The 907461-nt window shown below is 45.1% G+C and overlaps 5 protein-coding genes and 1 long non-coding RNA gene across 23 annotated transcripts in view; 1 reads left to right on the forward strand and 5 right to left on the reverse strand.

Annotated features, from left to right (window-relative positions):
- Positions 1–49459: 49459 nt before the first annotated feature.
- Positions 49460–301222, reverse strand: LOC141122069 (uncharacterized). 5 transcript variants are annotated; one of them, XM_073611891.1, is made up of 17 exons: positions 301116–301222; positions 291254–291392; positions 214370–214546; positions 211967–212140; positions 195260–195439; positions 146018–146194; positions 136532–136714; positions 134525–134707; positions 115369–115641; positions 111999–112096; positions 91658–91847; positions 89572–89653; positions 85747–86002; positions 79417–79465; positions 73147–73171; positions 54179–54296; positions 49460–50351 (listed from the first exon to the last, which is right to left on the reverse strand). In XM_073611891.1, the coding sequence occupies exons 2-17, from the start codon at positions 291339–291341 to the stop codon at positions 50253–50255; spliced, it is 2352 nt and encodes a 783-aa protein (XP_073467992.1). In that variant the 5' UTR covers positions 291342–291392; positions 301116–301222; the 3' UTR covers positions 49460–50252. The 5 variants fall into 5 exon arrangements, with proteins under 5 accessions (XP_073467992.1, XP_073467986.1, XP_073467967.1 ...); XM_073611885.1 differs by lacking the exon at positions 301116–301222 and adding an exon at positions 300888–300988; XM_073611866.1 differs by lacking the exon at positions 301116–301222 and adding an exon at positions 293411–293560.
- Positions 300593–407934, forward strand: LOC141122093 (uncharacterized). The gene is made up of 3 exons (XR_012240618.1): positions 300593–300802; positions 323531–323653; positions 407782–407934. It is a non-coding gene; the product is annotated as an uncharacterized lncRNA (long non-coding RNA).
- On the reverse strand, positions 331381–672726 carry LOC141122014 (C4b-binding protein alpha chain-like). 9 transcript variants are annotated; one of them, XM_073611817.1, is made up of 20 exons: positions 672559–672726; positions 671169–671323; positions 630551–630733; positions 627288–627470; positions 589147–589323; positions 564658–564834; positions 523528–523704; positions 515091–515267; positions 473474–473650; positions 468981–469163; positions 466274–466456; positions 389971–390243; positions 387386–387483; positions 367919–368108; positions 365789–365870; positions 362011–362266; positions 351016–351064; positions 346975–346999; positions 333536–333653; positions 331381–331806 (listed from the first exon to the last, which is right to left on the reverse strand). In XM_073611817.1, exons 2-20 carry the CDS (start codon positions 671254–671256, stop codon positions 331708–331710), a joined length of 2895 nt encoding a protein of 964 aa, XP_073467918.1. In that variant the 5' UTR covers positions 671257–671323; positions 672559–672726; the 3' UTR covers positions 331381–331707. The 9 variants fall into 9 exon arrangements, with proteins under 9 accessions (XP_073467918.1, XP_073467933.1, XP_073467946.1 ...); XM_073611832.1 differs by lacking the exon at positions 672559–672726 and adding an exon at positions 672266–672296; XM_073611845.1 differs by lacking the exon at positions 672559–672726 and adding an exon at positions 672088–672166 and having other exon boundaries at positions 351025–351064.
- A 56818-nt stretch (positions 672727–729544) lies between these two features.
- Positions 729545–839717, reverse strand: LOC141122094 (NACHT, LRR and PYD domains-containing protein 12-like). Of its 5 annotated transcripts, none has more exons than XM_073611931.1 (14): positions 839618–839717; positions 815427–815528; positions 812615–812693; positions 807911–808071; positions 802277–802454; positions 801050–801115; positions 792986–794684; positions 778745–778909; positions 764525–764686; positions 762721–762882; positions 756062–756223; positions 753981–754142; positions 741787–741951; positions 729545–730113 (listed from the first exon to the last, which is right to left on the reverse strand). In XM_073611931.1, the coding sequence occupies exons 3-14, from the start codon at positions 812646–812648 to the stop codon at positions 730029–730031; spliced, it is 3201 nt and encodes a 1066-aa protein (XP_073468032.1). In that variant the 5' UTR covers positions 812649–812693; positions 815427–815528; positions 839618–839717; the 3' UTR covers positions 729545–730028. The 5 variants fall into 5 exon arrangements, with proteins under 5 accessions (XP_073468032.1, XP_073468038.1, XP_073468024.1 ...); XM_073611937.1 differs by lacking the exon at positions 839618–839717 and adding an exon at positions 839328–839394; XM_073611923.1 differs by lacking the exon at positions 839618–839717 and adding an exon at positions 823647–823825.
- Positions 839718–854222: 14505 nt separating this feature from the next.
- Positions 854223–868913, reverse strand: LOC141122129 (E3 ubiquitin/ISG15 ligase TRIM25-like). Its single transcript, XM_073611953.1, has 2 exons — positions 868820–868913; positions 854223–857660 (listed from the first exon to the last, which is right to left on the reverse strand). The coding sequence occupies exon 2, from the start codon at positions 857656–857658 to the stop codon at positions 855916–855918; it is 1743 nt and encodes a 580-aa protein (XP_073468054.1). The 5' UTR covers positions 857659–857660; positions 868820–868913; the 3' UTR covers positions 854223–855915.
- Positions 868914–882007: 13094 nt separating this feature from the next.
- Positions 882008–907461, reverse strand: part of LOC141122172 (E3 ubiquitin-protein ligase TRIM39-like) — a 154099-nt gene continuing 128645 nt past the window's right edge. Inside the window, exons 1-2 of one of the 2 annotated variants that reach the window (XM_073611955.1) lie at positions 884765–884855; positions 882008–884237 (exon numbers count right to left, since the gene is read on the reverse strand). In XM_073611955.1, coding sequence (XP_073468056.1) covers positions 882454–884237; positions 884765–884840 — 1860 coding nt within the window. In that variant the 5' untranslated portion in view covers positions 884841–884855 and the 3' untranslated portion in view covers positions 882008–882453. Of the gene's footprint in view, positions 884238–884764; positions 884856–907461 lie in introns of those variants that run through there. The other variant, XM_073611956.1, reaches the window with a different exon arrangement.

A 907461-nucleotide genomic window follows, 5' to 3' on the forward strand; every position in this document is an offset into this window, starting at 1 on the left:
GTATTGGTCAGTTGAAAGAATGTTCTTACATTTGTGGTCAATGGTAAGAACTCCCCTTACAGATAGCTGAAAAGATCCTTGGTGTCAGTTGCAACTTATCAAAGACATAATTTGCTTCTTGGTCAAGCAACCCGTAGCAACAATGGAACCCTGGTTAAAATAAGCTCATCTTCATCTAGATCGAGGAGCCTGGTAATGGCACTGTGCACGCTGTGAGGATCCTGAGATCCCTCTCCCTGCAGCTGAGATGAGTAACAGACTGATGAGAGGGCGTAGGTAGCTCCCTTCATCCACCCCCCCCCCCTGTCCACCACTCTCTGTGATGATTTTCGCTCGTAGTCTACCTCTACTTCCCATACCGCACCTCGAGGGGATCGTAAGCAGGACAAGCTGGACAAGCCCATTGGAAGGAGAGGTAGCCTGAGTGCTTGAGAGCTTGGGGGACCGGAGAATCTCGCATTCCACTAGCGGAGGTGGCAGCGACAGTGTTTGCTTGGCGGATGCCGGAGGATATCCTGAGCCACGGCTTGCATCCGTCAGCACAGGAACAGACCAGATCGAGTAGCAGCGGTGAAGCGGTGGATCCGAACTGAGAGAGACGGCGAGCAAATCCGAGAAAATCCGAGACCTGGGTCGGACGGGCTCGGATAGGCTCGGGAGTACGCGGAACTTGCAGAAAACACTCGCATAACCTAGGAGACACAAACGGACGAGTAAGACAAGGACCGGTGAGCGGATTACCGTCAAGCATCAGACACAGCGTCAGAGTCAGCGTCAGCGAGCTTCAGCAAGCGTCTCCCAGCATCTTCCCAGCATCTTCTAGCCCTCGGGAAACCCCCCTTGATCTGCAAGGAGATAAGTACAGCTTCTCGTTTTTTTTTTTTTTTTACCTCTTACTGTGAATTGCCTATAAGGGCTTTAATAAAGGAAGAAAAATTTTCTTTTTAAGAAGTAAGACAAGGAGGGAAAAGGGGACAGAAGATAAGGAATGTGTATAGAATAAAGAGAATATGTAAATGAATGAGCTAAGAAAGCGGGATTAAAGGAGAAATTAAGAAATGGAGGTGAGAGGATAAGAAGGGAAGGAGAGGATGAAAGAGATAGCAACTGTAATAAAGACACTAAACTGTTGACTTGCCTCCCTGTTCCCTTTCCTGCCTTTTTTTTTTTTTTTTTCTCCTGCATATATGTAACAATACACATTCTATAAGGCATCCTATAAGACACGTTAAGGAATACCTATGAAGTACACTGCTGAACGTTGGACTTGTCACGGAAGGTAGTGGTTTATTTTGTTGAAAAGCTGGAATAATTCCTATACCCATATCTAGATCGTAAAAAGGAGACAAGGTGGGAAGGAGAAAAGTGAATTTTTTTTTTCTTTTTCTCTCTTTTTTTTTTTTTTGCAATAAATCTGAATTTCTACTTCCAGTAAAGAGTGAAAAAGAAGGAAAATATTACAGGATACTAGGAAATTATTATTTATTTGTCCTCCACCCATGCAATATTTGTTGTTGTTCTCACGATACATGTGAGGATACGCTATTGAATCTCACTGAGTGGTAATGCGAATTGGATGAGGGGATTGCCATTGAAGGTTGTGGACTTTTCTCTATTTTTTTTTTGTTTTCCTAAAGGAGAAGGGAAGGGAAAGGGAAAGAGAGGGGAAAAACTTTCTTCCCTCAGCAAATCATATAGCATTTTGCAATAAGAGAGCGACTCTCCATTGAGTACTGTGGCTCACCTCAAGGGGCGGAGACCTCTGGGGGGTTTTGTCTTTTTTTTTTTTTTTTTTTGTGTGTTCTTTTCTTGTGTTCCCTTCAATAGGGTGGTTTTAGGGTGAAGACCTGAGAACAGAGACAGTGGGCTAAAATAAGCTGGCCAGTCTCCCCCCTGAGATAACACCTCAACAGAATATATTTGAAAGTGGTTTCTTGGGGTTTTCCATGTTAACTGCTGTTATGAGAGGAAAAATAACAAGAAGTGCAGGAGCAATCGCCAAATTGCCCAGGGTTAGCTTAGGCCCAAGCCCAAGCCCTGGCCCTATGAACAGATATATCCTGCAAGGAAATGGGGAAGGAGAAAGGCAATCGGGCACAAAGAGCAGACAGACAGATACAAAAGAGAAGGACAATAAGGAAAAAAAGGGCCAGAATAAAAGTGTAGTAGAAACTAGTCATCTCTCAGAGTCTAGAATGGAACTAGAAATGGAGGGTGAAGAAAGAGGAAGGCCAGCATGAGTTGCAACTACCAACAAAATATGATATGGAAAAAATGTTTGCGGCCCTAGAAAACTCCCTAAAAGCGGAGATGTTAACGCTACACAAAGACATGGGGCATATCCTATCAAGAGTGGAAGAAGTGGAGACCAAACCAGATTCGCACTTAAAAATGATAAAAGAGCTGAAAGGGGAAATAAGGATATTAAAAAGGGAACAACAGGAACAATCCTACAAAATAGAAGACCAGGAAAACAGAGAAAGAAGGAGAAACCTGAGAATCTGCGGTCTTCCAGAAACAGAACAAGCAGAAAATCTAATAGGAAAAATGAGTAATCTCTTCAATCATATTTTGGGAAGGGAGGAATCCAACGAAATAAAAATAGAGAGAGCATACCGATTAAGAAGACCCCAAGGGCTGCCAATGGAAACACCAAGAGACATAATAGTCCGTTTTGAAAGATGGGAAGAAAAGAATCAGATTTGGATAAACCTGAAGAGAAAATCATCAATTGAATATGCAGAAGCTAGACTACAAATATTTCAAGATCTGTCCCAAGAAACGTTAAAAAGAAGACGGACGTTAAGACCGGGAAATTCAATATAAATATAATGGGGCTTTCCAGCATGCTTAATAGCGAAGAAAAATGGAAGAAGTGCTAGATTGAGATTTATAGAAGAGATTCCGGACTTTTGCAATAAATTAGAAATACCACTTCCAGAAATGGACAGGAATGTAAATAGACAAGAACAAACAGTATTACGCGATGACCTTCAATGGCAATTAAGCTCCAGAAATAGAACACAGGAAGTGGAGCCCTGAATGAAATAAGCATTCAAACAGTAGAGGAAAAAATTACAAAAGACAAGAGGTATCGCTATTAAGTTGCGGGGTGGGGATTATGGAGGGGGGGGGCGGGCTATGAAGAAGGGGGAACGAAAAGAAAAATAGAAAAAGAGGATAATAAATAATAAAATAAGGGGGGCGTGGTTTGCCTTGAGAGAAGATGGCTGCTTGATCCCTAGGCTCCCGCTCACCACTGCCTTTTCACTAGCTTATACAGGGGAAAACCGAAATTTCTCGACCACCCACTATGGGAACTTCTTCCCGCGGAAGCTTGCAGTCACGATCCCGATCCCCGAGATAATTTACCGGCCGCACGAACCATACTATACCGGAGATATTCCGCTCCCAGAGACCTAATATGGCGGCTTCCCTTCCCGCCTCACCTCCCCCTCAGGAACTGACAGGGATTGTCCTCACCCCATCCGAACCCCGCACATCGCAAATGGAGACCGACGGCACATCTCTCCGTCAACCGAGCTTACGGGATCTCCAAGCTGTGGCAGCTGACATTAAAGACACCCTGTTCTCGACCATCACAGACTTGCGCCACGAGCTACAGGCCATCTCAGGGAGAATGCAGCGTGTCGAGGATGATGTGGCACTACAAGGCTCAGCAGTGCAAACAGATCACTATAAAGTGGACTCCCACACCATGCAACTTAGAGATCTTCAACGCCATGTTGAAGATCTCGACAACAGGGGCCGCAGACACAATCTCAGGGTGAGAGGCCTACCCTAATCCGTGGACCAAGACCAACTCCTCCAAGTTGTCACAGGCCTCTTCAACCAACTCCTCGACAGGCCTCAGCACACTCCACTGGCTATGGAACGTATCCACAGAGCGCTCCATCCCAGAGGCAGAGACACAGACCCCCCAAGTGATATTATCTGCTTTGTAAATGATTATGCAACCAAAGAAGAACTCCTCAAGAAAACACGCGAAAAATCGCACTTGGAATACGATGGCTGCCACATCCATATTTACCAAGACCTGTCAGCAATTACACTGAGGCACCGCAAAGATCTCCGACCGCTCCTGGAAGTTCTGCGGAACAATGGAATCCGCTATCGCTGGAAGTTCCCGTTCGGCTTATCCGCTTCTCACCAAGGCCGCTCTGCACTGCTGAGAGTCCCAGAAGACCTCGAAGTATTCTGCCGTACCCTGGATATACCATATGTGGCGGTCCCAAACTGGTATGCGGAGTTCAACATCTCACCCTGTACCCGACATCCACCAGAAGAGGAACCGATGGATGCACACAACACCAGCTTTTGTAGACGCAGATCGCCGTCACCCACCAGACCCAATTCTTCAATGGCGCCCCGACATCCGCCTCCCAGCCCCATGGCAGCGCCCCTGCCTCGCAGAGCTCGCCGAGACCGCTGATCTCCTTCCATGCCCCTGAATACGCTGTCCTCACAAGTCGCTCTTGCTGACAGCTCCTACTCCACCTCTCCCACCTTCTCCTCTCCACCTGTATCGGGAAATCTCTCACCCACCTCTCCCACACTCATCAACATCCTACGGAAGAAACAACGCTCCACCCGGACGCCTTGCAACATCACCCAAGACCCGGTCCTCATGTCTGCAATATTCTTTCCTGCTTGCACATTGACTCTGCTACCTTCCCCTGAAACAAAACACGGATACCTTAAATTTTCATTCCTGACGATCCTTCAATTAACGGACTACCGAACTGAAACAACCACGGAATCTATGCTCTAGTCACCGCTCCCCACTGCAGAACATTCTGTCCCCAGGGGCCGCTCCATCTGCTTCCTATACGGAAGGTCTATACTGACACCGGGACCCGCACTATATACCTCGTCGGACTTAATACCTGCAGACCCTTTGTATCCTGAGAAAAGTCCGCAGGGTAAATTGTTAAAAGTTATAATTTACTGTTATAAGTTAATGATTTAAGCGGTTACTGCCTCCTGTATCGGGAAGACACTAGTACAATGCACCACACACACACACTGACAACACCTGAGAAAATGATCTCTTTAACAACCCTGTTACCAGTTTAATCTCCCTCAAACTGACTAGCTACACGAACAGTTTTCTGAAATTTAGCTCTTTGCTGCCATTTGCTGGCTTTGGACCCATCTTACTTACATTCCTACACACTATATGCCCTCATTTAATTTAATACAATACAACGAACACGGTTAACACTACATATACCACGCACCACCGACACTTGTCATTACACTGACTACATTAGGATACTACACTTATTACTACACTCATTACAATCCGTTAATCACTTACGAATCTACACATACATAAAATTAGAGGATTAAATCCTCCTTGTTGTGCTGTCTATGCCTGGGTTGACTACACATACCTACACTCCCACCCCACTCAGGTTAAGATCAATTTATTTTCTAACAAATGACCATTCTGTACAAGCATAGATGTATTACTATAGATGATTGTTACCACATGTGATATGCTACCCTGATTACTCAGCCTTAGGCTCGTCTATTGTATGGACCGGTTGTTTAGCTATAACTATTAATATCCTTGCGTAGAAACGATTGTTACTGTTATCCTTCTTTATGCCTTTCCCCCCTCGTTGATATGACCTTACCTGTAACCATCCCCCAAACAACTGCTCCCTCCCACACGGTCTAAGGCATAAATAACTACTGATATCATTACTCAACTAAATATCTCATCATCACAAATTACTGGCCACCCTACCAATTATGTGACCTCATTCCACCATGTATCCTAACATGAGTATTACATACCTGTCCCCCTTTTTCCACCAAATATATAAAATAAGGCTGCTGGTGAGCCAGACCTCACTGACAGATTCTCCCACCTACTGTATACATCTCTCGATTGATAGACCAACCCCCACACAGTGGTTAAGCAAATAGTATCAAACATCCCCATTATACTAACCTACACACACCACTGACCTCATCCGGCTAGTAAATTACTGTGATCCTAGTCACCGAATTAGGTGATTGAGATCACATTCATCGCCGGTATTGATAACCCTCCCTTTCCCCTGTCCCCCGATCTACCTCGCCTATACGCATACACCCTTCAGCCTACCCCACCACCTCCACTACCGCAGCACCTACTCTCCTCTTAAATACATTCAAACACCTATACAATGACGAATTCATCCAGCACCACACACAGCTCCATGCTCAAAATAATCTCACTCAATGTAAAAGGCCTTAACACGCCAGAGAAACGCTCTAAACTACTCCTCACCATGTACCGCAATAAGGCTGATATTATCTTCCTTCAAGAAACCCACTTTCGATCCAATGCCACACCAAAATTACAAAACCATCGGTATCCCACGGTGTATCACGCTACCAACCCATTGCACAAATCAAAAGGAGTCTCAATACTCATTGCTAAATCCTGCCCCATTCAAATCACCGACTCGCTAATAGACGTGGAAGGCAGATACCTATTTTTAAAAGGATCTCTTCTCAATAGGAAATTCACATTGGCTAATATATATGCCCCCAATAGCCGTCAGGTACCTTTCTTTAGAACTATCACGAATACACTCACGACCTTCCAGGAAGGAACCCACATCTTGGGAGGAGACTTCAATGTTCCACTTAACCCCATCCAAGACACATCCACCGGCTCATCCTTACTCCAGTATTTGGCCCTTAAGACAATTAAATCATTACTCAAACAGCTACTGCTCCATGACTCCTGGCGCACCCTAAACCCAAACGTTAAAGACTTCACCTTTTATTCCGCTCCCCACGACAGATATTCAAGGATTAATTACATTTTTCTGACACAACAAGATCTATCTCTCATCCACCAAACCTCCATTGACCCCATGCTTATCTCAGATCATCACCCCACCTCTTTAACACTTAAAATCCCAAACACGACACCACATTCACAAACATGGAAATTGGATCCATCATTACTGAATGACCCTTCCATCGCGGCAGAAGTCGAATCCAATCTCAAACATTTCTTCCAAGAGAATGTTTCAGCAGATACGTCCCCACTTACCATCTGGGAAGCACATAAATGTGTAATCAGAGGAGTCCTACTCGCGGCGGCTGCTAAACGCAATCGCGTACGCAGAAAACAATACTCAGACCTCATCAACAAAATCCATAGGCTAGAAGGCGCTCATAAACAAACCCAAGCCCTCTCCACTATAACAGAACTGATTCTAACTAGAAAAGACCTACTAGATATATTAGACACCCAAATTCAACGCAAATATATTCTTTCCAAAAGAACGTTTTATGAATACGGCAACAAAGCCAGTAAAATGCTTGCTCGGGCTTTACAAGTGACAAGAGCTCACACAACGATTCATTCCATCACTGACCCATCGGGATGCAAATTTACCAAAACTCCAGACATCGCAAGACAGTTTGTCCAATATTATAGTAAACTATATAACCTTCACCCATCTAATTCCTCCACAGATAAAAACAAAAGAACAGAAATGATAGTCGATTTTTTGCAACAATATGGCCCTACCCCTATCTCTGATTCAGTGGCCCAAGATCTGGCCTCCCCCCTAACCAGAGAAGAAATAGACCCAGCTCTGAAACAACTAAAATCAGGTAAAAGCGCCGGCCCCGATGGCTTGACAGTCGGCTACTATAAAACTTACGCAGAAATACTCACCCCCTTCTTCTTAAACGCCTTTAACTCCTTCGCAACCCCCACGACACCGCCTCGAGACCTTCTAACTGCCCAAATAGCTGTAATTCCAAAACCAGACAAAGACCCATCCCTAGTTACCAATTACAGGCCCATCTCGCTTCTTAATGTTGACTTAAAATGGTATGCGAAGACTTTAGCGAACCGCCTCCTACCACTATTGCCCCAACTTATAGATCTGGACCAAGTTGGCTTTGTTCCGGGAAGAGAGGCGAGAGATAACACTCTGAAAGCTCTTAATATACACCATTGGCTTACATCCAGCCACTCTAGCGGATTTATGCTTTCTCTCGACGCAGAGAAGGCGTTTGACAGAGTGGCATGGGACTATATGTTAGAAACTCTACGGATGATAGGTCTTCCCCCAACAATGCTGAATTTCATATCAGCCCTTTACTCTAACCCTACTGCCAAAGTCCACATAAACAGCCGCCTGTCGGACGCCTTCTCCATGTCGAATTGAACCCGTCAGGGATGCCCGCTCTCCCCTTTAATTTTTCTTTTATCCCTAGAACCCTTCCTGCGACGCATAAGAGCCAATCAAGACATTAAGGGAATTACTATCAAACAACGCACATATAAAATAGCTGCCTTAGCGGACGACATACTCCTCTTTCTCACGGCCCCGCTCACGACAATACCCAACCTCCTTAAAAACTTTCAAATTTTTCATACCCTTTCTAACCTCCAAATAAATTACTCGAAATTGACAGCCCTTAATATCTCCCTCGCCCCTGAAATTTGTCAACAATGCCAACTCAACTATCCGTTTTCGTGGAATAATAGAGCAATCCCATATCTAGGTATTTTCTTACCAACCTCCTTAAAAGACTTATACACCCTAAATCACGCTGCAATTTTACAGAAAATACAATTAGACCTAAAAAAATGGTCCACAAGACTTTTTTCTTGGTTCGGCAGAGCCACGATCATCAAAATGAATATCCTGCCCAGAATCTTATATATTTTGCAAACTATTCCCATTAAACTCCCAAAAACATTCTTCTTAACTTATCAAAAAGCCTGTACCACATTCATATGGGCTAAACTACGCCCGAGACTGAGCTTCCTGAGATTGACCACCCCTAAACTCTTAGGTGGCATAGGTCTTCCTGATCTACGCAAATACCAACAAGCGTGCCATCTTACAAGAATTGTGGATTGGAACATACCCTCCAAACATAAAGACTGGATCCACATAGAACAATCATTCTCAGAACTCCCATTATCTCATCTCTCCTGGATCACTAAACCTAATATCCCCCCTGAATCCAAACATCACCCACTAATCAACCCAACATTGGCCTCCTTCCACACAACCTGTAATCTCCACAAAATCTCCTCACTTAAAGGCCCAATGACCCCATTACGGCTGAACCCAGATTTTTTGCAAGGAATGCATCCCACCTTTTTAGCTGACCATTGGCCCCACCCTACTGTACGAGCAGAGCACTTTTTCGAAGGAAATCATTTCTTATCCCAACCCACGCTGGCGTCAAAAATGAACATAGAATCCTTCCCATTCTGGACATATGTCCAACTGAGACACTTTTTCAGCAAACCTAAACCCAAACCAGACTGGTCCAGACAGACCACCACATTTGAAAACCTATGCTCCAGTGGGGAACCCCAAAAACACCTGATATCCCAAACATATGCACTCCTATTCACCGCCCGCACACCAACGAAACATTGGACCACCAGACAATGGGAACATGATCTCTCGGTAAACCTCACTGACGTAGAATGGGAGAAAATATATACCCTGACCCACAAAGGATCAATCAATGTGCAAGTACAGGAAAATGCCTTTAAAGTACTGTCAAGATGGTACAGAATACCACTGACGTTGCATCATATTGACCCGTCAATTACCCAAACCTGTTGGAGATGTAAAACTGAGATTGGATCGTTCCTACATGTCTAGTGGTCATGTACAAAAATTCAACCCTTCTGGAAAGAAGTACACAAATTTATCAGCCAAATAACTACATACACATTAGATTTCAACCCTGCATTATTCCTACTCCATCATTCCACATCACCATTGTCGACCTACTTCCGATCTCTGGCCATGCACATGGTGAACGCTGCCAAGATGTGTATCCCCTCAAATGGCGCTCAACTGACCAGCCTTCCATAGCAGAATGGTTTACACGCATACAAAAAACAATGGTCATTGAGGACCTCATAGATCAGGCCAAAGAAACACAGTCTAAGTTCACCAAAACCACCACCGATGAATACAAAAAATACTTCAAATGAAAGCAGTATGGATGCTGTGACGATAACTATGATATTGTTTACTTACTTTACCCTTGATACACGCTGTCCCTTTCCTTTCCCTCTCCACTAATGATGAATCCTAAAGCCCCCCAAACCCAAGATGATACTCACAAAATTTATACCTTTTACTGACAGAACTCACAACAGCTCACACACTAATACTCTCCTGATTTATCCCCTACAACCCCTTCTACCAACACCTATCCACATTTATAACCACCTGAACCAAGCTTAAAACAAGTTCTACCAGATGAAACTCATGATTAGATAACTCTCACCCCTACCCACCCCATATCTACCATTATCCATGATAAAATGTAAAGCTGGATTATTATGACTCAGTAACAAAATCACTAATGTATTAATTCATTACTGCATAACAGAATATTTACCCTTACTATATTATCTACTATTACAGTTTATATATAACAACTTTAATTTTTCTCTCACATTACTAGTGGCTGCGTCCGCAAATGCATACTTTAATGTATTTAAATTGCCCTTATGCTTTGTTCTCTCTTTTTCTTCCTTGTTACCTTTGTTTAAAAACCAATAAAAAATATTTAACAAAAAAAAAAAAATAATAAAATAAATTAGAGGCAGGAGGGGGAGATAGGGTCTCACGGCGGGGTCAGGGGGTCTCCCTATCTGAGTACAGGAGAAGGGGATTCAGGGCGTCTAACAGATTTCCACCTCAGACCTAGTAGAGCAGAGGGGGCAGAGCTGTGCCCCATAAAACAAATTGCTCTCAGCTCTAGAGACCATAGGGTCAAATCACCCTTACCAGGGTGGAGGGGAGGGGGAGGGGAGGGAGTGGGGCTGGGGGGGAGGGGAGAGGGTGGGGGGGAGGGGTCTGGTCTGCATGTGCTATTTTGCTGGCTCAATTACCTTGAAACAGGGCTGGGGAGACCCCGCGCGTCGGCCGGATGTCCCCCCTCCTGGTCCTTTAAACGGACCGGGGGGGGCGCCTGGGGGACGGGTGGGGAAGGAGGAGAAGCGGTAGAAGAGAAAGGCATAGAGAAAGGTAAAACAATGGAAAATACAAATAGCATAAAAAATTTTTCCTACAATGTCCGAGGGTTAAATTCCCCCAGGAAGAGAAATATTATCCTCCGAGAATTAGATAAAAGTAAAGCAGAAATAATTTTCCTACAGGAGACACACATAGCCCAAAGCTCAAATATCAAAATCTACTCTAGAAATATACCAACATGGTATCAAGGAGATTCACCAATAAGAAGGGGCCAAAGGAGTAGCCATTGGAATAGGGAAAAATGTACGCTTCGTAATAGATCAAAGAAAAACGGACCCGGAGGGACGCTTCCTTTTTATTACAGGCACCATACAGGGAGTAAAATATACATTTGCCAATGTCTACAGCCCCAATAAGAACCCCAAAAAATATCTGATAGACATATTAAAAATACTAACGGAATTCAAACAAGGCAAATTAATACTGGCTGGAGACTTCAACTTTGGTATGGACTATAAAATGGATAGCACCTCCATAGCAAGGGACAAAGAAGCGAGACAATTAAAGAAACTAAAAAAGAAAACTATATGAACGGCAATTAATTGACCCTTGGAGAATTCAGCACCCCAGCACAAAAGACTACACCTATTAGTCAGCAGTACATGGAAGTTACTCCAGGTTGGACTACATTATGGTGGAACATAGAAATTTGGAAGAAATAGAAGAAACAAAAATAGGTATAATAACAGCTTCGGATCACAGTCCAGTAATGCTGAGAATGAAAATTCAAGGAGAAGCCTTTAAAAGTGGTCCATGGAGAATCAACGAAAATTTAATTGAAGATAGAGAGACGGAAAAAATCATATCAGAAGAAATTCAAAGGTACTTTAAGGAAAATGATACACCAGAAATATCGAAAGCAACAATCTGGGAAGCTCATAAATCTGTCATCAGGGGCAAATTAATAGCTATTGGGGCAAGAAAAAAACAAGAAAGAAGAAAAAACATGCAACAAATTATAAAGGAAATATATGAATTAGAACGAAAACTAAAAATCAAGTAAACAACGAAACATACCGCTTACTATCTCAAAAGAGAGAACAACTAAAGGATTGGATGGAACAAGAAGTCTATAAACTATATTGAGAAGATAAAAAATGAAAAAGGAGAAGTGGTAAACAAAACCACAGAAATTGCGGAGGCATTCCAAAAATATTATAGCTCTTTATATGCAATAAAAGAACAGGAAATTCGGAAAGAAGCGGATATTAGAACAAAGAAGATACAGGACTATTTAAAAAATGCAAATTTACCAAGAATAAAAATAGACCAATTAAAAGAACTGGAAAAAAACATAACGCAAGAAGAGATAAAGCTGACAATAAAAGAAACTCCTGTAGGAAAAAGCCCAGGACCAGACGGGTTCACGGTTAAATACTATAAAAAATTCCAGGAACAGCTAATCCCTAAATTACTAGAATATATGAATTCCATTGGAGAAGGAAAAGAAATAAGAAGTGAATCATTGCTAGCCCACATTACAATTTTACCCAAGGAAGGGAAAGACAAAACTAATTGTTCAAGTTACAGGCCAATCGCATTATTGAATGTAGACACAAAACTTTATTCTAAAATTTTGGCCACCAGAATAAAAAAGCTAATCCCACTCTGGATCAACCCTGACCAGACTGGATTTGTTCCGGGGAGAGAGGGGCGGGACAACTGTCTAAAATCAATATTGATGCTACACAAGAAGGTGCAAAATGAGACCCCAGTTCTATTCCTGTCATTGGATGCAGAAAAAGCATTCGACAGGGTAGACTGGGGCTTCATGATGGATACGTTGCGGCACCTGGGATTAGGGACAAAAATGATGAAGTGGATAACAAATCTATATAATAGCCCGACAGCAATGATTAAGGTAAACGGCAGACTTTCTCCACTAATCAAGATGCAAAACGGAACACGGCAGGGTTGCCCACTTTCTCCAATATTATACGTATTGGCACTGGAACCACTATTAGCAACACTCCGCAACAATCAAGAGGTGAAAGGAGTGAGATTAGGTGGAAAAGAACACAAGATCGCGGCATACGCGGATGATATTTTGATGTATGTATCCAATCCAAGAGTGTCACTTCCAAATATACTGAAAGAAATAAAAAAATATGGAGAACTGTCAAATTTCAAAATCAATCCAATAAAAACAGAGATATTAAATATAGGGCTAGCGGAAAAGGAAGTTCAGTTCTTACAAAAAGAATTCCCATTTACTTGGGTAAAAGAATTAAAATACCTTGGAATCAAAATAACCCCAAGAGTTGAAAAGATCTATCAGGCAAATTTTATTCCACTGATCAACGAGGTTAAAGAAGAAACGAAAAAACTAAGAATACAACCACTCTCATGGATAGGAAGAGTAAATATGTTCAAAATGATGATTCTTCCAAAAATAATGTATAGAATCCAGATGCTGCCAGTAACGATTCCACAGAGTTTTTTCAAGATAATAAAAACAATTTTGTTAAAATATATATGGCTTAACAAAAAACCAAGAATTAAATACACGCTGATCACAAGGAAAAGGGAGCACGGAGGATTAGCCACCCCAGATATAAGTAGGTACTACAAAGCAATAGTTTTAACACGAATGTTGGAGTGGACAAATGAGAAGAGTGAAAAAAAATGGGTGGAAATGGAAAACACAATAAGCGGAACTATATTGCACAAGAATATTTGGATCCCACGAAAGTTTAGAATATTAGACACAGACACTCACGAAATAACAAAAAATGTATTCAAAATTTGGGACACTATACACTAAAAGAACGAATGGAGATACAACTCACCGTTAATAGCACTTACTGGATCAAATTTTTTTATCCCCGGGAAGGAAATATTTGGACCCCAAGGAATAAAAAATCGACAATTGAAAGACATCACTAAAAATGGCAGGATTAGAACACGAATGGAAATAGAAGAAACTAATGTTTGGAGGGTGAATGAATGGAATTATTGTCAACTAAGACATTTAGTAAGCACAGTACCACACCCACTTAGAGATGAAAAGAAATTAAGTACATTGGAAAACTATGTGATAATAAAACATCATTGAAAAACGGAACATCAAAAATATATGGCATATTAGCAGATCTGGACACACAGGAAAGACCAGAGTATATAAAACAATGGGAAAAAGAAATGAATTTAAACCTAGATAACCAAAAAGTGGAAAAAATAATAGAAATGGGATATAATAATGCCTGGGACATGAAGACTATTGAAATGAACTACAAACTAGTAACAAGATGGTACTTGACACCTGTAAGAACACAAAAATATCAACAAGAAAAAACACCGTTGTGCTGGAGAAAATGTGGCCAAAAAGCAACAATGACACACCTATGGTGGGAATGTCCAACAATAGTTGTTTACTGGAAGGAAATATTAAAAAACATAAGGGAAATAACCGGTGAAAAAGTAGAAGAAAATATATGGACCTGTCTCTTTCACGTCTACAATAAAACAAAGAAACAATATATGAGATCAATAGTTCCAAGTCTCCTGAATGCCGCCAAGGGCCTGATACCAAAAAATTGGTCAAAAAGCGGAAAACCGGACATCAGAGAATGGTTAGAAAAAATAGACCACTACTACAAAATGGATCTGTTGAGGAGCAGGGAAAGAGGAGAAATTAAGGAAGATAGGGGATAAGAGGGATTGAGAAGGAACAAAAATATAGTGGCATTATATATATTTAATAGTTTTTCTGATTTTTAAGTAATTAAATAAGATATACAAAAGGAAAATAAATAAAGATAAGACGGAAATAATCCACAATGATGTGAAAAATGGGAAGAGATAAATTTTGACATACAAAGTTGATATAATGTCTCTCAGGAAAGTTTTCGCTGAAGTGGAAAAAAAAAAAATCTTCATCTAGATCAATTCTATTGTTATTGGAACTAAGTTTTCAGCAGTTAAGGAATGACTAGTTTTCCCCAATGGGGACATTCTGGTTTTCCATTTAGAATACTAAGGTTAAGGCTTACTTTATGCCATGGCTACCTTAAGTGTTGTGTTATGGATTATAAAATGAATTGCAACCCAGTTTTATTGTACAGTATTCAGAAGCATCTGTTTTGAAAGGCATTTGCTTTTGAAGGCACAATCAACAGATTTGGCATCCTTGTCTCCTATACTTGGTTTGTTGTTTTCCCAGAACATCATGTCAGTATGATATTTTCCATTATATGATATACACATGGATTGTTCTAGGTCAGTAACTCACCAGGTTATGAAGAAATGATCATGATGTTTGGAGATGAATCTCTAGAAATAAGCCCAGACATGGCAGCTCTAATATTCCTATCCTGACAGGTCCTCCTCCAAACTATTTTTATGCTGATGATATTTTTATACTTCATTTTTTTATTTTCAATAAGTCCTTTTTAATCTATACCCATTGGTGTATAATGTTACTAGAAGGCAAAAAAACATAGGCAAAAGGCAAAAACCCACAAGAACCTACAGCCGATGTTACATTTTTTTTGTTTTTTCTCAATACGTTATCTGGTTAGTTTTCCCTTTTGTTTAAAAAATGAGCAGCACTGCTTATTTTTTAAACAGTTTTTTTTATTTGATGTTCTCTCCAAGCTATGGTGGCAGTGGTCTGTTTTTTGGTATGTAAGTCCCTAAACAAATGTTTCTGTGGTGCTGTTGTTTTTTATTAATCTTAACATTTTGATAACCTTTTTGGTTTATGATCACTAGCTGCCATGGATGTATTTGGGTATATGGAGAAAAGGGTGGTAGATTTAAAGGAAGTTTTCAGTTCCACCAAGGAAAACCTGGGGTAGAATTAGAAAACAATTGAAAGATCCAATGGAAAAACAAATTAAGATTTGGTGGGATGTGAATATTTTGGAATTCTGTATTAAGGAGAGGATAACCCGAAGGAGGTTGAGATGGGACACCAGAAAAATAGACCAGTGCTTCTCATTTTTTTAACAGTATTTTATTTGATGTTCTATCAAAGCTTGGGTGGCAGCTGTTTTTTTGGTATTTAAGTCTCTAAACTAATTTTTTTGTAGTCTGTTGGTTTTATTAATTTTTGTTCCCCCTCTTGTATTAGTTATTCAGTCTATAATCAGGTAAAAAATAAATATTAGAAAACAAAAATATTTTTTCCATCATATTAACTATGAAATGGAAGTTTCATTTTAAAACTCAGTAAAGTTTTTAAAAGTATTTGTGTTTCAGCATGTTTAATCCAATCACGATTCTCTAGAAAACCTGTTTATATGCAAATCAGCCAGAACAATCTGGGATTGTTCACACAACATTTCCATGAGAAGTCAGCCAGTGGAAAGCTTCCATTCTCTGCCTTTCCCGCCCATCTCCCATGTATAAAGCGGGTCTCTCCATCCCCCTGTTCGGTTCGCACCAGAACATTCGAACATTCGAAAAAATTTGTTCGGACACGCGATCACCGTTAAAGTCTATGGGACACGAACATGAATAATCAAAAGTGCTAATTTTAAAGGCTTATATGCAAGTTATTGTCATAAAAAGTATTTGGGGACCTGGGTCCTGCCCCAGGGGACATGGATCAATGCAAAAAAAAGTTTTAAAAACTGCCGTTTTTTCGGGAGCAGTGATTTTAATAATGCTTAAAGTGAAACAATAAAAGTGTAATATCCTTTTTAAATTTCGTACCTGGGGGGTGTCTATAGTATGCCTGTAAAGGGGCGCATGTTTCCCGTGTTTAGAACAGTCTGACAGCAAAATGACATTTCAAAGGAAAAAAGTAATTTAAAACTGCTCGCGGCTATTAATGCATTGCCGGCCTGACAATACACATAGACGTTCATTGATAAAAACGGCATGGGAATTCCCCACAGGGGAACCCGAACCAAAATTTAAAAAAAAAAATGACGTGGGGGGGTCTCCCTAAATTCCAAAACAAGGCCCTTCAGGTCTGGTATAGATATTAAGGGGAACCCTGGCCAAAATTTAAAAAAAAAATGGCATGGGGTCCCCCTCAAAATCTATACCAGATCCTTCAGGTCTGGTATGGATTTTAAGGGGAACCCCGCGCCAAAATTTAAAAAAAAAAGGCATGTGGTCCCCCTAAAAATCCATACCAGACCCTTATCCGAGCACGCAACCTGGCAGGCCGCAGGAAAAGAGGGGGGGCGAGAGAGTGCCCCCCTCCTGAACCGTACCAGGCCACATGCCCTCAACATTGGGAGGGTGCTTTGGGGTAGTCCCCCAAAACACCTTGTCCCCGTGTTGATGAGGACAAGGGCCTCATCCCCACAACCCTGGCCAGTGGTTGTGGGGGTCTGCGGGTGGGGAGCTTATCGGAATCTGGAAGCCCCTTTAACAAGGGGACCCCCAGATCCCTGGCCGGTGATTGTGGGGGTCTGCGGGTGGGGGGCTTATTGGAATCTGGAAGCCCCCTTTAACAAGGGGACCCCCAGATCCCAGCCCTCCCCCCTGTGTGAAATGGTAAGGGGGTACTTACCCCTACCATTTCACTAAAAAACTGTCAAAAATGTTAAAAATGACAAGAGACAGTTTTTGACAATTCCTTTATTTAAATGCTTCTTCTTTCTTCTTTCTTCTGTCTTCCTTCGGTTTCTTCCTCCATCTTCTTCTTCTTCTGGTTCTTCTGGTTCTTCCTCCGGTGTTCTCGTCCGGCATCTCCTCCGCGGCGTCGGCGTCTTCTTCCCTTCTTCTCCTCGGGCCGCTCCGCATCCTTGATGGCATGGAGGGAGGCTCCCGCTGTGTGACACTTCTCTCTTCATCTTTTTCTTCATATTTTCCTCCTTATTTTCTTCTCTTTATCTTCTTGTCTTCATCTTTTTGTCTTCATCTTCTTTTCGGGTCGCTCCGCACTTTTGTACCCCCTTACCATTTCACACAGGGGGGAGGGCCGGGATCTGGGGGTCCCCTTGTTAAAGTGGGCTTCCAGATTCCGATAAGCCCCCCGCCCACAGACCCCCATAACCACCGGCCAGGGTTGTGGGGATGAGGCCCTTGTCCTACCCCAAAGCACCCTCCCAATGTTGAGGGCATGTGGCCTGGTACGGTTCAGGAGGGGGGGCGCTCTCTCGTCCCCCCCTCTTTTCCTGTGGCCTGCCAGGTTGCGTGCTCGGATAAGGGTCTGGTATAGATTTTTGGGGGGACCCCACGTCGTTTATTTTTTTTAATTTTGGCATGGGGTTCCCCTTAAAATCCATACCAGACCTGAAGGGCCTGGTATGGAATTTAGGGGGACCCCCACATCATTTTTTTTTTTAATTTTGGTTCGGGGTTCCCCTGTGGGGAATTCCCGTGCCATTTTTATCAATGAACTTTTATGTGTATTGTCAGACTGGCAATTCATTAATAGCCGCGAGTAGTTTAAATGACTTTTTTTCCTTTGAAATGTCATTTTGCTGCCAGACTGTTCTAAACAGGGGAAACATTCAGCCCTTTACAGGCATACTATAGACACCCCCCAGGTACGAAATTTAAAGGGATATTACACTTTTATTGTTTCACTTTAAGCATTATTAAAATCACTGCTCCCGAAAAAACGGCCGTTTTTAAAACTTTTTTTTGCATTGATCCATGTCCCCTGGGGCAGGACCCAGGTCCCCAAACACTTTTTATGACAATACCATGAATATAAGCCTTTAAAATTAGCACTTTTGATTTCTCCCATAGACTTTTAAAGGGTGTTCCGCGGCATTCGATTTTGCCGCGAACACCCCAAATTGTTCGCTGTTTGGCGAACTTGCGTACAGCCGATGTTCGAGTCGAACATGAGTTCGACTCGAACTCGAAGCTCATCCCTAGTAATGAATGGAGGCTCAGGACAGGATAATATGAAATACAATTTATACAGAAGACAAGATAGCCATTGGCTTGCCATGATCAGCCTGATGAAAACATTGTTAGTAATAAATGAAGTGCAATAAAAGTCGGGGCAGTAATTGGTGTGATGTAATACAAAAGGAAACACATGTTTGGGTAGCTAAGTAATATAATAGGAGATTTATAACAATTATACAAGTATATTCCAATCTCTTTAAAAACAAACGACTGAACAATGTTGAATTCTTTGCTATGAAATATTCCCTCTCACCAAAATCTGAGTACAACTTTTTACATAATGACCTCACTGAGCATTCCCTTCAATTCATTTCATGAAGTCTGTCAGTCTGATGCTATAAGGTCTTACTGAGAACATAAAAATGACATTGAGCAGGGAAATGCATTGAAAATTTTTTTAAGGTGCCTGAAAAGTGTTGTGATAATGAAGTGTTTGGATGCTATGACATCACTCATGGTTATTGTGGGTCATTCTGGGACTTCACAGTTTTGAGGAGAATGTTATAGGTACAGTGGCTTGCGAAAGTATTCGGCCCCCTTGAACTTTTCAACCTTTTGCCACATTTCAGGCTTCAAACATAAAGATATAAAATTTTTATTTTTTGTGAAGAATCACCAACAAGTGGGACACAATTGTGAAGTGGAACGAAATCTTTTGGATTTTTGAAACTTTTTTAACTAATAAAAAAATGAAAAGTGGGGCGTGCAAAATTATTCGGCCCCCTTGCGTTAATACTTTGTAGAGCCACCTTTTGCTGCGATTACAGCTGCAAGTCGCTTGGGGTATGTCTCTATCAGTTTTGCACATCGAGAGACTGAAATTCTTGCCCATTCTTCCTTGCAAAACAGCTCGAGCTCAGTGAGGTTGGATGGAGAGCGTTTGTGAACAGCAGTTTTCAGCTCTTTCCACAGATTCTCGATTGGATTCAGGTCTGGACTTTGACTTGACATTCTAACACCTGGATACGTTTATTTGTGAATCATTCCTTTGTAGATTGTGCTGTATGTTTGGGATCATTGTCTTGTTGGAAGATAAATCTCCGTCCCAGTTTCAGGTCTTTTGCAGACTCCAACAGGTTTTCATCCAGAATGGTCCTGTATTTGGCTGCATCCATCTTCCCCTCAATTTTAACCATCTTCCCTGTCCCTGCTGAAGAAAAGCAGGCCCAAACCATGATGCTGCCACCACCATGTTTGGCAGTGGGGATGGTGTGTTGAGTGTGACGAGCTGTGTTGCTTTTACGCCAAACATATCGTTTTGCATTGTGGCCAAAAAGTTCGATTTTGGTTTCATCGGACCAGAGCACCTTCTTCCACATGTTTGGTGTGTCTCCCAGGTGGCTTGTGGCAAACTTTAGACGAGACTTTTTATGGATATCTTTGAGAAATGGCTTTCTTCTTGCCACTCTTCCATAAAGGCCAGATTTGTGCAGTGTACAACTGATTGTTGTCCTATGGACAGACTCTCCCACCTCAGCTGTAGTTCTCTGCAGTTCATCCAGAGTGATCATGGGCCTCTTGGCTGCATCTCTGATCAGTCTTCTCCTTGTCTGAGCTGAAAGTTTAGAGGGACAGCCAGGTCTTGGTAGATTTGCAGTGGTCTGATACTCCTTCCATTTCAAAATGATCGCTTGCACAGTGCTCCTTGGGATGTTTAAAGCTTGGGAAATCTTTTTGTATCCAAATCCGGCTTTAAACTTCTCCACAACAGTATTACGGACCTGCCTGGTGTGTTCCTTGGTCTTCATGATGCTCTCTGCGCTTTCAACAGAACCCTGAGACTATCACAGAGCAAGTGCATTTATACAGAGACTCGATTACACACCATCAGTCATTTAGGACAACATTGGATCATTCAGAGATCCTCGCTGAACTTCTGGAGTGAGTTTTCTGCACTGAAAGTAAAGGGGCCAAATCATTTTGCACGCACCACTTTTCAGTTTTTTAATTGCTAAAAAAGTTTAAAATATACAATAGATTTCGTTCCACTTCACAATTGTTGGTGATTCTTCACAAAAAATTAAAATTTTATATCTTTATGTTTGAAGCCTGAAATGTGGCAAAAGGTTGAAAAGTTCAAGGGGGCCGAATACTTTCGCAAGCCACTGTAAGTGCCACTAATATCTTCTGATGTCTTTAGCATGGCCTCTGATGTCTTGTACTGGGTACAAAAGGTGAGGCAACCATTTTCCTTATTTTACATGATAGTTCTGATTAAATTTACACTTCTTACTTGGCTGAGCTCTGTGTTCATCCTCCTGACTTTAAGTAAGGAAACTGGAAAGTTTAGATAGCTGGTCGGCAAAAAAAAAAAAGACAGAGAATCTCTTGTAGGTCATCTTATGGTATGATTCACCAAAATTCTTCTGGCAGCAGATACACCTTTCCACCTGCTGGCCAAAGTTTATTACATTTCCTTCCCGAAGGACACTTGGAGGTAAAATTATTCTTTTGACCCCCCCAAGTTACCCAGACAGCCCCCCACACACAACTGAACTGGTAACTGTTGGATATATCCTGGCACCTATTTATTGTTATAAGTCTTGGCTTTTCCATTTGATTTTGTAATTGACCAAGTTATACATTTTCTCGATAATTGTCTTGTATATGGATCGCTGTAGTTCCATATTCAGGTCCTTATAACTGTACTCCATACATTTCTGTTGCTCTGTTAAAGCTCTCACTTATATGACTAAACCTTATTCCTGAGTCACATTCATTAAGATGTGGAGCTTTATTGAGCATTTCATATTTAAAGGGAAAATTAAATGCTGGTAAGAGTATTCATTTTTGACAAATTTCTAAAGTTTCTCTTAAAAGATTTGTTTTTCTTCTTAATGTAACAAGCTTTATGTTTTTGCTCTCCAGGGCATTATGGCCTCCGTTGCTGATGATGTGGAAAGACTTCTGGACAGAATGGTCTCCTTCTATTCCTAAGGGCTACAGAAGGTAGACATACAGGAGTACTTCTTCATTATGAAGGAACTTGGAGAAGGTGGCTATGGAAGAGTATTATTTGTAAATGACAAGATAACAGGTCAGTGAATTATTGTAACCAACATTTAAATATCAATATCGTCTATGATCATTTATGTATATGTATGTAAATTTGATCTTTAAGCTATAAACTTTATATTTATTACATCTCAATAAGTATAAACTGTTTAAAGTATGAATTCATGTTCATTGAATTATTTAGGTAACTAAGCAATGGGGTGAGTCTTGGGAAAAGTTATGCAAATATCAAAATACTTTGATGGGTACATATCTGCCTGGAGGAGTAGACTGTATTTGCATGCACACTGCCCTAGATGATAATCACATGTGATGCTGATCCTCCATGATTAAAAGAACAGAAATCCAAATAATGAAAGGGGTGGGCCAGGAACAGTCAGACTGGGGAGGATATGATACTATAATGATGGACGTTCCCCAGCCAGGAAACAAGATGGGTTCTGTCTGACTAGTTGCAACTTTTAATGCACTTTGAGAAAAATCAGAGTAGGAAATTTCAGTCCAGGAGAGGTTCCTCTACAGCTGACTGCTGGTAAGGCTGAAATGTAGCTTTAAATGAAGCATAATACATTCTCAAACATTTTAATAAGATCTCTTGCTCCAAGACTGAGATTTTCAAGTGGGCATACCAAATAAACTGCTAAAAAATTTCCAATTCTTAATCCAAGTTAAATTATTATTATTTTTTTCACAGGACAAACAATGGCATTGAAGATCATGAATAAAAAGAGAACCAGCCAGTGGTCTTTCCTCCAGGAGTTCAGTGTTTCATACTTACTTTCACCTCATCCCAATATCATCGGATGTAATGGCATCACCTTCACCACCAGCGACTACTTTGTTTTTGCCCAAGAACTGGCCCCTGTTTCTCCATGATTTTACCACACGTAAGTACATTATGATTTCAGTATTCCCATTTTTTTTTAGTTTTGGTAAAGAAGTGTTAAAACGAATATCTTGAATTTTCAATCACTTTGTCCTAATGATGGTGAACATTTATGGCAATACATATACTTTAATTGATTCTGAATTTCTCTTTATTTTCTACCAAACTGTATTTTTAACATCTCTTTTGTATTTTGATTTTTTTTTCCTAGGTGGGAATCCCAGAAGATGCAGTCAAGAGGTGTTCTGTACAAATCTCCAATGCTCTTGAATTCATATCAGAAAAAGGACTTGTTCATATGGATTGGAAGCCAGAAAACATTTTAGTGTTTGACAAGGACTGCCACATCATCAAGATCACAGACTTTGGCCTTGCTAAAGTCAAAGGGACAGTAATAACCTCCAGGTGTGGCAGCAAATCTTACATGGCCCCAGAATTGCATGACGTGACCATCTCAGATGGACTGGTTGTAGATGGCAGCCTCGATGTGTGGTCATTTGGTGGCAGGAAGCCACCCTTGATAATGAAGGATATCAATGTTTTGTTGACTGGCAGAACAATTTTCATATGGACAATCCTCCTAAAGTATGGAGAAAGACTCCCACTGAGATACGAAGGATGTTTATCGATGTTTTGGCCATTGACTATATGAAAAGAAGTAAAGCTACAGAAATCCTGAAATATGTGAGTGAAAGATGGAAGGAAGAATCCCCAGATGCAGCCACAGGAAAAGAAGATGAGGATCCAATGAAAAGCAGTTCTGTACAATCTGAGGAATCCGTGACTTCCCACTTGAACACCTCACAGGGTAGTGTTTCCATCACATCCTTGTCTTACCTTTTGACCACAGACACTTCTTGAACTCAGTCTGAAATGACTCCAGAACCACAGAAGGACAACATGGAGGAGGCACTTATCATATTTGATGATGAGTTTTCCTTACATGTTGGTGCAGGGGTAGTCATTGAATGAACATAAATTGGTCAGTGATGGTGCATCGGAAAGAATATTGCATATGGTCAACTTTCCCAGGTATGTAGTTTTCTCAGTTCTCTATTCCAAATTTTATGGCCATGTCACACTAGCAGTTCTGCACTAAGATATTAATTTTTGTACCACAATATCTATGAGTGATTTTGTTTTGAAACTTAAGGCAATGCATGTTTGTGCATTTTGTAACTGCCCTATTTTTCTCCTTTAGAATGATTAAATTTTTTTGGAGCTCTCTGTTCCTCTTCTGATGTACAGATCTCTTTAAAATGTACTATTTAACTCCCAAAAATGTTGTAACACACTAAACCTTTCATCCAACCTCTAAAGTATTGCAAAACTAGCATGGGGTGTGTTCTATGCCTATATACTTGTGCTATATGTCCTTCCCTTTCATCTCAGGAAGTAGGAAGGTATGCCAATGATGGAACGTCTGTTAGCAACTCTCAGAGTGGTGGGGATGAGACGTGTAGTTAGGAAAATTAAAGAGAAACCTGAATCAAAGAGGCTGATACAAAGGGTCTTCTAGCTAACAATGGTAATAGCAGGACTCTTGTTGGATATTATCATTTACCAAAGTGCTGGAGGCCAATGGAGTGAGGGCTTCCCTTGCAGCTCAGTTCCAGACTCCCCTGGAGGTGAAACAGGAGGAGTCAGGCCCAAAGTCGCACAGGTCACGTGCAGGGTTGCTTGCAGAAAAGGCTTAGGAACACTACTGATGTGCTGCGGAGCTGCTGCAGGCAGGTGGCACCTGTGAGATGCAGCAGGTAACAAGGGTCACAGAGAGAGGGTAGTCAATACAAGCCAAGGTGCAGTGCTAGGTGGATAGCAGAGGAGACGAGGTATAGGTGGGAGCCGAGGATCAAGACAGGTAGCAGGTCAAGGAGATCCGTTAAACAAGCCAAGGTCAAGGTCAGGAGGCAGGCAGGAGACAGGTCTGGAACAAGCCGGGTCGGTAATCAAGAATCACAGGAAACACAGGAACGTCGGTAACTGCTGAGATCAAATAACACTTCAGCTAAGGGTTGACTTCCTTATAAAGGCCCATGTGATGTGCTGGCGGAGGTGCTGGGTCCTAGAACCCTTCTCATGCTCTGACCAATGCTGGGTCCTAGAGACCTCCTGCTATTGGTACCCTGACGGTACTTCTGTCTCAGTCTGATTCATGGTTTCTGACACCCTGACAGATATGATATTACCAGTTTGCTGTTAAACATTTTAAATTGTTGCTATTTTATTATGGCATTGCCAAGACCAATTATAACACGTTTAGAGCAGCAACAAGAATACAAGTGAAGGATGGTTGCTTATTGGTTTGTGTAAGTCTCTATCCATTTGTATTTTGTCTTGTTTACTAGATATGTCTATTCTGGGGTTATTTTGTAATTTACACAACCACAACCTGTGATATCACCTCTTGGTAAAACCTTTTAAACCTTTTTGTAACCTTTTTTTTCATGATTTAATTTCAGGAACCATTTCTCTATTTTGTTCTAACAATATTTCTTTACAATTTTTAAATGAAAAGTCTGGACTATCCCCAGTGGATGAAAAAGACCCCTGCCTGGTACATGGGGGATGTAACTTGTACATATATGAGTAGTTGCTCCTCCTGTGCACTGGGTGGGGCTCTTGAATTTTCTCCACATGGAGCAATACCTGCCAGATATCCAGTGTGCTCCTAAATTACTTTTTAAATACTTTAAATTACTAGTACTAGTAATTTGAGTACTAAATTACTAATTTTGAGCTGACAATACTGCCCCTGCTGCACCAAAATCCCAAGCAGTGTTGTCAGCCAGGTTTAGAAGGGCCTGTTTAGTATTGAAAGAGGTATATACATGTATGTCAACCCCTTTGCCAAATAGCTTATGCTTGGGTTCATCATTGAGGGAAATTGCAACTTCCAGGAAACCCCTGCTTTGAGCAAACCCACCAGAGTTGTATAGCATAGCCAGATACAGAGCATCTTCAGATTTTCTTTAAATTGACCATTTCCCACTCACACTATGTGAATTGCTCTCAGAGTTTATTACCTACAGAGCAGGAAATAATACTCCCATATTTCTATGCTGATTTTTTTTTTTTTTGTAATTATTTTATTTGAAATGTCCTAAAATTTATATAAAACCAACTTTACGTAACAAATTCCAAAAAGTAACACATTTTCATGCAGTAACATCAACACAAAATACATATATAATACTAATAATAAAAGCAATGATACTACTACCAATAATAAAAATCACACAGCACCACTATCCCTACCCAACAAAATTTTCCCTCAACCTTTGTCCTCCACCTAGACATCGTACAACTGCACTCTCCCTCCACTGCTGCACTACACTCACCCTATAATGAAAAGAAAAAAACAAAATAATGACACACAGCAAAATGAAATATTTTATTTATATGCAAAATAAAGCATCACACATAATGCACTCCTCCCATACCACCTTCAAAAAAGAAGGATGTCCATCCTTCTACTGGAAAACTTGATACCTTCTGGAAAACACCCCTACCAAACCCCCAACCATAAAAATTGTAACTATTATTATTTCCTACTTTCCTCATTTCCCAAAAACATATCATAAAGACACAAACAAGCCGCTCCTACACCAAAGTCTTAACGTAAACCTCCCACATCCCTCCACTCATTACAACTTACTCCACCCATTTATACCCAACAACATTATCATACTCTTATCTATTCTGCTCCCTTCACCCACCCAATTAGTTTCAAGATCTTTTGCACTTCCTCCTATTCATAAATCTTACAATCACAATATTCATATACGTAGAACCCTTCTGTGTCCATGGATACATATTCCTTGACACTCAGTTTCTCCTCCTACAGTATTATCAATGTCCCACAAGTTATCTTTTACATAATTTACCAATATCCATAGAGCCTATTCTTCATTTTTCCCAATCTTATATAATCCAAACAAATTTCATCCTTTCCACCCCAGTCAAACATTTCACCATCTTCATTAGACTCTTCCTCACCTCTTTTCCATTTTCATACTTCCAGAATACCTGTAAATCCTCCACACTCTCCACCCTCCTACACCCCTCCTTAGGACAAACCACACCTCCAGAACAAATGCGCATCGCTCTCCCCGCTCCTACACCCCTCCCTCAGACATACCACACCCCCAGAACAAATGCTCCACACTCTTCGCCCTCCTACACCCCTCCCTCAGACACACCACACCCCCAGAACAAATGCTCCACACTCTTCACCCTCCTACACCCCTCTTTCAGATATACCACACCACTAGAGCAAATGCTCCACACTCTCCCCTCTCCTACACCCCTCCCTCAGACATACCACACCCCCAGAACAAATGCTCCACACTCTCCACCCTCCTACACCCCTCCCTTGGACATACCACACCCCCAAAACAAATGCTCCACACTCTTCAACCTCCTACACCCCCCCTCAGACATACCACACCCCCAGAACAAATGCTCCACACTCTTCACCCTCCTACACCCCTCCCCTGGACATACCACACCACCAAAACAAATGCTCCACACTCCTCAACCTCCTACACCCCTCTTTCAGACATACCACACCCCCAGAACAAATGCTCCACACTCTCCACTCTCCTACACCCTTTCCTCGGACATACCACACTTCCAGAACAAATGCTCCACACTCTTCACCCTCCTACACCCCTCCCTCAGACATACCACACTCCCAGAGCAAATGCTCCACACTCTCCCCTCGCCTACACCCCTGCCTCGGACATACCACACCTCCAGAACAAATTCTCCACACTTTTCACCCTCCTACACCCCTCCCTCAGAAATACCACACCCCCAGAACAAATGCTCCACACTCTTCACGCTCCTACACCCCTACATTGGACATACCACACCCCCAAAACAAATGCTCCACACTCTCCACCCTCCTACACCCACCTCCCACCTCAGACATACCACACCTCCAGAACAAATGCTCAACACTGTCCACCCTCCTACAACCCTCCCTTGGGCACACCTCACTATCAACCAGCTTTTTCCTCCTTTGAAACTCTCTTGTTGGCAAAAATCTATGTAGAGACACCCTGAAGAAAATTGTATAACGATTGAAACGCGTCAGATGGACACCCCCACATACACAGCAACCATCTGGAAATGATTTCATGATCATCTCCCACCTTTCAGCCATTCCCTCACCACTATTCCATGGATGTTTCTTGATGATCACATCACTCGGACTCTGTGCTTCTCTATGCAAGTCCATACATAGTCTGTATCTGAGCTAGACATATCTGCTGTGGAGATTCCACTATCCAGGATATCCTTCTAGGTCAAGACTGATCTAACTTCCACTTAGAGCCTGCCCACTGTTGTTCTGCTCCAAGTGCTGTACGGCTGCAAGGCTCAGCCGGTCCCGTTGGTAGCGTTCATTGAACAGCGTGGAGCCATTGCTCAGCGAAGTATCACAAAATGCATTAACAACGACCAAACCTTTGGACACAGAGAAACGCCAGCTATATTTTCTATTTTGAAGGACATCCATTGACCCTGGATCATCCAGTGATCCCACCTTTGATGCATTGCTCATTCATGGAGCGGATGACCACGATCAGGTGAGATAAGCGGATCCTTCACTTTCATTGAGAATTTCGTTTATAGAATCAATGTGATCATCCATCTAGCTATATACATACTATGATACAATTGTAGACTTTCAAGAACATTCTTTCCTCACAGTGTTATACGCTACATTGTCATCTTATCAGGCTGTACATATAAGAATTATATGTTATTCTTTATTATCAAAACTGCCGCTATGTGGGAAACTTGCTACACTTTTATTACATCTACTTTTGATACAAAAGACTGCTCAGGACATTTTCTATTTTTCAGCCCGGGAATAGTATTCAGGCTTTTTTGCCATCTAATGGGACAAACTGGAGTGTATGAGGAGTGTTTTTGATGGTGTGTCTGTTGAGGAATATTTTATTTTTAATATTGGTGGAGGAAAATGTATTCTTTCATGTATCACTTGTCTGGTATTTATAGCATTCAATAAAATATATAATTTTGTATCTTTTTTAAACCTGAGTGTTCCTCTTTGAAGAATCTCTTTTGACCTTTATGCCCCGTACACACGGTCGGATTTTCCGATGGAAAATGTCCGATCGGAGCATGTTGTTGGAAATTCCGACCGTGTGTGGGCTCCATCAGACATTTTCCATCGGATTTTCCGACACACAAAGTTGGAGAGCAGGATATAAAATTTTCCGGCAACAAAATCCGTTGTCGGAAATTCCGATCATGTGTACACAAATCCGACGGACAAAGTGCCACGCATGCTCAGAATAAATAAAGAGATGAAAGCTATTGGCCACTGCCCCGTTTATAGTCCCGACGTACGTGTTTTACGTCACCGCATTCAGAACGATCGGATTTTCCGACAACTTTGTGTGACGGAAAAATCCATGGATTTTGTTGTCGGAATGTCCGAACAAAGTCCGACCGTGTGTACGCCCTATAAGTCTTTTGTTACTGTAGAGCAGGGATCCTCAAACTACGGCCCTCCAGCTGTTGCAGAACTACACATCCCATGAGGCATTGTAAAACTCTGACATTCACAGACAAGACTAGGCATGATGGGAATTGTAGTTCCTGAACACCTGGAGGGCCGCAGTTTGAAGTCCCCTGCCGTAGAGCCACCCTCATCACATCTTACTGCCAAATCACAATTTCTTCATTGCATACATTCCTCCATACTTTCTTACTCTGCACCTTCATTCAATCCGCCTATCAAATTCCACCTCTCCCTTCCCTCTAACTCCCCCATCACTTTCCAAATTTCACAGCACACCTTTAGTTACTTCATGCAGCTTGTATCTCCTCAAACACCTCTCGATCTTTATATTAACACATGGCACGCTAAAACATACCGCAGGAAATTCTGCAGGATGACAGCCTTAATGATCAACATTTTCCACTCTAATGTTGAGGTCTTTAATGACCAGAAATGTACCCATATACCTCCTCCTAGCTCTCTCTTTTTACACCTGGTATCTTTACACCAGCCCCTTACATACCTTCCAACCACACTCTTCCACATCTCTCGAATTAACTAAAAAAACTTACATCCACTCGTTGCCATATTTAATGCAAACCCACCCAGAGAACAAAAAATATTGATTGATCATCAAACCATGTATACTCTAAACACCATCGTCAAATTATCTATATAACTGATAATGATTAGATTCCTCCCACCACTCCCAGGCACTTCTACTTCTCTCACCAAATTATCCTTCACATACATCCACAACATTATTTCAGTTACAAGGCCTTTGAGAAAGTCCAGAAGGACGCAACACGTCAGGTGGGAGGAGGTGGTGACATAATCACATCGGACAAGCTGGGGGACAGATCAAGTCTATGATCTGGTAACTCCTGTGGACTGGAGTGCCCTGTTTACATGTATAAATACTTTTTATTTATGTGGGTGCATTTGGAGAAGTTTGATTTTAATGTAATAAATAGTCAGTAAGCACTATGGAGCGGCCATCTTAGGTCTCTTGGGAACACGTGGCCTGCCTGTGAGGATCTGTGTGGAAGTCTTCTGCGGAGCACGGCCTACACCCATTGCGGAGCGATCCGATTAGCCACCCTGCAGCATATCAGTGAGCTGGACTGATGGCGAGGTAGAACTGAGAAGGATCCAGCGAAGCCTGTCGGAGCCATCTGAGGGTCCAAGAATCAACTCGCAGAGCAGAGCGGCATAGCAGTGTCCTCCGGCTGGAAACAGGACCCTGTGTACCGGAGCAGAACTGTTATACTCTGAAGACCTGGTTGGGTGAGAGGGCTGCTGCCCAAAGTTTCATTGACGCACTTTCACACACTTGCATCTATAATACAGGGCTGCTGGGACCTGTAGTCCCACAGAGGAGATTTAAAGGGATAAAGACTGCATTTAATATAGGCCTCAAGCCTGCACTTTACCACAGTTTGACATTGTGTTATACAGAATTACTTGCGCCGGAGATAGTTGCAATGCTGCCGCACCACAACAGTAGTTTAACATTCAGTTTGCCTTGACCCAGGTTTTGATAACCACTGGATTACAATTTAACCTAGGCATAGCTAGCAGAAGACAGAAGAAAAGAAGGACTGCCTCTTTTAACGCAAGGCCTTGCATTTTTCTGTTCTATAAGGTTATTGTAATATAAAGCAGTGGGAGCTCCCTAGTAGGGATGAGCTTCGTGTTCGAGTCGAACCCATGTTCGACTCGAACATCGGCTGTTCGCCCGTTCGCCGAATTGCGAACGATATGGGCCGTTCGCGCCAAATTCGTGTGGTGCGTCACGGCCCATAATTCACTGCGGCATCGCAGTGCATTGCTTGCTGATGATTGGCCAAGCATGCACTATGACCCGCATGCTTGGCCAATCACAGCCCGCCTGAACAGAGAGCCGTAATTGGCCAAAGCCAAGGAGGCTTTGGCCAATTATGGCTCAGGGGATTTAGTACACGCCCCACACTATATAAGGCCGCCTGCACGGCGGCCCTGTGTAGTGTGTGTTCCGGCGTTGAAAGAGATAGACAGAGAGACAGTGTCATTTGATTTGAGTTAGATAGATTAGGCAGAACAGTCAGTCAGTTAGCTGCACTTACAGTGTATTGTGTATATATATGCATCCCAGGTGTTGCATATATATATATATATATATATACACTGTATTCAGTTTAGCTAGATCCGTTCCTGTTATCTTCTAGACTATTTACATTTAGTGCAGTGCGTCCTGCTCACAGTGTTCAGCTAGATCCGTTCCTGTTATCTTCTAGACTATTTACATTTAGTGCAGTGCGTCCTGCTCACAGTGTTCAGCTAGATCCGTTCCTGTTAAGTTCTAGACTATTTACATTTAGTGCAGTGCGTCCTGCTCACAGTGTTCAGCTAGATCCGTTCCTGTTATCTTCTAGACTATTTACATTTAGTGCAGTGCGTCCTGCTCACAGTGTTCAGCTAGATCCGTTCCTGTTATCTTCTAGACTATTTACATTTAGTGCAGTGCGTCCTGCTCACAGTGTTCAGCTAGATCCGTTCCTGTTATCTTCCTACTGACAGGCAGGCTTGTCTTGTTACAGTATTAACAGCTACCTAAAGAAAATTACTGGTGTTCTTTTGATCCTATTAGTACCACGGTCAGGCAGCTAGACTATTTACATTTAGTACAGTGCGTCCTGCTCACAGTGTTCAGCTAGATCCGTTCCTGTTATCTTCTAGACTATTTACATTTAGTGCAGTGCGTCCTGCTCACAGTGTTCAGCTAGATCCGTTCCTGTTATCTTCCTAATGACAGGCAGGCTTGTCTTGTTACAGTATTAACAGCTACCTAAAGAAAATTACTGGTGTTCTTTTGATCCTATTAGTACCACGGTCAGGCAGCTAGACTATTTACATTTAGTACAGTGCGTCCTGCTCACAGTGTTCAGCTAGATCCGTTCCTGTTATCTTCTAGACTATTTACATTTAGTGCAGTGCGTCCTGCTCACAGTGTTCAGCTAGATCCGTTCCTGTTATCTTCCTACTGACAGGCAGGCTTGTCTTGTTACAGTATTAACAGCTACCTAAAGAAAATTACTGGTGTTCTTTTGATCCTATTAGTACCACGGTCAGGCAGCTAGACTATTTACATTTAGTACAGTGCGTCCTGCTCACAGTGTTCAGCTAGATCCTTTCCTGTTATCTTCCTACTGACAGGCAGGCTTGTCTTGTTACAGTATTAACAGCTACCTAAAGAAAATTACTGGTGTTCTTTTGATCCTATTAGTACCATGGTCAGGCAGCTAGACTATTTACATTTAGTACAGTGCGTCCTGCTCACAGTGTTCAGCTAGATCCGTTCCTGTTATCTTCCTACTGACAGGCAGGCTTGTCTTGTTACAGTATATAAAGCTACCTGAAGAAAATTACTGGTGTTCTTTTGATCCTATTAGTACCACGGTCAGGCAGCTAGACTATTTACATTTAGTACAGTGCGTCCTGCTCACAGTGTTCAGCTAGATCCGTTCCTGTTATCTTCCTACTGACAGGCAGGCTTGTCTTGTTACAGTATATAAAGCTACCTGAAGAAAATTACTGGTGTTCTTTTGATCCTATTAATACCACGGTCAGGCAGCTAGACTATTTACAGTTAGTGCAGTGCGTCCTGCTCACAGTGTTCAGCTAAACCTACAAGTTTGTGGGGTGCGTCCACCTCACAGTGTTCAGCTAAAGCTACCTGTAGAAGGTTGGTGGTGTTCTCATACTACAGGCAAGCAGTTGCTTTTGCTAGCTGCAGTATCAGTACATATATATATATATATATAGATATATATATCCCAGCTTAGTGCAGCTACAGGCCATTAGTATGTCTGGAAGGCCAAGAAGGAGAGGCAGACAGTCACAAGCCAATAAGAGAGGGCAAGCAGGCTCTGTGTCTAGTGCTGGTCGTGGAGACGGTGCATCTTCATCAGCACGTGGCCATGGGATACGCTTGGCCTTTTTTTCGGCAGCTGGCCGTGTTGAGCCGCAACATGCGGAAGACTTGGTCGAGTGGATGACCAAGCCGTCCTCATCCTCCTCATCCTCTCTCACCCATGCCCAGGGTGCTTTGTCTGGCAAAGCAGCGGCCTCTTCCCTCAGCTCAATGTCATCAGTGACTCCTTCCCTAGCTCCACCATGTCCTCATGAGGAGTCCCTCGAACTGTTTGACCACAGTGTTGGGTACATGCTCCAGGAGGATGCTCAGCGTTTGGAAGGCTCTGATGATGATACTGAGCTCGATGAAGGCAGTAACATGAGCACGGACAGAGGGGGTGCCCAAGAAGGACAGCAATCTGGCAGTCATGCTCCCCCTGCTGCAGCATACTGCCAGGTTTGCTCCAGTGATGAGGAGGGAGGGGATGATGAGGTCACTGACTCAACATGGGTGCCTGATAGGAGAGAGGAGGAGGAGGAGGAGGAGGAGGAGGTGGCACATCACCAACGAGGCAGGATGCCCTCCAGGGGCCAGCCTAAGGGCAGCACATTGACTGAATCACACCCCAAAGCTCCACATGTGCAGGGCGTTGCAGTCTCTGCGCGTTATTCAAAAAGTTCTTTGGTGTGGGCCTTTTTTGAGACGAGTGCATCAGATCGCACCGCTGCTATTTGCAACATATGTCTCAAGCGTATCTCACGTGGCCAAAACATCTCCCGCTTGGGTACCACATGCTTGACCAGACATATGTTGACCTGCCATGCAGTTCGTTGGCAAGCGTATCTAAAAGACTAACACCAAGGAACAAAGAGGATCTCTCCTTGCTCCTCATCAGCTGAGATTTCCAACCCCACTAGACCTCCAGTCCTCTCTGAGACCTGCAGTGAGAGGAATGAAGGTGTAGAATTAGGTGTGTCACAGCCAAGTACTTGTGGGCAATCTGCTTTTGGTACACCGACGTCAGATTGTACCAGGCAAATTTCCCTGCCCCAGCTGCTGCACCGCCGAAAGAAGTTTGCTCCCAGCCATCCACATGCCCAGCGGTTGAATGCTAGCTTGGCAAAATTGCTAGCACTTCAACTGCTGCCTTTTCAGTTGGTAGACTCTGCCCCCTTCCGTGAGTTTGTGGAATGTGCGTTTCCTCAGTGGCAGGTACCCAAACACCACTTTTTCTCACGGAAGGCGATTCCGGCTCTCTACCGGCATGTGGAAGGCAATGTCGATGCCTCGCTGGACAGGGCGGTCAGCGGTAAGGTGCATATTACTGCTGACTCATGGTCCAGCAGGCATGGATAGGGACGTTACCTAAGTTTCACGGCGCATTGGGTGACTCTGCTGGCAGCTGGGAAGGATGCAGGACAAGGTGCAGTAGTGTTGGAGGTTGTTCCGCCACCACGCCTCCAAAATGCTAATGATTGTGACACACCTCTCTCCTCCACCCCCTCCTCTTCTTCTTCCTCCATGGCCTCTTCCTCGGAACCAGCGGTGCTCCGTAGTCGTTCAAGGGGCTACGCAAGTACGCAGGCCAAAAGATGCCATGCGGTGCTTGAGCTGGTGTGCTTGGGGGACAGGAGCCACACTGGGGCAGAGGTTCTGTCAGCTCTGCAGGGGCAGGTTCAGAGGTGGTTGATGCCACGCCAACTTAAGGCAGGAATGGTGGTTTGCGACAATGGCACCAACCTCCTCTCTGCCCTCCGACAGGGACAAATGACCCATGTGCCCTGTTTGGCTCACGTCCTTAACTTGGTGGTGCAGCGGTTCTTGGGCAGGTACCCGGGCTTACAGGATGTCCTGAGGCAGGCCAGGAAAGTCTGTGTGCATTTCCGCCGGTCATATAATGCCAGTGCTCGGCTGACGGACCTCCAAAAGGAGTTTAACCTACCCAAGAACCGCCTAATCTGTGACATGCCCACCAGGTGGAACTCAACGTTGGCCATGCTGCAGCGGCTGCACACGCAGCAGAGGGCCATCAATGAGTACCTCTGCGACTATGGCACCAGGACAGGGTCAGGGGAGCTTGGTTTTTTTTCCCCACGCCAGTGGGCCATGATCAGGGATGCATGCACTGTCCTGTCACCATTCGAGGAGGCCACGAGGATGGTGAGCAGTGACAGTGCATGCATCAGTGACACTGTCCCCCTTGTCCACCTGTTGGAGCACACGCTGCGTGGAATAATGGACAGGGCACTTGAGGCAGAACAGAGGCAGGAAGAGGAGGACTTCCTTAGCTCTCAAGGCCCCCTTTATCCAGACAGTGTTCCTGCGTGCCCGCCGATCACACAGGAAGAGGACGAGGAGGAGGAGGAGGAGGAAGATTGTGTCAGTGTGGAGGTGGAGCCTGCAACTCAGCATCAGCAGCAGTCTTTAAGGGATCAGTCCCAAGAAACACATGGACTTGTACGTGGCTGGGAGGAGGTGGCTGCGGACGTTGTCGTCCTTAGTGACCCAGAGGACTCCGGACCGAATGCCTCAGCAAACCTACGCTGCATGGCCTCCCTGATCCTGCAAAGCCTGCGTAAGGATCCTCGTATTCGTGGTATCAAGGAGAAGGACCAATACTGGCTGGCAACCCTCCTTGATCCACGTTACAAAGGTAAGGTTTCGGACCTTATCTTGCCATCGCAGAGGGAGCAGAGGATGAAACATCTTCGGGAGGCCTTGCAGAAAGGTCTGTGCAACGCGTTCCCAGAGACTGGGAGGTTACAAACTCCTGTTTCTGGACAACGTGTTGCTGAGGCTTCGGTCAGTCAAAGAAGGAGCGGTGGAGAAGGTGGCCGTCTGACCGATGCGTTCAGACAATTTTTTGGTCCGCAGCCCCAAGGTATGATCGGTTCCAGCAACCATCGCCAGCGTCTGTTTTACATGGTGCAGGAATACCTAGGGGCAAGATCAGACTTGGACACCTTTCCCACCGAAAATCCTCTGGGTTACTGGGTCTTGAGGATGGATCACTGGCCAGAGCTTGCACAGTATGCAATTGAGCTACTGGCCTGTCCTGCATCCATTCTTTCGGAACGCACATTCAATGCTGCTGGAGGCGTGGTAACCGATCACAGGGTGCGTCTGTCCACCGACTTGGTCGATCGACTGACCTTCATAAAAATGAATCAGTCTTGGATCACCACCAGCTACCAAGCACCTGATGCTGATGTAACCGAATAATTTTTTTTTGAAATCTCAGATCCCTTCAAAGACTGCCTATGCTGATGCTGAGTGACTATCCCTGAGTAATTATCCTCTTCCTCCTCAATCATCACGCTGATAGCTTGTAAGAACATTTTTGGTTCTGGGCGCCACCACCAGTGCCTAAGGCACAATTTTTCAGCCCCTGTTTAACAGGGGCGTGTAATTACAATTTTTGATGCAATACTTTGCAGCAGGGCTCATTCCTGCGTTCCAACTAGAGTGTCTGTGAGGGGTTGCAGTGTTGTGGCACCAGCACCAGTGCCTAAGGCCCAATTTTTCTGCCCCTGTCTAACAGGGGCATGTAATTACAATTTTTGATGCAATACTTTGCAGCAGGGCTCGTTCCTGCGTTCCAACTAGAGTCTCTGTGAGGGGTTGCAGTGTTGTGGCACCAGTGCCTAAGGCCTAATTTTTCAGCTCCTGTTCAACAGGGGCATGTAATTACAATTCTTGATCTAATATTTCACAGCAGGGCCCTGTGAGGGCTTACAGTGTTGTGGCCACAGCAACACCTAAGGCCCAAATTTCTGCTGAGTATATAGGGCAGGACCCTACTTTCAAACATCTAACTTACAAACGACTCCTACTTGCAAATGGAAGGAGACAACAGGAAGTGAGATGAAATCTACCCCTAGGAAGGGAAATTCTCTCCTGTAAGAGTTAATATGGGAAAAACATTTCTCCTTTCCACTGATGCTTTCCAATCCTTGTTCCACAAAAAAACCCAAATTTTCAAAAAACATTTTTCATTGGGATAAAAAGTGAGGTGAAATCTTCTGAAGAGGAGGAAAGACAGCAAAACAAATGTCACAGGGGTGATAACCCTTCCCTATGTTTTCCAAAAAGCTTAAAAAAGATTTTTTGGCTGGAGCTAAACACGTTAAAAATGTACCCGTTCAAAATTACAAAGAGATTCTACTTAACAACAAACCTACAGTCCCTGTCTTGTTTGCACCGCCTGTATACTGCTGTTCAGAGTATATAGGGCCTTTCCTTATTTTAATTTGGGTGCAGGGTTCCCCTTAATATCCATACAAGACCCAAAGGGCCTGGTAATGGACTGGGGGGTACCCATGCCGTTTGTCTCACTGATTTTCATCCATATTGCCATGACCCGACATGACATTAAACCCGCAAGCAGTTTTAAATGAGATTTTTTCCTTTAAAAATGACATTTGGTGCAGGGACTGTTCTAAACACGGGGAAACACGCGTCACTTTACAGGCATACTATAGACACCCCCCAGGTACGATATTTAAAGGAATATTTCACTTTTTTTTTTACTTTAAGCATCATTAAAATCACTGCTCCCGAAAAAACGGCAGTTTTTAAAAGTTTTTTTTGCATTGATACATGTCCCCTGGGGTAGGACCTGGGTCCCCAAACCCTTTTTAGGACAATACCATGCAAATTAGCCTTTAAAATGAGCACTTTTGATTTCGAACGTTCGAGTCCCATAGACGTCAATGGGGTTCTAACGTTCGTGCGAACTTTCGGTCCGTTCGCAGGTTCTGGTGCGAACCGAACCGGGGGGGGTGTTCGGCTCATCCCTACTCCCTAGTAATTGTGCTATGCTTTATTAGATTGTAATTGTCTCTTTTACATAGACAGAGTGTGCTGAGAGTGGGACAGTGCCCATAGGGAATTCAGTTTCACTCTGCCATTGGTCCCATTTAAAAGACGCAATTCTAATGCCCCGTACACACGGTCGGATTTTCCGACGGAAAATGTGTGATAGGACCTTGTTGTCGGAAATTCCGACCGTGTGTAGGCTCCATCACACAATTTCCATCGGATTTTCCGACACACAAAGTTTGAGAGCAGGATATAAAATTTTCCGATAACAAAATCTGTTGTCGGAAATTCCGATCGTGTGTACACAAATCTGACGGACAAAGTGCCACGCATGCTCAGAATAAATAAAGAGATGAAAGCTATTGGCCACTGCCCGTTTATAGTCCCGGCGTACGTGTTTTACGTCACCGCGTTCAGAATTATCGGATTTTCCGACAACTTTGTGTGACCGTGTGTATGCAAGACAAGTTTGAGCCAACATCCGTCGGAAAAAATCCTAGGATTTTGTTGTCGGAATGTTCGAACAAAGTCCGACCGTGTGTACGGGGCATAAGAAGTTAATTTGAACAATTTTATTTGTGTAGTACTGTTGTGAACTAAATCTGTTGGCCGTCACACTGCATTGGTCTGACAGTACAACTACTGTAATTACTACTTTGAAGCAGATATAGTAAAATCTTATTCTTGTTTAAGTACTACTGTGTGGAGTGTTGTTTACTTTGAATTGCTGACCAGGTGGAGAGCTGGAGGTTAAAGGTAAAGACAAAAGGTATTTTATATTATATGTTGTGAAATTGTCCTTAAGTTTTTACCGCACTCTAACATTGCATCACAGCTGTGTCAAGGGGACTGAGTCAAATTAAAGGGGGTGTAGAAGCAGAGTACAGGCACAATCAAATATCAGCAGCTCTTTCAGGGGTCAGTGCTACACGTGGCAGCTCGTCCAGGATACTGTTACTCTGCAAGCATACCCACCCTCTTGATGCCAGTATGGACCCCATCACTGCGGTCCAGTGGTGCGAAGCGGAAGGCACACACTCAGAAGCGAGCGTGGCACTTGAACTCCCAGGGGAAAAATGGGAGGAAAGACAGGTCAAAGAAGTGGTGCAGGCATTATCCCCAGAGAGGAAGGCCTGGGTGATAGCTGTGAGGCCAGACTATGGGATCTCCCGCACTTATGCCCTACTAGAATGGAGGAAGGGAGTCCCGGATAATTTCCAAGGCACCAGTGTGAAACTGTCTGACAAGACTGAATTTTGCTTGACACATCCTGCCAGGTCAGGCGGGATTTGTCCCAGCTCAAGACAGACAGAGCCCACTCAGCAAGAATTCAGTTTTTAGTCAACACCAAGGGAAAGTGGCAGAGGGTCCCATCCCAAGAAGAAAAGGGCAGTTATTAAGACAGTCAGAGTTCATGGGAGGAATTCACAGTCAGAGCAACAGTTGGATGACCTGAAACAGCAATACAAGGAAACACAGGAGAGGTTTCAGGAGACTATCAACATGATTACAGAACACATCAAGGGACTAACTGTCACAGGCAGAGACCTGGGTGACAGTCAAGTGACACCTAGACCCGTGTCAGTAATGAAAAGATGCCCTCATAACCGCCTGCCAGAGGTGACTATCAGGAAAGACTTCAAGATTGATGGTCAGATAGGAGAGAGGGGACAGAAGGATAAGCTCTCTTACACAAACCTCTTGCATCAAATTGAACTGGGATTACAGAGAGGATACCTGGAGTCTGAGATTGTAGAGGCTGTGATCAATGCCATTAGTCCAGGCCTAAGCATTAGAGGCATGCTGGAGATGAAAAATGGATTGACTTTAACACAACTCAGGAGAATACTGAAGAGTTATTATAAAAAGGAAGATGCTGCTGAACTGTTTCATCAACTGATAAATATGGCACAGAGTAGTCAGGAGACTCCCCAGAACTTTTTATTCAGAGCCATTGAGCTGAAGGACCGCCTGTTGTCTGTCTCGAAGGGAGAGGGCTCTGAGGAACACTTTGGAGCCAAACTGATCCAGAAAAATTTCTGAGGTCTGTGACTACAGGGCTGAGGAGTGACTATGTCATGTTTTAGTTGAGACAGTACCTGGAAGATCCATCTACACCAGATGAGGTACTCATTGAAGAGACAAATGAGGCAGCCAAAGTGGAGGTAGAAAGGGATAAGAAACAAAGAAAGACCCAACCCCCCCAGCATAACCAGGACCAAAGGACAGCAGCTAGATGTGTTACAAGGCATTAAAGAACCCAGTGTCTTGATGGTGAGCACAGACCAGACATATTGGCCTTCACCAACTCAACATCTGTCAACATGTGAGTTTAGTCTGGAGAAACTGCTCCAGATGCAGTAGGAGATGTTAGAAATTATGACCCTAGTGACTTGACTGCTAAACTGGGTAAGCCACGTGAAGTCTCGACTCTCAAGACCCTGACAGACTCTACTACTAATCAGACCGTGAAACCGGCGAAGAAAAAGATTTGCTTTAAATGTGGGGGAGTGGGAAACTACCGTCGAGTATGTCCAAGTCCAACAGAACCTGAAGCAGAACCACAAAAGCCGGCGGAAAACTTCAGAGGGCCCCAGTGAAGGAGTCAACTGGGCGCCCTGTCACAGCAGTCAACTCCAAACCCACCTGTACTCACCAGGCTCCAACGGCCACAGCTAAGCTGAAACAGAGAAAGGAATCTTCACGTAAGCAAAGCATGAAGGTACAAGCCACCAAACTGAGCAAACATGCTAAAGCAAATGGATTTCCTCCCAAGCTAGTGGGACCTTCCCCGATTGTCCCAATTCAGATAGAAGGGATATACACTAAATCCCTGTTGGACACTGGAGCTCAAGTGACTCTGTTATACAGAGACTTTTATAAGAAATATCTCAAACATCTCCCCTTGCAGAAGCTGGAAGAGCTGGAGATATGGGGTCTAGGCACACAGAACTTTCCTTACAACGGCTACCTACCCATCAAACTTACCTTTGACCCGAGTGTGGCAGGAAAAGCCGAAACTTTTGATACCTTGGCAGTGGTGTGTCTTCGCCCTCCAGGGGCTGATAGAAGTTCCCTTATTATTGGGACCAACACTGATCTGGTAAGAAGACTCCTAACACCACTTGTGCAGGAGAAGAACACCCCAGCCAAGGGTGTGCACCCCATGCTAACACAGGTGTACCAGGATCTTGTGCAGAAACAGAAGGCCCCACCAGAAGGAGTGGGAAAAATCTGGCGTCTGGACAAGAGTCAAAAGCTGGTGCAACTGGGTAAGGTAGAGTGCCTAAAGGCCTCTATCAAGCTGAGTTGGAGACAGCCCGGTCCCTTCATCGTCCTTGAGATGGACAGGCAGAAAGATAAGGGCTTGGAAGTAATGCCTGAAGTGTTGTCAACCAAGGCGCCGAAGAGAAGTAAAGGAAGAATCTCAGTCAGTGCTCGCAACACAACAGCCTTGCCTTTGAAGGTGCCTGCCAGAGTGCTGCTAGGACAGGTCAGCCAAGCAACCCCAGTCTTACCATGTGGCATTGTGGGAGAACAGGACGGAGAGATTCCCCTGGAAGAGTTCTCCCCAAAGAACATGCCTCTTACACCTGCCTGGATGGAGAGAGCGAAGAACCAGCTCCTGAGATGGAAGACTGCCTTCTCAAAAAGTGAGTTTGATGTGGGGCTTGCAAAGAGTGCCGAACACAAAATCCGATTGGAAGAAGATAAACCCTTCCGAGAGAGAGTAAGGCGGATCTCGTTGGGAGATCTGGAAGACCTATGGGAGCAGCTGGCTGAGCTGAAAAGGATGGGGATTATCCGAGAGTCCCGGAGTCCATATGCCTCCCCCATAGTGGTCGTAAGGAAAAAGAATGGTTCCTTGCGACTATGTATTGACTACCGAACACTAAATCGGAGGACCATTCCGGATCAACACACCACACCTCGGATAGAGGATGCCCTACAGAGCCTAACAGGAGCAAGGTGGTTTGGTGTGCTAGATCTTAAAAGTGGGTACTACCGGATCCCCATGTGCCCTTTAGATAGAGAGAAGACCGCTTTTTTACCCCTGTAGGATTCTTCGAGTTTAATCAAATGCCTCAAGGTCTGTCTGGGGCCCCAGCAACCTTCCAGCGATTAATGGAGAAGACAGTGGGCGACATGAACCTGATCGAAGTGTTGGTCTATTTAGACGATGACATAGTGTTTGGCAGAACACTGGAGGAGCACGAAGAGCGCCTGGAGAAAGTCCTGAAGAGACTCCATGACGAAGACCTGAGCTCTCCCTGGAGAAGTGCCATTTTTACCAACTTTCAGTGAACTACTTGGGCCACATTGTGTCCACTGAAGGGGTGGTAACAGACCCGCAGAAATTGGAGGCCGTCACCTCTTGGCCTAGGCCGACTAACATGACTGAACTTAGGTCCTTTCTAGGGTTCTGTTCCTACTACAGACGGTTTGTGGAAGGGTTTGCTAAGCCCCCCACTCACCGAGCTGTTGAAGAATCAAAAAGGAACTGGCTCAGATTCAGAAGGCTCGAGGAAGCCAAAGGAAGGTCCCAGGAAGAAGAAAGAGTCCATCCAAGAAGAATGGACTTCACAGTGCGAAGAGGCCTTCGGACAGCTGAAATTGAGCCTTACTACTGCTCCGATTCTAGCCTATGCAGACCCTACTAAATCCTATGAATTGCATATAGATGCCAGCCGAGACGGGCTGGGCGGAGTGCTTTATCCGGAACATGACGGACAACTGAGGCCCATCGCCTATGTGAGCAGAAGTCTGGTCCCCGCTGAGAGGAACTATCCCACTCACAAACTGGAATTCCTGACTTTAAAATGGGCTGTGGTAGATAAACTTAAAGATTACCTGTATGGTGCAGAGTTTGCGGTCAAGACGGACAATAACCCTCTCACTTACTTGGTCACCACCGCAAAGTTGGATGCCACCGGCCATAGGTGGTTGGCTGCACTTTCAGCTTTCACATTCAGCTTGAAGTACAGACCAGGAATTGGGAATAGAGATGAGGATGCATTGTCAAGACGACCTCACTGCTCCCAGGGTCAATCAGAAGAATGGACCCAGCTCACCCCAGAGGGAGTGAGAGCCCTTTGTGATGGAGCACAACAGCAAAGTAAAGATGAGGCCAGAGCTGAAGAAGTTGGAGTGTCTGGTGCCTAAGTGTTACTGTGATGTCACTCAGATTGCAGAAGAGGGTTTACCAAAGCTGTCCAGAAGGTATCTTCGGTTAGACCAACAAGAAGACCCACTTTGTAGCCTGGCACTGAAGGCTTTTGAGAGCAAACACCCTGACCTGCTTCTCAAAAGCACTAAAAAGGAAGCTCGCCTTTTACACAAGGAGTGGGAGCGGTTGCAGCTGAAGCAAGGGGTGGTCTACTGAAGGGGCCCTTCTGAAGACGGTGAAGAGAAGTGGCAACTGTTTCTACTGGAGAAACACAGAGAGAGGGTACTGATTGCTCTGCATGATCACCATGGCCACCTGGGATCAGAAAGGACCTTTCAGCTGGTGAGGGACAGATTCTACTGGTCCTACATGAGGACCGAAGTAGAGGGCTACTGTCATTCATGCCTCCGGTGCATACAGAGGAAGACCTTGCCTCAGAGAGCTGCCCCAATGGGCCATTTGGAGAGCCAAGGGCCAATGGAGCTGGTCTGTATAGATTTCCTGTGTGTAGAATCAGACCTAAGTGGAAAAGGGAACATCTTAATAGTCACCGATCACTTCACCCGTTATGCCCAGGCATTCCCTACCAAAGACCAACAGGCATCTACGGTGGTGAAGGTTCTGGTGGAAAAGGTTTTCGTCCACCTCAACGGATCCATTCCGATCAGGGGAGGGACTTCGAGAGTACTCTGATTCAAAGACTGTTGGATCTCCTAGGTATCCGGAAATCCAGGACCACTCCCTACCACCAAGGAGACCCTCAGCCGGAGAGGTTTAGCTGGACTCTTCTAAACATGTTGGGGACCCTGACCTCTGAACAAAAACCGCATTGGAGCAGGCACATCACTGCATTAGTACATGCCTATAATAGTACAAAGTGTGATGCAACAGGATACTCCCCCTACTGGTTGATGTTTGGGAGAGAAGCCAGACTACCAGTAGACTTGGCCTTCGGAACCAGCCTAGATCATACTTCAGTGACCTCTCACTGAGGGTATGTGGATAGGTTGAGGAAGAGTCTGAAGACTGCCTATGACAAAGCTCAAGTCACGCCAGACCAAAGAGGGTACAGAAACGAAAGGAACTTCGACCTCAAGGTATGGGTTCAGGATCTACAACCCGGTGACCGAGTCCTGCTAAGGAATTTGGGCATCCCAGGAAGACATAAATTAGCTGATTGCTGAAGATCACAGCCATATATTGTAAGCAGGAAGCTTCCAGAACTTCCAGTATATGAAATTCGGCCAAAAGGAAGCACCGGGCCATTAAAAACCTGACACCATAATCACCTTCTGCCTCTCACGGAAGCAGTCAGGATTACCGCACAAGAGGAGCTGCTATCCACATCTACTGTTGTGTACAGACCAGTAACTAGACTTCAGCCTGGGCCTTTAGCTACTGAAGAAGAAGGAGAGGAGATGGAGATAAGCTGGCTATGGCCATCTGAAGTGTCAGAATCTGAGGCGGACCTTTCACTCTTGAGAAAATAATGGAATCTTTAGACCGGAGGCTCCTGAATTTATACCTCAAAGTAGATCAAGAGAAGACCCAGAGGAGTCTCAAACTTTTCTGCCAGAAACAGATTTAGGAGATTTATGTGCTGATTCTGATTCTGGATCACAAGAGAAAGAAGGAATTGAAGAACATGCCAATCTGCCTGAGACGCCAAAAGTACAGAGGACCAAAAGAGTAATTCGTCCCCCAAAGAGACTAATTTACGAAACATTGGGAGAGTGATCTGAAGGGACTCAATTCACTGCCAGGAGAAATCCTGAAAAAGCCTGATACTCCCACTATTGACTCCGAAAAACGAACCCCCATCTCACCCATTGACACACCTGTACAAGACATCAAGGTGTTGGCGGCGAGTGTACAGGACAGCTCCCTATCATGTGAGAATTGGTGGGAAGCTCCTCTGTCCGTATTATGCAACCGCTTAGAAGCAAAAATGTGTAATAGAAACAAGATCTTACATATCTTTGGGGACCAAAGAGTTCAAGCGGGGGGGCGTGTGTAGCTGCCACATTTTTGCTCAATAATCTAATGCTATGTTATCCTATGTACAGTGTTCTAACTTAGTATATAGCACCATCTAGCGGCCAGAATGTGAATTGGACTTGAGTTTTACTATCTGAGAGAGATTGAGAGAATATTACAGGAAGCGATTTGTTTGTTTACTTCTGACAAGCATTGACCTACCCAAGATGCCGTGTTCTTACCCAGCAACACTCATGCACTGAACTGCATGCTGGGAAGGCTATAAAAGGTCCTAGCGCGGCCATCTTAGGTCTCTTGGGAACGCGTGGCCTGCCTGGGAGTATCTGTGTGGAGATCTCCAGCTGAGCATGGCCTACACCCATTGCGGAGCGATCCTATCAGCGACCCTGCAGCATATCAGTGAGCTGGACTGACGACGAGGCAGAACTGAGAAGGATACAGCGAAGCCTGTTGGAGCCATCTGAGGGTTCAAGAATCAACTCGCTGAGCAGAGCGGTGTAGCAGTGTCGGCCGGCTGGAAACAGGACCCTGTGTACCAGGGCAGAACTGTTATACTCTGAAGACCTGGTTGGGTGAGAGGGCTGCTGCCCAAAGTTTCATTGACGCACTTTCACACACTTGCATCTATAATACAGTGCTGCTGGGACCTCTAGTCCCACAGAGGAGATTTAAAGGGAGTTTAATATAGGCCTCAAGCCTGCACTTTACCACAGTTTGACATTGTGTTATACAGAATTACTTGCACCGGAGATAGTTGCAATGCTGCCGCACCACAACAATAGTTCAACATTCAGTTTGCCTTGATCCGGGTTTTGTTAACCACTGGATTAAAATTTAACCTACACATAGCTAGCAGAAGACAGAAGAAAAGAAGGACTGCCTCTTTTAACGCAAGGCCTTGCATTTTTCTGTTCTATAGGGTTATTGTAATATAAAGCAGTGGGATCTCCCTAGTAATTGTGCTATGCCTTATTAGATTGCAATTGTCTCTTTTACATAGACAGAGCGTGCTGAGAGTGGGACAGTGCCCATAGTGAATTCAATTTCACTCTGCCATTGGTCCCATTTAAGAGATGCAATTCTAAAAAGGTAATTTGAACAACTTTATTTGTGTAGTACTGTTGTGAACTAAATCTGTTGGCTGTCACACTACGTTGGTCTGACAGTACAACTACTGTAATTACTACTTTGAAGTAGATATAGTAAAATCTTCTTCTTGTTTAAGTACTACTGTGTGGAGTGTTGTTTACTTTGAATTGCTGACCAGGTGGAGAGCTGGAGGTTAAAGGTAACAACAAAAGGTATATTATATTATATGTTGTGAAATTGTCCTTAAGTTTTTACCGCACACTAACATTGCATCACAGCTGTGTCAAGGGGACTGAGTCAAATTAAAGGGGGTGTAGGAGCAGAGTACAGGCACAATCAAATATCAGCAGCTCCTTCAGGGGTAAGTGCTACAATTATTTAACCACTTCCCAACTGCCCTATAGCATATTTACTGCTACAGGGTGGCACAAGTGAGTACGCCCCTCACATTTTTGTAAATATTTTATTCTATCTTTTCATGTGACAACACTGAAGAAATTACACTTTGCTACAATGTAAAGTAGTGAGTATACAGCTTGAGTGTACAAAGACACAACAGCGGGTAACGAGCAAGAATTTGCTGCCGCCGCAGAGGCAGGCATTTTGTTGGTTAGTATCGGAGCAGAGTAACAATATTCTCTCATAATACCATGTACCGAGTGTATACGGTTGCCCGTGTTGTGTCAAAACAGAAAGTCATTTATCTTCAATTACTGATGGTTTACTGTAACCGAAAGTGACAGCATTGGAGATCTTGATTAATTGGCTATTTTGACGGAACACCGGCTCCAGCAGCATGATCTCCTCCATGCAGAGTGCTTGCCCAGTCACAGCTTTGGCAATTAGAAAAAGAAGAGTCTGGATGGCTGCACAACAAGCTGAGATCCCAAAAATGCTTTTATTCACATAAAACCATGAAAGACATTAAAGTGGTTGTACACACTGTACAACCACTTTTACCTACAGGTAGGCCTATATTAAGGCTTACCTGTAGGTGCTGGAAATATCCCCCAAACCTCCACGGTTTAGGAGATATTTACAATAAAGCTGTGCGCCAATGTCTACGGTGCATGCACACTTTAGAAAGGGCAGACCGTGCCATTTCTAAAGGGGTCATGCCGTGACTGGCAGCTCCCGCGCACATGCACGGCAGTGACGTCACATTACTCCAGCCAGTCACAGAGCCGGAGTTTGCGGCGCCGGAAGGAAGAGGGGTGAAGATGGACGCTCGTTGCTAGTGGGGACAGCGGTGACATTGCAGGCTTCTGTTTCAGGTAGGTGACACAAAATGGGCTAGTATGCAATACATACTAGCTCATTATGCTTTACCTTTGCAGGGAAATAAAAAGGAAGTAAAACCCATCAGGGTTTACTTCCTTTTTAAGTGCACTACATGTACAAGCAGGGAAGGAATGGCTAATGCATTCTACAGGGCGATAAAGCACGTTAGCCGTTCCTCTACTACTTGTACATGTAGTGCTCCTCATGTCTTTCATGGTTTTATATTAATTAAGGCGTTTTTGGATCTTAGATGGGTATGCAGCCACCTGGACTCTTCTTTTTTTGAACACTGGCCATTGCTGGAACTGGTCATTGGCCATTGCTGGAGCTGGTCATTGACCATTGCTACACAATGGTGGTGACAGGAACCTTGTGGAAGAAGACACCTTGCCCACATCCCTATAAGACCACACAATGGGAAATTTTTCTCTTGCGGGACTTTAAAAGGCAGGAGTCTTCAAACAATAATGTATCAAAAAAATATATAATTTTATTATCATAAGTTAAAACATGACAAAGATAAAAGAGGTGGGTGCCAGCAGATTCAGATGGTGGCAGAAAAAGGAGTATACATATCTGTTTACAATAATGCAATTAACCCCACACAGACTGTTTCGGCAAAAGGCTGAAACAGAGGCCCAACGCGTTTCAAGGTTGTAAATGTTGAAACCTCTTCTTCAGGGGCTGCTGGTGAGGTATGTCATTATCTGGAAACATTTTGCAAAGAAAAACAGAATAAGCAACACAGTAAGATCCTGGCATGATATAATGTTCAAATACATTCGTATAACATAAAGATCAAAATTTAATTAAAGCGTTAAGAAATGCTCTGACCGTGTTACTCCTAAGCCAACATCATGTAGCATCCAACTTCAAGAAAAATGGGAATGAATGGTTTGCCGGCAGGGATTAGAACCACTCTTATACTGTACTGTAATGGATGTTGCCCATTAGGACACTCCATGCTGTAGCTTTAGTTATTTATGGCTGGTATTTGTGATTTAAATTAATCACACAGCACTATTTACTTCTTTCCTTTCTCCTAGCTGTTGTCTGCAGATGCTTCCACTGCTCTCCCCTTCTGTGATTTTTTTCACTGGGGGACCTAATACCACCCCTGACCAGACAGCGCCCTATGTGACATCCCTTCACCCCTGATAGGGGTGTATTAGCAGGTATGTAAAGGACATATACACTTCTATTATACCAAATCTATAGCAGGTGTAAGCCTATTCAGGCTCAACCTTTTCCTTATTTCTATGGGGTGGGTTTTATCACATTGTCCTTTCTCTTTCTCAGTTGACAGGATAATCTATGATATTTGATATCAGTGGTGCCATATTACAAGTGGTAGGACGCCCTTTGTGTTCTTTCCGGGGCCTTGGATTTGCGCATTTCTCAGTGTTAAGCGTTGGCTCATGGATCTGATCCCTGCCGGCAAACCATTCATTCCCATTTTTTCTTGAAGTTGGATGCTACCTGATGTTGGCTTAGGAGTAACATGGTCAGAACATTTCTTAACGCATTAATTACATTTTGATTTTTATGTTATACGAACGGATTTGAACATTATATCACGTCAGGATCTTACTGTGTTGCTTATTCTGTTTTTCTTTGCAAAATGTTTCCAGATAATTACATACCTCAACATCAGCCCCTGAAGAAGAGGTTTCAACATTTACAACCTCGAAACGTGTTGGATCTCTGTTTCAGACCTTTGTCGAAACAGTCTGTGTGGGGTTAATTGCATTGTTGTAAACAGATATGTATACTCCTTTTTCTGCCACCATCTGAATCTGCTGGCATCCACCTCTTTTATCTTTATCATGTTTTAACTTTTGATAATAAAATTATATATTTTTGATACATTATTGTTTGAAGACTCTTGCCTTTTAAAGTCCCACAAGAGGAAAATTTCCCATTGTATTGACCATTGCTAGAGCTGGTCATTGGTTGGTTATTGGAAAGCTGTATCATTTTCTTACTACCCACTGCTGAAACTTTGTTAAGAATGCTGATCCGGGAGATTTAGGATTGCATATTTAGTGTCTGTTCTAAGCCACCTACCTCTACTATGTCCTCTTTACAGTCCTACAAAGACTCCAGGGCCACGTCATTCAGGATTAACATATCCGGTCATATGATTTTACAGTTATGTAAATGCAATCATTTTGTGTTTTCCGGCACTTTATATATATTTTTATTTGTATATCATTTCTATATTATAAATTGTTTATTGTAAATGATTGAAATCATTTCATTTATTAGTAAATATGGGAGATAACATTCTAAATAGGTATTTTCCATGGTGCCTAAACCGGCATGACACAGAAAAAGCCTTTTAACTATTCACATAAACAAAAATTCAGCATATCCTATATTTTAATAATATTTGGGCACAGTCCTTGGAGGAGACCTCAGCACCGCAAGGCAAGAGCACTACCCACTAAGTTACTGATCTGCCCAGCAGTGTCACATACACACAAGGAATTACATTTCTATATAGAGGTGGGATCCCAAAATCTTCAAATCTTATTGGAAAAGATCCCCAGTAGACGACATTAGTCTTCTTAGACACAACCTTCAGTGTTGTCACATCCAATGATGTCCAGCAGGGAGCAATCATGTGTTGTACTTTCAGCCACTGAATACATGGATATAGTTCAATTCTATATTTTATCCTCAGCTCCTGTCTCGTTCTCACATGTTTCCTGATAATTGCTGTTTTGTATAGAGATATTGTTTTCTGCTTTCCCTCTTTTCTTTCCCTACAATATACAAAAAGAGAAAATGTTGGTGATAAAAAAATATAATGACAATGTAAGAATTGGGAATATTTGTGTGGGGATATAGTATTTTCCACAAATATTTTTTTTTTCTTTTTTGAATTCTGTAGTCAGCAGTGGGCTGTAGTTCAGCCTAAGACCCCTTTCACACTGGGGCACTTTTCAGGCGTTTTAGCGCTAAAAATAGAGCCTGTAACGTGCCTGAAAGATGCTTCTCAAGCCACCCCAGTGTGAATGTGCGAGTGCTTTCACACTGGGGCGGTGTGCTTGCAGGACAGGAAAAAAAGTCTTTGGGGAGGTGGGGGAGCAGTGTATACATTAAAATGAATAGGCAGCGCTGCTGAAGCGCCTGCAAATCACTTCGGCAGCGCCGCAAAATGGGTGCTGTTAACCCTTTCCTCGGCTGCTAGCGGGGGTTAAAAACCCTGCTAGTGGCTGAAAAGCGCCGCTATAACATCGGTAAAGCACCACTAAAACTACCGCTAACGGACCCACCGCCCCAGTGTGAAAGGGGTCTAACTGTAACAGGAGTGTTTCTCTAATAGTAGAGTGTATTTTCTCTGCCATGTGTTGTTTGAGCTTACTCCAGCAGGGAGTACTAGAGATGTATTATTCTGGATTATGGTTGTTTGGTAGCCTGGCCATTCAACAATTCTGGAGAACCTGCTTATGCATGCTGGGAGAACTAATAAATATCTGAGACACTTGCTGTTCTGGATTTCCCCTGCAGGGCTTTTGCTTTGTGAGGTTGCCAACCTAGGAAGTTAGTCTCTCCTAGGCTTTATGTAAAGTCGTGGAAGGAAGCAGGGATATCCCCACCTGAGAAGACCTCCTGAAGATGTGTGTTGCTGGAGATAAACAGCATAAGCTGCAACTCTATCAACATACAGTATGGACATGTGACTGGATGAGTGGAACAGAATATACAGGGACCTCCCTATATATGCCTGTCTTGAAAGATAAAGACTGAGATACCAATAGAACCTCAAATTTCAAAGAACCAAAACTCTGAAAGATTCCAGTCAACAGAGACTGCAATTCTGAAGGTAGCCAGGATGTAGGCAGGTTGCTCTACTGCAGGTGGCATTCAACCGCAGCGGCATTGCAGAGAGAGAGAAAAAGTCAAGAGGAATATGGTTTCTCTATGGTTTCCTGGGTCACTGCGGGAGCTATCCGATTGGATGCTGGCACCCCATGTGACTCTGATGGCCATCTTGGGTCATGCAGAGTCATTTTAAGACCCTGGCCCCCAGGCATGGCATGTGTGGTCAGTGTAGGCACAGGTAACCCATGTATCACAGACAGTAATTAGCAGCAGGGATACGCCATCCTTCCTCAAAGCCTCCCGGTTTGATCACGGACTGATCAGGCCATATTCCGCCCCTCGAGACAGACGCTTTCTTTGCACAGGGATTTGCCATCCTTCCTAGAATCTTTCTTATTGAAGCACAGACAGGCTAGGCTGCATTCCACCCCTCAAGACAAACGCTGTCCATGCACCCAAGACCTACTATTATACTCTTCACTGCAACATTCTGTGAGTGTGCCCGGTTGGGTTGTCTTCCCACTGGGTAGTTTTGCCTTATTGAACTTTAACTTCAATACAGTTCTGTTACTGCAACCGCAGCACGCTGCACCTCCCCACAAAGAGACTTTGTAGAAAGACCTAGAAGTGTCTATGGCCAAGTCTAGAGTATGAGACCCAGTGTACTTCGGGATTTCCTGATCCATACCTCACCCCTCTTCTCATAATGCCCTGTGCAAATCCATTAAATGACTGGTACCCATTATTTCTGAACATCCAGACAGAAGAAGCACACCCGAGATGAATGTTTCTGGGACTTTATTGTAAGTAAATGGACTTAGAGCATTGATGAATGTAGCTGAAGATCTATACTCATGTGTAATTATTAAAGATCAGTACAAATAGTGCTATACATGTTCAAGAATTTGAGTTTTTTTTGGCACCGTTATATGCCAAAGTCTCTTTTCTGATCATGAAGACATTTTACCACATGATAATAGCTTTAACATATATATATATACAGTACATGCAAATCCTTATGTGGGTGCAGTGGCAGCAAATGCAAGAGTGTTTCGGTGCAGTAGCAGCAAGGGTTAGAATGCATGTTGGGTGCAGTGGTGGCGAGTACAAGGGTTCCAATCCCAGATGACGCCATATAAGGGGAAACGCTTTGGGCGGAGCTAGCGGTGTGACATCAACACACACAGACCGACCTCTCTTCAACGTGTCGGTGTTTATATGACATTGTTTGCCTATTTTATAAGATTTCTCTGTAAGTGCAATACTTTTTATTAAATACTTGATTCAAGCAGTATAGCACTATGAGTCCTCTTTCAATACATGCACTGTAACAGCGAGAGTCGGAAGGTGAAATCTATCCTGACACTTAGGGGCTGTCCAGGAACAAGCTGTGGCTTCCCAGCTGGGAATATTCCTACAGGCTTATGATCTTATTTGTTGGATCTAATGGTCTGGTAAGCAGCCCGTTTGTCTCTAAGAGCAGGGTGGTGACATAGAAGCACTTTATGTATGGTTATTTTTAGGGCTGGGAAAATTAAAGATTTATTCCTCGATTAATCGTTAATTTTTTTGATCAATCAAAATTCTTTTGATCGGTACTCACCTCTCCGCCGTTTCCGGGTCTTCAGGGAGTTCCGTCGGAGATCCAGTGACGTCACGGACATCGACGTCACCGGACTCCTCCCCCCTTCCCCAAGTGCCTCCATCTGCTAACGAAGGGAAGGGGGGAGGAGTCCGGTGACGTCGATGTCTGTGAAATCATAAATTGAGGAAGACAGATCCTAACGATTTGATTGATCTCACTGGTCAAAGTATTCAGATAAACATCTATGTAAATCCTGGACTTGGCTATGAAAATCAACATATCTGAGGGCTTTCCTGGCTGTAAGTCAGTTTGACGATGAACTGACATTGATTGGTTATCCAGCAATCAAGAAACATTTATGATGAGGGCAATTTTTTTCCAAAGAGCTGACACTTTGCTGTCTCAGCAGGTGATGGATGTCTCTGGCTCTCCATCGGTCCCCCTGATGCACAACAGTGCTATTTAAATAGACTGTAGGGTGACGCCGTAGCCCCGCCCCGCTGAGGAAGTTCTGAGGAAGTTCTGATTGAACGTAACGTGTACGGGGGAGGAGCTACGCATGACATCAGCTAAAAGTAGTTGGATCTGTATGTGCATTATAATTAATCGAAATTAGTCGATTAATTGATTTAAAAAAAATCGATTAATCGAACACGAAAATTTTAATCAGTAACAGCCCTAGACTTATTTTGGGTATGGATGGACTCCATTGGAGTGTTAGTTTTTCAATTTTTTGCATGAACTGTGGATTATCTTTTACTTCTACACTCATATTGACTCAATTTGGAACGTATTGTCTGTATATGAATTATTAATTATTTATTATTGAAGTTCGCACTTTGCACTTTTAGAAAAAGTGTGTTATGTGACTTTTTGTATATTGTTTGCACTTTATTATTTGGATTTTCACACATAATCTGCATTTTAAATAGCATTGGTATATCTGGATGTGGCATTAACCATGTGATTTTGTAGGTTTATGGTTATAAGGTGATTTTTATACTTGCATTTTGTTTTTTGAGACAGTGTTTCATTAACATTTGACAAAATTTGCATGGTCCTAGTATTCAGGGAATATTTGGTGTTGCAGTCTTTAATTTAATTGTGGTTAAGAGCGAAACCCTAGGATTTTTTTTAACTTGTGTATATCACATATACTGAATAATATCAGATACGTACTCTGAGGAGTTTCTGCCTCATCCATGGAGTGAACTGGACCACGGTAAAGCACACCAGAACCAGAAGTATTAGCACCAGCAAACCGATGATAATTCCTAGGCATGAACCTGACAACACGCTGGAAAAAAAGGACACAACACAGAACACAGCATAAAAAAACATATGAATAAGGAGAAATACATAAATAAATGACTTAAACAAAACAGCTTGTAAGGGGCCTGGTGGGACAAGCTGGATACTTGATTAATGGATTCATCAAGTACTGGGCCCTTTTTTTTTCACTAGAATTTTCCCAATAAAACAGACTGGTTTCATTAAATGACTGCTTTGGCAAAATAAACCCGTGTCACACATAGTCCATAATCTAAAAACTGACACTGAAGTTACCAGGAAGGGGGTCTTTGGTCCCAATATATTATAAAGGGAACTGCTCTTTAGTCTGTCCTAAGTTGCAACCATCAACTTCTTACTGAAAACACCAAATCCCAAGGGGGCCACTATATCGACCACCATGCTCCATACCATCAGATGTGCCTACTTTACCTAAGCTTCCTACTAATTTACTATTGCCAGTGACCTTGTACCCATTTGGCTGCCATGACAAATCACCTTCCCAAATACTCTAATAAAAATTATTTGGGTGGGTTGGCAAGACAACTTTATAGCTATGCATTTCCTTCTGGAATGGCCATTACAATACCCTTATAATTTGTGATTCCTTACTACCCAAGCTACCACCTTCGTCCCTTTGCCTTGCAGCCCCTCTGTTAAGCCCTTTATAATCCAGGACTACCTATTTTTGGTACACAGAAACCAAATCCTAGAATATCCCTGTGACTTCCTTGCAATTGATGACTACAGTGGAAGTTCTGGAATGTCAACACTAGAGATGGGCAAAGGGTTTGGCCCGAGCAAGAGTTCAGGCTGAACATTGCCTGTTGGCCCATTTGACAAACACCCAAATTATCGGGGCGTTTGACCATTTGTTTGGCCTGCCGAATTACCACAATGCACTACGCCACCGCACAATGCATTGGAAGCGCTGATTGGCTGAAGCAATGAAAGCTTTACCCAATGAGGGCACAGAGCACTGCCAGAGCCATGATTGGAGAAAGTAATGATGACTTTATCCAATCATGGCTCATTGCTCTTAGTCCCGCCCGCACTATAAATGTATTCTTTCAATAGTGGCCATTTGTAGTGTGATGAATTTGCCTGGAGAGAGATAGAACAGGGCTCTGTTCAGTGCTACTAGAGAGTTAGTGTGCTATTCTGATTCTATTGTCAGTGTAGAATATTAGTTTAGTGTAAATCTAGTAATAGATCAGTCAGTGTGAGTGTAGTGACCATTCATTTTTACATTAGTGTCAGTTCATTTTGTCAGGGCAGGTTTACTGCAGTATATTTCTGTGCTTTAGTGCACGTACAGTCAGTTCCATAAATATTGGGACATCGACACAATTCTAATCTTTTTGGCTCTATACACCACCACAATGGATTTGAAATGAAACGAACAAGATGTGCTTTAACTGCAGACTTTCAGCTTTAATTTGGTGTATTTACATCCAAATCAGGTAAACGGTGTAGGAATTACAACAGTTTGTATATGTGCCTCCCACTTTTTAAGGGACCAAAAGTAATGGGACAATTGTCTGCTCAGCTGTTCCATGGCCAGGTGTGTGTTATTCCCTCATTATCCCATTTACAAGGAGCAGATACAAGGTCCAGAGTTAATTTAAAGTGTGCTATTTGCATTTGGAATCTGATGCTGTCAACTCTCAATATGAGATCCAAAGAGCTGTCACTATCAGTGAAGCAAGCCATCATTAGGCTGAAAAAACAAAACAAATCCATCAGAGATAGCAAAAACATTATGTGTGGCCAAATCAACTGTTTGGAACATCCTTAAAAAGAAAGAACGCACCGGTGAGCTCAGCAACACCAAAAGACCTTAAAGACCACGGAAAAGAACTGTGGTGGATGACCGAAGAATTCTTTCCCTGGTGAAGAAAACACCCTTCACAACAGTTGGCCAGATCAAGAACACTCTCCAGGAGGTAGGTGTATGTGTGTCAAAGACAACAATCAAGAGAGGACTTGTGAATACAGAGTGAATACAGAGGATTCACCAAAAGATGTAAACCATTGGTGAGCCTCAAAAACAGGAAGGTCAGATTAGAGTTTGTCAAACAACATCTAAAAAAGCCTTCACAGTTCTGGAACAACATTCTATGGAAAGATGAGACCAAGATCAACTTGTACCAGAGTGATGGAAAGAGAAGTGTATGGAGAAGGAAATGAACTGCTCATGATCCAAAGCATACCATCTCATCAGTGAAGCATGGTGGTGGTAGTGTCATGCCGTGGGCATGTATGGCTGCCAATGGAACTGGTTCTCTTGTATTTATTGATGATGTGACTGCTGACAAAAGCAGCAGGATGAATTCTGAAGTGTTTAGGGCAATATTATCTGCTCATATTCAGCAAAATGCTTCAGAACTCATTGGACGGCGCTTCACAGTACAGATGGACAATGACCCGAAGCATACTGCGAAAGCAACCAAAGAGTTTTTTAAGGGAAAGAAATGGAATGTTATGCAATGGCCAAGTCAATCACCTGACCTGAATCCGATTGAGCATGCATTTCACTTGCTGAAGACAAAACTGAAGGGAAAATGCCCCAAATACAAGCAGGAACTGAGAACAGTTGCAGTAGAGGCCTAGCAGAGCATCACCAGGGATGAAACCCAGCATCCGGTGATGTCTGTGCATTCCAGACTTCAAGCTGTAATTGACTGCAAAGGATTTGCAACCAAGTATTAAAAAGTGAAAGTTTGATGGATGATTGTTAATCTGTCCCATTACTTTTGGTCCCTTAAAAAGTGGGAGGCACATATACAAACTCTTGTAATTCCTACACTGTTCACCTGATTTGGATGTAAATACCCTCAAATTAAAGCTGAAAGTCTGCAGTTAAAGCACATCTTGTTCGTTTCATTTCAAAACCATTATGGTGGTGTGTAGAGCCAAAAAAATTAGAATTATGTTGATGTCCCAATATTTATGGACCTGACTGTATAACACAGTATATTTCATGGTATTATGTTCCGTTTAATGCAGTATATTTCAGTGCTTTATGTACCATTTAACTCAGTATATATCAGTGCGTTAGTGCACGTTTTCCGCAGTATATTTCAGTGCGTTACTGCAAGTTTAATGCAGTAAATTTCAGAGCGCTATGTGCCATTTAACGCAGTATATTTCAGTGTGTTTAATACACATTTAACGCTGTAAATTTCAGTGCCTCTTGTGCCGTTTAATGTAGTATATTTCAGTGCATTATGTGCCATTTAACGCAGTATGTATCAGTGCGGTAGTGCACATTTAACGCAGCATATTTCTGTGCGTTAGTGCAAGTTTAATGCAGTATACTTCTGTGTGTTACCTGCCGGGTAACGCAGTATATTTCAGTGTGTTACTGCACGTTTAACACAGTATATTTGTCAGGGTTGGGCTCAGCCCTTCCTTCTCTGAGCTGGCCGCTCAGCTGTCGGCTAACTGGCTGCTCCTATCTCTCCACAGTAACTCACCTGTTGATGATATCCTGCCTTGTCAGTCCTGCCAACTTAAGCTGTCCAGTCCAGATGATCTCTGCCTTCGCCTTGGTCACATCTCTAGAGACGCTCTCCTGTGTTCCTGTTAAAGACTTGCTTGGCTGACATTTCTTTCTGGCTCCAGATCCTGCTTACTGTTCTACTACACTGTTCTCTGGCTCCCTGACGTTTTGGCTTGTCTGACTATCCGTTCCGGTTCCGGAACTCTGGCTATGTTTTGACTATGTTTACTCTGTTTACCTTTTTTTATTATTATTAAACAAGTGTGATTTAACTGTACTTCTGTCTCAGTCTGATTAATGGTTTCTGACAATATTTCTGTGCATTACTGCAAGTTTAACACAGTATATTGCAGTAAACCAGTGAAGTTTTACTGCAGTGTATTGTAGTGTATCAGTGGAGTGTGTCTGTGTAGTGAGTACTCAGGATAAAGTGCACCAAACACCACTTTCCACTCCATCATGTCTGGGAGGAAAAGGAGAGGCAGATGTTCCCATGGCACTGTGAGGGGGCCAGCAGCGTATGTGTCCACAGGCAAAGGTGGACGTGGTCAGTCCTCAGGCAGGGCATCATTTACTCTGTTTAGTGATATTGCCCGTGCTATCCAGCCACAGCATTCAGAGGAGGTGGTGGACTAGCTTACTAAACCATTCTCATTCTCCTCATCCTCTATCACCCAAGCAGAAACTAAACCTGCCTCCTTGTCCACAGCTATTCCTGCCATAGCCCCAACCTCAGGCATGGAGGAGTCAGCTAAATTATCTGAACACAGCGTCAGCCACTTGGTCCTTGATGATGCACAGCCATTACTTGATTCAGATGTGGGTTCTGAGGTTGAGGAAGGCAGGAACATGAGCCTACAGAGAGGGGTGAACACTGGTACACAAATTGGCAGTCATGTTCCCCCAGCTGCAGTGTATTGTCAAGTTGTCTCCAGTGGTAATGAGGATGAAGAAGATGATAATGATGAGGTCACTGATGTGATTTGGGTGCTGGATAGAGCAGAGGAGGAAAGTAAGGGTGAAGCACAACCCCACCGAGGCAGCCACCATGGAAGAGTAGAGAGCAGCCACCCTATTCTGTCACATTGTGAAGCTGTTAGCTCCCGGACCACTTCCCACAGATCAGCTGTCTGGGCATTTTTTAGCACATGTGCAGCCGATCGCACTGTTGCAATTTTCAAACTTTGTCTCAAGCACATCAAGTGTGGCAAAAACACCAGCCATTTGGGTACCACATGTGTAATGGATGTGATCATGGTGAACTGTCTATTCCAACACATGCTTTATATACCTAACATATATATGTTTCAGCTTCTATGCTCTTAAGCCTTAAAAACAATATTCAGATTTTTCTGCAAAGCTCACCCTTTTGCCTTGCTACTGTGGAACTGAAGAGTTAAGAAAAAGTTTGCGCCTGCTTCCCAGAACACATTCAGAATATAAGAACATTACACAGAGAAGCAAGAGAATGCTGCAAAGTGCTGCAAAAACAATTATTCACTTCTGCAAATGTGTACCAGCTAAAAGCCAAAACATTGCCATGTTCCTTGCACCATATGTATTTTTCTACTTGTGGTTTGTATGTGCTAGTCTATCTGACGTATCTCAGAACTTTGATGGAATTGTATAAAAATCTTAAGAAACTGAAGTATTAAACACAAGTAACTTTTCCACTGAAAAAAAAAAACAAAAAAACAATTATTCTGTATGGAGATGGTTCACATCTCCACTCTAAAACGCCTGAAGCCAATATGTGTACAAGAGGTCACACAAGAAAAGGTGAATCTGTTGAGAAATAGCACAAGAAGTTTACTGATTTGGGTTTTAGCCTGCTGAGCAGAGCGCATAGACACATGTTAGCTGCCGCATTTATTTCAGGTCTTAAAGAGTCAATCCGAAAGGGTCTGAGTATAGAGTAATGGAGCTTGAGATGTTGTTATTAGTAGTTATTGGGTCCAGAATCTTCACAGAGAAGTAGAAAGTAGCTCCTCTCATGATGACCTCTGACACACCCTATCTGCGTCCACCAGTACCAACTCCACGTGTCTGCTACAACTGCGGAAGACCCGGCCACTCCAGAAGGGAATACCGAAGCCCCCGAAAATTCACCCACAGTCAACCAAGCCCCAACCGTGGTCCACATGAAAACGCCCAGTACCAGGGACTTGACACCCCACCTCACCTACCACTTCACTTACTTCTCCGGATCACATGGACCCCTTCTTCAAGCAAGCCTGTGTCACCTGCCCGCTACACCTGGACTGTTATGCCATAAGGTGCCCAGAACTCCCCCTCCCAATTCGCCAAGGCAATGGCCCTCATTCTGGACACCTGGATGAAGTTACATCCAAACATTGTACTCCTTCAGTATGTAGATGACTTCCTGCTTGTGCAGATACCCTTGGTGCTGCCTCAATCTTCTCTGAAAGCCTCCTCCACTACCTGGCTGAGCAAGGATGCAAGGCCTTAAAGCAAAAAGTCCAGAGTGAATGTGATTTTCCTAGGCCACTGCATCTCCCAAGGCACCCGACATCTCACTGAAGAAAGAGTTGCTGCAATCAAGGGAATCCCTTTGCCCCAAGGTCAAAAGCCCCTTCACGCCTTTCTAGGATTAATCTCCTGCTGCCGTTCTTGGATCCCAGTTCCAGAAGCCTCCCTTTCGATGCAATCCCTTCATAATGCCCTGAAATCTGACCCTTTCCTGCTTTCACCAGAAGCTGAGGACAATTTTGAAACTCTGAAGGAGATCCTCTCAACAGCCCTTTGGACCTCCCAGACTATGAAAAGACTTTCAAACGGTTTGTCTCAGAGAGTACCAAGTACAGTCCAAACACCTGTCCCCAGCAAGACACCTCCTCAGACTCCAGTGTGCCTTGCTTCTCCCTGATAACATCACCGTCCTCCCATGTAAAACCCTTAACCCATCCACTCTGCTTCCTCTTCTCGAGGGGAACCTCTTTGAAAAATAATCCTCATCTCACCGCTCATGACTGCTTCGAAGTGATGACAGCACTTGAGAATCCTGACTTGACAATTTTTGTGGAAGGTTCCAGGTATGCAGACAGTACTGGATGGCACCACACAGGATACGCAGTCACCACCGAAAATACAGTTCTTTAAGCTTCAGTATTACCCTTCTCCATGTCTGCCCAGGAAGCAGAACTCTAGGCCCTAACTATGGCATGCAAATTGGCAGAAGGAAATTTTGGGATCATCTGGAAAACCAGAGGGTTCCTGACAGCAGCAGGAACACCTGAAAACACAGTGCAGCTATTAAGGACTTAATGGATGCCCTACTCCTCCCAGCACAAGTGGCTATACTTAAGGTAAAGACGCACGGCAAGCTGTTTTTCCAAGAAGCACAAGACAATCACCTGGCAGCTACCGCTGCGAAACAAGCTGCAGATTGAACGCAAGAAGTGGTCAGCAGAGTGAATGCACCCATCCTGGATGACCCAATAGACACCCCTGAAGAGACTGTACAAACCACTATGATTCTACAGGAGCAACAGGAGGCAGCTGACAAAGAAGAAAAAGAATTATGGATCAAAAAAGAAGCCACAGAAGTTGAAGGAATCATGGAATTAAACAAGAGACCATGTCTGCCACATCCCGTTACCAACATGACAGCAAAAACCACAGCTAAAAGCCTTTTAACAGAAATAGTGTGCAGATATGGTGTCCCAGAGGTCATAGAGAGCGATCAGGGGCCGGCTTTTATGGCCTCAGAGATCAAGGAAATATGGGCAGCTTTGGGGGTCACACTAGCTTTCCACACCCCATACCATCCTCAGAGCAGTGGGAAGGTGGAAAGATTAAATGGCACAATAAAATCTAGAATGCTAAGAATGTCTCAGGAAACGGGAATGAGTTGGCCTCAGACAGCCTACCCATTGCCTTATTCAGTGTTAGGTACACTCCAAGGGGAAACCATGGTCTGTCATCCTATGGGATATTGTTTGGTTCAGCCCTCAGACTAGGTTGTTATTTCCCACAACAGTTGCAGCTCCAATCTGATGTATTGACTGATTATGTGACTGCTTTATCTTGAGAATTAACCTGTATCCATTCGGAAGTGTTTTCTTCCATTCCAGATCCTAAGCTAGATACAGCCACAGACAAGCTGGTTTCCAGTGATTGGGTCCTGATAAAGAAGTTTGTGAGAAAACATACTCTTGAAACCAGATATGATGGTCCTTTCCAGGTTCTCCTAACAACTGCCACATCATTCAAAGTGGCTGGGAAGAACACGTGAACAAACGTCTCCCACTGCAAGAAAGTCCCTGTACTTGAGGAAGAGGCCGGGGGGACCAAATGATTCTGTATATCCTTTTCATAATAATCATTGCCCAGGCGCAAAAGGTAGCCATCAAACAAAAAGATGGTATAAACCAGTTCTGGTATAACTCATCCAATACACATGTTTCCACTTTTATATCCTCTTATGAACAGATAATTCCAGGTACTTTGTACAAGATCCATCCTGGGATAATGCAGTAAGACCCATGACTGTGTATGTATGCGTCACTGACACCTATTGGGGTAACAACTGTGATTCCTAGGGAGCAGTGGGTTGGAACACTGGGGGTACAAACTGGGGGTGCAAACCTGAAAACGCCCAAAATAGAAAAGACAAAAATGGGAAGTCACTCTTAGATAGAATGACAATCAACAAACACACAGATCAGCTTTACACCAAAGAGTTCAGGCTGACCATTGAGAATCCTAGCCCAGAAGACAGTGGGACCTATGTTCTGGGCCTATGGTGGGGAAGTGGGTATCCCAGTTTTAGAAAGCCTTTCCACCTGAAAGATATGTTCAATAACCCTGAGTGGGGAGTTACCCACTCCACATCTAGCTCAAACCCCCTGAGGCCCCATATATAGACATTGAAGGACATGGTGGCCATAGCAGACCCTACCTTTGAGGATACCATGGCTGTAGAAACCGGGTTCTCAGATGTCAACTTGTGGCTCGAGTGGATGAGGTACATTGCAGGGAAACACAATAAGACCAATTGCCATGTGTGTGTGGGGGCTAGACCACACTTAGGAACGGTACCCCTAAACAAACCCCCAGAACATGAGACATGCTTCCTCAGCCTATTTACCAACACAACCACTGACCACTCCCTGTGTGAACATTGGAAGAAGGAATATCCCATAGTTACCAAAACCCCCAAGCCAGGAGAAGGTATCACCAAATATCCTGGCAATTAAACATGTTATGGATGGTATCAGGGAGTGGGGAAACCTATTGGGAATTTCACTAAGGGTTACTGTGGATCTTATAGTGAGGTGTCTGCAGATCTTGTGCAAAATCAAGTCCAGTCTTTGGGAGACGTGTACTGGATCTGCAGAGGCATGAAAATTAGAAGCAGATTGACAGGACAGTGGACAGGAGAATGTGCATTGGTCAAGGCCATAATGCCTCTACATATTCTCTCGGAGAACCCAAGGCCAAATACAAACAACACACCCTGACCTAACAAGAGGCGTAGGAGTGCCCCAGCAGGAAGCTTTGATCCTCATGTATACATAGATGCCATTGGGGTCCCTAGAGGGGTCCCAGATGAGTTCAAAGCAAGAGACCAAGTAGCAGCAGGATTTGAGTCCCTGATCCCCATCATCACTGTAAACAAGAATGTAGACTGGATAAATTACATCTACTACAACCAACAAATGTTTGTTAATTACACCAGAGATGCACTCCAAGGTTCAGCCGAACAACTAGAAGCCGCTTCACATATGACCTTCCAAAGCCGTATGACCTTAGACATGGTCCTAGCTGAAAAGGGGGGTGTGTGTAAGATATTGCCTGAAATGAGTACATGCTGTACTTATATCCCAGATAACACAGGCTCAAATGGTAAAGTGACTTCCATCCAGAAACTCTAGGACTTGTCCAAAGAATTAAAGAAGAATTCAGGGCTCTCCAACCCCTGGGACCAGTACTTCACCTGGATCAAGGGGGATGGCAGGGAGTTTTAACACAGATCGGAACAGCCATTCTGATAATTCTAGTGACCCTAGCTGTCATGGTCTGCCATGTTCTTCCCTGCTTCAAGAAGTGTATAGAAAAAGCTGCTGCCCAATCTACTCCCATGTTTGTGAACCAGGAATTACCAGATGATGATGAGGATTATGTAAGACTTGATGATGATTATGTGTTACACTCCGTTACAGTCACCTCCTCCCGAGATGCATAGGATTACAGGGACAGACAGCACCTGATTGCCCCTCCAAGCTGTATCGAGGGGGTTAGTGAATTAGTCACTGCTCTTCTCTATATACAGCTGAAAAGAGTTGCAGAGGAGAGGGCCAGGGTAGTGAGTAGGACTTTTAGTATGAGGAACAGTTTGAAATAGACAGCTTCAAGGGGGGACTGTAATGGATGTGATCATGGTTAACTGTCTATTCCATGCTTTATATACCTAACATATATATGTTTCAGCTTCTAAGCCTTAAAAACAATATTTAGATTTTTCTGCAAAGCTCACCCTTTTCCCTCGCTACTGTGGAACTGAAGAGTTAGGAAAAAGTTTGCGCCTGCTTCCCAGAACACATTCAGAATATATGAGCATTACACAGAGAAGCAAGAGAATGCTGCAAAGTGCTGCAAAAACAATTATTCACTTCTGCAAATGTGCACCAGCTAAAAGCCAAAACGTTGTCATGTTTCTTGCACCATATGTATTTTTGTACTTGTGGTTTGTATGTGCTAGTCTATCTGACATATCTCAGAACTTTAATAGAATTGTATAAAAATCTTAAGAAACAGAAATATTAAACAGAAGTAACTTTTCCACTAAACTCGTGTCTGTCTCAGTGTGAGCTTACTTGAAGCATGCTTTTATATTCAACAATCTGATCAGGGGTAGATATAATAAAATCAGAACTTTTGTTCTGAATCCAAAACACATGCTTGACAAGGCATTTAACCTCCCACCACTCAACCCATTGGCAAGAACACCCAAAAGTCACACAAAAGGGTCGCAATTCTTTTCCCTCTCCTTACCTCAGTCTGCCCCTGCTATACCTAATAACCTCTCAGCAGCTTTCACTGACAGGGATGATGGTATAGTGCAAGCTTGTCAAAGCTGCTGGCTCTACAACTTCTGCCTTTCCATCTGGTGGATTCTGCCCGCTTCCATGAATTTGCAGAATGTGCTGTACAGGTTCCCAGCTCTGTACCATCACGTGGAAGGCAATGTTGTGGCAGCCGCACAGTCCAGCATGGTCAGGGGCGATATATTTAGATCAAAGCACACTGGGTAACTCTGCTTGCAACTCAGAAGGATGCATGACAGGGCTTAGTACTGCAGCTTGTTGTTCCGCCAACTCTCCGTATAGCTAGTGGTAATGATGGGAGATTTGTCACCTCTACCCCCTCCTCCTCCTCTTTACCTCCTCCTCTATACCCTCCTCTGCTGAATTATCCTATGAACCACATGAGTCAAGGTAAAAGGTAGGGATGAGCCCAATGTTCGAGTCGAACATAAGTTCAACTCGAACATCGGGTGTTCGCCTATTCGCCGAATAGCGAGCAATTTGGGGTGTTCGTGGCAAATTCGAAAGCCGCTGAACCTTTAAAAGTCTTTAAAAGACTTTAAAGACTTTAAAAGTCTATGGGAGAAATCAAAAGTGCTAATTTTAAAGGTTTATATGCATGGTATTGTAATAAAAAGTGTTTGGGGACCTGGGTCCTGCCCCAGGGGACATGAATCAATGCAAAAAAAGTTTTAGAAACGGCCGTTTTTTCGGGAGCAGTGATTTTAATAATGCTTAAAGTGAAACAATAAAAGTGAAATATTCCTTTAAATATCGTACCTGGGGGATGTCTATAATATGCCTGTAAGGTGGCGCATGTTTCCCGTGTTTACAACAGCCCCTGCACAAAATTACATTTCTAAAGGAAAAAAAGTCATTTAAAACTACTCTCGGCTATAATGAATTGTCGGTCCCGGCAATACACATAAAAGTCATTGGAAAAAATGGCATGAGATTCCCCCACAGTCCATTACCAGGCCCCTTGGGTCTGGTATGGATATTAAGGGGAACCCCAAACCAAAATTTAAAAAAAAAATAGCGTGGGGGTCCCCCTGAAAATCCATACCAGACATTTTCAGGGGAACCCCGCGCCAAATTGTAAAAAAAAAATGGCGTGAGGGTCCACCCAAAAATCCATACCAGACCCTTATCCGAGCACGCAACCTGGCAGGCCACAGGAAAAGAGGGGGGGCAAGAGAGCACCCCCCATCCTGAACTGTACCAGGCCACAAGCCCTCAACATGGGGAGGGTGCTTTGGGGTAGCCCTCCAAAGCACTGTGTCCCCATGTTGATGGGGACAAGGGCCTCAACCCCACAACCCTTGCCCAGTGGTTGTGGGGGTCTGCGGGCTGGGGTCTTATCGGAATCTGGAAGCCCCCTTTAACAAGAGGACCCCCAGATCCCAGCCTCCCCCCGTGTGAAATGGTAACAGGGTACAAATGTACCCCTACCATTTCACAAAAAAAGTGTCAAAATGGTAAAAATGACATGAGACGTCTTGGGACAAGTCTTTTTTTAAAAAATAAAAAAATTTAAATGTCCCACAAAGTCTTCTCCTTCTTCTTTTGCTCCGCTGATGTACCAAAAAAGAAAAAAAAAACGCACGCTGCCACCAATCTGCCTCCATGGGAGGCACCCGCCGTAATGACCGTCCACTCAGGTGACAATATAACTGTCATTTATAACTGAGGGCGGGGCCACACGTGACGTCGCCGGGAGACCACGCCCCCTCTGAGGCATGGGGACATCCCTATGGCTTCCCCATAGTGTCAGAGGGGGACGGGGCCACCCGGTGATGTAACCCCCACGCCATTTTTTTTATTCTGGCGCGGGGTTCCCCTTAAAATCCATACCAGACCTGAAGGGTCCTGTATGGATTTTGAGGGGGACCCCCACGCCATTTTATTTTGGCGTGGGGTTCCCCTTAATATCCATACCAGACCTGAAGGGCCTGGTATGAAATTTGGGGGGACCCCCACACAATTTTTTTTTTTAATTTTGGTTCGGCGTTCCCCTTAATAATGGACTGTGGGGGAATCCCATGCCGTTTTTTTCAATGACTTTTATGTGTATTGCTGGAACCAACAATTCATTATAGCCGCGAGTAGTTTTAAATGACTTTTTTCCTTTAGAAATGTCATTTTGTGCAGGGACTGTTGTAAACACGGGAAACATGCCCCACCTTACAGGCATACTATAGATACTCCCCAGGTACGAAATTTAAAGGAATATTTCACTTTTATTGTTTCACTTTAAGCATTATTAAAATCACTGCTCCAGAAAAAACGTCAGTTTTTTTTGCATTGATCCATATCACCTGGGGCAGGACCCGGGTCCCCAAACACTTTTTATGACAATAACTTGCATATAAGCCTTTAAAATTAGCACTTTTGATTATTCATGTTCGTGTTCCATAGACTTTAACGGTGTTCGAACAAATTTTTTGCCTGTTCGCATGTTCTGCTGCGAACCGAACCAGGGGAGTGTTCGGCTCATCCCTAGTAAAAGGTGCCAAGCAGTGCTTCAGCTGGTGTGTCTAGGGGAAAGGAACCACACTGGAGTAGAGATTCTTGCAGCACTGCAGGGGCAGGCCCAGAGGTGGTTCACGCCACGCCAGCTGGAGCCAAGAATGGTGGTGTGCAATTTTGGCACAAACCTCCTGTCTGCCTGGCCCATGTCGTCAATTTGGTGGTGCAGCACTACCTAAATACGTATCCAGGGTTGGAAGATCTGCTAAAGCAGGCCAGAAGAGTGTGTAGCCATTTCAGGCGGTCATACACATCCAGTGCTCGGTTGGATGAAATTCAGCAGAAATTCCACCTGCCCATAAACCGCCTGATTTGTGACATGCCCACCAGGTGGAACTTGACTTTGGCAATGCTGCAGCGGCTGCTCATGCAGCAGAGGGCCATCAATGAGTACCTGTGTGAGTATGGCACAAGGACAGGCTCAGGCCGGCTCTGTTTTTTTACCCATGCCAATGGTTGCTCATAAACAATGCATGCACTGTACTGTCAACATTTGAGAAGGCCACAAGGAAGGTGAGACATGACGACGCATGCATCAGTGACACAATCCCTGTTGTGTTCTTGCTGGAGCAGACTCTGCATGGCATTATGGACAGGGCACTTGAGGCAGAGCAGTGGGAGGAAGAGGAGGACTTCCTTTCCTCTCAAGGCCCACTTTATGCAGACATCATTCTTCCTATGCCACAGAACATACAAGAAAAGAGGGAGTAGGAGGAGGATTTGGGCAGTTTTGGAGGCATTGTGGCCACTTCAGACTATGCTACCATAGAATTACACCTCCGGATATCCCTGAGACTCCTCGGGACTACCAGAACGCCGGACCACCTGTCATATTATTATTATGATGTGCTCCTACCCATCAGTGTTAATTTTGGCAGCAAATTTTGATTTAGTTTTAGTCTTATGTCCTACGTTTTAGTCGACTAAAATCTCCAGTACATTTTAGTTGACTAAAATCAAATGGGTGTAGTTAAATTGTAATGCATTAGTTAACATTTCTCTACGAATTCCAAACTCATTATACACTGCTGGAGTGAAAAATCAAATGTTATTATTTATGGTATTGAGGTGTAAACATGCACTAAAGACAAGTGTTAATTTTAAAGTATAATTTCAATTTAGTTTTAGTCTTAGTCTTTTGACTAAAATGCCATTTTAGTTTTGGTCCTATTTTAGTCATCTCAATTGTTTGAATATGCAAAGTAGCTGGGGGGACAGATGGGGAGGGGGGGGGGGGGGGGGGAAGGGAAGGGGGGGGAGGGAAAAAGGGGAGAGTGGGGGAAAGTAGGGAAATGGAGGGGACATGACGGGAGGGTGGGGAAATCCGAGGGAAAAAAGTGAGGGAGGGGATGTGCAGGGTGATGCGAAGGATATGGGGAGGGAAAATGGTGAGGAAACTGGGAAGGGACGTAGGAAAGGAAGGGTGGGAAAAAAAAAAAACGGAAAAAAGGGGAATGGCAACCAGATGAAAGAATGGTATAGTGAAAGAATGGGGACCCCATGTGAGGGGATGGAAGTAACAAGGTGGTTAGGAGAGGTGATGAAGAGGTGAAACGTGAGCAAGGAACGAATGAAAATGACAAAGTGAAAAATAATACAATATAACTGAGTGAAAAATAGCGGTGAAGGGTTAAAAAGGCAGTGGAGCCAGGTAGTGAAACAAATCATAATAGTGTACCTTATATGTCCAGCATGGGAGCAGCCATGTACAAGTGGTCAGTGAAACTTGTATAGGGAATGTGTGCAGTGAGCTGTAATGAAAGAATAAGTAAGTATATGACGCAAATGCAGTAGCGTGTAAGGTGATGGTGATGCCGTGAAGAGTGCGGAGTTACCTGAAATAAGGGAGCACAAATGTGGCTGAATTTCCTGTAGAGGTAATGAGGATCAGAGAGAGGATTCCAAGTGAGTCCACTCACCTTTAAATGTACAACATATGATGCTGATTGGTTGCCGATGGAGGACCACAGGTGGACGCCGCCCCCCCGCCCCCACCCACCAGCGCAGGGACATTGCTGACATAGTCAGCACTCTGGTGTAGTTCCCCCGGCGTTCCGAGGGACAAGTCCTGGCACCGCCGTCCTTTCCGACGTAAACATGTGGCGTCATGACGTCACGTGTGTGCACGCGCCCCAGGGTGCGCGCGCAGACACGGACGTAGCACCCATAAGGATTCGGGACGCCGCTGGCAGGGAGAGAACACGTCACAGGGGGAGCCACTCCCCTGATGGACGTGTGTATAGGCGCTAATCATGCGCCTGTCTCACCCTGCCAGGAAGAAACACCATGATGCTGACAAACCCCCGGAGGGGGAAGATGGCCGGACCGGGAGCCCAGGTTAGAATCTACATAAGAGAAAGCCTGGCAATGGTATTAAATTAACTATATATATGGCATCAAACAGTGAACGGAGCATATCTGGAATTATCTCATTTTAGATCGTAGGAAAAGAGTGAACATGTTTTTAATAAAGACTGGTTATACAATAAAAATATACAAAAAACTGGAATTGAATGGGATTCGCTCATAGAGTTCATATGGTACCACCACACCAATCCTTCCCAATACAAAGCAAGGTCTAATTTCTACATGCATCATCAGTATCTGCAATAAAAAGTTGCATATAGGATCATATCCATAAATGGGGGAACATATTTTTATATACAGTGGTGCATATGCAGATACTGATGATGCATGTAGAAATTAGACCTTGCTTTGTATTGGGAAGGATTGGTGTGGTGGTACCATATGAACTCTATGAGCGAATCCCATTCAATTCTAGTTTTTTGTATATTTTTATTGTATAACCAGTCTTTATTAAAAACATGTTCACTCTTTTCCTACGATCTAAAATGAGATAATTCCAGATATGCTCCGTTCACTGTTTGATGCCATATATATAGTTAATTTAATACCATTGCCAGGCTTTCTCTTATGTAGATTCTAACCTGGGCTCCCGGTCCGGCCATCTTCCCCCTCCGGGGGTTTGTCAGCATCATGGTGTTTCTTCCTGGCAGGGTGAGACAGGCGCATGATTAGCGCCTATACACACGTCCATCAGGGGAGTGGCTCCCCCTGTGACGTGTTCTCTCCCTGCCAGCGGCGTCCCGAATCCTTCCGGGTGTTACGTCCGTGTCTGCGCGCGCACCCTGGGGCGCGCGCACACACGTGACGTCATGACGCCACGTGTTTACGTCGGAAAGGACGGCGGTGCCAGGACTTGTCCCTCGGAACGCCGGGGGAACTACACCAGAGTGCTGACTATGTCAGCAATGTCCCTGCGCTGGTGGGTGGGGGCGGGGGGGCGGCGTGCACCTGTGGTCCTCCATCGGCAACCAATCAGCATCATATGTTGTACATTTAAAGGTGAGTGGACTCACTTGGAATCCTCTCTCTGATCCTCATTACCTCTACAGGAAATACAGCCACATTTGTGCTCCCTTATTTCAGGTAACTCCGCACTCTTCACGGCATCACCATCACCTTACACGCTACTGCATTTGCGTCATATACTTACTTATTCTTTCATTACAGCTCACTGCACACATTCCCTATACAAGTTTCACTGACCACTTGTACATGGCTGCTCCCATGCTGGACATATAAGGTACACTATTATGATTTGTTTCACTACCTGGCTCCACTGCCTTTTTAACCCTTCACCGCTATTTTTCACTCAGTTATATTGTATTATTTTTCACTTTGTCATTTTCATTCGCTCCTTGCTCACGTTTCACCTCTTCATCACCTCTCCTAACCACCTTGTTACTTCCATCCCCTCACATGGGGTCCCCATTCTTTCACTATACCATTCTTTCATCTGGTTGCCATTCCCCTTTTTTCCGTTTTTTTATTTATTTATTTTTTTCCCACCCTTCCTTTCCTACGTCCCTTCCCAGTTTCCTCACCATTTTCCCTCCCCATATCCTTCCCATCACCCTGCACATCCCCTCCCTCACTTTTTTCCCTCGGATTTCCCCACCCTCCCGTCATGTCCCCTCCCTTTCCCTACTTCCCCTACTCTCCCCTTTTTCCCTCCCCCCCCTTCCCCTTCCCCCCCCCCCAATCTGTCCCCCCAGCTACTTTGCATATTCATATGTTTCAATAATTTAATAAATTTTTTTGACACGTATTCAAACTATTCCTATACTTGGGCGTAGTACCCCATACAAAAAAACGTGATAAAATTAGGAGTATCACTAACAGATGACCCACATAAGTCTATATAAAATAGGAAAATTTGTTACATCCTTTTCAAACCCTGATTGATGTTATTGCACGATGTTTGGATCATAGGTGCTGCTGACCCACACGTGCCGCGTGCCGGATGTGGGGTACTTCCATTGTGTAGTTCACCGTAAGTTACGCCATTGCTGCTTGATTCCCCCCTATCGGGGTGTTGGCCGTCCGGGGGATTCCAGGTGGGGACCGAATTGATGGAGGCCCCTTTTTGAAAAGCCTTAGATTCAGGAGACTCGGCTACACGAATACATTGGGTAACTATGTCTAGAACTTTGATAATCTCTATACACATTTGTACATTCCTGTATCGTTATTATTTTCTATATATGTAATTTCTCAGCAGTGCATGCATTTCCTCTGAAGAAGACCCGATGGGGTCGAAACGCGTCAGTACTATCCAAGCACCTGTTATGTATAATTTTTATATGTAGCCTTGTACATGTATCTGCGCTTTTATAATGCGCCATACACAGTTCATGGTTTTTACTCTATTGTCACATACTTAATAAAATTTAATATTTTTAATATCTTGGTACAAGTCTTGTGCTGCCTAAAAACCCTTGTTGTTCCTGGGGGACAAATTCCCTTTTTGAAATTGTAATTTGGGGTGTGCAGCCTATTCCTCTCCCTAGTGTCTCTCCCTTCTTTATACATTCTATGCATTAAGATAAAAAGCCTTCTGTGTGTAGCAGCCCCCCTTGGCCCCGTTAATACTTACCTGAGCCCTTTCTCTGTCCAGCGATGTCCACGAATGTCTTGGCTGCCTGAAACTCTACCTACTAATTGATTGACAGCAGTGGGAGCCAATGGTACCACTGCTGTATCTCAGCCAAAGTCAGTTAGCCAGTCAGGAGAGAGAGGGGTGGGGGCAGGCCACAGCTCCTGCTCTGAATGGACACAGAGAGCTGTGACTCGGCTCGGGTGCCCCCATAGCAAGCTGCTTGCTGTGGGGGCACCCAACTATAGGCAAGGGCCAGGAGCACAGACGAGGCACCTGGGAAGAGGATTGGGGCTGCTCTGTACAAATCCAATGCACAGAGGAGGTAAGTATAACATATTTGTTATTTTTATAGAAAAAAAAACAAGACTTTACAATCAATTTAATGCATGCATGCCGCATAGTGCAATGAGCCACAGTGCTGGATGGGAAGACAAGCAGAGAAGAGAGAAGGGCTCCCTAGACACTGGGAGTTTGGAGTCTTGGGTGTATGGCTGCTAACCAGTGGCTTGACTAGTATCAGCTACTCAGGGCACGTGACCCCATTTTCTTAATGAGTTCCCAGGGTCACGGCTCATAACACACATCCACGATTTCCCCCTGATTTTAAAGGGGAAAAAAATGCGTGTTATACGCCGATAAATACGGTATATACATTATATATATATATATATATATATATATATATATATATATATATATAAACACTGTATAGTAAAGGATACAAAATAAGGCAAGTTTTGCTTAGTTGGGTGAAATATAAGTAATATCTATAATGTTACCCTTGTTCAGAAGTGCAGATCGTTGTACTTACGGAATCAAGGAGCTGCTGGTCACACCTGTGGAATAGACAGGACAATGAATGACCCAACAGATACACGTGGACTGACAGTATTGGACCCTGAGGATAATAATTAGGAGGAACACAGATTAAGAGGAAAGAAGTGTGTCCCAGGTCTCTACAAGGGGGGGGGGGGAACAGAGATGGGAAGTCAATCACTATATACCATAAATAAAATCAATTTTTTTCACACAAAAACGTTAAAAATGCAAGAAATATAATTTTCATAAAAGATATGTTATGTTGTACACATCGCCATACAATACAATTGTCTACATCTAGATAGATCCCACAAAATTTGGACTGACGTGTTTCACGCTTCTCCATGAACCAATTTTCAATATTTCTAAACCTTATAGCAGATAGACAGTACAAACAATATATCAGCTCCAAACATATATATACACACATTATAGCAATGACATGTTCATTCTAATACATCGAAAAGGGAAGAAATAAAGTGAGGGAGGATATCATTTGATCAAAAGATATGCATACACACAACAGCTACAAATTGGTGGGCAAGAGAATGAAAAAAAAAGGGAATATTAGATAAAATAAAATGGGGGGGGGGCAGGGGAGGGAGAGGACAAGACAAGTGTGAAGGACCATACAGAGGCAGCATATTGGGGGGACAAGAGGCTACAAAAACAGGGAGGAACCATATAACTGGTAGTTTGTCTTACCTCCAAAACAATATCCAAGAAAAATGTATAATAAGGTGTATTGTATGTGTATACCCTAAAGGATCTGAGAAATGCTCTGATCCAAAATAAAACATTCAGTCTATGGTGTCTAGATCAAAGACTAGGAATGGGATCGCCGTCAGGAAACAGGCATCTAGTAAGCATAAATAATAGTAGAGAAATAGATAGTAAGGTGTTAGTACGTGTAAGCACCCAAATGTGCAACCAAAAATATCAAGAGAACAAGTGCCCTGACTTACCAAGAAAGTGAAAAACAACAATGAAGGGATAGAGAGGAACTATCAACCATCAACTATAGAGATCCGAGTGCCATGAACGTTATACTGTATGTCTAAGTCCACATAAAGGATCCAATACAGCGGTATTTGGATATACAAGAAAATTGATAAATCATAAAACCAGATAAGGGAGTATAGAGCTAGGTGTCATATGCGAGCAATAAAAGTGCTATCAAAAGTACAAGTGCCTAGCTTACCAATTAGACCAAGTGCAAATGAAAAGGGGTGGGTGGGATCTGCCACCCTCCCTAGAAAAGGACCAGTACCAGGTAGGATACATATATGGATCCTCACCATAGATCCGCAATAGTAGTAATCTTAATAGATAAGGGGGTTGAACCAGTAAGTAGAGTGAAAGGGTGCTAATAAAAAGGAAAATCAGATCGATTTGTGGGTCCCAACCTACTTACTAATTGTGATTAGGAGCGCCCGTAGGGGCGTCCATGTGGTAGTTCCAAAGACGGCGATGCCGCAAACCAGGCGCATGTGAACCTCTATATGTACCAGTGAGAATGGAGGAATGACTTGCCACGTGCACGCGTGACATGGGGGACAGAAGACGGGGGAGGAGCTATGTCTCACTGGTACATAGAGAGGCTCATAAGCATTTCTCAGATTCTTTAGGGTATACACATACAATACACCTTATTATACATTTTTCCTGGATATTGTTTTAGAGGTAAGACAAACTGCCAGTTATATGGTTCCTCCCTGTTTTTGTAGCCTCTTGTCCCCCCAATATGCTGACTCTGTATGGTCCTTCACACTTGTTTTGTCTCTCCCCCCCCCCCATTTTATTCGATATCGTTTTTTCCTTTCTCTTCTCCACCAGTTTGTAGTTGTTGTGTATATACATATCTTTTGATCAAATGATATCCTGCCTCTCCTTCTTTCATCCCTTTCAATTCATTAGAATGAACATGTTAGTATATGCTATAATTAGGGGTGAGCTTTGAGTTCGAGTCGAACTCATGTTCGACTCGAACATCGGCTGTTCTCCAGTTCGCTGAACAGCGAACAATTTGGGGTGTTCGCGGCAAATTTGAATGCCGCGGAACACCGTTTAAAAGTCTATTGGAGAAATCAAAAGTGCTAATTTTAAAGGCTTATATTCATGGTATTGTCATAAAAAATGTTTGGGGACCCGGGTCCTGCCCCAGGGGACATAGATCAATGCAAAAAAAAAGTTTTAAAAACGGCAGTTTTTTCGGGAGCAGTGATTTTAATAATGCTTAAAGTCAAACAATAAAAGTGTGATATTCCTTTAAATTTCGTACCTGGGAGGTGTCTATAGTTTGCCTGTAAAGGGGCACATGTTTCCCGTGTTTAGAACAGTCTGACAGCAAAATTACATTTCAAAGGAAAAAAAGTAATTTAAAACTACTTGTGGCTATTAATGAATTGCCGGTCCGACAATACACATAAAAGTTCATTGATAAAAACAGCATGGGAATTCCCCACAGGGGAACCCCGAACCAAAATTTTAAAAAAAATGACATGGGGGCACCCCCTAAATTTCATATCAGGCCCTTCAGGTCTGGTATGAATATTAAGGGGAACCCCGGCCAAAATTTTTTTCAAAAATGGCGTGGGGTCCCCCTCAAAATCTATACCAGACCCTTTAGGTCTGGTATGGATTTTAAGGGGAACCCCGCGCCAAAATCTAAAAAAAAAACGGCGTGGGGTCCCCCCAAAAACCCATACCAGACCCTTATCCGAGCACGCAACCTAGCAGGCCGCAGGAAAAGAGGGGGGATGAGAGAGCGCCCCCCCTCCTGAACCGTACCAGGCCACATGCCCTCAACATTGGGAGGGTGCTTTGGGGTATCCCCCCAAAACACCCTGTCCCCATGTTGATGGGGACAAGGGCCTCATCCCCACAACCCTTGGCCGGTGGTTGTGGGGGTCTGCGGGTGGGGGACTTATCGAAATCTGGAAGCTCCCTTTAACAAGGGGACCCCCAGATCCCGGCCCTCCCCCCTGTGTGAAATGGTAAGGGGGTAAAAAAGTACCCCTACCATTTCACAAAAAAACTGTCAAAAATGTTAAAAATGACAAGAGACAGTTTTTGACAATTCCTTTATGTAAATGCTTCTTCTTTCTTCTATCTTCTTTCTTCTTTCTTCTATCTTCCTTCGGTTTCTTCCTCCATCTTCTTCTTCTTCTGGTTCTTCTGGTTCTTCCTCTGGTGTTCTCGTCCAGCATCTTCCTCCGCGGCATCGGCGTCTTCTTTCCTTCTTCTCCTCGGGCCGCTCCGCATCCATGATGGCATGGAGGGAGGCTCCCGCTGTGTGACGCTTCTCTCTTCATCTTTTTCTCTTCATCTTCTTCTCTTCATCTTCTATTGGGGCCGCTCCGCATCCATGATGGCATGGAGGGAGGCTCCCGCTGTGTGACGCTTCTCCTCTTCTGACGGTTCTTAAATAACGGGGGGGCACTGCCCCGTCTGCCGCACGGGGACTTGACGGGGAATTCCCTGTGGCATTCCCCATGACGTCAGAAGGGGGCGGGGTTACGTAACGGATGAACCCACCCCCTCTGATGTCACGGGAATGCCACAGGGAAGTCCCGTCAAGTCCCTGTGCTTCAGAGGGGAGCGGGGTCACCGGGTGACCCCACCCCCCCATTATTTAGGAACCGACAGAAGAGGAGAAGCGTCACACAGCGGGAGCCTCCCTCCATGCCATCATGGATGCGGAGCGGCCCGAGGAGAAGAAGGGAAGAAGACACCGACGCCGCGGAGGAAGATGCCGGACTAGAACACCGGAGGAAGAACCAGAAGAAGAAGCAGATGGAGGAAGAAACCGAAGGAAGATAGAAGAAAGAAGAAATAAGATAGAAGAAAGAAGAAGCATTTTGTCATTTTTAACATTTTTGACAGTTTTTTTGTGAAATGGTAGGGGTACTTTTGTACCCCCTTACCATTTCACACAGGGGGAAGGGCCGGGTTCTGGGGGTCCCCTTGTTAAAGGGGGCTTCCAGATTCCGATAAGCCCCCCGCCCGCAGACCTCCAAAACCACCGGCCAAGGGTTGTGGGGATGAGGCCCTTGTCCCTATCAACATGGGGACAAGGTGTTTTGGTGGGCTACCCTAAAGCACCCTCCCAATGTTGAGGGCATGTGGCTTGGTACGGTTCAGGAGGGGGGGCGCTCTCCGCTCTCTCGTCCCCCCCTCTTTTCCTGCGGCCTGCCAGGTTGCATGCTCGGATAAGGGTCTGGTATGGATTTTTGGGGGGACCCCACGTCTTTTTTAAAAAAAAATTGGCGCGGGGTTCCCCTTAAAATCCATACCAGACCTGGAGGGTCTGGTATAGATTTTGAGGGGGACCCCATGCCATTTTTTTTCATTTTGGCCGGGGTTCCCCTTAATATTCATACCAGACCTGAAGGGCCTGGTATGGAATTTAGGGGGTGCCCCCACGTCATTTTTTTTTAAATTTTGGTTCGGGGTTCCCCTGTGGGGAATTCCCATGCCGTTTTTATCAATGAACTTTTATGTGTATTGTCGAACCGGCAATTCATTAATAGCCACAAGTAGTTTTAAATTACTTTTTTTCCTTTGAAATGTAATTTTGCTGTCAGACTGTTCTAAAAATGGGAAACATGCGCCCCTTTACAGGCATACTATAGACACCCCCCAGGTACGAAATTTAAAGGGATATTACACTTTTATTGTTTCACTTTAAGCATTATTAAAATCACTGCTCCCGAAAAAACGGCCGTTTTTAAAACTTTTTTTTGCATTGATCCATGTCCCCTGGGGCAGGACCCAGGTCCCCAAACACTTTTTATGACAATAACTTGCATATAAGCCTTTAAAATTAGCACTTTTGATTATTCATGTTCGTGTCCCATAGAGTTTAACGGTGTTCGCGCGTTCAAAGAAATTTTTTGCCTGTTCGCATGTTCTGGTGCGAATCGAACAGGGGGGTGTTTGGCTCATCCCTAGCTATAATGTGTGTGTATATTTATATATACAGTATGTTTGCAGCTGATATATTGTTTGTGCTATCTATCTGCTATAAGGTTTAGAAATATTGAAAATTGGATCCTGAAAAAGCCCACACCTTGGGCGAAATGCACCGATCCAAACCTTGTGGGATCTATTTAGATGCAGATAATTGTATTGTATGGTGATGTGTACAACATAAAATATTTTTTATGAAAATTATATTTCTTGCATTTTTAACGTTTTTGTGTGAAAAAATAAAAATATATTGATTTTATTTATGGTATATAGTGATTGACTTTTGGGCACATTTAAAAATCCCATCTTCCAGTGTCTTTCCCCCTTGGGGAAACCTGGGACACACTTCTTTCCTCCTAATCATTTAGAGGATTGTGCCAGAATTTATTATACAGGCTTCCCCCACCTAGTATTCTCAACTGAACACAGATGGTGACCTACGCCTTACCTAATTCACTTCTCCCTGCTGGTTACATCCTCCCACTAAGTAAAGATTACACTCTTTGGGGGTGGGGCTGGACAGCAATGAGAGGCATTGCACTTACATGTTTTTTTAGTCCAATACTTTTTGTATCATAAGATAAACATACTTTGTAACAGAGCTTTTCATATATCCAGATAATCATATTAGAGGAAATTTCTACTGGAAATATGGTGGCTGCCATTACTGACCTCTCATGAAAATGCTAGCTCTTATGCCGCGTACACACGGTCGGACTTTTTGACCGGACTGGTCCGACGAACGCCGACAGACCAAATCCGGCGGACAATCCGATCGTGTGTGGGCTCTTTAGCTGACTTTTCCAGTAGCAAATATGACGGACTTTAGATTTGGAACTTGCTTCAAATCTTTATGTCGTAACTCCGCCGGACCCAGAAATCCGCTCGTCTGTATGCTAGTCCGACGGACAAAAACCGACGCTAGGGCAGCTATTGGCTATCAACTTCCTTATTTTAGTCCGGTGTACGTCAGCCAGTACGAATCCGTCGGACTTTTGTGTGATCGTATGTAGTTAAGTCAGTTCGTTAGAAAGTAGTAGCAAGTCCGCCAAAAGTCTGTCGAACGTCAGTCGGACGGGCTGTCGGATTTTTTTAGTCAAAAAGTCCGACCGTGTGTACGCGGCATTAGTTTCACATAACATTTTAGTAAATCAATCCAAAAATGAATCAGGGCTCTGACCCTTCAGCAGGTTTAATAATCAGTTTTTAGATATAAGGGGTCTCACCCCTGACAGATAACAGAGCCCCCCCCCCCATATACAGAGGAATGTTACAGTAGAGAGTCTCTAACCTGACTCACCTTCAATGACTCCAGCAAAAGCACACGATGACGTCTCCACCTGCAGAAAAGATGGGATAGGCCAATCACCATTGTCTATAAATCAGCTAGCTCTACTGTTATAGTAAAGAAAAGAAAACACTATAAATCCCCTTTAGCAAATGACAATAACTAGATCAGGGGTGTCAAACTCTATTTCATTTTGGGCGACATTATCATAACCATAATCAGCATTGTGGTTGCCCTCAAAGAGTCAGTTGTATCTGTAAGACTAGATGTCCAGGGCACCCCTCCCCACCTTACATCAGAGGTCTCCTCATCTCTAGAAGTCAAGAGTTCCCCACCCTCCTAGTGCACATCCCTTAGTTTGTGCTCCTGCCAGGAAGAAGCCGGGGGAGGGAGCTGGAAAGTGAAGGGTCTGAAGGAGGACCAGAGAAGGGCTGGAGTCAGCTGCCATAGTCTGCTGAATGCTGAATGCTGAGACCAGGGGAGGCGGATATGAGGGGGTGTTGTGGCTGCGCAGAGAGGCACAGAATCTGTAGGATTAATTCTGTCCTCCTCTCTGCTGCCGACTGCTGAGACCAGGGGAGGGGTCAGAGATGAACCTCTCTGGAGCTACACAGAGAAGCGTAGGATCTGGCAGAGGAGTTCTGTCCTCCTCTATGCTGCCGACTGCTGAGTAGGGATGGGCCGAATGACCCCCTGTTCAGTTCACACCAGAACTTTGAAACATTGCGAAACGTTCGGAACCGAATAACGAATTCCATTGAAGTCTATGGGACCCAAACGTGAAAAATCTAAAGTGTCTATTTTGAAGGCTTATATGCAAGTAATTTGGCATACAATGGTAATGGGGGTCGGGTACTGCCCTGGGGGACATGTATCAATGAAAAAAAAGTTTGCAAAAAAGCATCATATTTAAATGAGCAGTGATTCATTGATGCTTAAAGTGAAAGCCTAAACATGAAAAATTCCTTTCAATGTAGTGCCTGGAAGAGTGGTACATCTGTACTGTGTATAGAACCTGCTGCAGAAATAATTGCATTTATTAAGCCAAAATGACATTTTCCCTGCAAGCTTTATTTATTTTGTAAACAACGGCTTGCAGAGCCAATCTGTATGATGAAGCGACAAGGTAGTGCACTGGGACCTAGATTACAGATGTTTTTGGATAAATTCTAGTGTCTCTTCCACAGACTTTGGATAGAAGTAACAGATAACAGTAACAAATTGGTCTTTGGGTGTCAGTGGCGCCCTCACACCATAACCCTATAGAGGTACTCTTGATGAAAGCAAGAATTGCCTTGCTGTCAAAAATTAAAATGATATGCACCTGTCAAACAGGTGCGGAAAAATTGGTCTTACTTTGGGTGTTAATTGTGCCCATGAAACCTACACAAAAAAATTCTTCCAGATGAAATCAACACCCACAACGTTAGACAGAAAAGAAGTCCTGCAGAGTTTCCACATCCCAAGAACAATTAATCAGTAACATCGGCATCAGGGGCTTCATAGCTGCTGGTAATCCAGAACTTATTCATTTTGCTAAATGTCAGATGGCCCACCGAGTCTGTGGACAGACGCGTTCTATTATCAGTAACAAAACTTCCAGCAGCACTAACTGCCCGTTCAAAAGCATGCTGGATGCAGGGCAGCCCAGCGGTTCAATTGCATATTTCAAGCTCTGGCCAGTGGTCTATTCTCATGACCCAGTAAGCCAGTAGATCGTCGACTGGAAAGCTCTCTATCTCTGTTTTTGCCCCTAGATAAACGTCCACTATGTGATGCAGATGCTGCCGATGGGATGTGAAAGCTGACAGCCTTGGGCAGCGAGGACTAACAAAATTGTGTAATGCATCACTTAGGTGGCCGCCTTCTAAACCGCTCCTCTCTTGACCAACAGAAGCCTCAAAATGACATTTTCCGTGACACTGTAACCTACCAGAGTCGGGAAAAGCATTAGATAAATTCCTCTTTAAGGTGTCCTCAAAAGATTTCATCTACTGCACTCTCTGTGGGGACGGGATGAGTTCTGAGACTTTCCTCTGGTAACTGTGGTCAAGGAGTCAACCAATAGTGATCCTTCTCCTTTACGGCACGTATTCTTGGGTCCTTTCGCAGGCTTTGAAGCATGAGGGAGCCCATGCACTGCAAATTTGCAGAGGCATGAGAAGCAGGCTCTTCAGGATCACTGAAGATTATAGTATCTGGAACTGCCTCCTCCCAGCCACGTACTACTCCCAAGGGTTCTGCAGATGGAAAACCATCTCTTACTGTTTGACGTATGTCTTCCTCTGCTTCAGTGCCATCACAAAACTGCCCAAATCCTCCTCCTCCTCCCTCTCTTCTTGTGTGTTCTGTGGCATAGAAATAATGGTGTCTGCATAAAGTGGGCCTTGAGAGGAAAGGAAGTCTTCCTTTTCCTCCCGATGCTCTGCCTCAAGTGTCCTGTCCATAATGCCACGCAGAGTCTGCTCCAGCAGGAACACAACATGGATTGTGTCACTGATGCATGCATTGTCACGGCTCACTATCCTTCTGGCCTCTTCAAATGGTGACAGTACAGTGCATGTATCCTTTATCAGCAGCCATTGGCATGGGAAAAAAATCTCAGCCAGCCTTAGCCTGTCATTGTGCCATACTCACAGGTACTCATTGACAGCCTTCTGCTGCATGTGCAGCTGCTGCAGCATTGCCAAACTTGAGTTCCACCTGGTGGGCATGTCACAAATCAGGCAGTTTAGGGGCAGGTAGAATTCCTGCTGAATTTCAGCCAACCGAGCACTGGCTGTGTATGACCACCTGAAATGACTACAGACTCTTCTGGCCCGCTTGAGCAGATCTACCTATTTAGGAAATGCTGCAACACCAAATTAAGGACCATGTCTTAATGAATGGCACACGTGTCAACTTTCCCTGTCTAAGGACAGACAGGAGGTTTGTGCCATTATCGCACACCACTATTCCTGGCTCCAGCTGGTCATGGCGTGAACCACCTCTGGGCCTGGCCCTGCAGAGCTGCAGAAATCTCTGCTCCGGTGTGGTTCCTGTCCCCTAGACACACCAGCTGAAGCACTACATGGCACCTTTCAGCCTGACTCATTAAATAGCCCCTTGAGCGCTTAGGGGGAACTTGTGGTTCATAGGAAAATTCAGCAGAGGAGGGCATGGAGGCTGAGGAGGAGGAGGAGGGGGTAGAACTGACAAATCTGGCATCATCACCACTAGTTGTATGGAGACGTGGTGGCACAACAAGCTGCAGCACTGTGCCCTGTCATGCATCCTTCAGAGTTGCAAACAGAGTTACCCAGTGTGCTGTGAATGAAATATATCATCTCTGAACATGCTTGCTGGACCACGTGTCAGTAGTAACATGGACTTTGCGGCTGACTGCCTTATGAAACAATGCCACAACATTGCCTTCCACATGATGGTACAGAGCTGGAATGGCCTTACGTGAAAAGAAATAGCGACTGGGAACCTGCCATTGTGGTACAGCACATTCTGGAAAATCAGGGAAGGGGGCAGAATCCACCAGACGGAAAAACAGAAGTTGTAGAGCCATGTGGGTGGCAGTGACTGTGTTATTTTTCTTTTCGCTGCAGCAGATGGGGCAGAGAAATTTGTTGGCTCTAGTCTACAGCTGGTGGTATGCTGCAGGGACCTGGGACACCCTGCGCATTACCATCATCCCTGTCAGTGGAGGCTGCTGAGAGGTCATGAGGTATAGCAGGGACAGACTGAGGTGAGTAAGGAGGAGGAACAGATTTGTGCCCCTTTTGTGTGGCTTTCAGGTGCTTTTGCTGACCGCTGAGTGGTGGGAGGTCAAATGCCTTGTCAAGCATGTGGTACCCAAATGGCTGGTGTTTTTTCCATGCTTGACATGCTTGAGACAAAGTTTAAAAATTGCAACAGTGCGATCGGCTGCACATGTGCTAAAAAAGGCCCAGACAGCTGAGCTGTGGGAAGTGGTCCGGGAGATAACAGCTCCATAATGTGATAGAATAGGGTGGCTGCTTTCTACTCTTCCATGATGGCTGCCTCGTTGGGGTTGTGCCTCACCCTCACTTTCCTCCTCTGCTCTATCTGGCACCCAAGTCACGTCAGTGACTTCATCATCATCATCTCCTCCATCCTCAGTACCACTGGAGACAACTTGGTAATACGCTGCGACTGGAGAACATGACTGCCAATTTGTGTACCAGTGTCAGTGTTCCTGCCTTCCTCAACCTCAACACCAATATCTGAATCAAGTAATGACTGTGCATTGTCAAGGGGCAAGTGGCTAACGATGTGTTTAAATAACTCCGCTGACTCCTCCATGCCTGATGCTAGGGCTATGGCAGAAATAGGTGTGGACAAGGAGGCAGGTTTAGCCACTCTGGCAGCTGCAGTGGACTGTGCACCAGTCTCAGCTTGGGTGATAGATGATGAGGAGGATGGTTTAGTAAGCTAGTCCACCACCTCCTCTGCATGCTGTGGCTGGATAGCACGGGCAAACTCATTAAACAGAGGAAATGATGCCCTGCCTGAGGACTGACCACGTCCCCATTTGCCTGTGGACACATACGCTGCTGGCCCCGTTACAGTGCCTGCTGCTTTTTCTCCTCCCAGACATGATGGACTGGGGGGTGCTTTTTAACACAATGTAATATAGATGTGGAAATGTGTACGTGGATGCACTTTAATTAATGGAAAGTGGTGTTTGGTGGAACTGTACTGCATTAAACGGAAGATAGCGTACTGAAATATACGGCGGTAAACTTGCAGTAACGCACTGAACTGTACTACGTTAACCTGAAGTAACCGCACTGAACTATATGGCGTTAAACTTGCAGGAATGCACTAAAAATACGGCGTTAAACTTGCAGTAACGCACTGAATTGTACTGCATTAAACGGAAGATAACGCACTGAAATATATGGCATTAAACTTGCAGTAACGCATCCCTTTTAAGACATTATTTCCTATTTGATGTATCTGACCAATAATGTTTTTTTGTTGTTGCAGGGAATGCCTACAATCTGACTCCTATCTTAGTGCAGACTTTTGGGAAAATCAGTGAGCCAATCACACAAGCAGGAAATTATGTTTCTGGGGGGCATTCTGTATACCATCTGTGTACAGAACACCTCCAGGTAGCCATATTGCATTGCACTTTACAGAATATTACAGCAGCTGCAGATTGAAAATAAAAAGTCATTTTTAATAACATTCAATTACAATATGACTTGTGTCGCAATTGTATATGCTAGATTATACTTTTTTAATTTGCTATTTTTTTCCATTAAAGTGGAGTTAACCATAACAATAAAAATGACAAGCAGGTAAACATGAAATATTGCACATAAATATTTCATGTTGACCTTACCCAAACAGCAGGCGGCAGCTCCAGGAGTGATCAGTAGGTCTCTATAGGCTACTAAGGAAGGTGCTGCTTTATGGGGACTAGAAAGGCAGGGAGATCAGACTACACACACTGCAGCAATGACTTACACAGGATAGACACAACCTTTTCCCCTCTTTCCTACCACACCTAAAAATAGATGGTTCATCTGGTTAGTTACAAAGCATCATGTGTTTAACTTTTTACATCAATAACTAAAAATAAATAAAATGTCAGTTTACTCCAATGATCCTTATTTTTCAGTCCATTCCTGCAGTTGCTTGATTTCCTTCTAAACACATGAAATCAAGTCATGGCATTAATGTCCCCGGGTATCTGAGAGCAGGTTTCAGCCCGAACTGACAGCGCCTGTTAGGAGGGGAAGAATGCAGCCTGGTAGTCTCTTGCCCAAGCTGGAAGATGTCCAGAGAACTTGCGAGCCCTACGCTTTCAGTCCTCATCTGGAACCTTTCCCTACCGCTAGTTCTGTCTCTACCAGGCAGGGTACCTGTCCCTACTCTACCCACTCAAAATGTGTGCCCGGCCTGGGAGCCAGGGTCTTAAATAGGCTCTGCTTGACCCAAAATGGCCACCAGAGTCACACAGGGCAGCAGCATTCAATTGGATCACTTCCCCGGTGACCCAGGAAACCACAGAGGAACACCATTCCTCCTGACTTCCTCTCCAACTGCAGTGCCGCTAAGGAAGAGCGCCACCTCCAGTGGAGAAAGTAGACTGCATCTGCCTACAAACTGCAAACAGTGAGACATGAAGCCAAACATACAGAAAAATAACTTCCTTTGTCCAGAGATCAGCTAAAATTTTCAAGTAACTGATATTTTCTTTCGTTCAGAAGTTCCCTTAATTATCATTTCCACCACAATCTTCAGAAAACAGAGACTATCAGACCTCATTCATGGCACCCACACACCAGGAAGACATCAGTATAGACCTACGTGTTTCCATCGGCTGGTGACCCGAATGTAGATGGTGTAGTTGTGGTTGGGGATAAGAGGAGCATTGTGGAACCCATTATAATGGTGGTTATCCCCCAGGATGAAGGTTCTGGGTTTGGTGAGGTTCTCTACAGGAACGACAGCCGCGGTATAACGGCTCAGAGACCAGCTGAAATTGTACAGGGTGGTTTTGAAAGTCTGACACTCCTTTCTTGAATTTCCATCCTGACCGCCGAAGACAATTATTTCATAAGATCTGGAGGTAGAAAATACCGGATTAATCTCAGCTATGCAAATATAATGTGTGCTTATCTCTGCTGTCCATCATTTCCAATTGTAATTATTATATTAACACAGATAAAGACATTCTGCTCTAATTGCATCATATTTCAGGAACATTTTTTCAAACATTGCAGAAATTAAGGAGCAAACATGTAAATAGACAGAGGCTCCATGTTTGTTCAGAGCAAGGGTGGGTTGTTAGGATCTTTAAAGTCCCAGGGCTCCTATATGTAACATAACAAAGAGCAGATGGGGTGATTTTCAGTCCCTTGTTATCTCGCACCCTTCTCCTTTATCTTTGTTGTCCTCCTTTGGAATCTTTCCCTTCCCCGATGTGCTCACTTAAAGTGGTTGTAAACTCTATATAACCACTTTTACCTACAGGTAAGCCTATATTAATTACCTGTAGGTGCTGGAAATATTTCCTAAACCTACACGGTTTAGGAGATATTTACAATATATGCGACACAGTCAGTGTTCTCCTGGCGGGGGAAGTCGTCCCAGCCGGGAAAACACACAGTGATTATTGCTAGTGGCTATAGCTGCTGGAAAAAGTCACCTGAAAAGTCCAACAGCCTGCTCATACCCAGCCTCCCTATTGAACCGGCCAAGATTTGAACCGTCCATGGCCGGCTTTAGAGTGAAACCATTAAAACTCTGGTTAATGACAAAAGCCTAAATCAAAAACTGAAGGGAAATTCAAAGGACACAAAAGTACCCAGAATGCTCACTGCTTCCTCCATACCATATGTCCAGATCTAATACTTACAAGAGTTTAAAAGAAAAAAAGCACAAATAGTTGCCCTTAAACAGTTGTAACTCTAAGGCCCCCTTCATACATGTTTGATTCATTTAGTGGTACCAAAGACACACTAATGATTGTTCCTTTGCATATAACGTTGTTTGAACTATAAGGACTTGTGTCTTTTTTCCAACCTGGCTAACTATGTAACATTAAGAAAGCCCATTTATTCAGGTCTGGTAAGGATTGGGGGGGACTTCACGGCAAAAAAAAAAAAAAAAGAAAGAAGTGAATTCCCCCCAAAACCCATATGAGACCCTTATCCGAGCATTCAGACAGGCAGGCCATGAAAGGGGAAAATGAGCATGCAGCCCCCCTTCCTGAACCATACCAGACCACATGCCCTGAACATGGGTGGTACTTTGGCTTTTTCCCATGTTGAGGAAGACAAGGGCCTCTTGCCCACAACCCTGGCCTGGTGGTTGTGAGTGTGCAGGGACTACTTATAAGAATCTGGAACCCCCCCAGATACCAGCCTCCCTATGTGAAGGTACAGTACATACTCCTACACATTCACCAAAAAAATGCAGAAGTGAATAAAAACACAACACAGTTTGACAAGTCCTTTAACCTCTTCACAACCACAATATAGCCAAAAGATGGCTACAGAGCGGTCACACATTGCCAGGAGGGCGTCTATAGATGTCCTCCCATGACCGCACTTCTCCCGTGGCCCATGTGGCACGCATCAGCAGGGTTCTGTGATCTGATCACAGATTGGAGTAAAGAGCCAATCACAGTGGCTCTTTACCACATGACCAGCTGTGTCCAATCACAGCTGATCACAGTGTAAACAGGATTTGCTGATTATCGTCATTCTCTGACAGCATTCAAGCTGACAGCACGTAAGGAGAGCCGATAACCGGCAAATCCACACAGGGGACATCTACATTGATAATCAGGGCACTGATCATCAGTGTTCTGATGATCAGTCAGCCCCAACAGTGCCCATCAGTGCTGCCAATTGGTGGACACCAGTGCTACCAATCGGTGTCCACCAGTGCTGCCAATCAGTGCCCATCAGTGCTGCCAATCATTGCCCAACAGTGCTGCCTGTCAGCGGCTATCAGTGATGCCTATCAGTGCTGCTTATCATTGCAGCTTGTCAGTGCCCATCAGTCCTGCCTATCAGTGCCGCCTCATCAGTACCCATCAGTGCAGCATTTCAGTGTCCATTAGTGCCACATAGCAGTGCAGCCTCATCAGTGCCTCCTCATTATTGCCGTCTCATCAGTGCCCATTAGTGCCTCCTCATCAGTGCCACCTATCTGTGCCCATCATTGCTGCCTACCAGTGCCTATCAGTGCCACATATTAGTACAGCCCTTATCAGTGCCTCCTCATCAGTACCCATCGGTGCCACCTATCACTGTCCATCAGTGCACCCTATTAGTGCCCATCAGTGCAGCCTCATCAGTGCACACCAATGAAGGGGGAAAATTACTTATTTTTTCTTATTTTCTGCTATAAAATTTTGTAAATATTTTTTTTTCAAAATGTTCGGTCTTTTTACGTTTATTTAGCAAAAAAAAAAACATTTTTTATTTTATTTTATTTTTTAAAATAAAAAACCCAGCTGTTATTAAATACCACCAAAATAAAGCTCTGTCTCAAATAAATTAAAATTGGCCTGTCAGGAAGTGGGTGAAAGTTCCCAGTAGACAAGGGGTTAATAAAAAAAAAAAAAAAAGAAATCCCCCGATGTACATCCATCTTCCATTACATCATCCAGAGATGTAGGTCTATGTCAATCATAATGAATGATGACCGCCGACCCTCTAACCCGACCGCTCCTGGTTTTTTTCCGGTGCAGAAGGACAGCTCTGCTTTCCCCACTGCTAAGTAAACAAAAAGAGGCGGGGTCACCTTGTGATGTCACTGGGTGACCCCGCCCCTTTGTTTACTTCAGCAGAGAGGCTAAATGACAGCTCTGCTTCCCCCGCTACTGAAGTAAACAAAGAAGTGGTGTCACCCCTCCCCAATGACGCCCCTTATGAAGTTATTGACCATAAATAGACATGTCCATATATGGTCAATGACATTATAAGGGGGCGGGTCCCCCGTGACATCACCAAGTGACTCCACCCCTGTTTACTTCAGCAACAGGGGGAAGCGAAACTGTCAAGCGAACGTTATTGGTGTTTCTTCGGGTCAGGGGCCATTGTTTATCATGATTGATGTGGACTAAAATTTCTGCATGATGTGATTGATGATTGATATACATTGAAAGACTTTTTTTTTCATTAACCCCTTCAATACCGGGCACTTTCACCCTCTTCCTCCCCTGGACAATTTTCAGCTTTCAGCGCTGTCACACTTTGAATGACAATTGCGTGGTCATGCAACACGGTACCCAAATTAAATTGTTATAATTTTTTTCACACAAATAGAGCTTTCTTTCGGTGGTATTTAACCACTTCTGGATTTTTTATTTTATTTTTTTTAAATGAAAAAAGACCGAAATTAAAAAAAAAAAAATGTTTTCTTAGGTTTGTCAGTAAATTTTGTAAATAAGTAATTTTTCTCCTTCATTGATGTGCGCTGATGAGGCGGCACTAATGGGCATTGATGAGGCGGCACTTATGGGCACTAATGAGGCAGCACTGAAGTCTACTGATTAGGTGGCACTGATGAGGAGGCACTAATATGCCTCAAAGATGGGCACTGATATGTGGCACCGATGAGCACTGATAGTGTGGCATGCTGTAATTCTTCTTTACACGCTGAGCAAATATTTCTTACCTGATTGGCCCATTCAGATTAAGAACTGGGTAGAGCTGCAAAATGTCATCATGTATGGTCTTCTCCATGTGGAGAGGAGGATCTGGAAAGGAAGATTCAGTAATCTGATCAAAAAACAGAACTGATCTGCTGTATGCCAGGAATGACTATCTGACCACATATGATATGGAAACTGCAAACTGTAGAATTAGTTTAGACTTGGACCAAACATTGGGTAATGCTTGCTTTCGAGTATCATTTGATATAATTTACAGTTTAATTCACTGAAAATGAGAGTAACCTGAGAGACTGTCTTTTGCATCCCTGTATTTAGTGCCGGCATGAGGTTGTAAAAAGGTTGGAATTTGTGTTAGTTACAGTAGGTGCTGCCCTGGAATGGAAGGGTTAGAGTTAATGCCTTTCCTGGTTCTTTGGTTTTAGCGGGTCATCTTTGTGTCCAACCCACTGATCTTGTGATATAAAGGAGGGACAGTGGTCCAGAGCAGAGAGCCCCCCTTGCCCCTGAGCATAGAGGCCCAGAGCCTGTAATAGAACCCTGTAAGGGAGAAGATTCGAGAGCGCCCAAACCCCCCCCCCCCCCTTGGGAGGAGCAGAGGAATGTCACTTGCCACTGCCGTGATGTAGAAAGTCATCACTACCTGAAGATCATCCACGAAGATTCCAGCACTGGGGCAGCACACAGCCTGAGTTAGGAGTAGAGATATAGGAAAAATCTTGTTCTTGCATGTTGGACTTTGAGATGTTCATTTTATACTTTTGTAAGTAAAGGTTTGAAACTTTGTTCCCATCTGGTCTGAAGTTACTTAAGGGGTGTAATGCAAATAACTAGCACGCATAGTCTGTAGTTCGGGTCACTAGACACACTGAGGTATGAAGACGTCAGTACCGAAGTTGGTGCATTGTGCAGATACCAAGTCTACCAAGCAGCCTGTCGTTAAGTGTGTGCCGAGATAGGTGGGATAGCCTCTTGCAGGAGGGAGTTGTTGTTGGTGCTCTCTCCGTGAGTGGTCTGTCTCCCATAGCAATTGGACCACGCTGGGTGCAGGGCTTGACCATATACCGTTACTGGGAGTGAGGTAGTGGTGATTAGCTGCACAGGTGGATGTGGACAAAGCTCATCGTGTCCCTCCTAAATGCAAGTTACAGAGAAGGTGTACTTTGTCATGGGGACCCGAGAGTTAAGTAGAGAACAGATATGGTGCAATTGTACATGGTGTACATTCATTTCTAAAAGCAGAGACCCACCTTATGTTTGAGCATTCCCCCCACAGCGGCCTTAGCCTTGTCTCAGGGCATTGATAAAAATGGCACAGAACAAAGGTACCCATGTGTGATACAGACTTGGTGCCAAACGAGTTAATGGGAAAACATGGAGGAATGGCTTATCTTCAGTGCCCCTCCCTACAGAGTGCCCAGAGCGAAGATGCCAAACTGTGGCCCCCTCACCCTACCTTTATTATACATGAGTCTGTATGTGTCTGTGTGGGTGCACAGTGTGTACAATGTGGGTGCGTGCACAGTGTGTTCAGTGTGGGTATATGCAGTGCTGGGACAAGATCATCCAGTGCCCAGGGCAAAGATGCCAAGATGTGCCCCCCCCTTCATTATGTGTGAGCTTATGGGGAGGAGGGGGAGTGAGAGCACAGTCCGCACCTCCTCCTGGCTTGCTCCTCCTCTCCTTGCAGCTTTTAGCGCTGGGCTGACAGAAGTAGTGATGCCACTGTCACTACTTCTGTCAGCCTTATAGTAAAAGGAACTTGTGGCACCCCCAATCCCTACAATACAAGTTGTGCCCAGGGCAGCCCCCCCCCTTTAGCCCACCCCTTGTCCCAGGCCTGTATCCAGGCACCATCATATATGCTATAGCTCATGGAACCCCTAGCACCCTCTGGGGGAACCCTAGGGTTCCACCGAACCCTGGTTGAGAATGGCCACTATAGCTGATCATCAAGTCTCTGCAGCAGATTGGTGTCAGAGGTGAACCTTCCATTGTGAAACAAGATCAAACACCCCGCTGCTTCAAACCTATGAATATTAATTGTTCTACCAAACATATTACAATTCCCATGTTTGCCAGTGTACTCACCTCCAATATCAGTCTCAATGTTCTCGGTTGTAACTTCCTTAACCCCAGATGTTGTGAGTCCTCGGAGGGTGATGGTGTAGTTGGTCCCATACTGGAGGGGGATTTTATATTCTGTCACATTGGGTGGAAACTGGAGAGATTCATCCACAGCAAAGGACACATTGTAATCCCTCCAGGCTGAGATATTCATCTACAAGGAATTATACTTTATATGACTCATTTGATGATCATGTAGTAAAGATTAAAAATAAGCAAATTGGTTCTTTAGTAAGCTGAAAGGAAATATATGATGATTTAATGCCAATTTTTACATTTATATATTTTTTAAATTGTTTTATGTTAATAACATTATTATAGGGTAGCATTGACACAGGATTTCTAGAGCTTCATGGGTTATCTGAAAGGAAAACACTTCTCTACACTAGCTGCCTTATTTTAGACACTTTGAAGGAAATCTCAGAAGGGCCCATGAAGCTACTGAGCTCCCTAAACAGCAGGATATTTCATCATGAGGTAAGGAGAAACTGGAAATGTGAAATGGTATCTGGTCCGTCGGACCAGCATACAGACGAGCGGGCTTTCCGTCAGGAAGTGAGTCCGGCGGAGTTACTAAGGAAAGATTTGAAACATGTTTCATTTCTAGGTCCTTCGGACTTTTGGGGAAAAAAAAGTCTGCGGGAGCCTACACACGATCGGATTGTCCGGCTGACTCCGGTCCACCGAACCAAGTATGCCGTAAAGTCCGGTCGTGTGTACGTGGCATAGCACTGCCTGGCGGGTAGAAGGATACAACCACTTAGATCTGCTCAGATGTCATTGGTACAATGATCGCCAACCTCAGAATATTATTATTTCTTATTGGGTTTCCAAGGCCTGGCTACTCCTGGACTCTATTCCTTGCATTGAAACCAATGATGGGGCACTATTCCCTCCTCTGACACCAATGATGGGGCACTATTCCTCCCACTGACAACAACAATGGGGCACTAGTCATTCACCTAATACCAACGATAGGGCATTGTTTACTCCCACTGACACCAAGACATTTTTTATTTCCACTGGCCACAGTCCGGCCCCATCAGGTTTGAAGGACCCTAAACCAGCCCTTTGTTTAGAAAGTTTGGGGACCCCTGGTCTATACGATCCATGGACTACATTTTCACTCTTATCAGAAGGCCTATTGGTTGACTAGAGAGTGCTGGAAGTCCACATTGATGGCCTATTTGTAGATCAGCGGGATATATAAATGTTTAATGTCTCATTGTGCTGTTCACACACTCCAGGCTTACAGATGAGATTTCTTCATTCCTGAAATGTTGCTATGCTGTGGAATTGAGGAGAATTTTCTGTTTGAATTTATGAAGAAACTTTAACTGGTAGTGAACTAAAAAAAAAAAAAAAAAAAAAAGTTTTAAAATGGCCCCCCTGCAGGAAATGCCATAGTGTGCTGGTATGCATTGATTACTAGCACGATATGACAGACAAATATTTCAAATGGAGCCCTCCAGTGCTGGGCTGTCACCACTCCAAGTGCTTCTTTCTTCATTTGGCCTTCTTTCTTGGTTTGTACTCTCTGGCCATATGAACTGGAAGGCCATGATGACATCACTCCTGCACATGCGTGCTGGAGTCACCATTGTAGCATAGCACTCTCTGCCTTCACAGCACACTTATTGTTATGTCAATGGAGAGTACTGTGCATGCCTCCAGAACTTCCCCAGAGCCTCTGCCATCCTCTGGAACTCCCAACCCTAATCTGTCCTACTATCTTCTAATCTGTCCACCTTTAGGAGATCCTTGAAAACTCATCTCTTCAGGGAAGCCTGAAGGCAGGTGGATTTCCCCTTAAAGAATATGTAAACCCTTGTCGGTTAATACAATAGTGGTCAAATTTCTTGATATGGAGGACCCAATTGTAGCCCCCGACATTACCAAAGGGCCCCACCTAAAATTCAGTCAGTCAAGGAGAAGCAGCACTCATGGCCCTAGGAGCAAATCTTTATATTGTGGTAATCCTTCTAGGGTTGGGTGGATGTAATGCAGGTCATAAAGAGTTCGCCCAGTAGATGCAAAGAAAAAACACATTTGTTTCTTTCAAATAATTAACTAATAATTATTGTAATAAACAAGTCATTAAAATGTTAATAAAAGCAAGTGATCCCAATGCCAGAAACTCCGGGCTAAGATGGAATCTCGCACCCAAGTTCCAGTGGGGAGGCCATTGGGAGAATGGGGAAGTGACAGCCTGTGGATCGCTGTCTGTTTGTGTGTCCAGGCTAGACGCGCCGGCGCGATGCGGATGATGTCAGGACCAGCCGCTGAGCAGAAGAAGGAAGGAGCCACAAGGAGCCAGCATGGAACGCAAGCATGGGGGCTTCAGTGACGACGCATTTCACACGCATGTGCTTTGTCAAGTCACGGAGAAGCTGGCAGCCAACGTATCTATACGATTGATATGCTAAATAGATGGTGTGGAGTGGGCGGGTCAATTTAAAAACCTGAGTCTCAATTTCCCATCATTGCTCTTACATAATTAAACACATTATTCAACCAACAACTACTATTATTCCATTGTTATTGATTTTACCTGTAATGGTCATAATCAAAATATAAAGTACCATTGGGCAACAGATCTGATACACATTGATTGACAAATCTAGAATTCCATAAGGTTCTAAGGCACCTCAAATAAAAACAGCACATACACTATATTGTCAAAAGTATTGGGACATATTTAGAAGGACAGAGAGGGCAATCTGTAACCAAGACCTGAAGCGCCGAACAGTATGTTGTCTACCGGGTGCTCGGGTTCGGCACATCACGGATCTTGTGGACAGATTACTGGGATGGGCTGGGGAAGACCCGACTGTCATGGTGCACGTTGGCACCAATGACAAAGTCAGAGGCAGATAGAGTGTCCTAAAGAACGATTTTAGGGACTTAGGTGCTAAATTGAGGAAAAGGACCTCCAAGGTAGTGTTCTCAGGAATACTACCGGTACATCGAGCCACACCAGAAAGGCAGAGGGAGATTAGGGAAGTAAACAAGTGGCTGAAGAGCTGGTGTAGTAAGGAGGGGTTTGGGTTCCTGGAGGACTGGGCCGACTTCTCAGTCGGTAACCGGTACTATAGAAGGGACGGACTGCACCTAAATGAGGAGGGTGCAGATCTGCTGGGAATGAAGATGGCCAAAAAGTTAGAGGGGTTTTTAAACTAGGCGATGGGGGGGAGGGTCCAGAGACAGTGATAGCCAGCGCGGAAGATATTCCAGAGGGTAGTATTGGGGGCATTAGTGGTAGGTTAACCAAAGCACAAAAACACAAGGTGAGTATAGTAGCAAGTCCTAGTTGCAATCTTGAAACACCCAATACGAGGACAATATGCGACCGGTCTAAACTATGTGGCATGTTCACCAATGCCAGGAGCATGGTGGACAAGATGGGTGATCTAGAGATACTGTTGTACGAGGAGGATTTGGATTTTGTGGGAATTTCAGAGACCTGGTTCAACAGCTCTCATGATTGGCTGGCAAACATTCAAGGGTATACCCTATACCGCAAGGATAGAGAGGGTAAAAAAGGGGGAGGGGTATGCCTATATATCAAGAATAATGTACAAGTGAATGTGAGAGATGACATCACTGAGGGAGCTAGGGAGGAGGTGGAATCCTTATGGGTAGAGCTCCAAAGGGATGAAGCTAAGGGGAAAATAATACTGGGAGTATGCTATAGGCCCCCTAACCTGAGGGAGGAAGTGGAGACAGATCTCCTATCACAAATTGGATTAGCAGCAAGAATGGGAAGTGTTATCATAATGGGGGATTTTAATTATCCAGACATAGACTGGGCGGAGGGAACCGCGCATTCATTTAAGGCTCGCTAGTTCCTTAATGTCTTGCAGGACAATTTTATGGGTCAGATGGTAGACGCACCAACTAGAAATAAAACATTACTGGATCTACTGATTACCAACAATACAGACCTGATCACAGATGTGGAAATACGGGGCAATTTAGGTAACAGCGATCACATGTCAATTAGTTTCAGTATAAATCACACAAATAGGAAACATGAAGGGAACACAAAGACACTGAATTTCAAAAGAGCCAACTTCCCTAAACTACAAACCTTGCTAAAAGGCATAAACTGGGATAAAATATTAGGAACAAAGAATACGGAGGAGAGATGGGTTTGCTTTAAGAGCATATTAAATAAGGGCATTAGCCAATGTATCCCATTGGGTAATAAATTTAAAAGAGCGAACAAAAATCCTGGATGGCTTAACTCCAATGTAAAAATGAATATAAAAGCAAAGGAGAAGGCCTTCAAAAAATACAAGGTTGAGGGATCATCCTCAGCATTTAGACTTTATAAAGAATGCAATAAGAAATGTAAGGGTGCAATTAGGACGGCTAAGATAGAACATGAAAGACACATAGCGGAGGAGAGCAAAAAAAAATCCCAAGAAATTCTTTAAGTATGTAAACAGTAAAAAAGGGAGGACAGACCATATTGGCCCCATAAAGAATGAGGAAGGACATCTGGTTACAAAGGATGGGGAGATGGCAGAGGTATTGAATTTATTCTTCTCCTCAGTATTCACGAGTGAATCGGGGGGCTTCTGTAACCAAAACTGCAGTGTTTATCCTCATGACACAACACAGGAAGCACCTACATGGTTAACAGAGGACGGAATTAAAATTAGACTTGAGAAACTTAACATTAATAAATCACCGGGACCAGATGGCTTGCATCCGAGGGTACTTAGGGAACTCAGTCAGGTGATTGCCAGACCGTTGTTCCTAATTTTTACAGACAGTCTATTGACTGGAATGGTACCAGCTGATTGGAGAAAAGCCAATGTAGCACCAATATTTAAAAAGGGCCCAAAAAACATCCCTGGGAATTACAGACCAGTTAGCCTAACATCAATAGTATGTAAACTCTTGGAGGGGATGATAAGGGACTATATACCAGATTTTAGTAATAAGAATGATATCATTAGCAGTAATCAGCATGGATTCATGAAGAATCGTTCTTGCCAAACCAATCTATTAACCTTCTATGAGGAGGTGAGTTGCCATCTAGATAAAGGAAGGCCTGTAGACGTGGTGTATCTGGATTTTGCAAAAGCATTTGACACAGTTCCCCATAAACGTTTACTGTACAAAATAAGGTGCGTTGGCATGGACCATAGGGTGAGTACATGGATTGAAAACTGGCTACAAGAGCGTGTTCAGAGGGTGGTGATAAATGGGGAGTACTCAGAATGGTCAGGGGTGGGTAGTGGGGTTCCCCAAGGTTCTGTGCTGGGACCAATCCTATTTAATTTGTTCATAAACGATCTGGAGGATGGGATAAACAGTTCAATCTCTGTATTTGCAGACGATACTAAGCTAAGCAGGGCAATAACTTCTCCGCAGGATGTGGAAATCTTGCAAAAAGACCTGAACAAATTAATGGGGTGGGCGACTACATGGCAAATGAGGTTCAATGTAGAAAAATGTAAAATAATGCATTTGGGTGGCAAAAATATGAATGCAATCTATACACTGGGGGGAGAATCTCTGGGGGAATCTAGGATGAAAAAGGACCTGGGGGTCCTAGTAGATGCAATGCCAAGCTGCTGCTAATAAAGCAAACAGAATATTGGCATGCATTAAAAGGGGGATCAACTCCAGAGATAAAACGATAAGTCTCCCGCTCTACAAGACTCTGGTCCGGCCGCACCTGGAGTATGCTGTCCAGTTCTGGGCACCAGTCCTCAGGAAGGATGTACTGGAAATGGAGCGAGTACAAAGAAGGGCAACAAAGCTAATAAAGGGTCTGGTGGATCTTAGTTATGAGGAAAGGTTGCGAGCTCTGAACTTATTCTCTCTGGAGAAGAGACGCTTGAGAGGGGATATGATTTCAATTTACAAATACTGTACTGGTGACCCCACAATAGGGATAAAACTTTTTCGCAGAAGAGAGTTTAATAAGACTCGTGGCCACTCATTACAATTAGAAGAAAAGAGGTTTAACCTTAAACTACGTAGAGGGTTCTTTACTGTAAGAGCGGCAAGGATGTGGAATTCCCTTCCACAGGCGGTGGTCTCAGCGGGGAGAAATGATAGCTTCAAGAAACTATTAAATAATCACCTGAATGACCGCAACATACAGGGATATGTAATGAAATACTGACACATAATCACACACATAGGTTGGACTTGATGTACTTGTGTCTTTTTTCAACCTCACCTACTATGTAACTATGTAACTATATTTAGTATTAATAATAGTATGTCAGAGCAGTGACTCCTCACCCTCCCTCTAAACAGCTCCACCTGAGGTTTCATTCAGGGATAGATGGGTTGGTTTACTTAAGCATAATAGGTTGTTCACCTTGCAAGGGAATGTAGTGAAAATTCATTTTGCAAAGAATACCCAATCAAGTGCAAGGAAAGTAAAAAAAATGGATTTCTCCTTTGTTCATCGATGGACACAGCGCCTCCTTAATCTTGAAGATTGGGTTATATCGCCTCTGCAAGAGTAGGACTAGGCAGAACATAAAACTTGGCTATGCCTCATGGGCCGTCTTCAGTCAATATATAACCTACTCCCTGCTCTAGGTATTCCGTTTTTTTCTGTCTAGTCAGGAGTAAGGACCTAGCTCCTTGCTGAGATCTTTTTGATCCTAGTAATTTTTTATTTTTTTCTTCCTACCATGCTTCTCCTGGGAGGTCTACAATCAACTGCCAAGTTGAGGGATGGGCTGGATAATCTAGATCCAGTGGTCTCCCCAGTTCAGCCAGCGAGCACGCGAAGACCGCAGCTACGCGCTAGGTCGGCCACGACGTAGCCTCAACAGACGGAGGCTGGCCTGTGAGTTAAACGTCTTGCAGAGTCACATACGACCGTCGCACTGTCCCTCTGGCCAACAGTCCCCTATTTCAGTGGCGAGGGTCCTGTCTGGAGCGATACCCGCAGCCGTAGAAAGGGCAAGTACAGTCCTCCCTCCTTCTCTGCGGGGGGTGTGGTGGACGCAGGTACTCTCCAGGGATGGTCAGACTTGCCTGCAGGATCCCTCCTCCCATCCTTCAGTTAAGCTGGGTTTCCCCCTATCTCCCCTCTATCCACCCCACTGTGAGTGTTCCCTGAGGTGGAGGGAGGGGGGACACATGTGCTGCTGTGTATACTGCCTTGATTGTTGGGGCTGCAGTTCCTGGAGCCATTGGGGTCCCAGTGCATCTCCCTCTGTGGGTGTTCTCTTGGGGGGGCTGGTGTGCCAGTGTGGGAACAGCACCTGATGGGGGGGTCCCAATGCAGAGGGGGCATTGGAGGCTTCTGTGTGCTCTGGGAACGATCTGCCAGCATTTTGGCAAAATGTGGTGGCCATTTTCCCTTAGTCTGGCTTGGTCTTGGTGTTGGTGTAGCCCGTGATCTCACGGCCAGTGGCCATTTTCCCTTGGTTTGGCACGATGCTGGAGACAAACAGAGCTGTGCAGAGACAAGCAGAGCGAGTCACAAGATCCACAGCGCTTCCAGGCTCCTCCTCTTCCTTCTGGGACACATACTTAGGCGAGACACATGGCGTGCTGAGTGTTCCGATCTGGTGTTCTCCAGTCTGGTGGTGGTGAGTCATCTGTTTACCAGCAAGCACCTTTAAGGGGGTCCATAGCAGTGCCAAAACTGCTTTTGTGCAGCAGGGTCTCCCTTATTCCATGGAGCCTCAGGGTTGCATCTCCCCCACTGATCCCCTTTGGGGGCGCCTGGTCCCTCAGAACCTCAGCTCCCTGTTAATGCACTGAGGACGGTCCTAGAGTCCCTAGTATCCTGGATGGATGTGCGTTCGGGCAAAGATCAGGCAGGAAGCATCCTCCACATTCTCCTGCTCAGTCTGTCTCATCTGACTCTGAGTCTGATGCTGCTATGAATGTGGCCCGTCCATTGGGACTTGATAACACGCTCCCTGATCCATCTGATAGTGACAAAGACTCCTCCACGGTTGCAGGTGCGAAGGAAAAAATGCTGGTAGACGCACTTGTTACTGTGGTGCGTGAGACATTAAAAATGGAGGATGTGGCTAATGTGGCCACTCACTTTTGGTACACACCAGGCACCTTGTGCAGCTAAGATGTTTCCTTATCTACCATATTTTGACAAACTTGTCTATAAGCAGTGGGGGTAACCAAAGCAACCTTTTGTAGTCCCTAAACGCTTTACAGTACGTTAGCCCTTTGAGGAATCCCTTTTTAAAAAATGGACCACTCCATCAGTGGTGGACCCTCCAGTTTCCAGGTTGAATAAAGCAACCATGATTCCAGTAGAGGATTCCCTGTCCTTTGAAGAAAGCAGGGTCCGTGGTGCGCAGCATGTTCACTATGGCAGGTTCGGCAATGCAACCGGTCCTAGCCTCAGCCCTGGTGTCTCAGTCACTGACTGAGTGGGCCAAGCTTTGGGGAGTGAGCAGGTTCCTGCTGCTTATGTTGACTTGGCAGACCAGTTGGTCCAAGGGCTGCAGTTTATATGTGATGCATCTTTGGATATGACTCCCTTGCTGTCCAAACTTTCAGTTTCAGTGGTAGTGATTAGACGCGTGCTGTGGCCTAAGAACTGGTCTGCAGACCAAGCCTCTAAGAAAGCTCTCATTGATCTGTCCTTTCAAGGCGATCGCCTGTTTGGGGCTACCCTGGATGACATCCTTAAGGGTGTCACAGGGGGGAAGAGTACCTTCCTGCCAGAGTCTAAGAAAGGGAAGGGCCCTCGCAAACGTGGGACTTCCTTCTTAGCCCATAAGAAATAATTTTGGGCTGCAGACAAGGGAAGCAGATCTCTCAAGTCTTTCCTGGGAGGTTCCAAGTAATCTTGGTCTGGTAAGCCTAAAGCTGGCTTCTCCAATCCCGCAGACAAGACCCCTTTAACATGAAGGTCTGCCCTCACCCATAATTGGGTTTCTAGCTTCATGGACCTCCTTTGTGAGAGTCAAGGGATCCACGAATTGATCTTTTTGGGGGTAGCATAGAAGAGGGGCAGAGTTTGTCCGCTTCAAGGGGCCCTGAGTCTCCTTGTGCGGATATAGTTTCTGCAAAGGTTCAGATGACATCTAAACTACCCACAGTCTCCTCTATCCCCATCCAGGAAAATTGTATTACCTGGGTCTGGGTTGGACTCTGGATTTAATACTGACCAGGGTAATCTTTTTTTCTACTCAAACTTCTGCTCCTTTAACAGGAAGTTACCTAGACTCGTGGCAATCTCGCGGGTTCCTCTGGTAGACGCCGCAGTCATCCTAGTGCCACTGCGGGGCCAACACCTTCCTCTTCTGTGGTGCCTGTGAAGGACCGAGGGTGAAAATCTTCTGGTCATTCTGGTGGCCGTAAATGTCCTCTGGAAGATACCTCTCAGAGAGGACTAGCTGTTCCAAGGGCTGATTTACCATCCTGCTTTACAGTTGCTGGTTTTATTGGCCTAGCCATTGAAAGCCAGGTACTGTGAGATAGAGGTTTGTTGGAATCAGTGATCCCTACTATGTGGAATGCTAGGAAGTCGACTTCTAGTAAGATATACCATTCTACGTGGAAAGCGTACATTTCTTGGTGTGAGTCAATTGGAGCTCATTCTCACTCCTTTTCTATAGGACGGATCTTGACCTTCCTGCAATGGGGGGGTTGAGCAGAGGTTGGCCTGAGTACCATCAAGGGCCAGGTGTTTGCCTTAGCAATCTTCTTTCAATGACCCCCTAGCCACTCGCTCTTTAGTTTGTACCTTCATTCAAGGAGCCTGGCATGTGGCTCGGTCTCTTTTGCCGCCATGGGATTTAAACCTTAGTACTACCGGTTCTCCAGAAACCCATTCGAGAACATTGAGAAAATTCCCTTACCTATGTTGTCCCAGAAGGTGGCATTCTTGGTGGCTTTTACCTCGACCCACAGGGTTTCAGAGTTGGCGGCATTATCCTGTCATAGTCTCTATTTAGTACTCCATAGGTATAAAGTGGTTCTTCGTCCCTGTCCGTCATTTCTGCCCAAGGTTGTCTCTGACTTCCATTTGAATGAATTGAATGTCTTGCCATCCTTGTGTACCAAGCCGGCCCATCCCAAGGAATTTGCTTTGCATACCTTGGATGTGGTTTGTGCGCTTCGGGTGTATTTGGCAGTCACGGAGTCCTTTCGGGGGTCAGACTCGCTTTTTGTGGTTACACGAGGACCAAGGAAAGAGCTGGCCGCTTCTTCGGCTAACATCTCCAGATGAATCAAACAGACGGTGACTCAGGCCTGTTCTATTAAAGGTCTGGTTCCTCCTATCCCTGTCACGGCGCATTCTACTTAGGCACTTAGTACTTCTTGGGCCTTCCATCATCAAGCGTCAATATCACAGGTTGGGATTGCATGCCACTTGGTTGTTGGTGCATACCTTCACTAAATTCTATAAAGTAGATATTTTGGCATCTGTGGATGCTTCTTTTGGCTGAAAGGTTTTGCAGGCTGCTGCTTAAAGAGGGGGGTTCCCTCTTGAGGGGTGTTTTTCTTTAAATTTATATTTTATCAGATGGGCCTCCTGTGACCAGGTTGAGGCTCATGTGTCCTGGTTAGGGCTCTGTTGTTTAACCTTGGGTTATTTTCCCCATCCCTCATTTTTCTTTGGCACTGCTTTTGAACGCCCCAATGGCCAAGATTAAGGAGGCGCTGTGTCCGTCGATAAACGAAGGAGAAAATGGGATTTTTGTACTTGCTGTAAAATCCATTTCTCTGAGTTCATCAACGGACACAGCACCCACCCCTCTATGGAGTTTGTGATACTTCTATTACTGCTTGATACTAAACTGAATACCTAGATCAGGGAAGGGGTTATATAGTGACTGAGGACAGCCCATGGGGCGTAGCCAAGTTTTACGTTCTGCCTAGTCCTACTCCTGCAGAGGCGATACAACCCAATGATCAGGGTAAAGGAGGCACTGTGTCCATCGAACTCAGAGAAATGGATTTTACAGTGAGTACAAAAATCACATTTTTCCCTTGCACAAGCTGGCTGATCTCTTCATCTCAGTCACTAAGCTAATGGCGCGTACACACGAGCGGACTTTTCGACCGGACTGGTCCGACGGTCTATCCGATGGACTTTCGGGGACTTCCGACGGACTTTCCCAAATAACGGACAGCCTATACACAATCACACCAAAGTCTGATGGATTCGTACGTGATGACGTACGACCGGACTAAAATAAGGAAGTTGATAGCCAGTAGCCAATAGCTGCCCTAGCGTCGGTTTTCGTCAGTCGGACTAGTATACAGATGAGTGGACTTTTCGACCGGACTCGAGCCCGTCGGAAAGATTTGAAACATGTTATAAATCTAAAGTTTGTCATATTTTCCGTTGCAGGTCCGATGAAGCCCACACACGGTCGAATATGTCCGCCGGACTCGGTCCGTCGGACACAAAATTAACCCACACCGCAGCTCAGCGGTAGCATTCCGGACATATTTCGGACCCGCCAGTCAGTACTACTAGAGGCAACGCAGGCCACGTCGCAGGCCGCACATGCCACACAGGCCTCATCCCCGGACTCGATTAGGAGCATCACGGACCCGCTAATGGACGGCGGCAACCCCAGCGTTCTGCATCCAAGCCTGCTTGACTTCCAAAGAGACTTCCAAAAGGTCGCCATAGACATAAAACACACCATGATGTCTGCGATCTCCGACCTAAAGGAGGACATCCATGCAATGACCCATCGGATCAATGATGTGGAGGAGAATGCCAGAATGCAAGCCTCGGCCATCAGGCAAGTACAAAAAAACATACGATCTCCACTTGCCACACATGTTTGAGCTACACAGACAGGTGGAAGACTTAGATAACAGAGGCCGCAGACATAACATACGGGTGAGGGGGGTCCCGGAGGGGATTGATCAGGCCGCAATTCCTCACACAGTATGCGCCATCTTTAATGACTTGCTTGACCGCCCGGCAGACTCCCCCATAGAGATGGAGCGGCTACACCGAGCCCTGAGACCCCCTCCCCGTGACTCTGAACCACCCAGAGACATCATATGTTGCATCGTCAACTTCCCCCTCAAAGAGGAAATCCTCAGAAAGGCGAGAAAAAGGACGTATAATATTTAATGGAACCGAGGTAAAATTATTCCAGGACTTGTCACAAATCACACTGCAGAATAGACGCACCCTACGCCCCCTGCTGGAGGTGCTCCGCTCTCGCAACATTCAGTACAGATGAAAATTTCCTTTCTGTCTTTCTGCATCCACCAGTGGTCGCACAGCATTGCTTAGGACCCCGGAAGACCTGCCCAACTTTTGCGAACAACTGGACATACCCCTGGTGGATATCCTGGAGTGGTATTCATTCTATTGCCCCACAGAACCGTGGAAGCCAGTCTCCAATAACTCTTCCCCCAAAGCCCAAAGGCAACACTTGAGATGCCGCAGGTTAGATCCCACATCTCCTGGTGATCGCCTATCATGCCGAGACATGCCTGCACACAGCCCTGGGCAACCTGACACCCCACGTCGGAACCTCCCGATGGCGTGATATGTTCCTGGGTAGCTTACCATGCTTACACATGGTCAATACTAACTCTGATTTTCCTTCCAGCAATGGTTCAGCCTTCTTTGCTTGTCTCAACTCCTTCTGAATACCGAACCCATCCGAACCCGACATATTTCAGGACTTCTTGCAGGCACCGCACTTCGCAGACTTTGTCTTTGGAAATCGAGGACCCCTGAGACTTTCCACTCCATGCCTGCTACAGGAAGAGCGTGATGTTTGCCATGGACTCATGTATGATAGCCTATGCATCCTTTACTCAGGTATTGCTTGCACTCAACCGCACATGTGCTGATGGGGATGGCTTTCCCAACTCGGTTTGGTCACCCTCTTAGAATATCGGTTTCCATACCTATGAAGTACTCGGGTAGCCTCGGAGGGTCACCAAACCAGCTCCATAAGCTCAGAGTACCACCATCTTATGCAAAGAGTAGTCAGAACTATTAGCACTTAGACAGTTGCAGACAACCTGCTTATTTTTATCGCAAGCCCGATAGACCCGGTCCCCGGGACACACTGCTCACTACATTGCATGCCAAACAAGCATTTTTAGGGATTGAATAGCCCATAGCGAGTTGGATTAAAGGACCACCCTAGACAGGTTGTTTTTCTCACCTTCTCAAAGGGCAGACATAACTGAGTCCTGGTTCAAAAACCTTTTTGCATTACCGCTATCTGCTATTCCCGCATTTACAAGGTGTCGCTCCTTGTTGGAAGGATTTACTGTACCGTGTTGTACTGATTGTTTTGTTTTGTTTTTGTTTTTGTTTCTGTTCTAATTTGTTCAGTTACTCTCTGTTAACATAGTTCCAGGGTTCCTATCCAGTCTTATCCAGTCTTTTAGTTCCTAGAGACTGACCACTACACGTATGGTAGTCTGATTATACTCCATACCCCTCACATAATTCTCTTATGACTTACGAAACTTAAACTTAGGCAACTGTAGCTCTCTTACACCCCACAACGCAGAGACATATCCCTATTCGCCCTCACCAGTGCGACCGATCTCACATCCACTCAAGTTTACGTACCCCACATAGCTGTCCACACGGACTAGAGCTACCAACCCGGAATTATTACTAGGTAGATAGGCACGCCTACTACCACCTCCGGTATCTGACTTACCCAGTCTATTAACTGGTATACTCTCTCCCCTCGTACAAAACTAACCCCACCCAAGCGTCTAACACCCTCCTTCTCCCTCCTTCCCCTCTTTCCCTCTCATACCCGCTTCTCTTTTGTTTCACTCTCACTGGGGGGGGGGGGGGCGCTCCTCCATCCCGCTCCCTGTACTCACTTTGAGGATCTCCCTCAACTAGACAAGTATTACTAGAGTGCACCAACAACACTCACATACACTAACTTCAACATTCACTACACAAATACCATGCAGAAGGAAGCCACCAGCAAACGACAACTCTCGCTTAAATGCCTGTCACTCAATGTTAGAGGACTAAACCTCCCTGAAAAGAGATCTCAAGTTCTCTCTGAGCTAACGAAACATAAAGCCCACTTCATAATATTGCAGGAAACACATTTCCGAACCAAAGCCATACCTAAATTGACAAACCATATATATAAGCAGGCCTTACATTCTACGAATCCATCCTCTAAGACAAAAGGAGTCTCCATACTCATTTCCAAAAATGCAGACTTTTAACTGTCTGACTCGCTGATTGATCAGCAAAGGTAGATACATCTTCATTAAAGGCACGTTCGCGTTCAAACCCATCACAATAGCAAATATCTACTGCCCTAATGACCACCAGGTAAAAATTTTTCGGAAAATTTGTGACCTACTTTACTCCTTCCAAGCGGGCATACTGATATTAGGTGGAGACTTTAATGTCCCACTGAACTCTTGTCTTGATTCCTCTACAGGCACTTCCACACTCCCATACCGGGCCTTAAAACAGATCAAACTCCAACTACAAAACCTTACCTTACACGACTCATGGCGCACCATACACCCGACAGACAGAGATTACACTTACTTTTCCCCACCCCACCAGAAATATTCAAGAATTGATTACATATTCTTATCCCAAACAGATCTCTCATTTCTTTCGCAAGCCAAAATAGAGCCCATGTTCCTTTCCGACCACCACCCCATTACAATAACCCTTACATTTCCAGACTCACAAAAAATTACCAAAACATGGAGGTTGAATCCAGCCCTCCTAAAAGATACTGAAACAATCCGGCAACTCAACGCCCGAATCCAACTATATTTCCTGAAAACTCAACCCCGGGTATCACTCCTGTAACTCTCTGGGAAGCACATAAGTGCGTTTTAAGAGGAAAACTCATAGCCTTAGCTACAGCGGGAAAAAAAGAGACACCAAGAACAGATCACAGCCCTTATCACGACAATCCACACACTTGAAACATCCCATAAACAATCTGTCTCCCAATCTACATTACAGGCCCTCACACACGCAAGATCCTCTTTATTGCATGAACTAGGGAAACGCACAAGGTGAAGATATATCCTCGGTCAAAATGTGTTCTATGAACATGGTAACAAAAGCTTGCTTGCGCGTACAATTCAGGCAGCTAAAGCATCCTCTACTATCCACCACCTCCGCACTGCCCAAGGCACACTTCTTTCCAAAAATGAGGACATAGCCAAACATTTTGAGGAGTTTTACTCTAAGTTATATAACTTACCACAAAACACACCAGACTCTCCCTCCGCACAAGATCGGTCCTCGCAAATTCGGGATTTCCTGTCCCAATATTGTCCCAAACCAATTTCATCAAAAAAAGCGGAAGCCTTAGAGCACCCAATGACCATAGAAGAACTCAACCTTGCTATTAAACAAATGAAAGCTGGTAAAAGCCCAGGCCCAGACGGACTACTTTTAATATACTATAAAACCTTCTCAGAGACGCTAGCACCCAAAATGCTGTCAGCATTCAACTCCCTTTCAGACCCACTCGCCCCATCCGGTCATATGTTAGAAGCCCAGATAGTGGTAATACCCAAAACAGATAAAGACCCAACGCTTGTTTCCAACTACAGACCCATATCACTGCTCAATGTGGACATCAAGTTATATGCTAAAATCATTGCAAATAGATTACTACCCCTTATCCCAGACCTAGTTTTGCCCGACCAAGTAGGTTTTGTCCCGGGCAGGGAGGCAAGAGACAACACCATCCGCACCCTGAACCTCCATCATTGGCTTACTGCATCTAATGCTGAGGGCTTTCTGTTATCCCTAGACGCTGAGAAGGCTTTCGACAGGGTGGCCTGGGACTACATGCAAGAAGTACTTAAAGGCATTGGCCTTCTACCACGCATGTTTGCACATATTAATGCTCTATACACTAACCCAACAGCGAGGGTTAAAGCCAATGGTCTCCTGTCGAACGCCTTCCACATCAGCAATGGCACTCGCCAAGGGTGCCCTTTATCCCCCTTGATATTTGTCCTGTCTCTTGAACCCCTTCTCAATAGATTAAGAGCCAATCCCGATATTCAGGGTATCTCTATCAATCGCAGAGAATTTAAATTAGCAGTTTTCGCGGATGATATCCTACTAACACTACAAGCCCCCCGCACATCTCTCCCTAACCTGTTGAAGGACATTAAACATTTTGGAATACTGTCCAACTTCAAAATTAATTACTCTAAATCCCAGGCCCTAAATGTCTCTCTCCCATTACCAGAGGTTACTCACTGCCAGTCCTCATTCCCATTTCAGTGGCAAAACGACGCTATTACATATTTGGGCATAAGAATTCCTAGGCCTCTAACAGACCTCTATGAGCAGAACTTTCTCAACACCTTGACGAAAATCCAGACAGATCTTAAAAACTGGGCCTCTCTTAATGTTTCCTGGTTTGGACGCTCGGCATTGATAAAGATGATAGTTCTACCCCGCCTTTTATATCTTATGCAGACGATTCCAATTCAATTGCCCCCATCTTTATTTAAGTCCTACAAAAAAGCCTGCTCAAAATTTATCCGGAACAATAACTCCCCACGTATCAAATACACGAAGCTGACATGCACCAAAACGAAAGGGGGGATTGCGTTACCAGACCTGTATAAGTACTATTTAGCATGTCACCTTACTAGAGTGGTAAACTGGAAAACTCATAAGACAAGTAAGTTATGGACCACATTGGAAAATTCTTTTAGTAATATCCCTTTACACACCCTGACTTGGATTCCATCGAAACACTACCCCCAAGACGTTAAGATACATCCACTCATCTACCCTTCATTGCGAGCTTTTTCCATAGCCAAGAATTTATACCAAATATCCAGACTTTCCCCCTGGAGAATCGAATACTTTCTTACTACAAGAATGGCCATATGACGTTATTCACACTCGGCACTTTTTTGTTGACGGGCGGATACGCACACATAATGACTTAAAATCCATTTCCTGCACGAAAGACTTCCCCTTCTAGTCCTATAGACAGCTAAGACATTTTTTTACATCGACTAATGCAAACGACATATGGACAAGACCACTCACTCCGTTCGAAACAATGTATTCCCAGACCAATCCACAAAGACATTTGATCTCCATGATTTACTCTTTCCTCCAGGATAACTCAGACAGACAGAAACCTCAAGAATTTCTTCGGGGAAAGACTTACAAACTCACCAATTTCACTGATGATGAATGGGAATCTATCCTCACATATGCCCACAAGGGGTCACTGAATGTAGCAATATAAGAGAATGGATACAAAATAGTCACGAAATGGTATAGAACTCCGGCACGTTTACACCAATTCTCGCCCTCCATCCCTAATATATATTGGAGATATAACAAGGATACAGGAAGCATGTTACATATATGGTGGGAATGCCCAATACTCCAATTATTCTGGAAAGAGGTACACTCCATTATTACACGTGTAACAACCAGGGCCGGATTTACCACAAGGCCACCGAGGCCAGGCCTCGGGGCGGCAGTGGTGTAGGGGCGGCGCCGCTCCTGCAGTGACTTCGCGGCCGCCCCCCCTTTCGTGCTGGCCATTAATGTCTATTATGGGCACCAGTGCCCATAGAAAAGATGGCCGCGAGCCGACCACGCAACTGCGCATGCGCCATTCCGAAGCCGGCCGGGCTCGGGAAAACTCGTAAGCGCTCGGCCGGGCGGCGCAGTAGCGTGATTGCGCCGCTCAGCGCCATTTTTAAAAAATTTGAGAGTAGCTTGTAGTGTCAGCGGTGCGGCGGCGTGGGAGAAAGATGACATCTCTCATTGCCCGCACCGCTGTTCCGCCCTCCTCCTTCTGATGGCAGGCAGCATGACAAGGGACATCCCAATCTGGTGGCAAGGGACATCCCCATCTGGTGGCAAGGGACATCCCCATGTGGTGGCAAGTGACATCCCCATCTGGTGGCAAGTGACATCCCCATCTGGTGGCAAGTGACATCCCCATCTGGTGGCAAGGGACATCCCCATGTGGTGGCAGGCATGGTGGCAAGTGACATCCCCATCTGGTGGCAGGCAGTGTGGCAAGTGACATCCCGATCTGGTGGCAAGTGACATCCCCATGTGGTGGCAGGCAGCGTGGCAAGTGACATCCCCATGTGGTGGCAGGCAGCGTGGCAAGTGACATCCCCATCTGGTGGCAGGCAGCGTGGCAAGTGACATCCCCATCTGGTGGCAGGCAGCGTGGCAAGTGACATCCCCATCTGGTGGCAGGCAGCGTGGCAAGTGACATCCCCATCTGGTGGCAGGCAGCGTGGCAAGTGACATCCCCATCTGGTGGCAGGCAGCGTGGCAAGTGACATCCTCATCTGGTGGCAGGCAGCGTGGCAAGTGACATCTCCATCTGGTTGCAGGCAGCGTAGCAAGTGACATCCCCATGTGGTGGCAGGCAGCGTGGCAAGTGACATCCCCATCTGGTGGCAGGCATGGTGGCAAGTGACATCCCCATCTGGTGGCAGGCAGCGTGGCAAGTGACAAGAGATGGTGGCAAGTGACACGCTCAGGGCTCCCAATGATTCTGCATTATGGTGAGTTGAACTATTTCAGTTTATATTACAATGTAATGATAGAAGTAATGTGTTTCAATCATCCTGACACCATAACAACCATGGTGCTGGGGATGATTGAAGCACTAACACCAGCCATTGCCTTGAAAATTTGCCTGCGAAAAATCCTTACCCCTCGCGTGCTTACCCTGAAGTATTTTTAGTCTGTACAATTAAAGCCAGTTATTTTCAGTGTTCTTGTGTGTGGAGATATGTTTTTAATTGATCTATTGTAGAAGTCATCGATAAAGGACGTGGTATGTGTGTGTGTGTGGGGGGGGGGGGCGGCATTGAAGGACCCGGCCTTGGGGCGGCAAAGGGAGTAAATCCGGGCCTGGTAACAACCTACTCCTTAGACTTCAACCCAGCCCAATATATCCTCCATCATTCAACCTTGTCCAAAAAAGTTTATCATAAATTATTAGCAATGCATATGGTGAACGCTGCTAGATTGTGTATTCCCGCACATTGGCGCTCAACTATTCCCCCAACCATTAAGGAATGGCTAAATAGGATTGCAAGGATCGAGGAGATGGAAGAACTGATATATATCTCCCAAGATCGCATACAGAAGTTTACCACCATATGGGCTTGCTGGATACATTTTAAAACCACGGATTACTATAGATCTTTCTTTCCGTTTTGACATCCCTGCCTTTCCTAGCTTAAAGCTCATAATCACAAATGTCCCCTGGCCGTGGCTGTGGGCCCGGGGCGAGGAGCGCCCCCCCCCTTTATCTATTAATTTCCTTTCTCTTCCCCCTTCTTCCTAAGACTCCTCTCTACTTGACTCTATATATCCCCCTCAACTCCCTACCCTTCCCTTTTCCTACCCCCTCCAACCCACTCACTCATACCTCCTGAAGCTGGGGCTTTACCCCAACATATGATAGACCTAACATGCTTGAATCTCCCACCAGAGACACTCGAGCCTATTTCTCTGTATACATTATACCCGAGGAACAAGGCGGTTAACCAATCTTTATAACTCCGAAGGTATCGAAGTACTCTCACTACAGTCTAAGCACAATTAGTGCACTTCCTGATACCATGGTTACCTCCCTCTTGCTTATCTGTATTTCAAACATTATATTTGCACTTTATAAACCCAAGCTTGTTACAATAATTTTTCTTCTGTATTAATATCTATTGAGTGTCATGTTTGACTCCTTTCGATACCTTTTCAATGCATTGTACCTGCTACCTTATTCCTTTATAATAAAAATCTTTTTTGTGAAAAAAAAAAAAATACCCTAAATCTATCCCCTGTTTTGTAGACTCTATAACTTTTGCACAAACCAATCAATATACGCTTATTGCGGTTTTTTTTTAACCAAAAATATGTAGAAGAATACATATTGGCTTAAACTGAGAAAGAAATTTATTTATTTTTTGTATATTTTTGGGGGATATTTATTATAGCAAAAAGTAAAAAATATTGCTCTTCTTATAAAATTGTTGCTCTTTTTTTGTTTATAGCGCAAAAAATAAAAAACGCAGAGGTGATCAAATACCACCAAAAGAAAGCTCTATTTGTGGGAAAAAAAGGATGTCAATTTTGTTTGGGTCGCACGACCGCACAATTGTCAGTTAAAACGATGCAGTGCCGAATCGCAAAAAGTGCTCTGGTCAGGAAGGGGGTAAAATCTTCCGGGGCTGAAGTGGTTAAAATTCAAATAAAATTAACTTTTAACCATTACCTTTAGATAAGGCAATTAGTCTTCAACATGTAAGCGGTAATTGGTCAATATGGAATCAGGAATAAAATACAGAAAATGTAGGATAGTTTTACCTGGAACCCGGTGATTTCTCCCCATTCCTCAGACAGTCTCCATCTAATTGTGTTATCTTCCATTGATGGAACTTTCAGTATTTCAGGCTGACTTGTAACTGCATGGAAAAAAAATGTTACAGAGTGTAATGAGGGTAATCTGTTCGTACACACAGAGGTCAGTGTCTCCTTCCCCCTGCAATGAGCCGCACAACTAAAATATGGAGATATAAAACAGAGAAAGACACACATCTGCTTGTGGTTTTTTCTTTGTATCTAAAAATTCTTTGTTTCCAAAAGAAAAGCTTTATTGTAACTTGCAGAAACCTAAAAATCTAAACTGAAACACAATTCTCACCACCAGACCCCATTTCTTCTGTTACACTAAACCCCACTCCTATTCCTTCTATTCCACCAGAGCCTACTCCTATTCCCTCTCTTCCACCAGAACCCCACTCACATTCCTTCTATTCCACCAGACCCCCACTTACATTCCTTCTCTTCCACCAGAACCCCACTCCCATTCCTTCTATTCCACCAGACCCCCACTTACATTCCTTCTCTTCCACCAGAACCCCACTCCCATTCCTTCTATTCCACCAGACCCCACTCCTATTCCTTCTATTCCACCAGACCCCCAATCCCATTCCTTCTATTCCACCAGACCCCCTGCTCTTATTCCTTCTATTCCAGCAGTCCCTGCTCTTATTCCTTCTATTTCATCAGTCCCTGCTCTTATTCCTTCTATTTCACCAGACCCCGCTTCTATGTCTTCTTTTCTACCAGACCCCGCTCCTATTCCTTCTATGCCACCAGATCCCACTCCTATTCCATCAGACCCTACTCCTATTGCTTCTATTCCACCAGACCCCACTCCTATTCCACCAGACCCTGCACCTATGTCTTCTTTTCTACCAGACTTCACTCCTATTCCACCAGACCTCACTCCTATTCCTTCTATTCCACCAGACCCCACACCTATGCCTTCTTTTATACCACACCCCGCTCCTATTCCTTCTATTCCATCAGACTCCACTCCTATCTTTTCTTTTCCACCATAGCCCGATCCTATTCTTTCTATTCCACCAGAGCCCACTCCTATTCCCTCTATTCCACCAAACCCCACTCCTATTCCCTCTATTCCAACAGACCCCATTCCTATTCCTTCTATTCCACCAGAGCCCACTCCTATTCCTTCTATTCCACCGGACCCTGCTCTTATTCCTTCTATTTCACCAGTCCCTGCTCTTATTCCTTCTATTTCACCAGAGCCCAGTCCTATTCCTTCTATTCCACCAGACTCCACTCCTATTCCTTCTATTCCACCAGTCCCTGCTCTTATTCCTTCTATTTCACCAGAGCCCACTCATATCCCTTCTTTTCTACCAGACCCCGCTTCTATGTCTTCTTTTCTAACAGACCCTGCTCCTATTCCTTCTATGCCACCAGAGCCAACTCCTATTCCCTCTATGCCACCAGAGCTTGCTCCTATTCCTTCAATTCCACCAGAGCCTGCTCCTATTCCTTTGATTCCACCAGACACCGCTCCTATTCCTTTTATTCCAGGAGAACCCACTCCTATTCCTTTTATTCCACCAGACCCCGCTCCTATTCCTTCTATGCCACCATACCCTGTTCCTATTCCTTCTATTCCATCAGACTCCACTCCTATCTCTTCTATTACATCAGACCCTGCTACTATTCCATCTATTCCAACAGACGCCACTCCTATTCCTTCTATTTCACCAGACCCCCCTCCTATTTCTTCTATTCCACCAGACCCCGTTTCTATTCCATCTATCCCACCAGACCTCACTCCTATTCCTTCTATTCCACTAGAGCCCACTCTTATTTCTTCTATTCCACAATACCCAGATCCTATGTCTTCATTTCTACCAGATCCTGCTTCTATTCCTCCTATTCCACCAGACCCCACTCCTATTCCTTCTATTCCACAAGACCCCTGTCCTATTCCTCCTATTTCATCAGACCTCACTCCTATTCCTTCTATTCCACCAGACCCCCACCCCTGTTCCTTCTATTCCATGAGACCCCACTCCTATTCCTCCTATTACATCAGACCTCACTCTTATTCCTTCTATTCCACCAGAGCCCACTCCTATCTCCTATTCCTTCTATTCCATGAATGCCCACTTCTATTCCACCAGTGCCCATTTCTTTTCCTTCTGTTCCACTAGACCCCACTCCTATTCATTCTATTCAAATCAGACTCTGTTCCTATTCCTTCTATTCTACCAGTCAATGCTCCTATTCCTTCTATTCCACCAGACTCCACTCTTATTCCATTTATTCCACCAGACCCCACTCCTTTTCCTTCTGTTCCACCAGTGCCTGCTTCTATTCCTTCTGTTCCACCAAACTATGCTCCTATTCATTCAATTCTAACAGACTCTGTTCCTATTCCTTCTATTCTACCAGTCAATGCTCCTATTCCTTCTATTCCACCAGACCCCACTCTTATTTCATTTATTCCACCAGACCCCACTCCTTTTCCTTCTGTTCCACCAGTGCCTGCTTCTATTCCTTCTGTTCCACCAAACTCTGCTCCTATTCATTCAATGCTAACAGACTCTGTTCCTATTCCTTTTATTCCACTAGACTCCATTGCTATTCCTTCTATTCCCCAATACTCCAATCTTATGTCTTCTTTTCTACTAGACCCTGCTCCTATTCCTTCTATTCCACCAGACCCTGCTCCTATCCCTCCTACTTCACCAGACCTCACTCTTATTACTTCTATTCCATGATACCTCACTCCTATTCTTCCTATTTCACCCGACCCCACTCTTATTCCTCCTATTTCATCAGACCTCACTCTTTTTCCTTCTATTCCACTAGACTCCGCTCCTATACCTACTATTCCACCAAACCTTGCTCCTATTCCTTCTATTCCACCAGACCTCGCTCCTAATCCTTCTATGCCTTTCACCCAAACTCGGTCAAAGAGGGAGAGTAATGGAGTCACTTTAATTCTAATCAGGCATCATCTGAATGATATATTTGTGTCTAATAAAGAGGCCACTGAGTGTTCAAGATCATAACTTTGAACACTCAGTGGCCAATGAACCCCACAGGAGCCACTGGAAATGAACTGGGTCCTCCTGTTTAGAGGCTGCCCTGTTTCTAGTCCCAGTAGCTCACTGAGAAACTCCAACTAGCTCCAGTCTAGTGATCTCTTCATGGTTTATTGAAGAACATATTTAAATTGCAGGGAGGAGGGTTCGGCTGCAGGTTGCTTCCTAAATATTTTATCCCAGCAGTATTATATTTTGAGGCTGCCGCTAAATGACCTGACAGACTGAGTATTTTGTGCGGTGTTTGTTGATATCAGAACAGACAATACTTGTATAAGAACAGACTATTCTCTCACCTGAGTCATCGGTCCAGATATCTTCCTTCATCAAGTGGAATCGTTCCACCTCTGTATGAAGATTGGTTTGTAAATTATATCTAGAGGATGGCTTTAGATCGGTGAATGTCCCACCTTTACCATATAAATCTTTACATGAGTCACGATCCCAATAATGATCTGTCTCAGGACACAACTGCACAGTAAATCTCCAGGTATCGGGACATTGAGGAGTGCAGGAGAACTGGAAGCTGACACTGATTGAGGTGACTTTCCAATCTGCAAATGGGACTCCTGACAAAGAAAAGATGGAGACATTAAACTCTCAGAGATGATTTATAATAGAGGGAAGATATCTGCTCTCCATTGCATTCAACAGTATTTCTCAATACCGGGATCTGTATTTTGCAGTCTAATTATAAAACTGATCCAGAGGAAGTTCAAAAATTTCTCTCTGGTTAACACAGCAGAGAGCTCCACGATTGAAGGAGAGCCCACCATAGTCATATCAGGGGATTCTCATAGTATTATTTTTTTACAATCCCATTTATTTTTAGATCTCCCAGAGCCTTCAGGCTATGCACATTTATTAACCACATTAAAAAAGCACTATGGCTGTAATACAACAACACCTGCTCCTACATGTAGCTCAGTGTCAGCGCCTTGTCATAGGAAGATCTGTCTGTGTTTGTGTAGCACCCTTCAGTGTGCTACTAGTGGTAGTGCAGGTAAATTGTAGTTTAGCTCAGGGCTAAGCCTGAGCCATGGAATCTGAGTCAGGGTTCATTACAGTTCAGGGCTGGATGACTCATCCAGGCAGCTCTCTGGTGCCTCCCCCTGGTTCTAGAGTATTGGAGAACACTATAGAAATTAGTGGGTGGAAGCTAGGAGGGTTGTCTTGCATATTTAAGGGTACTTAGCCAATCCCCAGGAAGTGGGCCTGGCAGGGGACTAAGTGAGCCCTTAAATAGACATGAGTCATGCCAGCAAGGGAGTCAAGTGGAAAATAGAGATGCAGTGCTGAGGGAGTCTGTTGGTGGCCCTCGAGGGACCCCTGCCGGGGGGAGGCTCTGCCTCGGGCCAGGGCCTGGAAAGATCCTACCACAGGAGAAGTTCGAAGGAGGCTTTCTGGAGAGGCATATATTCTAAACGCAGCTAGACGATTGATTCCTGTGTACTGGAAGAAAGCTTGAATTCCAGGCCTTGCAGAGTGGATTCATCTAGTGAATAATATTATGGCTGCGGATGAATGGATGGCGACATATAAGGGTCACCACCATAAGTTTTATAGCATCTGGGCCACATGGATTCATTACACAGGCAATGCCCTACCGGAATCTAAAACAGCCCCATCTGAGCGGCCCCTAACCCCCGACACAGTCGGGACTGTCTAAGGCCCTCGACCTCGTGGGTTTCTTGTTGGTCGTTTAAGATCAACTAGACCTGATCCCAAGAGATCTCTAACGCATAGGGATCTAGAGCTGGTTTACTTGGGGCAGTATATTATTGTAAGTTCTCAGGCTTTTCTGCCCTAACACCCTCTACGCAGGGTGGCTAACTGGACTGCCTCATTTCCTGTTGGTTATGTTTATGCGTATAATGACCACTGCTTATCTGGACTCATTCTCTTCCTTTATGTTATTTACTTGTCTGTTTTAAGACTTTTGTATGTGAAATGATAAAAATATAAATAAAGATTACATTAAAAAAAGAAATAAAAGAAATGGGTTTTGCCTGCTCACTTACATTTTCTTATAGTACATACTGTATATTACCAATTCTCCAAGGGTATGCAAACTTTTGAGCACAACTGTATACCACCCTGATCTAGTAGCGGCCCGTCCATTAGGGCACATGGGTGCCACCTCCCCATCCATGTGTCTGGCCCCCTAATCTACATGCAGGGTGCCGGACGCATGGATTCCAATGGGGGGGCGTTTTTTTGAAGCACGTGATTAGAGGCAGAGGCTCTAATAGGCTTCAAAATAGGGTGGGCTCAGGGCGCAGAGCTTTGTGCTCGAAGCCCACCCAGTTGTGTGACAATAGTGAATGAATATTCGCTATTCTCACACTGATCCTTCTCCGCCCATTTAGGAAGTGGGTCGTGGGACCCATTTCCTGATTGGCCGAAAGGAGAAGTGATAATATTGGCCAAGGATTGAGGAGAAGGGAGGAGACACATGGCCGAGGACCAAGAACTGACCCACCAGCCACCAAGTCTGATCCTCTGGCCCTTCCATGCAGAGTACTGTCAGCTCCTCTTGTGGCTGCAGAAGAGAGGAGCACACACCAATCAGCCCTGTGACACCGCAGACACCTCATCAATCCATACCGACATTTATCCCCCCCCTGATGCCGACCTCATCTGGCATCCCTGGGCAAGAAGCCTGCTAGAGCCCCCTATTATCTCCAACACAGGGTAAGAGTAGCCGGCGACTGGGGGGGGTGGGTGGTGGTGGGCTGGAGTGACGGGGGTGGGTCAGTTTCATTTGCTGCTCCCCCTGACCGATGGAGCACCAACCGTTCACACACTGATTGCCCCTGTGACACCACAGACACCTCATCAATCCATACTTACATTGATCCCCCCTGATGCCGACCTCATCTGGCATCCCTGGGCAAGAAGCCTGCACAGAGCCCCCTACTGTCTCCAACACAGGGTAAGAGTAGCCGGCGACCGGGGGGATGTTGACCGGTGGATGGAGGCAGGCTGGAGCGACGGGGGGGTGGGTCAGTTCCGTCTGCCGCCCAACCCCCCGACCGATGGAGCACCAGCCACCACTGACCCCTGCCCATATTTTCTGGACCATGTCCCTGTGGTCATGTGGACCTTACTACTGACCATGTGATCCAGTGACATGGAAACTTCATGTGCCAGTGAAGGGAAAAGTAATGGCAGCTGGGAACCTGCCACTGCAGTAAAGCACAGGCCACAAGATCCTGAAAGGGGGCCGAATCCCTCAGATAGAAAGCCAGAAGTTGTAAAGCAGCAGCACAATTTAGCCAAGCTGGCATTTACAGGTGCTGGGCATAAGGGGCATATTATTTTTATTTTTTTGCACTCTAGCATTTGGGGCTGAATGCTACAGCTGAGGGGGGGGGGGGGTAGATTGCAGCCCTGGCTCTATGGCTATTCTGATGCTCTTCCCCACCAGAGGGAGCCAGGCTATATGGTAGACCTCTAAAACCCCTTAATGTACTGTCACCCATCTCGCTGGAGGATGCTGAAAGAAAATCTTGTATAATGGGGACAAAGGGGGAAAGGGAAGAGCTGGGAGGGGGTAGAAGATTGTGGGTGTCAGGAGAATAAATCTGTGTCTATACACAAAGAACTCAAAGAAACGCAAAGCACATAAAAGAAAAAACTCAAACATCCTCTCAAAAACACTACAAGCAAAATAATACCCTTTTGTAAAGAAATAAAAGAAAACTGCTAATAGATAAAAGAAAACCCCCAAATAAGAAAAGGGCGGACAGTAGCAATACAGCCACAGAAACTGCCGCTAACACACAAAAAAAAAGGACTGTTGGGTCCTAAGAAATCACTCTCCCTAGACACACAAACTGAAATTCACTGTAAAGCATCAGTATCATATATAGAGTACAGAACATAGTGATACTGTATATGGCACAGATACTGTATATACCACAGTATATAGTACTTTATATAGCACAGGTCATAGTACTGTATATTGCACCCATACTGTAGCACAGGATATAGCACTGTAAGTAGCACCAATACTGTATATAGTACTGTATATAGTGCCGATACTGTGTATAGCACAGGATATAGTACTGTATATAACACTGATACTGTATATAGTACTGTATAGGGATGAGTGAACAGTTCGGGCCCGAGCATAAGTATGGGCTGAACATTGGCTGTTCACCCATTCGACGAACACCCGAATTATCGGGGCGTTCGACCGTTTGGCGCACCGAATGACCACAATGCACTGCGCCGCCGCAAAGTGCATTGGAATCCCTGATTGGCTGAAGTAATAAAATCTTTTCCCACTCAGGGCACAGAGCACTGTCAGAGCCATGATTAGACGCTGATATGATGACCAATCATGGCTCTTTGCTTTTAGTCCCGCCCTACACTATTAAAGTATTCTTTGAGGCCAACTTTACACCTATGTGAATTAGATGCGGGTTTCCCTGCATCTAATTTGCATAGCAGGAGAATGTGACTGGCTCCCTATGGAGCCGGTTCACATATCTCCGTTGTGGCTGCGGAGCGCACTGCACAGAAACGCTGTGCGTTTTTGGCTCCGTTTCAGGGCCGAATTTAGGCATAGAATCGGCCCTGATACGTCCCTGAAACAGGGAACAGGGACACACAGTGCTCCTGTGCGATCTGCAGTGGGTTACAGTGTGAACCCGGCCTCAATAGCGGACATTTGTAGTGGTGATATTGGTATGTAGAGAGATAGAACAGGGCTCTGTTCAGTGCTACTAAACAGTTTGTGTGCTATTCTGATTCTATTGTCAGTGTAGAATATCAGTTTAGTGAGAATCTAGGCATAGTTCAGTCAGTGTGAGTGTAGAGAGTGTAGTGATCGTTTAACACAGTAGATTTGCTTTACTGTAAGTGTAAAGCTGTATATTTTTCAGTGTGTTACATGCCGCTTAATGCAGTTTATTTCAGTGCATTACGTGCCATTTAACGCAGTATATTTCAGTACATTAGTGCACGTTTAAAACAGTATATTTCAGTGTGTTAGTGCAAGTTTAATGCCGTATATTTCAGTGCCTTATGTGCTGTTTAATGCAGTATACTTCTGTGCGTTAATGCACATTTAACGCAGTATATTTTTGTGCATTACTGCAAGTTTAACACTGTATATTTCAGTGTGTTACAGCAAAATTAACGCCGTAAATTTCAGTGCGTAATTGCAAGTTTAACACCATATATTTTAGTGCGTTACTGCGCGTTTAAGGCTATATATTTCAGTGTGTTAGTGCGTGTTTAGCGCAGTATATTTCTGTGCGTTATAGTGTATATGGTTATTATAGTGTATCTGTGGAGTGTGCCTGGGTAGTGAGTATTCAAGTTAAAGTGCACCAAACACCACTTTTCATTGATTAAATTGCATCCACGTACACATTTACACATCTTTATTACATTTTGTTAATAAGCACCCCTCTCTTCCATCATGTCTGGGAGGACAACAAGCAGAGGCAGACGTTCCCATGCCAACCACTTGCTCCTTGATGATGCACAGCCATTACTTGATTCGGATGTTGGTTCTGAGGTTGAGGAAGGCAGGAACGTGAGCCTACAGAGAGGGGAGAACACCGGTACACAAATTGGCAGTCATGTTCCCACAGCTGCAGCGTATTGCCAAGTTGTCCCCAGTGGTAATGAGGATGAAGGAGATGATGAGGTCACTGACATGGCTTGGGTGATGGATAGAACAGAGGAGGAAAGTGAGGGTAAGGGTGAGGCACAACCCTAATGAGGCAGCCATCATGGAAGAGTAGAGAGAAGCCACCCTATTCCATCACATTGTGGAGCTGTTATCTCACGGCCCACATCCCACAGCTCAGCTGTCTGGGCCTTTTTTAGCTGCTGGCTTTACAACTTCTGCCTTTCCGTCTGGTGGATTCTTCCCCCTTCCGTGAATTTGCAGAATGTGCTGTACCATAATGGCAGGTTCCCAGTCACTATTTCTTTTAATGTAAGGCCAATCCAGCTCTGTACCATCACGTGGAAGGCAATGTTGTGGCATCGTTAGTCAAGGCAGTCATCCACAAAGTCCACGTTACTGCTGACACGTGGTGCAGAAAGCATGGTCAGGGACGATATATTTTGTTCACAGCACACTGGGTAACTCTGCTTGCAACTCAGAAGGATGCAGGACAGGGCTCAGTGCTGTAGCTTGTTGTGCCCCCACATCTCCATACAGCTAGTGGTGATGATGCGAGATTTGTCAGCTCTAGCCCCTCCTCTTCCTCCATTCCCTCCTCTGCTGTATTGTCCTATGAATCACAAGAACCCCCTAAGTTTTCAAGGGGCTATTCAATGAGTCAGGCTAAAAGGTGCCATGCAGTGCTTCAGCTGGTGTGTCTAGGGGACAGGAACCACACCAGAGCAGGGATTCTTGCAGCTATGCAGGGGCAGGCCCAGAGATGGTTCACGCCATGCCAGCTGGAGCAAGGAATGGTGTGCGATAATGGCATAAACCTCCTGTCCGCCCTTAGACAGGGAAAGTTGACACATGTGCCATGCCTGGCACATGTCCTCAATTTGGTGGTGCAGTATAAATAGGTACCCAGAGTTGGAAGATCTGTTAAAGCAGGCCAGAAGAGTCTGTAGCCATTTCAGAGAGTCATACACAGCCAGTGCTCAGTTGGCTGAAATTCAGCGGGAATTCCACCTACCTGTAAACCGCCTGATTTGTGACATGCCCACCAGGTGGAACTTGACTTTGGCAATGCTGCAGCGGCTACACATGCAGCAGAGAGCCATCAATGAGTACCTGTGTATGAGTATTGCACAATGACAGGCTCAGGCCAGGTCACCTGTTTTTCCCATGCCAATGGCTGTTCATAAAGGATGCATGCACTGTACTGTCACCATTTGAGTAGGCCACAAGGATAGTGAGGCGTGACAATGCATGCATCAATGACACAATCCCTGTTGCGTTCCTGGTGAAGCAGACTCTGCGTGGCATTATAACAAGGGCACTCAAGGTAGAGCAGTGGGAGGAAGAGGAGGACTTCCTTTCCTCTCAAGGCCCACTTTATGCAGATGCCACAGAACACACAAGAGAAGAGGGAGAAGGAGGAATCGGGCAGTTTTGGTGGCATTGAAGCAGAGGAAGACATACGTCAAACAGTAAGAGATGGTTTTCCACCCCCAGAACTCTTGGGAGTAGTACATGGCTGGGATAAGGCAGTTCCAGATACTATAATCCTAAGTGACCCTGAGGAGTCTGCTTCTCATGCCTCCGCAAATTTGCAGTGCATGGGCTCCCTCATGCTTCAAAGCCTACGAAATGACCAAAGAATACCTGGCGTAAAGGAGAAGGAACACCATTGGTTGGCAACCCTCCTTGACCACTGTTACGAGGGGAAAGTCTAGGAACTCATCCTATCTCCACAGAGAGTGCAGAAGATTAAATCTCTTGAGGACACCTTAAAGGGGAGTTTAACTAACTCTTTTCTCAACTGGTAGGTTACAGTGTCATGAAAAATGTAGTTTTAAGGCTGCTGTTGGCCAAGAGAGGAGCCGTGGAGAAGGCAGTCGCCTCAGTAATGCATTTCACTTTTTTTAAGTCCAGGGCTGTCAGCTACCACATCCCATCAGCAGTGTCTGCATCACATGGTGGACCATTATCTAGGGGCAAAAACAGATTTGAGAGCTTTCCAGTCGACAATCCACTGGCTTACTGGGTCATGAGAATAGACCACTGGCCAGAAGTTGCCCGATATGCAATTGAGCTGCTGGGCTGCCTTGCATCCAGCGTGCCGGATATTCAGTGGTGCTGGAGGTTTTGTTACTGATGATAGTATACGTCTGTCCACAGACTCCGTGGACCGTCTGACATTTATCAAACTGAATCTGTCCTGGATTACCAGCAGCTATGAAGCCCCTGATGCCAATGTCGCTGATTAAGTGTTATTGGGATGTGGAATCTCTGCAGGACTTCTAGGCTGCCTAGCATTGTGGGTGTTGATTTAAACTGGAAGAATTTGTTTGGTGTAGGTTTTATGGAAACTAGGAAGGGTTTCTTCAATAATAGCCGTGAGGTGTTCCACCCTACGAATATACCCTGTGATATTTAGAAATTGTGCAAAGGTAGGGGGAGCTTTGGTCAACCAGCACTGGGGAATGGCCCGTTTAGCTGCTAGTAAGACGAAAGCCATCAACTTCCTACGATGTTTGGACATTTTTGGAATCGGAAGGCCTAGCAAAAGGTGTATTGGATGAAAGGGGATAGAGATGTTCAAGATCTTCTATAATGATGCGTGAATCTGTGTCCAAAAAGGCAATAGAACGGGGCAATCCCAAAATATATGAAAATGTGTGCCTATGGACATACCATATCTCCAACACAAGCCTGAAGTTGTCAGTTTGTGTTTCATCAAGAAATCTGGAGTCCTATACCAAAACATACAGACTTTGTAGGCTGTTTCTTTGTGGGTCACACATCTGGATACTTTTGAAGTAGCTTCCCAGATCTCCCTCCATTCTTGTAGAGCAATTGGCCGATCTAAGATGTGGGACCATTTACGCATGTATGCGTGGGTGTGTTCTGTAAGAGGGGGAGTTTCTTGCAGTATTTTGTATATAGTGGAGATCAGGCCGGGTTCATGAGGACCTCTGGAGCATGTCAATTCAAATTGTGTTGGTATAGAAAATGTCAGGTGTGGTAGTTTTTTGGAGAAAAAATGTTTAGTTTGAAGAAATGAGTAAAAGAGATTCCTCGGGATTCCATGTTTAGATTGTAGTTCTGAAAAGGTAAGTAGTTTGCGTGTTACCGGATGGACTATATGGCGTAGCTGGAATACACCTGCTTTTGTCCAGGGCAACATGGCTTCATAGTATAGGCTATCCGGAATGTCTGGATTAAAGGTGATGTTTATTAAAGGAGAACAATCGGATGTGAGTGAGAATTTACCCGAACATTTTTTCCAAATTGAGAGAGTGAAGAGCATGGGATTTAGGCATATCTTACGTAATTGGGCGAAGGATTTATCTGTAGATGGCCATAATAGATTACATGGATGAGCTGGGATTGTAATGCTCATCTCAATTTCGGACCAGCGGTTAGGAGCGAATCTAGATGTCCAAGAGGCTATAGCCCTCAAGTGTGTAGCATAATAGTATTTGATTATATCCGGTGCTCCTAGGCCCCCTCTATTTTGGGGTGATAGAAGTACTGAGCTGGCTACTCTATGTGATTTATTATCCCATATAAAATATAGAAAACTTCTCTGTAGGGTTTTGAGCTGAGACAACGGAATCATCACTGGCAAGGTTTCAAAGAGGTATAAAAGTTTCGGGAGGATCGACATTTTAAGAACATTTATCCTACCTAAGAGGGAGAGAGGGAATTTCATCCAGGTTTTTAATAGGTTGTTGATTTCAGTGAACATAGATGGGAAATTAGCTTGGAAAAGGGTAGAAGGGGTCAAATAGACCCCAAGGTATTTTAGTGACTGAGGACACCATCGGTAGTTAAAATTACCTTATAGGGTCGAAAGTGCATCTTCCGAGATATTAATAGGGAGTGCTTCTGTTTTGGTTGAATTGATTTTATAACCGGAAATATCCCCAAATAAGGCTAAAGTTGTGTGAAGTGAGGGAAGTGATATGTGAGGGTGGGTTAAAGTTAAGAGGATATCGTCTGCGAAGAGTGATAATTTGTATTCCCGTTGTCTCAACCAGACTCGACTTATGTCTGGATGGGATCTGATGGCCTCTGCCAGGGGTTCTAAGCTAAGGATAAAAAGAAGGGGAGATAAGGGACAGCCCTGGCGAGTACCATTAGTTAAAGTGAAAGATGGGGATACATGTGAAGCCATCTGCACTTGGGACGAAGGTGAGGAATAAAGTGCTTTTAACGCTTGTACAAAGGGACTGGAGAAGCCATATTTATGTAATATAGCAAACATGAATGACCAATTCAAGCGGTCAAATGCTTTCTGAGCGTCTAGGCTAAGAATCAAGGCAGGTTTCTTAGTTTTCGTCAGGAGGTCAATAAGATCAATCGTTCTTCTAGTGTTGTCTCCTGCCTGTCTAGAGGGGACAAACCCGACCTGGTCCCCATGTACAAGCGACGGGAGGAGTAAAGAGAGTCTGTTGGCCAAAATTTTAGTGAAGATTTTATAGTCAGAATTAAGAAGAGCAATGGGTCTATAGTTATCAGGTAAAGAGGGGTCTTTCCCGGGTTTTGGAATGACTGTAATGAAGGCGTGGAGGAATTGGGAGTGGGGTATTGTACCTGACATTAGGGAGGAGAATAGATTAGCCATGTGGGGTAATAGAACTGGCAGGAAACCTTTAAAGTAGGGGTAAGAGAGTCCATCAGGGCCAGAAGCTTTATGATTAGGGAGTTGTTTCACTACCTCTGTGATTTCTTCCACAGAAATGGGGGCGTTTAGGCCTATGCGATCTTCAGTGGAGATCGTGGGGAGTCTCAAGGATTCTACGAATGAGTCAAATTTATCCTGGGTGAATTGAAAATTCGGGTCTGTTGATAGGCAATTGTACAAACCTTGGTAAAAGTCACCAAAGACCCTTGACATATTACGAGGGCAGTATGTGGGAACACCGTTAGACTGTATTAAATGGTCAGGAATGGAAGTGTATGCTCTAGGTCTTAGTTTGTTAACCAGCATTCTATGAGGCTTGTTGGCAAACTCATAAAACTTTCGCTTGGACCATAGATTGGATTTAGTAAACTTAGTCAGATCTAAGGATTTGATGCGGTTGCGCAGAGAGACCACTGCTCTGAGGCGGGTCACCGTAGGGAGGCTGAGTAGGCGTTTCTCTGCTTCAGACAGATTGTCTAAGAGGGACGATCTCTGAAGTTCACGATCCCGCTTGGGATCGAGAGCCTGCAGAGATGCATTCACCTCTGAAGAAGGCCTTATGGGCCTCCCATAGGGTAGACGCCCCAGAGACTGAACCCTCATTAAACTCAAAGAATTCCTTCAACTTTCCCTGTAAATGGAGATGTATTTCAGGTACCTTGAGGAGAGACTCATTAAGGTGCCAATGGCATGTTCTAGGTGTAGGTTTTGACAGAAGGATATCTAGAGCAATGGGTGCATGATCAGACCATGTTATAGGATGTATTTCGAAATTCACCACATAGGGTAAAAGGGGGGCTGAGACAAAGAAATGGTCTAGTCTGGTATATAATTTATGAGGTGGGGAGTAAAAAGTAAATTGTTTGGCTAGTGGATGTTTTATCCTCTACGAGTCAAACAAATTGTGGGATCTTATCAATTTCCAGAATGCCGTGGAAAGCCGCTGAACCTGAGGGGATGGAGCATGTGAAAAAAGGGCAAATCTATCCTTAGTAGGTGACATACACATATTAAAGTCTCCTCCAATAATTAAATATGGTTGACAATAAGGCTGGAGTTGTTCAAAGAAAATATCCATGAACCCAATTTGACCTGTATTGGGTGCATAAATGTTGGCCAGGGTGAAAGAGACGTTATTGTGATCACAATTCAGGAAGATAAATCTGCCCTGGGGGTCAGCGTAAGAGATTTTTACCTGAATAGATGAAGAGCGTTTTAACAAAATAGCTACCCCAGCCTTCCCAGAAGGGTCAGAGGCTATGAAGGCAGTAGGAAATTGTTTAGAAGCAAATTTGAATGTGCCGTTTGTCTTAAAATGAGTCTCCTGAATCATGATCACATCAGCCTTTGAAGATTTGAACTCCTTCAACACCAGCCAACGCTTGCGTATAGAGCCTAAGCCCTTAACGTTACAGGAAAAAACACTTACAGCCAATTTTTATATATGAGCACAAAGCAGTGGGAGCAATCACAATAGGGTGAAGATGTGTATATCATGATATGTGGGAAATTGAAACATAGACAATATATGCATTCAGATGGACATGTAGAAAAAAAAGGCATAGAAGCCTCTGTATACCAATATTGGATCAAAAAAAGATCCCTTACAAAATTTTATTTTTGGAAAAAGAAAACCAGAGAAAAAAAAAGGAAAAAAAAAGGAATAAATTTAAAAAGAAAAATTAAAACTAAAACCTGAATAGGATCAAAAAGGACCCATAGTAAAAAGAAAAAAAGATCTGAGAAAATTTTTTTTTTCCCCCAGGGGGTCACCTTCTTGGGTCGTGACCATGGTGGAAAGAATGGAAAGAATGGAAAAAATGGAAAAAAGGGAAAAAAGGGGGGCATGTCGACCTACGAAACTGGATACATAGGCTCGGCCCCATCCGAACATCAATTAACAGAACAATCCATCTGTAACATATAGATGGCTATAGAGTCGAGGATTATATGTATTATAAGGCAACCAAAATAGAACTGTGGACTTTGAACAAAAAGTCAGAGGTTGTGTAAGGCAAAAAAGAAACGTGGCCCAGCACGGCAAAGGGAAAACCAGATTCGAGTCAAATGGGAACCTCAGGTGAGACCCTTTGAAGATGTTGCTCCTTGAGGAGTGACAGACGTTTTCCGCGATCTTTGACGAACTGGGGTCCAGATCTTCGCAGAGTCCGGTAAGGTGGAATTTGGGGCTGTAAATCTTCATCCGGAATCGGGGGTAATCCTAAGTTCCTGACAAAGGACTCACATTCCTGCAAGTCTCTCATTGAGTATTGAGTCCCATCTTTGTTAACTGACAAGCGGAATGGAAAACCCCATCTGTAGGGGATTTGATGTTGTTGTAGGTGGGATGTAACTGGCCTTAGAGCTCGACGTTTTCCCAGGGTAATAGGAGACAAGGCGTTGAAAATTTGGATCTTTGCGCCTTTAAACTCCACTCGGGGTCTATTACGGGTGGCTACGGTCAGAGCCTCCTTGCCCTCATAGAAATGAAAGCGAGCAATGATATCCCTGGGATTGGCACCTGGGGGAGGTTTAGGAGCCAGTGATCTGTGAGCCCTGTCGAGGCGCCAGTCTATATCAGGAATGTGGGGAGCAAGTGTTACAAAGAGGTCCAAGAGATAGGGGCGAATTTCCTTATCAGGGACATTTTCAGGGACTCCCCGGATCCGTAGATTCTGACGTCTCTCCCTGTTTTCGAGGTCCTCTTGCTGCATCTGTAGTTGTGTAACTGAATTTTTAAAGTAACGTTTCCTTCCTCTAGTGCATGTATATAGTGGACCATGTCGTCAAACTTGGACTCCAGCGTATCTGTGCGCTCCCCCAGTTGGTCTAGCTCACCCCTAAGTTCATGAGCAAGTTTGCTTACTTCTTTGGTGATGGTCTGGGTGATGCTGTGAAGCAAAGCTTGCAGCTTGATGTCCAACACATCTACTGTCACAGGTTGAGACATAATGGTGGGGGGGATGGTTAGGTGTGAAGATCCTGAATGGTGGGGCTGGTCTGTGGTGGGCGAAGGGGAGCTAGCCAATGAGATCGTATTAGTCGCAATCGTATCAGTTAGGACCGCAGCGTATGATGGAAAATTGGAGCTGGGGATTGCGGCTCACGGAGAAAACGATCCATAGGCTGATTGGGCTTGGTTGCGTCCTGTGAATTGTGACCTCGATATATGTGCCTCTGATCACTGATCTTCCCCATAAACCGGTCGGGATGTAGCTAAATGAATCCCCGAACAGTGGATATAACTCCCGGGTCTGTGGTTGCTATAGAAGCATTGCGGGATATTTTGATGTACGGATGAGGGCCAGAGCTTAGATTTTAAGTGTCAACCATCTTAATAGACTATGGTTGCAACTGTCAACTTTTCAAATAGAGGTGGCTTTTGTGAAGATTGCTTTTTACAGATCAGCTGAGGGGAGAGGTGACCGGGAGAGGCTGTGCTATGCCCACGTTCACACACCGTTCAGGAGGAGTGAAGAAAGAGGGAATGATGAGGTGTAGATGGAGTCCCAATATGGCCGCCGGCTTCTGGGTATAGGCCGAAGGCGTGGTCTTTCCTAAAAGGCTGCCGCCTGAGTGGGTGCCGCTCCTATCGGGACTTTGTGTGTTCTACTGGGCTCAGGAAATGAATCAGCAAGAGAACGCTGTCAGGGGCTGTCAGGGATTTCGCTGTACAGGGAGGTGGTAGATGGGTTGTTACTCACTGTGACCAGGGAGCCGAAACGATAGGGCCGCAGGCTTCAGCGCGGTGTTAGGATGAACGGAGCTCAGATGCCCTCAGATGGCTGTCAAATAGCCGATTGCGGCTACAGAGACAACCGATGCCCGCCGGGGGTGAGGTGGATATGTCTTTTAGGATGGTTGTTGTATCCCCAGCAGGACGTAGAGTGCCAAGGAGAAGGGCCCGCAGGCCTCAAGATGGCGGCGGGCCTCGAGGCTGGTGAGCAAAGGACCGTCTCAGGACAAGCTCGTCCGGGCTAGATATGCACCTAATAGGCAGTTGTAAATGTTGCTTTCAATGTCCTGAAGGATATGCCAGGGTAAATGGTGTAAACCGGGATGTAGCAGGGGTAGGATGGTGGTGGATTGTCCTTGTTTGTGTGGAGCTCCACACACACACGTCTTCCCAGCCTCGCGTCCGGACACACCCCCCTGAGAGAGCACCTTTTATAGTGTGGGATCTCACTGGGGAAAGATCTATCTGTGTGCTGGGGGTGGGATCTCACTGGGGTAAGTCATTTATGTGTGTTTTGGAGGTGGGATCTCAATGTTACATCTTGCCGCATGTATGCGTTCCTTGATCATCCGATCGAGGGCGAATACTGCTGTGCAAAATGTAAGCACATTGTTTCCCTGGAAGCCCAGGTTCTGAATCTGGGGAAGCAACTGTCAGCACTGAGAAGTCCCTCCATACTAAAGGTGAGCCAGGAACGTACACGGCAGGTGCCGGCAGGGGCCGGCACAGAGGCGGGTGGAGACAAAGAGGTGCAGGCACTAGCAAAGAGTAGATGGGTGACAGTCAGGAGGGGTAGAGGGGGAAGTGCCAGGGAGGCCGATCCAGGACTGGAGCATCCCAATAAGTACGCTCCATTGAGTGACATTGGTGTAACCAGTCAGGGACCAGCACTGCTGGAGTTGAGGGACTCTCCTAGCTGCCAGGGGAAGAACTCCTCCAGTGAGAGTGGGGGGGCAGCAAAGGGAAAGGAAAGACAGATTCTGGTGGTAGGGGACTCAATTCTTAGAAGGACAGAGAGGGCAATCTGTAACCAAGACCTGAAGCGCCGAACAGTATGTTGTCTACCGGGCGCTCGGGTTCGGCACATCACGGATCTTGTGGACAGATTATTGGGAGGGGCTGGGGAAGACCCGGCTGTCATGGTGCACGTTGGCACCAATGACAAAGTCAGAGGCAGATGGAGTGTCCTAAAGAACGATTTTAGGGACTTAGGAGCTAAATTGAGGAAAAGGACCTCCAAGGTAGTGTTCTCAGGAATACTACCGGTACATCGAGTCACACCAGAGAGGCAGAGGGAGATTAGGGAAGTAAACAAGTGGCTGAAGAGCTGGTGTAGTAAGGAGAGGTTTGGGTTCCTGGAGGACTGGGCCGACTTCTCAGTCGGTAACCGGTACTATAGAAGGGACGGACTGCACCTAAATGAGGAGGGTGCAGATCTGCTGGGAATGAAGATGGCCAAAAAGTTAGAGGGGTTTTTAAACTAGGCGATGGGGGGGAGGGTCCAGAGACAGTGATAGCCAGCGCGGAAGATATTCCAGAGGGTAGTATTGGGGGCATTAGTGGTAGGTTAACCAAAGCACAAAAACGCAAGGTGAGTATAGTAGCAAGTCCAAGTTGCAATCTTGAAACACCCAATACGAGGACAATATGCGACCGGTCTAAACTATGTGGCATGTTCACCAATGCCAGGAGCCTGGCGGACAAGATGGGTGAACTAGAGATACTGTTGTACAAGGAGGATTTGGATTTTGTGGGAATTTCAGAGACCTGGTTCAACAGCTCTCATGATTGGCTGGCAAACATTCAAGGGTATACCCTTTACCGCAAGGATAGAGAGGGTAAAAAAGGGGGAGGGGTATGCCTATATATCAAGAATAATGTACAAGTGAATGTGAGAGATGACATCACTGAGGGGGCTAGGGAGGAGGTGGAATCTTTATGGGTAGAGCTCCAAAGGGATGAAGCTAAGGGGAAAATAATACTGGGAGTATGCTATAGGCCCCCTAACCTGAGGGAGGAAGTGGAGACGGATCTCCTATCACAAATTGGATTAGCAGCAAGGATGGGAAGTGTTATCATAATGGGGGATTTTAATTATCCAGACATAGACTGGGCGGAGGGAACCGCGCATTCATTTAAGGCTCGCCAGTTCCTTAATGTCTTGCAGGACAATTTTATGGGTCAGATGGTAGACGCACCAACTAGAAATAAAACATTACTAGATCTACTGATTACCAATAATACAGACCTGATAACAGATGTGGAAATACGGGGCAATTTAGGTAACAGCGATCACAGGTCAATTAGTTTCAGTATAAATCACACAAATATGAGACATGAAGGGAACACAAAGACACTGAATTTCAAAAGAGCCAACTTCCCTAAACTACAAACCTTGCTAAAAGGCATAAATTAGGATAAAATATTAGGAACAAAGAATACAGAGGAGAGATGGGTTTGCTTTAAGAGCATATTAAATAAGGGCATTAGCCAATGTATCCCATTGGGTAATAAATTTAAAAGATCGAACAAACATCCTGGATGGCTTAACTCCAATGTAAAAATGCATATAAAAGCAAAGGAGAAGGCCTTCAAAAAATACAAGGTTGAGGGATCATCCACAGCATTCAGAATTTATAAAGAATGCAATAAGAAATGTAAGGGTGCAATTAGGATGGCTAAGATAGAACATGAAAGACACATAGCGGAGGAGAGCAAAAAAAATCCCAAGAAATTCTTTAAGTATGTAAACAGTAAAAAAGGGAGGACAGACCATATTGGCCCCATAAAGAATGAGGAAGGACATCTGGTTACAAAGGATGGGGAGATGGCAGAGGTATTGAATTTATTCTTCTCCTCAGTCTTCACGAGTGAATCGGGGGGCTTCAGTAACCAAAACTGCAGTGTTTATCCTCATGACACAACACAGGAAGCACCTACATGGTTAACAGAGGACGGAATTAAAATTAGACTTGAGAAACTTAACATTAATAAATCACCAGGACCAGATGGCTTGCATCCGAGGGTACTTAGGGAACTCAGTCAGGTGATTGCCAGACCGTTGTTCCTAATTTTTACAGACAGTCTATTGACTGGAATGGTACCAGCTGATTGGAGAAAAGCCAATGTAGCACCAATATTTAAAAAGGGCCCAAAAAACATCCCTGGGAATTACAGACCAGTTAGCCTAACATCAATAGTATGTAAACTCTTGGAGGGGATGATAAGGGACTATATACAAGATTTTAGTAATAAGAATGATATCATTAGCAGTAATCAGCATGGATTCATGAAGAATCGTTCTTGCCAAACCAATCTATTAACCTTCTATGAGGAGGTGAGTTGCCATCTAGATAAAGGAAGGCCCGTAGACGTGGTGTATCTGGATTTTGCAAAAGCATTTGACACAGTTCCCCATAAACGTTTACTGTACAAAATAAGGTGCGTTGGCATGGACCATAGGGTGAGTACATGGATTGAAAACTGGCTACAAGGGCGAGTTCAGAGGGTGGTGATAAATGGGGAGTACTCAGAATGGTCAGTGGTGGGTAGTGGGGTTCCCCAAGGTTCTGTGCTGGGACCAATCCTATTTAATTTGTTCATAAACGATCTGGGGGATGGGATAAACAGTTCAATCTCTGTATTTGCAGACGATACTAAGCTAAGCAGGGCAATAACTTCTCCGTAGGATGTGGAAATCTTGCAAAAAGACCTGAACAAATTAATGGGGTGGGCGACTACATGGCAAATGAGGTTCAATGTAGAAAAATGTAAAATAATGCATTTGGGTGGCAAAAATATGAATGCAATCTATACACTGGGGGGAGAATCTCTGGTGGAATCTAGGATGAAAAAGGACCTGGGGGTCCTAGTAGATGCAATGCCAAGCTGCTGCTAATAAAGCAAACAGAATATTGGCATGCATTAAAAGGGGGATCAACTCCAGAGATAAAACGATAAGTCTCCCGCTCTACAAGACTCTGGTCCGGCCGCACCTGGAGTATGCTGTCCAGTTCTGGGCACCAGTCCTCAGGAAGGATGTACTGGAAATGGAGCGAGTACAAAGAAGGGCAACAAAGCTAATAAAGGGTCTGGAGGATCTTAGTTATGAGGAAAGGTTGCGAGCTCTGAACTTATTCTCTCTGGAGAAGAGACGCTTGAGAGGGGATATGATTTCAATTTACAAATACTGTACTGGTGACCCCACAATAGGGATAAAACTTTTTCGCAGAAGAGAGTTTAATAAGACTCGTGGCCACTCATTACAATTAGAAGAAAAGAGGTTTAACCTTAAACTACGTAGAGGGTTCTTTACTGTAAGAGTGGCAAGGATGTGGAATTCCCTTCCACAGGCGGTGGTCTCAGCGGGGAGCATTGATAGCTTCAAGAAACTATTAGATAATCACCTGAATGACCGCAATATACAGGGATATGTAATGTAATACTGACACATAATCACACACATAGGTTGGACTTGATGGACTTGTGTCTTTTTTCAACCTCACCTACTATGTAACTATGTAACTATGTAATGGGGAAAGACCTATCCATGTGTGTAGGAGGTGGGATCTCAGTAAGAAAGCCCTATCTGTATGCTTGCGGTGGGATCTCACTGGGAAAAAGCCAATGTGTGTGCTGGAGTTGTGATCTGATCTCACTGTTGAAAGACCAATGTGTGTGCTGGAGGTAGAATCTCACTGGGGAAAGACCAATATGTGTTTGATTGAAGTGTGATTTCACTGATTCAGCATGCTCTGTTAAACTGTTATGGGGGCAGAATCCACAAAGGACACATGGCAATGTGAAAGTAGAAACATCTTCTATAATTTAAGTAGTACTAAAGGCTAAACATTTTTATCTCAATGCATTCATAGAATAAGTGTAAAATGCCCCAGTACTGGTGCTACCATCCATCCCCAAATACTTACCTGGTGTCTCTCTCACACTTGCTGGACATTCCGAGAGCCGCATTGCTCCCCAAAACTCCGGGGTTGCAGAAGGAAGAGGTGAGGGTAGCCAAATGATTGGCTCTTGCAGCTGACTGTCAAGACCTGAGTAGAGGGAGCAGGGGATTAGCTTGCTAGGTGCTGTGTGTGCAATGGAAACACACAGCCCCGGCCAGGAGAGCATGTGCACAGGTGTCTCTTTAGGAGTGGCTGCCTAAGGGAGACAAACAGGAGTGGGGTGCAGCAGCTGTGGGATCATCCACCCAAGGAAAAATGCAAACATTCAAGGAAGCAGACTATACACAATGAACTTTTTTTAATGAAATAAGAAAGTTAGGATTTGGCATGACATTAAGGAAGGATATGTACATTTGTTCTGAATATACTGTACAGAGTTCAGTTCTCATACTGTGTGTATGATGGACGTGTCATGTGTTCTTGTACTCACCTATACAGTTAACAGTGGAAGGAATCCACTCCAGGGAGGCGTGGGGGTTGTTACATCTCATTGATCTGGATGTCGGATAATGTCTATACTTGCACCATATTATTATCTCGTCCCCCTTATTATAATACTCCTTGTCCTTAACCAGAACGTAGACATTGTCTATGGTTGGCTTTTTACACTGAGCTGGTAAATAAGAAGATAAAAGCAGATCATTATACATTATATACATTGTGAGGAGTAAAGTGATTGTGTGTGATGCGATGTATCAGTTGATAGGTCAGACCAGTGGTATTTGGACCATGGTCTGACCTCCTCATTATGGTAAATACTGTATATCGCACAAGATATAATACTGTATATAGCACAGGATATAGTACTGATATTGTAAGCAGAACGCACTAATAGCACAGTACATTATCCAACACTACTGTCACCCTAAAAGCGTGTAAGCCATCCCTCACTATCACTAAACTTCGACGCCATGACCAAGGGCTGCTGAGAGAGCATCTGAGAGATCTCCAACTTAGCTTCATACCATGACTGGACAGGGTCAGGTGCAAGGTTTGGGCCAATGACAACTTTTGCAATGCATTATGGGACATTCACCTGCAGAGTTCCCACCGAACATCCATAAAGTTCATGAATCATCTGAACAGTGAATGTACGGTCTGAACTTAGATTTGGACAGAACATGCAGCTCATCCAGAATGGTGAGGTGGGCAAACAGGAACTGAAAAATCCTCCATCGGAAAGCAACGTTCCTTCCGTAGAGAAGGGGGATGCTGCTGAACCTCTAGACTTTGTGCACAGGCTCAGTGTGCAAGGTCTACAGAAAGACATGAACAATGTTCAATATGTAATTTGTGCAGTGAATTGTGGATACTGCACAGTGAGGTGTTACTGAGGAGAGACCTCTCTGTGCATTGGTGAAAGACCAATGTGTACTCTGGAGGTGGGAGCTTACTGGACAAAGACCCATGTGTGTGCTGGGGGTGGGATCTCACTGGGAAAATACCAATGTGTGTGCTGAGGGTGGGATCTCACTGGGAAAATACCAATGTGTGTGCTGGGGGTGGGATCTCACTGGGAAAAGACCAATGTGTGTGCTGGGGGTGGGATCTCACTGGGAAAAGACCAATGTGTGTGCTGGAGGTGGGATCTCACTGGGGAAAGACCAATGTGTGTACTGGGGTGGGATCTAATGGAGAAGTACCAATGTGTGTACTGGAGTGGGATCTCACTGTAGAAGGACCAATTTGTGTGCTGGAGATAGGACCTCACCGGGGAAAGACCGATACGTGTGCTGGAGGTGGGATCTCCCTGGGGAAAGACCAATGTGTGTGCTGGAGATGGAATATCTCCAGGAAAAGACCTATCTGTGTGTGCTGGAGGTGAGATGTCTCCAGGGAAAGACCTATCTGTCAGTTCTGGAGGTGGGATCTCACCAGGGAAAGACCTATTTGTGTGTTCTGGAGGTGGGATCTCACTGGGAAAAGACCAATGTGTGTGCTGGAGATGGTATCCCACGGGAGAAAGACCAATGAGTGTGCTGGAGGTGGGATCTCACTAGGAGAAAAAACTATTTGTGTGTTCTGGAGGTGGGATCTCACTGGGGAAAGACCATTGTCTGTTCTGGAGGTGGGATCTCACTAGGGAAACACCTATTTGTGTGTGGGTGAGGTGGGATCTCACTGCGGAAAGACCTATTTGTGTGTTTTAGAGGTAGGGTCCCACTAGGGAAACACCTATTTGGGTGTGCTGGAGGTGGGATCTCACTGGGGAAAAAACAATGTGTGTGCTGGAAGAGGAATCATACTGGAGAATGACCAATAGGTGTGTCACGGTCAGGAATCAGGCTTGGAGACAAGTGCACATTTTCATTTAATCAAACAAAAAAGTTAGACTTTATATGACTTTAAGGTAGTTTATTTTCTTTTGAATATAGCATAAATAGTTCAGTTCCCATACTGTGTTCATGACGGAAGTGTCCTCTGTTGTTATACTCACCTATACAGGTAATAGTGGGAGGAGTCCACTCCTGGGAAGAGCCGGGGTTGTCACATCTCATTGTTTCAGATGATGGGTAATATCCAGGTAAACATTGTACTGCTATCCATTCTCCCTTATAATAATGCCTCTTGTTTACATAAAAACTGGACACATTTCCAAGGGTCGGCTTTTTACAGTAACCTATGAAACCGCAAGGTAAAATTAGATCATTATACATTATATGCAGTGTGTTTAGTAAAGTGATTGTGTGTGATGGAATGGATCAGTTGATGGAACATTTCAGTGGTATAGCAGAGGTAAAGGAGAGGCAGCTGTGTGGTCCTACCACCGCTTTTCCCTGCAGGACCTGCTGGCCCCCTATGGTGCTTTTGGTGCACCCTGGTTACTGCAGAGCAATGTGGCGATTGTGCACACCTGACACTCACAGATGTGCTCGCAAGGTGAGATTATTTTCCATCGGCCGCATGGAAGGGGGTCCTCCTCATTCCCTCATACCTCTGCGAGCCCATTGGTGGATTACCACCATGATGACACTGAATGGGCTGACACTGAATGGGTGGGGCACCCGGAGATCAGGTCTATTGAGTACCATTATCACATATTCTGTAAGAAATTGCAGACTTGTCTAATGGTCCAATTTGCTTATGGTTTCAACATTTCAATGTTCAGTCACCGGTTATCCAAAGACATACGTTTCTATACTCCTATTTTTCGAACCTACACAGTCATCACTTTCACTTCATTTACTTTATTTTATTTTTATTTTCATATATTCATTATTTTTATATTATTGTATATTATTATTTTAGGTGCGTGGCGTTTTTTTTTTCCTTTCCTTGTTGGATTCACACTGACCACTAGGGAATTTGGTCTGTGAGCATATCACATTTTTACCATCCCCCCGCCCCTTCACAGCTCCCAGGGGGAAGAGTACTGGACCTCTTGCCACATTCTGCGGAGACAGTCTGTATGTTATCATATATATACTGTTACATTGGAGTCTACCTTTCATTTTGCAGTCTCATCACCAATTGGGTGCGAGCTGGCCAGTATTTGGAATTAATTGTAAGTTGTGGACATTCAGACATATATGTGTGTATATATATGGTTCTCCCTTTCCCCTCCCCTTTATATATATATATTATTTATTTATTTATTTATTTTCCCTTAATACTATTATTCATTGATGCATTTTCATCTCCAGATACTTTCCCGTGCTTCTCCTGAAGAAGCGAGATCCATCTCGCGAAACGCGTTGAGACCAGTCGCACAGTTGCTTCAGATCGATGGTGGTATCTATATGGTGCCTCTAGGTCCCACATACTAATTTCTTTCTATTTGATTTCAATGTAGCACCAGTCATGTTTATTAATTCAGTGACTGTGCAATGTTTAAATATATGTCAATAAATTTTTCATATTTTTTATAGATATTGTTTGAGGTGTGACTCTTTAAAAGTCCCGTGAGAAAAATATTTTTCTGTGCTGTGCATACTAATTTGGGACTGAGACACTACCTCAGCCCTTTCCTGCACCAGCTCTACTTCTCTGTCTAACACACACATATGTAATATCACTGCAATCTGCAGAAGAATTTATTTTGGGATGTTCTTTGGTGGTAGGTTATGGTAGTAGCAAGAAATATACAGTTAAATAAAAAAAAATGTTTTGTTTTACTATTTTGGACCAGTTTTCCTTAGATAATAAAAAAAAAAAAAAAATCAGGAGATATCCATTACTATTTACCCCAAATGAAAGCCCAAATTATCCGGAAAAAAACAAGGTATAATCCACCTGGATACATTAAGTAGTGATGATATGTACGGTTTTACGAATACATGTCAAAGATGCAAAATTGGGCTTAGGCATTAGGATCTATTTTAGTGAGACCTTGTGGAAGGCCAACTCAAGTTTCCCAAGGATGTAGCGTCTATGCCCCAGCCTTCTTTACCAGAACCCCTGATGATATAAAAAATGGCATGGGGGTCCCCTCAAAATCCATACCAGGCCTTTCAGGTCTGGTATGGATTTTAAGGGGAACCCTGCGCCATAATTTTTTTAAAATGGCGTCCCCCCCAAATCCATACCAGACAATTATCCGAGCACGCAACCTAGCAGGCCGCAGGAAAAGGCGAGGAGCGAGAGAGTGCCCCCCTCCTGAACTGTACCAGGCCAAATGCCCTCAACATGGGGAGGGTGCTGTGGGTTCCCCCCAAAACTCCTTGTCCCCATGTTGATTGTAGACAAGGGCCTCTACCCCACAACCCTTGCCCGGTGGTTATGGGGGTCTATGAGCAGGGGGCTTGTCGGAATCTAAAAGCCCCCTTTAACAAAGGGGACCCCCCGATCCCACCCCCCCATGTGAATGGGTATCGGGTAAAAAAGTGTCAAAAAAGTAAAAATGACAGGAGACAGTTTTTGACAATTCCTTTATCAAAAAAAAAAAAAAAATTGTCCCGCAATGTAAATCCATCTTTAATCTCAGCTACTGTATATAACAGGTGTGATGGAAAAAACAAATATAAAAGCTGCGCTCAAAAGTTGATGAAATAATGATATAAGTTGTGAAACCAAAGCAGCCAGCACCAAGATCTAGTCTCCAAACCTCACAGTAAAAAATAATATAAAGAGGATGCGGCGCTAAAAAATGATTAAATTGATACACTAAATAAATATTTCTACAATATTAAATAAATGAACATAGGAATGAACACTAATATCCAGAAAGATAATAAATACCAAATGTGAAAAATAATAAATATATAAAAGGTGAAGTCACCCCAAAAAATAAAGTCCACAAACTAAGTAAAAAGTCCGTGATTGAAGAGAAAAGTGCCAAAAAGGAAGATAAAGATGCAGATGGGGAAATCTTCAATATCTCTTCACACCCAGGGTGGAATATCAAATGCGCTTACCAGATCCTGGTGAGTGCTATTACGGCAGTCAAAAACAGCACAGGGAATTGGGTCTCTCCACAACCTTGACGTAAGGTAACCGTAAGCAGCAGATGGTTCTCAAGGATAAAAAACAAAAAGACAATCCATAGCGTAATATGTCTGAACAGTCAATTTATTAAAAAAGAATTGCACTTACAGAAACTCGGTGAAAAAACAGCATATTCCCGTGATATAAACGAACATCGGCATCTCTGTCTGTTGCCTCCGCTTCCTAGGTTCGTGTAAAGCCCAACACGAGAACGGACGTGGTGACGTCGTAGGTACCTCCCTACGCGTTTCGTCACGATAGGACGTCGTCTGGGGATTGGCCAAGCTCGAACGTTATTCGAATAACAAATATTATTTTTTACTGTGAGGTTTGGAGACTAGATCTTGGTGCTGGCTGCTTTGGTTTCACAACTTATATCATTATTTCATCAACTTTTGAGCGCAGCTTTTATATTTGTTTTTTCCATCACATTTGTTAGTTTTTCTTTAAAGTTGCAGCTGAAGGGTCGTCATGGATATTTTTGATTTCAGATCCCAACATATTATTAATACAGAAGGGGTTTTTAATGGCAAAGTTGAGCAGGCCGACGAGGTTGGTGGCCTGTTCCTTAGACTAAAGAACCTTCTTACATCAGAGTTACATACTAGATGGGATGTAGCATATCTTGAGCAGTATATCTCTCAGAAAATGGTACCTCGCAGCTTGAGATGGGAGGTCAACCCACAGAAAGGTGAAACAGACTTAGAGGGTTGGTTTATTTATTTTAATGATACCGGTATTCAATTTCTTATTTTTTTATTGGGGAAAAAATGAGATAAGCTCAAAACTTTGAATGGTGAGATTTCTCTGGTCAAAGATAAACTGTTGCCGTTTAAGGATCAGGAAATTTATAAGCAAAAATCCGACCAGCTGCGACAGTTTCTCGAGAAGGAAGATGTTGACCAGAGAAATAAAAAGAAGAAAAAATATAATCGCGATTTAGTAGATTACTCTAATAAGGTGGTCTTTAAATGGCAGATATCTATGGAGGAATCCACTGAGAGTGAGAGGATGGATACTCAACACCAACCCTCGTCTCCTTTTCCTCTAGTCCCTCCCCCAATAGAGTTACACTTCCTCCGTCCCAAATCAATGTGAGGACTGATAATATTCCGACTCAAACCAATAACAAAGGCCAACCTAGTGTTAGACCTAAAACTTTTAAGAGTAATGAGAAACGAACCCACCAAGGTAGTTCCTCTTATAGGGCCTCTCAAGACCCCTTCCCGAAAGAAAATCACAGAGGAAATTATGCCTCTAAACCTTTCAATAGGAATTTTCAGCAGTCAAGGCAGAGGGAATACAGGAATGACCTTAGAGACAACCCTCAGAGATCCTGGGATTATGGGAGGGACCCTAGGGATTATGCACCTACCTCACGTGTTTATACCCCTGGGAGGAGGGATATCCCCTTGTCCAATAGGTTTACCCCCCTTTACCATTACCAGGAGGGTTTTGATGAGGATGGTCATGTCATTGTTAGACATCCTAATCAGTATGATGATTATCCCAATCATGGTAGGAATGATTATCAAAATTCACCTCAGGATTTTTTAGGAGAGAGCCAAACCCATCAACATTTTTTTCCCAGGAACAACAACAGAAGAAAAAGAGGATACGAAGAACGAGAGGCCTTAGAGGGGGGAGGAGGATCCGGGCCAAAGAAAAGAAAACAATAAATATTAGCGGTGTATTCAACTTAAGTACAGTTCAACTCTCTATAGGCGAACAAAAAGTTCTGAGTCAGGGCCTGAAATTTGCCCCCCCACATAGATTGAACAAGCTTGAAACATTTATTGATGTACACAAATTTGTACGGAAATTGAATATTAAGAGACATTTCGTTTTAAATCCAATCAATAACCAAGGTTCATCTTTTGTTAACAGGCCTTCCATTGTAACTAGTGGTACAGCTAATTCTATTTCTGGTTCATCTAACCATGTGAGTGAGGTTTCTATTAGACACACCAATCTGTCTAATGCCTCATTATTTAATCCCCCAGGCCCCATCGCTCCCCCTATACAAGTTTTTAAAGAAATGGTAATTAAAGATCTAATAGCACTTAAATGCCCTCGCAAGCAACAAGGTGATTTTCCTCATCACCTAACTAAAATCTGTGAACGAAATGACATCGTCATACGTCCAGCGGATAAAGGGGGAGGGGTTGTCATTCTTGACAAAACTCACTATTTGCAAGAAATGAACAGGCTCCTCTCTGACCGGGATACTTACCTACCCTTGGCCGCCAATCCCACAACCAAATTTAAAAGAGAACTCCAGGTTTTGGTTGATAAGGGTTTTGAGCGAGGTATTCTAAACAAGAAAGAAAGGGCATACCTGGTTCCCTCTGCTCCAAGGGTCCGGTTATGTATTTTTTACCCAAAATACATAAAAGCCTCTCCAATCCCCCTGGCCGCCCGATCATTAGTGGCATAGATTCGGTCACGGCCAGGACTGGGAGGTATGTAGATAATTTCTTGCAACCCTTAGTGACAGCCACTCCAGCGTATTTGAGAGATACCACCCAGGTTATTAACCTCTTGGAAAGCTGTGAGTGGAAGGAGAGCTACATCCTTGCTACGGCGGACGTAGCCTCTCTATATACCAACATTTCCCATCAACATGGGTTTGAGGCAGTGAGCCACTACCTGGATCATGATCTTTCCTTACCCCGGCCCCAAAAAGAATTTATTTTATCTCTTTTGAGATTTGCAACAGGCCGTAACTATTTTTGGTTTGGGGGTGACTTTTATTTACAAATTTGTGGTGTAGCCATGGGCGCCAAATTTGCGCCCAGTCTGGCCAATTTATTTATGGCCAGATGGGAGATGGAGGTCATTGATAACAATCCCCCTAGAGAGTTACGTCTATGGTAAAGGTACATAGACGATGTCCTGCTTGTGTGGGATGGGGACCAAGCCTCGCTTAAAAAATTTTTTACGTCACTGAACCAAAATGATAGGCGTATATCCCTCCAGTTTGAAATTGGTGGTACTGAAATCCACTTCCTTGACCTTAACATCTTGGTCAGGAATGGTCGCCTTATTACTAATACACATTTTAAAGCGACCGATAGAAACGCTTACATCCCACTCTCTAGTTGTCACCACCCGGCTTGGCTAAGGGCTGTCCCTCAGGGCCAATTTCAACGGATCAGGCGTAACTGTACAGAGGTTTTAGAGTATTACCAAGAAGCACAGGTACTTAAACAACGTTTCCTGGATAAAGGTTACTCTGAAAGTGAGATAGAAGCTACTATCTCTCGGGTTGCTGATATGGATAGGGCACTTATGTTACACAGGGAAGTGGATCCTAGTCCTGCACCTGACAATAAGTTTAGTTGGTCTATGATCACAGGTTACTCCAATCAGCATTTTTCTGTCAAGAAAATCTTTCAAAAGTATTGGAATATACTCAGGAATGATAAGGTTCTTGGAGCAATCATCCCTGATAGACCCTTGGTGATATATAGGGGTGCACCCTCTTTACGACATAGTGTTGCTAGGAATGTGATAGATCCCCCCAAGACTATCTCTTTCTTTCATACTATGAAAGGCTTTTACCCCTGCCGTAAATGTAGCATTTGCCAAATAAATTGTTTTACGGGTACAAAATGTGAGACCTTCCAGTCTTCGGTCAAGAATAAGATATACGACATTCAATCCTTCATCACATGTTCCACCAAATTTGTCGTCTATCTTATTCAGTGCCCATGTTCCAAACAGTATATTGGTCGAACCAAACGTGAATTACATGTGCGGCTATCAGAACATGTAGCTAATATAAAGCGGGGTTTCACCAAGCATAATCTATCTAGGCATTATGCCAAGTACCACAATAAGAAACTGAAGGGTACCCTTTTTTTAGCCTTTGACAAGATAAACCCTCATTGGAGAGGGACAAATAAAGTCAGGTCCATCTCTAGGCTTGAGACTAGGTGGATCTTCCATATGAAATCTTTTGTCCCTTTTGGATTAAACGTTGATTGGGACATTAATTGTTTTATAAACAATTCTTGATAATTGAGTTCCCCTCCATTTTTGATAAAACTCCTCTTTTTCTTAAAGGGTTTCTCTGATTGGTTTTTATTAAAGATTTTAATTTTTTACATCTTTTTTAATATAAAGAGATTTTTTACTCTGTTATTGCCCATTTAATAGATGTTTTGGTAGTTTAACTTTTGCCTTTACATTTTATTGCACTATTAATGTATATTTCCAATGCTGTATAATGTCTGCCGTCTGTTGAATCCCTTCGTGGTTTGTTGTTACCATCCGAGAATTAATTCGATTGTTATCCTTTTTTACCACAAGATGGCGCTTCTCCTTCCTCCACTCTAGATTTTCTTCCGCTCAGTTATGTGCATTGATGGCCGTTATTTAAGATAGCTGGGCCGGTTTTCAATGTCATATCCTATTTGCCATTAGTTAAGATGGCGTCCGTAGTGTATTTAATGCCCACACGTGGTGACGTTCGAGCTTGGCCAATCCCCAGACGACGTCCTATCGTGACGAAACGCGTAGGGAGGTGCCTACGACGTCACCACGTCCGTTCTCGTGTTGGGCTTTACACGAACCTAGGAAGCGGAGGCAACAGACGGAGGCGCCGATGTTCGTTTATATCACGGGAATATGCTGTTTTTTCACCGAGTTCCTGTAAGTGCAATTCTTTTTTAATAAATTGACTGTTCGGACATATTACGCTATGGATTGTCTTTTTTGTTTTTTATCCTTGAGAACCATCTGCTGCTTACGGTTACCTTACGTCAAGGTTGTGGGGAGACCCAATTCCCTGTGCTGTTTTTGACTGCCGTAATAGCAGTCACCAGGATCTGGTAAGCGCATTTGATATTCCACCCTGGGTGTGAAGAGATATTGAAGATTTCCCCATCTGCATCTTTATCTTCCTTTTTGGCACTTTTCTCTTCAATCACAGACTTTTTACTTAGTTTGTGGACTTTATTTTTTGGGGTAACTTCACCTTTTATATATTTATTATTTTTCACATTTAGTATTTATTATCTTTCTGGATATTAGTGTTCATTCCTATGTTCATTTATTTAATATTGTAGAAATATTTATTTAGTGTATCAATTTAATCATTTTTTAGCGCCGCATCCTCTTTATATTATTTTTTACTGTATATAACAGCTGTCATTGTGAAAAGGCTGCAGTCAGCGGGACGCCTCCCATGGAGGCGGAGATTTTTATTTTGTTTTTTTCTCTGGTCCTCGGCGCTGTGATTGAAGATGGATTGCATCGCAGGACTCTTATTTTTTTTTTTAGTAAATGAATTGTCAAAAACTATCTCCTGTCATTTTTACTTTTTTGACACTTTTTTGGTGGATGTGTAGGGGTACAATGTACCCGATACCCATTCACATGGGTGGGGTGGGATCTGAGGGCCCTCTTGTTAAAGGGGGCTTCCGGATTTCCGATAAGCCCCCCGCCTGCAGACTCCCACAACTACCGGACAAGGGTTGTGGGGAAGAGGCCCTTATCCCCATCAACATGGGAACAAGGTGTTTTGGGGGGACCCCAAAGCACCCTTCCCATGTTCAGGGCATATGGCCTGGTACGGTTCAGGAAGGCAGGGCGCTCTCCCTTTTCCTGCAACCTGCCAGGGCCTGGTAATGGACTGGGGGGGCGGGACTCGTGTAGTTTTTTTTAGGTGTAGCCTTACATAGTGTGGGGCATTGACTTAGCCCCCTGAGCCATGATTGGCACCCTCACAGCAGAGCACGCTCTGATTGGTCAAGGCATGCAGGTCAGGTGCATACTTTGGCCAATCAGCCGCAGTCAATGTACTCGATCTGTGATCATTGGCGATCTCGCTGTGCAAATTTTGGGGTGTTCCACAGGCGCTTGAATTTCCCACAAATGCCTCATAATGTTCTAAATTCGGCGAACGGGTGAACACCCGATGTTCAAGTCGAGCTTACGTTCGACTTGAACATCGGGCTCATCCATAAATACAAGTAATACATGGGAAAGCAGGAACACAGAGAAACTAGGAAGTTGCTCAGGAAACACGAGCTGCACTGAGCATGTCTTATATAGGGAAGCAGACAGGGAGGCGGCCAGGAAGTGACAGAAGGGAAAGGGATATAACTCCACAGTAGAGCAGGGAACACCCATAGGTGAACACAGAAGCCAGCACCACATGTGAATGGAGTCACGGGTCTAGCAGAACCACTTCAGAAAGGTAGAGAGAATTTCACAAAGAGAAAACTGCAGGCTAAACTGTGACATTCTGATTACCTGGAGTCATGTATTTAGATGGACAGCACACAGTATTCCCATGTTCATTATACAAAGTGTATCTAATATACAGGGTTATGTATGTAATAAGACCGTACAGACAGTAATGATGTGTAGAGTGTAATGCACCAATCAGGTTTTATCTTACATCAGTTTAGATGAGTCAGACCAAAGAGAGGTGACTGCTGATTGGTTGCTCTGGGTTCCTTCAGTCTGTATATTGAGGATTACTACTCACCGATACATTGTGGAGGATTATTCCACTCAATGGAGGATCCCCTCATCACACATTGTACAGAGGGATAAGAATTCCGGGATTCAACCGGACATTTTACTGTCACTGTATCTCCAATTTCATAAAATGTCTTCTCTGGATCCATCTTCATCATTTTGTCTTCCGGCTTCCTACACAGAGCTGTAAAGTGATTCGAAGAATGAATTACATCTGAGAGATTTGGGTGCCAATGTGAAAAATACTATTTATTTTGTTCTTTAGCACATAACATATGTATCTGTAGGGTGATCAGTAGGGATGAATGATCTGACAATGTATGTATCTGTAGGGTGATCAGTAGGGATGAATGATCTGACAATGTATGTATCTGTAGGGTGATCAGTAGGGATGAATGATCTGACAATGTATGTATCTGTAGGGTGATCAGTAGGGATGAATGACCTGACAATGTATGTATCTGTAGGGTGATCAGTAGGGATGAATGACCTGACAATGTATGTATCTGTAGGGTGATCAGTAGGGATGAATGATCTGACAATGTATGTATCTGTAGGGTGATCAGTAGGAATGAATGACCTGACAATGTATGTATCTGTAGGGTGATCAGTAGGGATGAATGACCTGACAATGTATGTATCTGTAGGGTGATCATTAGGGATGAATGACCTGACAATGTATGTATCTGTAGGGTGATCAGTAGGGATGAATGACCTGACAATGTATGTATCTGTAGGGTGATCAGTAGGGATGAATGACCTGACAATGTATGGATCTGTAGGGTGATCAGTAGGGATGAATGACCTGACAATGTATGTATCTGTAGGAGGATCAGTAGGGATGAATGACCTGACAATGTATGTATCTGTAGATGATCAGTAGGGATGAATGACCTGACAATGTATGTATCTGTTGATGATCAGTAGGGATGAATGACCTGACAATGTATGTTATGTAGGAGGATCAGTAGGGATGAATGACCTGACAATGTATGTATCTGTAGGATGATCAGTAGGGATGAATGACCTGACAATGTATGTATCTGTAGGGTGATCAGTAGGGATGAATGACCTGACAATGTATGTTTCTGTAGGGTGATCAGTAGGGATGAATGACCTGACAATGTATGTATCTGTAGGGTGATCAGTAGGGATGAATGACCTGACAATGTATGTATCTGTAGGAAGATCAGTAGGGATGAATGACCTGGCAATGTACAGTCAGATCCATAAATATTGGGACATCGACACAATTCTAATCTTTTTGGCTCTATAAACCACCACAATGGATTTGAAATGAAACAAACAAGATGTGCTTTAACTGCAGACATTCAGCTTTAATTTGAGGGTATTTACATCTAAATCAGGTGAACGGTGTAGGAATTACAACAGTTTGTATATGTGCCTCCCACTTTTTAAGGGACCAAAAGTAATGGGACAGATTAACAATTATCCATCAAACTTTCACTTTTTAATACTTGGTTGCAAATCCTTTGCAGTCAATTACAGCCTGAAGTCTGGAACGCATAGACATCACCAGACGCTGGGTTTCATCCCTGGTGATGCTCTGCCAGGCCTCTACTGCAACTGTCTTCAGTTCCTGCTTGTTCTTGGGGCATTTTCCCTTCAATTGTGTCTTCAGCAAGTGAAATGCATGCTCAATCGGATTCAGGTCAGGTGATTGACTTGGCCATTGCATAACATTCCACTTCTTTCCCTTAAAAAACTCTTTGGTTGCTTTCGCAGTATGCTTCGGGTCATTGTTCATCTGCACTGTGAAGCGCCGTCCAATGAGTTCTGAAGCATTTTGCTGAATATGAGCAGATAATATTGCCCGAAACACTTCAGAATTCCTTCTGCTGCTTTTGTCAGCAGTCACATCATCAATAAATACAAGAGAACCAGTTCCACTGGCAGCCATACATGCCCACGCCATGACACTACCATCACCATGCTTCACTGAGGAGGTGGTATGCTTTGGATCATGAGCAGTTCCTTTCCTTCTCCATACTCTTCTCTTTCCATCACTCTGGTACAAGTTGATCTTGGTCTCATCTGTCCATAGGATGTTGTTCCAGAATTGTGAAGGCATTTTTAGATGTTTGGCAAACTCTAATCTGGCCTTCCTGTTTTTGAGGCTCACCAATGGTTTACATCTTGTGGTGAATCCTCTGTGTTCACGCTGGTGAAATCTTCTCTTGATTGTTGACTTTGACACACATACACCTACCTCCTGGAGAGTGTTCTTGATCTGGCCAACTGTTGTGAAGGGTGTTTTCTTCACCAGGGAAAGAATTCTTTGGTCATCAACCACAGTTGTTTTCCGTGGTCTTCTGGGTCTTTTGGTGTTGCTGAGCTCACCGGTGCGTTCTTTCTTTTTAAGGATGTTCCAAACAGTTGATTTGGCCACACCTAATGTTTTTGCTATCTCTCTAATGGGTTTGTTTTGTTTTTTCAGCCTAATGATGGCTTGCTTCACTGATAGTGACAGCTCTTTGGATCTCATATTGAGAGTTGACAGAAACAGATTCCAAATGCAAATAGCACACTTGAAATTAACTCTGAACCTTTTATCTGCTCCTTGTAAATTGGATAATGAGGGAATAACACACACCTGGCCATGGAACAGCTGAGCAGCCAATTGTCCCATTACTTTTGGTCCCATAAAAACTTGGAAGTCCATATACAAACTGTTGTAATTCCTACACTGTTCACCTGATTTGGATGTAAATACCCTCAAATTAAAGCTGAAAGTCTGCAGTTAAAGCACATCTTGTTTGTTTCATTTCAAATCCATTGTGGTGGTGTATAGAGCCAAAAAGATTAGAATTGTGTCGATGTCCCAATATTTATGGATCTGACTGTATGTATCTGTAGGATGATCAGTAGGGATAAATGACCTGACAATGTATGTATCTTCACCCAAGTTGAGCGAAGATGTGGGGGTATCAAGCTCATAAGTGGCAGCCCTAGATGTCACTGCTCGCCCCAACAGCTGGGAGAGCAACCCATCTAGTAGGGGTGGTGATGGGAGTGCAGGTAGGCCTAGACAGTTGGTGGGATTCTATAATCAGAAGGACTGTTAGAATAATTTGTCGCCCGGATCACCTCAATCAAATGGTTTCCTGTCTCCCTGGTGCCAGGGTTCGGCATGTGGTGGACCGGGTTGATAAATTGCTGGGAGGGGCTGGGTATGACCCAGCTTTCTTGGTCCACGTTGGAACCAATGACAGAATATATGGAAGGTGGAGGCTCCTTAACCACTTGCTACCCAGGCCAATTCTGACATTTCTCTCCTACATGTAAACATCATATTTTTTTTGCTAGAAAATTACCCCCAAACATTATATATATTTTTTTAGGAAAGACCCTAGAGAATACAATGGCGGTTGTTATAACTTTTTTTCTCGCACGGTATTTGCGTAGCAATTTTTCGAACGTGTTTTTTTTGGGAAAAAAACAGTTTTGTGCTTTTAAAAAAAAACAAAACAGTAAAGTTAGCCTAATGTTTTTGCATACTATGAAAAATTAACTTACGCTGAGTAAATAGATACCTAACATGTCACGCTTGAAAATGGCACACGCTTGTGGAATGGCGCCAAAGTTCGGTACTTAAAAATCCCCAAAGGCGACACTTGAAATTTTTTTACTGGTTACATGTTTTGAGTTACAGAGGAGGTCCAGAACCAAAATGATTGCTCTCGCTCTAATGTTCGCGTCAATGTGTGGTTTGAACCCCGTTTTTATATGTGGGCAGGACTTACGTATGTGTTAGCTTCTGCGTACGAGCACACGGGGACAGGGGCGCTTTAAATTTTTTTTTATTATTGTTAATTAATTATGACACTTTTTTGAAAAAAAAAAAATTGATCACTTTTATTCCTATTACAAGGAATGTAAACATCCCTTGTAATAGGAATATAACATGACAGGTCTTCTTTACAGTGAGATATAGGCTGGGAAGCCTGAAAAAAATGATCATGGCTTCCCAGCCGAGGCGGCGCCGTTTTTTTTAATGCAGAGGCCGGGCGTGACGTCATAAAATTGCGCCCGGCCTCCGATCATAGAGACTCCGGCAACCATCTGGTTCGCCGGAAATCTCTATGATCAACATCCGGGGCAGGCAGATCCGCTCTCCGACTCACTGATCATAGCGGTGAGTCGGTAGAAGCACCGGAGGGCAGCAGGAGGGGTGGACGTCCCCTCTCGCCACCCATAAGAACGATCAAGCAGTGAAATAGGCTGCTATGATTGTTCTTATGGTGTAGGGAATCGCTGGCTGAAAACGGAAATATCTGAATGATGTTTATAGCTACAGGCATCATTCAGATATACCCGCTCAAAGTCCATCACGTTATATGATGGTGGTCGGGAGGCAACAGGTTAAGAACCAATTTAAAGAACTAGGCTGCAAGTTGAAGGGAAGGACCTCCAAGGTGATGTTCTCAGAAATATTGCCTGTGTCATGCGCAACACAGGAAAGGGGGCATGGCTAAAGATCTGGTGTTAGGAGGAGGGATTTGGGTTTTTAGAGCACTGGGCTGACTTTTCATTGGGGTGCAACCTTAATGCTAAAGATGGTTTGCACCTAAATGGAAGGGGGTCTACTGTACTACATAGTTATATAGTAGGCGAGGTTGAAAAAAGACACAAGTCCATCAAGTCCAACCTACTGTATGTGTGTGATTTTATGTCAGTATTACATTGTATATCCCTGTATGTTGTGGTCATTCAATTGCTAATCTAATCGTTTTTTTAAATTATCGATGCCCCCCGCTGAGACTACCACCTGTGGAAGAGAATTCCACATCCTTACCGCTCTAATGCCCCGTACACACGGTCGGACATTGATCGGACATTCCGACAACAAAATACATGGATTTTTTCCGACGGATGTTGGCTCAAACTTGTCTTGCATACACACGGTCACACAAAGTTGTCGGAAAATCCGATCATTCTGAACGCGGTGACGTAAAACACGTACGTCGGGACTATAAATGGGGCAGTAGCCAATAGCTTTCGTCTCTAATTTATTCTGAGCATGCGTGGCACTTTGTGTGTCGGATTTGTGTACACACGATCGGAATTTCCGACAACGGATTTTGTTGTCGGAAAATTTTATTGCAACCTCTCAAACTTTGTGTGTCAGAAATTCCGATGGAAAATGTGTGATGGAGCCCACACACGGTCGGAATTTCCGACAACAAGGTCCTATCACACATTTTCCGTCGGAAAATCCGACCGTGTGTACAGGGCATTACAGTAAAGAACCCTCTACGCAGTTTACGATTAAACTGATTTTCTTCTAATTTTAGTGAATGGCCGCGTGTCTTATTAAATTCCCTTCGCGGAAAAGTTTTATCCCTATTGTGGGGTCACCAGTACGGTATTTGTAAATTGAAATCATATCCCCTCTCAAGTATCTCTTCTCCAGAGAGATTAAGTTTAGTGCTCGCAACCTTTCCTCATAACTAATATCCTCCAGACCCTTTATTAGCTTTGTTGCCCTTCTCTGAACTCTCTCCATTTCCAGTACATCCTTCCTGAGGACTGGTGCCCAGAACTGGACGGCATACTCCAGGTGCGGCCCGACCAGAGTCTTGAAGAGTGGGAGAATTATCGTTTTATCTCTGGAGTTGATCCCCTTTTTAATGCATGCCAATATTCTGTTTGCTTTGTTAGCAGCAGCTTGGCGTTGCATGCCATTGCTGAGCCTATCATCTACTAGGACCCCCAGGTCCTTTTCCATCCTAGATTCCCCCAGAGATTCCCCTCCCAGTGTATAGATTGCATTCATATTTTTGCCACCCAAATGCATTATTTTACATTTTTCTACATTGAACCTCATTTGCCATGTAGTTGCCCACCCCAATAATTTGTTCCGATCTTCTTACAAAGTTTCCACATCCTGCAGAGAAGGTATAGCCCTACTTAGCTTATCGTCCGCAAATACAGAGATTGAGCTGTTTATCCCATCCTCCAGGTCATTTATGAATAAATTAAATAGGATTGGTCCCAGGACAGAACCCTGGGGGACCCCACTACCCACCCCTGACCATTCCAAGTACTCCCCATTTATCACCACCCTCTGAACTTGCCCCTGTAGCCAGATTTCAGTCCATGTACTCACCCTATGGTCCATGCCAAGGGACCTTATTTTGTACAGTAAACATTTATGGGGAAATGCTTTTGCAAAATCCAGACACATCACGTCTACGGGCCTTCCTTTATCTAGATGGCAACTCACCTCCTCATAGAAGAACGATTCTTGACAAGAATGATTTTTTATGAATCTATGCTGATTACTGCTAATGATAGCGCTTTCATTACTAAAATCTTATATATATATATATATATATATATATATATATATATATATATATATGTGTGTGTATATAGTCCCTTTTCATCCCCTCCAAGAGCTTGCATACAATTGATGTTAGGCTAACTGGTCTGTAATTCCTAGGGATGTATCCTGGCCCTTTTTTAAATATTGGTGCTACATTGGTTTTTCTTCAATCAGCTGGTACCATTCCAGTCAGTAGACTGTTCGTAAAAATTAGGAACAATGATCCCTCAAACTCAATGGTTCAAAAACAGAACTTCTTCTCCTACACGCTAACCAAAATTCCAAAACAAAGATCCCGTGGACACCTCCCACCATCTTTGGACAGACCATCTCGCCAAGCACCAAAGCCAAGAGTCTCGGAGTCATCTTTGCCTCAGAAATGTCAATGGATGCACAAATAGGATCAGTAGTTAGCGGATCTCACCATCTCCTCTGCCTGCTATGTAGACTCATCCCCTTCATCCCAGAAGAGGACAAAGCAGCAGTAGTTTGAACTATCATCAATTCCCGACTCAACTACGCAAATTCCCTCTACATAGGATTATCCCAATATCATCTTGCGCACTTACAACTCATCCAAAACACGGTGACAAGACTGCTAACAGGAAAAAACCCTGGGAATCCATCTCCCCATCCCTGAGGAGCCTGCATTGGCTATCCGTGAAGAATCGGATCACATTCAAGACCCTCTGCCTCACCCACAAATGCGTACAAAGAAACGCTCCTCAATAGCTTCAAGAGAAAACAAAACACTACACACCCAATCGCTGTCTTCGATCATCTAACCAAAACCTCCTCCTTATTCCCAAATACTGCTACAAATCAAAGGGAGAACAAAGATTCACAGTCCAAGGACCACGGCTATGGAACGCTATTCCGACATACATCCGCATTGAAGAAAACCATCAGGCCTTCAGGAAAAAACTCAAGACCTATCTCTTCTAAGAAGCTGACAACACAGAACGGATCTAGCGCCTTGAGGCGATTCAGTTCGCATTTGCAGCGCTTTACAAATCATTCATTCATTCATTCATTCATTCGTTCATCTAGCAATTACTTGACTGAGTTCCTTAAAGGGGTTGTATTAAAACTTCTGTCACTGAGCAGCCCTCCAGTCCCCCTGTTTTACTCACCTGAGCCCTTTTGTTCCCCCCAATCAAGAGTTCTTAGCTCTTGATTGGATAGATTGATAGCAGCACAGCCATTGGCTCCCAGGTACCAGGGCCCTTTAAGGACCATCGGGTGCAAGCCATCTGGTCCCGGTGACTTATTAATGTTAAGTTTTTCAAGTCTTTTTTCTAATTCTGTCCTCTGTTATCCATGAGGGTGCTTCCTGTGACGTGTCATATGGATAAACATTGCAGTTTTGGTTACTGAAGCCCCTAGATTCCCTCGTAAATACTGAGGAGAAGAATACATTTAATACCTTCTCCATCTCTCCTTCCTTAGTAACCAGATTCCCTTCATTCTTCTTTATGGGACCAATATGATCTGACCTCCCTTTCTTACTATTTATTTACTTAAATAATTTCTTGGGATTTTTTTTACTCTCCTCCACTATGTGCCTTTTGTGTTCTATCTTAGCCGCCCTGATTGCACCCTTATATTTCTTGTTGCATTCTTTGTAAAGTTGGAATGCTGATTATGAACCCTCCGCTTTGTATTTTTTGAAGGCCTTCTCCTTTGCTTTTATATGCATTCTTACATTGGAGTTAAGCCACCCAGGACTTCTATTAGCTCGTTAAAATGTATTTCCCATTGGGATGCACTGGCCAATACCCTTATTTAATATGCTCTTAAAGCATACCCAATTTTCCTCCATTTTCTTTGTTCCTAAAATTTTATCCCATTTAGTATCTTCTAGCAAGGATCATAGTTTAGGGAAGTTAGCTCTTTTGAAATACAGTGTCTTTGTATTCCCCTTATGTTTCCTATTTGTGTGATTTATACTGAAACAAATTGACCTGTGATTGCTGTTTCCTAAACTGCCCCGTATTTTCACATCCGTGATCAGGTCTGTATTGTTGGTAATCAGTAGGTCTAGTAATGCTTTGTTTCTAGTTGGTGCATTTACCAACTGACCCATGAAATTGTCCTGCAAGACATTTAGGAACTGGCGAGCCTTAGATGGATGTGCGGTTCCTTTCATGCAGTCTATGTCTGGATAAATAAAACCCCCATTATATTGACACTTTCCATCCTTGCCGCTAATCCAAATTGTTATAGGGGGTCTGCCTCCCCCTCCACCCTCTGGTTAGGGGGCCTATAGCATACTCCCTGTATTACTTTCCCCTTAGTTTCCTCCCTTTGTAGCTCTACCCACATTCACTTGCAAATCATTTTTGATATACACGCATATCCCTCCTCCTGTTTTACCCTATCTATCCCTGCGATATAGGGAATACCCTTGAATGGTTGCCAGCTAAACATGAGAGCTGTTGAACCAAGTCTCTGAAATTCCTACAAAATCTAAATGCTCCTTTTAGAACAGTATCTGTAGTTCTCCCATCTTTTCCGCCAGACTCCTGGCAATTAGGTGTTCTGAGGATGCAAGAGAGTTTTATGGGAAGGCTGGAGGAGTATTTAAACTAGTATTGTGGGGGAGGGTGAATTCGATTTTAATGGGGCAGACAGGTCAGACAGGGGTCAGCCCTTATTGGTGGGTGGAATGGGGAAAGATGGGGGGGGGGCTATGGCAGATGATATGAGGGTTCCTATGTTACAATCAACCATTGGAAATGGTACTATTTGTACTAAAATAAAAAATATGTCACATTTGTTTGCAAAATGTGACAATGAATTAAAGTGTTTGTTCACCAATGCCATAAGTCTTCCAAGCAAAATAGGTGAGTTGGAAGCTCTGGTGCACGAGGAGAACTATGATCTAACTGGTATTGCTGCATCTTGGCTTCATTCTTCTCATGACAGGGCTAATAATATTTCTGGCTATGTTCTCTTTCAGAAAGACAAGATATAATGGAGGGGTGGTGGTGTCTTTCTGTGTGAGAAGTGATCTCAACGCGAGTGGGAAAGAGAACCTAGTTGATGAAACTGTACATGGGTGTGTGTGCTACAAAGGTCGTCATTGGAGTTTGTTATAGACCTCTCAGTGTTAGTGAGAAGGTGGAGACTCCTTGCACAGATGGAAAGGGCTACAAGGGCTGGGACAGTGATAATAATGTGGGATTTTAACTACCCAGAAATTGACTGGAGCAATGGCACTGCTGGGACATTTAAAGGGCAAAAATGTATAAACCTATTACAAGACAATTTTATAGTCCAGTTTTTTGAGGCCCCGACTAGGAATAATACTCTGCTGGACCTGGCAATCTCAAACCATGCAGAACGTATTACCAATATTCATATTAAAGAACATCTGGGTAGCAGTGACCATAACATGATTTCATTTAATGTTAGCTGTAAGCAACAAACACATAAGTAAGATAAAAACACTTAGCTTTAAGAGAGCAAATTTTTCAAGGATGAGGGCTGCTCTCTAGGACCCAGACTGGGAGGGAATATTGGCATCGATGGGCACAGAACAGAAATGGGATTTCTTCAAAAAGACTGTTTGTGAACTCACTGCAAAGTATATTCCCATGGGCGATGAGTTTAAAAGGCTAAAAATAAAACCTATGTGGCTCCCGGACAAAGTTAAAAATGGCTATAAATAATGAAAAAAAGAGGGGGGAAGGTTGGGACTTTAAATGAGGTGTGCATGATGCAGCCCAATCACACTCACAGAGGTCCAAACATATGTATGTTTATTAAGGACCAATGTTCAACATGGCATAAAAACGTATTGCAAACATTAGACATAAAATAATCGCATATAAACAATAAATCTATGTATATACAACCATGGGACATGGGTAGGTACAATTATGCATCTTAATCCCCCAAGCAAGATAAAAGTCATGTGAAGTAAAAAAATCTGAAAATTGGTCAATGTGTGTTTGATGCATCAAAGGTAGGCACGACGCTGCGTTTCATGGACTTCAATCCACTCTTCAGGAGCCGGATGCATCTAAATTCTATAAAAAATGTATGAAAAGCAATATAGTTTCATGGGTCTAACAAAATCAGCAGAAAAGGGGGAAATTGGGTATAATGGGCCATGCCAAAAAGGTTACTCACATGATAGCCAAAACTGGGACCGTGCTATCATGTGAGTAACCTTTTTGGCATGGCCCATTATGCCCAATTTCCCCCTTTTCTGCTTGGGGGATTAAGATGCATAATTGTACCTACCCATGCCCCATGGTTGTATATACATAGATTTATTGTTTATATGCGATTATTTTATGTCTAATGTTTGCAATGCGTTTTTATGCCATGTTGATCATTGGTCCTTAATAAACATACATATGTTTGCACCTCTGTGAGTGTGATTGGGCTGCATCATGCGCACCTCATTTAAAATCCCAACCTTCCCCCCTCTTTTTCATGATATTAAGGATGGGGGCGCAAACTTTCCCTTGCGTCCCAATTAAAGTCCTAAGTTCGCTTTTCCCCCAATAATGAAAAAAGAGCTTTTAAAAATATAAAAATGAAGGAATGCTATCATCGTTTAAATGTTACAAAGAATTTAACAGAATATGTAAGAAGGAAATCAAGGATGCAAAAATTATAAACGAACGACAGATTGCAAAAGATAGTAGGACTAACCCCAAAAAAATCTTCCGATATATTAATAGTAAAAAGGTCAGGTCTGAGCATGTAGGCCCTTTACAAAATAATATAGAGTGGGTGACTGGGGACAAAGAAAAGGCAAACTTATGAAATACTTTATTCAGCTCCGTGTATAAGGAGCATGGGGGGGGCTCATGTCGATAATGGGGGTGGTATTGACACAGCCCCAAATGATCCACAATTGATATGGTCCAGAAATATTTAGAGAGAATAAAGGTGGATAAAGCACCTGCCCCAGATGGCATCCACCCACGGATCCTAAAAGAATTGAGCTCTGTCATTTCAAGGCCATTGTTTCTCATTTTTAGGGACTTGTTAATAACTGGTAAGGTACCACTGGATTGGCGCAGACCAATGTGGTGCCCAAATTTAAAAGGGGATCAAAGTCTTTACCAAGTAACTAAGACCTCTTAGTTTAACTTCTATAGTCAGGAAGGTACTGGAGAGTTTAATAAAAGTTCTTGCTAGTAAAAAGTATTTAAGCAACAGACAGCATGGATTCATGAAAGACAGAAATTGTCAAACAAACCTGATTTCTTTTTATGAGGAGTTAAGTAAAACCTTGGACAGAGGGGTGGCTGTGGAGGTGGTATACTTGGACAGAGGTGAGGCTGTGGACGTGGTATACTTGGACAGAGGGGTGGCTGTGGAGGTGGTATACTTGGACAGAGGTGAGGCTGTGGACGTGGTATATTTGAACAGAGGGGTGGCTGTGGAGGTGGTATACTTGGACAGAGGGGTGGCTGTGGACATGGTATACCTGGATTTTGCAAAAATGTTTCACACAGTTCTTCTACAGGCTTGGAAATATCAATTTGTAAATGGATAGAAAACTGGCTAAAAGACAGAATTCAGATAGTAGTGGTTAATGACTCTTATGCCCTGTACACACGGTCAGATTTTCCGACGGAGAAAGTGCGATCGGATTGTGTTGTTGGAAATTCCGATCGTGTGTGGGCTCCATCTGACTTTTTCCGTCGGAATTTCCAACACACAAAGTTTGAGAGCAGGATATAAAATTTTCCGACAACAAAATCTGATCCTTTAAATTCCGATCGTGTGTAGACAAATCTGTCGCACATAGTGCCACGCATGCTCAGAATAAATTAAGAGACGAAAGCTGTTGGCTATTGCCCCGTTTATAGTCCCGACGTATGTGTTTTACGTCACCATGTTCAGAATTATCGGATTTTCTGACAACTTTGTGCGACAGTGTGTATGCAAAAAATGTTTGAGCCAACATCCATCGGAAAAAATCTGATGGATTTTATTGTCGGAATGTCCGATCAATGTCCAATCGTGTGTACAGGGCATTACTCTGAATGGTCTAAGGCAGTGGTCATCAACCCTGTCCTCAGGGCCCACTAACAGGCCAGGTTTGCAAGACAACTGAAATACATCACAGGTGATATCATTTGCTGCTCACTGATTGCAGTATTCTAGTCTGCATCTCCCCAAAGTAATACATAAAACCTGGCCTGTTAGTGGGCCCTGAGGACAGGGTTGATGATGACAACTGTTCTAATGTTATCAGTGGTGTACCCCAAGGTTCAGTGCTGGGACCCTTACTTTTTAATATCTTTATATGTGATATTGAGTCTGGGATTAAAAGTAAAATTTCTGTCTTTGCAGATGACACCAAACTATGCAGTGGCATAACGTCCTTACAGGATGTCTCCAACTTACAAGGCGACCTCAATGCACTGTCTAATTGGGCAACTAAGTGGCAAATGAGGTTTAATGTTGATAAATAGGGATGAGCCGAACACCCCCCGGTTCGGTTCGCACCAGAACCTGCGAACGGACCGAAAATTTGCACGAACGTTAGAACCCCATTGACGTCTATGGGACTCGAACTTTCGAAATCAAAAGTGCTCATTTTAAAGGCTAATTTGCATGGTATTGTCCTAAAAAGGGTTTGGGGACCCGGGTCCTGCCCCAGGGGACATGTATCAATGCAAAAAAAACTTTTAAAAACGGCCGTTTTTTCGGGAGCAATGATTTTATTGATGCTTAAATAAAAAAAAAAAAAAAGTGAAATATTCCTTTAAATATCGTACCTGGGGGGTGTCTATAGTATGCCTGTAAAGTGGCGCGTGTTTCTCGTGTTTAGAACAGTCCCTGCACAAAATGTCATTTTTAAAGGAAAAATCTCATTCAAAACTGCTTGCGGGTTTAATGTAATGTCGGGTCATGGCAATATGGATGAAAATCAGTGAGACAAACAGCATGGGTCCAGTCCATTACCAGGCCCTTTGGGTCTTGTATGGATATTAAGGGGAACCCCGCACCCAAATTAAAATAAGGAAAGGTGTGGGGCCACCAGGCCCTATATACTCTGAACAGCAGTATACAGGCGGTGCAAACAAGACAGGGACTGTTGGTTTGTTGTTAAGTAGAATCTGTTTGTAATTTTGAACGGGTACATTTTGAATGTGCTAATAGCTCCAGCCAAAAAATCTTTTTTAAGCTTTTTGGAAAACATAGGGAAGGGTTATCACCCCTGTGACATTTGTTTTGCTGTCTGTCCTCCTCTTCAGAAGATTTCACCTCACTTTTTGTCCCAATGACAAATGTTTTTTGAAAATTTGGGGTTTTTTGTGGAACAAGGATTGGAAAGCATCAGTGGAAAGGAGAAATGTTTTTACCATATTAACTCTTACAGGAGAGAATTTCCCTTCCTAGGGGTAGATTTCATCTCACTTCCTGTTGTCTCCTTCCGTTTGCAAGTAGGAGTCGTTTGTAAGTTAGATGTTTGAAAGTAGGGGCCTGCCCTATATACTCAGCAGAAATTTGGGCCTTAGGTGTTGTTGTGGCCACAACACTGTAAGCCCTCACAGGGCCCTGCTGTGAAATATTAGATCAAGAATTGTAATTACACGCCCCTGTTGAACAGGGGCAGAAAAATTGGGCCTTTGGTGGTGGTGGTGCTGGTGCCACAACACTGTAAGTCCTCACTCGCTCTTGGTGGGCGCAAAAATGGACCCTGCTGTGAAATATTAGATCAAGAATTCTAATTACATGCCCCTGTTGAACAAGGGCAGAAAAATTGGGCCTTTGGTGGTGGTGGAGGTGCTGGTGCCACAACACTGTAAGTCCTCACAGACACTCTAGTTGGAACGCAGGAACGAGCCCTCCTGCAAAGTATTGCATCAAAAATTGTAATTACACGCCCCTGTTAAACAGGGGCTGAAAAATTGGGCCTTAGGCACTGGTGCTGGTGCCACAACACTGCAACCCCTCACAGATACTCTAGTTGGAACGCAGAAACGAGCCCTGCTGCAAAGTATTGCATCAAAAATTGTAATTACACGCCCCTGTTAAACAGGGGCTGAAAAATTGGGCCTTAGGCACTGGTGCTGGTGCCACAACACTGCAACCCCTCACAGATACTCTAGTTGGAACGCAGAAACGAGCCCTGCTGCAAAGTATTGCATCAAAAATTGTAATTACACGACCCTGTTAAACAGGGGCTGAAAAATTAGGCCTTAGGCACTGGTGCTGGAGCCACAACACTGCAACCCTTTGCAGATACTCTAGTTGTAACGCAGAAACGAGCCCTGCTGCAAAGTATTGTATCAAAAATTGTAATTACACGCTCCTGTTAAACAGGGGCTGAAAAATTGGGCCTTAGGCACTGGTGCTGATGCCACAACACTGCAACCCCTCAAAGATACTCTAGTTGGAACACAGAAACGAGCCCCGCTGCAAAGTATTGCATCAAAAATTGTAATTACACGCCCCTGTTAAACAGGGGCTGAAAAATTGGGCCTTCGGCACTGGTGGTGGCGCCCAGAACCAAAAATGTTCTTACAAGCTATCAGCGTGATCATTGAGGAGGAAGAGGATAATTACTCAGGGATAGTCACTCAGCATCAGCATAGGCAGACTTTGAAGGGATCTGAGATTTCAAAAAAAATTATTCGGTTACATCAGCATCAGGTGCTTGGTAGCTGGTGGTGATCCAAGACTTATTCATTTTTATGAAGGTCAGTCGATCGATCGAGTCGGTGGACAGACGCACCCTGTGATCGGTTACAAAGCCTCCAGCAGCACTGAATGTGCATTCCGAAAGAACGCTGGATGCAGGACAGGCCAGTAGCTCAATTGCATACTGTGCAAGCTCTGGCCAGTGATCCATCCTCAAGACCCAGTAACCCAGAGGATTTTCGATGGGAAAGCTGTCCAAGTCAGATCTTGCCCCTAGGTATTCCTGCACAATGTAAAACTGACGCTGGCGATGGTTGCTGGAACCGATCATGCCTTGGGGCTGCGGACCAAAAAATTGTCTGAACGCATCGGTCAGACGGCCACCTTCTCCACCGCTCCTTCTTTGACTGACCAAAGCCTCAGCAACACGTTGTCCAGAAACAGGAGTTTGTAACCTCCCAGTCTCTGGGAACGCTTTGCACAGACCTTTCTGCAAGGCCTCCCGAAGATGTTTCATCCTCTGCTCCCTCTGCTATGGCAAGATAAGGTCCGCAACCTTACCCTTGTAACGTGGATCAAGGAGGGTTGCCAGCCAGTATTGGTCCTTCTCCTTGATACTACGAATACGAGGATCCTTACGCAGGCTTTGCAGGATCAGGGAGGCCATGCAGCGTAGGTTTGCTGAAGCATTCGGTCCGGAGTCCTCTGGGTCACTAAGGACGACATGGTCCTCAGCCACCTCCTCCCAGCCACGTACAAGTCCATGTGTTTCTTGGGACTGATCCCTTAAAGACTGCTGCTGATGCTGAGTGCCAGGCTCCACCTCCATACTGACACAATCTTCCTCCTCCTCCTCGTCCTCTTCCTGTGTAATCGGCAGGCACGCAGGAACACTGTCTGTATAAAGGGGGCCTTGAGAGCTAAGGAAGTCCTCCTCTTCCTGCCTCTGTTCTGCCTCAAGTGCCCTGTCCATTATTCCATGCAGCGTGTGCTCCAACAGGTGGACAAGGGGGACAGTGTCACTGATGCATGCACTGTCACTGCTCACCATCCTCGTGGCCTCCTCAAATGGTGACAGGACAGTGCATGCATCCCTGATAATGGCCCACTGGCGTGGGGAAAAAAACCAAGATCCCCTGACCCTGTCCTGGTGCCATAGTCGCACAGGTACTCATTGATGGCCCTCTGCTGCGTGTGCAGCCACTGCAGCATGGCCAACGTTGAGTTCCACCTGGTGGGCATGTCACAGATTAGGCGATTCTTGGGCAGGTTAAACTCCTTTTGGAGGTCCGCCAGCTGAGTACTGGCATTATATGACCGGCGGAAATGCACACAGACTTTCCTGGCCTGCCTCAGGCCATCCTGTAAGCCCGGGTACCTGCCCAAGAACCGCTGCACCACCAAGTTAAGGACGTGAGCCAAACAGGGCACATGGGTCATTTGTCCCTGTCGGAGGGCAGAGAGGAGGTTGGTGCCATTGTCGCAAACCACCATTCCTGCCTTAAGTTGCCATGGCGTCAACCACCTCTGAACCTGCCCCTGCAGAGCTGACAGAACCTCTGCCCCAGTGTGGCTCCTGTCCCCCAAGCACACCAGCTCAAGCACCGCATGGCATCTTTTGGCCTGCGTACTTGCGCAGCCCCTTGAACGGCTATGGAGCACCGCTGGTTCCGAGGAAAAAGCACAGGAAGAGGCCATGGAGGAAGAGGAAGAGGAGGGGGTGGAGGAGAGAGGTGTGTCACAATCATTAGTAGTGGCATTTTGGAGGCGTGGTGGCGGAACAACCTCCAACACTACTGCACCTTGTCCTGCATCCTTCCCAGCTGCCAGCAGAGTCACCCAATGCACCGTGAAACTTAAGTAACGTCCCTGTCCATGCCTGCTGGACCATGAGTCAGCGGTAATATGCACCTTACCGCTGACCGCCCTGTCCAGCGAGGCATGGACATTGCCTTCCACATGCCAGTAGAGAGCCGGAATCGCCTTCCGTGAGAAAAAGTGGCGTTTGGGTACCTGCCACTGAGGAACCGCACATTCCACAAACTCACGGAAGGGGGCAGAGTCTTCCAATTGAAAAGGCAGCAGTTGAAGTGCTAGCAATTTTGCCAAGCTAGCATTCAACCGCTGGGCATGTGAATGGCTGGGAGCAAACTTCTTTCGGCGGTGCAGCAGCTAGGGCAGGGAAATTTGCCTGGTACAATCTGACGTCGGTGTACCAAAAGCAGATTGCCCACAAGTACTTGGCTGTGACACACCTAATTCTACACCTTCATTCCTCTCAGTACAGGTCTCAGAGAGGACTGAAGGTATAGTGGGGTTGGAGATCTCAGCTGATGAAGAGCAAGGAGAGGTCCTCTTTGTTCTTTGGTGTGGGTCTTTTAGATACGCTTGCCAACGAACTGCATGGCAGGTCAACATATGTCTGGTCAAGCACGTGGTACCCAAGCGGGAGATGTTTTGGCCACGCGAGATACGCTTGAGACATATGTTGCAAATAGCAGCGGTGCGATCTGATGCACTCGTCTCAAAAAAGGCCCACACCAAAGAACTTTTTGAATAACGCGCAGAGACTGCAGCGCCCTGCACATGTGGAGCTTTGGGGTGTGATGCAGTCAGTGTACTGCCCTTAGGCTGGCCCCTGGAGGGCATCCTGCCTTGTTGGTGATGTGCCGCCTCCTCCTCCTCTCTCCTATCAGTCACCAACGTGGAGTCAGTGACCTCATCATCCCCTCCCTCCTCATCACTGGAGCAAACCTGGCAGTATGCTGCAGCAGGGGGAACATGACTGCCAGATTGCTGTCCTTCTTGGGCACTCCCTCTCTCTGGGCTCACGTTACTGCCTTCCTCTAGCTGAGTACCATCATCAGAGCCTTCTAAACGCTGGGCATCCTCCTGGAGCATGTACCCAACACTGTGGTCAAACAGTTTGACGGACTCCTCAGGAGGACATGGTGGGGCTAGGGAAGGAGTGACTGATGGCATTGAGCCGAGGGAAGAGGCCACGTTGGCAGCTGCTTTGCCAGACAAAGTACCCTGAGCCTGGGTGAGAGAGGATGAGGAGGATGAGGACGACTTGGTCATCCACTCGACCAAGTCTTCTGCATGTTTCAGCTCGACACGGCCAGCTGCCGAAAAAAAGGCCAAGCGTGTCTCACGGCCACGTGCTGATGAGGATGCACCATGTCCACGACCAGCACTGTTGCCCCTAGACACAGAGCCTGCTTGCCCTCATTTATTGGCTTGTGACTGTCTGCCTCTCTTTGTTGGCCTTCCAGACATACTAATGGCCTGCAGTGAGATGTAGCTGCACAAAACTGGAATGTGTATATATATATATATTAAAATAAAAGGCAGTACAGCGCATATATAAATACTAATAAAAACAATCAATAAACGTCCATATGTCAATAGTAAATGGAGAAAAAGTCCAGCGATTCCTCCGGTGACACAAGTGACATGGAAAGCAAGTAGGGTGACTGTAGTGAAAGGAACCTCCACCTTCGGTAACACAAGCCGCTCACCTCTACAGATGGACCCCCGCGCTCTGCTCGTCTATCCTTCGTGGATCATCCATCCATACCTACGCTCGTATCCTTCGCACTGGGGCACAGTGCAATGTCTGAAGTGTTCCCACTGTTTTATAATAAGCCTTTAACCACTTGCCGACCGCCTCACGCATATATACGTGAGCAGGTCGGCACGGGCAGGCAAAATCACGTACCTGATACGTGATGCCTTCCCGCGGGCGGGGGGTCCGATCGGACCCCCCCCCCCGGTGCCCTGAGTGGTCGGCTCTTGTTCGCGGGCGATTAGGGGTCAGGGGGAGGCCATCCATTGATGGCCACCCCCTCCCGATCGCTCCCACGAATCAAATGCTTCCTCTCCCTCTGTAATGTAAACAGAGGGAGAGGAAGTGATGTAATCTCTCCTGGAGCCGGTCTTTTTGATCCGACGCCGAGGAGAGAAGACATCCAAGTAAGTGCACCAACACCACATACTCAGTAGAACACGCAGGCACACTTGTCACCCCCCTGTCACCCCCCGATCACCCCCCGATCACCCCCCTGTACCCCCTGTCACTCTGACACCAATAGCAGTGTTTTTTTTTTTTTTGCATTGGTGTCAGTTTGTCAGTTATAAGTGTTAGGGCAGTTAGGTTAGCCCCCTTTAGGTCTAGGGTACCCCCCCTTAGGTCCAGGGTACCCCCTAACCCCCCCCTAATAAAAGTTAACCCCTTGATTACCCCCCGTCACCAGTGTCGCTAAGCGATCGTTTTTCTGATCGCTGTATTAGTGACACAGGTGACGCTAGTTTAGGGAGGTAAGTATATAGGTTCGCTGTCAGTGTTTTATAGCGACAGGGACCCCCATATACTACCTGCTAAAGGTTTTAACCCCCTGATTGCCCCCTAGTTAACCCTTTCACCAGCAATCACCGTATAAGTGTTACGGGTGACGCTGGTTAGATAGTTTGTTTTTTGTAGTTTATTACAGTTTATTACAGTTTATTATAGTTTTAGGGCACCCGCCGTTTATTACCTTATAAAGGTTTAACCCCCTAATTGCCCGGCGGTGATAGAAGTTAAGTTTTTAGGATCAGATAAGGTCTGCGTCGCCCCAGGCAGCGTCAGGTTAGCGCCAGTACCGCTAAAACCCACGCACGCAGCATACACCTCCCTTAGTGCTATAGTATCTGAACGGATCGATATCTGATCCGATCAGATCTATACTCCCCAGCAGTTTAGGGTTCCCTGAAACGCAGTGTTAGCGGGATCAGCCCAGATACCTGCTAGCACCTGCGTTTTGCTCCTCGGCCCAGCCCAGCCCAGCCCACCCAAGTGCAGTATCGATCGATTACTGACACTTACAAAACACTAAGCACACATAACTGCAGCGGTCGCAGAGTCAGGCCTGATCCCTGCGATCGCTAACAGTTTTTTGGTAGCGTTTTGAATCAGTCGCTGACAGTCGGGAGCTTTTTTGCCTGTGAGTCTCACTAGTGTACCCCTAAATTTAGAGGCCAAAATGGCAAATCGAAGGTACACTAGTGAAGAGGCCTACAGGATTCTGAGCATGACAGATAGTGAAGAGGAAGTCACTCATCTGTCAAGTTCAGGCTCAGAATACGATCCTGTAGAGGACAGCGGCTCCATGACAGATAGCTCTGACGACGGAGTTGTGGTCCCTGCTAAGGTCAGGCGTACCAGACCCCGAACTTATGCTGTCCTTGAAGTGCAAGAACCGCAGGGCTCTCGTATGGAGCAGAGAGGTACTAGCGCCGCTACTCCTTCTGGTGAACTGGCAAGCACCAGCGGCCTAGTACACCCTGGTCGTACATCCAGCACTGCAGTATCACGTGGTGACGTGGCGAGTCCCATAAGTGCAGTTCAAGCTGGCGAGGTGGCAAGCACTAGTAGTGTCCCGCTGCCACCAAGAAGACGAACACAGGCCCGTCGTGCCCATAGTGCCCTTCCTGCTGCATTGGCCAATCCGAATTGGGTACCCACCACTTCTGCAGCACCCGTACTTCCCCCTTTCACTGGCCAACCCGGAATTCAGGTGGAAACAGTTGACTTTACGCCACTGGATTTTTATTCACTGTTTTTCACCGAAGATCTCTATAGATCTATTGTGGACCAAAGCAATTTATACGCTGGTCAATACATCGCCACTATGCCCCAGTCCACCCTTGCCAGAGATTGGAGACCAATTACGGTCTCCGAATTTAAGATCTTTCTGGGCCTTTCCCTCCTCATGGGGTTGAATAAAAAGAGTGAGTTGCGGTCATATTGGTCCACTGACCCAATTTACCATTCACCCTTGTTCTCTGCTTCCATGGCCAGGGCACGATACGAGCAGATTTTGCGGTTCATGCACTTCAACGACAATGAACTCTGTCGTCCTCGTGGAGACCCTGAATACGATCGGCTCTACAAAATTCGGCCCCTCGTAAACCACTTCAACCAACGTTTTGCAGACTTGTTTACCCCCCATCAAGTTGTCTGCGTTGATGAGTCCCTGGTTAAATTTTCTGGCCGCTTGTCATTCAAACAGTACCTTCCCAGCAAGCGTGCCAGATACGGGGTCAAGATGTATAAGCTCTGTGACAGGGCCACAGGCTATACATGTAGATTTATGGTTTACGAGGGAAAAGATAGTCACGTAGAGCCGACAAACTGCCCTGACTACATAGGAAGCGCTGGCAAGATAGTGTGGGACTTGGTGTCACCCTTATTCGGAAAGGGGTACCACTTGTACGTGGACAATTATTATACGAGCGTGCCACTTTTTAGCCACCTTTTTGATCATCAGATTGGAGCATGTGGCACCGTGCGACCTAATCGCCGGGGCTTTCCCCAGCGGCTTGTAGATTCCCGTCTTAGGCTGGGGGAGAGAGCCTGCTTGAAGTATAATAATTTGCTCGCTATGAAGTGGAGGCATAAGAAGAATGTTTTCGTTCTCACCTCCCTTCATGCAGACACGATGGTCCAAATTCCTACGGCGACTGGTGTTGTGGAGAAACCCCTCTGTGTCCACGAATATAACCTTAATATGGGAGGGGTGGACCTCAACGACCAGTTGTTGGCGCCGTACCTAATTGCCCGTAAGGCCAGACGCTGGTACAAAAAAGTGTCTGTTTATTTATTTCAATTGGCTTTGCTGAATGCTTATGTGCTATACAGAGCTTCAGGACAGACTGGATCCTTCCTTAAATTCCAGGAAGAGATCGTCAGAGCCCTTCTGTATCCAGACGGTGCTCCACCTCACCTTCCCCAACCAAATGCAGTAAGCCGGCTGCATGAGAGGCATTTTCTTTATGCCCTCCCGAGTACCCCTACCCAACGAACCCCCCAAAAAAGATGTCGTGTCTGCAGCAAGCGCGGATTTAGGCGTGACACCCGGTATTGTTGTCCCCTCTGTCCTGGCAATCCTGGTCTTTGCATTGGTGAATGTTTTGAACGCTACCATACACTAGTGGAGTATTAGCGTAGGGTACAGCACTGCACAGACTAGGCACACTTCCACAGGGTCTCCCAAGATGCTGTCGCATTTTGAGAGACCCAAACCTGGTACCAGTTAAAAAAGTTAAAGTTACAAAAAAAAGTGTAAAAAAAACAAAAAAAAGTAAAAAAAAGAAAAAAACACAAAAAAAATATAAAATAAAAAAACCAAAAATAGTTGTTGTTTTATTGTTCTCTCTCTATTCTCTCTCTATTCTCTCTCTATTGTTCTGCATTCTATACTGCAATGTTTTATTGTTATGTTTTTATCATGTTTGCTTTATAGGTATGCAATTTTTTTATACTTTGTTTTTTTTTATTGTTAACCACCTTTGTGTTTTCAGGTACGCCATTCAGCTGCAGAGCGGATTTATTTATCTTGACAGCAACAGCGTTTGCTCCCACGATACATAAAGCCGCGACTCCAGCGCTGTCGGAGGTGATTTCACCACCACAGTTACATACTTCAGCATATATGCCGAAGCGTGGGGGCAGCAGTGGGTGGAGGAGCGATTTGCTCCTGCCTTTTGCGGGAGGATGCCCCCATGCTTCGGCATATATATTTTTTAGGTAGGCACAGGTTGCGTTAAATGTTTTATTTTTTACTATGTTTTTTTTGTATTTTGCTTTGCAGGTATGGTAAGTATTACTGTTATACTGTAATGTTACTTTGTTTTTTTGTTAACCATCATTTGCTTAGCAGGTACGCCATTCAGCTGCAGAGCGGATTTATTTATCTTGACAGCAACAGCGTTTGCTCCCACGATACATAAAGCCGCGACTCCAGCGCTGTCGGAGGTGATTTCACCACCACAGTTACATACTTCAGCATATATGCCGAAGCGTGGGGGCAGCAGTGGGTGGAGGAGCGATTTGCTCCTGCCTTTTGCGGGAGGATGCCCCCATGCTTCGGCATATATATACGGTGCATGTATGCCCATCATTAGAAGTGGGTGGATGAAGGGAGGTATTCTAATGGTGGGCATACCCACCGATCAATATCTTTTTTTCGTTCAGCCCACAGGCTGCATGAAAAAAAAGTTTACAATGTATGCCCAACAAGGACCAGCAACGTACTGGTATGTTGCTGGACTTTGAGTGGTTATACCAGAATGATGCCTGCAGGTTTAGGTATCATCTTGGTATCATTCTTTTCAGCCAGTGGTCGGCTTTCTTGTAAAAGCAATCCTAGCGGCTAATTAGCCTCTAGACTGCTTTTACAAGCAGTGGGAGGGAATGCCCCCCCCCCCCACACCGTCGTCCATGTTTTTCTCTGGCTCTCCTGTCCCAACAGGGAACTTGAGAATGCAGCCGGTGATTCAGCCAGCTGACCATAGAGCTGATCAGAGACCAGAATGGCTCCAAACATCTCTATGGCCTAAGAAACTGGAAGCTACAAGCATTTCATGACTTAGATTTCGCCGGATGTAAACAGCGCCATTGGGAAATTGGGAAAGCATTTTATGACACCGATCTTGGTGTGGTCAGATGCTTTGAGGGCAGAGGAGAGATCTAGGGTCTAATAGACCCCAATTTTTTCTAAAAAGAGTACCTGTCACTACCTATTGCTATCATGGGGGATATTTACATTCCCTGAGATAACAATAAAAATGATAAAAAAAAAATAAAAATGAAAGGAACAGTTTAAAAATAAGATAAAAAAGCAAAAAAAATAATAAAAAAAAAAAAAAAAAAAGCACCCCTGCCTCCCCCCTGCTCTCGCACAAAGGCGAACGCAAGCGTCGGTCTGGCGTCATATGTAAACAGCAATTGCACCATGCATGTGAGGTATCACCGCGAAGGTCAGATCGAGGGCAGTAATTTTAGCAGTAGACCTCCTCTGTAAATCTAAAGTGGTAACCTGTAAAGGCTTTTAAGGGCTTTTAAAAATGTATTTAGTTTGTCGCCACTGCACGTTTGTGCGCAATTTTAAAGCATGTCATGTTTGGTATCCATGTACTCGGCCTAAGATCATCTTTTTTATTTCATCAAACATTTTGACAAAATAGTGTGTTTTAGTGTATTAAAATTTAAAAAAGTGTGTTTTTTCCCCAAAAAATGCGTTTGAAAAATCGCTGCGCAAATACTGTGTGAAAAAAAAAAATGAAACACCCACCATTTTAATCTGTAGGGCATTTGCTTTAAAAAAATATATAATGTCTGAGGGTTCAAAGTAATTTTTTTGCAAAAAAAAATAATTCTTTCATGTAAACAATAAGTGTCAGAAAGGGCTTTGTCTTCAAGTGGTTAGAAGAGTGGTCGATGTGTGACATAAGCTTCTAAATGTTGTGCATAAAATGCCAGGACAGTTCAAAACCCCCCCAAATGACCCCATTTTGGAAAGTAGACACCCCAAGCTATTTGCTGAGAGGCATGTCGAGTCCATTGAATATTTTATATTGTGACACAAGTTGCGGGAAAAAGACAAATTTTTTTTTTTTTTTTTTTTTTTTTGCACAAAGTTGTCACTAAATGATATATTGCTCAAACATGCCATGGGAATATGTGAAATTGCACCCCAAAATACATTCTGTTGCTTCTCCTGAGTACGGGGATACCACATGTGTGAGACTTTTTGGGAGCCTAGCCACGTACGGGACCCCGAAAACCAAGCCCCGCCTTCAGGCTTTCTAAGGGCGTAAATTTTTGATTTCACTCTTCACTGCCTATCACAGTTTCGGAGGCCATGGAATGCCCAGATGGCACAACCCCCCCCCAAATGACCCCATTTTGGAAAACAGACACCCAAAGCTATTTGCTGAGAGGTATAGTGAGTATTTTGCAGACCTCACTTTTTGTCACAAAGTTTTGAAAATTGAAAAAAGAAAAAAAAAATACGTTTTTCTTGCCTTTCTTCATTTTCAAAAACAAATGAGAGCTGCAAAATACTCACCATGCCTCTCAGCAAATAGCTTGGGGTGTCTACTTTCCAAAATGGGGTCATTTGGGGGGGTTTTGTGCCATCTTGGCATTTTATGGCCTTCAAAAGTGTGATAGGTAGTGAGGAGTAAAATCAAAAATGTATGCCCTTAGAAATCCTGAAGGCGGTGCTTGGTTTTCGGGGCCCCGTACGCGGCTAGGCTCCCAAAAAGTCCCACACATGTGGTATCCCCGTACTCAGGAGAAGCAGCAGAATATATTTTGGGGTGTAATTCCACATATGCCCATGGCATGTTTGAACAATATATCATTTAGTGACAACTTTGTGCAAAAAAAAATTAAAAAAAAAAAAAATTGTCACTTTCCCGCAACTTGTGTCAAAATATAAAATATTCCATGGACTCAACATGCCTCTCAGCAAATAGCTTGGGGTGTCTACTTTCCAAAATGGGGTCAATTGGGGGGGGTTTGTGCCATCTGGGCATTTTATGGCCTTCAAAAATGTGATAGGTAGTGGGGAGTGAAATTACAACTTTACACCCTTAGAAATCCTGAAGGCGGTGCTGGGTTTTCGGGGCCCCGTACGCAGCTAGGCTCCCAAAAAGTCCCACACATGTGGTATCCCCGTACTCAGGAGAATCAGCAGAATGTATTTTGGGGTGCAATTCCACATATGCCCATGGCCTGTGTGAGCAATATATCATTTAGTGACAACTTTGTGCAAAAAAAAAAAAAAATTCTCACATTCCCGCAACTTGTGTCAAAAAATAAAATATTCCATGGACTCAACATGCCTCTCAGCAAATAGCTTGGGGTGTCTACTTTCCAAAATGGGGTCATTTGGGGGGCTTTTGTGCCATCTTGGCATTTTATGGCCTTCAAAACTGTGATAGGTAGTGAGAAGTGAAATCAAAAATTTATGCCCTTAGAAATCCTGAAGGCGGTGCTTGGTTTTCGGGGCCCCGTACGCGGCTAGGCTCCCAAAAAGTCCCACACATGTGGTATCCCCGTACTCAGGAGAAGCAGCAGAATATATTTTGGGGTGCAATTCCACATATGCCCATGGCATGTTTGAGCAATATATCATTTAGTGACAACTTTGTGCAAAAAAAAAAAAAAAAAAAAAAAAATTGTCACTTTCCAGCAACTTGTGTCAAAATACAAAATATTCCATGGACTCAACATGCCTCTCAGCAAATAGCTTGGGGTGTCTACTTTCCAAAATGGGGTCATTTGGGGGGGTTTTGTGCCATCTTGGCATTTTATGGCCTTCAAAACTCTGATAGGTAGTGAGGAGTGAAATGAAAAATTTATGCCCTTAGAAATCCTAAAGGCGGTGATTGGTTTTCGGGGCCCCGTACGCGGCTAGGCTCCCAAAAAGTCCCACACATGTGGTATCCCCATACTCAGGAGAAGCAGCTAAATGTATTTTGGGGTACAATTCCACATATGCCCATGGCCTGTGTGAGCAATATATCATTTAGTGACAACTTTGTGCAAAAAAAAAAAAATTGTCACATTCCCACAACTTGTGTCAAAAAATAAAATATTCCATGGACTCAACATACCTCTCAGCAAATAGCTTGGGGTGTCTACTTTCCAAAATGGGGTCATTTGGGGGTGTTTTGTGCCATCTTGGCATTTTATGGCCTTCAAAACTGTGATAGGTAGTGAGGAGTGTAATCAAAAATCTATGCCCTTAGAAATCCTGAAGGCGGTGCTTGGTTTTCGGGGCCCCATACGCGGCTAGGCTCCCAAAAAGTCCCACACATGTGGTATCCCCGTACTCAGAAGAAGCAGCTGAATGTATTTTGGGGTGCAATTCCACATATGCCCATGGCCTGTGTGAGCAATATATCATTTAGTGACAACTTTTTGTAAATTTTTTTTTTTTTTTTTTTTTTTGTCATTATTCAATCACCTGGGACAAAAAAAATAAATATTCAATGGGTTCAACATGCCTCTCAGCAATTTCCTTGGGGTGTCTACTTTCCAAAATGGGGTCATTTGGGGGGGTTTTGTACTGCCCTGCCATTTTAGCACCTCAAGAAATGACATAGGCAGTCATAAACTAAAAGCTGTGTAAATTCAAGAAAATGTACCCTAGTTTGTAGGCGCTATAACTTTTGCGCAAACCAATAAATATACGCTTATTGACTTTTTTTTTACCAAAGACATGTGGCCGAATACATTTTGGCCTAAATGTATGACTAAAATTGAGTTTATTGGATTTTTTTTATAACAAAAAGTAGAAAAATATCATTTTTTTTCAAAATTTTCGGTCTTTTTCCGTTTATAGCGCAAAAAATAAAAATGGCAGAGGTGATCAAATACCATCAAAAGAAAGCTCTATTTGTGGGAAGAAAAGGACGCAAATTTCGTTTGGGTACACCATTGCATGACCGCGCAATTAGCAGTTAAAGCGACGCAGTGCCAAATTGTAAAAAGTGCTCTGGTCAGGAAGGGGGTAAATCCTTCCGGGGCTGAAGTGGTTAAGCAGCATTCAGAGAGCACTAGATTTCTTTTTACATCTCTTCCATGTGATTACTGCAAGCGCACCAGTTGCCGATGTTTGATCAGTCCTATATGCATCTCCTCCTGCTGATATCCCTGTGAGGGAACCGCTGTTTTGACCTGACTGATTCACTCAGGGGTCCATCTGTAGAGGTGAGCGGCTTGTGTTACCGAAGGTGGAGGTTCCTTTCACTACAGTCACCCTACTTGCTTTCCATGTCACTTGTGTCACCGGAGGAATTGCTGGACTTTTTCTGCATTTACTATTGACATATGGACGTTTATTGATTGTTTTTATTAGTATTTATATATGCGCTGTACTGCCTTTTATTTTCATTTGTGTTTTGGGATTTGGTAAATTTACTCTCAGTACTACAGCTGCTTCTAGTTAGGATTTATGGTCCGCGCTGGTTGATTTTACCTGTAGTGTATATATATATATATATATATATATATATATACTGATAATGCAGCTAGCAGAATCAACTGCCTGCCTGTAGTATTATTAGTATTGGAACACCTGAAGTTGTCTTCAGGTAGCTATACTGTAGGTGCAACTGTGCAGGGTACAAAGTAAAGTAACTGAAAATACTTCAAAGAGCCTACACAAGCACCTGGCTTCAGGTAACTATACTGTAGGTGCAACTGTGCAGGGTACACAGTACAGTAACTGGAAATACTTCAAAGAGCCTACACAAGCACCTGCCTTCAGGTAGCTATACTGTAGGTGCAACTGTGCAGGGTACACAGTACAGTAACTGGAAATACGTCAAGAGCCTACACAAGCACCTGGCTTCAGGTAGCTATACTGTAGCCGCCACCGTGCAGGGTACACAGTACAGTAACTGGAAATACGTCAAGAGCCTACACAAGCACCTGGCTTCAGGTAGCTATACTGTAGGCGCAACTGTGCAGGGTACACAGTACAGTAACTGGAAATACGTCAAGAGCCTACACAAGCACCTGGCTTCAGGTAACTATACTGTAGGTGCAACTGTGCAGGGTACACAGTACAATAACTAGAAATACTTCAAAGAGCCTACACAAGCACCTGGCTTCAGGTAGCTATACTGTAGGTGCAACTGTGCAGGGTACACAGCACAGTAACTGTAAATACGTCAAGAGCCTACACAAGCACCTGGCTTCAGGTAGCTATACTGTAGGTGCAACTGTGCAGGCTACACAGTACAGTAACTGGAAATACTTCAAAGAGCCTACACAAGCACCTGGCTTCAGGTAGCTATACTGTAGGCGCAACTGCGCAGGGTACACAGTACAGTAACTGGAAATACGTCAAGAGCCTACACAAGCACCTGGCTTCAGGTAGCTATACTGTAGGTGCAACTGTGCAGGGTACACAGTACAGTAACTGGAAATACTTCAAAGAGCCTACACAAGCACCTGGCTTCTGGTAGCTATAATGTAGGTGCAACTGTGCAGGGGACACAGTACAGTAACTGAAAATACATCAAGAGCCTACACAAGCACCTGGCTTCAGGTAGCTATACTGTAGGTGCAACTGTGCAGGGTACACAGTACAGTAACTGGAAATACTTCAAAGAGCCTACACAAGCACCTGGCTTCTGGTAGCTATAATGTAGGCGCAACTGTGCAGGGGACACAGTACAGTAACTGAAAATACATCAAGAGCCTACACAAGCACCTGGCTTCAGGTAGCTATACTGTAGGTGCAACTGTGCAGGGTACACAGTACAGTAACTGGAAATACTGTAAAAACACCTGCCTGCCTGTCAGTATATTAGGAAGAGAAGAACAGGATCTAGCTAAACTGAATACAGTGTATATATATATATATATATATATATATATATATATATATATATATATATATATATATATAAAACACCTGGGGTGCATATATATACACAATACACTGTAAGTGCAGCTAACTGACTCGACCTGCCTACTCTATCTAACTTAAATCAAATGACACTGTCTCTATCTCTGTCTATCTCTCTCTCAAGCCTGAACACACTACACAGGGCCGACATGCAGGCGACCTTATATAGTGTGGGGCGTGTACTAAACCCCCTGAGCCATAATTGGCCAAAGCCTCCTTGGCTTTGGCCAATTACGGCTCTCTGTACACACAGCCCTGTGATTGGCAAAGCATGCGGGTCATAGTGCATGCTTGGCCAATCATCAGTCAGCAATGCACTGCAATGCCACAATGAATTATGGGCCGTGACGTGCCACTCGAATTTGGCGCGAACGGCCCATATCGTTCGTAATTCGGCAAACGACCAAACACACGTTGTTTGAGTTGAACGTGCGTTCGACTCGACCACGAAGCTCATCCCTATTCCTGATTTAAGCCATGTTTCTGCGCTTCCTGTTTGCTAGATTAATATGCTCTCTCCAGCAGGTTTCTTGCTCATTGCATACCTGCTGCAACCCTTATCTTCACTACCATTCGTCATCTACCTTTGTTCATGAACTACGTTACTGTTTAATCCCTTGTTCATTAACTACACTTCTGCTTGATCGTGATCTACTTCATCTATTATCTGAACCCTGCTTGCTCTTTTCCCACTGGGCAATCCATGGGTCCGTGACCTGACATTAGCACACAGCAAAACCCATCTCCACCATTAGGAGCTCTGGTGAAGACCGGATAGTGGTTAGGCCTCATGGCCCAGGTGAGCCTGCGTCATGTACTAGGGGGATCTGCTTGTATATTTCTACCTTATTTCTTATGAACTTCTCCACTGCTACAGCCCTTGGCCTCTGAGTTTGACCCAAGGCAATGACAGTGTGTGCTGGAAGTGGGACCTCACTGGGGAACAGAGATGGGCCGAACGACCCCCTGTTCGGTGTGCGGCAGAACTTTTGAACATCGCAAACGTTCGCAACCGAATAACAAACCCCATTAAAGTCTATGGGACCCCGAACTGGAAAAATCTAAAGTGCCCATTTTGAAGGCTTATATGCAAGTAATTTGGCATACAATGGGGGTCTGGGTACTGTCCTGGAGGACATGTATCAATGAAAAAAAAAGTTTGTAAAAAATTTTTTTTTAAATGAGCAGTAATTTACTGATACTTTAAGTGAAACCATAAAAATGAGAAATAACAATTAAAATGAAAAAATCCTTTAACTATAGTGCCTGGAGGGTCCCCTTAGTCTGCCTGTAATGTGGCACATCTGTACCGTGTATAAAGCCTGCTGCAGCAAAAATGTGTCAGGGCTGGGTTCTTAGCAGCTCTCTTCTCTGTGCTCAGGCTGCTCAGCTGTCGGATAATTGTCAGCACTCATTGATTCCTCAGTGGCTCACCTGGTTATCATTATCTGTTCATCAGTCCCACCTACAGCCAGCCCCTTCTGGCTATTTAAACTGCCTTGTTCGTTCCTTTCCTGCCTCTCAACTGGTCAAACATATCTGGAGCTTCTCTGCTGTGCACCTGTAAAAAACTTTTCCCTGCTGACGTCCCTTCTGGTTCCTGATCCTGTTCTTCTGCCTCTGACTATGCTGATCTCTGGTTTCCTGATTACTGGCCTGTCTGACTATTCGCTTTGACTTCCAATCCCTGGCTATGTTTTGACTACATTTACTGATTTGTACCATTTTTACTATTACATTAAAAGGTGTGATTTTTACTGCATTTCTGTCTCAGTCTGATTCATGGTTCCTGACAGTAGGCAAGAGCCATGAATTTAGAAGATGCAGGCAATCCACCGAGTGGTAATATTTTTTCCAGATTGAATTAGCAGGACCACCGCATGGATCAGTTTGCCATAGCATTACAGATGCTCCTGATTTGAACTGCTCACCAGGATCCTCCCACTTTAGCTGCTTCGGTACAACTAGTGTATCAGGCCATCCCTGCTTCTGCTCCAGTCTCTGTGCAGGTATCTGCCTTGAATATTATCTCTGTAAGGAGGTATGTCTGGTTCCGGTCCGCTTCCCTATCGTTTTGGGGGGCAATCCAGTTCAATAAAGAGGGTTTCTCAACCAGGTTGGGGTATACTTTAAGATGCTGCCCCAGGCATTCCCCAAGGACAGAAGCAAAGTAGGCTTCATTATTTGTTTGCTTTCTGATAGAGCCGGGGCCAACCCTCTATGGGAGGTGCAAAAACCCACTGTCCTGAGTTACCCTAAGTTTGTGGCTTTCCTTAAAAGGTATTTGAAGTTCCTGCTCGCTCCACTTCTGCTTCCAAGAGCCTCATGTCCATCAAACAGTGTATGAAATCTGTTACCAATTAGGCCATTGAATTCCGTACTCTGGCAGCAGAGGTTGCTTTCAACAATGAGGTCCTCGTGGCTGATTTTTCTCATGGTCTCTCGGATAACATTAAAAATGAGATAGCAGCCCGAGACATACCTATGGATCTGGAGAGGGTAACCATGTTTGCCATTCTCATTGACTCCAGACTCCGGGAGAGACCTTCCTTTTAGGAGCGCTTGTGGAAGCCTCCTGTACCTTTGCTTTCCCACCCTTGCCTCCCTCACCTTCCATGCCTCCTGGTACCAAATCCATAAGTTAAGTAGAACCAATGCAGTTGGGCTTCACATGTGTCTCTGCCGAAGAGAGGGCCTTTTGAAGGAGGGAGAGATTGTGCTTTTATTGTGGCCAGGCAGGTGGCTTTTTGAAGTCTTGTCCTAACTGTCCAGGAAATGCCTGCACCAGAGGTCCTGCAGGGGACAGACCTTAGGTGGCATTTTTGCATACCCAGTTATCCTGAAGGATAAGCCTCTAGTTCCGGTTACCTTTTCTTGGTCTAAGTCGTCCATCGATACACAGGCTCTAATCAGCTCTGGGGCTGCAGGCCTGTTCATAGATAGTGCCTTTGTGTCTAAGCACTCGATTCCACTGCAGCTTCTTGCCACTCCACTTGCCATTGAGGCTTTTGATGGGAGACCTTCACAGCCTGCACATGTGACTCATGAGACTGCTCCATTGACCACGGCAGTAAGGGCTCTTCACCATGAGATGATCCAATTTCAAGTCATTTCTTCACCTCATTACTCTGTGGTCATTGGTTATCCTTGGTTACAGAGGCACAACCCCTCTTTTGATTGGGATCATGCTAAGGTCCTTTCCTGGTTGCCACTATGCAGTAAAACATGTTTTCAGAAAGTGGTTAGGGTCTTGTGCACCTCTTCACTCTCCTCCTTGCCAGGGGAGTACCGCAAATTTAGCAATGTGTTTGACAAAGGTCAAGCCAGAAGTTTGCCATCACAGCGGTCGTATGATTTTGCATTTGACCTTCAACCTGGTGCCATGCCCCCTCGTGGCCGGGTCTACCCTTTTTCGGTCTCAGAAGATAAAGTTGCCGATTCACTTTCTTGAGGGTTCATCCACACATTCTCATCCCCTGCCAGTGCTGGCTTCTTCTTTGTGAAAAAGAAGAGTGGTAAACTGAGACAGTGTATCAAATATAAGGGTCTCAATCGCATCACGATTAAGAACACTTATCCAATTCCATTGATTACAGAATTATTTGGCCGCCTTAAGGGAGCAACAATTTTCACAAAGCTCGATTTGAGAGGGGCATACAATCTTGTGAGGATCAAGGAGGGCAACGAATGGAAAATTGCGTTTAATACCAGGACCAGACATTACGAATACCTCATAATGCTGTTTGGTCTCTGCCATGCTCCTGTAGTTTTTCAGGAACTCATCAACGATGTCCTCCAAGATATGTTGCAGCAATGTGTGGTGGTCTATCTCGATGATATTTTTATATATTCAAAATCTATAGAGAACACCACCACACAGATGTTTCCCGTGTGCTACAGATGTTTAGAGATAATAACCTGTATTGTAAGTTGGAAAAGTGCGAGTTCCATTGTGAACAGGTTACATTTCTGGGTTATGTCATTTCTACTGCCGTTTTTCGATGGGCCCAGAGAAACTATCCACGGTTCTACAGTGGCCTCGACCCGTAGATCTACGTCCGCTACAGCGTTTTCTTGGCTTTGCCAATTATTATCAAAAATGTATTTGTAACCTCTCTTCTCTGGTCTAATCCCAGACTGATATGACCAGGAGGGATGGCAAACCCACAGAATTGGTCTACTGATTCCATTACAGTCTTTGAGTCTCTCAAGGCTGCCTTTGCTTCAGCTCCTGTGCTGGCACATCCTGATCCTACGTTACCCTTCACTCTTGAGGTTGATAAATCTGAGACTGGAGTAGGTGCCCTTTTGTCTCAGCGTGCTACCTCTGACAGCGATATGCAACCTTGTGGATACTTTTCTAAGAAACTGTCTCCTGCAGAATGCAATTACGAGATTGGGGACAGAGAATTACTAGCTATTATTTTAGCTCTTAAAGAATGGAAGCATCTCCTCGAGGGTACCACTGTGCCAGTACTCATTTTGACTGACCATAAGAATCTCACCTTCTTGCCTGAGGCTAAATGCTTATCTCCAAGAAGGGCATGATGGGCTTTTTTTTCTGTCAAGCTTCAATTACATAGTGTCATTCTTACCCAGTACTAAGAATGTAAGGTCTGATGGATTGTCACAACAGTTTTCCTCCTCCTCCAAGATGGAGTCGGTTACTACTTCTGTGATACATCCAGATTGCATTTTAGCCCCTATTCGCACTAGTCTCACTTCACCTATAGGTGACAGAATTCCTGCTGCTCAGATCCATTCTCCTCCTGAAAAACCTTGTTACAGCTGCTTTGTCCCTGAGAATCTCCACACTGCTTTGCTCCAGACATACCATTCTCCCAAGCTAGCTGGTCACCCAGGGAAGAATCAGCTCATCTGGTCTATTTCTCTTTTTTTTTTTTTTTTTTTTAATTTTGAAAAAAGCTTTATTAAAGAGCAGTGCAGTACATTGTAAATAAATCCAAAGGTATACTGACAAATCCCGTACAAATAAGGGAGTAACATTTGAAATGTACAAAAATATTAACCAAAACAACTTATAAATGCTATTGGAGCAGTAGGAAAAGCGGAATCTTATGTTCCTTGAGTGGGTTGGCACTCCCAACACCCCTGATGGGTTCACACTGTGTCAGGTGCCCCCCCATCTCCAGGGAAAGAGTTTTGGCTACCCCGGGACCCCTACTGGCCCCGCGCCCAAAGACCTGCAAAAGTCCCTGGGGTAAATATAGGGACTGCTAGATAGGTAAACGGTCCTCTCCAACAGCTCCGATCTAACTGGTAGTAATCAGTTTTGAATCTATGTCTCCAACTCACTATTCAAAATCTTATGTTGACTTAAAAAATTCTACTCCATTGTGGACTAGTAAAAAAAATATTACTGATACACTGCGGTTGTGATTTCAGATCACTATATTAGCAGAAACAAAGGACAGAGAAGAAGGAAAGAAGAGAGAGATAGAAAGCTAGGATGGTTGAATACACTTGTGCCCGGTCCAGTTTTTTACTAGCTTGTCCATACCGTTTGTGTACCAGGGGTAAGGGGAATGCCTATATGCCTAGCCCAGGGCTCCCATGTTGCCTCGAATGATTTAGTGGTGTCCATCATAGAGCTGACCAGTTTTTCTTGGGACATGATCCACAAAATCTTTCTTTTGGCTGCCTGGAAAGACACTGTGGGTTGCTTCCATGCCTTAGCTATGGTGGTTTTAGCTCCTATCAACATAAAGGATATCAACTTTTGTGAATGTTTAGCTGTCTTAGGAATTGGGGCATTGAGTAATGCCACTTGGGGAGATTTTGCAATAGGAAGACCCGAGACTTTTCGAATCATGGCGAACATTTTGTTCCAGAAACCTCTTAATCTCGGGTATTCCCACCAGATATGAATCATGGAGCCCTGAGCTTGACAACCTCTGAAGCATAACGGAGAAGCAGAAGAAAACATAGTCGCTAGTCTGGAGGGTACTAGATACCATCTCATTAACACTTTTAGGTTAGCTTCTATTAAAGAAATATTTAAGATACCTTGAAAGGCTCTAGTTCCCCTCCGATGCCACTCCTCCAGGTTCCAGGTCTCCTGCAGGTCCCTCTTTCACGCCTCCATGTAAGAAAATTTGGTGGTAGGTTCCATAAGAGACGCATATATGAGAGATATGCCCCCTTTATGTCTAAAGCTTGGCCGCACCAGCGCTCATACTGTGTGAATTCCATAGGGTGCGCCTGTCCCTTCATTAGTGAGGAGAGGAAGTGAGAGATCTGGATGAATCTGAATCTCTCTGAGCCTGGGAGTTCAAGTTTATCTATACAGTGCTTCAACGTAATCGGACCAGAGGGAGTAAAAAAGTGGCCAATACGATACAACCCCTTGTCCAGCCACCATTGGAAGGACTTGATGTTCATGCCCGGTCCAAATCGGGGATTATGGAAAATGTGGTCTAGAGGGTGGATGATTGAGGTCAGTGCTGGTAAATGTTTCACGGTGTCCCATAATTTAAAGGATTGGGACAATGAGCTAGTATGGATGGCCTTGATTTCATGGAGCACCAGAGGAGGTAGTCTATGGTGTGTGTCGGGACAGCTTGTCTCTCAATATTTATCCAATTGGGTTTCTCAACTCTGAAATATACCATTGAGAGTTGGGCAGTCTGGCTGCTTGGTAGTAGCTATATAGGTCTGGCAGACCTAGTCCCCCCTGGTTTTGGGACTAAAAAGAATATTGCGGGCTAGCCTGTATCCTTTTTACCCCATACGAATTTTATGATCTTCCCTTGGAGTGATTTGAGATGATGTTTTCTAATGTCTATCGGGAGCGACCTAAATAAATAGAGGAGCTTGGGCAATAAGGTCATTTGAATAGAATGCATTCTACCCAGCCAGGATATATTGTAATGGGACCAGGATAGGATGTCAGATTCTAATTTGCGGAACATGGGAGGGAAATTGGCTTGAAAAAGCGGCTCAAACTTGGGGGTAAGGTTTATCCCCAGATATCGGATCGATGAGTCGCTCCATTTAAATTTGAATGAAGGCTTGAGCCTGTCTACTTCTGCCTCTTGAAGTGAAATGTTTAATGCCTGGGATTTGTCCATGTTGACCCGTAGACCCGACAAGGATCCAAATGTTTTTAAGAGTTTGCATATATTGGGTAGAGAGGTAGTTGGGGATGTGACAAATAGAAGGATGTCATCCGCAAAAAGGGTGCACTTGTGGGTGTGCGAACCACATTTCACACCTTTAATGTTTTAGTTAGACCTGATTGCAATGGCCAGAACCTCTATAGCCAATGCAAATATCAGAGGGGATAGGGGGCACCCCTGTCTGGTGCCCCTGGTTATTTTAATGGGATCCGAATAGAACCCGTGTAGTTTGACCTTGGCACTAGAAGTGGAGTATAGAGCTTTCAGGGTACTTATGAACTTTTCCCCCAATCCCCAACATCCCAGGACTGTGAATAGGTATGACCATGAAAGGGAGTCGAAGGCCTTTTGAAGGTCCAACGACAGTAATAAGCTTTCCTGTCATGGGCCTCCATCCCAACCCGATTGTAGTAATGAGACAATATCGACCGTCCTTCTAACTTGATCCGGGCCCTGTCGTCCTGGTATAAAGCCTACTATGTTTTTGTTTATATATTGGTTGATTAAGGAGTTAATTCTGTTAGCTAGGATTTTAGTAAGTATTTTCAAATCGTTATTAATAAGCAATATTGGTCTGTAGTTCTCAACTAAAGATGGATCCTTGTCGGGTTTGGGAATGACAGAGATGAAAGCCATATTTAGTTGTGGTTCTAGAGGTGCCCCTGCCCTTTTGGAGTTGAAGAATTTAGTAATATGGGGTGCTAAGGTGTTCGCAAAAGTTTTGTAATATTGATTGGAGAATCCATCGGGGCCGGGAGCTGAACCCCCTTTTAAATTTTTAATTACATCTAATGTTTCTTCTGTGGAGAAGGGTGCTTCCATGAGGTCTACATGGTCTTTACGTAGAGTGGGTATATTAAGATCATCTAGGAATGATTTCATGGAAGATTCTGTCATAGAGTCATTTTTCTGATATAGGTTAGAATAAAAAGACTGAAATGCTTGCAGAATTTTTGGAGGGTTAAGTGTTGTGGAGCCATCCTGTAATCTGAGGTTTGGGAGTGTGAAGCTAGTGAATTTGGGAAAGAGCTTTCTTGCTAATAGCGTACTCATCTTGTCTCTCTGAAAGTAGAATTTTGCATTATTCCATTTCAAGGATCTCTCGGCCCTTACTGTGTGAGCTAAGTTTAAAGCTATTCTGGCTGCGTCTAATTGTGCTATTTGGACCTTAGAAGGGTCCTTTTTGTGTTGTTTACATAGGGCCTTGAAGTCCCTCTCGAGTTTCTCTATCTCCACTATTTGTTCTTTCTTCCATTGAGAAGACATTTGAATGAGTTTTCCCCGTATGGTAGCTTTATGATCGGCCCATAGAGTCTCCGCTGAGATTCCCTCCACATCATTCCGCAAAAAGTAATCTTTCAACTCCCTCTCAATCTCTATCACTGAAATAGGGTCATTAGGATAGTGTCATTGAGTCTCCACTGGATAGTGGGTGGTTTGTGGGAACTGCCCCGTAAGGTGATGACCACCATGGCATGGTCTGATAAGGCTGTGTCCTTAATATAGGCCTTGACCACATAAGGGATATGGATCGCTGAAAGGAGGATGTGGTCAATCCTAGAGTATGTTCTGCATGGGTTTGAATAATGTGTAAAATCTCTCTTTGTGGGGTTATGTTCTCTCCAGATATTGGCTAAGCCTTGTTGATAAATAAGTTTCGCAATCTTAGAACTTGTTTTTGTGGGGCGGACTGATTGTGCGGTTAGAGGTTTAGATTTATCTAGACCTGGGTCGAAAGCGACATTAGAGTCACCTCCGAATATTACCATTCCTTCTAATAGGGGGCTTTGAGTTTGAAACATTGCTTGAAAGAATTTTGTCTGACCCTTGTTGGGGGAGTAATCTGATATGAACGAGTATAAGCACTCATCTATTCTACCCTTTACCATAATGAATCTACCCTCTGGGTCTCTGTGCACCAGACTGGGCTTGAATTTACAATTTTTCGCAAATAGTATTGCCACACCTCTGGTCTTATCTTCCGCGTTAGCTAGGAAGAATAGGGGATATTGAGCATGTAAAAATGTCAGGTTATATCTTGATGAGAAATAGGTTTCTTGAATCATGACTACCGCCATTTTTTGTGCATGATAAGACTGGAATAATTTACACCTCTTTACCGCTGAGTTTAGACCTTGGGCATTGTGTGATGTTAATTTAAAGGATGTAAGGGGCACGGTGTTACTTGACATATTGGCTGAGTAGGGGAAGCATGTGAGAATCAGTATTTCTTACCTCCTCTGGGTTGTTGTGGAGAGTTGCTTTTCGAGGTGTGAAGCAGGACCTGGAACCTGAAGGAGAGGAGCGTAGCCGCATGACCTGTGGACTGGCACAAAAGAAGACAGGGTTAGAAGAGAAGAACAGAAGAAAGGAAAAACAGAGAAAAAGTAAGTGCGGATGATGTCGTGCAAAGTGGCCCAAAAAGGACCTGCGGCATCGGGAGGGCAAAAAGTGCCTCCCAATGACGCAAAACAATAAACAATAGTAGCCCTCCAAGGGGGCTAACTGTCCATCTCCCGATAATGTGGATTCCATTATCGTGGGATGGATGGAGGCGCATGACTGCTACCCCAGTCAATGCCAACCCAATTGGTCAACCTGTATAAAATACTTTTCATAACCTTGTGATGAAAACCAATTAAAAACTATAACATTTTAAACTGCGTGAGTCAAAGCCAGCCGGCAGAATTATTCTTACAGTAGGCCTAAGAAGCCATGGGAAGGTATGGGGGAAAGAGGGGTGAAGGTAGAGGTGGGGAGGTAAAAGGAGGGGAATGGGGGATGAGCGGGAGGGAAGAGGGGGTGGATTAAGAGAAGTGATGCATCTCAATCTACTGGGGGATAGATATTCCTATCCCTAGGTTGTTAGGGGAACGAGGTAGAAGTCCTCCAAAAAGTCCTCTGCATGTCCCCCTAGAGTCTTTGGAGAAATCTTCGCAGGGTTCTATCATGTCCGACTCCTGGTCTCCAAATCTACTGGCCGGTGTTGAAGAAATCCAAGAGGGAGGAGGGTCGAAGAACTTGTTTTTTGTTGCTTGTTGTCAAAATGAGAGATAGAGAACAGGGTAAACCTTTTGAAGAAGGGGGGGAGCAATGGTATTCCGACCCGCTTGAGTAGGATCCAAAGATCCAGCAGAAGTGCTTGCATTGCGTATAGTGACATTCTTGTGGATCGGTGGGACCTATCAGGTCCGAGGTTTCAGAGTCAGAAGATGTACTGGAGGTGGGGGGATTCTATTAACCCTGATGGGTCCGTAAATCGGACTTACGAAACCTGTGGGGGAGTCTGAGGGGGCCCCCATATCAGAAAGTAGAGTTATTAGGGTTATTAGCGTCCTGGATTTGTCACTGATGAGTACGTTGTATGAAAACATGGAAACACTTGTTGGAATCAGGTGGGCAGCGGTTCCCTCAAGCGTCTGCTTTTGGTAGTTTTCCATAATGAGGAAACTGGGCTGGTCGGAGTAGGTCTCTTGTAGGATCCGGATTGTGTATTTGATGTGTCCATCTCTGAATCCTGAGATATAAGCTTCAGGGAAAGGAGGACCCGTTCTCCTTCAGACAGATTGGTGAATGAGTGGGTTTTGCCTTTGTAGGTGAATTTTAGAGCAAAGGGGAAAGCCCACCAGTATCTAATTTCCTTCTGCGTCGGGATTAGTAATAGTGGTTTGAGGGCTCTGCGTTTTTGTATCGTCATAGGCGAAATGTCCACAAATATTTGAACATCGTGGCCTTGAAAGGAGATGTGCGGTTGCTGGCGGGAAAGCTTCATAATGTCCTTTTTCACTCCGTAGTAGTGCGGCTTCACCACTACATCCCTGGGGGACCCATCCTTCCTGGGGGGTCCCAGCGATCTGTGGGCTCTGTCTAATTCCAGCTTGTGTGTAGAAATATCAGGAATAAGGGTTTTGATCAATTCTTGCACTGCTGTAGGGACATCTGTGCAAGATTCTGGAATGCCTCTGACCCTAAAGTTCTCCCTTCTCGATCGGTTTTCCAAATCATCGATCCTATTTAAGGCTACATCCAACTGCTCCTGAATGACCTGAATGTGATCAGTGTTTTGATTGGTTCTTGCGACTGTATAATCGAGTTTCTGTTCAATCGCTTCTATTCTGGTGCCCAGGTTCTGGAAATCAGAGCGAATGTCATTTGTGATTTTGTGGGCTGTGTTAGCTAATCCCCTCTCCAAAAGGTCAGATAACTTGAGAAAGAGATCCCCTGCATTCTGGGGCATGTCGGTGTCTGGTCCTCCCATAATGTTGTTAGTGTGCTGGAGGTTAGAGTTATGTCCCATAGGAGATAGCATGGGGATGGCCAGGGAGTGATCATCCAGAATGTCTGAGCTATAATTTGAGGGGGCTGCGGTGAGGAGGGGTGAAGGGATCGCTGGAGGAGGAAATGACAGTGTAGCAGGGGCGATCACTTGCCTGTTGCCCTGTATTCCCCCTGATGCTGTGTCTCGTATCTGAGGCGCGGCCGCCATCTTGGAATCGGCCTGCACTCCTCCGGCCTCAAATCGGGGTCCCAGATCCCTTTTAGCTGTTGTGCCTGGCATGGGTGGGATGCCGCTGAGTTCCCCGAACAGATCCCGCTGTGTACGGGGTCGCGGCTGGCCTTGAGATGGCGCTAGGGCGGCTGGCTGGCTGGGGTAGTGAGGAGCTCCCGGCTTACGCGGCCATCTTGGAGTCCCTCGCGCATGCACCCTCCATCTGGTCTATTTCTCAACAACTTTAGTGGCCTTGTCTCCACGCTGATGTAACCCCCTTCATAGCCGCTTCTTCCTTGTGTGCTCAGAGTAAGACACCACAACACCTTCCGATGGGCCTCCTACAACCCATACCCAATGGAGAGATGCCTTGGACACACTTATCTATGGATTTTATTGAGGAGTTACCCACCTCCCAGGGCAACACAGTTATTCTTATGGTGATTGACCAATTCTCAAAAATGTCTCATTATATTCCACTTAAGAAGTTGCCTACATCCAAAGAACTAGCATCCATTTTCACTCAGGAGATCTTTCGGTTACATGGGCTACCCAAAGCTATCATCTCGAAAAGTGGTAGCTAGTTTGTCTCCAGGTTTTGACAAGCCTTTTGTGCACAGTTGGAAATTCAGCTTTCCTTCTCCTCGGCGTATCACCCACACTCCAATGGGGCCACAGAACAAAACAACCAAGCATTGGAGCAGTTCTGACGTTGCTATATTTCTGACCACCATATCAACTGGTCTGACCTCTCACCTTGGGCGGAGTTTGCTCACAATAGTGCCATCAATGCCGTTTCCCAATTGTCTCAGTTTCTGGTGAATTATGGTTTCCAACCATCCATGTTGCTTGACACATTTGTTCCTCAAAGAATTCCTGCCTTAGAGGAGCATCTTCATACTCTCCGTTCCACTTGGGTGCAGGTCCAAGAGTCATTGCAATGTGCCAGTGATATCGAAGTGAGGTCCCTCGCACTACTAAATGAGTAGACATGTGCATTCGTTTTCGTCCGAATGCATTTTCGTCCGAATTTTAGGTATTTTCGTTATCGTTTTACCAAACGATAACGAAAGTGCAGAGTCCGAAAAACAAAAGATCCGACATAAACAAATGCTTTATTTTCGTTTTCGTTGCTACAACAGTTCGATATAGATAGGAGATTCGACATGATAATGACAATAACAATCTGTGTCCATCAAACCTGTGGTTGAATGTGCCTAACCTTAGCTCTATTAGTCCAAGATTATTCTACATAGAGAGAAAAGATTCGACGTAGAGAGAAAAGATTCGATGTAGGGGAGGAAAGATTCGACGTAGGGGAGGAAAGATTCGACGTAGGGGAGAAAAGATTCGACGCAGGGGAGAAAAGATAAATAAAAATAATGATGATGATGAATGTTATTGGCTGATTGTAACCAAAGAGGTGGAGCAGTAAAATAGCTAGAACTAAGTACACACGTACTTTGGCTTATGGTGTCTGTTGAAAGTTCTAAGAAGATTTGACGGAGCAGGTAAACTATACGGCATTGTGTACAGTTTAGCTGCTCCGTCGAATCTTGTTTGAACATTCGACAGACACCATAAGCCTTCAATGACAGATTCAACCTTAATTTGGATTTTCGGACGAATGCAATTTTTAACGAAAAACAAAATAAATAAAAACGAATTTCGGGAGTAACTAAATAAATTTATTTTTCAGACGAAAACGAAATTCCGAAACAAAATATTTCAGTGTGCACATGTCTATAAATGAGTAGTGAACAATCCAAACTAAATATAAAATATTGAAATTGCTGCTAAATCTAAAGTGTACACCAAAACACAAAAACAGTAAAAAATAATAATAATGTTCTGTGCAGATTTCAGAGTGAACTCTAACACGTGGGTGATACAGTGAAATAAATATGTGTATACAAATCAACACAATAAACTTGATCCAAAATAAAATATGTATATGGTGAGTTCAAATCAGGACTATCAATTAATGACAAAAATCATAAATGTCCATAAAAGTGACAAATCTTCTAGATAAACACCAATGTTCTAAGATGTAGATCTTCGTGACTAAACAGTCACATAATGCTCACAGAGCTCTTACCTCCATGAGGAGAAAAATAAGCCTCAAAATGATATCATGTGGTGGAACCAGGTGTGTGGTGTCTGTGTTTCCAACCGATGTCCGTATGGGGAATTCTGGATGTGGGTCACGGTCTATTTGAGTGCTGCCTTTTCTCTGTTATTGGCTAAGTTAACCTCCAAGTCCCGTAGTTCTATGGTTAATATTCAGCATTCACCATTAGAGAAAGTAAAAGAAAACAGGCCTCCCATAGTGTAATATGTACAAACAATAGAAATTTATTAAAATACTAAATGTCCTCTTACATTTGAATAGTTAAAAACAAGCTTATCTGTGTACAGCACGTGTAAAACACGCTCCTTGCGTCACTTACAGTTTTTCCGAACATCCGGCCATGCCCTACACATTACGTCACAACACATGACTTCAACAGGGGACCCTAGGGCATAGGGCAAGGCTGGATATTTTGGAAGTGACGCAAGGAGCGTGTTTTACACGTGCTGTACACAGAAAAGCTTGTACACCGCAGAGGCTTGAATCCTGCTTGTTTTGCAAGACAACACTCGCAGAGTCAGGATTTAAAAAAAATAATAGCTCGTATTGGAAATGCTTGTTAACCACGTTGCTCGCAATTTGAGGTTCCACTGTACTCTTGATGAAAGCAAGAATTGGGGTGTCAAAATTTTAAATGATATCCACCTGTCAAACAGGTGTGGAAAAATTGGTCTTTGGGTGTCGGTGGTGCCTTTACACTGTAACCCTATAGAGGTACTCTTGATGAAAGCAAGAATTGTTTTTGCTGTCAAAAATGTAAATGATATGCACCCATCGAACAGGTGTGGAAAAATTGGTCCTTGGGTGTTAATTGTGCCCATGAAACCTACACCAAAAAAAATGTGTTCCAGATTAAATCAAGACCAACAAAGCTAGGCAGCTTGGACAGTCTTTCAGAGATTCCAGATCCAGAAAGCACTTAATCGGAGGCATGAGAAGTAGACTCCTCTGGGTCACTGAGGATTACAGTATCTGGAACTGCCTCCTCCGAGCCACATACTACTCCCAAGGGTTCTGGGGATGGAAAACCATCTGTTAAGGGTTGATGTGTGTCTTGCTTTGGTTCAATGCCTCCAAAACTGCCAGAATCCTCCTACTCCTTCTCCTCCTCCATCTCCTCTTGTGTGTTTTGTGGCGTGGTAAGAATCGTGTCTGCATAAAGCAGGCCTTGAGAGAAAAGGAAGTCCTCCTTTTCCTCCCGCTGTTCTGTTTCGAGTGCCCTGTCCATAATGCCACATAGTCTACTCCAGCAGGAACAGAACAGGGATTGTGTCACTGATGCATGCATTGTCATGGCTCACCATCCTTGTGGCCTCCTCAAATGGTGACAGTAGAGAGCATGCATCCTTTATGAGCAGCCATTGGCGTGGGGAAAAAATAGGCAACCCAGTCTGAGCCTGTCATTGTGCCATACTCACACAGGTACTTGTTGATGGCCCTCTGCTGTATGTGCAGCCGCTTTAGCATTGCCAAAGTCAAATTCCACCTGGTGGGCATGTCAAAAATCAAGCGGTTTACGGGCAGGTGGAATTCCTGCTGAATTTCAGCCAACAGAGCACTGGCTGCATATGACCACCTGAAATGGCTTCAGACTCTTTTGGCCTGCTTTAGCAGATAATCCAATCCTGGGTATCTATTAAAGCAATGCTGCACTACCAAAATGAGGACATGTGCCAGGCATGGCACATGTGTCAACTTTCCCTGTCTAAGGGCGGACAGAAGGTTTGTGACATTATCGCACACCACCAATCCTGGCTCCAGCTGGTGTGGCGTGAATGACCTCTTGCCTGCCCATTCAGAGCTGCAAGAATCTCTGCTCCGGTGTGGCTCCTGTCCCCTAGACAGACCAGCTGAAGCACTGCATGGCACCTTTTAACCTGACTAAATGAATAGCCCCTTGAAAGCTTAGGGGGTACTTGTGGTTTATAGGACAATTCAGCAGAGGAGGGCATGGAGGAGGAGGAGGGGGAGGAGGGGGTAGAGCTGACAAATCTTGCAACATAAACACTAGTTGTATGGAGTTGTATGGAGACGTGGTGGCACAACAACCTGCAGCACTGAGACCTGTCCTGCATCCTTTCGAGTTGCAAGCAAGGTTACCCAGTGTGCTGTGATCTAAATATATCCTCCCTGACCATGTTTGCTGGACCACGTGTCAGCAGTAACGTGGACCTTGCGGCTGACTGCCTTGCCCAAAGATGCCACGTTGCGTTCCACGTGATGGTAGAGAGCTGGAATGACCTTATGTGAAAAGAAATAGCAAGGGGACAGAATCCACCAGATGGAAAGGCAGGAGTTGTAAAGCCTGCAGCTTTGACAAACTTGAATTTAAACGCCGGGCATATGGGTGGCAGTGACTGTATATTTTTTTCCGCTGCAGCAGATGGGGCAAAGAATTTTGCTGGCTATAGTCTACAGCTGGTGGTGTGCTACTGACAGACGTGCTGCAAGGATCTGGGACACCCTGCACTATACCATCATCCCTGTCAGTGGAGGCTGCTGAGAGGCCATGAGGTATAGCGGGGGTAGACCAGAAATTGGGCAAAGCTTTCATTGCTCCAGCCAATCAGGGTTTTCAATGCATTGTGTGGCAGGACAGTGCATTGTGGTCGATCGGTGGGCCAAACAAATGGTCGATATCCCTGATAATTCGGGTGTTCTTTGAACGGGCGAACAGCCAATTTTCGGCCTGAACCCATGGTGAGATCGAACCGTTCACCCAATTCTACTAGGGAAATACCAATATGTGTGCTGGAGGTGGGATCTCACTGGGGAGATACCAATGTGTGTGCTGGAGGTGGGATCTCACTGGGGAAATACCAATGTGTGTGCTGGAGGTGGGATCTCACTGGGGAAATACCAATGTGTGCTGGAGGTATCATAGAAGATCCTTGAATTATAATTTTACTTTCATTGAAGATGATATAGATGGAGAATTTCTCCTTATTTTCCCAGTTTTCTTTGTCACAATGTAACTTAACTAGGGATGAGCTTCGAGTTCGAGTCAAACTCATGTTCGACTCGAACATCGGCTGTTCGCCACTTCTCCAAACAGCGAACAATTTGGGGTGTTCGCGGCAAATTCGAAAGCCACGGAACACCCTTTAAAAGTCTATGGGAGAAATCAAAAGTGCTAATTTTAAAGGCTTATATGCATGGTATTGTCATAAAAAGTGTTTGGGGACCTGGGTCCTGCCCCAGGGGACATGGATCAATGCAAAAAAAAGTTTTAAAAACTGCCATTTTTTCGGGAGCAGTGATTTTAATAAAGCTTAAAGTGAAACAATAAAAGTGTAATATTCCTTTAAATTTCTATACCTGGGGGGTGTCTATAGTATGCCTGTAAAGGGGCGCATGTTTCCTGTGTTTAGAACAGTCTGACAGCAAAATGACATTTCAAAGGAAAAAAGTCATTTAAAACTACTTGCAGCTATTAACGAATTGCCGGTCTGACAATATACATAAAAGTTCATTGATAAAAACGGCATGGGAATTCCCCACAGGGGAACCCCGAACCAAAATATAGAAAAAAAAATGATGTGGGGATCCCCCTAAATTCCATACCAGGCCTTTCAGGTCTGGTATGGATATTAAGGGGAACCCTGGCCAAAATTAAAACAAAAAATGGAGTGGGGTCCCCCCAACAATCCATACCAGACCCTTATCCGAGCACGCAACCTGGCAGGATGCAGGAAAAGAGGGGGGACGAGAGAGCGCCCCCCCCTCCTGAACTGTACCAGGCCACATGCCCTCAACATTGGGAGGGTGCTTTGGGGTAGGCCCCCAAAACACCTTGTCCCCATGTTGATGGGGACAAGGGCCTCATCCCCACAACCCTTTCCGGGTGGTTGTGGGGGTCTGTGGGCGGGGGCTTATCGGAATCTGGAAGCCCCCTTTAACAAGGGGACCCCCCAGATTCCGGCCCTCCCCCTGTGTGAAATGGTAACCTACCATTTCACAAAAAAATTGTCAAAAATGTTAAAAATTACAATTTTTAATGCTTCTTCTTTCTTCTTTCTTCTATCTTCTATCTTCTATCTACTTTCTTCTATCTTCCTTTGGTTTCTTCCTCCATCTTCTTCTTCTTCTGGTTCTTCTGGTTCTTCCTCCGGTGTTCTTGTCCGGCATCTTCCTCCGCAGCGTCTTCTTCCCTTCTTCTTCTCGGGCCGCACCGCATCCACCATGACGGGAGGCTCCCGCTGTGTGACGCTTCTCCTCTTCTGACGGTTCTTAAATAACGGAGGGCGTGGCCACCCGGTGTTCCCGCCCCCCTTTGACGCACGGGGACTTGATGGGGACTTGATAAAGTTGGTAAAGGAGATGGAGGAAGAAACCGAAGGAAGATAGAAGAAAGAAGATAGAAGATAAAAGAAAGAAGAAGCATTTAAATAAAGGAATTGTCAAAAACTGTCTCTTATCATTTTTAACATTTTTGACACTTTTTTTGTGAAATGGTAGGGGTCCCCTTGTTAAAGGGGGCTTCCAGATTCTGATAAGCAGATCCTGCAGACCCCCACAACCACCGGTCAAGGGTTGTGGGGATGAAGTGTTACCTACCCCAAAGCACCCTTCCAATGTTGAGGGCATGTGGCCTGGTACGGTTCAGGAGGGGGGGCGCTCTCTCTCATCCCCCCTCTTTTCCTGCGGCCTGCCAGGTTGCGTGCTCGGGGAAGGGTCTGGTATGAATTTTTGGGGGGACCCCACGCCATTTTTTTAAAATTTTGGCACGGGGTTCCCCTTAAAATTCATACCAGACCTGAAGGGTCTGGTATAGATTTTGAGGGGGACTCCACGTCATTTTTTTTTAATTTTGGCGCGGGGTTCCCCTTAATACCCATACCAGACCTGAAGAGCCTGGTATGGAATTTAGGGGGACCCCCACGTCATTTTTTAAAAAAATTTTGGTTCGGGGTTCACCTGTGGGGAATTCCCATGCCGTTTTTATCAATGAACTTTTATGTGTATTGTCGGACCGGCAATTCATTAATAGCCGCGAGTAGTTTTAAATGATTTTTTTTCCTCTGAAATCTCATTTTGCTGTCAGACTGTTCTAAAAACGGGAAACATGCGCCCCTTTACAGGCATACTATAGACGCCCCCCAGGTACAAAATTTAAAGGAATATTACACTTTTATTGTTTCACATTAAGCATTATTAAAATCACTGCTCCTGAAAAAACGTCAGTTTTTAAAACTTTTTTTTGCATTGATACATGTCCCCTGGGGCATTACCCGGGTCCCCAAACACTTTTTTTTGACAATAACTTGCAAATAAGCCTTTAAAATTAGCACTTTTGATTATTCATGTTCGTGTCCCATAGACTTTAACGGTGTTCGTGTGTTCGAACAAATTTTTTGCCTGTTCGCATGTTCTCGTGCGAACCGAACAGGAGGGTGTTCGGCTCATCCCTAAACTCTCTGTAATTTCAGTGAACTTACTCTGGGCTATCATATGAAAAGTAATTATGATCATAGAGGCCCGGGTTTGATTCGGGAACTATTTTTCAAATCATGCTGAAAACCTGGCAAACCCAAACTTTGCTGATAACCCCAATGGAGTATATTTAGGGCAAATCCTGCTATTTACCATAATCCTGGCAATTTGTTGGGCTGATTGAGAGTTATTGTCAAACGACCGACATGGGAGGTCAGGCACAGTCATGGGGGGGTACAAATAAAAGCCATATTTTATTTTCAGAAACCATAGGGTCAGGGCCCTTTTCATGTGGCTTTGATGGCAACATGCACTGAGGAATAGATTGTTTTTCTTGTGTAATTATCTTGGCTTACATACAGCAGAAGCACCCCAATCATTTCATTTTATTAAATGTATTAAATTATATTTAAAAAAACATTTTTTCGGTGGTTTTAGCTGCAACAAATGTTTTTTTGTCATCAAGCAGTTATTGACACTTTAAAGAGAAGTCGGGAAGTCTCCATTGGAAGATTGTAGATTGTATTAATAATAACTGTGATGTATAATCAGATCGCCCCCATGGTGTTTGGTTACATTGGATCTGATTGCAATGATACATGTAGATTTAGATGGACAGAATACAGTATTCCCATGTTCATTATACAAAGTGTATGTAATATACAGGGTTATGTATGTAATAAGATCATACAGACAGTAATGATGTGTAGAGTGCAATGCACCAATCAGGTTTTATGTTACATTGGTTTAGATGAGTCAGACCAAAGAGAGGTGACTGCTGATTGGTTGCTATGGGTTCCTGCAACCTGTATATTGAGGTTTACTACTCACTTATACATTGTAGATGATGATTCCAATTATTGGAGAACGCATATATATTCACACATTGTGCAGAGGTAAAGGAAGGAAAATATCCAACCCGACATTTTACTGTCACTGTATCTCCAATATTATAAAATGTCTTCTCTGGATCCATCTCCATCATTGTGTCTTCTGGCTTCCTACACAGATCTGTAAAGTGATTAGAAGAATTAATTACATCTGAGAGATTTGTGGAAAATTTGAAAAATACAATTTTCTTTCCCTTAGCACATAATTTATGTATCTGTAGGGTGATCAGTAGGGATGAATGACCTGACAATGTATGTATCTGTAGGGTGATCAGTAGGGATGAATGACCTGACAATGTATGTATCTGTAGGAGGATCAGTAGGGATGAATGACCTGACAATGTATGTATCTGTAGGGTGATCAGTAGGGATGAATGACCTGACAACTTATGTAACTATAGGACGACAATCTAATCCCTTGGACAATCTAGCCTTGTATCTTGTTTCTGGTCAACCTTAAACTATTTTTTCCTACCATGAACTTCCTGATTTAAGCCATGTCCCTTCCTGTTTGCAAGATTATTGCGATCTCTCTAGCTGGTATCTTGCTAATTGCATACCTGCTGCAGCCTTCATACAAGCTTATTGTCACTACCATTTGTTATCCACCTTTGGCTTGTTTATTAACTACACTTTCATCTGATCCCAACCAACTACCACTTCTTAGTGAGCTTTGGCTTGTTCATCAATTATGCTTCTGCTTTATCCTTATCTACTTCATCCGTTACCTGACCCCGCTTGCTCTTTTCCCGCTGGGCAATACATGCGACCTGGCATTAGCACACAGCAAAACCCATCTCCACCATCAGGAGGTCTGGTAAAGACCGGCTAGTGGTTAGACTCCGTGTCTCAGGTGAGTCGGCATCATCTGCAGGGGGGACCTGCTTGTATTTTTCCAGCTTATTACTTCTAGAGTGAATTTCTCTACTGCTACAGCCGCTGGCCTCCGAGCCTGACCGCAGATGTGACAGTGTATGCTGAAAGTGGGATCTCACTGGAGAAATACTAATGTGCACGCTGGAGGTGGGATCTTACTGGGGAAATACGAATTTGTGTTCTGGAGGTGGGATCTCACTGGAAAAAGACCAATGTGCGTGCTGGAAGTGGGATCTCACTGGGGAAATACCAATGTCTGTGCTGGAGGTTGGATCTCACTGGAAAAAGACCAATGTGTGTGCTGGAAGTGGGATTTCAATGGGAAAATACCAAATTGTATTCTGGAGCTGGGATCTCATTGGGGAAATACCAATGTGCCTGCTGTAATTGGGATCTCACTGGGAAAATTCCAATGTGTGTGCTGGAGGTGGGATCTCACTGGAGAAAGACCAATGTGTGTGCTGGAAGTGGGATCTCACTGGGAAAATACCAATTTGCATTCTGGACGTGGGATGTCACTGAGGAAATACCAATGTGTGTGCAGGAAGTGGGATCTCACTGGGAAAATACCAATGTGTGTGCTGGAAGTGGGATCTCACTGGGGTAATACAAATGTGTGTGCTGGAGGTGGGATCTCACTGGAGAAAGACCAATATGTGTGCTGGAAGTGGGATCTCACTGGGAAAATACCAATTTGCATTCTGGAGGTGGGATCTCACTGGGGAAATACCAATGTACGTGCTGGAAGTGGGATCTCACTGGAGAAAGACCAATATGTGTGCTGGAGGTGGGATTTCACTGGGGAAAGACCAATGTGTGTGTTGGAGGTGGGAACTAAGCTCTCTGTAATTTCAGTGAAGTTACTCTCGGCTATCATATGAAAAGTAATGATGATCATGGAGGCCCGGGTTCAATTTGGGAAATATTTTGCTAATCATGCTGAAAAACTCTTAAACCCAAACTTTGCTCAGAAACCCAATGGAGTCTATGGAGGGCAAATTCTTCTACTAAATTCTGGCAATTTTTAGGACTAATTAGTAAGCTATTATCAAACAACAGGCATGGGAGGTCAGGCACAGCCATTGGGGGCATGTACAAAAGCCAGGTTTTATTTTTTAGAAACCATACAGTAGGGACAGGTTTCTTTTCATGTGGCTTTGATGTATACATTGAATACACACAAATCCTTTAAATTACAGGTTTGGGGGATGCCTTAACCCTTTCGCTTCCAGGCCCTGTGCTCCATTTTGTACACTCAGGTAGCCAGACCAGTTTTGCAATTTTTTCTTTGCTTTTTTATTTTTCACTTATAGATTTCAGAGTTTGTCAAAGACCCCCCAAACCATATATTTTCTGAAAGCACATGATCAGTAGAAAAAAAGAAGGTGCTACTAATTTGTTAGCCCCACGGCATTTGCGCAAATGTTTATCAAACCAATATATTTGTAAAAGATACACTAAAACTGTTATTAGCAGATTACAAAATTCCTACTAAATATAAAAGATTAACCTGTATTGAGTTAATAAATAATATTTGCAATTTTTAAATTGCGCCTTTTTGAGAAATGGTGAAAATTAAACAGAAGCAAAAATAGGATTTTTTAAAACAGCTTACCTGTAAAATCCTTTTCTTTCGAAGGACATCACGGGACACAGAGCCTCAGTAATTACTGATGGGTTATATAGGTATCACTGGTGATTGGACACTGGCACACCCTATCAGGAAGTTCAACCCCCTATATAATCCCTCCCCCTTGCAGGGATACCTCAGTTTTGTAGCCAAGCAATATAGTGTATTAGAAGAGGGGCGGGACCTCTGTGTCCCGTGATGTCCTTCGAAAGAAAAGGATTTTACAGGTAAGCTGTTTTTAAAAATCCTATTTTCTTTCTCGAACATCACGGGACACAGAGCCTCAGTAATTACTGATGGGATGTCCCAGAGCAATGCTACCTGAGGGGGGGGAACCACGACCAAGTAGGGTGCAATCAGACCTGAGGACCCTGTACCGCTGCCTGCAGCACACTACGCCCAAAGGCGATATCCTCATGCCTTCTCACATCCACCTGATAGAATCTGGTGAATGTATGAACTGAAGACCAGGTTGCGGCCTTGCAGATTTGAGCCATAGAGGCCCGGTGATGCACTGCCCAAGAAGCACCAATAGCCCTTGTGGAATGTGCCTTGATCTGAAACGAGGGAACCTTCTGTTTCAAACCGTAAGCTTGAATGATCAACTGTCGAATCCATTTAGAAATGGTAGCTTTTGACGCTGCCTGTCCTCTATTGGGACCCTCTGGCAGCACAAACAAAACATCCGTCTTGCGGATCTGAACAGTTGCCCCTAGATAGGCCTTAACTGCTCTTACTACATCCAACGAATGTAGATATCTCTCTTCCGGAGAACAGGGATCTGGAAAAAAGGAAGGTAGAACAATGTCTTGGTTTAAATGAAAATCAGAAACCACCTTCGGTAAAAAACTAGGATGAGGGCGTAGTACCACGCTATCCTTGTGTATAATCAAATAAGGCTCCTTACAGGAAAGAGCTGCTAATTCTGATACTCTTCTAGCAGAAGAGATGGCCACCAGAAAAATTAACTTCCTTGTCAACAAGACCAAAGGAATCTGACTTATTGGTTCAAAAGGCTGTTTCTGTAACACAGCCAGGACCAAGTTCAAGTCCCAGGGGTTTAGGGGCGCTTTAACCGGAGGATTAAGACGCATCACCCCCTGCATAAAATTTCGGACCAAAGAATGCGAAGCAAGTGGCCGCTGAAATAATACTGATAAAGCAGAGACCTGGCCCTTGATGGTACTCAAGGCCAGCTTCATCTCTAATCCTAATTGTAGAAAGTCAAGGATTCTACCTATGACATATTTCCTGGGATGCCAACCTCTGGATTCACACCAGGTTATATAAGCTTTCCAGACTCTATGATAAATCATCCTGGAAGCTGGATTCCTTGCATTAATCAAGGTAGATATGACAGGACCTGAGAGCCCACGACTCTTCAGAACGTGGGTCTCAATAGCCAAACCGTCAAATTTAGCGTTTGTAAGGCAGGATGGAACACTGGACCTTGAGATAACAGGTCTGGGCGTATTGGTAGGGTCCACGGGGGACCTACCGTCATCCTTACTATTTCTGCATACCAAGTCCTTCTGGGCCAAGCGGGGGCCACCAGAAGTACCGACTTCCTTTCCTGCCTGATCCTGCGAAGGAGTCGTGGTAATAGCAGAATAGGCGGGAATGCGTAAATCAGTGAGAACCGATGCCACGGAATCACCAACGCATCCGTCCCGCATGCAAGAGGATCTTTTGTCCTTGCCACAAATCTGTCTATCTTTTTGTTGAATCAGGATGCAAAGAGATCTACATCTGGAACCCCCCATCTTTGGCATATGGCCCAAAAGACGTCGGGATGCAGAGACCATTCCCCTTCGGCTGACCAATTTTTCAACCATAGGATTCTATGTATATGCACCAACCCCAGTGAAAGACGGGAGGTTTGCACGATAGAATCTCTAATGGCGTCAACCACAAAGCATAAGGCCGCTGGAAGGTTAGCAAACCCCTGGGCCTGCTGTTCAGGTAATACTTTGATGACCTGCTTAACAAGGTCTCTTATGTATTGACAGACTCCAATCGCTGCTACTGCAGGTTGGGCCACTGATCCTGCTAAGGAGAAAACATCCTTCAATAGGGATTCCATCCTTTTATCTACAGGATCCCTGAGCATCTGAGCATTGTCTACAGGACAAGTCAGGCTATTATTTACGGAGGAAATGGCGGAATCAATAACCGGTATTCCCCACATTTTAATAAACTTTTCTTCCATCGGATAAAGTGTTGAAAACTTTCTCGGCGGAAAAAAACGTTTGTCTGGGTGATTCCACTCAGAATAAATGAGCTTTTCAAGTAAAGTATGAACAGGAAAAGCATGTGCTGCTTGGAAAGGTTTCAGTGACCCCAAAGCAGAAGAGGATTCTTTAGCAGTTTCAGGTATGGGCAACTTAAATGTGGATCAGACCAATCCAGTGAGGATCTGCACTAAGACTTTCTCCTCTTGGGAAGTCGCAGAGGGTCCCTCTCCACCTGAATCCTCCGAAGAGGAATCATCCGTCCCATCCCGATCCTCTGAAAGGGATTCATCTCCTTTATCCCAGAGCTCCTCTGTCTGAGGGTCTTGGGGAACAGAGGAAAGCCTAGTGCGTTTTCTTCCACTGAGTGAAGACGTAATCACGGCCATTAATCTTTCCTCTAGACCATTAATGGTTGAAAAAAAAAAACCTCTTGTGTAATATATACAGGGGCTGAAGTGCCAGAAGCAGGTGTAGCCCCTGACCCCGATGGCTCTCCCTGGCTAGCCGTCCCTGGCCCATCTTTAGGGGGGAGGATGCTGCCGACAGGGGGCCCTCAGAACCTGAACGAGATCCCCTAGTGTCTCTGGTTCCTGGGGTGCTTGAACCTCTTCTACCCATAGTGCAAAGCAACAAGGTGTGAGGTATACAAATGAACACTGCCCGCTGAGCGATGTAGTCTGGCTATAAGCCTTGCTACCCAATGCTCAGTCTGGTGTTACTTCAGTAAATGCTGCCTAGGAGAATGCCTGTGTCCTTACATGTGACCGTCAGCTCTGTGTCTCTCAGAAGGCTGTGTGCACCTGTACAGAGTGCCTCTAATAGCCTGCAGCTGGCCTGAGTGGAAGTCTAAGCACCTGTGCTGACGTCTCGCCCCCTCCTGTACCGCCCCCCCCCTCGAGTTTTGAAAAAAACTAGCGCTTCCCGCGCTGGCCAACTCTCCTGTCATGCTTCTGGAGAAAGGCTGGGGATGGGGGGGGAAGGAGAGAGGCTGGTAACAAGATCTGCCTGGGCGGCTATCTTCAGAGATGGTGGCCATTAGGCCGCAGAGCCCGGGTGGTATAACCACTTTCTAGACCCCTGTGGCCCTCTCTAGCCTGGGGGGGAACATTCAAACATGAGAAATCCCCCCATCCATCTTACCTCATTGCAGCCTGCTTGAGACGCTGGGATACATGTGCAGCGATGGAAAACACTGAGACAGACAGTCAGCATGTGCAGGTTTGTGCTCTTGGCAGCCCCCGGTGGTCACAATAGGCATAGCATGCATTTACCTTAAAGGAGAAAAGCCACTAGAACTCAAAAATTCTGTGGAATCTCCTCTTACCTTATCCAGCCGCAGGGTGCTGTTTACACAGACCCAATCTTCACCTCTCACGGTGGGCTCCGTTTGAAAAAACCGTCAGAGACTGGGGCCCCCATCAGTAGGGGGATCCAACAGTTCTGGGACCGTAAAGCACCTCGCCAGAAATTAGGAAGTTTAAAGCCATTTTCTGATCTGCGGGGTCCAGCTCTCTAAAAAGAGAAGCGTTACGGGTAAAACCTTGTTTCTTTGGACACGAGGCCCGGGTACCATTCAATTCGGCCATGAAAAGACACTTTGAATGGATCCAGTTCGCCTGGCTTGCCCCAGTATAGGATATAGGATATTCCCTTTGGAGCTCAGCACAGGACATCTTTACACGTCCATCACCTAAGACCCTGGCATAAAAACTGAGGTATCCCTGCAAGCGGGAGGGATTATATAGGGGGTTGAACTTCCTGATAGGGTGTGCCAGTGTCCAATCACCAGTGATACCTATATAACCCATCAGTAATTACTGAGGCTCTGTGTCCCGTGATGTTCGAGAAAGAAAGTGTAAATATCCAAATTTCTGAAAAAATCTGAAGGTTTTCATTTTTCTCTTACAGCTTTCAGAATTTGTGAAAGACCCACAAAACCATATATTTTATGAAAGCATATGACCTCTAGAATAAAAAGAAGGTGCTTCTGATTTTTCAGACCCCACAGTATTTGCGCAAATGTTTATCAAACCAATATGTTCGCAAAAAATACACTAAAACCATAGCTGATAAAAACACAGCTAATTTTACAAAATTACTGCTAAATCCCTACTAAATATAAAAGCTTAACCTGTATGAAGTTAATAAATAACAAAAAAAAAAATTACATTGCGCCTTTTTGCAAAATGGTGAAAATCGAACGTACACAAATATCTATTCTATTCGTAGAAAATACACTAAAACCATTATTAGCAGATCAAAACACAGCTACTTTTACAAAATTACTGCTAAATCCATGCTAAATAAAAAAACTTAACCTGTATTGAGTTAATAAATAACAAATATTTGTAAATTTTAAATTGCGCCTTTTTGAGAAATAGTGAAAATCGGAGGAATGCAAACATTTTAGAAAATCTAGAGGTTTTCCTTTTTCAGTTACAACTTTCAGAATTTGTAAAAGACCCCCAAACCATACATTTTCTGAAAGCATATGGCCAGTAGAATAAAAAGAAGGTGCTACCTGATTTTTAAGGCAGCACAATATTTGTGCAAATTTTTATCAAAACAATATTTTCGCTAAAAATACACAAAAATCATTAATAGTGCACATAAACTCAACATAACTTACAACTTGTGGCATACTAAGGTGTACACCACTGGGAGGGGGGCATGTTTACCTGCACAGGAATGCACAGGTGTTCCATGCATCCCTGTACAGGCAGTCCCATTTATGTCAATTGGGATGCAACAGCTGCACTGGCACTGCTGTTCCCAATCTGACATCCATATGGGTGTGAGTACACGACCCCGAACGCAGACAGTGTAAGCTCGGGGACATGCATGCGGACCTACAAGAATGTAAATTTGGGAGCAATGTCTCTGTTGGTGCAGTTGCCTGTTGGTGCAGTTGCTACATCCCAAATGACATCAATGGGACGACCTGCACAGAGATGCACAGAACACCTGTGCGTCCCCGTAAAGGTATGCTGTGTATGCCCTGTGTGAACAAGGCCTTAGGCCCCTTTCACACAAGCACATTGATCGGGTCTGCCTGTCCATTGTTCAGGCGAGCCCAATCAGACCACCCATTGTTCTGTATGTAGATGCTGATGTAAATGAATATGCGTCCGTTTACCCCTGCCTGCATCCGATCAAGTCCAGTCCGCTAAAAACAGATGGATGTGGATCCCATTCCCCATCCATCTAGCAGATCGGATGGTATCCGATGGAACTGGACAGGTGGCCCGTTTCCATCCGACCGCCCTATAGAGAATAGCGGGCTGTGTCCGTGTCTGCTCTGCATCAGCGGAGCAGACATGGACCTGTCATCTGCCTGCTCAGCGGGGGTCAGCAGACAGATCTGCTTGACAGAGTCCACTCCATGTGAAAGGGATCTTACCAGGAGCGTCCGGACCATTAGGGGCACTGGAGTGCTGCCCCCAGCAGGGTGCCGGACTGATACGTTTGCATGAATTTTTTTTTTTTCAAGCCACATGATTATAGCCTGAGGCTCTTATTTGCTTGAAAAAGGTTGGGCTCAGGGTGCAGAGCATTGCACCCCGAACCCACCCACTTGTGACAATAGCGAATTAATATTCACTATTGTCTTCCAGCTTCTCCTCCTGGCCAATCAGGATGGATAGAGTTGGCTGGGAGGAGAAGCTAAGAAAACCATGGAGGGGTGAGTGCGGGGGGGTGTCATCATGGAGGGGTGAGTGGGGGGGGGGCGTCACCATGGAGGGGTGAGTGTCACCATGGATGGGTGAGTGTGGGCGGATTTGGGGAGTCTTACTGTGTTTGTGGAGTTTTTTTATTTAATTTTTAAGTTTTTTAGTTATTTTTTACTTTTTTTATTATTATTATTTTTTTTGGGGGGGGGGGGGTCTTTGGTGAGATATCAGAGGTCTAAACAGACCCCCATATCTCTATTTATGAGACAGAGAAAGGGCCTGAAGATAGTGCCCTTCTCTGTAGCACTTTACATGAATGATTGAAATCTGTATAGAGATTTCATTCATAAAATGACAGTCTGATACATTGTAACACTCGCGGTTACAATGATCAGCTGTCAGTGGATATAGCAGCAAATGCTGCCTATGTCCATTGTACAGGGGGGGTTGATAAACACATGTTTATCAAGCCCCCCAAAGCTCCAACTTCACCCACACCTGCACTGCTCCCTGTTGTGGAAATTTTATGAAGATGTATTTAATATGCATTGTCATAGTGTCTCCCAGTGTTCGTTCTCCCACAACTCGCTCTAAAGAGCTGACTGGACCAGTCTGACGCTGGTTGAGATCTGTTAGGTAGTGGAAAACTTCCTGAGGTTGGAGAGAGGTGTTTGAGGAGTGAGGATATGTCTGCCGGCGAAAGGGCCCCCGTGCAATGCACAGACGTTCATCTTGGGGGATGTGTTCGCTCTGCAAAGACATTATCGGTTTAGCGGATGTGCTCTCGTGTCACCCCTGTATGCCTGATCAACATATTTGAGGTGCCATGACATACACCTGCAGATAAGCTTCCATCAACAGGAATTGTAGTCATTGTTCATTGGTTGTTGTATAAATTCATTTATCCTGTGTTGTCATATCCTTGTTTGGTCATATCCTGTGTTGTCACATCCTGTGTTGTCACATCCTGTGGAGGAAGCGATTGGCTGTTGGAGCCAGGACTTCCTGTTTGTGATTTCTTTTGTTGTCTTGGAATAAAAGAACCAGTGCACTGCTCGGCAGGGCAGTCGTGCTGAGATGAGGACGTAAGCTGTGGTAATGTCTGTTTACTGGGGAAAGGGGAGACACAGGTTATTTATATATGCATTATACCATTGTGCTGAAAGGGCGCTTAATAGCGCAAGAGTATAGTGGGTTTATCCACGACACTCCCCCCCCCCACCGTGATCTCCAGCTTGACAGATCATGGAGGTCTGTGCAGAGAGAAGTTACAAGTGGCGGGAGAGGAAGGAGAGATGCCGCCCAGAGCGGCCATGGACCAGGGGTATGGGGGCAGTTGGGGGGGGTGATCTGACCGGCAGGGGGGGCACATTTGGGTCCCCCCAAACCCCATGCAGTATCTGAAGCCAGCGGGAGCGGCAGAGGAGGGATGCCGACTAATGATGGTGGCTTGGGGGGATCTAGTTTGCGGGGGGTCAGATTGGGTGGAGGGCGGATCAGTGCTGGGGGGGAAGAAGGGGGGTGAAGGGGATAGTAAAGGAGAGGGGGGCAGTTTAAGATGAAAGGGAGCGACGGGGGTGGAGTGGCAGGGGACAAGGAAGCGAAGGCATGGGTCGGGAGGGGGGCAGTCATATTAGGGGTTAATAACTCTGATCAGCAGGTTGTAATCTGCTGATCAGAGTTATAGAATTGTTCAGCAGAGTCTGCTGAACAATTCTGCTATAAGTTTATGGTCATTGAAGTGACCATGAACTCATAGCAGGGGGAGAAATGAGGTCCGCACTTAGTACGGACTTGGCCACCTGCAGGCACTGCTATAGGTCTGTACGGCGTACAGACTTGGCAGTGAAAGGGTTAAAGCTGTATACGGTGTTACAGAACAGTACAATTTTAGTGCCAGTCTCGGTGACAGCATGCATTGAGGAATGGATTTTTTTGTGCAATTATCTTTGCTTACATACAGCAGAAGCACCCCAATCAGATTCATTTCATTTTATTCAATGTATTCAATTCAATTTAAAAAAAAATACAAAATTCCTATCAGATACTTACCATAATTTTCTTTTCCTGATGGACTCCATGGCAGAATACGATTGGGTAGCCCCACCGTCGCTTCTACTCCATAGGACCCCAATCCCATACATTTTCACGCTGAGCCAGAGGCCGCATTCTATAACTAGCCTACTCTTGACACTGGTTGGGAACTCCTAGTATTTTATAGGAAAGTTTTCGTTTTCCTTACAGGCTCTATGGCAGCATACGTTTAGGAACTAACTAGCCCAAAAAAAGCAAGGGTGGGATGCCAAAAAAAGTAGGGTTTCAAATAGGGATGGCCGAACGGTTCGGCCCGAGCATACGTTCGGGCCGAACTTTGGTTGTTCGGATGTTCGGCGTACACCGAACAATAATCTGTGTTCGGGGCAAATTCGAAAGCCGCTGGAACACCGTTAAAGTCTATGGGACACTAACATGAAAACATGAAAAATCAAAAGTGCTCATTTTAAAGGCTTATATGCAAGTTATTGTCATAAAAAGTGTTTGGGGACCCGGGTCCTGCCCCAGGGGACATGTATCAATGAAAATTATTTTTTTTAAAACTGACATTTTTTCGGGAGCAGTGATTTTTTTAATGCTTAACCACTTCAGCCCCGGAAGGATTTACCCCCTTTCTGACCAGAGCACTTTTTACAATTTGGCACTGCATCGATTTAACTGCTAATTGCGCGGTCATGCAATGCTGCACCCAAACGAAATTTGCGTGCTTTTCTTCCCACAAATAGAGCTTTCTTTTGATGGTATTTGATCACCTCTGCCGTTTTTATTTTTTGCGCTATACACGGAAAAAGACCGAAAATTTTGAAAAAAAATGATATTTTCTACTTTTTGTTCTAAAAAAAATCCAATAAACTCAATTTTAGTCATACATTTAGGCCAAAATGTATTCGGCCACATGTCTTTGGTAAAAAAAATGTCAATAAGTGTATATTTATTGGTTTGCGCAAAAGTTATAGCGCCTACAAACTAGGGTACATTTTCTGGAATTTACACAGCCTTTAATTTATGACGGCCTATGTCGTTTCTTGAGGTGCTAAAATGGCAGGGCAGTACAAAACCCCCACAAATGACCCCATTTTGGAAAGTAGACACCCCAAGGAAATTGCTGAGAGGCATGTTGAGGCCATTGAATATTGATTTTTTTTGTCCCAAGTGATTGAATAATGACAAGAAAAAAAAATACAAAAAGTTGTCACTAAATGATATATTGCTCACACAGGCCATGGGAATATGTGGAATTGCACCCCAAAATACATTTAGCTGCTTCTCCTGAGTATGGGGATACCACATGTGTGGGACTTTTTGGGAGCCTAGCCGCGTACGGGGCCTCGAAACCAATCACTGCCTTCAGGATTTCTAAGGGCGTAAATTTTTGATTTTACTCCTCACTACCTATCACAGTTTTGAGGGCCATAAAATGCCCAGATGGCATAAAACCCCCCCAAATGACCCCATTTTGGAAAGTAGACACCCCAAGCTATTTGCTTTGAGGCATGTTGAGTCCATGGAATATTTTATATTTTGACACAAGTTGCGGGAAAGTGACAATTTTTTTTTTTTTGCACAAAGTTGTCACTAAATGATATATTGCTCACACAGGCCATGGGCATATGTGGAATTGCACCCCAAAATACATTTAGCTGCTTCTCCTGAGTATGGGGATACCACATGTGTGGGACTTTTTAGGAGCCTAGCCGCGTACAGGGCCCCGAAAATCAATCACCGCCTTCAGGATTTCTAAGGGTGTAAATTTTTGATTTCACTCTTCACTGCCTATCACAGTTTCGGAGACCATGGAATGCCCAGGTGGCACAACCCCCCCCCCCCCAATGACCCCATTTTGGAAAGTAGACACCCCAAGCTATTTGCTGAGAGGCATGGTGAGTATTTTGCAGCTCTCATTTGTTTTTGAAAATTAAGAAAGACAAGAAAAATGTTTTTTTTTTTTTTCAATTTTCAAAACTTTGTGACAAAAAGTGAGGTCTGCAAAATACTCACTATACCACTCAGCAAATAGCTTTGGGTGTCTACTTTCCAAAATGGGGTCATTTGGGGGGTTTGTGCCACCTGGGCATTCCATGGCCTCCGAAACTGTGATAGGCAGTGAAGAGTGAAATCAAAAATTTACGCCCTAAGAAAGCCTGAAGGCGGTGCTTGGTTTTCGGGGTCCCGTGCGCGGCTAGGCTCCCAAAAAGTCCCACACATGTGGTATCCCCATACTCAGGAGAAGAAACAGAATGTATTTTGGGGTGTAATTTCACATATTCCCATGGCATGTTTGAGCAATATATCATTTAGTGACAACTTTGTGCAAAAAAAAAAAAAAAAATGTCTCTTTCCCGCAACTTGTGTCACAATATAAAATATTGCATGGACTCGACATGCCTCTCAGCAAATAGCTTGGGGTGTCTACTTTCCAAAATTGGGTCATTTGGGGGGGTTTTGAACTGTCCTGGCATTTTATGCACAACATTTAGAAGCTTATGTCACACATCACCCACTCTTCTAACCACTTGAAGACAAAGCCCTTTCTGACACTTTTTGATTACATGAAAAAATTATTATTTTTTGCAAGAAAATTACTTTTAACCCCCACACATTATATATTTTTTTAAAGCAAATGCCCTACAGAATAAAATGGTGGGTGTTTCATTTTTTTTTTCACACAGTATTTGCGCAGCGATTTTTCAAATGCATTTTTTGGGGAAAAAACACACTTTTTAAAATTTTAATGCACTAAAACACACTATATTGCCCAAATGTTTGATGAAATAAAAAAGATTATCTTAGGCCAAGTACATGGATACCAAACATGACATGCTTTAAAGTTGCGCAAACATGCAGTGGCGACAAACTGAATACATTTTTAAAAGCCTTTAAAAGCCTTTACAGGTTACCACTTTAGATTTACAGAGGAGGTCTACTGCTAAAATTACGGCGATACCAAATGTGTGAGACTTTTACACAGCCTGGCCACATACAGAGGCCCAACATGCAGGGAGCACCTTCAGGCGTTCTGGAGCATAAATTCCCCCAATAATTTCCTGACTACCTCTAATGCCCCGTACACACGGTCGGACTTTGTTCGGACATTCCGACAACAAAATCCTAGGATTTTTTCCGACGGATGTTGGCTCAAACTTGTCTTATACACACGGTCACACAAAGTTGTCAGAAAATCCGATCATTCTGAACGCGGTGACGTAAAACACGTACGTCGGGACTATAAACGGGGCAGTGGCCAATAGCTTTCATCTCTTTATTTATTCTGAGCATGCGTGGCACTTTGTCCATCGGATTTGTGTACACACGATCGGAATTTCCGACAACGGATTTTGTTGTCGGAAAATTTTATATCCTGCTCTCAAACTTTGTGTGTTGGAAAATCCGATGGAAAATGTGTGATGGAGCCTACACACGGTCGGGATTTCCGACAACAAGGTCCTATCACACATTTTCCATCGGAAAATCCGACCGTGTGTACGGGGCATTACACTTTTGAAGACCCTGGAGCACCAGGACAATGGAGAAGCTCCAAAAATGACCCCATTTTGGAAAGAAAACACCCCAACTTATAATCTATGAGGCATAATACATAATCACACATAGGTTGGACTTGATGGACTTGTGTCTTTTTTCAACCTCACCTACTATGTAACTGTGTAACTATAATGAGTCTTTTGAACATGTCATTTTTTTCTAAAAATTTTGGAAAATCTGGAAAGAAAATGAAAACACATTTTGTTTAACACAAAGTTGTCAATTTATACAATATTGCTACCACATAGCATGTACATACCAAAAATTACACCCCAAAATAGATTCTCTTACTCCTCCTGAGTATGGCGATACCACATGTGTGAGACTTCCACAGTCTGGCCACAAACAGAGGCTGAGTACAGCCGAGTATGGCTGGGTATGGTTGAGCACGGCTGGGTACAGCTCGGTATGGCTGGGGGTGGATGGGATGGCTGAGCATGGATGGATGGATGAGTATTGCTGAGTATGGATGGATGAGTATTGCTGAGCATTGCTGAGTATTGCTGAGTATGGATGGATGGATGAGTATGGATGGATGAGTACTTCTAAGCATGGATGAGTATGGATGGATGGATGCGTATTGCTGAGCATGGATGAGTATTGCTGCGTATGGATGGATGGATGAGTATTGCTGAGTATGGATGGATGAGTACTTCTGAGCATGGATGAGTATGGATGGGATGGATGGATGAATATTTCTGAGCATGGATGAGTATGGATGGGATGGATGGATGAGTATTTTTGAGCATGGATGAGTATGGATGGGATAGATGGATGGGTATTTCTGAGCATGGATGGGAGGGATGCATGGATGGATGAGTATTTTTGAGAATGGATGATTATGGATGGGATGGATGAGTACTTCTGAGTATGGATGAGTATGGTTGGATGAGTACTTCTGAGTATGGATGGTATGGATGGATGAGTACTTCTGAGGATGGATGGATGAGTACTTCTGAGGATGGATGGGATGGATGGATGAGTACTTCTGAGTATGGATGGGATGGATGGATGAGTACTTCTGAGTATGTATAAGATGGATGAGTACTTCTGAGGATGGATGGGATGAATGAATGAGTACTTCTGAGGATGGATGGGATGGATGGATGAGTACTTCTCAGGATGGATGGATGAGTACTTCTGAGGATGGATGGGATGGATGGATGAGTACTTCTCAGGATGGATGGATGAGTACTTCTGAGGATGGATGGATGAGTACTTCTGAGGATGGATGGGATGGATGAATGAATACTTCTGAGGATGGATGGGATGGATGGATGAGTACTTTTCAGGATGGATGGATAAGTACTTCTGAGGATGGATGGATGAGTACTTCTGAGGATGGATGGGATGGATGAATGAGTACTTCTGAGGATGGATGGATGAGTACTTCTCAGGATGGATGGATGAGTACTTCTGAGGATGGATGGGATGGATGGATGAGTACTTCAGAGGATGGATGGGATGGATGGATGAGTACTTCTGAGGATGGATGGGATGGATGAATGAGAACTTCTGAGGATGGATGGGATGGATGGATGAGCACTTCTGAGGATGGATGGGATGGATGGATGAGTACTTCAGAGGATGGATGGGATGGATGGATGAGTACTTCTGAGGATGGATGGGATGGATGGATGAGTACTTCTGAGGATGGATGGATGAGTACTTCTGAGGATGGATGGATGAGTACTTCTGAGGATGGATGGATGAGTACTTCTGAGCGTGGATGGTAGGGATGCATTGCTGGCTGAATGGCTGGAATAGGCACAGAGCAGCGCTGTGGGCACTACACATCCAGCCTACAGCGCTACAGCACTTGATCTCTCCCCTCTCTGTACCGATCAGTATGAGGAGGGGAGAGAGGAACCGGACGTGAAGCCGGTTCGTTGACAAGTGATTGCGTCGTCATTTGATGGCACGATCACGTGGTAAACGGCCATTATCAGCGGCCAGTGCTTTTTTTCTCAAACAATAGGTGCTGGAACTTAACCACGGCCCCACAAAACCCCACAAAACCCCTCCCCCCCACACACACCCTCCAAATCACATCAAATAGTGGGTGTGTTCAGTCAAATTTCACGAAAACAGTAGGAGGGTCTTAAAGGGGCATTAAATACCAGGATTGCATTACATACAGTGCAGAGCTGTCACTTGTAAACACAGAAACCAGACTTCTGTGTTTACAAGTGATTGTGGTGAGCAGGCACCAAAGGGTCTGAGCCAGAGGTGGTGGAACTCAGTTCCACCAAGTTCCCCCTGAAAAAAAGCCCTGTCAGTGGCTATTTACCGTGATCCATGATGTGCCGTGTCCTCTGGACCCGGCGGTCACGGATGTTCCCGGGTGAGCGCACGAGCAAAATTCTGGGAAGATGTCCATGGACGCCCTCCCAGAATAAGCCGACCACCACGCTGTAGCCGTCTTTTGGCTATGGCCTGGTAGACACGTGGTTATACAAAGTGTATGTAATATACAGGGTTATGTATGTAATAAGATCATACAGACAGTAATGATGTGTAGAGTGCAATGCACCAATCAGGTTTTATCTTACATCAGTTCAGATGAGTCAGACCAAAGAGAGGTGACTGCTAATTGGTTGCTCCGGGTTCCTGCAGTCTGTATATTGAGGTTTATTACTCACCTATACAATGTAGTGTATTATTCCACCTAATGGAGAGTCCATAATTCACACATTGTGCAGAGGGATAAGAAGGGTAATATCCAACCGGACATGTTACTGTCACTGTATCTCCAATATCATAAAATGTCTTCTCTGGATCCATCATCATTATGTCTTCTGGCTTCTTACACAGATCTGTAAAGTGATTAGAAGAATGAATTACATCTGAGAGATTTGGGTGCCAATGTGAAAAATACAATTTATTTTGTTCTTTAGCACATAACATATGTATCTGTAGGAGGATCAGTAGGGATGAATGATCTGACAATGTATGTATCTGTAGGGTGATCAGTAGGGATGAATGATCTGACAATGTATGTATCTGTAGGGTGATCAGTAGGGATGAATGACCTGACAAAGTATGTATCTGTAGGATGATCAGTAGGGATGAATGACCTGACAATGTATGTATCTGTAGGGTGATCAGTAGGGATGAATGACCTGACAATGTATGTATCTGTAGGGTGATCAGTAGGGATGAATGACCTGACAATGTATGTATCTGTAGGGTGATCAGTAGGGATGAATGACCTGACAATGTATGTATCTGTAGGGTGATCAGTAGGGATGAATGACCTGACAATGTATGTATCTGTATTGTGATCAGTAGGGATGAATGACCTGACAATGTATTTATCTGTAGGAGGATCAGTAGGGATGAATGACCTGACAATGTATGTATCTGTAGGGTGATCAGTAGGGATGAATGACCTGACAATGTATGTATTTGTGGGATGATCAGTAGGGATGAATGACCTGACAATGTATGTATTTGTGGGATGATCAGTAGGGATGAATGACCTGACAATGTATGTATCTGTAGGAGGATCAGTAGGGATGAATGACCTGACAATGTATGTGTCTGTAGGAGGATCAGTAGGGATGAATGACCTGACAATGTATGTATTTGTGGGATGATCATAGTTAAATAGAAAAATGGAAAAACTGACTTTCTAGGCACCAATTATAGAAAAAATTATATACATTTTTATTATACACATAATACAAGAAAAGACATTCAAAATATTGCAAATAAAATGCAAACAATAGCTAAACCTCTCCAATGTGGATCATAAGAATCAAAACCATATCCACACAGATATGTATCACTATATTGAATTACAACATAATATATATAATATATTATATTCTAAAGGAGAGAAAAAAGGCAATCAGTAACATTTCTAATCTTTTGTAGTAGTAGTATAGCAGTCTCAAGAGTTTGCAGGGGACACTAAAAGGGTCAATCAAAGGAAGGATCAAACCAGGGCATGCAGAGAGTACAGCAGATCACATGTGGGGACGTGTCTAGTAAGATAGTCAGAGTGTGTAAGATACAGGAACACCAGAAATGAGGTCAGTATCCAGAGCTTAATATGAAAGAGGCCAAAAACCCAACACAACTTGGATGAAATAGAATAACTAACACCGTAGGGGGAATAAAAGGATGCAGTCAGGTGTTGAATCCTGACCAGCCTACCATAATAAGGAAACATAGTTGGCATTAGTCCGGATAAATGTTGTATAATCAGAAGCTTTATGCTTAGAAGTGGAAAATGGACCAAAGAAATTTCTGCGCTGCTCCCAATATTTTAGCAGCTAACACACCACATTGAAAAAATGGTAAACAAAACAGAAATAACAAAGTGTAGCGCTAGAAATAGAAGTGCACTGATGCAATTCAAACCAATATCAAAAGTGACAATGAAATGACAACAAATATAAAAAATAAAAAATATAAATCATAACACAAGCACAATTGAACTCAACGTGTATATAGTGAAAATGGAAAGAGACACATTCAAAATAAGTCCGTGAATAAAGGTAAGTAAAAATCTGTTTCCAGCCAAGTGCAGTGAAGTCTTTGTAAAAAGTGAATATGTACACTCGTGGAAAAAGACCACCACTGGGTGAAGGGAAGGCTTACCGGATCGTTTGAACACACTAGGGCATACACTCTGTGTGTCAAACAAGCTTGTTATATAATGGATGAACCATGTGTAAGAGCCGTCAAACAGGCCTCACAAAACCCCTCCTCTGGACCCGGCGGTCACGGATGTTCCCGGGTGAGCGCACGAGCAAAATTCTGGGAAGATGTCCATGGACGCCCTCCCAGAATAAGCCGACCACCACGCTGTAGCCGTCTTTCGGCTATGGCCCGGTCAACACGTGGTCATACAAAGTGTATGTAATATACAGGGTTATGTATGTAATAAGATCATACAGACAGTAATGATGTGTAGAGTGCAATGCACCAATCAGGTTTTATGTTACATCAGTTTAGATGAGTCAGACCAAAGAGAGGTGACTGCTGATTGGTTGCTCTGGGTTCCTTCAGTCTGTATATTGAGGATTACTACTCACCTAAACAATGTAGTGTATTATTCCACCTCATGGAGAGCCTTTTATTCACACATTGTGCAGAGGGATGGGTAGGGTGATATCCAACCTGACATGTTACTGTCACTGTATCTCCAATATTATAAAATGTCTTCTCTGGATCCATCATCACCCTTCCGTCCACCGGCTTCTCACACAGAGCTGTAAAGTGATTAGAAGAATGAATTACATCTGAGAGATTTGGGTGCCAATGTGATAAATACAATTTATTTTGTTCTTTAGCACATAACATATGTATCTGTAGGATGATCAGTAGGGATGAATGACCTGACAATGTATGTATCTGTAGGGTGATCAGTAGGGATGAATGATCTGACAATGTATGTATCTGTAGGGTGATCAGTAGGGATGAATGACCTGACAATGTATGTATCTGTAGGATGATCAGTAGGGATGAATGATCTGACAATGTATGTATCTGTAGGATGATCAGTAGGGATGAATGACCTGACAATGTATGTATCTGTAGGATGATCAGTAGGGATGAATGACCTGACAATGTATGTATCTGTAGATGATCAGTAGGGATGAATGACCTGACAATGTATGTATCTGTAGATGATCAGTAGGGATGAATGACCTGACAATGTATGTATCTGTAGGATGATCAGTAGGGATGAATGACCTGACAATGTATGTATCTGTAGGATGATCAGTAGGGATGAATGACCTGACAATGTATGTATCTGTAGGATGATCAGTAGGGATGAATGACCTGGCAATGTATGTATCTGTAGGATGATCAGTAGGGATGAATGACCTGACAATGTATGTATCTGTAGGGTGATCAGTAGGGATGAATGACCTGACAATGTATGTATCTGTAGGGTGATCAGTAGGGATGAATGACCTGACAATGTATGTATCTGTAGGATGATCAGTAGGGATGAATGACCTGACAATGTATGTATCTGTAGGGTGATCAGTAGGGATGAATGACCTGACAATGTATGTATCTGTAGGATGATCAGTAGGGATGAATGACCTGACAATGCATGTATCTGTAGGGTGATCAGTAGGGATGAATGACCTGACAATGTATGTATCTGTAGGATGATCAGTAGGGATGAATGACCTGACAATGTATGTATCTGTAGGATGATCAGTAGGGATGAATGACCTGACAATGTATGTATCTGTAAGAGGATCAGTAGGGATGAATGACCTGACAATGTATGTATCTGTAGGATGATCAGTAGGGATGAATGACCTGACAATGTATGTATCTGTAGATGATCAGTAGGGATGAATGACCTGACAATGTATGTATCTGTAGGATGATCAGTAGGGATGAATGACCTGACAATGTATGTATCTGTAGGATGATCAGTAGGGATGAATGACCTGACAATGTATGTATCTGTAGATGATCAGTAGGGATGAATGACCTGGCAATGTATGTATCTGTAGGATGATCAGTAGGGATGAATGACCTGACAATGTATGTATCTGTAGGGTGATCAGTAGGGATGAATGACCTGACAATGTATGTATCTGTAGATGATCAGTAGGGATGAATGACCTGACAATGTATGTATCTGTAGGGTGATCAGTAGGGATGAATGACCTGACAATGTATGTATCTGTAGATGATCAGTAGGGATGAATGACCTGACAATGTATGTATCTGTAGGATGATCAGTAGGGATGAATGACCTGACAATGTATGTATCTGTAGGGTGATCAGTAGGGATGAATGACCTGACAATGTATGTATCTGTAGGATGATCAGTAGGGATGAATGACCTGACAATGTATGTATCTGTAGGATGATCAGTAGGGATGAATGACCTGACAATGTATGTATCTGTAGGGTGATCAGTAGAGATGAATGACCTGGCAATGTATGTATCTGTAGGATGATCAGTAGGGATGAATGACCTGACAATGTATGTATCTGTAGATGATCAGTAGGGATGAATGACCTGACAATGTATGTATCTGTAGGATGATCAGTAGGGATGAATGACCTGACAATGTATGTATCTGTAGATGATCAGTAGGGATGAATGACCTGACAATGTATGTATCTGTAGGATGATCAGTAGGGATGAATGACCTGACATTGTATGTATCTGTAGGAGGATCAGTAGGGATGAATGACCTGACAATGTATGTATCTGTAGGGTGATCAGTAGGGATGAATGACCTGACAATGTATGTATCTGTAGGATGATCAGTAGGGATGAATGACCTGACAATGTATGTATCTGTAGGATGATCAGTAGGGATGAATGACCTGACAATGTATGTATCTGTAGGAGGATCAGTAGGGATTAATGACCTGACAATGTGGATATCTGCAGATGATCAGTAGGGATGAATGGCCTGACAATGTATGTATCTGTAGGAGGATCAGTAGGGATTAATGACCTGACAATGTGGGTATCTGCAGATGATCAGTAGGGATGAATGACCTGACAATGTATGTATCTGTAGGAGGATCAGTAGGGATTAATGACCTGACAATGTGGGTATCTGCAGATGATCAGTAGGGATAAATGACCTGACAATGTATGTATCTGTAGGAGGATCAGTAGGGATTAATGACCTGACAATGTGGGTATCTGCAGATGATCAGTAGGGATGAATGACCTGACAATGTATGTATCTGTATTGTGATCAGTAGGGATGAATGACCTGACAATGTGGGTATCTGCAGATGATCAGTAGGGATGAATGGCCTGACAATGTATGTATCTGTAGGGTGATCAGTAGGGATAAATGATCTGACAATGTATGTATCTGTAGGGTGATCAGTAGGGATGAATGACCTGACAATGTATGTATCTGTAGGGTGATCAGTAGGGATGAATGATCTGACAATGTATGTATCTGTAGGATGATCAGTAGGGATGAATGACCTGACATTGTATGTATCTGTAGGATGATCAGTAGGGATGAATGACCTGACAATGTATGTATCTGTAGATGATCAGTAGGGATGAATGACCTGACATTGTATGTATCTGTGGGGTGATCAGTAGGGATGAATGACCTGACAATGTATGTATCTGTAGGATGATCAGTAGGGATGAATGACCTGACATTGTATGTATCTGTAGGATGATCAGTAGGGATGAATGACCTGACAATGTATGTATCTGTAGGATGATCAGTAGGGATGAATGACCTGACAATGTATGTATCTGTAGATGATCAGTAGGGATGAATGACCTGACAATGTATGTATCTATAGGGTGATCAGTAGGGATGAATGACCTGACAATGTATGTATCTGTAGATGATCAGTAGGGATGAATGACCTGACAATGTATGTATCTGTAGGGTGATCAGTAGGGATGAATGACCTGACAATGTATGTATCTGTAGATGATCAGTAGGGATGAATGACCTGACAATGTATGTATCTGTAGGATGATCAGTAGGGATGAATGACCTGACAATGTATGTATCTGTAGATGATCAGTAGGGATGAATGACCTGACAATGTATGTATCTGTAGGATGATCAGTAGGGATGAATGACCTGACATTGTATGTATCTGTAGGAGGATCAGTAGGGATGAATGACCTGACAATGTATGTATCTGTAGATGATCAGTAGGGATGAATGACCTGACAATGTATGTATCTGTAGGATGATCAGTAGGGATGAATGACCTGACAATGTATGTATCTGTAGGGTGATCAGTAGGGATGAATGACCTGACAATGTATGTATCTGTAGGATGATCAGTAGGGATGAATGACCTGACAATGTATGTATCTGTAGGATGATCAGTAGGGATGAATGACCTGACAATGTATGTATCTGTAGGAGGATCAGTAGGGATTAATGACCTGACAATGTGGATATCTGCAGATGATCAGTAGGGATGAATGGCCTGACAATGTATGTATCTGTAGGAGGATCAGTAGGGATTAATGACCTGACAATGTGGGTATCTGCAGATGATCAGTAGGGATGAATGACCTGACAATGTATGTATCTGTAGGAGGATCAGTAGGGATTAATGACCTGACAATGTGGGTATCTGCAGATGATCAGTAGGGATAAATGACCTGACAATGTATGTATCTGTAGGAGGATCAGTAGGGATTAATGACCTGACAATGTGGGTATCTGCAGATGATCAGTAGGGATGAATGACCTGACAATGTATGTATCTGTATTGTGATCAGTAGGGATGAATGACCTGACAATGTGGGTATCTGCAGATGATCAGTAGGGATGAATGGCCTGACAATGTATGTATCTGTAGGGTGATCAGTAGGGATGAATGACCTGACAATGTATGTATCTGTAGGATGATCAGTAGGGATGAATGACCTGACAATGTATGTATCTGTAGGGTGATCAGTAGGGATAAATGATCTGACAATGTATGTATCTGTAGGGTGATCAGTAGGGATGAATGACCTGACAATGTATGTATCTGTAGGGTGATCAGTAGGGATGAATGATCTGACAATGTATGTATCTGTAGGATGATCAGTAGGGATGAATGACCTGACATTGTATGTATCTGTAGGATGATCAGTAGGGATGAATGACCTGACAATGTATGTATCTGTAGGATGATCAGTAGGGATGAATGACCTGACAATGTATGTATCTGTAGGATGATCAGTAGGGATGAATGACCTGACAATGTATGTATCTGTAGGATGATCAGTAGGGATGAATGACCTGACAATGTATGTATCTGTAGGGTGATCAGTAGGGATAAATGATCTGACAATGTATGTATCTGTAGGGTGATCAGTAGGGATGAATGATCTGACAATGTATGTATCTGTAGATGATCAGTAGGGATGAATGACCTGACAATGTATGTATCTGTAGGGTGATCAGTAGGGATAAATGATCTGACAATGTATGTATCTGTAGGGTGATCAGTAGGGATGAATGATCTGACAATGTATGTATCTGTAGATGATCAGTAGGGATGAATGACCTGACAATGTATGTATCTGTAGGATGATCAGTAGGGATGAATGACCTGACAATGTATGTATCTGTAGATGATCAGTAGGGATGAATGACCTGACATTGTATGTATCTGTGGGGTGATCAGTAGGGATGAATGATCTGACAATGTATGTATCTGTAGGATGATCAGTAGGGATGAATGACCTGACAATGTATGTATCTGTAGGGTGATCAGTAGGGATGAATGACCTGACAATGTATGTATCTGTAGGGTGATCAGTAGAGATGAATGACCTGACAATGTATGTATCTGTAGGGTGATCAGTAGGGATGAATGATCTGACAATGTATGTATCTGTAGATGATCAGTAGGGATGAATGACCTGACAATGTATGTATCTGTAGGGTGATCAGTAGGGATGAATGACCTGACAATGTATGTATCTGTAGGATGATCAGTAGGGATGAATGACCTGACAATGTATGTATCTGTAGGATGATCAGTAGGGATGAATGACCTGACAATGTATGTATCTGTAGGGTGATCAGTAGGGATAAATGATCTGACAATGTATGTATCTGTAGGGTGATCAGTAGGGATGAATGACCTGACAATGTATGTATCTGTAGGGTGATCAGTAGGGATGAATGATCTGACAATGTATGTATCTGTAGGGTGATCAGTAGGGATGAATGACCTGACAATGTATGTATCTGTAGGGTGATCAGTAGGGATGAATGATCTGACAATGTATGTATCTGTAGGATGATCAGTAGGGATGAATGACCTGACAATGTATGTATCTGTAGGATGATCAGTAGGGATGAATGACCTGACAATGTATGTATCTGTAGATGATCAGTAGGGATGAATGACCTGACAATGTATGTATCTGTAGGATGATCAGTAGGGATGAATGACCTGACAATGTATGTATCTGTAGATGATCAGTAGGGATGAATGACCTGACATTGTATGTATCTGTGGGGTGATCAGTAGGGATGAATGACCTGACAATGTATGTATCTGTAGATGATCAGTAGGGATGAATGACCTGACATTGTATGTATCTGTGGGGTGATCAGTAGGGATGAATGACCTGACAATGTATGTATCTGTGGGGTGATCAGTAGGGATGAATGACCTGACAATGTATGTATCTGTAGGATGATCAGTAGGGATGAATGACCTGACAATGTATGTATCTGTAGATGATCAGTAGGGATGAATGACCTGACAATGTATGTATCTGTAGGGTGATCAGTAGGGATGAATGACCTGACAATGTATGTATCTGTAGGGTGATCAGTAGGGATGAATGACCTGACAATGTATGTATCTGTAAGGTGATCAGTAGGGATGAATGACCTGACAATGTATGTATCTGTAGGATGATCAGTAGGGATGAATGACCTGACAATGTATGTATCTGTAGGAGGATCAGTAGGGATTAATGACCTGACAATGTGGGTATCTGCAGATGATCAGTAGGGATGAATGGCCTGACAATGTATATATCTGTATTGTGATCAGTAGGGATGAATGACCTGACAATGTATGTATCTGTAGGGTGATCAGTAGGGATGAATGATCTGACAATGTATGTATCTGTAGGATGATCAGTAGAGATGAATGGCCTGACAATGTATATATCTGTATTGTGATCAGTAGGGATGAATGATCTGACAATGTATGTATCTGTAGTGTGATCAGTAGGGATGAATGACCTGACAATGTATGTATCTGTAGGGTGATCAGTAGGGATGAATGACCTGACAATGTATGTATCTGTAGGGTGATCAGTAGGGATGAATGACCTGACAATGTATGTATCTGTAGGGTGATCAGTAGGGATGAATGACCTGGCAATGTATGTATCTGTAAGGTGATCAGTAGGGATGAATGACTTGATATTGGATGACCCCTTCCTGTTCCAACATGACTGTGCACCAGTGCTCAAAGCAAGGTCCATAAAGAGATGGATGAATTACTTACCTTACATCGAAGCCCCCGCATCGGTCCTCGGACCCCCCTCTGGTCGGCGACATCTCTCTTTACTTCTGCGTATCGCGGCTCCGGTGCTGTGATTGGCCAGAGCTGCGATGACATCACTCCCCCGCATGCATACGTGCCATTGCTTCAGTTTGCTCAAGTGCGCATGTGCAGATGACATTGGCACACGCAGGGGACAGGAGATATCTCCTAAACTGTGCAGGTTTAGGAGATATCCTGGGTAGCTACAGGTAAGCCTTATTATAGGCTTACCTGTAGCATAAAGTGGACTGTAAGGGTTTCCAACCACTTTAAATGTCTTAAAAACTCTCGTCTACCCTGGACCTGTTCGTGTGCCAGAAACGCCCCTCATTAGTCTCATTTTATAATTTTAATACAGAAATAAAACAGAAAGTAAAAAGAAAAATTAAGATATAAAAGTGACAAAATGTAATCTTTGTCTAAGCAGCACAATGAGCGAAATTGAGGAATAATACATTTGGAAGTTTTGTGGTGAAATCACTGCTAAGTCTATAGATTTGTCTGCAGGGAATGTGTATTTTATCCACTTCCCGACCATGCTATAGCTAAAAGATGGCTACCTACTTCCAGAGCAGGGATGAGCGAACACCCCCCGGTTCGGTTCGCACCAGAACCTGCGAACAGACTGAAAATTTGCACGAACGTTAGAACCCCATTGAAGTCTATGGGACTCGAACGTTCGAAATCAAAAGTGCTCATTTTAAAGGCTAATTTGCATGGTATTGTCCTAAAAAGGGTTTGGGGACCCGGGTCCTACCCCAGGGGACATGTATCAATGCAAAAAAAAGTTTTAAAAACGGCCATTTTTTCGGGAGCAGTGATTTTAATGATGCTTAAAGTGAAAAAAAAAGTGAAATATTCCTTTAAATGTCGTACCTGAGGGGTGTCTATAGTATGCCTGTAAAGTGGTGCGTGTTTCCCGTGCTTAGAACAGTCCCAGCACAAAATGACATTTTAAATAAAATAAAAGTCATTTAAAACTGCTTGCGGCTTTAATGTAATGTCGGGTCCTGGCAATATGGATGAAAATCAGTGAGACAAATGGCATGGGTACCCCCCAGTCCATTACCAGGCCCTTTGGGTCTTGTATGGATATTAAGGGGAACCCCGCACCCAAATTAAAAAAAGGAAAGGTGTGGGGCCTCCAGGCCCTATATACTCTGAACAGCAGTATACAGGCGGTGCAAACAAGACAGGGACTGTAGGTTTGTTGTTAAGTAGAATCTGTTTGTAATTTTGAACTGGTACATTTTTAACGTGTTTAGCTCCAGCCAAAAAATCTGTTTTTAAGCTTTTTGGAAAACCTAGGGAAGTGTTATCACCCCTGTGACATTTGTTTTGCTGTCTGTGCTCCTTTTCAGAAGCTTTCAGCTCACTTTCTGTCCCAATGACAAATGTTTTTTGAAAATTTGGGGGTTTTAGTGTGTCACGGAACGTCCCACACTCCGCTTGAGTGCTTCTGTCAGTATACCACTTCCTCCCAGTCTGGACTCAGATATCAGATATTCCAACCGCTCATAAGCACAAAACAAGGCGACACTTTTGTTACTGCTAACATGGACTATTTTTATTTAGAATCAAAGTTACAAGACTTTATATGCCGTTGGAACCTCCTCTAACAATACAACTGTAACCTAATTAACATGAGCTAGTTTACTAAATCATTTATCCAGACTAGGTGACTATTCAATACACAAATACCATAAACATCAACACAGGGTTAATTAGAACAAACAACAATGTGTGGAATACCCTTAGAACCTGTGGTAAGCCAGACTAAACTCATTTACATTAAAAACATTATAGCAGAGAACAAGACAGGTAGTTGGAGTTGATGACACCAGCATCTCCTCACAGTATGTGTCCCAACAGTATGAATCAGTCTTATCAGCAGGGTGCCCCTCCCTCTACAGGGACACACATCCCAAATGACCACAGCAAAGAGTCCACAACAGAATCAAACAACATACAATATATACATATATACACGACTGAGTCCGATTAGTACAGTTCAGACTGGATTTCTAATTCACCTCACAAAGAGTATTGTTCCCTTGAAAATCCAGGGCCCATAAATAATAATAAATAAAAGGGCAAGAGGCTTGCATTCAGTCCCCTCCAATAGCCTCTGTCCCGGCTAGGTCGGTCACTTAATGAAACAAGGATTGGTGATAAAGCATCAGTGGAAAGGAGAAACGTTTTTCCCATATTAACTCTTACAGGAGAGAATTTCTCTTCCTTGGCATAGATTTAATCTCACTTCCTGTTGTCTCCTTCTGTTTGCAAGTAGAAATCGTTTGTAAGTTGGATGTTTGAAAGTAGGGGCCTGCCCTATATACTCAGCAGAAATTGGGGCCTTAGGTGTTGGTGTTGCCACAACACTGTAAGCCCTCACAGGGCCCTGCTGTGAAATATTAGATCAAGAATTGTAATTACATGGCCTTGTTGAACAGGGGCAGAAAAATTGGGCCTTGGGTGGTGGTGGTGCTGGTGCCACAACACTATAAGTCCTCACAGTTACTCTTGATGGACACTGGAATGGGCCCTGCTGTGAAATATTAGATCGAGAATTGTAGTTACACGCCCCTGTTGAACAGGAGCAGAAAAATTGGGCCTTAGGCACTGGTGCTGGTGCCACAACACTGCAACCCCTCACAGATACTCTAGTTGGAGTGCAGGAACAAGCCCTGCTGCAAAGTATTGCATCAAAAATTGTAATTACACGCCCCTGTTAAACAGGGGCTGAAAAATTGGGCCTTAGCCACTGGTGGCGGCGCCCAGAACCAAAAATGTTCTTACAAGCTATCAGCATGATCATTGAGGAGGAAGAGGATAATCACTCAGCATAACAGGATAGTCACTCAGCATCAGCATAGGCAGTCTTGAAGGGATCTGACATTTCAAAAAAAAATATTCGGTTACAACAGCATCAGGTGCTTGGTAGCTGGTGGTGATCCAAGACTGATTCATTTTTATGAAGGTCAGTCGATTGACCTAGTCGGTGGACAGACGCACCCTGTGATCGGTTACAAAGCCTCCAGCAGCACTGAATGTGCGTTCCGAAAGAACACTGGATGCAGGACAGGCCAGTAGCTCAATTGCATACTGTGCAAGCTCTGGTCAGTGATCCATCCTCAAGACCCAGTAACCCAGAGGATTTTCGGTGGGAAAGGTGTCCAAGTCAGATCTTGCCCCTAGGTATTCCTGCACCATGTAAAACAGACGCTGGCGATGGTTGCTGGAACCGATCATACCTTGGGGCAGCAGACTAAAAAATTGTCTGAACGCATCGGTCAGACGGCCACCTTCTCCACCGCTCCTTCTTTGACTGACCGAAGCCTCAGCAACATGTTATCCAGGAACAGGAGTTTGTAACCTCCCAGTCTCTGGGAACACGTTGCACAGACCTTTGCAAGTCCTCCCGAAGATGTTTCATCCTCTGCTCCCTCTGCGACGGCAAGATAAGGTCCGCAACCTTACCCTTGTAACATGGATCAAGGAGGGTTGCCAGCCAGTATTGATCCCTCTCCTTGATACCACGAATACGAGGATCCTTCCGCAGGCTTTGCAGGATCAGGGAGGCCATGCAGCATAGGTTTGCTGAGGCATTCGGTCCGGAGTCCTCTGGGTCACTAAGGACGACATGATCTGCAGCCACCTCCTCGCAGCCACGTACAATTCCATGGGTGCCTTGGGACTGTAAATGATCCCTTAAAGACTGCTGCTGATGCTGAGTGTCAAGCTCCACCTCCATGCTGACACAATCCTCCTCCTCCTCCTCCTCCTCTTCCTGTGTGATCGGCAGGCACGCAGGAACACTGTCTGGATAAAGGGGGCCTTGAGAGCTAAGTAAGTCCTCCTCTTCCTGCCTCTGTTCTGCCTCAAGTGCCCTGTCCATTATTCCACACTGCGTGTGCTCCAACATGGTGGACAAGGGGGACAGTGTCAGTGATGCATGCACTGTTACTGCTCACCATCCTTGTGACCTCCTCAAATGGTGACAGGACAGTGCATGCATCCCTGATCATGGCCCACTGGCGTGGGGAAAAAAAAACAAGCTCGCCTGACCCTGTCCTGGTGCCATAGTCGCACAGGTACTCATTGATGGCCCTCTGCTGCGTGTGCAGCCGCTGCAGCATGGCCAACGTTGAGTTCCTTCTAGTGGGCATGTCACAGATTAGGCGGTTCTTGGGCAGGTTAAATTCCTTTTGGAGGTCTGCCAGCCGAGCACTGGCATTACATGACCGGCAGAAATGCACACAGACTTTCCTGGCCTGCCTCAGGACATCCTGTAAGCCCGGGTACCTGCCCAAGAACTGCTGCACCACCAAGTTAAGGACGTGAGCCAAACAGGGCACATGGGTCAGTTGTCCCTGTTGGAGGGCGGAGAGGAGGTTGGTGCCATTGTCGCAAACCACCATTCCTGGCTTAAGTTGGCGTGGCGTCAACCACCTCTGAACCTGCCCCTGCAGAGCTGACAGAATCTCTGCCCCAGTGTGGCTCCTGTCCCCCAAGCACACCAGCTCAAGCACTGCATGGCATCTTTTGGCCTGCGTACTTGCGTAGCCTGTTGAACACCTATGGAGCACCGCTGCTTCCGAGGACAAAGCACAGGAAGAGGCCATGGAGGCAGAAGAAGAGGAGGGGGTGGAGGAGAGAGGTGTGTCAGAATCACCAGTAGTGGCATTTTGGAGGCGTGGTGACGGAACAACCTCCCACACTACTGCACCTTGTTCTGCATCCTTCCCAGCTGCCAGCAGAGTCACCCAATGCGCGGTGAAACTTAGGTAACATCCCTGTCCATGCCTGCTGGACCATGAGTCAGCGGTGATATGCACCTTACCGCTGACCGCCCTGTCCAGCGAGGCCAAGACATTGCCGGAATCGCCTTCCGTGAGAAAAAGTGTCGTTTGGGAACCTGCCACAGGAACCACACATTCCACAAATTCACGGAAGGGGGCAGAGTCTACCAACTGAAAAGGTAGCAGTTGAAGTGCTAGCAATTTTGCCAAGCTAGTATTCAACCGCTGGGCATGTGGATGGCTGGGAGCGAACTTCTTTCTGCGGTGCAGCAGCTGGGGCAGGGAAATTAGCCTGGTACAATCTGACGTCGGTGTACCGATAGCAGATTGCCCGCAAGTACTTGGCTGTGAGACACCTAATTCTACACCTTCATTCCTCTCAGTGTAGGTCTCAGAGAGGACTGAAGATATAGTGGGGTTGGAGATCCCAGCTGATGAGGAGCAAGGAGAGGTCCTCTTTGTTCTTTGGTCTGGGTCTTTTAGGTACGCTTGACATTGAACTGCATGGCAGGTCAACATATGTCTGGTCAAGCATGTGGTGCCCAAGCGGGAGGTGTTTTGGCCACGCTAAATACGCTTGAGACATATGTTGCAAATAGTAGTGGTGCGATCTGATGCACTCGTCTAAAAAAGGCCCACACCAAAGAACTTTTGGAATAAAGTGCAGAGACAGCAGCGCCCTGCACATGCGGAGCTCTGCGGTGTAATGCAGTCAGTGTGCTGCCCTTAGGCTGGCCCCTGGAGGGCATCCTGCCTCGTTGGATATGTTCCTCCTCCTCCTCATTTCTCCTATCAGGCACCCATGTGGCATCAGTAACCTCATCATCCCCTCCCTCCTCATCACTGGAGCAAACCTGACAGTATGCTGCAGCAGGGGGAACATGACTGCCAGATTGCTGTCCTTCTTGGGCAAATCCTCTGTCTGGGCTCACGTTACTGCCTTCCTCTAGCTGAGTACCATCATTGGCGCCTTCAAAACGCTGGGCATCCTCCTGGAGCATGTACCCAACACTGTGGTCAAACAGTCCGAGGGACTCCTCAGGAGGACATGGTGGGGCTAGGGAAGGAGTCACTGATGCCATTGAGCCGAGGGAAGAGGCCGCATTGGCAGCTGCTTTGCCGGACAAAGTACCCTGAGCCTGGGTGAGAGAGGATGAGGAGGATGAGGACGGCTTGTTCATCCACTTGATCCAAGTCTTCCGCATGTTGCGGCTCAACGCGGCCAGCTGCTGAAAAAAAGGCCAAGCGTGTCCCACGGCCACGTGCTGATGAGGATGCACTGTGTCCACGACCAGCACTGTTGCCTCTAGACACAGAGCCTGCTTGCCCTCTCTTCTTGGCTTGTGACTTTCTGCCTCTCCTTGTTGGCCTTCCAGACATACTATTGGCCAGCAGTGAGATGTAGCTGCACAAAACTGGGATGTATGTATATATACACCGATTATACTGTAGCTATCAGAATCAATTGCCTGCCTGTAGTATTATTAGTATGAGAACACCTGCACTTGTCTTCAGGTAGCTATACTGTAGGTGCAACTGTGCAGGGTACACAGTATACTAACTGGAAATACGTCAAGAGCCTACACAAGCACCTGGCTGTAGGTAGCTATACTGTAGGTGCAACTGTGCAGGGTACACAGTACAGTAACTGGAAATACTTAAAAGAGCCTACACAAGCACCTGGCTGCAGGTAGCTATACTGTAGGTGAGACTGTGCAGGGTACACAGTGCAGTAACTGGAAATACTTCAAGAGCCTACACAAGCACCTGGCTTCAGGTAGCTATACTGTAGGTGAGACTGTGCAGGGTACACCGTACAGTAACTGGAAATACTTCAAAAGCCTACACAAGCACCTGGCTGCAGGTAGCTATACTGTAGGTGTAACTGTGCGGGGTACACCGTACAGTAACTGGAAATACTTCAAAAGCCTACACAAGCACCTGGCTGCAGGTAGCTATACTGTAGGTATAACTGTGCGGGGTACAGAGTACACTAACTGGAAATACGTCAAAAGCCTACACAAGCACCTGGCTTCAGGTAGCTATACTGTAGGTGCAACTCTGTGGGGTACACAGTACAGTAACTGGAAATATGTCAAGAGCCTACACAAGCACCTGGCTGCAGGTAGCTATACTGTAGGTGCAACTGTGCAGGGTACACAGTACACTAACTGGAAATACTGTAAAAACACCTGTCAGTATATTAGGAAGAGAAGAAAAGGATCTAGCTAAACTGAATACAGTGTATATATATATCTATATATAGATATCTATATATAGATATCTATATATATATATATACAACACCTGGGATGAATATATATATATGCAATACACTGTAACTGCAGCTAACTGACTCGACCTGCCTACTTTATCTAACCTAAATCAAATGACACTGTCTCTCTCTCTCTCTATCTCTGTCTCAATGCCGGAACACACCACACAGGGCCGATGTGCAGGCGGCCTTATATAGTGTGGGGCGTGTACTAAACTCCCTGAGCCATGTGATTGGCCAAGCATGCGGGTCATAGTGCATGCTTGGCCAACCATCAGCCAGCAATGCACTGCGATGCCGCAGTGAATTATGGGTCTTGACGCGCCACTCGAATTTGGCATGAACGGCCCATATCGTTCGTAATTCGGGGAACGACCGAACAGACGATGTTCAAGTCGAACATGGGTTGGACTTGAACACGAAGCTCATCCCTATTGCGGAGGATGGAGTGATTTGTCACGGCTACGGCTGCCCCTCCCCTCAGCTCATTTGCTTATACAAGCCACGCCACAGCATTGGCTTCTACGGGCAGTTTATAGTGCCGCGATCCTGAGGGTCAGATGGATCTACTCCTGGAGCGCACTGCTCCTCGCCCCTCGCCTCATTGCCCCAGGCCCCCAGCAGAGGATATTACTGCTCCGCCTCACTCCTCTCGGGTATTGCATTCCCCAGAGGACACAGAGTTGGCACATGCCAAAATAGGCTTGGTGGTAGCTCTACTCCTCACACCCATGATCATAGAGGCAGTGGATAAGGCTGTCCAGCATGTCATGGAGTAGCTACAGGAGGATCTTCACAGCCAGACCCATAAGCTGCAGAAGGCAGAGCAATGGATGTCCTCAGTGGAGAAAAGACTACAACAGGTAACGGCCTCTATACCTACCCACACAGGAGTACCCCAATGCCTTATAGACATGTTTGAGGACCTCGAGAACCGGTCCCGCTGGAATAACCTATGCATTATAGGTCTCCATGAGTCTTACAAGACAACATCTCTAATGGAGCTTTGCAGCCACCGCATACCTGAAGCTCTGGGTCTCCGCTACCCCTGTGTGGTGGAACAAGCACACCGCATAGGCCCTCCACAACCCAAGTCATGGCCAGTAATTGTACGCTACTTAAAATATGCAGAAAAGCACACCATACTACAACATTACCGCAAGGCACAGGGCCTCTCTGTGGACAGCCACAAACTATTACTCTTCACTGATTATTCGATGGGGGTCTCCAAACAGCAGAAATCTTTTGCTCCCATTTGCTCACAGCTGCACCAGCACAATCTAAAAATCTCCCTGGCATACCCTGCCGTTCTGCGCGGTCTCCTCAAGGCGACCAAATGCCCAGCAATATGTTGAATCTCTGCTGGTAGGAGATATGGCCTCCTCTAATATAATGGATGACACTCCCTCTCTCAGTGGCGGTGCATCTATAAGAGCGCACTGACGCCACCCCCTTTCTCCTGCCACCCCCTCTATCATCAATAGTTAGATTCATGCATTGCATGAATCTATTCATGGCCGCTGCTGACTCCCCCTATTCAGGCACCCGGCCCCTTTTCGGGTGCCGGGCACCTGAGTTACAGTGGCGGGGGGTGTTTTTAAGCACCTGATTAGAGCCAAGGGCTCTAATAGGTGTCAAAAAAGTAAACAGCGAGCGCCATGCTTGGCACTAGCAGTTCACCCAGCTGTGTTAGAAAAGCAAATTAATATTCACTTTCCTAACACTGAACCACCTCTCCACCAATTAGGTGCTCAGGTCTGTTACCTGTCACCTGATTGGCTGAAATGACAGGCGCCGCTATTGGACACCTATCAGGAGAAGAGGACGGGAGTTGAGGACGGAAGGAGAAGCATGAAGGACCCTCGCTGGTCACCGTCATCCGCTGCCCTGCCAAGACAGGTTAAGTGCCGGCCAGCCAGCCAGACGGCGAGTGGGCGGGGGTCACACTGGCGGTATTCAAGGGCACACTTGCAGCATTTGATGGGCCCACTGGCAACATTTAATGGGCACAGTGGCAGCATTTGATGGGCACACTGGCAGCATATGATGGGCACACTGGCAGAATTTAATTGGCACACTGACAGCATTTGATGGGCACACTGGCAGCATTTAATGACACAGTGGCAGCATATGATGGGCACACTAGCAGCGTTTAAAGGGCACACTGGCAGCATTTGATGGGCACACTGGCAGCGTTTGGGCACAGTAGCAGTATTTGATGGCACAGTGGCAGCATTTGATGGGTGCAGTGGCAGCATTTGATGGCACAGAAGCAGTGTTTGATGGGCACAGTGGCAGCATTTGCTGACACAGTGGCAGCGTTTGATGGGCACAGTGGCAGCATTTGGCACAGTGGCTGATGGGCACAGTGGCAGCGTTTGATGGCACAGTGGCAGCAGTTGATGGCACAGTGGCAGCGTTTGGCACAGTGGCAGCGTTTGATGGCACAGTGGTTGCAATTGTTGGCACAGTGGCTGCAATTGATGGGCACAGTGGCAGCATTTGATGGCACAGTGACAGTGTTTGATAAATACAGTGGCTGCATTTGATGGCACGGTGGCTGCGTTTGATGGCACAGTGGCTGCAATTGATGTTTTTTTTTTCAAAATGTTCAATTTGTTTGCGCCCCCCCAAAAATTTTGAGCACCAGCCATCACTGCTCCCTCTGTTCCTTCCTCTTCAGCTCCGAGCTTGTCTTAGCACCAAAGCAGTCCTATGAAATATCCATTTAAGCATGGTCGATATGGCTCTCTTCCTCAACAGTCAGGTATATGCTGACTACTGAACTGCCTCATTTTCTGTTTCCTGGGGCATGCCTGTGCCTGATACTAACATGGTAGTAGTTTAACTGCTTATTAGATATTTTCTCCTCTCTGTAGGCCTATGAGCTGGAGAGTTGTGTTTAAAATTCCGTGCCATGTTTGATCTTTATTGCCAGGAATTGTCAGCTTGCCTGCCGAGATACAGATGGGGAAAGATCCTCGGTGTGAGGGTTATCCTTTATTGTTATTTCTTTCTTTTTTCTTCTCCCAACCCAAGCACAAGGTCTATATCGGCGTACCACCAAAACCCATCTGACGAGGGCATGGAAGCTAGACTCTCCTGTGAATGATTTCTTGTTTCTTTCTCTCACACGGAAAAAAGTGAAGTCAATAGTTACATACGGTCGTTCTTTTACTGTTTTCCCCTTGGTTACGTTTACTTTGACCCTTGTTTTCTTTTCCTTAACACGGTATAATATACAGTTTCAGGGGTCCCCATACTTGTGAAGGTATGGTGACCCATCCACATCCTATTTCTCGTATCTCCCTACCAGACAAGGGAGAACTGTGACCTGAGGGTTGGTTTGCATGCTTCCCCTTCTCCTCCCTCTTGTTCATGGCAGTACCCTCTGAAGAGCTTTTACTAGACCAGTTTTAACCTTGAGGATAGTATTGTGGAATGTCAAGGGTTTCAGTCGCCGAACAAGCAGATGAAAATCCTCCATCACTTAAAACGCATACTGCAAGCGAATGTGGTTCTCCTTCAGATGACCAATTTACCTGAGCAAAATTTTCAAAGCCTCAAGAAACTATGGGTGGGTAAGGTCTTCGTTTCTTCAGCATCAGGGTGCAGAGCAGGTGTAGAGCAGGTGTGATCATCCTCCTATATAAAAGACTGCCATACACTCTTCACTTGGTTGACAGAGACCAAGAAGGTCGCAAATTAACTATTTACTTGACCATTGCGTCCAAGGACCTAGCCATTACTAACGTCTACACGGTCAACTCCCCATGCACTGCGTTTTTCCACTACCTTTCCTCGTGGGTACTCCGCTCCTCAGAACCACTCCACTTACAGGGCAGGGATTTCAACAGTGTTATGAATGGTTATGAGGACAAATCGTCTCCACCTACACCGCTTGGCGTACTCTTGCCATCCACCCTACAGACCACTACATTGCTCGCCACCACCATGTCCTCACTACACATGTCGGATATTTGGCACCTATCTCATCTGACTGATAGGGAATTCACTTTTTACTCACCACCCCATGACACCTTATCATGCATTGATTATTTCTTCTGTTCGTCCTCTTTAATCCCAGGGGTACAGCAATCCAAGATCTCAGAAATAGCAATATCAGATCACAGCCCCATTATGGTTGTTTTGGATGATTTTAAGCCCTGTGACAAGCCTTTCCCGTAGCAGTTCCCATCTTATTTATCAGTCAACGAGGACTTCCGCCACACAATCTACAATGCATGGAACCAGGACTATCTTTAAGGCAGGGCAAAAGGGACAGCTGCCCTGGGCCCTGTCATTGTTGGGGGGCCCAAAGCATCTGCCTCATACTTGCCAACTATCCCAGTGCTGCCCAGCTCTGCCCTATTGTGTACAGATGACTCACCCGCAGACCCTGTGTTTACATGTAAATAGTGGCATTGATATGTAAACCAGAAGCATTGATATGTAAATAGAGGCGTTATTCATATGTGTATACCCCCTGAGGTCATATCCACCATTACCTATACTGAATGCTGCCCACTGGGGAGGTAAAGGGACAGTGAAAGTCCTGTCTGCAACTGTGGTCATTAAGCCTACCATCAACCTGTTCTGCAAAGGTAAGCAAATTAGTGTGGGGGGGGGGCAATTTGGGGTGTGCAGAGGTAGACAGAGAAGGAATTACAGTTTGGGGTGCACAGGTGAGCAAGGAGGGGAGGTATGGAGGTGAGGAAGGTGGGTGCAAAGATGAGCAGAGGAGTCAGGTAGAGTTGAAGGGGAGGGGGATTGGAGTGGAGAGGATGGGGGAGTTTTGGGGTGCAGAGGTTAGCATGGGTTTTAGGATGCAAAGGTGTACTAACAGAGTGGATAAAGATGTAGGTCACATGTTGGGCAGCCTATTAATTTCAATGGGCTGCTCTATGCGCTACAAATGCAGAAGAAAGTCACAAACCCTTTTTTAAAATCACACAAAAACAATTAATGGCACTGCTGTGTATCTGCTAAAGGCCAGTCGTTTCTGTGGTGTCAGGAAAGCGATTTTGCATGCGTTTTAAACACACACAAATGTGAGCGCAGGCTAAATGTCTGTTACATTGGTGGTCAGTGTAAATCTCATTACATTTGTGCTTGGTGTAGAATTCTTTCATTCACACTAGTGACCAGTGTGAATGCCCCCCTTACATTGGTGGTCAGTGTAAATCCCTCCTTACTTTAGTGGTTACTGTTAATACGTCTATTATATTAGTGGTCAGTATAAACCCCTATTTTATTTGTGGCCAGTGTTGAAACTCCTCTACATATTGGTAGTCAGTAAAAAAACAATCAGCATTGCCATTGATCACACCCTCCCCTCCACCCAACACTGCCACTGATCCCAGGAGTCCTAGGATCCCTAAGAGTTTTCTGTTTATTAATGGGTCCCCTCACCTTCCAGTCCATGGTGTGCAGGCAGCGAGGAGATGATGTGCTGTAACCTCTAGCAACCAATCAGTAAGCAGTAATGATGTGCAGTAACCTCTAGCAACCAATCAGTGAGCAGTATTTGTGTACAGTAATCTCTAGCAACCAATCAACAAGCAGAAATCATGTGCGGTAACCTCTAGCAACCAGTCAAGGAGCGGTAATGATACACGGTAACCCCTGGCAAACAATCGCAATCACTGCCTAATCTCATTCAGTAAACAGATTTTAAGTCTAGTTTCTATTTATTGTATGTCTCAGCAGGTGGAGAGCGAAACTGCATGGGGGGGGTGGGCCCCAAGAAATTTCTTGCCCAGGGTCCAATCAATATTAAAGACGGCCCTGCATGGAACGACTATGTTCTCACCAATACTGAGCATGCATCTGACCCCAATCTATTTTGGGAGGCAGGCAAGGCCGTTTTACGGGGCAAAATCATCTCGTACACTACCCATTTCAAAAAGCATTGCTTAGAACAATATTGGCAAGCAAGTAATGCTCTCCGTAAAGCCCAAGCTGATCTAGCCCAACATCGCTCTTCAGAGACCAGACAGACTTGGCTAGCTGCTAAACGCTGCTTTGACCTATGGGCTGATCAAAGGGAACAGATTAAGACCTCCTTTCATGCCTTCCAATTTCATAAATATGGCAATAAGGGCCTTATACACCCACTCATATTCTAGCATTGAGGGACGTCAAAGGGACCCTTACAAATTCACAACCAGAAATAACCTCTTTACTGACTGAATTCTATCAACAATATTTTGAGGACCCTGTTGACTTGAACACTGCAAATTCTCTTCTTGCCTCCGTTAAACTGCCTACACTGTCAGACGCCCAATTGAACTCCCTAAATGCCGCTATCTCATTGACTGAAATTCGCTTTACCATTCAACAGTTACCAAACAAAGCACCTGGCCTTGATGAGTACTCAGTGGATTTCTAAAAGCTGACCCGGGAATATATTCCACACACCCTATGGCATATCTTTACTGGTATATGGGAAGGTGGGCCCTATCTCCCTATGGGATCAATGGTGCTTATAAAGCTATCGGCGAAAAAGGTAAAAGACCTGACTCTTGCGGGATCATATCGCCCTATCTCCTTAATCAATGTTAACTCTAAAATTCTAAAATGATTGCATCCCAACTAGACTCTATTCTTCCTACACTCCTCCACCCAGTGCAGGTGGGGTTCGTTACGGTTAGGTCAGCTGTTCTTAACATTCGTAAAGTCATACTTGCTCTGGAGCATGCCAAACTTCACCCGTAAAAAGACATGGACATTCTTTCTCTCGAAGCGGAAAAAGCCTTCAATAATATCAGCTTCCAGTGGTTATTTATGGTGATGAGGAAGTTTGGGATCCAGGGCCCAGTAGCAAATCTCATAAAAGCAATGTACTCTGCTCCCACAGAAAAGCTGGATACTATGCTACAGAACTTTGGGCCCACCAAGTGCTTCTATTCCCGCTGGAAAGTCTTTATAGAATACTCTCTCAGTGATGGAAATCTAACAACTCATGGCTAGGAATGAGCTTCGAGTTCGAGTCAAACCCATGTTCGACTCGAACATCACCTGTTCAATTGTTCATCGAATTGCGAACGTTATGGACCGTTCGAGCCAAATTTGAGTGGCGCGTCACGGCCCATAATTAACTCCGGCATCGCAGTGCATTGCTGGCTAATGATTGGCTAAGCATGCACTATGACTCACATGCTTGGCCAATCACAGCGCCGTCTGTACAGAGAGCCGTAATTTGCCAAAGCCAGGGTGGCTTTGGCCAATTATGGCTCAGGGGGTTTAGTACATGCCTTGTGTAGTGTGTTGTGTTGATTTAAGTTAGATAGAGTAGGCAGGCGAGTCAGTTAGCTGCATTTACAGTGTATTGTATATATATATATATATATATATATATATATATATATATATATATGCATCCTAGGTGTTGTGTGTGTGTGTGTGTGTATATATATATATATATATATATATATATATATATATATATATATATATATATATATATATATACTGTATTCAGTTTAGCTAGATCCGTTCCTGTTCTTCTCTTCCTAATATACTGACCGGCAGGCAGGTGTTTTTACAGTATTTACAGTTAGCGTACTGTGTCCTCTGCACAAAAGCTACCTGAAGACAATTGCTGGTGTTCTTCTGATCCTATTAATACCACAGGCAGGCAGCTGCAGTATTTACAGTTAGTGTACTGTGTCCTCTGCACAGTGTGCACCTAAAGCTACCTGAAGACAATTGCTGGTGTTCTGATCCTATTAATACCACAGGCAGACAGCTGCAGTATTTACAGTTAGTGTACTGTGTCCTCTGCACAGTGTGCACCTAAAACTACTTGAAGACAATTGCTGATGTTCTTCTGATCCTATTAGTACCACAGGCAGGCAGCTGCAGTATTTACAGTTAGTGTACTGTGTCCTCTGCACAGTGTGCACCTAAAGCTACCCGAAGACAATTGCTGGTGTTCTGATCCTATTAATACCACAGGCAGGCAGCTGCAGTATTTACAGTTAGTGTGCTAAGTCCTCTGCACAGTGTGCACCTAAAGCTACCTGAAGACAATTGCTGGTGTTCTAATCCTATTAATACCTCAGTCAGGCAGCTGCAGTATTTACAGTTAGTGTACTAAGTCCTCTGCACAGTGTGCACCTAAAGCTACCTGAAGAAAATTGCTGGTGTTCTGATCCTATTAGTACCACAGGCAGGCATCTGTAGTAATTAAAGTTAGTGTACTGTGTACTCTGCACAGTGTGCACCTAAAGCTACCTGAAGACAATTACTGGTGTTCTAATCCTATTAATACCACAGGCAGGCAGCTGCCGTTTTTACAGCTAGTGTACTAAGTCCTCTGCACAGTGAGCACCTAAAGCTACCTGAAGACAATTGCTGGTGTTCTGATCCTATTAATACCACAGGCAGGCAGCTGCAGTGTTTACAGTTAGTGTACTGTGTCCTCTATACAGTGTGCACCTAAAGCTACCTGAAGACAATTGCTGGTGTTATGATCCTATTAATACCACAGGCAGGCAGCTGTAGTATTTACAGTTAGTGTACTGTGTCCTCTGCACAGTGTGCACCTAAAGCTACCTGAAGACAATTGCTGGTGTTCTGATCCTATTAATACCACAGGCAGGCAGCTGCAGTATTTACAGTTAGTGCACTGTGTCCTCTGCACAGTGTGCACCTAAAGCTACCTGAAGAAAACTGCTGGTATTCTTCTGATCCTATTAGTACTACAGGCAGGCAGCTGCAGTATTTACAGTTAGTGTACTGTGTCCTCTGCACAGTGTGCACCTAAAGCTACCTGAAGAAAATTGCTGGTGTTCTGATCCTATCAATACCATAGGCAGGCAACTGCAGTATTTACAGTTAGTGTACTGTGTCCTCTGCACAGTGTGCACCTAAAGCTACCTGAAGACAATTGCTGGTGTTCTGATCCTATTAATACCACAGGCAGGCAGCTGCATTATTTACAGTTAGTGTACTGTGTCCTCTGCACAGTGTGCGCCTAAAGGTACCTGAAGAAAATTGCTGGTATTCTTCTGATCCTATTAGTACTACAGGCAAGCAGCTGCAGTATTTACAGTTAGTGTACTGTGTCCTCTGCACAGTGTGCACCTAAAGCTACCTAAAGACAATTGCTGGTGTTCTGATCCTATTAATATCACAGGCAGGCAGCTGCAGTATTTACAGTTAGTGTACTGTGTCCTCTGCACAGTGTGCACCTAAAGGTACCTGAAGAAAATTGCTGGTATTCTTCTGATCCTATTAGTACTACAGGCAAGCAGCTGCAGTATTTACAGTTAGTGTACTGTGTCCTCTGCACAGTGTGCACCTAAAGCTACCTGAAGACAATTGCTGGTGTTCTGATCCTATTAATACCACAGGCAGGCAGCTGCAGTTTTTACAGTTAGTGTACTAAGTCCTCTGCACAGTGCGCACCTAAAGCTACCTGAAGACAATTGCTGGTGTTCTGATCCTATTAATACCATAGGCAGGCAGCTGCAGTATTTACAGTTAGTGTACTGTGTCCTCTACACAGTTTGCACCTAAAGCTACATGAAGACAATTGCTGGTGTTCTGATCCTATTAATACCACAGGCAGGCAGCTGCAGTATTTACAGTTAGTGTACTAAGTCCTATGCACAGTGTGCACCTAAAGCTACCTGAAGAAAATTGCTAGTGTTCTGATCCTATTAATACCACAGGCAGGCAGCTGCAGTAATTACAGTTAGTGTACTGTGTCCTCTGCACAGTGTGCACCTAAAGCTACCTGAAGACAATTGCTGGTGTTCTGATCCCATTAATACCACAGGCAGGCAGCTGCAGTATTTACAGGTAGTGTACTGTGTCCTCTGCACAGTGTGCACCTAAAGCTACCTGAAAACAGTTGCTGGTTTTCTGATCCTATTAATACTATAGGCAGGCAGCTGCAGTATTTACAGTTAGTGTACTGTGTCCTCTGCACAGTGTGCACCTAAAGCTACATGAAGACAATTGCTGGTGTTCTGATCCTATTAATACCACAGGCAGGCAGCTGCAGTATTTACAGTTAGTGGACTGTGTCCTCTGCACAGTGTGCACCTAAAGCTACCTGAAGAAAACTGCTAGTATTCTTCTGATCCTATTAGTACTACAGGCAGGCAGCTGCAGTATTTACAGTTAGTGTACTGTGTCCTCTGCACAGTGTGCACCATAAGGTACCTGAAGACAATTGCTGGTGTTCTGATCCCATTAATACCACAGGCAGGCAGCTGCAGTATTTACAGTTAGTGTACTAAGTCCTATGCACAGTGTGCACCTAAAGCTACCTGAAGAAAATTGCTAGTGTTCTGATCCTATTAATACCACAGGCAGGCAGCTGCAGTAATTACAGTTAGTGTACTGTGTCCTCTGCACAGTGTGCACCTAAAGCTACCCGAAGACAATTGCTGGTGTTCTGATCCCATTAATACCACAGGCTGGCAGCTGCAGTATTTACAGGTAGTGCACTGTGTCCTCTGCACAGTGTGCACCTAAAGCTACCTGAAGAAAACTGCTAGTATTCTTCTGATCCTATTAGTACTACAGGCAGGCAGCTGCAGTATTTACAGTTAGTGTACTGTGTCCTCTGCACAGTGTGCACCATAAGGTACCTGAAGACAATTGCTGGTGTTCTGATCCCATTAATACCACAGGCAGGCAGCTGCAGTATTTACAGTTAGTGTACTAAGTCCTATGCACAGTGTGCACCTAAAGCTACCTGAAGAAAATTGCTAGTGTTCTGATCCTATTAATACCACAGGCAGGCAGCTGCAGTAATTACAGTTAGTGTACTGTGTCCTCTGCACAGTGTGCACCTAAAGCTACCCGAAGACAATTGCTGGTGTTCTGATCCCATTAATACCACAGGCTGGCAGCTGCAGTATTTACAGGTAGTGCACTGTGTCCTCTGCACAGTGTGCACCTAAAGCTACCTGAAGAAAACTGCTGGTATTCTTCTGATCCTATTAGTACTACAGGCAGGCAGCTGCAGTATTTACAGTTAATGTACTGTGTCCTCTGCACAGTGTGCACCTAAAGCTAACTGAAGAAAATTGCTGGTGTTCTGATCCTATTAATACCACAGGCAGGCAGCTGCAGTATTTACAGTTAGTGTACTGTGTCCTCTGCACAGTGTGCACCTAAAGCTACCTGAAAACAGTTGCTGGTTTTCTGATCCTATTAATACTATAGGCAGGCAGCTGCAGTATTTACAGTTAGTGTACTGTGTCCTCTGCACAGTGTGCACCTAAAGCTACATGAAGACAATTGCTGGTGTTCTGATCCTATTAATACCACAGGCAGGCAGCTGCAGTATTTACAGTTAGTGGACTGTGTCCTCTGCACAGTGTGCACCTAAAGCTACATGAAGAAAACTGCTAGTATTCTTCTGATCCTATTAGTACTACAGGCAGGCAGCTGCAGTATTTACAGTTAGTGTACTGTGTCCTCTGCACAGTGTGCACCATAAGGTACCTGAAGACAATTGCTGGTGTTCTGATCCCATTAATACCACAGGCAGGCAGCTGCAGTATTTACAGTTAGTGGACTGTGTCCTCTGCACAGTGTGCACCTAAAGCTACCTGAAGAAAACTGCTGGTATTCTTCTGATCCTATTAGTACTACAGGCAGGCAGCTGCAGTATTTACAGTTAATGCACTGTGTCCTCTGCACAGTGTGCACCTAAAGCTAACTGAAGAAAATTGCTGGTGTTCTGATCCTATTAATACCACAGGCAGGCAGCTGCAGTATTTACAGTTAGTGTACTGTGTCCTCTGCACAGTGTGCACCTAAAGCTACCTGAAAACAGTTGCTGGTGTTCTGATCCTATTAATACTATAGGCAGGCAGCTGCAGTATTTAGAGTTAGTGTACTGTGTCCTCTGCACAGTGTGCACCTAAAGCTACATGAAGACAATTGCAGGTGTTCTGATCCTATTAATACCACAGGCAGGCAGCTGCAGTATTTACAGTTAGTGGACTGTGTCCTCTGCACAGTGTGCACCTAAAGCTACCTGAAGAAAACTGCTAGTATTCTTCTGATCCTATTAGTACTACAGGCAGGCAGCTGCAGTATTTACAGTTAGTGTACTGTGTCCTCTGCACAGTGTGCACCTAAAGCTACCTGAAGAAAATTGCTGGAGTTCTGATCCTATTAATACCACAGGCAGGCAGCTGCAGTATTTACAGTTAGTGTACTGTGTTCTCTGCACAGTGCGCACCTAAAGCTACCTGAAGACAATTGCTGGTGTTCTGATCTTATTAATACCATAGGCAGGCAGCTGCAGTATTTACAGTTAGTGTACTGTGTCCTCTGCACAGTGTGCACCTAAAGCTACCTGAAGACAATTGCTGGTGTTCTGATCCTATTAATACCACAGGCAGGCAGCTGCAGTATTTACAGTTAGTGTACTGTGTCCTCTGCACAGTGTGCACCTAAAGGTACCTGAAGAAAATTGCTGTTATTCCTCTGATCCTATTAGTACTGCAGGCAAGCAGCTGCAGTATTTACAGTTAGTGTACTGTGTCCTCTGCACAGTGTGCACCTAAAGCTACCTGAAGACAATTACTGGTGTTCTGATCCTATTAATACCACAGGCAGGCAGCTGCAGTATTTACAGTTAGTGTACTGTGTCCTCTGCACAGTGTGCACCTAAAGGTACCTGAAGAAGATTGCTGGTATTCTTCTGATCCTATTAGTACTACAGGCAAGCAGCTGCAGTATTTACAGTTAGGGTACTGTGTCCTCTGCACCTAAAGCTACCTGAAGACAATTGCTGGTGTTCTGATCCTATTAATACCACAGGCAGGCAGCTGCAGTATTTACAGTTAGTGTACTGTGTCCTCTACACAGTGTGCACCTAAAGCTACCTGAAAACAGTTGCTGGTGTTCTGATCCTATTAATACCACAGGCAGGCAGCTGCAGTATTTACAGTTAGTGTACTAAGTCCTCTGCACAGTGTGCACCTAAAGCTACCTGAAGAAAATTGCTAGTGTTGTGATCCTATTAATACCACAGGCAGGCAGCTGCAGTAATTACAGTTAGTGTACTGTGTCCTCTGCACAGTGTGCACCTAAAGCTACCTGAAGACAATTGCTGGTGTTCTGATCCTATTAATACCACAGGCAGGCAGCTGCAGTATTTACAGTTAGTGCACTGTGTCCTCTGCACAGTGTGCACCTAAAGCTACCTGAAGACAATTGCTGGTGTTCTGATCCTATTAATACCATAGGCAGGCAGCTGCAGTATTTACAGTTAGTGTACTGTGTCCTCTGCACAGTGTGCACCTAAAGCTACATGAAGACAATTGCTGGTGTTCTGATCCTTTTAATACCACAGGCAGGCAGCTGCAGTATTTACAGTTAGTGTACTAAGTCCTCTGCACAGTGTGCACCTAAAGCTACCTGAAGACAATTGCTGGTGTTCTGATCCTATTAATACCACAGGCAGGCAGCTGCAGTATTTACAGTTAGTGTACTGTGTCCTCTACACAGTGTGCACCTAAACCTACCTGAAGACAATTGCTGGTGTTCTGATCCTATTAATACCACAGGCAGGCAGCTGCAGTAATTACAGTTAGTGTACTGTGTCCTCTGCACAGTGTGCACCTAAAGCTACCTGAAGAAAACTGCTAGTATTCTTCTGTTCCTATTAGTACTACAGGCAGGCAGCTGCAGTATTTACAGTTAGTGTACTGTGTCCTCTGCACAGTGTGCACCATAAGGTACCTGAAGACAATTGCTGGTGTTCTGATCCCATTAATACCACAGGCAGGCAGCTGCAGTATTTACAGTTAGTGTACTAAGTCCTATGCACAGTGTGCACCTAAAGCTACCTGAAGAAAATTGCTAGTGTTCTGATCCTATTAATACCACAGGCAGGCAGCTGCAGTAATTACAGTTAGTGTACTGTGTCCTCTGCACAGTGTGCACCTAAAGCTACCCGAAGACAATTGCTGGTGTTCTGATCCCATTAATACCACAGGCTGGCAGCTGCAGTATTTACAGGTAGTGCACTGTGTCCTCTGCACAGTGTGCACCTAAAGCTACCTGAAGAAAACTGCTGGTATTCTTCTGATCCTATAGTACTACAGGCAGGCAGCTGCAGTATTTACAGTTAATGTACTGTGTCCTCTGCACAGTGTGCACCTAAAGCTAACTGAAGAAAATTACTGGTGTTCTGATCCTATTAATACCACAGGCAGGCAGCTGCAGTATTTACAGTTAGTGTACTGTGTCCTCTGCACAGTGTGCACCTAAAGCTACCTGAAAACAGTTGCTGGTTTTCTGATCCTATTAATACTATAGGCAGGCAGCTGCAGTATTTACAGTTAGTGTACTGTGTCCTCTGCACAGTGTGCACCTAAAGCTACATGAAGACAATTGCTGGTGTTCTGATCCTATTAATACCACAGGCAGGCAGCTGCAGTATTTACAGTTAGTGGACTGTGTCCTCTGCACAGTGTGCACCTAAAGCTACATGAAGAAAACTGCTAGTATTCTTCTGATCCTATTAGTACTACAGGCAGGCAGCTGCAGTATTTACAGTTAGTGTACTGTGTCCTCTGCACAGTGTGCACCATAAGGTACCTGAAGACAATTGCTGGTGTTCTGATCCCATTAATACCACAGGCAGGCAGCTGCAGTATTTACAGTTAGTGGACTGTGTCTTCTGCACAGTGTGCACCTAAAGCTACCTGAAGAAAACTGCTGGTATTCTTCTGATCCTATTGGTACTACAGGCAGGCAACTGCAGTATTTACATTTAATGTACTGTGTCCTCTGCACAGTGTGCACCTAAAGCTAACTGAAGAAAATTGCTGGTGTTCTGATCCTATTAATACCACAGGCAGGCAGCTGCAGTATTTACAGTTAGTGTACTGTGTCCTCTGCACAGTGTGCACCTAAAGCTACCTGAAAACAGTTGCTGGTGTTCTGATCCTATTAATACTATAGGCAGGCAGCTGCAGTATTTAGAGTTAGTGTACTGTGTCCTCTGCACAGTGTGCACCTAAAGCTACATAAAGACAATTGCTGGTGTTCTGATCCTATTAATACCACAGGCAGGCAGCTGCAGTATTTACACTTAGTGGACTGTGTCCTCTGCACAGTGTGCACCTAAAGCTACCTGAAGAAAACTGCTAGTATTCTTCTGATCCTATTAGTACTACAGGCAGGCAGCTGCAGTATTTACAGTTAGTGTACTGTGTCCTCTGCACAGTGTGCACCTAAAGCTACCTGAAGAAAATTGCTGGAGTTCTGATCCTATTAATACCACAGGCAGGCAGCTGCAGTATTTACAGTTAGTGTACTGTGTCCTCTGCACAGTGCGCACCTAAAGCTACCTGAAGACAATTGCTGGTGTTCTGATCTTATTAATACCATAGGCAGGCAGCTGCAGTATTTACAGTTAGTGTACTGTGTCCTCTGCACAGTGTGCACCTAAAGCTACCTGAAGACAATTGCTGGTGTTCTGATCCTATTAATACCACAGGCAGGCAGCTGCAGTATTTACAGTTAGTGTACTGTGTCCTCTGCACAGTGTGCACCTAAAGGTACCTGAAGAAAATTGCTGTTATTCCTCTGATCCTATTAGTACTGCAGGCAAGCAGCTGCAGTATTTACAGTTAGTGTACTGTGTCCTCTGCAAAGTGTGCACCTAAAGCTACCTGAAGACAATTACTGGTGTTCTGATCCTATTAATACCACAGGCAGGCAGCTGCAGTATTTACAGTTAGTGTACTGTGTCCTCTGCACAGTGTGCACCTAAAGGTACCTGAAGAAGATTGCTGGTATTCTTCTGATCCTATTAGTACTACAGGCAAGCAGCTGCAGTATTTACAGTTAGGGTACTGTGTCCTCTGCACCTAAAGCTACCTGAAGACAATTGCTGGTGTTCTGATCCTATTAATACCACAGGCAGGCAGCTGCAGTATTTACAGTTAGTGTACTAAGTCCTCTGCACAGTGTGCACCTAAAGCTACCTGAAGAAAATTGCTAGTGTTGTGATCCTATTAATACCACAGGCAGGCAGCTGCAGTAATTACAGTTAGTGTACTGTGTCCTCTGCACAGTGTGCACCTAAAGCTACCTGAAGACAATTGCTGGTGTTCTGATCCTATTAATACCACAGGCAGGCAGCTGCAGTATTTACAGTTAGTGCACTGTGTCCTCTGCACAGTGTGCACCTAAAGCTACCTGAAGACAATTGCTGGTGTTCTGATCCTATTAATACCATAGGCAGGCAGCTGCAGTATTTACAGTTAGTGTACTGTGTCCTCTGCACAGTGTGCACCTAAAGCTACATGAAGACAATTGCTGGTGTTCTGATCCTTTTAATACCACAGGCAGGCAGCTGCAGTATTTACAGTTAGTGTACTAAGTCCTCTGCACAGTGTGCACCTAAAGCTACCTGAAGACAATTGCTGGTGTTCTGATCCTATTAATACCACAGGCAGGCAGCTGCAGTATTTACAGTTAGTGTACTGTGTCCTCTACACAGTGTGCACCTAAACCTACCTGAAGACAATTGCTGGTGTTCTGATCCTATTAATACCACAGGCAGGCAGCTGCAGTAATTACAGTTAGTGTACTGTGTCCTCTGCACAGTGTGCACCTAAAGCTACCTGAAGAAAATTGCTGGTATTCTTCTGATCCTATTAGTACCACAGGCAGGAAGCTGCAGTATTGACAGTTAGTGTACTGTGTCCTCTACACAGTGTGCACCTAAAGCTAACTGAAAAAAAATGCTGGTGTTCTGATTCTATTAATACCACAAGCAGGCAGCTGCAGTATGTACAGTTAGTGTACTGGGTCCTCTGCACAGTGTGTACCTAAAGATACCTGAAGACAATTGCTGGTGTTCTGATCCTATTAATACCACAGGCAGGCAGCTGCAGTATTTACAGTTAGTGTACTGTGTCCTCTGCACAGTGTGCATCTAAAGGTACCTGAAGAAAATTGCTGGTATTCTTCTGATCCTATTAGTACTACAGGCAAGCAGCTGCAGTATTTACAGTTAGTGTACTGTGTCCTCTGCACAGTGTGCACCTAAAGCTACCTGAAGACAATTGCTGATGTTCTGATCCTATTACTACCACAGGCAGGCAGCTGCAGTATTTACAGTTAGTGTACTGTGTCCTCTGCACAGTGTGCACCTAAAGGTACCTAAAGAAGATTGCTGGTATTCTTCTGATCCTATTAGTATAACAGGAAAGCAGCTGCAGTATTTACAGTTAGTGTACTGTGTCCTCTGCACAGTGTGCACCTAAAGCTACCTGAAGACAATTGCTGGTGTTCTGATCCTATTAATACCACAGGCAGGCAGCTGCAGTATTTACAGTTAGTGTACTGTGTCCTCTGCACAGTGTGCACCTAAAGGTACCTTAGGAAGATTGCTGGTATTCTTCTGATTATATTAGTACTACAGGCAAGCAGCTGCAGTATTTACAGTTATTGTACTGTGTCCTCTGCACAGTGTGCACCTAAAGCTACCTGAAGACAATTACTGGTGTTCTGATCCTATTAATACCACAGGCAGGCAGCTGCAGTATTTACAGTTAGTGTACTGTATCCTCTGCACAGTGTGCACCTAAAGGTACCTGAAGAAGATTGCTGGTATTCTTCTGGTCCTATTAGTACTACAGGCAAGCAGCTGCAGTATTTACAGTTAGTGTACTGTGTCCTCTGCACCTAAAGCTACCTGAAGACAATTGCTGGTGTTCTGATCCTATTAATACCACAGGCAGGCAGCTGCAGTATTTACAGTTAGTGTACTGTGTCCTCTACACAGTGTGCACCTAAAGCTACCTGAAAACAATTGCTGGTGTTCTGATCCTATTAATACCACAGGCAGGCAGCTGCAGTATTTACAGCTGGTGTACTAAGTCCTCTGCACAGTGTGCACCTAACGCTACCTGAAGAAAATTGCTAGTGTTGTGATCCTATTAATACCACAGGCAGGCAGCTGCAGTAATTACAGTTAGTGTACTGTGTCCTCTGCACAGTGTGCGCCTAAAGCTACCTGAAGACAATTGCTGGTGTTCTGATCCTATTAATACCACAGGCAGGCAGCTGCAGTATTTAAAGTTAGTGCACTGTGTCCTCTGCACAGTGTGCACCTAAAGCTACCTGAAGACAATAGCTGGTGTTCTGATCCTATTAATACGATAGGCAGGCAGCTGCAGTATTTACAGTTAGTGTACTGTGTTCTCTGCACAGTGTGCACCTAAAGCTACCTGAAGAAAACTGCTGGTATTCTTCTGATCCTATTAGTACTACAGGCAGGCAGCTGCAGTATTTACAGTTAGTGTACTGTGTCCTCTGCACAGTGTGCACCTAAAGCTACCTGAAGACAATTGCTGGTGTTCTGATCCTATTAATACCACAGGCAGGCAGCTGCAGTATTTACAGTTAGTGTACTGTGTCCTCTGCACAGTGTGCACCTAAAGGTACCTGAAGAAAATTGCTGTTATTCCTCTGATCCTATTAGTACTGCAGGCAAGCAGCTGCAGTATTTACAGTTAGTGTACTGTGTCCTCTGCAAAGTGTGCACCTAAAGCTACCTGAAGACAATTACTGGTGTTCTGATCCTATTAATACCACAGGCAGGCAGCTGCAGTATTTACAGTTAGTGTACTGTATCCTCTGCACAGTGTGCACCTAAAGGTACCTGAAGAAGATTGCTGGTATTCTTCTGGTCCTATTAGTACTACAGGCAAGCAGCTGCAGTATTTACAGTTAGTGTACTGTGTCCTCTGCACCTAAAGCTACCTGAAGACAATTGCTGGTGTTCTGATCCTATTAATACCACAGGCAGGCAGCTGCAGTATTTACAGTTAGTGTACTGTGTCCTCTACACAGTGTGCACCTAAAGCTACCTGAAAACAATTGCTGGTGTTCTGATCCTATTAATACCACAGGCAGGCAGCTGCAGTATTTACAGCTGGTGTACTAAGTCCTCTGCACAGTGTGCACCTAACGCTACCTGAAGAAAATTGCTAGTGTTGTGATCCTATTAATACCACAGGCAGGCAGCTGCAGTAATTACAGTTAGTGTACTGTGTCCTCTGCACAGTGTGCGCCTAAAGCTACCTGAAGACAATTGCTGGTGTTCTGATCCTATTAATACCACAGGCAGGCAGCTGCAGTATTTAAAGTTAGTGCACTGTGTCCTCTGCACAGTGTGCACCTAAAGCTACCTGAAGACAATAGCTGGTGTTCTGATCCTATTAATACGATAGGCAGGCAGCTGCAGTATTTACAGTTAGTGTACTGTGTTCTCTGCACAGTGTGCACCTAAAGCTACCTGAAGAAAACTGCTGGTATTCTTCTGATCCTATTAGTACTACAGGCAGGCAGCTGCAGTATTTACAGTTAGTGTACTGTGTCCTCTGCACAGTGTGCACCTAAAGCTACCTGAAGACAATTGCTGGTGTTCTGATCCTATTAATACCACAGGCAGGCAGCTGCAGTATTTACATTTAGTGTACTGTGTCCTCTGCACAGTGTGCACCTAAAGCTAACTGAAGAAAATTGCTGGTGTTCTGATCCTATTAATACCACAGGCAGGCAGCTGCAGTATTTACATTTAGTGTACTGTGTCCTCTGCACAGTGTGCACCTAAAGGTACCTGAAGAAAATTGCTGTTATTCCTCTGATCCTATTAGTACTACAGGCAAGCAGCTGCAGTATTTACAGTTAGTGTACTGTGTCCTCTGCACAGTGTGCACCTAAAGCTACCTGAAGACAATTTCTGGTGTTCTGATCCTATTAATACCACAGGTAGGCAGCTGCAGTATTTACAGTTAGTGTACTGTGTCCTCTGCACAGTGTGCACCTAAAGGTACCTGAAGAAGATTGTTGGTATTCTTCTGATCCTATTAGTACTACAGGCAAGCAGCTGCAGTATTTACAGTTAGTGTACTGTGTCCTCTGCACAGTGTGCACCTAAAGCTACCTGAAGACAATTACTGGTGTTCTGATGCTATTAATACCACAGGCAGGCAGCTGCAGTATTTACAGTTAGTGTACTGTGTCCTCTGCACAGTGTGCACCTAAAGCTACCTGAAGACAATTGCTGGTGTTCTGATCCTATTAATACCACAGGCAGGCAGCTGCAGTATTTACAGTTAGTGTACTGTGTCCTCTGCACAGTGTGCACCTAAAGGTACCTGAAGAAGATTGCTGGTATTCTTCTGATCCTATTAGTACTACAGGCAAGCAGCTGCAGTATTTACAGTTAGTGTACTGTGTCCTCTGCACCTAAAGCTACCTGAAGACAATTGCTGGTGTTCTGATCCTAATAATACCACAGGCAGGCAGCTGCAGTATTTACAGTTAGTGTACTGTGTCCTCTACACAGTGTGCACCTAAAGCTACCTGAAAACAATTGCTGGTGTTCTGATCCTATTAATACCACAGGCAGGCAGCTGAAGTATTTACAGTTAGTGTACTGTGTCCTCTGCACAGTGTGCACCTAAAGCTACATGAAGACAATTGCTGGTGTTCTGATCCTTTTAATACCACAGGCAGGCAGCTGCAGTATTTACAGTTAGTGTACTAAGTCCTCTGTACAGTGTGCACCTAAAGCTACCTGAAGACAATTGCTGGTGTTCTGATCCTATTAATACCACAGGCAAGCAGCTGCAGTATTTACAGTTTGTGTACTGTGTCCTCTACACAGTGTGCACCTAAAGCTACCTGAAGAAAATTGCTGGTATTCTTCTGATCCTATTAGTACCACAGGCAGGCAGCTGCAGTATTTACAGTTAGTGTACTGTGTCCTCTACACAGTGTGCACCTAAAGCTAACTGAAAAAAATGCTGCTGTTCTGATTCTATTAATACCACACGCAGGCAGCTGCAGTATTAACAGTTAGTGTACTGGGTCCTCTGCACAGTGTGTACCTAAAGCTACCTGAAGACAATTGCTGTGTTCTGATCCTATTAATACCACAGGCAGGCAGCTGCAGTATTTACAGTTAGTGTACGGTGTCCTCTGCACAGTGTGCACCTAAAGCTACCTGAAGACAATTGCTGGTGTTCTGATCCTATTAATACCACAGGCAGGTAGCTGCAGTATTTACATTTAGTGTACTGTGTCCTCAGCACAGTGTGCACCTAAAGCTACCTGAAGAAAATTGCTGGTGTTCTGATCCTATTAATACCTCAGGCAGGCAGCTGCAGTATTTACAGTTAGTGTACTGTGTCCTCTGCACAGTGTACACCTAAAGCTACCTAACGAAAATTGCTAGTATTCTTCTGATCCTATTAGTACTACAGGCAAGCAGCTGCAGTATTTACAGTTAGTTTACTGTGTCCTCTGCACAGTGTGCACCTAAAGCTACCTGAAGACAATTGCTGGTGTTCTGATCCTATTAATACCACAGGCAGGCAGCTGCAGTATTTACAGTAAGTGTACTAAGCCCTCTGCACAGTGAGCACCTAAAGCTACCTGAAGACAATTGCTGGTGTTCTGATCCTATTAATACCGCAGGCAGGCAGCTGCAGTATTTACAGTTAGTGTACTGTGTCCTCTACACAGTGTGCACCTAAAGCTACCTGAAGACAATTGCTGGTGTTCTGATCCTATTAATACCACAGGCAGGCAGCTGCAGTATTTACAGTTAGTGTACTAAGTCCTCTGCACAGTGTGCACCTAAAGCTACATGAAGAAAATTGCTGGTGTTCTGATCCTATTAATACCACAGGCAGGCAGCTGCAGTAATTACAGTTAGTATACTGTGTCCTCTGCACAGTGTGCACCTAAAGCTACCTGAAGACAATTGCTGGTGTTCTGATCCTATTAATACCACAGGCAGGCAGCTGCAGTATTTACAGTTAGTGTACTGTGTCCTCTGCACAGTGTGCACCTAAAGCTACCTGAAGAAAAATGCTGGTATTCTTCTGATCCTATTAATACCACAGGCAGGCAGCTGCAGTATATACAGTTAGTGTACTGTGTCCTCTGCACAGTGTGCACCTAAAGCTACCTGAAGAAAACTGCTGGTATTCTTTTGATCCTGTTAGTACTACAGGCAAGCAGCTGCAGTATTTACAGTTAGTGTACTGTGTCCTCTGCACAGTGTGCACCTAAAGCTACCTGAAGACAATTGCTGGTGTTCTGATCCTATTAATACCACAGGCAGGCAGCTGCAGTATTTACAGTTTGTGTACTGTGTCTTCTACACAGTGTGCACCTAAAGCTACCTGAAGAAAATTGCTGGTATTCTTCTGATCCTATTAGTACCACAGGCAGGCAGCTGCAGTATTTACAGTTAGTGTACTGTGTCCTCTACACAGTGTGCACCTAAAGCTAACTGAAAAAAAATGCTGCTGTTCTGATTCTATTAATACCACACGCAGGCAGCTGCAGTATTTACAGTTAGTGTACTGTGTCCTCTACACAGTGTGCACCTAAAGCTACCTGAAGACAATTGCTGGTGTTCTGATCCTATTAATACCACAGGCAGGCAGCTGCATTATTTACAGTTAATGTACTAAGTCCTCTGCACAGTGAGCACCTAAAGCTACCTGAACACAATTGCTGGTGTTCTGATCCTATTAATACCACAGGCAGGCAGCTGCAGTATTTACAGTTAGTGTACTGTGTCCTCTACACAGTGTGCACCTAAAGCTACCTGAAGACAATTGCTGGTGTTCTGATCCTATTAATACCTCAGGCAGGCAGCTGCAGTATTTATAGTTAGTGTACTAAGTCCTCTGCACAGTGTGTACCTAAAGCTACCTAAAGAAAATTGCTGGTGTTCTGATCCCATTAATACCACAGGCAGGAAGCTGCAGTGATTACAGTTAGTGTACTGTGTCCTCTGCACAGTGTGCACCTAAAGCTACCTGAAGACAATTGCTGTTGTTCTGATCCTATTAATACCACAGGCAGGCAGCTGCAGTATTTACAGTTAGTGTACTGTGTCCTCTGCACAGTGTGCACCTAAAGCTATCTGAAGAAAACTGCTGGTATTCTTCTGATCCTGTTAGTACTACAGGCAGGCTGCTGCAGTATTTACAGTTAGTGTACTGTGTCCTCTGCACAGAGTGCACCAAAAGCTACATGAAGACAATTGCTGGTGTTCTGATCCTTTTAATACCACAGGCAGGCAGCTGCAGTATTTACACTTAGTGTACTAAGTCCTCTGCACAGTGTGCACCTAAAGCTAATTGAAGACAATTGCTGGTGTTCTGATCCTAATAATACCACAGGCAGGCAGCTGCAGTATTTACAATTAGTGCACTGTTTCCTCTACACAGTGTGCACCTAAACCTACCTGAAGACAATTGCTGGTGTTCCAATCATATTAATACCACAGGCAGGCAGCTGCAGTATTTACAGTTAGTGTACTAAATCCTCAGCACAGTGTGCCCCTAAAGCTACCTGAAGAAAATTGCTGGTGTTCTGATCCTATTATTACCACAGGCAGGCAGCTGCAGTAATTATAGTTAGTGTACTGTGTCCTCTGCACAGTGTACACCTAAAGCTACCTTAAGACAATTGCTGGTGTTCTGATCCTATTAATACCACAGGCAGGCAGCTGCAGTATTTACAGTTAGTGTACTGTGTCCTCTGCACAGTGTGCACCTAAAGCTACCTGAAGAAAATTGCTGGTATTCTTCTGATACTATTAGTACCACAGGCAGGAAGCTGCAGTATTTACAGTTAGTGTACTGTGTCCTCTACACAGTGTGCACCTAAAGCTAACTGAAGAAAATTGCTGGTGTTCTGATTCTATTAATACCACAGGAAGGCAGCTGCAGTATTTACATTTAGTGTACTGTGTCCTCTGCACAGTGTGCACCTAAAGCTACCTGAAGACAATTGCTGGTGTTCTGATCCTATTAATACCTCAGGCAGGCAGCTGCAGTATTTACAGTTAGTGTACTGTGTCTTCTGCACAGTGTGCACCTAAAGCTAACTGAAGAAAATTGCTGGTATTCTTCTGATCCTATTAGTACCACAGGCAGGCAGCTGCAGTATTTACAGTTAGTGTACTGTGTCCTCTGCACAGTGTGCACCTAAAGCTAACTGAAGAAAATTGCTGGTGTTCTGATTCTATTAATACCACAGGCAGGCAGCTGCAGTATTTACAGTTAGTGTACTGTGTCATCTGCACAGTGTGCACCTAAAGCTACCTGAAGAAAATTGCTGGTATTCTTCTGATCCTATTAGTACCACAGACAGGCAGCTGCAGTATTCACAGTTAGTGTACTGTGTCCTTCTGCACAGTGTGCACCTTAAGCTACCTAAAGACAATTGCTGGTGTTCTGATCCTATTAATACCACAGGCAGGCAGCTGCAGTATTTACATTTAGTGTACTGTGTCCTCTGCACAGTGTGCACCTAAAGCTACCTGAAGAAAATTGCTGGTGTTCTGATCCTATTAATACCACAGGCAGGCAGCTGCAGTATTTACAGTTAGTGTACTGTGTCCTCTGCACAGTGTGCACCTAAAGCTACCTAAAGACAATTGCTGGTGTTCTGATCCTATTAATACCAGAGGCAGGCAGCTGCAGTATTTACATTTAGTGTACTGTGTCCTCTGCACAGTGTGCACCTAAAGCTAGCTGAAGAAAATTGCTGGTATTCTTCTGATCCTATTAGTACCAAAGGCAGGCAGCTGCAGTATTTACAGTTAGTGTACTGTGTCCTCTGCACAGTGTGCACCTAAAGCTACCTGAAGACAATTGCTGGTGTTCTGATCCTATTAATATCACAGGCAGGCAGCTGCAGTATTTACAGTTAGTGTACTGTGTCCTCTGCACAGTGTGCACCTAAAGCTACCTGAAGAAAATTGCTGGTATTCTTCTGATCCTATTAGTACCACAGGCAGGCAGCTGCAGTACTTACAGTTAGTATACTGTGTCCTCTGCACAGTGTGCACCTAAAGCTACCTGAAGACAATTGCTGGTGTTCTGATCCTATTAATACCACAGACAGGCAGCTGCAGTATTTACAGGTAGAGTACTGTGTCCTCTGCACAGTGTGCACCTAAAGCTACCTGAAGAAAATTGCTGGTATTCTTCTGATCCTATTAGTACCACAGGCAGGCAGCTGCAGTATTTACAGTTAGTGTACTGTGTCCTCTGCACAGTATGCACCTAAAGCTACCTAAAGAGAATTGCTGGTGTTCTGATCCTATTAATACCACAGGCAGGCAGCTGCGGTATTTACATTTAATGTACTGTGTCCTCTGCACAGTGTGCACCTAAAGCTACCTGAAGACAATTGCTGGTGTCCTAGTCCTATTAATACCTCAGGCAGGCAGCTGTAGTATTTACAGTTAGTGTACTGTGTCCTCTGCACAGTGTGCACCTAAAGCTACCTGAAGACAATTGCTGGTGTTCTGATCCTATTAATATCACAGGCAGGCAGCTGCAGTATTTACAGTTAGTGTACTGTGTCCTCTGCACAGTGTGCACCTAAAGCTACCTGAAGAAAATTGCTGGTATTCTTCTGATCCTATTAGTACCACAGGCAGGCAGCTGCAGTACTTACAGTTAGTATACTGTGTCCTCTGCACAGTGTGCACCTAAAGCTACCTGAAGACAATTGCTGGTGTTCTGATCCTATTAATACCACAGACAGGCAGCTGCAATATTTACAGTTAGTGTACTGTGTCCTCTGCACAGTGTGCACCTAAAGCTACCTGAAGACAATTGCTGGTGTTCTTATACTATTAATAACACAGGCAGGCAGCTGCAGTATTTTCATTTAGTGTACTGTGTCCTCTTCACAGTGTGCACCTAAAGCTATCTGAAGACAATTTCTGGTGTTCTGATCCTATTAATACCTCAGGCAGGCAGCTGCAGTATTTACAGTTAGTGTACTGTGTCCTCTGCACAGTGTGCACCTAAAGCTACCTGAAGACAATTGCTGTTGTTCTGATCCTATTAATATCGCAGGCAGCTGCAGTATTTACAGTTAGTGTACTAAGTCCTCTGCACAGTGTGCACCTAAAGCTACCTGAAGAAAACTGCTAGTGTTCTGATCCTATTAATACCACAGGCAGACAGCTGCAGTATTTACCGTTAGTGTACTGTTTCCTCTGCACAGTGTGCACCTAAAGCTACCTGAAGACAATTGCTGGTGTTCTTCTGATCCTATTAGTACCACAGGCAGGCAGCTGCAGTATTTACAGTAAGTGCACTGTGTCCTCTGCACAGTGTGCACCTAAAGCTACCTGAAGATAATTGCTGTTGTTCTGATCCTATTAATACCTCAGGCAAGCAGCTGCAGTATTTACAGTTAGTGTACTGTGTCCTCTGCACAGTGTGCATCTAAAGCTACCTGAAGACAATTGCTAGTGTTCTGATCCTATTAATACCACAGGCAGGCAGCTGCAGTATTTACATTTAGTGTACTGTGTCCTCTTCACAGTGTGCACCTAAAGCTATCTGAAGACAATTGCTGGTGTTCTGATCCTATTAATACCTCAGGCAGGCAGCTGCAGTATTTACAGTTAGTGTAATGTGTCCTCTGCAGTGTGCACCTAAAGCTACCTGAAGACAATTGTTGGTGTTCTGATCCTATTAATACCAGAGGCAGGCAGCTGCAGTATTTACAGTTAGTGTACTGTGTCCTCTGCACAGTGTGCACCTAACGCTACCTGAAGACAATTGCTGGTGTTGATCCTATTAATACCACAGGCAGGCAGCTGCAGTATTTACAGTTATGCCCCGTACACACGGTCGGATTTTCTGACGGAAAATGTGTGATAGGACCTTGTTGTCGGAAATTCCAACCGTGTGTAGGCTCCATCACACATTTTCCATCGGATTTTCCGACAAAGTTTGAGAGCAGGATATAAAATTTTCCGACAACAAAATCTGTTGTCGGAAATTCCGTTTGTGTGTACACAAATCCGACGGACAAAGTGCCACGCATGCTCAGAATAAATAAAGATATGAAAGCTATTGGCCACTGCACCGTTTATAGTCCCGACGTACGTGTTTTACGTCACCGTGTTCAGAATGATCGGATTTTCCGACAACTTTGTGTGACCGTGTGTATGCAATACAAGTTTGAGCCAACATCTGTCGGAAAAATCCTAGGATTTTGTTGTCGGAATGCCTGAACAAAGTCCGACCGTGTGTACGGGGCATTAGTGTACTAAGTCCTCTGCACAGTGTGCACCTAAAGCTACCTGAAGAAAATTGCTAGTGTTCTGATCCTATTAATACCACAGGCAGGCAGCTGCAGTATTTACAGTTAGTGTACTGTATCCTCTGCACAGTGTGCACCTAAAGCTACCTGAAGACAATTGCTGGTATTCTTCTGATCCTATTAGTACTACAGGCAGGCAGCTGCAGTATTTACAGTTAGTGTACTGTGTCCTCTGCACAGTGTGCACCTAAAGCTAACTGAAGAAAATTGCTGGTGTTCTGATTCTATTAATACCACAGGCAGGCAGCTGCAGTATTTACATTTAGTGTACTGTGTCCTCTGCACAGTGTGCACCTAAAGCTACCTGAAGACAATTGCTGGTGTTCTGATCCTATTAATACCTCAGGCAGGCAGCTGCAGTATTTACAGTTAGTGTACTGTGTCCTCTGCACAGTGTGCACCTAAAGCTACCTGAAGACAATTGCTGGTGTTCTGATCCTATTAATACCACAGGCAGGCAGCTGCAGTATTTACAGTTAGTGTACTTTGTCCTCTGCACAGTGTGCACCTAATGCTACCTGAAGAAAATTGCTGGTATTCTTCTGATCCTATTAGTACCAAAGGCAGGCAGCTGCAGTATTTACAGTTAGTGTACTGTGTCCTCTGCACAGTGTGCACCTAAAGCTACCTGAAGAGAATTGCTGGTGTTCTGATCCTATTAATACCACAGGCAGGCAGCTGCAGTATTTACAGTTAGTGTACTGTGTCCTCTGCACAGTGTGCACTTAAAGCTACCTGAGGACAATTGCTGGTGTTCTGATCCTATTAATAACATAGGCAGGCAGCTGCAGTATTTACAGTTAGTGTACTTATTCCTCTGCACAGTGTGCACCTAAAGCTACATGAAGACAATTGCTGGTGTTCTGATTCTATTAATACCACAGGCAGGCAGCTGCAGTATTTACAGTTAGTGCACTGTGTCCTCTGCACAGTGTGCACCTAAACCTACCTGAAGACAATTGCTGGTGTTCTGATCCTATTAATACCACAGGCAGGCAGCTGCAGTATTTACAGTTAGTGTACTAAGTCCTCTGCACAGTGTTCACCTAAAACTACCTGAAGAAAATTGCTGGTGTTCTGATCCTATTAATACCACAGGCAGGCAGCTGCAGTAATTACAGTTAGTGTACTGTGTCCTCTGCACAGTGTGCACCTAAAGCTACCTGAAGACAATTGCTGGTGTTCTGATCCTATTAATACCACAGGCAGGCAGCTGCAGTATTTACAGTTAGTGCACTGTGTCCTCTGCACAGTGTACACCTAAAGCTACCTGAAGAAAATTGCTGGTATTCTTCTGATCCTATTAATACCACAGGCAGGAAGCTGCAGTATTTACAGATAGTGTACTGTGTCCTCTACACAGTGTGCACCTAAAGCTAACTGAAGAAAATTGCTGGTGTTCTGATTCTATTAATACCACAGGCAGGCAGCTGCAGTATTTACATTTAGTGTACTGTGTCCTCTGCACAGTGTGCACCTAAAGCTACCTGAAGACAATTGCTGGTGTTCTGATCCTATTAATACCACAGGCAGGCAGCTGCAGTATTTACAATTAGTGTACTAAGTCCTCTGCACAGTGTGCACCTAAAGCTACCTTAAGAAAATTGCTAGTGTTCTGATCCTATTAATACCACAGGCAGGCAGCTGCAGTATTTACAGTTATTGTACTGTGTCCTCTGCACATTGTGCACCTAAAGCTACCTGAAGACAATTGCTGGTGTTCTTCTGATCCTATTAGTACCACAGACAGGCAGCTGCAGTATTTACAGTTAGTGTACTGTGTCCTCTGCACAGTGTGCACCTAAAGCTACCTGAAGACAATTGCTGGTGTTCTGATCCTATTAATACCACAGGCAGGCAGCTGCAGTATTTACAGTTAGTGTACTAATTCCTCTGCACAGTGTGCACCTAAAGCTACCTTAAGAAAATTGCTAGTGTTCTGATCCTATTAATACCACAGGCAGGCAGCTGCAGTAGATACAGTTAGTGTACTGTGTCCTCTGCACATTGTGCACCTAAAGCTACCTGAAGACAATTGCTGGTGTTCTTCTGATCCTATTAGTACCACAGGCAGGCAGCTGCAGTATTTACAGTTAGTGTACTGTGTCCTCTGCACAGTGTGCACCTAAAGCTACCTGAAGACAATTGCTGGTGTCCTAGTCCTATTAATACCTCAGGCAGGCAGCTGTAGTATTTACAGTTAGTGTACTGTGTCCTCAGCACAGTGTGCACCTAAAGCTACCTGAAGACAATTGCTGGTGTTCTGATCCTATTAATATCACAGGCAGGCAGCTGCAGTATTTACAGTTAGTGTACTGTGTCCTCTGCACAGTGTGCACCTAAAGCTACCTGAGGAAAATTGCTGGTGTTCTGATCCTATTAATACCACAGGCAGGCAGCTGCAGTATTTACAGTTAGTGTACTGTGTCCTCTGCACAGTGTGCACCTAAAGCTACCTGAAGAAAATTGCTGGTATTCTTCTGATCCTATTAGTACCACAAGCAGGCAGCTGCAGTATTTACAGTTAGTGTACTGTGTCCTCTGCACAGTGTGCACCTAAAGCTACCTGAAGACAATTGCTGGTGTTCTGATCCTATTAATACCACAGGCAGGCAGCTGCAGTATTTACAGTTAGTGTACTAATTCATCTGCACAGTGTGCACCTAAAGCTACCTTAAGAAAATTGCTAGTGTTCTGATCCTATTAATACCACAGGCAGGCAGCTGCAGTATTTACAGTTAGTGTACTGTGTCCTCTGAACATTGTGCACCTAAAGCTACCTGAAGACAATTGCTGGTGTTCTTCTGATCCTATTAGTACCACAGGCAGGCAGCTGCAGTATTTACAGTTAGTGTACTGTGTCCTCTGCACAGTGTGCACCTAAAGCTACCTGAAGACAATTGCTGGTGTCCTAGTCCTATTAATACCTCAGGCAGGCAGCTGTAGTATTTACAGTTAGTGTACTGTGTCCTCAGCACAGTGTGCACCTAACGCTACCTGAAGACAATTGCTGGTGTTCTGATCCTATTAATACCACAGGCAGGCAGCTGCAGTATTTACAGTTAGTGTACTGTGTCCTCTGCACAGTGTGCACCTAAAGCTACCTGAAGACAATTTCTGGTGTTCTGATCCTATTAATATCACAGGCAGGCAGCTGCAGTATTTACAGTTAGTGTACTGTGTCCTCTGCACAGTGTGCACCTAAAGCTACCTGAAGACAATTGCTGGTGTTCTGATCCTATTAATACCTCAGGCAGGCAGCTGCAGTATTTACAGTTAGTGTACTTTGTCCTCTGCACAGTGTGCACCTAAAGCTACCTGAAGACAATTGCTGGTGATCTGATCCTATTAATTCTGCAGGCAGCTGCAGTATTTACAGTTAGTGTACTAAGTCCTCTGCAAAGTGTGCACCTAAAGCTACCTGAAGAAAACTGCTAGTGTTCTGATCCTATTAATACCACAGGCAGGCAGCTGCAGTATTTACAGTTAGTGTACTGTGTCCTCTGCACAGTGTGCACCTAAAGCTACCCGAAGACAATTGCTGGTGTTCTTCTGATCCTATTAGTACCACAGGCAGGCAACTGCAGTATTTACAGTTAGTGCACTGTGTCCTCTGCACAGTGTGCACCTAAAGCTACCTGAAGACAATTGCTGTTGTTCTGATCCTATTAATACCTCAGGCAGGCAGCTGCAGTATTTACAGTTAGTGTACTGTGTCCTCTGCACAGTGTGCACCTAAAGCTACCTGAAGACAATTGCTGGTGTTCTGATCCTATTAATACCACAGGCAGGCAGCTGCAGTATTTACAGTTAGTGTACTTAGTCCTCTGCACAGTGTGCACCTAAAGCTACCTGAAGAAAATTGCTAGTGTTCTGATTCTATTAATACCACAGGCAGGCAGCTGCAGTATTTACAGTTAGTGTACTGTATCCTCTGCACAGTGTGCACCTAAAGCCACCTGAAGACAATTGCTGGTGTTCTTCTGATCCTATTAGTACCACAGGCAGGCAGCTGCAGTATTTACAGTTAGTGTACTGTGTCCTCTGCACATTATGCACCTAAAGCTACCTGAAGACAATTGCTGGTGTTCTGATCCTATTAATACCACAGGCAGGCAGTTGATTCTGCTAGCTGCAATATAATTAGTAAATATAAATATATATATATATATATATATATTCCAGCTTTGTGCAGCTGCATTCCACTGCAGGCCATTAGTATGTCTGGAAGGCCAACGAGGAGAGGCAGCCACAGTCACAAGCCAATAAATGAGGGCAAGCAGGCTCTGTGTCTTGAGGCAACAGTGCTGGTTGTGGAGGCGGTGCATCCTCATCAGCACTTGGCCGTTAGGACAAGCTTGTCTTTTTTTTCGGCCTTGTTGAGCTGCAACATGCCAAAGACTTGGTAGAGTGCATGACCAAGCCGTCCTCATCCTCCTCATCCTCTCTCATCCAAGCTCAGGGTACTTTGTCTGACAAAGTAGCTACCCACGCGGCCTCTTCCCTCGGCTCAATAACATCAGTCACTCCTTCCCTAGCCCCACCATGTCCTCCTGAGGAGTCCCCCAAACTGTTTGACCACAGTGTTTGGGTACATGCTCCAGGAGGATGCACAGCCTTTTGAAGGCTCCGATGATGGTACCCAGCTAGAGGAAGGCAGTAACGTGAGCTCAGAGAGAGGGGGTGCCCAAGAAGGACAGCAATCTGGCAGTCATGTTCCCCCAGCTACAGCATACTTCCAGCTTTGCTCCAGTGATGAGGAGGGAGGGGATGATGAGGAAGTCACTGACTCCACGTGGGTGCCTGATAGGGGAGAGGAGTAGGAGGCACATCTCCAACGAGGCAGGATGCCCTCCAGGGGCCTGCTTAAGAGCAGTACACCGGCTGCATCACACTGCAGAGCTCCGCATGTGCAGGGCGCTGCTGTCTCTGCGCGTTATTGCAAAAGTTCTTTGGTGTGGGCCTTTTTTGAGACGAGTGCATCAGAACGCATCGCTGCTATTTGCAACATGTCTCAAGTGTGTCTCGTGTGGCCAAAACATCACCCGCTTGGGCACCACATGCTTGACCAGACATATGTCGACCTGCCATGCGGTTCGTTGGCAAGCGTACCTTAAAGACCCACACCAAAGAACAAAGCGGACCTCTCCTTGCTCCTCATCAGCTGGGATCTCCAACCCCACTATACCCTCAGTCCTCTCTGAAACCTGCACTGAGAGGAATGACGGTGTAGAATTAGGTGTGTCACAGCCAAGTACTTGCGAGCAATTTGCTATCGGTACACCGACATCAGATTTTACCAGGCAAATTTCCCTGCCCCAGCTGCTGCATCGCCGAAAGAAGTTAGATCCCAGCCATCCACATGCCCAACGGTTGAATGCTAGCTTGGCTAAATTGCTAGCACTTCAACCACTACCTTTTCAGTTGGTAGACTCTGCCCCCTTCCGTGAGTGTGTGGAATTTGCGGTTCCTCAGTGGCAGGTTCCCAAACGCCACTTTTTCTCACGGAAGGCGATGCAGTAGTGCTGGAGGTTGTTCCGCCACCACGCCTCCAAAATTCTTCTAGTGGTGATTCTGCCACACCTCTCCCCTCCACCCCCTCCTCTTCCTCCATGGCCCCTTCCTGTGCTGATTTGTCCTCGGAACCAGCAGTGCTCCGTAGGCATTCAAGGGGCTACGCAAGCACGCAGGCAAAAAGATGCTATGCGGTGCTTGAGCTGGTGTGCTTTGGGGACAGGAGCCACACTGGGGCAGAGATTCTTTTTTTTTTTTTTTCTTGCCACATCAGTGTTCATTTTCGGGGGTGAAAGTTTCACCTTAACGGTTCAATACTTTCCCGACTCATTACTCACATCATGGTGGCTTTGATGCCTTTTGTCTCTTGTTTTTCTTTCAATATTACGAATCTCTTTTGTATCTATCTACTTATTTGTAGCATCAAACTGATCTATCTAATTTTTAATCGTAAGGTCTGAACTTAAACCCCGTTTAAACCGTGCTAATCAAACCCCCTGCCCTTCCCCACCCTCCCCCCACCCCAACCTACTCCTTCTCAAGATCCTATATTTCTTCCTCCGTACACCTTCATGTTAACTGAATCCCCCTCCCACAATGGACACCACTCCTGTTGCCTGTTCTCCATCTATCCTTCTCGCTGGGTTCCCTCCAGCAAGCTCTATTGAGTTCTCAAGACCTCTACCACCCTTGGTGAGCTTTTAAATTTTTGCCACTTCCATTTTTCCTCGAACTCTTCCAATTCCGCTTCCTCCGCACATCTCAAGTATTCTAAGTTCTGGGTTTTATTTATTATTTTGTCGTACCATTCTTGTATTGTTGGACCATGTTTCTCCTGCCAATGGCTTACAAGCAGACTCTTAGCTGCGTTCAGCATTTGTGGGACTAGTGTTCTCAGATATAATTCAGTTGGCATTCTAAAACCGTGAAACAGACATGCCCATGGATCATCCAGCACTGCTATTTGGGTTATCACGCCAATGATTTTCCCAATATCATCCCAAAATTCCCTTATTTTTGTGCAGTGCCACCAAATGTGTGCCGTTGTACCCAATTCCATACATCCCCTCCAGCATAGTTGTGAAGTTTCATTCTGGTATTTAGAAGCTCTATCTGGGGTAATATACCATCTTGACAAGCATTTGTAATTTAGCTCAGACATTTTATAGTTTACCGAAGTACTATGAACTCGCTTCAGTAGGGTTGTAACCTCATCTTCTTTAAGTTTTAATTTTAGTTCTGATTCCCATCTTTTAATGTATGCTGGGATGTCTGTTCCCTTCAGATCCACTAGTATCCTATAGGTTTTTGAAATTCCCTTCTTCCCATCCTGACCAACACAAAGTTTCTCAAACGGTTTGAGGTTGTCCATCATTCTAATTGGTTGGGGGAGCGTTTCAACAAATTTTTTTAACTGACTGTATCGCCACCTGTTAAGGGTCATAAGGTCACTTTTATTTTTCAGGTCCTGAAATGAGCATAGTTTACCTTTCTGCATAACATCCTTTAGCTGAGCTTCTCCTTGCAGTATCCATCTCCCACTTAGATTCTCCATTCCTGGTGCAAAAAACTCAGTGTCCCTCAGAGGGATCAAAGGGGAGTTATACTCCCATTTTCCCTCCTATGCAAACTATCCCATATTTTTAAAGTATGTCTAGTGATACTATGTGCCTCAGAACAAAGTTTCCTAAAATGTGAAGGTATCCAAATAACTTTACTTAACTCTACTTTACTAAATGTGTTTTCCATTTTTACCCACCTCTTCTCTTTGTTTCCTTTTACCCAATCTATAATTCTAGATAAAGTGATTGCTTCGTGATATAATCTAATGTCTGGTGCTCCCCACCCCCCTTTCTCTTTATCCCTTGCCAAAGTGTCATAACTTATACGTGACTTTTTTCCCCTCCAAATAAATTTAATAATAAGAGAATGCAATTTTTTAAGGTATACTTGTGGAAGCGGGATTGGTAACATCTGCATTTTAAATAGAATCTTTGGCAGGATTGCCATTTTTTTTTTTTTTAATCAAAACTTTTTATTTATTTCCGATGCAGAAAATGATCATACAAAGATAATACAGATTACCGTAAGGATTACAGAAATCAAGGTCCAACCAAAAAAAAAAAAAAAAAAAGGGGAAAAAGCTAAATTATACAGTGCAAATTTTCATACATCTGAATAAAAGTTTTTATATTGCATCTTTGTCTACTATTGAATAATACCAACAGGTGTTTAACATACCTAACATAAAACTGTAGGGCGTGATCCCCTCTCCCCCCTCCCCCCCCCCCCCCCCCGTCTGCTGCACATTCCTCAAACTAAATTCGTAACAATCTATCCATCACAAGCTGTGGGGGGGCAAGAGCTGGGTCCGACAACCAAGGCTCCCATATCTTTTCAAATTTATTACCAGCATTTCTATGACGGTAAGCTAATTGTTCCCTGATTAGGAGTGAGTTTACATGTGCAATCCATTGCTTTCCCGTTGGTACAGTGTGCGCCATCCAGTGTCGAGCTATAAGCTTTCTAGCCAGATACAATAGCCTGGTAAGCATAATGTACATTCCCCTCTGGTACATTTCCTCATCAATCGCACCTAGTAAACACACCAGAGGAGTGGAGGGCACTGGCACCTGCGCCAACCGGGATACAATCTGTATGACCTCATTCCAGTATCTATTAAGCTTCGGGCACCGCCAGAGCATATGGATGAGGTCACCCTGATGTATTTTACATTTTGGGCACAGGGGTGAATCTCTCAGACCCCAACCAAACAGTTTAGTTGGCGTCCGATAGGTTCTATGCAAAATAAACAGCTGCGACAACCTATGAGACGCTGAGATGGATGTATTAGGGATTGATTCCAGTACCACAATCCCATTGTTCATCATCAATGTCACCAATATCTATGACCCATTTAGCTCTGCATTTTAAGGAGGTATGGTCTTGATTGGAAGTGAGCAACACTGAATATATTGTAGATATCAGTCCTTTTCTAACCTTCGCATGCAGCAGTTCCCTCAGAAGTGGGGATGACGTTACAGACACGGGGATCACCCGACTCTGGGTCTGTAGGGCATGTCGAAGTTGTAGATACTGAAAAAAGCATCTATTGGGGAGTGCAAATTCCGAACGTAATTGCGCAAAAGATTTTAATATATTCCCCACATATAACTGTGAGAAAAACCAAATTCCCCTATGCTTCCACAGGGTAAATCCCTTTAATTTATTAAGTTCTGGGTATCTTGGGTTATCCCATAAGGGGGTGCACTCCAAGGGGCCGACAACCTTCAGTGCCCCCCGAACTGCGCCCCATACTTTTTTAAGAAGACCCGCTGTAGGTGAATTTGGGGGTAAGCTGGGAGGTCCATTTCTAAATGGGAGCTGGCCTTCAAGTCCGGGTTTGTACGGACTACTAAACTTATTATGGGATCTTCTGAGATATCATCATCCCCCCACCCCAATCAACCGCTGCAGTTGAGAGGCCAAAAAATATAATTTGGGGTGTGGTACCGCTAGGCCTCCTCTGTCTTTATGGTATTGTAGAATGTTTAAGCTAATTCTAGCACCCTTTCTTTTCCAAATGAGATCCCGCATCTGTGTATCTATTTTCCTGAACCATTTGTTAGAGATCCACATAGGGGAATTTGAGTGACGTACAATAGTTGCGGGCCCAGATCATTTTTATTAGGTTTATCCTCCCCACGACTGATAAGGGGAGTTTACACCAGCTAAGGGATTTCTCTTTTTGTTTCTTCAACAGGGGTTCCAAATTTAATTTGAGATACCTAGAGGTCTCCGGGTCACCACCACTCCTAAGTATCGAAATGATTCAGCGATGGTGATTTGCCTTGCCTCCTGGGGCACGGGTTTAATAATGGGGTCTATAGGCATCATAATAGATTTGGACCAGTTTATTGTAAAACCTGAGAATCCTCCAAATTTAATTATAAGTGACATTAGTACCTGCAAAGATCTATCCGTATCTCCCAGATATAGCAGTGCGTCGTCGGCGTACAGTGAGATCTTTTCCTCTGAGAGGCCTCTACAGAATCCCACTATCTCAGAGGAACCACGGATCATGATAGCCAACGGTTCGACTGCCAAAGCAAACAGCAGGGGTGACAATGGGCACCCCTGACGAGTGCCTCTGTGTAACGCAAAGGACTGGGAAAGGGAGTTATTAATGCGGAGCCTTGCTCTAGGAGCTGAGTATAGAATCTTAACCCATTTAACGAACCTGTCACCCAGGCCAAAACGAGCTAGGATCTCCCAGAGGTAGGGCCACTCCACACTATCAAAAGCCTTAGCGGCATCCAAGGATAATATGGCCCTACCTCCAGGGTTATCCACTGGGGTCTGCAGGTTCACAAAGAGGCGTCTAATATTGTTAGTTGTAGATCTAGTGGGTATAAACCCAGACTGGTCTCTATGCACCAACTTCCCTATCACCCCGGACAATCTGTTTGCCAGTACTCGTGCTAAAAGTTTGACGTCTAGGTTTAAGAGGGATATGGGCCTGTATGAATCCGGTAAAAGTTTATCCTTACCCGGTTTAGGGATCACAACTATGAGGGCTTCTTGCATACTATCAGGCAGGGATCCTTCCTCCTCTGCCGCAGAAAAAGCTTGCAGCAGTGGTGGAAGTAAAATATCACTATATCTCTTGTAAACCTCAGCAGGCAATCCATCCGAGCCCGGAGACTTATGCTTCTTAGCTCCCTGGAGGGCTTCAGCCAATTCCTCCATAGTTATTGTAGCATCTAGCATACTCCTCTCATTCTCCGAGACTTGAGGGAAGGGACAATTCTGTAGGAATGCATCCAGCTCAGCGGAGCTAGACGCAGTCTTAGAGGAATATAAGTCCATATAGAATTGATAAAATATCTGCATAATGTCTGCTGTCCCGGAGCAAGTCTCCCCTGTCCCCGATTTAATAGCTAGAATGGAAGCCGTGTCTCTTTGTTCCCTGGCCAGCAGGGCAAGGAGATGACCCGTGCTCTCGCCCTCTTCATAATATTCCTGTTGTAGGAAGAACCTCCGTTTTTCGGCCGCTGATAAGACTACTGAGTTGTATAATGAGTGAGCCTCAATCCATGCCTCCCTATTCTCTTGGGATGGGTCTGAAATCATTTTCTGCTCTCTAGTTTGTAAATCCTCTCTAACCCTGGATTCCCACTCTCCTGATCTCCTTTTCACTCCATTAATTCCTCTGATCAGACATCCTCGCAGGAACGCCTTCAGAGAGTCCCACACAACAGCCGCGCTCGCGGATCCTCTGTTGAAGCGTAGGAACTCCCTCAAGGCATCAGCTATCCCATCCGGTTCTGGGAATAGCTCCAACCAGAATGGGTTAATCCGCCAGAGGGGTTTAACCTCCTGGGTTCCTACGTCTATCCGCACCCAAAAGGGAGAGTGATCAGACAGGATTGCCATTTTAATAATATTAATTCTTCCCCCCCATGACAGCTGTCCTCTTGTGATTCTATTCAACTCCCTCTTGATCTCATTCAGGAGGGGGATGAAGTTAGCTTGAAACAATGACTCCCTATTCCCTGTTATTTTTACCCCAAGGTAGTTTATCTCCTTTTTTCCCCATAAAAATGTGAATTCTTTGTGGACCATATAATCTTTTTTGTCAGTCTTAATTTCTAATATTTCAGATTTAATTGGATTGATCTTGAAATTTGATATTTCTCCATATTCTTTCAAAGTTTTAAGCAGGTTAGGAAGAGTTATTCTAGGTCTAGTGATATACAACAAAATATCATCTGCAAAAGCAGCCAGTTTGTGTTCTTCCTCACCGTCCGAAACCCCTGAAATATCCGGGTTGTGCCTTATCCGTTCGAGCAAGGGCTCAAGCGTCAGCACGAACAAAAGGGGGGACAATGGGCAGCCCTGTCTTGTTCCGTTAGTCATTTTAAACGGTTCTGATAGCGTTCCATTAACCTTGACCTTTGCTGAAGGGCATGTATACAGTGCCTTTATCCTTCTGATCATAATTGGTCCAAATCCTATTTCCTTCAGCGCACTGAACATAAAGCCCCAGTCTACCCTGTCAAAAGCTTTCTCAGCGTCTATTGACAGGAGTAGCCCTGGGGCTCCGCTGTCCCTCATTTTTTGAATTACCATAAGGGTTCTGATCCCATTATCCCGTCCCTCCCTACCCGGAATGAATCCCGCCTGGTCTGGGTGTGTCATATTATTTAGGATGTGCTTCACTCTCCCTGCCAGTATTTTCGCGAACAGTTTCGTGTCTGCGTTTAGGAGCGCTATTGGTCTGTAGCTAGAACAGAGTGTACTGTCCTTGCCCTCCTTCAAGATGATGGCGATAGTTGCTTCTGACGCTTCTTTTCCCATCTCCCACTTCGTGCCTATCCCGTTCATATATGTACAGAGTTTAGGGATTAGAAGATCTTGGAACCTTTTGTAGTATAATACAGAGAAACCATCAGGGCCGGGACTTTTCCCTACTGACGTCTCCCTCAAAGTTTTTTTAATTTCCTCTTCTGTAATGGGACCCTCAAGTAAGTTATATGTATCTTCTTCTATTTTCTTTAAACCGAGTTCCTGAAGAAAAGCTTTAATTCTTTCCCTTTTTTTTTTCTGTCTCTCTTTTTGAGGTAGTGCTGTTGATCGAATACAGTCCCTCATAGTATTTTTGGAAAACTTTGGCAATTTCGCCTGTTCTATATTTTACCTCCCCTTCTAAAGTCTTGATTTTCTCAATATAATTATTGGACTTCCTTTTTTTTAGGATCTTTGCTAGGAACTTCCCCGGTTTATTACCTCCCACATATCTCTCTTTCTTTAATAAATTGTACGTTTCTCGCGTGTCTTGTTCAATTAGGGTTCTCATGGCCTCTCTTTTGTTGTGAAGTCTAAGGAGCACCTCCTTCCCCCCCTCTTTTTTATGGATCTGTTCAAGTTCCTCTATTTCGCTCATGATTACAAGTTTATCTTCCCTTCTCTTTCTCTTCTTTTCCGCACCTGCCTTAATCAGGATCCCCCTAATATAGGCTTTGTGTGCCTCCCATATTGACTCTGAGACTTCAGCAGTTTCATTAGTTTTAAAGTAGAACTCTAGTTCCCTCGACACCAGGTCCCGTATCTCTTTATCATTTATTAATTCTTCATTTAACTTCCAGCTAAAGCTCTTATTATGGGTCTGTCTCATGTTCACCGTCAAACTTACAGGCGCATGGTCAGAGAAAGTCACCACCCCAATATCTGAGCTAGCGATCTCCTCCAACCAGCAGTGCTCGATCAAAAAGAAGTCCAGTCTAGAATAAGTCCCATGTACGGGGGAGTAGAACGTATAATCACGGCTGTCAATATGTTGCGACCTCCACACGTCCACCATTTGGCACTGGTGCAATTTCTTTCTCACTCTATTGCCCCAAACCGAACTTGCCCCCCGCACATGGGAGGATTTATCCTTCTCTGGCTCTAAACACAGATTAAAATCACCAGCCATTATAGCTAGGCCTTCCTTAAATTTGGTAAATTCTGCCAACCTCCTGATCATAAAATTATGTGGGTTTTTGTTTGGGCCGTAAATGTTTGCCAGTGAACATTCAACACCATTGAGTTTCCCTTTTAGGAACAAAAACCGACCCTCCGAGTCAGTCCTTCTCTCATATAGTTCGAACCTTGCTCCATTGGCAAACCCAATGGCTACTCCTTTTGCGCGTGGTGTGGATGAGTCACCATAGAACCAAACTGGGAAGTCCTTGGAGAAGATTTTTTGGTTCCTCTCCAGGAGAAAATGAGTCTCCTGAAGAAATACCACATCAGCTCCCCGGAATTTCAGTTCCTGCAAAATATTAACACACTTCACCCGTGCGTTCAAACCTCGTACATTATATGAGATTATTTTAATATTGCTCATCTATCCTACAGAGGTTCTTTCCTAGTCCCTGCATCAGAGTGGTGTCCGTGGGATTCAAAATTCAAAATTATTCGCTGTGCTTTCCTACCGGCCCTCAGCTCCTTCCTGTTCCCCCAACCCGTACCCTCCCCCTCCCTGCTACCTCTCCCATTACCCACCCCACTCCCCCTTCCCTCCCCTTCCCCCAAGGGGATATTAGGCCATCTCATGGCCTAGAAAAAAAACCGTGGCTCCTCCAACTCCACCCGCCCCTTCGGTTCTCCCCCTGAGGTTGAGATCGGACTGGGCCGCCCCTTTCCCAATGCTCCCCCTGATATTGAGGGGTGCCCAAGCCTGGTTAATCCCCCCCCACCTCCCCCCCCACCACCCCGCCACCTCACACCCCCCCGCCCCTCACACACCCCCAGATCCTAATTCAATCTTGTTTGGCTAGGTCTTATAACTGTTCCATTACGATTTTCTCATTTTAAATATTGGCCTCCAAGCCTGCTGCACCCCAAGAACTTCTGCGTCCCCAGTCTTAACCCACCAACCCGGTATTTCCACCAGAGGCACCTCTAATCGATCACAAAATTTAGCTGTTTCTTCTGGGAATCTTAAAGTGGCCAATCTGCCATCTTTACGTCCAGTAAGGCAGGCTGGGAACCCCCATGAATAGAGGACATCATGAACTTTTAACTGTTCAAGGAGTGGTTTCAGTATTCTCTTCCTAGCTAGTGTCTTTGCTGCCAGGTCCGGAAATATCTGCAGATTGACTGACTTCACTGGGTAGTTCTTTTTCAGATTTTCCTTGACTTTCTCTTTGTCACTGTACTTGTGAAATCTTGCAATGACATCTCTTGGGACCTCACCCCTTATTTCTGCCGGTTTTCTAATCCTGTGTATTCTCTCAAACTTTATTTTTTTTGCATTCAGCGGAGTGTACACCATTCTCCCAAATATTTCGTCCATTACTCCTTGTAGGTCTTCGGTTCCCCCTTGTGGTTCAGGCAGGCCCCTGATCCGTAGGTTCTTCCTTCTACTACTATTTTCCTGATCTTCCGCTCTGTAACGTAGATTCCTCTGTTCTCTTTGTAGCTCTTCCATCTGGGATTTAAGTTCCTTTATCTCTTCATCCTGTTTATCCATCTTTGTTTCTGCTTCTTCTACTCTTTGCAACATATGATTCATCTCTTCTCGGAGAGAGCCTATTTCCCCCTTTATAGTTACTTCCAGTTTGGCAAACATTTCCGCCATTTCGCTTTTAGTGGGAAGTAGTTTTTTTTGTTGGGGTTCCATTGTTGCCTCTTCAGTTACTTCGCTGCTTCCTACGTGGATATCGGCCTCTACTGTCTGTCTTCTTGTCCCTATCCTAGGGGTGCACTCAGGTGTTTTGATTTCGGTCTCTTTTTGTTTGCCTGGACTATTCTTGCCGGGGTCCTGCACTATGTACTTTCTGATGGTTCCCGGGCTTGCACTTGTCCTGGGTGGGTTAGCAGTGTTAGCAGTCGCTCCTTTCGTGGCTTTACCTTTCATTTCTTTCCTGGAACTGCTCTTGAATCAGGCTTTTTGTCCAGGCCGCCTACCGTTTTCCAAGGGCTCACTTCTGGGTCCCTGGGAGCTCCTGCTTCCTTTAACAGGTCTAGCCCAGACTTAGAATATCTGTCAAAAGAGGGCTCCTGAGTCTCTAGACAAACATCTCCACCAATCCCTGTTCTGAAAACAGTTAAAGAGTACAGCCCCAGAGGACCCTTTTGCTGGAGGTCCTTATTCGGTCTCTACGTGTCGATTCAGCCAACCCCCGACTACATTGGCCACCAAAATAGATTATTCAACTTGATTACTGCTGCTTAGCGACTAAACAGCCCTTCCCTCTGTTTAATTAGGGCCGCCTTATCCAAAGGGTTCAACGCCCTGAAAGATAATTTTTATAACTGCCCCCTTTTTCACTGTAGCACTGATCCAACTGAATCAGGGTGATGTATCCTGTCCCCCCAACAGGATATCCCCTTCCAACCAAACAGTCCCCTGCTCACACAGGAGCGATGGCCTCTTCCCCTGGACTATATATTAGCAGTGAGGGATGAAAGTATGTTGATAACACAAAACAGCCTTTTTACTTAGAATGAATGTTGTACAACCGAATCCACAATTATACTCTATACGTAGATATGTATCGCAGGTGTTCCTTGGTGTGTGGTCAGACAGATTTTCCTCTATATACAACTTGAGTTGCAACAATCCCCTTTTTTTCTTTTATCTAGATAGAGCTAGTCCCCTTTCCTCCTGGTCCAGAGATGTTATATTATATGTGGTCATGAGGTGTAGGTTTAGATATAATTTACATAAACGTCCCAGTTTTTTTTTTTTTTTAATCCTTTTCCTCTGGGGCCAGACCCTCTTAAACGCAGCCTTTAGACCATATTTACACAGTGTTTAACTGCCTTGTAAAATACATCATCTTCTCCAGGCCATATGCAATCCACAATATAAGACAGAGTAGCCAAACCAAAAATAAAGCATAAACTTATATTACTTGCCCGTCTTCCTCTTTCTCCGTTCTGTTCTGGAGACTTTTATTTTCCTTTATTGCCTTCAATTTTCCCCCATACTGGGATAGAAATGGGGTTAGCAGCACTTACCCCTTCCTGCGATTTCCAGGCTCTCTCCTCTAGTTTTTTTTTTTGTTTTTGTTTTTTTCCTTTTCCCCAAGCTGTCTCTCCACACCGCCTTGTTCCGTTTTTTTAAAAATCCAATCCTATTTACCGTAGCCCGAAGCCCCGCACACTGGGAGCAGCGGTTATCTTAGGCGGACTTGAGAGAGACAGCCAGAGGGCGAGTGCGCTCAGCTCACTGCCGCTTCGGTTCCTTCATTCAGCCGTGCGGCGTCTCCACAGCAACGGCGTTCCCGTAGTAGACAGGGAGTGAGCGAAGAGGCAGCAGAGGCAGCGGAGGCAACGGAGGCTGGAGCAGGCTACGGGGAGACTGTGAACCGCCAATCTTCCGCGATGCAGGTGGTACAGGCGGACGGCCAAGAGGTCAGCTCCCCCATAAGGGGATGCGGTGGGGCAGGGGGGGGGAGACGAGCAGCAGAACGGACGGGAGAAGGGACGCACCGGCCCTAGCTATGCATGAGTCGGCGTCTCAGGGAGGGGATCCCAAGCCTCCCGGGCTTAGCATCGCGTCAGGTGAGCTGCCCACATCCGGATCCTCCCTCCCTCGGGGCAGAGATTCTGCCAGCTCTGCAGAGGCAGGTTCAGAGGTGGCTGACGCCACACCAGCCTAAGCCAGGAATGGTGGTTTGCAACAATTGCACCAACCTCCTCTCTGCCCTCCGACAGGGACAACTGACCCATGTGCCCTGTTTGGCTCACATCCTTAACTTGGTGGTGCAGTGGTTCTTGGGCAGGTACCTGGGCTTACAGGATGTCCTGAGGCAGGCTAGGAAAGTCTGTGTGCATTTCTGCAGGTCATACAATGCCTGGCTGACCTCCCAAAAGGAATTTAACCTGCCCAAGAACCGCCTAATCTGTGACATTCCCACCAGGTGGAACTCAACATTGGCCATGCTGCAGTGGCTGCACATGCAGCAGAGGGCCATCAATGAGTACCTATGCGACTATGGCACCAGGACAAGGTCAGGGAAGCTTGTTTTTTTTCCCCACGCCAGTGGGCTCTGTTCAGGGATGCATGCACTGTCCTCTCACCATTTGAGGAGGCCACGAGAATGGTTAGCAGTGACAGTGCATGCATCAGTGACACTGTCCCTCTTGTCCACCTGTTGGAGCACAACTCTGCGTGGAATAATGGACAGGGCACTTGAGGCAGAACAGAGGGAGGAAGAGGAGGACTTCCTTACCTCTCAAGGCTCCCTTTATCCAGACAGTGTTCCTGCGTGCCCACCGATCACACAGGAAGAGGAGGAGGAGGAGGAGGAGAATTGTGTCAGCATGGAGGTGGAGCCTGGCACTCAGCATCAGCAGCAGTCTTCAAGGGATCATTTACAGTCCGAAGAAACCCGTGGACTTGTACATTGCTGGGAAGAGGTGGCTGCGGATCATGTCGTCCTTAGTGACCCAGAGGACTTTGGTCCGAATGCCTCAGCAAACCTACGCTGCATGGCCTCCCTGATCCTGAAAAGCCTGCTGAAGGATCCTCGTATTTGTGGTATCAAGGGGAGGGATTATTACTGGCTGGCAACCCTCCTTGATCCACGTTACAAGGATAAGGTTGCGGACCTTATCTTGCCGTCGCAGAGGGAGCAGAGGATGAAACATCTTCGTGAGGCCTTGCAGAAAGGTTTGTGCAACGCATTTCCAGAGCCTGGGAGGTTACCATTTCCTGGTACTCCTGGACAACGTGTTGCTGAGGCTTCGGTCAGTCACATAAGGAGCAGTGGAGAAGGTGGCCGTCTGATCGATGCGTTCAGACAATTTTTTAGTCCGCAGGCCCAAGGCATGATCAGTTCCACCAACCATTGCCAGCGTCTGATTCACATGGTGCAGGATTACCTAGGGGCAAGATCAGACTTGGACACCTTTCCCACCAAAAATCCTCTGGGTTACTAGGTTTTGAGGATGGATCACTGGCCAGAGCTTGCACAGTATGTAATTGAGCTACTGGCCTGTCCTGCATCCAGCGTTCTATTGGAACGCACATTTAGTGCTGCTGGAGGCTTTGTAACCGATCACAGGGTGTGCCTGTCCACCGAATCGGTCGATCGGCTGACCTTCATAAAAATTAATCAGTCTTGGATCACCAGCTACCAAGCACCTGATGCTGATGTAAAGGAATAATTTTTTTTTTTAATGTGAGATTCCTTCAAAACTGCCTATGCTGATGCTGAGTGACTATCCTGTTATGTGACAATCCTCTTCCTCCTCAATTTTCATGCTGATAGCGTGTAAGAACATTTTTGGTTCTGGGCACCGCCACTAGTGGCTAAGGCCCAATTTTTCTGCCCCCGTTTAACAGGGGCGGTTAATTACAATTTTTGATGCAATACTTTGCAGCAGGGCTCATTCCTGCACTCCAACTAGAGTATCTGTGAGGGGTTGCAGTGTTTTGGCACCAGCACCAGTGCCCAAGGCCCAATTTTTCAGCCCCTATTTAACAGGAGCGTATAATTAAAATTTTTGATGCAATACTTTGCAGCAGGGCTCATTCCTGCGCTCCAACTATAGTATCTGTGGGGGGTTGAAGTGTTGTGGCAGCAGTGGCTAAGGCCCAATTTTTCTGCCCCTGTTTAACAGGGGTGTGTAATTACAATTTTTGATGCAATACTTTGCAGCAGGGCTCATTTCTGCGCTCCAACTAGAGTATCTGTGAGGGGTTGCAGTGTTTTGGCACCAGCACCAGTGCCCAAGGCCCAATTTTTCAGCCCCTGTTTAACAGGAGCGTATAATTACAATTTTTGATGCAATACTTTTCAGCAGGGTTCATTCCTGCGCTCCAATTATAGTATCTGTGAGGGGTTGTAGTGTCGTGGCAGCAGTGGCTAAGGCCCAATTTGTCTGCCCCTGTTTAACAGGGACATGTAATTTACTATTATTGATCTAATATTTCACAGCAGGGCCCATTCCTGCGCCCACCAAGAGTAACTGTGAGGGCTTACAGTGTTGTGGCAACACCACCACCACCGCCAAAGGCCCAATTTTTCTACCACTGTTCAACAATGGCACATAATTACTATTCTTGAACCAATTTCTGCAGAGTATATAGGGCAGGCCCCTACTTTCAAACATCCAACTTACAAACGACTCCTACTTGGAAACTGAAGGAGACAACAGGAAGTGAGATGAAATCTACACCTAGGAAGGGACATTCTCTCCTGTAATAGTTTAAGAGTCTAAGTTGTTGTGTAGAAACTCCACTCTGTTCCAGACAGCTGGGACCAAAGCGGAAGCGGGTAGGACAGGGGAAAAAGAAGGGTGGTACCCCAGGTTGGCGTAGAACGGTGATTGCTTAGTGGTAGAATGTATTGCATTGTTGTATGAAAATTTTGCGCAAGGAAATAAGGACACCCAATTGTCTTGGACAAAGGTGGAGAAACAACAAAGGTACTGTTCAAGAGTTTGGTTTGTGCGTTCTGTTTGTCCATTGGTCTGAGGGTGGTAGGCTGAAGTGTAATGGTTCTCGATGTCTAGAGCAAGACAGAGCTCCTTCCAGAATTTAGAGGTAAATTGGACCCCACGATCCAAATATTGCTGGGGACCCCATGGAGGCGTATGGTCTCTTTGATAAAAGCCTGAGCTGTTTCTGGGGCAGAAGTAGTGCCAATCATAGGAATAAAAATGAGCCATTTTTGTAAGGTGGTCCACAACAACAAATATGGATGTAAACCCATCAGAGGGTGGTAGATGTTATTCATGCTGATCTGTTCCCAGGGTCTGGAGGGAACAGGCAGGGGGTGTAGAAGACCCCATGATTTATTATTTTCCGTTTTGCTGTGATTGCATACCAGGCAGGAATTGAGGTAAGTGTGGCAGTCTGCCTTGAGGGTAGACCACCAAAAGGTTTGCAAAAGCAGATCAGTGGTTTTGGTCACCCCGAAATGCCCTGCTAACTTGTTTTCATGGCAGAGTTTGAGCACAGGAACTCTTAGTTGAAGGGGCACAAACACAGCATGGTCATGGAAGAAAAGTCCATCCTTTTCTTGCACATGTTCTCCTGAGGGCAGTTGGTCTAGAGAGGAGGCCAGTTTAATCCTGGACATGAGGTCATCTGTAAGTAGGAGGAAATTATAGGCAGGGAGTATCGCATCCGTCATGGGCGAGTTATCTGATGTTGGATACATGCGGGATAGAGCATCAGGTTTACAATTCTTGGATCCAGGACAGTACGGATATGCATTTGAAATTGGGTGAAGAAGAGAGCCCATCTGGCTTGTCTAGGTCTGAGACATTTAGCTGTATGGAGGTATTCCAAATTTCTATGATTAGTGTAAATAAGTATAGGGTGCGAGGCTCCTTCCAATAGATATCACCATTCTTCCAGGGCCAGTTTAATAGCAAGGAGTTCCAGTCCCTTACATCATAGTTCCTTTCGGCTGGGGACAACTTCCTGGAAAAAAAGGCAACAGGATGCAACATGGCTGTGGAATTGTGGCGCTGAGAAAGGACTGCCCCAACTGCAATCTCCGAAGCAACAACCTCCAGCATGTAAGGCAGGGCTGGGTCGTAATAACGACGGACCGAGGCAGAGGTGAATTGCTTCTTGAGTTTGTTGAAAGCCATCTGTGCTGAGGGAGACCACAGAAAATGTTTGTTTTGCTTGGTGAGTTGTGTGATAGGTGAAATTATTGACAAGAAGCCTTTGATGAATCTTCTATAAAAATTGGCGAATCCCAAAAACCTCTGGACGCTCTTACGGTGGGGGTCCATGGATATGCCAGAAGTCAAATTATGAGGCCAAGGAATTGTATGGTATCTTTCTCAAACTCACATTTTTCCATCTTGGCGTAGAGTTTATGGTGCTCGGAGGCGAAAAAAGGACTTTTCGGATGTGATGTGCCTCGAGGGAAGGTGAAAAGGCAAGGATGTCATCTAAGTACACTATCATGAAGAGGTCAAGAAAATCCCGAAAGATATCGTTCACCAAGTGTTGGAAAATTGCTGGGGTGTTACACAGTCCATAACCAAATATTCAAAATGGCCAAACCTAGTACGAAAGGCCATTTTCCATTCATTGCCCTCTCTTATCCATATTAAATTGTAGGCCCCCCGTAGGTCCAATTTTGAGAACACCTTGGCGGTGCAAAACCTCTGAACAAACACAGGGACTAGAGGCAATGGGTATCGATTCTTGATTGTGATACTGTTCAATTCTCTGTAGTCGATACATGGTCTTAAAGAATGGTCCTTGTTTTCCACAAAGAAGAGTCCAGGGCCAGCAGGAGAGGTAGAGGGCTGGATGAACCCTTTCCTAAGATTGTCATCAATGTATTTTCAGAGGACTTCTAATTCAGGATCAGAGAGTGGGATGATCCTCCCAAATGGTATTGCAGAACCAGGAAGATGCTCAATGGGGCAATCATAAGGCCGGTGAGGCGGTAGGGATTCAGCCCCCTTCTTGTGGAAGACGTCCAAGAAGTCTCTGTAAACCTGGGGGAGAAGAGTGTTGTCATCTGTGGAAAGGGTTTGAACCGTCAAACAGGCTTGTTGTGGGAAACAGTGGTGTAAGCAATAGGGTGAGCCGAAAGACACAGCTTCAGTGGACCAATTAATCTGTGGCTGGTGCTGTTGAAGCCACGGTAACCCCAAAATAACCGGAAAAATGGGGGAAGAAATCAAGGCCAGTCGAAGATATTCCCAATGGTCTGCTTCAGTGGTGGTCAATATGATGGTGGTCTCTTGGGTTATTCGACCCAAGGTTGGTGTGGAGCCATCTGCCAGATGAACGGTAAATGGCTGGGGCTTCTTGCATAGTGGGATTCCATACTTTTTAGAGAAGTGGATGTCAATAAAGCAGCTGCAAGCCCCAGAGTCAATAATGGCTGCTGCGGATTATCCTTCCCAGTCTCTGCAAAAAGAGGCAGAGAGTGAGATGCGAGGATTTAACAACGTACGACAAAACAGATGGGGGTTCGATCCACTTACACCGCCTAATGGGACATCCCTGAAGAACGTGACCCGCTCCACCACAGTACAGGCATAGATTGTTCAGGCGAGTCGGGTGTGAGGGATGCACGAACTAAGCCGAGTTGCATCGGTTCTGCGTCCTGAATTGGGGTTGATGCGTGGGTCTCAGGGGTTTTCAGATGTGGAGCCATGGGTACTCGTGGGAGCATCCATGTAGGACGGGCCATACTGGATCGGGTGGTGGAGTGAAACGTGTTGGGTGTGTAGCCTGGTTGGAGCCCGGACTAAGGTTGTTGTATTCAGCATATCAACATTTTGTTCCCAAAGTCTAAATACATCTCTAAAAGGTGGAAAGGTTGACCAACAACTACGTGTAGTGCTAAAGTGTTTAAAAAATTGGCTGAACCAAACTTAACCGTACATGTATGTATATCACAAATGATCACAAATGACCGTAAATTAATTGATATGTGACCCTATAAGGTGATAATTAATACAATGTGCAAAACATAAATGAATAAATCACAAAATTCCACACATAGAAATAACTGAAGATGAAATATTGAAAAAAGTGATGGTGAAAAAGGAAAATTGCAAATAAATGTGTCCGTGAAAAATGAACGATCCACAGTGTTGATTGAGTAAAAAGAAAGCTCTAAATCACCGCTTAAACATCCAATCCGATATTGAAACAGAAGAGGGGCTGAGAACACCAGTGCGGAAAAAACCTCCATCAAGACAGATGTAAGCTTACCAAATAGTTTGAACTCAAAAGAACATACGTTCTTTGAGTCAAACATACTTTGTGTTATCAACCGACAACCAGGGCGCAGTATTAGGAATCCTCTCTGACTGTGAACCAAATACATCCCAAAACGCATGGACAATCTGTCTCCATATGTAGGTGACTGCACATCGAGTAATATCAAATTTCAATTGATAGGATGGGAGAAATGCAGAAAAAAGCCACATAGCATAATTCCGTATGAACTGTTAAAATTTATTAATATACAAAACACACTCACATTTAGGATGTGTTTAACAAGCGCTTGTGTAAAATAATGGCAGCAGTGGAGTCCTTCCGACGCGTTTTGTCTCATTAGACTTCGTCTGGGGTGTCCCTCCACTGCAGCCCAACTTACTTATAAAAGAAATGTGACCCCATTAATGAGAATCCAGCTCATGCTGTGTCACGGACAAATTTGGTAGTTACTTCGGGTTCGTCCAAAATGGCGGACCGGCGTGCGTTCCACGACTTGATATGTTGCCGAGATGTTCCAAACATTGTTATGAACGTGGCGCTCATATTAAAGAATGTACGAGCATCATATACTATGAATAGAGTGACGAACACAAGAGGGCATGACGCCATTTCGTCACGCATCCAGCTAGATTAACCCAGAGCGAATGTCGAAGTAGATGTTGTTGTCACATAAACGACGCTGCATATCTAAACTAAATGCACAACATCACATTGTAAGCAGACCAGAGCTATTAATAGATCAAATCTAATTACATGAGAATTGAATATTATGTAACTGTGTGTAAATAAATGCCAAAAATCCCCGTAAAAATCTGTTACAACCTGAAAATAAAAAATAATAAAAATTATGAAAAAAAAAAAAAAACATGCAACTTAATAAAAATAAATGAAGACAACTCATGTTGATGATTAATGATGAGAATGTCTATACGGAATGTCTATAAGGCATAGCACCTCCCCTCCAAGATGGATTCTCTTAAAGGGACCATTGAAAATTAAGACACACATCTGAGATGGATTCTCTTACAGGGGCCATTACAACAATGATAATAATCATAAAATCTGAAAAAAAATATGAGATTTTATTGTATAGTTGTCTATATTAGGCACCAAGGTCCGTAAATATTTTAAATATGTATGCATCTAGGGTTGAATGAACATTGACTGGAAGGGCATCTAAGATTCATTTATGAAAGCATTAATGTCCCACTCAATGTTCATTCCAAAGGGGGTGTGAGACTGCAATTCATATATTCAGAAAGTCTCTAGATGAGAGACCCCTCTGGTCATAGCACCTCCCCTCCAAAGAGAAATATACCTATCTATAGCAATAAATTGTGATCCCCTGTGGTCACTGTTGTGAAATTCTTTGTAGTGTCTGGGGACGGTATGTTTGGAGTCCCTGCCCTTGATTAACGCAATATGTTCGCCGACTCTCGTGGAAAACATCCTGATTGTACAGCCCACATATTGCTTACCACAAGTAATCAGGTACACCACATATTTTGTACTACATGTAGAAAAATGTTTGATGGTGTACTTCTTATTAGTGACAGTATATCGAAATGCTACTGTTTTGCGTCTTCCCAATAAATTATGACATACAACACATTTTTTACAAGGAAAAAAACCCACAAGGTCATGAAAAAAGGAGGAACGTACTGGTGGGTTAATCATTTTGGGTGCTATACGATTTTGTAGGGCTGGTGCTCCCCTAAAGATGATCTTGGCCTGTTCTGGTAATGTAGTATTAAGAATTTTATCATTCTTGAGGACATCCCAATGTTTTTTTATGATTGTTTTGATTTGTTTATGTTGTATTGAGAAGGAGGTCAACATAGCCCATTTAAACTTCTTGTCTAGTTCTTTTTTAGGTTTAACCACAAGTAGTGATCCCCTGTCGATATTGGTTACCCTCTGTAATTCAACTTCGATGTTCTTAGTGTTGTATCCTTTATCAAGGAATTTTTGTTTGAGAGTACCTGCCTGTGTCAAAAATGTATCGGTCTCAGTACAATTCCTGCGGAGTCTTAAAAACTGGCTGCGTGGAATTGAATTTAACCAGGACCTGTGATGGCAGCTATCAGTAGGGATAAAACCATTACGGTCCGTAGGTTTAAAATGGGTTTGGAATTTAAACTGTTTGTCAACAATCTTTATTTCCAATTCTAAGAAGTGAATCTTGTCCCTACTTGCCTCATATGTCAAGGAAATACCTCTATCATTTGAATTGAGATGATCAAAAAATTATTTCAAAGAATCCATCATGCCACTCCATAGGAGGAGGATGTCGTCGATGTACCTGGCCCACAGAATGAATGATGGAACCCTGTGAGCATAGACGACATCCTCCTCCGACTTGGCCATGAACAAATTCGCAAGGCTTGGAGCAAATTTGGCTCCCATTGCTACACCTCACTGTTGAAGGTAGTAGCGTTGGTTAAACCAAAAGTAGCTATGTTTGGTGGCAAATTCCAAAAGTTCTATGAGATACGTGCATTGGGCCAAAGATCGTTCACGATCTAGAAAATGTCGAACAGCTTCAATACCCTTTTCTTGTGGGATGCATGTATACAAAGATTCCACATCAGCGGTGGCCATGATGTAATTATCCTGTATCTCAATATTTTCTAAGAGTCTGATAGTGGAACTAGTATCCTTAAGATAAGATGGTGTCTTTCTAACCAAAGGCTGTAAATAAAAATCTATATACTGGCCTATCCGTGATGTGACTGAGTTAGTGCCACTCACGATAGGCCGTCCAGGAGGGTGTGATAGATTTTTGTGGATTTTAGGTAAATAATAAATGGTGGGAATTCTTGGCGCAGTGGGAATTAAAAACGCTCTCTCTTTCTTGTTTAAAATATTGAGATCGTAGCCCTTTGTGACAAGCTCTTGAAGTTGTCTCTTATACATATTGGTGGGAAGAAGAAGATGGAGGAAGAAACTGAAGGAAGATAGAATATAGAGGATAGAAGATAGAAGAAAGAAGATAGAAGATAGAAGAAAGAAGAAGCATTTAAATAAAGGAATTGTCAAAAACCGTCTCTTGTCATTTTTAACATTTTTGACACTTTTTTGTGAAATGGTAGGGGTACTTTTGTACCCCCTTACCATTTCACACAGGGGGAGGGCAGGGATCTGGGGGTCCCCTTGTTAAAGGGGGCTTCCAGATTCCGATAAGCCCCCCACCCGCAGACCCCCACAACCACCGGGCAAGGGTTGTGGGGATGAGGCCCTTGTCCCCATCAACATGGGGACAAGGTGTTTTGGGGGGCTACCCCAAAGCACCCTCCCAATGTTGAGGGCATGTAGCCTGGTACGGTTCAGGAGGGGGGTGCTCTCTCGTCTCCCCCTCTTTTCCTGTGGCTTGCCAGGTTGCGTGCTCAGATAAGGGTCTGGTATGGATTTTTAGGGAGACTCCATGCCATTTTTTTTTTTTAATTTTGGCGCGGGGTTCCTCTTAATATCCATACCAGACCTGAAGGGCCTGGTATGGAATTTAGGGGGACCCCCCATGTCATTTTTTTAAAATTTTGGTTCAGGCTTCCCCTGTGGGGATTTCCCATGCCGTTTTTATCAATGAACTTTTATGTGTATTGTCGGACCGGCAATTCATTATAGCCGCGAGTAGTTTTAAATGACTTTTTTTCCTTTGAAATGTCATTTTGCTGTCAGACTGTTCTAAACACAGGAAACATGCGCCCCCTTACAGGCAAACTATAGACACCCCCCAGGTACGAAATTTAAAGGGATATTACACTTTTATTGTTTCACTTTAAGCATTATTAAAATCACTGCTCCTGAAAAAACTGACGTTTTTTTTGCATTGATCCATATCCCCTGGGGCAGGACCCAGGTCCCCAAACGTTATTTATGACAATACCTTGCATATAAGCCTTTAAAATTAGCACTTTTGATTTCTCCAATCGACTTTTTAAGGGTGTTCCGCGGCTTTCGAATTTGCCGCAAACACTCCAAATTGTTCTCTGTTCAGCGAACTGGCGAACAGCCAATGTTCGATTCGAACTCGAAGCTCATCCCTAGTCACCATTTTATATTTTGAAATTTTGCCTTGTCGTTTTGTTAGGTGTTTTTTTTGTTAAGGTTATCTGAAAGATGGGTTTCAAATGTTTTGACAGGGGCACAGTTTCAGTGCTTGCCATGGGCGCCATTTTCACTATATATGCCTCTGGTCTGGAGAAGGTCACTGGAGTGGAGAGCACCAGGAGGAAGTTGGGGAAAAGGTGTCCAGCTGTCCTATAGTGTGAGCCTATATCTCCCTCACTGGGGAGTACTTGGTCAATATAGGAAAGAGGCAACCAATGATCCTGTGGTTGTGTGAGTAGATGACCCCGGATCTGGAAGTTAGTGACTGTGTGCAGCTTTGGTCTCTCAGCAAAGTCCTAGTCACCTACCAGAATTAGAGATTCTGTGGGACATTTTTGTGCAGTTCAGCAAGTTTGGGGTATCCCATGCTCCCTTCACCCCATCCAAGTTCATTGTTACAATAAAACCCTAAAAAGACACCCCTTGGTGGTCCCTTTTGAGCCAGTGGAAGAATGAAGAAAATGCTTTGCCCCTAGCTGTGTGTGCACTAAAAGAGTCAGTTCACCAGCGGCTCCTGAGGGGTGCGCTACAGTTATATCAATCACTGTTATCAGCTTTCCAGGCTATACTCTGTGAACTAAAAAGAACACCTCAATATACTATGATGAGTACAGTGAGTGAACACCGCCACCCTGGGACAGGAAGTATGTTTCTGGCAGGATTATCAAGTGACAATAAACTAGGAAAAGAAAACTTCAGCAGCCACCACATCTAAGGACCAATCAGCTGCAATATATGACATTTTTGTTCTTGGGTTTAGGTATGTTGGCTTCCAATAACCTGGTTATTATTTGGATGGCTCGTATTTCCTAAATCTCCCGGCATGCCCAGAACAAGGAGGACTTCTTATACACAGTGTCAGAACAATGGGTTGTTGGGGCAATTGGGACCGTGACCATCACATGCCTGGTGATCAAGTTCCCTTCAGCTCCTCCAACCTTGTAGAGAGAGGTAATAGCCTGCCGACCGCTCACAATAAATATACTGTGAGCGGACGGCAGGTACAGGCACAGTCATGTACATGTACAGTACGTGACCGGCCTTCTTCCAGGTCTTGGCCGCGCCTGCCGACCCGTGCTGTGATTGGACACAACACAGTGTTTGGCAGCAGATTTCAGCTAAAACCTGCTGATTGGCTGTGTTAAATCGCAGCACAGAATTTCGCCTTTTCAAACACACAGGACTCTGTGTACAGAGAACAGCGATCTGGCTGTTTCTTCTCTCGGAAAAGCAGGGAGAAAAAACAGCCAGATCAGAAAGTAAAAGCAGCACACATTACACTGGATAGGCACACAGTTAACCCCTTGATTGCCCCTAGATGTTAACCCCTCCCCAGCCAGCGTTATTAGTACAGTAACAGTGTATATTATTAGCACTGATCACTGTATTAGTGTCGCTTAGTGACCCTCCCAGCCAGTGTCAGTTAGCGCCAAATTTTCCGTCGCCCTATCACAGTCACACTATAAGTCGCTGCTCAACTCCATTACAGTACAGCATCTATAGCTGCGTAAATTCAATTATATATACATAGCTCCCAACTGTCCCTGATTTGGAGCAAAGTCCCTGTCCCTCTTTCCCCCTCATTTGTCCCTCATTTTAGTCTGATAAAATAAAGCTATATATAAAATGCACTTTTTATCTTTCAAAAAGTGTTTCCCAGTGCTAAACCTTTCATCCATATTCTAAATTGCTGCATTTGTAAATTGTAAAAGCCAATATAAAGGAATAGCAGTTGTAAAAAGCCCTCGTGGATTTAATTAACTTTTTTTTTTTTGGTTAATTCTCCTTTAAGGGGGTGTGGCAGGGGGCGTGTCCTATGTCTACATACATTTGCTAGTAGGTGTCCCTCATTCCCATCTCAAAATGTTGGGAGGTATGTATATCCCAGAGTTTGTAGATGCTATAACTTCCACAGAAACCAATTAATATACACTTATTGGGATTTTTTTAACCAAAGACATGTAGCTGAATAATACATTTTGGCCTAAATTTACGAAAACAAAATTTGATTTTTTAATTCTTGTATTGGAGAAAAACATTTTTAAACATTTTCGGGTCTTTTTTTATTTATATAATAAAAAATAAAAAGTGGTGAGCAAATACCACCAAAATAAAACTCTATTTATGTGACAAAAATGGTATAAATTTCATTTGTGTAAAGTGTCGCACAACCGCGCAAATACTAGTTTAATTAGCACAGTGCTGGATAGCAAAAAATGCCCCGATCATGAAGGGGGTAAAACCTTCCGGTGGTTAATAAAAAGGAACGTGTGAAAAGTATGTGATGGAACAAATAAGAGACTCTGGGAGATTGACCTTCCACTAAGTGAGCAAAACTTTCCAAGCTTTTCATCAGATCACAATCACATCATTTTTCTATCACAGATTAGTTGGAGTCGGGGACCATTCTAGGTACAAACCATGGACTTGGTTCTATCAGACTTGCCTTCTGGCTGGCACTTAGCCAGTTTCCATATCTCCAGTCATTTCCCTTGTTGTCACCGACTTTGCTAACACTGCAGAATGAAGAATGAATTTGCATAACTATCCACATTGTTGTTTCCTGACCTTCTGATGAGACACGAAGATTCTCAAATATGCCTAGTAAGGACCATGAATGTTCAAAAGGTCATAAACCAAGACGTTCACTCCAATTCCTGAGTGACACTGAGCAAGAGCGTTTTATGAAAGCAGTGCTAAGTACTTAGAAATTTATATCCAGTTTTACTAACACATGCCAAAGTTGCAATACTGTGTTACATAGTTACATAGTTGGTGAGATTGAAAAAAAACACAAGTCCATCCAGTTCAACCTATGGTATGTGTGTGTGCGATTATGTCAATAGTATATTGTATATCCCTGTATGTTGTGGTTATTAAGGTACCCATTTAATAGTTTTATGAAATTATTGATGCTCCCTGCTGATAACACTGCTTGTGGAAGAGAATTCCACATCCTTACCGCTCTGACAGTAAAGAACCTTCTACGCAGTTTAAGGTTTAGCTACTTCTCTTTTCTTTTTAGTGAAAGGTCACATGTCTTTTTAAATTCCCTTTCATTGAAAAGTTTTTTCCCTATGCTAGGGTAACCAGTACTGTATTTGTACATCAATATCATATCCCCTCTCAAGCGTCTCTTCTCCAGAGAGATTACGTTCAATGCCTGTAGCCTTTCCCCATAGCTGAGGTCCTCCAGTCCCTTTATTAGCTTTGTTGCTCTTCTCTGGAGTCTCTCCAGTTCCAGCACATCCCTCCTGAGGACTGGTGCCCAGAACTGGACTGCATACTCAAGATGTGGCCGGACCAGAGTATTGTATTGTGGGAGAATTATCATTCAGGTTCAGACATTAAGATTTGTTCACAAAGGGGTTAAGGGCCCATTCACACATATTACCAAAAGTATTGGGACGCCTGCCTTTACACGCACATGAACTTTCATGACATCCCAGTCTTAGTCCGTTGGGTTCAATATTGAGTTGGCCCACCCTTTGCAGCTATAACAACTTTCAACTCTTCTAGGAAGGCTGTCCACAAGGTTTAGGAGTGTGTCTATGGGAATGTTTGACCATTCTTCAAGAAGCGCAGCAGGCCTGGCTCGCAGTCTCCCCTCTAATTCATCCCAAAGGTGTTCTATCAGTTTGAGGTCAGGACTCTGTGCAGGCCAGTCAAGTTCCTCCACCCTAAACTCGCTCATTCATGTCTTTATGGACCTTGCTTTGTGCACTGGTCCAAATCATTTGGTGGAGGGGGGATTATGGTGTGTGGTTGTTTCTCAGGGGTTGGGCTTGGCCCCTTAGTTCCAGTGAAGGGAACTCTTCAGGCATCAGCATACCAAGACATTTTGGACAATTTCATGCTCCTAACTTTGTGGGAACAGTTTGGGGATGGCCCCTTCCTGTTCCAACACGACTGCGCACCAGTGCACAAAGAAAGGTCCATAAAGACATGGATGAGCGAGTTTGGGGTGGAGGAACTTGACTGGCCTGCATAGAGTCCTGACTGTACCCTGATAGAACACCTTTGGGACAAGCGGAGACTGCAAGCCAGGCCTCCTCGTCCAACATCAGGCAACAATCAGGGCTGCACCCTCACTGCAAGGGTTGACTGCTGATTTAGGTCTAGGGGGCTTGTTAAAGAAGATATACTTACCTGATCCTCCACATTCTCAGCTGGCTCCATTGAGGACCTCTGCACTCACTTCCCTGGGGGATTTCAGTCCTGGCTATCTATCCTTTGTCAGAGGTGCTGGTGTAGGAGACCTGATGACTCTATTGAGTAAAGCCAGCCATAGATGGTTCGAATCTCAGTTCAGCAGGGACCGGATGCAATTCAAACCATGTATGGACAGGCTGCATGTACCCAAGTTGATCAATCGATAAAGTTGGATACAACCAGCCCGCTAGATTTTTAATGCGATTATTGTCATCACCTATAGCCACTATCAATAATCACTGTATTCTCCCAGCCGGGACAGCTCCCTCCGCCCTCTGGGAGAACACAATAGCCCTGTGGGAGGGATTCCCCGATCAACACTGACTGTGTTGATGGGGGAACATAGCGATTTTCTTTCCTGCAACCTGAGGTAGCAGAAAAGAAAAGCGCTCCATCAATTGTTGGCTTAAGCCTAATGTGATTATTATGTAAGAATTGATGATTGTAATAGAATTTATATTATGTATGGCATGGTATAAAGGAAATTTGTTCATGTTATTCACGAATTCATGAATATGAATACGTTTTTTCCTGTGAAACGCGTTGCGGCATTGACAAGGCAGACAGTGGACACCCCTCCCCATGATGTATCACACATTGGGTGCAACACTGCCATTGAGGGGAATTCCTCTATATGGAATCTGTTTTTATTGTATTTTTATGTCAATCTACTGTATATTTGTTTTTTGATTTCAAAGTGATTGTAAAGTCTCGGGTTTTTTTTTCTATAAAAATAACAAACATGTTATACTTACCTCCTTGGTGCAGCTGGTTTTGCACAGAGAAGCACGGATCCTCCTCTTCTTGGGTCCCTCTTTGGCTCTCCTGGCCCCTCCCACTTGTTGAGTGCCCCCACAGAAAGCATCTTGCTGTGAGGGCACCTGAGCCGAGCTGCAGCTCCGTATGTCCATTCAGACAAAGAGCCCGGGTTTGGCCCTGCCCTCTCTCTCTCTCCCGATTGGCTAACTGACTTCTATTGACAGCAGCGGGAGCCAATGGCGCCACTGCTGTGTCTCAGCCAATCAGGAGGGAGAATCACAGACAGCCAAGGCAGTTGTGGACATCACTGGATAGAGATTGGGCTCAGGTAAGTAATTAGGGGGGCTGAGGGGGGCTGCTACACACTGAAGGTTTTTTATCTTAATGCATAGAATGCACCTTCTGCCTTTACAATCCTTTTAAATCAATGGAATCAAAGTGGAGTTCCGCCAACATTTTTTTTTTAAGTCAGCAGCTACAAATACTGAAGCTGCCGAATTTTAAAATATGGACACTTACCTGTCCAGGGCTCCCGCGAAGTCGGCACCCAAAGCCGATCTGTCGCTCGGCTCTCGAGTGCTGCCGCCGCCATATTCGGTAAGGAAATCGGGAAGCGAAAACCTGCGGCTCCCTACTGCGCATGCGCGAGTCACGCTGTGCAATCCGGATGGTGCCTGTTGTCTCTGGGACCCGTGTGTTTCCCAGCAGACAGCGGGGGGAGTGGCATAGATACCCACAGATTCTGCTGCTATCTATGCCCGGAAGTGTGTGCAAATACCTGTAATATACAGGTATATGCACCCTCCTCCCCCCTGAAAGGTGTCAGATGTGACACCGGGGGGAGGGGGGGTTCTGAAAAGCGGAGGTTCCATTTTTGTGTGAACCTCCGCTTTAAATAAAAGTATTATTGGTTGTCCATGTGCACCAAATCCATGTCATTTGTCTATAGGGCCAGGTGGGAGCGCTGCCATCCTTGGTGGACGTTATATGTCTTTCTCCCAGGTTTGGGTTGTGCTGCAGTGAGATCTGTCACCCGATTACACTGTGACCAATCACAGCAGAACACATGGCAATTGTACACAATGAATAGTCTCTATTCATACCATTCATTGTGTATTATTGTGTTGATCTCTGTGATTGGTCACAGTAATCACATGGTACAGACAGAGCTAATCTCCACCGATCTGTACCATGTGATTAGCTGTGGCCAATCATAGCTAATCACAATAGTACACACTGAATGGATTTCAATCAGAAAAAAATGGTTGCTTAGTACAGCGATTATCACTGTTCTAAGCAATCATAGTGTGTAAAAAAAAAATTAAAAAATCCTGATCGTCTCCCCAGAGTAGTACCATGTTACTATGGTAACATTATACTGCTCTGGTCACAGTATGTAAAAGAAAGAAAAATTCTAATAAATATGTTACAAAAATTAAAAAATTGTTTTAATTTCTTTTTTCATATTGTCACCAGTCAGTGTCCCTGATCACCACCACACCAGTTATATGATGGTGCTGTACTGCTCTGGTGACATTATGTTAAAGGAGAAGTATGGGGGGAAATCTGGTTTGGCTGTACTTCTATGGTTTACCACAGGGGTGCAGTTCATTCGGCACTCCTGTGACCCGGTTTCAGCTGACAGTGGGCTGAAGTCCGTTCTCTGATGACGTTTAGGCTCAGGGTCATCACGACCACGCAGTCAGGATCCGCCTATTTCCCTGGACCAACACCCAGCTCAGGCTCTCAGCGAGCCACTGAGAGGCTGAGCCGGCCGTTCCCCGCCCCCTCTACAGCCCAGCGCTCCAATGAGCGAGGAGGGGGCAGAGCAGGGAGCTGTGACTGACAGTAATCAGCTTTCTGCTCAGAGAGCTGTGAGAACCGAGTGATTGGTGGTGTTCAATTGCTCGGTTCTCGGTGTTAGAGGCTCCAGGGGGCGATGCTTCATCCACCTAGGTCAGTATGAATAAAAAAAAAAAATAAAAAAAACATACTTCTCTTTTAAAAAAAAAAAATGTGAAAAAAAAACACTTTGTTTTTAAATATCCTCATTTTCCCCCAAAATTGTGACAAAATATTACAACTTCAAATTACAAATTTGCCACGCCTCCTAATAAATACGGTGGACTGTCTACTTTCCAAAAAAGGGGGTCATTTGGGGGTATTTGTACTGTCCTGGAATTTTAGGGCCTCAAGAAATGAGATGTCAGTACATCAGGATTGATCGATTTTCAGATATATCCCATAGTTTGTAGACGTTATAACTTTCACACAGAATAATTAATATACACCGATTTGGGTTATTTTTTTAAGAAAGAAGTGCACCAGAATACAGTTTGATCTAAATTTATGAAGAATGGTTATTAGTGGTGATTAAATACCACCAAAAGAAAGCTCTATTTGTGTGAAAAAAAAGTTAAAACATTTCATTTGGGTACAGTGTAGCACGACCGCACCATTGGCATTCAAAGTGCGACAGCGCTGAAAGGTGAAAATTGGCCTGGGCAGGAAGGGGGTAAAAGTGCCCGGTATTGAAGTGGTTAAAAATCCACAGTGTTCCAGTGTTCTCCTTTTTGGTTTTGGTGTTACCATTTTGATTGGGGTGTGGTGTCCCTTGAACGCTGACCCGTTTTATATATCATCACTTCTCCTCATTGCTAATCCTAACAGTGTCTCCCCCCCCCCCCCCCATGGTCCAATGGTGTACGGTCCCAAGACAAATGCAAGGTCCATTGCTCTGCATTGGACTGGGGGGATGCCGAGGGACAGTCCACCACCGGAGCATTGGGAAGCAGAGAATCAGGTGAGTAAAAGTGCTTTTACTCCTCGCTAGACTAAACAAGCAATCAAACCTTGAAATGCAGACACAACCACACAGTAATGCCCTGTACACACGATCGGACATTCTGACAACAAAATCCATGGATTTTTTCCGACGGATGTTGGCTCAAACTTATCTTGCATACACACGGTCGCACAAAGTTGGTCGGAAATTTCGAACGTCAAGAACGTGGTGGAGTACAACACGTACGACGAGCTGAGAAAAATGAAGTTCAATAGCCAGTGCGGCTCTTCTGCTTGATTCCGAGCATGCGTGGAACTTTGTGCATCGGAATTGTGTACACACGATCGGAATTTATGACAGCGGATTTTGTTGTCGGAAAATTTGAGTTCCAGATCTCAAATTTTGTGTGATGGAAATTCCGATGGAAAATGTCCGATGGAGCCTACACATGGTCGGAATTTCTGACAACAAGCTCCCATCGAACATTTTCCTTTGGAAAATCCGACCGTGTGTACGGGGCATATGATTTCAATTTACAAATACTGTACTGGTGACCCCACAATAGGGATAAAACTTTTTCGCAGAAGAGAGTTTAATAAGACTCGTGGCCACTCATTACAATTAGAAGAAAAGAGGTTTAACCTTAAACTACGTAGAGGGTTCTTTACTGTAAGAGCGGCAAGGATGTGGAATTCCCTTCCACAGGCGGTGGTCTCAGCGGGGAGCATTGATAGCTTCAAGAAACTATTAGATAATCACCTGAATGACCGCAACATACAAGGATATGTAATGTAATAATGACACATAATCACACACATAGGTTGGACTTGATGGACGTGTGTCTTTTTTTCAACCTCACCTACTATGTAACTATGTAACAGCTCCAACCTCTAACAATAAATTTATTTTGGCACATCAATGTGTGATGGAGGTATGAAGGCTCCTTCCCTGGTGAGCCCAGGATATTTCCTTGTTGTTTTTCACCAAAATATTCTTCAATCATCGATGACTGAAAATAATATATAAAGAATCACCTTCAACCTGTGATAATATTAAATGTCATCTTCTTTGTCTTACCTTCCCCTTCTGGAGCGTGGGCGTCAGCTTGCATCAGTTGGCAGAGGAGACAGACGGTGATCACCAGATAAGACCATAGTGTAGACATGGCAGGCGGACCCCCAGCTGCAGTCAATGTGCTCAGTGCTCAGTCTTATCACTGGAAAGGAAAAGTAAAAATCTACTCTAGCTTCTTACACCCAGAAACTCATAAAGTAGATGACAGAAAACAAGATAGATAGATAGCATCATCGAAACAATGTACATGAAGGCAAGCAATCTCCAGGAGGCAGTAGAGGACAGAAAAGCCTGGCGCGCTATGGTCTATGAGATCACGAAGAGTTGGACACATGTAAACTAGATATACTTTGTATATTACACAATCCTTTCTTCTATCAAAACTGCCTGTTTTTTTTTTTTAATATATATATATATATATATATATATATATATATATATATATATATATATATATATATATATATATATGTCCACCATTGCCTGCTCTCATCCTCAGTACTTCCCCCAAACAAGGATTGTCAACCATCCAAATTTTCACGGAGATTTTATAAAAAAAATGATTTCTCCCGTCGATCAAGGTCTGCGGAGAGGAGAACCTGTCTGTGAATATACGATGGCTGGTAGCAACTGTCACTTCAGGATAAACCTCTGAAGCGCTCTCTCCCATTGCTCACCAGCAACATTCGCCCCTGAGTGACTAGATGGATAGGATGGATAGGATGAGCAGAGGCTGGATTGGATCCACCACTTGCCTTATACCTCCTGTTACCAAAACGCCTTAAGCTCCACCCCCCCACCACTCACCTTGTCCCTGCTGTTACTGCCAAGCCTCGAGCTCCACCCCCCACCTCCCAGCCTATCCCCGTTGTTACTGCCAAGCCTTAAGCCCCACCCCCACCCTATCCCTGCTGTTACTGCCAAGCCTTGAGCGCCACCCCCCACCCTATCCCTGTTGTTACCACCAAGCCTTAAGCTGCATCCCCACCCTATTCATGCTGTTACTGCCCATCCCCAAGCTCCACCCCTATCCCTGCTGTTACAACCAAGCCTCAAGCTCCACCCCCACCATTCACCCTAATACTACTGTTATTGTCAAGCCTGAAGCTCCACCCTCACCCTATCCCTGTTACCGCCAAGCCTTCAGCTGCACCCCCACCCAATTCCTGCTGTTGCTGCCCATCTCAAAGCTCCACCCCCCACCCTACCCTGGTTTTACCACCAAGCCTCAAGCTTCACCTCCACCACTCACCCTATCCCTGCTGTTACCGCCAAGCCTCAAGCTCTACCCTCACCCTATCCCTGCTGTTACCGCCCATCCCCAAGCTCCACCCTCACCCTATCCCTGCTGTTACTGCCAAGCCTCAAGCTCTACTCCCACCCTATCCCTGCTGTTACCGCCAAGCCTCAAGCTCTACCCCCACCCTATCCCTGCTGTTACCGCCAAGCCTCAAGCTCTACCCCCACCCTATCCCTGCTGTTACCGCCAAGCCTCAAACTCTACCCCCACCCTATCCCTGCTATTACCACCAAGCCTCAAGCTCTACCTCCATCCCTATCCCTGCTGTTACTGCCAAGCCTTAAGCTCTACCCCCACCCTATCCCTGCTATTACCACCAAGCCTCAAGCTCTACCCCCATCCCTATCCCTGCTGTTACTGCCAAGCCTTAAGCTCTACCCCCACCCTATCCCTGTTGTTACCACCAAGCCTCAAGCTCTACCCCCACCATTCGCCCTATCCCTACAGTTATTGTCAAGCCTCAAACTCCCCCCACCTTATCCCTGTTGTTACCACCAAGCCTTCAACTGCACCCACAGCCAATTCCTGCTGTTACTGCCCATCTCCAAGCTCCACCCCCCATCCAACCCTGGTTTTACCACCAAGCCTCAAGCTTCACCTCCACCACTCACCCTATCCCTACTGTTACTACCAAGCTTCAAGCTCCACACCCTGATGTTCAGTGCCTGGCTACACTGCCTACAAAAGGGTTCCTGGTGTGGGTGGCAGATTTGAACAAAGATAGGTAGGCCAAAACTTCTGTCTGTATACTGGAGATGCCGGAGCCTCGGGGAGACCAGACATAATAGGTGAGTGAGCGTTCTGTACAGTGAATGACTCCCTCTCTACCGCCCCCCCCCCTCCTCTCCACCCTTACCAACCTGAACTTCTGGAAGGAAAATTGAAGCAAACAGGACGTGTTATAGATGATCAGAGATGGGACACGAGCTATCCTCCCCTGCACAGTTGGCTTCAATCAGTGAAAGTCTGCCTTTACTATACCCAGTTTTATATTTGCAGATCAGCTGTGTACCCCCCCCCCCCACCTCTGTCCCTCTCCATGCTTCTATGGAAAAAAAGAATAGGAAGCCCTGTGTGCTGGACCCCTTCCAAATCTCGGAGGAATCAACTTATACTGCAATCCTTAGCAGAGTTGAAGAAGCTTCCACCCGGGGAACTGACCTCTGTCCATCTCTCTACACTGAGACTGGAATCAAGAACACAACCAAAAAAAGGGGGGGGGGCACTCTACAAATATAATCCTAATTAAAGGTACCACATCCTAAACATTAGACTTATGAAACGCCATAACCATACAGAACAAGATACAGGAGTTTAGAGGTACAAATCACAAACTAATTATATAAAAAGTTCAATTTTGTTCTTCCATTTAAAGATCCACAATAAAATATGTATTACAGGCTGTTCATTGTACATCCATATTCAAAGTACAATATTTCACCCAAAGATATCCAAATACATCATTATAAATGTACAAATGATTTTTTAATCCATATTTCCAAAGCAAGTGCATATGAGGATATCACTCTTCAACACATTTCTGCATTGACACAAGAAATGTGTCGAACAACAAAAATGTGAACTTTTTTATATAATTAGTTTATGATATTATATCTCTATAGTCTGTAGCCTTTTTTTGTATAGTTAAGGAATTTCATAAGTCTTTGCTCAAATTCCCCCTCTCCCCTCTCTCTCCCACTCTCTCTCTCTCTCTCTCTCTCTCTCCTTCCTCTCTCCATCTCATCCCCCTCTCTCTCCCCCTCCCTCTCCCCATATCACCCCTCTCTCTTCTCTCCCCCCTTTCTCCCTGCTCCCTCTCTCTTTCTCCCTCCTCTCTCTCTCCCTCTCTCCCCCTCTCTCCCTTTCTCTCCCCCTCCCTCTCCCCCTACCCCCTCTCTCTCTGCTCTCTCCCCCTCTTTGTCCCTCCTCCCCCTCTCTTTATCTCTCCCCCTCCTCTCCCCCTCTCTCTCTGCCCTCTCTCTCTCCCCCTTTCTCTCTCTCCCTCCTCTCTCTTATCTTTCTCTCTCTCTCCCTCCCCTCTCTCTCCCTCCTCGGCCTCTCTCTCTCTCCTCTTCCTTCTCTCTCTCCTCTTCCTTCTCTCTCTCTCTCTCTCTCTCTCTCTCTCTCTCTCTCTCTCTCCCCCTTTCTCTCTCCCTCTCTCTTCTCTTTCTCTCTCTCTTTGTCTCCACCCTCCTCTCTCTCTCTCCCTCCTCTCCCCCCCTCCACCCTTTTTCTCTCCCTCCTCTCTCTCTCCCCTCTCTCCCCCCTTCCTCTCTCCCCCTCTTCCACCCTCTCACTCTTTCTCTCTCCCTCCCCTCTCTCTCCCTCTCACCCCCTATCTCTCCCCTCCCTCTCCGCCAATCCCCCCTCTCTCTGCTCTCCCCCTCTTCCTCCCTCCCCTCCCTCTCTCTCCCTCCTCTCCCTTCCCCCTTTCTCTCTCCCTCCTCTCTTCTCTCTCTCTCCCCTCTGTCCCCCTTTCTCTCTCTCCTCTCTCTCTCCCTCTTTCTCTCTCTCTCTCTCTCCTCTCCTTTCTCTCTCCCTCCTCTCTCCTCCATCTCTCCCCTCTTTCCCTCCTCCCTCCTCTCTCTCCCCCTCCCTTTCTCTATCTCTCCTCTCCCCCTCCTCTCTCTCTCTCCCTTCTTTCTCTCTCCCTACTCTCCCTTCTCTCTCTCTCCTCTCTCTCTCACTCTCTCTCGCTCTTTCTCTCTCTCTTCACCCTTTCTCTCTCCCTCCTCTCTCCTCTCTCTCCCCTCTTTCTCTCTCCCTCCTCCCCTCTCTTTCCTCTACTCTCTCTCCCTCTCTCTCCCTCCTCCCCCCTCTCTCTCTCTCTCTCCTTCCTCTCTCCATCTTATCCCCCTCTCTCTCCCCCTCCCTCTCCCCATATCACCCCTCTCTCTCCCCCCTTCTCCCTTCTCCCTCTCTCTTTCTCCCTCCTCTCTCTCTCCCCCTCTCACCCTCTCTCCCTCTATCTCCCCCTCCCTCTCCCCCTACCCCCTTTCTCTCTGCTCTCTCCCCCTCTTTGTCCCTCCTCTCCCTCTCTTTATCTCTCTCCCTCCTTTCCCCCTCTCTCTTTGCCCTCTCTCTCTCCCCCTCTCTCTCCCCCGCCTCTCTCTTCTCTTTCTCTCTCTCTCTCTCCCTCCTTCTCTCTCCCTCCCCCTCTCTCTCCCTCCTCTCCCTCTCTCTCCCTCTCTCCCTCCTCTCTCTTCTCTGTCCCTCCTCTCCCTCCCCCCTCCACCCTTTCTCTCTCCCTCCTCTCTCTCCCCTTTCTCCCCCCTTCCTCTCTCCCCCTCTCCCACCCTCTCTCTCTTTCTCTCTCCCTCCCCTCTCTCTCCCTCTCACCCCCTATCTCTCCCCTCCCTCTCCCCCAATCCCCTCTCTCTCTGCTCTCCCCTCTTCCTCCCTCCCCTCCCTCTCTCTCCCTCCTCTCCCTCTCCCCCTTTCTCTCTCCCTCCTCTCTTCTCTCTCTCTCCTCTCCCCCCTCTCTCCCCCTTTCTCTCTCTCCTCCTCTCTCCTCTCCTTTCTCTCTCCCTCCTCTCTCCTCACTTTCTCCCCTCTTTCCCTCCTCCCTCCTCTCTCTCCCCTCCCTTTCTCTCTCTCTCTCCTCCCCCCTCCTCTCTCTCCCTACTCTCCCCCCTCTCTCTCTCTCTTCTCTCCTCCTTCACTCTCTCTCGCTCTCTCTCCTCCCCCTTTCTCTCTACCTCCTCTCTCCTCTCTCTCCCCCTTTCTCTCTCCCTCCTCCCCTCTCTCTCCTCTACTCTCTCTCTCTCCCTCTCTCTCCCTACTCTCCCCCTTTCTCTCTCCTCCCTCTCTCTCTCCTCCCTCTCTCCCCCTTTCTCTCTCTCTTCTCTCTCTCCCTCCTCTCTCTCTCTCCCCCTTCTTTCTCTCTCCCTCCTCTCCTCACCTCTCCTCTCCCCCCTCTCTCTCTCTCTCTCTCCCTCTCTCCCTCTCCCTCCCTCTCACCCTCTCTCTCTCACACACCCTTGCTCTCTCTCCCTCCCCCCTTTCTCTCTCCCCCTTTCCCTCTCCCTCCTCTCTCCTCTCTCTCCCCCCTTTCTCTCTCCCTCCTGTCTCCTCTCCCTCTCCCCCTTTCTCTCTCACTTTCTCTCTCCCTTTCTTTCTTTACCTTTTATTTGCTAAATTTTATAGCAGAAACAAAGAAAAATGTGTTTTCTTAAAAAAATATATTCACTATGTAGCGATGGCCCCGCGGGGGTTGCTACGTATTACAGCATCCACACATTTCACCCTGCTGCCAACCTCCCTTAGACTCACTTCTCAGTCAATGAACAGTCTCTTGTTTGTTTTTGTTGTTTTTAATAGGGGATTGAACTTGGTTGGGGAAAAGGGACATGGGATGCCCATAGGATGAATTGTACTTTGTAGAATAAAAGTAACTCATAGCTCCCAACTGTCCCTGATTTCAAGGGACTGTCCCTGATTTGGAGCAATGTCCCTCTGTCCCTCATTCCTCCTTATTTGTCCCTCATTTTGGTCTGATCTGTATAGATGTATATAAAATGCACTTTTTATCTATCAAAAAGTGTTTTCCAGCGCTAAACCTTTCATCTGATTTCTAAATTGCTGCATTTATAAATTCCAAAAGCCAATATAAAGGAATAGAAGTGGTAAAAAAAAGCACTGAGTTTAACCAATCTTGTTTTTTGTACAATTCTCCTTTAAGGAGGCGTGGCAAGGGGTGTGTCCTATACCTACATACTTTTGCTGATAGGTGTCCCTCATTCCCATCGCAAAAAGTTGGGAGGTATGGTACCTGCGTCACACTTCTCAGCAGAACAAGATGACGGACTCTAAACATACCATCAGCACATGACTAGGCCTCACTCTGAATAAGTCCCAAGGTCTTTACTTGATAGCCATTTGTAGGCCGGGGTCTGCAGTACCCCTCTGTGGTAGCAACCAATTTAATTGAGAAGAATAAATGTAGATGGACTACTGATCCCAGCCAGTCTGACTTGCAAATCCTGCCCGCCCTCCTGGCTGCAGCGACTTGACACAAAACTCCCACAGTCTCTACATCCAGCTCCCCTGGCATGTCTCGCCCAGAGCTTTCCATTCACCGACACCTGTCCTGGATCCCTCCTGAATGACTTTACTTTGCTGACCAACTGTCCTTTCAGCTCCTGTTCCAGGACACCTCTCCATGACCGTGCAAGGAGAGGCTCCCTCCCAGATCCCGAGCCCCCCCGCCTGAGGTACACCCCCCCCCAGAAAGTGGGTTCCCTCAGACATGGCAGTCTAACACTCCATCATCCAGTTCACCCAGCTGACAACTCCTCCCCCCAGCAGGCTGACCATGGGTATATGTAGAAGGCCTGCCCCCTGCCAATCCTAGTTGGGGATTGGTAAGAGCTCCTCACATGAACCCCATGTCACACCAGCTCTCTGCCCTGCCCCTTTTCCAGAACATTCTCCCTGGAAACAGAGGAGGCACCCAAGAGCTGAAGTACATGTCATTCACCTACTGCTATACTAAACCACTCCCCTGCTCCCAGATCAAAACAAACAGGCCTAGCTCACAGCATAGGCCTGCTTAAAGTGGTTGTATACCCTGTGCAACCACTTTTACCTACAGGTAAGTCTATATTAAGGCTTACCTGTAGGTGCTTTGAATATCTCCTAAACCTCCATGGTTTAGGAGATATTTACAAAAAAAGCTGAGCGCCGATGACTACGGTGCATTCGCCAATGTCTACCGTGCATGCGCACTTTAGAAAGGACACATCATGCTGTTTCTAATAGGTGTCATGCCGTGACTGGTGGCTCCCGAGTGCATGCAGGGGAGTGATGTCACATGACTCCGACCAGTCACAGAGCCGGAGTTCACGGCCCAGGAAGGAAGAGGGGTGAAGATGGACACTCGCTGCTAGTGGGGACAGCAGTGACATTGCAGGCTTCGGTTTCAAGCAAGTGACACATAATGGGCTAGTATGCGATGCATACTAGCCCATTATGCTTTACCTTTGCAGGGAAATAAAGAGGAAGTAAAACCCACCAGGCTATTCTTCTCTTTTTGTCCAAAGGTGTAATGTCCCAAGACAAATGCAAGGTTGCTCTGCGTTGGACTGGGGGGATGCCGAGGGACAGTCCACCACTGGGGAGCAGAGGATCAGGTAAGTAAAAGTTCTTTTACTCTCCGCTAGACTAAACAAACAGTCAACCCTTGAAATGCGGACACCACCACACAGTAAGAGAGAATTTTCAGATTTTCCGGTATTGGGCACTAAAAAAAAATGCTGGCCCTCACACTGATGACTGTCCGCATGGTAAGATATGGCATTTTATCGCACAGACTGGTGTGAACCAGTCCTAAAGGTTTTTTGATAGCGTTATGACATTAACAATGTGAACAGCACCAACCCCCGTACACACGAGAGGAATTTCCGTCAGAAAAAACTTGGATGATTTTTCTGACGAAATTCCGCTCAAGCTTGCCTTGCATACACACGGTCACACAAAAGTTCTCTAAACTTTCGACTGTCAAGAACGCGGTGGGGTGCAACACTACGACGAGCCAAGAAAATTAAGTTCAATGCTTCCGAGCATGCGTCGAATTGCTTCCGAGCATGCGTGATTTTTTGCGCGTTCGAATTGCATACAGACGATCGCATTTTCGGATAGGAACTTTTTCAGAAAAATAGAGAACCTGCCCTCAATCTTTTGCTGGCTGGAATTCCGCCAGAAAAAGTCAGATGGAGCATACACACGGTTGCATTTTCTGACCAAAAGCTCACATCGGTCTTTTGCTGGCGGAATTTCCGATCGTGTGTACGCGGAATAACTATAAATTTATTTTGGCACATCAATGTGTGATGGAGGTATGAAGGCTCCTTCCCCGGTGAGCCCAGGATAATTCCCTGCCGTTTCTCAATATAATATTCCATAATCATCGATGACTGAAAATAATATATAAAGAATCAGCTTCAGCCTGTGATAATATTAAATGTCACCTTCTTTGTCTTACCGTCCCCTTCCGGAGAGTTGGCATCAACTGGCATCAGTTGGCAGAGGAGACAGACGGTGATCACCAGATAAGACCATAGTGTAGACATGGCAGGCGGACCCCCAGCTGCAGTCAGTCAGCTCAGTGCTCAGTGTGTTCTGTACATCACACACTGACAGAGGAAAGGAAAAGTAAAGATCTGCTCTAACTTCTTACACCCAGAAACTCATAAAGTAGGGGACAGAAAACAAGATAGATAGATAGCATCATCAAAACAATGTATATGAAGGTAAACAAGCTCCAGGAGGCAGTGGAGGACAGAAAAGCCTGGCGTGCTATGGTCCATGAAGAGTCGGACATGACTCGGATATGAGTCGGACATTAAACAACTAAACAACAACAAATGTAAAGCAGACAAACTTTGTAAATTACACAATCTTTTCTTCTATCAAATCTGCCTCTAGATTGTTCTCTTTTTTAAATATGGCCACCATTGTCTTCTCTCGTCCTCAGCACTTCCCCTAAACAAGGATTGCCAACCATCATTTTTTTTCATGAAGAGTTTATAAAAAAAAACAGATTTCTCCCGTCCATCGAGGTCTGCGGAGAGGAGAACCTGTCTGTGAATATACGATGGCTGGCAGCAACTGTCACTTCAGGATAAACATCTGAAGCGCTCTCTCACAGTGCCCACCAGCAACATTCGCCCCTGAGTGACTAGATGGATAGGATAAGCAGAGGCTGGATTGGATCCACCACTTGCCTTATTCCTGCTGTTATTGCCAAGCCTCAAGCTCCACCCCCCACCCTATCCCTGTTGTTACCGCCAAGCCTTAAGCTGCACCTCCACCATATTCCTGCTGTCACTGCCTATCCCCAAGCTCCACCCCCACCCCACACCGGTTTTACCACCAAGCCTCAAGCTTCACTTCACCACTCACCCTATCCCTGCTGTTACCACCAAGCCTCAAGCTTTAACCCCACCCTATCCCTGCTGTTACTGCCCATCCCCAAGCTCCACCCTTTAACTCCCACTCTATCCCTGCTGTTACCGCCAAGCCTCAAGCTCCACCCCACACCCTAACCATGCTGTTCCTGCCCAGCCTCAAGCTCCACCCCACCTCTCACCCTATCCCCGCTGTTCCTGCCCACTCCCTGGTGTGCCGTGCCTGGTTACACTGCCTACAAAAGGGTTCCTGGTGTGGGTGGCAGATTTGAACAGAGAGGGCGAGACAGAGATCCTGTGTGTATACTGGAGATGCCGGAGCCTCGAGGAGACCAGACATAATAGGTGAGTGAGCGTTCTGTACAGTGAACGACTCCCTCTCTACCCCCCATCCACACTCCTATCCACCCTTCACCAAGTTCTTACCAACCTGAACTTCTGGAAGGAAAATTGAAGCAAACAGGATGTGTTATAGATGATCAGAGAGGGGACACAAGCTATCCTCCCCTGCACAGTTGCCTTCAATCAGTGACAGTCTGCCTTTACCATACCCAGTTTTATATTTGCAGATCAGCTGTGTACTCCCCCCCCACCCCTGTCCCTCTCTGTGCTTCTATGGAAAAAAAAAAAAGAATAGGAAGCCCTGTGTGCTGGATACCTTCCAAATCTCGGAGGAATCAATTTCTACTGCAATCCTTAGCAGATTTCCATTGAAGAAGCTTCCACCCCGGAAAGTGACCTCTGTCCATCCCTCTACACTGAGACTAGAATCAAGAACACAACCAAAAAAAAAGGGGGGGGGAGCACTCTACAAATATAATCCTAATTAAAGGTACTACATCCTAAACATTAGACTTATCAATCTCCATAACCATAGAGAACAAGATACAAGACTTTAGAGGTACAAATCTCAAACTAATTATATAAAAAGTTCAGTTTTGTTCTTCCATTTAAAGATCCACAATAAAATATGTATTACAGGCTGTTCATTGTACATCCATATCCAAAGTACAATATTTCACCCCAAAGACATCCAAATACATCATTATAAATGTACAAATGATTTGTTAATCCATATTTCCAAAGCAAGTGCATATGAGGATATCACTCTTCAACACATTTCTGCATTGACCCAAGCAACGCATTGAACAATAAAATGTGAACTTTTTTATATATATATATAGTTTGTGATTTTGTTTCTCTACAGTATAGTCTGTAGCTTTTTTTGTATAGTTAAAGTGTAAGTTCACCTTTACAGAAAAATTTGTAGGGTGAACTTGCACAGGACCCTCTACTCACCCCCCCCCCCAGTTCTGCTGACCCGAAGCGCGGCGATCTCCTGTTCTGAGCCCCGCTATAGCCGCATCACGGGTCCAGGGCTTAGAAATCCCCTCGGCTTTCACTCTTCTTCTTCCCTTCTGATGGGACGGGCTACGCGGTTTCTGATTGGTCGCGCCGACTAATTAGAATGCTCCTAAACGTACCCCCATGGCGGGGCTCAGAACAGGAGATTGCCACACTCCAGGTCAGCGGGACTGGGGGGGTGAGGTGGGGTCCTGTGTAAGTTCACCTTACAGATTTTTCTGTAAGGTGAACTTACCCTTTAAGGAATTTCATAAGTCTGTGCTGAAACTCAGCTGCTTATTACTGGCTGGGTGAAAGGAGTTCATACTCTGGTCCCCCCTTCTCTCTCTTCCCTCTCTCTCTCTCTCATCCTCCTCTCTCTCTCTCTCTCCCCCCTCTCTCCACCCCCCATCTCTCTCTCCCCCTCTCTCTTCCCTTTGTCTCCCGCTCTCTCTCTCTCTTCCCTCTCTCTCTCTCCCTCCTCTCTCTCCCTCTCCTCTCTCTCCCTCTCTCTCCCCCTTATCTCCCTTCCTCTCTCTCTTTCTCTCCCGCTCTCTTTCCCGCTCTCTCTCCTTTCTTTCTCTCTCTCTCACACTCTCTCTCCCCTTTCTCTCCCGCCCTCTCTCTCTCACTCTCTCCTCCCTCTCTCTCTCCCTCCCTCTCTCCTTTCTCTCTCTCTCTCTCTCTCTCTCTCTCTCTCGTGCACACTATCTCCCCTTTCTCTCCCTCCTCTCTCTCCCTCTCTCTCTCTTCGCCCTCTCTCCTATTCTCTCTCTCTCCCCCCTCTCCCCCTCTCTCTCTCTCCCTCTCTCTCTCTCTCTCTCCCTCTCTCTTCCCTCCCCCCTCTCTCCCACACTCTCTCTCTCCCTCTTTTCTCCCTCTCCTCTCTCTCTCCTCTCTCTCTCCTCCTTTCTCTCACCCCTCTATCTCCCCTCCTCTCTCTCTCTTTCTCTCCCGCTCTCTCTGCCTCTCTCTCTGCCTCTCTTCCTACCCCCCTCTCTCTCTCCTTTCTCTTCATCTCTTCCTCTCTCTCTCTTTCTCTCTCTCACTCTCTCTCCCCTTTCTCTCCCTCCACCCCCATCTCTCTCTCCCCCTCTCTCTTACCTTTCTCTCCCGCTCTCTCTCTCTCTTCCTCCTCTGTCTCCCTCTGTCCCTCTCTCTTCCTCCTCTCTCGCTCTCTCTTCCCTTTCTCTCTCTCCCCCCTCTCTCTCCCTCTCTCTCCCTCTCTCTTCCCTCCCCCTCTCTCCCACACTCTCTCTCCCTCCCTTCCTCTTTTCTCCCTCTCCTCTCTCTCTTTCCCTCTCTCTCTCCTCTCTCTCTCTCCCTCTCTCTCCCCCTTATCTACCTTCATCTCTCTCTCTCTTTCCCTCTCTCTCCCCTTTCTCTCTCTCCTCCTCTCTCTCCTTCTCTCTCTCTCTCTCTCTCTCTCTCTTCCCTTCCCCCCTCTCTCCCACACTCTCTCTCCCTCCCTATTTTCTCCTTCTCTCTCCCCCCTCTCTCTCTTACCTCACACACTCTCTCTCTCTGTCCTCTCCATCTCTCTCTCCCTCCTTTCTCCCACCTCTCTCCCCTTTATCTCCCCCTCTGTCTCCCACTCTTTCTCTCTCTCCTTTCGCACAAATACATGTGTAGGGCCTACAATTATTAGAAAAAATTGTTACAATATATGTACGAAATAAAGGGAAGAAGGGGAAAAGAAAAAACGGAGAGGGGAAAGAAATGTGGTTACTAGAGGGACTAATGGTAATAATAATAATAATAATGGTGACGATAGTAGCAGTTGATAGTTCCTTACGGATAATAATAATGATGTAAAAATATATAGAGAGAATGAACACTGAATGAGGTAGAATGTTGTATGGCATGGAGGATTGGCTAAAATATCAAATTGTATTTGTATGTGTATATGCATATGTATGCACAAGCACATACAATATGCACTCGCATGACAAAGGAAAAGGAAATAGTGTCATAGGAACAATCTAAGGAAAAATGGGAGGGGAAGGCACGGGGAGGGGGCGGGGGGAAGCTATAGCAAACCCATGCATACATACATACAAGCAAAAATACATATATGTGCAAAAAGGCAAATGAACGTTATATTATAGTATTGACTTCTAATTCTTCACTCAACCCATTAGGTGCAAGAGTATCCAAAGTATATATCCAAAAAGTTTCGCGTTCACAGCCTGGAAATATGTTCAGCTTCAGACAGGTTACGAGGTATGGATTCTATAACCCACACCTGTAAACCTGCAGTAGATTGATTATGGTGCTCTAAAATGTGGCGGGGAACGCTATGTTGGTCGCAAAACCTACCTCCACAAAATGATGATGTTTGCCGAAACGTTGTGGTAGACCAACATATAACAGTTTACAAGGACATGTCAGACAATAAACAACATAGTCTGTAGAGCAATTAAAAAGTTTGTCTAAATGATAGGTCTTGTCCTTGTGCTGAAAACTCTGTTGTCCATGTCTCACAAAGGTGCAGGTTTTGCATAAAGGTTTGTTACATCTGTAAATCCCTATGAGAGGGATTAAACATAAAGGATTGTCTATTTTAATACTTTTTAATTTACTTGGCACTATCTTGTTTTTTAATGTGGGGGCCCTTCTGTAAGTGACCTTGGGTCTATCACTAAGACTGATATTCAAAAGAGGGTCTTCCTTGTATTTTCCATGATATCTAGTAATACAACGTGCAGTTACATTTTCAGGCGGTTTATTGGTCTTAGGTCTTTTACCCGGAAGAAAGGTGGTATAGGCCTGATTCACTACTTTATTAGGATATCCCTTTTCCAAAAATTTATTTTTGAGATGTACACTTTGAGAAATGTAGTCGCAGTCTCTGGTGCAATTTTGTCTCAATCTGCAGAACTGACCTTTAGGTATATTATTAACCACTGCGGATGATGGCAACTATCAAAAGGTAGATATGAGTTACCCGCAGTGGGTTTGGTATAATTGCGAGCAAGAATATGGTTGTTATCATGAAAGAGTTCAAGATCTAAAAAAGATACGCTTTTCTTATTACATACAGATGTAAAAGAAAGACCTAAATCATTTGTATTGCAGCAAGAGACAAAATAGTCAATTGAGGACGGGGGACCATCCCAAATAACGATAATACCATCTATATACCTGCTGTAAAACACCAAATGTTTGGCAAAAGGGTTATTGTTCCATATGAACCAGTTTTCCCACAAACCCATGGTCAAATTGGCATAAGACGGTGCAAAGTTGGTTTCCATGGCAGTACCATGGGTTTTTAGGTAAAACTCTTCCTAAAAATGAAAATAGTTATGCATTAAACAGAAGGATGTAGCTTCAGTGATGAACACAGCTTGTTTGGCATTGAGCAAAGGGTCTGATGACAAAAACTGTTGTACTGCCAATAGGCCTATATGGTGGGGAATAGACGTATAAAGAGAATTGACGTCAAGAGACAACCAAAAATAGCTTCCCCTTCACTTTACACTTGACAAAGGAGTGCACATGCCCACTGTGAGCTTCGCGCATGAACTGAAATGCATTGTGGTTTTCTCACACTCCGGTGACATCACACGCCAGCGAGCCGCTTCTCAGAGCGGAAGATCTCCATCTAGATCTCCACTCAGAGGCGCTTTTTGGCAGTGTCTGGGCTGGGCTTATATAGGGAAGTTTGAGGTCACTTCCTGTGCGCCTCCTGGGGATTTTCCCGCCTTTTTCCATCAAGTTGATGTCACTTCCTGTGCGCCTCCTGGGTATTTTCCTGCCTTTTTTCATTAGGTTTAGGTCACTTCCTGTCCGCATCCTGGGCATTTTCCTGCCCTTTTCCATCAAGTGTTCTGCGCAGGTGCGGGTTGGTGCCATGAGGAATCTTTGGCGCATGCTCAGTTGGCACAGATTTCCTCTTGCGGAAGCCCCACTGGACTCTTACAGCATTGCAACAAGCGGAAGATCATTTAAAGTCCTCAGAACAGATCTTTCAAACTGATCCATCTGTGGCCAATGCTTCTGTAGTCAGATTGCAGGCTAGATTAGTTAACCAGCTCCATTTCTAAATAGCCAAACAAAAGATCTTCTTTAGCAAACAGCAGATTTTTGAACATGGTGAACGAGCTGGCAAGTTACTTGCCTACATCGCTCATCTGGATCTTAAGCCCCCTGTAGTGATCACATTGCAGACTGCCCCCGACGACCGTACTGCTGGTAGCCACGGAATTCAAGACCTTTGTTTCGGACCTTTACTCCTCCACCTCCCATCACTCCCATGCAGAACTGTCTGAATTCCTGAAAATATTTCTTTCCCTTCACTCACCCCTTCACAAATCAGTCAATTAGAGGCCCCTATTACTATTGGCAATTGAGGAAGCCATTGCCAACCTCTCCCCATCCAAGGCACCTGGTTCGGATGGACTACCCTTTGAATTTTATTCACAGTCTAGGGAGGTTCATGCTCCAAGACTACGAGAATTGTTTAACCATATATTTGACTCTGCCACTCTTCCCGCTACCATGGGAGAAGTCCTAATTATTTTGATTTCTAAGCCTGGAAAGGTCCCTCTCTTACCAGAATCATTCCGCCCCATTTCACTCCTACAATTAAATGTAAAAAACACTAGCGAAAATTCTAGCACTACGTCTTAATAAAGTTATACTCATCCTAGTACATCTGGACCAGGTCGGTTTTATGCCAAACAAAAACACAGCCTTCAACTTAAGGCGGCTTTTCATGAACATACAATCCAATCAAGATAATGTCAGTTGTGGTTTGTCTTGATGCTGCTAAGGCATTTGATTCAGTGGAATGCGAGTACTTGTGGGAAGGCATTCATAGGTTTGGGTTTGGCCCAAATTTTATTAAATGGCTTCAACTTCTTCACCAAGCCTCCATGGCTCGGATCCAAGTAAATGGCAGAGTGCCTAACTCTTTCCCTCTTTCCAGAGGTACAAGGCAAGGCCCCCCTACTCTATGCACTAGCTGTAGAGCCCTAAGCTATAGCTATCAGACAAAATCCGAATATCAGAGGCCTTCGAGCTGGTTCTATAGTCAAAACTATCAGCTTATATGCTGATGACATGCTTTTGTATCTGGAGGATGCAGAGTCATCACTGCCAGCTATCTTGCTCCTAATCCAAAGGTTTGGAGAAATTTCAGGCTTACAGATCAATTGGAGCAAGTCCCAGATTCTCCCTTTGGATCTGGGTGCTCCTGCTTCTCAGCAGGCCTCCTTTTCCAGTTGTCAGGGCCAGTCAACTCAAATACCTGGGTATCCAAATTTCACAGTCTCCAGCAGATTGCATTGAGTTAAATCAGGAACCCCTGTATACAGTTCTCAAATCTAAGATGCAAATATGGTCTTCCCACCCACTTGGTGTCATGGGACGTATTCATTTAGTGAAGATGATTTTACTTCCTAAACTACTCTATGTCGTCTGACACTCCCCACTATACATTCCTCCTCCAATCTTCAAAGCCATGGAATCCATTCTTAACACATTTATATGGGGTATCTCTAGACATAAACTACCATGGTGTATACTGAAATGTCCCAGTAATTTGGATGGTACTGCTCTGCCCGATTTGCATCTCTACTATGTAGCATCTCAACTTTGCCACTTTTTTACCTTGATAAACTAAACCGAGATAGCTACATCACCTTAGTATGCCATAACTCCCCCTTCCCAGTTAGCCGTCCTTTTCAGTCCATTTTACATGGAGCAAGGGAGCCTACTCAATCCTCCGAGTATGCTTTACCACCACAGCAAAATCTGGAGTATAGACATTAAACTCACCAATGCTCCCCTTTTCCACACCTTCACCCATTGTGGAACAATTCATGTTTACCTGAGTTGCTATCACTGACTGATTACAGGATATGGGCTGACTGGGGGGTTATATACCTTTCACATGTTCTTGTCATTGGTAGAGTGAAATCATTCCAGGAACTCAAGATGGAATTTGGTATACCTAACCATATTTTTTTGGTATCTCCAGCTTCATCATGCTCTTCAAACTCAATTTGGGGTTTTCATTCCCAGTCTTGGGTCTCTGTATCTGGTAGGTGTGGCTGTTGGCACTGACCCTACCTGACGCGCACTGACTTACCTGACATACACTGACCATTACATTCACCTACCTGACATACACTGACCTATCTGACATACACTAACAGCGTACATGAATAATTCACACAGCAAAATTGCTTCATACACTGTCCCGTTTATTCTGGCTCAGGTAAGGTGTTAAATATGGATGAAACATCACTTTCCACCAATAAGGGGTACATATTCAAATGACACATTTCTTTTTTAACATAAATCAATCAATCATAGTCATTAACTCTTTATCTAAGCAAACCCATCATGTTACATTATATCACGTCACCCAGACAGATATAACTTGAGACTATCTTATGACACATACGTCGCTTCCCCATGTCTAGTTTAGTTTTCAACACAAGACTAGGGATGAGCCGAACACCCCCCTGTTCGGTTCGCACCAGAACATGCGAACAGGCAAAACATTTTTCGTACACGCGAACACCGTTAAAGTCTATGGGCTAATTTTAAAGGCTTATATGCAAGTTATTGTCATAAAAAGTGTTTGGGGACCTAGGTCCTGCCCCAGGGGACATGTATCAATGCAAAAAAAGTATTAAAAACGTCAGTTTTTTCGGGAGCAGTGATTTTAATAATGCTTAAAGTGAAACAATAAAAGTGTAATATTCCTTTAAATTTCGTACCTGGGGGGTGTCTATAGTATGCCTGTAAAGGGGCGCATGTTTCCCTTGTTTAGAACAATCTGACAGCAAAATGACATTTCAAAGGAAAGAAAGTCATTTAAAACTTCTTGCGGCTATTAATGAATTGTCGGTCCGACAATACACATAAAAGTTCATTGATAAAAACGGCATGGGATTTCCTCACAGGGGAACCCCGAACCAAAATTTTTTTAAAAAATGGCGTGGGGGTCCCCCTAAATTCCATACCAGGCCCTTCAGGTCTGGTATGGATATTAAAGGGAACCCCGCGCCAATTTTTTTTTTAAAAATGGCGTGGGGGTCCCCCTTGAATCCGTACCAGACCCTTCAGGTCTGGTATGGATTTTAAGGGGAACCCCACGCCAAAATTTAAAAAAAAAATGGCATGGGGTTCCCCCAAAAATCCATACCAGACCCTTATCCGAGCACGCAACCTGGCAGGCTGCAGGAAAAGAGGGGGGACGAGAGGGCGCTCCCCCTGAACTGTACCAGGCCACATGCCCTCAACATTGGGAGGGTGCTTTGGGTTAGTGGCCCCCCAAAGCACCTTGTCCCCATGTTGATGAGGAGAAGGGCCTCATCCCCACAACCCTTGGCTGGTGGTTGTGGGGGTCTGCGGGCAGGGGCTTATAGGAATCTGGAATTCCCCTTTGACAAGGGGACCCCCAGATCCCGGCCCCCCTGTGTGAAATGGTAATGGGGTACAAAAGTACCCCTACCATTTCACAAAAAAGTGTCAAACAGTGTCAAAAAGTGTCAAAAATTTTAAAAAAGACAAGAGACAATTTTTGACAATTCCTTTAATTGTGCGTCAGAGGGGGGCGGGGTCACCGGGTGGCCCACCCTCCATTATTTAAGGAGTGTCAGAAGAAGGGAAGCGTCACACAGCGGGAGCCTCCCATGGATGTGGCCCAAGAACGAATCAGAGAAGAAGACGCCGTGGAGGAAGATGCCGGACAAGAACACCGGAGCATGAAGCAGAGGATCACAGGGAGAACCAGAGGAAGAAGAAGATAGAAGAAGAAACCGAAGGAAGAAGGAAGGAAGGAAGAAGACCCGAAGAAGATGGAAAGAAGAAGACTTTAAATAAAGGAATTGTCAAAAACTCTCTTGTCATTTTTAACATTTTTGACACTTTTTTTGTGAAATGGTAGGGGTACTTTTGTACCCAATTACCATTTCACACAGGGGGGTGGGATCTGGAGGTCCCCGGCCAGGGTTGTGGAGATGAGGCACTTGTCCTCATCAACATGGGGACAAGGTGCTTTGGGGGCCGCTACCCCAAAGCACTCTCCCAATATTGAGGACATATGGCCTGGTATGGTTCAGGAGGGAGGGGGGCCGCTCTCTCGTCCTCCCCCCTCTTTTCCTGTGGCCTGCCAGCTTGCGTGCTCGAATAAGGGTCTGGTATGGATTTTTGTGGGGACCCCATGCCATTTTTTTTTTACTTTGGCACGGGGTTCCCCTTAATATCCATACCAGACCCTGATATGAAATTTAGGGGGACCCCCGCGCCATTTTTTTTTTAAATTTTGGTTTGGGGTTCCCCTGTGGGGAAATCCCATGCCATTTTTATCAATGAACTTTTATGTGTATTGCCGGACCGACAATTCATTCATTATAGCCGCAAGTAGTTTTAAATGACTTTTTTTCCTTTGAAATGTCATTTTGCTGTCAGACTGTTCTAAACACAGGAAACATGCGCCCCTTTACAGGCATACTATAGACACCCCCCAGGTACAAAATTTAAAGGAATATTACACTTTTATTATTTCACTTTAAGCATTATTAAAATCACTGCTCCCGAAAAAACGGACGCTTTTAAAACTTTTTTTTGCATTGATACATGTCCCCTGGGGCAGGACCCAGGTCCCCAAACGCTTTTTATGACAATACCATGCATATAAGCCTTTAAAATTAGCACTTTTGATTTCTCCCATAGACTTTTAAAAGGTGTTCTGGGCTTTCAAATTTGCCGCGAACACCCCAAATTGTTCGCTGTTCGGCGAACTGGCGAACAGCCGATGTTCAAGTCGAACATGAGTTTGACTCGAACTTGAAGCTCATCCCTACACAAGACCCATCTTACACAACAATATATATTTTTATTTAATCAGCAAGATAACTTTTAAAGGTACAGTTCGTATATTAGATTGCAAATCACAAGGGGGGCTTTTTACATGACCCTTTCAACAAAACATTTGTTTGGTATGGATGCCATTCAGAATTTGGTTTGCATTTTCTCAATGAGTCCCCTCATTCTCTGATTGAACAAGATAGAGATGTGGTGCAGTGACACCACAGGCAGGGTGGGGCATATACGGACACATCTTGGGCAGGGCAGAGAGTATAAATGATGGACCTGTAGTGATGGTAGACCTAATGGATACACCATAGGGGAATGCACAGCCTTTGAAACAGTTACACTTGATGGAGGATATTGTTGTGATGACTTGATGATGGATTTAGAGATGAGTTATAACCAGGGGACTCCTCTGTGTGTTACTCTTTACAGCTCGGGGTGTGAGGATGACTTTGGGACAATGCTGGAACAGCTTGATTGGGATTTATACAGCTCCATTTTCCTTGTAATAATTGTCCTTGAGGTTTAATTGTAATTATGTATTGGTAATTCACTATATTGGTTGGATAATTATATATTATCATTAGCGCTATAAATACTATAATAGTTTTTATATATTAGATGTTGCTATGCAGGACGGTGCCCGGTACATGATTATGTATTTGTGGTTGTGGTATTATCTCTAGATTTCTGGGTTGACAGGTAACAGATAGCACATTATTCTGGGTATCTGTAACATGGGAGCTTATGTGATTGGTTTTAAATTAGAGGCTATATCATTACAGATAATTCATCGTTTGCGGTCCAAATACTTTGTACCTTTTTTGGCTCCATTCTATTGGTGTTCTTGGATTCTGTTTCCTGCTTTGCTGCAGTTAAGGAAGCCTTTTTACTATAGGCTCGTTCTTTATGTATCATGTAAGTAAATATTGGTGTTATTTGTAATTTGATGGAAACATATTATGGTATGAATATTTCATTATACATTGTAGATTATCGTCATCCAGAGTCTCATGAAGAAGTGAATTCATTTTATGAAACGCGTAGTGCATGGGTCACTAAATGACGGACCGTGGTCCGGAACCGGACTGAGTGACAGTGCTGTCCGGACTGCGGCCATGCCACTGTCACAGCTTGGTGTCCTCTCCCAGCTCTTCCGCCCGGCCACTGATGTCAGCAGGCGGGGATGTGGGATTTGTATTCAGCCCCCTTTACTCTGATACCCCTAACTTAAATCTAGTGGAACCAATTGCCTTTAGAAGTCACCTAATTGGTAAATAGAGTCCCCCTGTGTGTCATTTAATCTCAGTATAAATACAGCTGTTCTGTGAAGCCCTCAAAGGTTTGTTAGAGAACCTTAGTGAACAAACAGCATCATGAAGGCCAAGAGACACACCAGACAGGTCAGGGATAAAGTTGTGGAGAAGTTTAAAGCAGGTTTCGGTTATAAAAAAATATCTCAAGCTTTGAACATCTCATGGAGCACTGTTCAATCCATCATCCGAAAATGGAAAGATTGTGGCACAACTGCAAACCTACCAAGACATGGCCGTCCACCTAAACTGACCGGCCGGGCAAGGAGAACATTCATCAGAGAAGCAGCCAAGAGGCCCATGGTAACTCTGGAGGAACTGCAGAGATCCACAGCTCAGGATCTGTCCACAGGACAACTATTTTGAATCAAATCCTTTTTATTATTTTATATGAAAACAACATTGACACAATACAGATAAAACCACAAAAATAGAAATCACACCAAACCAAAACCCCCCAGAGAAAAAAAGAATATATAAATAAATATATGTACCCCAAACCACCCCCCTTCAACAAACCCCGCCATCCAACCCCCCCACCCCCACCCCCCCCCCCCCCCGCTCACTCACAGTATATATGACACACACAAAAAAAATGACAATATCCAGTATTACAAAGTACACAGTACCCATTGGTTGACATGATACCTAAGTCATAGATTGAAGCCATCTAGACCAGATAACATCAAACTTATTCAGGGAGTTCCTTAGGGAATATGAATGCTTTTCAAAGAGAATGATCCTATTGAGATCTACAATCCAATCGGACACAGTCGGTGGATGTGGAGAGGTCCATTTAAGAGCAATCTGTCTACGGGCAACAAAAAGTGCACGCCTTATAGTATTACCAATAGGGGAGGTATAGATAGAGGTTTCACATTAACCCAATATACATATAAGCGGTTCAACCAGAATATTAATATCCAATATAAAAAAGTCAAAATGCATCGCTAAATTAAAAATAATAAAAAGATTATAATAGTCCGTTGAAACTATTTTAGAAGAGTAGAAGTGACGTGAAGCCTCCACCAAAACTTCAGTGTGCACAAAGGAAGCACACCACACCCCCCCGCAGCCAATCTGCTTACCAGAAAACAATGAAAAGCATGCAATGTAATCATATGATGCCAAGGCTCAACTGTAGCTCCGAATGACACACTCCATCACAGACAGCCAGAAAATGGAAAAGCCAGATGGTCACATGACATCAGGACATCAAGGTTCACATGGGAAGATGAATGGATTATGTAGTCACCAGCGAGATAACCCAGTAGAAAAAGAGCAATAATAGTGAAGCCCGTATGGGTAAAAAAAAGGCATTTATTGTAGTCTACTTATAAATATGCAGTATACATCATCACAAACAGAAAATGGTCCGCAGTTCACAGCGTGCTTGCATCAGCCAGCCTGACATGTTTCATCCTATATGGATATCATCAGAGGCGTGGCTAATGATGCAAGCACGTCCACATAAATAGCAAAGCATCTTAGATCGCACTGCCCTCTGATAGGGCAGTGCGGCACATAAAACAGCTGTTTTTAATTTTTTAATTTCGCCTCCGGCCGCACATGCGCATTAAGAGCGCCCTATATGTGAAGCAGGAAGTAAAACAACATTTGGCTCAGCCGTGCATGCGCAGTACGGCCGTGCGGTTCACATAAACAGGAAACAATACCCAGCGAGGTCAACAGAAGAGCGGAACGTCGTACGTCACTCCGCAATGGGGTAAACTAAACGTGTCCTAATTGAAGGAATTGATAAAACCAGCTGGATTCTACAGAGAACTCTCCCCTCAGATCTTCAAAGGATTTAAGTATAACATTCTGATATAGCTGAGCTAAAGTAGTTATTCCTAATTTTGCCCATCTCTGAAAGCCTCTAAGAGCCGAAATTTGTGAAAGTCTATCATTTTCCCATATGGGAGTGTATCTAGTGGGATATGCGACAGCCAGCATTTTTTTAACTGTATCCCATACTTCACAGATTAACATACAAGTAGGCATATCAGCAGGCGAGACACCCTATCTTGCACCATCGAGGACAAAAAGTGGAGACCGACCCTTAAATGCAAAAGAGAATAATCTTCGAGCAGGAAAGGATATCTGTTCAGACTCCCATCCAGCAAAACTATTAGTCGTGCACTCCACAAATCTGGCCTTTATGGAAGAGTGGCAAGAAGAAAGCCATTGTTGAAAGAAAGCCATAACAAGTCCCGTTTGCAGTTTGGGAGAAGCCATGTGAGGGACACAGCAAACATGTGGAAGTTTGAGTACCAAATAGATATAAAACAAAAATATTGATGTTCTGGTGAGGCAACCCTTTTAATTGAATTTGAAAGTATATGTCGCCAGTGAGGGATAGGAGGGTTAGTCCTCCAGCAACTGTAATTGGGACTTGGAGTGGCAAGCACATAATTGATTGATGTGCACCCATCTCTCACTGATTTCACCATTCCATGGAATATGCATATGCATATGGAGATCCTGTCCACAATGTTGAATGGACCTCTGCAGGACGACAGGAATTTCTGTTCCTTTACCGGGTTTCTCGCGAAATTGTAGAGATACACCTTGTCCTCAGTTTCATACTCCATCTTTGTGGTTTTTAAGATCATAGTATGTTTTAGCGCTAGTTGCAGCTCTTTCAATATTTCTCTGTGCGAATGAGAACGCATATTGTAAATGCTTCCGTAAATCTTCTATACTGTATATTGGTGAGTTGTGGTGGCGTTGATCAGATTATGGTCAGTGGTGCGGTACAAGAGGTGTTGGGGCAGGACCATCCACCTTCCGGTCATGAGTTTGAAAGGTGACATTTTTGTGACTGTATTCGGGGTTGTCCTTAAGGCCATCAGGACTAAACAAAGCTTTGCATCCCAGTCCTTGCCTGTATCCTTTACAAATTTCTTCAGTATGTTTACAATTGTCTGATTGTACCATTCCACTCCACCACTAGAGGCGGGTCGATAGGCGATGTGTAATTTCCTTTTTACGCCCAATATCTTCCACAGTTTAGTCATTACTTCGCTAGTGAAATGTGAACCCCTATCAGACTCTATTCTCTGGGGAAGGCCGAAGCGTGAAAATATGTGATTTATCAAAAGGGCAGCACATGTGTCGGAGCTGTTATTTGGTGCTGGAATACACTCAACATATTTGGTAAATAAACATGTCACGGTTAACATATATTGATTCCCTCGTGAAGATTTCATTACAGGCCCAATGAAATCCATTTGTAGGTCTGACCAAGGCATGCATATTCTCCTTTTCTGAAGGGCTTGAGGACATATTAAGCATACTTGACAGTATGCCTTCACATCACGCAGCATATGAGGCCAGTAGGCGTAATCCTGGAGGATCTCATAGGTGATTTTTTCTCCGCAGTGCCCAGGCGTGGGGGCATCATGGGCATGCTGTAGCATTAAACCTCTGAATTTAAGTGGGACTACCCATTGTTGGATACCCCCTTTTGAGGTGCGGATCAACAATCCCTGATGCAGCGGGAACTGGGATTTGGATTTCATTAATATATGTAAGTCTTCCTTGCCCGTATAATTTTCTTGATTAAGGGGATTCTGGTCCGGGAGTTTTAAATGGTTATAAAACAAGCCAATTATTAGTTCTTCCTTTTGGGCTGTGATTACATCTACACTGGGGTTTTCATGACACCACTGCAATACATTTTGAATCATCAGTCATCTTAGCTTGTTGTCTAGTGACAGCTTCTAACTGTACTGAACCTAAGAGATGATCTATATCTAGCAACTCCCCTGTTAGTGCCCCATCTTTGGCTAGAGTATTGGCCTGATCATTCCCTTCCTTTTCTTCACCTAGAACTTTGGAGAGGCCCTTGGTTTTCTTAAAATACAGAGTGATCTTGTGTTCCCTTACCAATTGGTCAATTTGACAAAACAACTTACCGTGTTTGACAGGTTTATGGTTACTTTTTACCATGTTGTTCCTTTTCCATCAGGGAAGATACTCAACAAAACTATTCCTGACATAATTTGAATCAGTGATGATGGCAAATTCTTTAAGGCGGTAATCTATGGCCATCTCAATGGCTTTCAGGATTGCAGTGAGTTCAGCAACTTGGCTGCTTCTTGGCCCAAGCTTGTATCCCACAGAGATTGGGGCTACAACTTTGGGTCCATATGATCCTGATGCCAGCCGTTGGAGCTGGTCTTTGTCCTTATGATGATAGGCCCAGCCATCTACATATGCACACGGCAACTGTTTACAGTATTCATCATCATAAATCTTATAGCGTGACAACAGTTGTTCTTCTAAGAAGTCAGTAGGGATGAGCTTTGAGTTGACTCGAACATTGGCTGTTCGCAAGTTCTCCGAACAGCGAACAATTTGGGGTGTTTGCGGCAAATTCGAATGCCGCGGAACACCCTTTAAAAGTCTATGGGAGAAATCAAAAGTGCTAATTTTAAAGGCTTATATGCAAGTTATTGTCATAAAAAGTGTTTGGGGACCCGGGTCCTGCCCCAGGGGACATGGATCAATGCAAAAAAAGGTTTTAAAAACGGCCGTTTTTTCAGGAGCAGTGATTTTAATAATGCTTAAAGTCAAACAATAAAAGTGTAATATCCCTTTAAATTTCGTAGCTGGAGGGGGTCTATAGTATGCCTGTAAAGGGGCGCATGTTTCCCGTGTTTAGAACAGTCTGACAGCAAAATGACATTTTGAAGGAAAAAACCAATTTAAACCTACTCGCGGCTATTGCATTGCCGACAATAAACATAGAAGTTCATTGATAAAAACGGCATGGGAATTCCCCACAGGGGAACCCCGAACCAAAATTAAAAAAAAAAAATGACGTGGGAGTCCCCCTAAATTCCATACAAGGCCCTTCAGGTCTGGTATGGATATTAAGGGGAACCCCGGCCAAAATTTAAAAAAAAAATGACGTGGGGTTCCCCCTAAATTCCATACCAGACCCTTCAGGTCTGGTATGGATTTTAAGGGGAACCCCGCGCCCAAAAAAAAAAAAAACGACGTGGGGTGCCCCCAAAAATCCATACCAGACCCTTATCCGAGCATGCAACCTGGCAGGCCGCAGGAAAAGAGGGGGGGGACGAGAGTGCGGCCCCCGCCCTCCTGAACCGTACCGTACATGCCCTTAACATTGGGAGGGTGCTTTGGGGTAGCCCCCCAAAACACCTTATCCCCATGTTGATGAGGACAAGGGCCTCATCCCCACAACCCTGGCCGGTGGTTGTGGGGGTCTGCGGGCGGGGTGATTATCGGAATCTGGAAGCCCCCTTAAACAAGGGGACCCCGAGATCCCGGCCCCCCCTGTGTGAAATGGTAAGGGGGTACTTACCCCTACCATTTCACTAAAAAACTGTCAAAAATGTTAAAAATGACAAGAGACAGTTTTTGACAATTCCTTTATTTAAATGCTTCTTCTTTCTTCTATCTTCCTTCATCTTCTTCTTCTGGTTCTTCTGGTTCTTCCTCCAGCGTTCTCGTCCAGCATCTCCTCTGCGGCGTCTTCTATCTTCTTCTCCTCGGGCCGCTCCGCACCCATGGCATGGGGGGAGGCTCCCGCTCTTCTCTTCATCTTCTTCTTCATCTTCTTCTCTTCTTCCTTCTGCTCTTCTTCTCTTCTTCTCTTCTTCATTTTCTTCTCCGGGCCGCTCCGCATCCATGCTGGCATGGAGGGAGGCTCCCGCTGTGTGACGGCGTCTCCTCGTCTGACGGTTCTTAAATAACGGGGGCGGGGCCACCCGGTGATCCCGTCCCCCTCTGACGCACGGGACATGATGGGACTTCCCTGTGGCTTTCACCGTGACATCACAGGGAAGTCCCGTCAAGTCACCGTGCGTCAGACGGTTCTTATTTAAGAACCGTCAGACGAGGAGACGCCGTCACACAGCGGGAGCCTCCCTCCATGCCAGCATGGATGTGGAGCGGCCCGGAGAAGAAAATGAAGAAGAGAAGAAGAGAAGAAAAGAAGAAGAGAAGAAGATGAAGAAGATGAAGAGAAGAGCGGGAGCCTCCCCCTATGCCATGGGTGCGGAGCGGCCCGAGGAGAAGAAGATAGAAGACGCCGCGGAGGAGATGCTGGACGAGAACATCGGAGGAAGAACCAGAAGAGCCAGAAGAACCAGAAGAAGAAGAAGATGAAGGAAGATAGAAGAAAGAAGAAGCATTTAAATAAAGGAATTGTCAAAAACTGTCTCTTGTCATTTTTAACATTTTTGACAGTTTTTTAGTGAAATGGTAGGGGTAAGTACCCCCTTACCATTTTACATAGGGGGGGGCGGGATCTGGGGGTCCCCTTGTTAAAGGGGGCTTCCAGATTCCAATAAGCCCCCCGCCCGCAGACCCCCACAACCACCGGCCAGGGTTGTGGGGATGAGGCCCTTGTCCTCATCAACATGGGGACAAGGTGTTTTGGGGGGCTACCCCAAAGCACCCTCCCAATGTTGAGGGCATGTGGCCTGGTACGGTTAAGGGGGGGCGCACTCTCGTCCCCCCTTTTTTCCTGCGGCCTGCCAGGTTGCGTGCTCGGATAAGGGTCTGGTATGGTTTTTTTGGGGGGACCCCACGCAGTTTTTTTTTTTTTTTGGCACGGGGTTCCCCTTAAAATCCATACCAGACCTGAAGGGTCTGGTATGGAATTTAGGGGGAACCCCACGTCATTTTTTTTTAAATTTTGGCCGGGGTTCCCCTTAATATCCATACCAGACCTGAAGGGCCTGGTATGGAATTTAGGGGGACCCCCACATCATTTTTGAACTTCTATGTGTATTGTTGGCAATGCAATAGCCGCGAGTAGTTTTAAATGGGTTTTTTCCTTCGAAATGTCATTTTGCTGTCAGACTGCTCTAAACACAGGAAACATGCGCCCCTTTACAGGCATACTATAGACACCCCCCAGCTACGAAATTTAAAGGGATATTACACTTTTATTGTTTGACTTTAAGCATTATTAAAATCACTGCTCCTGAAAAAACGGCCGTTTTTAAAACTTTTTTTTGCATTGATCCATGTCCCCTGGGGCAGGACCCAGGTCCCCAAACACTTTTTATGACAATAACTTGCATATAAGCCTTTTTAAAATTAGCACTTTTGATTATTCATGTTTGTGTCCCATAGACTTTAATGGTGTTCGTGTGTTCGAACAAACTTTTTTCCTGTTCGCATGTTCTGGTGCGAACCGAACAGGGGGGTGTTCGGCTCATCCCTAGAAGTCAGTGTCTGTGGTCCCCGTGCAGGGATCAGGGGCGGAACAATCATGCAGCTCAGCAAGGCCTTGGGCCACTGGACTTTTCTTGTTCTGTTTGTATCGAATTTCCAGGGGCCACCCTTTCAAGGACAAAGTTCAAGCAGTGATGCGGCTATTAGACACATTTCCATCCCTGATACGTTCACTCTGTAAATACTGCAAAGGATGGTGTGTGGTCTCAACAATAATTCTTTCACCTTGAATGTTACTGGAAATTCTGTAATGGACAATAAAGCTTTTTCGCAGTCAGAAAACGTAATCTCAACTGAGAACAATGTTTTACTGGCGTAGGCGATAATCTGACATTCTCTTGTTTTTGGTAAAGAACAGAACTCATACTCACCTGCGTGTACTCTGTCTCAAGGAAAAAAGGTTTACCTCCTTCTGGATATGCAAGATAGGGGGCTTGGGTGAGTCATACCTTCAAAAAAGAAGGGACATTGAGGCCTTAAGTTGGCCCCAGGGACTTTAAATGCTGCTGAGATCAATAAGGTAGAGAACATAAAATAAAATACATTCTTTATTTAACAATCTTTAAAAACAGACATTGGCCAAAAACCACATACAAAACAGTATTTCATTGATACAGAGATTAATACCACTCTCTCAACATGTTTCGCTCCTTATGGCAACGCTGGTTTAAACAAATCTTGACCATCACTAGTAAGTGTATTTTCTTTAGCAATCATTTTTTGTATTTGACCCAAAACTTAGTTTACTTTTTATGCCTATATCTTTAGGTCCCTTGTGGTAGTTTGCAGACGTATCTTCAGGTCTGGCTCACCCACCAGCTGTTTGTGGGCGTTCTGGCCCTGTATACTGCCCACTTTCCGACTGCTATCCTACTGCAGCATAGGAACCGTCCTTCCGCATATACAGCAATTTGGCTCCTTATCATCTTTTGGATGTAACCCCTCGCTACTTATGAATTGATTCTATTAGAGGTACACCTTTTTATATTCCCATTCTGGATCATTTTTACCCCCAGACACAATGCTATTGCTAGTCAACTTTATTAAAATTGATATGATTATAATACCCATCTATTTGATTTTTCTCCCCTTTAGAGAATTTCATTTACTTCTAGAATTTTTATTCCTCTCTGCATGCCTTTTCAATGAGGTGGGGACTGAAGAGCAAAACATCTGCCATCGCACAAATCTCTATTTTTTTAAATATATATTTTTCTCTACAGGTAAGACTGAAAAAGTAAATTGTGACGTGGTGGTTGATGTTGGTTTTTTTTTATTTTCTCTTGTGATATTATTTTTTGATACACATATGTTGTATATTCCTTTGATGTATGATATATATATATACATTTTATCAATTTTTGTATTTTTCATATATTATTTTTTTTCCCCATGATCAAATCAATATGTATCAATATATATTATGATTGCAGTTTACAAGCAGACATTTGTTTACATATATATTTTCTCTATCTTCATAGTTGACCATAATATCACAATATATCTCCTGAAGAAGCTTAGGAAAGCGAAACATGTTGAGAGAGTGGTATTAATCTCTGTATCAATGAAATACTGTTTTGTATTTGGTTTTTGGCCAATGTCTGTTTTTAAAGATTGTTAAATAAAGAATGTATTTTATTTTATGTTCTCTACCTTTTTGATCTCAGCACCGTTTAAAGTCCCTGGGGCCAACTTAAGGCCTCAATGTCCCTTCTTTTTTCAAATGTATTTTCCGGCATGTGGTGCTTCTGATTTTTCCTCCCTTCCAAATATTTTTATCTGAGTCATACCTTCAGTTCCTACACAGCGTCTGCTTGTTCCTTGCCCCATGACCACTCAGTGTCTTTCTTCAGCAGATGAAGTAATGGTTTGCTAATCTCAGCGTAATTGTCGATGAACTTACGTGAATAGTTACCATTCCTAGAAACTATCTTAATTCTTTAATAGGGATGGTTTGCGAACAGGCAAAAAATTTGTTCGAACGCGCAAACACTGTTAAAGTCTATGGGAGACGAATATGAATAATCAAAAGTGCAATTTTAAAGGCTTATATGCAAGTTATTGTCATAAAAAAAGTATTTGGGGACCTGGGTCCTGCTCCAGGGGACATGTATCAATGCAAAAAAATAATACACAGCCTAGACATTCAATATGGGCAGATGATAATGATGCATTTCTCTACACACTGTATATGATAATATCAGCACATCAATAGTATAAGATAACCTCTACAATTTTGATAGAAAAAGAAAATTAAGATTTAATGGTCTGTATCTTACTAACAGCTTAAAAGGGGAAGATGTCCGCCAATATGTAAGTACATCGAGTGGTTCCAGTCACAAGGTCCAGCAAGATGGAGCATGGTCAAATATCAGCAGACTTCTTGATCGTCTAGGGGTGTATCCGGCGTGTGGGTCTGTGATCCCTTCTCTATGGTCCTCACATCCTTTATACCATCTGGGACAATAAGCTTATAAAATGATCATAAGCTCAGCCTAGAAGGTTTGGCTTATTCTCCCTTGGTTTGGAGAACTTTATTTGATTTACTTGGTAAGCTCAGGTAATATCATCTTCAGCCACTAGGTTTGTCTGAGGACAGAAAATGTATTCTAAACTATTTGTTAACAGAAAAATTAGTTTTCTTTTACAATGGGTATTTATCTATATATTGGGGCTTTTTCATATATGTCTATATTGTTCAGGGACCCCGGCAATTGGTACAAAATATAATACATTTAGTATAAATTTGATTAATTAATATCACACACAATGGATGTTTATATGGATAAATGCAAATGCATATCCTATGAAAACCTATTTGTCTTGGGCCAACACATGTTATATGGGTATTTTCATGTAGATGCAGTCACGGTTTCTATGTCTTTACAACAATGATGGTATCTAGACACAATTCTTCATTTGTTCTACCTCAAAATTTATATTTCTCTCTATGGCAGATTACTCATGGGGTCAGTGGATATAAAAATGATGGTCGTTATCTGTGACCTGGAGTCTTATATATAGCATTTGCAAAAAAAAAAAAAACATACAGGAATTGAATGTCTTCCTTGAGTATTGGAAATAGACCTTGGACAGGCTTTACTGAGGGTTTAGAGAAAGATTTAGCTGTACAAACAATTTCTCCTTATAGACACTTTTAGTCAATATCATTATAGTCTGTTCATACATTTGGGACTGTTGACGTTTTGGTGTAATATAAACCTTGCATCTCAGTCATTGTCTGAGGGACAGCTTGAGTCAACATTGGGGTTGACTAAGGAGACAATTTCACCCTTTGAAACAATGGGGTTATTTACCCACTGTTTTCCTTTAATCAAAGGCTTTGTAACTTGGATCTGGAAACACAAATTTTGACCATTGTCAGCTGGTTTTGTGTAAGTGAACATTATTGTTCATGTTTACTGGGCTTCAACATAGGTTTTGTCTCTTTACTTCAGCAATCAGCCTATTCTGTTGGGGGGGGGGGGGGGGGGGTGCTTTCCTGGAGCGATGACTCAGTTAAAGTCTGAATGAAAAATTATGATATTTTGATGTGTCTCGGCCATGACAGTTTGCAAAAATGTGTCAACTTTCCTGGCCACCACCATAATTTGATAGTATGTATATCCCAAGTGCAGGAGTAGTGGCAATGTTCAAGATATTGCCACTGACCAGTTCTGGTCCTTTTGCAAGGCTAATAGGCAAGATAAATTTTAAAAAAAGGGCATGAGGGGCTGGGCCCTGCCATACTCTACCCCACTGCATTGTCTTAAAGGGTAACTCCACTTTCATGGGGAAAAAAATAGCAAATAAAGAAAAAATAATATAGCACATGTAATTGTGACACTAATCATGTTGTAATTCAATGTTACCCTGTTTCCCCTAAAATAAGACCTAGCGTGATTGTCGGTGATGGCTGCAATATAAGCCCTACCCTCCAAATAAGCCCTACCCTGTTTCCCCGAAAATAAGCCCTACCCTGAAAATGAGACCTACAAAGACTTTAACTAGGGCTTATTTGGGGGGGAAGGGCTTATATTGAAGCCATCGCCGACAGTCACGCTAGGTCTTATTTTAGGGGAAACAGGGTATTAAAAATTACCTTTCCTTTTCAATCTGCAGCCACTGTAATTTTCTTTTCTTTTTTTTTTTCAATATGTTTATTTATTTTTACATTTTAACAGGGCACACAAAAGAAAAAAAACATAAAAGACTTTTTGATACACGTATTTTGATACCATATAGTATTTATATCACGTGATTGGTGAATGAATTCGGAACGTGTGAGAAACGTGCGGCACCCTGTGATAGGCTGTGTTGGGTCACCTCAGAGACATTCTCCCTCATTTATCTCCTGTTGGCACAGATCCGGATATGAGATATCTGTACGGGCACCATCTATACGGGGACGGAGTACACCCTGGTGGCCACTAACAAAATAGCAGAGAAGCATCCAACCACTTACATGCTGATCGTCTAAGGATTGGAGGTGAGAGTTCTGTGAGCTCACTTGTGGATGACTTATATTTCTCCTCTTTTTCATTAAAGTTCTGTGGGCTACTTTATATATATAAGAACAACACTTTGAGATTATTATCATCGAGTTAATTGCCCAATGAGAAGAGGACTAATACATCATTATATGGACTTCTCCATTAGTCTCTACCATTTTTAATGTCCCAGAGCATTTATTGATATATCATCATCCTACACTTATTTATTATCATTTATTTATTACCCACTGTTTACATTATTTATGATTGATGTAGCACTTATTTACTGTTGCGCAAGATCATTTCTTTTATTTATATCTTTTGTGTGTTTGTGACACTATTAGATGTTGCTGCAGACAGTATTCAGCACTTTTACATATGATACCACTCTAATCCTAAAAAACAAAAAACTGCATAAATCATATGTGCATCCCCAAAATTGTAATTAAGGCAAATTAAAACCTAAAATTGCATATGAATATGGGTGCATTCAGTGCTGATAATTAATTACATAGAGCATACGGCTAATTAACATGCATCAGTAATAAATAATTCAGGTGAAATAAAAATATATAAAAAAAAACAAATTCAATACATAAAATGCAAAATAATCCGTGGGTACGTTTCTAAATTAAGTTTGGTGCATTAAAGCATATGAAAAGTCAGTAAAACATGCTTGGATGAGTAAAGTGCCAAATAAGCTTAAAACTCCACTGATGATGGTAGTAGCGAATTCAATGTCACTTTTCACCTCTCCGTTCCCGGTAGGGTTTACACTGATTCTCCGCTTACTCTCATGCCATATAGAATATATAAGAGAGACAGATCCATTGCGCAATGATCTCAGCAAAATAAAATTGCAAGGATACTAAGTTGTACTCACATATTCCTAGCTTGAAAAGATCGCGTATGGATTGTAATGATCAGCTGCATGTGGCTCTGTATCACGGGCTATTCGTTCGCCCCCAATGCTCACACACAAATGTGTCTAGGATTATTTTGCATTTTATGTATTCAATTTGGTTTTTTTTATATATTTTTATTTCACCTGAATTATTTATTACTGATGCACGTTAATTAGCCGTATGCTCTATGTAATTAATTATCCGCACTGAATGCACCCATATTCATATGCAATTTTAGGTTTTAATTTGCCTTAATTACAATTTTGGGGATGCACATATGATTTATGCAGTTTTTTGTTTTTTAGGATTAGAGTGGTATCATATGTAGAAATTCATGTTTATAGTGTATGTTTTACACAGTTTATATATTTATTTGTGTGTTTTTTATACACATAGGTATTGCACTTAGGTATGCACGTGAGAGGTTAATATCAGCGCAATTATCCACTCACATATAATTTAGCACCATTATTTATTTATTAGTTGCAGCTATATTAATTGGTTATCTCTCAGCATCACAATATTTTGGTTATTTATTCACGTCAGCGCTTAAGCACCCCCTTTTTTATTCAGCACTTTTCATTGCACTCTATTGCACTTTACTTTTTATTTCACCAATACGTTGGACACGTATATCATTGATTATTTATTTATTTATCTATTTACCTTTAACACGTTATAGTATCTATGATGTTATCATATATCAATGAAGGATTATTGATTATTGAATCTCTTCATCCAGATTAACCATTTTTTATCGAACAGTTTACAACGCATAGAGTTTGCTATGAGGCGCTCAAAGGTGTAACTTCTATTTACAGCTAGGATCACATCCGAGAGGTTAGTAGAGGTAGCGTCCTTCCAATGGCGCAGTAGTAGGTTCCTAGTTTCTAAGAGAATGTGGGTGACCACTGATCTGAAGTATGATGGGAATTTCTCTATGCCCAAGTGTAGAATTCCTAGTTCTGGGTTGGGAGGTGTGAGGATACCAGTTAGTGAGGAAATTAGTTGGAATATTTGATTCCATAGACTTTTTATGCTCGGACAGTGCCAGAACATATGTAGTAAGTGTCCCGTGTTACTGCAGTTTCTCCAGCAGAGAGGGGAGTGATCTGGGAAGAATTTAGCAAGTCTGTAAGGTGTATAGTGGCATCTATTAGTAATTTTGACCGTTAGGTCCCAATGTTTGGTGCAGTGGGAAGCCTTATGGAATTCCGTAAAAGCAAATTGCCATTGTGCGACCGTATGTGCGGTGCCTAAGTCTGTTTCCCATTTGTGGATTGCAGTGGTTTTTCTAAGAACCAATTTGTCTTGTAATAGATTATAGAAGAGAGATATCCCCCTGATGTTATTGTGGGTTGTGGAATAGATTTCCCAAGCTTTGGTAGGTATCTTTGTCTTTGTGATAGGATTTGTTTTCATTTGTGAGATACGTACACAGGTAAATAGAGTGTTTTTTGGCAGGTTATAGTCATGGAGAATTTGTTCCGCTGAGTTAGGCTGTTGGTCCGTAAACAGATCCGAGATCTGTGTGATACCTTGTTTTGAAAGTGGTTTGATTGATAACATGGGGATTTGGGCTTCTAAGATGTCAAGTGGATGCTGCACGTCTATGACCACTTCCGCAGGGTGTTTTAAGGACAAAAGGTATCGCCATGCTTGGATAGACACCCTAATTGGTGGCGAGAGATGTTTTATATTCCAATGTTTCCAGTTGTCCCCCATGAGAAAGGTTTTCAGTGTCTTAGTTGGGGTTTGCCTTTCCTCTATATCTACCCATATTGGTCTATCAGGACCCTGGAACCAGTGTTTAAGTTGGACTAATGTGACTGCCCAAAAATAGTCATGTAAGTATGTTAAGCCCGCCCCTCCTACTCGTTTATGCGGAGTCAGGTTATATTTGGGACATCTGGCTTTCTTACCATTCCACAGGAATTTCCACATAAGATTGGACATTTTTTCTAACACAGTAAAACCTTGGTTTGAGAGTAACTTGGTTTGAGAGCGTTTTGCAAGACAAGCAAAATGTTTTAATAAATTTTGCCTTGATATACAAGCAATGTCTTGATATAAGAGTAGCGTCATGTCACAACTGAGTATAAAAACGAAGAGTGGAGCCTCTAAGTATAGTAATATGGTTACATTTAATGAAGGTACAACATTTAGCAACTTATTGCTACACTTAGCGGTGCCTCCCTTCTCTTTTATACCCTGTAAAAAAATGCTTTGATATACAAGTGCTTTGGATTACTAGCATGTTTCTGGAACGAATTATGCTTGCAAACCAAGGTGTTACTGTATAGTGTTGAGGTATGTGAATTGGTCATTTTCTAAATATGTACAAGATTTGTGACAGGATTAGCATCTTGAAGGCTGCTAATTTTCCCATCCATGAAAGTTTCTTGTTGGAGATTTCTTTCAATTAAGCTTCCATTTTGGTCAACAGCGGTTTGATGTTGGCATCCGCCAATGTGGTTGTGGTATTTGTTAACGTGACCCATAGGTACGTTATGCCTTTGGTGCTCCAAGAGTATGGAATGTGTTCAGGAACACCGAGGCTTAGAATTAATGATTTGGAAAAGTTGACTTTATAATATGATATGTCCCCAAAATCTGTGAGGATTTGATGCACTTGTTCAAGGGATGTACGTCGGTCAGTTAGCAACAATATTACATCGTCCACAAACAGGTTTATAATGTCCTTGTCGGGACCAAACTGGAAGCATTTGATGGAGGTGAGGGATCTTATGGTCTCTGCCAAGGGTTCTATCATTAGATTGAAGATAGTAGGTGATAAGGAACATCCCTGACGTGTCCCATTGCGAATGTTGAAAGGTAAGGATAAGAAAACCCTAATGAGTACACCCGAGCTGAAGGACATGAGTATAATGCTAGGATAGCCTTCAATATAGGACCTTGAAATCCAAACCTAGACATTACCATTTTCATGTATTTCCAGTGTACCCTGTCGAACGCCTTCTCCACATCTATAGACAACAGCAGAGAAGGCGTTCGACTACACACAGCATGATATATAACATTAACAATTCTCCTAGTTGCATCAGAGGTCTGTCTCCCCTTTACAAAGCCCATCTGGTCACGTTGTATGATGGTAGGGATTATGTTTTCTAATTTTCTGGCTAGGAGTTTAGCATAGACTTTAATGTCTGAGTTTAAGAGGGATATTGGTCTAAAATTGTCTGGTGTGTTGGAGTCTTTACCCAGTTTGGGCAAAGTTACAATATGAGCTCTCAGCATCTCTTGTGGGAAAGTTGATGATTCTGCCATTTGTGTAAATACTAATCCTAAGTAAGGTGATACTGAGGAACCGGAAAAGCGGAAGTTCCATTTTTGGGTGGAATTCTGCTTTAACCACTTCAGCCCCGGAGGATTTGGCTGGCCAAAGACCAGAGCACTTTTTGCGATTCGCCACTGCATCGCTTTAACTGACAATTGCGCAGTCGTGCGACATGGCTCCCAAAAAAAAATTGACGTCCTTTTTTCCCACAAATAGAGCTTTCTTTTGGTGTTATTTGATCATCTCTGTGGTTTTTATTTTTTGTGCTATAAACAAAAAAAGAGTGACAATTTTGAAAAAAAAAGCAATATTTTTTTACTTTTTGCTATAATCAATATCCCCAAAAAATATATAAAAAAACATTTTTTTCCTCAGTTTAGGTCGATATGTATTCTTCTACATATTTTTGGTAAAAAAAGATCGCAATACGCATTTATTGATTGGTTTGCGCAAAAGTTATAGTGTCTACAAAATAGGGGATAGTTTTATGGCATTTTTATTAATAATTTTTTATTAGAAATGGCGGTGATATGCGATTTTTATCATGACTGCGACATTATGGCGGACACATCATACAATTTTGACATATTTTTGTGACCATTGGCATTAATACAGCGATCAATATTATAAAATTGCATTGATTACTGTAAAAATGTCACTGGCAGTGAAGGGGTTAACCAGGAGGTGGCGCTGCAGGGGTTAAGTGTGTCCTAGGGAATGATTCTAACTGTGGGGGGATGCACTAGCTGTGACACATCACTGATCACCGCTCCTGATTACAAAATGCTTGTTTACATTAGCATCTGCCCGTTCTTCCTCTCCATGAGATGATCGCGGGTATCCCCGCGGACATCGAGTCCGCGTGACCTGCGGTCAGACTCACAGAGCTCGCGGCCGGCATGCGCACACTCCGCCGCCAGCACGCGATCACGCCTGCTATGCAAACCTCGCGAGATCATGTAATATAACGTGATTTTGCGCAGTGGAGCCAACCTGCCGCAGTAAAACTGAGGCGGCTGGTCCGCAAGCGGTTAAGCTGTTCTCTAGTTGCTGGTAATATGGTTGTCTACTGTGTCATATGGTTAGAATCTTACAGTTTTTTAGGTAATTCCTCTAACGACAATCAAATCACAGTGCAACCAGCAACCTTGCCGATCAACCTCTGTAAAAAAAATGAATTTAGAAAATAAGCCAAGTAGGGTCCCATGTATGAAGATTGTAATATGTAAAAGCCACTGTGAGGGAACCACAGAAAGTTTTACAATTTTTCTTTTGTTTTGATAGACCTGGTCATTTGACATTGCTGGAGCTGATCACTGGACATTGTTAGAGCTGGCCATTGGACATTGCTAAGGCTGGTCATTGGACATTGCTAGAGCTGGTCATTGGACATTGCTAGAGCTGGTCATTTGACATTGCTGGAGCTGATCACTGGACATTGTTAGAGCTGGCCATTGGACATTGCTAAGGCTGGTCATTGGACATTGCTAGAGCTGGTCATTGGACATTGCTAAAACTGGTCATTGGACATTGCTAGAACTGGTCATTGGACATTGCTAGAGCTGGTCATTGGACATTGCTAGAGATGGTCATTGGACATTGCTAGAGATGGTCATTGGACATTGCTAGAGTTGGTCAATGGACATTGCTAGAGATGGTCATTGGACATTGCTAGAGATGGTCATTGGACTTTGCTAGAACTGGTCATTGCACATTGCTAGAGCTGGTCATTGAACATTGCTAGAGCTGGTCATTGGACATTGCTAGAGATGGTCATTGGACATTGCTAGAGTTGGTCAATGGACATTGCTAGAGCTGGTCATTGGACATTGCTAGAGCTGGTCATTGGACATTGCTAGAGTTGGTCATTGGCCGTTGCTAGAACTGTTCACTGGCCATTACACAAAGTGTCACGGTGCTCACAGGTGAGCGAGTGTGCCGTCAGATTAGGCAACCCATCAAATCTTGTAACGGAATGTCACTTCCGTTACATAATCTGACTGGTTGCCTAATCTGACATAACACCGGTGTTCTGTCAAAATAGCCAAATCATCAAGATCTCCAATTACGTCACTTCTGGTTACTGTAAACCATCATTAATTGGAGATTTGAAAGACTTGCCGATTTGACACAACATCCGCAAGTGTGTACATTCTGATACACAAAGATTTTTTTGTTTTGACACAATAGCGGGTAACGAGGAAGAAATTGACACTGCCGCAGAGGCAGGCATTTTGTTGGTTAGTATCGGAGCAGAGCATAGGCGTGCGCAGGGGGTGTGCCGGGTGTGCCTGGGCACACCCTAATCACCCTGCACGGTGCAGATTCCTAAAAAAAATTGTAAAAAAATAAAATAATTGAAATAAAAATGACTGACACTGTCCACTGCCTACTAACACCAACCATGCTTTAATACATTTGGGGTGCACACCCTAATGCAATAGGCTGCGCACACCTATGGAGCAGAGTAACAATATCAGCTCATAATACCGTGTACCCTTGTGTCAAAACAGAAAGTCGCTGAAATCTCCAATTACTGATGGTTTACTGTAACCGAAAGTGACGGGATTGGAGATCTTGATGAATTGGCTATTTTGACGGAACACCAGCTCCAGCAGGATGATCTCCTCCATGCAGAGTGCTTGCCCAGTTGCAGCTGTGGCAATAAGAAAAAGAAGAGTCCGGATGGCTGCATACCAAGCTGAGATCCAAAAACACTTTTATTCATATAAAACCATGAAAGACATTAAGAGCACTACATGTACAAGCAGGGAAGGAATGGGTAACGCATTTCACAATGCAATGAAGAATGTTAGCCATTCCTCCCTTGCTTGTACATGTAGTGCTCTTCGTGTCTTTCATGGTTTTATATGAATTAAGGCGTTTTTGAATCTCAGCTTGGTGTGCAGCCATCTGGACTCTTCTTTTTTTGAACACTGGCCATTGCTGGAGCTGGTCATTGGCCATTGCTGGAGCTGGTCATTGGCCCTTGCTAGAGCCGGTCATTGGCTGCTCCTGGAGCTGGTCATTGGCCATTGCTGGAGCTGTTCATTGGCTGTTGCTAGAGCCGGTCATTGGCTGCTCCTGGAGCTGGTCATTGACAATTGCTAGAGCTGGTCATTGGCTGCTCCTGGAGCTGGTCATTGGCCATTGCTGGAGCTGGTCATTTGCCATTGCTGGAGCTGGTCATTGGCCATTGCTGGAGTTGGTCATTGGCCATTGCTAGAGCTGGTCATTGGTTGGTTATTGGACAGCTGTATCAATTTCTAACTACCCACTGCTGAAACTTTGTTAAGAATGCTGATTCGGGAGATTTAGGATTGCATGTTTAGTGTTTGTTCTAAGCCACCCATACTAAAGCCACCTACCTCTACTATGTCCTCTCCACAGTCCTACAAAGACTCCAGGGCCACGTCATTCAGGATTAAAATATCCGGTTATATGATTGTACAGTTATGTAAATGCAATAATTTTGTGTTTTTCGGCACTTTATAATATAGAAATAATATACCAATAAAAATATATATAAATTGTATATTGTAAATCATTGCAATCATTTCATTTCTTAGGAAAAGTGGCAGGTAACATTCTGAATAGGCATTTCCCATGCTGCCTAAACCGGCATGACTCAGTTACTGATCTGCCCAGCAGTGTCACATACACACAAGGAATTACATTTCCATATAGAGGTGGGATCCCAAAATCTTCAGATCTTATTGGAAAAGATCCCCAGTAGACAACCTTAGTCTTCTCAGATACGACCTTCAGCGTTGTCACTTCCAATGTCCAGCAGGAAGCAATCATGTGTTGCACTTTCAGGCACTGAATACATGGATATATTTCAATTCTATATTTTATCCTCAGCTCCTGTCTGGTTCTCACATGTTTCCTGATAATTGCTGTTTTGTATAGAGATATTATTTTCTGCTTTCCCTCTTTTCTTTTCCTACAATATACAAAAAGAGAAAATGTTGATGATAAAAAAATATAATGGCAGACGCTTTTGTTGCACAGGGATATGCCATCCTTCCTAGAAGCCTTCCTATTGAAGCACAGACAGGCCAGGCTGCATTCCACCCCTCAAGACAGACGCTGTCCATGCACCCAAGACCTACTATTATACTCTTTACTGCAACATTCTGTGAGTGTGCCCAGTTGGGTTGTCTTCCCACTCTGTAGTTTTGCCTTATTGAACTTTAACTTCAATACAGTTCTGTTACTGAAACCGCAGCATGCTGCACCTCCCCACAAAGAGACTTTGAAGAAAGACCTAGAAGAGTTTATGGCCAAGTCTAGAGTATGAGACCCAGTGTACTTTGGGATTTCCTGATCCATACCTCACCCCTCTTTCCATATTGCCTTGTGCAATAAACTTTTAAATCCATTGAATGCCTGGTGCCCATTATTTCTGAACATCCAGACAAAAGGAGCACACCCGAGATGAATGTTTCTGGGACTTTATTGTAAGTAAATGGACTTGGAGCATTGATGAATGTAGCTGAAGATCTATACTCATGTGTAATTATTAAAGATCAGTACAAATAGTGCTATACATGTTCAAGAATTTTGTTTTTTTTGGCACCATTATATGTCAAAGTCTCTTTTCTGATCATGAAGACATTTTACCACATCGTAATAGCTTTACAATATAAATCTATACAGTACATGCAAATCCTTATGTGGGTGCAGTGGCAGCAAATGCAAGAGTGTCTGGGTGCAGTAGCAGCAAGGGTTAGAATGCATGTTGGGTGCAGTGGTGGCGAGTACAAGGGTTCTAATCCCAGATAACGCCTTCTAAGAGGAAACGCTTTGGGCAGAGCTAGCGGTGTGACATCAACACACACAGACCGACCTCTCTTCATCGTGGCCGTGTTTATGTGACATTCTTTGCTTATTTTATAGGATTTCTCTGTAAGTGCAATACTTTTTTTATTAAATACTTGATTCAAGCAGTATAGCACTATGAGTCGTCTTTCAATACATGCACTGTAACTGCGAGAGTTGGAAGGTGAAATCTATCCTGACACTTAGGGGCTGTCCAGGAACAAGCTGTGGCTTCCCAGCTGGGAATATTCCTACTGTTTTATGATCTTCTTTGTGGGATCTTATGGTCTGGTAAGCAGGCCATTTTTCTCTAAGAGCATGGTGGTGACATAGAAGCACTTTATGTATGGTTATTTTAGTTATAGATGGACTCCATTGGAGCGTTAATTTTTCCATTTTTTTGTATGAACTGTGGATTATCATCTTTTTCTTCTGCACTCAGATTGACTTTATTTGGAACGTATTGTCTGTATATGAATTATTAATTATTTATTTATTGAAGTTTGCACTTTGCACTTTTAGAAAAAGTGTGTTATGTGATTTTTTTTGTATATTGTTTGCACTTCAATATTTGGATTTTAGCACAAAATCTGCATTTTAAATAGCATTGGTATATCTGGATGTGGCATTAAACATGTGATGTTGCAGATTACTTATGGTTATAAGTGATTTTTATACTTGCATTTTGTTTTTTGAGACAGCGTTTCATCAACATTTCTACAAAATTTGCATGGTCCTAGTATTCAGGGAATTTTTGGTGCAGCAGTCTTAATTTAATTGTGGCTAAGCGAAACCCTAGGAATTTTTTAACTTGTGTTTATCACATATACTGGATAATATCAGATACGTACTCTGAGGAGTTTCTGCCTCGTCCATGGAGTGAACTGGACCACGATAAGGCACACCAGAGCCAGAAGTATTAGCACCAGCAAACCAATGATAATTCCTAGGGATGACTGTGACAACACACTGGAGAAAAAGGACACAACACAGAACACGGCATAAAAAACATATGAATAAGGAGAAATGCATAAATAAATGCCTTAAACAAAACAGCTTGTAAGGGGCCTGGTGGGACACGCTGGATACATGATTAATGGATTCATCAATTACTTAATAAATTCATCAATTACTGGGCCCTTTTTTTCACCAGAATTTTCCCAATAATACAGACTATGTGACATGGGTTTATTTTGCCAAAGCAGTCATTTAATGAAACCATAATCCATAATCCAAAAACAGCCACATTTTACCACTGAAGTTACCAGGAAGGGGGTCTTTGGTCCCAGTACAGTATATTATAAAGGGAACTGCTCTTTAGTCTGTCCTAAGTTGCAACCATGAACTTCTTCCTGAAAACACCAAATCCATTAGGGACCACTACATCCACCACCTTTCTCCATACCATCAGATGTGCCTACTTTACCTAAACTTCCTACTAATTTACCATTGCCAGTGACCTTGTACCCATTTGGCTGCTATGAAAAATCACCTCCCCAAAGACTCTAAAAAAAATTATTTGGGTGGGTGGGCAAGACAACTTTCTAACTCTGCATTTCCTTCTGGATTGGCCATCACAATACCCTTATTGTTTGTGATTTCTTTACTACCCAAGCTACCACCTTCGTCCCTTTGCCTTGCAGCCCCTCTGTTAAGGCCTTTCTAATCCAGGACTACCTATTTTTGGTACACAGAAACCAAATACTAGAATATCCCTGTGGTTTCCTTGCAATTGATGACTAGAGTGGAAGTTCTGGAATGTCAACACTAGGGATGGGCGAATGGTTCGGCCCAAGCTGAACATTGGCTGTTCACCCATTTGACGAGCACCCGAATTATTGCAGCGTTTGACCGTTTGTTCGGCCTACCGAATGACCATAATGCACTGCAACGCAGCACAGCACATTGGAAGCCCTGATTGGCTGAAGCAATGAAAGCTTTGCCCAATAAGGGCACAGAGCACTGTCAGAGCTATGATTGGAGAAAGTGATGATGGCTTTATCCAATCATGGCTCATTGCTCTTAGTCCCGCCCCCCCACTATAAAAGTATTCTTTCAAAAGTGGCCATTTGTAGTGTGATAAATTGGCGAGAGAGATAGAACAGGGCTCTGTACAGTGCTACTAGAGAGTTATGCCGCGTACACACGGTCGGACTTTTCAGCTACAAAAGGCCGACAGCCCGTGCGACAGACTTTCGACGAACTTTGGGCGGACTTTCAACGGACTTTCTAACGACCGGACTTGCCTACACACGATCACACCAAAGTCCGATGGATTTGTACGTGATGACGTACACCAGACTAAAATAAGGAAGTTGATAGCCAGTAGCCAATAGCTGCCCTAACGTCGGTTTTTGTCCGTCGGACTAGCATACAGACGAGCGGATTTCTGGGTCCGGCGGAGTTACGACGTAAAGATTTGAAGCATGTTCCAAATCTAAAGTCCGTCAGATTTGCGACTCGAAAAGTCAGCTGAAGGTCCGGTGAAGCCCACACACAAATCGGATTGTCTGCCGGATTTGGTCAGTCGGCGTTCGTCGGACGAGTCTGGTCGAAATGTCCGACCGTGTGTACTCGGCATTAGTGTGCTATTCTGATTTTATTGTCAGTGCAGAATTTTAGTTTAGTGTGCATGTAGTGATAGTTCAGTCAGTGTGAGTGTAGTGACCAATAATTTTGATGCGTTGTTTAACATAGTATATTTCATTGCGTTATGTGTCGTTTAACACAGTATATTGTATTGCGTTACGTGTTGTTTAATGCAGTATATTTTAGTACGTTAGTGCACGTTAAATGCAGTATATTTCTGTGAATTAGTACACATTTAACATGGTATATTTCTGTGCTTTAGTGCCCAATGCAGTATATTTCTATGCGTTACTGCATGTTTAATGCAATATATTTTAGTGCGCTACATGGCGTTTAACGCAGTATATTTCAGTGCCTTATGTGCACGTTTTAACGCAGTATATTTCTATGCTTTAGTGCACGTTTAACGAAGTATATTTCAGTGCATTACATGCTGTTTAACGCAGTTTATTTCAGTGCGTTAGTGCAGGTTGAATGCAGTATATTTCTGTGCGTTAGTGCATGTTGAACGCAGTATATTTAAGTGTGTTATATGCCCTTTAATGCAGTATATTTCAGTGCGTTAGTGCACATTGAATGCAGTATATTTCTGTGCATTACTTGCCGTTTAACGCAGTATATTTCAGTGCCTTACGTGCACGTTTAACGCAGTATATTTCAGTGCATTATGTGCCATTTAATGCAGTATATGTCAGTGCATTACGTGCCATTTAACGGAGTGTATATCAGTGCGTTAGTGCACGTTTATCGCAGTATATTTCTGTGCGTTACTGCAAGTTTAATGCAGTAAATTTCAGTGCGTTATGTGCCATTTAATGCAGCATATTTCAGTGTGTTAGTACACATTTAACGCTGTATATTTCAGTGCCTCGTGTGCCGTTTAACGTAGTATATTTTAGTGCATTACGTGCCATTTAATGCCGTATGTATCAGTGCACTGGTGCACATTTAACGCAGCATATTTATGTGTGTTAGTGCACGTTTCATGCAGTACATTTCTGTGCATTACGTGCCAGTTAACGCAGTATATTTCAGTGTGTTATTGCACGCTTAACACAGTATATTTCTGTGCATTACTGCACTTTTAATGCAGTATATTGCAGTGCATCAATGCAGTTTTACTGCAGTGTATTGTAGTGTATCCGTGGAGTGTGTCTTTATAGTGAGTACAGGCATACTCCACTTTTAAGTACACAATGGGGTTTATTTACTAAAGCTGGAAAGTGCAAAATTAGGCTCCCTTCTGCATAGAAACCAATGAGCTTCTAATCCCAGATTGTTCAATTAAGCTTTGGTAATAAAACCTGGAAGCTCATTGGTTTTTTGCAGAAGTGAGCCTGATTTTGCACATTCCAGCTTTAGTAAATAAACCTTATTGTGTACTTAAAAGTGGGGTATGCCTGTACTCAGATTAAAGTGAACCAAACACCACTTTCCATTGATAAAAAGTGCATCCACATATACAATTACACATCTTTATTACATTTTGTTAATAAGCACCCCTCCATCCTGTCTGGGAGGACAACAAGGAGAGGCAGATATTGCCATGGCACTGTGAGGGGGCCAGCAGCGTATGTGTCCACAGGCAAAGGTGGACGTGGTCAGTCCTCAAGCAGGGCATAATTTCCTCTGTTTAGTGATGTTGCCTGTGCTATCCAGCCACAGCATGCAGAGGAGGTGGTTGACTGGCTTACTAAACCATCCTCATCCTCCTCATCCTCTGTCACCCAAGCAGAAACTAGTGTGCAGTCCACTGCAGCTGCCAGATTGGCTAAACCTGCCTCCTTGTCCACAGCTATTCCTGCCATAGCCCCAGCATCAGGCATGGAGGAGTCAGCTGAGTTATCTGAACACAGCATCAGCCACTTGCTCCTTGATGATGCACAGCCATTACTTGATTCAGATGTTGGTTCTGAGGTTGAGGAAGGCAGGAACATGAGCCTACAGAGAGAGGTGAACACTGGTACACAAATTGGCAGTCATGTTCCCCCAGCTGCAGTGTATTGTCAAGTTGTCTCCAGTGGTAATGAGGATGGAGAAGATGATGATGATGAGGTCACCGATGTGATTTGGGTGCTGGATAGAGCAGAGGAGGAAAGTAAGGGTGAGGCACAACACCAACGAGGCAGCCATCATGGAAGAGTAGAGAGCAGTCACCCTATTCCTTCACATTGTGAAGCTGTTAGCTCCCGGACCACTTCCCACAGCTCAGCTGTCTGGGCCTTTTTTAGCACATGTGCAGCCGATCGCACTGTTGCAATTTGCAAACTTTGTCTCAAGCACATCAAGTGTGGCAAAAACACCAGTCATTTGGGTACCACATGCTTGACAAGGCATTTAACCTCCCACCACTCAGTCCATTGGCAAAAGCATCTGAAAGCCAAACAAAAGGGGCACAATTCTGTTCCTCCTGCTTACTCGCCTCAGTCTGCCCTGCTATACCTCATGACCTCTCAGCAGTCTCCACTGACAGGGATGATGGTATAGTGCAGGGTGTCCAAGGTCCTTGCAGCACATCTGCCAGTAGCACACCACCAGCTATAGACTATAGCCGGCATCTGCTGCAGTTAAAAAAAAAATACAGTCACTGACACCCACATGCCCAGCGTCTAAATGCAAAGCTGCTGGCGCTACAACTTCTGCCTTTATATTCTTCCCCCTTGCATGAATTTGCAGAATGTCCTGTACTACAGTGGCAGGTTCCCAGTCACTATTTTTTTTCACGTAACACCATTCCGGCTCTGTACCATCACGTGGAAGGCAATGTTGTCGCCACATCTCCATACAGCTAGTGGTGATGATGTGAGATTTGTCAGCTCTACCCCCTCCTAATCTTCACCTCCTCCTCCATACCCTCCTCTGCTGACTTGTCCTATGAACCACAAGTACCCCCTAAGCATTCAAGGGGCTATTTAATGAGTAGGGCTAAAAGGTGCCATGCAGTGCTTCAGCTGGTGTGTCTAGGGGAAAGGAACCACACTGGAGCAAAGATTCTTGCAGCACTGCAGGAGCAGGCCCAGAGGTAGTTCACGCCGCACTAGCTGGAGCCAGGAATGGTGGTGTGCAATATTGGCACAAACCTCCTGTCTGCCTGGCACTGGTCCTCAACTTGGTGGTGCAGTGTTTCCTAAATAGGTATCCAGGGTTAGAAGATCTGTTAAAGCAGGCCAGAAGAGTCTAGCCATTTCAGGCGATCATACACAGCCAGTGCTCGGTTGGCTGAAATTCAGCGGAAATTTCACCTGCCCATACACCGCCTGATTTTTGACATGCCCACCAGGTGGAACTTGACTTTGGCAATGCTGCAGTTGGTGCACATGCAGCTGAGGGCCGTCAATGAGTACCTGTGTGAGTATGGCACAATGACAGGCTCAGGCCGGCTCAGCATTTTTCCCCAAGCCAATGGCTGCTCATAAAAGATGCATGCACTGTACTATCAACATTTGAGAAGGCCACAAGGATGGGGAGACGTGACAATGCATGCATCAGTGACACAATCCCTGTTGTGTTCCTGCTGGAGCAGACTCTGCGTGACATTATGGACAGGGCGCTCAAGGCAGAGCAGTGGGAGGAAGAGGAGGACTTCCTTTCCTTTCAAGGCCCACTTTATGCAGACAGCATTCTTCCTATGCAACAGAAAATACAAGAAAGGAGGGAGGAGGAGGAGGAGAAGGATTTGGGCAGTTTTGGAGGCATTGTGGCATTGTGGCCACTTCAGAATATGCTACCATAGAATTACACCTCCGGATATCCCTGAGACACCTTGGGACTACCGAAATGCCGGACCATCTGCATATTATTATTATGATGTGCTCCTACCCATCCACCCTTTTGTAAGTTTTTTTAACCCTTTTGGGAATATAAAGTTTTACTTCTGCACTTAGAGGCACCCTTTTTATCTTTTCATTTTACTTCCAGTCTGCTTCTCTCTTCAAGTGCTGCCGGAAGTGCATCTATCTAGACTGATATCTGCTTGGTCCTGTTAATTAGAGCGCCCTGATACACACTTTTGTTTTGGAGGCATTGAAGCAGAGGAAGACATACATCAAACAGTAAAAGATGGTTTTCCATCCGCAGAACCCTTGGGAGTAGTATGCGGCTGGGAGGAGGCAGTTCCAGATACTATAATCCTCAGTGAACCCAAGGAGTCTGCTTTTCATGCCTCCACAAATTTACAGTGCATGGGATCCCTCATGCTTCAAAGGCTGTGAAAGGACCCAAGAATACATGCCGTAAAAGAGAAGGATCGCTATTGGTTGGCAACCCTCCTTGACCACCGTTACAAGGGGAAAGTCTCAGAACAAATCTTGTCCCCACAGAGAGTGCAGAGGATGAAATCTCTTGAGTAGGGATGAGCTTTGAGCTCGAGTCGAATCCATGTTTGACTCGAACATCGCCTTTTCGACCGTTCGTCGAATTGCGAAAGTTATGGGCCGTTCGCCCCAAATTTAAGTGGCGCGTCACGGCCCATAATTCACTGCGACATCACAGTGCATTGCTGGCTGATGATTAGCCAAGCATGCACTATGACCCGCATGCTTGTCCAATCACAGCGCCGTCTGTACAGAGAGCTGTAATTGGCCAAAGCCAGGGTGGCTTTGGCCAATTATGGCTCAGAGGGTTTAGTACACGCCCCACACTATATAAGGCCGCCTGCATGGCGGCCTTGTGTAGTGTGTTGCGGCGGAGAGAGATAGACAGAGACAGTGTCATTTGATTTAAGTTAGATAGAGTAGGCAGGTGAGTCAGTTAGCTGCACTTACAGTGTATTGTGTATATATATATGCATCCTAGGTGTTTTATATATATATATATATATATATATATATATATATATATATACACTATATTCAGTTTAGCTAGATCCGTTCCTGTTATTCTCTTCCTACTGACAGGCAGGCAGGTGTTTTTACAGTATTTACAGTTAGTGTAGTGTGTCCTTTGCACAGTGTGCACCTAAAGCTACCTGAAGAAAATTAGTGGTGTTCTTCTGATCCTATTAGTACCACAGGCAGGCAGATGCAGTATTTACAGTTAGTGTACGGTGTCCTCTGCACAGTGTGCACCTAAAGCTACCTGAAGACAATTGCTGGTGTTCTTCTAATCCTATTAGTACCACAGGCAGGCAGCTGCAGTATTTACAGTTAGTGTACTGTGTCCTCTGCACAGTGTGCTCCTAAAGCTACCTGAAGAAAATTGGCGGTGTTCTTCTGATCCTATTAGTACCACAGGCAGGCAGCTGCAGTATTTACAGTTAGTGTACTGTGTCCTCTGCACAGTGTGCACCTAAAGCTACCTGAAGAAAATTGGTGGTGTTCTTCTGGTCCTATTAGTACAACAGGCAGGCAGCGGCAAGTATTTACGGTTAGTGTACTGTGTCCTCTGCACAGTGTGCACCTAAAGCTACTTGAAGACAATTGGTGGTGTTCTTCTGATCCTATTAGTACTATAGGCAGGTAACTACAGTATTTACAGTTAGTGTACTGTCTCCTCTGCACAGTGTGCACCTAAAGCTGCCTGAAGAAAATTTCTGGTGTTCTAATGATCCTATTAGTACCACAGGCAGGCAGCTGCAGTATTTACAGTAATGCCCCATACACACGGTCGGATTTTCCGACAGAAAATGTGTGATAGGACCTAGTTGTGGGAAATTCCGACCGTGTGTAGGCTCCATCACACATTTTCCATCTGATTTTCCGACACACAAAGTTTGAGAGCAGGCTATAAAATTTTCCGACAACAAAATACGTTGTCGGTATTTCAGATCGTGTGTACACAAATTCGACGCACAAAGTGCCACGCATGCTCAGAATAAATAAAGAGATGAAAGCTATTGGCTACTGCCCCGTTTATAGTCCCGACGTACGTGTCTTACGTCACCGCGTTCAGAATGATCGGATTTTCCGACAACTTTGTGTGACCGTGTGTATGCAAGGCAAGTTTGAGCCAACATCCGTTGGAAAAAATCCTAGGATTTTGTTGTCGGAATGTTCGATCAATGTCCGACCATGTGTACGGGGCATTAGTGTACTGTGTCCTCTGAACAGTGTGCACCTAAAGCTACCCGAAGAAAATTGGTGGTGTTATTCTGATCCTATTAATACCACAGGCAGGCAGCTGCAGTATTTACAGTTAGTGTACTGTGTCCTCTGCACAGTGTGCACCTAAAGCTACCTGAAGACAATTGCTGGTGTTCTCATACTAATAATACAACAGGCAGGCAGTTGATTCTGCTAGCTGCAGTATCAGTATGTATATATATCCCAGCTTTGTGCAGCTACATCTCACTGCAGGCCATTAGTATGTCTTGAGGATGGATCACTGGCCAGAGATCACTGCAATTGAGCTACTGGCCTGTCCTGCATCCAGCGTTCTTTTGGAACGCACATTCAGTGCTGCTGGAGGCTTTGTAACCGATCACAGGGTGCGCCTGTCCACCGAATCGGTCGACCGGCTGACCTTCATAAAAAGAAATCAGTCTTGGATCACCAGCTGCCAAGCACCTGATGCTGATGTAACCGATTGATTTTTTTTTTTATGTGAGATACCTTCAAGACTGCCTATGCTGGTGCTGAGTGACTATCCTGTTATGCTAAATGACAATCCTCTTCCTCCTCAATTTTCATGCTGATAGCTTGTAAGAACATTTTTGGTTCTGGGCACCGCCACCAGTGCCTAAGGCCCAATTGTTCTGCCCCTGTTTAACAGGGGCATGTAATTACAATTTTTGATGCAATACTTTGCAGCAGGGCTCATTCCTGCGCTCCAACTATGGTATCTGTGAGGGGTTGCAGTGTTGTGGCACCAGCACCAGTGCCTAAGGCCCAATTTTTAAACCCCTTTTTAACAGGGAGGTATAATTACAATTTTTGCTGCAATACTTTGCAGCAGGGCTCATTCCTGCTCTCCAACTATAGCATCTGCGAGGGGTTGCAGTGTTGTGGCACCAGTGGCTAAGGTCCAATTTTTCTGCCCCTGTTTAACAGGGGCGTGTAATTACAATTTTTGATGCAATATTGTGCAGGAGGGTTCGTTGCTGCGCTCAACTAGAGTATCTGTGAGGGGTTGCAGTGTTGTGGCACCAGCACCAGTGCCCAAGGCCCAAATTTTTAGCCCCTGTTTAACAGGGGCATATAATTACAATTTTTGCTGCAAGACTTTGCAGCAGGGCTCATTCCTGTGCTCCAACTATAGCATCTGTGAGGGGTTGCAGTGCTGTGGCACCAGTGCCTAAGGCCCAATTTTTCTGCCTCTACACCCACCAAGAGTAGCTGTGAGGGCTTAAAGTGTTGTGGCAACACCACCACCACAACCACCAAAGGCCAAATTTTTCTGCCCCTGTTCAACAGGTGCATGTAATTACAATTCTTGATATAATATTTCACAGCAGGGCCCGTTCCAGCACCCACCAAGAGTAACTGTGAGGACTTACATTGTTGTGGCACCACTACCACCACCACCACCTTCAAAGGTCCAATTTTTCTATCACTGTTCAACAATGGTATGTAATTACAATTCTTGATCTAATATTTCACAGCAGGGCCCGTTCCCGTGCCCACCAAGAGTAACTGTGGGGGCTTACAGTGTTGTGGCAACACCAACACCTAAGGCTACAATTTCTGCAGAGTATATAGGGCAGGCCCCTACTTTCAAACATCCAACTTACAAACGACTCCTACTTGCAAACGGAAGGAGACAACAGGAAGTGAGATAAAATCTACCCCTAGGAAGGGAAATTCTCTCCTGTAAGTGTTAATATGGGAAAAACATTTATCCTCTTCACTGATGCTTTATCACCAATCCTTGTTTCACTAAAAACCCCAAATTTTCAAAAAACATTTGTCATTGGGACAGAAAGTGAGGTGAAATCTTCTGAAGAGGTGCACAGACAGGAAAACAAATGTTACAGGGGTGATAACCCTTCCCTATGTCTTCCAAAAAGCTTAAAAATAGATTTTTTAGAGCTACACTTTAAAAATGTACCAGTTCAAAATTACAAACAGATTCTACTTAACAACAAACCTACATTCCCTGTCTTGTTTGCACTGCCTGTATACTGCTGTTCAGAGTATATAGGGCCTGGGGGCCCCACGCCTTTACTTTTTTTAATTTGGGTGCGGGATTCCCCTTAATATCCATACAAGACCAAAGAGCCTGGTAATGGACTGGGGGGTACCCATGCCGTTTGTCTCACTGATTTTCATCCATATTGTCGGGACCCGACATTACATTAAAGCCGCAAGCAGTTTTAAATTACTTTTATTCCTTTAAAAATGCTATTTTGTGCAGGGACTGTTCTAAGCACGGGAAACATGCACCACTTTACAGGCATACTATAGACACCCCCAGGTACGATATTTAAAGGAATATTTCACTTTTTTTTTCACTTTAAGCATCATTAAAATCACTCCTCCCCCTGAAAAAATGTCAGTTTTTAAAACTTTTTTTGCATTGATACATGTCCCCTGGGGCAGGACCCGGGTCCCCAAACCCTTTTTAGGACAATAACTTGCATATTAGCCTTTAAAATTAGCACTTTTGATTTTGAACGTTCGAGTCCCATAGACTTTAATGGGGTTCTAAAGTTTGCGCAAACTTTCGGTCCATTGGCAGGTTCTGGTGCGAACCGAACCAGGGGGTGTTCGACTCATCCCTACTCTTGAGTTTACCTAATGCTTTTCCTGACTCTGGTGGGTTACAGTGTGGTGGAAAACATAGTTTTGAGGCTTCTGTTAGTCAAGAGAGGAGCGGTGGAGAAGGCGGTCTCCTAAGTGATGCATTTCACATTTTTTTTAGACCTCGCTGCTCAGGGCTGTCAGCTTCCACATCCCCATCTGCACTGTCTGCATCACAAGGTGGACGATTATTTAGGGGCGAAAACAGCGATAAGAGCTTTTCAGTCGACGATCCACTGGCTTACTGGGTCATGAGAATAGACAATTGGCAAGAATTTGCCTAGTATGCAATTGAACTGCTGGGCTGTCCTGCATCCAGCGTGCTTTCCGAAGTGCATTTAGTGCTGCTGGAGGCTATGTTACTGATAACAGAACACGTCTGACTCGGTGGACCGTCTGACATTTATCAAAATGAATCAGTCCTGGATTACCTGTAGCTATGAAGCCCTTGAATCAGATGTCGCTGATTAAGTGTTTTTGGGATGTGGAATATCTGCAGGACTTCTAGGCTACCTAGCATTGTGGGTGTTGATTTCATCTGGAGGAATTTTTTTTTGGTTTAAGTTTCAAGGGCTCAATTAACACCCAAAGACCAATTTTTCCGCACCTGTTTGACAGGTGCATATCATTTCAATTTTTGACAGCAAGGTCAATTCTTGCTTTCATTAAGAGTACCTCTATAGGGTTACAGTGTGAAGGCACCACCGCCACCCAAAGACCAACTGTTCTGCACCTGTTACTTCTATCCAAAGTCTTTGGAAGAGACATCAGAATTTATCCAAAAAATCTCTTATCTTGTTCCCAGTGCACTACATTGTGGCTTCATCATACAGACTGGCTCTACAAGCCGTGGTTTACTAAATAAAGAAAGCTTGCATGGAAAGTGTCTTTTTTTTGGTATTTTAAATGCAATTATTGGTGCAGCAGCTTCTATATGCAGTACAGATGTGCCACTTTACATGTAGACTAAGGGGACCCCCCAGGCACTATATTAAAAGGAATTTTTAATTTTTATTATTTCACTTTAAGCATTAATAAATCACTGCTCATTTAAAAATTACATTTTTTACAAACTTTTTTTTACTGCCCCAGGGCAGTACCCGGAACCCCATAACCGTTGTATTGCCAATAGATGGCATATAAGCCTTAAAAATTGGCACTTTTGATTTTTTTCCAGTTCGGGTCTCATAGACTTCAATGGGGTTTGTTATTCAGTTCCGAACTTTCGCGATGTTCGAAAGTTCTGGTGCAAACCGAAAAGGGGGGTCGTTTGGCCCATCCCTAGTCAACACTATTCCAGGGAACGTGGGTGACACATAGACCAAATATGGTAATTTTCAGTGGGAATAGAGGCGGAAGAGGGTCATCGTGTTGTGAGGTCATCGCTCATCGTGATTACATCAGTAGTTCCCAATCCTGACCGTTGCTGATCCACCAACTTCCCTCTGCAGACCGTACCTTCATCTCTATTCCTTTTCGTTAGTGCGGGCAGCACTGTAAATCACAGAAGCTTAAAGTGGTATTGCATTGTGTCTCAACTATAGAATAGAACCAGCATACACTTTTATCTACACTGCTGCTTATTCATTACATGACCCTATTAGAATGGGATACTCAGTGTGTGGCAAGCTTAAAGGGGTTGTACATTCTATGCATTAAGATAAAAAGCCTTCTGTGTGTAGCAGCCTCCCTCGGCCCCTCTAATACTTACCTGAGCCCCATCTCTGTCCAGCGATGTCCACAAATGTCTCGGCCGCTTGAGACTCTACCCACTAATTGGCTGAGACACAGCAGTGGCGCCATTGGCTCCCACTGCTACTAATCAAAGTCAGTTAGCCAATCAGGAGAGAGAGGGGTGGGGTGGGCCACAGGTCCCTCTTTGAATGGACACAGGCAGCTGTGACTCGGCTCGGGTGCCCCCATAGCAAGCTGCTTGCTGTGGGGGCACTCAACCGGAGGCAGGGGCCAAGAGCACAGACGAGGCACCCGAGAAGAGGAGGATTGGGGCTGCTCTGTACAAATCCACTGCACAGAGGAGGTAAGTATAACATGTTTGTTATTTTTATAGAAAACAAAACAAGATTTTACAATCACTTTAATGCATCCATACCACATAGGGCAATGAGCCACAGTGCTGGATGGGAAGACAAGCAGAGAAGAGAGAAGGGCTCCACAGACACTGGAAGTTTGGAGTCTTGGGTGTATGGCTGCTAGTGGGTGTACTAGTGGGTTCACTAGTATCAGCTACTCAGGGCACATGACCCCCTTTTCTTAATGAGTTCCCAAGGTCATGACGCTACCAGCCTCTTCCCGCAATTTCTTTGCTCTGAGCTGGTTTGAAGTTCCTGAGAGCAAGTTGTTAGCTTATGATAAGGCATTACGCTTGACCAGTGGCGGCCCGTGCATTGTGGGTGCACAAGCTTTGGTTGGTCTTTAGTTCTTATGTCCTTGGTGTTTATTTTTCTGGCTCTCCTATTGTCTGCCTTATCTAAAATTTCAGTTAGTGTGAAGACGGTGATGGAAATTTTTATGTAGAGCACAAAGCCCAGCTACAATTAGATTATATATCTATATAGATATAGATATAGAGATAGATAGATAGATATATATCTATAGATATATATCTATAGATATATATCTATCTATCTATATATATATATATATATATATATATATATATATAGATAGATAGATAGATAGATATATATATCTATATATATATATAGATATATATATCTATCTATATATATATATATCTATATATATATATAGATATATATATATATAGATATATATATATAAAGAACACTGTATAGCAAAGGATACAAAATAAGGCAAGTTTTGCTTAGTTGGGTAAAATATGGTAACAATTTAATATGACTTAAACTATTTTTGGGATATAGGAGAAATACTGTATAAGTAATATCTATAATGTTACCCTTGTACAGATGATCATAGAACATTGCAGAGCTGGCTTCTATCAGTAAAGTATTTTTGTTGTCAGAAGTGCAGATCTTTGTACTTACGGAATCAAGGAGCTGCTGGTCACACCTGTGGAATAGACAGGACAATGAATGACCCAACAGATACACGGGGACTGACAGTATTGGACCCTGAGGACAATGATTAGGAGGAATACAGATTAAGAGTAAAGAAGTGTGTCCCAGGTCTCTACAGGGGGGGGGGAGACACTGGGAGATGGGATTTTAAATGTGCCCAAAAGTCAATCACTATATACCATAAACAAAATTTATTTTTTTCACACAAAAACGTTAAAAATGCAAGAAATATAATTTTCATAAAAGATATGTTATGTTGTACACATCGCCATACAATACAATTGTCTACATCTAGATAGATCCCACAAAATTTGGACTGACGTGTTTCGTGCTTCTTCAGGATCCAATTTTCAATATTTCTAAACCTTATGACAGATTGACAGTACAAACAATATATCAGATCCAAACATATATATATAAACAAACATTATAGCAGTTACATGTTCATTCTAATAAATCAAAAAGGGAAGAAAGAAAGTGAAGCAGGATATCATTTTTTCAAAAGATACGTATATACACAACAACTAAAAATTGGTGGGCAAGAGAATGAAAAAAAGGGAATATTAAATAAAATAAAATGGGGGGGGGGGCAGGGGGAGAGGACAAGACAAGTGTTAAGGACCATACAGAGTCAACATATTGGGGGGGACAAGAGGCTACAAAAACAAGGAGGAACCATATAACTGGCAGTTTGTCTTACCTCCAAAACAATATCCAGGAAAAATGTATAATAAGATGTATTGTATGTGTATACCCTAAAGGATCTGAGAAATGCTCTGATCCAAAATAAAACATTCAGTCTATGGTGTCTAGATCAAAGACTAGGAATGGGATTGCCGTCAGGAAACAGGCATCTAGTAAGCATAAATAATAGTGGAGAAATAGATAGTGAGGTATTAGTACTTGTAAGCACCCAAAATTATCAAGAGTACAAGTGCCCTGACTTACCAAGAAAGTGAAATACAACAATGAAGGGATAGAGAGGAATTATCAACCATCAACAAAAGAGATCCGAGTGCCACAAAAGTTATATGTCTAAGTCCACATAAAGGATCCTATACAGCAGTATTTGGATATACAAGAAAATTCATAAATCATAAAACCAGATAAGGGAGTATAGAGCTAGGTGTCATATGCAAGCGATAAGTGCTATCAAAAGTACAAGTGCCTAACTTACCAATTAGACCAAATGCAAATGAAAAGGGGTGGTTTGGTGGGATCTGCCAGCCCTCCCTAGGAAAGGCCCAGGTGCCAGGTGTCACGCCGTGTCCTAAATTTGATCCTGGGACCTGGTGTTCACAGACGGTTTCCTAATTCCTGAACCACCAGGGAACTTGCTTTATGGCAGAATCCTTGTTAGGTTCTACTCCAATAGTTTGGATGTTGGCTCCACCCTGGGATCAGCTGTTGGTAGTCATCTGATCAGTGACCCTATAAATCTTCACTTCCCCTTCCTATCCTTGCCCTAGTATAGGTACCTGTTTATGCTAGTTTGGTGGATGTGGGTTGTTTCTGGTTGTTTGTTCCTGACTCTGATTCTTGGATTTATGCTGATCTTCTGGTTGCTGACTTTGCTTATTCCTGACTGCGATTCTTGGATTACCCCTTGGATTTACGCTGTTCTCATTGCCAACCCTGCCTGTTTCCGACACTGCCTTCTGGTAGACCCCTGTGTACTTCTGCCTTGGTCCACTGTCTTGGATTGTCCTTTCACCTACCAGTTTTCTGTCTACGGACTCTACTAACTGTGAGTTATTTGCTGGTGGTTCCTTGTTAGGCTGTTTGCACCATCTATTGTGGTTCCTTTATACCGGCTGCAGGATCTCAACCGTCCCTCCACCTGATACTGGGATAACAAGACTACCGGTCAGGTAACCGGAGTGATGGTTGGAATCTCCTGGCAGACCTGACACCAGGTAGAATACATATATGGATCCTCACCATAGATCTGCAATAATAGTAATCTACATAGATAAGGGGGTTGAACCAGTAAGTAGAGTAAAGTGTCCTAATAAAAAGGAAAATTAGATCGATTTGTGGGTCCCAACCCACTTACCAATTGTGATTAGGAGTGCCAGTAGGGTCGTCCATGTGGTAGGTCCAAAGATGGCGATGCCGCAAACCAGAGGCGCATGTGAGCCTCTATATGTACCAGTGAGAATGGGGGAATGTCTCGCCACGTACACGCTCGTGGTTGTTTGACTGTGGCTTGTAAGGCATGATGTGGGGGACAGGAGATGGGGAGGAGCTAGGTCTCACTGGTACATATAGAGGCTTATGAGCATTTCTCAGATCCTTTAGGGTATACGCATACAATACACCCCATTATACATTTTTCCTGGATATTGTTTTAGAGGTAAGACAAACTACAAGTTATATGGTTCTTCCCTGTTTTTGTAACCTCTTGTCCCCCCAATATGCTGACTCTGTACGGTCCTTCACACTTGTTTTGTCTCTTCCATTCCCCCCCCCCCCCCCATTTTTATTTTATATAATATCATTTTTTACTTTCTCTTGTGGTGTGTATACATATCTTTTGATCAAATGACATCCTGTGGGTGTCGTTGTCATCATGGGTCAGTGTTGGAAAGCAACATGCTGAAGTGTATGGGTGCTCTTCTGTCCCGCAGATAATTCGGCGGAGGTGGTCCTCCGAGTTGCATTCTGGGAAAGGGTATTTATGGGACAGACGCCATGTTACAGGGGTCTTTTCTTTGTGCCTCGTGGCCCTCCTGGCCTATAGGTATGTGTCGTAGCCCTCTGGCCTGGAGGGTTGCGTTGCTGTAGCCACGCGGGTGGACCCAGAAGCCTGGGATGGTCCTGTGCTGTCTGTTCTGCGGGAAGAAGCCGGACAATCGGGAAGATCCAGAGGAGGACGCATCTTGGAAAGGACCATGCAAGGCTGGTTTTAATAAGGGCCTGGTGACTCGATTGGAGGACATATCCTAAACTACACTACCGCACAAGTACTGCCGGGTTGGCCTTATGGTTCTGGTACTGTGGTTTGCTGTTCATCGAAAAAAAACACTACATCCTGTGGCAGAGGATCGTACAGGTTTTATTTCACTCAAGTCTGTGGCAGAGACTGTTTTGTTTGTGCTGCGTACCCGCTGCTAGGTTGGTGAGAGAGACCTATCCGGACGGGCAAAGATTTAATCCTGAGCCGAGGAAACATTCATCCTAAAGATTTCAATTCCTTAGTGCTACGCCAAGAAAAGGTATTTGAACCTCCCTGCAACTCTTCTTCTACCTCTTTCCTGCTACTTCTTCCAGTTATCTCCCATTAAAGCATTGAAAAAAATACTCAAGTGACTGGTGCCTACACTTTCTGGTAATAAGCTCAACCGAACCCTAGACCCGATACTGGTGAAAATACAGGTAACAAGGTCACGGTAACAGACCGCTTTAAATCAGCAGCTCCACCGTGAGTTAGTGATATATATATATTTTATACTGTCTATCTGTTATAAGGTTTAGAAATATTGAAAATTGGATCCTGAAGAAGCCCACACCTTGGGCGAAATGCACCGATCCAAACCTTGTGGGATCTATGCAGATAATTGTATTATATGGTGATGCATACAACATAACATATCTTTTATGAAAATTATATTTCTTTCTGGTTACATCCTTCCACTGAGTAAAGATTACACTCCTTGGGGGTGGGGCTGGACAGCAATGAGAGGCATTGCACTTACATGTTTTTTTAGTCCAATACTTTTTGTATCATAAGATAAACACACATTGTAAAAGAGCTTTTCATATATCCAGATAATCATATTAGAGGAAACTTCTACTGAAAATATGGCGGCTTCCATTACTGACCTCTCATGAAAATGCTAGCTCTTAGTTTCACAAAACATTTTAGTAAATCAATCCAAATATGAAGCAGGGCTCTGACCCTTCATCAGGTTTAATAATCAGTTTTTAGATATAAGGGGTCTCACCCCTGACAGATAACAGAGCCCCCCCATATACAGAGGAATGTTACAGTAGAGAGTCTCTGACCTGACTCACCTTCAATGACTCCAGCAAAAGCACACGATGACGTCTCCACCTGCAGGAAAGATGGGATAAGCCAATCACCATTCTTTATATATAAGCTAGCTCTACTGTTGTCATATGTTAAAGGGGATTTATAGTGTATTCTTTGCTTTACTATAACTAGATCAGGGGTGTCAAACTCCATTTCATTTTGGGCGACATCAGCATTATGGTTGCCCTCAAAGGGTCAGTTGTATCTGTTAGATTAGATGTCCAGAGCACAGCTCCCCACCTTTCATCAGAGGTCTCCTCACCTCTAGAAGTCAAGAGTCCCCCACCCTCCCTTACATCTCAGTGCACCTCCCTTACATTGTGCTGCTGCCAGGAAGACATGGGGGACATGTATCAATGGAAAAAAGTTTGTAAAAAACGTCATATATTTAAATGAGCAGTGATTTATTGATGCTTAAAGTGAAAGCATAAACATGAAAAATTATTTTTAATATAGTGCCCTAGGGGTACACTTAGTCTACCTGTAAAGTGGCTCATCTGTACTGTGTATAGAAGCTGCTGCCGAAAGAATTGCATTTATGAAGCCAAAATGCTATTTTTTTTTTCCCTGCAAGCTTTCTTTATTTTGTAAACGACTTGCAGAGCCAGTGTGTATGATGAGGCCACAAGGTAGTGCACTGGGAACAAGATTAGAGATTTTTTTTGGATAAATTCTGGTGTCTCTTCCACAGACTTTGGAGAGAAGTAACAGGTAACAGTAACAAATTGCTCTTTGGGGGTCAGTGGCACCCTTACACCATAACCCTATAGAGGTACTCTTGATGAAAGCAAGAATTGGCCTTTGCTGTCAAACATTTTAATGATATGGACAGGTGAGGAAAAATTGGTCTTTCTTTGGGTGTTAATTGTGCCCATGAAACCTACACCAAAAAAATGTTTCCAGATGAAATCAACACCCACAAAGCTAGGCAGCCTAGAAGTCCTGCAGAGATTCCACATCCCAAAAACAATTAATCATCAGCATCAGGGGCTTCATAGCTGCTGGTAATCCAGGACTGATTCATTTTAATAAATGTCAGACGGTCCACCGAGTCAGACGTGTTCTGTTATCAGTAACATAGCCTCCAGCAGCACTAAATGCTCTTCGGAAAGCACGCTGGATGCAGGGCAGCCCAGCAGTTCAATTGCATGGAATTATTCATTTTGATACATTTCAGACGGTCCACGGAGTCTGTGGACAGACGCGTTCTATTATCAGTAACAAAACTTCCTGCAGCACTAAATGCCGTTCGGAAAGCATGCTGGATGCAGGGCAGCCCAGCGGTTCAATAGCATACTTCAAGTTCTGGCCAGTGGTCTATTCTTATGACCCAGTAAGCCAGTGGATCGTCGACTGGAAAGCTCGCCCTATTTTCGCCCCTAGATAATCGTCCACTGTCTGATGCAGATGCTGCCGATGGGATGTGAAAGCTGACAGCCTTGGGTGGCGAGGACTAAATAAATTGTGAAATGCATCACTTCGGCTGCCGCTTTCTCCACCGCTCCTCTCTTGATCAACAAAAGCCTCAAAATGACATTTTCCATGACACTGTAACCTACCAGAGTCGGGGGGGAAGCATTCAATAAACTCCTCTTTAAGGTGTCATCAAGAGATTTCATCTACTGCACTCTCTGTGGGGACGGGATGAGTTCTGAGACTTTTCCCTTGTAGCGGTGGTCAATGCACTGCAAATTTGCGGAGGCACGAGAGGCAGACTCCTTGGGATCATTGAAGATTATAGTATCTGGAACTGCCTCCTCCCAGCCACGTACTACTCCCAAGGGTTCTGCAGATGCAAAACCATCTCTTACTGTTTGACGTATGTCTTCCTCTGCTTCAGTGCCTCCAAAATTGCCTGAATCTTCCTCCTCCCTCTCTTCTTGTGTGTTCAGTGGCATAGGAATAATGGTGTCTGCATAAATTGGGCCTTGAGAGGAAAGGAAGTCCTCCTCTTCCTCTCGATGCTCTGCCTTGAGTGCCCTGTCCATAATGCCACACAGTCTGCTCCAGCAGGAACATAACAGGGATTGTGTCACTGATGCATGCATTGTCATGGCTCACCATCCTTTTGGCCTCTCTTTAAATGGTGACAGTACAGTGCATGCATCCTTTATCATGGGATGGGAAAACAAAAATCTGAGCCTGTCGTTGTGCTATACTCAGGTACTCGTTGATGGCCCTCTATTGCATTTGCAGCATTGCCAAATTAGTGTTCCACCTGGTGGGCATGTCACAAAACAGGTGGTTTACGGCAGGTAGAATTCCCGCTGAATTTCAGCCAACAGAGCATTGGCTGTGTATGACGGCCTGAAATGGCTACAGACACTTCTGGCCTGCTTTAGCAGATCTTCCAACCCTGAGTACCTATTTGGGAAATGCTGTAACACCAAATTGCAGACATGTGCCAGGCATGGCACATGTGTCAACTTTCCCTGTCTAAGGGCAGACAGGAGGTTTGTGCCATTATCACACACCACCATTCCTGGCTCCAGCTGGCGTGGCATGAACCACCTCTGGGCCTGGCCCTGCAGAGCTGCAAGAATCTCTGCTCCGGTGTGGTCCCTGTCCCCTAGACACACCAGCTGAAGCACTGCATGGCACCTTTTAGCCTGACTCATTGAATAGCCCCTTGAGCGCTTAGGGGGTACTTGTGATTCATAGGAAAATTCAGCAGAGGAAGTCATGGAGGAGGGGGTAGAGCTGACAAATCTTGCATCATCACCACTAGCTATATGGAGACATGGCGGCACAACAAGCTGCAGCACTGAGCTCTGTCCTGCATCCTTCCAAGTTGCAAACAGAGTTACCCAGTGTGCTGTGAATGAAATATATCATCCCTGACCATGCTTGCTGGACCACGTGTCAGCAGTAACATGGACTTTGTGACTGACTGCCTTACCCAATGATGCCACAACATTGCCTTCCATGTGATGGTACAGAGCTGGAATGGCGACTGGGAACCATGCCATTGTGGTACAGCACATTCTGCAAAATCAGGGAAGGGGAAAGAATCCACTAGATGGAAAAACAGAAGTTGTAGAGCCAGCAGCTTTGACAAGTTTGCATTTAGACGCTGGGCATGTGGGTGGCAGTGCCTGTGTTTTTTTTGTTTTTTTTTTTTTTTTTTTTTTTTTTTTTTGTTGTTGTTTTTTTTCACTGCAGCAGATGGGGCAGAGATATTTGGAAATTTGCCAGCTATAGTCTACAGCTGGTGGTGTGCTGCAAGGACCTGGGACACCCTGTGCATTACCATCTGTCAGTGGAGGCTGCTGAGAGGTCATGGGGTATAGCAGGGACAGACTGAGGTGAGTAAGGAGAAGGAACAGATTTGTGCCCCTTTTTTGTGGCTTTCAGGTGCTCTTGCCAACAGGCTGGGTGGTGGGAGGTTAAATGCCTTGTCAAGCATGTGGTACCCAAATGGCTGGTGTTTTTGCCACGCTTGATGTGTTTGAGACAAAGTTTCAAAATTGCAACGGTGCAATCAGCTGCACATGTGCTAAAAGGCCCAGACAGCTGAGCTGTGGGAAGTGGTCCAGGGGATAACAGCTCCACAATGTGATGGAATAGGGTGGCTGCTCTCTACTCTTCCATGATGGCTGCCTCGTTGGGGTTGTGCCTCACCATCACTTTCCTCCTCTGCTCTATCTGGCACCCAAGTCACGTCAGTGACCTCATCTCCATCCGCATTACCACTGGAGACAACTTGGTAATACGCTGCGGCTGGGGGAACATTACTGTCAATTTGTGTACCAGTGTTCTCCTCTCTCTGTAGGCTCATGTTCCTGCCTTCCTCAACCTCAAAACCAACATCTGAATGAAGTAATGACTGTGCATCGTCAAGAAGAAAGTGGCTAACGCTGTGTTCAAATAACTCTGTTTAATCCTCCATGCCTCATGCTGGAGCTATGGCAGGAATAGCTGTGGACAAGGAGGAAGGTTTAGCCACTCTGGCAGCTGCAGTGGACTGTGCACCAGTCTCTGCTTGGGTGATAGAGGATGGTTTAGTAAGCTAGTCCACCACCACCTTTGCATGCTGTAGCTGGATAGCAGAGGGCAACATCACTAAATGGAGGAAATGATGCACTGCCTGAGGACTGACCACTAAGGATGAGCTTCGAGTTCGAGTCGAACCCATGTTCGACCCGAACATCGCATCATCAAATTTCGAACATTATGGGCCGTTCGTGCCAAATTCGAGTGGCACGTCACGGCCCATAATTCACTGCGGCATCGCAGAGAATATATACTCTCTATCTATCCTTTTTTTCAGCGGGGGAACGCAGTTCCGGCACCTCCACCACTGAATGTACGTAATGGCAAGGAGTGCTGGGTTGTGATACAGTGTCTATTGATGCTGGCTGTTGATGGATCTTTTGGTGGTGGAGGGGATCTATTTCTGCAGAAGGGTTGATTGCTGCTGGGGAGGTCTATTGTTGCTGGGGGGTCAGTTGTCGCTGGGAGGGATCTACTGTTGAGGGAGCAATCTATTATAGCTGGCTGCTAGAGGGTCTATATTGTTGCTGGGTGATATTTTGTTGTAGGTGGTCCATTGTTGCAGGGGGATCTATTGTTGCTGTGGGTCTATTGTTGTTGGCTGTGGGGGGTCTATTTTACTGCTTTTCTTATCAATAATAAATTCCATACAAATTACTTAGTACCACAAATGTTACTTGGTTCTGTATTCTCTAAAAGGGGCAGTGCTGGGAGGTGGGTAGGGGGTGGTACCAAGGACTGGTGTTCAGAGGTAGATAGGGGCATATATATATATATATATACACACGCTGTATTCAGTTTAGCTAGATCCGTTCCTGTTATTCTCTTCGTACTGGCAGGCAGGTGTTTTTACAGTATTTACAGCTACCTGAAGAAAATTGGTGGTGTTCTTCTGATCCTATTAGTACCGCAGGCAGCTACAGTACTTACAAGTTAGTGTAGTGCATCCTCTGCACAGTGTACACCTAAAGCTACCTGAAGAAAAAAATTTTTTTCGGCAGCTGGCCTTGTTGAGCCCCAACATGTGAAAGACTTGGTAGAGTGGACAACCAAGCCGTCCTCATCCTCTCTCACCCAGGCTCAGGGTACTTTGTCTGGCAAAGCAGCTGCCAACGCGGCCTCTTTCCTCGGTTCGATGGCATCAGTCACTCCTTCCCTAGCCCCACCATGTCCTCCTGAGGAGTCCCCCGAACTGTTTGACCACAGTGTTGGGTACATGCTCCAGGAGGATGCCCAGCATTTTGAAGGCTCTGATGATGGTACCCAGCTAGAGGAAGGCAGTAATCTGAGCCCAGAGAGAGGGGGTGCCCAAGAAGGACATCAATCTGGCAGTCATGTTCCCCCCCGCTTCAGCATACTGCCAGCTTTGCTCCAGTGGTGAGGAGGGAGGGGATGATGTCACTGACTCCACGTGGGTGCCTGATAGGAGAGAGGAGGAGGAGGCACATCTCCAATGAGGCAGGATGCCCCCCCAGGGGCCAGCTTAAGGGCAGCACACCGACTGCATGACACCGCAGAGCTCCGCATGTGCAGGGCGCTGCTGTCTCTACGCGTTATTACAAAAGTTCTTTGGTGTGGGCCTTTCTTAAGACGAGTACATCAGATCCCACCTCTGCTATTTGCAACATATGTCTCAAGCATATCTCACGTGGCCAAAACATCACCCGCTTGAGCACCACTTGCTTGACCAGACATATGTCAACCTGCCATGCAGTTCGTTGGCAAGCGTACCTAAAAGACCCACACCAAAGAACAAAGCGCACCTCTCCTTGCTCCTCATCAGCTGGGATCTCCAAACCTACTATACTTTCAGTTCTCTCTGAAACCTGCACTGAGAGGAATGAAGGTGTAGAATTAGGTGTCACAGCCAAGTACTTGCAGGCAATCTGCTATCAGTACACTGACGTCAGATTGGCTAAATTGCTAGCACTTCAACTGCTGCCTTTTCAGTTGGTAGACTCTGCCCCCTTCCGTGAGTTTGTGGAATGTGCGGTTCCTCAGTGGCAGGTTCCCAAACGGCACTTTTTCTCATGGAAGGAGATTCCGTCTCTCTACCGGCATGTGGAAGGCAATGTCTTGGCCTCGCTGGACAGGGCGGTCAGCGGTAAGGTGCATATTACTGCTGACTCATGGTCCAGTAGGCATTGACAGGGACGTTGCCTATCTTTCACCGCGCACTTGGTGACTCTTCTGGCAGCTAGGAAGGATGCAGGACAGGGTGCAGTAGTTTTGGAGGTTGTTCCGCCACCATGCCTCCAAAATTCTACTAGTGGTGATTCTGCCACACCTCTCTCCTCCACCCCCTCTTCTTCTTCCTCCATGGCCTCTTCCTGTGCTGATTTGTCCTTGGAACCAGCGGTGCTCTGTAGGTGTTCAAGGGGCTACGCAAACACACAGGCAAAAAGATGCCATGCGGTGCTTGAGCTGGTGTGCTTGGGGGATAGGAGCCACACTGGTGCAGAGATTGTGTTAGCTCTGCAGGGGCAGGTTCAGAGGTGGTTGACGCCATGTCAGCTTAAGCCAGGTATGGTGGTTTGCGACAATGGAACCAACCTCCTCTCCACCCTCCGACAGGGACAACTGACCCATGTGCCCTGTTTGGCTCACGTCCTTAACTTGGTGGTGCAGCAGTTCTTGGGCAGGTACCCGGGCTTACAGGATGTCCTAAGGCAGGCCAGGAAAGTCTGTTTGCATTTCCGCAGGTCATATAATGTCAATGCTCGGCTGGCTGACCTCCAAAAGGAACTTAACCTGCCCAAGAACTGCCTAATCTGTGACATGCCCACCAGGTGGAACTCAACGTTGGCCATGTTGCAGTGGCTGCACACGCAGCAGAGGGCCATCAATGAGTACCTATGCGACTATGGCACCCGGTCAGGGGAGCTTGTTTTTTTTTTTTTTTTTTTTCCCCACGCCAGTGGGCTATGATCAGGGATGCATGCACTGTCCTGTCACCATTTGAGGCCAAGAAGATGGTGAGCAGTAACAGTGCATGCATCAGTGACACTGTCCCTCTTGTCCACCAGTTGGAGCACACTAATGGACAGGGCACTTGAGGGAGAACAGAGGGAGGAAGAGGAGGACTTCCTTACCTCTCAAGGCCCCCTTTATCTAGACAGTGTTCCTGCATGCCTGCCGATCACACAGGAAGAGGACGAGGAGGAGGAGTATTGTGTCAGAATGGAGATGGAGCCTGGCACTCAGCATCAGCAGCAGTCTTCAAGGGATCATTTACAGTCCGAAGAAACCCATGGACTTGTACGTGACTGGGAGGAAGTGGCTGCGGATCATGTCGTCCTTAGTGACCCAGAGGGCCCTGGACCGAATGCCTCAGCAAACCTACGCTGCAAGGCCTCCTTGATCCTGCAAAGCCTGAGGAAGGATCCTTGTATTTGTTGTATCAAGGGGAGGGATGATTACTGGCTGGCAACCCTCTTTGATCCACGTTACAAGGGTAAGTTTGCGGACCTTATCTTGCCATCACAGAGGGAGCAGAGGATGAAACCTCTTTGGGAGGCCTTGCAGAATAGGTTGTGCAATGCGTTTCGAGAGCCTGGGAGGTTACAATTTCCTGGTCCTCCTGGACAACGTGTTGCTGAGGCTTCGGTCAGTCACAGAAGGAGCGGTGAAGGTGGCCGTCTGACTGATGCGTTCAGACAATTTTTTAGTCCGCAGCCCCAAGGTCTGATCAGTTCCAGCAACCATCGCCAGCATCTGATTCACATCGTGCAGGAATACCTAGGGGCAAGATCAGGCTTGGACACCTTTCCCACTGAAAATCCTCTGGGTTACTGGGTCTTGAGGATGGATCACTGGCCAGAGCTTGCACAGTATGCAATTGAGCTACTGGCCTGTCCTGCATCCAGCGTTCTTTCGGAACGCACATTCAGTGCTGCTGGGGGCTTTGTAACCGATCACAGGGTGCGCCTGTCCACCAAATTGGTCGATCGGTTGACCTTCATAAAAAGGAATCAGTCTTGGATCATCAGCTACCAAGCACCTGATGCAACTATTTATTTATTTTTTTAATGTGAGATCCCTTCAAGACTGCCTATGCTGATGCTGAGTGACTCTCCTGGTATGCTGAGTCATAATCCTCTTCCTCCTCAATTTTCATGCTGATAGCTTGTAAGAACATTTTTGGTTCTGGGCACCGTCACCAGTGGCCAAGGCCCAATTTTTTTTCTGCCCCTGTTTAACAGGGACATATAATTACATTTTTTGATGCAATACTTTGCAGCAGGGCTCATTCCTGTGCTCCAACTATAGCATCTGTGAGGGGTTGCAGTGTTGTGGCACCAGTGCCTAAGGCCCAATTTTTCTGCCCCTGTTCAACAGGGACATGTAATTACAATTCTTGATCTAATATTTCACAGCAGGGCCCATTCCTGCCCCCACCAAGAGTAACTGTGAGGGCTTACAGTGTTGTGGCAACACCAACACCTAAGGCCCCAATTTCTGCAGAGTATATAGGGCAGGCCCCTACTTTCAAACATCCAACTTACAAACGACTCCTACCTGCAAACGGAAGGAGACAACAGGAAGTGAGATGAAATCTACCCCTAGGAAGGGAAATTCTCTCCTGTAAGAGTTAATATGGGAAAAACTTGTCTTCTCTCCCCTGATGCTTTATCACCAATCCTCGTTTCACTAAAAACCCCAAATTTTCAAAAAACATTTGTCATTGGGACAGAAAGTAAGGTGAAATCTTCTGAAGAGGTGCACAGACAGCAAAACAAATGTTACAGGGGTGATAACCCTTCCCTATGTTTTCCAAAAAGCTTAAAAATAGATTTTTTGGCTGGAGCTACACTTTAAAAATGTACCAGTTCAAAATTAAAAACAGATTCTACTTAACCCTACAGTCCCTGTCTTGTTTGCACCGCCTTTATACTGCTGTTCACAGTATATAGGGCTGCAAGCCGTTTTAAATGACTTATTTCTTTACAAATGTCATTTTGTGCAGGGATTGTTCTAAACATGGGAAACATGTGTCACTTTACAGGCATGCTATAGACACCCCCCAGGTACGATATTTAAAGGAATATTTCACTTTTTTTTTTTTTTTCTCTTTAAGCATTAAAATCACTGCTCCCGAAAAAACGGCCGTTTTTTAAAACTTTTTTTTTGCATTGATACATGTCCCCTGGGGCAGGACCCGGGTTCCCAAACCCTTTGTAGGACAATAACTTGAATATTAGCCTTTAAAATTAGCACTTTTGATTTCGAATGTTCTAAACTTTCAGTCCGTTCGCAGGTTCTGGTGCGAACCGAACCAGGGGGGTGTTTGGCTCATCCCTACTGACCGCATCCGCCTTAACCTGTGGACACATATGCTTCTGGCCCCCTTACAGTGCCATGGGAACATCTGCCTCCTGCTTTTGATAGGGTGGGGGGTGCTTATTAACACAATGCAATATAGATGTGGAAATGTGTATGTAGATGCACTTTAATTAATGGCAAGTGGTGTTTGGTGGAACTGTACAGCATTAAATGGAAGATAACGTATTGAAATATACGACATTAAACTTGCAGTAACGCACTGAACTGTACTATGTTAACCTGAAGAGAACGCACTGAAATATATGGCGTTAAACTTACAGTAACGCATCCCTTTGGACATTATTTCCTATTGGGAGTATTTGACCAAAAATGACATTTTGTTGCAGGGGATGCCTAAAATCTGACTCGTATCTTAGTGCAGCAGTGAGCCAATCACACAAGCAGGAAATTATGTTTCTGGGGGGTGTTCTGTGTACAGAACACCTCCAGGTGGCCATATTGCATTGCATTTTACAGAATATTACAGCGGCTGCAGATTGAAAAGAAAGTCATTTTTAATAACATTCAACTACAATATGACTTGTGTCGCAATTGTAAATGCTAGATTATACTTTTTTTAGTTGTATTTTTTTTTTTCCGTAAAAGTGAAGTTAACCATAACAATAAAAATGACAATCAGGTAAACATGGAATAATGCACATAAATATTTCATATTGACCTCCCCCAGTCAGCAGATGGCAGCTCCAGGAATGATCAGCAGCTTTCTATAGGCTCCTAAGGAACGTGCTGCTTTATGGGGACTAGAAGGGCAGGGGGATCAGGCTACACACACTGCAGCAATGACTTACACAGAATGGACTTAACCTTTTCCCCTCTTTCCCACCACACCTAAAAATAGATGGTCCATCTGGTTAGTTACAAAGTATCATGGGTTTAACTTTTTACATCAAAAACTAAAAAAATAAAATGTCAGTTTACTCCAATGATCCTTATTTTTCAGTCCATCCCTTCAGTTGCTCGATTTCCTCCTAAACACATGAAATCAAGTTATGGCATTAATGTCCCTGGGTATCTGAGAGCAGGTTTCAGCCAAACTGACAGCGCCTGTTAGGAGGGGAAGAATGCAGCCTGGTAGTCTATTGCCCAAGCTGGAAGATGTCCAGAGAACTTGCGAGCCCTACGCTTTCAGTCCTCATCTGGAACCTTTCCCTACCGCTAGTTCTGTCTCTACCAGGCAGGGTACCCGTCCCTACTCTACCCACTCAAAATGTGTGCCCAGCCTGGGAGCCAGGGTCTTAAATAGGCTCTGCTTGACCCAAAATGGCCACCAGAGTCACACAGGGCAGCAGCATTCAATAGGATCACTTCCCCAATGACCCAGAAAACCACAGAGGAACACCATTCCTCCTTCCTCACTTCCTCTCCAACTGCAGTGTGGCTGTGGAAGAGCGCCACCTCCAGTGGAGAAAGTAGACTGCACCTGCCTACAAATTGCATACAGGGAGGCATGAAGCCAAACAGTAAGAAAAATAACTTCCTTTGCCCAGAGATCAGCTAAAATTTTCAAGTAACTTATTTTTTTCTTTCGTCCAGAAGTTCCCTTAATTAATTCCACCACAATCTCCAGAAAACAGACTATCGGACCTCATTCATGGCACCCACACACCAGGAAGACATCAGTATAGACATACATGTTTCCATCGGCTGGTGACCCGAATGTAGATGGTGTAGTTGTATTTGGGGATAAGAGGAACATTGTGGAACCCATTATAATGGTGGTTATCCCCCAGGATGAAGGTTCTGGGTTCGGTGAGGTTCTCTGCAGGAAGGACAGCCGCGGTATAACGGCTCGGAGACCAGCTGAAATTGCACGGGGGGGATTTGAAAGTCCGACACTCCTTTGTTGAATTGTCTTCCTGACCACCAAAGACAATTATTTCATAAGATCTGGAGGCAGAAAATACCGGATTAATCTCAGCTATGCAATATAATGTGCTTATCTCTGCTGTTCATCATTTCCAATTGTAATTATTATATTAACACAGATAAAGACATTCTGCTCTAATTGCATCATATTTCAGGAACATTTTTTCAAACATTGCAGAAATTAAGGAGCAAACATGTAAATAGACAGAGGCTCCATGTTTGTTCAGAGCAAGGGTGGGTTGTTAGGATTTATAAAGTCCCGGGTCTCCTATATGTAACATAACAAAGAGCAGATGGGGTGGTTTTCATCCCCTTGTTATCTCTCACCCTTCTCCTTTATCTTTGTTGTCCTCCTTTGGTATCTTTCCCTTCCCCAATGTGCTCACTTAACCACTTCTGCCCCGGAAGATTTTATCCCCTTCCTGACCAGAGCATTTTTTTGCGGTTCGGCACTGTGTGAATTTAGCTGACAATTGCGCGGTCGTGCGACGTTGTACCTAAACAAAATTGACGTCCTTTTTTTTTTCTCCCACAAATAGAACTTTCTTTCGGTGGTATTTGATCACCTCTGCGTTTTTTTTATTTTATTTTTTTATTTTATTTTTTTTTTGCGATATAAACAAACAAATGTCATCAATTTTGAAAAAAAAGCAATATTTTTTTACATTTTGCTATAATAAATGTAGCGCTTACCCCCGAAGGAGCGGCTGAATATTGTTATATCTGTAATTCACGTTTACTGCTCAACCCTCGCAGTCCATAGATTTAAAAGTCACAGTCCTTAATGCTTTTTCTCAATGCTTTATTCATAAACATAAACTGGGATGGGAGAAGGACTTTTTTTGAGATGCTCTTCTGTTACATTGTCACTTTTCCATGAGTCATACAAGAGAAACTGTGCATAATTGCGGACAATCAAGAAATCATTTCTCAATAATTTCTTCTATCAGGGACGATGGAAGTAGATTTAATAGAGAATGAGTTGATAAAGAGTCACTCTGAATAACTTCTTCATCAGGATAACTTTTAGAGAACGATCCATATCTCTACATGTGTACTTGCAGCTTCACCGCTACCCTTTTCCCACTACTTCCCACCGACATGGTACTTCCAGGTTTAGCTAAAGGAGAGTAAATCTGAATAACTCCTCCCGCTTGACTGATTGGAATCCCGGGGCAATGCTGAACTCAAAGTCATAGGCCATTACTGCCCATCTCACTGACTTGTGCACCAACAACCCTCAGCCTCTGGCAGTACCTTTCCCTTGGGCTTTCACTCACGTGATCAATAGTCCATGTGCCACTCATAAACATGAGTGGTACTTTGGCTTTTTCCCATGTTGAGGAAGACAAGGGCCTCTTCCCCACAACCCTGGCTTGATGTGCAGGGACTACTTATAAGAATCTGGAACCCCCCCAGATACCAGCTTCCCTATGTGACTAAATATGAGGTACATAATACCCCTACACATTCACCAAAAAAATGCAGAAGTAAATAAAAACACAACACAGTTTGACAAGTCCTTTAACCTCTTCAAAACCACAATATAGCTAAAAGACAGCTACAGAGTGGTCAAACATTGCCAGGAGGGCATTTATAGATGTCCTCCCATGACCGCACTTCTTGCACGGTCCATGTGGCACACATCAGCAGGGTTCTGTGATCTGATCACAGATTGGAGTAAAGAGCCAATCACAGCAGCTCTTTACCACATGACCAGCTGTGTCCAATCACAGCTGATCACTGTAAACAGGATTTGCTGATTATCGTCATTCTCTGACAGCATTCAAGCTGACAGCACGTGAGGAGAGCCGATAACCGGCAAATCCACACAGGGGACATCTACATTGATAATCAGGGCACTGATCATCAGTGTTCTGATGATCAGTCAGCCCCAACAGTGCCAATCAGTGCTGCCAATCGGTGGACACCAGTGCTGCCAATCATTGCCCATCAGTGCTGCCTGTCAGCGGCTATCAGTGATGCCTATCAATGCCACTTATCATTGCAGGTTATCAGTGTCCATTAGTCCTGCCTATCAGTGCCGCCTCATCGGTACCCATCAGTCCTGCCTTTCAGTGTCCATTAGTGCCACATAGTAGTGCAGCCTCATCAGTGCCTCCTCATCATTGCCGCCTCATCAGTGCTCATTAGTGCCTCCTCATCAGTACTCATCAGTGCCACCTATCTGTGCCTATCATTGCTGCCTACCAGTGCCCATCAGTGCCACATATCAGTACAGCCCTTATCAGTGCCTCATTAGTGCCCATCGGTGCAGCCTGTCAGTGTCACCTATTACTGTCCATCAGTGCCCACTGGTGCAGCCTGTCAGTACCCATCAGTGCCACCTATCACTGTCCATTAGTGCCCATCAGTGCAGCCTCATCAGTGCACACCAGTGAAGGGGAAAAATGACTTATTTACAAAATTTTATAGCAGAAAATAAGAAACTATATTTTTTTTTTCAAAATGTTCGGTCTTTTTACATTTATTTAGCAAAAAAAATCAGTTGTGATTAAATACCACCAAAAGAAAGCTCTATCCGTCTCAAATAAAAATCGGCTTGTCTGGAAGGGGGTGAAAGTGCCCAGTAGGCAAGGGGTTAATAAAAAAAAAAAGAAATCCCCCGATGTACATCCCTGTTCCATTACATCATCCAGAGATGTAGGTCTATGTCAATCATAATGAATGATGACCGCCGACCCTCTAACCCGACCGCTCCTGTTTGCCGGTGCAGAAGGACAGCTCTGCTTTCCCCACTCCTAAGTAAACAAAAAGAGGCGGGGTCACCTCGTGATGTCACTGGGTGACCCCGCCCCTTTGTTTACTTCAGCAGAGGGGCTAATTGACAGCTCTGCTTCCCCCGCTACTGAAGTAAACAAAGAAGTGGTGTCACCCCTCCCCAATGACGCCCCTTATGAAGTTACTGACCATAAATAGACATGTCCATATATGGTCAGTGACATTATAAGGGGGCGGGTCACCGTTGACATCACCAAGTGACTCCACCCCTGTTTAATTCAGCAACAGGGGGAAGCGGAACTGTCATTTGGGGGGCCGGCATTGTTTATCATGATTGATGTGGACCTATATTTCTGGATGATGTGATTGATGTACATTGAGAGACTTTTTTTTTTCATTAACCCCTTCAATACCGGGCACTTTCACCCTCTTCCTGCCCTGGCCAATTTTCAGCTTTCAGCGCTGTCACACTTTGAATGACAATTGCGCGGTCATGCAACACTGTACCCAAATTAAATTGTTATCATTTTTTTCACACAAATAGAGCTTTCTTTTGGTGGTATATAACCACTGCTGGATTTTTAATTTTTTGCAAAAAAAAAAATGAAAGACCAAAAATTTTGAAAAAAACATTTTTTTCTTAGGTTTGTCACTAAATTTTGTAAATAAGTAATTTTTCCCCTTCACTGATTAGGAGGCACTAATATGCTTCATAGATGGGCACTGATATGTGGCACTGATGAGCATTGATAGTGTGGCATGTTGTAAATCTTCTTTACACGCTGAGCAAATATTTCTCACCTGATTGGCCCATTCAGATTAGGAACTGGGTAGAGCTGCAAAATGTCATCATGTATGGTCTTCTCCATGTGGAGAGGAGGATCTGGAAAGGAAGATTCAGTAATCTGATCAGAAAACAGAACTGATCTGCTGTATGCCAGGAATGACTATCTGACCACATATGATATGGAAACTGCAAACTGTAGAATTCGTTTAGACTTGGACCAAACGTTGGGTAATGGTTGCTTTCAGATATCATTTGATATCATTTAGGGTTGGAGTTAATGCCTTTCCTGGTTCTTTGGTTTTAGCGGGTCATCTTTGTGTTCAACCCACTGATCTTGTGATATAAAGGAGGGACAGTGGTCCAGAGCAGAGAGCCCCCCTTGCTCCTGAGCAGAGAGGCCCAGAGCCTGTAAGAGAACCCCATAAGGGAGAAGATTTGAGAGCGCCCCCCCTTGGGAGGAGCAGAGGAATGTCACTTGCCATTGCCGTGATGTAGAAGGCATCAGTACCTGGAGTTCATCCCCAAAGATTCCAGCACTGGGAAATGTTGCTAATGTTTCTTCCTACATGAACTCTACCTTTGCAGGTATGCGGGGGCAGCACACAGCCTGAGTTAGGAGTAGGGATATAGGAAAAATCTTGTTCTTGCATGTTGGACTTTAAGATGTTCATTTTACACTTTTGTAAGTAAAGGTTTGAAACTTTGTTCCCATCTGGTCTGAATTTACTTAAGGGGTGTAATTAATGCAAGTAACTGGCACACATAGTCTGTAGTTCGGGTCACTAGACACACTGAGGTATGAAGACATCAGTACCGAAGTTGGTGCAGTGTGTAGATACAAGTGGTCACCCATGGTAACAGAAGTCTACCATTATGCCTGTCATTATGTGTGTGCCTGAGATAGGTGGGATAGCCTCTTGCAGGAGGGAGTTGTTGTTGGTGCTCTCTCCATGAGTGGTCTGTCTCCCATAGCAATAGGAGCAGACTCGTGCCGCAGAGGCCCCTGGCCTGTAGACAGGTATGGAAAAGTCAAGTGAACTTTAGTGCATGCATGGAGACCACGCTGGGTGCAGGGCTTGACCACATACTATTACTGGGAGTAAGGTAGTGGTGATTCACTGTACAGGTGGATGTGGACAAGGCTCATCGTGTCCCTCCTAAATGCAAGTTACAGAGAAGGTGTACTTTGTCATGGGGACCCAAGAGTTAAGTAGAGAACAGATATGGTGCAATTGTACATGGTGTACTTTCATTTCTAAAAGCAAAGGCCCACCTTAAGTTTGAGCCCGCACAGCGGCCTTAGCCTTGTCTCAGGGCATTGATAAAAACTGCACAGAACAGAGGTACCCCATGTGTGATACAGTGATCCCATCCCAAGTATGTCCTCTCCTGTGACCAAGACTTGGCGCCAAATGAGTTAATGGGAAAACATGGAGGAATGGCTTATCATCAGTGCTCCTCCCTACAGAGTGCCCAGAGCGAAGATGCCAAACTGTGTCCCCCTCACCCTACCTTTATTATACATGAGTCTGTATGTGTCTGTGTGGGTGCACAGTGTGTACAATGTGGGTGCATGCACAGTGTGTTTAGTGTGGGTGTATGCAGTGCTGGGACAAGATCATCCAGTGCCCAGGGCAAAGATGCCAAAATGTGCCCCCCTTCAATATTTGTGAGCTTATGGGGAGGACGGGGAGAGAGAGCACAGTCCGCACCTCCTCCTGGCTCTCTCCTCCTCTCCTTGCTGCTTTTAGCGCTGGGCTGACAGAAGTAGTGATGCCACTGTCACTTCTCCTGTCAGCCTTATAGTAGAAGGAACTTGTGGCACCCCCAATCCCCACAATACATGTTGTGCCCAGGGCAGCCCCCCTGTCCCAGGCCTGTATCCATGCACCATCATATATGAGGTCCCTAAGCTACAGTATAGCTCATGGAACCCCTAGCATCCTCTGGGGGAACCTTAGGGTTCAACAGAACCCTGGTTGAGATTGGCTGATATAGCTGATCATCAAGTCCCTGCAGCAGATTGGTGTCAGTGGTGAACCTTCCATTGTGAAACAAGACCAAACACTCCACTGCTTCAAACCTATGAATATTTATTGTTCTACCAAACAGCTTACAATTCCCATGTCTGCCAGTGTACTCACCTCCAATATCAGTCTCAATGTTCTCGGTTGTAACCTCCTTAGCTCCAGATGTTGTGAGTCCTCGGAGGGTGATGGTGTAGTTGGTCCCATACTGGAGGGGGATTTTATATTCTGTCACATTGGGTGGAAACTGGAGAGATTCATCCACAGCAAAGGACACATTGTAATCCCTCCAGGCTGAGATATTCATCTACAAGAAATTATACTTTATATCACTCATTTGATAACCATGTAGTAAAGATTAAAAATAAGCAAATTGGTTCTTTAGTAAGCTGAAAAGTTATATATGATGATTTAATGCCAATTTTTACATTTATATATTTTAAAAATTGTTTTATGTTAACAGCATTATAGGGTAGAATTGGCACAGGATTTCTAGAGCTTTATGGTTTATCTGAAAGGAAAGTACTTCACTGCACTAGCTGCCTTATCTTAGACACTTTGAGAGAAATCTTAGAGCACATAAAGCTACTGAGCTCCCTAAACAGCAGAATATTTCATCAGGAGGTAAGGAGAAACTGGAATCGTGAAATGGAACCAAAGACTCCACCTGTTGACTGGATATGAGAACATAAATAATATTTTTTTGACTCAAGGGAAAATATATAATTTATTTTTTTTTTAGTCCTAATCATAATAAATACAATAGCAAACTTTGTAGAAACCATTGTAGATTGCCTCTCTATGGACTTTATTTTCATGACAGATACCATTGATGAGTATGAATAGCACTGCTTGGCAGGTAAAAGGCTACAACTGCTTAGTTCTGCTCAGAGGTCATTGTTACAATGATCGCCAACCTCAGAATATTATTATTTCTTATTGGGTTTCCAAAGCCTGGTTACTCCTGGACTCTATTCCTTGCATTGAACCTAGGGATGAGCTTCGAGTCGAACCCATGTTCGACTTGAACATCGCCTGTTCGGTTGTTCGTCGAATTGGGAACGTTATGGGCCGTTCACGCCAAATTCGAGTGGCGCGTCACGGCCCATAATTCACTGCGGCATTGCAGTGCATTGCTGGCTGATTGGCCAAGCATGCACTATGACCCGTATTCTTGGCCAATCACAGCGCCGTCTGTACAGAGAGCCGTAATTGGCCAATTATGGCTCAGGGGATTTAGTACACGCCCCACACTATATAGGGCCGCCTGTGTGGCCCAGCTTTGTGCAGCTACATCTCACTGCAGGCCATTAGTATGTCTGGAAGGCCAACAAGAAGAGGCAGACAGTCACAAGCCAATAAAGGCGGGCAAGCAGGCTCTGTGTCTAGAGGCAACAGTGCTGGTCGTGGAGATGGTGCATCCTCATCAGCATGTGACCGTGGGACACGCTTGTCCTTTTTTTTTCGGCAGCTGGTCGTGTTGAGCCACAACATGCGGAAGACTTGGTAGAGTGGATGACCAAGTCATCCTCACCCAGGCTCAGGGTACTTTGTCTGGCAAAGCAGCTGCCAACGCGGCCTCTTCCCTCGGCTCAATGGCATCAGTCACTCCTTCCCTAGACCCACCATGTGCTCCTGAGGAGTCCCCCGAACTGTTTGACCACAGTGTTGGGTACATGCTCCAGGAGGTCGCTCAGTGTTTTGAAGGCTCAGGTAATGGTACCCAGCTAGAGGAAGGCAGTATTATGTGAGCCCAGAGAGAGGGGGTGCCCAAGGACAGCAATCTGGCAGTCATGTTCCCCCAGCTACAGCATACTGCCAGGTTTGCTCCAGTGATGAGGAGGGAGGGGATGATGAGGAAGTCACTGACTCCACATGGGTGCCTGATAGAAGAGAGGAGGAGGAGGCACATCTCCAACGAGGCAGGATGCCCTCCAGGGGCCAGCTTAAGGGCAGCACACTGACTGCATCACACCGCAGAGCTCCGCATGTGCAGGGCGCTGCTGTCTCAGCGCGTTATTCCAAAAGTTCTTTGGTGCGGGCCTTTTTTGAGATGAGTGCATAGGATCGCACCGCTGCTATTGCTACATATGTCTCAAGCGTATCTCGTGTCGCCAAAACATCACCCACTTGGGCACCACATGCATGACCAGACATATGTCGACCTGCCATGCAGTTCGTTGGCAAGCGTACCTAAAAGACCCACACCAAAGAACAAAGCGGACCTCTCCTTGCTCCTCATCAGCTGGGATCTCCAACCCCACTATACCTTCAGTCCTCTCTGAAACCTGCACTGAGAGGAATGAAGGTGTAGAATTAGGTGTGTCACAGCCAAGTACTTGCGGGCAATCTGCTATCAGTACACCAAGGTCAGATTGCAGCAGGCAAATTTCCCTGCCCCAGCTGCTGCACCGCCGAAAGAATTTCGCTGCCAGTCATCCACATGCCCAGTGGTTGAATGCTAGCTTGGCTAAATTGCTAGCACTTCAACTGCTGCCTTTTCAGTTGGTAGACTCTGCCCCCTGAGTTTGTGGAATGTGCAGTTCCTCAGTGGCAGGTTCCCAAACGCCACTTTTTCTCACGGAAGGTGATTCCGGCTCTCTACCGGCATGTGGAAGGCAATGTCTTGGCCTTGCTGGACAGGGCAGTCATAGGTAAGGTGCATATTACCCCTGACTCATGATCCAGCAGGCACGGACAGGGACATTGCCTATCTTTCACGGAGCATTGGGTGACTCTGCTGGCAGCTGGGAAGGATGCAGGACAAGGTGCAGTAGTGTTGGAAGTTGTTCCGCCACCATGCCTCCAAAATGCTACTACTGGTGATTCTGACACACCTCTCTCCTCCACCCCCTCCTCTTCTTTTTCCTCCATGGCCTCTTCCTGTGCTTTTTCCTTGGAACCAGCAGTGCTCCGTAGGCATCCAGGGGGCAGAGATTCTGTAAGCTCTGCAGGGGCAGGCTCAGAGGTGGTTGACGCCATGCCAGCTTAAGGCAGGAATGTTGGTTTGCGACAATGGCACCAACCTCCTCTGCCCTCCGACGGGGACAACTGACCCATGTGCCCTATTTGGCTCATGTCCTCCGCCGGTCATATAATGCCAATGCTCAGCTGGCTGACCTCCTCCAAAAGGAATTTAACCTGCCCAAGAATCGCCTAATCTGTGACATGCCCACCAGGTGGAACTCAATGTTGGCCATGCTGCAGGAGCTGCACACGCAGCAGAGTGCCATCAATGAGTACCTGTGCAACTATAGCACCAGGACAGGGTCAGGGGAGCTTGGTTTTTTCCCCACGCCAGTGGGCCATGATCAGGGATGCATGCACTGTCCTGTCACCATTTGAGGAGGCCAGGAGGATAGTGAGCAGTGACAGTGCATGTATCAGTGATACTGTCCCTCTTGTCCACCAGTTGGAGCACACGCTGCGTGGAATAATGGACAGGGCACTTGAGGCAGAACAGAGGCAGGAAGAGGAGGACTTCCTTCCCTCTCAAGGCCCCCTTTATCCAGACAGTGTTCCTGGCGGCCCGTCGATCACACAGAGGACGAGGAGGAGGATTGTTTTAGCATGGAGGTGGAGTCTTGAACTCAGCATCAGCAGCAGTCTTCAAGGGATCATTTACAGTCTGAAGAAACCCATGGACTTATACGTGGCTGCGGATCATGTCGTCCTTAGTGACCCAGAGGACTCTGGACCGAATGCCTCAGCAAACCTACGCTGCATGGCCTCCCTGATCCTGCAAAGCCTGCGGAAGGATCCTCGTATTCGTGCTATCAAGGAGAGGGATCATTACTGGCTGGCAACCCTCCTTGATCCACATTACAAGGGTAAGGTTGCAGACTTTATCTTGCCATCGCAGAGGGAGAAGAGGATGAAACCTCTTCGGGAGGCCTTGTAGAACGGTCTGTGCAACGCATTCCCAGAGACTGGGAGGTTACAAATTCCTGTTCCTGGAAAATGTGTTGCTGAGGCTTCGTTCAGTCAAAGAAGGAGCGGTGGAGAAGGTGGCCATCAGACCGATGCGTTCAGACAATTTTTTATTCCACAGCCCCAAGGTATGATCGGTTCCAGCAACCATCGCCAGCATCTGTTTTACATGGTGCAGGAATACCTACGAGCAAGATCTGACTTGGACACCTTTCCCACCGAAAATCCTCTGGGTTACTGGGTCTTGAGGATGGATCACTGGCCAGAGCTTGCACAGTATGCAATTGAGCTACTGGCCTGTCCTGCATCCAGCGTTCTTTCGGAACGCACATTCAGTGCTGCTGGAGGCTTTGTAACCGATCACAGGGTGCGCCTGTCCACCGACTCGGTCGATCGACAGACCTTCATAAAAAAATCAGTCTTGGATCACCACCAGCTACCAAGCACCTGATGCTGATTTAACCGAATAATTTTTTTTTGAAATGTCAGATCCCTTCACGAGTGACTATCCTGTTATGTTGAGTGACTATCCTCTTCCTCCTCAATGATCATGCTGATAGCTTGTAAGAACGTTTTTGGTTCTGGGTGCCGCCACCAGTGGCTAAGGCCCAATTTTTCAGCCCCTGTTTAACAGGGGCGTGTAATTACAATTTTTAATGCAATACTTTGCAGCAGGGCTCATTCCTGCGCTCCAACTAGAGTATTTGTGAGGGGTATATAGGGCAGGCCCCTACTGCCAAACATCCAACTTACAAACGACTCCTACTTGCAAACGGAAGGAGACAACAGGAAGTGAGATGAAATCTACCCCTAGGAAGGGAAATTCTCTCCTGTAAGAGTTAATATGGGAAAACTTGTCTCCTCTCCACTGATGCTTTATCACCAATCCTTGTTTCACTAAAACCCAAATTTTCAAAAAACATTTGTCATTGGGACAGAAAGTGAGGTGAAATCTTCTGAAGAGGTGCACAGACAGTAAAACAAAGGTTACAGTGGTGATAACCCTTCCCTATGTTTTCCAAAAAGCTTAAAAATAGATTTTTTTGGCTGGAGTTACACTTTAAAAATGTACCAGTTCAAAATTACAAACAGATTCTGATTAACAACAAACCTACAGTCCCTGTCTTGTTTGCACTGCCTGTATACTGCTGTTCAGAGTATATAGGGCCTGGGGGCCCACACTTTTCCTTTTTTTAATTTGGGTGCAGGGTTCCCCTTAATATCCATACAAGACCCAAAGGGGCTGGTAATGGGCTGGGGGGGGTACCCATGTCATTTTTCTCAATGATTTTCATCCATATTGCCGGGACCAGACATTACATTAAAGCCGCAAGCAGTTTTAAATGACTTTTTTTCCTTTAGAAATGTCATTTTGTGCAGGGACAGTAGTTCTAAACACGGTAAACATGCGCCACTTCACAGGCATACTATAGACACCCCCCAGGTACGATATTTAAGGGAATATTTCACTTTTTTTTTTTTTTCACTTTAAGCATCATTAAAATAACTGCTCCCGAAAAAAACGTCCGTTTTTAAAACTTTTTTTTTGATACATGTCACCTGGGGCAGTACCCGGGTCCCCAAACCCTTTTTAGGACAATAACCTGCATATTAGACTTTAAAATTAGCACTTTTGATGTCGAACGTTCGAGTCCCATAGACTTTAACGGGGTTCTACAGTTCGAGCAAACTTTCGGTCCGTTCGCAGGTTCTGGTGCGAACCGAACCGCAGGGTGTCGACTAATCCCTAATTTAAACCAATGATGGGGCACTATTCCCTCCACTGACACCAATGATGGGGCACTTTTCCCTCCACTGACACCAATGATGGGGCACTATTCCCTCCACTGACACCAATGATGGGGCACTATTCCCTCCACTGACACCAATGATGGGGCACTATTCCCTCCACTGACACCAATGATGGGGCACTAGTCATCAACCTAATACCAACGATAGGGCATTGTTTACTCTCACTGACACCAGGACATTTTTTACTTCCACTGGCCACAGTCCGGCCCCATCAGGTTTGAAGGACCGTAAACCGGTCCTTTGTTTAGAAAGTTTGGGGACCTCTGGTCTATATGATCCATGGTCTACATTTTCACTCTTATCAGGAGAAGGCCTATTGGTTGACTAGAGTGTTGGAAGTCCACATTGATGGCCTATTTGTAGATCAGCGGGATATATAAATGTTTAATGTGTCATTGTGCTGTTCACACACTCCAGGCTTACAGATGAGATTTCTTCATTCCTGAAATGTTGCTATGCTGTAGAATTGAGGAGAATTTTCTGTTTGAATTTATGAAGAAACTCTAACTGGTAGTGAACTAAAAAAAAAATTAAAATGGGCCCCCTGCAGGTAATGCCATAGTGTGCTGGTATGCATCAATTACTAGCACAATATGACAGACAAATATTTCAAATGGAGCCCTCCAGTGCTGGGCTGTCACCACTCCAAGTGCTTCTATCTTCACGTGGCCTTTCTTGGTTCGCACTCTCTGGCTGTATGAACTGGAAGGCCATGATGACATCACTCCCGCACATGCATGCTGGAGTCACCATTGTAGTATAGCACTCTGTCTTCACAGCACACTTATGCCCCGTACACACGGTCGGATTTTCCGATGCAAAATGTCCGATCGGAGCGTGTTGTCGGAAATTCCGACCGTGTGTGGGCTCCATCGGACATTTTCCATTAGATTTTCCGACACACAAAGTTTGAGAGCAGGATATAAAATTTTCCGACAACAAAATCCGTTGTCGGAAATTCCGATCGTGTGTACACAAATCCGACGGACAAAGTGCCACGCATGCTCAGAATAAATAAAGAGATGAAAGCTATTGGCCACTGCCCCGTTTATAGTCCCGACGTACGTGTTTTACGTCACCGCATTCAGAACGATCGGATTTTCCGACAACTTTGTGTGACCGTGTGTATGCAAGACAAGTTTGAGCCAACATCCGTCGGAAAAAATCCTAGGATTTTGTTGTCGGAATGTCCGAACAAAGTCCGACCGTGTGTACGGGGCATTATTGTTATGTCAATGGAGAGTACTGTGAATGCCTCCAGAACTTCCCCAGAGCCTCTGCCATCCTCTGGAACTCCCAACCCCAATCTGTCCCATCTTCTACTCTGTCCACCTTTAGGAGAGCCTTGAAAACTCATCTCTTCAGGGAAGCCTGAAGGCAGGTGGCGTTCCCCTTTAAGTATATGTAAACCCTTCTCTGTTAATACAATGGTGGTCAACTTTCTTGATATGGAGGACCCAAGTGTAGCACCCGACATCACCAAAGGGCCCCCGCCTGAAGTTCAGTCAGTCAAGGAGAAGCAGCACTCGGGGCCCTAGGAGCAAATCTTTATATTGTGGTAATCCTTCTAGGGTTGGGTGGATGTAATGCAGGTCATAAAGAGTCCGCCCAGTAGATGCAAAGAAAAAAAACACATTTGTTGTTTTCAAATAATTAAGTAATAATTAATTTAATAAACAAGTCCTTAAAATGTTAATATAAGCAAGTGATCCCAATGTCAGAAACTCCAGGCTGTGATGGAATCTCACACCCAAGTTCCAGTGGGGAGGCCATTAGGAGAATGGCGAAGTGACAGCCTGTGGATGGTTGTCTGTTTGTGTGTCCAGGCTAGGCGCGCCGGCGCGATGCGGATGACGTCAGGACCAGCCGCAGAGCAGAAGGAAGGAGCCAGCATGGAACGCAAGCATGGGGGTTTCAGAGACAACTCATTTCACATGCATGTGCTTTTCAAGTCACAGAGAAGCTGGCAGCCAACATATCTATGTGATTTGATATGCTAAATAGAGTGTGTGGAGTGGGTGGGTCAATTCAAAAACCTAAGTCCCAATTCCCCATCATTGCCCTTACATAATTAAACACATTATTCAACCAACAACTACTATTATTCCATTGTTATTGATTTTACCTGTAATGGTCTTAATCAAAATATAAAGTACCATTGGGCAACAGATCTGATACACATTGATTGACAAATCTAGAATTCCATAAGGTTATAAGGCACCTCAATAAAAACCAGCACATACACTATATTGTCAAAAGTATTGTGGCACCTGCCTTTACACGCACATGAACTTTAATGGCATCCCAGTCTTAGTCCGTAGGGTTCAATATTGAGTTGGCCCACCTGTTGCAGCTATACTAGCTTAAACTCTCCTGGAAAGACTGTCCACAAGGTTTAGGAGTGTCTGGGAATGTCTTACCATTCTCCCAGAAGCGCATTTGTGATGTCAGGCACTGATGTTGGGCAAGAAGACCTGGCTTTCCAGTCTCTGCTCTAATTCATCCCAAAGGTGTTATCGGGTTGAAGTCAGGAATCTGTGCAGGCCAGTCAAGCTCCTCCACCGCAAACTTGCTCATCTATGTCTTTATGGACCTTTTTCTGAACTGAAAGCTACTGAAAGTGACTCATATGTAGATAGCATATTATCCCATAGTTTGTGTCAGTGGAAGGAAGAGTAACCTTTTGTTGGCCAATATTTGGACTTTGCTAATGCCAATTTTTGGTTGCAGAGAAGAGTTATTTTGGTAAAAGAATTTGTCTCGACAAGAAGCCTCTGTGTGATAATATATCAGAAGTGTTCAATAAAGCCAATGCTTGGGACATTAAGTGATAGATGTGGTGAAAACCTGGCCATCATGGTCCTCAAATCTTACATGTAGACCAGGTGCGTGATTACTCCTGAGGAAGTGGGGTTAATTATGTAAGTACCAGGAGGATGGAAAGACTAGGCCTCAGGCTACCATCCATACACGGACAGCATTGGTTTGGGCTTATCAACCTGTGACACCCTGCAACCTGTATGTAAAGGCTTGTGCCCGGTGGTTTATGAAGACTACGTGGAACTGGGCCAGGCACCAGCCATCTTACTAGCCTACCCTGCCTCCACCTAAAAACTGTGCTTTCTCCATAAACTAATCCCTCACAGGTATTACCTTTTTGTACAACTCCCCCTTTCCTTTTAAATTGTAAGCACCTATGAGCAGGGCCCTCTAATCCTCTTGTATCAGAATGTAACTGTAATGTCTCCCTTTATCTTGAAAAAGCATTGGCAAAATTTTGGTGCTAATAAATCCTATACAACAATATTAATAATAGTATGTCAGAGCAGTGACTCCTCACCCTCCCTCTAAACAGCTCCACCTGAGGTTTCATTCAGGGACAGATGGGTTTGTTTACTTAAGCATTTTAGGTTGTTCACCTTGCAAGGGAATGTAGTGAAAATTCACTTTGCAAAGAATACCCAATCAAGTGCAAGGAAAGTAAAAAAAATGGATTTCTCCTTTGTTCATCGACGGACACAGCGCCTCCTTAATCTTGAAGATTGGGTTATATCGCCTCTGCAGGAGTAGGACTAGGTAGAACATAAAACTTGGCTACGCCTCATGGGCAGTCCTCAGTTAGTATATAACCCACTCCCTGCTCTAGGTATTCCGTTTTTTTTCTGTCTAGTCAGGAGTAAGGACCTAGCTCCTTGCTGAGATCTTTTTGGTCCTAGCAATTTTTTATTTTCTTCTTCCTTCCATGCTTCTCCTGGGAGGTCTACATTCAACTTCCGAGCTGAGTGACGGGCTGGATAATCTAGATTCAATGGTCTCCCCAGTCCAACCAGCGAGAGCGCGCAGACCGCAGCTACGTGCTAGGTCGGCCACGACGTAGCCTCAATAGACGGAGGCTGACCCTCAAGTTAAATGTCTTGCAGAGTCACATATGACCGGGCTTTGGTCCAAGTCACACCGTTCCTCTGGCCAACAGCCCCCTATTTCAGTGGCGAGGGTCCTGTCTGGAGCGATACCCACAGCCATAGAAGGGCAAGTACAGTCCTCCCTCCTTCTGTGCGGAGGGGTGGGGTGGATGCAGGTACTCTCCAGGGATGGTCAGACTTGCTTGCAGGATCCCTCCTCCATCCTTTATTTAAGCTGGGTTTCCCCCTATCTCCCCTCTATCCCCCCTCTGTGAGTGTTCCCTGAGGTGGGGGGAGGGGGGACACATGTGCTGCTGTGTATACTGCCTTGATTGGTGGGGCTGCAGTGCCTGAAGCCATTGGGGTCCCAGTGCAAGGTTTTCTCCCATCCCCCTCTGTGGGTGTTCCCTGGGGGGCTGGTGTTCCAGTGTGGGAACAGGACCTGATGGGTCCCAATACAGAGGGCGAAGTGGAGGCTTCTGTGTGCTCTGGGAACGATCTGCCAGCATTTTGGCAAAATTCGGTGGCCATTTACCCTTAGTTTAGCTTGGTGTTGGTGTAGCCTGTGATGTCACGGCCAGCGGCCATTTTCCCTTGGTTTGGCACAATGCTGGAGACAAACAGAGCTGTGCAGAGACAGGCAGAGCAAGTCACGTGATCTACGGAGCTTCTGGGCCCCTCTTCTTCTTCTTCCTCTTCCTTCTGGGATACATACTTAGGAGAGACACATGGCATGCTGAGTGTTCCGATCTGGTGTTCTCCAGTCTGGTTGTAGTGAGTCCCTGGGGGTCCCTTCTGTTTACCAGCAAGCACCTTTAAGGGGGTCCATAGCAGTGCCAAAACTGCTTTTGTGCCGCAGGGTCTCCCTTATTCCATGGAGCCTCAGGGTCGCATCTCAACCCACTGATCCCCTTTTGGGGGCGCCTGGTGCCTCAGAACCCAAGCTCCCTGTTAATGCACTGACGGCAGTCCCTAGAGTCCCTAGTATCCTGGGTGGAAGTTACGTGCGCGCAAAGGTCAGGCAGGAAGCATCCTCCGCCTTCTCCTGCTCAGTCTGTCTCATCTGACTCTGAATCTGATGCTGCTGTAAATGTGGCCCTTCCAGTGGGACTTGATACCACGCTCCCCGATCCATCCGAAAGTGACAATGACTCCTCAACGGTCGCAGGTGCGAAGAAATAAATGCTGGTGGACGCACTTGTTACTGTGGTGCCTGAGACATTAAAAATGGAGGATGTGGCTAATGTGGCCACTGACCTGGCTGTCCCTTTTGGTACACACCAGGCACCTTGTGCAGCTAAGGTGTTTCTTTATTGCCCATATTTTGACAAGGTTGTCTATAAGGAGTGGGGGCAACCAAAGCAACCTTTTGTAGTCCCTACACACTTTACAGTATGTTACCCCTTTGAGGAATCCCTTTTAAAAAAGTGGACCAGTCCACCAGTGGTCGACCCTCCGGTTTCCAGGTTGAATAAAGCAACCATGATTCCAGTACAGGATTCCCCATCCTTTAAAGACCTGGCCAATATGAAAGCAGAGTCCGTGGCGTGCATCATGTTCACTATGGCAGGTTCGGCAATGCGACCGGTCCAAGCCTCAGCCCTGGTGTCTCAGACACTGACTGAATGGGCCAAGCTTTTGTGCCAAGGTCTGGGGAATGAGCAGATTCCTGCTGCTTATGTTGACTTGGTGGACCAGTTGGTCCAAAGGCTGCAATTTATGTTATGCATCTTTGGATACGACTCCCTTTCAGTTTCAGCGGTAGTGATTAGACGCGTGTTGTGGCTTAAGAACTGGTCTGCAGACCAAGCCTCTAAGAAAGCTCTGTTGCCTGTTTGGAGCTACCCTGAATGACATCCTTAAGGGTGTCACAGGGGGGAAGAGTACCTTCCTGCCACAGTCTAAGAAAGGGAAGGGCCCTCGCAAACGTGGGACTTCCTTCTCAGCCCATAAGAAATTATTTTGGGCTGCAGACAAGGGAAACAGATCTCTCAAGTCTTTCCCGGGAGGTTCCAAGTAATCTTGGTATGGTAAGCCTAAAGCTGGCTTCTCCATCAGACAAGACCCCTTCAGCATGAAGGTCTGCCCTCACCCATAATTGGGGTGAGGGGACATCTTTATGAGCGTCAAGGGGATACACAAATTGATCCTTTTGGGGTAGCACAGAAGAGGGGCAGAGTTTGTCCGCTTCAAGGGGCCCTGAGTCTCCTTGTGCAGATATAAGGTTCATGATGTCCGAACTACTCTGTCTCCTCTATCCCCATCCAGGAAATTGAATTATCTGGGTCGGACTCTGGATTTAATACTAACCAGGGTAGTCTTTTTTTTTTTCTACTCAAACTTCTGCTCCTTCAGCAGGTTTAGTTCAACAGGCAGTTACCGAGACTCGTGGCAATCCCACAGGTTCCTCTGGTAGACGCCGCAGTCGTCCTAATGCCACTGCAGGGCCAACACCTTCCTCTTCTGCGGGGCCTGTGGAGGATTGAGGGCGAAAGTCTTCTGGTCATTTTGGTGGCCGATCATGTCCTCTGGGAGCTACCTCTCAGAGGACCAGTTGTTCCAAAGGCTGATTTACCATCATGTTTTACAGTTGCTGGTTTTATTGGCCTAGCCATTGAAAGCCAAGTACTGAGAGATAGAGGTTTGTTGGGATCAGTGATCCCTACTATGTTGAATGCGAGAAAGTCGACTTCTAGTAAGATTTACCATCGTACATGGAAAGCATACATTTCTTGGTGTAAGTCGATTGGAGCTTATTCTCGCCCCTTTTCTATAGGTCGGATCTTGACCTTCCTGCAACGGGGCGTTGAGCAGAGGTTGGCCTGGGTACCATCAAGGGCCAGGTGTGCCTTAGTAGTCTTCTTTAAGCGACCCCTAGCCACTCACTCTTTAATTTGTACCTTCATTCAAGGAGTCTGGCATGTGGCTCAGCCTGCATCGTCTCTTTTGCCGCCTTGGGATTTAAACTTAGTACTACTGGTTCTCCAGAAACCTCCATTCGAGAATATTCAGGAGATTCCCTTACCTAGGTTGTCCCAGAAGGTGGCATTCTTGGTGGCTATTACCTCGGCTCGCAGGGTTTCGGAGTTGGCGGTATTATCCTGTCGTAGTCCCTATTTAGTACTCCATAGGGATAAAGTGGTTCTTCGTCCCTGTCTGTCATTTTGTGCCCAAGGTTGTCTGACTTCCATTTGAATAATTGAATGTGTTGCCATCCTTGTGTACCAAGCTGGCCCATCCCAAGTAATTTGCTTTGCATACCTTGGATTTGGTTTGTGCGATTTGAGTGTATTTGGCAGCCACGGAGTCCTTTCGAAGGTCAGACTCGCTTTTTGTGGTTACACAAGGACCAAGGAAAGGGCTGGCCGCTTCTTCGGCTACCATCTCCAGATGGATCTGACGGTGACTCAGGACTATTCTATTAAGGGTTGGGTTCCTCCTTTCCCTGTCACGTTGCATTCTACTTGGGCGCTTAGTACTTCTTGGGCCTTCCATCATCAAGCGTCAATATCACAGGTTTGCAAGGTGGCCACTTGGTTGTTGGTGTATACCTTCACTAAATTCTATAAAGTAGATATTTTGGCATTTGCGGATGCTTCTTTTGGCTGAAAGGTTTTGCTGGCTGTTGTTTAACCACTTGAGCCCCGGACCATTATGCCGCCTAAGGACCAGAGGTCTTTTTCCAATTTGGCACTGCGTCGCTTTAACTGCTAATTGCGCGGTCATGCAATGCTGTACCCAAACGAAATTTGCGTCCTTTTCTTCCCACAAATAGAGCTTTCTTTTGATGGTATTTGATCACCTCTGCGGTTTTTATTTTTTGCGCTATAAACGGAAAAAGACCGAAAATTTTGAAAAAAAAATGATATTTTCTACTTTTTGTTATAAAAAAAATCCAATAAACTCAATTTTAGTCATACATATTCGGCCACATGTCTTTGGTAAAAAAAATGTCAATAAGCGTATATTTATTGGTTTGCGCAAAAGTTATAGCGTCTACAAACTAGGGTTCATTTTCTGTAATTTACACAGCTTTTAGTTTATGACTGCCTATGTCATTTCTTGAGGTGCTAAAATGGCAGGGCAGTACAAAACCCCCCCAAATGACCCCCTTTTTTAAAGTAGACACCCCAAGGAAATTGCTGAGAGGCATGTTGAACCCATTGAATATTTATTTTTTTTGTCCCAAGTGATTGAATAATGACAACAAAAAAAAAAATATTTACAAAAAGTTGTCACTAAATGATATATTGCTCACACAGGCCATGGGCCTATGTGGAATTGCACCCCAAAATACATTTTTTGGAGCCTAGCCGCGTACGGGGCCCCGAAAACCAATCACCGCCTTCAGGATTTCTAAGGGTGAAAATTTTTGATTTCACTTTCAGTGCCTATCACAGTTTCGGAGGCCATGGAATGCCCAGGTGGCACAAAACCCCCCCCCCACATGACCCCATTTTGGAAAGTAGACACCCCAAGCTATTTGCTGAGAGGCATGGTGAGTATTTTGCAGCTCTCATTTGTTTTTGAAAATGAAGAAAGACAAGAAAAAACTTTTTTTTTTTCAATTTTCAAAATTTCGTGACAAAAAGTGAGGTCTGCAAAATACTCACTATACCTCTCAGCAAATAGCTTGGGGTGTCTACTTTCCAAAATGGGGTCATTTGGGGGGGTTTTGTGCCACCTGGGCATTCCATGGCCTCCGAAACTGTGCTAGGCAGTGAAGAGTGAAATCAAAAATTCACGCCCTTAGAAAGCCTGAAGGCGGTGCTTGGTTTTCGGGGTCCCGTGCGCGGCTAGGCTCCCAAAAAGTCTCACACATGTGGTATCCCCGTATTCAGGAGAAGCAGCAGAATGTATTTTGGGGTGTAATTTCACATATTCCCATGGCATGTTTGAGCAATATATCATTTAGTGACAATTTTGTGCAAAAAAAAAAAAAAAAATTTGTCTCTTTCCCGCAACTTGTGTCGCAATATAAAATATTCCATGGATTCGACATGACTCTCAGCAAATAGCTTGGGGTGTCTACTTTCCAAAATGGGGTCATTTGGGGGGGGTTTTGAACTGTCCTGGCATTTTATGCACAACATTTAGAAGCTTATGTCACACATCACCCACTCTTCTAACCACTTGAAGACAAAGCCCTTTCTGACACTCATTGTTTATATGAAAAAGTTTTTTTTTTTTTTGCAAGAAAATTACTTTGAACCCCCAAACATTATATATTTTTTTTAAAGCAAATGCCCTACAGAATAAAATGGTGGGTGTTTCATTTTTTTTTTCACACAGTATTTGCGCAGCGATTTTTCAAACGCATTTTTGGGGGAAAAAACACACTTTTTAAAATTTTTATGCACTAAAACACACTATATTGCACAAATGTTTGATGAAATAAAAAAGATGATCTTAGGCCGAGTACATGGATACCAAACATGACATGCTTTACAATTGCGCACAAACGTGCAGTGGCAACAAAATAAATACATTTTTAAAAGCCTTTAAAAGCCTTTACAGGTCACCACTTTAGATTTACAGAGGAGGTCTACTGCAAAAATTACTGCCCTCGATCTGATCTTCGCGGCTATACCTCACATGCATGGTGGGGACAGGGGTGCTTTTTTTTTTTTTTTTTTTTTTTTATTTATTTTTTTTTGCTTTTTTATCTTATTTTTAAACTGTTCCTTTCATTTTTTTTTTTTTTTTTAATCATTTCTATTGTTATCTCGGGGAATGTAAATATCCCCTATGATAGCAATAGGTAGTGACAGGTACTCTTTTTTTTGTGAAAAAACTGGAGTCTATTAGACCCTAGATCTCTCCTCTGCCCTCAAAGCATCTGACCACACCAAGATCGGTGTGATAAAATGCTTCCCCAATTTCCCAATGGCGCTATTTACATCCGGCGAAATCTAAGTCATAAATGCTCGTAGCTTCCGGTTTCTTAGGCCATAGAGATGTTTGGAGCCACTCTGGTCTCTGATCAGCTCTATGGTCAGCTGGCTGAATCACCGGCTGCATTTTCAGGTTCCCTGTTGAGAAAAACACGGAAGACGGTGGGGGGGGGGGGGGGGGCATTCCCTCCCACGGCTTGTAAAAGCAGTCTAGCCCCTAGGATTGCTTTTACATGAAAGCCGACCCCTGGCTGAAAAGAATGATACCAAGATGATACCTAAACCTGCAGGCATCATTCTGGTATAACCACTCAAAGTCGTGAATGCTGTACCTGAAGACAAAAAAATGGTTAACAATAAAGCACAGTAAACAGTAAAGTATAAAAAATTGCAGACCTGAAAAGCAAACATGATAAAACATAATAACAATAAAACATTGCAGAATAGAATACAGTAAAAAAGAGCAGAACAATAGAGAGAGAATAGAGAGAGAGAGAACAATAAAACGACAACTATTTTTTTTTATTCTATATATATTTTTTTTTGACACTTTTTTTGTAACTAACTTTTATAACTGTAACCGGTTCCAGGTTCGGGTCTCTCAAAATGCGATGGCATCTTGGGAGACCCTGTGAAAGTGTGCCTAGTCTGTGCAATGCTGTACCCTACGCTAATACTCAACTAGTGAATGGTAGCGTTCAAAACATTCACCAATGCAAACACCAGGATTGTCAGGACAGGAGGGACAATAATAGCGGGTGTCACGCCTATATTCGCGCTTGCTGCAGACACGACATCTTTTTTGGGGGGGTTCGTTGGGTAGGGGTACTCGGGAGGACATAAAGAAAATGCCTCTCATGCAGCCGACTGCATTTGGTTGGGGATGTGAATGGGGGAAGTACGGGCGCTGCAGAAGTGGTGGGTTCCCAATTAGGATTGGCGAATGCAGCAGGAAGGGCACTATGGGCACGACGGGCCTGTGTTTGTCTTCTTGGTGGCAGCGGGACACTACTTGTGCTTGCCACCTCACCAGCTTGAACTGCACTTATGGGACTCGCCACGTCACCAAGTGTTACTGCAGTGCTGGTTTGACTACGACCGGGGTGTACTAGGCCGCTGGCGCTTGCCAGTTCACCAAAACGCTACCAAAAAAACTGTTAGCGATCGCAGGGATCAGGCCTGACTCTGCGAACGCTGCAGTTATGCGTTTAGTGCCTTGTAAGTGACAGTGATCGATCGATACTGCACTTGGGTGGGCTGGGCCGGGCGGAGGGGCAAAACGCAGGTGCTAGCAGGTATCTGGGCTGATCCCGCTAACACTGCGTTTTTGGGAACCCTAAACTGCTGGGGACGCTAGTATAGATCTGATCGGATCAGATATTGATCCGTACAGATACTATACCACTAAGGGAGGCGTATGCTGCGTGCGTGGGTGTTAGCGGTACTGGCGCTAATCTGACGCTGCCTGGGGCGACGCATATCACCGCCGGGCGATCAGGGGGCTAAACCTTTATTCGTTAATAAACGGTGGGTGCCCTGACACTATAAAAAATAAACGAACTAACCAGCGTCACCCGTAACGGTTATACGGTGATCAGTGGTGAAAGGGTTAACTAGGGGGCCATCAAGGGGTTAAAACATTTATTAGGTAGTATATGGGGGTCCCTGTCGCTTTAAAACGCTGACGGCGAACCTAAATATTTAGGTTCCTAACTAGCGTCACCAGTGACACTAATACAGCGATCAGAAAAATGATCGCTTAGTGGCACTGGTGACAGGGGGTGATCAAGGGGTTAAAACTTTATTAGGGGGGGTTAGGGGGGTATCCTAGACCTAAAGGGGGCTAATATTCACTGTCCCAACACTGTAACTGTCACAAACTGACACCAATGCAGTAATCAGAGAAAAAAAAAAAACTGCTGGTGTCAGTTTGTGACGGGGGGGGATGATCGGGGGGGGGGGTCGGGGTGTTTAGTGTGCCTGGCATGTTCTACTGTGTGTGTAGTGTGTTGTGCACTCACATTACAGTCTTCTCTCCTCGGGCCGGAACGGAAATTACCGAGCTGAGGAGAGATGACATAATTTCCTTTGCTGCTGTTTAGCATACAGCAGCAAAGGAATGATGTGATTGGCCGGCGGCAATCGCGAGGGGGGGGCCACGAACGGATGGCCTCCCCCTCACCTCCGATCGCCGTGGGACAAAAGACGACCGCCTCGGGCACCGGGGGGGGGGGTCCGATCGGACCCCCCACCCACGGAAGGCAAATCACGTATATGTACGTGATTTTGCCTGTCCGTGCCACCTTGCCGACGTACATCAGCGTGAGGCGGTCGTCAAGTGGTTAAAGAGGAGGGTTCCCTCTTGAGGGGTGTTTTTCTTAAAAATAAAAATTTAATCAGATGGGGCTCCTGTGACCAGGTTGAGACTCCTGTGTCCTGGTTAAGGCTCTTGTGTTTAAATACTGGGTTATTTTCACCACCCCTCATTTTTCTTTGGCACTGCTTTTGAACGCCCCAATGGTCAAGATTAAGGAGGCGCTGTGTCCGTTGAACGAAGGAGAAAATGGGATTTTTGTACTTGCCGTAAAATCCATTTCTCTGAGTTCTTTGACGGACACAGCACCCACTCATCTATGGAGTTTTTGATACTTCTATTACTGCTTGCTACTAAACTGAATACCTAGAGCAGGGAAGGGGTTATATAGTGACTGAGGATAGCCCATGTGGCGTAGCCAAGTTTTACGTTCTGCCTAGTCCTACTCCTGCAGAGGCTATATAACCCAATGATCAAGATAAGGGAGACACTGTGTCCATCGATGAACTCAGAGAAATGGATTTTACAGTGAGTACAAAAATCACATTTTTCCTTTGCACAAGCTAGCTGATCTCTTCACCTTATTCACTAAGCTAAGAGAAAATTCCTTTACAAAGTGAGCAATCTATTTGCCTTTAGTAAAGTAACCCCATTGTGTCTGAAAGAAAATAACCAATGCTGTGTTCTCTTGTTAGTTAACTCGCAGTGCTCTGGGAATCTTGTGTCATAAATACACCCTGTAAGAAATTTGTTTTGTAAATTAGCATGAAAAATAAATATATTTTCTAAAATGCATTCCCTTTTAACCGCATGCCGACCAGCGCACAACAGTGTATGTGGCTATAATGGCACCGCTGGGCACAGGGACTTACAGGTACCTGATGTCCGCCAGGGCCCGCGATCATGTCACGGAGTGGCAGAACGGGGAGATGCCTTTGCAAACAAGGCACTTCCCTGTTCTGCCTTGTGATATGACAGATCTACTGCTCCCAGCCTATCCCCCCAGTTAGAATAACTCCCTAGGGCACACTTAACCCCTTGATCGCCCCCTAGTGTTTAACCCCTTCCCTGACAGTGTCATTTACACAGTAATCAGTGCATTTTTATTGCACTGGTCCCAAAATAGTGTAAAAAGTGTCCGATGTGTCTGCCATAATGTCGCAGTCACAATAAAAGTCACAGATCACCACCATTACTAATAAAAAAAAATAATAAAAATGCCATAAATACGCTATAACTTTTGCACAAACCAATCAATATACGCTTGCTGCAATTTTTTTTTTTTTTTTTACCAAAAATATGTAGAAGAATACATATCGGCCTAAACTGAGAAAAATTTTTATATATTTTTGGGGTGATGGTTATTATAGCAAAAAGAAATAAAAAATATTGCTTTTCTTTCAAAATTGCCACTCTTTTTTTGTTTATAGAACAAAAAATAAAAACCGCAGAGGTGATCAAATACCACCAAAAGAAAGCTCTGTTTGTGGGAAAAAAAGGACGTCAATTTTATTTGGGTACAACATTGCACGACCGCGCAATTGTCAGGTAAAGCGGCGCAGTGCCAAATCTGGTTAGGAAAGGGGAAAAATCTTCCGGGGCTGGTTAAAATTCAAATAAAAATAACTCTTAACCATTACCTTTAGATAAGGCAATTAGTCTTCAACATGTAAGTGGTAATTGGTCAATATGGAATCAGGAATAAAATACAGAAAATGTAGGATGGTTTTACCTGGAACCCGGTGATTTCTCCCCATTCCTCAGACAGTCTCCATCTAATTGTGTTATCTTCCATTGATGGGACTTTCAGTATTTCAGGCTGACTTGTAACTGCATGGAAAAAAAATGTTACAGAATGTAATCAGGGTAATCTGTCCGTACACACAGAGGTCAGTGTCTCCTTCCTCCTGCAATGAGCCACAGAACTAAAATATGGAGATATTAAATTGAGAAAGACACACATCTGCTAGTGGTTTTTTCTTTGTATCCAAAAATTTTTTGTTTCCAAAAAAAAGCTTTATTGTAACTTGCAGAAACCTAAAAATCCAAACGGAAGCACAATTCTCACCACCAGACACCATTTCTTCTGTTACACTAAACCCCACTCCTATTCCTTCTATTCCACCAAACCCTACTCCTATTCTCTCTATTCCAGCAGACCCCGTTCCTATTCCTTCTCCTCCACCAGACCTCCACTCACATTCCTTCTATTCCACCAGAGCCCACTCCTATTCTTTCTATTCCACCAGACCCTGCTCTTATTCCTTCTATTTCACCAGAGCCCACTCATATTCCTTCTTTTCTACCAGACTCCGCTTCTATGTCTTCTTTTCTACCAGACCCTGCTCCTATTCCCTCTATGCCACCAGAGCCTGCTCCTATTCCTTCAAGTCCACTAGACACCCCTTCTATTCTTTTTATTCCACGAGACCCCACTCCTATTCCTTCTATTCCACCAGACCCCACACCTATGTCTTCTTTTCTACCAGACCCCGCTCCTATTCCTTCTATGCCACCAGACCCTGTTCTTATTCCTTCTATTCCATCAGACTCCCCTCCTAACTCTTCTATTCCATCAGACCCTGCTACTATTCCAACAGACGCCACTCCTATTCCTTCTATTTCACCAGACCCCACTCCTATTCCTTCTATTCCACCAGACCCCGTTTCTATTCCATCTATCCCATCAGACCCCACTCCTTTTCCTTCTATTCCACTAGAGCCCACTCTTATACTTCTATTCCACAATACCGACTCCTATGTCTTCATTTCACCAGACCCTGCTTCTATTCCTCCTATTACACCAGACCCCGCTCATTTTCCTTCTATTCCACCAAACCCCACTCCTTTTCCTTCAATTCCCACTTCTATTCCTTCTATTCAACAAGACCCCTGTCCTATTCCTTGTATTCTAAATTCCTTCTATTCCACCAGACCCCCACTCCTATTCCTTCTATTCCATGAGACCCTACTCCTATTCCTCCTATTTCATCAGACCTCACTCTTATTCCTTCTATTCCACCAGAGCTCACTCCTATTCCTTCTATTCCACGAATACCTACTTCTATTCCACCAGTGCCCATTTCTTTCCCTTCTGTTCCACTAGACCCCACTCCTATTCATTCTATTCCAACAGACTCTGTTCCTATTCCCTCTATTCTACCAGACAATGCTCCTATTCCTTCTATTTCACTTGTGCCCACTCCTATTCCTTCTATTCCACCAGACCCCACTCTTATTCCATTTATTCCACCAGACCCCACTCCTGTTCCTTCTGTTCTACCACTGCCTGCTTCTATTCCTTCTGTTCTACCAAACTCTGCTCCTATTCATTCAATTCTAACAGACTCTGTTCCTATTCCTTTTATTCCACTAGACTCCACTGCTATTTCTTCTATTCCCCAATACTCCACTCCTATGTCTTCTTTTCTACTAGACCTCACTCTTATTACTTCTATTCCACCAGAGCCCACTCCTATTCTTTCTTTTCCATGAATGCCCGCTTCTATTCCGCCAGTGCCCATTTCTTTTCCTTCTGTTCCACTAGACCCCACTCCTATTCATTCTATTCCAACAGACTCTATTCCTATTCCTTTTATTCCCCAATACTCCACTCCTATGTCTTCTTTTCTACTAGAGCCTGCTCCTCTGCCTCCTTCTTCACCAAACCTCACTCTTATTACTTCTATTCCATGAGACCTCACTCCTATTCTTCCTATTTCACCCCACCCCACTCCTATTTCATCAGACCTCACTCTTATTCCTTCTATTCCACCAGACTCCGCTCCTATACCTACTATGCCACCAAACCTTGCTCCCATTCCTTCTATTCCACCAGACCTCGCTCCTAATCCTTCTATGCCTTTCACCCAAACCCCAAACTTAGTCAAAGAGGGAGAGTAATGGAGTCACTTTAATTCTATTCAGGCATCATCTGAATGATATATGTGTGTCTAATAAAGAGGCCACAGTGTGTTCAAGATCATAACTTTGAACACTTAGTGGCCAATGAACCCCACAGGAGCCACTGGAAATCAACTGGGTCCTCCTATTTAGAGGCTGCCCTGTTTCTAGTCCCAGTAGCTCACTGAGAAACTCCAACTAGCTCCAGTCTAGTGATCTCTTCATGGTTTATTGAAGAACATATTTAAAATGCAGGGAGGAGGGTTCGGGTGCAGGTTGCTTCCTAAATATTTTATCCCAGCAGTATTATATTTTGAGACTGCTGCTAAATGACCTGACAGGCTGAGTATTATGTGCGGTGTTTGCTGATATCAGAACAGACAATACTTGTATAAGAACAGACCATTCTCTCACCTGAGTCATCCGTCCAGATAACTTTGTTCACCAGGTTGAATTGTCCCAGCTCTGTATGAAGTTCAGTTTGTATAATATATCTAGAGGATGGCTTTAGATCAGTGAATGTCCCACCTTTACCATATAAATCTTTACATAAGTTATGATCCAAATAATAATCTGCCTTAGGACACAACTGCACAGTAAATCTCCAGGTATCGGGACATTGAGGAGTGCAGGAGAACTGGAAGCTGACACTGATTGAGGTGACTTTCCAATCTGTAAATGTGACTTCTGACAAAGAAAAGACGGAGACATTAAACTCAGAGATGATTTATAATAGAGGGAAGATATCTGCTCTCTATTACATTCAACGGTATTTCTCAATACCAGGATCTGTATTTTGCAGTCTATTCATAAAACTGATCCAGAGGAAGTTCAAAAATGTCTCCCTGGTTAACACAGCAGAGATCTCCATGATTGGAAGAGAGCCCACCATAGTCACATCAGGGGATTCTCATGTTTTTTTTTTTTTTTTTTTTTTACAATCCCATTCATTTTTAGATCTCCCAAAGCCTTCAGGCTATGCACATTTATTAACCACATTAAAAGAAAAAAGCACTATGGCTGTAATACAACAACACCTGCTCCTAAATGGAGCTCAGTGTCAGTGCCTTGTCATAGGAAGATCTGTCTGTGTATGTGTAGCACCCTTCAGTGTGCTACTAGTGGTAGTGCAGGTAAATTGTAGTTTGGCTCAGGGCTAAGCCTGAGCCATGGAATCTGAGTCAGGGTTCATTAGAGTTCAGGGCTGGATGACTCATCCAGGCAGTTTTCTGGTGCCTCCCCCTGGTTCTAGAGTATTGGAGAATATTATAGAAAATAGTGGGCGGAAGCTAGGTCTATGTAGCAGGTCTCTCTTAATGACATCAGTGTGCTTAAGACTTCTACCTTGCCCTGGGAAAACTCCAGTGTGTCAGTTGGGTTGGACTGGTGCAGCGTCAGTGGGGTAGACTGGGAAGAAGTAGCAGTCAGGTGGGCTGGTGAAGAGGCAGCCAGGTAGGCTAGCATTTCCTGTAAGAAGTAGAGCTGGGACCAGTGTCTACAGGGGAGCTGAAGGAGTTTCAGGATGCACTTTATTTCACATGTGCTACTTATCTAATGGACAGAGTTCGTAGCCTGTAAGGGTCTTTTGCTGAGCTAACAAGAGACTGTTCGTTTTTACTAAAAGAAGTGAATCAAGCGAAGCTGTACAGAGGATCAAGTGGAGCTGTAAATAGGAAGGAAGTTGTCCCAGGTTCGTTTTTTTACTGTCAAATTGGGCATCCCATAACCCCTAACCCCAATCCACGTTATTATCCCCTCAAAACAACGAAAACAAGCTCAAGGACTGTTTTCTGAGTCTGGATGCAAGTTGAAAATGCTATGTGACTGGCTGTGCAGCAGTGGGGAACCCTGACATTTGAAACTCTTATGCCCTGTACACACGGTTGGATTTTGCGACGGAAAATGTGTGATCGGAGCGTGTTGTCGGAAATTCCGACCGTGTGTGAGCTCCATCGGACATTTTCCATTGGATTTTCCGACACGCAAAGTTTGAGAGCAGGCAAAAAAATTTTTTTAATTCCGACCACGTGTGGACAATTCCGACGCACAAAGTGTCACGCATGCTCAGAAGAAATTCCGAGACGGAACAGCTCGGTCTGGTAAAATTAGCGTTCGGAATGGATCTAGCACTTTCGTCAGGCTGCAATGTTTAAAATTGTTTAATGCAGTCTCTCTTCTTCTTTATAATGTAAGAAGAATGAAGTTGTTTTGCTGCTCATATTCGCACAGCGTTCTTACAAACTTCTTTCTTTATTATTTATCATGATTTCATCAATATATTTTGATTTGTCACATCTGTCAAAAAAGATATGTTTTTTTTTGGGTTTGTATTTTTTTCAAGCCTGATCGTGTTTTTGTTTTTTTTATTTACTTTTTTTTTTTTTTACTCGAATATTTTTGGGTGTGTTTTGTGTGTCAAGTTACCACAACACGATTATTATCTCTTTATTATTTATCGGGATTCCCTTAATATATTTTGATCTGACAAAATTTTTTTTTTTATTTTAGGTTTGTATTTTTTCCAAGGCTGATCTTTGTTTTATTTTAGTTTTAGTTTTACTCCAGAATATTTTTGTGTGTTTTGTGTGTCAAGTTACCACAACACCATTATTATCTTGTATTATTTAATCTTAAGGAGATTGTTTGGTGTTGGTGTCTCTTGTTAATTTCACATTGTATTTTTGAAATGTACCTGCCTCCTCACAAACAAACTGTCCTTTTAGAAGGAAAATACACATAGGCAAGTATAATTGAAACAAAAAATCCTTTATTAAGGGATCAGAACCAAACAAAGAGGGAGGCAACGCTGGATAAACATCATGAATTGGCGAAGCCTTTGGCCCCCAGGGCAGACATCAATTCTTTTACAGCAAAATTGGTGGCCTGAGGAGCCCATATTTAAGGGAGTGCAGTCTGGTCCAGAAGTCCCAGAGATCATGAAAGCAGCAGATGACATGTTCCCAGGCTATGGTCATACAAGAGGCTGCATCTTTTGCCAGACCAGACTGAACCCAGGCCATCACTCTCTGGTCTTCCTTACACGCTTCCTTCCCGGCTGTGGCTCTGGTGTTGGAGGTGTGGCAGGAGGAGGAGTAGGACCTGGAGGAGGAGGAGCTGGAGGAGGACCATGGGTGATCTGACAAATGTGGGTTTCACATGTGAGTTGGCCCCTCAACCCCTTATTTAGAGCTTCCACAATTAAAAACTCGCATAAGAGGCGTTGGCCCTCCTCCATCTGCATCATTTTGCATGCTGTTAGGTCAGCAAAATCCTCTTCCACACTGTGGGGTGTTCTGAGGGCCTCAGTAGCCTTCCAAAATAGACCTATTGCAGCCTCCTCCAGGTTACTCCTCTTCCTGCCACTTTGTCTTTGAAGGCGGAGGGGAGGGACCTGGATATTGGGCAGCCTGCTTGGCCCGGCCACCTCCTGGCTGAGACTTCCCTGTGTATGAAAAAGGGACATCGTTTTAGCTTTTGGTTCATCAATCACAATCATAAATTAGTACTCCAAACTAACATATATTTAACATGATTGATTGGACAACCAGAAATATTTAGAAGAATGCAATACCTGGCTCAAGCTGGGCTCCTCCACATGTTGCTGCCTGGAAGGCCAAGGTTGGGCATCAGAAGCCTCAGCTGGGGGGGAAGGAAGCCTGGAAGGAAGAGTGGAGAGTGCTGGCCTGGGTTTAGTCTGACCTGCCAGAAAATGCAGTCTGTCATAGTACCACAACCTGGGGACATAAATGTCATCTGCAGCTCCTGATCTCTGGGAATCCTGGACCTTCTTGCGCTCCCTTAGATAAGTGCTCCTCATGCCACCAATTAGGGCCTTCAAATAGGTGATGTCTGCCGTGGGGATCACCGGCTTCACAAATTGCAGCAAATTATCCAGCGCTGCCTTTCTCTTTGTTTGGTTCTTATAATCAGGGTGGTTTACCTGCCACAGACAGGGCAGCTCCCTGAACATATCAATATAAATGGGGATAATGTCCTGATCCTTCAAGATATCCATTTTCTCTGCAAGACACAACACAAGACAAACCCTAATGTCAGGCTAAAGTCTCCTTATCTTGTCACAATACATGCCTCAATCTAGAAGCAGTATAGGCCCAATTTTAAATCTTACCTTCGTTATCACGATCGGCGCCTCCGATACTCCTTCCTCCGCTCACAGATCGTACGTACTACGCACGCGTGTTACGCTTTATATACACTGCACATGCGTCAAACTCCGCCCACCACTGACGTTCTTTCTAGTCTATTCCCTGCCCCTTCTCATTCGGCGCAGTGGGGGAAGAGCACATGGCGGAGACAGAGCAGGTGTCTGATAATTACACCAACGAGGAGGAGGAAAGCCCGAAGCCAGAAACGTCCCGATCCTGGAAGAGACGATTTAAGGCCTCAAATATGTCCTTTGGGGAGATGTTGGAGATGGTCGACATAATGAAGAGGGCCGACTATAACGGGAAGTATGGACCTTACCCCAACCCCAATGTCAGAAAGGCCAAGATCATGGCGAAAGTAGTCAAGAGTCTGCAGAAGAATTTTGGGGTATGACGATCCAAGGATCAGCTCAGGAAGCGGTGGTCGGACCTCAAATTAAGGGAGCACGATCAGTACAGAAGGATCAGGAGAGTGCTGCAAAAAAGTAAGTAGTTGTCCTGTGTTCCTATTCTTTATTTTTCAAACGTTCGTGCTGCTCCATGTGCTTTTCTTTACTGTTGTACAGTTTAAAATTGCAACTTTCATGTTCATGGGCACATTGTTCTTTCGTATGAAACATTGTTCATTCGGCATAGAAAACCCCATTGTTTTGGCCATATGCATTTGAATACCTTTTTTCTCGCCTACTTCTCCTCAAATAATTTTGTTGTGTAGATGGGTTTGTAACTAGAATGTCATGCGAACTAGATTCTGTGTAAGGAGAGGACACTCAGCAGCTGTTTACACATTTGGACTTTGGAGCACTAGTGTGGGACACCAGAACACCCTTTTTATTAGGGGGTCCCACACAGGTGCTCCAATGTATACTATAGGGGTGTCTCCATCTGTGAAGCTTGTACAAAATAGGTAAGTATTCAAGCTTGACAAAGGAAAACAATATTTCTTTGTAAAGGAAATTTGGTTGCACGCAGAGCACACAGCCAAATCTCCTGTTTCTAATAATAATAACAATTTATATCTAATGATATAAATGCATATCACCTTTTGATCATATGTCTTTCCTTCTGCCATAGCTCATCCTCTGGTGTGTGCCCCATGCTCACAAATAGACCCAACACATCCTCACGTTATCAGCTCCAACCTCGCTCTGCCAGCCAGCCTGCTTCAGCTGTCTGAGTGAGCTACTTTATTAGCACATCAATAGGAAGTCCCAAAGCTCGAGGGTTGGGCTTCCAACAGCCAAACACCTCTGACCATATAAGGATTTAACACAACAACAAAATACATACAACCAAATGACGATGACTAGAGTTCCTCATGGATGGGAGATTATCTGCAGGTGTACGTCATGGCACCCCAAACATGTTGATCAGGCATACCAGGGGTGACCAGAGGAAACAACCGCTAAACCGATAATGTCTTTGCAGAGCGAACACATCCCCACCAGACGATCGTTCTGTGCATTGCACAGGGGCCCTTTGCTGGCGGACATGTCTTCTCTCCACAAACACCTCTCTCCAAACACCAGGAAGTTTTCCACTACCGAACAGGTCTCAACCAGCGTCAGTCTGCCCAGTAAGCTCTTTAGAGCGGGCTGCAAGATGACAGACACTGGGAGACTCTTATGACAATACATTAATATAAAATTTTCCACAACCGTTCCCTCCTCTTGTCATATGATCCTATGTGTCCCTGGATGAATCCTGATCTTCTTCTTAGTCCATAAAAAGTAAAACACGGCTTGACATGTAGACTTTGTTGGAGATGACGTGGTGAGCTGTAGTAGTCGCTGGTCGGTCTGGGATCCTCTGTGTCTTGTGTCTCTGGGCTTCGGGCATCTCATCGGGAAGATGTGGTCATCTGCTTAGGCTCTGGTCACGCGTCCAATCAGGCAACAGGAGCACCTCATCATGGCATATAGAAGGAATAGAAACAAAAACAACATGAGTATATATACCCCTACTTCCTTCACTATGATCCGCTGCAAGATAAAAGTTAAATCCCCAACAATTCCCAAACCCTTAATGTATTCCAACCTTCACTATCTATAGCTCTGGCTTTGCCTTGCAGGGATCTAAACCTTATCCATATGGGCCTTAACTTTGTCACTACTATCCCCGATCCAAATATAACAATCTTTACTTATGAATTCCCAGAAACCCCCTTGGACTGTGGGAACTTCCTTGTAGCTTCAACAGTTACATGAAAACATCTCATCCTCTATGGATGAGAAATTGTTCAAGCGTTTCATAAGCTCAAGCCCCCACCGTGTACAAGCAATTCCCTTTCAGCTGTCCCTGCCATTCTTACCTTCTCTTGCGCCATCAGATCCTCACAATCGGCCGTGACATAAGCACACATGAACCTCTTGCCTTAGGGGAATTACCTTATAAGCTGCAGATCCGCATTAATACCAAACTACAGTTGAGGCACACTTATGGGTGTAATGGAAATTTGTACGTTCTGTATATAATTGTATTGTATTTTGTATGTATTGCACACTGCCCTCACTGTGCACACAGCACTAATAATGTTTTCAGTAAATGTTTACATTCTTTCGAGTCCTGATTAGAATTATCCTGCCTATGTAACGCCCCTTGTTACCATAAATGTACAATTGTAATATTAATGTGATACCTACGTAATCATGTGCCTAAAAACCTTCAATTGCGTCATAATAAAGCAGAACAGTTATTTGGAAAGATGCAGAGCGTATCTTTTGTGTCTGTTCCCTACTGCAGTAGTTATTATTAATTTGGAACCACTAATCAATATGAGGATAGGAGTTGCCTATCATCAATTTAACCGAGTCAGCATGGCGAGCTTTGCCTTAGGAGGGGATTCCAGGTGACCCTGAGTATCTGCAACAAGGAGCTTGAGACGATCTGGGAATTTCTGATAATCGCCTGGCTGAGGTAAGCCTTTTGCTTACATTTGAGTTATCAGACTTCCTTGATCGGTAAGGCATTTTCGGGACAAAGGGTACCTATTTTACTCCCCTTAATCGAACTGTATTGATTGGTGGTTATTTGTTATGTTGTCCCTGTCTATTGTCCATTGGAGTGTTATAGATAAGAAAGGGAAGAATAGTGCTGTTCACAGGTATACGTAGTAAATCTGCTAGATAAAGTAGTTTAGAGGCAAGAGGGTATAGGCACACGTAGAGAAGAGAGAAGACTGGCCAGTCATTATGGGCATTGAATTAAGTAAGGGAATGAAGGGTAAGAGACCCTCAAAAATGCCCAGCGCAAGAGGAGCGCTATATATGAACCGAAGGTGCGGTTCCGCCTATACTGAGCCCCTAGATTAATGGTTAAAGTGGACAGGGATCCACAATGGGTAACTGGGTTACCAAGGTCCACAGGGACTAAGAATCATGCAGAGTAAACAGCTAGAGAAACATCTATGTGAGCAGGATGGATCAAGGGTGACATTAACACTAGACAGGAAGGGACATTTTCATGTTAAGTTGTGGGATGAATTTGGGGTCAGGCACTACAACTAGTAAAAATCAGAAACAGAGAAACGAGAGTTAAAACAGAATACTTTATACGTTGTCAGAGAGGAAAGATGGGATGAGCACTATGGCTGCCTGTCTGATCATAGAAGCTAGATATAAAAGATATCTGAACAAAATAAGGAAAGCAGAATTTAGGCAGGGAAATATTAAAGAGTTAAAAGAAAGTGAGAGAATGATATGCATGTGTTGCGCACAAATGGGAAAAATGTAAGCGATTTTAGAGATATTGGTGTATGCGTGTGCGAATGCTGGGACCTTTAGTTCTATTGCTTGTGTGTGTCATGTACGCAGATGTGACCCCCTCCTTTGTGCTCTCATGAAAGAAATGTGGCTGAGATGAGAGGTCAGTGATAAGCTGGAAGGACACCATGCCAATTCCAGTTTTTTTAGACAAAACATTTATAACAAAATGTGCCGGGTTAACAAATCTAATGGTAAACAATGTGATCACAATTATTTTGAATCTGTTTTCCAAACATGGTAAAATGAAGGTTACATTTAACCGTGTATTACACAAATTGAATATCAATTGATAGTGGAAACAGTGCATTTAAAAAAAGGGAAATTACGTAAAATTAAGTAATAATGAGTATTCATTTCTAATATGAGTTTAGCAATTTTATTAATAATATAGATATATTGAAACTGGTTTAGACAACCTTTGGTTGGAAATGAAATCCAGGTTATTGGGGAAATTTGTAAGAATGGGATTAGTTTAGATTAAGATAACAATTTTGTAATTTTACATTTATTCAATAAGCCCTTATTGAGAGAAAAAAAGATTAAGATGAGGTTGTTATTTGGAATACAGCTGCCATAATATTTAACAAAGCCAAGATGGATGGAATACATAAGTTTTTCTACAAAAAAATTTTTAAGGTTTTTGATGATAACTTGATGTGCGGTCCATTATATGAGAGTAATAATAAATAAAATATAAATATAACAGACCCATCACATCAAGTCCACACACCCTGTTAGGATAGATGCCGCCTGCAGCCAGTTGTTTTATAGTTTTTGATGCTTTCTGGTCCATCATACAGATTGTTGATCCTTTTGTTTTTATTTATTTTTATTTTTGAAATCCAAAGCAGAATGTGTGGATTGTGAAATGATGTGCCCCTTTTCCTTGTAAGTACAGTGGTATAAGCAGAAGAATATTTTGCATTTATGGGCATCTCTCCATGACCGCCGGGTATTGTTATCATTTATTATAATATTGCCAGGAAAAAGTTGTCTTTTGAAACATGAAACTGGAGTTCTTACACAAACAGCGTGATAGAAAACAAGCCATTGTAATATATTTATGCAAGCTGGACCCAGTAATGAAGGGTTCACCCCGATATATCAAAGCTGTAGCTTTTATGCAAAGGTGCTATTAGACAAAGTTAAATATTGTTTTGGTCAAACATTTAATTTTTAATGGTCCGACATTCTGTGCAGCAAATATGCAGCTAACTAAATGTTTGTCTAATGAAAGGTTTAAAATATGAGTTTATGTACAAATCTAACAATGAAACATGCGTACATTTATTCAAAAGAAAGGAAGACACATGTGTTAAATTGATGGTGTAGGAATCAGCTGCTGTGAGCACAGTGCAGGACACACTCCCTGAAGACCCAGATATTACATTTTTTGTAGATTTGAGTATGCAGTTTATCACCCAGAAGGATACTCTGTATTCAAAGTCATTGGATCTTTTTTCTCCAGCTCATGAAGCAGAGCTCCATGTTTTAGCAAAGCCTGTGAGCTATAAAAAGAGTGAGTGTATATTTATATAGATAGTCGAGATATAGAGAGCTTTTGGTTCCATTTGAAGGGCCAGAAGTTTGTTTTTACTTCGGCAGGTAAACCAATAAAGCATGCCAAGTTAATTTGATCGGCTGTTTTCCAGGTTCTTACTGAGGTAGCACACATGGAAGCAGACCAGGATGCACTAAGGATGCTGAAATTACAGCCCTGGACACTTGATGGGTCTGTGCAACTCACAGATTCCACCCTAGTTCTGGCCCAGTATAGCTGGGAATAATAATTAAACTTTAAGGACCCCAGAACGAGAAGAACAAGTGGTCCACAGGGGGCAACTTCTTATGAAACAGGACTTTGGGAAAGGTGATCATTTATGTCTGCCAGCCACTCTTTTCCCTCCAGCTTGACACATGGGCCATGTCACCAGTCACAAGCATTTATGGCTGCCTTAGTAAATGAGCGTGGGATAGAGCCAGGGTTCACCACAGTTGCTTTTATAACATACCACTTCTTGCTTTACCTGTTACCAAAGGTGTTACTAAAAGCTGAACATCCTTTCCAGAGATTACAAAAAGATATATCCAGATGCCCAAGTTAGGATCTTACGAGTATGCATTTTGTCTGTATGGACATGTTTTTTTGGATGTCCAGTGGCAAATGCTACTGCAAAGGCCACAGTAAAAAGTGTTATCAGAAGGAGTTTGTAAGTACAGAGTGCCAGAAAGTACAGAGAGTAACAGAGGAAATCATTTTTATAGGAGAGTCCTTACTAGAAGTTTTGAGGTTTTATTTTTACACCCCCTACTGTCTACAATGTAGCGGACAAAGTAGAGTAAGAAACTAGAAAACTTTTGCCTGAATGTTTTCTTATATTTTTTTCAAGCCTCTAAGGGGGATGTTGGACTCTCTCCCTATGGGATTTGGTTTGGGAGTGTGTTTCAGCAGCTGAAGTCCTCCATTCGGATATCACAGAGAATGTTGCTGATCTTTTAAGGTTTTTTTTTTTAAAAACTCATTTATGTGTTTTCTCCCCAATTCCAGATCCTAGAAGTTTGGAAGGATCTAAAACTAAAGCCAGGTGACTTGTGGATTGTTAAGAGACATTTATATATAAGGAAATATTTGGAGACTCAATACAGCATCTATTTCATGTACAGTTTTTGCAAAACTTGAAGGAAAAGTCACCTGGATCCACACCAGACACTGCAAAAATTACTAAATTAAAGAAATCTCTCTGTTTGATTTGTTTCCCTCTTGTGATCACAGTCTAGGGTACTTTTTGATTCAATTACTTTAATTGTAAGTGATATAGTATATATTTGAAAAGTAGTTTAGCCATGTTGAAGTCATATTTGTCTTTTGTTTGTCTTCCATTTTATGTAGAATTGTCTGTGTTTACATGTGCTGATAAGTCAGCATGCCAACAATTCAGCTAGAAGGCCATTCTGGCCACAGGAGTGTACAGCCAGTACTCTGTAAATATGTCTTATAAATCATTTGTTTTTCACAATGAAAAGTCATTTGGTAATGAAAAACGTTGCTCAGCTATTCTTTTCTCCACAATGGAGTTTTTTTGCCTCTTTGGCCAGGACTACCTCCACCTAAGCGTGTGGAGGTTCCAGGTTAAAGGTTATAGCAGGTGTGGTTAGTGATCAAAATATTGATCAAAAGAGGGGAGACTGTAATGGAAATTTGTACGTTCTGTATATATTTGTATTGTATTTTGTATGTATTGCACATTGCCCTCACTGTGCACACAGCACTAATAATGTTTTCAGTAAATGTTTACATTCTTTCGAGTCCTGATTAGAATTAGCCTGCCTATGTAACGCCCCTTGTTACTATAAATGTACAATTGTAATATTAATGTGATACCTACGTAATCATGTGCATAAAAACCTTCAATTGCGTCATAATAAAGCAGAACAGTTATTTGGAAAGATGCAGAGCGTATCTTTTGTGTCTGTTCCCTACTGCAGTAGTTATTATTAATTTGGAACCACTAATCAATATGAGGATAGGAGTTGCCTATCATCAATTTAACCGAGTCATGGGCTACCTAGTTATCCCGATACCAAAGCTGGCAAGAACCAGAGCTATTGTTAACATTATCATTCATTTTACCCTCTAGAAATGTTTTGTTAAGTTCTTTTGACAGGTGTCTGTGTCAGGGACCTGTCAGTACCAGACGAGCGCATGTGTGGAGGGGGACTCAGCCTTAACCCAATCGTTACCCTCCTTTTTTGAAGCCATGGCTCAGCTCTATGAGGACCCTCAGCGGACTGCCACAGCTGAGTCAGCTCTGTTCGTGCTCCAGCAAGCCCGCAGACCGGCTGAGGACTATGTCACTGACTTCAGACACTGGAGCGCGGACATGCAGTGGAACGACGCGGCACTGCGTCATCAGTTCCGCATGGGCCTATCTGAAGGGCTAAAAGATGAACTTGCTCGAGTTGGCATACCAGACACTCTTGAAGCGTTGATTTCTTTGGCAATCCAGATTGATTGTCGTCTTCGAGAACGTCGATCCGAACGCTCTGCCCAGCAAACCCGCCCAGCCTGGATGACAGCACGGGCTCCGGTTCCTGCAGCACGTTACTTACCTTCACCCAGTATGAATCCAGTCAACACCACGCCCGACACTTCGGAACCCATGCAGCTAGGACTGATGCAACCTGCCTTGTCCCCTGAAGAACGGGGACGTTGTCGTCAACTTAACCTGTGCCTCTATTGCGGTGGAACTGGTCACTATGTCCATAATTGCCCAGTCAAGATAAGTAAGTGCTAATCCTCTATGTCTACCAATCTCTCTGCTTTGTCTGCCAACTCTACCCACCTTGCCATTCCTCTCTCATTACAGCTCCAGGAAGAGATCATTCCAGTCAACGCCATCATTGACTCCGGAGCTTGCAGCTGCTTTATCGACTTGACCTTTGCCAGCCAACATAACATCCCGTTACGGACTAAAACCCATGGACTTTCTGTTTTCTTAGCTGATGGCTCACGCATTAGATCTGGACAAGTAATTCAGGAAACTCTTCCCTTGCCTGCTACTACTTCTTCTCAACATAAGGAACTGCTGACCCTTGATGCCATTACGTCTCCTCTATTTCCAATTATCTTGGGCATTCCCTGGCTTCAAGTCCACAATCCGCACATCAACTGGGTCTCTGGAGAAGTAAAATTTATATCATGCTACTGTCAGGAACACTGTCTGGTGGTAGACCCCGACTCTTCAGCTACTCTGCTATGCCTTGACACTGACCAGAAACTATGCCAGTCCATACCTAAACATTACCATAAGTTCATCGATGTTTTTATTAAGGGGGCAGACTCCCTTCCGCCTCATCGCCCCTACGACTGCCCAATTGAGTTGTTGCCAGGATCCGAGATTCCATTCGGACGTATCTTCCCTTTATCGGAGAAGGAGCAAGAGGCACTAAAAACATATGTTGATGAGAACTTGGCTAAGGGGTTCATCCGCCACTCAACTTCCCCAGCAGGTGCCGGAATATTTTTTGTCACCAAGAAGGACAAGACTCTTCGCCCGTGTATAGATTACCGGGAACTGAACAAAATTACGGTTAAAAATCGATATCCCCTACCCTTGATACCTGAACTGTTCCAAAAGTTAAGGACTGCAGTTATCTTTACTAAACTCGATCTAAGAGGGGCTTACAACCTGATCCGCATTCGGGCCGGGCATGAGTGGAAAACAGCTTTTCGGACCCGATTCGGGCACTACGAATACTTGGTTATGCCTTTTGGACTCTGCAACGCTCCTGCAACCTTCCAACATCTGATTAACGATGTTCTCAGGGACTTTCTAGACGTGTTTGTGATCGCATACCTGGATGATATCCTGATATTTTCGGAATCTCTTGATCTGCATCGAGAACATGTCCGCAGGGTGTTGGGTCGCCCCCGTTTACACAGACTTTATGCAAAGGCAGAGAAATGCGAGTTCGAGCAACAAAGCATCCAATTTCTGGGACTGATAATCTCTCCAACAGGCATTAAAATGGATCCCCAGAAGGTATCCGCTGTGCTGGACTGGCCGGTACCCCTAGACAAGAAGGGAATTCAGCGTTTTATTGGGTTTGCAAACTTTTATAGAAAATTCATCAGGGGATTCTTGGCCATAATTGCACCCATCACACAGTTGACCAAACAGAATGCCCATTTTTCCTGGAACCAGTCAGCCCACGATGCCTTTGAGAATCTCAAAAGACTGTTTACCTCGGCCCCAATCCTCAGCCATCCCGAACCATCACTACTGTTCATTTTGGAAGTTGACGCTTCTGAAATAGCAGTGGGTGCAATACAATCACAACGAAGGGGCAGCAAAGACCTAATGTAGCCTGTGGGGTTTTTCTCCCGTAAACTTTCTCCCGCGGAGAAGAACTACGATGTTGGCGACCGGGAGCTCCTCGCTATTAAAACTGCTCTGGAGGAGTGGAGATACCTGTTGGAGGGAGCTGTGCATCCGGTATTAATATACACTGACCACAAGAACCTAGAGTACTTGAGATCTGCTAAACGACTGAAGCCTCGGCAAGCCCGCTGGGCCCTGTTTTTCTCCCATTTTTGTTTTCATATAACTTACTGGCCAGGCTCAAAAAATATCAAACCGGATGCATTATCACGCATGCATGACAACCTGAAGGACTCATCCATTCCTGACACCATCTTGCCCGCAAACAATTTCCTACTCCTGCAAACGGATCTACTCTCCCAGATTAAAGAAGCATCCTCTGAGTCATCTAGGCCTACAGGGATTACTCTGACATCCAGAGATGGATTGCTATGGAAGGGGAGTCAAATTTTTGTCCCTGAGAAGGTTCGGATCAAGGTCTTGATGCTTCTTCATGATCATCCACTGGCAGGCCATTTTGGGGTCCGCAAGATCCTGGAACTTGTGCAACGCACATTCTGGTGGCCCAATCTGAAGGACTTTTGTGAGAAATATGTCAGCTCCTGCCCTACCTGCACCCAGAATAAGACATCTAGAAATCGAGCTTGGGGTCTGTTAAAACCTTTGCCTGTACCTGATAGACCCTGGAAAATGATTTCTATGGACTTTATAGTAGAGCTTCCATGTTCTGAGGGGTGTTCAGCCATCTTTGTGGTGGTAGACCGTCTAACCAAGATGGCCCACTTCCTTCCTTTAAGGGGAACTCCATCTGCTATTGAAACCGCCTGCATATTCATTAAGGAAATCATCAGACTACATGTAGTACCTGCAAGTATAGTTTCGGACAGAGGGGTACAATTCACCTCACATTTTTGGAGAGCCCTGTGTGAAATCCTAAAAATTGAACTGGCCTTGTCCTCGGCCTATCATCCTCAAACTTATGGGCAGACAGAGGACCAATCAGACTCTTGAACAATATATCACAATATACATCATGCTTTACTTCCTTCACACAGGATGATTGGGTGTCCCTGCTACCCTTAGCAGAATTCGCATACAACAATGCCAAACATTCAGCCACCAGTCAATCTCCTTTTTTCGCCAATTATGGATTCCATTTAACCTTTCTACCCGATTTCCTTTCAGAATCCTCAGTTCCGGCAGTGCAGAATACAGTGGATTTCCTCAGCCACAACAACCAGATGTTGCAAGAGGCGGTGTCCAAGGCCCAGGCGGACAGCAAGACAGTCTTCGATCGAAGAAGAGGGGAGTTGAAGTTAAAACTTGGTGATCAGGTATGGCTTTCTACCACCAATATCAAGTTAGCATGTCCAGCTAAGAAGCTGGCACCTAGATTTATGGGACCTTTTCCGGTTAAGAGAAATTAATGAAGTGTCTTATGAACTGACTTTGACTGATTCTCTCAAGATTCACCCGGTATTTCATGTGTCTCTGCTATACCTGATCCCTTCCCTGATAGAGGAACTAGACCTCCTGAACCCGTCTTAGTAGATGGAAGTGAGGAATTTGAGGTTGAGGCTATTCTTGACTGTAGAAGAAAAGGACAAAATCAATTTCTCATTAAATGGAAAGGTTACGGCGCAGAAAGTAACTCATGGGAACCAGACAGCAATGTCCACGCCAGGCGATTAGTCCGCGCCTTCTTCTCTGCCCACCCTGAGAAAAGAAGGCATGTGGGCATCTGGAGGCTGCCCTTTGGAGGGGGGGCAATGTCAGGGACCTGTCAGCACCAGACCGACGCATGTGCATGCGCCAATGCGCCGGCGCGCTCCTGCTCAGGCAATTCAACAATCTCCAGCTTTTGCCGTGCGTCAGCGCGGCGCTCGGGCATGCGCGTGTGGGCGCGCGTGTTCGCATTAGCGCCGTTTTGGTGCCAAGAGGTGCATAAAAGTTCTCCTGTTGCAGGAATGCGCTGCTGTTTCGTCTCAGCTCTGTGGATCTGCTTAATCTGTACCTGATTGATTACCTATTGACCCGGCTTGTCTGACCATTCCTCCTTCTCCAATCCGACCCGGCCTGCCTGATTCTGCTACTGCATTTACCAATACCGTTGCCGACCTCTGCCTGCCTACCGACTCTGCCTCTGCCTACTGTATTACCGCCTTGCTGCCTGCTGACCCGGACTGTTTGACCTTGCCTGTACCTGCCGTTTGCTGCTGTGCTGTTGCACCTCCAGCTCCAGTGACTTCTGCATCTGCATCTTCAGTGCTGCAGCCTGCTGCTTCCTGTTATCACCTTACCTGCAGTCCAGCCATCCCTGGAGGGATCTCTACTCTGCTCCAGCATCAGAGTCTTCATCTCAGCAGGCACTCCTACCCCACTGTGCTCACAAGACCACTGTCCCCACTCCAGTGGCTCTTCAACCAGCGTTGTATGAGAGGTCTTCTCCTACAAGTCAGGCTCACTACCAGGTACCTAACAGTCTGTTTGGATTTTACTAGGTTGTCAAAACTCCTCACACCAATATGAACATCACATATAGCATGTACCGCCGTCATCGCTGGGGCACTAGTAGACCCAACCATGTGTCCTGTTCTCTTTCTTAGCTAGTTGAAAATACACTTTAAAAATATAAATAAACAAAGATACTCCTCATCCTTTTGGTGTAGATGGTCCGCTTCTTGCAGTGGTTGGCATGGTCTCATCCAACAAGCTTCTTTACAATGACCCAGTCACCTGGTTGGAAAGAATGTAAACTGGTTATTGTGTCAGGGTCCAGGATGGACTCGTGAACCCTGTGGTGGACCTTTTGAACTTCACGTTACAGTGATTGCACCCACCCCATCAACTGAGAATGTAGGTGACAACTAATGAGGAAAGTACAACTCTGGTTTTGTTTGACCTTCCAACAAACCTCATATGACAATAACCCAGACATCAGGACTGTGGTCACTGCATAACCTGTGTGTGGCTTACCATCTGGGGTGTAATACCTGGAACCAGTGACAAAAAGGTTCTTAGCATCTGGGATGAGAGCCTACTTCACCAGATTGCTGATTCAAATTCCATCAAAGAAAGACAGTCTTGGCACAAACTTGGTTGGAATTAGAGCGGTTAGTATTGGTTTGAAAATGTGTCATTCTCACCACTCTCATCCCCCCTTTTCTTCCCTCCTCATTACAAACTGGAGGAAGACATGCAGGGTTTAGAATGGTGCAGAATAAAACAGTGAAATAGCCTCTGATACTTTTACCTTCTTATTCACCTGTACACACACTTCCAGAAACTCTTTGGACCTGAAAAGATACTTATAAACAAAAGTTATTAAATCTATCCTTCAAAGAATGGTAAACATAACATTCACGTACATTGGTAAATTGTCACTGATTTTCCACAAAACCGATAATAACTAAACCCTCTGTAAATCTTACTTTCACGTTTTTTTTTTTTTTCTAAAATACAACAGCCGTGACACGCAAGAGGGCTGTCGCAGTAGGTTCAAACATCTTGTTACCACATACAAACAATGAAACAAAGACAAACATTTAGATACAAATGTGGGGGAGATATTTCATAGTTCCCAAAAACGAAAATGAAAAAAAAAATAAAAACGACCAGATGGAATGCTGCCTTCACTCTTTTAGCGATAGAAAAAGAATACAATTTGAAAGGCACGAGAGCATTTTGAAATCTTTGCATGGACCAGTCACACAAAGTTCAAGCCTGTGTATTTTTAATCACACAAACGTGTACTACTCATCCATCAACTCACTCAACATTACAGATTTCTGAAGCCACAGTCGCGCAACATCAACTCCAGAGGGATACCCAAAATAGTATCCTTGGACCACCTATGTCAATCTTTCTGGGGTTTAATGGCCTTTTCCTCAGAACTAGACTCCATGCTCTTGTGCATCCGTTTGACTGTGGGAGGCCTTGCATTCCTTCCCTTGGACGGACTGCCATTGCCCATGGCGATTCGAATCGGCTTATCGTCTTATCCCTGCGTCCAGGAAAAACCCTTGCACCCATTTCAGAGACCACCACCTGGTATCTTCTTACACGGTGGATTGACAGACTACAACCACTATTAGTCACTCAACTAGAAACACTAAAACGAGGCATCAACTCTATGGCTTGTTGTCCCAACACTTTTGGCACGGAACTACAGAGTACAACTCTTAACAACAAACTATTAACTATGCCAAATGATTCGCCAACAACCACAGATCAACCCCCGAATTATGTCTCAACCCCTCAGTGTATGCATACACAAGCGCATTGCGCTGTACGTTCTTCATCTTGGAACTCTGCCAAAAGAGACAATTGTACCCCACTTCCAAGCAATGTTTCACATTCCTATTTCTGTCATCAAATATCTTTGTGCTAAATATACCTATTTTTTTTACATAGGGGAGAAAAGACTCGGAGGACACCACTCATCCGAGGAGACCACAGACCCCCCACCTCTGGAAGAAGGGGAAATCCCCCAAAGCCAAGCAGAGCAGGAGGAGGAAGACGTGGTGGAACTAGTTACCACAATAGGTCAGTGTCTGCGACCACAGGCTCAGGTAAGAGATGGATGCCGACATATTTATAATACATGTTTTTTTTTTTTTTCATTTATTTTTGTAGGTGATCGTGATGTTATGGATCCAGGTCATTTCACCCGTGGGAGTGCCCAGATCCTGATCGGGGAGATCATGGGGTGTAATAGGGACTTGGAAAACATCCAGAAAAACATCAATGATGTTAAAAACAAAATGAAGAATATCATTGATGTTTTAGGGAGAGTTTAAAAGATCTCCAAATCTCTGACTTTTTTGTGGTATTTGTAATGGAAGAATTTGTTACATTTTTTGCCATTTTATAGAAAAGCCAAATTTTGAAGATGCACAGTGTGTCAACATGTGCTATCTGCCATCACGGGAGATCAATGTAGGCATTTTGGGGGTGCAACCCCTTCCTCAATAATAAAGTAGCTATGAGGAAGGGGTTGCACCCCCAAAACACGTCCATTGATCCCCCGTGATGGCAGTTAGCACATGTTAACATTCGGCAATTTGTGTGCATCTTCAAAATTTGGCTTTTCCAGGAGTGACTTCACCCCATCTGAACGCAATATCAAACACAGTTTATAAATACTCATGTCTAATATTGCCTTCAATTTCTACAAAAGTCGAACTTTGTAAGTTCCAGATTTGTGTATTTCTTGTTTGTTTGAAACATGCCTGTTTTACCTTAAATGGACATTTCTACTTTTATCAATGTGACCCAAAAAATGTTATACAACAAACATGGTGGTTTGTTTTAAAAACCTTTTAAAAAATACACATGTGATTGTGCTGGTATTAAAAAGATTGATACTCAAGAATGTGCGGATTATTGTTTCAATGCTCCTTAAATTTTGTGGTTGTAAAATAGTGGTTTTCAGTGACAATGGTTATTTCCTAAGGGCAAATCCACTTTGCACTACAAGTGCAGTTTCAGTGCAGGCTCAAGTGCACTTGTAGTGCAAAGTGGATTTTCCTTTACTAAATAAAACCCAACAGTGCTTTTTTATGTTACACAATCAAGCCATTTTCAGGACTCCCCACATTTCTGTCAGGGTCAGCTAAAAGAAACACAAGCAGTAAATGTCACCAAAGATTTTAGTAGTTAAAATGCTTTTTTAATTTGAAAAAAGTACCAGACATTGTCTGGCATATTGATGGCACCCTACACACAAAGTATTCAAGGTATCTAAGATGGACCTCATGGGCACTCAGGGGGGGCAAGCCAGGACGGCCAGCCTCAAGCGCTGTCAGGGTTGTTTCAGTTTCAGGAATTCTGGCCTCAGGCCCAACTGAGGCAGCATAGTTGGCAGAATTTTGCCTTACAAAGTTGTGGAGAACACAGCACGCCAGGATGATATGATTCAGTTTATACTCCGCCATGTGTATGGGTGTAAGAAATAGGCGGAACCGGCTGGCCAGGATTCCAAATGTGTTCTCCACCACTCTTCTGGCTCTGGCCAGCCGGTAATTAAAAACCCTCTGGTCCGGGGTGATGGTCCGCATAAGATGGTCCCCCAGCGCAAACGCTTCATCCGCAACGAAGACGAATGGGAGTCCTTCCACATTGTCTGTCCTCTGGAGGTGGCAAGTCCAAGCTGCCATTCTGGAGACGCCTGTAGAACTCCGTCTGGGCGATGACTCCACCATCTGACATCCAGCCATTCTTCCCCACGTCCACATACAGGAAGTAATAAGTAGCCGACACCACCGCCAACATCACAATACTATTGAACCCCTTGTAGTTGTAATAGTATGACCGCGAGTTGGGTGGTGGGACGATGTGGACGTGTTTCCCATCAATTGCCCCTCCGCAGTTAGGAAAGTCTCACCGCTGGGCAAAGTGGGAGGCCACAGTCTACCATTCCTGTGGCGTGGAAAGAAACTGTGGAGTCAAACAAGAAAATAAAATTAATCATTTTGCACATAAACATGGAAAGCAGATTAGACACCAATATTCTTGGCCAACATCAGTATAAAATGTATTTTAGGGAGTATTTAAAGACAAAGGTATAAGGTCCACCTATCAGATCCCCCCCCCCCCTCTCATGGGCCATTTGCAAAATTTTATAGGGGGGGGGATATTTTTGGGACAGGTAACCCTCTCCACTTCATTGAGAGACGAATGCCTAAATAATGTGTATTACTTTGGCCAGCCCCTCCTTACTTTACACTATTGGCAGCCCACTGGACAGATAAGTGTCATAATACAAAGATAAAAATACACACTGTACAAATGGAAGCACATTTTTACATTCTGCTATTACCTATCAAGATAATAATAGGATACAAAAACTTTAAACAGTACCATTTGTAAGTATTCAGGCAGGCCCTTGCACTACATGCTTTGGGGAATTCATCCATAAATATGACCCCTAAAGAGGTGGGTATAGTGTGTATGGGTTTGCCAAAGTCAGCAGATAGATGATTAGTATCAGTTGAGTTAGCAGTTGGGGGGGAGGGAGGGTTCCAAATGATTTTGGGATACAAAAAAAAGCCTCTGCCACTCTGCCTGAATTTCAAACACACATCACAATTTTCTACATTTTAGGGGGTATTTAGGGTAAAGTACTACTATGGAGCTGACAAAATACATTGTTAATTGAGTAGACGACGAGGTGAATATAGGCCCAGGAGAGCATGCTGGGGAAGTAAGTGAAGGCAAATATGTATGATGGACAAAAAAAACTAAAATTCAAGCATGCATGAGGACAAAGGGGACATTCACAGCATATTACAATCATGGTAATTAGGTAATGAGGAAAGAAATACAATATATTAACAAACATTATATACAATAAAATGTGATATTAAAGGATAAATCTTACCTTAATATAGTCCTTCAGCAGGACCTGGATGATGGCAGAACAGGTCTCTGGTATAATGATCCCCAGAGCCTAGGGGGAGATGCCTGTCGAACTTGAGGTCCTGTAGACTTCTCCCCATCGCCAAGTACCGTAGGGTGGGGACTAGCCTCTGCTCCGGAGTGATGGCTTGCCTCATGCAGGTATCCTGTCTGCTGATATAGGGGGTCAGCAAAGTCAACAAACGGTGAAATACGGGGTCCGTCATCCTGAGAAAGTTCCTGAAATCATCAGGATTATTCTTACGAATCTCACGGAGCAAAGGCATATGACAGAACTGGTCACACTGGAGCAACCAATTTTTGGTCCATGAACTCCTCCCCACCCTGTTCATGGACTGGACTTGTGTCAAGGTAAGGACCCCAACACCAAGCCCCCGCACAGCATGAACTCTACGAAGAGTACTTATACGCAACATGGCTAGAAAACGGTCGGCTGCTCAGTACGAAGTAACAGAACACACTGAAGAACAGCAAGGCCTGTGAAGAGCGACCTTAAAAACAGGAACGAACAAGAACACAATGACAGAGTCACGCGTAACTCACTGCACGCACTGAAGACCAGATACAAACCCTCAAGCACAAACTGAACAGCAGAAAACGATCTGAAAACCATGAGTCTGAAAAAGCGCGAATCGTCTCTCACCAAACTTTTACTAACACGAGATTAGCAAAAGGAGCCCAAAGGGTGCCGCGCTTGGTTCTGAACTGCCCTTTTATAGTCTCGTCGTACGTGGTGTATATGTACGTCTTGGCTCCCCCAAGAATATCGAGGGCTATCTGAATTTACCTCTCCCACTACCACTCATGCTCTGAAATTATAGGATGCTTTAAATAATTTGGGACAGCTAGCCCCTCTGGTTTCCCCTCTTGCTCCCTTAGGGGGCTCCCCTTGGTTCACTCCAGGGGAACACCTCTCCTTTTTTTGCTCCTGGGCGGCTGATGGGGAAGTGAGATGTAACAGGTTTGTACAAGACCAGGGACTGCTACCCTTGGCTAGACTTGGAGAACAATATCGTTGCTTTCCTCTAGACGACTGGTGTTACAGACAACTTCAACATTTTACTTGTAGTCTGCCTCATGTAGCAGCATGGTTCAGGTATATAGACGATATATTTATGATATGGAATGGGACATCAGAGGCTCTACATTCCTTTATACAAATCATGAACCAAAACAACTCCAATCTATATTTCACGATGACTTTCAGTGACACCTCGATTACCTTTCTTGATTTAAGCATAACCAAATCTATAGATGGCTCTCTACCCAGCGGCCTCTATCGGAAAGAATCCGCTGGAAACACCATTTTACATGCGTCAAGCTCACATCCCAAATCATTAGTCTCATCTATCCCATACGGGCAATATTTAAGACTCAGACGTAACTGCTCAAATGATACTGACTTTGTTCGGGAGGCAAATAAATTAAGAGAAAGACTCCGAGAGCGAGGACACTCACCCACATGTCTGAAAAAAGCCTTTAAAAGAGCCCAGGGACAATTAAGGCACAACATTCTGTTCTCCAAAAAAAACATCTTCTAACTCTCAACCAGCTATTAGAGTAATTACCACTTATAATAAACAGCATGTGATTATTAAAAGCATCCTACAGAAACATTGGCATCTACTACAAATAGACCCCAATTTAAAACCACATATATCTGCAACACCCACCATTACCTACAGAAAAGCTCGTTCATTAGGGGATCATCTCGTAAAAAGCGAATATACGGGCACCTTTCGATCAGATACATGTAAGAGACTAGGAACTTTCACATGTGGTGGGTGTTCATGTTGCCGCTATATGAACACACAAACCAAATTTAAACTATCCAATGGAAGAATGTATAGGCCGAGATATTTTGCCAATTGCAAGACCTCTGGAGTCATTTATCTGCTAACGTGCCAATGTAAATGTTTTTATGTTGGAAAAACCAAATTAGAGTTTCACAAAAGGGCGGCACGACATATCACTAGCATGAGGCAAGCGGACCCGGACCTCCCTCTGGGGCGACATGTGCGAGACCACCACACGGGAAAATTTCCCCTTGTCCATTTCACCATCCTCGACCCAATTCATCCGGATATGAGAGGTGGTGATTGGAACAAGATCTTGCTCCAGAGGGAGGTCCGTTGGATCGCGAGCCTCAATGCAACACAATTTCCAGGTTTAAATACCCAAATGAGTTTCCGTCCTTTTTTGGAGGGTTTTGTTTCGGGAGGATGCGAAAAAGAATAAGAATCCAACACTGCATACCTGAAAACATCCAGGATATGCATTCTTGGAGGACACTCTTGAACAATCCAAAAGTAATGAGACAATTGATTATAATCTGGTGACAAACCCTTCGTATACACTTTTTGAATGTTGTTACCTTTGTTCATGTAATATTGTCAAAATACATCTGTGAATGTACAATGCTTTACATATTGTATTCAACATATCTATATATCTGTACATGTTATTGACATTTTTTTTTTCCTTCACTTGAGATAATGCATAAATATTTTATACGCTGTTCTGCATCTGATCATCATTCATGTCACCCATTCGCTGCGCGTCCAGCCATGTCCACTATACTTAATTTATCAGATTATTATTTTTGAGAATTATTACTTCCATATACTTAGATATACGGTCATTAAAGACATCAATTAATTTTGTCTTTGACATATAACTTTTTCTCAACCTCCCTTTATTCTTTTAGTTTCTTGGTTTTGGATTTATCTCCGCCCGGTGCATGGGGGCCATGCCGGCCCATCCATGATGACGGCATTGCATCTTTTTACACTGCAGACTTATCCGGTTTGCGGGCATGTCATGACGTTGTTTCATGCGTCGGTGGGGCCTGCCTGCATGATGCTCCCCCAAAGCTTAGGTTCTGGGTGGGCGCCATGCAGACTCGTCCCTGGGGCCTCACTATTGGATGTCCCAAGTCCCCTGTTTCTTCCATTATTTCCTCATTTCATTAGTTCAATTTCCACTATAAATTAAACATATCCATGCATTTTGCTCTCTCTTGTGCGGCTGTATTCCCTGTAATAACTTGTAACATGCCTTGATTGTCTTTTTCTTTTTCCCCTTTTTCTTTTTTGTTTTGCCTTTTGGCACTGCCCCTTCAGTTGCCATAGTGATGGCTGATTTCCCCTTCCCTCGATGGCGTTATATGGCCCTGCGTTGCAGCAGGCATCGCAGTGTTACCACGTCACCGCGCTTTGTGCTGTGCGCGGTGACGCAATCATCCAGGGACGCCGCGGCCTTGGAGATCTCTCAGGCCATCATTCATTTAGCTTCCCTGGATCTGTTGCCTCGTTTGACGCATGCGCGTCACGCGTAATGGCATCTTTTCACCATTGCTGACACCTCTTATGCAATCTACACTGCGCAGGCGCCGGCGAATATTTAAAGCCGCTTTCGGCGTCCTGTCCAGTATGTTATCCCACCTACCAAGGCTCATTACGCTCCAGCTGCCCTTTCGTTATACCCAAATTCGAACAAGTAAGTAATTAAAAAACCTTTTCAATGTCATATATACTTTTATGCATGACATGCCCCTTGGGAGATAGAAGCAGGGATACCTTGCCATTTCTTCATTATCCCCTGAAATGATGCCTGGATGGCTAAGCTCCAGCCGCATAACTACTCCTTGTCTACATACAAGGATAAAGGGTTTCTCTTTTAACTTAGGGATTGGAGCATTAGTGATATCCTGATGTCTTAAGTTCTCTCTAATTATTCAATTGAAATTAGAAGTTTTAGAATGAGTGGCCCTGTAGCTATAGGATAAAAGCCATAGTTGCTGTTTAAAACTAAAGAGAAAGCTACCTATAGCAAATCAAAATGCATGTAATAAGCCCACAGGATCTGATATTTCATATAAAAACCTCTTCTTCCTTTTCTTTTTAAGGTCATTCTGGGGACTCAGCAGGGTCGTCCTCTCATTTGGGGGCCTTTGCGGAGCTATTTCTGAAGCCGGGGGACAACCATCATATCTGCTAGTTGGCCAATCGGCGGCCACTGTTATTTTATCAAAAGTATTTTTTCTTTTTATTCAACACAAAAGTTTGCGCATGTGCACATCTTATGCACTTGTTTTCAGTCTTAAAGGACTATCTTACTGGTATGTATGGTGGACATTGTTGGATGCGTTGCTGTGAAACTTTCTTCTTCTCTGTATAATGCTATAATATGCAAATTGTTCTCATTTGTTTTTTCAGAATGTATCTTCCACATACATAATATTTCTCTCTGCAATACACCTCTGAAGAAGGGACACCGTCCTGAAACATGTCAGGCTTCTAGAGAAACATGTGTCTATAGATGGAAGTATATAATAATCATATGAAAGAAAATCCATTGCATAAGCACTTTTGTAGAGATTTATGTCTAGTATATCTTGTTTTTATGTTTTTGCTAAATAAATAAGACTTTTTACTTAAATGTAATCGTTCTGTTCGCCTATAAAGTCCCACTGTACTGGGGGGTACATAAGTTCCCTATTTTTAGGGTCTTTTCCTATGCACCGACTTGGGATGTTGGCAACATGTTGAAGGCAATATAGTTGACCTTCGGTGGTTCACTTTACTATATATAGACAATTCATTATAGCCGCGAGTAGTTTTAACCGGTTCCCGACCAGCGCACGCTGATGTACGTTGGCAGAATGGCACGGCTGCGCAAATGGGCATACCTGTATGTCCCTTTAAATTTGCTGCCGTGCCATCGCGTGCCGCGAGCTCCGCAAGTAGGATCGTGGGTCCCGTGGACTCGATGTCTGCAGGGATACCCGCGATTGTCTCACGGAGAGGAAGAACGGGAAGATGCTAATGTAAACAAGCATGTCCCTGTTCTGCCTAGTGACACTGTCACTGATCATAGCTCCCTGTGATCGGGAGCTATGATCAGTGATGTCACACATAGCCCATCCCCCCCACAGTTAGAATTACTCCCTAGGACACACTTAACCCCTACAGCGCCAACTAGTGTTAACCCCCTTCACTGCCAGTCACATTTACACAGTAATCAATGCAATTTTAATCGGACTGATCGCCGTATAAATGTGGTCCCAAAATCACGCCAAATTTGTCCGACGTGTCTGCCATAATGTCGCAGTCACGATAAAAATCGCTGATCACCGCCATTACTAGGGAACAGTAATTAAAAAAAATGCCATAAAAATATCCCCTATTTTGTAGACGCTACAACTTTTGCGCAAACCAATCAATAAGCGCTTATTGCGATTTTTTTTTTTTTTCTACCAAAAATATGTAGAATAATACGTATCAGCCTAAACTGAGGGAAAACATTTTTATATATTTTTTGGGGATATTTATTATAGCAAAAAGCAAAAAATATTGCTTTTTTTTTCAAAATTGTCGCTCTTTTTTTTGTTTATAGCACAAAAAATAAAAACTGCAGAGGTGATCAAATACCACCAAAAGAAAGCTCTATTTGTGGGAAAAAAAGGACATCAATTTTGTTTGGGAGCCATGTTGCATGACCGCGCAATTGTCAGTTAAAGCGACGGAGTGCCAAATTGCAAAAAGTGCTCTGGTCTTTGGCCAGCCAAATGGTCCGGGGCTTAAGTGGTTAAATGACTTTTTTTCCTTTAGAAATGTCATTTTGCTCTCAGACTGTTCTAAACACGGGAAACATGCGCCACTTTACAGGCATATTATAGACACCCCCCAGGTACAAAATTGAAAGGAATATTTCACTTTTATTGTTTCACTTTAAGCATTATTAAAATCACTGCTCCCCGAAAAACAGCCGTTTTTTAAAACTTTTGTTTGCATTGATCCATGTCCCCTGGGGCAGGACCCAGTTAACCAAACACTTTTTATGACAATAACTTGCATATTAACCTTTAAAATTAGCACTTTTGGTTTCTCTCATAGACTTTTAAAGGGTGTTCCGTGGCTTTCGAATTTGCCGCGAACACCCCAAATTGTTCGCTATTCGGCTCATGTTCAACCCGAACATAAAGCTCATCCCTAATGAGTACGGTGCCGAACATTGGCTGTTTGCCTGGTCGAACACCTGAATTATCGGGGCATTCAACCATTTGTTTGGCCCACCGAATGACCAACGCACTGCGCCGCCGCACAGTGCATTGGAATCCCTGATTGTCTGAAGCAATAAAATCTTTTCCCAATCGGGGCACAGAGCACTGTCAGAGCCATGATTAGACCCTGTCATGATGACCAATCATGGCTCTTTGCTCTTAGTCCCGCCCCACGCTATAAAAGTATTCTTTCAATAGCGGACAATTTTAGTGTGATATTGTTGGCATGTAGAGAGATAGAACAGGGCTCTGTTCAGTGCTACTAAACAGTTAGTGTGCTATTCTGATTATAATGTCAGTGTAGAATATCAGTTTAGTGAAAATCTAATGATAGATCAGTCAGTGTGAGTGTAGTGACTGTTTAACGCAGTATATTTCAGTACATTAGTGCACGTTAAAAAAAAGTATATTTCAGTGTGTTAGTGCAAGTTTAATGCTGTATATTTCAGTGCCTTACGTGCCGTTTAATGTAGTATATTTCTGTGCGTTACTGCAAGTTTAAAGCTGTGTATTTCAGTGTGTTACAGCAAGTTTAACACCGTATATTTTAGTGCATTACTGCACGTTTTATATAAATAATAAAAGTGCTGCGCAAATAAATTGTCCGTTCAATATAAATGAAAATAAAATGAAAGATGAGATGAGATCCCCAGTGGATAGTCAGAACGCCTAGGGTAGGATCGGAGGTGACCAAAAAATCCCTTCACCATAAATGGATGGCCCCTCACCTGAAATCTTCGACCTGAAACAGGTCACACAGCATGTAAACCAATCAGGTAAGCTGAGAACCGGGCGATAATAACTCCACATAAGCTGTTCTCTCTCTCATCAGATGGCATATAAAATGAAGCAAAAACAATATAGTGCTCTCCGTTTCTAAGCTTTATTTAAATAAAATGAAAAAAACTGGTGCACTCACATAACACAGCACTCAGGTCCGAGTGCCGGCTGGATAGCGTGTAATCGTATGTTGGCTGACAGCCGCGGGTGACGTCATGCGCTCCTGGCCCCCGTACGCGTTACGTCCTGTGGGCGGGACTTCATCAGCGTGGGGCGGGACACGCAATCGACGGCCCGCACAGTTGATATATAATGGCATGGTAACCAATGCTCCAATCACAGCACAGATCCACTCAACCAGAGGACGCGAGCCCGCACGTCACTCCGGCCACGCCTATTGCATTAAAAATACACACCCTCTCACAAGGTGAAAGGGCAGTGGGAAACGAAACCATTACATCCCAGATATATAATACTTGTAAGGCTGTGAAGGGATTACAGCTCAAAGATATGTCTGGGATGAAAGAAACCACCCTTAACTAAAAGAGAAGAATCAGGCTAGTTAAACATCCCTTACTTGCAGGGAAAATATAAGCGATTAAATTGCACTAAAATCGCTAAAAATCGCATGTACAAATGCAAAATATAATTGATAAAAAATATTAAAAGAAATATGACAATCACGCCACGGGTGTCACCAAGATACGATCACACTTACATATTCCATACAATAAATTGTACACAAATGAATAATACAAAAATTAATAAAAAATTAATAAAAAATCATCTGTTAGAAATAAAACAATTTAAGTCAAAATCCACGTTCATACCTGCCGAAGATAGGACCTTGGTCTCATAGATCCAAAAGGATTCCCTACGGCTAAGTTGTCGGATATAATGACCCCCTCTCCAGTGGCGAGGAACCTTTTCGATCCCCCAAAATTTGAGACATTTGGGGTCTCTATTATGGCATAGGCGAAAATGCCTAGACACACTGTGGGTTTTTACCCCCCGTTTGATATTACTAATATGTTCGCCGACCCTAACGTGTAAAGCCCTTGAGGTGCGGCCCACATACTGGAGTCCACAATCGCACTCCAGCATGTAGACCACCCCTACCGACGAACAAGTAATAAGACCTTCAATTAAATATTTTTTCTGCGTGCTGTTTGAAACAAAATCTTTACGCCTTTTAATATTCTTGCTGGCCTTCCTACAAGGCGTAAAGATTTTGTTTCAAACAGCACGCAGAAAAAATATTTAATTGAAGGTCTTATTACTTGTTCGTCGGTAGGGGTGGTCTACATGCTGGAGTGCGATTGTGGACTCCAGTATGTGGGCCGCACCTCAAGGGCTTTACACGTTAGGGTCGGCGAACATATTAGTAATATCAAACGGGGGGTAAAAACCCACAGTGTGTCTAGGCATTTTCGCCTATGCCATAATAGAGACCCCAAATGTCTCAAATTTTGGGGGATCGAAAAGGTTCCTCGCCACTGGAGACGGGGTCATTATATCCGACAACTTAGCCGTAGGGAATCCTTTTGGATCTATGAGACCAAGGTCCTATCTTCGGCAGGTATGAACGTGGATTTTGACTTAAATTGTTTTATTTCTAACAGATGATTTTTTATTAATTTTTTATTAATTTTTGTATTATTTATTTGTGTACAATTTATTGTATGGAATATGTAAGTGTGATCGTATCTTGGTGACACCCGTGGCGTGATTGTCATATTTCTTTTAATATTTTTTATCAATTATATTTTGCATTTGTACATGCGATTTTTAGCGATTTTAGTGCAATTTAATCGCTTATATTTTCCCTGCAAGTAAGGGATGTTTAACTAGCCTGATTCTTCTCTTTTAGTTAAGGGTGGTTTCTTTCATCCCAGACATATCTTTGAGCTGTAATCCCTTCACAGCCTTACAAGTATTATATATCTGGGATGTAATGGTTTCGTTTCCCACTGCCCTTTCACCTTGTGAGAGGGTGTGTATTTTTAATGCAATAGGCGTGGCCGGAGTGACGTGCGGGCTCGCGTCCTCTGGTTGAGTGGATCTGTGCTGTGATTGGAGCATTGGTTACCATGCCATTATATATCAACTGTGCGGGCCGTCGATTGCGTGTCCCGCCCCACGCTGATGAAGTCCCGCCCACAGGACGCAACGCGTACGGGGGCCAGGAGCGCATGACGTCACCCGCGGCTGTCAGCCAACATACGATTACACGCTATCCAGCCGGCACTCGGACCTGAGTGCTGTGTTATGTGAGTGCACCAGTTTTTTTCATTTTATTTAAATAAAGCTTAGAAACGGAGAGCACTATATTGTTTTTGCTTCATTTTATATGCCATCTGATGAGAGAGAGAACAGCTTATGTGGAGTTATTATCGCCCAGTTCTCAGCTTACCTGATTGGTTTACATGCTGTGTGACCTGTTTCAGGTCGAAGATTTCAGGTGAGGGGCCATCCATTTATGGTGAAGGGATTTTTTGGTCACCTCCGATCCTACCCTAGGCGTTCTGACTATCCACTGGGGATCTCATCTCATCTTTCATTTTATTTTCATTTATATTGAACGGACAATTTATTTGCGCAGCACTTTTATTATTTATATGATCTTTGAGGTGTTTGTTGAATTTGCCTTCGTGCTTGCCTGCATTTATTTTTTATTGTCCTTGTGTCAGCGCTGAGTTATTTTTATATCTTTTTATATATGATCATTACTGCACGTTTAACACAGTATATTTCTGTGCGTTATAGTGTATATGGTTTATTATAGTGTATCTGTGGTGTCTGTGTAGTGAGTACTCAAGTTAAAGTGCACCAAACACCAGTTTCCATTGATTAAAGTGCATCCATGTACACATTTACACATCTTTATTACAATTTGTTAATAAGCACCCCTCCCTTCCATCATGTCTGGGAGGACAACAAGGAGAGGCAGACATTCCCATGGCACTGTGAGGGGGCCAGCAGCGTATTTGTCCACAGGCAAAGATAAACGTGGTCAGTCCCCAGGCAGGGCATAATTTCCTCTATTTAGTGATGTTGCCCGTGCTATCCAGCCACAGCATGCATCAGAGGTGGTGGACTGGCTTACCAAACCATCCTCATCCTCATCCTCATCCTCCGTCACCCAAGTAGAGACTAGTGCACAGTCCACTGCAGCTGCCAGAGTGGCTAAATCTGCCTCCTTGTCCACAGCTATTCCTGCCATACATGCAGAATCAGGCATGGGGGAGTCAGCTGAGTTATTTAAACACAGGGTCAATCACTTGCTCCTTGATGATGCACAGCAATTACTTGATTCAGATGTTGGTTATGAGGTTAAGGGAGGCAGGAACATGAGCCTACAGAGGGGAGAACACCGGTATACAAACTGGCAGTCATGTTCCTACAGCTGCAGCATATTGCCAAGTTGTCTCCAGTGGTAATGAGGATTGAGGAGATGATGATTTGGTCACTGACATGACTTGGGTGATGGAGCAGAGGAGGAAAGTGAGGGTAAGGGTGAGGCACAACCCTAATGAGGCAGCCATCATGGAACAGTAGAGAGAAGCCACCCTATTACATCACATTGTGGAGCTGTTATCTCCCGGCCCACTTCCTACAGCTCAGCTGTCTGGGCCTTTTTTTTTTTGCTGCTGGCTTTACAACTTTTCCCTTTCCATCTGGTGAATTCTGCCCCCTTCTGTGAATTTGCAGAATGTGCTGTACCACAATGGCAGGTTCCCAATCACTATTTCTTTTAACGTAAGGCCATTCCAACTCTGTACCATCACGTGGAAGGCAATTTTGTGGCATCGTTAGGCACGTTACTGTTGACACGTGGTTCACAAAGCATGGTCAGGGACAATATATTTTGTTCACAGCACACTGGGTAACTCTGCTTGCAACTCAGAAGGATGCAGGACAGGGTCAGTGCTGTAACTTGTTGTGCTCTCACATCTCCACACAGCTAGTGGTGATCATGTGAGATTTGTCAGCTCTAGCCCATCCTCTTCTTCCATGCCCTCCTCTGCTGAATTGTCCTATGAACCATAAGTACCCCCTAAGTGTTCAAGGGGCTATTCAATGAGTCAGGCTAAAAGGTGCCATGCAGTGCTTCAGCTGGTGTGTCTAGGGAACAGGAACCACATTCAGATTCTTACAGCTATGCAGGGGCAGGTCCAGAGGTGGTTCACGCCATGCCAGCTGGAGCCAGGAATGGTGTGCGATAATGGCACAAACCTCCTGTCCACCCTTAGACAGGGAAAGTTGACACATGTGCCATGCCTGGCACATGTCCTCAGTTTGGTGGTGTAGTATAAATAGGTACCCAGGGTTGGAAGATCTGCTAAAGCAGGCCAGAAGAGTCTGTAGCCATTTCAGAAGGTCATACACAGCCAGTGCTCAGTTGGCTCAAATTCAGCGGGAATTCCACCTGCCTGTAAACCGCCTGATTTGTGACATGCCCACCAGGTGGAACTCAACTTTGGCAATGCTGCAGAGTGCCCCCCCCTCCTGAACTGTACCAGGCCACATGCCCTCAACATTGGGACCCCAAAGCACCCTGTCCCCATGTTGATGGGGACAAGGGCCTCATTCCCACAACCCTTGCCTGGTGGTTGTGGGGGTCTGCGGTCAGGGGGCTTATCGAAATCTGGAAGCCCCCTTTAACAAGGGGACCCCCAGATCCTGGCAACCCCCTGTGTGAAATAGTAAGTGTACCCCTACCATTTTACAAAAAAAGTGTCAAAAATGTTAAAAATGACAAGAGACAGTTTTTGACAATTCCTTTATTTAAAGTCTTCTCTTTCCATCTTCTTTCTTCAATCTTCCTTCGGTTTCTTCCTCCATCTTCTTCTTCCTCTGGTTCTTTCTCTGATCCTCTGCTTCTTGCTCCGGTGTTCCTGTCTGGCATCTTCCTCTGCGGCGTCTTCTTCATTGTCGGGCCGCTCCGCATCCATGATATATACTGCGGCAGAAGGGCACGTACAGGCAAACTAACGTACCTGTATGTTGCCCTTTAAGAGGCGACCTGCAGGCGCGTGCCCGCGGCAAGCTCCGCGAGTCGGGTCACGGGTCCCACGGACTCGATAGTCTCACGGAGAGGAAGAACAGGTAGATGCTAATGTAAACAAGCATCTCCCCGTTCTGCCTAGTGACAGTGTCATTGATCTCTGCTCCCTGTGATCGGGAGCAGAGATCAGTGACATGCCACAAGTAGCCATGCCCCCCCCACAGTTAGAAACACTCCCCAGGACACACTTAACCCCTTAACTGCCCCCTAGTGGTTAACCCCTTCACTGCCAGTGTCATTTACAGAGGAATCAGTGCATTTGTATAGCACTGATTGCTGTATAAATGACAATGGTCCCAAAAATGTGTCAAAAATGTCCGATGTATCTGCCATAATGTCGCAGTCACAATAAAAATCGCTGATCACCGCCATTACTAGTAAAAAAAAATATTAATAAAAATGCCATAAAACTATCCCCTAGTTTGGTTTGCGCAAAATTTATAGTGTTTACAATCAATCGCTTATTGCGATTTTCTTTTTTTTTTTATTTATACCAAAAATATGTAGAAGAATACGTATCGGCCTAAACTGAGGAAAAAAAATGGTTTTTTTTATATATTTTTGGGGGATATTTTTTATAGCAAAATGTAAAAAATAATGAGGTTTTTTTTCTAAATTGTCGCTCTTTTTTTTGCTAGTGCAAAAAATAAACTGCAGGGGTGATCAAATGCCACCAAAAGAAAGTTCTATTTGTGGGGAAAAAAGGATGTCAATTTTGTTTGGGAGCCACGTCGCACGACCGCGCAATTGTCAGTTAAAGCGACGCAGTGCCGAATCGCAAAAAGTGCTCTGGTCAGGAAGGGGGTAAATTCTTCCGGGGCTGAAGTGGTTAACACCCGAAGACCAATTATTTCGCACCTCTTTGAAAGGTGCATATCCTTTAAATTTTTGATAGCAAGACCAATTCTTGCTTTCATCAAGAGTACCTCTATAGAGTTACGGTGTGAAGACCAATTTTTCTGCACCTGTATCTTTTATTCAAAGTCTGTGGAAGAGACACCAGAATGTATCCAAAAAAATCTCTAATCTTCCCAGTGCACTATAATGTGGCCTCATCATACAGACTGGCTCTGTAAGCTGTTGCTTACAAAATAAAGAAAGCTTGCACGGAAAATGTCATTTTTTTGGCTTTATAAATCCAATTATTGCAGCTTCTACAGTATATACAGTACATATGTGCCACTAAACAGGTAGACTAAGGGGATCCCCCAGGCACTATATTGAAAAGATTTTTTTCATTTTTATGCTTTCACTTTAAGCATCCATAAATCACTGCTCATTTAAAAATTACGTTTTTACAAACTTTTTTTTCATTGATACATGTCCTCCAGTGCAGTAACCAGACGTGTATAACCATTGTATGCTTAATTACTTGCATATAAGCCTTCAAAATGGGCACTTTTGGACCTAGGATGCTACATAGGATTATGGCGTCGTATTCCAATCCTAGAGAAAAAATATGAACGAATGGGATACTTTCCGATTACTTACAAATATCAAATGGCACCCAACAAGGATGCCCCTTATCTCCCCTATTGTATGTAATAGTTATGGAGCATTTGACTACAGCTATCTGAAACAATGGGGATATTCAAGGGATAAGGCCCCTTTCACACGGACGGATAGAATTGTGCTTTTAGCTGCGGATTTTCTAATTTTCTACCGCAGCTAAAAGCACACAATGCTTTCCTATGGCCCCATTCACACACTGCGTTTAGCTGCGAATTTGATACATGCGGTTCTGTGCGGATAGAAAAAAATAGAATTGCCTGCATCCAGGAGCGATTTAGCGCAGCTATCCACACATAACCGCAGGTATTCGCAGTGCACTGTGTCAGCTGCGGATAACAGCGCCGAGCTGCTCATCGGGAAAGGAAAAAATTATTTTTCCTTTCCCAATGAGCGACAAGCACGGGGATCCGACTCGGATCCCCGCCAATGCCCGGCACTGTTTGGTATGAATCTTGAGAGGGTACTCCACGCCAAATTTTAAATAAAAAAACGGCGTGGGGTTCCCCCCAAAATCCATACCAGACCCTTATCCGAGCACGCAGCCCGGCCGGTCAGGAAAGGGGGTGGGGACGGGCGAGCGCCCCCCCCTCCTGAGCCGCACCAGGCCGCATGCCCTCAACATGGGGGGGTTGGTGCTTTGGGGGAGGGGCGCCCTGCGGCCCCCCCACCCCAAAGCACCTTGTCCCCATGTTGATGAGGACAAGGGCCTCTTCCCGACAACCCTGGGGACAAGGGCCTCTTCCCGACAACCCTGGCCATTGGTTGTCAGGGTCTGCGGGCGGGGGCTTATCGGAATCCGGTACCCCACCCTATGTGAATGAGTATGGGGTACATGGTACCCCTACCCATTCACCTAGTGAAAAAATGTAAAAAAAAAACACTACACAGGTTTTTAAAGTAATTTATTAGACAGCTCCGGGGGTCTTCTTCCGGCTCCGGGGGTCTCTCCGGTTCTTCTCCGTGCTCTCCGGGTCTTCTGCAGGGCTCCTCCGCTATCTTCTGCTCTTTTGCCACTCTTTTTGCTAGCGGAGGAGCCTGGTCTGCTGCCTTCTGCCTTCTTCCCTCTTCTCTTCTTCCGATGTTGACACAACGCTCTCTCCGGCTGGAATGCTCTCTGTGCACTCCGCTCTGACTTATATAGGCAGGGACCCCGTCCCCTTATGCCGTCACAGTCCCTGGGCATGCTGGGTCTGTGACGTTTTAGGGGAGTGGTCAACATCACCCGGAGACCACGCCCCCTAAAACGTCACAGTCCCAGCATGCCCAGGGACTGTGACGGCATAAGGGGGCGGGGTCTCCGCCTATATAAGTCAGAGCGGAGTGCACAGAGAGCATTCTAGCCTGAGAGAGCATTGTGTCAACGTCGGAAGAAGAGAAGAGGGAAGAAGCCAAGAAGCCAGAAGCCCAGACACCCGCTAGCAAAAGAGCGGCATGAAGATAGCGGAGGAGCCGGCAGAAGAACTGGAACACCGGGAGAAAAGGCCAGAGACAGCGGCAAAGAACCAACCGGACGCCGGGAGAAGAGGATCCGGGGGGACCCCTGAAGTCGGAAGAAGACCCCCGAAACCGGAAGAAGACCCCCCCAGCTGTCAAATAATTTACTTTAAAAACCTGTGTAGTGTGTTTTATTATTGACACTTTTTCCCTAGGTAAATGGGTAGGGGTACCATGTACCCCTTACTCATTCACATAGAGTGGGGGGGCCGGGATCCGGGGGCCTTCTTATTAAAGAGGGCTCCCGGATTCTGATAAGCCCCCCGCCCGCAGACCCCGACAACCAACGGCCAGGGTGTGTCGAGAAGAGGCCCTTGTCCTCATCAACATGGAGACAAGGTACTTTGTGGTGGGGGGGCCCCGCAGGGCGCCCCCTCCCTCAAAGCACCCACCCCCCATGTTAAGGGCATGCGGCCTGGTACGGTTCAGGAGGGGGGGGCGCTCACTCGTCCCCACCCCCTTTTCTGACCGGCCGAGCTGCGTGCTCAGATCAGGGTTTGTTATGGATTTTGGGGGGACCCCCACGCCGTTTTTTTCGGCATAGGGGGTTCCCCTTAACATCCATACCAGACCGAAGGGCCTGGTATGCCCCTGGGGGGGAACCTACGCCAGTTTTTTATTTAAAATTTGGTGTGGAGTTCCCCCTCAAGATTCATACCAAGCAGTGCGAGTTGGTACCCTGTCGGGTTGCCATGGAAATGGCAAACCGCAGCTAAACGCAACCGCAGCTAATCGCACTGACAACCGCAGCTAATCGCACTGTGCAAATGCAGCTGATCGCAGTGCCTGGAGTCTTGAATTTGACAGGAAAAAAACATGCTTTTAACTGCAGCAGAATAGGCGTCCGTGTGAAAGGCGCCTAAGAGTTAAGGGAAAGGAGTATAAAATGTCAGTATATGCGGACGACTTATTAATATATGTTACCAATCCAATAATGACATTACCAAATCTTGTGAAGGAATTTAAGAGATTTGGTAATTTTAAGAAATTTTAAAGTCAACTACGATTAGTCGGAGATGTTACATATATCATTCTCAAATAAAGATCAGGAGCTTCTCCAGAAAAATTTCCCCTTTAAATGGCAAAAAGTAGCAATCTCTATATATTCCAACAGATTTGACCAAATTACAGGAATTAAACTATTTCCCAATGATACGTAAGATTCTAAAAATACTCCCAAAATATGATAAAATGGTCCACTCATGGATGGGGAGAAATAATGCAGTAAAAATTGATATTTTACCAAAATTACTCTATTTATTTCAAGCTATACCTCTACCCCCCCCCCCCACTTAATTTAATGGCGCAGCTACGTAAGGATGTAGGAAGCTTTATTTGGGCTCATAAAACACCACGAATAAGAAGGGACATTTTAATTAGGACAAAAAAGAACAGAGGCCTTGCTATACCTGATTTCACAAAATATCTACAAGCTGCGTCTTTAAATAGGATTATAGATTGGTATCATAATATGGAACATAAACAGTGGGTAACTCTGGAAGAAGATCGCATTGGATTGGATAAATCTCTTCCGTGGGTTAAACCCCAGCTTAGACCGGAGAAAAGAGATCTAACATTATTTACATTATCAACTCTAAAGATATGGGATAAGATCTTGAAAAGGGGAGGCCTATCAACATTGATAGGACCATTGACTCTATTATTTTTGAAACCAGAATTTCCTCCAGCATTAGAGGTTAAAGATTTTCTCAACAGGAAAAGGATTGAAAATGTAAGGATAGTCCAGGCCCTAGTGGATGGCAATCTCCTTTGATTGCATGAACTGGAACCTGAACCTGAACATAAATGGATGCAATATCAACAGTTAAATACATATATTAGGACTAAGATACAATCTTCCTTAGTTGACAGACAACTAACCATTTTTGCACAATTATTAATAAAGGGACAAAGACCGACTCATAATTTGTCAACTATATATAAGCTCTTACTTCCTATGGAATCTCTTAATGAGTTAATGTGAATGAAAAAATGGGAGAATGAAATAGGGAGCTTGATCCTACTGGTGGAGTGGGATAGGGCATTTTCTTTGGTACATGAAACCTCAATAGCGATAAGAAATCAAGAAAGGAATTATAAAATCATTATGAGATGGTATAGGACCCCGGTGGATTTACATAAAATAAATGGAGACAATGCAGAAATATGTTGGAGATGCTTTAAGGAAAGAGGGACTATGACACATATATGGCATAACTGTGCAATGGTGAAGGATTTCTGGGATAAAATTTATTGAAAGATAGCTGGCTCTGAGATACAGTCAAGTGTAAATTTCTCAATATTAACTATTATTCCAGGAGCTAGAAAAACAATCAAGACAGATATCCTTCACCATATAATAACAGCAGCCAAGACAATAATAGCTTGAAATTGGCGGCAAGTAAAAAGTCCCACAGTGGCAGAATGGGTTTGTGAAATGAGGGAAATACAGCAAATACAGCAAATAGAGATTATGATAAGTATTGAAAAGAAAATGAATACCCAAAACTCAGAAATATGGGAAAAATGGGAAGAGTTTATATTTATAATAAAATTATAATAATTTATGAATACGGGGCACCTAGGAGTGAGCATGTGTGAGTGAGTGCTCCACCCCCCCTCCCTGTTCCCGGGCTGATCCCACAAGCAACCAGCTGAACTGCAGATCAGCGTGTGTGAGTGAGTGCTCCACCATCCTCTTTGTTCCCGGGCTTCCACAAGCAACCAGCTGAGCGGCTGCCCAGCTGAATATGACAACTCGCAGACAAGCCGCACTACAGCCAGCGGGAAGGGGGCGGAGCTCGATGGACGGCACCCGAGCCTACTTGTCACCCCATGCCCCAGAGCACGGAGAGGGACGACAAGCAGGGAAACAGGACGCAAGGAAGCGCAGTGGAGCTAACGTCACCGGCGGCATGGAGAAAATGGAGCAGGGGATCCCGACAAAGAAACCTGATACCCAGGCGACAGGAGAAGGTCCCGCAGTGTACGGTAGGAGATCACCTACAGTAGGCAGGGGGAGGAAAACCCTCTGAACAAAGCTCCCCGGGCGGTGGACGGAGCCCCAGGAAGAATGGGGAGGAAGTGGGGGCCAAGGAACAGGGTCAATTAAACCCCGGAGTAGGAAACCCATTAGCGGACATTGACAAACAGGAGTCACTAACACAGGACCAAGGTGTACTGGACCATTTGGAGGCTAATGGGAGGACATTAGAGGCCATTCAAGGTACAGAGACTGTGTTGGCGACAGGAGGGGAAGCCCCAGCTTCTAATATAGATGAAATTGCTATACAGGGCTCCCAAACAGCAGCAGAAGCGGACCCCGGTCAGTGCTTGCCTGAATATAATCAGGCGTTAATGTTTAACCAGATGAGCCCCAAAAATGTGGACAAGAGGTCTCAGGGATCAAATGGACAGAAGGCGGACTCGGAGAGGGACATCTGGGAACTATTGAGGGCCCTCCCCAGTAAAAATGACATTCAACAACTGATTAGCGCGGTGGAACAGTCATGCCTGCAAGCAATGGAAAGTTTAAAGGAGGACATTAGGGATCTGGGGGCATAGAGTAGAGAAAGTGGAAAACGAACAAGAGACCATAGTACATGCAGTGGCAGACGTTCAAGACACCTTTAAAAAGTATGAGGAGGTATTAAATTCTTACAGGGACCAGTTGGATGATTACGAAAAAAGGGACAGAAGACAGAACATTTGTATAAAAGGACTGCCTGAATCAATTCCAACGTTAGAATTAGTCCCAATAGCACAAAAAATTTTCGAACAGATTATGGGTAGGGATGAGTCGAACACCCCCCTGTTCGGTTCGCACCAGAACATGCGAACAGGAAAAAAGTTTGTTCGAACACGCGAACACCGTTAAAGTCTATGGGACACGAACATGAATAATCAAAAGTGCTAATTTTAAAGGCTAATATGCAAGTTATTGTCATAAAAAGTGTTTGGGGACCCGGGTCCTGCCCCAGGGGACATGGATCAATGCAAAAAAAGTTTTAAAAAGGGCCGTTTTTTCAGGAGCAGTGATTTTAATAATGCTTAAAGTCAAACAATAAAAGTGTAATATCCCTTTAAATTTTGTACCTGGGGAGTGTCTATAGTATGCCTGTAAAGGGGCGCATGTTTCCCGTGTTTAGAACAGTCTGACAGCAAAATTACATTTTGAAGGAAAAAACCCATTTAAAACTACCCGCGGCTATTGCATTGCCGACAATACACATAGAAGTTCATTGATAAAAACGGCATGGGAATTCCCCAAAGGGGAACCTCGAACCTAAATTTAAAAAAAAAAATGACGTGGGAGTCCCCCTAAATTCCATACCAGGCCCTTCAGGTCTGGTATGGATTTTAAGGGGAACCCCGCGCCAAAAAAACAAAAAAAAACGGCGTGGGGTCCCCCCAAAAATCCATACCAGACCCTTATCCGAGCACGCAACCTGGCAGGCCGCAGGAAAAGAGGGGGGGACGAGAGTGCGCCCCCCCTCCTGAACCGTACCAGGCCACATGCCCTCAACATTGGGAGGGTGCTTTGGGGTAGCCCCAAAACACCTTGTCCCCATGTTGATGAGGCCAAGGGCCTCATCCCCACAACCCCGGTGACCCCGCCCCCCTCTGACGCACGGGACATGACGGGACTTCCCTGTGGCATTCCCCGTGACGTCACAGGGAAGTCCCGTCAAGTCACCGTGCTTCAGAGGGGGCGGGGTCACAGGGTGGCCCCGCCCCCGTCATTTAAGAACTGTCAGACAAGGAGCGCCGTCACACAGCGGGAGCCTCCCTCCATGCCAGCATGGGTGCGGAGCGGCCCGGAGAAGAAAATGAAGAAGAGAAGAAGAGAAGAAAAGAAGAAGAAGAGAAGAGCGGGAGCCTCCCCCCCATGCCATGGGTGCGGAGTGGCCCGAGGAGAAAAAGATAGAAGACGCCGCGGAGGAGATGCTGGACGAGAACGCCGGAGGAAGAACCAGAAGAGTCAGAAGAACCAGAAGATGAAGGAAGATAGAAGAAAGAAGAAGCATTTAAATAAAGGAATTGTCAAAAACTGTCTCTTGTCATTTTTAACATTTTTGAGAGTTTTTTAGTGAAATGGTAGGGGTAAGTACCCCCTTACCATTTCACACAGGGGGGGCTGGATCTGGGGGTCCCCTTGTTAAAGGGGGCTTCCATATTCCGATAAGCCCCCCGCCCGCAGACCCCCACAACCACCGGCCAGGGTTGTGGGGATGAGGCCCTTGTCCTCATCAACATGGGGACAAGGTGTTTTGGGGGGCTACCCCAAAGCACCCTCCCAATGTTGAGGGCATGTGGCCTGGTACGGTTCAGGAGGGGGGCTGCACTCTTGTCCCCCCCTCTTTTCCTGCAGCCTGCCAGATTGCGTGCTCGGATAAGGGTCTGGTATGGATTTTTGGGGGGACCCCACGCCGTTTTTTTTTTTTTTTTTTTTTGGCGCGGGGTTCCCCTTAAAATCCATACCAGACCTGAAGGGTCTGGTATGGAATTTAGGGGGAACCCCACATAACTTTTTTTTTTAATTTTGGTCGGGGTTCCCCTTAATATCCATACCAGACCTGAAGGGCCTGGTATGGAATTTAGGGGGACTCCCACATCATTTTTTTTTTTTAATTTTGGTTCGGGGTTCCCCTTTGGGGAATTCCCATGCCGTTTTTATCAATGAACTTCTATGTGTATTGTCGGCAATGCAATAACCGCGGGTAGTTTTAAATGGGTTTTTTCCTTCAAAATGTCATTTTGCTGTCAGACTGTTCTAAACACAGGAAACATGCGCCCCTTTACAGGCATACTATAGACACCCCCCGGTACGAAATTTAAAGGGATATTACACTTTTATTGTTTGACTTTAAGCATTGTTAAAATCACTGCTCCTGAAAAAACGGCCGTTTTTAGAACTTTTTTTTGCATTGATCCATGTCCCCTGGGGCAGGACCCAGGTCCCCAAACACTTTTTATGACAATAACTTGCATATTAGCCTTTAAAATTAGCACTTTTGATTTCTCCCATAGACTTTTAAAGGCTGTTCCGCGGCATTCGAATTTGCCGCGAACACCCTAAATTGTTCGCTGTTCTGCGAACTTGCGAACAGCCAATGTTCGAGTCGAACATGAATTCGACTCGAACTCAAAGCTCATCCCTAATTATGGGGGACCAAGCACCGGAAGCCATGGATATAGACCGGATACCCCGGGTTTCACCCCACAATACAAAGGCTGGGACAGCAAGAGATGTTATTTGTAAAGTGCATAAGTATGCAGTGAAAGAGAACATAATGAGGATGGTCCGTAGTAAGCCTACGATCGTGTTTGAAGGTTTAAATATAGCACTGTACCCAGATATATCACGTCGGACTCTTTATAAGCGACGGTCAGTCCGACCCCTGTTAGAAGCCCTACGAGTGGCAGAGATTAAATATCGGTGGGGGTACCCATTTAGTTTGATAGCCTCCAGGAACGGGAGAACAGCAATATTACGAACTAAAGATGACCTAGAATCATTTGTGGGGAAATTGGACCTCCCTATGGTAGATTTTACAGATTGGAGAATACATTTTTTAGGGCCCCCCCTACAGCGGTATGAGCAGTGGCAAGAAATACCAGCAAAAGCCAATACGGGCATGGCCCAAAGAAGACCCAGATAGTTGATAAAAGGACTAAGTAGAGGAGGGGATCTGTATAGAATTGAAGTTTTGTGGTTTTCTTTTTTTTTTCTCTTCTTTTTTTCTTCTTTTTTTTTCACCTAGGAAAGGAATTGTAAGCAAATACCCAGGAGAAGGGGGAATGAGGGTGTATGGTGGGAAATGGTGACCATTTTTTGGTCAATAGGTCAGTCCCGATTGAGGGGATTAGTTAACCTGCTAAAAGCAGGGAAGGGAGGTGACCGGTGCATAAGAGGTGTTTATTTGCACAGGCCCCCTACCCGATATGTAGATACACTCCAGGAGGGAGGTTTTTGGTACAAAAGAGGATTATGCAAGGTGTTTTTTTATGGTATATATGAAGAGTTTTTCTTTTTTTATTGTGGTTTTGTGTTTAATGTTGGGTGTTTTAGTGGTAATTGGGTAGGTAGGATCAGCGGGAAGGAAGACAGAGAACAGGGTCAAGGGGACAATATCAAGGGATTGGTATGGGGAGTCCTAAGGATAGTTTAAAAAAAGGCTGCCATAGTGAAAATTTTATCTTACAATGTAAGGGGGTTGCGCACACCGAATAAGAGAGGGCGCCTTTGGGTGGAATTGCAACATCATGGAGCAGACGTAGTCTTCTTACAAGAGACCCACTTTAGGGGTAGTTCCATCCCCAGTTTATCCCAGAATATAATGAATCAATGGTACCCTGCAGTGTCACCAATTGCAAGGGCAAGAGGAGTCACAATTGCTTTTAAGAAGTCTTGCCCATGGAAAACAGAGACCCTGCAAAGTGATCCAGAGGGACGTTTTCTATTTGTGAAGGGCACACTGCATGGTGTACGATATACGTTCGCATTGATATATATACCAAATGAAGGGTCTGTTAATTTTCTGGCTAGAACATTTAGAAAATTGGAAGAATTTAGAGAAGGATGTTTAATGGTGGGTGGGGATTTCAACCTGGTGCTGGATCCAAGTATGGATACATCAACAGGTAGAACTGCCCTGTCCTTCAGAGCCATAAAGCAGGTCAAGCAAATTCTACGTTCCCAACACCTTGTAGACAGCTGGTGTGTACTGCATACAGGAATTAAAGACTTTAGTTACTACTCTAAAACACATGATATTTACTCGCGGTTGGACCTTTTCTTGGTGGACCAATTTTATTTGGAGAACGTCCTCGTGAGTACAATTGAATCCATAACTATGTCAGATCATGCCCCAATAACCCTGTCCTTCTGTCCAATTCAAATGGGTCGTTTAGAGCGAACGTGGCACTTGAATGAGTCATTATTATAAGGAGGAAATAGTGGAGAAGCTAGATATTAAAATAAAAGAATATTTTGAAATAAATAAGACTGAGGAAGTGTCAGACCAAGTGGTGTGGGAGGCCCATAAAACAGTAATAAGAGGGGATTTGATAGTTTATGGATCATATATAAAGAAAGAAGGTAAAAGAGAGATAAAGGAACTAGAGAAGATTAATGCTCTGGAGGTGAAACATAAGAAAAATCTCGACCCCGTAGATAGTAGGCACTTGGAGAGCTTATGAGCAGAGCTCTCACAGTGCCTAGAGCGAAGAGTAAAGAATAAAAGGAGGTTTTTTGTGAATAGGGCATACGAACAGGGAAATAAGTGTGGACGGTTATTGGCTAAACAACTTAGAATTTGGTAAATTTTATGAGGCATTATATAATGCCTCCAAGACAGATCCACGAGGAGCAGGGGATGGAGAGAGATATGGTAGGAAAGAGATATGGGAGTATATTGAAGAAGCATCAATGCCCACGCTACCTAAAACAATTATAGACGAAATTGAGAGTCCAATTATAGTAGAGGAGTTGAGTAGAGCGATAGCAACCCTGCCACTTGGAAAGAGCCCAGGGCCGGATGGGCTGACAAATTTATACTATAAAAAATTTCTTCCAGTATTAGTAAAACCACTCTGTAACTATTTCAATTCAATTAACGCTTCTAACCCACTACTGCCAGAAGCCCTTTTGGCGTACCTAACGGTATTGCCAAAAGGGGGGAAAGACCCCCAAATCTGTGCAAACTACAGGCCTATCTCCCTACTCAGCTCAGATACAAAACTGTTAGCAAAGATCCTAGCCTTGAGGCTTCAAGAGTATATTGGAGACTTAGTTTGTCTGGACCGGACGGAGTTCACGAAGGGACGTGAGGCGAGGGATAATACTATTCGTGCGCTTCACGTTCTCCATTGGACGCAGTATGGCCCGGAGAGGGCACCAAGCTGTCAATGGATGCCGAAACGGCGTTTGACAGGGTGAATTGGGGCTTTATGAGAGAAGTATTGAGGAGGGTAGAAAGAAGAAAAACAATAAATAATTGTGCTTCAAAAACCTACGAAATAAATGACATAAAGCTGCGATGTCCTAGAATGTGACACAAACACAACAAAAGTGAGAGAGAAAAAAATATTGACTCGCGCTTAGCAAACTGGTGAATATGTGGCTAAGAGGTGCCACACCAAAAAAACTGAATACAATATATACATGAATGAAATGTTGTACCAAACTATAACACACACGATATAGGAAAGTATAGGGGAATACATAAGCCCCTCTGGTGAACAGTGCGGTAATGTAACACAAACAGTGCAATCAAACTTCAAAATGAGTCCATGTGTGATGGATATAAACCAGGGAGTAGATCATTAAGGTCTATATGGAAGGAAAACCAAAAAAATGATAGACAGTCCCAGGTGATTCAAATATGCAAGGTCATAAATGTGTGGGTCCACCACCAAAAGAGGGAGCCTGGCCGCTTACCAGAACCCCATGACCCCCCGTTACAGAGGGTCTAGATGGGCATTGAGATCCTGCTAGTCCGGAACTCCCAAGAGTGAGGGTAGAAACTGGAAGGACGTCAAGAACTGTGATGGAAATGGATGGATCCACAAGGAGGCTCAGCTCTCAGCATAGTGTAGTCATCATGGGAAGAAAGAAAGGGAGGGCTCCCATAGTGTAAAATCAAAAGGTAATTTATTGAAGTAAAAAACCTGTCCTGTTGGGTATACAGCGACAATGGGAGGTGGCGCGATGATGCCGCTCAGCCCTACGCTGCGTTTCGCAAAAAAATTGCGTCTTCCAGGGGCACGAGCTGCTCATCGCATCACCTCCCTTAAATAATAAAACATAAGCCTCACTCTGGGGTCACCCCCCGATCTGAATTTCCCCCCCGGGATGCCCCATTGTAAGTGGGATTGATTCCATTACGTCCCGGGTGGGCAAGTACATTGATTTTTTTCTACAACCGTTGGTGGGGAAGATTCCATCATTCATTAAGGACACCAAGCAGGTTATTAACACACTCTCCAATATTACTCCTAGTGAGGGTCTCTGGATGGTGACCGCGGATGTCTCATCCCTTTATACCATCATTCCCCACCACTTGGGTCTACATGCGGTGGAATTATTTCTTAATCGAGATTCCAACCTACCCCCGCTACAAATCCAATTCATAATGGATCTCTTGCAATATGCTGCGAGCCATAGTTACTTTTGGTTCGAACATCAGTTTTACCGGCAGGACCGTGGTGTGGCCATGGGAGCCAAATATGCTCCGAGCCTGGCTAATATTTTCATGGCCAAGTGGAAGTAGGACGTCATCGATGCTCCTAGGAGACCCGAGGTGGTCCTATGGGCTAGATACATTGACGACGTCCTCCTCCTATGGGATGGAGGGGAAGCTGAACTCCATGAATTTATGAACAATCTTAATGCCAATAGCAGAGGTATCAGGTTTAACTTTGAAGCCAGTCAAGAAACTATCCACTTCCTTGACCTGGAGATTCGTATCATGGAAGGACAGTTCGTGACATCTACATACTTTAAGGCAACCGACAGAAATTCCTATATTTCTGTTGATAGCTGCCATCACGAACCCTGGCTGAAAGCCATTCCATATGGACAATTTTTGCGCCTTAGGCGGAATTGTTCAAACATAGGCACTTTCGATCATCAGGCATCTATTCTGATGGAAAGATTCCTGGAGAAAGGCTAGGTCATAAATGTGTGGGTCCACCACCAAAAGAGGGAGCCTGGCCGCTTACCAGAACCCCATGACCCCCCGTTACAGAGGGTCTAGATGGGCTTTGAGATCCTGCTAGTCCAGAACTCCCAGGAGTGAGGGTAGAAACTGGAAGGACGTCAAGGATTGTGATGGAAATGGATGGATCCACAAGGAGGCTCAGCTCTCAGCATAGTGTAGTCATCATGGGAAGAAAGAAAGGGAGGGCTCCCATAGTGTAAAATCAAAAGGTAATTTATTGAAGTAAAAAACATAAACACTCACATGTAGGTATGGAAATCATCACCAATAGAAGAACAACCTGTGGCACCGGCCGGATGACCACAGATAGCCCGTCCTGCTGGGTATACAGCGACAATGGGAGGTGGCGCGATGATGCCGCTCAGCCCTACGCTGCTTTTCGCAAAAAAATTGCGTCTTCCAGGGGCACGAGCTGCTCATCGCATCACCTCCCTTAAATAATAAAACATAAGCCTCACTCTGGGGTCACCCAGGCCCGTATCCGCATTAGCCTAAAGCGCACCTGATATCAATTCGCAGACGCGCCGGGACTCTACTTCCGCACTAGCCTGGAACGCATAAGACCACCGCACTAGCGCGCTTGCGCGCCCCAGGGCTCGGTCAGCGTCTCCCAATATTGAATCAAATGATTGGTTCAGCGGCCTATGTCTGTCCCTCTCATGTATTACATATTCAGGATGCCAAAGGTGAGCGCGGTGACAGTGAAAAGCAAATTGCCAATAGTAAATGTGAAATGAGGTTGACTAATACTATAGATATAAGGACCTGTGGCCCCAACCATCAGAACTAATAAAGAAGGTCATCACCCATATTGAACGATCACCCACAGAGGCGATCGTTACCCACGATATATTGCATTGGCTATAGTTGCCCAATAAATCAGGGGGAGTGTATGCCCTCTAGATGTGAGCTACATCAAACCAGGTGCGTCAAATAAACGGATGCATCAAATTTGAACCAGCAACATATAAAACCCGAATATACACTGTTGATAGGCCTGAGTGGTGACACACAAAGGCCAAAATCGAGGGAAAGCATCATAGGGGGACATGAAAAATAAATGATGCAATGCGACCCCTAGTGGCCTTCCTAAAAATGCACGCACACTATAACCGATCACCGTCTTGTTGTAAACAGTCAGGCTGCGGTATAGGTGTGCGCACATAATGATTGAATAAAAATAAAGGTAAAAAACAAAATGAACAATAAAAACAAATAAATGAAGTTAAAATGCTAACTAGTATAGTGTGTTTAAGCACCTATAACTATGACCATCAAATGTAGTCCAAACTAACGCATACACCAAATGGTCATGTTAACATAAGGTGCATGGTTGGACTAAAGGAGTCATGCACTAAAGGGGGCCGACCTACCTAATTTTAGACTATTTTCTAGTCTGGAACCATATTGGATATGTCTGGTGACACATGAAGGCCAGATCCAAAAATTGTGTCATAAGGGGGACACAAAAAATGTGTAATGGTAAAAAACGACCCCTAGTGGCCAACCTAGAAAACACATGTGCTCATTGAATTAGGCACATATATGAATAAATAAAAAATGTAAAATTTGGAAAATGTATGGGAACTATTGAAAAATAAGTGTTGATAAAAACCCTCAATGATGAACATTAATCGCAGGGCTTATCCGGTGCTCCGGGCGTGGGGATCCAGAGAAAAGCAACAATAAATTATACACAAAAAAATGTTTAAACTGTGGGTAAAAACCATCCTCAACATCATCCCATGAACTAGGCGTTATTGATAAAGGCATTAATATCTGTATCGACATTCATGCCATACGGCATGTAACTTTTGACATCTCCAACTTGGAAATTTCCCTGACAAGTGAGCTGCCTCGCCAATGGGGTTTATATTTATCTATGCCCACGAATAATGTCTTAGAGGGATCTCTATCATGAAATTGGTCGTAGTGTCTGGAAACGGGATGTTTATCATACCCTCTTCTGATGTTTCCTATGTGTTTGTTTAAATGGACACGTAGGGCCCTTTTGGTCCTCCCTATATATTGGAGCCCGCGAGGGCATTGCAAGAGATAGACCACCCCTTCAGAGCCACAAGTAATGAATGGTTCAATGTCGTGTGAACACCCAGTGCTAGTGGATAAGAATGTCGTGATGCGTCTGGATTTATTCACATTTAAAGAACACACCTGACATCTCCCGCATTTGTAGAACCCCGTCAGATTTTGAAGAAAGGATCTATTTTCCCATGGGGGGTCTTGGACTGTGGGTGCTATCTTATTACCCAAGGAGGCTGCTCCCTTAATTATCACCCTAGAGTCGAGTCACTACTGAGAACATGCCAATGTTTTTGTATTAGCTGTTTAATGGCCCGATGTTGCACTGAATAGGTGGTGACAAACGGTACAGTGTCCAGAACCTCATTCCTAGGTCTGGGGGCCTCAGACAGCAAAGCTGCACTATCCCTGTCCCTTGCTGATTTCACGGCCTGGGAAAGGGAAAGGCGATCATAGCCTTTCTCCAGGAATCTTTCCATCAGAATAGATGCCTGATGATCGAAAGTGCCTATGTTTGAACAATTCCGCCTAAGGCGCAAAAATTGTCCAGATTGTTCATAAATTCATGGAGTTCAGCTTCCCCTCCATCCCATAGGAGGAGGACGTCGTCAATGTATCTAGCCCATAGGACCACCTCGGGTCTCCTAGGAGCATCGATGACGTCCTACTTCCACTTGGCCATGAAAATATTAGCCAGGCTCGGAGCATATTTGGCTCCCATGGCCACACCACGGTCCTGCCGGTAAAACTGATGTTCGAACCAAAAGTAACTATGGCTCGCAGCATATTGCAGGAGATCCATTATGAATTGGATTTGTAGCGGGGGTAGGTTGGAATCTCGATTAAGAAATAATTCCACCGCATGTAGACCCAAGTGGTGGGGAATGATGGTATAAAGGGATGAGACATCCGCGGTCACCATCCAGAGGCCCTCACTAGGAGTAATATTGGAGAGTGTGTTAATAACCTGCTTGGTGTCCTTAATGAATGATGGAATCTTCCCCACCAACGGTTGTAGAAAAAAATCAATGTACTTGCCCACCCGGGACGTAATGGAATCAATCCCACTTACAATGGGGCATCCCGGGGGGGAAATTCAGATCGGGGGGTGACCCCAGAGTGAGGCTTATGTTTTATTATTTAAGGGAGGTGATGCGATGAGCAGCTCGTGCCCCTGGAAGACGCAATTTTTTTGCAAAACGCAGCGTAGGGCTGAGCGGCATCATCGCGCCACCTCCCATTGTCGCTGTATACCCAACAGGACAGGTTTTTTACTTCAATAAATTACCTTTTGATTTTACACTATGGGAGCCCTCCCTTTCTTTCTTCCCATGATGACTACACAATGCTGAGAGCTGAGCCTCCTTGTGGATCCATCCATTTCCATCACAGTTCTTGACGTCCTTCCAGTTTCTACCCTCACTCCTGGGAGTTCCGGACTAGCAGGATCTCAATGCCCATCTAGACCCTCTGTAACGGGGGGTCATGGGGTTCCGGTAAGCGGCCAGGCTCCCTCTTTTGGTGGTGGACCCACACATTTATTAGGGCGTACACACGGTCGGACTTTGTTCGGACATTCCGACAACAAAATCCTAGGATTTTTTCCGACGGATGTTGGCTCAAACTTGTTTTGCCTACACACGGTCGCACAAAGTTGTCGGAATTTCCAATTGCCAACCACGCGGTCACGTACACCACGTATGACGAGACTAGAAAAGGCCAGTTCAGAACCAAGCGCCGCACCCTTTGGGCTCCTTTTGCTAATCTCGTGTTAGTAAAAGTTTGGTGAGAGACGATTCACGCTTTTTCAGACTTGTGGCTTTCAGATCGTTTTCTGCCGTTCAGTTTGTGCTTGTGGGTTTGTATCTGCTCTTCAGTGCGTGCAAGCAAGTTCTGCGTGACTTTAAGTAGTCATTGTATTCTTGTTCGTTCGTTACTGTTTTTCAGGTCGCTCTTCACAGGCCTTGCTGTTTTTCAATGCGTTCTGTTACTTCGTTCTGAGCAGCCGACCGTTTTCTAGCCATGTTTCGTATGCGTACTCCTCGTAGAGTTCGTGCTGTGCGGGGGCTTGGTGTTGGGGTCCTGACTTTGACACAAGTCCAGTCCATGAACAGGGTGGGGAGGAGTTCATGGACCAAGAATTGGTTGCTTCAGCGTGACCAGTTCTGTCATATGCCTTTGCTCCGTGAGATCCGTGAGAATAATCCTGATGATTTCAGGAACTTTCCCAGGATGACGGACCCCGTGTTTCACCGTTTGTTGGCTTCGCTGACCCCCTATATTAGCAGGCAGGATACCTGCATGAGGCAAGCCATCACTCCGGAGCAGAGGTTGGTCGCTACCTTGCGGTATTTGGCCACAGGGAGAAGTCTGCAGGACTTGAAGTTCTTGACAGGCATCTCCCCCCAGGCTCTGGGTATCATTATCCCAGAGACCTGTTCTGCCATCATCCAGGTCCTGCAGAAGGAGTATATGAAGGTAAGATTTTTATCCTTTAATATCACATTTTATTGTATTGAATGTTTGCTAATATATTGTATTTCTTTCCTCATACCCTAATTACCATGATTGGAATATGCTGTGAATGTCCCCTTTGTTCTCATGCATGCTGGATTTTTATGTAATTATTATTTTATGTCCTTCATACATATTTGCCCTTCACTAACCTCCCCAGCATGGTGTCTCCAGCCCTATATTCACCTCATGTAGTCACTTAATGTATTTTATCAGCTCCATAGTAGTGCTTTACCCCAAACACCCCCTAAAATGTTTGGAACTGTTATTTTTTATTTAAATTCAGGCAGAGTGGCAGAGGCTTTTTTTTGTGGTGTCCCCGAATAATTTTTAGTAACCCTCCCTCCCCCCAACTGCTAAGTCAGCTGATTCCAATTCTCTATCCTCAATCATCTATCTGCTGACTTTGCCAAACCCATACACACTATACCCATCTCTTTAGTGCTCTGATTTATGGATGAATTCCCCAAAGCATGTAGTGCAAGGGCCTGCCTGTATACTTTCAAATGGTACTGTTTAAAGTTTTTGTATCCTATTATTATCTTGATAGGTAATAGCAGAATATCCAAATGTCCTCAAATGTGTACGGTGTGTATTTATATCTTTGTATTATGACACTTCTTACCTGTCCAGTGGGCTGCCAATAGTGTAACTAAGGAGGGTCTGTTCAAAGTAATACCCATTATTTAGGCATTCATCTCTCAATGAAGTGAAGAGGGTTACCTGTCCAAGATTTCCACACACCCCATAATGTTAGAAATGGCCCATGAGAGGGGGGGAGGGGGAATATGATAGGTGTACCTTATACTTTGGCCTTGTTAAATTCCCCTTACTAAATGCTATCTGGAGGTTGCCCCATAATGTTTGTGTATAATCTGCTTGCCATGTTTCTGTGAAAAAATAGTAATGTTTATTGTTTTTTCCTCAACAGTTTCCTTCCACGCCACAGGAATGGCAGACTGTGGCCTCCCACTTTGCCGAGCGGTGGGACTTTCCTAACTGCGGAGGGGCAATTGATGGGAAACACGTCCACATCGTCCCACCACCCAACTCGGGGTCGTACTATTATAATTACAAGGGGTTCAATAGTATAGTTATGTTGGCGGTGGTGTCAGCTAATTACGACTTCTTGTATGTGGACGTGGGGAAGAATGGCCGGATGTCCGATGGTGGAGTCATCGCCCAGACGGAGTTCTACAGGCGTCTCCAGAATGGCAGCTTGGACTTGCCACCTCCAGAGGACAATGTGGAAGGACTCCCATTCGTGTTCGTTGCTGATGAAGCGTTTGCGCTGGGGGACCACCTGATGCGGCCATTCCCGATGAGGACCCTCACCCTGGAACAGAGGGTTTTTAATTACCGGCTGGCCAGAGCCCAAAGAGTGGTGGAGAACACATTTGGAATCCTGGCCAGCCGGTTCCGACTATTTCTGACACCCATCCATATGGCGGAGTATAAACTGAACCATATTATACTTGCCTGCTGTGTTCTCCATCATTTTTTAAGGAAACATTCGGCCAACTATGCTGGCTCAGTTGGGCCTGAGGCAGGAATCCTACATCAAACCACACTGACGGCGCTTGAAAGTGGCCGTCCTGGCTTGCCCTCCCTGAGTGCCCGTGATGTCCGGTTACGCTACCTGGAGTTCTTTGCGGGTAGGGGGGCTATCAATATGCCAGACAATATGTGAAGCCTTTTTATAATAAAAAAAAAAAAGAAATTCTTTGTGGACATTTACTGCTTGTGTTTGTTTTAGCTGACCCTGACATAAATGTTTTGAGTGCATAAAATGTCGTGATTGGGTAACCTTATACAAAGCACTGTTGGCTGTTATTTCCTAAATGCAAAAACACATTTCACTACAAGTACACTTGCAACTGCACTGAAACTGCACTTGTAGTGCAAAGAGGATTTGCCCTTAGGAAATAACATCCATTTTTGCATAAAACAGCTATTACATCACCCCAAAAGTGTTGTAGTGTTGAGACAATAATCCACACATTCTTGAGTAAGCCACTTTTTTATACCTGCACAATCACATGTGCATTTACCAAAGGTTTTTAAAACAAACCAACATGTTTGTTGTATAACAATTTTTGGAGTAGCATTATCAAAAATCGAAATGTCCATTTAAGATAAAACAGGCCTGTGTAAAACCAACAAGAAAGCCAAAAAACTTGAACTTACAAAGTTCACATAAGGTAAAACCTGAAGGCTATATCAGACATCAGTATTTAGGAACTGAGTTTGATATAGCATTTAGATGGGGGGAAATCACCCCTGGAAAAGCCAAATTTGGAAGATGCACACCAATTTACGAATGTCAACATGTGCTATCTGCCATCAGGGGGGATCAAGGGACGTGTTTTGGGGGAGCAAGCCCTTCCTCAACGCTACTTTATAATTGAGGAAGGGGTTGCACCCCCAAAACGCGTCCATTGATCTCCCGAGATGGCAGATAGCACATGTTGACACACTGTGTGCATCCTCCAAATTTGGCTTTTCAAAACATTGCAAAAAGATTTTAAAAATTGGAACACAATCCCAAAAATATATTTTGTGGGGTTTTAAATTCGCCCCAAAACATCAATGATTTATAGAAAATTTCCTTCGCGCTGGTAGATGTATAAAAAAGGAATAAAAGGAATAGAAATTCTCTAAATAAATAAATGTGAATATTGCAGCAAAATTAAAAGTGCTCACACAACCACTCAATGGATAAATAATTCAAATAAATTTCGCGCAATATTAGCAAAAGATGATGTGTATGGTGGGGGCAAAAATGTTGATAAAGTGTCTGTGTTGATAGATAGGGTTAAAGATCTCTATGTTAAAACACGTGCCTATTACCCCTATTTGACATTGGAGTAAAGATTCTAATATTCAAAGTGAACAACGTGCCAGTGCTAAAATACCAAAAAAAAAAAAAAGAAGAAAGTATAATAAAATAAAAAATTATATATAGTGCCAGCAAGTTTAAAATACCATAAATAAATTAACGTGAATAGATGCTGGTGAGTAAAATCTTTGTGTGAAATCCTTATAAAGTTGAATGAATTAATTTAAGTGCAACCCATCAAAAAAGTGTATACCTTATATATATATAAATATCAACAGTGGATTAAAGTATAGTGCAATTACAATTCATCTAACTGTGCCTTAAAAAATCAATAATAAAAGTAGCAGCATTGCAGGATTAAAGATGCACAGTTCATAAATTCTAAGATAGATGGCGCTGTTGAAGAGGTGAAAAAGTCCTTCTATTCAGATCTGTATGTGTTCTATATACTGGATATATTATCCCTACAGTGGTGTCCTCCAGTACAGTCTCTCAGGACTCTCACCTTAAATAAGTACAAAACGAGCTGTGGTGATGAAATCCTTGAAGTGTGGAAGCACTGTCTGGATACTTCTCCCTCTTTAGTGCTTAACTCTCTCAATCTTCTCCTATGTTTCCTGCGCTCTGATGCAGCTCAGACAGGATAAAAAAGGGGGAGGAGGGAGAGAGAGAAGACAGGCTCCACTAGTGTATTATTGTTTATAAAACAAGGGGGATATTTATTTGGTTCATGCTCTTACATTGAAAATTTAAAAAACAGGCAGAGTAAAACGGATGAGAAGTCTGGCGTTCTCAGCGCCCTCTCACTTGTGTTAACAGCTGTGTGCCGCTCCAGCCAATCCCTACGCGTTACGACACGTCACGTGTCTTCATCTGGGGAACCGGATTGGCTGTTCCATGTAACCTTATATATAGCAAAACCGGAAATGCTGTAACCGCCATTTTTCTTATGGGTATACTATTAAACACAGCGGTCTATGTGTTAGAACCGGAAGTTATAAAACGGCCATTTTACTTATGGTTTTTTATTTGTTATACTCGGCGCTCATTTTCCTGTGGATTTGTGATGGGGATATGCCACCATTTTATTGAAGATAACTAAAATAATGCTCTATATGTGAAATTTCTATGTAAGCGGCCATTGTTTTGGTGGATATGCAATTCAATGTTAATTCTTGTTTGCAACCAATGCGTGTAATGGGAGATATTACCCCATAAACAATTGAAGCCGCCAAATAGAGCAAATGTCCTTATTTGATTCGCTAGTGATGTCATACAATAGAGATATGTCTACAAATATATAAAAGTATATATCTACTTATCGAATTTTTAGCGTGAAAGATGGCTATCCTACAGCGGTATACGGGTGCAGTCAGGTGAGAGTGCTCTGATCTGACAATAAAATAATACATTATTACAACATTGAAACAATCAGAAAATTATTATCTTCTAAAACAAAATACTCCTAAACTATAAGACTCGTTATCCATAAAATAATAAATGCTAGTCAATTAATAATATGTCATGTATAGATCATTGTGATAATAATACATGCTAATAATAAAAATTAATTAAATAATGCATGATCCCCAAGGATAAAAATAAAATAGAATAAAATTCAAAGATAAAATAATAGTAAACACTATCCTTAGTATGTATATTTATAGGCGACACAGTTTAATTTTAATGGACTGTGTCGCAGGAATCGAAACTTCGTGTATTATTACACTATATAAAAAGGTAAAGTTTATTAAATATAAAAAATTAAAATGTAAAAAATATATTAAAAGTCATTTAAAAAACAATTTAAATCAAATTCCACATTGAGACCCCCAGGTACTAAAGTACGTAAAGTATGAATCCACCTGGATTCTTTACGGCTAATATCCCGAACTAAATGACTACCTCTCCACATTGGTTTGTGTTTTTCGATTCCCCAAAATTGGAGATGTGTGGGGTCTCTGTTATGGACTAGTGCAAAATGTTTAGACACGTTGTGCTTCGGGAAGCCAGATTTTATATTTTGTACATGTTCTTTGATTCGTGTTTTAAGCGCTCTTTTGGTGCGGCCTACATATTGAAGGTTGCAGCTACACTGCAGTACGTACACTACCCCTTCTGTGTGGCATCCTATAAAATCTCTAATAGTAAAATTTTGTCCTGTATTGGTGGCTATAAAATCTTTGCGTTTTCCCTGAAATTTTTTTGCATGACGACAAGCATAACAATTACGGCAGGGGTAGAATCCTTTACCTGAAAAGAATGTATATGTGGATGTTGGGGGAGGGTCGATAATGGACTTAACGATCAAATCTCTAATAGTAGGTGCTCTCTTATATACTATATTAGGTCTTTCTGGTAGTATTTCCTTGAGATCTTTATCGTTTTTTAAGATGTGCCAATGTTTTTGAATGACTTTCGCTACATCTTTATATTGTGTATTAAAATCTAATACTATGCTTGGTACTTCTTGTTGAACTCTTGTCTTTGGTTGTTCTTCAAGCATTTTCTTTCGATCCATCAAATTAACACATTCGATCTGGTTTTTAATCCAATCTTCATTTTAACCTTTTACTTTAAATCTTTCTCCAATCACCTGTGCCTGATTCCGATAGTCTTCTTCTTTCGTGCAATTCCTTCTGAGTCTAGTAAATTGACCCTTTGGGATATTACATAGCCACGGTTTAAAGTGACAGCTATCTGTTGACAGATAGCTATTTGCATCTACTTTTTTAAAGTGCGTTTTAGTGACTATTCTCTGTCCTTCTAGGCTTATATTTAAGTCAAGGAAATCTATTTCTTTCTCTTATATCCTCCATACCAAGTTGATGTTTTTTGTATTGTCATTTAATTTATTTAAAAACATTTCCAGACTGTTTCTATCTCCATTCCACACTATCACTACATCGTCTATAAACCTTTTATACAACATGAGTTCGGCGGGGGTATTTGTATATACTGCGGTTTCTTCCCACTGTGCCATAAATGCATTCGCCACTCCTGGTGCAAATTTGGCAAATTGGGTATTTTAGCACTGGCACGTTGTTCACTTTGAATATTAGAATCTTTACTCCAATGTCAAATAGGGGTAATAGGCACGTGTTTTAACATAGAGATCTTTAACCCTATCTATCAACACAGACACTTTATCAACATTTTTGCCCCCACCATACACATCATCTTTTGCTAATATTGCGCGAAATTTATTTGAATTATTTAAAACATCAATGATGTTATTATTTTTTTTAATAACATCATTGATTTTTTGCTGTATGTTGTGCAATTCCAGATTACACCCCATGATCTCCCCAATCAGGATCTGGGCACTTTCTGAAGTAAAGCGTTCGGGATCCACAACCTCACGATCACCTAAAAAGAGAGAAACAAAACAAAAACAGGTATCAAAAATCTGCCACCATCCATCTCTTTTACCTGAGCCTGTGGTCGCAGACACTCACCTGTTGTGGTGCCAATCTCCACCACATCTTCTTCTTCCTCCTGCTCAACTTCGTTTGGGGGTATTTCACCTTATTCCATAGGTGGGGGGTCTGTGGTCTCCTCGGATGAGGGGTGTCCTCCGAGTCTTTTCTCCCCTATGTAAAACAAACATGGTATAATTAGCACACAGATATTTGATGGCAGAACTAGAAATAGGAAACATTGCTTGGAAGTGGGGTACAATTGTCTATTTTAGCCAAGATGTATATTTTTTATTGCCCTTTGTCAAGTTGCAATACTTTACCTGTTTAGTACAAGCTTCACAGATGTAGCCCCCCCTATAGTATACACTGGAGCACCTGTGTGGCCCCCCTAATAAAAATGGTGTTCTGGGGTCCCACACTAGTGCTCCAGTGTCCAGATGTGAAAACAGCTGCTCAGTGTCCTCTCCTTACACACAATCTAGTTGGCATTTCATTCTAGTAACAAACCCATCTACACAAACAAATATTTGGCATCCAAGTAGGCCCAAAAAAAAATGTGGGAAAATGCATATGGCCTAAACAATGATGTTTTAGAGGCCGAAAGAAAAATGTTTGATACGAACGAATAATGGGCCCATGAACATTAAAGTTGCCCTTTTAAACATTACAATTAATAAAAGCATATGGAGCAGAACGAACGTAATAAAGACAGAAAGAATAGGAACACAGCACAACTACTTACTTTTTTGCAGCACTTTCCGGATCTTTCGGTACTGCTCTGGCTCTCTTAATTTCAGGTCCGACCACCGCTTCCTGAGCTGATCTTTCGATCTTCGGACCCCGAAATTCCTCAGAAGACTCCCGATCACTTTCGCCATGATCTTGGCCTTTCGGATATTGGGGTAGGGGTAAGGCCCATACTTCCCGTCATAGTCGGACTTCCTCATGATGTCGACCATCTCCAACATCTCCCCAAAGGACATATTTGTGGCCTTAAAACGTCTCCTTCTGGATCGGGACGTGTCCGGATCCGGGCTTTCCTCCTCCTCCTCCTCGTTCCTGCAATTAGCACACACCTGCTGTGACTCCGCCATGTGCTCTTCCCCCACTGCGCCGAAAGAAAAGGGGCGGGGAATAGAATAGAAAGAACGTCAGGGGCGGGCGGAGTTACACGCATGCGCAGTGTGTATAAAGCATAACACGCGTGCGTATTACGTACGATCTGTGAGCGGAGGAAGGAGCATTGGACGCGCCGATCGTAAGAACGAAGGTAAGAGACAAACTTGTGCCTATACTGCTTCTAGATTGAGGCCTATATTGTAACAAGATTAGGAGAGTTTTGTCTGACATTAGGCTTTGTCTTGTGTTGTGTCTTGCAGTGAACATGGATATGCTACTCAAAGATAATGACTTCGTGTCAGTATTCGTAGAGATTCTAAGGGAGCTGCCCTGTCTGTGGGAGATTACCGACCCCCATTTCAAGAACCAAGCAAAGAGGAAGGCAGCACTGGAGCAATTGTGTGAAATTGTGAAGCAGGTGATCCCCACGGCAGACATCACCTATTTAAAGATATTAATTGGTTGCCTGAGGAGCACATATCTAAGGGAGCGCAAGAAGGTCCTGGATTCACAGAGATCCGGAGCAGCAGATGACATCTACATCCCCAGGATGTTGTACTACGACAGACTGCACTTTCTGGCAGGCCAGACTGAACCCAGGCCATCCCTCTCCAGTCTTCCTTCCACGCTTCCTTCCCCCCCAGCTGAGGCTTCTGACGCCCAACCTGGGCCTTCCAGGCCACATGTGGAGGAGCCCAGATTGAGCCAGGTATAGCATTCCTCTAAATATTTCTGCTTCTCCGATCAATGATGTTAACTAGATGTTAGTTGGGAGTACTAATTTAGGATTGCGATTGATGATGCAAAACATTACAACCATGTCCCTTTTTCATACACAGGGAAGTCTCAGCCAGGATGTGGCCGGGCCGAACCGACTGGCTGATCTGCAGGTCACTCCACCCCCCCTGAAAAGAGAAAGTGGCAGTAGGAGGAGTGCCCTAGAGGAGGCTGCTATAGGATTCTTTTGGAGGGCTACAGAGGTCCTGGGAGCACCCCACACCATGGAGGAGAACATTGCTGCCTTCATTGCATATAAAATGCAGAGGATGGAGGAGGGCCAACAAGCCATGTGTGAGGCCCTCATATTGGAGGCTCTTGAGAAAGGTATGAGGGGCCAAATGACACCTCAGACACACCTTTGTGATGCTCCTCCTCCTGCAGGTCCTCTTCCTCCTCCTCCTGCAGGTCCTCCTCCTCCTCCCTCTCCTCCAGGTCCCCCCAGTCCTCCTCCTCCTCCAGGTCCTACTCCTCCTCCTCCCACATCTCCAACTGCACAGCCACAGCCCGGAAGGAAGCGTGGAAGGAAGACCAGACAGTGATTGCCCTGGGTTCAGTCTGGTCGGCCAAAAAATGCAGCCTCTTGTGGTACCACAGCCTGGGGACACATATTTCATCTGCTGCTATCTGGATCTCTGCGAATTCTGGACCAGACTGCCCTCCCTTACATATGGACTCCTCAGGCCACCAATTTTGATGTTGAAGAATTGATGTCTGCCGTGGGGGTCCCAGGCTTCGCTAATTTCTCATGTTGATCCAGTGTTGCCTTCCTCTTTGTTTGGTTCTGATCCGTTAATAAAGGATTTTTGTTTTGAATTATACTCTCCTATGTGTTTTACTTCAAAAAGGACAGTTGGTTTGTGAGGATTCAGGTACATTTCAAATATACAATGTGAAATGAACAAGGGACACCAACACCAAACAATCTCCTGGAGATTAAATAATACAAGATATCAATGGTGTTGGGGTAACTTGACACACAAAACACACACAAAAATATTCTGGAGTAAAAATAACATTGAACAAAGATCAGCCTTGGAAAAAATCCAAACATTAAAGAAAAAAAAAGGCTGAAAATCCAAAAAAAAAAAATAATATAAAACTGTCAGATGTGACAACTAATAACAATATATTCAGGGAATCCCACTAAAAAAACACAAATAAAACTTTGTGAGAAGTGTGTGTGAATATGAGCAGCAAAACTACTTAATTATTGTCACATTATAAAGAAGAAGAGAGTGCGCTGTATTAAACCATTTTTAACATTGCAGCGTGACGAAAGTGCTGTATCCATTGCGAACGCTAAGTTTACCAGAATGAGCTGTCCCGTCTCGGAATTTCTTCTGAGCATGCGTGGCACTTTGTGCGTCGGAACAGGCCACACACGGTCGGAATTGGCGCGATCGGATTTTGTTGTCGGAAAATTTTATCTCCTGCTGTCCAACTTTGTGTGTCGGAAAATCCGATGAAAAATGTCCGATGGAGCCCACACACGGTCGCAATTTCCGACAACATGCTCCGATCGGACATTTTCCATCGGAAAATCCGACCGTGTGTACGGGGCATAAGACCTTACATATTTGAATCACCTGGGACTGTCTATCATTTTTTTGGGTTTCCTTCCATATGGACCTTAATGATCTACTCCCTGGTTTATATCCATCACACATGGACTCATTTTGAAGTTTGATTGCACTGTTTGTGTTACATTACCGCACTGTTCACCAGAGGGGCTTATGTATTCCCCTATACTTTCCTATATCGTGTGTGTTATAGTTTGGTACAACATTTCATTCATGTATATATTGTATTCAGTTTTTTTGGTGTGGCACCTCTTAGCCACATATTCACCAGTTTGCTAAGCGCGAGTCAATATTTTTTTCTCTCTCATTGAGGAGGGTAGGCCTGGGGGAACGAATGATGGGATGGATTATGTCTTTGTATGCAGAACCTAGAGCAAGGATCAAGGTAAACGGCACATTGTCAGACTGCTTCAACATATGAAATGGCACGAGGCAAGGGTGCCCGTTATCCCCTTTATTATTTGCGATAACAATGGAGCCATTCCTACGTAAAATAAGGAATAATAGGGAGATAATTGGGAAGTGCATGGGCCTTGTGGAACATAAGGTAGCAGCATATGCGGACAATCTCCTTTTTTTTCTCTTCGCTCCACAGACTTCTATAGCTGCACTTATGGTGGAAGTACAAAAATTTGGTACTGTATCTAATTTTAAAATTAATTTTGAGAAGTCGATTATCCTTCCTAGTTATGTTCCGGCAGCAATCGAAAGGTCACTGAGACGTACATACCCATTTGTCTGGAACAGAGAGTCTTTGGTGTACTTGGGGGTACATATTAGCGCAGACCAGAAACTATTATATGAACTTAGCTATGGCTCACTACTGAAAGAGATAACAGAAGATTAAAAAGAAAAAGGGCCAATATTTAACTTGATTTGGGAGAATTAGTGCCATAAAAATTAGTATATTACCCAGAATAATTTATATACTGCATACTGTACCAATTAAGATACCGGAGACCCTCTTCAAACAAATGCGTAGGTTGTTTGTGGCCTTTGTATGGAATGATAAAAGACCTAGATTGGCCTATGATATCTTGCAAAGGAATAAGGCAGAGGGGGGCTTGGGACTACCAGACATAACATTATACTATAAGGCCATGACCCTAGTTCGGATTCTGAATTGGTGCCATGACGCACAGAAAAAACTATGGGTTCAAGTAGAAATGTCAATGGCAGGGAGAAATCTGGCAGGAGCACCTTAGATTCAAAGCTCTCTAAGAAGGCTTTCCCAGTGGGCGTCACCGTTAACACTGAACTCGCTGGAAGTTTGGGATAGGTTGAATAGGAGAGGTAAATATGCTCCCCGGGTATCCCCTTTGGCTCCTCTGGAGGGATTCCTTTGGTTCCCTCCGGGGGAGGAGACGGGGTATCTGGGGGCATGGGGTAGGGATGGGGACACCACGTGTGGCAAGTTTGCCCCGAGTGGAGTCCTATTACCTTTGACAGAAATGGTGTCAAGATTTGGGACAATACATCTGGCGGAGTGGAAATATCATCAAATGACAAGTTTTTTCAATAAAATAAAGCCCTTAATAAGATCTACGAATTCACTCACTAAGTTTGAAAGGCAATGTGCACAAATGTCGGAATCTAAACACATGCTATCACAAATGTACAGAGTGATTCTCAGTGGGCAGGAAGGGACAATTCCATATTTTGTAAGGGAATGGGAGATGAAAATGGACCAGGTATTGACAAACACACAAATTAAAAAGATGATCTTATTAACGTTTACCACATCCATAAGTTCAAAAGTGCAGGAAATGGCATATAAGTTTCTGGCAAGATGGTACAGGACTTCAGTTAAACTAGCACAAATGTTTCCAACAATAAGTGATAGGTGCTGAAGAGGTTGTGGACAGAGGGGTACATTTCTCCATTTGTGGTGGACATGCCCAGTAATTAAGTCATTTTGGGAGTCAGTGGCCCCATGGATCGAGAAACTGACCGCCGGGCCCCTGGAGTTTAAACCGTTACAGTACTTATTTCATGGGATGCCCAGGTCCACTAAAACTTATCGGAAAAGTATAACCCCGCACTTATTAAATGCAGCGAAAAAAATTATACCGAAGTATTGGAGGCAAGTCCAAGGCCCTACAGTAATAGAGTGGAGAAATGAAGTCAATTTAATAATGGAAGCGGAGAGATGGGTTCATGTAGTGAAGGACCAACAAGAAAAATTTGAAAAGACATGGGCGGGATGGGAATACTGTGCTAAGGAGATGTAAGAAAAGAGGAATATTGCTGAATAGGAGAGGGAGGATATGGTTAAGTCATTATGAACATGTATAATAATAGAGACTGACCTTGAAAATGAAACACTAAATTTATTTATATATTGATATTATATTTATACGCTGATCCTTCACAAGGAGGGGTTTTTTTTGGTGTGTGGGGTTATTGAGTGTTTTTTTTTTTTTTTTTCTCATCCTTTTCCCTCCCTCACGGGTTTAAGTTGGGGTAATTAGGCCATTAAAAGCCTCATATAATACACGAGTGTTAAGTGATAAATACACTATTTTGGACAGTCGGGCCAATAAGGCCTCTTGCACTATTTCGTAATTAAATAATTAATTAATAAATACACGAACACTATAAACTGAAGGAAGAGGGAAGGGAAATCTTCCCCCCTTTTTCGCTCCCTTTTTTTTTTTTCTTCTTTTTCCTTCTCACAGGGATTTAAGTTGGGGTAATTAGGCTATAATAAGTTTCATCAGAGGCGGCTCTAGGCTTTGTGAGGCCTTAGGCAAATCTTAGACACGAGGCCCCACTCATGCCCAAAATGGGAAAAATAATTAAAGCGACAGAAATTAATTGTATGAATTACATATAGTAAGAGCCTTAAATCCTATGAACTATGAATTCACAGTGCCTTTTCTCTAACCAATTACGCTTTAATCAAATATCATTAAACATATATATATATTACCCACTCACTGATTGGTTGCTAGAGGTTACTGCACAATATTACCACTCGTTGATTGGTTGCTAGAGGTTACTGCACCTCATTACCGCTCACTCATTGGTTGCTAGAGGTTACTGCAGATTATTACCACTTACTGATTGGTTACTAAAGGTTACTGCAGATTATTACTGCTTACGGATTGGCTGCTAGAGGTTACAGCACATCATTACCTCTCACTGGGTTGCAGTGCAGTATTGTGGTGTGTGATGCAAGGGTACAGTTGGTTGGATGCAGTTTGGGGTGATGGTGGCAGCATTGGTGTGAAAGGCAGAGATCATATCTCCCCTATAATAATTGGGGGTAAGGTGATAAGATGCCAGAGGTGGGGTACAGGAGGGGTGAGGATGATAATGACTGGAGGCAGAGAGGTAGGATGCAAGAGGTTGGGTAGAGAGGGATGATGGGGATGTTAATGACAATGAGTGGGGTGGTAGGGTGTCAGCAGAGGGGGATGATGAGGATGGAGATAATGGTGACAGGCGGTGGGGATGTGGGATGCCAGGCACAGGGGGATGATGAGGATGGAGATGATGGTGACAGGTGGTGAGGATGTGGGATGCCAGGCACAGGGGGATGATGAGGATGAAGATGATGGTGACAGGCGGTGGGAATGTGGGATGCCAGGCACAGGGGGATGATGAGGATGAAGATGATGGTGACAGGCGGTGGGAATGTGTGATGCCAGGCACAGGGGGATGATGAGGATGGAGATGATGGTGACAGGCGGTGGGGATGTGGGATGCCAGGCACAGGGGGATGATGAGGATGGAGATGATGGTGACAGGCGGTGGGGATGTGGGATGCCAGGCACAGGGGGATGATGAGGATGGAGATGATGGTGACAGGCGGTGGGGATGTGGGATGCCAGGCACAGGGGGATGATGAGGATGGAGATGATGGTGACAAGCGGTGGGGATGTGGGATGCCAGGCACAGGGGGATGATGAGGATGGAGATGATGGTGACAGGCGGTGGGGATGTGGGATGCCAGGCACAGGGGGATGATGAGGATGGAGATGATGGTGACAGGCGGTGGGGATGTGGGATGCCAGGCACAGGGGGATGATGAGGATGGAGATGATGGTGACAGGCGGTGGGGATGTGGGATGCCAGGCACAGGGGGATGATGAGGATGGAGATGATGTTGACAGGTGGTGGAATTCCAGGCACAGGGGGATGATGAGGATGGAGATGATGGTGACAGGCGGTGGGGATGTGGGATGCCAGGCACAGGGGGATGATGCGGATGGAGATGATGGTGACAGGCGGTGGGGATGTGGGATGCCAGGCACAGGGGGATGATGAGGATGAAGATGATGGTGACAGGCGGTGGGGATGTGGGATGCCAGGCACAGGGGGATGATGAGGATGGAGATGATGGTGACAGACGGTGGGGATGTGGGATGCCAGGCACAGGGGGATGATGAGGATGGAGATGATGTTGACAGGTGGTGGGATTCCAGGCACAGGTGGATGATGAGGATGGAGATGATGGTGACAGGCGGTGGGGATGTGGGATGCCAGGCACAGGGGGATGATGAGGATGAAGATGATGGTGACAGACGGTGGGGATGTGGGATGCCAGGCACAGGGGGATGATGAGGATGGAGATGATGGTGACAGGCGGTGGGGATGTGGGATGCCAGGCACAGGGGGATGATGAGGATGAAGATGATGGTGACAGGCGGTGGGTATGTGGGATGCCAGGCACAGGGGGATGATGAGGATGAAGATGATGGTGACAGGCGGTGGGTATGTGGGATGCCAGGCACAGGGAGATGATGAGGATGGAGAAGATGGTGACAGGTGGTGGGATGCCAGGCACAGGGGGATGATGAGGATGGAGATGATGGTGACAGGCGGTGGGGATGTGGGATGCCAGGCACAGGGGGATGATGAGGATGGAGATGGTGGTGACAGGCGGTGGGGATGTGGGATGCCAGGCACAGGGGGATGATGAGGATGAAGATGATGGTGACAGGCGGTGGGGATGTGGGATGCCAGGCACAGGGAGATGATGAGGATGGAGAAGATGGTGACAGGTGGTGGGATGCCAGGCACAGGGGGATGATGAGGATGGAGATGATGATGACAGGCGGTGGGGATGTGGGATGCCAGGCACAGGGGGATCATGAGGATGAAGATGATGGTGACAGGCGGTGGGGATGTGGGATGCCAGGCACAGGGGGATGATGAGGATGAAGATGATGGTGACAGGCGGTGGGGATGTGGGATGCCAGGCACAGGGGGATGATGAGGATGAAGATGATGGTGACAGGCGGTGGGGATGTGGGATGCCAGACACAGGGAGATGATGAGGATGGAGAAGATGGTGACAGGTGGTGGGATGCCAGGCACAGGGGGATGATGATGAAAAGTAACCGTATGTGACATTGAGCAGCCAAACCGCATGAACGCCCATGACATCTCCACAAGTGAATCCGGGACTTACCGGAGATGCATGCTGAATTTCACCTACCTAACTACTCCCCAACGTGAAACACGAATCCCTTGGAGAAAAGCAGCAGAAACTGCACCTATCCAAAAAGAATGGCCAACCTAGGTATGGGAGCAGGGTATGGCAATGTTTTATGCACTGCGCTAGTGAAGAAGGGAGCACCAACGACAAGCAAAGTGGCCCGTCCCTGGGTACTTCCGCTGATGCCACCATGAGTCGATCTAGGACTGTGACCGGGAGCCAGCTTGTGGTAAGCTTGAGCTGAGAGTGGCAAAAGGCAATGAACGCAAGTAGATATAGAATGTATGTAACAAATAGAACCTAGGACACTGAGACGGAAAAACCTGGAAGGTATACCAGGCCGTGTAACCAGTCTTCCTAGGTTTAAACTGACAATGACCTGTAGACCAAGCTTCAATTGTAGCACGAAAGCCAGGACGTTTTAACACAGGGGTACATGGCTCGGACCTGCTGGAAAATCGGGTAACTAAAATGAGACAGAACATCTGCTGCTGTAAACACTACCTTACTGATGAACCTATAGTAATTGAAAAATGGAACTGAAAGGGCAGCCAAATCAGCCTACATACAACAAAGAGTAAAGACCTGGAACTGTTTGACACCACCTGAGGTAGACTGATTGTCCATGCGATCAAAGGCCCAACCATCTCCCCTTGCCATCCGAGGGACGTGGGCACAGAGGAAAATGACGTTAGTTCCCGTAGAACAGCGGGACCCTTTTTGAAAACTATGATGAGGAGGAAATCGCCCACACAGTGGATGACTACCTGACAGCATACTACATGGGAGAGCCATGTACAGAACCCCTAACTGAAGCCAGATGGATGGAGGCAAAGTCTTCAATATCTGCTGCCGGTGAGATGACCTATGCAAACGAGAACAAACACTGTCATAAACAAGAGTTAACCAAATGAATCCCAACCTACCTTATGAAAAAGGAAAATCTCATGCTGCCCTTACTGCTACTGATATGAAGGTGACCGAGAATAAATGACAAAGTAACCGTTATGCAGGACTAAAAATGTGACACTCTCCAGAAACTAGCAAGGCCGAGATACCTGAGGCATGTGAGGCAGATTAAAAACATAAATCAGGCCTATGCAACCTGAAGACGTGTCAGGCAAGAGACAAGAGAAGTGTGATGTCATGACGTATGAACTCGTGACAAGACATGTGAGAAACAGATGAGGAGATTTGCCACTATACGAGCCAGTTAAAAATAATTGTCTCAAAGCTTTGGAACCCAAGAACGTAATAAGTAACCTTGCTGAGGAGCATTGCCGTGAGATCTAATGTGTAGATATGAACCTGACTTGTGTATGAAATGATAATGAAAGGAATGTACGTACCAGTCTCAAGAAACTAGCCAAACCAAGTTACCTGAGGCACACCAGGCAAATTAAAAAAGTAAACTCAGGCCTATCCAACCTGAAGACATGTCAGGCAAGTGATGCGAGTAGTGAGATGTCATGACGTATGAACTTGTGAAGTGGTCATGAGCGAACGGATGAGGAGACTTGCCACTATACAAGCCAATTAGAAACGATTAACTCAATCCTTTGGCACCCATAACGTGATAGGTAACCTATGCAGTGGAGTGTTGCCGAGAGACCTAAGGTGTAGATGAACCTGACTCATGAATAAAATGAAAATAAGAAATGTACGTTGTGACGGACTGAAAATGTACCAGTCTCAAGAAACTAGCCAAGCCGAGTTACCTGAGGCACATCAGGCAAATTAAAACGTAAACTCAGGCCTATGCAACTTGAAGACGTGTCAGGCAAGTGAAGCGAGTAGTGAGATGTCATGACGTATGAACTTGTGACGTGGTTACAATGAACCTGAAAACATGTCAGGCAAGTGATAACTTATTGAACAGAAACCGAGATGTAACACGGATGAGGAGACTTGTGTCATGGAAGACGTCCTGTTAGTTCAGCCGTCGGCGGAAGATCGGTTAACAGAACTATTGTCAGTAGGACCAGAGGACGCGTTCGGAGACGCGTTGACACGAACGGACGCATGCGGGTGCGCGCTAATACGAGCGGGTGTACGCGGGTACACGATGAGACGAACGGGCACGTACGATCGGTACTCGGGCGTGCACGTGTGCACGCGGCGGCGCGCAGACGTGCGGTGTGACAGCCTTTGGCGCCATTAGGCCTATTTAAAGGTACCTGTCAGCATGCTTCCTTGCTGTCCGGTCTACAGCGTTCCCTGTGACCCTAAGCTTCCAGTATACCTGTTTACCTGATTCCTGTTTACCCGGCTCGTTCCTGACTTCTCCTGTTTGCTGCCAGTCTCTGACCTCGGCCTGTCTGACGATTCTCCTGCCTCATCCTCCAGTTATTACCTGCCTGTCTGTTGCCGACCCGGTCCGTGCCCTGACTACTCTCCTGGTTCCGTTTGTACCTGCTCTGCTTACCTGTGTTTTGACCCGGCCTGTCTGACTTCGTTGAGTGCTTTCAGTTGTACTAGAGAACACCTCCCAGTTGCCTGTTGTTCCTGAGTTCCTGTCGGTGGATCCAGTGTTCCTGATAGTTCTTCTGCTGCTGCACCAGAGGTCCGGATCAACCCTACACCTGCCACTTACCAAGCACTTGTGGCCCCCTGCGCTCTTGAGTCCCTGTCTTCTCTATCAGGGGCTCTCGAACCAGAGGCACACGAGAGGCTACTCCTTGCATTCTGGGCTCCACCACCAGGTACGTGACAGTACCGGACAGCCATGTCTGAGCCCACGCAGGGAGCCTCTCCTATGGATGAACTCTGCCGCCATCTTGCTGGACTTACCCAGGCAGTAAAGAGTCTACAAGAAGGCTACACCCAACTGGAAGGCCAAGTCCAGGCCCTAGCAGCTTCTACACCTCCAGCATCCGGGACTTCTGCTTCACCATCAGTGGTCATGTTGCCTCCTGAACCCAGGGTCCCCACGCCTGAAAGATTTTCGGGTAACCGGAGCAAATTCAGGTCCTTCCGCAACTCATGTGAGCTCTTTTTTGCCCTTCAACCAAGGACTTTCTCCCTGGAAGCCACCAAGGTGGGGTTCGTGATCTCGCTGCTGACCGGCGAGCCCCAGTCCTGGGCCCATCGCTTGTTAGAAAAGAAAGACACCTCACTTGATACTCTGGATACCTTCTTTCGGGCTATGTCATCCCTATATGAAGACCCACAGCTGACTGCCACGGCAGAGACAGCCTTGCACACCCTACAGCAAGGCCGCAGACCTGTTGAGGACTATGCATCAGAATTCAGACGCTGGAGTTCAGATACAAATTGGAACAATGCCGCCCTACGGTATCAGTTCCGTATGGGCCTTTCAGAATCCTTGAAGGATGAACTAGCCCGAGTGGGCCTTCCTGAGACTCTAGAGGACCTCATAGACCTTTCCATCCAAATAGACAGACGTCTAAGAGAACGACATACAGAGCGATCTTCTGGCCCTGCTCGTCCTGTCTGGATGCTGCCCCGGGTGCCTAGTTCTCCCCACTCCGCTCCTCCAGCTTCTACTACCATGACTTCAGATACACCAGAACCAATGCAGCTGGGACTCTTACGACCATCCCTCACTCCTGAAGAGCGCCAACGCCGTCGGGCTGGTAACCTGTGCCTATATTGCGGGGAACCTGGACACTTTGTACGGACATGCCCGGCCAAGCTTCGTAAGTGCCTCTCTGTTTCTCCTGCTCTTACCCCAGCTTCACTGAATAATATGTCTCACCTGGCTGTCCCGCTTCTTTTACAGCTCCCAGGAGGGAATATACCAACCAGCGCTATCATTGATTCCGGGGCCTGCAGCGGCTTTATAGACTTGTCCTTCGCTTCCAGACATCATATTCCCATCCGGCCCAGGGCGAAAGGACTTTCAGTATATCTGGCCGATGGTTCTACCCTCAGATCAGGACCAGTAACCCAGGAAACAGTACCCATGCTCACCACCATTGCTGGCACTCATCAAGAGCTACTTTGCCTGGACGTCATTGAATCTCCTCTATTCCCCATCATATTGGGCATGCCTTGGCTCAAGGCCCATAATCCACAAGTTGATTGGGCCTCAGGGAAAATTGAATTTCCTTCCTCTTATTGCCACCAACACTGTCTACCAGAAGTTACTCAAGCTCCCTCTGCCCTGTTGTGCATGGAAACTGATGCCGAGACCCGTCAAGTTGTACCGGAAGTCTACCATAGCTTTCTGGACGTTTTCAGTCAAAAAGGGGCCGAGACCCTTCCCCCCCACCGGCCATATGACTGTCCGATTGAGCTTCTCCCAGGGGCAGAGATTCCTTTTGGGAGAATATTTCCTTTATCAGAGTTAGAACTAGGAGTATTAAAGACTTACATTGACGATAATCTTAAGAAAGGCTTCATCCAACCTTCCACATCTCCGGCAGGAGCAGGAATCTTTTTTGTGGAAAAGAAAGACCATTCCTTGCGCCCTTGTGTAGATTATCGGGCACTCAATAAAATTACAATCAAGAACCGCTATCCCTTACCATTAGTGCCAGAACTTTTTCAGAGGCTGGGGTCTGCAGTAGTATTTTCAAAATTGGATCTTCGTGGTGCCTACAACCTTGTCCGCATTCGCAAGGGAGACGAATGGAAGACTGCTTTCCGTACCCGGTTTGGGCACTTCGAATATTTAGTTATGCCTTTCGGACTCTGTAATGCTCCTGCCACATTTCAGCATTTTGTAAATGACATTTTCAGAGACTACCTTGATCTGTTTGTTGTTATTTATCTAGATGACATTCTAATCTTCTCTTCTTCCCTAGTTGAACACCGTGAACATGTCAGAAACGTTTTGACCCGACTTCGCCTGCACGGCCTTTACGCCAAGCCTGAGAAATGTGTCTTCGAGCAGGAGAGTATTCAGTTCCTTGGTCTTATTATCTCTGTGGAAGGCATCAAAATGGACCCTCAGAAGGTCTCCGCCATTCTGGACTGGCCCGCTCCCACTGACAAGAAAGGGATTCAACGTTTCGTGGGATTTGCGAATTTTTATAGAAAATTCATCAAGGGATTCTCCACCATCATTGCTCCCATTACAAGATTGACCCAACAGGGCCTCAAGTTCCACTGGTCTACGGAAGCTCAGACGGCCTTTACTACGCTGAAGGATCTGTTTGTCTCAGCTTCAGTTTTAAAACATCCTGATTCCACGTTACCCTACATCCTGGAGGTGGACGCTTCGGAGATAGCGGTCGGTGCAGTACTCTCCCAAAGACAGGGGCCTAGGGCTCTTCTGCACCCAGTCGCTTTTTTTTCCCGTAAATTATCAGAAGCAAAAAGGAACTATGACGTGGGTGATCGAGAATTGTTAGCGATCAAAGCTGCGTTGGAGGAATGGCGATACCTGTTAGAGGGAGCAGCCCACCCGATTCTTGTTTATACAGATCACAAGAATCTAGAATATTTAAAGACTGCCAAGAGGTTGAAACCACGACAGGCCAGATGGGCACTGTTTTTTACTAGATTTTCTTTTCATATTACCTACCGCCCCGGGTCAAAAAATATCAAGCCTGACGCTCTGTCACGGATGTACAGCGATTCGGAAGCACCTTCCCCACCAGATACCATCTTGTCCGCAGGGAACTTTCTGTTACTCCAAGGGGATCTACTGTCACAGATTAAGCAAGCCTCCAGGAGTGTTTCCGCTCCACCTGATACAACTCTACAGGCCAGAGATGATCTTCTGTGGTTTAAGGATAGGATCTTCGTACCTCAGGAGGTGCGAACGGCAGCTCTTAGTTCTTGCCATGACCATATGTTAGCTGGCCACTTTGGAGTACATAAAACATCTGAACTTCTTCAGCGCACGTTCTGGTGGCCATCATTAAGAAAGGACTGCAAGGACTACGTGGAAGCATGTGTCACCTGTATCCAAAATAAAGGTAGCAAGTCTAAGGCCTGGGGCCTGTTAAAACCACTATCTGTCCCGGAGAAACCATGGAGGATGATCTCCATGGATTTTATTGTCGAGTTGCCACCTTCTGAAAGTTACACTACGATCTTCGTAATTGTGGATAGATTATCCAAGATGGCACATTTCTTACCAATGAAAGGTACTCCTACTGCTGTGGAAACTGCCAGGACATTTATTAAGGAGGTGGTGAGGCTTCATGGCATCCCTGCCAATATTACTTCCGATCGGGGGGTACAATTCACCTCGAGGTTTTGGAGAGCTCTCTGTGAATCCCTGAAAATTGATCTTGCCTTCTCTTCTGCCTATCACCCCCAAACAAATGGCCAGACGGAGAGAACGAATCAGACGCTGGAGCAGTATCTGCGCTGCTTTTCCTCGTTCTCCCAGGATGATTGGGCCCCGCTTCTTCCCCTTGCCGAATTTGCATACAATAACTCTGTTCACTCCGCTACAAAACAAACACCATTTTTTGCAAATTATGGTTTCCATCCTCTGTTCTTGTCCACTAACATTCCGGAGTGTCCAGTACCAGCTGTTCAAGAAAACCTAAACTTCTTTGAATCGAATAATAAGCTTCTGCAAGAGACTATGGCAAGGACCCAGAACTACAACAAAGAGGTGTTTGATAAGAAGAGAAGGGGGGAGCTTGATCTTAAACCTGGAGATTTGGTTTGGCTATCTACTTTGAATCTAAGATTGGCCTGTCCTTCCAAAAAATTGGGTCCCAAGTTCGTGGGTCCTTTTCCAGTGACAAGAAAAATTAATAATGTGGCCTACGAACTAAAGCTACCAGAATCATTCCGGATTCATCCGGTCTTTCATGTTGCCCTACTCAAACCCGCAGTTCCTGATCCCTTTGTCAACCGGAGGGTCAATCCCCCTGAACCCGTGATCATTGACGGAGAAACTGAATATGAGGTCGAGTCCATTCTGGATTGTAGGAAGAGACGTAACCAAGTCCAGTTCCTGGTAAAGTGGAAGGGGTATGGGCCTGAGGAAAACTCCTGGGAGCCGGAGTCCAACATCCATGCTAGGAGATTGATACTTGCCTTTAAAAGATCTCATCCAAGTAAGATGGCACATTTGGGCATCCGGAGGCTGCCCCTTGGGAGGGGGCAATGTCATGGAAGACGTCCTGTTAGTTCAGCCGTCGGCGGAAGATCGGTTAACAGAACTATTGTCAGTAGGACCAGAGGACGCGTTCGGAGACGCGTTGACACGAACGGACGCATGCGGGTGCGCGCTAATACGAGCGGGTGTACGCGGGTACACGATGAGACGAACGGGCACGTACGATCGGTACTCGGGCGTGCACGTGTGCACGCGGCGGCGCGCAGACGTGCGGTGTGACAGCCTTTGGCGCCATTAGGCCTATTTAAAGGTACCTGTCAGCATGCTTCCTTGCTGTCCGGTCTACAGCGTTCCCTGTGACCCTAAGCTTCTATACCTGTTTACCTGATTCCTGTTTACCCGGCTCGTTCCTGACTTCTCCTGTTTGCTGCCAGTCTCTGACCTCGGCCTGTCTGACGATTCTCCTGCCTCATCCTCCAGTTATTACCTGCCTGTCTGTTGCCGACCCGGTCCGTGCCCTGACTACTCTCCTGGTTCCGTTTGTACCTGCTCTGCTTACCTGTGTTTTGACCCGGCCTGTCTGACTTCGTTGAGTGCTTTCAGTTGTACTACAGAACACCTCCCAGTTGCCTGTTGTTCCTGAGTTCCTGTCGGTGGATCCAGTGTTCCTGATAGTTCTTCTGCTGCTGCACCAGAGGTCCGGATCAACCCTACACCTGCCACTTACCAAGCACTTGTGGCCCCCTGCGCTCTTGAGTCCCTGTCTTCTCTATCAGGGGCTCTCGAACCAGAGGCACACGAGAGGCTACTCCTTGCATTCTGGGCTCCACCACCAGGTACGTGACAACTTGCCACTACAGAAGCCAATTAAAAATGACCAACTCAATCCGTGCGAACCTGAAACGGGGATGACCGGTGGGGGGATGGAGGGGAATCGGATGATGGAGCAGCGCTCTGCAGTGGGGTGAGAAAATAAAGATTTACCGAGGGTGGAGGAGCCGGCTCTGGAGACCGAGGCTGGGCGCTGCCCAACTGATCGAACCATTCACCTGACCTGACCTGTGTGTGAAAAGGCAGGCAGCACCCACTTGAGACTCCCACCCGCATAAACCGCAGGCGTGAGTGCCTAGAGAAACAATCTAAACCTGCTGCAGCCCAACCCGAGCTGCCATCACGCTGAACAAATATCGGAAGTCCCGAAACCGGAAGTGATGACGGAGCCACCATTGCAACACGAGAGACACCGTCGACAGGCAAGGAGGAAGGAGGGACGGTTTAAATACATCCCGACTCCTCCTACAAAATCAGGCTGCCCTTCCATTTGTTATTCGGTTCGGAACTTTCGCGATGTTCGAAAGATCTGGTGCGAACTGAACAGGGGGTTGTTTGGCCCATCCCTAGTACTATATATAGCACCAATTCTGTATATAGCACAGGTCATAGTACTGTATATAGCACCCATACTGTAACACAGGATATAGCACTGTATATAGCACCAATACTGTATATAGTACTGCATATGATGCTGATACTGTATATAGCACAAGATAAAGTACTTTATACAGCACAGGATATAGTATTGAATATGGCCCCAATACTGTAAATAGCACAGGATATAACACTGACATTGTAAACACAAAGTACTAGTAGCACAGTACTCTATACAACCCTCTTCCCCTAAAGACAATGTCAGCCATCTCTCTCTCACTAAACTCCCTCACCATGGCAAAGGGCAGCTGAGAGAACACATTTTATAGTGTGTGGGTTTCAACTTAGCCCCAAACCACCACTGGCCAGAGATTAGGTTCACGACTTTGACCAATGATGACTTTTGCAATGCATTGTGTGTATGTATCACTGAACAACCTGAAAGTCTGTGATTCGTTTGAACAACCTAGCAGCAAATGTTCGGTCCAAACTTGTGGACTGTGCAATCAGCTCATTCCAATGGTGAGGTGGGCAACAAGGAACCCTCCACTGGAAAGTAATGAGAGATATTTCTTCTGCAGAGAAGGGGGATGCTGTTGAACCACTAGACATTGTATAAAGGCTCAGTGAGCAATTTCTATGGAAAGACATGGACACTGTTCAGTATGTCATTTGTGTGGTGGATTGGGGGTATTATGCAATGAGGAGTCTCTGGGGAAAGGGCTATCTTTGTGCTGGTGGTGGGATCTCACTGGAGAAAAAACAATGTGTGTGCTGGAGGTGGGATCTCACTGGGGAAAGACCTATCTGGGTGCTGGGGGTGGGATCTCACTGGGGTAAGTCCTTTATGTGTATTTTGGAGGTGGGATCTCAATAAGAAAGAGCCATCTGTATGCTTGCGGTGGGATCTCACTGGAAAAAAAGCCAATGTGTGTGCTGGAGTTGTGATCTGATTTCACTGTTGAAAGACCAATGTGTGGGCTGGAGGTGGAATCTCACTGGGGAAAAACCAATATGTGTTTGATTGAAGTGTGATTTCACTGATTCAGCATGCTCTGTTCAACTGTTATGGAGGCAGAATCCACAAAGGACAAATGGCAATGTGAAAGTAGAAACATCTTCTATAATTTAAGTAGTACTAAAGGCTAAACATGTTTATCTTAATGCATTTATAGAATAAGTGTAAAGTGCCCCAGTACTGGTGCTACTATCCATCCCCAAATACTTACCTGGTGTCTCTCTCACACTTGTTGGGCATTCCGAGAGCTGCATTGCTCCCCAAAACTCCGGGGTTGCAGAAGGAAGAGGTGAGGGTAGCCAAATGATTGGCTCTTGCAGCTGACTGTCAATACCTGAGTGGAGGGAGCAGGGGATTAGCTTGCTAGGTGCTGTGTGTGCAATGGAAACACACAGCCCCAGCCAGGAGAGCGTGTGCACAGGTGTCTCTTTAGGAGTGACTGCCTAAGGGAGACCAACAGGAGTGGGGTGCAGCGGCTGTGGAATCATCCACCCAAGGAAAAATGCAAACATTCAAGGAAGCAGACTATACACAATGAACTTTCTTGAATAAAGTAAAGTTAGGATTGAGTACGACATTAAGGAAGGATATGTACATTTGTTCTGAATAAACTGTACAGAGTTCAGTACTCATACTGTGTGTATGATGGACGTGTTCTTGTACTCACTTATACAGGTAACAGTGGAAGGAATCCACTCCAGGGAGGCTTGAGGGTTGTCACATCTCATTGAGCTGGATGTCGCATAATATCCAACGTTGCACCGTATTGTTATCGTGTCTCCCTTATTATAATACCCCTTGTTCATAAAGTGAGGGTCCACATTGTCTATAGTTGGCTGTTTACACAGAGCTGGTAAATAAGAAGATAAAAGCATGTCATTATACATTATATACAGTGTGAGGAGTAAAGTAATTGTGTGTGATGGGATGTATCAGTTGATAGGACCCTTCAGTGGTAAATGGACCATGGTCTGACCTCCTCATTATGGGAAATTCCTGGGATCTGTCCAGTATTCTATGAAGACAATTATTAGAACATTTATCAAGAAGCCATCAGTATGGAGCAGATTATGGAGGAGTTCTGATATTGCGGGAACCCATGACCTGCCCCCTCCTGTGACATGTAGGTTATTGAAGTGTACATTTTACTTATATATCCATCAGGTGCCATAGAAGATCCTAAAATATAATTTTATTTTCACTAGACTGGGTGTTTCTCCTTATTTTCCCAATTTCCTTGTCACAATTTAACTTACCCAAGCTCTGTGTATTTTCAGTGAAGTCACTCTAAGGCAGGGTTTCTCAATCAGGGGTCCTCCAGAGGTTGCTAAGGGTTCCTTGAGCAATGAGCAATCTCTGCCTCTCAGATAAGTTCCCACTGACACTATTCATCTTTTTAGCGATCTGTAAGAGGGTAATTCTTCCCAATGTCCACAAGTGTAAGGAGCATTCTTCCCACTCACAATAACAGTAATGTATCGTGAGTATCAACATTTTTAGCAGGGTTACCTGAGACCGGAAAGTTATTTCAAGGGTTCCTTTGTGTTGGAAAGGTTAAGAAAGGCCTGTCTAGGGTATGATATGAAGAGTAGTGATGATTGAAGAAACCTGAGTTTGATTCGGGAACTGTTTTGTGAGCCATGCTGAAAACCTGGTAAACCCAAAAACTGTGAACCCCTAAAAAGGCTATGGGGGCAAATTCTGCTAATAAATTCTGCCAATTTGTAGGACTAATCCATAAGCTATTGTCAAGCAACAGGCATGGAAAATAAGGCACTGCCATGGGGGTGTGTACAAAAGCCAGGTTTTATCTTTCAGTACCGTACAGTAGGTATAGGGGCCTTTTCACATGGCTTGGAGGGCAACATTAAAAATACACAATCCTTTAAAATACAGGCTTGGGGGGATGCCTTAAAGCTGTATGCAGTGTTAAAGAGAAGTACAATTTTTAAGGACATCACAGTGAATGCAGGTGAACTTACACTCTACACTCCCAAGCTCCACAAACTAGAATTCACGGTCATGTATCCATATAAAATATACAGCATAGAATATAGCACTATGTATATAGGACTGATATGGTACATACAGTAATACAAAAACTGTATATAGCACAGTATATAGTACTGTACATATCACTAATGCTGTAAATAGCACAGGCTATAGTACTGTAAATAGCACAGAATATACGGTAGTACTGCATATAGCACAGAATATAATACTGTATATAGCACAGGATATAGTACTGATATTGTAAGCAGAAAGCACTAATAGCACAGTACATTATCTAACACTACTGTCACCCTAAAAGCATGTAAGCCATCCCTCACTATCATTTAACTCCCACACCATGACCAAGGGCTGCTGAGAGAGCATCTGAGAGATCTCCAACTTAGCTTCATACCATGACTGGACAGAGGTCAGGTGTAAGGTTTTGGCCAATGACAACTTTTGCAATGCATTATGGGACATTCACCTGCAGAGTTCCCACCGAACATCCATAAAGTTCATGAATCATCTGAACAGCGAATAACCGGTCTGAACTTAGATTTGGACAGAACATGCAGCTCATCCAGAATGGTGAGGTGGGCATACAGGAACTGAAAAATCCTCCATTGGAAAGCAACGTTCCTTCTGTGGAGAAGGGGGATGCTGCTGAACCTCTAGACTTTGTGCACAGGCTCAGTGTGCAAGGTCTACAGAAAGACATGGACAATGTTTAATGTCATTTGTGCAGTGAAGTGTGAATTGTGTGTGAATTGTGTGTGAATTGTGTAACACAGTGAGTTGTTACTGAGGAAAGACCTCTCTGTGCATTGGGGAAAGACCAATGTGTACTCTGGAGGTGGGAGCTTACTGGACAAAGACTCATGTGTGTGCTGGAGGTGGGATCTCGCTGGGAAAATACCAATGTGTGTGCTGGGGGTGGGATCTCACTGGGAAAAGACCAATGTGTGTGCTGGAGGTGGGATCTCACTGGGGAAAGACCAATGTGTGTACTGGGGTGGGAACTAATGAAGTACCAATGTATGTACTGGAGTGGGATCTCACTGTAGAAGGACCAACTTGTGTGCTGGAGATAGGATCTCATCGGGGAAAGACTGATACGTGTGCTGGAGGTGGGATCTCCCTGGAGAAAGACCAATGTGTATACTGGAGATGGGATTGCCCTGGGAAAAGACGAATGTGTGTGCTGGAGATGGAATATCTCCAGGAAAAGATCTATCTGTGTGTGCTGGAGAAGGGATCTCAAAAAACAAAAAAGTTAGACTTTATATGACTTTAAGGTAGTTTATTTTCTTCTGAATATAGCATGCATAGTTCAGTTCCCATACCATATTCATGACGGAAGTGTCCTCTGTTGTTATACTCACCTATACAGGTAATAGTGGGAGGAGTCCACTCCCGAGAAGAGCCGGGGTTGTCACATCTCATTGTTTTAGATGATGGTAAATATCCAGGTAAACATTGTACTGCTATCCATTCTCCCTTATTATAATTCCTCTTGTTTACATAAAAACTGGACACATTTCCAAGGGTCGGCTTTTTACAGTAACCTATGAAACCGGAAGGTAAAAGCAGATCATTATACATTATATGCAGTGTGTGGAGTAAAGTGATTGTGTGTGATGGGATGGATCAGTTGATGGAACATTTCAGTGGTATAGCAGAGGTAAAGGAGAGGCAGCTGTGTGGTCCTACCACTGCTTTTCCCTGCAGGACCTGCTGGCCCCCTATGGTGCTTTTGGTGCACCCTAGTTACTGCAGAGCAATGTGGCGATTGTGCACACCTGACACTCACAGATGTGCTCGCACGGTGAGATTATTTTCCATCGGCATGGAAGGGGGTGATGGTGGGACCTCCCCATTCCCTCATACCTCTGCGAGTCCATTGGTGGACTACCACCATGATGGCACTGAATGGGCTGACGCTGAATGGGCGGGGCCCCCGGAGATCAGGACTATTTAGTCCAGACTCCTGTGTGGGTTGATTGCTGTGCGTTCATCTGTGCGGACCTCCGGTTGTCCGTGTTGGTCCCTCTTTCCCCTAAGGGTAGGTTACATTGGGACGTCTATCTAGGGGTTATGTTTTCATTTTATGGTCACTGGTTTGGTTTGCTATTGATTTATAGCATTCATGCCAGCTCAATATGGTTTGGTTTGTTGCGGATAATTCTTTATATTGAACACTGTTTAGCTATGTCACATTAGTTATTATATGCACTACCAACATTCATGTACATCTATAAACTTTTTTCATGAGCTTCATACATGTGTGCAGCATTTTTGTTACACTTAGACAATATTGGCATGGCAGCTCACCTATTAATGGTATATCGGCATCACATTTGCACCTCATTACACACACACACATGCACTCATCTTCACTTCACTCTTTCACTCCTTTCTATGTACTGATTGTGCACTTGAGATAAGCTAGTACCACTATCACATATTCTGTAAGAAATTGCAGACTTGTCTAATGGTCCAATTTGATTATCGCTTTTTCAACATTTCAATGTTCAGTCACTGGTTATCCAAAGACATAAGTTTCTATACTCCTATTGATCATACATACAAAGTCATCACTTTCACTTCATTTACTTTATTTTATTTTTATTTTCATGTATTGATTCTTTTTATATTATTGTATATTATTATTTTAGGTGCGTGGAGTTTTTTTTCCCTTCCTTGTTGGATTCCACACTGACCGCTAGGGAATTTAGTCTGTGAGCATATCACATTTTTACCATCCCCCCGCCCCTTCACAGCTCCCAGGGGGAAGAGTACTGGACCTATTGCCACGTTCTGCGGAGACATTCTGTATGTTACCATATATACTGTTACATTGGAGTCTACCTTTCATTTTGCAGTCTGATCACCAATTGGGTGCGAGCTGGCCAGTATTTGGAATTAATTGTAAGTTGTGGACATTCAGACATATATGTGTATATATATATATATATATATATATATATATATATATATATATATATTTTTTTTTTTTTTTTTTCCTCTTAATACAGTTGTTCATTGATGCATTTTCATCTCCAGATACTTTCCCATGCTTCTCCTGAAGAAGCGAGATCCATCTTCCGAAACGCGTTGAGACCAGTTGCACAGCTGCTTGAGATGGATGGTGGTATCTATATGGTGCCTCTAGGTCCCACATACTAATTTCTTTCTATTTGATTTCAATGTAGCACTACTCATGTTAATCCAGTTACTGTGCAATGTGTGTTTTTAAATGTATGTCAATAAATTTTTCATATTTTTTATAGATATTGTTTGAGGTGTGGCTCTTTAAAAGTCCTGTGGGCAAAATATTTTTCTCTGTGCTGTGCATACTAATTTGGGACTGAGACACTACCTCAGCCCTTTCCTGCACCAGCTCTACTTCTCTGTCTAACTAACACACACATATGTGATATCACTGCAATCTTCAGGAGCAGGAGAATTTATTTTGAGATGTTCTTTGGTGGTAGGTTATGGTAGTAGCAAGAAATATACAGTTAATTCAAAAAAAATGTTTTGTTTTACTACTTTGGGCCAGTTTTCCTTAGATAATAAAAAAAAAATCAGGAGATATCCATTACCATTTACCCCAAATGAAAGCCCAAATTGTCTGGAAAAAAACAAGGTATAATCCACCTGGATACATTAAGAAATTGTGATGATATGTACGGTTTTACTAATACATGTCAAAGATGCAAAATTGGGCTTAGGCATTAGGATCTATTTTACCCTTAGGCATGAAGGGGTTAACTATGATGTATAATCAGATTGCTCACATGGTGTCTGGATATATTGGTTCTGTTTCAGGTTCCTATGGTAGTGAGCCCTTGTGGAAGGCCAACTCAAGGTTCCCAAGGATGTAGCGTCTATGCCCCAGCCTTTTTTACCAGAACCCTTGATGATATAAAAAATGGCGTGGGGGCCCCCTCAAAATCCATATCAGGCCTTTCAGGTCTGGTATGGATTTTAAGGGGAACCCCGCGCCAAAAAAAAAAAATGGCATGGGCCCCCCCCCCAAATCCATACCAGACAATTATCCGAGCACGCAACCTGGCAGACCGCAGGAAAAGGCGGGGGGCGAGAGAGTGCCCCCCTCCTGAACCGTAACAGGCCAAATGCCCTCAACATGGAGAGAGTGCTTGGGGTCCCCCAAAACTCCTTGTCCCCATGTTGATTGTAGACAAGGGCCTCTACCCCACAACCCTTGCCCGGTGGTTATGGGGGTCTATGGGCAGGGGGCTTATCGGAATCTGAAAGCCCCCTTTAACAAGGGGGCCGCCAGATCCCACCCCCCCATGTGAATGAGTATCGGGTAAAAAAGTGTCAAAAGTAAAAATGACAGGAGACAGTTTTTGACAATTCCTTTATTAAAAAAAATAAAAATTGTCCCGCAATGTAAATCCATCTTTAATCACAGCTACTGTATATAACAGCTGTCATTGTGAAAAGGCTGCAGTCAGCGGGACGCCTCCCATGGAGGCGGAGATTTTTATTTTATTTTTCTCTTGGGTCGTCGGCGCTGTGATTGAAGATGAATTTGCATCACAGGACACTTTTTTATTTTAGTTTTTTTAGTAAAGGAATTGTCGAAAAACTGTCTCCTGTCATTTTTACTTTTTTGACACTTTTTTGGTGAATGTGAAGGGGTACAATGTACCCTATCCCCCTTCACATGGGGGGGGGCGGGATTTGGGGGCCCTCTTGTTAAAGGGGGCTTCCAGATTCTGATAAGCCCCCCGCCTGCAGACCCCCACAACTACTGGGCAAGGGTTGTGGGGAAGAGGCCCTTGTCCCCATCAACATGGGAACAAGGTGTTTTGGACCCCAAAGCACCTTCCCCATGTTGAGGGCATATGAACTGGTACGGTTCAGGATGAGGGGGGTGCTCTCTTGCCCCCCCTTTTCCTGCAACCTGCCAGGGCCTGGTAACGGACTGGGGGGGGGACTCATGTCATTTTTTTTCAATGATTTGTATGTATATTGCCAGTATTTAGATATGCCATTACACTATATATGGCTGCTATGTAAGCAGCCTTACATAGTGTGGGGCATTGACTTAGCCCCCTGAGCCATGATTGGCACCCTCACAGCAGAGCACGCTCTGATTGGTCAAGGCATGCAGGTTAGGTGCATACTTTGGCCAATCAGCCACAGTCAATGTACTGCGATCTCGATCTGTGATCATTGGCGATCTCGCAGTGCAAATTTTGGGGCGTTCCATGGGTGCTCGAATTTCCCACAAACAACCCATAATGTTCTAAATTTGGCGAACACCCGATGTTCACGTCGAGCTTACATTAGACTCGAATATCGGGCTCATCCATAAATACAAGTAATACGTGGGAAAGCAGGAACACGGAGAAACTAGGAAGTTGCTCAGAAAACACGAGCTGCACTGAGCATGTCTTATATAGGGAAGCAGACAGGGAGACGGCCAGGAAGAGACAGAAGGGAAAGCGATATAACTCCACAGTAGAGCAGGCAACACCCATAGGTGAACACTGAAGCCAACACCACATGTGAATGGAGTCACGAGTCTGGCAGAACCACTTCACCAAGGAAGAGAGAATTTCACAAAGAGAAAACTGCAGGCTAAACTGTGACATTCTGATTACCCGGAGTCATGTATTTAGATGGACAGCACACAGTATTCCCATGTTCATTATACAAAGTGTATCTAATATACAGGGTTATGTATGTAATAAGACCGTACAGACAGTAATAATGTGTAGAGTGCAATGAACCAATCAGGTTTTATCTTACAACAGTTAGAATGAGTCAGACCAAAGAGAGGTGACTGCTGATTGGTTGCTCTGGGTTCCTGCAGTCTATATTGAGGATTACTACTCACGTTTACATTCTGGAGGATTATTCCACTCAGTGGAGTACAGCCCATTCACACATTGTACAGAGGGATAAGAATTCCGGGATTCAACCGGACATTTTACTGTCACTGTATCTCCAATTTCATAAAATGTCTTCTCTGGATCCATCTTCATCATTGTGTCTTCCGGCTTCCTACACAGAGCTGTAAAGTGATTAGAAGAATGAATTACATCTGAGAGATTTGGGTGCCAATGTGAAAATTCAAGTTAGACTTACCGGTAACTTGTTTTCCTTGAGTCTTTCAGGACAGCACTTGAGAGAGTGACTCCTCCCCTTGCCAACAGGAAACACCTCTTCCACCAAACTTTAAAAGGAGGCTCCTTTCCACACATTGTCGGTAGTAGTAGAGAACCTCCGGCCCCAAACTGGAACACATAATCGAGATATGATTAGTCACAGTATATATATGTAAAAACAATAGGGCGGGATGCTGCTGTCCTGAAAGACTCAAGGAAAACAAGTTACCGGTAAGTCTAACTTGAATTTTCCCTTATCGTCTTTCAGGACAGCACTTGAGAGGATAATAGAGACTTACCCCCCTAGGGAGGGACCACAGCCTGCAGAACCTTTCTGCCAAAAGCCTGATCACCTGCTGATAGGAGATCCAGTCTGTAATGACGGACAAACGTTAAGTAGCTTGACCACGTAGCCGCCTTACAAATCTGATCTGGGGTGGCACCAGCTCTTTCTGCCCATGTAGTGGCCTGCGCTCTTGTTGAATGAGCCCTAATTCCCAGCGGGGAAGATAAACCCATTTGAGAATAGGCTACAGAAATAGCTGTCTTAAGCAATCTAGCCAATGATGCTTTTGATGCTTGTTGGCCTTTCTTGTTTCCAGAAAAAAGAACAAATAATGAATCTGAAACTCTAAACCCTCCTGTTACTTCCAAATACTGTAATAGGATACGTCTTACGTCTAAATTGTGAAACTGCTCTTCCTTTGCACCCGAAGGGTTAGCAGAAAAGGTTGGTAGAGTAATCTCTTGAGACCTGTTACTAAAGCTTGCCACTTTTGGCAAAAACCCCGGATCTACTTTAAGGACAACTCTATCAGGAAAAACTGACAAAAAAGGCTCTTTTACTGATAGGGCGTGCAGTTCACTAATCCTTCTTGCTGAAGTAATTGCGACCAGAAAAATAGTCTTCAAAGTTAAATTCTTTAGGGATATGGCCTGTAAAGGCTCAAATGGTTCTTTTGCCAGAGCCTGCAGAACCACCGAGAGATCCCAATTTGGGAAATGCTTCACCGGTACCGGTCTCGACCTGGAAAGTGCTTTGAAAAATCTCATGATCAGAGTTTCTGAAGATAAGGATCTCTCCAGATAAACTCCCAAGGCAGCCACCTGCACCTTAAGAGTGCTGACCGCCAGATTCTTGTCTGCACCTTTTTGCAAAAATTCCAGCACTGAAACTAGGTCTTTAACCCCCCTATGTTCTGAATGACAGAAAGAAACATAGACTTTCCATACTTTGGCATAAATATCCCTGGTTACCTTTTTCCTACTGGAAAGCAACGTAGCAGTTAAACGTTCTCAAAAGCCTTTGCTTCTCATTAATTGCTCCTCAGATACCAGGCAGTGAGCTATAACCTGCCTACCTCTGGATGAAGCGCTGGCCCGTGAATCACAGATCCTGACTGAGCGGGAGATGCCAACATGGTTTGATTGCCAACTGCAGAATCGTGGAAAACCAAGCTCTCTTTGGCCAATATGGAGTAATCAAAATGATTGATACTCTCTCTTTCAGTATTTTCCTCAACACTAGAGGGATTAATCGGAATGGAGGAAAAGCATATCCTAGGTGAAAATCCCACGGATGTGCCAGAGCATCTATCCCCTGAGAGCAAATGTCTCTCTGAAGGGAGAAAAAATTCGGGAGCTGTGTGTTTTGTTTTGAAGCAAACAGATCTACCTGCGGAAGGCCCCAAACACTGGTGATTAATGCAAACACCTTCCTGTTCAGACTCCACTCTGATTCCTGAACTTTTTGTCGGCTCAGATAATCCGCTACTTCGTTCAATGTGCCTTTTAGATGGACTGCGGATAGAGATAGTAAGTGGTTCTCCGCCCACTCCAGAATCTCTACTGACAGTAAGTGAAGGGCCCTGCTTCTTGTGCCTCCCTGTTTGTTCAGGTAGGCTATGGCCGTGCCATTGTCCGACAAAATCTGGACATGGCAACCTATGAGGTTTTGAGAGAAGAAAGCTAATGCTAGGGCAACTGCCTTCAGCTCTCTCCAATTTGAGGATCTTTGGGCCTCGAACTGGGACCATGTTCCCTGCGCTAAGGCTTGACCCATGTGGGCCCCCCATCCCTGCAAACTGGCGTCTGTTGTGACCACTTTCCCGGTCGGAAAAGACCAAAGAAGACCTCTTTGCAGTACCACCTGACTTTTCCACCACCAAAGTGAACGTTTGACTCTGGTGGGAATCTTTACTTTTGTATCCAAACTCTCCGTCCTGTGGTTCCATGTCCTTAGAAGGAACCTCTGGAGAGTCCTGAAATGCAGCCTTGCCCATTGGATGGCTGGCATTGAAGAGGTTAATGTCCCCAGAGCCGACATAACCTTTCGGACTGAAATCAGTTGATTTGTTTGTAGTGCCGTTATTACCCTTTGGACCTTGATCTTTTTCTCTTCTGGGAGAAAAATCTTTTGCTCCACTGAATCTATCAAATAACCCAGAAACAGTACTTGCTGAGCTGGGATGAAATTTGATTTTTGAACATTCACTATTCACCCTAGTGACTCCAAATGACTGCGGGATTTGTTCAAATCCTCCTGCAACTTTTCCCTGGATGGGGCAAAAAAGAGGAGGTCGTCCAGATATGGAATTACCGCAATTCCCTGGAGTCGAAGAGGGGCGAGAGCTTCCGCCATTATCTTCATAAAAATACGAGGAGCTGACGACAGGCCGAAGGGAAGGGCCCTGAACCGAAGATGAATAATCTCCTTGACCATATTCACCACAAACCTCAGGAACTTCTGGGACTGAGGTGCTACAGGAATATGAAGATAAGCATCCCTCAGATCGATTGATGCCATAAAACAATCTTTTGTCAGAATGTTTCTGACCGTGAAAATTGAGTCCATACAAAACTTTTTGTATAGGACTGACTTGTCCAGGGGTTTTAGGTTGAGGATAAGACGGAAGTTTCCTGGATGGTTTTCTTATCAGATAGATGTGTAAATAGAAACCCTGACCCTGTTCTTCTGGGGATACTGGTATCACTACCCTCTGGTGCCTCAGATCCTTTAAAAGGTTCTTCATGGCCAGAGCCTTTGTTAGATCCCTTGGTAGGTTTGTTACAAAGAATCTTTCTGGTGGGCGATCCGAAAACTCTATCCTGTAACCTTGGGACAGCATGTCCAAAATATATAGACTTTCTGTCATGCTGGCCCAAAGGGGAACAAAAACTTTGAAGCCTTCCCCCCAATGGTACGCACAAGTCATTGTGCTTTACCGGAGGCTGCAGGAGGATGGAAAAGGACATTTCCTTTGCCTTTACCCTTCTGCGATGCCCAATTTTTTCTTTTCTCCTGGGGTTTGGTTTGTTCTTGAGCCCTTTGGGAACGAAAAAACCGTTTAACTGGCTGCTTTTTCTTTTTGATGGGAAAAGACTTCCTTTTATCAGCAGTTCTATCTAGAACCGCATCTAAATCAGGTCCAAAAAGCAAGTCACCCAGGAACGGTACCCCACACAGCTTGTTTTTGGATGCCGCATCCCCCGGCCAAGTTTTCAACCACAGAGCCCTTCTGGCTGAGTTGGCTAGGGCAGCAGATCTAGCTGTCATTTTAATTGATTCCGCTGAAGCATCAGATATAAATGCGACAGCGGCAGACAGAGTTGAAAATGAATCCAAAATTTCTTGTTTTGGTGAGTCTGCTGAGATATGGGCCTTAAGTTGCTCTAACCAGAACTCCATATTTCTGAATACCACTGTAGTTGCCATAGTAGGTTTAAGATTTCCCATGATGGATTGCCAAGCCCTCTTTAGTAGCTGGTCCATCCTTTTATCCATGGGATCTCTCAACACCCCCATGTCCTCGAATGCCAAATCTGTAGACCTCGAGACCTGGGAAAACGCGGCATCTAGTTTGGGGTTTTTGTTCCAAACCGCCGCTGGATTTTCATCAAAAGGGAAACGCCTTTTTAAGGCTTTGGGAAAGAAAGGCTTTCTCTCTGGCTCTGCCCACTCTTTCTTAATAGCTTCAGAAATAACAGAGTGTACTGGGAAATTGCGATTTTTGTGCTCGCTAAGCCCTGCATACATTTTATCATGCAGAGATAACTCCTTTCTTTCCTCCTCCAGACCCAGTGTGGTATAGATTGCTTTTAACAGGCCATCTACCTGTTCTAAAGACAATTTAAATCTTGAAGGTAAATTTTCTCCTTCCTCACCCTCATCAGAATCCTCAGATTGAGAGGGGGAATGTCCCTCTGGAGTAGGAGATGCCTCAGTCTCCATCGCCGGGACTATAAGTGAGCCTTGGGAGGACTGTGAGGTAGTAGGCTGACTCAGGGATGGGTTTGCTAGGGAAGAGCGAAATGATTGGATAGTCGCATCAAGTTCCTTTTTAACCGATGCAATCAAGTCGCTGCAAGCGGAAGAAGCTTCTTCTTTAACCAGCAAATCAATACAAGCTTGACATAACGTCTTCTTCCATCCTTCAGGTAGCTTGGATTTACATGAAGGACATTTTCTTTTTGCCACTGGATCAGAGCTCTTGGCCTGCCATGAGACAAAAGAAGAAACCATCCCAGTGAGACAACCTGTCCTATACCCAAGGATGCTCACCACAGGTGCACAGTAAGAGCTAACTGCTTTATGTGCCCAGAAGGCCCCTGCCACCGGGGGGGGAGATAGAGAGAGACACCCCGCAGTACAAGGACAGTATACAACTGCCCCTTACCTGGGCCTTGCTGGTGCCTGTGCCTGTCCCACTCGCTGCCGCCATCAATTCCATCGAGGAGCGCTTGCTGTGTTTGTGTGGCTAAACGCCGGTTCCGGACTCCAATAGCGCCAGTGCTCTGGACCAGAACCGCTAAATAAGCACCAGCCCAGTTCCTCCCCTTTCCCTCTGCGATTTCCGGCGGAAATGACGCCGCACGCCTGTTCCGTGGGCGCCGCCCCCTCCGGATGCCTCACTTCCGGCGGATGGAGCCCCGCTGCCATCCCCAAGATGGCGGCGGTGCAATAAGCAACAGGCGGTGGACCTGAGAAAAAAATATAGTAAACGGCCACCGCCTGTCTTGCCGCCGCCTAGGAGCGATGCCCACGACAGTCGGACTCACCCTGAGCCCATATGAAGAGGGAGAGGGAGCCCAGCCAGCAGCACTTCACCTCAGCTGTGGAATGGGAGGAACAGCTCTCATGAGGTAAAAAAGTGTTTGATGGAAATCCAGGAAACCTGAGCTCCCAGGACAGCACCTGAGAGCCCTGACTTCCCACGAAGTGTTCCCTCCGGAGGAAACACAAAAACTGACAATGTGTGGAAAGGAGCCTCCTTTTAAAGTTTGGTGGAAGAAGTGTTTCCTGTTGGCAAGGGGAGGAGTCACTCTCTCAAGTGCTGTCCTGAAAGACGATAAGGGAAAAATACAATTTATTTTGTTCTTTAGCACATAACATATGTATCTGTAGGGTGATCAGTAGGGATGAATGATCTGACAATGTATGTATCTGTAGGAGGAACAGTAGGGATGAATGACCTGACAATGTATATATCTGTAGGAAGAACAGTAGGGATGAATGACCTGACAATGTATGTATCTGTAGGAGGATCAGTAGGGATGAATGACTTAACAATGTATGTATCTGTAGGATGATCAGTAGGGATGAATGACCTGACAATGTATGTATCTGTAGGAGGATCAGTAGGGATGAATGACCTGACAATGTATGTATCTGTAGGATGATCAGTAGGGATGAATGACCTGACAATGTATGTTTCTGCAGGAGGATCAGTAGGGATGAATGACCTGACAATGTATGTATCTGTAGGGTGATCAGTAGGGATGAATGACCTGACAATGTATGTATCTGTAGGGTGATCAGTAGGGATGAATGACCTGACAATGTATGTATCTGTAGGAGGATCAGTAGGGATGAATGACCTGACAATGTATGTATCTGTAGGAGGATCAGTAGGGATGAATGACCTGACAATGTATGTATCTTCACCCAAGTTGGGCGAAGTTGTGAGGGTATGAAGCTCAGAGGTGGCAGCCCTAGATGTCACTGCTTGTCCTAACAGCTGGGAGAGCAACCCATCTAGTAGGGGTGGTGAGGGGAGTGCAGGTAGGCCTAGACAGTTGGTGGGATTCTATAATCAGAAGAACTGTTAGAATAATTTGTCACCAGGATCACCTCAATCAAATGGTTTCCTGTCTCCCTGGTGCCAGGGTTCGGCATGTGGTGGACCGGGTTGATAAATTGCTGGGAGGGGCTGGGCATAACCCAGCTTTCTTGGTCCACATTGGAATAAATGACAGAATATATGGAAGGTGGAGGCTCCTTAGGAACCATTTTAAAGAACTAGGCTGCAAGTTGAAGGGCAGGACCTCCAAGGTGATATTCTCAGAAATATTGCCTGTGCCATGCACAACACAGGAAGGTCAGGGGGTGATTAAAGAGCTGAATGCATGGCTAAAGACCTGGTGTAAGGAGGAGGGATTTGGGTTTTTAGAGCACTAGGCTGACTTTTCATTGGGGTGCAACCTTAATGCTAAAGATGGTTTGCACCTAAATGGAAGGGGGTCTACTGTGCTACATAGTTACATAGTTACATAGTAGGCGAGGTTGAAAAAAGACATAAGTCCATCAAGTCCAACCTACTGTATGTGTGTGATTTTATGTCAGTATTACATTGTATATCCCTGTATGTTGTGGTCGTTCAGTTGCTAATCTAATAGTTTTTTGAAATTATCGATGCTCCCCGCTGAGACCACCACCTGTAGAAGTGAATTCCACCTCCTTACCGCTCTTACAGTAAAGAACCCTCTACGAAGTTTAAGATTAAACCACTTTTCTTGTAATTTTAGTGAATGGCCGCGTGTCTTATTAAATTCCCTTTCGCAGAAAAGTTTTATCCATAATGTGGGGTCACCAGTACGGTATTTGTACATTTAAATCATATCCCCTCGCAAGTGTCTCTTCTCCAAAGAGAATAAGTACAGTGCTCGCAACCTTTCCTCATAACTAAGATCCTCCAGACCCTTTATTAGCTTTGTTGCCCTTCTCTGGACTCTCTCCATTTCCAGTACATCCTTCCTGAGGACTGGTGCCCAGAACTGGACGGGATACTCCAGGTGCGGCCGGACCAGAGTCTTGTAGAGCGGGAGAATTATCGTTTTATCTCTGGAGTTGATCCCCTTTTTAATGCCAATATTCTGTTTGCTTTGCTTGCAGCAGCTTGGCATTGCCTGCCATTGCTGAGCCTATCATCTACTAGGACCCCCAGGTCCTTTTCCATCCTAGATTCCCCCAGAGGTTCTCCCCCCAGTGTATAGATTGCATTCATATTTTTGACACCCAAATGCATTATTTTACATTTTTCTACATTAAACCTCATTTGCCATGTAGTCGCCCACCATATTAATTTGTTCAGATCTTCATGCAAGGTTTCCTCATCCTGCAGAGAAGTTATTGCCCTGCTTAGCTTATTATCGTCCACATATACAGAGATTGAACTGTTTATCTCATCCTTCAGGTCGTTTATGAATAAATTAAATAGGATTGGTCCCATCACAGAACCCTGGGGGACCCCACTTTGCACCCCGGACCATTCCGAGTACTCCCCATTTATCACTACCCACTGAACTCACCCCTGTAGCCCCTGTATGTACTCACCCTATGGTCCATGCCAACGGACCTTATTTTGTACAATAAACATTTATGGGGAACTGTATCAAATGCTTTTGCAAAATCCAATTACATCACGTTTACGGGCCTTCCTTTATCTAGATGGCAACTCACCTCCTTATAGAAGGTTAATAGATTGGTTTGTCAAGAAGGATTCTTCATGAATCTATGCTGATTACTGCTAATGATACCGTTCTCATTACTAAAATCTTGTATATCCGGTTCCTGACCGGCGAACGCCGATGTACCTTGGCAGAATGGTACGGCTTGGCAAATGGGCGTACCCGTACGTCCCTTTAAACTTGCCGCCGTGCCATTGCGTGCATGCCAGCCAGGAGCTCTGTGAGTCAGGTCGCGGGTCCCGTGGACTCGATCGCTTCGGGGATACCCGCGATCGCCTCACGGAGAGGACGAACGTCCCCGTTCTGCCTAGTGACAGTATCACTGATCTTTGCTCCCTGTAATTTTTTTTTCTTTTTACCAAAAATATGTAGAAGAATACGTATCGGCCTAAACTGAGGAAAAAAAATGTTTTTTTAAATATTTTTTGGGGATATTTATTATATCAAAATGTAAAAAATAATGCATTTTTTTCAAAATTGTCGCTATTTATTTGTTTATAGCGCAAAAAATAAAAACCACAGAGGTGATCAAATACCACCAAAAGAAAGCTCTATTTGTGGGAAAAAAAGGACGTCAATTTTGTTTTGGAGCCACGTTGCACGACCGTGCAATTGTCAGTTAAAGCGATGCAGTGCCGAATCACAAAAAACGCACTGGTCAGGAAGGGGGTAAATTCTTCCGGGGCTGAAGTGGTTAAAGTTCCTTATAATCCCCTCAAAGAGCTTGCATACATTTGATGTTAGGCTAACTGGTCTGTAATTCCCAGGGATGTATCTTGGCCCTTTTTTAAATATTGGTGGTACATTGGCTTTTCACCAATCAGCTGGTACCATTGCAGTCAGTAGGGATGAACTTCGAGTTCGTGTCGAACTCATGTTTGACTCAAACACTGGCTGTTCGCCAGTTCGCAGAACAGCAAACAATTTGGGGTGTTCGCGGCAAATTTGAAAGCCGCAGAACACCCTTTAAAAGTCTATGGGAGAAATCAAAAGTGCTAATTTTAAAGGCTTATATGCATGGTATTGTCATAAAAAGTGTTTGGGGACCCAGGTCCTGCCCCAGGGGACATGGATCAATGCAAAAAAAGTTTTAAAAACTGCCTTTTTTCGGTAGCAGTGATTTTATTAATGCTTAAAGTGAACCAATAAAAGTGTAATATTCCTTTAAATTTCATACCTGGGGGTGTCTATAGTATGCCTGTAAAGGGGCGCATGTTTCCCGTGTTTAGAACAGTCTGACAGCAAAATGACATTTCAAAGGAAAAAAAGTCATTTAAAACTACTCGCGGCTATTAATGAATTGCCGGTCCGACAATACACATAAAAGTTCATTGATAAAAACGGCATGGGATTTCCCCACAGGGGAACCCCGAACCGAAATTTAAAAAATAATGGCGTGGGGGTCCCCCTAAATTCCATACCAGGCCCTTCAGGACTACTTTACTGTCAGTGTAGAACTCAGTGTCTTTGATTTCTAGGTTCATCTCTCTAGTGATCGTGTCAGCTAACCCCACAGCTAACACTGCGGCACAAAGTTCTAGCCTAGGCATTGTGTGTTCTGGGAGAGGGGCAAGTTTTGCTTTTCCCATGACAAAACCTATATGGCACTGTCCTTTCATGTCCTTGATCTTGAGGTAAGCTAAAGCAACGATTGCTTTGAAGGAAGCATCGCAGAAAACACAAAGTCTTTGGTCTTGGACTTCTGTAGACGGCACAGGAGCATATGGGTAAGGGACATCTAAGTTAAACAAGGCTATCAAGGAATTTTTCCACTCTGTCCACTGATCTCTTTTCTTGGGGGGAAGTGGATCATCCTAGTTCACTATCTCTTGAGTCAGGTCTGAGAAGTGCTTTACCCTCAATGGTGACTGGAGCTGTAAACCCTAGAGGGTTGTACAGACAGTTTATAGTTGACAGAACGCCTCTGCGTGTTAAGGGTTTTTCTTCCCGACTAACCAGGAAGGCGAAGGTGTCTGACCTTAAGTCCCAGAGTAGTCCAAGGCTACGTTGCTTTGGCATAGAGTCAAAACCTAACTGTCACGTACCTGGTTGAAGGCCGAAATGCCGAGAGGGCTCCCCTTGCGGCTGAGTGCAGTACACCCCTGAAGTTGGGTACAGAGGGTGTAGTGCCCAGAGAAGCACAGATTGCCAGATGGATTCCAGAGAGAAGAGCTGATGGGCACCTGAAGGACACCGGGTAATACAGGAAACACAGCTGGGCTAAAGTCTATAAGAATCCTCGGTAATACTTGGCAAGGTGTGCACAGGGAACAGTAGTGAAAGCCAGGCCAGGTGTCAAACACAGTAGATCCTGCAAGAGGAGGAGGCAGGTTGCAGAAACAGGGACAAGCCAAAGGTCTTGTATCAGGAAGCAGGCAGGAACAGGTAACTGTAGCAAAGTCTGTGATACAAGTCGGGATCAGGTACAGGAGAAGTCGGTAAAGCAAGCCAGGGGGTCAAACCAGGAGAGCAGATCAGACAGGTCAGGAACAAGCCGGGTCACAACAGGAATCCAAACAGTAATTTGCACAGAGGCTCAGAAACACAGGAAGACTGACAAACCAGCAACTGCAGACACTAGCAGACTTCCTCATATAGGCCCATGTGACCTGCTGGTAGAGATACTGGGTCCTCGAGCCCTTCTCCTGCCAGAGATGCTGGGTCCTAAAGTCCTTCTCCTGCCATAAGTGCTGGTAGAGATGCTGGGTCCTAGAGCCCTTCTCCTGCTGTTGGTGCCAGTTCTCCTACGGCCATTTCCCTGACACTAAGTCTAAGTTTTTGAACTCAGCAGAGTGGTCTTCAGAGGGGAAGGCCTTCATTAGTCCTACGCTGTTAGAGGCGATCTTGTGGAGCTTCAAATTAGAACAGGCTAGCATCTCATGCATTCTCTTGAGGAGACTGATAGCTGTTTTGGGGGTGGGTAGAGATTTCAAGCAATCATCTACATAAAAGTCTTTTTCTACTAAGTGGCATAACTGGCAACTGCGGAGGAAGGGCTGTTCCCAAATATGTGGACCTTCATGCAGTACTCTATGATTTCTTTGGAAGGGTTGTTATCTTTAAACCAGAAAAATCTCAAAGTTCCTGTGTTCCTTTTTAACGAGAAAACAGTGGAACATCTGCTGAATGTCCGCCATGAATGCCTCTGAGTCTTCGCGGAAACGGAGGAGTACCCCAAGGAGTCTGTTGTTCAGGGCAGCACAGTGGTGTAGTGGATAGCACTTTCACCCTAGCAGCAATAGGGTCACTGGTTCAAATCCCGACCATGACACCATCTGCCTGGAGTTTGCATGTTCTCCCTGTGCCTGCATGCGTGTACTCCGGTTTCCTCCCACGCTCTAAAGACATGCTGGTAGGTTAACAAAGGCTACCATCAGTAACACACTATGCCGCCAAGGACTCAGATCCTGCAGTGCCAGACGTGTCCCCCTGCTTAAGCCAGTACATGTCCGGGCCTGTCTGAGGTTTGCTAGAGAGCATTTGGATGATCCAGAAGAGGATTGGGAGAATGTCATATGGTCAAATGAAACCAAAGTAGAACTGTTTGGTAGAAACACAACTCGTCGTGTTTGGAGGAGAGAGAATGCTGAGTTGCAACCAAAGAACACCATACCTACTGTGAAGCATGGGAGTGGCAACATCATGCTTTGGGGCTGTTTTTCTGCAAAGGGAACAGGACGACTGATTCGTGTACATGAAAGAATGAATAGGGCCATGTATCGTGAGATTTTGAGTGCAAACCTCCTCCCATCAGCAAGGGCATTGAAGATGAAACGTGGCTGGGTCTTTCAGCATGACAATGATCCCAAACACACCGCCCGGGCAATGAAGGAGTGGCTTCATAAGAAGCATTTCAAGGTCCTGGAGTGGCCTAGCCAGTCTCCAGATCTCAACCCCATAGAAAACCTTTGGAGGGAGTTGAAAGTCCGTGTTGCCCAGTGACAGCCCCAAAACTTTACTGCTCTAGAGGAGATCTGCATGGAGGAATGGGCCAACATACCACCAACAGCGTGTGACAACCTTGTGAAGACTTACAGAAAACGTTTGACCTCTGTCATTGCCAACAAAGGATATATAACAAAGTATTGAGATTAACTTTTGATATTGACAAAATACTTATTTTCCACCATAATTTGCAAATAAATTCTTTCCAAATCAGACAATGTGATTGTCTGGATTTGTTTCCACATTTTGTCTTTCATAGTTGAGGTATACCTATGATGACAAGTACAGGCTTCTCTCATCTTTTTAAGTGGGAAAACTTGCACAATTGGTGGCTGACTAAATACTTTTTTGCCCCACTGTATATATACAGTCAGTCTAGTGTATGTGTGTATGTGTGTGTGTATGCGACAATGGCACCAACCTTCTCTCTGCCCTCCGACAGGGACACTTAACCCATGTTCCATGTTTGGCACATATCCTGAATTTAGTGGTGCAGCAGTTCTTGAGCAAGTACCCAGGCTTACAGGATCTGCTGAGACAGGCCAGAAAAGTCTGGTCATTTCTGCCGGTCATACAATGCCAGTGCTCGGCTGGCTGACATTCAAAGGGAATGCAACCTGCCCACCAACCGCCTCATTTGTGACATGCCCACCAGGTGGAATTCTATGTTGGCAATGCTGCAGTGGCTGCACACGCAGCAGAGGGCCATTAATGAGTAACTGTGCGAGTATGGCACCAGGACAGGGTCAGGGGTGCTTGGCTTCTTTTTGCCATCCCAGTGGCTACTGATCAAGGATGCATGCACTGTCCTGTCACCATTTGAGGAGGCCACAAAGATGGTGAGCAGTGACAATGCATGCATCAGTGACACTGTCCCTCTTGTCCTCCTGTTGGAGCACACACTTCGTGGAATAATGGACAGGGCACTTGAGGCAGAACAGCAGGTGGAAGAGGAGGACTTCCTGACCTCTCAAGGCCCCCTTTATCCAGATAGTATTCCTGCGGGCCCGCTCCTGTAGAAGTCCGTGTGACGAAACGTACGTAGGGTGTGGCCTTTGACTGAACGCCTTGCTGACATCTCCCTGCAAAGCTGACGCTTAGAAACATCTTTGTAAGCATTGTACACCGCTCATTTTTTCCATTACAATGTGAGTACCCTTTTTATCTGACCTAATAAATAGTGGTTTTAACCACTTTAAGACCAGCCTCGTTTTGGATTTTAGGTGTTTACATGTTTAAAACAGGTTTTTCTGCTAGAAAATTACTTAGAACCCCCAAACATTATATATGGTTTTTCTTCTAACACCCTAGCGAATACAATGGCGGTCATTGCAATACTTTTTTTTGCACCGTATTTGCGCAGCAGTCTTATAAGCGCACTTTTTTGGGAAAAAAATCACTTTTTTGAATAAAAAAATAAAACAACAGTAAAGTTATCCCAATTTTTTTTTATATTGTGAAATATAATGTTACGCCGAGTAAATTGATACCCAACATGTCATGCTTGAAAATTGTGCCCGCTCGTGGAATGGCGTCAAACTTTTACCCTCAAAAATCTCCATAGGCGACGTTTAAAAAATTCTACAGGTTGCATATTTTGCGCTACAGAGGAGGTCTAGGGCTAGAATTATTGCTCTTGCTCTACCGGTTGCGGCGATACCTCACATGTGTGGTTTGACCACCGTTTTCATATGCGGGCGCTACTCGCGTATGCGTTGGCTTCTTCGCGTGAGCTCGTCGGGACAGGGGGGTTTTAAAAATTTTTTTTTTTATTTTTATTATTTATTTTACAATATTTTATTTATTTTTACACTTTAAAAAAAAAAAAAAAAAAATTGTGTCACTTTTATTTCTATTACAAGGAATGTAAACATCCCTTGTAATAGAAAAAAGCATGACAGGACCTCTTAAATATGAGATCTGGGGTCAAAAAGACCTCAGATCTCATATTTACACTAAAATGAAATAAAAAAAAAAAAAAAAAAAGTCATTTGTAAAAATGACATTTGAAAAAATATGCCTTTAAGAGGCGTGGACGGAAGTGACGTTTTGACGTCGCTTCCGCCCAGCAGTGTCATGGAGACGAGTGGGCGCCATCTTGGGCTCACTTGTCTTCAGACACACCACGGGAGTGGACGCAATCGCCTCCGCCGCTACCGACGGCTCCGGTAAGCGGCGGAGGGCACTGGATCGCGGCGGGAGGGGGGGGCCCCTCTCCCGCCACCGATAAAAGTGATCTCGCGGCGAATCCGCCGCAGGGACCACTTTTATCTGAAAGCCGGCCGCCGCACGAAAACGGGGATACCGGGGTTATGGCAGCTATTTGCTGCCATAACAACGATATCCCCGTTCAAACTTAGGACGTACATCGTCGTGCGGCGGTCGGGAAGTGGTTAAACGGTTTCACACTATGGAATCCTTTCTTCTTATGTCCTTATGATATCATCCTGGTCCTGGTCTTGCCAAGTACTGCTGCACAGTGGCACATACTGTGACTACTCGTTACCCCTGCAGGGGATATACAGCTGGTGAGTCTCTGCACAATCACAACGCGAGACACCAGCACTGGATTAACACCTGTTGTGTGCTTTGAGGAATCCTACAACGGACGCCTTTTTTCACTTATAGTGCACCGGGCACATACCCTATGAACTGTTTATTATCATAGAACCATTTGCATGGCACGTGTGTTTAGTACTTTTCAGAGTGACCTCTTTATAGGGCACTTGTCACTTTGCTATTTGCAACGTTTGTAGAGCAATATTTTAATATTTATTTATTTAGCACTAGACACTTTAGAATTTTTTGCATGTCACGTGTGATGTATTTATTGCAACTTTGTGTTTTCTAGTGTTTAGACATAGACCACTTCATGCTCTTAGCAGTGGTTAATACTCTTTTTTCCTTTTTGAGGGAATATAGCACTAGACACCTTGGATGCGATTTATTGCACTTATTATGTTTCTTATGTTTAAATCACCAGTCACTTTAACCCACAGGAGTGGTAATAACTGCCACACATATTTCACTTAAGGGAATACACACGTGACACTTTGGATAAAATTGTATATGTGCAGACATTTCTTTTACAACTTTGGGACAGCGCCACACTCACACACTTTTCTTTTTTCACATTCCTGCGGGCCCGCCAAACACACAGGAAGAAGAGAAGGAGGATTGTGTCAGCATGGACATGGAGGATAACGCTCAGCAGCATTCTTCAAGGGATGGTTTTCCGTCCCCAGAAACCCAAGGAGTTGTACGTGGTTGGGAGGAGGTTGTTACGGATCATGTGATCCTTAGTGGCCCAGAGGACTCAGAATCGTATGCCTCTGAAAACTTGCACTGCATGGCCTCCCTGATTCTGCAAAGCCTGCAAAAGGACCCTAGGATTCGTGGTATCAAGGAGAGGGATCATTACTAGCTGGCAACCCTTCTTGATCCACGTTACAAAGGTAAGGTTGCAGAACTCATCCTGCCTTCGCAGAGGATAAAATATCTTCAGGAAGCCTTGAAGAAAGGTTTGTGCAATGCATTTCCAGACCCTGGGAGGTTACAATTTCCTGGTGCCGGATAACGTGTTGCTGAGGTTTCGTTCAGTCAGAGGAAGAGCGGTGGAGAAGGTGGCCGGCTGACCGATGCCTTTAAACAATTTTTCAGTCCTCAGCACCAAGGTCTGATAGGTTCAAGCAACCATCGTCAGCATCTGCATTACATGGTGCAGGAATATCTAGGGGCAAGAGCAGACTTGGAGACCTTTCCAACAGAGCATCCACTGGGTTACTGGGTCTTGAGGATGGACCACTGGCCAGAACTTGCTCAATATGCAATTGAGCTACTGGCCTGTCCTGCATCCAGAGTTCTTTCTGAACGCACATTCAATGCTGCTGGAGAGTTTGTAACGGATCATAAAGTGCACCTGTCCACAGACTCTGTTGATAGGTTCACATTCATAAAAATGAATCAGTCTTGGATCAGCAGCTATTAAGCACCTGATGCTGATCAATATGATTGAATTTTCTATGAATGTGGGATCCCTTGAACACTGCCTATGCTGAGTGACTATACTATTCCTCCTCAATCTTGATGATGCTAGCTTCCAACAATATTTTTGGTTTAGGGCACCACCACCACTAAGGCCCAATTTTTCTACCCCTGTTTAACAGGGGCATGTAATTACAATTTGTGATCTAATATTTCATAGAATGGCCCATTCCTGCGCCCACCAAACGTAACTTTGAGGGCTTACAGTGTTGAGGCACCACCACCACCAAAGGCCCAATTTTTCTGCCCCGGTTTACCAGGGGCATGTACAACCCCTGGCAAAAATTATGGAATCACCAGTCCCTGAGGATGTTCCTTCAGTTGTTTATTGTTGTAGAAAAAAGCAGATCACAGACATGGCCAAAAACTAAAGGCATTTCAAATGGCAACTTTCTGGCTTTAAGAAACACTAAAAGAAATCAAGAAAAATAATTGTGGTGGCCAGTAACAGTTATGCCGCGTACACACGAGCGGACTTTACGGCAGACTTTGCCCGGCGGACTGGATTTCGTCGGACAATTCGATCGTGTGTGGGCCCCAGCGGACTTTGCTCAAAAGTTGGACGGACTTAGATTTGAAACATGTTTTAAATCTATCCGACGGACTCTTCTTTCTAGCGGACAAACCGGTCGTCTGTGTGCTAGTCCGACGAACTCAAACTGACGCATGCTCTGAAGCAATTACAAGACGGTAGCGCTCGGTCTGGTAAAACTAGCCTTCGTCTTGAAGCTAGCACATTCCTCTTCTGTGATCTTTTAATACAGTGCTTTTTGTAGGATTGATAATGCGAGAGGAATGAAGTTGTTTTTCTGCTTTATATTCACACAGAGTTCTCACAAACTACTTTCTTCATGATTTATCCTCATGCCATGACTAATATAATATTTGGAAAAAGCCAGATCTCCATAAATTAAAAAAATTAAATTAGATTTTGGACTCATCTTTATTTTTTTTTTATTTCAACACTTATCTATTTTACAATGTGTGTTAAATGATAACCACATTTTTTTGGTGTTTTTTGTGTGTGTTTTCAAGTTACCACAATAACCTTAATATTTTGTGTTGCTTTAATGAACCTTAATGAGGTTGGTGTCCCTTGTTCATTAGACATAGGGGGGTGTATTTAACAAAGGCAAAATCATTTTTCACTACAAGTTCTAATTCTACTTTGAATTCCACAGAAAGAGCATTTTGAAGTGCCTTCACTGTGGATCCGAGGGGCACATGCAAGGAAGCCCAAATGAAATTAATTTTTATTGCACATGATTTTCTGAAAAAATCAGCAGAGCTTCCCCTAATTTCAGCTCTTCCCCTCAGATTTACAGCGACTGCACTTCCAACAAGTGCACTTGCTGTGCAATTCCTCAAGTGAACTTTTCACTAGTACTTTTCACTTGATATTCGAAATGATTTAGCCTTTTGTCAAAAACACACATAGGGGTTGATTTACTAAAGGGAAAAAGACTGTGCACTTTGTAAAGTGCAGTTGCCCTCTGCAAGAGCAGTTGCTCCAAAGCTTAGTAAATGAGCAGAAGCTCTGCTGACTTCCATCATCCAATCATGTGCAAGCAAAAATGCTGTTTTTAGAATTTTCCTTGCACAGGATTGGGTACTCTTTGCAAAGTCAAGCTTTTAAATAATTTCTGATGCTCTGGAGCAATTGCACTTGCAGAGGGCAACTGCCCTCTGCAAAGTGCACAGTCTATTTGCTTTTCTCAAATCAACCCCATAGTCTTTTTGACCTGTACCTGCCTACTCCCAAACAAAATGGTGTTTTTTAATCAAAACACATAGGCAATAATGTAAGGTAACCAAAAAATACATTTATTTTTTTTATAAATAAAATTAGGAAGGCAACACTGGAGACACTTTTAGAACCTGGGAAGCCTTTCGTCCCCTAGGACACACATCAAGTTTGAGGACAAGAAAATTGGTATCTTGCGACTATAGGGAGCACAGGGAGCACAGGGAGCACAGTCAGACCAGACAGAAGCCAGGCAATCACTTTCGAGTCTTCCGTGGAGCCTTCCCTACACGCTTCTCTGCAGCCTTCCCTCCACGCTTCTCTGCAGCCTTCCCTCCATGCTTCTCTGCAGCCTTCCTTGGAGGTTGTGCCTCTGGTGGTGTACTTGGGGCAAGAGGAGGAGGAGGAGGAGGAGGAGTGGCTTCATCTGCCAGATATGTGGTAGCAGTAAGCTCCCCTCTCAAGCCCTTCTGGTAAGCCTCAAAAATCAGACCCTCACAGAGGAGGCGTTGGCCCTTTTCCAACTCCAGCAATCTGCTGGCTATATAGGTGCCATACGCCTCCTCTGCATTGGGTGGTTTGCTCAGGATGAGGCTTGCTTCCCGTATGAGGGCTAGGGATTCCTGCTCAGTTGGTGTCATTCTCCTGGGCCTTTTGTGGAGAATGCGGAGGGGAGGCACCTGACACTCTGTGCGGCTTCAACTTGGCCCAGCGACAGCCTCCTCCTCTCTCCCACTGGGCAAGGCCTCCTCCTCTCTCCCACTGGGCAAGGCCTCCTCCTGGCTGAGGTCATCCTGTGTCAAAAAAAGGGACATAGTTGTAATTTTGTGTTATGCAATCACACACAATTTTCAGCTCATGACTTTCAAATATAATTACACAAAATAGTAAAGGCTATCTATTTGACACCACCATTATTTCAGCTGATCAACAATATCTGAAGTTAAGTATATTTTTGGCCACTACTGTCTAGTGATATGTCTACATACTGTATTAATCTTTGTGCAGAAGTCATTTTTTATGAAGCACTTTAAAAATTAACACGTTAACATCATTAATAACATTTACCCAATCACAAATTACAAAAAAAAGGATACCTGGCTGAAGCTGGGCGCATCAACTTCATCAATGCTGAAAAGGCCCAGTTCATCCTGGGACTCCTCAGCTGGGGTGGAGGTGGATGGAAGGCTGGAGGGAAGAGTGGAGGGAAGTCTGGAGAAAAGGGTGGGGGGAAGGGTGGAAAGTGATTGCCTGGCTTCGGTCTGGTCATCCAGGAATCGCATTTTGTTGTAGTACCACAACTTGGGTACATATACTTGGTCAGCTGCTGCACTGGATCTGAGCGACTCCTGGATTTTATTGTGTTCCCGCTTGTACATGTTTCGCAAGATACCAATTTTCTTGTCCACAAACTTGAGGTCTGCCTGGGGGACTTGAGTCTTCACAAACTCTAAAAGTGTGCCCAGTGTTGCCTTCCTAACATCCCTATTATAATATAGGGGGTGTTTGACCTGATAGAGCTCAATAAATTGGCACAAAAATTCTTCCTCTTTAAAGGGATTCATTTTTTCTGAAAGACAAGACACAAGATCCAAGCTAATGTCAGTCACAAATCACAGGATTATTTTTGGCTGTAATCTAGGGGACACATACATACACACACACACCAAACACACACACCCCCACTTTAATCTTACCTTCGTTTCTGACGCTCGCTACTTCCGCACGGACATACGTAGGCCATCGTAATAGCTTTATATACACTGCGCATGTGTCATGCTCCGCCTGCGTCGCCCACCCCTGACGTTCTTTAGTACGATTTGGCCCCGCCCCTTCACTCTTCGTTGTGCAGTGGGAGTAGATAGATAAAGATGGCGGAGAGAATCAGTGGAAGTAGCGCGGAGGAAAGCCCGGAGCTCCAAACATCCACATCCCGGAGGAGATATAAGGCCACCAACATGGCTTTTGAAGAGATGGTGGAGATGGTGTCCATATTGAGAAGGGAGGACTATGATGGGAAAAAAGGACCACACACGACCGAATATGAGGAAGGACAAAATAATGTCCTCAGTTGTCACCACTCTAGAAGCAAAATTTGGCACAAAACGGTCGAAAGAACAATTGAGGAAGCGGTGGTCTGACATCAAAAGTCGGGAGCCAGAACAATATTGGCGAATAAAGAAGCTGCTTAAAAAAAGTAAGTACTTGTTGTGTTTTACTATTGAGATACTTAACTTGCATGCTGATCCTTATTTTTGGACTTTATACAGCATCGTTCGTAAAGACCTTTCTTTGTAAAATACATATGATACTTTAGAAAATGACGTTATTTTTTCGCCAAATACGATGGGACAGGGTTGGACATACATTTATGTCTTGATAATTTGTCAAATTACCACAATTTGTTGATGTGGTGTAGATGTGTTGGAAAATATAATGCTTCTTCCAAAATGATTCAGTGTAATGTAGGAACAGGACACAGCAGCTGTTTCCACATCTGGACTCACGACCACTATAGTGTACTATGTGACCATAAATACATTTTAGAGGGGTAATACACATAGGAGATCATTGAGGTGTCTGCATCTGTGAAACTTGCCAGAAAATGTGCATTGTTTATAATTGTTGTTCAGAGGGAATGTTCATCCTGTCTTCTAAATTTTTGATGATGAAAAAAGGCAATTGGCCACAACTCCATAACTCTCATAACCAACGTTTAAGTTTATTTAATAAAATCTAAAATATCACTGTGTTTTAACTATACCTTTTGTTCAATTCTCATAGGGGAGAAGAGACTCAGACAACAGTCCAAGGATCCCAGGACCCCCCCCAAGTCACCAGCCTGAGGCAGAAGATACCCCAAGCCCCAGCCCAAGACCACGCCCACCCGACGACCTGGAGGAAGGAGAGGTGGAGGAAGTGTGTGAGGTTTCAAGCCCACCAAGTGAGTGACTGACACCCCAGCTTGAGTTATTGTATTTTGGCGTGCATATTGTAAACCTTGTTTTTATTCACTCATTTTAGGTGAGTTTCTGGTTGTGGAAGGCCAAGCGGCAGAGCCATTCACCACAGACAGTGCGCAAAGACTGATTGGCCAGATAATGCTGTGGAATGGCCAACTAGATAAAATGCGTAAACAAATTCACAGCATGCAACTTCGCCTGGACTCCATGCAACAGGAAATAAAGAACATGATTGATGTTTTGGGCAGAATATAATAACGTTTGGCCTAAAAACATCAATCATGTTCTTCGTTTCCTTGTGAAGTTTGTTTTTTTGAAAAAATGTTTTTATAATTTTTTTGGGATCCCAAAATTTACATTATGATGCACACGGTGTGTCATCATGTGCTATCTTCCATCATAGGTTATCAATGTACTTGTTTTGTGTTTGCAACCCCTTCATCCTGAAAATTCTTTTGTGGTGATAGGAACCAAAAAAGGGATTGCACACACAAAACACGTACATTGCTCACCCATGATGGGAGATAGCACATGTTGACGTGACCCTTTTGTAAATCTCAATTTTGAGCATACTCTAAAGGAACGATTCCCAAGGGTGACATCACATGCACCGTTCTATAAATGTTGAACTTTGTAAGTTCTTTAATATTTTGTTCTGTTTATAAAAACACTGTTGTGTATGTAAATCTTTTTAGAAAGGTCTATTTTTGCTAAAATATGCCTTTAATAATTTTTTAAAAACATATATTTTTACACAACGTAAAATCTTAAAAAAAAAAAAAAAAAATTCAAAAATGCACCTTTCAATGTGCACAAAGTAAAATTTTGTTCATAATACAATGTGTGTGGCTGATTATTGCAGACAAATTTTTGTTTTATTTTTTGGGGGCCTGATTAAATAAAGCTAAATGCACTTGCCACTAATACAAGTGCACTAGGAGACAGACATAACTAAATGCAAACAAGAATAAAAACAAGATATTTTTGGAAAAAAAAATTTATTTTATTTTTTTCCGAAAATTACAGCTGTTGCTGAATAGCAATGGCCCCCCGACCATTAAAATAATTTACATAACGGTCATGCACTTGACGTGCGGTTCGGGGGGCCAAGCCAATACGGCCAATTTCTAGGCCTGTCAAAGTGGTATCCTGTTCCAGTCCGGCCTCAGATCCAACAGAGGATATATATGTTGCTGAATGTCTCCTTAAAAAGTTGTGCAAGATGCAGCAAGCAAGGATGACGTAGTTTAGTTTATAGTCCGCCAAATGAATTGAAGAAAGGAATAAACGGAACCGGCTGGCCAGAATCCCAAAGGCATTCTTCACAACTCTTCTTGCTCTGGCCAGCCGGTAATTAAATACCCTCCTCTCAGGGGTTAGTGTCCTTTGGGGGAACGGCCTCATCAAGTGCTCACCAAGAGCAAACGCTTCATCAGCAATAAAAACTGAGGGGAGTCCATCCACATTCTCGTCATCAGGTGGCAATCCCAGGCCACCGGTCTGGAGACGATGGCACAGCTCGGTCTGTGCAAAGACTCCTCCATCAGACATCCGGCCGTTCTTCCCCACATCCACGAACAGAATGTCCAAATGTGCCAGGACCACCGCCATCAAAACTACACTATGGAACCCCTTGTAGTTATAGAAATAAGACCCCGAATGCGGTGGTGGCACCATCCGGACATGCTTCCCGTCAATCGCCCCGACACAGTTGGGAAAGTCCCAACGGTCAGCGAACTGGGAGGCCACAGTCTGCCATTCCTGTGTACTTGAAGGAAACTGTGGAGTGCAAAAAAAAAAAAAATGAAGATAAGGACTTTAAAACCTAAATTGTATATCAGATTACACCAAAACATTAGTGAACAACAGCAGTCAAACATTATTAATATGTGTGTTTGTAATTGAAATGTTCAAAAACATAAGGCACACTTATAAGATTAATCACCCCCTCTGATGGCCCATAGATACATTTGAATGTGGGGGGAGGGGTTATAATTCGGGCCCAAAACACACCTGACTGGTTGAAACATTTGTGGGGTGGGGGAGGGGTTCTAATTAGGTTAACAAACACACCTGACTGGTTGAAACATTTGTGGGGTGGGGGAGGGGTTCTAATTAGGTTAACAAACACACCTGACTGGTTGAAACATTTGTGGGGTGGGGGAGGGGTTCTAATTAGGTTAACAAACACACCTGACTGGTTCAAACATTTGTGGGGTGGGGGAGGGTCAAACAAGACAATGGAGCAGACAATATACATTGTTCAAGGGACTATAGGCTAGAGATATAAATGGACACAGGATTGCATGGTGGGGAGGTTATTGAAGGTAAATATGCATGTAGGGCAATAAATGATTAATGTTCAAAAACAGTCATGCATGAAGATAAAGGGGACATTCACAGCATATTGAAAGCATGGCAATTAGGTAAGGAGGACAGTTATACAATACATCAAAAAACATTTTATACATATCATGTAATGTTAAAGGATAAAACTTACCTTCATTTAGTCCTTCTGCAGGACCTGAATAATAGCAGAACAGGTCTCTGGGATAATGATCCCCAGAGCCTGGGGGGAGATGCCTGTCGAGAACTTCAAGTCCTGAAGACTTCTCCCTGTCGCCAAGTAACGTAATGTGGCAACTAGCCTCTGCTCCGCACTGATGGCTTGCCTCATGCAGGTATCCTGCCTGCTGATATAGGGGGTCAGCATAGCCAGCAGACACTCAAAGACGGGGTCCGTCATCCAGAGAAAATTCCTGAAATCCTCAGGATTATTCTCACGGAGCTCATGGAGCAAAGGCATATGAGAGAATTGGTCACGCTGGCGCAACCAATTCTTCATCCATGAACTCCTCCTCGCCCTGTTCATGGACTGGACTCGGGTCAAAGTATTAACCCCAACACCAATGTTGTAATATGTTGTAATGTTCACTGATTTATGTGGGACATTGTTGTGTGTATGTACACATGCAGTCAATGTTGACCAGGCCAGAATTGAGTTGACGATGGTCTATTTTGTCCAAACCAACTCAATTTTAATATAACAGCTGAAAACCCTTTGATGTGTTAGTCTCATGCAAGTCTACCTAGGGGTGTGAGTTATGGGCTGTTAACCTAATTGAACATTTCAAAGGGTACATTATTTAAAGGACCATAGAAGAAATATTTATTGATGGTAATTAGACTTGAGGGGGTAACAATGGGATCAAGGAGTGTTTTGGGTTGGCCTAGCGGAGGCTCCCTCCTGTGGAGCTAATTTATCAGGGGGGGCTTGTTGATATGCAGGAATGTAGGTATTCCAAGGGCTCAAAAGGGTGTTCTGTTTATCTAATTAATATATCGAAAGGGGACTTGTTGATGTTGATATGCGGGAGTGCAAATTGGGGTGGTTCACGGCTGTTCACGGCTGGGGGTTGTTGTCTGTTTGAAAGACTAAAGCTAATCAAAGTCCTAAATTGAAACGGCCAATCAAATTGCTCAGCCATTCAATATTTAGTGAATATAACACGGCATTCAGTCTATAGGCTTGTCTGTATAGGGGAGTGAGGCTCGTCTGTGTATGAGAGAGGCTTGTCTGTGTATGCACACTCGGACCTAAGACATGGGGTTCTGAATTATATCTACTCTGTCGGATCTTTTTGTCATCTGTGGACTTTGGACTTTGTTCTGTGTTGGAAGTCAATAAAGTGCATCTCTCTGGAAGAATTGGGTTGCTGCAGAAGAGTACTTACATCATCATCATTATAATAATACCTAAATATTAATTATCATACCCAATACATTAATATATACAACCAAGTCCCCACACAGCACGAACTCGAGAACGAGAACGTCCACGCGACATGGCTTCAAACCGGTCGGCTGGTCAAACAAACAAACTTATAACAAACGCACTGAAGAACAGCAAGGCCTATGAAGAACGACCTGAAAATCAGGAACGAGCAGACCAGAACGGCCTGCAAGGCAGGGTACGAACTGACCAACACACACTGAAAAGCAGATACAAACCTCACAAGCACAAACTGAACTGCAGAAAACGATCAAAATAAGCTGAAGTGTGAAAAGCGCGAATCGTCTCTAACCAAACTTCTACTAACACGAGATAAACACGAGATTAGCAGAAGGAGCCCAAAGGGTGCCGTAGTGGGGCTTGAACTTCCTTTTTATAGTCCCGTCGTACGTGCTATACGTCACCGCGTTCCAAACCAGCGGACTTTTGCAGTGAGCGCGTGTGGCCAAGTCCGTCCGTTTTTAAGTCCGGCGCAAGGAGCCAACAAAGTCCGGCGAAAAGTCCGCCGAGCAAAGTCTGCCGTAAAGTCCGCTCGTGTGTACGCGACATTAGAGTTATAGAACAAGCACAGGGAATAAATTATGGAATCACTCAATTCTGAGGAAAAAATTATGGAATCACCCTGTAAATTTTCATTACAAACACTAACACCTGCATCAGATTAAATCTGCTTGTTAGTATGTAGGTAAAAAGGAGTGATCACACCTTGGAGAGCTGTTGCAACAAGTGGACTGACATGAAGCATGGCTCCAACACCAGAGATGTCAATTGAAAAAAAGGAGAGGATTATAAAACTCCTTAAAGAGGGTAAATCATCACGCAGTGTTGCACAAGATGTTGGTTGTTCACAGTCGGCTGTGTCTAAAACATGGACCAAATACAAACAACATGGGAAGGTGGTTAAAGGCAAGCATACTGGTACACCAAGGAAGACATCAAAGTGTCAAGACAGAAATCAAATCATCCACAGTCCACGATTACCTTTCCTTAGCCCATTGTAACCTTGTTTTTTTGTGTTTAGGTGTTAGAGATGGCTTTCTTTTAGCTTTTCTGTATGTAAATCCCATTTCCTTTAGGCGGTTTCTTACAGTTCGGTCACAGATGTTGACTCCAGTTTCCTCCCATTTGTTCCTCATTTGTTTTGTTGTACATTTTCTGTTTTCAAGGCATATTGCTTTAAGTTTTCTGTCTTGACGCTTTGATGTCTTCCTTGGTCTACCAGTATTTAACCACCTTCCCATGTTGTTTGTATTTGGTCCATGTTTTAGACACAGCCGACTGTGAACAACCAACATCTTGTGCAACACTGCGTGATGATTTACAAAAATGCAAGTATTGGAGGAGAAAAGGGGGCGGGGTCGTGCCGCTGTGTTCGCTGACGCCGTCACTAATTTGCTGGGACTGCGGGTTTCCCCAGCAGCCAGTGACGCTGTGTGCGTGCACCCGCCCCCTGCTCCTCACCGCAGGTCTCGTGCCGCTGTGTTCGCTGACGCCGTCACTAGTTTGCTGGGACTGCGGGTTTCCCCAGCAACCAGTGACGCTGCGTGCGTGCGCCCGCCCCCTTCTCCTCACCACAGGTCTTGAAGACGAGCTCGCACTCACGGGCAAGCAGGGGCATGACGTCATGTGCACTCCCCGCCCCCCTGCTACTCGCGGTTCCCGGCTTAGGCTTTCTACATCTTTCTACATCAATCCGCCCCTCCTGCATTCAAGATACCGGTATGTGGGAACTAGTGATCACTAATGGCATGGCATATTTTGTTTAAGGTCACGCTGATGGGCACATTTTTTATGTTAAGGAGCACTCTGATGGACAGATTTTATTTTAAGGGGAACGCTGATGGGTATATTTTTAATGTGCACACTGATGGGCATATTTTCTTAAGGGGCACACTGATGTACACATTTTGTTGTGCCCATCAGAGTGCCCTTTAACATAAAATGTGTCCATCAGCATGCACATTAAAAATATACCCATCAGCGTGCCCCTTAAAATAAAATATGCCCATCAGAGTGCCCCTTAACACAAAAGGTGCCCATCAGCGTGACCCTTATTTTATGTTAAGGGGCACGCTGATGGGCACATTTTATGTTAAGGGGCACTCTGATGGGCATATTTTATTTTAAGAGCAACACTGATGGGCACATTTTGTATTAAGGGGCACTTTGATTACCGGTAGCTGCTGCATTTCTCACGCTCGTCTTATACTCGGGTCAATAAGTTTTTCCCAGTTTTTTGTGGTAAATTAGGGGCCTCGACTTATACTCGGTAATATTTCAACGCAGGGTCTGTTCCTGCGCCCAACAAGAGTATCTGTGAGGGGTTACAGTGTTGTGGCACCACCACCACTCAAGGCCCAATTTTTTTGTCCCATGTTTAACAGGGGCATGTAATTACAATTTTTGATACAGTATTTTACAGCAGGACCCGTTCCTGCGCCCAACAAGATTAACTGCGAAAGCTTACAGTGTTCTGGTACCACTAACACCTAAGGCCCAATTTTCTGCCGAGTATATAGGGCAGGTCTTATAGTGTATATATATTTCTTTTCAGAGTTTATAGTGCCTGGGGGCCTGGGGGACCCCCACACCATTTTTTTTTAAATTTGGGTGTGGGGTTCCCCTTAATATCCATACTAGACCCAAAGGGTCTGGTAATGGACTGGGGGGGACCCATTCCATTTTTTTCAATGATTTTCATCTATATTACCGGGACCGACAATACATTACAGCCGTGATCAGTTTTAAATTACTTTTTTTCCTTTGCAAATGTCATTTTGCTGTGGTTTTGTTCTAAACACGGAAAAACTGTGCCATTTTACAGGCATACTATAGACAACCCCCAGGCATGATATTTAAAGGAATATTTCATTTTTATTGTTTCACTTTAAGCATTATTAGAATAACTGCTCCTGAAAAAACTGCCGTTTTTAAAAAATTTTTTGCATTGATACATGTCCCCTGGGGCAGGACCCAGGTCCCCAACCACTTTTTATGGCAATAACTTGCATATACAGTGGGGACGGAAAGTATTCAGACCCCCTTAAATTTTTCACTCTTTGTTATATTGCAGCCATTTGCTAAAATCATTTAAGTTAATTTTTTCCCTCATTAATGTACACACGGCACCCCATATTGACAGAAATACACAGAATTGTTGACATGTTTGCAGATTTATTAAAAAAGAAAAACTCAGTGCCCTTGAGCTGCTTCTTGCATCAACACTGAAATACCATTTAAGTGAACCTGCTCATGGACTTTTGATGGACATTATGGACTATTTTATATATCTTGACAATATTTATCTATATTGACCACATTGAGAACCCCAGGCACACACCAGCACCTACATCTTTGCACCAATAACCAATTTTAATTGTCCACTAAGACATTATGCTGCTCTCTCCTTCTGTTCAATTTGCACCACTCTTCTAGAATGAGCTTCTAGATTAAACATCATAGGGAAAAAGGCAACACACTCCTTTTGGAAGTGCTAAAAATACTTGCTTTGCAGGTACCACTGCAGGATCTTACATTTTAGGCAACAGCCTTACAAAAAGGAGGTGCAAAAAAACTGCATATAGATCATCCTCATCAGCATCTTCCTTTTAGGAATTGTTTGAAGAGGGTTAAAATGGCCAGTTGGCTGGTCCTGCGAGAAAAATGCTGGACACAGTTGAAAATCTATACACATGGAAGCCTCGTACAGACGATCAGATTTTCCAACGGGAATTGTGTGACAAGCTGTTGGTGGAAAATGCGACTGTTTGTACGCTCCATCAGACAATTGTTGGCCAACTTTCCATGGACAAATGTTGGATGGCAGGTTTACACATTTTCCGTGGATAACAGTCTGTTGTCGGATTTTCCGAGCGTGTGTACACAAGTCAGTCGGACAAACGTCCAAAGTACAAACACGTATGCTTGGAATCAATGCTCATCAAGCACAAAATTAGCAGAAGGTGCCAAAAGGGTGGCGTTCAAGAGCTGAAAATCTACGTAGTATGTCACTACGTTTGTGTTTGTTGGCAGACAATTGTGTGCCGTTTGTATGCAAGACGAGTTTTTGACCAACGCCCTTCGGACAAAAGTCTGAGGCTTTGTCTGAGGAAAATCCGATCGTGTGTACGAGGCTGGAGAGTTCTAACAGACTCCTTTAGAGTGTCCTGACTACCTATGGCAAACTGTTGGTCATTGTCATCTTCCTCCTTTGATGTCTGAACAAAGCAAGAAATCCATACAGAGTTTTGCCTGCCAAGGCACAAGCATCAAGGGCCCAGTTTACCGTGTGCATAATACATGGACATCTGGAGAGGATTAATAGCAAGTGTCTACTATTAGTCAGCTTCCCAAAAACCAGCTTTAGGAGGCCCACAGAAGGGCATAAAATCCAGGACACAGTACCAGTAAGGACCAGTAAGGAAGACATTGCTCCCCTCCAGCTATAACCTGCATAGAGCAGCCACAGCATAGAGGGATTAGACTGCCGGCTGCACAAGGACCTGTCACAGTAAGAAAAAAATCCCCGCTAAACAGAGACGTAAGGGAGAACTTGTTAAGAAAAAAAAAATTATAACATGTATAATTGCTACTCAAGTCATGTAGTAATTTATAAAATAACTTTCCCAATTCAAACTGCAGCTTCTGAAGTTTCCTAAGCTGTCAATAAGGACAAATGTAATAGTTGTTTCTGTTTGCTAGGTGAGAAAAACCCCTTATGCCCCGTACACACGGTCGGATTTTCCGATGGAAAATGTCCGATCGGATCGTGTTGTCGGAAATTCCGACCGTGTGTGGGCTCCATCGGTCATTTTCCATCGGATTTTCCGACACACAAAGTTGGAGAGCAGGCTATAAAATTTTCCAACAACAAAACCTGATCGCGTCAATTCCGAACGTGTGTGGCCTGTTCCGACGCATAAAGTGCCACGCATGCTCAGAAGAAATTCCGAGACGGAACAGCTCGGTCTGGTAAACTTAGCGTTCGCAATGGATACAACACTTTCGTCACGGTGCAATGTTAAAAATGGTTTAATACAGCGCACTCTCTTCTTCTTTATAATGTGAGAAGAATTAAGTAGTTTTGCTGCTCATATTCACACAGACGTCTCACAAACTTATTTCTTTATTATTTATCGGGATTCCCTTAATATATTTTGATCTGACAAAAATTTTTTTTTTTTTTTTTAAAAGGCAGAATTTTTTTTTATTTTAGGTTTGTATTTTTTCCAAGGCTGATCTTTGTTTTATTTTATTTTTAGTTTTACGCCAGGATATTTTTGTGTGTGTTTTGTGTGTCAAGTTACCACAATAATATTATTATCTTGTATTATTTAATCTCAAGGAGATTATTTGGTGTTGGTGTCCCTTGTTAATTTCACATTGTATTTTTGAAATGTACCTGAATCCTCACAAACAAAATGTCCTTTTTTGAAGGAAAACACACATAGGAGAGTAAAATTGAAACAAAAATCCTTTATTAAGGGCTCAGAACCAATCAAAGAGGGAGGCAACGCTGGATAAAGAGCAGAAATTAGCGAAGCCTTGGACCCCCAGGGCAGACATCAATTCTTGAACATTAAAATTGGTGGCCTGAGGAGTCCATATGTAAGGGAGTGCAGTCTGGTCCAGAAGTCCCAGAGATCCGGAAAGCAGCAGATGACATCTGTGTCCCCAGGCTGTGGTACCACAAGAGGCTACATCTTTTGCCAGACCAGACTGGATCCAGGGTCCTCACTTTCTGGTCTTCCTTCCACACTTCCTTCCTGGCTGTGGCTCTGCTGTTGGAGATGTGGCAGGAGGAGGAGGAGGAGGACTAGTAGGACCTGGAGGAGGAGGAGGAGGAGTAGTAGGACCAGGAGGAGGACCATGTGTGAGGTCACAAATGTGGGTCTCAGATGTTATTTGGGCCCTCAACCCCTTATTGAGAGCTTCCAACATTAATGACTCACACATGAGTTGTTGGCCCTCCTCCATCCGCTGCATTTTACAGGCAATTATGGCAGCAAAGTCCTCCTCCACGGTGTGTAGTGCTCCCAGGGCCTCCTCTAGGGTACTCCTCTTCCTGCCACTTTCTCTTTTCAGGTGTAGGGGAGGGACCTGCATATCAGGCAGCCTGCTCGGCCCAGCCACCTCCTGGCTGAGACTTCCCTGTGTATGAAAAAAGGACATGGTTGTAATGTTTTGCATCATCAATCACAATCATAAATTAGTGCTCCAAACTAACATCTAGTTAACATCATTGATTGGACAACCAGCAATATTTGGAAGAATGCTATACCTGGCTCAATCTGGGCTCCTCCACATGTTGCTGCCTGGAAGGCCCAGGTTGGGAGTCAGAAGCCTCAGGGGGGGAAGGAAGACTTGAGAGTGATGACCCGGGTTCAGTCTGACCTGCCAGAAAATGCAGCCTGTCATAGTACCACATCCTGGGGACATAGATGTCATCTGCTGCTCCGGATCTCTGCGAATCCTGGACTTTCTGACGCCCCCTTACATATGTGCTCCTCAGGCCACCATTTAGGATCTTCAATTATGTGATGTCTGCCGTGGGGATCACCTGCTTCACAATTTCCAACAATTGATCCAGCGCTGCCTTCCTCTTTGTTTGGTTCTTATAATGTGGGTGGTTGATCTCCCACAGACAAGGCAGCTCCCTGAACATGTCAATGAATATTGCCATGAAGTCGGTATCGTTCAAGATATCCATTTTCACTGCAAGACACAACACAAGACAAACACTAGTGTCAGCCAAAACTCTCCTAATCTTGTTACAATATAGGCCTCAATCTAGAAGCAGTATAGGCCCAAGTTTGTCTCATACCTTCGTTCTTACGATCGGCGCCTCCGATGCTCCTTCCTCCGCTCACAGATGGTACGTTATACGCACGCTTGTTACGCTTTATACACACTGCGCATGCGTGTAACTCCGCCCGCCCCTGACGTTCTTTCTAGTCTATTCCCCGACCCTTTTCGTTCTGCGCAGTGGGGGAAGAGCACATGGCGAATACACAGCAGGTGCGTGCTAATTACAGGAACGAGGAGGAGGAGGAGGAAAGCCCGGATCCGGACACGTCCCGATCCAGAAGGAGATTTAAGGCCTCAAATATGTCCTTTGGGGAGATGTTGGAGATGGTCGACATCCTGAAGAAGGCCGACTATGACGGAAAGTATGGACCTTACCCCAACCCCAATGTCAGAAAGGCCAAGATCATGGCGAAAGTGGTCAGGAGTCTGCACCGGAATTTCAGGGTACGACGATCGAAGGATCAGCTCGGGAAACGGTGGTCGGACCTCAAATTATGAGAACATGAGCAGTACAGAAAGATCCAGAGAGTGCTGCAAAAAAGTAAGTAGTTGTGCTGTGTTCCTATTCTTTATATTTATTACGTTCATGCTGCTTCATGTGCTTTTCTTAAAAGTGTACATTTTAAAATGGCAACTTTCATGTTCATGGGCACATTATTCGTTCGTATCAAACATTTTTCTTTCGGCCTATAAAACACCATTGTTTTGGCCATATGCATTTGGCCACATTTTTTACGCCCTACTTGTATGAAACTAATTTGGTTGTGTAGATGGCTTTGTTACTAGAATGAAATGCAAACTAGATTCTCTAAGGAGAGGACACTGAGCAGCTGTTTTCACATCTGGACACTGGAGCACTAGTGTGGGACCCCAGAACACCATTTTTATTAGGGGGCCCACACAGGTGCTCCAGTGTATACTATAGGGGGGGTCTCCATCTGTGAAGCTTGTACCAAACAGGTAAAGTATTGCAGCTTGACAAAGGACACTGAAAATTCTACATTTTGGAACTCTGCCAAAATAGACAATTGTACCCCACTTCCAAGCAATGTTTCCTATTTATAGTTCTGCCATCAAATATCTGTGTGCTAAGTATACCATTTTTGTTTTACATAGGGGAGAAAAGACTCGGAGGACACCCCTCATCCGAGGAGACCAGAGACCCCCCACCTCTGGAAGAAGGGGAAATCCCCCCAACCCAAGAAGAGCAGGAAGAGGAGGACGTGGTGGAACTAGTCACCACAACAGGTGAGTGTCTGCGACCACAGGCTCAGGTAAGAGATGGATGCCTGCATATTTTTGATACCTCTTTTTGTTTGGTTTCTCTCTTTTTAGGTGATCTCGATGTTGTGGATCCAGATCCTTTCACATCAGAAAGTGTCCATATCCTGATCGGGGAGATCATGGGGTGTAATTTACATTTGGAAAACCTCAAGAAAAACATCAATGATGTTATTAAAAAAAATAAAAACATCATTGATGTTTTGGGGCGAGTTTAAAACCCCTCCAAATCCCTTTGTTTTTTTGTGTGCTACAATGTTAAAAATGTTTTAGCGATTTTTATAAAAGCCAAATTTGGAGGATGCACACAGTGTGCCAACATGTGCTATCTGCCATCACGGGAGATCAATGGACGCGTTTTGGGGGGTGCAACCCCTTCCTCAATAATAAAGTAGCTAAGAGGAAGGGGTTTCTCCCCCAAAACACATCCCTTGATCCCCCGTGATGGCAGCTAGCACATGTTGACATTGGGAAATTTGTGTGCATCTTCCAAATTTGGCTTTTCCTGGGGTGACTTCACCCCATCTGAACGCAATATCAAACACAGTTCCTAAATAATCATGTCTGATATTGCCTTCAAGTTCTACCAAATGTGAACTTTGTAAGTTAAAAATTTGTGTCTTTCTTGTTGGTTTTACACATGCCTGTTTTATCTTCAATGGACATTTATATTTTTTATAATGCCCCCCCAAAAATTGTTATACAACAAACATGTTGGTTTGTTTAAAAAACCTTTTCTAAATGCACATGTGATTGTGCAGGTATTAAAAAGATTGTTAATCAAGAATGTGTGGATTATTGTCTCAACGCTACAACACTTTTGTGGTGATGTAATTGCTGCTTTCTGTAAAAATGGGGGTTATTTCCTAAGGGCAAATCCTCTTTGCACTACAAGTGCAGTTTATAGTGCACTTGTAGTGCAAAGTGTCTTTGCCTTTAGTAAATAACACCCAACAGTGCTTTGTATAAGGATACACAATCACGCCATTTTCAGGACTCCCCACATTTCTGTCAGGGTCAGCTAAAACAAACACAAGCAGTAAATGTCAACAAAGATTTGCTTTTTTTTGTTTTTATTTGATAAAGGCTTCACAAATTTGCTGGCATATTGATGGACCCCCTACCCGCAAAGAACTCAAGGTATCTTAACCGGACATCACGGGCACTCAGGGAGGGCAAGCCATGACGGCTACTTTCAAGCGCTGTCAGGGTTGTTTCATTTAGAATTCTGGCCTCAGGCCCAACTGAGCCAGCATACTTGGCAGAATGTTGGCGTAAAAAGTTATGTAGAACACAGCAGGCCAGAATTATATGATTAAGTTTATACTCCGCCATATGGATGGGTGTCAGAAATAGGCGGAACCGGCTGGCCAGGATTCCAAATGTGTTCTCCACCACTCTTCTGGCTCTGGCCAGCCGGTAATTAAAAACCCTCTGTTCCGGGGTGAGGGTCCTCATCGGGAATGGCCGCATAAGATGGTCCCCCAGCGCAAATGCTTCATCCGCAACGAAGACGAATGGGAGTCCTTCCACATTCTCTTCTGGAGGTGGCAAGTCCAAGCTGTCATTCTGGAGACGCCTGTAAAACTCCGTCTGGGCGATGACTACACCATCAGACATCCGGCCATTCTTCCCCACATCCACATACAGGAAGTCATAATTAGCCAACACCACCGCCAACATCACAATACTATTGAACCCCTTGTAATTATAATAGTACGACCCCGAGTTGGGTGGTGGGACGATGTGGACGTGTTTCCCATCAATTGCCCCTCCGCAGTTAGGAAAGTCCCACCGCTGGGCAAAGTGGGAGGCCACAGTCTGCCATTCCTGTGGCGTGGAAGGAAACTGTTGAGGAAAACAAAAAAAACGTAGTATTTTTGCACATAAACATGGAAAGCAGATTAGACACAAACATTCTTGGCCAACATCCAGATAACATTTCTTAAGGGGAATTTTACAACACCAAAGTATAAGGTACACCTATCATATTCCCCCTCCCCCCTCTCATGGGCCATTTCTAACATTATAGGGGGGGGAATCTTGGACAGGTAACCCTCTTCACTTCATTGAGAGATGAATGCCTAAATACAGGGTATTACTTGGAACAGCCTCTCCTTAGTTACACTATTGGCAGCCCACTGGACAGGTAAGAAGTGTCATAATACAAAGATATAAATACACACTGTACACATTTGAGCACATTTGGACATTCTGCTATTACCTATCAAGATAATAATAGGATACAAAAACTTTAAACAGTACCATTTGAAGGTATACAGGCAGGCCCTTGCACTACATGCTTTGGGGAATTCATCCATAAATCTGACCACAAAAGAGATGGGTATAGTGTGTATGGGTTTGGCAAAGTCAGCAGATAGATGATTGAGGATAGATAGAGAATTGGTATCAGCTGACTTAGCAGTTGGGGGGAGGGAGGGTTAATAAAAATGATTTGGGGACACTACAAAAAAAAAGCCTCTGGCATTCTGCCTGAATTTAAAGCACAAATCAGATTTCTAAACATTTTAGGGGGTGTTTGGGGTAAAGCACTACTATGGAGCTGATAAAATACATTGTTAAGTGACTACATGAAGTGAATATAGGGCCAGGAGAACATGCTGGGGAGTTATGTGAAGGCAAATATGTATGAAGGACAAAAAAAATAATTACATAAAAATCCAGCATGCATGAGAACAAAGGGGACATTCACAGCATATTACAATCATGGTAATTAGGGAATGAGGAGAGAAATACAATATGTTAGCAAACATTCAATACAATAAAATGTGATATAAAAGGATAAAAATCTTACCTTCATATACTCCTTCTGCAGGACCTGGATGATGGCAGAACAGGTCTCTGGGATAATGATCCCCAGAGCCTGGGGGGAGATGCCTGTCAAACTTCAAGTCCTGCAGGCTTCTGCATGTCGCCAAGCACCGCAGGGTAGCGACGAGCCTCTGCTCCGGAGTGATGGCTTGCCTCATGCAGGTATCCTGCCTGCTGATATAGGGGGTCAGCAAAGCCAACAAACGGTGAAATACGGGGTCCATCATCCGGAGAAAGTTCCTGAAATCATCAGGATTATTCTCACGGATCTCACGGAGCAAAGGCATATGAGAGAACTGGTCACGCTGAAGTAACCAATTCTTGGTCCATGAACTCCTCCCCACCCTGTTCATGGACTGGACTTGTGTCAATGTCAGGACCCCAACACCAAGCCCCCGCACAGCACGAACTCTACGAGGAGTACGTATACGCAACATGGCTAGAAAACGGTCGGCTGCTCAGAACGAAGTAACAGAACGCACTGAAGAACAGCAAGGCCTGTGAAGAGCGACCTGAAAAACAGTAACGAACGAACAAGAACACAATGACAAGTCAAGGGTACTCGCTGCACGGACTGAAGAGCAGATACAAACCCACAAGCACAAACTGAACCGCAGAAAATGATCTGAAAGCCACGAGTCTGAAAAAGCGCGAATCGTCTCTCACCAAACTTTTACTAACACGAGATTAGCAAAAGGAGCCCGAAGGGTGCCGCGCTTGGTTCTGAACTGGCCTTCTCTAGTCTCGTCGTACGTGGTGTACGTGACCGCGTGGTTGGCGATTGGAAATTCCGACAACTTTGTGCGACCGTGTGTACGCAAAACAAGTTTGAGCCAACATCCATCGGAAAAAATCCTAGGATTTTGTTGTCGGAATGTCCAATCAATGTCCGACCGTGTGTACGGGGCATAAGGGGTGAACTACTGCTAAAGTAATACTGACACTGTAGCTTCTCACATCAGAGCACCACTCCAGCAAGTGATTAATGAAGCAGACCCTGCCATACAGAAAGCAAGCCTCGCTTAACCGCTTAAGGACCGTTCCATGAACATTGACTGCGTCACTGTGTCACTGGTCCCCAAAAAGTGTAATTTAGTGTCAAAATTGCCCCACTAAAAATCGCTGATCGCCGCCATTACTAGTTAAAAAAAAAAAGTTCATAAATCTATCCCACAGTTTGTAGACGCTATAACTTTTGTGCAAACTAATCAATATACAAAAACATGTAGCAGAACACATATTGGCCAAAACTGATGAAGAATTTCGATTGACATTTTTGTATTATGTTTTATAGCAGAATGTAAAAAATATTGTTTTTTTTCACAATTGTCTTTTTTTGTTTATATCGCAAAAAATTAAAACCGGGGTTCGTTTTACAGCCACCTGCTGGCCCTCCTGGCCGACAGGTATGCATTAGAGAGCAATCTCGTGGTCCTCCGTTCCGGGGGCCCGCATCGCTGCGACGCAGGGGTGGGCCCAGAAGCTTGTCTGGGGCCTACCACAGCAGCCGAGGAATGGTCCTGAGCTGTCTATCCCGAGTGAAGAAGCTGGACAACCGAGGAGATCCCAGGGAAGGATCACGCAGCGTGCTGGTCTGGAGAGGGGCCTGGTGACTCGGTTGGAGGACATATCCTAAAGTCACTGTGACTGACGTTCACTACAGAAAGACTGGTACATCCTGTGGCAGAGGATCGTACGGGTTTATCCCAACCAAGTCTGTGGCAGAGACTTTTGTTCGTGCTACGTACTGGCTGCTAGGCAAGTGAGAGAGGCCTATCCAGGCGAGCAAGGAGTGTGTCCCACGAGGGGAGCGCATTCCATTATAATATCCAAATTCTACCAGGACATTTGTCAAGAATCCTACAAGAAGATATTTGAGTTTCTTCTGCAGTTTCCCTTCTGCCTCTTTCCTGCTACTTCCTTGTTGAATTGTTCAATAAAGCATTGAAAACGTACTCAAGTGTTGGTGCGTGTGTCGTCCGGAGGTAAACTCAACGGAACCCTAGACCCGGTGCCGGTAAAACAGAGGGAAGGAGAGTGAAGGTAACAGGCCCACTTTAAACCAGCAGCTCCACTGAGAGTTATTGCTACAAAAGGACATCAATATCTTTTGGGTGCAGCATCGCATGATCGCGTAATTGTCAGTTAAAGCTACGCAGTGTCGTATCGCAAAAAATGGCTTGTTCAGGAAGGGGGTAAAACCTTCCAGGGCTGAAGTGGTTAAACAAACAGTTATCTGTTCAGGACAGAAAAAAGACAAAGGTAGGTGACTGCACCAAACGTTGATAAAATGCTGCAATGCACATTGATCACCCAGAGCACAGTCATCTCCATATGTTTTGGTTATTAATTTATTTTAACATAAGTGGAGTTACTCCCTAACACCTCGCATGCCATCTGGTACCTTCTGCTGACCTCGAGCCAAACATACTATGGCAGAGCATTGTCCTGCCAGGGTCTAAATGTACACGGTAACCCAGAATTCTCTACCAGGCAGGTTGAGGGACTCCAAGGGGTTTCCTTAATGCGGAGGAAGCTGGCTTTTTCAGTTTCCTCAATGTTTTCAAAAGTCTTTTGGGACCTGGAGCCTGAAGATTTCTAAGTGATCCGGGTGGGGTGAAATCTTTAGTCCTGGGTCCATTCAGAACAGCCAGCACACTAATTGGTCAGGTGTGTGCTGGGCTTTTAGTAAAGACCTGTCCATGTGTCAGGTCACCTGAGGCCAGGTGACAGATGTACACCATGGGGTTAGGAGCGAACCGCTAAGGTTGTGGACCCTTTGGCTGATTCCTGCAGATGGAGCTCTGGGTGCTTCAGGAAAGCAGCTCCACCTGAACACTGACACAGGGCCAAGCAGGAAGCTAGAGCGAAAGATTCCCCAGGGCAGAGTCTAAGGCCCCATTCACACCTGAGCGTAGCGTTTTCAGGCAGAAAGATTGCGCGATTTTGCCACGTTTTTGTACAGGTCACCAAAGTAAAAAGCAGAAAACCTCCCAAATCTGCCTAATAAAAGTTCCAGAACTTGTTTGAGCTTCAGGTGTTTTGGAGCTTCTGGCTTCAGGCGTTTTGGAGTGGAGATGTGAACCATCTCCATAGAGAATAATTGATTTTTTCCCCTCCAGCATTTTGTAGCTTCAGGCTTAAGGCTACAAAATGCTCAGATGTGAATGGGGCCATAGAGCCAGCAGGTATTCACCAGAGCCTCTAGTGGTGAGGATGGATTTGGCTGCAGGTGACTCCAGGTCGCAGCCCCAGGGGTCTCTCAGCTCATGCTCACGGACAGGCTCAGATGGACAGAGCGGAAGCAGCAGTTCAGGGTTAAGCACAGGATAGTCAGGAGAACAAGGTCGGGGCAACTAGCAGACAGGGATGGTCAGGAAGAACACGCCAAGGTCGTTACACGGACATCAGAGATAAACATACAGCAGGACACCACATAGAAGCCTAGACACAACTGTTGCTCGGGCAAAGCTGGCTTGTAGTGCATGGGGTTAAATAGTGTTTCCTGTTGAGAGGCTAGGTTGGAACCATGCTGAGAGCTCCTACTTAAATGCCCAGGTGTGGGGGCACGGTCTCTTAAGGCTGAGAAACAGACCTGAAAGGTAAGCAGATAGTCAGTCAGAGAATAAACTATTACTGCAGATTCATGACACCATGGTTCTGGGCTCCACCCCGGCAGACAGAAGGTCTGGCTCAGGAGTCAGGAGGGCCCCACCTGGGAGAGAGGTGGGAGCCAGAGCAGTAAAGGGGCTGTTAGCTGTGTGCACAGAGTTGGTGAGCGACCAGTCTGTGGGAGACAGACAAAGGCCTACGGGCTAAGGCCAGAGTGGGAGTACTGCATTTACAAGCCTGGAGGCTGAGTAAGTGGATCAAACCCCCATCTGTTTTGCCGTACGTTGTTAAATCCTCGCATATCACTCTCTGCCCCTCTTTGCAGATACCAGGAAGGATAATCGGAGTAGCAGCCATTTTTGACTCTGGGGCTTGCTTTATTGAAATCCACTTCTCCAAAAAGTATGGAATCCCACTATGCAAGAAGCTCCCAGCCATTTACCGTTCATCTGGCAGATGGCTCTACACCAACCTCGGGTCCAATAACCCATGAGACCACCCTCATATTGGCCATATTGGCCCGAAGCAGACCATCGGGAATATCTTCGGCTGGACGTGATTTCTTCCCCCATTTTTCCGGTTATTTTGGGGTTACTGTGGCTTCAACAGCACCAGCCACAGATTGATTGGTCCACTGAAGTTGTGTCTTTCGGCTCACCCTATTGTTTGAAACCACTGTTTCCCACAACAAGCCTGTTTAACGGTTCAACCCCTTTCCACAGATGACAACACTCTTCTCCCCCAGGTTTACAGACACTTCCTGGACGTCTTTGACAAGAAGGGGGCTAAATCCCTATCGCCTCACCGGCCGTATGATTTCCCCATTGAGCTTCTTCCTGGTTCTGCAATACCATTTGGGAGGATCTTCCCACTCTCTGAGCCTGAATAAGAAGTCCTCCAAGAATACATTGACAATCTTAAAGGGTTCATCCAGCCCTCTACCTCTCCTAATGGCGCTGGACTTTTATTTGTGGAAAACAAGGACCATTCTTTAAGACCATGTATCGACTACATAGAATTGAACAGTATCACAATCAAGAATCGATACCCGTTGCCTCTGGTCCCCGAGCTCATTCAGAGGTTCTGCACCACCAAGGTCTTAAAATTGGACCTACGGGGGGCCTACAATTTAATACGGATAAGAGAGGGCGATGAATGGAAAACGGCCTTTTGTACTAAGTTTGGTCATTTTGAGTATCAGGTTTGAAAAATGTGAGTTTGAGAAAGATATCATACAATTCCTTGGCCTCATTATTTCAACTTCTGGCATATCCATGGACACTCAGAAGGTAACTGCAGTTCTTGAATGGCCAGTACCCTCAGACCGTAAGAGCGTCCAGAGGTTTGTGGGATTCGACAATTTTTATAGAAGATTCATTAAAGGCTTCTCGTCAATAATTTCACCTATCACACAACTTACCAAGCAAAACAGCTGTTTTCTGTGGTCCCCTCAGCACAAACGGATTTTGACAAACTCAAGAAGCAATTCATCTCTGCCCCGGTCCTTTGTCATCATGACCCAGCCCTGCCTTACGTGTTGGAGGTCGATGCTTCAGAGAGTGCGGTTGGGGAAGTTCTTTCTCAGAACCACGAAATGACAGCCATGTTGCATCCTGTTGCCTTCTTTTCCAGGAAGTTGTCCCCAGCCGAAAGGAACTATGATGTAGGGGACCGGGAACTGCTTGCTATTAAACTGGCCCTGGAAGAATGGTGATATCTATTGGAAGGAGCCTTGCACCCTATACTTAGAATTGGAATACCTCTGTACAGCTAAACGTCTCAGACCTAGACAAGCCAGATGGACTCTCTTCTTCACCCGATTTCAAATGCATATCACATACCGTCCGGGATCCAAGAATTGTAAACCTGATGCTCTATCCCGCATGTATCCCACATCAGATAACTCGCCAACGACAGATGCGATACTCCCTTTCTATAAATTCTTCCTACTTATGGATGACATCTTGTCCAGGATTAAACTGGCCTCCTCTCTAGACCAACTGCCCTCAGGAGAACATCTGCAAGAAAAGGACAGACTTTTCTTCCATGACAATGCTGTGTTTGTGCCCCTTCAACTAAGAGTTCCTGTGCTCAAGCTCTGCCATGACAACGAGTAGGGCAGGGGAATGCAGGGCATTTCGGGGTGACCAAAACCACCGATCTGCTTTTGCAAACATTTTGGTGGCCTACCCTCAAGGCAGACAGCCACGCTTACATCAATTCCTGCCCGGTATGCAATCAAAGCAAAACGGAAAAGAATAAATCGTCTCCTACGCCCCCTGCCTGTTCCCTCCAGACCCTGGGAACAGATCAGCATGGATTACATAATGGAGCTACCACCCTCTGATGGGTTTACATCCATTTTTGAATACAGTATTCCCATGTTCATTATACAAAGTGTATGTAATATACAGGGACATGTATGTAATAAGATCATACAGACAGTAATGATGTGTAGAGTGCAATGCACCAATCAGGTTTAATCTTACATCAGTTCAGATGAGTCAGATCAAAGAGAGGTGACTGCCGATTGGTTGCTCTGGGTTCCTGCAGTCTGTATATTGAGGTTTGCTACTCACCATTACAGTGTAGGATATCATCCCATTGAATGTAGATCCCTGTCTTCACACATTGTGCAGAGGGATGGGAAGGGTAATATCCAACCGGACATTTTACTGTCACTGTATCTCCAATATTATAAAATGTCTTCTCTGGATCCAACTCCATCATTTTGTAATCCGGCTTCCTACACAGATCTGTAAAGTGATTAGAAGAATGAATTACATCTGAGAGATTTGGGTGCCAATGTGAAAAATACAATTTATTTTGTTCTTTAGCACATAACATATGTATCTGTAGGGTGATCAGTAGGGATGAATGACCTGACAATGTATGTATCTGAAGGAGGATCAGTAGGGATGAATGACCTGACAATGTATGTATCTGTAGGGTGATCAGTAGGGATGAATGACCTGACAATGTATGTATCTGTAGGGTGATCAGTAGAGATGAATGACCTGACAATGTATGTATCTGTAGGGTGATCAGTAGGGATGAATGACCTGACAATGTATGTATCTGTAGGAGGATCAGTAGGGATGAATGACCTGACAATGTATGTATCTGTGGGGTGATCAGTAGGGATGAATGACCTGACAATGCATGTATCTGTAGGAGGATCAGTAGGGATGAATGACCTGACAATGTATGTATCTGTGGGGTGATCAGTAGGGATGAATGACCTGACAATGTATGTATCTGTAGGGTGATCAGTAGAGATGAATGACTTGACAATGTATGTATCTGTAGGAGGATCAGTAGGGATGAATGACCTGACAATGTATGTATCTGTAGGGTGATCAGTAGGGATGAATGACCTGACAATGTATGTATCTGTAGGAGGATCAGTAGGGATGAATGACCTGACAATGTATGTATCTGTGGGGTGATCAGTAGAGATGAATGACCTGACAATGTATGTATCTGTAGGGTGATCAGTAGGGATGAATGACCTGACAATGTATGTATCTGTAGGAGGATCAGTAGGGATGAATGACCTGACAATGTATGTATCTGTGGGGTGATCAGTAGAGATGAATGACCTGACAATGTATGTATCTGTAGGGTGATCAGTAGGGATGAATGACCTGACAATGTATGTATCTGTAGGGTGATCAGTAGGGATGAATGACCTGACAATGTATGTTTCTGTAGGAGGATCAGTAGGGATGAATGACCTAACAATGTATGTATTTGTGGGGTGATCAGTAGGGATGAATGACCTGACAATGTATGTATCTGTAGGGTGATCAGTAGGGATGAATGATCTGACAATGTATGTGTCTGTAGGAGGATCAGTAGGGATGAATGACCTGACAATGTATGTATCTGTAGGAGGATCAGTAGGGATGAATGACCTGACAATGTATGTATCTGTGGGGTGATCAGTAGGGATGAATGACCTGACAATGTATGTATCTGTGGGGTGATAAGTAGGGATGAATGACCTGACAATGTATGTATCTGTAGGGTGATCAGTAGGGATGAATGACCTGACAATGTATGTATCTGTAGGGTGATCAGTAGGGATGAATGACCTGACAATGTATGTGTCTGTAGGAGGATCAGTAGGGATGAATGACCTGACAATGTATGTATCTGTAAGGTGATCAGTAGGGATGAATGACCTAACAATATATGTATCTGTAGGGTGATCAGTAGGGATGAATGACCTGACAATGTATGTATCTGTACATATATACCTGGGCAGTTTTACCCTTGTGCGGGGATAACATTCGCATTGCATTCTTTAAGACCATGTATCGACTACAGAGAATTGAACAGTATCGCAATCAAGAATCGATACCCGTTGCCTCTGGTCCCTGAGCTCGTTCAGAGGTTCCACACCGCCAAGGTCTTCTCAAAATTGGACCTAAGGGTGGCCTACAATTTAATACGGATAAGAGAGGGCGATGAATGGAAAACTGCCTTTCGTACTAAGTTTGGCCTTTTTCAGTATCTGGTCATGCCATTTGGGCTGTGTAATGCTCCAGCAACTTTCCAACACTTGGTGAAAGACTCTTTCGGGACTTTCGACATCGTTCGGGATTTTCTTGACCTCTTCATGATAGTGTCCTTTTTCGCCCCTGAGCCCCTAAACTCTATGCCAAGCTTAAAAAATGTGAGTTTGAGAAAGATACCATACATTTTCTTTGCCTCATTATTTCGACTTGGGGGCATATCCATGGACCCCCAAAAGGTAACTGCAGTTCTTAAATGGCCAGTACCCTCGGACCGTAAGAACGTCCAGAGGTTCGTGGGATTCTCAAATTTTTATAGAAGATTCATCAAAGGCTTCTCGTCAATAATTTCACACAACTTACCAAGCAAAACAGCCATTTTCTGTGGTCCCCCTCAGCACAAACAGCTTTCGACAAATTCAAGAAGCAATTCACCTCTGCCCTGGTCCTTCATCATCACGATCCAGCCCTGCCTTACGTGTTTGGAGGTCGATGCTTCAGAGATTGCAGTTGGGGCAGTTCTTTCTCAGCACTAAACAAAACCACAGCCATGTTGCATCCTGTTGCCTTCTTTTCTAGGAAGTTGTCCCCAGCCGAAAGGAACTATGATGTAGGGGACCAGGAACTCCTTGCTATTAAACTGGCCCTGGAAGAATGGCAATATCTATTGGAAGGAGCCTCGCACTCTATATTTATCTACACTGATCATAGGAATTTGGAATACCTCCATATAATTAGACGTCTCAGACCTAGACAAGCCAGGTGAGCTCTCTTCTTCACCCGATTTCAAATGCATATCACGTACTGCCCGGGATCCAAGAATTGTAAACCTGATGCTCTATCCCACATCAGATAACTCGCCAATGACGGACGCGATACTCCATGCCTATAATTTCTTCCTACTTATGGATGACCTCTTGTCCTGGATTAAACTGGCCTCCTCTCTAGACCAACTGACCTCAGGAGAACATCTGCAAGAAAAGGACAGACTTTTCTTCCATGACCATGCTGTTTGTGACCCTTCAACTGAGAGTTCCTGTGCTCAAGCTCTGCCATGACAACAAGTTAGCCGGGCATTTCGGGGTGACCAAAACCACTGATCTGCTTTTGCAAACCTTTTGGTGGCCTACCCTCAAGGTAGACTACCACACTCACGTCAATTCCTGCCCTTTATGCAATCACAGCAAAACAGAAAAGAATAAATCATGGGGTCTCCTACACCCCCTGCCTGTTCCTTCTAGACCCTGGGAATAGATCAGCATGGATTACATAATGGAGCTACCACCCTCTCATGGGTTTACATCCATATTTGTTGCTGTGGACCGCCTTACAAAAATGGCTCATTTTATTCCTAGGATTGGCACTCCTTCCGCCCCAGAAACAGCTCAGGCTTTTATCAAGGAGATTATATGCCTCCATGGGGTCCCCGGCAAAATTCTATCGGATAGTGGGGTCCAATTCACCTCTAAAATTCTGGAAGGATCTCTGTCTTGCTCTAGATATCGAAAGCCACTACACTTCGCCTACCACCCTCAGACCAATGGACAAACGGAATGCACAAACCAAACTCTTGAAGAGTACATTCGTTGTTTCTCCACCTTTGTCCAAGACAATTGGGCGTCCCTACTTCTTGCGCAGAATTCGCTTACAATAACGCAATACATTCTACCACTAGGCAATCATCGTTCTAAGCCAACCTGGGGTACCACCCTTCTTTTTCCCCTGTCCTACACGCTTTCGCTTCGGTCCCAGCTGTCTGGAACAGAGTGGAGTTTCTACACAACTTAGAGCTCCCAAAGGATACCATTGCCAAGGCACAGCTGGATTACAAGACCATAATTGAACAAAGTAGACGGGGGACCTGGTTCTTCAACTGGGAGACAAGGTTTGGCTGTCTACCAGGCATTTGAAGTTGGCCTATCCCTCCAAGACATTGGGGCCTAAGTTCATTGGGCCCTTCCCTGTCCTGTCCTGATTCAACCCTGTTGTCTACAAACTCAAACTGCCCTCAACTTACCGGATCTACCCTGTCTTCCATATCTCCCTCCTGAAGCCCGTGACCCCGGGGAAACCCGAGTCGCATATCCATGCTCCAGATCTTCCCTGGTGGTTCTTTCAGTGAGGTTCATCCCGGACGGGCGTCCGGAGGCCTCCCCTTCGGGGGGGCTCTGTAATAGTCCAGGGCTTACTATGCATGTACCAATTGTGAGTTGCCGCAGGAGGAAATCCATGCCAACTGAGCATGCGCCAAAGACGCCTCAGTGCGCCAACCCGCACCTACGCAGAAGACCTGATGGAAAAAGGCAGGAAAATGCCCAGGAGGCACACAGGAAGTGACCTCAACCTGATGGAAAAAGGTGGGAAAATGCCCAGGAGGCACACAGGAAGTGACCTCAAACTTCCTTATATAAGCCCAGCCCAGACACTGCCAAATTGCTGGATTATCTTCAGTCCCCCCTTGTTCCTGTGCTAGTGTGTGATCTGTCAGAACTTGTTGTGACCTGGAAATCTATTTGACTACTCTTGATTGCTGCTTGCCATTGACCTCGGATTTGTACCTTGACCATTCTACTTCTTTGCCCCTTTTGTACTCAGTTGCCAAATTGGAACCTACCCCTGTTTGGATCTTGACCATTCTTTTTCTGATTAACCCTTTTATACTTCGTTGCCAAACTGGACTTGACCTCGGCTCGGATCTCGGACTAAGGCTTGCACAGTGCTCCGCACCCCTGTCTCTGTCTCCATCTCCAGAGGCTTCAAGGACCCGAGGTGCAAGGGAGGCCTCCCCACTACTTCGGTCTCATCTCAGGTACGTGTCCCGCTTGGCATAACCTCTCTGATTTTCCTCTGGCCCCAAAACATATTAAACTTCTGCAAAAAGGTATGTCCTTTTCCCCTGTCACTAATATGCACAATTTCACAGTTTACAAGGATGTCACTCTTCCTGCGGAAGGTTTTCTTTAGGTCCATTTATGAGAAGAGAGATATGTCCAATACTGGGGAACTCCATTTAGAAATGGATGATCAAAAAGCACATGAGATTCTAAATTCCCCACTTGAGGAAAATGAAGATCCCCTTGAAATGAGTAGTAACCCTAGTTGGAGATTGGCCGGTTTAATGCTCCAAAAAGATGCCACCCTTATCTAAGAAAAGATGGTTGAACCTTTTCTTGGAAATGGTCCAATCAGATCTGGACAGTTTAGACTTGACAAAAATGGGTACTGATAATCTAACACATGAGGAAAGACAGGCCCTTAGAAAGCTCAGGGAAGCAAAAAATATCATCATAAAAAGAAGTGACAAGAGGGGCAATGTAGTTTTAATGAATAAACTTCTTTATGAAAAAGAAGTCAAACGCCCACTAAATCACACCTTAACATACAAAAGATTAGATCACAACCTATTCCCTGAAGTAGTACGACAGGTAAATCAAAAACGAAGGGATGTGAAAGAGGCTGTCCTCCTTAGCAATCATGAATAATAGCACCTCCTTGTGAGGGAGGTCAATGTGCCCACCATTTACATTATACCAAATGTGCATAAATGCCTACAGAATTCACCAGGCAGACCGATCGTATCAGCTGTACAGGGCCCTCTTAAGAAAATGGGTGGTTACTTGGATTCTCTTCTAAAGGACATGGTATAAAGAGTTAAAATCATATGTCCAAGATACCCGATACGTGCTATCAAAAATTTCTGACCTACAGGTGGGGGATGAGGTGTGGCTGATAGGTACTGACATGGAATCTCTCTATACCTCGATCCTCCATACCTGTGGAATACAGGCAGACCTTCCTTGATTTTCATTATCCACAACTTGGTCCACAAAATAATTTTTTGGTGGAATTGCTGGACTTTGCATTGTCCAACAATTTCTTCCAATTCTCTACACAGAATTACCACCAAATAAGAGGAACCTCAACGGGGGCAGCATGGACACCAGGGTCTCTGGGAAGAGAAGCATGTCTTTACCTTGTCGATGTACCAGGGACATGTAAATACATGGTTAAGGTACATTGACGACATATTGGTAGTATAAAGAGGTGACACAGAAGCTTTACATAAATTTATTGACCAACTCAACAAAAATAAACGCGACATACATCTGACCTACATCTTTGACCGTACACAGATCTCCATCCTTGACCTGTGGATAGCCATTGAACAAGGAGTTGTGTGCACTCGCACATTCTGCAAAGAGACTGTGGCTAATACTATTAAGAGCAGACAGTCATCATCCTCCCTGGTTGAAGAATGGGATCCCAGTGGGCCAGTTCTTAAGGATAAAAAGAAACTGTATCAAAACTTGTGAATTCAGGAAGAAGGAAGTTGACATGTATGGGAGATTCCGTGAGCACGGTTACTCCCATGGTCAAATTCACAAGTCCAAAAAGAAGGTAGCTGATTGGAGTAGAGAGAGCCTTCTCTCTATAGAGACTAGTAATGAAAGTAAAGGACAAGTAAATCCAAGCCCAGTAAGAGTAATAACAGCATTTGGAGCACAGTGGAATACAGTACGCAGTATCCTGGAAAAACATTGGAGCATACTGACAAACAGTCCTGGCCTGGCGGCTGTAGTGGGACCAGCTCCCAAGCTGGTAGCCCGTCAATCTAAAAATCTTGGGCATATGCTGATACAATCAGAGTTCATTTCTAAGTGAACTGGGTGGGATGAAATGACATTTCATTGTCAGGTCATTCATCCCTACTGATCACCCTACAAATACATACATTGTCAGGTCATTCATCCCTACTGATCATCCTACAGATACATACATTGTCAGGTCATTCATCCCTACTGATCACCCCACAGATACATACATTGTCAGGTCATTCATCCCTACTGATCATCCTACAGATACATACATTGTCAGGTCATTCATCCCTACTGATCATCCTACAGATACATACATTGTCAGGTCATTCATCCCTACTGATCACCCTACAGATACATACATTGTCAGGTCATTCATCCCTACTGATCCCCCTACAGATACATACATTGTCAGGTCATTCATCCCTACTGATCCTCCTACAGATACATACATTGTCAGGTCATTCATCCCTACTGATCACCCTACAGATACATACAATGTCAGATCATTCAGATGTCAGATGAAATGTCAGACCTGAAGGGCCTAGTATGGAATTTAGGGGGACTCCCACATCATTTTTTTTTTTAATTTTGGTTCGGGGTTTCCCTGTGGGGAATTCCCATGCCGTTTTTATCAATGAACTTCTATGTGTATTGTCGGCAATGCAATAGCCGCGGGTAGTTTTAAATGGCTTTTTTTCCTTCGAAATGTCATTTTGCTGTCAGACTGTTCTAAACACGGGAAACATGCGCCCCTTTACAGGCAAACTATAGACACCCCCCAGGTACGAAATTTAAAGGGACATTACACTTTTATTGTTTGACTTTAAGCATTATTAAAATCACTGCTCCTGAAAAAACGGCCGTTTTTAAAACTTTTTTTTGCATTGATCCATGTCCCCTGGGGCAGGACCCGGGTCCCCAAACACTTTTTATGACAATAACTTGCATATAAGCCTTTAAAATTAGCACTTTTGATTTCTCCCATAGACTTTTAAAGGGTGTTCTGCGGCATTCGAATTTGCCGCGAACACCCCAAATTGTTCGCTGTTCGGCGAACTTGCGAACAGCCAATGTTCGACTCGAACTCGAAGCTCACTGATCAATGTAATAATGTCACTGGTCCCCAAAAAGTGTCATTTGGGGTCAGATTTGTACGCTGCAATGTCCCTTACCTGCTAAAAATCGCAGATCACTGTCATTACTAAATAAAAAAAACATAAATAAGTAGAAGAATATATATTGGAATAAACTTCTGAATACATTTGTTTTTTTTATATTTTTTGGAAATATTTAATATAGCAAAAAGTTAAAAAAAAAAGTTTTTTATTTTTTTCAAAATTGTCGCTCTTTGTTAGTAAAATAATTAAAACTGCAGAGGTGATCAAATACCACCACAAAAAGCTCTATTTTTGGGAAAAAAAGAACGTCAATTTTGTTTGGGCGCAACGTCACACGACCGCGCAATTTTCAGTTAAAGTGACGCAGTGCCGTATCGCAATAAATGGCCTGGTCAGGAAGGGGGCAAATCCTTCTGGTCTTTAAGTGGTTAAAGAGAAGTCAGGGAAGTCTCTATGGGAAGATTGTAGATTGTATTAATAATAACTGTGATGTATAATCAGATCGCCCCCATGGTGTTTGGTTATATTGGATCTGATTACAATGATACATGTAGATTTCGATGGACAGAATACAGAATTCCCATGTTTATTATACAAAGTGTATGTAATATACAGGGTTATGTATGTAATAAGATCATACAGACAGTAATGATGTGTAGAGTGCAATGCACCAATCAGGTTTTATCTTACATCAGTTTAGATGAGTCATACCAAAGAGAGGTGACTGCTGATTGGTTGCTCTGGGTTCCTGCAGTCTGTATATTGAGGTTTACTACTCACCTCTACATTGTATTGTATTATTCCAACTATTGTAGAACCCATAATTCACACATTGTGCAGAGGGATGGGAAGGGTAATATCCAACCGGACATTTTAGTGTCACTGTATCTCCAATATTATAATATGTCTTCTCTGGATCCATCATCACCCTTCCGGTCTGCGGCTTCTCACACAGAGCTGTAAAGTGATTAGAAGAATGAATTACATCTGAGAGATTTGGGTGACAATTTATTTTCCCTTAGCACATAACATATGTATCTGTAGGGTGATCAGTAGGGATGAATGACCTGACAATGTATCTGTAGGATGATCAGTAGGGATGAATGACCTGACAATGTATGTATCTGTAGGGTGATCAGTAGGGATGAATGACCTGACAATGTATGTATCTGTAGGGTGATCAGTAGGGATGAATGACCTGACAATGTATGTATCTGTAGGAGGATCAGTAGGGATGAATGACATGACAAAGTATGTATCTGTAGGGTGATCAGTAGGGATGAATGACCTGACAATGTATCTGTAGGATGATCAGTAGGGATGAATGACCTGACAATGTATGTATCTGTAGGGTGATCAGTAGGGATGAATGACCTGACAATGTATGTATCTGTAGGATGATCAGTAGGGATGAATGACCTGACAATGTATGTATCTGTAGGATGATCAGTAGGGATGAATGACCTGACAATGTATGTATCTGTAGGATGATCAGTAGGGATGAATGACCTGACAATGTATGTATCTGTAGGAGGATCAGTAGGGATGAATGACCTGACAATGTATGTATCTGTAGGGTGATCAGTAGGGGTGAATGACATGACAAAGTATGTATCAGTAGATGATCAGTAGGGATGAATGACCTGACAATGTATGTATCTGTAGGGTGATCAGTAGGGATGAATGACCTGACAATGTATGTATCTGTAGGATGATCAGTAGGGATGAATGACCTGACAATGTATGTATCTGTAGGGTGATCAGTAGGGATGAATGACCTGACAATGTATGTATCTGTAGGGTGATCAGTAGGGATGAATGACCTGACAATGTATGTATCTGTAGGGTGATCAGTAGGGATGAATGACCTGACAATGTATGTATCTGTAGGAGGATCAGTAGGGATGAATGACCTGACAATGTATGTATCTGTAGGGTGATCAGTAGGGATGAATGACATGACAAAGTATGTATCTGTAGATGATCAGTAGGGATGAATGACCTGACAATGTATGTATCTGTAGGGTGATCAGTAGGGATGAATGACCTGACAATGTATGTATCTGTAGGATGATCAGTAGGGATGAATGACCTGACAATGTATGTATCTGTAGATGATCAGTAGGGATGAATGACCTGACAATGTATGTATCTGTAGGATGATCAGTAGGGATGAATGACCTGACAATGTATGTATCTGTAGATGATCAGTAGGGATGAATGACCTGACAATGTATGTATCTGTAGATGATCAGTAGGGATGAATGACCTGACAATGTATGTATCTGTAGATGATCAGTAGGGATGAATGACCTGACAATGTATGTATCTGTAGGGTGATCAGTAGGGATGAATGACCTGACAATGTATGTATCTGTAGGGTGATCAGTAGGGATGAATGACCTGACAATGTATGTATCTGTAGGGTGATCAGTAGGGATGAATGACCTGACAATGTATGTATCTGTAGGATGATCAGTAGGGATGAATGACCTGACAATGTATGTATCTGTAGGGTGATCAGTAGGGATGAATGACATGACAAAGTATGTATCAGTAGATGATCAGTAGGGATGAATGACCTGACAATGTATGTATCTGTAGGGTGATCAGTAGGGATGAATGACCTGACAATGTATGTATCTGTAGGAGGATCAGTAGGGATGAATGACCTGACAATGTATGTATCTGTAGGGTGATCAGTAGGGATGAATGACCTGACAATGTATGTATCTGTAGGAGGATCAGTAGGGATGAATGACCTGACAATGTATGTATCTGTAGATGATCAGTAGGGATGAATGACCTGACAATGTATGTATCTGTAGATGATCAGTAGGGATGAATGACCTGACAATGTATGTATCTGTAGGATGATCAGTAGGGATGAATGACCTGACAATGTATGTATCTGTAGGGTGATCAGTAGGGATTAATTACCTGACAATGTATGTATCTGTAGGATGATCAGTAGGGATGAATGACCTGACAATGTATGTATCTGTAGGGTGATCAGTAGGGATGAATGACCTGACAATGTATGTATCTGTAGGGTGATCAGTAGGGATTAATTACCTGACAATGTATGTATCTGTAGGGTGATCAGTAGGGATTAATTACCTGACAATGTATGTATTTGTGGGAAGATCAAAGTTAAATAGAAAAATGGAAAAATTGATTATTATTATTATTATTATTATTATTATTATACACATAATACAAGAAAAGACATTTAAAATATTGCAAATAAAATGCAAACAATAGCTAAACCTCTCCAATGTGGATCTTAAGAATCAAAACCATATCCACACAGATATGTATCAATATATTGAATTACGACATAATATATATAATATATTATATTCTAAAGGAGAGAAAAAAGGCAATCAGTAACATTTCTAATCTTTTGTAGTAGTAGTATAGCAGTCTCAAGAGTTTGCAGGGGACACCAAAAGGGTCAATCAAAGGAAGGATCAAACCAGGGCATGCAGAGAGTACAGCAGATCACATGTGGGGACGTGTCTAGTAAGATAGTCAGAGTGTGTAAGATACAGGAACACCAGAAATAAGGTAAGTATCCAGAGCTTAATATGAAAGAGGCCAAAAACCCAACACAACTTGGATGAGATAGAATAACTAACACCGTAGGGGGAATAAAAGGATGCAGTCAGGTGTTGAATCCTGACCAGCCTACCTTAATAAGGAAACATAGTTGGCATTAGCCCGGATAAATGTTGTATAATCAGAAGCTTTATGCTTAGAAGTGGAACTGTGTTTGGTGGTGAAAAAACGCCACCTGTATAGTACCGTATATACTCGAGTATAAGCCACGTTTTTCAGCGCATTTTTTTGTGCTGAAAATGCCCCCCTCGGCTTATACTCGAGTCCCGCGCCTCACTGTGTCCATCTGCAGTATTATGATCTCCGGCGCTGTGACATACATTTATGTCGGCCGCCATGTAGTGTAACAAAGCCCTGCCTTTTCCTCGAGGAGGCGGGGCTTTGCTGCACTACACGGCAGCCGACTAAACTGTATGTCACAGCGCCAGAGATCATAAGACTGCAGATAGATAAGGTACATAAGGCACGGATCAGGTAGGGAGATTGAGGCATGCAGATGGACAGTGAGGCACAGCGATGCTGCAGATGGGCATTGTCGACCCTCTTTTCCACTTACAGTAGCTGCGCATTTCTCACCCTAGGCTTATACTCGAGTCAATACATTTTTTCAGTTTTTTGTGGTAAAATTAGATGCCTCGGCTTATATTAGGGTCGGCTTATACTCGAGTATATACGGTATATATAAATGATAATGATAAGAATAATTTCGTTATGAATCTACCAACTAGGAGATTGACAGGTGGTGATAACTAAATAGTCTCACCTTTTAATAGTAAATCGTATACATACAATGCATCGAGGCAGAGGGGGTTGTATCTATATCTAAGTCTTTAATACATTCACACACACTCATCCTTTGGTGTGCAGCCATGGATGTCACACTTATCCCCATACACTTACACTCATTCACTTCCTTCTCTTCCATCCTCACTTAGTCATCCACATTTTCTTTTACAGTATCTGAAGTGTTTTGTGGCCTGGTTGGCCATGCCCACATGGCGGTTTTCTTGAGGCGCTCCGACACAACTGGCGGCTGTTTTCCTTGGGCTAATTTGGGGGATGTTCTCTTCCTCAACCCCAGGTGAGACTTTCTTAACCCAGACCACCAAAAAATCCCATTACAGTGGTTGTTATCAACCTATGGAGATTTGTGAGCATCATTGAAACCTGTGTTTCCTCTTTACTTACCTTCCATCTATGTAGAGGATTTTGTATATTAATAGATGTTTCATTATCCTATTTTATAGTCACTATGCATCTGACTCCTGATGATTGGTTGAAAGCCAAGAAACGCGTTGAGTTAACAACTTATGGATGCCCAAACTTTCATATTCTACAACAATCTTTATTTGTATTGATTTTGTACCAACTTATCAATTATGTTTACTGTTTGATTGTTTGTATCTGCTCTGTCATGTCCAATGATGAATTATATTAAATAATTTTATATGAATATCATTAGGTAAATCCTTTGTGATTAAGTTATTCAGTCTTTATTATTATCTATTGATATAATTTTAATACCATGGATTATAGATTTAATATTGGTTAAAGTTAATTTAATTTGATTTTGATCAATAAGCTTATATTAACCCTTTGACATGCCTCATGCAAAGTCCCGCTTCAGTTCTTCCCTTTTGTCCTCACATTATTAGGGATGGAGACATGTCATTGGGTAAACATTGGTGTGGACAGGTCACAACCCCCCTTTTCAGATCGCTAACATAGTTTAGACTTGTAGTGAAATGGCACAATGAGCCTATAGATTTCAGTTCCCCAACATCTAAAGGAAAGAGGTAGCACTGGTGAGTTGTTTAAAAGTTCCAACAACAGAGGCGCACAGTCGGTAGAAAGTATAAAGTACCTTACCAGGATAGATTTAGTAGTGATGGGTAGATAGATCCACGGACGGACAAGCGTCTGGAGAGGTTGCCGTGATACAAGGCTGGGTGGTCAGCCTTATGTGCACGTCCCAATCAGGTGTGCGGCGGGGCTTCCGCATCACCTGACTCGGCCGGGAAAAAAAGTGCACAGTCCGCAAAGCGCTTAAGATAGACGAAGCCTTGCAGGAGGAGCGTCACTCTATGGGTCTCAGGGATGAGAGCTCCCCCATGTGTGCACTCCGAAATCGCAGTGTTTAAAAAAACATTGCATGGGGCAGATGAATGAAGCCTAAACAGTGGATCGTAAGACGGCCAAAAGAAAAGGGAGAGAAAAACCACAGGAGGGAGAATGTCAGGCCTAGACCATATCCGGCCGCACACGTAACCCGCAGCAACAACACGCCACATAAGCCAACTAAGTGATGCCATTAAAGTATCCACTGCAGGCCAGAGACAAAAAGCCTTAGTCAAAGAAGTTGAAACAGGTAGAACCTACGAAAAATAAAACAAAATTGTAAGAATATAATACATCATTAGCAATAACAATAGTTATAATATATGAAATAGCATTTTGGGCAGTGAGTAAAATTACATGAATAAACAAGGAATAGCAAAAGACAAAGGTATTATTGAATTACTGGACTGACAGGGGGAGAAAGGGAACACAGGGACACGGCAGCAAAAAAAAAAGGAAAGAAGATATCATATATAAATCTAAAAAAAGGAGGGGAAAAAAAGAAAAATTATATAAAAATATAATCTAACCCAAAAACAACTACACAAACTAAATTTAGGAGGGATATTAATGATTTTGAGAAATATGAGGTTTTTGATTTAACCATTCGACGAGACCGAAGTAGATCCTCAAGAAAGGGACCACGTTCACAATCGAGATCAAGACGTGAAAGATCTGGTAGTGATACTGATGAGGAAAATACTAATAAAACAGTGACTTTTTTTAGAGGAGGGGGCAGAGGATACTGTAGATCATATCCTGATGATCATAACATTCAAAATAAAAGCTCAAACATGTACCAAAAACAAGGACAAACCGCCAAAAAGTGTCTTTTCTGATTCCTAGTATATGACCTCTCGCTTCCTAACTAAAGATACTGCCCCTCCAGAAAAAGAAGGAAAGATGGATATGAAGGTTATTAACCTGTAAGAGTCCAGGGCTTACTACGCATGCACCAATGGTGCGTTGCCGCAAGAGGAAATCTGTGCCAACTGAGCATGTGCCAAAGATGCCTCAGTGGGCCAACCCGCACCTACGCAGAGGACCTGTTGGAAAAAGGCAGGAAAATGCCCAGGAGGCACACAGGAAGTGACCTCTACTGATGGAAAAAGGCAGGAAAATGCCCAGGAGGCGCACAGGAAGTGACCTCAACCTGATGGAAAATGGCAGAAAAATGGAAACCTATTTGACTACTCTTGATTGCTGCTTGCCATTGACCTCGGATTTGTACCTTGACCATTCTACTTCTTTGCCCCTTTTGTACTCAGCTGCCAGATTGGAACCGACCCTGGCTTGGATCTCGACCATTCTTCTTGAAGAATGACCTCGGCTCAGATCTCGGGCTAAGGCTTGCACAGTGCTCCGAACCCCTGGCACCCTTGCCACTCGGTGTCCACCAAGTCTCTGTCTCCATCTCCAGAGGCTTCAAGGACCCGAGGTGCAAGGGAGGCCTCCCTACTACTTCGGTCTCATCTCAGGTACGTGGCCCGCTTGACAGAAAAATCCAGAAATGTCTGAGACTGAGGGAAGTGCTTCAGCCTTCGAGCCCCTGTGTCAAGAAGTGGCCTCTGTGTCTCAGGCCCTGACGTCCATACAAGAGGGGTACTTTCAACTGGAAGGTCAGCTGACTGCAATGGCCAATACCTCAGTTCTGAACCCTGCGGAACCACCTGTTTTGGCTATGGAGCAGCCCATCTCTACTCCAGCTCCTGAACCACGGTTTCCTATGCGGGAACGCTTTTTCAGGAATGCCTGTTGGCTATACTTTACCTTACAGCCTAGGACCTTCTCTTCAGAGGATACAAAGGTCGGGTTTATAGTAGCCTGGATTACAGAAGAACCTCAGGCATGGGCTCATTAGCTTTTGGAAAGGGAGAGTCCTATACTGCACTCACTGTCTTCTTCCTTCAATGCCATGGCAATGCTCTATGATGACCCACAACGAATCACCACGGCTGAAACAGTGTTGACCTCTCTACCACAAGGGAAACGCCCTGTTGAGGACTATGAAACGGAATTTCCCAAGTGGGCTGTAGACACTGCATGAAACGACGCTGCCTTGCACCATCAGTTTCGCTTGGGTCTGTCCGAGCCCCTCAAAGACGAATTAGCAAGAATGGGGCTCCCTGTTACTTTGGAGCCTACAATATAGTTGGCTATCCAGCTTGATCGCAGACTCAGAGAACGTCGCAGGGAACGATCCGGTATGGCCCGTCCCACATGGATGCTCCCACGAGTACCCATGGCTCCACACCTGAGAACCCCTGAGACCCACGCATCAACCCCAATTCATGACGCAGAACCGATGCAACTCGGCTTAGTTCGTGCACCCCTCACACTTGAAGAGTGACAATGCCGTCACCTGAACAATCTATGCCTGTATTGTGGTGGAGCGGGTCACTTTCTTCGGGAAAGTCCCATTAGGCCGAGTAAGTGGATCGAACCCCCATCTGTTTCGGCATACATTGTTACATCCTCGCATCTCTCACTGTGCCTCTCTTTGCAGATACCGGGAAGGATAATCTGAGTAGCAGCCATTATTGACTCTGGGGCTTGCAGCTGCTTTATTGACATCCACTTCTCCAAAAAGTATGGAATCCCACTATGTAGGAAGCCCCAGCCATTTACCATTCATCTGGCAGATGGCTCCACACCAACCTCGGGTCCAATAACCCATGAGACCACCCTCATATTGGCCACCACCGAAGCAGGCTATCGGGAATATCTTCAGATGAACGTGATTTATTCCCCCATTTTTCTGGTTATTTTGGAGTTACCGTGGCTTCGACAGCACTAGTCACAGATTGATTGGTCCACTAAAGTTGTGTCTTTCGGCTCACCCTATTGCTTACACCACTGTTTCCCACAATGAGCCTGTTTGATGGTTCAACCCCTTTCCACAGATGACAACACTCTTCTCTCCCAGGTTTACAGAGACTTCCTTGACGTCTTCGACAAGAAGGGGGCTGAATCCCTACCGCCTCAACGGCCGTATGATTGCCCCATTGAGCTTCTTCCTGGTTCTGTAATACCATTTTGGAGGATCTTCCCACTCTCTGAGCCTGAATTAGAAGTCCTCCAAAAATACATTGATGACAATCTTAGGAAAGGGTTCCTCTCCTGCTGGCGCTGGACTCTACTTAGTGGAAAACAAGGACCATTCTTTGAGACCATGTATCGACTACAGAGATTTGAACAGTATCGCAATTAGGAATCGATACCCGTTGCCTCTGGTCCCTGAGCTTGTTCAGATGTTGCACCTCCAAGGTCTTCCCAAAATTGGACCTACGGGGGGCCTACAATTTAATACGGATAAGAGAGGGCGATGAATGGATAACTGCCTTTCGTACTAAGTTTGGCCATTTTGAGTATCTGGTCACGCCATTTGGGCTGTGTAACGCCCCAGCAACTTTCCAACACTTGGTGAACGACATCTTTCGGGATTTTCGACATCTTTCGGGATTTTCTTGACCTCTTCATGATAGTGTCCTTTTTCGCCTCCGAGCCCATAAACTCTACGCCAAGCTTGAAAAATGTGAGTTTGAGAAAGATACTATACAATTCCTTGGCCTCATTATTTCGACTTCTGGCATATCCATGGACCCCCAGAAGTTAACTTCAGTTCTTAAATGGCCAGTACCCTCGGACCGTAAGAGCGTTCAGAGGTTCGTGGGATTCTCAAATTTTTATAGAAGATTCATCAAAGGCTTCTTGTCAATAATTTCACCTATCACACAACTTACCAAGCAAAACAGCTATTTTCTGTGGTCCCCCTCAGCACAAAAGGCTTTCGACAAACTCAAGAAGCAATTCTCCTCTACCCCGGTTCTTCATCATCACGACCCAGCCCTGCCTTACGTGTTGAAGGTCGATGCTTCAGAGATTGCGTTTGGGGAAGTTCTTTCTCAGCGCTAAATGAAACCACAGCCATGTTGAATCCTGTTGCCTTCTTTTCCAGGAAGTTGTCCCCAGCCGAAAGGAACTATGATGTAGGGGACCAGGAACTCCTTGCTATTAAACTGGCCCTGGAAGAATGGGGATAGCTATTGGAAGGAGCCTCGCACCCTATATTTATCTACACTGATCATAGGAATTTGAAATACCTCCATACAGCTAAACGTCTCAGACCTAGACAAGCCAGATGGGCTACAAGAGAATATGAAAACACTTCGCTCTAATAGCAAACATAAAATATATGTGAGCCAGCAGCTGCATACATTGTGACAAACAATAACTGGTAACTAGGAAAAAAATGCAGCGCTAATAAATATTGGGAAGTTAGGGTGTAGTGAAACAATTAAATAAGAGATGCTGTGCTGAACAGTAAAGCATATGTGCAAAAACCATAAGTGAAGTGAAATGAACAAACACAGTATAAAGTGTCCACATATGGTAAATGGATGATTCCAAACTCAAATTAATAAGAGGAACTGGTATGAACCAATAGAAATAATGTGAGACTGGAAATTAAAGTCAATAGTGCACGATGTGGATCTGTGACTATGAGTCAACAATGGGGTACAGAACTTCCGTAGCTGTAAACCAACATCTCGATATGGGGCATCAGAATGAAAACATCAGGAAGTAAGATAAGATGGGTACTCTTACCAGATGATGTGGACTCCACTGTCGTATGACATGGAGTCAATGGTGCATGGAGCCAAACCTAGGCTGGAAAACGATATCCGGAACGGTGGAACCTCTGTCTCACTTCTCGACTTCTCTGGTGGAGTGAAGAAACATCAAGAAGGGCCGCCAACTGGATATCAGCCAATAGACCTCAAGGATGTGTTCCAAGGAAAAGCTGGCGACAGATTTGATCCAGACCCCGTGATGGAAGTAGGGCTACTGGAAGGCAGTTTCTTGCATCGGGATAATATGCAAATAAAAAATAAAAAGCTTCTGCATAGTGCAGGTAAACCAGGGATTTTTATTTCTAAAAATACCATACAGAAAATGGATAAAAGTGATCACAATTGAAATAAAATCTAAGCAGCGTAAGGAAGGGGAGATCGCCCAACGCGTTTCAACCAAGAGGGTCTTAAACAGGGGCATGAGCTTCCCCCTTCACACTTTATACTGTGTTTGTTCATTTCACTTCACTTATGGTTTTTGCACATATGCTTTACTGTTCAGTACAGCATCTCTTATTTAATTGTTTCACTACACCCTAACTTCCCAATATTTCTTAGCGCTGCTTTTTTCCTAGAAGCCAGATGGGCTCTCTTCTTCACCCGATTTCAAATGCATATCACGTACCGTCCGGTATCCAAGAATTGTAAACCTGATGCTCTATCCCACAGGTATCCCACATCAGATAACTCTCCAACGACAGACGCGATACTCGCTGCCTATAATTTCTTCCTACTTATGGATGACCTCTTGTCCAGGATTAAACTGGCCTCCTCTCTAGACCAACTGACCTCAGGAGAACATCTGCAAGAAAAGGACAGACTTTTCTTCCATGACCATGCTGTGTTTGTGCCCCTTCAACTGAGAGTTTCTGTGCTCAAGCTCTGCCATGACAAGTTAGCAGGGCATTTCGGGGTGACCAAAACCACCGATCTGCTTTTGCAAACCTTTTTGTGGCCTACCCTCAAGGCAGACTGCCATGCTTACGTCAATTCCTGCCCTTTATGTAATCACAGAAAAACAGAAAATAATAAATCATGGGGTCTCCTACGCCCCCTGCCTGTTCCCTCCAGACCCAGGGAATAGATCAGCATAGATTATATAATGGAGCTACCACCCTCTGGCTCATTTTATTCCTATGATTGGCACTCCTTCTGCCCCAGAAATGGCTCAGGTTTTTATCAAGGAGATCATATGCCTCCATGGGGTCCCCAGCAATATTATATCGGATCCTAGGGTCCAATTCACCTCTAAATTCTGGAAGGATCTCTGTCTTGCTCTAGACATCAAGAACCACTACACTTTGGCCTACCACCCTCAGACCAATGGACAAATGGAACGCACAAACCAAACTCTTGCACAGAACATTCGTTGTTTCTCCACCTTTGTCCAAGACAATTGGGCGTCCGTACTTCCTTGCACAGAATTTGCTTACAACAACGCAATACATTCTACCACTAGGCAATCACCGTTCTAAGCCAACCTGGGGTACCACCCTTCTTTTTCCCCTGTCCTACATGCTTCCGCTTCGGTCCCAGCTGTCTGGAACAGACTGGAATTTCTACACAACAACTCCTAAAGGATACCATGACCAAGGCACAGCTGGATTACAAGACCATCTATGATCGAAGGCGGCGGGGGATCCTGGATCTTCAACTGGGAGACAAGGTTTGGCTGTCTACCAGGCATTTGAAGTTGGCCTGTCCCTCCAAGAAATTTGGCCCTAAGTTCATTGGGCCCTTCCCTGTCCTGTCCCGATTCAACCTTGTTGTCTACAAACTCAAACTGCCCTCAACTTACCGGATCCACCTTGTCTTCCATGCCTCCCTCCTGAAGCACGTGGCCACAAACCCCTTTGGGGAACATGGGGCCTGTCCTCCGCCTCCCTCTATGATTAAAGGGATTGAGGAGTACGAGGTGGAGGCCGTACTGGACTGCAGTAGAAGGGGCCGCGGATGCCAATTTCTGGTACAGTGGAGGGGTTACGGCACTGAAGAGTATTCCTGGGAATATCCATGCTCCAGATCTTCTCCGGTGGTTCTTTCAGCGAGCTTCATCTCGGACGGGCGTCTGGAGGCTGCCCCTTCAGGGGAGGGGCTCTGTAATAGTCCAGGGCTTACTACGCATGCACCAATGGCGAGTTGCCGCATGAGGAAATCCTTGCCAACTGAGCATGCACCAAAGACGCCCAACCCGCACCTACGCAGATGACCTAATGGAAAAAGGCAGGAAAAATTCCCAGGAGGCGCATAGAAAGTGACCTCAACCTGATGGAAACAGGCGGGAAAATGCCCAGGAGGCACACAGGAAGTGACCTCAAACTTCCCTATATAAGCCCAGCCCAGACACTGCCAAATTGCTGGATTATCTTCAGTCCCCCCTTGTTCCTCTACTAATGTGTGTTCTTCTGAACTTGTTGTGACCTGGAAACCTATTTGACTACTCTTGATTGCTGCTTGCCATTGACCTCAGATTTGTACTTTGACCATTCTACTTTGCCCCTTTTGTACTCAGCTGCCAGATTGGTACCGACACCGGCTTGGATCTCGACCATTCTTCTTCTGATTAAGCCTTTTATACTTCGTTACCAAACTGACTTGACCTCGGCTCGGATCTCGGACTAAGGCTTGCACAGTGCTCCGCACCCCTGTCTCTGTCTCTATCTCCAGAGGCTTCAAGGACCCAAGGTGCAAGGGAGGCCTCCCCACTACTTCAGTCTCATCTCAGTTACGTGGCCCGCTTGACATAACCTCTGATTTTCTTCTGGCCCCAAAACATATTAAACTTCTGCAAAAAGGAATGTCCTTTCCCCCTGTTACTAATATGCATGATTTCACAGTTTACAAGGATGTCACTCTTCCTGCAGAAGGTCTTCTTAAGGTCTCTTTATGAGAAGAGAGATATGTCCAATACTGGGGAACTCCATTTAGAAATGGATGATCAAAAAGCACTTGAGATTCTAAATTCTCTACTTGAGGAAAATGAAGACCCCCTTGAAATGAGTAACCCCAGTAGGAGAGTGGCCGGTTTAAGAATATGCTCCAAAAAGATGCCAACCTTATCTAAGAAAAGGTGGTTGAACCTTTTTTTTGGAAATGGTCCAATCAGATCTGGACAGTATAGACTGGACAAAAACGGATACGGATAATCTAACAGATGAAGAAAGACAGGCCCTTAGAAAGCTCAGGGAAGCAAAAAATATCATCATAAAAAGAAGTGACAAGGGGGGCAATGTAGTTTTAATGAATAAACATCTTTATGAAAAAGAAGCCAAACGCCCACTAAATCACACCTTAACCGATTCAGCTCCGGAAGAATTTACCCCCTTCCTGACCAGAGCACTTTTCGCGATTCGGCACTGCTTCGCTTTAACTGACAATTGCGCGGTCGTGCGACGTGGCTCCCAAACAAAATTGATGTCCTTTTTTTCCCACAAATAGAGCTTTCTTTTGGTGGTATTTGATCACCTCTGCGGTTTTTATTTTTTGTGCTATAAACAAAAAAAACAGCGACAATTTTGAAAAAAACGCATTATTTTTTACTTTTTGCTATAATAAATATCCCCAAAAAAATAATAAAAAAAAACTTTTTTTTCCTCAGTTTAGGCCGATATGTAATCTTCTACATATTTTTGGTAAAAAAAAAAAAATCGCAATAAGCGATTATTGATTGGTTTGCGCAAAAGTTAAATCGTTTACAAAATAGGGGAAAATTTTATGGCATTTTTATTAATAATTTTTTTTTACTAGTAATGGCAGCGATTAGCGATTTTTTTTTGTGACTGCGACATTATGGCAGACACATCAGACATTTTTGACACATTTTTGGGACCATTGTCATTTATACAGCAATTAGTGCTATAAAAATGCACTGATTCCTGTGTAAATGACACTGGCAGTGAAGGGGTTAACCACTAGGGGGCGGGGAGAGTCAGTACTAGGGAGTGTTTTCTAACTGTAGGGGAGATGGGCTAGCTGTGACATGTCACTATCTCTGCTCCCGATGACAGGGAGCAGTGATCAGTGACACTTGTCACTAGGCAGAACGGGGAGATGCTTGTTTACATCAACATCTCCCCGTTCGTCCTCTCCGTGAGGCACAGGACCCGCGACCCGACTTACGGAGCTCCTGGCCGGTGTGCACGCAATGGCACAGCGGGGAATTCAAATGGGACTTACAGGTACACCCATTTGCCTAGCCGTGCCATCCTGCCGACGTACATCGGCGTGCGCCGGTCGGGAAGTGGTTAACATACAAAAGATTAGATCACAACCCATTCCCTGAAGTAGTACGACAGTTAAATCAAAAAAGAAGGGATGCAAAAGAGGCTGGCCTCCTTAGCAATCATGAATATGAGCACCTCCTTGTGAGGGAGGTCAACGTGCCCACCTTTTACATTATACCAAATGTGCATAAATGCCTACAGAATTCACCAGGCAGACCGATCGTATCAGCCGTACAGGGCCCTCTTAAGAAAATGGGTGGTTACTTGGATTCTCTTCTAAAGGACATGGTATAAAGAGTTAAAATCATATGGCCAAGACACCCGACACGTGCTATCAAAAATTTCTGACCTATAGGTGGGGGATGAGGTGTGGCTGATAGGTACTGACGTGGAATCTCTCTACACCTCGATCCCCCATACCTGTGGAATACAGGCAGACCTTCCTTGATTTTCATTATCCACAACTTGATCCACAAAATAATTTTTTGGTGGAATTGCTGGACTTTGCATTATTCAACAATTTCTTCCAATTCTCTATATAGAATTACCACCAAATAAGAGGAACCTCAACGGGGGCAGCATGGGCACCAGGGTCTCTGGGAAGAGAAGCATGTCTTTACCTCGTCGATGTACCAGGAACATGTAAATACATGGTTAAGGTACATTGACAACATATTGGTAGTATGGAGAGGTGACATAGAAGCTTTACATAAATTTGTTGACCAACTCAACAAAAATAAACGCAACATACATCTGACCTACATCTTTGACCATACACAGGTCTCCTTCCTTGACCTGTGGATAGCCATTGAACAAGGAGTTGTGTGCGCTCGCACATTCTGCAAAGAGACTGCGGCTAATACTCTTTTAAGAGCAGACAGTCATCATCCTCCCTGGTTGAAGAATGGGATCCTAGTGGGCCAGTTCTTAAGGATAAAAAGAAACTGTACCAAAACTTGTGAATTCAGGAAGGAGGAAGTTGACATGTATGGGAGATTCCGTGAGCGTGGTTACTCCTATGGTCAAATTCACAAGGCCAAAAAGAAGGTAGCTGATCGGAGTAGAGAGAGCCTTCTCTCTATAGAGACTAGTAATGAAAGTAAAGGACAAGTAAATCCAAGCCCAGTAAGAGTAATAACAGCATTTGGAGCACAGTGGAATACAGTACGCAGTATCCTGGAAAAAAACATTGGAGCATACTGACAAACAGTCCTGGCCTGGCGGCTGTAGTGGGACCAGCTCCCAAGCCGTTAAGCTAAAAATCTTGGGCATATGCTGATACAATCAGAGTTCATTTCTAAGTGAACCGGGTGGGATGAAATCTTTAGTCCTGGGTCCAGGTATTCAGAACAGCTAGCATACTAATTGGTCAGGTGCTGGGCTTTTAGTAGTGACCTGACCATGTGTCAGGTCACCTGAGGCCAGGTGACAGATGCACACCACTGGGGTTAGGAGCACACCGCTAAGGTTGTGGACCCTTCGGCTGGTTGCTACAGATAGAGCTCCGGGTGGTTCAGGAAAGCAGCTCCACCTGAACACTGACACGGGCCAAGCAGAAAGCTAGAGCATAAGATTCCCCAGGGCGCGGTGTCTAAGAGCCAGCTGGTATTCACCAGAGCCTCTAGTGGTGAGGATGGATTTGGCTGCAGCTGACTCCAGGTCGCAGCCCCTGGGGGTCTCTCAGCTCATGCTCATGGACCGGCTCAAATGCACAGAGCGGAAGCAGCAGTTCAGGAGCAAGCCCGCGGGTGGGGCGGACTTGATGTCTGCCAACGACCCGCGATCGCCTGATACAGAGGCAGAACGGGGAACTGCCTTTGTAAACAAGGCGATTCCCCATTCTGCCAGGGGACATGTCAGAGATCTACTGTTGCCAGTGATCAGGAACAATGACCTCTGTCATGTCCCTGGTAGCCCATCCCCCCTACAGTTAGAAGACACTTAGGGAACACATTTAACCCCTTGATCGTCCCCTAGTTTTAACCCCTTCCCTGCCAGTGTCATTTTTACATTGAACAGTGCATTTTTATAGCACTGATCAATGTAATAATGTCACTGTTCCACAATAAGTGTCATTTGGGGTCAGATTTGTACGCTGCAATGTCCCTGCCCGCTAAAAATCGCAGATCGCTGCCATTACTAGAAAAAAACAATATAAAAAAAAAATCCCTAAATCTATCCCGTAGTTTGTAGTTTGCTATAACTTTTGCGCAAACCAATCAATATATGCCTTTTTTTTGCCATAAATAAGTAGAAGAATATATATCGGCCTAAACTGATGAATACATTTGTTTTTTTATATTTTTGGGGATATTTATTATAGTAAAAAGTTAAAAAGAAAGTTTTTTATTTTTTCAAAATTGTTGCTCTTTGTTTATAGCACAAAAAAATTAAAACTGCAGAGGTGATCAAATACCACCAATAAAAGCTCTATTTTGGGGAAAAAAGGACGTTTGGGTGCAACGTCACACGACTGCGCAATTTTCAGTTGAAGTGACGCAGTGCCGTATCACAATAAATGGCCTGGTCAGGAAGGGGGCAAATCCTTACGGTCTTTAAGTGGTTAAAGAGAGGTCAGGGAAGTCTCCATGGGAAGATTGTAGATTGTATTAATAATAACTGTGATGTATAATCAGATCGCCTCCATGGTGTTTGGTTATATTGGATCTGATTACAATGATACATGTAGATTTAGTTGGACAGAATACAGAATTACCATGTTTATTATACAAAGTGTATCTAATATACAGGGTGTAACGAGCCCCTGCTTGCTCAGTTCCACTCTCCCGACACTCCTCTGCATCAGATTGCAGATCGCCACGTCTAATGGTTCCGTCATCCGATGCTCCAGGAATTGAACTGCAGCTATGTGCCACTCGAATCCAGTTGTGATAGCTCAGAACAAACACCAGGCAGGCTGTATGTAAGTTCAAACAGGAATCTCACTTTTATTGGATGCACACAACACACTTTTATACATAGCAGTTTGAACACCCCGCCCCAACAACCATTTTCCTATTGGTCGTAAAGTACACTCTAGTTCGAATGAGGGTAGTAGCAAATGAGGACTTGAAACAGGGTCAGCAGAGATTGGTTCGATAGCTTAAATAGGAGGACTGATATGTGTAATGACACAGAGAAGTCCCAGGGGGTAATTAAAATACATAAACAAATGGTCACAGAAGAATGCCTTCCTTCCAGACCATGGAGCCGTCTGGAGGGGTTTAGCCTTAAAGTGGAGTTCCACCCACTTTTACAACTCTTCAGCATCCCTCACTAAACTGTGCACTGTAAACGAATTGGATACTTTTTAATTTTTTTTCTCAGCACTTACTGTATATCTTCTGTATTCATTTTTAACTTCCTCCTCCCTGGCCGCGGCCCATCGCATCATTTCCTGTTTGCAATGCCTTCTGGGAAGTGCTTCTGACACTGCTGTTGCTATGGAAACCTGACCTGAAACCTATTACACTGCTTGTGCTGCACTGAGCATCTGCGAGATCTGCAAGGATGAGATCCAGGAAGAAATACAGTCTGGCTTCAGATGCCCACACTTAAGATGGCCACGGCCTGCTGTAAGTTTATAAAATAACAAACTACTGCTATAAACTAACAAAACAGACCTTAGTTTACAGACTAACTTTACTAGAATATATTAAGCTTGTGTATTATAGGGGTATTTTTATTTAAAAAGTATCATTTCGGCCGGAACACCACTTTAAGACAGGGCAGAAGACACACCACTGTGTAATAGAATCAAAGCAGAAATACTTCAGTATTCCAAGCTTCATGACAATCCAGTATTCCAAGGTTCATGACAATACTCCCCCCTCGGAAACAGTCCAACAGCCACCGTGGGACACCGAAGGGGTCAACTTGAGGATGTTGGAAAAGTAGTCTTAAGGTTCCAGGTCCGTCTGCCGGGATAACCCATGCGCATTCCCGTTTTGAGGCCCTGGCCGATATTGTATGGTAAAATTGTACTGTTGCAAAGCCAGGCTCCACGTTAGTAATCGGCCGTTCTCTCCCGCCACCCGGTTAAGCCATATCAAGGGATTGTGGTCCGTCATGACATATGTAAGATGGAAAAGAGCGTCCATACACGTAGGCAGGGCTTTTTTTCAGGGGGAATTTGGTGGAACTCAGTTCCAACACCTCTGGCTCAGACCCTTTGGTGCCTGCTCACCACAATAACTTGTAAACACAGAAGTCTGGTTTCTGTGTTTACAAGTAACAGCTCTGAACTCTGTGTGTAACCCTCATGAACTCTGCACTCTGTATGTAATGCAATCCTGATATATAATGCCCCTTTAAGACCCTTCTACTGTTTGTGAAATATGACCACACCCACTATTTGATGGGGTTTTGGGGGGGTCATGGTTGAGTTCCAGCACCTATTGTTTGAGAAAAAAAGCCCTGCACGTAGGGCTGCAATTTCTTTAAAGCCCAGACTAAGGCCAAACACTTTTACTTTTTCCACGGCAGCATATCCAACTTCAGGGGTCAACAACTTGCGGCTGAGATACGCCATCGGGTGCTCTTTCCCATCATCGCCAACTTGACCTAGTACAGCTACCAGTCCGAACATGGAGGCATCTGTATGAATGACAAAGCGTTTGTTAAGATCGGGTGCCGCCAGTATGGGAGCTTGCGTTAGGGTGGTTTTTAACTGATGAAATGCTGTCTGGCACCCCGGGGACCACAGGACCTGTCTAGGGAGAGTCTTTTTGGTCAGGTCCATCAAGGGTTTGGCTATGTCACTATAGTGGGGTACAAACTTCCTATAGTACCCTGCTGTCCCTAAAATTGCAAGTACCTGGGTCTTGGTTCTGGGAACCGGCCAGTTTAGGATGGCCTCAATTTTTGCAGGTTCTGGCCTCTGCTTCCCACATCCCACTCTATGTCCCAGATATTGCACCTCAGACATCCCGATATTACATTTGTCTGGCTTCAGGGTCAGGTCAGCGGCTCGGATCCTATCTAGCACTATTCCCAGGTGTCTAAGATGTTCCTCCCATGTCTGGCTATAGATTGCGATGTCGCCAAGATATGCGCATGCAAAATCTTGCAGACCATCGAGGAGTTCATCTATTATCCACTGGAAGGAACTCGGAGCATTCTTCATCCCGAATGGCATTACCCGAAACTGGTAAAGGCCGAACGGGGTGCTGAAGGCCGACTTTGGAATTGCTTCCGCTTCCAAGGGAATCTGCCTGTAGCCCTTACACAATCAATAGTCGTTAGATAATGTCCCTGAGTTATTTTATCCAGCAATTCGTCCACTCAGGGCATAGGGTAGGCATCTGTCACAGTACAGTCATTCAGTCGCCTATAGTCCACACAAAATCGTGTCGTGCCATCCCGTTTTGGGAAGCCCAGGGGCTTGCTGATGGTTTGATCACCCCTAACTCGAGCATCTCCCTAATGTCTGCTCTCATCCCTTCTTGCACTGTTCCAGGAATCCTATAGGCTGGTTGTTTCAGGGGCTTCTGCCCGGGGGTCTCTACCTTGTGCACAGCTATGTGAGTGTACCCAGGGAGTGCCGAGAACATCTCCTGCCGGTCCTGGAGTAATTCTCTGGCCTTTTCTTGTTCTTGGGATCCTAATCTATCTCCTAGATGTATATCTTCCACACCCCTGGAACAGTTACTGATTTTGGGATGCTCCAGCATTGGTAGATATTTAGAGTCCCTGGTGGCAGGAGCGCATATGGTGGCTGCTGCCTCAGGCCTCTTATGATAGGCCTTCATCATATTAATGTGGAACGTCCTCTTAATTTTTGTGTCTGCACAGCTGGCAACCATGTAGGTGGTATCGCACAGCTGTTTTACCACCTGATAGAGGCCCTGCCAGGAGGCCTGTAATTTATTTTGCTTTAGGGGTTTTAGTACCAGGACTTTCTGTCCGATATAAAAGGTGCGATTCCGCGCAGACCGATCATACCAAACCTTCTGCTGACTCTGGGCCGATTGCATATTTTCATGGACTGCATTGGTATGTTCCCGCAGTCGCTCCCTGAGTTCCAAGACATAACTAAGGATGGGGAGGCCTTCCGGATCCTCTACCCCCTCCCACTGGGCCCTCACTAAGTCTAAGAGTCCCCTAACCCTTCGCCCATATAACAGCTCAAATGGGGAAAACCCAGTGGACTCTTGGGGTACCTCTCTATAGGCGAACAATAGATGGGAAAGATATTTCTCCCAATCCTTCCTACTCTCCACAAAGGCCCGAAGCAGCTGCTTCAGGGTCCTGTTAAATCTCTCACACATCCCGTTAGTCTGAGGATGGTTGGGGGCGCTCTGGAGGGGTTAAATCCCACAGAGACGCCAGAGCTGCTGCATCAGCTCGGTTGTGAACTGGGTACCCTTATCGGACAATATCTCCTGGGGAAACCCTACCCTAGTGAATACCCGCAGTAAGGCATCTGCTACTGTATCAGCCTGGATATTGGATAAGGGAATGGCCTCCGGGTAGCGGGTGGCGTAATCCACCACCGTAAGAATATACTTCTTCCCAGTGGCACTGGGGTGGGCCAGTGGGCCTGTAATATCTACCGCTATGCGGCTAAAGGGTTCTCTAATGATCGGCAGGGGTTGCAGTGAGGCTTTTGGGTGATCCCCTTTCTTCCCTACTTTCTGACAAGTCTCACAGGTCCGGCAGTATTCATCGGCCAAAGTAGCCGCTTGCTGTACAGTCCGTGGTCGCTTATTTCGCACCCAATCCCGTACTACCAGAGGTGTGTGGTTAAAGAACTGTTCTAAGATTACTAGCTGGGTGATGTCCTCTATGGTATGAGCATGGCTTCCCTGGATCCAGCCCTAAAGGTTCTGCTGCAGACGATGTGCCCACTCCACGTATGTTATGTTGGTTTGTTTTTGGGATTCTCTAAACCTAATCCGACTGGCTTCAGCTGTAATGGCAAATCGGGCCAGCAGAGCTTCTTTTACCCGGTCATAATCTTTAGCGTCCTCGTCCTCCAGGGCCCGATACGCATCGGCCGCTCTGCCACCTAAATTACTCGCCAGTAAGGCGACCCAATCTTGGGGCAGTACTTCATGTATCTGGCATAGTCTCTCAAAGTCCTGCAGGAACACTTCAATTTCCTCCTCTCCTTCCTTAAATAGTTTGAACGCCCGAAAGGGCAACTTACGGAAAGGTGCTGTATCTTTAGGTGTTGTCTCCAATTGCCGTATTTCCGCCATTCTCCACTCATGTTGCCGCTCTAGTTCTGTCTCTTGTCGCTCATCCTGCAGTCTCTGATGGGTTAGCCCCATATAATGCCAACCGCTCTCAAACTCGTTGCTGAAACAAGTCTTTAACTGACCGGGGTCCCGCATCACCATCCCTCTGATCGATCTTGTCTAGCTCACTGATCAGGGTGGCCTTGTTATTTGTCCCACCAGTCCCTCCATGGCTCTCAAGTAAGTCTTTCAGCGTGGCTCTCTTGCAGGCTGCATAGCTGGCCATTCACTGTGGTGGTTTGGAGTGTCCCAGTAACTGGAGAGCAAACCCCACCGCTGCCAACCAATGTAACGAGCCCCTGCTCGCTCAGTTCCACTCTCCTGACACTTCTCTGCGGCCATTGAATCAGATTGCAGATCGCAACGTCTGATGGTTCGGTCATCCATTGCTCCGGGAATCGAACTACAGCTATGTGCCGTTCGAATCCAGTTGTGATAGCTCAGAACAAACACCAGCCAGGCTGTATGTAAGTTCAAACAGAAATCTCACTTTTATTGGATGCACACAACACACTTTTATACATAACAGTTTGAACACCCCCCCCCAACACCCACTTTCCTATTGGTCAATTGTAAAGTACACTCTAGTTCTTACTCAGGTCCTCTTGGCCATGCAAATAAGGACTTGAAACAGGGTCAGCAGAAATAGGTTCAATAGCTGGAATAGGAGGACTGATATGTGTAATGACACAGAGAAGTCCCAGGGGGTAATTAAAGTACATAAACAAATGGTCACAGAAGAATGCCTTCCTTCCAGACCATGGAGCCGTCTGGAGGGGGTTAGCCTTAAGACAGGACAGAAGACCCACCACTGTGTAATAGAATCAAAGGAGAAATACTTCAGTATTCCAAGGTTCATGACAATACTCCCCCCTCGGAAACAGTCCAACAGCCACAGTGGGACACCGAACGGGTCAACTAGAGGATGTTGGAAAAGTAGTCTTAAGGTTCCAGGTCCGTCTGCCAGGATAACCCATCCGCATTCCTGTTTTGAGGCCCTGGCCAATATTGTATGGTGAAATTGTACGGTTGCAAAGCCATGCTCCACCTTAGTAATCGGCCGTTCTCTCCCGCCACCCGGTTAAGCCATATCAAGGGATTGTGGTCCGTCATGATGTATGTAAGATGTAAAAGAGCATCCATACGCGTAGGGCTGCAATTTCTTTAAAGCCCAGACTAAGGCCAAACACTTTTTCCACGGCAGCATATCCAACGTCACGGGGTAACAACTTGCGGCTGAGATATGCCACCAGGTGCTCTTTCCCATCATCGTCAACTTGACTTAGTACAGCTCCTAGTCCGAACATGAAGGCGTCTGTATGAATGACAAAGCGTTTGTTAGGATCGGGTGCCGCCGGTATGGGAGCTTGCGTTAGGGCGGTTTTTAACTGATGAAATGCTGTCTCGCACTCCTGGGACTTGCTATAACTTTTGCGCAAACCAATCAATATATGCCTTTTTTTTTTGCCATAAATAAGTAGAATAACATATATCGGCCTAAACTGATGAATACATTTGTTTTTTAATATTTTTTGTGGATATTTATTATAGCAAAAAGTTAAAAATAAAGTTTTTTATTTTTTCAAAATTGTCGCTCTTTGTTTGATAATAGCGCAAAAAAATAAATCCGCAGTGCCGTATCGCAATAAATGGCCTGGTCAGGAAGGGAGCAAATCCTTACGGTCTTTAAGTGGTTAAAGAGAAGTCAAGGAAGTCTCCATGGGAAGTTTGTAGATTGTATTAATAATAACTGTGATGTATAATCAGATCGCCCCCATGGTGTTTGGTTATATTGGATCTGATTACAATGATACATGTAGATTTAGTTGGACAGAATACAGAAATACCATGTTTATTATACAAAGTGTATCTAATATACAGGGTGTAACTAGCCCCTGCTTGCTCAGTTCCACTCTCCCGACACTCCTGTGCGGCTATTGAATCAGATTGCAGATCGCAACGTCTGATGGTTCCGTCATCCGATGCTCCGGGAATCGAACTACAGCTATGTGCCATTCGAATCCAGTTGTGATAGCTCAGAACAAACACCAGGCAGGCTGTATGCAAGTTCAAACAGGAATCTCACTTTTATTGGATGCACACAACACACTTTTATACATAGCAGTTTGAACACCCCGCCCCAACAACCACTTTCCTATTGGTCAATTGAACTCTAGTTCTCACTCAGGTCCTCTTGGCCATGCAAATGAGGACTTGACACAGAGAAGCCCCAGGGGGTAATTAAAGTACATAAACTTAAAGTGAGGCCCGGAGCAAAAATGACTGCAAGGAGGGGTAATGTAGGGCCGGGCATGACAGTGTGGCTAAGGGAGACACTGAAGGGGTTAATAGATGAAGTAAAAGATGGCAAGAAAAGGGGAGGTAAGAAAGCAGTCTTTTGCAAAGAAGGAGGAGTGGTTATATTTATAGGAGGGGAGGAGCAAGGGGTCAGTGTGAGGAGGATTTTGACGGAGGAGGCAGTTTTTTGTCACTGCTCCTCCACAATGGCCGACATCGATCTGATCCTTGCGAGACTGAGGAGGGCATCTGCCGAAAAGGGTCCAGAATGGCTGCAGAGTCAAGTCGGGGATCCCATCGCAGATGAAGGGGGCGGATCCACTTCAGGTGAGGTGTCCCATCAGGTGTCTTTTCACCAGGGCCTGCACCTCGGCCCGTTCGGCTCCCCTGAAGCCCGGTGGAGGATCATTTGGTCCCCCTGGCTAAGAGACAGCAGCAGCACCTAGCAATAGCCCCCGGGTGGTCTACACGCCGCCGGCCTAATTCTGGGGGTGGGGCCACGGGCCCTAATGGCGCTGGTTCCCCGCTGGAGGATTGTGGGTCGGGTCGCAGAGTATCCCCCCTCAGAGCAGCGATCAGACGGGGGGGCGAGGAGGGAAGGTGAGACGAGGAGAATAAGTACAGGAGAAGCAAGGATGGCCAGAAGAATTGGGAGGGGTGGAGCCTACTGGCACAGCATGCAGAAGGACAAGATGGTGGAGATGGACACATGCATGCCAGCCAGGAGGCCGTCAGGTCAGGTAAGAGACGCCTGTCTGACGGTAGGGGATTTCAGATCACCAGCCAGGAAGATGCCAGGTCAGGTCAGCGTCGCCGGTGTGCAGGAGGTGGAGTTTCGGGGGTGAAGAGGGCCCCACCAATATCCCACACTACGGCCTCAGGGGCATCATCTCCTGGGAGGCTTGCAACGTCGCCCCTAGGGGAGCAGGATGAACGGTCAGAAGGGGAATTGTCTGATGCAGAGGAACAGCAAGTGCCAGCGAGGGAGAACAGCGTGGCGGCTGTGGGGCGAGTTCCCGGTCAGCCCGGTAAGTCAAACACTAACTTGTCTTTATCTGATGCTTTGCAGGATTAGGGGTGGTTACAGCGGGTTCGGTAGGGCCAGGGGATACTGTGGTGCAATCAGGAGAGGTCCTGCCGGACCAGCAACTGGCGGGGAATATGCCTGCTAGTGTGGGGTACGGTACGCATGCTGTCAGATTTATTGAAGGGACTGTGGGCATTACTTGGTAGATTTGAAGGGGGACAGGGGCAGCCACCTCAGGTGGCCCCATGGACAGCACCGGTGAGTGGTTCGGTAGAGGGGGGTACTGGGGGTGCCGGGGTGGGGGTGCCTCTGGCGAGTCTGGCCCCCGGCCAGTCTGGAGCTGGAGCCGAGACGGCAGGGGAGAAAGGGGCCACTGAGAGGACTGACATGGTCAGGATTGCGGACACGGCGAAATGTGAGGTTTACGTCTGCTTCGAGGGCCCCTTGGGAGCCCATCTGAAACAGGAAGTCCGTGACAAGATTCACAAGGGTGAGTATGTGGAGATATTTTCGCTACTGCCTTTGGAAATGTTTAACTTGGATAGGGTAAAACCTGCGGATTCAAAGAAGGAGGATGAGGAAAAGAGGAGGTACCGGCTGATCCCGCGTACGTTTGTTAATTGGCTGCAAGCATTCGCTATTATGGCGAGCGTGGTTGGCAAAAAGAATCCAGAGCATTGCTCGGCTTTGTTCTGTTATATGGATGCGATTGGTGAGGCGCATAAGGTGTACGGTGGGTCTGCTTGGCTGCGTTATGACGAGCAGTTCAGACAGCGAAGAGCTGTCCGCCCATCGTTACGTTGGGATCATAAAGGTATTAGCCTCTAGATGAGGCTTATGTCTTCAGCGAGGGCCCTGCCTCCGTTTTTTCATGGGGGGGGCGGGGGTACAAATTCCTCAGGACTGCCGGCCGGAAAAAAGTGGGGAGTGTGCTGGCAATATAATGAGTTCAAGCATGAGTGCTCAGGGTGTGGGGGAGCCCATACGTTGTCTAGATGTTTCAAGAGAGGGAAGCGTGGCAGTGACTCTGCTCAAAAGAGGGACGACGCCGGTGAAGGTGGAAAAGATGCTGCCTTTTCTAAGTAAGTATCCGGATCGGGGAGCAGCGAGGTTGTTGGCGGCGGGGTTTATGGATGGTTTTAGGATCCCATGTTCATTGGCAACAGTTCTGCCAATGGCAAGGAATCTGAAATCTGCCATGCAGCATCAGGATGTGGTCAGGGAAAAATTGCACAAAGAAGTGGCATTGGGGCGCATGGGGGGGCCATTTGCCAACAAACCTTGTCCAGACTTAGTGGTGTCACCTTTGGGGGGTGGTGCCCAAGAAGGAACCAAACAAGTTCCGATTGATACACCACTTATTCTTTCCAAAGGGGGTTCAGTCAATGATTTCATTGACCCTGAAGAGTGCAGTGTCCTACACTTCATTTGATGCAGCGGTCAAGTGGAGGTATGGTCAAGGGGTACTCATGGCAAAATCGCATATAGAATCGGCGTTCCGCTTGTTGCCAGTGCATCCGGAGAGCTTCCGGCTGCTGTGATGTCACTGGCAGGAGCAGTTTTATGTTGACAAATGTTTGCCCATGGGCTGTTCTGTTTCATGCGCCACGTTTGAGGAGTTTTGCTCGTTTTTAGAATGGGTGGTTAGGGAGGTTTCGGGCCTGGACTCAGTCATACATCATACATCTAGATGACTTTCTATATATAGGCCCCCCTGCTTCCGCTGTGTGTGCGATTCTGCTTTCTACGTTGCAGCACATCGCAGGCAGGTTTGGAGTGCCATTGGCGACTGAGAAAATGGAAGGCCCAATGTCGGAAATTCGTTTTTTGGGGATAGTTATAGACTCAATGGCAATGGAGTGCCGCTTGCCCAGAGGTAAGTTGGAGGACTTGCAGAGGGAAATTCGGGAGATCCACGGATTGCGGAAGGTTCAGTTACGAGCTCTGAAATCGTTGTTGGGTAAGTTGAATTTCGCCTCCCCGTTGTTGTTCGTCTTGGCTATGGAGCCACTGGCGGGAGTGGTGAGATCATCACCTGAACTACAGGGTTTCCGTAGAAAAGGCGAGGAAGAGAGAATAGCGCTTTTTGCGGACGATGTTCTATTCTTCCTTGGGGATATGTCCTCCTCACTGGAGAAAGTAATGCACCTAGTGGAGGACTTTGGAAAACTCTCAGGGCTGACTATCAATTGGGAGAAATCATCGCTCCTGCCGGTCGATCCATTGGCCAATTCTATCTCAATGAGTTTACCCCAACTGAGAGTTACGGGGAAAATGAAGTACCTGGGTGTTGTGCTGTCCAAGGACCCTGGTACGTTCATCGAAGACAACCTGGTCCCCCTCTTATCAAAACTCAAAAAAAAATGCGATATCTGGTGTAGACTCCCCCTATCTATGGCGGGCCGGGTTAACTTGATCAAGATAGTATGGCTGCCCCAGTTACTATACTTGCTCCACAACTCCCCAGTATGGATTGAGGAGAAGTGGTTCCAAAGAATCCAATCCCTTTTTAGGGAATTAATCTGGAAAAAAGGACAGGCCAGGATAAGCCTACAAAAGTTACAATGCCCCGCCACGGAGGGGGGACTGGGGGTTCCCCACCCGTTTACCTACTTTCTGGCAGCACAGTTACAGCAACTTGGGGGATGCGCCATTGACGGGGGGGGAAGTAAGAGCGCCCAGATCGCTCTGCAGAGAAGCCCACATAGCTCACTGGTTGAGGCATTGGAGGCAGACTCATTTCAGGGAGAGACTTCGATACTTAAAATGATTACTAGGGTCTGGCAGACAGCTAAGCGAATAATGGGGTACAAGGGATTTTCAGAATATTCACCAATCTGGACCAATAAGAATCTGCAGGAACTATTACCTGTCGACAGGAACAAACTGTGGGAAAGGAACGGGATTCGTCGACTGACTCAGATATATGAAGGGAATTCCCTGAAACCCTTTGAGGAACTGAGGCACGAATACGGGCTACCAAGCCGTGTATTCTATAGCTATTTACAGATTAGACACGCCTTAAGCAAGCAGTTCGGGTGCCAACCCCCCCACATGGTGTAAGATCCCACTATTACAAACAATAATCAAATCAGAGACCTCCAAGGGGTTAATCGCAGAGATATATACTCAATTAACAAAGAAAATGAATACGCACGTAGGCTCTTTCGGGGGTAGGGACAGATGGGCGGCCGATGTGGGGGAGATAACGGACATACAGTGGAAAAGGATTCTGGAACTAGGACCGGAGGTGTCGGTCTCTCCCTCACAAAAGGCCTCCCATCTGATGCTATTGCACAGGTCCTACTACACGCCAAAAAAGCTCTTTATGTTTGGTCGTCGAATCAATGATGAGTGCCCCAGATGCAGGGGAACAGGAGATCTGATTCATATGTTCTGGAGATGTCCAAAACTAGTGAGATACTGGCCTGAGATTGTAAAGAAAATAAACACTACGTTTAAAACCAACCTAGAGATAGATCCTAGGACCTGTGTGCTGGGGCACGTTACTAATGAACCAAGAGATAGGAACACGGCGGTTGCGGTAGCAAGATGCCTTTTCCAAGCCAGAAAATTAATCGCACAGTCTTGGCAATCAAGAACTCCTCCTACCCCGGAAGACTGGCTGGGGACTGTCAACTCCACAGTGTGGAATGAGAGAACATTCTACACTAGGTCAGGCAGCTACAATAAATTCATAAGAATGTGGAACCTTTGGATTCAAACAATGCCGTGCCCGTCATTCATACTATCCTAGGGCCGAGACTATCCGCTTCCTATCAATGGGGTGGGTTGAGCTAAGAGCAGCCCAGAGGTTAGAGCCGAGTAAAGAACAATGTATGGAACCTAGGTTGGCCGTCAGATGTGCCTTGAACATATAGGGGGTAAATAGGGGGGGGGATATAGGAGGGTGGATGGGGGGATTCACTAGATAGAAAAGTACCAACACATATAGTTATGTACAATAGCTATATGTGAATAGACGGTTAATCGGCCTTGCATGTTATGTACCTTGCAAGGCGGTATCATTGTAATTTTGCATATCGAAATTTATATTGTAACACAACATCTACACAGCCTAATGATTTAAAAAAAAAAAAAAAAGGGGGAAAGCATTAAATGGCCGCAATGATGTGACTGGATATGGGACACACGTGAACAACATTCTGACGATAGTCCCTGGACAAAGTTAACTGAAGTGGCAAAAAAAAAAAAAAAAAAAAAGTTGAATTTCGCCTGCAGAATTATCCCCATGGGGCGGGTTTTTTGCTGACGGCTGTCGGCAGTTACAGCGGGGGTAAAAGTCGCGACTCATTTTATTCGCCTGACAAGTGATAACTGAGAGGACTTAAAAGTTTGGTATCAGTTTTTAGCCACCTACAATGGGAGGGCGGTGTGGATGTCTGGCCCGGTGAGCAATTTCGATGTGGAATTGGTCACAGATGCGGCAGGCTCCACGGGCTATGGCGCATTTTTTCAAATGGGGTTCCTCGGAAATTTGGTGCTGCTGGAACTGGAACTGTTTCCGGTGGTGCTGGCCTTGGAACTATGGGGAGAGGCATGCCGGAATTTAAAGCTGAGGATAAATTGTGACAACATGGGTGTAGTGCAGGTTAACCGCATGTCAGCATCTTCGCAGCCGGTTATACGGCTGCTGAGACAGCTGGTATTTAGGTGCTTGTGTTTGAATATTTTTATTACTACGGTTCACATCCCAGGTGTTGACAATTTGCTGGCTGACTCCTTGTCTCGGTTTCAGTGGGACAAGTTCAGGGAGCTGGCTCCGGGCGCAGACAAGGAAGGAGTTCCTTGCCCGGATTGGATTTGGGAGCTGCCCTTGGACTCCCTGCGGGATCAGTAAGTGATTCCACTTGGACAGCCTACAGGAAGGTATGGAAAGAATGGTCGGTTCTGGTGCAGGAGGCTGGGGCTGTGACAATCGGGTCAGAAGGGCGATTACTGGTGTTGTACTTAGTAGCTAGGAACATGGAAAGTGGGCGTGCGGTATCTTCTATTGATCGGAAATTGTCAGGCCTGTCATTTCTGTTCAAATTAATGGGGGGGGGAGATTGGACTAAGGATTTTTGGGTACGGCAGGCCTTAAAAGGTTATCAAACAGCATAAGTAAAGGGATGCGAGACGGCCTGTCACTTTCGCGAACCTGATGTCCATATGTGAGATGTTGAGGTACATATGTATATCGCATTATGAAACTTTGCTGTTTACGGCAGCGTTTTTGCTGGCCTTTTATGAGGCGTTTTGGATAGGAGAGTTGGTTAGCCCATCTAAGTATTTGGTGGGGGTTTATTAGAGCAGGATGTGAGGTTGGAGGCGGATAGGGTGTGTTTGCGGCCTGCGGAGGTCAAAAACTGACCAGCAAGGGAAAGGGGTGGATGTGTCCCTATTTGCATTACCGGGGTCAAGGGTGTGCCCGGTGGAGGCGGTGCGTGAATTTAGGACGGTCAGGAGGGATGGGGTAGGGCCATTCCTGAGGCATGAGGATGGGTCTTATTTGTCAAAATTTCAATTTATATCGATTTTTAGGAAATGTTTAAAAGGGCTGGTTTGGACGAGGCGGAGTACGCTTCACACTCCTTCCGCATAGGGGCAGCTACAGAAGCTGCCAGATGCGGGTTGGATGAGGCTGCTGTACGCAGAATTGGGAAATGGGAGTCTAGGAGATTCCGGTCTTATATCAGACCTAACTTGGTTGTGGAATAAAAACAAAAAACAAAAAACAAACAATGGGGGGGGGGGTGAGTGCGGGTTAACAGTTTGTACTATTGTAGTGTTAAGAACGTGTGTGTGTTGCTATCTTTGTGTTTTTGTTTTTCATTTCAGATGGAGGTTCAGTACGCCTCGTCCGGATCATAGGTCACTCCTATGTTTGTTGGGGGGCCAGGAGAGGTGACGTACGTCCAGATGGCAGACAATTAGGGATTTCCAGGAGGGAGGCTTACATACGCTGGTTGGGTAGACCAGGGATGTTGTGGGGTAGAGTGATGGCGGAAGTGGAGAGGTATGTAAGGTTGGACAGACCTCCTGACGTGTTAGTGATTCATGTGGGTGGGAATGATTTGGGGATCCGGACAGTCAGGGACCTGCTTGCAGACATCAAAACGGATTTTATGCAGTTGCGCTTAAAATTCCCGGGCACCCTTTTAGTATGGTCTGACATAGTGGCTCGAACAACATGGCGTTGGGCTAGGTCAGTAGTGAGCATTAATAAGACCCGTATACTAATTAATAAAGTAGTGGGGAGGTTTGTTGTGCAGAATGGAGGTATTGTTATCCGGCACAGAGAGCTGGAAACGAATGTGGGACTCTACTTGCGGAAAGATGGCGTTCATCTCTCTGATGTGGGGATTGACTTATGGTCCATGGGTTTGCAGGAGGGGATACAACAGGCCCTGAGGGTGTGGAGGTGCCCTCAAGTGTAAGGTTATCACGCTTTCGGGCTGTGGCTGTGTTCTTCTGGTGGTCTTTGACGGGGGCGGTAAAAGGATGGACCAAAAGGGGTGGAGGGGCTCATCGTTAGCATGTGCCCCTCCAGTCAGTGGCATAGCGTGGGTTGTCAGCACCCGGGGCAAGGCAAGTAATTTGCGCCCCCTAACCTGCGGACTTTTAGCTATCCCTGAGTCCCTTTAAATACAATAGTACTGACCTACCTGATTCCTATACTGACCACTACACTGAGAACTACACTGTCCACTACACTACACTGACCACTATACTATACTGTCCACTATACTACAATGACCACTATACTGACCACTATACTATACTGTCCACTATACTACACTACACTGACCACTATACTACACTACACTGACCACTATACTACACTTTCCACTATACTATACTGTCCACTATACTATACTGTCCACTACACTATACTACACTGTCCACTATACTGACCACCATACTACACTGTCCACTATACTACACTACACTGTCCACTATACTACACTGTCCACTATACTACACTACATTGTCCACTATACTACACTGTCCACTATACTACACTACACTGACCACTATACTACACTACACTGACCACTATACTATACTGTCCACTACACTACACTGACCTCCATACTAAACTACACTATACTGACCACTATACTAACCACTATACTATACTACACTAACCACTATACTGACCACTATACTACACTATACTGACCACCATACTACACTGACCACTATACTACACTGTCCACTATACTACACAACACTATACTGATCACCATACTACACTACACTGTCCACTATACTATACTGTCCACTATACTACAATGACCACTATACTGACCACTATACTATACTGTCCACTATACTACACTACACTGACCACTATACTACACTACACTGACCACTATACTACACTTTCCACTATACTATACTGTCCACTATACTATACTGTCCACTACACTATACTACACTGTCCACTATACTGACCACCATACTACACTGTCCACTATACTACACTACACTGTCCACTATACTACACTGTCCACTATACTACACTACACTGTCCACTATACTACACTGTCCACTATACTACACTACACTGACCACTATACTACACTACACTGACCACTATACTATACTGTCCACTACACTACACTGACCTCCATACTAAACTACACTATACTGACCACTATACTAACCACTATAATATACTACACTAACCACTATACTACACTATACTGACCACCATACTACACTGACCACTATACTACACTGTCCACTATACTACACGACACTATACTGATCACCATACTACACTACACTGTCCACTATACTACACTGTCCACTACACTGACCACCATACTACACTACACTGACCACTACACTGTCCATTATACTATACTACACTACACTGACCACCATACTGCACTACACTGACCACTAGGGATGAGCCGAACACCCCCCGGTTCGGTTCGCACCAGAACCCGCGAACGGACCGAAAGTTCGCACGAACGTTAGAACCCCATTGACGTCTATGGGACTCGAACGTTCGAAATCAAAAGTGCTCATTTTAAAGGCTAATTTGCATGGTATTGTCCTAAAAAGGGTTTGGGGACCCGGGTCCTACCCCAGGGGACATGTATCAATGCAAAAAAAACTTTTAAAAACGGCCGTTTTTTCGGGAGCAGTGATTTTAATGATGCTTAAAGTAAAAAAAAAAAAGTGAAATATTCCTTTAAATATCGTACCTGGGGGGTGTCTATAGTATGCCTGTAAAGTGACGCGTGTTTCCCATGTTTAGAACAGTCCCTGCACCAAATGTCATTTTTAAAGGAAAAAATCTCATTTAAAACTGCTTGCGGGTTTAATGTCATGTCGGGTCATGGCAATATGGATGAAAATCAGTGAGACAAACGGCATGGGTACCCCCCAGTCCATTACCAGTCCCTTTGGGTCTTGTATGGATATTAAGGGGAACCCCGCACCCAAATTAAAATAAGGAAAGGTGTGGGGCCACCAGGCCCTATATACTCTGAACAGCAGTATACAGGCGGTGCAAACAAGACAGGGACTGTAGGTTTGTTGTTAAGTAGAATCTGTTTGTAATTTTGAACATTTTTAACGTGTTTAGCTCCAGCCAAAAAATCTTTTCTAAGCTTTTTGGAAAACATAGGGAAGGGTTATCACCCCTGTGACATTTGTTTTGCTGTCTTTCCTCCTCTTCAGAAGATTTCACCTCACTTTTTTGTCCCAATGAAAAATGTTTTTTGAAAATTTGGGTTTTTTTGTGGAACAAGGATTGGAAAGCATCAGTGGAAAGGAGAACTTGTTTTCCCATATTAACTCTTACAGGAGAGAATTTCCCTTCCTAGGGGTAGATTTCATCTCACTTCCTGTTGTCTCCTTCCGTTTGCAAGTAGGAGTCGTTTGTAAGTTAGATGTTTGAAAGTAGGGTCCTGCCCTATATACTCAGCAGAAATTTGGGCCTTAGGTGTTGCTGTGGCCACAACACTGTAAGCCCTCACAGGGCCCTGCTGTGAAATATTAGATCAAGAATTGTAATTACATGCCCCTGTTGAACAGGAGCTGAAAAATTAGGCCTTAGGCACTGGTGCTGGTGCCACAACACTGCAACCCCTCACAGACACTCTAGTTGGAACGCAGGAACGAGCCCTGCTGCAAATTATTGCTTCAAAAATTGTAATTACACGCCCCTGTTAGACAGGGGCAGAAAAATTGGGCCTTAGGCACTGGTGCTGGTGCCACAACACTGCAACCCCTCACAGACACTCTAGTTGGAACGCAGGAACGAGCCCTGCTGCAAAGTATTGCATCAAAAATTGTAATTACACGCCCCTGTTAGACAGGGGCAGAAAAATTGGGCCTTAGGCACTGGTGCTGGTGCCACAACACTGCAACCCCTCACAGACACTCTAGTTGGAACGCAGGAACGAGCCCTGCTGCAAAGTATTGCATCAAAAATTGTAATTACACGCCCCTGTTAGACAGGGGCAGAAAAATTGGGCCCTAGGCACTGGTGCTGGTGCCACAACACTGCAACCCCTCACAGACACTCTAGTTGGAATGCAGGAACGAGCCCTGCTGCAAAGTATTACATCAAAAATTGTAATTACACGCCCCTGTTAAACAGGGGCTGAAAAATTGTGCCTTAGGCACTGGTGGTGGCGCCCAGAACCAAAAATGTTCTTACAAGCTATCAGCGTGATGATTGAGGAGGAAGAGGATAATTACTCAGGGATAGTCACTCAGCATCAGCATAGGCAGTCTTTGAAGGGATCTGAGATTTCAAAAAAAATTATTCGGTTACATCAGCATCAGGTGCTTGGTAGCTGGTGGTGATCCAAGACTCATTCATTTTTATGAAGGTCAGCCGATCGACCGAGTCGGTGGACAGACGCACCCTGTGATCGGTTACCACGCCTCCAGCAGCACTGAATGTGCGTTCCGAAAGAACGCTGGATGCAGGACAGGCCAGTAGCTCAATTGCATACTGTGCAAGCTCTGGCCAGTGATCCATCCTCAAGACCCAGTAACCCAGAGGATTTTCGGTGGGAAAGGTGTCCAAGTCTGATCTTGCCCCTAGGTATTCCTGCACCATGTAAAACAGACGCTGGCGATGGTTGCTGGAACCGATCATACCTTGGGGCTGCGGACCAAAAAATTGTCTGAACGCATCGGTCAGACGGCCACCTTCTCCACCGCTCCTTCTTTGACTGACCGAAGCCTCAGCAACACATTGTCCAGAAACAGGAGTTTGTAACCTCCCAGTCTCTGGGAACGCGTTGCACAGACCTTTCTGCAAGGCCTCCCGAAGATGTTTCATCCTCTGCTCCCTCTGCGATGGCAAGATAAGGTCCGCAACCTTACCCTTGTAACGTGGATCAAGGAGGGTTGCCAGCCAGTATTGGTCCTTCTCCTTGATACCACGAATACGAGGATCCTTACGCAGGCTTTGCAGGATCAGGGAGGCCATGCAGCGTAGGTTTGCTGAGGCATTCGGTCCGGAGTCCTCTGGGTCACTAAGAACGACATGGTCCGCAGCCACCTCCTCCCAGCCACGTACAAGTCCATGTGTTTCTTGGGACTGATCCCTTAAAGACTGCTGCTGATGCTGAGTGCCAGGCTCCACCTCCATACTGACACAATCTTCCTCCTCCTCCTCTTCCTCCTCGTCCTCTTCCTGTGTGATCGGCGGGCACGCAGGAACACTGTCTGGATAAAGGGGGCCTTGAGAGCTAAGGAAGTCCTCCTCTTCCTGCCTCTGTTCTGCCTCAAGTGCCCTGTCCATTATTCCACGCAGCGTGTGCTCCAACAGGTGGACAAGGGGGACAGTGTCACTGATGCATGCACTGTCACTGCTCACCATCCTCGTGGCCTCCTCGAATGGTGACAGGACAGTGCATGCATCCCTGATCATGGCCCACTGGCGTGGGGAAAAAAAACCAAGCTCCCCTGACCCTGTCCTGGTGCCATAGTCGCACAGGTACTCATTGATGGCCCTCTGCTGCGTGTGCAGCCGCTGCAGCATGGCCAACGTTGAGTTCCACCTGGTGGGCATGTCACAGATTAGGCGGTTCTTGGGCAGGTTAAACTCCTTTTGGAGGTCCGTCAGCTGAGCACTGGCATTATATGACCGGCGGAAATGCACACAGACTTTCCTGGAATGCCTCAGGACATCCTGTAAGCCCGGGTACCTGCCCAAGAACCGCTGCACCACCAAGTTAAGGACGTGAGCCAAACAGGGCACATGGGTCATTTGTCCCTGTCGGAGGGCAGAGAGGAGGTTGGTGCCATTGTCGCAAACCACCATTCCTGCCTTAAGTTGGCGTGGCGTCAACCACCTCTGAACCTGCCCCTGCAGAGCTGACAGAACCTCTGCCCCAGTGTGGCTCCTGTCCCCCAAGCACACCAGCTCAAGCACCGCATGGCATCTTTTGGCCTGCGTACTTGCGTAGCCCCTTGAACGCCTACGGAGCACTGCTGGTTCCGAGGAAGAGGCCATGGAGGAAGAAGAAGAGGAGGGGGTGGAGGAGAGAGGTGTGTCACAATCAGCATTTTGGAGGCGTGGTGGCGGAACAACCTCCAACACTACTGCACCTTGTCCTGCATCCTTCCCAGCTGCCAGCAGAGTCACCCAATGCGCCGTGAAACTTAGGTAACGTCCCTGTCCATGCCTGCTGGACCATGAGTCAGCGGTAATATGCACCTTACCGCTGACCGCCCTGTCCAGCGAGGCATGGACATTGCCTTCCACATGCCGGTAGAGAGCCGGAATCGCCTTCCGTGAGAAAAAGTGGCGTTTGGGTACCTGCCACTGAGGAACCGCACATTCCACAAACTCACGGAAGGGGGCAGAGTCTACCAACTGAAAAGGCAGCAGTTGAAGTGCTAGCAATTTTGCCAAGCTAGCATTCAACCGCTGGGCATGTGGATGGCTGGGAGCAAACTTCTTTCGGCGGTGCAGCAGCTGGGGCAGGGAAATTTGCCTGGTACAATCTGACGTCGGTGTACCAAAAGCAGATTGCCCACAAGTACTTGGCTGTGACACACCTAATTCTACACCTTCATTCCTCTCACTGCAGGTCTCAGAGAGGACTGAAGGTCTAGTGGGGTTGGAAATCTCAGCTGATGAGGAGCAAGGAGAGATCCTCTTTGTTCTTTGGTGTGGGTCTTTTAGATACGCTTGCCAACGAACTGCATGGCAGGTCAACATATGTCTGGTCAAGCATGTGGTACCCAAGCGGGAGATATTTTGGCCACGCGAGATACGCTTGAGACATATGTTGCAAATATTAGCGGTGCGATCTGATGCACTCGTCTCAAAAAAGGCCCACACCAAAGAACTTTTTGAATAACGCGCAGAGACTGCAGCGCCCTGCACATGTGGAGCTTTGGGGTGTGATGCAGTCAATGTGCTGCCCTTAGGCTGGCCCCTGGAGGGCATCCTGCCTCGTTGGTGATGTGCTGCCGCCTCCTCCTCCTCCTCCTCCTCCTCCTCCTCCTCTCTCCTATCAGGCACCCACGTTGAGTCAGTGACCTCATCATCCCCTCCCTCCTCATCACTGGAGCAAACCTGGCAGTATGCTGCAGCAGGGGGAGCATGACTGCCAGATTGCTGTCCTTCTTGGGCACCCCCTCTGTCCGCGCTCATGTTACTGCCTTCATCGAGCTCAGTATCGTCATCAGAGCCTTCCAAACGCTGGGCATCCTCCTGGAGCATGTACCCAACACTGTGGTCAAACAGTTCGAGGGAATCCTCATGAGGACATGGTGGAGCTAGGGAAGGAGTCACTGATGACATTGAGCTGAGGGAAGAGGCCGCTGCTTTGCCAGACAAAGCACCCTGGGCATGGGTGAGAGAGGATGAGGAGGATGAGGACGGCTTGGTCATCCACTCGACCAAGTCTTCCGCATGTTGCGGCTCAACATGGCCAGCTGCCGAAAAAAAGGCCAAGCGTGTCCCATGGCCACGTGCTGATGAGGATGCACCGTCTCCACGACCAGCACTAGACACAGAGCCTGCTTGCCCTCTCTTATTGGCTTGTGACTGTCTGCCTCTCCTTCTTGGCCTTCCAGACATACTAATGGCCTGTAGCTGCACTAAGCTGGGATAGAACACCTGTAATTTTCTTCAAGTAGCTTTATATACTGTAACCAGACAAGCCTGCCTGTCAGTAGGAAGATAACAGGAACGGATCTAGCTGAACACTGTGAGCAGGACGCACTGTACTAAATGTAAATAGTCTAGCTGCCTGACCGTGGTACTAATAGGATCAAATAGAACACCTGTAATTTTCTTCAGGTAGCTTTATATACTGTAACCAGACAAGCCTGCCTGTCAGTAGGAAGATAACAGGAACGGATCTAGCTGAACACTGTGAGCAGGACGCACTGTACTAAATGTAAATAGTCTAGCTGCCTGACCGTGGTACTAATAGGATCAAATAGAACACCTGTAATTTTCTTCAGGTAGCTTTATATACTGTAACCAGACAAGCCTGCCTGTCAGTAGGAAGATAACAGGAACGGATCTAGCTGTACACTGTGAGCAGGACGCACTGTACTAAATGTAAATAGTCTAGCTGCCTGACCGTGGTACTAATAGGATCAAATAGAACACCTGTAATTTTCTTCAGGTAGCTTTATATACTGTAACCAGACAAGCCTGCCTGTCAGTAGGAAGATAACAGGAACGGATCTAGCTGAACACTGTGAGCAGGACGCACTGTACTAAATGTAAATAGTCTAGCTGCCTGACCGTGGTACTAATAGGATCAAATAGAACACCTGTAATTTTCTTCAGGTAGCTTTATATACTGTAACCAGACAAGCCTGCCGGTCAGTAGGAATTTAACAGGAACGGATCTAGCTGAACACTGTGAGCAGGACGCACTGCACTAAATGTAAATTGCAGGAACGGATCTAGCTGAACACTGTGAGCAGGACGCACTGCACTAAATGTAAATAGTCTAGAAGATAACAGGAACGGATCTAGCTGAACACTGTGAGCAGGACGCACTGCACTAAATGTAAATAGCAGGAACGGATCTAGCTGAACACTGTGAGCAGGACGCACTGCACTAAATGTAAATAGCAGGAACGGATCTAGCTGAACACTGTGAGCAGGACGCACTGCACTAAATGTAAATAGCAGGAACGGATCTAGCTGAACACTGTGAGCAGGACGCACTGCACTAAATGTAAATTGCAGGAACGGATCTAGCTGAACACTGTGAGCAGGACGCACTGCACTAAATGTAAATAGTCTAGAAGATAACAGGAACGGATCTAGCTGAACACTGTGAGCAGGACGCACTGCACTAAATGTAAATAGCAGGAACGGATCTAGCTGAACACTGTGAGCAGGACGCACTGCATTAAATGTAAATAGTCTAGATAGAAGATAACAGGAACGGATCTAGCTAAACTGAATACAGTGTATATATATATATATGCAACACCTGGGATGCATATATATACACAATACACTGTAAGTGCAGCTAACTGACTGACTGTTCTGCCTAATCTATCTAACTCAAATCAAATGACACTGTCTCTCTCTCTCTCTATCTCTCAGCACACCGGAACACACACTACACAGGGCCGCCGTGCAGGCGGCCTTATATAGTGTGGGGTGTGTACTAAATCCCCTGAGCCATAATTGGCCAAAGCCACCCTGGCTTTGGCCAATTACAGCTCTCTCTACTGACAGCGCTGTGATTGGCCAAGCATGCGGGTCATAGTGCATGCTTGGCCAATCATCAGCCAGCAATGCACTGCGATGCCGCAGTGAATTATGGGCCGTGACGCGCCACACGAATTTAGCGCGAACGGCCCATAACGTTCGCAATTCGGCGAACGATCGAACAGCCGATGTTCGAGTCGAACATGGGTTCGACTCGAACACGAAGCTCATCCCTACTGACCACTATGCTACACTACACTGACCACTATACTACACTACACTACACTGACCACTATACTACACTGACCTCCATACTAAACTACACTATACTGACCACTATACTATACTACACTAACCACTATACTGACCACTATACTACACTATACTGACCACCATACTACACTACACTGACCACTATACTACACTGTCCACTATACTACATGACACTATACTGACCACCATACTACACTACACTGTCCACTATACTACACTGTCCACTACACTGACCACCATACTACACTACACTGACCACTACACTGTCCACTATACTATACTACACTACACTGACCACCATACTACACTACATTGACCACTATGCTACACTACACTGACCACCACACTATACTACACTGTCCACTACACTATACTGTCTACTACACTAACCACCATACTAACCACTATACTACACTACACTATACTGACCACTATGCTAACCACACTAACCACTATACTGTCCACTATACTACACTATACTGACCACTATACTACACGACACTATACTGACCACCATACTACACTATACTGTCCACTACACTGCCCCCCATACTGACCACTACACTACACTGACCTCCATACTAAACTACACTATAATGACCACTATACTAACCACTATACTACACTATACTGACCACTATACTACACTACACTGTCCTGCCTACAGTCTCTCTCTCTCGCCCCCCCCCCCCCCCAGGCCAGTAACATGACTCTCAAGAGGGAGTCTCACTCACCTTCTTATCCTGGCCTGCAACGATCCGGAGGAGGAGGAGAAGACAGTGGCGGCTCACATTCTTCTCTCCCCTGCGCTCTGCCTGCTGCCATGTTCAGTGTCCAGTGCCCTGTGATTGGGCGTATGGGGGGTCATGTGTGGAGGCGGGACTTCAGGAGAGATCGAGGACAGGCCAGCCCTACGCCTCACATGACCCTCATACGCCCAATCACAGGGCGCCAGACACTTAACATGGCGGCCGGAGCGCGGGGGACACAGGAATTAGAAATTAGGAGGAGGCAGCCAGTGACACATACTGGCGCCCCCCTAAATGTCGCACTCGGGGCCACGGCACCCCCTGCACCCCCCACGCTACGCCACTGCCTCCGGTGTATTCCTGAACGGTGGATGGAATACTGGATTTGGTGGCGCTGCGGGAAGGGGTTGTCTCCGAGCGGTTACAGCTGGAGGCCTATTAGTTTGGTAAAGGTCCCGCAGTGCGTTGGTGTTATACGTGGTTATATTTGGAAAAAGGTGGGTCACCGTCAGAGACCATCAGACTGGGGTTAACAGGTTATGTTATTGTTTATGTTTATTGGTTATTTATTGGAGTTATTTATTTGGAATTGTTTTAATAAAAGAGGCTGTTATGGCCATTTTACTCCATAAAATAAAAGGTGTGGTCTCATTATTTTAGGTGGGTTAAGGTATTGGGTTGGAGTATGAAGGGGGGATTACAGAAACTGAATGTAGGGGACATTTGGACTACACTGGTCATGGTCAAACACAGAAGAATGCCTTCCTTCCAGACCATGGAGCCATCTGGAGGGGGTTAGCCTTAAGACAGGGCAGAAGACCCACCACTGTGTAATAGAATCAAAGGAGAAATACTTCAGTATTCCAAGGTTCATGACACAGGGTTATGTATGTAAAAAGATCATACAGACAGTAATGATGTGTAGAGTGCAATGCACCAATCAGGTTTTATCTTACATCAGTTTAGATGAGTCAGACCAAATAGAGGTAACTGCTGATTGGTTGCTCTGGGTTCCTGCAGTCTGTATATTGAGGTTTATTACTCACCATTACAGTGTAGTCTATTATTCCACCTAATGTAGAGCCCATAATTCACACATTGTGCAGAGGGATAAGAAGGGGAAAATCCAACCGGACATGTTACTGTCACTGTATCTCCAATATTATAATATGTCTTCTCTGGATCCATCATCAGCCTTCTGTCCTCCGGCTTCTCACACAGAGCTGTAAAGTGATTAGAAGAATGAATTACATCAAGAGATTTGGGTGACAATTTATTTTCCCTTAGCACATAACATATGTATCTGTAGGGTGATCAGTAGGGATGAATGACCTGACAATGTATGTATCTGTAAGGTGATCAGTAGGGATGAATGACCTGACAATGTATGTATCTGTAGGATGATCAGTAGGGATGAATGACCTGACAATGTATGTATCTGTAGGGTGATCAGTAGGGATGAATGACATGACAATGTATGTATCTGTAGGGTGATCAGTAGGGATGAATGACCTGACAATGTATGTATCTGTAGGGTGATCAGTAGGGATGAATGACCTGACAATGTATGTATCTGTAGGGGGATCAGTAGGGATGAATGACCTGACAATGTATGTATCTGTAGGGTGATCAGTAGGGATGAATGACCTGACAATGTATGTATCTGTAGGAGGATCAGTAGGAATGAATGACCTGACAATGTGTGTGTACCACTAACTCTTGGTGGAGCTGCTGGTTTAAGCGGGCTTGTTACCTTCACTCTCCTTCCCTCTGTTTCACCGGAAAGATCCAACATGGATTCTATTTCCGAATCTCCCAACTCTTCTGCTGGTAGATATTTGTTTACAGTCCCAGATACATTCCCCATCAGTGGCTTACCCGTTCCTGACATGGACTCTGGTAGCTCCGGCTCAGGTAACCTCTGGGGTAGGCCTCGACCACGGCCGCGGGAAGCTTCACATATCCCATCTTCCTTGGAACAGGTACAACAGGAGTAGGTGTAGTGGACGCAGAAATCAAAGTAATGTCCCCTGATGAGACGACAGCAGCAGTCTCTCTTTCCGGAACATTGTCAGCAACAACAGGCAAAGTGGTGGCCTGTCGTTCTCTCTCTGTAGCGATAGCAGTTTCTACTGTGGCGATACCTGTTGCCCAGTCCATCCGATAAGCACGGGGCGACGTGGTAGGTTGCTCCACCACAAACAAGTACTCTCCACATTGCGGACATCGGCCAAACGGACGGAGATGTACGGCCAATCCTTCACATCAGTGGCAGATCATACCTAGTCCCTTAATATCTCCTGAGGTATACAGGACAAAACCTCCCCTGCGGCTTCAAACGAACTCCAGTATCTGTAAGCAGAGTTCCAGATAGCACAGTATTCATCACGGTGCTTGTAGGGAACATTCTCGGTTACATGATTGGCTGCATCGCCGGAAAAGACATGGCCACACTCTGATCTTCTCAGCACGATCACGAGGCCTCTCTTCTCCTCTGGCGCCAAACACATACACGCGTCCCACGTGGTAGCAAGTAGGGTAGGCTCCTCCCACTTGTTCTTCTGGTCACGTAGCTCCCGGGCCTTCACTGGCGCCCGCCATCTACGCATTTATAATTAAAGTCCTGCAGTTTAACCCTTTCTCTTCCTGAATAAATTTTTGTAAAGTCCAGCTCTCTCCATAAACTCTCGGTAAAACACTTCTCTGGGTTGCGAGAATTGACGGTCAACAAATCCCGGACGGCGCCCCCACATGTAGCACTAATTCTCGGTGGAGCTGCTGGTTTAAGCGGGCTTGTTACCTTCACTCTCCTACCCTCTGTTTCACCAGCACCGGGTCTAGGGTTCTGTTGAGTTTACCTCTGGACGACACACGCACCAACACTTGAGTACGTTTTCAATGCTTTATTAAACAATTTCCTAAGGAAGTAGCAGGAAAGAGGCAGAAGAGAAACTGCAGAAGAAACTCAAATATCTTCCTGTAAGGTTCTTGATAAATGTCCTGGTAGAATTTGGATATTATAATGGAATGCGCTCCCCTCGTGGGACACACTCTTTGCTCGCCTGGATAGGCCTCTCTCACTAGCCTAGCGGCCAGTACGTAGCACGAACAAAAGTCTCTGCCACAGACTTGTTTGGGATAAGCCTGTACGATCCTCTGCCACAGGATGTACCGGTCTTTCTGTAGTGAACGTCAGTCACAGTGCTTGAACCTTTGAGCCAACCCGGCAACACTATGCTGTATAGTTACTTTAGGATACGTCCTCCAACCGAGTCACCAGGCCCCTCTCCAGACCAGCACTCTGCATGATCCTTCCATGACGGGTCCTCCCCTGGGATCTCCTCGGTTGTCCAGCTTCTTCACTCGGGATAGACAGCTCAGGACCATTCCTTGGCTGCTGTGGTAGGCCCCAGACAAGCTTCTGTGCCCACCCCTGCTCCGTAGCGACGTGGGCCTCCGAAACGGAGGACCACGAGATTGCTCTCTAACGCATACCTGTCGGCCAGGAGGGCCAGCAGATGGCTGTAAAACGAACCCCACAATATGGCGTCTGTCCCATAAATACCCTCGCCCAGAATGCAACTCGGAGGACCACCTCCACCGAGTTGTCTCCGGGACAGAAGAGCATCCATACGCTTCGACACGTTGCCTTTCCAACACTAACCAGTGATAACAGCGACACCCACCGGTCAGCATGGAAACACACACAACGTCAGCCAAGCTGGAACAGAGGCAAATCTAACCTTCCTAACATACAAGTTACTAAATTTACCTAACATATGGTAGATCTTAAATCTACCAGCACTACATGTGTATCTGTAGGAGGATCAGTAGGGATGAATGACCTGACAATGTATGTATCTGTAGCATGATCAGTAGGGATGAATGACCTGACAATGTATGTATCTGTGGGAGGATCAGTAGGGATGAATTACCTGACAATGTATGTATTTGTAGGGTGATCAGTAGGGATGAATGACCTGACAATGTATGTATCTGTAGGGGGATCGGTAGGGATGAATGACCTGACAATGTATGTATCTGTAGGGTGATCAGTAGGGATGAATGACCTAACAATGTATGTATCTGTAGGAGGATCAGTAGGGATGAATGACCTGACAATGTATTTATCTGTAGGAGGATCAGTAGGGATGAATGACCTGACTATGTATTGTAGGGATGAATGACCTGACAATGTGTGTATCTGTAGGATGATCAGTAGGGGTGAATGACCTGACAATGTATGTATCTGTAGGAGGATCAGTAGGGATGAATGACCTGACAATGTATGTATCTGTAGGGTGATCAGTAGGGATGAATGACCTGACAATGTATGTATCTGTAGGGTGATCAGTAGGGATGAATGACATGACAATGTATGTATCTGTAGGGTGATCAGTAGGGATGAATGGCCTGACAATGTATGTATCTGTAGGAGGATCAGTAGGGATGAATGACCTGACAATGTATGTATCTGTAGGGTGATCAGTAGGGATGAATGACATGACAATGTATGTATCTGTAAGGTGATCAGTAGGGATGAATGACCTGATATTGGATGGCCCCTTCCTGTTCCAACATGACTGTTCCACCAGTGCTCAAAGCAAGGTCCATAAAGAGATGGATGAATTACTTACCTTACATCGAAGCCCCCGCAGCGGTCCTCGTACCCCCCTCTGGTCGGCGAAATCTCTCCTGGGGTTTACTTCTGGGTATCGTGACTCCGGCGCTGTGATCGGCCAGAACGTGATGACGTCACTCCCCCGCATGCATACGTTTCATTGCTTCAGTTTGCTACAGTGCGCATGTGCCGATGACATTGGCACATGCAGGGGACAGGAGATATTTCCCATAAACCATGCAGGTTTAGGAGATATCCTGGGTAGCTACAGGTAAGCTTTATTATAGGCTTACCTGTAGCATAAAGTGTACTGTAATGCCCTGTACACACGGTCGGATTTTCCATTGGAAAAAGTGCGATCTGATTGCGTTGTCGGAAATTCCGATCGTGTGTGGGCTCCATCGGACTTTTTCAGTCGGAATTTCCGACACACAAAGTTTGAGAGCAGGCTATAAAATTTTCCGACAACAAAATCCGATCGGTTAAATTCCGATCGTGTGTACACAAATCCGATGCACAAAGTGCCACGCATGCTCAGAATAAATTAAGAGAGGAACGCTATTGGCTACTGCCCCGTTTATAGTCCCGACATACGTGTTTTACGTCACCGCGTTCAGAACGACTTTGTGCGACCATGTTTATGCAAGACAAGTTTGAGCTAACATCCGTTGGAAAAAATCTATGGATTTTGTTGTTGGAATGTCCGATCAATGTCTGATCGTGTGTACAGGGCATAAGGGTCTACAACCAATTTAAATGTCCTAAAGACTCTTGTCTACCCTGGACCTGTTCGTGTGCCAGAAAGGCCCCTCATTACTCTCGTTTTATAATTTAAATACAGAAATAAAACAGAAAGTAAAAAGAAAAATTAAGATATAAAAGTGACAAAATGTAATCTTTGTCTAAGCAGTATAATGAGTGAAATTGAGGAATAATACATTTGCAAGTTTTGTGGTGAAATCACTGCTAAGTCTATAGATTTGTCTGCAGGGAATGTGTATTTTATCCATTTCCCGACCACGCTATAGCTAAAAGATGGCTACCTACTTCCGGAGGATGGAGTGATCTGTTACGGCTACGGCTCCCCCCCCCCAGCTCATTTGCTTATACAAGCCACGCCACAGCATTGGCTTCTACGGGCAGTTTATAGTGCCGCGATCCTGAGGGTCGGATGGATCTACTCCTGGAGCGCACTGCTCCTCGCCCCTCGCCTCCTCGCCCCTGGCCCCCGGCCGAGGATATCACTGCTCCGCCTCATTCCTCTTAGGTACTGCATTCCCCAGAGGACACAGAGGTGGCACATGCCAAAATAGCCTTGGTGGTAGCTCTACTCCTCACACCCATGATCACAGAGGCAGTGGATAAGGCTGTCCAGCATGGCATGGAGCAGCTACAGGAGGATCTTCACAGCCAGACCCATAGGCTGCAGAAGGCAGAGCAACGGATGTCCTCAGTGGAGAAAAGACTACACCAGGTAACGGTCTCTATACCTACCCACATAGGAGTACCCCAATGCCTTATAGATAAGTTTGACGATTTCAAGAACCGGTCCCGTTGGAATAACCTGTGCATTATAGGTCTCCCTGAGTGTTACAAGACAACATCTCTAATGGAGCTTTGCAGCCAGCGCATACCTGAAGCTCTGGGTCTCCGCTACCCCTGTGTGGTGGAACAAGCGCACCGCATAGGCCCTCCACAACCCAAGCCATGGCCAGTAATTGTACGTTACTTAAAATATGCAGAAAAGCACACCATACTACAACATTACCGCAAGGCACGGGGCCTCTCTGTGGACCGCCACAAACTATTACTCTTCAATGATTATTCGATGGGGGTCTCCAAGCAGCTGAAATCTTTTACTCCCATTTGCTCACAGCTGCACCAGCACAATCTAAAATTCTCCCTGGCATATCCTGCCGTTCTGCACCTGCAGTCTCCTCAAGGCGACCAAATGCCCAGCAATATGTTGAATCTCTGCTGATAGGAGACATGGCCTTCTATAAGAGCGCACTGACGCCACCCCTTTCTCCTGCCACCCCCTCTATCATCAATAGATAGATTCATGCATTGCATGAATCTATTCATGGCCGCTACTGACTGCCCCTATTCAGGCGCCCGGCCCCTTTTCGGGGGCCAGGCACCTGAATTACAGCAGTGGGGGGTGTTTTTTAAGCACCTGATTAGAGCCAGAGGCTCTAATAGGTGTCAAAAAAGGTAAACAGCGAGCGCCATGCTTGGCACTAGCAGTTCACACAGCTGTGTTAGAAAAGCAAATTATTATTCACTTCCCTAACACTGAACCACCTCTGTGCCAATCAGGTGCTCAGGTCTGTTACCTATCACCTGATTGGCTGAAACGACATTCACTGCTATTGGACATCTATTAGGAGAAGAGGACAGGAGTTGAGGACGGAAGGAGACGCTGGCTCGTCACCATAATCCGCTGCCCCGCCAAGACAGGGTAAGCGCGGGCCAGACGGCGAGTGGGCAGGGGTCACACTGGTGGCATTCAAGGGCACACTTGCGGGGGTCACACTGGCAGCATTTAATAGGCACAGTGGCAGCATTTGATGGGCACACTGGCAGCATATGATGGGCACACTGGCAGCATTTAATTGGCACACTGACAGCATTTGATGGGCACACTGGCAGCATTTGATGGCACAGTGGCAGCATTTGATGGGTGCAGTGGCAGCATTTGATGGCACAGAGGCAGTGTTTGATGGGCACAGTGGCACCATTTGATGACACAGTGGCAGCGTTTGATGGGCACAGTGGCAGCATATGGCACAGTGGCTGATGGGCACAGTGGCAGCATTTGGCACCGTGGCAACGTTTGATGGCACAGTGGCTGCAATTGATGGGCACAGTGGCAGCGTTTTGATGGCACAGTGACAGCGTTTGATAAACATAGTGGCTGCATTTGATGGCACAGTGGTAGCATTTGATGGGCACATTGGCTGCATTTGATGGCACAGTGGCTGCGTTTGATGGCACAGTGGCTGCAATTGATGTTTTTTTTTTCAAAATGTTCAATTTGTTTGCGCTCCCCCAAAAATTTTGAGCACTACCTGTCACTGCTCCCTCTGTTCCTTCCTCTCCATCTCCGAGCTCGTCTAAGCACCAAAGCAGCCCTATGAAATATCCATCCAAGCGTGGTCGATATGCCTCATTTTGTGTTTCCTGGGGCATGCCTGTGCCTTATACTAGCATGGTAGTAGTTTAACTGCTTATTAGATATTTTCTCCTCTCCGTAGGCCTATGAGCCGGAGAGTTGTGTTTAAAATTTCGTGCCATGTTTGATCTTTATTGCAAGGAATCGTCAGCTTCCCTGCCAAGATATAGATGGGGAGAGATTCTCGGTGTAAGGGTTAAAATTGTTATCCTTTATTGTTATTTCTTTCTTTTTTCTTCTCCCAACCAAAGCACAAGGTCTATATCGGAGTACCACCAAAACTGATGAGGGCATGGAAGCTAGACTCTCCTGTGTATGATTTCTTGTTTCTTTCTCTCACACGGAAAAAAGTGAAGTCAATAGTTACATACGGTTGTTGTTTTACTGTTTTCCCCTTGGTTAAGTTTAATTTGACCCTTGTTTTCTTTTCCTTAACACGGTATAATCCACAGTTTCAGGGGTTCTCATACTTGTGGAGGTAGGGTGACCCATCCACATCATATTTCTCGTCTCTCCCTACCAGACAAGGGGGAACTGTGACCTGAGGGTTGGTTTGCATGCTTCCCCTTCTCCTCCCTCTTCTTCGGTGGCAGTACCCTTTGAAGAGCTTTTACTAGATCAGTTTTAACCATGAGGATAGTATCGTGGAATGTCAAGGGCTTCGGTCACCAAACAAGCAGATGAAAATCCTCCGTCACTTAAAACGCATGCTGCGAGCGGATGTGGCTCTCCTTCAGATGACCCATTTACCTAAGCAAAATTTTCAACGCCTCAAGAAACTACGGCTGGTGAGGTCTTCGGTTCTCCAGCATCAGGGCGTAGAGCAGGTGTAGAGCAGGTGTGATCATCCTCCTATATAAAAGACTGCCATACACTCGTCACTCGGTTGACAGAGACCAAGAAGGTCGCAAATTAACTATTTACTTGACCATTGCGTCCAAAGACCTAGCCATTACTAACATCTACACGGTCAACTCCCCAGGCACTGCGTTTTTCCAGTACCTCTCCTTGTGGGTACTCCGCTCCTCAGAACCACTCCACTTACAGGGCAGGGATTTCAACAGTGTTATGAATGGTTATGAGGACAAATCGTCTCCACGTACAGCACTTCGCATACCCTTGCCATCCACCCTACAGACCACTACATTGCTCGCCACCACCATGTCCTCACTACACATGTCGGATATTTGGCGCCTATCTCATCTGACTGATAAGGAATTCACTTTTTACTTACCACCCCATGACACCTTATCACGCATTGATTATTTCTTCTGTTCATCCTCTTTAATCCTAGGGGTACAGAAATCCCAGATCTCAGAAATAGCAATATTAGATCACAGCCCCATTATGGTTGTTTTGGATGATTTTAAGCCCTGTGACAAGCCTTCTCCATAGCAGTTCCCATCTTATTTATCAGGCAATGAGGACTTCCGCCACACAATCTACAAGGCATGGAACCAGGGCCGTCTTTAAGGCAGGGCAAAAGGGGCAGCTGCCCTGGGCCCTGTCATTGTTGGGGGGCCAAAGCATCTGCCTCATACTTGCCAACTATCCCAGTTTAAATTTCCTTGTCCCTTGAGGTTTTAGTCCCATGCTGTGTCCTGATATCTCAGAGTAAAGTTCTGTTACTAATGCTGCCCAGCTCTGCCCGATTGTATACAGGTGACTCACCTGCAGACCCTGTATTTACATGTAAATAGCGGCATTGATATGTAAATAGCGGCGGACTAGCAGCATTGATATGTAAATAGAGGCAGTATTCATATGTGTATCGTACCCCCCTGAGGTCATATCCACCATCACCTATACTGAATGCTGCCCACTGGGGAGGTAAAGGGACATGCTTGAAAGTCCTGTCTGCAACTGTGGTCATTAAGTCTACCATCAGCCTGTTCTGCAAAGGTATGCAAATTAGTGTGTGGGGGGGGGGTAATTTGGGGTGTGCAGAGGTAGCCAGAGAAGGAATTACAGTTTGGGGTGCACAGGTGAGCAAGGAGGGGAGGTATGGAGGTGAGGAAGGTGGGTGCAAAGATGAGCAGAGGAGGCAGGTAGAGTTAAAGGGGAGGGGGATTGGAGTGGGGAGGATGAGGGAGTTTTGGGGTGAAGAGGTTAGCATGGGTTTTAGGATGCAAAGGTGTACTGACAGGGTGGATAAAGATGTAGGTCACGGGTAGGGCAGCCTATTGATTTCAATGGGCTGCTCTATGAGCTACAAATGCGGAAAAAAGTCACAAACCCTTTTTCAAAATCATACAAATACAATTAATGGCACTGCTGTGTATCTGCTAAAGGCCAGTCGTTTCTTTGGTGTCAGGAAAGCGATTTTGCATGCGTTTTAAACACACACAAATGTGAGCGCAGGCTAAATGTCTGTTACATTGGTGGTCAGTGTAAATCTCATTACATTTGTGCTTTGTGTAGAATTTTTTCATTCACACTAGTGACCAATGTGAATGCACCAATTACATTGGTGGTCAATGTAATTCCCTCCTTACTTTGGTGGTTACTGTTGTGGCCAGTGTTGAAACTCCTCTTTATATTGGTAGTCAATGAAAAAAAATCAGCATTGCCATTGATCACACCCTCCCCTCCACCCAACACTGCCACTGATCCCAGGAGTCCTAGGATCCCTAAGAGTTTTCTGTTTATTAATGGGCCCCCTCACCTCCCCAGTCCATGGTCTGCAGGCAGTGAGGAGATGATGTGCTGCAACCTCTAGCAACCAATCAGTAAGCAGTAATGATGTGCAGTAACCTCTAGCAACCAATCAGTGAGCAGTATTGGTGTACAGTAATCTCTAGCAACCAATCAACAAGCCGAAATCATGTGCTGTAACCTCTAGCAACCAGTCAGGGAGCGGTAATGATACATGGTTTGCCTCTGGCAAACAATCGCAATCGCAAACAGCTGCCTGATCTCATTCAGTAAATGGATTTTAAGACTAGTTGCTATTTATTGTATGTGTCAGCAGGTGGAGAGTGAAACTGCATGGAGGGGGGTGGGCCCCAAGAAATTTTTTGCCCAAGGTCCAATCAATATTAAAGATGGCCCTGCATGGAACGACTATGTTCTCACAAAGACTGAGCATGCATCTGACCCCAATCTATTTTGGAAGGCAGGCAAGGCTGTTTTACGGGGCAAAATCATCTTGTACACTACCCAATTCAAAAAGCATTGCTTAGAACAATATTTCCAAGCAATCAATGCTCTCCGTAAAGCCCAAGCTGATCTAGCCCAACATCGCTCTTCAGAGACCCCACAGACTTGGCTAGCTGCTAAACACTGCTTTGACCTATGGGCTGATCAAAGAGAACAGATTAAGACCTCCTTTCATGCCTTCCAATTTCATAAATATGGCAATAGGGGCCCTATACACCTACTCATATTCTAGCATTGAGGGACGTCAAAGGGACCTTTACAACTTCACAACCAGAAATAACCTCCTTACTGACTGAATTCTATCAACAACTATATTCTGAGGACCCTGTTGACTTGAACAAAGCAAATTCTCTTCTTGCCTCTGTTAAACTGCCTACACTGTCAGACGCCCAAACTCCCTAAATGCCGCTATCTCATTTACTGAAATTCGCTTTACCATTCAACAATTACCAAAAAAAGCACCTGGCCTTGATGAGTAATTAGCGGACTTCTAAAAGGTGACCGGGGATTATATACCACACACCCTACGGCATATCTTTACTGGTATATGGGAAGGTGGGCCCTATCTCTCTATGGGATCAATGGTACTTATAAAGCTATAGGCAAAAAAGGGAAAAGACCTGACAATTCTGGGATCATATCGCCCTATCTCCTTAATCAATGTTGACTCTAAAATTATTGCATCCCAACTAGCCTCTATTCTTCCTACACTCATCCAACCCGGTGAAGGTGGGGTTAGTTACAGGTAGGTCAACAGTTTTTAACATTTGTAAAGTCATACTTGCCCTGGAGCATGCCAAACTTCACCCGGAAAAAGACATGGAATTCTTTCTCTCGAAGCGGAAAAAGCCTTTGATAATACCAGCTTCCAGTGGTTATTTCTGGTGATGAGGAAGTTTGGGATCCAGGGCCCAGTAGCAAATCTCATACAAGCAATGTACTCTGCTCCCACAGAAAAGCTGGATGCTATGCTACAGAACTTTGGGCCCACCAAGTGCTTCTATTCCTGCTGGAAAGTCTTTATAGAATCCTCTCTCACTGATGGAAATCCAACAACTCATGGCTAGGGATAAGCTTCGAGTATGAGTCAAACCCATGTTCGACTCGAACATTGCCTGTTCGATTGTTCCTCGAATTGTGAACGGTATGGAAAATTCGAGTGGCGCGTCATGGCCCATAATTCACTGCGGCGTTGCAGTGCATTGCTGGCTGATGATTGGCCAAGCATGCACTATGACCCGCATGTTTGGCCAATCACAGCGCCGTCTGTACAGAGATGTAATTGGCCAAAGCCAAGGTGGCTTTGGCCAATTATGGCTCAGGGGGTTTGGTACATGCCCCACACTATATAAGGCCGCCTGCGTGGCAGCCTTGTGTAGTGTGATGCGGCGGCAGAGAGATAGACAGAGAGAAAGTGTCATTTAATTTAAGTTAGAGTAGGCAGGCCAGTCAGTTAGCTGCACTTACAGTGTATTGTATATATATATATATATATATGCATCCTAGGTGTTGTGTGTGTGTGTATGTGTGTGCATGTATATATATATATATATATATATATATATATATATATATATATATATATATATATATATATATATATATATAATATACACTGTATTCAGTTTAGCTAGATCCGTTCCTGTTATTCTCTTCCTAATATACTGGCAGGAAGGCAGGTGTTTCTACAGTATTTACAGTTAGTGTACTGTGTCCTACTGCACAGTGTGCACCCAAAGCTACCTGAAGAAAATTGCTGGTGTTCTTCTGATCCTATTAGTACCACAGGCAGGCAGCTGCAGTATTAAAAGTTAGTGTACTGTGTCCTCTGCACAGTGTGCACCTAAAGCTACCTGACAATTTCTGGTGTTCTGAGCCTAATAATACCACAGGCAGACAGCTGCAGTATTTACAGTTAGTGTACTGTGTCCTCTGCACAGTGTGCACCTAAAGCTACCTGAAGACAATTGCTGGTGTTCTTCAGAACCTAATAATACCACAGGCAAGCAGCTGCAGTATTTACAGTTAGTGTACTGTGTCCTCTGCACAGTGTGCACCTAAAGCTACCTGAAGAAAATTGCTGATGTTCTTCTGATCCTATTAGTACCACAGGCAGGCAGCTGCAGTATTTATAGTTAGTGTACAGCGTCCACTGCATAATGTTCACCTAAAGCTACCTGAAGACAATTGCTGGTGTTCTGATCCTATTAATACCACAGGCAGGCAGCTGCAGTATTTAGAGTTAGAGTACTGTGTCCTCTGCACAGTGTGCACCTAAAGCTACCTGAAGACAATTGCTGGTGTTCTTCTGATCCTATTAGTACCACGGGGAGGCAGCTGCAGTATTTACAGTTAGTGTACTGTGTCCTTTGCACAGTGTGCACCTAAAGCTACCTGAAGACAATTGCTGGTGTTCTTCTGATCCTATTAGTACCACAGGCAGGCAGCTGCAGTATTTAATGTTAGTGTACTGTGTCCTCTGCACAATGTGCACCTAAAGCTACCTGAAGACAATTGCTGGTGTTCTTCTGATCCTATTAGTACCACAGGCAGGCAGCTGAAGAATTTACAGTTAGTGTACTGTGTCCTCTGCACAGTGTGCACCTCTAGCTACCCGAAGACAATTGCTGGTGTTCTTCTGATCCTAATAATACCACAGGCAAGCAGCTGCAGTATTTACAGTTAGTGTACTGTGTCCTCTGCACAGTGTGCACCTAAAGCTACCTGAAGAAAATTGCTGATGTTCTTCTAAACCTATTAGTACCACAAGCAGGCAGCTGCAGTATTTAGAGTTAGTGTACTGTGTCCTCTGCACAAAAGCTACCCAAAGACAATTGCTGGTGTTCTTCTGATCCTAATAATACCACAGGCAAGCAGCTGCAGTATTTACAGTTAGTGTACTGTGTCCTCTACCCAGTGTGCACCTAAAGCTACCTGAAGAAAATTGCTGATGTTCTTCTGATCCTATTAGTACCACAGGCAGGCAGCTGCAGTACTTATAGTTAGTGTACTGTGTCCTCTGCACAGTGCACTCAAAGCTATCTGAAGACAATTGCTGGTGTTCTTCTGATCCTATTAGTACCACAGGGAAGCAGCTGCAGTATTTACAGTTAGTGTACTGTTTCCTCTGCACAGGGTGCACCTAAAGCTACCTGAAGACAATTGTTGGTGTTCTTCTGATCCTATTGGTACCACAGGCAGGTAGCTGCAGTATTTACAGTTAGTGTACTGTGTCCTCTGCACAGAAGCTACCCGAAGACAATTGCTGGTGTTCTTCTGATCCTATTAGTACAGGCAGGCAGCTGCGGTATTTACAGTTAGTGCACTGTGTCCTCTGCACAGTGTGCACCTAAAGCTTCCTGAAGACAATTGCTGGTGTTCTTCTGATCGTATTAGTACCACAGGCAGGCAGCTGCAGTATTTACAGTTAGTGTACTGTGTCCTCTGCACAGTGAGTACCTAAATCTACCTGAAGACAATTGCTGGTGTTCTTCTGATCCTAGTAGTACCACAGGCAGGCAGCTGCAGTATTTACAGTTAGTGTACTGTATCCTCTGCACAGTGTGCACCTAAAGCTACCTGAAGACAATTGCTGATGTTCTTCTGATCCTATTAGTACCACAGGCAGGCAGCTGCAGTCTTTATAGTTAGTGTACAGCGTCCACTGCATAGTGTGCACCTAAAGCTACCTGAAGACAATTGCTGGTGTTCTGATCCTATTAATACCACAGGCAGGCAGCTACAGTATTTACAATTAGTGTACTGTGTCCTCTGCACAGTGCACTCAAACCTATCTGAAGACAATTGCTGGTGTTCTTCTGATCCTATTAGTACCACAGGGAAGCAGCTACAGTATTTACAGTTAGTGTACTGTGTCCTCTGCACAGTGTGCACCTAAAGCTACCTGAAGACAATTGTTGGTGTTCTTCTGATCCTATTAGTACCACAGGCAGGCAGCTGCAGTATTTACAGTTAGTGTACTGTGTCCTCTGCACAGTGAGTACCTAAATCTACCTGAAGACAATTGCTGGTGTTCTTCTGATCCTAGTAGTACCACAGGCAGGCAGCTGCAGTATTTACAGTTAGTGTACTGTATCCTCTGCACAGTGTGCACCTAAAGCTACCTGTAGACAATTGCTGGTGTTCTGATCCTATTAATACCACAGGCAGGCAGCTGCAGTAATTATAGATAGTGTATTGTGTCCTTTTCAAAGTGTGCACCTAAAGCTACCTGAAGAAAATTGCTGGTGTTCCTCTGATCCTATTAATACCACAGGCAGGCAGCTGCAATAATTATAGTTAGTGTATTGTGTCCTTTTCAAAGTGTGCACCTAAAGATACCTGAAGAAAATTGCCGGTGTTCCTCTGATCCTATTAGTACCACAGGCAGGCAGCTGCAGTATTTATAGTTAGTGTACAGTGTCCACTGCATAGTGTGCACCTAAAGCTACCTGAAGACAATTGCTGGCGTTCTGATCCTATTAATACCACAGGCAGGCAGCTGCAGTATTTACAGTTAGTGTACTGTGTCCTCTGCACAGTGTGCACCTAAAGCTACCTGAAGAAAATTGCTGGTGTTCTTCTGATCCTATTAGTACCACAGGCAGGCAGCTGAAGAATTTACAGTTAGTGTACTGTGTCCTCTGCACAGTGTGCACCTAAAGCTACCTGAAGACAATTGCTGGTGTTCTTCTGATCCTATTAGTACCACAGGCAGGCAGCTGCAGTATTTACAGTTAGTGCACTGTGTCCTCTGCACAAAAGCTACCTGAAGACAATTGCTGGTCTTCTTCAGAACCTAATAATACCACAGGCAAGCAGCTGCAGTATTTACAGTTAGTGTACTGTGTCCTCTGCACAGTGTGCACCTAAAGCTACCTGAAGAAAATTGCTGATGTTCTTCTGATCCTATTAGTACCACAGGCAGGCAGCTGCAGTATTTATAGTTAGTGTACAGCGTCCACTGCATAATGTGCAACTAAAGCTACCTGAAGACAATTGCTGGTGTTCTGATCCTATTAATACCAAAGGCAGGCAGCTGCAGTATTTACAGTTAGTGTACTGTGTCCTCTGCACAGTGTGCACCTAAAGCTACCTGAAGACAATTGCTGGTGTTCTTCTGATCCTATTAGTACCACGGGGAGGCAGCTGCAGTATTTACAGTTAGTGTACTGTGTCCTTTGCACAGTGTGCACCTAAAGCTACCTGAAGACAATTGCTGGTGTTCTTCTGATCCTATTAGTAGCACAGGCAGGCAGCTGCAGTATTTAATGTTAGTGTACTGTGTCCTCTGCACAATGTGCACCTAAAGCTACCCAAAAACAATTGCTGGTGTTCTTCTCATCCTATTAGTACCACAGGCAGGCAGCTGCAGTATTTACAGTTAGTTTACTGTGTCCTGTGCACAGTGTGCACCTAAAGCTACCTGAAGAAAATTGCTGGTGTTCTTCTGATCCTATTAGTACCACAGGCAGGCAGCTGAAGAATTTACAGTTAGTGTACTGTGTACTGTGTCCTCTGCACAGTGTGCACCTCTAGCTACCCGAAGACAATTGCTGGTGTTCTTCTGATCCTAATAATACCACAGGCAAGCAGCTGCAGTATTTACAGTTAGTGTACTGTGTCCTCTGCACAATGTGCACCTAAAGCTACCTGAAGAAAATTGATGATGTTCTTCTTAACCTATTAGTACCACAAGCAGGCAGCTGCAGTATTTAGAGTTAGTGTACTGTGTCCTCTGCACAAAAGCTACCCAAAGACAATTGCTGGTGTTCTTCTGATCCTAATAATACCACAGGCAAGCAGCTGCAGTATTTACAGTTAGTGTAATGTGTCCTCTGCACAGTGTGCACCTAAAGCTACCTTAAGACAATTGCTGGTGTTCTTCAGAACCTAATAATACCACAGGCAAGCAGCTGCAGTATTTACAGTTAGTGTACTGTGTCCTCTGCACAGTGTGCACCTAAAGCTACCTGAAGAAAATTGCTGATGTTCTTCTGATCCTATTAGTACCACAGGAAGGCAGCTGCAGTATTTATAGTTAGTGTACTGTGTCCTCTTCACAGTGTGCACCTAAAGCTACCTGAAGACAATTGCTGGTGTTCTGATCCTATTAATACCACAGGCAGGCAGCTGCAGTAATTATAGTTAGTGTATTGTGTCCTTTTCACAGTGTGCACCTAAAGGTACCTGAAGAAAATTGCTGGTGTTCCTCTGATCCTATTAGTACCACAGGCAGGCAGCTGCAGTATTTATAGTTAGTGTACAGTGTCCACTGCATAGTGTGCACCTAAAGCTACCTGAAGAGAATTGCTGGTGTTCTTCTGATCCTATTAGTACCACAGGTAGGCAGCTGCAGTATTTACAGTTAGTGTACTGTGTCCTCTGCACAGTGTGCACCTAAACAAAATTGCTGGTGTTCTTCTGATCCTATTAGTACTACAGTCAGGCAGCTGAAGAATTTACAGTTAGTGTACTGTGTCCTCAGCACAGTGTGCACCTAAAGCTACCTGAAGACAATTGCTGGTGTTCTTCTGATCCTATTAGTACCACAGGCAGGCAGCTGCAGTATTTAGAGTTAGTGCACTGTGTCCTCTGCACAAAAGCTACCTGAAGACAATTGCTGGTGTTCTTCAGAACCTAATAATACCACAGGCAAGCAGCTGCAGTATTTACAGTTAGTGTACTGTGTCCTCTGCACAGTGTGCACCTAAAGCTACCTGTAGAAAATTGCAGATGTTCTTCTGATCCTATTAGTACCACAGGCAGGCAGCTGCAGTATTTATAGTTAGTGTACAGCGTCCACTGCATAATGTGCACCTAAAGCTACCTGAAGACAATTGCTGGTGTTCTGATCCTATTAATAGCACAGGCAGGCAGCCGCAGTATTTACAGTTAGTGTACTGTTTCCTCCGCACAGTGTGCACCTAAAGCTACCTGAGAAAAATTGCTGGTGTTCTTCTGATCCTATTAGTACCACGGAGAGGCAGCTGCAGTGTTTACAGTTAGTGTACTGTGTCCTTTGCACAGTGTGCACCTAAAGCTACCTGAAGACAATTGCTGGTGTTCTTCTGATCCTATTAGTACCACAGGCAGGCAGCTGCAGTATTTAATGTTAGTGTACTGTGTCCTCTGCACAATGTGCACCTAAAGCTACCTAAAAACACTTGCTGGTGTTCTTCTCATCCTATTAGTACCACGGGCAGGCAGCTGCAGTATTTACAGTTAGTTTACTGTGTCTTGTGCACAGTGTGCACCTAAAGCTACCTGAAGAAAATTGCTGATGTTCTTCTAAACCTATTAGTACCACAAGCAGGCAGCTGCAGTATTTAGAGTCAGTGTACTGTGGGCATTACTTGGTAGATTTGAAGGGGGACAGGGGCAGCCACCTCAGGTGGCCCCATGGACAGCACCGGTGAGTGGTTTGGTAGAGGGGGGTACTGGGGGTGCCGGGGTGGGGGTGCCTCTGGCGAGTCTGGCCCCCGGCCAGTCTGGAGCTGGAGCCGAGATGGCAGGGGAGAAAGGGGCCACTGAGAGGAATGACATGGTCAGGATTGCGGACACGGCGAAATGTGAGGTTTACATCTGCTTCGAGGGCCCCTTGGCAGCCCATCTGAAACAGGAAGTCCGTGACAAGATTCACAAGGGTGAGTATGTGGAGATATTTTCGCTACTGCCTTTGGAAATGTTTAACTTGGATAGGGTAAAACCTGCGGATTCAAAGAAGGAGGATGAGGAAAAGAGGAGGTACCGGCTGATCCCGCGTACGTTTGTTAATTGGCTGCAAGCGTTCGCTATCATGGCGAGCATGGTTGGCAAAAAGAATCCAGAGCATTGCTCGGCTTTGTTCTGTTATATGGACGCGATTGGTGAGGCGCATAAGGTGTACGGTGGGTCTGCTTGGCTGCGTTATGACGAGCAGTTTAGACAGCGAAGAGCTGTCCGCCCGTCGTTACGTTGGGATCATAAAGGTATTAGCCTCTAGATGAGGCTTATGTCTTCAGCGAGGGCCCTGCCTCCGTTTTTTCATGGGGGGGGCGGGGGTACAAATTCCTCAGGACTGCTGGCCGGAAAAAAGTGGGGAGTGTGCTGGCAATATAATGAGTTCAAGCATGAGTGCTCAGGGTGTGGGGGAGCCCATACGTTGTCTAGATGTTTCAAGAGAGGGAAGCGTGGCAGTGACTCTGCTCAAAAGAGGGACGACGCCGGTGAAGGTGGAAAAGATGCTGCCTTTTCTAAGTAAGTATCCGGATCGGGGAGCAGCGAGGTTGTTGGCGGCGGGGTTTATGGATGGTTTTAGGATCCCATGTTCATTGGCAACAGTTCTGCCAATGGCAAGGAATCTGAAATCTGCCATGCAGCATCAGGATGTGGTCAGGGAAAAATTGCACAAAGAAGTGGCATTGGGGCGCATGGGGGGGCCATTTGCCAACAAACCTTGTCCAGACTTAGTGGTGTCACCTTTGGGGGTGGTGCCCAAGAAGGAACCAAACAAGTTCCGATTGATACACCACTTATTCTTTCCAAAGGGGGGTTCAGTCAATGATTTCATTGACCCTGAAGAGTGCAGTGTCCTACACTTCATTTGATGCAGCGGTCAAGTGGAGGTATGGTCAAGGGGCACTCATGGCAAAATCGCATATAGAATCGGCGTTCCGCTTGTTGCCAGTGCATCCGGAGAGCTTCCGGCTGCTGTGATGTCACTGGCAGGAGCAGTTTTATGTTGACAAATGTTTGCCCATGGGCTGTTCTGTTTCATGCGCCACGTTTGAGGAGTTTTGCTCGTTTTTAGAATGGGTGGTTAGGGAGGTTTCGGGCCTGGACTCAGTCATACATCATACATCTAAATGACTTTCTATATATAGGCCCCCCTGCTTCCGCTGTGTGTGCGATTCTGCTTTCTACGTTGCAGCACATCGCAGGCAGGTTTGGAGTGCCATTGGCGACTGAGAAAATGGAAGGCCCAATGTCGGAAATGAGTTTTTTGGGGATAGTTATAGACTCAATGGCAATGGAGTGCCGCTTGCCCAGAGGTAAGTTGGAGGACTTGCAGAGGGAAATTCGGGAGATCCTCGGATTGCGGAAGGTTCAGTTACGAGCTCTGAAATCGTTGTTGGGTAAGTTGAATTTCGCCTGCAGAATTATCCCCATGGGGCGGGTTTTTTGCCGATGGCTGTCGGCAGTTACAGCAGGGGTAAAAGTCGCGACTCATTTTATTCGCCTGACAAGTGATAACTGAGAGGACGTAAAAGTTTGGTATCAGTTTTTAGCCACCTACAATGGGAGGGCGGTGTGGATGTCTGGCCCGGTGAGCAATTTCGATGTGGAATTGGTCACAGATGCGGCAGGCTCCACGGGCTATGGCGCATTTTTTCAAATGGGGTTCCTCGGAAATTTGGTGCTGCTGGAACTGGAACTGTTTCCGGTGGTGCTGGCCTTGGAACTATGGGGAGAGGCATGCCGGAATTTAAAGCTGAGGATAAATTGTGACAACATGGGTGTAGTGCAGGTTAACCGCATGTCAGCATCTTCGCAGCCGGTTATACGGCTGCTGAGACAGCTGGTATTTAGGTGCTTGCGTTTGAATATTTTTATTACTACGGTTCACATCCCAGGTGTTGACAATTTGCTGGCTGACTCCTTGTCTCGGTTTCAGTGGGACAAGTTCAGGGAGCTGGCTCCGGGCGCAGACAAGGAAGGAGTTCCTTGCCCGGATTGGATTTGGGAGCTGCCCTTGGACTCCCTGCGGTATCAGTAAGTGATTCCACTTGGACAGCCTACAGGAAGGTATGGAAAGAATGGTCGGTTCTGGTGCAGGAGGCTGGGGCTGTGACAATCGGGTCAGAAGGGCGATTACTGGTGTTGTACTTAGTAGCTAGGAACATGGAAAGTGGGCGTGCGGTATCTTCTATTGATCGGAAATTGGCAGGCCTGTCATTTCTGTTCAAATTAATGGGGGGGGGAGATTAGACTAAGGATTTTTGGGTACGGCAGGCCTTAAAAGGTTATCAAACAGCATAAGTAAAGGGATGCGAGACGGCCTGTCACTTTCACGAACCTGATGTCCATATGTGAGATGTTGAGGTACATATGTATATTGCATTATGAAACTTTGCTGTTTACGGCAGCGTTTTTGCTGGCCTTTTATGAGGCGTTTTGGATAGGAGAGTTGGTTAGCCCATCTAAGTATTTGGTGGGGGGTTTATTAGAGCAGGATGTGAGGTTGGAGGCGGATAGGGTGTGTTTGCGGCCCGCGGAGGTCAAAAACTGACCAGCAAGGGAAAGGGGTGGATGTGTTCCTATTTGCATTACCGGGGTCAAGGGTGTGCCCGGTGGAGGCGGTGCGTGAATTTAGGACGGTCAGGAGGGATGGGGTAGGGCCATTCCTGAGGCATGAGGATGGGTCTTATTTGTCAAAATTTCAATTTATATCGATTTTTAGGAAATGTTTAAAAGGGCTGGTTTGGACGAGGCGGAGTACGCTTCACACTCCTTCCGCATAGGGGCAGCTACAGAGGCTGCCAGATGCGAGTTGGATGAGGCTGCTGTACGCAGAATTGGGAAATGGGAGTCTAGGAGATTCCGGTCTTATATCAGACCTAACTTGGTTGTGGAATAAAAACAAAAAACAAAAAACAAACAATGGGGGGGGGTGAGTGCGGGTTAACAGTTTGTACTATTGTAGTGTTAAGAACGTGTGTGTGTTGCTATCTTTGTGTTTTTGTTTTTCATTTCAGATGGAGGTTCAGTACGCCTCGTCCGGATCATAGGTCACTCCTATGTTTGTTGGGGGGCCAGGAGAGGTGACGTACGTCCAGATGGCAGACAATTAGGGATTTCCAGGAGGGAGGCTTACATACGCTGGTTGGGTAGACCAGGGATGTTGTGGGGTAGAGTGATGGCGGAAGTGGAGAGGTATGTAAGGTTGGACAGACCTCCTGACGTGTTAGTGATTCATGTGGGTGGGAATGATTTGGGGATCCGGACAGTCAGGGACCTGCTTGCAGACATCAAAACGGATTTTATGCAGCTGCGCTTAAAATTCCCGGGCACCCTTTTAGTATGGTCTGACATAGTGGCTCGAACAACATGGTGTTGGGCTAGGTCAGTAGTGAGCATTAATAAGACCCGTATACTAATTAATAAAGTAGTGGGGAGGTTTGTTGTGCAGAATGGAGGTATTGTTATCCGGCACAGAGAGCTGGAAACGAATGTGGGACTCTACTTGCGGAAAGATGGCGTTCATCTCTCTGATGTGGGGATTGACTTATGGTCCATGGGTTTGCAGGAGGGGATACAACAGGCCCTGAGGGTGTGGAGGTGCCCTCAAGTGTAAGGTTATCACGCTTTCGGGCTGTGGCTGTGTTCTTCTGGTGGTCTTTGACGGGGGCGGTAAAAGGATGGACCAAAAGGGGTGGAGGGGCTCATCGTTAGCATGTGCCCCTCCAGTCAGTGGCGTAGCGTGGGTTGTCAGCACCCGGGGCAAGGCAAGTAATTTGCGCCCCCTAACCTGCGGACTTTTAGCTATCCCTGAGTCCCTTCAAATACAATAGTACTGACCTACCTGATTCCTATACTGACCACTACACTGAGAACTACACTGTCCACTACACTACACTGACCACTATACTATACTGTCCACTATACTACAATGACCACTATACTGACCACTATACTATACTGTCCACTATACTACACTACACTGACCACTATACTACACTTTCCACTATACTATACTGTCCACTATACTATACTGTCCACTATACTGACCACCATACTACACTGTCCACTATACTACACTACACTGTCCACTATACTACACTGTCCACTATACTACACTACACTGTCCACTATACTACACTGTCCACTATACTACACTACACTGACCACTATACTACACTACACTGACCACTATACTATACTGTCCACTACACTACACTGACCTCCATACTAAACTACACTATACTGACCACTATACTAACCACTATACTATACTACACTAACCACTATACTGACCACTATACTACACTATACTGACCACCATACTACACTGACCACTATACTACACTGACCACTATACTACACTACACTGACCACTATACTACACTTTCCACTATACTATACTGTCCACTATACTACACTACACTGACCACTATACTACACTACACTGACCACTATACTACACTTTCCACTATACTATACTGTCCACTATACTATACTGTCCACTACACTATACTACACTGTCCACTATACTGACCACCATACTACACTGTCCACTATACTACACTACACTGTCCACTATACTACACTGTCCACTATACTACACTACACTGTCCACTATACTACACTGTCCACTATACTACACTACACTGACCACTATACTATACTGTCCACTACACTACACTGACCTCCATACTAAACTACACTATACTGACCACTATACTAACCACTATACTATACTACACTAACCACTATACTACACTATACTGACCACCATACTACACTGACCACTATACTACACTGTCCACTATACTACACGACACTATACTGATCACCATACTACACTACACTGTCCACTATACTACACTGTCCACTACACTGACCACCATACTACACTACACTGACCACTACACTGTCCACTATACTATACTACACTACACTGACCACCATACTGCACTACACTGACCACTATGCTACACTGTCCACTACACTACACTGACCTCCATACTAAACTACACTATACTGACCATTATACTATACTACACTAACCACTATACTGACCACTATACTACACTATACTGACCACCATACTACACTACACTGACCACTATACTACACTGTCCACTATACTACACGACACTATACTGACCACCATACTACACTACACTGTCCACTATACTACACTGTCCACTACACTGACCACCATACTACACTACGCTGACCACTACACTGTCCACTATACTATACTACACTGTCCACTACACTGACCACCATACTACACTACGCTGACCACTACACTGTCCACTATACTATACTACACTACACTGACCACCATACTACACTACACTGACCACTATGCTACACTACACTGACCACCACACTATACTACACTGTCCACTACACTATACTGTCTACTACACTAACCACCATACTAACCACTATACTACACTACACTATACTACACTACACTATACTGACCACTATGCTAACCACACTAACCACTATACTGTCCACTATACTACACTATACTGACCACTATACTACACTGACCACTATACTACACGACACTATACTGACCACCATACTACACTATACTGTCCACTACACTGCCCCCCATACTGACCACTACACTACACTGACCTCCATACTAAACTACACTATAATGACCACTTTACTAACCACTATACTACACTATACTGACCACTATACTACACTACACTGTCCTGCCTACAGTCTCTCTCTCTTGCCCCCCCCCCCCCCCAGGCCAGTAACATGACTCTCAAGAGGGAGTCTCACTCACCTTCTTATCCTGGCCTGCAACGATCCGGAGGAGGAGGAGAAGACAGCGGCGGCTCACATTCTTCTCTCCCCTGCGCTCTGCCTGCTGCCATGTTCAGTGTCCAGTGCCCTGTGATTGGGCGTATGGGGGGTCATGTGTGGAGGCGGGACTTCAGGAGCGATCGAGGACAGGCCAGCCCTACGCCTCACATGACCCTCATACGCCCAATCACAGGGCGCCAGACACTTAACATGGCGGCCGGAGCGCGGGGGACACAGGAATTAGAAATTAGGAGGAGGCAGCCAGTGACACATACTGGCGCCCCCCTAAATGTCGCACTCGGGGCCACGGCACCCCCTGCACCCCCCACGCTACGCCACTGCCTCCGGTGTATTCCTGAACGGTGGATGGAATACTGGATTTGGTGGCGCTGCGGGAAGGGGTTGTCTCCGAGCGGTTACAGCTGGAGGCCTATTAGTTTGGTAAAGGTCCCGCAGTGCGTTGGTGTTATACGTGGTTATATTTGGAAAAAGGTGGGTCACCGTCAGAGACCATCAGACTGGGGTTAACAGGTTATGTTATTGTTTATGTTTATTGGTTATGTATTGGAGTTATTTATTTGGAATTGTTTTAATAAAAGAGGCTGTTATGGCCATTTTACTCCATAAAATAAAAGGTGTGGTCTCATTATTTTAGGTGGGTTAAGGTATTGGGTTGGAGTATGAAGGGGGGATTACAGAAACTGAATGTAGGGGACATTTGGACTACACTGGTCATGGTCAAACACAGAAGAATGCCTTCCTTCCAGACCATGGAGCCATCTGGAGGGGGTTAGCCTTAAGACAGGGCAGAAGACCCACCACTGTGTAATAGAATCAAAGGAGAAATACTTCAGTATTCCAAGGTTCATGACACAGGGTTATGTATGTAAAAAGATCATACAGACAGTAATGATGTGTAGAGTGCAATGCACCAATCAGGTTTTATCTTACATCAGTTTAGATGAGTCAGATCAAATAGAGGTAACTGCTGATTGGTTGCTCTGGGTTCCTGCAGTCTGTATATTGAGGTTTATTACTCACCATTACAGTGTAGTCTATTATTCCACCTAATGTAGAGCCCATAATTCACACATTGTGCAGAGGGATAAGAAGGGGAAAATCCAACCGGACATGTTACTGTCACTGTATCTCCAATATTATAATATGTCTTCTCTGGATCCATCATCAGCCTTCCGTCCTCCGGCTTCTCACACAGAGCTGTAAAGTGATTAGAAGAATGAATTACATCAAGAGATTTGGGTGACAATTTATTTTCCCTTAGCACATAACATATGTATCTGTAGGGTGATCAGTAGGGATGAATGACCTGACAATGTATGTATCTGTAAGGTGATCAGTAGGGATGAATGACCTGACAATGTATGTATCTGTAGGGTGATCAGTAGGGATGAATGACCTGACAATGTATGTATCTGTAGGATGATCAGTGGGGATGAATGACCTGACAATGTATGTATCTGTAGGATGATCAGTAGGGATGAATGACCTGACAATGTATGTATCTGTAGGGTGATCAGTAGGGATGAATGACCTGACAATGTATGTATCTGTAGGATGATCAGTGGGGATGAATGACCTGACAATGTATGTATCTGTAGGATGATCAGTAGGGATGAATGACCTGACAATGTATGTATCTGTAGGGTGATCAGTAGGGATGAATGACCTGACAAAGTATGTATCTGTAGGATGATCAGTAGGGATGAATGACCTGACAATGTATGTATCTGTAAGGTGATCAGTAGGGATGAATGACCTGACAATGTATGTATCTGTAGGGTGATCAGTAGGGATGAATGACCTGACAATGTATGTATCTGTAGGGGGATCAGTAGGGATGAATGACCTGACAATGTATGTATCTGTAGGGTGATCAGTAGGGATGAATGACCTGACAATGTATGTATCTGTAGGAGGATCAGTAGGGATGAATGACCTGACAATGTGTGTGTACCACTAACTCTTGGTGGAGCTGCTGGTTTAAGCGGGCTTGTTACCTTCACTCTCCTTCCCTCTGTTTCACCGGAAAGATCCAACATGGATTCTATTTCCGAATCTCCCAACTCTTCTGCTGGTAGATATTTGTTTACAGTCCCAGATACATTCCCCATCAGTGGCTTACCCGTTCCTGACATGGACTCTGGTAGCTCCGGTTCAGGTAACCTCTGGGGTAGGCCTCGACCACGGCCGCGGGAAGCTTCACATATCCCACCTTCCTTGGAACAGGTACAACAGGAGTAGGTGTAGTGGACGCAGAAATCAAAGTAATGTCCCCTGATGAGACGACAGCAGCAGTCTCTCTTTCCGGAACATTGTCAGCAACAACAGGCAAAGTGGTGGCCTGTCGTTCTCTCTCTGTAGCGATAGCAGCTTCTACTGTGGCGATACCTGTTGCCCAGTCCATCCGATAAGCACGGGGCGACGTGGTAGGTTGCTCCACCACAAACAAGTACTCTCCACATTGCAGACATCGGCCAAACGGACGGAGATGTACGGCCAATCCTTCACATCAGTGGCAGATCATACCTAGTCCCTTAATATCTCCTGAGGTATACAGGACAAAACCTCCCCTGCGGCTTCAAACGAACTCCAGTATCTGTAAGCAGAGTTCCAGATAGCACAGTATTCATCACGGTGCTTGTAGGGAACATTCTCGGTTACATGATTGGCTGCATCGCTGGAAAAGACATGGCCACACTCTGATCTTCTCAGCACGATCACGAGGCCTCTCTTCTCCTCTGGCGCCAAACACATACACGCGTCCCACGTGGTAGCAAGTAGGGTAGGCTCCTCCCACTTGTTCTTCTGGTCACGTAGCTCCCGGGCCTTCACTGGCGCCCGCCATCTACGCATTTATAATTAAAGTCCTGCAGTTTAACCCTTTCTCTTCCTGAATAAATTTTTGTGAAGTCCAGCTCTCTTCATAAACTCTCGGTAAAACACTTCTCTGGGTTGCGAGAATTGACGGTCAACAAATCCCGGACGGCGCCCCCACATGTAGCACTAATTCTCGGTGGAGCTGCTGGTTTAAGCGGGCTTGTTACCTTCACTCTCCTACCCTCTGTTTCACCAGCACAGGGTCTAGGGTTCTGTTGAGTTTACCTCTGGACGACACACACGCACCAACACTTGAGTACGTTTTCAATGCTTTATTAAACAATTTCCTAAGGAAGTAGCAGGAAAGAGGCAGAAGAGAAACTGCAGAAGAAACTCAAATATCTTCCTGTAAGGTTCTTGACAAATGTCCTGGTAGAATTTGGATATTATAATGGAATGCGCTCCCCTCGTGGGACACACTCTTTGCTCGCCTGGATAGGCCTCTCTCACTTGCCTAGCGGCCAGTACATAGCACGAACAAAAGTCTCTGCCACAGACTTGTTTGGGATAAGCCTGTACGATCCTCTGCCACAGGATGTACCGGTCTTTCTGTAGTGAACGTCAGTCACAGTGCTTGAACCTTTGAGCCAACCCGGCAACACTATGCTGTATAGTTACTTTAGGATACGTCCTCCAACCGAGTCACCAGGCCCCTCTCCAGACCAGCACTCTGCATGATCCTTCCATGACGGGTCCTCCCCTGGGATCTCCTCGGTTGTCCAGCTTCTTCACTCGGGATAGACAGCTCAGGACCATTCCTTGGCTGCTGTGGTAGGCCCCAGACAAGCTTCTGTGCCCACCCCTGCTCCGTAGCGACGTGGGCCTCCGAAACGGAGGACCACGAGATTGCTCTCTAACGCATACCTGTCGGCCAGGAGGGCCAGCAGATGGCTGTAAAACGAACCCCACAATATGGCGTCTGTCCCATAAATACCCTCGCCCAGAATGCAACTCGGAGGACCACCTCCACCGAGTTGTCTCCGGGACAGAAGAGCATCCATACGCTTCGACACGTTGCCTTTCCAACACAAACCAGTGATAACAGCGACACCCACCGGTCAGCATGGAAACACACACAACGTCAGCCAAGCTGGAACAGAGGCAAATCTAACCTTCCTAACATACAAGTTACTAAATTTACCTAACATATGGTAGATCTTAAATCTACCAGCACTACATGTGTATCTGTAGGAGGATCAGTAGGGATGAATGACCTGACAATGTATGTATCTGTAGGGTGATCAGTAGGGATGAATGACCTGACAATGTATGTATCTGTAGCATGATCAGTAGGGATGAATGACCTGACAATGTATGTATCTGTGGGAGGATCAGTAGGGATGAATTACCTGACAATGTATGTATTTGTAGGGTGATCAGTAGGGATGAATGACCTGACAATGTATGTATCTGTAGGGGGATCGGTAGGGATGAATGACCTGACAATGTATGTATCTGTAGGGGGATCAGTAGGGATGAATGACCTGACAATGTATGTATCTGTAGGGTGATCAGTAGGGATGAATGACCTAACAATGTATGTATCTGTAGGAGGATCAGTAGGGATGAATGACCTGACAATGTATTTATCTGTAGGAGGATCAGTAGGGATGAATGACCTGACTATGTATTGTAGGGATGAATGACCTGACAATGTGTGTATCTGTAGGATGATCAGTAGGGGTGAATGACCTGACAATGTATGTATCTGTAGGAGGATCAGTAGGGATGAATGACCTGACAATGTATGTATCTGTAGGGTGATCAGTAGGGATGAATGACATGACAATGTATGTATCTGTAGGGTGATCAGTAGGGATGAATGGCCTGACAATGTATGTATCTGTAGGAGGATCAGTAGGGATGAATGACCTGACAATGTATGTATCTGTGGGAGGATCAGTAGGGATGAATTACCTGACAATGTATGTATTTGTAGGGTGATCAGTAGGGATGAATGACCTGACAATGTATGTATCTGTAGGGGGATCGGTAGGGATGAATGACCTGACAATGTATGTATCTGTAGGGGGATCAGTAGGGATGAATGACCTGACAATGTATGTATCTGTAGGGTGATCAGTAGGGATGAATGACCTAACAATGTATGTATCTGTAGGAGGATCAGTAGGGATGAATGACCTGACAATGTATTTATCTGTAGGAGGATCAGTAGGGATGAATGACCTGACTATGTATTGTAGGGATGAATGACCTGACAATGTGTGTATCTGTAGGATGATCAGTAGGGGTGAATGACCTGACAATGTATGTATCTGTAGGAGGATCAGTAGGGATGAATGACCTGACAATGTATGTATCTGTAGGGTGATCAGTAGGGATGAATGACATGACAATGTATGTATCTGTAGGGTGATCAGTAGGGATGAATGGCCTGACAATGTATGTATCTGTAGGAGGATCAGTAGGGATGAATGACCTGACAATGTATGTATCTGTAGGGTGATCAGTAGGGATGAATGACCTGACAATGTATGTATCTGTAGGGTGATCAGTAGGGATGAATGACATGACAATGTATGTATCTGTAGGGTGATCAGTAGGGATGAATGGCCTGACAATGTATGTATCTGTAGGAGGATCAGTAGGGATGAATGACCTGACAATGTATGTATCTGTAGGGTGATCAGTAGGGATGAATGACCTGACAATGTATGTATCTGTAGGGTGATCAGTAGGGATGAATGACATGACAATGTATGTATCTGTAAGGTGATCAGTAGGGATGAATGACCTGATATTGGATGGCCCCTTCCTGTTCCAACATGACTGTTCCACCAGTGCTTAAAGCAAGGTCCATAAAGAGATGGATGAATTACTTACCTTACATCGAAGCCCCCGCAGCGGTCCTCGTACCCCCCTCTGGTCGGCGAAATCTCTCCTGGGGTTTACTTCTGGGTATCGTGACTCCGGCGCTGTGATCGGCCAGAACGTGATGACATCACTCCCCCGCATGCATACGTTCCATTGCTTCAGTTTGCTACAGTGCGCATGTGCCGATGACATTGGCACATGCAGGGGACAGGAGATATTTCCCATAAACCATGCAGGTTTAGGAGATATCCTGGGTAGCTACAGGTAAGCTTTATTATAGGCTTACCTGTAGCATAAAGTGTACTGTAATGCCCTGTACACACGGTCGGATTTTCCATTGGAAAAAGTGCGATCTGATTGTGTTGTCGGAAATTCCGATCGTGTGTGGGCTCCATCGGACTTTTTCAGTCGGAATTTCCGACACACAAAGTTTGAGAGCAGGCTATAAAATTTTCCGACAACAAAATCCGATCGGTTAAATTCCAATCGTGTGTACACAAATCCGATGCACAAAGTGCCACGCATGCTCAGAATAAATTAAGAGACGAACGCTATTGGCTACTGCCCCGTTTATAGTCCCGACATACGTGTTTTACGTCACCGCGTTCAGAACGACTTTGTGCGACCATGTTTATGCAAGACAAGTTTGAGCTAACATCCGTTGGAAAAAATCTATGGATTTTGTTGTTGGAATGTCCGATCAATGTCTGATCGTGTGTACAGGGCATAAGGGTCTACAACCAATTTAAATGTCCTAAAGACTCTTGTCTACCCTGGACCTGTTCGTGTGCCAGAAAGGCCCCTCATTACTCTCGTTTTATAATTTAAATACAGAAATAAAACAGAAAGTAAAAAGAAAAATTAAGATATAAAAGTGACAAAATGTAATCTTTGTCTAAGCAGCACAATGAGCGAAATTGAGGAATAATACATTTGCAAGTTTTGTGGTGAAATCACTGCTAAGTCTATAGATTTGTCTGCAGGGAATGTGTATTTTATCCATTTCCCGACCACGCTATAGCTAAAAGATGGCTACCTACTTCCGGAGGATGGAGTGATCTGTCACGGCTACGGCTCCCCCCCCCAGCTCATTTGCTTATACAAGCCACGCCACAGCATTGGCTTCTACGGGCAGTTTATAGTGCCGCGATCCTGAGGGTCGGACGGATCTACTCCTGGAGCGCACTGCTCCTCGCCCCTCGCCTCCTCGCCCCTGGCCCCCGGCCGAGGATATCACTGCTCCGCCTCATTCCTCTTAGGTACTGCATTCCCCAGAGGACACAGAGGTGGCACATGCCAAAATAGCCTTGGTGGTAGCTCTACTCCTCACACCCATGATCACAGAGGCAGTGGATAAGGCTGTCCAGCATGGCATGGAGCAGCTACAGGAGGATCTTCACAGCCAGACCCATAGGCTGCAGAAGGCAGAGCAACGGATGTCCTCAGTGGAGAAAAGACTACACCAGGTAACGGTCTCTATACCTACCCACATAGGAGTACCCCAATGCCTTATAGATAAGTTTGACGATTTCAAGAACCGGTCCCGTTGGAATAACCTGTGCATTATAGGTCTCCCTGAGTGTTACAAGACAACATCTCTAATGGAGCTTTGCAGCCAGCGCATACCTGAAGCTCTGGGTCTCCGCTACCCCTGTGTGGTGGAACAAGCGCACCGCATAGGCCCTCCACAACCCAAGCCATGGCCAGTAATTGTACGTTACTTAAAATATGCAGAAAAGCACACCATACTACAACATTACCGCAAGGCACGGGGCCTCTCTGTGGACCGCCACAAACTATTACTCTTCAATGATTATTCGATGGGGGTCTCCAAGCAGCTGAAATCTTTTACTCCCATTTGCTCACAGCTGCACCAGCACAATCTAAAATTCTCCCTGGCATATCCTGCCGTTCTGCACCTGCAGTCTCCTCAAGGCGACCAAATGCCCAGCAATATGTTGAATCTCTGCTGATAGGAGACATGGCCTTCTCTAATATAATGGATGACACTCCCTCTCTCAGTGGCGGAGCGTCTATAAGAGCGCACTGACGCCACCCCTTTCTCCTGCCACCCCCTCTATCATCAATAGATAGATTCATGCATTGCATGAATCTATTCATGGCCGCTACTGACTGCCCCTATTCAGGCGCCCGGCCCCTTTTCGGGGGCCAGGCACCTGAATTACAGCAGTGGGGGGTGTTTTTTAAGCACCTGATTAGAGCCAGAGGCTCTAATAGGTGTCAAAAAAGGTAAACAGCGAGCGCCATGCTTGGCACTAGCAGTTCACACAGCTGTGTTAGAAAAGCAAATTATTATTCACTTCCCTAACACTGAACCACCTCTGTGCCAATCAGGTGCTCAGGTCTGTTACCTATCACCTGATTGACTGAAACGACATTCACTGCTATTGGACATCTATTAGGAGAAGAGGACAGGAGTTGAGGACGGAAGGAGACGCTGGCTCGTCACCATCATCCGCTGCCCCGCCAAGACAGGGTAAGTGCGGGCCAGACAGCGAGTGGGCAGGGGTCACACTGGTGGCATTCAAGGGCACACTTGCGGGGGTCACACTGGCAGCATTTAATAGGCACAGTGGCAGCATTTGATGGGCACACTGGCAGCATATGATGGGCACACTGGCAGCATTTAATTGGCACACTGACAGCATTTGATGGGCACACTGGCAGCATTTGATGGCACAGTGGCAGCATTTGATGGGTGCAGTGGCAGCATTTGATGGCACAGAGGCAGTGTTTGATGGGCACAGTGGCACCATTTGATGACACAGTGGCAGCGTTTGATGGGCACAGTGGCAGCATATGGCACAGTGGCTGATGGGCACAGTGGCAGCATTTGGCACCGTGGCAACGTTTGATGGCACAGTGGCTGCAATTGATGGGCACAGTGGCAGCGTTTTGATGGCACAGTGACAGCGTTTGATAAACATAGTGGCTGCATTTGATGACACAGTGGTAGCATTTGATGGGCACATTGGCTGCATTTGATGGCACAGTGGCTGCGTTTGATGGCACAGTGGCTGCAATTGATGTTTTTTTTTCAAAATGTTCAATTTGTTTGCGCTCCCCCAAAAATTTTGAGCACTACCTGTCACTGCTCCCTCTGTTCCTTCCTCTCCATCTCCGAGCTCGTCTAAGCACCAAAGCAGCCCTATGAAATATCCATCCAAGCGTGGTCGATATGCCTCATTTTGTGTTTCCTGGGGCATGCCTGTGCCTTATACTAGCATGGTAGTAGTTTAACTGCTTATTAGATATTTTCTCCTCTCCGTAGGCCTATGAGCCGGAGAGTTGTGTTTAAAATTTCGTGCCATGTTTGATCTTTATTGCAAGGAATCGTCAGCTTCCCTGCCAAGATATAGATGGGGAGAGATTCTCGGTGTAAGGGTTAAAATTGTTATCCTTTATTGTTATTTCTTTCTTTTTTCTTCTCCCAACCAAAGCACAAGGTCTATATCGGAGTACCACCAAAACTGATGAGGGCATGGAAGCTAGACTCTCCTGTGTATGATTTCTTGTTTCTTTCTCTCACACGGAAAAAAGTGAAGTCAATAGTTACATACGGTTGTTGTTTTACTGTTTTCCCCTTGGTTAAGTTTAATTTGACCCTTGTTTTCTTTTCCTTAACACGGTATAATCCACAGTTTCAGGGGTTCTCATACTTGTGGAGGTAGGGTGACCCATCCACATCATATTTCTCGTCTCTCCCTACCAGACAAGGGGGAACTGTGACCTGAGGGTTGGTTTGCATGCTTCCCCTTCTCCTCCCTCTTCTTCGGTGGCAGTACCCTTTGAAGAGCTTTTACTAGATCAGTTTTAACCATGAGGATAGTATCGTGGAATGTCAAGGGCTTCGGTCACCAAACAAGCAGATGAAAATCCTCCGTCACTTAAAACGCATGCTGCAAGCGGATGTGGCTCTCCTTCAGATGACCCATTTACCTAAGCAAAATTTTCAACGCCTCAAGAAACTACGGCTGGTGAGGTCTTCGGTTCTCCAGCATCAGGGCGTAGAGCAGGTGTAGAGCAGGTGTGATCATCCTCCTATATAAAAGACTGCCATACACTCGTCACTCGGTTGACAGAGACCAAGAAGGTCGCAAATTAACTATTTACTTGACCATTGCGTCCAAAGACCTAGCCATTACTAACATCTACACGGTCAACTCCCCAGGCACTGTGTTTTTCCAGTACCTCTCCTCGTGGGTACTCCGCTCCTCAGAACCACTCCACTTACAGGGCAGGGATTTCAACAGTGTTATGAATGGTTATGAGGACAAATCGTCTCCACGTACAGCACTTCGCATACCCTTGCCATCCACCCTACAGACCACTACATTGCTCGCCACCACCATGTCCTCACTACACACGTCGGATATTTGGCGCCTATCTCATCTGACTGATAGGGAATGCACTTTTTACTTACCACCCCATGACACCTTATCACGCATTGATTATTTCTTCTGTTCATCCTCTTTAATCCTAGGGGTACAGAAATCCCAGATCTCAGAAATAGCAATATTAGATCACAGCCCCATTATGGTTGTTTTGGATGATTTTAAGCCCTGTGACAAGCCTTCTCCATAGCAGTTCCCATCTTATTTATCAGGCAATGAGGACTTCCGCCACACAATCTACAAGGCATGGAACCAGGGCCGTCTTTAAGGCAGGGCAAAAGGGGCAGCTGCCCTGGGCCCTGTCATTGTTGGGGGGCCAAAGCATCTGCCTCATACTTGCCAACTATCCCAGTTTAAATTTCCTTGTCCCTTGAGGTTTTAGTCCCATGCTGTGTCCTGATATCTCAGAGTAAAGTTCTGTTACTAATGCTGCCCAGCTCTGCCCGATTGTATACAGGTGACTCACCTGCAGACCCTGTATTTACATGTAAATAGCGGCATTGATATGTAAATAGCGGCGGACTAGCAGCATTGATATGTAAATAGAGGCAGTATTGATATGTGTATCGTACCCCCCTGAGGTCATATCCACCATCACCTATACTGAACGCTGCCCACTGGGGAGGTAAAGGGACATGCTTGAAAGTCCTGTCTGCAACTGTGGTCATTAAGTCTACCATCAGCCTGTTCTGCAAAGGTATGCAAATTAGTGTGGGGGGGGGGGGTAATTTGGGGTGTGCAGAGGTAGCCAGAGAAGGAATTACAGTTTGGGGTGCACAGGTGAGCAAGGAGGGGAGGTATGGAGGTGAGGAAGGTGGGTGCAAAGATGAGCAGAGGAGGCAGGTAGAGTTAAAGGGGAGGGGGATTGGAGTGGGGAGGATGAGGGAGTTTTGGGGTGAAGAGGTTAGCATGGGTTTTAGGATGCAAAGGTGTACTGACAGGGTGGATAAAGATGTAGGTCACGGGTAGGGCAGCCTATTGATTTCAATGGGCTGCTCTATGAGCTACAAATGCGGAAAAAAGTCACAAACCCTTTTTCAAAATCACACAAATACAATTAATGGCACTGCTGTGTATCTGCTAAAGGCCAGTCGTTTCTGTGGTGTCAGGAAAGCGATTTTGCATGCGTTTTAAACACACACAAATGTGAGCGCAGGCTAAATGTCTGTTACATTGGTGGTCAGTGTAAATCTCATTACATTTGTGCTTTGTGTAGAATTTTTTCATTCACACTAGTGACCAATGTGAATGCACCAATTACATAGGTGGTCAGTGTAATTCCCTCCTTACTTTGGTGGTTACTGTTGTGGCCAGTGTTGAAACTCCTCTTTATATTGGTAGTCAATGAAAAAAAATCAGCATTGCCATTGATCACACCCTCCCCTCCACCCAACACTGCCACTGATCCCAGGAGTCCTAGGATCCCTAAGAGTTTTCTGTCTATTAATGGGCCCCCTCACCTCCCCAGTCCATGGTCTGCAGGCAGTGAGGAGATGATGTGCTGCAACCTCTAGCAACCAATCAGTAAGCAGTAATGATGTGCAGTAACCTCTAGCAACCAATCAGTGAGCAGTATTGGTGTACAGTAATCTCTAGCAACCAATCAACAAGCAGAAATCATGTGCTGTAACCTCTAGCAACCAGTCAGGGAGCGGTAATGATACATGGTTTGCCTCTGGCAAACAATCGCAATCGCAAACAGCTGCCTGATCTCATTCAGTATATGGATTTTAAGACTAGTTGCTATTTATTGTATGTGTCAGCAGGTGGAGAGTGAAACTGCATGGAGGGGGGTGGGCCCCAAGAAATTTTTTGCCCAAGGTCCAATCAATATTAAAGATGGCCCTGCATGGAACGACTATGTTCTCACAAAGACTGAGCATGCATCTGACCCCAATCTATTTTGGAAGGCAGGCAAGGCTGTTTTACGGGGCAAAATCATCTTGTACACTACCCAATTCAAAAAGCATTGCTTAGAACAATATTTCCAAGCAATCAATGCTCTCCGTAAAGCCCAAGCTGATCTAGCCCAACATCGCTCTTCAGAGACCCCACAGACTTGGCTAGCTGCTAAACACTGCTTTGACCTATGGGCTGATCAAAGAGAACAGATTAAGACCTCCTTTCATGCCTTCCAATTTCATAAATATGGCAATAGGGGCCCTATACACCTACTCATATTCTAGCATTGAGGGACGTCAAAGGGACCTTTACAACTTCACAACCAGAAATAACCTCCTTACTGACTGAATTCTATCAACAACTATATTCTGAGGACCCTGTTGACTTGAACAAAGCAAATTCTCTTCTTGCCTCCGTTAAACTGCCTACACTGTCAGACGCCCAAAATCCCTAAATGCCGCTATCTCATTTACTGAAATTCGCTTTACCATTCAACAATTACCAAAAAAAGCACCTGGCCTTGATGAGTAATTAGCGGACTTCTAAAAGTTGACCGGGGATTATATACCACACACCCTACGGCATATCTTTACTGGTATATGGGAAGGTGGGCCCTATCTCTCTATGGGATCAATGGTGCTATAGGCAAAACAGGGAAAAGACCTGACAATTCCGGGATCATATCGCCCTATCTCCTTAATCAATGTTGACTCTAAAATTATTGCATCCCGACTAGCCTCTATTCTTCCTACACTCATCCAACCCGGTGAAGGTGGGGTTAGTTACAGGTAGGTCAACAGTTTTTAACATTTGTAAAGTCATACTTGCCCTGGAGCATGCCAAACTTCACCCGAAAAAAGACATGGACATTCTTTCTCTCGAAGCGGAAAAAGCCTTTGATAATACCAGCTTCCAGTGGTTATTTCTGGTGATGAGGAAGTTTGGGATCCAGGGCCCAGTAGCAAATCTCATACAAGCAATGTACTCTGCTCCCACAGAAAAGCTGGATGCTATGCTACAGAACTTTGGGCCCACCAAGTGCTTCTATTCCTGCTGGAAAGTCTTTATAGAATCCTCTCTCACTGATGGAAATCCAACAACTCATGGCTAGGGATAAGCTTCGAGTATGAGTCAAACCCATGTTCGACTCGAACATTGCCTGTTCGATTGTTCCTCGAATTGTGAACGGTATGGAAAATTCGAGTGGCGCGTCATGGCCCATAATTCACTGCGGCATTGCAGTGCATTGCTGGCTGATGATTGGCCAAGCATGCACTATGACCCGCATGTTTGGCCAATCACAGCGCCGTCTGTACAGAGATGTAATTGGCCAAAGCCAAGGTGGCTTTGGCCAATTATGGCTCAGGGGGTTTGGTACATGCCCCACACTATATAAGGCCGCCTGCGTGGCAGCCTGGTGTAGTGTGATGCGGCGGCAGAGAGATAGACAGAGAGAAAGTGTCATTTAATTTAAGTTAGAGTAGGCAGGCGAGTCAGTTAGCTGCACTTACAGTGTATTGTGTATATATATATATATATGCATCCTAGGTGTTGTGTGTGTGTGTATGTGTGTGCATGTATATATATATATATATATATATATATATATATATATATATATATATATATATATATATATATATATATATATATATATATAATATACACTGTATTCAGTTTAGCTAGATCCGTTCCTGTTATTCTCTTCCTAATATACTGGCAGGAAGGCAGGTGTTTCTACAGTATTTACAGTTAGTGTACTGTGTCCTACTGCACAGTGTGCACCCAAAGTTACCTGAAGAAAATTGCTGGTGTTCTTCTGATCCTATTAGTACCACAGGCAGGCAGCTGCAGTATTAAAAGTTAGTGTACTGTGTCCTCTGCACAGTGTGCACCTAAAGCTACCTGACAATTTCTGGTGTTCTGATCCTAATAATACCACAGGCAGACAGCTGCAGTATTTACAGTTAGTGTACTGTGTTCTCTGCACAGAGTGCACCTAAAGCTACCTGAAGAAAATTGCTGATGTTCTTCTGATCCTATTAGTACCACAGGCAGGCAGCTGCAGTATTTATAGTTAGTGTACAGCGTCCACTGCATAATGTTCACCTAAAGCTACCTGAAGACAATTGCTGGTGTTCTGATCCTATTAATACCACAGGCAGGCAGCTGCAGTATTTAGAGTTAGAGTACTGTGTCCTCTGCACAGTGTGCACCTAAAGCTACCTGAAGACAATTGCTGGTGTTCTTCTGATCCTATTAGTACCACGGGGAGGCAGCTGCAGTATTTACAGTTAGTGTACTGTGTCCTTTGCACAGTGTGCACCTAAAGCTACCTGAAGACAATTGCTGGTGTTCTTCTGATCCTATTAGTACCACAGGCAGGCAGCTGCAGTATTTAATATTAGTGTACTGTGTCCTCTGCACAATGTGCACCTAAAGCTACCTGAAGACAATTGCTGGTGTTCTTCTGATCCTATTAGTACCACAGGCAGGCAGCTGAAGAATTTACAGTTAGTGTACTGTGTCCTCTGCACAGTGTGCACCTCTAGCTACCCGAAGACAATTGCTGGTGTTCTTCTGATCCTAATAATACCACAGGCAAGCAGCTGCAGTATTTACAGTTAGTGTACTGTGTCCTCTGCACAGTGTGCACCTAAAGCTACCTGAAGACAATTGCTGGTGTTCTTCTGATCCTATTAATACCACAGGCAGGCAGCTGCAGTATTTACAGTTAGTGTACTGTGTCCTCTGCACAGTGTGCACCTAAAGCTACCTGAAGACAATTGCTGGTGTTCTTCTGATCCTATTAGTACCACAGGCAGGCAGCTGCAGTATTTAATGTTAGTGTACTGTGTCCTCTGAACAATGTGCACCTAAAGCGACCTAAAAACAATTGCTGGTGTTCTTCTCATCCTATTAGTACCACAGGCAGGCAGCTGCAGTATTTACAGTTAGTGTACGGTGTCCTCTGCACAGTGTGCACCTAAAGCTACCTGAAGAAAATTGCTAGTGTTCTTCTGATTGTATTAGTACCACAGGCAGGCAGCTGCAATATTTACAGTTAGTGTACTATTTCCTGTGCACAGTGTGCACCTAAAGCTACCTGAAGACAATTGCTGGTGTTCTTCTGATCCTATTAGTACCACAGGCAGGCAGCTGCAGTATTTACAATTAGTGCACTGTGTCCTCTGCACAATGTGCACCTAAAGCTACCTAAAAACAATTGCTGGTGTTCTTCTGATCCTATTAGTACCACAGGCAGGCAGCTGCAGTATTTAATGTTAGTGTACTGTGTCCTCTGCACAGTGTGCACCTAAAGCCACCTGAAGACAATTGCTGATGTTCTTCAGATCCTATTAGTACCACAGGCAGGCAGCTGCAGTATTTACAGTTAGTGTACTGTATCCTCTGCACAGCGTGCACCTAAAGCTACCTGAAGACAATTGCTGGTGTTCTTCTGATCCTATTAGTACCACGGGGAGGCAGCTGCAGTATTTATAGTTAGTGTACTGTGTCCTTTGCACAGTGTGCACCTAAAGCTACCTGAAGACAATTGCTGGTGTTCTTCTGATCCTATTAGTACCACAGGCAGGCAGCGCAATATTTAATGTTAGTGTACTGTGTCCTCTGCACAATGTGCACCTAAAGCTACCTAAAAACAATTGCTGGTGTTCTTCTCATCCTATTAGTACCACAGGCAGGCAGCTGCAGTATTTACAGTTAGTGTACTGTCTCCTGTGCACAGTGTACACCTAAAGCTACCTGAAGAAAATTGCTGTTGTTCTTCTGATCCTAATACCCCAGGCAAGCAGCTGCAGTATTTACAGTTAGTGCACTGCGTCCTCTGCACAAAAGCTACCTGAAGACAATTGCTGGTGTTCTTCTGATCGTAATAATACCACAGGCAAGTGGCTGCAGTATTTACAGTTAGTGTACTGTGTCCTCTGCACAGTGTGCACCTAAAGCTACCTGAAGAAAATTGCTGATGTTCTTCTGATCCTATTATTACCACAGGCAGGCAGCTGCAGTATTTATAGTTAGTGCACAGTGTCCACTGCATAGTGTGCACCTAAAGCTACCTGAAGACAATTGCTGGTGTTCTGACCCTATTAATACCACAGGGAGGCAGCTACATTATTTACAGTTAGTGTACTGTGTCCTCTGCACAGTGCACCTAAAGCTACCTGAAGACAATTGCTGGTGTTCTTCTGATCCTATTAGTACCACAGGCAGGCAGCTGCAGTATTTAATGTTAGTGTACTGTGTCCTCTGCACAGTGTGCACCTAAAGCCACCTGAAGACAATTGCTGATGTTCTTCAGATCCTATTAGTACCACAGGCAGGCAGCTGCAGTATTTACAGTTAGTGTTAGTGTACTGTATCCTCTGCACAGTGTGCACCTAAAGCTACCTGAAGACAATTGCTGGTGTTCTTCTGATCCTATTAGTACCACGGGGAGGCAGCTGCAGTATTTATAGTTAGTGTACAGTGTCCTTTGCACAGTGTGCACCTAAAGCTACCTGAAGACAATTGCTGGTGTTCTTCTGATCCTATTAGTACCAAAGGCAGGCAGCTGCAGTATTTACAGTTAGTGTACTGTATCCTCTGCACAGTGTGTACCTAAAGCTACCTGAAGACAATTGCTGGTGTTCTTCTGATCCTAATACCACAGGCAAGCAGCTGCAGTATTTACAGTTAGTGCACTGCGTCCTCTGCACAAAAGCTACCCGAAGACAATTGCCTGTGTTCTTCTGATCCTAATAATACCACAGGCAAGTGGCTGCAGTATTTACAGTTAGTGTACTGTGTCCTCTGCACAGTGTGCACCTAAAGCTACCTGAAGAAAATTGCTGATGTTTTTCTGATCCTATTATTACCACAGGCAGGCAGCTGCAGTTTTATAGTTAGTGCACAGTGTCCACTGCATAGTGTGCACCTAAAGCTACCTGAAGACAATTGCTGGTGTTCTGACCCTATTAATACCACAGGCAGGCAGCTACAATATTTACAGTTAGTGTGCTGTGTCCTCTGCACAGTGCACCCAAAGCTACCTGAAGACAATTGCTGGTGTTCTTCAGAACCTAATAATACCACAGGCAAGCAGCTGCAGTATTTAAAGTTAGTGTACTGTGTCCTCTGCACAGTGTGCACCTAAAGCTACCTGAAGAAAATTGCTGTTGTTCTTCTGATCCTATTAGTACCACGTGCAGGCAGCTGCAGTATTTATAGTTAGTGTACTGTGTCCTCTGCACAGTGTGCACCTAAAGCTACCTGAAGAAAATTGCTGATGTTCTTCTGATCCTATTAGTACCACGTGCAGGCAGCTGCAGTATTTATAGTTAGTGTACAGCGTCCACTGCATAATGTGCACCTAAAGCTACCAGAAGACAATTGCTGGTGTTCTGATCCTATTAATACCACAGGCAGGCAGCTGCAGTATTTACAGTTAGTGTATTGTGTCCTCTTCACAGTTTGCACCTAAAGCTACCTGAAGACAATTGCTGGTGTTCTGATCCTATTAATACCATAGGCAGGCAGCTGCAGTAATTATAGTTAGTGTATTGTGTCCTTTTCACAGTGTGCACCTAAAGCTACCTGAAGAAAATTGCTGGTGTTCCTCTGATCCTATTAGTACCACAGGCAGGCAGCTGCAGTATTTATAGTTAGTGTACAGTGTCCACTGCATAGTGTGCACCTAAAGCTACCTGAAGACAATTGCTGGTGTTCTTCTGATCCTATTAGTACCACAGGCAGGCAGCGCAGTATTTAATGTTAGTGTACTGTGTCCTCTGCACAATGTGCACCTAAAGCTACCTAAAAACAATTGCTGGTGTTCTTCTCATCCTATTAGTACCACAGGCAGGCAGCTGCAGTATTTACAGTTAGTGTACTGTCTCCTGTGCACAGTGTACACCTAAAGCTACCTGAAGAAAATTGCTGGTGTTCTTCTGATCCTATTAGTACCAAAGGCAGGCAGCTGCAGTATTTACAGTTAGTGTACTGTATCCTCTGCACAGTGTGCACCTAAAGCTACCTGAAGACAATTGCTGGTGTTCTTCTGATCCTAATACCACAGGCAAGCAGCTGCAGTATTTACAGTTAGTGCACTGCGTCCTCTGCACAAAAGCTACCTGAAGACAATTGCTGGTGTTCTTCTGATCCTAATAATACCACAGGCAAGTGGCTGCAGTATTTACAGTTAGTGTACTGTGTCCTCTGCACAGTGTGCACCTAAAGCTACCTGAAGAAAATTGCTGATGTTCTTCTGATCCTATTATTACCACAGGCAGGCAGCTGCAGTTTTATAGTTAGTGCACAGTGTCCACTGCATAGTGTGCACCTAAAGCTACCTGAAGACAATTGCTGGTGTTCTGACCCTATTAATACCACAGGCAGGCAGCTACATTATTTACAGTTAGTGTACTGTGTCCTCTGCACAGTGCACCTAAAGCTACCTGAAGACAATTGCTGGTGTTCTTCTGATCCTATTAGTACCACAGGCAGGCAGCTGCAGTATTTACAGTTAGTGCACTGTGTCCTCTGCACAAAAGCTACCTGAAGACAATTGCTGGTGTTCTTCAGAACCTAATAATACCACAGGCAAGCAGCTGCAGTATTTACAGTTAGTGTACTGTGTCCTCTGCACAGTGTGCACCTAAAGCTACCTGAAGAAAATTGCTGATGTTCTTCTGATCCTATTAGTACCACATGCAGGCAGCTGCAGTATTTATAGTTAGTGTACAGCGTCCACCGCATAATGTGCACCTAAAGCTACCAGAAGACAATTGCTGGTGTTCTGATCCTATTAATACCACAGGCAGGCAGCTGCAGTATTTACAGTTAGTGTATTGTGTCCTCTTCACAGTTTGCACCTAAAGCTACCTGAAGACAATTGCTGGTGTTCTGATCCTATTAATACCATAGGCAGGCAGCTGCAGTAATTATAGTTAGTGTATTGTGTCCTTTTCACAGTGTGCACCTAAAGCTACCTGAAGAAAATTGCTGGTGTTCCTCTGATCCTATTAGTACCACAGGCAGGCAGCTGCAGTATTTATAGTTAGTGTGCAGTGTCCACTGCATAGTGTGCACCTAAAGCTACCTGAAGACAATTGCTGGTGTTCTTTTGATCCTATTAGTACCACGGGGAGGCAGCTGCAGTATTTACAGTTAGTGTACTGTGTCCTTTGCACAGTGTGCACCTAAAGCTACCTGAAGACAATTGCTAGTGTTCTCCTGATCGTATTAGTACCACAGACAGGCAGCTGCAGTATTTACAGTTAGTTTACTATTTCCTGTGCACAGTGTGCACCTAAAGCTACCTGAAGAAAATTGCTGGTGTTCTTCTGATCCTATTAGTACCACAGGCAGGCAGCTGCAGTATTTACAGTTAGTGTACTGTATCCTCTGCACAGTGTGCACCTAAAGCTACCTGAAGACAATTGTTGGTGTTCTTCTGATCCTATTAGCACCACAGGCAGGCAGCTGCAATATTTATAGTTAGTGTATAGCGTCCACCGCATAGTGTGCACCTAAAGCTACCTTAAGACAATTGCTGGTGTTCTTCTGATCTTATTAGTACCACAGGCAGGCAGCTGCAGTATTTACAGTTAGTGTACTGTGTCCTTTGCACAGTGTGCACCTAAAGCTACCTGAAGACAATTGCTGGTGTTCTTCTGATCCTATTAGTACCACAGGCAGGCAGCGCAGTATTTAATGTTAGTGTACTGTGTCCTCTGCACAATGTGCACCTAAAGCTACCTAAAAACAATTGCTGGTGTTCTTCTCATCCTATTAGTACCACAGGCAGGCAGCTGCAGTATTTACAGTTAGTGTACTGTCTCCTGTGCACAGTGTACACCTAAAGCTACCTGAAGAAAATTGCTGGTGTTCTTCTGATCCTATTAGTACCAAAGGCAGGCAGCTGCAGTATTTACAGTTAGTGTACTGTATCCTCTGCACAGTGTGCACCTAAAGCTACCTGAAGACAATTGCTGGTGTTCTTCTGATCCTAATACCACAGGCAAGCAGCTGCAGTATTTACAGTTAGTGCACTGCGTCCTCTGCACAAAAGCTACCTGAAGACAATTGCTGGTGTTCTTCTGATCCTAATACCACAGGCAAGCAGCTGCAGTATTTACAGTTAGTGCACTGCGTCCTCTGCACAAAAGCTACCTGAAGACAATTGCTGGTGTTCTTCTGATCCTAATAATACCACAGGCAAGTGGCTGCAGTATTTACAGTTAGTGTACTGTGTCCTCTGCACAGTGTGCACCTAAAGCTACCTGAAGAAAATTGCTGATGTTCTTCTGATCCTATTATTACCACAGGCAGGCAGCTGCAGTTTTATAGTTAGTGCACAGTGTCCACTGCATAGTGTGCACCTAAAGCTACCTGAAGACAATTGCTGGTGTTCTGACCCTATTAATACCACAGGCAGGCAGCTACATTATTTACAGTTAGTGTACTGTGTCCTCTGCACAGTGCACCTAAAGCTACCTGAAGACAATTGCTGGTGTTCTTCTGATCCTATTAGTACCACAGGCAGGCAGCTGCAGTATTTACAGTTAGTGCACTGTGTCCTCTGCACAAAAGCTACCTGAAGACAATTGCTGGTGTTCTTCAGAACCTAATAATACCACAGGCAAGCAGCTGCAGTATTTACAGTTAGTGTACTGTGTCCTCTGCACAGTGTGCACCTAAAGCTACCTGAAGAAAATTGCTGATGTTCTTCTGATCCTATTAGTACCACATGCAGGCAGCTGCAGTATTTATAGTTAGTGTACAGCGTCCACCGCATAATGTGCACCTAAAGCTACCAGAAGACAATTGCTGGTGTTCTGATCCTATTAATACCACAGGCAGGCAGCTGCAGTATTTACAGTTAGTGTATTGTGTCCTCTTCACAGTTTGCACCTAAAGCTACCTGAAGACAATTGCTGGTGTTCTGATCCTATTAATACCATAGGCAGGCAGCTGCAGTAATTATAGTTAGTGTATTGTGTCCTTTTCACAGTGTGCACCTAAAGCTACCTGAAGAAAATTGCTGGTGTTCCTCTGATCCTATTAGTACCACAGGCAGGCAGCTGCAGTATTTATAGTTAGTGTGCAGTGTCCACTGCATAGTGTGCACCTAAAGCTACCTGAAGACAATTGCTGGTGTTCTTTTGATCCTATTAGTACCACGGGGAGGCAGCTGCAGTATTTACAGTTAGTGTACTGTGTCCTTTGCACAGTGTGCACCTAAAGCTACCTGAAGACAATTGCTAGTGTTCTCCTGATCGTATTAGTACCACAGACAGGCAGCTGCAGTATTTACAGTTAGTTTACTATTTCCTGTGCACAGTGTGCACCTAAAGCTACCTGAAGAAAATTGCTGGTGTTCTTCTGATCCTATTAGTACCACAGGCAGGCAGCTGCAGTATTTACAGTTAGTGTACTGTATCCTCTGCACAGTGTGCACCTAAAGCTACCTGAAGACAATTGTTGGTGTTCTTCTGATCCTATTAGCACCACAGGCAGGCAGCTGCAATATTTATAGTTAGTGTATAGCGTCCACCGCATAGTGTGCACCTAAAGCTACCTTAAGACAATTGCTGGTGTTCTTCTGATCTTATTAGTACCACAGGCAGGCAGCTGCAGTATTTACAGTTAGTGTACTGTGTCCTTTGCACAGTGTGCACCTAAAGCTACCTGAAGACAATTGCTGGTGTTCTTCTGATCCTATTAGTACCACAGGCAGGCAGCGCAGTATTTAATGTTAGTGTACTGTGTCCTCTGCACAATGTGCACCTAAAGCTACCTAAAAACAATTGCTGGTGTTCTTCTCATCCTATTAGTACCACAGGCAGGCAGCTGCAGTATTTACAGTTAGTGTACTGTCTCCTGTGCACAGTGTACACCTAAAGCTACCTGAAGAAAATTGCTGGTGTTCTTCTGATCCTATTAGTACCAAAGGCAGGCAGCTGCAGTATTTACAGTTAGTGTACTGTATCCTCTGCACAGTGTGCACCTAAAGCTACCTGAAGACAATTGCTGGTGTTCTTCTGATCCTAATACCACAGGCAAGCAGCTGCAGTATTTACAGTTAGTGCACTGCGTCCTCTGCACAAAAGCTACCTGAAGACAATTGCTGGTGTTCTTCTGATCCTAATAATACCACAGGCAAGTGGCTGCAGTATTTACAGTTAGTGTACTGTGTCCTCTGCACAGTGTGCACCTAAAGCTACCTGAAGAAAATTGCTGATGTTCTTCTGATCCTATTATTACCACAGGCAGGCAGCTGCAGTTTTATAGTTAGTGCACAGTGTCCACTGCATAGTGTGCACCTAAAGCTACCTGAAGACAATTGCTGGTGTTCTGACCCTATTAATACCACAGGCAGGCAGCTACATTATTTACAGTTAGTGTACTGTGTCCTCTGCACAGTGCACCTAAAGCTACCTGAAGACAATTGCTGGTGTTCTTCTGATCCTATTAGTACCACAGGCAGGCAGCTGCAGTATTTACAGTTAGTGTACTGTATCCTCTGCACAGTGTGCACCTAAAGCTACCTGAAGACAATTGTTGGTGTTCTTCTGATCCTATTAGCACCACAGGCAGGCAGCTGCAATATTTATAGTTAGTGTATAGCGTCCACCGCATAGTGTGCACCTAAAGCTACCTTAAGACAATTGCTGGTGTTCTTCTGATCTTATTAGTACCACAGGCAGGCAGCTGTAGTATTTACAGTTAGTGTACTGTGTCCTCTGCGCAGTGTGAACCTAAAGCTACCTGAAGACAATTGATGGTGTTCTTCTGATCCTATTAGTACCACAGACAGGCAGCTGCATAATCAGTATATATATATATACATCCCAGCTTTGTGCAGCTACGTCTCACTGCAGGCCATTAGTATGTCTGGAAGACCAACAAGGAGAGGCAGACAGTCACAAGCCAATAAAAGAGGGCAAGCAGGCTCTGTGTCTAGAGGCAACAGTGCTGGTCGTGGACACGGTGCATCCTCATTAACATGTTGCCGTGGGACACGATTGTCCCTTTGTTCGGCAGCCAGCCGTGTTGAGCCGCAACATGCCGAAGACTTGGTAGAGTGGATGACCAGGCCATCCTCATCCTCCTCATCCTTTCTCACCCAGGCTCAAGGTACTTTGTCTGGCAAAGCAGCTGCCAACGCGGCCTCTTCTCTCAGCTTAATGGCATCAGTCACTCCTTCCCTAGCTCCTCCATGTCCTCCTGAGGAGTTCCCCAAACTGTTTGACCACAGTGTTGGGTACATGCTCCAGGAGGATGCCCAGCATTTTGAAGGCTCCGATGATGGCACCAAGCTAGAGGAAGGCATTAACGTGAGCTCAGAGAGGGGGTGCCCAAGAAGGACAGCAATCTGGCAGTCATGTTCCCCCAGCTGCAGCATACTGCCAGCTTTGCTCCAGTGACGAGGAGGGAGGGGATGATGAGGAAGTCACTGACTCCAAGTTGGTGACTGATAGGAGAGAGGAGGAGGAGGCACATCTCCAATGAGGCAGGATGCTCTCCAGGGGCCAGCTTAAGGGCAGCACACTGACTGCATCACACCGCAGAGCTCCGCATGTGCAGGGCGCTGCCTTCTCTGCGCGTTATTCCAAAAGCCTTTTTTGAGACAAGTGCATCAGATCGCACCGCTGCTATTTGCAACATATGTCTCAAGTGTATCTTGCGTGGCCAAAACATCACCCGCTTGGGCACCACATGCTTGAACAGACATATGTCGACCTGCCATGCAGTTCGTTGGCAAGCGTACCGAAAAGACCCACATCAAAAAACAAAGCGGACCTCTCTTTGCTCCTCATCAGCTGGGATCCCCAACCCCACTATACCTTCAGTCCTCTCTGAAGCCTGCACTGAGAGGAATGAAGGTGTAGAATTAGGTGTGTCACAGCCAAGTACTTGCGGGCAATCTGCTATCAGTACACCGACGTTAGATTGTACCAGGCAAATTCACGTGCCCCAGCTGCTGCACCGCCGCAGTTGAATGCTAGCTTGGCTAAATTGCTAGCACTTCAACTGCTGCCTTTTCAGTTGGTAGACTCTGCCCCATTCTGTGAGTTTGTGGAATGTGCGGTTCCTCAGGGGCAGGTTCCCAAACGCCACTTTTTCTCATGGAAAGCAATTCCCGGCTCTCTACCGGCATGTGGAAGGCAATGTCTTGGCCTCGCTGGACAGGGCGGTCAGTGGTAAGCTGCATATTACCGCTGACTCATGGTCCAGCAGGCATAGACAGGTACGTTACCTATCTTTCACGGCGCACTGGGTGACTCTTCTGGCAGTTGGGAAGGATGCAGGACAGGTTGCAGTAGTGTTGGAGGTTGTTCCGCCACCACGCCTCCAAAATTCTACTAGTGGTGATTCTGCCACACCTCTCTCCTCCACCCCCTCCACTTCTTCTTCCTCCATGGCCTCTTCCTGTGCTGATTTGTCCTCGAGACCAGCGATGCTCTGTAGGTGTTCAAGGGGCTATGCAAGCACGCAGGTAAAAAGATGCCATGCGGTGCTTGAGCTGGTGTGCTTGGGGGACAGGAGCCACACTGGGGCAGAGATTCTGTCAGCTCTGCAGGGGCAGGTTCAGACGTGGTTGACGCCACGCCAGCTTAAGCCTGGAATGGTGGTTTGTGACAATGGCACCAACCTCCTCTCTGCCCTCCGACAGGGACAACTGACCCATGTGCCCTGTTTGGCTCACGTCCTTAACTTGGTGATGCAGAGGTTCTTTTGCAGGTACCCGGGCTTACAGGATGTCCTGAGGCAGGCCAGGAAAGTCTGTGTGCATTTCCGCTGGTCATATAATGCCAGTGCTCGGCTGGCTGACCTCCAAAAGGAATTTAACCTGCCCAAGAACCGCCTAATCTGTGACATGCCCACTAGGTGGAACTGAACGTTGGCCATGCTGCAGTGGCTGCACACGCAGCATTGGGCCATCAATGAGTACCTATGCGACTATGGCACCAGGACGTGTGCAGTGTATTGCTGTCTCCCAGGGGCACGCTGGAATATTTGTATCCTGAATATGCAGCGATGGGATTGTATTGAGCCTTCAGCATTGCTGATACTAAATCCAGGATCTAAGTGGTGAATCCAGTGTTGGCCCTCCTCCCTCTAATGGCTGCTCCCTTAATTAGGAATATTGTTTACATGCCCCTGATGAAATATTTAGCTATATCTAATATACTTTCTTACTGCTGATTGAACTTTCTCATGCTACCGTGACTTGCATAATTTTGCATTCCAATTTAAGATAGAGAGACATATTTCCTTCTCTGTCTCATCTTTGAACCTTGGCCGTGTCCTGAGGAAGCCTAACGGTGAAACGTGTAGACATACAAGGGCTCATTGCACAATAATCATAGATGCTATATGTTACAATTGTCATTGTTTTTTAGATATTGTATTTTTCAATAAATTTATATTTTTTATACTGCTATATCTTCTCCACTGGTTCTTAGTTTAAAAAGTCTGCCTCCCCGTTAATACTCAGTACTACCTTATTTTGTATACTCTATGGCACCAGGACAGTGTCAGGGGAGCTTGTTTTTTTTCCCCACGCCAGTGGGCTATGATCAGGGATGCATGCACTGTCCTGCCACCATTTGAGGAGGCCATGAGGATGGTGAGCAGTGACAGTGCATGCATCAGTGACATTGTCCCTCTTGTCCACCTGTTGGAGCACACACTGCGTGGAATAATGGACAGGGCACTTGAGACAGAACAGAGGGAGGAAGAGGAGGACTTCCTTACCTCTCAAGGCCCCCTTTATTGAGACAGTGTTCCTACGTGCCCGCCGATCACACAGGAAGAGGACGAGGAGGAGGAGGATTGTGTCAGCATGGAGGTGGAGCCTGGCACTCAGCATCAGCAGCAGTCTTCAAGGGATCATTTACAGTCCGAAGAAACCCATGGACTTGTACGTGGCTGGAAGGAGGTGGCTGTGGATCATGTCGTCCTTAGTGACCCAGAGGACTGCGGACCGAATGCCTGAGCAAACCTACGCTGCATGGCCTCCCTGATCCTGCAAAGCCTGCGGAAGGATCCTCGTATTCGTGGTATCAAGGGGAGGGATCATTACTGGTTGGCAACCCTCCTTGATCCACGTTACAAGGGTAAGGTTGCGGACCTTATCTTGCCGTCGCAGAGGGAGCAGAGGTTCCAGGAACCATCGCCAGTGTCTGATTCACATGGTGCAGGATTACCTAGGAGCAAAATCAGACTTGGACACCTTTCCCACCGAAAATACTCCGGGTTACTGGGTTTTGAGGATGGATCACTGGCCAGAGCTTGCACAGTATGCAATTGAGCTACTGGCCTGTCCTGCATCCAGCGTTCTTTTGGAACGCACATTTAGTGCTGCTGGAGGCTTTGTAACTGATCACAGGGTGCGCCTGTCCACCGAATCAGTCGATCGGCTGACGTTCATAAAAATGAATTAGTCTTGGATCACCAGCTACCAAGCACCTGATGCTGATGTAACAGAATATGCTGCCTATGCCTATGCTGATGCTGAGTGACTATCCTGTTATGCTGAGTGACAATCCTCTTCCTCCTCAATTTTCATGCTGATAGCTTGTAAGAACATTTTTGGTTCTGGGCACCGCCACCAGTGGCTAAGGCCCAATTTTTCTGCCCCTGTTTAACAGGGGCATTTAATTATTTTTGATGCAATACTTTGCAGCAGTGCTCATTCCTGCGCTCCAACTATAGTATCTGTGAGGGGTTGCAGTGTTGTGGCAGCAGTGGCTAAGGCCCAATTTTTCTGCCCCTGTTTAACAGGGGTGTATAATTACAATTTTTGATGCAATACTTTGCAGTAGGGCTCATTCCTGCGCTCCAACTAGAGTATCTGTGAGGGGTTGCAGTGTTGTGGCACCAGCACCAGTGCCCAAGGCCCTATTTTTCAGCCCCTGTTTAACAGGGGCAGATAATTACAATTTTTGATGCAATACTTTGCAGCAGGGCTCATTCCTGCGCTCCAAATATAGCATCTGTGAGAGGTTGCAGTGTTGTGGCACCAGTGCCCAATTTTTCTGCCCCTGTTCAACAGGGACATGTAATTACAATTCTTGATCTAATATTTCACAGCAGGGCCCATTCCTGCGCCCACCAAGAGTAACTGTGAGGGCTTACAGTGTTGTGGCAACACCACCACCACCTAAGGCCTAATTTTTCAGCCCCTGATCAACAGGTGCATGTAATTACAATTCGTGATATAATATTTCACAGCAGGGCCCATTCCAGTGCCCACCAAGAGTAACTGTGAGGACTTACAGTGTTGTGGCACCAGCACCACCAAAGGCCCAATTTTTAATTTTTCTACCACTGTTCAACAATGGCATGTAATTACAATTCTTGATATAATATTTCACAGCAGGGCCTATTCCTGCGCCCACCAAAAGTAACTGTGAGGGCTTACAGTGTTGTGGCAACACCAACACCTAAGGCCCCAATTTCTGCAGAGTATATAGGGCAGGCCCCTACTTTCAAACATCCAACTTACAAATGACTCCTACTTGCAAACGGAAGGATACAACAGGAAGTGGGATTAAATCTACCCCTAGGAAGGGAAATTCTCTCCTGTAAGATTTAATATGGGAAAAACGTGTCTCCTCTCCACTGATGATTCATCACCAATCCTTGTTTCACTAAAAACCCCAAATTTTCAAAAAACATTTGTCATTGGGACAGAAAGTGAGGTGAAATCTTCTGAAGAGGTGCACAGACAGCAAAACAAATGTTACAGGGGTGATAACCCTTCCCTATGTTTTCCAAAAAGCTTAAAAATAGATTTTTTTGGCTGGAGCTACCCTTTAAAAATGTACCAGTTCAAAATTACAAACAGATTCTACTTAACAACAAGCCTACAGTCCCTGTCTTGTTTGCACCACCTTTATACTGCTGTTCAGAGTATATAGGGCCTGGGGGCCCCATGCCGTTTGTCTCACTGATTTTCATCCATATTGTCGGAACCCGACATTACATTAAAGCCGCAAGCAGTTTTAAATGACTTTTATTCCTTTACAAATGCCATTTTGTGCAGGGACTGTCCTAAGGTTGGGAAACACGCACCACTTTACAGGCATACTATAGACACCCCCAGGTATGATATTTAAAGGAATATTTCACTTTTTTTTCACTTTAAGCATCATTAAAATCACTGCTCCCGAAAAAACGGCCGTTTTAAAACTTTTTTTGCCTTGATACATGTCCCCTGGGGCAGGACCCGGGTCCCCAAACCCTTTTTAGGACAGTAACTTGCATGTTAGCCTTTAAAATTAGCACTTTTTTGAACGTTCAAGTCCCATAGACTTTAACGGGGTTCTAAGGTTTGCGCGAACTTTCGGTCCGTTCGCAGGTTCTGGTGCGAACCGAACCGGGGGGATGTTCAGCTTATCCCTACTCATGGCCACCTTTCAATACACTGCATGGTATGCCAAGGCAAACCTTACCCATTTCTTGGGCAAACTCAAATTACTTGACTTAAAACCCAACAGAAATTGGCATCCACTGCCCCTTCTACGGCAGTCCAGGATGGCCTCCACCTCGTACTCCTTAATCCCTTTAATCATAGAGTGAGCTGGAGGACGGGCTCCACATTCCCCAAAGGGGTTTGGTGCCACAGGCTTCAGGAGGGAGGCATGAAAGACAGGGTGGATCCGGTAAGTTGAAGCAGTTTGATTTTGTAGACAACAGGGTTGAATCGGGACAGGACAGGGAAGGGCCCAATGAACTTAGGGCCCAATTTCTTGGAGGGACAGGCCAACTTCAAATGCCTGGTAGACAGCCAAACCTTGCCTCCCGGTTGGAGATCCAGGTCCACATGTTGCCTTTGATCATAGATGTTCTTTTAAATCCGCTGTGCCTTGGCATTGGTATCCTTTAGGAGCTCTAACTTGTTGTTAGAAACTCCACTCTGTTCCAGACAGCTGGGACCAAAGCGAAAGCAGGTAGGACAGGGAAAAAAGAAGGGTGGTACCGCAGGTTGGCGTAGAATGGTGATTGTTTAGTGGTAGAATGTATTGCATTGTTGTATGAAAATTCTGTGCAAGGAAGTTAGGACACCCAATTGTCTTGGACAAAGGTGGAGAAACAACAAAGGTACTGTTCAAGAGTTTGGTTTGTGCGTTCCCCTTGTCCATTGGTCTGAGGGTGGTAGGCTGAAGTGTAGTGGTTCTAGAGCAAAACAGAGCTCCTTCCAGAATTTAAAGGTAAATTGGACCCCACGATCTGAATATTGCTGGGGACCCCATGGAGGCGTATGGTCTCTTTGATAAAAGCCTGAGCTGTTTCTGGGGTGGAAGAAGTGCCAAACATAGGAATAAAATGAGCCATTTTTGTAAGGCGGTCCACAACAACAAATATGGATGTAAACTCATCAGAGGGTGGTAGCTCCACTATGTAATTCATGCTGATCTGTCCCCAGGGTCTAGAGGGAACAGGCAGGGGGCGTAGGAGACCCCATGATTAATTATTTTCTGTGATTGCATACCGGCAGGAATTTAGGTAATAACAAACACAAAATTTCCGCGCTCAAAGACAGAACCAATATGCAGAATCCCCTAAATCACACCTCCCAAAGGGGGTGAGATAAGGTAACTGAGAAAAGGAAGGGTAGGGGTGTGTGGCGCTCCCTATGGCGGGGTATCTTGTAAAGTGGCTGTGCTCTGACCCCTAAAAATAAACCTTATGAAAACCTCTTAAGAAATAATAATTTGTAGCATATAAATTCATATAAGTGTGTGAAAATCTGTATGTAGCACATATACCACTAACATATAAAGTGACTAGAACGTCTATTTCCAGTGGGAGAAATCAAAGTGTCCCCTAATGCCCCACAATAGATGACATAAAAAATATATATACCCTAAAAGGTATCTTATGAAGTGATAATAAGTGTCCACTCCAACAGGTGAAAACAGATATACTGATCAAAATAAATTAGAATACATTGTGAACATCAGTCCCATAAGAAAAATATATAAAAATATAAATGAAAAAATGTGAAGCTCCAAAATGGCGAAATGTTCATATAAATGGTGACTCTTGTTGTAAAAAATGATATCCGGTGACTTCCGTGCTCCCCCTTAAGGGTCCCCACTCACCAGCTTCTCATACCCCTGCAGGGGTGATAGGCATGTAGCAGCAGAAAATGAAGGGCTTCCCAGATCCAATGCAGGCATCAACACGTGTCTCCTCTGTGACCCAGCTCCAAACAGTGGATGGTGCACCAACTTCTTTCATCACGTCCTCATAGGAAAAAACAGGGCTCCCATAGTGTAGTAGTTTTATAAAAGGATTTTATTTAAAAAAGCAACCAATACAATCAATCATGACTCCCCATGCAAGGGCAGCCAAAAAACTCACACTAATCGTGGGAAAAAAAAATAGAAAGAGGGAGCTATGGATGAGGCACATCAGCCGAACGGCAAGCGTTCCAAGCTCGCTCTGACTTCCGGGTGTGATGTAAGTGCGTAGCTCTGACTTACGCATTTCATCATCGACGTTGTCAAAGGCGTCTTTGACGTCGATGACGAAACGCGTAAGTTTCACATTTTTTCATTTATATTTTTATATATTTTTCTTATGAGACTGATGTTCACAATGTATTCTAATTTATTTTGATCAGTATATCTGTTTTCACCTGTTGGAGTGGACACTTATTATCACTTCATAAGATACCTTTTAGGGTATATATATTTTTTATGTCATCTATTGTGGGGCATTAGGGGACACTTTGATTTCTCCCACTGGAAATAGACGTTCTAGTCACTTTATATGTTAGTGGTATATGTGTTACATACAGATTTTCACACACTTATATGTATTTATATGCTACAAATTATTATTTTTTAAGAGGTTTTCATAAGGTTTATTTTTAGGGGTCAGAGCACAGCCACTTTACAAGATACCCCGCCATAGGGAGCGCCACACACCCCTACCCTTTCTTTTCTCAGGAATTGAGTTAAGCGTGGCAGTCTACCTTGAGGGTAGGTCACCAAAAGGTTTGCAAGAGCAGATCAGTGGTTTTGGTCACCCCAAAATGCCCTGCTAACTTGTTTTCATGGCAGAGTTTGAGCACAGGAACTCTTAGTTGAAGGGGCACAAACACAGCATGGTCATGGAAGAAAAGTCCACCCTTTTCTTGCAAATGTTCTCCTGAGGGCAGTTGGTCTAGAGAGGAGGCCAGTTTAATCCTGGACATGGGGTCATCTGTAAGTAGGAGGAAATTATAGGCAGGGAGTATCGCATCTGTCGTGAGCGAGTTATCTAATGTGGGATACATGCGGGATAGAGCATCAGGTTTACAATTCTGGATGCGGGACAGTACGTGATATGCATTTGAAATCAGGTGAGAAGAAGAGAGCCCATCTGGCTTGTCTAGGTCTGAGACATTTAGCTGTATGGAGTTATTCCAAAGTTCTATGATGAGTTTAGATAAGTATAGGCTGCAAGGCTCCTTCCAATAAATATCGCCATTCTTCCAGGGCCAGTTTAATAGCAAGGAGTTCCGGTCCCTTACATCATAGTTCCTTTCGGCTGGGGACAACTTCCTGAAAAAAAAGGCAACAGGATGCAACATGGCTGTGGAATTGTGGCGCTGAGAAAGGACTGCCCCAACCGCAATCTCTGAAGCAACAACCTCCAGCACGTAAGGCAGGGCTGGGTCGTGATGACGAAGGACCGGGGCAGAGGTGAATTGCTTCTTGAGTTTGTCGAAAAGCCATTTGTGCTGAGGGGGACCACAGAAAATGTCTGTTTTGGTGAGTTGTGTGATAAGTGAAATTATTGACGAGAAGCCTTTGAAGAATCTTCTACAAAAATTGGCGAATCACACAAACCTCTGGACACTCTTACGGTCAGAGTACCAGCCATTCAAGAACTGCAGTTACCTTCTGGGGGTCCATGGATATGCTAGAAGTCAAAATAATAAGGCCAAGGAATTGTATGGTATCTTTCTCAAACTCACATTTTTCAAGCTTGGCGTAAAGTTTATGGGCTCGGAGGCGAAAAAGGACTTTTCGGATGTGATGTGCCTCGAGGGAAGGTAAAAAACAAGGATGTCATCTAAGTACACTATCATGAAGAGGTCAAGAAAATCCTGAAGGATATTGTTCACCAAGTGTTGGAAAGTTGCTGGGGCGTTACACAGCCCAAATGGCATGACCAGATATTCAAAATGGCCAAACCTAGTACGAAAGGCCGTTTTCCATTCATTGCCCTCTCTTATCCATATTAAATTGTAGGCCCCCCGTAGGTTCAATTTTGAGAACACCTTGGCGATGCGGAACCTCTGAACAAGCACAGGGACTAGAGGCAACGGGTATCGATTCTTGATTGTGATACTGTTCAATTCTCTGTAGTCGATACATGGTCCTAAAGAATGGTCCTTAAGAATGGTCCTTGTTTTCCACAAAGAAGAGTCCAGCGCCAGCAGGTGAGGTAGAGGGCCGGATGAACCCTTTCCTAAGATTGTCATCAATGTATTTTCAGAGGACTTCTAATTCAGGCTCAGAGAGTGGGAGGACCTCCCAAAAGGTATTGCAGAACGAGGAACAAGCTCAATGGGGCAATCATACAGCCGGTGAGGCGGTAGAGATTCAGCCCCCTTCTTGGTAACCCCAAAATAACCGGAAAAATGGGGGAAAAAAATCACGTCCAGCCGAAAATATTCCCAATGGTCTGCTTCAGTGGTGGCCAATATGAGGGTGGTCTCTTGGGTTATTGGACTCAAGGTTGGTGCGGAACCATCTGCCAGATGAACGGTAAATGGCTGGGGCTTTTTGCATAGTGGGACTCCATACTTTTTGGAGAAGTGGATGTCAATAAAGCAGCTGCAAGCCCCAGAGTCAATAATGGCTGATACTCGGATTATCCTTCCCTGTCCCTGCAAAGAGAGGCAGAGAGTGATATGCGAGGATTTAACAACGTATGACAAAACAGATGGGGGTTCGATCCACTTACACCGCCTAATGACCCGCTCCACCACAGTACAGGCATAGATTGTTCAGGCGAGTCGGGTATGAGGGATGCACGAACTAAGCTGAGATGCATCGGTTCTGCATCCTGAATTGGGGTTGATGCCTGGGTCTCAGGGTTTCTCAGGTGTGGAGCCATGGGTACTCGTGGGAGCATTCATGTAGGCCATACCGGATCGTTCCCTGCAACGTTCTCTGTGTCTGCAATCAAGCTGGATAGCCAACTGAATTGTAGGTTCCAATGTATCAGGGAGCCCCACTCTTGCTAATTTGTCTTTGATGGGCTCCAACAGGCCCAAGCGAAACCGATGGCGCAAGGTTGCGTCATTCCATGCAGTATCTGCAGCCCACTTGCAGAATTTCCGTTACGTAGTCCTCAACAGGGCATTTCCCCTGTTGTAGAGAGGTCAACACTGTTTCAGCCGTGGTGGTTTGTTGTGGGTCATCATAGAGCATTGCCAAGGCATCAAAGAAAGAAGACAGTGAGTGCAGTATAGGACTCTCCTTTTCCAATAGCTGATGAGCCCATGCCTGAGGTTCTTCTGTAAGTAAGACTACTACGAACCCGACCTTTGTATCTTCTGAAGAGAAGGTTGTAGGCTGCAAAGTAAAGTATAGCCGAAAGGCATTACTAAAAGCCCGAAACTTGTGGCAAACCCCTGAAAAGCATTCTGGCATAGGAACCCATGATTCAGGAGCTGGAGTAGAGATGGGCTGCTCTATAGCCATAACAGGTGGTTCCGCAGGGCTCAGAACTGAGGCATTGGTCATTGCAGTCAGCCAACCTTCCATTTGAAAGTACCCCTCTTGTATGGACATCAGGGCCTGAGACACAGAGGCCACTTGTTGGCACAGAGTCTCGAAGGCGGAAGTACTCCCCTCAGACATGGCTGGATTATTCTGTCATGAGGGCCACGTACCTGAGGTGAGACCGAAGTAGTGGGGAGGCCTCCTTGCACCTCAGGTCCTTGAAGCCTCTGGAGATGGAGACAGAGACTTGGTGGACACCGAGTGGCACGGGTGCCAGGGGTGCGGAGCACCATGCAAGCCTTAGTCCGAGATCCAAGCCGAGGTCAAGTCCGCTCTGGCAACAAAGTACAGAAGGGTTAATCAGAAGAAGAATGGTCGAGATCCAAGCTGGGGTCAGTACCTGGCAGAGTACAAAAGGGGCAAAGATGTAGAATGGTCAAGGTACAAATCCGAGGTCAATGGCAAGCAGCAATCAGGAGTAGTCAACTAGGTTTCCAGGTCCCAACAAGTTCAGACAGATCACACACTAGCACAGGAACAAAGGGGGACTGAAGATAATCCAGCAATTTGGCAGTGTCTGGGCTTGGCTTATACAGGGAAGTATTTCCTGTGCGCCTCCTGGGCATTTTCCCGCCTTTTTTCCATCAGGTTGAGGTCACTTCCTGTGCGCCTCCTGTGTATGTTCCTGCCTTTTTCCATCAGATTGAGGTCACTTCTTGTGTGCCTCCTGGGCATTTTCCTGCCTTTTTCCATCAGGTCTTCTGCGCAGGTGCAGGTTGGCGCACTGAGGCGTCTTTGGCGCATGCTCAGTTGGCACAGATTTCCTCTTGCGGCAACGTGCCATTAGTGCATGCGTAGTAAGCCCTGGACTCTTACAGTTGCCTAATGTTGTGCATCAAACAGTTCCAATCTCTGCTCCCATAATCTTTGAGCAAAGTCTGTATTTTTTTTGAGTTTTGATTATCTTTCATTTTGATTTGTTTTTTTTTGTTTACCATTGCTGTACTATGGAAAACCTGAATAATAAAAATAAAAGACAGCTACCGCGCATTAGTCCAGTTCTGGGAGGACGTCCATGTACATTCTCACAGAACCACGCCCCCTGCAGCACGCATCTAGCGCATTCTGTGATCGTTGTGCCTTTCAATCACAGCTGATCACATATCGGGGTAAAGAGCCAATCATAGCGGCTCATTACCATGTGATCAGCTGTTTCCAGTCACAGCTCATCACATGTAAACAAACTTGCTGGTTATCGGCATTCCTTTCCTCACACGCTGTCACAGCATGAGGAGAGGAGAGCAGGTAACTGGCAAGTGTGACAGGGGGCATTTACATTGATTAATCAGTGCAGCCCCAACAGTGCAATCAGTGTCCATCAGTTTTGCCCATCAGTGCTGCCTTCAGTGCCAATCAGTGCTACATATCAGTTCAGCCTCATTAGTGCCCATCAGTGCCACCTCATCAGTGCCCATCAGTGCTACATATCAGTTCAGCCTCATCAGTGCTCATCAGTGCTACCTCATCAGTGCCACCTCATCAGCGCACATCAGTGAAGTAGAAAAATAACTTGTTTGCAATAGGGTTGTCCCAATACCACTTTAAGACCGAGTACAAGTACCAATACTTTTTTTCCAAGTACTTACCCATACTGATTACCGATACTTTTTTTAATGTCATGTGACAGTTTGACTGATGGGCACTGATAGGTGGCACTGGCTGATGGCTGGCACTGATAGATGGCGCTGACTGATGGAGACTGACAGATGGCACTGATAGATAGCACTGATAGGCGGCACTTATGGGCACTGATGGATGGCACTGATAAATGGCACTTATGGGCACTGATAGATGGCACTGATTTGTGGCACTTATGGGCACTGACAGGTGGCTGGCACTGATAGGCGGCATTTATGGGCACTGATAGATGGCACTGATAGGTGGCACTAACAGGTGGCAGGCACTGATAGGCGGAACTTATGGGCACTGACAGGTGGCTGGCACTGATGGCTGGCACTGAAATGCAGCAATAAATGATATGAGGAAAGAATTTATTTTGAAATGCTATGCTGCAACGCTCATCTTGGTACACCCTGCACTCTGCCGCAGTAAGCAGCAGCAGACATCTTATTACACCCAGCCTGAACTCTATGGGCTGGGTGTAACAAGATGTCCACTGTTGGCTTACTACAGCCGAGTGCAGGGTGTACCAAGATGGACGTCGGGATGTTCAGCTGCTGATGGCGACTGAATGTGACGGCTCCGGTCACCGATCCTGATACGGCTGCACCCTGCACCCCTGACAGCTTACCTAGCTAGTTCACTGAAGGTGAGGACTCGCTCTCCATTCCGCTGGCCATGCCCGCCCTCTCTGTCCACCGACTCCGCCTGCTGACTCCGCCCACTGACTCCGTCTGCTGACCAGGTATCGGATCAGGCATCGGGAGCATTTGTGCGAGTACAAGTACCAGTCCGGATACCGATACTAGTATCGGTATCGGGACAACCCTAGTTTGCAACATTTTATAACAGAAACTAAGAAAAACATTTATTTTTTTCCCAAAATAATTTTTGGTCTTTTTTTATTGGTTTAGCAAAAACAAAAAACCCCAGTAATTATTAAACACAGTTAAACGAAAGCTCTATTTGTCTAAAAAAAAAAAAAAAAAAAAGCTAAAAATTGAATTTGGGTACAGTGTTGCATGACCGCGCCATTGTCATTGATAGCGCTGAAAGCTGAAAATTGGCCTGGGCAGGAAGTGGGTTAAAAGTGACTGGTATTGAAGGGGTTAAGTGATGACTTCTATGGGCTGATGTAAGTTATTTAGTCCTCATGTGTAACAGGCACATTGGAGGGGTACAGCATAAAATCCATGTTGTTGTCTATGCCCAGGGACTGTAGGTGCTGCGTACAGCCACCCATAGACATGAATAGCTGTTCACAGTTGTATGTGGGTATATGCTGGTACTCATGTAAACCCTCATATAATGTACAGACGCATTCCCCAAATGCACACAACCATTTATGTCTATGGATGGGTGTACGCTGCACCTGCACTTCCTGGGGATGAAATTTATGTCGTACGTTGCTGTGTGGATGAGGCCTTAAAGGGTAATGCCGCGTACACACAGTCAGAATTTTCGACCGGACTTGTTTGACGGACACCGACGGACCAAATCTGACAGACAATCCGATCGTGTGTGGGCTTCACCGGACCTTCAACGGACTTTTCCAGTCGCAAATCTGACGGACTTTAGATTTGGAACATGCTTCAAAACTTTAGGTCGTAACTCCGCCGGACCCAGAAATCCGCTCGTTTGTATGCTAGTCTAACGGACAAAAAACGACGCTAGGGCAGCTATTGGCTACTGGCTATCAACTTCCTCTTTAAGTCCGGTGTACGTCATCACGTACGAATCCGTCAGACTTTGGTGTGATGGTGTGTAGGCAAGTACATTCGTTAGAAAGTCTGTCGGAAGCCCGTCAGAAGTCCGTCGAAAGTCCGCTGGAAAGTTTGTCAGACCAGTTCGGTCGAAAAGTCCGCCCGTGTGTACGCAGCATTAGTTCACCTTTTGTAAAAGCCATGGAAAGGTGAGCCAAGTCTGCATAGACGGTTAGTATCATAATGCGGGCAACGAGAATTCATCACTGGTCAATGCAGCCACATGACTGAATCTGAATCTCTTGTTTCCTCAGGGGTCAATGGAGATTCTGATTGGTCAGTGATCTCTTGTGGCTGTATTGACCAGTCACCACTTGCCATTGCCTGCATTATGATATAGACATCTTTAAACATTTGCACTCCCTGAGCTTTCAGTCTATGGCACAGATACAACCTATTATAGAACCATTTATTCCATACTGCATGCACCTGTTACAGTCTTGTTGTCCATCCCCAGTGCTGTGTATTATATAAATGGCTTCTGTAAGGGAGGGTTAGAGGACAAATAGGATAGTATAACTTGGAGGGTTATGGTGAGGTGGCAAAAAAAACTCTCCACTGGAAAACAATGAGAAACATTCCTTCTGCAGAGAAGGGGGATGCTGCTGAACCTCTAAACCCTGTGCTCGGGCTCATTAACCAATGTCTACAGGGAAGACATGGACACTGTTTAATGTGCAATTTGTATGTTGTATTGTAGGTACTACACAGTGAGGAGTCACTGGAGAAAGACCCGTGTGTTCTGGAGGTAGGTTCTCACTGGTGAAGACTAATATGTGTGTGCTGGAGGTGGGATCTCACTGAGGAAAGACCAATGTGTGTACTGGAGGTGGGATCTCACTAGGGAAAGACCAATGTGTGTGCTGGGATGGGATCTGACTGGAGAAGACCAATGTGTGTGCTGGGATGGGATCTAACTGTAGAAGACCAATGTGTGTGCTGGAGGTGGGATCTCTCTGGGGAAAAATAATGTGTGTGCTGGAGGTAGGATCTCACTGGGGAAAGACCAATGTGTGTGCTGGAGGTGGGATCTCACTGGGGAAAGACCAATGTGTGTGCTGGAGGTTGAATCTCTCTAGGCACAGACAAATGTGTGTGTGCTGGAGGTGGTATCTCACTGAAGATAACCAATGTGTGTGCTGAAGGTGGGATCTCACTAGGGAAAGACGAATCACTAAGGCTATCCTGGGGTAGGATGTGAATAATAGTGATGATCAAAGAGGCCCAGATTTGATTCGTGAGTCATGCAAATCTGTCACCCTAGGCTGCTTTCCTACTTACACTGGAATTCTGTCAGGATCATAACATTATGTTACATTTATGTTCTTGGGTTTAGTTATACTTTCACTGTGCTTTATGGCTTATTTATAGGAAAAGTGCTGTATTTTAGGCAAGCATGTCTGTCGTGCGAAGGGGTGGAGGCTGTATGATTGGTATGTTTGGTGACCAACAAACAAACATTACAGGTGGCACTCAAGGCTCCACCATGTCCTCTTGCATGACATACCGCTAGGAGTGCCGTCAAGGACAGAGCGCGTCCCAGCTCAAAATATTCAATAAGGAAAGAAAGTCCTGAAAGTCGCACATCATAGCAAAATCCTGTGAAGTGGTTTATGACAGCCTCAGCCTGGGCTCCAAACAGACCACGTCCCCAAAGTGTTTCACTGTGCCCCTGGAGCTTAATCACAGGAACACCCATGATTTAGCTCCGGGGGGTGGAGTGAAATGTGTTGGGTGCGTAGCCTGGTTGGAGCCCGGACTAAGGTTGTTGTATTCAGCACATCAACATTTTACTCCCAAAGTCTATATACATCTCTAAAAGGTGGAAAGGTTCACCAACAGAGGAGTGTACAGAAATTTGGCCTTTAATAAAGAGCCTCTGCTGTCTGAAGATAATGTATGTGAATACTATGAAATAATTTTAAATTAAAGGTTGTACTCACCTACACATAGAGCAATGTGAGGAGTCCACTCCTGAGGGGTTCCGGGGTTGTCACATCTTGTTGTGTTGGTTGATGTGTAATATCCATCTATACACCGTAATGTTATCTCTTCTCCCTTATTATAATACTCCTTGTATTCAGAGATGTGCTCATTGGCTGTTATATATGGACGTCTACATTGTACTGTGGAGGAAAACAAAACTTTATACAGTTAGGTCCATATATATCTGGACACAGGCACAATTTTCATACTTTTTGGCTCTGTATACCACTAGAAAAAAACTAAAAGAAAACAATCCAAATGTATTTGAATTGCAGACTTTCAGCTTTAATTCAAGAAGTTGAACATAAATACCAAGTAAATATTTTAGTTACTGCAACCATTTTTTACACAGTCCCCCCATTTTTAAAGGCTGGGCAAATGAATATAATCATAAATAAAATGTTCATTTTTAATATTTTGTTGAGAATCCTTTACTGGCAATGACTGCCTGAAGTCTGGAACCAATGGACATTGGGTTTCCTCTTTTGTGATGCTTTGCCAGGCTCTAACTGCAGCTGTCTTCAGTTCTTTGTTTAGTTTTGCCTTCGGCAAGTAAAATGCTCAATTGGGTTGAGATCAGTTTATTGACTCGGCCATTGCAGAATATTCCACTTCTTTTCCTTCAAAAGCTCCTGGGTTGCTTTTGCAGTGTGTTTTGGATCATTGTCCATCTGTACTGTGAAGCGCCATCCAATCAACTTTGCTGCATTTGTCTGAATCTGGGCTGACAGTATATCTCTAAACCCTGCAGAATTCATCTGACTGCTTCTGTCTTCTGTCACATTTTCAATAAACACCAATGGCCCAGTGCCAGTGGAAGCCATGCATGCCCATGCCATCACACTGCAAGCTCCGCCATGTGACTACAGACAATGTTGTGTGCTTTGAATCATGAGCTGTTCCAAGCCTTCTCCACACTTCTTTCTTCCTGCCATTCTGGTACAGATTAATCTTAGTTTCATCCATCCAAAGAATGCTTTTACAGAACTGGTCTGGCTTTTTTAGATGCTTTTTTGGCAAAGTCCAATCTGGCTTTTCTATTCTTCGGGCTTATGAATGCTTGGCACCTTGTGGTGATCCCTCAGTATTTGCTCTCGTGAAGTCTTCTCTTGATTTTAGACTTTCACAATGACACGCCCACCTCCTGGAGAGTGTCCTTCACTTGTCTGGATGTTGTGAATGGGTTTTTCTTTACCATAGAGAGGATCCTGCGATCATCCACCACTGTTGTCTTCCTTGGACGTCCAGGCCTTTTTATGTTGCTGAGCTCACCAGTGCGTTCTTCTTCTTTTCTTCAGAATGTACCAAACCGTTGAGTTGGCCACTCCTAATATTGCTGCTGGAAAGTTTGTCAGACCAGTCCGGTCGAAAAGTCTGCCCGTGTGCACGCAGCATTAGTTCACCTTTTGTAAAAGCCATGGAAAGGTGAGCCAAGTCTGCATAGACGGTTAGCATCATAATGCGGGCAACGAGAATTCATCACTGGTCAATGCAGCCACATGACTGAATCTGAATCTCTTGTTTTCTCAGGGGTCAATGGAGATTCTGATTGGTCAGTGATCTCTTGTGGCTGTATTGACCAGTCACCACTTGCCATTGCCTGCATTATGATATAGACATCTTTAAACATTTGCACTCCCTGAGCTTTCAGTCTATGGCACAGATACAACCTATTATAGAACCATTTATTCCATACTGCATGCACCTGTTACAGTCTTGTTGTCCATCCCCAGTGCTGTGTATTATATAAATGGCTTCTGTAAGGGAGGGTTAGAGGACAAATAGGATAGTATAACTTGGAGGGTTATGGTGAGGTGGCAAAAAAAACTCTCCACTGGAAAACAATGAGAAACATTCCTTCTCCAGAGAAGGGGGATGCTGCTGAACCTCTAAACCCTGTGCTCGGGCTCATTAACCAATGTCTACAGGGAAGACATGGACACTGTTTAATGTGCAATTTGTATGTTGTATTGTAGGTATTACACAGTGAGGAGTCACTGGAGAAAGACCCGTGTGTTCTGGAGGTAGGTTCTCACTGGTGAAGACTAAATATGTGTGTGCTGGAGGTGGGATCTCACTGAGGAAAGACCAATGTGTGTACTGGAGGTGGGATCTCACTAGGGAAAGACCAATGTGTGTGCTGGGATGGGATCTGACTGGAGAAGACCAATGTGTGTGCTGGGATGGGATCTAACTGTAGAAGACCAATGTGTGTGCTGGAGGTGGGATCTCTCTGGGGAAAAATAATGTGTGTGCTGGAGGTAGGATCTCACTGGGGAAAGACCAATGTGTGTGCTGGAGGTGGGATCTCACTGGGGAAAGACCAATGTGTGTGCTGGAGGTTGAATCTCTCTAGGCACAGACAAATGTGTGTGTGCTGGAGGTGGTATCTCACTGAAGATAACCAATGTGTGTGCTGAAGGTGGGATCTCACTAGGGAAAGACGAATCACTAAGGCTATCCTGGGGTAGGATGTGAATAATAGTGATGATCAAAGAGGCCCAGATTTGATTCGTGAGTCATGCAAATCTGTCACCCTAGGCTGCTTTCCTGCTTACACTGGAATTCTGTCAGGATCATAACATTATGTTACATTTATGTTCTTGGGTTTAGTTATACTTTCACTGTGCTTTATGGCTTATTTATAGGAAAAGTGCTGTATTTTAGGCAAGCATGTCTGTCGTGCGAAGGGGTGGAGGCTGTATGATTGGTATGTTTGGTGACCAACAAACAAACATTACAGGTGGCACTCAAGGCTCCACCATGTCCTCTTGCATGACATACCGCTAGGAGTGCCGTCAAGGACAGAGCGCGTCCCAGCTCAAAATATTCAATAAGGAAAGAAAGTCCTGAAAGTCGCACATCATAGCAAAATCCTGTGAAGTGGTTTATGACAGCCTCAGCCTGGGCTCCAAACAGACCACGTCCCCAAAGTGTTTCACTGTGCCCCTGGAGCTTAATCACAGGAACACCCATGATTTAGCTCCGGGGGGTGGAGTGAAATGTGTTGGGTGCGTAGCCTGGTTGGAGCCCGGACTAAGGTTGTTGTATTCAGCACATCAACATTTTACTCCCAAAGTCTATATACATCTCTAAAAGGTGGAAAGGTTCACCAACAGAGGAGTGTACAGAAATTTGGCCTTTAATAAAGAGCCTCTGCTGTCTGAAGATAATGTATGTGAATACTATGAAATAATTTTAAATTAAAGGTTGTACTCACCTACACATAGAGCAATGTGAGGAGTCCACTCCTGAGGGGTTCCGGGGTTGTCACATCTTGTTGTGTTGGTTGATGTGTAATATCCATCTATACACCGTAATGTTATCTCTTCTCCCTTATTATAATACTCCTTGTATTCAGAGATGTGCTCATTGGCTGTTATATATGGACGTCTACATTGTACTGTGGAGGAAAACAAAACTTTATACAGTTAGGTCCATATATATCTGGACACAGGCACAATTTTCATACTTTTTGGCTCTGTATGCCACTAGAAAAAAACTAAAAGAAAACAATCCAAATGTATTTGAATTGCAGACTTTCAGCTTTAATTCAAGAAGTTGAACATAAATACCAAGTAAATATTTTAGTTACTGCAACCATTTTTTACACAGTCCCCCCATTTTTAAAGGCTGGGCAAATGAATATAATCATAAATAAAATGTTCATTTTTAATATTTTGTTGAGAATCCTTTACTGGCAATGACTGCCTGAAGTCTGGAACCAATGGACATTGGGTTTCCTCTTTTGTGATGCTTTGCCAGGCTCTAACTGCAGCTGTCTTCAGTTCTTTGTTTAGTTTTGCCTTCGGCAAGTAAAATGCTCAATTGGGTTGAGATCAGTTTATTGACTCGGCCATTGCAGAATATTCCACTTCTTTTCCTTCAAAAGCTCCTGGGTTGCTTTTGCAGTGTGTTTTGGATCATTGTCCATCTGTACTGTGAAGCGCCATCCAATCAACTTTGCTGCATTTGTCTGAATCTGGGCTGACAGTATATCTCTAAACCCTGCAGAATTCATCTGACTGCTTCTGTCTTCTGTCACATTTTCAATAAACACCAATGGCCCAGTGCCAGTGGAAGCCATGCATGCCCATGCCATCACACTGCAAGCTCCGCCATGTGACTACAGACAATGTTGTGTGCTTTGAATCATGAGCTGTTCCAAGCCTTCTCCACACTTCTTTCTTCCTGCCATTCTGGTACAGATTAATCTTAGTTTCATCCATCCAAAGAATGCTTTTACAGAACTGGTCTGGCTTTTTTAGATGCTTTTTTGGCAAAGTCCAATCTGGCTTTTCTATTCTTCGGGCTTATGAATGCTTGGCACCTTGTGGTGATCCCTCAGTATTTGCTCTCGTGAAGTCTTCTCTTGATTTTAGACTTTCACAATGACACGCCCACCTCCTGGAGAGTGTCCTTCACTTGTCTGGATGTTGTGAATGGGTTTTTCTTTACCATAGAGAGGATCCTGCGATCATCCACCACTGTTGTCTTCCTTGGACGTCCAGGCCTTTTTATGTTGCTGAGCTCACCAGTGCGTTCTTCTTCTTTTCTTCAGAATGTACCAAACCGTTGAGTTGGCCACTCCTAATATTGCTGCTATCTCTCTGATGGATTTGTTTAATTTTTGAAGCCTTACAATGGCCTGTTTCACTTGCATGGACAGCTTTTTTGAACGCATGATGTAGGTTCACAGCAATAGATTCCAAATGCAAATACCACACTTATGCCGCGTACACACAGTGGACTTTTCGACCAGACTGTTTTTTACTTCTTGTTATTTCATTTCTTTATTATTTTCTACCATTTTATTTTATTATTAGCTTTTTTTTTACTATTTTTTTTAATTATTTTTAACGAGCCCCGTTGGGGAGCTTTGGTGAAATATCAGGGGTCTAAACAGACCTCTGATGTTTCACCTTTGAGACAGAGAAAGGAGATTGAGCCTGGGTTCACACTTTTGCAATGCGGGAACCAGTGCGATTCCAGTGCCGCTTCCCGCATCGCATCTCCCCCCCAGGCAGTTCACACTGCCCTCTGCAAACTGCTGTGGGTGCCAATACAAAGTTAATGACACCCACAGATCAGTTCACAGATTGCAGTGCGAACTGTAAATTCGAGTAGGAATCGGATCACATGGGTGTGTACCCGATTCCAGTGCGAGGAAAAAAAAAGGTTACTGCACCTTTTTTGTGCGAATCCAATGCAAGTTCAGCCATACAACTGTATTCGCATTGCATAGACATCACACATGATCTGCACCAGCGTTGCAGTGCGAATCACATGCAATGTCTGTGTTCGCATATGTGTGAACCCAGGCTGAGAACACAGCCCTCAATCTCCATCTCTGCAGACTCAGCAGCACAGGATGAATGGGCAGGAGTAGCTCTGTACAGAGGCTTCCCATTCATTCACAAACTGAAGCATAGTAAATACAGTTTACTATGTTTCAGTTATGAATGGACACAGGAACGATCGGTACCAATTACTGACTTCATTCAGAAAAGGAAGGGGACTGTAAATTACACATTTATCATCCCTTCCCTCTTCTCCATCCTGACACAACCACCGCAGCAGTCAGCCAAAGAGGGAGGGGGGAACCTGGCAGCGCTGCAGGGGGACTAGGGGGGCCAAGGGAGCACACACGGGCCTGGGGGCAGCAGGACCTGGATAGGAAATGTGGCATATAGAGGAACCAATGCCCTCCATATTCCTCCTGCAGCTGCTGAATGCATGTGGGAGGGAGAAGAGGAGAAGCAGGTTTTCAGTGGCTGCAGGAGGAAGATGGGAGGGCATCGGTTCCTCTGTATGCTGCCCCCACAACCTCCCCTATCTAGGTGCCACACAGGCCCCCTGGAGCATGGGAAAGTATCACAATTGCGACCTCTGTGGCCCCTGGCTGGAGAAGACCTCTGGGGCAGGATTACTGGGTGTCCCATCTAGAAGACATCAAGGTCCTAGCTCAGGCTTCAGCTGGAGGGCCTTTTTGCAGAGTCTAGTCCTGGAGTTGTTTGGGTCTGGAGAAGGTCACTGGAGAGTACCAGGAGGAAGTTGGGGAAAAGGTGTCCAGCTGTCCTATGGTGTGAGCCTATATCTCCCTCAATGGGGAGTACTTGGTCGATATAGGAAAGGGGCAACTGATGATCCTGTGGTTGTGTGAGTAGATGACCCCAGAGCAGGAAGTTAGTGACTATGTGCAGCTTTGGTTTCTCAGGAAAGTCCTAGTCATCTACCAGCATTAGAGATTCTGTGGGACATTTTTTGCAGCATAGCAAGATAGAGGAGGAGTCCACAAAGAGTTCAGTTCACCAGTTTGGGGTATCCCATGGTCCCTTCACCCCATCCAAGTTCATTATTACAATAAAACCCTAAAAAGACACCCCTTGGTGGTCCCTTTTGAATCAGTGGAAGAATGAAGAAAATGCTTTGCCCCTGACTGTGTGTGCACTAACTGGGGAAAAGAGTCAGTTCACCAGCGGCTCCTGAGGGGTGCGCTACAGTTATATCAATCACAGTTATCAGCTTTCCAGGCTATACTCTGTGAACTAAAAAGCGCCCCTCAATATGCTATGATGAGTACAGTGAGTGAACACCACCACCCTGGGACAGGAAGTGTGTTACTGGCAGGATCATCAGGTGACAATAAACTAGGAAAAGAAAACTTCAGCAGCCACCACATCTAAGGACCAATCAGCTGCAATATATGACATTTTTGTTCTTGGGTTTAGGTATGTTGGCTTCCAATAACCTGGTTATTATTTGGATGGCATGCCCAGAATAAGGAGGACTTCTTATACACAGTGTCAGAACAATGGGTTGTTGGGGCAATTGGGACCGTGACCATCACATGCCTGGCGATCAAGTTCCCTTCAGCTCCTCCTACCTTGGAGAGAGTTAACAGCCTGCCGATCGCTCACAATAAATATACTGCGAGTGGACGGCAGGTACAGGCACAGTCATGTACATGTACGTGACCGGCCTTCTTCCGGGTTTTGGGCGTGCCTGCCGACCCGTGCTGTGATTGGACACAGCATGCGTTTGGCAGCAGATTTCAGCCAATGGTTTTGGCTGAAACATGCTGAACCGCTGTGTCCAATCACAGCACTGAGTTCTGTCTTTTCAAAACACACAGAACTCTGTGTACCGGGAACAGCAATCTGGCTGTCTCTTCCCCCTGAAAAGCAGGGGGAAAAAACAGCCAGATCAGAAAGTAGAAGCATTACATATTTTATGCCCCATACACACGGTCGGACTTTCCGACGGCAAATGTGCGATCGGAGCTTGTTTCGGAAATTCCGACCGTGTGTAGGCTCCATTGGACTTTTTCCATCTGAATTTCTGACACACAAAATTTGAGATCTGGATCTCAAATTTTCCGACCACAAAATCCGTTCTGGTAAATTCCGATCGTGTGTAGCCAGTTCCACGCATGCTCGGAATCAAGCAGAAGAGCCGCACTGGCTATTAAACTTCATTTTTCTCGGCTCGTCGTACGTGTTGTACGTCACCGCGTTCTTGACGTTCACAATTTCCGACCAACTTTGTGTGACCGTGTGTGTGCAAGACAAGTTTGAGCCAACATCCGTCGGAAAAAAAAACATGGATTTTGTTGTCGGTATGTTCGATCGTGTGTACGCGGCATAAGGCACACAGTTAACCCCTTTGATTGCCCTTTGATTAAAGCGGAGTTCCAGCTGGCATGAGTAATAAATGTATGTTTTAGCATTTTTTTTTCTTGTTAAAAAAATGTACTTTGCTCTTTCCTGCGAGCCCGCTCCCATTTACCGTATATACTCGAGTATAAGTCGTTCCGAGTATAAGTCGAGGCCCTAATTTACCACAAAAAAAAAATGGGAAAAACTTATTGACCCGAGTATAAGATGAGGGTGAGAAATGCGCAGCTACTGTAAGTGGAAAAGAGGGTCAACAATGCCCATTTGCAGCCTCACTGTGCCCATTTGCAGCCATAGGTCCCCCGAACTTCAAACTCGGTGGTTAAGGGTTCCTAGATGCCCCCTAGCTGCAGCCAAAATTTGGGGTCTCTGAACCCAAAGGGTCCCAAAATGACATTGCTGCAGATGGACACAGTTGTATCTTGGGGCCACTTAGTGCTAAGAACCTCAATTTTGGTGTGCAAACCCTGTGGAACTAGCACCATAAAATATCCAAAGCTGGGGTTTCTAGCACCAAGTGGCCCCGAGATACAGGGCCCCCAAAAAATCGGTTCAGAAAATGTCAAGCACTTTTCTATAGCAGAGAATGACATTTTCCGAACCGGATTTGGGGCCCCGTATCTCGGGGCCACTTAGTGCTAGGAACTCCATCTTTGGATATGTTATGGTACCAATACCACTGGGTTTGCACACCAAATTTGGGGTTCCTAGTACCAAGTGGCCCTGAGATACAGGGCCCCAAATTCGGTTCGGAAAATGACATTTTTTGCTGCAGAAAAGTGCTTGACTCCAGTATAAGTCGAGGGGGCACTTTCAGCACAAAAAAATGTGCTGAAAAACTCGACTTATACTCGAGTATATACGGTAAGTGTGGGCATTAGATATGTGCAATTTGTTTAGTTCCAAATTCGTTTTTTTAAACTAATTTCGACAAATTCATTATTTCGGAAATATCCGAATGAACAAAAACCTGTTTAACAAATTGTTCCGAATATATTTGTAAATTTGAATATTCGTAAATACGAAAACCCGAAAATTCGAAAATGGTGGAAAATCGGAAATAACAGCTAACTAATAATAACTTAACTATTACTATTAAATTATAGGTATTGGAATCTCCTTTCAAATTTGGCTGTAAGGACGTAAGGAATACGAATTTATCCGAAGTAACGAATTATCTGAAATAACGAATGCCGTATCTAAACGAATGGAACGTAACTAATTAATAATAAATAATACTAATAATAACTTTTTATTATTATTATTATTTATTAACATTAATTTGTTACGTTCCATTCATTTAGAGGCGGTATTCGTTATTTCGGATAATTCCTAACTTCGGATAAATTCATATGTTACGTTCATAAACAGCCAAATTTGAAAGGAAATTCCAATACCTATAATTTAATAGTTAGTTATTATTAGTTAGTTATTATTTCACATTTTCGAATTTCCGAATTTCCGAATTTTAGAATTTTCAAATTTACGAATACCACATCTAAACGAATAGAACATAAATAATTCAAGTTTTTGGAAGTTACAAATTTATTCAAAATAACGAATTGACCCAAAAAAAGAAAAAAAACAAACGAAAACGAACAAATTTTTTCGGCAGTGCACATGTCTAATTGCCCGTTAAAGTAGCGCAGTGCTGAGTAGCAAAAATGACCCGTTGATGAAGGAGGTAAAACCTTCCGGTGGTCAAGTGGTTAATAAACAGGAATATAAATGGTAAATGGATGCAGCGCTAGATAGAATAGGTGACAGGATGACGTGCTCACATCCTATATAGAATTATGTGGTGATGAATACAGGTGATGCTCATAGACTAAAAATGAACAAGATAAACAGGCAAATCACAAATCACTAAAAGTGTCCATAGTAATTAAAGATTCCGTTGGCAAGTGTAGTGCAGTATTCTTGAAGTGAGATGAGAACAAAAAAACGAGTGCAGATGATGATTTCAATTCAGGAGGGAATCTCATGCATTCGAATCAACATAAAAGTGGTAGAAGTGGATACTCTTACCATATAGGATGCCCCAGTTGAAGGACCATCATCCGAAACATGTCGAGTTGCTGAAGCTTTTGATGTTCTGCTGCCACGCGATTTTATTACCAGTTTGTGATCACTTTTTACCCAGTGCTTGTTAAAGTATTTCCTGGCACTTTTTTTTTTTAAATAAAACAACCTTTTATATTGGATTCATGCCCTATGTGGAGATTTTCTTTCTCTCTCACGAATCGAACTCACATGGGGCGAAAGTCGTCTTCTCCAGCAGCCTGCTTCTTTTGAAAGTCACCCCCCCATCTGCTGTGGATTTATACATCATCCTATAACTACGGCTGTCCTGGATGGAACCTACCAGCAGTGTCTTCCAGCACAGTACCCCTGGGATCGTTCGATCTCCAAAGCTCGCATGACACTCCACCGTACGGTGATTGTGTCCATTGCCTCCGGTAAGAGTATCCACTTCCACCACTTTTATGTTGATTCGAATGCATGAGATTCCCTCCTGAATCAAAATCATCATCTGCACTCGTTTTTTGTTCTCATCTCACTTCAAGAATACTGCACTACACTTGCCAACGGAATCTTTAATTACTATGGACACTTTTAGTTATTTGTGATTTGCCTGTTTATCTTGTTCATTTTTAGTCTATGAGCATCACCTGTATTCATCACCACATAATTATATATAGGATGTGAGCACGTCATCCTGTCACCTATTGGATCCATTTACCATTTATATACCTTTACTGCACGGTGTACCACACTGTTTGATGCTGGCAGCTACTTACACTTTCCGTAATAGCGCAATTATTTATGAGTTTTATTTAATAAACAGGAATGTGTGTAAAGTATGTGATGGAACAAATAAGAGACTCTGGGAGATTAATCTTCCACTAAGTGAGCAAAACTTTCCAAGCTTTTCATCAGATCACAATCACATCATTTTTCTATCACAGATTAGTTGGAGTCGGGGACCATTCTAGGTGCAAACCATGGACTTGGTTCTATCAGACTTGCCTTCTGGCTGGCACTTAGCCAGTTTCCATATCTCCAACTATTTCCCTTGTTGTCACCGACTTTGCTAACACTGCAGAATGAAGAATGAATTTGCATAAATAACCACATTGTTGTTTCCTGATCTTCTGATGAGACACGAAGATTCTCAAATATGCCTAGTAAGGACAATGAATGTCCAAAAGGTCCTAAGCCAAGACGTTCACTCCAATTCACGAGTTCCATTGAGCAAAAGCGTTTTATGAAAGCAGTACTAAGTACTTAGAAATTTATATCCAGTTTTACTAACATATGCCAAAGTTAAAAAACTGTGTTCAGGCTTTAAGTTTTTTTTCACAAAGGGGTTAAGGGCCCATTCACACATACACTATATTACCAAAAGTATTGTGACACCCGCCTTTACCTACACATGAACTTTAATGGACTGCCAGTCTTATAGGGCGTACACACGGTCGGACTTTGTTCGGACATTCCGACAACAAAATCCTAGGATTTTTTCCGACGGATGTTGGCTCAAACTTGTTTTGCCTACACACGGTCGCACAAAGTTGTCGGAATTTCCGAACGCCAACCACGCGGTCACGTACACCACGTACGACGAGACTAGAAAAGGCCGGTTCAGAACCAAGCGCGGCACCCTTTGGGCTCCTTTTGCTAATCTCGTGTTAGTAAAAGTTTGGTGAGAGACGATTCGCGCTTTTTCAGACTCGTGGCTTTCAGATCGTTTTCTGCCGTTCAGTTTGTGCTTGTGGGTTTGTATCTGCTCTTCAGTGCGTGCAGTCAGTTCGTATCAGAGTTTTCTGTGTGATCTTGCCTGCTTGTTGCTGTTTTTCAGGTCGCTCTTCACAGGCCTTGCTGTTCTTCAGTGCGTTCTGTTACTTCGTTCTGAGCAGCCGACCGTTTTCTAGCCATGTTTCGTATGAGTACTCCTCGTAGAGTTCGTGCTGTGCGGGGGCTTGGTGTTGGGGTCCTGACCTTGACACAAGTCCAGTCCATGAACAGGGTGGGGAGGAGTTCATGGACCAAGAATTGGTTGCTTCAGCGTGACCAGTTCTCTCATATGCCTTTGCTCCGTGAGATCCGTGAGAATAATCCTGATGATTTCAGGAACTTTCTCAGGATGACGGACCCCGTATTTCACCGTTTGTTGGCTTCACTGACCCCCTATATCAGCAGGCAGGATACCTGCATGAGGCAAGCCATCACTCCGGAGCAGAGGCTGGTCGCTACCTTGCGGTATTTGGCCACAGGGAGAAGCCTGCAGGACCTCAAGTTCTCGACAGGCATCTCCCCCCAGGCTCTGGGGATCATTATCCCAGAGACCTGTTCTGCCATCATCCAGGTCCTGCAGAAGGAGTATATGATGGTAAGATTTTTATCCTTTAATATCACATTTTATTGTATTGAATGTTTGATAATATATTGTATTTCTTTCCTCATTCCCTAATGACCATGATTGTAATATGCTGTGAATGTCCCCTTTCTCCTCATGCATGCTGGATTTTTTCCTCAACAGTTTCCTTCAACGCCACAGGAATGGCAGACTGTGGCCTCCCACTTTGCCCAGCGGTGGGACTTTCCTAAACTGCGGAGGGGCAATTGATGGGAAACACGTCCACATCGTCCCACCACCCAACTCGGGGTCGTACTATTATAATTACAAGGGGTTTAATAGTATAGTGATGTTGGCGGTGGTGTCGGCTAATTACGACTTCTTGTATGTGGACGTGGGGAAGAATGGCCGGATGTCCGATGGTGGAGTCATCGCCCAGACGGAGTTTTACAGGCGTCTCCAGAATGGCAGCTTGGACTTGCCAGCTCCAGAGGACAATGTTGAAGGTCTCCCATTTGTCTTCGTTGCTGATGAAGCGTTTGTGCTGGGGGACCACCTGATGCGGCCATTCCCGATGAGGACCCTCATCCTGGAACAGAGGGTTTTTAATTACCGGCTGGCCAGAGCCCGAAGAGTGGTGGAGAACACATTTGGAATCCTGGCCAGCCGGTTCCGACTATTTCTGACACCCATCCATATGGCGGAGTATAAACTGAGCCATATAATACTTGCGTGCTGTGTTCTCCATAATTTTTTAAGAAAACATTCAGCCAACTATGCTGGCTCAGTTGGGCCTGAGGCCGGAATCCTACATCCAACAACACTGACGGCGCTTGAAAGTGGCTGTCCTGGCTTGCCCTCCCTGAATGCCCGTGATGTCCGGTTACGATACCTGGAGTTCTTTGGGGGTAGGGGGGCTATCAATATGCCAGACAATATGTGAAACCTTTTTCCAATAAAAAAAAACCAAAAGAAATTATTTGTGGACATTTACTGCTTGTGTTTGTTTTAGCTGACCCTGACAGAAATGTGTTGAGTGCAGAAAATGTCGTGATTGGGTAACCTTATAAAAAACACTGTTGGCTGGTACTTCCTAAATGCAAAAACACATTTCACTACAAGTGCACTTGCAACTGCACTGAAACTGCACTTGTAGTGCAAAGTGGATTTGCCCTTAGGAAATAACCCCCATTTTTGCATAAAACAGCTATTACATCACCCCAAAAGTGTTGTAGTGTTGAGACAATAATCCACACATTCTTGAGTAACCAACTTTTTTATAGCTGCACAATCACATGTGCATTTACCAAAGGTTTTTAAAACAAACCAACATGTTTGTTGTATAACAATTTTTGCAGTAGCATTATCAAAAATCGAAATGTCCATTTCAGATAAAACAGGCCTGTGTAAAACCAACAAGAAAGCCAAAAAACTTGAACTTACAAAGTTCACATTAGGTAAAACCTGAAGGCTATATCAGACATCAGTATTTAGGAACTGTGTTTGATATAGCGTTCAGATGGGGGGAAATCACCCCTGGAAAAGCCAAATTTGGAAGATGCACAACAAGTTCAGAATGTCAACATGTGCTATCTGCCATCAGGGGGGATCAAGGGACGTGTTGTGGGGGAGCAAGCCCTTCCTCACTGCTACTTTATAATTGAGGAAGGGGTTGCACCCCCAAAACCCGTCCATTGATCTCCCGTGATGGCAGATAGCACATGTTGGCACACTGTGTGCATCCTCCAAATTTGGCTTTTCAAAACATTGCAAAAAGATTTTAAAAATTGGAACACAATCCCAAAAATATATTTTGTGGGGTTTTAAAATCGCCCCAAAACATAAATGATGTTATTATTTTTTTTAATAACATCATTGATTTTTTGCTGTATGTTGTGCAATTCGAGATTACACCCCATGATCTCCCCGATCAGGATCTGGGCACTTTCTGATGTAAAGCGTTCTGGATCCCTCACATCATGATCACCTAAAAAGAGATAAAGAAAACAAAAACAGGTATCAAAAATCTGCCACCATCCATCTCTTTTACCTGAGCCTGTGGTCGCAGACACTCACCTGTTGTGGTGCCAATCTCCACCACATCTTCTTCCTCCTGCTCTTCTTCTTCGTTTGGGGGTATTTCACCTTCTTCCATAGGTGGGGGGTCTGTGGTCTCCTCAGATGAGGGGTGTCCTCCAAGTCTTTTCTCCCCTATGTAAAACAAAAATGGTATACTTAGCACACAGATATTTGATGGCAGAACTAGAAATAGGAAACATTGCTTGGAAGTGGGGTACAATTGTCTATTTTAGCCGAGTTCCAAGATGTAATTTTATTATTGCCCTTTGTCAAGCTGCAATACTCTACCGGTTTAGTACAAACTTCACAGATGGAGACCCCCCTATAGTATACACTGGAGCACCTGTGTGCCCCCCCTAATAAAAATGGTGTTTTTGTGTCCCACACTAGTGCTCCAGTGTCCAGATGTGAAAACAGCTGCTGAGTGTCCTCTCCTTACACAGAATCTAGTTGTCATTTCATTCTAGTAACAAACCCATCTACACAAACAAATATTTGGCATCCAAGTAGGCCCCAAAAAAATGTGGGAAAATGCATATGGCCTAAACAATGGTGTTTTAGAGGCCGAAAGAAAAATGTTTGATACGAACGAATAATGGGCCCATGAACATTAAAGTTGCCCTTTTAAACGTTACAATTACTAAAAGCATATGGAGCAGAACGAACGGAATAAAGACAGAAAGAATAGGAACACAGCACAACTACTTACTTTTTTGCAGCACTCTCCGGATCTTTCGGTACTGCTCTGGCTCTCTTAATTTCAGGTCCGACCACCGCTTCCGGAGCTGATCTTTTGATCTTCGGACCCCGAAATTCCTCTCAAGACTCCTGACCACTTTCGCCATGATCTTGGCCTTTCGGATGTTCGGGTTGGGGTAAGGCCCATACTTCCCGTCATAGTCGGACTTCTTCATGATTTCGACCATCTCCAACATCTCCCCAAAGGACATATTTGTGGCCTTAAAACGTCTCCGTCTGGATCGGGACGTGTCCGGATACGGGCTTTCCTCCTCCTCGTTTCTGCAATTATCACGCACCTGCTGTGACTCCGCCATGTGCTCTTCCCACACTGCGCCGAACGAAAAGGGGCGGGGAATAGAATAGAAAGAACGTAAGGGGCAGGCGGAGTTACACGCATGCGCAGTGTGTATAAAGCGTAACACGCGTGCGTATTACGTACGATCTGTGAGCGGAGGAAGGAGCATTGGACGTGCCGATCGTAAGAACGAAGGTAAGAGACAAACTTGTGCCTATACTGCTTCTACATTGAGGCCTATATTGTAACAAGATTAGGAGAGTTTTGTCTGACATTAGGCTTTGTCTTGTGTTGTGTCTTGCAGTGAACATGGATATGGTACTCAAAGATAATGACTTCATGTCAGTATTCATAGATATGCTAAGGGAGCTGCCCTGTCTGTGGGAGATTAACCACCCACATTACAAGAACCAAGCAAAGAGGAAGGCAGCACTGGTGCAATTGTTGGAAATTGTGAAGCAGGTGATCCCCACGGCAGACATCAACTATTTAAATAAATTAATTGGTTGCCTGAGGAGTACATATCTAAGGGAGCGCAAGAAAGTCCTGGATTCACAGAGATCCAGAGCAGCAGATGACATCTATGTCCCCAGGATGTTGTCCTACGACAGGCTGCATTTTCTGGCAGGCCAGACTGAACCCAGGTCCTCCCTCTCCAGTTTTCCTTCCACGCTTCCTTCCCCCCTGGCTAAGGCTTCTGACACCCAACCTGGGCCTTCCAGGCCACATGTGGAGGAGCCCAGATTGAGCCAGGTATATCATTCTTCTAAATATTTCTGCTTGTCCAATCAATTATGTTAACTAGGTGTTAGTTTGGAGTACTAATTTATGATTGTGATTGATGAAGCAAAAACTAAAACCATGTCCCTTTTTCATACACAGGGAAGTCTCAGCCAGGAGATGGCCGGGCCGAGCCGGCTGGCTGATATCAAGGTCCCTCCACCCCCCCTGAAAAGAGAAAGTGGCAGGAAGAGGAGTGCCCTAGAGGAGGCTACCAGAGGACTCTTTTGGAGGGCTACAGAGGTCCTGAGAGCACGACAGACTGTGGAGGAGGATATTGCTGCCGTCATTGCATATAAAATGCAGAGGATGGAGAACTTTGTGTGTCGGAAAATCCGATGGAAAATGTCCGATGGAGCCCACACATGGTCGGAATTTCCGACAACACGCTCCGATCGGACATTTTCCATCGGAAAATCCGACCGTGTGTACGGGGCACAAGTCCGTAGGGTTCAATATTGAGCTGGCTCACCCTTTGCAGCTATAACAGCTTCAACTCTTCTGGGAAGGTTTGTCCACAAGGTTTAGGAGTGTGTCTATGGAAATGTTTGACCATTCTTCCAGAAGCTCATTTGTGAGGTCAGGCACTGATGTTGGACGCTCATCCATGTCTTTATGGACCTTGCTTTATGCAGACCATCAGTCAGGCATAGTGAGTGGAAACAGAGAGCTCTTTCTGGCCCTGATTGCATGATTGGGTTGCAGTGCCATTATCTTGCATGTGAGTACAGACACCGAGTCCAATTGCAATAAAACATGAAGCTTGTATTGAAGAGAATGCCAAATACAAACGCCCCAGTGGGAGAATACCACCTGGGGAGAACACTCACAGTTCAGTTCTAGGCAGAGGTGCAATGAGGCCAGATGCACCGACAGCATTTCTCCTTAGGGATAGCAGTCCTTAGCCTATCCCTCCTTGTCAGGAACCTTTCCCTGCCACTAATCACTTTCCCTGTCAGACGGGGTCTCTCTCCCTACTCTACCCACTGTGTGCCACAACACAAAGACAGGGACTTATAGACCCTGCTGACCCAGGAATGCTGCTCTATGACCCAGGAAACCACAGAGAAACCAGGTTTCCCTTGGCTTCCTCTCCAACTGTGGTAGCACACGTTGGAGCACCCTGTGCAGTGGAACCCACAGACTGCACCTGTGTACATGTTTTTTTTCTGCACTGGATCAATGCCAGTCACCACTAGGGCTCACAGAGAACAATTGTTTGCTGCAGTCATACAAGAACGTTGGTGTGATGTGCAGTGCGGAAAATGAAAGCATGCCTGGACGTCTGTAGTGCAATATGTGGAGACAGGAATCAAGTCACTATGTGAAACCTCAAAAATAATTAAATCTCAACTCTCTAAAACTCAAAAGTTCTCCCTTGTAGTGGGGCTGCACCCTCACTGCAAGGATTGACTGCTGATTTAGGTCTAGGGGCTTTTTAAAGAATATACAGTGCTTTGAAAAAGTATTTATACCCCTTGAAATTTTCCACATTTTGTTGTGTTACAACCAAAAACGTAAATGTATTTTATTGGGATCTTATTAGATAGACCAACACAAAGTGGCACATAATTGTATTTACTCTGATACCCCCCACTAAAATCTAGTGGAACCAATTGCCTTCAGAAGTCACCTAATTGGTAAATAGCCGACCTATGTGTAATTTATTCTCAGTATACACACAGCTGTTCTGTGAAGCCCTCAGGAGGTTTGTACGAGAATCTTAGTGAACAAACAGCATCATAAAGACCAAGGAACACACCAGACAGGTCATAAAGTTGTTGAGAAGTATAAAGCAGGGTTAGATTATAAAAAAAAATATCCCAAGCTTTGAACATCTCACGGAGCTCTGTTTAATCCATCTTTGGAAAATGGAAAGAGTATGGCACAACTGCAAATCTACCAAGACATGGCCGTCCACCTAAACTGACAGGCCGGGCAAGGAGAACATTCATCAGAAAAGCAGCCAAGAGGTCCATGGTAACTCTGGAGGAGCTGCAGAAATCCACAGCTCGAGTGGGAGAATCTCTTCACAGGACAACTATTAGTCGTGCACTCCACAAATCTTGCCTCTATGGTAGAGTGGCAAGAAGAAAGCCCTTGTTGAAAGAAAGCCATAAGAAGTCCCTTAATGCAGTTTGTGGGAAGCCATGTGGGGGACACAGCAAAATGTGGAAGAATGTGCTCTGGTCAGATGAGACCAAAATCAAACTTTTTGGCCTAAAAGCAAAACGCTATGTGTGGTGGAAATCTAACGCTGCACATCACCCTGAACATACCATCCCCACCGTGAAACATGGTGGAGGCAGCATCATGTTGTGGGGATGCTTTTCTTCAGCAGGGACAGGGAAGCTGATCAGAGTTGATGGGAAGATGGATAGAGGCAAACTTAGAAGAAAACCTGTTATGATTTTCCGACGGAAAATGTGTGATAGGACCTTGTTGTCGGAAATTCCGACCGTGTGTAGGCTCCATCACACATTTTCCATCGGATTTTCTGACACACAAAGTTTGAGAGCAGGCTATAAAATTTTCCGACAACAAAATCCGTTGTCGGAATTTCCGATCGTGTGTACACAAATCCGACACACAAAGTGCCACGCATGCTAAGAATAAATAAAGAGATGAAAGCTATTGGCTACTGCCCCGTTTATAGTCCCGACGTACGTGTTTTACGTCACCGTGTTCAGAATGATCGGATTTTCCGACAACTTTGTGTGACCGTGTGTATGCAAGACAAGTTTGAGCCAACACCTGTCGGAAAGTGTACTGTGTAACCCTGCACAGTTGCGCCTACAGTATAGCTACCTGAAGACAAGTGCAAGTGTTCTCATACTAATAATACTACAGGCAGTTAGTTGATTCTGCTAGCTGCAGTATAACCGGTATATATATACATCCCAGTTTTGTGAAGACTTGGTCGAGTGGATGACCAAGCCGTCCTCATCCTCCTCATCCTCTCTCACCCAGGCTCAAGATACTTTGTCTGGCAAAGCAGCTGCCAACGTGGCCTCTTCCCTCGGCTTAATGTCATCAGTCACTCCTTTCCTAGCCCCACCATGTCCTCCTGAGGAGTCCCTTGAACTGTTTGACCACAGTGTTGGGTACATGCTCCAGGAGGATGCCCAGCGTTTGGAAGCTCCGATGATGGTACTCAGCTAGAGGAAGGCAGTAACGTGAGCCCAGACAGAGGGGGTGCCCAAGGAGGACAGCAATCTGGCAGTCATTTTCCCCCTCGCTGCAGCATACTGCCAGGTTTGCTCCAGTGATGAGGAGGGAGGGGATGATGAGGTCACTGACTCCACGTGGGTGCCTGATAGGAGAGAGGAGGAGGAGGAGGAGGCACATCAACAACGAGGCAGGATGCCCTCCAGGGGCCAGCTTAAGGGCAGCACACTGACTGCATTACACCGCAGAGCTCCGCATGTGCAGGACGCTGCTGTCTCTGCGCGTTATTCCAAGAGTTCTTTGGTGTGGGCCCTTTTTGAGATGAGTGCATCAGATCGCACCGCTGCTATTTGCAACATATGTCTCAAGCGTATCTTGCGTGGCCCAAACATCTCCATGCTTGACCAGACATATGTTGACCTGCCATGCAGCTCGTTGGCAAGCGTACCTAAAAGACCCACACCACAGAACAAAGAGGACCTCTTCTTGCTCCTCATCAGCTGGGATCTCCAACCCCACTATACCTTCAGTCCTCTCTGAGACCTGCACGGAGAGGAATAAAGGTGTAGAATTAGGTGTGTCACAGCCAAGTACTTGCGGGCAATCTGCTATCGGTACACCAATGTCAGATTGTACCAGGCAAATTTCCCTGCCCCAGCTGCTGCACCGCAGAAAGAAGTTCGCTCCCAGCCATCCACATGCCCAGCGGTTGAATGCTAGCCTGGCAAAATTGCTAGCACTTCAACTACTACCTTTTCAGTTGGTAGACTCTGTCCCCTTCCGTGAGTTTGTGGAATGTGCGGTTCCTCAGTGGCAGGTTCCCAAATGCCACTTTTTCTCACGGAAGGCGATTCCAGCTCTCTACCGGCATGTGGAAGGCAATGTCTTGGCCAAGCTGGACAGGGTGGTCAGCGGTAAGGTGCATATTACCTCTGACTCATGGTCCAGCAGGCATGGACAGGGACGTTATCTAAGTTTCACTGGCGTATTGGGTGACTCTGCTCTCTCCTCCACCCCCTCCTCTTCTTCTTCCTCCATGGCCTCTTCCTGTGCTTTGTCCTTGGAACCAGTGGTGCTCCGTAGGTGTTCAAGGGACTATGCAAGTACGCAGGCCAAAAGATGCCATGCAGTGCTTGAGCTGATGTGCTTGGGGGACAGGAGGCACACTGGGGCAGAGATTCTGTCAGGGGCAGGTTCAATGGTGGTTTGCGACAATGGCACCAACCTCCTCTCCACCCTCCAACAGGGACAACTGACTCATGTGCCCTGTTTGGCTCATGTCCTTAACTTGGTAGTGCAACGGTTCTTGGGCAGGTACCCAGGCTTACAGGATGTCCTGAGGCAGGCCAGGAATGTCTGTGTGCATTTCTGCCAGTCGTATAATGCCAGTGCTCGGCTGGCTGACCTCCAAAAGGAATTTAACCTGCCCAAGAACCACCTAAAATGTGACTTGCCCACCAGGTGGAACTCAATGTTGGCCATGCTGCAGCAGCTGCACACGCAGCCAGGGGCCATCAATGAGTACCTGTGCGACTATGGCACCAGGACAGGGTCTGGGGAGCTTGTTTTTTTTTTCCCCACACCAGTGGGCCATGATCAGGGATGCATGCACTGTCCTGTCACCATTTGAGGAGGCCACAAGGATGGTGAGCAGTGACAGTGCATGCATCAGTGACACTGTCCCCCTTGTCCACCTGTTGGAGCACACGCTGCGTGGAATAATGGACAGGGCACTTGAGGCAGAACAGAGGCAGGAAGAAGAGGACTTCCTTAGCTCTCAAGGCCCCCTTTATCCAGACAGTGTTCCTGCGTGCCCGCCGATCACACAGGACAAGGAGGAGGAGGAGGAGGATTGTGTCAGCATGGAGGTGGAGCCTGGCACTCAGCATCAGCAGCAGTCTTTAAGGGATCATTTACAGTCCCAAGAAACCCATGGACTTGTACGTGGCTGGGAGGAGGTGGCTGTGGATCATGTCGTCCTTTGTGACCCAGAGGACTCCGGATCGAATGACTCAGCAAACCTACGCTGCATGGCCTCCCTGATCCTGCAAAGCCTGCAGAAGGATCCTCGTATTCGTGGTATCAAAGAGAGGGATCGTTACTGGCTGGCAACCCTCCTTGATCCACGTTACAAGGGTAAGGTTGCGGACCTTATCTTGCCGTCGCAGAGGGAGCAGAGGATGAAACATCTTCGAGAGGCCTTGCAGAAAGGTCTGTGCAATGCGTTCCCAGAGACTGGGAGGTTACAAACACCTGTTCCTGGACAAAGTGTTGCTGAGGCTTCGGTCAGTCAAAGAAGGAGCGATGGAGAAGGTGGCCGTCTGACCGATGCGTTCAGACAATTTTTTAGTCCGCAGTCCCAAGGTATGATCGGTTCCAGCAACCATCGCCAGCGTCTGTTTTACATGGTGCAGGAATACCTAGAGGCAAGATCTGACTTGGACACCTTTCCCACCGAAAATCCTCTGGGTTACTGGGTCTTGAGGATGGATCACTGGCCAGAGCTTGCACAGTATGCAATTGAGCTACTGGCCTGTCCTGCATCCAGCGTTCTTTTGAAACGCACATTCAGTGCTGCTGGAGGCTTTGTAACCGATCATAGGGTGCGCCTGACCACCGACTCGGTCAATCGACTGACCTTCATAAAAATGAATTAGTCTTGGATCACCACCAGATACCAAGCACCTGATGCTGATGTAACCAAATAATTTTTTTTGAAATGTCGGATTCCTTCAAGACTCCCTATGCCAGTGGTTCTCAACTCCTGTCCTCAGGACCCACTAACAGGCCAGATTTTAAGTATTACCTTGGGGAGATGCAGACTAGAATACTGCAATCACTGAGCAGCAAATTATATCACCTGTGATGTATTTCAGTTATCTTGCAAACCTGGTCTGTTAGTGGGTCCTGAGGACAGGAGTTGAGAACCACTGCCCTATGCTGATGCTGAATGACTATCCTGTTATGCTGAGTGACTATCCTCTTCCTCCTCAATGATCATGCTGATAGCTTGTAAGAATATTTTTGGTTCTGGGCACCGCCACCAGTGGCTAAGGCCCAATTTTTCTGCCCGTTTAACAGGGGCGTGTAATTACAATTTTTGATGCAATACTTTGCAGCAGGCTCATTCCTGCGCTCCAACTAAAGTATTTGTGAGGGGTTGCAGTGTTGTGGCACCAGTGCCTAAGACCCAATTTTTCTGCCCTGTTCAACAGGGACATGTTATTACAATTCTTGATCTAATATTTCACACAGGGCCCATTTCTGCGCCCACCAAGAGTAAATGTGAGGACTTACAGTGTTGTGGCACCAGCACCACCACCATCACCAAAGGCCCAATTTTTCTGACCCTGTTCAACAGGGGCATGTAATTACAATTCTTGATCTAATATTTCACAGCAGGGCCCTGTGAGGGCTTACAGTGTTGTGGCAACACCAACACCTAAGGTCCAATTTCTGCAGAGTATATAGGGCAGGCCCCTACTTTCAAACATCCAACTTACAATGACTCCTACTTGCAAACGGAAGGAGACAACAGGAAGTGAGATGAAATCTACCCCTAGGAAGGGAAATTCTCTCCTGTAAGAGATTAATATGTGAAAAACGTTGCTCCTTTCCACTGATGCTTTATCACCAATCCTTGTTTCACTAAAACCCCCAATTTTTCAAAAAACATTTGTCATTGGGACAGAAAGTGAGGTGAAATCTTATGAAGAGGAGCACAGACAGCAAAACAAATGTCACAGGGGTGATAACCCTTCCCTATGTTTTCCAAAAAGCTTAAAATAGATTTTTTTGCTGGAGCTAAACACTTTAAAAATGTACCAGTTCAAAATTACAAACAGGGACTGTAGGTTTGTTGATAAGTAGAATCTGTCTGTACACTGCTGTTCAGAGTATATAGGGCCTGGTGGCCCCACGCCTTTCCTTTTTTTAAATTGGGTGTGGGGATCCCCTTAATATCCAAACAAGACCCAAAGGGCCTGGTAATGGACTCACTGATTTTCATCCATATTGCTGGGACCCGGCAGTTTAAATGACTTTTATTCCTTTAAAAATGTCATTTTGTGCAGGGACTGTTCTAAGAACGGGAAAAACATGCCACCTTAAAGGCATACTATAGACACCCCCCAGGTACGATATTTAAAGGAAAATTTCACTTTTTATTTTTCACTTTAAGCATCATTAAAATCACTGCTCCCGAAAAAACGGCCGTTTTTAAAACTTTTTTTTGCATTGATACATGTCCCCTGGGGCAGGACCCGGGTCCCCAAACCCTTTTTTAGGACAATAACATGCAAATTAGCCTTTAAAATTAGCACTTTTGATTTCGAACGTTCGAGTCCCATAGACTTTAATGGGGTTCTAATGTTCGTGCGAAGTTTCGGTCCGTTCGCAGGTTCTGGTGCGAACCAAATCGGGGGGTGTTCAGCTCATTCCTAGTGTAAACACACAGATCCTGGTTCTCTGAGGGGAGAAGAGACTAATCGTGTGTTCATAGAAAGTATGAACACAGATCTCTCTCTTCCCCTAGCAAGTCCCATCCCCCCTACAGTTAGAACACACACTGAGGGAGCACATTTAACCCCTTGATCGCCCCCTAGTGTTAACCCCTTCCCTGCCAGTGACATTTTTACAGTAATCAGGGCATTTTTATAGCACTGATCGCTGTATAAATGACAATGGTCCCAAAAATGTGTCAAAAGTGTCCGATGTGCCAGCCATATTGTTGCAGTCAAGATAAAAATCGCAGATCGCCGCCACTACTAGTAAAAAAATAATAATAATAAAAATGCTATAAATCTATCCCTTATTTTGTAGACACTATAACTTTTGCGCAAACCAATCAATATACACTTATTGCGTATTTTTATTACCAAAAATATGTAGAAGAATACATATCGGCCTAAACTGAGAAAAAAATTTGCTTTTTTATTTAAAAAAAAAAATGGGGATATTTATTATAGCAAAAAGTACAAAATATTGTGGGTTTTTTTTCAAAATTGTCGCTATTTTTTTGGTTTATAGCGCAAAAAATAAAAACCGCAGAGGTGATCAAATACTACCAAAAGAAAGGTCTATTTGTGGGGAAAAAAGGACGTCAATTTTGTTTAAGTACAACGTTGCACGACCGCGCAATTGTCAGTTAAAGTGACGCAGAGCCGAATCGCAAAAAATGGCCTGGTCATTCAGCAGCCAAATCTTCCGGGGCTGAAGCGGTTAAATTACTTAATTCTCCATAAAATTGTGACAAAAAATTACAACTTGCAAAAATTTGCCTCATTGCCTCATTTTGGAGGATATTGGTACTGTCCTGGAATTTTAGGACCTCAAGAAATGAGATGTCAGTACATCAGGATTGATCGATTTTCAGATATATCCCATAGTTTGTAGACGTTATAACTTTCACACAGATTAACTAATATACACTGATTCAGGTTATTTTTTTTTACCAAAGTGCAGCAGAATACATCTAAATTGATGAAGAAAGATTATTTATTTGCTAAATTTTATAACAGAAACAAAGAAAAACGTGTTTTTTTTTTTTTATAAATATTCGCTATGTATCGATGGCCCCGCGGGGGTTGCTACGTGTTACAGCATCCACACATTTCACCCTGCTGCCAGACCTCCCTTAAGGCCCGTACACACGACTGGATCGGACAAACTTTTTCTGTTTCCATCGGACTTTTGTTGGCTGTGCGAACGGACAAACTTTCCGGCAACAAAAGTCCGATGGAGCAAAGTCCGATCGTGTGTACACAAAAGCATCAGACTTTTGTACAAACTACAGTACGCGGCCGCGAGAATGTTTCCAGTGCAAACCCATCGCGCTGGTTCTTGGCGACAGGGAACTGTACATCTCGCGCTGGCTGCAATGGGAAAAACACATTTTCCTATTGCGGCGAGCACGAGAGGGAATTCCCCTCTGGGGGAATACCAGGCCCTTAGGTCTGGTATGGATTTTAAGAGGAACCCTCTACCACAAAAAAACGGCGTGGGGGTCCCCCCAAAGTCCATACCAGACCCTTATCCGAGCACACAGCCCGGCCGGTCAGAAAAGGGGGTGAGGACGAGCGAGCGCCCCCCCCTCCTGAGCCGTACCAGGCCGCATGCCCTCAATATGGGGGGTGGATGCTTTGGGGGAGGGGGCGCCCTGCAGCCCCCCCACCCCAAAGCACCTTGTCCCCACGTTGATGAGGACAAGGGCCTCTTCCCGACAACCCTGGCCGTTGGTTGTCGGGGTCTGCGGGTGGAGTGCTTATCGGAATCCGGGAGCCCCCTTTAATAAGGGGGCCCCCAGATCCCGGCCCCCCATCCTATGTAAATGAGTATGGGGTACATGGTACCCCTACCCATTCACCCGGGGAAAAAAGTGTCAATAAAAAAAACACACTACACAGGTTTTAAAAGTAATTTATTAGGCAGCTCCGGGGGTCTTCTTCCGACTTCGGGGGTCTTCTGCTGACTTCGGCGGTCTCTCAGGCCTCTTCTCCCTCTCTCCGCGCTCTCTGGTTCTTCTCCGGTGCCTTCTTCCTTCTGCCGGGCTCCTCCGCTATCTTCTGATCTTTTGCCGCTCTTTTGCTAGCGGAGGAGCCCGGTCTTTTGAGACGTCTTCCCTCTTCTCTTCCAGAGATGTTGACACGACGTTCTCTCCGGCTGTAATGCTGTCTGTGCGCTCTGCTATGACTTATATAGGCGTGACCCCGCCCCCTATGACATCACAGTCCCGGGGCGTGCTGGGACTGTGAGGTCTTAGGGGGGCATGGTCATAGGATGACATGGGAAGAAGGGAAGAAGACGATCCAGAAGTCCGGGCCAACGCTAGCAAAAGAGCGGCAGAAGATAGCGGAGGAGCCGGCAAAAAATCCAGACACCGGGAGAAGACGCCGCAGAGACCCCCGGAGTCGGAAGACCCCCGAAGTCGGAAGAAGACCCCCAGATTTGGAACAAGACCCCCAGAGCTGCCTAATAAATTACTTTAAAAACCTGTGTACTGTGTTTTTTTCTTGACACTTTTTCCTTAGGTGGATGGGTAGGGGCACAATGTACCCCATACTTATTCACAAAAGGTGGGGCCGGGATCTGGGGGCTACCTTATTAAAGGGGGCTCCCGGATTCCGATAAGCCCCTCTCCCGCAGACCCCGACAACCAACAGCCAGGGTTGTCGGGAAGAGGCCCTTGTCCTCATCAACATGGGGACAAGGTGCTTTGGGGTGGGGGGGGGTCGCAGGGCGCCCCCTCCCACAAAGCACCCGTCCCCCCATGTTGAGGGCATGCGGCCTGGTACGGCTCAGGAGGGGCGCTCGCTCGTCCCCACCCCCTTTTCTGACTGGCCGGGCTGTGTGCTCGGATAAGGGTCTGGTATGGACCTTGGGGGGACCCCCACGCCGTTTTTTTTTGGCGTAGGGGGTTCCCCTTAAAATCCATACCAGATCTAAAGGCCTGGTATGCCCCTGGAGGGGAACCCATGCCGGTTTTTTATTTGAAATTTGGCGTGGAGTTCCCCCTCAAGATTCATACCAAACACAGTGCCTGGCATTGGCGGGGATCCAAGTCGGATCCCCGCACCAGTGTGAACCCGGCTCGCAAGGTGTCAATCTCGCCAATAAAAGTGGCAAGATTAACACCATATCAGACAACAATACAGAAGTTGACCAAAGGGTGGTGGTAAAGAGCTGAAAAACCACATTTGGTGAAAGTTGGCTGGAAAAGTCCTGCCGTCTGTATGCAAGACAAACTTCTGGCCAACGCCCTTTGTACAAAAATCCAAGGGAAAGTTTGTACGAAGTCCTATCATGTGTATGGGGCTTTAGACTCACTTCTCAGTCAATGAACATTCTCTTGCTTGTTTTTGTTGTTTTTATTAGGGGATTGAACTTGGTTGGGGAAAAGGGACATGAGATGCCCATAAGATGAATTGTACTTTGTAGAATAAAAGTAACTCATAGCTCCCAACTGTCCCTGATTTCGAGGGACTGTCCCTGATTTGGAGCAATGTCCCTCTGTCCCTCATTCCTCCTCATTTGTCCCTCATTTTTGGTCTGATCTGTATAGATGTATATAAAATGCACTTTTTATCTATCAAAAAGTGTTTTCCAGCGCTAAACCTTTCATCTTATTTCTAAATTGCTGCATTTGTAAATTCCAAAAGCCAATATAAAGGAATAGAAGTGGTAAAAAAAAAGCACTTGTGAGTTTAACCAATCTTGTTTTTTGCACAATTCTCCTTTAAGGGGGCGTGGCAAGGGGTGTGTCCTATGCCTACATACTTTTGCTGATAGGTGTCCCTCATTCCCATCTCAAAAAGTTGGAAGGTATGGTACCTGGGTCACACTTTTTAGCAGAACAAGCTGGCGGACTCTAAACATACCATCAGCACATGACTAGGCCTCACTCTGAATAAGTCCCAGTGTCTTTATTTGATAGCCATTTTTATGCCGGTGTCTGCAGTACCTCTCTGTGGTAGCAACCAATTTAATTGAGAAGAATAAATGTAGATGGACTATTGATCCCAGCCAGTCTGACTTGCAAATCCTGCCCACCCTCCTGGCTGCAGCGACTTGACACAAAACTCCCACAGTCTCTACATCCAGCTCCCCTGGCATGTCTCTTCCAGAGCTTTCCACTCACCGACACCTGTCCTGGATCCTTCCTGAATGACTTTACTCCAGACCTGCTGACCAACTGTGTAAGGAGGGGCTCCCTCCCAGCTCCCGAGCCCCCCCGCCTGAGGTACACCCCCCCCCAGAAAAGGGGTTCCCTCAGACATGGCAGTCTAACACTCCATCATCCAGTTCACCCAGCCGACAACTCCTCCCTCCAGCAGGCTGACCATGGGTATATGTAGAAAGCCTGCCCCCTGCCAGTCCTAGTTGGGGATTGGTCAGAGCTCCTCACATACACCCCATGTCACTCCAGCTCTCTGCCCTGCCCCTTTTCCAGAACATTCTTCCTGGAAACAGAGGAGGCGCCCAAGAGCTGAAGTACATGTCAGTCACCTACAGCTATACTAAACCACTCCCCTGCCCCCAGATCAAAACAAACAGGCCTAGCTCACAGCATAGGCCTGCTTAAATTTGCCTGCAGTAGCAGCTTACACAAATAAAGATGGGGGAAACCTCAGATGAGAGAACCCCGAGAGATAAAGTGGCCACTAAGGCAACAAAGGGAATACTAGAGTCTGGTAAAAATGTACAAAAATGTATTCAAAGTAAAGAATAAACACATTGCTCAAATTACTGAGAATCAATTAATATCTACACTGGTTATGGTTTAAAGGGGTTGTAAAGGTAAAAATTTTTTCACCTTAATGCATTCTATGCATTAAGGTGAAAAAACTTCCGACAATACTGACACCTCGAAAGTCAGCCGCTCGCTCCCGACATCCATTTCGCCGCTCAGCCTGGCCGCTGATTGGCTACAGTGGATGGATTGAAAGCAGCGCAGCCATTGGCTCGCGCTGCTGTCAATCACATCCAATGATGCGGCGCGCCGGGGGGCGGGGCTGAGTGATACAGTGAGCGCAGTGGCGGCCCGTCCATAGGGGGCGCCCGGGCGCCGCCCCCCCCAACCTCCAGGCAGTCAAAAAAAATAGGATTTTTTAAAACAGCTTACCTGTAAAATCCTTTTCTTTCGAAGGACATCACGGGACACAGAGCCACAGTAATTACTGATGGGTTATATAGGTATCACTGGTGATTGGACACTGGCACACCCTATCAGGAAGTTCAACCCCCTATATAATCCCTCCCCCTTGCAGGGATACCTCAGTTTTGTAGCCAAGCAATATAGTGTATTAGAAGAGGGGTGGGACCTCTGTGTCCCGTGATGTCCTTCGAAAGAAAAGGATTTTACAGGTAAGCTGTTTTAAAAAATCCTATTTTCTTTCTCGAACATCACGGGACACAAAGCCACAGTAATTACTGATGGGATGTCCCAGAGCAATGCTACCTGAGGGGGGGGAACCATGACCAAGTAGGGTGCAATCAGACCTGAGGACCCTGTACCGCTGCCTGCAGCACACTACGCCCAAAGGCGATATCCTCATGCCTTCTCACATCCACCTGATAGAATCTGGTGAATGTATGAACTGAAGACCAGGTTGCGGCCTTGCAGATTTGAGCCATAGAGGCCCGGTGATGCACTGCCCAAGAAGCACCAATAGCCCTTGTGGAATGTGCCCTGATCTGAAACGGAGGAATCTTCTGTTTCAAACCGTAAGCTTGAATGATCAACTGTCGAATCCATTTAGAAATGGTAGCTTTTGACGCTGCCTGTCCTCTATTGGGACCCTCTGGCAGCACAAACAAAACATCCGTCTTGCGGATCTGAGTAGTTGCCCCTAGATAGGCCTTAACTGCTCTTACTACATCCAACGAATGTAGAGATCTCTCTTCCGGAGAACAGGGATCTGGAAAAAAGGAAGGTAGAACAATGTCTTGGTTTAAATGAAAATCAGAAACCACCTTCGGTAAAAAACTAGGATGAGGGCGTAGTACCACTCTATCCTTGTGTATAATCAAATAAGGCTCCTTACAGGAAAGAGCTGCTAATTCTGATACTCTTCTAGCAGAAGAGATGGCCACCAGAAAAATTAATTTCCTTGTCAACAAGACCAAAGGAATCTAACTTATTGGTTCAAAAGGCTGTTTCTGTAACACAGCCAGGACCAAATTCAAGTCCCAGGGGTTTAGGGGCGCTTTAACCGGAGGATTAAGACGCATCACCCCCTGCATAAAGTTTCGGACCAAAGAATGCGAAGCAAGTGGCCGCTGAAATAATACTGATAAAGCAGAGACCTGGCCCTTGATGGTACTCAAGGCCAGCTTCATCTCTAATCCCATCTGTAGAAAATCAAGGATTCTACCTATGACATATTTCCTGGGATGCCAACCTCTGGATTCACACCAGGTTATATAAGCTTTCCAGACTCTATGATAAATCATCCTGGAAGCTGGCTTCCTTGCATTAATCAAGGTAGATATGACAGGACCTGAGAGCCCACGACTCTTCAGAACGTGGGTCTCAATAGCCAAACCGTCAAATTTAGCGTTTGTAAGGCAGGATGGAACACTGGACCTTGAGATAACAGGTCTGGGCGTTCCGGTAGTGTCCACGGGGAACCTACCGTCATCCTTACTATTTCTGCATACCAAGTCCTTCTGGGCCAAGCGGGGGCCACCAGAAGTACCGACTTCCTTTCCTGCCTGATCCTGCGAAGGAGTCGTGGTAGTAGCAGAATAGGCGGGAATGCGTAAATCAGTGAGAACCGATGCCACGGAATCACCAACGCATCCGTCCCGCATGCAAGAGGATCTTTTGTCCTTGCCACAAATCTGTCTATCTTTTTGTTGAATCGGGATGCAAAGAGATCTACATCTGGAACCCCCCATCTTTGGCATATGGCCCAAAAGACGTCGGGATGCAGAGACCATTCCCCTGGAAGTAACTGCTGGCGACTTAGATAGTCCGCCTGCCAATTCTCTATTCCTGGGATGAAAACTGCCGATATGCATGGCACATGCATCTCTGCCCAGACTAAGATCTGGTTCACCTCTTTTTGAGCAGCTCGGCTCCGGGTGCCTCCCTGATGATTGACATAAGCCACTGCTGTGGCATTGTCGGACTGGATCCTGACCGGACAACCCTGTAGCCTGATAGTCCAGGCTTTTAGAGCTAGATGTATCGCCCGGATCTCCAGAATGTTGATGGGTAAGGTCCTCTCTGTCTTGGACCATACTCCTTGGACCGCAGCCTGTTCCAGAACTGCTCCCCAACCTGACAGACTGGCATCTGTTGTTGCCACCGTCCAGGTAACTGGTAGAAAGGATTTCCCCTTCTGCAGGTTTTCGGGTATGAGCCACCAATTGAGGCTCTGACGCACCGCATGCGACAGGTGCATCGGAAAGTCTAATGCCTGAACCTTCTTGTTCCAGGTCGACAGAATATTGTGTTGCAGCATTCTTGAGTGAAACTGAGCATAGGGAACTGCTTCGAATGAAGACACCATCTTCCCTAGTAGCCTCATACAAAGGCGGACTGAGGGACCCTTCTTGGTCCTTACTGTCAGAATCAGCTCTCTCAAAGCAGTGATCTTTGCCTGGGGTAGAAATATTTTCTCCTGGCTTGTATGTATAATCAGACCTAAATATTCCAGTCTTCTTACTGGTTTTAGGAAAGACTTTTCTAAGTTGAGGATCCAACCCAGGTGTTCTAGATACCTGACCGTGGTCCTCAAGTTTCCATTCAAAGAGGCTACCGACCGGTCTATCAAGAGCAGGTCGTCTAGGTATGCTATGACAGCTATACCCTGAGCCCTTAATCTGGCCAGAGGAGGAGCCAAGATCTTTGTGAACACTCGAGGTGCAGTGGCTATCCCAAAGGGCAGAGCCATAAACTGGAAATGGCGCCCTCCTACCTCGAAGCGCAGAAACTTCTGATGAGCAGGAAAAATGGGCACATGCAGATATGCATCTCTGATGTCTATTGATGCCAGAAATTCTCCTCCCTGCAGGGTGGGAACTACTGTTCGAATTGATTCCATGCGGAAGGATTGAATCCTTAGGAATCGGTTCAGATCCCTTAAGTCCAAAATGGGCCTGACATCCCCATTTGGCTTTTGGACCGTAAAAAGGTTGGAATAGAAGCCCAATCCCTGGTCCTTTGCGGGAACTATCATAATGACCTCCTGCGACAAAAGTCACTCTAACGCTAGAAGGAGCGACTGCTTCTTCTCTGGGTCTCTGGGAACATTTGATCTGAGGAACCGAGGAGAAGGGAATTCCTGAAACTCCAGCTTGTACCCTAAGGTTACCGTGGAGACTACCCATCTGTCCTGGAAGTCCTCCTGCCAGAGCTCTGAGAATTGTCGCAGTCTTCCCCCCACTCGAGTGAGCGGGGGCGCCCCCTCATGCAGAGGTCTTAGTGTTTGTCCCTGGGGTTGACTCTTGTCTCTGGACCCCGATGGAGGCGGCCGTCGAGACTGCCTGGAGGCTGAAGCCCCCGGCGCTGGGGAAAGAGTTCGTTTGAAAGAGGGACGCTTACTCTTCTTCTTGACAGGTAAGAGAGTGCTTTTCCCACAAGAGATTCTCTTGATATAGTTATCCAAGTCCTCTCCAAACAACCTTGCACCACGAAATGGAAACCCAGCCAGTAGCTTCTTACATGGTGCTTCGGCTGACCAATTTTTCAACCATAGGATTCTACGTATATGCACCAACCCCAGTGAAAGACGGGAGGTTTGCACGATAGAATCTCTAATGGCGTCAACCACAAAGCATAAGGCCGCTGGAAGGTTAGCAAACCCCTGGGCCTGCTGTTCAGGTAATACTTTGATGACCTGCTTAACATGGTCTCTTAAGTATTGACAGACTCCAATCGCTGCTATTGCAGGTTGGGCCACTGATCCTGCTAAGGAGAAAACATCCTTCAATAGGGATTCCATCCTTTTATCTACAGGATCCCTGAGCATCTGAGCATTGTCTACAGGACAAGTCAGGCTATTATTTATGGAGGAAATGGCGGCATCAATAGCTGGTATTCCCCACATTTTAATAAACTTTTCTTCCATCGGATAAAGTGTTGAAAACTTTCTCGGCGGAAAAAAACGTTTGTCTGGGTGATCCCACTCAGAATAAATAAGCTTTTCAAGTAAAATATGAACAGGAAAAGCATGTGCTGCTTGGAAAGGTTTCAGTGACCCCAAAGCAGAAGAGGATTCTTTAGCAGTTTCAGGTATGGGCAACTTAAATGTGGAGCGGACCAATCCAGTGAGGATCTGCACTAAGACTTTCTCCTCTTGGGAAGTCGCAGAGGGTCCCTCTCCACCTGAATCCTCCGAAGAGGAATCATCCATCCCATCCCGATCCTCTGAAAGGGATTCATCTCCTTTATCCCAGAGCTCCTCTGTCTGAGGGTCTTGGGGAACAGAGGAAAGCCTAGTGCGTTTTCTTCCACTGAGTGAAGACGTAATCACGGCCATTAATCTTTCCTCTAGACCATTAATGGTTGAGGAAAAAACCTCTTGTGTAATATATACAGGGGCTGAAGTGCCAGAAGCAGGTGTAGCCCCTGACCCCGATGGCTCTCCCTGGCTAGCCGTCCCTGGCCCATCTTTAGGGGGGAAGGATGCTGCCGACAGGGGGCCCTCAGAACCTGAACGAGATCCCCTAGTGTCTCTGGTTCCTGGGGTGCTTGAACCTCTTCTACCCATAGTGCAAAGCAACAAGGTGTGAGGTATACAAATGAACACTGTCCGCTGAGCGATGTAGTCTGGCTAAAAGCCTTGCTACCCAATGCTCAGTCTGGTGTTACTTCAGTAAATGCTGCCTAGGAGAATGCCTGTGTCCCACCTTACATGCGACCGTCAGCTCTGTGTCTCTCAGAAGGCTGAGTGCACCTGTACAGAGTGCCTTTAATAGCCTGCAGCTGGCCTGAGTGGGAGTCTAAACACTCTGTGCTGACATCCCGCCCCCTCCTCTACCGCCCCCCCCCCCCCTCGAGTTTTGAAAAAAACGAGCGCTTCCCGCACTGCCGACTCTCCTGTCATGCTCTGGAGAAAAGGCTGGGGATGGGGGGGGGGGGGGGGGGGGGGGAGACTGGTAACAAGATTTGCCTGAACGGCTATCTTCAGAGATGGTGGCCATTAGGCCACAGAGCCCGGGTGGTATAACCACTTTCTAGACCCCTGTGGCCCCTCTCTAGCCTGGGGGGGGGGAACATTCAAACATGAGAAATCCCCCCATCCACCTTACCTGCTTGCAGCCTGCTTGATACGCTGGGACATACACAGCGATTACAACACCTGAGACAATCAGTCAGCATGTGTAGGTTTGTGCTCTTGGCAGCCCCCGGTGGTCACAATAGGCATAGCATGCATTTACCTTAAAGGAGAAAAGCCACTAGAACTCAAAAATTCTGTGGAATCTCCTCTTACCTTATCCAGCCGCAGGGTGCCGTTTACACAGACCCAATCTTCACCTCTCACGGTGGGCTCCGTTTGAAAAAACCGTCAGAGACTGGGGCCCCCATCAGTAGGGGGATCCAACAGTTCTGGGACCGTAAAGCACCTCGCCAGAAATTAGGAAGTTTAAAGCCATTTTCTGATCTGCGGGGTCCAGCTCTCTAAAAAGAGAAGCATTACGGGTAAAACCTCGTTTCTTCGGACACGAGGCCCGGGTACCATTCAATTCGGCCATGAAAAGACACTTTGAATGGATCCGGTTCGCCTGGCTTGCCCCAGTATAGGATATAGGATATTCCCTTTGGAGCTCAGCACAGGACATCCTTACACGTCCATCACCTAAGACACTGGCGTAAAAACTGAGGTATCCCTGCAAGGGGGAGGGATTATATAGGGGGTTGAACTTCCTGATAGGGTGTGCCAGTGTCCAATCACCAGTGATACCTATATAACCCATCAGTAATTACTGTGGCTCTGTGTCCCGTGATGTTCGAGAAAGAAAACATTTTTGAAAAAAAATTAAAAAGAAAAAAAAAAAATTTTTTAAATGGCCCTTTAAAAAAAAAAAAAAAAAAATTGAAAAAAGTCCTTAAATGCACTGTGTTAGGGGCGCCAGGCACAGTGCACTATGGAAAGCGCCACGTCTATGCAATCACAAGATTGCAGACGAAGCGCTTCATTTGCGGGGTTTTAACCCGCCTTGTGGCGAAAAGCAAAACGCCGATCGGCATCCGCCCAGCACCCATAGTGTATTACTATGGCTCTGTGCTTTGAGTGACAGACTAGTTAGTAGTCTGTCACTTCCGGTTTTCCCTGTGTCAGAGCAGTGCGCCCGAGCGGAGGAGCGGACTAGTGATGGGAAGTCCGGATCTTTTAATTGAATCGGTTCATTTCGAACTACTCACTGAAATGAACCGATTCAATGAATCGATTCTTCGGTTCACTTGCTGAGTCTGCTGACAAGCAAGTGAACCAAATCTCTGACTCGACCTTAAATGATTAGAATCAAAAGAATGATTCTTCACAGAAGGTTGGCAGGTCCTGGGGAGGTTTACTTGTATTTAGTTTGCTGCTCAGAGCACAAGCACAATACTATTGTGTCAGACCGTCAGAGCAGCCAGCGTCATCAATTTTGGTGTCGCACAAAAAGCTGTGTAGATGAAAAGCGGGTTTTTGTGCGTGTGAACCTCATTTTGATGGGCCAACTTCACAGTTAATATTGCTAGCCATCAGATTTTTCCGTAATCTTTACAGTGCATGCACAGGAAAAATGATCGGATTTTACTACCACGGGCGGGCAAAGTACCCACGGTAGTAAAATCCAATCGTTAGGCTCCTTTCACACTTGTGCCATTTGAAAGTCGTGCAATTTTTGCCACGATTTTTACCGTGACTTTGATGCGACTTGAAGAATTACCTATGTAATCTTGAGGTCTCTGCCTCAAGTCGCATCAAAATAGGACCAAAGTAATGCAGTGACTACTTTGAAGTCGCTGTGAGTTGAAGACGCACAGATATGAACGGTACTCATTGGAAATCATGGGGTACCACTTGTCATGCGACTTTGTAGTCCCAAGTTGCAGGACAAGTCACACAAGTGTGAAAGGGGCCTCATTACACACTGTAAAGACTACGGACAAATCTGATGCCTAGCAATCTTAACTGTGAAGTTGGCCCATCAGAATGCAGTTCACATGCACAAAAACCCGCTTTTCGTTTACACAGCTGTTTGTGCATCACGTAAGTGGCAATATTGGCTACTCCTATAGATTGCTTGATCTGACAGAACACCTGCTACCCAGGTTACTGAGCACAACACTATACTTATGTGATCATATAACAGACCCAAGATGCAATAAAGAGAACCTGTCACTTCAACAAACTATCACATAGAGGCTTGTTATCTTGACTTTGTCCTCTCTGTCTTTAAAGCAGTCTGTAGTGTAGTGCTGCTACCTGATCATTGATTTAGTGTATTGTTCTACTGGTGGCGACTCATGGTTCTTTCAGTGTACTATGTTCTAACAACTCTTATGATTCTTTAACTCGGTGTACTGTGTACTCCTGACTCTTATTTTAAGTTTGTATCCAGTTCCTGAGTGTCACTGTGCCTTGAGCACGCTGATTGGTTGCAGGGAGGGGCCAAGCTCTCTCACTCTAGGATCATATTACCAGGCCTGCTCTGCTCTGCTCTGCTATGTATTGAGTGCATTGTGAACTGTTTCAAACGGATCAGTTCACTCAGATGAATCGATTCATCCAGTTCACTGAAAAGAATCGATTCAAAAGAACGATTCGTTCATGAACTGGACATCACTAGAGCGGACTCCTCCACTGCCTTCAACTTCAAAGAGGCAAAGCCGAATGTTTCCACTGCTAAACCGAGACACAGCAACACCAGTGGAAATAATAGAAGCACTGACGATCGCACAAGGCTGGTCTCCTTATTTCTACACTCTACAGGATGGATGGATGGATGGATGGATGGATGGGGAAGCTTCACATGGGCTGTGTGTTTCACAAGTGCCGATCGTCAGTGCTTCTATTATCTCCACTGGTGTTGCTGTGTCTCGGTTTGGCAGTGTCAGTGGAGGCTCTTGTTAAACACACAGCCCATGTTGTGAATCATCCCCACCCATCCATCCTGTAGAAATTAAGAGACCAGCCTTGTGTGACTGAATGCATGGAGATAAGAACGAGATAAGACATCCTTCCCAGCCAGCATATGGAAGGAAGGAGGCAGAGGAGGTGTCAGGACTAAGGATGAGCTCCGGCGTGTTCGCATGCTGTACGTGCCGATCCCGCCAGGAAGTCGGCACGGCGCAGCGCTAATCACAGGCAGTGAGACATTTCCCGAGCTCTGCAGCCACACATCGGGAAATGTCTCACTGCCTGTGATTAGCGCTGCGCCGTGCCGACTTCCTGGCGGGATCGGCACGTACAGCATGCGAACACGCCGGAGCTCATCCTTAGTCAGGACAGTGTCACTAGCCGTGGACTGCAGCCTGCAAGACAGAGCCTCATTAATATGTAAGTCCTCATCACTGATCTATGTGTGTGTGTCCATCCCACCAGTGTATATCTCTCTCTCTCCCACCCCCCCAGTGTATATCTCTCTCTCTCCCACCCCCCCAGTGTATATCTCTCTCTCTCCCACCTCCCCAGTGTATATCTCTCTCTCTCCCACCCCCGGTGTATATCTCTCTCTCCCACCCCCGGTGTATATCTCTCTCTCTCCCACCCCCAGTGTATATCTCTCTCTCCCACCCCCCCAGTGTATATCTCTCTCTCCCACCCCCCCCAGTGTATATCTCTCTCTCTCCCACCCCCCCAGTGTATATCTCTCTCTCTCCCACCCCCCCAGTGTATATCTCTCTCTCCCACCCCCGGTGTATATCTCTCTCTCCCACCCCCGGTGTATATCTCTCTCTCTCCCACCCCCAGTGTATATCTCTCTCTCCCACCCCCCCAGTGTATATCTCTCTCTCCCACCCCCCCAGTGTATATCTCTCTCTCTCCCACCTCCCCAGTGTATATCTCTCTCTCTCCCACCCCCCCAGTGTATATCTCTCTCTCCCACCCCCGGTGTATATCTCTCTCTCTCCCACCCCCAGTGTATATCTCTCTCTCCCACCCCCCCAGTGTATATCTCTCTCTCCCACCCCCCCCAGTGTATATCTCTCTCTCTCCCACCCCCCCAGTGTATATCTCTCTCTCTCCCACCCCCCCAGTGTATATCTCTCTCTCCCACCCCCGGTGTATATCTCTCTCTCCCACCCCCGGTGTATATCTCTCTCTCTCCCACCCCCAGTGTATATCTCTCTCTCCCACCCCCCCAGTGTATATCTCTCTCTCCCACCCCCCCAGTGTATATCTCTCTCTCTCCCACCCCCCCAGTGTATATCTCTCTCTCTCCCACCCCCCCAGTGTATATCTCTCTCTCTCCCACCCCCCCAGTGTATATCTCTCTCTCTCCCACCCCCCCAGTGTATATCTCTCTCTCCCACCCCCCCAGTGTATATCTCTCTCTCTCCCACCCCCGGTGTATATCTCTCTCTCTCCCACCCCCAGTGTATATCTCTCTCTCCCACCCCCCCAGTGTATATCTCTCTCTCCCACCCCCCCAGTGTATATCTCTCTCTCTCCCACCCCCCCAGTGTATATCTCTCTCTCTCCCACCCCCCCAGTGTATATCTCTCTCTCTCCCACCCCCCCAGTGTATATCTCTCTCTCTCTCCCACCCCCCCAGTGTATATCTCTCTCTCTCCCACCCCCCCCAGTGTATATCTCTCTCTCTCCCACCCCCCCAGTGTATATCTCTCTCTCTCCCACCCCCCCAGTGTATATCTCTCTCTCTCCCACCCCCGGTGTATATCTCTCTCTCTCCCACCCCCAGTGTATATCTCTCTCTCCCACCCCCCCAGTGTATATCTCTCTCTCCCACCCCCCAGTGTATATCTCTCTCTCTCCCACTCCCCCAGTGTATATCTCTCTCTCTCCCACCCCCCCAGTGTATATCTCTCTCTCTCCCACCCCCCCAGTGTATATCTCTCTCTCTCCCACCCCCCCAGTGTATATCTCTCTCTCTCCCACCCCCCCCAGTGTATATCTCTCTCTCTCCCACCCCCCCAGTGTATATCTCTCTCTCTCCCACCCCCCCAGTGTATATCTCTCTCTCTCCCACCCCCCCAGTGTATATCTCTCTCTCTCCCACCCCCCCAGTGTATATCTCTCTCTCTCCCACCCCCCCCAGTGTATATCTCTCTCTCTCCCACCCCCCCCAGTGTATATCTCTCTCTCTCCCACCCCCCCCAGTGTATCTCTCTCTCTCCCACCCCCCCAGTGTATATCTCTCTCTCTCCCACCTCCCCAGTGTATATCTCTCTCTCTCCCACCCCCCCCAGTGTATCTCTCTCTCTCCCACCCCCCCAGTGTATATCTCTCTCTCTCCCACCTCCCCAGTGTATATCTCTCTCTCTCCCACCCCCCCCAGTGTATATCTCTCTCTCTCCCACCCCCCCAGTGTATATCTCTCTCTCTCCCACCCCCCCAGTGTATATCTCTCTCTCTCCCACCCCCCCAGTGTATATCTCTCTCTCTCTCCCACCCCCCCAGTGTATATCTCTCTCTCTCCCACCCCCCCCAGTGTATATCTCTCTCTCTCCCACCCCCCCAGTGTATATCTCTCTCTCTCCCACCCCCCCAGTGTATATCTCTCTCTCTCCCACCCCCCCAGTGTATCTCTCTCTCTCCCACCCACCAGTGTATATCTCTCTCTCTCCCACCCCCGGTGTATATCTCTCTCTCCCACCCCCGGTGTATATCTCTCTCTCTCCCACCCCCAGTGTATATCTCTCTCTCCCACCCCCCCAGTGTATATCTCTCTCTCCCACCCCCCCAGTGTATATCTCTCTCTCCCACCCCCCCCAGTGTATATCTCTCTCTCCCACCCCCAGTGTATATCTCTCTCTCCCACCCCCAGTGTATATCTCTCTCTCCCACCCCCAGTGTATATCTCTCTCTCCCACCCCCAGTGTATATCTCTCTCTCCCACCCCCAGTGTATATCTCTCTCTCCCACCCCCAGTGTATATCTCTCTCTCCCACCCACCAGTGTATATCTCTCTCTCCCACCCCCCCAGTGTATATATCTCTCTCTCCCACCCCCCAGTGTGTATCTCTCTCTCTCCCCCCCCCCACTGTATATCTCTCTCTCTCCCACCCCCAGTGTATATCTCTCTCTCCCACCCCCCCCAGTGTATATCTCTCTCTCCCACCCCCCCCAGTGTATATCTCTCTCTCCCACCCCCAGTGTATATCTCTCTCTCCCACCCCCCAGTGTGTATCTCTCTCTCTCCCACCCCCCAGTGTATCTCTCTCTCTCTCTCTCCCACCCACCAGTGTATATCTCTCTCTCCCACCCCCCCAGTGTGTATCTCTCTCTCTCCCACCCCCCAGTGTATATCTCTCTCTCTCTCTCCCACCCACCAGTGTATATCTCTCTCTCCCACCCCCCCAGTGTGTATCTCTCTCTCTCCCACCCCCCAGTGTGTATCTCTCTCTCTCCCACCCACCAGTGTATCTCTCTCTCTCTCTCCCACCCACCAGTGTATATCTCTCTCTCCCACCCCCAGTGTATATCTCTCTCTCTCCCAACCCCCCAGTGTATATCTCTCTCTCTCCCACCCCCCAGTGTATATCTCTCTCTCTCCCACCCACCAGTGTATATCTCTCTCTCCCACCCACCAGTGTATATCTCTCTCTCCCACCCCCCCAGTGTATATCTCTCTCTCTCCCACCCCCCCCAGTGTATATCTCTCTCTCCCACCCCCCCAGTGTATATCTCTCTCTCCCCCACCCCCCCAGTGTATATCTCTCTCTCCCACCCCCCCGGTGTATATCTCTCTCTCCCACCCCCCCGGTGTATATCTCTCTCTCTCCCACCCCCGGTGTATATCTCTCTCTCTCCCACCCCCGGTGTATATCTCTCTCTCTCCCACCCCGGTGTATATCTCTCTTTCTCCCACCCCCCCAGTGTATATCTCTCTCTCTCCCACCCCCCCGGTGTATATCTCTCTCTCTCCCACCCCCCCGGTGTATATCTCTCTCTCCCACCCCCCCAGTGTATATCTCTCTCTCCCACCCACCAGTGTATCTCTCTCTCTCCCACCCACCAGTGTATCTCTCTCTCTCCCACCCACCAGTGTATCTCTCTCTCTCCCACCCACCAGTGTATCTCTCTCTCTCCCACCCGTGTATATCTCTCTCTCCCACCCCCCAGTGTATATCTCTCTCTCTCCCACCCACCAGTGTATATCTCTCTCTCCCATCCCCAGTGTATATCTCTCTCTCTCTCCCACCCCACCAGTGTATATCTCTCTCTCCCACCCACCAGTGTATATCTCTCTCTCCCACCCACCAGTGTATATCTCTCTCTCCCACCCACCAGTGTATATCTCTCTCTCCCACCCACCAGTGTATATCTCTCTCTCTCTCCCACCCACCAGTGTATATCTCTCTCTCCCACCCACCAGTGTATATCTCTCTCTCCCACCCACCAGTGTATACCTCTCTCTCTCCCACCCCCCCCAGTGTATATCTCTCTCTCCCACCCACCAGTGTATATCTCTCTCTCCCACTCCCCCAGTGTATATCTCTCTCTCCCACCCCCCAGTGTATATCTCTCTCTCTCCCACCCCCCAGTTTATATCTCTCTCTCCCACCCCCCAGTGTATAGCTCTCTCTCCCACCCCCCAGTGTATATCTCTCTCTCCCACCCCCCAGTGTATATCTCTCTCTCCCACCCCCAGTGTATATCTCTCTCTCCCACCCCTCCAGTGTATATCTCTCTCTCCCACCCACCAGTGTATATCTCTCTCTCCCACCCACCAGTGTATATCTCTCTCTCCCACCCCCCCAGTGTATATCTCTCTCTCCCACCCACCAGTGTATATCTCTCTCTCCCACCCACCAGTGTATATCTCTCTCCCCCACCCCCCCCAGTGTATATCTCTCTCCCCCACCCCCCCAGTGTATATCTCTCTCCCCCACCCCCCCAGTGTATATCTCTCTCCCCCACCCACCAGTGTATCTCTCTCTCTCTCTCCCACCCACCAGTGTATCTCTCTCTCTCTCTCCCACCCCCAGTGTATATCTCTCTCTCCCACCCCCAGTGTATATCTCTCTCTCCCACCCCCAGTGTATATCTCTCTCTCCCACCCCCAGTGTATCTCTCTCTCTCCCACCCACCAGTGTATCTCTCTCTCTTCCACCCACCAGTGTATCTCTCTCTCTCCCACCCACCAGTGTATCTCTCTCTCACCCACCAGTGTATATCTCTCTCCCCCTCCCCCCAGTGTATATCTCTCTCTCCCCCTCCCCCCTGTCTATCTCTCCCACCCACCCAGTGTCTATCCATCCATCCATCCCACCCAGTGTCAATCTATCCCTCCATCCCACCCAATGTCTATCTATGTGTCCATTTATCTGTCTATTTATCTATCTATTGCGGGCGAGAGACCGGCGCGGGGGGGGGGGTGTGGCTGGGGTTGGTTAGGGCTTTGCGCCCCCCCAAAAAAATTGAGCACCAGCCGCCACTGTGTGAGCGGCTATAGCCGCCGGCTGTATCACGGGATCGCGCCCGCAAGAACTAACCACCATGCGAGGGAGCTCGCATTAAGGTGGTTAGTTCTTGCGGAGAGGAGCTGAAACAGCTGCCGAGGGACCCCAGAAGAGCAGGTTCGGGGCCACTCTGTGCAGAACGAGCTGCACAGTGAAGGTAAGTATAACATGTTTGTTATTTTTTTTTTTTTTTTAAATTACGTTTACAACCCCTTTAAGTCCCACACTGGGATGGAGTGTGGTACTTAGACAATGGACATACAGACATATAAAAAACTAGCTAAATAAATATATATATATATATATATATATATATATACACATTTTTTTCCAAAAAAAGGATGCCTGCACGTATGCAATTCTTTCAATTTATGATTTCATTGATTGCCTGCAGTAATTGTGTATACAACAGTCACACATGAACATGTAGAGGTCAGTAGCTAGCAAAACCCGGAAGTACTGACCACAATAAAGCAGGCTTCTGCTTGATAGATAAATAATATCTCAGGTAAGCAAGGTGAACTAATCAACTATTGCAGGAATGAATTAAATTTCTGAAGTAATGCTTGAATACATTTTTGAACATTTTTACCAGACTCTAGTATTGCCCTTTGCTGTCTTAGTAGCCGCTTCATCTCTTGGGGGTTCTCTCATCTGAGGTTTCCCCCATCTTTTCTCTTCTTTTGGTCCAGTTTGGCTGCAACACCCTACCTGGGTGAATGGCATTGGGTCTGTGTTAAGTACCATATATGGTGGAGGTGCCATCAGTGGACCTGTCATCATCTTTCTGTCTTGAGCTTACACAAAACACCTACACTAGCACCTACCTACCTAAAGTAGAGGGTGCTACAGGTATTTTTTTTTAATGTATTTAGCAAAAAATAAAAACCCCAGCAGTGATTAAATACCACCAAAAGAAAGCTCCATTTTTATGTGAAAAAAAAGTTAAAACACTTCATTTGGGTACAGTGTGGCATGACTGCACAATTCGCATTCAAAGTGTGACAGCGCTGAAAGGTGAAAATTGGCCTGGGCAGGAATGGGATAAAAGTGCCCGGTATTGAAGTGGTTAAAAATCCACAGTGTTCCAGTATTCTCCATTTTGGTTTTGGTGTTCCCATTTTGATTAGGGTGTGGTGTCCGTTGAATGCTGACTCCCGTTATATATCATCACTTCTCCACATTGCTAATCCTAACAGTGTCTTCTCCCCCCCCATGGTCCAATGGTGTAAGGTCCCAAGACAAATGCAAGGTCCATTGCTCTGCGTTGGACTGGGGGGATGCCGAGGGACAGTCCACCACTGGGGAGCAGAGGATCAGGTAAGTAAAAGTGCTTTTACTCTCAGCTAGACTAAACAAGTAGTCAACCCTTAAAATTTGGCATTTTACCGCACAGACTGGTGTGAACCAGTCCTAAAGGTTTTTTCATAGCGGTATGACATTAACAATGTGAACAGCTCCAACCTCTAACAATAAATTTATTTTGACACATCAATGTGTGATGGAGGTATGAAGGCTCCTTCCCTGGTGAGCCCAGGATATTTCCCTGCCGATTTTCACCATAATATTCCATAATCATCGATGACTGAAAATAATATATAAAGAATCACCTTCAGCCTGTGATAATATTAAATGTCACCTTCTTTGTCTTACCTTCCTCTTCCGGAGAGTTGGCATCAACTGGCATCAGTTGGCAGAGGAGACAGATGGTGATCACCAGATAAGACCATAGTGTAGACATGGCAGGCGGACCCCCAGCTGCAGTCAATGTGCTCAGTCTTATCACTGCCTGTTCTGTACATCACACACTGACAGAGGAAAGGAAAGAAAAAAGATCTGCTCTAACTTCTTACACCCAGAAACTCATAAAGTAGGGGTCATAAAACAAGATAGATAGATAGCATCATCAAAACAATGTATGTGAAGGTAAACAAGCTCCAGGAGGCAGTGGAGGGCAGAAAAGCCTGGCGCGCTATGGTCCATGAAGAGTCGGACATGAATCGGACATGACTAAACGACTGAACAACAAATGTAAATTAGATAAACTTTGTAAATTACACAATCTTTTCTTCTATCAAATCTGCCTCTAGATTGTTTTCTTTTTTAAATATGGCCACCATTGTCTTCTCTCGTCCCCAGCACTTCCCCTAAACAAGGATTGCCAACCATCAATTTTTTTCATGAAGAGTTTATAAAAAACACAGATTTCTCCCGTCCATCAAGGTCTGTGGAGAGGAGAACCTGTCTGTGAATATACGATGGCTGGCAGCAACTGTCACTTCAGGATAAACGTCTGAAGCGCTCTCTCACAGTGCCCACCAGCAACATTCGCCCCTGAGTGACTAGATGGATAGGATAAGCAGAGGCTGGATTGGATCCACCACTTGCCTTATTCCTGCTGTTACTGCCAAGCCTCAAGCTCCACCCCCACCCCCACCCTATCCCTATTGTTACCGCCAAGCCTTAAGATGCACCTCCACCATATTCCTGCTGTCACTGCCCATCCCCAAGCCCCACCCCCACCCTACCCCGCTTTTACCACCAAGTCTCAAGCTTCACCTCCACCACTCACCCTATCCCTGCTGTTACCACCAAGCCTCAAGCTCTAACCCCACCCTATCTCTGCTGTTACTGCCCATCCCCAAGCTCCACCCTTCAACTCCCACCCTATCCCTGCTGTTACCACCAAGCCTCAAGCCTAACCCCACCCTATCCCTGCTGTTACCACCAAGCCTCAAGCCTAACCCCACCCTATCCCTGCTGTTACCACCAAGCCTCAAGCTCCACCCCACACCCTAACCATGCTGTTCCTGCCCACCCCCTGGTGTGCCGTGCCTGGTTACACTGCCTACAAAAGGGTTCCTGGTGTGGGTGGCAGATTTGAACAGAGAGGGCGAGACAGAGATCCTGTGTGTATACTGGAGATGCCGGAGCCTCGAGGAGACCAGACATAATAGGTGAGTGAGCGTTCTGTACAGTGAACGACTCCCTCTCTACCCCCCCATCCACACTCCTCTCCACCCTTCACCAAGTTATTACCAACCTGAACTTCTGGAAGGAAAATTGAAGCAAACAGGATATGTTATAGATGATCAGAGATGGGACACGAGCTATCCTCCCCCGCATAGTTGCTTTCAATCAATGACAGTCTGCCTTTACTATACCCAGTTTTATATTTGCAGATCAGCTGTGTACTCCCCCCCCACCCCCACCCCTGTCCCTCTCTGTGCTTCTATGGAAAAAAAAAAAAAGAATAGGAAGCCCTGTGTGCTGGACCCCTTCCAAATCTCGGAGGAATCAACTTCTACTGCAATCCTTAGCAGATTTCCATTGAAGAAGCTTCCACCCCGGAAAGTGACCTCTGTCCATCCCTCTACACTGAGACTGGAATCAAGAACAAAAAAGGGGGAGGGGAGCACTCTACAAATATAATCCTAATTAAAGGTACCACATCCTAAACATTAGACTTATGAAACTCCATAACCATACAGAACAAGATACAGGACTTTAGAGGTACAAATCACAAACTAATTATATAAAAAGTTCAGTTTTGTTCTTCCATTTAAAGATTCACAATAAAATATGTATTACAGGCTGTTCATTGTACATCCATATCCAAAGTACAATATTTCACCCCAAAGACATCTAAATACATCATTATAAATGTACAAATGTTTTTTAATCCATATTTCCAAAACAAGTGCATATGAGGATATCACTCTTCAATACATTTCTGCATTGATCCAAGAAACGCATTATTATAATATATATATATATATAGTTTGTGATTTTGTATCTGTACAGTATAGTCTGTAGCTTTTTTTGTATAGTTAAAGTGTAAGTTCACCTTTACAGAAAAATTTGTAAGGTGAACTTGCACAGGACCCTCTACTCACCCCCCCCCCCCCCAAGTCCTGCTGACCCAGAGCTCGGCGATCTCCTGTTCTGAGCCCCGCTATAGCCGCGTCACGCATCCAGGGCTTAGAAATTCCCTCGGCTTTCACTCTTCTTTTTCCCCACTGATGGGACAGGCTACGCGGTCAGCCACGACCAATTAGAATGCTCCTAAATGTACCCCCATGGCGGGGCTCAAAACGGGAGATTGCCGCGCTCCAGGTCAGCGGAGCTGGGGGGGGTGAGGTGGGGGTCATGTGTAAATTCACCTTACAGATTTTTCTGTGAGGTGAACTTACCCTTTAAGGAATTTCATAAGTCTGTGCTGAAACTGGCTGGATGAAAGGAGTTCATACTCTGGTCCCCCCATCTCTCTCTTTATCTCTCTCTCTCCCCCCATTTCTCTCTCCCACTCTCTCCACCCCCCATCTGTCTCTTCCTCCTTTCTCTCTCCCTCTCTCTCACTCTCGCTCTCTCTTCCCTTTCCCCCCCCCCTCTCTCCCTCTCTCTATCTCCCTCCTTCCCTCTCTCTCTCCCTCTCTTCCTCCCCCCTCTCTCTCCATCTCGCTCTCTATCTCCTCTCTCTCCCCCCCCCTCTCTCTCTCTCTCTCTTCCCTTTCTCTCTCCCCCTTTCTCTCTCCCTCCTCTCTCTCCCTCTCTCTTCCATTCCCCCCTCTCCCCACACTCTCTCTCCCTCCCTCTCCCCTCTATCTCCCCTCCTCTCTCTCTCTCTCTCTCCCTCTTTTCCTCCCCTCTCTCTCTCTCCCCTTCCCCCCTCTCTCCCACTCTCTCTCTCTCCCCCTCCTCTCCCCCCCTCCCCTTTCTCTCCCTCCTCTCTCTATCTCCCTCTCTCTTTCCTTTCTCTCCCTCTCTTCCTCCCTCCCCCCCCCCTCTCTCTCTCTCTCTCCCTCTCTCTCTCTCTCCTCTCTCTCTCTCTCCTTTCTCTCCCCCCCCTCTCTCTCTCTCTCTCTCTCCCTCTCTCCCTCTCTCTCCTTTCTCTCCCCCCCTCTCTCTCTCTCCCCCTCTCTCTCTCCCCCTCTCTCTCCCTCTCTCTCTCTCTCTCTCTCTCTCTCCTTTCTCTCTCTCTCTCTCTCCCCTCTCTCTCCCTCCTTGTTTCTCCCCTCTATCTCCCCCTCTGTCTCCCACTCTCTCTCGCTCCCCTTCTCTCTCTCTCTTTCTATCCCTCCCTGATCTCCTCTCTCTCCCACCTCTCTTTCCCTCCTATCTCTCCCCCTCTGTCTTCCTCCTACTTCTCTCTCACAGTCTCTCTTCTCATCTCTCTATCTCCTCTCCATCTCTCTCCTCTCTCCCCCTCCCTCTGTCTCTCTTTTCCTCCTCTCTCCCAGGGCACATCATAAGCAAATCTGGGCATTCCTATTCCTATTACCATTGGATAAATAAATCAGGTGACACAGCCAAAATGAACTAAAATGCCCTTCTTCTTAACACCAATCGGGGGTCTGCGTCTTTTAGGATGGCCTGGGAGGCATTCAGATTGCATGATGGAAAGCTTTTGGCTTCCAATATCACCAGATACAAAACCTCCTCAAAGCAGAAGATCATTTAAAGTCCTCAGAACAGATCTTTCAAACCGATCCATCTGTTGCCAATGCTTTCTGTAGTCAGAATGCAGACTAGATTAGTTAACCAGCTCCATTTCGAAAAAGCCAAACATAAGATCTTCTTTAGCAAACAGCAGATTTTTGAACATGGTGAACAAGCTGGCAAATTACTTGCCTATATGGCTCATCTGGATCTTAAGCCCCCCGTAGTGATCACATTGCAGACTGTCTCCGGCGACCATACTGCTGACCCCGACCTGGTAGCCATGGAATTCAAGACCTTTGTTTCGGACCTTTACTCCTCCACCTCCCATCACTCCCATGCAGAATTGTCTGAATTCCTGTAAAATATTTCTTTCTCTTCACTAACCCTTCACAAATCAATTAGAGGCCCCTATTACTATTGACAACATTGAGGAAGCCATGGCCAACCTCTCCCCATCCAAGGCATCTGGTTCGGATGGAATACCCTTGGAATTTTATACACAGTTCAGGGAGATTCTTGCTCCAAGAATTGTTTAACCATATATTTGACTCTGCCACTCTTCCCGCTACCATGGTTCCTAATAGTCTTGATTCCTAAGCCTGGAAAGGACCCTCTCTTACCAGAATCATACTGCCCCATTTCTCTCCTACAATTAGATGTGAAAACACTAACGAAAATTCTAGCACTATGGGGGTTATTTACGAAAGGAAAATCCACTTTGCACTACAAGTGCACTGCAAGTGCACTTGGAAGTGCAGTCGCTGTAAACCTGAGGGGGACATGCAAGAAAAATAAAAAACAGCATTTTAGCTTGCACATGACTGGATGATAAAATCAGCAGAGCTTCCCCTCATTTCAGATCTACCCCTCAGATTTACAGCGACTGCACTTCCAAGTGCACTTGCAGGGCACTTGTAGTGCAAAGTGGATTTGACTTTCGTAAATAACCCCCAATGCCTTAATAAAGTTATACTCATCTTAGTACATCCGGACCAGGTCGGTTTTATGCCAAACAAAAACACAGCCTTCAACTTAAGGCGGCTTTTCATGAACATACAATCTAATCAAGATAATGTCCGTTCCCGGGTCGTGGTCAGGCACTTGATTCGGTGGAGTGCGAGTACTTGTGGGAATGCCTTTGTAGGTTTGGGTTTGGCCCAAATTTTATTAAATGGCTTCAACTTCTTTACCAAGCCCCCATGGCTCGGATCCAAGTAAATGGCAGAGTGTCTGACTCTTTCCCTCTTTGCATAGGTACAAGCTAAGGCTGCCCGATCTCCCCCCTACTCTATGCACTAGCTGTAGAGCCCTAAGCTATGAGACAAAATCCGAATATCAGAGGCCTTCAAGCTCGTTCTGTAATCAAAACTATCAGCTTATATGCTGATGACATGCTTTGGTATCTGAAGGGTGCGGAGTCATCACTGGCTGCTATCTTGCTCCTAATCCAAAGGTTTGGGGAATTTTCAGGCTTGCAGATCAATTGGAGCAAGTCCCAGATTCTCCCTTTGGACCTGGGTACTCCTGCTGCTCAGCAGGCCTCCTTTTCTCTTGTCAGGGCTAGTCAACTCAAATACCTGGGTATCCTAATTTAACAGTTTCCAGCAGATTACATTGAGTTAAATCTGGAACCCCTGTATACAGTTCTCAAATCTAAGAAGCAAATATGGTCTCGCCTCCCACTTGGTGTCATGGGACGTATTCATTTTGAAGGTGATTTTACTTCCTAAACTACTCTATGTCTTTTGGCATGCCCCGCTATACATTCCCCCTTGAATCTTCAAAGCCATGGAACAGAACTGTGCATGCCCAAGACCCGGGGCTTTTTGGGGACCCACTCGGGGCTCCAGCCCCCCTCAGCCCCACTCCCGACGCCACTGCTGGTGACACATTATGTTTTGATAGCTTACATGTCTTTATTTTATTCTTTCCTTTTTACTCAATAAAGACATTTTGTTTAAAAAGAAAACGCCCTTCTTCAGGTTGTAATTAATGAGATTGGGGTGCTGCTGCATTTAAACCAAGCCACATTTATGAGTTAAAAAAATTCCACTTATGGATGTTCTTTCATAGTTACATTATTCCAGCTTGGACTAATCCAACTATGCATATACTATACCTGTGATATCCCTCTAGAACAGTGGTTCTCAACCCAGGGGTCGAATGATTTGCCAGTGGTCACTGAATCATGGGCTGTTCCTGGAGCCTGCACCGCTCTCCCAGCAGGGCTGTCCCTGGAGCCTGTGGCCGCCCAGCAGGGCTGTCCCTGCAGCCTGTGGCCGCCCATCAGGGCTGTCCCTGGAGCCTGTGGCCGCCCAGCAGGGCTGTCCCTGCAGCCTGTGGCCGCCCAGCAGGGCTGTCCCTGCAGCCTGTGGCCGCCCAGCAGGGCTGTCCCTGCAGCCTGTGGCCGCCAAGCAGGGCTGTTCCTGGAGCCCACGGCCGCCCACTTAGCCTCTTCGCAGCCACCCATTCAGTTCACGGCATTGCTGGGGGACAGAGACTAGAGGTCTGCTGACTGGTGAGGAATGTGAAGTGGGAGGGACTGGAGGAGACCCTACCTCCTGATTTCGGCATAGGTGTCACTGCTACAAGACACCACAAAGTCGGAGACACAGTGAATCCGGAAACACAGTGAGTAACACTACTGCCCTGTACACACAAAAGGATTTTACGAGGGGGGGCGTGTCCGGACGAGCTACAGGGAAGACGTGTATGAGCTGAGCTCCGCTTAAGGGATACTAATCCACGGCCATCCTAACTGTTTCCCGATCTCCCGAGCTCCATCCTTCCCTCTACCACACCGACCCCCCTCCTGCTACTGCTGCCGAGGTATATTGGAAGATTTTGCGGAGCTTTGCGGTCCCGGGCCTACGGCCAGTCTTAGGCCTGGTGTGCCCGCCGCCATATTGGGCCTTACAGGCGCCCGACTTAAGCAGCCTTCCTCCCCCTTGCATCAGTGGAACAGCGGAGCCCCACACCTCTACTCCCTAATCGGGTTGACATCGGAGATTTCGCTAGCTCCTCTGAGGGCTGTGGTGACGCCAGCTGCTCCCCTCTCCTACCTCAAGCCTGTCTTCAGTGGGAGCCATCTTGCGGCCTGCTGCTCCGGTTTCTCCTAGTAAAGACACAGTGAGTACGGTGACATCCCTATCCTCTTCCCTCACTGAGTACTCTTGACAGTGCCAATACTCTGCAGCCCCACTGAGACACTGAATTTAGACCCATACAGCACCGTTCCGGACCCCCGAGAGGCGGCACACGCCAGACCGGACACTAATCTCAGGAAAGTCCGCGGCTTCGGCCTACCCCTGGAAGTCGGCGGCCATCTTGGTGCTCCACAGTGTTCTCCCTGTCCTCAGCCTGCTCTGTCTTACTTATCAACGTTTTTTTTTTTTTTTTTTTTTTTTTCTGGATAGAGGTTTACAAGCAAGCTCCTCTATACAAGCAACCACCACAAGGAAAATCTAAAAATCTAACCCGTCTTTGGGGACCGTCTGCCATATTAATCCACCAAGTGCTGCTACTTCCTCTCTGCCTCTACCTAAGGTACAACATTTTTTTTTTTTTAACTCCTCGTTGTACCTTTTAAAGTGACCTTATAGCAATACCTGCATCTACACTTTTCCACATGATTGTGGCACCTTAATGCATGTCTGACCTTACACAGATGTAATTTAGGAGTGCTCCCTACAGCTAGCGGCCGTATAGGTCCAGTGATGCCCGCCAAAACGCCTAAACTTCGTGCAGCCTCAGGTAAACGTCCAGGCAAGAGGTCAATGCCCGTTCCAGTCTCTACAGGCTCCATCCAACAGTATTTGGCTAACGCACGTGACGAACAGGTTCGAACCTCGCGCACAAGTGCCTCTCCATCGTCTCATGCAGTCTCTGTGCGAGAAAGCTCTCCTGCCTCCTCATACTGCTCTGACCTTATGGATGATCCAGGATCCCCAGCCGGCTCCGAGATGACTACACTAATGAGCGGCCTTAAAAAAGAACTTGCAGGTATGTTTCGCAGTTTGGAGAAATCCATCAAAAAAGAAATAACTGCTGTTAGATCTGATATGTCGCATATCCTGGTCAGAGTTGAGGAAACAGAACAACGGCAAGACACACATGCTGTAGCCATTAAAGAACTACAAGACACTGTTACTCAGCTGGCCTTTGCCCATCGAGCCTCTCTTTATAAGCTTGAGGACCTCGAGAACCGCAACCGTAGAAACAATATTCGTATCAGAGGTCTGCCGGAAGCTACTGGGGATAATGATCTAGAACCATCCATAAGAGGCATTTTTAATACCATCTTGGGTAGATCTGTCACTGAACCGCTGCGTTTCGACCGTGTGCATCAGGCTCTAAGGCCTAGAAATGCTAATTCAGATCAACCTAGAGACGTCATCTGCCGCCTGCATTACTTCGAAGATAAAAACGCTATCATGTTGAAGATGCGGGATCTACCTAACGTTGACTTTGACGGAGCAGTCATTACCATCTTCCCAGATCTTTCCAAGGAAACGCTAGATCGTCGTAGAGCTCTGAAACCGCTTCTTGACCAGTTGCGCTCTGATGGGATCATATACAGATGGGGATTCCCAGCCTGCCTGATTGCCACGAAAAATGGTCGTTCCTACACATTAAGATTCCCAGAGGAACTTTCAACTTTTCTACATGATCTTAACCTCCCACCAATGGAGCTCCCAGGCTGGCAAGACCCAATCCCTAAATTTCTGAGCCATCTAGACCCACCATGGGGAAAGAATCCCTCAAAGAAGCAACGTACCTCACTCCCAGGCTCTGCACAAAAGCATGGTTGAAAAGTGGCCTTTTCCCCCTTTTTTTTTTTCTGGTTTTTTTTTTTTTTTTTTTTTTTTTTTTTTTATTATTCATCCATGTAGACCACCAATTATTCACAGGATGACATTCTGAGTAGTATTTTGGTCACAAAGTTTTTTTGTACTTTTCCACATACATATATGGCCAAAACCGATGTACTATTGCATTGACCAATGTTTTTTGGTATTCTAATTATTTAGTTGTTTTTAAGTGTTTACTTTAATCTTTTATTATATAATTCAGGTACCAAGCTGGTCTACAGTTATATATTACTTTTTCAAGCTATATGTTGTTTACAATGATCCTGGCCCGTTTATAGGTTATCTCTACATTACTAACTGGAACTTATTAAGTCCCTACAGTTGTAGGTTATATGTTTTTTATAGGCCGTGCGCTGTCAGTGCGTACTCCTCCCTCTACCCCACCTTAAACACAGTAAACCCGCCCCCCCATTCCTTCTGGGGTTGGAGACTGCGATTGGCCTTACAACTGTTCTATCCGATCCCTGCCCAGGGGTTGAGATGGCCTCTCGTTTTCTCTCTCCCCAATGGGAACACTGCAGATTTCTGCGTGACGTTCAAATGTTTCCCACAAGATGCTTAATCTACATATGTAATTTCTATATATGCTCTTTTTTCCTCTTTTTTTCTCTGTCTCTCTCTCCAAAACTCTCTTTCTTCTCCCCCGCCCCCCTACCCCCTACCCCCTCTCTGTTGGCACACATGGATAGGTTGGCTGAAGGACCGAGCTCTGCTTTAGATATGGCTACCTTAAAGTGTGTATCATACAATGTCAGGGGTCTTAATGTCGCTGTTAAGCGTCACCAATTAGCTCGTGAACTAAAACAAGCCGTTTGTTCAATTGCTTTTCTCCAAGAAACGCATCTTACTCACACAACTTCTGTTAAGCTAACTTCACCCCATTTTCCACAGTGGTACTATAGCTTATCAGATACCAACAAAGCTAAAGGTGTTGCCATTGGATTCTGTAGAGGCGTGTCCTTCAGGCTATCTGATATGTTAGCAGATGAACATGGTCGCTTTCTTTTCCTTCGAGGCTTCATAGGAAACACTCAATGCACTTTAGCAAATGTATATTGTCCAAACCACAATCAACCAACTTTTTTCTCACAAATCATTACTAAACTCTCACAGTTTGCCAAGGGTCTTACTATCTTAGCTGGTGACATAAACATGCCCCTAGACCCTACTCTGGATACCTCTCAAGGTCGCTCCAGTGTTTCTTTCAAACGTTTGAAATATGTTAAAAAGAAACTTTTGAGCCTCCAACTAATGGATGTCTGGCGTCTCCTCCATCCTAAGGAAAAGGATTTCTCCCATTTTTCCACAACACATCAATCCTATTCCAGAATAGATAACATGTTTTTAGATCACTATCATCTTCCCCTCCTGCAATCCGCTCACATAGGGACTGCTTCTATATCTGACCATGCACCTGTGTCGATGACGTTGACCATGCCCTCCCTACCAAGACGTACTAATAACTGGAAACTTAATGACTCCCTTCTTTCCAACGAAGCTGAGGTCTCCATATTAGCCTCTCATTTATCACAGTACTTTAAGGAAAATAAGCCTGCTGACACATCTCCCTCCACTGTATGGGAGGCTCATAAGGCTACTATAAGAGGTCGTCTCATTGAACTTGGAACTAGGAAAAAAAGAGAGCATGGTCGGCGAGTCGCCCAGGTCTTGCAGCAGATAGCGACCCTCGAAAAACAACACAAATTATCACTACATATTGAACACCTTAAATCCCTCACACTTAAACGAGAAGAGTTGAAATCGCTCCTCAACTTAGATACTAAGAGGAAATTTCAACGCCTATCTCAGAAATTCTATGAGTGGGGGAACTAACCAAGTAAGCTATTAGCCCGATCCTTGAAAACTAAACAGGCGCAGTCGTTTATTTCCAAAATCAAACTCCCATCAGGAGAGCTAGTCCACGCAACTCCAGATATCGCTAAGGCCTTCAGAGATTACTACACGGACCTTTACAATGTTAAAAATGATTTGTCCTCTCTTTCTCAAAAAGAAAGAAGGAGTCGCATATTCTCTTATTTAAAAGATGCTAACTTACCTAAATTGCCCCTGTCCATACTAAAAGAAATGGAAGAAGATTTCTCAGTCGAGGAATTTCAGGCAGCATTAAAATCATCCCCATCCGGTAAAGCCCCTGGACCTGATGGGTTCACTATTTTATATTACAAAACATTCAGTGATGTACTGCTCCCTCGTCTGTGCACCTATGCAAATTCCATCTCTCACTCTTCAGGTTTACGCCCAGAATCTCTCTCCACTCATATCACTGTCATCCCCAAACCTGATAAGGATCCTACCCTATGCAATAGTTTCAGGCCCATATCGTTGATCAATGTGGACATTAAATTACTTGCCAAAGTAATGGCGAATCGATTGTTGCCTCTTTTACCTAGCTGGATTTCGGCAGATCAATCGGGTTTCATACCTAACAGGGAAGCAAAAGACAATTCCCTTCGTGCAATCTCGTTGATCCAATATGTCCAGAGGCGCTCCCAGTCCACCCTACTCCTCTCCACTGACGCTGAGAAGGCTTTTGATAGGGTGGACTGGGAATACCTTAAAATGACCCTACGATACTTCGGTCTGGGTCCTAAGATGTTTCATCGAATTTCATCCCTATACTCTAATCCTACAGCGCAAATTAGGATAAATGGGATGCTGAGTGACCCTTTCGTCCTACACAATGGAACCAGGCAAGGCTGCCCCCTTTCTCCCCTTCTCTTTGCTATTACCCTAGAACCATTTCTAGCAACAATTAGACATAACATTGATATCAAAGGCATACAAATAGGTAACAAATCACATAAATACGCAGCTTATGCTGATGATATATTATTCTTTATCCAACAACCACGCATTTCAATTCCAAATTTAATGACGGCATTCTCCAATTTTCACTCCATCTCTAACTTCAAAATAAATTTATCCAAATCGGAAATTTTAAACATTAATATCCCCAAGTCGGAGGCTCTCTCTCTTAAACCTTTATTTCCCTTTAAGTGGGAACCAAAATGTATGAAATATCTGGGTATTTATCTTACTCCTCATCCCCATTCTCTTTTTCAATACAATTATATCCCCTTGCTAAATAAGATTAAAGATGACCTACGAAAGTGGTCCAATTTATCACATACCTGGCTGGGGAAAGTAAATATAATTAAAATGAATATATTACCTCGCATCCTTTTTATTTTCCAAATGCTTCCATTAGGTGTTCCGGTTGGGTTCTTCACTATTTTACAAACCATGATTTCCAAATTTATTTGGAAGAATAGGCACTCCAGGATATCCAGAGAGCTATTGTTCCGCTCCAAATGCTCTGGTGGTCTGGCTCTTCCTAATTTCAAAACATACTATCAAGCGGTTGTTCTTTCCAGATTGGCGGATTGGAAATATGCTCTCAAAACGAAATTGTGGGTACAAATTGAATATTCTCTAAGTGGAATGGACCTTTTTATAGCTCCCTGGATACCCCGATCTTGCAGAAATTTGGCTCATAATACTTCGGTTCTTACTATATCTTCTTTAGATATATGGGATGCACTACACAAAAAAGTTTCATGGAACTATAACTCCCCTTTATTGCCCCTTCTCAACCACAAATATTTTTTGCCGGGTCTATTAGACCCAGGTTTTAAATCATGGAAATCTGCAGAACCCCTTCTACTACATCATGTCCTCCGTGACAACACTATTAAACCACTAAGTATGATTCTAGCCCCTAAACCTGCTACATTTATGGATAAATGGAGATATCACCAATTACAACATTTCTTAAATTGCCTCCCTAGACCAATTAGAGGTGTTGAGGATTTACATGCTATAGAAGAGATTTTCTATCCAAAAGATCCACCTTTACATAGTATATCTCTATTTTACAAAGCTCTCATTGCTCTACAAAATCCCAACCCTCCACCTTTCCTTGCTAAATGGGAAACTGATTTAAATTCTTCCCTCACTGACAACCAAAAAGACAAGGTTCTTCAACTAGCCCACACTTCTTCCATAGCCTCGAAAATGTCAGAAGTTAACTATAAACTGTTAACCAGATGGCATTACACCCCAGCTAGATTACACCAAATGTTCCCAGCCAGTTCCCCGTTATGCTGAAGGAATTGTGGGAACAACGCTACTCACGCACACGTCTGGTGGTTTTGCCCACTGATTCGACCTTTCTGGGATGCCATTCGTACTCTGATAACACAGATCTCAGATACGAATATACCCAATGACCCTTGGGCTATCCTCTTTCACTCTACGACTACCCCTATGAGATTATATAAACGTTCAATTATCCCCCATTTGCTGAACACAGCCAAAGCTTTAATCCCGACTTTATGGGGACAACCAACAATCCCTTCTATTCGAGTTTGGTTACAAATGGTTGATAACGTACATCTTATGGAGAGTATTACACACAACATCAGAGGTACCTCCAAGAAACATTCCATAACATGGGATTCATGGATAACCTTTCAATCCACTTCCACCTATAAAGACATTATAACACAAACCCCTTAAATTGACTTACTAGGAGTAGCTGTTTATATTCTGATGTTTAGGTTCTTTTCAATGTGATAACATGTGTGCCAGCAATTCATCCCTCCCCCCTTCCCCTCCCCATTCCTACTTCTTGCTCTCTCTTTTCCTCTATCCTCTCTTTCTATTCATACTCTCCCTTTTCCTCTTACTTTATACTTTTGTTAAACCAATATACAGATCTCTTTTCAGTATGTTTGACTTCAGGACTCAAATACTGTGAACCTCCCCTTCTTTTTTACTTAGATGATGCAATAATACTTTTTATAAATATATAGTCACTTGCTGGGTGTATGGTTCATAGCTTACTGTCATAGTTGATACAGTCTAAACCTAAATTTATCATTTTGACTTCTAAATATGTACCTTTTATGTGCCTTATGTTTGTCTTTGCTCTATTTTTCTTTAATAAAAACTTATTAAACAAAAAAAAAAAAAAAAAGGATTTTACGACAACAAATGTTGGATGTGAGCTTGTTGTCGGAAAGTCTGACCGTGTGTATGCTCCATAGAACATTTGTTGGCGGAATTTCCGCCAACAAATGTTTGAGAGCAGGTTCTCAAATTTTCTGACAACAAAATTTGTTGTTTCCGATCGAGTGTACATAAGTCCGACGCACAAATGTCCACACATGCTCGGAATCAAGCAGAAGAGCCGCACTGGCTATTGAACTTAATTTTTCACAGCTCGTCGTACGTGTTGTACGCCGCCGTGTTCTTGATGTTCGGAATTTCCAACAACATTTGCGTGACCGTGTGTATGCAACACAATTTTGAGCCAACATCCTTTGGAAAAAAATCCACGCTTTTGTTCTTGGAAAATCCTATCGTGTATACAGGGTATACCTGTCATTATAGTTGCCATTAAAAGTCCCCATTACAGTCCCCAGATTAGCAGATGACCTTCATCAAGAACACCTAAGTTGGCTGATCAGAACTCCCCGCCATGCACTGCCGCTCATCCCATTCCCCCCACCAACGAGTAAGTGAAGGAATAAAAATAGAGAATACGGGGCGTGGCTTGGAGCCGAACGAGAATGGCTGCCTGATCTCTTAGCTCTGTCCCACGGAGGTCCTGCTAACAGCCTAACGGAGCCCTTACCTGCCGACAACATGGGGAAACCGAAGGATAAATCATCCCAGTCCCGGTCCCGATCCCCCAGGGGCATGGATCCGCCCTCCGGACACAACATCCCGGAAATCTTCCGGCCGCGATCACGCGAGGCCCCGGCTTCATCTCCGGCCTACTCCGGAACGCGCGCCTCAAGCCTCAGCCCTGCCAGGAGACACTCACTGCGGGCAGAGAGCCCATCTACCGCCCGACCACTTAATATGGATGATCTCAGGTCGGTGGCCACAGATATCAAAGACTCATTTGCTGCAGCTTTCACAGATCTCAGGAGGGAGATTCAATCGATGCACATGAGGATCGATGACATAGAAACAACCACGGTCCGCCATGATGCCGCCATACAACAGCTACAACGCTCATCCCAGAGTTACAACAGCCAGCTTAGAGACCTACACAGGCATATGGAGGATCTGGACAATCGCGGACGCCGCCACAATGTGAGGGTAAGAGGCATACCTGAGTCCGTCGAACAGAACCACATAATACAGGCCACAATCCAGATTTTCAATGACTTACTAGGGAGACCCCCCGAGACCCCCATTGACTATGAGCGTCTACACAGAGCTCTCAAACCCAGAGGCAGAGACTCAGACCCTCCCAGAGACGTGATATGCTGCCTGGTGAATTTCAGACTGAAGGAAGACATATTAAGAAGAGCCAGAGAGCGCCGCAGCCTAACGTATCAAGGGGCAGAGATCAAGATTTTTCAAGATCTGTCCCCTATAACCCTACAACACAGAAGAGATCTACGCCCGCTGCTCGACCTAATGCGCCAAAAAGAAATCCAATATCGTTGGAAATTTCCCTTCTGCCTGTCCGCAACAAAAGCTGGACGCACCGCCAATCTGAAAGTCCCAGAAGACCTCAGGGGATTCTGCAATACTCTGCAGTTACCGTTCATCGAACTCCCAGACTGGTATAGAGACTTTCGCTCCACTCAGCTCCAAAGAACCAACTCCATGGAGGCCATCCCGGTAAGAGATGAATTTCACATCAGAAGACGCAGATCATCCTCTCCAAGGCCACTTCCTCAGAGGGATCAGCTGGATAGAGACCGACAAAGCCCAACAGCGTCCCCAGCACACAGGCGGGCCCGGCCAGATCAGCCTTGATCAACCATGTCTAACCTCCTGAACTCATTACAACTCATGTTCAGAATTGCAGTTACCCCTAGGTCGCCACCCCATCCTAAATCCCAGGACCATAGAACCATGACGGAACAGCAATCCATTCGACGCCTACAATTCGCTTGACAGAGGCCTACCTCAAACCTGGCCTATACTGGATCCACCAGGTACAGTCAGACAACAATACACTCCCACAAGCTGAGAAACCCACGAAGACCCCACGCTACACGCCTCCACATCAACTCACCCACAGAATATTCTCTCAGGGAAAACACCAGTCATCCACAGATTCCAACAGAACTCAATCCACTCCACTAAGTAACTGAACTTAAGCCGCACATATCACCAGTGGATCTCTGCTTGGTTGAGCAACAGAACACCACACAAGCTGCCAACATCTTCACTCAACTGCTAGCCTCCACTGAACTCATGAATGATGGCCCGAGATAGACCCCTACCCTTCGAGATGGTGTCATCTAACACAGCTCAAAATGGCAATGGGGTACCCCCCGCCATCCCTCCACTCCCCTTCCCCCCCTCTCCCTTACCCATCCCAACCCCCCCCCTCTTCCTTTCAGGTACCTCTTCTAGACTGAAGACGACGCAACGAAGAAAGAAACTGAACCTGAGAAACCAAAATAAGTTTGATACTGAACATTCGGTATTCCACCGTGCTCCGAGATACACTCAGAGCTCATCCCCCCCCCCCCCCCTTTTTTTTTTCCCCTTTTTTTTTTTTTTTTTTTTTTTCTTTTTTCTTGACTGCTTTTGAACATGCTTATCCTGATTGTCTTGACTTGCTTATTGAGAAAAGGGGGGGCTCACCCCGCATGGATAAGGGCTCTTCCCTCCCTGGCACACTCCTATTCACTTTACATATGCCAGGAGCGTCCATGGGGGATGAGCTCCCTAATGATGGGCAGGGTGTATTAAACCAACCATCCTAGGGCCACAGCGGCCGAGTAATGCACAGTTAGTCAGATACCCACTAAAGACCACTTCCTACCTAATTTAATGCTAAACTTTGCTAAAATCTACCATAGACAGCTCTGGGATTGAACAATTGCAGGAAGTACAGCTCTATCCTAACCCGATGTCTAGACCACACCCAGACTAACCCGCACACGTAAGCATCGATGGATCCTTACTGATCTCCCCCCCATAGTCACACTCCCCCCCAAATTATCACGGGCTTACCTCTTAGAGGCTACGCTACCCTACGCCCTTGCATAGCCTCAATACATACAACAAGCTCATAATTAGCACTGAACCCATTCTAGCCTTATGATGATTGCTGCTACCTGTATCAGTATTATCTCTAAGTTATATGTATAGTTGGTTTGATAACGCCACTTTTCCTGGGCCTCGATATCTGCTTTCTAGGTGACGACCTCCACATGTTCCTTATCGTGGCTAGTTTATTTCTAGAACCACAGGTTAATGTTCAATGTTCCAATTATCTTTGTCATTGATTGTTTCTGCCTTCACATCACCAATCTGAGATCTTTAACCACATATTCTCCCCTTGTTACGTAAGCAGGCTCCTTCCATACAAGTCGAATAGACCCTAGTTGACCTCCCACGGACGGAACGTTTCTCGAACCTCTCCTCGAGCTCCTTCCACTCCTCCACACAACAGGACAGTGACTATCCTAGTTGACCCACACCGGACGTTTCAACCCATAACAGGGTAAGGTAGCTGGACTACATTTACCTCCGGTAAGTACACCTTATTTCCCGATACTACTTCCCACCTGACTTCCCACCCCCCTCCTCCCCTCTATCTCTCCCCCCTTCTATACGTCCCCTTTCTCTCCCTCCCCCCCTCCCCTTAATATATCTGGGCTTCCCCCCCTCCCTGGTCTCCACTGTCGCATCTCCCTCTATATCGCTCAAATACCTGTGAAGAGCCTCCGACTCCCCACAGACTACACCCACCCACATCGGCCACATTTGCAAATTGCACCCCCTCCCAATATCCACCACACCAACTAGACTATACCCAACGATCATGGACCCCCTACAGTCCACTGTGCAACACAACACGCTCAAAGTAGTCTCTCAAAATGTCAAAGGACTAAATATCCCAGAGAAGCGTAGTCAAATCCTCAACATGATGAGCAAATTAAAAGCAGATGTGATATTTTTGCAAGAAACCCACTTTCGAACGGACAATACCCCTAAACTAGCAAGTCACAAGTACCCCATTTCCTTCCATGCCACAAACCCTCTAACCAAAACAAAAGGAGTTTCAATCTTGCTCTCTAAAAATCTTCCATGGCAACTGATAGATTCCCTAATAGACCCAGAGGGCCGCTGTGTGTTCTTGAAGGGAACCATCCATAACCGGATGGTTACCTTGGCAAACATATACAGCCCCAACACCGCCCAGGTCTGCTTCTTTCGTTCTATCGCTGCCATCCTCGCAGGTTTTCAAGCGGGGACTACAATTCTTGGAGGCGATTTCAATGTGACACTTCAGCCCATCCTAGACTCCTCTTCGGGGTCTTCCACCCTTCCCTATAGAGCACTGAGACAAGTTAAGATGCAATTACAGGAACTCCTTTTGCACGATACATGGCGCACCTTGCACCCGAATGGGAAAGATTACTCCTTTTTCTCCGCACCCCACAGTAGATACTCTAGGCTGGATTACCTCTTCCTCTCCCAAAAAGACCTCCCCTTCCTGAAATCTGCCACCATTGAACCCCTACTCATTTCAGACCACCACCCGATCACCCTCTCCCTTTCCTTCCCGGAAAGAAACTTGGTCACAAAGATATGGCGTCTTGATCCTTCTCTCCTCACTTCAGAAATTGACACCAACCACATCCGCACCAGCTTAAACAACTACTTCAGGGAAAACGATAACTCGGACACAACGCCCCTGTCCCTCTGGGAGGCACATAAATGCGTCATCCGAGGGGAATTTCTTACACTCCAGGCCAACCGGAAAAAAACACAACAGATAACCCTTCAGGAACTCACTAACAAAATAAAAAGACTAGAAATACTCCACAAGCAGTCCCAATCACAAGACACATACCTAGAACTCACTCAAACCAGGAAACTTCTGTTGGAAGTTCTTAACCGTAAAACCAGACGCAAATTTATATTAAACCAAAAGCTATTTTATGAACACGGGAACAAGTGTGGGAAGCTTCTAGCCAGAGCGATACAATCCAAGAAAGCTAGCACCAACATCCACACTATTAAGGACCCGCTAGGTAACTCAAGCTCAAACTCCGCAGACATAGCATCTCACTTCGAACGCTACTACACAGAACTTTATAACATACCACAGCAACCCGAAATGACTGCAGGCCAAACTTCCAGAAAAGCCATTATCACAAACTTCCTCAAAAAATTCAGCCCCAAACCCATACCCCGAGAAGAGACTCGCGATTTAGACAACCCCGTATCCGAAGAGGAACTTAAGAGAGCGATTAAACAACTAAAAACGGGCAAAAGCCCAGGCCCCGACGGTTTTTCAGCACCATATTATAAGACCTTTATAGACATTCTTTCGACCCCGTTCCTAAAGACTTTCAACTCCTTATCCTCCTCAAAGCTACCTTTTCACAGACTGCTTGAAGCGCATATCACGGTCATCCCGAAGGAGGGGAAGGACGCCACTTCAGTCACTAGTTACAGACCAATATCCCTACTCAACGTAGACATTAAATTATTCGCAAAAATCCTAGCAAACAGACTCCTTCCCCTCCTTCCTGCAATAATAGGGAAAGACCAGGTTGGATTTGTTCCTGGCAGAGAGGCCAGGGACAACACCATCAAGGCTATTAACATAAAACATTGGCTAACTTCCCAAAAACAAAGAGGCTTCTTTCTATCCCTGGATGCTGAGAAGGCGTTTGACAGGCTGGCCTGGGACTACCTGGGGGCGGTTTTACGCCACCTAGGTCTACACAACCGAATGTTCAACCTAATTATGTCCCTATACACTACACCAACAGCAAAAGTCAAAGTCAACGGCCACCTGTCAGACGCCTTCTCTATCCGGAATGGAACGAGACAAGGATGCCCACTGTCCCCTATCCTTTTTATTTTAACTCTTGAACCCCTTCTACGCTGCCTACGATCAAACGAAAATATCAAGGGTATCCCCATTGCAGGACGTACGTATAAAATAGCGGCTTTTGCCGATGACATTCTGCTGTTTCTAAGTGACCCACTTACCTCAATCCCAAACCTCCTCAGAGATTTTGACCTATTTCGGCAAATATCCAACCTTAAGATCAACTTCTCAAAATCCCATGCCCTCAACATTTCCCTCCCGAAAGACCTAGTCTCCCAATGCCAAGATAACTTTCCCTTTGTCTGGAAACAAAACGCCATTACCTACCTGGGAATCCAATTGACCACACATCTGTCGGACTTATACACTAAAAATTTCATCCCGCTGATCCGCACTATCTCCGAGGACCTACGTAGATGGGACAAACCCCATTTTTCTTGGTTCGGCCGCGCGGCCATCCTAAAGATGAATGTGCTCCCGCGTATCCTCTACCTGCTACAAACAATGCCCATCAAACTCCCTGTAGCCTTCTTTCACACGATCAAACAACAATTTCTAAAATTTCTTTGGAAACACAAACGCCCTAGGATAAGCTACTTCCAACTCTCGAAACCCAAAAGCAAAGGGGGTATTGGGCTACCAGATTTGCAGAATTATTACAGAGCTTGCCACCTGGGAAGAATTGTAGACTGGGCAGTACACGAAAGAGTTAAAGACTGGGTGAGACTAGAAGGCTCATTCTCCCACATGCCCATTAAAAGCACCCCATGGATTCTCCAATGTCACATTCCCAAAACCCTAAAAGAACACCCCCTTATAGAGGCTACCCTCAGGAGCTTTAGGGAAGTGTATAAAAAATTTCAAATCTCCTCTAATCCAGGACCCCTTACGCCGATCCGCCTTAACCCAGCCTTTATCCCGGGAACGTCCGCTAACTTCCTTAAAGATACCTGGCCACACTCAGACATACTAGCCCAACACTTCTTTAGAGATGGTAATTTCACAAACCGCGATACACTCCCCACAAACACAGGGGGTGAACCATTTCCGCTATGGACTTACCTCCAGATTCGCCATTTTCTGGTAACATCACACCGACACGCGTCTGTCTCTAGAAACTTAACCCCATTTGAAAACCTATGCACCCAAACTACACCGCAACAGCACTTGATTGCAAATACCCACTCCATGCTCTTTGCCCTGATCTCCCCCAAAGATACTAAAGCTTGCCAGGCCTGGGAAAGGGAACTTCAAATAGACCTAACGGAAGAGAACTGGGAACGAATTTACACAATAGCACACAAGGGCTCCCTCAATGTCACGTTACAAGAAAACAATTACAAAACCCTATCCCGATGGTACCGTACTCCTGAATTGCTAAACAAATTTAATCCGGACACGTCAAACAAATGTTGGAGGTGCTCCAATGATATAGGCACATTTTTACACATCTGGTGGTCCTGCCCTCTTCTCCAGACTTTCTGGAAACAGGTTCATGACATCACCTCCCATGTAACCACATACCCCATGGACTTTACTCCTACCAGACTCATTCTCCACCACTCTTCCACTTCAACCCACATGTACAGAAAGTCTCTGGGAATACATATGATCAACGCAGCCAAATTATGTATCTCAGCCAAATGGAAATCCCCCTGTAGCCCAACCCTATCTGAATGGTTTTCCCGTGTAAACAAAATTGCTGAAATGGAGGAATTAATCCACATTGCAAAAGATAAGCCGTCAAAATACTCCCGAACATGGGCCTGCTGGACCCACTTCTGCACCACAGAGAGATACTCCTCCATTATGAAGCCAAACTGTCCCCAATCCTCCCACAGCGACTGATCGAAGAAGCCGAAAGCCCTAGTGAGACATACACTTACCCACCAAAACTCGCTGTTTCGCTCACCCCTGCTTCATTGCGGATCCCGGGGAGATCCCTCCTTCAGACAGGGATCCGCACACGAAAACATCTTTACCCTTGAGACCCGGTGGAGACCGGGGAGGAGGTACCCCAGTCCCCTACCTTCCACATCTATCTATATCTCTTACCTCATCCCCCCCTTCCCCCTCATCTCTATGCCCTTCTCCCTCTTTTTATCCCCACCCCAACTGAACGGACAAAGACAACCAAATACCTACTCCCATGACTACCCTAACTTTGATGTTTAATTCCCCATCTACTCTTCACATTTCAAGAACCGACGAGATTAACCTACCTCACAGACGGACCCTACGTAACAAGCCCGATACATTCTCACGTGCTCAGGGACAAACCTACGGACCCTTAGGTGACTACACTCATACACTCCCCCAATTAACCCCATACCTCTGAAACCTTAATCAAGGTGATACTCCTACCTAAAATGGTTCCTGATCTCAGACGATGTGGCAAACCTCGAGTTCGAGGCCTTCTTATTTTGTTATACGTCTGTACGACTTAAAGTTGAATATATAAATGACTCACAATATTGTAGTAACATATGTCATGTTAATAAGATACATGTTGTCTACCAATCTATTGATTGTAAAAACTGTGTAACATCTTTTGTTCACAATAAAAACTTTCATGGAATAAAAAAAAATAGAGAATACATGGAAGGGAGGGGAAAAGAGGGGAAGAGGGGGAGGAAAAAGAAAAAGGGAGAGAAAGAGTAAGAGAACAAGAAAGATGGTTAGAGAGAGGGACGGGGGAAAAAAACAAGAGGTTAGGATAGAGAGGGATAAAATGAAAAGAAAGGAGAACAAAGAGAGTGGTAAATCCTAAAATGTACCATAAGGGGTTTTAATACTGTGCGAGTGGAAAGGACTCAGGGACCGCTAAATGTCCGTGGGTTAGGGGCACAAATTACTTGTCTTGCCTTGGGTGCTGACAACCCACGCTATGAAAATTTTACTGTTAGGGGTCCCCACAACTTTTACCCCACAACAATTGCTTCATACACTGTTCTGTTTATTCTGGCTCAGGTAAGGTGTTAAATATGGATGAAACATCACCTTCCACCAATGAGGGGTACATATTCAAGAAATTCTAGCAATGGCAAATGACCAGCTCTAGCAATGTCCAGTGATCAGTTCTAGCAAAGTACAATGACCAGCTCTAGCAATGGCCAATGACCAGCTCTAGCAATGGCCAATGACCAGCTCTAGCAAAGTCCAATAACCAGCTCTAGCAAAGTCCAATGCCCAGCTCTAGCAAAGTCCAATGCCCAGCTCTAGCAAAGTCCAATGCCCAGCTCTAGCAAAGTCCAATGCCCAGCTCTAGCAAAGTCCAATGCCAAGCTCTAGCAATGTCCTATGACCCGCTCTAGCAATGTCCAATGGCCAGCTCTAGAAATGTCCAATGACCAGCTCTAGCAATGTCCCATTACCAGATCTAGCAATGGCCAATGACCAGCTTTATCAAAATGAAAGGGAAAAGTTTAAAAGGTCACTATGAGGGAACCTCAGAAAGTTCTACAGTCACAATCTTCATATATGGGGCCCTACTTGTCTTATTTTGTGAATTCATTTTTTTACAGGAGTTGATCAGCAAAGATGCTGGTTGCACTGTGATCTTCTGATTGTCACCAGAGGAAGCACCTACAAATCTGTGTAGGATCAAGACCATATGACACAGTAGACAACCCTATTACTAGCAACTAGGGATGTGCTTCAGGTTCAGGTCAAGCATTAGTTTGAGGTGAACCCAGCTTGTTCACCATTTGTGAACTTACCAAACTAATACATTTTACCACCATAGCAACCAATTACCAATAATGCACTTCCTGGGCTTTGAATTTTGGTCAGATGGCTTAGAAGGCCCATCAAGGGGGAGTTGAATAAGCCAGTCCATTCCCTATAAAAGGTTGGGTTCCCAGTAGCCATTTTGACAATGTGATTATCTGTGATAGGGAAATCATAGGGAGTGTTGCTGTTTAGGGATGGGCCGAACGGACCCCTGTTCGGTTCGCACAAGAGCTTTTGAACTGACTGCTCAAATGCATATTTGGTAAACCTGCGTTTATACCTCCATATACCTTTAAACTGAACATTGACTGACTGCTCAAATCCATATTTGGTAAATCTGTTTGTCACCACTGTTTCAACTCCATCTGTAGCCATGCTCACATTATTTCAATGTTTATTTAGTCATTAAGTCTTACCTAAATTATGGGTTCCCTTATCTTTGCAATTTTGGCCTTTTAGTCCCCTTGCAGTTTTATTGTGGTGTGAAAGTTATGCTCTGCTAGCTGTGTTCCTAATATCCCCTCTCAATTGATTAATTGCCAGATTCTATCCACACCCAACACACAGTATAAAAACAAGGCCTTCCTTACGGGGGAACACAGACAGGGGGCTGCACTTACAGGGGTTCTTCGAAAGAAGTGAGGTTCTTTAAATACGTGGCACTTCTGCTCTTGCACTTCAGCGATTTGCACAAAGCAAACTACAACAGACTGCAGGTGACCTCCATTCCAAATTATCTCACTTTCCTCTCTGAAACATGCTCTCTTTACCTCTCCTCCTTTTCACAATTGCTGACACTCTCCTCAAACTCTCTTTTCTTCACCCATCTGCTCCACCCCACAATCTGTACATATCACCCTCACTTCTCCCCTCCCCCTATTACTGCACTGATCACCTCTTTCTAACTCTAAGCCCACTTGCTAACAAACCCCCCAGGATACTGAAGCATGTCCCCTCATACAAATCATATTCTCATATTACCTCCCTTACTCTTCTGCTTCTCCTAACCACTGGAGATATTTCCCCAAAATCTGGGCCTCCCTTATTTAACTCTGCCCAACACTATCACCCTACACCCTCTGGCAGTAGTCGCAATCTACGCAATTTAGTCTCCATTCCTCTTCTTCCCAACACCAGCCTCCCTCTCTCCTGCGCCCTCTGGAACGCCCGCTTTGTCTGCAACAAACTCACTGCTGTTCATGACCGCTTTGTCACTAATTCCTTCAATCTACTTGCTCTCACCGAAACCTGGCTCCACGAATATGACACCCCTTCTCCTGCTTCCCTATCCCAGGGTGGCCTTCACTGGACTCATTCCCCTAGGCTTAATGGACGCAAGGGAGGTGGAGTGGGATTCCTCCTATCCCCCCAATGCACCTTCCAGGTTATTCACTCTCCTCCCTCTTTTTCTCTCTCATCATTTGAAGCCCACTGTATACGTCTATTCTCTCCTACTTCCCTAAGAATTGCTGTGATCTACGGGCCCCCTGGACCATTATCGACTTTCCTTGATGAGTTTTCTGCCTGGCTACCCTACTTTCTCTCTTCAGAAATTCCCACAATCCTTCTCGGTGATTTCAACATCCCTGCTAATACAAACACTCCTGCTACTTCTAAACTTCTTAGTCTAACCTCTTCATTTGACCTAAAACAATGGGTACAGGCTTCTACTCACTCTGATGGCAACACCCTTGACCTTGTATTCTCTTACCTATGCACTCCATGCAACTTCTCAAACAATCCTTTTCCTCTCTCCGACCATCACCTTATTAGTTTCTCCCTCCTCCTGTCTTCCACCACCTTTCCCTCCAATCGCCTAACCATCACCCATAGAAATTTTCGCAACTTCAATGCCTCTATTCTGCTACTGACCACCTCTATGACAAAATCTCTCCCCTGTCCTGCCCCAACCAAGCCACGTCCATCTACAATAAATTCCTGTCCTCCACCCTGGACAAGCTTGCTCCGCTCACTACACGCAGAATCAGGCCTCGACCCCTACAACCCTGGCAAACAGATGACACTAAAATTCTCAAAAAACTTAGTCGCGCTCTTGAGCGTCTGTGGCACAAGACTAATGCCCCGTACACACGGTCAGACTTTGTTCGGACATTCCGACAACAAAATCCTAGGATTTTTTCCACAGATGTTGGCTCAAACTTGTTTTGTCTACACACGGTTGCACAAAGTTGTCGGAATTTCCGATCGCCAACCACGCGGTCACGTACACCACATACGACGAGACTAGAAAAGGCCGGTTCAGAATCAAGCGCGGCACCCTTTGGGCTCCTTTTGCTAATCTTGTGTTAGTAAAAGTTTGGTGAGAGACGATTCGCGCTTTTTCAGACTCGTGGCTTTCAGATCGTTTTCTGCCGTTCAGTTTGTGCTTGTGGGTTTGTATCTGCTCTTCAGTGCGTGCAAGCAAGTTCCGTGTGACTTTAATTAGTCATTGTATTCTTGTTCGTTCGTTACTGTTTTTCAGGTCGCTCTTCACAGGCCTTGCTGTTCTTCAGTGCGTTCTGTTACTTCGTTCTGAGCAGCCGACTGTTTTCTAGCCATGTTGCGTATGCGTACTCCTCGTAGAGTTCGTGCTGCGTGGGGGCTTGGTGTTGGAGTCCTTACCTTGACACAAGTCCAGTCCATGAACAGGGTGGGGAGGAGTTCATGGACCAAGAATTGGTTGCTTCAGCGTGACCAGTTCTCTCATATGCCTTTGCTCCGTGAGATCCGTGAGAATAATCCTGATGATTTCAGGAACTTTCTCAGGATGACGGACCCCGTGTTTCACCGTCTGTTGGCTTCGCTGACCCCTTATATTAGCAGGCAGGATACCTGCATGAGGCAAGCCATCACTCCGAAGCAGAGGTTGGCCGCTACCCTGCGGTATTTGGCGACAGGGAGAAGTCTGCAGAACTTGAAGTTCTCGACAGGCATCTCCCCCCAGGCTCTGGGGATCATTATCCCAGAGACCTGTTCTGCCATCATCCAGGTCCTGCAGAAGGAGTATATGAAGGTAAGATTTTTATCCTTTAATATCAAATTTTAGTGTATTGAATGTTTGCTAATATATTGTATTTCTTTCCTCATTCCCTAATTACCATTATTGTAATATGCTGTGAATGTCCCCTTTGTCCTCATGCATGCTGGATTTTTATGTAATTATTATTTTAGGTCCTTCATACATATTTGCCCTTCGCTTACCTCCCCAGCATGGTGTCTCCTGGCCCTATATTCACCTCATGTAGTCACTTAACAATGTATTTTTTCTGCTCCATAGTAGTGCTTTACCCCAAACACCCCCTAAAATGTTTAGAAATGTTATTTTTGCTTTAAATTCAGGCAGAGTGGCAGAGGCTTTTTTTTGGTGGTGTCCCCAAATAATTTTTAGTAACCCTCCCTCCCCCAACTGCTAAGTCAGCTGATCCCAATTCTCTATCCTCAATCATCTATCTGCTGACTTTGCCAAACCCATACACACTATACCCATCTCTTTAGTGCTCAGATTTATGGATGAATTCCCCAAAGCATGTAGTGCAAGGGCCTGCCTGTATACTTTCAAATGGTACTGTTTAAAGTTTTTGGATCCTATTATTATCTTGATAGGTAATAGCAGAATGTCCAAATGTCCTCAAATGTGTACAATGTGTACAATGTGTATTTATATCTTTGTATTATGACACTTCTTACTTGTCCAGTGGGCTGCCCCTATAATGTTAGAAATGGCCCATGACAGGGGGAGGAGGGGGAATATGATAGGTGTACCTTATACTTTGGCGTTGTTAAATTCCCCTTAATAAATGCTATCTGGAGGTTGCCCCATAATGTTTGTGTCTAATCTGCTTGCCATGTTTCTGATCAAAAATAGTAATGTTTATTGTTTTTTCCTCAACAGTTTCCTTCCACGCCACAGGAATGGCAGACTGTGGCCTCCCACTTTGCCGAGCGGTGGGACTTTCCTAACTGCGGAGGGGCAATTGATGGGAAACACGTCCACATCGTCCCACCACCCAACTCGGGTCATACTATTTCAACTATAAGGGGGTTCAATAGTATAGTGATGTTGGCGGTGGTGTCGGCTACTTACGACTTCCTGTATGTGGACGTGGGGAAGAATGGCCGGATGTCCGATGGTGGAGTCATCGCCCAGACGGAGTTTTACAGGCGTCTCCAGAATGGCAGCTTGGACTTGCCAGCTCCAGAGGACAATGTGGAAGGACTCCCATTCGTGTTCGTTGCTGATGAAGCATTTGCGCTGGGGGACCACCTGGTGCAGCCATTCCCAATGAGGACCCTCACCCCAGAACAGAGGGTTTTTAATTCCCGCCTATTTCTGACACCCATCCATATGGCGGAGTATAAACTGAACCATATTATACTTGCATGCTGTGTTCTCCATAACTTTTTAAGGAAACATTCAGCCAACTATGCTGGCTCAGTTGGGCCTGAGGCCGGAATGATACATCAAACCACACTGACGGCGCTTGAAAGCGGCCGTCCTGGCTTGCCCTCCCTGAGTGCCCGTGATGTCCGGTTACGCTACCTGGAGTTCTTTGCGGGTAGGGGGGCCATCAATATGCCAGCAAATATGTGAAGCCTTTTTATAATAAAAAACAAAAAGAAATTCTTTGTGGACATTTACTGCTTGTGTTTGTTTTAGCTGACCCTGACAGAAATGTTTTGAGTGTAGAAAATGGCGTGATTGTGTAACCTTATACAAAGCACTGTTGGCTGTTATTTACTAAATGCAAAAAAACATTTCACTACAAGTGCACTTGCAACTGCACCGAACCTGCACTTGTAGTGCAAAGTGGTTTTGCTCTTAGGAAATAATCCCCATTTTCGCTGAAAACAGCAATTACATCACCCCAAAAGTGTTGTAGTGTTGAGACAATAATCCACACATTGTTGATTAACCAACTTTTTTATACCTGCACAATCACATGTGCATTTACCAAAGGTTTTTAAAACAAACCAACATGTTTGTTGTATAACAATTTTTGGGGTGGCATTATCAAAAATAGAAATGTCCATTTACGACATTTAGGCCTGTGTAAAACCAACAAGAAAGACAAAAAACTTGAACTTACAAAGTTCACATTAGGTAAAACCTGAAGGCTATATCAGACATCAGTATTTAGGAACTGTGTTTGATATTGCTTTCAGATGGGGGGAAATCACCCCTGGAAATGCCAAATTTGGAAGATGCACACCAATTTACGAATGTCAACATGTGCTAGCTGCCATTACGGGGGATCAAGGGACGTGTTTTGGGGGAGCAAGCCCTTCCTCACCAATACTTTATAATTGAGGAAGGGGTTGCACCCCCAAAACGCGTCCATTGATCTCCCGTGATGGCAGAAAGCACATGTTGGCACACTGTGTGCATCCTCCAAATTTGGCTTTTCAAAACATTGCAAAAAGATTTAAAACATTGGACCACAATAAAACAAGTGATTTTGTGGGGTTTTAAATTCGCCCCAAAACATCAATGATGTTATTATTTTTTTGAATCACATCATTTATTTTTTTCTGGATGTTTTGCAATTCGAAATTACACCCCATGATCTCCCCGATCAGGATCTGGGCGCTTTCAGATGTGAAAGGATCTCGATCCCTCACATCACGATCACCTAAAAAGAGAGAAAACAAACAAAAACAGGTATCAAAAATCTGCCACCATCCATCTCTTTTACCTGAGTCTGTGGTCGCAGACAATCACCTGTTGTGGTGCCAATCTTCACCACATCTTCTTCTTCCTCCTGCTCCACTTGGGTTGGGGGTATTTCACCTTCTTCCATAGGTGGGGGGTCTCTGGTTCCCTCGGATGAGGGGTGTCCTCCGAGTCTTTTCTCCCCTATGTAAAACAAAAATGGTATAATTAGCACACAGATATTTGATGGCAGAACTATAAATAGGAAACATTGTTTGGAAGTGGGGTACAATTGTCTATTTTAGCCGAGTTCCAAGATGTATTTTTTTATTGGCCTTTGTCAAGCTGCAATACTTTACCTGTTTAGTACAAGCTTCACAGATGGAGAACCCCCTATAGTATACACTGGAGCACCTGTGTGGCCCCCTAATAAAAATTGTGTTCTTGTGTCCCACACTAGTGCTCCAGTGTCCAGATGTGAAAACAGCTGCTCAGTGTCCTCTCCTTACACAGAATCTAGTTGGCATTTCATTCTAGTAACAAACCCATCTACACAAACAAATATTTGGCATCCAATAGGCCCTAAAAAATGTTGGAAAATGCATATGGCCTAAACAATGGTGTTTTAGAGGCCGAAAGAAAAATGTTTGATACGAACGAATAATGGGCCCATGAACATTAAAGTTGCCCTTTTAAACTGTACAATTAAGAAAAGCATATGGAGCAGCACGATTGTAATAAAGACAGAAAGAATAGGAACACAGCACAACTACTTACTTTTTTGCAGCACTCTCCGGATCTTTCGGTACTGCTCTGGCTCTCTTGGTCCGACCACCGCTTCCCGAGCTGATCTTTCGATCGTCGTACCCCGAAATTCCTGAGAAGACTTTTGATCACTTTCGCCATGATCTTGGCCTTTCTGATATTGGGGTTGGGATAAGGCCCATACTTTCCGTCATAGTCGGCCTTCTTCATGATGTCGACCATCTCCAACATCTCCCCAAAGGACATATTTGTGGCATTAAAACGTCTCCTTCTGGATCGGGACGTGTCCGGATCCGGGCTTTCCTCCTCCTCGTTCCTGTAATTAGCACGCACCTGCTGTGACTCCGCCATGTGCTCTTCCCCCACTGCGCCGAACGAAAAGGGGCAGGGAATAGAATAGAAAGAACATCAAGGGCGGGCTGAGTTACACGCATGCGCAGTGTATATAAAGCGTAACACACGTGCGTATTACGTACGATCTGTGAGCAGAGGAAGGAGCATTGGACGCGCCGATCGTAAGAACGAAGGTAAGAGACAAACTTGCGCCTATACTGCTTCTACATTGAGGCCTATATTGTAACAAGATTAGGAGATTTTTATCTGACATTAGGCTTTGTCTTGTGTTGTGTCTTGCAGTGAACATGGATATGCTACTGAAAGACAATGACTTCATGTCAGTATTCATTGATATGTTAAGGGAGCTGCCATGTCTGTGGGATATTACACACCCCCATTACAAGAACCAAGCAAAGAGGAAGGCAGCACTGGAGCAATTGTGTGAAATTGTGAAGCAGGTGATCCCCACGGCAGTCATCACCTATTTAAAGATCTTAATTGGTGGTCTGAGGAGCACATATCTAAGGGAGCGCAAGAAAGTCCTGGATTCACAGAGATCCGGAGCAGCAGATGACATTTATGTCCCCAGGATGTGGTACTACGACAGGCTGCATTTTCTGGCAGGCCAGACTGAACCCAGGCCATCCCTCTCCAGTCTTCCTTCCACGCTTTCTTCCCCCCCGGCTGAGGCTTCTGACGCCCAACCTGGGCCTTCCAGGCCGCATGTGGAGGAGCCCAGATTGAGCCAGGTATAGCAATCCTCTAAATATTTCTACTTGTCCAATCAATGATGTTAACTAGATGTTAGTTGGGAGTACTAATTTAGGATTGTGATTGATGAAGCAAAAAACTAAAACCATGTCCCTTTTTCATACACAGGGAAGTCTCAGCCAGGAGGTGGCCGGGCCGAGCCGGCTGGCTGATCTGCAGGTCCCTCCACCCCCCCTGGAAAGAGAAAGTGGCAGGAGGAGGAGTGCCCTAGAGGAGGCTGGCAGAGGACTCTATTGGAGGGCTACAGAGGTCCTGGGAGCACAACACACCGTGGAGGAGGACATTGCTGCCACCATTGCCTATAAAATGCAGAGGATGGAGGAGGGCCAACAAGCCATGTGTGAGTCTCTCATATTGGAGGCTCTTAACAAAGGTATGAGGGGCCAAATTACAGCTCAGACACACCTTTGCGATGGTCCTCCTCCTCCTCCTGCAGGTCCTCCTCCTCCTCCAGGTCCTCCCAGTCCTCCTCCTCCTCCAGGTCCTACTCCTCCTCCTGCCACATCTCCAACAGCACAGCCCGGAAGGAAGCGTGAAAGGAAGACCAGAAAGTGAGGACCCTGGATCCAGTCTGGTCGGCCTAAAAATGCAGCCTCTTGTGGTACCACAGCCTGGGGACACAGATGTCATCTGCTGCTATCCGGATCTCTGCGAATTCTGGACCAGACTGCTCTCCCTTACATATGGACTCCTCAGGCCACCAATTTTGATGTTCAAGAAATTATGTCTGCCGTGGCGGTCCCAGGCTTCGCTAATTTCTCCTGTTGATCTAGTGTTGCCTTCCTCTTTGTTTGGTTCTGATCCCTTAATAAAGGATTTTTGTTTTGAATTATACTCTCCTATGTGTTTTACTTCAAAAAGGACAGTTGGTTTGTGAGGATTCAGGTACATTTCAAATATACAATGTGAAATGAACAAGGGACACCAACAACAAACAATCTCCTTGAGATTAAATAATAAAAGATATCAATGGTGTTGGGGTAACTTGACACACAAAACACACACAAAAATATTCTTGAGTAAAAAATAAAAATAACATTGAACAAAGATCAACCTTGGAAAAAATACAAACATTAAATCTAAAAAAAAAAAGGCTTAAAATCCCCAAAAAAAATTAAATAAAAAAAAAAAAAACATTCTGTCAGATGTGACAACTAATAACAATATATTCACGGAATCCCAAAAAAAAAACAAAAATAAAACTTTGTGAGAAGTGTGTGTGAATATGAGCAGCAAAACTACTTAATTCTTCACACATTATAAAGAAGAAGAGAGTGTGCTGTATTAAACCATTTTTGACATTGCAGCGTGACGAAAGTGCTGTATCCATTGCGAACGCTAAGTTTACCAGAACGAGCTGTTCCGTGCCGGAATTTCTTCTGAGCATGCGTGGCACTTTGTGCGTCGGAACAGGCCACACACGGTCGGAATTGACGCGATCGGATTTTGTTGTCGGAAAATTTTATCTCCTGCTCTCCAACTTTGTGTGTCGCAAAATCCGATGGAAAATGTCCGATGGAGCCCACACACGGTCGGAATTTCCGACAACACGCTCCGATAGGACATTTTCCATCGGAAAATCCGACCGTGTGTACGGGGCATCTCAAAGACTTCAACCAATACAAATCTGCCCTCCAAAACTATTCTTTCCTCCACACTGCCAAGCAAAACTATTTTACAGCTCTTATTAACACCTTCTCATCAAGTTCTCTTCTCTACCTTCAACTCTCTACTTTGTCGTTAATATAATTCCCCTGGTAGAATTTGTTAAGAGAAAACTGGCAATATGGATAAAATTACCAATATCAATGGCGGGTATAATCCAGCTGAATAAATCTATTATATTGCCTAAGTGCCTGTATCTTTTTGCACATTCCCCGGTAAAAATACCAAAACAGATATTTAAAGACCTGAACTCACAGATAACCAGATTCATTTGGGCATATGGTAGAAGCAAATTAAAACTTACTAAGTTACAAAGACCTAAAAATGCAGCAGGGTTGGCCCTGCCGGATTTATATTTATATTATCTGGCTGGGCAACTGAAGCATCTGAGATCCTGGGTAGGACAGGAAAAAAAAAACAAGAATTGAGGAGTACTTATTAAGTAAGATGCAAGTAGAAAACCTTATGGTAGGACTAGAGATAAAAGATCTGAGGATGGTGGGAGTAAGAATTCCCCTGCTGAAATTAGCCAGAGCAGTCTGGAGGGAGGCAAGGAGGCTAACGGGCTTCGTTGATATCCCACCAGAGACTGCTTTGTGGAATAACCCAGCATTTGAGCGCCTGGAAAAATATGAGGGTAGTAAATTCTGGAAACAGAAAGAGGTGATAAGTATTGGACAAGTGTATGAAAGAAACATAATAGTACCATACGAAAAGTTATGTAAACAATATAATTTATCAAGTAAACAGTTTTTTACATACCTTCAGCTTAGACAAGTGCTACAGATACAGTTTAGAGGAAAGGAATTAAAAATATCTAAATATCCTCTTATAGGCATTTTGAGATCACAGGGACCAAAAGGACTAGTAGCCAAACTTTATTCACATCTGCTGCAGAGTAAAATAGGAGGGGAGCCAATGGAAATAAGGAGTAAGTGGCAAGTAGCTATACCAGACATGAGTGACCAGGAATGGGACGACGTATGCTCCTCCCATTTGAAAGTATCCCCAGCAATGAATAATAGGATAATTCAGTTAAATATTGTATATTAGACTTATTTAGCCCCGAATAGGTTGTATAAAATGGGGAGGATGAGTGAACCAAAGTGCACAAGATGTGGGCAAGAAGGGGCGGACTTCCTCCACATAATGTGGCACTGTGTCAACATAGAAAGATACTTGCAACAGGTTATCAGGAAAATAGGAAAAGTGTTAAATGAACCAATTATGGCCACAATTGAACTCTGTTTGTTGGGAATAAGAAGGGAGAAGAGAGGTAGCAGTAAATATAATAGGATGTTCCTGCAGGAAGTATTATTTCTCGCAAGAAAACAAATAATAGAGAAATGGATACAGCCGAACCCACCGACTGTGACCCAGTGGGTGAGAGCAGTAAATCAGGTTTTACCATATGAAAGAATAATGTATGAACAAAGGGGTAATCTGCAGAGATATGAGAATATATGGGCAAAATGGAATAGATCATGTGTTACATTGGATGTAGGAATACCTGAAAATGAAGTATAGAGTGACCATGGAGAGAGTGGAGGAGAAAGAATGGGGTGATTGAGAGGAGAGAATGTAAATGTAAAGGAAATATATGAAGAAATGTATAAGGAAATAATATTGTTAAATTATGTGGATTAATTTGTACAAAATTTGTAATAAAGAGGATTGAAAAAAAAAAAACTCTCTACTTTGTCCTCCACCGCCTCCACCCACTGACTCACTCACTGCCCAGGAGATCACTAATCACTTCAAAAACAAGATTGATACAATCCGCGATGAAATCTCCACTCTACAGGTATCTCCCCCAACTAAGACCCCACGTCAACAGGTACAACTGACACTCCCCCTATTCAAATCTGCTACTACAGACAAAGTTGCTAAACTCCTTTCTATCTCCCGCCCAACCACCTGTCCCCTGGACCCTATTCCCTCTCATATGCTACGGTCGCCCTCTGACTCCATCCTACACTCTCTAACCCACATCTTCAATCCCTCCCTCACCTCTGGCATCTTCCCCAATGCTCTAAAACATGCACTGGTCACCCCCATACTTAAAAAGCCATCCTTGGACCCTACCAATCTTAACAATCTATGCCCTATGTCCTTGCTCCCCTTTTCCTCTAAACTCCTCGAACGCCTGGTTTACAACCAACTCAGTGACCACCTCATTAAAAACAACCTTCTTGATCCCCTTCAATCTGGATTTCGCCCTCAACACTCCACAGAAACTGCTCTTTTAAAACTCACAAATGACCTACTAACTGCAAAAACCAACGGACACTATTCTGTATTCGTACTTCTGGATCTTTCAGCTGCCTTTGACACAGTTGACCACCCCCTCCTCCTCAAAAAACTTTACTCCCTCGGTCTCCGTGACTGTGCTCTTCAGTGGCTCTCATCCTACCTATCCCAATGCACCTTCAGTGTCACTTACAATTCTACTTCCTCCACTCCTCTTCCCTTCTCTGTCGAGGTCCCCCAAGGTTCTGTTCTTGGACCTCTTTTATTTTGAATCTACACCTCTTCCCTGGGTCAGTTGATCTCACGGCTTTCAATATCATTTCTACGCTGAAGACACACAAATCTATCTCTCCACCCCTCAACTCACTCCATCAGTCTCCTCACGCATCACTAACTTACTAACTGACATATCTGTATGGATGTCACACCACTTCCTCAAACTCAACTTGTCCAAAACCGAGCTTATAATATTTCCTCCCCCACGTTCCTCCTCCCCCGACTTCTCTGTCAAGAGCAATGGCACAACCATCCACCCCTCCCCACATGTCAGGGTGCTAGGTGTTATCCTGGATTCTGAACTCTCCTTTCGGCCCCACATCCAATCACTTTCCAAAGCTTGCCGCCTCAACCTCCGCAACATCTCTAAACTACGTCCCTTTCTAACCAATGAAACCACAAAGCTCCTGATTCACTCCCTGGTTATCTCTCGCCTCGACTACTGCAACTCCCTCCTCATTGGCTTACCTTTAAATAGACTATCCCCCCTTCAGTCCATCATGAAGGGAGGACAGACCATATTGGCCCCATAAAGAATGAGGAAGGACATCTGGTTACAAAGGATGGGGAGATGGCGAAGGTATTGAATTTATTCTTCTCCTCAGTCTTCACAAGTGAATCGGGGGGCTTCAGTAACCAAAACTGCAGTGTTTATCCTCATGACACAACACAGGAAGCACCTCCATGGTTAACAGAGGACAGAATTAAAATTAGACTTGAGAAACTTAACATTAACAAATCACCGGGACCAGATGGCTTGTATCCGAGGGTACTTAGGGAACTCAGTCAAGTGATTGCCAGACCGTTGTTCCTAATTTTTACAGACAGTCTACTGACTGGAATGGTACCAGCTGATTGGAAAAAAGCCAATGTAGTACCAATATTTAAAAAGGGCCCAAAATACATCCCTGGGAATTACAGACCAGTTAGCCTAATATCAATAGTATGTAAACTCTTGGAGGGGATGATAAGGGACTATATACAAGATTTTAGTAATAAGAACGGTATCATTAGCAGTAATCAGCATGGATTCATGAAGAATCGTTCTTGCCAAACCAATCTACTAACCTTCTATGAGGAGGTGAGTTGCCATCTAGATAAAGGAAGGCCCGTAGACGTGGTGTATCTGGATTTTGCAAAAGCATTTGACACAGTTCCCCATAAACGTTTACTGTACAAAATAAGGTCCGTTGGCATGGACCATAGGGTGAGTACATGGATTGAAAACTGGCTACAAGGGCGAGTTCAGAGGGTGGTGATAAATGGGGAGTACTCAGAATGGTCAGGGGTGGGTAGTGGGGTCCCCCAGGGCTCTGTACTGGGACCAATCCTATTTAATTTGTTCATAAACGACCTGGAGGATGGGATAAAGAGTTCAATCTCTGTATTTGCAGACGATACTAAGCTAAGCAGGGCAATAACTTCTCCGCAGGATGTGGAAATCTTGCAAAAAGACCTGAACAAATTAATGGGGTGGGCGACTACATGGCAAATGAGGTTCAATGTAGAAAAATGTAAAATAATGCATTTGGGTGGCAAAAATATGAATGCAATCTATACACTGGGGGGAGAACCTCTGGGGGAATCTAGGATGGAAAAAGATCTGGAGGTCCTAGTAGATGATAGGCTCAGCAATGGCATGCAATGCCAAGCTGCTGCTAACAAAGCAAACAGAATATTGGCATGCATTAAAAAGGGGATCAACTCCAGAGATAAAACAATAATTCTCCCACTCTACAAGACTCTGGTCCGGCCGCACCTGGAGTATGCTGTCCAGTTCTGGGCACCAGTCCTCAGGAAGGATGTACTGGAAATGAAGCGAGTACAAAGAAGGGCAACAAAGCTAATAAAGGGTCTGGAGGATCTTAGTTATGAGGAAAGGTTGCGAGCACTGAACTTATTCTCTCTGGAGAAGAGACGCTTGAGAGGGGATATGATTTCAATTTACAAATACCGTACTGGTGACCTCACAATAGGGATAAAACTTTTTCGCAGAAGAGAGTTTAACAAGGCCATTCATTAAAATTAGAAGAAAAGAGGTTTAACCTTAAACTACGTAGAGGGTTCTTTACTGTAAGAGCGGCAAGGATGTGGAATTCCCTTCCACAGGCGGTGGTCTCAGCGGGGAGCATTGATAGCTTCAAGAAACTATTAGATAATCACCTGAATGACCGCAACATACAGGGATATACAATGTAATACTGACACATAATCACACACATAGGTTGGACTTGATGGACTTGTGTCTTTTTTCAACCTCGCCTACTATGTAGCTATGTAACTATATATGAATGCTGCTGCCAGACTCATCCACCTTACAAACCGCTCAGTGTCTGCGTCCCTTCTCTGCCAATCCCTCCACTGGCTGCCACTCATCCAACGAATTAAATTCAAAATACTAAAAATAAGTTACAAAGCCCTCCACAACTCTGCCCCCAGCTACATCACTAACCTAGTCTCAAAATACCAACCTAATCGCCCTCTCCGTTCCTCCCAGGACCTCCTGCTCTCTAGCTCCCTCATCACCTCCTGCCATATTCGCCTTCAGGACTTCTCCCGAGCTTCGCCCATCCTCTGGAATTCCCTACCCCAATCTGTCAGACTGTCTCCAAATGTATCCACTTTTAGGCGGTCCCTGAAAACTTTCCTCTTCAGAGAAGCCTATCCTGCCTCCATCTAACAACTGCACTATTTTCTCCATTAGCTCATCCCCCACAGCTATTACCCTTTTGTACAACTTGGCCCTCCCTCCTAAATTGTAAGCTCTAACGAGCAAGGGCCCTCTGATTCCCCCCTGTATTGAATTGTATTGTACCTGTACTGTCCTCCCTAATGTTGTAAAGCGCTGTGTAAACTGTTGGCGCTATATAAATCCTGTATAATAATAATAATAATATTAATAATAAACATTGACATAGATTTAAACTGCTTCCTCACCAACTTCTAGTTTTATCTCCTTTTGTCGAAGTTTTTACTATAAAGGGTTCCCCCATCAACTATGGACTTCATCATATGTTTTTAAAGCATTTCTGTATGCATGTGATACATCTGACATACATTTCTCAGCAATTTTAGCTATTTGCGGCTTTATGCGATTTACGGCGGTTTTTGCATTTTTTTGCAATTTTTGCACTTTCACCGCAATTACACCCCCTTCTTTTTTCCTATTTCTCATGACCTATTGATGTTACTACACTATACATCACTTCCACATTTAATCTAAGATGCCACTAGTAAAACACCACCTTTTTGCGACCTGCTGCAATTTTCTGCCTTTTTTTGCATTTTTGAATGAGGAAGGCATGTATAAATGCACTTTACATACTTTTTTAGCAAATTTTTTTTGTAACTTGCGACTTTATGCGACTTGCTGCGATTGTTTGCATTTTTTATCCCAATAATACCCTATTTTCTCTTATGTCTACCTTCAGATGTCACTATACATCCTCTAACATCATTTTTTTACCTCTAGTCCAGCAGAATACCACAATGCAATTATATTTCTTATCCATTTTTTAACTTAAATTTAATTTTGTAATATTGTGTATTATGATATGATGATATATTTTGGTATTATGCGGTGTGTCTGTTACAACTTGGAGTTAAGTAGTCCTTTTAAAATTATCCCTCGTCATGTTGAGGAGTAGTGTTGTCTATTGGCATTTTAAATCATACTACTAGCAATAGCATCCGCCATGCTGAAGCCTGGACTAACCAAAAATGGCCGTGGTCACATGGCCATCAATTTAGGACACACCTCATTCCATATAAAAACCGGATGGTGTAGCAGGATGGCACCGCTCCAGATGACATCCCATAGACAAAGCGCGTAGGGTGGGACTATACAGCGTCATTGCATTGCTTCCGGTTTCGAGCACAGATCGCTCCGGTTTCCTGTTTTTAAACACTGTTTTCGCTTTTAATGATTTTTATTAAATGTGAGTACCCATCAGTATTATTAATACATTTTTGGATATTTGTATGGTATCACACTATGGAGTCTCTTTCCTCTCTACATGTGGGCAACATCTAAGAGGTTAACAGTGAGGAGACCACTTACATCGCAGACAAGGAGGCACTTGGAGAACACAGGGCAGGAAGTTTCCTCCCACTCCACAGGCTGCACAGTGGCTCACACTGTGAAGGTGAAATACCTCCTTGTGGGGTGAATAATAGCGGTGAGGGTGTTTCTTATGGGGCACCATTTTCCAAGAAGCACAGAACAATTTGAAGGAGCACATTGTTACTTTATTGGACTTTTTTTATACACCAGGGTTTAAGGACGATATATGCATATTTCTGAACCCAGTTTCACCGCAACAATATACACCAGTCACATATGTTGGATTTTTTTGCACAGAAATGTCACTTTGAATTGCAGGTTTTGCACAGGATTGTGTTTATTTTATTTTATTTTCGTTTGAACATAACAATATGTATTATGTATAAGCGGTTAGGAAGTTTACACAGTAGGTTTTTTGTGGATTTTTGTGAATATACAAATATTTATTTTTTGCACTTTTATTGCCACTTTTTGCATTAAATGCACCCATGACACACACCCCTCAAGTATTTAGAGGTTGTAGGTCACCTCTTAATAAGAGCAGCTCCATACCTATCCCCTCTTTTTCACATCGGCATCAGAGGCTTCATATATAAGAAAAAAGTGTAGCGCTATAATATGTCAGTCAAAAACGTTAGGGTGTGCTGATTGACCAGCAGTGTATATCCCAAAAGTTAAGTAGTATTGGATCACATATATAAAAGCAATGAACATTCCAATATTACAAAGAAAACCACTCTTATTAAGACCTTTGTGATATAACAATATAAAGAGTGTGCATCACACAGATTAAACAATATAAAGAGTGTGCATCACACAGATTAAACCCAAACCCTTATAGCAGAACACAAGCATATAGGGGTGGGAACAAATGATAAGTCCCTGAGGTGAGAGAAGTTCTTATAATCAGGTAGAGACCTCTTAGAACATGGATCCAGACCTCATAGAAATGGTTGTTAATGGTGGACTCCTCCACTGATCAGCCTGGTGCAAAAAGTAACATAAAATGCCCTTACCAGACGCGGTGGACTCACAAGCCATACAGCGGTGAGTCGTACGAGCTTGAACCGTGTAGCACGGTAGGGTTATAGCTGTTCTTGATCTGCAATCGGATGGTCTTGAGAAGGACCCCAGTCCTGAGCAGTCTCCCGGTTCGTACTCCAGCACTCTCTTGGGTCTCAAGCAGTTTGAGATAGGGAAAAAGTGGACGAAAAGAAGCTCCACATAGTGTAAATCCAATCAATCAGGAGATTTATTGTATAAAAAATTTCCAACGAAAAAATTCCAGATAAAAACAAACAATCATAAAGAAGTAATTAGCGCAGTAGACAGATGGTATAAGGTAGCGTCCTACACCCGACACGTTTCGTCTGAGAAGACATCAACTGTCAAATTTGTGGAGGCTTGAGAAGTAGTCTCCTCTGGGTCACTCAGGATGACAGCATCTGGAACTTCCTCCTCCCAGCCATGTACTACTCCAAAGGGTCCTGGATAGGGTTGCCACCTTTTCTTCAAGTCAAATCCGAAGACTTTTTCGGCACACATCATTTTTTTTATAGTATAAACTATACTTATATTTTTCAATTAAATAACATTTCTAATCATATGAAGTTAATCACAAGAGTCCTCCTTTACATCAGAGTCCACAGAGTTCCCCCTTTACATCTGAATCTGCAGAATTTCCACTTTACATCTGAAACCGCAGAGTTCCCATTTTACATCTGAATCCAGAGTTCCCCTTTTTTTTACGTCTGAATCCTCAGAGTTCCCCCTTTACATCAGAGACCACAGAGTTGCTACTTTACATCTGAATTCCCAGAGTTCCCCTTTTACATCTGAATCCGCAGAGTTCCCCCTTTTTTAACATCTGAAGTCACAGAGTTCCCCTTTTACATCTGAATCCGCAGAGTTCTCCTTTTACATCTGAAGTCACAGAGTTCCCTTACACTGTAAGGGGGGACTCTGCAGACTCTGATGTAAGGGAGAACTCTGGGGACTCTAACATCAGGGATGCTCTGGGAACCCTGATTTAAGGGGGAACACTGAGTAATCTGATGTAAGGGGGAACACTGTGGCATCTGGTGTAAAGGGGAACTATGATATAAGGGGTGCTCTAAGAGCCCTGATTTACCTTAGTCTACTCACTCAGAGGCAGGAGAGAGAAGGGGCGAGACTTCAGTCACAGACAGGGTTGGATGGTGAGCTCACTCACCCCTTGGCAGTCAGCACCTCTGCTGAACTTCAAATTTCCTGCCCCCCACTTCCCTTTTCTGAGGCACAGTACTGGGGATTGGAGTGTGGGCAGACACAGAGGGGTAGGGGCGGGAGGAAGAGGAGTAGATCGAGCCTTCTCTCCTCTCCCATCTGTATGAGGGGGGAACTGCTAGTGCTGGCTTTGGGCAGTGTGAACGAGAGAGTAACACACACTGTCAGCTTAGACAACTGCAGCCAGCAACCCTGCTGGGAGGCCATAGTCCAGTCTAAATAATGTATCCGGGTTTTTAGGCAATCTGAAACCTGGACGCATGATTCCAAACCTGAACTGTCCAGGTGAATCCCGGACACATGGCAACCCTAGTCCTGGGGTTGGAAAGCCATCGCTTACAGATTGTTGCATGTCTTCCTCTTCTTCGAAGCCTATTAAAGTGCCAGAATCTTCCTCCTCATCCTCCTCCCCTCTATCCTCCTGTGTGTTCTGTGACATAGGAATGATGGTGTCTGGATAAAGTGGGCCTTGAGAGAAAAGGAAGTCCTCCTCTTCCTCCTGCTGCTCTGCCTCAAGTGCCCTGTCCATAATGCCACACAGTCTACTCCAGCAGGAACACAAGAGGGATTGTGTCACTGATGCATGCACTGTCACGGCTCACCATCCTTGTGGCCTCCTCAAATGGTGACAAAACAGTGCATGCATCCTTAATGATCAGCCATTGGCCTGGGGAAAAAAGTTGAGGCGGCTTGAGCCTGTCATCGTGCCGCATTCCCACAAGCCCTCTGCTGCATGTACAGCCGCTGTAGCATTGACAAAGTCAAGTTCCACCTGGTGGGCATGTCACAAATCAGGCGGTTTACGGGCAGGTGGATTTCCCGCTGAATTTCATCCAACCGAGCACTGGCTGTGTATGACCGCCTGAAATGGCTACAGACTCTTTTGGCCTGCTTTAGCACATCTTGCAACCCTGGGTACATATGCACCACCAAGTTGAGGACATCTGCCAGGCATGGCACATGTGTCAACTTTCCCTAAGGGCGGACAGGAGGTTTGTGCCATTATCGGACACCACCATTCCTGGCTCCAGCTGGCGTGGTGTGAACCACCTCTGGGCCTGTCCCTGCAGAATTGCAAGAATCTCTGCTCCGGTGTGGCTCCCATCCCCTAAACATACCAGCTGAAGCACTGCATGGCACCTTTTAGCCTGACTCTCGAAATAGCCCTTTGAATTGTAGCGCTGGTAGATTTTTAATCTACCGCTGATAGGTAAATCTTGTGGGTTACTTGTTAGGTGAAGTTAGATTTGCCTCTGTTCCAGCTTGGCTGAGTTGCGTGTAGTTCCACACTGCGCCGGTGGGTGTCGTTGTCACCATGGGCTGGTGTTGGAAAGGCAACGTGTTGAAGCGTATGAGTGCTCCTCTGTCCCGGAGACAACTCGGTGGAGGTGGTCCTCCAAGTTGCATTCTGGGAGAGGGTATTTATGGGATAGACGCCATGTTTAGGGGTTCGTTTTCAACCACCTGCTGGCCCTCCTGGCCGACAGGTATGCGTTAAGAGTACCACCTCGTGGTCCTCCGTTCCGGAGGCCCACGTCGCTGCGGCATGTGGGTGGGCCCAGAAGCCTGTCTGGGACCTACCACAGCAGCAGAGGAATGGTCCTGAGCTGTCTATCCCGAGTGAAGAAGCTGGACAACCGAGAAGATCCCAGGGGAGGACCCGTCATGGAAGGATCATGCAGAGTGCTGGTCTGGAGAGGGGCCTGGTGACTCGGTTGGAGGAAGTATCCTGAAGTAGTCTTACTGCAAGCCGGGTTGGCTTAAAGGTTCAAGTACTGTGTCTGACTCTCATCGTAAACCAATACATCCTGTGGCAGAGGATCGTACGGGTTTTATTCCAAACAAGTCTGTGGCAGAAACTTTTGTTCATGCTACATACTGGCTGCTAGGCAAGTGAGAGATGTCTATCCAGGCGGGCAAAGATTGAATCCCACAAGGGGAGTGCATCCAACGACAAGTGTTCAATTCCAAATAATGTTCTAAAGAATATTAAGAAAAGGTATTTGAGCTTCCTTGCAACTTTCCTTCTGCCTCTTTCCTGCTACTTAATTACTTGTTCATTAAAGCACTGGAAAACATACTCAAGTGTTTGGTGCTTATATCGTCCAGAGGTAAACTCAACGGGACCCTAGACCCGGTGCTGGTGAAACAGAGGTATCAAGAGTGAGGGTAACAGCCTGCTTTAAACCAGCAGCTCCACCGAGAGTTATTGCTACAGAACTGTCCTATGAACATCAGGGGGTACCTGATGTTCATAGGACAATTCTGCAGAGGAGGGCATGGAGGTGGCGGAGGAGGGGGTAGAGCTCTCGGGTCTGGCATCATCACCACCAGCTGTATGGAGATGCGGTGGCACAACAAACTGCAGCACCGAGCCCTGTCCTGCATCCTTTCAAGTTGCAAGCAGCGTTACCCAGTGTGCTGTGAATGAAATATATCCTCCCTGCCCATGCTTGCTGGACCACGTGTCAGCAGTAAGGTGGATTTTACGGCTGACTGCCAGTGATCACATTTGTTGGAAGTGGAGCTCAGGATGACTGCATTATTTCTATTGTTGTTACAGTTTTGTTTCTTATCGTAATATAAAGGGTTAATAATTTTGTAGTATATAAAGATTATGCGTGTGATTTTGCTCCCCCCTTGATAAAGTCCTTTTGATGATTAAACGCATCGGGAGGTGGAGCTACATATTGGCAGTATCAATCAATGCAATAGCAAGCACAGTTTTATGAGAATGAATTTAGTTTTTAACCTTTTTAACCACTTGGTTACTGGGCACTCCTGCCCAGAACAATTTTTAGCTTTCAGCCCTGTCACACTTTGAATGACAATTGCGCGGTCATGCTACACTGTACCCAAATGAAATTTTTATTTTTACCACGCCCCATGCCTATATAAGTCGTTGCGCACCGTGAACACAGCATTACAGCGGGAGAGAGCGTCGTGTCAACATTGGAAGAAGAGAAGAGGGAAGAAGACGATGGAGAAGACCAGGCCACTGCTAGCAAGAGAGCGGTAAAAGAGCAGAAGATAGCGGAGGAGCCCGGCAGAAGAACCGGAGAGTAGGAGAAGAGGCCGGAGAGCAGGAGAAGAACCGGACATCGGGAGAAGAAGCCGGGGAGCGGGAGAAGAACCAGACACCGGGAGAAGAGGCCGGAGAGAGCAGAAAAAGTCGGAAGAGACCCCCAAAGTCAGAAGAAGACCCCCGGAGCTGCCTAATAAATTACTTTAAAAACCTGTGTAGTGTGTTTTTTTTATTGACACTTTTTTCCCCAGGTGAATGGGTAGAGGTACCATGTACCCCATACTCATTCACATAGGGCGGGGGGCCGGGATCTGGGGGCCCCCTTATTGAAGGGGGCTCCCGGATTCTGAAAAGGCCCCCTGCCCGCAGACCCCGACAACCAACGGCCAGAGTTGTCGGGAAAAGGCCCTTGTCCTCATCAACATGTGGACAAGGTGCTTTGGGGTGGGGGGGGGTCGCAGGGCACCCCCTTCTCCAAAGCACCCACCCCTCATGTTGAGTGCATGCGGCCTGGTATGGTTTAGGAGGGGGGGCGCTCGCTCATCCCCACCCTCTTTCCTGACCGGCCAGGCTGTGTGCTTGGAAAAGGGTCTGGTATGGATTTTGGGGGGACTCCCACACCGTTTTTTTGGGCGTAGGTGGTTCCCCTTAAAATCCATACCAGACATAGGGACATTGTTGCCTCCTTCTCGTGCTCGCTGCAATAGGAAAATGTGTTTTTCCTATTGCAGCGAGCGCGAGATGCATAGTACCCTGTCGCCAAGAACCAGCGTGATCCATTCTCATGGGCAGGTGCTGTAGCTGCCCCTGCATCATATTTGGTCTGTCAGACCAGCATACAGACGAACGGGCTTCCCGATAGGAAGTGGGTCCAGCGGAGTTCCGGCGGAAAGATTTGAAACATGTTTAAAATCTAAAGTCCGTCGGATTTTCGACCGAAAAGGTCCGTCAGAATTCCGATGAAGCCCACACACGGTCAGATTGACCAACGGATTCGGTCCGTCAGACCAGTCCGGTCGAAAAGTCCACTCGTGTGTACAGGGCATTAGTTTATTGTGTCAGGGCAAATTTACTGCAGTATATTGAAGTGTGTTAGTACACGTTTACAACAGTATTTTGAAGTGCATTAGTGCACTGTCAGAAACCATCTCAGGGAAGCTAATCTGCATGCTTGTTGTCCTCATCGGGGACCCCCCAATACAGTAAGACTGCACATTTTAGAGTGGCCTTTTATTCTGGCCAGCCTAAGGCACATCTGTGCAATAATTATGCTGTCTAATCAGCATCTTGATATGCCACACCTGTGAGGTGGATGGATTATCTCGGCAAAGGAAAAGTGCTCACTAACACAGATTTGTGAACAATTTGTGAACAATATTTGAGAGAAATAGGCCTTTTGTGTACATAGAAAAAGTCATAGATCTTTGAGTTCAGCTCATGATAAATAGGGGCAAACACAAAAGTGTTTATAATTTTGCTCAATATATATATACATACGCATTGTTAGTGGTAAATGACAACATTAAGTGCTATATGCAAATTTTTAGGATTCAGGTTTTCCTTCTAGAACATCTTCAGATGTGATGAACAGTCCTCGGAGTGCGGTGTTTCCTTGGAAGGTTTGGTTGTGCAGTGCTGGACAGACAATTGGTCTCCTAGCAGAGAATTTCAGGATATGTGTGCTGGGGTTAAGCTGATAAGGTGTTTAATAATAACAGAAGATAACCCTTCTTGTAATTGCTGTTGCATGATTGTTGCTGAGTCAATGGTAAAGATGTTTTAGGAGATCCTTCAAGACAAATGTCCAAGATTGATGTTTAACCCTTCCTCTGCTAAAGTCCCTTTTGTATATATTTTTTTTTACACATTTAAAAATCATTTTAGCCCTGAAAATTACGTGAAACCCCCAAACGGGATATATTTTCTGAAAGTAGACAATCTGGAATGTAAGACCCTATTCACTTGGTAACGAATGTTGTGAATCAGTGCATTCAATATAAAAGTCCAAACCCAGTGCTTGATGTCTACCTCCACCCAGTGATCTACACAAGGCTTACCAGATAGTGTTGACCATCCACTACAGATGGTCAAACAGCCATGTATGGTGATCTCTCTGGGTTTTTAATGTCAGTGAGTCGTCCTGGGTCAATTGATGTATACTTCACTGGTTAGATGCACAGTAGGTATATATGCAAACAAAGAAGACCCCACATAGCGTAACTTCATAAAACTGTGAAGTTTATTAAAAGGCAGAAAGGCTACTCACATATGTTTAAAATTCAAAAGCGCGTGTATATTAAAATCTGCAAGGAATGCACACACAGCTTCTGGTATCGTACATCATGACTTCACAACAGGCTCCGCCCTACATGTTTTGCCACAACTGACGTCGTCTGGAGCACCGAAACATGTGACAAAACATGTAGGGCAGAGCCTGTTGTGACATCACGATGTAGAATACCGGACGCGAATGGGAAGCTGTGTGTGCATACCCGCAAATTTTAATATACAAGTGCTTTTGAATTTTAAACATATGTGAGTAACCTTTTTGCCTTTTAATAAACGTCAACGTTTTATGAAGTTACGCTATGTGGTGTCTTCTTTGTTTGCATATATACCCACGGAGCATCTAAACAGTGAAGTATACGTCAACTGGCCCAGGATGGCTCCATGACATTAAGAACCCAGAGAGAACACCATACAGGCCTATTTGACCATTTGTAGTGGATGGTCAACACTATCTAGTAAGCCAGTGGTTCTCAACTCCAGTCCTCAGGACCCACCAACAGGCCAGGTTTGCAAGATAGCTGAAATACATCACAGGTGATATCACTTGCTGCTCAGTGATTGCAGTATTCTAGTCTGCAACTCCCCAAGGTAATACTTAAAATCTGACCTGTTGGTGGGTCCCGAGGACTGGAGTTGAGAACCACTGTAGTAAGCCTTGTGTGGATCACTGGGTGGAGGTAAACACCACACATCGGGTTTGGACTTTTATATTGAATGCACTGATTCACAGCATTCGTTACTACGTGAAGTTGGAACATCACAGTGGTTCATGAACTATCATGTTTTGCTTTTTTATTGAATGAAGCACAGTTTTTTCATTTTTTTCATAGACCCCATTTACACCTGAGCGTTTTGTAGCTTAACCACTTGCCGACCGCCGCACGACTATATACGTCGGCAGAATGGCACGGGCAGGCAAAAGGACTTACATGTACGTCCTTGCCTGCCCGCGGGTGGGGGGTCCGATCGGACCCCCCCCCGGTGCCAGCGGCGGTCGGCAAATCTCCCCCGGCGATCGGAGGTGAGGGGGAGGCCATCCATTCGTGGCCCCCCCCTCGCGATCGCTCCCAGCCAATGGGATCATTTCCCTGCCTCTGTATTGTACACAGAGGCAGAGGAAATGATGTCATCTCTCCTCGGCTCGGTATTTTCCGTTCCGGGCCGAGGAGAGAAGACTGTAATGTGAGTGCACAACACACACACACACAGTAGAACATGCCAGGCACACAAAACACCCCGATCCCCCCCCCGATCGCCCCCCGATCCCCCCCCAATCACCCCCCCCCCTGTCACAAACTGACACCAGCAGGTTTTTTGTTTTTTTTTTTTTTTTTTTCTGATTACTGTATTGGTGTCAGTTTGTGACATTTACAGTGTTAGGACAGTTAGTATTACCCCCCTGTAGGTCTAGGATACCCCCCTAACCCCCCCTAATAAAGTTTTAACCCCTTGATCACCCCCTGTCACCAGTGTCGCTAAGCGATCATTTTTCTGATCGCTGTATTAGTGTCGCTGGTGACGCTAGTTAGTGAGGTAAATATTTAGGTTCGCCGTCAGCGTTTTATAGCGACAGGGACCCCCATATACTACCTAATAAATGTTTTAACCCCTTGATTGCCCCCTAGTTAACCCTTTCACCACTGATCACTGTATAACCGTTACGGGTGACGCTGGTTAGTTTGTTTATTTTTTATAGTGTCAGGGCACCCGCCGAATAAAGATTTAGCCCCCTGATCGCCCGGCGGTGATATGCGTCGCCCCAGGCAGCGTCAGATTAGCGCCAGTAACGCTAACACCCACGCACGCAGCATACGCCTCCCTTAGTGGTATAGTATCTGTACAGATCAATATCTGATCCGATCAGATCTATACTAGCGTCCCCAGCAGTTTAGGGTTCCCAAAAACACAGTGTTAGCGGGATCAGCCCAGATACCTGCTAGCACCTGCGTTTTGCCCCTCCGCCCGGCTCGGCCCAGCCCACCCAAGTGCAGTATCGATCGATCACGGTCACTTACAAAACACTAAACGCATAACTGCAGCGTTCGCAGAGTCAGGCCTGATCCCTGCGATCGTTAACAGTTTTTTTGGTAGCGTTTTGGTGAACTGGCAAGCACCAGCCCCAGGCAGCGTCAGGTTAGTGCCAGTAGCGCTAACACCCACGCACGCACCGTACACCTCCCTTAGTGGTATAGTATCTGAACGCATCAATATCTGATCCGATCAGATCTATACTAGCGTCCCCAACAGTTTAGGATTCCCAAAAACGCAGTGTTAGCGGGATCAGCCCAGATACCTGCTAGCACCTGCGTTTTGCCCCTCCGCCCGGCCCAGCCCAGCCCACCCAAGTGCAGTATCGATCGATCACTGTCACTTACAAAACACTAAACGCATAACTGCAGCGTTCGCAGAGTCAGGCCTGATCCCTGCGATCGCTAACAGTTTTTTTGGTAGCGTTTTGGTGAACTGGCAAGCACCAGCCCCAGGCAGCGTCAGGTTAGTGCCAGTAGCGCTAACACCCACGCACGCACCGTACACCTCCCTTAGTGGTATAGTATCTGAACTGATCAATATCTGATCTGATCCGATCAGATCTATACTGGCATCCCCAGCAGTTTAGGGTTCCCAAAAACGCAGTGTTAGTGGGATCAGCCCAGATACCTGCTAGCACCTGCGTTTTGCCCCTCCGCCCGGCCCAGCCCACCCAAGTGCAGTATCGATCGATCACTGTCACTTACAAAACACTAAACGCATAACTGCAGCGTTCGCAGAGTCAGGCCTGATCCCTGCGATCGTTAACAGTTTTTTTGGTAGCGTTTTGGTGAACTGGCAAGCGCCAGCGGCCTAGTACACCCCGGTCATAGTCAAACCAGCACTGCAGTAACACTTGGTGACGTGGCGAGTCCCATAAGTGCAGTTCAAGCTGGTGAGGTGACAAGCACAAGTAGTGTCCCGCTGCCACCAAGAAGACAAACACAGGCCCGTCGTGCCCATAATGCCCTTCCTGCTGCATTCGCCAATCCTAATTGGGAACCCACCGCTTCTGCAGCGCCCGTACTTCCCCCATTCACATCCCCAACCAAATGCAGTCGGCTGCATGAGAGGCATTTTCTTTATGTCCTCCCCCTAGTACCCCTACCCAACGAACTCCCCCAAAAAAGATGTCGTGTCTGCAGTAAGCGCGGATATAGGCGTGACACCCGCTATTATTGTCCCTCCTGTCCTGACAATCCTGGTCTTTGCATTGGTGAATGTTTTGAATGCTACCATTCACTAGCTGAGTATTAGCGTAGGGTACAGCATTGCACAGACTAGGACACACTTTCACAGGGTCTCCCAAGATGCCATCGCATTTTGAGAGACCCGAACCTGGAACCGGTTACAGTTATAAAAGTTACAGTTACAAAAAAAGTGTAAAAAAAAAAAACACAAACAAAAATATAAAATAAAAAATAATAGTTGTCGTTTTATTGTTCTCTCTCTATTCTCTCTCTCTCTATTCTCTCTATTGTTCTGCTCTTTTTTACTGTATTCTATTCTGCAATGTTTTATTGTTATTATGTTTTATCATGTTTGCTTTTCAGGTCTGCAATTTTTTATACTTTACCATTTACTGTGCTTTATTGTTAGCCATATTTTTGTCTTCAGGTACAGCATTCACGACTTTGAGTGGTTATACCAAAATGATGCTTGCAGGTTTAGGTATCATCTTGGTATCATTCTTTTCAGCCAGCGGTCGGCTTTCATGTAAAAGCAATCCTAGCGGCTAATTAGCCTCTAGACTGCTTTTACAAGCAGTGGGAGAGAATGCCCCCCCCCCCCCATCGTCTTCCGTGTTTTTCTCTGGCTCTCCTGTCTCAACAGGGAACCTGAGAATGCAGCCGGTGATTCAGCCAGCTGACCATAGAGCTGATCAGAGACCAGAGTGGCTCCAAACATCTCTATGGCCTAAGAAACCGGAAGCTACGAGCATTTTATGACTTAGATTTCGCCGGATGTAAATAGCGCCATTGGGAAATTGGGGAAGCATTTTATCACACCGATCTTGGTGTGGTCAGATGCTTTGAGGGCAGAGGAGAAATCTAGGGTCTAATAGACCCCAATTTTTTCAAAAAAGAGTACCTGTCACTACCTATTGCTATCATAGGGGATATTTACATTCCCTGAGATAACAGTAAAAATGATTAAAAAAAAAAAAAATGAAAGGAACAGTTTTAAAATAAGATAAAAAAGCAAAAAAATAATAAAGAAAAAAAAAAAAAAAAAAAAAAAAGCACCCCTGTCCCCCCTGCTCTCGCGCTAAGGCGAACGCAAGCGTCGGTCTGGCGTCAAATGTAAACAGCAATTGCACCATGCATGTGAGGTATCACCGCGACGGTTAGATCGAGGGCAGTAATTTTAGCAGTAGACCTCCTCTGTAAATCTAAAGTGGTAACCTGTAAAGGCTTTTAAAGGCTTTTAAAAATGTATTTATTTTGTTGCCACTGCACGTTTGTGCGCAATTGTAAAGCATGTCATGTTTGGTATCCATGTACTCGGCCTAAGATCATCTTTTTTATTTCATCAAACATTTGGGCAATATAGTGTGTTTTAGTGCATTAAAATGTAAAAAAGTGTGTTTTTTCCCCAAAAAATGCGTTTGAAAAATCGCTGCGCAAATACTGTGTGAAAAAAAAAAATTAAACACCCACCATTTTAATCTGTAGGGCATTTGCTTTAAAAAAATATATAATGTGTGGGGGTTCAAAGTAATTTTCTTGCAAAAAAAAATAATTTTTTCATGTAATCAAAAAGTGTCAGAAAGGGCATTGTCTTCAAGTGGTTAGAAGAGTGGGTGATGTGTGACATAAGCTTCTAAATGTTGTGCATAAAATGCCAGGACAGTTCAAACCCCCCCCAAATGACCCCATTTTGGAAAGTAGACACCCCAAGCTATTTGCTGAGAGGCATGTCGAGTCCATGGAATATTTTATATTGTGACACAAGTTGCGGGAAAGAGACAAATTTTTTTTTTTTTTTTTTTTTTTTTGCACAAAGTTGTCACTAAATTATATATTGCTCAAACATGCCATGGGAATATGTGAAATTACACCCCAAAATACATTCTGTTGCTTCTCCTGAGTACGGGGATACCACATGTGTGAGACTTTTTGGGAGCCTAGCCGCGTATGGGACCCCGAAAACCAAGCACCGCCTTCAGGCTTTCTAAGGGCGTAAATTTTTGATTTCACTCTTCACTGCCTATCACAGTCTCGGAGGCCATGGAATGCCCAGGTGGCACAAACCCCCCCCAAATGACCCCATTTTGGAAAGTAGACACCCAAAGCTATTTGCTGAGCGGTATAGTGAGTATTTTGCAGACCTCACTTTTTGTCACAAAGTTTTGAAAATTAAAAAAAGAAAAAAAAAATTTTTTTTTTGTCTTTCTTCATTTTCAAAAACAAATGAGAGCTGCAAAATACTCACCATGCCTCTCAGCAAATAGCTTGGGGTGTCTACTTTCCAAAATGGGGTCATTTGGGGGGGGTTTGTGCCACCTGGGCATTCCATGACCTCCGAAACTGTGATAGGCAGTGAAGAGTGAAATCAAAAATGTACACCCTTAGAAATCCTGAAGGCGGTGATTGGTTTTCGGGGTCCCATACGCGGCTAGGCTCCCAAAAAGTCCCACACATGTGGTATCCCCATACTCAGGAGAAGCAGCTAAATGTATTTTGGGGTGCAATTCCACATATGCCCATGACCTGTGTGAGCAATATATCATTTAGTGACAACTTTGTGCAAAAAAAAAAAAATAAATAAATAAATTGTCACTTTCCCGCAACTTGTGTCAAAATATAAAATATTCCATGGACTCAACATGCCTCTCAGCAAATAGCTTGGGGTGTCTACTTTCCAAAATGGGGTCATTTGGGGGGGGTTTGTGCCATCTGGGCATTTTATGGCCTTCAAAACTGTGATAGGTAGTGAGGAGTAAAATCAAAAATGTACGCCCTTAGAAATCCTGAAGGCGGTGATTGGTTTTCGGGGCCCCGTATGCGGCTAGGCTCCCAAAAAGTCCCACACATGTGGTATCCCCATACTCAGGAGAAGCAGCTAAATGTATTTTGGGGTGCAATTCCACATATGCCCATGGCCTGTGTGAGCAATATATCATTTAGTGACAACTTTTTGTAATTTTTTTTTTTTTTTTGTCATTATTCAATCACTTGGGACAAAAAAAATGAATATTCAATGGGTTCAACATGCCTATCAGCAATTTCCTTGGGGTGTCTACTTTCCAAAATGGGGTCATTTGTGGGGGTTTTGTACTGCCCTGCCATTTTAGCACCTCAAGAAACGACATAGGCAGTCATAAATTAAAGGCTGTGTAAATTCCAGAAAATGTACCCTAGATTGTAGGCGCTATAACTTTTGCGCAAACCAATAAATATACACTTATTGACATTTTTTTTACCAAAGACATGTGGCCAAATACATTTTGGCCTAAATGTATGACTAAAATTGAGTTTATTGGATTTTTTTTAGAACAAAAAGTAGAAAATATCATTTTTTTTCAAAATTTTCGGTCTTTTTCCGTGTATAGCGCAAAAAATAAAAACGGCAGAGGTGATCAAATACCATCAAAAGAAAGCTCTATTTGTGGGAAGAAAAGGACGCAAATTTCGTTTGGTTACAGCATTGCATGACCGCGCAATTAGCAGTTAAAGCGACGCAGTGCCAATTTGTAAAAAGTGCTCTGGTCAGGAAGGGGGTAAATCCTTCCGGGGCTGAAGTGGTTAAAGTTCGACGCTCCAAAACGCTGGAGGAGAAAAGAAATCAATGATTCTCTATGGAGACGGTTCACATTTTCACTCCAAGTCGCCTAAAGCCAAATGTCTGAAACTCGAAAAAGTTCTGGAGCTTTTTTTTGTAGCTCAATTCGGGCAGTATTGGTGCGTTTTTATTCCCACAGAAGCGCATAGAAAGACGCGAGCTGCGCATTCGTGCATTTTTCTGCACAAATGAAAAGTTACCTCACAAAAAGAAATGACAACATTTTAGCAGGAAATCACAAAGCAGACATATTTATAATTGGAAAATGGAGGCTACATTAATCCTGTTCAATCCTGAGCCATTCATTCGCATGGTCAAGGCGCACCCCTGCCTATACAGTATGACACCAGGGGGTTATTTACTAAAGGAAAATCCACTTTGCACTGAAAGTGCACTTGGAAGTAAAGTCGCTGTAGATCCGAGGGGGGCATGCAAGGAAAATAAAAAACAGCATTTTAGCTTGCACATGATTGGATAATAAAATCAGCAGAGCTTCCACTCATTTCAGATCTACCCCTTAGATTTACAGCGACTGCACTTCTAAGTGCACTTTCAGTGCAAAGTGGAGTTGCCTTTCATAAATAACCCCCCAAGGAATCAAACAAAAGCTGTGCCAAGAAGAGGAGGGCCTGGGAGAATATTGGCCAGCAGAATTTCCCAGTCTGGAATGGATTTGATGGAAATGTAAAAGATGACAAAAGTAAGTTCAGCAATCATTCTGCATATGTTTAGAAATGTGTCTGCATGCTATTTATCTGATTGCATGTTTGAAATGGTTTTTAAAGGGATTGTAAAGTCTTTTTTTTTTTTAATAACAAACATGTGTAGCAAGGTCCCAGGACTCCTGGGTTACAGGGCATGGTGGGTGTAAAGCAAGTTAGATTTAAGGGCGTCAGACACTTCTTGAATGCAAAGAGATTTATTGTCTCTTAAACAGAACTGTGGGAGAGAGGGTTAGGGCCAGGACACCCTTTAGTAGTTGCACTGTTAATTGGCACACTCAGAGACTTCTACAGGTAGACAGCCATGCAGGGAAAGGCATCCAGCAAGACACCACATCTGCATGTGTAGGACCGCTGTCTCCTATGGCAACAGTCTTGTAACAGTTCCTAACACAAATTGTAACAAACTCCTTTACTCTTCCCACGATGACTTCTTATAGATTCTCAGACCACTGAGCACCCAGTCTCTCTCACTAGACTTGCTGGTTCACTGGCACTGAACCCCTGAGCTCTTCCAATCATCTTACTTAGTATCTTCCTCAAGCTTCACCCCCGCTTCCCTGTTGGGTCCCTAGCTTGGCACTCCAGATACCCCTCAAGCATCACCTCTGCTGGCTGGGTTCCTGGCTTGACATCTGCTGAAGTTTCCCAATTATTCACCATCCCCGGTTGGTGAAAATACTGCTCTGGTACTTGCTTCAGCTACTCTCTTTGGTCCCTGGTAATATGGTGGTTGGTCCCTTAGTGGCAACAGTTCCCCCCTCTACCTCCAACCACAACAGGTTCTCCGGCCGGAATGAACCATCACTTATGATTGGACTGCAAATCGCAGCCCCAAACCTACGTTGCTCTCTTGCTTCTGGATAGGCCCACAGACAGTCTAGCAGCCAGATGTACCCAAACTCCGGCCTAGCAGCCCGGGCAGCCAACAACACGTCCACCCAGACAGTCATCCAGGTGCCACAGAACCCTGATCACCTGACTTCACCCAAATAAATAGGCTCTCCCAGCAGGCCAAGGGACCCAGGAACATCCCTGCTTATTGGCTGAGACACCCCATCTATTCCTAATCTGTCCTTGCAATGCCCCTGTCTTAGCTAATGCCCCCAGATACCCAGCCATCTAGTGACAGAAGAGAGAAGTGCAGATATTCCAGAATTAGGGTAAAATCAATTGATCACCCATCAATTGGCCAAGGCAACTATACCTGGCAAGTAAATTTACTAGCAACCCTGCCTAAACATCAGGGTGCTAAACATGTTATACTGACCTGCTCTGTTTGGTGGTTTTGCACAAAGCAGCCCAGATCCTCCTCTTCTCAGCAGTGCCGGGACAAGGCTATCTAGAGCCTTGCTTAGTGAATGAAGTGAAACTGCTGACTTCTATAATTCAACTACACGCACACAGAAATACCTTTTTCCTGGTGAAAGTGAGCCCCATTTAAGTTAACCCCCCCCACACACACACACACAATTATCTGAAATCCAAATCAAATCAATATTTGGTGTGACCATCCTTTACCTTCTTGCACACAGTTTTTGAAGGAACTTGGCAGGTAGGTTGTTCTATGTACATTTTGGAGAACTAAGCACAGGTCTTCTGTGGATGTTGACTGCCTCCAATCCTTCTGTCTCCTTATGCCATCCCAGACAGACTCCATAATGGGTGATATCAGGGCTCTGTGGGGGCAAACTATCACTTCCAGGACTCCTTGTACTTCTTTACACTGAAGATAGTTCTTAATGACATTGTCTGTATGTATGTTTTGGGTGGTTGTCCTGCTGCAGAATAAATTTGGGGCCAATCACATGCCTCCCTGATGGTATGGCATGATGGAGAAGTATCTGCCCAGATTTCTCAGCATTGAGGGCACTATTGTTCCTGACCAAATCTCCAACCCTATTTGCAGAAATTCAGCCCCAAACTTGCAAGGAGCCTCCACCAGGCTTCACAGTTGGCTGCACACATTCATTATTGTACCGCTCTACAGCTTTTCCCTCCAATAATCTGTCTTTTCCTACAGCCAAATATTTCACATTTTCACTCATCAGTCCAGAGCACCTGCTGCCATTTTTCTGCACCTCAGTTCTAATGTTTTCCTGCATAGTTGAGTCGCTTATGCATGAAAAACATAGTTTGTAGACTATTCTTTGTTTTTTTTTGTTTTTACCAAAGAAAATGTAGCAGAATACATTTTAACCTGCATTTTTTTTAAAAGGTTGCTGCTTTGCAAGCTTTTAAAGCAGAAATTCAGGATTTTTTTTTTTTTTTTTTTACAAAAATGTAGTTTACAATAAAACAAAACTGGTCTGTTTTCCTTTAATATTTTAAATAAATACATGAATAAATACATAAAAAAAACAGTGTACCACATTACAGTAAATACCACCACAAGAAAGCCATATCTGTTTTAAAAAAAAACCATGATGGCCAAGTAGTTGTTAGTGAATGTTTGACGCCAAAGAAATGGCGTGGTAGGACGGTGCGGTGTGCCCTGGTGGCGGAGCCAGTGTTCTGTCATTGCATGCGCTGATCGTCTGAGGCATTACCCGACAATCTGCAATGAAAGAACAACACTGGCTCTGCCACCGGGGCACGCCGCATCTCCCAGCTGCCAGGCACAACCCTAACATGGACTCTCCCCCCTCCACACGGCCTGGCCATTGGCCATTTCCGATGTGGGGCCCCTCGCCCTGCACTGGGCCACATCTACCCTCTGCCGGGTTCTCTAGACTTCTTTTCCCAGACAGAGCACAGGAAGGCAGCCACAGGGCACCCCAACCATCGGGGGGACTACAAATGCCAGTATGACCTGTAGTCCTACAACACCTGGAGAGTCAGCTGGGCAGGACGAATGTGCAATTGAGTTATAGAATACTGAGAGGGGCAACGTTCTGTGCACAGGAGGTGACAAGTTCTTTAGGTGGAGGATTCTGCCTTCGTGCTTTGCTGATTGTCTGACAATGCCTCCGATGATCTGCGCATGTGCAGCGTTGACGTCACACCAGCTGGTCGGCAGGCATTCCGGTCTTCAAGTGCTTAAAGAGGAAGTAAACTCAGCCCCTCAAACGCTCCTTCTTAATAAATCCAGTCTAATAAAGCTTTCCATAACATTCTGCATTATTCTTTCCCCCCTAAGGATGTTTCTTACTTTTTTTCCAGATGATTTGTAATTCCTACTTCCTGGTTGCAGCCAGCGCCATCTTAGCACCTGTCTTCTGAGTCTGAAGAGCAGTTTACTTCCGCCCTACCTGTGTTTCTGTTTGTCCATGTGTTCCGTCACATTAGGTGACCCGTCAGGATTGGTAACGGAAGTGACGTTCCGTCGCCGCCATCTTGCTACACCCTGCACTCTTCCACAGTAAGGCTACACCGAGAAGGGGGCAAGCGGACATCTTGTTACACCCACCGGAGTTTTGCATTTCACAGTTATTTTTAACAGGAAATACATGGTGAAATACAGTATTTAGAAATCCATCGGACTGCTTACATATTGAATTATAAAAGCAGCGCTGTTATTTCACATTAGCAAACCTGTGAGATCAGCAGGTTTGCCGCTGCTTTTAAAATTCAACATCTAAACAGTCCGTCGGATTTCTAAATACTGTATTTCACCTTATAATCTCCGTTTCCTGTTTAAAATAACTGTGAAATGCAAGACTCCGGGGGGGGGGGGGGGGTGTAACAAGATGTCCGCTTGACACAGCAGGATCCCATTTGGGGTGCGTGGTCTACTCCAGGGGAGTCCTGGTACCTGCGAGCTCCAGCTCCTCTATCCTGGCTTTCAGCAGCCTTTTCCTATGAGATAGAGTGTATGATGCTATCCTAGAGTTCATTGGTGATGTCACATATATTTTGAGCCTGCTCCTGCTTTGGGTACATGTATATCTCGCTTCTAATGTTATTTACATTGTTTTGATATCTTTCTTGGCGATTGCCAATTCAATACCTTTGTACTGTTATTTCTTTTTCAATAAACAGTATTTAAAACTGAAAAAAAAAAAAAGATGTCCGCTTGGCCCCTTCTCGGTGTATCCTTACTAGGGAGGAGTACGGGGTGTAGCAAGATGGCGGCAACGAAACGTCACTTCCGTTACCAATTCTGACGGGTCGCCATATCTGGCGAAACACCTGCTGTAACCTCACACACGGTCAGTAATGTTGTAGCCAAGCCTCAATTTTCATTCCTGATTAGTATAACAATAATATCTCACATATTGAAGCATAGAGAGGTGAGCAAGCTTTCTAACACACATTTATTGATGGTTTAATATGATTTTGACACAATCTACTTGATGAAGCAGATCTCCTTGCTCCTGTTTCCCATGCAAAATGCTGGTATTTACACCCCTTGTGACGTAGCAAGTCACATGGGGTGTTTCAGGAACTTGCGACTAGCACTGTAATCTTGTGGGATCTCATAGCCGTGCCGCACAGAGGAGATGCATACGAATGAATGGACTGTCAGTTCATATACCCACGATGAGCGTGCCGTAAATCAGGCGAAATATGGGCATGCGCTGCTGACGTCATGAAAAGGAAAAAGACACATTAGGCTAGAAAATATTCATACACAGCAATTTGTGCAGTGCTTATCACTGATTTAAATGGGGAAAAGTTATCTGGGTGAGTTTTACAACCACTTTAAAGAAGCAGTCAAATATGATACACAGAGCAAGCCAAGTATCCTCCACTTAGAGCCGTAGTGTCTTTTCTTCTGGCTTTATCATCTAGAAGTGTTAATGGTAAGTCCAGGCCGGATGTTTCGTAGTTCTATGATGGCTTCTTCGGATATGTCTTTGGTAGTAATGCTGGAAGAGAGGATATACATTGTGAGCAGAAAATAGCAAAAACCTAAACTATTATGCCCAGTACACACGGTCGGACATTCCGACGGAATATGTGCGATCGGAGCGTGTTGTCGGAAATTCGGAGCGTGTGTGGGCTCCATCGGACTTTTTCCATCGGAAAATTCCGACACACAAAGTATGAGAGCAGGCTATAAAATTTTCCGACAACAAAATCCGATCCTTTAAATTCCGATCGTGTGTACACAAATCCAACGGACAAAGTGCCACGCATGGTCAGAATAAATTAAGAGACGAAAGCTATTGGCTACTGCCCCGTTTATATTCCCGACGTACGTGTTTTACGTCACCGCGTTTGGAATGATCGGATTTTGCGACCGTGTGTATGCAAGACAAGTTTGAGCCAACATCCGTCAGAAAAAAACGGATGGATTTTGTTGTCGGAATGTCCGATCAATGTCCGACCGTGTGTACGGGGCATTAGATATGGACATATGGTATGGAGGAAGCAGTGAGCATTCTGGGTACTTTTGTGTTCTTTGAATCGCCCTTCAATTCTTGCTTTAGGCACTTGTCACTAACCAGAGTTTTAATGGTTTCACACTAAAGCCGGCCATGGACGGTGCAAATCTCGGCTGGTTCAAGAGGGAGGCTGGGTATGGGCAGTCAAATTGTACCCAAGTTGATCGATCTATCAACTTGGGTACAAGCAGCCTGTCGGACTTTTCAGGCGACTTTTTCCAGCAGCTATAGCCACTAGCAATAATCACTGTGTGTTTTCCCGCATTCAGAAAGATCGGATTTTCCGACAACTTTGTGTGACCGTGTGAATGCAAGACAAGTTTGAGCCAACATCCGTCGGAAAAAATCCATGGATTTTGTTGTCGGAATGTCCGATCATGTGTACAGGGCATTACTGTGCTTCCTCTATACAGTAGTAGAGTATTAACCTGGGTTAACCAACTATTAATGCAGACAGTTTGAAGTTTAGGTGATTCCCCTCATTGACTAACTTAAAGAGGCTGTAAACCCTCGTGTTTTTTCACCTTAATGCATCCTATGCATTAAGGTGAAAAAAACACCTTGCAGTTTCCGGCCCCCCAAGCCCCCGTTTTACTTACCCGAGCCCCGAACTTCCGTGGGTGCAATCCCGTGTCGCTTTCCCCATGGCTTCTCGGCTCTTCATTGGATAGATTGATAGCAGCGCAGCCATTGGCTCCCGCTGCTGTCAATCAGATCCAATGACGCGGCCACCTGGGGGCGGGGGCGGGGCCGAGTCATACACTCGGCGGCTTTGTACGCTGAGTGTATGACACGGGAGCGTGATGGCAAGGTAATCCCCTCGGGAGAGAGCTTCCCAGAGGGGGCTATCTAATGCGGGGAGGAGCGTCGAGAGCGCCGTGGGACCCCAGAAGAGGAGGATCGGGGGCCACTCTGGGCAAAACAAACTGCACAGTGGAGGTAAGTATGACATGTTTGTTTTTTTTATTTTTTAAACGTGAACCTATAGTATCACTTTAACTTCTTCAATACCGGGCACTTTGAACCCCTTCCTGCCCAGGCCAATCAGCGCTCTCACACTTTGAAAGACAATTGCGCAATCATGCAACACTGCACCTATATTAAATTTTTATCATCTTGTTCACACAAATAGAGCTTTCTTTTGGTGGTATTTTATCACCACTTGTTTTTTTATTTTTTGCTAAAAAAACAAAAAAAGACAGAAAAAAGAAAGAAAAATACGTTTTTTTAAGTTTCTGTCAGTAAATGTTGTAAATAAGTATTTTTTCTCCTTCACTGATGGGCACTGAAGGGGTGGCACTAATGGGCACTGATAGGCTGCACTAATGGACACTAATGAGGCGGCACTTATGGGCGCTGATTTGGTGGCACTGATGAGACGACACTAATATGCCACAATGAAGGGAACTGATAGCTGGCACTGACATGTGGCACTGATAGGCCAAAGCACTTTTTACAATTTGGCACTTGCGCTGCTTTAACTGGTAATTGCGCGGTCATGCAACGCTGTACGCAAACAAAATTTGCGTCCATTTTTTCCCAGAAATAGAGCTTTCTTTTGGCGGCATTTGATCACCTCTGGGATTTTTTATTTTCTATGATATAAACTAAAATAATACAGAAAATTTGGGGGGAAAAAAAAGATATTTTCTACTTTTTGTTATAAAAAAATCCAATAAACTCAATTTTAGTCATACATTTAGGAAAAAATGCATTCAGCCACATGCCTTGGGTAAAAAAAAACAAATCTAATTTCTTGAGGTGCTAAAATGGAAGGGTAGTACAACCCCCCCCCAAAAAAAAATTGCCCCTCTTTGGAAAGTAGAATAAATTTGCTAAGATGCATGTTGAGCCCATTGAATATTTTATTTTTTTAGGTGATTGAAAAATCAGAAAATTTTATTTTTACACTAAGCTGTCATTGAAATGATATATTGATATATTGCAGTCCCACTTTAAATCGCTGATTGCTGTCATTACTAGTAAGGCTAATAGGCTCTTTAGCTGGGACGGGCTGCACCTACTGTAAATGGGGAGGGTGCAGCTCTGTTGGGAGAGAAGATGACCAGAATGTTAGAGGGGCTTTTAAACTAGGTGTTGGGGGGGGGGGATGTAGTGCTAGCCAGAAATGAGCAAGTTTCAGCGGGTTATATTGGGGGCTAATGGTAGGGTGACTAGAATACCGAAACCCAAGGTAAGTAAGTTGGCAAATCCCAATTTCAGCCTCATAACAACTAACAAGGAAATAGTATGTGCCAGGACGAAATTATGAAGCTTGTATACCAATGCTAGAAGTCTAGCTATCAAAATAGGTGAACTGGAGCTACTAGAACAATGAACAAGGGGGATTTTGATTTTGTAGTAATATCAGAGACTTGGTTTGACAGCTCACATGACTAGCAGGCAACCTTTTAGGGGTATTCCCTATATCACATGGACAGGGAGGGTAGGAAAGGGGGAAGGGTATGCCTGTACATCAAGAATAATTTGCAAGTGGGGGGTGTGTCTGGCGTGTGACCATGATGGCTGCTTTTTGCATACATGTCCCCTGGGGCAGGACCCGGGTCCCCAAACACTTTTTATGACAATAACTTGCATATTAGCCTTTAAAATTAGCACTTTTGATTATTCATGTTCGTGTCCCATAGACTTTAACGGTGTTCGCGTGTTCGAACAAATTTTTTGCCTGTTCGCATGTTCTGGTGCGAACCGAACAGGGGGGTGTTCGGCTCATCCCTAGTGATGAAGTAATATGTTTGGTACACACACATGGTTCATATGAACGTATGTATGCTACGACAGAAGGACACCTATCCTCTGCCATTAATAAATGGGCACCCTGGACCACTTGGTACCGAAGGTCGTACCATACAAACACATGAAATCTTGTACTGTATTGCCATTCCTCATACTATTATTTACTACATATCCCACCGTAAATATCTCTCTAAGCCTCGTACATATAATGTAACGATACTCCAACTGATCTCTTGATGTTCGACAACCATTACATATATGCATTTTTCTTCTCCTCTTTCTTTCCTTATTTAGTGGCTCCCTCCCTCTGACACAGTTTATTCCCAAGGGGGTGTCTGGGGGAGTGGAACAACACTCTTTAATCTACCATTAGTATTTAGTACTGTTCATACTGTTATCATATGTACTTATTAACTAACTATGTCATACACTTCTATTTGACTTAATCCTACCATGTCTCAATGTGTGACAAAATCTATTTAATCGTACATGTTATATTCATGTGAAAAAAAAACTTCAATAAAAACATTGAACAATAAAGAATAATTTGCAAGTGAATGTGAGGAACAACATTATTAATGGAGCAAAGGAAGGGGTAGAATCCTTGTGGTTGGAGCTCCAAAGAGAGGAAACTAAGGGGAAATTATTACAGGGCGTATGCTACAGGCCCCCTAACCTGAGGGAAGAGGAGGAGTCTGACCTCCTATCACAGTTAGGAATGGCGGCAAGGCAAGACAATGTTATTATAATGGGGGATTTCAATTACAGGGTTATCAACTGGGCAGAAGGAACCGCTCATTCATCTAAGGGTCGCTATTTCCTAAATGTCTTGCAGAATAATTTCATGGGTCAGTTGGTGAATGCACCAAAAAGAGACAATGCACCTACTGATTACAAACACAGACCTGATCACGGATGTGGAAATAAGGGGCAACTTAGCAAACAGCGACCACAGGTCAATTACATTCAGTATAAATCACAGAAATAAGCACAAGGGTAAAACACGTACAATGAATTTCAAAAGAGCCAAATTCCCTAAACTGCACTCTTTGCTGCATGATATTAAATGGGATAAAATCCTAGGAAAAAGGAACATGGATTAAAAATGGGAGTGCTTTAGTAGCATATTAAATAAAGGTATTGGCCAGTGCATCCCAATGGGCAATATATATAAATGAGCTAAGATTAAACCTGGGTGGTTAAACTCTAGCGTAAAAATGCATATAAAAGCAAAAGAAAAATCCTTCAAAATATATGATGGGATATAGTAACCAAGACTGTAATGTTAGTAACACATCACAGAATGTACCATTGTGGCTACCAGAATACAGGATCAGAAAGAGACCTGAAAAACTTAACACAAATAAATCACCAGGACCAAATGGATTATACTTGAGGGTCCTGAAGGAACTCAGTCAGGTGATAACTAGTCCGGTGTTCCTAATTTTTATGGACAGTTTGCTGACTGGAATGGAATGTGGTACCAATGTTTTAAAAAGGGCAGAGATATATCCCTGGTAACTACAGGCCAATCAGCCTAACAATGATAGTTTGTAAACTATTGGAGGGGATGATAAAGGACTATATCAAAGAATTTGTAGAAGAAATTGGTATCATTAGTGGTAATCAGCATGGATTTATGAAGGATCATTATTGCCAAACCAATCTGTTAACATTCTATGAGGAGGTGAGTTGCCATCTACTGTAGATAAAATAAGGCCCGTAGACGTGGTGTATCTGGATTTTGCAAGGGCATATGATACAGTCCCCCATAAGTTTTTACTCTACAGTCTGTCGGCATGGACCATAGGGTGATTACCTGGATAGAAAACTGGTTACAGGGGCGTGTCCAAAGAGTGGTGATGAATCGCGAGTACTCGGAATGGACCGGGGTGGTAAGTGGGGTCCCCCAAGGATCTGTCCTCGGTCCAATTCTGTTTAACGTATTCATAAATTACATAGAGGTTTGTATAAATAGCTCAATATCAGTGTTTGCTGATGATACAAAGCTAAGCAGGGCAATAACCTCACAACAAGATGTGGAAACCTTACAAGAAGACCTAAATAAAAAAAGTGGGTGGGCAACTACGTGACTAAATGAGGTTTAATGTTGAAAAATGTAAAATAATGCACTTAGGGGCTAAAAATGCCAATGCAAGTTAGCTGCTAGGGGGAAAACCTCTGGGGGCATCCAAAATAGAAAAAGATCTGGGGGTCCTAGTAGATGACAGGCTCAGCAATGGCATGCAATGCCAGGCTGCTGCAAGCAAAGCCAACAGAATATTCGCATACTTTAAAAAGGGAATTTACTTCAGCGATAAAACTATAATTCTCCCAATTTACAGGACTCTGGTCCGGCCGCACCTGGAGTATGCCGTCCAGTTCTAGGCACCAGTCCTCAGGAAGGATGTGCTGGAACTGGAGAGCTTCCAGAGAAGGCAGGGGCGGATCCAGAGTCTAGTCTCGGGAGGGGCACTGCCAGAAAATAAGGTATTGCTTATGGAACTGAATTTAATGTATAATACAGTGTACAGAGGTCAGTAGTATGTAGGGTAGTGTACAGAGGTCAGCAGTAGGTAGGGTAGTGTTTATTTAGTATTTAGTTTATTTTATATTTATCTTGGTATAGGATTGAGATACCTTATGCAAGGTCTCTCTCCTATTATACCTGGCAGATTAACTAGTTTGGAGGTCAATTTCATTAATACAATTACTGTCTTGATGTTTGTAATCAACATGTATGTGTATATAGATGAAATTATGGGTTTTATTACCACTATTAAGTATTGCTTTTATTATACTAATCATGGTCTTCTTGTATCTTAATAAATTGGTCTATAATTGTACTATTGATAGTTGGTTTTCCCTGAGACTGTATATTTTATACATGCATAGGTGTATATAGATTGTATCCAGGTGCTATATCACCACTATCACTTATTGATCCCACCTTGGCAACTATGGCCCTATTTACTTATTAAGCAATTATTATTATTGATAGCTGGACCCTTATCCCCCTAGACTACATGCTTCACACAAACTCCCCTTTGTTCCAATTGTTTCTCCCCCCCTTCCCCTTCCATGTCCAGTGTACAGAGGTCAGTTAGTAGGATGTAGGACAGTGTACAGGGAACAGTAGAGCAAAGGACTATGTGTCACCAGTGGGGGGTCAGAATGGCACACTCTGGGGGGGGGGGCGGGAAGGCATACACTGGGGGGGGATCGGGAAGGCATACACTGGGGGGGATCGGGAAGGCATACACTGGGGGGGATCGGGAGGGCATACACTGGGGGGAGATCAGGAGGGCAAACACTGGGGGGAGATCAGGAGGGCAAACACAGGGGGGAGATCGGGAGGGCATACACTGGGGGGAGATCGGGAGGGCATACACTGGGGGGAGATCGGGAGGGCATACACTGGGGGGAGATCAGGAGGGCATACACTGGGGGGAGATCAGGAGGGCATACACTGGAGGGATCGGGAGGGCATACACTGGAGGGGTTCAGGAGGGCATACACTGGAGGGGTTCAGGAGGGCATACACTGGAGGGGTTCAGGAGGGCATTCACTGGGGGGGTTCAGGAGGGCATTCACTGGGGGGGATCAGGAGGGCATTCACTGGGGGGGATCGGGAGGGCATACACTGGGGGGATCAGGAGGGCATACACTGGGGGGAGATCAGGAGGGCAAACACTGGGGGGGAGATCGGAAGGGCATACACTGGGGGGAGATCAGGAGGGCATACACTGGGGGGAGATCAGGAGGGCATACACTGGGGGGATCGGGAGGGCATACACTGGGGGGATCGGGAGGGCATACACTGGAGGGGTTCAGGAGGGCATACACTGGAGGGGTTCAGGAGGGCATTCACTGGGAGGATCGAGAGGGCATACACTGGGGGGGATCGGGAGGGCATACACTGGGGGGGATCAGGAGGGCATACACTGGGGGGATTGGGAGGGCATACACTGGGGGGGGATCGGGAGGGCATACACTGAGGGGGATCGGGAGGGCATACACTGGCAGGGATCGGGAGGGCATACACTGGAGGGATGAGGAGGGCATACACCGGGGGGTTCAGGAGGGCATACACTGGGGGGGATCGGGAGGGCATACACTGGGGGGGATCGGGAGTTCATACATTGGGGGGATCGGGAGGGCATACATTGGGGGGGATCGGGAGGGCATACATTGGGGGGGATCGGGAGGGCATACATTGGGGGGGGATCGGGAGGGCATACATTGGGGGGGTCGGGAGGGCATACACTGGGGGGGTTTGGGAGGACATACACTGAGGGGGATCGGGAGGGCATACACTGGGGGGGATCGGGAGGGCATACATTGGGGGGGATCGGGAGGGCATACATTGGGGGGGGATCGGGAGGGCATAAACTGGGGGGGTTTGGTAGGGCATAAACTGGGGGGGTTTGGGAGGGCATACACTGGGGGGATCAGGAGGGCATACACTGGAAGGGATCAGGAGGGCATAAACTTGGGGGGGAGTTTGGGAGGGCATACACTGGGGGAGGATTGGGAGGGCATACACCAGGGGGGATCAGGAGGGCATACACCAGGGGACAGTCATTAAGCTTTAATGGGTTCAATTTTTCACTGGTTTACATGAAAAAAATATGCAACTGAAGCTCATCCCTAGTTATGACAAACAGCCCTCGCTTGGTCCAGAGCAGTATCTTGTATGGGATGTATTTGCTGGCTAGATTATGGTGGTTTATGAGATATATTTATGGTAGTGCTAGGTATGTGTAGCTTTATGCAGGGTGTTAAATGCTGTCCATATACACTGGGGTGTAATTTTATTTGCTCTGGGATGAGTCAGTGTGAAGATACATTTGTCAGCTAACAGCACCTCTATGCTAAGCTGCAGTAACTCAGCAGACTCAGCATAAAGGTGCCTGTAAACAAATCCACAATGTAGTGTGTAGTGCTAGCAGAGCTCACCTCCAGGAACATAATGTACACTCGGCTCCCTCTGCTCAGCCGCTGCTCACACCTCCCTCTTCCAGATGAGCGTGATCTTGGGGGAAAAGGCACATCCCCATCCCGTCCACTCAAGCAGCAGCCTGCAGGAGAGAGGCTGAAATACTGCTGGGGGAGGTACAGGGGCCGGAGAGTGCAGTTCCGAGGTTTCTGAGCAATCATTCATGCTTAGAGTTGTCCCAACCGCAGCTCTGGTTACCCGGGGCGCGCTCAGCCTCGGAATCTGTAATATTTTCTCGGGGAGAGCAATTGCCCCGTTGCCCCTCCTGGATCCACCCCTGAGAGAAGGGCAACAAAGCTAATTAAGGGACTGGAGGATCTCAGTTACGGGGAAAGACTATAAGCATTGAACTCATTCTATCTAGAGAAGATGTTCTTGAGAGGGGATATGATAGCGATGTACAAATACCGTACTGGTTAGCCTAGCATAGGGAAAAAACTTTTCAGTGGGAGGGAGTTTAAAAAAGTCACGTGGCCATTCACTGAAATTGGAAAAGAAGTGGTTTAATCTTAAACTGCGCAGGGGGTCCTTTACTGTCAGAACAGTAAGGATGTGGAACTCCCTTCCACAAGCAGTGGTAACAGGAGGCAGTGTCGGTAGTTTAAAAAAAAATATTCGATGGGCATCTTTACAATCGCAACATACAGGGATATAAGAATTACTATTGACATAAGCTCACACACACCACAGGTTGAACTGGTCAGACTGGTGTCTCTATTCAACCTTACCAACCATGTAATGTAACTATGATCAAATACCACCAAAAGAAAGCTCTATTTGTGGGGAAAAAGGACATACATTTTTAGTGGGTACAGCATTCCACAACCGCGCAATTATCAGGTAAAGTAACGCAGTACCAAATTGCAAAAGGTCATGAAGGGTAATCTTGTGGAGGTCAAGTCGTTATATTTCTTTTTTTGAGATCACTATAAAGGAAGATTGGATTCAGAGGAAGGGTAAAGAGAGGAATAACAGGAAGAAGTTGATGGACATATGACACCTGATCTTCGGTTATACAAAGACCTTAGTGGACTTTATTATCTTGGAGTTTCAGAGCACTGGTCACTTTTATTATTGATATCTCTTTCTGTAATGGGAACAGATTCATTCCAGCTGCTAAGGGAAGAAACAATGATTATTACACTTTGTTTACAGTAGAGGTGGGGTTCCAATGCACTGTTTAGGAATAATAATGGAATTAAAGAATGTCTGACTAAGCTAGAAGAGAGTATATGTCACAAAGGTTATGTTCAGGCCACCAGCAGAATTGGGTAGGTTCCTCTCAACCCGGAAGTAATAAAGGGCATTGGGGCCATTTTAGGAAGAAGGAAGACCATAATATTAAATGAACACAAAAAGCCTGGACCAGATCCAGGCAGTGAATGTTTATTTGCAACGAGGGAGTGGCTTAGGACAGTGTGGTTGAAGAACTATATTCTTGGTTTTGGTGAAGGAGAACAACACCTTAGGAAGGAAGGCGAGCCTCAGACAAAGCACAGATTTTTAGCCTTATGCAAGCACAAATTTATGGTCTTATGCAAGACCAGGTATAGAGGCTAGCAGGACAGAACCTTCTACTCAGAAATTCTCAGAGCTAAAGAGATATTGTAACTACTCAGAAACTCTCAGAGCTAATGAGTTATAGCAACTACTCAGAAACTCTCAGAGCTAAAGAGATTGCTAGCAAAAAAAGCAACTATCTAGGGAAAGGTCAACTAAGAGACCCGTATCCTTCAGGACATGGTTATCAACAGTCAAACTAGAAAGTAACAGCAACTGCAAAGAAAGATGGCAGAGGTTTCCTTGATAAAAACATGTTTGGATGAAGAGGAAAGCACCAGAGAGTGTCTGCTGCTAGAAACCTAGGTGCAAGTACAATAACCGATAAGGTGAAATTAGTGCTACCAAAATGACTGGAATCCTTTCGGCCTAATTTCTGTAGAACAGCTGAAGTAGAAGGTTTACCAGAAGAAATACATAAAATCTGTTTATTTTGCAGTGGAAGAGAAATCCTATCAGGTCAAAACACAATAGGTAAAATTTGTAACGGATCACCATTCTCCCTAATACATGCTCTTCTTACAATTTACATACTTGTCCTGCCAATACTCCACAACAGCAAAATACATAGCAGAAGGGGCTGGAACATTACTTCATATCCAATGGCAAGATGTATGAGGATTCAAGCTGTACAAGTCACTTCTTCTTCCTCCTTGGTAGGTGGCACATACCATACCCATGGAATTGTCTGGCTGAACCCTTATTGGATTTCCTTCCAGGAGGCTTCACCAGTAAAGATCACTGTAATAAGTAATCTCTTACACTGTTCAAATGTTTCATTCATGAAACCTTGCTTACTACTGTTATGCTGTGATTGGTCACAGCTATCACATGGTGCAGTGCTGCTGTGATTGGACCTGGTACCATGTGATCACTGTGACCAATCACAGATATCACACAGTGGTAAGCAAGGCACCACGAATGACAGCCTTGCTTGCTATTGTAATGTGATTGCTGTACTTGGTCACAGTAATCACATGGTCTTAGGGACGCTCACAGCGGCCCAGTACTGTGATCGGTAAGTGCCTGTGTCCAGCGGACAGTCAGTTACAGATCACATCGCTGAACCCCCCCCAGGGAACACACACAGGGCACAGTTACATAGCCTGGTTGAAAAAAGACACAACTTTATCCAGTGTAACCAACCGAGAAAAAACCTAGAAAAAAACGGGTACAACCTCCCAGAACTAGAGAGCACCCGCCCTGCCATTTATGTACATTGGCCAGGCGGAAAGTGGTTAAGGGGGATGGTATATTAAGGGATTCTCACCCATGCAGGGTGAGGGGTTAATGGGATAATGATTCATCACAAAGAGGGAAAAATTACTAGCAGCTTTCCCAGGATTGTTAAGACCTGCTGGGAGGTTGTTCACATGCCAACACAACTTGTCAGTATTCCCTTTCAGATTGGCCAATCATGCAGGCCCCCTATATTGGCTCACTGTCACATTTACTGTAGACTTATAGGCAAAATAGCATGTTGTTTCCTAGACATAGGTATGTGCAGTCTGTTGCATTATGGTGTGCACCCTAAAGCTCACATGTGTGTCTACATATAATATATATGACCCTGGCACATTGATCTCTCATCCTGCACATGGAAAAAGAAGAGCGTAAACACCTCTCTTATGCCATAGCCGACAAGAGGGAGATCTTTCCCATGTTCCTGCCGCCACACAGAGTGATAATACTTATGCGCATAGGGTGATTATGCTGTGCCCAGGCACATCCGGCACACCCTGTGCGCACGCCAATGTTCTTAGAACAGGCATCACATATTCGCACCAATTTCCAACTTCTTAAAAAAATTATTGTAATAGGGTTCTGTTCTTACTTACTCTAATGTCTTTATACGGCTTGTTCTCAGAGCTGTCACCAGACCACTGAAATGAGGACCCTCCAGATTGTTATTTGCCAGAGAAAGTTTCCTTAGAGTTTGGTTATTTCTGATTCCGGATGCCAGGTCAGTGCACGATGCCTCTGTAAGTTTATTATGACTCAGACTGTAGAAGGGAGAAAATAAAAAAAATGAATAATAAATCCCAGGTGGTGACTATTTTCAATAATTTCACGTTAAGTATGGAGTCCATTTTTCTTTATTGTGATATTTTATTCAACATAGTAAACAGAATACTGTAAAGACAGTACAAAAACAAGTCTGCAAAATGTTGTACACGATACCCGTTAAAGGTTTTTACACCCAGCCACTGGCAGAACTGCTGCCAATGGGCTCAGGCTGGGTGAGGACCAATGGAGCCCCAGGAATCAGGTGAAAACTGCACTGGGGAGCCGATGCGACTGGCACCCCTATGGTTTATTTGGAGTGCCCACCCTTCCAGGCCATTATCAGAGAAATGTCCTCCATCAAGCAGCTCACCCACTTGCTTGATGGAGCCCTGGCTTAGAGGCTTTGCTTGGGCCCGGCATTGCGACACGTCCCCTGTATCTCTTGAGTGGTGCTCTGGTGCCAAGGGGCTGTTATCTCCAACCATGTTGCTTCCTAAGTAACAGACCTTGGACCAGAGGTGCCTGCACAAGAAAATGGGAAATTTACCCCCATATACTTCTTCAGGTCATGTAACAAGGTCATCACATGACACAGAAGCATCACGGAAGAAAAATCTTTGATAAACTACCCCAGTGTACTTTGTGGTACTGCTCAGTAGGGATAAGCTCAAGGTTCAGTCCAAACACCGAGTTGAGACTGAACTCTATACTCCAAAGTTGGATACACACTAAACAACTTTTCTTGTTTGATTTCCTTTAGATTTACCTTTAACTATGTAGTGCAAGGGCCTGCCTGATTGCATACAAACTGAAAGTGTTTAGGTTTGACCTCATTTTATATGGTTTTGGTAAATCTAAAGGAAAAAAATCTAAAGAAAATTGTATAGTGTGTATTCAGCTTTAGACAAACTCTATACTCTATACTAAATTAATCCTTTCGCTGTCAGGTCCATAGGTTGTATGGCCCTGACAGTGGGGGGGGGGGGGGTTTACACACATATACCCAGCGGCTGCTGCCACCAGAAGTGTGTGTATATCTGACAAACCAACTTCTGGCTGTCAAATGGAAGCAATCTGGCACCTCTGCGGATGCCCAATTGCTTTCACCACCCTGATAGCGGGCACCCGAGTGCACATGCCCCTGCCATGTATGTTGGGCTGCATGCACCCATTAGTATGTCCAGGACCAGCATGGCGGGTGCTGACTGACGGGTAGAGGGAAAAAAGATGATGAGCAGATATGCATCACCTCTCCTCCACCTCTTCTTGCTGATCCGTAAGGAACGTTTAAAACATTACTTTCGGGTCCCCCTTTCACTTTCTGCACTGCATTGGATTCATAGGAGCCCAGGGGGAGGCATCCAGGGTCTTTTAGTCCCCGGAAGTCTCATTAAAGAGAACATGTCACCAAAAAATCATTACATCTTCCCCTATGTGATTAAAAAAAAATGAGGTGAAAATAAAAAGTAACAAATTAGCACAAAGGGCTGATAGCCTCTCCCTGGGTTTCACCCAACCCTTCTACCCTTGGGGATTGGATTAGGGAGATTGACAAATATGTAATGTTTAAAAAACATACTTATAATCAACGCAATCATTTCTGCAAGTTTGAAAAAAAATCTGGAGAAAGTGGATTGATGCATCATGTTCTAATCATAATTCAAACCTTTAATAAATATTGGGTATGCATTAAGGAAGGGATTTGGTAAAGATGTACTTAATATGCTGCTCCAGAGTGCCTCTGAATGTTTCTCAATACTTCTGAATAGCTCTAAATATTTTGTTTGATTATATATGTATATTTTTGGAAATCTACCGTGTTTCCTCGAAAATAAGCCCGGGTCTTATATTAATTTTGGCAACAAAAGACACAGTAGGTCTTATTTTTGGGGTAGGTCTTACCATGTACTGCGCTCACTTCTCTCCGCCTCTCTCTCCCCCTGCTTGACAGGAACCCCCAGTGTGAACTGAGTTAAAATGCTTGTAAAATCCTATAATCCACTTTATTACAGTAGTATATAATGTACAATGTGTGTGTTTCTGTAATATAATTGTGCCAAATACCTTCGTTATGGCGCTGCTCTGCGCTTCTGTGACCCGCCGGAGCTCTCTTCCCCGCAATTATATTACAGAAACACACACATTGTACATTATATACTAATGTAATAGAGTGGATTATAGGATTTTACAAGCATTTTAAACTAGGGCTTATTTTCGGGTAGGGCTTATATTGCAGCCCTCCTGGAAAATAACGCTAGGTCTTATTTTTGGAGAAACACGTTAGATGATGATGTTTCAAATGTATTGAGGCTGATACTGCTTGGAATGATGTTTTGATCTTGGTCGGAATGTTCATTTATTCCTTTTTTTGTGTTTTTTCTTTTCCTTTTTTTTTTTATGCTGGGTTTTGTCATTGTTTACTTGTTACAAAAATGTCATATACTATACATGTTCAGTGGACTCCCCTGTCAGCGACATGGAGTCATGAAGACAATGTGCCACCCAGGGCGTATGGAAGGATATCCGGACCGTCAGAATCTTCCGAGTAGGACTTCATGGACTTATGCCCCAGTAGAAGGCCTTTGGGTCAAAACGCGCCGGGCTACCTTACCATCATTCATGTTGCCCTTGACTTTTATTGTGATCGCTTTATTTTAATGTACCTTTTTTTAGCAATAAAAGATACCTTTTTTACCTGCACCATGGGGAAGCTTTATTTTTCTTTCCACATACCATCCGGAAAGAAGTAAATGCTCAGCTTCCACCATATGCAGTACATCACAGCTGCCAGATTCCCATCTGTGTACCCACCGGGAGCACTCATCTGATGACCCTGGGAGTTCCTGTGAAGACCTACTCGGAAGATTCTGATGGTCCAGATATCCTTCCATACGCCCTGGGTGGCACATTGTCTTCTGACATGTCACTGACAAGGGAGTCCACTGGATCTGGTAAGAGTTTACACCTACCATTCTCTGATTTGATGCTGTTTTTGGTTGGATGTGGTTCCCATGTACCGATTAACCAAGTTTCCTGCCAACGTTTGGCATAATCTTCATTTCCAGTGACTATTTCCATGTGTACACTCAGTTGGAGATCCATTTTCACATTTTTTGCCTTATGGCTAATTGACTTTTATTTTCATTAGTTGTATTCACTATATCTGGTCGGAAGACTTGTGGTGTTTTGGACTATATATTTCACCACCATTTTTTGCTATTTTAGTTTGTTTTTTATGCGATACATTTTTCCTATCTATTTTACACTGTTGTTGTCACACTGTATGTAGCTGCTCCCTTCACCAGTTAGCGCAGTGTTTTTTCACATTTTCACATACTATACATGTTCTCCTTCAATCTCAATAAAAACCTTATGGAATTAAAAAAAAAAAAAAATTCAAAATAAAATCTGAATAAAAAAAAAACAAAAAAAAAAACTTAGTTACACCCAGACACATAAAATTCCCCCAAAACGCATGTGTCAGAGGAGTCTACGCACAAAAACAATGATTGCAATACACTTTACATACCGTACGTATGTCGGAGTGGGAGCAATATTCTAGTACCAGACCTCCTCTGTCACACTGAACTGATGACTTATGAGGGGGCTTTTAAAGCATCGCCTATAGAGAATATAGGGTACTGATGTTTATAAACCAAAAAGTCTTGCAAACTACCAGTAAAAAAAAAAAAAAAAATATATATATATATATATATATATATATATATATATATATATATATATATATATATCCTATGTACCATGCTAAATTTTCAGCTGCTGGCACTGAGCACGTCTCATAAGTTTGTACATGGTCAAAAAAAATAAAAAATTTAATTAAATAGTGCCGCGCTGTACTTATAATAATAATAAAATCAGTGTTAATGTATCAAATTATTGTGCAAAATATCATTTAAATAAAGTGAATGGTGAATAAAGTGCTGAAGTGCATACATCACAACACAATAATGAAATGGCGTGCGAAATCATAATACATTATGTCACCTCAAAGTCCATATAAATGTAGCTAAATAATTAAAATCAAGTATTGGTGCTCCAAGGGTACTGGTGTCTGTTGCTATTTCATGGGTGCATGAAAATTTAGGATTTGCTGTGTTGGGTATCGATTTACTCAGTGCAATCTCGTCTTTTATATTCTACCAATAAACTGGGTAATTTATTGTGTTTCTGTGCTCTAACATTAACTCTAGTGCATTTTTTTTACTGAAATTTTTGCATTTCTTAGACCTTTGGGTAATATTATGTAACATAAAAAATTGGACCTACCACTATTTTATTCTATACGGTGCCTGCTTTCAGAAAATATATAATGGGGTTGATTTACTAAAAGCAAATAGTCTGTGCATTGCAAGTGCACCCCCAAGAGCACCTTAAGGGAGCTTCACGTGCAGTTGCTCTAGATCTGAGGGGAACATGCAAGGAAAATAAAAATAAAATAAACAGCATCTTTGCTCGCACATGATTGGATGGTAGAAATCAGCAGAGCTTTCCCTCATTTCAGAGCTTCCACCCAGATACAGCGCGGTGCATAGTATATTTGCCTTTAGTAAATCAATCTCAATGTTTTGGAGGGTTTCATGCAATCTTCAGGCCTAAAATTATTTTTTACCCACTTAACTACTTGCCGACCAGCCGTCGTCATTATACGGCGGCAGGTCAGCACAATCCCGCGAGCCATCGTAGCTGTACATCGGGTCCTTTAAGCAGGATAGCAGGCGGAGGTTTGCGCACACGGCCACTGCACTGCGGGAGTGCCGAAGCTGGTGGCCGCAATGACCGCTGGCCACGCGCGATCGCGGGCACGAGAGGAAGAACACGGACGTGTGTGTGTGTGTGTGTAAACCCACACATCCCAGTTCTGCGAGGAGAAGAGAGAGTGATTGTGAGTTCCTACTAGCTAGGAACAACGATCTGTCATCTCCTGTTAAACATGTGCAATTTGTTTTGTTCCGAATTAGTCTTTTAACAAATTTCGACAAAATCATTAATTCAGAAACATCCGAATTAACGAAAACCCATTTCACAAATTTTTATGAATATTCATAAATTTGTAAATTCGCACATTCGTAACTTCGTACATTCGTAAATGCGTACATTCGTAAATTCGTAAATTCGTCACTCGTCATTCGTGCGCCATTTAACACCATTGCCCATCTATTTGGGTTTTAACCAACCAATATTAATTATACTTCCTATCATAGAATTCTGTTCACGTGCCTCGGTCCTGAAGATTGGCCACAGCCATGAAACGCATTGAGCTACAGATGCCGTGTACAGTGGAACCTCGGATTACAAGCATAATCCATTCCAGGAGAATGCTTGTAATCCAAAGTACTCGCATATCAAAGCAAGTTTCCCCATTGAAGTCAATGGAAATGAAAATAATTAGTTCCGCATTGACTTCAATGGTATGCAATACCGCATGCGGCCAGAGGCGGGGGGGCGCCAGAGAGCCTCAGAAACAGCCGGAAAGGCCCGAGAACAGCTCGGCTGACCTTGGCAAACCTCGGAAAGGCTCAGGAACGTAGTATTTCCAAGTCTTTCCAAGCATTTCCGAATGGCTCCGATCGCCATCCCTTCAGCTCTGCTCGGCTCCGGCCCCCCACCTCAGGCCAAACGTGGTACTGCACACCGCTCTGGCCCGAATCCTGCTCGTTTTGCGAGAGAACACTCGCAAACCGAGTCAGGATTTTTCAAAATGCTTGTATTGCGAAACGCTCATTAACCACGTTACTCGCAATTCGAGGTTCCACTGTACTTTGCTATGCCCATTTTAACTATTGTATGTCTACAACTATAGATGATTGGCTTCATGTATGTTCTTATTTGCTCCTCATGGGACGAAACAATGAATTTTAGGTTAGGAATTCATTTGGCCCTATACTTGGGCACTATTGTGTGTATATATGTATGTGATCCAATGGACTTTGTATTACTGCCTGTATTAAACTGTTTATTACTTTTGTTGGGGTTTAAGAGAGGCCCTGGATAACATTGACTTATTGTAATACTTGTGTTTAATTATGGTTATTGTTCGAGTTTGTAGCATTACCATGTATGACTCGATTTGGGTTCTTATGTATTATTACCATAATGCACCCTGGCTATAAACCAGTGGCGTCACTAGGGGGTGGGTACTGGGGCTATAGCCCCGAATCTGGGGCCCTAAGCCCTGAGTCTCTTACCTAGGGTTGGCTCTGGGCTCCATCTGCTCAGCTGGTGGCCGGGGGAGGAACATGACTAGTTAATAGGAAACTAATCATGTTCCTCCTCCTGCCACCAGCTGAGCAGATGGAGCCCAGAGCCCAGTCTGCACTGGATCACCACATGCAGTAAGCACTTGAGCTGAGGGGTTAAACACTTCGATTGCTTCCCCTGGTCCCTGCTGAGCAGAAGTTTTTTTTATAATTGCTGCAGACAGGGGGGGAGTTGCTCTCTGGGGACCCTGATGTAAGAGGGGGCTCTCTGGGGACCCTGATGTGAGGGGGGCTTTCTGGGGACCCTGATGTAAGGAAGGGGATCTCTGAGGACCCTGATGTAAGGGGGGGTTCTCTGGGGACCCTGATGTAAGGAAGGGGCTCTCTGGGAACCCTGATGTAAGGAGGGAGACTCTATGTATGTATACACACACTTACACAAGTATATTATATACATGTGTATGCCCGCCCAAGCGTATGGCTTTCTTTACTTCGCTGCTATGGGCTCTAGACCCAGATCTTTTGTAGACCTAGCAATGCCCCTGCTATGAACTATTAAATATCTTGTATTTAATCCTATATGTCTATTTTTTCCGTACCCACATGTTTCATTTAAAGTCCCGATTTCCCTCTCCCTTGCCCTCCTTTCCCTTCCAAAAAAGAAACAGCACTCAAAATGCCTCATCCGTAAATTTGTGAAGAAATAAAGAAAAAGAATTCCAAAAAAGGAAAACCCGTGGTCGGACTTTAAAGGCACAACAAACAGTAGAAATATACAAAAATATTAGCATTTATTGAAATATATATATAATACAAACAACAGGAACATGAAAGAAACATAGATAAAAATCATATATACAAAAAACAATCTATATATGATATGAGTCCTAATGTGTCTACGCGTTTCGTTGTACACTTCTTCAGAACAAATTTGGGGTTCAGTGGTTGCAAAGAAGAGAAAGGGGTCTCACTTGCAAAAGGAATCACATATTAATCAATTAGTGATCAAACATAAAAAAGTGCAGCGCTAAAAAGTATATAGCAATAATCTGTAGTTCCTACTATACATAGTAACAAGAATTATTTATAATAAAGCAAATGTTCAAATTGGCACACTGATTGAAAGTAAAGTCCAAAGAACGTCCACTTGGATGTATGTACATCAAATAGAAAGTAATAAAAAATAGTGAGTCTATAAATCATTCATTGGGGTGTACATAAACACCAAAAAAGTGAAGAGAAGTATTAACGTAGTGTTGATAGCAGATCCACCACCGTATGAAAAAGTGGGGGGCTTACCAAAGTGATTGGACACAGACGGGTATACACCAGCTGTGCCAATAAGGCTTGTGTAAATAAGGATCTCTAGAGATGTAGTAAGGAAAACCAGGGTATGGAGAGATAGTACTGTAGTGTTGATAGCACATCCACCACCATATGGAAAAGTGGGGGGCTTACCAGAACAATTGGACACAGACAGGTGTACACCTACTGTGCCAATTGGGCTTGTATAGATGAGGATCTCTGGAAATGTGGTAAAGATGACCAGGATGCTTGTAAAAGTTGTATATGGCGGAGGTGAATCCAATCAGATATCCACAGCATGTATAAAAAAGATGCAAAAGCACATAGCATAATACTGTATAAAAGAAGCTTTACAGCCCATTTATTTAAAATAAAACACTCACATTTGTGAAGGTAAAATACAGCGCTGAGAGTAGATAAAAACCAAGGCAGTGTAGGTGGTAACAGCAAACGGTTCTGACGCGTTTCGTCCTGCTGGATATCATCCAGTAGGACGAAATGCGTCGGAACATTTGCTGTTACCACCTACACTGCCTTGGTTTTTATCTACTCTCAGCGCTGTATTTTACCTTCACAAATGTGAGTGTTTTATTTTAAATAAATGGGCTGTAAAGCTTCTTTTATACAGTATTATGCTATGTGCTTTTGCATCTTTTTTATACATGCTGTGGATATCTGATTGGATTCACCTCCGCCATATACAACTTTTACAAGCATCCTGGTCATCCTTACCACATTTCCAGAGATCCTCATCTATACAAGCCCAATTGGCACAGTAGGTGTACACCTGTCTGTGTCCAATTGTTCTGGTAAGCCCCCCACTTTTCCATATGGTGGTGGATGTGCTATCAACACTACAGTACTATCTCTCCATACCCTGGTTTTCCTTACTACATCTCTAGAGATCCTTATTTACACAAGCCTTATTGGCACAGCTGGTGTATACCCGTCTGTGTCCAATCACTTTGGTAAGCCCCCCACTTTTTCATACGGTGGTGGATCTGCTATCAACACTACATTAATACTTCTCTTCACTTTTTTGGTGTTTATGTACACCCCAATGAATGATTTATAGACTCACTATTTTTTATTATTTTCTATTTGATGTACATACATCCAAGTGGACGTTCTTTGGACTTTACTTTCAATCAGTGTGCCAATTTGAACATTTGCTTTATTATAAATAATTCTTGTTACTATGTATAGTAGGAACTACAGATTATTGCTATATACTTTTTAGCGCTGCACTTTTTTATGTTTTTTGACTTTGCTTTGCACAGGTTCAGATCACTTGTTTGTGTCAGCTGCTTATGTTTCTTTCTTTTGACAGCGCGGTATTTTACACATATTTTCTAATCAATTAGTGATCAACAAAGTAATTTCCAACAAAGGAAAAAAGCAGGGTGGTGCAATGAGGTCAGAGCCAATCACCAGGCAAACAACACCCAGGAACCACCTGTGAATCAATGATCACGAGTGTCTAGGTATGATACTTTCAAACAGGGGATGCTGTATCAAAGTGAATATTCACAGAAGACCGGATATAATCATATATTGTTCATATCAGAAAATATAGGAATCCCTCAGTTAGAGGTAGCCACAGACTAAGAAATTTGGCCATATATCAAAAGTAATGAATCCAGATCTGGGCTGTTATCATCCAAGACAGATAAAGATATGGCAATGTAATGAAAATCCCCTGAGAGAGAGCAGGACACTCTTCAAAATGGAATTCAGTTTTAACTGAGGTATCAGACATGGATCCACTTTTAGGCTGGATTCACACCTAGGCATTTTTAGTGCTTTTTGCTGATTTGTACTAAAGTCCATTTACCATGGTAGAAATGACACAGGATTTGCATTAAGTCTTAATGTGAAGCTTCAGAGTGTTTATTTTGAACAGAGAAAGCTGTGTTGTAAGTTTTGTAATACCAGATTGGGGCCTGGAGTTGGAAGGCTCCAAAGTGTCTTGGTTAGGACAGAACCTTCAATCCTGTGTCTGGACTTTGCTGGACCCCTGAAGCCTGTGTCAGTGCACAGGTGTGCAGTGTCCGTTATAAGCCAGGTCCGAGAGTAGCTCAGGGAAGTTGCAGTTGGAGTTGCTGCCATTTGGAGACACGGCCCTGGTGTGGGGATAGGGGTGTACTCCAGCCAATAGGTGACCTACTGGGAAGACAGGACTCCATGTTGGATAGATTCCCTTACCTGCAGGATTGGGAGAATTGGGTGAGCTAAGCGGGTCAGCAGAGGGCTGAGAAAGCTGAGGTGGCTAGCGGGTCCAGGGAGTTTGAGGAAATCTGGAAGTCCCTGGAGGGAGCAAGCTTGAGGGTCTGGAAAACCCTGTTAGGAGGCCAGGTGTGGGCCCATGCAGCAAGGTGCTGCAACCAAGGCTGAGAGAGCCTGAATAGCCTGTGGTCTGGGAGACCAAAGAGAGTAATGGTGCTGCTGTCAAGAGAGTCAGATGGCTCTGTATTTTCAGTTGATCATTCTACTGTGAGAAGTTAAATCCTCTGCATGGGCAACTTTGGACCGAACTTTAATGTTGCTTAATAAAAGTGGGGTGCCATGCCTTTAAACTCAAGTTGGGACTGACTTGGACTTTCTTTAACCGCTCACCACCATGGAGCTAACCAACCCCCACATCGCACAGCCCATATAGAGAAGCAAGGACTGATTATATCACGTATTAATTGTGTTTATATTTTATAAATGTAAAAGAGTCCTGGAAAATCAAAGCACTGGCTGAGATCTAAAATGAAACGGACTTAATACAATATCATGTTTTTAAATTGAATGAGCCCCCCTCCCAGTCTTTAGCCCTTTCCATGCCTTATATCACTATCTACCCAAGTGTAATTACCATTTTTGTGTATGTTTGTGTGAGATTGTCCTATTAACATTTAGTTAAAACTTTGTGTATTACTACTGCTTGGACCTTGAAGAAGGGGACACCTAATTATCGCTAACTCATGCTCACTCTGTGTCTTTGCGGTCAAAAACAAGTTTACGCAAGCCACGATTCATGCAGAAATGGAGAATATAATTTCTGACAGAGTTACCAAATATGAAGTTCTATGGTCCCCTTAGGTGACACACTTTCACCCATCCAATTTTGATGAATCTCTTCTGCTCCCATGAGTGGTGTGGCAGAGCGAGGCTCTGTCCCTATGAAATTGGATGTAAAAGGGACAAAGAGTTTGTGTATCTGCAAATTGCAAGACTACAGAGGGTAGATTTGAAATGGAGAAAACTGCTCTGGCAGTCTTCTCTAGGTTTTGCGAGGTCCGGATGGGACCGGTTTGGAGATCCCTAAGAGTTTTGGGTGGGGCGGGATCTCCTGTGTCCAGGTCTTGTGGACAGACAGCAGGGTGTGTGCCCAGGTGCACACAGCCCATATAATGAGGGGCTGGTGAGAGCAGAAGGGTGAAGGAAGGTGGAGTTGGAGCAGTGGCTGCTAGTGAGTGTCTCTGTGTGAAGACAGACGCTGTGTGCATTGAAGGGCTTCAAGCTGTGTCTGGTCCAAGGAGCCAGAAGCTGTGTGCAATGAGGGACTTGAAGCTGTGTGCTTTTAAGAAGCCCAAAGCTGTGTGCATCCAAGACTGTGGGCCTGGAAGAGCTGGTGGTTTGAGGGACCAGTACCTATAGCAGCAGTGCTGTTGAAGAGTAGCCAGGTGGGCTTGCATTTTCAGTTATGTCTGAATGACGTTTAAACCTCTGTGTGGGATTCCTGAGTGGACTTTTGTTTTGTTTTTTGTTTTTCATTTAATAAATGTGGGCTACCAGGCCCTTAACTATAAACGCCTGTCTGATGTGGACTCACTACACGAAAACGCATCTACCACTGAGCTTAACAATCCCCCATGTCACAATGGTATCATTCTCCATATGCTCCTCATCAGACCTACTGACTTGGTCCAATAACACCTGGGGTTCCCCTCTCCCTCTCCTTGTTTCCCATTCTCTTACCCCTCACTGCTCCATCTCTCCTCCTTCCCAGGGCTCATTTTCCTCCCTGATGTCTCCTCCCCATTTCTTCTTCATCTTCCTCCCTTTTTTCTCCTTTTACACAACTTACCTCTTTCTACTAGATAGTCAGTATATCGTTACTCATCACTACCCTCAGATTTGAAGTAAGGTCAACTCCACACTGTTGTCAATCTCAATACGTCTCATTTACCCGCTATTCTTTTTTACCCACAAATTTGGATTTGTATCACGCTTGTTAGTTTGTTGAACTTTTAGACTTGTACTCTTAGGCTGAACGAGAGCTTTGTATCCTTCTAAGTCGATTATTCCCCAATTGCCTTTTGACTTTGGCTACTGCAATGTTTCTGATTGATGTGTCATCCATTTTTGGACCATTGTTTAACTGTGTATTACATTATACCTTTCTATAAAATGTTTGAACAAGAAGAAGGGGACAGACCTTGAAAGCTTGTCCTGAAAATTTGGATGTTATTGCATCTCGGACAGAACTCAATTATCACTCCTGTTATACTCACTCTAATTCCTTTATCCGGCTTGTTGGCAGAGCCGCCATCAACACACTAAAGTCAGGAGCCTCCAGTTTGTTATGAGACAGGTCAAGTTTCTTCAGAGTCTGGTTATTTCTTATTCCAGATGCCAGGTCAGCGCAGGAACGGTGCAAGTTATTGAATGACAACCTATAAAAGAAGAAAGAATGTTAATAGAAATTGTTTAAAACAACAAATGTAACCTTCCCATCCCCAACAGTGAGAAAATAGCATATTATAACCCAATTCGTTTTCCCCTGGGCCCAGCTCCCAAGGATTGGAGCGATATCACATATGTGTATGTTTTTGTTTTGTTTTAAATCAAAAAGGTTTTTATTTAGATAATACCAAGTGCAAAAAGAAGGAACAGGTACAAAAGCTTTTTCCATTCCATTATACCATTAAACACAGCCGTAAACAACTCACTTTCCATGCAAATTTGGTACATTGGTAAGCTGCTGTCCCCTCAAAATAACTCAACACACAGCCATTAAAGTCTAAACCGCTGGCAACAAAAGTGAGTACACCCCTAAGTGAAAATGTCCAAATTGGGCCCAAAGTGTCAATATTTTGTGTGGCCACCATTATTTCCCAGCACTGCCTTAACCCTCTTGGGCATGGAGTTCACCAGAGCTTCACAGGTTGTCACTGGAGTCCTCTTCCACTCCTCCATGATGACATCACGGTGCTGGTGGATGTTGAAGACCTTGCGCTCCTCCACCTTCCGTTTGAGGATGCCCCACAGATGCTCAATAGGGTTTAGGTCTGGAGACATGCTTGGCCAGTCCATCATCTTTACCCTCAGCTTCTTTAGCAGGCACTGGTCGTCTTGGAGATGTGTTTGGGGTTGTTATCATGTTGGAATACTGCCCTGTGGGCTAGTCTCAGAAGGGAGAAGATCATGCTCTGCTTCAGTATGTCACAGTACATGTTGGCATTCATGGTTCCCTCAATGAACTGTAGCTCCCCAGTGCCGGTAGCACTCATGCAACCCCAGACCATGACACTCCCACCACCATGCCTGACTGTAGGCAAGACACACTTGTCTTTTTACTCCTCACCTGGTTGCCGCCACACCCGCTTGACACCATCTGAACCAAATAAGTTTATTTTGGTCTCATCAGACCACAAGACATGGTTCCAGTAATCCATGTCCTTAGTCTGGTTGTCTTCAGCAAACTGTTTGCGGGCTTTCTTGGGCATCATCTTTAGAAGAGGCTTCCTTCTGGGACGACAGCCATGCAGACCAAATTGATGCAGTGTGCGGCGTATGGTCTGTGCACTGACAGGCTGACCCCCCCACCCCTTGAACCTCTGCAGCAATGCTGGCAGCACTCATACGTCTATTTCCCAAAGACAACCTCTGCATATGATGCTGAGCACGTGCCCTCAACTTCTTTGGTTGATTATGGCGAGGCCTGTTCTTGAGTGGAACCTGTCCTGTTCAACCGCTCTATGGTCTTAGCCACCGTGCTGCATTTCAGTTTCAGGGTCTAGGCAATCTTTTTATTGCCTAGGCCATCTTTGTGACTGATAATTGTGATAGCTAATCAGAGACTCCCACAGGAGTCAGGTGACCCGGAACTGGGAGTTCTGGATCCCAATTGTTAGCATGGGACACCCCAGTCTCTGTGCTGGGAGTGTGTTGTGCGGCTAGGGTGATGGGTGAGCCAACCGTATAGAATTAAACCTCTGAGTGATGGGACGTGGAAGATCTCCCCCCACCCTTTTCTCCTCTGTTTTTTTCCAAAACTTGACCTTGATTTCGACATGCTTCTTCTCAGTCCCTCATGTATGTTTCTTTCCCTCTACTGGAAACTAAAAAATGACTCAGATTGCATGGTATGTGAATTTTTATTGGTACTGTAGACATTTGTTAGATGACATTTGACTTGTGCGCTTCAATGTTATCGTATTGTGTAAGAAATTATTCTGCTCTGATGGTGCTAAAAAAATATATATATATAAAAATAAAAATAAAAAATAAAACAGATTTCATACAATATCATGTTTTTGAATGGTTGTAAAGAGATCTCAGATATGGTTTCTATCATTCCTGTTCTACTCACCGTAAGTCCTCTATCTGGCTTGTTGGCAAGGCCACCATCAACTCCCTGAAGTCAGGAGCCTCCAGTTTGTTATGAGACAGGTCAAGTTTCTTCAGAGTCTGGTTATTCCTTATCCCAGATGCCAGGTCAGTGCAGGAACGGTGCAAGTTATTGTGTGTCAAACTATGAAGGAAAGAATATTGATAGAAATTATTTCATAAAAAATTAACACAACCTTCCCATATCCGCAGTAAGCCAATTCCCTTTTCTCTTATGGGGCGTACACACGGTCGGACTTTTCAGCTACAAAAGTCCAACAGACTTTCGACAGACTTTCGATGGACTTTTGGCAGACTTTTGGCGGACTTTTGGCGGACTTTCTAATGAACGGACTTGCCTACACATGATCACACCAAAGTCCGACGGATTCGTACGTGATGACGTACACCGGACTAAAATAAGGAAGTTGATAGCCGGTAGCCAATAGCTGCCCTAGTGTGGGTTTTTGTCCGTTGGACGAGCATGCAGACGAGCGGATTTCTGGGTCCGGCGGATTTACGACGTAAAGATTTGAAGCATGTTCCAAATCTAAAGTCCGTCAGATTTGCGACTGGAAAAGTCCGCTGAAAGTCCGGGGAAGCCCACACACGATCGGATTGTCCGCAGGATTTGGTCCATCGGCGTCCGTCGGACTTTTGTAGCCGAAAAGTCCGACCGTGTGTACGCCCCATTAGGGTGTTCAATTCTAGCTTTTCTACTGCAGCCCAATCACTCTTCACTTGATGTGGATGGGAGGCCTGGAAGAGTTGATTGGTGACCACTACAAATAGCTACCAGTCAAATCACAGGCATGATAAACCCTTTCACTGGTGTGGCTGTGTTAGGCCCCTTTCACACGGGCATTCCGCTTGTCCGTTTTCCCTCCATCTGTTGACAGATGAAAAATGGACACCCATGTATTTCTACGGGCAAGCAGATTGGATGAACGAGATGGACATGACTAACTATGTAACTATGTTAGTGGATAATCATCCGCTGACATCGGCCTTCGTTAACAACTGTTTTTTTTTTTTAGGAAGAAAGACCTATTTTTCTTCCATTTAAGAAAAAAAACGGAAGCCAACCTAAATGGATGTCAACAGACAAAAGGTCAAATTTAGCCTCCGTTTTTGCATTGGTTGGTAGGAGCCGGCACCCGCCAGCGTCCTAACAATGGACGACTCAGCTGAATGTAAAAACAATGACCAGCCATTTTGTTCCCTATGTGATGAAAAAAAAAAAATTTAAAGTGGAGTTCCACCCGCTTTTACAACTCTTCAGCATCCCTCACTAAACTGCGCACTGTAAACAAATTGGATATTTTTAAATTTTTTTTCTCAGCACTTACTGTATATCTGCTGTATTCATTTTTCACTTCCTCCTCCCTGGCCACGTCCCATCGCATCATTTCCTGTTTGCAATGCCTTCTGGGAAGGGGCGGCAACTTCCTCTGACACTGCCGTTGCTACAGAAACCTGACCTGAAACCTATTACATTGCTTGTGCTGCACTGAGCATGTGCGAGATCTGCAAGGATGAGATCCAGGAAGAGATACAGTCTGGCTTCAGATGCCCACACTTAAGATGGCCACGGCCTGCTGTAAGTTTATAAAATAACAAACTACTGCTAAAACTAACAAAACAGACCTTAGTTTACAGACTAACTTTACTAGAATACATTAAGCTTGTGTATTATAGGGGTATTTTTATTTAAAAAGTATAAGTTCGGCCGGAACATCACTTTAAGTAGCATTTTTTTTTTAAATTGTAAATAATTAACGTCAGACCCAAGCACATAAAATCCCCCTCATAATTTTATTTTGAGCCCCCCCCCCACATATATGCACGTATGAACGTAAACGCACATTGGGGGGGGGCCTATGCATGGAAATAACAATTGTGATGCACATGTTACATATCCCCGCGCACACCAGAGTAAGAGAAATATTTCTAGCATCGGACCTCCTCTGTGACACTAAACTGATGACCTATAGGGGGCTTTAACTACCTGCCCACTGGGCACTTATACCCCCTTCCTAACCAGGCCAATTTTCAGCTTTCAGCACTCTCACATTTTGAATGACAATTACTCAGTCATGCAACACTCTACCCATATGAAATTGTTGTCCTTTTTTTTCCCCACACAAAAAGAGCTTTCTTTTGGTGGTTTTTAATCACCACTCGGTTTTCTTTATTTTTTTTTCGGTATAAATGAAAAAAAGACAGAACATTTTGTTAACCGCTTCAGCCCCGGAAGATTTGGCTGCCCAATGACCAGGCCATTTTTTTTTTGCGATTCGGCACTGCGTCGTTTTAACTGACAATTGCGCGGTCGTGCGACGGTGTACCCAAACAAAATTGAGGTCCTTTTTTCCCCACAAATAGAACTTTTTTTGGTGGTATTTGATCATCTCTGCGATTTTTATTTTTTGCGCTATAAACAAAAAAAGAGCGTCAATTTTGAAAAAAAGCGCATTATTTTTATTTATTTATTTATTTATTTATTTATTTATTTATTCTCTTTATTGATTTTTATAGAGAATATTTATATAATAATAATAATAATATTTTGTACTTTTTGCTATAATAAATATCAAAAAACTATTTTTTTCCTCAGTTTAGGCCAATACGTATTCTTCTACATATTTTTGGTAAAAAAAAATTGCAATAAGCGTATATTGATTGGTTTTTGCAAAAGTTAGAGCGTTTACAAAATAGGGGGTAGTTTTATGGCATTTTTATTATTATTATTTTATTTTTTTACTAGTAATGGTGGGGATCTGCGATTTTTATCGGGACTGCGACATTATGGCGGACACATCGGACACTTTTGAAACATTTTTGGGACCATTGTCATTTCTACAGCGTTCGGGGCTATAAAAATGCACTGATTACTGTATAAATGACACTGGCAGGGAAGTGGTTAAGACTAGGGGGCGATCAAGGGGTTAAATGTGTTCCCTAATGTGTGTTCCCACTGTGGGGGGATGGGATTGACTAGGTTAAGAGATTTATCGGTGTTCATACATCGTATGAACACACACTCAGTCTCCTCGCCCCTGAGAAAACCGGGATTTGTGTGTTTACACACCCACATTCCCGTTCTCGCTCTGTAATGAGCAATCGCGGGGTGCCCGGCGGTCATCGCGACCGCCAGGCACTCGCATCAAGTCCGGTAACACGCTTCGGGCACGTGCGCGCACCGCCGAAGGCGCCTTGAAGAGCCGACGTACAGCTCCGACGGCTCGCACAGGGGGGTCCAGAAGCAGTTTAAAAAAAATGCATTTTTCTTAGTTTTGGTTGTAAAATTTAGCAAATTAGTAATTTTTCTTTAGACATTTTGACCAACGGTTATAGCGCTACATATCTTTGGTAAAAATAACCCAAATCAGTGTATATTATTTGGTCTTTGCAAAAGTTATAGAGTCTACAACATGGGCAGGCAACCTAGGCCCTCCAGCTGCGGTGAAACTACAAATCCCATCATGCCTCTGCCTCTAGGAGTCATGCCTGTGATTATTGGGGTCTTGCATTGTCTCATGGGACTTGTAGTTTCAAAACAGCTGGAGGGCCGAGGTTGCCTACCCCTGGTCTACAAGCTATGGTGGCAATCATTAAAAATTGATCACACCTGATGTACTGATGGCCTCATGTCATTTCTTTTGACACTAAGGCAGGGATATGCAATTAGTGGACCTCCAGCTGTTGCAGAACTACAAGTCCCATGAGGCATAGCAAGACTCTAACAGCCACAAGCATGACACCCAGAGGCAGAGGCATGATGGGACTTGTAGTTTTGCAACAGCTGGAGGTCCGCTAATTGCATATCCCTGCACTAAGGGCTAGTTTACACTTGCTTCAAAACAAGGCTTCGGACACTCTTTTTTAAAGCTCTCTGAACGCCAGTCAAAGCTCCTGTCACTAAATGGTTAGCTTACAGTCCTGTTTACAGCTTGCTTGTGTTTGGTGCTTCGATGGGGCTTTGGTGGAGCTTCGATGGGGCTTCGATGGGGCTTTGGTGGAGCTTCGGTGGGGCTTCGATGGGGCTTTGGTGGAGCTTTGATGGGGCTTTGGTGGAGCTTTGATGGGGCTTCGATGGGGCTTCGGTGGAGCTTCGATGGGGCTTCGATGGGGCTTCGATGGGGCTTTGGTGGAGCTTTGATGGGGCTTCGGTGGAGCTTCGGTGGAGCTTCGATGAGGCTTTGATGGGGCTTCGATGGGGCTTTGGTGGAGCTTCGATGGGGCTTCGGTGGAGCTTCGGTGGAGCTTCGATGAGGCTTTGATGGGGCTTCGATGGGGCTTTGGTGGAGCTTTGATGGGGCTTCGGTGGAGCTTCGATGAGGCTTTGATGGGGCTTCGATGGGGCTTTGGTGGAGCTTCGATGGGGCTTCGGTGGAGCTTCGGTGGAGCTTCGATGAGGCTTCGATGGGGCTTCGATGGGGCTTTGGTGGAGCTTTGATGGGGCTTCGGTGGAGCTTCGATGAGGCTTTGATGGGGCTTCGATGGGGCTTTGGTGGAGCTTCGATGGGGCTTCGATGGGGCTTCGGTGGAGCTTCGATGAGGCCTCGGTGGGGCTGCAAGCGAGCTTTGGCATAGACTTCTATGGAGGCTTTGAAGACGCTTTGAAGCACCAATAAAGCTAAAAGGGGTATAGTTTTTGAAGCAAAGCCAATGTAAAGCAAAGCAAAAGCAAGGTGTAAACATGACTGTAAGCTAACCATTGTATTTAGTGACAGGAGCTTTGACTGGCGTTCAGAGAACTTTAACTAAGCCTGTCCGAAGCCTTGTTTTGAAGCAAGTGTAAACTAGCCCTTAATGTGTGTTGAAGCCAACGCAATGAGCCCTGAGGGCTAGCTTACACTTGCTTCAAAACATGGCTTCGGACAGGCTTTGTTAACCACCTGCCTACCGGGCACCCCCTTCCTGCCCTGGCGCCATTTTTCAGCTTTCAGCGCTGTCACACTTTGAATGACAATTGAGCGGTCATACAATGCTGTTCCCAAATGAAATTTTTATAATTTTTTTCACACAAATAGAACTTTCTTTTGTTGGTATTTAATCACTGCTGGGTTTTTTATTTTTTACAAAAAAAAAAAAAAAGACCAAAAATTTTGAAAAATATTTTTTTTTTTACTTGTTTCTGTCAGTAAATTTTGTAAATAAGTAATTTTTCTCCTTCACTGATGTGCGCTGATGAGGCAGCACTGATAGGCTGAACTGGTGGGCACTGATGAGGTGGCACTGATGAGGAGGCACTAATATGCCACTTTTTTGGGCACTGATGAGCACTGATAGGGGGCACTGATGGGCACTGATGAGGAGGCACTAATTTGCCACTTTTTTGGGCACTGATACATGGCACTGATGAGCACTGATAGGCGGCACTGATGAGCACTGATGGGCATTGATGGAGAGCAATGATGGGCAGCACTGATAAGCAGCACTGATAGCCAGCACTGACTGGAATCACTAATGGGCACTGATTGAGGGCACTGATTGGCACTGGTTAGCACTAATAGGCAGCATGGATAGGCAGCACTGATGAGTACTGATGGGCACTGATGGGTGGCACTGATGGGCATTGATGGACAGCAATGATGGGCAGCACTAATAGCCAGCACTGACTGGAATCACTAATGGGCACTGATTGGGGGCACTGATGGGCACTAATAGGTGGCACTGATTGGCGGCATGGATAGGCAGCACTGATGAGCACTGATGGGCATTGATGGACAGCAATGATGGGCAGCACTGATAGGTGGAACTGATAGCCAGCACTGACTGGAAACACTAATGGGCACTGATTGGTGGTACTTGGGGGCACTGGTGGGCACTGATTGCTGTCACTGGTGGGCACTGATTGCTGGGAACAGTGGGCCCTGATTGATGGCACTCATTGGTGACACTTGTGATGCTATAATGTAATCAATGCCCTGATTACATTTTTTGTTGTCCCCTGCAAGGAGATGCCGCTGATCGGCTCTCCTCACCACACACTCTGTCAGTGTGAGGTGGGCAGCGCCAATTACCGTGATTGGACACAGCTGATCACATGGTTAAAGAGCCGCGGACGCGGCTCTTTATAGAGATCAGGGTCGCGCCGTGTCCTAGCAAGGAAAGTACAAATACCCCCGTAAAGTAGACATTCCAAGGTATTTAGTAAGAGGCATGGTGACTTTTTTGAAGTTGTACTTTTTTCCCACAATTCTTTGCAAAATTAAGATTTTTATTTATTTTTTTGTTCACAAAATTGTCATATTACATATTATTATTATTTCTCACACACCGCATATGCATAACATTCTGCTACTCCTCCTGAGTATGGCGATACCACGTGAGCCCAACATGCAGGGAGCACCATCAGGCATTCTAGGGACAGACACTTTTGAAGGCCCTGGAGCACCAGGACAATGGAAACACCCACAAAATGACCCCATTTTGGAAAGCTAACACCTCAACATATAATCATTGAGGCATAATGAGTCTTTTGAACATGTCATTTTTTTTCCACAAGTTTTTTTTTTTCTTGTTCTAAAGTGACACTGATTTCATACAATATCATATTATTTTTTTTTTTTAAATCTATGTTGTGGTTGTAAAGATGTCTCAGAATATGGTTTCTATCATTCCTGTTCTACTCACCGTAAGTCCTCTATCCGGCTTGTTGGCAGAGCCGCCATCAACTCCCTGAAGTCAGGAGCCTCCAGTTTGTTATGAGACAAGTCGAGTATTTTCAGAGTCTGGTTATTTCGTATTGCACATGCCAGGTCAGTGCAGGAATGGTGAAAGTTATTGTGTGTCAAACTATAAAAGAAGAAAGAATGGTAATTGTTTAAAAAAAAAAAATGATACACAGCCTTCTCATCCCCGCAGTAACTTAACTTCCTCGCAGCAAGCTCACTGTGCTCTTAAGCTGTTAAAGTTCTACTTGAAGATCAAATAAACCAGTGATCTCAAAACTGTGACCTGAGGGCCAGATTTGGCACTTTGCTTGCCAGTGGCATACCAGCGGGGGGGAACACCTTTGGGATTAATTAGAGCAGAGACTGTGAGTCAGGCCTTCTTTCCAACATCAGTGCCTGACCTCACAAATGTGCCTCTGGAAGAATGGTCAAACATTCCCATAGACACACTCCTAAACCTTGTGGACAGACTTCCCAGAATAGTTGAAGCTGTTATAGCTGCAAAGGGTGGGGCAACTCATTATTGAACCCTACGGCCTAAGACTGGGATGCCACTAAAGTTCAATTGCATGTAAAAACAGGTGTCCCAATACTTTTAATAATATAGTGTACAGTATATGTCCTGAAGACCTGCAGAAATCCACAATTCCCTGAATTTTGGAAAAAAATTCTGGACATTAGAAAAGACTGGAGTTTGGGACAGTCTATCTGTAAAGATAGAGTAGTCATTAAAAAGCACAGAAGCAGGGACCAAGTCTGGTCTGCAAATATATGGGGTTCAGATGGACATGGCAGTAAAATTTTAACTAAGAACATTAGGTTGGTTGCTGCTAACTATTGCTGATAATGCAGTGGAAGGTCATCTCCCTAGAGATAATGCTCCAACCTAGGATAGTGAATTTGCTGTTTATGTTTACTTTGTAGGAGACACTTTGTTGGCACGATGACACTTCAACCTTATTTGCACTAAATGGTATTTATAAGCGTTACTACTGTTACCTAGCCAGTGGTAGGGCTCTACAATGTACTTGTATGCTGTAAGAGTTCTGTCGTCTTATGTGTTTTTTCTTTTTTTTGGCCTGTTGACAGATTACTGAATGTAATGTACAAAGTTTATTGCACTCCAACCAACTGAACACTTACTATGTGGTATGCCACATATTTACTGTTATGCTGTCACCTTACCCTCTCCACATCATTTATGTATTGTGGGATACTTCGCTCTTGGGAACAAGAGCATTTGTGTCATGTTGGAGGACAGGGCCTAATTTCGGGGGGAGAATGTAGCACCCTCCTACTGTAGGATACTGGGCAAATTTAGCTTTTGGCTCTTTTTGTAGTCAAGGAAGCAGTCATTGTTTGTTCTGGAAGAATCTTTCAGAGCATAGGGAGGGAGATTCAAATGACCAACCTGAATGTTTATCAAGGCCTGACCAATCCTTATACAGAAGTGTCCAGCAGGTGGCTGGGGAGATGATAAATAATCTAAAGCCCTGAAGAGATTGCTGAGGCAGCCTGTGGACTGTGTAGTTATTCTCTGAAGTCCGGCTGTGCGACTTTATCATAACGGATCTGGTCTGGAGAAGGATTGTCTCCCTCACTGGGAAGTGTTCGAAGGAAGCTGGAAGGTGCACAGCAGTCCTGGGGACTTGTGAGTACTGACCCTGTATTGTGATCCCTGGTGACTGTGTGCTCTTGGAATTCTGTGTTCTGGTTGTAAATATATCTCAGAATATTGTTTCTATCACTACTGGTATACTCACCGTAAGTCTGTTATCTGGCTTGTTGGCAGAGCCACCATCAACTCATTGAAGTCAGGACCTTCCAGTTTGTTATAAGACAGATCAAGTCTCTTTACAGTCTGGTTATTCCTTATTCCAGATGCCAGGTCAGTGCAGGAATAATGCAGGTTATTGTGTGTCAAGCTTTAGAAAGAAGAAAAAATGTTAATAGAATTTTTTTTTTTTTTTTAATGATTGCAACCTTTCCATCCCCATTCCTGTTCACTGTGCTCTTATGCCCCGTACACACGGTCGGATTTTCCGACGGAAAATGTGTGATAGGACCTTGTTGTCGGAAATTCCGATCATGTGTGGGCTCCTTCACACATTTTCCATTGGATTTTCCGACACACAAAGTTTGAGAGCAGGCTATAAAATTTTCCGGCAACAAAATCCGTTGTCGGAATTTCCGATCGTGTGTACACAAATCCGGCGCACAAAGTGCCACGCATGCTCAGAATAAATAAAGAGGTGAAAGGTATTGGCTACTGCCCCGTTTATAGTCCCGACATACGCGTTTTACGTCACCACGTTCAGAATGATCAGATTTTCCGACAACTTTGTGTGACCGTGTATATGCAAGACAAGTTTGAGCCAACATCCGTCGGAAAAAATCCATGGATTTTGTTGTCGGAATGTCCGAACAATGTCCGACCGCGTGTACGGGGCATTAGGGTGCTAAAGTTCGAGTTGGAGATCACTGGAAGGGAGTTGTAGACTTATGTGGACAGAGTGCCTGGAAGAGTTGATTGTTGACCACTACAGATAGTTATTAGGGATAAGCCGAACACCCCCCAGTTCGGTGTTCGCGGCAGAACATGCGAACGGACCAAAAGTTTGCGTGAACATCGTTAAAGTCTATGGGGCTCGAACGTGAAAAATCTAAAGTGTGAATTTTAAAGGCTAATATGCAAGTTATTGTCATAAAAAGTGTTTGGGGACCTGGGTCCTACCCCAGGTGACATGGATCAATGCAAAAAAAAGTTTTAAAAACTGCCGTTTTTTCGGGAGCACTGATTTTAATGATGCTTAAAGTGAAAAAATAAAAGTGAAATATTCCTTTAAAAATCGTACCTGGGGTGTGTATATATTATGCCTGTAAAGTGGCACATTTTTCCTGTGTTTAGAACATTCCCTGCACAAAATGACATTTCTAAAGGAAAAAAAGTCATTTAAAACTGCTTGCGACTGTAATGTAACGTTGCCCCCCCCCCCCCCCAGCCCATTACCAGGCCCTTTGGGTCTGGTATGGATATTAAAGTGAACCCCGCACCCAAATTAAAAAAAAAACGGTGTGAGGCCTCCCTATATACTCTGAACAGTGTGTCTATGGGAAAGTTTGTCTATTGGAAAGTTTGACCATTCTTTCAGAAGCACATTTGTGAGGTCAGGCACTGATGTTGGACAAGAAGGCCTGGCTCACAGTCTCCGCTCTAATTCATCCCAAAGGTGTTCTATCAGGTTGAGGTCAGCACTCTGTGCAGGCCAATCAAGTTCCTCCACCCAAAACTCGCTAATTCATGCCTTTTATGGACCTTGCTTTGTGCAGTGGTCCAAATCATTTGGTGGATGGGGGATTATGGTGGGGAGTTGCTTTTCAGGGGTTGGGCTTGGCCAATTAGTTCCAGTGAAGGGAACTCTTAAGGCGTCAGCATACCAAGACATTTTGGACAATTTCATGCTCCCAACTTTGTGGGAACAGTTTGGGGATGTCCCCTTCCTGCTCCAACATACCTGCGCACCAGTGAACAAAGCAAGGTCCATAAAGACATGGATGAGTGAGTTTGGGGTGGAGGAACTTGACTGGCATGACCTCAAACCGATAGAACACCTTTGGGATTAATTAGAGTAGAGACTGCGAGCCAGGTCTTCTTTCCAACATCAGTGCCTGACCTCACAAATGTGCCTCTGGAAGAATGGTCAAACATTCCCATAGACACACTCCTAAACCTTGTGGACAGCCTTCCCAGAGGAGTTGAAGCTGTTATAGCTGCAAAGGGTGGGCCAACTCAATATTGAACCCTACGGACTGAGACTGGGATGCCATTAAAGTTCAATAGCATGTAAAAGCAGGTGTACCAATACTTTTGATAATATAGTGTACAGTATATGTCCTGAAGCCCTGCAGAAATCCACAATTCCCTGAATTTTGGAAAACAATTCTGGACATTAGAAAAGACTGGAGTTTGGGACAGTCTATCTGTAAAGATAGAGTAGTCATTAAAAAGCACAGAAGCAGGGATCAAGTCTGGTCTGCAAATATATGGGGTTCAGATGGAAAAATGGTATAGATCTCAGATCCTTGCTTTTACAGATGAGCTGGACATTGTTCTTCATCTCCTGTTGCAACTTTAAGGATAAAGTTATAGTTTGCTAGCCGGCAGGAAGTCACATTGAGAACTGAACTGATGCTCACAGCAGGGGGCATCTTACACCTGGACTCTCATTGTTGGTACTACTAAATCTTGCAGAGCCTATAAGACTTTGAGCCTGCAGAGCCAATGGCCAAAATGTAGATTTTTATATGTACATATGATGGAAAATCAAATGGTATTGCAAAATGTTCTTTTTCCTTGTTCAGGGTATTTTTGCTGCCATGTAGAAAAATACGCTGCTGTGTTTAGGATTCGGGTCAGATAGGATGCAGTGACGGCCAGCAGCAGGGGTTACAAACAAGATAGGGTAGGTTTGTTCTTAAGTTGAATCTGTTTGTAATTTGGAACAGGTACATTTTGTAAGTGTAGCTCCAGCCAAAAAATCTATTTTTAAGCTTTTTGGATAACATAGGGAAGGGTTATCACCCCTGTAACATTTGTTTTGCTGTCTGTACCCCTGTTCAGAAGATTTCACCTCATTTTCTGTCCCAATGACAATTGGATTTTGAAAATGTTGGGTTATTAGGGAGACAAGGATTGGTGAGATAAATCATCAGTGGGGAGACACTTTTTTCCCATATTAACTCTTACAGGAGAGAATTTCCCTTCCTAGGGGTAGATTTCCTCTCACTTCCTGTTGTCTCCTTCAGTTTGTAAGTAGGAGTCGTTTGTAAGTCGGGTGTTTGAAAATAGGGGACCGCCTGTATATACTATACGGCCTGCCCTATACACTCTGCGGAAAATTGGGGTGTTTGTGGTACCAGAACACTGTAAGCCCTAACAGTTACTCTTGGTGGGCACTGGAACGGGTCCTGCTGTGAAATATTATATCAAGAATTGTAATTACATGCCCCTGTTAAACAGGGGCAGAAAAATTGGGCCTTAGGCGGTGGTGGTTGTGGTGGCACAACACTATAAGTCCTCACAGTTACTCTTGTTGAGCACAGGAACAGGCCCTGCTGTGAAATATTAGATCAAAAATTGTAATTATGCGCCCCTGTTAAACAGGAGCAGAAAAATTGGGCCTTAGGCACTAGCAGTGGTGGTGGTGCCACAAAGCTGCAACCCCTCAAGGATTCTATCGTTGAGCGTAGGAATGAGCCCTGCTGTGAAATATTAGAGCAAATATTGTAATTACATGCCCCGGTTAAACAGGGGCAGAAAAATTGGGCCTTAGGCAGTGGTGGTGGTGGCACAATACTGTAAAGCCTCGCAGATACTCTTGTTGAGCGCAGAAATGGGCCCTGCTGCAAAATATTACAGCAAAAATTGTAATTACACGCCCCTGTTAAACAGGGGCAGAAAAATTGGGCCTTAAGCAGTGGTGGTGGTGCCCTGAAACAAAAATGTTCTTAGAAGCTATCAACATGAACATTGAGGAGGAATAGGATAGTCACTCAGCATAACAGGATAGTCACTCAACATAGGCAGTCTTCAAGGGATCTCACATTCATAGAAAAATTAATCGGTTAACTGAATAATCTGCCTGCCTGAAGTATACTAGAAACAGTACACCAGGAACAGCCTGCAGTCTGATCTACCTAAACTCCCAGGGTCAGCCAAGCTAAGGAGGAGTTGTTCGGGAGGAAGCTGGAGATGTTAGGCTGTCGTGGCCTTAGAGGGAGCTCCCCAGTCTGGGGGGCAACCTTGCAGCGAGGCTAAGGTGTGGACAGGACCTTCTAAGAACACGTGGAGGAGTCCTGGGTAGGAGGCATGTGAGCAAGGAGAGGACAGCAGAAAAACACTGCCAAGCAAAGTCTCCAGGAAGGAATAACTGGTTGCAGCCAGGAGGGCTGGTCAGTGGCACACAGTCAGGAGAGAACTGGGAAGGCATACATGAGAGGACTGGGAGGTTGCAGTCTGAAATGAGTGCGGAGCCAATGGAGTGGACTATGGTGGCACGGGCAGTGGAGAGAGGCAGCTGCAGCCAGGAGGGCTGGCAGGGCCTGAAGATGTGGTGCTGAGCTCAGTAGCCACAAGAACAGCTAGCACCAGGACTACCTACATATTTTTGCTACACCAGAGGGGCCCGAGGTCCCTGCCTGCAAGGGGCATTAGCTAAGGACTGGCTGAGTCAGTGTCAGGTCTAAATCACAGTGCTAGCTGGTACTGGAAGAGCAAGCAAGTGATGTGCTGGAGCTGAAGTGTGGAGGTGTATATACAGGAAGTGTATATAAGTTGAGTCCTGTATACTTTTTACTTCAATCAAGTGGTCATCCCATACTCCCTTACCCCACCCAAGTTTAATACCCCTCAATAAAATAAAAACCAAAGTTCCAAGGCATGGTTTTCTGCCTGAGGGTGAATGTGAACTGTGTGCTTGGCTGAGCAGGGTGAGAGATGGACCACAGCACTCAGCAGCCCTTACAGGGGTACCGCTACACTTCTTAAATCAAAGGGAATAGAGAACATTTTAACTCCATGATACCATCCACAGCCCAATGAAGGTGTGGAACATTAAAAATGGCCTAAAGACACAACTACATGAGGTATTCTACAGGTCAGTTCCTCATAGGGGGTGATAAGCCTTTAAAACTGATGACAGATCGTAATCTATGAACTTTACTAACAAGTCTGAAGCCACCAAATGAAGTATCAGAACCACAAAACCTTTGAGTTAGAGTGGAGAGATACCAGGTCAAAGCAAAAACTTACAGTGATGGAAAAAGGAACACCAAGACAACTACCCTTATTTCTGACCAGCGGGTTTAACCCCGATGTCCTTGCGGCGTGACCGAATGAGGATGTGAGAGCGAGTGCGGCGTCCTCTCACCTCCTGCCTTCTATCTATCCTGCACAGCGTCTATGAGCCAAGGAGAGCGACAGGGATTGAGAGAGTGACGGGCTGGCTTGTGGGCTGTGAGCCATCAACAAAACCGACAGGCAAGCGGAGCGGTGTGGGGTAATGGCGGTAGCGTGAGAGACCACCGCCGACTCCTTTCCTGGACGGAGACACAGCCGGCCGACAGAGAGAAGCAGCGAAAGGGGTAGAGTGAGAGGCTATCCCCCTCCGATAACAGCGGTAGCATACCACCTCCCCTGGAGAGATCTCAGTCTCGAGGAGCGGGAACTGGGACGGTGGCAGAAAAGGAGGAGTACTTGACCGAAGCAGGAGGGTGTGGAGGTGTGAGTGGCTATCACCCCCCCCTCCCTTCAAACAGACGGCAGATGGTTCTTCAAGTTTGGAGGTGCCGCTGAGCAGTCTTTCCTCCCCCTCCTACCCCTCTATACCTGAGGCTCTGGATGACAGGAGTTAAACATCTTTAATCCCAAGACCAGCTGGAAGTCATACTGTGGATGGGTGAGAAATAACCAGTTTAGTTTACCAAAAAAAACTGCCTAATGTGTTTTTTTTTTGGAGGTGTGTATTTGAACTCTTTTTTGGACTGTATTGCCCTGTTCTCCCTTTTTTTTGTTGCCTCCCTCACCCCCCCTCCCCCTTCCAGTGAGCCAGAACAGGCCCAGTCCCCTTGTACAGCCCTATTCAGAGGGATACAACAGACAAGCACTGGTTCAGAAATAACTGAATTTTGTGACAGTAACTCCCCCTCCTCCTAACACCATGCCTTCGCAGCGCACTACAAAGGCAAGCCAAGCAGCTGCAAAATTAGAAAAGTACGCACATAACCCAGGGCAGACCCTAACCCAGACCCCCCCCAAAAAACATGCTACACGATCAACAGGCACAACCTAAATCGCATGCTGGGACCTCTGGGGTAAGAAAAAGTCAAAGACATGGCCAAGTATTAATGCCAACGGAGGGGAGTGCCTTGGGGGGGGAGGGGGGCCTTGGACAGGAGGCTGAAGAGACCTTGGGGTCACCTTCTGGGGTAGGTGCCTCAAGGGAACCAGAACCGTCACTGAAAGAGGTCCTGCGGGCTTGTAAGACCTCTTTGAACAAGATGTCTATCCGACTTAAAAATATCCAGGAAGAGCTATCTTTTGTTAGACACGACCTACAGAAAGTTTGAGAGAGGACTACTGCCCTAGAGGGGAGAGTGGGTCTAGCGGAGGATGAACTGGAACCCTTAAAACGGGAGATGAGAGCTATAAAAGACCAAATGACCAACCAGGAAATAAAAACGAATGAAAAGGAAAACAGGATGAAAGAGAGAACGTGCGAATTGTGGGGCTTCCTGAACATAGTGAGGGTGCAGACCCTGTTGCTTTCCTGGAAAAATTGTTTGGAGATACTCTTGGACAGGAGCTCTTCACACCATTCTTCGCAATAGAGAGAGCACACAGGGTCCCAACTAGGCCCCCCCAGCCTGGAGCCCCTCCGAGGTCTACGCTGGTAAAAATGTTTCATTATAAGGATAAAGTGACGATAATGCGTAGAGCAAGAGAAACCGGCAACATCCTTTACAATGGCACCAGGGTATCTATATACCCTGACTTCTCACTTGACCTCCAAAAACGGAGAGCTAAGTTTGGGGAAATTAAACGTAAATTACAACAACTGAAAGTGGCATACGCACTGTTGTATCCTGCAAGACTACGGGTAACTGCCCTTGGGGAGATTACATTTTTTGATACCCCCGAGGGGGTAGCGGAGTGGCTGGCAACCCATAAGGAGAGACTCTAGAAGAACAGGACCACTCTACTTGGGAACCTTGGCGATAACATGACTGAGCTTAAGTTCAATTTATATTATAAACACTAACATAACAGTAATATAGCACTAAGGGTGAGGGGGGGGGGGAGAGAGAGGAATGCTTTATAATATTTTTTTTTTCATTTTTTTTTGTCTCTCCTTTTTTTCTCCTCCCTTTCTTTTTTCTTTTTTTTTTCGCAATCAAGAGATAGGGGTGGGGGGGGGTGGGGGGGTGGGTGGAATGATGGGAACAAAGAGCATGGTACCTCTTTTTTTCAAGGGATGCAGCAAAGTGTTCTCTCATATTGTATGTTGTATTTGTCTTTCTTGTTCATACATCACGGGACACAGAGCCTTAATTACTTAGTGGGTTAGATAGTCACCTTCAGGTGATTGGACACTGGTTAACCCCAATTAAGGAGAGTTCCTCCTCTATATAACCCCTCCCATATGGGGAGCACCTCCGTTTTTTCGCCAGTGTCTAAGGTGGTTGGTCACATAAAACATGTGCTAAGAAGAAAGCTCTACTTGATGGTTCCTGCGGGGGCCTAGGAGCTGTACAAACCAGATCCATACCTCCAATACAAACGCCCAAGATGGATGGTACCCGGGCCTCGTGTGCGGAAGAAACAAGGTTTTGCCTGTAATGTCTCTACTTGGAGGACTGGGCTCTGGGAATCCAGGCTTGGTGTACTAATATAACAGTGGCACGAAAGTCTCTGGCAGAGTCTTTTACAGGTCCAGGGAAGAGGATCCTGTGAGTGGGAACCCATAACCCTGAGGGTTGGCACAACGCTGCCCGCCATGATGGGTGAAGGCTGGATTTCTTCTGTGAGTGGTTGTATGTCTTACCTGGTTTCCACCACTAGAGGGAGTAAGAGACAAACCTGGTGTATACTTACATGCCATCCAGGATATACGCTCAGTGAATCTGGTCTGCCAAGCCGCTCACCTCCCCCGCTGCAAGCTCTGCCACACAATCATATAACAGAGATCCCATGTAGTCTGAGGGTCCCACGCAGTCCTCAAAGTGGTCCTCTTCTGCCCTCTCATCCTCGGCCGCTGCCATGATGGTCCTACATGCGCGCAGAGGGCGCGCTTTTACAGCTATTCCGGCGGGGAAAGAGGGGGGGCGTGGTTGCGGTGCCGTGCACGCTGCGGCGTGCACACCGCACCAGTGCGCAGGCGCCAGGCAGCTAATTTTAAAAAGCCCAGAGCGTCAGAGCTCCTCTAAGTAGCAGGACACAGAGCGTTGGGCTGTAAGCATTTCATGTGATCGGATCCAGGCAAACCTAAGACACCTACTCGGCATCAGGTTGTGCAGTATTTAGCATACATCATTTTGTAGGACTATAGCACAACAGTGATTGCATAAGTACTAGTACCTCTGCCTTGCAGCTTAGGACTATGTCTCCCCGTAAGAGCAATTCAGGGGGAGGTAAAAGAGGCACCAAGAGATCACCGCCTACGTCTAGGTGTTCTAGGAATGCCTGCAAATTACCAATCCCTGCAAGACTGGAGCCAGCCTCACAGGATGAGTCAGTGCCCCTGTCAGGATTTGCAGCCTCTCCCAATGTTGCAGTCCCTGTGTATGTCACAGAAGACTCCTTAAAAATTGCATTGGAAGGTTTGGAAGGAAGGATCACTAACTTTGTCACTACTTCCTTAAAAGATAGCAGGAAAAGGTGTAGATCCCCTCCCTCTGCTCTGGCTTCTCTTTCAGATGATTTTTCTGATAAAGTGGAAAGATCCCTATCTGGGTATAGGGATCAGGAGCAGTCGGATGAATCAGAGGAAGATGAGAAGTCTTCTTCTACCTCTCAGGCCTTCAAGAGGCAGGTTCAGTACTATACTTAAATGGTGCGTGCCACATTCAGATTGCCCCCTGCCGAGGCTGCCACATCCTCTGTTTCCTCTTTATATATACCTTTCCAATTCATCCTTTGATGAATAAATTGTTGTATGAGGACTGGGGGCACTCAGATAAAATGTTTTCTCCTCCTAAAAGGTTTTCTATGCTTTATCCTGTGGAGGAAGGTTTCACCATGCAATGGGAAGTCCCAGCCATTGATGCAGCTATTTCTTGTGTGAATAAGAACCTCACCTGTCCTCTGCACAATGCTCAGGGGTTTAAAGATACAACTGATAAGAAGCTGGAAACTTTACTTAAGACCTCCTTTGCAATGGCTGGGGCGGTAGTCCAGTTACAGCAGTTGGTATGTGCCAGTTTCTCAAGGAACAAATTAGACAGGTGCTTAGCCTCCTTTCCACTGAGGAGGCCGAAGTTTATGCAGACCTTCCTCAGGTTCTGTGTTTTACGATCGATGCCATTATGGACTCTGTTCAGCAAGCATCTTGTCTATCTCTCCTGCTGGTGCACATGCACAAGTCCCTTTGGCTTAAGCATTGGGCAGCTGAGTTTCATGAAAGAAATATTTAACTGGGGTCCCATTTAATGGGGAACGCCTATTTGGGGATGATCTGTACAAATACATCCAGAAAATTACCAATGGTACATCCACATTTCTACCGGTTAAAAAGAGTAAGCGTCCATCATTTAGACGTTCTCTTTCCCCATCCCCTGGAGCCTCAAGCTCCAGGCAGTGGCGATGGCTTCCCCAATCTAATGCAAGAGGAAAGTCCCAAGGCCACGCCCAAGGGCAAAAGAAGTCTTGGGGTCAAAAATCTGGTAAACAGAATCCTAAAGCCTCCCTATGAAGGCGCCCCGCTCGGGCGAGTGGGGGGAAGGCTGCTGCAGTTTGCAGAAGTCTGGCAGAGAGAGATTTAGGTCAGATGGGTAGCCTCCACGGTGTGTCTGGGCTACAAGCTGGAGTTCCGAGAGCTTCCGCCATCTCGTTCCTTAAGATCAAGGATCTCCAAGGATCCAGAGAAAAAAAAGGCCTTTATTTTTGGCCTTGGATCATCTAGTGTCCCAAGGGGTAATAGTAGAAATAAACCCAGAAGAGCAGGGCTCAGGGTTCTACTCAAACCTCTTTACGTTTCCAAAACCAAACGGGGATGTCAGACCCATCCTAGATCTAAAGGACCTGAATCAATTTCTGCACATTCGTCCCTTCCGCATGCAGTCGATCTGATCAGTGGTCTCCACCCTTTAAGGCGGAGAATTCCTGGCATCAATAGATATCAGAGATGCATATTTGCATGTGCCAAAATTTCCCGCTCATCAAAAATTTCTAAGATTTCAATTTGTGTCCCTGCCTTTCGGTCTCGCTACAGCTCCTCGAGTATTCACAAAGGTTTTAGCCCCACCCTTGGCGAATCTAAGGTGACGATTTGCTACTCATGGAGCATTCCGTAGCGTGCTTAGACCACAGTGTGCTCAGCACCGTGAGATATTTGGAACACCTAGGTTGGGTTCTCAACCTAGAAAAATCTTCCTTACAACCTCAAAAAAGGTTGGAATATTTGGGCATGGTCATAGACACAGCTCAAAGCAAGGTGTTTTTACCTGGATCAAAGGCCGAAGCCATAAAAGCTAGTCCGGTTGGTCATAGCAAAGAGGAATCCCTCTATTCGGCTATGTATGAGGCTACTATGAAAGATGGTTGCCTGATTTGAGGCCGTCCCTTATGCCCAGTTTCACTCAAGGCTTTTGCAAGGAAGCAACTTCTCAGCCTGGAACAAGAGCGTTCAAGCCTTGGATCTTCCAATGTGCTTATCCCCAGGGTTATGCCAGAGCCTCAATTGGTGGTTATGGGCCAAAAATCTCCTAAAAGGAAAATCCTTTCTTCCACTTACGTGGAGAATCATAACCACAGATGCCAGTCTGATCGGCTGGGGAGCAGTTCTGGAAGAAGCGTGCACCCAAGGAAGATGGTCTGCAGCCGAAAAGCTCTTGCCCATCAACATTCTGGAGATTCTGGCAGTTTATCTAGCCCTCAAAGTCTGGTCTTTCAGACTACAGGCTCATCTACAGGGTACAATCCGACAATGCTATGGCAGTGGCTTATATCAATCACCAAGGAGGCACCAGAAGTCTGGATGCCCAAAGAGAGGTGAATTGCATTCTTTTTTGGGCAGAAAGGCATGTTCCTTGCCTATCTGTGGTCTTTATTCCAGGGGTGGAAAATTGGCAGGCGGATTTTCTAAGCCGCCCGCAGCTGTGTCTAGGAGAATGGTCTCTACACACCGACATATTTCAGACCATATGTCAAAGGTGGGGAGCAAAGTCAGTCATTCTAGTGGCTCCGACTTGGCCCAGACGACCTTGGTATGCAGAAATCATAAAGATGGCAGTAGGGAAGCCTTGGATTCTTCCACTACGTCCAGATCTGCTCTCACAAGGTCCAATATTCCATCCTGCCTTACAAAAGTCTGAATTTGACGGTTTGGCTGCTGAGACCCACATTCTGAAAAGTCGTGGGCTCTCGGATTCAGTCCTTCCACTCTGGTTAATGCCAGGAAGCCGGCCTCTAGGCTTATTAACTACAGAATCTGGAAAGCATATGTTTCCTGGTGTGAACCCAGGGGGTGGCATCCAAGAAATCCAAGAAAGTATGCCATTAGCAGGATCCTTGCCTTTCTTCAGTTGGGCATAGAAATGAAGTTGGCTTTGAGCACTATCAAGGTCCAGATTTCCGCCTTGTCAGTGTTTTTTCAGAAGCCACTTGCCTCTCACTCCCTAGTCCGGGCCTTTGTTCAGAGGGCACTGCGCTTAAATCCACCAGTTAAACCTCCTGTGTGCCCATGGGATCTGAATTTAGGTTTTGTCCGCTTTGCAGGAACAACCTTTTGAACCATTTCACCATGCTTCTTTAATTCTTTTAACAAGGAGGTTGGTCTTTCTGGTAGCCATATCCTCTGCTAGGAGGGTATCGGAGTTAGCAGCTCTTTCTTGTAAAGAGCCATATTTGATTATTCACAAGGACAGGGTGGTGTTGCGTCCTCACCCGACCTTTTTACCTAAGGTGGTTTCAGGATTCCATCTGAATCAAGATATAGTCCTACCATCCCTTTTTCCAGATCTGCAGTCCACGGAAGAGGATTCATTACACACTCTAGATGTTGTAAGAGCAGTCAGCATCTATCTGCAGGCAACCGCTCAGACACAAGGGACTGATTGCCTACTTATCCTGCCGGAAGACCCCGAGAACGGCCAGACAGTGTCGAAGTCCACTATTTCTAGATGGATTCGACAAGTTATTTTTCAGGCTTATGGTGTAAAGGGGAAGACTCCTCCTTTTCAGGTTAAAGCGCACTCAACTAGGGCTGTCATTGCTTCTTGGGCAGTGCATCACCAGGCCTCCATGGCTCAGATCTGCAAGGCTGCGACTTGGTCTTCAGTCCATACATTCACTAGATTTTATCAGGTGGATGTAAAAGGGCAGGAGGATGCTGCCTTCGGGCGCAGTGTACTGCAGGCTGCAGTATAGTTCCTCTAGTCCGTTTGCGGTCTATGTTTTCTTATCTGTATCTCCCTCCCCTCAATTTGGGCATTGTTTTAGGACATCCCACTAAGTTATTAAGGCTCTGTGTCCCATGATGTATGAACAAGAAAATAGGATTTTTAATACAGCTTGCCCGTAAAATCCTTTTCTTAAGAGTACATCATGGGACACAGAGCTCCCACCCCTCTACGGGTTTTACGTGGAGACTTATTGCTTTACTACAAAACTGGGGTGCTCCCAATATGGGAGGGGATATATAGAGGAGGAACTCTCCTTAATTGGGGTTAACCAGTGTCCAATCACCTAAAGGTGACTATCTAACCCACTAAGTAATTAAGGCTCTGTGTCCCATGATGTACTCTCAAGAAAATTATTTTACAGGTAAGCTGTATTAAAAATCCTATTTTTTGTTGTTTTTTATGAGGGGGGTTAGGGAGGGTGTGGGATGAAATTAAAAAACAAGATACTGAGAAGCACAATGACAACACTAAAAATTATGGGTGTATGGGAAGGTCACAATAGTAAGCCCCAATTCAAACCGAGTAAGGTGGTGAGAGAGGAATGTGGGGGAAGTAGAGGGTATGATTGGATTATTTGTAGTGTAAGTTTTAGTAGGCACTCATGGTTTAGGGAAGAATGCATGAAGCACATCTATACCTAAAATGCTTTGTACACGCAGCACTTGGTCACTATGAAATCACAAGAAAAACAAATGAATAAGAAATGGCATGAGTTAGTAAAGGAAGAGAAATTACACGATTATAAAAAAATTTCATATTAATGAATAGAGGTACACAGACAAAAAACACATTTTTTGCTTTTGGAACGTTACAGGAGATGGGGGAAGAAATGGATAATTTTTTGGAAACCTGTCCATCCCCTTTCTTTCCAAGGAAGATAGGGTGGTACTCGATACGCCTATATCTCTGGGGGAAATACAGAAGATCGTGCAGGTAATGGCGGGACAGAAGTCCCCAGGTCCGGATGGTCTCCCGACTGAGACCTATCGATATGGAAAGGTGCTGCTTCCTGAGTTGATGAGTTCTAAATTGGTCTGCGATGAGAGGAGAACTCCCCTCATCTATGATGGAATCCACCATAATAGTGATAACTAAGGAAAGAAAAGACCTACTTAACCCTGCCTCATACAGACCCATTTCCTTATTGAACACCGACATAAAGATCTTAGCAAAGGTCTTGGCGGCTAGACTAAACAAAGTCATACAGAAACTCGTCCATCCCGATCAACTGGTAGGTCTACCAGTACAAACATAAGACGGGTATATGTAAACCTTCAGGTACCAACAGATGAGGATGGAAGTGAGACGGTGCCGGCTTACTGGACAAGGAATAAGAATGGGAAGGAAGTGGTACATAGGGTTTGAAGTAAACTAGTTAGGGGAGGGGGATTTACCCCACCCTTCCTTTATTAATCATGTAGATATATGGCACTTCTCTTTCCTAAGTTTTATACTGGAGGGAGAGGGGTGGATGGGAGGGTAAGGTGGGTTTTGTATGATGTGTTGTATAATGGAAAATGCTTTAATAAAGATATAAAGTTAAAAAAAAAAAAAGTTTAACCCCAGTGTAAAGCGCTGTAAGTCTGAGTCAGTCGCTCCCACCCCCTCCACCTCCCAGTGCTCAACTGACCGATGAAAGAGCAGAGAGTGGTGACTGACAGTTACCGGCTCTCTGATCAGTGAAAACCGATAGCTTAGTGATCAGCGGTCTTTGTTTGCTCGGTTCTCGATTTTGGAGCCAGTGACGGACAGATACAGCATTTTTCTACAATGCCAAAACATTTTATTAACCCTGTTATACTCACTTTAATTCATCTATCTGGCTTGTTGGCAGATCTGCCATCAGCTCCTTGAAGTGAGGCCCCTCTAGTTTGTTATGAGACAGAATTAGCTTCTCCAGAGCCTGGTTATTTCTTATTGCAGATGCCAGGTGGGTGCAGGAACTGTCTGTCAGTTCATCATTGATCAAACTATAAAATAAGAGAAGAGCTTTAGTGCATATTTGTAAATAAAGAAAATATCAGGATATATACTGTCACATATGCAGGTGGCTCTGGTTGTTTTCTCAGAGAATAGGAGTAGGTACTGCCAACTCCACCGTCCTTCTTCCCCCTCACCCCATTAGGTGGGGAAGAGAAGTAAAGTGACGCATGCAGGGTGTCGTTGCAGCAAATGGTGGGTGTGGCCAGAGTTCAGAACTGCGTATTGCACAAGGCGCAAGGTGCAGGAATATATAACACACAGAGTACAGGGTTCAAGAGTGAACATCACACAGAGGCCAGTATAGAACAAAAAATTACCTTCCCTTAACTCCAGAGCTCTACCTCACCCCTCTACCCCAGTACAGAGCTCCCCTACATTGTACCATGAGGAGGGGCTCTGTACTGAGCCCCCCCCCCCCCACAATACAGAGCCCCACACACATACAGAGCTCCCTCAATACAGAGACCACCACACAAATATACAGAGCCCCCCAACAGTTAACCCCCCCCCCACAGTACAGAGCACTACACACAGAAAAGTATCCACCCCACACAATACAGAGAACCCCACAGTACAGAGACCTCCCAACACCAAAGAGCCCCCTCCACACAGTACAGAGCACCCCACAGTACAGAGACCTCCCAACACCAAAGAGCCCCCTCCACACAGCACAGAGTACCCCATAGTACAGAGACCTCCCAACACCAAAGAGCCCCCTCCACACAGTACAGAGTACCCCACAGCAGGGCTGGTGCAAGGCAGGGGCGGAAGGAGCACGTGCCCTGGGCGGTACCATTTGCTATAGGAGGGGGGGCACAGCCTGCAGGTGAAGTTCTGCCACGCCCGTCGCTCGCCAGTGTGTACAAGTCACCTATGTCAGCGCCCAGCGGCACTGTACAAATTGTGTGTTCCGAGTGTGTGCGCTCCTGCATCCTCCCTTCCCTCAGCTTCACTGTTTACTGTCTCCTACTGTCAGTGTAAACACAACATCTCCGCGTTCTTCCTAGTGACATGTCACTGATAGAATGCTCCTCTCATTGGGAGCAGCGATCAGTGATGTGTCACTTGTAGCCACGCCCCTAACAGTTAGAATCACTCCCTAGGACACACTTAACCCCTTCCTAGCCCCCTAGTGGTTAACCCCTTCACTGCCATTTCACTACCAGTGTCATTTTTACAGTAATCAGTGCATTTTTATAGCACCAATTGCTGTAAAAATGACAATGGTCCCAAAAATGTGTCAAAAGTGTCCGACGTGTCCGCCATAATGTCGCAGTCACAATAAAAATCATTGATCGCCATCATTACTAGTAAAAAAAAAATATTAAGAAAAATGCCATAAAACTATCCCCTATTTTGTAGACCCTATAACTTTTGCGCAAACCAATCAATAAACGCTTATTACAAATTTTTTTTACCAAAAATATGTAGAAGAATACATATCGGCCTAAACTGCGGAAAAAATGTGTTTTTTTATATACTTTTGGGGAATATTTATTAAAGCAAAAAGTAAAAAATATTGCATTTTTTTTCAAAATTGTTGCTCTATTTTTGTTTATAGCGCAAAAAAAAAAAACCACAGAGGTGATCAAATACCACCAAAAGAGAGCTCTATTTGTGGTAAAAAAAAAGGACATCAATTTTGTTTGGGAGCCACGTCACACGACGCAATTGTCAGTTAAAGCGAGGCAGTGCCGAATCGCAAAAAGTGTTCTGTTCTTTGGCCAGCCAAATGGTCCGGGGCTCCATCCATGCTGTATATTACAAATTGGGTCAAACACCAGTGATAAAAACAAAGTCCCAATGTGATAAAAAAAAAGGTTCTTTGGTAACATCCGCCATCTTCAATTGAGTGATCCTGTGAAAGTCACCTCCACCATCGATAAAGTGCTTGCTTACCAGATTGCATGGACCTCCTATCACATGTGATCACATTAGGATCAAAACAAGCCGGCGGTCTAATCGCAGCTACCTATCGTTCCAGGATTCGAGAAGCGCAGTGACGTCAGGTGATGGATCGACGTGCTGACATCACTGCGCTTCTCAAATCCCGAAAAGACAGGTAGCTGCGATTGGCCAGCCGGCTTGTTTTGAACCTAAAGCGATTACATGTTTTTGCTGTAAGTGCGATATTTTATACTTTTAATTAAAGTTTTTAAATGACCTTTACAGTATGGCTAGCAAGCGTTTTGTATTTTGGGGACTGCGATATCTGATATAGTTTCATGGATGGTGGGTCCACTTACCACAAGGGGTTCCTGGGACGGTTAAAGGCCCTGGCTGGGTTTAGAGGCACAAGTGTCACTGACCTTCCTTGATAGGAGGTCTGTGCAATCTGGTAAGCAAGCACTTTATTTATGTTGGAGGTGACTGTCACAGGATCACGCAATTGAAGGTGGTGGATGTTGCGGAGAAGAGGAGGATCTGGGATACTCTGTGTAAAACCCTTGCACAGGGCAGGTAAGTATAACATGTTTGTTATTTTTATCTGAAATATGTTTTTTACAACCCCTTTAAGGTTAGTTGGATAGCCCATCTTGTACTTAAAGTGGATCTTCAAGGCATCTGAACACCACAAACCAAAAAAAAAAAATTAAACAATTTGTAATATTCAAAGCAAACTCTCACATCCATCTATGCCTCTATGCTCTATTTTGGTGAGTAATCTCTTTGAAAAACACCCCCTAGCATTTCTGGCCGTGGCCATCTTGAGTAAGGGCAAATGATTCATGTAGCATTTACTTGTAAATGTAAAAAAAAAGTATACACCAAGTAAATATGGTATACTTTCTTATCTATTTACCAATGCTAGCAGCATAAGGATTAAAACTATTAAGTGTTGATTGGGAGAGTGAAGTTCCACTTTAACCTTCTTTGGATATTTTAAATGTTGAAGCTGCTTACTATGTTTTATTTTTTTGCACATATAATGTATGTATTTAGATATTTTAGTCTGCATTCTCTGATTTACCGTTTCTGCATGAACATCCAGTTTTGACTGGAGTTTGCTTGGTATTAATGTTCTCTAAAGAATGTCCAAAACACCATCTTGGGCAGAATTCCGAAAACGAAGAAAATTAGTAGAAGAGGAAGCCACAAAGTTATCTCAACAGTGGCAGAAACGGTTGAAACAAAGCAAAAGTAACGTTTCTCTGAATACCACCACAACAGAAGAAGTTGCCAGCACAAGTTCTGCAACTGGCAATACTTCAGCCACAAATATCTATGTCATCACCCTAGATCAAGAGACAATTGCTGTCAGCGAGGCTGATAACAGTGTGGAGAACGTGTTTTGTACAGAAGAGAGTGACAGCGAGCCATTTGTTTCTGAAGCTCAAGCAGCAGAAAGGCAAACAACACCAAGCGAGCCCTCTTTAGAGGATACTTCGCCTGAAGCTGAAGCTTATATTACGATTAACCCAAACGATCCTCCCTCATGGCCAACTTTAACAGACAAGATTAGGTGTTATCTGGTTGAAAAGGGCCCAGATCAAGGAAAAGATGGTGACTTTGGAAAATGTAAACCACAAGAAGGACGCACTTTCAATGCCACTTGGTTTACTAAAAAATGTATGTAGTGGTAAAATATTGATCGTGCATGGTTGATTTATTCAAAAATCTCAAATTCTCTATTTTGCTTTCCGTGCATTTTGTTTGGTAAGCACAACTATGCATTAACCGACCCAAAAAAACACCTGAATCCTCGTATACCTACACATGAAAATTCACCAGAACATCGTGAATGCTATTCAAAGTGGAAAATGATGGAAAAAAGTTTGAAAGATGGGAAAGTAATTGGCAGTGAATTGGAGAAAGTTATTAATAATGAAAAAGAGAAGAGGCAAAATGTCTTAAAATGTATTTTGGCTTGCATATTGTTTTGTGCCAAAAACAATCTGGCACTTAGAGGTTCCGAAGATGTCATTGGCAGGCCACATTCTGGTATATTTCTTGACATTTTAGAAGTAATAAGCCATCACAACATGTCATTAAAAGAAAAAATTGAAACACATCGGAGGCACACCATCAGTTACTTCAATAAAATTCAAAATAAATTTATCAGTTTATTGGCCAACACTGTTCGCTCTACCATTTATTAAGGATAAAGGAGGCAAAGTTTTTTTCATTGCTTTTTGATTGTACTCTAGACATCTCCCATCATGAGCAAATGAGTGAAATTATACGCTATGTCACTGTTGTTAAAGGGAAAGTGACAATAGAAGAGAGCTTTATAGATTTTATTCATACAAAAGAGAAAACTGGGTGTGGTCTAGCCTCAGAAATTATTAACACGTTAAAAACCGATGGAATTACCCTTAAGGATGCAAGGGGTCAAGGCTATGATAATGCAGCTAACATGACTGGCAAATACAATGGTGTGCAGGCAAGAATTCTGCAAGAAAATCAACATGCAAGATTTGTTCCATGTGCAGCCCATAGCCTAAACCTGGCCAGGGTACATGCAGCTTCCGTGAGTCCAGAAGTTAAAAACTTTTTCGGAACTGTTCAAAAAATGTTTACATTTTTTTTATTATTATACAGCATTTATATAGCGCCAACATTAGGGAGGACAGTACAAGTACAATACAATTCAATACAAGAGGGATCAGAGGGCCCTGCTGGTTAGAGCTTACAATCTAGGAGGGAGGGTCAAGTGATACAAAAGGGTAATAGCTGTGGGGGATAAGCTAATGGAGAAAATGGTGCAGTTGTTAGATGGAGGCAGGATAGGCTTCTCTGAAGAGGAAAGTTTTCAGGGATCGCCTAAAAGTGAATAAATTTGGAGACAGTCTGACAGATTAAGGTAGGGAATTCCAGAGGATGGGGAGAAGTCCTGGAGGCAGGTATATGGGAGATGGTGATGAGGGAGCTAGAGAGCAGGAGGTCCTGGGAGGAATGAAGAGGGCGATTAGGTTGGTATTTTGAGACTAGGTTAGTGATGTAGCTGGGGGCAGAGCTGTGGATGGCTTTGTAACTTATTGTTAGTATTTTGAATTTAATTCGTTGGGCGAGTAGCAGCCAATGGAGGGATTGGCAGAGGGGGGACGCAGACACTGAGCGGTTTGTAAGGTGGATGAGTCTGGCAGCAGCATTCATGATGGACTGAAGGGGGGATAGTCTATTTAAAGGTAAGCCAATGAGGAGTGAGTTGCAGTAGTCAAGGCGAGAGATAACCAGGGAGTGAATCAGGAGCTTTGTGGTTTCATTGGTTAGAAAGGGACGTAGTTTTGAGATGTTGCGGAGGTTGAGGCGGCAAGCTTTGGAAAGTGATTGGATATGGGGGTGAAAGAAGAGTTCAGAGTCCAGGATAACACCTAGCACCCTGACATGTGGGGACGGGTGGATGGTTGTGCCATTGCTCTTGAAAGAGAAGTCAGGGGAAGAGGCACGTTGGGGGAGGAAATATTATAAGCTCGGTTTTGGACAAGCTGAGTTTGAGGAAGTGGTGTGACATTTTTCTCCAGTTCCACATCCCGTGGGGAAACCCTAACAAAACTTGTAAAGACAACTCTAAAGGGTCATACAGATACTCGATGGTCTTCAAGAGCAAATGCAATAAAAGCTTTATTTACACAGATCACCGATATACAGTACAGAGCACCCCATAGTACAGAGACCTCCCAACTCCAAAGAGCCCCCTCCACACATTACAGAGCACCCCACAGTACAGAGCCCCCTCCACACACATATTGCACAGCTCACTTCACAATACAAAGCCCCCTCACACAGTACAGAGCTGCCCCCCCCCCCCCCACAATACAGACCCTCCCTACAGTACAGAGTCCCCTTACACAGTACAGAGCCCGCACACAACACAGCCCTCCAACAGTAGAACCCCCCCCAACAGTACAGAGCTAGTAATGCATATATAATAAGAAGATCAAAGAATGGGTTTTTAAAGGTGTTACCGCTCATCAAATAGGAAAACACTGCTAAAAGTATTAATTGTTATTTTCTATACCCAATCAATATAAAGGTTAAAATCCGTTTCGGCTGGTGCTCAATAATTCTGGAGGGGCAACAAACCAACTAACCCCCCCCCCCCACCTCGGCAGGAGACTAGGCCGTTACACACACACCCTGCGAAATGGACGGCCTCCTTACCTCTCCGGGATGACTCCGGTCTCCCCTCCTCCTCCCTCCCTTGTCCGGGATGGGGAGTGCTGGATGGCACCCATGTCACAGTGGTGGCTGATGGGTCGGTCGGTCTTTTCCTCTGGCCGTGCTCTCCTCTCTCCTCCTCTCTCCTCCTCTCTCCTCCTCCCTCCTCCTAGGCGTCCAATAGGATCCATAATAATTAAGTAAGTTGATTATATAAAAAAGCATAAAGTCCATATGCAGGTCCACCAGTGGTTCAAGCAGTGAGTCTTAGCTATTCGTGATGATAAATCCACCATCAATCACCTCATGTAAACAGTGCCGCCACCAATAATGAGATTAGCTGCTTACCAGCTCCAATTGATCCCCCATTACAGGGGATCAAACATAAGGTTGTCACCTTTTCTTCAAGCCAAACCCGAACACTTTGGATGCCCCAAGGAGAATAGTAATGCGGTGCGCATAGCGTGCCGCAGAAAAATGTGGGTGTGGCCAAATTGCTTTTGCTGACATCACCCTGCCCCCCAGACAGCTGCCCGCAGCTCCCGGACGGCAACAGATTTGTGTGTTAATATATTGGTTACTTGGGGAGCCACAGCTCAGTCTGAATGTGTTTGGGTTTCAGTCCACCTGAAACCCAGACACATGATTCAAAACCCGGACTCTCCAGGTGAATCCCGGACAGGTGGCAACCCTAATCAAACAGCGCCTTTGGCTTATACCCAGCCTGGGCCTTTCTCCTGCTGATACCGCTCTCCTAGACCCGGGGCGTCACTTGCTCATATGGATGGATGGTGTACCAAAAACAACAAAGGTAAAAAAAAAATAGATCAAGGCTTATCATAGACCCATATAGACCTTCATAGAATCACCTATGGTTTGATAAAGGGGCCCTCCTTTCTGCCCTGAAACATGTAGCCAGATCCCCTCCACGTCCTGTCTTCACCCAGAGAGGTGCTGTTTTGGAGCCGCAGCCATCTTGTCACTTCTGGAAGCTGATGATGCCTATGTTTCAACCTGAAGCCTGATAGCTGCACTTCCTTGAACAACTCTGCTTCAACCAGCCACGTGCCTGCTGAGCTCTGCAGCCCCAGAGTGATCTTATGAAGGTCTATATGGGTCTATGACAAGCCTTGTGTCACGGTACTACTTACAGTGAGCCCACAGGCGAGCAGGTGGCACGGGATCCCCCAGGGCGTGGAGTCTAAGGGCCAGCCGGTATTCTGCCAGGGACCCCCTCATGAGGGTTTGGGCTTAGCTGCGTGCTGACCCCAGGTCAAGACCCCCGGGTTCACCCTGCTCGCTAGGGAAGTACCAGAAGACACCGTCAGACAAGGATGGATGGAAGAAGCAAAGGAGAGCCGGATAGCGAGCCAAGGTCGGGGCGGAGTGCAGACAACGTAATCAGAACAAGCCGAGTCGTTACACAAGAGATCAGTTCACAAGAGGTCAGGTTAAAGCAGGTTACAAGAAGGGAGCTCAGAAACAAGCCCTGCTCAAGCAACAGAAAGTGGTCTGAGAGGGATTTAAATAGAGAAGCACATAAGGGGCTGGACAGGAAGTAGCAGGAAGGAATTATATATTAAGCAACAGGTGAGGCCGGCGACACCCATAGCTGCAGAGTGCAGCAGAGCTGAACACAAGCTAGTGGAACAACAGGTGCCAGCCGGCCTACAGCAGTAAAGGTTATGCCGCGTACACACGATCATTCCATCGGACATTCCAATTATGTGTGGGCTTCATTTGACTTTCTCTTTCGAAAATTCTGACGGACGTGGGAATAGAACATGTTTTAAATCTTTCCGACGGAATCAATTCCTATCGGGAAAACCGTTCGTCTGTATGCTGTTCCGACGGACCAAAAAGGACGCAAGGGCAGCTATCGGCTACTGGCTATTGAACCTTCTTTTTTCTAGTCCCGTCGTACGTCATCGCGTTCTAAACGATCGGACTTTGGTGTGATCGTGTGTAGGCAAGTCCGTTTCAGCAAAAACATGTCGAAAAAAACGCCAGAGTTCATTCCGACGGAAAAAATGGTCGTGTGTATGCGGCATAAGACACAGATCAGCTCCGCAGCTGATCTGTGACACCTTGATCTACTTTTATCTACCTTTGTTGTTTTTGGTACACCATCCATCCATATGAGCGAGTGACGCCCCAGGTCTAGGAGAACAGTATCAGCAGGAGAAAAGTCCAGGCTGGGTATAAGCCAAAGGTGCTGTATGATCCCCTGTAGTGGGGGATCAATTGGAGCTGGTAAGCAGTTAATCTCATTAATGGTGGCAGCACTGTTCACATGAAGTGATTGATGGTGGATTTATCATCACGAATAGCTAAGACTCACTGCTTGAACCACTGGTGGACCTGCATATGAACTTTATGCTTTTTTATATAATCAACTGATTCAATTATTATGGACATTAGCACAATTCTATTATTTTACACTTTAGCTACACTGTAGTTTATGTCATACGGGATAATCGCTGCTCAACTTGTTGTTTTGTTTTTCTTGTGTTTGTTTTGACCCTTTATAGCGCAGTTTTTTCTTCCCTTCTTCTCGTCCAATAGGATCGGCTGAAGTTTTGGCCAATCAGGAGAGGCCAGGGTAAACAAGGCATCTACTCGTTCTGCCTAGTGACAGGACACTGATCGTCTGCTCTCTGTAATTGGGAGCGGTGATTAATGTCACTCGTAGCCCTGCCCCCACACAGTTAGAATCACTCCCTAGGACACACTTAACCCCTTCAGCGCCCCCTACTGGTTAACCCCTTCACTGCCAGTGTCATTTACACAGTAATTAGTGCATTTTTATAGCACTGATCGCTGTATAAATGACAATGGTCCCAAAATAGCGTCAAAAGTGTCTGATGTGTCCGCCATAATGTTGCAGTCACGATAAAAAACGCTGATCAGCACCATTACTAGTAAAAAAATGTAATAATATAATGGCAAAAAACTATCCCCTTTTTTGTAGACGCGATAACTTTTGCGCAAATCAATCAATAAACGCTTATTGCGATTTTTTTTTTTACCAAAAATATGTAGAAGAATACGTATCGGCCTAAACTGAGGAAAAAATTATTTTTTTTATATATTTTTTGGAGATATTTATTATAGCGAAAAGTAAAAAATATTGCTTTTTTTCAAAATTCTCGCTTTTTTTTCTTTATAGCGCAAAAAATAAAAAACGTAGAGGTGATCAAATACCACCAAAAGAAAGCTCTATTCGTGCGAAAAAAAGCACGCCAATTTTGTTTGGGAGCCACGTCGCACCACAGTGCAATTGTCAGTTAAAGCAACGCAGTGCCGATACGCAAAAAGTGGCCCGGTCATTTGGCAGCCAAATGGTCTGAGGCTGAAGTTGTTAAACCTCCCCACATTGAAATCCATGCATCTGGTGCCCTGTATGTAGATCAAGGGGCCAGACGCATGAATGGGGGGGTGGCACCCATGCACCCCTAATGGACGGGCTGGTTAAAATCACAGATATAAAATCATAGATTTTAGCATCCTCATGTAGTATTACAAGCACCCTCTAGTCACCAGACCATGACCACTATTAAATCTATTGTGCAATAATGTTGAACTCCAAACCCAGCAAAGTGGGGGGGTCAGTTTAGGCCTATAGTAGCCATGCCAATACATTGGTTATGGATATGGCCAGACTCTACGCGTTTCACTTAGTGCTTCTTCAGGAGTAAGGTGCTGTGAATTAAAACCAGACATGAGCTGTGGCTCGGCCCCACACCCTCTATCTCCTTATTGGCTCACTGACTTTGACAGCAGCGGGAGCCAATGGTGCCCGCTGTGTGTCTCAGCCAATCAGGAGGGAGAGTCCCGGACAGCCGAGTCTCTCGTGCAACATCGCCGGATCGAGATGGGACTCAGGGACGTATTAGAGAGGCTGAGGGGGGCTGCCGCACACAGAAGGTTTTTATCTTAATGCATTAAGATAAAACCTTCTGTTTTTACAACAACTTTAGCAGCATTTATTTAAATCTTTTTTGCTATTACATTTCTTAGAACCCCCAAACATTATATATTTTTTTAAAATAAAGGCCCTAGAGAATAAAAAATTTCATATTTTTAAGTCGCACAGTATTTGCGGTTTTTCAAACACAACTTTTTTTTAGAATAAATACACTTTTTTTACTTTAATGCACAAAGACACAATATAATACTCAATTATTTGGTAAAATTTTTGAAAAATAGTGGAAAATTTCTAGGGGTGTGAATACTTTTTTAAGCCACTGTATGGGATCTAAAAAACCCAAGATTTCTCCATAAAGAGGACCTGTTACTAGCCATTTTATCTCAAGGGATGACATTCAACCCTTGTTAATATAAAAGTGATACAGAAAAAAGAAAGAAGGAAACAGTATATAAATGAAATGAAATAAATAATAAAAATTTTTACAAAAAGTTTTAAGTGCCCCCATTCTCCCCATGCTCACGCACAAATGTGAATGCATGTGTCAGTCCCGCACGCAATATAAATGACAATCGTACCATACACAACACAGGAAGCACCTCCATGGTTAACAGAGGACAGAATTAAAATTAGACTTGAGAAACTTAACATTAATAAATCACTGGGACCAGATGGCTTGCATCCGAGGGTACTTAGGGAACTCAGTCAAGTGATTGCCAGTATTCAGCATGGATTCACGAAGAATCATTCTTGCCAAACCAATCTATTAACCTTCTATGAGGAGGTGAGTTGCCATCTAGATAAAGGAAGGCCCGTAGACGTGGTGTATTTGATTTTTGCAAAAGCATTTGACACAGTTCAACATAAACGTTTACTGTACAAAATAAGGTGCGTTGGCATGGACCATAGGGTGAGTACATGGATTGAAAACTGGCTACAAGGGCGAGTTCAGAGGGTGGTGATAAATGTAGAGTACTCGGAATAGTCAGGGGTGGGTAGTGGGGTTCCCCAGGGTTCTGTGCTGGGACCAATCCTTTTTAATTTGTTCATAAACAACCTGGAGGATGGGATAAACAGTTCAATCTCTGTATTTGCAGACGATACTAAGCTAAGCAGAGCAATAACTTCTCCGCAGGATGTGGAAACCTTGCAAAAAGACCTGAACAAATTAATGGGGTGGGCGACTACATGGCAAATGAGGTTCAATGTAGAAAAATGTAAAATAATGCATTTGGGTGGCAAAAATATGAATGCAATCTATACACTGGGGGGAGAACCTCTGGGGGAATCTAGGATGGAAAAGGACCTGGGGGTCCTAGTAGATGATAGGCTCAGCAATGGCATGCAATGTCAAGCTGCTGCTAACAAAGCAAACAGAAGATTGGCATTAAAAAGGGGATCAACTCCAGAGATAAAACAATAATTCTCCCGCTCTACAAGACTCTGGTCTGGCCGCACCTGGAGTATGCTGTCCAGTTCTGGGCACCAGTCCTCAGGAAGGATGTACTGGAAATGGAGCGAGTACAAAGAAGGGCAACAAAGCTAATAAAGGGTCTGGAGGATCTTAGTTATGAGGAAAGGTTGCGAGCACTGAACTTATTCTCTCTGGAGAAGAGATGCTTGAGAGGGGATATGATTTCAATTTACAAATACTGTACTGGTGACCCCACAATAGGGATAAAACTTTTTTGCAGAAGAGAGTTTAATAAGACTCGTGGCCACTCATTAAAATTAGAAGAAAAGAGGTTTAACCTTAAACTACGTAGAGGGTTCTTTACTGTAAGAGCGGCAAAGATGTGGAATTCCCTTCCGCAGGCGGTGGTCTCAGCGGGGAGCATTGATAGCTTCAAGAAACTATTAGATAATCACCTGAATGACCGCAACATACAGGGATATACAATGCAATACTGACACATAATCACACACATAGGTTGGACTTGATGGACTTGTGTCTTTTTTCAACCTCACCTACTATGTAACTATATGTATCACCACGCACATTATAGTGAGAGCAATAATTCTAGCACCAGACCTCCTGTGTAACTCTAAATTGATAACCTGTCGCCTATGGAGACTTTTTAGTACCATAGTTTGTCGCCAATCCACAGACGTATGCAGTTTTAAAGAATCACATATTTGGTATCTACCATCATCTTTTATATTTTACCAAACAATTGGGTATCATATTGTGTTGTAGACATGTGCAAATCCGTTTTCGTAACGAAACGAAATTCGGCCGAATTTTGCATCTTTCAGACATTCGGATGCATCCGAATTTCCGAATAAAAAAATAACGAATTTCAACTAATACGAAAGAAATTATAGTGGATATAATGAATGAATTTGACATGATTCGGTAATTCATTAAGTATCTAATGAAACAAAAGGTCAACTCAAAGTAAATCTTACAGTCCAATCAGCTGATTCATTTTGTGCTGGAGGTTGGATTACTGGCAAAGTGCATTCCTGAGAAGTGAGTGAGAAGGGGGTTGTGTTGTATTTGAGCCGAGGAGAAGAGCTATTGTCATTGTGTGTGTTGTATTGTATTTGAGCAGAGGAGAAGAGATATTGTCATTGTGTGTGTTGTATTGTATTTGAGCAGAGGAGAAGAGATATTGTCATTGTGTGTGTTGTATTGTATTTGAGCAGAGGAGAAGAGATATTGTCATTGTGTGTGTTGTATTGTATTTGAGCAGAGGAGAAGAGATATTGTCATTGTGTGTGTTGTATTGTATTTGAGCAGAGGAGAAGAGATATTGTCATTGTGTGTGTTAACAGATTCAATAAACAAACGACTTTCCAAACTACGAATCGTTATCACGAATATATATACATACATAAATATCGAATTTCAACTAATACGAAAGAAATTATAGCAGATATAATGAATGAATTCGACATGATTCGAGATTCAGTATAACGAATATCGACACTCTACGCATAATAACGAATTATCCAAAAACGTATTAACGTAACATAACGAGTATAACAGAACGTAATTATGTATTTTACGAATGACAATGAACTGAAACTAAATGAAATTTCCCCGTTGTGCACAAGACTATTGTGTTGTGCATTAAAATGAAATAAACTGTATTTTTTTTATTTATTTTTTTTAAATTGCGTTTGAAAACCTCTGTGCAAACACCATATGACAGAAAAAATTGCAACACCCACCATTTTATTTTCTAGGGCCGCATTTCTCAACCTTTTCAACACAGAGGAACCCTTGAAATAACTTTCCGGTCTCAGTGAACCCCTTACTATATCTACTACTCATGATAAATTAGTGTGATGGTCAGTGGGAAAAATGCTCCTTAGACTTGTGGTCATTGGGAAGAATTACCCCCTTAAGAAAAGCTAAAAAGTGGGGTCAGTGGGAACTTAGCAGAAATTGCTCATTGTTCAAGAAACCCCTAGAAACCTCTGAAGGAACCCTAGGATTCCATGGTACCCTGGTTAAGAAACCCTGCTCTAGGGCCTTTAGGCCTTAGGGGTTCTAAGTAATTTTCTAGCGAAAAGAATGCTGATGATTTGTACATATATAGTAGATGTGTTAGATTTGGCCTTGAAGTTAGCGTGATATTAAAGGCCGATTTAATAAAAATATCAAACATGTCATACTTGCTTCCTCTGTGCAGTGGTTTTGCACAAAGCAGCCCCGATCCTCTTCTCGGGTCCCCTCGCCAGCACTCCTTCCGAGTGCCCACATAGCCAGCAGCTGGCTATGGGGGCACCCGAGAAGGCTCGCGTCCGAGCCGCTGCTCTGTGTGTCCATTCACACATGGAGCAGGGCTCGGCTTCGCCACCGCTCTCTAATAAATTGGCTCGTTGGCTGTGATTGATGCTGTCTCAGCCAATGAGGAGGAAGAGACCTAGGAGAGCCGCTGCTCTCGTGCACATCACTTGATCGAGATAGGGCTCAGCTAATCGTTAGAGAGGCTGCTGTACACAGGTTTTTTACCTTCATGCATAGGTATGCATTGAGTTGTTACAACCACTTTAAGTAGTTAAATCACTTATATTTTCTTACCTCAAGATTTTGATGCTGCGTAGAGCAGGTAAAAGTTTTCTTACACCTTCAGCTGGAATTCTGCATTTTTTTAGAGACAATTTTTCTATTTTCTCACAGGATTCCAGGATAAAAGACAACACTGAGCAGTCTATAGGACTGAGAGGAACATTGTACAACTCAAAAGTTTTTCTGGACCCAATGCATTGTAAGACCAGAGGCTTGTTCCTGCTCTCTTTGAGACAGTAGCACATATTTAGAAGGGCCCTCTTTCCTTCTTGTGGTTTGGCAATTTTCCCCTGAATCCAAGTCACGACATCTCTAGCGGCCTGAGTAGACAATTCTCCCACATGAGACTTTAACATGGATCTAGTAGAAGAGTCGGAGAGACCACAGAGGAACTGGAGAAATATTTCGGCACGGCCGTCTTTGGAAGATTCTGCCTCATTAAGAGATTTCTGTAACTTGTCAGGAAAATAATCGATAAAATGAACTAACGCAGCAAAAAACTCCTGAAGAGTGAGATGTAAGAAGATGTAATCCACCTCGGGAGGCCGACCAGATTCCAGTATGAAACATGAAGAGAGATAGTTGTCATTTCTCACACAGAATGAGTCCAGATGATGCCTATCAAACACAATTATGTGATTCATGACTCCATATTCTGCCATCCAACCAATAGAGGTCAACAGTTCCTGAGCAGTGTGAACGCCATCTTTATTCTGATGGTGATTGGCCAGAATGTTGGCGACAAAAGTCACAAAGAGTTGTGTCACTGTTTTGGGCAATGATGTCATCATCTGATCAGTGATTGTTAGTTGGGCTCTGAAGCACATTGATAATACTGTACAGATGATCCAGCAGTATGATGGGATGTAACAGAAAGTGTACAGAGTATCATTCTCCTGCACATACTGAAAAGCCTTTTCGGACAATTCCTTATTTCCAAAGTAGTTTTTAAAGTAGATTAGTCTGTCTCTATGGAAAAATCCCATGATCTCCGTTATTCTCTGGAAAACTCCAGTATCAATGGATGCCAGCCTGGTTGGGCGGCTGGTTATCAGTATGGAACAGCCCTTAAGAAGACTCTGCCTCACCAAACTGGCAACAATCTCACCAAAACATTCTTTCACTTTATGGTTGGACAGTTTACTTGATCTGAAATACATTTGGTGAACACTTTCATCTAAGCCATCAAATATAAACAGTAGTCCCTCTGGGTCTTCAAAAATATTTCCAATCTGACTCTCCAGATATGGATATTGATGAAGAATCATGTCCTCCAAGCTGACCTCTCCCAGTCTATTAAAGTCCCGAAATCTAAAGAAGAAGACAAAATTGAATCTCTGGTAGTGTTTTCCAGTCACCCAGTCATAGACAAACTTCTGCATCAGTGTGGTCTTCCCTATTCCTGGCACTCCGCTCACCATTAACGCATGCGGTACACTTTGTGACTGGTGGCTCCATCGGAACAGCTTGTTGGGGAAAATGTGTTCCAGTCTGGTTTTTGTCTCCTTCAAGCATTTCTCGTGTTTTATTCCTGTTTGTATTAGCTCATTCTGGGGACGTTGCCTGAACTCATCAGTGGAGACAACAATAAGACTGACATAACGCTCATTAATGAAGAATTCTTGTGGCTTCAAGGTTGTTCCTGGGGGACTATGCTCCACTAAATTCTGAGTTTTTTTGAGCAGGTGTTGTTTGTGCTCCCTCCGAATAGCTGGAAGACAATGGAAATTCATGTTTACAAACATATATTTATTTATTTATAAAACGTATCCAATCAAAAGATCAAAAAATCTAATTTCTTTACAAATTTAGTCCAAACACTGCTACATGTCTTTGGTTAAAAAAAAAAAAAGCCAATAAATGTATATTGATTGGTTTGTGCAAAAGTTATAGTGTCTAGAAACTATAGGACATACAGTATATTTGAAAATCGATCAATCCTGATGTACTGATGACCTATCTCCTTTCTTGAGGCCCTTAAAATGTCAGGACAGTACAAATACTCCCCAAATGACCTTTTTGGAAAGTAGACAGTCTGGGGTATTTAACTACCTCCAGCACGCCGTATAGTAAAATGATGGCGGGCAGGATCGCCTCTTGTTCTGGGGCGATGTCATGTGATATTGCCCCAGTGTCACCATTCTTGCACGCTTGCTAGGGACATGGCACAACCCCAATCTCGGTAATGAGCCAATGACGCTGCTCTTTACCCACGTGATCGGCTGTGCCCAATCACAGCCAATCATATGTAAATATGGAAGTGCCATTTATTGGCTCTCCTCCCCTCACACTGACAGAGTGTGAAGAGAGGGTAGCCGGTCAGCAGTATCTCCTCACAGGGGAGACTGTACAGATAATCAGGGCACTGATCATCAGTACAGCCCCAGCAGTGCCACAAAGTGACACCGATCAGTGCTGCCTTTTAGTGCCCATCAGTGCCTACTCATCAGTGCCGCCTATCAGTGCTGCTCATCCGTGCCACCTATCAGTGCCCATCAATGCCACTCATCCATGACGCTTTTCAGATTCTGCCCTGCTATAGTATGGAGACAGGTGGGGGCCATCTTCCCCTCACTCGTCTCCATGCCCAGCCATGGACAGGTCCCGATCACCTCCGCCGTGTCCGACGGCTCCGGTAAGCGGCGGAGGGAACCGGATCGCGGCGGGAGGGGGGCCCTCTCCCGCCACCGATAAAAGTGATCTCGTGGTGAATCTTCTGCAGAGACCACTTTTATCTCATAGCCGACCGGCCGCTGAAGAAGAGGATACCGGGGTTATGGCAGCTAGCTGCTGCCATACCAACGATATCCTCCTTCAAAGTCATGACGTAAAACTGCGGCGGCCGGTCTGGAAGTGGTTAAGAAGCTTGGCAAGTTTTTTGAAGTTGTATTTTTTTGTCACAATTTTGTAAAATTAAGAACTTAAATAAAATGTGTTTTTTTCACATTTTTTTTTTCTTTTTTAACATACTGTCACCAGTGCAGTACAGCATCATCATACAGAGTGACTGTTGACAGTATGTAAAAAACAAAAAAATAAATATTTTTTAATTAGTTTTTCTTTTTTTTTACAATTTTTTTGTCACATTCTGTGCAATGTTAGCATAGTGATACCGTACTACTCTGGGAAGGTGATCTAGATTTTTTTTTTAACACTGTATTTGCTTATAGCAGCAATCCCTGTTAAGCAATGTTTTAATTGTCATAAATGGCTTTCATTCATGACAGCTTGCTTACCATTATAATGGTGTGATTGGCTACAGCTATCACATGGTACAAGGCCGTTGTGAATGGCTATGTACTATGTGATCAATCACATTAGTAAACAAGCCATACCTCCCAACTTTTCAACTTCAGCATGAGGGACACTGGAGGAGTAAAAAGACATGCTGCGTGCTACGTCATGGTAAATTGTGGATGTGGTCAAGTGTCTAGCAGTGGGAGGGGCTTAAACGATGTGGTTAAACAAAACCCATGCTTCCTTGTACCTATAAAATATGCTTTGATTGCTTTGTCTGAGCCTCAAAGAACTTCATTAAAATAGTCAGAGACTGCAATGCAGAGGAAAGGACATAATACAGAAGATGGTCAGAGACTACAGACATGATACAGGAGATGGTCAGAGACCGCAGACATGATATAAGAGATGATCAGAGACTGCAGACATGATATAAGAGATGGTCAGAGACTGCAGACATGATATAAGAGATGATCAGAGACTGCAGACATGATATAAGAGATGATCAGAGACTGCAGACATGATATAAGAGATGGTCAGAGACTGACATGATACAACAGATGGTCAGTAACTGCAGATATCATACAAGAGGTGGTCAGAGACTGCGGACATGATACAAGAGACATGATACAGGAGATGGTCAGAGACTGCAGACATTGCTCCAAGAGACTGTCAGAGACTACAGACATGATACAAGAGACATGATACAAGAGACATGATACAAGAGATTGTCAGAGACTGCAGACATGATACAGAAAATGGTCAGACTGCAGACATGATACAAGAGACATGATACAAGAGATTGTCAGAGACTGCAGACACAATACAAGAGATGATCAGAGACTGCAGTCATGATATAGGAAATGGTCAGAGACTGCAGACCTGATACAGAAATTGGTCCACCCATAGCCTGCCACCAGATGCAGTGTGCTACTTTCCACCCATAGCCTGCCATCAGATGCAGTGTGCCACATGTCACCTATAGCCTGCCACCAGTCCGACACACCGGAGCCCCGGGAAAGTGAACACCCCTCCCGCCGCTAGCTGCTGATGAGACTCCTCCCATGCGGGGGCCGGGGTTGTCACATCTTCAGCTCTGAGGGGTTCATGCTGGGACCTGTAGTCCTTCACTTTTGGGGGGGTCACATCCCTCAAAAGTGAAGGACTACAAGTCCCAGAATGAACCCCTGATATCTAAGGATGTGATGCCCCCCCCCCCCCCCCCCAAATTGAAGGACTATAGGTCCCAGCATGGACCCATGAGAATTAAGGGTGTGAGCCCATAGATTTCACATGCTACTGCTGGGACCTGTAGTTCTTTACTGATTAAGGGGGGGAGCCCATCTTCAGTTCTGGTGGGAGTTCATGCTGGGACCTATAGTCCTTCACTTTTGGAGGGGTCACATCCCAGCATGGACCTTGCCCTGATATCTAAGGATCTGTCCTCCTTCCATCCCTCCAAGGGTGTAATCTCATCTGTCAGTGTCCTTTCTTCTTCTGCCAACCCCTTATCTGCCTACCATCCTCTTATCAGTGCTAGCTCCAGGCTGACACACACTTGGAGCTCCTGTGAAGTGCTACAGTTCAGCACAGAAGGCTGGCTGGCTGCTGGGGGAGAGCTGACTGAGGCTTTTAACCCTGATCTGTCCATGGTGAGTGCATTGAATTGTACTTGCCTTTCATTCATCTCTCCTTCATGAACTTCTGCATGCTGCTGGCTGGACGATGCAGGGAGGAGTTGGGTGGAGCTAATCAGTTAAATCTTCCCCGCTGTGAATGCTGGGGCTCTGTCTCTCTCCTCTTCATGACGTCACTGGTTGCTACACACCAGGCGGGCGGCAGCTAGCAACCATTTGGGCACTGAGCCAGCGATTAATGTAAAAAGGGTCTCACCAGCCAGGGGTCCACCACAAGCTGTCAGTGAGATCAGCGATGTGAGGGATATTTTAGGGGGCATCAGATCGGTCCAGGGCCACGGGGCAATTCCGGGACACTGTACTGTCCCGGAATGAGGGTGCCCGGGAACGGGACAGAGCTGCCAATTGCGGGAAGGTCCCACAGAATCAGGGACAGTTGGGAGGTATGAACAAGCTGTCATGATCCCTTCATGACAGTTTTGTTTACATGTTTTCATGTGATCACTATGATTGGTCATAGCGATCACATCATACGCTGGCCGTTCGCAGCAGCAGAGTACTAAGCACTGTGATTCATTGTGTCCGCGGTCACAGGATCACGCCACAGCGGGCACCCTCCCAGAATTGTAAAACCACCCTGATGCCGGATAATGACTATATGGCAGCCAGGAAATAGTTAAGAGGTTCTAAATGCTGGGAGGCAGAGATGGACATTTCGATCATGTGACTGCTGTCATTGGCGGCCACAGCAGTCACATGATAGGAAAGCTACCGATCACCATTATGCATTGGTAGCTTTTCAGTGCCCACTGGTTACTTTGCCGGGTGCGCTCACTCAGCACAGTAATGTGTTTACATAGGGCTGCATACACTATATTACCAAAAGTATTGGGACACCTGCCTTTACACGCACATGAAATTTAATGGCATCCCAGTCTTATGCCCTGTGCAATCGGTTGGATTTTCCAAGGGAAAAAAGTGCGATCGGATTGTGTTGTCGGAAATTCCGATTGTGTGTGGGCTTTTTCCGTCGGAAATTCCGACACACAAAGTTTGAGAGCAGGCTATAAAATTTTCCGACAACAAAATCCGATCGGTTAAATTCCGATCGTGTGTACACAAATCCGACGCACAAAGTGCCACGCATGCTCAGAATAAATTAAGAGAGGAAAGCTATTGGCTACTGCCCCGTTTATAGTCCCGACGTACGTGTTTTACGTCACCGTGTTCAGAACGATCGGATTTACCAACAACTTTGTGCGACCGTGTGTATGCAAGACAAGTTTGAGCCAACATCCGTCGGAAAAAATCCATGTATTTTGTTGTCGGAATGTCCGATCAATGTCCGATCGTGTGTACAGGGTATAAGTCCGTAGGGTTCAATATTGAGTTGGCCCACCCTTTGCAGCTATAACAGCTTCAACTCTTCTGGGAAGGATGTCCACAAGGTTTAGGAGGGTGTCTATGGGAATGTTTGACCATTCTTCCAGAAGAACATTTGTGAGGTCAGGCACTGATGTGTCAAGACCTTGCTTTGTACAGTGGTGCGCAGTCATGCTGGAACAGGAAGGGGCCATCCCCAAACTGTTCTCACAAAGTTGGGAGCACAAAATTGTCCAAAATGTCTTGGTATGCTGACACCTTAAAAGTCCCCTTCACTGGAACTAAGGGGCCAAGCCAAAACCCTTAAAAACAACTCCACACAACCTCAGAAAGACAAAATTATACTTTTTTGCACATAAAGCTTCTCTGGCAAGCAGATATCATGAGGGAACTTCTGAATTCTCACACGGTGGTACAGAACACCTGCTAAGCTACATAGGATTTATCTTCAGGTTTCGGAGACGTGTTGGCACTGTGGAGACTCTGTGGGAACCCTCTTACATATTTTCTGGGAATGCCCAAAATTAAACTCTTTACTCAGACATTTACCTACTGCAGCCAAAGCATGTATTCCAGCTTTGTGAAAGAGTACATGCCCTCCTACAGTTGCCCATTGGCGTACCAGAGTAGCAGATATTCAGGTTATGTAAGACCTTACCATGACTTTAAAATAACAGGAGGAATGAAAGATCTGGACTCCCTATTTTTACTATAGGGATCAGACACTATTAGCCTCACAGCCTAGTGGAACATCGGAGGTGGACTAGGTTTTGTGGGGTTGTCTCACTCCCCTTCCTTTCCCCCCTCCTCTTCTTTCCTTTGTTTTTTTTTTTTTCTTTTTTTTGCTGCCTTTTTATCTTTCTTCTGTATTTTAAATATCCAGGTACGGTCATAGCGACTGATATCTCAATCTTTTCTATTTTTCAATTTGGAAAATATAAAATTGTTTTGGAAATGTGAAGGGAGTTCCTAAGTAACATCTTACAATGTGCATTGATGTCAGCGGCTGCCGATGGTTCATTTGATTGTTGACCTAGCAGCCGTATATGTACTAGCTTAGATGTGATGTGATGTGCTATTATAATTTTTGGCTGTGTTTGTTCTTGTGGTGTTTTGTCCACTGCTTTATGTTCATTTCCTTGACTGCAAAATAAAGAATAAAAAAAAACCCCACATAATCCCCCCTCCACCAAATGATTTGGACCAGTGCACAAAGCAAGGTCTATAAAGACCTGTTCTTTAAGGCCCCTTTCACACTGGGGCGGTGTGGGCGCCGGTGGCAAAACGGCGCTATTTTTCGCAGCGCTTTAGCGTCATTTTAGCGGCGATATTAAAACTGCCCCGCTAGCGCTGAGGCTCATTGATTGAAGGTAGTGGGGGTTAAAACCGCCCCGCTAGCGGCCGAAAAAGGGTTAAAACTGCCCGCAAAGTGCTGCTGCAGCAGCGCTATGCCAGCGGTATAGCCGCGCTGCCCCATTGATTTCAATGGGCAGGAGCGGTGAAGGAGCGGTGTATACACCGCTCCTTCACCGCTCCTAAGATGCTGCTAGCAGGACTATTTGTACCATCCTGCCAGCGCACCGCTCCAGCGTGAAAGCTCTTGGGGCTTTCACATTGGAGGCAAAGCAGCGACTCTTTCAGGGCGCTTTGCAGGCACTATTTTTAGCGCTGTAGTGCCTGCAAAGCGCCCCAGTGTGAAAGGGGTCTTAATGTAATTACTTGAATCCAAAAGCTCCCAGGGAAGGGAAAACCCAAAAAGAGTGAAGTTCATGCCTGACAAAATTGGTCATATTGTCCATCAAAGATTGTATATCTTTACCTTCCAGATCAGGATCCAGTGAGTGCCCATGTTCATCCAACAGAATCTGCTCCACCAGATGCTTACCTTTGGGAAAAAACATTGTAAAAAAAATCATAATTTATCATGTATATTGGAAAAATATATATTTTGATAAAGTAGGGAGGAGTTGAAACCTTGGATTTTTTTTTTTTTTTTTTGCCACCTATGTCTTATTACGGAGATTTTCTTTCACTTTGTCTCCTGTAGACAGCAGAGGGAATCTATCCAATTGAGAGCAACCCTCTCTTGGGCAGTTGTCATGGGATAAAGTGATACCGCCGAAAGATTTCCCTTCCGTTTCCCTTTTTGGCTGACGAAACAACGTTTGGGATTTTCCATCACTTATGTTCCCTGTGATAATGGTCACCAATACAAATAGAGTGACTGTCTCTAACAGGTACACAGAAACCAATAAAATCCTGACAAAGGTTCCAACCCTTCACGACAATTTTTACCTGTAGCCATGTAAACATGGAGAAGGAAACATTGTCCTCTTTACAGTTAGTTTTACTTTCACTTTCCACTGTTATGCTGGATTCTGTTGCACTGTTTGCCTCCTGTCAGGATGGGGAGAGCTATAGCCAGAAAAGCCTATGGACTCCTATGCAGAACGTTGAGGATCGTGGGACTTGAAGTCCAGGAAGTAATCCATATTGTGGAACTTATGGAACGTTTGAGCTATAAATCCCATGAGACACTGGGGCAAGGAGGAGCAGTGGGGCTGATTTTCTGAGACTGCTCAGCTAGAATCTTCCTCTTTGCAGTGGTGTGTATATCAGTCCTGTTGCATACAGACTATCCACAGGGCGAGGAGCAAGAGACTGAAGCCCGTGAGCAGTGTTTTGTGCCAGTATGTGGGCAGGCACAAGGTCGCTGCCGAGGTGATACCACTATTGCCACAAGGAGAACCAGAGCTGTTCTACACAGATTCAAGGGACCATTAAATCTGGCTGGCCTGTTGAGAGGGCTCACTGCCCGCTATTAGCACACGTATAGCAGAGACTGAGTTTTTGGAAACCGGATACTAAGTACTCTCACGCTGCATGCTGATTCTCCAAAACTGTTTTTAAGTGCCCCAACACTGCTTAATGGGCCCAACTATAGCCGGCATAGCCAGCCCCTATAAAGCCATTCTACAAGCCATTCATACACAATAATTATTTATTATTTTAACGTTTTAAACTTGTCAATACAAAATAGTATTACCAGTATGGTTGATTTCATCCAAAACCGCCAATAAGTTAGGATTAGGGTGGACTTTCTGTAAGGCACAAAGAAATTCCCAGAATCCAATCACAGCTTCTCTTCCTAATTTCAAAATATCTTGATATAATTTGGCTGGTAAGTCATCACTTTCACATTTGTTTGCAAATGACAGGTAATTCTGAAACACAGTTATTTTATTGTTACCTCTTATAGTTATTACGATAGAGTAGTAATGCCGCGTACACACGAGCGGACTTTCCGGCAGACTTGGTCCGGCGGACCGGACTCCGTCAGACAGTTCGATCTTGCGTGGGCTCCAGCTGACTTTTTTTCCCCAAAAGTCAGACGGACCTAGAAATGAAACATGTTTCAAATCTTTCCGACGGACTTGAGTCCAGTCGAAAAACCCACTCGTCTGTATGCTAGTCCGATGGACTAAAACTGACGCTAGGGCAGCTATTGGCTACTGGCTATCAATTTCCTTGTTTTAGTCCGGTCATACGTCATCACGTATGAATCCGTCGGACTTTGGTTGATCGTGTGTAGGCAAGTCCGCTCGTTAGGAAAGTCCGTCGGATAGACCATCGGACCTAGTCTGCCGGAAAGTCCGGTCGTGTGTACGCGGCATAATAATATTCTAACAATAAGTGCTGAGCCTCCTCTATAATCCCTCACTCCACCTCTGACCCAGATTGCCAACCACCCATATAAAAACGTTGTACACAGGTGTATGCTGTCATCCTATGTATTGTGGGGAATAGGAATGTGGGTTAGACTGGCCATGCATGAGTCAAAATACTACCAGGCATGAAAATAACTGACCTGATCCACCTCCAGTGTGTGGATGGGGAATCTTTCCTGTTGTGTCTTTGTATTCTGACAGCAAGAGGACTCCCCCACTGTCAGAATACACCGACACTGAATACACTGATCAGAACGGCAGCCTATTGCCTGCAGCTCTGATCGAGCAAAAGAATACCAACAGGGTGCTCGAACAGAAGTTGATTAGTGGATCGAATTCTGATCAACCACAGTGTCCATACATGGATCAAATGTCAGGCCAGCTTTGGGTATGGTGGGGGAAGATCGCACAACACCTTCACTCACTAATTTTTTAAGATTATATTCCCACAAGCTGAACCAATTTATATGAACATAATAAGGCTGATGTACTGAAGGACTCGTGACTCTTCACTCAAAACTGTGTGAATATTGTCTTCAATTACCCAATCCAATTCCCATTCACTTTATTACTACTATAATACAGGATTTACATAACGCCAACAGTTTGAGCAGCACTTTACAATATAAAGGGAGACAGTACAGCAACAATACAATTCAATACAAGAGGGTTAGGAAGACCCTGCTCTTGAGAGCTTACAATCTAATAGGAAGGGGCAAGTGGTACAAAAGGTAACAACTCTGGGGGATGAACTGATGGGAGAAATAAAAATTCAGTTGTTAGGTGGAGGCGGGATAGGCTTCCCTAAAGAGGGTTTTCGGAGATCGTCTAAAAGTGAACAGAGTAGGAGAAAGCCAAAGAGATTATACTGTGGATACAGCTGATAAAGGTTTTCATTTGGACCTTTTTCTTTATATGTGAGCTATAGATATAAAGGTATATATTTACACACACCGATCAGCCATAGCATTCTGACTACTGACAAGTAAAGTGAATGACATTGACTTTATCATTACAATGGCACCTGAAAGTGGGCGAATATATTAGGCAGCAAGTGAACATGTTGTCCCTGAAGTTGATGTGTTAAAATCAGAAAACATGGACAATTGTAAGGATCTGAGTGACTTTGACAAGGGCCAAAGGAACAGTAAACCTGCAACTCTTGTGAGATATTCCTGGTCTGCAGTGGTCAGGACCGACTAAAAGTGGTCCAAGGAAGAAAAAACAGAACCAGTGACAGGATCATGGGCAGCCAAGGCTCATTGATAGAGGTGGAGAGGGAAGGCTCATTGATAGAGGTGGAGAGGGAAGGCTCATTAATGGAGGTGGGGAGGGAAGGCTCATTGATGGAGGTGGAGAGGGAAGGCTCATTAATGGAGGTGGGGAGGGAAGGCTCATTTATGGAAGGGGGGATGAAAGGTGCATTGACGGAGGTGGGGAGGGAAGGCTCATTGATGGAGGTGGGGAGGAAGGCTCATTGATGGAGGTGGGGAGGGAAGGCCGTTTATGGAAAGGGGGATGAAAGGTGCATTCATGGAGGTGGGGAGGGAAGGCTCAGTAATGGAGGTGGGGAGGGAAGGCTCATTGACAGAGGTGGGGAGGGAAGGCTCATTGACGGAGGTGGGGAGGGAAGGCTTACTGGTGGAGGTGGGGGAGGAAGGCTCATTGATGGAGGTGGGGAGGGAAGGCTCATTTATGGAAGGGGGGATGATAGGTGCATTGATGGAGGTGGGGAGGGAAGGCTCATTGATGGAGGTGGGGAGGGAAGGCTCACTGATGGAGGTGAGGAGGAAAGGCTCATTGATGGAGGTGGGGAGGGAAGGCTCACTGATGGAGGTGGGTGGGAAGGCTTATTTATGAAGGTGAGGAGGGAAGGTTTTTTGATTAAGGTAGGGAGGGAAGGCTCATTGATGGAGGTGGGGAGGGGAGGCTCATTGATGGAGGTGGGGAGGGGAGGCTCATTGACGGAGATGGGGAGGGAAGGCTTACTGATGGAGGTGGGGAGGAAAGGCTCATTGATGGAGGTGGGAAGGAAGGCTCATTGATGGAGGTGGGGAGGGAAGGCTTGTTTATGGAAGGGGGGATGAAAGGTGCATTCATGGAGGTGGGGAGGAAAGGCTCATTGATGGAGGTGAGGAGGGAAGGCTCACTGATGGAGGTGGGGAGGGAAGGCTCATTGATGGAGGTGAGGAGGGAAGGCTCATTGATGGAGGTGGGGAGGGAAGGCTCATTGATGGAGGTGAGGAGGGAAGGATCATTGATGGAAGTGGGGAGAGAAGGCTCATTGATTGAGGTGGGGAAACAAGGCTCATTGATGGAGGTGGGGAGGGAAGGCTCATTGACGGAGGTGGGGAGGGAAGGCTCATTGATGGAGGTGAGGAGGGAAGGCTCACTGATGGAGGTGGGGAGGGAAGGCTCATTGATGGAGGTGAGGAGGGAAGGCTCATTGATGGAAGTGGGGAGAGAAGGCTCATTGATTGAGGTGGGGTGGGAAGGCTCATTGATGGAGGTGGGGAGACAAGGCTCATTGATGGAGGTGGGGAGGGAAGGCTCATTGACGGAGGTGGGGAGGGAAGGCTCACTGATGGAGGTGGGGGAGGGAAGGCTCATTGATGGAGGTGGGGAGGGAAGGCTCATTGATGGAGGTGAGGAGGGAAGGCTCATTGATGGAGGTGGGGAGGGAAGGCTCATTGATGGAGGTGGGGAGGGAAGGCTCATTGATGGAGGTGAAGAGGGAACGCTCACTGATGGAGGTGGGGAGGGAAGGCTCATTCATGGAGGTGGGGAGAGAAGGCTCATTGATGGAGGTGGGGAGGGAAGGCTCATTGACGGAGGTGGGGAGGGAAGGCTCACTGATGGAGGTGGGGGAGGGAAGGCAATTGATGGAGGTGGGGGAGGGAAGGCAATTGATGGAGGTGGGGGAGGAAAGGCTCATTGATGGAGGTGGGGAGGGAAGGCTCACTGATGGAGGTGGGGAGGGAAGGCTCATTGATGGAGGTGGGGAGAGAAGGCCCATTGATGGAGGTGGGGAGGGAAGGCTCATTGACGGAGGTGGGGAGGGAAGGCTCACTGATGGAGGTGGGGGAGGGAAGGCAATTGATGGAGGTGGGGGAGGAAAGGCTCATTGATGGAGGTGGGGAGGGAAGGCTCACTGATGGAGGTGGGGAGGGAAGGCTCATTGATGGAGGTGGGGAGGGAAGGCTCGTTGATGGAGGTGGGGAGGAAAGGCTTATTGATGGAGGTGGGGAGGGAAGGCTCATTGATGGAGGTGGGGAGGGAAGGCTCATTGACGGAGGTGGGGAGGGAAGGCTCATTGACGGAGGTGGGGAGGGAAGGCTCACTGATGGAGGTGGGGGAGGGAAGGTCCTCCTGTAACGTTTCTATATCCTGCTGTGTTGTTATCACCCTGCATATTTTTGTGTCGTCAGCAAACACTGAGATTGAGCTATTTATCTCATCCTCTATATCAGGGGTCTCCAAACTTTCTAAACAAAGGGACGGTTTATTGTCCTTTAGATTTTAGGAGGTCCAGATTGTGGCCAGTATGAGTGGACATTTTCCTGGCATTAGTGGGAGTAAACGTTGCCACATTTGGTATTAGTGGGAGGAATAGTGCTCCATCATTGGCATTATAGGGAGGAATAGTGCCACATTATTGGTGTCAGTGGGAGAAATGGTGCTCCATTGTTGGTGTTAGACAGCAGCATAGTGTCTCGTATCAGTGGAAGGAGTAGTGCCTCAGGGGCCGGATAAAGGTAAGCAAAGGGCCGCATCTAGCCCCCCGGCCGCAGTTTGGAGACCACTGCTCTATATCATTTATAAAAAAATTAAACAGAACCGGTCCCAGGACAGAGCCTTGTGGTACCCCACTAACCACTCTAGACCATTCTGAGTACACGTTATTTATCAGAACCCTTTGGACACGCCCCTGTAACCAGTTTTCTATCCAGGAACCTACCCTATGGTCCATGCCTACAGACCTCAGCTTGTAGATTAAGTGTTTGTGGGGGACTGTATCAAATACTTTTGCAAAATCCAGATACACCACATCCACCGGCCTACCTTTGTCCAGATGGCAACTCACTCCCCATCCATGTCTCCATGTTATATTTTTGAAAAATCACTTTACAAAGTGTCCCTGCCCCCTCCCCCTTAAAGAGGGAGTCCAACTGAAAAAAAATTATTAAAAGCCAGCAGCTACAAATACTGCAGCTGCTGACTTTTAATAAACGAACACTTACCTGTCCTGGAGTCCAGCGATGTCGGCAGCCGAAGCTGAGCAATAGCTCGCCTCTTGGCTGCTGCCGCCGCCATTCTCGGTGAGGGAATAAGGAAGTGAAGCGTTGCGGCTTCACTTCCCGGTCCCCTACTGTGCATGCGCGAGTCGCGCTGCGCGTCCTAAGTGGTCCCCGCTATCTCCTGGGACCTGTGTGTTTTCCCAGGAGACAGCGGGGGGGGTGCGGAAGGGGGCGTGACTCCCGCGGGAGTCTACTCCCGGAAGTGGGTACAGATACCTGTCTAATACCTGTCTAAGATACCTGTCTGCACCCCCCTCCCCCCTTGAAAGGTGCCAATTGTGGCACCGGAGGGGCGGAATCACTTTTGGTTGGAACTCCGCTTTAATATTTCTAGCCACTGCCATCTTGAGTAAGGGCAGATGATTCAGGTAGCATTTACTTTCTGGGATCCATCTGCCCGTAGCTCAGGCATGCATGCAGGAGGGTGTGCTTAGCTGGGAAAGCCCCTCCTCCTATGAAGACTCTTGGGATGTATGACATCATTTTCGGCCTAGGATGGAAACCAGGAAGCAACTGGAATAGGAATAAAAAAAAATAAGTAAAACAAGCAAATATAATATACCTTCCTATCTATTTACCAATGTGAGCAGCATCAGGATTAAACATTGTCAATGTTGATTGAGAGAATTTAGCGCTCCTTTTACATTATCTTACCTCTGCATTCAACACATTCTTCTCGGACAGCTGGCTCAGGAGGGCATGCGTGTCTATGTTTCCCAAAATATTCATCAGGTCATCTTTATAGTACTCATATATCATCCTCACTGAGGAATCTGAGTAGGCATGCATCTGCTGGCACAACCTCTTAATGTCCCCTAGAAATTTACAGAAATAAAAAATAAATACATTTACAGAATTGTGAATTCAACGAAAGTTCTAAATTATCTTTGATAAAAAACATACACTTGCACTTCAAAATTGCACTTCAGTGATATCTGACATCAAACACACACGTCTGTTCAGAACTGATAGATAAAATCACAAACTGGAAGGAGATATAAGAGGAATTACACAGCAGGGATCCAATGGGGTTGATTTACCAAAACTGGAGAATGTAAAATGTGGTGCACCCCTGCATAGAAACCAATCAGCTTCCAGGTTTTATTGTCAAAGCTTAAAGTGATACTAACCACTTAAAGTGGTGTTCCGGCCAAACTTATACTTTGTAAATAAAAATACCCCTATAGTACACAAGCTTAATGTTGATATTGGAAGATATACAGTGTCTCATATCACGGTCATTTCACTTATATGGACAATTTGGGCATATACATTGGCATTTTATATGAATGTTTTTTTTTTTTTTTAGATAATTCACTTATAATGCTGTGCACAGACGGGCGGACTTTTAAGCATCAAAGTTCCGACGGACTTTCGGACGACCGGACTTGCCCACACACGAACGGACTAAAGTCCGTTTGAAACTCCGTTGGTATGAACGTGATGACGTACAAAGGGACTAGAATAAGGAAGTTGATAGCCAGTAGCCAATAGCTGCCCTAGCGTCCTTTTTTGTCCTTCGGACTAGCATACAGACGAGCTGATTTTTCGACCGGACTCGAGTCTGTCGGAAAGGTTTGAAACATGTTCCAAATCTAAAGTCCGTCTGAACTGCGACAGAAAAATCAGACGGACTTTAGATTTTGGAACATCTAAAGTCCGTTGAAGGTCCGATGAAGCCCACACGCGGTCGGATTGTCCGACGGATTCGTTCCGCCGGACCAGTCCGGTCGAAAAGTCCGCCCCGTGTGTACACGGCACAACACTTTTTTTGGTATCAATTTTTTCCCCAAATATTTTTTTTTTCACATACAGTGGAACCTCGGATTGCGAGTAACGCAGTTAACGAGCGTCTCGCAATACGCAATATTATTTAAAAGGAATCCTGACTCGGTTTGCGAGTGTTGTCGCAAACCGATTCAAGCCTCTGCGGTGTGAAGTACTGCATTTGGCCAGAGGTGCGGGGGCGCCGGTGAGACTCAGAGCTGTTCAGAAATACTCGGAAACACACGGAAATACTCAGTTCCTGAGTGTTTCCGAGCCTTTCCGAGGGTTTCCAAGTGCATCCGAGCGGTCCCTGAGTATTTCCGAGTCTCTCCGCCCCCCCCCCCCCCTGAAAGAATGAAGGGGCTCTCTCACTTGGGATATTAATATTTCTGAACAATATCCCTCAAGAAATATATAAAGATAAATTCCACCTTTCGTCTCAGAATATTGTTGGATAGTTTGAGGTGGGGTAGGATTTGTTGTGTGTTTGCTAGGTGCTGTATGTGGATTGGCTTACATGTTAATGAAACCACTGTAAGCTTTTAGCTGCTGGAGGGGGGGGGGATTTCCCAAGCAGCCCCTCCCTGCTGATAAGACGGTCTACTGTTGAAAAGTGGAATGTGCCTGTGTGTCTGTTGTTACGAGATGTAAAGTTTACCCTGCCCTGTGTCATTATGCAAAGAAGGGGGGATTGTCTCCAGAGTGTATATCTCTTATGCCGCGTACACACGGTCGGACTTTTCGTCTACAAAAGTCCGACAGCCTGTCCGACAGACTTCCGACGTACCTTCGGCGGACTTGCGGCAGACTTTCTTACGAACGGACTTGCCTACACACGACCACACAAAAGTACGACGGATTCGTACGTGATGACGTACACCGGACTAAAATAAGGAAGTTGATAGCCAGTAGCCAATAGCTGCCCTAGCATGGGTTTTTGTCCGTCGGACTAGCACACAGACGAGCGGATTTCGGGGTCCGTTGTACTTACGACGTAAAGATTTGAAGCATGTTTCAAATCTAAAGTCCGTCGGATTTGAGGCTAAAAAAGTCAGTTGAAAGTCCGGAGAAGCCCACACACGATCGGATTACCAGCCAGCTTTAGTCCGTCAGCGTCCGTTGGACTTTTGTAGACGAAAAGTCCGACCGTGTGTACGCGGCATTATGCTTCTTACCACCCTACACTGATTCCTCGACTAGGTGGACTAAGGGACCTTGGATCATACTGGTACCAGACAAGGGAAGCTTATACGGCAGACACACTCTTCTTGAGTACGGGGCCCGTCACGGTGGCTACATAAGTCCGTGAGAAACAACAGTCTGCAAGTTGCTGTAGTTCTGCTTTAACCACTTCCGGACCGCCTGCCATCGTTATACGTCGGTACTTTAAAGAGGAGTACCGAAGTTATGGTAGCAGCTAGCTACCACAACCCCGGTCCCCGGTATCCTCTTCTTCAGCGGGCGGTCCGCTTTCCGAATAAAGCGGTTCCGGTGCCTTCCGCCGCTTACCGCAGCCGTCGACAGCGGCGGAGGTGATCGCGTCCTCTTGCTGGCTTGGCATGGAGACTTGTGAGGGGAAGAGGGCCCCCACCCGTCTCTATATCATTGCAGGGTGGAAGCGACGTCCAAACGTCACTTCCACCCAATTTTTTTTTTTTATTGCATTTTAGTGTAAATATGAGATGTGAGGTCTTTTTGACCCCCCAGATCTCATATTTAAGAGGTCCTGTCATGCTTTTTTTCTATTACAAGGGATGTTTACATTCCTTGTAATAGTAATAAAAGTGACACTTAAAAAAAAAAAAGAACAGTGTAAAAAAAAGGTAAGAAAAATAGGAAAAAAAAAAAAAATTTTAAACACGCCCGTCCCGCCGAGCTCATTTGCAGAAGCGAACGCATACGTCTGCATATGAAAACGGTGTTCAAACCACACACGTGAGGTATCGTTGCGATCAGTAGAGCGAGAGCAATAATTCTAGCCCTAGACTTCCTCTGTAACTCAAAACTGGTAACCTGTAGAATTTTTTAAACGTCGCCTATGGAGATTTTTTAAGGGTAAAAGTTTGTCGCCATTCCCCGAGCGGGGTGCAATTTTGAAGTGTGACATGTTGGGTATCAATTTACTCGGCGTAACATCATCTTTCACAATATAAAAAAAATGGGCTAACTTTACTGTTGTCTTATTTTTTTTAATTAAAAAAAAGTTAATTTTTTCCAAAAAAAGTGCGCTTGTAGGATCGCTGCGCAAATACGGTGTGACAAAAAGTATTGCAGCGACCGCCATTTTATTCTCTAGGGCAGTGATGGCGAACCTTGGCACCCCAGATGTTTTGGAACTACATTGCCCATAATGCTCATGCACTCTGCAGCGTAGTTGAGCATCATGGGAAATGTAGTTCCAAAACATCTGGGGTGCCAAGGTTCGCCATCACTGCTCTAGGGTGTTAGAAAAAAATATATATAATGTTTGGGGGTTCTAAGTAATTTTCTAGCAAAAAAAAACTGTTTTTTACTTGTAAACATAGGCGTGCGCACAGGGTGTGCCGGATGTACCCAGGCACACCCTAATCACCCTGTGCACATTAGTGTTATCGCTCTGTGTAACAGCAGAAACAGGGGAAAGATCCCCCTCTTACCGGCTCTGCCATAAGAGAAGTGTTTATGCTCTTCTCTTTCACTGTGGCGGCAGGGAGATCAATGTGGCGGGGTCATATATATGTAGACACCCGCACACGCATGTGTGTTTGAGCTTAAGGGTGCACACCCTAATGCAATAGGCTGTGCACACCTATGCTTGTAAACACCAAATTTCAGAAAGAGGCTCGGTCCTTAAAGAGGAGTTCCACCCAGAGGGTCGGGTAAAAAAAAAAAAAAAAAAATTAAAAGTCAGCAGCTAAAAATACTGCAGCTGCTGACTTTTAATTGGACACTTACCTGTCCCAGGGTCCAGCGATGCAGGGGATCGAAACCCCGCTCGTCTCCCCCTTCGTTCAGCGGCGCTGGCATTGCAACTGTGGGCGCCGGGTTGTGGCTTCACAGCCTGGCACCCACTGTGCATGCGCGAGTGGCGCAGCGCGCCGTGATTGGCCGCTCAGTCACCTGGGACCTGTAATGGGTCCCAGATGATTGACAGGAGGGAGGGAGCAGAGGTGAGCTCTTCCTGTGCCGAGGGGGAAGTGATGTCACCAGCCCAGGCACTGGAAGGGGCAGACTACGAGGGACCCCCTAGCAACAGGCATTTAGAGGTAAGTTAAAAAAAAAAAATATTGACATTTTTTTGGGGGGTTTTTTTTTAGGATTTTTCAAGTATTTTGTTTTTTTGGGTGGAACCCCACTTTAAGTGGTTAATATTTTTGGGGATAATTAAGACAAGATAAAATAAGCATGCCTAAATTATCATTGTAAAACAAACTTACAATGAATTTATAATGATCCCTTCTCACAGTAAAAGACGATCATTTTCACAAACACACGCACACAAAACAAGAAAAAAAAAACCTTCACCTGCCCACCAATGAGTTTAATTATTAGAACACACTATTCTCTGATTGGATGAGGCGGTGTCAGGAATCAAAATGCATTTTGGTTTACCATGGTGGACGTCTCTTTTCTGGTGCCGCTTCATCCTTTCAGTTGTGTGCAGCAGATATCAGGTCATCACAACCGACACCTAAACACAACGACAACATAATACTTTATATATACTCAACTTCTATTCCCCAGCATATATACTATTACTACATTAGGCATTTTTAGATATATATTTTATAATAATATATTTTATAAGTATATGACTTTTCATAATGTTTAAGTGATCATTCATGTAACCACACAGCAGTGTGGTTCTGTGCATTGGGCTGCAGTAATATGCAGCACCACCCAATGCTCTTCAGAAATGTGAATATTTGTATCGCACTGCAAGGCATTCTGGTGTGAATAGAAACAAAAAAAGGAAATACAAAAATTCAGTGGTGATTAAATACCACCAAAAGAATTCTCTATCTAAAAAATAAAAATTAAAAAACACAAAAAAATGTATTTGGGTACAGTGTTGCATGACTGAGTAATAGTCATTCAAAGTGTGGCAGAGCTGAAAGCTGAAAAGTAGCGAGGGAAGGAAGGGGGTGAAAGTGTATTAGGGAAGTTTTTGGGTTTTTTTTCTATGCTATATCAAGGAAAAACATTGAAAATGTAGAAAAAACTAAACATATTTAGTTTTTTTTCTGTTGTAAAATTTTGCAAATAAATAATATTTTTTCATAAAATTTAGGCCAAAATGTATTCTGATACATTTATTTTAATAAAAATAACCCAAATCAGTGTAGTCCACAAACTATGGTATATACAGTATTTGATTTCTCAGTTTTGATGTACTGCCAGACGATCTCATTTCTTGAGGCCCTAAAATGCCAGGACAGTACAAATACGCCCCAAATGACCTTTTTTTTGGAAAGTAGACATTCCAAGGTATTTAAAAAACAGGTATGGTGACAATTAAAAAAAAAAAAATGTTTTTTTTTCCACAAAGTTGTAATTTTAACAAGTTATTTCTCACACACATTATAAGCATACTTATAATTACACCCCCAAAACACATTCTACTACTACTCCTGAGTATGAGGATGTCACATGTGTGTGAGGGTTTTCACAGCTTAGATGCACAGAGGGGCCACAAATCTAAGGAGAACCTTTGGGCTTTCTAATTTCCTGACTACCTATCAGTTTTGGAGGCTCTGGAGCACCAGTACAGAGGAAATACCCACAAAATGACCTTGTTTTGGAAATCAAACACCCCAAGGCATTTTCTGAAAGGCATGGCGAGTCCTTTGAAAATGTCATTGTTTGTAAAATATCAGGACGCTGGTATGAGATATAGTGGTGATCAGGACACTGGTATGTGTAATGGTGGTGATCAGGACATTGGTATGGCATATGGTGGTGATCAGGGCACTGGTATGGCATATGGTGGTGATCAAGGCACTGGTATGTGTAATGGCGGTGATCAGGACATTGGTATGTGTAATGGAGGTTATCAGGACACTGGTATGTGTAATGGCGGTGATCAGGACATCGGTATGGCATATGGTGGTGAACAGGGCAATGGTATGGGCATATGGTGGTGATCAGGGCACTGGTATGGCATATGGTGGTGATCAGGGCACTGGAATGGCATATGGTGGTGATCAGGGCACTGGTATGCATTTGGCGGTGATCAGGACACTGGTATGGGGTATGGTGGTGATCAGGACGCTGGCATGGTGAATGGCAGTGATCAGGATGCAGGAATGGCATATGGCAGTGATCAGGACGCTGGCATGGTGAATGGCTGTGATCAGGACGCTGGCATGGTGTATGACAGTGATCAGCATGCTAGCATGGTGGTGATCAGGAATCTGGTGTAAGGTATGGCGGCAATCAGGATGTTGGTATGGCATATAATGGTAATCAGGATGTTAGTATGGCATATAATGGTGATCAAGATGTTGGTATGGCATATAATGGTGATCAAGATGTTGGTATGGCATATAATGGTGATCAGGATGTTGGTATGGCATATAATGGTGATCAAGATGTTGGTATGGCATATAATGGTGATCAAGATGTTGGTATGGCATATAATGGTGATCAGGATGTTGGTATGGAGTATATTGGTGATCAGGATGTCAGTATGGGGTATGTCGTGATCAGGACACTGGTATGAGGTGTAGCGGTGATCAGGACATTGGTATGGTGAATGGCGGTGATCAAGACGCTGGTATGTCCGTGTTTAGGACACTGGTATGGCATATGGCGGCAGTCAGGGCATTGCTATGGTGGTGATCAGGATGCTGGTATGGAGTATGGCAGTGATCAGGACTGGCATGGTGTATGGCGGAGATCAGGATGCAGGAATGGCATATGGCAGTGATCAGGATGCTGTTATGGTGCATGGCAGTGATCAGGATGCTGTTATGGTGCATGGCAGTGATCAGGATGCTGGCATGGTAGTGATCAGGATGCTAGTGTGAGGTATGGCGGTGATCAGGATCAGTGGCGGCTGGTGAAGTTTTAGGATGGGGGGCGCCAGACCCGCCCTTCCTTTTTGACCCCTCCCACTTGGTAAAATGGGCGTGGTTTCAGCAAAATAGTGGGCGTGGCTCTAAGGTGGTGTGGTTAGCGTCTCAGATGAACAAGGGATGGAGGGAGAGGGAGAGAGGGATGGAGGGACAGAAGGCCCAGATCCTACACCACAACAGAAATATGTGTATTACAGAAAGTTTAACAATCAGCAGATAAAGATATTCCAACACCTGGTGTTAGCACTTCAATCATCCCGGCACCATGGTTGTTTTGGTGTCAGGATGATGGAAGCACATTATTTCTATTATTGCATTGTAATATAAAATTAAATCATTCAACTCACCATAATGCAGAATCAATAGGAGCCCTGAGCGTGTCACTAGCCACGTCGCCTGCCACCAGATGCCATCAGGTGTCTCCAGCGGAATCCGTCCTTACATGCAGCCTGTGTCACACAAAATGCAGCCTGCGTCACACCAAATGCAGCTGGAATCCCCCAAATGCAGCCTTCTTTGTCCCCCAAATGCAGTCTGCTGTGTCCCCCAAATGCAGCCTGCTGTGTCCCCCAAATGCAGCCTGCTGTGTCCCCCAAATGCAGCCTGCTGTGTCCCTCAAATGCAGCCTTGCCTGTCCTGCGATGTCCTCTTCCACAACGGTCGGTCCGTCCGTTCCTCTCATACTTCCTGTTTCCTTTCTCCCGGGCGCAATGGGAGAAAGAAAACAGGAAGTGACATCAGATGTCAATCAAACTGCCAGGCCGTAGTAATACTATAATATAAATATAAATATACTACAAGCGCCGGGCGGACGCTACTCGGCACTTCGGAAAGCGATGCAAGGCGGGCTAAATGCCCGCAAATGAAGCGCCGCGTCTGCAATCTTGTGATTGCATAGATGTGGCGCTTCCCATAAGTGCACTGTGTCCGGCATCGCACTGTGTCCGGTGTCCGAACACAGTGCACTTAAGGCCCTTTTTTTGTATTTTTTTTTTAAAAGGCCAGTATTTAAAACATTTTTTGTGACTGCTGGAGGGGTGGCGGCACAAATGCGCCCCCTATGGATGGGCCGCCACTGATCAGGATGCTGGTATGGCATATAATGGTGATCAGGACACTGGTTTGGGGTATGGCGGGGATCAGGACACTGGTTTGGGGTATGGCGTTGATGAGGACACTGGTATGGGGTATGGCAGTGATCAGGACACCGGTATGGGGTATGGCAGTGATCAGGACACTGATATGGGGTATGGCGTTGATGAGGACACTGGTATGGGGTATGGCTGTGATCAGGACACTGGTATAGGGTATGGCAGTGATCAGGACACTGGCATGGGCTATGGCGGTGATCAGGACACTGGCATGGGCTATGGCGGTGATCAGGACACTGGTATGGAGTATGGCAGTGATCAGGATACTGGTATGGGGTATGGCAGTGATCAGGACACTGGTATGGGGTATGGCGGTGATCGGGACAATGGTATGGGCTATGGCGGTGATCAGGACACTGGCATGGGCTATGGCGGTGATCAGGACACTGGTATGGGGTATGGCAGTGATCAGGACACTGGTATGGGGTATGGCAGTGATCAGGACACTGGTATGGGGTATGGCGGTGATCGGGACAATGGTATGGCCTATGGCGGTGATCAGGACACTGGTATGGGGTATGGCGGTGATCAGGACAATGATATGAGCTATGGCGGTGATCAGGACAATGGTATGGTGTATGGCAGTGATCAGGACACTAGTATGGGGTATGGCAGTGATCAGGACACTGGTATGGGGTATGGCAGTGATCAGGACACTGGTATGGGGTATGGCGGTGATCAGGACACTGGTATGGGCTATGGCGGTGATCAGGACACTGGTATGGGCTATGGCAGTGATCAGGACACTGGTATGGGGTATGGCGGTGATCAGGACACTGGTATGGGGTATGGCGGTGATCAGGACAATGGTATGGGCTATGGCGGTGATCAGGACACTGGTATGGGCTATGGCAGTGATCAGGACACTGGTATGGGGTATGGCGGTGATCAGGACACTGGTATGGGGTATGGCGGTGATCAAGACACTGGTATGGGCTATGGTGGTGATCAGGACACTGGTATGGTGTATGGCAGTGATCAGGACACTGGTATGGGGTATGGCGGTGATCAGGACACTGGTATGGTGTATGGCAGTGATCAGGACACTGGTATGGGGTATGGCGGTGATCAGGACACTGGTATGGTGTATGGCAGTGATCAGGACACTGGTATGGGCTATGGCAGTGATCAGGACACTGGTATGGGGTATGGCGGTGATCAGGACACTGGTATGGGGTATGGCAGTGATCAGGACACTGGTATGGGCTATGGCAGTGATCAGGACACTGGTATGGGGTATGGCAGTGATCAGGACACTGGTATGGGGTATGGCAGTGATCAGGACACTGGTATGGGGTATGGCAGTGATCAGGATGCTGGTATGGGGTATGGCGGTGATCAGGACACTGGTATGGGGTATGGCAGTGATCAGGATGCTGGTATGGGCTATGGCAGTGATCAGGACACTGGTATGGGGTATGGCAGTGATCAGGACACTGGTATGGGGTATGGCAGTGATCAGGACACTGGTATGGGGTATGGCAGTGATCAGGACACTGGTATGGGGTATGGCAGTGATCAGGATGCTGGTATGGGGTATGGCGGTGATCAGGACACTGGTATGGGGTATGGCAGTGATCAGGATGCTGGTATGGGCTATGGCAGTGATCAGGACACTGGTATGGGGTATGGCAGTGATCAGGACACTGGTATGGGGTATGGCAGTGATCAGGATGCTGGTATGGGGTATGGCAGTGATCAGGACACTGGTATGGGGTATGGCAGTGATCAGGATGCTGGTATGGGCTATGGCAGTGATCAGGACACTGGTATGGGGTATGGCAGTGATCAGGACACTGGTATGGGGTATGGCAGTGATCAGGACACTGGTATGGGGTATGGCAGTGATCAGGACGCTGGTATGGGGTATGGCGGTGATCAGGACACTGGTATGAGGTATGGCAGTGATCAGGAGACAGGTATGGGGTATGGCGGTGATCAGGACACTGGTATGGGCTATGGCAGTGTTACTGTGAGAAAATACAAATAAAGGGCACAGTTAATCAATTTGGTTATAGGAATACAGATAATAAATAGATAATATTAATACAATCAATAAAGTGCACATGAAATTAATAAATCTGAAAAGTCCATAGCCAGCATTATAATCACTTCTTGTATATACTCCCAACAGCATGCTTCTAAAGTGCAATGTGGTTCAAAATATCAAATACAATAGTGCTTCACCCGAAGTGATAATGAAATGCACTCACCAGATCGGCCACCAAGTGACCAATAAGCGTGTAATATAAAAAACTCCTTGTTTCATTGATTTAACCCCTTCAGGAATCTCTTCACATACGGTCAACAGATTACGGAAGTAACCGGATTCCAATCCAATGTATAATGCTATAAAAATGTGAGTCTCTTCAAATCTAAGTATCATCCAGTGGCGGTGCGTCTATAAAGGGCGCACGGGTGCCGCCCCCTCTCTCCTGCCACCTCTCTATCACCATAGATAGATTCATGCATTGCATGAATCTATCTATGGTCGCCGCTGCCACCCCCTATTCAGGTGCCCAGACCCTTTTCGGGCGCCGGGCATCTGAATTACAGTGGCGGGGTATTTTTTAGAAGCACCTGATTAGAGCCACAGGCTCCAATAGGCATCCAAAAAGGTGAACAGTGGGCGCCATGCTGGGCGCTCGCAGTTCACTCAGCATTGTGTTAGGAATATCCGCTTTCCTAAAACTGAACCACCGTGGAGGACACTGCCGCCATGACCCGCTGCCTCACTGAGACAGGTTAGTGCCGGGCAGGTGGGGGATGCACACTGGCAGCATTTGATGGGCGCAGTGTCAGCAATTGATGGGCGCAGTGTCAGCAATTGATGGGCACACTGGCAGCAATTGATGAGCACATAGGCAGCATTTGATGGGCACAGTAGTGGCAATTGATGGGCACAGTGTCAGCAATTGATGGGCACACTGGCAGCAATTGATGAGCACACTGGCAGCAATTGATGGGCACAGTAGCGGCAATTGATGGGCACACTGGCTGCAATTGATGGGCACAGTGGTGGCAATTGATGGGCACACTGGCAGCAATTGATGGGTACAGTAGCTGCATTTGATGGCACAGTGGCAGCAATTTATGGGTACAGTGGCTACGCTTGATGGGCACAGTGGCTGCGTTTGATGGGCACAATGGCTGCGCTTGATGGGCACAGTGGCTGCATTTGATGGGCACAGTGGCTGCGCTTGATGGGCACAGTGGCTGCGTTTGATGGGGGTTTTTTTTCAGTTTGCTTGCACCCCCCAAAAAAATATTTTGAGCACCAGCCGCCACTGGTATCATCTACTGGATACATCCAACTCCCATCACAGACTTCTGTGAAATTGGCTCCACCACAAAGAGCCACAAAAGGCAGGGAGTCTTGTAATATTGTTTTTAATCTCTTAAAAGCACTTACATAGTCCAATATGGATACAGCAGGCAAAAAGCAGCTCAAGGGGAAGAAGAAGCCGGTCCGCCACCGCTATGTGACTTATGGCATGCGACGTGCGTTTCAGCTACCCGATGATGCATGTTTGAGCGTGAAATGCATTGAAGCGAGGTCTGACACGCATACCAAGGATCCCTCCCAGCTACTCAGGTAGCTGAAACGCACGCCGCATGCTGTAATTCACATAGCGGTGACGGACCGGCTTCTGCTTCCCCTTGAGCTGCTTTTTGCCTGCTGTATCCATATTGGACTATGTAAGTGCTTTTAAGAGATTAAAAACAATATTACAAGATCCCTGCCTTTTGTGGCTCTTTGTGGTGGAGCCAATTTCACAGAAGTCTGTGCTGGGAGTTTACTGGTCACTTGGTGGCCGAGGCTATCTGGTGAGCGCATTTCATTATCACTTCGGGTGAAGCACTACAGTGGAACCTTGGATTACGAGCATAATCCGTTCCAGGAGAATGCTTGTAATCCAAAGCACTCGCATATCAAAGCGAGTTTCCCCATAGAAGTCAATGGAAACGAAGATAATTTGTTCCGCATTGACTTCTATGGCATGCAATACCGCATGTGGCCAGAGGTGGGGAGGGGGCGCCGGAGGGCCTCGGAAATACTCGGGGACAGCTCGGCTGATCTCGAAGACCCTCATAAAGGCTCGGAAACACTTGGGAACGGAGTATATACGAGTGTTTCCGAGTGGCGCACTTGGGAACAGAGTATTTCTGAGTGATTCCGAGTATTTCCGAACGGCTCAGAACTGTTCCAAGTGTCACCGGCGCCCCCGCTCCTCTGGCCAAATGCAGTACTGCATTAGCTTTAATTCTGCTCGTTTTGCGAGACAACACTCCAAGACTGGTGTGGTCTGAGGTTTTACCCTACCCTGTGCTACGACTAGTGAATGGGAAAGCTAAGGGGTCTTGGATTGTGTGGTACCGGACAGAGGAAGCATATATGGCGGATATCTTGAGAACGGGGTCCGTCACAGACATGAAGTCAGCATGCCCTTCTAGAGTACTACAGACCCTTGTAGGTCACCAGACAGCAACCTGGGCACTCATACTGCAATGCTTTAGTGTGAAACAAACCAAAATCATAAAACTTCCTATTAGAGTAAGGTGACCAGATTTTTAAAATAAAATCCGGGGACATCGCTGCCGCCTCCCGCCTCACAGCCTCTCAAGTCTTACTCTTCGGGCATCGGGTACTACTGGGTGGGGAACGGAGGAAGATCACTCCTCCAGGGAAGGCAAGGAGATAAACAGGCAGGCAGCTGGCCGGGACTTGAGCCAAGGCAGAAGAACATGCGAGTGGAGCTGGATGGGCATGCACCCGAAACTGAAGAAATATTCCCTCCACTCCGACCAGCACATGATCATCACCCCTTTTAACCACTTCAGCCCCAGAAGGATTTACCCCCTTCCTGACCAAAGCACTTTTTACAATTTGGCACTGCGTCACTTTAACTGCTAATTGCGCGGTCATGCAATGCTGTAACCAAACGAAATTTGCGTCCTTTTCTTCCCACAAATAGAGCTTTCTTTTGATGGTATTTAATCACCTCTGCAGTTTTTATTTTTTGCGCTATAAACAGAAAAAGACCGAAAATTTTGAAAAAAAATGATATTTTCTAATTTTTGTTATAAAAAAAATCCAATAAACTAAATTTTAGTCATACATTTTTGCCAAAATGTATTCAGCCACATGTCTTTGGTAAAAAAAATGTCAATAAGCGTATATTTATTGGTTTGCGCAAAAGTTATAGCGTCTACAAACTAGGGTACATTTTCTGGAATTTTTTTACAGCTTTTAGTTTATGACTGCCTATGTCATTTCTTGAGGTGATAAAATGGCAGGGCAGTACAAAACCCCCACAAATGACCCCATTTTGGAAAGTAGACACCCCAAGGAAATTGCTGAGAGGCATGTTGAGCCCATTGAATATTCATTTTTTTTGTCCCAAGTGATTGAATAATGACAAAAAAAATTACAAAAAGTTGTCACTAAATGATATATTGCTCACACAGGCCATGGGCATATGTGGAATTGAACCCCAAAATACATTTAGCTGCTTCTCCTGAGTACGGGGATACCACATGTGTGGGACTTTTTGGGAGCCTAGCCGTGTACGGGGCCCCGAAAACCAATCACCGCCTTCAGGATTTCTAAGGGCGTAAATTTTTGATTTCACTCCTCACTACCTATCACAGTTTTGAAGGCCATAAAATGCCAAGATGGCACAAAACCCCCCCAAATGACCCCATTTTGGAAAGTAGACACCCCAAGCTATTTGCTGAGAGGCATGGTGAGTATTTTGCAGCTCTCATTTGTTTTTGAAAATGAAGAAAGGCAAGAAAAACTTTGTGACAAAAAGTGAAGTCTGCAAAATACTCACTATACCTCTCAGCAAATAGCTTGGGGTGTCATTTACGATCGATACTGCACTTGGGTGGGCTGGGCCGGGCGGAGGGGCAAAACACAGGTGCTAGCAGGTATCTGGGCTGATCCCGCTAACATTGCGTCTTTGGGAACCCTAAACTGCTGGGGACGCTAGTATAGATCTGATCGGATCAGATATTGATCCGTTCAGATACTATACCACTAAGGGAGGTGTATGCTGCGTGCGTGGGTGTTAGCGGTACTGGCGCTAATCTGACGCTGCCTGGGGCGATGCAGACCCTATCTGACCCTAAAACCTAAGTTATATCACCGCCGGGCGATCAGGGGGCTAAACCTTTATTCGGTAATAAACGGCGGGTGCCCTGACACTATAAAAAATAAACGAACTAACCAGCGTCACCCGTAACAGTTATACGGTGATCACTGGTGAAAGGGTTAACTAGGGGGCATACAATAAAGGTTAAGACCTTTATTAGGTAGTATATGGGGGTCCATGACGCTATAAACCTAAATATTTACCTCCCTAACTAGCGTCACCAGTGACACTAATACAGCGATCAGAAAAATGATCGCTTAGTGACACTGGCGACAGGGGGTGATCAAGGGGTTAAAACTTTATTAGGGGGGGTTAGGGGGGTACCCCAGACCTAAAGGGGGCTAACACTAACTGCCCTACCACACTAACTGTCACAAACTGACACCAATGCAGTAATCAGAAAAAAAAAACTGCTTGGTGTCAGTGTGACGGGGGGGGTGTGATTGGGGGGAAATCGGGGGGTAAAGGGGGGTGTAAGGTGTGCCTGGCATGTTCTACTGTGTGTGTTGTGTTGTGTTGTGCGCTCAAATCTATGTCTTCTCTCCTCGTTGCCGGAATGGAAAATACCGAGCCGAGGAGAGATGACATCATTTCCTCTGCCTCTGTTTACTATACAGAGGCAGATTCTCATTGGCTGGGAGCGATCGAGAGGGGGGGGGTCCACGAATGGATGGCCTCCCCCTCACGTCTGAACGCTCCCAGACAGAAGCCGACCGCCTCGGGCACCGGGGGGGTCCGATCGGACCCCCCCCCCCCCCGCGGGAAGGCAAGGACTTATATATAAGTCCTTTTGCCTGCCCGTGCCATTGTGCCGACGTACATCGTCGTGCGGCGGTCGGTAACTGGTTAAGCTAGTAGGAGCGACGAAGCGGGGGGGTGTAATTCAGAATTTTTTTTTTTTAAATTCTGCGCTGACTGTCTTTGAAATTGCCCCAGCCCCTGTTCAAATACAATCCGGGGACAAAACCGGGGACAGACTTGGTCCAGGAACAGTGTCCTCAATCCGGGGACTGTCCCCGGGGATGTCTGGTCACCCTATATCAGAGTTGGATGGAATTCATATGAGAAAACGTTACTTTGGTGCATGATGGAAAATATCAGTCTATAGGATCCTAGTGAGAAAAATTCAACAAAATGTTTGAACTTCCCCTTTTTTATAGAATATGCCCCCAACCTCCCTATATACAGAACACACTTCCCCTTTTATCATATATAAAATAATGCTCTCAAGTACTGAGAGAGTAGAAATACGCCTTACCTGACTGCTCCGTCCTTGCCAACAGACTGAGAGGGAACAGGAAGTTATTAGGAAACTCGCAACTAGATAAACAAGTGCAAGCCAGGACTGATTTCTTAACTATTTCAGTAGCGCGTTCATTCCACACAACTCCTATTCAGCCTTTTACTGAAAGACTTTTTCTTTCCATTCTACATGTATACTAAAATACACTTTTTTTTTTTTGTCCAGTAGAACACTTATACTTTTCTAAAAGCAAAGAACCAGGAGAATAAAATGTTGGTAGTTTTATGTTACGAGTATTAATTCTTAGCTTAGTACACAGAAGGCACTTTTCTGGCCAATTAAATGAATTAACGCCAAAACATTTGACATGCCTGTACACATTTGCAAGCGTCAAACATTTTTCCTACCAAAATGCTGCTACAGTAAAATTTTGGTTTGAGAGCGTTTTGCAAGACAAGCAAAATTTTTAAATACATTTTGACTTGATATACAAGAGATGTCTTGATATACAAGTAGCGTCATGTCACAACAGATTTAAAAGAGAAGAGAGGCACCTCTAATGCCACGTACACACGAGCGGACTTTACAGCAGACTTTGCCCGGCGGACGGGATTTCGTCGGACAATTCGATCGTGTGTGGGCTCCAGCGGACTTTGTTTTCTCAAAAGTTGGACGGACTTAGATTTGAAACATGTTTCAAATCTATCCGACGGAATCGAGTCCGGTCGAAAAGTCCGCTCGTCTGTATGCTAGTTCGACGGACAAAAAGCCACGCTAGGGCAGCTATTGGCTACTGGCTATGAACTTCCTTGTTTTAGTTCGGTCGGACGTCATCGCGTACGAATTCGACGGACTTTGGTGGAATGTGTGTAGGCAAGTCCGTTCATTCGGAAAGTCCGTCATAAAATCCATAGAAAAGTCCGCCGGGCAAAGTCTGCCGTAAAGTCCGCTCGTGTGTACGCGGCATTAGTGTAGCAATATGGTTACATTTAATGAAGGGACAACATTTAGCAACATATTGTTACACTTAAACCTTGTACACACGGTACGATTGTTGGCCAACTGAGCGTCTGATTTTTGTCAAAAGGACGTGTGCCAGGATCTTGTCTTGCATACTAGCGCCGCGTACACACGAGCAGACTTTTTCGACCGGACTGGTCCGACGGACCGAGTCCGGCGGACAATTCGACCATGTGTGGGCTTCATCGGACCTGCAGTGGACTTTTTCGGTCGAAAATCTGACGGACTTTAGATTTGGAACATGTTTCAAATCTTTCCAACGGACTCGAGTCAATGCTAGGGCAGCTATTGGCTGCTGGCTATCAACTTCCTTATTTTAGTCCGGTGTACGTCATCACGTACAAATCCGTCGGATGTTGGTGTGATTGTGTGTAGGCAAGTCCGGTCGTTAGAAAGTCCGTCGAAAGTCCGTCGGAAAGTCCGTGGGACGTTTGTTGAAGAAAAGTCCGACCGTGTGTATGCGGCATGATGGTACACAATAGTCATGCCACAAACATGAACTACTACGTACTACGAGGAATTTCAGCTCTTGTACGCCACCCTTTGGGCCCCTTCTGCTAATTTCGTGTTTGGTGAGCACCGATTCCGAGCACGCGTGTTTGACGTCAGATTTTCGTATGGTCAGTACACAAATCCATCACACAAAGGTCGAAAATACAAACCGTTGTCTGCCGAAAATGTACTAGCCTGTCAATCAACATTTGTTAGCCAAAAGTTGGACAATAATTGTTAAAAGGAGCGTACTAACAGTAAAATTTTAGGACAACAGTCTGTCAACAGACAATCCCCTCCCAACAATTGAACTGTGTGTACGAGGCTTTTAGAGGCTCCTCTCTTCTCTTTTATACTCTGGAGCTCCTGCTGGATTTTGCTTCTAATCCCCTTGTGGAGGCTTCCATTTGTGGATGGACATTTTATGGTTGCACAACCTATCACATTGCTATAATCTTTTTATATGGACTATAAACTGAAGGACTTATGAATAAATGGTTGTGGAACAAATCATTTGAGTTTCCATTATTTCTTACGGGGAAATTTGCTTTGATATACAAGTGCTTTGGATTACAAGCATGTTTCTTGAACGAATTATGCTCACAATCCAAGGTTTTACTGTACTTCTGGACGTGCCAACAGTAGGGGGGGGGGGGAGTTCTGGCTCTAAAAAGCTGCTGCCAGGAGGAGATGCATCTAGGAGGGCAAGTTTGCACCGGGAATTGTACAGGAACACGCTGTGCATTCCCATGCAGTTCTGTGTGGTGTGATTTCAGCCCAATTTGAAGGGGTGAATGGATGCATGTGTCAAAAATTGTACAACCATATCATGACTCTAGTGTGCTAGGTGTGAAAGATAGGGGTTTTTTTGTCAGTGCAGACAAATTTATACAGGCCTGCTTGTCTTATTTCCTGGGTTGGCAGAGATCCAGGGATAGCTTGATGACTCACAGGCAGCATCACTGAGACCTCCCCCTTATTTCCAGAACGTGATGGAACTTTCTGGAAAGATAGGAGGAAAGGTGAGGTGGAGTTGCCTGGAGTATTCTGAGGGCCCTGAATAATCCCCAACTTGGATTGGCAGGGGGCAGGCCCCATCAAATACTCTGAGTCAGCCCAGCTGGGGAGGAGTTGTTCGGGTGGAAGCTGGAGATGGAGTGTTAGGTTGTCGTGGCCTTTGAGGGGGCTCCCCAGTCTGGAAAGGGGTGACTTTGGGCCTGGACTCGGGTGCAGACGAGATCTTCCTACAACCAACAGAGGTGTCCTGGACAGGAGGCACGGGAGCAAGGAGCAGACAGCAGGAGAACACTGCCAGGTACAGTCCTTTGAAAAAGTATTCATACCCCTTGAACTTTTCCACATTTTGTCATGTTATAACCAAAAACGTAAATACGTTTTGTTGGGATTTTATGTGATAGACCAACACAAAGTGACACATAATTGTGAAGTGGAAGGAAAATTATAAATGGTTTTCAATTTTTTTTACAATAAATATCTAAAAGTGTGGTGTGCATTTGTATTCAGCCCCCTTTACTCTGACACCCCTAACTAAAATCTAGTGGAACCAATTGCCTTCAGAAGTCACCTAATTAGTAAACAGCATCTACCTGTGTGTAATTAAATCTCAGTTTAAATACAGCTGTTCTCTGAAGCCCTCAGAGGTTTGTTAGAGAAACTTAGTGATCAAACAGCATCATAAAGACCAAGGAACACACCAAACAGGTCAGGGATACAGTTGTGGAGAAGTTTAAAGCAGGGTTAGGTTATAAAAAAAACATATCCCAAGCTTTGAACATCTCACGGAGCTCTGTTCAATCCATCATCCGAAAATGGAAAGAGTATTATGGCACAACTACAAACCTACCAACTCTTCACAGGACAACTATTAGTTGTGCACTCCACAAATCTGACCTTTATGGAAGAGTGACAAGAAGAAAGACATTGTTGAAAGAAAGCCATAAGAAGTCCAGTTTGCAGTTTGTGAGAAGCCATGTGGGGGACACAGCAAACATGGTGAAGAAGGTTCTCTGGTCAGATGAGACCAAAATAGGGTTTTGCTTTTAGGCCAAAAAGTTCATTGTGTGACGGAAAACTAACACTGCAACACACCATCCCCACCGTTGAAACATGGTGGTGGCAGCAACATGTTGTGGGGCTGCTTTTCATTAGCAGAGCCAAGAGGGCTGGTGAGTGTCACAGTCAGGAGGACTAGGAGGCCCACCTGAGAGGACTGGGTTCAAACAGTCTGGGAACGGGTGCAGAGCCAGTAAGGAGGACTGTGGTGGCACAGGCAGTGGAAAGAGGCAGCTGCAGCCAGGAGGGCTGTCAGGGCCTGAAGAAGTGGGATCAGTAACCATGTGGGACAGCTAGTACAAGGACTATAATTTTTGCTACACCATACGGGCCCACGGTCCCTGCCTGCTTTAGGCCTGGCTGAGCCAGTGTCAGGCCTCAAATACAGTACTAGCTAGTCCCGGGGGGGAGGGTTAGTCCGCAATCAAGTGAATGTGCTGGAGGAAGAGAGGAAGTTATGTATACCGGAGGTGTATATAGTTCTCAGTGCCTATATTGCTTTTACATTTAAGTGGGCATCCCATATCTACCCTATGCCCATCCAAGTTACAATCCCCTAAATAAAAATAAGAAAATACAAGGACTACTTCTTGACCACTGAGTGTCTGAAGATTTGTGTGCCTGGCTCGGCAGGGTGAGAGGGGGACCACAATCACCAGCAGCTCCTTTGAGGGGAACCGCTACACAATCATAGTGTACAAAAAAAAAATCCCAATCACCCCCCCAGAGCAGTACAGTGTCGTTATGGTAACACTTGCTATGGATTTGTTTGATTAACTTCTTGCCGACCGGCTCACGACTATATACATCCGCAGAATGCCACGAGCAAATCGGCGTATATTTACGTCACTTTGAATTTGCCGCCGTGTGCGCGTGCGCACTTGCCATGAGCTCCGTGACTGTGCCTGCGGGACCCACGGACTCGATGTCCGCCGGTGTCCCGCGATCGGGTCACGGAGCTGCAGAACGGGGAGAGGCAAGTGTAAACAAGTGACACTGATCGTATGCTCCCTCTCATCGTGAGCAACGATCAGTGATGTGTCACTCGTAGCCACGCCCCCTAACAGTTAGAATCACTCCCCTAGAACACACTTAACTCCTTCATCGGCCCCTGGTGGTTAACCCCTTCACTGCCAGTCACATTTACACAGTAATCAATGCATTTTTATACCACTGATCGCTGTATAAATGTGAATGGTCCCAAAATAGCGCCAAAAGTGTCCAATGTGTCCGCCATAATGTCGCAGTCACAATAAAAATCGCTGAACGCCGCCATTACTAGTTAAAAAAAAAAAAATATTAATAAAAATGCCATAAATCTATCCCCTATTTTGTAGACGCTATAACTTTTGTGCAAACCAATCAATAAACACTTATTGCGGTTTTTTTTTACCAAAAATATGTAGAAGAATACATATCGGCCTAAACTGAGGAAAAAATTAGTTTTTTTTATATATTTTTTGGGGATAGTAAAAAGTAAAAAATAATGCGTTTTTTTCAAAATTGTTGCTCTTTTTTTGTTTATAGCACAAAAAATAAAAACCGCAGAGGTGATCAAATGGCACCAAAAGAAAGCTCTATTTGTGGGGAAAAAAGGACGTCAATTTTGTTTGGGAGCCACGTCGCACAACTGCGCAATTGTCAGTTAAAGTGATGCAGCGCCGAATCGCAAAAAGTGGCCCGGTCATTTGGCAGCCAAATGGTCCGGGGATGAAGTGGTTAAGAAACTGAAAATGAAACTAAATATGCAAATACAGAGAACAGATAAAACAGAAACAGGACACCAGATTGTGCCATCTCTTCTAAAGTTTATTTGTTACATTTACAAGGAAAAAGGGGGGGGTGACATGTTATGAAATGTGACATTATTCTTTTTTTTTTTTAATATGTCTTCAGATATCTCTAAAAGTTCTGAGATGAAAACCTTGAGAATGGAGGGAGAGAGAAAATCCAGTCTGTGCATGAGAAGGACATTTAATTACAAGCATAAAGAAGTTTCTTCTGCTTAAATGAACAAACAGTTAAAATCTTATGCCCCGTACACACGATCGGACATTCCGACAACAAAATCCATGGATTAGTTTCATTTTTGTACAGCCCTGCAAAATACATATTTGGGAGGTCAAGAAAACATATACAGCAGTGTCTGTGACAGTGGCGGCTGGTGCTCAAACATTTTGGGGAGGGGTGCAAACAAACTGAAAAATACTGAAACCACCCCCCCAATCAATTGCAGCCTCACTGTGCCTGTCATATGCAGCCACTGTACCCATCATATGCAGCCACTGCGCCCATCATATGCAGCCATTTGTGCCCGTCATATACAGCCATTTGTGTCCATCAAATGCAGCCAGGCGCGTCCCTCGGCTCGGTTGTCACTTCACTAACCCCCCCGTGAGATAGTGAGATGGAGTCCCCGTTACCAGGGGACACGGGGTTCCTGTCCGTAGGCAAGATGGGTTCCCCATCCCTAGGGGAGATAGTGTTCCTGTCCCTAGGAGAGAAAGGTGTCCCCTTCGTCCGGGGAGAGAGGGGTGTCCCCGTCCTCCGGTGTCCCCATCTCCTTCTCCTTCAAACAGCCAGGGGCCCACTCCTTCTCTGCCAACCACCCAGGTGCCCTCGCCTTCTCCCACAGCCACCCAGGGGCCCTCTTCTTCACTAAATAGGCACCCAAGGGCCCTCTCCTCCTCCAAACACCCAGGTGCCCTCTCCTTCTCCCACAGCCACCCAGGGGCCCTCTTGTTGATTTAATGGCCACCCAGGGCCCTCTTCTTCACTAAATAGGCACCCAAGGGCCCTCTCCTCCTCCAAACACCCAGGTGCCCTCTCCTTCTCCCACAGCCACCCAGGGGCCCTCTTCTTCACTAAATAGGCACCCAAGGGCCCTCTCCTCCTCCAAACACCCAGGTGCCCTCTCCTTCTCCCACAGCCACCCAGGGGCCCTCTTGTTGATTTAATGGCCACCCAGGGGCTCTCTCATCCTCCAAACACCCAGGTGCTCTCTCCTTCTCCACCGGCCACCCAGGGGCTCTCTCCTCCACCGGCTACTCTCCTTCTCCACCGGCTACCCAGGGGCTCTCTCCTTCTCCCCCGGCCACCCAGGAGCCCTCTCCTTCTCCCACGTCCACTCAGGAGCCCTCTCCTTCTCCCATGTCCACCCAGGAGCCCTCTCCTTCTCCCACGTCCACTCAGGAGCCCTCTCCTTCTCCCATGTCCACCCAGGAGCACTCTCCTTCTCCCACGTCCACCCAGGAGCACTCTCCTTCTCCCACGTCCACCCAGGAGCACTCTCCTTCTCCCACGTCCACCCAGGAGCACTCTCCTTCTCCCACGTCCACCCAGGAGCACTCTCCTTCTCCCACGTCCACCCAGGAGCACTCTCCTTCTCCCACGTCCACCCAGGAGCACTCTCCTTCTCCCACGTCCACCCAGGAGCACTCTCCTTCTCCCACGTCCACCCAGGAGCACTCTCCTTCTCCCACGTCCACCCAGGAGCACTCTCCTTCTCCCATGTCCACCCAGGAGCCCTCTCCTTCTCCCACGTCCACTCAGGAGCCCTCTCCTTCTCCCATGTCCACCCAGGAGCACTCTCCTTCTCCCACGTCCACCCAGGAGCACTCTCCTTCTCCCACGTCCACCCAGGAGCACTCTCCTTCTCCCACGTCCACCCAGGAGCACTCTCCTTCTTCCACGTCCACCCAGGAGCACTCTCCTTCTCCCACGTCCACCCAGGAGCACTCACCTCCCACATCCACCCAAGAGCAATCTCCTTCTCCCACGTCCACCCAGAGGCCCTCTCCTTCTCCCTAAGCCACCAGTGACCCCAAAGAGAGTCACACACATGCTCTGCCCTCGGGGGACCCGGTACCTACCATCCTGGGACGCCATGATGATGGTGTACAAGTCTCCAGTGTGAGGGCTACAGGTGAACTCGCACTCAGCTTCTTTGGCCCCTGATTGGAGGAAAAGCAGCGGAGGCGATCCAGCCCCCAGCAGTTGACAGAGATCAAAGACCAGTGGCGGCTTGTGCATTGTGGGCGCATGGGCACCGCCCCCCTGACACCTTCGCCGCCCCCCCATTCATGTGCCCGGCCCCTTTCAGGACACCGGACACGTGAATTACTATGGCGGGGATAGGCGGGGGGTGTATTTTGAAGCACATGATTAGAGCCAGAGGCTCTAATAGGCTTCAAAATAGGGTGGGCTCGGGGCACGGAGCACTGTGTCCCGATCCCACCCTGTTAGTGTAAAAATAGCGAAAGTTAATTTGCTATGCCACACAACTTTCCTCCCTGCCAATTAGCAGGCAGGTCAGTGAGACCTGTCTCCCGATTGGCCAAAGCATTAGGCGCTCCTATTGGATGCCTAACGCTTTGGCGGAAGAAGCTTGAAGAGCTGAGCAGACACAGGAGCCACAGCCGCCGCTACAGAAGAGGAGGAAGCCCCGTCACTTGGTAAGTGCCGCGTGGGGGGGTTAGTGAAGTGAAAGCTGAGCCGGGGACGCCCCTGGCTGCATTAGATGGGTACAAGTGGCTGAATATGATGGGCACAAGTGGCTGCATTTGATTGGCAAAAGTGGCTGCATATGACGGGCACAAATGGCTGCATTTGATGGGCACAAGTGGCTGCATATGATGGGCATAGTGGCTGCATATGTTGGGCACAGTGGCTGCGTATGACGGGCACAAATGGCTGCGTACGATGGGCACAAATGGCTGCGTACGACGGGCACAAATGGCTGCGTACGACGGGCACAAATGGCTGCATATGATGGGCACAAATATCTGCATATGATGGGCACAATTGCTGCATACAATAGGCACAGTGGCTGCATACGATAGGCACAGTGGCTGCATATGATGGGCACAGTGGCTGCATATGATGGGCACAGTGGCTGCATATGATGGGCACAGTGGCTGCATACGATGGGCACAGTTGGTGCATATGATGGGCACAGTGGCTGCATATGATGGGCACAGTGGCTGCATATGATGGGCACAGTGGCTGCATACGATGGGCACAGTGGCTGCATACGATGGGCACAGTGGATGCATATGATGGGCACAGTGGCTGCATACGATGGGCACAGTGGATGCATATGATGGGCACAGTGGATGCATATGACGGGCACAAATGGCTGCATTTGACAGGCACAGTAAGGCTGCAATTGATTGGGGGGGTGGTTTCAGTATTTTTCAGTTTGTTTGCACCCCCCCCTCCAAAATGTTTGAGCACCAGCCGCCACTGTCACAGACACTGAAGGCGGTGCAGCTCTATATTTTTCCTGGACCTTGTCCCATTGATATAGACTGTGCTATGCACGAGGCCTGCCCCCCTTCTCCAGAGAAGTGTATTAGGGGCGGGGCTGGAGGCGCTGCTGACGATAATGTAATTAAGGAACTCGCACCGCCTCTGCCCGCCCGCTCGAGTCTAAAATTTTCCTCGGCTGAAAGGAGAGTCTGCGCACACGCGGTATAGCTGCGGTGAAGCCGCGCATGCGCAGTGGAGCCCGGCGATCAGCTGTGTTGTGACGTAGCCGCACAGGAAGTGACGCGGTCAAGATTCTGCATAGGTCGACGAGTTTTTTTACCACACCACCTTGTTTATTTAACAGTAAAAACCAGTGTGCTCCTGTTTTTTTAAGGGGAATTGGGCTGCCTCCAGGCCCACCTGCCCCTCATCTATCCATTTAATGCATGTGCTTCCATTGTGGAGATGCTTATAAATTCAGTAGTGTTAGGACTGCAAGCAATACACAGGGTGCCGTCAAGAGGCCTTGCAGCTTATGCATGCGTGTGCAAATGCGTGCGAACTAAACCCCTGTTGAGCTATGGAATGTTCTGTTTTTGTCTTTTGTTTATTTAACACCATTCTTCGTCACGTTACATTAAGCTGACTGCCTGCCACACCTACTACAGCACATGATTGTTTAAAAGGACAGACTGATGATAAAGTATTGGTTACAGAAAACATGTCCTTACAATTGTAATGTTTCTGTTTCTATGTTGCTAGGCCATACAAGAAGTCGCCAAAAGCCAACCATTCTAAGCAATATACAGTGCCTTGAAAAAGTATTCACACCCCTTGGAACCTTCCACATTTTGTCATGTTACAACCAAAAAGGAAAATGTATTTTATTGGGATTTTATGTGATAGACCAACACAAATTGGCACATAATTGTGAAGTGGAAGGAAAACGAAAAATGGTTTTCCATTTTTTTTTACAAATAAATATGTGAAAAGTGTGGGGGGGGGGGCATTTGTATTCAGCCCCCTTTAGTCTGATACCCCCAACTAAAATCTAGTGGAACCAATTGCCTTCAGAAGTCACCTAATTAGTAAATAGAGTCCATCTGTGTGTAATTTAATCTCAGTATAAATACAGCTGTTCTGTGCAGGCCACAGAGGTTTGTTAGAGAACCTTAGTGAACAAACAGCATCATGAAGGGCCAAGGAACACACCAGACAGGTCAGGGATAAAGTTGTGAAAAGGTTTAAAGCAGGGTTAGGTTAAAAAAAAAACTCCCAAGCTTTGAACATCTCACTGAGCTCTGTTCAATCCATCATCGGAAAATGGAAAGTGTATGGCACAACTGCAAACCGACCAAGACATGGCCGTCCACCTAAACTGACCGGCCGGGCATGGAGAACATCATCAGAGAAGAGCCAAGAGGTCCATGGTAACTCTGGAGGAGCTGCAGAGATCCACAGCTCAGGTGGGAGAATCTGTCCACAGGACAACTATTAGTCGTGTTCTCCACAAATCTGCCCTTTATGGAAGAGTGACAAGAAGAAAGACATTGGTGAAAGAAAGTCATAAGAAGTCCTGTTTGTAGTTTGCGAGAAGCCATGTGGAGGACACAGCAAACATGTGGAAGAAGGTGCTCTGGTCAGATGAGACCAACATTGAACTTTTTGGCCTAAAAACAAGATGTGTGAAAACTAACACTGCACATCACCCTGAACACACCATCCCCACCGTGAAACATGGTGGGGGCAGCATCATGTTGTGGGGATGCTTTTTTTCAGCAGGGACAGGGAAGCCAGTCAGAGTCGATGGGAAGATGGATGGAGTCAAATACAGGACAATCTTAGAATAAAACCTGTTAGAGGCTGCAAAAGACTTGAGACTGGGGTGGAGGTTCACCTTCCAGCAGGACAACGAACCTAAACATACAGCCAGAGCTACAATGGAATGGTTTCGATCAAAGCATATTCATGTGCAGTGGCGGCTGGTGCCAAAAAAAATTGGGGGGGGGGGGCGCAAACAAACCCCCCCCAGGTCTGCACTCAGCTCGGCTAAGTATTAGGGGGTGCTGGGGAGGCTGCTACACACAGAAGGTTTTTTATCCTGATGCATAGAATGCATTAAAATTAAAAAAAAAAACCTTTGCCTTTACAACTACTTCAAGGGCTCATGAACACTGCATCGCAAAGCAGCTCCCACAGGCTTTTTTAGGAGTTTACAGGAATATGCTCTTAGTCTCAGTTCACACTGGAGCAACTTGTCATGCAACTTAGTCGCTTGACAAGTCACGCTTCATTCGGTGCAATGAAACCGTTTTAATCAGATTGACTCAAGTCACAACTTAGAAAAAGGTTCCTGTACTACTCGGGGGGGACTTTGGAGTGGCTTGCATGTAGTACCGATCCCCCTGCAGAAAGCCGGCAGCACTGCAGGGGGATCCACAGGAGTCACAAGGCAGGTTTTTTTTAACAGCAAGATCCTTATTACATGTGAATGCAGCATACAGTGGGCCAAAAAAGTATTTAGTCAGCCACCAATTGTGCAAGTTCTCCCACTTAAAAAGATGAGAGAGGCCTGTAATTGTCATCATAGGTATACCTCAACTATGAGAGACAAAATGTGGAAACAAATCCAGACAATCACATTTTCTGATTTTTGAAAGAATTTATTTGCAAATTATGGTGGAAAATAAGTATTTGGTCAATATGAAAAGTTCATCTCAATACTTTGTTATATATCCTTTGTTGGCAATGACAGAGGTCAAACGTTTTCTGTAAGTCTTCACAAGGTTGTCACACACTGTTGCTGGTATGTTGGCCCATTCCTCCATGCAGATCTCCTCTAGAGCAGTGATGTTTTGGGGCTGTCGCCGGGCAACACGGACTTTCAACTCCCTCCAAAGATTTTCTATGGGGTTGAGATCTGGATACTGGCTAGGCCACTCCAGGACCTTGAAATGCTTTTTACGAAGCCACTCCTTCGTTGCCCAGGCGGGGTGTTTGGGATCATTGTCATGCTGAAAGACCCAGACATGTTTCATCTTCAATGCCCTTGCTGATGGGAGGAGGTTTGCACTCAAAATCTCACAATACATGGCCCCATTCATTCTTTCATGTACACGGATCAGTCGTCCTGTTCCCTTTGCAGAGAAACAGCCCCAAAGCATGATGTTGCCACCCCCATGCTTCACAGTAGGTATGGTGTTCTTTGGTTGCAACTCAGCATTCTCTCTCCTCCAAACACGACGAGTTGTGTTTCTACCAAACAATTCTACTTTGGTTTCATCTGACCATATGACATTCTCCCAATCCTCGTCTGGATCATCCAAATGCTCTCTAGCAAACCTCAGACGGGCCCGGACATGTACTGTCTTAAGCAGGGGGACACATCTGGCACTGCAGGATCTGAGTCCCTGGCGGCGTAGTGTGTTACTGATGGTAGCCTTTGTTACGTTGGTCCCAGCTCTCTGCAGGTCATTCACTAGGTCCCTCCCGTGTGGTTCTGGGATTTTTGCTCACCGTTCTTGTGATCATTTTGACCCCACGGGGTGAGATCTGGCGTGGAGCCCCAGATCGAGGGAGATTATCAGTGGTCTTGTATGTCTTCCATTTTCTAATTATTGCTCCCACAGTTCATTTCTTCACACCAAGATGCTCGCCTATTGCAGATTCAGTCTTCCCAGCCTGGTGCAGGTCTACAATTTTGTTTCTGGTGTCCTTTCTATAGCTCTTTGGTCTTCACCATAGTGGAGTTTGGAGTGTGACTGTTTGAGGTTGTGGACAGGTGTCTTTTATACTGATAACAAGTTCAAACAGATGCCATTAATACAGGTAATGAGTGGAGGACAGAGGAGCCCCTTAAAGAAGAAGATACAGGTCTGTGAGAGCCAGAAATCTTCCTTGTTTGTAGGAGACCAAATACTTATTTTCCACCATAATTTGCAAAAAAATTCTTTCAAAAATCAGACAATGTGATTGTCTGGATTTGTTTCCACATTTTGTCTCTCATAGTTGAGGTATACCTATGATGACAATTACAGGCCTCTCTCATCTTTTTAAGTGGGAGAACTTCCACAATTGGTGACTGACTAAATACTTTTTTGCCTCACTGTACCTGATTGGCTTCTATCCAGTTTGAGTGGTGCTTTAAAAAGAATTACAAGAGGCTCATACCAAGTCAAATTCAAGTGTCTATCTGCTTTTAATGAAAAAAAAAAAGTTTTTCTTTGCATCAGCTTTAAGCTGTTTGTACATTAATGCACTAAAAAAAATGTATTGTACAATACCTCTAGTGTAAAAATAACACATGTTGCTCAGAAAAATCCATAATTATATGAAAGCATGGGGTAAATGACTAAACTGGCAGCACTTTCAGGATGTGTGGACACTTTTGCCAGCTCTGTGGACACAGATTAAAGTGGTTGTAAAGGTTCATTTTTTATTTTTTTTTAAATAACAAACATCTTATACTTACCTCCACTGTGCAGTTCATTTTGCACAGAGTGGCCCCGATCCTCCTGTTGTGGGGTCCCCCGGCGGCTCTCTCGGCTCCTCCCCACAATAGCTAACCCCCTCTGGGAAGCTCTCTCCTGGAGGGGGGTTACCTTGCGGGCGCGCTCCCGTCTCATACACTCGGCATCCATAGTGTCTGTGACTCGGTCCCGACCCCGTCAGCCGCGTCATTGGATTGACAGCAGTGGGAGCCAATGGCTGCGCTGCTATCAATCTATCCAATTAATGCTGAGACTCCATGGAGAAAAGGATGCGGTGGACACGCAGAGCAGGTGAACGGGGTCAGGTAAGTAAAATGGGGGGGGCTGGGGGACCCGTGACAGCCAGGTGTTTTTTCACCTTAATGCATAGGATGCATTAAGGTGAAAAAACACGAACCTTTACAACCCCTTTAACTCCTATCATTCTTATACAACACATTGTACTAGTGTCTGGGGAACCCACAACACCCAGGGGTGAAACTAGCACAAGCTTGGTTACAATGAGTTTGACAGCATCAGGATCAAGCAGCAGTTTAGAGAAAGCATTTGATGCATTGATAGGCTAGTGAATGTTTAACAAGCCCTTGTCAACAAATTTTCAGTGCCCATACAGTTATAAACTGTAATGCCCCGTACACACGGTCGGACATTGATCGGACATTCCGACAACAAAATCCATGGATTTTTTCCGACGGATGTTGGCTCAAACTTGTCTTGCATACACACGGTCACACAAAGTTGTCGAAAAATCCGATCGTTCCGAACACGGTGACATAAAACACGTAGGTCGGAACTATAAACGGGGCAGTAGCCAATAGCTTTCGTCTCTTAATTTATTCTGAGCATGCGTGTCCGTCGGATTTGTCCACACACGATCAGAATTTAAAGGATCGGATTTTGTTGTCAGAAAATTTTATAGCCTGCTCTCAAACTTTGTGTGTCAGAAATTCCGATGGAAAAAGTCCGTTGGAGCCCACACACAATCGGAATTTCCGACAACAAGCTCCGCTCGCACATAGTTCGCCGGAATGTCTGACCTTGTGTACAGGGCATAACACTGTGTTGCACTGAGACAACCTATTCATTTTGTGCACAAATAAAAAAAAAAAAAACACTGTGCTGAGTGTAATGCCGTGTACACACGGGCGGACTTTTCGGCAACAAAGGTCCGACAGTTTTTCCGACGGACTTTCGAACGACTGGACTTGCCTACACACGATCACACCAAAGTCCGACGGATTCGTACGTGATGACGTACGACCGGACTAAAATAAGGAAGTTGATAGCCGGTAGCCAATAGTTGCCCTAGCGTCGGTTTTCGTCCGTCGGACTAGCATACAGACGAGCGGATTTCTCGATAGGAACTGGGTCTGGCGGAGTTCCGACGTAAAGGTTTGAAACATGTTCCAAATCTAAAGTCCGTCAGATTTTTGACAGAAACAGTCTGCAGAAGGTCCGATGAAGCCCACACACGGTCGGATTGTCCGCCGGATTCAGTCCGTCGGACCAGTTCGGTCGAAAAGTCCGCTCGTGTGTACACGGCATAAGGGTACCAAATAGCAGCACACTACAATGTCAGGATATTTAAATGGAAATACATATACACTTATTACTTCCAGTGTTATAGCATCAAAGACGCCAAATACACAAAAGCAAATGTGAGTTCATCAAAATGGTGTAAAACAACGTGCCAATAAATGCTTGTATATAACCAAGTCCAGAGTTTTCTTCAATTATTCCGCTGTGGGAATATACAGGTCAGCTTGGGTGCACCGCTGCAAACTTCAACTTGTGTGATAGTGCACAACCCCGGTGCTCCACTGATTCTAAGGGCCCTTTCACATGTGCGGATCCCGGGAGGATCCGTTTTTGGACATCCACTTGCTCAGCAGGGGATCGCTCCGTTGATCCCCGCTGGGATGGCGGATGACTAGTCCGTCTCTGCACACTGTGCAGAAACGGACCGGTCAGATCTCCGCTTTCCTCTATGGGGGGGGGGGGGGGTAGACGAATGGAAAAATAGGGTTTTCCTCCGTCATGAAAAACGGAGCTTAGCGAATGATCATCCGCTAACGTCCGCTATCCCATAGAGATGCATTGATGTCCGTTTTAATCTGTAAACAGACGGATGAAATAAAAAAAACAGGCGAACAATCCGCACGTGTGAAAGGGCCCTTACAGGAATGGAAGATCTCAATTCAAGGAGATCAACAAGTGCCTGGCTGTTTACACAGCTATGGTGTTTCCTAACCCAAGTGCACCTAGCAAATGTCAGGGGAAAGGACCTCAGCACAATGCAAACAATATCCGGTAGACCATTCAGGCTTCCCAGCATTTGACAGAAATCAGCACCAATCCCCCCCCCACTCACCCCCTGCAGCAGAAGCTCTACTCCATGCAAACCCTGCAGCAAACTCCGGAGGTTACAGTTCACACAGAGCACACTGTGAAGGGAGGAAAAGTAGGGGATTCAGGGAGGAAGTGACACAATCAGAGAAATTCTTCCTCACTCTTTCATCTTGCTGACAAGACAGACCGAACACTCCCGACCACAAGCAGAGGGGAAGGGGAGATTATCAGGACCCAGCAAAGGCAGAGACTCTGCAGCTGTCCTTGCTGCTCCAGAGTCAGAACAGTTTACAAGTATGTAATAGCACCAACCTCACATAGCCCGAGGTAGCGGCTAGTTCCCATCCTCCAGATTCACCTAGTGATGCCACAGGAAACATGTGACCAGGAAGCAGAAAATCGAGGGCGGGAATGTGAATTTATATTAGAGAATAGGAGGCTGCAAGCAGGGTTGCGACTAGTTCCCATCCTCCAGATTCACCTAGTCAATTCTGAGGATGGGAACTAGCTTGCTCAATGTGAACTGGCTAGTTCCCATCCCACAGAATAACCAGGAGCCTGGCGGACAAGATGGGTGAACTAGAGATACTGTTGTAGGAGGAGGATTTGGATTTTGTGGGAATTTCAGAGACCTGGTTCAACAGCTCTCATGATTGGCTGGCAAACGTTCAAGGGTATACCCTATACCGCAAGGATAGAGAGGGTAAAAAAGGGGGAGGGGTATGCCTATATATTAAGAATAATGTACAAGTGAATGTGAGAGATGACATCACTGAGGGAGCTAGAGAGGAGGTGGAATCCTTATGGGTAGAGCTCCAAAGGGATGAATCTAAGGGGAAAATAATACTGGGAGTATGCTATAGGCCCCCTAACCTGAGGGAGGAAGTGGAGACAGATCTCCTATCACAATTTGGATTAGCAGCAAGAATGGGAAGTGTTATCATAATGGGGGATTTTAATTATCCAGACATAGACTGGGCGGAGGGAACCGCGCATTCATTTAAGGCTCGCCAGTTCCTTAATGTCTTGCAGGACAATTTTATGGGTCAGATGGTAGACGCACCAACTAGAAATAAAACATTACTGGATCTACTGATTACCAACAATACAGACCTGATCACAGATGTGGAAATACGGGGCAATTTAGGTAACAGCGATCACAGGTCAATTAGTTTCAGTATAAATCACACAAATAGGAAACATAAAGGGAATACAAAGACACTGAATTTCAAAAGAGCCAACTTCCCTAAACTACAAACCTTGCTAAAAGGCATAAATTGGGATAAAATATTGGGAACAAAGAATACGGAGGAGAGATGGGTTTGCTTTAAGAGCATATTAAATAAGGGCATTAGCTAATGTATTCCATTGGGTAATAAATTTAAAAGAGCGAACAAAAGCCCTGGATGGCTTAACTCCAATGTAAAAATGCATATAAAAGCAAAGGAGAAGGCCTTCAAAAAATACAAGGTTGAGGGATCATCATCAGCATTCAGACTTTATAAAGAATGCAACAAGAAATGTAAGGGTGCAATTAGGACGGCTAAGATAGAACATGAAAGACACATAGCGGAGGAGAGCAAAAAAAATCCCAAGGAATTCTTTAAGTATGTAAACAGTAAAAAAGGGAGGACAGACCATATTGGCCCCATAAAGAATGAGGAAGGACATCTGGTTACAAAGGATGGGGAGATGGCGAAGGTATTGAATTTATTCTTCTCCTCAGTCTTCACGAGTGAATCGGGGGGCTTCAGTAACCAAAACTGCAGTGTTTATCCTCATGACACAACACAGGAAGCACCTCCATGGTTAACAGAGGACAGAATTGAAATTAGACTTGAGAAACTTAACATTAATAAATCACCGGGACCAGATGGCTTGCATCTGAGGGTACTTAGGGAACTCAGTCAAGTGATTACCAGACCATTGTTCCTAATTTTTACAGACAGTCTACTAACTGGAATGGTACCAGCTGATTGGAGAAAAGCCAATGTAGCACCAATATTTAAAAAGGGCCCAAAATACATCCCTGGGAATTACAGACCAGTTAGCCTCACATCAATAGTATGTCAACTCTTGGAGGGGATGATAAGGGACTATATTCAAGATTTTAGTAATAAGAACGGTATCATTAGCAGTAATCAGCATGGATTCATGAAGAATCGTTCTTGCCAAATCAATCTACTAACCTTATATGAGGAGGTGAGTTGCCATCTAGATAAAGGAAGGCCCGTAGATGTGGTGTATCTGGATTTTGCAAAAGCATTTGACACAGTTCCCCATAAACGTTTACTGTACAAAATAAGGTGCGTTGGCATGGACCATAGGGTGAGTACATGGATTGAAAACTGGCTACAAGGGCAAGTTCAGAGGGTGGTGATAAATGGGGAGTACTCGGATTGGTCAGGGGTGGGTAGTGGGGTTCCCCAGGGTTCTGTGCTGGGACCAATCCTATTTAATTTGTTCATAAACGACCTGGAGGATGGGATAAACAGTTCAATCTCTGTATTTGCAGACGATACTAAGCTAAGCAGGGCAATAACTTCTCCGCAGGATGTGGAAACCCTGCAAAAAGATCTGAACAAATTAATGTGGTGGGCAACTACATGGCAGATGAGGTTCAATGTAGAAAAATGTAAAATAATGCATTTGGGTGGCAAAAATATGAATGCAATCTATACATTGGGGGGAGAACCTCTGGGGGAATCTAGGATGGAAAAGGACCTGGGGGTCCTAGTAGATGATAGGCTCAGCAATGGCATGCAATGCCAAGCTGCTGCTAACAAAGCAAACAGAATATTAGCATGCATTAAAAAGGGGATCAATTTCAGAGATAAAACGATAATTCTCCCACTCTACAAGACTCTGGTCCGGCCGCACCTGGAGTATGCTGTCCAGTTCTGGGCACCAGTCCTCAGGATGGATGTACTGGAAATGTAGCGAGTAGAAGAGAAGGGCAACAAAGCTAATAAAGGGTCTGGAGGATCTTAGTTATGAGGAAAGGTTGTGAGCACTGAACTTATTCTCTCTAGAGAAGAGACGCTTGAGAGGGGATATGATTTCAGTTTACAAATACCGTACTGGTGACCCTACAATAGAAATAAATCTTTTTTGCAGAAGAGAGTTTAACAAGACTCGCGGCCACTCATTACAATTAGAAGAAAAGAGGTTTAACCTTAAACTACGTAGAGGGTTCTTTACTGTAAGAGCGGCAAGGATGTGGAATTCCCTTCCACAGGCGGTGGTCTCAGCAGGGAGCATCGATAGTTTCAAGAAACTATTAGATAAGCACCTGAATGACCGCAACATACAGGGATATATAATGTAATACTGACACATAATCACACACATAGGTTGGACTTGATGGACTTGTGTCTTTTTTCAACCTCACCTACTATGTAACTATGTATGTATGTAATCTTTTTGCACCCTAGTGGTCAGGTCATATAGAGGGATGGGAACTAGACAGTTCACTATGAGGGAGCTAGTTCCCATCCCGCTAAAATATTTTCTTTATTACTACCATCCAGGTCATATATAAGAATGGGAACTAGACAGTTCACTATGAAGGAGCTAGTTCCCATCCTGCTAAATGACCTTTCTTCATTATTACCATCCAGGTCATGTACAGTTGCAATAAAAAGTATGTGATCCCTTTTGGAATGATATGGATTTCTGCACAAATTGGTCATAAAATGTGATCTGCTCTTCATCTAAGTCACAACAATAGACAATCACAGTCTATTTAAACTAATAACACACAAAGAATTACATTTTACCATGTTTTTATTGAACACACCATGTAAACATTCACAGTGCAGGTGGAAAAAGTATGTGAACCCCTAGACTAAAGAGCTAATTGGAGTGAGGTGTCAGCCAACTGGAGTCCAATCAATGAGATGAGATTGGAGGTGTTAGTTACAGCTGCCCTGCCCTATAAAAAACACACACCAGTTCTGGGTTTGCTTTTCACAAGAAGCATTGCCTGATGTGAATGGTGCCTCGCACAAAAGAGCTCTCAGAAGACCTACGATTAAGAATTGTTGACTTGCATAAAGCTGGAAAGGGTTATAAAAGTATCTCCAAAAGCCTTGCTGTTCATCAGTCCACGGTAAGACAAATTGTCTATAAATGGAGAAAGTTTAGCACTGCTGCTACTCTCCCTAGGAGTGGGCGTCCTGTAAAGATGACTGCAAGAGCACAGCGCAGACTGCTCAGTGAGGTAAAGAAGAATCCTAGAGTGCCAGCTAAAGACTTACAAAAGTCTCTGGCATATGCTAACATCCCTGTTAGCGAATCTACGATACGTAAAACACTAATCAAGAATGGATTTCATGGGAGGATACCACAGAGGAAGCCACTGCTGTCAAAAAAAACCATTGCTGCACGTTTACAGTTTGCACAAGAGCACCTGGATGTTCCACAGCAGTACTGGCAAAATATTCTGTGGACAGATGAAACCAAAGTTGAGTTGTTTGGAAGAAACACACAACACTATGTGTGGCGAAAAAGAGGCACAGCACACAAACATCAAAACCTCATCCCAACTGTGAAGTATGGTGGTGGGGGCATCATTTTTTGGGGCTGCTTTGCTGCGTCAGGGCCTGGTTGTTTTTTTATCATCAAAGGAAAAATGAATTCCCAAGTTTATCAAGACATTTTGCAGGAGAACTTCAGTCCATCTGTCCACCAGCTGAAGCTCAACAGAAGATGGGTGTTGCAACAGGACAAATGACCCAAAGCATAGAAGTAAATCAACAACAGAATGGCTTAAACAGAAGAAAATACGCCTTCTGGAGTGGCCCAGTCAGAGTCCTGACCTCAACCCGATTGAGATGCTGTGTCATGACCTCAACAAAGCGATTCACACCAGACATCCCAAGAACATTGCTGAACTGAAACAGTTCTGTAAAGAGGAATGGTCAAGAATTACTCCTGACCATTGTGCACGTCTGATCTGCAACTACAGGAAACGTTTGGTTGAAGTTATTGCTGCCAAAGGAGGTTCGACCAGTTATTAAATCCAAGGGTTCACATACTTCTTCCACCTGCACTGTGAATGTTTACATGGTGTGTTCAATAAAAACATGGTAACATTTAATTCTTTGTGCGTTACTATTTTAAGCAGACTGTGATTGTCTATTGTTGTGACTTAGATGAAGATCAGATCACATTTTATGACCAATTTGTGCAGAAATCCATATCATATATTTTTATTGCAACTGTATAAGAAAGGGAACTATACAGTTCACTATGAAGGAGCTAGTTATTTTTTTATATATATGTACCTTTAATTATTTAGATTATTAGTATACTAACTTCACAATCCCTCATTATAGTTCTTCCACTCCAAAATACAAAGCCATGGTTTCCAGTAATTTACTACATTTTTTTTTGAAGGATTTTTACGCATGATTTAAAATATAAATTATATATCTATATCTTTTGAAAATTGCAACTGAATATAATTGTATATATTATCAATGAATCTAAGCTTTTTTTCTCTTTCCCTTTATCATGATCTCCTGCTTTAATTTTCCCTCCCCATCTATTAGACAAGCAGGGGTTTTATAACTATTTTTTATCTGCCAAGTTCAAGTTCTAAGCCAGGTGTTCTATTAATTATTTGATACAGGAGATTTGTGTTTATTTTCGTACATTATCACATGGGCAATCTAGTTTTTTCATTATGCTGTTTCACTTGAGTATTAGGGTTGTGCAAATAGTGGGGACATGTGGATTATGATATCATCTGTTCATAAGGTCAAACACGAGGCACCTTAACGTAGGGTGTTTTTGAATATGAAAAGAAGACAAATCAAACAGATAATGAAAAAAATACACATTCTGTTTATTATCATAATGAAAAACACAAATAAATGTATTCAACTTTATTATTGTAAATCATTTCTTTATTCAGTATAAACAATCCTGCATAGTATACAACTCTGGTGAACTCCATGCCCAAGAGGGTTAAGGCAGTGCTGGAAAATAATGGTGGCCACACAAAATATTGACACTTTGGGCCCAATTCGGACATTTTCACTTAGGGGTGTACTCACTTTTGTTGCCAGCGGTTTAGACATGTAATGGCTGTGTGTTGAGTTATTTTGAGGGGACAGCAAATTTACACTGTTATACAAGCTGTACACTCACTACTTTACATTGTAGCAAAGTGTCATTTCTTCAGTGTTGTCACATGAAAAGATAGAAGAAAATATTTACAAAAAATGTGACTCAATTTTGTAAGATACTGTATAAGGAAATAAAATTACATCATAAAAAAAATTTCATGATCCACATGAAAATAAAAATTAATTGTGTATACCCACTAATATCCATAATCAAAAAGCGTAGAACCTCCCTGGACTCTGTACATTGTACATAATACAAACATGATAGATACAATAAACCTATTTTAACATCAATTTCCTTATAATAAATAATTTTATAAATAACCTTAAAAGTTCATATAAATATACTAAAGAGTATATTAATATTGAAATCATAATTAACTAGCCACTGACAGAATTTTATACAATCAAATACATCCATAAATACCATAAGTGGGACATTATTGGTGCGTGGATCTGCAGTAGACATGTGCAATTTGTTTCGTATGAATCAAAAATTCATACGAATTTCCGAAAATTCGTATATTCGGAAGCATCCGAAATACGAATATGCAGATTCCGATAAGCCCCCCGCCCGCAGACCCCCACAACCACCGGACAAGGGTTGTGGGGATGAGGCCCTTGTCCCCATCAACATGGGGACATCCTCCCCATGTTGAGGGCATGTGGCCTGGTACGGTTCAGAAGGGGGGGGCGCTCTCTCGTCCCCCCCTCTTTTCCTGCGGCCTGCCAGGTTGCGTGCTCTGATAAGGGTCTGGTGTGGATTTTTAGGGGAACCTCACGCCATTTTTTTTTTTTTTTTTGGCGCGGAGTTCCCCTTAATATCCGTACCAGACCTGAAGGGCCTGCTAATGGAATTTTGGGGGACCCTCACGCATTTTTTTTTCAATGACTTTTATGTGTATTGTCGGGACCGACAATTCATTAATAGCCGGCACTAGCGCTAGTACTTTTAAATGACTTTTTTTCCTTTAGAAATTTTGCTCTCGGACTGTTATAAACACGGGAAACATGCGCCCCTTTACAGGCATACTATAGACACCCCCCAGGTATGAAATTTAAAGGAATATTACACTTTTATTGTTTCACTTTAAGCATTATTAAAATCACTGCTCCCGAAAAAAACGTCCGTTTTTAAAACTTTTGTTTGCATTGATCCATGTCCCCTGGGGCAGGACCCGGGTCCCCAAACACTTTTTATGGCAATACCATGCATATAAGCCTTTAAAATTAGCACTTTTGATTTCTCCCATAGACTTTTAAAGGGTGTTCCGTGGCCTTTGAATTTGGTATTTTTTGCTTTTTAAAATTCATCATAACTAACGTTCGTAATTGTTACTAAAAGTTAACAAACCTTAGTATTTCGTACGAATCCAAATTGAATTTCGGACACGAATTACGAAATACGAATTAATTGTAATATGAAGCGGAACAAAATGAAACAAATTTATTGACGGCGCACATGTCTAATCTGCACTGTGAGGGAGCCATCCCCAAAAACTTTCAAGGACAACAGAGTAGAGAGTAGAGAAAATGTAGAGAAAATGGTGGCGATCAGATACAAGAAGCACAATATCTGCCTCAGGATGCCTATAAATGTATGTCAATGTAATAATATAACATTAGGATACAGTCAGGTGTGAGTACATATGTTTATTACTAGGAACCAACTCAAATTATTCCTGCCTCTAAGGCAGTCAATAAGAAAATCGCCGTTGTTCTCTATTTCCTCTTTGATGTCCTTGACCGTTTTTTGGGGATGGCTCCCCAGCACTGCAGATCCACTCACTACTAATGTCCCATTTATGGTATTTATGGGTGTATTTGATTGTATAAAATGGTATATATGGTATCATGGTATCCACTGATATGAAATTTGTATTTATTACTCATATGTCAGTTTGCAGTTCAGCCACAAGATGCTGCCACCTCCTATAACCACCGCTGTTCCGTCTCTACATTTTGAATAATGATCACCCTTTTTCAATTATTTCCTACTATGATTTGTTTTGGGGATATTTTTTATCTCTATATTTCAAGTCATCTGCTATAAATTCAGTATTATTATTATCAGATATATAAATCCCTTTGGAGATATATCGTTTCCGGTTCGGAAGTTTACACTTCCGGGTCCTCCGATTTCCGCCTGTCCATTTTTTCTGTTCTTATAAATACACGTCCATTTGCGTCACAACCTAGCCCCTGATGACGCATGTTGATGACGAAACGTTGGGCGACTAGACACTGGCGACGCAGGACGTGGTTGGACAGTGACACGGCGGCCATCTTTGTGGTTAGAAGCGCTGGACGCTTCATACTGCTGTATACCTTCTTACTAAATGTGAGTGGCTTTTACCTTTTATACAATAAAATATCCTTGTTGATGGAATTTGCGCAATGAGCGCTCTCTCTCTTTACTCCCCACATACCACGTTTCTTGAGGTGCATACACCCACTGGATTATACTTGGTTCTTAATCCTGTCACAAGGAGGAGACCTTAAGCCTTCCATGTAGTTCAGAGGGGAATAAATATGTTTATGTTACTCTACTGGAGGATCGTTGGTCTATCCCAGGAAGATTGCCTCTCGCCATCTGTTTTCTACACATGTGTATAACCCATACACTGATGGTAAGGGTCAGTTTGTTTGGGTGTTGGTGATGGTGTTCACATCTCCCTTCTGAGTGTTCTTTCATTATGGATCTCGCTAAGTAGAGTGTTACCATTTCCTTCTGATGAAGAGGACTTTGTTCAGCTATCTTTATTTCTATTGGGATATTATCATTTAGTTTTTAGCGCTGCACCTTTCCTCCTAACAGCGCATAAATACACTACATAACAACACAGTTCCAAGCATACAAATAAATTACATTCATGCTGCGGTATGATGCCTAATGAGTTGCGCAGAGTAATAATACCCCCGAAACATCACATCATGCATGATGCCGCATTACCTAGAAAATACATGCCACGAGATATCAAGTCATATACTGTCAAATTGCATTTCAACAGGCAACGGGTGTGATGGGGGAGAGAGGTGGGGTAGGGGAGGGGAAAAAAGAGTTCACAGGCCCGAAGCTTTATTGAGCGGCCAAAGGATACGTAGGGGGAGGGGAAATCTTCAGACCTCCTCTTCCTCCTTAAAGTTCATCAAGTGATAGTCTCTGAGCAGACTGTGAACCAGTCTATGACAGTCCTTAATGGACATCCTCTCCCACTGGTGGATGAGGCACTTTCTGGCGCATCACAAAGCATCCTTAGCCACTTGCCGACCGCCGCCTGTACATATACGTTGGCAGAATGGCACGGCTGCGCAAAGCAATGTACCTGTACGTCTCTTTGAATTTGCCGCCAGGCGTGCCTGCTGCGAGCTCCGTGACTGTGCCAGCGCCCGCCATCGTGTCACGGAGCTGCAGAATGGGGAGATGCCAGTGTAAATACAGCATCTCCCTGTTCTGCCTACTGACAGGACACCGATCTTCTGCTCCCTGTCATCGGGAGCAGTGACCAGTGTCGTGTCACTGGTAACCCAGCCCCCACACAGTTAGAATCACTCCCTAGGACACACTTAACCCCTTCAGCGCCCCCTAGTGGTTAACCCTTTCCCTGCCAGTGTCATTTACACAGTAATCAGTGCATTTTTATAGCACTGATCTCTGTATAAATGACAATGGTCTTAAAATAGTGACAAAAGTGTCCGATGTGTCCGCCATAATGTCGCAGTCACGATAAAAATCGCTGATCGCTGCCATTACTAGTAAAAAAAAAAAATTATTAATAAAAATGCCATAAAACTATCCCCTATTTTGTAGACGCTATAACTTTTGCGCAAACCAATCAATAAACGCTTATTGTGATTTTTTTTTACCAAAAATATGTAGAGTACATATCGGCCTAAACTGAGGAAAAAATTTTTTTTAATATATATTTTTGGGGGATATTTATTATAGCAAAAAGTAAAAAATATTGCTTTTTTTTCAGAATTGTCGCTCTATTTATGTTTATAACGCAAAAGTAAAAACCGCATTAGGTGATCAAATACCACCAAAAGAAAGCTCTATTTGTGGGGAAAAAAGGACGTCAATTTTTTTTTGGGAGCCACGTCGCACAGCCGTGCAAATGTCAGTTAAAGCAACGCAGTGCTGAATCGCTAAAAGTGGCCCGGTCATTTGGCAGCCAAATCCTCCGAAGTGGTTAAAGCAGCACAGCACCCGCCAGGCGCTGTCAATGTCCTTCTGTGAATGAGTTCCACAAAAGAGTCCGTTCAACACACCGAAGTTCATACACTGTTTAGTGCAGTTCATTGGGCTATAGCCTTGAATTGGCGATCTCCCACAGTTCCTTGGTCTCAGGTTGTTCAAAGAATGGAGGCAATAAGACTTATGGAGAGGATACACCATATGGTCATGGACACAATGCACATATTTCATAATAAGTGGTTGTCCTGGTCATCGCTTTAAAGTCTCCCTGAGTAGAGGGATAGGCCAGGTCGCATGGATATACATGTTAACATCAAGTCTATATCTCTGAACATTAGTAATTCTAGAGATTAAGGAAGCCATGGTTCACCTAATATGACATACTTTCTCATGTTAAAACCCACGCTGCTTGCCATAATTGATTCATTAATTCTTATTTACTTATATTTTTTCCCTTATTTTGATCTGATTTTATTTGGTCCCTTTTTTTTTTTGTTTATCCTCCTTTCGGTTCTCTACTGTTTTATTGCATTATTGTATAAGGCTACTGCATATTGTGCAAGGTCCTTTACCCCATGAGGTCCTGACGCCATACACATACAACATACACATATTTGGCCATTTTTTTTCGACAGAATCTAATTAACTTACCAGCATGTCTTTGGATTGTGGGAGGAAACCCACGCAGGCACAGGGAGAACAAACTCCAGGCAGATGGTGTCGTGGTTGGAATTTGAACCAGCGACTCTATTGCTGCTAGGTGAAAGTGCTACCCACTACACCACTGTGCTGCCCAAACTGCAACATACAGTTTGGTGTCCTTGGACGTTTTGTCTCTCAGTGCCTTTATGTTCTATGCCTTAATGGTTGTACATGTTTTTCTTTACTACTATTAATTAAAAAGAACAATTGTAATAAAATTTAAAAAAAGTTAAACATCGGCAAAAAATATTGACTATCGGCGGGAGATGTGGCTGAAATATCGGTATTGTATTAGAACCGAAAAAAGATATTGGTCGATCCTTACTGTAAGCTAACCATTTACTTAGTGACAGGAGCTTTGACTGGCGTTCAGAGAACTTTTTTTTTTATTTAAAAAGTGTCCGAAGCTACATCAGTACCATTTGTTGCATCTTCCTCATCAGTTATAGGAAGATAGGTAGCCAGATTTAAAGTAACATAATTTGATTGTTATATTTGATGGATTATACTGGTACTTGTCAAATCTACTAGAAGACACATGTCTGGTATTTACTTGTACTGCATGTGGTACATACAGGGTCAGAGCAATGTCTAGTACAAGCTCAGTTACTTTGTCTAGCAGCAATGTGCTGGCTCGCATACAACTGGGGGAGCCTTTGATCACAGGGTCCAGTGAAGCTTCTAAAGACATCACAGGCCTCAGTCTCCAGGTAGCTGGGTGAGTACACCAAACGGGAGTATAGTCCTGGATGTACTGCTGTGAGCTCTCCCAAATAGGGCAAAGATAAGTCTCCAGATTCAACATGGCAAGTACTCACTGTGTCCTGTATACTGTGTTGCCACCTACCGTACCAGTCAGCTTCTGTACTTGTTGCTTGTGTCCTGAATCTTCAGATGAGCTTTCAGCATGCTTACAGGAGGCTAGGCCAGAGATCCCTGAGCCCAAGCAGGAGCTGGGACCCCAAAAAAGAATTCTTGGGAATTGCAGGTACAAAAATTGTTTCCAGGAACAAATGGAAGCTATTCCAGGCCTCAGTCTATTTATACCCTTCTCAGCCCCCTGCTGGTCACTCACTCTTGTGACCATGGATTGGCTGAAGAGGCACAGATATGCAGGCCAGGGTCTAAGCTCTTCCACCCACTATATCCCAGTTCAGTGGGATGCAGGGCAAAATATCTAAGCCCGCTCCAGCAGAACCTAGAACAGACACTAACAAACGACTGCTGCCCTCCCTTAGTATAAGGAGGTCAAAAAGTAAATGTACCTAACACCAGTAGTTACTAATGGGTGCTACACTGCAAACCTCAGAAAGGCATGTAATTGCCATACATTGCTTGGCTTTTCACATTTTTAACTCGATCTGGGGTTAGGTGACGGATTCCATGTGAAATGCAGTGACCCAGGAAGATCACTTTCTCTTGGCAGTATTGTAGCTCAGCTTTGCTAACTTTAAAGTTACTGTTGTACAGAAACATGAGAAGGCTTAATCTTTAAAACTTCTCCCGACTGCTGCCCACTTAAACTTCTATAGGAGTGTAGTCTATGTTTGCTAAAATTTGGCTCAGAATGTCAGCTCCTAAAAGAGATTAGTAGGAACTGTGTCTGAAACTAACGCTTTAGTGACAATTTCTGTTTGCTGTCTTAGCCTGAGTTTAACCCCTTAACGCCAATGCCTCCCGGCCCTTTAAGAGGTTTCTGATGCTGGGAGGCAGGGTTTCTGATCATGTGACCGCCATGATTGCCTGTCACAGTGGCCACATGATCACAAAGCTCCCAATCGCAAGTAGAGATCAGGAGCTTTCCGTTACCTGCCCGTAACTGTGCGGCATGCGCTCGGCACAGCTCTGTTTACCTTGTGGTATGGATATATAAGGCATCTCAGCATTAAGGCCCACCCGGCGGGAGGCAACATATATGCAAAGCAGAGGCACAAAGAGGTTAAGTGGCTTGGGCTCAACCAAATGAGTAGAGGTCCCGGTTAGGCCAACGCCAGAGATAACATTTTCAGATAATAATCATGGAGGTAAATCATCTGTATCAAAAATTGATTGTCTTGCGCCGATGGATAGACTGCAACAAGTTGCTTTGTGATAACAGGGGCATTTTTTTTTCATTTCATCTTGCTACCTCAATTTAGAAATCATGGTTTGCCCCAGAAGTTCAGACTCTACAATATATACGGTATCTTTCTTTGGCCAAAGCTTCAAGTTCAGAGAGATCTAGTTTTGCATATGTACTTATTTATTAATGCCAATCCTCTGTTTCTAGGATATGAGCCAAATCCCTCTTAGTAGGTTGATATGAGGCTGTTAAACCTCATCTCTGTACTGCTTCTTGTGCTTTTTTAGATGGACCTCATAAAGCCACACTGGCAGCCACATAAGGGGGTGGGTGTCCTCCCATACAGAATGTTCTGCTCAAACATAATAAATGTGGGCGGCACTTTTACTAAACATCTTACTCAGACCAGTTTCATTTGCTAATTTAGCTTCTGTCTCCCATGTGCAAGCTATTCTCCATGTTCCTCCACTGCACAGTAGGGGGCCATAATCATGCAGAAAAGTTGGGCAAGCTTGTAAATCAAAAGTCCTTTCAGATTTTAAAGGTTTAACTGTTCCCTTAGTCCATTCTACCCATTTATCCAGGGACCCAGTATAGGCGGAACCGTACCTCCAGTTCGTATATTCTCTAGAGCTCATCTTGAGCTGGACATTTTCTGAGGGTCTCTTACCCTTCATTCCCTTACTTAATGTAATGCCCAAAATGACTGGGCAGTTCTCTCTTCTCTACTTTTGCCTCTAAAACAAATAGTACAGCAAATCTGCAGATTTACAAGAGTAGTCTCCACTTACCTATGTGGATAGAAGGGGTTTATGACAGAAGACAAAACACTCGCTAAGAGACCGTCCTTGTCTCTTCTCTGTGGGTTTTATACTGACCCAGGTTGCCCATAAGGGGTCAATGTAGGGAACTGCAGATAATTTTCTCTATCCACACATGATCCAGGCCATGAAGGGGGACACAAACACATTCACACACACATTACCCAACCACGAAAGTTCAAGAGTGGGTCTGGTTTCCTTAAAGCGGAATTCAACCCACATTTTTCACTCCTCACCATGCAGCACCTAAAATGAATTGCCATTTTTTTTCAGTTCACTTACCTGATTTATGCCTATATTTAATTTCACATCCTTCCCAAGGAGGCCGCAGACATCATTTAAGGTTTTGCAATGGCTCCTGGGAGATCTTGGTCAGCTTGGCATGGTGTCTATGCAAATTCTTAGCCAGCTTGGCATGGCACGGCTCCAGTAGCATTTAACATTGGCGTCTTTGGAAAATCTTGGTCAGCTTGGTATGGCTGTGCTATGCCAAGCTGAACGAAATTGCACCGCACTGCACATGCGCGAGATCGGCAGGTGCATGCTAGGTAGTCAGCATGCACGGAATCCAGGAAGAAGGACACTGTGGCTTCAAATGCCCACACTGGAGATGGCCGCGCTGTGCAGAAACATCACAAAGTAAGAAAACGATGCTGCACAGATAAAAAACTGGACATAGTTTACAGCATACCTTTGTTACATTACACGAGCCATGAGTATTCTAGGGGTATTTTTATCTTGAAGTCAAACTTCGGCCAGAACTCTGCTTTAAGAACCAACAGATAGGACAAATTAATATAAGCAAGCATAAGGACAGCTTACCTAGCCAGCGATTAGAGGTCTGCATTCCAGATCGTCCCGATCAGAGTGCAGCCCCTGCTGGAGACTCTGCTACTCCTGACTGGCTCGCCAAGAAAGTGTTATGGATATTTCTGATTGAGACACTGATAATAAAAGTTAACTCTGCATATGCAGGAACAGATTCACAGGACGCAATCACTGTGTTAAAAATACTTGTTCTCACAATACAGAAGATAAAAAAGGGAGAGGTATGAGATGATGTTAACAAAATCTAGCGAATACAATGATGCCATATTTCATATGTCATCAGCTATGTCTAACAGTGGCAAAACTAAAACCTTGAGAAGGGTTAGCCTGTGTGTTAGGTGAAGGACACTGAAAAACTGCAAGCAAGATTCTCTTCTAATTAAATGAAAAATACAGTGAAAGTCCATGTCAATTCAATTCTTGCCCCCTGTACATCATAACCAATAGGAACAAGACTATTGCTGGCTGTATTAGTAATGATAATTCTAAACACAATCACAGATAAATGCATTTGTATGTAAAGGACCTATGGGGACATTATTATACACAATGAAAATGTTTAATTCTTAAAAGCGTGTGATTGGACTAGTGGTCTTAAAGGCCCTTTTCTTGCTTTTAGCCAGCCCTTGAGGCAATATTCCCCATTGTTGCCGACATAGTTTCTGTCACTGACACCAAGAATTGGGCACTATTCCTCCCAATAACACCAATAATTGAGCACTAATCCTAACATTGACACCGATGGGACACTATTCCTCCGATTGACACCAAAGATGGGGCACTATTCCTCCCACTAACACTAAGGATGGTGCACTATTCGTCCCATTGACACCAATGATGGTGCACTATCCCTCCCATTGAAACCAATGATGGGGCACCATTCCTCCCACTAACACCAATGATGGTGCACTATTGCTCCCATTGAAACCAATGATGGGGCACTATTCCTCCCACCAACACCAATGATGGTGCACTATTCCTCCCATTAACACTAAAGATGGAGCACTATTACTCCCATTGACACCAAAGATGGAGCACTATTCCTCCTATTGGCACCAAAAGATGGGGCACTATTCATCCTGCCGATGCTAGGACATTTTCTTTAGGGGGCCACAGTGTGGCCACACTGTGGCCCCCTAAAGCTTGAAGGACAGTAAACTGGCCCTTTGTTTAGAAAGTTTGGAGACCCCTGGTCTAAACAAAAACTCAATTTCTGATTTTGGACAGAGTAGGGGATAATTAGAACCCCCTGCTTATTTCTTACTGCTATCCAGGGCTTCATTGGAGACATTCCTCTCATTTGCTGTTCTGGTGACATTTTACTAGACACATATAAAGAAAAATCTACAACAGGGATGCAGACAAAAAGAAAAAAAATATGACTGGGGTTCCAGCCTCCCCTACCCTACTGAAGTCTCAGCTGCTGGTACTGAGTCCCCCCTCACTTCCTGTCTGATAAAAGATAGTCAGCAGGGCAGGAAGTGAGGGGAAATCCCTCCAACGGAGCCCAGGATAGCAATAAAAACCTGAAAAAAGGTCTGATCCCTCCCCACTCCAGATTCATTGTAAAGGTGCAGGCTCCGGTGCTGTCATCTCAATTCTGGTTACACTACTTCATGTTTCACTGATGCAGAACATGCAGCCAACTGAATCCTGAACAATCTGGCCTCCTGCACGCTTGTCCCTGGTCAGGGACACAATAGGTAGTGAAGTGAGGTTTAGGATGAAGAGGACGGCCCCAGAGCCTGCAGCTTTATAAATAAATCAGTCATGTTGGTTCTTGTTCACTGCTTTCTCTTCTTGGCTGAGTATTGAACCAATCAGATTCCCCACCCTGGGGTGTCACCAGTCTTTGGGAAGATTTCTCACATCTGATTCTCCTCAGATATCTTTATAAAACCTTTCCATACACCTATCCCAGCATGGAGGGGCTCAGTGAAGGTGGTGGTGAAGGTGTGGAGATGTCGGGTGGGGTTACACAATTCATAAAAGGAGATCCGCCCGGCCTCATAATCCAGATCTATCCTGACTCTGTTACTGGAGACACGGCCGGGTAATGGGGTCTCCTTTCTGTCATGTATCACTAAGTACTCATCACCCCACAATCTCTCCAAACCCCAGGACTTCTTATTACATCCAATCCAAGACTGGACTCCTCTCCTGTCTATACTGGGGTAACACATTCCTACTTTCCAGTATACAGAACCCCCAACATTCACTTCCCAGTAATGTCTCCCTGAGGAGAAACTCTGACTACTTATCACCTGAGGACACTGAAATCTCTCTGGTGTTTCTGGACGATTCTGATGTGATGAAGAGGATGCAGTTTTCATGTCATCTAATATATGGAGATAATTACCAGCTGTACTCACATCCAGTAATATGTCTGTAACCCCCGACACCCCCCATGTTTGCTGTACAGCCCCAATATTTGGTTCCCCAGCCTCCATGAGTGAGTGTTGTTTGGTGGGGGTGAATCTGAGGCGTTTCCTGGATGGTTCCGCAGTGGTGTGACCTTTGCCCTTCGTAGTAGACTGAGGATAGACATGTGTGTCTGTGTATTTCTGGACATTTACCCCAGACATGATATCAGATAAACCTGTGTGTAATGTGTGTGAGATGCCCGCCACATCCAGATCCCCTCCATCATGGAGAAGTTTATCATGTCTCTCTCTGTCCTCATCATCTTCATCCTTAGTATCACACAAGTCACCTGTGTTTGATTCCTGTAGGACAGTCAGTGGATCTGTCATGTTACACAGCTCCTCAAGATAATCCATCTTACAGTACAGCTTCTCCTCCTTTATTTTCAGCTGTTGGATCATATCAGACAGTGATAAATAGACCCGCTCTGCCTGGCCAGAGATCTCACTCAGAACTCTCTTCTCCAGGTCTTCCAGACGGCCCCTGAGGTCAATGAACAGGGCAGTGACCCTCTCTGTTTCATCATCTGCTTTTCCTTGTACTTTTCTCCTCTGTTCCTGCAGACTCTGGACTCTGTTCTCTGTCTCCTCTATCTCTGTCATCAAATTCTGCAGAATATTTTTCAGTTTCTTCTTCTTCATCTCGGAGGCCTCATCCAGAGTCTCCACCTGGTGTTCCCGATGTTCTCCATCCAGCCTGCAGGACACACAGATACAGGTGGAGTCCTCAGAGCAGTAATATTTCAGTAGTTCCTTATGGACAGAGCATTTCCTGTTCTCCAGAGAAGTGGTGAGTTCACATAAGACGTGTTCTGGTGACTTGCTGTGGACTCTCAGGTGATTGTCACATAGAGAAGCTTCACAATGCAGACAGGATTTCACAGCAGGTACAGGAGTGTGAATACAGTAAGTACAGAAGAGCCTGGACTTCTCCTGATCTGGCTGAGCAGACAGGAAATTCTCCACTATGTTACGCAGTGTTATGTTCCTGTGCAGTGCAGGCCGCTCCTGGAACTGTTCTCTGCACTGAGGACAGGAATAACCTCCAGACCCCTCCTGTGTATCCAACACACGTTCAATACAGTCCTGACAGAAGTTGTGTCCACATATCAAGGTTATAGGATCTGTATAAATGTTCAGACAGACGGAACATTCTAGCTCCTTCCTCAGATCAGCAGACGTCATGGCTGAAAGCAGAAGAGAGAAATAACAGTGAAATTCTCTGACACTCATTAAACCTGAGCTCCAGGAATTTAGCCACTTTATAAAATACATGCCATCTTTTTGCTTTATCTGCTATTTACAGCCGTTTTATTGAGCGCCAAGAGTACAGCCATCGGTACTCTGATAGGAGAGATGCTGTCTTCTCATATAGCAACTGCTCTGCTTGCCTCTCCCCTCTGCTGTACATTCACAGAAGACTTTGCATTTTGTTAATGGATCCACATAATACAAAGCAATCTGTGATCGAGAAGGAGGAAGGGAGGAGCGGCTGCCTGCAACTCTGAATCTGCTGGAGCTGAGACCAGAAGGTCCAGTGTCAGAGTGCCAGAAGTACAATGATAACTATGCCCCAGTGTTCAGAAAAAAATGTAAGCTGTAGAAGAGATAAATGCACTGAGATGGGAGTAACTTTGGGCGGGGGGCTTGTGGAACCCAGGTAAGCTGGGTGACCGAGAACCGGTCACCGAGGGTGACCGAGAACCCCAGTCTGATCTGCACTAATCAGACTCACAGTACAACCACACCGGACTCAGCATTTCCTTTTACCCGTTATCCAGGGTCTTATATGTGTTGTTTTTTGTTGAAGGAATGAAGGGACTCATTGACTTGGGATATTAATATTTATGAACAATATCCCTCAAGAATATATAAAGATAAAGTCCACCTTTCATCAGAGACCATTGCTAGATGGTTTGAGGTGGGGTGGGGGTTGTTATGTGTTTGTTAATCCCATTGTTCTATTGTTTGTGTCTGCGTTGGAAGCAACCTATTATGGGATGTATAGGTCTATGTGGATTAGCTGTGAGAGGGGAGGGGGGATTCCTCCAGCAGTCCCTCCCAAAGACGGTCTACTATTTTTAAAGTTGAATACACCTATGCCATGCTACTGGTGGAGGAAACGTTTACTCCGCAAAGAAGGGGGCATTGTCCTCTGAGTGTATATGTCTGTAAATGTGTTCAAATAAAAATTCAATGTTCCAGATTTGCAGCCAAATGAGTCTATGCAGAGCACTGAGAATCTTGGGAGTGGACAGCAGCCAAATAATGGAGAGAATTGTACATTAGAAGTGAAAAGAGGATCTTATTAAACTGCCTGGGAAAGTTTGCTATCTTCATGTGGAGGAAATCCATGAAGACACAGCTGCAAGGCACCCATCTGTCAGCAGGAGGCCAAGTCGGTCAAACTGAGGCTCAAGGTTGGGAGCAGGGACACCAGAGATTCCACAGCCTATCAGTCCTGCTATCTTTGCATGGTTGCCGCCAAGAGACTGGAGAGTTCATCTTACACTCCACTTCAGATTGCTGAAAGACCGAATCACCAGTACGAGACCAAGGGGGTCCATTCCATTGCAAGAGTCTGTCGTCACCTCCTGGGAGTTGGTGACAGGACCACTGGCCCGCCTTTACATTGTTAGCAGAAACTGAGCCATTACGAACAGGACATCTAATGCAAATTCCACGCCCCCTTACCAACCCTAAACCACGGTCAGCACATCTGGACTGCATCCACAGCTTTTGCTAATGCTTTAAAACACCCCTTAATACTTTATGCACTTGATGATTTGAACCTACATGCAGTAAACACGTTGTGACAGAGCGTTGCCCTGCCAGGGTCTAAAAGGATGTTGTGACCCAGAATTCTCATCTGGACGGGTTGAGGGGCTCCAGGGAGCTTGTGACAGGAAGAGGAAACTGGCTTTTCAGTTTCCTCTGTGTTTTCTAAAGTTCGTTTTGGAACCTGGAGCCTGGAGATTTTAAAGTGATCCAGGTGGGATGAAATCTCCAATCCTAGGTCCAGGTATTTAGAACAGCCAACAAACTAATTGGTCAGGTGTGTGCTGGTCTATTAGTAACAACCTGACCATGGTTCTGAGCTCCACCCTGGCAGACAGGAAGTCTGGCCCAGGAGTCAGGAGGGCTCCATGGGGGAGCCAGTGTGGCAAGAGGCTTCTAGCTGTGTGCACCAAGTTGGTCGATAAACAGTCTGTAGGACACAGACAAGGGCCTGGAGTGTAAGATGCCAGAGCGGCGGTGCTGCAAGTACAAGCCAGAAAAGGGCCGAATGTTGTTTATGTTGAAGGAGAAGAAATGCTGAAAACCTCTGCGAGGGAACCCTACGTTTATGTGTGCTGAACCTTCTTTTAAAAGAGAAGTATGTTTTTTTTTAATTTAGTTTCATACTTACCTATGTGGATGCAGCATCAGACCGATGCTGTATCTGTCCCCCGCCGTCTCTGCACTGAGAACCATGCCACCAAACATCGCCGATGGCTCAGTTTTTACAGATCCCTGAGACGAGAGCTGCTGGCTGGCAGTCAGCTTCTCTCCTCTCTGCTTCCCCACGCTCATTGGAGTGCTGAGCTGTGCAGGGGCTGAGAGTTGCCATCTCAGCGGCAGCTGGGGGATCCAGACTTGAGAAGTTGGGATGATGCTCTGCCTCGACTGATGGCAGTGACGTCAGTGGAGAGCGGACTCCAGACCGCTCTCTGCTGAAAACGGGTCACAGGAGTGCAAAACGAATTGCACTCCTGGGACCAGGAGAAGCCCAGCCTAACTTCTCGTTTAATAAAAACGCTTAAAAAGCCCTTAAAAAGAAGAAACCGCGTGTGACAGAGTCCTTAACCGCTTGCCGACCGCCACACAGATGTACGTCAGCAGAATGGCACAGGCAGGCAAATGGGCGTACCGTCACTTTGAATATGCCACCTATTGGAGGCACACGCGTGCCCGTGGGTCCCGGGAACACGATGTTCGCCAGTGGCCCGCGATTACGGTGAGGAGAGGCAGAATGAGGAGATGTCTTTGTAAACAAGGCATTTCCCTGTTCTGCCTAGTGACATGACAGAGATCTACTGCTCCCTGTCATTGGGAGCAGTGACCGCTGAAATGTCAGTGGTAGCCCCCCCCCACAGTTAGAACACGTCCCTAGGACACACTTAACCCCTTGATCGCCCCCTAGTGTTTAACTCCTTCCCTGCCAGTGTCATTTACACAGTAATCAGTGCATTTTTATAGCACTGATCGCTGTATAAATGACAATGGTCCCAAAATAGTGTCAAAAGTGTCCGATGTGTCCGCCATAATGTTGCAGTCACGGTAAAAATTGCAGATCGCCGCCATTACTAATAAAAAAAAATTAATAATAAAAATTCCATAAAACTATCCCCTATTTTGTAGACGCTATAACTTTTGCGCAAACCAATCAATATACGCTTATTGCGATTTTTTTCAACAAAAATATGTAGAAGAATACATATCGGCCTAAACTGAGGAAAAAAATTGTTTTTTTTATATTTTTTGGGGGGATATTTATTAGAGCAAAAAGTAAAAAATATTGCATTTTTTTCAAAATTGTCGCTCTTTTTCTGTTTATAGCGCAAAAAAAAAAAAAAAACGCAGGTGATCAAATACCACCAAAAGAAAGTTCTATTCATGGGGGAAAAAGGACATCAATTTTGTTTGGGTACAACGTCGCACGACCGCGCAATTGTCAGTTAAAGCCACGCAGTGCCGAATCGCAAAAAGTGCTCTGGTAGTGTTCTACACTTGGAGTGAACCCCTTACAGTGGCTTAAAGGGCCCCAACATTAGCCAGCAAAAGAGCAACTTTAAAGACTGCCCCCCCCACCAATATCCCACACACGCACATCCCCTTTTTGTTATTTACTGTAAACAAGGACAGTGCCAGTCAGTTATAGGCCTAGCATAATCGCCATTAGTGCACCCAGGTAGTATAGTTCCTGCAGTTTGGTAGATCAGATCTTATTACTGCCTGCTGCTGCCCCTTCAGGTGGCGTTGTTATTGTTTATTCTGATTTGGACACCAAATGTAATTTTGTGCTTCTTAGTCCTTACTGTTAATCACTTTATATACTGAATTGTGTTATTACCATTTGTAATGTTTGGGGGTTGTTTAGATCAGTATAGTACTCACCAGTGGGTAGAGTCCATGCCAGTTGTGCTGTATGCCCACTTTTATTAAGGAGAAAAAAAAAAACAACACAAATCGTTGCCCATGCAGGGGTTTCCAGCAGCAACAAAAAACGAAGTAAGTCAGATTCAGCCTCCTAGCTCTCTTTAGCAGCACTGCTGCTCAGGCTTTATGCCTCAGTCCTCCTGACCATGTAACAGTGTCCTTTTGTTCCCATACGAACTCTATAACTCTGCTGACACTCTTTCTTGCAGCTCCCTGCCGCTCCAGCCCTCTGTCTGCTCATGACTGCACGGTGCAGACATGCACACTTGTGGCTGCTCCCTGGCATCCACATGGACTACCCGGGAAGGTAGAGCCCAGAACCCTGGCCCTGAGGCTACAGAAAGCCCCTCACACACCTGCATAATCAATGTGCTAGGCGTTCCCAAAACCTGGTCTCAGGATTGGAGATTTCATCCCACCCAGATCATTATGAAATCTCCAGGTCCCACAATGGATTGTTACCAACCACAGAGAAAGCTGAAAAACAGTTTCCTTCAAGTTAAACAAGCATCCTGGAGCCCCTCAACCTAGTTGAGAATCATGGCCAACATACACCATGACAGGGATTCAAGCTGCCATTCCCCCCCCCCCCCCTTGTTTTTACCGGAGGGCAAAATACACAAGTTCCTTCTTTTTGGCACCTCTGTGCCAGCTACCACTTAAAGGAGTCTACTCCTGTCCAACCCTACTCTTCCTAAAGGGGACCTCTACCCAATGTCCCCCATGGTGTATCTCTCTCTAGATCCCATTGTCACTCTATGGGCTCTAATGAGACTTTTCCAACTTTTTTTCTGGGTGTACTTCCATAAATACTTCCTCTGAAATTTTAAAAATTGGTCCCTCTGGTCTTCCCATCAACCCTTCTGCCTCCTTGCTTCGGGTTCCTGGGCTTTACAATACCTCCCTCAGCATTACTATCCTGAGGCTGTAGGGGGCCTATTTCTGTCAGGTTTGTAACTGGATCACCCTTATTTCTGGTACCAGACTGAGCAGTCACCAATTGTTTTCAAATTTTATCCGTACCTTCAAGGCATCTTTACACCAAATTATCACGAACCATCAGTACATTATTAGTTTTATCATAAACAGATACATTCAGGTCAATGTTACACCTTTCAATGTTGTCTTTTCTAGCATTTGTTAGGGCGATGTCTGCAGATGACACACACGCCGGAGGGCGGCCATCATCCACGGGAACCTCACAAGAAGCCACCTCCCTTGGTGTCACAGACTCTGCAGGCAGCTGTCCTACCATCTGACTTTTTCCAACACCATCTGGATCTCTATCCAAATCCAGTACAGATGAGCTCTCGCCTGATCCACATCCGATTTTTACCTTAATTCTCATCCATTCTCAGGGACCTTATCAGTTTTGTAATATAAACTTATTTTTGGGCCGGTGGTCCTAGTCTCTTTAACCACCGCTATTTGAGTAACGGTCAGGACCTCTGCTGTTTTCTGCTCCATTTTCTGGTCCGTGCTCGGTCCTTCCATCTCCCGTGGTTTGTCCACTAGTGCAATAAACGTGACCAAACAACTGCCCAGCACCACCCTGGACCACAGCAGCAGAAATGCTTCCCATCTGCCTATTAGGAGGCATAACCTCTGACAATTTTGACTAATTTTTTTTTTCTCCATAGCCTCTCCCATATACCATATCTTCAAAAATGAGTCTCCAGCAACATACCCAGAGGCACAGACCTAAGTCCTTCCTGGAGACTTTTATGACACTGTGAATGCCGGGAGAGTCATTGGCTGAGACTTGAGAAGTTGCAGTGGTTAAAGGGACATCCTCCCTGCTGGAGGTAACTACAGCCTGGTGCTGGACTCACTCTCCAATTCTCAGGTTCAGCACCAATGAGCTGCTCCAGCTCATTACCAGTGAAAACATCAATTTGATACTCTATACCAGGCATCACTAAATGGCGGACCGCGGTCCAGTTCCATCCCCAGTAGCCATACTACCCAGACCGCAGCCTCGCCAAATAGTTGCCTGTGTGTTCTCTCCCCGCCGCCGGCTCGCCTCCCTGTCTGCTGCCAAGCACGGGACTGTCCCTTTGATAGGGCCATTACACTGTCCCCTCCTCACACTGCCTGTCCTATTCACACAAGATGAGAGGAGCGGCCGCTCTGGATAAAGGGCTGGGCCTTTTAGGTTAGGAAGCGGGTGATGGGTGGGGCGGTCCCAGCAATCAATCACTCACCTTTAACGTGAAAAGTTGTCGGTTGTCCAGGGCTGCCGTGCTTTCCGTCTTGTGTGAATAAGGTAGGGCTTTGTGCTGAGGGGGCAGTCCTGTGCAGGACAGGAGTCTATCATCCAGGGGGTCTATGATGGGGGGCCAGGCTGTGATGAGGGGGCCAGGCTGTGAAGAGGGGGCCAGGCTGTGAAGAGGGGGCCAGGCTGTGAAGAGGGGGCCAGGCTGTGAAGAGGGGGCCAGTCTGAGACGAGGGGGCCAGTCTGAGACGAGGGGGCCAGTCTGAGACGAGGGGGCCAGTCTGAGACGAGAGGGCCAGTCTGAGACGAGAGGGCCAGTCTGTGACGAGGGGGCCAGTCTGTGACGAGGGGGCCAGTCTGTGATGAGGGGGCCAGTCTGTGATGAGGGGGCCAGTCTGTGATGAGGGGGCCAGTCTGAGACGAGGGGCCAGTCTGTAATGAGGGAGCCAGTCTGTGATGGGGGGGCCAGTCTGTGATGAGGGGGCCAGTCTGTGATGGGGGGGCCAGTCTGTGATGGGGGGCCAGTCTGTGATGGGGGGGCCAGTCTGTGATGAGGGGGCCAGTCTGTGATGAGGGGGGAAGGCTGTGATGGGGGGCCAGTCTGTGATGGGGGGCCAGTCTGTGATGGGGGGCCAGTCTGTGATGAGGGGGCCAGTCTGTGATGAGGGAGCCAGTCTGAGACGAGGGGGCTAGTCTGAGACGAGGGGGCCAGTCTGAGACGAGGGGGCCAGTCTGAGACGAGGGGGCCAGGCTGTGATGAGGGGGCCAGGCTGTGATGAGGGGGGAAGGCTGTGATGGGGGGGCCAGTCTGTGATGGGGGGCCAGTCTGTGATGGGGGGCCAGTCTGTGATGAGGGGGCCAGTCTGTGATGAGGGAGCCAGTCTGAGACGAGGGGGCTAGTCTGAGACGAGGGGGCCAGTCTGAGACGAGGGGGCCAGTCTGAGACGAGGGGGCCAGGCTGTGATGAGGGGGCCAGGCTGTGATGAGGGGGCCAGTCTGTGATGAGGGGGCCAGTCTGAGACGAGGGGGCCAGGCTGTGATGAGGGGGCCAGGCTGGGATGAGGGGGCCAGTCTGGGATGAGGGGGCCAGTCTGTGATAAAGGGGCCAGTCTGTGATGAGGGGGCCAGTCTGTGATGAGGGGGGCAGTCTGTGATGAGGGGGCCAGTCTGTGATGAGGGGGGCAGTCTGTGATGAGGGGGCCAGTCTGTGATGAGGGGGCCAGTCTGTGATGAGGGGGCCAGTCTGTGATGAGGGGGCCAGTCTGTGATGAGGGGGCCAGTCTGTGATGAGGGGGCCAGTCTGTGATGAGGGGGCCAGTCTGTGATGAGGGGGCCAGTCTGTGATGGGGGTCCAAGATGAGGGGCCTGCGGCATGCACAGGAGGCTGTGATGTGCAGGATATCATGTGGAGTCACAGCAGAAACAATGTCCACATTATGTTTACACATAACAGCCTCATCCATCATTGAGATTAGCTTTTTAACCTCAGGTATCCCAAAACAGTGTACAGTATATGCGTTCCATTCGCCACTAGTCCTCACCAATCCAATCGCCCGAAGAGACACATAAGAAAAGACGGGATTGGTTGTAGACCCATTGCACAGGTGTCAAGGCTGGGCTCAGCCCTTCCTTCTCTGAGCTGGCCGCTCATCTGTCGGCTAATTGCCAACTCCCATCTCTCCACAGTTACTAAGCTGTTGATGATATCCTGCTCATCAGTCCTGCCTGCTTAAGCCGTCCAGTCCAGAGCTCTGTCTTCACCTTGGTCAACATCACAGAGACTATCTCCTGCAATCCTGTTCAAGACTGGCTTTGCTGACATCCCTTCTGGCTCCAGATCCTGCCTGCTGTTCCACTACATTGATCCCTGACTTCTGGCTTGGCTGACTATCCATTTTGGTTACTGAACTTTGGCTATGTTTGTTCTTTTTACTTTTATTATTAAACAAGTGTGATTTAACTGTACTACTGTCTCGGCCTGATTTCATGGTTTCTGACAACCAGAATGGCATCCCAGTTGTCAAGGGCAACCTCCTAGTCCAACCTACAGAGCTCCCTGGAGATTTCTAGGGAAAAATCTGTGTTGCCTTAACCCCCCCCCATCGCTATGGGAAATGGCCCATCTTTGATCGCAGCTTTTGCTGTTCAAGAACCCGTGGTTTTTGCCAACAGCAGCAAACTTTTCTTTACCATCAACAGCATTTTTAGCTCTAACATGCTTGTCCTAACCCACTACCAGCTTGGACCCTGGGACATTTAACACATTACCTTAGGACCCCTTTCACGCTGGGGCGGTTTTCAGGCGCTTTAGCGTTGGAAATAGCCTCTGCTAAGTACCTGAAAAATTCATTCAAGTGTGACATTTCACACTGGGGGGGCGGTGCGCTTGCGGGGCGTTCCGAAAAGTCCTGCAAGCAGCATCTTTGGGGCGGGTTGAGAGCACTGTATTTAGTGCCCTCAAAATGCCCTGCCTATTGGAATGAATCGGCAGCGGTTCCAAAGTGCCTTCTTTGGGGTTAGAAACGCCCCGCTAGCGACCGAAAAGCTACACCAAAAGGAGCGGCGCTTTAGCGCAAACGCGGCCCCAGTGCGAAAGGGGTCTTGATCACCAACACAGGTGCAGTTTGGACTTTAACCCCCCCTGCCTTCCCACTGTACTGCACAGAAGCAAGTCTTGCTCAGGAGAACATTCAGTGGACCCCCCTGACTGGGGTCACTCCACCATCATCATGGGCATACAAAACAAGGAATTGAAAAACCTTCCCAGCTGCATGTCTCATTTAAAGTCCCAAAAAACCCCCTTACTTTTCTGTGTTTTGTAAAAACAAGGAATTGGTCGCGCACTGGAACTCCAAATTATCTCGATGTCATCTTTATTGTCAAAAAGGGTCAGGCAGATACAGGCAATGGTAGATGTTTCACAAGCGACAGCTTGGGTTGGGTTGTGAACAAGCAAGCTATCGCTTGTGAAACGTCTACCATTGCCTGTATCTGCCTGACCCTTTTTGACAATAAAGATGACATCGAGATAATTTGGAGTTCCAGTGCGCGACCAATTCTTTGTTTTGTTCGTCTTCCACGGTGGTGAGCCGAGGTCTGCACCTGTGATCCATCCTGCACCTGATTTTGCCAGGAGCGGCGTGCTCCTCTTTGTTGTGATATCATCATGGACATGTTTGTCCCTCCCAACGCTTTGCATTGTACTTGGTGATGTAAGCTTTGGATGAAGCTGCTCAGCAATGGAGACCCATTCAGCTTCATCCAAGGCTTACATCACCAAGTACAATGCAAAGCGTCGGGAGGGACAAACATGTCCATGATGATGTTGTGCTAATCTGAAGGCCACGCGAAGTTTGGAGGTCTGTAGACCTCTGCAGACAGTTGACGTCTTCTGCACACTGCGAGCTTCAGCATGCGCTGACCCCACTCTGTCATTCTACGTGGCCTACCACTTCGTGGCTGAGTTGCTGGTGTTCCCAGTTGCTTCCACTTTGTTATAATTACCACTAACAGTGGACCGTGGAATGTTTAGTGGCAAGGAAATTTCACAGGTGGACTTTTTGCTCAGGTGGCCACCTATCCCAATACCACGGCTGAATTCACTGAGCTCCTGAGAGCGACCCGTTCTTTCACAAATGTTTGTAGAAGCCGTCTGCATGCCTAGGTGTGTGATTTTATACATCTGTGGACAAGGAGGGGATTGGAACACCTGAATCCAATGATTTGGAGGGCTGTCCCAATACTTTTGGCAATATAGTGTATGTCAGAGCTATATAAATATATAATAATAATAGTGTGTAACTGTGGGGGGGGAGGGGACATTAGAGTGTAAGCTCCTCTGTACAGAGACTGATGTGACTGTGGGGGGGAGGGGACATTAGAGTGTAAGCTCCTCTGTACAGAGACTGATGTGACTGTGGGGGGAGGGGACATTAGAGTGTAAGCTCCTCTGTACAGACTGATGTGACTGTGGGGGGGAGGGGACATTAGAGTGTAAGCTCCTCTGTACAGAGACTGATGTGACTGTGGGGGGAGGGGACATTAGAGTGTAAGCTCCTCTGTACAGAGACTGATGTGACTGTGGGGGGAGGGGACATTAGAGTGTAAGCTCCTCTGTATAGAGACTGATGTGACTGTGGGGGGAGGGGACATTAGAGTGTAAGCTCCTCTGTACAGAGACTGATGTGACTGATGTGGGGGAGGGGACATTAGAGTGTAAGCTCCTCTGTACAGAGACTGATGTGACTGTGGGGGAGGGGACATTAGAGTGTAAGCTCCTCTGTACAGAGACTGATGTGACTGTGGGGGGGAGGGGACATTAGAGTGTAAGCTCCTCTGTACAGAGACTGATGTGACTGTGGGGGAGGGGACATTAGAGTGTAAGCTCCTCTGTACAGACTGATGTGACTGTGGGGGGAGGGGACATTAGAGTGTAAGCTCCTCTGTACAGAGACTGATGTGACTGTGGGGGGAGGGGACATTAGAGTGTAAGCTCCTCTGTACAGAGACTGATGTGACTGATGTGGGGAGGGGACATTAGAGTGTAAGCTCCTCTGTACAGAGACTGATGTGACTGATGTGGGGAGGGGACATTAGAGTGTAAGCTCCTCTGTACAGAGACTGATGTGACTGTGGGGGAGGGGACATTAGAGTGTAAGCTCCTCTGTACAGAGACTGATGTGACTGTGGGGGAGGGGACATTAGAGTGTAAGCTACTCTGTACAGAGACTGATGTGATGAGCTCAGTGTACAGCACTATGGTATATGTCGGCTCTATAGAAGGATTAGAGATAAGATGGGAGTCTGCTGTGACTTCTCTGTGATGAGATATAAATCTATGCCCTCCCCCCTCACATTATTGATTATTGATCAATTATAATGTGTATTATCCATCAATACCTCCATGTGTCCCCCCCTCCCCCATCCTCTCACCTCTCCATATACAATGTCTCCTCCCCAAACACTAGAGGACCAACCAGGTTTAGCTGCAAGGCAGAGTGGAGGCCACATGTTTCCTGTGCAGAGTGGAGCTCCAGTCTGCAGCCACACCCCCTTGGAATACACTGCTTATGACACACAGGAAGTCCTCCAGCAGACACTAGAGGTCACACTGCTCTGTGAAAGGACTCCAGCTGGGGGCGGCCATTTTTGCGTAGATCAAAGAATATGGTCTCAGTGTATAGCACATAGAATATGATCCTCAGAGTAATATTAGTATTATAAACACTTTAATGAAATGAACTATGTACTAAAATGAGCAAATGATACAATAGTAATTCAATAAATGAATGTATTGTTGGTATATGTAATGTTAATGAATAAATATTAACAAACCAGGGCAGATAATAAAGATACAAATGAATGCAGCTTTGTAATGATTATGACATCAATAAATGTATTTTATAAATACAAGCCGTGTAAGTACCGGAGGGTGATCAGCCTCTTGTAGTCCCTGTACAGCAGGGCTAGAGTGTAACAGGGAGAAGCAGCACAAGGAGCCAATCAATTCACATGCTGACAAGAAGCATGCTGATAGGAGGAGAGAGAATCTCATGTCACTGTCCGATCACAGGTCAGGATGCCCTGGGCTCAGAGGAAGTGGGTTGACAGATGCTGAGACTGAGGACATGGAGGAGAAATCTCTGGATTGAAGGTGAATATGGCAGCTGTTTTGTTTTTTTTTATATGTAATGGGCTATTCATTTTTCCTGGTCAGGATTGGATCAGGTCAGGTTTCCATCAGGATCAGGTCAGGACTGCATCTGTATCAGGTCAGGTTTACATTTGTTTTAGGTCAGGTTTGCATCAGGATCAGGTCAGGGTGAAAAAAGACACAAGTCCAACCTATGTGTGTGATTATATGTCAGTATTACATTGTATATCCCTGTATGTTGCGGTCATTCAGGTGATTATCTAATAGTTTTTTGAAACTATCGATGCTCCCCCCCCCGCTGAGACCACCGCCTGTGGAAGGGAATTCCACATCCTTGCCGCTCTTACAGTAAAGAACCCTCTACGTAGTTTAAGATTAAATCGCTTCTCTTCTAATTTTATTGAATGGCCACGAGTCTTTTTAAATTCCCTTTCACTGAAAAGTTCTCTCCCTATTGTGGGGTCACCAGTACGGTATTTATAAATTGAAATCATATCCCCTCTCAAGCGTCTCTTCTCCAGAGAGAATAAGTTCAGCGCTCGCAACCTTTCCTCATAACTAAGATCCTCTAGATCCTTTATTCGTTTTGTTGCCCTTCTTTGTACTCGCTCCATTTCCAGTACGTCCCTCCTGAGGACTGGTGCCCAGAACTGCTCCAGGTGCGGCCGGACCAGAGTCTCGTAGAGCGGGAGAATTATCCTTTTATCTCTGGAATTAATCCCCTTTTTAATGCCAATATTCAGTTTGCTTAGTTAGCAGCACCTTGGCATTGCATTTCCCATCCTAGATTCCCCCAGAGGTTCTCCCCCCAGTCTATAAATTGCATTCATATTTTTGCCACCCAAATGCATTATTTTACATTTTTCTACATTGAACCTCATTTGCCATGTACTCGTCCACCCCATTAATTTGTTCAGATCTTCTTGCAAGGTTTCCACATCCTGCGGAGAAGTTATTGCCCTGCTTAGCTTAGTATCGTCTGCAAATACAGAGATTGAACTGTTTATCCCATCCTCCAGGTCGTTTATGAACAAATTAAATAGGATTGGTCCCAGCACAGAACCCTGGGGAACCCCACTACCCACCCCCGACCATTCTGAGTACTCCCCATTTATCACCACCCTCTGAACACGCCCCTGTAGCCAGTTTTCAATCCATGTACTCACCCTATGGTCCATGCCAACGCACCTTATTTTGTACAGTAAACGTTTATGGGGAACTGTGTCAAATGCTTTTGCAAAATCCAGATACATCACGTCTACGGGCCTTCCTTTATCTAGATGGCAACTCACCTCCTCATAGAAGGTTAATAGATTGGTTTGGCAAGAACGATTCTTCATGAATCCATGCTTATTACTGCTAATGATACCGTTCTCATTAATAAAATCTTGTATATAGTCCCTTATCATCTCCTCCAAGATTTTACATACTATTGATGTTAGGCTAACTGGTCTGTAATTCCCAGGGATGTATTTGGGCCCTTATTTAAATATTGGTGCTAAATTGGCTTTTCTCCAATCAGCTGGTACCATTCCAGTCAGTAGACTGTTCCTAAAAATTAGGAAAAATGGTCTGGCAATTACTTGACTGAGCTCCTTAAGGACCCTCGGGTGCAAGCCATCTGGTCCTGTTAACTTATTAATGTCCCTCCTCTCCCCTCCCCCCCATTTTCCCCTGTTCCTTCCTTCCATCCCCCCCTTCCCTCCCCCCCCCTTCTCCCCGGCATTCCCCATCTTTCCCTCACCTCCCTCCTCCCTTCCCCTTTGTCCCCAGCCCCATCCCCTTTCCTTCTCCTCCCTTCTCTGTCCCTATTCCTTCATCTCTCACCTTCTCACCTCCACATCATATAACACCTTTTTGCCTTCTGTTTTTCAGTACTCTTTTTCACTTCATCGGTCACCATACCTAATCCTTTTTACTCTTTGCACACTGAAGGCTCACTTCATGTCATCTTTCACATCTTTCACTAGTTACCCACCTTGTCACCACTATTTTTCCATCATTACCTTTATCGTTTTATGCTTCACTTCCCGTGTGCGGTAATTTAGGTATCCTACTACTTTATAATATTCATTTTATGCTCATTACCCCCGTCATTTTGTTAGTTCCCCCAGGTCGCCGTGGGAGACCATCCTCAGGTGGTGGGGCCGCGCGCCTGGGGTCTGTTTGATTATTGATTTCTGGATGATGGTACATTTATATATGCTACTTTAACATTTCATCATAGAGGCCACTTAACTAATCTTATTAATGTTAAGTTTTTCAAGTCTAATTTTAATTCCGTCCTCTGTTAACCATGGAGGTGCTTCCTGTGTTGTGTCATGAGGATAAACACTGCAGTTTTGACTACTGAAGTCCCCTGATTCCCTTGTGAAGACTGAGGAGAAGAATAAATTCAATACCTTCGCCATCTCCCCATCCTTTGTAACCAGATGTCCTTCCTCATTCTTTATGGGGCCAATATGATCTGACCTCCCTTTCTTACTATTTATGTACTTAAAGAATTACATGGGATTTTTTTTACTCTCCTCCACTATGTGCCTTTTGTGTTCTATATTAGCTGCCCTGATTGTACCCTTACATTTCTTGTTGCATTCTTTATAAAGTTGGAATGCTGCTGATGATGACCCCTCAGCCTCGTATTTTTGGAAGGCCTTCGCCTTTGCTTTTATATGCATTTTTACGTTGGAGTTAAGCCACACAGGACTTTTATTAGGTCTTTTAAATTTATTTCCCATTGGGATTTACTGGCTAATGCCCTTATTTAAGGATCGTAGCAAGGATCATAGTTTAGGGAAGTTGGCTCTTTTGAAATTCAGTGTCTTTGTATTCCCCTTATATTTCCTATTTCTGTTCTGAGCTGCTTTCACACTGATGTGCTGCAGTTTACCTGCACCATTATCTGCGACTTTCCTGGGTTAGCTGTGCTTTGCCATAAACTTCTATTATATCCTGCAGGTGTGGTGCACTTTCTGAAAGCACACCAAACCTGCGGGATATAATAGAAGTCTATGGCTAAGCACAGCGAACCCACAGGAAAGCTGCAGGTACACTGCATTGCACCAGCGGTGTGGGTAAACCGGAGCACATCACTGTGAAAGCAGCCTTATACCATTCTGCCCAGTGTATTGCTTCACACTGGCCTGAAGATCTCTCCTTTCCTTCTTCTGGCACCACTCTGGAGACCGCTGGCAGGGATAAGAGGTGGAGTGTAGCTGGTATCACTCCACATGGGACAGGAGCCGGCGTCAACTTATGCGGCTCCTGCCTACTACAGCTCCAACTTTACTAGTCCCTCTGCATTGTACTCGGATGCTCTGGGATGGCAGGTCAGCAAGCCCAGACCACGATCTACCAGTCACATGGCCATTATCTACGGGTTTCTGATCCCTACTATAGGGTTGTTATGGGGTGTTGGGTGTTCTCAGTCTATAACAATCTCCATATGGGGTCATTATAGGTGTGCTGGATGTTGTCTGTTATAAATGATCTCCTATGGAGATTGTTATAGACTATCTCCAAAGGGGATCATTATGGGGTGCTGGATGTTGTCAGTCTATAACAATCCTCATGAGGGGTCCTGGATGTTGTCAGTCTATAACAATATCCATAGGGGGTCATTCATAAAAAATTTTCATAGGGGACCATTATGGGGGTTCTGGATGTTCTTTGTTATAAATGACTCCCCCATGAAGCTTGTTAGACTAAGAACATCCAGAACCCCCATTTGGCCCCTATGGAGAATGTTATAGATGGAGAACATCCAGTATCCAATATTAATCCCCTATGGAGATTGTTAGACTGACAACATCCAGCACTCCCATAATGACCCACTATGGAGATTGTTATAAATGACTCCCCATGGAGATTGTTATAAATGACTCCCCATGGAGATTGTTATAAATGACTCCCCATGGAGATTGTTATAAATGACTCCCCATGGAGATTGTTATAGACCAGGGATCTCCAAACTACGGCCCTCCAGCTGTTGCGGAACTACACGTCCCATGAGGCATTGTAAAACTCTGACATTCACAGTTATGACTAGGCATGATGGGAATTGTAATTCCTGAACAAATAGATGGCCATAGTTTGGAGACCCCTGTTATAGACTATCTCCGTAGGGGGTCATTATGGGGTGCTGGATGTTCTCAGTCTACAACAATCTCCATAGTGGATCATTATGGGAGTGCTGGATGTTGTCAGTCTAATAGGGCGTACACACGGTCGGACTTTGTTCGGACATTCCGACAACAAAATCCTAGGATTTTTTCCGACGGATGTTGGCTCAAACTTGTTTTGTCTCCACACGGTCGCACAAAGTTGTCGGAAAATCTGATCGTTCTGAACGCGGTGACGTAAAACACGTACGTCGGGACTATAAACGGGGCAGTGGCCAATAGCTTTCATCTCTTCATTTATTCTGAGCATGCATGGCACTTTGTCCGTCGGATTTGTGTACACGCGATCGGAATTTCCGACAACGGATTTTGTTGTCGTAAAATTTTATCTCGTGCTCTCCAACTTTGTGTGTCGGGAAATCCGATGGAAAATGTCCGATGGAGCCCACACACGGTCGGAATTTCCGTCAACACGCTACGATTGGACATTTTCCATCGGAAAATCCGACCGTGTGTACGGGGCATTACAATCTCCACAGGGGATCATTATGGGATGCTGAATGTTCTCCATCTATAACATTCCCTATAGGGGCCAAAATGGGGGTGCTGGATGTTCTCCATCTATACCAGTCTCCAGAGGTAGTTATTATGGGGGTGCTGGATGTTCTCCATCCCTAACAGTCTTTCTAGGGTGTCATTATGGAGGTGATAAGACATTATTAAACTTTACTTGTCTCCATAGAGGGTCATTATGGGGATGCTTGATGTTCTCCTCGGTTTATAACGGCCTCCATAGGGGGATATCAGTGCAGTTCTGAATATGGGGACATACATGACACACGTCAGGAAAACTCATTGTATAGATGAACCTGAATTGTCTGCATCCTGTTTTCACCTTTGAGAAGTCACATGCGGGGGACCTCCAGCTTCTCTGTATTAGGACCGCCATAAAGGCTCCTCCACCTACATGGAGATGTTTATAATGAAAGTGACTTCTATTACAGAAGGAAAAGGAGTAACAATCATTTCTACATGTGATCAGCCAGAAGATGACCCTTGAGGGATATGGCAGCTTCCATTGATTGCTTCATGATGGACTGTCTTGGTAATCCTGACCTCACCGACTCACTCACCTGGAACAAGGATGCCCAATGGGAGTTCAGCCTTTACTGCCTGCATGCTTGCAGAGGAATTGCTGACACCAATGGATTATATCTGACACCAACACTATTGATGTCTTATCTTTAATTTTTTCTATCCTGTACAATTAATGGCTGTTACCAAAGGGGTGATATCACAAAGTGTATTCCACATTATTGGAGCTGCTGGACACAATATATTGAGAAGCTGGTTCATGCTTTTGTCTCCTCCAGACTGGATTACCGTAACGCACTTCTAATTGGGATTCCTAGAAGGAGTCTGCAGAGACCTCAGTACATCCAAATCTCTGCAGCAAAGATCCTGATGAGAGTGCAGAAACATGAGCACATTACCCCTAATTCTTCACTCACTCCACTGGCTTCCTGTCTCCGCCAGGATTGAGTACAAGGTTTCTCTCCCCACACATCAATGTATCCATGGACATGCCCCTCCCTACCTTAAAGAACTTCTTGAACCGCAAAACACAACACGTCCCCTCCGCTCCACTCACTCAAACCTTCTTCATATACCCAGAACTAGACTCAGGACAATGGGAGACGGGGCGTTTTGTGCAGCTGCCCCGCGCCTGTGGAATGCCCTACCTGACAACCTGAGGGCTCCTCAATCTACTGACCGTTTTAAAAAAGGGCTTAAGACATTTCTTTTTAGCAAAGCTTTTTGTTCCTTCTAGATGTTCGTTTCATCGTATAAACTGCTTAAATTTCTTTTTTTTGTTGTTTTTATCCCATAGCACTTTGAGATCTTTTGATGAAAAGTGCACTATAAATAAAATGTATTATTATTATAGTAGAGGGATCAGTGAGCATTGAGGTGGCAATTAGGCAGCACACAGGGGGGGGGTAATGAGCCAATCCCCATCTGAGGACTAAACCCATCACTATATGGGAAGACTCTGCAGTGTGCATGGGGAGGGGTGCGATGAGGACGTTTTGTGTTTACTGCTTGAAAAGTCCAGAAAGAAACCAGAAATGTAAGGCCCCTTTCATACTTGTACGACTTGGGACTGCAAAGTCGTATGACAAGTCGTTCCCCCATGATTTCCAATGACTACCATTCATAGTAGTATGTCTTCAAGTCACGCCGACTTCAAAAGTAGTCCCTACACTACTTTGGTCCGACTTTGATGCGAGTTACACAGGCATTTCCTGAAATGGCGGCAAAAATTGTGGCCGCGAAAACGCGGCAAAAATCTAGCAACTTTGAAGTGGCGGTAGCGTGAAAGGGGCCTAAGGCCGGGTTCACACTGATACGACACGACTGTTGTAAGACTATCATCCTACTTTGCCCTGCTACATCGGTCCTACTTCCTTCCGACTTGAATGAACAGGATAAGATTTTGCTTTGACTGAGATAGTACAACTTATCCTTTGACCAATCAAAACAATCCCAGTGTGACAAATTATTTTTACTGCTGCTGTAATTATCATGTCGGATGGTTAGGACAAAGATCCTACTTTGATCCGACTTCAATGATATTCAATGGGCTGAAGTAGGACCAAAGTAGTGCACGGAGTATTTTCAAAGTAGGACCGACTTGTGTCGGACAAGTTAAGACGGCTCTCATATGGAAACATTGATTTGCTCGTCATGTGACATGAGCTCCCAATGTCGGATCGTTTGTCGAACAAGTGTGAACCCGGCCTAAATTCAGAGACCAGACACCATTATGTCTTCATTTCTAAAGCCCCATACACACCATTCGATTCTCTACAGATTTTTGTCTTCAGATTTACCAAAACCATATAATATGAGGCCAAACCTTAAGGCTGCCTTCACACCTGAGTGTTTCAAAGTTGTGCGTTTTTACCAGGATTTTGTTCAGGTCACCAATGTAAAAAGGCAGAAAAAATGCCTGTAATCTGCCCCAAAGAAGCTCATGTTCTTTTTTGAGCTTAGGGCATATTTCTTCAGGTGACAAAACGCTCAGGTGCCATTGAAATGAATGGGATTTTGCTTGTTGGGCGTTTTACGAGCTGAAAACACTGTGAATGCAGCCTAAGAGTTTTGATTTGTATGTAATCAGGTAGGCCCTTGCACATGGTTTTGGTAAATCTGAAGACAAAAGTCTGCAGAAAATCGAATAGTGTGTATGGGGTCTAAGAATCGCCCATTTATATAATGGCCCGAGTGTGAGCGCAACTTTATACTGAAGGCATTGCTACATTTTTATTCCAAAATATGATGGGGGGAAAAGAAATGTCTTCTCTTCCCAATCTCATACAAGGTGGATTTCCATTTGAGACAAGTACCTTACCCAGCAAGATCTCTGCATGACCCATGGAGCTCTATACACACACTCCACTCGGCCCATATAGCTCTATACACACACCACCCAGGCCAAAGAGCTCTAGCCACACACCGCCCGGCCAAAGAGCTCTATCCACACACCGCCCGGCCAAAGAGCTCTATCCACACACCGCCCGGCCAAAGAGCTCTATCCACACACCGCCCGGCCAAAGAGCTCTATCCACACACCGCCCGGCCAAAGAGCTCTATCCACACACCGCCCGGCCAAAGAGCTCTATACACACACCGCCCGGCCAAAGAGCTCTATACACACACCGCCCGGCCAAAGAGCTCTATACACACACCGCCCGGCCAAAGAGCTCTATACACACACCGCCCGGCCAAAGAGCTCTATACACACACCGCCCGGCCCATGGAGCTCTATACACACACCGCCCGGCCCATGGAGCTCTATACACACACACCGCCCGGCCCATGGAGCTCTATACACACACACCGCCCGGCCCATGGAGCTCTATACACACACACCGCCCGGCCCATGGAGCTCTATACACACACACCGCCCGGCCCATGGAGCTCTATACACACACACCGCCCGGCCCATGGAGCTCTATACACACACACCGCCCGGCCCATGGAGCTCTATACACACACACACCGCCCGGCCCATGGAGCTCTATACACACACACACCGCCCGGCCCATGGAGCTCTATACACACACACCGCCCGGCCCATGGAGCTCTATACACACACACCGCCCGGCCCATGGAGCTCTATACACACACCGCCCGGCCCATGGAGCTCTTTACACACACCGCCCGGCCCATGGAGCTCTTTACACACACCGCCCGGCCCATGGAGCTCTATACACACACCGCCCGGCCCATGGAGCTCTATACACACACCGCCCGGCCCATGGAGCTCTATACACACACCGCCCGGCCCATGGAGCTCTATACACACACCGCCCGGCCCATGGAGCTCTATACACACACACCGCCCGGCCCATGGAGCTCTATACACACACACCGCCCGGCCCATGGAGCTCTATACACACACACACTGCCCGGCCCATGGAGCTCTATACACACACACCGCCCGGCCCATGGAGCTCTATACACACACACCGCCCGGCCCATGGAGCTCTATACACACACCGCCCGGCCCATGGAGCTCTTTACACACACCGCCCGGCCCATGGAGCTCTATACACACACCGCCCGGCCCATGGAGCTCTATACACACACCGCCCGGCCCATGGAGCTCTATACACACACCGCCCGGCCCATGGAGCTCTATACACACACCGCCCGGCCCATGGAGCTCTATACACACACCGCCCGGCCCATAGAGCTCTATACACACACCACCCGGCCCATGGAGCTCTATACACACACACCGCCCGGCCCATGGAGCTCTATACACACACACCGCCCGGCCCATGGAGCTCTATACACACACCGCCCGGCCCATGGAGCTCTTTACACACACCGCCCGGCCCATGGAGCTCTATACACACACCGCCCGGCCCATGGAGCTCTATACACACACCGCCCGGCCCATGGAGCTCTATACACACACCGCCCGGCCCATGGAGCTCTATACACACACCGCCCGGCCCATGGAGCTCTATACACACACCGCCCGGCCCATAGAGCTCTATACACACACCACCCGGCCCATGGAGCTCTATACACACACCGCCCGGCCCATGGAGCTCTATACACACACACCGCCCGGCCCATGGAGCTCTATACACACACCGCCCGGCCCATGGAGCTCTATACACACACCGCCCGGCCCATGGAGCTCTATACACACACCGCCCGGCCCATGGAGCTCTATACACACACCGCCCGGCCCATGGAGCTCTTTACACACACCGCCCGGCCCATGGAGCTCTTTACACACACCGCCCGGCCCATGGAGCTCTATACACACACCGCCCGGCCAATAGAGCAGAGCTCTATACACACACCACCTGGCCCATAGAGCTCTATACACACACCACCCGGCCCATAGAGCTCTATACACACACCACCCGGCCCATAGAGCTCTATACACACACCACCCATAGAACTTACACTCGGATCAAACACAAAGCTCATTTCTATTGAAAAGGAAAACACCAGCCCTCTGCTCATGGTGAAGGTTTTTAAAATTCATTTGGAAGAAAGTTTAAACAGTTAAAGTAAAGATTAGAAAGTAGCGAGGTTGACTGAAGAGATACTTAGATACAGCAGATGTACCCAGGATCTGACTATTTGATCAAAAAGTAAACTTTAAGCCCTAATCCTGGACAGTTGCCCGGCATCAACATTTTACATATGGAATAATTCACGTAACAAACTTAAGGAGTATATCATCAATTACAAGAGACATTCATTTCTGTTATCTCTGAACACATTAGCTTGACCATCCACCACACTCCCAAATACCTCGTTGTAGGACAAGGAGACCAACAGTCTCTATGTTCCACAACAAGATATTTCAAGGATCGGGAGAACAACAATTAGTTCTAATAACATCAGTCCGAAAAAGTCATTCTAGCAAGCAGCAGTCAGTGCCCCCGATCACCACCACACCAATTGTATGATGATACTTGTGAAAGGAAAGAAAACTAAACTCGCTTAAATAAACAAAATAAGGATATGAGAAGCTGCCAACATATGAAAGTGGCACAGAAAAAAATAAATGAGTATAGGAGGTATGTGGTGCAACTAAAAGCGATAAATAATAAAATATGTGAACAGAAATAAGTGTGAAAAACGCACTTAATGGATAGCACTTCCAGGACCGTGCTAATGCTAATATGCTAGGCGATCAGGTGCTGGTAATCTTCCACATATTAAAACGATAATAAACATTCAAATAAACAGAAATCTCATAAACACAATCAATAAATAACACTTCTAGGGCCGTGCTAAAGCTAATGTGCTGAATAATCAGGTGCAAAAAATCTTCAACATAATATATAATAGACATTCATAATAACAGACATTTCTAATAAAGTGCAGACAAAGCAATAAAGTGCAAGAGTACTCTAAAGATGCTGGTAGTGCAACCAAAGTCCAATAAAGAGGAACAAGATCTCCAAGTGACAGTTGACCAAACCAAATCCACTTCATCCAATATCACCATCCGTGGTGCGCCACTCATTTCCCCCAGCCTCTCACCTCACATAAAGACCCCTACAGGTCAAGTCAGGCCTTGATATGAATATATCCAGAACCCTCAGCAATCGATCGATTCCCGCATATAACCTCAGCAATACTGATACCCAAGTTGGACTTCAAGCTCATCCGATCTTGTAGGGTCATGCAATAAAGAGGGTGGGGGGCTCCATGGTGTAGTATATCAAACCAATTTATTTAGGCGACAAGTAGTAACTTACAGTTTTTAAATCCTGAGTACAGCTACGTAGGATACTACCAGAAAGTGGCAACACCTGGCTCCTTCCTGACGCGTTGCCTCACTGAACACGTGACGTCATCAAAGGGTGATCATTTGGTCATACTGCACATGCACTTTGGTCTTTTAATAGGAACTGTCACTCGGAGATCTTGTTCCTCTTTATTGGACTTAGATTGCACTACCAGCACCTTTAGAGTACTCTTGCACTTTATTAGAAATTTCTGTTATTATGAATGTCTTATCATACATTATGTTGAAGATTTTTTTGCACCTGATTATTCAGCAAATTAGCTTTAGCACAGCCCTAGAAGTGTTATTTATTGATTGTGTTTATGAGATTTCTGTTTATTTGAATGTTTATTATCGTTTTAATATGTTGAAGATTACCAGCACCTGATCACCTAGCATATTAGCTTTAGCACGGTCCTGGAAATGCTATCCTGGAAGTGCTATCCCATAAGTGCGTTTTTCACACTTATTTCTGCTCACATATTTTATCATTTATCACTTTTAGTTAGCGCCACATACCTCTATACTCATGATGATACTTGTACTGCTCTGGTGACTGTTCATAAATAAAAATAAATAAATATACATGTATATATATATATATATATATATATATATATATATATATATATATATATATATATATATATATATATATATATATATATATATATATTTTTTTTTTTTTTTTTTTTTTTTTTAATTTACGAACAGTCACCAAGAGCAGTACAAGTATCATCATGAGTATAGAGGTATATATCTAGCTCCCTTGTCATCTCCTCCCAAGCTTGCCTCCAGGATTTCTCCAGAGCTTCTCCCATCCTTTGGAACTCCCTACCCCAATCTGTCCGACTGTCCCCTAATCTTTCCATCTTTAGGCGATCCCTGAAAATCCTTCTCTTCAAAGAAGCCTATCCTGCTTCTAACTAACACTGTTTTACTTCCTCCATCAGCTCATCCCCCACAGATATTACCTTTTGTATCAATTGACCCTCCCTTTTTAGCCCTCTGATTCCTCTTGTACCAAATTGTAATGTAACTGTAATGTCTGCCCTCATGTTGTAAAGCGCTGCACTGCACAAACTGTTGGCGCGCTATATATATATATATATATATATATATATATATATATATATATATATATATATATATATATATATATATATATATATATATATATATATATATATATATATATATATATATATCCTTCATCTTCAAAAAAATTGTTAGAAAGAATTAGTTCTGAAAAAAGAAAAATGCTATGCCTTTTACTAAATGTCTGTCTACTTTCCAGAAAAGGGGTAATTTGGGGGGTAGTTGTACTGTCCTGACATTTGAGGGCCTCAAAAAAAATTAGATCGGCCGTGAGTTTATCAGGATTGATCCATTTTCGAATATATATCCCATAGTAGTTTGTAGACTATAACTTTCACACAAAACAAATACTTGTTGGGATTTGTTTTTTTGACCGACATGTAGCAGTATATATATATTAGATTTTTTTATATTGGATATATTTTTTAACAGAAAGTAGAAAATATATATAAAAAAAAAAGTTGCAATACATCTCTACACCATCTAAAACTGAACACACACAAGCTGGCTATAGATACATTGTAAAAGTGAAGGATCCCGGACTAACCCCAATCTTCACTAAACTACCTCAAGGTCCACTGACCTAAGCATGCAGCTAGTAAAGCCAAAATAATCTGACCTCCTGCATGCTTGTTCCTGGTCAGTGAAACACTAGGTCAGTGATGGCGCACCTTGGCACCCCAGATGTTTTGGAACTACATTTCCCATGATGCTCACCTACACTACAGAGTGCATGAGCATCATGGGAAATGTAGTTCCAAAACATCTGGGGTGCCACGGTTCGCCATCACTGCACTAGGTAGTACAGTGAGGTTTAGAATAAGGAAGACGGCCCCCTGGAGCCTGCAACTTTATAAAAAAATCAGTAGTAGTAGTGGTTTTTGCCCACTGCTCCCTCCCAGTATCTAGGCAGCTTTCTCACATCAGATTTCCCCCCAGATATCTTTATAGAGGAACCACTCCCTACCCGTAACACAGCATGGAGGGGCTCAGTGAAGGTGGTGGTGAAGGTGTAGAGATGTCGGATCGGGTCACACAGATCATAAAAGGAGATCTGCCCGGCCTCATAATCCAGCTCTATCCTGACTCTCCTACTGAAGAGATAGCCAGGTAATGGGACCGTATTACTGTCATGTACCACTGAGTACCGATTACCCTTCCTCGCCTCCAAACACCAGGACTTCTCATTATATCCAATCTGCGAATGATATCCGATCCTAGCTATACTGGGGTAACACATTCCAACTCTCCACATCTGTGACACCCCAAGATCCACTTCCCAGTACAGTCTCCCTGAGGAAAACCTCTGACTGCTTAACACCTGAGAACTCCGAAATCTCCCTGGTGTTTCTGAAAACATCTCATATGCTGTCCTGGACACCGTTTTCCTGTCACCTGATATTTGTAGATGATTACCAGCTGTCTGAGCATCCAGTAATATGTCTGCAAACTCAGATTTTTGCTGTACAGATGCAATATTTGGTCCTCCAGCCTGGCGGTGTGAGTGTTGTATGGCGGGAGTGGGTTGGGGACGTTTCCTGGGTTGTTTGGCAATGTAGGGGGATATTTTCTTTGTAGTAGAATGTGAATAGACCTCTGTGCCTGTACATTTCTGTATATTTACCCCAGATATGAGATCAGATAAACCTTTGTGTAATGTGAGTGAGATCCCCGCCACATCCAGATCCCCTCCATCATGGAGGAGTTTATCATATCTCTCGTTCTCATTATCTCTAACGTCACACAAGTCACCCATGTCTGATTCCTGTAGGAAAGTCAGTGGATCTGTCATGTTACACAGCTTCTCAATGTCCACCATCTTCCTGGACAGCTCCTCCTTCTTTATTTCCAGCTGTTGAATCATATCAGACAGTGATAGAGAGATCCGCTCTGCCTGCCCGGAGATCTCACTCAGGACTCTCTTCTCCAGCTCTTCCAGACGTCTCCTGAGGTCTCTGAACAGGGCAGTGGCTCTCTCGGTTTCATCATCTGCTTTTCCTTGTACTGTCTTCCTGCGTTCCTGCAGACTCTGGACTCTTTTCTCCGTCTCCTCTCTCTCTATCATAGATATCTGCAGAACATTTCTCAGTTTCTTCTTCTTCATCTCAAAGGCCACATCCAGAGTCTCCACCTGGTGCCCCTGATGTTCTAGGGCCAATCTGCAATATGCACAGATACAAGTGGAGTCCTCTGTGCAGTAATATTCCAGTAGTTCCTTATGGACAGAACATTTCCTGTTCTCCAGAGAAGTAGTGAGTTCACATAAGACGTGTTCTGGTGACTTGCTGTGGACTCTCAGGTGATTGTCACACAGAGAAGCTTCACACATCAGACAGGATATCACAGCAGGTACAGGAGTGTGAATACAGTAAGTACAGAAGAACCCAGATTTCTGATCTGCTTGAGCAGACAGGAAATTCTCCACTATGTTACGCAGTGTTGTGTTCCTACGCAGTGCAGAACGATCCTGGAACTCTTCTCTGCATTCAGGACAGGGATAACCTCCAGACCCCTCCTGTGTATCCAACATACGAACAATACAGTCCCGGCAGAAGTTGTGTCCACATTTCAGGGTTACAGGATCTGTATAAATTTCCAGACAAATGGAACATTCCAGCTCCTTCCTCAGATCAGCAGACGCCATCACTGAAAGCAGAAAAGAGAAAATATATTTAAATTCTATGATACTCATTAAAGCTGAGCTCCAGGATTTTAGCCACTTTGTAAAGTGTGTAAGATTACTAGGGGTCCAGTGGGGTGCATGCCACCTTGTGGACTTCTCTCTGTTTTTTATAACCAAGTCTGATCATTGATGGTGCAAATTTCTTTCCTGCAACACGTGAAATTCACACGATTTCACCATCAACACAGTCACACAGTCCCTCCTGTGGAGCCATTGTGTTCTCCTGGTGGGGAAGCCATCGCATGTAAAATCTGATCTATCGATCGACTTGAGTACATTCAGCCTGCCCATACATGGTTTCGAAGCGGGTCCGGTTCCTGCTGAACCATCTATGGTTGGCTTAACAGTTTTACTGATCCTCAAGAATACAGCTATCACTACACTCCCGGTGCTCTGACAGAAGAGATGTTGTCTTCTCATATACTGTAGCAGTCGCTGTGACAGACATGATTTGAGTGTTGTCAGTCAGAAAAGCAGAGTAAGTTCTTACCGGTAACTCTGTTTCCAGTAGTCTTCCAGGGCAGCCCTTGAGAGATGAAGCTCCTCCTCACACACAGGAAACACATTGCCACAAATTTTTTTAAAAGGCGGTCCCTCAGGTCCCTGGTCAGTCAGCCAAGAGAACCGATGCCCGGAATCTGAAAAAGACATAAAACAAAAGGCAACCTCACAAGGTCAAACGTTAGGGAGGGATCGTGCTGCCCTGGAAGACTACTGGAAACAGAGTTACCGGTAAGAACTAACTCTGCTTTTCCCCCAGTCGTCTTCCAGGTCAGCCCTTGAGAGGATAACCAAGTACTCACCAGATTAGGGTGAGACAACGGCTTGGAGGACTTTCCTACCAAAAGCCTGGTCCTGGCTGGATATCAGATCCAGTCTGTAATGCTGAACAAAGGTAGAGAATCTTGACCAAGTTGCTGCCCTGCAAATTTGCTCTGGAGTGGCTCCCGCCTTCTCTGCCCACGAAGCTGCTGAAGCCCTTGTTGAATGCGCCCTTAGATCTTTTGGCGGTGTTACTTCCATAACTTTGTAGCACTCCAGTATCGATGACTTGATCCATCTAGCTAGCGTTTTTTTTTTTACGCTTGTTTACCTTTTTGATTTCCAGCGTACAGGACGAAAAGAGCGTCTGATGCTCTGAACTCATTGGTGACTTCAAGGTACTGAAGAGGACATCTTCTAACATCTACAGTGGGGATCGAAAGTTTGGGCACCCCAGGTAAAAATGTGTATTAATGTGCATAACGAAGCCAAGGAAAGATGGAAAAATCTCCAAATGGCATCAAATTACAGATTAGACATTCTTATAATATGTCAAAAAAAGTTAGATTTTATTTCCATCATTTACACTTTCAAAATTACAGAAAACAAAAAAATGGCGTCTGCAAAAGTTTGGGCACCCTGCATAGTTAATATCTTGTACTGCCCCCTTTGGCAAGTATCACAGCTTAAAAAAAAGTAACACTTTTTGTAACCAAGAGTAAGCCAAGAGTCTTTCAATTCTTGTTTGAGGTATCTTTGCCCATTCTTCCTTCCAAAAGTCTTCCAGTTCTTTTGAGATTTCTGGGCTGTCTGTCACGCACTGCTCTTTTAAGGTCTATCCATAGATTTTCAATAATGTTGAGGTCAGGAGATTGTGAAGGCCATGGCAAAACCTTCAGTTTACGCCTCTTGATGTAATCCCCCGTGGATTTTGAGGTGTGTTTAGGATCATTATCCATTTGTAGAAGCCATCCTTACTTTAACTTCAGATGGCATCAAGTTACCATCCAAAATTTGCTGAAATTTTATTGAATCCATTTTTCCTTCTACTCGTGAAATGTTCCCTGTGCCACTGGCTGCAATACAACCCCAAAGCATGATTGATCCACCCCCATGCTTAACAGTTGGACAGAGGTTCTTTTCATTAAATTCTGTGCCCTTTCTTCTCCGAACGTACCTTTGCTCATTCCGGCCAGAAAGTTCTATTTTAACCTCATCGGTCCACAGAACTTGTTTCCAAAATGCCTCAGGCTTGTCTATATGTTCATTTGCAAGGTTCAAATGCTGATTTTTGTGGTGAGGACGTAGAAGAGGTTTTCTTCTGATGACTCTTCCATGAAGACCATATTTGTACAAGTATGTCTTTATAGTGGAATAGTGTACCACAACTCCAGTGTCTGCCAGATCTTTCTGGAGGGATCATGCAGTCAAACGTGGGTTTTGAATTGCTTTTCTCATAATCCTGCGAGCTGTTCTGTCTGATATTTTTCTTGGTCTTCCAGATCTTGCTTTAACTTCCACTGTTCCTGATGACTGCCATTTCTTAATTACATTCCGAACAGAGGATATTGACATCTGAAAACGCTTTGCTATCTTCATATAGCCTTCTCCAGCTTTGTAAGCATCAACTATTTTCAGTTTTAGTTTTCTAGACAACTGCTTAGAAGAACCCATGGTGCTGATTGTTGGGGCAAGGTCAGATGAATCTGGCCATTTAAAACCTTTGAGATTACATCACCTGGTCTTCCCAGACGATGATTGAGAACAATCCATGACACTGGCAGGTCTCAGCTTTGCAAAGGGGGCAGTGTATGCTATAAATTCTGCAGGGTGCCCAAACTTTTGCAGACGCCATTTTTTTGTTTTCTGTAATTTTGAAAGTGTAAATGATGGAAATAAAATCTAACTTTTTTTGACATATTATAAGAATGTCTAATCTGTAATTTGATGCCATTTGGAGATTTTTCCATCTTTCCTTGGCTTCGTTATGCACATTAACACACATTTTTACCTGGGGTGCCCAAACTTTCGATCCCCACTGTAGAAGGCTTAGTTCTTGCTCTTTGTTATTAGCTGGTGAACTACAAAATGAAGGTAGTATTATAACCTGGGGTTTATGAAAAGTTGACATCACTTTCGAAGTAAATCCCAGATCTGTTTGAAGGACGAGTATGTAATCGTGAAGCTTGAGAAAAGGTTCTCTGACAGATAGAGCCTGGAGTTCCCCTATCCTATGCACTGTAGTGATAGCCACAAGGAAGGCAATTTTTAGTGTCAGCAGGTGTAAAGATGTTTCTTGTAGAGGCTCAAAGGGGCTTTTGATGATCCCCCTCAGTACCACCGACAGATCTCATGTGGGACATTTTTGTGTCTTGGGTGGTCTGTACTTAGCCAACGCTCTGCAAAAGCGAAAGACCAACTGGTCTCCTTGTAGTGCCCTTTCTAGATACACCGACAGCGCTGCAACCTGGACGTTCAGCATACCGAGTGCTAGACCTTTATCAGCACCTTGCTGTAGGAAATGAAGAATAGTCGGTGTACGCATCTTTTGTCTGTTATATTTAGTGCTTCAGCTGTTACATTTTCTCCAGGTTTTTCTGTAGATGGCCTTGGTGTTCGGCTTTCTAGCGCTCAGAAGCGTCACCACCACTTTATCTGAGAGTCCTTTTGATCTCAAGATGTCTTCCTCAGTTACCAGGCCACCCATTTGAAGCTTTCTTGTTTTAGGCCTGTTAGGGCCTAGGACAAGAAAGGTTGTCCCTGCGAGGAAGTAGCAATGGCTAGTAGATATCAGGTTGTCCCTGCAAGGAAGTAGCCACGGCTCTTCTGCCGAGAGACTGAGGAGCTGATATGGTGCTATCAGTATCAACTTTGTTCCTGTAGGAATTTCTTCATTACTCGAGGAATCAGATATACCGACTGGGGGGAAAGCGTAGCACATCTTGAAATCCCATGGGTTTTGAAGTGCATCTATCCGCAGAGGCCGGTCTTGTGGGTTTAGCGAGTAGAAACGATTCACCTTGGTGTTTTTCTGTGATGCAAATAGATCTATATTTGGTATTTCCCAGCGGGCTGTAATTTCCCTGAACACCTCTGGGTGTAATGCCCATTCCTCTTGGGAGATCTCTTGGCGGCTGAGGAAGTCAGTCACTTGATTGTTTTCCCCCTTTAGGTGGACCACACCCAGCGACAGTAGATTTCCTTCTGCACATTGACAGAACTGGTTGGAGATGTGGCTTAAGGAGGGGTGCCTTGTGCACCCTTGCTTGTTCACATAAGCTACTGCAGTGGCGTTGTCCGACAGGATCAGGGTGTGATGATTTCTTAACTGGTCTTGGAAGTGTTCTATGGCTTTGGCTAGTGTCATAAGCTCCCTCCAATTCGAAGACGCCTGAACTTCTTCCAGTGACCATTTCCCCTGAGCAGGCTGACCTGCTAGGTGGGCTCTTCATCCCCAACTGCTTGCGTCCGTGGTCAACTTCTGTGAGGTTGGGAAAGACCATGCCAGACCTTGTGTGTATCCTCCACCACCAAAGCAATATCTTCACGGAGGTTGGGAGTCAAAGTGTTCTGTCTAGACCCTCTTGCTGTTTTTTTAGGAGAAAGATTTGTAAAGGCCTTAGATGATACTTGGCCCATTGCACTGCCGGTATCGTTGAGGTCATCAGTCCCAGAACTGACATCAGCTCCCTGATGGATATCGTGAGGTTCTTTTATACAAAACTTACTCTCCTTGCAAGGCCTTGAATTTTCTCCTCCGGTAGGGACGTTTTCTGCTCTATTGAGCAGATATCCCAGAAACCGGATGTTCTGAGTGGGACACAGGTTGGATTTTTCAATTTTTAAGATCCAGCCAAATGACTTCAGCCATAGTTGAGCTTCTGCCAGGTCTTTTACCAGCTGTACTTCTGATGGTGAAGCGAATAGTAGGTCATCTAGGTACAGTACTACGGTCGTCATCTTCAACCTCAGAGGGGCCAGGACTTTGGTAAAATATCCTCGGTGAAGAGGATAGCCCGAAAGGAAGAGCCCTGCTTTGGAAATGATACTCCTTTCCCTCTCCCTCCACCACCAACCTCAGGTATCTCTGGGACTCTTCTCGTATGGAAATGTGTAGATAAGCATCCCTGAGATCCATGGTCACCATGAAAGTTCCTGGTTGCAAAATATTCTTGAATGAGAATATGGATTCCATGCAGAATTTTTTTGTATTGTATCGCTCGGTTCAGGGGTTTTAGATTTAATATCAATTGAAACTTCCCGGAAGGTTTTTTGATCACAAAAACGTGAGAGTAAAAACCCTTTCATTTTTCTTCCTCTGGGACTGGAGTAAGGACCTTCTGGGTCTACCATCTCCCCCAGCAACTAACGGGAGAGCCCCTGCTATTTCAGGATCCCTGAGAAGTTAATAGAAATCACTCTGGAGGATGACAATTGAATTCCAGGGAGTTACCCCTTGCAACGATGTTTAAGATAAATTGGTTGGCTGTCGTCTTCTGCAATTGAGGTAGGAAGGTAGCCAGCCTTCCCCCTACTGGCTTGAATAGAAGAGCCAAGGAGGACGTTACTCTAATGTCGCGTACACACGACCGGACTTTCCGGCAGACTAGGTCCGACTGTCTTCCCGACAGACTTTTCAGCAGAGTTTGGACGGACTTCCGAACAAACGGACTTGCCCACACACGAACGGACTAAGTCAGTTCAAAAGTCAGTTCGTTTTAAATGTGATGACGTAAGACTGGACTAAAACAGGAAGTTCAATAGCCAGTAGCCAATAGCTTGCCTTGCGTCGTATTTGGTCCATTGGACCAACATACAGAACGGTTTTACCGATAGGAGTTGAGTCCGCCGGACAGATGTGAAACATGTTCTATTTCTAGGTCCAGATTTTTATAACGAAAAACGATCGGATTAACCCACACACGAACGGATTGTCTGACGGACTGAAAGTCCGGTCGTGTGTACGCGGCATTAGGCTTCCCCTTGTAACCCGTCCAGTGCTTTTTTGGGTAATCTTTCTTTTCTTCCGGACGTTCTCTTTACCCACGAAAAAAAAAAAAAACTCTTGTGGAGGTTTGCGCTCCTATATCGGGAAGGCTTTCTTCCTGTCCGCCGTTCTTTCTAGGGCTTCGTCCAAGCCTGTTCCGAATAGAAGATCTCCGGAAAATGGGAGGTTACATAGTTTCATCTTGGATGCAGGATCCCCTGACCAAGTCTTCATCCAGATAGCCCACCTGACTGCCACGGCTAGACCCCCTGATCTCGCTGCCAGTTTGATGGATTCTGCAGATGCATACGCTATGTAACCCACGGCTTTCAAGATAACCAGTTGGGTTTTCAAAATTTCTTCCCTAGGGGTACCATTTTTGATACGGTCCTGAAGTTGAGCGCAGGCTTCAGGCTGACGACACTTGTTTCCCAGGCTCTCTTTAGGATGTCACCCCTCTTGTCCATACAATCTTTTAGATGGCCCATGTCTTCAAAGGCCAATGAGGACTTTTTGGAGACTTTCGATACTGGCACATCCAATTTAGGGTTCTTATTCCACACCCCCTGTGGATAGTCAATGAAAGGGAACCGCTTATGACTAGTTACAGGGAAGGGCTTCTTTTCTGAGTCTGCCCATTCATTCCTCACGACAACCGACATCACCTGTTGGACCAGTGATACTTTGGACTTTTTCTTCCTTAGACCTTGGTACATCAGGTCATGTTGTGATGAAAGTTCTTTTTCTTCCTCTATTTTCAAAGTTTCATATATAGCCCCAAGAAAGTCCTCTACATCTTCTAGGGACAATTTATACTTGGGCCTTCGTTTTCCTTCTCTCCCCATCTTCCTGCTCTGAATCTGAGCTGTCGGTGGCTATTTTGCTAACCGCACTGCTACCCGCTCGTTCCCTTGCTTGCTCCTGCGACTCTGAGGTGACTGATCTTGGCGAGGCTATGGGAGAGGAACATTTTTTAAGATCTTTAAAAGGTAGTAGCTATGTCATCCCACGCGGAGCCAAAGATTTTTGTGTACCGTATATACTCGAGTATAAGTCGAATTTTTCAGCACATTTTTTTGTGCTGAAAGTGCCCCCCTCGACTTATACTCGAGTCAAGCACTTTTCTGCAGGAAAAAATTTCATTTTCTGAACCGACTTTGGGGCCCTAAATCTCAGGGCCACTTGGTGCTAGGAACCCAAAATTTGGTGTGCAAACCCAGTGGAACTGGTACCACAACATATCCAAAGATGGAGTTCCTAGCACTAAGTGGCCCCGAGATACGAGGCCCCGAATTCGGTTCGGAAAATGTCATTCTCTGCTATAGAAAAGTGCTTGACATTTTCTGAACCGACTTTGGGGCCCCTTATCTCAGAGCCACTTAGTGTTAGGAACCCCAAATTTGGTATGCAAACCCAGTGGCACTGGTACCATAACATATCCAAAGATGGAGTTCCTAGCACTAAGTGGCCCCGAGATACGGGGCCCCAAATCCGGTTCGGAAAATGTCATTCTCTGCTATAGAAAAGTGCTTGACATTTTCTGAACTGATATTTGGGGCCCTGTATCTCGGGGCCACTTGGTGCTAGAAACCCTAGCTTTGGATATTTTATGGTGCTAGTTCCACTGGGTTTGCACACCAAATTTGGGGTTCTTAGCACTAAGTGGCCCTAAGATACGGGGCCCCAAATTCGGTCAACTGTGTCCATCTGCAGCAATGTCATTTTGGGACCCTTTGGGTTCAGAGACCCCAAATTTTGGCTGCAGCTAGGGGGCATCTAGGAACCCTTAACTACCGAGTTTGAAGTTCAGGGGACCTATGGCTGCAAATGGGCACAGTGAGGCTGCAAATGGGCATTGTTGACCCTCTTTTCCACTTGCAGTAGCTGTGCATTTCTCACCCTCGTCTTATACTCGGGTCAATAAGTTTTTCCCATTTTTTTGTGGTAAATTAGGGCTTCGACTTATACTCGGAACGACTTATACTCGAGTATATACGGTAGATTGCATCTGACTGTTTTTTAACCAGTCTGTCTATGCAAGCTTGACACAGCAGTTTTGTGTATTCCAAGGGCATCTTGGTAGCACATTTTGCACACCGCTTCCTGGGAGTGGGCTTTGGCTGTTTAGGAGGCTTGGCCTGCCAAGACATAAAACACAGGGGTCCATGGCAGTAAGAAAGGGTACACTTAACCAGGCACAACCAGTGACAGTTCCCCAGCCTCCTAGAGACCACCACCACTAGCTAGCTGTTCCTAAAATTGGACAACAAAAGGTCACCCACTGGTGCCTACCTGTGTCCCGCTGGTGCCTGTGTCACTGAGAGCCCAAACAGATGATAGCATCGTCCGCTTGCTTCCTGGACCTTCCTGTGGCATCCATGCTGTCCCCTGCAGCCACATCCACAATAATGGCACCAGCCTGCCACTCAAGCTTCCCCCGGCATGCCGATGACATCACCCCGACCCAGAAATGACGCGCCGCATCTTTGGGATCAAGTGGCCTCTGGCTAAAGGTACTCACCCCCCTCCACTGGAGCCACCAAGGAGATTGTGTATCAGCACCTCTCTCCATGCCTGGGCTCAGAAGAAGCCTGATCCCGGGTCACCTCCTGCACTAAGGAGGATTGCTCGCGGCCTCACGTCCATCCTCCTCCACCCAGCAATCCTGGTAAAGGTGCACTCACCCCCGCAGCCCAAAGGCTCACAAAGTGTTCTCCCTGCTGCAGCCATGAGACGCATGTCCCAGCCCAGCTCTTGGGAGATGGCGCCTCTGGCGGTCCCTTAGGCAACATGTCTCCTCCGGAGGAAACACTAAGACTGACCAGGAACCTGAGGGACCGCCTTTTAAAGAAATTAGTGGCAATGTGTTTCCTATGCGTGAGGAGGAGCTCCATTTCTCAAGGGCTGACCTGGACCTTCCTGTGGCATCCATGCTGTTCCCTGCAGCCGCGTCCACAATAATGGCACCAGCTGACCATTTAAGCTTCCCGCGCCTTAAAGGGTTAAAGGGGTTGGACCATTTGCCCAGCACGCCGATTACATCCCCCCGACCCGGAAATGATGCACCGCGTCTTCGGGTTGAGCGGCCTCCAGCTGTGGAAACTCACCCCCCACCGGAGCCACCAAGGGGATGGTGTTTTAGCACCTCTCTCCACGCCTGGGCTAGGGAAGAAGCCTGAATCCGGATGACCTACTGCACTCAGCCTAAAGAGGATTGCCAGTGGACGCACATCCATCCTCCTTCACCCAGCAATCTTGGTAAGGGTGCAATCACCCCCGCAGCCCAAAGGCTCACAAAGTGTTCTCCCTGCTGCAGCCATGAGACGCATGTCCCAGCCCAGCCCTTGGGAGATGGCGGTCCCTCAGGCAACATGTCTTCTCCGGACGGAGGAAACACTAAGACTGACCAAGGACTTGAGGAACCGCCTTTTAAAGAGATTAGTGGCAATGTGTTTCCTGTGTGTGAGGAAGAGCTCCATTTCTCAATGGCTGACCTGGAAGATGACTGGAGGAAAACTTCCCTTCCTGTCCTGACAGTATTGTCGTACGGGGATTAGAACCCACTAAGCACCCCTCCTAATTTCCATTATCTGTTATGGCAGTGAGGGGAGTCATTTCCACACTGTACGTACTAACACAATAGTAGACTATAGTAGACAATGGCGGGGGGGATGAGGTTTGAGACAAGCATGGGCTTAAAGCGAACCCAATTTACCTACAAACTGAGGTGGCCATTTGCCAGTTGCCACAGGAACCAATGATTGATAATCATTTCCCACTAGTCAAGATCATAGGGCTTGATTCCACCCTCAGTGTGACCTGAGCTCTAGCCATTTTTCAGCTGGGATTTATGGCAAACTAATTCAATTGTTCACTGCCATAGCTACAAATTACCAATCATGCAAATACTGGGTTTTGAACTTTCATCAGATGGTTTATAATAGCCAATAATGGGAGTTTTCAAATGTGCAGTCCCCCCTCTCTCTAAAAGTCAGGTTCCCAAATGTCTGTTGCCAATATGAGTACTGCAGGCAGAGCATTTTAAAAAAAAATGATATGCTGCTATACAAAGAGCTATTTACAATACAGTGCTATATACAGAGCTGTACTGGCTATGTTACAGTGAACTGCACTGTGTTGTGCCACATAGTGTGCAGACCTGCCCCCATATTCACTCTACTGTATTACATTACTGTGAATTGCATTTTTGTAGGTTGCATATTATTGTGTACTACCCTTTGTGTTCTTTTAGCTTCTGCTCCCCCTCTCCTTGCATGTTTGTTTTTTCAATGTTTTTTTTATAGGTAAAGCACAAGCTTTATTTTTGTTTTTTAATGTCTTTGAAGCCACCCCTGTGTGAACCGGCACTAAGTTGTCCAATTCTGAAGACGCCCCGTACAGCGTGGCTTTCAAAACGACTTCTGTATAGGAGGTCAATGCAAGCCGATCTAAAGTCGCCCCAAAGAGCGACTTGAGTCGCTCCTATTAGAACGGTTCCATTGCAATGCATGGAGCTTGACTTGTCAGGTGACTAAGTTGCCTGACAGCTCTCCTCTGTGTGAAGCGGCACTTAGGGTTGGCGTTTGAGGATGCTAAGGAATCAATTTTGAGGAAGAGAGCGCCAAGCAATCACCGGACTGAGTTTCTGTCCACAAGAGAATCTGGTTTGCTTCCTGAAAGGCAGCCAGGCGCCTCTTGCCCTCTTGATGGTGGATATATGGCTTTGTAGTGGTATTGTCTGATTGCAGCTAAATTCAGTGTGCTTTTAGAAGGTGGTCCAGTACTGGAGGGACAGCCTTGACAGCTCTGAGCTCCAAGAAGTTGATGAGGAGTTTGGCCTCCTCCATTGATCATGTTCCCTGGACTGTAAAAGGCCTGACAGACATACGTCTGTTGTAAGAACTATACAATTATAGGGAAGGAAAGATTTTCCCTCTGTTAGAGTTGAAGCGGTGATCTACCAAGACGAGGACTTTCTTGTTTGGTAGAATAGGAGCATGAGAAGATCCAGTAAAAAAAAAGATGCTTTTCCAATGTTGACAGAATACTTTGTTGGAGAGTTCTCGAATGGAATTGGGCAAAAGGTATTGCCCAAAAAGGAGGCCACCACTGGACCCTGAATTCAAATGACAAGTCTCATGGTTAGATTTACTTTGAATCTCAATTAAAGCGGAGGTCACCACTGCGAAAATTAAAAGCCAGCAGCTACACATACGGCAGCTGCTGACCTTTAGGAATAGGACACTTACCTGTTCTGGAGTCCAGCAATGTCGGCACATGCAGCTGATGTTTCCATCAGCTGTTGGGTGCTGCCACCGCCATAGCCAGTAAGGGAAACCAGTAGTGAAGCATTACAGCTTCACGTCGGGTCCCTACTGCTCATGCGTGAGGCACCGCTGCGTTCTCCTACTGGCCCGTGGCGGGGGAAGAAGGAGGGAGCCGAGCGGTGATGTCAACGGCTGTGGCCGAGACTCCCAGAAGTGGGGACAGGAAACCTGTCAATGACAAGGTATCCACTCACCCCCCTCCCCGAAAGGTGCCAAATGTGGCACCGGGGGGGGGGGGGGGGGGGGGGGGAGACAAATGAGCTTAAGTTCCACTTTTGGGTGGAAATCCGCTTTAACGAGTGTGAGATTCTTAGAGAAGGAACTTTCTTTTCTGGAAGAAGGACCTTTGTCTTGGATGTATCCAGGATCAGACCAAATTATTCTAGGCACAGGGAAGGCTGGAAACCATTTTTTAGGTTGATCGCCGAGTTGTCTTTTTGACGTTTGTGAAGAGACGTAAGAGGGAGATGGGTCCATCAGGAGAAAGTCCTCAAGATAGCCTGTCACCTGGATGCCCTGAGTTCTAAGAAGGGCAAGCAAGGATGCTAAGATCTTTGTGAACACTCGGGGAACAGAGGGCAGGCCGGGAGGCAATACAACATAACAGGAAGTGGTCCTCTGCTAAGCATAGAAATCACCGATGAGGGGGATAAATGGGAACATGCAGATAGGCATATTGGATATATCCACTGATGCCATGTGTTCTCGTTGTCTCTGAGAGGCAATCACTGACCTTGCAAACTCTATAACAAGATTTTGGAATGTGTAAGAATTTGTTGAGGGACTTTAAGTCCAGGATAGGACAAATGCCCGTCATTGGGGTTTTTGGCACCGTGAACAGGTTAGAGTAGAATCTCTTGAACCTGTCCTGAGGTGGTACAATGACTCCCTGGGAAAAGAGGTGGTTCAGTGCCCTTTGCAAGTGTGACTGCCTATGGACAACTTTTGGTTGATTTGAAAGAAGAAAGCAGTGAGGTGGGAGAGTCTTGAAGTCTATCTTGTACTCTTTTGAAACCACTGACTGATCCTACAGGTCGAGGGATGTCTGTGACCCAGGGAGTGAGGGTGCTTCTTTAATGATTCAGCATCCTCTAGGACCCGCATATTGGGATCCAAATTGATTGGAAAAAGTGAGGAGGAGACTAGGGGCTTCTGTGACATGGGAGGCAGATAATTTTGCTTTCTCCAGTCATCTTCCAGGACGGCACACCTGAGGGATGACTCCCACCTGACAGGAAACAATCCACAGGGGTTAAAAACCCCCGCCCTTCCCCCTGCTGCTCAGTTCATGATTGTGTTTCCCCAGGGGTGCAGAGAAAAGTTTATTTTATATGACTGACCTGAGGTTGAAAGTCTCTCCCTGGCAGCTGGACTGTAAAACTGGGGAGGGTGGCACAATATGGGTAGGGGGGCATGCTCCCCCTCCAGTGGGTGCCAACCACCAGGGACGTTGTCAACAGTGGTGTGTTGGAGACTCTCTCTCCCCCCCCCCCCGGTTTCTGGAGCTTCCTAGGCACGAGGAAAGTAAACCCGACTCTCTAATGACTCTAAGGACCATTGGTTCCTGCTCTCTCCTCCAGCCAGGCAGTGGTGTGCTGGGGACATCTCTCCCCCCATTTCTGGAGTTTCCAGGCACAGGGAAAGTGTGCCCGACTCTCTAAGGACCATTGGTTCCTGCTCTCTCCTCCAGCCAGGCCGGCTGTCGGGCAATGCGCGCAAAATACCAGAAACATTTTTTTTTTTTCTAAAGACCGCGCGCCATTGCACCCAGAGGGCGGTGGTTTGTCCAAGCAGGAAGAGAACTGCATCAAAGGGGGCCAGACCAGGAAGCCCTTCTGTGAGGAGACCACGGGGTGAGGAGACCACGGGGTGGGGAGACCACGGGGTGGGGAGACCACGGGGTGAGGAGACCACGGGGTGAGGAGACCACGGGGTGAGGAGACCACGGGGTGAGGAGACCACGGGGTGAGGAGACCACGGGGTGAGGAGACTAAGCTGGCAGGGGACAGGGACAGGGAAAGTGGGAGAATCCCAACCCTCACACCTGCAGGTGGTACAGGGGTCCAGGTAGGACCATCTAACTGGGACTGTGTTTTTTTTTTTTTTTTTTTTAATGTTTATCCCCAGAACCAAGAGGAGCGTCAGACTGCCCAAGTCCAAACCACCTTCTTCTCTAAACCGTGTGATTACTGTAATGATAAAATACAGCAGGATCACACCAAGACCTTTATGTTATAGACACATCATTAGAGTGTAAGCTCCTCTGTACAGAGACTGATGTGACTGTGGGGGAGGGGACATTAGAGTGTAAGCTCCTCTGTATAGAGACTGATGTGACTGTGGGGGGAGGGGACATTAGAGTGTAAGCTCCTCTGTACAGAGACTGATGTGACTGTGGGGGAGGGGACATTAGAGTGTAAGCTCCTCTGTACAGAGACTGATGTGACTGTGGGGGAGGGGACATTAGAGTGTAAGCTCCTCTGTACAGAGACTGATGTGACTGTGGGGGGAGGGGACATTAGAGTGTAAGCTCCTCTGTACAGAGACTGATGTGACTGTGTGGGGGAGGGGACATTAGAGTGTAAGCTCCTCTGTACAGAGACTGATGTGACTGTGGGGGGGGGGGAGGGGGACATTAGAGTGTAAGCTCCTCTGTACAGAGACTGATGTGACTGTGGGGGGGGGGAGGGGACATTAGAGTGTAAGCTCCTCTGTATAGAGACTGATGTGGGGGGAGGGGACATTAGAGTGTAAGCTCCTCTGTACAGAGACTGATGTGACTGTGGGGGGGAGGGGACATTAGAGTGTAAGCTCCTCTGTACAGAGACTGATGTGACTGTGGGGGAGGGGACATTAGAGTGTAAGCTCCTCTGTACAGAGACTGATGTGGGGGGGGAGGGGACATTAGAGTGTAAGCTCCTCTGTACAGAGACTGATGTGACTGTGGGGGAGGGGACATTAGAGTGTAAGCTCCTCTGTACAGAGACTGATGTGACTGTGGGGGGGAGGGGACATTAGAGTGTAAGCTCCTCTGTATAGAGACTGATGTGACTGTGGGGGGGGGAGGGGACATTAGAGTGTAAGCTCCTCTGTACAGACTGATGTGACTGTGGGGGGAGGGGACATTAGAGTGTAAGCTCCTCTGTACAGAGACTGATGTGACTGTGGGGGAGGGGACATTAGAGTGTAAGCTCCTCTGTACAGAGACTGATGTGACTGTGGGGGGAGGGGACATTAGAGTGTAAGCTCCTCTGTACAGAGACTGATGACTGTGGGGGGAGGGGACATTAGAGTGTAAGCTCCTCTGTATAGAGACTGATGTGACTGTGGGGGGAGGGGACATTAGAGTGTAAGCTCCTCTGTACAGACTGATGTGACTGTGGGGGGGGGGGGGGGGGGACATTAGAGTGTAAGCTCCTCTGTACAGAGACTGATGTGATGTGGGGGAGGGGACATTAGAGTGTAAGCTCCTCTGTACAGACTGATGTGGGGGGAGGGGACATTAGAGTGTAAGCTCCTCTGTACAGACTGATGTGACTGTGGGGGGGGAGGGGACATTAGAGTGTAAGCTCCTCTGTACAGACTGATGTGACTGTGGGGGAGGGGACATTAGAGTGTAAGCTCCTCTGTACAGAGACTGATGTGACTGTGGGGGGAGGGGACATTAGAGTGTAAGCTCCTCTGTACAGAGACTGATGTGACTGTGGGGGAGGGGACATTAGAGTGTAAGCTCCTCTGTACAGAGACTGATGTGACTGTGGGGGGAGGGGACATTAGAGTGTAAGCTCCTCTGTACAGAGACTGATGTGACTGTGAGGGGGGGAGGGGACATTAGAGTGTAAGCTCCTCTGTACAGAGACTGATGTGACTGTGGGGGGGGGGGGGGGGGACATTAGAGTGTAAGCTCCTCTGTACAGAGACTGATGTGACTGTGGGGGAGGGGGACATTAGAGTGTAAGCTCCTCTGTACAGAGACTGATGTGGACTGTGGGGGGGGGAGGGGACATTAGAGTGTAAGCTCCTCTGTACAGACTGATGTGACTGTGGGGGAGGGGACATTAGAGTGTAAGCTCCTCTGTACAGACTGATGTGACTGTGGGGGAGGGGACATTAGAGTGTAAGCTCCTCTGTACAGAGACTGATGTGACTGTGGGGGGAGGGGACATTAGAGTGTAAGCTCCTCTGTACAGAGACTGATGTGACTGTGGGGGGGGAGGGGACATTAGAGTGTAAGCTCCTCTGTACAGACTGATGTGACTGTGGGGGAGGGGACATTAGAGTGTAAGCTCCTCTGTACAGAGACTGATGTGACTGTGGGGGAGGGGACATTAGAGTGTAAGCTCCTCTGTATAGAGACTGATGTGACTGTGGGGGGAGGGGACATTAGAGTGTAAGCTCCTCTGTACAGAGACTGATGTGACTGTGGGGGGGAGGGGACATTAGAGTGTAAGCTCCTCTGTATAGAGACTGATGTGACTGTGGGGGGGGGAGGGGACATTAGAGTGTAAGCTCCTCTGTACAGACTGATGTGACTGTGGGGGGAGGGGACATTAGAGTGTAAGCTCCTCTGTACAGAGACTGATGTGACTGTGGGGGAGGGGACATTAGAGTGTAAGCTCCTCTGTACAGAGACTGATGTGACTGTGGGGGAGGGGACATTAGAGTGTAAGCTCCTCTGTACAGAGACTGATGTGACTGTGGGGGAGGAGACATTAGAGTGTAAGCTCCTCTGTACAGAGACTGATGTGACTGTGGGGGAGGAGACATTAGAGTGTAAGGCTCCTCTGTACAGAGACTGATGTGACTGTGGGGGGGAGGGGACATTAGAGTGTAAGCTCCTCTGTACAGAGACTGATGTGACTGTGGGGGGAGGAGACATTAGAGTGTAAGCTCCTCTGTACAGAGACTGATGTGACTGTGGGGGGAGGGGACATTAGAGTGTAAGCTCCTCTGTACAGAGACTGATGTGACTGTGGGGGAGGGGACATTAGAGTGTAAGCTCCTCTGTACAGAGACTGATGTGACTGTGGGGGAGGGGACATTAGAGTGTAAGCTCCTCTGTACAGAGACTGATGACTGTGGGGGGAGGGGACATTAGAGTGTAAGCTCCTCTGTATAGAGACTGATGTGACTGTGGGGGGGAGGGGACATTAGAGTGTAAGCTCCTCTGTACAGAGACTGATGTGACTGTGGGGGAGGGGACATTAGAGTGTAAGCTCCTCTGTATAGAGACTGATGTGACTGTGGGGGGAGGGGACATTAGAGTGTAAGCTCCTCTGTACAGACTGATGTGACTGTGGGGGGGGGGGGAGGGGACATTAGAGTGTAAGCTCCTCTGTACAGAGACTGATGTGACTGTGGGGGGAGGGGACATTAGAGTGTAAGCTCCTCTGTACAGAGACTGATGTGACTGTGGGGGAGGGGACATTAGAGTGTAAGCTCCTCTGTACAGAGACTGATGTGATGTGGGGGAGGGGACATTAGAGTGTAAGCTCCTCTGTACAGACTGATGTGGGGGGAGGGGACATTAGAGTGTAAGCTCCTCTGTACAGAGACTGATGTGACTGTGGGGGGGGAGGGGACATTAGAGTGTAAGCTCCTCTGTACAGACTGATGTGACTGTGGGGGGGGAGGGGACATTAGAGTGTAAGCTCCTCTGTACAGACTGATGTGACTGTGGGGGAGGGGACATTAGAGTGTAAGCTCCTCTGTACAGAGACTGATGTGACTGTGGGGGGGAGGGGACATTAGAGTGTAAGCTCCTCTGTACAGAGACTGATGTGACTGTGGGGGGAGGGGGACATTAGAGTGTAAGCTCCTCTGTACAGAGACTGATGTGACTGTGAGGGGGGAGGGGACATTAGAGTGTAAGCTCCTCTGTACAGAGACTGATGTGACTGTGGGGGGGAGGGGACATTAGAGTGTAAGCTCCTCTGTACAGAGACTGATGTGACTGTGGGGGAGGGGACATTAGAGTGTAAGCTCCTCTGTACAGGACTGATGTGACTGTGGGGGAGGGGACATTAGAGTGTAAGCTCCTCTGTACAGAGACTGATGTGACTGTGAGGGGGGGGGGGACATTAGAGTGTAAGCTCCTCTGTACAGAGACTGATGTGACTGTGGGGGAGGGGACATTAGAGTGTAAGCTCCTCTGTACAGAGACTGATGTGACTGTGAGGGGGGGAGGGGACATTAGAGTGTAAGTTCCTCTGGTACAGAGACTGATGTGACTGTGGGGGAGGGGACATTAGAGTGTAAGCTCCTCTGTACAGAGACTGATGTGACTGTGGGGGAGGGGACATTAGAGTGTAAGCTCCTCTGTACAGACTGATGTGACTGTGGGGGAGGGGACATTAGAGTGTAAGCTCCTCTGTACAGAGACTGATGTGACTGTGGGGGAGGGGACATTAGAGTGTAAGCTCCTCTGTACAGAGACTGATGTGACTGTGAGGGGGGGAGGGGACATTAGAGTGTAAGCTCCTCTGTACAGAGACTGATGTGACTGTGGGGGGGGAGGGGACATTAGAGTGTAAGCTCCTCTGTACAGAGACTGATGTGACTGTGGGGGGAGGGGACATTAGAGTGTAAGCTCCTCTGTATAGAGACTGATGTGACTGTGGGGGGAGGGGACATTAGAGTGTAAGCTCCTCTGTACAGAGACTGATGTGACTGTGGGGGAGGGGACCATTAGAGTGTAAGCTCCTCTGTACAGAGACTGATGTGACTGTGAGGGGGGGGAGGGGACATTAGAGTGTAAGCTCCTCTGTACAGAGACTGATGTGACTGTGGGGGAGGGGACATTAGAGTGTAAGCTCCTCTGTACAGAGACTGATGTGACTGTGGGGGAGGGTCATTAGAGTGTAAGCTCCTCTGTACAGAGTCTGATGTGATTGTGGGGGGAGGGGACATTAGAGTGTAAGCTCCTCTGTACAGAGACTGATGTGACTGTGGGGGAGGGGACATTAGAGTGTAAGCTCCTCTGTACAGAGACTGATGACTGTGGGGGGAGGGGACATTAGAGTGTAAGCTCCTCTGTATAGAGACTGATGTGACTGTGGGGGGAGGGGACATTAGAGTGTAAGCTCCTCTGTACAGACTGATGTGACTGTGGGGAGGGGGAGGGGACATTAGAGTGTAAGCTCCTCTGTACAGAGACTGATGTGACTGTGGGGGGAGGGGACATTAGAGTGTAAGCTCCTCTGTACAGAGACTGATGTGACTGTGGGGGGAGGGGACATTAGAGTGTAAGCTCCTCTGTACAGAGACTGATGTGATGTGGGGGGAGGGGACATTAGAGTGTAAGCTCCTCTGTACAGAGACTGATGTGATGTGGGGGGAGGGGACATTAGAGTGTAAGCTCCTCTGTACAGAGACTGATGTGACTGTGGGGGGAGGGGACATTAGAGTGTAAGCTCCTCTGTACAGAGACTGATGTGACTGTGGGGGGAGGGGACATTAGAGTGTAAGCTCCTCTGTACAGAGACTGATGTGACTGTGGGGGGAGGGGACATTAGAGTGTAAGCTCCTCTGTACAGAGACTGATGTGACTGTGGGGGGGAGGGGACATTAGAGTGTAAGCTCCTCTGTACAGAGACTGATGTGACTGTGGGGGGGGGGGACATTAGAGTGTAAGCTCCTCTGTACAGAGACTGATGTGACTGTGGGGGAGGGGACATTAGAGTGTAAGCTCCTCTGTACAGACTGATGTGACTGTGGGGGGAGGGGACATTAGAGTGTAAGCTCCTCTGTACAGAGGACTGATGTGACTGTGGGGGGAGGGGACATTAGAGTGTAAGCTCCTCTGTACAGAGACTGATGTGACTGTGGGGGGAGGGGGACATTAGAGTGTAAGCTCCTCTGTACAGAGACTGATGTGACTGTGGGGGAGGGGACATTAGAGTGTAAGCCTCCTCTGTACAGAGACTGATGTGACTGTGGGGGGAGGGGACATTAGAGTGTAAGCTCCTCTGTACAGAGACTGATGTGACTGTGGGGGAGGGGACATTAGAGTGTAAGCTCCTCTGTACAGAGACTGATGTGACTGTGGGGGGAGGGGACATTAGAGTGTAAGCTCCTCTGTACAGAGACTGATGTGACTGTGGGGGAGGGGACATTAGAGTGTAAGCTCCTCTGTACAGACTGATGTGACTGTGGGGGGGAGGGGACATTAGAGTGTAAGCTCCTCTGTACAGAGACTGATGTGACTGTGGGGGAGGGGACATTAGAGTGTAAGCTCCTCTGTACAGAGACTGATGTGACTGTGGGGGGAGGGGACATTAGAGTGTAAGCTCCTCTGTACAGAGACTGATGTGACTGTGGGGGGGAGGGACATTAGAGTGTAAGCTCCTCTGTACAGAGACTGATGTGACTGTGGGGGAGGGGACATTAGAGTGTAAGCTCCTCTGTACAGAGACTGATGTGACTGTGGGGGGAGGGGACATTAGAGTGTAAGCTCCTCTGTACAGACTGATGTGGACTGTGGGGGGGGGACATTAGAGTGTAAGCTCCTCTGTACAGAGACTGATGTGACTGTGGGGGGAGGGACATTAGAGTGTAAGCTCCTCTGTACAGAGACTGATGTGATGTGGGGGGGAGGGGACATTAGAGTGTAAGCTCCTCTGTACAGAGACTGATGTGACTGTGGGGGAGGGGACATTAGAGTGTAAGCTCCTCTGTACAGAGACTGATGTGACTGTGGGGGAGGAGACATTAGAGTGTAAGCTCCTCTGTACAGAGACTGATGTGACTGTGGGGGAGGGGACATTAGAGTGTAAGCTCCTCTGTACAGAGACTGATGTGACTGTGGGGGGGAGGGGACATTAGAGTGTAAGCTCCTCTGTACAGAGACTGATGTGATGTGGGGGGGAGGGGACATTAGAGTGTAAGCTCCTCTGTACAGAGGACTGATGTGACTGTGGGGGAGGGGACATTAGAGTGTAAGCTCCTCTGTACAGACTGATGTGACTGTGGGGGGGGGGCATTAGAGTGTAAGCTCCTCTGTACAGAGACTGATGTGACTGTGGGGGAGGGGACATAGAGTGTAAGCTCCTCTGTACAGAGACTGATGTGATGTGGGGGGGAGGGGACATTAGAGTGTAAGCTCCTCTGTACAGAGACTGATGTGGGGGGAGGGGACATTAGAGTGTAAGCTCCTCTGTACAGAGACTGATGTGGGGGGAGGGGGACATTAGAGTGTAAGCTCCTCTGTACAGACTGATGTGACTGTGGGGGGAGGGGACATTAGAGTGTAAGCTCCTCTGTACAGAGACTGATGTGACTGTGGGGGGAGGGGACATTAGAGTGTAAGCTCCTCTGTACAGAGACTGATGTGACTGTGGGGGGGAGGGGACATTAGAGTGTAAGCTCCTCTGTACAGAGACTGATGTGACTGTGGGGGGGAGGGGGCATTAGAGTGTAAGCTCCTCTAGTACAGAGACTGATGTGACTGTGGGGGAGGGGACATTAGAGTGTAAGCTCCTCTGTACAGACTGATGTGACTGTGAGGGGGGGAGGGGACATTAGAGTGTAAGCTCCTCTGTACAGAGACTGATGTGACTGTGGGGGGGAGGGGACATTAGAGTGTAAGCTCACTCTGTACAGAGACTGATGTGACTGTGGGGGGAGGGGACATTAGAGTGTAAGCTCCTCTGTATAGAGACTGATGTGACTGTGGGGGGAGGGGACATTAGAGTGTAAGCTCCTCTGTACAGAGACTGATGTGACTGTGAGGGGGGGGGAGGGGACATTAGAGTGTAAGCTCCTCTGTACAGAGACTGATGTGACTGTGGGGGAGGGGACATTAGAGTGTAAGCTCCTCTGTACAGAGACTGATGTGACTGTGAGGGGGGGGAGGGGACATTAGAGTGTAAGCTCCTCTGTACAGAGACTGATGTGACTGTGGGGGAGGGGTCATTAGAGTGTAAGCTCCTCTGTACAGAGACTGATGTGACTGTGGGGGGGAGGGGACATTAGAGTGTAAGCTCCTCTGTACAGAGACTGATGTGGACTGTGGGGGGAGGGGACATTAGAGTGTAAGCTCCTCTGTACAGAGTCTGATGTGATTGTGGGGGGGAGGGGACATTAGAGTGTAAGCTCCTCTGTACAGAGACTGATGTGACTGTGGGGGGAGGGGACATTAGAGTGTAAGCTCCTCTGTACAGACTGATGTGACTGTGGGGGGAGGGGACATTAGAGTGTAAGCTCCTCTGTACAGAGACTGATGTGACTGTGGGGGGAGGGGACATTAGAGTGTAAGCTCCTCTGTACAGAGTCTGATGTGACTGTGGGGGGAGGGGACATTAGAGTGTAAGCTCCTCTGTACAGAGACTGATGTGACTGTGGGGGGAGGGGACATTAGAGTGTAAGCTCCTCTGTACAGAGACTGATGACTGTGGGGGGAGGGGACATTAGAGTGTAAGCTCCTCTGTACAGAGACTGATGTGACTGTGGGGGGAGGGGACATTAGAGTGTAAGCTCCTCTGTACAGACTGATGTGACTGTGGGGGGGAGGGGACATTAGAGTGTAAGCTCCTCTGTACAGAGACTGATGTGACTGTGGGGGGAGGGGACATTAGAGTGTAAGCTCCTCTGTACAGAGACTGATGTGACTGTGGGGGGAGGGGACATTAGAGTGTAAGCTCCTCTGTACAGAGACTGATGTGACTGTGGGGGGGAGGGACATTAGAGTGTAAGCTCCTCTGTACAGAGACTGATGTGACTGTGGGGGGGAGGGGCATTAGAGTGTAAGCTCCTCTGTACAGAGACTGATGTGACTGTGGGGGGAGGGGACATTAGAGTGTAAGCTCCTCTGTACAGAGACTGATGTGACTGTGGGGGGGAGGGGACATTAGAGTGTAAGCTCCTCTGTACAGAGACTGATGTGACTGTGGGGGAGGGGACATTAGAGTGTAAGCTCCTCTGTACAGAGACTGATGTGACTGTGGGGGGAGGGGACATTAGAGTGTAAGCTCCTCTGTACAGAGACTGATGTGACTGTGGGGGAGGGGACATTAGAGTGTAAGCTCTCTGTACAGAGACTGATGTGACTGTGGGGGGGAGGGGACATTAGAGTGTAAGCTCCTCTGTACAGAGACTGATGTGACTGTGGGGGGAGGGGACATTAGAGTGTAAGCTCCTCTGTACAGAGACTGATGTGACTGTGGGGGGAGGGGACATTAGAGTGTAAGCTCCTCTGTACAGAGACTGATGTGACTGTGGGGGAGGGGACATTAGAGTGTAAGCTCCTCTGTACAGAGACTGATGTGACTGTGGGGGAGGGGGACATTAGAGTGTAAGCTCCTCTGTACAGGACTGATGTGACTGTGGGGGGAGGGGACATTAGAGTGTAAGCTCCTCTGTACAGAGTCTGATGTGACTGTGGGGGAGGGGACATTAGAGTGTAAGCTCCTCTGTACAGAGACTGATGTGACTGTGGGGGAGGGGACATTAGAGTGTAAGCTCCTCTGTACAGACTGATGTGACTGTGGGGGAGGGGACATTAGAGTGTAAGCTCCTCTGTACAGAGACTGATGTGACTGTGGGGGGGAGGGGACATTAGAGTGTAAGCTCCTCTGTACAGAGACTGATGTGACTGTGGGGGAGGGGACATTAGAGTGTAAGCTCCTCTGTACAGAGACTGATGTGACTGTGGGGGAGGGGACATTAGAGTGTAAGCTCCTCTGTACAGAGACTGATGTGACTGTGGGGGGAGGGGATCGATTAGAGTGTAAGCTCCTCTGTACAGAGACTGATGTGACTGTGGGGGGAGGGGACATTAGAGTGTAAGCTCCTCTGTACAGACTGATGTGACTGTGGGGGGGAGGGGACATTAGAGTGTAAGCTCCTCTGTACAGACTGATGTGACTGTGGGGGGGGGGACATTAGAGTGTAAGCTCCTCTGTACAGAGACTGATGTGACTGTGGGGGAGGGGACATTAGAGTGTAAGCTCCTCTGTACAGAGACTGATGTGATGTGGGGGGAGGGGACATTAGAGTGTAAGCTCCTCTGTACAGAGACTGATGTGACTGTGGGGGGAGGGGACATTAGAGTCGTAAGCTCCTCTGTACAGAGACTGATGTGACTGTGGGGGAGGGACATTAGAGTGTAAGCTC

This window comes from Aquarana catesbeiana, linkage group LG01, assembly GCF_042186555.1.
Source record: "Aquarana catesbeiana isolate 2022-GZ linkage group LG01, ASM4218655v1, whole genome shotgun sequence".
In the NCBI taxonomy this organism is placed as follows: domain Eukaryota; kingdom Metazoa; phylum Chordata; class Amphibia; order Anura; family Ranidae; genus Aquarana; species Aquarana catesbeiana.

Bases quoted from the DNA above. Each gene is read 5' to 3' on its own strand.
- LOC141122014 (XM_073611817.1), bottom strand. From the start codon at position 671,256: ATGTCTACACTATGGTCTTATCTGGTGATCACCATCTGTCTCCTCTGC. The intron at 515,268-523,527 runs GTGAGTAGTAAA...ATCACTTTACAG, and splicing joins TAATACAATACAATGTAGAG to ATCTGTGTAGGAAGCCGGAT. The intron at 387,484-389,970 runs GTGAGAGAATGG...TTTTCCATGCAG, and splicing joins TATCTGGACGGATGACTCAG to TTACAAGTCAGCCTGAAATA.
- LOC141122129 (XM_073611953.1), bottom strand. From the start codon at position 857,658: ATGACGTCTGCTGATCTGAGGAAGGAGCTAGAATGTTCCGTCTGTCTG.
- LOC141122094 (XM_073611931.1), bottom strand. From the start codon at position 812,648: ATGAAGCGGCACCAGAAAAGAGACGTCCACCATG. The intron at 762,883-764,524 runs GTGAGTATACCA...CTTCTTTTATAG, and splicing joins AGCCAGATAACAGACTTACG to TTTGACACACAATAACTTTC. The intron at 741,952-753,980 runs GTGAGTATAACA...TCCCTTCTACAG, and splicing joins AGCCGGATAAAGGAATTAGA to TCTGAGTCATAATAAACTTA.
- LOC141122069 (XM_073611891.1), bottom strand. From the start codon at position 291,341: ATGTCTACACTATGGTCTTATCTGGTGATCACCGTCTGTCTCCTCTGC. The intron at 214,547-291,253 runs GTAAGACAAAGA...ATCACTTTACAG, and splicing joins CCACGCTCCAGAAGGGGAAG to CTCTGTGTGAGAAGCCGGTG. The intron at 115,642-134,524 runs GTGAGTACAAGA...TTTCTTTGTCAG, and splicing joins TTCCACTGTTAACTGTATAG to GAGTCCCATTTGCAGATTGG.